The 1,153,433-nt window shown below is 41.7% G+C and overlaps 2 protein-coding genes and 1 pseudogene across 7 annotated transcripts; all 3 read right to left on the reverse strand.

Moving 5' to 3' along the window:
• Window positions 1-4,389: 4,389 nt before the first annotated feature.
• On the reverse strand, window positions 4,390-526,665 carry PCLO (piccolo presynaptic cytomatrix protein). 6 transcript variants are annotated; one of them, XM_074942562.1, is made up of 26 exons: window positions 526,433-526,665; window positions 518,840-520,037; window positions 502,991-504,376; window positions 291,441-292,364; window positions 278,106-283,212; window positions 275,726-277,737; window positions 210,720-212,925; window positions 202,548-202,684; window positions 189,636-189,717; window positions 167,064-167,189; window positions 116,996-117,104; window positions 116,288-116,355; window positions 115,317-115,528; window positions 106,020-106,070; window positions 104,457-104,587; window positions 100,768-100,794; window positions 95,535-95,628; window positions 83,232-83,303; window positions 78,822-79,002; window positions 77,256-77,450; window positions 75,833-75,907; window positions 63,373-63,514; window positions 59,096-59,163; window positions 14,540-14,674; window positions 13,785-13,930; window positions 4,390-9,460 (listed from the first exon to the last, which is right to left on the reverse strand). In XM_074942562.1, exons 1-26 carry the CDS (start codon window positions 526,663-526,665, stop codon window positions 9,320-9,322), a joined length of 15,258 nt encoding a protein of 5,085 aa, XP_074798663.1. In that variant the 3' UTR covers window positions 4,390-9,319. The 6 variants fall into 6 exon arrangements, with proteins under 6 accessions (XP_074798663.1, XP_074798660.1, XP_074798659.1 ...); XM_074942559.1 differs by having other exon boundaries at window positions 75,833-76,012; XM_074942558.1 differs by having other exon boundaries at window positions 75,833-76,015.
• A 160,609-nt stretch (window positions 526,666-687,274) lies between these two features.
• On the reverse strand, window positions 687,275-956,599 carry SEMA3E (semaphorin 3E). Its single transcript, XM_074942565.1, has 18 exons — window positions 956,495-956,599; window positions 902,853-903,657; window positions 782,215-782,375; window positions 777,702-777,761; window positions 769,168-769,287; window positions 735,988-736,081; window positions 721,935-722,054; window positions 719,992-720,134; window positions 718,144-718,258; window positions 717,677-717,746; window positions 716,271-716,415; window positions 707,972-708,194; window positions 705,441-705,532; window positions 703,255-703,296; window positions 700,152-700,318; window positions 691,564-691,631; window positions 689,303-689,442; window positions 687,275-687,782 (listed from the first exon to the last, which is right to left on the reverse strand). Exons 2-18 carry the CDS (start codon window positions 902,965-902,967, stop codon window positions 687,330-687,332), a joined length of 2,328 nt encoding a protein of 775 aa, XP_074798666.1. The 5' UTR covers window positions 902,968-903,657; window positions 956,495-956,599; the 3' UTR covers window positions 687,275-687,329.
• Window positions 826,292-828,259, reverse strand: LOC141996876 (uncharacterized; annotated as a pseudogene).
• Window positions 956,600-1,153,433: the final 196,834 nt, after the last annotated feature.

The following is a 1,153,433-nucleotide window of genomic DNA, read 5'->3' on the forward strand; positions in this document are numbered from 1 at the left end:
CATCTTATTCAAATAATTTTACGCAAGCATCTGATTTAAATTCTGTTTAGTCTTTTGGTATGTTAGCCATAAGTTGTCCATGTGTCTGAGCCATATAGAAGAGTGGATAAAACACGTATAATAAATATGTTTTTTTCACTTTAGTTAACAATTTGTTATTGTTCCAAGCTCTGTCTTGCAAAAGACCAGAGTTCCTGGCTGCTTGGCCAATTCTACAGTCAAGTTAAGCATCAAGATCTATGTTGCTGGTAACAGTAGAGCCAAGGTAGCAAAACTGGTCAACAACATCCAGACAAATGCCATCAAAGGTGGTATCTTGAGCTGGTTCTGAAGAGCTTTGGTGCATGATAACAGTCCTCTTCAAGCTTATTGCTAGCCCAAAGATTTTGTATGAGTCAGATAACTTGCTAATAAGATGTTGTAGAGTGTTAACATTGTAAGCCACAAGGACGGCATCATCTGTAAACAATAGGTCCCATATGATGCTCTCCTTCACCTTCACCTTAACTCTGAACCTTGCAATATCTTTAAACAAACCTCCATCCTGTCTAGTGCTAAGACACATCCTCTCAAACATCGTGGAACACATGTTGAAGCAGGAATGAGAAGTAAAGATTAAACAATGTAGGAGTCAGTATCCAACCCTGCTTTACTCAATTGTTGATGTTAAATGAGTCAGACCCGTTGGTTTTCCTATATTACAGTTGCCTTCATGCCATTTTGTAAGGATTTCACAAGGTTTAGCAATATAGGTGGACAACCAGGCTTCTTCAAAACAACGTAAAGTCCTGTTGACTAACTCTATCAAAGGCTTTTGTTAAATCTATAAAAGCCATGTACAGTGGAATACGCTTCTCGCTGCACTTTTCCTGCAATTGTCTTACAGAGAAGACCCTGTCTATGGTGGACCTTCCTTAGAAGAAGCCACACTGGTAAGGTAAGACATGGGGAACTCACCTCCCCCACGCATCACCAATCACGCCACATGCATCAACCACACAAGCCCAATCCACAGCATGTTCTGGCTGCACTATTGGTCTGCGCTACTGGACACTACCACCTTAACACAGTGCCACCCTACCATGGGGACAGGTGTCTTAATCCTAATGTATATGTGCCCCTGTTAGGAGGGCAGTGTGGCCCAATGACCAGAGTCAATACATTAGCCCCGGTTAGCAGGGAAGTAAGGCCCAGCAGCCAAAGTCACTAGATTTACGTGATTCAGCAGGGCAGTAAGGCCTAACGGCCAAAGTCCATAGATTCGCCTCTGTTAGCGGGGTAGTAAGGCCTACTGGCCAAAGTCAATACATCCACATCTGTTAGCAGGGCACTAAGGCATAGTGGCCTCAGTTGGGGAAGGGGGCCGCCATGCACAAAGTGAGGGTGGTGGCATCCCAGGGAGGCTCCAGCCCCTGATAGTGGCAAGAATGCATGCCACTGAGTCAGCGGGGAGGAGAGGTCTGACCGAAACACACTGACTCAAAGTTCCGGTTCACTAGCTGGGCTACAATCTAATTCCCTTGTGCTGCTTCCTACCATGGTTCCCGCTGCTGCGGTCTGGGCATCTTCTCTGTCTCTGGGTTCCCTGGTCTGCACTGTCCCCAGCAACTCTGGACTCTGCAAGGCCTCTGTGGGTAACCTGGCATCTGCGTGGGTTGCGGCATCTCTGGTTCCCACGGCCTCAGGCTTTGACTGATCCTTGGCTGGAGCCTGTGGCGTCCATCCTTCCTCTCCAGCGGTCAGCCCCCCACTAAGCTAAGCTGCTCCCTTTTATGCTAGTGCATTTGGAGTATTCCCAGTAGCGTTGAGGGGGTGTGGCTGTCTCAGCCCACAATATAGGGTTAACCCTTCCCCATCCAATGCGGGGTAGGTGGGCCCCATCACAGACCTAGAGGTGACAGAGGATCCCCCTTCCAGCCCTGGTGCTTCAACTATAGGAAACCCAACAACTGAGGCTTACGAGCGATACAATTGTGTCCACAAACACACTCAGTTAGTGATAGAGAGAACCTTTGGCATCTTGAAGATGCAGTGGAGGGATTTCCCTCTGTCCAGTGTGGGGCCACTAAAGTGCAGCCCCATGACGGTCATTAGGCTACTCCTAGTATGCTGTATCCTGCATGAAATAACCACTTTACCTGAGGGCTAGACATAGCTGGAAGGGGTGAGGAGGAGAGAAGGCTGAAGAGAAGGAAGCAGAGGAGGAGAGACGGTTGAAGAGACAGGAACTTCCAGGCGTCCATCCACTGTTGCACGGGGAAGGAGAATCCACAAATGACTTTGAGCAGGGTGTTGGACTAGACGACCTACTGAGGTCCCTTCCAACCCTGATATTCTATGATTCTAGGACTTCTTCACAAGGCATTCTAAAGCACAGCAGGTACCTGCTTACGTCAAGGGTAGTTAATGATGAAGGAAAATAGATTCCAAAGTGTGTGCATATTACGATGTGTCGGAGGTGGAAAGAAAAAGAAAAGGTGCTCAAAATCAGAGCTGCCATAACATAATGGTTTGGCAAAAATAGAAAGTCAATGTATCAATTTGGAACTATTCTGCGGGTTTTACGGTATTCCTGGCCCTGCTGCTGCTACACGGAGGAATTAGGTGGCTAACTGCCACTTTTGGTGCCTAAATTCAAATACAGATTCTCAAAGCACCCATTCAGCTGCCACTTATCCCTGTGGGCACCCAAATTTCCTAGGCACCTAAGTGTGTTATGCTAAAGTGACCTATGTGCCTACATGTCTTCTGCTTGGCATGATCTGATTGATTGGGTGTGGACTGGAAAGCAGACCCGAGCTCTGCCTCTGGCTCCGTGTAACACACAATGACACTGGAGGAAGTCACCTGATCTGCTTACTCACTTTGTTCCCACATGCAAGTCTATGAATGAAAAATGCTTGCTAAATATTATGATAAACTTTCTTGTGCTTTGGTAGCTCTTGAAAATTTAACAGGCTGCACTGACAGTAATTCTCTTGAATATTACTAGGATGCAGCCAGTTCTGTTCTTTCCCAGGCCATGCCTCCAAATTATCTGCTTTATTAGCTTCTCCTCAGTCCTTTCCGCCAACAGAATTTGGTTCAATAAAAGATAGTACCGCTCATATCAGATTTCTTACATATCCTGGGGCCAGCATGGTTACTACAACACAGCACCTTATAAACATCTGCCAGATTAAAGCCATAAGGTTTTCAGTTCCCTTATACTTTGCCATTTCTGGATGCATTTATCTCAAAGCAGGTCTGGAAACTGCAGTTTGCAAAAATTTTCTGTAAAAAACATCTGAACAATTCATGTGGCTTGGAAAAGGAATTCTGTATTCCACACACTTCTTGCTGATTTATTCTTTTTATATGTCATAATTCATATAATCTTGATTCTCCTTTGTAGCAAATAATTTGTGTTCAATTTCCATTTTGAGCAGGACTTAAAATCTTTGTGTATTAACAGTGTACTTTGTCACTTTCTGATGCGGAGTGAGAATTGTGGATGTTATTACAGATTTAACTTGTTAGGATTAGCAGCCAATTCTTTTTCACAATCCTCTGTGAATCCAGAAAATCCTCAGTTTAATTAATTTGTTCATGTTCTCGTAATGAATTTGATCATGGGATTCATTAAATCATGCTGCCACTACTTCTTTATTTCCAAACAGACTCAAGAGCTGAAAAATCAGAAATGATTTTAATAATTTATTATAATAGTTTTATAAATTGTAAGAATTAAGTTAATAGAGGCTTGCTATGGGGGTAGCACAATCGTCCAGGAACAGGGTACCAGAAGGGGAGTCCATTCTCCCTTTTTCTATTGGAGTTGGCCAGAATCCCATTGGAAGGTGGGGAGGGAATATTGTCTCTGTGTGTTCCTAGTGCTGTCATGGGTGATAGATTCCTAGTAGTGGATAGTACAGCACTAGGGCATGTCTCCATCTCATCTTTATACCAGAGTTAGCCAGGTGTGGAGGAGGCGATATGCTGCACGTGCTTCCAGGGTGCTGCTAGAATCACACTGATGCTGTCTGGGAGATGCCAGGAGGAATACAGGAAAGGCATCGAGATTCATCTTGGGGAATGTGGGTGCTAATCTGTCTGAGGGACCCTAGGGCAAAGCAAGCCCTATTTAACACTGAAAATGTGGGAAAATGGTGGAATTGCAAACACCTTGGGAGGGGGTGCCCATGTAGGGTTTGGAATGGTAGCTTCACTAGGTAGGTGTTGGGTACAGCATCACAGCTGGGCTAAATTCAACCCTACTGTAAGCCCACTAAAGTCAACGTGGAGGATGAATTAAGGCCGGCAAAATTCCTATGTGTATAGATTTATGCATTCAATGGGGAAAAGAAACCAAAGTGGATATTTTAAATATTTATTAGTCAGACTGGGGTAACAGCCTTTATACAGCACAATTTGCATAAGTTCTCAAGATACATCCTGTATACAACCACAAAACCATAACATGGATTTATACATAAAGTGGAAACCGAGACAGATTTACAAGCATTTTCTGTATACAGTCCTCATACTGCTTTTGTCTCAATTTATACAACTTTTAGAACAAGTTTGTTTTGTTTTGCTGAGAGAATTCGGAAGCAAAATAAATAAAACAAAACAAAACAAAATTAACAAACCACCATCAATGCATGCAACATTCATTGAAGAAACATTACATTTCTCCAAGGACTACTCTTCTTCTTGTTTGGGTTTTTTTAAGGTATTTTTGTAGATTTTTTTTAAACATTGGATACGCTGTACACATAGTCTGCTAGCATGACAGCACACACGCTAGTCAGCTATTGCTGAGCACCTGAGCACGTCACTGAACATCTATACAAGATACAGTCAAATAACGCTCACATTCACATGCTTGGACGCCAGATGGAATTCATAATTCAAACTTGATTTGTTATACAAAAATGTATACTTATTTACAGGGTAACAAATTAAGAAAACTGCTCTCTCTCAAATCACATAGTCTGAGTTATGGATATATATATATATATATACTATATTATAATTTTGAGCTCATCAGTATATTTATTAATCTTCTTTTAAAAAAGAATAAACCAGAACATACGGAAAACATCAAAATGCATCTTATGATTTAAAGAGAGAGTATCCAGATTTTGCTTATTCTTTCTACTTTCTTACCAAAGGCAACTAGCAATTCAAAAAGAAGGCCCAATCCTTCAGCCCGGGTGCAACCAGGAATGCAGGATTGGGCCCCAAATGTGATGTAGGTGGATACTTACACTGAACTACCTCTCTGTTCCATTACTACTTCAAGTTTCAGTTACACAGATGCAATTTTTCTCTTATACATATATGTATGTACATATCTAGATAGATACTTAGTGGAATCTGGGATACAGACACTGTAGCAATGAAAATAAAGTACTTAAAAATATTGTCAGTTATGATTCAAATAATAAGATTAAAAAAATACTATTAACATCTTTATGATATTTCCATGAAACTAAATACTAATTAAATCATTTCTATAGGGTACACTAGCGTCTTCTTCCCCAGCAGTCCTCCTCCTCCTCATTCCTAGAGTCAGAATCAATATCAGCTGGTTACCAGCTACAGTATCCCCCACAATCTAACCATTGGAACACCTATGTATCCAGAAAATTAACTCTATCAATTCCTAGGTCTTGATCCAAAACCACACTGAAATGAATGGAAGGATTACCATTGACTTCGATAGGCGTTGGATCAGGCCCTTATTACTTCCGCTGAGATATGATGTAAAAAACGTGGGTAATAATAAAGCAGCAGCACTCATATTTTCCCTGGATACTATCCCTTTAAAGTGTAATGATAAAGTACTAGCTCAACAGTCATCATAGAAACTCTCATGTTTAGTGTGAACTAGGAAAAAAGAAAATGGTTTGTTGCTCATTGTATGCATAATAGTAATGACCACATTAGAAATCCCTGTTATTTGTAAACACATACACTGTGCTTTTTCTCGTAATTCAGCTTGTTTCCACTGTACAAGACCTTGAACAAAGAAGCAACTTCAATCTCTGTTGACTCAGCAGACGTATGAATAAAGCAAATTAAAATGCTTCTGCCATTGCCTAGCCACAATATGCATCTTCAAAGAAACGTGTGAATTCACTAATAATCAATCGTTTAGAGAGGATAAGATCTACTGCCACATCTAAAGACTTTCAGCCACTAAAAGAAACATAAAATGGGGGGGAGGGGTAAAAGAATATTTTGCAATATATACAAAAAAAGTAAAAAATACTAATAGTCCTTGTTTGGTGGGTTTTTTTTTTTTTTTTAATGTCACAAGAAGGGTTTTTTTTCCTGACTTCATTCACCCAAAAAAGAAAAAATGCATTCAAACACGAAACAGTGTTGCATAGAATGATTCCAGTACAACCTAGAGATCTGATCAAAAAAGGAACTTGGCACACTTTGGAAGCATCTTGCGAACTCTGAACTGATGGTAATCTCACAAAAGGGAAAGTGTATGGACCCAGCTCTGTCACTATCTCTTTGCACAGGAGAACAACTATGAAATTAAAAGAGTCCTGTCACTACTGCTGTTGGTCAAGCCATTGCTAATAGTGACCAGTTTTCCTGACAGCCACTACCCTTTGTATTTCTCTGTGGGATTCCAACAGACAAGTCACACTTGAATTTCAATATATAAAGATGCATGAATTAAACCCATTTCAGAGGGCTAATTCCAAAGTAACTGTGGCTTTCCTGGACAACCCCAGCCACACCAAACAAGCAATCCCATTTCATAAAAATACCAGAAACATTTGTGAATGCATATAAGAGCAAAGTATGCCAGCCCACTTTCGTCAATTAAGAATAATGATTATAGGCTTCCTAGTTAGCCATCCAGTTAGTGCTAGTGCCTGCTGGAAATCTCCATAGCAACCATCAGCATGATTCGCTGTCTTCATAATAAATCTGAGCAAGAACAAAATTACCAGCAGTTTGCACAAAATTGCACATCTCACTGCTTTTACTTCATGCAGTAATTGAAATTGGACATTTCAGAAAAGAAAGGACGTACTGTAGACATCAGGCATTTAAAATAACCCAACAAAGGAGCAATACCTACATGAAAGATTTTTTTTTAAAAAATCCCACTTAGGGATTTTTGGTTTGGTTGGGGATTTTGGTTTTTAAGAATCTTACTCTCCATATAAATCACAATATTTAGTATATTTTATATTATCACCAACAGACTGTGATTACATAAGATCGAAGTTGGGTAAAACACTGACAAAAGCACAACACTAAAAGTCAAAGCACACGCCATGCTGCCACTGACAGTGCTGTTGTGTCTTTATGATAACTTATGGCATTTTGGTAGGAATGCATTGTGTTGCAAGTAAAATGTGGTACACCAAAGCCTTAACTTGGACTTACTTGTCTTTCTTTGGTTTGTTCATCCCTAACATTTTCCCATTGCTCTATATTGCACTCATTTCCCATGGTGTTATTTTTAATTTTGAATAAATAAATGGAAAAAAATATGTAGAAAAGTGTCATCAAGTTAAACAACTGCAGTAGCTCTTTCAGAGTCAATCTGGTTTCTCATCTATCCCTATTTCATTTAAAGCATATAATTCTTATCCCAAGGAATAATTTGAATTGACCATGTAAGTCATTTTTTTACCCTAGTAAAAAAAAAACAACATGGGTACTTAAAATGGTGTATGAAAAGTTCCTGTTGGGCAAACACAGTAAACACTTGCCAGCATTTTACATTTGGTCACTTTCTTTTTAAATACAAAAAAGCAATGATCTTTCAGGGTAATCCCCTGCCAAATCGCTTCAAAATATGAAGGTATAAAATATGAAGCCATTTTTGAACGGTAAGGGAATTAATCCCATGCCAATTTATTTTAAATATTTCTACAATTTTAAGAATGATGAAAGTACTTTCCTTTTTCTTTTAATCTGAGTTAGAAGAAAATTATCACACCCAGTTTAAGATCCCCTATGCAAAGTTTTAGTTGAAAGGAAATTGTTACCGCTGAGTTATAAACACCTGAAAATAGAACTTTTATTTTGGAACCTCCGACACAACCTTAAGCTATAGTGTTGCCAGTGACCTTCATTTAATTACATATTTCATAACTGTCAAGCCACATTTGAATGGACTAGTTTCAGTCATTCACCTGAGTTTCTCAAAGGAAATTCTTGACACGCATTAATGTTTCAATCCCCAGATGGTAAACATTTTGTTATTCCTTCTTGTTAGCTGTCAAGAAGGAGTGTGTGTGTTGCTGAGGTTGTTGTTGATCCAGAGCTCCACAAACAGCAGGGTAGCATTAGCACAATGGGTCTAATGTTTCAGAGTACATACTATATATTTTAAACTTTTACTGCCTTTAAACAGTCTAAGGGTAAGGCTGATGGTTGGAGACAAAAAGGGAATAGTTGAAATTATAGCATTGATCTCAGTGCTTAAACTGTAAAGAGACAAACCCATTTTTGTAAACCGCTGACCCAAAGGGAAGGATGAATTGCAGTTTCATTAGCACAGAAAACATTCTCTCCCACCCCCATCCTTATTTAGTGCAATTTCCATTTGATCCTTTCTCTTTCCAACCACCCTCCAAAAACAAAAAATAGCCAAGGGTGTGCTTTTATTCTTTACATTCCAGGACCGAGACCTACACCCATTGTTAATGCATGGAAACAAAATGAAATAATTTTGATCTGATTCTCTATATAGTGTATTTTCTTTACATAAAGGGAAAAAAAAACATGTAAAATAATGTTCCCACCACTACAAACAGCCTGCAGTTTGTGTCCTGTGGCATAATCTCACAACAACAAATTATCAGAGATTCTAAGGTGCAGAGGAACAAGTTTTACACTTCTGATAAGTGAGATTGGAAAAACCAGTCATCCTAGGTGCTTTTGCATAAAATGATCTCCTTCTGGTTGCACAGAAACGCAGATTGCTCTCTCAGACACATTACTTCCAGCCGCAGCCAACCTCTGCATTAACACCTGCCTTCAAGCCTTCATTATTTCTTTCTGAGTTACTCTCCTGACAGCCACAAAGAGTCCAACGTCAAGGAGCCCTCATATCCATCTTCTTTTCAAACTTCCTTGCTTTTAGTTCTGGGCTCACTTTTTTTCTTTGCTATCTTTTACAGCAAAACAAGTTGACTAGCCCTCATTTAAGTGTGCTATGTAGCCCAGAGCTCACTCTTCCCTACTTGGTATTCTGAAAGCCTAGCTAAACACAATATTAAACTATAGTCTTGGAGTAATGCCATTTACAGCAGACGCTGCAAGGTTTAGTGCCCTAAGCAGACTTGTCTGCTCAATGTGTTTGTGTAGAGCTGACCATCAGTTTGTGCCAGTTTACTATTCTTTTCCTTAGATCCACTTTGTCAAGCCAGATATAAGCTTCACCAATCAGTGTCTTTTTCATAAACTTCCCTCCATTGGAGACAAGCAGAATCTGGGAAGAGAAAAAACATATGGTTAAAATTGTCTTATTTGCTTAATTACACATACCACTTGCTGGTGTACAATAAAGATTCAGAAATGTTGACATCTAGGTTTGCACCTGTAGAACAGTAAGAAAACATCAACGCACAGCCTGCTACACAAGGATATTACCCCATTTGAGAGGAAATGCAGTGAACGCAGAGCTTCTCCCCTATTCCACTTCCTTGTTCTGTGATCTACTGGCTAGAGCAGATGAATGGAATTCAGCAGTCCTGGAGTCTATCCTCAGCTCAAACGCAAAATGTGGCCAAATTTTTGACAATGGCCTATAATTTTGGGAGCCCAGTTTTAGATATCTAGGTGTGTGCATTTGGGACTTAATCTCTATGTACCTTTGTGACGTTGCACCCCCATAATGCTTTATGGAAATATGCTTATGAATGTAAATATAACATAACTGGAATATGTTTTATGCTACATATGCCATATAACATATCTCCGGAAAGGTTATGATCTACTGAATATATTCATCCCATTTGTAGGCATGTATCATTTTTGTACTGGAAATTATGAATATTGGCTGTGTACTTGCTTGATTTTAAGTAGCCTTAGTGAAGCATTTGGTCAGCTTCTTGAGAAAGGAATGTGCAAATTAAGTGCCCAGTCAAGAAACACTTAACGAACCATGGATCTTGGAAGACTCCAATCCACATAAGAAGTCTTCCTGGAAACATTCAAGATAGAACGTGGTCAATGGCTGCTGCCTGTAAAAACTGAGTCATGCATGGACATGTGACTTGCCCATGTGACTCCAAAACTCCATCTTGGAGTTGGACTTTGCATAGGAGAGAGGAGGGAGTCTCCACCCACAAGAGAAAGTCTATTTAAGCCCCTGGGAGACCCCTCCATTTTGTCTTCAGCTGGCTCAAGAGATAGCCTCTCCACCCCTGAAGGTTACCTGAAAGAGACTGGAACAAAGGACAGTAGCCACAAGGATGGGAGTGATTGCTGGACCCAGACTAGAAGGAGGTTAGTCTGTAAAAGAAGCTTACTGGAACATCTCTAAGGGTGAGGTTTCATCTGTAATCACTTTCTTACTGTATTAGGCATAGGCTTGCGTGTTTTATTTTATTTTTCTTGGTAATTCACTTTGTTCTGTCTGGTATTACTTGGAACCACTTAAATCCTACTTCCTGTATTTAATAAAATCAATTTTTACTTATTAATTAACCCAGAGTATTATTAATACCTGGGGTGGGGGGCAAACAGCTGTGCATATCTCTCTATCAGTGTTATAGAGGGAAAATAATTTATGAGTTTACCCTGTATAAGCTTTATAGAGGGTAAAACAGATTTATTTGGGGTTTGGACCCCATTGGGAGTTGGGCATCTGAGTGTTAAAGACAGGAACACTTCTTAGGCTGCTTTCAGTTAAGCCTGCAGTCTGTGGGATGTGCTTCAGACCTGGGTCTGTGTTTGTAACCAGGGAGCGTGTCTGGCACAACCAGGCAGGGTTTCAGAGTCCCAAGCTGGCAGGGAAAGCAGGGGCAGAAGTAGTCTTGGCACATCAGCTGGAAGCCCCAAGGGGGTTTCTGTGATCCAACCCATCACAACCTTATTTTCCTCATGTGTAAAATGGGTACAATAATAATTCATAAAGGTGTTGAAAGGCTGTCTTCATGAGTGTCAGTCATGCATTTTTAAAGTCTCAGATGAAAGGCACTATATAAATATTATACACAGGAAAACTATGTCAAAACAACACGATGAACGTTGCAAAATCAAGCACTCAAAAGTTAAGAAATGCCAGAATTAAGGTTGCTTGTCCCAGTCACCTCCTCACCCCAACTCCCAGGCTCCTTCTCCCCACCTCCTAGCCTCTGGTCCCAGTCTATTCCTTCAAGCTCCTTGCCTCCGTCTACTGCCCCATCCGTGAAGATTCAGCTCTTATCCCCTCTGCAGCTTCAGACAGCTTTTACCTCCACATTACCTGGGTCCAGCAGGAGGGGCATTCAGAGCACAGGAATGACTGTTCTCAGTTCCAGTATGCTCGGTCTCAAACCCAGTCCCAGACCCCAGCATTGCCCACAGAAGCCCTGAGCTGCAATTGCAAGAGAAGTGCTAGTCAGCCTTGAGCTGGAGCATGCCCAGAGTAGACAGAATGTTTGGAGATTTTAGCTGCTCAAAATTGAAAAAAAAACAAACAACCTTTTGAGCATGTGTGAGCTGCAATTTTTCAAAGGCAAGATTTGAGCAGATTTTCATAGGTGTGATAGCATGTCCCTTTAAATGTTTGAACAGTCCCCCCACTCCCTAATGCAAAGCCTCTCTTTCATGTTGGTTTCTGATTTGCAGCTAGGACAAAAAAGCCACCACACAGCAGAGGGCTGCGTTTCTATTAGCTCCCTCTGTGCCTATTTACTTCTCTGCTGGATCCAAACAGAAGAATGGGGATGGCAAAAAATACATCCTGAAACAAAAACAATATTCCCTGCCAAATTTCAAGTCCCTGCTGCAAAGCACAGGGTCACTAGATCTTTTCAAAGGAAAGGTCATCGGAATTTTTTAACATGGGCAAAACAATAAATTTTCTGTAGCCTCTTTCTTGGAAAGAGCTCAGCTGTGCGGGCCGACATTTTTCAAACCTGAAAGCAGACACCCCGTATGGAAAATTGCAGCCCAAAATGGTTAAAGTTTGGCCGTTATAGTAACTATATGTTGGGCAACCATAATAATAGTAGGTGGTACCATCAGTCCTGCCTATAATAAAGAGACATTGTTATGTTTAGATGAAGTGAGCTGTAGGTCACGAAAGCTTATGCTCAAATAAACGTGTTAGTCTCTAAGGTGCCACAAGTACTCCTGTTCTTTTTATTAGGGTTAACAGGTAATGAAAATTAAGAAGAGACGTAGGCTGTCGCCTACCTTTGCACCAACCCAAGCAGCTAGCTGGACACACCCAGGAAAGCAGGGTGCACCAGTGAGAGCTGGGGCAATGTGCACAGCCCACTGACATGCTGAGCAGCAGGAAGAGGGATTTTGCCTCCTGATGCAGCTCCACACAAGCTTTGATGTGTGCCAGATTGTAAATTAAACAAGCTGGCTCCAGTGCGCTATGCTTCACATCTATCTCTTTGAGCTTCAGTAAATTATTTCTAATAAATGATAACAACACCTGGCTGTTAAGTAGCATTTTGCATCTGAAGATCTCAAAGTTCTCTGCAGAGCTGAGTAAATATCATTATCCCCTTTTAGCGATGGGGAAATAGAGACTATGCAACTTGCAGAATCTGTGTTCATGAGTCAGAGGCATAGCTGTAACTATGTACCCAAATCATACCCAAATCTTCTGACTCTTAGGGCATGGCTACACTTGCAGTTGTAGAGCGCTGGGAGTTAAAGCAGCCTTCGAAGACCACAACAGGGAAAACGCTGCCGAGTGTTTACACTCTCAGCTGGAAGCACACTGGTGTGGCCACATTAGCAGCTCTTGCAATGCCACAAACAGCAGTGCATTGTGATAGCTATCCCAGCATGCAACTGGCTGCAACGTGCTTTTCAAATGCAGGGGGGTGGGGTGTGACAGGGAGTGTGTTGTGTGTATGTGGAGGGAGAGTGAGTGGGTTTTGGGGGGCTGAGAGCATGTCAGCGTGCTGTCTCGTAAGTTCAGACAGCAGCAGACCTCCCTCTCCCCCTGCCTGCCTCTCTCTCTCTCACTCAAAGCAAGCAGCATTCCTCAGTATTGGTTCCTTTGTCCCGGAGCAGATAAGCAGCCAGCTGTCAGAAACAGAGCTTTGAAAGGGCATATCCGCATTCCTACAGCGAGTTCAAAACAATGACAAGAGTGGCCACTTGACTTAAGGGGATTATGGGACATTTCCGGAGGTCAATCAGTAATGCAACACCTCATTCACACTGGCGCCGCAGTGCTCCAGCGGGGGCACAGCAAACGTTATTCCACTCGCCGAGGTGGAGTACCAGCAGCGTTATAGCCACGGAGTCAGAGCTCTCTACGTGCCAGTGTGGATGGGTAGTGAGCTAGTGCGTAGGGGGGTCTTTTATTATGCTGTAAGTCGCAAGTGTAGCCAAGCCTTTAGTCTTGTGATTAATTCACCTACAAGACCATCTTCCCCTAAAGACATGACATTAGGTACACTGCATTCAACCTACTAAAAGAAAGCAAGAGAGTGGAGATAACGGTGCTATTTCCTTTGCAATCTTATTTTTTCAGTAACCTGTTAGGCAAGTCACTGGGAATGGGAGTTTGATCTCTAATTCCCAAAGCACAGCATGGAAGACATATAAAATTATGTTGTAATAAGATGCAGAATTACCTGAAGAGAATGCCCAGCAGGACTCAAACTAAATCTAAACGTCTCGTTAAATGAAGGCTCTCGGTCATGCCTGCACACTCTGGTTTTCTTCTTAATTACTCTCTTCTGGGTAGAGATATTGACAACATACAGCTTCACATACAGATCTATGGAAGAAAGATTCAACCCATGATACAGGCGCTCTTAAGGTGTCATTGTCACTAAAGATTTCAATGGATGAGAAGTACGGAGACAAAATACACCTCTGTATACCATGGAGCCATATCCTGCTGTCATTTACACCGGAGTGAAACTAGAGTCACTCCACTGAAGCCAAGGAAGTTACTCTGGATTTGCACTGGTGTCACTGACAGCAAAACCAGTCTTGATGTCTTTATGGCTCTGTCAAAATATTACTGCTGGTAGGAAATTTTCATCTGAAATATTTTTCCAATGAAAAGTACCTTTTTTTGACAAAACAGAAATTTTCACCAGAAATGTCTATTTTTTTGTGAAAACACAAAACTGACAAATGTTCATTTTTAATGCAACAATAAATTGAAACATTTTGAATTCGACATAAATGCAAAAAACATTTCAAGAAAAATTTCAAAAAACACATTTTCATCAAAAATGTTCACAGGAACAAAAAAAACATACGTCATTTTGCTTAGCAAACAAAATGTTTTTTCTATGGCAATAATATCATTAAATGTGTGAGTCAATGTCCTGCTTGTTGCTCATTACTGTATCATAATGCTGTTTCTGACTGGTACCTGGTAAGTGATCTGGAGATTTAAACTTGTAGGTGATATTTCTGCACTGAAGGATTTCAACTATTAGCTGTTCTCCATCAGTCTTCATTTCCTTCTTCAATGCAATCTTGATTTCACCTATCACCTGGGTTTTACCTGGAAAGCAGAAAAACAAAACCCACTATAGTGTAGGGAAATGGAGGGGGGCTCTAAGTACTGTATTTAGGAAGGAGATTGTGTTATACTTTTCTCATTTGTTACGAGAGGTGCTGTATAAAAACAATGACTAGATAAAAGCAAATAGGGTAGACATATGCAGTCAACAGTAGCACATACAGTCATAGACATCAGAACTTATTTAATTCAAGAAGCAAATAAGGGAATATTTTCTAAAGTGAGTTAGGAGCCTAATCCCATTTTCAAAAGCGACAGTCATTTTGGGCCAGATTTTCAAACGTGTTGAAGTAACTAATACTGCAGATAGGCGCCTAATGGGCCTTCCAAAAGCACATAGGTACCTAACTCACATGGGAGTTATGCTTCTAGGAGTTTTAAAGATTCTGTTGGGTGCCTATCTGCATTTTAGGCATCTAAATACTTTTGAAAATCGGGACCGATCTGTCTAAGTATCACTGAAAGTAAATGGGTTTAAGTTCCTAAGCCACTGAGATGCTATTGAAAGTTTTAGGTCAGGACTCTGAAATTACTCCATTCAAAAAGAATAAGGGATATTATTCAATGTACAATAAAGATTTATAAAAATCAAATTCATCCAATAAACATGTACGTTCAATTATTTTGAACGGTCATGAATTCCCTAATAGCTCTCTAGACAGGACTACTCTATGTCAAACCATTACATTTGTATGTGGAGCTATGCAATTATATTCCCTTTAGACGATATACGATATTTTCCCCAGCCATTATGTGCATGTACAGTGCAGGGGAGGGGACAGAAGAAAAGAGCCTTCCTCCACCCTTGTGCAGCCTGCACATGGACTAGACAGAGTGGCAGGCCCACAGCCCAGGCATTGCTCTTGGCTAGATGCCCAGAGTGGAGGGTGATATGCTGCATTGCTTAAATGGGCAGAGATGTATGAGCACTCCCCGGTGCTCCTGGCAGAACATGTCCTGGCTCTGCAATAACCCCAAAGAGGGGCTGTGCCTAGATTACCTCTACCTGCCACTTTGCTGGTGTAACGTAATGTTTCACCTTCTTCTTCACTTGGGGCCTGATCCAAAGCCCAGTGAAGTCTGTGAGCGTCTTTGGTGTCTAACTCTTTGGTGCCAGCAGTCTGGAGTTTAATGCATTACCAGGAAATCCTTGCAGATGGTGCCAAGGAGTTATCATAAAAAGTGATCTTGATGAATGGAAACAATTAAACATATGCCTTTCAAATTGCTACAAAATCTTGCTTTTCTTAAAGCATCAAAACTCCCAAAGTGACTTTTGGATGCTACTTCCATGTCCCATGAATATATTACAGCACTTGAATAGTTCCCATTACACAGCACCAGCTGCTGGAGCACAGATTTCCATAAGAAAATCCTCACACACTATATTGTTTTCCCTATTTAAATAAATTTGTATTGAGGTCATGGAAAGCAGGCAGCTCATTACAGAATGACCACAAACTGGCACCTGGTAGCATCAGACGATGAAATCCTCACTCAGTTGAAGTCTTCCCATTGACTTTAGTGGAGTCAGGATTTCACCCCTAGAGGGACAGAAGGGGCTCTTATGTGGGCAGGTGAAATTACTGTCAAGCCTGGCAATCAGAAAACCTTCCCTTGAGGGTCTGCTCCTGCTCTTAATCCATTCATGAGAGTTTTGCTTTGACTTACATTCCATCAATCAGAGCACCCATTTTTTTTTGCCAGACCCCCTAACACAATGTATAGAGCTTGACTCTCTTCTCATGCAAAATAGGTCTAACCCTCTCAGTGTAATTACACCAATGTAAAGCACATGTGTGTGAAAGGGCAATGACGCCCATGGTGTTAGGATCTGTGACTGTGGCAGAAATGGTTTACCAATAGCCAAGACTGGTGAAGAGGATGGTCAGATACGTTATTACCATTACCCATAAATCCGTTCCATCTGATGTGCCTCAGTGAGATTGTTAAGATGGCAATGGTATTATCCTGCAAAGTGCTGAGCAACCAATAGAAACTGACAGTATTCAGTACATTGCAGGCTTGGACCCCGAGTACTGAAAGACTCAGAAATAGAGATGGGGGTAGAGCTGTGTTTTGCTCTGTAGACAGACTAGCAAAGGTGTTTATGAAGGCAGCACACATTTCAAAGCTACAGTGGCAAATCTACCACTTGCTGTTGCTAGTGCTTTGGTCAGTGTTGTTTTTGCATTGAATCCCATAATAATTAACTACGTGAAGCCAGTATAAACAGTTGTAGCAGAAACGTGTGATTAGTTTCAGGCAATCTTCACTTAACCACCAGCCTTTCCTAGAACAGCTGCCAAGCTTTTTATTTTGTTGTCTCTTCCATCCCCACCCCTTTTACATTCATTTGCAACATTTGTTGAGGCAACATCTTTCCTGGCGGAGTCTGCTTCCTTTTTTATTTTTTCTCCCCTTCACTTACATGTCTTTTCAAAATAACACAAAATCAGCCAGCATAGAGAAATGTTACATGGGGTTCAGTGGACTAGAGAGAGAAAGATATGCTTACAATATCTTACAGTGTGCCTGACAATGTCAGTCCCATTTTATGATGCAGCACTTCAGTGCCTCAATATCTAGCATTTTACTGTAGATCAGTGTGTATCTCCACAGATACTTTTCTGCTATAACAGCTACACAGGGGAAACATATTTCCTTGGGGAGGATACTTGAAACCTGATAGCACTCCTGTATCTCCTAACTCATTTTCACTTCTCCCACTGTGTGAGATTGAAGATGTTTAACCTGACTCTTTGAGCCCTTGCACCAGCCTCATGAAACAGGGGACTGAATCACATTGTTGATTTAAAGAACCAAAACTGTTTTAAAGACTCAGAATTTACCTCACTTCCTTCCAACTCTTTGGCTTCCTCTTTCCATTCTCTCCTTTCACTTACCCTGGCATAATCACTCTGAATGGGATATAAGACGTATCCCATATCCGCATTGGTTTGGGGTTTTGGTTCGCAGAATACAAACACATTTAAAGAAGGGCTATACTGACGGGGTAGTCACTATATAACTGTCTAGAACTGTTCAGGAGGGTTCATGGTTGGTGAAGACTGAGCATTTCTTTAAAAATGGGCTTGGCTTTACCTATTTTGAGATAGTTTAATATTTATTCTCCTGCATCTTTGTGGCTGATCTTGGAGTTCAAGGTGCTCAATACCTTATAGGATTGGACCTTCATTGCACAGTTGATGATACATTGATGGTTTATCCAGAAAAAATCCAAACCTTGTGCACTCATCCTCTCCTGAAATAAGACAGTTTTTGTACATTATTAAAATCTTACCTCGTTGTCAAAAACATATTTACTCAAGTGCAGGGTAACGGGCATGTCTAGCTGAATTAAAACCACCTTAGAACTGTGTTAGCAAGAACTATGTAATTAGAGTCTTTAAAAAATATAGCTATGATTAAGTATTTAATGAGTTTCTGCAAGACAGGATAATTATTGCTTATTATTAGGCCATCAGATTTATTAAGCATCCGTTAGCAATTAAGAACTAATTGATTCAATAATTTGCTGAAAACTATTTTGTTAAATGGTAACCTTAAGAAGTTGAGGGGTGTTATAAACTTAATTTACTCTAGTGCCAGTGATATAAACCCTTATTCATATATAACTGAGCCTCCATATTGCTAGGACATTGGATGACTAGAGAATTTATTTATTTATTCATTTATCTGCAGTTATTGTACCAATTTACTGCATTTATAAATCATGGGGCTTTGTTTCAGCTCTGCAAAGTTGGAAGTATTTGTAATGTCATTTTGCAGTGTTGTTTAAGTTAATTATTAGTACCAGAACCTCCAGCTACCCTCTTTTGAAAGTTATGTCTATTCATAAGGCATGGATTTCACCCTTTATCTTAATTTATTTTTAATCAGATACCCAATATCAGCCAGAGCTTGTCCTAGGAAGGAATGAACAGTGATGTTACCCTTTGGTTGAAGCACCATTTGAGTAGTGAAACCATTGACTATGGGATCAGTGACAAAGTCTTTGGAGCAAAACTGGATGAATAGTTTATTCACTGAAAATGCTGTTTCAGTCGACCTGAAAATATTTGGAGGAGATGGTGGGGTGATGCTGCTGGCCCCACCCTCTGACCTATATTCCAGTACTTCGGGCACTCCTCTGGGATGTGGGAGACCTAGGTTTGAATTCCCAATCTGGAACAGACCTGAAATGGACTTTTTCAATTCACAGAAAATGCTAACATTTTTTAGTTAGTTTTGACCAAAATAATTTTTTTTTTATTTTTTTGTAACTACCACTGAACCAAACAGTCAGTTATTAGCTCAGCTCTGGTCATTCTTCTTCTTCTTCCAGCCCAGTTCAGCAAAACTGTTGAGAATGCACAGAATTTGTAGTCTCGTTAGGGCAGAGCCCATTTTTTTGTTCTGTGTTTGTACAGCACAGAGCACAATGGTCCATGACTGGGGCTCCTAGGTGCTGCTACAATGCAAATAAAATAAATAAATAAAAAAAACAAAACAGACAGAAGACTCCTGCTGGAAAAGAAGCAAAATGACAACCCCTCCCCAGTGTTTCTCAGTGTTCCTATATTAGCTTGTAAGACAGACACTACTTCCAGTGTACACAGGAAATACACAGCTCACAGGGGCTATGTTCCTCAACATGAGAGAGGTAGAACCACAGACTATCTCCCTTCTGCCCACCTCCCAAATGGACCGGCCTCTCGAATTGGTGCTTTCTGCCACATTATACTTTATTCTTTATAGCCCAAATCCTCTCCCTAACATCCAAACCAAGTAACTCATCTGGGTGCTGGAAAATTAGGCAAAATGAATGAGGGGCCCTTGCCAGGCACATGGTGGCAACAGAATTTCTCTCTGACTGTAGTGCTCCCTACTCCACTGTATGTGTTGGTGGGGAGGAGCCATGTAGCAGTGGATTATTTAAACCACACCCCCCGTTTCTCCCACTGAGCATGTACAGGGAGATGGCACCTGCACTGCACAAAGAATATATATACCCCTTGAATCCTGCCAACAAATTGCATTGTTCCAATACAATGAAGCCTTCCAAACTCTCAGAGGAATGGGCAGGATTTATCTCCTTAATGAACATTCCGAATGCTAAACCCAAGACCAGATTATCCTACATGGAAGTGTATATATAAGGGAAGAGACAGCTGGCTAAATAACGAGGAAAACCTTACAGATTTTACTTTAGATGGTGTGCAAGGCTTCTGGTATACATGTTCTGTTTTGGAAGAATATTCTGCATTAAGTTTAAGTTAATTCCTTATCTTCTAATTGGTCCTAAAAACTATTTTTAAGTATGCTCTGAAGACTTGCTATTTTTGACTGTAAATGTTACATCGCTCATCCTAAAATAATAAATGACACTTCATACAATTTCCATAATCTTGCAATGTACAGCATAAGATGAAGAGATGTGTGGTAATCATCAGAGTGTCATTACAGGCATAAGAACTGAAATAAAGACTTCCTTTGTTGGAATCTAATTCCATTTCTTTAGTTCTTTATGTTTTAATACCCAAAGGGATTGAATTAATGAGCTGTGGGAACCGCACAATATTCATTGATGGAATATTGCCATTTCTTTTCTGATATTTCCTTTACTTTTGTCACACGGATACCTAGTCATGTGGACATGGAACAGTTATAATGATTTCTAGCATGGTATAATGAGACAGGATGTATTCTGCAATTAAGCATTGTGCGTGCAGTTAGGCATTTGTATCACTTAACCTAGCATGCTCTTTGGTTCAGCTAAATTAGAAGGAGAAAAATCCAACCGTCTCCCTCCACAGTACTTAGAAAAAAAGCTAGAATTGGTAGCATTATGGTATTACAGCATTAACATTGCAAAAGGGTATTAAAGTCTGGGTGCATGAATGAGTACCTCAAACTCCTGAAGTCTGTCCCCAGATCCCAGCCCCAAATTGACTTTGTGACCTTGGAAAAGCCAGTTTAGCTCTCTACCTCACCTCTAATATAGGGATAATACTTACCTACCTAACCATGAATCCTACCCTTTTGGATTCATTACATAGCACCAGATACACAGCAAAGAAAGGTGCTTCTCTCCCCCTTCTGTATTCCATGTGAGGAACAGCAGAATTACAGCCTTTGTGCCCTCTTGGGAATGCATGATAACCCAAAGAGGGTGGAGAGAGGAGCTAGTGCCATGCCTGTGTCCTCCTCCACCATGCACTGACCAGTGGAGCTAGCTGGCCACACATGGGGCTCTAAGCTTCTCTCCACCGAAGGATGCAGTAGCAGTTGTGTAGCCTCTGCTGAATGCCTTCTGTGTCTCTGGAGCACTGTGGTTTCATCCCACCTTCTTGCCCCAAAAGACAGGGGTATCACAATGGTCCATCATGGTAAATCAGTCTGAAAATAAATAGTGCTGTAAATGCTAACTATTATTTAAATTCCAGCTGACTGATATTACCTCATCCATCATGGTATTAACTAGCATTTTGAAAATCATACGAGTCTATAATTCCAATCATATGAGAAAAACCCTGCAGCCCTTACTCAGGCAAAACTACCAGTCAGTCAATGGGGAGTGTTCCCTGCATACAAACAGCAGAAGTTAGCTCAACAATTTACACGTTTTATTAAAAAAAATCATTCCAGTTATTTGCAATGGTCTCAGTTCATGTCAAAGCATTTCATCCTGTCATGGTGACATGAGCCAGCGGCAGAGCTATTCTGAAGTAATGATGGATGAACATTATAAGGAACGTCTCAAACCCTTCATATGCCAGAGGTTTTCTATTCTATTCTCACTGCTTTGAGATCTTCCCCTTCCCCTCTGTTCTTTGGGTCCTATCTATCTCCCAAATGAGTCACATCTTTCTCCTTTAGCCTAGTAAGTACATTCCCTGAAAACTCCTACAATCAGTTTAGCTGCTGCCTTCAAATCTTGCATGATCCCTAAGGTCAGAGGTAGAATCAGAAAAATGCAGGCTGGAAGGGACCTCGAGAGGTCATCTAGTCCAACCCCCTGCACTGAAGCAGGGCCAAGTAAGTCTATATCATCCCAGACAGCTGTTTAACCTGTTCTTAAAAACCTACAAAAATGGGGACTCCAGAGTCTCCCTCGGAAGCTTATTTCAGTGTTTAACTGTCTTTAGAATGAGATAGTTTTCCCTCATACCTAACCGAAATCTCCCTTGCTACAAATAAACCCCATTACTTCTTGTCATACCTTCAGTGGACATGTAAATAATCGATCACTGTCCTCTTTATACAGTCCTTAACTTCAACATCCAACGACTGGATCACGTTATACCTTTCTCTAATATACTGAAGAGCCCATTATATATTTGTTCCACATGTAGGTACTTATACACCATAACTAAATAACACCTTGCTCTTCTCTCTGTTAAGCTAACTAGATTGAACTCATTGAGTCTGTCACTGTAAGGCATGTTTTCTGGTCCTTTTTCCATGGCTCTTCTCTAAATTTGCTCCAATTTATCAACATTCTTCTTGAATTACGGACACCAGAATTGGATACAGTATTCCAGTAGCAGCACCAGTGCCAAATACAGACATAATGTAACCTTTCTGCTCCTACTTGAGAGCCCCCTGTTGATGCATCTGAGGATTGCATTAGCCCTTTTGGCCACAGCATCACACTGGGAGTTCATGTTCAACTGATTATCCACCATGACAGACAGCTCCTTTTCAAAAAGAAAAGGAGTACTTGTGGCACCTTAGAGACTAACCAATTTATTTGAGCATAAGCTTTCGTGAGCTACAGCTCACTTCATCGAAAGCTTAACCAATTTATTTGAGCATAATCTCTAAGGTGCCACAAGTACTCCTTTTCTTTTTGCGAATACAGACTAACATGGCTGCTACTCTGAAACAGCTCCTTTTCAGAGTCACTGCTTCCCAAGATAGAATCCCCCATCGTGTACATATGGCCTACATTCTTTTTTCCTAGATGTATACATTTACATCCAGCTATATTCAAATGCTTTTTGTTTTTTTGTGCTCAGTTTACCAAGCAATCCTTGCTTTGTCAGTGACATGTCCTCTTATTTACCACTCCCCCAATTTTTGTGCAAACATTATCAGTGATAATTTTATGTTTTCCTCCAGATCGTAGATAAAAATGTTAAATTAGGGCTAAAACAATCCCTACAGGACCCTACTAGAGACATGCCTTCTCAATGAGGATTCCCCATTTACAATTACATTTTGAGATGGTAACAATAGTGATTACAATCTTTCCTTTGCATTGGGATAATTTGCAGGGTTTTAGATCTCTCTAGCTATATGTGCATGCACCTACTCTCAAATATGAGCTAAACTCAGAATGACAACATTTCTGCCAGTACTCTGCAGGCCAACTTCACTGCCCCACAGTCGAATCAAAGCAAATTCATCCAATACTTCATTCCTGACATCTGTACTCAGACGACTCCAGCCCCTTTGGAACTCTACCACCATACTTTGACTTGCAACTTTGCTCAGCTGGACTCAATAGTGTGAAATTTGTTGCCTTTTTTACATTCATCACAATACATCCTTTGCCACTTTTAAGCAATACTTTAAAACATTCTGCTTTAAACTTTTATAGGAGATCAAAACTCCTGCTCTCTCATATGCAGATGCTTTGGCTCCTCCCCCACCCCAGCCATGTAATATCTTGTTTTCATAGTTTATAGTTGAGGGTCTTCATAAAAAAAGCTTCCTGATATTGCATCTTCATTAATAGTTATTATTTATTTGTACTTTGGTAGTGCCTAGGAGCCCTGTCATGGACCAGAATCCCATGGTGCTAGGTGCTGTACAACACAGAACAAAATTACAGTACCAAAAAGTTCACAATATAAGTGTACGAAAAGAGACATCAGGGAGCACAAGGACGTAGTGATATAATACTGGTCAGCACGGTAGGCAGTGGTCTTCGTATTCCTTTATTATATTTATCAGTAGGGCCCTACCAAATTGACGGTCCATTTTGGTAAACTTCATGGTCATAGGATTTTTAAAAATCTTAAGTGTCACGGTTTCAGATATTTCAATCTGAACTTTCACAGTGTTCTAACCATGCGGATCCTGACCCAAAAGGAGGCCCTAGGGGATGGGGGGAGGTCGCAAGGCTATTGCAAGTGTTGGCAATACCATGAACCCCCCCCCCCCACACACACACACTTCTGTGCTACAGTGCCTCCAGAGCTGGGCTCCCAGCCAGCAGCCATGGAGCTTCCTACAGCCGGGGGAGGTTCCCAGAGGTGGGTCTGACCTGCCCCAGGAGTGGTCCATGCAGGGGAAGAGGAAGTCCCATCCCTCCCCAGCCCAATCAGGACTAGCAGCGGCCAGCCCTGCCCCTCCCCAGCTCCAGGCCCAGAGCTTAACAGGGCCTTGGACTGCCTGGGGTATGTGTGTGTGTGACCACGGCATCCCCCTGACCATGGCATACTGGGCAATCATCCACAAGGCCGGCCATTCCTCCTCCCGCCCCCCTCAAGGTGAGTACTCCTCCCCTACCATGCCACCCTCACTTCTGCATTGCTGCTGCTGGCGGCAATACCTTCAGAACTGGTGCCCAGCCAGCAGCCGCCACTCTCCAGTCACCCAGCTCTGAATGCACTGCAACCCCCCTACAATAGCCAGGTTTCACAGGGAGACCAGACTTCACAGTTCTTGACACGTTTTTCATGGCTGTGAATTTGGTAGGGCCCTATTTATCAGGAGTCATGGAGCTGTGTCCAAAGTGCTGGGGAAGGTAGTTTAGAAATATAATTATTAGCTTTAGTATTACCATAAATCATACTCTGTAGAGCTACTGGGAAACAACAATTTATCCATGAAATATACTTTATGTTCTTATTCTGCAGCAATTTAAAAACACCTTCCCCAAAGCAATCAACATAAGTCCATCCTTGTACTAATAGCCATGCCATTAGAAACACCCAAGGGATGCTCTTTCTTCCCCAGAGCTCTGAGCTGAAGAATTTGCAGCAGGATTACCACAGGAATATTAATGCTAGCAGCAGAAAATTCCTGCATGAGATAGTAAACTTTCTGAAAACAAAAAATCATGTAAACAATATGAACTTGCAAAATGTTCCATCTCTGACATTAGACAACTGTCATCTTGTCCAGCATGGAGAATCTCCAGAGCTAAAAGCCAGAGTCTCTCTATAGCTTGAACTAAAGGACCTGTGGTCAGAGTTACAAAGGGCTTGAGGCACCTAGAAATGAAAATTGGTGCCTGCTGGGGTTTACAAAAGATCCTAAGCAGGTTAGGAATCTGAAAGTGAAGAGACAGGTCAGAGCAAGAGCAGGAACACTGAGGTGGATGACTCAGAGACCAGATTTGCTTAGACCACATCTTGTGATAAAATAATTGCTGCTTTTAAAGTGTATTCTGTTTGGAAATGTATTTGTAAATCTTAATATAGTCTTACTTCTATTGAAGAGACAAGTGAAACTTTCATTAACTTAAACCAGGGAGCACCATCAGGTGCTAAGTCTAAAGCAGAATGATTAAAAACCTTAAACAGGTTCACACCATGATTTTTTAAAGTCATTCTCCTTCAACTTCAGATATAAGAAGGCATGTTTATTTGATTTTTGCCATCATAGAATGGTAGAGATTAGCTTTGATGTTGGCTAAATCAGTGTCGCAATTTCTGCATGGAGCGCAAATAGGTTTCTGTGCCAGACATGGTCCCAATGAAAAAGTAAAATATTCTGACCCTGTAGATTGCATGCATGTGTTAAACCAATTAAAATAAAGGGTAGTAAGGGAATAAAGCCAGAAGAACTCATTTGATGCGAAATTGGCAACTGTATAGATTTTGTAGGAATCAGTGCATGCATTTGATAAGTAGGAAAGTTAAAGAGACTATTAAAACAGAAAGGGGCAGCCCCATATTTGTGACAACAGTATAAAACAGTGCAGAGCACACAATGCTGGCTGCATTGGTACCCCAGCATGTAGGGCCCCCAAGTGGCATTTCTGGCCAAGAGCCAGCCAGAGTAGCCCTTAAGTGGTCACCACTGATTGTGGCTGGGATATCTGGGAAATGCAAGTCCTGGATGACCTTTCCCTCTGGCAAGCCCCAGGGTGAGGTTGGGTATGGAAAAATCTATTTGCCAGTTTTGTTTGGCATTGAAAATGCCTCACTAAGATATTTAACAGCTCTACAGAACATAGCTAAGACATGTGGGTTTATGGATTTGTTGTCTACCATATAAGTAGGCTGTAGACTAACAAGCTTCCCTGAGTTCAGGGCAACACATAACTGCACCACCTTAGCAGCTAACCAGTGTAACTCAAAGTGTAACTCAGTCACAATCCTTCCCTAGTTTATCCTTTGCTGTGAAGAGGGAGTAAGGCCCATATTCTCAAATGTATTTAGGCACCTGAAGATGGAGATAAGCACCATGTGGAATTTTCAAAAGCACCAAAATGAGTCAACCTATGGGAGTTTGGTGCCTAATTCACTTTGGTGCTTGAAAATCCCATTTAGGTTTTATCTTCTCTTTAGGCACCTAAATACTTTGAGGATTTGTCCCCTCATGCTCTAATGTAAACTGTTTTGGTAACACCTACTGTACCAAGAAAAGGAGGACTTGTGGCACCTTAGAGACTAACATTTATTTGAGCATAAGCTTTCGTGAGCTACAGCTCTAAGATGCCACAAGTCCTCCTTTTCTTTTTGCGGATACAGACTAACACGGCTTACTCTGAAACCTACTGTACAGTTCATTCAAATTTCAAGCTTAGGTTTAGAGTCTCAATGAATTTCTTAAAATAGCATTATAACTCTCCATATCTTTAATCACAGCAAGATAAATGGCGATGAATATTGCACTGTGATATTCTGATTAAGCTTGGTTCAATCTTCCCATTACTTTCACATCACCTTATATAAAGGGTGATATCAGAGTCTCTAGATACAGCCCCATTGTCTGCATCAGCACAGCTAAAATGAATTCTGATTATGGAAGGCACACGTAGCCCTTGTTTTTGTATGGGCAGTAGCTCAAATAAGGACAAGGAAACAATTTATGTCACATATACACTGCTACCCAAACACTGATTAATATAATACACATTAAGCCTTAGGATGTCCCATTCTATTAGAGTTTTGCTAAAGCTATGAACACACTACAGATTACGTCAGTATAAGTTATGTCACTCGGGGTGTGAATAAGGCTATGGCTACAATTCAGAGCTTACATCTGCTAGTGCAGATGCTCTAAGCTAACGGGAGAGAGCTCTCCTCTCGGCTTAAATACTCCAGCCCCATGAGCGGTGGTAGCTAGGTCAGTGGGAGAAGCTCTCCTGCCAACATAGTGCTGTCTATACTGGCACCCAGGTTGGTGTAACTTAGGTCGCTCAGGGGTGTGGCTTATTCAGCATCGGTGTAGCTCTGCTGCTGTAAGCTCTGTAGTATAGCCGTAGCCTAAGAAAACACGGTTTTGCTAGAGAAAGAGCAAATCTGCAAGCTCCCATTAAAAACCTGCATTTAATATAACCTCACTACAAGAGGACAATCATCTTGGTCTAATATACTATAAGAGTTTTGTGAAAGTAGGACAAGTGAATCTGCAAGCTTTTTTCCATTCTGTTATATAATACACAAAGTGTTTCTTACTTATACAATAGGAAGACGACAGCTATAGAGAAACTGCTTAGGTTCTTGCTCAGTTTATGATAATTTCAAAATCTGTTTTCCTCCCTTCTCCAACCAAGCAAATTTATCATTCCTTTTCATCTTGATTGAAAAGTTTATCCGTAACTGTAACGGCAGTTCTGACTGTCAAACCCCTTCCTGAGTCAGATTTTGCTGTCTTGGCCAAAATAATGCCAGATACTTATATACTCTGATCTCAGTGGACAAGGAAAGGCAAGAACAAAGATTTTAATTTCTTGAGCACTGTCACCGGGTGCAGACTCGCCGGCGGTGCCTCCTACTGGTCGTCTCAGGGAATTAGCTCACCAGCCTCCGGAGCGCCCTCCTCAGGCCGGTGTCTCGCTTTGCTGCTGGCCACCATGTCCCTCCCAGGACCCCGTGCCCCTTTTCTCTGGGTGCTGTCCCCTGGCAGTACCCAACAATTCTGGGTCTCCCCCTCCCAGGGGAACCCCCCCACCCACTATCCCTACCTCACCTCAGTCATAGGCTCCTGCCAGTCACCAGCTAGTCCCTGTGCCCTGGGGCAGACTGCAGTATGAGCCACTCATCACAGGCAAAGTTGGGTTTGGACCTGCTGCCTCTGTCTAACCTTGGGCTGTCCCCTGCAACCCCAGTACCTGCTGGGCCTAATGCTAGGCTGCAGCCTGGGGCTTTCCTGGCTGGAGCTCCCCAGCTCCTCCGGTCCTCCCCCGGCCCTGCTCCAATCTAGGTACTCTGCTTCAGTCCCTCCCTCTCAGAAGCTAGAGAGTCTCTCTGGGCCTCTGGCTCACAGCCTTTATAGAGCCGGCTGGGCCCTGATTGGGGCATGGCCCCCACCTGAGGCTGCTTCCCCAATCAGCCCCACTGCCTTCCTTCTACAACAGCCCTCTCTCAGGGCTGTTCTAAACCCCTCTGGGCCCAAGCGGGTGTCCACCCCGCTACACCCCACCCCCCTCAAAACCCCACACCTGGGGGAAGAGGGGCCTCTCAGCCGGGGCTCCCTGGGACTAGCCCTCCAGGCTTGCACACGTCTTCTCCCCGGCCTCCCAGGGTCGGGTCATCTCCCGGACCTGGGTCTCCGCCTCCAGTGGGCCCGTTCTGCAGCCTCCAGCCACGCCCGTACGTCCGGGTTTTCCAGACCCTCTTCCCCCTGGGTCTGCATTCCCACTGTTACATGGGCTCCCCGAACCTGAGTTCCGGCCTCCCGCTAGGCACACATGGTCTGGGTCTCATCCTCAGCGACTAGCCCTTTGACGGTCTGGGTTCCCACCTCCTGTAGGGTTCCCTCCATTCGGGAGGTCGCCTCCTTCAGGTTTGGTCCTTCTGGGCCCACAGGCACCTCCTCCTGCCTCTCCTCAGTTCCCCTCCTCCTTATGGCCCAGTGCCCAGCAGCCCCAACAAGCCCTCCACCTCCTCCCTGCCCTAGACCTTTCTGTGTCCCTCTGTCCTGGGCATGCCCACCGCAAGTGGCCCTTCTGCCCGCAGGCCCAACAGGTTGGCAGCCACCCAGGTTCCCTCACCCGGTGGACTGTCTGCAGGAATTGTCCCCATCTCTCCTCCAGGCGAGGTGCCCTGCCCTGGTCCCAATAGGGACAATCCCTTTTTAAATGTCCCTGTTCTGCAGGCGTAACATGTCCGCTGTTCGGCCACTCTCCACTGTTTCCTCTGCAACTCCTCCCGGAGGATCTTTGTCAGAGCCCGCTGCTCCTCCACCAGCTGGCCTATGCTCTTATGGAGGGCCCATTGCACCCGGATCCCCTGCAGGTGCGGATCCTCTAGGGCGCTGACCCTGGGGTCCAACCAGGGACTGCATCCAGGGCCTCCCCATAGAAGACCCCCATGTACCCAGGATCTATCATCTCCTGGGTCACTCCTGTTGGGTAATAGTCCTGCTGTCCATGCCCTTACCCCTTGTATCGGGGGCAGACCGCCTATGCCTGCATTTGCCAACACTTGTCACGGGGCACAGACTCACTGGCAGCACCTCTTGCTGGTCATCTCAGGGAATTAGTTCACCAGCCCCCGGAGCACCATCCTCAAACTTGCCCTACTGCTGGCTCCCGTGTCCCTCCCAGGACCTCTGTGCCCCTTTCCTCTGGGTGCTGCCCCCACAGTTCTGGGTCTCCCCCTCCCAGGGGAACCCCCCCACCCACTATCCCTACCTCACCTCAGTCATAGGCTCCTGCCAGTCACCAGCTAGCCCCCACAGCCTGGGGCAGACTGCAGTATGAGCTACTCATCACAGGCAAGGCTGGGTTTGGACCTGCTGCCTCTGTCTAACCTTGGCCTGTCCCCTGCAACCCCAGCACCTATTGGGTCTAATGCTAGGCTGCAGCCTGGGGCTTTCCTGATTGGAGCTCCCCAGCTCCTCCAGCCCTTCCCCAGCCCTGCTCCAATCTAGGTACTCTGCTTAGGTCCCTCCCTCTCAGAAGCTAGAGAGAGTCTCTCTAGGCCTCTGGCTCACAACCTTTATAGATTTCAGAGTAACAGCCGTGTTAGTCTGTATTCGCAAAAAGAAAAGGAGTACTTGTGGCACCTTAGAGACTAACCAATTTATTTGAGCATGAGCTTTCATGAGCTACAGCTCACTTCTCATGCTCAAATAAATTGGTTAGTCTCTAAGGTGCCACAAGTACTCCTTTTCTTTTTGCGAACCTTTATAGAGCCAGCTGGGCCCTGATTGGGGCGTGGCCCCCCAGCTGAGGCTGCTTCCCCAATCAGCCCCACTGCCTTCCTTCTACAACAGCCGTCTCTCAGGGCTGTTCTAAACCCCTCTGGGCCCGAGCGGGTGTCCACCCCGCTACAAGCACGCTATAGCAAATTTGGTTACCCTCTTTGCTCATAGCAACTACTGAACTCCCAGGAATTTACACATTCTGGTTTAACTGCTGGAAAACTGAACAAATGAATTAATATCAATCTGGATTATATTATAGGACAATGAGAGCATAATGGACCTGAACCTAAGATGACCGAAATCAATGCAAAGACTTTTATTAAATTCAGTGAGCTTTGGATCAGGTCCAATATTACCACTTTAGTCTAAGGTAGAAAATAGATAGTAGACATTGGAATAATCTGCCAAGGAAATTGGTAGAAAGCCCATTGCTTCAGACACTTAAAACTAGAGTAAAAAAAGCACTAGATAATAAATTGTAGGAAAGAGATCTGGCAAATCGGGTTTAACCATCCCACAACTCTGTGGATCCAAATAGAATATTAGAATATAATTCATTGGATAGAATTTCTGTAGCTAGAAATATATATATATATATATATATATATATATATATATATATATATATATAAACCACACAGCTGGGAGCCTGGACACCTAAATTCATGTAATGTGGAATGCATTGTTATATGATGAGAGCAACATAAGTACTATAGTGTAAAACATGGGAGGGGAATGAAAGATACCAAGCAAATTGCCTTAACATTAGATTGAAAACTCAATTCCTGTGGTCACTACTGCCATTAGAAATTCCAGTTTAGGAAATTTCACACTTTATCCACTTGGGGGAGCAACATGAGAAAAAGACAAAATGTCTGCCTGTCCACAAAAACAAAAGCAGGTGTAACATACTGACATTCACAAAGAGCTCCCCCCCACCCCCCAACCCCTTTTCTTCAGCATAGAGATGATTTTAAAGTGACATCAGCATTGTGTGCTCAAATTTCATTTGTCTCCAATCATGTGTAGGTATGAACTGAAGAAAATACCTAAACCAAGATCTTAAAAAGTGAATGCTTAAAGTTAGACATCTAAATCCCTATTTAATTTATTAAATAAGTTATTTAGGTAACTAGATAAATGGCCTGATTTTCAAAAGTGGTGACTTCAGTGGGAGCTGCTGGAAGCGCAGCACTTTTGAAAGTCAGGCTTCTTATTTCGCCTCCTAAATATGGACTTAAGTGTCCAACTTTAAGCATCCACTTTTGAAAATCTTTACAAATAAAACTATGTTAGAACAACACTGAGGTTTTCTGGCTTAGCCGTTTGAAGGCAAGGGAAGTCAGTATTTTTGACTCTCTCCCTCTGTCCTAGAATGCCCCATACTGGGCCTGAGCATTTCAGGGATTTGCCTAAAGTGTATGCAAATTTGTATATGTGCGATCTGGGATAGGCTTTCATTTCAGTTAAGCTGAATAATGCCCGACTGTGCATGTACTGCACAGAGAACACAGCACAGCATTGCTTGTATTCTGTATGCAGTGGAACAGGTTGTTTCCTTTCACATGTTATTCACAGCTTGAGTTGCTACAGTCATTTAAAAAACCCCATACAAATGCACCTTACACACATTTACATACAGAGCTGTTTACAGCTTTTTGTTGTGAGAGGGTGAGGGGAAGAGAAAAGCATGTATCTATAGGCATACAGAAGCTAATGCAGTACTTTAGTATTGTTAAATGACGCGCACTAGGCACAGTTTCATTTCTTGTTAACCCCTGGAGACCATAAGTTAGAGGGATGGGCTATTACCAGCAGGAGAGTGAGTTTGTATGTGTGTCTGTGTGGGGGGGGGGAAGGGTGAGAAAACCTGGATTTGTGCTGGAAATGGCCTTCCTTGATGATCACTTTAGATAAGCTGTTAGCAGCAGGACAGTGGGGTGGGAGGAAGTTTTGTTTCATGGTCTCTGTGTGTATATAATGTCTTCTGCAGTTTCCACGATATGCTATGCATCCGATGAAGTGAGCTGTAGCTCACGAAAGCTCATGCTCAAATAAACTGGTTAGTCTCTAAGGTGCCACAAGTACTCCTTTTCTTTTTTCTTTTTAAGAAGGAGACCGTAATTTCCCATCCTACTCTCAACTCCAAAAGGCTCATCATCTAAGGGCATAAAGTGGCCCTCAGATCTCTATAGGAGTTGCCAGCCTATTCAATCAAATGGAGGTGCTCTCTTGAAGTTGTGCCGATGCACCTCCGGACTCCCTTTTGGAATACATACGACAAAGTGTAGGGCACCAGAGCAGTTGCTGCCACATGGATCCTTCAAGTGAAAAGCAGATTATGCTGTTAGAGTAACAGCTGTGTATAGCACTTTATGAGTAGTCCCACTGACTTCAGTGTGACTTTCGGTGTTTGTACAGTACCTAGCACAAGGATCCTAGACTAGGGCTCCTAGGCACTACTGTAATACAAACAAGTAAATAAATATTAGTCTGTGTAAGTAAGATCATGGAATCTGGTCCACAGAATAGCCAGTTTAATGTATTGGTAAGAGCAGTAATAGCTATGCATGAGTCTAGCAAAACTCTTTGTATTAGAATAACATAATAGACTTCAAGAAATCTAAGTCTACCTTCCAGTGTTGTCGGTGTCATATTGGGGCTGGCTGTGGGACTTGCGGCAACATTCTGCCCTAGGGTGACCAGATGAAATGGACAAAATATTGGGACACATGGGGGAAGCAAAAAAAAAAAAAAAAAAAGCGGCCAGAGTTGCCGAAGTAAAAAAAAAACAAAAAAAACCCTCTGGAGCAGCCAAAGCCGCAATATTTGGACAAATGGCATCGGTCGGGACGCGGGACAAAGAACTAAAGATCAGGACAGTCCCGATTTTATCGGGATGTCTGGTCACCCTATTCTGCCCTCAGATGCACACATGCAATTGCTAATAAGGTGCGCTTACATAAGAGCATAATTTGGGGTGTAGTACAGGGAAGGAGGATCATGTTCCATTCATCACAATGAATGTGGAACCAACTCATCCCAAACTGTAATTCTATTACTTCAAATTTTTCTTGGAAGGGATGAGACTGAACAGAGTCAGTGGAGAATAGTCAATTTCTAGCAGAATACAGTAATGTCCACACTTTGTGATGATACACAGGAGAGGTTACTCAAAGTTGTTGTGGTTGTTTCCATCTCTGCCCTGTTAATTCTTCATTTTCTATGTAGCTCTTTGTTAAAACTATTTAAGTTAGTTACCCTTCTGTCTGAAGTCTTCATGTTTTTAAATCTGTGCTTTTGATCAACACATAATTTACATTTTGGCTCTCATTCGGCACTTACCAGCACCGTTATTTTTCATCTATGCACCACTGGTGCCATGAAGCTGCTATAATAGGTGCATTCTATATCTCTGATTTCATTGCACTTTTGAATTCATTTATATGCATAAAGTCTACAGGGATATACTTGAACAAAAACATCTTGCATAACAATTTAGACCATCAGGAAATAATAAGGGGTCGGGGAATAAAGAAAAAAACAAAAAACCCCAACAACAACGCTCGATCTTACCTGTGCTGAAGACCTATGTATGAAAGAAAAATCTGAAGGGAAAAAAACCAGTGGGTCTACATCTGATCTCACTTACACTGGTATAAATCTGGAGGGACTCCACTGAAGCGAAACGAGTTATATCAGTCGACACATGTGTGATATCAGAATCAGGCCTAATATTGCAGGTTGTAACATTTTGGTAGGTAGATAAAAAGAACCATACACCTCATTTCTACATCTCTAAAGTTTCTATAAGCAAGATCACTTGATGCTGCAGAGAAACTGTAGGAGGGGAGCACAGAAGCAGAAACATTCCTCAAGGATGACAGATTTGTAAATCATGGATTTTAGTGGGGCAGAGGACTCCCGATTATTTGGATCCAGATCCAATAGGCTGGGATCTCCCAGAGCCATGGTGGTAAAGACCTTCTGCAAGGACAGCTCTAGCTTCTGCAACTGATCTAAAAGTCCCTCATTGCCCCTTGGCAGCATAGGCCTAGTGGATGCCATGATGAATACATCCGATAAAGTGAGCTGTAGCTCACGAAAGCTTATGCTCAAATAAATTGGTTAGTCTCTAAGGTGCCACAAGTACTCCTTTTCTTTTTGCGAATACAGACTAACACGGCTGTTACTCTGAAACCTGTCATGATATTATTGACTGTGTTGGGAGGAAAGTCATATTTAGGCCTGCAGAAGCTCATGAGTAATTGATCACTACTCTGAGTGTTTTGCCTTAATAAATATTTGTTAGACCCATCTGCTGAGTAAGTGAACCTCAATCCAGCAGACTGGGTCCCCATGCAGCTGCTCAGTAGTAACCACGAAATGACTTAGGCTATGTCTACACTACCGTGGTAAGTCGACCTACGCTACCCAACTCCAGCTACGTGAATAACGTAGCTGGAATCGACATACCTTAGGTCGAGGTACTGCGGGGTCTACACCGGGGGGGGGCAGTCGATGGGAGAAACTCTCCCATCAACTTACCTTACTCTTCTCATCGGGGGTAGAGCACTAGGGTTGACTGGAGAGAGATCTGCTATCGATTTGGTGGATCTTCACTAGACCCGCTAAATTGATCGCCGGTGGATTGATCTCAGACCATTGATCCCGGCTGCAGTGTAGACATAGCCTTAGAAAGGGTTAGGCTGTATCAACCTCAGCAAGTCTATCTGCAGGGAATAGTGCTGGTTGGAGGAGTGAATCCATTGTCACAACATCACAAGACTTCTCCAAGGCCTTGGAATCCAAATTTCAGTGTTGCAAACTTTTGTGATTCATTCATGAGTCTGTGATATTTGCTGTTTTACTTAACTCCCCAGTCCTGGAGGCATGAGAATCTCAGCTTTCATTCAAAAAAGTAAGTTTTTAGTTGTGAAAAGCATTAAAATGTGAACTAAGTGTACCCTAAAACCCTCAGAAATCAGACAAAAATAAAAGTTATATCTCATGATTTTTAAACATTTGGGGCCCGAATATTGCTTTTCTTTCTTTCTTTCTACTGTTTAATGAAAGTTATTAATAAGCTACCGTACTTTACACCACAAAAAATCCCAAAGTATTGATGAAATGTGACAAACTGTTATAGGGATCACTATCATTCCCCAGTATGGTTCAGCCATAGCTGTGGTTGATGTAACCATTGTTTAACAGTGTCCAGCTATTAAGGGCAGGAAGTGAGAGAGAAGACTGTTTACAGAAAAATGCAGAGGAAATTTAGGGAGGCCAAATTAATTGCCTGATTTGGAATTTGGCCAGGATAGAGATTATGCCTTCTGAAATGGGGCATGAAACCTCTAATGACCACAAGTATCAGGACCTCTGTTCTATATCTCCAGCTTCACCAGAACAATCACAAAGACTCCTAAAGGGCCTGTCATTGGGTACTCTGCTTACCACTGGGAAACCTCCTTGCAGTTGCCTCTGGGGAATAGCTCCTTCCAGTCTCATGCCTGCTTCTTCTATTGCTCATGCTGTGTCCCCTTTCACACTTCAGGAGCTGAGTGCTTCCTCTGTATGAATCAGGATGCTCCCTCTTCATGGCTTGGCTCTCTGGCCAGGATACTATAGTTTTCCGGGGGTTCAAAGTCTCACTGGACGATCTGTCTCAGGCAGTCTTCTGTTCTACTGATCAGACTGTGCCACTTCCCCAGTGGCTGGTAGGGGGATGTGGGCCCAGGAACCCTACAATCAGCAGCCAACATCTGCTCCATCCCAAAACTTGCTGCTATTTCCCTTGGCTGCTTCCTTCCCTGTGTCTGTCAGGCTTCCTTATCCATCACTTTTCTGCGTAAACCCTTTTCTCAGAACCAGGATCCCAGGGCTTCTGCTTTCCTCTTTTCCCTCTCTAAGCCCAAAGAGTGACTGCAGACTTCCACACTGCAGCCTCCTTCTGGCCTCACTGCCTGACTTTATGCCCCATTTTCAGAAGGTGCTGAGAGCCTGTTTTCTGTGCCCTTTAATGTTGGTATTCAAAATTATTACAACTTCTAAACGATACTCTCAGGGGCGACACACACACACAAGCCTAAGGCTCTGGGAGGGAGATTGGGTGTGGGAGGGGTGCGGTCTCTGGGAGGGAGTTTGGGTGCAGGAGGGGTGTGGGCTCTGGGATGGAGTTTGGGTGCTGGGTACGGGCTCTGGCCTGGGGCAAGGGGTTGGGGTGTGGGAGGGGGTGAAGGGTGTGGGCTCTGGGAGCGAGTTCGGATGCGGGAGGGGTGCAGGCTCTGGGAGGGAGTTTGGGTGCGGACTGGGGCAGGGGGGGTGGGGTGCAGGAGGAGGTGTGGCGGGCAGGCTCTGGGAGGGAGTTTGGGTGCATGGTGTAAGCTCTGGGCTGAGGCAAGGGGTTGGGGTGTGGGAGAGGGTGGAGGGTGTGGCTCTTACCTCGGGTGGCTCCCAAAAGCGACCCACACATCCCTCTGGCAGCGGCTCCTCGGCGGGGTGGCTGGGGGGGTCTCTGCACGCTGTTGCCCACAAGCACCGCCCCCATAGCTCCCATTGTCTGCAGTTCTCGGCCAATGGGAGCTGTGGAAGCAGTGCTCAGGGCAGGGGCACCATGCAGAGACACCCCGCTGCCTGGGGCTGCAGGGATGTGCCGGCCGCTTCTGGGAGCGGTGCAGAGCGAGGGCGGAAGCTGTCTTAGCCCCACTGTGCTGCCAGTGGTGGTGGTGGCGGCCAGGGGCCCTCGGGTCCTTTTAAATTGTCCGGGGGCAGTAGGCGGGGCTGGGAGATACTCCGGGGGAGGCATGCGGGGGCAGCAGGCAGGGCCAGGGGAGAGACCCGGCCCGAACGTTGGTGGAATAGGGCCCCAAGGCCCTGAATATTCCTGAAGCACAGGCACCATGGGCCATATAACTCACCACCCGTGGATACTCTGTAATATAAGTAATTTACTGTTAGTCAGGGCAAGCTAGACTCTGATTCCAAAGAAACGGAAGATTTGCGCTAGATGCTCCTGCTGAACTTAGAATCACAGAACCATAGAATCATAGAAGATTAGGGTTAGAAGAGACCTCAAAAGATCATCTAGTCCAACCCCCTGCTCAAAGTAGGACCAACACCAACTAAATCATCCCAGCCAGGGCTTTGTCAAGCCGGGGCCTTAAAAACCTCTAAGGATGGAGATTCCACCACCTCCCTAGGGAACCCGTTCCAGTGCTTCACCACCTTCCTAGTGAAACAGTTTTTCCTAATATCCAACCTAGACCTCCCACTTGAGACCACTGCTCCTTGTTCTGTCATCTGCCACCACTGAAAACAGCCTACCTCCATCCTCTTTGGAACCCATCTTCAGGTAGTTGAAGGCTGCTATCAAATCCCCCCTCACTCTTCTCTTCTGCAGACTAAATAAGCCCAGTTCCCTCAGCCTCTCCTCATAAGTCATGTGCCCCAGCCCCCTAATCATTTTTGTTGCCCTCCGCTGGATTCTCTCCAATTTGTCCACATCCTTTCTGTAGTGGGGGCCCAAAACTGGACGCAATATTCCAGGCGTGGCCTCACCAGTGGCGAATAGAGGGGAATAATCACTTCCCTCGATCTGCTGGCAATGCTCCTACTAATGCAGCCCAATATGCCGTTAACCTTCTTGGCAACAAGGGCACATTGTTGACTTACACCCAGCTTCTCGTCCACTATAATCCCCAGGTCCTTTTCTGCAGAACTGCTGCTCAGCCAGTCGGTCCCAAGCCTGTAGCAGTGCATGGGATTCTTCCATCTTAAGTGCAGGACTGTGCACTTGCCCTTGTTGACCCATGGACTTGTGCATGTCCAGCTTTTCTAAATAGTCCTTAACCTGTTGTTTCACCACTGAGGGCTGCTCACCTCCTCCCCATACTATGCTGACCACTGCAGCAGCCTGGGAGCTGACCTTGTCTGTGAAGACCAGGGCAAAAAAAGTATTGAGTACTTCAGCTTTTTCCACATCATCTGTTACTAGGCTGCCTCCTGCATTCAGTGCTAACATACCTGTAGAAACCCTTCTTGTTACCCTTCACATCCCTTGCTAACTGCAACTCCAGTTGTGCTTTGGCCTTCCTGATTACACCCCTACATGCTCGAGCAATATTTTTATACTCCTCCCTAGTCATCTGTCCAAGTTTCCACCTCTTGTAAACTTCCTTTTTGTGTCTAAGCCCACTGAAGATTTCTCTGTTAAGCCAAGCTGGTCGCCTGCCATATTTACTATTCTTTCCACACATCGGGATGGTTTTTTTCCTGCGCCCTCAATAAGGCTTCTTTAAAATACAGCCAGCTCTCCTGGACTCCTTTCTCCCTCATATTAACCTCCCAGGGGATCCTGGCCATCAGTTCCTTACTTCACAGGGCCACCTTTATGGCTAACTATGAAAATAAAACAGATGAAAACTATCTGAAGAACGTCAAACAATGATATCAAATTTAGATCAATCAGTTACAGTTTGACCTAAATTTAGACTTTTCCACCCTATCAGCACACAGGAAGTGCACAAAAAACACTCAGATAAGAATAAATGCCTAAAGAAATAAAAACGTGATATTCAATGAGATGAAATGGTGAGTATTTTATTCCAAATGTATTTCACAATCCCTGTACTTTACAATAGCCTCAACCATTTCAATTCTTTTTGTTACAAGATAGTTACTCTTAAGGTGACTTTCAAAATGTATTTCTAATATAAATTTTCAGTATTGTTTTATGTCTATCATATCACATGCAAAACAAAAACATTCAATTGTCTCTATGCAATTATGACTTCAGCTAAAGCAGATCTCTTTTCTAGCAGTGTTGACTGCCTGTGACAGTATCATGACATGTATGTTAGTCATGTGGAATAACATGTTAAAAATGCATAGACAAAAGGCACTGTCCATCCAACATGACCTGTCCTCAGATCTTTTCTGTAATATTTTGGTTTAAAACATAAGTGAAGGTGGTCTTTCAAATGGCATGAATTCTCCAAAAGATACCGGAGCTAAGTACTCTCATTTGTCCACTTCTAATCTCATCTGAATCTGATCAGTTTGTAATAATACATAATGAGGAGATTCAATTGTGGAGTGAACAGCCAGGAGAAGAGTGTAAATTACAGTCTGACCTCTTTCAGGACATGTTGCAAGACCATCCTCTTTGACAAATAATTTCCCACTGTAACTGGCACAATGAAAATAGAATCATATCCAAGCAGAAACTTTTCATCCAAAAATGGGAGACAAGAGCAGAAAATTCCCCCACCTGGAAGCACTTAGGTCCATTTTTAAAGGTATTTAGATGCCTAAGAATGCATAGATAGGTGCGTATCTGCACCTTTAGGCAACTAAATATCTTTAATAATCTGGTCCTTAGATACTATGGTCATAGGTGCTGTAGAAAGCCGGAAAATAGGTTGTTTAACTTGTGTGCAATCCAAGAGTCCACGTAGAAATGCCACTTCAAACGTGGCTCAGCTTATGAGACTCATTACTGTTAGAAGTAGACATGAACCATCTGGGCAGTAATTTATGTTGCTGTGGCAGCTCAGCAAATGCTGTAAACCTGTGACCTTCATCTCCAGCCTATGGGCCCAATCCTGTGAGCTGGTGTCTGCCTGCTGCAAGATGCTGAACATTTAACTTGCCTGTTTTAGTCACTAGAAGTGATATACATACAGCATCTTGTACAGGAGATGCTTAGCAACATGCCAAAGTAAAGGCACAGTACTTGAACCCCGTGACCTATCAGAGCATTTATCTGCTGAAATCAAAGAGCAGATTGAAATAGGAGTGCCTGAGAGGAGCAAAGTCTTTGAATTAGTCCTCTTAATTTTCATCAGGGCCACACATAGCCAGCAATCACAATTTTCAGTTAATATCGAACGAAAGTGTCAGAGACACTTTTGATCATTATAAAATTGGTTTCTGACCAGCAAACACACACTTGACCTTAGAAAGTAGTGCTGGCATTTATCCGTCATATAAATTACAGTAGAGGCATCAGTATGCATTTCAGCTCCTTCCCCAGCATCCCTGGTTAATTCTTCATTTCATATACTGCCCTTTGTAAAAATTATTCAAAATTTTTAACCTTCTGTCTGAGGGCTTCACTTTTTAATCTGTGCTTTTGATTGAGAATGCATCATTTACACTCTGTCACCCATTTGCCACGTAGCAAGGTCATTATTTTTCATCTGTGGAATACAGTACCCCATTAATGCTCTAATAGCTGCACTGAACATCTAATTCATTTCACAGTGGACGTAAAGAAATTGTTTCTAGCTTAGTCAGAAGTTCACTTGAAAGTCTTTGTAATAGTACTGGGATCCTTGAAAGGTTTACATCCAACCTGCTGGCACCCAGGTTATCTAGGAATGGCTATATCTTGCTTTAAACGTAAGGATGAGCAAAGTGGTTTGGGAAAAGGTGGACACTCCCCCAAGTCCACTCCCATCTTTATTTAGCAAAAAACTCAAACTGAACATTTTTTTATTAACATTCTACAACAAAAGCTGTTTTAAAGCTATTTCCAGTAGTGGGCATGTCTGAAATCTTCCAAGAATCCATTCTTGTGAAACTTCCAGCACAGTTTTGCAGACTCGAAATTATTTGGATAAGCTACCAATAAACTTCTGGGCCTGAATTTTTATGTGCAGCACGACCCCTTTGCCCCACACTGACAAGTATAAAGTTTCACTTTTAGGCTCCTTAAAGAGGAGCATAGTACAAATGAGAATCTGCCCCCCTGATCATTTTGCTTTTTATGCAAACTTGCATGGAGATGGAGAGCTAAGAAGGGTAGATGAATGAAGAGACCAACTGGGTTTTTGTTTTTACATCATTAAATTTTTACTAGCTAAGGGCTCCGACCTGTTTCAAGATGCAGCACATGAGCTGGAATTTCCCCAGTTGGCTGCAACAGATAAACAATGTTATAGCTAGAGCTTGATGGAACTATTTTATGAATTCAGGTTAAACTCGTGAATGGTTTCAGATTGATCAAAATTGCATTTTTTTCCCGCAAATAAACTATTTGTCCCAATATTTTTGCCCATCTCTAACTGTAACATTGTGTATCTTCTCTGTGTGAAGCCAGTAGGATGTGTTCTGTATCTAGATAATCTTTTACACATCTTTCAGCTAAGGAAGAATCAAAATACAGAAGCTGGCAGTCAAGGACATCACTTAGATCTGCGAGACTATGGCCTTGATCTTGAAACTGCTTGCAGAGTTGCAGTGAAATATAGTGCAACTTATTTGCCACTTTAAGTCTTGGGGGAAGTAAGATTAAGCAATGGAGCAATCCTCTGCATTGAGCAGAGATAAGTCTCAAGTGCCCTGTATGCTGATGCCCTAACCTTCAAGAGGACAGGATCAAATAGGAGTGGGATGTGGAATAGGAATTCTGTGTCCAAGGAGCTAATGATCAGCATCACATCCCCTTAGGCTTAACTCCACCTAGTGAGCAGGAGCAACTGGGTAAATCTCCAACAGCTGTCATTACAGGCTGGATCCTGCAAGGTGCTGAGCAGTCTGGGCCTGATCTAGCAAAGGCACTTAACTGTAAGGATGTGAAATCAATGGGATGACGCATGCTTAGAGTTAGTCACATGCTCAGGTGCTTTGCTGGACTGGGGTCAGAGTGTTCAGTGCCTGTAGGATCAAGATTTAATGCAGGATCACGGACACCTGTACTCCCAATACTGCCCAACACACCTGATCTAGGAATCTGGAAATCAACTGAAGGATTTCACTGGTAATCCATAACTTGAGTTCTTCTGCAATATGTAACATTAATTATGCTAAAAACTCCTCTGTCCTAAATTAGGAAATGCCAGCATTAAGATTGCCTGTGCAACCTTAATTTGCCTCCCTTGGGGATATTCATTATAATTAATTACATGATCACATCCTATTTTTTCCACAAAGCTATAAGCAGCTGTAAACGGGGTCTTATAAAAGAAAGTGTCAGGCAACCTCAACGATCGACAAGGCTACCAGCTCGATCTATGGCAACAGAGTCCATTTTTCTTAACTATTTCACAGCACCAGACAGACAGATCACACTATGGGTAGGTCTAATCTGAAATAAAAAACCCTGTGGCTGGCCCATGCCAGCTGACTTGGGCTTGTGGGTTGACTTGGGCTTAATTGCAGTGTAGATGTTCGGGCTTGGGGTGGAGCCTGGGCTGTAGCACCCTGCGCGGTGGGGAGGTCCCAGAGCTTGGGCTGCAACTCGAGCCTGAATGTCTACACTGCAATTAAGGGTATGTCTACACAGTAGTTAGACACTGACCTAGGACTTGCGGGGCGTGGGCTAATGGGCTGTTCAATTGCAGTGTAGATGTTCTGGCTCAGGCTGTAACCTGAGTTCTGGGAACTTCCCACCAGGCAGGGTCCTAGAATCAGGGCTCCAGTCTAGAGCCCGGACATCTACACGGCAATTAAACAGCCTCGCAGCCCAAGCCCTGACAGCCTGAGTCATCTGGTATGGGCCAACTGCAGGTTTTTAATTGGAGTGCAGACATACCGTATGAGGCTTCTCAGCTGTGCGTGAAATACCTTTCATTTCACTAAAGGACAGTTCACATGCTGCAAAATTCTGTGTCTCTTCTTGATAATGCTGCCAGACGCAGTAAGCATGTACATTGAATTGCTGGGCATGTGTGTACTATTAGATGTAAACACCATGTATTGGGATACAAAAGCTGGGCACATTAACAGTAGAGCTTCCACAAGACCTTCCACATCTTCCTTCTTTTCTAGCAAAGAGCAGGATCTAGTAAATTGTCTCTGCTTTTATAGCACATTGACATTTTCTACAATACCTTATTTATAAAGCCTGTGATGAGACTGACCATATCCGTATACGTGCTGTGTGCTGTAGACAGACACAGCAAAAAGAGAAGAAAAAAATACTAGTATATTTGAAACTGCTGTGGGGAATTTTAGGTAGCAGAATGTAATTATCTGAGTGGGAATCTGGCCAAGACACAATAATTATGAAAAGTTCTATGAGATGTTTAATAACCAGCAGTGGGCAGGACCTCGCTTTAAATCTTACCTTCAAAATGGCACCTCCAGCAAAAGAGCAGGCCTTCCCTAACACCATCCTGGGCATCAGTCTGACTATGAGGGATATCTATGGCCTATTAAATCACCTCTTGGGATGTGTTGGTGCTTGTGATGCTCCTAGGTTTGACCTTGTTAACTAGTGATATCTCCCAAGATTATAGCCCAAGATGATGCTGCCTGAAGACACTATATTGAAGTCATTACAGAGGTGTCCATCTGGGAGAAAGCAGAGTGGAGGGGACACAAAATAGGCCTTACTGGTTAGTTCTAAAGTCCTAAACAAACTCTGTTTAGAATGATTGAATAAGCACCACTTAGTCTGAGATGAACTCCGATAAAATGTGATTACTTGGGGGGAAAAGTGCATTGTCTCCAACTGACAGAACCAGCACTTTCAGAATATTTTTCTGTTACTGCTTTAGGCTTTGATTGTACATTTTTAGCTCCAATCTTCTAGAGAGGTTGAAAGGATATTAAATCTCCTTTGCAGTCCTTGCATTATCCCCCAATTGTTTGCAGCCAAACACTGGCACAAAAGGCTCCTTTCAGAGACCATCCATTTTATTGTCAACAATAGAGAAAGGCTGCCTTAGGCAAAGAGCTTTAAATACAACAGTGGTGCAATCAACAAGTTAGCACTACTGCAGGAAAGCAAGCCCTGTTTGTTCACTGGTGAGTTTTGCTGCAGGGGGGCAGAGGAAAGCAGATTAATATATCTTTATAGAGAATGGTTAGTCATGTTTGTGTATTTCTTAGATAACCACTAGCTTTGGTCGTGATTCCCAGAGGGCTTCTAATATTGTGTTAGGGTGAGTAGGATGGGATGAGATGTTAACCCTGATGAGCTTATGCAAAAATGATAATGGCAATACTGTGCCACACAGCTAAGACAAGCACATGTTCTGCTTCACTGTTTTTAGCCTTGTAACAGAAAAGCAAACAAGCTTCTTCTTCTCTTGCCTCTTCTCATGGACCATGGGCCATGGCAACTAGTGACTAGAAATCGGCCTGTGCCATAGATTTTGGGCACAAATTCAGAGGTATTTGTATTCAGCATTCCACTTTGGGGCTATCCTACAGTAAGGCAGCGGTTCCCATGTTGGGGAAGGAGTCCCTGAGTCTATCCGACAGATATGGTTAAGTAGGGAAGTTTAGATTTTCCTCAAAATTAAAGAAGGGATCAACTCTGGTATTCATTCATACTACTGACACTAGCAAATCTACATTCCTTTTCAGAAGGCCATTACACTATGGCAGACTATCAGAGAAGAAAAGATGGTCTTGTGGTCAGGCCACTAGTCTAGGACTTGGGTTCTCCACAGATGTCTTGTGTGACTTTGACTAAGCTCCTTTATGTATCAGTTGCCCATCTGTAAAATGGGGTTAACAGCACTTCCCTATCTCGCAGAGGTGTTGTGAGGATAAATACATTGATGACTGAGATACTACAGTAATGAGGGCCATATAAGTACCACAGACAGATAATGCCTGTTGATGTAATCCTGTAGATACTGTAATAACACAAGGGGCCTTTTCCACAGTAAACGTGCACAGTAATGGAGATTTCACTCCACTGTGCCATGGTAACTATAGCAGAGCATCTCATTTTATCAGCCTTAATGATATATGCTTTTATATGTCTTGAAAAAACAGCTGTTTTCATGAGACGTGAGCACAACATAGTGGGAATCCGAGGAGAACAGTTGATCTTCTAAGATTAATATAAACTTCACCCCACATATCATAATTCTTGTGAGTTCATCTGTTCCCTTAAACTTTCTGCAATTTGAGACCAATATCTCACCCGAACAGTGTATCCAAAAAATATCCTATGAAACATAGGACTTTGCCATGGCAAATCAAACCAATCATCCATTTTGTTCAGTATACTGGCAAGTGGCCAATAATAGAAACAAACCTTGTATAGATGCTGCAGACGAAGGTTCAAGAAGCCCTTTATTGGGCAACTATAGAATAACTTGTTGTTATGGGTGTTTAGTATTTGGTTTATGCCGTTCTCCAAGGGGAGCTGCATTGGTGCTAAGCAGGTCTGAACATGACACCGTAAATAGTTAAGTTAAGCAAGACACAATTAGGGCTAAGTTAGCCCATCTCCTTGAGTTCATAAATCTGTACAAAAGTGTTCAGACCAATCCCAACTGAGATAGGCGACACATGGGGCGCATGCAGGGTCAAATGCCCCACCCGATTTCTGCTTGGCCTGTTGCACTCTCCCCACTCGACCAGAGTTACCTGTGGTGGGGAGAGGGCTCTGTCTTTCTCCTGCTGCGCTTGCCCCCCAGTGCGCTCGGCCCTTGTCCCTGGCAGCTGGGCCCAGGCAGGGAGTGGAAGGGGCCAGACCAGCCACTTCTCATGCTGGCTGCTCCGGTCGCTGTTCTGTGCAGCGCAGTAGCTGCTTGAGAGAGAGCCCGGCTGTCTCCTCTCCCCTGCAGCATGTGTCTGGCTCACGCACCGCCTGTCCCTGGCACTGGCAGCCAGGCCCAGGCGGTGTGAGAAGTGGCTCCCTCCCACTCCCCACCCAGGCCCGCTTGCCACTCCTGCCAAGCAACAGCAGGAAAGTCACTGGTAGCAAACTGGAACAACTGTCCCAAGTCAGACCTATCTTCCCTCAGGGAGGCTCTGGCAGGCACAGTCTCTAGTCAATTCCTGACCCAGCCAGGCTTCTCTCACAGCATAAGAGGTGGAAGTCTGCACTCCCTCCCAGCCAGCTCCCAACTGAGCTGGGCTCTCCTCTCCCCTTTTAACTCCTTTCCCGAAGCCTGACACCTATTGCACATGTGATCATAGGCGCAGACTCGCGGGACACCAGCAGTCCCCCATAAGCTCCCCCATTGCCCCCCAGTGTTTGCCACCCACCGGTGGCCCTGATGATGAGCACCTCCCCCTCCCTCCCCGCGCCTCCTGCCTGCCGCAAACAGCTGTTTCGCGGCATGCAGGAGGCTTTGGGAGGGAGCGGGAGGAGCGAGGGCGCGGCACGCTGGGGGCAGAATGGGGTGGGAAGAAGTGGAACGAGGATGGAGTGGGGGCGGGAAGAGGCGGGGCAGGGCCTTGGAGGAAGGGGTGGAGTGTGACCTGGTGCAGAGCTGGGGGTCGAGCACCCCCCCAGCACATTGGAAAGTCAGCGCCTGTGCATGTGATAGAGCCCAGAGCAGTTCGTTGACTCTCTCCTGGCCGGTGTGGGGTGTCTATGCTCCACCACATCCATATTCAAGCCCGTTCCCCTCAAAAACTTTGGAGGTTTAGATAAACTCCCGCTAGATTTGCCATTATACCTCTGTAACTGTCATTTTAACTTCAGCTATTGGACATTAAAGGCAAGATCTTGAGTTATATCATGTAAGGCAATCAGGCTATACAAGTGTAATGGAAGCAGAATTTGGACTAGTATTGGTACCGTATTCTCAAGCTCCTAGTATGAAACATAAATTGGTTAGTCTCTAAGGTGCCACAAGTACTCCTTTTCTTTTTGCGAATACAGACTAACACGGCTGCTACTCTGAAACCTGTAATATGAAATTGATCCTAACATTGAGTTTTGATCCTTAAACTGTGTTTGTGACCAACTATAATTTTCATCACTGATGAGATAAAACCTGCTCTCTGCTACACAGTTGCATCCATATTGACTTCAATAGAGTTGTACTGTATGTAACGGAGAGTAAAGTGTTGACCCCAAATTCCTCCCAAAGTACATTTTTCACTAAATATTCATTTTGGCCTGTCCAATTCATGCTTTTCCTAACAAAAAATAGATTGACACTATCTTGTGGTTCTTATTAGTACAAAATAATTTCAGAATTTAACACCTCAATTGGCAATTACACTGGCTGTTGAGCACAGCAGTGTTACTGCACACTGAATCAGATTAGCATTTTTTGTCAACTAAAGGAAATGTGCTTAAAAGTTACTTTCTGCCAAATTTATATTAACCTTCTATAATGTCTATCATGTAAACAAAGCTTTTTGAGATAGAAACTGTCTTTATTTCAGTGTCTTGTGCAGCACGGAGTGTATTGTCAGAGCTAACCAAATAACACATACAAATATTAATTAATAATACAGTGAGGTTGAGACAGAGCATGAAACCAGCTGTTGGATTGTTAAATGCTTTTCCATGTGACTCTGTGAATACATAAGGCCTGATTCTGATCTCAGACTGAATACACACCTATCTATGCATCTTTAGGCATCTAAATACACTGAAATTCACATAATTCAACAATGGAACTCATTGCCACAGGATGTTCTTGAGTTCAAGAACTTTGAAGGATTCAAAGGGCTAGTAGAAAATTATACACATTATAAGAATTATAACTGGAAATACTCAAAAAAAGGGTTTTTTGGGGGGGAAATATAAATGCTCATGCTTCAGGATTTATATTGATCTCTAAATATTGTGTCCAGTTCTCGGCACCACACTTCAGGAAAGATGTGGACAAAGTGGAGAAAATCCAGAGGAGAGGAAGAAAAATGATGACAGGTCTAGAAAACATGACCTATGAAGGAAGATTGAAAAAAAATCTGGCATGGATAAGAGAGGACTGACGGGGGACAAGATAACAGTGTCGTAGTAGTAGAAGGCTGTTATAGAGAAGGGTATACATTGTTCTCCTTAACAACTAAGGACAGGAGAAGAAGTAATTGGCTTAAATTGCAGTAAGAGAAATTTAGGTTAGACATTAAGAAAAACTTCCTAACTGTAAGGGTAGTTAAGCACTATAACAAATTACCCAGGGAGGTTGTGGATTCTCTGTCATGGAGGCTTTTAAGAACAGGTTAGACAAACATCTGTCAGGGATGTTCAAGATAATACTTAGTCCTGCCTCAATGCATGGGACTAAACTAGGTGACTTACTGAGGTCCCTTCCCACATTTCAATGATTCTATCATTCTACTGTGGGGTACAAGAAGATCTTCCCAGTGGCAGATTACCCCATAACTGACTACTGCAGTTTTTCTTGCTGCTTCTTCTTCTACGGGCTACCATTGGAGGCAAGATACTGGACTAGATGGACCATGAGTTTGATCTGGTATAGTATTCTCAATGCTTTAAAATTAATGGATTGACACTGGCATAAAACCAGGGTAAGATCCAAATCAGGCCCTTATTATGCAGAGGGATTATTAGAGTGCCTGAGCAAATTAGATTTACAAACTCTGAAAGAATAAATGGCCAAATCCTTCACTTCCTACACAGGCAAAACTCCCAGTGAAATCACTAACCACTACAACCTACCCCCTTACAACTCTTCCCCATCGTACATATACAGATACTCTGGAGCAGCTATTGTGGATTAGCACAAATGAAAAGTCACTATGAGTTTTGATGGAGAACTAAGGGATTTGCTCCCTCCTCCATGCGAGACCAGCAATGACACATAAGTTCCAGGCGTGAGACCAAATTTGGCTGAAGAGCTCTGGAATCCACTGCCCAGCAGTCACAAGACTGAAATTTACTCTGCAGACTACAAAAGCTCATGGAACTAAAATGTGCTCTTGATGAATGGAGAATCCCACACACACACAGCTGGGGCCAGTTCAGTTTAACCATGCTCTTCTCCTTGTTTAAAACAAGTTTTTATTTTTTTAAACTGTTACCCACAACACCAGGGAACTGTTTATAGCACTGGGAATGCCCGATATAAATATATCTCTTGGAGCCAATCTAATTCCAGGAGCCTGAACATTCCGAACATGACATAACTCAGCACAAAGGATTGGCCTGTGAAGTTAGCTAATCAAGGTTGACTTCTTAACTCAAATCTAAGTTTCTGAGGTTACAACTACCTAAATTAAATTTGAATTGTTGCCTTTGCTTCTGCTGCTAACTTGCTGCTCTATACAAATTGTCAGTTCAAATTGTTAATAAATCTTGGCCTTTATTTCGCTCTCACTAGAATTCTGAGAGAACTAGTGATGGCAGAATTGAAATCAGCCCAGGGGCGAGAAATTACACAGTACATGGTATATCTCAGAGAACTCTGTCGGACAAGATGGGTGATCCGAATTCCAATGGGAATGTGCTGCAGAGGATGACAGAACGAGGAGTAATGGTCTCAAGTTGCAGTGGGGGAGGTTTAGGTTGGATATTAGGAAAAAAAATTTCACTAGGAGGGTGGTGAAGCACTGGAATGCATTACCTAGGGAGGTGGTGGAATCTCCTTCCTTAGAAGTTTTTAAGGTCAGGCTTGACAAAGCCCTGGCTGGGATGATTTAGTTGAAGATTGGTCCTGCTTTGAGCAGGGGTTTGGACTAGGTGACCTCTTGAGGTCCCTTCCAATCCTGATATTCTATGATCTATGATTCTATGTTTTCTTGCATTTGTATAAACAACTGTCAAGAGCTAAAGGAAACTTGCTTATTTAAGTGAAGTACACTGAAGCTCTGAAAACCACAAATCAATGAGACCCTGGGGAATGAGAGATCACAGAGAAGGCAAGACAAAAATGCTGTTTCATGAAATAAAACAGTTACCGTAAATGCTACGGAGTCTGATCTCCTGGTTGTTCAATAACCCAGATCTCCCACCTTGCAGCATTATTTGTAGCCACTTAGTTGCTCAATTGGCCAACTCTTTTTAACTTAATTTTCCTGGTTTCTCCAATGTTACTTCATGTGTATAGTTCTGTGTTGGTCACAATATCTGAGAGTGTCTCTTTTGGTGATCACTTCAGGCCTGATTTTCCTCTCATGACAGTTTTAGGCTGATGTAACTCCACTGACTGAGATGGAATTAATTCTGGTTTACACTGGGATGAGGGGAGAAGCTAGCCCACTGTCCATTTCTTTTTTACTGCGCATATTGTGGAAAGGTGGTACTGCCCCAACAAAATGCAAAAAAGCACATGATAATAAATAACATCATTCATAGATTACTGAGAATTCTCAGAACCCTTTGAGTGAAATTTGTGACCTACTGAAACTATGAAAAATCCCCTTGATTTCAGTGAGGTCAGGATTTCACCCTTCATAAACACTAGTTATGTTTAGACAACTGTTTGAAGTAGTAGGTGTAATTTCAGTTACATAAAGGGGTAGACTGACACACTGACATACCACAGCATCTATTGAAATCAAAGTTGGACCTAAAGCTAATTAAGTTTGTTAATAAAAAATGTATATATTTGATATATCAGAAGAAAGAAAGAAAGAAAGAAAGAAAGAAAGAAAGAAAATCTGGTATTTCAAATTAAAGGGAAAAAGGTCTTGCAAAAAGTAGTTTGTTGGTAACTTTAAAAATCTGTTTACTGATATCTTATCTTTAAAAGAGGAAAAAGGAATATTGGTTCTCTTTATACAGATATTCTTTCCATTTTCTGCTAGAGACAGCAGTTTTCCCCCCAAAAACCCTAGATTTGATTTACAGAGCTGTATTTTATTTAATCAATCATTTAGCATAACTCACCAAATGTGAGAAAACTTTAACAAAAGAAAAGATAGCACAAGCTGCTGTAAGATCATCATACCTCCATTGAGTTAAATTTACAGCAGCTGGCCCCAAGTAGACAAAGGATCTGGCCCACTGACGACGCTTTCATATTTTGGGCTTTTTCAGTCCACACATGGAATGCATGTTTTTTGCATGGAAACTCACGCAACCTCAGCATATGATTTTACTCTATATTTAATCTTAACTGAATTTCTTTTGGAATAATGGGCAAACATTAACTGGCAACACTTCATATTAACCTTGCCATTTCTAACTACTTTATTGCTTATTAAACTTTATGATACTCTACAGCACACTTGATAATCTAAATTAATGCCTTGTCATGACACTAAGCAGTTAGCCTACTCTGATCATGGTAATTTCTTATAGGAAAGAAAGTGAGCTATTAGAATATATAGGATTAGTAATGTAACCCTTCTGGTCATGTGCTATTGGCAGTAACAAGGGCTGGGTTCAAACAGCTAGGGTACCAAAACTAACAAACACCCCCAGTTCAAGCCCCCTCCCAGAATTTCTGGGATCACTAAATATCTTCCATGGGCACCCTTAATAGGCACTACTTCCCCACTTGCAGATATTCAGTTTGTGTATGAAATAAGGAAAACTTTATTAGGGGAAAAGGGAACACACGATCACCTTGGAAAAACACAGCAATAATATATTTATCTGAATGATAAATAAAACACTCCCTCACAGTAACTTTGGCAATAGTCTGTTAACTCAGATCCACATCTGTCCAATAGGCAAATTTCCCTATATCATGTCATTTCCTGCTTCCCCATGCTCTAAACTACATTCAGTTTGGTGTCAGTTAGGAGCATAGTCTCAGAGTTAAACTAATCTATCTTTTACTCAAAATGTGTAACTCCTTCAAATAAACTTTGAGCAAAATGGGCTTTAGGGATAGTTGAGCATTTTACTCTCTGGGTCACACTGGGCAACATTTACAAGTGTGGATGAACACTTACTAACACAAGTAGCTCAGTTGATTTACTGTGAGTAAGTACGAACCATTACAAAAAAGGGTTGCACAACTGGGGCCCACAGAAAGTAGCTACAAGGACTTCTTTCTCCAGGTACTTTGGCATGTCCTCTATATCTCTTTCCAACATAGTTCAGATTCCTCTCTCCTTATAGTCTCTGCCCTCAGGTCCAAATTCACCCTTAGTGTAAATTCCCTTTGTTACTATAAATAGCTTCACAATAGAAGGAAATGAAGTATGATGAAGTCTAGACTCTTAGAGAACTCTACATTCAGGAAGTTCCTGATGAGGGAGCAGAGTGTATATGGAGGATGGAATAAAGGTTGAATGTTACACTGTAGTGTCTCTTTCCCTTTTAATGCTTGACTATTAAACATGGAGACAGAAGTGAGGCAGTGGCTGCAGGTACATGAAATCAGAAACTAAGACTATTGCATAAGAAAAAAACCCAACAAACTATACAGGACAAGATTTACAAGTGCTGGCATCTGTCATTCCGTCAGGATGGCCAGACACCAAGGGAGAAGCCCCACCTGCCTCCCAAGAATACTGAAACTATCAAGATGAGCTGAGAGTCCAATATAGCAGCCTACATAAAGGCGGTAGAATCATAATAACTGGATCACTGAGAATAGAAACTCAGGAATACACCAGAGTGATCCTGTAAGCAATAAACACTGAATACTAGCCAAACATGACTAAGGGTATCAGACACCTGATGAGCATGTGGGGCAATGCAGGTCAAGCAGCAAAAAGACAATTAAAATATACAGTGTTCTCAAGAGACCTTGAAGCAAAGTAGGAATGGATTTTTTCATTGCAAACCACACAAACTACCTCATTGTGATAGATTATTATTCAGACTTCTAGGAACTACACAAACTGTCAGACACTACCTCAATAATAATCACAAGGAAAGCAATTAAACATTTCAGCATGAATGGTATCCTCGAATCTTTAGTTTCAGACAATGAACCCCAATTTACTTGCTGTGAATTTTGGAATTTATCTCAGAATTTGAATATTACATCAGCACTGTAACATAGCCAATCAAATTAATCATACCACATCATAATCATACCATAGCCAATCAAATGGCAAAGCCAAATCAGCAGTTAAAATTGCTAAGACTCTATTAACAAAGGCTGCAGAAAACAAAGAAGAAATATATAGCAAGCCATTCGTGAACGGAGAAAGACACCCACAGAATGCATTAGTAGTAGCCCAGTACATCTTTGTTCCCACAATTCACCATGGCCTCCTCTCTTGGAGTCATGCATCATGGATGTCCCAAGCCATGGTGCATCATGGGAGATGTAGTCCAGCTGGGGAGCCAGGCCAATAGAGCAGAATGGGAACATGAGGCAAATGAACTGCAACTCCCATGAGGCACTGTGGCAGCATATCCAAATCAAAGTATTTTGGTTTTTGACTGAATATTTCAGGCATTCTTTTTTTGATTAATTAAAAAAACATTTTTCCATGGAAAGCAGAAATGAACGTTTTTATTTAGTTGAAAACCCAAGTTTTCGCTGACAAACAATTTTTATTGCAAATATGTGGTCAACCTTAGTGGATAAGGAACTGGCTCAAGTCCACATAGCCGTAAAATGACATTCAGCAGTGCCTCTTAGACTTCCTAGATCCTAGTCCTGTACTCTAATAACATTTCCTCTTAATCACCCATTATTTAAAAATATATCTGATTCCTTTAACTTGTGTAATGAAAAGCAGAATTTCAGAAAGCAAAGGAGGAGTACTACATCAGTCAACACAAGGTAGACAAATTGCAGACAAACACTTTCTTTCCCTGCTTATTTTCCATTCCTCTCTGCCACTTTCTCCCAGCACTGAAGCAATTTTTCAGTGCCAGAGATCATCCTTGCTGATATTTTCTCCTTTAAATATTTCTAGCATTGATTAATCTTATGCTGTGGGGAGCCCTAGATGGTAGATGTGAGTTAGGACTTGATGGCACAAAGCACGATAGGGATTTTATATCAAAAGGCAGTTGAGAAAAAAACACGTAAGGCTGAAAAATTCTCAGCATACCAGCAGCTTTTTTTTTAAAGCTTTTAATGCAGAAAACAGGAAGTGCCTCATTTCATATAGCTCTCTTGCTCATTCAGCACCAAATTCTGCCATCTTTACTCACTCTGAGTAGTGTTTTATTCCACAAATAGTCCCATTGACTCAGTGTAAGTATGGACGGCACAATAAGCCCATAAAGCCCGTAGCCTACTACTATTAAAAAGAACACTATCTCTTGACTCATCGGGCTCTTGAAGCAAGATCTTAAAAGGGTTTGGCAATTTTCTCTTGCACGGCACTCCTGGAGATGAATTTAAAAACTAAAAATATCTATTCAATCACAGCTAGATAGTATCGGTAACACTTCAGGTTGGCTCGTTTTCTCTGTAATGTCTTGGATCAATATCCATTATGGTCAAATCAATTGTCATATGGACAGTAACTATAAACTTCTATTGATTAAAGAAAAATACTTGCAAGACCAGACCATGATTTAAAAAAAAAAAAAGGCATTAGCAATGGTTTGACATACCTGCGATTCTTGAGACATTTTGGAAGGCAGCAAATAGTGCAGGTATTATATCACCATCAGATAAGCTCACAATAGCTGCTGCTAATAGCATAGATAGTTGTGAATACTAGTCTAAAATTGCCATGGAGAAGTTAGACAGAACTTCAGTGCTTATGTACAAAACCATTCCAGCCGTAGCTTAAGCTCTCTGCCACTGGACCTTCTTCTGAAAGTGCTTTATATATTGAAACTCTCATTACCATCAAAAGGAGTTCCATACAGGCTGGGCTTTACAGAGTCAATTTATAAGAGGTTTCAGAGTAACAGCCGTGTTAGTCTGTATTCGTAAAAAGAAAAAAGAAAAGGAGTACTTGTGGCACCTTAGAGACTAACCAGTTTATTTGAGCATGAGCTTTCGTGAGCTACAGCTCACTTCATCGGATGCATAGCATATCGTGGAAACTGCAGAAGACATTATATACACACAGAGACCATGAAACAAAACTTCCTCCCACCCCACTGTCCTGCTGCTAACAGCTTATCTAAAGTGATCATCAAGGAAGGCCATTTCCAGCACAAATCCAGGTTTTCTCACCCTTCCCCCCCCACACACAGACACACATACAAACTCACTCTCCTGCTGGTAATAGCCCATCCCTCTTTGAAACCTCTCTTTATAATGCGCATGATAATCAAGGTGGGTCATTTCCAGCACTAATCCAGGTTTTCTCACCCCCCCCCCCACACACACCCCCCTCCAAAAACCACACACACAAACTCACTCTCCTGCTGGCAATAGCTCATCTTACAATGTGCACAGCAATAATCCAAGTTTAACCAGAACGTCTTGGGGGGGGGGGGGTTGTAGGAAAAAAACAAGGGGAGATAGGCTACCTTGCATAATGACTTAGCCACTCCCAGTCTCTATTCAAGCCCAAATTAATAGTATCCAATTTGCAAATGAATTCCAATTCAGCAGTTTCTTGCTGGAGTCTGGATTTGAAGTTTTTTTGCTTTAAGATAGCGACCCTCATGTCTGTGATTGCGTGACCAGAGAGATTGAAGTGTTCTCCGACTGGTTTATGAATGTTATAATTCTTAACATCTGATTTGTGTCCATTTATTCTTTTACGTAGAGACTGTCCAGTTTGACCAATGTACATGGCAGAGGGGCATTGCTGGCACATGATGGCATATATCACATTGGTGGATGTGCAGGTGAACGAGCCTCTGATAGTGTGGCTGATGTTGTTAGGCCCTGTGATGGTGTTCCCTGAATAGATATGTGGGCACAGTTGGCAACGGGCTTTGTTGCAAGGATAGGTTCCTGGGTTAGTGGTTCTGTTGTGTGGTATGTGGTTGTTGGTGAGTATTCGCTTCAGGTTGGGGGGCTGTCTGTAGGCAAGGACTGGCCTTTCTCCCAAGATTTGTGAGAGTGTTGGGTCATCCTTCAGGATAGGTTGTAGATCCTTAATAATGCGTTGGAGAGGTACATTTTAGAAACTGCTGGAATCAGCTGTCACAGCATAATCGGGCAGTGAGCTTTCTGAACTAATACTTCTCTTTTGGTGTTTCACTGGCTGAGTGTGTTGCCAGGCAATGTGCTACTAAAGAGATATGGAGCTGGCATTAGGTTGTAGCGAACAATAGATAAAGTTCTGTTAAACTAAAATAAACACAACCTTAATTCAGGACACATGGGATAATTGGGGATCATTCTTGCTAGTAAGGGGGGTTATGCATTCTCCTTCTCTCATCTCCTTACATATACCGAACAATTCAGTATTTACACAATGAATCTGGCTATTTCCAAACTCCCAGTGGAGATAAAACTTTTCAGAATCACAGGAACCCACTGGCATGGATATGAAACTCTTGTGTTGCCTCTATAGATAAACACCAAGCAAGAGAAAAGCTGAAAGGAGAGTGGAATTTTCCAGCCTCAGACATAATAAATAGGTTTGCTCAAGACAAAAAAATTAGGTGGAGCAAGACAACACGCATGGCTAATGCTGAAGAAAAGTGTAACACCCTGAAGAAAATGTGGGCCAAAAATATGTTTGTAAAATATTACCACTTAAAGGGCTACCAAGATCTTTGCCTGCATGGACTGTTCGTTCCAGACATGCCAGTCACACACAGGCAAAGTGTCTGTAGCTGCCCAGTTGAACCCGACAGTTTAATCATTATCAAATCTTTGATTAATGGTAATAAAACACCTTCAGCTATAATGTAAGCTCACTCCTTTTCACACTATCAGTTGATGTCTGAAGTCTGCTTCCTCAACCCCTCTCTAATGAATTAGTGGTCTCTTTTGCGGAGATTATCTACACATTTGTTTCAATTTACCCTGACAAATAAAAGCAGCTGCTTAGGTCACTATAAATGAGTGGCAAAGGGCCAACAGAGAATGCTCCCAGTGCAGGATCGGCTTAGTGCCAACTTAAACACCTCTACACTACCTCTTCTCACAAGTCCGGCCATAATGGATGTGGTCATAGTACCCTGTGCTACAAGGATTCTGAAATGCCACAGAGCCCATAGACAACTCAGGACAGACTGCCATGAGTTACAGCAGCTCCCAGGCCTGCCCTAACTTTTGCCAGGAAGTGTTTTGTTCTCTATGGCAGCCTAGAAATCAAGTGGTGCAAAGGTGGCTAAAGCTATCTTTGGCTCCTCCTCTTATCTTCGGGTTATGTCACTCAGGAGGTGTAGCACAGAATCCAAACATGAGACCACTTTTCTCAGTTTAAATCCCTATATTCGTTTAAAGATATTTAAATGTGAAATGCCGATTTTGATACAGTTGCCTTTGGAACTGTTGCACCAAACTGCTGAACTACTCTGAGTGCTAGTAGATGGAACTCATCAGATTGGTTCCAGCCCCATCTAAGGGCCTGATACTTCTCTCACACCAGTATAACTCTTTTGGCTTCAGTGGAGTTACTCCATACTGAGGCTTTGTCTACATGAGCAGTTTTGTCAGCAAACTTTTGTTGGTCAAGGATGACATAAGTTTCACAAACAAAAGCACCGGTGTGGACAGAGACTCCCTCCCGCCAACAAAGCTACCGCCACTCGTTTTATTATGCCCGTGGGAGAGCTCTCTTCCATCAGCATAGAGTGGCTACACAGGAAACCTTACAACGGTGCAGCTGCAGCAGTACAGCTGTGCTGCGGTAAGGTCCATAGTGTAGACACAGCCTTAGTCTAGTGTAAGTGAGAGGAGACTCAACTTCTGAGTTTTAATCACCACGTAGAGTGAAACAGTGCACAGGATGACTAAAAACCAACAATGCAGGAATTAAAAAATGGAAAGATTCAATGTCTTAAGGGCAAACATCTTTTGCGTGGGAATCTCTTGACAGAATAGCCTAGCAGGCTGTGCAGCACCAGTTACAATCATAGTAATATAATCACTTCTAAAAATATTGTTTATAGAATAAAAAATATGCATAACACACTGAAACACAACTTTCCAGATTTTGGTGTTTATCCTGGGTGGCACCTGGGATCAGGGTACTAATCTTTCAGGCCCAGATTCAAGTAGGGACTTAATACTCACAAGTGAAAATGAGTTTCACGGACTCACTCTAGTTAGGGCTGGTCAAAAATTTTCCACTGAAACTGTCTTACAATGAAAAATTGGGGCTTTGACTTAAATTTTTTTCACAAAAACTTAATCCACCCATTCTCCTACATAGGCCATGCTCCCCAGGTAGATGTCATGTCCCATGATGCACTATGACTGCCATGATGGGTGCAACTCCTCTTCTCACCCAGAAGGGAGATGTTTATGCATCATGTAGTCAGCCCAGGGTGCCTGGCCTAGAGAGGAGAATGGGAGCACGATACAACCAAACTACAATTCCTGTAAGGCACTGCAGAGGCATTTCAAAACTGCAATATATGTTTTTAGAGGAAATATTTGTGATTTTTATTTTTCACCAGAAACACGATTTTTCCACAGAAAAAAGCCTCATCTTCCAACCAGCTCTAATTCTAATCACCCCCTTTTATGGACCTTGGCTTTATCTTGCTAATTCCCAACAACGCTGTTCTTTGATAGTTCATTCTGTTGGTGTACCCATGACCCATTTTAGATATTACTGTTGGTATCTGCTGAAGAGATGCCCATGCAGGATTAGCGGGGGTGTTATATTTGTGGCCTGAGCAACTTTGGGACAGCTGTGCGGGAAACCTCACAGGCCACAGATAGACACATTGTCCTCACTGTCATGGACACTAACTTTCCTCATAGATTTAAATAAAAAGATCCAAGATCTTCCCCATCAAACGAATATTCTCAAGGAGCTTCATCTGGGTACAAGACCAGCAGTCAGGCTGGAGGTTAAGATAGTCTCTTTATTTTAAAAGCGGCAAAGATCCTGTGGCACCTTATAGACTAACAGACGTATCGGAGCATAAGCTTTCGTGGGTGAATACCCACTTCATCAGATGCATGTAGTGGAAATTTCCAGAGGCAGGTATATACATGCAAGCAAGAATCAGGCTAGGGATAACGAGGTTATTTTAACTTAATGTTGGATAGAGCCTCCTCATATTACATTTCATATAATAAGTGGGTAGCCTGAAAGGTACTAAGAAGAGCCTGATTCAGTGTCCATTGAAGTCTTTCTATTGAATTCAGTGGGGGCATGGAATCAGTTCTGTAGACTATATTAAGCATTTGTTTTCACTCCAGTAGCATGAAAGGCAATGAGAACTGCTGGGTGGGAAGTCTTATTCATTGCAATGTGGCTATTTAATGACCTTAAATTAACAGATACATTCTGATTCTCATTTACACTAAAGCCCCTTGACACTACTAGGGTGTAGCAAGGGCCCTCAGAGTCAGGCCTTAAGACTGTAATACAAAAACAGATTTAGCTAATACTTAATAACATGAAAAGTTAAAAGAATAATTATTCTTTTGTATAGACTGTCAGGCACCACTGTGTAATGTTGTTTGTATTTCATTTTACCTTCTGCATCAGTTAATCCCACTCCTGACTGCTTTACTGATTCTTGTCCATTCTGGCCCATCTTCCCTCTGTTGAAAAAAGCAGTTTTGTAACTGTCAATGAAGTCTTGAACAGAAGATACCAAAGCACAAAAGAAATCCTCAAACAGAAAGAGTATTGGTACAGTCCAAAAAAAGAAGAAACAATCACTTCCTGACATCCTTCAAGTGTGCCAAATATTTTTCATAAATAACAGAAAAGGCAATAACTTTTCAGAGATTCTGATTGGACATGCAGAAATTCTTGTGTCTGTAAACAGCAAGTCTCCCATTGTCAACTGGAAGAGACTTCATAGAAGCTACATTCTTTTTGCAGAAGCTTGTAATCACATAATTGGAAACCTTGTTACTTGATCAAATTCTACTCTCCCCACAGTCTATTATGGTTAAGGGGAAAGGTGAAATAAATAACACGGGTCCAGAAACTAATCTCAGTTACACAAGCATTATCCCATGTATATTCTAGTACACCAGACCCTCGCTAGAATGCGGGATTTGGGATGTGGTACTGCATTAACACGGGGACCGCGTTATAGCGGGGACTGTGTTAAAATGAATTGCAATTAAAGTAATTAAATTTGGAATCCATGGCCGTGACTGCGTTATATGTGAATTCGCGCTATATAGACACGCGTTCTAGCGAGGGTCCAGTGTATATCACAGCTTTTGGCCATATGCAGTGTTGTTGCAGTCATGTTGCTTGCAGGATATTAGGGAGACAAGGTGGGTGAGGTAATATCTTTTATTGGACCAACTTCTGTTGCAGAGAGACAGAAGCTTGCAAGTTTACACAGTGCTCTTCTTCGGGTCTGGGAAATGTACTGAGTGTCACAGCTAAATACAGGGTTCTTTAGCATAATTAGTTTAGCATAATTAGTTAACATGTATTTCAAGGGACCATTCAAGGTGAAGTAGCCCATTAACACCTCTCCGGTCAGAGGAAAGAAAGGAGGGAAAAAATGCCCCAATAACAACTATGTAGGTGAAACCAGTCAATCACTACGCTCTCCAATGAACACACACAGAAAAATATAAAAGACAAAAACACAGTATCAGCCATGAGTGAACACTTTTCACAAAATAATCACTTCACATCTGACCTCTATTTATGGTCTATTACAATAATCTATAACACACAACCCCCCTCTTCCCCAGCTTCCCCCCCGCCCCTTTCCCCCACTATGACTGGCGAGGTGTTAACAGGCCTCTGCACCTTGCATGAGATATATTAACTACTTATGCTAAACAATCTGTTTCACCTTGTATTTAGCTATATGTCCCAGATCTGCAGTAGAGCTCTGTGTAAGCTTGAAAATTGTTTCTCTCACTAACAGAAGTGGGTCCAGTAAAAAATATTACCTCACCCACCTTGTTTCTTTAAGTTTTTGGTCCCATCATTCATGAGTCAGTGCTCTTATACCATAAGAGGTCTCCTCGGCAAGATATTTAAATTAGATTACTATGATTTGTACAGCAAGACAAGTTTTTGCTCAATCACAGTATTTCTTTAATAACTGTTGTGACACTACAGTTCAGGTTCGGAAGGGAAGGTTCTTTCATACTCATTGAGCATGATAAACAACTCATCATTGAGACACTGTAACCCTGATCTTGTCAATTAGGTCTGATCTTGACAGCTAACCAGTGTGATAAAATTCCTTTGATTTAGAAGAAGAGTTATTTCTACTATTCACTTGGTTAATATGGGCAGGTTTTTATCTCTGTTACATAGGTGTAACAGAGATCAGTATCTGGTCCTGTTTTGTTTATTTCAATTTACTCCTTAACTATTCTAGCAAGATGCAACTAGCTTTGAGGCATGATTACAATCCTCCAGAAAATAAACTTTGCAATTTTGAATTGACTCTTCCCATTTACAATGGGTAACCTTACAATATACCATGAGAGAGAGATATGGTGCCAGATCCTCAACTGGTGCAAATCGGCATTGTTCCATTGTAGTCAAATGGAGCAGTGTTGAGCTACACCAGCTGAGGATCAGGCTCTTAAATTTCACATTACAGTAGGAAGTTGTCCTTCTCTGTGATAAAATAAAAAAAACTGAAGGGAAAAAGTAAATACAAAACAGATTTTTGAGTTCAGTTTAATTGTCTAGCAAAGTATTTCTTTTTTCATACTTTATGAAGTATGGCAAATATGCTGTAGAGAATTATTAGTACCCAGGGTCAGATTCCCTGCAAATTGTGTAGTCATTTACCATTCTAGTTTAGTAGCATTTCACACCTGCCACTTTGCACTGGTGTAAAAGTCTACACAATGGACTGGGCAATGAAGAATCTGGCCCCTATTCTCCAGCAGGGTTTAGTATGAGTGACATAGGTAATTTTCAGAAGTTTCATACAAGCTCTGGCATTTTAATAATGAGAGATGCAAAAAATGACCCACCAAATGTGGTGATTTTATAAAATGGTTTCTTCTATTGTTATATAATTATTAATTTCCCTTGACATTTGTAACAATTTCTAACATCTGCAATGACATGCTTCTAATTACCTACCTCATCAAATAATCCCCATAGTATCACTGTTAACATTTTTTTCTTAGTTAGATATTCAAATGGGCAGCACCACTAGGCCCAAAATAAGAGTGGTTTAAAACTCAGGCTTCCCTAACACGTCATGAACTTATATTTTATCTTTAGGAATCATTATAAACTAATTATGCATCTAGGTTGTAAAATACAATTAAAAATAATTTTTGTTCCTCTGAAGTACAATTTGTTTTAATCTACAGCAAGGGTGAGTGAAAGATTCAATAAAAAATTAATCAGATGGAACTTTACAGCCTGAGCTCATTTCTCCCCTCCCCTAAGTTGCTGAAGGGGAAACTTAAAAATAAGATTGATAGCTCTTTTCCTTTTTAGCATCTAATAAGTTACAGTCATTTGCCATTCCACTACATTTCAACAAGGGATAAGCACTTTGGAATGTCACAAACTCGAGAGAACAAATTGGTTTTGTTTCATTTATAAATTCAAGAACCTTTATAAAAGTTGCTTTCATCTCCTGTGCATCAGATTTCAGGACTGCAGAGCAAGAACTGATAATAGTGTGCTCAGAAAAGTCACAGGAAAGGAAAATTTACTTGAAAAGGTTCATTAAACATTAGTGTGGTTCCGGGCCAGTATTGGGCTGATAGCGTTGGCACTGGCAAAGTGTGGGTCTGGTTTAGAAATATGGAGTCAGAGTCACAGCTGGAGGAAATCAGAGTTTCTCTACTGAAGAGAGGTGCTCAGCATCCACACACCTCTCTAGCAATGGCGATCATGTTGCCGTTAGGTCTCAGACAGCCCCATGTTTTATACTCCCCTCTGCAGAGGGCCAAAGAGTGCCAAGCCATAGCCAGTACTCTTCCTAGCAGCATTAACTGACTCTTAGTACCACACAATGGTGGAATTGGGTGCTGCAGGGAATAGGGTAAATATGCATAGCCAGCAAGGGTGTGACCAGCTAGCTCTTCAAAGACCATTGGCAAATGTTTCATGGACCAGACAGAGTCTGAAAACAATTGATCTATTTCCTTCTGAAGAGTGTTAACATCAGAAGGGGAGAGGAATTATCTAGCATGATACAAGGGGTATAATTAGAAGTAATGGATAAGGTTAACAATAATAAAGCTTAGTGTTGTAAAATAAGGATAAACTTCCTGATGGTGAAACTTGTTAGACTGTGGAGAATACCCCTATACTGGCAAGAGAAGGGACATGATGAAGAAGTCTTCCTCAAACTACTACGATAATGCAGACATGGGGCTGCACCAAAAATCTCCATTCAAATTCCTAAATTTTGGGGAGGTTTGGATCCAGATCTGGATCTGAATTTTGCTGTTAGCACCTGTGTCTAGAATGGGGCCAAACTAAAAACCCAAATTGAACATCCCCAAATTTGGCAGAAGTTCTGCTCTCCGTCAGCGCTTTGTGTCTCAAGCCCATCTCTACAAATGTGCACAAAAAGGGATGAGGATGAGGTTGCTCCTGGATTACAGCAATTAGTTTTTTCTGTAAAATCATAGGTGTAGTGGGCTTGAACATTTCTAATTGCGCAACATTGGAAAATGCAGTTACGGACTCTGACGAGAGTCCTATCCAGTTAAATGCTATTAGCTGTTAGATTGTATAACGAGTCTTGGGAAGAAATGACATATGAGGAAGCCTGAGGCCTCAAAGTGATGTACATAGTGCTGTCAGGACAATACAGTGTATTAAAGAAAAAGCCTTACATCCTTGGAATAGGAAACAGATTGTTCTCCCCTGTGGTGCTGCTGCTTCCTTCGCTATCCATGCTATATCCACTGCCAAAACTACTGGCTGACGAGCCCGTGGAGACAGAACTTTCTGTAGGTCGGTGGTTGGTAGACCTTGCTGTACAGAGCAGGAATAATGGGTTACAGAAAAGCTTGTAAGGTATAAATGTAATTAATGTTCAGAATGCGCTATTCATCACAATTAAATGCTGCAAACACCTTTACGCTCTACTTTACTTCATATTCATTTGACAAAGTGAGTAGGATAGTCCTACAATGAGAATCCCAATGTGCCTTCCTGTTATTCTTTATGAAACATTCCTTCATTGAATTTGATGACTTTTAATACAGTACAGGGAATCCAAAGGAAGTACCATCGATACACCATCTAGTCCCACACAAATTGTGTACGGAAACATCCTCCTCTTCAGACATCATATCATTACATTTCTCAACTGCTCATGAATATCTTTGGTATGCCTTGAGTTTTTAAGCACAGCACTTAGCAATTTAGTAAACTGGTGCTAAACCTCTATTTCTTAGGCTAATTTCATGTGGTGACTGTATGTCAACTCTAAAGAAATTATTTTTGCTTTACATGGTTTATTTTGGTTTACTATTTTTGATACTCCAAACTAATTAATTGTCCTGCATTTGGCCCTCGGCAAGTTGAGAAATATACACAGATGACACACTGTGACATTACACTTAATAAAAGAACAATGAACAATATCTGTTCACACACTGAATAACACAATTGCCCAGGAAAATTAATATAGGGTTTTTTTTCTTGAAAAGATAGCTATGGATGGCACTTTTCACTTATTTTAGTAGAATGGATATAATGCTGAGGATAGAAACATTTGTACGAGAAGCTCTCACTTTAGTAAAGTTTTGCTGTCATCTTGGTCAGCCTTAAAACTTGAAGACAAAGAATTCAAAGGGATTATATTTATACATGAAATGTGTCAAAAATCTAAAAGCAAATAATTTCAAATACAGCCCAGAACCCAGATAAGTTAATGATATTTATGTTTGACTTGGTGTGTGTTATTTCCGGTGCAGGCTTCTGCAAACTGCCTTGCAATGTGACCCAAAGTTAAATAAGACACCCTAAATATATTTTGAAAATGGGTTAATAATTAACATTGGAAAATAGGAATAAAAGAAAACAGTGCACCATGAATCATTGGTCTGTCCTAACCATGAGTTCATATTCCCACAATGATTCTTCCCTTGTAAATTCAGTAACTCTTTAAAACGCTATTACCATCAGCTGCTTTCATTCACTCAGTCCATCTATTTGAATACTACTAGGTTCCTTTAAGACCCCACTGGTTTTCAGCTGTATTTCATGACCCTTTGCACTTAAATTATAATCACTCTTAAGAGACGATTAGCAGGTAACTTTCGAAATCAAGCCTGCCTCAGTGAGATACCCACCAAAGCCTCTGTTTTTCCAGAGAAGACAGATACAGCACTATAACATACTCTGCCAAAGAAGACCCCATCGGATAGGTGAAATTACACTAGGAACTCTGTCATTTGTGGTACTTCTGACAACTCATGTGTGTAGGGAGCTGGATTGTGTAGGGATTGTGTAGGGAGTAGAAGGCCTGCCAAAAGCATATATTTCCAGAGATTCGTGGGGCAACTGAAGAAATCTCAGGCCAAGCCCCCCACTGTACACCATGGCCTCCTACTTCTAGCAATCTGGATTCCTCCTTGCTCACGCCTGAACCAGAGCCACCCTTAATCTAATTTCTGAGACTGTTTGCAGGATCAGCACTAATCCCAGTGGTTGTTTCGGCATAGGTGTGCCATAGGATGATGTCACATAAACTGGCTCCGTCCTCACGCCATCATATCTGAGCAGCCGTGCCCCCACAAAACCCATAAAAACCCAAAATGGTGACTGTGCAGAGGGATGGTGTTGATGCTCCTTCATTATGGAGTTACTTGCCAGTTAGGGTCATTAGTGCACATCTCAGCTTGTCCATTGTTAAATCAGAGGGGAATGATATGGCTCCCAGTTTCCTTGTTTAGTCTGTAAAGACTAGTTCCTGGAGTCCCCAAGTCATTAAATTTGTCCTCCAGTGGACCTCCTCTTCCTCTATTCCTTATGGGTAGTAGTAGGAATACAGAATTCAGCACAGCATTCCAAACAAGACCTCACCTAACTTTAGACCTAACCTTAGAATCATAGAAATATATGGCTGGAAGAGACCTTAAGAGGTCATCTAGTCCATACCTTGTGCTGAGGCAGGACCAAGAACATACAGACCATTCTGATAGGTGTTTGTCTAATCTGTTCTTCTTCCAGTGAGGGGGATTCCACAACCTCCCTTGGAAGCCTATTCCAGTGCTTAACTATCCTTATAGTTAGAAAGTTTTTCCCAATGTCTAGCCTAAATCTCCCTTGCTGCAGATTAACCCCATTACTTCTCATCCTACCTTCAGTGGACACGAAGAACAATTGCTCACCATCCTCTTTAAAACAGTCTTAATGTACATGAATACTATCAGTTCCCTCCCTCCTCAGTCTTTTTTTCTCAAGTCTGAATATGCCCAGGTTTTTTAACCTTTCTTCACAGGTCAGGTTTTCTTTTGTGATTTGTGTAGCTTTCTCCTAAACTCTCTCCAACTTGTCCACATCTTTCCTAAAGGCTGGCACCCAAAACTTGGCATAATACTCCAGCTGAGGCCTTACTAGTGCCAAGTAGAGTGGGCCAATTAATTCCTCTGTCTTATATACAACGTTCCTGTTAATACATCCTGGAATGATATTAGGCTTTTTTGCAACTGCATCACATGGTTAGCTCACATTCAATTTATGATCCATTATAAGCCTCCAGAATCTTTTCAGCAGTATTACCACCTAGCCAGTTATTCCCCATTTTGTAGTTGTGCTTTGATTTTTCCTTTATGAAGTACTTAAATGCTGTCATAAGACTATTTGTACTCAATAGCTGAATTTATCTCCTGGATTTTACTTACATTTTGAAAGTGTTAGAGTTCTATTCTCTGGGAACACCAAACTTCTTTCCTGGTGCTCGTTTGAAATAAAATGTCCTTTGAGGGTGTATTTTGCATTCAGTATTTTTAGTTTCTATTCTTTACTCTACCCTACTTTACATTTTTCCACACTGATTTACTTTCCCGTCAACTCTGTTACTGGAATTGAATATTAGATGTGGTGAGCCCAAGTTTAGGTTTATATCTGGATTTTGTCTCTGATCCACAAAGGGAATAAGTCTGCCACTGTTGCCAGCATGGTGACCTAGTGCTGTAGAGTAGATCTGTTTTTTCCCCACAAAAAGTTTTGACTTTTAATTGAAAAACCAAAAACCAGAAAGTTTGCAGCCATAATGTTTTCAGTTTTTGACCAAGAACATTTAGTTATTCAACAAAATCTTGAATCTTTCCACAGAAAGCAGACACTTTTTGTGAACATTTTCATTTAATCAAAAACCCATGGAAAAACAGTTTTGATGGAAAACTTTCAACCTGCTCTACTGGCTGTGCTCATGTGTTAGCTCTAGAGATCTTGGGTTCAACTCCTGATGATAACAATGTCATGATTATATGATGGGGTTGCCTGCAACAGCATGATTTGGACTTCATGACCCAAAATATCCCTTCCATTTCTGTGTCCTATGACATTCTAAACTCCTGTGAGGCAACGTGTGAGAAAATGGTACTTAGGCTGGAGCACTGGGTAGAAACAGTAGTCTAAGAAGTGCAACCAAGACACTGCCAACGGCCGTAAGGGGCACTGGAAAAACTGTCCAACTGCATGGAGTGATCGAAGTAGGGGCTGAGGATTAGAGGATGTAATATTAGTCTCCTCCTTGGTAGTGGTTGGATTTCTGCTATTGGCCATTCATTTTGGGGTCCATTCCGATCAGATGGTTGATAAACTTCTACTGTTAACTTATCATCTTGTTCTCTATCTAATTTTGAGCTGCAGTGGCTAATGGTGTCTCAGTATATATTTAATTGCCAGCAATAAGATGATTCGTTAACACTAGCATCATGGCACCAGTGACTGATATTCGTCATGAAATTAATGGCACCAGAACTGCTACCAGTTTGCTCTTTTTCATTTGAGTTTATATAAAGAAAATGTCCAGATTTTATTTTTAATAGAAAGGCTTCTAATGAATTGTGCATGAATGGGATTGGAATAACTATTGATTGCCTTCTAGGCTGAAATGTTATTCTTTCCTCTGCATCTGCTTCTGTCCATGCTGTACCCAAAAAAACCCTAAGACTAAGAAAGTGGAAAGTAATAGAGTATTTAGGCATGTGAACCTTCACCTCCATCACAGGCTTTTTAAAAAATCTTTCTAGTCCTCCATGAAAAAGGATTAGACATATACAGGTGCCACCAATATGTCTTCTGCATTCAGTGCTATTAATGGATCCCAGTGAAGACTTTCCTGCCAACAGCAAGCTATTCATGCAGCTATCTCTATATACCTACCTTAGAAAACAATGGCAGGACAAAGAAAATTGAATATTTCTCACTTCTCCAAAATAAAAAAAACAACTTAACACAATACTAGTTGTCTCCACATAGGATAGGGTGGGGTGGGTGGGGTTAAACTTGTATTTATGGAGCCAGTTAGAGAATCAGACTCCATAACTGGAGAAACATGAGTTCCAGGCCTCAAACGTACTAAAGGATAATGCCATTTTAAAATCAATGAGAAGGGGAAAAAAGAAGCCAAATACTACTACTAAATCTCCCAGTGAAGGGGGCTTGAGACTACAGAAAAGAAATGTGCATGTGTTTTTTTTTAAGCTAAGTATAAGGGAGATAATTCACACAGCACCTACAGCCATGTGCTGTCAAATCAATCAACAGTGAAATGGAAACTACTAAACACCGCCAGACTTCCCAGCCATTCATCTAGACTGGATGAGCAGTTTGTTTCAAGAGGGGAACTTGAGATTAAATGTGGGGCCAACTGATTCAGAAAAAATAATAGCTATCTCAAAAAGAACCTTCTTCTGAGTTCTAAATTGCAGAAAGTATCTTTTCCTCCATCCCAACTGTTATTCCTTTTTACATGACTGGCAGGACCAGACGCTGAAGTGCCAAAATGCCACCAGAAAGCCTGTACAAGTTGCAACCCAAATAGTAAGCACCAGAAACCTCATGAGAGAATCCATTCTTGCTAGATTTTTCAGCCCAGTTTGGCAGAATAAAGACAGAAGTATGGGCAGCTTGTATAATTATTTAGGATTTTCAGGGTGTGTGGGCGTGGGAGGACGGAACATCAAAGAAGTCATCACAATAGCATTTAACGTCAGAGATGGGAACTACACAAAAATAAGGAAGCTAATTAAACATAAATTAAAAGATATAGTCACAAAAGTGAAATGCCTGCAAGCTGCATGGAAACATTTTAAAAACACCACAACAGAGGCTCCAATTAAATGTATACCCCAAATAAAAAAAAAAAAGTAAGAGGACCAAAAAAGTACCACCATGGCTAAACAAGAAGTAAAAGAAATAATTAGAGGCAAAAAGGGATCCTTTAAAAATTGGAAGCTAAATCCTACTGAGGAAAATAGAAGGAAGCATAAACTCTGGCATCTCAAGTATAAAAGTATAATTAGGCAGGCCAAAAAAGAATTGAAAGAGTAACTAGCCAAAAACTCAAAAACTAACAACATTTTTTTAAGTACATCAGAAGTATGAAGCCTGCCAAACAACCAATGGGGCCACTGGATGATCAAGGTGCTAAAGGAGCACTTAAGGAAGGCCATTGCAGTGAAGCTACATGAATTCTTTGCATCGGTCTTCACTGTAGAAGAAGTGAAGGAAGTTCCCACACCTGAGCCATTCTTTTTAGGTGACCAATCTGAGGAACTGTCCCAGATTGAGGTGTCAGTTAGAGGAGGTTTTTGTACAAATTGATAAATTAAATAGTAATAAGTCACCAGGACCAAATGGTATTCATCCAAGAGTTCTGAAGAAACTCAAATATGAAATTACAGAACTACTCTCTGGGGTATGTAAAACATCATTTAAATCAGATGTTAAATCATTTACTAGATGACTGGAGGATAGCTAATGTGATGCCAATTTTTAAAAAAGGCTACAGAGGCAATAATGGCAAGTACAGGCTGGTAAGCCTAACTTCAGTACCAGGTAAATTGGCTGAAACCATAGTAAAGAACAGAATTATCAGATAAAGAGATTAACATGATTTATTGGAGAAGAGTGAACATGGAATTTGTAATGGGAAATCATGCCTCACCAATCCGCTAGAATACTTTGAGGGGGGTCAACAAACATCTAGACAAGGGAGATCCAGTGGATAGAGTGTACTTGGACTTTCAGAAAGCCTTTGACAATGTCCCTCATGAAAGGCTCTTAAGCTGTCATGGGATAAGAGGGAAGGTCCTCTAATGGACTGGTAACTGGTTAAGAGACAGAAAACAAAGGTAGGAATAAATGGTCAGTTTTCACAATGGAGGGAGGTAAATAGTGGTGTGCAGGGGTCTGTACTGGGACCAGTGCTGTTCAACATATTCATAAATGAGCTGGAAAAAGGGATAAATAGTGAGGTGGGAAAATTTGTAAATGATACAACATTACTCAAGATAATTAAGTCAAGAGCGGACTATGACGAGTTACAAAGGGATCAAACAAAACTGGGTGACTAGACAGCAAAATGGCAGATGAAATTCAGTGTTGATAAATGCAAAGTAATGCACATTGGAATACATAATTCCAACTGTACATATAAAATGATGGGATCTAAATTAGCTGTTAGCAAGAAAGATTTTTGAGTCATTGTGGATAGTTTTCTGAAAACAACCACTCAAAGTGCAGTGGCAGTCAAAAGAGCTAACAGAACATTAGGAATCATTAGGAAAGGGATCGATAATAAGACAGAAAATATGATAGTGCCTCTATATAAATCTGTGGTACACCCACACTTTAAATACTGTTTACTGTTCTGGGTACCCCATATATATATATATATATATATATATATATATATATATATATATGTATATAAATATATATATATATATAATTTTGATGCCCTTCTCTGCACCTTTTTAAATTCTTTTATATATATATTAGAATTTGAAAAGGTACAGAGAAGGGCATCAAAAATTATTAAGGATCTGGAATAGTTTCCATATGAGGAGAGATTAATAAAACTGGGACTATCCAGCTTGGAAAAGAGATGACTAAGGGGGATATAAAATAGGTCCATAAAATCATGAAATGGTGTAGAGAAAGTGAATAAGGAAGTGTTATTCACTCCTTCTAATAACACAAGACCAATGAAATTAATAGGCAGCAGGTTTAAAACAAACAAAAGGAAGTACTTCTTCACACAACACACAGTCAACCTGTGGAACTCATTGCCAGGGGATGTTGTGAAGGCCAAAACTATACTGGGGTTCAAAAAGAACTAGATAAGTTCATAGAGAATAGGTCTATCAGTGGCAATGAGCCAAGATGGTCAGGGATGCAACCCCATAATCTGGATGTCCCTAGCCCCTGACTGCCAGAAGCTGGGAGTGGATGATCATTAATAGATCACTTGATGATTGCCTGTTCAGTTCATTCCCTGTGAAACACCTGACATTAGCCTTGGCCTGAAGACAAGATACTGGGCTAGATGGACCATTGGTCTGGCCTAGTATGGCCATGCTTATGTTCTTCTATTGTTCTTACATGCCCAGGATGACTCTCTAAACCTTTGAGGTTTGCTCATCACTGTTTGAGATAAGATTAAAAACCATTGCTCCCTTAAAGTTGCCCAGTGAAACCAGCGTCTGTGTTATGATCCAGAGAGCACAGTGGTCCTAGTATTTCATTTCTCACTCAAGGGGTAGGCACAGTGGCTCCTGGACTTGTTTAGAACGTCTGGAAAATTGCAATATATAACCCTCAGAAAGACTTCAGGCACATAAATAATTGATTCCATAGTCCTGCTCACCTCCCCTCTCCACCAAGTTTGGATTCAACCAATTGCCTTTGACAAGAGACAATCCAACTGAATGGTAAAGACACATTCCAAAGAATTCCGGTAATAAAACCGAGCCTCTTAAAAAGGAGTACAATGTGTCTAAATCAGGAGTGCATCACAAGATTTGGAGCTTTGGAGGACCTGGTGGTTCTATCAACTTGCTCCTTCAGCAAGCAACCAAAGAAAGAGGGGGTAGGAATTAAGTGGAGCCACATTTCTGCCTCCCATCCTAAATGTGCCAACCAGGTGATCAAGCTGGTGGAATGTGTTACTTCCTCCAATGTATCTAGAGAGCTTTAGGAGAAAGAATGCCAGCTGGTTGTCCTTCTGCAGCAATGCATCACCAAGTATCCTCAACCCAGAGCTGTGGCAAAATTACATCATCTTGGCCAACACCAAAGACAGAACCAGGGCCTGCCAGAGCAAAAAGCATGAATTACTACAAGCTCTGTATCTGTAACTCTCACATTCTTTGTGAACTGAGTATGGGGGGGTGGGGTGGGGCACACAACAAACACTGATCAGTGGGATATACCGCAATTTAGCCCTAAGAGTTCCATTCTGCCATCCTTCCTCACTCTGGATAATACTTTACTCCATGAGTACTCCCACATATCTGCCCTTTTATATTGATTTTTACATTATGTGTTGATTTGACCATATGTTTTATATGTATAATTTTGTGAAATTTTAGTGGGACTTCCCACAATGTGAGTAATGGTGGCAGAATAGTGTCCTACTAAAAGTGCTGCAATGTTGTTTCTTTACTCAACAAAGCAATCTTAACAATCTAGTTCTAGCACAGATGCTCCCTGGGGCTCAGGCCACTGTCTAACAGACTTTTGAAATAGAAGTTATAGAACAAAGACTCTGAGCAATTTCCTGAAATTACCTGTCATTTTAAAATGGTGGAAGAAAAAATAGCAAGACTAGCAACAGCAAAAGGTGCCAGTACTCAGGCTGGAACCAAAGACAGCCTAAGATTATTGCTGTCTGCACAGAACAGGGACAAACTGTTCTTGTTTTGACAATGACAGAAGGATTCTGGAAAACTAGTTGTTTGTCACAATAAGAAAGCTTTATTTAATTTACCCTGATATTAGGAGCCCAGAGAAGCTTGGCATAAAGCAGCTTTATTGGGCAGTAAATTATTTACAGTGTGAAGGAGTCATCCCAAACTATGGCAAGAAATGAAAACCTGGTATTGCCTGTTAGAAACATTCAATGCTTCTGTATATGAAGGACCCTTAAGCTGGTATTTAAATCGCTACACAATCATATCCAGTCCAAGCAATATGAAGTACCCAGAAAATCAGTTGCATTTCCATTCCAAATTAGCCAAAGCCAGTAAAATAAAAGCTACTGAGAGGAACTGCAGAATATTGCATTTCTTCTGGTAAATGGCTCACAATTACACTGTGCTGACTAACTTATATCTAACCAAGTTTACAATGCAGTAGCATATATATCTGCTTAGTACACAACACTTTTACCTTGTTTTATATCCCTAAACTACTTACGTTTTTTTTTTCCACAGCAGTTTCTTATTTGTGTCAGGTAAAAGAAATTGAGCATAAGCAAGAAGGCAAACTCAATTAAAACCAGTCTTATCTCACTTCATGTCCATATTGCCCTTTTGACATTAAACTCCACTAGTATGCCATTCTCTCATAAGAACAAGTACGCTAATGTACCATTCTCCCATGGGATACACAGTAGTGTCTGCTTGGAAGCACATAGACAATACGCAGCTGGCTATTATGAAGTTTATAGCTCGAATCCTCTACTCAGCTTCTGCAACTTTTACTTTCATGCAATGCAGGCACCTTTGAAAGATATAAAAGAGTCTTCCTGAGCCTACAAAACGTCCTCCTCTGCATCTTTAACACCAATCAGTCAGCTAACTGTGCAACATTTTTATGCAATGACAGAATCAAGAAGCCTGTTGCATTTCAGGGCAAAGCCAATCACCTTCTCTGCAGTCGTGCAAGACCATTGGCAGCAGAATTGTTGTGTAAAGAAGTGAGCTACATGCAGAGAGGCCACTTCATTCTGCTTGAGCTCCCTGTACAACAGCATGAGCACTGAGAAGTGACCAACTATCTTGTATCACCTATGAAGTTAGGTAACCACTGTGAGTTTATTTTCTGGGTTCTGTACTTCTAACTTCATAGGAGTCTGCTGTCTGTATGAGCTGCTGCCATTTTTGTGTGGCAGAACTGATACAGCATCTCACATGTAAAGCTCATACTGTGTTCTTCCATCGTGTCATGCAGACTTTGCTATTGTTCTTCCTTACTTTGTTGTTTCCATTTATCTAAAGTAAAAGTCATTGAGACTGAAAGTGCATGGGTTGCTTTTTGGACCAAGAAAAACATATTCTATACTTTGAAAAGGCTATTTATATCAAGTCAACGGACTAATTTATTTTGTGCATATCTCTATAACTTCATTTTATTTTTGCTATATAAGTCATTCACATTCCAGAGCTTGGTAAAAGGTCAATCAAAACAGCTTGAAAATCAAATATTCAAAATTATCTGCCATGAATGAGTTACAGAAGAGTGATTGGCAAATAATTTTGATCAAACAAATTTGAGGACAGGGAATGATCTGGAGAACACGACAATGATGCAAAAATTTGTTGAATAAAATATATAGTTAATGCTAATTCTGAATAAAAAACAGTTAGAACTCATGAGTTCCTGCATCCTAGCTCAGTTCACACATCTCTTAGGAAGTGCTAGACCTATCAAGAGAGAATATATTCTGACGAGATTTCCCAATCAAGGAAGGTTGGCTAAATATTGAAGCTGTTCAGAAAATCTTCAATGGGACCATTTTCCATGAGAAATTGTAGTTCCATCAAAAACCAAAAGACTTAATAAAATTATGTTGATTTTGCCAAAATTGTGTTTTAGAGGGGAAAAAGTTGAGCCGATGCTTAAAGCATCTTGTTTCAACATTTTAGGAACAAAAGGTTTTGATTTTTCATATTAAAATGCCTTTTCATTTCAATTTCTTTCAGTAGAATATATAATATAATATAAAAATTTAAAAAGTCCAAACAACCCCAAACAAAATGTTTTTGGGACTTTTCCTTTGCAGAGAATTTTGAAATTTTCAGGTTTTATTCCAAATTGGAATGAAAATAAATTTCTAAATCCCAAAAGCCTCCACAAAATGGAATCTCCATTCTCTGGATAGTGCTACTAAATATAAAAAGAAAAGGAGTACTTGTGGCACCTTAGAGACTAACCAATTTATTTGAGCATGAGCTTTCGTGAGCCACAGCTCACTTCATCGGATGCATATGCATCCGATGAAGTGAGCTGTGGCTCACGAAAGCTCATGCTCAAATAAATTGGTTAGTCTCTAAGGTGCCACAAGTACTCCTTTTCTTTTTGCGAATACAGACTAACACGGCTGTTACTCTGAAACCTGCTACTAAATATGTTCTTATGCCCCATATAAACATTCCATTTGGTGGAAGAACCTTCATATGTTTTGGGTTTTGCTTGCTATTAGTATTAATAATAATAATTGTTCAATAGTCTCTTTCCATTCTAGGGAGCCATGGAAAATTTGAGATAAAAACAGAAGGGTAATAAATGGGGGACTAGAAACAAAATAAGAGTTTTTGGTTTTGTTATCTTCTGCACTGGGGTAAAATAGTAAAGCTGTCCTACCCATCTACTTTCGCTCAGACACCACATAGTTTAAGACTCAAGCAGTATAATCTGGACCAATTCCACAGCAGATGTAAACCAGAGAAGTGCTCCAAAAGACAATGGATTTAGCTGATTTGCATCAGATGAAGTTCTGGTTAGGAAGCAGTGGTAGATAGGTGGATGATAGCACACCTAACATGTAGGTTTGATAGCACAATTGCCCACAACAGAGAGGAACATATTCTACTTTAGATATTGCTAGGATACTATTCCTTTATTCCTTTCCTTTCCACTGGTATTTGCAAAACTCTGCATTGAAAGTAATGCATTGGCACTTACAACAACATGGGGTCGGGGGAGGAGAATGGCTCTATGTCCTAGCTGGAATTCCAGTAGCAGAAGTGTGCAATTAGTATTTTATCATAACACAAGAATTGTTAAAGCATGCTTAAGCAAACCTGGTTAAAGGCATGCATTTTATTAGGCAGTGTAAACACAGTTAATCCACTTTTCAACAGAAGAGCAGGTCCCCCAGCAGCATGGAAGTGCACAAATCACTGTTCTATCACGTTACTTAGCACATTGTTTTGTTAGGAACTTACACAATTATGGTAAGATCAAGTAAAGGTCTTGATTTGCTTTGACATTTACAGCACTTTACAGAGGGTAAATAAATAATTAAACTCTGCAATGAATCAGTAGACATGGCAAGAAGGATTTTGGCTTCGGTTGGTTTCTTGGCCATGTCTTTCTGCTCACCTCCTTCGGGCTTGACTGGTCCATCAGACATCACTTTTCTGAGGGCTAGTTGGCTTTGGTCTTTGTTGTCATTGGCTGGTGGAGGCAGATTGTCAGACTGAGTTCTTTGAATTGGGAGGACTCCTGCTATGCTGTGTCTGTGCTGCTTCCTGGCATGATTAGACTGACCGCTTTTATGTGCTGCTGTGGCAGTGTGGGTGAAATGGAAACCCAGAGTATGTATCCTCAGATGGAACCAGCTTAAATGTTATTCATGCAGACAGAAGTGTTTTGTTCTGTACTTAAATAAGTAGGGTTTTCAAACACCAAAGAGACACCACATGCACAGCATTAAAGGGTGTTAAAACTGGCTGTTTCTTTATTAATGATGGTGGGACAAGGAAAATAGTTTTTCCCCCCTTTGTGTTTTATACCACAATGAGTTTATGGCACACCAACAAACCCTGAAGACAAACACAGGGAGTCCACAGTTGGAAGGTTTTAATTTGCAGAAACTAAATCCTCAACCAGTAATAACGTAATGAACTGTACTCTGTAGTCCTAGAATTCTGAATGCAAGGTTTGTCATTTGTGAATCTATTTCCAGCTACCAGATAAATCCTGTTCTAGCCCTAAATCAATCTGTGCATAAAGCAGCTAAGAAATTGAATCCACTACTACAGCAATTGGCTTAGAAAAGCCCAAGGAGAGTGGAATGATAAGATTATTAATTCTATTCAGTACCTAAGTTCCTTGTTAATAGTCTGGTGTATTTATTGTCGTCCCACTGTTCACGAATACGAGTTTATCTGAAACGTTGTACGGAGCAGGTTGCCTTTAATAAGCCTTTCAAAAGAGTGGAATGTTAGAGACTTATAAGCAGCCATGCTTCAAATATAGGAAATTGAGTCATGTTGTTAAGTAACAACTGTTTTTTCAACCTGAAATCCTCCCCACCATTGTCCTCCAGTGTAGATGCACTGATTGTTTTCTGATGTTAATCTCATGCTGTTAATGTGCTCTCAATGCATATTGGATGTGATTCTTTGAAAGCTGGCAGCCACCTATCTAAGGTTTTGATTATTTCTGTGGTTGAGATATTTAGCAACACCAAAACAAGAACACACAGTGGAAGATTCCATGAGTCATGCACAGCTCTGGAATGTCATGGGCCACGAATGGAGGGAGTGATGGAGAAACAGCCAGTTTTACTGCAGTCTATATAAATTTAAAAAAAAAGACTTCTAAATAGGAGGAGTATATTGTACTTACATGTGTTCACACACACACACACACACACACACAAAGAAAGACATTGAACAGAGTGAGCAGAGTGTTCCAAGAACGGAAACAAACAAAAAGCAAACCGGGAAGGACAGCAGGGGAAAAAGGCAACAGATGAACATTAAGCTGCCATGCTGAGGAATTTATTTGCGTCTTTTACTTGGTTGAAGGCGAAGCTGTTGAACAGCTGCTTCAGCAGCAGCGATGGCTGCCCCAGCGTCTTCAAGGTGGGTTTGAGTGACGCTGGTTTTGCTTTGGCTGCGAGATGGTCCATGAGAGCGCAGATGTCCTTCTGAAGAAGATTTAGAGCTCCCTGGACTGCTGTGAGATTTCTCAATGGTGGGCATCTGCATGTCTGATGGGGAAAAGGATAAATGGGAGTGTTATTTCTATTAAATAAATAATCTCTCTCTCACAAAATTGTGTTTCCAGGCACAGTTCTGAAGTGCATCACTCCAGCAGTAGCCCTAGCAGGCACTGAGGCACAATTCCCTCCCTGCTTTCCTGTTGCTCTGTGGTCCAAAGTATAGTTTGCTGCTGGCCTATACAAGCAGCAAATTTGGACACCTCCCATGCTGACCCAGCTTTGCTCGCTGGTGAGCTGGTGGGTGGAGCCAAAGCTTATCACATTTCCTGTTCTTCCTTACCCACCTGTGCTACAAGAAGGAAGCAGGCAAGCAGCACCATTTACCCCTGAGTGTCCAGACTCAAGTCCAAGGTAGGCCGAGCAAGTTTAGGATCTCCCTGTAGTGGTGTGCAGTTCAAGTCACAATCTAGCCCTTATATAATTATATCCACAGCCATCTCTGATTTAGACAAGAGAGGATATTGTCCTTGCAAGTACACGGTGCTTTACAGAATTGTCATCAAAGCAAACTTACACCAAAAAGAAATAAGACAGACCGTGTGTTATTACCAGAACACTATCCTCTTAGTTCGCTGCTGTCATCTGGCCTCCATTTGTACTGGTTTATCAGATGGACATTGCTCTGGTACTACATGTGCTGCAGATATACAATGTTTGCCAGCTGAGATATTGGGAAACTGCTATACTTAGTTTGAAAAAAATATTCTGAAGAATTATACACATTGACTGTCGGTTTTGGAGACATTGAGCCTGATTCTTCACTCACTCATAGTAGTGTAACTTCACTGAATTCCACTACCTCTACTGATTTCAATGGAGTTACTCCCGATTTACACCAGTGTAAGCCAGATTCTACTCAGGCCCATAATGAAGGTGAAATAAACTTACACTCATTATGATTCTTTACAAAAATGTCAGTTTGACAATGTCAGACGACAACAGTTTAAATATTAGCACACATGCTCAAAACACAGTGCCATAAAATACTAAATGAAATGAAAAATAAAGCCTAATCCAAAGCGGTATATGTTTTGAATTTTGGCCAAAGGCATAGGCAAATGAAAAGTACCATAAGATCTCTAATACCTATGCAGAACACATAGGATCTCACTTTATAATATACTGTTTGAAAGACGCAATTTCTTAATAAAGTGGTACTGAAAAGGCAAAATTCAGCTTTGGTGTAAGCAGTCTAACTCTACTAAAATCACTGTGAGGCTGAATTTAGCTTTTAATAAAAGTATGTAGAAAATATATGTGAGTCACTCTGTTTTTCCATGGGACCCTGAAAATCACAAAAGGTTCTGTTACATCATAGATTTCTGATGACTTGTTAGGGAAATTTTTCATAGCTTTTACCCTTGGATGGGTCAGGGAAGATTCCATGACTTCTGCTCTTGATGACAGATGGCTTTGGTGATTGCTGGCTGCTCTGCCCAGAATGAGATTTCCCATGGTCAATACTTTCAGTCTGCTCCTTCAGAGGATACCACCTTGGGGTGTTGTCAAGCTGAGAGGTGCTGGATAGCTCAATCAATATCTGCACAATGACATATGATATATCTGATTAAGATATAACATGAGACACAAAGTGGACTGAATCTAATCTCAGTGATGCTGGTGTAAGTCAAAAGTATCTCACAAAAATTAATAGAATCATACCAATGTAAAACCTATAAGGGGAAGATGAGATGTTAATGCATATTTGTTACTAAAGAGATCTTGTATAATGTAAGAATGATGCTGAAAGGTTCTTTAAGTATTTATATGTGCTTAGTGATTATATTCAAATGTTAATATCTATTATTTTTTACCCCACAAAGGAAAGAGATAGCTATAACTTTAAATATTAAGGGAACAATTATTTTCCATTGCTTAAAAATACTGTACTCAATAATGCCTTTTAGGAATCAGAGCTGCATTGGGGAGGGGAAGACAATGCCTTGAGAGCATTGCCATGAGAGGAACAACTGTGCAGACCTTTAAATGATGTAGCCTGTGCTCCTCTGACTTTACTTTGCTGAGACCCACTGCTTTGGGCAACTAGTGCTGCTGGCAGGAGTCTTGGAAGCCTTTGGAAAGATCTATCCAGAAAGGGGAGGTTCTCTTTAGTACTCAGTCAGTGCAAAGAAGGTAGAATAGGCAGTTGATTACAAACATCTTCTGACCTTAGGAAGCAGAGCTCTTTGGGGAGAGATTGAGTTCATAAAGGGGAGCAGGGAGCACAGAATAAGTTGAAGACAACTTCCAGCGACCAAAGCAAGAGTTGCCGAGGGGATGAACAATCCTCTAGACCCTCTCTTTAAGGCATTAAAGAACAGCTGAGTGCTCCACCATAAACAAACAAACAAACAAACAAACAACACCTTATATATTTGGAACAGAAAAGAGGCTGTGGGAGTAAAACTTTGGGCCATATTGTAGTCTAGAAGCAGCAGCCTCAGCCATCTTAAAGGAGCAGCTACTTAAGGATTCAGAGATTCTAAGGCCAGAAGGGACCATTGTGATCATTTAGTCTGACTTTCTGTGCAACACAGGCCATAGAACTCCCCCCAGATAATTTCTAGAGCATTACATTTGAAAAACATTCAAGCTTGATTTCAAAATTGTCAGTGATGGAGAATATTTGTTCCCCATGTACGTACTTATAGAATTTCATGTTTTTTTTTCATGTCACTGATAAAAATATTAAATAGAATAGGGCAAAGAACAGATCCCTGCAGGATCCCACTGGAAACACGCCGGCTCAATTATGATCCCCCATTTACAGTTACATTTTGAGACCTATCAGTTAGCCAGTTTTTCATTTATTTACTATGTGCCATGTTAATTTTCTATCATTCTAGTTTCTTAATCAAAATGTTGTGTGGTATCAAGTCAAAGGCTTTATAGAAGCCTAAGTATATTACCTGAACACTACTACCTTTATCAACCAAACTAGTAATCTTACCAAAAAAAAGAGATACCAAGTTAGTTTGACAGATCTAGTTTCCATAAAACCCATGGTGATTGGCAATAATCACATTACCCTCTTTTAATTCGCTATTAATTGAGTCTCTTATAAGCTGCTCCACTATCTTTCCCAGGATCAATGTCAGGCTGACAAGCTTATAATGACCTGCGGTCATCCTATTTACCCTTTTTAAAAATTGGCACATTCGCTCTCTTCCACTTTTCTAGAACTTCTCCAGTGCTCCAGAGAAGGCCTCTAATTATTGCGGAGACTAAGGGTACGTCTACACTACCCACCAGATTGGTGAGCAGCGATCGATCCAGTGGTGGTTGATCTATCATGTCTAGTCTAGGCGTGATAAATCGATCCCCACGTGCTCTCCCGTCGACTCCTGTACTCCACCGCCGTGAGAGGCGCAGGCAGAGTCGATGAGGGAGAGGCAGCAGTCGACTCACCGCAGCGAAGACACAGTGGTGAGTAGATCTAAGAATGTCGACTTCAGCTACATTATTCACGTAGCTGAAGTTGCGTAACTTAGATCGATCCCCTCCCAGTGTAGACCAGGGCTAAAGGAGAACAGTTCCCAGCCTAAATAGCAGACAGGTATACATCAGGCCCACTGTCTGAAGCTACCAAAGGTTAACTAAGGACTGGAGGAACTCTATCCAAGGGATACTGAATGTGGTGCATGTAGAATACAGCTTGGAGAGCTGTCATTGATCGCTGTCCCATTAGCAGGCTACCACAGACTCACCAAAGAGGCTGGTCAGGGTGAGGCAAAGGCAAAGAGACCACCCATAGATGGAGCAGTAAGTAGAGATGAATAGTTTAGGGTGGTTAAAAAGGAATTTAGCAAAGAGTAGTGTCATGGAAATTAGGCTGAATAATGGCATGAAATATTTCCTGATGCTGAGTTCTTGGCAAGTTGTCCTTTGGAAATGGTGGGAGCACCAAAGCACAAGAATGTTAGAATTAGACTGATCTACATACAGACCAATATTCTGTGTGGAACAGCTCTTGGTATCTGACCCCAGGATGAGGTCACTGTGTGACTCTCCTGTAGACCAAATGCTTGGATACTTAGCAGCAAGCCAGCTGGACAACAGGCAGAAGCTGTAGATAATTAAAACAGAAGCCCTTACAGGTTGTAACCCTTGCAGGCTCCCAATAAACTCATACATGTAATAGTAAGGGAATCTTCTCTAGTGCTGGCAGAAGGAAAGGGTGCAAATACTTTAGGAACCAAGCCTTTGTCATCTGATTAGAGAAAAAAATACAGACGGATTCAGCAGTCCAATGAATTTGTGAAAGACTCCTCAGCTCTATCTGGGAAGTCTCTTCAAGTCTGTCTCTCTCCAGGGGGGCAGAAAAGACATTTGTCTTTAGCTCTCATATGCTAGGGCAAGACCCAAGCTCTGGCTTGGTCTCTTTGGGGGGGCTTTTAGTTGCTTCATCAGTGGTGCCCTTAGAGACAACAGTCATTGACAAGTTATATTTTTGGATGCACCCCACATCCACTGTCACTTGTTAGGTTTCCTTCTGATTTAATCCTTGACAGCCCCTCAATAATGGGCCTGAAATATACTTGTTTGCGTTCTCTCTCACTCTCTCACTTTCCCAACGAGGAACTGCCTTCACATTTAAATAAAAATGAAGTTATAAATTAGATTAAATACTTGCAGATGGTGCTCATATTTCAAGTCAAAAGTTTTAATCATGCCAGAGAAGCAGTCATTAAAACACCAATTTAATCTACAGGTCATAAATAATAATGATGTAGATACTCGCTAAAGTCATGCATTTTGGGGTACGATAAGTATGCTGAAGACAGCAACAATGTGATGTGGTAGGTAGGACTAAGTAATCATGTAATTGCTTTTTAAACTCATCCTTACGTTTGTTCTAGAGATTATATAAGTGGTGACATAACTTGCCTGGTACTATGGTCACAATAAAGCATATCTGGTGCTAAACTGCATAACATTTCATTGCATATGCTGTATAATACACCTAAATGCAGGGTAAGCAATTTTTTTCACATTAGTATCACTTGATCCAAATGGTAATTTTAGTAATTGATTTTTCTGGGTAATTGTTTCTAATTGTTATCCTCTATGGTAATAACAATTTTAATTACTGATTTGACATGGTTATTGCTAGTAATTCATATTACATATGCTTTAAAACAAAAAGGGAAAGCAGGTTGTATCCAAGCTTTTCATCATTGCTGACCTGGAGCAGTGTTATTGAGACATTATGAATAAACTATACAAGATTGTGCTTTCAGTTACACCTGTGTAATGCTACTGACTTCTTTGCAATTGCATGTGCTTAAGTGCCTTGCAAAATCATGGCCTGCAGGCAGAATTTGGTCCTTTCTTCATTGGCACTGCCACTCTTCTCCCCACACTATAGAAAACTCCTCAGTCCTCACCTCCCATGCTGAGATAAAGACAGACTCTATTTGTCAGAGCTGAAATCCCTCATCAAGTTACTTTGGAAACACTGAGCTAAATTAGTGCAACTATTCAGCATAATCACTTAATCCTAAATGCATAAAATTAGCCCTACTATGATATAACAAGAGACAGAAAAGTTTGGTGCCCTTTGTGGGTGAATGAAGGAAATTTCACACATTTATTATGAAGTCGGGCAGTAGTATAGTTATGGCCTAGCAGCTAAGCCTAAAGAAAAATGTTTCCATGAGTCCCACAACCACCAAACAAACAATCTCTTATTATCAATGTGCATTTAATCAAGTGTCTCCCAAGAGGTGGGGAGGGAGTTTGCAGGAAGAGAGGAAATTAGATACTCACTTCACCCAGAAAGTCATTGGAGGAGAATCTATCATAATCCCAGACAGTCACTTCCAGTGTTTTCTTCTTCAGCTACAGTTTAAATCAAAAGATGATTAATCCCAATTGCCATCATAAACCTCATGTCGCATCCATACAATAGCTTCTATTTTTATTAATTGCCTGCATTCTTTTTCAATGTGATAGCCAGACAATTTTTTATCCCCACATCAACCTTGATCTCAGAAAATTAATTTTGGGCAAAGCTGGAGTTTGTTGTCAAGACGGATGGGCTTGTACAAGGCACTGCTGAGACTCTGAGAAGTTGCTTTTGAAAGCCCGACAGTGTGTCCACCACAAGGCCCATACTGTGACTTTTTAAATGTTGATAGTGACTACACATCTGTACAAACAATGGGTGTTACTATACACACTGTAAGGAGAGTGATCAGGTAAGGTGAGCTATTACCAACAGGAGAATGGGGGTGGGGAAAAAACTTTTTGTAGTGATAACCAAGGTGGGCCATTTCCAGCAGTTGACAAGAACGTCTGAGGAACAGCGGGAGGGAGGGGGTGGGAACAAGGGGAAATAGTTTTACTTTGTGTAATGACCCATACACTCCCAGTCTTTATTCAAGCCTAAGTTAATTGTATCCAGTTTGCAAATTAATTCCAATTCAGCAGTCTCTCCTTGGAGTCTGTTTTTGAAGTTTTTTTGTTGAAGAATTGCCACTTTTAGGTCTGTAATCGAGTGACCAAAGAGATTGAAGTGTTCTCCGACTGGTTTTTGAATGTTACAATTCTTGACGTCTGATTTGTGTCCATTTATTCTTTTGCATAGAGACTGTCCAGTTTGGCCAATGTACATGGCAGAGGGGCATTGCTGGCACATAATGGCATATATCACATAGGTAGATGTGCAGGTGAATGAGCCTCTGATAGTGTGGCTGATGTGATTAGGCCCTATGATGGTGTCCCCTGAATAGATATGTGGACACAGTTGGCAACGGGCTTTGTTGCAAGGATAGGTTCCTGGGTTAGTGGTTCTGTTGTGTGGTGTGTGGTTGCTGGTGAGTATTTGCTTCAGGTTGAGGGGCTGTCTGTAAGCAAGGACTGGCCTGTCTCCCAAGATCTGTGAGAGTGATGGGTCGTCCTTCAGGATAGGTTGTAGATCCTTGATGATGCGTTGGAGAGGTTTTAGTTGGGGGCTGAAGGTGATGGCTAGTGGCGTTCTGTTATTTTCTTTGTTGGGCCTGTCCTGTAGTAGGTAACTTCTGGGTACTCCTCTGGCTCTGTCAATCTGTTTCTTCACTTCAGCAGGTGGGTATTGTAGTTGTAAGAATGCTTGATAGAGATCTTGTAGGTGTTAGTCTCTGTCTGAGGGGTTGGAGCAAATGCGGTGGTATCGTAGAGCTTGGCTGTAGACAATGGATCATGTGGTGTGGTCTGGATGAAAGCTGGAGGCATGTAGGTAAGTATAGCGGTCAGTAGGTTTCCGGTATAGGGTGGTGTTTATGTGACCATCGCTTATTAGCACCGTAGTGTCCAGGAAGTGGATCTCTTGTGTGGACTGGTCCAGGCTGAGGTTGATGGTGGGATGGAAATTGTTGAAATCATGGTGGAATTCCTCAAGAGCTTATTTTCCATGGGTCCAGATGATGTAGATGTCATCAATGTAGCACAATGTATACCTTCAAATCAGCGGCACAGCTATGGGTACCCGCATGGCCCCACAGTATGCCAACATTTTTATGGCTGACTTAGAACAAAGCTTCCTCAGCTCTCATCCCCTAATGCCCCTACTCTACTTACTCTATTCAGGGGACACCATCATAGGGCCTAAGCACATCAACCCCCCTCCGCTGTTCGCCAGACTTTCTTGTCAACTCCTGGAAATGGCCCACCTTGATTATCACTACAAAAGGTCCCCCCCGCTCCTTCTGGTAATAGCTCACCTTAAGTGATCACTCTCATTACAGTGTGTATGGTAACACCCATTGTTTCATGTTCTCTGTGTATATAAATCTCCCCACTGTATTTTCCATTGAATGCATCCAATGAAGTGAGCTGCAGCTCACAAAAGCTTATGCTCAAATAAATTTGTTAGTCTCTAAGGTGCCACAAGTCCTCCTTTTCTTTTTGCGGACGCAGACTAACAGGGCTGCTACTCTGAAACCAGTTTAATACAGATATTCTTAATGATGTAGAAGACCTTCACAATAAACAGTGGATTTATAGTAATTGTTGTTACAAACTATCTTCTGGTCTCACTTAGTCTTAGTAAAATGAACAATTATGCAGTGCCACTTTCTTTGAAAATTATGTTAAAATAAGCATATCCTACCCCCCCCAAGGAGATTTTTAAATATTTTTTGGGGGAATACATAATGCACTTGCTAATAGGGCAACAATAAAAATATGGTTTGAAAGCAAAGATTTAAAAAGTGCTCTTAACTAAGTGAAAGTCTGTTCTCTCTCTTTTTTTATATCCTATCCACTCGGGCAACATAGAACACGTTTTTATTGGAAATATCCTGTGAAAAATTAAACGGAAGTTTGAACAAGAGACTATATAAAGTGGCAAGATAGCACGGAAAGCTTAGCATATCATTTGTGAATGCCCTTTACAAATTATAGGCAAAGATATTTAAACATTTAGAGAGATGTTTTAAAGAGTGCCTCTTCTTTACAAGTTATGAATGTGCTGTACTGGCACAGAAGGAAGGACAGATGGATCTAGGAGGGGAAAAAGTATGGATCTGATTGAATTTTTGTGTGGGAACTGATACATATTTTATTGTGTGGGAAGAGTATTTGACACAGACAGCACTGCCGAGTGAGGCACAATGTTTTCGAGGGAGCCCTTTATTAAAATGTTGCCAGCACATTAGTCTCTCTCTTCTTCACTCTCTTATCATTTCTCTTAAGTCTAAATCTGAAAAAAAAAGTTTCATTGTGTATTTAACCTGCATAATTTATGTTTGTGCCACTGAACAAGAATCACACCCCTCTTCAGATGGAGCTATCTTATCCAGCAGACCAGGATTTCAAGCAACTGGCCCTATGCTGGAACTGCATTTTTGTATTAGCAAGATAATAAAACAGAGCTGGAAATTTATAGTACTCCACATTTTTTGTAGTGTCTGTTTTAATCCTCTTAACTTAATAAAGCTTTTATAAAATACCAGGATAATGGACAATCATCAGAGGAACTCTGCTAAGCAGGGTGCATGAGATAAGTTTCAAATATGAGTTGAGGGGAAGTATTTGTCTGAAGACATATGTACCACAATTAAGGAATCAAGAGCATTTTGTGGTTAGAGATTGTACAAGTAGCCCTTGTGTGTGACTCTATCTGAGCAAAGTGAGGTGCTGTTTTACATAATCCAATTTTAGCTGCTGAAGCCAGTGATTTAAGGTCCCCTCAGGAAGTTAACGGGTGATGTGATTGCAAGTAATTTTTCTAAACCTGGGTTGGTGTGTCTGTGTAGGTGGGGAGTGCACTCATCGGGAAAAGAACCAGTGTTCCCAGGCGAAGGACAGCTAGACGGCCATGATCACGCTTTGATCAGGAAGCAACTTTGGCTAGGCGCCAGTCATGGTGAGACAAAGGCATTGCTGAGCCTGAATCAGTTAGTGGGTGTTTCTTGTGTGGGAAGTTGCTAGATAAAAGTGAGCATTGTGACACAACATGTGGCAATTTGGATGAAATCCTGGGCCCACTCAAGCTACTAATGGCAGTTTTACCATTGAGTTCAGTGGGACCAGGATTTCATCCTTACGGTCCTTAGAGTCGACAGTCTCTGCATAAACCAGGTGTTTTCTAGTTCTAGTTCTGTCAGTCCATCCAGTCTGTACCCATCATCATGATTTCTTTTAGTGCCTATTAAGGCAAGTCACCTAACGTTGACTGCTCAGAGAGGAGTGATACTAGGTAGAAAAGAAAGGAACGGTTTGTTGTGTCTGAATCATAAACCAATTTTTTTATGAGGGTACTTTAAACTAAGCAGTCATTTGACTACAGGTTTCATTTTGTCTCATGTCTGTTAGTTTTGCAATATAGAATGTAAAAGCACATCACATGTTAAGGTTACTGCACTGTATCAAATATAATACATTGAAAAGGGGAATAGAGAGGACACATGAAAAATTTATGACAAAAATAGATACAGGATCTTTACTGTATACAGGCCACCACTTAGTGCAGTTTAACTTTAGAGGAATGTTTTTTTTTTATTTCTGATGTATAGCAGAGCACAAGCTTCTTTTGAGCTAGACAAAACACTTTTAATTGACTTGCTCAAAATAAATCTGGATATAAATTATAGGGCAAAAAAGTTTTACCACCACAAACTTAGTTTAGTGAGAATTCCAAGCTATCCACTCCAGACCCCCTAAAAGCACGTCAAGTTTACAAAATCTAAAACCCGGCAAGGTTTGCCCATTCCTAGTATTCATAAAATTGAGTGCTGTGTACGGGACTTTGTGACACTAACGTAAATTTACTGAAATGTATTGAGTAATATGTGTATGTATAACACAGCCTACATGGTGGAATGTTCGACTTGCTCAGATTATGATTATGTTGCCTTTTGTTGGTAGGCTACAGAGGGTATCTGGATGAAATTCACTGTAATACTATTACAACTAATAACAATTCTCCTTTAGCTCAAGTGTTAGGAACATGTATTACTGGAGCAGAAGATGCTGAAATGTAGCCCTGCTGATGACAGGTGACAGTTGCCTAGTGATTGGCACTAGACTCCACATAAAGTATCTATGTCACCAGAGATAGAGTGATAAATGTTGCCATGTTCTTGGATCTGAACTCCTGTGAACCTCAGATTCCAGAGAACAGCCTGGGGGGACATGCGGAGTAACAGCTAATGTCTGCCATTTCCCCATATACTGCCTAGAATGTCAGACCCTTCCCCCCGCTTACGTGATTAATGTCTCCTCTAGTAACTGGCTCAGACACAACTAACAGTTAACTACTATATTAATAGTTCACATGGCAGAGGTCTCCATTTGAAGGTCTGGAGATCACTGCCTGCGTGATATTGCTGATGACTATGATATTTGTGTACGTGTAGCTATGGAACATACCATTGGGAATATTTTCTATATTCTCCCCTGGGAAAATTCACACAACTCACTGAATGGAGCAAGCAGAATATTTTTATGCAGGCCCTGACTCCTACGCCAGATGTAGAGCCTTCTCTTATTCCTTTTCTTCAAAGCCGCTTTGGAAGAGCATAGTACTAATTTATGCCAAGATGCATGGTGCAGAATAATTAATACTGAATAATAATTTTACAATTATTTGTACTTATTTAGTTTTATATTAATATTCTATGAGGTTTTTAAATGCATTGCCTTTTACATTGTTATAAAGGACTCAGTACACAGGGGCAGAAAGGGAATGTGGATATAATTTTCAAAAGAGCCTAAATGATTTAGGAACCTACATTGCATTTTCAAAAGTGACTAAGGCATTTGGGAACCTAAGTGACTTTCAACGAGACTTAGGCTCCAACGTGCCTGAGTCACTTTTGAAAATTATCTCAGGTTCCTAAGTCACTTAAATGCCTTTGAAAACTATATCCTTTCTAAATAAATCTATTATATATTAATTTCATTCAAGGAAGTGTAAATGTTTTACAAACATTAAAGAACTGAGCCTCACAATACTCCTGTAATGTATTGCTACCCACTTTAGACTGATCAGAAAACTGTGGCAGACTTTTTTTTTTAATTTGTCCAATGTCATGTACTGTGTCAATGGCAAAGGTAGGAATAAAACTCAGAACTTTTAATGCCAAATCATCTGCTCGCATCACTCCATCTTACACCTACCCAAAGAAAGGGGACTTGCACTGAGAATACATAGCAATGTTTGTAATATATGTCTAGAACCCCTCCCTAAATTAAAATATCTCCACCATTCTCCCCTTCCAAAAAATTTAATTATGAAATAAATACTCAGTTTTACTTATTTTTTCCATTTAACTGTCTAACTGGAACTTGCTACATTGCAAAATTAATCATTATGGTCTTGAAAAAGTCTGTTTCATTCAAAAGTCTTTCCCATAATTATTTTCAGTTTAATTTCTGCTATGTTATGAAAGAGAAAATGAAAATGAAAAATTGTATAACCAGCCAATGTCTAGACAGTGACGTTAAAAGGACTGTATTAACAAACATTTAATAATACTTATTTGCTGTCAGCAGGCGAGCATGCCTTTGATCATAGAATCAAATGGCCTTGAGAGGTCATCAAGTCCAGTGCCCTGTGCTGAGGAAGGACCAAATAAACCTAGACCATCCATCACAGGTATTTGTACATCCTGCTCTTAAAACCCTCCAGTGATGGGAATTCCACTATCTCCCATGGAAGCCCATTCCAGAATCTAACTACCCTTACAGTTAGAAAGCTTTTCCTAATGTCTAAGTCTCCCTTGCCATAAATTAAGCACATTACTTCTTGTCCTACCTTCAATGGATATGGAGAACAATTGATTATTGTCCTTTTTATAACAGCCCTCAAAATATTTGAATACTGTTATCAGTTCCCCGCATCAGTCTTTTTTTCTCAAGACTAAATCTGCCCAGTTTTTTGTTAATCTTGCCTCAGAGTTCAGGTTTCTAAACTTTTATCATTTTTGTTGCTCTCCTCTGACTCATTCCAATTTTATCTTTCCTAATGTGTCCTGCCCAGAACTGGACACATTACTCCAGCTGAGGCCCCATCAGTGTTGGGTAGATCAGGACAATTACCTCCTGTTAATACACTCCAGAATGATATTAGCCTTATTTGCAATTGTATCACATTATTGACTCAATTCAATTTGTGATCCAGTATGACCCTCTGAAACTTTTCAGCAGTAACCTCGCCAATTATTCCCCATTTTGTAAGTTGTGCATTTGATTTTTTCTTCCTAAGTGCAGGACTTTGTTCTTATCTTTAATTAATTTCATCTTATGGATTTCAGACCAACTCTCCAAACTGATGGAGGAGTGGAAAATGCTTCTCTGAAAGAATAGTCTTATCAAGTTTTTGAGCCGACACTAGCAAGGAAATGATTGCTGACAGTATATGGCTAATTCACAATCCGATGTAGCTTAAGTAGTTTGCTGATCAGAACATCTGTTCTGCAACCAGCATTGTTATTCTCTTAAACTCCTATTTATAGTCATTATCAAACTGTTGTGAAATATCAATCCATGTTGGCTATGCGTCCAGGCACTATGAACAGCTTGACATGGGGACAATTCTCCAAGCTGTAGTATATGTTTATTTATATGTGCATTTGCAGCCATCATATACTCTAGGAACAACTGGAATCACAAAAATCAGGAAAGATCCAATGCTGGGAGGGACTATGGTGCTATTTGCTATCTTGGCAAGGGTATTTAACCTTGCTGCTCTGTGGAACTCTTGCTAATTCATGGAATAGCACTGAATTTTCCTAAGAGAAGAATCATCCACCTACACAACCATCTCATTCTCTCTAGCCAACAGATACATGCCAGGAGAGGTGTGAAAAGGAAAGTCCCTATCAAAAAAAGACACTATGTTGCACACAGTTCTCCCCTGGCGGAGATGACGAAAGAAAAAACAAACAAAATGTGACAGATGTTAGTCACATCTCTTAATATACTTCTCTTAATGTATTCCTGGAAGGCACTCAGATACCAAGGTGATGAGTGCTGTATTAACATAGAGCAAGGTGAATAACTGATTTTTTTGGTTGGGTGGGGTGGTCTTTCTGAAAAATTAAAAACAAAATGCAGTTTGGATCAAACAGAATCTAATTTTTTTTGGAATTTTTGTTGAATCAAGAAAGTCCAGTGCCTGAACCACTGGGCTAAAGGTTGTAAATGGGAAGGATACCAGCAGCAACACCATTTCTTCCTCCAACCATGCTGAAACTATTTGTCAAATTTGCTGAAAGTTCGAATAAAACTGCATTTTTCCTTGAATAAACTATTCATTCTGAAAATTTTGCCCAGAACCTCCATGGAAGAGAACAGAATATGATTGTAGTGACAGTAGAAGCAAAGGTTAAAAAAATTTAAAATTCTTTTTTGTCACATTTTAAATTCTTTGATCTTAGCCCAGTGGGCAGGTGTCACTATTTCAGCCACTCTTAGCACAGGCCCTAGCTGGCATCCTGAACGGCAAACTTTTGACTGTTACTTTGCCAATTAGGGCCTGTGGTAAGAGTGGCTGAGATACAGGCAACTTTCTACTAGGCTCTGGCTGAGAACATCAGCTCATTTAAGATCACCAAATAAATTTTTGATGTTCAGTCACTGCTAACTAGACCTGTGACATGTTCACAGCAGACCCTGAAACCAAACCATTTTAAACTTGAAAATCAGCCTGGATTATTTGGAAAGTTTGCTAAGATTTACAAACCTCTTTAGTGAACCTGGGAGGTTTAGGGGCTGCATTGCAGCCATACCATTTTCATTTCGTATACCTTCACTGTGAAAACAGACAGGGATTTGGTTGAATTTCACTTTGAACTTTTGGATTAGTTTGAAATGCTATGTATGCAAACCCCCAAGGTGTGACACCAAAATACAACATGTACACAAACCCTGAAAGCCATAACTGAGCTGGATTTCAGCCCATGACCTTAGCAGTAAAAGACTCCATAGCCCATTATTAAGGCTACGATTTAGTCATGGGTATTTTTAGTAAAAGTCATAGACAGGTCACTAAATTCATGGCCGTGATCTGTCCATGACTTATCCTAAAAATACCTGTGACTAAAACTTGGGCGGGGGAGTGTGGGGAGGGATGTTTTGTGGGGGACGCTGCTGGGGTGGTCATTGCTGGGGGCAGAGGTGGCTCCTGAGGCTGGAGGCACCCGGGGCCAGCGGCACCTGCTGCCGGGGGCCGTGGACTGGGGCTGCTCCTGCCAGCTGCCTGGGGACCGCTGCCTGGGGCCAGAGACCACAGCTGCTCTGGCCGGCCACCCAGGGAATGCTGCCTGGGCCACAGACTGCGGCTGCTCCGGCCGCCCTGGGACAGCTGCCGGGGGCCACCTGCCGGGGGCCACCTGAGCAGTGGCTGGTGTGGCTGTCCCCAGGGCTTGGCTGTCCTTGGGGCCACCTGAGCAGCTGGCCCCAGAGCCAGCTGTTTGGGCGGCCCTGTGGTCAGCCACACTGACTCCTGCAGAAGTCATGGACACTGCGGAAAGTCACGGAATCTGTGACTTCCGTGACCTCCATGACTGACATGCAGCCCTACCCATTATCAATCCTGTGAACCACATTAGTCCCCTCTCCAGCCTTCTTAGTGTTGCTTCGTGCAAAAATGAATTCACTAATCCACACTGTCATCACTGAAAGAGAAGAATAAATAATCAAGTTTGAAATTGGGAGGCTAATTTTAAGGGCTGTGTGTCAGGATGAAGGACCAGATCAAGGCAGCTGAAAAAATCTGGACATTCTGCAGTAGCAAGCTTGGCATGCTGAAGTCATTTATAAAGTACTGAAAGAATGGATGGCTGTGAAAAATCAAATCTGAAAGTGTCAAGAACTAAATGCTAAGAAATACAGGAACATTCAGGAAATGCAACTGGATCCAGGTGCTGGAAACAAATAATCTGTCTCGGTCCATTACTCCATAATTTTTGTATTTAAACCAGGAGGGAGACCCTCATTTTGTCAGAATTTTTTAAAAAGGACAAAACTTCTCTTTCTCACACTCAGAGCACTGCCATGCTAAAGGCTACTACAGCTGATTTCAGAACTCAAGATTAGATTTAGAAAACTAACAATAGTAAGCAGAAGAAAGCTTTTGAGAACATGAGGGACTCCCCTCCCCAACTGTTACTGAAGCCGGTCTACCCTTGGAAAATAAAAACCCTAAAATGTTCCTCTCAGGGGACTAAGCCCATCCTTAAGCCCCTCACTATTATGTGTGAAAACAGCAACATTCCATATGTATTTTATTTAAATATAGAAAACAACAGAACCCCTAATATAAGTGAATCTGGATGACTGCAAGGAGCAAGACTTCTTGTTTCTACATCTTAGACATGCCCTATGTCTTGACTCACTCTCTCTAGTTAATTCAGCATCACATTCAGAGTTGCCATGCCCGCAGCTGTGGCATTGCTGAAAGTGCTGGGATCCTGGAGGCAGCCTCACAGACCTGGAAAACACTCAAAGCCTGAGTCTCTAGTTACAATCCTGAGACTCAGCAGGTGCATCTTAGACCTGCTGGATGCCAGGAAGGAAGATCTCTGATGGTCATCAGCTAACTAGGCTGTCTCAAAAGAAGACGGTGACGCCACCAGACCAAGTGCCAACTAATGCCAAAGCCCTTAGGCCCTCACTGAACACTGACAAATGCATAACGGTAAACCAGCCAGTATTAGCTCTGGAGTATTATTAAGATAGGTACTGAATTTATATCTATGTGTCTAGTGTTTAGACTTTATGAAATGCCTGTAAATTGCTGCATGCATAATCTCACTTAAAACCATGCTATAAGGTAATACTGTTTGTTCTATAACTGTAAAATGTTTGCTTTGAAACTATGTAGCTCACCAAACAATAAAGAAGACTTCACCTAATGCAAAATGCTGGATTCCTACAGATTCCTGCCCATGAGGAAAGACTATTGAATCCAAATGGGCCATCGTGGAACAAAGACTTTGTTGATTTTGTCTCCCACAGCCCTGAAGAGATTACATGCCCAACCCCTCATTTTATCACTGGGATGCTGGGGGAAGGGAATAAAAATGCCTGTTAAGGAGAATTTATTATTCTTTTGCTGCTTGAACTCTGAGGGTGAGGCTTTCTAAGCATGTTTTGCCTGGGTTAGCCCTAAAGGATGCATAGAGTCTGCTTACTACAGAAGTTTCTATTACTTTTTGAAAGCTGACTGTAACTCATGTGTGTGTGTGTGTGTGTGTGTGTGTGTTTACCTGCTTTACTCTTGTAAAGAACTCATTTCTTTTTCCTAGTTACTAAATCTGTGGCTGGTTTGTTACAGGATTAGCTACAAGCACTGTCTTTGGTTTCAGATCTGAGTACAACTGGCCTGAAGTAAGTGACTGGTCCTTCAGGACTGGGACTAACCTGAATATTGTTGTGATTTTTGGTGTAAACCAACCATCTGTTATAATGTCCATCTTGCCCGGGTGGCAGTGGGACTCTCTGTGACTCCATGGTAAGACTGGTATAGTGCTTTAGGAGATCACACTTGTTACTAGGTTGGTGAAATCTCATTATAGAACATACAACCAGGTTGGAGTTTTTCCCCTGCTTCTTGACAGTCTGCCCCAAGGTTGGCACTCAGGGTCGTGAGCCACTCCAGACAGTGAGACAAAGACAACAACACTTGGCAGAGGCGCTAACTCTGTGGATGCTCCAGAGCTAGAGCAGCCACGGGGAAAATTGGTGGGTGCTCTGCACCCACCAGCAGCCAAGCTCCGCTCCCCTCCCTGCTCTGCCCCCCCGCCCCACCTCACCTCCGCCTCCTCTTCTGAGCGCGCCATTTCCCGCTTCTCCTCCCAGCACTTGCCGCCGCAATACAGCTGTTTCATGGCGTAACAAGCTCTGGGAGGGATGGGGAGGAGTGGGACTGTGGCGTGCTCAGGGGAGGAGGTGGGGAAGAGGCAGGGCCGGGGCCAGGATTTGGGGAAGGGATTGGAATAGGGGCAGGGAGGGGGCAGAGTTGGGGCAGGGACTTTGGGGAAGGGGTTGGAATGGGGGCAGGGCAGGGGCAGAAAGGGGGCAGGATGGGGTGAAGTCAGGGCGAGCCGGGGGCAGAGGGGGATCGAGCACCGACCAGTGCCAGCAGAAGTTGATGCCTATGCCACTTGGTGAACAAATCTATGTTAAATGTGCTTGCTGAACTTACTTATCCCTGGAAAATACACTAAGTATATTGATAGTCCAGCATAGTAATGTTGACCTGGTGTGACTTTAAATGATGTGTATGTGCGTATAGAACTAATAGAGGGATCAAGGGTATTTGCCTCCAAACGCTTTTTTAAATAGCTGATAGTAGGTGCAATACGGTGAATTCCAAAGTAAAAAAACCAAAACTATTGGGAAGTATTTTTACGAGTTGAAGGGGCAACTAAATCTCTGGCAGGGATGCTCAAACTGTATCTTTAGAGAGAGTGAACTCTATCAGAGGCAAGGAAATCATTCAAGCTTCCCTTCAATTTGATAGCAGGATTTCTCAGGGGGATGAACTCCCTCCAATATCACCCCTGATTCCACAATGACAGTCACTGGCCATACAAATAATAGAACAGAAAATCACAGTGGATAGTGCTAATAGTCACGTACCTGCTCCATGGAGATACTTTTATAAATGACTGTCTGATTCCACTCGGGATTCAAGCTTTTCTGCACGTATTTAGTCCTCCGCTTGTACTCAGCACTGAATTTGAACAAAGGAAGGAAACATTACATTAGTCCTCTTTTGTTTCCTTCTGTTCTTGTACAGAATATATTTTATGGAAATAGAAAAAAAAACGCAACAACTCAGGGCTATAAGAATACAATGAGCGCCTACCTTCTTTATCTGCATTGCCCAAGCTGCTGTACCATGGTTTCATGATGCTATCTTTAAAAAGCTGACCTTATGAGCCTTCTGAAAGCTCAGCCTGCCTACAAGAAAACTGTTCAACCTCCAGCATCACGAAACACAAGCCTTTTTTTTTTTTTACTGTAGTTATACATACCTCCTGCCTCCTTAGAGCAGGGCTTTAATTACAACTGTAAATGATAATGTGTTTCTTTCCCAAAGAACATCTTTCTGTTATCACATTTAGGTAGGCTTAATCCATTTTATTTTTATTTTGTATTCTTTAATCACAGGAGTCTCATCTTATAGGAACATTAAATGAAAGCAATGGTACACTGATATACTGTTAATGAAAGAAACAGTAATTTCATACTGATCCTGTTCTCTGGCTTCACCTCTGACTGTAGTGAGACCAAGCATAAAAGTGCATCAAGCTTGTTTTTATCAATAGGCAAGTGTAAGAAGTTTGGCTGAATTAGCTGCATTAAAAAGGAGCTGAAATATACTCAATTATACTCTGCATTTCCTGGGTGAAGAGCAAGTAATGCACTCACCTTTCATACATTATGGATTCCTTGGGCACTATAAGCCCTGACGCTAGATCCACTTGTATACCAATTTTAATTTAATATAAAATGTTAATGGAAAAGATGTCATAGGGTTACCTAAGAAAATACCAAGAACTTCTAGGATTCTGAGCACCCAAATAGATTTAAAGTGCAGAACCATTTTGATAAAATGAAAGTTAACTGCTCTTTTATTTACATTTAAACATGGCCCTAATGTAAAGGAACAATCAAAGACTTGAAGATTGGTTTATTTTATTTTTGATTATTCTTCCTTGTTTTAAGACCACTCTGATAGGGTATAAGTAATATTTTCCATCTTGATTTGTCCCTGTTCTTTTGGCAAATATGATTTCCTCCCTCTGCTATGGTTCTAATGGAGTAAACACCAGTACGGATTGCCTCATTTTGAGTACTTGCATAATTACAGCTTTGGACACAGTGGTCGTAGTCGATACTCTTACTCATGTCAAACAGTACATTATACTATAGAAGTGGCCCCACTGAAATAAATTGTGCAAACAGTTTTGAAAAGTTCTTTCCAAATTTTTTCCACAGAAAATACTTACCATTTTCTGACAGGCTCTACTCTATTGTCTCATATCTGTTTTTCTATCTATATACATATTTTTCAGAAAGGCCCAAAGGCCCACATTCTCCTCTATCTCACACTATATTACATCACAGCCACTGAGGAACATATAGCACATCTGAGGTCTGCTCCGTAATAACGAGGCATTTGTGATCACAGTGACATGAAATCCCTCTCCTGCCTCTTTTCCTCAGACATTCAGTTCTGAGTGACACTCTGTAAAGACAAAAAGAAAAGGAGGACTTGTGGCACCTTAGAGACGAACAAATTTATTTGAGCATAAGCTTTCGTGAGCTACAGCTCAAATAAATGTGTTAGTCTCTAAGGTGCCACAAGTCCTCCTTTTCTTTTTGTGAATACAGACTAACACGGCTGCTACTCTGAAATCTGTAAAGACAGTGACTTGCAGCTCTTCTGCATCCCACACCTAGCCCATTTCACACAGCCCCATTCATTTTCTTTCAAAACCTGATGTACTGCTGTCCTCCAATTTACTAAAAAATGTGTAGGGCACTGTGGTTTGTAAAGCAGAGTATCTTCCCGCTTCCACTTAAGAGAGGAAAGCAGAATATGTCCATAATGCAATTGGGTCTGACAACCTCAGAGTGTAATGATATCTGTTAAAAAAGGAGCTCTTTTTCTTTTTTATCATGCATCAGTAAGAAAGATGGATGGGATTTCAGGGGGAATGAATGCATGTTAAAAAGAAATTCACCCTATAGTCTTATTACTCTGCATTCTTTGCAAAGAAGGCAAAAACAACCACCCCACTACCACCAACACCACCAAACCATAAACCTCTCTGGGAAGCAGAAAGACTATGATGACTAATCCTATTTCATGGTCCACTTAAATATTTATGCCTATTAAGAAAACCAGACAAACTCAGTGGCATGTTCCCCACATTCCCCTGCTCCCAAGCCCCTCCCTAGGCCTTTCTGAAGCTGTCTCTGCACATCTGGAGATGGGGTAAGCTGAGAAGGGCAGGACTGGGGTGAGTATCTCTCTGTCCTCACACTACTTTTCTGATCAGCTAATGCCGACTTGTAAAAATTAACTCACCCAGACTCCCCTTGCACAAGTTGGAATCCATTTCCCTCCTACCCGGGGGCAGGGGAAAGGGGGCAGTGACAGTGGGGAACACAGGAGCTTGAAGACAGTTCAGAGGCACTGGAACTTGGTCTGGATGACTCTGGTACTCACGGGATCTACTGGTTTCAGGGGAGGAGATCTTGGGTTTTGAAAGTGGGTAGGGGATTGGCCCCCCTGCTGGTCTCCTTGATACCACTGTAAATCTTGAGTAATTCCCATGAAGTCTGTGCAGTTACTCCTGGGTCAGCCTTAGGGGTGGGCAACATGGGTGACTGTCCAAGGTGCCATGGTCGGGGTCGTGGGGGGGCACCATCTGAGTGTTGCAAGCTGGTGGGCCTGGGCTGCCGGAGGGGGGGGTTGTGTGGGCAAGTCTGGGGCTGGAGCCACTGGCAAGCCAGGCAGGGGGGAAGGGGGAAGGTGATGGCACCTGGAGCTGCCAGCTGGCGCGGAGACACAGGCAACAGGCTCGCCCCTGCGGAGCCAGTGGGCCAACCCCTGGTATCCCCTTCCCGCGGGCGCAGTGGTCAGGAGGTATATGGCCGGGGAAGGCCCTGGGCTCAGAAACTCCCTCTCTGTGTAGCCCGGCCTGGATGGCCAGTCACTCATGGCAGCGGCTCTGCCTTCAGAGCTGGACACCTGGCCATCCACTGCTGCTCTCCAGCCATCCAGACCAGGCTGCACAGAGAGGGAATTTCTGAGCCACCCAACCAGTGCTTAATTTGTGCCAAGGGTTACTGGGCCTGAGCCCTGGCAGGTCTCTCATTATAAATTAAGCACTGTGGGGAGGAAGTGGGGCTTGGGCGCAATGAGAGTGGGGAGCCTGGAGAGCCTGCGGGGGCCAGGGGCAATAGTGGGGAGACTGTGGGGGCCAGGGGTCATGGGCGGGTGCCTCTGCCAGGGGTGCCAAAATATAAGTTCATCCAGGGCATCATTTTCCCTAAGGCTGATCCTGAGTTACTCCAGTTTTATATCTGTGAGAGCAGAATTGGCCTGAAGTGCTATTGCAAAAGGGACTGAGTCTGTTGCACAGCAAGAAATTAAAAAACAACAACACTGACTAAATCTAGAAAAGCCCACACAAAGCAGAATGCCACTTGAAGGACTGTGCAATTTTAAGAAGAAAGACCTGGCAAATACATTGGATCTGTCCCACTAGATTACCACTTTTCCCTTTGCCTGTGATTAACAGATGGTGATGCTTTGATACAACACCTTCATTAAAACTAGTCTACTCCCAATGGAGTTCATACTTGAAACTCATAAGACATGCCATATGTGGAAAGAACACAAACAGAGGCTCTTCCTTTTCTCTATCATTTCTCTGGGTTTCCCCTTTTATACCCTGTTGCTATATGCAGTAACGCAATACATTACTTATAGAATAAAGAAAGTATTAGACTGCTCTTACATGGAAAAATTAACGTTTGAATACATGAATGATATAATTATATTAATTATGAAATAACCATGATTTCAGGCAGAGCAGAATTTGTTTATTAAAAAAGCCATCTATTAGCCTGCTTAAATTTTCCTCTTTAAATAAATGTGAGATTAGAGCGCTGAATTGTATCTGGTATTACTCTGAGTTGGAGCTGGTCAGAAATTTTTAGTCAAAACAAGTTTTTTTTGACAAATACGCCATTTTCCTCTGAATTGACAGGTTTTGTAAAATGTGTCAATTTCAATAAAATTTTCTTTAGGACCGTCTTCCACCCTTCTCACCCTCATGCCCCCCACTCCTTACCCCTCCCATCCAAATCTCAGACAAAGTGCTTTGACTTTTTTTGAAGGGAACATTTCAATTTTTCATTTACAAATGACTTTTCAGAACAAAATTAATTGTTTTTCCACAAAAACATAGTGGAAAATGTTTTTAAGGTCAAAATTGCAATGAAATGTTTATATTTTATCCAAATGAAATATTTTGATTGACCTGAAATGAATTTTGTTTTGGTATTTGGTTTCATAGGAAAATTTCATTTTTGTTTTGTTTTGTTTTCATTCTGTTTTGGAATAGAAAAAAATTCAAAATCATGGAATTTCCAACAAAACAGAAAATCTGGTTCTGTACTCGCTCTGCTGTGGGTTGACACTGGTGTATTTAAGAGCAGAATTTTGTCATTTAATCTGTTTTATACCTGTACTCCAAAACCCAGCACAGGTAAATCTAACTAATATTTCAGTTCTGCTTACTTCAGACTGCCATTTATATGTGGACTTTTGCTAGAAAGCTATAAATTCATCTAGTACAATAATCTATAATATAATTCTAGGCAAAGGTTTTGTATAAGGTGTACAATAGTTCTCTAAAGAAAGGTAGAATTGGGTCACTTCCAAATAATGTCAACATCTCTGACTGTCTCTCAGCAGTAACCTCTGCTGAAAATTATGTGACAAGTTCACAGTTAATCACAAGCATCAAAGAGTAAGGACCAATTTACGCAGTATTTGATTGAACAAAATTCCCATTCACTTCAGTGGAAGCTTTAAATAATTAAGAACTACAGAGTTTGATCCTAAAATGTTACTGCATCAGGCACCACATCAATTCCCCCCTCCCCCACCAATTTCTTTCCCTCCTGGAAATCAGATTCATTAGACAGTGAACAGCAAAGCCAGTCTTGGTTCCTGGATTTATAGGTCACCAGAACTCAATGAAAATCTACAGGTACATGCATAAGGTAATCACAGCTTGATGCATGCATGCTTCAAAGAATAAAATTGAAAGATAAGTCACTCTACCTTGCATTCTGGACAACCATGACTTGTCTGCATGGACCCAGTGAGGAGACAGTGTAATAAACAGAGATGGGAAAGTGGAGGAAGCAGCATGAGAGAAAATGGGAATAGACAGAAACGAAAGAGAGAACATGTGAATAATAAATGAGCAGTTTCTAGTTTCAGAATCACAGGAAACAGACATTAACAAGAATACATATTTTGATGTGGATTGAACTACATCAAAAAGAAAGATATGTATTAGCAATCAGTGAATGCATTTGTATTCAGATAAAAGTAATGAAATTACTGAGCATCTCTCCACTTTAATTGTCAGTGGTATGTACAAAGAATCCCCAAAGCAATATGGCCCATTGTGAATGATAACATTAATCTTAGTTTGAACTAGAAATGGGCCCAAACCACAACGGAAATTTAAATGCCCCAGAACTTTGTCCCCATTTGGAGCTGGATTTGAATTCAGGTCAGAACTTTGAAGCTTGGACCTATCTCTAATTTAAAGTCTTATTTCTACAAAATCAGGGCAATAACTCCCCTCCCCCTCCCTCCAACTTCTCATATGACAATCGGCACAAGTAATTAAAACTCAGTTTTTACATAAAATGGAACTGTAGATGTCACAATACATAAGGACTTACTATGTATCCATCATAAACGGTCTTTTTTAGCCATTTTGGACCTACTGCTTTCAATGGGAATTTCATGACCAATTTCTCTAGGAGCAAGACTGAGCCCTTTATAGCCTGAATCAACCATGTTTTCAATGGGACAATTCATGTGCTTTTAGCTATACGTGTGGTTAAGTACCTTGCTGAATTGGGACCATAGTTCAGAAATTCATTCTAAGCTGAACATTTGGGTAATAAGTGTCAAATTTTCAAGAGAGCCTCATTAGCTACACTTACCAAAATTGCAGGCAAATCCATTTGTATGTGTAAAACAAATAGTCGGGTGTGCAATTCAGCATATCTACACATATTTACACAGTTTGCTTACATGATGCAACTATGGAGTTTAGTATATTATTTAAATATATATATATATATATATATATAAAAAAATTATAGGAGGCCAAAACCAAAAGGAAACTACTAATTTCAGAGGCATCATGCTACTATGGCATAACTCAAAAATAGGTTCACTTTTAAAGTGCAGGCCAATATTCCATTTTATGGACTAATGATGATGGGTATTGTGCAAAGAAAAAATATATTTTTAAATATATATAAATAAATTTAATGGTTATGTGAGTTACTTGTTCATCCGTATAAATGTTTGCAAGATTGAGTAATTGAAATGAATGGGACTGCTTATGGGAATAACTTACATGTGTGAAGCTGAATCTGTCCATATGTTCTTGCAGAGTTGGGGCCTATTAAAGTCCATATGCATTATTTTAACATAGGTAAGTAAGAGTTTGCAGAATTGGGCCACCAATCCATACCTACGGATTGCTTGAGACAGCAGATTGATAGCCGGAATGACTGTCACAGATCCTCTGGAGCGATTGCCATCAATTATGTCCAAGAGAATTTAAGTTCTTAAAGTAATGTATTATGTGGTGGCCAAATATGTGCAGTAAGTCACATTCTAAGACTCTTAAGGAACTACTGTTTTAAAATACTAGTGCACACACTCAAGAGCTGACTGTTGTGCTGCATTGTTGGAAAAAGTCATTTATATACAATAGTTAATTTTAAAATTTAATTTACAAGCAGCTGAAAGGCATGAACCCACTTGATGGGACAATAGCTGATAAAGGTTTGATTCAAAAAATAAATCTAGCTATACCAGAGGGGCATAATGCCTCTGAAACAAATATTCTCCAACAGCTTTCACCTCTCCTAAGTACAAAGGTCAGACATACATTTTAAACTAATGTGGTCGAGGCCTAAGACTCTGTTAGGGCCAATGGGATTATTCACATGCATGAAAATTTACAGGATTGTATGAAGGATTACAGGCCTCAAACCCGGGCCTGTGGGTTGCGCGACATTGGCAGCTCACCTGAACCAGTTGAGAAAGGGGTTAGTAAAGATATAGCTCACCTAGGACCCCGTCCACAAAACTCCTGATTGGGGGAAATGTTCAGCCTTACTGATTGGCTGGGATGCACTATACAAACCAGAAAGAGGCAGAGGAAGGTGTCTGAGCAGCTAGGTGAATCCTTGGTTGGCTGTTACTATGGACCCTGCCTGCTTGCGTAACTCCTGAGCCCTCCCTTCTCATTTGTTCATGCTCTCCTTAACTCAGACCCCCATCTGTTCCCAGTTCCTGTTTTCCTGCTTCGCTCTAGGTCTGTGATCTTGCGCCCTAACCCCGATGCTGACTACAACTTTGATGCCTGCCTTGACTCCTGACTCTGACCATTGGCTTGGCACCAGACTCGGGCACTGACTTTTGGCTTGGAACCAGACTCTGGCTCTGGGCTTGGCTACACTTACATTTTATAGTGCTCTAACCAGCCGGCTCAGGGGTGTGAAAAATCAGCCCCTGTGCGCAGCAAGTCAGAGCGCTTTAAAGCGCTACTGTAAACAGGGAGCCGTGCTCCCAGCGCTCAGAGCTAATCCCCTCATGGAGATGGATTACCAGGAGTGCTTCAAAGTGCTGCCCTGGGAGCGCTCTTGCGACCGCGCTTTGAAGTTTCCGGAGTAGCCATGCTCTCTGATCTTTGACTCAGATTCTGACTCTGGCTTTGGTTCCAGGCTCCTGACTCTAACCATGAGATTGATTGCCCAAACCCAGATCCCTGCAGATTGTTCCACTGCAAAATAAGGCGCTGGTCCTGCAAGTTCTTATGCATGTGTTTAACTTTATGCAGTTCCACTATTTAAGTCAGTGGGACTGCTTGTTCTGCACATGTGTAACTGCTTGCAAGATCAGGACCTAAAACCAAAGTTATTACAGTTTATCAGACAGCAGTATGCATTAGAAAGGAGCACTGATTATAGATTTGCTATTATACTAATGGTTCAAAAGAGTCATTATGATCTGTGAAAAAAATTATAAAACACTACACAAACACTTCAGTGGGGAACCCCACATAACAACCTATCAAATATTTTAACTCTCATATGCTCCCTGAAAGGGATGTTTTCTGTCTAATAGCTCTCCTTTTTACATTTACACTGTACCTTTAAAACAATCATAGAGAGATTATTGAACATGGAATTAACATGGCAAATCTTGGTCTTAAATTCACAAAAACTAGAAAAAAAAATGAGCCAAAGATGAAATTCCACCCTAGTCTCACCTTGCAGTGTCCTTCATTACAGTCTCCCAAAAACATAAGAACCAGAAAAAACAGGCAGAGCAGAGTAAAAGACAGATTCCTAAGGAGAACTCTGAACTCCATGGATCTGGTGGGTTTCACCAGACCACAATCTTATTTTAACATAATTTGTGCATGTGTGTGACTTTTATTCTGTAAAAATTCAAAATAAAGATGAAATCTACGGGCCTGCTTCAGATCCCACTGAAATCAATGACAAAACTCACATGGATTTCACAGGAAATAGGATTGGGCCCTTTATTTGCACTGTCTTGTTAAAAAAAAGAATAAAGAGATGTTCAATGCTGCTTGATACTAACCAGATTTTCTGAAGTTTTAATCTAAGTTCTGTTTTTCAGGACTGGCATCAAAGACAAATGAAAAGCAACAGAGTTCAATCTGAAATTTCCCCTCTACTTACCCTCTCCCTGGAAGTAGATAGACTTTAACGAAAGGGTCAGAATAGCCATTGTTGTCTCGTGGAGCTAGGTTTCTTGCTTGAAGAATGTGGATGATAAGGTTGCCAAGGTGCTTGTCATAGTTGATTTGAAGCTAGAGTGGGCATTAAAATACTTGAGAATTATTTTTTCCTTTGCTTACTTAAGAATTCAGTTTTCCCCTGAAACCCTTTGCATAAATGTTTATTAAATGCAGCAACACCTATTCACATCTACTTGACAAGTGGCTCATTTCAGCAGATGATTTAATCTTTCAGTGACCTGGGAGCACAGAAACAGATTCTGCTTCCTGCTAAAATGATTGTTCGCGCCTCCACAAAAATGAGAATGACCTGTTCAACAGCCTTAGCTCTTACACTAGAGATCTCAAGTAGAGAGTCTAAAACGAGCATGGTGGTGTGGGCTCCATCAGTCAGTCTTATGCACTCACAACCATAAGCCATCTCAGTCTATCCCGTTGACAGTACAGGATTGTTCCCAGTCAGGGGAGTAGCCAATATTCACTCACACAGGTTCAAAGTGCACCCTCCCCATAATTTGAAATGGGCTTTTTCCCACACACCCTAAATGACCATCCTAACTTGTATCATCTTCTCTTGACTCTCAAGGCTCTCTTGGCTCCATTCTTCATTTCCCCATGTCTCTGGTGGTACTGTCCTTTTCTTCACTCTGCACCTATGGTATAGCTGTCCCGTATCCCACAAACCATCAGTGTCTCTGCTCCTTATACCATATCTGCTAAAAGTTAACAAAAGAGGCTGCCAGAACCAGTTATTCCCTTAGGCTGTCTTGCTTTAAACCATGGACACTTGGCTCTCCGAGCCACTATTGGAAGTGGACTAAGGGGACAGATGTAGACAGAAGAGGAAAGGTGCTACCAGCTGCTTTCCCCAGCTCCCTAGCAGCAGCAGAAAGGGCTTCCAGCCAGGAGGTTGGGAGCTTAGCCACTCTGTGGGGGCCCACCTGCACTTTGAAGTCAGTGGGATTCCCATTTGAGTAAGGTAACCCTGAAATGGGAGCTCACATGGAACTGGGAGGCAATCCCAGCAGCAGCATTTTCTATGCCCACCAAACTTTCATTTCCAGAGGTGAGTGAACTTTTTATTTTTAAACCACCACTGAGGTCAATTCAATTCAGATATATTCAGCTACTCAGCACTGCATGGAAAAAAATTAACTGCTTCTTGGAAAATCCACAACTTTGCTTGCATATATGTTCAGCGAATCACAGCGAGTGTCCAAGGATTGCAGATTGGAATCAAGTTCAATTTATTTTTTAGACCTTTTGAGAGCAGTAGGAATTCCCATGCCACTGTTGAATTGATCTTGTATTCCACACACTGATAATAAAGTCAGAGGTCCAAATCCGGCACTGCTTAAACCCATGTCATCCCAATGGCTTTAGTGACATTTCAAGGGGTCCAAATACCTCAGAATCAGCCCAAATCACACAGCACAGGTTCCCTTCTGAAAACTCATTATAAACCTAAACACTTTCAGCTGCAATAAATTCTGTATGTATTTACCTGAATTTCTCCAGTGATTGGATGGGATGTGGACTTTGTGGCTTCAGTGGGCTACCAGATGAAAAAATATAGCGAGACACATAGATTAAACAACAGTCTTTCAATGGTAACATTTTTACAAAGCTCTGTTTACACTGCTCTACCTACCATTTACCTTAGAAAGCCACTTTTCTGCTGACTCCATCGATTAATAATTAATTATTATTATAGTATTTTCATTGGCACCTAGTGACCTCACCTGAAATCTTTAGGGTAGGTATTGTACAAACACTGAGCAAGAAACAGTCTCAGTCCCAAATTGTTTACAGTCTAAACCAGGGATCGGCAACCTTTGGCACGCAGCCTGTCAGGGAAATCTGCTGGCGGGCCGGGACGGTTTGTTTACCTGCAGCATCTGCAGGTTCGGCTGATCGCAGCTCCCACTGGCCGCGGTTCACCATTCCAGGCCAATGGGGGCTGCGGGAAGCGGCGCCGGCCAAGGGATGTGCTGACCGCCGCTTCCCGCAGCCCCCATTGGCCTGGAATGGTGAACCGCGGCCAGTGGGAGCTGCGATCGGCCGAACCTGCAGATGCTGAAACAAACCGGCCCAGCCTACCAGCGGATTTCCTTGACAAGCCGCGTGCCAAAGGCTGCCGATGCTGGGTCTAAACAGATAAGACAGACAACATTCGGGAGGAAAAGAATGTAGCATCATTCTCATTTTACAGAGAGGGAACTGGAACACAGAGATTAAGGGTAAGTCTACACTACAGCAGCAGAGCTACAGCGCTGCAGCTGTGCCACTGTAGTTTAGACGCTTTTGACATTGACAGAAGAGGCAGAGGTAGAGGTAGTTAATTCCCCTCTCCGAAAGGTGGTAGCTACAGTAGGGGGTGGATTGACCTAACTATGTCACACAGGGTGTGAAATTTTTCATAGCTCTGAGTGAGGTAGCTGTGTCAATCTAATTTTTAGGTGTAGGCCAGACCTAATTGACTTTCCAGAGATGACACAGCTGGATTTCGGTAGAGATGCATGGATTAAACTACTTTAGGTCAAGGCCAATTATTTTCCCATCAACTTCTTGGATGATCACAGAGAAGAGGATGAAAGTGAGTGAATTTTCAAGTGGACGTGACAATTCCAAATCAGTTTCTGTTGATAGTCATTCATTGATTCTTAAGTATCATCTTCCTTGCCCATCAATTTGTTCATGTCACTGCCCTCTTTGAATCTTTCCACTGGCTCCCCATCTACTATCATATCAAATTTAAGCTTCTGGTCCCCTTCTTCAAATCTCTGTATATCCCTGCCTCTTCCTATTTATTCTCCTTTATTGAGGTCCATGAATTGCTGACAAGGACAAAAGCATTCCTAGATAATTATGTTTCTTCAGTTTAAGACAAATTTCACCATTTGTTTGATATCCTGTTTCATTATATGATGGTGTCCTTGAGCCAGCCTGGAGCTGCTTCCATTCTTCCAATGACTGGTCATGCAACCTGGGTCTATCAGGTTCTACAGCAAAGTTTTCAATACTTTTATATTCTCTCCATACCTGATTCCTTGGTTGATGCAGCAGACAATGAAAGTTCCAAACAAAGATAAACTCACTATTCTTACAGCCAGTAAACAAATGCTCAGAAGATTGACCTCCTTCTAACTTGCAGATGTGAATTGCAACCTGCCAGGCATTCTAGGTCCATATGACACCTCTTGCTGTGCTAAGGTCATGCTGTAAAATATGTCTCACAGCTACTGCAGTCCTCAAAAGATCAAAGAGAATGTGTCAATGCATTGAAAAACAATAGTTCAAGATGAGACCTAGAGCAGGGGCTGGAGCTCTGGGTTGTGCATATATTGAACCATGACTAAGGGCAGTGCAGTGTCCTTTCCTGCCTGGGTGCATTAAATGGGAGCAGTTCCCTAGTCTCCTTGTGTGTAGGAATTAGCGCTGGTTTGAAAAATTCAGATGCAATACAGTTTTGTTGGAATTTGCAATTTGTCAAAATCAAAAGGTTGTGCAGAAAGTACGGTTCAATTTCAGTGGAAACTCCACTGGCAACCAGACAGGATTCTGACTAAACCCTGCTGTGTTTCCTGCCAGCTCTCACACCCAGATCCTCAGCAGCACATCTGTCAGGGAGCCAAGATCCTGGAAGGCCCAGCTCCCAAGCTCAAGGCTCCTTGGTAGCCTGGGCTCCTAAGATCCCTGGAATCCAGTCAGCCCACCAGGCAGACTGCCTCCCAGTCAGGGACCCCTGGCTTCTGGAGTCCATAGCTTTAGGGCAGCCAGGCAGGCAGACTGCCCTGGAGCCAGGGCTTTGCTCCCTTTTGCAGAAAATCTTGAATCGGAATGAAACCAAATTTTGAAATATCAAAATCCTCCAAAAAATGGAACTACATTTCCCCACCCAGCTCTAGTAAGGACTGCAATTGCTGCTGGACCTCACTCAGGGTGACTCACATAGGGAGGGGATGAAGGAAAAGCCTCTTTGTCCTCTGCACAAGAGATAGGCACAAACTGGCCCAATGTATTCTATCAAATAAATATCGTAAAATTCTGCAGGAACTGGAAATGAACCTAACCCCTATATTCAAATGTTGTAGTTAAGGGCAATCTCTAATAGGAACATAGGAATTCTTTTTTGACACTGGCTTGTACACAGTGTTTGGAGGAATACCCCACCCTCTCCTGCCACATTAATGTCACATGAATAAGTGCCATGGGGAAACACATGTTCCTGCCCCCAGATGGTTGTGCGTTAGGAGAGTACTGAGAATTGGTGACCCTGGTAATTTTTCTCCTACGGCTAGTGCAGCAGCAGAGACTACTGTCACGCATCTGGTCTGTGTCTGATCCTTTTTAGAATCTTACAAAGCGATTGGACTCATTGCCCTGGAGGACAATTATAAAATTAATGCTACGTTACATAACAAATTCCTGTTATGTTTAAGTTTATTGTCTACACATTTCATCGAGTTTCTCCTTGTTATTTTATTAGGAGACTAGTTAAATAAGACTGTTAAATATGACTCTGGAGACCTGAGTTCTGGCCTCAGCTCTCTCACTGGAATACTGGATGACCTTGGGCAACTTACTTCACCTGCTTGTGCCACAGTTTCCCCATATGTAAAATGCCTCCTTTGTAAAGGGCTCTGAGATCTGGCAAGGTATTTTTATGATAATAAATGGGCTTCTCAACTATTTTTTAATGATATACTTGTATAGTATCTTCTCTTATTCATCTTCTTTACACGCTAAACAGTCCAAGGGCCAAATTTGCTGATGACATAAGTGGGCCTAACTCCACTGATTTCTGTAGGGTTACACCTACTTATACTGCCAGTTAAATGAATCCTAATCTTTTCTGAAGAATCTCCTTGTCTCTAGTTGCTTTCAATGCCCTGATTGGCCTTTTTTATTTCTGCAGTGCTCTTTTTGAAATGAGGTTACCAAAAGTAAATGAAATATTCAGGCTAAGGACAAACCATCAATTTATATAAAGACATAATCATATTTTCTGTATTGTTCTCTGCGTTCTTAATGCAACCTAATCTCTTACTTGATCTTTGGACTGCCAGTGCATATTAAGCTGTCTTCTTTGTTATACTGTCTATCTTGACTCCTAGATCTTTATCTTTAAATGTTGCAGCTGTTTCAGAATCCATGAGCGAGTACAAACTGTTATGAAGTTTTCCCTTCAGTGTGCCTCGGCCTTGAATTTGCTTACATTGAATTTAATCCACGGCCATAGTGCCTCATTATGCAGAACTCTGCTCCCCTGTGCTGCACGGTGACAATGGAAACAAAGGGGCTAGAAGATGGGTAGGAAGCAGACATGACATGAAGAAGTGGGAGAGTAATGCATACGTGTCACAATCCATATGGATGGCAGAGAATGGGGAGCTTATGCTCTTTGAGGCATGGTCCCCACAAAAAAAACCCAACAGTAGATTCCTAGCAGAAATGTGCGTGGGAGTTACTGACGAAGTGGGTATTCACCCACGAAAGCTTATGCTCCAATACGTCTGTTAGTCTATAAGGTGCCACAGGACTCTTTGGTGCTCCTTGTTGCACTAACTTCTCAGAGAAGTGATTAAAGGGCAATGGAAGAGCTAAAGGCATCACAGCTTCTGAGTAAGACCTAATACCTGGTAGAGACTGACCCAAGAAGCAGACTTGGAGGACTAGCTTGCTGTGTGGATACACCCGAGATAGATAGGGATGAATCCATTTTTAAATGGACCTTGTCATTTCTATGGCAATTTGCTCTGTCTCCTCCAGAAGGCCACAAAACCGTCCTCCCCAACCAGGAGAATTGGTAAGTTCCCATTATCCTACCTATCTGTGCTCAACAGAGGTGTGTATAGGCTTTCCTTACCAGACTCCTGGCCCAACTGTCAAAAATCTGCTTTTCTTACCAAACTCCTCCTAACCTTCCCCCACATCTACTACATCTCCTATGATGCACTGCAGTGATGGGACTCCCACAATGCCCCACACAACTCAGTCAGAGGGAGGGAGGAGTGCATCATGGGAAGTGTAGTCCAGCCAAGAAGCCTAGTCCATAGGAGAGAACAGGACATGAAGCACCTGAACTACAATTTCCAGGGGGTACCACAGCCCCATGGCAGATGCAGTTTAACAACTCCTAAAATTAGCCACTTAACCTTTGAAAAAAATATTCAAAGACACTATTGACTAAAATTCACTTCTTAATTCATAGCCTATGCATCATTTAAATCCTATTTAAGCTCTCACAACAGGGCTTAAATGGTTCATACGAATGTAAGAACAGCCATACTGAGCAGACTAATGGTCCATCTAGCCAAGTATCCTATCTCCAACTGTGTCCAGTGCTAGATGCTTCAGAGGGAATGAGCAGAAAGAGCAATCCATCCCCTGTCATTCAATCCCAGCTTCTGTCAGTTCACAGGCCTTGTCCTGGCCCCCAGCAAAGGAATGAATGTTACTTGTTGATAGCTCAGGGCAGGTTTTCATTAGATGGTGCTTAAAAATGCTGAAGTCTGTCTACACTATAGCTGACAAGACTGGTATCACTGGTTAACTGGACTACAGATACAAGCTATTCTAGGGTGGATGCAGCCTTATTTTTCAAAACTTAGAAACTCAAAAATGCGACAGCTGATTCATCACAAATATTGGGTAAAAAAAAAAAAATCTTCTGCCAGGAAACACCATCTGATAAACTTTAGGCTGAAAGCAGGGGTTGTGTGGTTTTCCAAACTGAACTTATAATGCAAAGCTATTCACACCTTTTAACTAAGATGTCACTGGGGCTCCATAATGTGTATCTGCAAAAACACACATACACTATATAGAACATTGTAAATTCCTCTGTTAAGCCTTAACAACTTTACAGCCTTTTAAAATGATCCTTATTCATTCTTTATGCTCCAATTCAGCAAAACACTTAAGCACACACTTCAATTTAAATATTCAAGTAGGGTTTTTTTAAGTCAGTTGATTGAAATGTCACTCTGTGGGACTGACCACATGCTTAAAGTGAGGCACATGATTAAGTACCTTGCTGAATCAGGGCATTATTAAAGATTAATTTGGCAGAAGGAAAAGCAACTCACTGCTGTTTCAGAAAGGACTTAGAAAGGCAGCCTATTCTTCTTTAAGAGGCAAAGAAAATTGTTCCTGATGGACATTTTATAGCCAGACGCCTAGTATCCAGCATGTAATCTGAACTGCAACACGATCGTGCATCAGTTTAGAAAAGAAATAGACTTGTACAAGACATAACCCATTCATGGCTCAAAATGTTAACTCCCTTCTCTGCCTCATCATTCAATTTCTTTTGTTACATTTCTTTTTCCATAAAAGAACTGGTGCTTTGTAATGCTGTGAAACTTCCTAGGGAAGGCTGTCATTATTGTGATGGGGAGCTCTTGTAATGCCAGGCTCTGATGTTATGCTCTATCACTCTCTATGGTAATGGGACAAATTATTAAATATGATGGAATCTGCATTACAGGACATCAAAGAGACTCCTACATCATTTTTGAAGTACATCAATGTACTATACAAAAACCTTTAAGCAGAAGATTTTATCAACTACCAAAAGGAAGACCTAGACACTTTGAAACATTTAGGCCATCATGAAACTTTTGCAAATGTGATGGATCAAGGTTGTAGTCCGACTGCCAATGTCGTAAATCAAAAGTAGAAGGGAGCTCCAAATTGAATAAGTTATAATACTGCGATCTAATAGATCTCAGTAGAGTTATGAACTTGTTGTGTAGATCAAGAAACAGAATCATAGAATCATAGAATATCAGGGTTGAAAGGGACCTCAGGATGTCATCTAGTCCAACTCCCTGCTCAAAGCAGGACCGATCCCCGATTAAATCATCCCAGCCAGGGCTTTGTCAAGCCTGACCTTAAAAACTTCTAAGGAAGGAGATTCCACCACCTCCCTAGGTAACGCATTCCAGTGTTTCACCACCCTCCTAGTGAAAAAGGTTTTCCTAATATCCAACCTAAATCTCCCCCACTGCAACTTGAGACCATTATTCCTTGTTCTGTCATCTGCTACCACTGAGAACAGTCTAGAGCCATCCTCTTTGGAACCCCCTTTCAGTTAGTTGAAAGCAGCTATCAAATCCCCCCTCATTCTTCTCTTCCGTAGACTAAACATCCCCAGTTCCCTCAGCCTCTCCTCATAACTCATGTGTTCCAGTCCCCTAATCATTTTTGTTGCCCTCCGCTGGACTCTTTCCAATTTTTCCACATCCTTCTTGTAGTGAGGGGCCCAAAACTGGACACAGTACTCCAGATGAGGCCTCCCCGGTGTCGAATAGAGGGGAACGACCACGTCCCTCGATCTGCTGGCAATGCCCCTACTTATACATCCCAAAATGCCATTGGCCTTCCTCGCAACAAGGGCACACTGTTGACTCATATCCAGCTTCTCGTCCACTGTAACCCCTAGGTCCTTTTCTGCAGAACTGCTGCCGAGCCATTCGGTCCCTAGTCTGTAGCGGTGCATGGGATTCTTCCATCCTAAGTGCAGAACTCTGCACTTGTCCTTGTTGAACCTCATCAGATTTCTTTGGCCCAATTCTCCAATTTGTCTAGGTCCCTCTGTATCCTATCCCTGCCCTCCAGCGTATCTACCTCTCCTCCCAGTTTAGTGTCATCTGCAAACTTGCTGAGGGTGCAATCCACACCATCCTCCAGATCATTTATGAAGATATTGAACAAAACCGGCCCCAGGACCGACCCTTGGGGCACTCTACTTGATACCGGCTGCCAACTAGACATGGAGCCATTGATCACTACCCGTTGAGCCCGACAATCTAGCCAGCTTTCTATCCACCTTATAGTCCAGAAGCCATGATATGTCAGTGATAGGAATGATTATTATATAGGGAATATATACTTTTGATATGATTTACAGAAAAAAGTTTTTAATTACTTAATCTTCTTAATTTGAATGCCAAGATCCATTTTACTTAATTTTTAAGAAGTACATTTATAAAACAATAATGCATATTGGATTGCTTTTCCCCTGTGAAACATTATGGGTTTAATATGTACCTTTCTGGCATGAAGTAGCTTGTGTTTAACCCATCTATGGGATTTCTGTCCAGTCCCCTCAGTAAAAGTTTGCCCTCCTACTATATTTATTCCTCTTCCCTTAAGAACAATAATTTATTCCCAAACTAAAGTGGCTAACAGAGGAAGGCTCTTATCTAAAAGGCACACAGTTTTCTCAGGATCTGGACCAAGACTGTGGAACTCACGTAAAGGATCATCATTAAAAGCATAACCTATCTCACTGATGCAGCTTTCCCACAGCAACTCTCTAAAAAACTCCTGATTATAAGTCTGAGCTTGTTCCTGCTGGGTCAGCAGAAGGAGAGACAGAGAGATTCTTGTGTTTACCTCTCACAGAAGGTACTTAGATCCACAATTTACTTAAATTGTAAGCTCTTTGGGGAAGGGACCATCTTTTTTCTGTGTTTGTACGGCACCAAGCACAATGGGGTCCTGGCTCATGCCTGGTGTTCGTAGGTGCTACCACAGTACAAATAAATAAATAAAGAATGACAAAAATAATGGGAGACCTTATAAAATCCTATACAGAGCTCTAAATATAGATAATTAAGTAGCTAGGAAGTGCATTACTTTCACATTTGGAACTATTCTTAATGTTCAGCTTTTCACTATCCTAATAGCTTCCTTTAGAAAAGATTTGAGCACTCTTCCTTACAAATTGCACAAGGAGTGCAATCCTTCCAACATTGATTTCTATTGCAGGCAACAAGTCTTTTGATGAAAATGTAGCAAAGTCATGCATAACTTTATAGCCCTTTTCCCCCCAACTTCCCATATGAAAAATATTGCTAATGCCTTTTGAATGTGTGTTTGGTATCTCAGGCATAAAGCAGTTCACCTGAGAAATGGACAATATTTGTCAAAGAAGATCTGAGGGTACAGTTAATAACTCATACTGTTGTTTAGTGAGAAAGGCAGAGCTTGATGTTAACATTGTTGTTAACTCTCTTCCTGGTACTCAAAGCAATTATTATCAGTACTGCAACTATGATTATTTATCCTTTATAACACTTCAGTATTTGGCTCAGCACTGTGCACGTCATAGATAGTCTCCCCCTGTGTTTTTCTGGGTGAAGTCCTGGCCCCAATGAATACGTCTACACTGCAGTTAGATACCTGTTGCTGGCCCCTGCCAGATGACTCAGGCTTGCAGGGCTCAGGCCAAGGGGCAGTTCACCTGCAGTGTAGACATTCAGGCTTGGGCTGCACCTCACCCATCTTGCAGGGTCTTCGAGCCTGGGCCCCAGCCCGAGCCTGAACATCTACACTGAAGTTAAATAGCCTTTAGACCAGCCACGAGTTTTTAATTGCAGTGTAGACGTACCAGATGAGGTCAATGGAGTTCTGGCTTCACTAAAGCTGGTATTTCACCACAGACTAGACAGGATGCACATGAAAGACCAGAGAAAGGATGAGCAGGACAATCTTTTTGCTAAAGCACTCAAATTGGACTAAAGATATCTTGGTTCAATTCCTGGCTGTCACACACTTCCTCTGTGATCTTGGGTAAGTCACATCATCTTTGTACCTCAGTTCCCCACCGATAAAATAGGAACAATAATATTCTTCTCTGTCAGGAGGGTGTGGTGAGGGTAAATTAATTTACATGTATGAGTCACTCTGTTGCTACAGTGGTCATGTAGGTAGATAATTACTCACTTCTTGTGACCACGTTTTACTCACTGGACAACTGAGAAGCATATCAAAAGTGGAAGCATCTTACCTTGCTGCTGTGTCGTTTTTTGCTCACTGAGGGTGAACCAGGCTGGCCGGGACTGGGAACAGCACTGGAGGAGGCAGAGGGAGTGCCAGAATGGACATGAGATCCCTTCTCCACTGCTGAGGAAGCAACCAAAGGGGACTGCTGTAGGGAAACCTTTTGGAGCTCCGCAGCCAGCTGCTTAGGATCGACCCCTGGGGACTTCGCCTTGTCTACTGGATTGAGGTAAAAGAGCTTTACATTGATAATTGCTAAACCATTCAGTCCTCTGGCTATTCCAGCAGTGGGTCAACACACTAAATAAATAAACAACCTTGTCAGATTGCCTGCTTTTATTTCCACTAATTGAAGATCTGACATTTCAGTGCAAAAAGAACTTGAAAACAACAGGTCCCCTTCTCCACTCACTCAACACCAAGTCATCAAACCCCAGCTATCACATAAACCCTTTAGGAGAAATCTTCTTTAGCCAGCAAGGGAAGTTTGCCTTTGTTACAGTAAGATTAGAGATGATTGGCCAGATCCTCGGCTGATAATTAGCCAGAGCCTCAGCTGCTGATTTACACCAGCTGAAGACCTGGCCCCATGTCTATAGCTTCTAGAACTCTTCCAGTTTTGTTAAGAACCCGTACTTTGGTATGACAACAGTTCATCCAAAATCTTTTGTTTAAATAACTGAGTAATAAAGTCAAGTCACTGCTGAGCAAATTCATGCAAAAAGAAAAGGACTAAGAAAGGATATGAGCACGAAAGAGACTCCGAAGTCTGGAATGGAAGACTTCATAAGCTAATCAGAGCAGAGAACATTTATTTTTAAGAAATTTAGGAAATAAAGTCACATACCAGACATTTCATGAGTTTCTGCTATGTGCTTAAAATGCAAACAAAACTTTGTCTATACCATTCACAATTTTCAGCTGTGGTGCTTATGGCCATCCAGTCCATACATTTGAAAGCAATCTGCTTTCACCTACCAGCCTTTACTGGGTCATGCAGTTCCAAATGCTGGGGATTCTCAGAATCTGAGAGCATGTTGAGGTCCCTAAAGAAAGCAATGAGAAGCCTGAGACAAAAGAAACTCTTTCCTTATACCCTCGTTATTTTATTAAGTCGATAAATGAGACGTGATTAATGACAGAAAGCAGCTCCCAAGCATGGCCCCTTCTTAGCTGATACAGATTTGCAATGCTGTTAAAGTCAAATGTGCTGAGAAAAATTATTCTTTTAAGGTGAAATCTTTAATGGATTGAATGTAAGATTATATTGAAATACATACATGTCTCATGGTGTTTAGATGAGTTACAGCTTCCATCCTAATATAACATGTTTCAACAGAAGTCATGGGAAGACTAAATTCTTATCTGCTTACACTGGCCAACCCCACTGAATTCAATGGGATTGTACCTGTGCAATGAGAGGAGAATTTGTCCTAGAGAGGGAGACATCATTCTGGATAAAAACATAATTAGCTAAAATCTCTTTTAACTCATCCCTTTGTTGTATTTTTAATTATTTATTATGGAACAAATAAACCTCCAAAAGTCACACTGAACCCTTTTTCTAGTTATTTATAAATGTACAAATCCTCAAGGCTAGCAAAGGTTCCACCTTAACAATTGTAAATCAAAAAAAGCCATGAAAAGCCAAAAAAAATGGAAACAGAAAGATGGGGAAAAACTCACAGTCTTACACATATTTCTGCTTCCCCACTTTGTTGACTAATGATACTCTGGACTTCTTCATAAGTTCTTGCAGTCAAGGGGATGCCATTCCATTCCAACACCTGCATTCCTAGGACAGCAGAATAGCAAAGAGTGAAATACTGTTGCTATGTGACCCAGCCGTTAACTTAAAGTGCATGATTTGATGTGACATTCAGAAAATCTGTTGTACATGGTCTTTGGTACATTACATTACATTACCAAACAATTTTCACTGCACACTGATAAGATTAATGAATGTTATGATGCCATCAGCTTACCTATATGACTCAGTTGGCAGCCGAACACCCTTCTGGCTGTTCATGCACACTGCATAAAATGTTTTGTCTGGGTTGCATGATAGTGAAAGATTTTTGGAACATCAAAATACAGGCACACTGGCCAATGGATTAAAGAAATCACCATTCTATGCATCAGACATTTCCTAGCAAACTAACATCTGTGAATTAGGCTAAGCTGACATTCCCAGCTTGCTGGCAAACAGCTGCTGAGTGTCTGTGGTAAGAAATGCAACAGCAATGGCCTAACTTTGTGGGAGAGATGTGTAAATGCTGGGCCATTGTTTGTATTCTGACATTAAAAAATAAAATAAGAGAGGACCATATCAATGAAGTTAGGCCAATTTACACCAAGTGAAGACATTTCAAAATGTCTGAAATCAGCCTTGATAAATTGTCTTGGAAATGTACAAGTTCAGGCATGGATTCTGCTTACCCACCTTTCACCAGGAGGAGGGTGATGATGCGTGTGCATTGAGTGAAGATAAGTAACTCACTATCTGGGGTGGAGGAAATCTGAGTCTGGGGTGAACAGAATTGCATAAGGCTGTCCTAAATGTATGCATTATTATATGTGTCTGTTCTAATTGTCCTAAGGCCTGATCCTGCAAAGACTTACTATAGAGCGTAATGCCATGAGCTGGCCCATTCAATTTACAGTAGTAAGCACTATGCAGGATTAAGCCCCCCCCCCAATTAATTATTTGGAGACCATAACCTAGTCAGATGAGAAATCTTATTTGGTTACAATGAGCTCTTTCAGGTCAGAATGTTTACACTGAACATACCATTGAGTTAAACAGGGGAGCTCAGAGCACAGAGCAGTAGCCAGCTCACCAATTAGGGCCAGATTATGAACTCCGCATTTACACTGATGAGCAGTCACTCACATGAGTAACTCCAATTAGGTCAACTTCTCACCAGTGTACGGGTTTCAAAATCCAGCCCTTGAACTATGAAAGGAAAAGGTTCTTAACAGATCAAGTTCCAGAATACTTAATGTCACACATAAAATCAATAAGTTAAAATCTTAAAACCACATCATTTTCACAGCAAGAAAACCACAATTGTTTGGCTTGTTGCCACTTACACAGATAAAATTGAGTCATCACATGGGTCTTATGTTATTTTGAGAATCCTGTGCTGTTGTATACAACAAATGGGAAAAATAATAAAGTAAAACACAGCGACAAACTCATAAACAAAGGAAAAGATTAAGTAAAATATAATGTTAATTGCTTTTGGAGGAGAAGGAATGAATTTATACAGTGCTGAAAGAGTGAGAAAAGATATAGGCTATCATACTACATTGTGCCACATTTCCCCAGGATACTGCTAGAATATGAAATACCTTATTTCCTCATGCATTTGTCAGCAAGAATTTTTAGTGTAATTTAGTGTCACAGAAATGAAAATACAAACAATGTGAGGAATGAATATGAAGTGATGCTCAGAAGGGAGTGAAGCACATTTTGTAATAGATTTACCAAAACAGATTCACCTTTCTTTAAAATTAAACCCCTTTTCATTTACAAATCATTGTTCAAGAGGACGATCTAGCTTTTGAAGAATCGCAAATAATTGTTTTGCTGTTTAGGATGTAGATTTGTAGAGTCTGATTCTAATCTCACTTACCCTGAAGTATATCAGGAGTAATTCGGATTGGAGTGATTGTAGCACCTCCTGATTTACTGCGGTGTAAGTGCACAGTAGCAAACACAGTGGTTTATTGGGGTTTCTGGAGGGGTAGCGGCTAGAGTTATTTCCATTTACATGCCAACCTCTGGCTATATGCCATTTTTTAAAGGAAGAACACAGAGAAAAATTGGGTGCCCTGCTGTGATAGTACATTGATTAATTAAATACAGTACAAAGAGCTAAAACCAGCACCTCCATACAGCAGCAAAGAGATAAAAGGGAAGAGGAAGGTGTTGAATGGTTGGGAAGATGGGTGGCATCCTGTTATGATGCATGACATTTACTAACAAATGACATCTGCCTTGCATGCTGGAGAAAACACCATGTATCTGGTTCAGCACCAAGGGCTACTCACCAGAAAATGAGACAGCAAGTTGCTCCAGCTTAGAGGATCAGCAAGAGGATCACCTGCAGCCTAACACGATCAATTCTACCTTATTATGGCAGATGTATCTTGTGCTGGGCATGTGTCTGTCGGTATATCAGTATCCCAACTGGGCCACCTACTGCCTTTAGGTGTGGCAAACCTGATCTAATTTTAGTCAATGAGAATTTTGCCATTGATTTTAATGAGACCAAGATATGGCACAATGACTTAGAAGAATGTTTTTAGCTAGGAAAATGTTTATCTGACCAGTTTCTACTCTCTTAATTATTTTCTAACTATTGTCCTTTTCCCTTGAGAAACTGGTACTATACAATATCCTTCGAGCTAATGCAGCCTCCTCAATGCAAAAAAAAAAAAGAAAAAAAAGAGAGATTGATGAGGATTAAATGACTCCTCAGCCATAGTCGGTATCCAGCCACAGTTTCTGCCCATGTCAACTTTGTTTCCCAAAACCCCTAAAAAGTGTGAACATCAAACATGGTTCACAGGCTCCGGATACAAGAAAATACATCATGCAGTAGCTTGTATTGCCAGTGTCCTCCACACTATGGCCTCGATCCAAAGCCTGCTGAAATCTTTGAGGGTCTTCAGATCAAGACATATATCTATTTTCTTAATAACCATAGGCTTCTCTCTTCAGGGCTAGGACTCCAATACTAAATTCATGCCAACAAAGACCTGGCTTTGACCACTTATTTTTAATAAAATAACAAAACCTCAGCAGACCACCTCGAAACAGCTTTGATCTAGATCTAAGCTAAACAAACTCCGCTCCTTTTATCTACAAAGGTGTTTGAAACATTAACTGCTGCCAGATATATCTTTTTTTTATTTAGATGAGGTTTTGATATCAAATGTCTAATCTGCTTCAGGTACAATCATTATACAACAAACTTAATTATATTTTAAAATGCACAGAGAGTAGATATGAAAATATCATTTAATTCTGTGCATTTGAAACCCTCAGAAGCAAACTCAGCAAGGACTTTCCTCTCAGCAGTTCATATTTTCAGTACTATGTGAGCACAAAGTGCATCCTTTTCTTCCATTCAAAGGACAGCAGAAGAGTTCAAATCTTTGGGCCCCAGAGTGAACATTATGAAGCCAACCTGCTCTACAGTGTGTCTCAGATGGGCACGGGATATATATAACTAGCTGTTATATAGCACTTTTCATCCATAGATCTCAAAGCACTTTTCAAAGGAAGTCAGCACTATCATCCCCATTACATAGATGGGAAAACTGAGGCACAGAAAGGTGAAGTGACTTGCCCAAGTTCACCCAGCAATCCAGTAACAGAGATTTCATAGATTCATAAATTCTAAGATCAGAAGGGACCATTATGATAATCTAAACTGACCTCCTGTATAACACAAGACTACAGCATCCCCAAAATAATTCCTAGAGCAGGTATTTAGAAAAACATCCAATCTTGATTTTAAAATAGTCAGGGATGGAGAATCCACCACAACCCTTGGTAAATTGTTCCAGTGGTTAATTGCTCTCACTGTTAAAAATGTACATCTTATTTCCAGTCTGAATTTGTCCAGCTCAACTTCAAGACATGTTACATGTTTCTGTGCTAGACTGAAGTGTCCATTATTACATATTTGTTTCCCACATAGGTACTTATAAATGGTCATCAAAGTCACCCCTTAACCTTCTCTTTGTTAAGATAAATAAATTGAGCTCCATGAGTCTATCACAGGAAGGTATATTTTCTAATCCTTTAATCATTCCCGTGGCTCTTCTCTGAACCCTCTCCAATTTATCAATATCCTTCTTGAATTGTGGGCACCAGAACTGGGCACAGTATTCCAGCAGGTTCACATCAGTGAAAAAAATACAGAGGTGAAATAACCTCTCTACTGCTATGCAAGATTCCCCTGTTTATGCACCCCAGGATCACATTAGCTCTTTTGGCCAGAGAGTCACATTGGGAGCTCATGTTTCACTGATTATTCACCACAACCCCCAAGTCTTTTTCAGAGCCACTGCTTCCAAGGATAGAGTCCCTATCCTGTAAGTACAGCCTACATTCTTTGTTCCCAGATATATGCATTTACTTTTAGACATATTAAAATGCCTATTGTTTGCTTGTGCCCAGTTTACCAATCGATCCAGATCACTCTGAATCAGTGACCTTTCCTCTTCATTATTTACCACTCCTCCAATTTTTGTATCCTCTGCAAACCTTTATCAGTGAAGATCTAATGTTTTTCTACATTGATAAAAATGTTATGGGGTCAAAAACAGAACTCTGTGGTACACCAATAAAAATGGACTTGCCCAATGATGATTCCCTATTTACAGTTACACTTTGAGACCTATCAGTTATCCAGTTGTTAATCCATTTAATGTGTGCTATATTAATTTAATTTTGTTCTAGTTTTTTAAACAAAATGTTGTGCAGTACCAAGTCAAATACCTTATAAAAGTCTAAGTATAATGGTCCCAGTGGGTCTATCCATTAGGCTGGGCTACCGCCATACACCTTACCTCCATCACTAAATTGTGACTTTGCCACAAACCCTAAGCAAGGGGCAATGTGTAATGGTGCGGCCCAAGGAGCAGACGAGGAACCAGATCGTAATACTCAATGCCATAATGTGTGTCCTGATTTCCTCATCCTTCGGGGGGAGGTAATCTGTGCCAGCCTGATATCTAGTGAAGATATCCCTGACATGCTGACTCAGCTGTGCTGGCCAGTGCATTGGCCTAACTCACCTCTGCCACCATACACCTCTGGTATGCTGAGGCATAAGGAACCCCTATGGAACTACACTCCACATCACACCGGAGTGCATATCCCCTACACCTCTGCCATCACCCCTTGAGATTTACTATAAAGACTGAGCAGCTTTAAGTCATGGCCAGAGTTTCAGGATAGCTGTACTGATGGAGGTTGAACTAACAAATACCATGGTCATCCAGGCCATACCTCCTTCCCTGCTAGCATCACTCACTTTTTGACTGGCGTTGGTGGATCCTCCACTGGTGAGGAGATTACACTTTCTTTTCCATCACCACAACTTCCCCATCTGGCAAAGGCTCCACTACAGTGCCTGTGCAGACACTAGACTGAATCCTAGCTCCAAATACGGGGCGATGGTGTAACCAATCCTGCCTGGGTTTTCAGCAGAAGTGGAACATGGGATCTTTAGCACTAAGAACATGATCTGCTACTTCTTGAGCAAAATGACTAAGTCCCCTAATCATCAGCTATTGAAAACTCATAAGCCTTGTACGCAGACCAGACATCGGGAGAAAGGACCCATGTTGTAACAGCATGGAGTGCACTGGCACTGCCAGCCTATTCAATCATGTGCCATCTCCTACAAGCCAATATTTTCTCTGCTTTAACACTGCCAAAAAGGTCAAAGCATGACTCACCACTGAAGTTCAGTGTGTATATGTGGACAGACACTAACTGGAAACGGTTCCATTTGTTATACATTCCTTTTGAATTAATCCACAAAAACGTTGTAAAACTATGTGTATTGTAACATATGAAATTTCCTATTCTGGACCGTGTTGATATTTTATAGCTCTGCCATGGCTCTAGCTCTCGAGAGCCTGGAGCAAGGCTACCATAAAAGTGTCTGAATAGTAATGCCATCGTCGTCAAGAGCTTGGAGGTGCAATTCTATGAATCGTTTAAATTGGTCTATTTTGACATGAATATGTACTTGCGACTGATTCATGTGAGCTCATCTGTGTGTATGCCCTCAACTTGCTTTCTAGTGCTTCTAGAAGTAAGAGGAGAAATATTTGCACTGATAAAAAAAATGTAAATCTTCTAGGGGTTGAGTTTTCCAAAGCTATCTAAAATTAGCCAATACTGTTTTTAATGGAACTTGGGTGTCTAAATCCCTTAGCCAGCTTTGAAAATATCTGTCTAGCTTTTTGTCCTCCAGTCACCTTAAAAACATAGCGTTAAACGAACATTTGTTGTGTCCCGAATCATGACACACACACAATGGACTAAAATTTAACAGAAAATTTCTAATTAGCCCAACAGGCTTAAAATGGCTAACTATAAATTCAGACTCATATTCTTCAATAAAGGAATCATCTGTAACTGTGGCTATAGCTAACTGTGAGTAGACATCCCAATGAATAACCCTTAGCATGTCAACAACTAACAAAATGTGTAAAATAAAATTGCAATGCTGGTCTGAATGTCATTATGAAATCCTACATAATGAGCGGCAATACCATAGGCAGACTGGAGTTATGGGAAAGAATGATCGCACATAAAGCCACTGAGCCCAACAACGCTTCCTCAGCTCTTGTCCCCTAATGCCCCTACTCTACTTGCGCTACATTGATGACATCTTCATCATCTGGACCCATGGAAAAGAAGCCCTTGAGGAATTCCACCATGATTTCAACAATTTCCATCCCACCATCAACCTCAGCCTGGACCAGTCCACACAAGAGATCCACTTCCTGGACATTACAGTGCTAATAAGCGATGGTCACATAAACACCACCCTATACCGGAAACTTACTAACCACTATACTTACCTACATGCCTCCAGCTTTCATCCAGACCACACCACATGATCCATTGTCTACAGCCAAGCTCTAAGATACAACCACATTTGCTCCAACCCCTCAGACAGAGACAAACACCTACAAGATCTCTATCAAGCATTCTTACAACTACAGTACCCACCTGCTGAAGTGAAGAAACAGATTGACAGAGCCAGAGGAGTACCCAGAAGTCACCTACTACGGGACGGCCCAACAAAGAAAGTAACAGAACGCCACTAGCCATCACCTTCAGCCCCCAACTAAAACCTCTCCAGCACATCACCAAGGATCTACAACCTATCCTGAAGGATGATCCCTCACTCTCACAGACCTTGGGAGACAGGCCAGTCCTTGCTTACAGACAGCCCCCCAACCTGAAGCAAATACTCACCAGCAACCACACACCACACAACAGAACCACTAACCCATGAACCTATCCTTGCAACAAAGCTCGTTGCCAACTCTGTCCACATATCCATTCAAGGGACACCATCAGAGGACCTAATCACATCAGCCACACCATAAGAGGCTCATTCACCTGCACATCTACCAATGTGATATATGCCATCACGTGCCAACAATGCCCCTCTGCCATGTACATTGGACAAACCGGACAGTCTCTACGCAAAAGAATAAATGGACACAAATCAGACGTCAAGAATTATAACATTCAAAAACTAGTCAGAGAACACTTCAACCTTCCTGGACACTCAATTACAGACCTAAAAGTCACGATTATTCCACAAAAAAACTTCAAAAACAGACTCCAGCGAGAAACAGCAGAACTGGAATTAATCTGCAAACTAGACACCATTAAATTAAGCTTGAATAAAGACTGGGAGTGGATGAGTCACTACACTAACTAAAAACTATTTCTCCATGCTAATTTTCCCCCTACTGTTGCTCACACCTTCTTGTCAACTGTTTGAAATGGGCCATCCTGATTATCACTACAAAAGTTTTTTTTCTCCTGCTGATAATAGCCAACCTTAATCGACTGGTCTCATTAAGAGTTGGTATGGCAACCCCCGTTTTTTCATGTTCTCTGAATATATATATATCTTCCTTCTGTATTTTCCACTGCATGCATCTGATGAAGTGGGCTTTGGCCCTCGAAAGCTTATGCTCAAAGAAATTTGTTAGTCTCTAAGGTGCCACAAGTACTCCTCATTCTTTCTGCTGATACAGACTAACACGGCTACCACTCTGAAACCCATCATTTTTAAACAGTGATTTTAGGGCTTGATCCTGCAGAATGCTGAACGTTTTGGCCTTGATACAGCAAAGCACTTAAACACATGCTTAAATGTTTTTCTGGGCGGCGTCAGAGTGCTTGACAACTTGCACAATCAAAGAATTATCGAGCTGTGGGGTATAGCTGCACCACCTACTCAGTCTGACTTTGGGCTGCCTCAGTTTCTCGGTCAATTGCCTGCCCACATTCACCATCCTCTGAGAGCTGCTGGCCTGTTTGGTCAGGCCAGGGAGGACTCACTGCCACACCTAAGTCTCTTTCAGGGCATTTTTATTCTTCAAAATCAAAACAAAAAGTACTTCCTCTGTCCAGCATCAGCTGCACTTCCTGGAGGCTTTCCGCCTTTGCCTCTCTCAGTGCTGAAAGGAAGACAGACCCTGCCCTTTAGTCCCCCCTGCTTCAGGGCCTACTGCAGGAGTCTATTTTCAGCCTGCAGCTCCGTCTCAACCTAGCCACTTGTCGGCTCTTATAATCACTTGTTCCCTTTCCAGCTGACTGCGAACTGGTCTGGTTAGCCCCACTGGACAGCATGTCACTTAAAGGGGAAAGCCACCCTGATACAGGTGGTCAATAATGAAAGTTAGGGGATGTCACATTTGTAGATGCCTTTGGGGCTAAAATGAGTGATGTCCTTCAAAAGGAAAGCTATCTGAGAGGTATAACTATGACACCTTCTTCACACTGGTCAGTACAGTTGGCTACAAGGTTTGCAGCAACAGACCGCACCATCCCATCGGTGGTAGGGAGGAAATGTTCCTCACTAGGCAGGGCAGCTATGGCACTACCCCCAACATGGGCCAGTGGGTAAATGCTACAAACTGCCCCATAGATCCTGGTTCTCTTTTCACTAACCCAAGTTTTACACTGGTGTAATTCCATGGACTTCAGTGGAGTTACTCTTGATTTATCGCAGCATCAAGAGAAGAGAGTTTGCCCCACAATGCTGGTAAAACTTATTTATTTGATAATGACTGTAGAATGTCTCCAGTGCCTGTTGGAGGAAATGTGCTTTGAGAAACACAGTCATTAGTCTTATTCTTACTGGAATTGCCTGAAAACTTTAAAAAAACAAAAAAACAAAAACCCACACCTTAATATTTATGTCAGAATTGTAATTAATTTCTTTCAGAGGCTTTAACTAAAATCTGTCAGTTTTTAAAAGAGCTCCCGAATAAGATTAAAAACAAAGAGTTTTAGATCTGATTTAATTAGTAAGTAAGATCATTTTCTAGATGTAAAGATATCCCACAAGGTTTGCTACTCTTAGCCTGATTATATTATTCATTTGTGGGTATTTTCCTGCCTACGCATGCAGTTCTATTTACTTAGGGGGGCATGTTCTTTGCCATCATTCTCAGAAAATTTTCAGGGAAGACACCCTGCAATGGATCATCAAACTCATGACCACTTTTTTTCTTTGAAGTGAACTTAGTGCCAGTGAGATTGCTGGACTTCAGCTCGTGAAAACTGATGTAGTCTGTTTATCTACAGAAGCATTACAGCAAAATCTTCACTAGCACATACATCCTTGCGCTGACCCTTTAGTATGCCACACCCTAGACATACAAGAGCCTCCTCCTCTAGGGCTAACACAGTTTGGCAGTGGTGCTGGAACAATCTGTATAGTGGGGGTGCTGAGAGCCATTCAACCAAATTATAAGCCCTGTACATGCTAGAAACCACTTCAAGCTAGGGAGTGCAACAGCAGTCCCAGCACCCCTAGTTCCAGCACCTGTGCAGTTTGATCTCCATGACTGGTCAGTCCTTGGCCAGTCCTGTGCTGAGACAGTAAATACTGGTAGAACCTGGTTATTCTGTTCTCCATGCACAGATGTGGATATCAGTTATTTCGATCCCTTTGCTTCATACAGAAGCGCTTAAAAGAGGGTTACGTTTGCTATTTTTCCCCAGAAGCTTATTATAGGTAGCTGACTATGGAGGATAAGGAGTGAAAGAGTGAGCAAAAGGAAGAGAAGGAGCAAAACAACAAACCATAATGTTGGTGAGGCTCAATGGAGAGAGGGGGAAAGAACACTTTGGAGCAATACCAGACTGTCATCAGGAAGAAGGCTGGCCTTGTTGGTCAGACACTAGACTGGGATTCTACATTCCATACCTGGCTCTACCACAGTAATTTCTGTGCAATCTCTCTTTTGTAGTTCTGTTTTCTTATCTGCAAATGGGGAATAAGGGTTCCCTGCCTCACAAAAGTAAATCCATTCATGTTTGTGAGGCACTCAGATACTACTTCTGGATAGGTACTGTCCTATTCATAAACAGGCAGGTCAAGTTTGATAAGATATGAAAGAACACCTTCTAATCCAGAGTGCATTAGAACAGCTCCTACTGTCTTGGTCAGATGTTGGGCTGACGTTAGACTTGCTGGGGCCCAGGGCAGAAACTAAGGAATGGGCCCCAACCCTGCTGAAGCCCAAACTCTACTGCCTGGGGCCAAAGCCCAAGCCCAAGCCCCACTGCCCAGGGCTGAAGCCTGAGTCCCCACCACCGGGGGCTGCAGCTGAAGACCGAGCCCCACCATCTTTAACTTAGCTTCACGGGGCCCCCTGTGGCATGGGGTGCCGGGCAATTGCCCTGCTTGCTAGCCCCTAATGCCGGCTCTGCTCATATGTAAGTTCCATTTGGGTTCAGAGACAACAGGACCCTAGTTTGAGTCTCTGGCCATCAACTGGAAGATACAACATGTATAATAGTATCACAACATCTTTAATTATTTTTTCTCATTCTGTGCCCCCTTTATATTGCTTTTGAAGACATGAGCTTGCTGCATGATTAGATGTGAAAATTGACCGGGAGCTATAATTTGTGTGTCATGAAAGGATTTTATTTTTTCCTGCATATCAGTCATAAACAAAATTGCATTAACTACAGAAAAAGCAAGCTGAGAAGACAAGTTTGATGGTGGCTGATCGTCCCTTGGATTCAACACCCATATACAACACAGTGGGCACTATTATTAAGTCAACCACTGCCACTCTTCACCCATTACGATACTGTGGAATCTCCTACTCAAAGTGCGAGAATTATCATATGTGTCCGAGTAGGAAAATGTTGAGTTTTTGGTGTCCGTCGTGTCACTGAGAGTTAGAAATATTTTTTTTAAAATCAGAATAATATACAGAGTTATGAATTTCCTTTCTCATAATAATGAGCTGTCACTGTTTTGATTAATTGCTTTCATAAGGAAAGAAGAGAAAAGATGGGTTCGAGGCTAAGAGACAAGATTGGTACTTCTAGTCCTGGTCCTGCTATAGGCTGCTATTGGCCCTGGACCCAAGCTCCATCAACCTTCTGGGCCTGGGCCTTATTTCTCCACTGCCCTACACCTTGTGCCATCATTGACACCTGCATATGTATTAGCATTGTGATCTGGCCTCTTTTGGACAGGTGTCAATCACTACATAAGTCAGTGGATAATCAGACTCTCTGTGACAGAGGTTGCTGATCAATAAAATGGGGACAGTAAATATTTACCTACCTCATGGGGATGCTATAAGGATTAACCTTTGTAAAAGGTACTTTGAGAAGCTCAGAAAGTGCTATATAAGTTAAAGGTAATCTTATATTATGGCATGCACTCTGAATGATGAAAAATGGAATTAGCTGCCAAAGTTTGACATTCACCACTAAATTATTTTATGGTCTATTTTCTCTAGTTATTTTTCTTTAATTCTAAAAGTTCCTGATGGTTAAAAATAGGCTGACGAAAGTCAATGTGTTAATGTGCTTCTCTCTACTGCTGGGCATGAATCACACAAAAACTCATTATTTGTAGTAGACACCTTCACTTCCTCGCCCATTCATCACTCATGCCCAGATTGAAAGTTTTCCATAATTATAATAATTAATATAACAACAGCGTTCATGGTTGCTAAAAATGGACAATCTGTTCTGCATGGTAGAATGACAGTGCTAGATCCAGCCCTGCAACATGACCACTTTGCGCTGCCTCACCAATGTGAAGCAGCCCTAGAGATGGCCTAGTTAGTCAAGGGAGGGTCAACCTAATATAAGCGGAATCCTCTGATGGTTCAGAACTGTAGGAGCTCCTGCAGCACTGACAGTTACCAGCACAGTGGGCACAGCTGAAGAAAGGGGGTATGGCTGGGACTTCCTTCAGCTCTGGTCACTTGGGGCTTTTGGCAGCTGTTGTGACTCAGACCAGACTTAAGACTGTTAGGCTTTTCTAAATTAGGCCAGGGGTGTGGTGTGGCACAAAGCTGGCCCAGGATCTGTGGATTGTAAAGGCCAACCTTACCCCCTCCCTCCTGAGCCATGCTGTGGGTTGACTGGTCACAGTTGAGGGTAGGCTGGGCCTAATCTTCCTTCTATTTTGCAGCATAATAGAAGCAGAATTTAAATTTGGGGGTCATCTTAGTTATCTGGATGTCGATTAAAATTTCTCCTTGTGAAAATGATCGTATCAATATAAGTAGTTTGTATTTCTTTCCTCACCACCCCTCCTCAACAAATAATATATTGGATAAGAAAATACTGCAGAAAGAACGATCATTTATGCCATGTTGACTGTAACAAACTGTAATTTACGCCATTCACTGTCTCAGTGCTCCCATTTTGATGTGTTAAAAACAAAAAAAATGGCATACTGTTCACAAAAAGAGAAATTTGGAGAGTATTTGCTTGGTTTCTTGGAATGCCGTTTGAAAAAAAGGATATATACGTTATAGAAACCTCTGGAGGAATAATCTCCCTGTTGGGATTATTATTATTTAATTATTATCTAATTTAATTGCAAATCCAAACATTAAAAAATTAGGATGTTCTCATAGACAAAATCCCCATTGGAAACTAGTACATCGTCTTTGTGCCAGCAGTAAAAGATTTCTCATTTACTAGTATGTGCGTGGTGGACTGGCAGAATCTTCTGAGCTCAAGGTCACCATCTCCAGAGATGTGAAAAAAAAAATCAAGAGTGGCAATTTGCCTCTGTTATACTATGTCCCCTTAATGAGATACAGATACATAATACTCAACTTATCTCTGGCATAGCACCATTGGCTTCAGGGGCAGATGGTACCGCAAAGAAGAATTTGAGTTGGTTATATAAATTTTTACACTCTGTGGCTATCAATATCAATGCTTTCAGAGTTCAAGTTTTAATTTTGTTTTCCATTTCCATTCTTAAGGCCAAAATCTGGTTTTGTTTACATAGATGCAATTCTCATTGATTTCAACTTCCATTAATTGCAACTGAGAGCAGAATTTGCTCCTATGACATCTGTAAAAGGTTTTTTTAAGCACCAGAAGGGACATGCTAACAGAGGCATACAGCTTTTGTGAAAGTTTATGTATGTTTCTGATAGAATGATCTGGCCCTCAGTTATTTAGCTGGTATCCTACCTGAGAATATAAATTACTAAATAAAATATGCTATACAAGGCCTGTGTAAAACATCATGTTACTGTTAATATAAATAGGACTATAAGCTGATCTCTTTGCATTCAAATTAAAATGCACTGGCTTAAAGAGAAAGCTGTGAACAAAATGTCTCTGTTATGATATTCCTACAACTCATGGATTTACTAGTCTGCTACCACTTCTCTATAAAAACCATTAGAATTACATACAGTTCATTTGCAGGCAGGCCCAGAGGCCTACTGTTCATACTGACTAGTCTGGTGGTTGAGACACTGAAGGCCTCATTCTCTCTTGTGCCAAGATTTACTCACTGCAGGAGACAGAGGAGCCACAGCAGCTCTGCACCCTGTTTAAGGCCCCTAACAGACCACATTCCAGCTGAAAATTTGTATATACTGCGTCTCATAGATTCATAGATTCCAAGGCCAGAAGGTACCATTGTGATCATCGAGTCTGACCTTGTGTATAACACAAGCCACAGCATTTCCCTAAAATTATTCTTAGAGCGTATCTTTTAGAAGAACATGCAACTTTGATTTAAAAATGGCCAGAGAGGAAGAATCCACCATGGTCTCGGTAAATGGTTCCCATGGTTAATTACCCTCACAACTACAAATATACACCCTCTCCATTCTGAATTTGTCGAGCTTCAGCTTCTAGACATTGGATCATGTTATGCCTTTCTGTGCTAGATTGAAGAGCCCAATGTCCAATATTTGTTCTCAATGTAGGTACCCGTAGACTGTAACCAAGTCACCACTTACCCTTCTCTTTATAAAACTAAACAGTGAGCTTGTTTTCTACTCCTGATTCTTCTCTGAATCCCTTCTAATTTATCAACCTCCTTCTTGAATTGTGGGCACCAGAACTGGACACAGCACTCCAGCAGCAGTCACACCAATGCCAAATACAGAGGGGAAATTACCTCACTGCTCCTACTCAAGATTACTTGGTTTATGCATCCACGGATTGCATTAGCTCTTCCGTCCACAGCGTCACCCTGGGAGCTTACCAGCCTTTTACTCAGCAAACTCAGAGGCAACTGTGTTTTCTAGTATTGCTTCTAACAAACGTGCAATGACTAACAATCGGTAAGGATACAATTTAGTCACAGAGGTCACTTTACTGTTTACCATGACTTTACTGGACCTCCATGACTTCTTTGGCTTCAGCAGTCAGTGGCTGTGGCCGGGGCTGGAGCTGGGGCTGTACATCCATGCCCTATGGATGGGGCTGTGCTCCCCACCATGGCTGCAGCCGAGGCTGGAGTTGGGGCTGTGCCTCCTCCCTGACTCCGCGATGGTGCCCCCCTCGTGCGGTGGGGCTCGGACTGTCAGTTCCTCCCCCATGGGGCTCCAGCTGTCATTCCTCCCTCCTCTGAGCCCCCCACCCCGGTTATTTTTAGTAAAAGTCACAGACAGGTCACAGGCTTCCATGAATTTTTGTTTCTTGCCTGCAACCTGTCCATTACTTTTACTAAAAGTAACCATGACAAAATATTTAACCTTAACACTTGGGAATAATGTGACTTGAGGAGAGATGCACACGTTCCCATGGATTTCCAATATTTGAGAACCCAAGAGATGTTGGTAACAGCAGCCTTTTAGAGTTATTTGATTTCAACCAACATTTTCTCACATAGCTCCAATGGGTTCGGCTGCAGAGGTTGAACTTGCTGAGTTTACACAGTGCTGATGCACAAAATGTCCTGGATTAGCATGGAGGAGCGTGGGGTGGCCAGGGCAGATCAATTTGGTTAACAGCCTAGTCCTCCTAATAAAAAATATTGATCTACATCCCAGGTTTGTTGACATTTTGAAGATTTTTTCACCAAAATTTGAAATTTTGACCCCAGAAAAAAGAGGAAGGGAGTGTATGGGGGTGGGTGGTTAGAGAGGGAACTTACGTGAAAAAATTGCTCCCATTTTTCAACCAGCTCTAATGGCTCAAGTTAGAAGAGAGTAAATCCCAAGAGATTTTGCCCCCATGTTAGTGTTTATGAATGGGAAAGCAGAAATTTCCTGTAACAGGTAATGCACTAACAACAGCACCTTGTCTACAATGGAGATAGGGGGGCTAAGAGCACTTCCCTAACTTCAGTGAGGAGAGGTGCATTGGTCAGTGGTTGTAAAGTATCTCATGTGGTGGCTGAGGGTTAGCATTTTAGCCCCAGGGCCCTCTGTGGGTTAGTGCACCTACCTGATCTGTATGTGTACTCCATCACTAAAGGCTATAAGTGAGAGAGGCTCAGGCTCTAAGTGCTCTAAGGCCTGGCCTATACTACAGAGTTAGGTTGCTGCAAGGTGGCTTACATCAACCTAATTATGTCATTGTCTACACTAGAATGCTGCTTCTGCCAAAGTAAATCCCCCACTACACCAACATAATAACTCCACCTCCACTAGAGGCATAGTGCTTATGTCAATGTAGTCAGGGCAATGCAGTGTCCATGTAGACCTTGCCATTACTTACATCATCTGTTGGCTGTCAGTCTCGTGCAGGGCTGACAGATGGAGCTCTACCCCGCATCCCAATATTGATAGCGAAGTGGTCAGCTGGTGCGGGCTCACAGTTGGGGTCCCCCCTCCACCACTGCACTGACAACTTGTGCTGTCAGCACTGGGATTGGAAGGGCACCCAGCTCTGAGCCCAAGCCCAGCTGACTGATTGGGCTGTCAGTGTTGGGCTGTCTGTCAGCGGTGAGGAGGGAAGGGCAAGCTGTGAGCCCCATGTGGGGTTGACAGCTGAGGCTATCAGCCCCAGGGCTCCTGGGCTTCAGCTGTTGGTGTCCCACAATGCCCCACTTCAATGGGTGGAAATGCTCCTGGTGAGGACGTGCACCGCCAATAGAGGGAGCAAGTGTGGACGTGAACCACCACTTTAAGTACTGGCTGTACATTGACTTAACTTAAGAGGACTTAATTTTGTAGTGTAGACAAGCCCTAAACCTACAGAGGTGCCTGGTGCTGGCCAAATGTCTTCTGGAGGGATGTGTGGGTCTAAGTTTCTAAGAGCCTAGTGTGGAACTGAGCAGGATCAGTGAGGAAAACTGTTAAGAATGCCCCATTCCAGAACCAAACCCTTGTGTGGAGCACAGGAAGTACCTCCATAGTAATTGAACTTCATGAACTAATGCCCAAGTGAATCTGGTAGCTTCCTACTAATGATTTATTTAGTTTAATATGAGGGCTAACAGGTGCTGGGGATCATTAGTTGTCATACAAATTGCGGAGTATATTTCAACATGAGTAAAAACAAAAAAAGAGGGGTCTGAGTGATAGTTCAGATAGTGATAGCCATGCATATGGCTAATCGATCTAACCGTCTAACAGATTTTACCATCCGAAATTTTTCATGATATTTGGCCTAAGTTTTCTTTTTCAAAATTTCATTCTTTTACTTGGTGTTCTGCTTGCATGTACCACCTTAAAAATGTAACCTCCCCCACTCTGATATTTACACCTCTCATATACACTTTTGTACACATCACATGCTATTTTAGTCAAAATTTTATCAAACAACATTTATACGAATCTGATGCTGCAATCCTTGCTCAAGCAAGGAGTACATTTTCTTGAAAACAGTTCAATTTAAAACTATGTAGCTATCTGCATGGGTAAGAAATAATCACGTGAGTAAATATTGCAGGATTAGGTCCATGGTTAGTTCATTCTCTGACGAAATATACAATCCTAATTTGGATGTGCAATTACTGCAGCTGTACTTACAAATCAGGCACATACAAGTGACCGTAACTATCCAGGGTGCATGCATCTACCTGATTTCCATGTGTACTCTCAGTAACTGCAATTTAAAAATCATGGTCTATTATTATTTATATTATGATAGCACTTAGGAATAGAATAGCACTTAGTCAAGAATCAGAGCCCCATTAAGCTAGGCACTGTATAAACAACTAGCTAAGAAGACTAGCTTTGCTTCAGAGAGTTTATGATCTTCACGTCAGACACAATGTGACAGGTAGACAAAACAGACAAATGGGATGGGGATGGGTGAAAGGTTCAACTACCAAAATGGTAACTTCAGTGTTTTCACCTCTGACTATCCTATGCTGATCACCCTTTTTTAATCTCTTTGTGTCAAATTTCAATTCAAATGTTTGGGTCCCACTATTCCCAAGAGACCAAAGAGACCACCTTTTTGGCATAAGCATGAACATCCTCAGGGCAGCACCATAATAATCTTTTAACAGCAAATCACTTGCAGCTGCTGGTACTCGGAGGATAATTTACAAGATAAATGTAATGTTGCTTTGCTTTTTTTAAAATAGAATAAGAAACATTAGACAGTACGTTGGAACTGCGGATAAACATGCCAGAATGATCAATCACACTTAATTTATTCTGTTTACTTACTGTCTTTGGCAAGCCACGTTATTTTATTTTTCTTAATGCATAAAGATAAGGGTGAATTCATGTCAGCTTTGGCATGCATATTAATTAGCAGCAACTTCTATTTCTTCTTATCTTCACCAAAACAAATCATCTCTTATCAGCAAGTCCCCATGTTTCTATATGATGCCTTCCAGCAACATATTGTATTGACTGTATGTACACCAGGAAGGAGGCAGACATAAAACAAGTGTCTAGTGGCATCTGCACTCTGTCTATCTGATACTTGTAGCTCGGGAAGAATAATTCATAACAGCCTAAGCTGTAGAGTAGAAGGTTCCCTAGAAAAAGCTTGCAGTTACACTGGAATGGCAAGACCCTACAAGAGTGCCCCAGGTCTTTTGTAAATCATAAAATCATAGAATATTAGAGTTGAAAGAGACCTTAGGAGGTCATCTAGTCCAATGGCCTGCTCAAAGCAAGATCAACACCAACTAAATCATCCCAGCCAGGGCTTTGTCTAGCCGGGCCTTAAAAACCTCTATGGATGGAGATTCCACCACCTCCCTAGGTAACCCATTGCAGTGCGTCACCACCCTCCTAGTGAAATAGTGTTTCCTAATATCCAACCTAGACCTCCCCCACTGCAACTTGAGACTATTGCTCCTTGTTCTGTCATCTGCCACCACTGAGAACAGCCGAGCTCCATCCTCTTTGGAACCCCCCTTCGGGTAGTTGAAGGCTGCTATCAAATCCCCCCTCACTCTTCTCTTCTGCAGACTAAATAAGCCCAGTTCCCTCAGCCTCTCCTCATCAGTCATGTGCCCCAGCCCCCTAATCATTTTTGTTGCCCTCCGCTGGACTCTCTCCAATTTGTCCACATCCCTTCCGTAGTGGGGGGACCAAAACTGGACACAATACTCTAGCTGTGGCCTCACCAGTGCTGAATAGGGGGGAATAATCACTTCCCTCAATCTGCTGGCAATGCTCCTACTAATACAGCCCAATATGCCGTTGGCCTTCTTGGCAACAAGGGCACACTGCTGACTCATATCCAGCTTCTCATCCACTGTAATCCCCAGGTCCTCTTCTGCAGAACAGCTGCTTAGCCAGTCGGTCCCCAGCCTGTCGCAGTGCATTGGATTCTGCCTTCCTAAGTGCAGGACTCTGCACTTGTCCTGGTTGAACCTCATCAGATTTCTTTTGGCCCAATCCTCCATATTGTCTAGGTCACTCTGGACCCTATCACTACCCTCCAGCATATCTACCTCTCTCCCCAGCTTAGTGTCATCTGTGAACTTGCTGAGGGTGTAATTCATCCCATCAACCAGATCATTAATAAAGATGTTGAACAAAACACTAATAAAGATGTTGAACAAAAATGCAGCCCTGGAAAACAAGGAACAAGCCTGCTCCAGTGCCTGCTGAATCCAACTGAAGCCTTGCCATTGACATAATGGACAACAGATCAGGTCCAAACACAACTCCTACGTTTTCAAACATGGGTGCTTATCATTAGACACTAAATCCACAGATAGTCACCTAAACTGTGGCCTGAGTTTCGGGGGATCTGCCGCTCCCATTGATTTCACTGGGTGTTACACCTACTTAGCACCTCTGAAAATCAGTCCATTTGCTTATGTGCCTCAGTATGGATTTTGGTGGTTAATATTTAAGCTCCCAAATTTGAAAGCATTGGACCAATATTTCACCTTTGTAGATTCAAGCTCAAACGTGAATTTTGGATCACAAGGGGAAACCAGACTGATTCTCTCTCAACCGAATCTTCAGGGGCATTTGACCACATGTCAGAGCTTCTGCATGATTTAGCACAGTTCAGAGTCTCTACTCAGGAGAGATGAAATTCAGGGTCTGTAAGAAAGTGAAATAATCAGGCCTAAGTCACTCCTTACATAAAACCACTAACCTATTCCTTTTTCATTCAAAAGCAGCTGAGGTATCAAACTGTATTGAACTAAAATGAAAATTTTACATTTTCTAACCTCTAGAGAAAATTTAAGCAATAAAAACATTAATAACACAGGACTGAACAGAATTTCAATGGTGCTATGAATCATTAATAAAATAAATTAATAAAGGGGGGGGTAGGACATAGAACAGCAGGAAAAAAATGCCAATAGAGACTGTAAACTTCCAAAAACATATTGAAGATAATAAAGGAATAATATTGCAAATAATATTTATCTAAAGAGAAAATGAGTTTTGGTAATTCCTAGAAATTGCTAAATTATCTAACATTTATCATCAAAATAATTATCTCTAAAAATAAAGTGCCAGATTTATTTGGATTTTTACTAACTATAATAATCGATGCGCTGGGTGCCCTTGACAATGTTTTTAAAAAATACACTAATTGAACAGACCAGTCAATTCTCCCAGTTAATTCAAATAACTCAGTGAAAAGAACTGAAATTAACCAACCCCGCCACACACAATCTCCAGAGTTCCAGAACACCACTACCAAGTTCTACCCAAAACTCATCTCCTCATGTGCAAAGGAAGAAAGCTGGGTCTACAGTGCATCTTGAAGAATTATAAACTCAGGTTGTAATGGATTCTGTCTTCATTTACACTCATACAATTTCACAAAAGCCAGTAGTTTGCACGTGTTTCTTTACAGACTAACAGTCATCATCAAGGGCTTGATCTAGCTCACACTGAATTCAGCGCCAGTTTTACAGATAGGGAGTATGTGCTGACCCTATTTTAGGTTGTGGCTTGAGTACCTGTCCTGTTGAGTGCAGTATCTAGTGCTTTGTGTATGGCCAGGTCTATTCTAGGAACTTTTGCCACTATAATAATTAGGGTTAGGGGTGTAATTCTTTACAACATTTTAATACCAGCAAAAAAACCTAGTGTAGATGCAGTTATACTGGCAAAAATGTCATTTTGCTGGTATAGCTAATGTCATTCAGGGAACTGGTACAAGCCATGCTGGCACAAGCACTCTTTCACTGATAAAAGCTGTGTCTCCACTAGGAATCTTTGCCGCTACATCATACCAGGATTGCTTCACCACTAAGCCCTTTCTTGAGTAGACTGGACCTGTCTCACTTTGAAACAGCGTCTGGTTAAGCATAATTTGCAAACACTTCACAGCAGTCGGGCCCGATTATTCTGTTAGTTACGTCTGCTCGGAACTGTTAAATTGAAACCAGCATGTTCATAGACAATTTCATCCTCTCCCAGTTTTGCTAACATGTGACCTCCATTCTTTCTTAATGCTGGAGGGGACTACTTAAGTCAGTAGTAAATCTTCCTAAAATATAACTGATAACTATTACCCTTTACAATATAATTAAACATAACCATTTAGAAATGCTTAATTTAAAATACTTGAAACAAACACAGATAACGTGCCATTGGCTTCCTTAAACAAGTACAGTAAGACCCCGTTTATCCGATCCTCCATTATCCAGCTCTCTGTATTAACCAAGTAACCAGCGCACACAGATTCAGAAGCGGGCGATCTCTTCTGTCACCGTTAGGTGGTGCGGCAGCCTCGTACTTTCCCATTCTCCAGATTATCCGAATTTTCGATTATCCAATTTAGCCCCAGTCCAATTAGATCAGACAAACGGGGTTCTGCTGTATATACATATTGAATTTAATATGCACTTTTGTCTATTATTTATCTCCACTAGGTGGCACCAAATTTTTCTACATGTGCTAAAATACAAATGTTTTTCTGTCTGTTTGTTGTATCCATTGTTTCTTTCCATCCTATCTGTCCATCTACTGTATCTGTTCATTTGTCTGCATTTTTACACAGCACCCATTGCTGTAGTAGCTGAGTGTTTCCATGGTTCTTCCTTTAGAGACTTGTCTCCCCCTAAGATTATTGTGAAGAATTTTCTTTGCTTTCCTATTCTATTCTATTCTATTCTATTCTATTCTATTCTATATAGGCATTTACACCACGTTCATCATCGTAGTATCTGAGCACCTTCTAATAGTGCATTAAGGAACATAATTACACATCTGTAACGTGTTGGTTGCTCTCTCATCCTCTTCCCAGAGAGAAAAGCACGTGGAGTGGAGGGTCTTGTTATAGTAGCGTGGTGATGGGTTATTTTTTGTTTTGTTTGTTGTTGTTGTTAAATATACCTGTTGCTGCATGTTTATATTAGAGAAGTGAAGCTCAAAGAAATGTGCCTTGCACTTGGAGCAGAAAGTAGTGAGGTTTGTTATAGTCCTTGACCACCCCAGAGCAGGTTCTGTCTCCCGAGCTTTACTCTTACTGTTCAGAGTTCAATTATGCCAAAGGACCAAAGTTGTTGACCACAGTCTTCATCCTCGAGCTTTAAGTAGTGTTTGAGGTACCCTGGGCCCAGGCCATGGAGTGCTTTGAAGATAAGGACCAAAATCATAAACTTGATTAGAAATTCAGGGGGAAGCCAGTATAGAGAGCAGAGGACGCCTGTGATGTGCTCATGGCAGTCTGTATTGCTGAGGAGACATGGTGCCCTGTTTTGTACTAGTTGGGAGTTTTCTAGGTGCTGAAGGTTTCATCCCCAGGTATATCTCATTGCGGTAGAGCAGCATGAAGAAAGTATGAATAACTGAGGCTAGTTCTTCATGTACCAGGATGGGATGGAGTCTCCTAGCCAGCTGGAGATAGTAGAAAGCATTATGTACAGCCACTGACAGGAGAACTCAGCATCAGTGAGGAATTCAAGACCACTCCAAGACTACAGACAGAATTGACCAATTGTGCCTTCAGTTAAAGGAGACAGCACTGTGGCTGCAAACTCCTCAACGTTCTTCCCTCTGCCCACCAGCATCACCTCTGTGTTGCTCTGGTGCAGCTTCAGACAGCTGTTCTTTATCCATGAGCTAATCACACCCACGCTCAGGGCCATCTTGGTGGTAGTGGTGTGGTTGTATGTGGTGAAGGACAGGTAGAGCTGTGTCTCATCTGCATATCGTTGACATTTGAGTTTGTGTCGTCTGATCAGTTCATCTAGTGGTTGCAGGTAGATGTGGAAAAGGATCAGAGAGACAATTGAGCCTTGGGGATCCCCACAAGCAAGGGGTCTAATGGTGGAGGAGTGTTCTTAGGTATGATTTTAATATTTGTAATATTACAAAAGAGATGCAGTTTCCCATCACTATGCTTTGGGTGTGTCCCTTCAGAAAGGGCTCAAACCATTTTAGTGCATTTCCCTGGACTCCTGTTACTTCTCTCAGGTGAGAGAGCAGTATCTCATGGTCAACAGTGTCAAACGCTAAGGAGAGGTCCAGGAGGATGAGAATAAATGTCTGTCCTCTACCCACTGACAGGTGGAGATCATCCATCAGTGCCACCAAAGCTGTTTCCGTTCCATGTTGTGGCCTAAATCCAGATTGTGCTGGTTCTAGAATGTTGGCTTCAGCTAGACGAGCTTGTGGTTGACCTTTGGCTAGCTTGTCTATGTGTTTGCTCAGAAATGACAGGTTTGACACCTGGCAAAGTTGACAAGGGCTGAAGTATCCAGGGGGGTTTCTTCAGTGTAGATCAGACTATTGCATGTTTGAAGGAAGAAAGGAAGAGTCTCTCTGAATGAGATGTTGGTTATTTTGGTCAGGCGTGGCACCAGTTGTTCATGATGCTCTTTCACAAGCCAGGAAGGGCACATGTCGATTCACAAGTCTGGGGTCAAAGTGTCCGGAACGTCTTACTAAGTACTAAATTCTGGAAATGCAGGTGGGCTGTTGATTGGTTGGTTGCTGGGTGCAGATGGAGCAGAGTTGATCCATGCTGTTTGAGAAGGTTTCCCAAATGTGCGTGATCTTTTCGGTGAAGTAGGATGATAGTTCTTCACATCATTTGGTGTTCAGCTCAGAGGCAGGTCATAAGCACTCAGGATTAGAGAAGCAATTTAGCTCCCTGGATAGCTCACTGGGGTGGGATTTGGCAGCCCCAATGAAGCTAAGTATTTTCAGCTATTTCTATTATAATTAGAGGGGTCCCCTGCTTTGTAACTGATCACACAGCCTCTACAGTACCAAAGCTAGAGCCATCACTTCAGTAGAGCTAGCAGGCTGCTTGCAAGAATTGGAGATTAAATGAAAGGGGAGAAAAAAGCCTCTTTTCTTCCTTTTATATTGTCTAAGAACAAAACGGATCCACCTGAACAACTGTCCTATTAGCATCAATCATGAAAGTGCCTCCCTGAGAGGTTTTCTGAGTCCATGGAGCCTTTTCATTCTTGCAATCTGCCTTTTCACAGCCATCCCAGTCTAGCTGCTACTGCCAATCAGTCTCTACAGCTCCAGATTCAGACAATATCACCAGTAAGCTTGACATGGACTTTTCCTATAGTTAGACCCAAACCAATCCTTACTTCCACTTAACAATATGATCAGCAAATATATGAAGGATATGAAGCCATTGGACTGACTCATTTCACCCACTCTATGACATGACTAATTTAGCAAACTAGATGCTGATGTACTGATTAATATCGCCTTCAATGACTCATTTCCTTTCACTGTGTATTTTTAAAGGTTAATTTCATGCCTTTCTGTTCAGCATATTATGTAGTAATGAAGAAATAAACAAACTTGCTACACACTTAGATGATTGGTCAATGTTGCTAAATATAACTGTCACTGCACTTGGGATGATAAATACTACAACTCTAATTCTCCAGTGCAAGTAGATTCCAGCACACAGCAGAGACACTCTCTACATGTGGATATTATTGCTTTCCACCACCTTTCCAGGGCCAATTTGCTCCCATCACTAGTCTCCCATCAGCCTCCCAGCTGTTCCAATTTTTGCCTGCTGTGGTCAATTCCACCAGCCCAAGTTCAGGACAGTGGAGTATGTTCCAGTCACACTCCTTCCTGCCCCTGATATGCTCTAGGAATACCAGGGAGGGCAAGAACAGAGTAAGTAAGATAAATCTGGCACACAAAGCAACAAGGTCAAGGATCTCACCCTTTGGTTTTTATTATCAAACTATTATGCAGGTATCTCACCCTACACACTACTCTTGCTGACCTTTTAAAGTTAGATAAGACTTTTTTTGTGAGTGAAATGTATGAAAAGCTGCTTTAAGTTTTGGTAAATTATGTATACAGGATTCTTCCATCCATTCTTTATATTATTTCCTCAATAAAGCATTGTTAGACATGGCCAGCCTTTGGTGAATCTACATTATCTTTAAATAAACTCTCTGCCACTTTCAGTACTCTTGTGTCCTTTTAATGATGAGAGTTCCCAGAATGTTTCCCAAGCAATGGTGATACATTCATACTTACTGACATTTTAGATCAAGATGTTACAAGAATTTGGAAGAGATTCAAGAGATTACAATCCTTGGGCTATCCATGTACAAAGGGACTATTGTTTTCTATGCCTCCTAGAAGACTCACTACTTTATTTCTTGCTGAACATGCCTTTTTCATGTCCCTTTACACTCCTTTGAAAATAAAAATAACAAATATAATGAGAGAGACAAGGTACATAGGGTAATAACTTTTATTGGACCAACTTATTGGTCCCTAGACCTGAAGAACTCTGTGTAGTTTTAAAATGTGTACCTTCCACCAACAGAAGCTGTTTCAATAAAAGATATTACCTCACCTACCTTGTTACACTTCAAACAAAAATAAACATAATGCTCATGAAAGCTCCCAGATTGACCGCTCTAGAGAGGAAAGTCCTTTGTGTACCCACACATTAGAGTAGTAGTAGTTCTGGAAGATCACCCAACCCTCCCCTCCATTGTTCATCCAGCTCTGGCAGAATCACTTTAAGGACTACATAAGCACATAAGAATGGCCATACTGGGTCAGACCAAAGATCCATCTAGCCAGTATCTTGCCTTCTGACAGTGGCCAATGCCAGGTTCCCCAGAGGGAATGAACAGAACATCAAATAATCATCAAATGATCCAACCCCTGTTGCCCATTCCCAACTTCTGGAAAACAGAGGCTAGGGACACAGAGGCAGAAAATATGTGCCATTTCAAGACTCAATACTTAGTCGGATATTGGTATCTCCATTCGTATTGCCAACAAGAATGCTCTCTATTGCAAACTGCAAAGGTGGTTTCCGTAAGATGGCTGCAAGTCCACCAGGGTGGCTTCTGTGAGGTGGATACCAGTCCACCAGGGACTGGACGATAGATAGATAGATAGATAGATAGATAGAATGAGATATATTATTAATTATTAATAAAATAATATGTATTTTAATCAGTGTTTTCTTGGTATTAGATACAAACTATATATTAGATTACTGAATTGCAGATTCACAGCACAATGATATGTGTGTTTGATTAGCAGACTACGTTACCAACAAAAAAGAAGGATTTTTTTTTTGGGGTGTGTAAGGTTAGAAACTTTTTTTTCTCCACACCCACTCATCTCTTATCTAACTGTTATTTAAACTAGAAAAGTCAGAAATCAAACGTTACACTCATTTTGCATTCTTGGTTCTGTGCTGACATCACCCTCATCCACAGCTGATTCCCACTGATTAGAACATATTATAATCAAATGTGAATAGTCAAACTCCTTACATTTCAAATATCTGCCATAGAGCAGCAATTTAAGAATTGACACTAGCGTGAAATACACAAAATGGTAAATATAGATTAATATGCTGTATTAATCAACATAGAAAATGTGCATTTGAAGTTAGGTGGTCCAAATTGAAAAGATCTAAGGACAAATGTTCAAAATTGGTTTCCTAAATTCACCTAATTCCATATTTAGACACTTAAATAAACAGCCATACATTTTGACCAAAATGCACATCTAAAAACTCTTGTACCTGACCTAGCACAACAACTGACTATGTTGGATGATTTTTTTCCAGATTCTAAGATTGCTCAATCTTTAGTGCAGCCTCAGAGATTACAGCAGGTTTGTTCACATTACAACTTCAGTAGCATTTGAATGGCCACACTGCAATTTACCCAGTGCTATATTTGTCACACAACTTTCATTTAAAGAAAACAAACTGAATTAGCATTGCTGCCCCAGTGTGACTAATGTCTTCCAGTTTAACTGGAAACAACTTTTTAAATTACAGCTTCATAATCAGCATTTGTGGCAATAATAGATGAAGATGGTGGATTTACATTAATATAAGCAAGGGCAGAACTTGGCCTTTAGATAAAAAGAAACCAATACACATGGAGGGGCCCAAACATGAAAAGTGCTGAGAACCCTCAATTGCCACTCACTTCTATTTGCATTGAAAATGCTCAGTGTGGCATTACACCCCATATTCTTCATAGAGATAGTGTTATGATATGATTGTGCCGTAACTATGATGTATTTTGTGCAAGATGGGTCATGTGAGATATAGTTGGAAAGGTTATGATTTACTGAATATGTTTATCCTAGTTGTATGCATGTTTCATTTTTGTATCTAAAGTTAGGAATATTGGCTATGCATTTATTACAAATGTGTTTACACATGGGGAACGCCCACTAGGCAGAATGTAATCAGTCTAGATGTCTTGCTGGGAAGAGCCATTAGGGAAAACAACAGGTCTTTGAAGATGCTAATCACCCACTGAGAAGTGTTCCTGGGGACACTACAAACAGCCTCTGAGTTATGGCTGCAGGGTCAGGTGCCCAAGTCACCTGATACTGGACTCCATGATAGTACTAGTATTTTTCCACTGACTGGGGTAGGAATCACATTGGGAGACAAAGGATTCCCACCATATGCAAAAACTATTTAAGGCAGGGGAGTGACATCATTGTAGTTTGTTCTTCACTAACTCCCCACCTAAGAAAGAAGGCTGCTGGAAACACCTGAGAAACAAAGAGACTGAGCTGTAGGAGAAGGGCTGAGCCGAGGCTAGAGGGTGTCTGGCCTTGGCTGGTGAAAGGAATATCTGGAGTTCTAAGCTGCAAGCAAGTCTCTGCAATCTGCCTAAAACATCATGTAGGGTGAGAATTTGCTACTTATAACCAATTTCTTTAGTATACAAATCTTAGATTGTGTTTTGTTTTATTTGCTGGGTAATCTGCTTTGATCTGTTTGCTATCCCTTATAATCACTTAAAATCAATCATTTTTAGTTAATAAACTTGTTTTTGTTTTGTCTAAAACCCAGTGTGTGAAATTCATAACTGGAGGGCAAAAACATGTTGCATAACTCTCTCCACATTGAGGGAAGGGGTGAATTTCATGACTTACCCTGTACAATTTTCTGTGCAGCACAAGATGGTATAATTTTGGGTCTACCCTCTAGCGTGGGGGCATGCACTTGAGTAATGGAAATTCCTTAGCTGAGCCTTCCCATGCAGAGCTGATCCCTACCTGTATGTGTGCTGGTGAAGTGCAGTCTGAAGCCTGAGGGAGGGGTTGGCTGGCTTGCCTCCACAATACCACGTAAAGGGAGTCCAGGCTGGTGGGTCAGGTGAGCTCAGTGGTACCCCAGTCCCAGGTGGCACCACGAAGAAGGGGGCAGAATCCATCACAATCATAGAATCATAGAATATTAGGGTTGAAATAGACCTCAGGAGGTCATCTAGTCCAATCCCCTGCTCAAACCAACACCAACTAAATCATCCCAGCCAGGGCTTTGTCAAGCTGGGCCTTAAAAACCTCTAAGAATGGAGATTCCACCACCTCCCTAGGTATCCCATTCCAGTGCTTCACCACCCTCCCAGTTAAATAGTGTTTCCTCATATCCAACCTAGACCTCTCCCACTGCAACTTGAGACCATTGTTCTTGTTCTGTCATCTGCCACCACTGAGAACAGCCGAGCTCCATTCTCTTTGGAACCCCCCTTCAGGTAGCTGAAGGTTGCTATCAAATCCCCCCCTCACTCTTCTCTTCTGCAGACTAAATAAGCCCAGTTCCCTCAGCCTCTCCTCATCAGTCATGTGCCCCAGCCCCCTGATCATTTTCGTTTCCCGCTGCTGGACTCTCTCGAATTGTCCACATCTCTTCTGTAGCGGGGGGACCAAAACTTGATGCAATACTCCAAGTGCGGCCTCACCAGTGCCGAATAGAGGGGAATAATCATTTCCCTTGATCTGCTGGCAATGCTCCTACTAATACAGCCCAATATGCTGTTGGCCTTCCTGGCAACGAGGGCACACTGCTGACTCATATCCAGCTTTTCATCCGCTGTAATCCCCAGGTCCTTTTCTGCTGCTTAGCCAGTCGGTCCCCAGCCTGGAGCAGTGCATGGGATTCTTGGCACAATGAGCAGGGTCATGTGCACAGCTTGTTGCTCTGAGATACTGGTGGTGATTTTAAGTGGGTTTTAAGTGTGTTGGCTAGAGAACAGTCAAAGTGATTACCAGTTTGTTATTTTCTGTTTGATTATTTTGGGCAAGGGGAGTAGGGACAGAACCCATCACATTCAGCAACTTCAGGTGTTACGCAGCATATTGCAGATCAACCCCAAAGAGGTCATACGTGAAGTGCTTTCTGCGACAACTGTGTTTTAAGAACAGTCTGGGCTTCAGTTATTGCGCAGCAAGAGAGACACTATGCAAAGCATAAAGGGATGCACAGAAGAAGGTGGATGGAAGACTGCAAAGATGATCGAGATTCTGTATCTCTGTGGCAGGATCTAATTCCAAAATAGAGATGGAACTAAGTCATAATGATCATCTCTGGCCTTTCTCAAAGTTCTCTTTAATGTTGGTTTGGCCTATTACAGAGATAGGGACCAGAGGCCGAATTCCAATATGGCTCAGAATTTCCATGAAGTTCAGATGTAGGGTTCCTAGTTCAAGCTGTGATGGGACGTTGGCCACTGACTGGCCTCTAAGGGGTTAACAGAGCCCTTGAGAGGCTGTGCAAGTGGCAACCAATAGGAAAAGGGGTATGAGGGACATCCAGTCAGGACCCGGCAGGCCCATATAAGAAGAGCTGCAGGGCAGAGCCAGGCCAGTTACTCCCTGGAGCTGAAGGAGAGAGGACTGGCTACCTGCCAGGAAGAACAAAGCTAGCACCCTGGACAGAGCATTGATAATAGCAAGGAGAGCTAGAGAGAGCATCCGGCCAGCTGCTGGGATTTTCAGGTTGAGGCCCTGAAGCAAGGAAGAAGAGGGTGCTGGTGCTGTGGAGAAGTGGCTGGACCATTGGCTGCAGTCGCCACTGGGAAAGTGGTGGGTCAGTTGGACTGCAGCACTTGCCCCCGGAAGGGGGGAGGCACAGATCATGACACGGCCAGAGGGCTGTGTCCTGAAAAGAATGAGGTGGTCCTTGGAGTGATGTGGCTCCAGGAGCAGAAGTGACAGCAGAGGCAAGGCACCATCCAGAGAGGGCGTATAGACCTGCGGAGCTAATCCCCAGGACAGCCAGCAGGATGCCCCGTTACAAAGCCTATCTCTATACCCAGAAATATATAGTGGACAGTTTCAGAGTAGCAGCCGTGTTAGTCTGTATTCGCAAAAAGAAAAGGAGGACTTGTGGCACCTTAGCGACTAACCAATTTATTTGAGCGTAAGCTTTCGTGAGCTACAGCTCACTTCATAAAATGCTCTATGTTTTTCAGCTATAGTTGTGCATTTCTTCAACATGTTGCTAACAAACAGGCCTATAGAGACTGTCCTTGTACTGCAGAAGCAGCATTATTTCAGTTTCATGCTCGTACTGCTATCGTTCAGGTTGACAGCTCAGCGAAGGATAAAGATCTTGAGATGACAGCTTTCAGTCTTGCTTTTGTCTGGGCGCATATTAACTGATTGTGTTGCTCTAGAGGCAATTGGTAAGCAGAGCAATGCCATTTAGGCACCAGTCCTTTCCAGGGAAATATATCATGAAAAGCCAGGCATGTGTCTCTGAGCTAACAAACAGGATCATCTACACATTGGCCTCCAAATGCCAGCTCCCTTTTGCCCAGCACTCTTGGCTCTTGTAAACCTCAAGCAGATCTTGTTGTCTGGTCAACAGGAATTTGCTTTCCCAACACTTCTATGTGATCTCACAGTTAGGGGTTTTGGCCCTCGCTTCTCTTGGCAGTTGGAAGTCTTGTCCTAAATTATTCCCACTGTATCTGACAGACCAACAGATCAGGATTACCAAATGATTTGGAAATGTATTAACACAAAATATTTTTTCAACCCAATGACCTATTAGCCTATGGAACCTATTCCCACAAGAAGTCATGGAGGCCAAGAATGTAACAGGATTCAAAAAGGGATTATGCATTGATAACAAGAATAGCAGAGTTATAATAGTCATTATAAATAATTATACAAGAATTTTGGAAGGGATATAAACCCGCAAGTTTGGGGGATTAAGCCAACCTCTAAATGAGGAGTGGGCAAACTACAGCCGGCAGGCCACATCTGGCCCTCCAGCTGATTTAATCTGGCCTTCGAGCTCCTGCTGGGGAGCGAGGTCTGGGGCTTGCCCCGCTCCAGCTGGGGAGCGGGGTCGGGGTCCACTCCGCGCATGCGTGCCGCAGCTCCCAGAAACAGCGGAATGTTCCCCCCTCAGGTTCCTATGTTCAGGGGCAGCCAGGGGGCTCTGCATGCTGCCCCCACTCCAAGCGCCATCCCCGCAACTCCCATTGGCTGGGAACTGCAGCAAATGGGAGCTGCGGGGGCGGCGCCTGCGGACAGGGCAGCATGCAGAGCTGCCTGGCCATGCCTCTGCATAGAAGCTGGAGGGGAGACATGCTGCTGCTTCTGGGAACTGCTTGAGGTAAGCCGCCTGGAGCCTGCACCCCTGAGCCGCAACCCCCTGCCCCAGCCCTGATCCCCATCCCACCCTCCGAATCCCTCGATCCCAGTCCAGAGCACCCTCCTTCACTCCAAACCCCTCATCCCCAGCCCCACCCCAGAGCCTACACCCCCAGCTGGAACCCTCACCCCCCCCGCACCTCAACCCCCTACCCCAGCCTGGAGCCCCCTCCCAAACCCTGAACTACTCATTTCTGGTCTACCCCAGAGCCTGCACCCCCAGCCAGAGCCCTCACCCCCTTCTGCACCCCAACCCCAATTTTGTGAGCATTCATGGCCCGCCATACAATTTCCATACCCAGATGTGGCCCTCAGGCCAAAACTTTGCCCACCCCTGCGCTAAATAAACTCATCCTATGAAGCTGCTGGTACCTATCACTAGGGTGACCAGATAGCAAGTGTGAAAAATTGGGACAAGGTGGAGGGTAATAGGCACCTGTATAAAAAGTCCTGAATATTGGGTCTGTCCCTATAAAATCAGGACATCTGGTCACCCTACCTATCACTGCCAGAGATGGGATACTACACTAGATGGACGTCTGGTCTGACCTAGTCAGGAAATGTTATGTTTCAAAATTCATAATCATAATCATTACATTAACAGGGGAGAGGCAATTTAGGTGTTGGTAAAAAAAATAAAGTATCTGCTCATAGGCAATGGTACTTTGAGAACCCAAGGAATATTTTTCACACTTCTCTTTGATATTTACCGGGACAAGTTCTTCTATCAATTATACCCACACAAATTACACCAGAATTTTCCCCTTGCTTTTATTGTTATTAACATGTTGAAAATAAGAACATAAGAATGGCCATATTGGTCCAGCTTGCCCAGTACAATAGAACCTCAGAATTACGAACACCAGAGTTATGAACTGACCAGTCAACCACACATCTCACTTGGAACTGGAAGTATGCAATCAGGCAGCAGCGGGGACACACACACACACACAGCAAATACAATACAGTACTGTGTTAAATGTAAACCACTAAAAAATTAAAGGGAATTTTTTTTAAATTTGACAAGGTAAAGAAATTGTTTCTGTGCTTGTTCCATTAAGATGGTTAAAAGCAGCATTTTTCTTCTGCACAATAAAATTTCAAAGCTGTATTAAGTCAATGTTCAGTTGTAAACTTTTGAAAGAACAACCATGACGTTTTGTTCAGAATTACGAACATTTCAGAGTTATGAACAAACTCCATTCCTGACGTGTTCATAACTCTGAGGTTCTACTGTATCCTGTTTGCCAACAGTGGCCAGTGCCAAATGTTTCAGAGGGAATGAATGGAACAGGGCAATTATCGAGTGATCCATCCCTTCTCGTCCAGTTCCAGCTTCTGGTACTCAGAGCCTGGTGTTGCGTCCCTGACCATCTTGACTAATAGCCCTTGATGGACCTATCCTCTGTGAACTTATCTAATTCTTTTTTGAACCTGTTATACTTTTGGCCTTCCCAGCATTCCCTGGCAACGAGTTCCAAACCATTCATGATTTTATATACATCTATCTAACTCCCCTTACTCATCTGTTTTCGAAGATGAACAGTCCCAGTCTTTAATTTTGATTTTTGCCTCCTTTGATTTTTGGTAAACAGGTAAAAGCAAATATTTCAACTGCTAGGGCTTCTTTTTCATAAACAATTTTTTTTAAAAAACTGGTTTAATAAAAATGATGGTGTCAACCACAGAAAGAGGTTTTCTACTACACAAATACTGGAGGGGGGTGGTTAGCTATACTTTTTATTAGTCAATGACAAATTATTATTAAAAACAAAATTAGGTTAATAAAACAAATTGTCAGAGTAAATATGAGCCAAGTTCTTTATTTACCTTGAGCAAATTAAATACTCCAGATTTGATGTCCTCTGTATTGCGCTTTAGGAATAAAAATTTCTAAATTTCACACCATAGTATACATTTTGCAAATTGTTTCTCCAGATAAATAAATACTGCATTCCAGGAAGAAAGTTGCCTTTGCCCATCATGGACAAGATTCTGATCTCAGTTAGGCTGCTGTAAATCCAGGGTGACTTCATTTACTTTAGTGGACGGTTTCAGAGTAGCAGCCATGTTAGTCTGTATTCGCAAAAAGAAAAGGAGTACTAGCGGCACCTTAGAGACTAACCAATTTATTTGAGCATAAGCTTTCATGAGCTACAGCTCACTTCATCGGATTTAGAGACTAACCAATTTATTTGAGCATAAGCTTTCGTGAGCTTTCATCAGATGCATCCGATGAAGTGAGCTGTAGCTCACGAAAGCTTATGCTCAAATAAATTGGTTAGTCTCTAAAGTGCCACTAGTACTCCTTTTCTTTTTACTTTAGTGGAGTTATTCTGGATTTACACTCGTATAATTACCATCAACATCTGGCCATTATACAGACAGGTGGAGGTGGAGTACATGTCTTGCAGCAATTTGCTGCATCAATAACTCTCATAGTAGGAGTAAGTGTAAGAAGCCTACATCCTAGTAGCTGGTGGTGTGAAACATGTTGGCAAAAAAGAAAACTATAGGAATGACAAAATATCATCCTCCAAGGGACAGTACAGGGGAAGAGAAGAAGAGGTAAATAAAGAAGAGGCCTACAATAAATATCTCCGTAGAAAACAGATGTGCTATTTTACACTGGAACACCATAACTCCAGACTTCTCTGTGGATCTTTCAAGAACTATTGAATAAAGTGGCTACATGCTGTTTGTTGGGCAGAAAACCATAAAACTGTCTACAGTTATAAATCTGAGGGATACTGTGCCTTTGAGAAGTCTAGAGCAATAACTAAAATGAAATGAACAACTATTCACTCTAGGCCACCCTTTCAATCAGCACTTTAATGTATTATCCCCCTCATTTTAAAGTTTAAATGTCTTCTACCATGTATGATATGCTATCTCAGATGAATTATTAATCTCATCCAGAAACTGCCTGGGGTTCCATACATATTACAATTAGTTTGCGATAAAATATGATAATCCAGCTCTGAGGTGGCATTTGGCTTTCTTATCCTGGCATTTTTTTAAATCCAAAGCAGTTATTTGTTCAGTAAAGGTAAAGATGTTGTGGGCATTCCTTGGAAATATTAGAAGGCCCACACATTGCTGCTGTTGTCTTTAAACCCTAGTTGATCACTTCAATTGTTTTCTATCTTCCCTTGTTACGTGTCATGATAATTGAAAGAAATGTACTTAATTGTTGTGGCTGTCCATATGTTCATGTAAACTTTCTGGGCAAGAATTTGTGTATGAACAACTTTACTAGTTTTTCTGAATCATTTCCTGGGATGATCAAATTTTTAATAAACTTTGAAGCAGTAAAATTGCTTCTAACATTTCAAATTACACTAGCCGCCTTATTAGGCTAGAAATTATTAAAGAAAGCATTTGGGTATTAGCAAATGTTGAAGCTAATATTGTATCAGGATTTAATATAGTTGGATGCTAAATTCTACTCTTGCATACATACATGTGGCTCCCATGGACTATCATGGGATTTACCTAAGAGTCTATGGGGTCAGAATTTGGCATCATAACCATATATCACTCAATGTAGTATAACAGAGAGCTTTTTACTAACACTGGATATTGTCTGATTGCAAGCTGACAGCTCAGACAGTAAAAGATCACCACACATTACTTTGTGTTAATCGGATCAGAGTGAGTACTGGAGTTCTCTTTTTCATATTATTATAAAGTGTTCAGGAAGAGCATCAGTCCAAAGACTTCTCTGCATGGAGAGTTGGTGTGTGGCAGGTTGGGCTGTAAAATCTACAGCGCTCTTGCCTGCTACACACCAACTGTTTTGTGGACCCTGCGACTGCTCACTAAAAGTGCTGTAGTGTGCTTTGATGTACTGCTGTTTCAACAAGCTGTTTCAAGCAGCAGTAGATCAGAGCACACTTTGAAACTTGTAGTGAGCAGCAGTCAGTTAGTGTGAGGCAGGTTAGCATGCTATAGGTTTACATCCCACTTTGCTGCACACTAGCTCTCTATGTAGATAAGCGCTAACACAGCTTGATGTCTCAGTACACCAATTTATTGCTCATTTGAGACCTCTATTTCCCCCCTGCTGGGTATTATTTACTTTATTAAACACTCACTATTCATGGTGCTTCATAAGCAAAAGATGGAGCTCCTGCCTGGAAGAGCCAGATCCTGCAACCAGTATGCATGGATGGATACACCATCCATCCAGAGTCATATTAAAGTCACCTGTGTACATACAAGTGAATGGGCCTCTGTAGAGATATACGCATGGAGTCAATTGCAGGACCGGGGCCTAAAGTAAGATATTCCTAGTGATTATTGCAAACTATAGTTTAATAAGTCCCTGAAATGCAATGAAAATAAGAAATGGGCTCAAAGGGAAATGGAAGTTCTCAGCACCTACCAGGATTTGACCCTTACACTTTTTTATACTCTTCTTGTATTCTCTTCTTTTGATTTAAATATAATTATATTATCCTATACCACTGGTCTATAGAGTTCCTGGCTCTTACCCTCCACCCACACCTCATGTAAACTTTATAAAGGATATAACACATGCAGAGTTAAAGCATGCATCACATCATGTATCCATTAGAAAGTGTGCACCCTGATATCAATTGATAAGGCCAAATTTTTCAAATGAGTTTTTTAATGTATCTTATACTCTAGTCTTTATTTATCTGTCAGGAAGAAATTACATTTTACAATCACACTGTTTTTAGCCTCCCACCAAAAACCAGGCAATGAGTACAATTTCAAAAGAGTATCAATGTTAAGCATTGATAATTTGAAGCAGTTTGACAAGTTACCTACCAAGTTTTCACATATCCTCAAAGTAAGCTAATTTGATTTTAGCTGAGTCATGAAACATGGGACTCTTAATGGAATTCTGACCACAACTGTAGTTACAGAGCTGCCAGACAGCGCTATAATCATTTAGGACTTGATCCAATAGCCCATGGAAATCAGTGGAAAAACTCTCATCAATTGCAAAGGGTTTTGGCTCAAACCCTTTATGACGTGTAACTCAAAACCAGTGTGACCAATATTCTTCCTAGTTTTCAAGCAAACACATTTGGGCACCATATTGCAACAAAATATTTTGCTATTAAAGAACTGCGGCTGATCCAGAGTGGACGTGGAAAGACTGACACCGATTATTTGTCCCCTATGGAAAGGGGAAGCAGGGTGTGAAATGGGACTCAAAGAATCACAGTTTGGGCTCTGCTCTGCACCAGGGGCAGAGAAGCTATGTGCTGCTCCTAATTCAGGGCAGGTTACAAGGTGTTAATTTGGACTGAGGCTACAATCAGCCTGTAGAGGACAAAATGTTCACATGCATGATAATGATTTTTGCTGGTTGGGAATTTTTTGACATACTTTTTTCATCAGAAAATGGTAGTTCATCAAAACCAAATTGTTTTGAGGAGATGAATCCTCCTGAAAGGAATTTCTATTGAAAGCTAGAAAGAGACAGAGACCCCAGAATAGCCAGGTAGGGAAGGCACTGAACTGGGATGGGGTCAACTCTGCTCAGAATCAGGCAGAGCAGGGATTTGAATCTGGGTGTCCCACATCCTAGCTGAGTGCCCTAACCATCAGGCTACAAAATCGGTCTCTCTCTTACAAATATTAAATTATATATTAATTCGCAAAGTGGAACAGCTCAGACTGATTCTATAGCCTGGTGGCTAGGGCTGACTGTATAGCTCGATTTTGAGCAGGGACTTGAACCTGGCTCTCCCCCAGGCCAGATGAGTGTCCTCCCCATCAGACTATTGGGAACTCTGTGGGCTTGCTCACGCTAGAATTTTTTGTGAAAAATTCTAAAGGTCTCATTTTCGGCCTGATGCAGAATGAAAACAATAGTAAAAAACTTGAATTTTGTTCATGAAATAGAATTCTTGTTTTCTGGCCAGGCCTAATAATGACCAATTATAAGTGAGATACAAACATCTCTAACACATTAGTAATTGACAACATATCTTCTTTAATGACAGGTTTCAGAGTAACAGCCCTATTAGTCTGTATTCGCAAAAAGAAAAGGAGTACTTGTGGCACCTTAGAGATTAACCAATTTATTTGAGCATAAGCTTTCGTGAGCTACAGCTCACTTCACTGGATGCATGCGCATCCGATGAAGTGAGCTGTAGCTCACGAAAGCTTATGCTCAAATAAATTGGTTAGTCTCTAAGGTGCCACAAGTATTCCATATCTTCTTTAAGTATAGCCAATACACTACACCAGTAGTCAAAATGAACTAACTATGTGTAAGGGGACTCTTGCCCCCTTACTAACATTCAGTGGGGGTGTTTTAGTTGCTAGCTCCCAGTACTCAAAGGGGGAAGGGTCGATGGGGAATCAGGACCCTGAGACAGACCGTCCCTAGGAGCAATGGGGAGAGGCCAATGCTCCAGGTCACCTGAATGACAGGGCAGGCAGGCTAATCAAATAAACCTAGTGATTTTCATGCCAAAACCAACCTTCCTAGCCAAAATTGCAAGGGTGATAAATGTAGGCCTGATCATAGAACATGCTTGAAGCAATTTAAAGGAAATTCCTAATGCGGTTTTCTAAAAGTATTTATATGACTTTTCCCCTTTAATCTGTCTTTTAAGACATTCATTTTATATATTAATTTACATAATTTTACATAATTTACATAATTTTATAATATACTGTAACAACTGATAATGGAACTGGAAATATGAAAAAGTAATTTTATAATTACAGCAACATAAATTTAAGAAGAGGGGAATTGTCATGCCAGATCAGACCATTGTTTCATCTAGTTCAGCATCTTCTCTTGGACAGTGGCATGTAGCAGATGTTTCAGAAGAAGGTGCAAGAAACCCTGAAATGGGCAATTATGGAATAACTAGCTCATGGAAGAAGTTTCTTCCTAAGTCCTCTCAGTGAGTGATTGCCTTAACTTGAGCCATTTTAGAAATGTCTTTGTTTTTCTCCACTTCCTATCTCTCTGATCTTGAGATACATAGAAAACATAAAAAGAACAGGAGTACTTGTGGCACCTTAGAGAAAAACAAATTTATTACACATATTGAATCTATTTCCTTACGTTAAGTATCCTCACACCTTCTTGTCAACTGTCTAAATGGGCCATCTTGATTATCACTACAAAATTTTTTTCTCCCTGCTGATAATAGCTCATCTTTACTAATTAGCTTCTCACAGTTTGTATGGTAACTTCCAACTTATCTGTATGTATATATATATATCTTACTATATGTTCCATTCTATGCATGCGATGAAGTGAGCTGTAGCTCACGAAAGCTTATGCTCTAATACATTTGTTAGTCGCTAAGGTGCCACAAGTCCTCCTTTTCTTTCCACTGGTGAGTGTGTGTGACCAATCCAGCAGAAAGGCAGGCTTGGAAACTGTGAGCAAGGAAACTTCCGGCTATTATATTTTTCCTAATGTGTTCAGGAAGACAGGGTTTCATGTTCATTTGTGTAACTAAACAGTCTTGCACCAAAGAAATACCTGACATATTAATTTCTCCTCCTGACTGAAACAACATGGCAAGGCTCCGAATATTGGCTAAGCGCTAAGGCCAAGGAACAATAGTGATGTGTTTAATAACAAAGTTTACCACTTGCACAGTGCTTTTCTATCCTTGGATCTCAAAGTGCTTCATAATAGTGAGTAAGAATTATGAAATATATGCCTCATACAGTTTTACTGCAAACTATTTGCAACAACATGAAATTTAGCAACAATAAACCTTGCCCCCACCCCCACCCTGCAAAGTGTTATATGATCCATCTGGTGATCACCTTAAGCCTTGAAGAATGAGAATCAATAACCTTTGTTATTTTGAGCATCAATAACTGCATATTCTATTAATATATTCTATTAATAGTTACACTGGTGATTAATCCATTTCTGAAACTTGCTAACAATATAGCCTGTGCCAATAAGATTTTTTTTTTTTTGGAGGGCATTACTGATTGTAGAGAAAATTTAAATATAAATAGGCAAATAAGAAAAAATCTTGCCCAAATTGTTCACTTGCTAAAAAGAGCCGAAATTTCCCCAAGTACATAAGAATATAAGAGCTGCCATACTGGGTCAGACCATGATCCATTTTGCCCAGTGTCCTGTCTCAGGCAGTGGCCAGTACCAGAGCTTCAGGAAGAGTGTACGGAATGGGGCAATTATGGTATGACCCACTCTTGTCTTGGACCTATCCTCCATGAACTTACCCAATTCTGTTTTGAACCGAGTTATACTTTTGGCCATGGCAATGAGTTCTACAGGTTAGTTGTGCATTGTTAATAATACCACCTCGTGTTTGTATTCCACCTGCTGTCTATTAATTTTATTGGGTGACTCCTCATTTTTGTATTGTGTGAAAGGGTAAATGACACTTCTTTAGGAGGTTTTTCCCACAACATTCATAGTTTGGCTGACATGGCTTTCCCAATGACAACTCTATGGGAAAAGGGAATTTATCTGTACAAGACTCTTTGAGAGTTACTGATCTCAAGGAAGATATGATCTACATTATTTTTATATGATGTCTTAAAAATATGCTCCAGTTCCATCACAGGTTATGGGGTTATATGCAGGAAGGCATGCTGAGTGAAATTCTGTCTTGTGTTATGCAGGAGGTCAGATTACATGGTCTTAATGGTCCGTTCTCACCCTAAAATCTATGAACCTTTATTATACTGCACTCCTCAGTCCATTTGTCTCCCCCTTCCTCATTCTCACAGCTATAAAACACTTTGGGATCAAATTTGGGAAAAATCCTCAAGGGGGCCAGGAAACGCCACAAGCCTCCCCTCAAGGAGTATCATCTGAATTAATTCTTTAGGCTTCACGGGAGAAATAAAAGAAGGTTTAGCTCCTGCCATGAACCAGCAGATCCATGTTATTCCACATTGCCTCCCAGCTCCTGATTATTCTCCCACAGCTATGGCTGTTTCACAGTATTGGGGAACTGCAGTTAGGAGTTAATACTGCCCCAGACAGATCACTAATAAATATATTTTTAAAACATAGTTTTCTAATGAAGTGCTCCTTAAAAAGCCCAGATGGATCAATTTGTCATGTGTCTAAACTACCTCTACATAAACTCTATGCCCTTTTTTGTGAAGCAGGGAAAGAATTGTTAACTATCCTCAACAGAGACCATAAAAAGGATTGTGGGTGCTCATACGGGTATTGCTTCTCAATGATTTCCACATCAAAGGTGTGCAGTTTGTAAATCAAAAGATTTTTTTTCTAACTGCTCTCTCTGTAAACTCAGCATGGGATCTGAAAGTCAAGCTGAGTTTTCCTTCTCATGCACCATCCTGAGTAACAAAGGTTCTGCAGGCCAAATTAGACCCTTACAGACAGCTGTGCTCCCCTCACGCCTTCTGATAGGTTGGACAGGCGTGTTTGGAACTTGTGCAAACAATTCACACACAAGAAAGAACAGACCCCAGCTCACTCTCAGGTAGCTATGTTGATTGTGAACTGGTAACAGGTGTGAAGCAGTAAAAATATATTGTTATCTTCTGAAGTCAGCAGATAAGACTCATACACATGCAGAAAAGATTTGCTGAGTAAGGAAGTGCCCTTTTTGCCAAGTCACTTTTTAGGGCACAACTGCACTTTCAAAAGTTCACTGAAGCAATTAATTAAAAAAACAATTATCTTATTTGTCTACTATCAATAGACACACTTATGAAAAGCAGCATGCCACATTTGCCACTAATAATCATTCTTCCTTTGGAAGAGGAACAAGTCAGAGTAATAGTTTGAGAGGAGAATCCAATATGTAAGACAGTAGCACAACTGCCTCAGTGACAATTTACAGCTGACATACGGGGGCTGCTTTTGGCACTTTTGGATTAAGTTCTTTCCAAAGGGCTTTAGATCAAAGCTTTCAACACAACTATAGAACTATCTGCTAGTTGGCATGAACTTTCTTTAATAAAATCAGTCTCTGCTGGGACCGATAGACCTGTGCCTGAAGCCCAGGGACATTTTGAGAGACAGCTCCCCCTGTTCACACACCCCGAGAATGAGCACAGGCAGCATTATAAATCACTAGGACTAATGCTCAGAGACCAGGGGAAAGTTAATTATTTTCTTCCATATTAAACCACTCAAACAACGAAATGGGATAACTGGTTCAGATCAAATAAGAAGCGACTTAAACTTTTGCCTAGGACCTGAATTCAAACTTCTCTGTGGAAGCATGCTTCTCTTTTGTTGCTGTGATATTCATCTTAGAGCTCACTTATACCTCCGGGTTTCTGCCAATCAAAGTGTTATGAGAGACCTATTTATTCAGGATTCTGACTTGATGGGAACCAGGAAAGCTCTTCTCATTTTATTGTGATGCAGCCAGCTGTGTCCCTCATCTGCAATTTTCTACAACTTTTCAAATATGCTGCAGGACCTTCTCTAAAAGTGCGTTCCACACCAGTGCTCAGGAAACATTGGACCAGATTAATGAGTTGAGCTCATCACATGATTCAGGGATGGGCGGGGGGCGGGGAGGGGGGAGAAAAGAAGAGTGGCTTTCTGCTCTGGGTTGCCTGACTGCCTATATCTATACTCCACTTCACCAGGAACACCCCCAACCATCCCTCTATGACAAAAGCTGCTATTGGTGAGATGGAAAGCCAGAGTACTGGCTGTACACTACCTGGGAATCCCCCTTAAGTGGGTGTGGTCTTTTACACTACTTTATTCCAGTAGAATGAGCACAAAGTGGCTAGAATTGGGTCCATTTTGCCTTCTGGGGCATAACAGCTCCTAACACTGATACCATTGCCTGCTCTTCTTCCTAAGTCACCGCAGACTCATGGGAGGCCCATAATAAAGAGTAGATGAAAACTGATTCTCACCAATGGTATGCTATAAACCTTCAATGCAATTAAGCAGATATGTGCAAGGCAAGGTACAAACATATTTAGTTTGTTGGAGAATAAACCTCTTGTCTTCCTTTCTGGTACTTCCATGGGCTATGTAGGAAGATGTAATTAATTTTACTTCATTGTCCTGAATTTAGTCAGCAATACAGTTGCGTTCCATCATTGTTCTAACAGCACGTACTGTAAATAGCCTGTTTCCTGTTACAGCAGAGAGTGTGCCATTTTCCTTCTCAGAAATGTTTTATGGAGTAGCATTATTTTTTTATACACATCTCATATTCTCTTTGCCAGACTGTCATTTGGCCAAATTCAACTCCAGTGTAAAGGGGGCTAACGATTCTTGTTCTATTGACTATTATTAAATGATAATAAGGTACAACGCTCATGATTTCAATGGAGTTGCACCAAAACTGAACTGGACAGCATGACTGTTTTTTATCTCATAGAATATGGTTAATATATTTAAAGTGCCACAGCTAATTACTAATAAGTTAGTTGGCATCTGTCCATGTTATGCTTACTAATAGGGTGCCATATTTACATGTTCAATGTACAGTGGAAGTTTGGATTTGTTTTTCCTCACATTGTTAATTTTTTTTTTATTATTACATTTTGTTTTCTTATTTTTCCAGTTAGAGGAAACGATGCTTGAAAGGCTGCAGACATTATATGCTCACACATCCAAAATGTGGTTATATATGTATACTACATATTTACTATGTTTGTGTATCTGCATATATTTATATATAATGTATGAATTATGTGTGTGTATATGTATATAAATCTATTTTAGGGTTTTACACTGCTGCCCATCACCACAGTATCTGATCACTTTCCAAGTAAAATAAGTAGCAATAAAAAAGTCCCCAACAGACATCATGGATTATCTGCCACTTCTCCTTTTTCAGGTTCAAAACTCTACTTGGAGTAGGTGATTTTCTGTTTGATTTTTATTTTAGATTTTATTAATTCCCTTTTTTTAGTTTAAAATGTGGCAAGGATTTAGAGGTAGTTGTAGGAGTAGGATTTTATATTTGTATTAGAGGTTATAATGATTGACGGTTATAATAATGTAGTATGTATTAAATGTATTAATGTATGATTTGATTTCATCCTGCCAGCCACCCTTTTTGATTTCAGGACAGGAATAGACCAGAATAGTCCTTATGGCTGAATACGGTCACCTTTTGTTTTAGGATAAGATTTCATTACAGTATTTGCATGCATGGCAAACTAAGTTGTGTAAGGTTCTTTTGTAATCCCTTTAGTAACCATATAATCCTTTCCAAAATGTTATCCTGTCTGAAAGTCTCTGTAAAATTGTTTGGTGTGAGTAAAGGATGTGTGTATGGTTACAGATGAGTGTGAAAACCATCACAAATGTCCAGATGGTCAAGAAAAAGTGAGAGACTTTGAAACATCCGGAGACAATCAAAAACATCCATTGTATCCGATGCTAAACATGTTAGCAGCATGGACGACCTCAGAGTTGAGGCAGGCACCCCCCAAAGGCGAGACAACAAATAGGAGATAACGATGGGAAGCCTGACAATAACCATCAAATGATAACAGCAGAAAACCCCAAGATTAACACCACTCAAGGACTAATGATTACAGGATGACATTGCAAAATGCATGGACTCAAATGGGAATTTACAACTATAAAGATGGGGTGTTTTGCCATGAAACTCTGGGTTCAGTCCTGCAAAGCCTCAGAGCATCAGATTGCGACCAACAGAACCCAGTTCCTCACTTGTGCCCAATCTAACTGGCCATTAGATTGACTTGCGATACGACAGACTGATAACTAACTATAAGACCATCTGCAGGACTTGTGTGTGTGTGTGTGGGGGGGATTGAATGCATATGCTAACTGTTATAATTTCAATAAACGTGTCATTTTGCCTTTTTCCCCTGAAAAGATCCAGTGTGCTTTTTATAAGCATAACATAGTCAGTGATGTGAGAGCAAAGAAGACTCTATATATGTTAGGTGGGGCTGGTGGCACCACCTATAACTAAGGTTACTTGACTATTTATAACATAACACCTTGTTTTCAGTTGATTAACTTTGCTGAACTGTAACCATTTCAGCAGAAAATTTCCATGCTGAGTGTCTGCCTTGTGCTGAATTCTTTTGAAAAATTTCATTCCAAATGGTTCAGCCATTTCCAAGGACTAGACTAGCAAAATGCTATTTTGCCCACGTTAAAAAATTTCACTGACCTTTACTCTGAGCATCTCTAGCACCATCATGATTTGGAGCAAGGATTTGACATTTGGCAAGAGCTGGGGGGATGAGGGCACTGTACCCGGGATATGTCTTTTGCCATCCCTCTGAAAATACACCTGAATCTGAAGACGTTATAAACCGTTGAAAAATTAGTTTGCACGTGCTCAGTAGAGACTTTCCAGAGCTTTGCAGCTAAATTTCCAGAAGATTCAGTCTTCAATGGGCATGTTCCAGTCAGGGAGCTGAGCAGGAGTTTCCCTGCAGTTCCAGCTCTGGGCTGTTGTGGGCCAGGACTGGGCACTGAAACAGAAAACAGAGAAACTGTCTCTCCTGTACTTTCAGTGCTCCTTGCCCCTTGCTGGGCCCAGGCAGCATGGACTCATGGAGGAGGAAGCTGCCTCATTTGAACACCAAAAGGGCAAAAGCTTGACTTTGTGGGTGGATTTTAACAAGTAGCCTGGGACTGGAGGCTGGCAATGGGGGGAGGGAAGGGAAACTGGGTTTTGGAGTGGGGGCAGGAGAGTGGAGTTTGGAGCTGGGGGAAAAGACTGGGATCGGGAGGCAGAAGGGAGACTAGAACTGGGTAGGCAAGAAGACTGGGACTGGGTGGGGGTGCTGGGGAGAACTGGGACTGGTTAGGCAAGGAGACTGAGACTAAAAGCACTGGATGGGAGAAACTGGAAGGGGGAGATTATGACTTGCTGGGCAAGAGACTGGGTCTGTGATGAGAAGCTTGGGGAAGAAAACTGGGACTAGCTAAGTGGGGAGAATGGTCTTGGAAAAGGAGATACTGGTTGGGAAGAGACCAATCTGAGATAGTTTGGAGGCAATGGGGCAGAACGGGACAAGCTTCTGCCCACTCGAGTACAAAGGCTGCTCCAAAGCCAAGAATGGAACTCTCAATTCCTAAGCCTCACCATCCCTCTGTGCTCAGCAACTATCTGTGAAAACCATTGACAAAATGTCCCAGGCCCCTCCAGTGCTGGTCCGCATAGAGGATGACTACCTGCTACAGCGATCAGTTACTTAGTTAGTTCAAGTGGTAGGGATCTGTGCAGTGGATCTAAAGGTTGGAACCTGGCTCATGACCCATGTGGGTGTCAATAGAATACTATATGATGGAATTTCTGGGGGTGGGGTTAGTTTGCTTTTTTAAAACCCTAGGAAAATTAAACACCGCAGTAAAACTGCATGAAAAGAACATTATTAAGAGCTCAATAGTTAGGAAATGCCAGAATTAAAGTTACTTGTGCAACCTTTTGCTTATGCATTATGATATAGTCCTCAATTACATGACCATATATTATTTTTTCCACAGGTCCCCTGCCTCATTGAGTGCACAGAATGGACCTGCTCTGGGGATGAATCAAGGTTGTGACGTGAAAGGGGCTGTTGCCCATAGGACTCCTACCTCATCAGATGCGGAAGGGGTGCAGTGAATGAGGCAGGGCTTGCAGGATGAAAAAGGATGGTCTCATGATTAAGGCAGTTGAATGCTGCCCTGGAGAACTGGATTCTATCCCTGGCTCTTCCTCAGACTGTGATGTCTGATGCTGGGAAATTCACTCAGGTAAGGCTATTCAGAGGTAGTAACTGATTGTGTGTTCCTCGTTTTCTGGGTGCCTGACTTGAGACCATGGCATATGATTTGCAGAAGCGTTGAGCACTCACAGTTGCCACTGAAGTCAATGAGAACTATTCTTTGAAAATATGAAGTGCTATAAAATGCTAAGGACTCTGAAAAATTCCTAAGTGTCTCAAATTGGACACCCAAAATTAGAAAACACTACTGATGTAAATCTATGTGCCTCAGTTCCCCGTCTGTAAAATGGGGACAATACCACCCTATGAAGAACAGGGTATTCTCAATATAAATTAATTAATGTTTGTGAAGCACTCAGACACTAGAGTGATAAGCACCACAGAAAAGACCAGGAGGACATTAATAATTCTATCTCCATAGCAGGGTTTGAACAGTTTACAGTAAACAAAGCCTAAGGTCACACCTTGCACAATAAGGATAAAACAAAATATTGAATTAATTAACTGAGCACTGTCTATTATGTGCATGGAATGAAACTGGGGTCCTGTGGAAAAAATATTATGGGATCATGTAATTAAAGACTGTATCACAATACATATGCATGAGAGATGTTCAGGCAATCTTTGTTGGGCATTTCCTAATTTTTGAATGTTTGACTTTGCAATTTTAATAATTTTTGTGTTTGTAATATAGATATACATACACATAAATTGTAATTCTTTTTGTAAATCTTGTGACTGATCACTTTTCTCTCTCTCTCTTTTTATAATTAAAACATTCAATAAGTATTATATGCATCCCTCAAAACAATAACAGGTGGAAGATTACTGAACTGTCTCTATCAACATGAAAATGAGTTCAGACACGTGTCTATCAAACTGTGACAGTACCCGCACTTGATGGCTCAGTGGAATCAGCTTTCCACTTCCAGTTTCTGTGACACCAATGAATGATGAATCAGAGCTATTTTTGAACTCCTGGAGCAATTCAAGATGAGAGAACCCAGAAAGACTGGCATTTCCTAATCACTACTGCAGATACACCTAATAACATTAACAGATTCAAAAAGAACATACAAGCAAGATGCATTGTAATATACTGACTTGTGCATATATTCATCACTTTCTTCCACTGGAGGGAATTTCAGACCTGTTCCAGTACTTTCAGTTTCCTGCACCACAAGAGCTTATGGAAATATTGCTCTTTTGTAATGAGTGGAGGCCACATTCCTGGAAAGGCTGGTGAGTCATGATTTCTGTTCCTGATGACATTTGTGTATGCTTAATTGATGACTATGGAGTATGTACAATAATAGGCAGCCACGAATCATGACAGCACCAAAGTGAATCATGATTGCTATACAAATAGATTGCTGATCAAAGAGCATTAACATTTGCAAATAACCATATGCGTAAGATATACACCTCCCTTCTCATATGTGATGAGACAGAGAGACTGAAAAACATACAAGGCTAAGTTCTACTCTCAGGCACCAGTACCAGTAACTTTGTTGGACTAATTCTGGATCCACACTGTTCTACCAGAAAGCAGACGGTGACCCACAGACCTTACTACAAATCAAATACATACTAGCAGATTTAGAAGTTCAGAAAACAAAATCAGCATTAGCCACCTGTACACCTGACCAAGAAATGCAATCGTAGCAGAGCCAGATAGTCTCTGCAGATGAACAATAACCTTTTAAAACAACATAAAAAGTCACTTGGCAGTAATTGTAAGACTGAGCAAGATATATTTTTAGCAAGTTACGATGAATGGGAGGTGTATCGGGTGGGTGGGCATACCCTACTAGAATGCTAATTTTGACCCTCATAGGGAATAGATTACGCAGCAGCAGTGAAAATATATTTCAGTGCTGTTCCAAGGGCTGCATTCTGTTCTCAGTAATAGTGACACAACCGCAGTGTAACTCCAGTGATTCTGAGGGAGTTACGTCCGAGTTATGCTGGTATAACTGAGTCCAGAACTGAGCTATTAAGGTCAGTTTAAAATACGGCTGTTCCGACGATGCAGAGGGAAAGGGAAAAGAGGAGATAAATATTTCATTAGCCTGTTCATCTAACCATGGCAATGACACACAGTGGTAATGACAGGAGAATTCAGATGACCAGTCACTTGGTTTGACACTGTCCGCTGGACATAGTAAATTCAAACTTCTCCCTAACACAGCTGAAAACATCAATGAATGGTATGTCAGGAGCTATTTTAGAACTCTATTCCAATAGCTGTTCACAGCAAAAGAGCCCAGAAGGCTAGTTTTCTGCTCAGCACAGTGAGTGGATTTTCAGTCATTAAGTGCCTCTCCTGATTCCCAAAACACTCCATATTGTGGGCAATATTGCATTGTTGCTTCCTAATCATCCTCTGGATTTCCATATAACCCATTTAGTTAAGGAAATAGGCACTTCAGTCATATCTATGAAAGACCATTTTTTATGGGCGGAAGGTGTAAATATTTGTGGGGAAACATGAACAAAGGTAGGGCCAGATACTTTAACATATATTCAGACTCAGGACTTGTCTACACAGCTGTACAGTTTGGACTACAGGGGTCTGAATAGCAGCACACACCAAAGTGTTGCACTGTAACTCCCCATGTGGATGCTGTGGACATGAACTAAGAGGTTCCTAGTTCATATTAATATAATCCTCTTCAACCAGTAGTCCGATCTGTAGACATGTACCTTATTCCATGACTAAGCCATTGAATGCAATGGAACCACATGCAGAATCAGGCACTAATTCAATATATCAATGGCAGAATCAGGCCCTTAGTAAAAACAAAGAGAACATTTTTTGTCACTGAGCAATTCCCTCATTAATCTTTAAATTTACTTTGAAAATAGAACCTTTTCCTTATTTACGGCCTACAAAGTATTATTGACAAAGCAAATAACAAGCATTTTAAAACCAAAAGGTACAACAACAAATTTGGGTTAAATTCTATTCTTGGTTATTCCCAGAGCATATTGAGATGATTCTTTTTGTAAATACATTCTCTGCTCAGTTTATCATGTTTGCAAAATGATTGTGAATCAATCCTGATTCCTGCAAATATATTTGTTGTTCATGTATCAAAAAGTTTATGTGAACAAATTTCAATCTATTGGGAAAGGAGGGTGTCGAGAAGGGCTCACTTTGACTATTCAGTCTTCTTTATTTGTGGTCCTTTTTCTGCTCTGGATGACTGATTTTATTTTAAACAGAACAACAACAAATGATGATGAATTCAGAGAAGGGAACTCTTGTCCAAACATGAACATTGTTTGCAGATGAATTCAGGTACTCATATGAAGAACAGCCATTCCTCAATTGTTTGTAAGAAGAAACGCCCATTTATGGGAATGTTCATAGAGAGTGTAATAAGCAGTAAGAACATTGTCAAACTAAACACAGAATTCAAACAAATATTTGCAAGTACTGTTTTGAACTCCTGAAACTATATCAGTATATTATGTACAGGATGTACTGGGAGTGCCGGGGGTGTGTCACAGCTCCATTCTGTCGTATAAATTCTCCACTGGTGTAAGGGACATTAAAGGATCTTTCACCAGGATCTGATCATTGAACAGTCCAAATGCTGCTTTAAGTCTCATTGGAGAGGGGTTTGGGCTTAGAACTGGGGAGCTGTAATTGACTCCCTGATGCCTTCCACCCTGCCTTTGCACTGAATGCTGCCCTGGAGAAAGAATGAATGTAGCCCACAAATCATGCAATAGAACATTCCTTGGGTGCCAGTTTTTGAAGACACCTTTATCTTACCTTCCATCAGCTTCCCTGTCTGCTCTGCACTGCCCCCAGGGAGGATCTTGGCAATGTAGGCTCCAATTTCTCCATTGTTCCCTGGAATTTCTTTCCCACCTACAACTCGGATTCCCAGTCCATTGCCTGCAATCAAAAGAAAGAAACAACTGGGTATGGGCAGAGACAGAAATATTGGATATTTGTCTGAAGAGAAGTGAGGACAGAAGACACATCACAAGCTACATAAAGGAAAACAAACACCCACAGCAGCTTCTGAACTTGAGCATGGAGATTAATTTTACTATCAAAACCACACTGCCCTTGCCAATAGAGAATTCCTCTAGTGGAAAGGGAACATGGGCCTGCTGAATTCACAAAAGGAGAGGCTCCCAACTCCCAAGGTGTTGGAGATACAGAGAAGGGCATCTCTAGCTCTTCGGAAATGGAAGCCATCTGCATGGATGTCTCCTGTCTCCCTGGTGGATTCCCTCCCCATAACAGTATGGTTCAGTCACTTTGTAACTTAGGAAAAATGTTAGAGCATTATGGAAAAGTTCCCCAAGTTCCCCAGATGTAATTGCTGTATCACTGAAGCCACACACCCAACCTCTCCCATAACACTAAAAATATACTCTAAAACCTACTCTGTGTACTTCTAATAACCACAACGTACTGCAAAATTGTTAATTAGGATGGCAGATATACGTACAACAATCCTTAATTTGAGACAGCAAACGCAGGTGTAATCTGGCTGCACTTAGTTTTATTACATATCTAAAAAAAATACATATAATTTAGATGAACACATGATAGCGGAGCTTGCAGGAGTTTGTAAAGAGCGAGTGTGAGAGAACCGTGAACTGCAAATATACTGTCTTTGGAAGGTACTCTCACTTTTCTTACACGTTTGCTTTTACATCAAAGAATATTATCAGAATATAAGAAATCTACAATCATATGGTGTTGACTTTGGTGGTGATGTTAAGTAGAGTTGGGTGGGAAGTGGTTTTCCTGCCAAGTGACAGTTTTTAAGATTTCAAATATTTTTCTAGTCCTGAATCAGGATGGAAGGTCAAATTCTCAAAAATTTTGGCTAACTGATTGCCTGAAAGAAAAAATAACCAGACTGGGTCAATCAGAACATTCTGATTATTTCAAAATGTTTCATTTCAATTTTGACCTTTTTAAATAAAATTAAATTTGTTTGAATTTTGAAACAAAAAGGCATTTCAACCTGGAACATGAAACTTTTTGTTTCCAAAATATCAAAACCTGATGTTTTGACTATTTCTTCTTCTTCTTCCTTTTTTTTTTTTTTTCCAAATCGGGATGTTCTGACCTTTTCCCACAAACAGTTTCAGTTCTGAAGAATCTACATATTCTAACTAAACAAGCATTTCAACCCTTGGTAATTAATTCAGATAAAAATAGATATTGTAGTAGATTGATGAATCTCTGCATCTAATGTTAAAATAATACTTGCTAACTTCTTAAAAGTTATTAAGTTGAACATAGTGGAATAGAATTTGATTATTTTCAGTAAGCAATAAACAAATCACAAAATCATCATTTTCAGAAAGTTGATAATACTCTGTAAAAACATTTAGGAGTTTGGTGGAATTTAGCACCATTCTGGATTAGGTACTATATTATTATTTTCTTTCTTTATATGAATTTATAGTAAAATAAAATGCATCAATCCTGTGCTCCTCTGTGATTTTTACAGAAATTAAAGATTCAATCCTTAAAACAGATGAGTACTTCACATCAGGCAGGTTATGGGAACCATCTGTAACTTAATCAAGTGAAAATACACCGCCCTTAAAGTCCACAGAAGCAAACAGATGGGCTTTGCAATGTGCCCTGAAGGGTCAACAGAGATGATCCCTTTCAGACTGTAACTGGGAGTAACTTCCAAAGCTGAAGGCCCTTACAGAGAACATCATGCCGGCAGCTCCCGCTCTTAAATCAAAGCTGTGGTAGCATAGCACAGGGAGAGAGGTCCTATCTCAAATAAACGGGCCTCAAGCCATTTAACCCATCTCAAATAAACAGGCCTCAAGCCATGTTATTTATTGCCCAATGAATTCACGAGGGGTCACTCCATTGATGTCTATCAGCACTGGATCAGGACCATAGAGCTTTATGCATCAAAATCAACACCTTACATTTCACCCAGAAACATGCAGCCAGTGAAGATCCTCAAGTGCTGTTGTAAGGTGCTAGGGGTGGGACACCCACACTTAACCAGGGCTGTGAGGAAACTGGAATTTCCTTCCCGTGGAAAATTTTGGAATTCTGAAAATATTTTCATTCTGAACTGGAAAAAAAATTGGAAATGTGAAATTTTCTGCAGGAAGGAAATTTTTGAAAAATTCTTGGCTGGCCATGTAGCCAGCCAGTCTAGGTAGACTGGGAGCTGGGCACCCTGACAGGCAATTCCAAAAACTGATCAACTGGAAATTTTTCTACCAGCTTTACACTTTAAACAGGCTGCCCCATACCATACCAGATGCATTTTCTGAACAGATTTAAGGTGGGATTTTCAAGAACACCCACCACTGGCCTAACATTGTCCCCCCGGGAGTCAGTGATAAAATCGCATTGCTAAGCACTGTTGAAAACCTCACCCTGTAAATCCCAAGTAGAGTTAAGTGCAGTGGTCTAGTCTAAAGGTGACAGAGATTTGGATCATGGTAACAAAGTCCACTACCAAGAGAAACTGTTGTAACCTTAAAAGCTAGATATAGCTAGCAATTGTCATCTTGGTCACAGCTGCTACCCAAGCAGACTCCCAGATTGCACAGTCAAAAAATTTATTATTAACCTGTGTGATAGCCAATGGTTGTATATAATAATTGAGTTCAGTGCGAGTAGTGTGGCGAAATCCCCTAGTCAACTTTGAAAATTAGCACCTATACAGTGTAGAATTTTGCTTTTATATTCTAATTTGCTGGAATCAGAACTATGAGTCATATTACAGAATAAGCAGAAATACACTGACGGCCACCCATATGAATTTACAATTAAATGCCTGTTTCAATCAAAGATATATGTTTCTTGCCCCCTCCCAAAGTAAGCATCTTACTGAATGCACCCCTTTGTTTGAGAAAAGTGCATTTTATTTTTTATAATTATACTGTGAAAATATTTCTAAAAGAAATATCTGAGAAAAGATCAGCATGTGGGTTAAACTAATTGAACTAACTTGGAAAATTCTGATTTGTTGGGTTTAAATCATCATAACAGGAGTTAAATTTTCACTCTTTGGGTTTTGTGAAAACAGACTTTCAAACCTGTTTTGTATACTGTGCCTATTGAAGATACTGACCTCATTACTTTTGTCTGCAATGGCATTGCCCAAGTTATCACTCCAAATGTGGGTAGCTTAAAAAATATCATCCATAATATAGTTTCTCAGATCTCTTTTTTCCCCTTGGTCTTTTATTTCTTCTTTTAAATCTTTAAGTCTTAATTTCCATCTTTCAAACCATTTTGATATTCATCTTCCAATTTTTGGTTTTCTGATTTATGAACTCCAAGTTTCTTTTTTCTAAAACAGAGGTCCAGTTAGCCATCAAAAATTGAATCACTGTGTTTTGAATGAGAGAGGGCACACCTTGTTTACCTTTGGCTATGGATTTTCAACTGTCAACTGTGTTTGAGAAAACATCTCTTCAAAGGGAATGTTATACATTTAGATGCAATCCTTTTAAGATACTTGAAAGCTGGAAGCACTCCTAATTAATTGCAACTGTTTTTTACTGATCTCCCGAGGCTGTGAAACTCTCTTGCTATCTAACCTTAACTCAAGCTTTAAGATTTATCACCCTCAGCAAAACATTCACAGAAGGACAGAAATTGATGCTCAACTCTAAAGAAATGTATCACGTGAAAACGAATTTGTAGCATGGTTCAATACACAGCCAGCTACCAGTTTGGCTTATGAGCAACTACTTATTTCTGAGGAGTACTTGTGGCACCTTAGAGATTTACAAATTTATTTGAGCATAAGCTTTCGTGGGCTAAAGCCTACTTCATCAGATGCATGCAATGGAAAAATGCCTTGCAACAAAGCCCGTTGCCAACTCTGTCCACATATTTATTCAAGGGACACCATCATAGGACCTAATCACATCAGCCACACTATTAGAGGCTTGTTCACCTGCACATCTACCAATGTGATCTATGTCATCTTGTGCCAACTATGCCCCTCTGCCATGTACATTGGCCAAACCAGACAGTCTCTACACAAAAGAATAAATGGACAGAAATCAGAAGTCAAGAATTATAACATTCAAAAACCAGTCGGAGACCACTTCAACCTCCCTGGACACACAGCTACAGACCTAAAAGTGGCAATTCTTCAACAAAAAAACTTCAAAAACAGACTCCAACGAGAAACTGCAGAACTGGAATTAATTTGCAAACTGGACACCATTCAATTAGGCTTGAATAAAGACTGGGAGTGAATGAGTCATTACACAAACTAAAAACTATTTCTCCATGCTAATTTTTCCCCTACTGTTGCTCACACCTTCTTGTCAACTGTTTGAAATGGGCCATCCTGATTATCACTACAAAAGTTTTTTTTTCTCCTGCTGATAATAGGCCACCTTAATCGACTGGTCTCATTAAGAGTTGGTATGGCAACCCCCATTTTTTAATGTTCTCCGTGTATATATATATATCTATATCTATATATATATATATATCTTCCTACTGTATTTTCCACTGCATGCATCTGATGAAGTGGGCTTTAGCCCACAAAAGCTTATGCTCAAATAAATTTGTTAGTCTCTAAGGTGCCACAAGTCCTCATTCTTTTTGCTGATACAGACTAACACGGTTACCACTCTGATACTTATTTCTGAAAACAGATACTCACAAAAGTCTGAGAAAAGATTTCAAAACTCTAATAAATGAACGCACTTTTATTTTAGCATGAATTCAAAGCTATGGAAAAAATACAAAAAATGTTGGATTGAGTCACCAGTAGTTAGGATCAAACTGCACAATTGGTTCTGTAAAGTAACTAGATGCCCACAATTTCGGTATGACACCAAGGAACTCATGTCACTGGTGTCCTGATGAGCACCAGCACCTCAATGTGAAAATAAATTGCCGCTCTCTTTTTTCCTCATTTACACTACTGGTGAAACAGACTATGGACCAGATCTTCAAATGTATTTAGGCTCCTAATCTCCACTGATTTCAAAGATTTCACAGGAGCCTAACTAATTTTTTGAGGATCTGGGCCTATCTGCCAAATGCTGCTCTCAGTTACACTATACTCCTGGAGTAATTCCACTTTCAGTCAATAGATTTACAACAGTGTAAATGAGACCAGAATTTGGCTCACCATTTTAAAGATTGCCTGTAGTTGGCGATATGTAGCAAATTTCAAGCATTCTTGCCTCAAAGGATTTAGTACTTGACTGTCCACTTCTTTGAAGACTCCACAGAATCTCTGATTTAAATTAGAAGAGCCATCCCCTCTCTTGAAACAGGGTTTGATACACTAGACTGCAGCAGCATTGACAGTCCCAAAGCAAGAACATAAAAAGACTGCAAAATGGTAAAATCAATGGCATTTTCACGCTGCTTATCAATGGCATTTTCCTATTTTCCAGTTCTTGGAGTCTTGTATTACTTTCTAAAACATACACTTTAGTTCAACCACAAATTATTGGGCTAGATGCAGGAATCATTGGGTGATTGTATAAACTATGTTATGTAGGTCAGATTAGATGGTCATAATGGCCCCTTCTCCATTAAAATTTATGAATTTATCCTCATCAAGAGCCAGATTCTGCCACACTCAGACACATTGAGAAGACACAATTCAAGGAATTGTTTTCATGTTGGCCCTATGCTCTGAGTTTTTCAAGCTCCTCTCTTAATTTCTCGTTGACTTCATGGTATGATCAGAACCTTTACACCTTGCCACTGGGTGGCTCGACCTTTAAGAGAGGTCCAGGCCCAGCTCTCACCTGTGTCTGGTTTATTCCCAGATCATATGACTGTAGGCTACAGCAAGGCCAGCTGGGGAGGAAGAAGCAGGATATAAAAGGGAGGTCCAGTCACCCAGTGTGAAGAGAGAGAGAAGGAGTCTTTCTACTGGGAGACTTGAAGGGAAAGAGTAGAGGATGTTTGGTCTCTCCAGGCAAGGGCTCAAAGGTAAAGACTACACAGAATGCCTCTACCAAGAGGTGAACCCCTGTAATCTAGGAAAAAGACTTGTGAATGATGATACAAGGGGAGAAGCTTGCCACAGTCCTAGTGAGAGGGCTGTAGAGGCTGAAGGAGATGCTTTATAGAATTTGGAAAAGATGGATGAATCAAGCCTGGGTGGAAGAGGTTTCCTGCATGCTTATAATGTCTGTGTTAATGTGACTTTATCAAACCAGACCCCAAGAGGGGAGATTTTCTTCCAGAGCTTTAATCGTTTTTGTGTGATTACATCAAACCTAGAAGAGAAATTGGAGTGACCATGTCTGGTAACCCGTGTACACACACTTTATTAAATCTGCTATATTCCACAGTAATGATCCAAAGCAGCAGGGCGTGCAGCAACAGTTCAATGTTTGTAGCAATTACTGAAGAATCTTGCAACGGTTTATTCTTGCTCTGTACCACCGATAGTTGCAGTCCAGGCCCAATACTGATCAGCAGAAGCTGAAGCAGTTGTACTGCTGCTAAAATCAACCAAGAGATTACTTTTCTTTTTCCCTTTAAAAAAAATCCTGTGCAATGGAAAATTTATAGATGGTTTTTCTCTCTCTTCCGCAATCTAACATTAGCTTTGTTTGACTCTAGAAGTCTCATTACAAGGAACAGGAAAAGCTTACAATATCATTTTATGGGTCTCCTTGTGCCTATCAGAAATAAAAATAAGATCTTTGCCAGTCAACGTTGCACTGTCTGTAGGGAGGTTCATGAAATCATATAATCTCTTTAGCATTTAGTAGAGAAACACACAGCTCCAGTATATCCATTAGAAAATAAGCAACCCAGAGTTATGGGAAGAATTTCAATGAATAAATGGTGAGGATACTTGTTCTTCCAAATACATATCAATAACCCATTACATAAATTAAAGCTGGATGCATTACAGCAGAGAAATACTTACTACTTTAATCCAGTGTGTGTGTGTGAGAGAGAGAGAGAGGCAGAGACAGAGACAGAGAGACAGAGAGTTTTCCTACATCTAGACATGACTTAGGATAAAGTTTGCAGGGATTTTTCTCTTAGAAGCAACAAACATTACAGGGCTGCAAACATCCTTGTGTGACTGGTGTGAACACTGTCTGATGGGTGGGTGGGGAAAAGGAAAGCCCTATATTTTAGCTATGACTTGTTTACTAACTCATGAATGACAGGTTCTTGATGCAGAAGCTGTGTGCAAATATTGGTCAACTGCTAAACCAAGCAAATCTTTTCTCTGGGCTAAATTTTACAAAAATAAAACCATTTGTCTGTCTAATTAGGTGTGCAAAGGCAGGCAAGAAGCAATTAATACGGACAATTGATTTTCAGTGAACACACAGTGGGTGTAGGCAAAACATTGGAGGAAAGGGGTATATACGTGGAGAGCAGTAATCTACACTGTGTCAGTAGTAGGTAGATATCTATATAGATATCTATGGGATCTGTTTTCCCTGACTTCAGGATGTTTGATCCTTAGGTCAAGATTTTCAAATGCAATTAGTGATCTTGGGCACACAGCTTGAGAAAGGACCTGATTTTCATAAGGTGGGTGGACTGCTCAGCAGGTTAGGCAGGATCCTGGTAACCCTTTACATGCTGAAGGGATTTTACATCATGACACAGGGCACCTTTCTGAATTAAACTAAGTGATCAGCCACAGAAAACATTACAACTTCTCTGCTACGAAGTGTTCAGACTAGTTTTCCTTGCAAAGAATCTTTCTAGCTTTCTGCATTTAATATCACAATAGCGATAAAACAACATGACAGTGACATGATGAGTATTTCTGGATAACAGGTCAGGATAAAGTGAAGACAGATCGCACAAGGAAAAAAAATAAATCAGTACCAGTGCTACAAATGTAATAAAAACAAGCGATGTGCAATTTTTTTTTTAACGTACAGTCTGTGGTATGCTCTAGCTAATGTGACTTTTAAAACCAATGCTGGATTGCCAGGATTGGTACAAATGTTTTCAGGTTTGTGCTCAGGAGAATTAGTTTGAAGCTTTTTATAAACTAAATTAGCTACATGAAGATCTTTCCTCGAAACCAGATTAAATCTATTCAGTTCTCCCATTTTTCTGGCCATAGGCAATTAAACCATAAGATCAGGGTTATATCCTCAGCTGGTGTATATCATAATAAGGTCCATTGACTTCAATGGAGCAACATCAATTTATACGAGCTGCGGCTATTGCCCATGCTCTTTTGATTAGTACTTGCAAGGATCACAGAGTACTTCTACATGGGGCTACACATTAGAAACTATTAAAAAACTGTCACAGTTTAAAATTTAGCAGCCTGCTTATTAAGCTTTTTTTTCTTTTTTGAAGCACATTACACCTGACTTGAAGAATTTCATTGGCTGATAACCAATTTTCAAGTAAAGTTTAATGTTTTGGCTTTGACCTGTGGAATCCCTAAAAGGTTTGGATTCTGTCTATTTAAGAGACATTGCGATAGCCCATGTGACTTTTAAAACCCCTACACATTGGGAGTTATATTATTCCCTTGTTTAACACAGCCATACTGAGGAGAAGGGAGTTAGAAACATGCCCCTCTCCATTTCATACAGGATCCTGAGTCACAACCATGATGTTTGGGGGAGTGCAAGGGCAGTGCCGAAGATGCCTCCCCCTTGGTGGAACTGGACAGAGAATGGGGGGGAGAGGTAGAGGGTAGATGGAGCCATGGCTCAGTCCAAGCACATGCCAGTGCTGGCTGGCTGTATAGAGTAGGGTGTGGCTGCACTGGAGGAAGACATGCCATGAATTACTCTACCATCTCAGTGCAAACAGGGAGCCTTGGAGACACAGTGCCTCCTAGTGTTCCCATTTTGGCAGTGCACCTTTGCTCCACCCCTTACTATTGTCTGCATGATACAACCCAAACTAGCCTTTTGTTAGCACCTAGAGATTGTTAATAGGTTCAGTAAATATCTATAGACAACAAGTATTTTTGTTGTTTTGATGCCTAAAGGTAGGCTCTTATATTCATATCTATGTAAAGCACTCTTAGCCCCTGCTCCAGTCAAGAATATTTGGTCCTCTGTGTTGCCATTAGTGCGACCTGCAGCAATTAATCTTTATCCTTCTCCATTCATTTTCACTTTTCTCTGCTTGTTCTGTTTTCTCCTCTTCCCCTTCCCTTTCTTTGTTAAGGGGAATATCTAACCCTAATATGTTACAGCCCAATATCTAACCACATTTAAAATATACTCTGTCTCCAGCTTCTAAAACAGTTTAGTCACAAGTCACAAAAATATCTTTAGATTTACACTTTTCAGCAGAGTGGAGTTTAGGTTCCATCGAATGAGGTAATAAAATCACATCTCCATTTGTTCAATGCCCTCTATTTTGCAAAACTCCTTTGCAACCTAATATGGGAACCATCTCACCTCACTCCAAGACCAAAATAGTAATCAAGCACCATAGAACTTTCAGGATTCTTAGGTAAGATAAATCTACTATTAAAGACAGACATTAATCTGCTCAACCAAAACATCAGCCACATTCATGGCGTCACTATAAAATTCAATCTTTATGACACATTTAATGCTATAGCAGTTACTTTAAGTCAAGCTTTTCTACAAATGTACTTCCCATAGAGGGGAAAACGTAGAATATTTTTGTATTGGTGTTTTCTGTGAGTTATGCATGAAAATCATGGTTACAAGAAAGATTTATATAACTGACAGCATTTTGGCCTATCAAGGCATATCCAGTGTATTCTATCAATACCTGCATGTTTATATCAGGCATATTTTGTGATGCTCCAGTACAGTGCATCTTATTCTAATGTAAGAGGACTGTTGCCCCCTTACTAACATTCAGTGGGGGTGTTTTAGTTGCTAGCTCCCAGTACTAAAAAGGGGAAGGGTTGATGGGGAATCAGGACCCTAAGACTGACAGCCCCCAGGAACAATGGGGAGAGGCCAATGCTCCAGGCCAGCCTGAATGACTGGGCGGGCAGGCTAATCAGGGAGTCAGGAGGTCAGGGATGTCCCATCCTCCATGTGAGCTGGAATTGCCTGGGTCAGTCAGAGTGGGGCCGAGCTAAGGAGAAAGCAGGGGTCCGAGCTGAGCTGGGGAGCAGAGCTGTGCCAGATCCAGAGGGACCAGAAAAGCAGCCCAGAGAGAGCAGACCCTGTCCTGGGATCAGAGCTGCAGCTCCAAAGCCAGAGGCACAGCCCAGAGAGAGCAGACTTGCCCTGGGAGCAGAGCTGCAGCAACCAGAGGGACCAGAGAAGCAGCCCACGAAGCAGGTCAGTGCTGGGAGCAGAGTCACAGAAGCAGCCTGCAGAGCAGACCTGTCCTGGGAGCAGAGCTGCAGCAACCAGAGCCAGAGGGGCCAGAGAAGCAGCCCAGGGAGCTGGAGGCAGAGCAGCAGCCATGCTGAGGCAGAGTGGGGCTGGAGCTGAGGCAGAGTGGAGCTGGAGCTGGGGCTGGAGCAGTCCGGAGCTGGGTACGGTGAGCAGCTGTGGAGAGCGAGGGGGGCCCTGGGCAGTGGGCCCAACACAGGGAGACACCTCAGCCAGGAGGCTCTGCGGGCCAGACTTGGAGAGGGATTGGTAACCCTGACAGGGCAGGGGCAACGCTGGGAAGAAGGGCCCTGCCACCTAGAGCCTGAGAGCGTGTGGCCACCACCAGAGCAAGTGTCGAACCCACAGCATCCCTGCAGCACAGCCAGGGCCGGAGAGGGAGGCCTGGGACCTACAAGGAACAGACAGTGAACTGCCCCGACATTCCAGAGACACTGTTTGTGATGTTCCCGGCCACAGAGCAGGTTGATGTGTTTTCTTTAACCTTTCCCATTTTGCGTTATTCTTTTAAAAATTAATTGTTGATTAAATAACTTGCATTTGCTTTAACTTGTATGTAATGGCCAGTGGGTCAGAGAAGTGCCCAGGGCAGAGAGAGTACCCCGGAGTGGGGACACCCTAGCCTCTGTCCTAGGTGACCACAGCAGGGTTGGGGGTCGAGCCCCCCAGGAATCCTGGGCCCAGCCTTGTTGGGGTTACGAGGACTCTGGCAGACAGGAGAGTGGAAGGGGAGTCCTCAAGGGCAGGGAGGCCACTGGGTAAAGGAAGTGGGAGCGAGGACTCAGATCCTTTCGCTAGCCCACTTCACCGGGGTAGTGCAGAAGCCAGGAAAGTTCCCCACAATAGCGGGACTATTCCCCCGCTTACACTAAGCTGTGCTGAATACTAAAGAACCACCATGTAATTTACAAAATCTTGCTGCATATTGGACCAAATCCTGAGATCTTCCCTCAGTTTTTATTCAGTTATTTCTCAGGCAAAGCTTTGACTTGTGAATTCAGTGGGATTTTGCCTGAGAAAGTTCTGAGTACAGACTTGAAGTTTTGGCCCATGGCGCAATATAGCTCTTTTAATTAAGGCCATGTCGACTCTAGCACTTATATTGGCAAATCATTTGCCACTCAGGGGTATAAAAATCCCGCCCCCCGAGCAACGTAAGTTTTGCTGGCATAAGCGTTCGTGTGCACAGACTCTCTCCCGCCGACATAGCTACCACCACTCGTTGAGCTGGTTTTATTATGTCGACGGGAGAGCTCTCTCCCATCAGCATAACACAGCTCCACGAGCAATCTTACAGCAGCACAGCTGGATCGATACAGGTGTGCCCCTGTAAGTTTGTTAGTGTAGATATGGCCTAAGACTCTGTGCAACTAGGCTTAGTAGCATATCATATCCTTGTGTCACAGATTCATGTTCTATAGATGAAGGTCATTCATAATTATGATTCAGTTTTTTTCTATTCAGCTAATCAGGTTTGTCTAATAAACCAAACCAAAGCACACCCTTCTGATCAGCATGCAGAGGATGGCTTTTGTGAAAGGACCACCCTGCCACCTTGGATCATGCAGAATGTATGCCACATGCCAGCCACCTCTATGGGACCAGAAGACCCACTCATGGGGGATGTACATCATTCCAAACTAACATTGTGAAGAATGTGCAGGAAAGCTGATCCTGCCTGGGGCTGTACTAACTTTGCTGTGGATCCCCTACACACAGTGCAGTGTAGAGGCATAAAGATTTGGCACGGATCCCCCTGTGCCACTGGTGAATTTCTCAAGATCCAGGAAAAACTTGGGAATCTATAAGGCTTGGAAGTTAAAACCCCTGCTTCTTCCATAGCGGGAAGCATTCCTTTCCATGGAGGAATCTGTAGGAAATTCCATGTGCTTCCTTTCCTTCCCATAGGCTCTTCAGTGGGAATGGTCAATATTCTGGGAACTACATTATGACTCATAGTTCTGTGCAAAGCATTAGAAAATGAACCTGAATTTTAGATAAGAGCTAGGGTGGAGGAACCCCATAATTCCAGTTATTCATCTTTTAATAATGTATTAGTATTGCTTGGGGAAGTTGCTGCACTGACAGCCCCAGAGACAGAAGTGTGTTGTTCACTTGGAGAACAGTGGGCAACAGTACTTCAAACTAACCTCAGGCCATCCTACTGGAAGGATTACATGGTGGTTTGACAGTTCGTTTCCCATACACATTCTATTCTGGGTTGCTGGTTAGGTTTCTGGTGGTGCAGCAATTCTGCAAAATGGAAATCTGTCCACAGAACTGGACTGGAACCTTCCATTCATTTCACATATGCCAGCATCCAGCCACTATTGATCGAAGCTGTTAAACCTTTTCAGGCGTTATTAACCTAAGCTGGTTTTGAACTGGTCACCGTAAGTAGCCAGTTCCCATTCTCCCGAGCTGTCTGTTCCACCCAAAAAGAAAAGGTTTTAAGATCATTAAGAATTTTTCCGTATTGTAAAGAGAGTGTTGACAAAGGCTTTTTTTTAACTGAGTCAGAACAACATCTCATGGGACTGGATATTCATTTGTAATGTATTCACTCGATTTCTCTCTCTCACACAAAATGAACTTGTAATAACTCTTGTAATAACCTGACTCCTGCAGAAGAAAAACACAATATAAGTTACATGCATGCTAATTTGCTATTGGGTTTGCTCTTTGGCAAAATGAGCCCCTAATGTACAATTTTTTCTGACAAGGAAGAAAGTCAATTATTTTCCCCACACAATTTGGTTCATTTAAACATGGTACCCTTTGCTAGCCAAATAACTGTCATAGTATTGTTTTTCTACACAGAGAAAAATTGACAAAAATGCCAGTCCTTTCTGTAAAGATGACCTATATTAAACCTATTTCTAATTGCCTCCCCAGCCATCACCCAGCTGGACTTCTAGTAAGTAGCAAAATAAGAACTTTTAGGAAGAGCAAAAGAGCCCAACATGCCAGTCATTGTTCTGTTTTGCTTATCTTTATCTCCTGGCTTTTTCACTAGACTTCTCAATCCATACCACCTCTAGGAAAATTATTTATGCATCTTCCAAACTTTGTATAATACTAATACCTAGCTATTGTACATGGCTTCTCAACTGTACATTTCAAAGCACCTTACAAAGGTGATCAGTATCATTATCCCAACTTTACAGATAGGGGAACTGAGGCACAGAGTGGGATTAAAATGATTTGCCAAAGGTCACACAACTGGCCATCAGCAGAGCTATGAACAGAGCCCAGTTCCAGTCCAGGGCTCTATCTACTAGACCACATTTTACCCATGCAGCTTTAGAGAAGAGGAAGACAAGTTCTTTGAAACAGGGACAGTCCTTTTGTTCTGTGCTTGTACAGCCCCTAGCACAAAGGGGTCCCGGTCCATGAATGGGGCTGCTAGGTGCTACTACAATACAAATAATCAATAACAGTTCTTTTCAGAAGTGGCCACTGATCTGGGGCATCTCAGTTTTTGCATGTCCAGTCTGAGCCCTCAGGCTTGATTTTCCCCACCTTGAACTTCATTTGCGTGATCCATGTTCCAGGGACAGTTGATGGTAGAAGAACATGAGGCAAAACAAGAAAATCTTGGATGGATGATGTGGTATCCTGGGTGGATGAAGAGGACTATTCCTTCACAATGAGATTAGCAGAGGATCATACAGAATGGGCTACCATGGCTGCAAATCTCCAGTAATGGAGATGCCACATAAAAAGAAGAACTTCCTAAAGTCAGCTTGACCTCCCTTCTTGTGGATCTCTTAATGTTTGCAGTAAAATAAATTGTCTCCAGCAGATCATACAACTGTATTTTTCGAAGGCTAAGGAAATTTCCACAGAAAAACCTTAGCTGAAGTGCCATTAAGGTGACAAGAGTGCATGGGTGAGTTGAGTGCATATTACCTGTCAAGAATATTAGAGTTTAAAAACACAGAAGCTCAGGAAAGGCAGAATTAGCATTGCACATGTCAAATAAGGCACTCAAACTACTACTACTCCTTACCCATCCATAGACAAACACTAAAGGCAACTGTTCTTAAATCATTATAAAGGGCTCAATCCTGGAAGGTTCACCCAGTTGTAATAGGTGTTCAGCACCTCAAAGTAAAGAGCTCTGTGATCTCATGTGACAGCCAGTTCTTTAAATATCATTTGACTGTGCTAGCATGTCTGCATACATAAATTTCAGACCCCCAGCACATGCTCTTAGAGCACTTCCATGAATTATACTTAGTAACTGGAGACATGAATGGATGAGACAAATTATTAAACAAATGCTGCATGCTGTACATTTTTGATAGTCTCTGTATAAGGAAGGGAAGATGGCATGCTGCCGCATCTTGGGGTAGTTATGATAGTTTGAGTGTTTATCTGCGAAGTGCAACCTTACCTCAGCGTTTCTTGGGTTTCTAATTTTCCCTAATGTTCTTGACAAGCTTTATGTACTCATATCACTCATATGTGCCTAAAATTTTAACTTCACTTTCTTCTCTGTGGGAATCTGCATTCTACCCTCCCGCTTTATTTTTCCAATGTCTTCTCCCATCCAGTCTGTAAGATACCAGGCATAAACCTTCCAGGGTAAAGGGTATATTCTCTTCTCAAAAAATCCCCACACACTATGACACACACTCAATAGAGTATCATGTTCTAAAAGAGGAAAGTACGCAGGCTATTAAGCTGCTGAATGTCAGTGGAACTTATTTTTTAAAACACTTTTTAGGGCATTCAGAATAAAGAGCTATTTAGAGGGGCAATCACAGACATGGAATAAAAGCCTATAAAATATTTCTAGGTAAACACATACATGCATAAACATGTTGCTTGTTTACCCAGAAAGGTGACATCGAGATATAGGTATATAGTCCCCCGGCCCCTCCAATTCAGCCCTCAGTTACACCTATGCAATTTAATTTAACTCATTGAGGTTGCATGGGCATAAATGAGGGCTGTCTTTGTCCTAGTGTCCTTAACAATTCAGGACTAGTTTTAGGACTGGGAATCTATTTTTTATTTTACTTGTGCCTAAGGATTTCACAGTAAGTATTGATCTGTGATCTGTTGCACAAGAACCCCACTCACCGGCCATTCCTCAACTGCTATTCACCAGTGCTAAAAATACAGTATCATGCTAATGCAGTGTTAGAAACAGCTACATTTGGGGTTCTCCCAACTAGCCTTTAGTGAATCTTGAAAAAAAACCCTACAGTTATTCCAGATTGGCCTGATTTTCATAAGTGCCGAGCAGTGAGCACAACTCAGACTGACTGCCACAGGAATTGTGGAACCTCAGCTTATTTAATCAAATAAGCTTCATGCTCATTCATTTACAAATAAATTTAGAAGCCCAGTAAACAGCTAGATACATTTCATATGCTCTAGTTCAAACAGGAATCAACTCAAAAAAGATCTATGGCCTGTATTATACAGGGGATCAGACTAGATGGTCACAATAGTCCCTTATGGCTTGGAATCTATGATGCAGGACAGTCATATTTTCTTGATGGACAACACAGTTTGAAGACTTAGCTGCGTGGACTTGTAATCAGATTTGTTTTCTGTTCTATTCTATTCTATATAGTTCTTATGCTGCCCTATCACTATACTATATGAGCACTTTCTAGCAGTGCATTAAGTAATATGACAAACATCTACTTACGTTCATTAAGTGACCTAGCCCCACCTTCCCTCACCACTTGCAATGGTGAATCCCACAGGATGATCCCAGCCACATAAATCTGTATTCCTTTCCATTCCCCTCATGTTTACTTGCTTTTCATTTTGCTCAGAAGGGGAAGAGGTCCATGAGCCGGGATCATCATTGTTTAGGGGTAAACCCTTCCCCTCACCTGTGTGTGTCTTTGTGCATGATCAGGGAGAGCTTGTGTGCTGGTCTCTGGGGAAGGGTAGGATCATCTCCAGTCCCCAGGGTATTGGGCCCATGGAAGCAGGGGCACCCCACATACACTCCAGGATGGAGGCAGCTGTCCCTATGTGAAGGGTGAACTCAAAGCCAGCACTAGGCATCAGCAGACTCAGCAATTGCTTAGGGCTTCGAGCAGCTCAAGTGGGCCCCCATTCACTTTTTTAGTATGGGGGGGAGAAAAATATTCCTGCTTAGGGCCCCCAATAGGCTAGCACCAGCTCTAGGTGAAGCATCGGGAACAAGTTATATCCCATTCCCTTATCTTCATGGCCACCACCCCAGCTAAACCTGGACTGTACCTGTGTTCCATGCACTCGTTATCTGCCTGGTAATAGTTCCTTATGTTCACTACACGTCTGCATTTTAATCTATGGTTTTGTTGTCAGAACGGACTTGAAGCTGAAATAACCCAAAATATATACACTAGGAAAAAAGTCCAGCAATGTAGGCTTGATATATGAAAATTGTGTTAAATCCACCCCCATCTCCCTGAATAAATGCCCAGTAAATTTGCTCTGCTTAGGGTATTAGGTCTGATTTTTATGGCGGGGGAGGGGAAGGAGCGAGAAACTAACCCCTCAAACTATAAGTAGGGTTCAAAGCATCTCTGAAGCCTCATTGCAGCCATGTCCAGCCCAGTCCCTCCTGCATGTGGTTTCTTGAACAGTAGATCTGCAGAAGTCACGATCCAGAGGCCTAGCCTCTGCCCAGAACTAACTAGCATATTCAGTGCAGACTCCTCCCTGTACCGCGGCTCTGCCTGCACACAAAGGGGCATCAGGGAGGGTGTCCTGCAGCACAGACAGCCTTGCAACTAACAGGTGCTTTTTGCTCTGCAGGGACAGAACTGGAAAGATGACAGCTTGACACCGTACATTTGGGAAAGAAGCGTTGCCTCTGGCACTGTAATTCAGTCCCACATGATGATATGCTGCAGCCATGGGCTACCCCATACTTGGATGTAGCCAGACGTGCAGAGCTATTGAGATTTCCTGCCATGCTGAGCCTTCATCCTGCATGAGAAAGGGTCTTGTGACCAGGAGGAGGAAGACAATGTGTGTGTGTCGCTCTTGCAATGTTTGCAGCAGCTGCTGCCAGCGCCCTTATTGTCTCACGCCGCCACCTCTGCCCTCTTTTATTCCAGCTGTAACTGCTCTGCTTTAAACACCAGAAGGGAAAATGCGAGCATGCTAAAATGAACTCTCTTGCTGGCTGTGGCCAAGGACCCATAAGAGACAAGTAGACTTTGAGTGAAAACAAGCAGTGTGTTTCTGGATCATTAAATGCTCCGACATTATCATTCTCTGATCACTGCCATCATTGCTTTGGCATCTGAGCTGCACAACGATGCCAATTCCTTCCAAATGTATTGAAAACTATTAACGAATCTTTGGAGACAAAACCCTTCGGCAATTTATTCAGGCCTAGCAGTAAAAGGCCGGTTGCTGGGCTTTGGCAAATGCGTTGAGGACATTTTGTACTATAAACCTTCCTGCAGTACAGAGAAGAGCTGAGAGCTCTAGGGGATGGTGACTGATGCAGAAAAAGAGGGGCAGTTAGGCAAGATCCATTCAGTTTTCCCACAAAGAAGTCACACTCGGATCTTAGTAGCCTCTCACAGGACTGAAAACTAATTGATCATTAGGGGTCCAGTCCTTCATTCCATCAGCCAATAGCAAACTGGGCCAGTTTTAGTAAGGCATGCAACAACTCCCTTGTATGCCTCAGGCAGTCCAAAATGGCATCGTCTGTGCAGGAGTAGCTTGCACGTATGGCGGGTACAGGATCACGCTCTGTGGAGGATGCCACTGCCACAGGAATTGTGGACGCTTGGCTTAATTCATCAAAAAAGCTTCATGCTCAGTCATTTACAAATAAATGTAGAAGCCCAGTAAACAGCTAGATATATTCCATATGCTCTAGTTCAAACAGGAATCAACTCAGAAAAGATCTATGGCCTGTGTTATACAGCGGACCAGACTAGATGGTCCCAATAGTCCCTTATGGCTTGGAATCTATGATGCAGGATAGTCATATTTTCTTGATGGACAACACAATTTGAAGACTTAGCTGCATGGACTTGTAATAAGATTTGCATTCTATTCCATTCCATATAGTTCTTATGCTGCCCTATCACTGTAGTATCTGAGCACTTTTTTGAAGGCCAGACGGAACCATCCTGGGAGCTGGATCCCAGTCCACAGCCCTTCAGTTGGACAACCGGTCCAGGCACAGAGTCCATGAAGTTCATGCCTTGCATACAGAGATGGCATGCCCCTGCCTTCAGCACCTCACTCTCCTGGCGAAATCTGTGGGAAACTTTTGGGTGTGCACCGAGACAGCCTAAGGCATAGGCTCGACAGGCCCTCAACTCTGGAAGTAATGTGAGTGTTGTATTTTCTGCTTTCATTTTAAATAAGACTCTGTGCTAGGTATGCAGCATCACTTCAGACTGTTTGAAATGGATTTAAACGATCTGAGACTATTAATATTTAACATTTATAGCCTCTATTAGCTTCAACTGAGTCACTGCTCCGTTGTGCTAGGCACTGTACAAATGTACAATAACTGAACATCTCTGCCCCGAATAGCTTACAAATTTAGCTGATCACATCATCTGACTGGCTGAATATTCTGACACCTCTGCTTTTTTTTGTTTTTAAATGTGGAGATGCTATGTTATATAGAGGATCATCCAATTATCTTGCTGCTGCGCCACCTCTGCTGTGGTGGGGCTGGTGGGCTTTCTAAGATATGTATTAATTAACTATTACACTTTTAAATGACCTGGAACTGTATAAAAGATTTCTAAGGTCTCCTCTGCCTCTGGTATTATAAAAACAGCTTCATTCACTGTTTGGATGATAACTAGAACTGGTCACCAGTTTGTTGGTATTGGTTGGTCAAACGATTTATTTTTATAATAGCAAATACAAGCAGGGCAATGTGGCTTCTGGGAGAGACCACCCAAGATCATAAAACCCCAGCATGCAGAAAACTCTGCATGTTTAAATTTGCAGCATTTCTACCAGTTTTCCTCCTCAGAAGAGCAGGGCGAGGCAAGGCTGGCATGCAAAGGAGGCCCAAAATTCCATTTACCTCAAAGATATGTGAGGAATGAAATATGCAAATCCCAAGCCTTCAACTGTTTTCCTGCCTACCTCCTCCCGGACAGCAGCTGCCCTGCCTTTGACTAACCACCATCCCCCTCCATTTGCAACCTACCTGAAGTGCAAGAGAGACAGAAGTCACCAGGAGTGGGAGGGAGGGGAATATCTTCTGCTCCAAGCAGCAATAAGTAAATTTCCACTGTGAAGCCCACCACTTAACAAGTCAGCAGGCTCCCTGGCTCCATGCTGTCCTGTCCTAAACACTGTGGAGTGGCAGTGCCCCAGACATCTCTGGGGGTAGGAGGGAATATAATCAAGAGTCACTCCTCTCCCCTTTTCTCTGTTTGGGAACTTAGCCTTTCTACCACATTATGCTCTGTTTCCCAGTATATGTAACTCAGGGACAGCAATCCTTCATAATGCTGAATTCTCAAGGGGGCTCAGGAGCCAGCTGCTCCCAGCATAACACCGATGGACAGATGTTCAAAGGGCATGAAGCGTTCACCTAACATACTGAACTGTTCTGAAAATCTGGACCCAGTTTTGGTGGCTAGGTCTCTGTGTGACACATCTGCAGACAATAGCTTCTCCCAGAGGGGAAGGGCCCCATGTCAGGAAGTGACTGGGGGGAACTTTAGGGTGTGTTCTTCCAGCCTGAGGGAGAAAGTGAAGCTATCATGTACCAGTAGGCACCGGCAGCATCAGGAGAGGTTCCTCTGAATTCTCTTCCAGGAATACATTCTTACGCCGCTCTGTTGTTTACTGAGCTCATGCCTGTATCACCATTCTGGGGACTCTGTCTGCTTGTGCTAACCCACCAATAAGGAGCCCATGAGACCTTGTGCAATACACACAAATATTTTTAAATACTGATTCCCATAGGCAAGTTGTACCATTCTTAATGGTGATTTCTCTTGTGACTGGCAAGTGCACACTATTTGGCACATTATCACAGTGGCTGAAGGGGAGCCTGAGAAAAATAACCCTATACACTGAGAGTATCAGAAGGTGAAGAGGAATTAAATATACAGGGCTTGATTTTCCATCCCTTCTCATCCTGCATGGTGATTTACATTTGTGCACAGTGGATGTGAAATGCTGCCATTGGTGTGAGCCAGTGGAGGATTCAGGTTAGGCAGCAGTTTACACTCTGTAAATAACAACAACAGTGGTGAGAGAATCAGGCCCTCTTCAAAATAAAACCATGAGGTAACTAGTTTCATGCGGCTATAATTCCACCTGTTCTTCAGAAAGAGAACAGCTTGGATCTCAGCATTATTCCTTTCCCTGCAGGGCAAGAAATCCCGAGGAGGATTACAAGTAACTCCAATTGACTTCAGGAGCCCAGGGCTGTACAAAGGGTATGAACTGTCTTTTTAAACTCTACAGTCTGGGATAGTGGGAGAGCTAGTATTTTAAATTAATTAGTGGGTGCAATATCTGTTTTGTAGAAATTAATGCCAAGGGAGTATATAGAGAGAAAACTGCTTCAACGCCTTGTGAGAGAGCAAAGGGAGGGAAAGAGCTGCTTGCAGGAGACTTGAACTTACTAAATGAGTCAACCAGAAATACCTGGACCAGGGAGGGAACTTCAGCTGGTTCCTTATAAAAGCCCTGAAACAGTTCTCGAAGCGGGAGCTGACTCTGGGACGTCTGTAAGAGAGTCAGCTCTGAGCAAGGCAGAGGCAAGCCAAACCCCAGAATGGGGCACCTCCTAAGAACTGATAAAAGGACCCTGTGAACACCAGGCTCTGAGGTAAAAGCTGTGCCCTGGGATGGACTTTGGGGACTTTGAGTGATTGGATAAGCAAATGTGTAGGAGTCTGTTTAAAAGAGCCTGGAAGAGGGAGGATAAAAATCAGGGCAGTACAGAGGCACCCCAGCCAGAAAGGGGCACATGAGAGTGCCCCTCTTGTTTACATGCCTGAAAGACAGGGGGAGGATGTGAGAAAATAATTGAGATTTTCAGCAAAAAATGCTGGGAAAGCAATACATAGCAATGCAACGAAACATGATGCTACTTCCCATTAAATGCTGGAGGGAAACCAGTGGTTGGCAACAAGTAATTACTTCCAGACAGAAGTGGATTTTGACATATGCTATTTGAATTTTCAATAGTAGTTAAAAGAAAGTCTGATTGTTCTGCAACAAAACCACAAAAGCCTAAATTACACAACTCTGGCAGAATATAAATAGCATGTATCTCCACAGAAAAACACTTACTTCCTAATCAATACACTCTCTTATTAAAAAAATGTACAATTCTGAAAAACAACAAACAGACCTAGCACCTATTAGCTCTTGATATAGAAGGTGTTTTACACTCTGACATAGAAGAATTGTACTGCAGCACTGGTCCTGATTCACCCGCTGTAGCCCGTGTAATAGGATACAAAATAACACATATCCGCTCTCAGCCCATCTCTTTCACTCTCTATACACACACACACATTGTGAAGGGATGACGAGGGAGAAAAGTTTCTGTAGAATATAACAGAAAGCAATAACTTTTCTATAGGTTTTTTAACTATCTGATATAATTTAATAAAGAATTATACTGCTTCTCTGGGGTAGTTCCAGAAACTCTACAGAAAGGGCAGAATTCTTCATAAAATTCTGCAAGTTTTGAATTTTTACACAAGCCTATTCAATTTCTTTAGATCTTTAGTGGCTTCATCCCTATTAAATTCTATATGAGATTGTCATATGAAGAGGACAGACATATAGAGAGTGACAGACATACAGCCTCCTGATATATCTCACTAATACAGCCAACTTGCTTAAGTGTTTTCAGTATCAAATTGTTTACAGTAATTTGTCTATTTTTAACAAAGTCTCATGACCACTTCTGTAGGTCACTGTTTTCTGTTATCACTAAAAACATGTAAGATGAGCAGTACATTTCCTACAGGACTGAGCAACCATCATGAGCATTGCAAACCATGTGCATGCTACTTAATAAGCATTCTAATAAAACCAGGTGTATATTTTGTTTGGGTTTTATTATTTTTACCTGATACAGTGTGATCCTTTGGGTCTCTCAGTAGTTTGAGTCTTGCATGCGGGAAAATGTACTGAAGAGGCTTCCCATTTATCTGAGGAACATAAAACATGCATATCATAAAAAAATGTAAAGCATGTCCATTTTAATAACTTAAAAAAAGTCAGTCATACAAACAACGCTCCTACAAAACATATATCTGGTTGGGGGATATTTGACAATCATATCTCATCCTTGTTCAATCATTCCCCAGAGTTTTAACCCACAAATTGGGACATTTGTTAACAGGCACATGAGTGTTTGGGCATTACTTCCATATTACTAGAGTAATTTTAAGGCCAGCTTTAGTTTTTGTTTAATTTCCTAGGGACTTGAAATTGTCTACTTTGTTCTATCACATCCACTAACGGAAGCCATAAAGCAGCGTGACCGTTGATCCTTTGACCATGGGATTTGTGTAATGCATAAGGAGAGAGTTGGAATGCAAACAGGCATAAGATGAAGGTGTGGATATATGTATAAAGCTCCATGAAGTATTGCTTTGGTCTCACCAAAAATACATATTCTGAATGAATCTCTTTTCATCTTAGGCATTGCTAACATACCCCTCACCATAGTACAATAAACAAAGCACAAGTTATATAGTCAGATAGGGGCTCTTACTCTTTTTCAGTCTCATCTATAAGCACATATTTTATTTCCTCTCTTGCCTGACCCTCAGACTTCTTTTTTAATTCCATTCATTAATCCTTTAAGGTTGGTGTTTTCAAAGAAAGATGCCCAACCCCCATTGACTGTCAAGATTTAAAGTTCCTTTGAAAATGCCAGCCTAAAACTTTTAGGAATATCATTTATATGAAGATGTGTGACAGCCGCCATTTTGGCAGACAGCATGGATCTCTGGAGCTGAAAGCATGAGTCTCTACAACTTGTGCTACAGTGCTATACAGCCCCTCTAGACCAGGCATTGGGAGGGACATGAAACATACACTGACCAGAGGGTTACAGATGCTTTCTGTCTGTCCCTGCAGAAAGGGACTATGTGGAAAGACTGATGCACAACTATGCCTATGACACTTTCACCCCAATTTGTCCCCCACTTTCATCTTTCAGTGTTAGAACAGAATCCACAATCTCCCTGCCTTTTATTTTCTATGATCACCAATTGCACATGTGGAGTTTAAGACACTTCCTTGTGAGCTTAGGTATAAAAGATAGAGTTAGGAAACTATTTTGCAGCTGTCTCTCAAAATGACAAATCTGTTTGCAATGAATTTCCTGCCGGGATCACATATTCTTCTGTTAGACAAGACTTTTAAAAACAGATGATCATATCACAATGGGTCAGCATACAAGCAGTAATGTAGTTTTCAGTAGTTTATTTAATAACAATAAACTACTGGTGCCTTCTCCACGGGACCTCACTGCCTCTGATTTAATTTGCTGGTCGAGTCACAACAATCCTCTTTTGTCTTGCTTCAGTTAGTGACTATGATCAAACTGAAATTATGTGCAATGGGAGTACATCTTGATTTCTTTTGAAGATTTCTGAGGTAAATTGCTATTCTATTTTCATATTTACTCATTTATTATATCCATCTACAGCGGTCAGTGTCTACTGCCTTGAGGATATTATTGGTTCTGTTAGTATACCTCATATTAAGTATAAAGAATCTCTCTCAAATTAGTAGAATCATTTAAACTAGAAGACATTTTAAATGTGAGCCTTGTTCGTACAAATTGGAAAGGGCAAGTTTTATAGCCTACACAAATGAGTACTAGAAAGGTCCTTGATTAAAGTAGCATGTAGAGGCTTCAACAGCCATTGTACTAGATACTTTACCAACGCAGTCCCTGCCCCAAAGAGTTTATAATATAAATACACAATACACACAAGGTGGGAGGCAAAACAGAGAGGTGATGTTACATGCCTAAATTCACACAGGTCAGTAGCAGAGGTAAGAAGGAAAACTAGATCATACCTCCTATCCTAGTTTAGACTGTGCTAGCTCTACAGAATTGAACTACTGTCCCCATTGAAGTCAGTAACTAAATTACCTGTGATTTCAGTGGCTACGGTCTTGCACAAGTTACTTTATCCTGTTTTGCCTCATGAAATCAGCTGTGAAACTGGAGTTTTAAATAAAAGCTAATTAAGGGGTATCCCATGAGTTTAACAATGCACATGAGCACTACAGAACAAGTCAAAACTGACTGCAGGGACTGTATGCAGAATCTACTTACTTACATTGTCTACTGTTGCTCAAAGTAGTATGGGATTTTAATGAACACAAGTGATCCGAATCTTGGTTCTAATTAACATTATTAGCAAAATATAGCAAGTAACATTATTATTAAAATAATCAATTTGAAATCTTACAGAAGTTGGTTAACTGCAATTATATTGTCTGAATGCTACACTGAATCATTTTTATAGGTATATATCTACTGGAGTATTAAAAAAAAATAAGGTAAAATAATAGTCAAAGAAGTTCTATAAGCACATTGGGCCAGATCTTTAGCTGGGATAAATCAACATAGCTCCATTTTTATCAACAGAGTTATGTCAATTTATCACAGGTGAGGTTCAGGCCTATAAACTGCAAATTCCAATGTATTTTTTTTAATCTTCATTTTTTGGATATATAATAATCCCAAAAATATACACCACCATATTTCATGTTTCACTGACTGGCATATCAGAGAAAATAGATCGGCACTCGCATTAGTCTGTTGCTCTCTCATTACTTCCACTTCCAGACTTTTATGATCAGTGTAAAGCTTGGTAATAAATACGCTTATGAATAAAAGTATCAGAGTTTATTGGCATCCACATCTTCATAGTCTACTTTATTGTTGGTGGGAAAGAGTGCTTAAACTGAAGATTATATTAGGCTGTTAGCTGCAGAACAGTGTGTCAGAGCTGAGAGGAAAGAGGCAGAAAAATGAATGGCAAAAGATGCTGCTGAAAATAGGTAATGCTAGTGGGAATGGTTATGTCATCTCTGATCATTGGGGGTGTTTTTACATCAACCAGTCGTTCATGTGCATTTCTATAAAGTATATTCATCTATTACAAACAGACAATGTAGAACACAAACATGGTAAGATTGCCATTTGTTCACACATTCTGTTCCTGGTAATTCATTTAGGGTGAACTACATTCCACCTGCAGAAAGCCTGAATATTGGGGCTTCAGATCTGATTTGCCTCTCAGCTACTCTGGCATAAACAAGGCATGACTCCATATGCCAGTGTAAATCTGGCCAATGTGAGAGGAGATGCTGGATGTTTATACAAACGGAGTGCATGTGTGGAGGAAATCTGCACCCTCCAAACCTAGAACTAGGTCACAGGGCTGAACCTGCAGCCCCCCTGTGCCAGTCAGATGGGGTATTGGTACCAATGGATCAACACATCAGCTACAAAGACCCTTTTCACAGCATTCAAGGAGGCGCAGTCCACTCCACTCAAAATCCTCCCAGTTCACGGCTGACACTGCAGTGGCCTCCACAGTTTAATTTCACCCTTACAGTGTGCACTCCAATGCACAACCCTCGTATTTTAAGCAGACATTGGACTCGGGTCACATTTTTCAGCAGATTACTCAGCAGGCCCCCATGGTTTGTAACCCAGTGAGTTAAATACAAAACTAAGTAAGAGTGATGTGTTCCCTCCAGACCCCGTGGCACTGGTCACACATTTCATGTTATTAGTCAGCTGAAGTCTCTCTGAAGAGTGAATCATCTTTATGTTGTTAAACAGCTGGGAATGCTGGATAAATTTGCTGGGGCTCTTTTGAATTGTGACATGGGAAATCATTTTAGTTATGACGTCTTTTTTTTCCACAGTGACATATTATGCCCAGGCACTTCTCTGTATGAAAATTAGGTTTAGTGGGAGACACAAGAATCCTGAGATTCTATAGTACAGAGGACAGGACAGTTAACAGGAGTTTCTCTCCTTAGTGCTGCATATCCAGTAATTCTGCTCTGGGGGCCTCATCTAAAGTCTTTGAGAGTCTTTCCATTGAAATCAATGGGCTTTAGATCAGTCCTGTAAAGCTTCGGTGAGCTCACTTTTTAATGACATCACACCTCTTCCCTAACCTGAAAGTTTGGGCCAGATCCTGCTGCCATGATTCCCAAAGCCTGACAGTGACACATAAGCCAATGGTCTTCTTTGATGCAGTGCAGAGGTAGGAGCTCACAGTAGGAATGCTGCCATTGCAACACTCTTTGAAAGGGCACAAGTGCCATTCTGTGCAGAGCCATCTCCATTGGATAATGCAGAATGGGACCAGGATCATGGCCCCTATTTTGCTCCATCCACTTCAGGAAGGCCAGCAGCTCTAAGCATGCATAGTCTTTGTGCTCAATGAGTATAATTGTGATTAGTTCTGTTGACCCCCTCCTCTATTAAGAACCATTGCCTTCAACAGAAGTTCTGTCTGAGTCACGTGTACAGGATCAGGCCAATGGCAAACTAAAGGTCACATCAGCTTCATCTCACCGGTCAGATGTGGGAGAAGTAGCTCAGGCAGCATGCCATTTCTAGAACACCTCTTACTCCTAAGTAGAACACTAGAACATTCGGGAATGGAGATTGTTCGTAACTCTGAAGTGTTCGTATCTCTGAACAAAACATTATGGTTGTTCTTTCAAAAGTTTACAACTGAACATTGACTTAATATAACCTTTAAACTTTTCTACGCAGAAGGAGAATGAGGTTTGTAGCCATCTTAATTTAAATGAAACAAGCACAAAAAAAGTTTCCTTACCTTGTCAAATATTTTTTTAAACTTTGTCTTTATTTTTTTAGTAGTTTATGTTTAACACAGTTCTGTATTTTATTTGCTTTTTTTTTTTTGTCTCTGCTGTGCCTGATTGTGTACTTCCGGTTCCAAATGAGGTGTGGGTTTGACCAATCATTCGTAATTCTGGTGTTGTAACCCTGAGGTTTTACTGTACCTTAGGGTTTTGTCTAACCCTGCAAAAGCATCTGTCTGGGACTTTAACAGGTAAGTTAACTCTGGCCCTATCTACATTATTTTACTCTCTTTTCCCCCTCTGTGATGTGAAACCTCTGAGTGGGGATTCAGGGGCTGTATATGGCAGAAGCCACAGTATCAAGAGACTACAGAAGACCAGTCATAGGTTCTCCATGCAAACAGCCATGTGCCTCCTTTGACTTCCATAGATTTCGGAAAAGGCCTTAAACTGCTATTGTCACTTTACGAGGACCTGCCTGATGTGAAAGTTTTACCAAGGCAGAATTGGAAAGAACTCCAAGAATACAAGCTCACAAAGTCTCCTGTCCCATTCATGAGAGCAGCCCAGGTAAGAGTAAAAAATATCACTAAGTAGTCATCAGTGAGGAAATGTCAACATGTTATGTATTCTACGTCTTTCAGCATATACAATAGAGCTGGGTGATGGAAAAGATCAGTAATTGTTTGCCAAATAACGTAAAGGAAATATCTTGACCTGTAATGAAGTGGTTGCTGATGATTCATCTTATGGTGGGTTGATGATGAGATTTTAAAATTTATCGTGGCAAATTTGTCATCAGATTTCCAGGCAATTTTAAAAGAAAGAAATTCAAGGGCAATTTACCTCCAAAAAGGTGACATTTCTTGAGTCTAAATTAAGCAATAGCTATCACTATGGAACAAGCATTGCCTATTTTGTGTGTCTCATGGAGCCTGCTATCACCAATATCATAATCCCTTCACACTTGAGGGCCCATGTCAGAGCCACCATTCTTTCAGGTGAAGAAGGCTGGACATCTCTGAGCCCAGCAATTCTGCTCCAAAAGCATTGATCCAACCGTCATTTAAATCAAGATGTGTATTTCATTGCCTTCTAAAGGAGCTGGATTAGCCCATGGAGCAACATACAACAGATATTCCCCAGGGGGCTGAACTAATGGCCTTTGAAGTGCTGGAATCACATGGGAAGTGGGAGGTCAACATTTGAAATGTCTTTTGCATGGTACTACAGAGCACTGCCTCCCTTCTAATGTGACTTTGAGTGCTTAGATAACTGATTTCTCATTACTTTCTCAGATGCATTTAACATATTTATCATTTTAAGGGGTTTCAGTAAATAGATGTACTAGAAATGGGGGATCAGCTCAGACAAAATAATTTACCTGAAACATCACTCTGACCTTTAACTGAACTCCAACACCTCAGCCATTCTGCATTTTACATACAACTAAGCACAAAATGATGGGGTCTAAATTAGCTGTTACCAATCAAAGAAATCTTGGAGTAATCATGTATGGCTCTCTGGAAACATCTGCTCAATGTTCACCACTATCAGGAACCATTAGAAAAGGGATAGACAAAAAATATCACAATGCCACTGTATAAATCCATGGCATGCCACACTTTGAATACTGCATGCCATTCAGGTGGCCCCATCTCAAAAAACTATATTAGAATCAGAAAAGGTACAGAGAAGGGCAACAAAAATGATTAGGGACATGGAACAGCTTCCACATAAGGAGAGATTAAACACTGGGACCGGCCAGTTTAGAAAAGAGACGACTAAGGGGAGATATGACGGAGGTCTATAAAATCATGAAGGATGTGGAGTAAGTGAATAAGGAAATGTTATTTACCCTTCATGTAACACAAGAACCAGGGTTCACATAATGAAATTAAGAGGCAGCAGCTTAAAAATAAACATAATGAAGCACTTCTTCACACAACGCACAATCAACTTGTGGAACTTGTTGACAGGGGGATGTTGTGAAGGCCCAAACTATAACTGCATTCAAAAAAAAAAAAAGAGAGAGAAGTTCATAGAGGATAGGTCCAACAATGGCTATTAATCAAGACAGTCAGGGATGCAATCCTATGCTCTGCGTGTCCCTAAACCTCTGACTGCCAGAAGGTGGGACTGGATGAGAGGTGATGGATCACTTGACACTTGCTCTGTTCTGTTCCTTCCCTCTGAAACATCTTGTACTGGCCACTGTTGGAAGACAGGATACTGGGCTAAAAGGACCATTGGTCTGATACAGTATGGCCATGCTTATGTTTTTATTCCAGCATGAGTGAAATGCCAAAATGCAGCGAGGAAAACCATCCTCATCTTTCTGACCTGACCAGAAAGTATATGAGGAGAAAAGCCTATCCCCAAGTGATTATCACTGCAATTTTGGAGACTAGAACTTTTTATTACCGTTTGACTATCACTGATATATTAGGAGTGGGGCGGGTGGAATGTGTTTGCACATGTTTATGTTTGCATGTGTGTCCAAAATGAAAATCTGACTGCATCATTCTTTTCCTGTATTAGCCTTCGTAGCTGAGAAAAGACTTGCTGACAGAAACCATGATGGCACAAACTTTCGCTGTTCATTGTTGTTTTGGGCTTCATTTTGGGTTTATAAAGGCCAGTTCTGGAATGGGAAAGTTCTATTCTCAAATTCTCCATCCTTTACCTACTTTTCTTGCCTTAACCCATCCTTTTTCGTCTTCTCCAGTCATTATTCTGTGGCTTTTTACAGGCTGCCTACTCTTTTACTCCCCTCTCTCTCCTCCCTGCCCCCACACTCTTTAGCTGGTCCTCCCTCTCCCAGAGCACAAAGTAACCTCCTCCTTCAAATTGCTTCTTCAAAACTCATTGCATTTGCCTTGCTGTGCACCCATAAGCAACGCTGGTGCTATTAGTGCCAGCTTTGGCAACCTAATAATTAAAACAGAGACAGAGAGAGAACTAACAACAAATACAGGAAACAATAGGACTTTCTCCAGGACAACAGTTCTTTCCATTGCTGTGGCTCTATTCCCTTCCCATATTTTCCTATTGTTTCTACCTCCTCCTTTTCCTATCTTCTCAACCTTCATGATCTGTTCTCTTGCCTATGTGCTTTTCTAAATTATCTGTGTACTAAACTCCATGATGTATCCAAAGCCCATTGAAGTTAATGGGAGGATTTCTTTTGAATTCAACAGGCTTTGGATCAGGAATTAACCTGCTATCATCACTTTTAAGAGCAGCTGCCTGCTAGGGGCCTGTCTTCTTACACCTAGCACACTTTTTGGAGCTATATAAATAATGCATGATAAACAATAGTAAGAGGAGCTTGGACCTTGTGTTTGGCTGAAGTTTCTAGTCCACTGGCAGAGACTCAACAGGCTGCTGCTGCAGAGAGTGGGACTGGAGGGATCAATGAGAGAAATCAAGGTGATGCTGTCGGTCAAATACTCAGTGGATTTAAACAGTACATTTGCCATCGTCAGGTAAGCAGCCCAGATTTCTGTACTGGGAGACACTAGCTGTTATGATCCTAAGCTGCACTGTAATTTCATTATATTTAAGAATGTTAAGTAACACCAGGAATGTTGCTGTGGAAACTGATGTACTGTAATATTACTAGAATAGTATCAGATTAATCCACTGTGCCATATCATAACAAATCCATGGCAACTGATGACTTTTAGGATGACACTAGACTGCACAAAATTCCTGCTCCAAAAGCACCGGGCTGTGCTAAAGGGGAATCTCTGTTAGCTGTTAGTTATGTGATTCCATGCAGTAAAAGTCACACATAGACACAAAGCAGGACACTTACAGCATTTTAGTATGGTAGGTGGGATTGTAAAATATTTGCATTTTTTTTAAGATAGAAAGAAGAGAATGAGGATTTGTACTGGATGAGTGAAGCCAGAAGTGAAAATCAGACTCTTAAAAATGTCAAGTTAGGCAGCTGAAGTCACTAGCCATTTTTTGAAAATCTTGGCCTGAATTTAAATTGATAAAAGAGAGAAATGGCAGCCAAATGTTACCAAAGCAAAGAAATAATCTACCTAGCACTTATTGTAAAAAAGAGAGTTCCACAAACATTCACACCACTTTAAAACTGAATTCTCTTTAGCTGTCGTTGCACTTTTCTTCCTTTTCTCTTCCCATGAATATTTGTCCAATGAGATTCTATTTGTGTGACTGCTTGCAGAAGGCATCTAGGACCGAAGATCTCTGAGAAACACTTCACGTGCTACAGGATGCAGAGTTGTAGAGGCAACAGGTGATCCCCTCCTGCATCAGTATTGAAACAATGTCCCAGCAGGGGATAATGGGTAAAGGAGTTTGAAACAGGAGGAGGAGCTCTCTCCACACACCAGCCTAGATGGAGAGAGGGCCAGGGGTGATGGAACCAGGGGCCAGGTGTGAGGGGGGAAGGACTAGTGTCCATGCAATACATGTATTGTGGGGGCTCTGCCCCCAAGTAAACTTGCACATGCTCAGGGTGGGCAGTGGGGTGGCAGAGGTGAGAGTGGGACCCAGAGGAGCTGGAGTGCACTGTGGGGGTAGGGATGTGGCTGGGGAGCAGGATCCCCAAATGGCTGGAATAGACTGGAGGGGGGGAGATAGGAACCCCTGGCTCCTTTTTCCCAGACTGGAGCCAGCAGCTTCCCCACCAGCCAAGTCTCAGTGCCTCCACTCACTCCCCACATCCTATCCCTCTGCTCCCCACATTTGCAGGGAGCTTTCACTCCCTCTGTAGAGAGCTGTGGGAGTGCTTTCCTCCTGTAAATCAGTGAGAGGCGGGGGTACTCTCCTTGTGCTTTAGCTCCCTATTGCATCATAGAATCATAGAAGTATAGCACTGGAAGGGACCACAATTGGTCACCTAGTCCAGTCCTGTGCATTTAAGGCAGGATCATGTAATAACTAGACCATTTATGACAGGTGTTTGTCTAATCTGTTCTTAAAAATCTCCAATGATGGAGATTCCACAACCTCCCTAGGCAATTTGTTACAGTTCTTAACTAGCCTGACAGGAAGTTTTTCCTAATGTCCAACCTAAACCACCCTTTATTTAAGACCATTGCTTCTTGTCCTATCCTCAGAGATTAAGTAGGACAAAGGTTTCACACTCCCTTTGTAACAGCCTTTTATGTACTTGAAAACTGTTATATCCCCCCTCTGTCTTCTCTTCTTCAGACTAAACAAACCCAATTTTTTCAATCTTCCCTCACAGATCCTGTGTTCTAGACCTTTCATCATTTTTGAGGCTCTCCTCTGGATTGTCTCCACATTTATCCACATCTTTCCTAAAATGTGGCACCCAGAACTGGATCCAGTACTCAAACTGAGGCCTTATCAGTGCAGAGTAGAGTGGAAGAATTACTACTCATTTCTTGCTTACAACACTCCCGCATACAACCGAGAATGATGTTTGCTTTTGTGTGTGTGTTTGGCAACAGTGTCACACTCTTGACTCATATTTAGCTTGTGATCCACTATAACTCCAAGATCCATTTTTGCAGTACTCCTTCCTAGGCAGTCATTTTCATTTTTCTATGCATGAACGTTCCTTCCTAAGTGGGCTACTTTGCATTTGTCCATATTGAATTTTATCCTGTTTACTTCAGACCATTTCTCCAGGTTGCCCAGATCATTTTGAATTTTAATCCTATCCTCCAAAGCACTTGCAACCCCTCCCAGCTTGGTATCACCCGCAAACTTTAAAAGTGTACTTTCTATGCCATTATCTAGATTATTGATGATGTTGAACAGAACCAGATCCAGGACCAATCCCTGCAGAATCTGACTTGATAATTATCCTTCCTTTAATCTCTGGTTAAGGGACAGCATGTTGATGAAGGTGCCTTGTAGAGCTGGTCAGAATTTTGGGGGGAAGAAGAGGTACATAGCTCTACAGAAAATTTTGACAGAAACTAAAATCTCATTTTCATCTAAATTTTTAGCAGAAAATTTCAATTTTCCATTATAAACTGAAAACACAAATATTTTTCAGAGTAGCAGCCATGTTAGTCTGTATTCGTAAAAAGAAGAGGAGTACCTGTGGCACCTTAGAAATTTATTTGAGCATAAGCTTTTGTTAGTCTCTAAGGTGCCACAAGTACTCCTTTTCTTTTTACAAATATTTTTGGCCATTTTTTTTTCTTTTTACTTTTTTTTAAAGGCATTTTCCACCAAAAAATTCCAAAATAAAATTTTGACAATTTTTGGACCAGCTCTAGTATCCTGTATCTTATATGAGATGAAAAACCAAGGATAAGATTATGGAGGGGGTGGTATGATGAGATTGCTTACAATGGGATATGGCCCATCCACAACTCCTATTAGCTAATATCTCCAACAACTGGAGATGGGACACTAGATGGGAGGACTTATTGTTAAACAGATAATTGTTTCCCAAGTGTCTGGCTTTGGCTCTCACCCACCTGCTCAGGGTCTAACTGATCACCATTTTTGGGATTGGGACAGAATTTTCCCCCAGGTCAGATTGGCAGAGACCCTGGGTTTTTTTCATCTTCCTCAGCAGTGTAGGGAGTGGACCACTTGCTGGTTTGAACTAGAGTAAACAGTGGATTCTCTGTAATTAAAGTCTTTTAAATCAAGATTTGAAGACTTCAGTAACTCAGCCAGAGGTTATGGGTCTATTACAGGAGTGGGTGGGTGAGATTCTGTGGCCTGTGATGTGCAGGAGGTCAGACTAGATGATCATGATGGTCCCATCTGGCTTTAGACTTTATGAGACCTGGCCACTGTTGCGATTAACAACCCTATGGGACTTTTGAAAAGTATAAACGCTATAGGATTTTAAACATTGGGCATATCTTCCACCCTTGCCTATGAAGGAGAGTCCAATATAATGTTAACTCTTGTCCTGGACAGAAACAATTCTACAAATGTGTGTGTGTGTGTGACAGAGGGAATCTAAATTGACATTGGGATGCTGCAATCGCCAAACAGAGTCATATATATTCCAAAATAACCCATGTTTCTCAATGGGATTATAGGAGACAGGTATATATTTTGGTCAATGCTATTTACAGATCTGGAGCCTCTAAAATTCCAATTGTCCTGCAGCAGATCTGGCCTGCAGGGTGAATTCTACTGAATAACATTAATGTCCTATAAAAAAGACCCTTTCTTCCAGCAGAACAGGTGAAATTTTAAGGCTTCAGCAAAATGTAGTCTGGACTGGGCAAACTCAAGGCTAGAGAATAGGCAAAAGAGAAAAACATATATAGTGTCCTTTATTTATATGAAGTGATTGAATTAATACCTAAATTTACTCATGAAGAGCCATTCTGCCATCAAACTGCACCTAAAACTCTCACTGACCTAGACAGGAGTTCTGTAGGTGGGAGGATAGCAGAACATGCCCTTTAAACATTATCTAAGGAATTAACAGTGGCATATTAACTCATGTGTTAATTTGTATGTGGTTAGTTTGTTTGTAATTCTGCCTTCATCTGCACCCATGTCACACCACTGGAGCCAGGATAGAATCTGAATAAGTGTGTATGAGAGTCAAAGTAGCAAGTGAAACATATAGGGATCTACTGATGACATGTTTAAACCTCAGTGATGCTAATGGGATATATGAAGGCGAACTAGACCGCAAAGTGAGCAAGTTTAAAACACTTTGATCAATGTGTTTTTCTTATATCTCAGTATAATGAACAGGCCAAATTCTTACTTGTTACCTGTGTGCAATCCCATGGATTTGTTCAGTGATTCATCATTGATCTACAGGGATTACACACATGTAACATAACAGAATTCAGTTCCATTCATAACAACACCTCAAAGTAAATCCAGCCCTGTTCCTAAGAACATTAAAAAGCAGAGTCTTAAATCAGGTTGGATTAAAGTCAATGTCCAAAGTAAAATTGGACTAGACTGAATCATTCTGTGTGGGTGTATCCTCTGCCTATGTAATTCCAGGTGAGCAGGTTAATTCTACCCAAAAACTATTTAAGGACAAAACTAATCCTAAAGAATAGGGATCATAAATAATACTGATGGTCTCCTAAGCTGCTTAAAAATGTAGCTGGATTTTGATAAATCTAGTGGTCCACATGTTACAGGATAGTATGATTTAACAAGCTTTCTACAGAATATCCACAAAACTATAGACACATCTTACTTGATCTTGATGTTGACTTGGTGGTCTGGAGTGGGACAACTTCTCTTGCAGTTTTCTGTCAAAGCCATGTCCATTCTCCAGACGAGACTCCCTGGGCTTGTCAAACCAATCTGTCTCTTCACGGCGGAGGTGATAGGCTTTGAAAACCAAGGACATGTCAAATGTTCTGACTCAGAGCGGAGAGAAGGGCAACAGTTTGGCACACACAGCAAACATGCACAGTGGTTATTAATTGGCCATGCAGCTCAAGCAAATTTACAGGCAAAGCTGAAGACAGACTAACTCAAGTAAAATTAAGTAGTAAGTGGCAGAGGAGACAAGAATGAGATCCCATCTGTGTTATAAGTGACTATGGATATTTAATATCAAGAAAAAAACAAACAAGTATTGAGTGCCATAACCATTTCCTCTGTCTGGGTGCTTAGAAATATACTGCAGATTTCACACATTTCTGAGGGTTTGTCAACACTTAAAATGCTACAAAGACACAACTGTGCTGTTGCAGCTGCCCCACTGTAGTGCTTCAGTGTAGACACTACCTACGCTGAAAGGAGGGGTTCTCCCATTGGAGTAGATAATCCACCTCCCTGAGAGGAGGTAGCTAGGTCGAAAGAAGAATTGTTCTGTCAATTTAGCTCTGTCTACACAGGGATTTTACATAGTTAAACCAATCTAATTTTCTAATGTATATCAGGCCTGAGATGTAGCTGAACTTTTATGAATCAGTAGTTATAGCAGTGACTCCTTAACAGACTCTGCATCAAAGGACATCTGTATGTTCAAGTTTCTTCGGAGAGCCCCTGCAAACTGTTCTATGAAAATGGAGTCTGCTTAACTAAAGCATTGTTCATCCCAAAACACAGACTGAAGAAGAAGAAAAGCTCATTTTATAACATGGTGGAAAAATGCTGCAGGAATTCTCATTTTAAATCCCATTGACTGGGTCTTGCTGTACATCTTCGTTTATACATTATGAACGTTTCTTGTACACAGAATTCCAATCAGGTTTTATAGTGTGCAAGGAAAGCAGGATGGAACCCTACTGGCCTGATTCTCCTCCCATTTAAACCAGTTTTACACTGGTGTAAACCCATTAGGCAAGAATCTCAGCCGGTGTAAATGAGCATTGCCTCACTGAAGTCAAATGAGCTATGATGACTGATTTCGCCAGTTCCTTCTGATTTGCACCAGTGTGAGATCACGAGCTATAAGTTAAATACTATTTTTATTATACAACATACAGATTTTCTTCTGCATGCACACATATCAATACAAAACAAGATAAACTGTAGCTAAGTAGAATCCCATGGAACATCTGAATTTCATGTTATAATAATCATTATAAATTTAGCATTGGAAAAAGACATTATTATTTTAGCAAAATCACCAGGAAATTACAAAACTAAAATAAGGTCAGCTGTCGCTATAGTAACAAGAGTAAATGCAGTTGTTCAATCCCACAAAAAGAAATTAAAAATGCAAAACATTAGTGTGTTTTTTTCTGTTTCTAATTCTTTAGTAAATATGACCTGAATGGCTCACAGAAGTTTGAAAAAAAAAACAAAAAAACATTGCAACATTTTAGTATAACAGAAAGTTATAAAGGTGTGTTATTTCCCAAACACAAAAGGGAAAGGCTAGCTATATAGAAATGGATCTTTTAAGGCACATTATATATGAGGTTAAAAACAATATAAACACATTTTGAAATACTTTTTCCATTAAGGTCTTTAGGACAATGTATTTTGGGACAAATATTACGAGGTCAATTTTTATCCTGTATGTGCACAGATCCCTATTGTTAAACTGTTTGATAACATTATTTATCCAGTAGACCAGCATGGATACAATAAAATGAGATATCAAATGTTGATGTTTGTCCAGATAGTGATTAACTGCTTCTAATAAACCATTGTCATCTATTATGTAAATATTCCATAGTTTGCAGATTTGCTGCAAATGACTGATTGACTGCATTTACCAGGCTGCCCTATAACTCAGCTCATAATGAAACTCCCGATCAAATTTTCTGCTTAAAAACCAAACGCCCTGTTCTGATCCAAGATACTAATTCTGAATACCACCATCTGTTTCATCATCTAATCAGGAGAAACCCTGAAACAGAGTCTCTCTCTGTCTCACACAGTTAAAATAATCTTTGCTGGCCTTCTCCCTTCAGAGAGTTAGCGTGCTTGTGGAATTCCCTATGAAGGCTTATGGATCAAGCTGTGTTTCTGTCAAAGGTGTCATGAATTCTGTGATTTTTTTCAAGTTTAAAGGAAACTATTGTGAACTTTTTGTTTGATTATTTGGGTATTTTGCATGCAGTTGGGTGGGTTGACTGGAGTTGGGAATTTCACTGACAATCTTGAGAGCAGCCATTTTAAACCCTCGGCTGCATAAGAAGTTATGGCCCTGATCCTGTGACAGAGAGCACGCAGGCTGACTACTGCACCTGTACAGAGTCCAACTGAAGTCAATGGGGCCCTATGCTGGTAAAGCAGCCCCTCTCCCACACTGCTAATTGCACGATCAGTCCTTATATAAGAGTGACCTCAGTAAAACCAACGTGGCATCAAAAATATTAGATCACTTAATGGTTAGTAACTACTTTAACTTCTGCAGTTTCTTCCTCTCCCAGGATATTTTCTGTTAGTGGCTTGAAAAAATAAAAAAACTGAGATTCATGATGGGCTTATAAAAAACAGCAGTGGCAGCATGGCGGTGTCTACAGAGACAAGGCGTTTTATGGCCTATGTGTAACAAAGCATGTCAGCTTGCGTCCACCTACACAAACCCAGAACCTTCAGGACCACAAGCCTCCTGTATTTGTAGCCGCTAAGCAGAAGTCCTTTATCCTCAGTGGGGAAAATGAGTAGGAGGAGACAAGATGATATGCTCTAAACCAGCGGGGCATGGTAAAGACTCAGTGTTCATCTCAGACTTCTGGAATTTCCTCATATCTGAGTGGTAGGTTTTCCAAATTTACCATAGGATTAACACTAATAGCCTCATATTTAAATGGGGGGAAATCTCGCTGAGAAGGGAACCATTAGGATTTAAATTCTCAGAGGTAACCAATAGGGACTACTCATGTTAATAAAATTAAACAATGTTTGCAGGATTGGAGCCCTAATATTTTCATACATATTCAATAATCTATGGGATATAATCAATGTCTGGCAGCTTTGGGCCAAAAAATCTAAGGTTTTACAGAGATCAGGACAATGATTTTATGTTTTATGGAGGTCAGGATGTAACATTTCTTGGCTACTCATTGTAAATTAACTTTACCTGATCAAAACATTTGCAATTGTACTACAAATTAGGAAACTTCCATGAGCTCTTTAGCAAGAACACAAATGCTCTATGACACAAGCATATATAGATGGTCTGTTTAGATGTAACATAGTTAGTTCACGGTCTACAAAGCAGCGTAGGAATTATTCGTAATTTAAAAATTTATAAAGAAGGGAGTTTCCAACACATTATGGGGTATGTGAGAGGAAATAATTTGATCACAATAATGCAGTTTTAGCTAACTTAGGGCCAAGATTTGAAAAAAAAAAAGTTTAAAATTAGACTTCTAAATTCATAGCTAGGCACCTAAAGAAGTAACCTGATTTTTGGAAGTTCTAAGCACCCACTGATTTCAATGCCAGCTGTTGGGTGCTTTGCACTTTTGAAAACTATAATACTTATTTAGCTGCCTAAGTATGAAGTCTGGATTTCCACTTTATGTGCCCAATTATTTTTTTTAAATAAAAAAACCTTGTGGTTTATGTGGTTTATGACCTTGTGGTTTATGATTTATTACAATGTGTAAAAATAGCATTACTTTTAAATATATTTGCATATATTACTCATACAAATGTCTGGGCTCAGAAATTGCATTTCTACTCCTATCTGCTACTTGCTATTGTACAGGCATTCCATAAGACTAACAGAACCTCAGACAGACCTCTCTCTTTTTAGGGAGCAAAGATATTTTAAAATCCGTATTCCATATTACTTGTACTGAAAAATTGCCTCTAGCAGAAGAAATGGCAGCTTTCTTTGACTAAAAAAAAAAAGTCATTTTTACAACTCTGATTAGGACTGACTGACGAATTGAAATCACATCCATGCAAAGAGACAGATTTCAAAAAAATACAAAGTGAGTTCTTTTATATTGGAACCGGTTTCCCTCAGAAGATATGTTGTAATACTCCGAAGTAACTGTCCAAAACACCACACTCTGGGCTTGTTTAGATGAAGACTTCGGGTATGCCTACACAACCCTGAGCCAAATAGGTAGGTAGACCTATATTTTAGGTGTAGACAAGGGTTAAGTGAGCAGCAACCTGGGTGTAAATCTACAGTGCATTAACATGCTGCACACTAGCTGGCAGTGTGGACTCTGCTACCGCACACTAAAAGTTCCACACTGAAAGTTCCCTCATACACATTGACCTGCTTTCATTTCAAAGTGGAGTAGATCAAAGCGCACTAGCAAATTGTTAGTGAATAACAGAAGGGTCCACGTGGACAGTTAGTGTGCGGCGTACTCATTGCATTGTTGATTTACAGCAGAGCTTGCTGCACAATAACTCTTCTCTGACAACCCTTCTGACTGCACCACAGAGTGTGCTTGTATGGGGTTTTAGACATTCCTATACAACAGTGTTTCCCAAACTTGGGATGCTGCTTGTTCAGGGAAAGCCCCTGGTGGGCTGGGCTGGTTTGTTTACCTGCCGCATCCGCAGGTTCGGCCCAACGCGGCTCCCACTGGCCGCGGTTCACTGTGCCCGGCCAATAGGGGCTGCGGGAAGTGGTGGCCAGTATGTGCCCTCGGCCCGCGCCGCTTCCTGCAGCCCCCATTGGCCAGGCACAGCGAACTGTGGCCAGTGGGAGCCGCGATCGGCCGAACCTGCGGACGCGGCAGGTAAACAAACTGGCCCGGCCCACCAAGGGCTTTCCCTGAACAAGGGGCGACCCAAGTTTGGGAAACACTGCTATACAACACTGCATCACTGTTCAAAGGAAAGAGTCTCCTTCCACTCTTTACTTTATGTCCAAGTTGTATGGATTTCCCCACGTCCACCAAGTCATTTGGTTCTCGTTGGTACCCCATAAGTCCCATTCATATTTTCACCTAATATCACACGCAGACTTATTCCTATATTTTCCGCATCCAATCAGAGCATCTGCCCGTTTCTTCACTAGCTTCCTCTCAAGTCCCATATAAAGTTCGTGCTTTACCACCACTGTGGCCCTCAGACAACTCTGTCATTACCAGCATCTTTGTCCTCACCTCCTCCTATTACTCTTCGTGGTGCCTAGGCCGTACCCTCCCTGCCCTCCTCAATGCCCTCTGTGTCCTTCTCAAATTCTCTTCTTTATGCGTTCTCTCCTCGGTGTCCCTTAGACTCAGAACTCCCATCTCCTCCTCCAACACCAGCTTCCAACACATTTCTTCCACAGAGAGGACAATCCACCAAAGAGAAGAACTTTGCCACTGACTTTGAGGGGTGTGGGATTGGGTTGATCCATCTGCTTTGGAACTCCTTCAAGCCATGTGGAACACCAAGCACTCAAAAATAAAATCATCATTAACACTCCTGCCTGTGAATGTGTTCCCTTACTGTGCAGGAATAATACATAAGCTGCACAGGAAGTCTGATGGCTACATATGATTCCAGAGGGCAACAGATCCAGAAGTGTCAAGCACCAGTAAGCTAGAAAGTGTCTTCAATAAAAAGAATGGTAGAGAGCCACCTGTTTAACGAGACTTATTTTTTGATTGCCTCCAGAGTGGGGTAACCAGATCTTGAATGTGAAAAGCCAGGGCACCTGTCATGGGGGAGAAAATGGTTGTAAAGGGGATGGGTTTGGTGAGAATTAAATAGAAGCCCACTACCTCCTTTCCTCTGCCAGGACACTGCTCCTGTTCCTTCCTAGCCACCTTATGGTTTTGATTCTCTGGGCCAAGAAGGCTGGGTCAAGGACTTGAGTGACAGGGCTACTGGACAGCTTTAGGAACAGGAGAAGAGGAGCAGCTGGGTGTCATCATGTGGCAGGCTGGTTGGGGGTGGGGTGGTCCTGGTGGTGCACATGCACTTGAGCTAGCTGGCTTTCTATTTAATAATAAGTTCTCCAGCTCCATTGTCTGACAGCTCCTAGTGCTGGCCAATCTGCAAGGCTTTATGAGAATTGGGACAAAGCAAAGTTATTTGTAAAAATGACACAGCCACTGGGATAAGCTCAGAAAAAAGGGGCAGCAATTGTTCCCAGGGACATGTGGTCAACCTAATAATGAACAAGTTGTGAACTGAGTTAGAATAGATCTAAAAATATATATCGGATTCAGAATCAGATGAAATCCAGCCCTTACATCCTAAGTATTTGTCACAAATAAATACTGTAATTGTAGAGCAGTATTATAAACTACTGTGGTTTTATCCATGATCAGTTTATGTATTACATAACAACAGAGGGAAGGCCAACTTTTTATATGGATTTGGGGCCCAATCCCACTCACTTTAGCTCCAGTGCAACTTCAATTAACTTCAATGGAAGATGCTGAGGTCCCATACAGCCTTGTCCTCCATTATGCAGCGCTCATCCTGTGCTGGGCTGAGTGCCTTCAATTCCCATCTTCCTTCATCGGGAATTGATGGCACGGAGAACAGTACAGAGATACTCAGCACCATGCAGAATCAGACCCTTAATCATGAAAAACCTACCTGCCGTGAAATAAAGCTTCAGGGTCAGACCCCAAAATGCACAGAAACTTACAGAACAATGACTTGCAGCTTATCAGTTTACAATAGTGTGAGATCAAATTCAGGGAAAGCAAACGTTATTCATCTTCTAAACCAAGAGTTCCCCTTTGAATTCAAAATGATATAGCTTATGAACCAAGGGAAGCAATGCTTTTTCAAAATAGTAAATGTGGGTTATGTATAAGTACAGGAAGCAACCATCTCTACTTCACAATCATGCAAATTATTCTTTTGCGGTAATTATTGTCACTTACAAACAATATAGTGCATGCAAAATTTTGGGTTTTTTAATTGTGCAATAAATATACACAAGAAAAGCTAACGGAGCACATACAATGAAAAGCAGATGATAACTTAAACATGTGCGTTTCATTCTCTTTCAGAGTGACTATGATTTTTAAACAGTTTTAAAATGTATTAAATTTGACTAGAGTCAAACCAAGTGGATGCATAATTTGCAGTTATTTAGTACTTAACACCAGCTTAACATTCTGCTGTATTTATTTAAATTAAACACTTTTTAATTACACCATTTATAATACATCAGAGAGGTTCCTTCTCATGAACTTAAGTGAGATAAGCTCTTGTGCTTATCTGGCAGAAGTATTGAATGGGGTCCACATAAAACCAGTTAAGCTGGATAATCCATCAATGGAAGTGAAATATTTTAAGCAAGTTTATTGATGAATGAGGTTACCTTGTGCCATCTAAACAATAAATTTTCTTACATCATCACAATTCTGAATGCACAGAAGTCCACATGACAAGATATATTTTAACAGACCAGATTTAGAATGTTCATTTGCTCTCACATTAAACTCTCTACGGTTCTAATACACAATACTGACTTTTAGCACATAATATGATTGCTCATAAGGTGTAATTATAATTCTGTGTGCCTCAGGAAGTTGAATTACTGATTCTTGAAACCCATAATGAAACTTTATGCATCCAGTTTTTCTTACGAGATTCAACTGTTTTTAAAGATTTGGGGGTTTTCAAGAGAAACTGTGTAAAAAAAAAATTCAACGATTGAATTTCAAAGGATGAAGTCCCATGTAAGGACTGAAGAAAAGAGTAAATGGGGCACACTTTATATACATATTATTCTATTTATATAATGCAGTTAGAAAAGTAGACACCAACAAATAAAAAGGAAAATGCACAAGCAAACCAAAAGGAAACCAAAACAACAACAAATGACTTGAGCATACTATTGTATCTAAGCACCATCCAGAATTTGCTTTTTCAGTAAAACAAAAACAAAGTTAGAAAAGAGAGATACACAAAAGATGCACAAAGGAACAAAAAGAAGAACAAGTCCTTGTAGGATGAAAAAATCAGATGCATGCATAGAAATGAGGATTTGTGTTGTGAGAGTAACATAGCAGTCTGAGGCCTAGTTTACCTTCACTGTCTGACATGGCATGCTGGAAGTCATCCATGATGAAGGCTATATCCCGGTCATACCCGCGAGTCCGTGATTCTTCCCTCATATGTTGCTGGACCTCAGGTAGTGAATGGCTTGATCCAAACTGTTCCCGGGTATCTGCAGATATTGGTGGCAAGGGTCCAGCTGCAGCTCTTGCCATTCCCATTGGCTGACCAACAGGACTTAAAGGGCTCTCTTCCTCTGAGTTCTGTGCTACTATCGGGATTCTTCCCCTGCTTTGGCTAATAGGTAGACTTGTAGGTTTAGTTCTTCCAGAGGGAGCTGCATGACTAAAAGAAATATCTAATGGTTCAGACTCCTGGGCTTTCAGTCTTAAAGAAGAGCTAGAGGAATCTCTTTTTAGTGATAAATCAAGTCCATAGACTGAAGAGGGTCTAGATGAAGGCCTTGATCTATTGCCACTACTATAGGACTTGTCAGCTTCATCTTGTAATGTGGATCTCATTGTTGTACCTAGTGTGGTCCCAAGGCTGGCTCCAAGGGATGATGTCAGTGTTGGCCCCATAAATTTCTGTTGGTCCGTGATATTTTTTCTGAGGCCAAAAGTGATATCATCCTGAAGAAGCCTTGCCCTGGAGGAGATGCCCCCAAGCGATGAAGTACTAGAAGTCATATAGTTTGAATAATCAGGCTCGAGGTCTCGACTTTCCTGGATAGGTGAAAACTTTGACAGTTTGGGGTCTATCAAAGCTTTCTTGTGCTTTGACTGCTTTTGGTAGAGGAGGGCTGCTGGGAGCTGCTTGGCTGCTTGTTTCTCAAGTGTGAGCCTGCTTATGCTGTATTTCTCAGATTTGGGGAAATGCCTGTAGCTGGTATCTGCATGGTAATACTGAGAAAGGCCAGCAAGGTGATCGAGGCTTTCTGCACCCCTGCGGAACTCCTGCTTGATCTGATGTTTCAGAAGCTTTAGCTCATAAGGATCTTCCATTGGATCTTCATCTGCTTTCACGTAAGCATGCAATCTAGAAGAAGTTTGCAGTGGTGCTAGGAAGTCCGACACTTCCTGTGCTCTCCGGGCCTCGGTGGTTCGAAGAAGCCGATCGGTTTTTGTCAGATCCTTCTCGTGGAGGCTAAAAGCAGAGCTCAGTGCTGCTGTTCCCTTTGTAAGCTCTCCTATATCATCCAGCAGCACATAATTTCGGGGTGTGTGATGATGGTCTATGTCTGCATAGAATGAATCTGCAGATATGCTTGATATGGGGCTGCTCGCCATGTTGCTTCTCTCGTCCAGCCCTATCCTTAAATCCAAGGTATTGTATTTGCTGCCAAGATGGGAAACAGCATAAGTAGTATCACTGGAAACAGGTGCTATCATGAGAGGCTGATTACGAATCACATCATAGTTTGATGTTATCTTAGGCTCCAAATATAATGTAGTTTGCCTTGGCTTTTGCTGTATCATCATCATTTGTGACGGGAGTTGGTATGATGACTGTTGGGTTGGTGGAGGCTGAGCTTGGGGAGTAAAGGACATGGTTGCCACAGGCTGGAAGGCTGATTGGGTTTGATAGGGTGAAACCTGTTGATGATATAAAGTCTGCTGCTGTTGGTAATGTGACTGTTGTGTATACTGAGTTGGTGCTTGGGTAGGGAGAGCAGGAGAAGAATATTGATATTGTGTATAAGGGCTTGTAGGGGGAGCAAACTGAGTTTCTGGCTGGGTCTGTGGTGGCATGAATTGATTAAATTCTGTCTGTGGTGCAGTTCGTGGTCTTTCCAAGCCATGCTGGGCTTCCATTCTAGTAGGCCTGGTATTATTAACTTCACTGTCTGACATGTAATCACGTTCTTCTGCTACTCCTTGGAGGTAGGCACGCTCTCTCTTTTCTCTTTCCTTTAACAAGGCTTCTTTCCGCCTATTGATGCCCATTTCCAAGTACCGCAGTTTGGCATCTATTTCTTTTTCTTCCTCATCTAGCTCTGCTTGCTTCTTCCTAAGCTTGGCTGACTCTCGTTCTACCAGATCCAATTCCCTGTCTATATCCTGGAGAATTTTAGCTCTGGCCATGGTGTTGGTTCTACAGATCCTTCTGCGTGAAACTGATCCCACAGTAGTTAATGCTGACTGGGTCCCTGTGGTAGCATCTTCTGGAGGTGGGTTGGGTAGAGTCCTCTTTACTTTCTTCTGGGTGCCCGATGTTATACCTGTAGAACCTTTAGCCTACAATAAAAGAAACAAAACTGAGTCACTATTATAGAAACTTAAATTCTAATACACTGCAGGCTGGTAATAACACTTTTTAGCATTGTTTCATATCTTAAACATATGCTATACCTGCTGTAGAGGAGTCTGTGACATCTGAAAATACGCAACAGAAAAAGGCATACAAGGGTGCATTCAGAGCCTGTTTAGATAGGTCATCTAATTCAAAACAGGGCAGGCACCAAAGAATTGCCACTGATACCTTAAACAGTATACCAGCCTAGGACTTTTTCTTTATTAGTCTAAGATTCAGAATTGTTCTGTCAATTCTACTGCAGTCCCACGGAGTTTTTGATTTGCCATTTTATTCTTAAATCTGAATAGTTATATACTCTGACACACAGTTAGTACCTATATACACACATACATATAAACGCACTCCCTCCATACAATATTCTCATGATGACTCTGGGCCAGCTCCTTAGCACATGCTAAGCATCCACAACTCTTACTGAAAGTCAGTGGCTGAAGCAGCTCTTTATGTTGCCAACACACCCCGTTGTCAGGTGGAGAACTGGAGAAGCTGTGACTGATCCTCTGGACAGTGGCTGATACTCGGTCCCCATCACTATTGCCTGCCTTATCCCCACTGCCATGAAGGAGTCCCTGCAGGCCAGAGCTCTGTTCTGCACAAGAGGTGAGCAACCTCTTCTTGGCTCCCCTCAAATGTGGCTGTCTTTGCAGAAGGGAACTATATCAGTTCCAAAACTAGGGAACTCTCCACGGCATTAGTGGCAGGGGCAGGATGTGATACCAAGAGAGGTCACAGAAGGACCTATATAAATAGAAGTTGTGAACTTTAGGTAATTTTTTCAAAAGCTCCCAAGTCACATTCAAGTGAAGCAGGCATTTTGTGCAAATAGGTCTACTAAGTTACATAGATCCACTGGAAATTTTAGTCTGTCTCCCTAGCATCTCTGCGTAAGCTTTGCCTTAGTAAAGACCAGAGCTCGTGGCCTTAAGTATAATGTAGAACAATCACTTCAGTCCCCACAGAAATGGAGTCACCATGATGGTAGAACATGAAAGCTAGTAACAGCCTATGTAAACATTACAAAGCCGATTAAGACAGGAACTGAAGAATTTTATATGCCAACTAGATACCTGCTTCTACCTCTGTATGTGCAACAGAAGTGTAGCACTCTAGCAATTGTTGTCAATTTAAAATGTACTTTTTGCTGAAGTAAATGTTACTTCAACGAGACAAGAAGTCAACAAATTCATTTTAATTGCTATAGGAGGTATTTATTTCCAAGCTACAATGTGTTATCAACTAATAGTTGAAAAGGTTTGAAAAAAAGAAGAAGTACTAACAACCTTCTATGCCGGCCACCTGTTAACCTTAACCTTACCAATTCAAAATAACCAACCCAATGTCATTTGTCATGGGTCTTTAAACAAACTTTCACCAAGTTATGAAGTGCCATTTAAAGCTTTTTTCTTCCTCATCATCTAACTTCCATCAATTTTTCCATGCTTTGCATTTCAAGAAATGTAATTTAGTTTTGGTTTCAACTTCCTGTGGCCATTTCCCAAACCCATATTGTGCCAACAAATCAAAGAAGCTAATTTTCTCTCACTCAGTGTGCAGTTGTAATCAAAGACAAATTAATCATCTACAGTAGGTCTAGTTGGTGTTAATTTATATTTTAAATTCAGCCTCTAGTCATGCTTCCCCCACTCCCTCTCAATCTGAAATAGCAATCACAGAAGGTGACTGATATTGGGGAAGAGCCATTAACCGCAAACTCATTAAAGGCATATGATACTTTGAAGAATGATTATGCTGTGATGATGGCAATGCTAGTGAGTAAACCTGTACATCAGTTTATGCCACATTTTATTAACAAAATGTGTCTTATTTTCAGTTAAAACACCGAAAAGTCAAAACGGATAGATTGCTCATGAAGAAAAAGAACAAATTAAGGGCCTGATCCTGTGAGGTACAGAGTACTTCTAAAGAAACATCTATACTGCACACTTCTTATGCAGGTGTATAGCCCCAAAACCATGAGTCTAAATAACAGTGTAGATGGTAAGGCATAGCTTAAACAAGTAAAGACATGCTTGAAACCTATAGGCATGTACCCATGTATGTATCCACAAGGTTCTCAACTTGCACCAGCAGTGTCTCCCTATCAGGGTAGTATCCTCCTGCCACCCCACTGCTGGAGCCTTTCCCCACTGAAAGAAAAGATTCTGGCAGTGGGCACAGGCTCTGGCAGGGAGAGACAGTGTGGAAACACTTTGGTAGTAGGGAGTCAGCAGGGAAAGGTTCTGCCAGCTCGCCACTATAGAGCTTCTGCTGGCACAGGGAGAGACTCTGGAAGTGGGGAAAGACTATGGTTGGGGGAGGTAGAGGGGAAAGGCTTCAGCAGCTGGGAGATGCCTTTCCCTGTTGCCCCCCACCACCACCAGAGCCTTTCACTGACACATGTAGCTACACACTGCAGTGTGAACACAGCTTCCTTTTCTCTGTGCATGTAGCTACATGCCACTGTCACTAATGTACAGTACAGATGTATCCTTAAAAGAACTGAACACCTCCAATTCCTATTTGATGTTCTCAAATGATTTAGTTGGGGATTGGTCCTGCTTTGATCAGGGGGTTGGACTAGATAACCTCCTGAGGTCCCTTCCAACCCTGATATTCTATGAACACCTCATGGGATGGGACCCCAACTGTCCCAGTATGTGTGAGTTAATATTTTTTTTATTTTTAGCTTTACATATTATTTCCTAGCTGGACAGGGCAGGCACAGTGAGCTTGGTTATTTTCCTGTTCAGTTTACATTTGGATGGGGGGAAAGATATTTTTCTGCAGTGTAGTGCTGCAATATTCAAAACATCTGCTGGTTTTTCTAGTTCTTTATTTTGGATAACATCATCATCAATGATGTTAGCAACATTATACGGAGTTCTCGTAATGGTGCTGGTAGTTTCTAGCTATGATCAAGAGAAATTCAAACACAGTGACTGGTTGTATAACACAAGAGGGTGACAAATACTTTTTTGTATTTTTTTTAATTTGTGCACAACCAAGGAAACAGATATACACCCAGAAGCTGTTCCTCACCAAACTGCAATCTTGGTATCATAGAACCATAGAAATTAGAAATGGAAAGGACCTATCAGAGCATCTATAGTCCACCTCCCTGCCAAGGCAGTTTTGTTCCCTATAGTACCTGATCTAGAAGTATGTCCAGTCTAGTTTTAATATGTGCCGGGGGAAGGGGCTTCCACTACTTCTCTTGGAAAGCTGTTCCACAGCCAGGAATCACTGGCTAAAGGTTATGTTGGAGCCAAACTAGATGATCATAATGGTCCCTTCTGGCCTTAAAAGTATGACATCATTCTTTATATTTCACCTAATTTTCCATGTTCTTAATTTCATCCTCCCACTCCTTTGTTCCACCCTAAATGCCTTTTGACCTAAGGTCCAAACTGCGGTATTTAAACACAAGTCCAAGTAGAGGATAGTTTAGACCTACATAAGACCCCAGGAAGGGACTGTGTCTCCAGGAGTAGTAATAGTTTGCTCTGTTTCTTGTTTCAGCATCATAACATGAAGAATTCACCATTTTTGCTATAGTCCCTTGTGGACTGGAGTCAAGTTCAAGGTCTGCCTTGAAAATGATGATTAATTCAATGGCGTGGGCCCAGGATATCTAAAAGAACCTAAAGCCCGGGAATGAAGAACGAGATGGACAATTGTGGCACAATGGAGCTTTCTACAATAAGGATAAAGCCTGTGTGTGCGGGAGATACTATCCCCACTGCCTTCCATACTAAATGCAGAGTGCATTTCTTTGATTTCCCTTGTCTAATATAAATACAGACCAACATGTACATAACCCCCCAAAACAAACAAACAAAAAGAAACCTACCAGAACAAAACACTGCACTGAACACACAATTCTCCCCCTAGGGAGAGGATGAGAGAACAAACATGTGACAGATGTTAGTCATGTTATTGCTTAATATTCTACTGGAAAGTGCTCAGATAGTACAGTGATGAGAGCAGTATAAGAACCTGAACATAATACAATAGAATAGAATAGATCATGGTGGTTAGCAAATAGAGTAATAGAATTTAAGGCCAGTAGGCCCACCAAATCATCTAGTCTGATGTCCTGTATATCATGGGCCAACAACGTCACCCAGAACCCGCACACTAAAACCCAATAACCAATTGTAGACCAAAGTAAATGAGACCCATGGGAGACGAGACTAATATGTGTAGGATGACCAGACAGCAAATGTGAAAAATCGGGACAGGAGGGTGGGGGCGTAATAGGAGCCTATATAAGAAAAAGACCCAAAAATCGGGACTGTCCCTATAAAATTGGGACATCTGGTCACCCTAAATATGTGTCACAGGCATAGAACAGGAGGGATCAATGTGCCTCTGTTTGGGGCCCCTGCAATAGAAGAGAAATGATGACGTGAGATATACCCAGATAATCCTTGCAAGTCACCACACACACACGCTGCAGAAGAAGGGGAGGAAATAAGATCCCCAAGGCCATTGCCATTCTGACCCAGGAAAATATTCCTTCCCAAGACCACCTATGGCAATCAGTTAAACCCTGAGCATGTGAACAAGAACCAGCCAGCAAACACCCAAAAAAGAGAATGTTCAGCACCAACTCAGAGCCCTGGCCCACCCCGCCCAATGTCCCATCTCCAGCGGTGGCCATCCCTGATGCTTCAGAGGAAGAAGAAGATTAAAGAAAAAAAACCTTGCAGAATACACTGGGGGAAAAATACCTTTCTGACCCCTGCAGGTTGCCAGCTGTTGAGCCCTGCCCTCCGCCATCACAACCAACCCTGTCATATACATAAATTATTTCCATTAGCATTTTTATTATTACTTTTATTAGTGTCATAATTAACAATTGTCCATTTATTCCCTATATATCACTGTAACATTTATTGTCCTCCCTTTTTAGTGTATATACAGCCCTGCATTTTTGCTCTCCTTTCTTATTGTGTTGGTCCCTTCTGTCCTACCCCTGATGTTCACTTCATCTCATTCTTCCACTCTCATCCCTCTGCCCAACCCTTTGCATGGAAAGCTCCCCGCATCTTGAACTGCCAAATCACCAATCTTCTGTTTCAAGTTTCCACCGAAGGCTCATTTTTTTCAGTCCACAATAAGAGAAATGAATCAAGCAATTACACACAAACCGCCCCCCATCCCCCCAAAACGAACCTTCAAGTTACTCTTTCCTTGAACTTCCCAAATAATAAACAAACAAATAATGATAAATAATCCTGGGAAGCAGTGACTCTGAAAAGAGACTTGGGGGTTATGGTGGATAATTGGATGAACATGAGCTTGCAATGCAATGCTGTGGCCAAAAGGGTTAACATGATCTTTGGATTCATAAACAGGGGAATCTCGAGTAGGAACAGGGAAGTCATATTACCTCTGTATTTGGCACTGATGCAACCACTGCTGGAATACTGTGTCCAGTTCTGGTGCCACAAGAATGATTAAGGGATAGGAAAACATGCCTTATAGTGAAAGACTCAAGGAGTTCAATTCATTTATCTTAACAAAGCAAAGATTAGTGGATGACTTGATCACAGTCTATAAGTATCTATATAGGGAACAAATATTTGATAACGGGCTCTTCAGTCAAGCGGAGAATCCATTATCCCTGGGCTGGAAGTTGCAGCTAGACAAGTTCCAAATGGAAATGAGGCATACATTTTTGATAGTGGGGATGATTAACCATTGGAACAATTTACTAACGGCTGTGGTGAATTCTCCATAACTAGCAGTTTTTAAAACCTAGCCTGGACATTTTTCTGAAAGATCTGCTCTAGTTCAAAGAGGAATTGTTTCAGGGAAGTTCTATGGCCTGTGTTATACAGGAGCTGCTGAAGAGATGCTTACAAGTGGTCCCTTCTGATCTTGGCATCTCTGAATCTATACAGCATTTACTCAAACAGCTAATTTATAAACATTAATTATGCCTCATAACAGCCCTGTGAGTTACTATAATATTGGATCCTCTAAGACTGGAACTCTACCTGAAGGATATACTCTAGGTGCAAGAATCATGAATACAATTCTATGGTGTGCACAGGGATATCTTAGGGCCAACTGGCATACAGGTTACAGGGATCCTTGGCTCTGGTATCTACATACTAGTTTGCCAAAGGGTATCATGTAAAGTCTTTACTGAAAGCTTGTGTCACACTGATCATCAATCATTGCAAAATGTATGGATGGATAATATGTAAGGGGTTATGTACAGATAATATGAAAGGAGTTATGTATAGATACTGAAAATTATGTTCTTAAGGTCTGTGAGTTGGGGCTGGTCACTTGAAGATGAAAAACAGGTTTCTTCCAGGCAGGAGACACTTATCGACACCTGTCTGGTTATATGTAGATTGAGAACTGTATGCTTCACAATGAATACCTATTTACAGTCTAAGCACAATACTAATCAAGTGATTGCAAGGCCTTCAGGGGAGATTCAAGAAAGGAAAAAAAACAAGCGGTGGGGGAGTTTCCCTGTTTACAAGTGAAGAAAATGGGACACTGGAATTATATGTGGGATACAGAGGTGTAACGGGGTTGGCACCCACCTCTCGCGAGCACCCCCTGTGGTTGGGTGTGTCTGTGGTCTTTAAACCAGTCCCAGTCCTGCCATCGGGCCGTACTCCCAGGGCTTCCTCCCTGGAGGCAATGGTTTTGCCCTCTTAGTCTGTGTTGGCCCCAGTCTTCAGCTGAGCCTTCTGACAGTTCAGTCCCTTTCGGGGGGGTGGGGGGGGTTCACTGATGTCCAATTGTATACCCTTCCCCAGGGGCCTATGGGAAGGTGGGGGGAGGACCCAGGCCCACCCACTACTTTGGGCCCAGCCTTCACCAATGCCTTACCCTTAGCTCAGGGCTCTTCTAAGCTCAGGCCCAGTAGCTGGCCAGGAGCTCTTCCTTGCTCCCCTTGTGCCTACTAGCACTGGGCTGTCCATTGTTTTGCAGTTCCCTCAACCAGCTGCAACATCCATGCTCCTCCAGCTCTAATGAGGAACTGCCCTGTCTCTGGCTCTGTAGCTCCCTTTTATAGGGCCCTCCTGAGCCCTGATTGGATGCTTCTCCTACAACCACTCTAGTCTGCTTGGAAGATCTCTCCACTGTTCCTTACTTGGGACAAGTGTGGCAGGACCCTGAGGCCTCCATAAGGAGGCTTCTTGGCCTAGTCCACCCCATCACAAGAGGTTCACCCAGTTATCCTTCACTGAGGGAACAAGCTGCCAGCTGGTTTGTTTTATGAATGGAGGATTACAGCCAGTCTGGCAGTTTGAAGCTGGGTTTGGCTGAGCTAACCTTTGTGAGTTTGGCTGAGCTAACCTTTGTGAGGCAGGGGAATGTCTTGAGAGTTTTTATCTTAGGCTCTAGAAAGTGTGTTATGATTTTACTTTATATGTAACCATTTGTTTCCATTAATTCTACTTGCTTCTTCTCTAATCTCAGTTCTTTGTTAAATAATTTTCTTGTTTTAGTTGGTTACAGACAACAGTGGGTCATTACAACAATCTGTAATCCACTAGTCCCTGATTGCAGAGGTGTTAATGGGCCACTCTTCCTTGAATGGAGTACTTGTGGCACCTTAGAGACTAACAAATTTATTTGAGCATAAGCTTTCGTGAGCTACAGCTCACTTCATCGGATGCATGCAGTGGAAAATACAGTGGGGAGATTTTATATACACAGAGAACATGAAACAATGGGTGTTACCATATACACTGTAACAAGAGTGATCAAGTAACGTGAGCTATTCACTTCAATCTCTTTGGTCACTCGATTACAGACCTAAAAGTGGCAATTCTTCAACAAAAAAACTTCAGAAACAGACTCCAAGGAGAGACTGCTGAAATGGAATTAATTTGCAAACTGGATACAATTAACTTAGGCTTGAATAAAGACTGGGAGTGAATGTGTCATTACACAAAGTAAAACTATTTCCCCTTGTTTATTCCCCCCCCCCCCACACACACACACTGTTCCTCACAAGTTCTTGTCAACTGCTGGAAACGGCCCACCTTGATTATCACTACAAAAGGTTCCCCCCTCCCCCGCCACCCGCTGGTAATAGTTCACCTTACCTGATCACTCTCGTTACAGTGTGTATGGTTACACCCCTTGTTTCATGTTCTCTGTGTATATAAAATCTCCCCACTGTATTTTCCATCACATGCATCCGATGAAATGAGCTGTAGCTCACGAAAGCTTATGCTCAAATAAATTTGTTAGTCTTTAAGGTGCCACAAGTCCTCCTGTTCTTTTTACTAATGCTAAACGATCTGTTCCACCTTGCATTTAGCTGCCATGCTCAGAGTACCTTCCCCAGACCTGAAGACGAGCTCTGTGTGTCTGGAAAGCTTCTCTCTCTCACCAACGGAAGTTGGGCCAGTAAAAGATATTACTTCCCCCACCTTGTCTCTCTGATGTCCGGTGATACTATAACTACACTGCTTACAGCTGTGTAGAGGTTGTCAGTCCTACCACATTTTGTGCTGGCTTTAGTATATGGATTTTCCCTTTGAGATCAGCATCTCTCTCTCTCTCGTTTTGAGAGAGAGAAAGAGTCTTTAAAAGTAGAATATTTTCTACTGATTTTTGTCTTCTCCAATTTGATAGCACTGTTGATGAGGGCAGTAGAAATCTGCCCCATTACAGGAACCAGCCATGGACTAGGAAATGCTCCATTGCTTCTCATTTGTGTAAAAGCAACACTTTATTTTGTGGGATTGACTGGTTTAGAGTAATTGCTAATTGCTAATAGGATTTAACCTCTGCGGTTGTTTGTTGGATTCTAGACCACTCTTTCCCCATCTCTTCTTGATGCTCTACCTCCTCTTCCTTCCCCCCACCATTGTGGCTCTTGGCCCCCTCCTCTGCTCCCTATACTTTTCCCCATCATTGGGTGACCTCATTTGTTCACAAGAACTCAGCTATCATCTTTATATTTATGACTCTGAAATGTACATTTCATACTCCGACCTCTTTCTTTTAAATTCAATTTCCAATCCCTCACTGTCTTTGCCATATCCCAACTTTGAGAGCTCACTGTCAACTCAAGATCAACAAAAGCCAGCTCAATCTTTCCACCCAAAGCCCCCCGCTCTTTTCTCCTTTATAGGTGACAAAACTAACATCCTCCCTAGCACCCATGCCAAGAACCTGACTATCATCTTTGCTTTAATCAGGGACAAATCAGCATGTACAAGCATGTACATTGATGACATCTTCATCATAAGGACCCACGGGAAGGAGGCCCTTGAAGAATTCCACAGGGATTTCAACAATTTCCACCCCACCATCAACCACAGCCTGAACTAGTCCACGCAAGAGATCCACTTCCAGGACACTACAGTGCAAATAAGTGATGGCCACATAAACACCACCCTATACTGGAAACCTACTGACCACAATACTTACCTACATGCCTCCAGCTTCCATCCAGAAAACATCACATTATCCATTGTCTACAGCCAAGCCCTAAGATACAACCAAATTTGCTCCAATCCCTCAGACAAACACCTGCAAGATCTTTATCAAGCATCCTTAAAACTACAATACCCACCTGGGGAAGCGAGGAAACAGATTGACAGAGCGAGATGGGTACCCAGAAGTCGCCTACTACAGGACAAGCCCAACAAGGAAAATAACAGAACACCACTGGCCATCATGTACAGCCCCCAGCTAAAACCTCTCCAGCACATCATCAGCGATCTACAACCTAACCTGGAAAATGATCCCTCACTCTCACAGATCTTGGGAGACAGGCCAGTCCTTGCTTACAGACAGCCCCTCAACCTGAAGCAAATACTCACCAGCAACTACACACCACACCATAGAAACAGTAACCCAGGAACCAATCCCTGTAACAAACCCCGTTGCCTACTCTGTTCCCATATCTACTCTAGCAACACCATCAGAGGACTCAACCACATGAGCCACACTATCAGGGGCTCATTCACCTGCACATCTGCTACTGTAATATATGCCATCATGTGCCAGCAATACCCCACTGCCATGTACACTGGCCAAACCAGACAGTCTCTATGTAAAAGAATCATAGAATATCAGGGTTGGAAGAGACTTTAGGGTTGTGTCCAACCCCCTGCTCAAAGCAGGACCAATCCCCAATTTCTGCCCCAGATCCCTAAATGGCCCCCTCAAGGATTGAACTCACAACCCTGGGTTTAGCAGGCCAGTGAGCTATCCCTTCCCCTAAATAAATGGACACAAATCAGACATCAGGAATGGTAACAAACAAAAGCCAATAGGAGAACACATCAATCTCCCTGGACATTCTATAACAGATTTAAAAGTAGCCACATTTCAACAAAAAAAACTTCAAAAACAGACTTCAAAGAGAAATTGCAGAGGTACAATTCATTTCCAAATTTAACACCATTAATTTGGGCTTGAATAGGGACTGAGAGTGGCTGGCTCACTACAAAAGCAATTTTCCCTCTCTTGGTATCACCTCCTCATCAATTATTGGGAGTGGACCACATCCACCCTAATTGAATTGGCCCTGTCAACACTGGCTCTGCACTTTTAAGATAACTTCCTTCTCTTCATGTGTCAGTGTATTTATGCCTGCATCTGCAATTTTCACTCCATGCATCTGAAGAAGTGGGTTTTTTACCCACGAAAGCTTATACCCAAATAAATCTGTTAGTTTTTAAGGTGCCACCGGACTCCTCGTTGTTTTTGTGGATACAGACTAACATGGCTACCCCTCTGATACTTGAAGCCAGGATCTGTGCATGCATATCAAGCACAATTGCAGTTTCACCTGCCTTATTTGTGTATGCAAATGTTGTACTGCATGCTCAATTTCAGGGCTTTGCCTATATAATGGGTGCTGATGCAGGGGAAGGTTGTAAAATAGGGCCAAGCCAGTGCCACCCCTCCTCCCAGCACCCCTGGATCCAAAACAGTGCATGAGAGATCCTGCCCCCCCACGCACTGAGGCAACAGGACCCAGGTGATGCCCCCTCACCCACCCACCATGTGGTCTTGGCAAGGAGCAGCTAAAGTAGGGACTGCTACACTGAGGGCGGGGAGGGAATAAAATGGGGTACAGCCATGGTCACTTGTTCCTCAGCAGACCCTTCCTGGACCCAGAAGTGTGCAGGGGAGACCCCAGCTCTCTGGGAAAATTACATACCAGATGGTGTCTCACCTTCCCTCCACTACGTGCCTTGGGGGAAAACTGCAGAAAGAAACCAGCTGGAAACTCCAGCCAGTAGGAGCAGCTGCAGAAACAGCCAAAGCAGGGAGATTCAGAGGCCTTTCTGCAGTTTGGACTGGACTTTCTCTGCTCTGTGCTGACTGGCTGTTTGTTCCAATCCTCTCCTTCCCCCTTCCTCATAGTCTCTTCATCTGAGCTTTACCCCGCACTTGCCTGTTTACCCTCTTCTCCCGTCTCACCCCCACTTCCCTTGTCTTGCCATTTAGCAGATCCTCTCCTCACTAAACCCACTCCCCCAAAATTGTGGAACATCATGTTTGCTGCCAGCACATTGGTCACTCTGCTTGTCTGTTCTACCCCTCTCCCCCATCCTGTCTATCGATCTTGGTTGGTCCTTGGGCATTACTGTAATAAACGGGGTTAATAATAATTTAACCACCACAGAAGTTTGGGCTCCTTGCTCTGAAGCTAATAGAGGGAGGTGTATAAGATGAAATGTACAAGGGAGGAACAGATATTAAAACTGGGATTTTGAAAAAAAGCCAACCTCACAGTCAGTATGGAGAGCAGAATACTAAACACTGTGCACACATGCTAACTGTGGGCCAAATTCTGCTCCCCTTACTCATGTGCCATTGGCATCAATGAGAATACCTGCATGAGTCAGATGAGCTGAATTTGGCCTTTGATGTTGAAGGAAACTCGCTATTTCACTTGTGGTATCTCAGATCTTTTCTTTAATGCATGTCTTGTCTGTTTCTTCTCTGCGAGTAGTTTGCTCTGGGGTCTGAGCAGTCAGGCAAAAAACTAGTTTCTACATCACTAGACAGCAGCATTGAGATGCCAGTCACTCTGATTCCTCCCATAGTTCTTCATTCTCTGGAAAGCCCTGCAGAGATTAATTTCTCTTTGGTACTCAAATCTGTGTGAAGTTTTTTGTTTGTTTTTATTAAATAGTCCCCTAGAACCTGAAAAATAATAAGCATCTTTCATGCTGTTTTTATTTTATTTTTTGCTTTCATTCATGTCAATCAGATAGTTAGTTGTCTTCAGTTGAACAGTTCTGTACTTTCCATTCCATTAATCTTTTCATTTCCTCTGTGAAATTGCTCAAAATTGCCAGTTTCACTTCAAATGCAAAGGGGACAGTACAGTGCACTTCCTAACCCTTGAAGTGACACAAGGCATTGGCTTCCTTCTGAGTTAAATACCTTAAGGGCCACATACTTCCTTTGATATTTCGGGGAGGAGGGGAGAAGCAAATGCTGTCGACATTCAATATGGGAACTAGAGAAGTATGTGGCCCTTATATGTGGCCTTTTAAAGGAGGCCTCCACCTGCCTTTCTTTTATGCATGCACAACTTTGTGTGTGTAATAATTTACAGGTAGTTTTTGTGCACTATCCCTTGTGCATGAAACCAACAGATTTTTATGTGAAGCAAACCCATTTGAGAGCCAACTGAAAATGGGGTTTACAACACAGTGCATGTGCACAAATAGAGGCCAGGGGCTTGATTTTCCTCTCCCTTACACCTGTGTAAATCAGGAGTAACTCAATTTAAGTTAGTAGTTACACTGGTGTAAAACCAGGATGAGAGAAGAATCAAACCCAATGTTCTGAAAAACTCTGACCCCCAATATTTTGCCTTGGAAAAAGCCCCATGTCCATACATTCACCTGGAGTTAGACATTGGTTTAGGAAATATTTACAATGGAACGTTCTTTACTAAAATATTCCTCATTCCAAAGAACTATCAGGCTCTTTCTTCCCAGAGATGTACATCCATATTTATTCATTTCCTCTGCTCCCTCTGTACATCTAGCATTAGCCTCCTCTCTATCCATTCCCACTATTTGTACACTGTTTTGTGAAAGCTTTCCCTTCTGAAGCTTTAACCTTGAATCCTACTTGGGCAGCTTTCCTTTCTTTCTCTCATCCACTGTCCAACTCTCCCCAGCTCTGATTTGAAAATGTGTATTTTCTCCCTTATTCTGCATTTCTCTCTCCCTCTGCTATTATTTATTATTTAACTTGGCAATTACATTATATAGCACTTTGAAGTGGTCTGAGATACAGTTTGAATGAGAGATGCTCTCTTCCATCATGTTGTATTGTAAATGTACCATGTTTACTGTACAATGGGGAAAGAATCCTCCTGCAGACTGATTCAGACAGCACATTAAACGTCTGCCAAGCCAAAAGAAAGGGTCAGACAGTCAGAGGTGAGGACTGTCACCATCAGAACCTTTGTACCAAAAGGGTAAGGTAATCTTTTTGTTACATTCAATCATTGCAAAAAAGCACAGTCCAGCTGGAAAAATCTCAAGTCCCCAAAATAGAGTAAATCATGATCAGAATCTCTGCTCCTAATAACCGAGTGACAGATTTGAAAACTTGATGTAAAAAGGCTTTGACTTCTGCTATATTGTATGGCATGCCTGGTACGGCAGGGACAGATCCCACATTCTATTCAAATAGCCTCAAAACTTTCCATTCCTTCTACAAAACACAAGCACACACAGAATATTAGATGTGGACAGTGGGGTTCAGCATGCACTTAAATACATTTTATGTTTTAATTTACTGGGAAGAAGGCATTATTGTCTGACGAAAGACAGGAAATACTATGAGGATGTGAGCAAGCAAGCAAGAAACCTACTGAGCATATTATGTAAAATAACAAACGTCTATAACACATAAATAAGGCTGCAAGTCTGGCACATGACTTGCCGGGACCTCCATGACTTCTGCAGCAGCTGGTGTGACTGACCCCAGGGCCGCCTGAGCAGCTAGGACGGCCCGGGGCCAGCCGCATCGGCCACTGCTTGGGTGGTCCTGGGGGCCAGCTCCATTGGCCGCTGCTCGGGAGGCTCTGGGCAGCTGGCCCCAGGGGCTGCCGGAGCAGCAGCAGTCCTGGGCACAGCTCCACAGCAGTGGTCCCAGAGAAACAGCGGCACCTCAGAGCACCTGTGGCACCCTGTAAGGCTCCCCCCAGAGCAGCCGTGGCACCTCGGAGGGCTCCCCCCAGAGTAGCAGCAGCCCCCTAGGGCCCCCCAGGGCAGCAGCAGCGCCCCGGGGCCCCCCAGAGCAGCAGCAGTGCCCTGGGGCCCCCCACACTAGCAGCAGTGCCCCGGGGCCCCCCAGAGCACCTAAGATTTAGTTATGGGTATTTTAGTACAAGTCATGGACAGGTCAAGGGCAATAAACAAAAGTTCACGGCCCGTGACCTGTCCATGACTTGTACTAAAAGTACCCATGACTAAATTGTAGCCTTACACATAAACTTCATAGTAAAGACCTAGAAGAGGTCTGCAGGTAGCAGCAGAGCTGAAGAGGCTGACCATCTTTTATAAGGTGCTCAGCTTCTTACAGAACTGGCCTCCTGACCTTCTTCACTGATTTTTTTGAAGTTAAATATCCTGAAGCATTTTATTTTATTTATCAATAGCTAGATATTTATTAACTACCAAGAAACCTTCATGTAAAGCCACAGAAAGACTACTCTTCCATTGCTGGAGTATTCCCTCCAGATGATGAAGGTGGGAAAACAAGTCACTAAATAAATACATCTGTGTATGGATTTAGCCCCTTTTCCCATTTGCAAATTATTGGTGAATGGGTTGTGAAATTTACAAGGGCTCTTTGTGGCTAGTTGAATTTTTGTGTGGATAATGTCTGACCAATGGATTGCTCACAAACAGTTCAGTGTGAGGATTCACATGAATGGATTCGTGACACCATCGACCTTGCTCGTGAAGGTGAAGAAAGAATATTCTACCAAAGGAGCACAACAGATTCTGAGATACAAGAGGCGATGGAGGACAACACAGGGGGAATGCAGCGTGAACCATCTACGAGCGAATCAGAGACCAGAAATGATCTGGACAATCCAACCTCGAGAGAGAGACTAATGGTACAACTAGCCCTAGCTTGCCTTAGCTACTTGACAATGCAGAGACATAGGCTCCAAAATTACATGGACTTTGTACTAGAAGATATTAATTTAATTAATGTTCTTTAAATACTTTACATTGTTTTACTTTTATTCATTCAAATCCAAAGAGACATTTTAAGTGGGGAAGAATCTATCTTGGAGGTGGTGCCGGGCAGTTTGGAAAAGCAGCTGGGGCAATTGGTGTCTGTGCTGGGTCAGGGTGTCTGTGCCCTGTGAGCTATGGCCATCTTTGTCTCCAGTACAGTATCTCTTCTGTTTAATTAACAATGACTGTGACTCATACTTCTGTAGCAGATTTTATATTAGATAATGCTAATGCAGAGTCTATGCGGTGCTGACACTGGGAGGTTCAAAAGCCAACATTCCAGAAACAGTAGCATTTCCCTCAAATTCCCTCACATTATGCAGCACTTAAAAAATTAACAGTTATGCTGTGGCTAAGAGGGGCCTGTAGCTACTTGCAACATTAGACAAGGGCATCAGCCTTGTTCCGCACCATCATTCCTGGAGAACAGTCCTTCCTTTTGCAAATAACGCAAGAGCTTCAGGATGGATTCTTGTGCTGTCATAATAACTAGCACTTATACAGCACTTCTTATCGGCTAAGCCAAACTTCATCATGTGACATTCCTCTGGATTAGAATAATGAACATTAATTACAATCAAGCTTTCATCAGTGGTACATTTTGCTGAATCTTAAATAGAAATTTTTAACAGGTGAGAGCACACTGAGTGCTCACTCTTTTGCAAACAACTTCCAGTATCCAGACTAGCACCACTGAAGGCAGGTCAGAAAAGCCTCTATTTATGGATAGAATGACCCAGAATTTACACAGTCCTTTTTACTGATGGATATCAAAGCACTTTGCAGACTTCAACTAAATCACAAAATAACCCTATGTGGAAAATAAAGTAAGTTCTTAACTCTATTTTACAGAAGAAAAACCAGGTACAAAATATTCTTATCGTCTTGACTCCTCTTCCCCCCTCTCCTTGGCCACTTGCCACAAAATTGCCTAGCTTTGACTTCTTCCCCTGGCATCATGTGTAGGGTTACCATATGTCCATATTTTCCCGGACATGCCCGGCTTTTTGGTTCTTAAATCGCCATCTGGGAGGAACTTTTAAATATCTAAAAACGTCCGGGATTTTGACATTTTTATTTTTTCCCAAAGAAGAGTTGATCATTCAAGAGTGAATGTTGACCACTCGAGAAAGAAAGTGAATGTTGATCACTCGAGAGAGTGCCCGCTCTCCCCCCCTAGCTCCCAGTGCTTGTGCCGCAAAACAGCTGCTTCGCATGGCTGGGAGGGAGGGGGGAGGAGTGGGAATGTGGCGTGCTCAGGGCAGGAGGTGGGGCCGGGGCGGAGATTTGGGGAAGGGGTCCAATGGGGCAGGGGGGGTGGAGTTGGGGTGGGGGCTTTGGGGAAGAGGTTGGAATGGGGGCGGGGAAGGGGTGGAGTTGGGGCAGGGCCGGCGGGCACGAGCACCCACTGGTGCCAGGGAAAGTTGGCGCCTAGCCCTATGGTTCCAGACAGGTATGATCATTTTTCCATAGTAGCGATAGTGCAACATCAACAAATTCAGTGTCTTTTCTGAGTTCGTACCATGCACGGTAGTGTTTCCTCAAGAGCTCTTTATTTTATATTTTATTTTACTACCTCCAAACACAATGCCAAAACGAAAGTGTAAATTCACTGCAGAACTAAAGACGAAATTCCCGTGTTTTCAAAGTGGAAGAGAAGAATGGGAAGCTGAGTGCTTGGTATGTAGACCTCGTACTTACGTCTCTGTGAAAAATAAAGGTGCTAATGATTTACAAACTCATGTGGACTCAGACAAGCACAAAAAAGCGGTTCGAGGAGTGAGCTCATCAACAAAATTGACAGTTTATTTTGTAAAACCAGGCAGCGAATCAGAGGATGCTGTTACTGCAGCAGAGGCTGCTTTTGCATTTCACACCATTAAGCATCATAATAGCTTTAAGTCAATGGATTGCACATCTGTCTTGTTGAAGAAGACATTCCCTGATTCTGAAGTAACATGGAAATTTTCAAGTGCCAGAACCAAGACAGAAGCAATTGTTATCTCTGTGTTTGCACCACATTCTGCTGATGTTGTTCTGAAAACGTTTGAAGAAAATGACATAGCTTACTGTGGAGTTGCTACAGATGGAAGCAATCACGGTTCAGTGAAAATATTTCCAGTAATTATTCAGTATTTCGACTAGAAGAATGGCGGTTTGCAGTGAAAATTGATTGAGGTTCAGAACACACCTAATGAGACTGCTGACACGATTGCTCATTACGTAAAAGAAACACGTGAAAAAAATTGTTTTTTCGAGAAGTGTATTGCATTTACAGGTGACAACTGCAATACAATGTTTGGAGGACTCTGGCATGATGAAGATGGAAAGAATGTGTTTGCAAACTTAAAGAAGTTGTTGCAGAAGAGAACATGAATTGGTGTGGGTTGCCCAGCACACGTTGAACAACTGTGTTCACCATGCAGCAGAAAGAATGAACGCTGACATTGAGAATATTATTTTTAAAATTTACCAGTACTTTCATATCTACACTGTCTGAACTGAGGGGCTGAAGGCGTACTGTGCGTTTGTTGATGTTGAATACAGAAAGCTGCTTTCTCATAGCAAGACACGATGGCTGTCATTATTTCCAGGCATTACAAGGCTGATACAGATGTTTCCAGCCTTGAAGTCATTCTTTCTGTCACAGGACAAACCACCGTGCTTAAGACATTTTTTGAGTATGAATTAAGTGAGATTTACCTCCGGCACATGCATTCAGTCATGAGTGTATTCCAAACTTACATCCAAGAAATCGAAAGGGAAAGCAATTCTGTCGTGGAAGTGCTGAAAAGTTTGAACTCAGTTCACACTATCCTTCTTGAATGCAAGACTCACAACTTTATGTCCCTGAAAGTTAAGGGACTACTGGCACAAAAGCGCATGGAAGGAATTGATGAAGAGTGTGACAAATTCTGTGCTGAAGTAGATAATATGTACAGCAGATGCTTAGAATATTTGGAGAAGTGGCTTAGACCCCTGGAAGACTTCTCTTGTTTCAGGTGGATTACCCTGAGTGAGATACTGAATTGGAGTGATGTGGAACCTTGTATCAAGTACCTGATCGATAAGGGGGTGCAAATTGATGATGTGAAGTGTTTTGATCAGGTCAGCAACCTGAAGGTGTTTATGGAAAGTTGCAACAGTGATGAAGAGTTCAGTAATTATTTGCTAGCACACCAGAACTGGACCAGATATTTTGAGAAATCCAAAAACATTGAGTGTCATTCAGAACTGTTAAAGACTGCACAGTTCTTCTTTGCTATTCCTTCTCACAATACAAATGTAGAGTGAATTTTTTCACTGATGCAAAGCCAGTGGACAAAGGAAAGGAACAACTTGAATGCTGAGTCGCTGAAAGGAATTCTACTTGTACAGTACAACTTCAGACAAACTTCTTGTAAAGACTTTCATGCCTTCTTAAAGAGAAATCAACCACGGCTGAGAAAAATGCGATCTACAGAGAAGTATGTGTGGGCACATGAGGAGAAAGAAAACTGAAGAACTGCTGAAAGGAAAGGACTCACTACATATAAAGAAGTACAGTAAACTTTAAATAAACTTCACTTTTGAGGCCGTATCACTTTTTCTTATATATACTCAATATAGACAACATGTAGCGCACAGCATATAGAACAGCATAACAACACATTAATACAACCCGAGTTGGTAGATACTGGTGCAAATACCTCCCCATCCCGTGGAGTGTCCTCTTTTTTGAATGTTCAAATATGGTAACCCTAGTCATGTGGTGCTCCAACAACAGCCTTGCTTTGCGTGCTAGTAACTGCAGCCATTTCTATTCCTGGCTCCTCACACAGCAATTCTTCCAGGGCCCTTTCTGAGGTGATGGCAGCAGAGTATGTTTTTCCCCCCTCAATTCCATGCAGGGCCACAAATTCTCCCATCTCTCCATTCCCAGCATGCAGGGAGGGAACATCTCTCTCTTTCCCACAACTAAGGAGAGAATTTCTCTGAGGTCAGCTCAACCTGACAGCTCAGGCTGCTGGATCATGACCAGGAGAGGCAACATCTGCAGTCTGCCTCCCTCATATAAGATTAATGTGTATTTTATTCTTGAAAGAGTATTCTCTTCACTACATGGTATTATGACTCAATATAGAAAAGAGATGTACCTGTAATATTACCCAGTCACAAATACATATTAATGTTTTGACTAGTACAATAAGAATGTGTTTTAAAAAACAAACCTCCTAATTCATTATTTCATATCCAGATGTTTCCTGTACATCTGCAGTTGTGTCAGAATTCATGAGCTATAGTATCTTAGCAACCTCTCGTCTGTTGGTTTCAGGATTTTCTTTTCACTCATGTTTACCACCCAACCTGGAGCAAGACCAAAGAAACTCTTCTAGGGTCCTTGCATGTGCTTAGCATTTGGAAAAGTTCATCTTTACTTATGTCTGGCAAAACATAACCATATTTCCTGGCAAGTTCAAGCCTGGCTTCTGGAATCTTTGATGGATCTGCTAGATATAACATTAAAGCAGGCAGGCAGAGTATGCTGAGCATAGTGTAGACACTTTCCCTAGATCAGGGCTGGAGATCTAAGGGAGAGCGGCCAGCTGATCAGTAAAACACAGACTGGACAAACTCACTGAGCAGGCAAATTCCTGGCTTCACTCCTGGGCTGCATGTAAGCGACACCTCTAACTGCTCCCATTGTTATCTTTGCTTGTCCTAAATTCGTCCACATCACTCCAAACATGTGAAACAGCCTCCTAATTAGCCTGCATAAAAGTTCCCTCCCTTTCCTTCCAAAAGCACCTTAAAATTCTGCCTCATGTGCAATTCATTCTATTGAAAACAATCACCTCCTGCTCCATCTTTGTACCCTATTCTACCATCCTGTTGTGCTCTCCATCTGTATCTAAACCGAGAGCCCTCTGAGGCAGGGCCACAGTGGCTGGAAATCAGACCCGGATGTCTTAAGAGGGCATAATTCATTATCATGATATTATGGGCACCATTTGCCTCTCACTGACCCCACTTGTTTGCCAGAATAATTCCGATGAAGTCATTGAAGTTAGTAGTGTTTTACCTCAGTGTAAGTGAAAACAGGAGCAGGTCCCATGATTCTAAGTTTAACTTACTTAATATGTAGTAAAATAAATGAATATAAATGATAGCTACCTCAGAAAGAACAGTTTGATAAATTGACAGCATGTCTGAAGTCAATGGAGACAGGCCCACAGTGACATATACTGAAAATGTAGTGTGTATATACTTTTCATTAAGCTTGTCTGCATGGATAAGTTCACGTTATATCAATATATAAGTGACAGGTTTCAGAGTAGCAGCCGTGTTAGTCTATATTCGCAAAACGAAAAGGAGTACTTGTGGCATCTTAGAGACTAACCAATTTATTTGAGCATAAACTTTCATGAGCTACAGCTCACTTCATCGGATGCATTCAGTGGGTGCATCCGATGAAGTAAGCTGTAGCTCATGAAAGCTTATGCTCAAATAAATTGGTTAGTCTCTAAGGTGCCACAAGTACTCCTTTCCTAATATATAAGTGGACACTCATTCTGTAGAAGAGTGGAATTTTTCAGTTTAGCTTAAATGCCTTCCCAAGCTACAAACACACACACATATGAAAAGGAGTACTTGTGGCACCTTAGAGACTAACAAATGTGTTAGTCTCTAAGGTGCCATAAGTACTCCTTTTCTTTTTGTGAATACAGACTAACACGGCTGCTACTCCGAAACAACATATATATGAGGTACTCATACTTGAGTAAAAGTGTCTACACAAGGGATTATACCACTCTAATTATAACTGTTCAGATTCAAACCTTTACTTATACCAAAAACGGAAAGCAAAAAACACTCTGATGCAGCCAAGGTCTCAGATGTGCAGCTAGCCTTTTCCAGTTTTGTCTGTGTGTGGATGGGTATGCTGTCACCAGCCGGTATCAGTATGGCACTCCATTTTGCAGATGTTCAGCAAAGAGCAACACAGGTGGTTAATTAGGAGACTTGGAGAGACTGACTTACTAGGAATGGTTAAAAGTGTGAAACATGTATAGCATGGCTAAGAGAGAACCGAGAGGACACATAATAGCAGCCCATATATATTTAATGGTTTATAAACACCAGGAAGGGGAAAGGAATTGGTTAGCATATAAAAGAGGTAACAGCAAGGAGTAATGGGATGAAATTAGGAAGGGGTAAACTTGCTTTGTCAAAGTCACTAGCACATTTTTGGGTATTGTAAAAATAAATAACCATAATAATGGCTTCCTGACAGGGTGATACATTAGGCTGTGGAATAGTCTTCCAAGGGAAGTGGTGGAAACCCCAACATCTGATTAGTTAAAGCTAGACTGGATGAAACACTAGTCAATGTACTCTTGCAGTTGCAGGAAAGCAGACCAGAGGGCATTTTTCATCATCATGATATTATGGGTCCAGTTCTCCTCTCACTCATCCCACTTGTTCATCAGAGTAACTCCAATAGTCCTGATTTACACCAGTGTAAGTGAAATAAGGAGCAGGTCCCATGATTCTAAGTTTAACTTCCTTATTTTGTTTCAAAATAAAAGAATATAATTGCATACCTGCTTGTTTTCACCATTTTTGAATTAGTTCCTGAATTATATGACTGACAAAATCAAAATTAATTTTCATATGAGTAAGCACTACATCTATTCCCATATTCCATCTGACTATGTCCCTACTGTCAACGTAATATTTAGTCAAACTGTGTAGGGTTGGAGAAGGAGAAATCAGTAACCTTTAACAGTAAGATCATCTCCAATTTTAATACCAATATGTTAGAGCCAGGATTTTCTACTTCTGCTTACTGTGAGAAGCATAATATGAAGGTAGAAGTTCAGCAAGCTCATATTTAAACATCAGTGAAACAGAAAAGTATAGAAAAGGCAGTGGAAAAAGAGAGAGCAATGTGGAAGAAGTGCCATTTGCAATCTCCATACCTACTTTTATAAGACTAACTAGTTCTAGCACTTAAAAACAATTGTGGCTCATATGAGAGCAGCATCAAGAGAGTGCTGACCTTGCATCCAGGGTGCCGTTTCACTGGTGAGGGAGAAGGCAGGAACCTTCCATCTCATTGTCATGGCCCTTTTCCTCCCCCTGTTAGCCACCCTCTTTACCCACAATCTCCAAGGTCCAGTCAAATGGCCACACCATCCTTTCACTCAAGGAGGACTGGACAAGACTGTCTTTGGAAATTGAGCCTGGCCATTCCACTTTGTGCACATTGTCACTCTATAGAGAGATCAGGTTAGGCAACAGAAGACAATATCAGGTAAGCTGTCAACTGTGTATTTACAGAGATCTAAGTGAGAAATCTGTGTAATTGGCCAGGTCTACGTAGACAGCCCCATTCAGCATAAAATATGTGGCACAAAATGGAGTTTATTCCATCACCATATGAAATTAACAGCAAAGCATGTCCTGACCTAATCCCCTTCTGTCATATAGTTACACTTCTTTTAACCTGGGGGAAAAAAGAAAAGGAAGCTATTTAGTTTTACAGCTGGCTTTTGTTGGTTGTTAAATGTTTTAGATCAGCTATCCAGTAAGGTTTGTTTGTGGCACATATGTCTGGGTAACTCTCTGCTTTTCTTTGTCTATTTTTTTGTATATTTATGCAGACAAGCCAACTCTTGTGAACTGATCATGAGAATCGTGATTTCTGAATAAAATTAAGCCTCACTCATTTGAGAATTCTCAAATGTCAGGACTTTTTTTCCAGCTGCAGCACAAATTATGTGTTTCCAGTCAAACAGGAGTTACCCTACCCTAAACAAAGGAATTTGGCTTTTCCAACCAGCAGTTAATTCCAAAGAACTTTAAAAGACAATGAAAATTAATTTACATATCAAATAAACAAAACTACCACGATAACAAGAGACAGCAGGCTACACCCCAGCAGGGAAGACAAACTTCATCTGAGGGTATGTCTACACTGGCAGAGTTACAGCGCTGGCAGTTACAGCGCCACTCAGAGAGAGCTGAAGGGAAACCGCTGTTGTGTGTTCACACTGTCAGCTGCCTGCGCAATAGTGTGTTCACACTTGCGGCACTTGCAGCAGTATTAGGAGCGGTGCACTCTGGGCAGCTATCCCACAGAGAATCTCTTCCTCTTCTGCTGCTAAGTGTTGTGGGAAAGCGGAGGGGGTTGCGGGGACATCCTGGGTCCTGTCCCAGTGCCCCATGATGCATTGCTTCGCACCCCAGCAATCCCTGTGCTTCCGTCTGCATTTGGCACCATCTTTCAGTGGTTTATGTACTGCATGCTCTGCCTCTTCAGTCTGCAGGAATGGATCCTGCACTGTTGACCAATATGCTACTCGCTCTGACTAACACATTACGAGTGGCAGTGGAGTTATTCCTTAAACTACAAAGGCAAGAGGAGTGTGACATGGATTTTGCCACGCATAGCAGCTATGACACAAGATTGCTTGTGGCATTCACAGAGGTGCTGACCACAGACGAATGCTGCTTTTGGGCTCAGGAAACAAGCACTGAGTGGTGGGATCACATCATGATGCACATCTGGGATGACGAGCAGAGGCTGCAGAATTTTCGGATGAGGAAAGCCACATTCATGGGATCATGTGATGAGCTCACCCCAGTCCTGTGGCACAAGGACACGAGAATAAGAGCTGCCTTGTCGTTGGAGAAGCACGTAGCGATTGCACTGTGGAAGCTGGCTACTCCAGACTGCTACCCATCAGTCGCTAACCAGTTTGGAATGGGAAATTCGACCGTTGGACTTGTGTTGACGGAAGTGTGCAGGGCCATTAATCGCATTCTGCTTCAAAAGACCGTGACTTTGGGCAACGTGCGTGACATTGTGGATGGCTTTGCACAAATGGGCTTCCCTAACTGCGGAGGGGCGATAGATGGCACGCATATTCCAATTCTGGCACAAGATCACCTAGTCACCGAGTACATTAATCAGAAGGGGTATTTCTCAATGGTTCTCCAGGTGCTTGTGGATCACTGTGGGCATTTCATGGACATTAACACAGGTTGGTCTGGAAAGGTGCATGATGCATGCATCTTTTGGAACACCGGCCTGTTCAGGAAGCTTCAAGCAGGGACTTTCTTCCCAGACCAGAAGAGCACCGTAAGTGAAGCTGAAATGCCCATTGTGATCCTGGGAGACCCACTTACCCCTTAATGTCGTGGCTTATGAAGCCATACACAGGAGGACACCTTGACAGCAGCAAGGAGAAGTTCAACAACAGGATGAGCAAGTGCAGAATGGCTTTTGAGTGTGCTTTTGGCCATTTAAAGGCCCGCTGGCACTGCCTATATGGGAGGGTGGACCTGGCCGGTGACAATATTCCTATGCTTATAGCCACATGCTGTACGCTCCATCATATTTGTGAAGGGAAGGGTGAAAGCTTAACTCAGGGCTGGATTGCTGAGGCTCAGCGCCTCGAGGCTGAATTTGAACAGCCAGAGACCAGGGCTATTAGAGGGGTGCAGTGCGGGGCCTATAATTGACTAGGGTGTCTACACTGGCACCACGGCGCTGTAGCCCCGGCGCAGAAAGCTGTACACCTCTCATCGGGGTGGCTTTTTTACAGCACTGCAACAGCGCAGTTTCTGCGCACTAAGCATCAACTGAAAAAGGGAGCCTGAATTTTACTTAGAAATCCTGTCAGCCGCCCCAGGCGCAGCCGGGGATCCAGCTGTCAGCCCCAGGCAGCTGCTCCCCTGCCAGCCTGGGAAGTGGGAGAAGGGACCCCACTGCATCTCCCCAAGCCTAAGGAGAAGAGGTGAGGCTGGGGGGAGGGCTGCAGGGGGGCTGAAGTAAGGATGGTGACAGCTGATGGGGTGGGGGGCTGTACTGATGGTGGGTTCTGAGCAGATGGGGTGAGTGCTGAGAGGGTGAACTAAGGGTGGTGGGGGGTCAATGGGGCAGGGGGGCTGAACTGATAGGGCGGTGATGATGGGGGCCGGGGGACTGAATTGAGGGGAGTTGGGTGGGGACAGAACTGACGGGGGATTAGAGGACAAGATTAATTGCTGGGCAGCAGATGGGCAGATGTGGGTGTGAATGCTCCTGCAGCAGGGGCCAAAAATCCCCTTATCCAGTGGGAGAGTGGGCAGCACTAATTGTCACACGCACACACCCTGGGGATGGGAGGGGGAGTTCAAAAATCAAGAGACTGACCTAAAACACAATATAATATTTTTTTAAATGTCATGATTTTGGGGCTAATCTCATTATTTTGGGCGGGCCGACTCATGAGGGCAGTACTGCTTATGTTTCACGGCTTAAAGACAAGGGGCAGTCCTTACCCTGACAACAATTCCTGTGGAGCTAATGGGCCAGATCTCTTTTAATTTACAACAGAGTAAATCCAGATTAACTGTTAAAAAAATGAAACAAACCCCCACCCACAACCTCAGAGGGTGTCAAAGCTGCTTGGCTTCATGAGAATATTGTCACAGTAAAGACCATAGGGTTTACGCCAATTTGAAGAGAACTAATGAAAATACTGGAGTTACGGCTTCACATACTGTAGTTATTTGCATTCATACTGGACAGAACTGCAAATGTCCAGAAGCATTCATACAAATCCAAAAGAGCAGTACAGAGCTTTAAATATTTTCTATATTTCTATTATACTTTATAATATTATAAATATTTCTATATACTGGGTATACCACACAGTAGCCCAATGTATGGTATTGTTGTACATTTCCTCGCACATTTCCTTCCTGGCTAAAACTCAACTTTTTAAAGCCGCTAATTAGCATCAGCAAGATCTAAGTGATGATCTGTATATTATTACTTTAACTATTGTAAAATTGTTGTTAACAAAAAGAAGTGTGCTTTGTACTCATGCAAGGTTCTAGAATGATAGTACAAGATTCCCTAACACTGCCTTGCCAAAGTGGTTTGACCCTAACCTGGAGATAAAGCTGTCAGAGGTTCAGTCTCAATAACTGTTCATTACTTTGACTCATCTGAAACTGCCAAACAATTGACATTTAGTATCAGTTATGATTGTGGTTTTAGAGATATGGACACAGAATTGACAAGGATCTTCCCTCTATAATCTCTGCACTGTATCTCATGCTGCTCTTCCCATGCAGGGGAAAATCTCCCTGTCAAACTTCAGAAAGCCTTATCCTCTATTAAATCCCTCCTTAAAACCTACCTCATGATACCTACAAATGGCTCCCAGCTGGCATGGGTTAGGCAAGTAGTGTGTTAAACTGCATTTGCTTTACAACTATCACATCCTCCCAAGTTATCCCCACGCAGTTTGCCTGCAACTTGCGCCTGTTGCACCCTGTCTGACATGTGGATTGTGATCACACTGGGGTAGGGACCATCTTCTTTGTTACATGTCTGTGCAGGGCCTAGCACAATGGGGCCCTGATCCTTGATTGGGGTTCCTAGGTGCTACACTGTAATACAAATTATAAAAAAGATTTCATATGGGGGAGGGGTGTTTCTTGGTAGTAGTCATAATAAATTCAGTAATGTATGGAAAGGGGAAATGCATGTCAGATGCGGAAGAAAAACACGCTTGCACTGAATATATTCAATCTTTGTTCAAATAGGGTTAATCCAAGTGAAAAATATGTCCCTCTACATCAGAGGGACCTTTGCAGTTCTGCTAAACAGTTGTTGGTCATGCAAGTTAAAACTGTTGTGGAGACGCATTAACTTGTGGACCTAATTTTTACAAGATTTAAAAGTATGTTGGAGGAGAATATGTTCAGTGTGACAACAGTGATCGTCTAGTGACAGAATTCACTTTCATGGGTCAGTAAATTGTTCTCTGTATTGTTTGCTGCCTCTAGAACTTGTACAGCTCTTCTGCCTCACGTCAACACTTGGCAAGTGTCCTGACAGAACGGTGCAAAACTGTTCCTTACTTTGACAGTACAGCTTTAAATTACTCGGGTGAAGGGGTTTTACCACCTTCTAGGATCCCAGAGCGAAGGAGGTGAGGCAGCAGTGGGGCAGGAATGAGGCCATACCAGGGTCCCCCTGCCCTCCCATTCTTAGACCTGAAGAGCAGGCCTCTGAAAGCAAGCTATCTTCTATGGCACGAGGCCCTGAGAACCACCCCCTTTCCTCTCCCCGCCCTGGCCGAAGCCATAGGGGTGCAGAGAAGGATGAGCTGAAACAGCTGGATGCAGCCAGCAGCTGGGAGCAAAGAGAGTTCCCTGGCAAAAGCTCAGAGCAACAGCAGTGGTGAGAGGGGGAGAGGGAGAGAGAAATGAGCCGAGCCAGGTCCTGTCTGCTCCTCAAGCCCTAACTCGAACAGGGGGACCCAATGAACCAACCAACCAAAAATGTGGAGCCAACATGGCAAAAATGACATCTTGTCTCATAAGCTCCTCAGGGCAGAGACTGTATTTTGTGTGTGTTAGTAGCACCTGGCACAGCAGGGCCCAATCCTGGTTGGGACCTTTGGGCTTTATAGCAATAATAAATAACAGGGGTGATAATAATACTACTAATTAATGAAAAACAAGACTCAGTGAATCCCCAGTCATGAGTTACAATTTACGTAAATGTAATAATAATAATAGGACAAGACTGTTTCACAATCTAACAGATCTCAATTCAAAAAAAATGCTGACAAACTGAAGGGAGTGGGGAAAAAAATCAGAGAACTGGAGGGATTGACTTAGGAGCATGATTTTATGAGTCCAAAATGTATTGTTTGGCTTAACAACAACTAAGTGCTGGACAGAACAACATCCTACAACTATTTAGGGCTGTGAGCAACAAACAGTGAAACAGCAAGTTTGGGCCTGGATCAAAAGTTGCCTTCAATTTGGGAGAGTTTGGATTCAGGTTTTTGGTTTAGGCCTATCTCCCGAGAAAACACCATGGACACAGAGAGTAGAGCTGTTCAGAAAAAGGGGGTATCATTAGAACAGTACAAATTAAGAAAGACAAAAATAAGGCTCAGTATTGGTAAAATTACCTGTTAGAAAGATCTATTAGGCTGTACAATAGCCTCCTAGGGGAGAGAGGTGCATTTTTAAAACGAGACTAGACAAAACACTAATAAATGTAGAACAAACAATGTTGCATTGATCAGGGGGATCAAACCGTTGACAAGGTCTTGTCCCTCTGTCTACACTGCAGCAGGGAGGTCTGAGCCCTGGGGTGCATTGTCAGACTTGTGCTAGCACTGCTGCAGCTAGTGTGCTAACGATAACAATGTGGACATTGCGGCATGGGCAACAGCGTGGACTAGCCACTCAAGTCCAAGCCTGCGCAAATCCCCGGGTCCGAGCTCTGGTGAATAAACTGTGCCATGTCGCAGTCTCCAAGCTGCTATTTTTAGCATGCTAGCTCAAACAAAGTTAGCAAGAGTCTGTTTACCCAGGTGGGGAATCACACCTCCCACCTGCTGCGTACACATACGCTAAAGTCTATGATTGAGGTTGTTTCCTTGATATTGTATTTTTCATTTTATTTAAATTCCTCCCATTAATTCCTAGCTATATCCCCATGTGCTATCCTATATAAAAATGTCCTCCTTCCTTGACATTTACAAAACTCCAAGACTCTTCAAAGATTCTCATAGCTTTCTCGTTCACCACTTTGGTTGCTGACACTAGGCCAGGCTACAGATTATTATTAAAAAGTCTTTCTTCATTAAATTAATTAATCACTCCGCACCCATAATCATTCAAAACCTGGAGAACAATTATCTGTTTCATACACAGAGCTTCAAGAGGGAGCCAAGTAACACCTTTCACTCAGATCTGAAACACGTGGCATACAGGTAGGCAAAAGAAAGATTTTTACTTTAACTCACTGGGACAAGGGAGTTCAGTTTTTTGTGTTTTGTTTCCCTTCAGCAGATTAATCGAAAATATGTAGTTTCTGGTTTTTCTTCTTCAGTACTTTTTGCAACAGTTCTTCCAGGTTATAGGAAGGTTATGCAGCTCAGACTGTGCCTTTAAGATGACTCCTGCCATGTTTCTAATTTAATTCCCCCACCTCCAAGATAATTACTACTGGTAACTTAATGAACTGGAGCATTCATTGACAAGCAACATGAGATACACTTTCCTGCAACTCCTCATGCTTCAGCCACCAAATTCAGAGCTGGCATCAGCCCAAGCAAAGAGACACAGGGTATGAAAACCATGTTCCCTATAGTGCAGATACATGCAAAGAAGGACACTAAGTGATTGGGCCAGCCCATTAATCTTTTGACCACCAATTGTTCCATATTTAATTAAATGCAGTCGATAGGGAAGTTAAGAGTAAAGTTAGTCATGTGCAAGTACATAAAAATCCTGCTTGAGTAAATTCATTAGGGTTTATTAATAATGACATTTGGCTTCTCAAACCATGTATATATTACATTTTCAAACAAAATGGCATGGACCATGACAGTGGCTTTCAGGTTTTCTTTAAGGAGATGGCCTTATACACACTAAAGTGCATTTTCAAACTACAGATGGAGAACCTATTTAAAGTACATAGAACGGATCACAGCTTAGCTGTCATTGTCATTCTGCCAAGACCTAAATGTAGGGCACAGCATGAGATACAGACACAGAACGAGGGAGAAAAGATAAAATAGTAGGGTTACCTTTAAATGATGTATAATTGATCAACTGAACACATGTAACACTTTCCAGGGCTCTAATCATGAAATAGGACATATTTTACACTAAATTACACTCTGAAGCCACATTTGACTTTATGCTTGTTTGAGACAGAAGCAAGTTCACGGTCAATCTGCATTCTCCCTACCATCTCTCATTCAACATTGAGCTGTTAATGTTTGCCTCCTGTCGGCCCAATTTGCCAGCCTCCACTGCCCACTTGTTCAATTTTCAAACAAACAAGTTTGTGCTTTCTCTCATGCTGCTCCCTGCAAATAAAGAATCATAAAAGTGGCTGGAAGGGACCTCAAGAAGTCATCAAGTCCATCCCTCTGCAGGGAGGCAGGGTCTAGTAAACCTAGATCCTCTCTGACAGGTGTTTGTACAAGCTGTTCTTAAAAACCTCAAATGATGGGGATTCAACAAATTGCTATCTGCAAAGCTACCTTATAATCCACCTTTAGGTACCTCCTCAAGATGCTCTTTTGCTTTGATACCCATAAAAAACTTGACAATAATTAGGCTGCTGATGTGTTGAGACCACAACCCATCATGCTGAACAATACTGTCTCATTGTCTAGGTGTACTCCCCCCTCTTCCTATATCTCTTGACTACATCTGTCTCTTGTCTTGAATCTCTATAGATAGAAATCAATGCTTGAATAAAAAGAGTATAGCAGCGGGAATATACTACAGACCATCTGAGCAGGATGGTGATGGTGACTGTGAAATGCTCAGGGAGATTACAGAGACTATAAAAATAGAAAACTCAATAATAATGGAGGATTTGAACTATCCCCACATTGACTGGGTACATGTCACCTCAGAACGGGATGCAGAGATAAAGTTTCTGGACACCATTAATGACTGCTTCTTGGAGCACCTAGTCCTGGAACCCACAAGGGGAGGACACAATTATTGGTTTAATACTAAGTGGAGCACAGGATCTGGTCCAAGAGGTGAGTATAGAGGAACCGCTCTGTAATAATGACCATAATATCATTACATTTGACATTCTTGGGAGGGGGGATTTCAAAGAAACCCACCCCAGTAGTTTTTAACTTTAGAAAGGGGAACTATACAAAATTAGGAAGCTAGGTAAATGGAAATTAAAAGAAACAGTCACAAGAGTGAAATGCCTGCAAGCTGCATGGGGTCTTTTAAAAAGCACTACAACAGAGACTCAAGTTAAATGTATATTCCAAATTTTAAAACTGTAAGAGGACCAAAAAAATACCATCATGGTTAGCCAGCACAGTAAAAGAGATGGTTAGAAGCAAAAAGGCATCCTTTAAAAATTGAAAATCAAATCCTACTGAGTAAATAGAAAGGAGCATAAGCTCTGACAAGTCAAGTGTAAAAGTATAATTAGGTAGGCCAAAAACATTTGAAGAGCAATTTAGCAAAAGACAGAAAAACTAACAGCAAAACAAGTTCAGCAGCAGCACGAAGCCTGCCAAACAGTCAGTAGGGCCACTGAAAGATTCAGGTGCTAAAGGAGCACTCAAGGAAGACAAGGCCACTGTAGAGAAGCTAAATGAATTATTTGCATTGCTCTTCACTTGCAGAGGATGTAAAGGAGGATCCCACACTTAAGACCTTCTTTTTATGTGACAGATCTGAAGAACTGTCCCAGACTGAGGTGTCGGTGGAGGAGGTTTTGGAACAAACTGATAAATTAAACAGTAATAAGTCACCAGGACCAGATGGTATTCACCCAAGAGTTCGAAAGGAACTCAAAAGTGAAACTGCAGAACTAGTCAATGTTATTTTTGTACAGGGAAATCATGCCTCACCAATCTACTACAATTCTTTGAGGGAATCAACAAACATGTAGGCAAGGGTGTTCCAGTGGATATAGCATACTTGGACTTTCAGATAGCCTTTGACAAGGTCCCTCACCAAAGGCTCTTAAGCAAACTAAACAGTCATGGGATAAGAGAGAAGGTCCTCTCATGGATCAGTAACTGGTTAAAAGACAGGTAGCAAAGGGTAGGAATAAATGGTCAGTTTTCAAAATGGTAAATAGGCTGACCCCTAGGCATCTGTTGGGACCAGGGCTGTTGAACATATTCATAAATGATCTGGTAAAAGGGGTAAACAGTGAGATGGCAAAGTCTGCAGATGATAGAAAGGGTATGTCTATACTAGAAACGTAAGTTGACTTATATTAGGTTGACGTACAGCCACCGCAGTGCATGTCTACCGCAGTGCTACCCTTCTTGCATCGGTGGTGTGCGGCGCCCTCACCAGGAGCGATCCCACCAACCTAAGACTGGCAGTGTGGGGAGCTGAGAATCCAGTCTCTCAGCTCTGCTGGCAGCTTCCTGCTGGGATCCCCCCCTGCTCCCCGTTCCCTGCCCCCGCTCCGCTGCCCATTCCCTGCAGGGAGTGGGGTCCAGCTGTCCCAGCTTCTCACCCCCCCCTCCGCCCCCACAAGCCGTGAAATTGAGAAAACAGCCAATGTTAACAGCTGGGAGCAGGGTGGGAGGGAAGCCACCCAGGCTTCTCACCCTGGTTCCCAGCTGGGAGTAGGGTCCAACTGCCCAGATCTCCAGGGGAGATGGGGGCAGCGGGGCTCTAGCTGCCTGGCTTTCTTTTCAATTTCACGGCTCCTGCCATGAAATTGAGAAGACAGCCAACAGTGGATGTAAATAACACAGTGTCTACACAGACACTGTGTAGCCCTAACTACACTGACATAAGCCCTATGCCTCTTGTGGAGGTGGAGTTATTATGTCCGAGTAGTAGGGCACTTACATCAGCAGCGGCAAGGCTGTAGTGTAGAGACTGACCTAATTAGGTTGGTGTAAGCTGCCTTACTTCAATTTAACTGTGCAGTGTAGACCAGCCCCAAATCACTCAAGATAGTTAAATCCAAAGCAGACTGCAAAGAGTTATAAAGGGATCTCACAAAACTGGGTGACTGGGCAACCCAATGGCAGATGAAATTCAGTGTTGCAAAGTGCAAAGTAACACACTGGAAAACATAATCGCAACTATACATACAAAATGATGGGGTCTAAATTAGCTGTTTCCATGCAAGAAAGAGATCTTAGAGTCACTGTGGATAGTTTTCTGAAAACATCAACTTGAATTGCAACAGCAGTCAAAAAAGCTAACAGAATGTTAGGAACTATTAGGAAAGGGATAGTTAATAAGACAGAAAATGTCGTAATGTCATTATATAAATTCCTGGTGTGTCCACACCTTGAATACTGCACGCACTTCTGGTTGCCCCATTTCAAAAAACATATATTAGAATTGGAAAAGGTACACAGAAGGGTAACAGAAATGATTAAAGCCCATATATGAGAAGAGATTAAACAAACTGGGACTGTTCAGCTTGGAAAAAGAGATGATTAAGGGGAGATATGATAGGTCTATAAAATCATGAATGCTGTGGAGAAAGTGAATAAGAAAGTGTCATTTACTCCTTCACATAACACAAGAATCAGGGGTCACCCAATGAAATTAATAGGTGGCAGGTTTAAAACAAACATAAGGAAGTACTTCACGCAACACACAGTCAACCTGTGAAACTCATTGCCAGGGGATGTTGTGATGGCCAAAACTGTAACAAGGGTTCAAAAAAGATTTAGATAAATTCATGGGGGAGAGGTCCATCAATGGTTATTAGCCAAGATGGTCAGAGATGCAACCCTAGGCTCTGAGTGTCCCTAAGCCTCTGACTGCCAGTTGGTGGGACTAAATGACATGGGATAGATCACTTGACAAGTGACCTGTTCTGATCATTTCCTTTGAAGCACCTGGTACTGATTGCTGTCAGAAGACAGGATACTGGGCTAGATGGACCATTGGTCTGACAGAGTATGGCCATTCTTATGTTCTTATGTCATATGCATAGATTATAAGACCACTGGGGAAGGGAGTCTCTTTTTGTTCTGTGTTTATATAGAACCTAGTATAATGGGGTCCTGGTCCATGACTAGGGATTTTAGATGTTGTGGTAATACAAATAAATCATCATCATCATCAAACATAACAAGGACGTCTCATGTAATGAGGGACAACTAAGAGTAGAGCTGGTTGAAAATTTGCTGAATTTGAATTTTTGATTAAATTTTTCATAAAGATTTTGAATTTTGAGGAAAAAATTGGTATTTTAACCTGTTTTCCAACCAGCTTTAGTTCAGAGGTGTGGAAATAATGCATAAGTATCCATTTCCAGTGGACTCCCCATTAGGAGTGAGTGAACTTGTTCAGATAAAACAAGAACCTGTTCCAAACCTTTGCCTAAAATGCAAACCAAAACCAGATCTTTTCTGAGATTCAAACAAAAAACCAAACGCCTTTTACATTTTTCTTTTTTTTTAAGTCTCAAAAAGAAATTGGACATATATATGAATAACAAAAATATCCAGAGTTTGAACAGTTAGTAATAACAAAATTTTTGGAATGAACATTACACCAAAAGCTTCAGGTCTTAAGCCAGTCTCTGCCTATTAATGAGCAGGATGACACCTAGAGAGAGAGAGAGAGAGAGAGAGAGAGAGAGAGAGAGAGAGAGTGTGTGTGTGAAGTGTGATTATCTCACATTTGCCTAGAGTGTGGTTCTTACACCTTCTTCTTAAGCCACTGTTGGAGATAGAATACTGGTCTAGATAGACCTTTTGTCTGTTCTAGTCTGGCAATTCCTATAATCATGTAGCTGCACTTCACGGCTTTCCTGACCAAATCTGAAAATAAAAATGAATTGCTCTTCAGGCTATTCTTGCTGTATTTTGTAATCAAGGTAAACTAGGAAGAACTGAAAATCTCCCAAGAAAGTCAGTTCTTGCTCACTTCTCCACCTGATTTCCAAAGCAACCACAACCCCTGAACATTTGAATGTCATACACAACTAGTTCCATTATATTCCCTTCAAAATACTGTGTAGTATTTAGCAGTAATTATTTAAGTAGCTTGTCACCCCTGATATTGAACATTTCAGTGGAAACCTCCCAAATGGTGCCTAAAGCTTTTCGGTGGAGAATCAGACATACCCCTGTATTTTAAAGTGTCCAAACACATTTTCCCCCCATTAAATAATTACCAGTTGTCGAGCATAGTGAATTCAGTGCATGCTTTATTTCAACATGCTATACTTTGTGAACAAGAGATCCTTTTTGTTCCATTCTGTGCCTCATAATTTATTGTTCTCTGAGTAACATTACACATCAGTATGGATAAGATCGTTGTTTAAAATAAGTCCCTGGAGACCAATAAAAACAGAATCATGAGGATAGGCCTAAAAGCAGATGGAGCCTCATGCAGTCTGAACTGAAGCTATTCTATTACCATCTCTACACTTTGGTATGAAACATTCAGAAGCATTCCACATACTGGGCCAAATTCCCTTCTGAGGTGTAAATGGGCTAAACACCATTGAAGTTAATGGCACTGACAATGACTGACTGTCAGCTGATCCATTATTTGTGTTACTTCTTTTACTGACATTATTTGTGTGCAAAAATTGTCCTTTTAAATAGACAAATCATATTCTGGCACATGCATTGTACTTTTTTGTGTCAATTCTACTTATTGTTAAATGAATAACAATTAAAAATCTCCATCATGAATATTAACCAGATAGTCATTTGCAACTAAAGCTCTAATTGTTACCAAGGGATTATGATAGCTGAACACTCTCCCTTTCAAAAAAAATATTTCCCTTATTTTAAAAATGATTCAATAATGGAAACAGCTCTTATGGCTGAGTTCAGAACAAACTTTATTACACAAGAAATTCCCTTCCAGATTGGCGGGACGTATAGTCTTTGATAGTGGATCTTGTCTTTTATAGTGGCCAGAACACAATGCTTCAGAGAAAGGGCAAAAAACCTCTGTGGTGGACAATTGTGGAATAACCAGCTCAGAGGGGACAGTTCTTTCTAACTTCCTTCGTTAGTGCCTAATCCAAAACCCATTGAAATCAATGGAAAGACATACATGAGTTTTGGATGAGGTACCTAGAGGTTGGGCTATGGCTTTAAGCATCATTCCCTACAGAGTATTTGCTAGCTAGCTTGAAGTGCATTAAGTTGATGGTTATTCCACCAATACTTTGGAATAAATTAGATACGAAGTTTCACAGATCTATACATTTTAAAATACTTAGCAGCCAGTGTTGGCAACCATCCTAACTCATGCAGCCCATCCACAGGCAGCATGCCGTTTCTCTAGCTCTTGTTATGCAAAATAAGGACACTAAAATGTTCAAGGCTCATTTCCTTTTGCCTCTTTCAATATTAAGTTTTCACCATGTTTAACATGATCTTTCTGGAGCTGCTGAGATTAATTTAATACTCCCCCTGAACTGCTGACATGGCCCCCTCTCTTGTCTACCCCGATTGGAAAGGCTGCAGCTTGGCACAGCTGGTGTAGGAGTCCTGAAGAACACCAGCATGAGTGCTAATGAAATAACAGTGATTTAAAACTAGTGAAAATATTTAAAAGCGATAAGGACAGGAGGAAGAGAAGAGACTGGATGAGCACAGATAAAAGAAAATTGGGAGCGAAAAAGATAATGAGAAAATACATGGAAGAGAGAGGGACAAAAGAGAGAGCACAAAGAAAAGAGGCAAAGGTTGGTGGGGAATGTAAAATAGCGAAAGGACGTGAAGGGCAGAACATCTAATAAGAATCTAATGAAAGTGACTGTGGAAGTAATAAGAGCTGTAATGAAATGGAAACAGAAGAGAAGTGTTAATTTTCTTCTTTCTATTTACCTTGCAACCTATCATTTCTTCTCCTGTATTTGCTCCTTTTTCACCTCCATCATCACTTACCATCTACTTCTAAGTCAACATCAGATCTTCTCAAATGGGACACCTTCCTACTACCATTTCAACAGATGCATCAGTCTCTTAATTTCACTGTTTTACAAGGGGTCAAAGAAAGAAGACAATTTTTGCACTGCTTATTAATTACTCAAACAAGCTTACCCACAGTAATGGATATACGTAAGTGTGGGGTTCATCTGCTCTACTGTGGGATTCAATGATAACTGATCATGAAAACCATCTGAAAATTTACAACAGCATCTGTACCTCTAAAAACCAAGCCAGAATCCCATACATGAAAATATTCAAATCAAAGATATGAATGTACAATCAGCTGATTAAATTAATCAGGACTGGAACACATGCTTGATGTCAATGGAATGTAAGCACATTTAAGTGCTTTGCTGAATTGGGGTTTTAATGCTTTACCTATCTATCCCTTCTAACCTATACCTTTGCTCTCCATGTAAGCTGTAATACTGTGTCACTGCACACGGGGTATTAAGTAAGCTCATCGGCTGCTCTCTCACTCACTCGCTTGTCGGCCGCTCACTTGCTCGCTGCTCGTTGGCCGCTCGCTCATTGGATGGAATTTCTGGTCAAAACCAGAGAGTGAGAGAGACCCACCCCAGAACAGCCCAGTGGGTAGGGTATTCACTTGGGATCTGGGATACCCAAAGTCCTTGCACTGCCTGATTCAGAGCAGGGATTTGAATGAAAACAAAGATCAAAACTGCAAAATATTTTGTAAAACAGAATTCTTGTTCTCCGGCCATTCCTAATTGGGATGAGTTTGGAATAGTAGTTGTCAAAGACATTGCAAACACATGCAGTAACTTTGGGGACCTTATTGTATTTTACACTGAAAACATGAAAACCTCAAAAAGCCATTACATTGAGATGGGTCAGATATAGAATATCGAAAGCCCTTCGTATCCATGCAAGTGATGTGCATTTGTGTATTCCTAATTCTCCAGGGACCGGGGGAAAGAGCGGGGTTTCTGACAATCTGAAATCACTAGGGAATGATTAGTGCAAAATCCCAAGGCTGGTTATGCAGATGTCCAGCCTTTGAAGCTTGCCCTTGCATGGCAGGTTTAAAACACTGATCAGATACAGGTACCTGCCCAGATACGGGTGATGGCTGGAGGCCTGAGACTTGATTGGATACTCCTAGAGCAGACAATGAATAGGGGATATAAAGTGCAGTTACCCTGATACTGTGACAATAGTTCTGAAGTGGTAGATAGTGATTTATGTAGGTTATGCCAGTAAAACATTATTCTTACACCCACCATCTTTGAATTGGAGTCCTTTTTTACTTTTGTTATCAATCCAGGGGAATAACAATGCTATTTATGTCACATTTTAAGGAGAGAGTTTTCAAAAATGTTATTGCAACTGTTTTTTGTATCCCTCTGCCAGTAAAGTCATATATAACTATCCACATACTGGGAAGGACAGACATTTTCTCTCATGCATCAGTTATAATCTCTATAGTGGATTTTAAATAGCTTTTCTGTACATATTCACGTCAAAATTTTAAGGTTCAGTATTTCATGTTCTAAGCAGGCCTATAAAGAAGCACTATGTCCGACTGGAAAGATAGGTTCCCAGCACTCCAGTGGTATAAACAGAGGCTGTCTATTTTGGAGATCTAGAATGGGAAGGAGAAGTTGTCATTAAACACACTGCTCCCCTTTTCCCAAACTAAACCTATATAAACTATTCACTAGAATGGAGAGTTTTATCATTTTATTGGCTTCATTTTATAGGTTACAATCTCACTCCTCATCTCCATCCACCCATGTACAGAGAGCTCTTGATTTTTGGGAATAACCCCGATCATTTCATAGAATCATAGAATATCAGGGTTGGAAGGGACCTCAGGAGGTCATCTAGTCCAACCCCCTGCTCAAAGCAGGACCAATCCCCAATTTTTGCCCCAGATCCCTAAATGGCCCCCTCAAGGATTCAACTCACAACCCTGGGTTTAGCAGGCCAATGCTCAAACCACTGAGCTATCCCTCCCCCAACTGTAGGAAGCAGGGCCACCGAAGCTGTCACGGTTGCTTCAAGGTTTCCCCCAGATGGCTGAATCAGCTCCTCTGTTCAACAGCCAATGAAGCCTTCTGAATACAAGTAGCAGTTCTACAGCATAAAAAGTAGCACGGTCTACAGGACACAGCATAAGACCAAGAACAGACGATGTCCTAATCCAGTTTTGGCACTGTGGGTTTGGTCAAGTTACTCAACATTTCTGTCTGAGTTTCCCCATTTGTAAAAGTGGCCATACTACTACTAATCAATCTCACTGTAGGCTGAGAAGATTAATTAATTAATGTTTGAAAAGCACAATACATGTGCTAAAATTCAACAGATCATGCACAACCACCCCCCCCCAGTGGCAGGTGTGCAATATGATACTGCAGGAGGGACTCCCGTGGGACTCCAGTGTTTATTTTCATATCATATTGGTTTCATCGAAGCAACAGTGTTATAGATTGTGCAGAGAGTGGGGAGAGAATCCCACCAGTCATGGCTCTGAAGGACACCCTGGAGATTATTCATTTGGGTCTTGTTTAGAATAGAAAAAAGATGCAGCTATTGTGGCTAATGGATGAGGATCTGGTAACCAGTTCCACACTTCATACTATAACAATTATTTGTATAATTGTTTGTATAATTATTTGTGTAATTGTATAACTATATACTATTTCTTCAGCAAGGTAGCAGTCTATTTCTTTGCACTAAGAAGATCAGGGAGATGGAAATAACAGTGAGACCTCCACCTGGGCTACATTTCTCTCATCTAAAATATGTTCACAGAGGCTGCAGGAACAGAAGGAATCAATGACACAGCACAGCCTCCACAATCACTGACAAATCAAGTGTTTTCATTGCCTAAACACGTATCTTCAGGCATTACTGACTCTTTCCCACAGCCAAAAACTTCTCTTTGCACAAATATACCACGAAACAAACAACAAACACAGGCATCTCCCTTCCTAGAAATCCATGATGTTTTCACTCTGCTTGCAATAATACAGAGGGATATAACTGATAAACTCAGAAAATACCAGTATCTTGTTTGAAGGGTGTCCCTCCTTATTTCAGACCCAAATTTAACTCTGCCTATTACAAGACAATTTCCACTTCTTACACTGTTACTACTTCATTTAAATGCATCAGAAATGCTGAATTATAAAACCGGTGATAGAAAACGTGGTTAAGGAAGATAGTGAACCAAGTTTTACCTACCTGCATATCTTAATTTTTTTCTAAGACATCTGCAACCATGGTACCTAAATGTCATACAACAACTCAAGATACCACTGAGTGACTTTCATTTACACTTCAGCACCTAAGTGCCTAAATCCCTTTTGAAAATGGGACTTAGGCTTTGAATTGTTTCCTGGGTATCTGGCTGGTGGATCTTGCCCATATGCTCAGGGTTCAGCTGATCGCCATATTTGGGGTCAGGAAGGAATTTTCTTCCAGGGCAGATTAGAAGAGGCCCTGGGGTTTTTTCGCCTTCCTCTGTAGCATGGGGCACAGGTCACTTGCTGGAGGATTCTCTGCTCCTTGAAGTCTTTAAACCATTATTTGAGGACTTCAATAGCTGAGACATAGGTGAGAGGTTTATTGCAGGAGTGGGTGGGTGAGATTCTGTGGCCTGCCGATCTAGGAGGTCGGACTAGATGATCATAATCGTCCCTTCTGACCTTAATATCTATGAATCTATGAAAGTCACTTAAGTATTTCTGAAAATGTTACATGGGGTCTGTTCAAGTTGTCAAGTGACTACCTGTGCCACCAAAATTGGCACTAGTTGAAATGATTTTGACAACCTGTGCAGAGATGACAAAGATTAAATGGGTTTGGACTTAATAGTGCTCTCTCCACGTCAGGCTACATTGACAGGTCAGTCTGGGAAAGTCTGAATTGGTGTTACCTGTGCTTTTCTTGTTCTGTAAATAGAAGGTTTGCCTGCACTGTGCTATCCATCTACCAGCAATCTATTCACTTTATAAAAACACTGTTGAGAGAAACTGGAGCCCCAATGCTTTTTGCACTATTTTTTTCTTGTGTCCTGTCAATAAAATTAGTGAAAAATCAAGGCACTTGTTGAGGCACCAACTTGGAACTTAAAGGCCTCATTTTTGGTACCCAATTTTGTTGTGCTAAGTTTATTAAAGCATAAAAATGTGTCTGCAGTGAATCTGCCACACAAAATCAAACAGACGAAAAGAATGATTGTCCAGTCATTAAGGAATGAGTGATTGGACCATCAAGTTTCTGCTCCATCGCAAACTTCCTGTGTGACCTTGGGCAGGTCAGTTAGGGTATGTCTACACTGAAATTGGAGATATGCCGGAGGCTTTAATCTAGCGAGTGTGCATACCAGCCACCTATGTAAATACCCAGGGGCATGGGTGGGCTTGTACAGCCTGCATTGAAGCCCATAATGCCATGACTTTACTGCTACTGGTATTCTCCCTATCTGGATAAAAAACTAGCTTGGGTATGTCTACACATACTGCAATCACATCTCCAATTGCCAGGTAGACATACCCTTAAGTTTATGTGTGCCTCAGTTCCAAATCTGTAAAATGGGAATGGGAATGATAATAGTGAGGTCAAATTAGATGATCTTAAAGGTCTGGCATGAAAATCTATGAATACTTGTGAACAAAATAGCAATTGTTCTGCTTTAAACAAAACAAACAAACAAAAAGCAAAACACAGCTAGAAGCATGAATGATATTTTTTTCTTCATTGTAAACTTTTGACTTTCTAAGCAGAACCTATTACACATATGCAAAAGTTGCACATATTTACTTTAGCGCGTTCCTATTGGAAGATGGAAGTCCCATTGATGTTTTAAAAAGAAAAAGATCAATGTCAAGTAAAACATAAAAAGATAACTGAGAAAAATATTGGTTTAGCAAGAAAAGATGGACAGTAGGCTTATGCAACACTTTTAAAGAGAAGAACTGCACTACAACAGAAATTTTTGTCAATGTTATGTAACAGTTATACCGGGCTACTCATTTTAAACATATAAACATACACATGTATACTTCAAATCCCAGCTTGGTTCACAAATGAAAATGTGTGTTTGTCTCATCAAATTCAATTTAACACACCAGACCAAATCATAAAAGCCAAGATACAGTTCAGCAAAAGAGAATCCAAGGACTAAATGGAGGAGTGTGGTAGGAGTCCAGATTGTGGTAGGCTATTGGGCATTTCCACGCCTCATAAAAAGTAACTCTGTTATTTCAGAGGACACTGCGAGGTACTGCTTGCCTACAGCATAAACTGAAACAGCTGTGCAAAGAGAGAATCTGGCACAAAGCGCCCTTTGGACAGGAAGAAGAACTTTCAGAGCCCCAGAGGATGACTTACGAAGCTAATAACTGAATAAAGGTTATTAATAACACAGATCCAGCCCAAGGCTTCCAGATTAATTGCCCCCCTCCCTTATTCTCTCTTTTTTGGGGGGTGGGGTGGAGGGTTTCTCTGAATTTGCAGGTACCCTTGTTATGAGAAAAGCTACAGTGGATGAAAAATTCCACTCTCTCATACACTAAGCCTCTACTTAACTGGACAATGTTGCTGAGAAATACAGTAGCAAGCAGGAAGATGGGTGTGTGTCACATGGACACACTACCAAATGCACCTTGGTTATAAGTGTGCACATGTTGACTTCAATATAGTTGCACCCACTTCAGCCTATGGTAAATGTGGCCCAAAATTAAAGGTCTCATCAATAACATACTCCAAGCAATTTACAAAAATGAAGACTGATCTGCTTTAAAGGCACCCTATGGGAATCTATTAGTCTTATTATAGGGAGGGAAGGTTTACACAGAAGATCTTGTCACTGTATTTCTTTCATATTTTAGTCATGTAGGAATATAAACTGTGGAAACACTTAGATCTTTCTTGTGACCTCGATAAGATTAATAAGCTATCAGATTTTTTTTTCCAACCTTAAATTATTTTCAAGTAATAGTTTATTACATTTTGATCATCAAGCAAATGTATGAGAAACTCTGTTAAATGTTTGGGTTTTCAATAGGGTGACCACGGGTCCCGTTTTGGCTAGGAGAGTCCCTTTGTTAAGCCCTGTCCCAGCTGTCCCAACTTTTTTGGCAAAAGTGGGCATTTGTCCTGTTTGCTATTGCCAACTGATCAAGTTGGCAAGAGCAAACGGGACAAATGCCCACCTTTGTCAAACAAGTGGGGTGTGGAGAAACGTGCAGGGGGACAAGCGGTGATGCCAACCATGCACAGGGAGGGGGCAGATAGGGCTTGAGCGAGCAGCAAGGCCAGCTCAAGCCTCATGCCACGGGGGGGAAGAGGCAGGGCTTGGGCAAGCAGCAATGCCAGCCCCCTGTGTGAGGAGGAGGAGGCAGGACTTGGGCCAGCCCCATTCAGGGATGGAGGCTTGGGCAAGCAGTGATATCAGCCCCACATGGGGATTGGGGCTCAGGTGAGCGGCTCAGGCCAGCCCCATGCAGGAAGTGGGGGACGACTGGATCCTAGTCCCTTGCAGTGTCCCTTTTTCCCTTTGGGAAATATGGTCACCCTAGTTTTCAACCAACTGAAAGGAAACACTTAAGATTAAAGATAACACTTTACTATAGTATGAAGTGTGGAACTGGTGTTAGAAATACTTTGTCAAGAATAGAACTGAATGGAACATTTTTGACAAAAATTGTCATCAAAATATGTTATTTTGTGAAGGTCGAAACATGTCACAGAGACTTTCTTTTTGATAAAGTTTTTGATAGGGAAGTCTTTGAGGTACTGAGAGGACTTCCTGACAAGAGAGAGACCTGAATCAAAAACATGATCTTTTAAAGTGGAAAACAGCTATTTGAACACAATTTGTTTTGTACCAATGCAGAACGAACACAGATTTTGAAACCTCGAAAATTTCTGCAAAATAGAATTTTCATTCTCTGGCCATCTCTAGTCAAGAACAGAGTTTGCATAAAGAGTTTGAGGGATAATAACTGATCAAATGGTGGGGAAAATGGTAAATAACATGTTCACTAAACCCACCTTGTTACTCATTTTGATCACAGGAATGAGCTTTTCTTCATATAGCTACTTGGGTGTCAAAGTATTGATGGTGGCAGTGCTTATTGAGTCACTGTATGTGTGTTTGTATACCCAATTTTCCATCAAAAGCTAAAAGAACAGGAGTACTTGTGGCACCTTAGAGACTAACAAATTTATTAGAGCATAAGCTTTCGTCCAGACTAACAGACTAACATGGCTGCTACTCTGAAACCATCAAAAGCTAGTTTCAACTGAAAATTTTTAACCAGCTTAAATATATACTTACAGCCTCTCTCTTTCCCCGTGTCTATATAGATACACACGCAAACCCATAATCATTGGTTGAAAAGCAGCTTAGTGTATGTTGATATAAGGGTGGTTGTGCCAAACTTTAATTGTCTTTGATCTTTTCATGTTCTTTAAAGAAGACCTGAAATGGCCTTGTTGGCTAAAATAGGTGAGAAAGGAATACTGAAGCTGGGAGCATAAAAAGGCCATAAGCGTTTTTGGTGGACTTAGTCTGGAATGTTTTATTTTGCATTTTGTGTTGTGGGTTTGGACACATAAAATTCCATGGAAAGTGCTTCTAGTAGTTGCAATGAGAATTTTAAGCTACAGGTGCCTGTGTACAGGGACTGCAATTAAACAAATGAAACATGGAGCAAAGTGAGTGAAGTCGCAAACTGGGTCATAGAAAAGGAAGATTTGAGACATTACAATGGGTTTTGACTTTTGTCTCTCTCCTTTTTAGACTTCTCCATATTGGGGTGTGGGCACTGCCTCAATCCAACAGGACTGGTGCTTCATCTCCCTTCAGCCCAGCTGTCTCAGTGTGCAATCCATGCCCCGCTGTGTCCTCCAAATATCTGGTATATGATAAAAATATGTCTTGATATACTTTTGAGGGAGCATGTATGGATGGAAATGTATGGATCTACAATGCAATGCATATAGATATCGTGGGTCTAGGGACATGGTTTAATGAATATACTGGACTTGTGAATAAAATGGTTCCAAAATGACTGTGTGGGAGGGAAGTGTAAAGAGATGTCACTGAAACAAATGTATGTATATGCAATGGATACAGAAGTGCTCTGACAAAAATACATAGATGTCTGTAATTTATATATAAATGCAATAGGTATGCAATGCCATGTCAGGTTTGTGTCACTTTCTCTTTGCTATTTTGTCAGTAATAATCCACAGTCTACCAGATCAGTGTTTTCCCCCAGGTCAGTTAAATAGATTTTACCCAGAGATAACAGTAAGGAGGATTTTGCAAGTGACAGCCTTCTGCTGCGCCGTCCCGCTGCAAAACGTGCTAATGCAGTTTTGTTTTCCTGCATTTTTTTTCACAGATGCTCATAAACTAGCTTAGCCAGTAGAGTGCATTGGGCCAAATTCACTATCAGTGTAATCAAAAGAGTCTCTCTGGACTTCAATTGGTCCAGAAACTATGGGTGCCAAGGATTTACATAGTATGTACACAGATACACCAGTTGTAAAGATGGCTTAAGGATCATCATTTTTTCTGACCTCCCTCTCCCATTTCCCTACACAAGAATGTTCTAAAGGCTTCCAGTAAGCAAACATGACACAAGTGTTGAAGTAACAGACATTACTCCTTGCTGGCTGGTGGGTACTCAGTCCTTCCATCCTTCCCTGCACACACATCAAGCTCAGCTTGATCCTTGAAGGTGTCACTATAAGATACTGTGTGGTAGGTGCCACCACAGAATCTTGAAGGGGCTCTTCCACTAAAGAATGCTTGAGTGAGTGGAGTCTGGCTGTGCTGCAGTGCAGGTAGGATGGAGGTGGAATGATACAGGGGGTCAGAGCAGAAACGGATTAGCAGTAAAAAGGAGTGTGCAGGGGGTGAGCTTCTGTCATCCTCTAGGCAATGTGTGTTATGTGTCCTCTTCTGTGCCTGATCTACACAGGATGTGAGTCTGTCTCAACTTGGAGACTGGCTCTTAAGCTAAAGTTTCTAGAGGTCCTGGTTTAAATCCATACTGTCAGCCATAACACTCCTCTTATGCTCCCTGGCTCCTGCTTGGTTCTTGTACACATAGTAATGCTGCATTTCTTTGTTTCTCAGTCCATGGATTAGCCAGTCCCCAAGTTAGCCAGTCCCCAACTTAGCGCTCAAATAACGCTCAGACGGAAGTGTGTGTGTTGTTACGCATGTGTGTTGGATCTGAGCAGGGAAGGACTCCTTATATCTTCTTCCCTGTCTATCCCACATGCAGAGCAGAGTGTGGAATTTTGGCCTGAATGTGAGCTGGCCATTTGCAGAGAGGAAGATGCAGAACATGTGAGCAGGAAAGGGGAGGAAAAAAAACAGGCCTTTTGTTAACCCCATGCCAGGTGACCATGCTTTTTGAAAGACTGTGAAGGACCCACTTTGAAAAGCAAAAGACATCATTAGGCTAATTTCCCCTAATGGTGAAGTGTCTGTTCATTGAACAGGGAATAGGTGTGAAATAAAGAAATGTAAAAGTAACAGGCACTGCACGCTGACCCAGTTAAATACCCTTCAGAAAATCCCATTTATGTGACATGCTTATCAAATGTTGGATACCCCCTTCTCTTTGGAAGATCTGACTGATGGAAATAGGATGCCTCATTTGAGTCACAAAGAGATTATTCCAGGAGGTCGATAATGCAGGGTTTCTAATGCATCAGAGGAAGAAAGGGTTCTAAATGTAAGTGACTCTAAATGTTAACCAGCTTCCCCCTTTTGTTTGAAAAATCTTTACACTCTCTAAAAATATATAATTTATAGATGAGATAGCTCTTTCTGTGTTGTTTTTATAACTTATTTACCTAGGAAAGCTCAGCTCAGAGCCAGTCTCTAGTTTTCAGTGGGTTTTCAAGCCAGTTTCATAGCTGGGTTTGACTGAAACAAAAACAAATCAAGGAATTTGCTCAAGGTCTTCCAAGAAGTCAGTAATTTTTGGATCTTGATCCTTTGCTCTAAGGATAAGGGGAAGGTCCTCTCATGGATCAATAACGGGTTAAAAGACAGGACACAAAGGGTAGCAATAAATGGTCAGTTTTCAGAAAGGAAGGAGATGAATAGTGGTGTTCCCCAAAGATCTGTACTCGGACCAGTACTGTTCAACATATTCATAAATGATCTGGAAAAAAGAGGTGAACAGTGAGGTGGTGAAATTTGCAAACAATACAAAATTACTCAAGATAGTTAAGTCTAAAGCAGGCTGTGAAGGGTTACAAAGGCATCTGACAAAACTGGATGACTGGGCAACAAAATGGCAGATTAAATTCAATACTGATAAATGTGAAGTAATGCACATTGGAAAACATAATCCCAACTACACAAATAAAATGATGGGGTCTGTGACAAAGTTCCTCTTCTACCTTGGTGGGTCTTGCACATATTGGTAGATTTGCTCGCCTTGGAGCTTCACGGCAGCCCTCAGTTTGGCCGTTTTCGTGAACCCACAGTTCAGGTCAACTCCTCCTGTGGATGACCAGGAGTTGGGAGGTTTGGGGGGAACCCGGGCCCGCCCTCTACTCCGGGTTCCAGCCCAGGGCCCTGTGGAATGCAGCTGTCTAGAGTGCCACCTGGAACAGCTGTGCGACAGCTACAACTCCCTGGGCTACTTCCCCATGGCCTCCTCCCAACACCGTCTTTATCCTCACCATAGGACCTTCCTCCTGGTGTCTGATAATGCTTGTACTTCTCAGTCCTCCAACAGTCCACGTTCTCACTCTCCCAGCTCCTAGCACCTCTTGCTCCCAGCTCCTTACATGCGCACCACAAACTGAAGTGAGCTCCTTTTTAAACAAACCCAGGTGCCCTGATTAGCCAGCCTTAATTGATTCTAGCAGCTTCTTGATTAGAACACCTGCAGCCAATCAGCCTGTCTGTCTTAATCGTCTCCAGAAGGTTCCTGATTGTTCTGGAACCTTCCCTCTTACCTTACCCAGGGAAAAGGGACCTACTTAACCTGAGGCTAATATATCTGCCTTCTATTACTCTCCTGTAGCCATCTGGCCTGACCTGTCACAGGTCTAAATTAGCTGTTAGCACTCAAGAAAGAGATCTTGAAGTCATTGTGGATAGTTCTCTGAAAACATCCATTAATGTGCAGTGGCAATCAAAAAAGAATACTGGGAATAATTAGGAAAGGGATAGATAATAAGACAGAAAATATTCTAATGCCTTTATATAAATCCATGGTATGCCCACATCTTGAATACTGCCTGCAGATGTGGTCACCCCATCTCAAAAAAGATATATTGGAATTGAAAAAAGCTACAAAAAAAGGCAACACAATGATTAGGGGTATGGAACAGGTTCCATATGAGGAGAGATTAAAAAGACTGAGACTTTTCAGCTTGGAAAAGAGATGACTAAGGGGGGGGGGAATGATAGAGGTCTATAAAATCATGAATAGTGTGGAAAAATTAAATAAGGAAACATTATTTATTCCTTCACATAACACAAAAACTACAGGTTGCCCAATTAAATTAAGAGGCAACAGATTTAAAACAAACAAAATAAAGTATTTCTTCACAGTCAACCTGTGGAACTCTTTGCCAGGGGATGTTGTGAAGGCCAAAACTATAACAGGGTTCCAATAAGAACTAGATGAGTTCATGGAGGTTAGGGCAATCAATGGCTATTAGCCAGAGTGAGTAGGGATCCAACACCATGTTCTGCATGTCCCTAGCCTCTGTTTGCCAGAGGCTTGGTGTGGGTGAGAGGGGATGAATCACTTGATGATTGTCTGTTCTGTTCATTCCCTCTGAAGCACCTGGTATTAGCCACTGTTGAAAGACAGGATACTGGGCTAGATGGACCATTGGTCTTACCCAGGATGGCCATTCTGATGTTCTTATATAGACCCAGATGTATTTCCCCCTACTGTAACCCAGTAGACCCCACTCCCCTCCCAGAGCTGAGATAGAACCCAGGAGCCCCGATGGGGGTCTCTCTCTCCCCAGACCTAGTAACAAAGTAAGAATATACATTAAAATTTTGAACCTAACCAGTGTCCCTTAAGTGACCTGCCACAAGATGTCAGAACATGTTAGTATTAGAGCTGAGTGGGTCTAATTTATTTAATTTTCTTTCTTTTATATAAGAATTAGAAACAGTGCTCCTGTCAGCTACTTGCTAAGTTATCTGTCAAAAAACTAGAGTTTTCAAGTGCCTAAGTAGCCCCTGGAATCACGGTTAAAGTTGCCCCCCCCTCCAACCTGAAATGGCACACAAGGGTGTAAATCAACAGTACACTCGTGTGTTGTGCACTAACTATCTAAGTGCACCCTGCTATCACACACTAAAATTTCCCTGGAGTGCTTTGATCTACTATGCTTTGAAACAAAAGTAGGTCAATATGCACTAGGGAAACACTTAGTGCATGGTAGTAGGGTACACACAGGCAGTATGCATCACATTGTTGACTCCAGCTTGCCACACATTAAATGTTTGTGTGTAGACAAACCCTTTGTCCCATTTTGAAAAGTGACTTATGCTCTTAGGACCCCAACTCCCATTGAAAGGCAATGAGACTTAGAGTCCTAAGCACCTAAGTCACATTTGAAAATGGTACCTTGGCTCCTAAGGGTTATACACTTTTGAAAATGTTACCCTTAGACTAAATGTTCATGCAAAGAATTGAGGGAGAGTAAAAACTCTCCTTATGCCCCTGTAGGGTTACTTGAATCTCTGCTGGAACTTGCATGCCTGTTTAATCCAACTAGAGCAGGTAGGAAAGGTGCACGTTGCAGGCAGGACCTTTGATCTATCTCCCTACTCTCTGGCCTACAAAGGTGAGCCAACACAAAGGGTATAGACTAGCAGCAAATTACCAGCCTCTATCCCATCTTGAGCAAGAGGAAGAAGAGGGAAAATGGTGTTTTAGGGGATATTTTGAGGTACATCACCAGGGGCTACTTCTGTTGTAGCTTACACACCATCCATTGATCAGGATTGTGCCTAAAACTTGATTCTTGCAATTTACTAATTGCAAAGTACACAGGAGTATCACTTTGTTCACCACTGCAGCTCAGCCATCTGCCTTGGATAAAAGAAATGGCTTAACAGCATACAGCAATGCCACACAGCTGTTCCTTTACACTACAGTCTGAAATCCAATTGAGGTTGTTGTTAAAATTCCCCAGATGCAAAGAGCAAAGCTTGCTGTTTCAATTTAGATTACTTTTATTCTAGATTAAGGAAAATAACAAAGAAAGAACAAATATAGAATCCCACTTTCATCTAAAGTGAAACACAAAATGGCAGCTGCCTCTGCAGCAAGTAGGCCCTTTCATCTATGCTTAATGGTGAATTACACAGAACACATAATACTGTCTTCCTTTCAACTATGTACAATACTGTTGTCTGGACTAGTCCATTTAGAACTGGACAGAGAACCCCAACTGAATTTATAAAGGACACCAAATAGCCTTATGCTTTTGGTTATTACTGACCTGGGATAAATCTGAACCAAAGATTAAGAACTAGGGGGCTGTAGATGGCCCTATACTTGGGTTGGCCAAGTTTTCATACATATTTTATAGATAGATAGATACAGATATAGTAGAATGGTTTCCTGAAAAATACGAGTGCCAGACCCTGTAGTCTCAATCAGTTCCCACTGATTTTAGTGGGCTTTTTGCTTAATGGAGGATTAAAGGCCTGAATTGCTGTGTGCCCTCAACTCATATTGACTTCACTGAGAATTGAGAGTCCTCTGCTCACATTTTGAAGGGCTGGTTCCAAAGAAAGGACTGGAGGATTTGGTCCAATTAAAGTTTTTCCAAGCATTTCCACAAACCTCTGATTCATCAGAAATGTTAGAAATTATCGTGCTAGCTGTTCTTTTCCTATCTAAAGAAATACTTGTTTTTTTTTTTTTTCAAAATATCAGCTCATTCTTATTAGTCAGGTATCTCTGTTTGAAAGCACTCAGCACAACTTAACTCCTGCAAAAGCTCTCACTTTCCTATGAGAGTGCTCACCCTGTGCTAACCCTGCCTGAGAGATCACGTCACCAATACTCAGATTTCAGCGTACAGGGCCCAGTCTTACAGAGTGTTATATGACTCCTGATAAGTGCCAAAAATTTGCACTGACTTCTATAGGAATTGAGGGTGCTTAGCACCTCTCAGGAGGCAGTGCACATGTTTCAAAATCAGGCCCAAAATGTGGTTGTACTTTGATAAGTGATGGTATTAAAACAGCATCTCCTTACTCAACAGATCTGTCCTTTTGTGCATCCTCAAAAATGATATGTGTCTACTTTAGCAACAGAATAAATTGTACTGTTTTTTTACTCCTGGCCATGCTGCAGAGTTAACACAGCAAAGAGAGAATGACCTGGATTCTATTCCTTCTTGTGCATGCCTCAATAGAATTGTTTATTAAAATGCAATCAGTTACACATGTGAAGACAATGTGCTTACACGTGTATAACTGAAGTTGTAATTTAGCCTACAGAACCTTTATTATTAGTGATGTGTGAAAAATAAAGAACCGAGCTTGACTCTCAGATCCGAGGTTGAGTTTGATGGGCTGGTAGTTCGGGGGGGGGGGGGGGGGGAAGAAAAATCACATAACTTCAGTTTATAAGTAAAAAGTATCTTACCGAGAAACCATTGAGAAACAATAAAAGAGTGAATCCCACAGATGCACTTTCACAAAGTCACTTTTCCAAGTAGAACTACTACCCAGTCTCCATTAAGCTTTAATCATGATTGCAGAGTATAAAAAAAAATAAAAATTAAGTATAGAAAAGACCTGGACAACCAGCTAGCCTTTGCTCTACTAGTTTAGGAGTCTTTATTAACATTTCCTACTGCTTAGTCAAGTTCCAACTAAAGAGGCTTCCACCATTTCCTCTGGGAAAATACTCCATAATTAGGTGGGTGTTGCAGTTTCTTTTACAACACTGCAGGAGAATGTGTCGGTCTTTGTTGTACTCTTGCCCTTTCATTAACTGGGAACCTCCTTATCGGAAAACACAGACTTGGAGTGATTTGTTTTACACCAATGATAGTTATGTAAATTATGACATTTAATATGTCAGGCAGTTACAGAAGACAGGAAAATTTGCTATTCAAAGAAAAGATAGTCATACAAACTGTTAATGGATTGAATTCATCAGTGTAATTGATAAACTAAAACTAAAGTACAGTGAGGTACTGTATATCATAAATATGTGGTGAAATGGAAACACACCATGAACTAAATCTATCCCTGGTATAATTCTATTGGAGTCAGCAGGTCAGATTATATTTATGTAAATAGGAGAAACTCCACTGAACTCAATGGATTTGTGCCTGTTACGTGTACAGACATTTGGCCCAGATTCTGTCTACAGAAACCACACATACACAAAAGGCATGCTCATATATAGGGAATGGTCATATATTTAGATACTATTGTCTAATACACTAGGAAAGCTATATTTCTGGGAATGTCATCCCAGCATCCGCTGTTAAGCCTTTATCTATCCCTAAGAGTATAGACATTCATATAGCTGGAAATAACAACTAGAGTTTAGGTCTCAGTTGAAATTGGTAAAAATGTATCTACAAAAATCCACAAAAGGACCCCCATTTCCCAGTAATTTAGCACAGGTTTTGAATATTCAGATTAGAAATATAAATAATATATAGATATAGGCAATGTTGTATAGGTGGTCACTTGATACTGAAAATGCAGATTTTTAAATCATAAAAATCCTATGGATATTTTGGAGTTACTAAGGGAAGATGGTTGCCTCAAGGTTACACTAAATCTAAATTTTGGCTTCTATTTACTTTTTCTGGTAATTCGTTGATTTCCAAAAAAATATTTCCGATTTTATCATTTGCAACCAATTCAGATTTCAGAGTCTTATTTAGACACATATACATAAAATCCGAAAAAACTATGTTGAAAGTACATTAAGCTGGAAAAGTCAAGCACTCAGAAGTTAGAAAATACCCAAGGTAAGGTTGCCTGTGCAGCTTTAGTTTGCCCCATTGTAAGTTTGCATTCTTGTTCTACCTTTAATTACATGATCACCTACTGTATTTTCCACAGCACCTCTACTTCATTCAGTACAGAGGATGAATGGTGGTCAGAGACTGGTGGACACAGCTATTCAATATTTCTTTTTATCCTCATCATTCAATGTGTGGTCCCATGCATTATTTATTCCACACCACCCAACCCTTGTACTGCACACAGAATTATTAATGTCCTCCTGGGCTTTTCTATTGCACTCACCTCAAACTAGCATAATTCTTTATGAACATTAATGAATTTATCTTCACAATACCCCTGAGAGGTGAGATGGTATTATTATTCATTTTACTCATGGGGAATGAAGGCACAGCATTTAAAGACAAAATTGTTAAAAAATGTCAACTAATTTTGGGTGTCCAATCTGAGAAACCAAGGCCCTGATTTCCCAGAGAGTCTAGCATTTGGTAGCACTTTATTTGTTCAATGCTCAGCTCCCATTGGCCTCATTTGCAGTTGTGAGGGCTCAGCACATTGGCAAATCAGACCCCAAATGTCTCAGGTTGGGTACTCAGAAAAAAGATACATGAAATTAGTGGCAACCAGTGAAATCTTTAACTTATGTGACTTGCCCAGCATCACACAGGAACTTTGTGGCAGTGGAAGGGATAAAATCCAATTATCCAGAGCAGCCTTCAGCATCCTTGAGGGTGAGACTATCCTGTTTCTTCCAGTAGTGCCAGCTTCATTCAGCACATACCTTCCAACTTCTGCCACAGATGAAGCAAGGGTCCTGAAGATTCCAGCCTCATTCACGCACAACCCTATTCATCCCCAGAGCACAGTCCATCCTGTGCACTGAGGCAGAAGTCCTATGTAAAAATAGTATGTGATCATTTAACACTATATCATAATGCATATACGCAAGGTGTTGAATTAAGGTAGGGATTTTTACTGTAATTTCCTATTTTTTTTAAGAAAGAAATTTTACATTTGAAAAAACAAAACAAAACAAAAAAACCTCAAATATCTCAACAGGTGGAACCATACTGACCACCTACATGGATTATCAGTAGGATTGGGATCATCCACCAGGCAGGCTCTTCCACTTGAACTAATAAGCAATTGAATGTGGATGTGCCTAGTGGGGGGATGGAGACACAAATGTTGTCAGTGTGTTTCTCAGCTATTTTTTAGAAAACAAAGGACTTTGAAGACCCAGGAATAATTGGTTAAATTCCAGGTTCTCTAATGGTTACAGCATGTAAAGGGGTGGCTTCCCTGTGGACTGGACAGCTGGGGGCTAAGCCAACCCTGGTTACATGAGGAGTCCCACCTGAGGTGATCCCAGAGTAAAAGGTAGCAGGCAGCTGCAGGAAGGTGCAGAATATGCCAGGGGTAAGTGGATGGTTGAGTGTAACTGAGAAGCAGGAGAGAGACTGTCAGACAGAACCTCAAGGAGGAGGGGGCTGTGCACAGATGAAACTGGGTTGAAGACTGTATAAGTCTGTGTTTTACTTTGAAAGACTTTGTGTTGGATTACTGGGAGAGGGACACTGAACTAGGGGTGTACACCTGAGGACTAAATAAATGGAAGGCTTTCTGGGGATTGTCTGAAGTACTTTGAACGGTGACTTCTTAAAAGGGCCCCTGATGAGACAGGACGGCCACAGAAACAAGATGCCATAAAGCGAAACTCTGTCATCAAGGGATGCTCGAAAGGCAATATGCAGCCACACCCCTACTCAGAGTCTTCTGGTCCTGTGTCCTTAACCTGAGGCAGACACCCAAAATGGAAAATATCAAACCAAACGGTTATGTTTAGCAAGTTACAAGAAACTGAAAACGGTATTATAGTGGGAAGTTTCTGGCAACCTTATTTATAGGCGGCACTACCTCTGCTGCCTATAATATATATAAGAATATATTTCACAATATAAGCTCTTGTGAATGTTACCTAGGGTTGACATTTACCCAATCCATGAACAAGAATGCTATTATTGCAAATGGGAAAGAATTATGTTATATAATTATGGTAACAAAGGTCAAGAGGAAATTTCAAAATATGGAACAAGGAAAAAAATCCTATAAACCAATAGGGCAAATTCCCTCCACATGAATTTAGAGTCAGGATGTCAGTTAACTAAAATTTACAACCTTTGCAATATTAGCTGTCAGTAGATATTTGAGATGTAAGCCAACATTTTCAAAGATAGATGCCGAGAGTTAAGCACCTAAAACTTATTTTAGACACTTTTGAAATATCAGGGCACTTATTTAGGTTTCAAAATGTAAATTTAGGAGCCTAACTGGGCACTCGAGTATGAAAATAAATATAAAAAATAATGATTTGGGATTCACCAACTTGCGTTCTTTTTAAGAGCATAGACAGCTTAGAAAAATCATGATTTCCAATCTTATTGCAACTGCAAGCAAACTCCTGTGACTTTTACCTGTTTCGGGACAGAGAAAGGCTCTTATCTGTTTTGCTGCAGTATACAGATTGAAATAAAATTCCCACTATAAATGCAGTGATGTCACATTTTTGTATCAGATGGAAAATTGCAATAAGGCCTCCATTAACTCTCCTAATACATAGACTGACAGAATTTGTTTAGAATGTTGAAGTTTAAATACGCATGTGCTAAAGCTGGCAAGTTGATCCTAGCTGCTTTTCCTAACTGTATTTCAAAACCCACCAATTTACTACGCCTCCAATTCCTGGGTTCAAAAAATGACTAAACTTTTACTTAATCAGAGTAAACGTAACAAACACAACGGTAGCTTTCAGTATCCCTTCTACTTCTTACTCTGCTAGGGAAAGCCTAGTCTTATAAGTGCCCACCAGTGCATTCCTTCCTGATCACACTGTAGTTCTCTGATTCCCTCTGACCCTGCTCCCTCTCCCCTCAGGAGCCAGCTGATGACCCTTCAAATTCAACACCCCCAACCCTCCAAATGACAGGTTTCAGAGTAGCAGCTGTGTTAGTCTGTATCCACAAAAAGAAAAGGAGTACTTGTGGCACCTTCTCGAAGGTGCCACAAGTAACCCTCCAAATGAGCAGTCCAGGTGGAGGTACCATCCAGCAATCCAAGCCTCTGTGTCTCTGTGCACCCTGCAGCATGTGTTCTTTTGGGCTTCAGCCAACATTATACCCTATCATACAATTTCACTAAACACACTTATTCCAGAACAACTCATATCACAGCATTTCAAGTTAACATAGTCACTTCTCCTTAGGGCCAAATGTATTATTTCAAAGGAGTTAAGGGGCCACAATCAATTTTTTGGGGGCAGATACTCTGTTCTATTCTGCATTGCAAAGGGAACAGTTATGGAAATGATGCAGGAATCACTTGCTAATTTCTGTGGCTTCTGTTATGCAAGAGGTCAAATTAATGACAATAATGATCCCTTCTGACCTTAAAATCTATAGTTAGGCAATGTAGACACAAGAACAAATGGATATAAATTGGCCATCAACAAGTTTAGGCTTGAACTTAGATGAAAGTTTCTAATCATCAGAGGAGTGAAGTTCTGGAACAGTCTTCCAAGGGGAGCAGTGGTGTCAAAAAACCTAACTGGTTTCAAGACTGAGCTTGATAAGTTTATCAAGTTATGATGAGATTGCCTACAACGGCATGTAGCCGATATGCAACTGCTAGCAGCAAATATCTCCAACAGCTGGTAATGGGACACCAGATGCGGAGGCCTCTGAGTTATTACTGAGAATTCTTTCCTGGATGTCTGGCTGGTGGGTCTTGCCCACAGGTCAGATTGGCAGAGACCAATGCAATGAGAGAGGTGGCCAGCAAAGGTGCTGCTGAGCCTACACAGCAGGGAAATGACAACAGATGTCCAGCGTGTCTCCATTTTACATCTGGGACTCCTGGGGAAACAAGGAGGCAGTCAGAGATGCTGTGTGATTCAAACACTACAGTTTAAAAATTGCTCAGGAATCACATTTTATTTATAATGAAATACAGATTTCCTTCTTCAGCCTTGAGGGCCCAATTTTAGAGCTTCAAGGGCCACATGTGGCTCTTGGATCACAGGTTCGACAGCACTGCCTTACTTTAACATATTTTTTTCCAGCAGGTGAAAAAAAATATTTGCAAAAACAAGATCATGTTCTATTAGGAAACATGTTCTGATAAAGCTAAATGTGAGGAAGTAAACTGCTGCAAAACCTAAATGGTGGAGAGACTCATTTTTGCTTGCTTCAGATTGGGTGTAAAAGCCTTTTGCATAGGGATAGTCTGTTCCCACTACTGATCACATCTCAGTCTGAAACACACATCATGTGGCCTACAGAGAGACAGCTCTGGCAAAACAGACTTTAAAGACAGCATGCATATAAACCTGGTCAATGACTAGACACAGGGTATGTCTACACTACAAAAAAACCCTGTGGCAGTGACTCTCTGACTCAGGCTCATGCTATGGGCCTAAAAATAGCAGTGTGAATGTTCCTGATCAGGCTGAAGCTGTAGCTCTGAGACCCACCCCCCTCACCAGGTCTCAGAACTCAAGCTCCAGTCTGAGCGGAACGTCTACGCTGCTGTTTTGAGCCATGTAACATAAGCCCGAGTCAGTGGACCCAGCCTCTGAGACTCACTGCCATGGGGTTTTTTTTGCAGTGGACAGACATGCACATATACACATGTAGCTTGCAGAATGCAATGAAAGATCACTTCTAATTTACCATCTCCTGATTTTGCTTTTAGCTCTGCCATTTTCCCTGCTGCACATCAGGACTTGGACCGAGTTTTGTTGTGCATATAAATTCTTTGAACTAAGATGTTTTGAGAGATGACTCTGACTCCCTTCTCCTGTACCCTGTTTTAAATAAGAGCATTCTCTGAGTGCCCCTCACGTAACACTCCTTTGTGTATTTATTATTTATTACTATTATTATTTGCATTATCGCAGCACCTAAGAGCCCTAGTCATGGACAGGGACCCCATTGTGGTAGGTGCTGTACAAACACAGAATAAAAAGATAGCCCGGGTTCCAAAAAAGCTTCTGCTACAAGCAAAATAAGTCAGCGTGCATGTTTAAATTAGAATAAAATTGAAGTGTGGCAGTACTTAAATCCAAGTGCAGAGGGGTCCATGATATGTTGGCATAACATAATACAAACCTGCAGCTAAGGAAGGAATGCCAACACCACTTACCCCTCATTAATTGTGGCAATATGTGTATGCTAACTTGCAGGAGGGCCCTTTGAGTATGAAAGATAACTACAGTTTTTACACCAATGAAAGAAGAATTGGAAAAACAATAATTCCTCCCTGTGCTTCCGAGGTGTTAGAGCCCTAGGGCTAGATCCTTAGCTGGTATCAATCAGCTTAGCTCCTCTGGAGTTTGTATTTGTCTAGACCTTCTTGAACCAAACTCTGCCTAGTGTATCACTTATATCATAAACAGCCAGGGCCACCCCTCCTCCCCAGCACCCCCTGGATCCAAAACTGTGCAAGGAAGATGCCCTCTCTGGGGGTACCAGCACCTAAACCCCTACTTCCCGCCACATGGGCTTGGGGAAACAAACTGCAGGGAGGAGCCAGCCAAAGACTGAAGCTGAAAGAGTAGCTGCAGGAGCTGCTTAAGCAGGGACATTCAGATGCTGATGCTGTCAGGTCACCTTCTGTAGTTTTCACTCCAGACATTCTCTCCCCTCTGATTGATTGGCTGCTGCTCCAACTCTGTTACCCCATCCATCTAGTTAATCTCCACCTAACATAACCCCACCAAAGGAATTTAAATAACAAATAAAATAAAAAAACATTATGGAACCCTCATCACGTTGTTCACTCAGCTGGTGTGTCCTACCCTTCTCTCACCCTGTGTATGCCGGGTCTATTTAGACTGTAAAGCTCTTTGGGGCAGGGACTGTCTACTATTATATGGCTGCCTATATATATTGCCTAGCACAATGGGGCTCCATTCTCAGTTGGCCTCTAGGCACTAGAGTAATAGATATGATAGATACTAATAAAAATAACATCCTCTATATCCTTTAATTCACACTGTATATTTTCAAACTCTAATATTTAAGATCTCTATAGAGACAAACTGCATTATTCAGGTTGCACACAACTTTTTATGAAGTGTATAAGACGCACATTCCTCTTTATACAAATTGGTAAATCAATGCCAATTGTACCTATTTATAGAAATAAGTGTGCCTAGTTCCACATACTCAAAAATAGTTCCCTATATTCCCTATGAGCTTAATCTAATCATTCCCATTGAGGACGCTATCCAAAGCCCGCTGTGATTAGATATGCAACATTCTGCTGTGAAGCCTCTGTTAATAATACAATGTTAGTTCTACAGCTTCCCACTCTGTGGAGGTGCTTGGAGAGCTGCACAACAGCAACATTCATGCCAACTTCAGGAGACGATGTGGGGGTAGGGGGGTTGGATAGGTGGATGAAAGGGGAGGCAGTGCCATGGGCACACTGCTTTTCTTCCCCCTTTTAAGAGTCCTTCAGGGAGTGCACAGGGAACACTTTTTATTGTGCATGGCCTCTGCACACCTGCATGGAAACATGGTTAAGTGACCACCCTGGCTTACCCAGGAGACCTTCAATGACCTGAACTTCAAAAAAACAGCCATACAAAAGGGGAAATTAGGTCAAATTATGAAGGACGAATATATAAAAACAACAACAACAAAAGCACATCGGGACAAAATTAGGAAGGCCAAGGCAAGAAATGAGATTAAACTGGCTAGGGACATAAAGGGGAACACGGAAACATTTTACAAATACAGAAGCAAGAGGAAGACCAAGGACATGGTAGGCCCATTACTCAGTGGGGATGGCAAGACAGTAACAGAAAATGTAGGAACGGCCGAAGTGTTAAATGCCTTCTTTGTTTCAGGTTTCACCAAAAAAGTTAGCCATGATTGGACAACTAACATAGTGAACATCTGTGTAAATGGGGTAGGTTCCGAGGCTAAAATAGGAAAAGAACAAGTTAGGAATTACACACAAGTTCAATTATTCAAGTGGGTAGGATGTGGTGAATATCCTAGAATACTTAAGGAACTGGCAGAAGAGTTCTCTGAGACATTAGTGATTATCTCTGAGAATCCGTGGAGGACAAGAAAGATCCAAGAGGACTGGAAAAGTGATAATACAGTACCTAGCCATAAAAAAGGGGAATGAGGACAACCCAAGGAATTATAGACCAGTCAGCTTAACCTTGGCACCTGGAAACATAACAGAACAAATCATTGGACAATCAATTTGTAAGTATCTAGAAGAAAATAAGGTGGTAAATAAAAGTCAACATGGATGTGATTTAAGTAGATGTGATATATCTCAACTTCAGTAAGGCTTTTGATACTGTCTCACATGACCGTCTCATAAACAAACTAGAGAAATATAGCCTACAGGAGCCTACTATAAGGTGGGTGCACAACTGGTTAGAAAAGCAAACTTAGACAGTTATCAGTGATTCACAGTCAAGATGGAAAGGTACATTGAGCTGGATCCCATAGGATCTATCCTGGCTGCAGTTCTGTTCAATATCTTCATGAATGATTTGGACAATGGCGTAGAGCAGGGGTCTCAAACATGCAGCCTGCAGGGTTATTTCCTGTGGCCTGCCAAGCTCCCCGCACCCCCCCCCAGAGTTATTTCCTGCGAGCCGCCAAGCTCCCCTTCCCCCCATTCCCCCTCCCCTCAGCGTGCTGCATCCCCGCTCCTGTGCCTACCTCCAGGTGCTTCCCGCTGCCAAACAGCTGTTTGGCGGTCCTTAGCGCTTTCCAGGAGGGAGGGCGGAGGAGTGGGGAGCCGTGCGCTCAAGGGAGGAGGTGGAGAAGATGCGGGGCTGGGGTGGGGATTTGGGAAAGGGGGTGAAATGGGGCAGGGAGGGGGTGGAGTTGGGGTGGGGACTTTGGAGAAGGGGTTGGAATGGGGGTGGGAAGGGGTGGGAAGAGGCAGGGCAGTGGCGGGGCCTCAAGGAAGGGGTAGAGTGGGGGTGGGGCCAGGGGCAGCGGGGGTGTGTGTGTCAGTGATGCAGCCCTCGGGCCCTCGTGGTGGTTCGAGTTTGAGATCCCTGGCGTACTGAGTACACTTATAAAGTTTGCGGATGATACCAAGATGGGAGCGGTTGCAAGTGCTTTGGAGGACAGGACTAGAATTCAAAATGATCTGGACAAACTGGAGAAATGGTCTGAAATAAATAGGATGACATTCACTCAGGACAAATGCAAAGTACTACACTTAGAAAGGAATAATCAACCGCACAAATACAAAATGGGAAATGACTGCCTAGAAAGCAGTACTGCAGAAAAGGATCTGGGGATTATAGTGGATCACAAACTAAATATGAGTCAACAATGTAATATTGGGCAAAGGGCAAACTTCTTTCTGGGATGAATTAGTGCAAGTGTGGTAAGCAATACATGATAAGTAATTCTTCCACTCTACTCAGCACTGATAAAGCCTCAACTTGAGTAAGGTGTCCAGTTCTGGGTACCACACTTCGGGAAAGATGTTGACAAATTGGAGGTAGTCCAGAGGAGAGCAACAAAAATGTTTAAAGGTCTAGAAAATATGACCTATGAGGAAAGATTGAAAAATAAATGGATTTGTTTAGTCTGGAGAAGGAGGGGCATGATAACAGTCTTCAAGTATGTGAAAGGGTGATAAATTGTCCTCCTTAATCACAGAGGACAGGACAAGAAGTAATGGGCTTAAATTGCAGCAACGGAGAGTTAGGTTAGACATTAGGCAAAACTTCCTAACTGTAAGGGTAGTTAAGCACTGGAACAAATTACTTAGGGAGGTTTGGATTTGCTGTCATTGGAGGTTTTTAAGAACAGGTTAGACGAACACCTGTCAGGGATGATCTAGATTATACTCAGTCCTGCCTCAGTGCAGGGGACTGGACTAGATGCCCGGTCAAAGTCCCTTCCAGTCCTACATTTCTATGATTCTGTGTTGGTGCAAGAGTTGCATACAATCTGGACCTTTGAGGGTGGGAGTAGATAGCCTGAAATTGGAAAACATGACACACATGCAAACATAGAGGCAAGACAGAAACACTCATTATTCCACCCAATGCCATATCCTGGAACCAAACATAGCTAAACACAGAAGAAAACACAAAAAATTAATAGAGAAACCAGAGTGAGGACTCCCACTGGCCTTTTACAACTAAACAACAGCACATTCAAATGAACAAAGGTCACACACACACAAATGGAACAATTGTAATATACTAAATAATGAATATCTCCTCCTTGATTGTCAGCCAGTGGCAGGTTTCATTTCCCAGGCAATGCTCCACAAATTATACACTGATTTCCTGGGGTGGGAATGTCTCTTGTTATTTCAAATTCATCCCCCTGGCCAATAAGAAGCAGCACTGAACACACAGGTGACTCCCACCTACTTCTCCTTATCCAGAAAGATGGTAGCTGTGATATGAGACTTCCAGGAATGGGGAGTGGTCAAACAAGTACAAATTGAGAGAACAAGGAGAATCCTTACTTAATTGAGAACTGTAGGGAGAAATTCTCCTTCCCTTTTCCAATGGGGACAAAAAGGATAGTTCAATCAGCCAGAAGCAAGTCTGGGATTACTGGTACCTTGAAAGGCACATGCATTCAGCACCTTAGTGTATCTGCATTCCACACTATAGCATGGGAACTTGGTGGGGCAAAAAATCCTTGTCAGAATGAATGTGAATGTAGTTCACTGAAAAAAAGTTGGTAGTAACCTTAGCATCCAAAATTGTAAGTACCCTGCTAGTTTTAGGTGATACCATGGTGTGTCTTTTAATCCCTCATTGAGAAAATAATCTGAGGCTCTCTTCATTTTCCAAAACAAGCAATGAAACAAATAATCACTGCAACAAGCTTCTGACATATCATGGTACTTTTTCAGCATGGTGTATAAACAATTTTTGTGAACAGATCCTGTTAATGAGTGCAATATCCCTCATGCTGCATAAAAAGTCAACCTCACAGTTTTGATGTTAAAGAAAGAAAAAACAAACAATTCTTACCACAAATCCCTCAGCGTACTGAAACGGAGGTCTGGAAGTGTCTTCTGCAGTTGGACTCAAGGGCTTAGGATCCGACATAGACCGCTGCATCGTCTTTGCAGATTTTGGGCTCAGTGGAGGACCCTTGGCAACATCAGCATGCAGCATCTTCTGAGGGCTGATGTCATCAGTGATGGATTTTTCATAGGGTATAAAGGCAGACTCTATAACTTTGCTTGGTGAAACAGGTGAAATGGGTGAATATAGAACTTTGGGAGATTTAGGAGGGGAAGGGACTACCTGTAATGTGGAATCTGCACGGAGATGAGATGAATAGCCTATTTCTAATGGTGTTGGACGCTTTTTATCTTTCTGTGGAGACGTGGCTGTCAAGTACTGGGGACTCTGATCTGAGTCTGTTTCTGTTTGACATCCCAAACTTTCTCCTTTGTATGTCTTCTCTGGAGCTGAAATATGTTTAATGATTTCAACCTTAGCATCCAGCCTGGCCCTTATTGAAGGTGTTCGTATCGTCCCTACAGGTTCTGTCTGTACAGAGATCTCTGCCACTGTCTGAACTGCAATGCTAGACACTTTGGAAAATGGCTTAGCTTTGTCTACCTCAGTGGTACCCTCGTTATATTTCCCAATACGAGACTTTCTTCTTGATCTGTTAGAAAGATCCCATTCATCTTGATCTTCATCATCCGTCTGAACACTTGTGTCAACGCTTTTCTTAGTTCTCCTTCTCCTGTTCGCGTAACTTCTGTCTGCACCATCTTCATCATCAGTTTGTACTCCACTGTCCACTATTTTTTTAAAACAACTGGGCTCTTCTTCCAGAGTCTCATCAAGCTTGTCATACTGACCACGCAATTTTGGCATGGAGCTCCTCTTTTTCAGTTGTTTCTCTTCTCTCACATCAATGTCCTTAAGAGACATTTCTGAAACAGAGCTTAGCATACCAGGCCTAGATATATATTGGGTAATGCCATCTGACTGAACTGTGTACCATGTTTGGCTTTGTGGAATTTCAATGCCCAACACAGAGGAAGCTGTGGTGTTTGGGTCATCGCTAGTCCAAAACGGGCCATTTTCTGTAGCAGCATACTGCCCTTCCAGAAGGGCTTGGTCTGTGCTTGTTTGTGGAGAGACAGTTCCAGAAGGGTCATAATTATACTGATATATCTGGCGAATTTTTTGCTCTTCCAGCTGCTGATGAAGCTGCTGCTGAAGTTGTTGAAATTGTTCAAGCTGTAACTGCTGCTGGGCTAAGGTTTCCTGCCTCATCATGAATTGAGCTTGTCGCTCCTCTTCTTGCTGAAATAAGAGATGGTGCTTCATGGATTGCAACTCCTCAAGTTTTTTTTGGACCATTAACTTTTCTTGTTCTCTAAACCTTTGGATTTCCTGACGTTCCCACTCTAGTTCCTCTGCAAAGCGCTGCTGCTTAAGTTTCTCAAGCTCAAGCAGTTCACGCTGCAAGTCAAGCTGCTGCTGTTTGTCTTCTTCAGGGGCAATGAGAAGTGCAACTTCATCTTCAATTACATCTGCAAAAGCTTCAGAAGCTGTAGTTAAAGCAGGCATCAAGTTAGTTGGCTCAGTGGTAATAGTTTCTATAGTGCCAGGTTGTAACCCTGTGTCAATATCAATGCCAGTAATTGCATTGTCTTTTTCAGCTGCCACTGTTGTCAAGAAACTGTATGATCTTGGAAGTGGCTGATTCTGTTGCAAGGTTGACAATGAGGACACTGAATCAATCGTTTGGACAGCAGATAAATCTCTGACAGTTGTACTGAAAATAGAACCAGGCTGTGTGGTTATGGCAAATGTGGCTGGGATTGGAGTTGCAACTGAGGAATAAACAACACCATTAGAGGATCGTAACACACTTCCAACACCATACTGGGATCCCAGAGACGGTACTATTCTTGCTTGGGAATACTGTGGTGCACTAATCCCGATGCCTGAAATCACTTGTCGAGTCTCTGGATAAGGACCAGTGATCTTGCTTGAGTAATCCATTACCTCACCTGAAATTACAGGGCAGAGTTATAGTCCAGTCCCCCAAAAGAAGGCTGCTTTGTGGATTCTGAAAGCCATCCCATCTTGATGAATTAAACAGGGGTGGGGAACTGCATGCAAATCTTCAGGTTAATGATTTACTTTAGACGTGAAGAAAAAAGCATTGCTGAACATGCAGGCACATGCAGGACCTCTGTGCAAAACACACATGTAAAATGAAGAAATAAAATACATGTATAATCCAGAATAATGTGTCACACTGTCCAACAGAAAACATAATTACAGGAGGAAAAATTAAAAAAAAATTATCCTGATATGAGATGAGGAACACCACAATTATATTTCAAAGAAAGATCTGCTGCTGTTTCATACTGACCTGTAGTGACTCTTCCAGAAGTTAGATCTACTGCTGCATCTGTTGCCCCAACTCGATAATCAAAGCTATTCTTGCTTTTGTATACAAAAAGACCAGCTTCTGATAAATTAGTGTCAGACATGGATGGTTTCATACCTCCAAATCCTCTGTACCCATATGGCCCTGAGCGATCATACTGATAATGGTCATCTCTGTAACCAAACCGATCTTCAGGCAGTGTGGCTGGAGGCTGCTGTGCTGTACAGCTACTGCCAAATGGCAATTTATAAACCACATCACAACAAACAGCTCTTCTCCCTGCAGTCAGATCAACGGGCTTTTCATCTTCTTCTATTACACTGGTGACAACTCCTGAAGTAACTTCATCCACTGTCACCACTGTTCTGTGGGATTTTGTGGTGCTAAGGTCAACTGCTCCACTCTCCATTAGCTCCTGGGATGTGGAGACATCAGTCCACCCATTTGTCATACCAACAGGAGGTACAGTAACAGGTATTGCAGTAGCCCATGATACTGCATGTGTTGAAGTACCAAGGGATAAGTTTATTGGCACTTCATCTCTACCTGCAGAGAATGCCTGGCTGCCTGTTACTCTGTATGCAGGCTTAAAATGTTTTGACGTTGTCAGCTGCAGTGGTGTTGTCATTGCATGCCCCAGATCTACAAGGCTCTCTGTACTTGATGTGTAACTTACAGCAGCTGTGCAGGTCATTATCGTTACCGTTTCTGAGACTAGTGCTAGAGAGGGTTCTGCAGCTGACACAGTGCTAAGATTTATGATAGCTGGTTGGACTGCACTTACTGGCCGCCCACATATATCACTTGACATAGTTTGTCTTCTCACATCCATGGGAGCAGCAGACAGATCCATACAGGTGTCTGTCATTTCAATATCCATTTTAGTTAAAGTACGAAGGTCAATAACATCACCAAAGAGATGGAATCTTCCATTCTCTCTACACCTAGGAGGCTCACCTATATGTGTTGGCTCTGGAGGTACAGTAATGGAGACACTACCTAAACCAACAGTGGGAACTGAGCTTTTAACCACAGACACTGTGGTTTTGGTCACCTCTGTTGTTATCAACTGTGTTACCGAACTGGGGACTGTTTCAAAAGTTGATTGTGCTGTGACAGGAACAGTGGAAAGTGTCTGCAAAGCACCTGAAACATACATGCTGTGATCTGCCATATTTTGAATCTCCATAGCTTTCATAGATGGAGTAAACAGAGGCTGCACATTTTGGGGGAGCTGTTCCTTAGAGGATGATCCAAAAGGCCAACTGGTAATAGCTTGACTAGTTATAGACTCTGTGGGAGTTCCAGGTTCAGATGGCAATGTGATAACAACATAGGTTTCCTGCGAGGGTTTGGTCAGCCTTGGTGAAGATTTGCTAGAGTGTGGAGACAAAGGGGACGTAGGGGATGTGAACTTGCATTCTGCTGAAGAGACCAAATTCAAAGTCATACTTGTCAATGACAAACCTGTTGGTTTTGGCTGTTTCTCTGCTGGCTGATGAGCAGCTGTTGGGAGCTGAGGAACTGCTGGCTTAGGAGCAATGGGAGGCTTAGTTACCTCAAGGGGCCTGTGACTGAACACAAGCCCCGCTGGAATTAAGGATGGCTTGGGTGGCACAGGAGGTGGTGTCGGGGTGTATATTTTTGGGGCAGATGCCACGTTGTTCTTTAACACCTCTGTGGCCTCTCTGGCTATACTAGTAACTGAAGGTACCACTGCAGGAGCTGTTGTCACTGGAACCTTAACCTGTGTCTTCTTTTTGGGATAAATAGCTGGCTTTGGTGGAGGAGGCGGAGGTAATGGTAGGGGAGGCGGAGGTGGTGGAGGAGGAGGGGGTGGAGGTGGTGGAGATGGTTGGGCTGAAGAATCCAAAGACGAGCTTCTAAAAAATGAGAATACTTTGGATGTTACAGTAGGAACTGCAGAAGCAATAGATGGTAATGCAGATACTGTGCTGGTCTTAGTCGTAGCATAGGTAGTAGATACAGAGGATGTGACTGGGGCTTGCTCTGATGTTATACACACAGGAGGTTGGTCAGATGCTGCCTCAGCCAAGTTAATCCTTGTCATGTCAAACACAGCTCCTTTGTGTACATCCTCAGAAAGTACTTTATCAATACCAACATCAGCTGTACCTTTAATTTTTCTGGCTGTGTCTTTTTCTGGTTTGGGTGAATCAAAGGTAGTGGTGTCAGAAGCATATTGCTTGGGTTTTATAGCCGTAGTTGTGATGACAGAAGGTGCATCTTCAGGCAAAGAAATTACACCATGATCCACACTTGCCATATCTGTGGATACAACTGTCTTTTTAGGAGGCACAGTAACAGGTTCATAAGGTGTGCTTATTTCAGAATGTTCTTTTGTGAAACTTATGGGAACTTGAGCTATTGCACTGATACCTTCAGAATGTACTAATTTACCTACAACATCTGCTATGTCTACATAACCTGCAGTTGTGCTATCTATTCCAGTAATAGGTGATGAGCTATCAGTGGTACAAATTGAAGATGTAGATGATGTTAGAGAAGGTGTATCATAAGGTAAAACTGATGTCGCACTTTCTGATGCCTCAGAGTATGTCAACATTGACGTTTCGTGTGAAATGATTTCCTGAACTTCTCTGGCATAATCTGTTAGGTATTCATCTTCTATTTTTTCTGTAGTAAAGTGCTGAGTTATTTTAACATCTGGAATAGAAAGCACTGTGCTGCTGACTGAAGCTGTATCTGAAACTGTCATAGGAGCACTTGACACTAAAGATTCACCATCCACTATATCTCCAACTATAAATACGGTTGTATCTGGCGCAGGAATTAAATCAGATGTCGGCTGAGTTGGACTGGAGCCTGGCGTTAGCTGCATTCTTTGTCGTTTCATAAGCTCCTCATAAGCAGCATCTGCATCTAACAACTGCTTTTCCTCAGTGGTGGAAGTTACTACACTGTCAAGTACAACTATCTCATGACTTTCTGGTATAATGTAAGAACTAGACACAATGTCTTCTTGAGGCACAATTGAATGCAAAGGCTCTACACTGTAATAGTCTCTCTGTCGATCTACAATTTTCTGCATAGTTTCTTCATAAATCTGATCTGGAGATTTTATTTTTTTCTCTCTCCCTCTCTGCTGAATAAATTCACTACTTTCATCTTGTCTCATTACAAGATTAGCATCAATAGTTCCATTATATGTGTCCTCTACTAAAGATTCATAAATATAATCCTCTATTAACATGCCACCATATAAAGAGTCTTTTTCAAACACTTCTTTTTCATTTGTACTTTGAAATAGTTTGGATTTATGGGATTTGTGCATCATTTCCTCATATACCTCTTCAGCACTTTTTAATGTTTTTTGGCTACTTTCTTCTTTTAGGACTCCAACAGGTTGTTCATCTGTTGGAGAATATAAAGAGACAGCTGTAGGCAACTTATAAACCTTTTGCACTTCTATTATTTTTTCTGGGCTGATTTCAAATCCTTCAGGATCTGACTCAATACTTGGTGAATATTCAGAACAGGAAGATCGGTGCAGCTCCTCCATTTCTGCTGCCTGTCGTAACTCTTCTGTTGGAGATGCATCTTCAATAGGAGAAAGATTACTTGGTGGGGTCTTTGGACGTTCCCGTCTTCTCTGTGCTCTTAGTTCATCTTTGTCTTTCTTAGATTTTTTGCTGGAACTCTTTCTTTGCTGCTGTTCTAATTCACGTTGTTTCTCTTGTTCCTTTAGCAGCTCTTCTTCCTCCCTTAGCTCCTCTTCTTCTGAAGAGTCTTCAATGGTGGGAAGAAGTGGACCATGTGACCGGTGCCTGGCTTTGCGCTGCTGTTTGCTTTCTCCTCCCATTTTTTTGTGACTAGGACTGCTGTCACTATCTTCATCAAGAGATGACACAGATGTGGGAGATGTACCTGGAGTAAAACTGGAGGCATGCAAACTAGAAGACCCTTCTCCCCTGGATCTGTCTTCTGGTGAATCTGTAAGACTCTCCATCTCTAGCTCTGGCTCTTCATCAAAATATAAGCTACCCTTCTGTGGTTCAGATTCCTCAGAATATGTATTTGTTATTGTGCTGTTGAGTTCTATTGTTTTGAAACGTCTAAGGCCTCCACCTCCTCCAGTTACAGTGAGTTCTTCACTGTCTTGACTTTTGGTTTCCCTATATTTTGGTTCTGGGCTTTCATCAAAAGTTTCATCATCATCATCATCATCATCATGCCACGAGTGACGTCTTCCAGCATCCTCATCATAGGTTGTGCTACTTTTTCGCATCATCCTTCTATGTTTTCCAGCTGTCCCTTTAGCTTTGACTTTCACTTCTTCCTTCTTTTGGCTTTCAGTTACACTGATTTCTTTAAGCTGGTTCCTAATGAATTCATCATCTTCAGAACCTGAGGCATCTTCATCAGCACTCATTTCTATAATCTGTTTTCGAATGAAGTCTTCATCATCACCTGATCCTAGACTGTCTTCTCGTTTGTACTCATCACTACTTGAAGAGCCAACACTAGTTCGTCTTTTTCTCCTTGGGACAGGTGAGTTTTCACTCTCACTGCTGTCTTCTACAGAATCATAGCGTTGCCTTCTTGTTGATATATCATCTACTGCAGCCGTCTTTTCCTTATAGTCTTTCTGAGTTGGAACACTTTGTTTTCCATCTTCTTCAAGACCTTCTTCATCTTCTTCTTGAATGTCTTCCAGATCCTCCTCATCTGAACTGTAAGGTTCTGGAGTCATTGGCAAAGGCTTTGTTCTTTGTGGATCCTTTGTTTGTTCGCCATATATACCGTAAAGGTCTTTGGTCTTCCCAGACTCTTCCTCAGCAAGTGTATTTGCCTGAGCTTCCAAAATTGATAGAACTGTACTTTCCAACTTGGCAAGATCTGAGGGGCTTGAAGGACTGCCTTCTTGCAAAAAAGTATCTTTTTTAGAAAGTTCCTTGAGTAAATCTTTTTCATCACTGGGGATAAGACTTGGAATTTCACCAAGTGAACTCGATATCCCATCAGAAGAATACCCAGTGTCACTCAGACCTTGTGGACTTCTCTGTTGCTGAGAGATTGATGTGTCTGATTTGTCAACCTCCTGCTCCTAGAAAATAAATATGTATATATATATATCAATTCTTAATGTTGCCAGGCAATTACATACAAGGCTTTTTCTCAAAGAAGAGTTAATGTCCCCATTATGATAAGAAGTATTTTAAACCCGAAGAAGAACAAACCATAAATTAATGAAACACTAATTTCGGTATGCAAAGCTCTTAAAACATTTTAAAAAAATCCTCAAATTATGAGATTTTTTTTTCAATTTAATCTAATTATGCTTTGCATGACAGTTCACACAGGCAACTGATTTAATCATGTTAGGTGCTTAAGGATGATCTTTTATTTTTAAACATAAATAAATACTGTAGTCCTCTATCTTTCAGAACACTTTCTAATTATAGTCTGTTGCATAGTAGTAGATGATCATTGCAAGGTTTTGATGTGGTTTTTTATCACATTTAGTTTAAATGTGGTTTTTTATCACCTAGGATACAAAGCTGACTAAGTAGTTGTAGATATAGTAGAACAGGGATTCCTATATCTCAGCCTGCAGCATTTCTGGCATCTACTGCCTTCTTTCCCGATGTAATCTCCCATTCCCAAGAATAACCTCACCTGCCAGGACGATGGGCCTTTGGTTTCTGCCTCACAGTGCTGAACTCTCTAGCATGAAGCAGAATGCATGAGATATTGAAGTGAGTGAATGGGATCTGGAACACCACAGAATCTACTGCCTGGCAGAGTGCACAAAAATTCAACTGGAAGGAATTTTCCCAGTACAGAAGCCGATGTGCTCTAGGTTCCTTGGTAATGTAGGTAGGTGCTGATGCTAGAAAAATGGAGTCATAAGGAGAAAAACAGGAAGGCCAGCCAGTGATCTGAAGAGAAGAGAAAAAAGCCTACGGGGCAGACACACCTAACTCAAAACCAAAAACAACCCAATCTTCCCAGTTGTAATAGCTTTCCTTATCACTAGTTAAAAGTCCCTGACTACCATCCTAACTTCCAGAACTTTCCATACATGACCAAGTGCTTGTAGCCCCCTTTCAAGGTGACAAAACCACCCATCTATCCCTTGTGGCAATACCTTCACCCCAAGGATCCCCCTGTTTCTGAATGAGACTTATCCCCCAAACTCTCTCCCCAAACATTCCTACACCTCTTAGTGACACCCCCAAGCCACCTCTCCATCCAGCTAATAAAATATGTCATCCTCCCCTAAATGACAGGCACCCACCCTGCCTCCTAGCTGACAACATATCTCACTTTTCACTGACAAGTGTCCCTGCCTCCACTGGCATCTTGAAAGCCACTGTCCAAAAGCCTCCTGCCCCCCATGCCAAGACAAGTTCATTACACAGGTTTATGCCTTCAGTAAATTACTAAGCAATATTCGTCGCCTGTGCTGACAATATTGGCCATCCCTGGACTATAGCAAATGACTGATTTGAAGGTTTGTTTTGTCTACTTATTTTATCAGAAAAAAGTTGTTTTTAACTGAAACTTATTGTGAAGCAAATCTGTTATTGAAATGGGGTGAATGGTTACTTTTACTATTACACTTACATTTACCTTCAGATCTTTTTAATTATACAGAGTTTATTTGCAATTCCATTAAAAAACCGCTTGTAGAAAAATAATTCTTATTGCCAATTATTAGAGTTTTGATGATTAATCAGGGTGAGATTTTTAAAATTATTATGATTTATATTCAAGGCACGTTATCACTGTGCTGGATGTGTTGTGTGTGTATAGATACTCTGTGCTAAAACAACTACACTATTCATCCTGTATATTAATTAATGTTATATTAATACATTGGTATCAGTCTCAGCTACATTGGAATGCTTTATTGTACACTTTGCAAAGTTAGGTATTAACCTTTAAATTAACCTCTTTTTACCAATAGCGTGTGCCAAATATCTGATATCAGGACCGATGCCATTGTATTTTCTAAGGCATGTGCCACAAGAAGTACTCACTTCTTTTGGTTTCAGAGTAGCAGCCATGTTAGTCTGTATCCGCAAAAAGAAAAGGAGGACTTGTGGCACCTCAGAGACTAACAAATTTATTTGAGCATAAGCTTTCGTGAGCTACAGCTCACTTCATCGGATGCATTCCACTTCTTTTGACAATTCTGGTGATAACCCTGACACTAAAATGCTATTGAGAATTTATCTATTGGACTCCAAACATTTTTTGTTCAGTAACAATTGGGAAATCAGTATGACCCAGGACACCATTTATCTCTCCTTACTCAGGGAAAACTACCCTGGAAATCAACAGGCCCTTAATGACAGCATCACATCTAATCTTCGTATAAGGTCCACACTAAAGTATAACTTTTTAAAAAAAAACAGGTTTGCCTGTTTTCTTTCCTTTTTCCAACAAAGCAAGCATTTAAGGGAAATTTTTCAGAGCATGTCTATGTCCTATTTTAGCCACCTGAACTTTTCCATGAGGTTCTCACATCTAAGGTATATCTGCACTTGGAGATCGGGGTGTGAGTCCCACCTCAAGGAGACACACTCGTCAGGGCGCTGATTGAGCATCCATGCTAAAAATAGAGTGTAGCTGCAGCAGTATGAGCTGCAGGATGGGCCAGCCACCCTCAGTACGTGCTTAGGGTCTCCCATGGGCTTGTACTCGGGGCAGCTATGCCTCCTGCCACTCGCACTACTGCAGCTAGATTCTGTTTTTAGCTCTCTAATGCGATGAGAACTAGCATGACTATACCTCCTTGACACCCCCAGCTCAAAGTGTAGACATACCCCTGAAACTTTATACCTCCTCATTCAAAATCTACCTGTAATTATTTATTTTAGCTTTTATAAGATAGAGGCTTACATGGATAAATTTTATGAGATATTAAATTAAAACATTGATCATGATCAAACAGACTCCTAGGGCTTGACTGCCTCACTGGGTCCCATTGGTGAAAGCCAGTGGAACCTGGGCTGTAGGTTCCTGGCTGTGGAAAGTCCTCCCAGAAGGGACAGTCGCTTCTGTTTTGCTGTGATCTGGAGCCAGTAGGCATAGACCAGAAAGGATGAGTGGTCAGGGCAGCCAGGAGATGGATTGATTCAAGCCCATCCCCTTGTAGCTGCTGCTGTCAGGGCTATCTATGGAGTCCAAACTGTAATTTCTCCCTGCTATCCCCTGACAGAACAAGCTAAGAGAGCTAGAGGTATTTCTACTGCCTGTCATTCCAGGGTTGAACACCGCCAGTCCAAGCTCTGCTGTGCCCTTTGGTCCCTTGCCTAGAAACAGCCTCTCTTATAATCACTGTGTAACAAATGAGATGACAGCTTATAAACATTTAGTCTCTAATCCACAATAAGCGTTCTTACTGCATTCTCTGCACAGAGCTCCCCTTGCTACCAGTGGGAGCTCTGCTCATGGAATTGCGCAGTCTGTAATAGGGTCCTGCATTGTGCAGAGGAGTTCCACACTGCACAACCGGGGAGCAGAATTTGCTCTAAAATATTAAGGTGCTTCTATTAGTGATAAGACTATATGTAATGAGATTTTTAAAAATCTACTATGGGAGGAGCACAATTTACAAGAATTTATTTTATGCCTTACGCCCATGTGTATAGTTGCGTGTCTGGTGATACACATCATGCAAATATAATAAGACACATCATAGAGTTTTGAGGCAACATACATCTAATTTACCTGTGATGTACCATTGCATGCCTCATATCACTTCTTACATTCAAGGAAATTATAATTGTCGAACAACTGTTTTAGATGAATGATGATATTTGAAGGAAAATACCGTGCGCGCGAGGGCTATGTAGGTGGGATGGTGAAATTACTGTTACCACTGTCAGAGAACAACATTAGGTGCCTGAAGTTGATGGCAAACATATAACTGCTTCACTGTCACAACTAGGAGGGACTCAGGTTCATACAGTCAAGCTCAGCAGGCCTTCCGGAATGGTGTACAAACCTATAGGGCCTTCCTTCCATAAGCTTGCCAATTTAAACCCTGCTTAAATTGCCAATTTAAACCACAACTCAATGGTAACGTCTTTCTATTGGCATAGGACAAGATTATTTTTCCATGGAGTTGGAGGCTACATTTTCAGTTTTCATTTTCATTCCTATGAATATTAAAGATGTGTAGGAGGTACCTATATTACAGCAACAAAACCCTCTGTTTACCACTCTAAACCACTACAGCCTTAGAGGCAGGTATGGCCGAACAGCTGGAGCAGTTAACTGAGACTCAGGAGACCTGGGTTCTCTCCTTGGTTCTGCCACTCACCTGCTGGACAGTCTTGAGGAAGTCACTTTACCTGTGTGTTAACTAGAGGTGGTGTGTCTGTTACCCAATCTGTTAAAGGGGGATGGTGATACTGCCTTCCTTTGATAAGCACTGTATAAGAGCTAGGTATTATTAACTATTTCCTGCGAGTTTTTCATTTTCAAAATCCCCCTTATTCTTACATATTTATCCATCACTCAGATTCTGACAATGTTGTTCAAGGTATCTCTTTATAATATTCCCTGGTATGGTAGGAATGATATTACTAAGTAGAGAGGGTAATATTTAAATGTTTTGTGACTAAATTGCTTACAGATGTCAAATTATTTAGATTAAATTAGAATATTGTTCAAAAGAAAATGAATGTTTAAAAAGGTATGCTATATACATTTTCTAAGACTGAGTCATTCTTACAAGGATTAAGAACAGACCTGTGGAGAGAATGGAAACTCTATTTTGTTAAAGAGTTGGAGATTTAAAAATCTATTTTCGTTCTGATTAGGAATTAAACCCGAAAAATTTGATATTCTCTGAGAAATAATTTTTTTAGAAGAAGTAGTTTTGGGTTGGTAAAAACCTTTTTTTTAAATAAAATATAATATAGTACAAAATAAAAAATAAATCATAACAAAAAGACATTTTGAAAGGAAAAAATTGCAACATTTCGTTATAACTTCAAAACAGGATGTTTCAATATTGTTGGAACTTTTATTCAATTAAATGAAATTCTGGCAAAATTGATGCAATTTTTTAAATTGTTTAAATGTCAACAGAACTGAATTCTCCAATGGAAAATGTTCTAGTCAAAGTTTTTCTGAATCAGGTCTAATTAAGAAACAATGAATTACTAGCAAGACCAGTGGTTGTGAAAGATTTTAACCAATGAGAAGAACATACACATTTTGGCAACTGTATATTTGCTAAAAGAAAAGGAGTACTTGTGGCACTTGAGAGACTAACTCACGAAAGCTTATGCTCAAATCAATTTGTTAGTCTCTAAGGTGCCACAAGTACTCCAGTTCTTATTACTGACTCAGTGGCTTTGGGCAAGTCCTTCAGAATCTGATCCAAAGCCCAGTGAAGCATTGCCATTGATGTTACTGGGCTGTGGATGAGGACCTTAACCTCTGTATGGGTATGTATATGTTGCAGTCGGAGGTGTGATGACAGCACGTGTAAACACACCCAATATAGCTTTAATCTAGCTAGTGCAAGTACCAACTGCAGTGAAGCTGTGGCTGCACAGATGTCAGCATGGGCCAGCCACCCGTGTAAGTACCCAGGGTTCCAGCTGGGCTTGTACAGACCATGCTGAAGCCTGCTGTTGTGACTTCACTAATGATACTCACGCTAGCTTGATTAAAGCTAACTCGGATCACGTGCTGAAACCACGCACCTCGGCTGCAATGTGTGTTTTAATTTCACTCTCTGTTAAATGGGAATACTAATATTGATCTATCTCATGGGAATACTGTGAGAATTAATTAATGTTTGCATAGAGATAGCAAACTGCATATAGCAACTGTAAGTGCTAAAATTTATTACCTTTTCACTCAAATCCCTACTTTAAAAATACTTCTTACAGAAATCCTTTAAACTATTCCTCTCCAAAATTCATTTTAAAAAATATTCTGCACCGCCTGGAGATTGACCTGCACCAAATCAAGAGGTGTAAATGTGCAATCTACTCAAATTGTTATATTCTGTTTTACTTAGATTACAAGAGCCCTGGGGCAAGATTGTATCTCCTGCCGTTTGTTGTACTTCAGAGAAAACATTAATGGTGTTCAATAAATAACAATAAATTATCATAATTGCTTTTAGGAAACAAAATAACAGATGTACAATTTATTTCCTCATTGGTAGAAACTAAGAAGGATTTCCCCGGTGACCAAAGAAAGAAGGAAAGGAAAAAAAATAATGTAATCCTTGCTTTTAAAAATTGGTATTCTTTATAAAAATGTGTGTTGTTTCAAAGAGTTCTGGTTTTAATAAATAATAAAATAACAATAATAAAAATTATATATATAAGTAGCTCCTTTCATGTGTGCAACTCCAAATGCTTTATAAATATTACCTAAGTAAAGGCCAAAACTTCACTCTGGTAATGTGGAGTACATATTTATCATCATATTCATTTTACAGATCAGTAAAGTGAGGTACAGAAGGCTAAATCCCATTCACCATATTCATTCCAGTAGTCTCCTTGATTGTAATAAGTATTCAGTGGTATTATCACAAGAATAAAGTGAGCAAGTTTACTATACAGAAATCAGGTGAAACACCATGATTACAGTATGAGTGTGAGAACTAGAAACCCTGGAATCTCAGACCTATGCCCTAAACACTAGGGAACATTTTTTAGCGTTTGCATACAAAATACAAAATGAAATTATAGAAATTGAAGAATCAGGCTGGTTGAAAATTATCCATCAAAAATGTTGTTTGACAGAAAATTGGATTTTTTATAAAACAAAATATTTTGTGAAAAAGCATCTCTTGTCCATGGAAAATTCAGATTTTTGTTGAAAAATCAAATGCCCCCAAAATGAAATCTTTCAGCCAAAAATTAAAATTTGTTGTTTTGGATATCCTGCCACTGTGCCTCATGAGAGTTGTAGTCCCATTTCCTTACAGCCCCAACCTTCTCTGTAGACTGATTGGGCTCCCATTTTTAAAATGCATCTTCTCATCTCCCATGATGCATCATGGCTAGGACTCCCATGGTTCAATTACATCTCCTCACCACAAGGGGAGACCATGGTGTATCATGTTAGCTGTAGTCCAGCCAGGGAGTCTGTCTGACAGAAGAAAATGGGAGTATGAGGTACCCAAATTGCAACTCCCACTACAACTACATTTCCAAATCAAGCTCTCTCAGTTTTCAGCCAAAAAATTTTGGTAGGTTTTGTTGTTGAAAAATAGACCAGCTCTATTTGGAAGCTTTATAGCATACTTGGCAGACATGAAAGAATTTCCTTTCACCCACCCCAATACTTTTGTAATGAATCATCATTCACTAGTTCAAGGTTAATTAAAAAGAGCACAATTTTTCATCTCCCACAAAATATGTATAAATCATCTCTTTAGCCACATTTAGTTGATGAATGGCTTAACAATTACTGTACATACAGCAAATGTGTCTGTACAGTGCAGCCAGGTATATCAGTTCGTACATGCTAACACTCATTGATTTATGTGAATGGAAAGTCCATATATAACTTGTACTTGAAGACATGCAATTTTCCACAAGAGAAGGAAATAAGTTATACAATGTGGCTGAGTTATATATTATGTATGTAAATTTACTACAAAACATAGCAATAATCCTGTACTGGGATCTAGTATTGCAGACTCCTGTATCATGCAAATCCCATTTGCCTTTGGTGGGCCAATGCAATCCTGCATGGACATAAAATCTGTATTAGCAGATCCCAAAGTAGGATGAAGGCCCATGAAATCAGCACGTTTGCCCACCATTTCCGGACTAAGAAATATAGCTATTTTATAATTTATACTGGTCACTTCCTCCAAATCAAAATCTCTACAGCAAAAAATAATCAAGAGAGATGAATGAAAACAGTCATTAACGGAGTGAAACATTGTTGCAGCTTGGTTCCTCCAGGGATTGAGATCTATGAAAAGTGTGTATCAGCTTCAATGATTAAAACTGAACAAAAGCCTAAAGGAATCTATAACAGCCATTAAAAAAAGACAAAGGTTTGAATCTGACTTCAAAAAAGCAATTTTGGTTTAGTGTCTGTTCTGAACTGTAGAGATTGAAAATTATGCAAACTCAAATGAAAAACCACACACAAGGGCACTATGCACCTGTTACGCAAATCCTTACTGACAGGAGTCATCACCCTTACCAGTGAGAGTCCTCCCATGTCATTGCAATGGCTTTAAGAATAAGGACCACTCACATAAGTAAGGGTTTGCAGTAGCAGGTCCTTTATTGCCTACTGTAGCAAACGGAAAAGAAAAAAAAATCTTACTGTTTTTTCTTTCACTGTTTCCACACGATCAGGTCTTGGCAAAGGTGCCACTTGAGCTAGGGTTTCTTCTTTCTGAATTTTTTCATGTTTGGATGCCCTTTGTGGAATCCCAGTGGTCAAATCTTCCTTCTTAATCTCCTCTTGTTTTTTAACCTGCAATTCCTCAGGAGGTACTTTGGTTTCTAACTTCAGTTTGGTATCTTGTCCTTTAGTCTCAACTCTGACGTCTTCTTTTTTGTCCTCTGGGAGGGATGGTTTCTCTTCTGGGAGTACACCTTTTTTGTCTTCTTCCAATTTGCTTATAAGTTGCTTTGCATCTGAACTTATCTCCAGAGGAATTTTATCCACTGATGATGTCTTTGCCAGTTTCCCCTGTTGATGTTTTGGATCCTCCTTCTGTATTCCCTGGTGAATTTTATCAGCTGACGGTTTCCTTGCCAGTTTCCCCTGCTGAAGTTTTGGAGCTTCCTTCTGAATTGCTTGCTGGATTTTATCAGCTGATGGTATCTTAACCAGTTTCCCCAGCTGGAATTTTGGATCTTCCTTCTGAATCCCCTGCTGGATTTTATCAGCTGAAAGTGTCTTTGCCAATTTCCCCTGTTGAAGTTTTGGATCTTCCTTCTGAATCCCCTGCTGGATTTTATCAGCTGAAAGCGTCTTTGCCAATTTCCCCAGCGGAAGCTTTGGAACTTTCTTCTGAATTCCTGGTTCTTCTTTTGATTTTTCAACTATTTGGGTAGGCAGTGCTGCAGTTTTCTGAGGGTGATCTGACTTGGTTGGCGTAGGCTGGCTCTGAGGGACAACAGATGGTTTGGATACCAACTGTGAAGGGGCAGCCATGGGAGGTGGCATTTTGCCCATATCCCCAAGTTGTCCTGATATTGCTCTTTGTCTCTGGCAGTTTAAGCACAGCCATTCTTGTACCTATAACATAACAAACAACATTAAATAAAATAAATATTTTTGAAAGTAAAATCATATTGTGCTTTTGGCTGTACAGTACTTGTAATCCAAACCCTATGCACATCATACACAATTATTTCCCTGGTTCCCATAGATAGCCCTTGCTGGAAGACTCACACCATTCATCTAAACCACACAGAATGCAACAGTTTAATGTATCCAAAGTAACAGGAGGGCATAAATACACTTGAAAATTTTATCTTTCATCCAAAATATTGCTGTCCTTTTCTAGAAAGCTTGCCCATATATGCCCAACATCTAAAACCTATCAAAGCCTCTTATACAAATTGAGACAATGCCTTCCTTTATGGTTGTTCATCACTGTAATAGGATGGTCTGTCTGTTTAATGGACTGCTTTAGACTTTTGTTTATCTGTTTTTCCCATAGAGATTAGTTCTTTTTCTCTATTCTGGATTTTCTAGTTTTGGGTGGTAAAAGCATGTGTGTGTGAGACAATGGGATATGAATGAAAGATAGGTCATCCTTCTTTTGTTTTCTTCTTCCTTTGGTAAATCGTTGCTGCATTCTGTCTCTCTTTCTACCTACCTTTCTCAGAAAACTAGAAAAAGGACAAAATGGCAAATGGAGACCCGTGTATAAACTCATGTTGATGGTTTCCTGGTTCCATAAGAGTCAGATTGCTTTCAGCAGCCCTTGGCTATAGTTGCAGCAGGTTTGAAATGGGAACCTGAGACATAGTAAACAGTATAAAAAAACCCAGAAACCTCTGGAGAAGGGGTTAGCCTTGAAGCTTTAATTCAGAGCCAGCTAATGAGCCCCATTAGTGGACCAAGATCCTTACGCTGTAAATTACAGAAACCTTTGTTGTGTGTTTCTTTTTGTTCTTTTCAGCAAGATGGGGGAAGGCCTAATAGATTCGATTTCTTTTACCACATTTTGACTGGAGCTCCTATTTTCTTCATAGTGCCAACCCAGCGGCTTTGTGTCCGTTCAAACACCTATCACTCCGAGGGTGTTTCTTGGAAACATATAATATAATAAACAGAGAAATAATAGTGATAGTAATAATATATTAGAAAACTGTGGCTGAAGAAAACTATCAGTGGCTGAAGAACAGAGACCCCTTAAATTTCTACATCAAAGATATGCTTCAGATAATTTTAGAATGGAAGGATTCTTGTAAAAAAAAAAAGGAGGGTCTTTAAAAGCAAATCATACAGTCACAGAGGTAGAGCTGGAAGGGATTATGTTACTGACCTGTGAAGAAAAAAGAAAAATGTGCATCCAATTCTGCAAGGTGTCCAGGGCCAGATTTACAAAGGTATTGAGGCACCCAAAGATCTAGATTGGTGCCTAATGGCTAGGCGTCTGTCACTGACAGCCAATGAGACATAGGTGTCTATTTCACTCTGGTACTTTTGTAAATACCACTAAGTGCCTATCTGCATGTTTTGGCACCTAAATCCCTTTGTAAATCTGGGTGTCAGCTACCAAGCACCTCAGATGAGGTGCTCAGCCTTGTATTCTTCTTCTCTTCCCACAGTACAGTTTATATTTTGCTCTATCATACTCAAGAATGGTCGCAACTGAACATCAAACAGATTAAAATTAGCAATTGCCATGTCATTTTGTTTCTGTTCTTACAGGCCGTTTATGAAGTCTTACAAGGCCCAGAATAATAACTGGAATTCTGTTAAGCATTCCACCAATATCTTGCTGGCTCTAGGCCAAAACAGAGTTAGAAAATATGTGAAATAATAAGAATTGTCAATTATTTATTAGAATTGCATATGAAAAGAGTGTTACGTGTGAATCACACACTCTTATAAAAGCTAAACTGCAAGCACAATTACAAAGTATGAAGAAGTGATTGTTTAATATTTAAAATAGAAGTAGCCTTCTTTGTCAGCAAATAGATCATTATGTTCCTAGCACTCAAAATGATGGAATAATATATCTGCACTTCAGCATGGTTCACATATTTTGTCTAAATATTGCATTTACCTACCTATTATTTTACTTTTCATTACAATGCCCCATACACATGAGTATTAGTAATTGTCACTGACACAGAAGCACATAAAGCATTTGAAATAATTGGTAATTTTTCCCCAATAAAGACTGCAATATCTAACGCTTTACTGAGTCATCTGTAAAAAGAAAAGGAGGACTTGTGGCACCTTAGAGACTAACCAATTTATTTGAGCATGAGCTTTCGTGAGCTACAGCTCACTTCATCGGATGCATACTGTGGAAATTGCAGAAGACATTATATACACAGACACCATGAAACAATACCTCCTCCCACCCCACTCTCCTGCTGGTAATAGCTTATCTAAAGTGATCATCAAGTTGGGCCATTTCCAGCACAAATCCAGGTTTTCTCACCCTCCGCCCCCCCACAGACAAACTCACTCTCTTGCTGGTAATAGCCCATCCAAAGTGACCACTGTCTTCACAATGTGTATGATAATCAAGGTGGGCCATTTCCTGCAGAAATCCAGGTTCTCTCACCCCCTCACCCCCCTCCAAAAACCACACACATAAACTCACTCTCCTGCTGGTAATAGCCTATCCAAAGTGACCACTCTCCTTACAACCTGCATGAAAATCAAAGTGGGCCATTTCCAGCACAAATCCAGGTTTTCTCACTCCCCCACCCCCATACACACACAAACTCACTCTCCTGCTGGTAATAGCTCATCCGAAGTGACCACTCCCCCTACAATGTGCATGACAATCAAGGTGGGCCACTTCCAGCATAAATCCAAGTTTAACCAGAACATCGGGGGGGGGGGGAGGAAAAAACAAGGGGAAATAGGCTACCTTGCATAATGACTTAGCCACTCCCAGTCTCTATTTAAGCCTAAATTAATAGTATCCAATTTGCAAATGAATTCCAATTCAGCAGTTTCTCGCTGGACTCTGGATTTGAAGTTTTTTTGTTGTAAGATAGCGACCTTCATGTCTCTGATTGTGTGACCAGGGAGATTGAAGTGTTCTCCAACTGGTTTATGAATGTTATAATTCTTGACATCTGATTTGTGGCCATTTATTCTTTTACGTAGAGACTGTCCAGTTTGACCAATGTACATGGCAGAGGGGCATTGCTGGCACATGATGGCATATATCACATTGGTGGATGTGCAGGTGAACGAGCCTCTGATAGTGTGGCTGATGTTATTAGGCCCTGTGATGGTGTCCCCTGAATAGATATGTGGGCACAGTTGGCAACGGGCTTTGTTGCAAGGATAGGTTCCTGGGTTAGTGGTTCTGTTGAGTGGTATGTGGTTGTTAGTGAGTACTCGCTTCAGGTTGGGGGGTTGTCTGTAGGCAAGGAATCATAGAATCATAGAATATCAGGGTTGGAAGGGACCCCAGAAGGTCATCTAGTCCAACCCCCTGCTCGAAGCAGGACCAATTCCCAGTTAAATCATCCCAGCCAGGGCTTTGTCAAGCCTGACCTTAAAAACCTCTAAGGAAGGAGATTCTACCACCTCCCTAGGTAACGCATTCCAGTGTTTCACCACCCTCTTAGTGAAAAAGTTTTTCCTAATATCCAATCTAAACCTCCCCCATTGCAACTTGAGACCATTACTCCTCGTTCTGTCATCTGCTACCATTGAGAACAGTCTAGAGCCATCCTCTTTGGAACCCCCTTTCAGGTAGTTGAAAGCAGCTATCAAATCCCCCCTCATTCTTCTCTTCTGCAGACTAAACAATCCCAGCTCCCTCAGCCTCTCCTCATAAGTCATGTGCTCTAGACCCCTAATCATTTTTGTTGCCCTTCGCTGGACTCTCTCCAATTTATCCACATCCTTCTTGTAGTGTGGGGCCCAAAACTGGACACAGTACTCCAGATGAGGCCTCACCAGTGTCGAATAGAGGGGAACGATCACATCCCTCGATCTGCTGGCTATGCCCCTACTTATACAGTAACTAAATTAGACAGGACTGGCCTGTCTCCCAAGATTTGTGAGAGTGTTGGGTCATCCTTCAGGATAGGTTGTAGATCCTTAATAATGCGTTGGAGGGGTTTTAGTTGGGGGCTGAAGGTGACGGCTAGTGGCGTTCTGTTATTTTCTTTGTTAGGCCTGTCCTGTAGTAGGTGACTTCTGGGAACTCTTCTGGCTCTATCAATCTGTTTCTTCACTTCCGCAGGTGGGTATTGCAGTTGTAAGAATGCTTGATAGAGATCTTGTAGGTGTTTGTGTCTGTCTGAGGGATTTGGATGGGCTATTACCAGCAAGAGAGTGAGTTTGTCTGTGGGGGGGCGGAGGGTGAGAAAACCTGGATTTATGCTGGAAATGGCCCAACTTGATGATCACTTTAGATAAGCTATTACCAGCAGGAGAGTGGGGTGGGAGGAGGTATTGTTTCATGGTGTCTGTGTATATAATGTCTTCTGCAATTTCCACAATATGCATCCGATGAAGTGAGCTGTAGCTCACGAAAGCTCATGCTCAAATAAATTGGTTAGTCTCTAAGGTGCCACAAGTCCTCCTTTTCTTTTTGCGAATACAGACTAACACGGCTGTTAATCTGAAATGAGTCATCTGTAGCTTCTTATATTGATTTCTATAAGGAGCTAAAAAGGACACTCACATAAAAGCCTGATCCAACTCCCACTGAAAGTAAAACAAAGGCTCCCATTGACTTCAGTGGACACAGGATCAGGCTCTTAGCTCAAAATGAGAGAATGTGTGTACATGTGCATGTGAGAGTTTATGGTCAGGTCTCCACTACAGACTTATATCGGTATAGCTACATTGCTCTGGGGTGTGTATCGTCGTCATACCAACCTAACCCCCTTTGTAAACAGCAATATGTCAGCGGGAGAGTTTCTCCCATCAACACAGCTATTGCCTTTCGGAGAGGTGGATTAACTATGCTCTCCCGTTAGCACAGGAGCATCTTCACTAAAGCGCTTCAGCAACATTTTAAGTGCAGACCTGCCCTCACTATAAAAAAAAATTTGGCCCAGTGCCAATGCAGACTCCAACACTTTCTCCTTAAATAAAAAACAACCAGAGAATGCTCTCCACTAACCCCTCAGGCAACAAGCTGTACAAATAGGTTATTTTGCCTGAACGAACTTGGGTCAATGGCCCCCACCACTTCAGCCTCCTCCATTTTAAATGCTAACCCAAGCCCATCAACAGCCATGGTCTTACACAATAAGAAAAACCATCTCCAAAGTAATGCGGGCTACCTAGAGTCATAAAGTTATAGAGTTTAAGGTAAGAAGGGACCACAAGATCATTCAGTCTGACCTCCTGTACATCACAGGCTATCAATGCCACCCAGCACCCACCACAAACCCAACAACTGAAATTAGACTAAAGTACTAGAGCCCTCAGAAAACTAAACTATTGTATATCACAGGCAGAGAATAGGAGGCACTGCGGTGCACCAATGCCCGAGGCCCCCATACAGCAGGGGATTGTTTACATGAGATATACCGAGATGATCCTGGCAAATGATCTAACTATCAGGTTAGCGGAACAAACCTTAGTCTCTGATGCCATCTTTCAAGATTTTAATCCTGAGATTTGCAATAATTCGTGTTTTTCTTAAAGACTCAGATTCTACAGTCATGTGAATATGTGAGACTCTCAGATGTATTTTTATTTTTAAGGTACATTTTTAGCTTGCATGGTTGGGGAGAAAAGCATGATAATGTGACCCCAGTGTAGCATAAGGGGGCTCAAAACCAGAATACAAATAAAAGGAACCAAAATGTATTTTTGTAATTGGTCTCATGATTCAGAAGACAATCTAATGATTTTTAGGGCCTGTAGTGAGGCAGGGTGGCCTCCCTCTGAGCTAGAGGGGGACAACCCACCCTCCCTGCCCACGTGGATAGAGACAGGACTGCCTTACCCCTCCCACCGGAATTACGACACCAGAACAGGAAATATAAAGGGCGGGGCCTCCTGCTCAGCTGAGGCTGAGACACCAGGGGAGACAGACATTCCTGGCTGCTGACCCTGCTGCTGAGCTCATGGGACACCTACCCAGAAGAGGCGGAGGACGCCCCGCTAATCCAGGTATACCCCGAGGGGAGGGGAGGAAGTGGCCCAGGGGCAGCCAACCTTAGTCTGGCTGCAGCTTTGCCTCAGGCACAGCCACTGTGTTGTAGTTGGGATCCCTGCTGACCCAGTGGCAGACCACTCCGACACGGTTAGGGCTCTGGGTCAGGGTCCGGTGGAATAGGGTTGGTCCAGACCTCTCCTGCCACCACCAGGGCCTGGGTTTGTTGGTTGTCCACCGAAGCTAGGAAGTCTGATCCGTGGGCTTGCCCTGTCTCTGAACCACGAGACCAGGCTAATTGACTACTAGGTTTGCTCTGGCTCTCCAACAAGAGCACAGAGCTCATTGACTCCTGGGCTTGCCCTGTCTCTGAATCAAGAGACCAGGGCTAACTGGCTACTGGGTTTTTCCCCAACTCTGCTGCAAGAGTCCAGAGCAAGTCAACTGCTGGTTTCCTCTGGCTCTGCTGCAAGAGCCCAGAGCTGAGTGATTACTGGGTGTGCCCTGCCTCTGCAGCAAGAGACTAGGGCCAGTTGGCTATGGCATTTGCCTGGTCCCTGCTTAAAGAGCTCTAGGGCTACAGCCTATTGACTGTCCAGCCCAGCCTTGGGGTGAGGTGTGCTGGCTCCAGAGAGAACCTGCTCCTGCATAATCAGCCAAAGCTAGCTGCCTATCTGGGAACTCAACCTCATAGCCCATCGGGACACTAATGCCAAACTGCTAGGTCCCCAATACTAGGCCGAGATTCCAATGATGGAGTGAGGCGGGGTGGCCTCCCTCTGACCCAGAGGGGGAGGACTGACCACCACTGACTACACTGCCAGACTCATGAGTTTGGAACATTTGGGGCTGGAGGTCCTAAATGAGCTATATCCTCTGCTTGTGTAAATCAGTGTTGTTCCACTGAAGTCAATAGACCTATGTGATTTATACCAGCTGAGAATTTGGCCTCACATTATGCTTGATGTGTATTAAATTTATTTTATGCTCAGACTCCTTATGAATAAGTTTACTGTATTCCACCTCAAGGTAGCAAGCTGTTGTTGCTAATATCCCATAGTATTAACATATGAGTTGTATTTATGTATGGAGTATAATCCAATATGTTGCTGATGTGGTATACAAGTTCTTAATGATTATTGCTCTGTGGAGATAATTCCATTTGCTGAAATTTGCTTTCATTCCAATTTGGTTTTGAAATCTACCTGGTTTCCTGCCAGCTCATCTGGAGCATGGACCCTGGAAGGCCTAAGGTCCTTGACTCTGGGATACTCTGCCTGGCAGGCTGCCCTAGAGACAGGCAGGATAGCTGGCAGGAAACTAGCAGACCCTTATGTGGTTTCTGGAGGAACTTTGTCAAAATCTAACCATCTCTGCAAAACATTTTGATTTCAGTGAATTGGCAAATTCTAAAGCTCTATTAATAATCCATTGGCACTTTTTGTTGCATATGCCTGAGCTTAGTGCAGTCCTAGTTTTTACAGAATTTATATCTTCAGCATCTCACACCATAATGTTGGGTATGATTCTGAAACACCTATGCTCATTGAGCAGTCATTGACTTCAGGGGTTGTGCCATGTGCGGACGGCGTTGCAGGACTGAGCCTTGAGGAAGACTGTCAAGTTTGTTCATTCTATGTGGAGATGCAGAACTATTCTACTGACTCACACAAGAAACCAGCTCAGTGGGATTACTCTAGGTTAGCAATGGTGTAAGTGAGAGCAGAATCTGGTCCTGAGCATCTCTCTGAGATAGGTTGAACAGTTAAAAACCCTGGGAACAGCCAAGTCATGAGGAAGATGGCTTATGATGAACTGCCTGTAAGTACAGTCCTGCTCAAAGATAATAAAGAGCCTGATCCAAAGTCCATTCAAAATTATGGAAAGACTCTTACAGACTACAGTGGGCATTGAACCATGCTCATCAGCTCTTTTTTAATCAATTCTTTTTCCGGTCCAAGGCCACTGCTGCTCAGCACTCAAAGCACATTAACTACCCTCCTTTCTCCCCGCAATAATTTGTTCTGAAAGAAATTTGATCTTTCAATAAATGGCCAAATTATGTTACAATTTTCTTTTTTACCTTGGATGCATGCTGGCATTTTTAAACTTTAATCAATTATCCTAGATTTACAACTCGGAAAAAGTAGATTCCTAAATTCCAAGATCAGAAGGGACCTTTGTGATCATATAGTCAGACCTCCTGTATAACACAGGCCAGAGAACTTCCCCCCAAAAAATTCCTAGAGCATAGCTTTTAGAAAAACATCGACTCTATAGCTTCAACTTCCAGCCTTTGCATAATGTTATAGCTTTCTCTGCTAGATTGAATAGCCTGGTCCTGGTTCTCTCTTTGGGAGGCATTAGTTACAAAGAATGAAGAACACAAATAAGATACAACCAAGTTTTCCTGAAAATATTTTCACTATTTGTTTCATAAAGTCTCTGTCCAGTCTAGTTATTTCATGTTGCCAAAATTATGTGAGTAACATTAGAAACACTAAAAAACTGTGCACTGATTTTTATAATCCCAGATGAAAGTAGCACAGCCAGAAACAAATTTGGGCATAAAACCAATGCAAAAATAATCATTTGACCATTAATACCATTATGGTTTTACAAGTAACTAAATATAACACATCCTGCTAAAGTATGACTCAGATATAGCAAATGAAGAACAGTCTCCCACAATGTCATTGATGCTTGCTCTTTCTCATGAGTTTTGTAAAGGTTCTCTCTTCCAAAATAACTTGATCAAATGTGATAGATTTTAATTTAAAACTGCTAAATGGCAACACTGGAGAAATACAGGTCAGATTTTGATATTTTTAGTCACAATGAGTTGCATTCATTCCACAAGTAATTCAATTGTTTCACTGGGACTGGTCATGATGTATGGTGCGACTAATGTATGAGTAAGGCTATCAGAATCTAACCTTAACTGTATACTAAGAATACTAAAGAATCTATTTGGCCTATTTTTGCAGGGTGACACAGTAGAAAATACTGGGAGTTGCAAATGTCTATCTGAAAATATGCACAATGGTCACACACTTATATTTTGGATTAAACTGAAGAGACTCAATGTAAAAACAAAACACTTGACCAGTTGCTCTCCATACCCCCCTAATTGCTTCTGATGTTTTCCCTCTTACTAACCAAAGATATCCCTATGTCCTCAACCCTCCACAATTCCAATCCCGTCTATATCTCTGTGTTAATATCTTATCATGTCACTTCCACCCCTTGCTTTGCCAATTATGCCAGTCCCTCTTATCTGCTTCCTCTCCAACCGTCATCATGCTGCCCCTACGTCTTCCCAATTCTGAGTCATCAACCCACTATCCTCTCTCCACTTCAATCCTTTATCAAGACACTTCTTGTGCAGTGCCCACATGAAATGAGTCAGGAATTTCAATAATGTTACTGATATATTCAAAATCAGAATACAAAACAACCCAGTCACTCCCTCCTCTGGGCTTCCCTGTGCATGCTGTCTATTCTGTGTCTGTTTTGCTTACATTATAAACTCTCGAAGGCAGGGACTGTCTGCATTTTTTGCCTCATTTTGTCAAGCCCATAAGAAGAAAAAAAAATAAGCTGATGAGATAAATTGCTGATTTTTTAAACTGTCTGTCTGTAGGATAAAAAGGTAAATTTGTGACACATGTAATTCCACTACAGCAAATTGAACTGCTCATGTGAGTATGGATTAAAGACTCCTCATCTTTCTCCTCGCAGTCTCTGGTTATGTTTGCACCGAGTGATCAGATCTCAGATTTTGGGTTTCTCTAATGAACAAGCGGGGTAACATTCCTTTTCTAAATTGTGCAATTTTTAATAGCCTCTGAAATGCAAACTGCATTTTCAGAACCATGTGTATATCTCACCACAATAAAGTTTATAAATCCTTTTATGTCAGATCTTGATTCCCTGTCAGAACCTGTAAAATCACATTCTGTACCATAAAGTCATATGCCTGAATTTTAGCCTTGTCTTTTCCTCAGTTAACCTCATGCCATGAATACAAGCTTTTCCCCAGGGCTATATTTTCAGTTTGTCTGTCAACCCACATTTATTATGACTTGGGAAATGGACATCATCTTTCTTCAGCAGTCTTCACTGGATAATTCCTCTTGCTTCCTTTCAAATCCTTAAAGACTTTACACCCTTTTATCACTGAGTTGGGTGTAGTAGTTATCAGTATTATAAACAACGCTAGTGTGCCTCAAAGTTCCGACTCCACAGCTCTTTCCTGTTTTATTGGCAATTCAACCCCGTCCTGCTGGACATAGTAAAAGCAGCTGTTATACCTGTTCAGCTTTCTTATATACAAATACCACCATGAAAAGGGCACACATCTAGCCATTCAATACTAATGTATTTTCTCTGTTTTTCAAGTCACGCAAGAGTTTAGGTACTGCAGTTCCTAGACTCATATATTCACATATCACAGTGTCAGAAAAGATAAAGTTGAAAACGTTGATCAGGTCAACTAATCCATCTCCCTGCCAGTGTAGGATTTTTATTAGAGTCTATACAGTGATCCTTAATCCAGTCTAGCTTTAAATGCCTGGGGTACAATTATACTAAAGTTTTTACATGGAGTTAACTGATTGTCAGTTTGTTCTGGTCTACAAATATCTGTAGTTTAACCTAGAGATCATCCTAGAAAGTTTCCTTGGAATGTCTGAAACAAATGTTTATTCTTATTCTAGAAAAAAAAAGTATTACCATGAAGAGGAGCAACATAGAGAAATCATAGCAGCACCACTGAAAAATCACTGCTCCAAATCACTGACTTTAAAACATAAGATACAATGAACGCATTTGCGGAGACAAGCTACTTCTTATATAACCAAGCAACACACATTTATTGCAAGAAGACAAAAAATATCCATAATACATGACAAGTGAGGAAAAAAATTAGCCCTTTATTTTAGTTAAAAAAAAGAAGAATGAGGTCTCAGACGCTCTGTAAAATATTTTCATTGCTATCAAAATATGCTTGCTTTTCTTTTGTGTTTGTAGTATACAGATTCTGAAGATTGTTTTTTTTAGAAAGTACAGGTAACAAGTCAATTGCATTTAAAAATATAACATTAATATTGCGCAGTCATATGACTCAAAAGCAACTTTAACCAGTGTACTTTTTTGGAGGTAGTTTTTCTACTGTTTTAACGTGATTAATAATACTGAAGAAATTCACATCTTTGAATTGTACTGACTACCAAGCCCCCCTGTTTCCGCTTCCAAATAAACACACTTACTGGTTTGACTACACTTGAAAGTTTGTATTAAAATAGGGTTGGAGGAGTTTAAAGTGCAATAGATTTCAAACAAGGTATTCTTATTCCAGAATAAGAGTGTTCACACATGGGGTTAATCGGGAACAATACCATGTCTAAATAAGCCCTTCGTTTTAAAATGAAACTTTTTTTTTCTATTTAAAGTTGCTGTTAAGCTGTGGTTTTACTCTGAAAAATGACTATGAAAAATTCCATCTTCCTTTACAGCTTTGTTCCCTATGAATATTCAGTCATATCTACTGCCTTTAGTAATAAAAATATCTTTTCATACTTTTTACTCCTCTTACCATTGCAAACAGCTAAAATAGAGTGAGGTGGATTCTCTTTGTTCTTGGGTATCGGCAGAATTGTTTGCTATACCCTGATCAGATGCACACTCACTGAGGACAATGGGTTGGCATAGTTGTTAAGCCTCCAGTTCAGCTAAGGGCTTATCAATACACTTAAGTCTCGCTGGCTTCAGTCAATGCAGTAAACATATCTGCTGAAGCCCAAGAAAAAACAGAATCCAGCTCACTCTCTTTTGGCTGTGTTGGCTCTACAGTGGTTTTAAACAGAAGTAAACAGCAATGAAAAGTTTCAGTGTTACCTGAGTAATACAAAACCGTTTGCCTAGTTAAGTCTACTGTCCCTGACAATGATGCCATTTGAACAGAAATGTAATGTTACCACAACATGCAGTCTGCTTGATTTTGCTATTCAGTGTATAAACTGTCTTTCCGCACTGTGCTGTAATGGGATTTACCATCCAATGGGATAGTAAATTGGATTTCTTGCCATCCAATAAGCAGTAATAAAAGTAGAAGCTATTGTACGATATGGCTAGCATCCAGACTCCCGTCTTAGATTATGAGAATGCTATTCAGTCTGTGTTTTGCTGAAGGAAAGGCAGCCTTCCAAACCCCCCCCCCCATTTTTGTTAATGTATTAAGGCTTTGTTTAGCTTGACATTTTTAGAGACGCTTTTTCTTGATTTACTTTATTTGCCTTCAGTTTCTCTAGGTATTTTGGATTACTCTTTCTCTCATTAAAAAAATCATTTTAATTAACAAAGTGCATCTATAATCCTGTAGGTTAAGTGCAGACTAGCTAGAATTACTTTACTATTACTCGATAGGATAAAATTGAACAAATCTATTTAGACGGCTTTGTATTATTTGTAACTGGGTGTTGCTCACAAGACCCAGTCAAGGCTCTAATGGCCAAGGCACTACACAAACAGGTAAGGAAAAATGGTCTCTTTCACCAAAGAATTTACTATTGAATTTGAAAGAAGATTAAACAAGCGTGTAACAAACAACAGGAGGAAAGGGAATGAAAATAATGACCAAATGATTGCAGTTACATAGGGCACACAACTTGATTGTTCCAGATCATTTAAGATAATTATTTTTTAAAAATATAAACATCAGCTAATCTAACTGCAGCTCAATCTAGCCAACATTAGTTGATCAATATGTTATAGGTGTGACAGGAGGAATGCATCTTGAGGAGGAATTTGAAGTGGAAATTAGCAGATTAATTCAGGGATTAATTAGTTCCAAGTATAAAGGTCAGTTTGGAATTTTGTACAGAGATTTTCCCCCACACCCAATCTAACTGCTATGTACAATCCTCCTGATCAGGACCCACCTTTTTTTCTAAATTCTTAATGGTTATTATAAAGTTTTCATCCAAATTTGTACATAGCACACATTTTTCAGCCTTGTAGCTTGCTACTTGGATACCACAGTAGTGGGCATAGTATAAGAACCTGGACAGATGAACAAGTAATACCATTATGTTTCCAAAGAATATGAAATGGCCCAGTAAGACTTTGTTTTACTACTTAGTACTGCCTTAAAAGGACGTTGCTAAAGGGTAATGCCATGGCTCCACGAACAAAAGCCTTTTATCCAGCGAGAACACTCCAAGGACTTACTATTAAGATTTAAACGCTTAAATAGTATGCCATCATTTTATAGAGTGCCAGGGCAGCCAAGAAGTCGGTTATAGTTTCTTGACTCTTTACCCAGCTCTGGCTCCAACAGAGGTTAGAGCAGTCTGGGGGCTGCTCTAGTCGGTGCCAGCTGCTTTTGGTCCCCTTGGAAAGTCTCTGTTCTCCACCCCGAGCCAGGGGCTGTAGGTAAAGAGGTATAGGTGCCTGCAGGTGACTCCCGTACCACAAGACATGCCTAAGAAGGGCAGAGGGAGCAGACTGGAGCAAAAAGAATCTGCCCCTATATGACGGATTGTCTGCTACTTTAACCCATCACAACAGTTTTAAGATTGACAAGGTTAGAATTGCTGACAATCCCACAGGATCATATAATGAGTGGGCTACAGAATAAAGCAACGGGACAGCAAGGCAGGGCTACCCCACTGAGGGACCTCAACTCTGGAATGTAATTTCCCGCCATGTATTCCAAAGGTACATCGGTGACACCTTCAGAGCAAAGCTCAAATCTTGTTTCACGTCTGCAGTAGTTATGTGGTTTGTGGGGTTTATGGTGCTACAATTTAGTTTGCTGGCTCTTGGACATTTTTACAGGCATCATGTCTGCATATACTGTAATTTGTTTTGTAGTTATTTCAATTAAGGATCCCAGAGGCCTTCAGATGTGGAGGTTATATGCTGAAAATATATTATTAATGTTGTTCTCAACCACATCATGAATAAACAACAGGAAGTATTTTTTCACACAATGCACACTCAACCTGTGGAACTCCTTGCCAGAGGATGTTGTGAAGGCCAAGATTATAATAAAAAAGAAGTAGATAAATTCATGGAGGATAGGTCCATCATTGGCTATTAGCCAGGAAGGGCAGGGTTGCTGTCCCTAGCCTCTGTTTTCCCAGAAGCTGGGAATGGGCGACAGGACATGGATCACTTGATGATTACCTGTTCTGTTCATTCCCTCTGGGGCACCTGGCATTGGCCACTGTCGGAAGACAGGATACTGGGCTAGATGGACCTTATGTTCTTATGTTGTTATCAGCTGCATCATGAATAACAGCTGAAACCAAACTCTGCAGAAATAAGTTGTTGATTTTCCCCCCCTCCTGTATGGAACATTATAAGAAACTTGCCGTTATCCCTGCCCTAACTGCAGTGCTCTTTGTTTAAATGGTCCATCCTGAAACACAGGCTTTTCATTTTCAAATTATTTCAACTGGAAATGATAGGTTCAGTACTTTAGCATACATTGTTTTAACAGGTGAACACTGCTGCAGTTTGATATGGGCAGGGCTGGCTTTAGGGGTCCTGCTGTCTTAGATAAAGCAGCAGATTGCTTCCCCCATCAGCTCGCATTCACTTACACAAATGGTTATTGAATGTTTTGCTGCCTCATGTGACTACCTATTTGCTACTGTGGTAGAACACACCATGGGGAAGGGACAGACCCAGCCCAGCTGGGTATAATGTGTTAAGGGCCTGATCCAAAGCCCAGTGAGAAGACTCCTACTGATTTCAGTGGGCTTTGGATCAAACCCTATATGCAGTCCTGGAAATTCTGAATGTAAAAATGTCTATAGGTCATTACCTAAAATGTAACTGAGATATGTCATTGAAATGATCACTTAATCACATGACTCCAGCAAGTGGAATTTTAAGACACACACAAAAAGAAGCACATCTTTGCTATCAGTGTGAGGATTCTTAGACTACAAACTCCCTAAGGCAGGGAACATGTCTTGGTATGTATTTGTGGTGCCAGGTCTTGACTTTGGCCTCTGGTTGCTATTGCAGTATACAATTATTATTATTAATAATACTGAACTCCAAACATCTACATTCAGCTACTACTACGTATTAGACAGTAAATTCTGTGGGCTGTAAGTTCTGAGTGAAATAAAAATAAATCATTTTGTAGCACATTAGAGGGGAGCCTTTCAACGGACAACCTTCTAGTGAGGATATGATTAAAACAATGTATTCACATATTTAAACAAATCTCTCTAATTTCTCAACCACTGCAAAGGTTAATGGAATAAGTACATGTTTTATTTGATAGCCCACTCATTTCATGAAAATCATGGCAACAGGAGAGGATTTTGGGACCCTATTTTAACAAGTACGAAGTGTAAATAAATAGCCTTTACATACAAATGTTACAGCTTCTGTATGACGACATATTATTGACAATGGTTACAGTATTTGTCTAGCTGTTTATTTTAATGATTCCACTGTCCTTTTAATGTTTTTTAGTGTTTCCAGTTATGAGGATTTGAATGAGAGAGTATTTGAGCTTTTGATCAAGTGCATTCCTCTTGGTTGTTGTCAAACTGCTCTTTGCAGCTAAATCCGGTCCCTCAAGCCAACCATCAGTAAGGAATCCTTCTCCAATACCTGAGAATCTGCAGTCACTCCTTCAGCCCCGAAGCTACGGCAGATTCTGTGACCTACTACAGAAAACACAATGGCCTAGGGAACCACAGGGATAATGGATCCATCTCCACTCATCCCAGTGTCTCCCACTCTGCCACTATTAACACAACCAGTACAGCCAACCTCAGACAGTCAAAATTCATGAAATTGACATAAAAATCATGAACTTTTTAAAAATAAACCATTTGTGCCTCTTTTTATTTGCCTGTGGTTTTTGGAGTCTTTCAATCTTTTCTTTGCAACAAGGAGGGCTAGACACTTTTTTTTTTTAACGAAAGCTGAGATAATCACTCAATCACATGACTGGAGGAGCTGGATCATTAAACAAAAAATATCAGGAGACGCGTGATAACATTGAAAAGTTGGCAACACTGTTCTCCCTGAATGTGACGATGCAGAGGGGGCAGAGTTTGCCACATAATACACAAAAAGATTATAAAGTAGAATACTGTATGCCTGAAAATCAGATGTTCAGGTTTTAATGTTCTTGCACTTCATCAGACAGGTATCCTGAATACCAAGCTATGTCTTTCAGCCCATAAGGTTTTTCCCAGTACACTCTGTTAAAATTGTCTTGTTACATCAGTTGCCCGGCTCAGTAAAAAAGGTCCATCATTCAGTATTTGCTTCCAGACTAAGCAGATATTAAACCTGGTAAAAATCATATTTATGCACATATCTGACAGCCACATGGTCACATGACCAGCAGTTGCTATGGTATTACCCTTCCCAGGTTCCTTCAAACAGCTTCCCAATTAGCTGACTGAAACAATTAGCATTTGCATTTCTTCCGTCTGTGACAAATGAACATGCCACACTAGGTTAATTAAATGGCAGTATATGACCTCCAATTGCATTATCTTTCACTTGCTTTGGTAGGATTTTTCTGATTAATTGTATCATAGGTTGTGTTCATTTTCTAGGTCATACTTGTATAGTGAATTATTTCCAACTGGAAAAACTACACTAAGTCCAAGAAAAAGTCAGTTGCCTTCATCTTTTTTCAACTAGTCACTTGCTATTTTGTAGACGTTTCATAGCCACACACCGTCCATGTTTACTCTTCATTACAACAAAAAGATTTAAAAGAATAGTTGTTTTTGTGGCAGCGATAGTGGAAACCCCAGTACCCAGTAACAACTGGCCAGAGCAGTGCTTTGATAGTAACAGTCCTAGGCATCATTACTATTTATTATTTGTTTTGAGCTGACACAGTATCCAGTGACTTTATAATAATGACATAAAAATACCAAAGACAGTTGCCCTGCTCTGAAGAGCTCACAATCTGCATAACATTTTGGTTCAGTGCTTGACCACTTATGGGGAGTCTAAAGGAACATTTCTTATTCACTCGTCTCCTCTAACCTCTCCACCTGCCCCATTGACCCCATCCTATCCCATCTCCTGATCTCCCTTGAGACCATTCTCATCCTTTCCCTCACTCTTCCCCTTAACCTCTCACTGGTTGTTAGCTCTTTCCCCTCAAAATACAATCATGCTTTACTCTCTTCCATCTTAAAAAAAAATCCACCCTACTTGCCTCTTACCTACTGCCACATTTCCTTTCCATCTCTAAGCTCATTGAATGTGCTAGCTACAATTGGTATCTAGTGTTCCTCTCCTCCAATTCCATACTAGACCCTCTGCAATCTGGCTTCCACCCCTTGCACTCTGCTGAAAGTACTCTCGTCAAAGTCCTCTTCCTAGAAAAAGCTTAGAACCAGGTCTCCATCCTTATCCTCCTCTTTGACCTGTCAGCCACCTTCAACACACTGACCATGCTTCTGTTCTTGAAATCTTGTCCTCTATTAGTTTCTGTGATTCTTTCCTCTCCTGGTTCTCTTCCTACCTCTCTAATCAGTCCTTCAGCATCTCTTCTGGACGATCCTCCTCATTACATCCTCCAACTTTCGACAGTTCTTGGTCATTGGTCCACCTTCTCTTCCATCTCTACACCTTATCTCTGATAATCTCATCTGCAAACACAAATTCACCTACCGTCTCTATGCTGATGATTTACAGAGATACCTCTGTACTCCACACCTGCCTCCCTCTGTCCAAATTAAAACCTCAGCCTGTCTCTCTGGCATCTTCTTGACCACAGTTGGGCTACTTTAGTGCTGAGACCACTGCCTATCATGATGACCATTATTTACATATACTCTATCATCACTTATCTGTATCCATCTGCTATCTCTTGTAAGCTCTTTGGGGCAAGGACCACTTTTTGTTCTGTGTTTGTACAGCACCTAGCACAATGAGATCCTGATTCATAAGTAGGGCTTCTTGGCATTATAGTAATACAAATACATTAGTAGCTAATACTAATAATTAATAAAGTTCTCAAACTGGAGTGCAATTGTAGAGCTGTCCCTTTTAATAATCCAGGGACCACAACACTTAATGGATAATTGTCACATCTCAGAATCTGAAATTTAAGGACAGATCACAACCAGCTCTTTTTATCTGAAACTTGGTAGATCAGATTAATGGGAACCTGGATCTGAACCATCATTAGAAAACCCAAACCTGGTTTCCTTGGAAATCCCTACTCAAATTACAGAGATCACTACTACATATCACTACTCCACAAAGTCACTGTTTTTGTACCAATTAAATATTCCAACTGATTGTCCTCAAATTGACATATAGAGTTAATTTCAATCATATGCTTTGCATAAATTAGAACCAATGCTAAAACTGCTTCAGGGCCCATTTCTGTGGCACTTGCTCATGCTGAGTAGTACCTTACTGCATGAGTAATCCTTCTGAATCCACAAGGATTTACTTGGCAGTAAGATACTACTTCATGTAAGTGAGGGTGCCAAACCCAGACCCAAAATGAGTTGTTATAACGGAGGATTGAAATATCTGTTAAATAACTTATTTGTTCTGCATCACAAGTAACTGGTTTAAGGCCCAACTGAATGTTTAAAGCATGACCCTGCATTGGGAATGGTGTGGAGTCCCACCTTACCAGAAGACATTTTACATCTGCCCCCGCCCTCCTCTTTTCCCACCCACTTTGAAACTCTGTACCTGCTCTGGGCAGTTGGGAGGGAGCTCTTTTCACCCAAAAATAGTGCTAGATGAGGACTGTGCATCTTTTCATGGTGTCTATGGGTCGTATGGACTCAAGACCAAAGACAAGATTTTTAAAAATGAGGGTCTGAAGTTAAGTCTTAATCCCATAGTTTGACACCTAAATAAGTGGTCTAATTTTCAAAAGCACGGAGCTCATCCACTGACTTCAGTTTCCCAATTCAAGTTCTTTAATTTGGGACTCATGCTAATCAGGGTCACTGTAGATTATCCTGTTTTGTACTTGGGTTACCAATGAAATGTCAGACACTTAGTATTATTTTGTATTTCATTTTTGTTCTTGTTTTACATAATTGGTATCTGATCTGGTATTTCCCAGGAGATAAGTTTTTATAAGGAAAGGGATGGGATCAGTGATTAGCAGTGTAAAGGGTAGTTTTATTCCCAGCAGACATACCTCATTATCTAGTAACCAGGTGAAAATGGAGGAAAGTCACTTAGGAGCTCTGGAAAATGTTACTTATTAACTAGAATTATAATAAGACTTGTCACAGGTCACCACTTCCTGATGTGCTTGCAGCTGCCATGGCAATAGACAGGTTATAAAATTAATAAAGTAAATAAATACAGTGCTGTTTCTCCAGGCTGGAATGAGCCAGACTTTGTACACAATACACTTTCCCGCCTGCCTCCCCTCCAGTACTTCTGGATGACACCTTCCTTCCTTCAGCTGCTGCAATGAGAAAGAGGTATGTTCACTTCTTTAGGCTACAGCTTTTGGGCCTTGAAGGGGGTGGGGGAGGGAGACAGTGGTTGCAGTTGACAGGGGTAGAATAATGGCTGCTACCCACTTTCTCAGCTCAGGGCTAGTCTCACCCAAACAATGGCTGGTTTTGAGAAATGCAGGCCCAGAGTCAGAGTTAAGCACTAGGCACCTTGCTACACATTTTGCAAGGACTCGGTGGATCAATACATACGTGTTAGTAATAGCTGGACACACATTTCCACCAAATACCTGTGCTTTATACTGGAATGTCTATCTTTTCCTCCAATTAAAACAATGGGAGCTGCTAATATGAATCCAGAAACAGAATCTGGCTATATGGCTGCATTTTTATCTCAGTGTTCCTATGACAGAACAAACTAAGATGTGTGACAGGGTCGGGCCAGATGGCTACAGGAGAGTAATAGAAGGCAGATATATTAGCCCCAGGTTAAGTAGGTCCCTTTTCCCTGGGTAAGGTAAGAGGGAAGGTTCCAGAACAATCAGGAACCTTCTGGAGACAATTAAGACAGACAGGCTGATTGGCTGCAGGTGTTCTAATCAAGAAGCTGCTAGAATCAATTAAGGCAGGCTAATCAGGACACCTGGGTTTAAAAAGGAGCTCACTTCAGTTTGTGATGTGTGTGTAAGGAGCTGGGAGCAAGAGGCGCTAAGAGCTGAGAGTGAGAACGTGGACTGTTGGAGGACTGAGGAGTACACTCATTATCAGACACCAGGAGGAAGGTCCTATGGAGAGGATAAAGAAGGTGTTCGGAGGAGGCCATGGGGAAGTAGCCCAGGGAGTTATAGCTGTCGCACAGCTGTTCCAGGAGGCACTCTAGACAGCTGCATTCCACAGGGCCCTGGGCTGGAATCTGGAGTAGAGGGCGGGCCTGGGTTCCCCCCAAACCTCCCAACTCCTGGTCAGACACAGGAGGAGTTGACCTGGATTGTGGGTTCATGAAAACGGCCAAACTGAGGGCTGCTGTGAAGCTCCAAGGCAAGCAAATCCGCCAATAAGCGCAAGACCCACCAAGGTAGAGGAGGAACTTTGTCACAGATGCTATTACTGGATACTGCTATAATTTAGCAATTTATATGACTGAACCATTTACGTGAATAGATTAAAATGAAACTTTTTCTTGTGAAAACTTCAAGCCAGCAGTCATTGAAATTCCTTTCCAGTTTCTCTTGTTGAAATGTGTTTGTAATCTGTTTAAAGGCAGACCATACTGTAATGCTACAGCTTGGCGAAAAGCAGATGTTTTCTTGATGTCTAATGTGAAAATAAATCTTATAGACTCTGACAATCATCTGCAATAAACTACGAGTTGATTTTCAGCAGGTATCATGAGTATAACCATGCACACACTGAAGTAATTGCCTAGACTCATGGAGTGCACATGAAACAAATATACCTTTGTCATAAATATAAAGGGAAGGGTAAACACCTTTAAATCCCTCCTGGCCAGAGGAAAAACCCTTTCACCTGAAAAGGGTTAAGAAGCTAAGACAACCTCGCTGGCACCTGACCAAAATGACCAATGAGGAGAAAAGATACTTTCAAAGCTGGAGTGGGGGGGGGGGGGAACAAAGGGTTCTCTCTGTCTGTGTGTTGCTTTTGCTGGGACCAGAGCAGGAATGCAGGTCAGAACTCCTGTAAAAAGTCAGTAAGCAGGCTAGTTAGATATGCGTTAGATTCTGTTTTGTTTAAATGGCTGATAAAATGAGTTGTGCTGAATGGAATGTATATTCCTGTTTTTGTGTCTTTTTGTAACTTAAGGTTTAGCCTAGAAGGATTCTCTATGTTTTGAATCCGATTACCCTGTAAGGTATTTACCATCCTGATTTTACAGAGGTGATTCTTTAACTTTTTCTTTAATTAAAATTCTTATTTTAAGAACCTGATTGCTTTTTCCTTGTTCTTAAGATCCAAGGGTTTGGGTCTGTGTTCACCTATGCAAATTGGTGAGGATTTTTGTCAAGCCTTCCCCAGGAAAGGGGGTGTTGGGTTTGGGGAGATTTTGGGGGGAAAGATGTGTCAAGCGGGCTCTTTCCTGTTATATTTGTTAGACACTTGGTGGTGGCAGCAAAAAAGTCCAGGGACAAAAGGTAAAACAGTTTGTACCTTGGGGAAGTTTTAACCTAAGCTGGTAAAAATAAGCTTAGGGGGTTTTTCATGCAGGTCCTCACATCTGTACCCTAGCGTTCAGAGTGGGGAAGGAACCTTGACAAACTTCAACTAGGAATATTAAGGTCAAATCTATAAATGAATGGCCTGATTCAGATCTCACTTATAGTAGTGTAAATTAGGACAAATTCTACTGAAGTCAATGTACTTGAGCCTTCTCTCAGTATAAGTCAGCAGTAGCTCCACAGAAATCAGCAACATTACACCAGTGTGAAACAGTTGTAGTAAAGGAGAATCAGGTTCAAAAATATTAACTGGAACTTAGAACTATAATAAAAGGGTCAAAGATAACCATTTCCTGATGTTCTGGCTGCTGCTATATAAATTAAGTAGATAAGTAAAGTGTTGTTATTTTGCCTCAGGTTTTCATAAGGGTAATGAGGAGCTTGGGGGTACTGATAGGGTGGCAAATGGGAATGAGGATATGGAAGTAGGAATTACCACATCTGAGGTGGAAGTCAAACTCAAGCAGATTAATGGGACTAAATTGAGGGCCCGGATAATCTCCATCCAAGAATATTAAAGAAACTGGCAAATGTAATTGCAGGCCCAGTAGCAAGGATTTTTAATGAATCTGTAAACTTGGGGGGTCATACACTATGGCTGGAGAATTGCTAATTTAGTATCTATTTTTAGGAAAGGAAAAATATGTGATCTGGGAAACTACAGGCCCATTAGTTTGACCTCAGTTGTATGCAGCGTTTTAGAGCACATTTTGAAAGAGATAGTTAAGGATATGGAGGTAAATGGTAATTGGGACAAAATACAACATGGTTTTACAAAAGCAAAAGCGTGCCAGACCAATCTGATCTACTACTCTGAGAAGATAACTGATTTTTTAGACAAAGGAAATACAGTAGTTCTAACACACCTGGATTTCAGTAAGGCATTTGATACAATTCCACATGGGAAGTTGCTAGTACAATTGGAGAAGATGGGGATTAATATGAGAACTGAAAGGTGGTAAGGAACTGGTTAAAGGGGAGACTACAATGGGTTATACTGAAAGATGAACTGTTAGGGCGGGGGAGGTTACTAGTGGAGTTCCTCAGGGATTGTTTTTGGGCCCAATGTTATTTAACATTTTTATTAATGACCTTGCCAAAAAAAGTGGGAGTGTGCTAATAAAATTTATGGGTGACACAAAGTTGGGAGGTATTGCCATTACGGAGGAGGACCAGAATATCATACAAGAAGATCTAAACAACCTTGAAAACGGAAGTAATGCAATTGGGATAAATTTAATAGTGCAAAGTCATGCACTTAGGGACTAACAACCAGAATTTTTGCTATAAGCTGGGGACTTATCAGTTGGAAGCGACACAAGAAGAGAAAGACCCAGGCTTATTGTTTGAATACAGGATGACTATAAGACACCAATGTGATGTGGCTGTGAAAAAAGGCTAATGCAATCCTAGGATGCATTGGGTGAGATATCTCCAGTAGAGATAGGAAAGTGTTAATACCATTGTACCATTGTACACTTGGTGAGACCTCATCTGGAACACTGTGTGCAATTCTGTTCTTCCATGTTTAAGAAATATGAACTTAAACTGGAATAGTTGCAGAGAAGGGTTATGAGGATGATCAAAGGAATGGAAAGACTCAAAAGAGCTTGGCTTGTTTAGCCTAATCAAATGAAGGCTGAGGGGAGATATGATTTCTCTCTATAAATATACCAGGGAGGGAAAGGGCTTATTTAAGTTAAGTGCCAATGTTAACACAAGAACAAACAGATATAAAGTGACCATCAACAAGTGTGGGCTCGTAATTAGGTAAAGGTTTCTAACCATCGGAGGAATGAAGTTCTGAAACAGCCTTCCAAATGGATCAGTGGGGGCAAAAAACCTGACTGCCTTCAAGAATGTGCTTGATAAGTGTATGGAGGGAATGGTACGATGGGACTGCATACAACGGCATGTAGCCGATCCATGAATGCTAGTAGCAAAAAATCCCCAACAGCCGGAGATGCGGCAATAGATGTGGGGGCTCTAAGGTACTACACAGAATTCTTTTCTTGGTGTTTGTCTGGTGGGTCTCGCCCACATGCTCAGGGTCTAACTGATTGCCATATTTGGGGTCAGGAAGGAATTTTCCCCAAGGTCAGATTGGCAGAGACCCTGGGTTTTTTTGGCCTTCCTCTGCAGGATGGGGCATGGGTCTCTTGCAGGTTTAACTAATGTAAATTGTGGATTAACTGTAACTTGAAGTCTTTAAATCATGATTTGAGGATTTCAGTAGTTCAGCCAGAGGTTATGGGTCTATTACAGGAGTGGGTGGGTGAGTTTCTGTGGCCTGCAATGTGCAGGAGGTTAGACTAGATGATCATGATGGTCCCTTCTGGCCTTAAAGTCTGTAAGTCTACTCCATGCAGATATGTGTCAGACTTTGCATAGTCAGGAACAACCCATAAAATCCTACCAAACAGAGAATCCAAGATGCTGATCATGCTTCTTTTGAGTGTAGCACTTTTTAAAAGAGTATTAATTAATACAAGCTGTGATCTAGGCTCAAATATTTATTTCAGAGCATTCTGTATGACCTATGTTTCATCTTTTAACAAAAAGCCCTTTTAAATACTTCCTTCTCAGCCAAATCACTCCCAATTTCTTGGAATTTGTGCATGTCTAATATTCTGGCCAAATCTTACTTTTAGATCATATTAATTTTTTAAAAGTATTTTTAGTTTTTATAAAATTCACCCTCCTACATGACTTAAAGCACCTGTACAGTGTTGACTTTACCAAATATAATCTTCCTATTTTCAAAGGTAGAAAATAATAATCCCCCAGAAATAATTAGTCTCTTCTCATTTTCCTACAACACTTCTGTGACACTCTGTACCTCAAAGTAAGCACCCTGGAATCCCAATATTCACCACTGCTATATTATTATGATATGTTTTGTACAAACTATACCTTGTCAGATATAATTTTAAAAGTCTTGATCTGCTGTACAATAACCTGTACAATAACCTGTTGGATTGTATGTGTTGTCATTAGATGTGAAGTTATGAAGCATTGCTATCTATGTGTGTTACTGAAATATGTTGTGAGGTTGGTAAACACCCACAGCCAACCTTTCAGTTACAATGAGAGATCAGCCTGACATGTGCTGATGGTCCATTAAAGGGAATCCACTCTCCCAGTGGCCATCCCAGAGACTTCTCAGAGAGAGCACATATGCAATGGAGACTGCTTGACCAATAGGGACTGCCTGATCCCCACAACACAGCAAGGAACTTTCTAGCAAAGTTGGAAAAAAGTATAAAGAGAGAGACAGTGACATCACCACTTAGCCTCTCTTTCCCTCTCCTCCATCTCAACATCCCAGCCAGGGCTTTGTCAAGCCTGACCATATTTCTAGTCTGAATTTGTCTACCTTTAGTTGCAATCCATTGGATCTTGTTATGCCTCTCTCTGCTGGGTTAAAGAGCTGCCAACTATCAGAATCTTCCTTCTTTGTAGTTTCTTACAGACTTTTATTAAGTTACCATTTAGCTTTCTTTGTTAAACTATGTAGATTGAACTTCTTTAGTCTCTGACTGTAAGACAAGTTCCAAATCACAAATCATTCTTGTAACTCTTATCTGAACCTTTTCCAATTGCCAACACCTTTTTAATTGTGGGCATCAGACTGTATTTTTGGGGTAGATCCTCAGCTGATATAAATCAACTTAGCTCTAGCAAAGTCAATGGAGCTAAGCTGATTAACATTAGCTGAGGTTCTGGTCCCTTGTCTCTTGCCACATCTGTTGGTCTATGCCTACACACCCAATCAACTTTCCAAAATGAAATCCTCTGTAACTTTATTTTTATGGCCTATCTTCTGGTCTTCAATTTTAAAGGCCAACATCACCATTTTCTCAATTCAAGCTGTGTTAATTTCTTCTTAGGTTATTTACAATAGAACTGGACAGAACACCAGACAATAATAAAATGGTGAACTTTTCCACAAAGATGCAGAATGGACTAGACAACCTAACAGGACTCCTCCACCTCTCATTCCAATGATTTTTGTTAATCATTAAGAATCAAGGGGAAATGATTTAAAAAGATAAACAGAAGAGTTTCTACAAATAAATCAAAATGAGGCTGGCTTTGTAGTTAAAGCACTGAATGAGACAACGGAGAATGGGTTCAATTCCTGGTTCTTCCTTGACTTCCTGTGTGACCTTGGGTATTCTCTGTCTCAGATCCCTATCCATGAAACAGGGATAAGAATACTTCCTTTTTTCTGACTTTTTAAATTTAGAATGGAAAGTCTTCAGGGTAGGTACATTCCTACTGGAATGATACCAGCTGGGGTCTCTAGATACTATCAGAATACAAATAGTAAACATGTTCAAATTCACCTCCTAGGCAATTTAAAATAAAAATAAATTATTTTTGTCTTTATAATTATTTGATTCTGAAATAAGCATCGACTTGGGTAAGAATTCAATAAATATATCAACCAACAGCTGCTAAAAATGATAAATCAATAACCACAGACTGCAGATGACTTGGTAAATGACTTTATTTTTTTAGAGTGGCAGACATAGATACTTCAAAACAGAATACTATGAAGATCATAATTGCAGATATGAGGAAGAGAGGATTAAAAGTTAATTCCAAAACATAACAAGAATCATCATATCCACACCGAAGTTTGTATAACCAATTCCCAAACTTTCAACACTAAGATAATATACATGCATATAAATGAACCATTTATGTGGCTGTCTTGGAAAGCACATCTCTAGGCAATGGAGTGGAAAGTTCACATCTGTGTTCAAGGGCAGAATTGGAAGCAGTTTCCATGGTAGGCAAGTAAATGTTTGTACATTAAAGTAGTTTGCATTATGTTTCAGAAGAATCTGTATTTGAAAGAATCTGGATGCATGGCTACTGTTACGCTAACTTGTACTGAAGGACAGTGCTCTGCTGCAGTCATTCCCTAACAATATCTAAAAGGACAACTGAAGAGGCACAGACTGGATTATTACTGCACTGTTTTCAGATTATTTGCAGGATGAATTTACCATCTCTACTTCAAATGCAATTGAAATACCTCGGAAATAATCACTCAAGGGCTTGAACCTACAATCCTCCACATAGGAAGTAATCAGTGCTTTGTACCTCTCAAAATTGAGGTCTTAGAGCAGTATTTCCAGAACCCAAGGTACCCAAATCGTGCCTACACATAGAAAAAGGTAATTCCATCCATCCCATTGCCCATATGTGGGTGTGGTGCACAGAAATAAGTGGGACTACACACCCTCTTACCTTCTCCCAAGAGCACATGGGCATGGAAGAGTGAGCATTTGGCAGGAAGGAGCACGAATGGCCAGATCACTGGATCTGCCTGCCCTATTCATTGGCCAGCATAGCTGAGCCAGTGCAGGGAGTGTCACAGTTTGGTGCTGTTATGGGCCGACAGCAAATTACTACAATTTTCCTCTCCCTTCAGTATAAAGGGGTGTTTCATATATTGCATGTTGGGTAATATCATGAGAAGACTCCATGCTTGTAAAACTGGCTCTTTATTAAGAAATCTATTTACAGAGGTGCTGCAACTGCACTTAGCATTCATGCCACATGCAGGCAGACTAACCTCCTGGTACTTCCTCTAAACTCTTCCCTCCTTCAACCTGTGCTCCTTCCTCCAAGTACCATGCAGATTGCTACAGGGGGAGCAGAGAGGGAACTGTGATTCAGAGGGCTGCCTCTCTCTCATTCACAATACTGTTTGGGGGTACCCTGGGGTGGTGCAGACTATGCACCATCCATTGCTCAAAGCTATACCTGAAGTCAAAATGTAGCCCAAAATGGTAATTAGATTCACAAACGGCACTGTTACATTCACTAGTCTCTTTAGAAATGTGTAAAAACTTGTTGTTCAGGGGAGGACCTTAAGTAAAAATCAGAAGAATAAAAAAATGTAAACATGAAATAAAAATCATAGTAATTCCCTCTCTCTTGGTATTCCCAGTGCATCCTGTCTACTCTACATCTGTGTTGTTTAGATAGTACACTCTTCAGGGAACAGACTGCTTGCACTGTGAGCTTTGGATATCCCTGACTATAATGCTGTAGCTTAACAATGAATAAAGAGCTATAAAGTCAAATGGAATTTTAGGAGCGTGCACAATTGTACTTTATCAAATTGAAGTGCACCTAAACTACCTGCAACCCATTTTACTACATTTTTTCAGTGCCCATTTCAAGGCATGGAAAACAATAATAAATATGGAGCAAAAGAACCTAATTCATAGCCAGTGTATTTAAATAAGTTAAATTATGTAAAAGAAGAGAGGGGAAAAAAGGAAAGTTTTGTTAAATCTTGTTAGGCAACACACTGAAGAAATACTGACCTAAAGTGAAATAGTGTTATAGGAACAGTGGGTTCATCATCATCAAGACTTTATACTAGATGCATATGTACAGCTAACATGATGTGATCATACACCAAAACCTGTGCATGTTGAGTGTGAGCATGAGAGAGAGAGAGGAACTGACTCCAGCCCTGAGATCTGCAGCCCGGAAAGTTTCAAACTTCATGTGGATTTAGGAACTCAGCATTTTGTCATTACAAATCTTTAAAGTGCATCTGTAAAGGTTCCTTAATGAGATGAACTAGACAACGTAGAAGATATCCACTACTCCAGTATGTATGTCTTATTAGCAATGTTTGAGTCATACTTTAAAAAATGCACATCTACAATACTCTGTGTTACATCTGGACGGCAGATAGCCCATAAATGGATGTATATGTCACATGGGGTATTTTCCTGATCATTCTGCATCATGCATGGCATCTTGTACTGCCAATGTACTTTTGTTTAGGTTTATAAATAACTATTAAGTGTAATTTTAACAAACCATTGCTCAGAAGTTATCTTAACAGTACACTATTGCTATCAGTTTTCATAACCGTTTAAAGATGAGAATTTAATTAAAGAGATTGACAATCAAGATAGCAAATCCAAAGAGACTAAATATTTTGTGACATAAGTAATGTTGGCTAAAGTTCTGAACTTCCCTTTTAGGTAACTAGATTTGCCAGCTGAATCTAGTGAAATGGTCTAACAGACAAAGTATAGCAGGAATTGCTGATTCAGGGTACTAAAATTCTTAGTAGAAAAATCAACATATCAAATTTACCACAACTTGGGGAAAAATGTCTTAGTGTGTAAGACCCAGGGTGAGATAATTAATCTAAGCCCTGCCAGAATGAGGGCAATCCTCCTGTGCTCAAAGCCAGACACTAATGGGCATAACAGGAAATAGAACTGCCTAAAAATTGATCATGGCAAAACCTAACCGACCACTAAAATACTCAACTGACAGATCTCCAGTCTAAAAAAGGCAGCCTTTTAAAATCATTGTACCAGTGGTGAACTTGCTGAGAGAAATGCTGAGGTATTTTTTTAAAATGATGCTGCTGCTCTGCCAGGCCTTTATGCATAATAAGCAATTTATTTTATATAACATGTCAGCAGTAACTATGGCAATAATACAGTTTAAGAAAAACACACATCTGTGGGACTGGCTAATCTGCTTTGAGAGTTTCCCCTTTGAAACCTGATGAAAGCCTTAGAAGTTGCATGTTTGCTTGACAGATTTGATAAGCATGCCATTGTGAATATATTATAAAACCTGAATGTCTGACAAAACAAGGGGCTGAGAATTGATTTTTTAAAATAAATATTTAAGATCTTCATCTGAAAGTGAATCAGTATTAATCACTGTGTTAGAACAGTGAGTCCACTTCACCCAAAGTGTGCATTTAGTCCAGTTTTCTTTCTTCTAATGCATCAGCAAATAAACTCAAATTTATACTCAGAATTACTGGAGTATAAACACTGACATATTGGCCTAGGTATTTTAAAATTGTATCAGAGACTTGATGGATGGTCTTGAAAGTACTCCCAGCACTACTAAATATCAGACATTTATTATAGATAAAGGCTTACTTTGTCATCTTTAAATGCGACACAGAAGTTTGCAGATAGTTCAGTATGTCAGCTACAGTCACCCAGAACCCTGTCCCCAAGCTGATACAGTATATTGCAGGGTGCTTCCATTTTCAGGGGTAGTCAATTATTTTTTGTCAAGGTCCAAATTTCTTGGTCAAGGTATAGTCAAGGTTCAAGACTTCAGAGAAAATAAAAAAAAAATAATAACATGATCATAATAAGTAAATAAAAAGATTTCCAGGTATGTTCAAAAGCATCTGGTGGTCTGGATCTGTTCTGTGGTCTGCCTATCAACTACCCCCAGTATACAGTCTCTATAATTAGTTTGGATGCCTTGTTGTACTACACTGCATTTTTCTACAATGGATTGTATAAAATATTTTTCAAAAATATGCTTTCTTGTGAAAAAAATTATCAAATTACATTATTAAAAAGTGGGCATATGTGTAATGAGGCACTAGGGGATGGTTGAGTGGAGTTGCAGGAATTCACTGTACTGTGTTAAAAGATGCAATCTAGAGAACCGGGAAAACGGCATCTGAGGATAACAGCGAGATTGCATTTTAGAAAGCTCACAGAATTTATGCGGTCTTCTGTTCCCATTACTGTCTTACAATTGTCACTGTAGTGAATAAAATTTGTGCCATTTTCTATTCTCATTACAATCTGTGACAAGAATGCATTATAATTTTGCCATTTTCATTCTTATAACAATCATTGCCATAAGAATGAGTTACTCCTGCATTTCTTGCCTGATTGATTATCATTCGATGCACACCAGAAAGAGAGGGAGAGAGAGATACAATATCTGATTTAGTAGCTGACTTTAATTTTGCATTTGCCTTTTTAATGGGTGACGAGTCAAGCTTTCAAGTGGCATATGTAGAAAATTAGTCCTTTATGGGTAAATGTCATAAGAACATAAAAATGGCCTGTCAAGGTTCCCTCCCCACTCTGAACTCTAGGGTACAGACGTGGGGACCTGCATGAAAAAAACCCTAAGCTTATTTTTACCAGCATAGGTTAAAACTTCCCCAAGGTACAAACTATTTTACCTTTTGCCCCTGGACTTTATTGCTGCCACCACCAAGCGTCTAACAAAATATAACCGGGAAAGAGCCCGCTTGGAAACGTCTTTCCCCCCAAAATCCTCCCAAACCCTACACCCCCTTTCCTGGGGAAGGCTTGATAAAAATCCTCACCAATTTGCATAGGTGAACACAGACCCAAACCCTTGGATCTTAAGAACAAGAAAAAAGCAATCAGGTTCTTAAAAGAAGAATTTTAACTGAAGAAAAAAAGTAAAAGAATCATCTCTGTAAAATCAGGATGGTAAATACCTTACAGGGTAATCAGATTTAAAACATAGAGAATCCCTCTAGGCAAAACCTTAAGTTACAAAAAGACACAAAAACAGGAATATACATTCCATTCAGCACAGCTTATTTTATCAGCCATTTAAACAAAACAGAATCTAACGCATATCTAGCTAGATTGCTTACTAAGTTCTAAGACTCCATTCCTTTTCTGTTCCCGGCAAAAGCATCACAGAGAGAGAGAGAACCTTTGTTTTTCCCTCCCCCCCTCCAGCTTTGAAAGTATCTTGTCTCCTCATTGGTCCTTTTGGTCAGGTGCCAGCGAGGTTATCCTAGCTTCTTAACCCTTTACAGGTGAAAGGGTTTTTCCTCTGGCCAGGAGGGATTTAAAGATGTTTACTCTTCCCTTTATATTTATGACATGGCCATACTGGGTCATACCAAAGATCCATTGAACCCAGTATCCTGTTTTCCAACAGCGGCCAATGCCAGGTGCCCCAGCGGAATGAACAGAACAGGCAATCACTAAGTGATCCATCCCCTGCTGCCCACTCCCAGACCCTGGAAAACAGAGGTTAGGGACACCATCCTTGCCCATCTTGGCTAATAGATCCATGGAGGATAGGTCCATCAATGGCTATCTACTTCTTTTTTGAACCCTGTTATAGTCTTGGCCTTACCAACATCCTCTGGCAAAGAGCTCCACAGGTTGACTATGTGTTGTGTAAAGTGAAGAAATACTTTCTTTTGTTTGTTTTAAACCTGCTGCCATTAATTTCATTTGGTGACCCCTAGTTCTTGTGTTATGAGAAAGAGTCAGTAACACTTCCTTATTTACGTTCTCCACACCAGTCGTAATTTTATAGACCTCTATCGTATCCCCCCTTGGGGTAGAAGAGATGGGGCAGGGGAGGCTCCAGCACTCCTGCTGGAGTGTCTGGTTTTTAAAGATTACGAAGTTGGCAACCCTATCCAGTTGCTTTTGGAAGAATAATTTAAGGCAACATTATGCTTGCAAACAAATCTCTAGATGTAAACAAATCTTGAATCTTGAATGAGGAACTTTTATTTGGGTAAAGGGTGGTGACTTTCTCTGATCAAATACCTACACCATTCATCTCTAGCACAGACAACACAGTGATGGGTGTAGTTGCTGGGTCAACTACTATTAACTTGTTTCTCTTCATATCAGCAATTATGGAATAAGTGGAAAGAGTGCCAGTTTGTAATGATAGGCATCATGAGATTGTCTGTCTCCCATAAAAAGCATCTGACTTGTTATTCAGTGAATCATTGTGATCTGAAATTTGTCTGTTCAAGACCATTCTTAACAGGCCACATGCAATTAAAATTCACTGAGGATTCTATAAAGTAATGAAGCAGATCCCTATGCAGAATTTATGATCTCTTAGATTATTTAAACTGCAGAAAGGTCAATAACTGTCACTTGGTTAGAGGAGTTAACAGTGAAAATCAATTCGATTTGTTGAGTCCCCAAAGGTTGATAATAATAGAACAACACTTGAAATGGTTGCTAGCTTGGTGTGAGCAAGTGATTATTAGCAAGTGATTGCAGGGTTCAACCAAATGAATGGCGACAAGAACAAAATATAATACATGATAAAATACTTTATTTGTGTATTTTGAAAACTGTAGTTAAATTTTATTAGATATACTGTAATTCAGGATGTACTACTTAATGCATGGCATTCCAGTAGTTAAAAATAACAAAGCTTTCGTTCTATGAGACCTCTCTAGACTAAACTACTATTAAATGTCTTGCATAGAGGTAGTGCAGACAGGATATTTTTTCTGCAGATTACAAAACAAATAAAACATAAAAAATGTATATACACATTGTATGTGATGCATTGACTTTCACTCCCTTCCTTTTTATATTGCTTATTGCCACAGACAATAGGCTCATTGGAGCAGTGTTTCTGTCTATTAAAGCTCGGCAGGAAATGGTTTTCTGGTCGTGGGAAATTTTTCTCAAAACAGAACGAAAGTCAAAATCTCAAAAATACTTGAGAAATAAAAGATTTTTGTTTTCATTTTAGGTTTCATATCAATATTTCTAAGGTGTTTCAAATCTTTCTTTTTTTCCTGTCTCATTAACTTAAATTTCACAACAGAAAGTCAATTCAAACCAGAAACTGGACATTTTTTTTTTGAAATGTTTAAATTAAATATTTCAACCATTTCAGAACTTTGTCAACTTTTTTTTTTTTTTGAGTCAGGAAACCTCAAACATGAACTTGTTTCTGGAACAGTTTCAGTTTTAACAGAGTGGAATTTTTCATGAAAAATTGCCTCCCAGCTCCACTGTCTACTTTTTTGAATGTACCATGTAGTATGACAGGGCCATAACCCTGATTGGGGATGTTTGTGAACTGCTGTCATAAAAATATCAAATCATTAAATGTGTATATTAGCAAAATGGAAACTAGCTATATTCTGCTGTTCCTCATTGTCTTTACTACAAACTCAGAGACATACCATGATCATTGGGATACTGCTTTATGAATTCCATATACAAAATATCCACATACACAGAGCCACATTCTGAACACAGTTACACCAGTGTAAATCTAGCGTATATCCATTAACTGTAGCTGAAGTTTCTCCAAATTAGGAAGAGAATATGGCTCACAGATTATAATAAATCTGTAGAATTTTCCCTTTTAGGCCACCATCAAATCAAAAGAGCCATAATCAAATTTTAAAAGTGTATGGATTTTAAAAGGTCTGTATAATTTCATAACCTATAAAACCTGTAAATACAAATGCTAAATTAAAGGTAATTATATTTCATTTATAAATATAAATGGGTATAAAATAACTGAAGGAGTCAATGATCCCAATCTTAACATCTACTATACAGTTGTATCTAATATATAATTTGCTAACAGATTTACAGATTCTGTTATACTCTGGAGAAACCTCCTCACCTGTATGTTAGTTAATATTAGAGCTGGTTAGGAATTTTTTGTTTAAAATTTATTTATTTATTTATTTATACATACAATGCAGGTTTGGCAAAATCAAAATTTCTCACTGTATAATTTTGATTTTGCTGAATTTTTCTTTGATTCTTTGTTGGGAAAATCAAAAAGAAATATTTTGGTTTGGGTGGAGTTGACCAGAGTCAAAATACATCAGTTTTTCTGAACTGAAATGGTTCATTTTGGGTCACTTACACATGAAATCTGTGTCCCCCCAAATCACCAGGGGTTGTAATTCAGGTGCCCCATGCTCCCATTTTCCTCTATAGCTGGACTCCCTGGTTGCACTATGTCTCTCATGATGCACCATAATTTGCCTTCTGATTGAACCATCACCGTGCATCCTGGGTGTCAAATGATCACATTGCATCAAAGAAGATGCAGTCTGGCCAGGAAGCCCTGCCCATAGGATCAGATAACTTGAACTACAACTTCCTTTAGCAACCACAGCAGCTCAGGCAAACCTAGTTTTATGTCAAACTGACCCAATTCATTTTAATAACCAGAACAAAGAGTATTTCTGAATCTAAACTATTCTGTCCTATGGAAAATCTCAGTATTTTGACTTTTTGTCCTGTATGAGGACAAAAGCAAATTTCAAAACATTTACATTTCAATTTACTGCTGCACCATTAAACAATGCTTGGTAGAGAAAAGGTGAGATAAACAGCCGATTCAAGTTCTCAGACTACCCTGGGATGCTCTGCACTACTGCATTTGGAGTTTCTGGTGGCTGGTAAGCTAGAACTGTAGCTTGCTCATTAAACACAGTTTGAAAATTGCACAGAATAGAAATCTAATAATGGAGAAAAATTACAGGATCTATATAAGCATAGAAATAAAGAAGATTTCCTCACCACTCTACCTGGATTTGCTTTGAAAAAGCAGTTCCTAATTAATGACACAAAATCTTTTATCACTTTACTAAGTAAACTAACTAATGAGTCCCTGTGGAAAAGTTTATATATAGATATAAAATGGCATTCTTTGCTGATACTCTCAACAGAGAGCCCAAGTGGACCCAAGGCCAGAGCCCCAGTTGGCATGAACAGATGTGACTCCTCTGAAGTCAAGGGACTTACACTGATTTATACCAGCAGAGAATCTGGCCAAAGAGTGAACTACCCTTTTATCTGTAAATACAGCTCCTCAAGAACAGTGTGGAGAGATATTGGTGAGGAAGAATAGTGAAGACTGCGCTATGGATGCCCATGCTGTACCAATTTTCTGGCTATAAAGAACACTTTATTCCACGGGGGTTCAATTCAGGAACGTTCAGGAGCATTATAGTCCGTTTCACAGAATTTTTCTAAAAAGATACATGGATAGAAAGAAAAAAGAAAAGAAGCAAATGCTCAGGCTCACATCTACATTGGGAAGAATATGTGAACTTTATCTATTGATTGATTGACTGACAGACAAATGTACTGCCTTTACCTTTTTTTGTAATTGTTCCACCAATGCTCCCAGAGTTATGGTACAAAGTAGCATGAGAAATGGTTTTCTGTAAAAGGTATTTTATGCCATTTAAAAGGAGGACAGAAATAGTAATGAATTTCAACAGCTCTAGACAACTTCAGTGAACAAGTTTCAAAGTATCATTGTATGTGTTCTATGGAACTCAGTGTTTATGCAGAAAGTTTTAATTCCTCTGTGGAAGACAATTTCTGCCTATTAGGATACCAAATAACCAACAGTATCCTTTCCCAAGTCTTGCATTTTCACATTACTAATTCATGCCAACCAGTCTTTTACAGGCTCTTATTTCATTATATCCAGGTTCCAGCTGCTATCAATATATTCTGGATTTGTGAAGAACGGTTTACATCAAGACTCTGCAATGCTTTCAAAGAAAAACTTCATCAACAGTCTGCAGTTCCATCAGTGAGCTACCTCACTTAAAATCATAAGTTTACTTTGCATGTGCACCTACTTTCCCTCCCCCCTCCCCAAGTAAAAGTGAATCAGATTTTTAGGATGCTGACTAGGGCCTGATCCAGAGGCACGCTGAGCTCCTTCAAAGGTGCCCTGACTACCATCCACTTCCACTGAAAACATCTGACAAAAAGTCCACCCTCCAGATGTTCTCGGCATCGGACTGAATCAAGGCCTATTGTATACTGAAGCTGTGTTCATGCATTGGTTTTTTTTTTTTCAGTCTCTTGCCAAAAGCCATTGAACAAGCATCAAATAGAAATACACGTAAGAACTTCTGAAAACAGTAATGTGTTGGTGCACCTCTGCTCCCTTTGTGGTCTGTCAGAGTGCACCCCCTCTGGTGTCAGGCCTCATGCCTTTGCCTATTCTTGGATGGAATTCAACAATTCCCCAACTCTTATACTGGGGTCCTTTAGCTACAATACCATGTGTATACCATTCTTACCCTGCGGGTCCAACTGAGTTTGCGGCCCTGTGGTTCTTCCCTTCCAGAGTCTGTGATCAGTGGTGAATGTAATGATCAGACAATCTGTTTAAAATACTGTTTATTTTAGCAATAGGAACAAAGCATTAGTGAAAAAAGGATTTTTAAACAATACTCTACTCATGTCTATCTTACCTAAAGTGCTACTATCCTGTGATGTAACCTAACCATGCCTAGCTTCTCTAGACATTGCAACAGGATTGTGTCTCACCCTGGTTCCTCTGAATAATTACTGCCTCTCTCTTGAGAAAGGGTCCCTTTTAATCCTGTCAGAGTGCTTTAGTTCTTCTGTGTTTTCAGAACTTTTCCAGTTTGGGTTCAAACGAGATTTGTAGGTAGTCTGGTGATGGAGATAAAATAAGTACCACTATAGTTTTGGGATTGTCTTTTACCAAGTCTAAAGGCTTGCTGAGAGGTGGTTATATTAAGCAATTCTTTTCCTTCCTGACAGTGTGCTCTGGCAAAGTACTATTGAACTAAAATGAATATAGTAAATATTCATACAGTAAATATCCCAAATATCCAAAATTTCATACAGTAAATATCCCAATAACCAGGCCAACACAGAGTATTCATAAGTTATTACAGAGCAGCTCCATATCCATCATACCTGTATTACGTGTAATGATATGCAAGAAGGAAGGAAACCAGGCTGATCTGACAGTTAGAAAAAACAACCTTTTACATGTGAACTGATGGACATTGATACAAATGTCCGTTTGATAAGGAAGTTATTGAGAAACAAACAGCGAACTCCCAAAGCCTTTTTTACAGTCACTTTTCACAGTGCTGTAGATCTGTCCTTTTTATTTTGTACCTTAGCAACAGATGTTAACAGAATAAGCACTCAGGTAATCAATACATAAACCAATTTGGCTAAAAGAAAAATCTCTTGCCCCTCCTTGAACTTTCCCCAAACTTTAAAGTAATCCCAAACATTTCAGAATACCTTAATTCTCGCCATAATTCTAAACAGTTTTTTAAATACGATTACTATCGAATGGGAATTCTGCATGCACAGGCCAGGGCAGAAGTTGGCATTATTCCAGTGTTTTCAAATGTTTGTATAGAATTTAGAAACAGGAATTAGCATACCAAAATCCAATATCTTGTCTCCAACAGTAGCCAGAACCATAGGCTTCAGAGGAAGATGCAATAAACCTCCTAATCCCTACTAGCTAGAGATCGGTTTAACCCCTAAGCATGAGGTTTAATATCTCTTCCATTATTTTTATCATTAACTAAAACACCTCTAAACAAATTGGACATTTATATGGATAAATAGAATATTAATTCTTGCTACAAGTTTGGCCTCATCAACATCCTGTGGCTCCGAGTTCCATAGTCTGATCATATGTTGTGTGAAAAAACATTTCCTTTTATTGATTTTGAATTTTCCACCTTTTAATATATTATAGTTTTTTCAAAACTCTCTATATCGTTGCTGCACCTGGAATGTTGATGTGAGAATCTTGATTAAGAGGTCCAATACTTTGAAAAATGAATTGCACTGAACTAGATCAGAATTTCGTAATTGGGCCTTATCTTTGTAACAGGCTGAAGCAAATCCTTGGATATAAGTACAACTCAACTTTTGAGTGTTTCACATCTGGATTTTGATTTTGTGGCTTTAATCCATCCTTAAAATTCACACTTCCTACTAAAAAGTAGACCCATTATATATAACAAAATGTATATACCATATTCTGAGCTAGCTGTCTGAATGAAAAATGCAATACATAAGGAATGCCATCAGTGATGTGTACACAAACTGGAAATCCCAGATCAATTATCCCTACTAAAACAATTAATAAACCAAGTGCTTAAATGCTTTACAGTGACAAACACAGTCTATCAGATTTGAAAAAGTCCTAAACTGAAAAAGAATTAAGACCTGAACCAGTAGATACAAGAGAAAAACATCTGGATATTGTGCAATATCTTAAATCATGGATTCCTACTGAACAGATATTATGATCTCAAATTACTTTATAAAGATTAAGGGTAAACAGATTTTAAGTGCCTAAGTTCCATTTTCAAAAGAGACCTAGGCACTTAGCCCACAGCCCACATTACCACCTTGGCGCTAAAATCACAGGCGCTCCATCACGGGGGGTTAGGGCTAGGAAACGCCTCTGTTGGTGATGACAGCAAAGTATCTGTTCCCTGGACCGCATGCCCAGTAACTTCTCTAATTTGCCTCTGTTGATAAGAGGGGTAAGGTCTCTGCATTGGACTCCTAATGGGGCCCACCACCATCCACCTACTGTGGATGGCTGTGTCTTTCCACTGAACCCCAGTCCCAGTGCAAGTGTGATGGTTCTGCTAAGCAAGGACTATGTTTCCCATCAGCCCTCCCCATTGGCCAGGTAAGGTGAAGAGTTCTGAACCAGGAAGTACTCAGGCTCCTTTAGTGAATCAGTGGCTGGCCACAGCTAGCCAGGAGCTGCAGAGAAGCTGTATGCAAAGAGGAAAAATCCCAGGAACTGTTTGCAAAACCGTGTGTGGAATAGGCTGGACGTTTCAGCTGAATGCAGGTCTGTATGGTAGAGTTGCAGCTGGGCAGGGAGCCAGTGAAGAGGAGCCCCAAGGAGACACACTAACTGAGCATGGCCTGGAAACCTGCTCCTATTTGCTTGAATAGAGACTGAACTGAAGAGAGCTACCCAGGTACTAGGCCCGAGGACCCTGACTCTCAATTTGACTGCCCCAGGGGCTCAAACAGGAAATGCTATTGCTCACTTTGAACTGTAACTGTTTAAGCCTCTGCCCCTAGGGTATTTGCAACCTTTTCCTTTCCTGCTAGCCCTAGTAAAATTCCCTTTTCACTTAGCCCTGTGTCTGAGTGGCTAATGGGACCCACTAGGGCTAGCACCTACAAGGCCAAGCTGCTGAAGCACTTCAGTACTTGCCTCTGATTCATGGTACATCTGGCACGCTGCTGGCACCTTAGGTATACTCTAGCACTGAGCAACCCCAATAATCACACTGGCAACGGTGGCTTAAATTTAAAGAAAGAACAGATTTCACACAAGTGAGGGCATAATTGTGGACCTTTTTCATATGAAACTGTGAATTACTAATACCAGCTGGAAGTTATATAGCACCTTTCACCCAAAGATCTGATTGGCTTTAGGAAAATGTGGGTATTATCATTTAACAAGTGGGGAAAATTGAGACCCAGGTTTTAAGACTGGGATTTTCAAAGGAGCCTAAGTGCCCAAATCCTGTGAGTTTCAATGCTTGGGTGCCTAATGCCTCTAGACAGATTTGAAGATCCTAGCCTAAATGTTTTGCTCAAGACCACACAGCAAATCAGTGGCACAGTCAGAGTCAGAATGATAAGTTTTTGCTCCCAGTTTTATGCTCAGTCAATTAGATCAAGAAGGTTTGTCAAATGAATGTAGGCTCACATAAGTGTGATTATGTTCAGAAGAACAACTTGATGAAAAACTTCCACTATCAAAATTACCTCTGATTTAGGGTGAGAATCAAATCAGGATTTGTCGAACAGTTGGCACTGCAGGTATAATCAAATATCAATATTAAATTGCATTCTATCTGCTTACTACACAATCCACAACCACAACCAAATGTAAACCTCCAGAACTTAGCTCAGAAATATGTTAACAAACTATGCCAAATAGAATCCACTTTTCTATAGTAGCCCGCTCCCTTCTATTTATATAAAAATTTCAAATGTGGCAAATTTTTATTTTTTCTATATAAAATAATGCACACAAAATCAATCGGACACATACTTTTTTTTCACCATCTCTTGTGCATGTGCAAACAACAATGTGCCTGTGCAAACCCCATTTACAACCAGGCCTAAATTAGTCATGCACGCGTATATTTATATAACACAAAAACTGTACACACAGGTAACCTATATAAGCAAGGCTGCAGAGGCACCAATTGAGACTGGACTGAGGCCCCTTTGAAAATATGGTCACTGGGGTCCAAACTGCATAGCATGTCTCTGATGGAGTGTATTGGAATGCTCTATGCCAGTGGTTTTCATACTTTTTAAACTGCGTACCCCATTTCAAATAATTTGAGATAGGGTTATAATATACCTTTGAAAACGGGAAAAAAAAGGTCTGTAAGGGATAACACGATGCATTTGTCTGCCATTACAGGATTTTTCACATGTACCCCAATGAGAGCTCATGTACCCTTAGGGATATGCATACCCCAGTTTGAAAACCACGGCTTTCTGCAAAAAAAAGGTTGCAAAACACAATTTACAAGTAATTAATGAGAACAGAACACTTTGCTTCAATAAGCAATGCTCCAAAGAATCAAATGAGTTCACAGGAGATATTAATGTTTATCACCTCCCTTGTAATCTTTCAGACAAGTGCAAAGTCCTTGCCTTTTCTTAGCCTTATGGGATGTAACTGACAAACTGTTTCAGTGTCTATTTCAGCCACATGCATGTTTTTAATCATGGGCGTAGTTTGTGTGTGGGTGGGTGGGAGGGGGGGTTGACCCACCTAAACTGCAAGCCTCGGGCAGATGCAGAATTCCCCCTCTCCCCCCATGCAGCCCCATTGGCCTGACGGGAGCTGCCACCTCAAGTCAAGCTACGCCTATGTTTTTAATGAAGACTGAAAGAGTAATTCACACATTTTTCTTCCTACTGAGCTAAGGTCAGAGAAGACAACTTTGGATTTAATGGAGAACATTTTCACTACTCAATCTTCCATGACCTTCACTGGACATGGCTAACTTTTCTTTATGATAGGTAAGAATTGGAACCACTGCCATTTCTAAAGGGATGCTCACTGAGGGCTTGTCTACACAGGGACACTGAGGAATGTTAAGACAAATCAAATACAGTTGTGAAGTCAAAATCCATTAATTAAGAAAGTTTAATCCCCCTGAGGAAACATTCATTCAGGACTAACATGGCCTTAGTTTCTCTGTAGTTTAATCCTCCTTGGATTAGTTTACGTTGGAGGAGGCTTAAGCTACAGTGCACCAAGGACACTTATTCCTTAATGAGAAAATCCACATGGGAGTTTGATTTTCTTCAATTTCTGCACATTAACTTCACGCTTTTAGTTGATTCATCTTCACTTTCCAGACTGTTCTCATGTAGACGAGCCCTGAGTCATTTTACTGGTGCACTATCACTTGAGATGCTTAAAAACTACATCATAAACCAACTGAGAATATACACGGTAACAGGGCTTCTTCTCTGCCTCAGAGGGTCCCGCGCTTCCTTCTAGCGGTGGGTCAGGATAGCGTCTCATCTCTCCTCTCAGAATTTCCCCCCCTGTTTATATTGGGTGGGGAAATTGTGTCTGCAAGCAGCCTTTCCATTTCTGGGCCTGCTAGGCCCTCACTGCTTCACTGGGGCTTCTGGCCTCCTTGGTGGACATCCAGTGAGAGGAAAACGGGGTGGGGGTGGCTTGTCCCACCCTCTACTCCAGTCCCCAACCATGTATGTAGGGGCATTGTATGTATGTAGGGGCATTGCCAGCAGATTGAGGGACATGATTGTTCCCCTCTATTCGACACTGGTGAGGCCTCATCTGGAGTACTGTGTCCAGTTTTGGGCCCCACACTACAAGAAGGATGTGGAAAAATTGGAAAGAGTCCAGCGGAGGGCACCAAAAATTATTAGGGGACTGGAACACTTGACTTATGAGGAGAGGCTGAGGGAACTGGGATTGTTTAGTCTGCGGAAGAAAAGAATGAGGGGGGATTTGATAGCTGCTTTCAACTACCTGAAAGGGGGTTCCAAAGAGGATGGATCTAGACTGTTCTCAGTGGTAGCAGATGACAGAACGAGGAGTAATGGTCTCAGGTTGCAGTGGGGGAGTTTTTGGTTGGATATTAGGAAAAACTTTTTCACTAGGAGGGTGGTGAAACACTGGAATGCGTTTGCTAGGGAGGTGGTGGAATCTCCTTCCTTAGAAGTTTTTAAGGTCAGGCTTGACAAAGCCCTGGCTGGGATGATTTAGTTAGGGATTGTTCCTGCTTTGAGCAGGGGTTTGGACTAGGTGACCTCCTGAGGTCCCTTCCAATCATATTCTATGATTCTATGACCCTACAAGTAGCAGCTTCACACTGCCAGTTCCCAGGAAAGCTGCTAGCTTCCCTGGGTTACTTCCCCACAGCCCTTGGCTTATTGTCCCCACTTTGCTTGGGCAGGGTTCCTCCTGACCCTCCTGAACAGGGAGGGAGCATCCCTAGTCTCTGGTAGCCCTTCCAGGCATGGCAGCACCACACCAAATGCATGGCTCAGTCTCTCCCCTCTGGCAGGGTCCTTTTCTTCAGATCTTTAGACCTGGAAGGGTCCTTAGCTCCTGTTTAGGGTAGGGTTTCTCCCCAGTCTCTATACCTGTGGGGTTCTCCCCGGTCCTTGTCAGCTTCCACACCGCTCAGCTCTCCAACAGCTCGCCTCTACTTTCACAGCACCAACCACCCACCCTGACTGGCTGGGGAGAAGTTTTTGAACCCCTTCTGGCAAGTTCTTAATTGGCTCCAGGTGTCTTAATTAACCTGGAGTAACCCCTGCTCATGTTACCAGGGGAAGAGGGCCCTGGTTATCCTGAGGCCAGTATACCTTCCTTCCTGCACTCTCGTGTAGCTGTCTGGCCTGACCCTGTCACAACACGGAATGCGAACTGGGAAAAGGAGAGGGGCTGCATGGAATTAGCATATATTTATCCAGGCTTCATTTTTAGGATTCAAAGGAGAGATACTCAAATGGGTAATACAGTTTCCACCCACAAGTTCTAAATAGCAGTGCTCACTGCAACCTGGAGAGGGAAACTATGCATTGAAATCATGTCAGCGGGTTATGAAGATGTATTATGATTATTATTTCTCTGTATTGTAGTAGCACTTTGGGGCCTCAGTCATAAACCAGAACCCTATTGTGCTAGGTTCTGTACAAACACAGAGAAAAAACGATTGTCCCGCCCCCAAAGAGTTCACAATCCAGCTTCCAAGACAGTACTTTGGTGAACAACCCTATCTGAAAAGTTAGGATCCCCCCATGTCCAAAGGCGATTGAGAAGAAGAGAAGATCTCACCAGCTGTGGCTTTCACATATCGCGCTGTTGGGAGGTATCAGACTTTCTCTAAAATTTTTAGTCACCTCTTTAGTCAGAAATGATTTGTTCCTATGGAATAGTTATTATAATTATTACCAAGACAATCTTATTTTCCTGTTCAGCCATTAACTCACTTCCACTAAGCAAACTTATCTGATGTTTATTTAAGCAGCTAATTTAATTCAGTAACATTTCCATTCAAGATAAAGTCCTGAGACATTCCCTCACTCACACACACACAGAAAGCGAGTGAGCGAGAGTGAGAGAGAGAGAGAGAGAGAGACAGACGTGAGAGCAAGACATAAGTACACTAAGAATTTCCAGTTCTAGATGATGGTTATGAAAGGACACACATTAATCTCACGTGTCTACAGTGACAGTCAATGTGCAAAGGCATGACTGCATAACACTGATTGAAACTGTCACCCAACTGGATAGGCAGGGTAACCCATTTGTGGCATTTAGAAAGCTAAGCAGGCAAAATGCTGCAGCGTGGATGGAAAATTTGTCTGATCATGTATAATAATTCAGTTCCATCTATGTGTATCATTCTGTCTGAGTAAAAATTCCTCTGTAGTAAATAATAATATTAATAAATTTTTGAGTGTCAAGACTGGGCATAACACCATGAGACTAATATTTTAAATGATACTTTGCATTTCTAGCTTATTTCATCCAGCAACACCATGTTTTTAATGTTTTAATGTTTTTAAAAACATTAAGTGAACCACACAATACTCCAAATATTAGATAGGTATTAATCTACTCGTTTTACAAAAGGGTAAACAGAAACATGGCGACTAAAAGGGGTTTACAAATGATGAAACAAAAAATAAGTGCCAGATCTAAAAACACGGCAGGTCACATCCCAATCACATCCCACTTTCTGCTCTAAGCATTAGATGCAATTCCTCTTTCATTTCTACCAGCTTAAGATGAGAAAGATGAACAGTAGAAAAAAATCTGTTAGAAATATCACAAATGATAGGAGGAAACAAACACTCCCACATACATATATATTCTAAAATAAGTGAATCTTTTTCAAATGAAAAATTTTAAAGAAAGAAGACTGATTTAGGTTTTTTAAATAAAACACTAAGTGCACCAACAGATAAAATTATGTTGACAGCATTATTTTGTGATAAATTTATAAGCAAATGGTGGCACATCTGTCAAGATTTGTAATCAACAAAAGATTCCTTCATAGATTTAACTATAAAGCCCCAAAGGTATCTGTAGCTCAACTGTAATGGAGTCAAAGTGATTGAGAAGCAACAGATATTTTTGCGTCAATGGAGCTTGAATTACAGATATTGGTAACGTCTATTAGAACCAGTGTAGTGCCTGAAATCCTGTCACCATACAGGAGAAGGTTCCCTAATGATGAATGACATCATTCCTGCAACACATTCCCTGTTGTAGGAGCGCATACGTGTATATTGCATAGATACATACAAACATGCATGTACATGGAAGTTGCATTGTAGCAATCGCTGCATGAACATTGCTTGAGACTAGTTGTTTTCCAAAATAAGTGTTTTTTAAAGCACAGAGTATATTCAGATACACATATTTACACGGTATTTTGCCAAGAACTACATGCAGTGTGCTAAATTACTGTGGTACATCAAGCTCTAATAGTTGTAGCCAAGTGCTGATAGTGATAAGGAGTGAGATTACCTATCTTTTGTGCTTTAATCTTCACTTATACCATGTAGATACTGGAATGATATAGGAATTTTAAAAAATTGATTTTTTAAAAATTTTAATAGGGTTTTTAATTTTGTTATTTAAATTATAAGAAGTTTCTCTTTTTAATAAATAAACCTGTTTAAAATGAAATCTGAATTTAATACAAAATATGTAAAGGCCTAAACTTCTTATAATCTCTTAAAACATTGGAACAAAAAAATTAATATGCTGAATTCATTACTGAGCCTCAATCAAACACTTTGAGTAAAAGGCTGCTTTTCTGTACAAGAAAGAATCTTGAGGGAAACATTTAACTTTTTAGATCAAGCTTTAGAAATATGGCATAACAGGTTGTGTACTATATTAAGGGCTTGATCTACTGGGTACTAGAGACTGGCAAAGTCAACACAGGTTGGAACTAGAGTTGCCAGTTCTGGCTGGATGTATTTTTGGAGGTTTCATCACATGACATAATATTTAATTGAATATAGATCTTTAGGATAATCCTGAAGAGTTGGCATCCCTAGTTGGAACTAGGCTCTGACTCCAGGAGACACCATAATGGAGCTCATCAGGATCATCCACTGAGCCCACCTGAGTGGTCTCATATTGTTATTTTATAACTTTTCCCTACCTGAGCTCTGATTAGCTCAGTTCTCAAATTATGAATATTTATGATTCCACCTACTGTGGAAACTTACTCTCCAGCTCATGGAAAACCACTAATCTGCTCAGTAACTACAAGCCCTTGCTTCTAGATGGTTCTGGACATGTCAATTAAATGGTCTTGCTCTGTCTCCTTGCATGTGTACATAGAGAGTTAAGCAGAAATCCATTAATTTCTCAACTGTCTCCTCTCTCTCTAAAGAAATAAAATACTGCAGTGCAACAGGCAGGTTGCAACTGGTTACATGGGCAGAAGTCTTGCATTGTTGTTAGCTCTTTTGTTTTCCTGTGGGAAGGGGTGGGGCGGGGAGTTACATCCTGAGGGAGAAGGAGCAGACTGTATAAGCATAAAGGAGCAACTCTGGGATGAAAGCAGGACACCGTGGGAAGACGGGACGACATTCTTCAGAGTACAGCCTCTAATGGTGATTTCAACACCTAGGAATGGGAGAAAATAAAAACTACCATGTCTGTAGATCATAAAAAAGACTCTATTTGAGAATATTTTCAAGAACTTTCTCTAGCTCTGGGTAAAAAAGGAACACATGCCAAACGTAAAACAGTGCAACAAAGAGCGGAGACAACCAGAGGTAAAAAAGGAACACATGCCAAACGTAAAACAGTGCAACAAAGAGCGGAGACAACCAGAGGTACAAGGCTGGTTGTCCGAACGAAGCAACATTATGAAAAATGCTCCTTAGAAGGCAATGGCTTTCAAGTTGATGTGGACGTATCTGAACAATCGGGATCAACTGGTTTGTAAACTTATTTTTGCACCATTCTTTTGAACTACCGAGTATGGCTTATTATGCTAGTAAATAACTTTTATTGTGATTATAAATTTGTATTTTGGATGGGTTACTTAAATTATGAATTTCAAAATGTTTGAGATCACAATATAATTGGTATGTTAGTTTGTTGTGGGAATGTTTTATCAATTACTGTTCTAGCGGGACATCCAAAATGATGTTTTTTGCTCAGTATAACCACACATCTTAGGAGAAAATTTCCTGTCCACTCAAGTTTTATTAGACATTTATGAATTTTAACATCTAAAACTATTTTTCATGTTATTTGGTATGTTGCTACACATAAAAGTTATAATAGATTTAGATAATCTGTACAATTTATTTATTATTTCCCCTATAAAAGTGCATTTAGAGTAAATTGTATAATTTAAGCAGTGGTACAAACAGTTGCAGAAGGAGGAATCTTTCATTAACAATCTCAATTTTAAAAGTAGTGCACTGAGTAATACCCAGTGAATGAAAATGACTTTTTTTGTCATTTTGTTTCATGGTCCAGCTTAGACATGATGGGTTATGAACATCCATCATCTGCAATGGCTACCAGCAGCAGTGCTGCAACTAAACATATGTCAGACAGTAAATTACCTTATAGTATATATGTGTATATATGACTTTTCTTCATCATCCAGTAAAATCAGGGATGAGTTTGTAGTCAGGAACAGCTGATTCCTGCAAGATTCCATAGATGGAAAGATTGCTTGGTTCATTTAGGCAACAAATTCTCCCTTCCGTCTCATTCACAACAAATATTTCATTCACGTGGTTCAATCGTTATGATTAGGCTACATTCCACCTGGCAGAGCAGAAGTTGCTGTAAGGTTGCTGGATACAGTTTATGAGAAAGAAACTGAATGGTGTGCAATAAACATTGATGGGAAATTCATTAATCTGAGTCTTGATGGGTGAAGCAATATACACACAGTGATCCACAGTAATATGTGCTTGTGTGACAACTGAAGATGGGGCTGGTTGTCACAGAACCACAGAACCATACCGTAGATACTTTAAAAAAGTAGCGGGGAAAGCTATAACAAACTGAACAAAAATTCAAGTTTCAATGCACAGCTTGGTCACAGACAATGCTGCAAATGTAGCAAAGATTAAAAGAAATCTAGAAGCAGATAAGGAAACTGTAATTTATAATATATATGTGCAGTGCTCATTTGATGCTTCTTTTCACCAAGGCTTAAGTACAACCCCAGGAATAAAGGAAAATGTTGCTGAAATTGCAAAATACTTCCAAAACAACCACTTTGTTTCAGCTTCACCAAAGACAGCAGTAGGATCCAAACTAATTCTTCCCCAACGTCTACAATGGAATTCAATCACTGACTCTTTTGAGCTATTTATTAAGAACTGGCCTATTCTGATGACAATTTGTGAAGAAAATCATGACAAAACATATGGAAGTATCACAGCCAAAGTAGTCAACATGGGACTAAAGAGAAATGTAAAAGATATGCTGACTATATTAAAACCTATTTCCCTAGCTTTGGACAAACTTCAGAAAGATTGCTGCTGTATTGCTAATATTTTTGAAATTTGGAAAGAACTTCCAAAGAACTTGGAAGAGAGGCTGAAGAAAGAAATACCTAACAACGAAGTTAAACTGCAGGCAATAAAGAAACAGATGGATCAAACACTTACTCTATCTCATTTTCTTGCCAATATTCTCAATCCAAAGTACCTGGGTAGATGCCTAACTGCTGAAGAAGATGCTGTAATGACATGGGCTGCAGGCGAACCATTCAGGCAGGATGTTTTAAAGAAAGTCGCACGATTGAACTGGTGGAAATCACTAGCTAAGTACCTGAAACCAGTGTTTGTTGAAGTGCTAAACCAGCTTTTGACAGCAGTAGCCTCTTCTGCAGGCACAGAAAGAATATTTTCTTCACTTGACTAATTCACTCAAAGCTCAGAAATCAATTGGGAGTTGAAAAAGCACAGAAATTTTTGTCTTTCTTGTTGTCTGTGAATAAAAACAAGAAGGGTGGGGATGAGATCTACTAGTTTTAAAAGTTTGAAAGAGAGCCTAACTAACTAAAGAGAATGCTGTCTAATTTTCAAGAGACTTAGACAAGTAGGAATTTAAGTTCCAGACACTTTCACTTAGGCATATTTGAAAATTTTCCAAGGCTGACCTGAAATAATCAGTTAAATTCTCTGACGATAGTTAATCCCTCTGCTCCTTTAATAAATCATTTAGCTGAAAATGTGAACCATGTTTTGCTAAAGAGAAGTTTATGTAGCCAAAACATTACGGTTGTTTTCTTTAATAAAAATAAATTTTATATGCTGTTTTGTGTGTTTAATTAAATTCCAGTTTCCATCCTTATGCAGCTGGACACAAATCATGAGCAAAAAATAGTTATCTAGTAAATAAGGAATCTATCATTCACCATTGTCTAACATACTAAAATGTATACTTAATAAGAATGTGAAAATATTAAGCTATATAATTGCTTAAATAAATGTACATAGGTATAGTTTACTCTCCTATATAGTAAAAAACATGTACCAAATCTAATGTAAAGGCTGTATTTAGTTGTAAATAAACGTTTTAATGGTTATATCAATCCATGAGAATGGACAATAACTGAAGTACAAATGGAGAAGTTGATTAAAATCGATTTAAATTCTTGCCTTTCCATTTGGTGATTTACATCAATCCACTCAGGAATGATTCCATTCAGCTGTTACCCAATAATCTATGAAACTGCCTCATATTGTGTTCTTCACTTATCAAGAAGAGCAAAATTCACCAAAAGTAAGGACACAGCTTTTGAACTGAGCTGTGAGTGATTGGTTTGGCACTGATGATGTTCCCTGGTGCCGTTCTCTGCAATAAAACTGGTTTAAAAACAGTAACAAAAATAATGTGAAAATAATATGTTCCTATGCAATTTCAGCGTAGAGATAAGACAGCGCTGCTTGTCTTGTCAGCATGCATGAGCAGTAGCTGACTCCATTTTTAACATGCACAGGTATTTTGTTGGCACATTTGCATTAACAGATGTCATCAAGTAAGAAACATGTGGCGCCAATGTGGCCCTGCTGTTTCAGAGCAGAGACTTCCTGCAGAAGAGATTGCATTTGGCTTTTGGAGCTGTCCATCTAAACCCACATTCACTTGGCACCAATGTGTGAGATGGTCTGACCAACTTGTAAGTGGGAACAACGCCATTGGACCAGATGGGTAAAAGCGTAGACAACAAAGGGAGCATGTACTAGCATCCAGTGTATTTGCTATGAATTGAGAAACCTCGCCAGGGACGATCCAGGTGGCTGCCTACTCTGAATGTACAAGCTCATGGCCAAAACAATATGCCAATGTTAATTCAGCTGTTGCCTCAATTAGCATTTTAAAGTACATATTAAAATATAGCTTCTGCTGCTGCTAGGTAAGGAATGTATGGGTTGGAATCGTGTTGTGTAAGAAGTGGAGGAAATCAATATGGAGTCTCTACTCACTTTAAATTCTCAGCTTACGAGTGCACAGGCACTGCCAACTTTCTGCTGACTGGGCCAGCAGGATCTGGAACTATTTCTATGGCTATATGCATATGAAACTGCAACAGGCTTGTGGGTCTTTGTTTTAAATACTCCTTCAGGGAAATTGTGTTGTTCAATCAGGACTCAGTTATCAGCACAATTGCAGACTGCAACCATAGGGCTACAGAGTAGGAAGACAGGTTACTATTTTCAGCATGCAGCTTTGTGTAAAGATTCTGCACCCTACCAGGATGTAGCCTGTGACAGCTCTGATGAACCATGGCTGGCTGGGGCATCAATGTGCTAAAGGATTTTGAATTGGGCTTTCCATAACCTTCTGATATTAAAATGACATAAAAGGGCTCCCTGGTTCATGCATCCGAGGTGTCAACCTTAAATCAGACAGGACAACGTTCATTCAATTAATTTAAGAGGATTTTTTTCAAACAGGTTTTCCTCTTCTTCATGTGTGGTCCAGTCTAGGCCAGAGGGAGAGCACATTCCTCGTATAGTCTGCTTTGGGATTCAGAAATTCACTGCAACTGCACCCAACCATATTTTCCCTATGGCTGGGCTCCTCAGCAATGCCCGCACTGAGCGCAAGCAGGTGTGATGTTTGCTCTGCACAGGGACTGTGTGCGAGCCTTCTCCCCACCAAATGCAGAAAGCGGGTTTATATATGGCACCTATAAGGGAGCCAGGAATCTGGAACACCAGACTTTCAGCCAGGGTGCATCCATTTAAATCAGCCATTTAAACATGATTTAAATCACCAGGTGGAAAGCTGCAGTTTAAATCACCAATTTTAAACAACTTTTCCATTTGCACTTCCATTACTTTCTGCAAACCTGAATTTTTGTTCACAGTTTGTTACAGCTTTTACAGCTACTTCTTTTTAGTGTTCTGCTGTGTGGGCATTTCCTGATATATCACTTGTTGCTGTAAGATAGACAACCCCTTCTTCTGTTGTCACGCAAGCACACATTAAGGGATCATTGAGTACATTGTTCCACCCATACTGAGTCAGAGTAACAAATTTTCTGTTAATGTTTTTTGCCCACTGTTCAATTTCCTTCTCATACACTGTATCCAGCAACCTTTCCACAACTTCTGCTCTGCTGGCTGGAGTGTAGCCTGGTCCTATGGTTAAACATGTCAATTAAATGTTTGTTCTGAACAAGAGAAAGGAAGAATTTGTTGCATAAATGAAATGAGCAATCTTTTCATCTATGGAGTCATGCTGGAATTGGCTTGTCCTAATTACAAACTCATCCCTGGTTTGATTCAATGATGAAGGAAGTGTTTTTTGTTTTATACAGGTAAGTTACTGTCTCTCATATGTGTGGTTGCAGCATTACTGGTGGTACCAGCAGATGACTCTGAAGTTATAGACATTGCAGAGGATGGATGTTCATACCCCTTATATGTTTAAGCTGGAATATGAAACAAAATGATGAAAAAGTCATGCTCACTCACTGCGTATTACTCAATGCACTGCTTTAAAAAATTGATATTGTTAATGAAAGATTCCTCCTACTGCAGCTGTTTGTACCACTGGTTAAATGATATAATTTAGTCTAAATCCAGTTTTATAGGGGAAATAATAAATAAATCATAAGAATTATCTAAATCTCTTTAAGTGTTTGGGTCTAGCAACATACCAAATAACATGAAAAATGTTTAAATGTTAAAATTCATAAATGCATAATAAAACTTGACTTGTAGACAGGAAATTTTCACCTAAGATGTTTGGTTATATTGAGCAAAAAAGCCATCATTTTGGATGTCCAGCAGGAACGGTAAAAATATAATTGATAAATGCTCCCAAAACAAACATACCAATTACATTTTGATCTCAAACATTTTGAAATTCGTAAGTAACACACCCAAAGCACAAATTTATGACAATAATATAAATTATCACTTACTAGCATAACAAAACATTGCAGGTGGTGCACAAGAATGGTGCAAAAAATCAGTTTTTGAACCCGTTGATCCAGATGGTTCACACATGTCCACATCACCATTTTCAAACTCACTGCCTTCCGAAGAGAATTTTTCATAATGTTTCATTCTGACTGTTTTATTCTTGCATCTCTGTTGCAATGTTTACATAGGCATGTGTTCCTTTTTTACTCAAAGGTATAGGAATTTCTTGAAAATATTCCCAAATAGTCTTTTTTATGATCTGCAGTTCTTTTTTCTCCCATTGCTAACGATTGAAATCAACATTAGAGGCTGTACTCTGAAGAATGTTGTCCCGCCTACCCACAGTGTCCTGCTGTGATACCAGGGTTGTTCCTTTCTGGTTGACACTCTGATCCTTCTCTCCTGTTATGTAACTCCCCAGCCCACCCCTACCCCCAGAAAAAACAACAAAGCTAACAACAAACCAAGACTTCTGCCCATAAAATACTTCAGTGCAACAGGCATGTGTATTTGTTTAGAGACAGAGAGGGAGGAAGTTGAGAAATTAATGGATATATAGGAAAGTAGCCTTTAACTCAAAGGTTTTGATAAAGGCTCAGTCATGAATAAAGTATATTGATTTTTTATTTCAATGTTTTTAAGAGATTATAATAAATTTAGGCCTTAACTTATTTTGTACTAAATTTAGATTTAATTATAAACAGGTTTATTTTTAAGAAAAAAATATTATTTAAATAACAAAATTAAAAAAAATCCAATTTCAATTAAAAAAGATTTTAAATTTTTTTTTTTTAAATATTGATTTTTATCAGCCATGCTCTCAGCTGTCTGACTAGAGGCAGGGATGAACTCTGCTCTGGAAGAGTGGGCTTGCAGCAGGTAAGCTCTGTACGTGTGAAGCTAAAGGTACAAAGCAGTAGGAAATAAGGTGGCAGCCTACCAGAATGAGCGCACTGGAACACAGTGTTGCAATGAATACAACATCAGAAGTGCTGTTAATGTGTCCCACAGGGTAGTGTTCCCAAGAAGCACACAGTGCAGTTTACTAAACAAGCTGCCACTCTGGAGACCCTCTAATCTGGAGCATAACAAACCCACTGTTTCTTGTTACAAGAAAGATATGACCGAATGCCAAATATTTTATGTGTGTCACATCTTAAAAATGCCCTGCTTGGAATTAGAAAAAAGCTCCTCAGCTCTAGTAGCACACAGAAAGCTCTTTATAAAACCACCACTAGGGACCAGTACCTAGACTGTTACAAAGAAATGCTTTACCTTTACTGAGCTGGTATGCACATTTTTATCCCTTTTGGCCCAAGCGGCTAGCCAGAAATTTGGGGTCTTGTAGGTTTTTCTAGTTAAAAGGAGAAACTGATGTTGAAGTCAGGCCGCTTGATGCAATCTTTTCTATTTACAAAGAATGTGTAAAGTCCTGCTTCCCTGAGCACAGCAGGAACCAAACCACAGGAGATAGTTTCCTTGCTCATAGCCCCAAATCTCTTTTATCCAGCACCAGAAGCTCTCTCCTTCAGCTTTTCCAGGACCACACACTCAGTGCTTGTTCAGGCAGTCGCTGGTGCTTTCTTATTGCCTTTTTCTCTCAGTTTCTCTGGTATTTTTCTATGTCCCCCTCTGCTCTTCCCTTCCCCCCTCACAACACTCTGGCCCAAAACAATATCCAGCTATGCCACTTCGCCCCACCTTTCTAATTCCTGAGCGGCCTGGGAATTGGATGTGCCTTTCTTTTGGGTGGTGACATGTACTTTTGGTTTGGAAACTGCTATTCTTTCATATACAAGCTCAACCGTTTCTACTCTTAAATGAAGGGTGACAGTGATACCCACCAGCATCAACTGATAATACTCTAATAAATATAATATTTGCATAGCTTTTATCAGTTGTACAGGCTGAGGAGAAAACTGTGCATAAATAACATCATGCTCATCCCTTGGGTGATGTACAAACTAATTGGCTGATTTTGGTGCAGTATTAATGAGGTGGAGTCAATGGTGATTATTTCCCATTTCAAACGATTTGCTGCATTATTCTTGGTAGAAAGGTTCAATAAGATTCTAATGTTTTATTGAACAGTATTTAGACTGTAAAGGTTAGAATAGGCTTGGCTGCCTTCTTATGAATGAGTATTGTGCACAAAAGCAAACAACCTAGCCAGGGCGTACAGAAAAGTCAGCAGAGGAAAAAGCACTAGCCCTTAAATTTGATGGGAAAAGTCTGGCTGTTCGGAACTTCTGAATCAGTGATAAAGGTTTACATTTAAGTGAGGAAGGTTATATTGGCTACCTTTTCATGTTTATCTCCACTCATTTGCAAACAAATTGGGAGTTAAAAGAATAATGTAAACCAGACCTTTCTTCTTGGTATTTAATGCTGACGCTTTCATCAACGTATCCCAGATTATTGTGTGAGACCAGAAGGCTTATTTTGTGAGACCAGTTTTTCAGTTTTAACCTGCTAATCACTTCATGAACTGGGATGACTGAGCACCTTAAATGGAACTTATTTTGCTGCTAGAAACCATCTGCTATCAAATATGAGGTTGTTATTGGCTGCAACACGTTTCAAACTGTGGACTATGAACACTTACATTCTTCACTCCATGTTTCCTTGTAGCTTTCTGTCTCCCATCACTGAGAATATGACAAATCCTCAGCGGTCCCTCTCACTGTGTAAAGTTTTCTACTTGGCAAGCAACTGAGTGAATGTGTTGCCCTGATTTCAGCCATCCTTAATGATGCCTCTCTGTCCAGCTACTGTTAACTGGCTTTGGCACTTTGATCTAAATATAACAGCCAGACTACACATGAACACATACTATTAACATCTGAAGCTCAGTACTTTTCTATACAGTAATTGGGCAGATGTTAAATGTTCACTGTCTGCAGTGTGGTCCAGGAAATGGACAGACACCCAAAATACAATTTATGTAGTAGTTCTAAGGGGGAGAAAGAGTATTTAGTTTGGAAAGGAGAATAGTAGGAGGAAATAGGATAGAGGTAAATAAAACACATACTATGACGATGAGCATGGTGTAAGAACTTGACTAGACTAGAATGACCATCAGAATACAGACCAGTTGGGTCCCTCTTTGTTACTGTCAAGAGGATACTAAATGAAATTTTAAAAAGATATAATTACAATAAAATTCACTGGTAGAGAGTCAGTTGAATAGCTAACAGATTCAAGACAAGATTAGATAATTATATTAATAAATAACAGTATCTGCGGTTACACTAGCTATGATACCTCTCACTAGGGCTACTAATCCTCCTCAGGCATCAAGACAAAAAATTACAATGTTAATCGATCAGGAAGAAATGTCCTCCAGTTATAGAACACTGCAGGTTGTTTTTGGTACTGTCCTGCAAAGCAGATAGATTGGGCCACTGGTATGCCAGATGGATACGACTGTTCAGTTGCTGTGGCATTGATTTGTTTTAAAATAGCAGTTTCTGTGTATATCAGAAGGGCATGCAGCGCTCTCCACAAGGCCAAAGTAGTCTCAAATATATACAGCCCCGAATCTTCCCTGTCCTCACTTGCTTTTCTAGTAGGCAAAATGATTACAACACATTCCCCAATAGGCAGATGCATGCAAAACACTCTTGCTGGGGCAGCATAACATTTTCTTCTCTAGAGCTATTGCTTCAATTTAACTGGCTATAAAGGTTGCAGGCATTATAGCACATGTATTAAGATTGAGCTAAATGCTGTGCCCTCTCCATGAATCTGTAAACACAGAAGAAATATGTCACTTCAGCATCATATGGGGGAGAAGGAAATTTCCTTGTGCCCTCCCCAGACACCTAAGTAAGAGCCAGGCAATATGTCTACCTCTGGGCCCAGTTCTGTTCTCACACCAATTTTACACCAGCGTAACTCCATTTACTTTAATTAACTTTTACTCCTATTTAACGCAGTGCAAGGGAGAGCAGAATCAGGCTGTCTCTGATGACTCCTCTCAAGGTTCCTTCCCCACTCTGAACTCTAGGGTACAGATGTGGGGACCTGCATGAAAAACCCCCTAAGCTTATTTTTACCAGCTTAGGTTAAAACTTCCCCAAGGTACAAACTATTTTACCTTTTGTCCCTGGACTTTATTGGTGCCACAACCAAGCGTCTAACAAAATATAACTGGGAAAGAGCCCTCTTGCAAACGTATTCCAGACCAAAATTAATAACTATCCTTATAGGATAGTCTATCTAAATTATAGCCACATCCTCTCAGAATCTGCAGATCTATCACCAAGTTAATCATTATAGATATTTACTTAGCAAGAAAAACCAGCTCTACTGCAACAACAAATAAATAAATATACATTTTTGTTGGGTCAAGCCAGCTATATTACTCACTATTTTACATAGAAACAAGATGCTTTCAAGCACAGCTTGTGATTCCATTAAAATACAGGTACTCAAAACACCCAATTCTCAGTCTCAAGCAGATCCACACACCAGTTCAGCTTTTTTAAACAACTGCATAAATCCATTCCAGTTTTCTTTTTATTTCTGTAGTAACATAAGGCATCAAGGGAGCTATGAGCACACAAATCAGATGGGTTTATATCGCAGTTTAAATCAAAATAATTACTTACTTTGCAAGATAATTTCTCACACACTTTTGAACTGTGAGAGTTGGGGGCATTATTTTTCTATCAAATAATCTGCGGTCAAATATATCAATGGGGATTAAACATGTGACTTCTGTGCACCTATCCTACACATTCATAGCTCTATCAGCTAAAAAGTGTTTGAACATCTGCTCTGTTGTTTGCAGCATTTTTTGGTTGTGAAAGTGATGGCCTTCTATAGAAAGAGATGTTTTGCTTAGAATTTACAAATAGACTGCTATCCACACAGACGGAATGATAAAATGTACTACTGGAGTGAGGTTAGAGCTTAAATATGGAAGTGCACCAATTACTGCATCAAGTTATTGTACAGCGGGCACTACTGAAAAGCCAACATTCGACATTTTGCAGTGAGTGCATTACCCCAATATTACTTATTTAAGTGCAAGAACAGGAAGATACTGAGGTTAGCACAGGTGCCTGCAACAGTGAATGTTATCCTGCTTTGAGCACGGGGTTGGACAAGATGACATCCTGAGGTTCCTTCCAATCCTGATATTCTATGATTCTATATTCTATGATTGTAATGGTACTCACTATATGGAATGAATAGGATCGATCCATTAGAAAATCCAAGATAGATTTACCTTTGTTTAATTCTTGGAATGGGTCACTATTTTCCTTTCCTTTCCTGTGAACACTGTTAGCAAAATGACTTCTCCTTAACCTGATACGACAATTTGTTTTCATATTGGAGCAGCTTGAGAATGAATAATTTACATTATTTTGTTTTATATTTTGTTTAAAATAAAACAACTGCTAAATATGGTGACCAATTGCTACTATTAAGAAAATGATAGCAATCTGAGACTCTGGGAAATATGCCAACCAACGTGCAATTACGTATTTTGCACTTTTTTTGTTATATCACTAAATAAGTAGAACACTAAAGGCCAAAATCAGAGGCAAGTCTAACTAAATCTAAGGGAGTTTAAATGGGGGTAGTACACTTCCTTCCACTCTCCTCAGCATGTATGTTACATTGACTTGGCAAGCTAGCTTACTCCCTCTCTACTCACCTTGAGACATGTGCTTCAGGGATTATAGGCTACGTCTACACTTGCACAGGGAATTTTCCCTGTGGCAAGGAAAGGCTCCAGCAGCAGGGAGGCAGTGGGACACTACACTGCTAAAAATAGCAGTGTAGATGAGGGAAGCATTGCTTGGGCATGCAGGGAGCTATGTAGGGTATATATATCCTGGAAGTTCAGGCATGTAGGGCACTCTACTCTACTTGCCTAAGCCATGCCTCGTCATCTACACTGTTATTTATACCTGTGCTAGCTGGGTGTGCAGTGGATGTACTTACATGCCGCTATACGTGGAGGAGTACCCGAAGTGTGGAGAATGGCGGGGGGGGAAGGTTATATCATAAGCCTACAGCATGGACACATGTATAATCACTAGTGTAGACATATTTTAGACTAACTTAAAATCCCTTGCAACCTCAACTACTTACAGATATGCAATTTATATAGGTTATGCATCACTATGAAGTGTACCCTACTGAGCCTAATGATGTATATGGGTGTAATTCACACACTTAGAAATTGGAAGAAAAGAGTGTAGCAAGAAAAGGAACTAATAGGAGTATACGAAATTTGAAAATCAAGTAAGCCACTCCCCACATTAATTGACATCTTCATTCTCCTACTTCCTATTCCTCAGTGTGAGTTATACTAACGTACTAGTACTCAGAGTCTGCCAGATACCCTTACAATTATTTGCCAGTGTGTAATATACACCACTTTATGTATCAGCTCTGAATTTGGTCCTAAGTTTAAGAATTAGCAATGTCTACTGCAATGCTCTGGCTGAAATCTGGAGAAATAAAATACCACATTTAACAGTAAACACAGCCCAACACCATGACAACTAAAGACTTTTTACAAAGCCTTTTATATAGGTGGTGTTGGAGATCTGCTGTTCTGGAAGCACACCTATCAGGTGTATCACTGCCCAATGATTAGTAGGAATCAACAATGCCACTACTACACTGAAAATGGCAGGAGGGAGATATAAAGACAGAATTATTTGAACTCCTGTTTTAAATTTTAATCTATGGCACTATGAGAAGTTGCAGATTAATCTAAAACACTGTCATTCTGCTAGCAATGCTAAAGTCATATTTCACTAATATGCACTAGAATGTCTTATGTTTTAAATGTTTATGGGATTTCTTACATCTTGTACCACAACTTTGATTCTTTTTTTTTTTCTTTTGGCTGAAGCTCAGAGTCTTCAAAGCTTCTCAAAGGAGACTTTTTCCCTCTTGAATTGTGAATGACTGATTAAATGACTTCATACAAACAAGCTACACAAACATTCTTATCTTCTTTGAGATGGTTATTTCACTTATTTATATCTGTATTCAGTTATTAACCTTGTTTTACCTGAAGAATTTTGCCGTTTATATGATCAATTTGTGACAAACTACTGCACATCAATGTAAGACATTTAATATTGTTGCACTCTAAGCATTCAGTAAATTATACTATACCTCAATAGCCTTTCAAATAATGCAACTCAGAAACTTATGAGAATAAAAAACAAATGCCAAGTTAGTTAACATTTATGGCAATGGTTTTCAAAGTTGTATGCACTGCTATATACCTATAGATCTTGCTTTGTCTATAGAATTCCCTTTATCTCTTCAGAACCATATTTGAGGGGAGGAGAGGTGTGGGCAGGAAGAGAGAGATGAAAACAGGATTGTTGTTAATTCAGCCCTTTATTTTTTAGCACAGGTATAAGAGTAAACTTTGCAACTATCATTCCTATACAGCCTTTAAAAAGTCAAGCATAGTGACAAGTAGAGCTGGTTGTGAATTTTCCATCAAATTGATTTTGATGAGATTTCCTGAAATTTGAAATTTTATAGAGGAAATTTTTGATTTTGCCAATTTCTGTTTATTTTTCACTGGGAAAATCCAAATTAAGTATTTTGCTTCAGGTTTGATCGACCCAAATCAAAATGTCTTGTTTTCAAGTCACTTTGGTATTAATCTGTGACCATATGAGTTATCCATGATTTCTCATGGAAGCTGTAATTACAATTTTCAGCCAGCTCTGATGGCAAGCTGTGTGTGAAAGGAGACCAGAGAACAATTTCAGCCCCATTTTTGGAACATTTAAAATAAGACTGGTGAAGCACTAAGCATTTAGGGATATGGACTAGATGACTCAACAGATTTTTTCCATCTCCTATTTCTTCAATTCTATTTTAGGTGTGTGAGTTTCTCTTTGTTTCTATTCTATAATACACTTATTCTTTGCTCTAAATAACACTGGTATCAGTTTCGCCCCTACTTAGGTGCACTTTATTATGGAAAACCCAAGGTCCCCTGAGAATTCCAGTTAGCAGGTAGCATAAATACCCCAGCACATAAAATAGCTTTTTAGCATATGTTCTCAGAGTCATTCTTGTACCATATATTTGAATTATTTCACCTAATATAAACACTTTGTTATGTTCAGTAATTCATGACTTTTATTACATTGCCCATCTGTTTCAGTATAATGCACAATATGAAGGAGATTGGAGCTTACTAAATGATACATGTATATGCAGGCTGATTAATGTCCAGTTTTACAACTGCCTGTTATTTTTCTATTAAGTATTTAAAGTCCAAACAAACATTCAGTGAAAAAAATTCTCATGGTTCCTCAGTAGCTTCTCAAGCTCCTACTGCAATAAAAAAGAAGCTTCCAAAAATGATAAACAAAAAGGCTTGGTTGTGTCTGTTCTTTTTCACCTATCAGTCAATTTTTATGTAGCAAGCACCTTGGATACCAAGATGGAACAGTCATAACTGGGTTTAAAAATGACATTTTAATGCTGTGTGACATTGTTTAGTAATTATCAGACATCACTAACTATTTGTGACAGGAGCAACCTAGTCAACATTTGCATCTTTCTACTGCCATCCTGTTATTCAGTTAAAAAAAAAAGTGTTGAATACTTCATTGTATAGACTCTATAGCAGTCATTCCCAACCATTCGCACGGGGCAGCAACCTGAGGCTACCCATAATTTATTTCAGGCTCAGTCATGCCTTTACGCACAGCACCACATTAGGTTTGGTGCAGAGCTGCATCAGGCCAAGGGGAGTTTTCCCATTGTGTAGCGAGCTACTGTACGGGCAAGTGCCTTGAGCGGTCAGGCTATGGCTCTACCTCCTCTTGTCACCCACTTTGAGGTCGAGAAGGTGCATGAAGGTGCTTCAGGGAAAGCAGGGACTACAATGTGTCTCCTTGTGTCCCCTCCCACTCTTACACACTTCTGGAGCAGCCCAGCAAAAACAAGGCCTTAACAACAAGTCCCTATAAGACAATGACAACTCACATTCCATTATGTTGTGCACTCTCTAATCTACAGTGGAGTGAAGGCTACTCCCAAACCCTAGTTGTGCAACTGAGAGAGTAGGGTTTCAAGCACTAGATTAGTGCACAGATTTCATAGGAGGCAGTGGACACTGGTTGGTACAGTTGAGAAAACAAACTGGTAAAAAGACACTGATGGCCAAAAAGTTTGGGAATCATTATCATGCAGCAACTAGACAAATTCACTTCGGTCACTTTTTGGATACCCCATATTTCTTGAAACTATGAAAGCCACTGGAATACCGGGCTGTTTAAATGCCAACACAATTTAATCATCTGCAACTTCAGGAACTGTTAACATTCTGCCATAACAAGGTGCAATTTTAAGCAATGCTAAGCAGTGCCGTCTGCTTTCAAGACAACAGAAGAGCTTAATGGTATTCTAACTAAGCTAAGACAGAAAATCAGCTGTTGAAAGAATGAGTTCCTCCCCCTTTTAATCACAGGATAATTTTGAGAATGTTTTTACATGTATCAAATTTAAATCTCTGTCCTCAAACAAATGAGCTATGGAGGAGAGGCTTTACAGATGTCCAATATAAATATGGAACATTATTCTTCCTCCAGTGCTAGTAAACGAAGAAGGAGGCAGAAAAAGAAGGAAGCTTTGTAATTGTGGCATCAGACAGGAAACTGAATCACAGATTGAAGAAGTAGAAATATTGTGAAGTATGACATGAATAGACAACTGGATAACGTACAGCACTTACAAGCTGGAAAGTACTGCAATCCAGTTGATCTCCTGCCTCTCTACATACTACAAAGCCTACTGTTTTGCACCTCTCAGAATTTGACTTGTTTGACTTGTTCGCAGTAACAAGTTCTATGAACAGCAGGCTGCTCTCTGTAAATGTTAGGTGAGAAAATATGACAATGCAATGTATAAATACAAGGAAAATGAGTATCATAACATAAACATTTCATTAACTATGATAAATAAACATCCTAACAAAAGATACATAGGTTATTTTGCAATTCCCTGGCAAGACACCCTTGAGAATATTGGTTACTTTATTAAAAAAAAAAATCTCTCCCTCTCATTCGAAATGATACAGTAAAAGTGAAGATATTGATATCACAAGGCTAAGAGATGTGATCTGTGATGATACATTAAAGAAATAAATACTTATTAGCTAGAAAAAAATCAGATGATGAATTGCTCAAATGTCAATATTAAAATACCAAATGTTATAAACAAAGTCCAGCTGAGTTACTACACTGTATCTGGCTCATGAGACAAACATGAAGGCCAAGGATAAAACTTTCAAGAGCACCTAAGTGACTTAGGAGCCTAGTCCCATTTTCAGTCATTTAGGCAGTTCGGCCCAGATCCTCAAAAGTGTTTAGGCTCCTAATTCATAAATTCATAGATACTAAGGTCAGAAGGGAGCATTATGATCATCTAGTCTGACCTCCTGCACAACACAGGCCACAGAATTTCACCCATCCACTCCTGCGAAAAACCTCTCACCTATGTCTGAGCTACTGAAGTCCTCAAATCGTGGTTTAAAGACTTCAAGGAGCAGAGAATCCTCCAGCAAGTGACCCGTGCCCCATGCTACAGAGGAAGGCAAAAAACCTCCAGGGCCTCTTCCAATCTGCCCTGGAGGAAAATTCTTTCCCGACCCCAAAGGATCAGCTAAGGGTGATCAGCTAAACCCTGAGCATATGGGCAATATTCACCAGCCAGATACTACAGAAAATTCTTTCCTGGGTAACTCAGATTCCACCCCATCTAACATCCCATCACAGGCCATTAGGCCTATTTACCATGAATATTTAATTACCAAAACCATGTTATCCCATCATACCATCTCCTCCATAAACTTATCGAGTTTAATCTTAAAGCCAGATAGATCTTTTGCCCCCACTGCTTCCCTTGGAAGGCTATTCCAAAACTTCACTCCTCTGATCGTTAGAAACCTTCGTCTAATTTCAAGTCTAAATTTCCCGGTGGCCAGTTTATATCCATTTGTTCTTGTGTCCACATTGGTACTGAGCTTAAATAATTCCTCTCCCTCTCCGGTATTTATCCCTCTGATATATTTATAGAGAGCAATCATATCTCCCCTTAGCCTTCTTTTAGTTAGGCTAAACAAGCCAAGCTCCTTGAGTCTCCTTTCATAAGACAAGTTTTCCATTCCTCGGATCATCCTAGTAGCCCTTCTCTGTACCTGTTCCAGTTTGAATTCACCCTTCTTAAACATGGGAGACCAGAACTGCACACAGTATTCCAGGTGAGGTCTCACCAGTGCCTTGTAAAATGGTACTAAAACCTCCTTATCCCTACTGGAAATACCTGTCCTGATGCATCCCAAGACCGCATTAGCTTTTTTCACAGCCACATCACATTGGCGGCTCATAGTAATCCTATGATCAACCAATACTCCAAGGTCCTTCTCCTCCTCCGTTACTTCTAATGGATGCATCCCCAGCTTATAACTAAAATTATTGTTATTAATCCCTAAATGCATTACCTTACACTTCTCACTATTAAATTTCATCCTATTGCTATTACTCCAGTTTACAAGGTCATCCAGATCCTCCTGTATGATATCCCTGTCCTTCTCTAAATTGACAATACCTCCCAGCTTTGTATCATCCGCAAACTTTATTAGCACACTCCCACTTTTTGTGCCGACGTCAGTAATAAAAAGATTAAATAAGATTGGTCCCAAAAACGATCCTTGAGGAACTCCACGGATAACCTCCCTCCAGCCTGACAGTTCACCTTTCAGTAGGACCCGCTGTAGTCTCCCCGTTAACCAATTCCTTAACCAACTTTCAATTTTCATATTGATGCCCATCTTTTCCAATTTAGCTAATAATTCCCCATGTGGCACGGTATCAAACGCCTTACTGAAATCTAGGTAAATTAGATCCACTGAGTTTCCTTTGTCTAAAAAATCTGTTACTTTCTCAAAGAAGGAGATCAGGTTGGTTTGGCACGATCTACCTTTTGTAACCATGCTCCTTAACTACCTTCTCCTTCAAAAATTTTCCAAGACCTTGCATACTACAGATGTCAACCTAACAGGCCTATAGTTACCCGGATCACTTTTTTTCCCTTTCTTAAAAATAGGAACTATGTTAGCAATTCTCCAGTCATACGGTACAATCCCTGAGTTTACAGATTCCTTAAAAATTCTTGCTAATGGGCTTGCAATTTCACATGCCAGTTCCTTTAATATTCTTGGATGAAGATTATCTGGGTCCTCCGATTTAGTCCCATTAAGCTGTTTGAGTTTCGCTTCTACCTCAGATATGGTAATATCTACCTCCATATCCTCATTCTCATTTGTCATGTTACCATTATCCCTAAGAGCCTCATTGGCCTCATTAAAGACTGAGGCAAAGTATTTGTTTAGATATTGGCCCGTGCCTAGATTATCCTTAACCTCCACTCTATCCTCAGTGTTTAGCAGTCCTACTTCTTCTTTGTTTGTTTTCTTCTTACTTATATGACAAAAGAACCTTTTACTATTGGTTTTAATTCCCTTTGCAAGGTCCAACTCTACTTGACTTTTAGCCTGTCTCACTTTATCCCTACATCGTCTGACCTCAATAAGGTAGCTTTCCTTGCTGATCCCTCCCATCTTCCACTCTCTGTATGCTTTCTGCTTTTTCTTAATCACCTCTCTGAGATGCTTGCTCATTCAGCTTGGTCTACAACTCCTGCCTATGAATTTTTCCCCTTTCTTGGGATGCAGGCTTCCTATAGCTTCTGCAGCTTTGATTTAAAATAATCCCAGGCCTCCTCTACCTTTAGATCCATAAGTTCTTGAGTCCAATCCACTTCCCTAACTAATTTCCTTAATTTTTGAAAGTCAGCCCTTTTGAAATCAAAAACCCTAGTCGCAGATTTTTGTTTATCCTTCCATTTAGTTTGAACTGAATTAGCTCATGATCACTTGAACCAAGATTATCCCCTACAACCATTTCTTCGATGAGATCCTTACTACTCACCAAAACCAAATCTAAAATGGCATCCCCTCTAGTCGGTTGAGCAACTACTTGATGAAGGAATCCATCAGCTATCGCATCTAGGAAAATCTGAACCCTATTATTATTACTCAATGGGAATTAGGCACCTCAATACCTTTGAGATCTAGGCCTTAAGAACCTATGCCTCAATGAAACTTAGGCTCTGAAGGACCTGAGTAACTTTTGAAAATGGGTCTTAGGTGTCTTTGAAAATTACACCCCAAATCTTGAGCTCATTGAGATCAATGGGAATTAGCTAAGACCTCAAGAGGTATCTAGATTTGGTCCTAAACACAGTCAAAACTGGGAACAGAAAAGAGATATTTCATGGAAGAAGCACTAGAAAAATGTGACAACAACAATGTGGAGCAATCTATCCAGCCATTTTTTTAAAGTATGCACACTACTTGAGAACAATAACGTCACATGTCTTCACAAAGAAAATGATTGAGGAAAGCAAATCGGAATGGAAAAAATGCTTAATTAATCTATTTACACTTTGTGTTTGCCTTTTTTATGAGAACAGCAACAATTGGCAGACAGAACATCACAATCAAACAAAATACAGTGTAATCCTCTTTTGTAAACTGCGGTCAGAGCAACCAGCATTTGTACAGACACAAAGTTACTGCCACCCTCCTATCTTTAGGATTTACCCTAAGAAAAGACTTCCTAGTTGCTGACATTTGATGGAGCTCTTGGAGTGAGACTCAAAAGTCAAGACCCCTATTCCCATGACTGAGCCAGCTGAGGAATTTGGCTTTTTAGAGACGGGGCATGAATTCCCCAAAGCACAAAAATTAGTAGATTTCTAGTAGATAGTACAAGAGTAGATTTCTTATATATATTTAAACACTCCCTAATGAAAAATAAGGAACACACTGCTGATAGCTGAGAAGACAGATAGCTGCATGCGCCGGGTGGCAGAAAAGGTGGCAAACTCCAGCCCTAGGAGAAAAGAGTACTAATTGCTTGAACAAGGTAAGAGGCAAAACAGTAAATAATATGGGGTCTTCTATGAAGAAGATAATATATAATTTCCCTAATATTTATTGAAGAAAAGTGGTTATAAACGCATTAACAAACACTAATGCAAAAACACAAGAAAAATCACTCTTACACGACTGAAAGAATATGAAAGATCAAATTCATAAAGTCAACAAAAGTTTAAAATAGCATTCGATAAACAGGATGTTGTAAGACACAGTTGTCCCTGTGCTTTATTAGCTACTATTCTGTGAGTTACTGAAATAGATACTTCAAGATAAACGTAAAAATTACGAGACAGAAGAGGGGGAAAAAAAGACAATTCCACCTGTTTGATGTTTTGTTTTTATGTTGTGTGTTAACTGAAGTCACCAATGGGATTTAGTTTTTCTCTGAATCTGAGTAGTTGTTCACTCTCCGCCAGCCTGTTCTGATTCCTGATGCACAGAGATAGCAAAGGCAGGTCCCGGCCTCCTGCCAGCCCTCTTTAGAACACGCTCACTCTCAAGGATGAAGTCACCCTGCATCAGGGGTGAAAGTAACTTAAAGGACTTACCGGTATGCCGGAGTCCTGAGTGGGGGTGTGGCCTCAACCAGAAGAGGTAGGGCCTCAACCAGAAGAGGTGGGACCTTTAAATCAAGATTTAAAGGCCCCGGGGCTGCAGCTGGGAACCCCAGGGCCTTTAAATCACCCCCGGAGCTCCCAGCTGCAGAGGTGGCTCCAGGGGTCAGGAGCAATTTAAAGGGCCTGGGGCTCCAGCCGCTCCTACCACAGCAGAGCTCCGGGCCCTTTAAATCACTGGTGGAGCCCTGCCGCCGCTACCCCGGGGCTCTGGCAACCCAGCTCAGGCAGCAATTTAAAGGGCCCAGGTCTCCCTCTGCTGCGGGGTGCCCCGGGCCCTTTAAATTGCCAGCCGGGGGAAGCCGGTCCAGTCCAGCACGGCGTACCGGCTTTTGCCGGTACGCCATACCAGACCAGACCGGCTTACTTTCACCTCTGCCCTGCATTCTCCAGACCACAGAGGAGCTGTGATTCTGCTTTACCCCTCTGTGAGCCACAGGAGAGGTAGGGGGAAGGTATTTCCACCATGTTACCCCACTGCACAAACTGTACACCAATATAAGGCCCAGGTGGAATCCTGAGAGTAGACCTTAGGATTTGGCCTGTACAGTCTGCTTGTTCATTTTCCATTCCCTAATAATTTTGCTTGCTGCCTTTTTGTAAAACGGACATTGTTGATATCACAAATGACCTGTGTTATGAATCACAGATGTGTATATCAGCACTCTATCTTTCCCCTCTGTGCCTGTCTTTTCCATTTCGTGAGTAGAAAGCGTAATGAAATTTACAAGAATCCCATTCCTCTGTAGAATAAAGAGCATAATAGGGGAAAGTGATGTGTGCATGGGCTCATCCTAGGAGGTTTATTATTACTGGGTTGCAGCCAGTTTATCAAACACTTGGCTTTACATCCCCCTTTTGATATATGTATATATATATCTATATAAACTAACAAATAAACTAACAAAACCCTAATCTTATCAGCAAGACACATGGAACAACTAATACAGTTTTTAAGGTGTCACTTGTTTGACCTATTGACTTTATCATTGTTTCTTGAAAACCTTTGTATGTAGGGGGTGTACGTGTATACACGTGGAGACAGAGAAGTGTATTGCTTCAGTTTTCCATGCAAAACTCTCAAATATTTAATACATTATTGTGAAGGACCTGGAAGATGCCACTAATATTTTATTAATATTCTATGTTCGGTCTCTCTGCCCGATTGTTATTTGTTGTTTTCTACAGAATTTACAAGGGGTTAATTCCAATGGGAAAGAAGACAAACATTTCCCGTAGCACTCCAATTAAAAGGATAATTCTCATGTCAATTCCTTTGAAGTTTACTCTTGACCCTGCAGAGGTTAATCTGTCCAGTTTGCCCTACTGGGGAAAGGTCCAGATTTCCATGAGATTGTGATGGGGTGTGCTCCCCACGCTAGCCCTGCAAGAGCTGAATTAGGTCAGATGGGCCCAATCAGCTAATTAGTCTGCAAACAGGGGATCTTTAAGCAGCTAGAGAGACACTCACCTGTGAGGGACAGGCAGGGCTTCTACAAAAGACAGGAAATTGGAAGCAGGAATGGCTGCAGGGAAGGAACCAGCAGGGAGGTGTGTCTAAGGGGCTGCAGAGATGATTTGCATTACTGAAAAGTCTGGCAAACCCAGAGGAGGGGGGAAGGCCAGCAGGTATGGAAGCTGTTCAGGGAAAGGCAGCAAGGTGCAGGGAATGGACCTTGGCTGTTGTGTAGAGGGTCCCTGAGCTGGAACCCAGAGTAGAGGGAGGGCCCAAGTTCCCCTGCCAGCCAACCACTGTGGGAGTGGCACTGTGAGGCACTGAAGTGGAAGACTGCTTGATACACCTCTTCCCCCGCCCCCTCAGAAGGGGAAACCACAATAGTGACCAGGCTGGAGGCCTGAGTCACAAAGAGGATATTGTGGTTCCTGGAGCCAGAGAAGGGCTGCAGAGGAGAAATTGATGGGGTATAACCACTAGAAGTGGTGTCAGCCTGACCAAGCTAATCCCCAGAGTTGCCAGGAGGTGGTGCCATCCAGAGGTGAGTTGAACAACCCGTCACAGGGATCTTCAAGCGAGGAAACTTAAAGAGCTTAGAAACAGTTTAAAAACCTGAGCCCCTGAGCTTGGGAAGGTACATGGAAACAGACTGAATCCCAGTTCTAGAAGTGAGGGTGGTTTGGATAAGCTAAGCCTACCTAAATTGTGGATAGACTGTTTGTCATGTTAAAAGGCCCTTTCTTGTTATTCTGCATTCCTTCTGATGAGGTTAAACAACTTTGTTCTATAAAGGTTGTTTTATGTTACTATGTCACAGCTCCCCAAGGGGAGTCTTGCAGGCCAACTGAATTTAGTTGGGCCTCCTGAGCAATCACAGCTGGTAAGATGACTCCTTCATGGCCAAGGACCCAATCTAAAGAGGAAGGGACTCACAGGATTCCATCCTAGAGAAGTAAAGGCTCAGGGCCTGTCACCTGGAGGCGCTGCCCTCAGAGGGGGCAAAGGAGCAGAGAGCCCTACACTGTGATGATTACATCCCCAGTCTAAGGGCTAGTTTACACTAGAATCACTACAGTGGCACACCTGTACCAATGTAGCTAGGCCAGTTTAGCGCTGCTAGTGCAGATGCTGTATGCTGACAGGAGAGAGCTCTCCTGTTGGCATAATTATTCCACCTCTCCGAGCAGTGGTAGCTATGTTGGCAGGAGAGCTTCTCCCAAGGACATAGCGCTGTCCACACCAGCGCTTAGGTTGCTTTTTCACACCCCTGAGCGACTTAAGTGATGCTGATGTAAGCACTAGTGTGTACAAAGCCATAAGGCTTCCATTCTTGTGCAGTGATAAGCACTAACTCATACTTACACAGTTAAAGATCTCACCAGTCATCTCTGGGATAGATTTATGTCCCCTGGATTTTTTCCTACCAGTCTCCCTTCTCTCCTACAGCATTAGTGGTTACTATTTGAAAGCCACATTTTACAATGTACTCCTAATTTATTATCCCAGAAAGGGTAACTAATCTGAACCAGGCAATCTCCCCACAATGCCCTCACGCACTGGAAAAGATTTTCGCTTCATCCTGGCCTAGGGTCTGAGGATGTACTTTGGTATGTAGAGTAGTTTGAAAATAGTAGCTACTGTACCATGCTTGCAGATACTAGAGTGGTAATTGATTTTACAAGACATGTAAAATGAATGCCAAGATAGCTGAGGCCAGGATGGATTCCACTATTTGTTCATTTTAAGTCCCAAGGAAAGTGATTTACTTCCAGGGTTTGGAATTTGTCACATTTTACAGAAAGACAGGTAAATATTCAAAAGTGGCCATTCATTTTCAGTGCCCAACTTTAATCACTCAGCTTGATGAGTAGGAGCCTAAATGCCAATTTAGGAGCAAACCTTATGGACCCAGTTTGAAAAATGTTGGCCACTGTCTCTTACCCTTCATTAATATTATTATTTGCAGTGTGGCTGGAGAGAATAATAAAAAAAAATCAGAAAAAACGCTTGCTTGTCATCATAAATACTAAGACCTTATAAAGCACTTTTAATCCATAGATCTCTAAGCCACGTCATTATCCCCACTGTACAGATGGGCAAGCTGAGGCACAGAAAGGTAAAGTGACTTACCCAAGGCCATGCAGCAGGTCAGTGCTAGACCTGGGAACAGAACTCTTGTAGCACAACTCACCAGCCAGTTCCCTATCCAACAGACCATTCTGCTTCCTTGAACAAACCCCACTGACACTAAAACCCATTCAACCTGAAGGTGATGAATGTGTAATTAACTTTTACAAAATTATTGAGCAAGAAGAATGGGCACTAGCTGAAAATGGACGATGCCATTTCTCACCATTGCTGCTAAATGTATGTCTAGGAGCAGGATCCTTGAAACTGAGAACCATCCTTGATTTTTCAGCTGGAAGATGCCCTCAGCAGAGGGAGAAGGTCATTATTCCATCCAGCTTCACAACAGATTTCCTTCTCCTGCCAACATCAACTCTGTCCCACTAAGGAATCCAAAATATGTTCAAAGCTATTAGGAAAGCTACAGGAGCCAGTGGAATTCACAATATTTTTACTTGAACCCAAGTGACATTTCCATCTGTCCATAAAAATAGCATGTTAACAGTGCTAAAATTAGAAAGTCATCTATAATTGTAACAAAAAGTCCTCTAAAGTGGGAATAAAACAGTAAGATTTTGCACAATACATGTATAACAATTATACTCAGAAGCACTTAAACAGCACTTCTCATCCTCAAAGTGCTTTACAAATAGTAACTAATTAATCAACGACAGAGAACATAATTTTACTTGGCTGTCAGGAAATGAGATGAAAATAAGACAAAAGGAAATTAAACATTCTCGGCAGTCATAACATATAAACAGTGAGTAGGTCATTTTAACCGCCAGTGCTGCCCCGTGGTTCTAAATCAGAGTGTTCCACTGAGCAGGCATCTTTCTCAAGAGAAAAATGGAGTAATTTCAATTATTTGGGATGGGGCAGAGGGCCGCCTTTGCAGATCCAGCACACCCTTTCCCTCTTAAATTTTCATTTGTTCCTTTCCCCACTTCTTTAGCAACAATTAGTCACAGTTCGGAATTATCATTTAATCAGGTTGTTGCTGATTTTCAGCTTCTGGGAGGCAGCAACTCTTTTGCAGATGGCTGTAGGGGCATTTCAAATGATATAAAATCAAAGGTATTTAGAGATAGCACAGATCAAAACTGGGAGCTTCCAAAAATGGTGAGGTGAAAACATATTTTAAGGAAGATTATACTCCAGTGTATCCTGGCCTTAAGACATGCACATGTGTCCAACAAATGGAGAGCTATGGTTTATGGGTATATATCTTATATCTCTCCTCTCTGCCAAGGGGTAGCTAATGGAAACTGTTGTTCACAGATACAGTCCTGAATGATAGGTTGTGGCATGGCAGAGACTAACACATATATTTGAAACGATTTTTAAATGAAATATTGTAGTAATCTTTTTAAAAGGTTCTTGTACCAATTTATTTTTCCTACCATGTCTCTGTCAAAACCTTGTGTGATCAACTTACTTTTCCTAGGTCAAACCTTTTTACCAAGCTCCAGATCCCACATTAGCCACCTTCAATCACCATACTTCCTTGATTATCTGAAAGGATAGTTACTGACAGACAACAAAGAGTTTTCACAGTCTCTGTCAGCTCTGAGGGAAACCAGGACTGGTTATTGAAACCAAGTCCTCCATCTAGCATTGACAAAGAATGTGAGGATATTGAACTGGTGCTATCTAAATAATTTTGAAGTTGGTACTGCTGGCTTGAGTTTGGAAACCCCATCCTTCAAGGCATCTATAAAGGGTGTATTTCTACATCACCTTCTGCTCCACTTCATACAAGACACTTCTGAATTCCCTGCAGGCCTGCTGACTTCTGCCTGAGCATATTGTTCTCTCATTTTAAACACCAACTTTAGACCACAAACCAAAATTACTTATAAGAGTGGTGGAACCCATGACCCAGATTTGGGTCAGAGCTTCATGACTTAGCCCTATCTCCAGCTGTACTGAGCTGAGTCTAAATCCAAAAACGTTCATTTCCATTTCCCACAAGAAGAGCTGGGCAAAAAAAATTTTGGACAAAGAGTTTATTAGGTGAAAAATGCAATTTCTGGTGACTCAAAACTATTTGTAAATTTGACACAAATTCACCAAATAGTTTTATCCAAAATTATTTTTTCAGGCTAGAGTCACAAAGGAACTTTGGTGCCATTCACAAAATGGCTGGAAGAGGAGTTCCCCTGTATAACCTTTAGCCCACCGGTTAAAGCATTCACCGATGACACAGGAAATCTCGGTTCAATTCCCCTCTCTGCCCGATGTGAAGCAGTCATTTGAACATTCAGTCTCCTATCTCTCAAGAGAGTGCCTAACCGTTGGCTTTTGGGGTATTCTGTGGCAGATCTTTCTCAGTCTATCCTATTGAAGCTGTTCCACTTTGTGTAAAATACTTGGACAGTCACAGGCCAGAAAGAGAGAGATCCAAGTGCAAGTCCTGGATCCTGAATTTGTATTTATACAATGTGGAAGAGCTTCAATAGCCGAGACTGAGAGAGCCATAGCCCAGTGACTAGAACACTCCTTGTGAGAAGCAGGAGATCCAAATTTTGATCCCTGCTCCACATGAAACAGAGGAAGAAACAGAACATGGGTCTCCCACATCCTGGGCAAGTGTCCTAACCTCTGGGCTAAAAGTTATTGGGGGGCTTACCCCCTCCCTGTTTTATAAATCTAACCCTTTAAAATCCCGAGAAACCAAATATTTTTGATTGAAGAAACAGTTTTGTTAGATACAAAACAGACTTTTTTGATTTGCTGAACATTCCAATAAATTTCAGATTCTTTTCATGTTGAACCAATTTTTTTAAAAAAAAATTCAGAGCTGCTAGTGAACCAAAAAATCAGTTATGCACCACCTCTACTCCTGGTTTGTCACTCTGGCTATGTCTCCCACCATCTTTACGTTCTTCCATTGGTTCCCCCTTTTCACCACAAACACAAATTTCTTGTCCTCACTTTCAAACTTCGTGTCCTCAGTAAGTAAAATAAAATCTTAAGTTCTAAAATGACACAAAAACTATCATGATTTTTCAATCAGTTTGGTAAAGGAAAAAAAAATTGTACACTGCAATTGATTTCCCTTCAGAGAGCAGCCTGCAAGCTAGAACCCTCTGGAGGGGATGTAGGATAACAGAGATTATGAAATTTACGGTACTTCACTTCAGTACATTACTGTAGGGTCAAAAGAGGAAAGCAGCACACGGAGTTGATATATTATCAATTACTTTAGCACAGGTATAGCACAGCTACAACACACCTTGGTATAGTTTATGGTAGCTGTGCAGCATCTGAATTAGAAATTATAGCAGATATATGTTAACACCTTGACTGATCCTACTCCCATCAAAATCCATGGTAAACCTTGCAGTGACTTTAAGTGGTGTAGGATCACGCTCTACTGCATAGTTCCACATGGCCCAATCCCAGACAGTTCTGCCCATTCTCAACTCCTAATGATTTATTTGTTACTCCTGTGAAATCAGACCCCAGGGTTGTACTAGATGCATGATTGTAGCATATTTGTAGTATCAGACACAATAATGAAAAACCTGGAAGTGTATTTTGTTCTTGTGAAGTCACATTAGAAGCTAAGTTTCAGAGTAGCAGCCGTGTTAGTCTGTATCCGCAAAATGAAAAGGAGGACCTGTGGCACCTTAGAGACTAACAAATTTATTTGAGCATAAGCTTTCGTGAGCTACAGCTCACTTCATCCGATGAAGTGAGCTGTAGCTCATGAAAGCTTATGCTCAAATAAATTTGTTAGTCTCTAAGGTGCCACAAGTCTTCCTTTTATTAGAAGCTAAACAACTGATACGATCAAGAAAACAATGGAATATATTACAGGTGATTATTTGTTTCACTACATAAGTTATAGGGAAAAAAGCAATGCCAATGCTGAGTCAGTCTCAAAACACAGAATATATTAGTTTGATATTACTTGCCCCATATAATTCCCATTACATAACTGCTTGTCATCAGCTGGCAGGATTGCCCCTTAAAATACAAACTGCAAAACTAAAAGTAGCTGCCCCAGAAACCTCAAACTTACAGTCTTCTAGTTTTCAAAAGGAAACCACAAAAATACTGGATTGAAGCCACAAAAGCCAGACTCAGCCCAGGATTCAGCTCAATATCTATTTAAAGCTGCATTTCTGCACAGCTCATGTAACAAGAGTCTGCACCAGCAAATGGAAACAGAACACACGTGCATTTCACCAGTACTTTTATTTACAAAAGGGGGCCAGTGCCTTCATTTTATAATTTCCCTGCATTTATAACAGCTCTAAAATAATCAGTATGAAAGGCATATTATACAGCGAGCAGGACAATGCAGTGAAATTATTGCAGCATTAGCATTATTAGAAGGAAAGAGGAGAGACCACCGTGTGAAAAAAAATCCAGCCAATTTTCATGCAGTTAGAGCACTCAGACAGCAACACCTACCACCCCTAAAGCTGGCAACAGGCAGCTTCACTTCCTGAAAGAATGCTTTGTTATCTTGTTAAAATATGGTTTTAGCTATTCTAGACATACATAAAATACAGTATTCTATACCTATTTCTGCTCCTCATCCGTACCTAATGTTATAGCCATACATAATTCATTATATTACTGTCGTGCATACATGATTCTGAGCAAGAAAGAGATGCCAAATCTTGCTGATTTGGGCTTTTTTTTCTGGATGATCTTACATTTATTATATTAAATTTTAGTTAAAATAATAAAAATACATATAATGATCCTTTAATATGGGGGGGGAATCTGAAAATTTATTTTTGTTCACTAAGGGGCACATAGACTGAAAATACAATTATTTGGATATTTCAAAAAAACGTTATTTGTATATTACAAATATAAACATGTGCTGCCATTCAGCAGGTCTGCTAATTGTAAAGAACATTCAAGAATATTCTGCTAAAAGGAAATACAGGAAAATCCAGCAATTACTGGAAAACACTGGAAAGGCTATACAGTCCCTGTGGTTTTGGTGATACCATCGGGGATGCAATCCGGGACTCATTTTAATCAGTGAGAGCTTTGACTTCAATGGGGCCAGGATTTCAACCTGTGGTTTCTGATGATGCCATCAAACTCCTGAGCTTATCTCTCATTGCTATCTTTGCCATTTCCTCTCTAAGTACTGTTGGGGAGGTAGGGTGGTCATGTGCTTTACGAAAGGTTCTGGGAATCTGAATCCCTCACAGTGTTACCTTGAGCAAGTCACATAAACTTCCAGTGTCTTAAGTTTCCCCATCTGTAAAACTGAGATAATAATACTGACATTTACTACCCACAGATGCTGGAACTGGGGGTGGCTCTGGCCTGAAGTGGTTTCCACCATACACAGGCTTTACAGTTTGCTCTCAGCATCCCCACTATAGAAATTGTTCCAGCATCCCTGCTACTATCTCAGCACAGGCCTAACTAATGTTTGTAAGCAATTTCAGGTCCTCAAACATAAAGAACTCTAGATATCCAAAGTATCATCATATATTAATTTTCCAGTTCAGAATGAGAGACAGGTAACAGGTGCTATGGGAATATAGCAGTACTTTCATTAACACTGATTCTGTATTATACAATTTGGTGTTCTTAGGAGACAACATGCCTCTGTAGCATTTGAGGAAATCTTATTTTAGATAATCACTTCACTGTGAATTCTGTTTTGTGATTGTTCTAATCATCAGCACAGCAAATATATGCCCTAAGCGCCCCTTGTTTCACTTTCTAAACTTCTCTGCTTCATGATCATTGATAACATGTTATATCAAACGGCAGTTATGTAGATGATTTGATGCCATGGTAGAAATAACAGTCACCATATGTCTAGTGAAAGACACACCTGGTCACTGTACGGAAATAGTAAGACTTTGTTCATACTGTATCTAACCGGTATCATCCAGTCAGTAATAATCTGTGCTTTCTTGTAGGAAGTGAGGAGTTAGTGATGTTTCCAAAGTAAGATACTTTCCTTTATTGTACAAGTGTAATATTCTACCTATATAGCTTTGCCTAATACTATGTTGTACTATAGAGGCCCTCCATGTTGATTAACCATTAAAATGGCAAATAATGTTGTTTTAGCCTTTAAAAATAAGAAAGCTCAATGAGAGCACATAACTGAGGCAGGGGTTATAACACTGGAGGAAACTTGAAAGTAGAAAAGATTTACACCTAAATTTACTTTACCACTAACTTTTGTTTTGTCCCAAGCTCTTAGTTTAAATAAAAGCATTCTCTCTTCACTACCAGGCGTCTCCATTTGCTTGATTCTACATGTGACGGGTTGGATCACAGAAACCCCCTTTGGGACTGCCACCTGATGTGCTTTGACTATCTCTGAGTCTGTTTTCCCTGCCAGCTTAGGACTTGAGTGCCCTGCCTGGTTTGAGCCAGACACGCTCGCCTGCTACAAATGCAGACTCAGGTCTGAAACATGTCCCCAGCAGCTGCAGGCTTAACTGAAAACAGTTTAAGAAGTGTTCCTGTCTCCAATAGATACCCAGTTCCCAATGGGATCCAAACCCCAAATAAATCAGTTTTACCCTGTATATAGCATATACAGGGTAAACACATAAATTGTTCACCCTCTATAACACTGATAGAGAAGTATGCACAGCTGTTTGCCCCCCAGAGCATTAATGTACTAATGTATTAATACATACTCTGGGTTAATTAATAAGTAAAAAGTGATTTTATTAAATACAAAAAGTAGGATTTAAGTGGTTCCAAGTAATAACGGACAGAAAGTGAATTACCAAGCAAAATAAAATAAAACACGCAAGTCTAAGTCTAGTACAGTAAGAAAACTGAATACAGATAAAACCTTACCCTCAGATGTTTCAATAAGCTTCTATCACACACTGGATGCCTTCCTAGTCTGGGCACAATCCTTTCCCCTGGTACAGCCCTTGTTCCAGCTCAGGTGGTAGCTGGGGATTTCTCATGATTGCAGCCCCCTTTGTTCTGTTCCACCCCTTTATATATCTTTTGCAGAAGGCGGGAATCCTTTGTCCCTCTCTGGGTTCCCACCCCTCCTTCTAAATGGAAAAGCACCAGGTTTAAGATGGATTCCAGTACCAGGTGACATGATAACATGTCCTGTGAGACTCCAAGCCCTCATTCCTCCCAGCCTGACTCACAGGAAGGCCTTCAAGCAAAGAGATCTATCCACAGTCAATTGTCCTGGTTGATGGGAACCATCAAGATTCCAAACCACCATTAATGGTTTGTATAATTACAATAGGCCCTCAAAGTTATATTTCTTATTTCTAGTTTCAGATACAAGAATGATACATACATACAAATAGGATGACCACACTCAGTAGATTATAAGCTTTGTAATGATACCTTACAAGAGACCTTTTCATGAAGCATATTCCAGTTACGTTATATTCACCCTCATTAGCATATTTTCATAAAAATCACATAGAGTGCAACATCACACTACAGTAGAGTCAAATTAAATTGCAGTGAAAGTGTTGCAGCCATTTAGCGTATAGGTACAATTACTAACTCAGAGCTGTCTGGATATTTGTAGAACTGATCCAACTATTCCTTATGAATGGTAAATAGTTATTAAAAATGTAGACGTTTTTTGTTACTGGAACCTGGTCCATGACTAGGGTTCCTAGGCACTACAGTAACACAAATAAATAATAATAATTAAGTGTATGATTATGTCACGGAGGTCACGGAATCCATGACGTCCATTGACCTCTGTGACATTTTCTACCCTGGGGCTGGAGCTTCCAGCCAGCCCTGCCCCTGCAGCTTCCAGCCCCCGCCCTGGTGGGGGGACCTCGTAGCTGCCTAGATGCAGCAGGTGGCTGGCAGACCCTGCAGCTGTCCAGCTGCTGTGGGCGGAAGTGGGTGGGGGAGACTCCCTGCAGCTACCCAGCCACGGCAGATGGTGGGGGACTACATTCTCATGATGCACCACAGACTCTGCTCCTGGTTAGGGGAGATGGTGCATAAGGGAGGTGAACTCCATTTTTTGATTGAAATAAATCAAAATTTTCCATGGAAAGCAAACTTTTCACAAGAAAAAATTTATTCAGTTGATTATTTCTTGGGGGGCAAGGAGTTGGGGAGATCAGGCAAAACTGGAACTCCTAATCAAAAACTTCCTGCCGCTGACAATTTTGTTTGCGTGTGTTTGTGCGTATGCATTTGAAGCCCCAATCCCAACTGGATTCTGTTGTTCTGGCTCCAGTTTTGTTTCCTAAACTTGTTTTCTGGTTTGGACATGGCTGAATTCCCTAGAGACAAGAGCTATTCTTCAATGGCCGTGGCTCATGACAGTGAAATTTCCTGAGAACTGTCACCCTGTGAAACTCCCACCGGCCAAAATGGTGACAATCCCACCAGATAAGCCACCTGAACCTGTGAGAACCACGTATGAGACTACAGGCTGATAGATTCAAACTTCCATCTGTCACAGAACCTAAACCTTAGCCCTAAACTATTCCAGATCCCAACACTGCCTCCTTGGACCATATCTCATTTAAACCTCTTGCTGTTTCCCTCTACTCACCCCCTTAAACCTTCAAAAACAATCATTTATTTTCAGCTGAAATGTACAGCTCCAAGGCACTGCCAACTGGTTTAGAGAGGAAAAAGCACTGTGTTTTTAGCATTTCAGCTGGAATGAACCTCTGAGCAATGTTTCACATGCACCCTGGCTCACCTCCCTCTTCTCTCTTTTCAGCAGAATTGTTAAATCATAGGCTGTTTTAAATACAACTTTATGAAAAAGTTATGGCCTCGGGAGCTTTAAAATAATGTAATGTGGGGGAATCAAATTACTAGCAAATAAATAACACCGCCCAGTTGGCAGTTCCTGGTAAGGCAGTAAAAGCAATCCTAGGTTAATAAACACTGTGGCCTTCAGCTTCAGATTTTATATAGCCAGTATATGGTTATTACGTCGTAAACAAGAAGCACCGTCAAGTTATCTCCTATATAATCCAACATTTATGACTTCACAGACTGCTGTCAACAAAGGGATTGAACATCCCAATTTCAGGATTAATGACTCCACCAGAGAAGAGCTGATAGGCAGCAGGACAGAAAACTCTTGTTTATCCAACAAATGGCTTTAATATTGCAGCAAAAGTGATGTTAGAATATTAAAAACAAAGGAAGTCCTCTCTTACTTAAGCAGCAGCCTATGTGAGACTGGTGTCCAGGCTACAAAATAAGGATTCATTCTGGCAAACTTTTACACACTTGGGTCATTTTTCAAATGTGAGTAGCTGCACTGAGTTCAAAGAGAGAACTCATAATTGTAAACTCCTTCATTAGTGTTTGCTGACTCCCGGCCTGCACCTAGCACAGGGATCGGCAAATCTGGCCCACAGCCCACCAGGGTAAGCCCACTGCTGGGCTAGACCAGTTTGTTTACCTGCTGCGTCTGCAGGTTCAGCCGATCGCAGCTCTCACTGGCCGCAGTTCACCGTTCCAGGCCAATGGGGCCTGCAGGAAGCGGTGGCCAGCACATCTCTCGGCCCGCGCCGCTTCCCGCAGCCCACATTGGCCTGGAGCAACAAACCACGGCCAGTGGGACCTGCGATCGGCCGAACCTGTGGTCGCAGCAGGTAAACAAACCAGTCCAGCCTGCCAGAGGGCTTACCCTGGCGGCCCGCGTGCCAAAGGTTGCCAATCCCTGACCTAGCACTTGTAAGGATGCATGGTATAGCAAAAGTTTATTGACTACGTCAGTAAGCCTTAAAACCAAGAATTTCTCTTAATATGACATTAAGGTTCCAAAAGTTGAACAAACTCAATGAATAACTATTACTACACATGATATTCTCCTGTAGTTTTCAACAGTATTAGTCGGGACTAACTCCACTAAAGGCAATAAGTTACACCACTGTAAAATCAGCTTACCTCTGAGTGCTTTTCTGCAATGAGCAAACTGACTACCTGTTTCCCAGTCTGATAAACAGAAGTGCCAACCTCTCCCCAGAACCACCAACTGCTGGCTGATCCTGCTAACTCCTATCAACAGGAACTCTGGAAGAATGGTCACTCTGCTTATCTGTAACTCCCCTTTCTGCTCTTTGTCCATCTTTATCAGTGTAGAGGGTATGAGCTGCATGTACCTAAATGTTAATGTACATCAAAAGCATAGCACATTTTTGGTATTCAAATGTAATATATAATAATTCAGCTTCTAGTGCAGGTGTTCATACCTGAGTGGGTGGGGATGGAATGGAACATACTATATACAGAAGTGAGGCATTTTGAAGATGAAAGCTGATGCTAAATGTGTTAGGCCAGTGAGCACAGAGAAGTCTAATATATAAGGGTTAGTGGTGGCTGAGGGACAGTAGAAAGCTTGGAGCTATGTTGGATTAGAATTGGATATAGTATAAGACAGCAGTGCTTGCTGTCCCTATGGTATTTTTTTCTATGTGGCTATCATTTGAGATCTCCAAACATCTGGATTCTCTATCAGCTCTAGGTAGTAAGAGAGATCTGAATTATACAGAGTGTATAATTTCTTGTGAATCAGACTGTGGTACATTAGCAAGAGAATATCAAATTGGGTACCCATAACTGAGAGAATGCATGTACCAACAGGTAAATTGTCTCTTGTTCTCTCTTACAGTAAACAAACCCAAACCTTCAGGAAGAACCTGTCACAAATTTGTGCCAATTCAGTTTCTGTTTTAGATTATGTCATTGACCCAAAGGCATACTATCAATTAGCTTTAGCAAATACCGCAATTTGGAACAACAAGCCCTATAGTTTGATTTTCAAGAGTCTTGCTGACATCAGTGGATGCAGAATTGTACACTAAAGTGTACAAGTCACATGTAAAACATCTTACTTGTTCCTAGCACTCGACATGCAGGTAAGACACAGGAGCATGATGAACAGCCATCTACTGCAAAAACATAAAATATCTTGAGGGAACTGACTGGTTCCATGCCAAGAATCTGTAATTTAATAAAATAACTTCCACTTCCCTGTAATTAATGCTCAAAGGGGAATACAGTACTGTAATCTAAACACATTTTTCAGATAACCAACATATCTCTCTCTCTCTGCCAAGCACGTTTTTCTCTTCAGCTCAACATTTTCTTTTTCTTGAGAACATCAAGAGGAGAGCACAAAGCATTTGCAGGCGTCTATCTAAATCACAACAGTAGTGAGTAAAGAAAAATCACTTTTGATTGAAGCAAATGGCCTAGTTTACAACAGTAACACTGACTTGTAAAGTTTGTGACACGCTCCAATTGAGATTCCAAATTGACATCAGTGGGAACCGCATGTACGCTATGAACATCCATAAATTCAAGAGACAGTTCTTTCCTTTTTTTACTGCTGCAAAGCTAAACAACCCTCTTCACTCCAAATCCTTCAGCAAGATTGACTACAAAAAAAATTTATGATTTGGATAATAAACTCTTTGGGGGCAGAGACTGTCTTTTTGTTCAATGTTTGTACAGCTCCTAGCACAGTGGGGTCCTGGGTCATGACTGTGCTCCTAGGCATGACTGCAAATCAAATACATAGTAATCAAATACAAATGTAATGTTATTAATGGAACAGTGAATTCATATGTACAGATTTTTTTTAAATCAAACAAGAAATGTGATCTTGTGATTAAGACACTGGACCTGAAACCAAGAGATCTGGATTCTACAGTTTTGGCACAGATTTCCTGTGTAACCTCAAGTAAGTGACCAAGGTCTCACCGGGCCTATTAGGATGAAATCCTGGCCCCACTGAAGTCAATGAGAGCTTGAGTCATTGACTTCAATAGGGCCAATGGTCTCACCCCCTTCCCCCCACTCAGCCACATTTAAGGGCACTGGAGGACAGGATTAATGCAGCAGGGGCCAAAATCTCTAGAACATGCAGAAGAGTGGGCAACGCTAATTGCCAAATGCCCACCCCCTGGGAATGGGCAGGGGGAATTCAAAAATCAAGAGACTGACCTAAAAAACACAATATAACGTTTTTTAAAATGTCATGATTTTGGGGAGTCCAACTCAAGATTTTTGATATCTTGAGGTTGGAAATACTGTACCGCTCTGCAAAGGAAGCTCTATGGCCAGTCCATATCTGATAAAGAACCCTGATATGCTTATAGCAGCCCTGCCACCTACTGTGTAGAAAGAGGGAGTCTGAAGCATGGGCCTGGTGCAAGACCTGAGGCCTGAACCAAAGTCAGCAAAAGTTATGCTATGAGGAAAATTCAGGCCATGACAAAAGGCTCTCTTTCTACTACACCTACTATGTATAAGGAGTACAAGACATGGTGTCAGAAGCAAAGGCATAAACTAGTGCCAGAGGAGAACAAAAACAAATGGAAAACAGCAACAAAGGTTACAGACAGAAAAAAAAGTAACAAAGGTGGCACAATCTCATCAACATGACACTCTTCAATGCACTGCAGAATTTCAGTTTTGATAGACCTTCGGTATGGACAGACTGGAAGCAGTATTTTGAAAGATTTCATATTGCTTCAAAACTCCAGAATGAAGATATTCAGGTATCATCTCTAATTTATATGATAGGAAACCAGGCAGAAGATTTATATCTTTCAGTCCTTTGACTTTACTAAAGACAGTCAGAAATATGACTATGAAAGGGTTCTGGCTATGACTGATGCATACCTTTATACCTTAGAGAAATGTGGTTTATGAAAGAGCATACTTTCACATGAAAGTATCAGAGAAATGCTGGTTATTGGGTTAACAGACAAAAGCTTCTCTTAGCAACTACAATTCAAAACAGATTTAAATCTACGCACAGCTATGCAGACAGCAAAGAAATATGAACTAGTCAAAGAACAAAACAAAAGGCAGGAGCAACTAGAAAAACCCTAAACTAGCTTAGAAGCTGAAAATAATGTTAAAAGTCATTACCATGAAAGACCTGAGGCTACGAGGGAGTCCCAGGTTAACTACAAAACCTTTTGGACCAAATGTATAAGATCTGGAAAATGTCACAGCTCAAGAGACGTGTGTCCAGCTAAAGGTGAAATATGTAATAAATGCATAAAATATGGACATTTTGCTTTTTGCAGTACTAAGCAGTCAGGGTGCTGACTCTGATTACAGACTATCAAGAGTCATTGTCTCTGGGATCTGCACATATGATGACAGAGCCTACCTGGAAAGTGAAACTGAATATTTATGGAATGACTAGTGACTTTAAAATTGACTCAGGAGCTGAAATCACCTAACACAGCCTTGACTATCCCTGGAGGCATTCTGAACTGCATGGGCCAGTAGGCCATAGAAACAACTAACAAAGACAAACACTATGCATTCAGAGTGCATGCAATCAAAGGATTAAAGACTAAAAACCTTCTCTATTGCAGTGTGGTGCCATGATGGGCCTAGTGGGAAAGGTGCAAGAACTCAATTTAGGATTTGACGATATTGGAATTTTGAAAGGAGATCCAGTACAAATCAACTGAAGTGACAATGATGACCAACACAGTGTGCAAACACCTCTACCAGAAGAGGTGGAAGAGACTAGTTTAAGATTTATGTGAATTTCAGAGGACATCATTACCTGATCGTAGTGGACTATGTTTTCATATATATAAAAATGTACTTAAAAAACATAACATGTTGCAGTGTTATCAAGAAACTGAAGTGTACTTTTGCTCATTTTGGTTTTCCTGAACAACTAGTGACAGATAATGGACCACAATTCACTGCAGTGGAATATAAGTCTGTCATAAATATAAAGGGAAGGGCAATCACCTTTCTGTCCACAGTGCTTTAAAATCCCTCCTGGCCAGAGGCAAAACCCTTTCACCTGTAAAGGGTTAAGAAGCTAAGATAACCTCGCTGGCACCTGACCAAAATGACCAATGAGGAGACAAGATACTTTCAAAGCTGGAGGGGGGGGCAGAACAAAGGGTCTGTCTGTTTGTGTGATGCTTTTACCGGGAACAGATCAGGAATGCAGCTCAGAACTCCTGTAAAAAGTTAGTAAGTAATCTAGCTAGAAATGCGTTAGATTTTCTTTTGTTCAATGGCTGGTAAAATAGGCTGTGCTGAATGGAATGTATATTCCTGTTTTTGTGTCTTTTTGTAACTTAAGGTTTTGCCAAGAGGGATTCTCTATGGTTGAATCTGATTACCCTGTAAGGTATTTACCATCCTGATTTTACAGAGGTGATTCTTTTACTTTTTCTTTAATTAAAATTCTTCTTTTAAGAACCTGATTGATTTTTCATTGTCTTAAGATCCAAGGGTTTGGGTCTGTGTTCACCTATGCAAATTGGTGAGGATTTTTATCAAGCCTTCCCCAGGAAAGGGGGTGTAGGGCTTGGGGGGATATTTTGGGGGGAAGACGTCTTTCCCTGTTCTTTGTTTAACACGCTTGGTGGCGGCAGCATAGGGTTCAAGAACAAGGCAAAGTTTGTACCTTGGGGAAGTTTTTAACCTGGTAAGAATAAGCTTAAGGGGTCTTTCATGCAGGTCCCCACATCTGTACCCTAGAGTTCAGAGTGGGGAAGGAACCTTGACAAAGTCACTCCAAGCTAAATATGATTTTGATCATATTGTTAGCCACCCATATTACCCACCAGTGAATGGAGAGGCCATGAGAGCTATACAGACAGCCAAGAAAATCCTACAACAGGAACTTCCTATCTGGCTCTTCTGAGTTACAGATTGACACCAATATCAGCTACTGGATATAGTCCAGCATACTCCTGATAGGAGGACAACTCAGAACTACTGTTCCAACTATGGAAAAGAACCTATCTCCAAAGAAGCCAGACTTGAAAAGTGTAACCTAATTGGATAAAAAGTCAAAGAGAGCTTACAAACACAAAGAGAACTGCTGGGTGACCATGTTTATGTCAAACTGGTGAGAGAAAAAAGACAGACAACTCCAGCTGTTGCAGAGAAAAAGAATTCATCACCATCATATGTGCTCAAGACCGACAGTGAAGATGTTCAACAGAAACCAATGACATCTACAGTTTATTCCTCAGAAAGAACAATCAACAGAATAGATTCTACATATGGAAGATGCAAAACAAAAAGAAGACAACTTAAAGATTCCAAACCAACCACAGCCAGTCATTGCAACTAATGGACAGCCAGATGGCCAAGTTATTACAAGTTTGGGTCATGTAATTAGAAAACCAGTATGATTCAGAGACATTTAACAGACTGATCCATACTTAACTTTAAAGATAGCATGATCATGTAAATTTTGTAAATAGTAGAAATGTAAAAATTAAAGGGGGCGAGGTAATGGATACTAAACTGTATTATACTTTTCAGCCACTAGGTGGCGCCATGTGTAACATATCTAACTAAAAGAAAAGGAGTACTTGTGGCACCTTGGAGACTAACCAATTTATTTGAGCATGAGCTTTCGTGAGCTACAGCTCACTTCATCGGATGCATACTGTGAAAGCTGCAGAAGACATTATATACACAGAGACCATGAAACAATACCTCCTCCCACCCCACTCTCCTGCTGGTAATAGCTTATCGAAAGTGATCATCAAGTTGGGCCATTTCCAGCACAAATCCAGGTTTTCTCACCCTCCGCCCCCCCCCACACAAACTCACTCTCCTGCTGGTAATAGCCCATCCAAAGTGACCACTCTCACTACAATGTGCATGATAATCAAGGTGGGCCATTTCCAGCACAAATCCAGGTTTTCTCACCCCCCCACCCCCATACACACACAAACTCACTCTTCTGCTGGTAATAGCTCATCCAAAGTATCCACTCTCCCTATAATGTGCATGAAAATCAAGGTGGGACATTTCCAGCACAAGTACAGGTTCTCTCACCCCCCCCCCCTTTTTTTCCCCAAAAGCCACACACACACAAACTCACTCTCCTGCTGGTAATAGCTTATCCAAAGTGACCGCTCTCCCTACAATGTGCATGATAATCAAGGTGGGCCATTTCCAGCACAAATCCAGGTTCTCTCACCCCCACCCCCACCCCCATACACACACAAACTCACTCTCCTGCTGGTAATAGCTTATCCAAAGTATCCACTCTCCCTATAATGTGCATGAAAATCAAGGTGGGCCATTTCCAGCACAAATACAGGTTTTCTCATCCCCCCCCCCTTTTTTTTTCCAAAAAAACACACACACACAAACTCACTCTCCTGCTGGTAATAGCTCATCCAAAGTATCCACTCTCCCTATTTGAGAGCATAACAGCAAACTGCCAAAGGCACACACTGTTCCAGAGCAAGGCAGAAAACAGAGAAACATGTCAAAGACACTTATTTTTGAATTCCTTGTAAACAAGCCAAACTGGAATGTAGGATGCTTCCAGTAATCACAATGCATGCTGTCCATAAATCTTCTCTTCCTTCAATAAGCTAAACTCATTAGTATGGCATTGGAGTGCATCAGATTAGTAAACTACAAAGCCATAGCACTGGTGTTAAAATATCAAAGTAGCTAACACACTATGGCCCTGAGTCAGTTTTAAATCAGGAATAAATCCAGTGAGGTCAGTGCAGTTACTCCTGTGGGTATTGATAGTGTGGACTGATAAAGAATCAGGCCCAAAGGGGAGAACTAAGTCTTGTGATGGTGTTGAGCCCAGTTCAGGGAATGAGAGAGGAAGCAATACACCTCTCTGTGGCTACTGGGGGTGAAAGTGGCCCCAGGCAGAGGTTAGAGCAGCCTCATGCACTGTCTTGTGTCCTGGCCACAAAGGCTCCTAGGGGCATTCTGGCAGCTGGGATGTAATAATGAGTTGACCAGACTCGGGAGGGCAGAAGCTCCCTCCAAATGGGGGAGTAGAGAGATAAGAGGGGAATGATGGGAGGTACTGAGACTTGGTGGGGGACCAGGAAAAGGGGTGGGAAGTTGGCTCCAGGCTATGAACAAGGGGGTTTCTACCTGCTCCTGGGCCCATTCCAGTCCCTCTAGGTCTCACTCCCTGCTCCCTGGCCTTGTTATGCTTAAACAGTGCACACAAGATCTTTTTTTAGGGGAAAAGGCAACACGTCACATTTATTGAGAATAGAGCAATTAGCGTATGCTTTTTAGTCACACACACAGACACACACACACACACACATCCCATGCACACAGTCGATGTTTATAGTTACCAATCCAGAGTCTGGATCAACCTAGTGGCCAGCCAGATTGGTCACAAAGGGGAGCCGGGCTCTGTCGGTCACGATCCGATGCTTCTGGAGTAGTGGCAAGACAAACCCAAACTCCCATGGCAAACCACCCTGTTCTTACAGTCTTTTTTTGTTGTTGAAGTCTGTGGATTTTCCTGTGTCAGTTTGTGACCGGTTACTTCTTAATTGGTGTTATTTTTTGATGGCCCAAAACATTCTGTCTGGTTTTGATTTAATTAATTATTTTGTGTTTTAAGGGTGCCAGCCTTCACCTCAGGGTTGTTAGTCTGCCCCTCCTCAACCATGAATGCACGTTGATAGTTCTTTGGTGTTTCTGAGTCTCTTCAGTCTTTTTATTTATTTTTTTTTACTTTTCCTCCCTTGGCCATCTGGCTTCAAAAATGGCCTTCACACCTTATTTTTCCCTGATGCATACATTCCTCATTTACACAAACAGTTCTTTGCAAAGACCTTCAAAAGGTAACAAATAGCAGTGTTTTATGTTGAACAAGAAAGGCATCATAAATTAGACCGTACTAAATTTTGTAACTGTTCTTTCCCACATTGGGGTCTGGGCCTCTGAAATTTCTGTAATGTAATTAACATAGACACAGACAAAATCCTGTCTGTTACTTACAAGGCATAAAATAAAAGGGCTAATACTAGTATCCACTATTTATTTATTTTAATACCTTAATTTTTACTATAAAACATACACTGTATATAGCCAAAACATAACCAATTATATAGCACACTACCCATGATACAACAGCTGGGCACTGTGGTGGCTGCTCCAGGCCCCAATCTGTGCTCCCTGACCATATACACATTTATAAAGGGGTGGAGCCCCCTCCCCACAATATTTCTACTGTGTGTATGGCTAGTCTCCTCCATCATCCCCAAGTGGTTTTGCTTCCCCTGGACCAGACCATACTCCTCTTTTACCTGGTCCATCCAGGGCAAGTGTCCCAAACCAACGGTGCCATTGAACCAGATAGGCCTGCATTCTGTGTGCCAAGAAGGCCCTCTACATTGAGAGTAATCCCCAGAGAAATCTTACAGCTGCTTTGTAGCCTCATGGCTCCAGGGTAGCTGCTACAAAGCGACCATCATACAGAGGTGAATTCCTGTGTTCAACTATTCTTAGAACAAGAAGGATTTAAATGGCAATTTTAATGGTTTTTAGAGTGGTTTTTGTTTGTTTTTAGAAACATAATTCCTACACATAAACATAATTCACTCCCTTATAGTTAACTGGACCCATAATAAAGATGAAAATCCAAACACAGGAATTTCCCATAACTTGAGAGATCCTCATTTTTTAAATCTTATTTATTTACCTTCTGGCCTAAAAGCTGCTTGGAGCTGTGACACTATTGCTCTATGCTAATGATGGAGGTCAGTCCTGGGCCAGGCTGCAGCAGGCTTATCTCACCTGATGTTATTCTATTTTATTCTACATAGATGCTTATACTGCTCTCATCACCCTAGTATCCGAGAACTTCCCAATAGTGCATTAAGCATAGCTGTATATCTGACATGTCTGTTCTCTCATCCTCTCCCTGTTAGGAAAAGCATGTGCAGAGAAGTGCTTTATTTTGGAATTCACACACAGACACTATGTTTATGTTAGACAAGGCAAAGTCAGAGAAATGCATCTTGCACTTGGAGCAGGAAGTGGTGAGGTTTGTGATGGTCCTTAGTTCCTCTGGAAGTCTGCTCCCCAGTCTTGGGCTGCCCCTCAAGAAAAGTGTCTCTCTCCTGCACACATGGGCTTTACCCTTTCTGTAGAAAGTCCTGTTGTGCCAGAATAGCAAAGTTGTCAACCTAAGGGTCTTTAAACAATTTCCAGATTCAAATGTAAAATAAGCTCTTTTTAAAAAACAAACACAAAATCTCTACTCATTATAGGACTGGTGACCCATCATGTTCTATGAAACCCTTGGGAGTCTGATTTCACAGGGTTTCTAAGGATTTTCCAGCATGACGTTAGTAGTGTTTCTGACAAGGGCAACAAAGCACGCAGAGGTTCGATGTGTCCCAACTTCAAGATAATGTACCCTGACTTGTACCAGCACTGATTCAGGGAAATCATTTCCACTTCACTGGCATTTTACATTTGGTTGTAAGTCAACTCTGACATACATGGTGTGTGTCGCTTTTTCCATATGTTAAATCGATGTTATTACTAGTCAAAATATATTGTTTAAAGTAGTTCCTCTGCATTTTGGCTTATAATTGATTGGAGACAACTTAAAAGGAAACTACTGCTCCACATGCTGCATTTCTAACCATTTGCATCTTATTATTATTTATATTAGCAGTGCCTAGTGGCCTGAGTCATAGCGAGGACCCCCCGTGCAAGGTACTGTACAAACACAGAACAAAAAGACTGTCCATGTCCCAAGGAGCTTATCAATCTATGTTTTTGTTTGCAAGCTATTGACTTTTGACTTGTAACTATTTTAAAGTCACCAGTAACTTATAACTATTAGAGTTGGGAAGTGAAATATCGACAGTTTTCTAGGCACTCTAATTTAAAGTTACTGATGTCATTAGAGGCCAAATATTGCTCTCAGTTACTCTGCTGCAAACCCAGAGTCTCAACACATGGTGGGTCAAGTTCTGTTTTCGGACATATGGTTGTAAATATGGAGGAACTGCACTGACATCAAATTGACAGTGGTGTGATGGAGAACAGAACTGGTTCTCTAGGAGATGAAACTGGGGGTGGGCAGCAGCATAACAGAATAGAATTTGGCTCTCTGTACTTAAATGTTCAGAAAAATTAGTGAACTATGTTATTAAAAAACAAAACAAAACACCGTACACCAATCCCCCTCACTCCCCTCTTTGTCACACAGAAATGCACTCAAAAATACTTCCCCCATTTGGCTGCCACCATCAGTAAAAGGAAACACAAGCCCATCTAATTTTTCCCTTTTTCTTCATCTTGGGAAAAATCCAAATAATTTCTGTCTATAAGCCACATGTTCCAGAATGCAGTTCTCTCCACAATAATGAAAACCCAGGAAGTATTTGGAAAATTATCTTAATTTTAAAATGTCACACTAAATCTTAGTGATTAAAGCTATTAACTTCTAGGAGTTAAGATAGGTGCTGGAGGATTTTCAGCTGTTTGCAAAATTGAGGGCAAATGGGGGAGATGACAAATTCTCCTCACTGACAGTTAGCCAGATGGCTGAGTACTGCCATACTTCATCAACTGGCATTAACATACATCAAAGAGGCTAAGAAATCTCTCCTTGCTCAGCAGAGACATTTGGGAAAGGACTTTCCAAAGGTTACAAGAAGAGAACCCCATGATCTCAGAGATCTCCAATAAATGGTTCATACTTTGTTAATATTCTAGCATATCAGTTAACTTCAGTGTTCAACAAAGTCAAAGCAACTAGCCCAGGTTCTCTCTTCTTTTTAACAGATGGATATGAGAAAATAATACACATATTGGATTTTATAATGATTTTACAATAGATTCATCCATAGAATCTTAGCATTTAACACAATAGGCATTGTTGGCTTTGTTAGCAGGCTAAAAGGGTAGACAAATACTGATATTCTATTCTAATACTAATTAGAATGTTCCAAGATAGGGACTCAATCCCACTGTGTTTACTCAAATGAGTAAAGGGTTACAAGAATCAAGCACTAGAGCTGTACAACCTTTTCTCAACAAAATGGAAAACCCTAATAAACTGAGTCCTTTCACATTTTGTTGTGATTTCAAACACTGATACAGTTTTGTTTTTTTTTAAAAAATCATGAACATTTAATTCAATTTTCACTCCAAAAAGGACTTTTTTGAGCAGAAAAATTGCAAAACTTTACTAAAAATGGACAAAACTTCTATTATGCTGATCTCCATATGTTTTCACTGCAAAACAAATCTGCAAAACTTGTGCATGCTTAACTTTATGTACTATACATAATTTCATTGATTTCAAAGTTAAGCACACGCATAAATCATTGCAGGAGCCAAGCCTAAGGTTACAATCCTGCTAACACTTACTACCAGGGAGTGTGTTTAATACCTGGACTAGTCTGTGAGAAGCAAGCAATAGCGCATCTGACACATTTTGTATTAGTATGAAGATCTTCATGGGAAAATATTAGGGAGTTTTGACATTCATCTTTGCTGTTTGCTGCTTTAAATTTAACAATGACCTCTATCTTTCTGTTTTGCTTTTCTGTGGTCACTGCTTGGGTATCCTTGAGAGGCACTGTCCACACATGCTGCAAGGCTGACCTTGGAGGAAAAAAACCCCACTAAGAGGGGACGTATTCTCTGAACTGCTTCGGAACTCCAAGTCTGGTTCCCGCGACTCTGGTGATTGGACAGAACGCATGCTTGAGGAGACACAGAAGGACCTAGATGGGCATAAGGAAGTGCACCAAGACATGCTGCAGCTCCTCAGACAACAAACTCAGATGCTACAAAGGCTATACTCCAAAGATCTACACTCCAGCAGCTCTTGTACTGCATTGGCAATTCCTTCTTACCTACCTCCCTCACACACACATTCTCCCCAAAGTGCCAACATATCCTGCCACTATATCCTTTCCACTCCACCCCAATAAGAAGAACTGCTACGATTACATCTACACCCATCTGGTTGGCACCTTGCACTTTGCATTTAGTAGTTTTAAAATTGTTTTTAGAAGACTATTTGTTGTTTATTGCACAATAACTAACAACAGCTTTGTGAAAACCATTATTTGTTTACTTTGTGTTCCAACCAGATGTGAAACCCCCAGATCAATAGTCCCTTACCAGAGTAATAAAAATTGTCAGCAACTCATGGTAAAATTCACATGCAGGTCAAGCACTGTTTATTTGTGATCCAGTACACAATTACACAAAGCAGCACACACTTGGGCCTGCACAATGTCAAAGTGTGCTTTTAAGGCCTCCATCAGCCAAACAGCACATTGATGTACCCTGGTAACTGCCCTGGTCTCAGGCTGTTCAAAATCACCGGTCTTCCCACTGCCTCCTTGGCTTCACAAGTACCATGTGAAACACAATATGCAACAATAACAACAGGAATATTTTTTGTCTCACTGAGTCTTCTGACAACAACAACGTGTCTTTAATCTGCCAAATGCACACATCATAGTCATCCTGCATAAACTCAGGCAACAGGTAAATGCAGTGATGAGCTGCCAAAATCTTAACAACCGGTTCCCTCCTCACCCCACGAGGGAGTCGTGGCCCGCCCCGCCCCCCGGGACTCCTGCCCCATCCAACCCCCTGTGTTCCTTGACACCCCTCCCCTGTCCCCTGACTGCCCCCAGAACTGGGCAGGAGGGTCTCGTGGGCCACTGTAGAGGGTGCCCACCCCACCACGCCCCCTAAGAACCAGAGGGACCTGCCAGGGGGTGAGGTGGGGAGTCCCGGCGGTGCTTACCTGGGGCGGCTCCCAGGAAGCATCCAGCAGGTCCCTCTGGCTCCTAGGGGCGGGGTAGCTAGCGGGGGAGCAGGGGGAGCGGCCGCTTCCCCCCCGATCACATCAAAACTGGTGCCTTAGGCACCGACTCCATGGGAGCTCCGGGGCTGGAGCCCCCATGGGGAGAATTTGGTGGGTGCAGACTCTGCAGAGCACCCACCGGCAGCTCCCCACCCCGGGCCCGACCCCAGCTCACCTCCGCTCCACCTCCTCCCCTGAATGCACCGCCCCGCTCTGCTTCTCCGCCCCGGCTTCCCGCAAATCAGCTATTCACGCAGGAAGCCTGGGAGGGCAAAGAAGCAAGCAGCAGCTTCGCGCTCAGGCACAAGGAGGCGGAGGCGGAGGGGAGCTGGGGCAGGGGCATGCGAGAAGGGACGCCCGTGCCACAGCAGGTAACCGGGGAGGGCGCAGGGGAACCACTCCCCGCCCCAGCTTGCCTCCGCCTCCCTGGGCCTGAGCACGAAGCCGCTGCCTGCTTCTCAGCCCTCCCAGGCTTCCCATGCGAACAGCTGATTCACGGGAAGCCGGGGGGTGGGGGGCAGAGAAGCAGAGCAGGGAGCTGCCGGTTTGGGGCTCTGCAACCACCATATTTTCCCCGTGGGTGCTCCAGGGCTGGAGCACCCACAGAGTCGGCGCCTAAGGCGCCACTTTTGGCCAGTTGTTAAATTTAGAAGCCCTTTTAGAACCGGTTGTCCCGCAAGGGCTTCTAAATTTAACAACCGGTTCCAGCGAACCGGTGCGAACCGGCTCCAGCTCACCACTGGGTAAATGTTTCCCTGTTGCTGTCCACGTGCTCTAGTTTATGGCAAAGGGAAGGCTAGGTCCCCAGGAACACTCAGGACCCAATGTCCAGGGATGTTTCCTTCCCAGACAGCCTAACTTTCCTGATGCTTTTCCACAGCTTCATCTCAGGAAAGGATCCCAAGGCTTACTTTCTTCCTGGGCCTCCTTTTCTCTAGCCAGAAGCCCTACTTTTACAGTAGCCACCCAGTTCCTGTCCAGCTGGGTTTCATCCCAAATTGGGCATGGTCCCTCCACCAAGTGCAACTGGATTCACTTATTGAGCTCTCCAGTTCCTCTTAACTCCTTAAGTGCTGGTGTGGGGTTTACATCCCATCACAGTACCCTTTTCTGTTTACGTACTGAGAAGGAAGGGGCGTGAAGAGGGGCTGGAATCAGGCTATGCATCTCTATTATCACCACACCACAGTTTAGGAAACCTATTGTCCTGAATCCGTCTATTATTTCCTGCACATTCACCAAAGCCACAATCCTGTGCAGCAGGACACAATGGCCCTGCGCACATGGATGATGACAGCCCCCACCATAGACTTTCCAACACCAAACTGATGTCTGCCAAACAATAGCAATATGGGGCTGCAAGTTTCCACAGCTTAATTGCCATATGTTTTTTCACTGTCCAACAGCTCTCATTTTGCTGTCTTTGAGCAGAAGGGCTGGGGTGGTTCTGAGACAAAACTCCAGGAATCTGACATTCCATGTCTGAAAGTTGTGCAGCCACTACTGATTGTCCCAGATTTCCATCATGATCCAATCCCTCCATTCCGCGCTTGTTTCATGGGCCCAGTGACTGTTTGCAGCCCCTGCTAACTTTCATTTACTGTCTGCATCACTCGCTCCTCCCCAGTTTTCTCATTTTCGCTGCTACATGAGTGTCCGCCATCGTAATCATTGAAAATTTGACAAACACAGAAAAATCAGTCACCCTTTTCTCTAAACCAGGCACAAACTCCATTGACCTGTTCAGCATCCATGATTCTGTCAGCAAGAGGGAAGAGAGATTGAAAGCCAGAGTGAGGAAAGATTATGGGCTGTAGGGGAAGAACTATGGGAATTTAGAGAAACAGCAAAAAAGAAAATTATGGGATGGAGCACAGAGCATTGTGTGGGAACTTGACCCCAAGCTCCTACAATTCCCTGAGAGGAGTGCTGGTATCCCACAATGTATGGGAAACTTTTCCCACCCGGTAGTACATCGAACGTTGGCACAAAGACACAGGGATACCTACCCACACTGCAGCACGTCTTTTGCCAATAACAATCCCCCTCTGCGAGAATGTGCTGCACCAGCAAAAACTTGCAACGTGGGCAGACGTACGTTGGCACAAATACCACCTGGAAAACTGTCTAGTGTAGACGTGGCCAAACAAGTGAATCTTTAGGAGTGAACAGAATGGAGGAAGGATAATAACCTGGTCAGAGGGTAGATGGAGGGTGCCCTATGAATAAGGGAAGGCAATGAAAAAGATATGCAGGCAGGAGTGGGAAAATGAGCTGATCAGGCACAGTATCTCGTACACTTCATCTTACTGTACTGTACTGTATCAGCACGTCAAAAAATGGCTAGAACACAGGAAAGAGGCCCTAACAATGATATTCATGGATAGTTAGTATTTAGTATAGTTTTCACAGAGCTGTTTTGTTTGTTTTCTCTAATATTTTACTGCCTGCAGTGGGGATGTGAATGGTCCAAATGGTACCTACAATATGGATCTTCATAATTTCTTATGTGCTATGTGAATATATAACTGGTGCTGAAGAAGTCTGTGTTAAGCACAACAACAGGGTCTCTACTGATATAAACTGGCACAGCTCCATTAACACCAGCAGAGAAATTGGCTTTCAATCTCCACAGCACAATAAACACGTCCTTATGCTGTAGTGTAAGGATTGAACTTGATGTTATTGTTAATTGAAGTTTTATTTCCATTGCTCTAAGGGGGAACAGATTTTCTTTTCAGCCCTGAAGTCAAAATAATAAACCCTTTTCAACGTAACATGGAAAATTACACAACTAAAGTCAAGCCATGAAACCAATTTTGGACACCCCCCCCCCTCCCCGATATTAGATTTAAAAAAAATAAATAACGGTTGCAAACTCCACTGACAAGCACTTCATTTAATGTAACACATCATATACTGAAAATATCATTATCTTTTAAAATAAATACTATTGCCTTTCTTTGGACTCCCTTAAAGAGGTCCATGCTAGGAAGTCTTTAGAAATTTTTTCCTGCTAATTATAATATTTGTAAGACCTGATAAATACACAAGTTAAATTCACTAAAAACCACCAAAAATTGACAGAGCATGCCATCAGATTACAGTAAACATATCTTGTAACGTGTTGTGACTTTTTCTCCTCCCTTTGTCTTTTTGTCCCAATCTTGCAAATATGCACGTGTACCTTAATCCAGTGGTTCTCAAACTTATCTGATTGTGCCTCCCTTCTTTGTGTCTGTAGTAGTTTACATCTTCTTGGCACACAAGTACATACACCAATAAAAATAATCAACATGCAACTCTCACTAAATATTAAAAACAGCAAGGCATTGTTTCAAACAGAGCCAATGATCCATTGTGACCAGAGCAAAAGCAAAACTGTGATTGTGGTTGATGATTACATTTAAATGGCACACTGCGTGTTAGCAAACAGATTAACATACAGATGGCAACGACTTTGTAGAATGCTATGCAAGCTTAACAGAAATCCCTCGAAATCCAGAGCACCATCTAGAATCAAATCCACACCATCTGAGGACCTGATATGTCTGGAGGAATCAGCTTTGCTAGTTGTTCATTGCTGAAGGTAAAACGTGTGCAGTAAGTTATTTTTCTGCTAAAGCTTCTCACATTCCGAGAATACATTTCACATCCCTACAGGGAAGGCGCCCCCCCAGTTTGAGAACCTCCGCCTTTACCCATGTTAAGTAGTCCTATTGACTTCAATGACACTAGTTATGTGAGTAAAGTTAATACACTGTATATACACGTTTGCAGGATCAGATCTTATACTTTAAATTTTTTTGGTGAGGCAGATGCCTCATCATGGTTTATGTCTGTAAAGTGCTTAAAACACATTCTGGGGTGTTCTGGGCCCAGACCTATACACATTTAAGGTCCTTATCCAAAGCACACTGAAGACTCTCACTGATTTTAACAGGCTATGGATCTGGCCTTAAATCAATGGTAAAACTCTCACTGACTTCAATGAGTGCATGACTGAGGCCTATATAAGTAATGAGTGAGAGTGTGCCTGATTTGGTGAGGCACTGAAGCTTTCTTCAACTCTTCTTTGAAGAGCTTTCAGCTCCTTTTGAAAGATGTCATTACGTTTGCTACAAACTGCCTGTGAAACCCTACATCTGACCTGAGAAATGCGAGCAAACACAACAAATGATATATGAGAATTGTCTGGATTTGACAGGTTTGCCTAGAAATTTCTTCCCAGGCATCAGAAGTTGTGGCAGAGAATTATAAAACATCTCAAAAAGGAAAACTAGAATTTACCCACAAAATGATGTGTCAACTTGGCACATTCATTTTCTCAATGATTCAGCAGTGTAATCACTCGGAGGAGGCAAGACATCTAACAGGGCTCAGTATGAACTTGCTGACCTGACCTGAAAAAACAACCTAAATTCAAATATGAAACTTTACAAAATGGCTTAGTGTCAGGGAATGTGTATTATGTATTGTGTGTATTTAGGCCATTTTCAGGTGGCTTTTTCCCCTCTCTCACCACTCCAGTTTGCTAATAGAAATATTAGGCTTTCATGGTGTCATTCTGAGTGGTGCTGAGAACCTACAACTCCCATGGCTACCAAAGAGCTGTAGCTGCCCATTGCCACAAAGTGCATGGAGAGGACTAAAAACAGAGCCATCCATTGGTCGTCCCTTGTCATTCCCTGTGATCTCCATCTGCTACATTTCTCCCTCTTACTGTGATTTCGCTCATTTTTCTCATTCTCTTTATCTATGGTAAGTCTGTTCCTGCACCCTTCCCCATTCTTATCAACCTTTGGCACCTTTTTAAAATGAGTGTGCATTTTCTCTTTGGCCTGCATAACATTTTGTTTCTCTATTTTAGTTCCATGGAGTCATTTCCTGTCTGTTTCCCTCCCTGCGCAGCTATTTCTGTTGAACATAAGATACTGAAGCCTGGTTCTCTTCCTCTTTACACCTTTTATACAGGTTTAACTCCTCTAACTTCAGTGGAGATACTCTTCATTCACACCAGCATTAGTGAGAGCAGAATCAGGCCCCAGATTGAGATGAAAATCTTTGAGGTGAAATGAAAATAATTTCTTAGTATAACTCTTTACACACAGAGCAGTAAATATTTCCCTATTTCCACTCTACACTAAAGACGAAAACAATATATAAAAACTCACCCTGACAAACTTGTATAACTATATCCAGTACTACACAGGAAAGCACACTGGAAAGATTAGAAATAGAGCAGTTCCTTTCTCAGCTATCAGTCAGCAAATTGTCTCAGGCGATCAGTTAAATGTATTTTATAACCGTTCTGCCATCTGAAACAAACTCAGAAAGAGCCATCCAAAATGATCATGGGGCTTTTCCAGGCCCAATCTTGCTCTCCTTCATCACATGAGGAGTCCCACTGAAGTCAATGCTAGTCTGTAGGTAAGATGACCAGGATTTGATTCTCCAAGGTAGGTGCTAATTTTGTGTTTGTATCAAAACTTGGTCGCAAAAGTAACAATAAATAAATTAAAACAAAATAAAAAGGCACATTGCTGGATAAAGCCCTAAATACTTAAGAAAAGTGGGACAATATATCCTCTCTTCCTCCCTCTAAAAAAAAATCACTAATCGCAGATAGGCAAATTCATCTAATTTTGATTAATTTTGAAAACAGCCAAACTTGTTGAGTTTGGAAGTGCATCTTGAATGCTAATACTATTGCTTTTATATTGCACTTAGGAAAAATGGGGGGGGGGGGAGGAATCGAGCACAGGGAAAAAAAGAGGAGGAAATGGAACAGCTCAAAAACAACTAGAAAAAAAGGAGCAGAGAGGGAAGTGAGGAAAAAATGCAATGATAATACAGTACTGTACATCTACTGTACACAGGCCACCAATATGCACAACCTACTCCATCTTACAGAAGGAGTCCACATGAGGAGAACTTTAGGTCTTAATCTTGTCCCACTGAAGTATCTGAGTCTCCACCAGGAATCTGAATCCCTTTGCAGGATGAGGACTGTAGGGTAGTGGTTGGGTTAGAGATTGTTAAATTACTATTCCATAACACATATTTCCTTTAGCATGAATGTTTATTTTGTCTCAATTGACTAACCATTGGTGGAAAGGAATTGCAAGAAAAAATTCCAAAACTCAAACTGGATGTTTAACAGCATGAACAGTTTGAGAGTTTTGCAAAACTTATGAGCTTCAACCCAATGCCCCATACTAAGTAAATGTTAACGTAATGCATGCACTGAGGGTGAAAAGAGCTTTCCACGTATCCATTATTCTCTGTACAACTATAACTCATCAGGTGACCTGGATCAAATTTTTATTTTCACATGCATTAAAACCTGATTTATATGAATAATATCAAGACAAACTGAAATGACAGGACATCGGGTATGTTACAGTATATTGCTCTCAAGTCCTTTTAAGATGCTGTGGATAAGGTGCTAACCACAGGCCGTTCATTATTACTGGCACAAAGCAGCAACTCTTATCCCGTGCTGCATTAAACAGCAGCAGCTTCCCCATTCTGACATTAGGCTATTATTGCTTCAATACTGATTTCTTTTTTAGTAAGTGTTCTTTCTGGATTATAGCCATTTCATACGCTACAGGCAGGTGTCTGTTGCAATGAGCTTTTCAGAATGGCCAAGAGCCAAAGTGAAACAGCTATGTCACAGATTTTGCTTCTTAGCAGTTTCAGTTCTTACTAAAATTGTGTGTGATCTTGTATCTTATGTATAAGCATGTTTCCCGTAACTCAAAGCACTGGATGAGTACCTAACTCATGAACCATCAGATAACATGGTGGGGGAAGCTATTCTCCCCTTCTATACAAGTGATAAGGCAGTCCAATAAGATAAACAAGAGTTATACACACCAAGTGTGTGTGTGTGGGGGGATTAGCTCCATTGTTTTATTCTTGTTTGTTTTTGTCAGTGGTTAATTTGCAATCAAAGAAGTGCTGGGGCTCAAACATATTTTTTTACTTTCATAACTCATGCAGGAAGTCCAGAGGTCCCGGGGCTATGAACTACCAAGCTCTGGAACAAATTAAGCACTGTTTTTTTGTTAAAATGGGTCTGAATGGGTCAATGACTGAAAGGAGTAAGTGACCTGGTTTCCCTTTTCTCACTAAGACCAACGGAGGAAAAAAACCCAAATTATTCGGCAGGACAGATGGTTACAGAAGGACACAAACCACTAGGAATATATTGATTAACTATGAATACTAAAGACTGTGGAGTGCAAACTGAGGTTGTTTGTGCAAACATCTACTCCGAGGCACAGTGCTTATTACAGTGATTCAGTGGGACTACTCCTGGTGCAAGCACTATGTAACTGGAGAAAGAAAACACCCTAATGACTAGGGCTCTACCAAATTCTCGGCCATGAAAAACGCATCACGAACCATGACATTTGCTCTCCTCCCGTGAAATCTGTTCTTTTGTGTGCTTTTACCGATACTACACAGATTTCACGGTGGGAGACCAGCATTTCTCAAATTGGGGATCCTGACCCAAAAGGGAGTTGCATGGGGGGTGACACAAGGTTATTTTACTTGGACGGGGGTATTCCCAGCCTTCTGTGCTGCCTTCAGAGTTGGGCGGCCGAGAGTGGCGGCTGTTGGCCAGGCACCCAGCTCTGAAGGCAGCACCCCATCAGCTGCAGTGGAGAAGTAAGGGTGGCAATACCACACTATGTCATCCTTACTTCTGCGCTGCTGGTGGTGGTGGCTCTGCCTTCAGACCTGGGATCCCAGTCAGCAACCGCCGTTCTCCAGCTGCCCAGCTCTGAAAGCAGCACCATCACCAGCAGCAGTGCAGAAGTAAGGATAGCAGTACCGCAACCCCCTCTACAATAACCTTGAGACACACGCCCCCACCCCTGCACAACTCCTTTTTGTGTCAGGACCCCTACAATTACACCACCATGAAATTTCAGATTTAAAGAGCTGAAATCATGAAATTCATTACTTTTAAAATCTTATGATTGTGAAATTGACCAAAATGGACCATGAATTTGGTAGGGCCCTACTAATGATCAACACAATACAGTAATCCTAGGGAGGCCTTGGCTTCATAATGGATTGGGAAAAAATGTGAAAAATAAAGATGATGATGACAAAAAATGAACCTACAAGACTTGCATGTAACAACATGAAAGAAATGTTGATACAACTGAGCCAAATAGTAATACAATTAGCCACAATACAGTCTGGTACAGTTAGATACTTTGTTTCACAGTAAAAGCTAGTATAGATTCTGGGGAGTTTTTCATGAACCTTCCACATTTAAGACACTAGCTATCGGTAACACATCCAAGCAAGAAGTCCTGTTAGCAAGATAATGCCAGTTGCTCAGAGAATCCTGCAGTCCCTGCCATTCTCTAAAGACACTCACCATCTGCACATACACCACCACTGGATTCCGATCCTTATAATAAATGTTCACAGGCAAACTCCTCAGAGTAAGTACTGTTGAAACAACTGAGCTACAAAAAGATTTAGCAACCTGATTCTTATTAGCATTAGGCCCAGTAGACCTTTCAGATGCTTAATGTGGAATAGCAAAAGTAGTATGTCACTTTGGAAGAGGAAAATAATCAATACTACTGCAATTTCCTTTTAAAATACAATTTTCTGTGAAAAGCCAGCACAGCCTCATGGTACAGTATAACACCCCCACCTATATAGTTGAGTATCTGCCAGATTTTCCATTATAAATACATCTTATCAGGGATTCACACATTCATTTCAGGGATTAAAATTTGCAGAAGAAAAGTGTTCCAATGGGACAAGAAACACACCTACAGATCTTCCCATGTGGATCTCTTCGCAAGATGGAGGTCACATGGTGGCATGTGTATAGAAATGTAGAGTATTGCATCTAGTTTATCCTTACATTTTTCCTCAATTTCCCAATCCCCATAATAAAATATCTTAAAATATGCTTGTCTGTTTCTCAACTATGAGAGAATAATAAAATACTATTTTTAGATGTTGTTTTACCCTCCAGCAAACTCAAAACACCTCAGTTAAAACAGTCAGAGCCTACTTTCCCTCTTATATCGAGTCATTATTTTGGCAGGTAAAACAAAATGACCATGCACTTGATCCTAAGAGGTGACTAGTCCTATAACTCTCACTATATACAACTAGAGATGAATGTGGTCACCATCTCTTGGGATCAGACCCAATGATATTTAACTTCAAGAATAAATTATTGTATACCACTTGCGTGCTTTATGATATTTTTTCTATGGAGTCTCAGCACAATAACTTCAAATATGATGATTCCTCACTTACCAGATGTATCATTCCAGGTTTGTTGTGACCACTGGGATCTGCAGAGCCAATGATGCACACAATTTTAAAGTGTAAGTAGAATACACTATTAAATAAATTAGATATTGTTAGAAAAGGCCTTTACAGTGGGAGTAGTAGGGGCACTACCTTGTCTCTTCCCCCAAGTTTTGAGGCTCTCCATACTCTACAGGTAGCGTTGCCACGTGTCTGGTTTTCAACACAACACCTGGTCGAAAAGGGATCCTGGCAGCTCCGGTCAGCACCGCTGACCGAGCCATGAAAACTCAAGTTGGCATGGGGTTGGCAGGCTCCCTGCCCTGCTCTGTGTGGCTCCCAGAAGAGGGCAGTATCTCCCTCCAGCTCCTAGGTGCAGGGGCAGCCAGGGGGTCTCAGAGCACTGCCCCCACCCTGAGCACCAGCTCCACAGCTCCCATTGGCCGGGAACCACGGTGCCTACAGGTTAAGGCAGCACGCAGAGACGTCTAGCTGTGCCTCTGCTTGGGAGGCAAGAAACATGTTGCCTGAGGTCAGCGTCACCCGTAGCCCACACCCCCAGCCCTGAGCCCCCTCCCACACCCAAACTTCCTCCCAGAGCCCACACCCCTCACGCACCCCAACCCCCAGCCACCTCCTGCACCCAAACTCCCTCCTGGAGCCAACACACCATACCCCCTCTCACACCCCAACCCTCTGCCCCATCCCTGAGCCCCGTTCCCAACCCAGACTCCCTCCTGGAGCCCACACCCCGAACCCCCTGCCCCATCTCGGAACCCCCTCCCACACTCTGAACCCCTCAGCCCTATCCCAGAGCCGCCTCTTACACCCCAAATCCCTCATCCCCGGCCCCACCGCAGAGCTTGCACCCTCAGCCGGAGTCCTCACCCACACACACACGCCAAATGCCTCAGCCCCAGCCCAGAGCCCTCTCACAAATGCAGAACCACTCATTTTTGTCCCCACTCCAGAGCCTGTGCCCCCAGCCCACAGCCCGTACCCCCTCCCATGCCCCAACAGCCTGCCTCAGCCTGGAGCCCTCTCCCACATTCCAAACCTCTCGGCCCCAACCCACAACCCAGATCCCCCTCCTGCACCCCAAATCCTTCATCCCCAGCCCCACCCCAGAGTCTGCACACCCCTGCTGGAGCCCTCACCCCATTCCACACCCCAACCCCCTGCCCCAGCCCGGTAAAAATGAGTGAGCGAGGGTGGGGAAAAGTGAGCGACAGAGGGAGGAGGGATGGAGTGAGCAGGGGGTGGGGCTTCGGAGAAGGGGAGGGGCAAGTGGTGGGAAAAGAGTGTTCAGTTTCGTGCGATTAGAAAGTTGGCAACCCTATCTACAGGGCACATGGAAGAACTTGAACTCCGCCCTCTATTGAGTGACACGGAGGAATATATACATGCTAGTGCTTGTGGTCCGAAGTCAGATCAAAACCGATTTTTTAAGACACATATAAAATCAGTTTAATCTACGATCACAAGTACTACCATGCATGGCATCACTACAGGGAAGAGTTACATTGTTTGGGTGCCTTAATGGAGAATTTCCTGGCTTCGGGGGATATTACAATGTACCTGTAATGTATTGTATTTAAATTACCTATATGTACTCTCACCCTTAATTCCATTTTAACTTAGTTTTTTGTGTCTGGAAATTTAAAGAGCTCTAAATGTACATAGCACTTTACAAGCAGTAAAACAAACAGCTAAAAACAAAGTCCCTGCCCTGGAGAGCTTACAGTATAAAGCTGTAATGCTTTAGCTAGTAGCTGTAAAAGTTATATTGTTTTTCTTTACGCCCTCTTCCTGAAGCATTTTTATTATTTTATATTTATTCTTTGAAATCAACCTGAAGACTTTGTGAGGAGAAAAAAAGCAAGAACTATTTCACTTTGTGCAGTGTTCTGGTCCCTATAGTCCTTCCTAGCTGGGTTTATTTTGGGTAGCTCAACAAAGCCTCCCACAGAGAAATCAAAGATTTGCCAATAGAACAAAAGTCTCTGCTTTGGGCTTTAGCTCTAGAAGTCGCAGGACAAGTCAGTGTATTTAATTTTTTATTCTTACAGCTCATCAAATAAAGTAAATGACCTAAATCCCTCTGCCAGGCATTCATTTTCTTTTATCAATATTGAAAATATAGGAAGTGGCTACTTTCTTTTTCTTTTTAAGACTCTGCTGCGTCACATGATCCATTACAGAGAAATCATTCAATGTAAAATTCACTCAGGTTGTGCTTATCTTGATAAATGCCATTCCACTAGCGGATGGAACAGCAATGCAGGAGAAGCCAACATTTTCTTTTATGTGCTCTGAACAGCAGACTCATAATTACCACTGGAAGGACACTATTATGAGGAAACAGAAGGAATTTTAATTCAATCATTTTATCATTTGGGTTTTACTGATGCTGAAATATATTATCCTTTACTGCAGACAAATGTTAGTTATCGACACTAATTGATAACAGCTGTGATTTTAAAAAGTCCATCAAAGCAATAGTAATTCAAGATATAAGAAAGAAAACCCATTAGAGCATTTGATATTTAAAGAAAATCCTTTACAAATGGCTAAGCTGAAATTAGTTGCATAATAAACATCTATTTATCTCATAGGCCTTTTTAATATTTCCGTATCATTGGGCATAATTCTGCACTCCATGGACCAAACATTATATTAACTTCATTCATAAAGTTCTATAACTTTGCCACCTGTACTTATATGCTAATATTTTCCAAAGCGGCCATTGATTTTGGGTGTCTCCATTTTAAGTGCCAAACTTGTGTTCCTAAAGGATCTTAAGAATTGCCACAGCAGATCAGATCAATGGTAACTCTGCCCTGGTATCCTGTCTATGGCAGTGAACAGTATCAAATACTTTAGAGCCGTGGTCTCTAAACTTTTTGGCTCACGCACCCTCAGGGTGAAGACCGGAAGACTTGCCACAGATGCGCCGCTGACGGAAGAAGACCGGAAGACCAGCTGCAGGCACGCCGCCAACAGAAGAAGATTGGAAGACCTGCTGCAGACATGCTTCCGATGGAAGAACAACAGAAGACTTACCGCAGGCAGGCCCCCGGAGGGGAACACCAGCCGTGGACGTGCAGAGCTGCCACTGAAGAAAAAAACGGCAGAGTGCTGTCTGGCAGCGCTCCTGGTGCCGCGCACCTGCTGGGATCATCTTGCGCACCCCAGTTTGGAGACCACTGCTTTAGAGGAAGGTGCAAGAAAAGCAGTAGTGGGGATTATGGAACAACCACCCATATGAGAAGTTTCTTCCTAATGCTATCACTACTGTAGTACTTACACTGAACCATGTAGGTTTATAACCCTTTTTATGTGTGTATGTATAAGCAAATTGTAGATGTTTTCATTATCAATAACAGTAAATAAATGTTCAATCACACTAAGATTTTGCCCTCAGTGACATATTGTTGCAATGAGATTCACAGGCTAATATGTTCTGTAAAACATATTTCCTAGTATCAATTTTAATTTTTGTCTTTCAGTTTCATTTAATTTTCCCCTATTCTTGTATGATGGGAAAGAATAAATATAGGTGCATTCAAGTTTCTCTCTTCTCTAGGTTAAGCCATCCCAACTTTTCAATCTCTCTTCTAATGGAAGTCTTTTTATGCCTCTAATTATTTTCATCACCATCTCTGAAGAGCTTTCTATTTTCTTAATAACTCTGTTGAGATAGGGCAACTGGAACCCACCACAGCCCTCCAGGTGATGGCATGTCATTGATTTATATAATGGCATTACAATAGTCATAGTATTCTTTTCAGTTCCATTCCTTATACATCCCTCCTTTTGTTTGCACAGTGAGCAGATGTTTTCATTGAGCTTTCCACAATGACAGCTAGGTCTTTTGCTTGAGTTACAGTTCATTTAGAATCCAGCAATATATATGAGTATTTCTTATTACTCCCACCAATGTGCATTACCCTCTCATTTGTCAACATCAAATTTTATCTGCTATGTGTTTTTTCACAAACCTATCTCAGTCACTTAGCCCATGAAAATATCCAAATCAATTTCAATTGATGTTGAGAATAAGAGTTGCTGAGACACTATCCAACTACTTTACAAAAATCCAATTAGCTGGTGTCTACTGTGCTTCTTTCATCTACTATTTTAGATAGTCTATCCAAACTTTCTTTCCATTAATGGATTCCACAGAAAAACTATATGAAATCCCAAAACTCATATGCAGTTTATTTAAGAAATAACGTGGACAAGAGTAAATCAAAGGATCCAAGAAATTAGAGATGGAAAGAACCTAGCTGGTTACCTAATATATACCTCATCTCTCTTCTTATATTGCTATCTTGGTGCATGGTAAGCTACACATATAAATAAATCTCTTTCCACAGAGATGAGGCTATCCCACTAAATTGCAAATCTGCGTTAATGAAATTTTACAGTTTGTGAACATCTACTCAGAACTGATGACTCAGGCAAAAAAGTAGGATTTGGTCCTGTCCCAAACTGTCTGAACATGTAATATTGATGAGCTCTTGGATGAATGCAAATCAGCTTCAACAAGCTGGTTTAATGCAGAAACACCACGTGCATGTAGTTTCATCCTGCATCTGTTTTATAAAAGTCAGCATTCATTATGCAGCAAATTATACACAATTGGTCTATGCCATTGCGCAGCCCCAGATTACTGAGAAAAACCAGCATCTTCAAAAGCAAATTCTTCATCCTTCATGTTATATAAAAAACCTCTGTGGATAAAAGTGAGTTATGAGTTTATTTCACATATTATAGAGCGCTCAAATGAGTCATTTATCCTGGAAGCACCTGGGAGCTATTGTAGGACTCTTGTATAAGTAAGAGAAATGCTCCATAATTCTTTCCAGGGCATGTAATATTCCACAACTTGGCAACAAGGATCTGCAGCTAAAACATTTTCTTGATTTACAAATCTAAGCAACAGGCAAAGATTCCTGTACAGCAGTGGAAAAGTAGCACAGTAGAGGCTTTTGTAAGGGAAGAAAAGGAGTACTTGTGGCACCTTAGAGACTAACCAATTTATTTGAGCATAAGCTTTCGTGAGCTACAGCTCACTTCATCGGATGCATACTGTGGAAAGTGTAGAAGATCATGCTTTGTGGATCTTCTACACTTTCCACAGTATGCATCCGATGAAGTGAGCTGTAGCTCACGAAAGCTTATGCTCAGATAAATTGGTTAGTCTCTAAGGTGCCACAAGTACTCCTTTTCTTTTTGCGAATACAGACTAACACGGCTGTTACTCTGAAACCTGTAAGGGAAGAGTGTCACATATAACACAAATCTCAAAAATGCAGTGGCAACCCCACAATGCAATTTACAATCCTGCCATTTGAATATATGCAGTTACTCTCTCTACTGTATCTTGGAGGGGTCCTACAGTTGAATAGCACAGGAAATTGAGAGTGTGGATTAAAGGATTCTATTCCTAGCTCTGCAACTGATTCACTGTCTGACATATTTGCAACTGAAGTTGAAAAAGTCATGTAATCTTGCTTTGCCTCAATTTATCCATCTGTAAACTGAGTAAAGTCTGCAAAATTATAAGTGTACTATTGTGGGGGTTTTCCATACACAATTCATATATGAGGAACAACACACCAAAAGAGAACAAAAGCCAAGTCACCAAGAAGGAGCACAGTATTTCTGCTTGCTACCCGTCTGCACCACTCTGCTTCATCAAACAGCACCTCTCTTCTGCAGACTCCTAGAAACCTAATGGCACACTACACAGAATTGAATCAGAATGGTTACGGAGCTACATATAATACATGCCATCAAAAGATTTGCAGCCCACTATAAAATAAACAAAAGGGGATAGGGTGGGTGAGTGCTTGTTTTGAACTTCCAATACCATTAACCAAAAAATTAAACACCAAAATTATGTTACTACAATGTTTATGGTCAATGGGTCAAATTCTTTCTAGTGTAAATCCACTCATGTCAGTTGAGTTACACTACAGCTGAATCTGAGCCAGTGCCAAATGCTGAATGCATGATTAAATCTGAGTTGAATCCCACTCCATACTTCCATTCATTCCTGCTGTGACATTTACTGCCCTTCTGAGAGACCCAGGCATTTACCTAGGTACCTAGGTGTTGAGTTTTACCTTTGAATTGTCTGTTTTTTTCAATTTAAGTCAGACCTTTATATCATTCTAGTGCAAGTTTTTCACTTCATACTCTATTAGGCTTAGATCCTGGAAGAACTTCCTGAAGAAAAGGGTCTTCAGACAACCAAGCTCCTCACACTGATAGTTTTCATACAGTTTCTCCTTGAGCACACTGGCAGCTACCATGTATTCACTTTTTCTCTAGCTGGGGGAACCAAGACCCGGAGTTCTTTGAACCAGCAATCAGTGCAGCTCCATTACTCATCTGGGAGAGGGTGTAAGGAACTATGTGATGGACACAAACATCAGTGTCTCGCTCCAAATTATATCTACTTTTCTCTTGTTTCCTTAGACACTTACCACAGGAATTTCAAAATGTTCATTCACTTACTTTTCCCATACAGTAGCATGCATTTTGTTAGTAGTAATGTCATTGTTACTTTTTGGGATAAGTTAATCACATCTGCAAATTAGACTGTATTTGCCTTGAATTATGTACCTGTACAGCAAATATGTAATTGCCTAGATTGGCAGACTGGGAGGAATGAATTGCAAATTATTTATATTGTACCTTAATTTAGCATCTAACATACTTAAAAGCAAAGTTTGCTTTCCAAGCAATCTAAATTCTGGGAATGAGCAAGTGTATCAAGTTTTCATCATACAGGACTGGATATCTAAAAACTGTTCGTTCATAGAAAGTAATTGTGGGATATCAAAGCCTGCAATCCAAACAGTGCCTGGGGTATTCCAACTTGGACTACCAGGAGCATTTACATTTTCCAAATTCCCTCTCGATTCGCCTACCTATTCCATTATTAAGGGAAGACCTAAAATACAAAGAACAATCACTCCCATTCATCCACACATGGACACCTATCAGTAGTGTATCAGTTTGAGTATTCAGCTGCTCTACTGATAGCAACAGGAGTGTGGTGCATGTAGCCACATAAAACAAGAGATGCTGAAATGAAACAAATGGTTTTAAACTTTTAAAATTACTTATTTAAAGTCTTTGCTGAAAACGCTAAAGACACTGTGGTAATATTAAAAAACAAACAGCCAGCTTTTTCTGTTCCATCTTTCCCCTGCACATTTCTCAAATCCATAACAACACCTTCATAAAGCATACCAGAGCAAATTGTTCATCTTGCTGAGCTAACATATAGAGTCACACAGGTGAAAGACCCTTTACCAGCAAACATACTGTTAGTGTTCTCTCAGAAGGCCAACCTCCCAAGGTGTGATGGGACTGAATCTGTTGGGGGCCAAGAAAGAGAAGTTATCTAATAAACTCAATAACTACATATGCAGAAGTACATAACTGAATATCTACACATGTTGACAACCTTTATATTAATGTTCTCATTAACGCAGTGAGAAAAAAAATCCAGCTGCAGTTGAGTTGCAAAGTTAAACCAAAGTACTCAACTCAATGGTTATGCACAAGACAGAACAGAAGCTTAACGAGAGGCTTTAAATTTTCTCCTAGAGTGAGACTTCTCCAGCAAAGTCTATTTCCATGTTCACTTGCAATTGCACCCCCTTGTGTTATAACAACAAAGACATTGTATCGTTCTCTATCAAAGCTCCCTCTCCTGTCCAGCTTTGCAGGTTTTCCCTGCACTTCCTTAATTTAAAGTAGCAACTTCATGGCATCTTAATGGCGCCTACTCTAAGTCCATTTTATTCCAGAGGAGTTCAGCCTGCTCACCCTTGTGTGTGTTTGCTAAAATGTGCAGGCAAGCTAGAAGTTCAGGTCTCTGTCTCAAAAAGTGAAACATTTCTTTCTTTGAAAGAGACCAAGTTTGAGGCATCTCTAGCCTAAGGGGCAAGGAAAGGAAAGGAACACTTCTGCAGCTTCTAGTATTGCTAGGGTTGCCAACCCTGTGGGATTGGCCTGGAGTCTCCCGGAGTTGGCATTGATCTCCCGGTGACTACTGAAAGCAATCTGGGAGAGTTTAACAGGATATTTTAAGAAAATGACATTACATCATGCTGGGGAAAAAAATCTCCCGAAATAGCTTCAGTCAGAGCTGGCAACCGTAAGTATTGCTTACCATTTTGTTAGTATGTTCTTTTTCAGCATTAGATGTAAGGCAAGAATAACCAGCAGAGATACTCAAAGTTTTCCTTATGCAAGCCAAGCCCACGGGAAACTTGCCTTGTTTTGGGTTTCACTGAAAACTTTACACTCAGTTCCAGTTTCCACAAATGGTTTGTGAAAATTGCTGAGCTACCTTGGGCCCATTTTCGAGCAATCGCAGGTTGATTTATGGTTTCGAGTCAAAATCATGCAACACTGGAGGATTCAATGCAAAATATTGTGAAGTCCAGCGGTTTGGCATTTAGAGTTCATTCAAACTCAAAGGGTAACTCAGGTGGGATGGATTCTGCAAGGTCTTTGCATGCAGAACTCCCATAAAATCAGTAGGAATTCTGCCCATAGAGAATGATTTGTGGGATCAGGCTCCTGAACCTTCATGTTCAAACCTTACGGGAAAAGGTCTGTGTGAACCCTCTGAAGCAAAGTAACAGGATTTCTCACAGCTCTACTAGTGGAGGAAAAAACCCTTTCTTCAGAGACTAAGGAAAATCAGTCTTTTTCAGGAGTCAAACAACCCCACTCTTAGATCCTATTCAATGCAAAAAAAATGACTGTACAGATGCTGTGAGCCATTATTTGGTGGATTAGCATCTTCCTTCTATCAGCAATTGCATTTCTGTGGAATAAATTTCACTAGGCTAATCTGATTGCTGTGATCTTGAAAGTGCTTGCATCAACACCAATACCCAACATGGAATGTGTCTCGTGAGCAGTGGTCCAAGTAGAGCGATACGGTCCAGTACGCTGTACCAGGAAGCTATTTATAGCCAGTACGGTGTACCAGAAAGACACAGGAGGAGCAGAATGTGGAGCCGCCGGGTGACCCCATGCTGGCAGCTCCTCCCAGCCCTTCCACGCAGCTGCCTGCCTGCGTCTCCTGTCTGGGGTCTGTACAACTGCCCCGCCGGAGGACAGGGCTGGGGACAGTACAGCTGCACCGGAAGAGCTGCCGATGTGGGGTGGCCCGGCAGTCCCACGTTCTGCTCCTTTCACCGCTGCAGTTCAGGGCTCTCTCAGGAACCCGCAGCAGTGAAAGGAGCAGAACTCCATGCCGGCAGCTCCACTTGCACGGCTGTACCACTCCAGCCTCGCCCCCTCAGCCCCATCCGCCGGCAGGGCTGCTGTACAGACCCCGGACAGGACTCAGGAGACGCAGCTGGGTGGAAGGGCTGGCGGCGGGGCTTGGGGCAGTACAGCCGCGCCAGAGGAGCTGCCGGCGTGGGGCTCGGTTGCCAGCACACCTGAAAAAAATATTCTCTGTTGTCAGAGGGTTGAAGCTCTTCTGCTGGCAATTCCCAAAGCAGGTGCGACTCTGTGAGCCGGCTATTGTTCCAGAGAGCAAGCCCTCCTCTTCTCTTAGCAGCCCACACAACAGCTGTGTCGTATCCACCCACTGGGAGTGCTCCCCTCCAGGTAATGTGGGACGGATCATAGGGAGGGGAAGGGGAGAGCGCCCCGGGCTGGGACGGGGTCATGTGAGGGGTCACGTGGGGAAGTCACATGCCTCCCCCACCCCTTTAGCTGGTACAGCATACCAGTAAGAAATGAATTCTACTTGCACCACTGCTTGTGAGCTGTAATTGAGGAACTCCTGCCACTGCTGTAAATTGTGTTAACCCTGTAATTCTTCATATTGCAAGGATAAGGATACAGAGATCAGTGGTTCAGCCTGAGCAACAGGCTCACTAGTTCAAATGGACAGCAAGTCTCTCTGATGAAAGGAAAAGGGATTTGCAAAGTTTCAATATCATCTTGGGTACTTGAAGCTTGTTTCCCCATTTCTTCTAGGAATCTAGTTCTCATGCTGAATTGGTGACCTTGAGCTCTTGTCACAACTTAGAGGTAAAATCTTCTCTAACTTACACCCCCACCAGTAACCCTGTAACACAAGATGTAAATTCAGGCAGAATTTGATCCATAATTGTAAAACAAAGCATTACGAGCATGAGAGGTTATTGTGAAGGCACATTTTACCCTATACTGCAATTTTAGCATCTTGAAAATGCCATCTAAGGAGAGAGGGGAAAAAAGATGCATAACTAAATAAATTTTCCAACATCATGTTGAAAATTCTCCCAATGCTGTCAGAAGAAAACAGAAAAGAGGGGCAGAAATCAGAGAAAAAATGTTATGGTATATACACAATGTTGTCCCTTTGGTCTGAGGGTTAGCCAGTATTCAGGGCCTTGCCAGGTAATTTCCATTAGGAGGAGAAACTGATGATACAAGTCAGGGATTTCTTTGGTGTAGTCCTGATTATTCAGATTATTGCATTCTTTGGTGCAAGTCCTGTTTCCCTGAATACAGAAGCTGCAAATAATTAGTAGGCCATTTCCTTGCTCAGAAATCCAAGTCTGCCTTTCAACAAGTACTGTGACCAAAATAATCTGTTTCTCAGTTTCCTCTGAGGGCCACATTCATTGCTTCTTCTCTTACTTCCTGATGCCTTTTTATTGCTTTCTGCCTCTCACACATATGGATAAACACTGCTGCAACCAATCAACATCAGAGACCTTGTCCCAAGGAAACCCCTTCACCCACATAGTTTAGTTTCTGGTTGGCCTTGCCATATGTCCCACTGCCTTGGGCAGTGGCTTTTATTGCTCCCAACTATCATAACATAAAAAGGCATTTAACTGCTTCTTCCACTTACTTCAAAAAGAGTGCTTAGCACACCCTTCAGCTTTAATCAGGTCTGTGTTTGTCTGTAGGCCAAAGACACACTTGATGACCATCATCAACAGCTTGCAGCAATATACTCTTCTTCACTGTGGACTCTATTGTGCTGTTAAGGCACAGTCCCACACTAAGCGTTCTTCAGAGGCATACCACATCAATAGGAGCTCATTGAGGCTTTTACCTGAGGCAAGCACGTCACCTGGAGCTCCAGGGAGTGCTGTCACTGTGCAACTCTTAAAGAGACTGCAACATTTGCCAGTGGTACTGAAAGAGGCACTCCCCTATAGTCTGAGCATTCAGAGGAAAGTACACATTACATAAAGCCTGGCACTTGTGCTAGGCACAGGAAGGGAAAGGCCCTTTGACCACCAAGAAGGGTGGGACATAATCTTGTCCTTAATATCTGTTAAACAAACTTGCTCACTGATCAGACTAAAACAGGAGGAGGGCAGCCTAGCAACCTAATGCACCAATATTGACAGAGACTTGATTTTCAAATAGGTATGACAGACAATTAGCTGCTCTGTACTGGGCCTGGTGCCCACTTAGCTGTTACTGCTCAAGAAGTTAGTATTTTAAAGTCAAAGAGAGTGCCCAGATAATTTACTACTCTGGGAGACCTAACTGATGATTCTGAGCCAGAGGCCTTGTATTAAAGGGCCTGTAATCTAGATCTGAGCAAAATGTTAATTAAAAACAAACAGTTTCACTCTTATGGTTTTGTACCAAAGCAGCCAAAACCTCACCAATAGGCTTCAACTACTCTGTTATCTAGTGGTGTCTTCTAGTGGGAAAGGGTCTTCAGACCCCCACTTCTGGCCTGCAAAGGGTAGCCCGCAGGCCATCTCCCAGATCTGCAGAAGGCAACCTATTCGCCTGCTCTCCTCATTCCTAGTCTTGAACTGGAGGACATCCACTTCCCCAAACCATTAGTTTCTTCTTAGATGACATATGTAGCATTAGCCTTTTCTGACAGGAAGGTACTGAAGAAGCACAACATGCATCTGTAAATTAAACAGCAATTTATTCTCTCTGTACATTTTTAGATTGGCTAAGACTGTAAATCAGGAGGAATTCTATTAATTCTGGTGATGGAGGAGAATCGGGTGCTAAGTGCCTTAAAAGAATATTACCCCAAATAATACCCCCAATAAATCCTCCAATCCACATTAAAATAGAATTCTCCCTCTCAATCCATTCCACAAATCAGTCTAACCAATCAACCCAGGGAATGTCTGGAGCAGCAGAGAGGCTTTGCAACATGCCCAAAGAGCCAACATACTGAAAAGCATTGGAACAGAAGTGGGATGTGAACTAGCATTGGACTGAATTATTTTTTTTTAACAAAAATGAAAAATACAGATTTGTCATAGAATCATAGAATATCAGAGTTGGAAGAGACCTCAGGAGGTCATCTAGTCCAACCCCCTGCTCAAAGCAGGACCAATCCCCAATTTTTGCCCCAGATCCCTAAATGGCCCCCTCAAAGATTGAACTCACAGCCCTGGGTTTAGCAGGCCAATGCTCAAATCACTGAGATATCCCTCCCCCCGACTGAACACTGAAACCATTCCATAAATTCACGTTGATTCTGCTGAACTAGTTGGCAGCCGGTAACAAGTGGAGTGCCCCAGGGGTCGGTCCTGGAGCCGGTTTTGTTCAACATCTTCATTGATGATCTGGATGATGGGATGGATTGCACCCTCAGCAAGTTCACAGATGACACTAAGCTGGGAGGAAAGGTAGATATACTGGATAGTAGGGATAGGGCCCAGAGTGACCTAGACAAATTGGAGGATTGGGTCAAAAGAAATCTGATGAGGTTCAACAAGGACAAGTGCAGAGTCCTGCAGTTAGGACTAAAATATCCCACGTACCCACTACAGGCTGGGGACCAACTGGCTAAGCAGCAGCTCTGCATATTAGAACCTCAGGATTACAGTTGACGAGAAGCTGGATATGAATCGGCAGTGTGCCCTTGTTGCCAAGAAGGCTAACGGCATATTGAGCTGCATTAGTAGAAGCATTGCCAGCAGATCGAGGGAAGTGATTATTTCCCTCTATTCCGCACTGGTGAGGCCACATCTGGAGTACTGTGTCCAGTTTTGGGCCCCCCACTACAGAAATAATGTGGACAAATTGGAGAGAGTCCAGCAGAGGGCAACGAAAATTATCAGGGGGCTGGGGCACATGACTTATGAGGAGAGGCTGAGGGAACTGGCCTTATTTAGTCTGCAGAAGAGAAGTGTGATTGGGGATTTGATAGCAGCCTTCAACTACCTGAAAGGGGGTTCCAAAGAGGATGGAACTTGGCTGTTCTCAGTGGTGGCAGATGACAGAACAAGAAGCAATGGTCTCAAGTTGCTGTGTGCATGCGGCAGGGGTGTAGGTTGGATATTAGGAAAAACTATTTCACTAGGAGGGTGATGAAGCACTAGAATGGGTTCCCTAGGGAAGTGGTGGAATCTCCATCCTTAGAGGTTTTTAAGGCCCGGCTAGACAAAGCCCTGGCTGGGATGATTTAGTTGGCGCTGGTCCTGCTTTGAGCAGGGGGTTGGACTAGATGACCTCCTGAGGTCTCTTCCAACCCTAATCTTCTATGATTCTATGAACTGTTTTGGTCAAAAAAACCGTTTAAAGAATTCTAAAAAATATTGAATCACTTCAATTTTTTGATTCAATACAACTTTTCTTTTAGAAATGTCCTTTAATTTTAGTTTTTAAAATTATAAAAAAAAGCTCAAAATCTAAATGAAATGTTTATTTAGGGTTGAATGAAAAACATTTTTTAAACTTTTTGATTCACTGAAAATGTTGGCAAATTGCATTCTCAGTTTGACCCCAATTTTTTTCCCAATTTTTCAGAATTGCTCGTGAACAGAAAACATCTGTTATTTGCCCAGCTCTCTTGTGAAATTTATCATTTACTTAAATCATATAATTGCAACTTCTGGGGTCTCAAGTGAGGTGGGAGGAGACTAAGGTAAACAGGACTTAACCCATTGAGAGCTTAAAAAGGTCAAAGCCAATGCTTTACAGAGCACCTGGGAATAAGCTGGAAGCCCACACAAACCACAGAGCACTGGCTGAAAGACACAGTACCTAACTGACAGGCTGCATACCAGATGCAGATGCCCTAGTAGAGCACACTGAAGTAATCAGCTCTGAAGTTATTAAGGCATGAATCACAGTGGTGAAGTCTACATTGCAAACATGGGTACAAACCAGTGAGCAAACTCCCTAAATTATGGGATATCATAGAATCATAGAAGATTAGGGTTGGAAGAGACCTCCAGAAGTCATCTAGTCCAAAAGGAGAGAGGAAAAGAGCAGGAGACAAGTAATTATTTCTTCATTAATGAACATGGTGCCCTTCCTATCCCCCACTGGACCTTGTGAGTCAAGAAGAACCTGGGTCCCTTTGACAGTCTGCAGCCTGATGCTTGATACACCATTCTCAGTGAATATATATTCTCTCCATCCAGACTCTGAGTTTGGCCATCAAGCAAGCAAGATGGATAGTGCCAAGCAATCTAATAGAAAAAGTAACAAACTATCCTCATGCTGTGAAATACTCAGTTCTTTTGCCAAGTGGACAAGATCATATTAACCGGGCTATTCTCTCAGAAGAGCTCTGCTGATCCAAACTACCTGAATGGGTTTGATGAAGTGTATGACAGATATTGCAACCACATGCAATATCTTTGGGAACTATAATTGTGTGAAATGTATGAATGGTTTCTGTAACACTGTGGGCCAGGGAGTGTATATAACGCCAGATACAATGATTGCCACAGCTCTTCTAGGATCTAAAAACAGTGGTGGTGGCGAGGGTGGGGGTGATTAAGGTGAATCACTTAGGCTGTAAACAACTCCAGAATAGCACCATCCACATATACTAGTTGAAGCTGGTTTCTCCAGAAACCATCAGACAAAGAAAGGGCTTTTGATATGAAAAGGTTGGGTTTAAAATGACTCAAGGCCTTCTTTCTGATCTAACAAATGGACAGGATCTTCTGTCCAATGGGGGAGGGGGGGCAACCCTTGAAGAATGGTTGGAAAGACTTTGGCCTACTAGTGCTCTATAAGACTGACGGGTATGTATGTTTAATGTGTGTGTTAAATCTGTTTATTGTTTGTATATGTTTGCTCCATAATGCTTTTACCTTAAGAATAAATGTGCTTACTTAGAAAGGGCGGGGTGGTATCTTGTAACTGCTGGCAATACACTGTTCATAGAAAGCAAAGCATAGGTGCTGGCCTTTAGGCAGACTGGCTTGCTGGGGATATTACAGTATAAGGCAGGGAGTTGTGCCTCCTTAATCCTTCCGGTCAGAAGGGAGTGAGACAAGGATCCCTGACCAGACAGGTGACAGCTGGAGATCTGAGACCTGACTGGGAATTCCTGGAGTGGACCCTAGAGGGGAATACAGGTACAGTGCAATAATGGAGACCTCCCTTCTGCATTCTATGTATTCATAATGTAAGACACCAAAAATTCCTTGTGACATAATTGGACAGACTCAGCACAGTGCTCTAGCTGTCTTTCATTGAATTAGCAATGACAGGTCATCTTTTTACCAGTGTTATGTGAGGATGAGAGAGCACATGGCCAGAACCTCATCTGATGTAAACCGGCAGATCTCCACTGATGTCCACGGAAATACATCCTGCCTATGGTACTGATAGTAGAGGGTAAAAAATCATTGTTTTCTCCTACCAAGTCATGTACAGAACTGTGCATCAAGCAGCCTGATTATTCAGCACAACTGAAACCTGGTCCTATGGATTGAACATACCTTCCTTTTATACTTCTGATTGATATACTTCTGCACTGCTTCAATAACTATACGGTAATTGCCTACTAATAGCTGTAACAATAGAAAAGATTTATTTTTAAAGCTGAGTGAACTGTGCTTTATATAGTACAACCTACCGTTCCTCATTGAAACTCATTTTAAAGGGCACCACTGAACTATTTATGTCCATATTAAAATGTCATTTAATTGAGGATGTTTTACGGCTGAAGGAAACAGAATGATCGTTCTGAACTTAACGCTCGTCGCCAAATTTATGAAGGCAGTTCAGCTGATGTTTCTGTTCTTTTTAAGCACACCCACCCCCCATGAAAAACCAACACCATTTCTACTGCTTACACATATATATTACAAGTGCCTTGCAGCTGTTGAATATAGCTTAAAACAGTGATGAAAAAGTAACGCTGTGTTCTTCATCAGTATGAAGTGACCTGCGCTATCATGAGGGCAAAATGAATTCTCTGTGAAAATGTATATTGAAGTAAATAAAATTGAATGGAAGCTGAGTGAGTGCTCATCAAATACAGATTTGAAGATTTGGGGGTCAAATTCACCCTGGGATAACTCTACTGTCTTCAGGGATGCATTTGAGTCTTTTAAGCCTGCATATGGTCTAATCAACATGCATAGCAACTACTCCTTATAATGTGTTCCCATATCTAGTGTCTCTATTGAATTTAGAGGTTTGAGATCAGAAATTAATACATCAATCAGTTGGGTAAACATTTCAGGAGTATTGAACTATGAGCATTTAACATGAGTTTTTTTTCTAGTAACAAAGTGAGTATTTTCCTCAAAGGAAATCTTTATTATTATGGAAATCTTTGTAACATGGGATATATGCTACTATAGCCATTCCTGCCATGGGCACTGTAGAGATATACCCTTTACCTTGGTTAGGTTAAGTCAAAGTTTCTTTTCAGGGCTTATTCAGGCAATGATGCCATAGGGGGTCCAAAAATCATCTGAATTCCATCCAGCCAGGAAAAAGTTAAAATGGTGCTATGCTATTTACTGCTTATGCCCGAGTACTAGAGAGCTCTCAATCAGCATGGGGGGGGGGGGACTGCGAATGACAACTTGAGCCCCATGGAGGAATCAGATGTCACCCCCTTTATCATAGTTCTGTCAGGGACATAGCAAAGGTTCCCCTATTTACCTCCCCTTTCTTATTTCAGAAAAAACCTTCATCTATTACTCTCTGAATTTCCTCCAAACACACACATACTAGTTCAGATAAGACCTATTCTTCCTGAATAGCTGAACCCACTGCAGTTTGCAAGGCATAGGGGAAGGTGGTAGGGAGCAAGTTAAACACTGAAGCTTGGGTCTTCCAGTCTAGGTCCCAAACTGAATGAATGCACAAGAGAGACCCAGATTGGCTTGAACCAGACTTGGTTCTCTTTATTCATCTAAGGGCGCAGGGAGAGGGAATCGGGGAGAGAGATTAAACAGCCACTATGAATTATAAAATAACACAACCAGATTCATACAGCAGTTATAGTGAAAAATGTTATTGTGCTATTTGATATTTTGGGCTTGATACAGGAATTACCGGGTGAAGTTCCATGGCCAGTATTATGCAGGAAATCAGATAAGATTTCATAATATTTCCTTCTATTTTATGATGTGACATTGCAATATTTTTCCTGTTAGAAACAATGATGAGGCTGAAGGCATAGCAAACCTATTATATAACACATCTGCTTTTTAAGATGCATCACCAGACTTCTCCAGCTTTATGGGCATAAGACACGATTTATACCTTCAAGCAGACTGTAGCCACCTCATATAAACCTCTCTAATAATATTGTGGCAAAGTGCTGGGTAACGTGAATGGAGTAGGTTTTGATATTCAGAATTAACTATGAACACTACTCCTTTGACACTTGTATTCATTTTAAAGGACACATTTTGTTGTACTCTTTTGCACTTTAATATTATAAATATAGGCACACACCAACCACTAAAAATGTCTATAATTAATAGTTAGTTATTAAAAGCAGTTCTGCCTGAAGCAAAAACAAAAATGTTAATATATGGATTCAGTGGTTCTGTTAATTCTACTGTTAACGAAAATATTTTATTACAAATAAGTTGTTTTTAAAACTTCAAATAAAATTAGTTTGTGCTAATGCGTCTTGTCATTTTTACATCAGGACTTGCAAAAACAAGAGTGCAGTGAAATACTAACAGCATTGTACAGTATGCAATACGTTACAGCCACAGTTCTAACAGGCTAATAAAATGATGATTCCCTGTTGTTGAAAGCAGAGTATCCTCTGTGGGAGTTTTCCATGGAACACACAAAACAGCTGAAAGAGACGACATTGCTAAGATTTCTTATATTCTTGCCAGGGCCGGCTTTACAGGTTTTGCTGCCCCAAGCAGTGAAGAAAACTGCCGCCGCGGCTGGCAAAAGGAAGAAGCTGCCGCCGAATTGCCACCGCAGCCGGAGGAACTGCCGCCTCTTTCTAACTGCCGCCCCAAGCACCTGCTTGGAACGCTGGGGCCTGGAGCCGGCCCCGATTCTTGCTCTGATTTTAAAAAAAAAAAACAAAAAACAGAGATGCTTTTCAGAAACTATTTACAACATGTGAAGAAAGACAAAATTCTTAAATTGAAGTCACCAGAGAAAATCTGCAAAATTCCGGTCTCCCTCATTTTGAAGTTTGTCAGCTGTTGTCACTCTTCTGCGCTCGAATTTAGTAAGAATTGTTATCACAGGGCCTCCTGATTGCTATAAAGTGGGCTGTTATTTAAATCACTATAGAGTTTGAATAAAATAGTCAAAATCTGGAGACAGCATATAAACAGGAACCCCATATGGTTCCACAGATGTTTCCAAATCAAAAAAACAAGCAACACTGAGCATGCAGCTACTGACACTGATTTATGAACACATCTGTGTGTTGCACATGAGTGGTTCATCCAAGAAGACATGCTGAAATCTGGATTGACAGCCTGTGTGCCCCCATTTCTGTAAAAGTGCTCATAAGTTTTCAGGATAAGAGATACCTTTATATTTATCACACAAAAGAATACAGACAGCACTGCCCTGACCCCCTCTGTTCCTTCGCGTTGAACATCAAAAGTACAGATTCCAATGCAGAAGGGTTGTGGAATACTCACCTGCATCACATCTCAAGAACAACAATTACAGTACAGGTTTCAGAGTAGCAGCCGTGTTAATGTGGTCGTTCGCTCCGGGAGTGCAACTAAAGATGGCTTGTATCCAGTACATCTTGGATTACCTGTTATACCTTCAGTCTTCTGGTCTTGTGCTTAGCTGGTTGCACCTGGTACAATTTCAGCATTTCATCCCCCCATCTATGGGAAGTCAATGTTTTTGAACTCCATGGTAGTGTGGTTTTTGAAAGCAGTCACTTGTCTCTCCCGCTCCAGTTAAAGACCCGGTTCCTTGTGGGACCTTAATACTGTCTTACTGGCTCTTATAGGACCTCTGTTTGAACCTCTGGCAACATCTTTTTCCCTTCTGTGTCTGAAAACTGCTTTCTTTGTGGCAAAGAGAGTGTGTGATTTGCAACCTTAGGCAGCAGAGCCTTATTACATGCAATTTTCCAAAGACAAAGTTACCTTGGTCCTCACCCTATGTTTTTTATAATTTAAATTGGTTTCTCAGTTTCCCAAGTTACGGATCTACCAGTGGTTTTCTCCAGATGAGCAGCATCTTCACACGTTGGATGTCAGGTGATATTTAGTTTTTTTACCTGGATAGGACTAAACCCTTCTGTTCTTCATCTAGTCTGTTTCAAATGCAGACCAAATGAAGGGGCAACCAGTCTTTTCACAGACAATCTCCAGGTGGGTGTCTCCTGTATCATGACAGCATAGGAACTACCTCAGTGTGCATCTTCTCAAAGGGTGCGAGATCATTGCACGAGGGCCCAGACAGTGTTAATGGCATTTCTAAGTGACATTTGTGTAGTGGACGTTTGTGTAGATACGTCCTCTGTATGTATGTTTATAAACCACTGTCTCATTACTACTGCATCCAGATCAGATGTAAACTTTGGGAAAGCAATCCTGCACTCCTTGTTTGAATGGACTCAAGAGCCCCACTTCCTGCACTTACTACTTGAGGAATACATAGTCACATCTACTCAAAGAAGAAAAAAACGGTTGCTTACCTATACTGTAATTGACAGATTGACAGAGCCAGAAGAGTACCCAGAAGTCACCTACTACAGGACAGGCCCAACAAAGAAAATAACAGAACGCCACTAGCCATCACCTTCAGCCCCCAACTAAAACCGCTCCAACGCATCATCAAGGATCTACAACCTATCCTGAAGGACGACCCATCACTCTCACAGATCTTGGGAGACAGGACAGGCCTTGCTTACAGACAGCCTCCCAACCTGAAGCAAATACTCACCAGCAACCACACACCACACAACAACCACTAACCCAGGAACCTAGCCTTGCAACAAAGCCTGTTGCCAACTGTGTCCACATATCTATTCAGGGGACACCATCATAGGGCCTAATAACATCAGCCACACTATCAGAGGCTAGTTCACCTGCACATCCATCAATGTGATACATGCCATCATGTGCCAGCAATGTGCCTCTGCAATGTACATTGGCCAAACTGGACAGTCTCTATGTAAAAGAATAGACAGACACAAATCAGACGTCAAGAATTATAACATTCATAAACCAGTCGGAGAACACTTCAATCTCTCTGGTCACTCGATTACAGACCTAAAAGTGACAATTCTTCAACAAAAAAACTTCAAAAACAGACTCTAACAAGAGACTGCTGAATTGGAATTAATTTGCAAACTAGATACAATTAACTTAGGCTTGAATAGAGACTGGGAGTGGATGGGTCATTACACAAAGTAAAACTATTTCCCCATGTTTATTTCCCCTCCCCCCACTGTTCCTCAGATGTTCTTGTCAACTGCTGGAAATGGCCCACCCTGATTATCACTACAAAAGGTTTCCTCCTCCTCCCCCCCGCTCTCCTGCTGGTATTAGCTCATCTTAAGTGATCACTCTCCTTACAGTGTGTATGGTAACACCCATTGTTTCATGTTCTCTGTGTATATAAATCTCCCCACTTATTTTCCACTGAATGCATCCGATGAAGTGAGCTGTAGCTCACCAAAGCTTATGCTCAAATAAATTTGTTAGTCTCTAAGGTGCCACAAGTCCTCCTTTTCTTTTTGCGGATACAGACTAACACGGCTGCTACTCTGAAACCAGTTCACTGGGAAGGTTTCTGGGGTTCCAGGTGGACTCTGTGGTGAATTCCCCAGAGAAAGAAAAAGAGAAATTGAAAACTTGACCTTTTTGAGTGGAAAATTGACATTTTGATGCTATTCTGTTTCATGAAAATATTCAAAATATTTTGTTTTCATTCCAATGAGGAACTAAAACATTTTTAAACCTCAAAAGTGATCACAAAATGGAATTGTGAATCTCTGGCCAGCTCTACTAGTGACACCGGCCTATGTCGCAAGCGAGCTAAAACATGGCTTCTGGATGCAAACAACTGCCCTTTGGGGGGGTCTATACTTCGTTTCATAATTAAGAAGCAGCAGCCCTGCCTATTGTTTTCTCTTCCCCCACCCAATATAAAATTTTGTTTCCCAAGACACAAACTAGATCTTCCTCTTCTTCTCTTCATATTAATAGCAGGATTTTTACTGCAATTAGAGAAATCTCGTACAATATAGTTGCAATACAGAACAAAGGAGAATGCAGCTGGCTAGCCGACATTATTACAAGCCCGAGTGAGTATCATTTCCAGCTTTTTGAACAGTGTTAGCGTGCACAATCTATAATTTCTGGCTCTGAACAGTCACCTTTTATAAAATTAACAGCTTACTAGTAAATCACATGGTGTGGGCAGGTGGAGGTCATTCACCTATCCAAATTTCCTTCGCCCTAGCAGCTCTTTAATTTAATTTCCTAAAATTAGGAGGATTAAAGAATAGCTTCGTTCTATGTCAGCAATCAAAATGCTACTCCTGTCCTCTAAAATCAGCCCTGAAAAACTGCCTGTAAGAAAACTGCAAAGTGGATTTCACATACTCTTAATCATTTACCTGGACCATTTACAGATTGGACTGAGTCAAATACCTGATTGCTTCCTCCATCCCCTGTGATGAATCTGAAAACATGTGTTTGGGTTATACTTTTATGAAATGCACTTCCACTGAGTCAATTTTGCACAATTTGTAAAATGATAAACCTTTCTGTAGAAATACTTCAAGCACATGGAACGGCCATGGTTGACTGTTCTTCCAAATGAAAATGATGTGATTATTTGTATTTCTGTCAAGAAAATTTAGCTGGCTGCTGCCTAGTGCCCACTTTCTAATTTCTTATGGAATAGTCAAGCCCATGTTCAAAGAAACAAAGAAAATGAGGAACTGACAAGATGCTTTATAACTATCTGCATTATGCTGGAACAAAGAAGGAAAGCAATGAGTGATGAAGGCATTAGTTTGTGAAGGGTAAATCCATTGATCACTTGGAACATGATTTAATAAGTTTTCAGAGTCTGATGATAATATAATGCAAAAGTGTCGCACTGAGTTACCGGTGTAGAGCAAGATGAAGTTCACCGACGTGTTGTTCAGACTACTATTTTTGGTTGAAAACATTTAGTTTTTCAAGTGCATTGCCAGTCTCCTTTAAAAGAAAATAACTATTCCAAAGAAAAAAAAATCTTCTGTGGAACCTCAAACACTGAGATTTTTTTTCTCAAATTGCATGGAAATACCAGCAGGTAATTTGTAAAGGATGTGCATGAAGAGCATGCACTTAGGTACAACAGCAAAACCAAACAAATGGAAATATTTTCATAACTGTAGTGTGAACAACGACTGAAAATGGGGATGGGAAAAGCCTGCATGTCTAAATGAACTGACAAGTGCACACTGAGCTTTTCAAACTCAATTGGCACATGCAAACTATTAGCTCAGCCATGAAAAATTCTGTGACATGCAAATAAATATATTGGGGGAGGTCTGTAAGGGGTTCCATTGAGCAATATGATCATGGCAGTAATAGGAAGTAAATCTTTGTGACTAGGTTGGGAAATTTTCAGGACAATTTTTCCAGTTTGTACTAGATTTTAAAAAATACATGGGGAAAAAACTTGTATATATTATGCACTCATTTGCTATATTTCATATATGCATAAATTCCAAGGCCAGAAGGGACCATTATGGTTATCTAGTCTGACCTCCTGTATAACACAGGCCAGAGAATTTCCCCAAAATAATTCCTAGACCACATTTTATAGGAAAAAATCCCATTTCGAATTTAAAATAGTCAGCTATGAAGAATCTACCACAATCCTTGATAAACTGTTCCAATGGTTAATTATTCTTACTGTTAAAAAATGTCCAGGAGTCTTATTTATCTAGCTTCAACTTCCAGCAATGGTATTGTGTTATACCTTTCTTGGTTAGAATGAAGAGCTCATTATTAAATATTTGTTCGCTATGTAGACATTTACAGATTGTAATTAAGCCACTCCTTAACCCTCTCTTTGTTAAGATAAATAACTTGATCTCTAAAAGGCACGTTTCCTGATTCTTTAATAATTTTTGTGGCTCTTTTCTGAGCAGACAGCTGCAGCGGCACAGGAGCCAGCAAACAGAGATGTAAGCAGGGAAGTTTACAAGGGGAGCTCGTTTGGGGTTTGTTTTTGCTGTGGGTGGTGGTGTTTTGGTGTTGTTTGTTTCCCGGACTGACAGGATTTAGGTGGGAAGGCAATGACAGATACAGAGGCAGCGGTGGTAATTACCCAAGTAGTGGAAGACACAATGAAGATGACTGGATGTGGAAGCTACGGTATGTACATGATCCTGGAGGGGGTACCTGGAAAGAGTTCCGTGTGCATGAAGTGCCTCCTGATAGAGCTGATGGAATAAAAGATCCGAGGAGTGGAGATGGAGGTGGAAAGTCAGGTTGAGTTTAGAAGGGGGTTCAAGCAGATTATGGAGCAAAGACACGAGGCGGCTGAAGAGAAAAGCTCAGACTTGCAGATGGAAGCAGGACCGACAAACTCTGAGGGGAGACTGCTGGGTGAAGAAAATGGACAGTGGAAGCATGTGACTAAGAGAACCAGGCAGAGGAAAAGACGGGCTAGTGAAGGAGAAAGAGAGCTCAAGAACAGGTTTGCAGAGTTGGAACATGAAGAAGGGGCACAGAAGATGGTCACTCAAGGTGGAAGGGCAAGGAAGAAGAGAAGAGCAGCTAGTCCTATAAGAAGAGTCAATGGAGACAACACCAAATATGAGCCCCAGGAGGATAGAGGAGGGGTTGAAGAGGATTACAAGGGAGAATAGGAATGGAAAGGACTTGCAGCCAGAGGGAACAGGGGATAGACCAGAGAATCATACCATCACCAGGAAACGACAGGTCTACATGACCAGGGACTCCTTGCTAGGAAGAATGGACAGGCCTGTAACCAGAGCTGATCCAGAGAATAGAAGGGTGTGCTGTCTACCTGGTGCTAAGATATGGGATGTGGACCTGAGGCTGAAGAGGATCCTAAAGGGAGTGGGAAAGAATCCACGGATTGTCCTACATGTGGGAACAAATGATACCGATAGATTCTCGCTGGAACGTATCAAGGGCGACTATGCCAGGCTGGGGAAGACGCTTAAGGAAATCGAGGCTCAGGTGATCTTCAGTGGGATTCTGCCTGTTCCTAGAGAAAGGCAACAAAGTGTGACAAGATTATGACGATCAACAGATGGCTCAGGCAGTGGTGCTATAAGGAGGGCTTTGGGATGTATGGCCACTGGGAGGCATTCATGGACAGAAGACTATTCTCTCAGGATGGACTTCATCTGAGTGGGGAAGGAAATAGACTTCTAGGATGGAGGCTGGCACAACTGATCAAAAGACCTTTAAACTAGGAAACTGGGGGAAATGGTTGGGAGACGTCCAGGTAATCTCCACACCGGATTTTAACATTGAGAGGGAAGAAAACAAAGCAAGAAAGGATACAGACGTGGGTAGGAGAATGGACATAAGGAGGAAGGGCAGTGTGGATACCAATCTAATAGGTCATACTGGTGGTAGAATGTCTGTGTCTAATCTGGTAAAGAATCTAAGAGAAGCCAAACAGCAAAAATTAAGATGTTTGTACACTAATGCAAGGAGCCTAGGTAACAAAATGGAGGAACTAGAGCTACTGGTGCAGGAAGTGAAACCAGATATTATAGGGATAACAGAAACATGGTGGAATAAGAGTCATGACTGGACTACAGGTATTGAAGGGTATGTGCTGTTTAGGAAAGACAGAAAAAAAGGTAAAGGTGGTGGAGTAGCTTTGTATATAAATGATGAGGTAGAATGTAAAGAAATAAGAAGTGATGGAATGGATAAGACAGAGTCCGTCTGGGCAAAAATCACATTGAGGAAGAAAACTACTAGAGCCTCCCCTGTGATAGTACTTGGGATGTGCTATAGATCACTGGGATCCAGTTTGGATATGGATAGAGCCCTCTTTAATGTTTTTAATGAAGTAAATACTAATGGAAACTGAGTGATCATGGGAGACTTTAAGTTCCCAGATATAGACTGGAGGACGAGTGCTAGTAATAATAATAGGGCTCTGATTTTCCTCCATGCGATAGCTGATGGATTCCTTCATCAAGTAGTTGCTGAACCAACAAGAGGGGATGCCATTTTAGATTTGGCTTTGGTGAATAGTGAAGACCTCATAGAAGAAATGGTTGTAGGGGACAACCTTGGTTCGAGTGATCATGAGCTAATTCAGTTCAAACTAAATGGAAGGATAAACAAAAATCTGCGACTAGGGTTTTTGATTTCAAAAGGGCTGACTTTCAAAAATTAAGGAAATTAGTTAGGGAAGTGGATTGGACTGAAGAACTTATGGATCTAAAGGCAGAGGAGGCCTGGGATTACTTCAAGTCAAAGGTGCAGAAGCTATCGGAAGCCTGCATCCCGAGAAAGGGGAAAAAATTCATAGACAGGAGTTGTAGACCAAGCTAGATGAGCAAGCATCTCAGAGAGGTGATTAAGAAAAAGCAGAAAGCATACAGGGAATGGAAGATGGGAGGGATCAGCAAGGAAAGGTACCTTATTGAGGTCAGAACATGTAGGGATAAAGTGAGAAAGGCTAAAAGTCAAGTAGAGTTGGACCTTGCAAAGGGAATTAAAACCAATGGTAAAAGGTTCTTTTGTCATATAAATAAGAAGAAAACAAACAAAGAAGAAGTAGGACTGCTAAACACTGAGGATGGAGTGGAGGTTAAGGATAATCTAGGCACGGCCCAATATCTAAACAAATACTTTGCCTCAGTCTTTAATGAGGCCAATGAGGCTCTTAGGGATAATGGTAGCATGACAAATGAGAATGGGGATATGGAGGTAGATATTACCATATCTGAGGTAGAAGCGAAACTCAAACAGCTTAATGGGACTAAATCGGAGGACCCAGATAATCTTCATCCAAGAATATTAAAGGAACTGGCATGTGAAATTGCAAGCCCATTAGCAAGAATTTTTAAGGAATCTGTAAACTCAGGGATTGTACCGTATGACTGGAGAATTGCTAACATAGTTCCTATTTTTAAGAAAGGGAAAAAAAGTGATCCGGGTAACTGTAGGCCTGTTAGTTTGACATCTGTAGTATGCAAGGTCTTGGAAAAAATTTTGAAGGAGAAAGTAGTTAAGGACATTGAGGTCAATGGTAAATGGGACAAAATGCAGCATGGTTTTACAAAAGGTAGATCGTGCCAAACCAACCTGATCTCCTTCTTTGAGAAAGTAACAGATTTTTTAGACAAAGGAAACGCAGTGGATCTAATTTACCTAGATTTCAGTAAGGCGTTTGATACCGTGCCACATGGGGAATTATTAGCTAAATTGGAAAAGATGGGCATCAATATGGAAATTGAAAGGTGGATAAGGAATTGGTTAAAGGGGAGACTACAGCGGGTCATACTGAAAGGTGAACTGTCAGGCTGGAGGGAAGTTACCAGTGGAGTTCCTCAGGGATCGGTTTTGGGACCAATTTTATTTAATCTTTTTATTACTGACCTTGGCACAAAAAGTGGGAGTGTGCTAATAAAGTTTGCAGATGACATGAAGCTGGGAGGTATTGCCAATTCAGAGAAGGACCGGGATATCATACAGGAAGATCTGGATGACCTTGTAAACTGGAGTAATAGCAATAGGATGAAATTTAATAGTGAGAAGTGTAAGGTCATGCATTTAGGGATTAATAACAATAATTTTAGTTATAAGCTGGGAACGCATCAATTGGAAGTAACGGAGGAGGAGAAGAACCTTGGAGTATTGGTTGACCACAGGATGACTATGCACCACCAATGTGATATGACCATGAAAGAAGCTAATGCGGTCTTGGGATGCATCAGGCGAGGTATTTCCAGTACGGATAAGGAGGTGTTAGTACCTTTATACAAGGCACTGGTGAGACCTCACCTGGAATACTGTGTGCAGTTCTGGTCTCCCATGTTTAAGAAGGATGAATTCAAACTGGAACAGATACAGAGAAGGGCTACTAGGATGATCCGAGGAATGGAAAACCTGTCTTATGAAAGGAGACTCAAGGAGCTTGGCTTGTTTAGCCTAACCAAAAGAAGGCTGAGGGGAGAGATGATTGCTCTCTATAAATATATCAGAGGGCTAAATACCAGGGAGGGAGAGGAATTATTTAAGCTCAGTACCAATGTGGACACAAGAACAAATGGATATAAACTGGCCATCAGGAAGTTTAGATGTGAAATTAGACGAAGGTTTCTAACCATCAGAGGAGTGAAGTTCTGGAACAGCTTTCCAAGGGAAGCAGTGGGGACAAGAGACCTATCTGGCTTCAAGATTAAGCTTGATAAGTTTATGGAGGAGATGGTATGATGGGATAACATGATTTTGGCAATTAATTGATCTTTAACTATTCATGGTAAATAGGCCCAATGGCCTGTGATGGGATGTTAGATGGCCTGAGTTACTACAAAGAATTCTTTCCTGGGTATTTGGCTGGTGAATCTTGAGCACATGCTCATGCTTCATCTGATCACCATATTTGGGGTCGGAAAGGAATCTTCCTTCAGGGCAGATTGTAAGAGGCCCTGGGGGTTTTTTGCCTTCCGCTGCAGCATGGGGCACGGGTCACTTGCTGGAGGATTATCTGCACCTTGAAGTCTTTAAACCATGATTTGAGGACATCAATAGCTCAGACATAGGTGAGAGGTTTATTGCAGGAGTGGGTGGGTGAGATTCTGTGGCCTGCAGTGTGCAGGAGGTCAGACTAGATGATCATAATGGCCCCTTCTGACCTTAATGTCTATGAGTCTATGAACTCTCTCCAATTTATCAACATCCTTCTTGAACGGTGGCCATCAGAACTGGACAGAGTATTCCTACAGCAATTCCACCAGTGCCAAATACAGAGGTAGAATAACCTCTCTACTCATACTCGAGATTCTCCTGTTTATGCATCCCAGGATTGCATTAGCTCTTTTGGTCACCATGTCACACTGGGAGCTCATGTTCATCTGATTATCCACCATGACCCCCAGATCTTTTTTAGAACCACTTCTTCCCAAACTAGACTCCCCCATCCTGTATGTAGGGCCTACATTCTGTCACCCTAGATATACACATTTATATTTAGCCACATTAAAACATATATTGTTTGCTTGTGCCTAGTTTACCAACCGATCCAAATCTCTTTGGTTTACAAAGACAAGTTTCTAGGCTTAACCTGTTGATTTAAAAGATAAAGAAACAACTGTGGGGGAAAAAACAAAAACAAAACAGCCTAGAATCAGGTCTCTGACCCTTATGCAAAGCAAGTCAAAAATGTCAAATATATTGTGTAGAATTTGCAGAAGCATGCAGGCATAGTTTAAACAAGTATTTAGGTATGTGCAAAAATACTGCAAAAATTACCCCATTTACCATATGGTGGCTTTTCAAAGTCAGAACTTTCTTCTTTAAAACCAGATACAATTAAATAATTAAACACAAGTTTACTCTATTGTTTTGCTTCAACCACATTTAACAGATTATGTTTACAACAGTATGGCCACAATCTAATTAGCTGTAGATCTAGGATGCTACAAGTTACCTACGGTGCCAGCTGTTCTTAAATTGCTTAATCTCTCGGGAAAAAAAAGTGGTAAAATTACATGATCTGCAGCCAGATTCAGTTATAGTTAACTGATCTGTGTAAAGGCAGATGCATTTTATGCAGGAAGTTGGCTGGATGCATCTTTTGCCCAATACTGTGATGACTGCTTATATAACCCACACACCTTCTGGGTGTGGTGTTCTGTCCCATCTAGTGGCACCAAGACCACTTGAAGAGAGAGAGATAAAATGAGTCTGCTCTACAGCCTTAGCTAACAGGCAGCTGGCTTTTAGCTCGTGTGGTAGAAGCTCACGCATTAAGCTCCAGAGGTCCCAAGTTTGATCTCGCCTGCCGACGACCAGAGTCTGTCAGCGTTACACTTACACAGGCAGTAGGGTAAAAGACAAGGATAGAGTGGGAGACGGGGTGCTGGAGCAATTTGTATAGTGAGGATGCAGAAAAACATTGAACCAAACTGTAAACCCTGTATATGATGGAAAGCACTTCAAACCAAGGGGTGCAGCACCACCCCTAGTTTCAGCACCTATGGGTGAGAGGGTCTAAAAAGAGAAGCCAATTTACAAGACAGGCTAGATTTATGGATCACCGATTTTCCGCTCCTTCAAAAAGTCCCTGTCCTTCATCAACCTATTCTTTTCTACTGTCTGGCTTTTTGGACTGATGCATTCAAATTTCCATGGTCAAACATGCTTCTCCCCATCTCCTTAACATTGTGTTGTTCTTACCAGGGATGCCAGAGCACACTGTCTCCGTTGATTCAGCTGGTCCCTCACAACCACCCCCAAACAAAGATAGGAAGAAAGATGAACTAACAAATCAGGGATCTGATCTAGCAGGATATTTAAGCATATGCTTAACTTTAAGCATGTGATTAGTCCTTCTGAAGCCAATGGGATTATTCGTGTGCTTAAAGGCAAGCACGTGTTTAAGGGCTTTGCTGCATCAGGGCATAAGTAATTTTCTTCTTTGGGTTTATCTACATTTGAAATGCTAGAGTGGCACAGCTATAGCGCTTCAGCGGAGACACTCACTACACCAATGGGAGGCGTACTCCCATCGGCATAGATTATCGACCTCCCTGAGAAGCGGTAGCTAGACTTCTGGAAGAATTCTTCCGTCAATCTAGCGCTGTCTATACCGGGAGTTAGGTTGGCTTAACTACATCGCTCAAGGGAGTGGATTATTCACACCCAATGTGGCTGGGCCAACTTAATAACGGAGTGTAGACCTGGCCTCTATCCCTCTAAGAAAAAGTAATGGGCTGGATTCTCCAATGCCTTTCACACTGCATAATCATTTATCTGTGCAAGTCAGAGGAGTGATGTTTATATCCATCCACTTTGCACATGCGAATGACTTCAAAAAGCACAATTCAGTAGAGAATTGGGCCCGACGTTTTGTCACATATTCTACTTTAATGACTTACTCATATTTTTCTCTCCCAGCTTGATTATAATATTCAATGCTTTTTTATATTTTCTTACAATGTCCAGAGGAAATTTATAATGATAACATCTAGTTAGTGTTTATGAGCTGAGCAGTATTAGTGGCTTAAATCAATCCCAATCTACCTGAGGCCCAAAGTGGTAATGTCAATAACCCTGTGAAGGCCAGTGTAGCCCATCCACATTATTTAGAGACTAACGGTAAGGACAGGGGATATCCAAGGAATTTGTTTGCTGGTCCATCAAATGGTATGAAGAGTTATCAGCCATGTGGCTCAAATTCTCAATGTCAGCCTAAGGCTGTCATCATCTGAGGAAGCTTTCACTCTCTGTGCCCTAGACTTTGTATGATTCATTTTAAAAAGGGACAGCAAACCAAAAGGCCCTATGTTGCTCGAAGAGTTTAAAACATTTATCTTCAATGCAATGCTTTGCTGCCAGACATCCAAAGCACCAGGATATGGCTATGCTAAAAAAACCGTGAGATACAAGAAGCTGTTTGGTGGCAGAATGAGATTCAGGAGTCCCTGTAATGGGCCAGCACTTTTCCCTCAAGTCACTAATCAACTGGGCTAACCCCAGGTAATGAAAAATCTTACAGATAAACAGAGCTTATCAAATGCATGACCCTGATGTTTTCTTAAAAAAACAGCCTTTGATTGCCTATTGCCATTCAAGTTTTATGAAGCAGGCTGTTTTTTCTAGGTAGTCACATTGATACCATCCTCCACAACCACGTAACTGAACTATAATGATTTTTGGCTTAATCACAGAAAAGAAATAAGCAGCTGTCTGCCTCCACACAACAGACTAAACAAAGCTCTGCACATTTTTCAGCCGGACAACCTGTATATTTTCAATGGTGATCAGAGATTGCACTTTCCTTCCACTCAACAGGGGGCAACTCCTCTTCTGCAAATCGGAATCTTAAATCCTTCCATATTACCCTGAAACTGAAAGCCAGCTTTTGGAGCTGGAATACATAAAAGTGATGTTGTACAAGAGAAAAGGAAAACTAACCCATAGCTTCTATCTTAGGTACTTGTATGGCTCCTATTATCATAATGTCTGAGTGTGTCACAATCATTAATATATTTATTCTCACAATACACTTATGAAGTAGGAAAGTACTATTATCCCCATTTCATTGATTGGGGAATTGGGGCACGGAGATAAGAGACTTGACCAAGATCACACAGGAAGTCTGTGGCAGCGCAGGGACTTGAACCCAGATCACCCCAGTCTTGGGTGAAGGCTATAACCAATGAACCAGCCTTCCTCACTACTCAAATGTGAAACAAGTGTTACTGGGATGGGTGAAGGGAAAAAGAGATGATGGATTTCAGTAATTTTATATGAACGAGTTTGGGGGGGTTTCACTCTTTTCTATACCATGGCCCATTTTCAATATTGGGAGCACCCCAAGACTCCCCTCCCATCAAGCCGTGACCCTTCTCCCATTTAACGCCCTGATACTTGTTCATGACCCCAAGATGAAAACCCTGATCTCTAGAAATCCTTTTTTAAAAACAATTTCCCCCTATCATTAACTTACTATATCTGCAAATGAAAGACTTAAAGAGCCTGGTTCTGCTCTCGTGCTGGCTTTATACTGATATAATTCACTTCACTTCAGTGGCGTTACCCCTGGCTGATGTACAGTATTGGGAGAGAAGAGCAAAAACAGATGTGAGACCTAAGATACCGTAAGATAGATCCCACCACTTACACTAACCTAGGATCTTTCACTCTGCTAGTGCACAGGGAGCACTAGAGTTTGGACCTCAAACTCTAAGGGTTAAAATGATGACATAAGAAGGGGGAATTAATTTAGCTCAACTGTGATGTTCTGGGGATCACCCCAGACCAGTAAGGGGTTCTGCCTTGTAACTGTGGATGCCTTAATGCTCTGCTGCCATGCCTCAGAGCCCTGACACCAGTAGCCAGCCCACAAGCATAAAGGTCTCGCCCTGGCTTCCACCAGCCTAGTTACTGCTTTCATGGTGAACCCAACTACACTTCCAATCCAGAGTCTCCCCAAATCAGTCTACCCAAGTTCTTAATTATCAGACACTCCAGTGTCTGTCCAGTGCCAGCATCTGGCAGTCAGAGGCTTCGGGAAATCCAGAGCATGGGGTTGCATCCCTGACCATCTTGTCTAATAGCCACTGATGGACCTATCCTCCAGGAATTTATCTAATTCTTTTTATACTTTCAGCCTTCACAATAGCTCTTGGCAATGAGTTTCACAGATTGACTGTGCAATGTGTGAAGAAATACTTCCTTCAGTTCATTTTAAACTGCTGCCTACTAATTTAATTGGGTAACACCTGGTTCTCATGTTACGTGAAGGGATAAATAACACTTCCTTATTTACTTTCTCCACAACATTCATGATTTTATAGACCTTCCTTAGACATTTCTTTTTTAAGATGAACAGTCACAGTCTATTTAATCTCTCCTCATATGGAAGCTGTTTCATACCCCGAATCATTTTTGTTGTCCTCTGTACTTTTTTTCTAATTCTAATGTATCTTTTTTTGAAATGGGTGAACCAGAATTGCACACAATATTTAAGGTGTGGCATACCATGGCTTTTTACAGTGGTATAATGATATTATCTAACTTATTATCTATCCCTTTTCCAATGGTTCCTAATACTCTGTTACCTTTTTTTGACTGCTGCTGCACACTGAGCGGGTGTTTTCAGAAAACTATCCCCAATGACTCCAAGATCCCTTTCCTGAGTGGTAACAGCTAATTTAGACCCCATCATTTTGTATGTATAGTTAGGATTTTTTTTTCCAATGCGCATTACTTTGCATTTAACAACACTGAATTTCATCTGCCATTTTGTTGCTCAGTCACCATAGTTTTGTGAGATTCCTTTGTAGCTCTGCTTTGGACTTAACTACCCTGAGTAATTTTGTATCATCTGCACACTTTGCCACCTCACTGTTTTCTCCTTTTCCAGATCATTTATAAATACGTTGAACAGCCCTGGTTCCAGTATAGATGCTTGGGGAATCCTGATATTTACCTCTCTCCACTGTGAAAACTGACCGTTTATTCCTACCTTTTGTTTCCTGACTTTTAACCAGTTACTGATCCACGAAAGGACCTGCCCTCTTATCCCAAGACTGCTTAGTTTGCTTAAGAGCCTTTGGTCAGGAACCTTGACAAAGGCTTTCTGAAAGTCCAAGTACATTATATCCATTGGTTCACCCTTCTCCACATTTCTCGACCCCCTCAAAGAATTCTAATGGACTGTTGAGGCATGATTTCCCTTTACAAAAGCCAAGTAGACTCTTCCCCCAACAAATCACGTTCATATATATACACATTAGCTATCCTCTAGTCATCTGGTACAGAGGCTAATTTAAGTGATAAGTTACATATCACAGTTAGTAGTTCTGTAATTTCATATTTGAGTTCCTTCAGAACTCTTGGGTGAATACCATCTGGTCTGGGTGACTTATTACTGTTTACTTTATCAATTTGTTCCAAAATCTACTCTGATGACACCTCAATCTGGGACAGTTCCTCAGATTTGTCATTTAAAAAGAATGGCTCAGGTTTGAGAATCTCCTTCACATCCTCGGCCATGAACACCAATGCAAATAATTCATTTAGTTTCTCCGCAATGGCCTTATCATGCTTGAGTGCTCCTTTAGCACCTCGATTGTCCCGTGGCCTCACTGATTGGAAGCAGGACACCTGACAAACAATGTACTTACAAAAATTAACAGCAAAATTTTTGTTGTCTTTTGCTAGTTGCTTTTCACATTCTTTTTTGGCCTGTCTAATTATACTTTTACACTTGAGTTGCCAGGGTTTATGCTCCTTTCTGTTTTCCTCAGTAGGATTTCACTTCTATTTTTAAAGGATGCTTTTTTTGCCTCTAATCCCCTCTTTTACTCTTACTATTTTATTATTTGGGGTATACATTCTATTACGGTGTTTTTAGAAAGTTTCCATGCAAATGGCAGGCACTTCACTCTTGTTACTGGTCCTTTTAATTTCAGTTTAACTAGCTTCCTTATTTTTGTGTAGTTCCCCTTTTTGAAGTTAAATGCTACCATGGTGGGCTTCTTTGGTATTCCCCCTCCCCCAGGATGTTAAATTTAATTATATTATGGTCACTATTGCTGAATGGTTCAACTATATTCACCTCTTGGACCAGATCCTGTGCTCCACTTAGGACTGAATCTAGAATTACCTCTCCCCTTGTGGGTTCCAGGATTAGCTGCTCCAAAAAAGCAGTCATTAATGGTGTCTAGAAATTTTATCTCTGCATCCTGTCCTGAGGTGACACATACCACCCAGTCAATATGGGGATGGTTCAAATCCCCCATTATTACTGAGTTTTCTATCTTTATAGCCTCTCTAATCTCATTGAGTATTTCACAATCACCATCACCTTCCTGGTCAGGTGGTCAGTAGTATATGCTTACTGCTATACTCTTATTATTCAAGCATGGAATATCTATTCAAAGAAATTCTATGGTACTTTAATTCATTTAAGATTTTTACTATATTTCACTCTATGTTTTCTTTCACATATAGTGCCAGTCCCCCACCAGCACAACCTACTCTGTCATTCCTACATATTTTATACCATGTCCTATTGATTATCATCATTCTAATAAGTTTCTGTGATGCATATTATATCAATATCCTAATTTAATACCAGACACTCAAGTTCACCCATCTTAGTATTTAGACTTTTCATTTGTGTACAAGCATTTATAAAATTTGTGAATATTTAATTGTCTGCCTTCATGTGATGTAACTGAATGGGACTCTTCCATTTGACTGTTTCTCTTCAGCTCCTACCTGTACTGTATCAAATTTTATCTTCTCCTCTTTACTACGCCTCTTTATAGAGACTCCCCATTAATAGATCCTCCTCTAAAAGATGGGTGCACCAAATCGTGTGCTTCTCCGCACCTGTCAACTTTCCTCCAGCCCATAGTTTAAAAACTCCTCTTTAATTTTACATGGCAGCAATCTGGTTCCATTTTGGTTTAGGAGAAGCCCATCCTTTCTGTATAGGCTTCTCCTTTTCCAAAAGATTCCCCACTTCCTAATAAACCTAAATCTCTCCGCCCTACTGTACAAGCCCAGGCAGAGACAGGTGCATCCTGGAGGTGGAATGCCTGACTTGATGGGATAATAAACATGACTAGAATATTGGTATAGAAGGGTACAGCTTGCTCAGGAAGGACAGATATGGAAAAAAAGAATGAGGTGTTGCCTTACATATTAAAGATGTATTCACTTGGACTGATGTTGAGATGGAAATAGGAGTCAGACTTTCTGAAAGTCTCTGGGTAAGTATAAAAAGCATAAAAAACAAGGGTGATATCATGGTGGGAGTCTACTACAGATCACCTAAAATCCAGGGTTGTGAGTTCAATCCTTGAGGGGGCCATTTAGGGATCTGGGGCAAAAACTGGGGATTGGTCCAGCTTTGAGCAGTTTCCTTCCAACCCTGATACTCTATTCTATGTTTCTATGAAGAACAGGTGTCTGAGGCATTTTTAAACAACTAACAAAAGCATCCAAAGCACAGGACTTGGTTGTGATAGGGGACTTCAACTACCCAGACATCTATTGGAAAAATAAAAGAGCATGGAAACGATTATCCAACAAATTGGAGACAATTTATTTCAAAAGGTGGAGAAAGCTACTAGGGGAGATTTGATTTTGACAAATAGGGAGGAACTGGGTGAGAATTTGAAAGTGGAAGGCAGTTTGGGTGAAAGTGATCATGAAATGCTAATTACATGATTCTAAGAAATGGTTGGAGGAGAAATGACACAATAAAGACAATGGATTTAAAGAAGGCAGACGTTCGCAAACTCAGGGAGTTGGTAGATAAGATCCCATGGGAAGTAAGTCTCAAGGGAACTGACAATTTTTCTGGGAGACGTTAAGGGCACAAGAGAAAATTATTCCACTGCATAGGAAAGATGGGCAAGAGCCCACCCTGGCTTAACCGGGAAAGCTTCAGTGACCTGAAACTCAGAAAACAGTCCTACAAAAAGTGGAAACTAGGTCAAATTACAAAGGATGAATTTAAACAAACAACACAAGCATGTAGGAATATAATTAGAAAGGCCAAGGCACAAAACGAGATTAAACTAGCTAGAGACATAAAGGATAACAAGAAAACATTCTACAAATACAACAGAAGTAACAGGAAAACCAAGGAAAGGGGAGGCTCATTACTCAGAGTGGTGGGGGGGAGCGAGGGGAAATAACAGAAAATGTGAAAATGGCAAAGTGCTAAACCAGTGGTTCTCAATGTTTCCAGACTACTGCTCCCCTTTCAGGAGGCTGATTGGTCTTGTGTACCCCAAGTTTCACCTCACTTAAAAACTACTTGCTTACAAAATCAGACATAAAAATATATGTGTCACAGCACACTATTACTGAAAAATTGCTTACTTTTTCATTTATACCATATAATTATAAAATAAATCACAACCCTCAAGTTGAGAAACACTGATGCAGTATATAGAGCAGTATAAACAAGTCATTGTCTTTATGAAATTTTAGTTTGTACTGACTTCACTGGTGCTTTTATGTATCCTGTTCTAAAAGTGGGTAATAATCTAGATGAGTTGAAGCACCCCCTGGAAGCCCTCTGCGTACTCCCATTGGTACATGTACTCCTCGTTGAGAACCACACTGTACTAACCAACTTTTTTTGTTTCCGTTTTTACCAAAAAGTTTAACAGAGACTGGAAATCTAACATAGTGAACACCAGTGAAAATGAGGTAGGATCTGAGACTAAAATAGAGAAAGAACAAGTTAAAAATTACTTAGACAAATTAGATGTCTTCAAGTCACCAGAGGCTGATGAAATACATCCTAGAATATTCAAGGAGCTGACTCAGGAGATATTTCAGCCATTAGCAATTATCTTTGAAAAGTCCTGGAAGATGGGAGGGATTCCAGAGGATTGGAAAAGGGCAAATATAGTGTCAATCTATAAAAAGGGGAATAAAGGCAACCGGGGAACTACATTTTAACTTCAGTACCCAGAAAGATAATGGAGCAAATAATCAAGCAATCAATTTGCAAACACTAGAAGATAATAAGGGGATAAGTAACAGTCAGTATGGATTTGCAAGAACAAATCATGTCAAACCAACTTGATAGCTTTTGTTGACAGAGCAACAAGCCTTGTGGATGTGGGGGAAGTGATAGACTTGGTATATGACTTGACTTTAATAAAGCTTTTGACACTGTCTCACATGACCTTCTCATAAACAAAGTAGGGAAATGCAACCAAGATGGAGCTACTGTAAGGTGGGTGCAAAACTGGTTGGAAAACCTGTCCCAGAGAGTAGTTATCAGTGGTTCACAGTCATGCTGGAAGGACATAATGAGAGGGGTCCCACAGGGATCAGTTCTGGGTCTGGTTCTGTTCAATATCTTCATCAGTGATTTAGATAATGGCATACAGAGTACATTATAAAGTTTGCGGACAATACCAAGCTGGGAGGGTTTGCAAGTGCTTTGGAGGATAGGATTAAAATTCAAAATGAGCTGGACAAACTGGAGAAATTGTCTGAAGTAAACAGGATGAAATTCAATAAAGACAAATGCAAAGTACTCCACTCAGGAAGGAACAAACAGTTGCACACATACAAAATGGGAAATGACTGCCTAGGAAGGAGTACTGCAGAAAGGGATCTGGGGGTCATAGTGGATCACAAGCTAAATATGAGTAAGCAGTGTACCACTTTTGCAAAAAAAGCAGACATCATTCTGGGATGTATTATCAGGAGTGTTGTAAGCAAGACATGAGAAGTAATTCTTCTGCTCTACTCTACACTAATTAGGCCTGAACTGGAGTATTGTGTCCAGTTCTGGGCACCACATTTCAGGAAAGATGTGGACAAATTGGAGGAAGTCCAGAGGAGAGCAACAAAAATAATTCACGGTCTAGAAAACATGACCTATGAGAAAAGATTGAAAAGAATGGGTTTGTTTAGTCTGGAGAAGAAAAGACTGAGAGAGGACTTGATAACAATTTTCAAGTACTCAAAAGATTGTTACAAGGAGGAGGGAGAAAAATTGTTCTCATTAACATCTGAGGATAGGACAAGAAGCAATGGGTTTAAATTGCAGCAAGGGAGATTTAGGTTGGACATTAAGAAAAACTTCCTAACTATCAGGGTAGATTAAGCACCAGAATAAATTGCCTAGAGAGGCTGTGGAATCTCTGTCATTGGAGATTTTTAAGAGCAGGTTGGACAAACACCTGCCAGGGGTGGCCTAGATAATACTGAGTCCTGCCATGAGTGCAGGGGACTGGACTAGATGACCTCTTGAGGTCCCTTGCAGTCCTATGATTCTATGATTCACTGCAGTTCTAATATGTCTGCTTTGGAAAAGCTCTAAGAGGTTGTTTTTGTCTCTTCTAGAAAAATGCTGTGTTCATTCCTGCTGAGTAGGCCAGCGAGCTATTTACTGAAATTAATTTTACTATAAAAACAAATTTTGATTTTGTCACCTCTACCTTAAACATGACAATCTCTTTCCATTATGCTTGCCAAAGAACCATTACCTGACTAGTGTGTGTGTTAAAAACAGTACTTGCCACCTGGGTGAAAGATACAGCAGTGTTAAAAAAACAAAATGAACCCTTTGTTCACTAAAAGGAAGACTTTATGGAAACTCAAAAGCATGTTATACTATGAAAAAATCCTTTGTGAAAACAGCATCGTGGGGTTCCATGTTATGGTCTTTCAGTGACTCCAGGTGAACACTGTTCAGTTTTCAAGCAAATGGGGTTTTCCCCCCAGTGGACAGTTCTGGAAATCACCAAGGATCTGAGGATCTGATTCTCCTCTTACACTTAACTATTTTACACTAATGTAACCCCATGGACAACAGTGGAATTACTCCAGGTTTACACCAACGTAATCAGAATCAGGCTCTGAGAGTCAAGATTTCCAGCTTGTGCAGTAAAGTAAAAGGTAGTGCAATCTTTCAGCCTTTCTGCTGCCTGTTTAAAGAGGAAATGCATATCACATTGGAACTCTGAAGACATTAGACCTTTTCTGGGGTAGGAAGAAATAGGTGTATGCTGTATTCAATTTGTATCCGATCCAGGATGGCAAGTGATGAGGATGGAATCCCCTTAACTTCTCTATCTTGCCCATGAGCACTCTGGTGTCTCAGTCATCCTCAGATACTCTCTACTTCAAGAAGGCCCTTTTCTCCATCTCTGCTGAGCTATCTTTGGAGCAGAACTTCCTGGGCATAGGATCCATAGTGCATTTGCTGGGATTCTCACCACATAATACGCTCAACCTCAACTGAGCTCCAAGGAAGTGCAAAGGATGACCACTTACAGAAATCAGGACCTAAGTCATTCCATTCTTTGCAGCCAATAAATATAATCCATTTCTTGCCTTCAGCTAGATTTTGGACATTTAGAAGGAGCAAACAAAGACACAAAAAATAACTCCCTCTCTTCACTACTGTAAGGATCTGTTCTGAAAATATCTTGGAGGATGGATCACTAATCCCCGCCTCAGTGGTTGCTGTAATATGGGTACTAATTTTTTTTAGTGTAGATACACCTTCAATGATTTTACAGAACAGCTGCTAATACAATACAATTATCTCCATAAAATATCAATACTGGCCAATGGTTACCACACAGACACATCTAGCTTAGCACAGCTATTTCCTAGAGTAGAGGGAGAAGTTTTCGTATCTCAGGTAATTCTGTGCAGTATTTGTTGTCAAAAGTTGACTTTTTAATAGATACCATTGCACCCTGGCATAAAGTATTGAGTTAGAGAACTTAATTTTGATTGGTTACGTCTTTGTGTGTGTACTTGCTTTGGGGATTATCTTTTAAAATGATCAGGTGCATTTTAATATCATGAAAGGAAAGGAAATGGAAGGTGAGCTAAGCACTCCCTATGCAGGATTCTTCAGGCAGGTCTGCCAACGAGTCTCTATCCACGCCACTTTAGCTATAAATTTTAGTACCTGGGGTTCTCTGAGCACATTACAAGTCATGCCAGTATGAGTGATCGTTTTGTGAGGTGTGTCCATTACCAGTTCCTTTGAGACTAATACACTAAATGTCGCCTCTTGACCTAATCCATATTTGAAAGTGCTGTATCATGACTCCCTGCTGCAGCAGGAAAGAGTGAATTCCATATACTTCTCTCCTTGTGAAGAGGAGTTTACTGTTTTATATTTTATTTGAAATATTTTATTTTATATTATATTTGTTTTATATTTTATTTGAAATATAAAATGCAAAAATAGAAAAAAAGCTCTCAAAAACCCTGGCCTTAAAATGTTCAAGAGTGACTAGTAATAGTGAGTATTCAATATGCAATGCAAAAAAAGCAGAGACTAATTCTAAAGCCCTAAAATGGGGACACCCCTAGCATGGGAGTGCTCTCAGCAGGCTTACAGCCAACACAGAGAGCTCCTATGCCTCCCACCTTGTAGCTTCCAACACAGAGGACATGTTGATGGGTTTGGAGTGGGGAGGAGGAGTGATTAAATCATGATCAACCCTGACAATCTCCAGCTGGCATGTGATCCCTTAGGGACCATAGCTAGCAGTCACAAGTTAGAGCAACCCCTCGATGCTCTAACCTGTGCCGGAGACTCGGGGAGCCATAAACAGCTCCCTGAAAGCCACCACTCCCTCTCACTGCACAGACTGTGGCCCTGAGTGCCTGCCTCCCTTTTCCCAAATAGCAGTAATGACCTCTCCCCTTGACAGCTGTGGTCCCCCACAGTGTCATGCCCTTCTCTCCTCATCAGGAGTGTCCCCTCTATTTCCCACACCCCATTGCCTCAGCAATAGTGCCTTCCGTATTTCCCTCCGATTCCCTTGGCAACAGTGACTCCCACATCTCAGCTCGTGTGCCTCTGGGGTTAGTACCTAGGGTTTCCAATTTTGGTTGGACATATCCCTGGGGGGTTTCATCACAAGATATAATCCTTAATTAAAGATTAATGTTCAATTCCGGGAGACTCCTGGACAATCCTGGAGGGTTGGCAACCCTACTAGTACCATATCTAAGTAAAATGTTTAATTTCTATAAACCAGTTCCTTTTTACTTTCCTTTAGGAAGCAGAAGAGGTTGCCTTACCATTGATAGAGCATGTATTCAAGATATTTCATCCCCTCCTGCAGGAGTTCCACATATCATGCCCTTGTCCAATTATACTTGCAAAGTATTTTTGGTCTTATTGGTGAGAAGTACTTGGAGGAAAATAACTGAGCAGAGCAAAGAACAATATGAACTCTAGGGACATGTGCAGTGCCTAATTTCACAAAATACGATGTGCTGATCTGTGAGCCAGCCTGCACAGCCACACAAAGGAGTAAGGAGGTGTACGGTGCTCCCCTGCATGAGCTACCCACATCACAGTTCACAATGCAAGGGTCAGACCATTCCCCAAGGCTGCTCCTCCTCCTGCCACTCCACACAAGGCGTGAGGCTCTGCCCCCTCAATGCGGGTAGCGGAGCTGAGTTAGCATGGAGAAGGAACTAATCTGTTCCACGAAAAGGCTGGTGCATTTTACTTCCCCCATTAAGCAAGGGGGAAGCAGCAACCAAACTGTGATTCCCGGCTCTGGTCCTGAGGCAGCACAGCCATGTACTACCCCTTACCTGGGGTAGATTGCAAAGAGGCCAATCTATCCCTATGTAAGCATGTGTATGAGATCAGAATTCGCCATGCCAGAAAAAGCTGGGAATGCCTCTGTCCTGAAAGGGTTCCTGACTTCTCTCTGGTTTTATTGGCTGCCTGTTATTATTTATGTATTGTATTTATTTTAAGGATCTCTTTTGTCCCCTTGTTTGACATGCTTCACTGTAAGTAAGAAGCATCCTCTTGTCATCTGTAGCACTGCTCTGGGGTTATTCTGTTCAAGCAATCCATCACAGTTCATTGTATTAGAGTCACAAGACACCTCCAGGGCAAAGAAAGGTCACACATCCTAATGAAAGATTCATAAGAAACATACCTGGCATGCAATTCTAATAGGCATTCTAAAAATTGGATTTGGCTTTCTCTCACAGGCTTCCAGTGTAGTTACTGTACTTTCCCCCATACAAGGTGCTTATTTAAGTATTCGTTTGCTGTTGTAACTGCTTTAAATGAAATCTATCATCACACAGGATGCCCCTCAACACCTAATCATAATCATAGACTATCAGGGTTGGAAGGGACCTCAGGAGGTCATCTAGTCCAACCCCTGCTCAAAGCAGGGCCAATCCCCAATTTTTTGCCCCAAATGGCCCCCTCAAGGATTGAACTCACAACCCTGGGTTTAGCAGGCCAATGCTCAAACCTAGGATTGAATAACTATCCATTTAGTGAGCTCCATTCATACTGTGCACTAAATATAGCAGGGGAAAACAGAACACAATATGTAATTAAAAACTATTACAATGTATACACACAAGGGGGCCAAATTTGGCAACCTTAATTCTGACATTTCCTAACTTTTTCAGTGCTCAACTTTGCAACCTTAACATTCTTTTAATGTAGTTTTGTTTGTTTTCTTTTTTAATGTAATAAAAAAAGGCTGCTGAAGAGACAGGGATTCTAGATATAAATTATTTTAAAAAACAGTAATTTTGAATGGACAAGTTTCTTTTAAATGGAAAAATACCCATCAAATAGACAAAGTAAGATTCTTGGTAGGCTTTGAATGTGGAAAGGATAGAGGGCTTAGCATATTGGGATTGAAAAGATGATCCATGCAAAAGGAACAGCCTGGATATAGGAACGGGAGAGGATAAAGGACACAAATGCGGCATCAAGACAGGCATCATTGGCAGGTAGCCAATCTGAGACTACAGTGAAAATGTTTACTGGGGGTGCAGGACTTCAAAGATGAGGATGAGAACTTTAAACTCAGTACCATGGAAAAGCAGGATCCAGTGGAACGATTCTTTGTAAGGGGGGAGGAATGCAATCAGACTAAAAATATAAAGGAGATCATTGCAGTGGCAGCATTTTATATAGACGACTGGATGATGGAATGATCTTAATTTTTGCCTCTGAAACTGTAATCCCTCCAATCTAAGGTTTCCCTTGCATGTTTTTCTATCTCAATTATTGTAGCTCTGTGAAATTTATCTACATGATAAATATGCAGTATACAGACACACACTCACATAAACACATATTATATGAGTAGAAAGCAAGCTAAGTGTTTTCAGGTTGAGTTACCGAATACAGATCTTTCTGAAAACCATGAAAGTATTTTTCATAGCACTGCACCTACCTTCTAAGAGTCCATTTAACATAACTCATTGGATCTTTTTCTTTAATTTTAAATAAATTTGATTCTTTTAAAAAGTTAGAAAAAAACAGCTTAAAACATATGTGGGTGGGGTTACATTTTTGTGTCAACTGGTGCCCGCTGTTGGTGGAATCAGACACTCCCAACAGCAGTAAAGTGAGTGTTGTTAAAGTTTGCTGGTTGACTGGTAGGTGGCAGTGGTTTTATGTGGTTTTAGCTGTTTGTATTAATTAGCAGGTGCGGGGTTACTATTCTGAATGACTGTTTATTCCATTGTTCCACTACTCAATGATAAGTTGTTTAAAGGGTGTTTTTCCCCTGTTCCTGTCCATTTCTTCCCGAAAATAAATTATACCAGTTTGTAGGCACACTGCATAGCATTGTGGAGTTTTTTGTTTTGTTTGTTTAATTTGTTTTTAATCCAGATTTTTTTTAAAGGGCCTGTTCAGTGACGTTTTAGAACATCTTTAACAGTATTTTCTGTGCTGTCTTGATTAACTTTTGGGTTGGACTCCTCTGGTTTGAATTGTTTTCATGGGTTAGTGGTTGGGTCTAGGGTACCATGAGGGCTAGAGTGGGTTCCCATTGCTTTCTCTTCAGTTGTGTGCTGCAGCTGCTCCCCTGCTTATCCAGGTGAAAAGGTTCTGCTATTCTACTACCTTCTTGCACAAAAATCATTTGTATGTATTGAGAATTTGTTATTGTTGATTACTTACTTCTTGGCTTCTCTTTGTACATTATTGGACTTTATAGTGTTCACTTATATAGTAAGGGACAATAATTCCATCCACTGCAGGAATTACTGGGTGAGGTTTTTGGCCTGTGTTATACTGGAGGCCTGACAAAGGATACATTTACACTGCAGCATGCTTCCCGGCATGAGTAGACAGACACTATGCTAATTCTGCTCAAGCAGCCTAAAATAGCCATGTAGTCAGCTGTAGCCTGGGTGGAGGCACAGAGCAGCAGCTCAAGTATGGACCCAAAGGATCTGGGAGGGTTTGCACTCAGATGGTGAGCCTGAGCTGCCACTCATGCTCCCCAGGCTACATTTAGTTTTAGCTCGCTAGCTGAAGCAGAAGCTAATGAGTGTCTATTTACACACACTGGAAAGCAGGCTCCCAGCTGTAGATGCACCCTTTCTGATCATAGTGGTTCATTCTGGCCTGAAAATAAATCTATAATCTATAATATAGTAATTTAAAGATGAATGAGGGTGGAGGGAGCTCTGACTGAGTCAAGAGCTAATGCACAGAATGCTTGATGAGGGGATGAAAAGGTTCTCTCAGGAAAGAATATTTTTTCAGCCACTCTTATTTCTAATACATCTACCTAGTGCACAATATTTCTATAACAATCCACTGATACCAAAGAAATTCCCCAGACTCCATTTTGCATTCCTGACCCCCATTTTGAATAAGCAAGAGTCACTCCACCATTAGAAGCTGCAGGTCACATATTACTGAGCCTCTGCAGTATAAAAGTAGGCTAAAGGTCACAGTGGTACACAGGTCATAACACTGTGAGGTAAACAAGGATTGGAAGCTGCAGGTCACATGATACTTCAAAAGTAGGAGAAAGGTTACGGAGATGGTAAACAACAATGATTGACAGATAACTGTCAACGATTATGACTGCAGACTAAAAATAGAACTGACAGGTAGCCAATGGAATGTTTGGTAGTGAGCATTTGCAGTAGACACAAGTGTCTAGAAGGTTCTGACAGGACACTATAAAAGCCAGACAGTCAGTGGGCAGCTGAGAGGTTAGGAGCAGAGCAGCTGAAGAAGTAGGAGCTGAGGAGAGTGGAGCGGAGAAAAGTGTACGAGAGTGAAGCAAGGAGACCTAAAGAAACAGACAAGAAGACAGCAGCAGTACCAAAAAGAGTCCTGTGTCAGCAGACAGAGTAAGTTTGTCAGTTAGTGTTATCATACAGCATAGCATAGCATAGTATAGTATACTGTTAGTGTGTATACATGGACTAATAAGGATGTATGTATGTGTGTTGATGATTAAAGAAATGTATACAATTTAAAGTGTTTAAGAACTGCTGTCAGCAGCCTCTGACAGACTGACCATCTGTGACAGGTTGCAACTGCTTAAAATCATCTCAGTTGTATGATATTGCAGTTGGGGTGCAACTTGAAGGGATGTGTTTTAGATTATGGTGTTAGGAATTATTATTTGCACCAATAAAGAGATGTCTTGTTTTGGAAAGAACTCTCTCTTTGTGTCAATCATTTATTGGAAGGCTGTATCCGTGTCCTCCAGGTATTTCCTTAGCCACCCTGGAGACCCATACCTTAGAAAAACAGATAGGTTAGTAGGTAAACTATTCTGGGGGTACCCTAAATCTGTTTTTAGGCTAGCACCACTACTCAGAACAGTTCTGCTGGATAAGATTTTGCAGATGTGATTGAGGAAGAAAGGACTTATTTCTCTCCATAATGGCCACAGCACAAGATTTCAAACACTCTGCATGCTGCAGTTGATGAACCTAGTGACACAGGACACTTGCACCTAGAAATTATCTTCCAGGAAGACATATGAACAGAGAACTTTTAGGAGATATCAATACTCCTGGACAGCAGACAATTATGACTCATTAGCCTATCAACAGGGTGACTCATCTTCTATGGAAAGTTAAACATAGGGGTATCTGAGACCAAATTAGGTCCATCAGTCTCTACAAAAACAACAACAACAACACGGAAGAGGTAATGGCCAGATCATGGCCTAATTAAAAAAAAAAATACAAAGTTTCTCCAAATGTGCTGAATTTGAAACCACCCTCTCAAGACTGGTCCAGTCTTATCCTGCAGGTTGTAAACTCAAACCAATGAGGAAAAACACTTAATCCACATGGACAATGAAATCAAATACAAGTACTATTATATCTCATCATTTACACAAGCACTAAGTATCATCATCATGTGTTAAGATGTTTTCCCTAGAGTATCTAATAAATAGATTCCATTTAAAGTACATCTCTGGGTCAGTAGAAGACCATTTCAGAAAAAAGGCTGGTTCTTTTCTGAAAGGATGCAGGTTTGTATATCTGTCTAATAAATTAAATTCCTTAGATTGGTAATTAGCTATCTCTAAGAGAAGTAGTATTTACATTTACAGTGTAATTTGCGTTGAGGAAGAACCAAAAATATGTATGCTGTACAAAGTATTTCAGCAGAGTTGTGTTTGAGAGAGAGTCAGGATTATTTTTTTTTAAATATCTATTCAATTATAGTAGCCTGAATGAGGGAATGTGAAAAGAACCAGTACTTAAAAGCCATCCAGCAATTTGATCAGTGGAGAAGAGGAGGAAGAAAGGACTCATGTGGTAAACTCAGGACAAACAGCTACAAAAAAGGGAGGGGTAGTAATTAGTCCCAGGAGATTAAAAGGCCTCTCCCTGTCCACTGAGGATATAACCAGGGGGAAATAAGGTTCAGCTGGAAAAGGGGTTGCTAGGGAGCTAATTAGGTTCAGCTGGCTCCAACTGGTGGAGACCTTTTTAAACCCTCCCCCGGTATGGAAGGAGAGGGAAGAGAGAATGAGAGAAGCTGCTAGTAGCTAAGGACAGCAAGACACTGAACCCCTCAAGGAAGGGAAGCTACACTCCCCTGCCCCAGAATGGAAGGAAAACAAACACAAGGGATTGATCAGGGAAAGGAATAACCAGACCCTGTGCTACCTGTAAGGATTTGCCTTGCCCAAGCTGGCGTCTCCAATGCTAAAAGGGACTGAGTCTGCTGAGGAGAACAAGGTACTTTGCCACACAGCCTAAAGTACATTTGTTTTAAAAGTCAGTACCTACAATAAAAAAGATTATCCACCTTTTCAAAGGTGAGAGAGATTTATTCTAAAACATTGGTAATTGGCATTAAAAAAGTTATCAAACCTCGTACTTCAGGGCAGAATATGACATTTACATTTATGTACATTAAGGCAGTGGTTCTCAACCAAGGGTCTGGGGTCCCCTGGGTGGGCCTGCAAGCAGGTTTTGGGGGGCCACCAAGCAGGGCTGGCATTAGACTTGCTGCGGCCCAGGGCAGAAAACTGAAGCCCCGCATCATAAGGCTGAAGTCTGGGGCCCTGAGACCTGCCACCCAGGACTGAAGCCGAAGCCTGAGCAACTTAGCTTTGTGGGGGCCCCTGTGGCATGGGGCTCCAGGTAATTGCTCTGCTTGCTACCTCATAACGCTAGTTCTGGCTTTTATTTGCAGAAAAACAGTTGTTGTAGCAGAGGTGGGCCTTAGAGTCTTTATAGCATGTTGGGGGGAGAGGGGAGGGTCAGAAAGAAAAAGGGTGAGAATTCCTGCATAAGGTGTGGGGGTTCCCTCTTCTTCTGATTGGCATTGACCGGTGTTGGAAATAGGTTATCAGACTAGAAGAACAACTGGCTTGTTCCTGCTTGGAAATTCTAGTGTTCTTATGAAACTAGTATCCATGATTAGAATGGGTTTTTAGATATAAGCTATTGAGGGTAAATTCTGATGTGAAACAGCAACTGATATCAGTGGAATCAAACAGCTAAATTCCCATATGCGGTTTGAAAATCTGCCCAGTTTACTACTTGAACTCCTCTCCTGTTAATACAGCACTGAGTGTCAGCTCTTCTTTTTGATTTAAAATTCTTTCCTATGTGACTTTACATCTCAGTCTATTCTAATCATTTCCAGCTGTCTCCATTCATACAGATACAGCGCAGACATTTGGGGCAGATAGGAGATGAATACCAGTTTTCCTTAGGAGCTGCCCTTAATGGGAAGTAGATTACTCAAACCACCCTGGTGCTCAAACTGTGTTAATGTCTCCAAAATTGCAAACAGATACCTACAGGGAAAAAAATGACAAACACAAATTCTCATTACAATGGATGTAACCTGTCCTTTCATTGATAACTGGGATCAGCTAGTCTACTGGTCTTCAGGAGATCCAGTGATTTACGCTTCCTATGATGTCTTTGCACAGTAAATCCTGACTTTCTAAATTGCTGACTGCCATAGGAGACAAGCTGAGTCCTCCCGTCGAATGACGTCATGGGAGTTGAGGGCACTTAGCACTTTGCAGAATGAGGCTCAATATTTATTCCAACATTCTTGAATGAGAATGGCATCCAAAGAAAATCCAGCTCCCAAAGAAATCCATCAAAAATTCCTGTACACTTCTTTGGGAGCAAGGTCAGTTCCAAATATGTTTCACCATTAAAAGCTGCACTTTAAAATTAAGGTTGCAAATTTGGTTGCAAGCCTGAAAAAGACACATTAATTTCATCTCTGTTGAAAACACACTCCAAAATCAATATTGTTTCCTGAACAGAAAAGGATACTTTAAGGGGAAAACATTTTACGCTTCGTTTAAAAAATTTAGCACTGTGTAAAGTGACAGTGCAGGAGACTGAGTTTAAGAGTCACAGACATAGGTATTGAAAAAGACCAGATAAGTCATCTAGAGAGCATGGTCCTTTTTTCCCCTACAATGTTTTGTCAAGTCCAGTCTTAAATGTGTCTATCAATGTGACTTCCTTTGGGAGACTCATCCAAAATCATATAGCTCTCATTCCTGATATTCACCATGAATTTTCCATGCCTTCACTCCATCCTCTTACTCCTGTTTATATCATCCTTAAATATTTTTTTCTCCGCTTCTGAGGCTCACAGCCCTACAATATATGTAAATATAACATTGGTCCTTCTAGCTGCCTCAGTTTTTGTTAATTTGCAGAGTTTAGAGAAGAGTATCTACATTTTGGGGGCAATGAGATTTCTGTAATTTTTCTCAGTACTCCAGTGGTTGTCCCACCAGGACTGTATACAAAGGGACTCACCTTCCTGCACCATTGTGTGTCTCTGTACATGTATTTCCCTTTTCCTGCTGCCATATAACAAGGAGGAGTCCGGTGGCACCTTAAAGATTAATATATTTGGACATTAGCTTTTGTGAATAACAAACCCACTGCAGCTGAAGAAGTGGGTTTTCTACCCACAAAAGCTAATGCCCAAATAAATCTGTTAGTCTTTAAGGTGCCACTGGACTCCTCATTGTTTTTGTGGATACAGACTAACACAGCTACCCCTCTGATACATATAACAAGGCAAACGCATTTGTAGTTTGCCATTCATCATCCCAGGTTTTGTTTGACTTTATGATAACTGTTTCTTCCCCATCTCTTTTTTTCCCCCAGATCCATTCACTTCCATTTTTCCAGTCTCATTATGTTAATTTCCCAGGTCCACTTTTATAAGTTCTTTCCTCGGTGGCTATACAATAGCTTCCAATTTGGTATCATCTGTGAATGTTTAGTGTACCATTTTCTCTCTCTCTCTCTCTCTGGCTTACTAATGATTATATGAAGACCAATCCTAATAACAAACCCATACAATACTGCTCCATTAGACACAACCCAAAACTTGACATAATGGATTCCATTAACAAAAAAATCAACATTTGTCAACAGTTGCCACACAATGACATGAGAGAGAGCATAGTTTTATCATGAAAAGTAATTAAGGTTTCGGTTGATAAATGTTGACTTTAAGTGACATATGCCAAAAGCAATTTAATGTTCCTTTCTTTGTGGTCTCAACCCGTGTGACAGTGCTATACTCAAACCTATTTGAATGCTTTTGGTAACATTTTGTGAAATCATGATTTTAGCAGACAAGACACAATATGCATTATATATGTATGCACTAATTTTGCATTTTTGATTAAATATTTAATCCAAAATATAAATCAATGAAAAATCCCCCCAGAAAGATTGAACACATTGTTTTTAGTTTTTCACCAGTTGCAAAGGTGGTCAGGATTTTTCAATTAAAGTAATAAAACAGTAAAAAATGGAAAATTGTTCTGTTAAAATTTTCAGTAGTGGGTGTTTTTTTGGTTTGGTTGGTTTTTAAAACCAGCTCCACTAATTTTGTGTTTCTACTTAGTCCCCATCCACCCTCTTACTCCCACCCACCCACAGAAGTCTGGCAAGATCAGTTCTTTATAAACACACAACCAAACCTATAGATTTTTACATTTTGTTTTTCACTCTTAATTTTGGTTTCATTAGGATCTAAATTTATAAGGCCGCTGTTGTCAGGATAACTCTGTTTTGACTAAATCACTACCACATTTGCTCTTTCCAGTTATCTGGAATCTCAGTTTTTTGTGACTTTTCAAAAACACTTGGGTGTTTCAGGAAATGAGTTTGCTAACTCTCTACATGACTGTATATTATATATTCTTTATATAAAATATTTTCAGTAGTCAATTGAAAAAGGTCATGATTATTTCCAAGTGGTACACATTGTTTCTTTATATCTTTTCTTCATTCTCTATAGGCCATGTATTTTTATATAAAATCAGATTAATAATTCCAAGCCAACAACCATGTCATAATGTTCATTTCTGCTAGAATGTTGTTTTTAGGAATCCCCAATACAGGCAACTTATTGTTCTCACCAAGGCACTTCAGTTAACATTATCGCTCACACAGGATGGAATTCAGCCCTGTTCTGGGAGTTCACAAATGGTTCTCTGTACCACTTCAGCCACTTTATGCTTACAGGAGCATCAATGGTACATAGGGCCTTATATGAATTTCATCTCTAGGAAATGAAGTTGTTGAATCTGTTAGCTTGCTTGCTAAAAAAGCTAGATTTAAATTTTATTAGAAAATCAGGCAGAATATGGCCATTTGGAAAGACAGACATAATTAAAAGTAAGAATTTCTATTTTCTTTGTATTCCTAGGGCACAATCCTGATTCTACTTTCTTTGAAATAAATAGGAAAGTCACCATTTATTTCAGTGGTTTCAGGATCAGATTCATAGTCCATTTATTTCCAGTAAACAAGCAAATGTCAAGTAATGCTCCCTCATTTGTTGTGCCACTCTGTGATGGGGTACACTTACCCCATACTGGTTCAGCAGTGGTTAATCACACCAGGAGGCCGCACTCCCTCATCTCTGCTGGGCAGGCTCAAGCTAGAATCAGGACATAAAAGGGAGCAGCTCAGCTCAGTCTAGGCTGCCTGCTGAAGGGAGCAGAGGTGTGTTGCAGGCTCCTGGGGAGAGACTGCTGGAGCTCCAGGACACAGAGGCCAGCTGGGCTGTGGCTCCAACTGACCCCCAGCCACAAGAGACCATGGATCCCCTAAGACTACCAGCTGCGGAAGAATGGGTAGGAAGTAGCCCAGGGGGATGAAGCATTGATCTTGTTGAGGTCCTGGGCTTTGACTCAGCGTGTTTCAGAAGGATCCCCACTGAGTTGGTGGTGGATACCCACACCACAGACAGGTCCCTGGGCTGGGACCTGGTGAAGTAGGGAGGGCCTGGGGACCCCCTACCCTGCCTGCTGCCCACCCCTGGGTGGCAGCTCACTCTACTCCAGCCACTAGGCAATGCTGCCCTCCCACAAAGGTGGGGTTCCATCGACTCCAGCCATTAGGCCGCACTGCCCTGCCAGAGTAGTCCTACTGGCCCCAGGCATTAGGCTGCACTGCCCTACCTAAAAGGGTAACCCTAGTGACTTGGGTCATCGAGGCATGGACCCTCACCAACGGGCTACTGCACTGACCCCAACCATTAGGCCATGCTGCCCTGACAGCCAGGGCTTCTGGGGAGATTAGGCCACTTTGGCTGCCCCAGTTCTACTTCAATTCCACCACAACCTGACATCTCTCTGACGGGGCGGACCTACCTCGTGACTCACCCTATTTATAATCTTGTATATATTTGGCAATTGGTCTGTCAGCACCATCATCCACAAGGGTAAAGGGTGAGCTAAAGTTTGAACACTGATATTTTTGCATTGTAGGATGTGTACTGCACTCCAGCCCTGATAGTTAACAAGGGTCTGAGAGGCCAGTTAGGTCACCTGGTATCACCTAACAGAATGTGGGGTAGGATTAATTCACAGTAAATCCCAACTAGGGAAGGACTAGGACAATCTACACTAAGAAACTGAGAGCAGAAAGGGGAAGGAGTCTGCAGGCATGCCCTGAGAGGAGGGAGACTATCAGGGACATGGAGGAAGTCCAGGGGCAGAGTAATGGGATCCTGCCCTGGAATAAGGATTTTGGCAAGAGGCTAGGAGCGGTGAAGTAGCCAGGGGGAATAGATTAAGGTCTAGTGGTAAACCCAGAAATGGACAAGAAGATAGAGAGGCTGGGTAGGAAGGAGAAACAACAACAAGGACTGGGACTAAGCAGACCTACACTGCTGGTTGTAGGTCCCTGGCTGGAACCTGGTGTAGAGGATGGGTCTGGGTTCCCCGCCAGCCACTGTCAGAGAGCCCAGGATGGGGTTGAACAGTCTGGAGACAACATTTGGAGAGTAGAACGGATGGACTAAATGATGACCTGGCCAGAGGGCCAAGTTACCAGAAAAGAAACTATCACAGAGCAAGTAGCCCAGCAGCAGGGAGCACCTGATGCAGTAAGACCTAGATGGAAGGAGGTGCACTTGCAGCAAATGGCAACCCTGTAATACAAACAGCATGAGAAAGGTCTCATTAATCCCTTCCATTGTGCTTACAACCCTTCAGCCAATTTTCATTCCACAGTGAGACATATCTTCCTACTTCATAACTCACTTCAGTCAGTGGGTAATATATCATATATAATTGATCCAGTGTGCCAAATTTATATTTGCCACTCAGTTCAATCTGATTGGCTTCATATATTTTCACCAATAGTCAATACTCCTTGCTATATTCTCTTGCCAACAGAAGCTGGTCCAATAAAAGATATTACCTCACCCACCTTGTCTCTCTAATATTGGCTACAGCAACACTGCATATAACGATTCAGAGATATTCAGGGCAGACTATGCCATACTGAGACCTTTCTTCAGAAGATGGAAAAGGATAAAGTATCATCTTGCAAAATCTCTTCAGCTTTAGGCAAATGGAAATGTCTTGCATGAAAAGCAGAGAAAACGTCTCTAGAAAAAAATATTGTTCTATGTAGATATAAAGCCTATTCACCTGATTCTCCCATCTATCTTAGTTACTTATCTGATGCCTATTATCACAATATCTGTGTGTGTCACAACCCCCTTTGTTAAATAAAAAGGGAAGCACAGTTTAACCCCAACTGTAAGATGGGGAACAGCGGCACAGGGAGGCTAAGTGACTCGCTCAGGGTCACATAGGAAGGAGGTGGTGGAAAGGAGATGTGAACTAACGTCTCCTTGTGTCATAGGCTAGTGCCCTAACCACTAGACATCCTTTTTCTTGCATACAACAGTTTTAACACCAGTGTAACTCCTTTGATGTCAGTGGCAGTTACCACTATTTTACACTTGTGCAAGTGAGAGGAAAATCAAGATCTATGCCTTGAATTTTTGAAAGGAGAAATTCAGACACAGCATTAAGTAGTTATTCTATATCATAGCATCATAAACATCACCTACAGGATATTAAACTTGTAATAATCTCATGATAACCTTGTTTAATTCACCTTTGATTATAACAACAGCAAATACAATTGCACAGGATTCATGAAACAATACATTGTGCTTGTTCTTCTAATTCTACAGCAACATTTCAGGAATAAATATTAATCCTCAAACTGCGATGACATTATTGATGAGGCTTGCAAACCAGCACATCCATTTTAGCTTAAGAGGTGCTCTGGAAACAGGTCCTCTATATTGCAGAAAAGGAACCAATGATAATAAAAAATAGATAGGGACTGCTACACGACCTGAGCTACTGATTGAACACCTTATACTTTGGCCCAGCCCACCTCTCTCAGGCCCCAACACAAAGGGACAGAGTGGGTGGCATATGCCTCAATACCCTGGTTTCACACCATTCCTCTACGATGCGGAATCTTCAGCTGTTTCTTTAAGGAAGCTTTCCAGCCACTTCCTGCTACCTATGCACTAAAGGGTCAACGAATGAGTCATATATTTTCCTGAAATGTCTTGTCTATTATCTATTTGGCAAGCGACCTTTTCTGATGGCCAGTTAGCTAGGATCTAAATACCACTTAGTCATATTAGTAATATCCAATCCAATTTCTAACTCTGTCTCCTAGCAAACACCCAAAACGATTGTATCACTTTTTATCTAACTGCCTACCAGCTCACTAGAGAGACAAGGTGGGTGAGGTAATATCTTTTATTGGATCAACTTCTGAGCTTACACCGAGATCTTCTTCAGGTCTGGGAAAAACTTACTCAGGGTATATCTACAGTACAACCAAAAACCTGCAGCTGGCCCATGCCAGCTGACTCAGACCTGTGGGGCTTGGGCCAAGGGACTGTCCAACTGCAGTGCAGATATTCACAGTAAGTATCCCAGACCAGAAGAAGAGTTCTGTTGTAAGCTCATCCACCTTGTCTCTTTAGTATCCTAAGACTAACACAGCTACACCACTGCAAAGCAGTTCACTAGATATTTTGTCAACAAACAAACCTTAACCTTTGTAAACTGCGTGCCTACGACAACTTCAAGCTGACAATCTGCACTCTTGCTTTGTATACTTTCATTGCTATTATTGAACCTAGGGGGATATGCAAAAAAAAAAAAAAAGTATCGGCATACATATAATCATAAAACAAGCTAAACTTTAATGAGAGGAAAATGCCTTTTACAGTAACCTACTAAAGAGAGGTTTCAGAGTAGCAGCCATGTTAGTATGTATCCGCAAAAAGAAAAGAAGTGCTTGTGGCACCTTAGAGACTAACACATTTATTATTTGTTTATTTATTTAAAGAGAGTATCCAAATACCTACATGAAAGTCTAGGACCAGATTTACTCTAGCCCAGAATTGTCAAGTAGTATAAAACAGTTACTTCTTTTTCCTTTGAAATGGACACCTAGTCTTCTAAATTAGCCTTCTAATAATCAGGATGCATTGTAGGTCAATAAAACATTGCCTATCTTTGTCCTGAAATTCTAAGACACACTAGCAAATGAAGAGAAAACAGATGGTGTCATTGTGTCTATCACAAATTTAAAATCCAGGTGGTGAAAAGTAGTTATTGAAACACAAAGAAGAAATGCTTGTTCTGGAGAAGAAGCAAAAAGAAGTCTGAGGCATTCTCTTGCTGTACCTCAGCCAATTTCACCATTTAAGCATATTGTTCAAGGGACTGTGCAGGGTAATCTAAAGCCTACATGGAATAGCTCTGAACTCAGATAGGAAAGGGGCTAACACAAAATGTAGAAAAAATACTTTTGATGTGACCAGCATCTGAAAAGTGTTCCTCTCAATTCTATTAAATGCACAAAACTCCTCAAAGCAGCCTTGCTAATAATCACTAGAGATTTTGAACAGTAATGTTTTGTTTCTTGTACCTGAATTTGGATACTGTAGATTTGAAATCAGTCTTGATCCCTCTCACACCTGATTTTTTTTTGTTTGTTTTTGGTCACTGCACTTGTACATAAAAGCTCATTATACCGTATAATGCCTGGTCTTGCATTTACATAGGGGGACAAGAGGTGCTGAAGGTGGCTCTGCAACTCTCAGCAACTTGTATCGTCCAATCCTTATTGAAGTGTTACATTGCAGTATGTGACAGTAGAGACTTGAGTATTTGAACAATACACTTGCTCACACCAGTGTTTTATTTTGACTTCAATAAGCAAAATTAAACTTGATTCTTTATTCAAACAAACTCACTGCAAGTAATAGCTCTTCCATCTCATACTTCTCCTTACATCTATTTACATATCATGACCCTGGTAAATGAGTGCCTACCCTAAGCTCCATTGATAGCACTCACAATTGTGTACTATATTTGTACTCCTATTTCACTGCATTAGCATTATTATACAGTAGTTCCACTTAAAGTGTTTCTAACCAGTTTTAAAGTTTTTACTAGCTTAAAAGATATTTCACACAAGGAGAATACTAATATCTTGTGGCTAGTTGGGTAAATATGTAATGCTTAGTAAGAAAGTACTTTCCACAATAGAATCATAGAATCATAGAATATCAGGGTTGGAAGGGACCCCAGAAGGTCATCTAGTCCAACCCCCTGCTCGAAGCAGGACCAATTCCCAGTTAAATCATCCCAGCCAGGGCTTTGTCAAGCCTGACCTTAAAAACCTCTAAGGAAGGAGATTCTACCACCTCCCTAGGTAACGCATTCCAGTGTTTCACCACCCTCTTAGTGAAAAAGTTTTTCCTAATATCCAATCTAAACCTCCCCATTGCAACTTGAGACCATTACTCCTCGTTCTGTCATCTGCTACCATTGAGAACAGTCTAGAGCCATCCTCTTTGGAACCCCCTTTCAGGTAGTTGAAAGCAGCTATCAAATCCCCCCTCATTCTTCTCTTCTGCAGACTAAACAATCCCAGCTCCCTCAGCCTCTCTTCATAAGTCATGTGCTCTAGACCCCTAATCATTTTTGTTGCCCTTCGCTGGACTCTCTCCAATTTATCCACATCCTTCTTGTAGTGTGGGGCCCAAAACTGGACACAGTACTCCAGATGAGGCCTCACCAGTGTCGAATAGAGGGGAACGATCACATCCCTCGATCTGCTCGCTATGCCCCTACTTATACATCCCAAAATGCCATTGGCCTTCTTGGCAACAAGGGCACACTGTTGACTCATATCCAGCTTCTCGTCCACTGTCACCCCTAGGTCCTTTTCCGCAGAACTGCTGCCTAGCCATTCGGTCCCTAGTCTGTAGCGGTGCATTGGATTCTTCCATCCTAAGTGCAGGACCCTGCACTTATCCTTATTGAACCTCATCAGATTTCTTTTGGCCCAATCCTCCAATTTGTCTAGGTCCTTCTGTATCCTATCCCTCCCCTCCAGCGTATCTACCACTCCTCCCAGTTTAGTATCATCTGCAAATTTGCTGAGAGTGCAATCCACACCATCCTCCAGATCATTTATGAAGATATTGAACAAAACCGGCCCCAGGACCAACCCCTGGGGCACTCCACTTGACACCGGCTGCCAACTAGACATGGAGCCATTGATCACTACCCGTTGAGCCCGACAATCTAGCCAGCTTTCTACCCACTTTATAGTGCATTCATCTAGCCCATACTTCCTTAACTTGCTGACAAGAATACTGTGGGAGACCGTGTCAAAAGCTTTGCTAAAGTCAAGAAACAATACATCCACTGCTTTCCCTTCATCCACAGAACCAGTAATCTCATCATAAAAGGCGATTAGATTAGTCAGGCATGACCTTCCCTTGGTGAATCCATGCTGACTGTTCCTGATCACTTTCCTCTCATGTAAGTGCTTCAGGATTGATTCTTTGAGGACCTGCTCCATGATTTTTCCAGGGACTGAGGTGAGGCTGACTGGCCTGTAGTTCCCAGGATCCTCCTTCTTCCCTTTTTTAAAGATTGGCACTACATTAGCCTTTTTCCAGTCATCCGGGACTTCCCCCGTTCGCCACGAGTTTTCAAAGATAATGGCCAAGGGCTCTGCAATCACAGCCGCCAATTCCTTCAGCACTCTCGGATGTAACTCGTCCGGCCCCATGGACTTGTGCACGTCCAGCTTTTCTAAATAGTCCCTAACCACCTCTATCTCCACAGAGGGCTGGCCATCTCTTCCCCATTCTGTGATGCCCAGCGCAGCAGTCTGGGAGCTGACCTTGTTAGTGAAAACAGAGGCAAAAAAAGCATTGAGTACATTAGCTTTTTCCACATCCTCTGTCACTAGGTTGCCTCCCTCATTCAGTAAGGGGCCCACACTTTCCTTGGCTTTCTTCTTGTTGCCAACATACCTGAAGAAACCCTTCTTGTTACTCTTGACATCTCTTGCTAGCTGCAGCTCCAGGTGCGATTTGGCCCTCCTGATATCTTTCCTACATGCCCGAGCAATATTTTTATACTCTTCCCTGGTCATATGTCCAACCTTCCACTTCTTGTAAGCTTCTTTTTTATGTTTAAGATCCGCTAAGATTTCACCATTAAGCCAAGCTGGTCGCCTGCCATATTTACTATTCTTTCGACTCATCGGGATGGTTTGTCCCTGTAACCTCAACAGGGATTCCTTGAAATACAGCCAGCTCTCCTGGACTCCCTTCCCCTTCATGTTAGTCCCCCAGGGGATCCTGGCCATCTGTTCCCTGAGGGAGTCGAAGTCTGCTTTCCTGAAGTCCAGGGTCCGTATCCTGCTGCTTACCTACTACCTAGTCCAGTGGTCCGCAAACTTTTCCATCACACCCCCCCCTTACCCGTAAAGGAAACTGTCCGTGTCCCCCACCTCCCAGGGCTGCAGTTGGGAGCTGGGGCCAGCAGTGGGGCTGCAGTCAGGATCCAGGCCCATGATCGGGAGCCAAAGCTGGGGCTGCAGCAGGGGCAGTGCCAAAACGGAACTGGGAGCAGAGAGGCCTGAGTAGCACTCCTTCCCCACCCCTCCATGGGTGCTGGCCGGGCCCTGTCATGTGCCTCGAATGTTCCTCCGTGCCCCTCCCCGCAGTTTGCGAACCACTATTATAGCCAATGGTACAATGCCTTACATAGGAGAACAAGCCTTTCCTGAACTCAATCAAATTAAGCCCTGAAGCATGGAATTTGATTATCTTTACAGTATACTGCATAACTATAAATTATTGATCATACAATTATCCAATCTTTTCATAAATCTATCTATATCCATCCATTGGATGCCAATGCCACTGTAGTAGAGCATCTAATGCTTTATTGGCAGTGATTTGTTTTCCAAATAAGCAATGTTGCCTTAAAGTGAGAGACTAAAGGAGCCAAATCTGTTTAGTATATCAAAAAGAAGATTGAAAGAGGGCTGATTATGGTGTATAAGCTCCTTTCACACGGAAACTAAAGATATCTTCACGGGTCCTAACAGGCTCTTTGATCTATCAGAGAAAGGCATAACAAGGACCAATGGTTGGAAGTTTAAGACAAACAAATTCAATTTAGAAATAAATCCCAATTTTTTAATAGTGAGGGTCATTAATGACTGAAACAAACTACCAAGGGAAGTGGTATATTCTCCATCTCTTGAAGTCTTCAGAACAAAACTGGAAACTTTTCTGGAAGATATGCTTTAGTCAAACACAAGTAATTGCTCTCAATATGGGGTAACCAGCTGAAACTGTGAGGAGGTCAGATTTGAATGATCTAATGGATCCTTCTGTCTTAAAATCACAAATCAGCTGAACAGATTTCAGTCCATTCTATGAACTCACATGAATACAAATGCTTTGGGGGAAACGAGTCTAGACTAGTAAACTGTCTGCAGTGACACGATATGAGCAAAATAATACCCATGACTCCCATGAAGAAAGCCAAGCACCCACCATGACAGCTTCATAGTACCAGACAAATGCCAGTTCAATTCAGGTTGTACAATTTGCAAGTATTCCTGTGCTGCTTCTTGGGTAAATCAGCAGCCAACTGAACCGTTTAAAAACTGCATAAGCTAGAGAAGTACATGAACTTGGATGGAAGAAACTGACTGGAACCTCATTTTTAAATTTGCAGAGGAACGCTCTTTCTTAATTAAAACCCTAAAATGTTCTGAATTTTATCAGCCTCGCTCTTAGATATGCAATTGTAACTTCATTAGTACTGTGGACGTTGAAAGGGAGGGAAAAGATCCTGATCAGCGTCCTTGCTAGATATTTTCTCCTCCCTCAAGACACATATTCCTAAGAGCCAGAACCACTGTCACTCCAAAGCTGCTGCCTTTACAGGAGACTAGGCAGCACAACCCATTCAATTCCTTGCAGCATTGAAACCACTGTCATTTGAGGTAAGAGAGGCAAGGGAGACTGAGAAAGACAGGGATTATACAACTGGAGGTACCACTGAAAAGTCCAGTAGTCTTTGATGTGATGCCAAAGTCCAACTAATTCTCTAGTAGGCACAATTAAAAGCAGTAATATTCTCTGCTACAACCTTCCCTACCGGACCGTGTTAACTCTCCTTAATCAAGATGTGTGTTTCATTGGTTTCCCAATGTAATCTTACCCAACCATGGTCACTGCACACCACTAATGACAAACTGATATTTGCCGATATGACTTCTGATCTGTTTTTTTCAGTCAACACAAAGTCTGTCAAGCTACTGAGGCAGGGGGCACTGTAATAAGTCAATTACCACTGAATAAAATCTACTGATGGCCAAAACAATCTATGTAATTTGTTACATAGATTGCTGTAGCCAATCTCGGGACAGAAACTGTTCCTCTCATCACACTGCTACCAAGGCCAACACCAAGCAGGCATCAAGTTAGGCCCTGGGTCCCACAATCCCCTGGGTCTCACAATCCTTTCCAACTTGTGCTCCACTGTATTGCTTCAGACTTTTAATTTTCTAATTGCCTTCTCCATTTTCTGCTGAGATTTTTGCCCTTCCACTTCATGAGCCAGGAATGAAGCCAAATTACCAGAGCCTGAGAAGCCTCATAAACACAGACAGGTGGATATGTGTGGGGGTTTGCTGGCAGATTTGGGCCTTGATCAAATGATTTGTGGCTTGCCTGTTTCCTAGAGACTTGTCTGTTTCCTCTTGAAAGTCTGGACTGGAAATTAGGGACCTGGTTCTATTCCTGCCTCTGCCCCTAACCTGCTCTGTGGTGTTGGGCAAGTCACTTCACCTCTGTCTCTTGCTGCTTCTGCCATCCTTTGTCTGTATTTAGATGAACATTCAGCAAAGCATTTAGGCACAAGGATAAATCCAATTGGAATCTATGGGAAATAAGTAAGTACTAAAAGATATGGGGCTTTGCTGCACTGTAATTTTAGATTGTAAGATCTTCAAGGCAGAAAATAGCTATTATATGTTTGTACAGTGTCTAGTACAGTGGTTCTGAACCTATTTACCACTGTGGGCTGCATATGCAGATCTCTGTGTGTCATGTGGGCTGCATCACATAATATACATAGTACCTGTATGACCCTGAGAATGTCACATCGGCCGCAGCTCTGCGCTGATAGGGCTGCAAGTGGCCCGCAGGTTGAGAACTACTGGTGTAGTGCAACAGAGACGCAACCTTGTTTGAAGATGCGAGGCGCTAGTGTAATATAAACTAATAAAAACAACTAAGTACCAGAGTAACAGCCGTGTTAGTCTGTATTCGCAAAAAAAAAAAGGAGTACTTGTGGCACCTTAGAGACTAACCAATTTGAGCATAAGCTTTCGTGAGCTACAGCTCTCTTCATCCGATGAAGTGAGCTGTAGCTCACGAAAGCTTATGCTCAAATAAATTGGTTAGTCTCTAAGGTGCCACAAGTACTCCTTTTCTTTTAACTAAGTACCAGTATTTGTCTGAATGGACCACATGCTGGCCTGCCCTGCAGAGCTGCTGACAGCACAGTTTTAAGATTCGTGCTAAGCTGCTATCACCTGATGGGTGTCACAGCAAATTTTTCAAATTTCATTTAAGTAGCAAGTATTGTCACAAATCAAAACACCAGAGTAAGACATGGGGGTAGCGGAGCAAGGAGCAATTAACAGTTGCATCCTAATTTTGAGTGTTGTGTTAACCTGGTCAGTAATCCTCCAATGCTTTCTATTAGCTCTTCAGTCTACATCCAACTATTTGTCCCCATTAATCTTTACTAACACTACTGCTATTTCGTTTTTGTACAAAAACCTGTGACTAATTTTTTTCCAGTGTGTGTATGTATGTATGTATATTTGGTCGGGAATGTAAATTTATTTTCACTGTTAAAATACTGCAGTGGCCATTAAAAAGTCATCAGACCCATCATTACCATGCAGCATAAGAAATAAGTTTAGAAAATTAACAGCAGTATCCCAGACAGCACTGTGTGGTAACTGTCACTAGAGCTTAATGGCAAGCAGTATAAGCCATTAAAATTCTTAAATTACAAATTCATACATGTATAACAGATTTCAGTTGGTCCTCTGTGGAACTGGAACTTGGATGGAGCTGCATTCCATGCATTTGAAATCAGTTCACATCGACATGTTAAATGATCTCTACCACATTTCACACGTAAATATAACAGAATTGAATAACAGTTACACTGGGTAGGTTGAACAACAATAGTATCAATATACAGTGATAGGCAATAGAATCCTGGTCTCCTCTTTCAACACCATATGGGAAAATGCCAGATCTTTAAAGTTTTGAGAGGTTATATTGTTCTTAAATGGAATACCACTTGTTCTTTACTCCTTATCTAATACCACATATCTCAATAGACAGTGATGAAAATAACTCTATTCAGTATCAAATGTAAAGCCTGTATCTCTAAAGTAAAATATTATAAAAAGATCAAAGATTAGTAAGAAGTTCCAAGAGGAAATTTACACATTTAAAAAAACAGTCATGGCATAATAAAGTACTGGAAAGTCAAAAAGTTTTTTAAAAGAGCCCCACTGGCATATTATATCCAAGTCTATGGTTACTATATAGTCATGATTTCTGTGCTTTGCTGAACTATTACATTCCTTAAGTGTATAAAACTTCAGGCACTGCCACCTAAATCTTGGCTCAGTGTATGTCATTTCCCTTCCATAATATATTACTTTCGCACAACTACTGATATATCTGAAGAATCCTTCAAATGAGTGGTAGTAAAATATGTTTCCATTTAGGTAGCTCATGGGAAAACCTCTACGTTCCATTGTATGGTTCACAGATTCCTAGAAATCAGGGAAGGGGAAAAAATGCCATTATGACATCTTAGCTATCTTCCTGCCAATAAAAAATGTTCCCTACAGTATATTCACAAGTACTCTGTCCTTCTTTTAATTGATAGATGTTACACTGCTCAATAATCAATCATCCACAGTGGATAGTTTAATATATCACTCAATTTCAAAATGCCAAACTTCTGTTACTAAATGTCAAGTCATAAATGTTAAAACACAAGTAGCAGATAGACCCAAAATTTATCAGTTTAAAACTGCTATAATCTGCTGTGGAATGTGTTTTCTGGATTGTAATTATTTTTTTAAAAAATTCACTGCTCAATTGCCAAGAAGTTTAATAGAAAACACCTGCAAGTTTTCAAAGACTAATATTTTGTGATGTTGTGTTTGCCCACTAATGCCTTCATTTTATTCAAGATAATCTACAGAGAATAGAGGTTCATAGGAGTTCAGGTGCTTCTGTATACGACACTAATGTACCCCTAACTTCTTCTTTTGAAGTGAAGTCAATAAAAGACCACAAGGAACCTCAGAGGGACCTATCAAAAGTAAGTGACTGGAGAACACAAATAGATGAAAATCATAGCCAACAAGATAATACAGTAGAGAACGAATACATACTGCTGGCTTCTAAATTAATTTTAGGCACTCGGGAAAGGGACCTCAGTGCCACTACAGACCAATGAACCCCCTCTTATCCAGGTGCAGAGTGAATCAATTAAAACAAAAGTTAGCATGTAGAAAAAATGGTCTAAAAATGGTATAATGCCTGCAAATACAATGCTATTATATAAATCAACAATATCTCATCACCAGAATACTGTGCGCAGTTCTCCTCATTCAAAAATATAACAAACAAAAGTGGCCCAGAAGTAAGTGATAAAAATGTATCCTCCCATACAGAAAGCCTTGGAAGAGGCTGGGACGTTTAGAGAGGAGGTGCTCATGCACAAGAGAAATGTGCACAATAAGGGATGGTACATCAGGCATTCTAATTTGCACTCTCTCAAAATGCAACCAGCAATAAAGGGAAGTTCCATGAAAATGAAAGGAAACAAATCTGAAGGTGATACAAGGATATATTTTTAAACAGAAATGTAATTACTGCGTAACTCATTGCTACAAGAAACCACTGCAATTTTCAAAAAGGCTCAGAAGCTGCATGGATATGAATACATTCAAAGTTGCACTGAATGGAATGGAAGAAAGTAAAATAAAATATGGGGGTATAAACCCTTATGCATCAGGCACACACCCTCTACTAATTAGCAGGGATTAGGAAGAATCATCTCCCTCGTGCAGGTGATTCCATACTTGCCTGCTGCAGAATTTCTCAACCTTCCTCTGAAGCATCTGGGATTGGCCACTGTCAGAGAAGGAATATGGGACTCGATCCACCACTAGGCTGAGGCAGCATTTTAATTTCCATATTCGTCTGTTTTTCTCCAAACTCTCTCCTATTATGCTACTGTGACCGCGGTCCTAGGGGAGCCAGCGGAGGTTACTCAATTAGGGCGAACTGCAAAGGGTGGGGCAGGCAATCCCCAAAACTGGTGGATATTCCAATACTTAGATTTACCAAACCAGCACAAAACAGCTTCTGTTAGATCTCACTGGTTACTCCGAAGTCAACAACACAGATCCCTAAAAGTAATCCAGCCGCAGGCACCCATGTAGGCACCCAAGTGAGGTATGATGAGGATGTCTGAAAATCTTATTTCATCATATCAAAAAGGTTCTACCAATCCCAAAGGATTGGACACACTACCTCCCAGGTTAATGAATATTCCAGATCTTACCCAAATACATGCTTACAGCCAATTCTTATTAACTAAACTAAAATTTGTTAAAAAATAAAAGAGAGCGAGTATGGTTAAAAAATTAATATACATACAGACATGAGTTCAATTCTTGAGGCTCAGATTCATAGCAGAAACGGTGAGCTTTGTAGTTGCAAAGAGTTATTTTAGAATTTAGTCCATAGGTTACAGTCCAATGTCTGATATCAAATTCAGGGTGTTCCAGCTTAACTGGGATCTCAATCTTGTGATTCAAACTTCCCCTGATGAAGCTTACGCGGATCTACGATGACAGGATCAGGACCCTGGGGTCTTGCATACAGTGTTCTAGCAGCCACTTGACCACACAGTCCTGTGTTAACAATAGGCTTTTGATGTAACCTTCTCCTTTCTAAGCACCACCAGTAATTAGTTACACAAATTAACATCGGGCAATTTATCCATTAGGCAGTCTATCACAAACTTCAAAGAGACATATAGACAATGACATTATTTCACCCATGATTCATTTAAGTGTTAATATTCCTTTTTGATCTCTGAATTACTAGCTATAGTGACAGACAGGAACTGTCTGTTTACATGGCTAACACTTATGAATACACATATACAATTAGTATCACTGCTAACTTCTAACAACATAGGTTTGCATTTCGAAGTTTTAGCCTATCTAGCATTGAATGGCCCTCATTACCATTTGCATACTTTCTACCATGACTTTAAAGGTTGACTTTGGGTCAGAGTCTGCAAGCTGTTTAACCCTTTTCTGTCCATTTATATAAGATTTGTTGCAATTATATAACAGTGGTAGCAATAACGATTTGCATGGTTATATTTTAATTAGACAACATCACACCTACCATCTTTTCTTTCCTGCCCTATTATCTTTCATCCTTTCTTCTTTCTCCCTATCTACTGCTTCCCTTCCCTTTCCATTGATTCTAGTCATCTCATTTGCATTGTCATTCCCCTCTCTCAGTCCCTTCATCCACATCTTTGCCTTCTTGATACTACCTTATCTGTTACAAGAGACACAGCTGGATATCATGCCAACAAGGGGAAAGGAAATACTGCATCTTCACTTACTAGAGTGCTTCCTTCTTCAATGCAAGAAGTGTTAACTATTGACAGAAGGAAAGTGTGTTACGGTCAGAAGATAGGTTTGCAAAGGAGACAGCCCACATGTTGTCACTGACCCACAGTTCACTCAACCCTGAGTGTAACAGAAATCTGTTTAGCAAGAAGTTAGCAAGAAATGCTATTTCTAGAGCTGGGTTGATATCAGCTACAGTGCTTTAGACACCATTGAAGAATAAAACCAGGCAAATAAGTTTCAACTCTGTCTGGAGCTCAGAAATAAATTTGCATTTGCAACCTGGACTGTACCAGGGCATATAAGATAAGGAAGAGGTGAAAACAACATAAAAAACTGTGAAGGCACTTTCATATACGCTGCAAAAACTAAATGTTAATCAATGAGGAGACACTACTAATGAGTAAATCAGTTACCAAAGCAATAACACACTCTTCTACAATATCCAGTACTCCATGCTCTCTAGACCTAACCTTCGTGATTTATAACAGTATAGTCTGTAAATTGCTATGAGAAAGAACTGGACAATAGCTAGACACTGCCTCCCCACATACGAGCAAAAGTGCATCCAGAATGAGAACTGACTGCCTTGCTTAGTAACTCAGGAGAAGCCTCCAGAGTAGGATAGAAATCCATTGCAGCAGTCAGAGAACAACAGAGGCATCTATCCATCTGTAAGAGGATGAAAGGGAGAAGGCAGGGATTCTAGCCAAAGCAACCAAGACAAGTGTATGGTAAATTTAAACTGTAAATGTATGTGCATATAGCCACTTTTGGTATAGGCCTGTACACCTCAGTTTATTAACAATTAAAACTGGGCAAACACTGAAGGAAAAAAGCACAAACGTGCTTGCAGATCCATAGACTCTTAAGGCAAAAATATGTGCTCAAATAATACTTCTGACATTCCTTTGAGAAAGTGCACTGAAGGAAACCATTCTAATTAGAGCCCTCTAAACCAAGCAGAACAAGAGAGTCAAGGGACAGTCAAAGAAACAAGAAAACTAGAGTACAACCATCAAACATCATTGTTTTGAATTAATGGTTGACTCTCCAGTGCTGTCTCCCAGGGAGTAAGATAACATGCTACAGCAGACAGCTTTGAGCTGCTGGCATCTTAATTTCATTGCAATTACGTTACAAAGATACATTTTTTGGTTGTGGTGCAAAAAGTAGAGGCAGCTAGATATTAAGTGCTATTAGAGCTAGGCCCCATCAATAATGACCATAGTACTGTTATGAGCTGCGTGAAACCTTGTTATGTGATTGAGACTGACAGGTGTAACTCACTCTTCAATTAACATAACTAAGCATAAGTCCCACCTAAGTCAAATGGAGTGTGTGAACAACCCAGGAGTTTTTGCTAGTATTGTATTGAGTGTATGCGTGTGTTTGGAGGAGAATGGGGAGCAGAGGCAGAACTAAGAAACTGAGAAGAGACAAGAAAGACAGGGTTGGGGGTGAGGAAGAGAGAGAGAGAGAGAGACAGAGAGAGAAGGAGCAACTTAAAACATGGTTGCTGACCATGGAAGAAACTTGCAGAGTGTTTTTTGGTGTCAGGAGTATAGCGTGAAGAGTACTTACTCTTGGTGCAGTGAGGTAATGCGCCCCCTAAACTCCAACTGCAGGTAAGATATTCAGTAATTTACAGGAGATTCTCGTCACATTACAGGAGCAAGCCTTAATAGTCCTTTAACCCCACTTTTGAGATACTGGACACTATGAATTCCCATTGACTTTGATAAAAATTGAAGTCACTTTGCCAGATCTGTCCCAATACTTTTAGATAACTAATTTACACTATATTGGAGGTGTGCTCTTGTAACCCACACACATTCTGGGTGTGGTGTTCTGTCCCATCTAGTGGCATCGAGACCACTTAGATAGAGAGAGAAAATGAGTTTGCTCTACAGCCTTAGCTAACAGCCTGTTGGCTTTTAGCTCATGCACTGAGCTCCAGAGGCCCCAGGTTCGATCCCGCCCGCCGCCAAGCAGGGTCTGTCGACGTTACACTCTGATACCACAAAAATGAATAAATAAAACCCCAAACAATATTGTCTGTGTTACTGAAACATGCTAGCTGCAGAGCTTTATATTTTTTGCTTGTTTAGCTCCCTATATTCTCCCTGTTGGTCTCATTTGTATTAAATCAACAGTCTTTTCTTCGCATTTTATCAGCCATAGCATTGTCCATCTCAAACGCTCCATAGATGCAGCAGAATACCATGCCTCCAGACTTTCCTTCCACAGCCTTTTTAGCCCATTCTAAAATATATATCTTTTAGCAATTTTAAATGGAGAACTTCATCTTTCCCATGTGACAATTTCTGTATCAACCTCAGAAATCAATCTGGATGGCATTAGACATTTGCTGAAGTTTACACAGGCAGAGGATGACTTCCTGAGAAATGCATATCTATGATCGCTGGGAAGGTACTGTGACTCAGACAATACCTGAATTTTGAACAGTTGCTTTAATACAGATCTCTGTTTAATCAGGGACTACCGAATCTAATAGGAAGGTTTTTCCTGCAATGTACTGCATGAGGAAAAATAAGGCACATTATTTTCTATTATGAAGGGATAAACCTGATGAAGTACCTAGAGCCTGACTTTAGAGACACACAAAAATAGAATAAAAGAAAGCTGCAGTTAACTTGACACACCCTCTTGAGTTAATTGAAAAAAATAGTTTCACAAGACTAAAATACATTCCCATTACACTGTACAGATGGAAGGGGATGTTTCTTCTTGCATTTCAGATGCTAGGTCAATTACTAACCTTGGAAAAGTCACTCAGGATCTATGTACCACAATTTATGCATCTGTAAAATTATTAACATAATACTAAATGCGTGGTGTTTTACAGACAAGTAAGAGACATGTCCCTGGCATGAGAATATAATCATGAAGTATGTATATAAAATTGATATAATGCTACTTCCCTACCTCACAATGTATTGTGAACTATAATTCATTAATGCATGTAAGGAACAAATCCTCATCCTAAAGTCCAATGTTAAAGTCAGCCTTTGCCAAGAGTTACAGCACAATGGTATCTGAGACAAATTATTTTCTAGTGTCATGTCATGGAATAGATTGGTGAATATGACATTTTAATAGGGACCACTTAAGCACATTTTATTAATCTGATTTGCAAAGCTGGAACACCCACAATTCCAACTAAGTCAATGGAAGCTGCAAGTGGCCTAAACATCTGAAAATGAGGCCTCATACACTTCAAAGAGTGCAATATATAAAACTTCAGCTATGTGGACATCTTCTTTGGGACGATATGTTTAGCTTATATATTGCCTTCCAACTATGTATCTCCAAGCACCATATAGGTATCAATCTCACAACAGTGATATTATTATCCCAAATTTACTGATGGGAGAACTGAGACATAAAGCATGTAGAAAGTTTGCCCAAGGTCACTCTGAAGTCTGTGGTAGAACCCAGATCTCTGAGTTTCGATTCCCATGTCATAACCACCTACACTGGAATTTCCTCTAAGCAAACTTGGTTGCATATACTGCAGAAGTTGAAGGCAGGATACACCATATTAAATGGATCCAACAAAACTACAACCGTTTTGTTCACCTTCTCAAAAGATGTCACAAAACACATTCTGCACTGCTACTGCAAGGTCTGTACTCGTTGCTGGCAGTCAGAGACAGAAGCACTCTTCAAATAGTATGACAGAGCAGTGATCCAGACACAGAAAAAAAAAACCACTGGAGTCACTGAATAATTCCCACCTAAGAGATGGAACTAGACAGTGGACAGTCCTGAGCTCACTCATTCCAGTCATGAAGCCTGGCACTCCATAAGGTTGGAGCTGCTGACCTAGTAAAACACCACTAACCAAAAGTGATGGCCAGTGCTGTTGTCTCACACCTTCTCCATAATTTGAAGAAGAAAACTGAGAAGCTGACTAGATAGAAGGTTCAGAAAGAGCTCTTTTTAAATGTCCCACAGATCCCTGCCACCTCAATGCTATCATTCCCATATATTAAAGAAGAAATAAACAAGGCCCTCATGGCCATTAGAAGTGGAAAAGCTGCTGGGAAGGGCCACATTTTGGGACCAAATGGACAAGCATGATTCACAGATCTATTCCCTGCCTTACATTCAAGGGAAAGAGCCCAAAAAACTGCTTTAAGGCTGTAGTCATTACCCTCCTCAAACATGGGAAACCAACAGATGATGCCACCAGCCATCACCCAATAGCACTCCTGTCCACAATTTGCAAGTTAAGGGAGAGGGTCTTACTGGTCCATCTCATCCCATCTGTGAGGCCATCCTGCCAAAAGAACAGCCTGGTTTCAGATCAGGACGGAGTTGCTACAACCAGGATCTTGCCATTACTAGTCACACAGAGGCTGGCTTCCAGTGGAATCTAAAAACTGGAACAGTGGTGATAGATTTATCCGCCACCTACGGCATGCTATGGTGATATGGGCATCAGGAGTCATCAAATGCCGTAGCACTATGCAACTCCTGGCAACAATGTTGAGCAACTGTAGAGACCATTTCCTTTTGAATGGGCAGATCAGCAAAGCATGCATCCTCAAGGACTTGTGCTGACTCCTTCACTATTTAACACTTACATTAGTGACTTACCTGATACATAAGTTCACGTAAGTTCATTTGCGCTGACATCACTCGAGGTACCAGGCAAAGACCTCACCACTATCAATGACAACTTCTCCACCAACCACAAGATAATGGCAGAATACTTTCAGTACTAGAAACTCTGCTCTAATGCCTCAAAAGCCTTGGTAATAGCCTTTCAAGTAAACAACAAAGCCACCAAGAAACCATCCAATGTCACCTTCTGCAGGCAACAGGTCCAAAATGAGCCCTATCTGAAGTACTTGGGTGCAACAGAAAAGCTTCAAAAAACAGACTCCAGCAAGAAACTGCTGAGCTTGAATTAATATGCAAACTAGATACCATTAACTTGGGTTTGAATAGAGACTGGGAGAGGCTGGGTCATTACACATATTGAATCTATTTCCCCATGTTAAGTATCCTCACACCTTCTTGTCAACTGTCTAAATGGGCCATCTTGATTATCACTACAAAAGTTTTTTTCACCTGCTGATAATAGCTCATTCTAATTAATTAGCCTCTTAGTCCACTTTTTCATGTTCTCTGTATGTGTGTGTATATATATATATATATATATATATATATATCTTCTTACTATATGTTCCATTCTATGCATCCGATGAAGTGGGCTGTAGCCCATAAAAGCTTATGCTCAAATAAATTTGTTAGTCTCTAAGGTGCCATAAGTACTCCTGTTCTTTTTGCGGATACAGACTAACACGGCTCCGACTCTGGAACTTGGACAAAAGCTTGACTTTTAAGGCTCATCTGGAAAAGATGTGAAAAGATACAAGTAAAAACTAGGCCCATCCGAAAACTTGCAGGCACACGTTTCAAACACCAAGGCTAGTACTGGTATACTCAATGCTGAATATTGTGCACCAGTCTGGGTGGGAAGCTCACTTACCAAATCTCTGGATGTTCAACTTAATGTTGTCATGAGAATCACAACTGGAACATTAAAATTAAGACCCCTTCAATGGTTGCACATTCTGGCACACATACCCGGACCCAAAATTGAGAGAGATAGAGAGAGTGAGAGACACACCCACATACTGCTAGTGAGCACAATCAAACCATGGCCAACCTGAATTTACCAATTTACGAGGATATCCAGAACCTTCCAAAGACACTCCTGAAATCTCACAAGCCTTTTTGAGATCAGGCTAAAGCTCTTAAACATCCTCATTCAATCTTGAGGCATTCAGGAAAGAATTCTGTCATAATACTAATGTTCCAAACACACACTTGCCTACTGACCCCACAAAAGAATATCCAGGCTTTAACGTACCCTGAAACAATGGTCTATATTGAACCATTTCAGAATATCACATGGCAGATGCTGTCATCTCTTATACCTTTGGAAGATGAGAGACAATGCACAATATGACTGGACACCAGTTGCCAACTATGGACCACTTATTAAATCAGTGCCTGCTTTGATCCTTTGCAGTGGCATCTCAGACTTGCACCAATCCACTTCCAAAGCTACTCACTGGCTCATAAATCTGGACTTGATAATTTAAACACTTCTAATCACCTCTCTTGCCATTCAAAAGAAGACAACCACACAATCATCCTTCCTTTCACAATAATATACTGCAACAGGAAAACAAAGTGTTGATGAGGAACATAAGAGCATTTTGGCTTTGCTTGATTGTTTCCTTGGTCCAAACTTTCTAATGAGACCTGAGGTGGCACAACAGAGGATTTGGCAGGGAAGCCACAAGGCCTTTGCAGTTGGTCATGACCAGGAGAGGGGTATATTGACTCATAGCTTAATTGAGTGAGAAAGGCTGGTGATTGCCTACCATGGTATTACATATCCAATATCTGAGTTATTCAAGGGAGAGGTGGTACACATCTCTGACTGGGGATTAGATATGATTCTGGTTGCTATTAGCAAAGGACTCAATCTGGGAATAAACGGGAATGGCGGGAGGCAGCCAAGAAAATTATGAGTGCCTCCTAGTGGCAGGTGCCAAGTACAGGTAATCGTTTACTAGGGGGTCTGGTTCCCTGACATATGAGACAGATCAGAAGAAAGCAACCCCTAAAGAAGTTAAGAAATGAGGCTGGGGTTCCCAATGCCTGATACAGCAAGGAGAAAACCCTCTTTTCCTATTCTCTTAACCCTCACATGAGGGAGAGTAATGGGGTCTCAGCAGCAGAGCTGGGACCAGGTTAACAGGGTGGGAGGCTGATTGCAGCCATCTGCCACGTGGAACAGATTATTCTAGGAAGGATGGCCTTTACTGGCCAAAGCCATTGCTAGATAGTTCCCAGATGTGTTACTTAATAAAGTTGCAGGCTAGCATAGTTAATCCACAATCGTGATGTCTTGTCTTACTTCCTGCGATGACTGGGACAAACATTTTGGTTTTGCTTGACTATTTCTTTGGTCCAAACCTTAATGGATTCTGAATGTGTCTGTGACTGTTCCCCTGTTGATAATTTATAACTGTCATTGAAACAGCTGGATGCTACAATGAACAGGTGGAGAATTAGTCCATCTGCTACTTATTAATAACCATAAATAGGATGGTGCAAGAGCAATTATGTTTCCTAAGTCTTTGCTGCTTTTCAGTTCTAAGTACATGAAGTGCTCTATGAAATAATGAAGTCCCCAAAAAGAAAAACCCAACTTGGCACGGGTTCACAGGGATACAGAGATTGACAGCATGACAAATTCAGTGAGAAAAGGAATTGACGTATTATCAAATTTTGAGGTGTGAAAGATGTGAGTGTGTTCAACAGGAGACTAAAATAGCTGCAAAGAAATTAGGAAAAAATATGGGAAGCTCTATTTATAAGGTGTTAGTGTTAACAACTACACATGGTTTGAGAAAATGGCAAAAAAATTGAAGCTTGCCAAATTAAAAGCTTAAGCAGAATAATTCATTCAAGTTTTTATTATCAGTTAGCAATACAGGGGTCAAATTCCTTCAGATATTTAAATGATTAGGGACCATCTTACATACCAAAAAATAACTGAAGCCTCTAACATCTGTGAAATTCCTCTGAACCCTTCCGTTTTCCTGAATGCAACTGTGGTTATACTAACAGTACACTGGAAATTATGGTAAAAGAGGATAATACATATTGAAAATGGGGAATTGACAGCCTTTGAATGTGACTTCACACAGTGTAAGATCTATAATGGATTTATCCTGGTGTAACACCGGGTTAAGCAAGGTGAGACTCAGACTTTTAGTCTGTGACATGGAGTTCAGGAGAGTTTACACGTAGGATTTTTCCCTGATCAATGTTGCATTGGAGCTACAGGTCTAGAAAGTTGGTCGATTTTGAAAGTTCAACATCTGCAAGGTTAAAGCCAGGTTTTAAACCTCGGGATGAAATTTTAATTATTTTTTTAATCACAAAAGGTAAAAATCCTCAATGCCCCACCCAAGCACAAGCAATGTGCACTGCAAAGAGACAAGATGGATATTAGGAGGAAGGTCTCTCTGGTCTTTATCAACAAGTTCACAGTAATGTGCATGCCTCAGAATATTCTTTATGGGTTGTGGGCTGGTATAGAGCGAAGGCAATGGATAAAAAGCCTTTCCTCATTGCTGGTTCAAATGCAGCCCACACTGGTAGAACTGAAATATCAACCAGTGGCTCTTCGGGAGTTGTGTGAAATGTGTGTAGTGTTCCCAGTCTCACTGCATAGTCACCTCACCCCTGAAAATATCAAAAGTGACAGTAGTTTAGAGACTGCTGAAAAGCCAAGGAATAAATAGGAATGTATATTGAAGTATGTGCTCAGTCCTTGTGGTGTCCTTTACAAGGTAGGAGCCGAGGCATACTAGTAGGGCAGTATGTGGAGTGGAAGTTACCATTGTACCTGTTCAATTTACAATGTGCTTAATCTAGCATTCTTCATAAGTACTGAAAGTCCGTGCAACTGTTGTTTTTATAGAAGAATAGTCCTTGTAAAATACCATTTGAGAAAGCTATGAAGGGAAGAATAAACTGATTGTTAATGGGAGAAAAAAATCTCTATGCCACATCTTCAGAACAATGCTCAAGTTATATTTACAGTAAATAGGATGTATTTGCAACATTTGCAACATTCTACAAAGAGATTTGACACAAAGAACAAACCACTGATAGCAATGTTGCACTACTTTCCTTGGTTATACTAAAAGATATTATATAGATTTTACAAATACACAATATATTGTTTAGAAGAAGAGGTTATCATCAAAGCCTTCTTCTGACAGTGAAAAGTCTCTTCTTTGACTTCTGGTCCCAAAGCATAATCTCACGATTCAGAAAGGGAAATTGGCAACCAAAAGCAATTAGTAGACCTGAGAGCGAGAAGGTTTAAAGTGGATATGTAATTATCAAAAACCTCAATTCACCTCTAAACATTAATATAAATTAAACTAGACAAGTGGAAAAGAGAAGGTGCCTACTTGTAGCTGATTATTACTGGCTAATGGAAATAAAAGCACAATAAAGGTAAATTTCTGGCATAGGCATATTTTCATTCAGTTATACTCCGTTTATTGAACTAAAAGAAAAAGTGCTAAACCTAAATACAACCTCTTTCCATAGGATACACAATATGTAAGAATTTATAGACCATCTCTGAAAACAGAAGGCTCTGTAACAAGAGAATCATAGAAAAGAACACGTTTTTCAGCCTAATATCCTAAATACCCCCCACTAAAGAACAGAAATGATGCTAAGCCACAAAGTTTAGATCCAGATCTATAGCTGAACTTTTCCAAGATTCAGAGGTGCTCAGGTCCAGTGACCCATTTCTAGTAGTGACTCATCTGATCCGATCTTAAATATTGGCAGTTCTGAGTACCACCCTTGTTACCCAGTCATGTGATATTGTGAGCAAGAGATGCCCTCGAATCCCAGTGAAGTCTACAAAAGGTGAACGTGGAAAATAACAAGTTTAAAAAAAAATTCTCTCCCTTGCCTGGTTGCAAAATACTCCAGTTCTGTTTCCTATATAGTTTTACTGCTTTTTAGTTTGTTCAGTGTTCAAATGAGTGGTAGACATGCTGTTAAACATGTTATTTGACTAACTGCAGAAATTCTACTTTTTGTTTTGCAGAGTTAATATTGTTTTATCTGCTTCTCAGCTCACCTTCAAGTGATTGAGAAGCCACCCCAACCCTGGGTAAGTTGTTCCAATTGTTAATTATCCCCACCGTTAAAAATGTGCACTTTATTTCTTGTCTACGTCTAGATTCATCTTCCAACCACTGGAATCATTATGGGCTTTTCTACTAGATTTAAGAGCTGTCTATTATCAGAAATCTCTTCCCCATGAAGGTACTTGTAAACCTTGATCAAGGAAACTCTTAATCTTCTCTCAATAAAACTAAATGCATTGAACTTTCTATGTCTCTCAATAAAAGGCATGTTTTCCAGACCTTGAATTATTATGGTTTTTCTGAACCCTTGCCAATATTTCAATATCTTTTTTGAACTGTGGACACCAGAACAAGTGTATTATAAAATAATAATTTGCACTTGAGTAGCATCTTCCATCCGAGAACACAGAGTGTTTTACAAGCTTTAATTAAGTCCACAAAACCTCCCTGAGCTAGTTAGCATAATTATCTTCATTTTAAAGAATGGGAAGTCGAGGCACAGAAAAGTTGCCCAATGTCACACAGAAAGCCTGTGGCTGAGCCAGGAATAGAATCTAGGTCTCATCTTTATCAAGTGCCCACCAAGCAGCATCTCTCTCCATAGAATGTATTAATGAAACACCCTACAGTCAAACATACAGCTTTGTAGGTTCAATTTGGATAAGCACACAGCAGTTGAAGCACTTATCTGAACCCTATTCAAACTCTACAGATCTCTTTTGCCTTCAAAACTGGGCATAATCTCACAAGAACAGGCTTCTTTACAAGAGTTCTGGGGTTTTGTATTTTTAGTTGGGCCAGAGAGCAGAATCTCTTGAGGCATTAAAACCCCTCTGTATTTCCATATGCAAGACAATGCCAAAAGGGAAAGAAATGTTATGGTCAACTAAAGGGAGAGGGACAAAAAAGCACTCCCCATTACGTAAGCCTTTCCTCATTGCTGGTTCAAATGCAGCCCACATTGGTAGAACTGAAAAGACATTATCAACTAGTGGCTCTTCGGGAGTTGTGTGAAATGTGTGTAGATATACCCAATGTGTAACAATATATCCATTACTTGAAAATAAACATTCATCATGCTGATAGATTTTTTTTAAAAAAGAGAAAAATAATTCCCATCTTAAAGTCTGTTGTCATTTATATTTCAGTGACACTGAGTCTATGTCTACACAGCCAACCACAATGAGCTTCAGAGCCCAAGGATCCAGCCCAAGCTACAGCTTCAAAGCAATGTATACACAGCTATTTTTAGAGCACTAATGCAAGCCCTACTAGTCCATCTGGACTAGGGATGGGAGGCTTGCCGCTGTGGGCTGTGTAGATGTACCCCTTGAGGCCCCAACTGAGATTGTGCTGGTGGCAGACCTCAAGGGACTTGAACCTAGGTCTGTGGAACACCTGGGAGTCATCATGCTCCATCACTCCATTGTGTGTAAAGGACCATCACAATTTACACTAACTGGCAGTCTCAGCAGGCAGGTAAAATGATTGAGTGAACATGGATTCTGAGCTACCCTGTCATTCTTAATGGTGACCTCTCCAGAAGAGAAGTGGTCTCTCTAAATCCCTACAGTTGCTCTCTTTTAAGCACTAAGCAAAATATAGGTCTTTATAGGGAAGCTGCAATATCACTAGATGCACCTGAAATCTCATGAGAATACCTGATCTGTTTTAGACTTCCACCTTCTGGAGTCAGCATTTAGAGTAGTATACAAGATGTAATGCCTCTGATCCTTATCTCCAATGCATATCTCAAATCTGATTTCTAACTCCTGATTCAAGTCTTGAAACTGAACTGGAGCCCAAACTTGATCCAGATGGGAATAGCACCTCCTCACCATAGCTGTAATTATATGTAACTAGGTACATTAAATTATCCTTATTCTGTTAGTGGTGATTAAATCCCCACTGATTTCCTAAGTATTGGTTTTAGGTAAGAAATAGTTAATTCACACATTTGTCATAGTTGACCAATAAAATCTATTCACAGTTCAAAATCATCATGCCTGTCTTAATTATTGGCCTGTCTTAATTATTGGGATCATTTTGCATTTAGAGCACTAGAAGAGAATACATCTCAGTCTCTTTGCCAGTCTAGTTAAACCTGAGATTTTCCCCATTATACTGTGTCAGCTTTGGTTAAAGATAATGAAAGAACAGATACAAATAAATAGTCACTTTAGACTATAACGTGTAGTAATGCATTTCTCAGGCAACCGCAGAACATTTGACAGAAATTTCAATTAGATATTATTAACACTATAATACATATTGCCAGGAGTAATGATAAACACATTGACTAGAGTTTTATAGCTCGAAGGACAAACACCTTGCATGGTAAATCAACATGGTCTCAAATAAACAATGATGCTACTTGATGTGAAGATATGCTAAATTTGACAATTTCTACATATCAATAAAGCTGGGGAGGCGTGTATTTTTATCGAATATGACAGATATAATAGTGTCAAGTAGTTCCATGAAGAAAAACAAGTCATCATCATAACGCTTACAGGGACAACTGCATTAATGTTCAAGGAAGTTTGACTCAGAGTGGTAATAGCTTGCTGATCTCAGGGGAACTGAAATGGATTTTTACGGCTATCTAAAATAAAAAGCACCATCATCTCTGCAACCTATATTTACACTAGAAGATTATCAAAAAAGGTTGATATTAAATGTTTCAGCTGCGAAAATCAAATGATAGGAAAAATCATATTTGTATATCTTTACACACTTATTAATGTACGTCCAAGAGGTTCCTGTTATCTAATAGCAATCTAATTGGACAAGACAGACAAAGGATGTGAGAAAAAAGTGTTATTACCCCCACTGTAAAGATGAGAAACTGAGGAAGAGAAATGAAGTGATTTGGGCTCAAAGTCACACACAAAGTCTGGCAGAGCCACAAATTGAAACCAGATCCCCTGGTTCAGCCCATTACACTGAGCACAATACCTCCCTGCCCTTTTAATAATGGGCCCAGAAAGACTCACTGCAAGAAATGCCTGGAATTTGTGGAACTTTGTATTATTATTTAGTGCATGGTTTTTAACATTTGTTTACATTAACAATATCACGTATTTCATATTGTACTGTTATGAACCACTTCAGGATGTAATACAAGTTAAAAAAAACCTTATTACTTTTAATACATCTGTTAGGGAAGGAAGCTAAATGAAATGTACTGAAATAGTCCCTGCTATGTTCTTCAATTAACACAATCAGTTTCTCTACTCCTTCACCATCCTGCGTTGTTTTTGTCTATGTTTTTATTGCTTCATTTATGCTAGACAGTGGAATAGAATGTACTACAAATGTTCAAAGTACTTTTATAGATGAAATAAACGGAGGTTTGTCAATCGCCAATTCAATCGACAACTGTGATTGCAAAGTATCAGGTCATTTCACTTTTCTTCCTCTGGGACAGAGCAAGCAGCAAAGAAACATCTTCATACACTTATCAATACAAGGACCTGTCTGAGCAAAATCACTTTGATTCACATACAGAACACTGGCTTTTTTGCTATACATAGTTTGACACTGTAGATGGGACTCATTTGACAATCTATATTTTCTGCAACCAGCAAATGAAAATCCATATTTCCACCAGAGTCATTTTCATGATAGGCTAGACAGGCAAAAAGAGATCGACCTCTTATTTTAGAGCCACTGAATGAGAACAGCGTAATCTTAAAAGTAAAGGTTGCTGTGATTACAAAAGCTAAAAATATAGTCAGTTGTAGACTTTTATGTATTAACAGGAGTGTCATATTTAAGACGGGGGGAGGAGGGGTAATTGTTCTTCTCTGCCCACCCCTAGTGAGGCCTCTGTTGTGTCCAGTTTTGGGCACCATATATTAAGACGGATGTGAACAAACTGAAGGGAGTCCAGTGGAGAGCAACTGAAAAAATTATAAGACACAATCTATGAGGAAAGGTTGAAAGAACTAGAAATGTTTAGTCTAGAGAAGAGAAGGCTGAGGGGAGACATAATGGTCTTTGAATATGTAAAAGGTTGTTCTCCACATCCACTGAAGGTAGGACAAGTAGTAATTGGCTTAGTTTGTATCAAGGGAGATTTAGGTTAGATATTAAAAAAAACTTTCTAACTATAAGGACAGTTAAGCACTGGAACAGGTTACGTAAGAAGGTGATAGAATCCCTGTTTCTGGGGGTTTTTAAGAACAGGTTAGACAGTGACCTGTCAGGGATGGTCTATGTACACTTTGCACAGTGAGGTGGACTAGATAACAGCTTGAGATCATTTTGACCTACAGTTCTATGATTCCATGTATTTCAATAAACACATTCAGAAAAGAACTGTTCTAGAATTTTCTGAATTTATTTTCATTTCTTCTCTAAATGAATTTTGTGCCATCTAATAAATGTCCAGTTGACTGTGCTTTTAAAGAAAAATCAGAGTTTAAGAGAATTTTGAGTTGATATAATCTTCAAAACTCTTCACTCTGCTTCAGCTGCATATCTACTTGCCTTATTATGTCCTTAACAAGAACTGTTTATTGGAGGGGTGCTGGAACAATCTGTACAGTGGGGGTGGTGAGAGCAGTTGAACCAAACCGTAAAACCTGTCTATGATGGAAACCACTTCAAGCCAGAGGTCAGAACCCCTAGTTCCAGCACCTGTGGTCTACTGTAAAGGTCTCATTTAAACTTGCCAGATTAAAATGGATATTTGCCTCTTGACTGGGAAGATGAACTGAATGCCAGAGTCATCTAACAGCACCTTCATAAAACCTGATTTGCTTTAAGTTAGGAGAAAGGTATCAGAAAAGTGTTAGATTTCCAAGAAGGATGGCTAAGAAACTGCAATACTTCACTAAGCCCTGCTACTGTAAACTGCAGAAATTATCTGATCTTGAAAGATGATGCTTCTTACTTAGGAACCTCATTAATTGTGAAATCTTTGAATAAGATCTCAACCAGTTCTGTATGTGGGTTATTCACAGTTTATTGTTCTGTGTGGCCCTCACCTCAAGCAGCATAGAGGTGAACTTGGATTTTGTTTTACTTTCATGATCTTGCATCACCAAACATAACACCTTCCTCTCGGCTTCCCACCCAGCCTCTATCTGTAAGTGTTCAAGTTGGCTTGGACTAAGTTACAGCCAAAAAACTAAAGGCTGTATAGTTGTATTTGACAGGATAAAATGTATAAATGATATAAACCTTCCTGCCATAAACCAACCAGAATGAGAAAGAAACTTCCTCTATGGATACACTATTTCATAATTGTCTGTGATGAGTTATGAAGCACTTTCCTTGGAAACATATGGAACCAACCACTGCTGGAGATGGGATACCAGACCACCTGGACAACTGGTCAGAGGAGACAATTACTGTGTTTCTCCTTGTCATAAATATAAAGGGAAGGGTAAACCCCTTTAAAATCCCTCCTGGCCAGAGGAAAAATCCTCTCACCTGTAAAGGGTTAAGAAGCTAAAGGTAACCTCGCTGGCACCTGACCAAAATGACCAATGAGGAGACAAGATACTTTCAAAAGCTGGGAGGAAGGAGAGAAACAAAGGGTCAGTGTCTGTTGGTATGCTGCTTTTGCCGGGGATAGAACAGGAATGGAGTCTTAGAACTTTTAGTAAGTAATCTAGCTAGGTATGCGTTAGATTATGATTTCTTTAAATGGCTGAGAAAAGAATTGTGCTGAATAGAATGATTATTTCTGTCTGTGTGTCTTTTTTGTAACTTAAGGTTTTGCCTAGAGGGATTCTCTGTGTTTTGAATCTAATTACCCTGTAAGGTATCTACCATCCTGATTTTACAGAGGTGATTCCTTTACTTCTATTTCTATTAAAAGTCTTCTTGTAAGAAAACTGAATGCTTTTTCATTGTTCTCAGATCCAAGGGTTTGGGTCTGTGGTCACCTATGCAAATTGGTGAGGATTTTTACCAAACCTTTCCCAGGAAGTGGGGTGCAAGGGTTGGGAGGATTTTGGGGGGAAAGACGTGTCCAAACTGCGTTTCCCAGTAAATCCAGTGAGAGTTTGGTGGTGGCAGTGGATATTCCAAGGACAAAGGATAAAATTAATTTGTACCTTGGGGAAGTTTTAACCTAAGCTGGTAAAAGTAAGCTTAGGAGGTTTTCATGCAGGTCCCCACATCTGTACCCTAGAGTTCAGAGTGGAGGAGGAACCTTGACACTCCTCAGATATCTATTTTTGCTCCTGTGACAGAATTGGAGTTCCTATGTAATAATTTATGAACATTGTATGTTTATCTGATTTATTGGAATCTTTACTGTATGACCATATTTTTATGGTAGTAAAGGACCTTAAGGTAAAGCAATCAAAAAGCAAAAGAATGGCTCAAGATAAGCTACCCGTCAGGAAACACTTGAGAATTGTTGTGGGACAATGCCTGAACTATTACCTTTGAAGATTTTTACTTTGCCCCCAGCCAACCTGCAAAACTAGTTCTGTCCAGAAGGGCCAAAACCTGGGAACAGAGAAGAAAAAAGTAACTCTGGCAATTTAAAAAGGGCTTTTCTCTGAAGAGAGGGAGGTAATTGTTCAGAGGAGTTGTTTGGGGGAATACAGACTGAGACATGCACTTACTGGGGGTGTCTTAAGAAGTTAGGCCTGTCTAGGTCAACATTAAGGATGATAAGTTTTTAGGTCAGAGACACATGCTTGTAAACTATTTGTTGTTTTAAACCCCTTCTCTCTCTCTCTCTTATGCTTCATTCCTGCTGCAAAACAAACAATATTTTGGTCTTACGAAGGCTGTTTCAACACTGAGTGCCACTGGTCACAGACTCCAAAGAGAAGAACTGCTGGTGCCGAACCCCATTTGGACCAGCCAAGAAATCATAGTTGATACACTGGATACTTGAGCCCTGGCTCAGTCTATGAGTATGTCTATATTTGGAGCTGGGGTATGTGTGATTCCTAGCACCAGGAAACATACTTGCACAATCTCTAATTGAGCTAGCTTGCTAAAAATAGAGTGTAGAGAAAGCAGCACAAGCCACCCAACTATGTGTCTATAGTCTTGGATGTAGCCTGTCCCGCCATAGTTACACTCTATCTTTAACATGCTACCTTGCTTAGAGCTAGTGTAAGTATGTCTCCTCGAACTGGGAATTACACCCCAGCTCCACGTGTAGACATACCCTAAGAATTGGAGAATTGTGGAATTCTACTGAAGGAAAGGTAAAAGCATGAGGTCTGGCACCTTAGGGGGTGCACTCAGACAGACCAGGAACAGAGGTGCTGCTAGCTCTGTAACCATGACAGCTTCTTTTCAACAAAGGGGAAAAAAATATTACATCTTATTTACCCAGCCTTGCAACACTTGTCTGTCATGCTATCAAAGTTTTTTGCAATACTTTTTTTCCTTTTGGTCCTTATGCATCTGCATATAGATTCTTACTTCACATTGTAGACCCTGACCCAAAGGCATTACAGAAGTATTCACTAGTTGTGGTTCTAGGACAGTGGTGGCCAACCTGCAGCCCGCAGGCCGCACGCAGCTCGTCAGGGTAATCTGCTGGCGGGCCGCAAGACAGTTTGTTTACATTGGCACGGCAGCCCACAGCTCCCAGTGACTGCGGTTCTCCATTCCCAGCCAATGGGAGCTGCGGGAAGTGGTGCGGGCCACAGGGACGTGCTGGCCGCCGCTTCCCACAGTTCCCATTGGCTAGGAATGGTGAACTGCGGCAACTGGGAGCTGCGCCCATGCCAATGTAAACACACTGTTTTGCAGCCTGCCAGTAGATTATCCCAACAGGCCGCATGTAGCCTGTGGGCCACAGGTTGCCACCACAGTTCTAAGAGACAATTTCTCCATTCAATTTTTTGGGAACAAACTCCTTTCCCATTTACCCTGTTAACTCTTCCCATTCCTCACAGAGAACTATCCTAAGCATGCTCATAACCTCCAATCAGGATCAACTACTACTAATCCTATTAACCATATTCTATGGTTCTTTGCACCTTCAACTACCACTGAAGCCAATGGGAGGTAACAGTTCTCAACAGGAACATTTAAAAAAGAAAAGAACAAAGAGCCATCGCCTTTCCAACAAAATGCTTTGCAATCTGGGTGACGACCTGAACTTCAGCAGTTCTGGGGCTGCCTCCAATTTTGTGTCCTCAGCACAGTATTCATTAGCACTGCACATTCCTGCTGCCAACCCTCCAAATTGTTTCTCAAAAGTCTAAATTCTTCTCCTTGCCATAATATTGGCAGATACATTAAAAATTTAACATTTTCTAATAATAAATGCATTTGCTTATATGAAACATGCTGTGACATCTTTCCAACAAGAGCCAAAAATACATTAAACTGCAGTTCAGGTTTGAGAGATGATCAAAACAATATGAAGCAGTCATCCAAAAGATCCTTTGGCATTGTATATTTTTCCTAATTATGCCTGTGTGAATACAATCTCTATATTTTAATTGGATATATTTTCAAGAGTTTGCTCTGTATGCACCAAGTAGTTGTATGTAGAAATACAGCAATGCATTAAAAAGCATTATTTAGAGTAATTGTCTAGCATTACTCACCATCCTACAAACCCTTACTCATGCTGGTATTCTTTACTCACATAAAAAGAAAAGGAGGACTTGTGGCACCTTTAGAGACTAACAAATTAAATAAATTTGTTAGTCTCTAAGGTGCCACAAGTCCTCCTTTTCATTTTCCGGATACAGACTAACACGGCTGCTACTCTGAAACCTTTACTCACATAGGACCACATTTTGTCACACTTATAATGAATATCACTTTACTTAGTGACTGGCCCCATTCCCACCCATTGGGCCACTTGCAGAAAAAGGTGCTACTCAGTGTGGCAGAATTTAGGATAGTGGGATCTAGCCCCCAAGCAGCCCCAATGACTGCTCACAGGAGTGAAGACTGCTCTTATGAATATTTGCAAGATGAAGCCCTGAGTTGTTAGCCCTCCAAATGAAATCTATTTTGAAAATTCTCATATATTAGAAGTTTACCCTTAAGGATTCTAGCAATATATCTTTGTACACAGTTATAGAGCTGGAAATTTCAAGTGGGCAACTAATGTTAGTCAAGTTACTCACATATATAATCCTTTTGGAAGATCAGAAACTAAATCTCCCAAACTTCTCTGTAAAAGTGTATCCTAGTAGGCATATGGCAAATACTTTGATGTGGGTTTCAAAGTTTTGACCACTTTTACTCACATTCAGATTCCACTAAATTCAGTAGGAATCTTTTCATTGACCTGAATAGAAACTGTAAAGGAGAATGCAAGACCATCTTTATTTCTTGTTTACAAAGATCCTTACACCCTTGCTACATACCCCTATTGGCCACTGTGAATAATGGCTCTAAACATCCACAATTAACACCACAAAGCTAAGCTAGGCTCCTTGAGAAGTAGTTTACTACACAAATAGTCTCACTGAAATCAATGGTCTTTCCAACAATTCTTGGCAAGTTAACGAGTAAATGGATTTATGCATCACTTGCTGAATTTTGTCTGAAAATCCTTCCTTCTGAAGTACATAGTGGAGATTCTAAAAATATCATTTAAACTTCCTCCAGAATGGAATCTGCTTAGAGAGAGAAGTTTTTGAAGTGTTCTGAGGAGTTTAAGGTAGCTGACTGCTATTTAGGGCCTGATCCTTCAAACACATATGCACATGAATAACTTTACTGAGTGGCCCAGTTCACCTGACTTAAACGTTTTTGAGAACCTCTTTTTCTTAAAAACACATGCAATATTATTTATAGTTTTAATCACAAAAAGGATTTTAACTCGTTAAAGTCAGCACCAGAAGCTTATTACAAATCAGAACTAAATGTAAGAATTAAATGGTAGCTGAAGCAATAGAAATGTGTTCCTATTTTTTTCTTTTGAAGCCATATTTACTTTCAGTAGCACTTTACTATTCAATTTCAGTGAGATACTGAAGATACTTGTTTACTAAGATACTACTCAACAAGTAAGCATGGGCGGAACTCTGCAATCAAGAAAATTCTTCATATTTTCCATTTTTAGTACCAAAATATCCAGTCCACATTATTTTTGCCATTAAGAATTTTAACCCAATTTGTTTCAGAGTAACAGCCGTGTTAGTCTGTATTCGCAAAAAGAAAAGGAGGACTTGTGGCACCTTAGAGACTAACCAATTTATTTGAGCATGAGCTTTCATGAGCTACAGCTCACTTCATCGGATGCATACTGTGGAAATTGCAGAAGACATTATATACACAGACACCATGAAACAATACCTCCTCCCACCCCACTATCCTGCTGGTAATAGCTTATCTAAAGTGATCATCAAGTTGGGCCATTTCCAGCACAAATCCAGGTTTTCTCACCCTCCGCCCCCCCACAGACAAACTCACTCCCTTGCTGGTAATAGCCCATCAAAAGTAACCACTGTCTTCACAAAGTGTATGATAATCAAGGTGGGCCATTTCCTGCAGAAATCCAGGTTCTCTCACCCCCTCACCCCCCTCCAAAAACCACACACACAAACTCACTCTCCTGCTGGTAATAGCCTGTCCAAAGTGACCACTCTCCTTACAACCTGCATGAAAATCAAGGTGGGCCATTTCCAGCACAAATCCAGGTTTTCTCACTCCCCCACCCCCATACACACACAAACTCACTCTCCTGCTGGTAATAGCTCATCCAAAGTGACCACTCCCCCTACAATGTGCATGATAATCAAGGTGGGCCATTTCCAGCACAAATCTAGGTTCTCACACACACACCCCCCACACACACACAAACTCACTCTCCTGCTGGCAATAGCTCATCCAAACTGACCACTCTCCCCACACTGTGCATGACAATCAAGGTGGGCCACTTCCAGCATAAATCCAAGTTTAACCAGAACGTCTGGGGGGGGGGGGGAGGAAAAAACAAGGGGAAATAGGCTACCTTGCATAATGACTTAGCCACTCCCAGTCTCTATTTAAGCCTAAATTAATAGTATCCAATTTGCAAATGAATTCCAATTCAGCAGTTTCTCGCTGGACTCTGGATTTGAAGTTTTTTTGTTGTAAGATAGCGACCTTCATGTCTCTGATTGCGTGACCAGAGAGATTGAAGTGTTCTCCGACTGGTTTATGAATGTTATAATTCTTGACATCTGATTTGTGTCCATTTATTCTTTTACGTAGAGACTGTCCAGTTGACCCAATTTGTCATATTTTTAAAAACCATCTCCCAATTGATATGTCGTCCTTACTCATAGTTCATACATTATATTCTGTAGAATATATACACTAATTGTTTTAAACAAACAAAATTACCCTCCCCCCACTTAAAAATTATATTAAATTACACTGTATCTCCAGCTATAGGGCCTGATCCAAAGACCAATGAAGTCAATGGAGCTATATCCATGGACTTTACTGGGCTATGGATCTATTTTTCCAGGTAGATATATGGCCCTCAAGACTGCAGTATCTGAGTGCCTAAGAGATCCGGCCCATGGAGCTTTTGATAGAACAAATCAGGGAAAGATAGCCAAAGGAGAGAAAAACTAAACAAAAAATAAGAAGAATCAGCAATAAACAATCCAACAACTCATGGTCTGTAATGAAAATAAAATATTAGGATTGCAAAATGTACATAAAATCCCGAGAAGTAGCAGCAGCAGGCCTGATTCTGCAAATCACTCATACCAAGTACAGATGCCTAAAATCTCATGCTACCCCATCTGAACGCCGATGAACTTTGGGAAAGTTCATATCTGTACAATGTAACTTGGCATCATGTCTAGCCATTCAGGATGCTGATATAGGATGTAGACCTGCAAACTTGAAACCCAAGCAGTCTTTAATCTAATCCTTTAGGTCAGAGTTTCTCAAACTGTGGTCCGCAGACCACCAGTGGTCCACGAGCTCCATTCAGGTGATCCGCGGATAGTTCCCTCTAAGTTGCACACCTGGGTGGCCACACACAAGAGAATGAAGGGCCACCCACCTTATTAGTGGAGCCACGCAGGCATGGCTCCACTAATTAGGTGCCTGGACCCTGGAGAAGAGGCACATGTAAGGTGAGGTGGTGGCCTTAGGAGGAATAGGGGGCAGGTGGGAGGGGGCAGTGGGGTGAGAAGAGGGAGTGGGGGGAATTTGGGATGTGCAGAGCTGTGGCGGCCAGAGAAAGAGGCGACTTTCCCCAGCTCCAGGGCTGCGGCTGGTGGGGAGAGACGGCCCTCCTTCCCAGCCTCAGCTCTGTGGCTGCTGTGGTGGGGGAGAGACCTCCCTCCTTCCCAGCCCCAGCTCGGGGGCTGCTGTGGTGGGGGAGAGAGGGCACATCCATTGCATTAGAAAGGTAAGACTACTGATATTAAAATATGAGTTGTGTGCTTTTATTTGTAGAACAAAAAAATGTTATTATTGATTTTGTTATATAGCGCTTTTATCCAAAGCGCTCTACAACAGTTAGCTAACGGTACACACATTTGGAAAGATCATTAAAGTGGTCCACTGAGACTCTCAGCAATTTTCAAGTCGTCCACAAAAGAAAAAGTTTGAGAACCACTGCTGTAGGGACTTTAATACTACAACGATGGAAGCCACATAAATAGATGACTACATAGATAACGGAATCCTCAAACTCCAATGATGGTCTAGAAATTACTCCATGTACTGGGCTGGGCTGAAAGGCTGGCTTCAAGTTTGGTATATCCTCTTTTAGTTCAATATGTGAACAGAATATAATTGAATAGAAACACACTTATGTTAACAATTGGTCTTATTACTTTTTTATTTCAGCAACCTGAAAACAAATCAGCCTCACATCAGCACCTTCTCTTTTCCACATATCTAATTTAATTTCTAGTAATGTTTAAAAAACGGGTCTTAGTTTTCAGTAATTAAATAAAGTGAAAAGAAAAGGAGTACTTGTGGCACCTTAGAGACTAATCAATTTATTTGAGCATAAGCTTTCGTGAGCTACAGCTCACTTCATCGGATGCATAAAGTGGAAAATACAGTGAGGAGATTTATATACACACAGACCATGAAAAAATAGGTGTTTATCATACACATTGTAATTATCCTTATAATGTGTATGATAAACACCCATTTTTTCATGGTCTGTGTGTATATAAATCTCCTCACTGTATTTTCCACTTTATGCATCCGATGAAGTGAGCTGTAGCTCACGAAAGCTGATGCTCAAATAAATTGATTAGTCTCTAAGGTGCCACAAGTACTCCTTTTCTTTTTGTGAATACAGACTAACACGGCTGCTACTCTGAAACCTAAATAAAGTGAGATGTTCACACACTTAACTTTTTTATGAGGTGGAAAATAGGCAATAAGAATAACTGCTATGGTATGGCTGAAAATAAGAGAAGAGAAAATGATGCACAGTAGCAGGAAAGAGGTTTTTATGTCAGTTTTGCTTTTATACAAAATGCAGAGATACCTCTCATTCCAGAGTGTCTTAGTGTGACAGACGTCATAAAAAGGTCAAACAGAGAGAAACAAGCAACAAAGGCAACAGCAGAATAGATATGTCAACAACAGGTAAGAGTTTTTATCTGAAGGTAAACAGTACATGAAAAATACATTTAAAGATGTGACAAAACAGGAAAAATGCACTAGTGGAAAGATTGTTTTTAGCTATCAGTATCCCTCTATGCTTAACCACAAGGAACATGATATATTTAAAATCCGTATTTCTGAAATTAGAGCTAAATCCTCCTGTTCCACTTCCTCTGTATACAGGGAATTTCCTAAATACCACAATTCTGCTGCATGGAGAGAGGGGGCTAGATAGAGGAACTCTGCATGCCACATAAGTAGAAGCATTTTACAGATTGTATTCTCAGGTTCTGAATGGAAATCACTCTGAACGCTGCTTCTTGAGGCCACAGGTGGATACCAGAAGCAATTATTAAACTACAGATATGTAAGTATAAATGGAGGATAAGCAGCACAGAATTAAGGAGTAGGTAAAGAACTTAGAAATTTAGGATACCACATTGGATAGTCCACTCTGTAAATAGTCACCATCCATGAGAGTATGCTCTTGTAATAACTCATCTCCCCACAGATGAAAAAAATGTGCCAGGAAGAACCCATATGAGTCTGCATATCATAGAGAAATAAACATTGTTCATTTAAAACACAACATAGCTGCAAGATTTCACAAAGATAGCAGTAGAGAACCAGATCTAAATTAATAAATGACCATCTGAATATCCATGTATGTGCAAAGATATTATATTTTCATCATATGGATTACTGACAGGGTAGATTACATAATGAGGCTACAGCAGAAGTCTAATGAAAATCTCTAGTAAATAAATCTCAACAATATTCCAGTCTCATTGCAAATGGCACTGTAGAGGTTGCTAGGTGTCTGGTTTTCGACTGGAATGCCCAGAATGACCAGAAGATCCACGAGGGTCATTTAGGAATTGAGAAGTGCAAACAACAAGCACAAGAGGTGCTGTTTTGGTCAATCACGACATTACTAACCACTTTTCAAGTTTGAAATACAAGCCATGCAACAGGCAGAGCTACTGAGACCTCATCGAGTTCCACAAAAGCCTTATAAGAAGGTAGGCACTGACTTATTAACCTGGCAATCAAAGGACTATTTAATAGTCACAAATTATTATTCTCTGTATCCAGAAATTTGCAAACTGCACAGTATTAATAGTAAGTCAGTGATAGCTGACATGAAGGGAATCCTTCTCCAGACATGGAATTCCAGATGAAGTCTTTAGCAATAACGGACTGCAATTCTTCAGTACAGATTTTAGGCAATTTGCAACATATTGGGATTTTCATCTCCACCTCAGCTGTTAATGGGAAGAAGGATCAGATCTAATTTACCAATTACTCGATTCTCATAACAGTGAAACCATACGGAAGATGAAACAAAATCAGAAGTGGATGTAGAATTATTATTTTGACAAGAGGTCCCGTGATCTCAAAGGTGATAGAGTTTGCCTGAGGAATCACACCTCTAATACTTGGGCTAAAAGGGTACCATTAAAGAACAGCTGCATCTAAAGTTTTATGTAGTCCAGACAGACTGGGGGACACATTTTGATGTAATCGAAGAGATCTATAAGTAATCCCAGAAAGCTCCAACACATTGACATTAGATGTGGACACTGGCATTTCCCATCTGACTTATCCTTTATCGTCAACACATTAAGGAGAAACTGTCAAGGAACAAGACAGTCTCTAATTAAAGGCTGATACAGAGAAGATCAGAGCAGGAGATTAAACATCCTGAAAGACTCATCGAGATTTGCTAATCTGTCTGGAGAAGGTGTATTTGAGGAAAGTGAGTGGTAAAGACTCACTTGAGACTGATGTGCTGGTAACCTCTCCTCCCTAGGTAGTTTATATATTGGATTTACAGAAATGTACTATATAAGTTGAGAATTTATTCAATGTTTTATTACATAGTTATTAGTTGCACACACACACACACACACACACACCTTTGTTTTTCTTTAAGAGGGAAGATGTAGAGATATGTTTTGTAGAAGATTATAATTTAAAGATGCTCCCTCATAAGGGAAAGTATTATGAACACAGGAATTTGGAGAGGTGCCCTGGAGATGTGAGGTAGGAACACCACATGGCTGCGTGCAGCAGTTCACAGAGATGTTCTCCAGTTTGTTTTATTATTTATTATTTATTTATTTATTCATTTCTCATTCACTGATTGATTTAATGAACCCCAAGATCATTACAGGCACAGCAAGCCAGAAACTTCCAACCAAAATTGTTTTTAGACTGTATTGATCTCTGTATACATTTTGAGCACCAGTCGCCATAGATAAAAACCTAAACCCAAACAAATAATTCCACAATGACTCCTTCTAGATGATAGAGCCACTCTGCCCACTGAAAAGCTAAATGAGGCACTACACGCAATACCAAACTAACCATACACACAGAAATAATCTAAGTATTACAATTACACACAGAGACAGAAATATTTTGCAGTCAATTGAGTTTCTTCAATAGGTTAGAAAGAAAAAACAAAGTTTTCCCAGATCTGCTATAAAAATATCTATCTTGCATACTGATGAAAGTCCCCAACAATTCATCCTGATTCCTCTTATTATAAGGATAATAATTAATAATTACTTTCTGCTGAGTATGAAGTAAAGTGCTGTATCAGCTCTAGTAGGATTTCACTTGAGTAAGAATGCGTCAACTCTCCCTACATATGTCTGGATAAGTAAAAGCAAGGGATCTCTTTTCTGTGAATAACACATTTCATACCTCCGAACAGTCCTGGCTTTTGCAGGACTGTCCCATTTTGAGCCCCCAAATCTCTTATTTAGTTGAAGCAGGAAATTTTCTGCAATCTGGGCTGCCCAGAAGTTTGGCCTATCCACCCTTCCATCTCCATTTAGGGAAGGACAGCAGGGCAAAACCTGAGTGTCACTGCTTCTGCTTTAGCCAGTTGAAACACTGGGAGGTATGAAATTTAGATCCAAAATTCAGAATATGTGCACAGGAAAAATGACTTAATTATTCACAACAAAGTTATCCAAGCAAAACATGTTATTTAAAAGCATGAAATGCCCTGTAAATCCTATTAACTGGGGATTTAACTGGAGAGTTTCGGGAATGGATCACTGTGGAGTAGTTTTACGTTTCAGTATACTTATAGTGTCCTACGAATAGCTGGAAAGTCCTCAAAACCTCACATTCTACAGTATGTATGTATTGTGCACGGTGCTAAAGCAAATGTTTTGTGAGACGTTCTATAATGGGAAGACAATTAACCACTATAGCAAAATATCTGGATTTGGGGCTTGATATAAACCTGACCTCCTTTCTTCCCCACTGCCCTTGTGGAAGAAAAAAAAATCTGATTAAAATTTTAAATTACTCAAAACAAAGCAATGTGAGGAAGCAAATCCATATAGAGAAACAGAGGCTTAAGCTGCAAAGTTCAAGTTTCCCAAAGTTTAGATGTTTAGAGCTAAAGATTTGGATCTGACAAGTTCAGACAAAGGGACCAGATGCAAAATTCAAATCCAGTCCACAGCTTCCTCAAAGCTCATGGGTACTGTAATTCAATCAGGGCAGGAATCAAAAACTTTGAAGAAAAATCTGTGGCTTTGCTGGTTAAACCTACTAATGGACCTTGGAGAAATCAGTATAAGAGGCTGCTCTTTATGGGGTCTGCCAGATCTTACAGTTTGTAGCAAAAAGCTTGCAATATATTTGCAATAGGAATCTGCACTCTGTAACCAAGTCAAAGTTGAGCCCCACTCAACTTTACTGATTACCTATGGCAGGCCCTTTACAACACATAGCGTCAGGATACCCACAAGGGCAGTCCGGGCCAAGGGTCAGAACAGGTGCCAACGTGAGGCTGGGAGTAGCCAAGGAGTTCGTAGTTAGATTCCAGGCCAGGTTTGGTACCAAGAATCAGAGTCCAAGTCAGGTATCAGGGTGCACATCCAAATCAAGCCAAGGTCAAGCCAGGAATTCAGGAGCAGGAACAGTCATGTGCTGCAAAGGCCTGGCATTTGGTGGACTCCAGAGGACTGGTATCTTTCATACAAGTTTGAGAAAACAGTATTAATTATAGTTTCACTCTAGAGCAAAACATTAAAAAGAATTCCCACACATATGAGAAATTACATTTTGATTAGGAGACACCCCCCTAGTGGTTCTCAAATTTTTGAACTGGTGATCCCATTTCACAAAGCAAATCTCTGAGTGCGAGCCCCTTATAAATTAAAAACACTTTTTAATATATTTAACACCATTATAAATGCTGGAAGCAAAGCAGGGTTTTGGGTGGAGGCTGACAGCTCATGACCCCCCATGTAATAATCTTGTGTCCCCTCAGGAGTCCTGACCTCCAGTTTGAGAATCCCTGTGCTAGATGATATAGAAGATAAATGCCAGGGCTCCACCTCTTTAGATAGCTGGGTTAAATCTCAATCGAGTCACAAGTATGCTGGCCTCATAGGAATCTAAAAATCCACTACACAGAATACAATAAATATGCTCTGCTCAAATGTGGTTCAGGACCGGAACAACAATATGCTGTAGGTCAGAACCAAAGTGCATTAGCAGAAGTTTGTAAAGTAACTGCCAGGACTCAATAGTGCTGTTCAGCCCTTTCTGTGATGCACAAAAGTCCAAAATTTTCAAAATTAGTAGTGATTTTGGATGCCCAGACTTGACAGTCGTAAACAGGCTTATTAGAAAGACAAGGTGGGTGAGATAATATCTTTTATTGGACCAATTTCGGTTGGTGGGAGAGACAAGCTTTCGAGCTTACACAGAGCTCTTCTTCAGGTCTGGGGAAAAGACCAACAGAAGTTGGTCCAATGAAAGATATTACTTCACCCCCTTGTTGGGACCAACACCGTTACAACAATGCCTTAAAACAGGGTGACCAGTCAGCAAGTATGAAAAATCGGGACGGGAGGGGGGGGTAATAGGAGCCTATATAAGAAAAAGACCCAAAAATCGGGACTGTCCCTATAAAATCAGGACATCTGGTCACCCTAAAAAGGATGGTTTTTCAGGGGTAGGATTTAAAGTATGTCAAGTTGTACAGCTAAAAACTGATGCATCAAAAAATCACCAGTCACTTTTTCTATGGACATTTAGGCCAAAATCTTTAACTCCCTTCAGTTACGTTCAAAACAAAACAAAAACCCCTGAAAAATCTTTTTTTTTTTTTTGCAGAAGTGCCAGAGAATAATAGCTTAACTTAATCTACATAGTGTTCTTGCTTAGAGGACTGGTACCCAAATTAGACATCCTGAAATTAATATACTGACAGATAAGTATAATGACAAGATCTTGTAATAAGTAGTAATAACTTTGTATATCAAATCTGCAATAAGTATGATGAGAGCATTACAAATACTAACTTTTTGTATGTGTGTGTTCCGAAAGACCCTGTTAATTTTTTACCCTCTATTTATACTTGCTAGATATATGGTATGTCCTTTAGACTATTTCTCTTTAACATTTCTCCTTCCACCCTTAACCTGTTTCTTCCATAATATAAGGAAAAAACACTTGGACTCACTGTAATCTCTGAAGTCCTGAACTAAAGCTCACTGAAGTCAATGTAAGCAACAGAAGATGACCAATAACAAGGAGAAGGGCAGATCAAAATGTCCCCATCTAAACTAATTCTCAAAGCTCAATGACATTTTTGTCTACAAAAAATTCTTAAAAAGTGACTCATTTCTGCAGAAATCTTCTATTTATTATCAAAAAACTGAATAGCTAAAAACTGGGGGGGGGGAAATGGTAGTTGTCTGAATCCCAAAATATTTTGATTATGAAATGCCTCTGTAGTGCTTCAAATGAATTGTGGCTGAGCATGATGCATCCAAGCCACAATTCATTTGAAGCACTACAGAGGCATTTCATAATCAAAATATTTTGGAATTCAGACAACTACCATTTCCCCCCCCCCCAGTTTTTTGATAATAAATAGAAGATTTCTGCAGAAATGAGTCACTTTTTAAGAATTTTTTGTAGACAAAAATGTCATTGAACTTTGAGAATTAGTTTAGATGGAGACATTTTGATCTGCCCTTCTCCTTGTTATTGGTCATCTTCTGTTGCTTACATTGACTTCAGTGAGCTTTGGTTCAGGACTTCAGAGATTACAGTGAGTCCGAGTGTTTTTTCCTTATATTGAACAGCCTCCACAACCTCCATTGAACAGCCTCCACAACCAGATTTCATTTTCCATGAAGCATGGCCTCTCACCACAAACTGAGGAGAATGTGAGGCATCAGGCAAAATGTTATTTTCACCATTTTTGGCTGAAATATTTCAGATTTTGATTTTTCACCAAGACCCCAAATTTTCCATGGAAAATTTTGACAAAATTTCTTTAGTTTTTGTTGAAATTTTCCATGGGTACGGGGCGGGGAGAACATTTTCTAATAACTCTACCTGGGAGTCTCTGTTGATTCCAATGAGCTTAATTTGTGCTCTAAATATGCGAAGTGATAACTCCCATTAAATAGACTGAAAATGCCAGTCACTGCAGAATATTTATCAGCATTTTAGAGAAGAATACATGCCACAACATTGTAACGCATTTCATATAAACAAAAATATTCCACTGCATTAAAAAGATTAACCTCAAGGCTACCTACAAAAAGTAACATTTTTTCTTAACTTTACAGAGTTTTACAGAGACTCAGACAGTTTAAGTTAAATTAGAAAGTTGATTATATGGCTTTGTCATTAACTTCAATGAAATTGTATTGGTGGAAATATATACTTATTTCTACAATCAAAGATCAATTTGTTTAAACTCAATCATCTATAGATAGGAGTGGAGTTCCAAAGCAGAAAATCAGCCTGAAAATGTAGTCAATTATTTTTTTAAAAAACTAAGAACTGAAAAAAAATATTTACAGTTTTCTGACTAGCTGGAATTGTTTAGTAACTGTGTCCATCTGCTAGGACACAAATCTCCCAAAATCACTGTATTGGTTGAAGATATAAATTAGAAGACTAGTTTCTTATGTTCAGTTTAATATTTCCTTACATGAAAACTAGACTATTTCCAATTGTAAGTCCATCTGATAAAAACCCAACAAGATATTAATCTAGGAGAGCTCTAAAAACAGAAGACCACCATATGGTCTACTGGGCCCTGCTCTCAGAAGCCCAGGCTATCTCACTGTCTCAGCATCTGGCTTTACCCCCAACATGCAATTAGTGACTAGTATCTCTTTGTTGTTCCACCCAAACACATGCCTTGGACCCTCAAAAATGGATGCACATTACCTTATTTCCTTTTGTTGATGATTGTAACAAAATATGACACTCTCTTTCTACTCCAACCATCCTTTGTGTAAAGACATTCTGCCTGAATGCCTAAATGTTGCTAATCCTTTCTTCAGCATCAGTCCATGACCTCTTGTTTTCAAATACCTCTTGTTTTCAAAGACAGCATCTCAAACAGCTTTCTGGCATGAATCTAATCCTCTCTTTTCCACTCCACTTTAATGACATAAGAATTCCCTGTCCCCAAATATATTGGCCAAATCAATTTTATTCATAAGTAACATTCTCCCAAAGTCCTGAATCATTTTGGTTTTTGTCCACAGAACCGTCTCAATTTCCACAAAATCCTTCCAGAAATAGTGGTCACAGTTACACAGGCAATTTCAAATAAGGTTCTTATTCTTTATGTAATGTTGTGTCAGAATACCTCCTCTGTATTCATGTGTGGGCCTCTCTCTTTACACCCTAAGATCCCCTCATATTTTTACTGTTGTTATTCATCATCCAGATGGTTATAATGTATTGAAATACTGCTGTTGATTACATGCGTACAACCTTACTGGGTGTAAAAGGGTGCAGTACTGGTTCCCAAGTGCATTTCTGGATTTATACTGTATCACAGCACTAAAATTTCTTTATTAATTTATCATAGTATTTTGATGAGCACTATCCACTTGGTTGGCACAGTATAATATGAAATTTTAACTGCATGTGCTAACTGGGACTTATTAACTACCTTGACAACACGTACAGATCGTCTTGTGGGAAATAAGATATATCCCCAGTGAATGCACATACATGTTACAGTAGAACTTCTTGCCAGAGTGTTACTAGATATACATAGCCATCTTATTGGTCCCAGTAATTTGACTATAAAGCATGGATACCAGTCCTTTATGAGTTAGATAGAAAAAGAGCATGTATGCTTACAATGCATAAAGAGGTGACTATGTGAGTCCATGAGAGCTGGCAATTGTCAGAAGTCTCGCTGTAGGTTTCAGACACATTGAAGTCTCACCACAGATATAATGCTCCAGTCATGTCCTTTGTACTTCTTCCCAGGAAGACACCAGGCTGTTCATTTTGCTTATGGGTAGGTTACAACATCAATAAGACACTCCATGATGTGTCTATGGCAAGACCAGCAGTAACCAAATCTTCTCTCAGTACCAAAAAAGATTTTGTGCTATTTATTTTTCTGGTCATGTAAGAAAGATAACCTGGGACTGTGCATGTGTATATTAACACCACAATTGTATGTTTAAAGGTGCTCAGAACCTTTGAAAAATAAAGCCTCTTAAAAGTATCTCAATTCAGACACCCAAAAATTGGGGCACCCAAAATCACAAATCATTTTTGAAAAAATGTGTCACGGTGTCTTACTGAGTCTCCTCTGTTTTGATCATCAAGGTGCATGAAGCCTAGACCAGTTCTTAAAATGCCTAAAATCAGCATTTTTGTTTCTTTCTCAAGACAACATGAACTAAAATTATGCATTTACTTGAGGTGAAAGACAAGAAAGATCCTGTGACAAAAGAAACACTGTAGAGAAAAAACACCTTAAAATGTTAATATAAATATAAAAAGTTCCTTGGGTGATGTCAAGCTTAGATACAACCAAGCTAAGCTAAGACTTTAGAAAATTTCTTTGATAATGGCAGCATGATGCAAATTCCTGATGAAATAAAATAGGAGAAAATCTCCTGTCTTAAGGCCAAGTCAGTAATTCTTCAGATTATCTACTTTAGGTTTCAGACTTTATCTTGACCCTCACTAATGCTCTAGTCCAGTGGTTCCCAAACTTTTTCTGCCGCTTGTGCAGGGAAAGCCCCTGGCGGGCCTGGCTGTTTACCTGTTGCGTCCGCAGGTTCAGCCGATCACGGCTCCCAGTGGCCATGGTTCGCTGCTCCAAGCCAATGGAAGCTGCTGGAAGCAGCGTGGGCCGAGGGACGTACTGGCCGCCACTTCCAGCAGCCCCCATTGGCCTGGAGTAGCGAATCATGGCCACTGGGAGCCGCGATCAGCTAAACCTGCGGACGCAGCAGGTAAACAAACCGGCCCAGCCCGCCAGGGGCTTTCCCTGCACAAGCAACGGAACAAGTTTGGGAACCACTGCTCTAGTCTATAGGCTGTCTGATGTCCTAATAGCAGAGGAAAAACTAGACTGCAAGATCAGCATTTAAAGCCTTATGCCAATCATGATGATCAAGCATTTTTCATCCTGAAAGGTGCTAAGAAATAGACAAGATCTACAGGTGAAGAATTCAGAGTATTCCTTCTAGATATGGAGAATTGGCAGTGAGACAGGAGCAGGTCATGTATGAAATGTATTGCAACAGCAGTCAGCTCTTTGGAGCTCATACTAACACCCACCATTAGAATACTAATAAAAGCCAGCTGGCCTTGTGTAGCTTTACATCTCCACCCCACTGTCTGTATCTACAATGTTTAGTCACCCCTGCCGTTCTGGGTTCGGGAGGGCAAAATGGAAACTTTTATAAGCAGAGGAAACAGAAGCAAAAGAATTAAGAGACTAACACTAGCAAAAGATCAAATACCTACTTCGAGAGGCACTGTCAGTCTTTCTCAGACTCTAGAGTTAGTCCCTGATTTCCTCCTTATGCGGAAAATCTAAACGAGGTGCGAGGGAGAAGGATATTTTTTTTTTTTGCAAGAGGAGAGCAGATGCCCTTGTGGTGAAGGCACTGAACTAGAACTCAGAATATCTGCGTTCAATTCCAAACTGTGTCACAAGCTGCAAGCCACAATCTGTGCCTGCTTCAGTTTACCTTCTGTTAAATGAGGGTAATGTTTCCCTACTTCAAAGAGGTTTCTGAGGGGCGTCAAAGGTGGGTGACTGCATGGTGCTCAGATACTACAGGAGGCCATAAAAGTACTGAGATAGCAATCATTCTTAATTTTTTTTCCATTGAGGCTTGCTGTATGCCCTCCCAGCACAGGGTTCCCCAGACCTACACTGATCTTAATGGATTTTGGTGCCCTAGTGCCTCCACATTGTCTCTTCCAGTGGCCCATGGGGCACTGCTTACAAGAGCCCATAGGCTGTAGCCCTTAGAATCACCATTAAAGGAGAGGATTCTGATCAGAAGTTTATCCACACTTACGCTGCATTAATTTATGAGTGGATTCCCAGTAGTGGTACAATCATGATACAGGCAGAATCGCCCTAATGGAGGTTGGGGATGGTCCAGACACGTTTTTCCACCACTTTTTTTCATTCCCGGTAGGAGGATTAGCCCAGTGTGTCAGCGACAGGAGGGCCTTGCTTTCGGCCTTTAGACCAGCCATATCCCCCAAAGATTCTGCCGGTGCCCGGAAGCATCTCTCTTACCTAAGCCCCAGCAGGATTCTTAAACAAGGCATTGCTACATCTATCTTGCCTGCCTAATTCCACACAAAACTGAGGGAGGCCTCCATTATAACACTGAGTTCACTCACCCAGGATATGAGAATACCTCATTCAATTCCACCCCTCTACCTGATGAGGAGAAAGCAGTTGAACATGGGTCTCCCACCACTCATGTGAATGCCCTAACCACTGAGCTATGGGGAATTCAGGTGTGGGTTTCTCAGTCCCTCCTGTTGAAGCTGTTCCATGGTGTATACATAATTAAGTATGCACTAGGCCAGAGAAAGATCAAATTACTTTAGAGTCCAGTGGTTTGGGCACTCCCGTGAGAGGAAGAGGGAGGAATTGAATGAGGTTCTCCCACATCCTGGGGGAATACCTGTCATCTAAGCTGAAAGTTATAAGGGAGGCCTCATGATCCCCTTCCCTCATACCCTGTCATTTTGTGTGGAGTTAGGCGTGAGCCTCCATCTTTCTACCCAGAAACAGCGTAGGTAGCCAAGTGTGAATCCCAAGCAGAGATAGATGCTTCCTTGCAGCCCAGAATTAGGCACCTAACTCTCTTTGAGGGCTGGGGTTAAGACGCACCCCGCTCATCAGCATCTCCTATTGACTAGCTTAAGCAGCTTGCTGCCTAGCGTGCTGGCTTTTGCAAATACCATTCTTAGGTGCCTGACTCTCACCATGCATTGTATTGGGAGCCTGCGCACCTAACTCAGTGTTGTGAATTGCACGCACAGCACTGCAAGTCCTAAGTCACCTTTGTGACTCTAGCCCTATGTGTCTATGTCACTTTTGAAACACGGATGTTAGGTGCGTTTGAAAATTTTACCCATGGTCAGTTTTTATTATGTCATCTGAAGGCGCATCCCACATTAGGGATCAATGTCCTAACAGATAAAGCACAAGATGGGGGCGTTAGACAACCAAATCACACTAGGGAACAAGATGAATGGCTCCTTATGCACCTTATCTACAATGTACAGGGGGAAAAAAACTGTGATCATGGGGGACTTCAATTTGAGAGACATACGCTGGAGGTCTCATGCTGCCAGTACTAAAACATCCTTGGAATTTTCGAATATTATAGATGACAATTCCCTAACTCAAAAGGTGTTGCATCCAACAAAGGGGAATTCTATGTTAGACCACATCTTGACAGATAGAGGAACTGATCAGAGAACTAAAAACTAATTGGCAAGTCAGGTAAAAGTGATCATGACATGATCACATTTATAATGGACAAACAGTAGGTGTTTTAAAAAGCCCAGTTTCAGAAAGCTAAACATGATTATGAGCCAAATCAGCTGGGAAGAAGAACGTAATCAGAAAAATGTGAATGATAAGTGGGAATTGTTTAAGAACACTCTATTAGATGCCCAAAAAGCTACAATTGAGGAAGAAAGCCATAGTCATTAAAAATCCAACCTGGTTTAGAGGAGAAGTGAAGGCCTGATGTGAGACTTCTATATATATAAAACAAATGGAAGTAAATGGAAATTGACAGTAATAAATATAAATTGATAGTAATGCATATAAAGCTATGATAGTAATGCATATAAAGCTATGAATTGTAGAAAATGGATAAGGGAAGCAAAGGGACACAATAAGAGATCTATGGCTAGCAGAGTTAAGGACATAAGTATATTAGGAACAAAAAAAACCTCTATCAATGGTATTGATCCATTACTAGATGAAAATGATAGAATTATCCATCACAATGCAGAAAAGACAGAAGTGTTCAATAAATATTTCTGTTCTGTATTTGGGAAAAAATAGATCATGTAGTCATATCATATGATAACACTCTTTCCATTCCACTAGAATCTCAGGAGGATGTTAAACAGCAGCTACTAAAGTTAGACATTTTTAAATCAGCAGGTCTGGATTACTTGCATTATTTGCAGATGTCACAAATTGGGGGAGAGGTAAATAATGAACAGAACAGGCTGCTGATACAGAGTCATCTTGATCACTATGTAAAATGGGCTCAAGCAAACAGTATGCATTTTAATATGGCTAAATGTAAATGTATACATCTAGGAACAAAGAATGTAGGTCATACATACAGGATGGGGGACTCTATCCTGGAAAGCAGTGTCTCTGAAAAAAGATTTGGGGTCATGGTGGAAAACCAACTGACCATAAGCTCCCAGTGCAACACTGTGGCCAAAAGAGATAATGTGATCCTGAGATGCATAAACAGGGAAATCTCAAATAGGAGTAGAGATTATATTTTACCTCTGTATTTGACAATGATATGACTGTTGCTGGAATACTCTGTCCAGTTCTGGTGTCCACAACTCAAGAAGGATGTGAGAAATTGGAAACAGTTCAGAGAAGAGCTACAAGAATGATTATAGGATTAGAAAGCATGCCGTATAGTGAAACACTTCAGGAGCTCAATCTATTCATCTTGACAAAGAGAAGGTTAAGGTGTGACTTGATTACAGTCCATAAGTACCTGCTTCAATCTAGTACAGAAAGGTATGAAATGATGCAGTAGCTGGAATCTGAAGCTCGACAAATTCAGACTGGAAATAAGATACACATTTTTAACAATGAAAGTAATTAACTATTGGAACAACTTAACATGGGACATGGTGGATTCTCCTTTACTGACAATTTTTAGATCAAGATTGGATGTTTTGCCTAATAAATATGTTCCAGGAATTTATTTTAAGGAAGTTCTATGGCCTGTGTTATAAAGGAAGTCAGACAAGATGTTCATAATGTCCTTTCTGGCCTTGGAATCTATGAATTATTTCTTTCCGTTGTATATATGTTTTATAAAAATATGGGCAAACATCAATTGCTCAGTTATGAGGGTATTTTTAACACAAACTACACAATCAAAGTTCATTATGAAATGTGGAATGCTTGATTTGGTGTAAAATTAATTTCATTTTGTGCTGATAAGGAAGAAACTTTTTCTTCATTAATTCTGCATATTGTATGATTGGTTATTTTGTGTCTGGCTCAAATGCAAGATACAGTCTTCTGTAAAAGGAATTTACAAATCCCTTGGTTATAAGTGGTTGTTATCAATTAATGGATACAACTTCTATGAACCATGGTGAATTCCTATACATTGCATTTTCCTGTCCATTTTTGCATAATAAAGGCACTGTTATGGAGCAAAGCATTCCTAGCATGCACCTGCTTATAATCATAATTTAGAGAAAGGCTTTAAATGTCATAAGTAAAAAATATTGCTGCTGAAAATGGACAACTGTGAGGGACGATAAGGAATCCTCGTAGTCCAACCAGCAGATTTTTCTCGATTGTGTTCTAGATTATCTAGATACCCTCTATTCTATAAACAAATCCCCAACACAATACAACAAAAAAGTTCTATAAAACTCTAGTAGCAGTTCAACTAGCAGAATGTCCAGGTTTTCTCTAAAGGGCAGACAATGTAGTACACAGTTGTTGCTAAATGAGAAGTAATGGATATCATCGCAGATGATACAGTACAGCTTTCTGGACCTTTTCATGACAATCTTGGATGGACATTTTCATTACACATTCTTGGATGGCTCATTACTTTAAAGTGTTCCAGAGACTTGCTTTAAAGAACCCCTGCCACATTTGGATATTTAATTACAGGGACTCATTTCAATTGGGCTGGATTTCCATTACTTTTAAAGGCTAGTGTTTGGGCCTGAATAAACTCCTGAACCATTTAAACAAAATGGGTCACCTGCTGATGTCGATGCTCCATTTTCCCCTCAGACTTCAATGGGAATTTGGAAAATAGGAATTACCATACTGGGTTAGATCGGGAGCCATCTACACCAGTGCCAACTGCTTCAGAGAAAAGTGTAAGAGACCCTGAAGTAGGCGGTTATGGGATCATGGAAAATGTCCTGCTAGCTCCAAAAGTTAGAAGTTTGTTTATGTCTTGAAGCATGAAGGTTTATATTCATTGCAAAACTTTATTTTGTTCATATTTTGTATTATAACTCTGCCCAAATAAATGGCTGATCTTTGAATGCTGCTAAACTCTTCGCTTTTATGATACCACCAAGTTTGCCTGGGGAAGGACTTCACACTGTAGCCGCTTTCCCCACTCCCTTCACCATTGTTTTATTTTGGGGAAGATCATCATTTATGTATTAATGTTAATAAAATCTAGTAAATACAAGTGGGAGCCCAAAATAGCAAAAACTTTAACATTCCATTTCGAAGTCAAATTGTAGAATTTTGCACAGAAGACAACCCCATCAAATAAGCCTAATAATAAATATTCCTTTCCCCTATTTAAGATTGTCATGTGCAAGCTATGTCTTCACACACACATCCCTTTCTTAGAATTATAGTTCCTTCACAGGTCATAGAAATTACATCCATTTTCCCCCCAAATTCTCCCAACTTATTTTCCATTCCAAAAATACTCCTCTTACCATGTCCATAATAAATTCTTTCACAGATAGAACCATTTTTTCCTTCCAATACCTATGGATAATTTTACAGCTATCAATAGACTACAGAACTCTAGGTCTGTTGTTCCCTTGGCATTTCTATAAGATTAGACATACTGCATATTCTACCATTATATACGCACCTCATATATCATTTTGCTTCCTTTTTTGTTCATAGGCTATGTGATTATATTAAGATGTTATACTTATAGAGCATCCATCCTGATTCTATGATTTTAATTTCCTAGCTTTTCCCTCTGGATGTTTCTAACTCATCTTTCTTTTTTGAAAATCCTCCTTGTAGTTTATTGCCACACTATTTCATGGCACGATGCCTCCCTCCTGCCATCCCTCCGACCCGCAGCATGTCCAACAATTATATTAGCCACCCAGTTCTGATCCTGTTCAGTATTCACTCAAAAGCTGCACTGAGCTTTAAATGCACAAAATGGTCGTTGCCACAGTCTTCATTTCTGAGCTTTGACAGTTGCAATTTTCTTGTATTCTGTTACTAAAAATAGAACTGCTTCCAACTACCCGAGCTGGAAACCCAGAGAAAAGATAATTAAACAGTTGGTAAACAATGCTCCTCCCCATTGTGTAAATGGTAGGATAAGAACAGTGGCTCAGCTCTGTGCTAATGCACCAGGTTTATGTGCCCCTGTAAGTCTTTGAAATCTATCAAGTGTCATTTATTTAATTATTCTTCGCTGTTTACTTCACAGGAAAATTACCATTTAGGTAAATAAATATTTGACTGCTAGATCAACAAAGGAGAAAAAAAAGAGCAATTGCTTCTTTTTTAAAAAAGGCAATATGGGCCATACTCTCAATTTGTGAAAATCAGTGCAGCTACATCGATATCCATGGGACTTTGCTGATTTACACCACTGAGAGACTGGCCCTGTAGGTTTAACTGGAGCTCATCAGCACAGGGATTGTTTTCAATGGATTCAGAGAAGGAAATACGCTTCAAAAGGTGAGGTGCTGTCACATAACGACAGGAACAAATATCTTTTATTATAAACAGGCATCTTGTTCCCTCTTAAGTATCAGCCACCCTTGTCCACAGCATGATACCAGGCTGCATGCTGGATATTCCATGTTAAAAGTACTCAAAGATTGAAATGCACTGGGGGGGTTAGATTTTCCTGAGTATTTGTCAACTCAACATGTGTTTTCTTGTTCTTTGAGCCTCACTGTGCACCCCTTAAATGGGGCAGGATCAGAATCATTCAAACACATTTGCTTAGATGCTGCCTCCATTCCTGTGTCACCCTCCAGGCCCTTATCTATTACCTATACCCCATGCTTTCCCTCTGGTTTCCCAAGTAATGAAAGGACACATCTCATGTTTTGGCAGGTACCAGGTAACAGTTCATAGACTGATGCACAACCACCAGTAAGAACTGCCCTTGTGCATTAGCAACTGCAAAATAAAGCTCAGTTTAGGACTGATGTTGCATTGTTTTCTGACCCAAAACCCATCCTGACTTCAGTATAAAGAGACAGAAGGATTTTTTTTTTAAAAAGGAAAGATATAGCCTTTAAAACAGCAGAATTTGGTCTTTCCAGATTAGAACTCAGAGAGTAAGGATAAAAAGAGAGAGTGTATGTTAAACAGAGGGAGTGAAATTTCCCTCCTGATCTCATTCTAACAGCTATGAGCATTCCTTCCTCTGATCCCCATATAAATCAGCCCACCCCACCTTCAAAAACAGTTGTTGGAGAGTGTGAAGTTTGGTAATAAACACAGTCTGACTAGCTGCTTGTCCTTTGACAGAACACATCACACTCCAGCTGTATTGAGCACTACAGTTACAGAGTGAATACAATGCTAACTCCCATTATATTACTTGCAATTTTCATGATTTCAGGTGGTTTTTATGTCTGGATTACTTGGTCTTCCTCATGATTTTTTGCCCTTTGGAAAAAGGTTACCACCTCCCATTCTTCTCAAGGGGACTGAAGCTTGCATCCTCTTCACAATGTGTGGCCAGGGAAGAGACAAAGACATTTAGCTAGAGTGGCTTGCTAAATGAGGGAAGTAGAGGAAAGAAGCAAATAAGATGGAAACCATGGGGTATGGGTAACAGAAAAGGGCTTGGAGGGGTAACATAGAAATGGGACAGCAGCTAAGGAAATTTATATTTCAGGAAGGAAAATAGACCAAGGAATGTGGGAAAGAGGAAGACAACTAGGTGGGAAGGAGAGACATGGGGGCAGACAGACTACAGGGGAAGGAAATTAGAATGTGAGGTACTGGATATTGTGAGGGGGAAGGAGAGATTATAACGGGCAGGAAACTGAGCAGAAATGGAAAGAGACTTTGAAGGGAAGAGAATGTGGTGGTAAATATTAAGGGGAGCAGAAAGGGAGATGCGGTGAGAGGAATACTAGGAGACTGAGGGAAGGAGTCCAGGCAGGAAGGTTGGACAGTGATGAGGGAGGAAAAAAGGAAATAGCATGCCAGTTTCCAACTTTAGGTGTTAGGAGAAGGAACATGGAACCAGCAGGGAAGTCAGGGGGAAGCCTCACATTTTTGTGAATGCATTTATTTAACAGCCAAGTGTGGGGCTTTCAAAAGTGATGATGGGATTTAGGAGTGTAAGCCTCATTAAAAGTCATGGGACTTTTGCAACTGAATCCCTTTGTCACTTTTGAAAAATCTCTACCTGAATTTTAAACCCAAATGATCTCACATTCTAGAGGTGCAGGATTTCTGCCCTAAAGACTGAAAAATTCAGAGGACAGACACAAAAACGTGAGAATGTGTTGTTTGGTTTAGTTTGGTGTTTTTTGAAGGGCAAGGGGCTCTGACTCCAGTTTTTCACACTCTTAAGGGTTGGCAATACCATGGTTAGGAAGAGAATCCAAGAGATAAAGTCCACACACATTGAATGTTCTTTTCTTGTCACTATTCTTCCTATGCTTCTACTCTGCTATGGCAGTGATGTCACAATGATCTAACCCAGATAGACATTTCTAGTTTATTTACTTGGATACCAAACACCCTTAACTAATAGTTTCTTTTCTCAGGTACTAAGTAGATTGAGTTACACACTTGAATTACCTGCAAGTATTTGGCTGGTGGTCTATTTTTACCAACTAAGGTCTTGCTAACTCAATAAGGAAAGTATGGTATTTTTCAGCCCTGCTCAAAAACTGACATAAAGTGCCTCACCCCTTCCCTCTTTTTCAAAAATCTTGCAAGAAAGAATAATAAATAAATAAATGTTGCCTTTTTGGAAAGAATGGTGGTTACAAAAGTTAAACAGAGTCTGTTCCAATAATTGTCTTTTGTGGAAACATTTTGCTACATACCTACACGGGAAAGACATACTGTCGTATTTTATCAATAAACAGACCCACTCAAACTCTAGCCCTTTTATCAGTTAAATGGCTTTCTGATCATTGCCTGTTTAAATCCTGGCCCACTTTGCACACATGTATCCCTCAAACCTCAGGGGTTTGGGCACATCAGAATGAGTCTGCCTCCCACATACAGTAAAGAGTCAGAATGCGATTAATGGAACCTGAAAATACAGGTACAACTCTGTCTAACAGATTTAGGGAGAAGTTAAAAGACTGTGCTGGGGAAAAGTGACTAACAATTAATAAATCCTTTCATTCAATAATGCTCACTGATCAAGAGGAGGAGGAGAGGGAAATAAACCATGTTAATGTTGCTATACTGACAGACATGAAAGAGAACTTTTACCCCAGGGTGAGCTCTAAAGAATGAATACAATAATCTACCATGCTATAATACCACTAATTTCAAAGGGTTCAGTAATCATCATTATTATTAGTCTGCCTTTGCCTCAAAATCTAGGAGATCTACTACAGTATCTGCCTTTAAAATACAGGAAATTCATCTAAAGTAGCTTTTGATTACCCTCCAAGTTTCAGAAATATTTAATTAAAAAAAATACAAGCTCTCAAATGAAGCATTAGAATTGTTCAGCACCACTTGCTAATTAAAAACATGCTTTGACATTCACAATCTAGAAAACCAGTTGCTAACGTATATAGAGTAAACATAAATGCCACTGCCTACCTCAACTATGTGCGGCATCGGGTTAAATCCACAGAGATTGCACACGATATTCTTGCATTCTGTACATGTATTAAAGTTGGGAGGATCCTTAGAACCAATGTTTAGTCCAGTTTTACAAAGAGTACAAGTTGATTTAGGTAGGGTAATTTTTTCCAGTCCTGGTGGCCCAGCAGATTTTTTAGATTCAGCAATTTGAGGCTTGCTGTCTTGTGCAGCAATAGGTTTCTTTTCTAATTCAGATCCTTTAACGGTTACAATGTTATCCGTCTTGGGTGGCTGTGACTTTTCTGCCACAGGAGGCTTGGCTTCTTTTTTCACAGGTGCTGCTTTTAGAGATGGTTGAGCCTGACTGGCCTCTTTGGGTGGTACCTGAGATGGTGGAGGGGGTTGCTTTGTAGCAGGCCCCAGTAGAGGGCCTGAGGATTGAGCTCCTTGTTGGCCTGATGTGGAGATTAAATTTGAAGCCTGGCTAAAGATTGACGCGCCAAATCCAAAGAGTTTCCCAGTAACTGTTTCTTGTGGAGTTGTAGGCTGTGGTTTAGGGGTGTCAGTAATACCTCCCAGATTTAGACTGAAACGCCTTGGTTGCTCTTGGGCTCTCTGAGGCTGTTGAGGCTGAGGTGCTGGCTGCACGGGGGTAGGCTTGGGGCCTACAGCTGCTTGTTGTCCTTTTGGAACCTGCCTGGCATCAGGTTTTGGGGTTACTTTTATTTGTGTCTTCTTAGGGTCTTCTTTCATTTGTGTTGGCTCAACAGCTTTTTGACCTTTAGTGTCTGGTCCAGGCTGAGAAACAAATTTAGGATCCGACTTTTGCCGTGACACTTGTGGTAAGGTTTTGGAATCTGGCAGGACCGCTTTATCCCCAGCCAGATGGGTGTCCAGCAACAGCTTGGCATGTTCTGATCTCTGAGATTCCATTGCTTTCTGTTGAGTTGACGGAGCTTTGGGACCTTGTGAATCCTGTTTCAGACCAGACGCTGAAGAGGCAGGCACACTGTCAGTTGTAGGCTTCTTTTGCTTATCTTCGACCAATGTTGGCTTGACCTGGCCAAATTTTGGAGTGGGTTCAATTTGCTGAGAGATGTGTGGGGTAACAGGCTCAGTGGGTGGCTGCTTTGATTTCACAGGGGGAGAGCCAGGCATGGATGGTTGCTTTGTCAGTGGCGGGGGCTTTTTAGGTTCTGGGGGCTGGGAAGGAGCAGGTGTTTGAGAAATATCTTTCTTTTGAGCAGGCTGCTGGGGCTGGGAGGGCACTTTGGTTGTTAGAGGTGGAAAGGTTGCCTTCTGTTTGGGTGGAAGAGGCTGTGGCACAGGACCATGAACAGAAGCTAAATCACCACCTAGTGCTCTTTGCATCTGGCAGTTTAAACAGAGCCATTCTTTAACCTGCAGGAAAAGATTTAAAATTAGGGTCATGCAATGTTAACATTAGTAAATCAACTTTTGACAGATAAAAGTTCACCAAAAGAGGGGGAAATATTACCACTGAATATTGCTTTTTGGTTAAAAAAATACAACTGAATTTTTCATTTCACTTCTGATTCCTGCAGTCCGGGCCATCAGAACAAGTCCACACTTCAAGCACTGTGGAAATTCATGGGGGCAGCACTGATTTGCCAGCACTGATTCATCAGCAATACTGATTTGCCAAAAAAAATTAAAAAAAAAGAAAATGGTAATAATGAAATAATAATAATATTCAAAAATAGTTTGGCAAATTAATGCTGCCAATGAAAGCCATAATTATAATAATCAGAACAAAAATGAATGCATAATTACCTTTAACTGTGCAATTATCAAGTTCCTGGTCTAGTTCATAGTTTTGGTTATGTTTTATATAATAGGAGCAAAAAAGTCATAGTGGTGCTCTATATGCACATATTGAACTAACAATAGAGGTGTGCTAATGAATTCCATATATTTATGTAGACCCATTTCATATCATCAACTTCTGAGCACAAGTCTTCATCTGAAATGAATGAGGAGCTCTGCTTAAAAAATTATGGCCCTATATGAACCATAATTATGTGTTCCTGCAATCATATCATTATTAGGCTTAGTAGATCCAAAAGTAATTACCATAAGCCCCATTGTACTCTTCATTATTCAACACAAAGGGAAAGAATAAGGCAAATAATTCATCTATTTTCTGTACCTCTAGGCCTCTATTACTATAGTATCCAAGAACCTCACAATTTGTAATGACAGGTTTCAGAGTAGCAGCCGTGTTAGTCTGTATCCGCAAAAAGAAAAGGAGTACTTGTGGCACCTTAGAGACGAACAAATTTATTTGTTCGTCTCTAAGGTGCCACAAGTACTCCTTTACAATTTGTAATGCATTTCTCCTCACAACAGCCCTGTGAGGGAAAGAAATGCTATTTTACAGGTGGGGAACTGACTGCATGACTTGCTCAAAGCCTCACAGGAAGTATGGCAGAGAAAAGAATTGAACTGAGCTCTTCTGAGTCCCAGGCTACGACCCTAATCTCAGGACCATTCTTGCTCTCTTCTTATGCCCCCATAACTGTTTTAAGAGAGGAGAGCAGAACAAATACACCATTGTTTTCTCCTGAAGGCTATCTGCACAGTTGCAGTTGGGGCTCCAGAGGATTTCAGAAAGGACATGTCAGGCCAGAGGAAGAGGAAGATGAAGCCAGGAAAACATCTGTTCCACATGGCATTCCCCATGCTTTTCATTACTACTCAGTTTGGCATGGTATCCTGCACGGCAACAGTTTCCAGCAGGAGAGTTAGTTCTGCTCATTACAGCATTATCTCCTACTCCTCCCTCCACACACTCTATTCCAGGGGTGGCCAACCTGAGGCTCCGGAGCCATATGTGGCTCTTCAGAAGTTAGTATGCGGCTCCTTGTACAGGCACCGACTCCAGGGCTGGAGCTACAGGTGCCAACTTTCCAATGTGCTAGGGGGGTGCTCACTGCTCAACCTCTGGCTCTGCCACAGGCCCTGCCCCCACTCCACCCGTTCCCACCTCCTCCAGTGGGCGGAAGACACTGGGAGCGGGGTGCGGGGGAGCTGATGGTGGGCTGCAGACATATTACTGTGGCTCTTTGGCAATGTACACTGGTAAATTCTGACTCCTTCTCAAGCTCAGGTTGGCCACCCCTGCTCTATTCCCTTTGGAGGGGAAGGCAGGGCACACATGCAGCCACAAAGCCAGTGATATCACATATCCTGAGTGAGCCACATTGCCAAGGGACAAAGGGAGCTGCACAGAGGAGCAGACCACAGGGGTAGTACAAAATTCCCTATAGGCTCTTGGCTGCCCCAGGCGAGGAGAGATTCATGCATCCTGCTCCCTCCACAGACTTGCAAAACCTCATCCCTATCACCAACCAAGATGAAAACGAGGACATTTTATGTGGTGAACATTTTGGTATTCAAGGGGATGAGTCAAGCTTACAGGACAAAATAATTAAGAAACAACTTCAGCTCCCATTTCAAGTGTGTGCAACTCCCATTGAATTCACTGCAAGTTGCACCCATGGAAATGAAAACTGAATTGGCCCAGACTGCTTTTTAATTATTACGTTTCCCTCTGTACTTACCCAGCAATACATTTTTAACAATGACCATAAAAGAGATTTTATGATCGCACCCATCTTCATAGATCCAGTAACCACCCCAAACACACCAAGAAATCTGTTATCTGCAGCAGTGGTTCTCAAAGCCGGTCCGCCACTTGTTCAGGGAAAGCCCCTGGCGGGCCGGGCCGGTTTGTTTACCTTCCGCGTCTGCAGGTTCTGCCGATCGCGGCTCCCACTGGCCGCGGTTCACCGCTCCAGGCCAGGGGGGACTGCAGAAAGTGGCACGGGCCAAGGGACATGCTGGCTGCCCTTCCCACAGCCAGGGGCTTTCCCTGAACAAGCGGCAGACCGGCTTTGAGAACCACTGATCTACAGGCACTCAGATACCACAGAATATGCTCTGAGGAGAAAGTCCAGGATATACACCTTAAGATGCTCAAAAACACCTTCACTAAACAAGGACACTTCACCAGAGAAGTAGATTACATCATGGAACAGGTCACCCAAATATCCCGAGAGAACCTGTTTCAATACAGAAATAAAACCCCCTTCGACTGCACACCCTTAGTTGTCACCTACCACCCCACACGGAACTCATATAGGGTAGCATCAAACAACTACAACCCATAGTTGATGGGGACCCCATCCTGAAAGAAAGTTTCCTGAACCCCCTCTTCTGGCCTTCAGACAACCCCTCAATCCCTCCAAGCTCATCTTCAGAAGCTAGCTCCTAACAGACCAGGACACACCAACTCAAAGCAGCACCATATCCTGACAGAACAACAGATACAAAACCTGCAGACTGCTACAATGATCAACACCCCACACAACATACCTTTAGGGACACATTCCAGTCACAACATGTGGTGTACCTCATCCAGTGCACTAAATGCCTCAATAGCAACTATGTGGGTGAAACTAGACAATCACTACACTCTCAAATGAACTCACACAGGAAAACGATAAAAGACAAAAACACCCTAGCACCTGTGGGTGAACACTTTCACAAAGTCATCACTCAATATCTGACCTATCAGTCCTCATCATAAAAGGAAACCTGCACAACACTTTCAAAAGACAAGCCTGGGAGTTTAAATTCATAACTTTACGAGACACTAAAAATCAGGTTCTGAACAGATGGATTTATGACTTATTACAACAGTCTGTAACCCACTAATAATCCCATCCAGCTGTTTCTCCCACCCCCCACCCCCTTCATTTCCTTCCTATGACTGGAGGGGTGTTAATGGGTCACTTCACCTTATATGGTCCCTTGAAATATGCATTAATTACTTTTGGTAAACAATCTGTTCCACCTTGTATTTAGCAGTGACACTGAGTTAGCTTCTGAGACCGGAAGAAGAGCACTGTGTAAGTCTGATAGCCTGTCTCTCTCACCAACAGAAGTTGATCCAATAAAAAATATTACCTCAAACACCTTGTCTCTCTTACCACCAATAAAGACATTTAAAAAAATAATGATGGCCTTTTAATTTTATCAAATGCTTTCTTCACCATGTGATATAATTAATGGTAAACACAGCACCTGGTTAAGTCCAGCCTGATTATAGTGTCCAATTAGAATCTAAATAAATAAATATGAGTCCACTCTGTACTGCAGTTTGCAATATATTAACTTGAGCACCAACAATGTTAAGTGCCTTTAAATCCTGGGTTTTCATTTTTTACTTTCTGAATCAAAATAAAGCTTTTAAAATAAAAGTTAATGGGTAACTCCTACAACTGAAATGAAGAAGGAAAAACATAGGGATTTTACCTTTTTTTTTTTTTTTTTAAAATCCCTCTGTTTTAGCCATAATTCCTTCCACTGAAATGCCTGGGAGGAATTTAAGTGCCAAAACTCCAAAGCCATTATTACCAATATATTTCATTTTAAACTCAGAGAACTGTAGTTTGCATGTGTTTTAACTGAAGGAGTTGTAAATAAATTATGTTAAGAGCTGCATTTTATCAACTAAAACATATTGAAGAATGGGCCTGATCATGTGTCTGCTGCCATCAAAGAGTTTGCTACTGACTTCACCGGGAGTAGGCTTGGGCTGTATCCAGGGCTGCTCTTCCATATTTTTACAGACAATGTAAAATTTGTGGGAGGGTGAGCACCTCCTCCCCTCTACTCAATGACCATCATCATAAAAGGAGAAAGAGTGAGCAGTCAGAGCAATGTGTCATGGGCAGCAATGCCCTGGCCCAAATCCCAAATTCTTTCTTCGTTATATTTATTTCTTCCCAGAGCCAAAAACGGCCAAATCCTCTAGTGCAGTGTGGCCTCCCCACTGGTCTGATGTAAACAGGCACTAAAGCTAGTGTAATTGGTCAAGGAACAATCACCCCAGTGGATTCTTTGGTGGAGTAGAGGTTCCTATGTTACACCTCTTCCTCTTTATGGAGGAGATGGTATGATGGGATAACATGATTTTGGCAATTAATTGATCTTTAAATATTCATGGTAAATAGGTCCAATGGCCTGTGGTGGGATGTTAGATGGGGTGGGATCTGAGTTACTACAGAGAATTCTTTCCTGGGTATCTGGCTGGTGAATCTTGCCCATATGCTCAGGGTTCAGCTGATCGCCATATTTGGGGTCGGGAAGGAATTTTCCTCCAGGGCAGATTGGAAGAGGCCCTGGGGGGTTTTCGCTTTCCTCTGTAGCATGGGGCTTGGGTCACTTGCTGGATGATTCTCTGCATCTTGAAGTCTTTAAACCATGATTTGAGGACTTCAATAGCTCAGACATAGGTGAGAGGTTTATCGTAGGAGTGGGTCGGTGAGATTCTGTGGCCTGCATTGTGCAGGAGGTCAGTCTAGATGATCATAATGGTTCCTTCTGACCTTAATACCTATGAATCTATGAATCCTCATCGCCTAGCTCTCTGATGTGATATTATGTAATTTCAAAATAATAAGCAAACACTAAAATATATTTCACAGCCGTGCCATATGTTCAGAGAAATAATAACAGCTTTCTAATGACTGTACTAGTTAAAAACGGGAGCTCCAAAGTAAGTTTATTCTCTATTTTCTAGCAATACCATCTATGAAGAGTGACCATGAAAGACAAACCTGTACCATCTTATTCAACAGCTCTTTTTCTCTGTCCATTCAGAGTCAGAACTGCTGACTCCAGTGACAAAAATACATATTTATTGCTTTCATGTTTAACTTTCCTTAGCCATACAGAGACAACACAGCTCAGGACGACCTGGATTCTACTCCTTCTTGTGCGTTATCAATAGAATTGTTACACCTGTGCAAACCCATTGAAGGCAACGGACTTGCACGGGTGTCACAGAATGCTTTAGCTGACTTGCAGGGTTTTTATTACTGTGGAAGACCCTGCATGATTTTAACTAAAACATACTGTTTTCCAGTATGGCTGCAAGGGAAAAAAAAAACACATCTTCTTTACATTTCAAATTGAGCACATTTGAAACGACATTCACTGAGACACAATTATAATGTAGCTATTCTAACAGCCAATTCTCAGAGCAAAGCTACGTTTTAAGATAATGAAACAAATTATCATTTACACTAAGTCTCCTGGCAGTGTAAAGGAGCCTTAAAATGTGTGTACAACATAAGCATATGTTCCCAGCTCAGTGTAAAATGTATGAACGCTTTACAATGCAGGGGATTGTAAAGTAGCCTCAGTGTAAATGAGAATCAGGTCCAATGTATTTAAAAGGCCCAACTCTGCACCAAAGCGTGACCTAGAAGTCAATTCCCAGCATGGGAACAAACACGTGTTTATGGCTCCCAAAGCCTCCAACAGGAGCCAGAGACAGGAATCTGAATTTGATTTAAAGAATACATTTCTACCTAGATAACATTAGGCCCTTAAAAATGCAAGTCAGTTATAATTCTATGCAGTATCATGTACGCTGGTAAAGCATCATAACAGAAAAGACTCTAAGACTCAGAATCCTGGTGTGGGCAAAGAAGGAATAGGTTCAGCTCCAGCCCAAATACAACAGGGATGACATGGCCATTCTAAAATCAGGTATGTAATGTATCAGTTAAATAAGCCATTGCATCAGATGACTGGAGGGTAGCTAAATGTAATGCCAATTTAAAAAAAAAAATGTTCCAGAGGTGACCTTGGCAATTACAGGCCAGTAAGCCTAACTTCAGTTTGGGCAAGTTGGCTTAAATCATAGTAAAAAACAGAATTATCAGAAAGATAGTTAAACACAATACATTGGGGAAGAGTCAGCACAGCTTTTGTAAAGGGAAATCATGCCTTTACAAACCTATTAGAATTCTTTGAGGGGGTCATTCAACAACCATGTGGACGAGAGTGATCTAGTTGATGTTGTGTACTTGGACTTTCAGAAAAACCTTGACAAGATCCCTCACCATAGGCTCTTAAACTAAGAAGTCATGAGAAAAGAGGGAACATCCTCACATGGATAAGTAACTGATTAAAAGATAGGAAACAAAAGGTAGGAGTAAACGGTCAGTTTTCACAATGGAGAGAGGTAAATAGCATGGTCCTCTAAGGCTATGTACTGGGACAACATATTCGTTAATTATCTGGAGGTGGCAAAATTTGCAGACGACACAAAATTACTCAAGACAGTTAGGTCCAAAGCAGACCATAAAAGGTTACAAAGGGATCTCACTAAACTGGGTGACTGAGCAAACAAAAAAGCAGATGAAATGTAATGTTGACAAATGCAAAATAATGCCAACTATACACACAAAATGACAGGCTCCAAATTAGCTGTCACCACTAACAGTATAGAACACAAATGGTTAACAAGTAAAAGTTCATCTGTTCTGCATAAAAAGCATCCAACCAAGTGAATATTACTGGGATTTGACAACAGATTATCCCTTCTGTTCAAAGAAGGAATCATCCACACTTCCTGCCCAGTGATTACCCAGAAAACAGCATCCCATATCACATGACCTGATGCAGTAGTAAATTACAGTTGCTGGGCAACAGTAATACCAGTGCAGATGGCTCACTGCAGTTGATACCTTTAACTTTGCAGATTAATTCATAATTTACTTGTGTTAAAAACTGGACGGAAGAGTTTCCTGGGCTAGTGGTAACTTGTTTAAAAGCCTTTTAGCGTATTTTCTATTTAAAATGATCAGCCTACATGTTGGAAGGTCAGACATTTCTTGCCAAGGATCGTTCAGCTTCTCTTAGCTCTCTTTTTTTTTTTTTTTTTTTTTTTTTGCATTAAAGAAACTAGAAGCTACAGGACAACAATGTTTTTAAATACAAATCTGCCCTGAATTAAAGAGTACTAATGTAGACATGTAAACTTCCTCTGATAAAGAATAATGGAAAGTGTATTGCATTCTTAAACAGGAATACTTCACAACAGAATAATACTATTGTGTACGTACTTAGCACTTTTCATTTGAGGAGCTCATCAATTCTTCCAACAAATTCCACTTAGTGTAAACATATACACTATATTCTACTTTAAGTTTATCTTTTTTATAGCAAAGTAGAATTAAAGGAATTACACTAGAGATTAATTTAATCCAAAGTACCAAATTATTTCAGTACACAGCAATGTGTAAACTGCAATTTAGTAATAGTGAAACTCCAATCATTCTGTGGAGGATTTAACTGCAGATATTTCATTTTAACACAAGGAGATAAGAAACGTTTTAGATAAGTGACTGAATATTTTTTGGGTCAGACCCTGATCTCTACTCCCGTGGTGTAACTCCAGATTAACTCCACCCACTTTAATGGAGTAGCTCTGGCTTCACACCAGTGTATTTAAGAGTTGAATCTGATATGATATATTTAGATACTAATAAAATAAATACATAATCTTGATCTGATTTTTTTTAAACTTTCATTTTGTCTGCACCTCATACTTATAATAGTTTATGAAAGGATTCAAACACTTACTACTTTTCTATTTTGCACTGCCTTCTTCATGTTGCCATCAGTAATAAATACTTTTCAGGACTAAGAGTATTTTATAGAGGGCTTGCCATGGCAAAGCTATTTCTACTACTATAATAAAGCCTAGACTTGGAGTCTAGGATTGAAGCCTTATTTTTGTTTACAGTAAGTTTCTAGTCCAGGTCACTTTCTGGTTCTCATGCACTAGCACAATGCTGCAGTTTTTGAACTGTAAGCATTGCAGAGAATACTTAGATCTAATAAAAGGCTGTCTTCATTAGCATTTGTCAAAAAAGAAAATAATGAAAACACTTCTAGCAATACTGTATTAGGTTTATTCAAAATGATGTGCTTTTAATGCAAGATTATGCTTGTGAATTCAAATTCACAAAAGTCATAATGAAAGTTCCCCCAGGAATGGAATGTACTTATCTGGGTGGGGCTCGATAAATTCATGAATGGGACTATATAATGAGGTTCCCTAGGACAGCAGGGGACTAGATTAGATGACCCAAGAGCCTACTTACAGTCCTATTTTCCTCTGAATAACAAGATACTCCCTTGTGTAAGAACAGTATTTTGAACTATTGTATGTACTTTTAAATGAGTTTCTTAATATAGATGTGCAAAGCAGTTGAGTTATAATTGCAGTGGATATCATCAGTGAGTTTCCTCAATTTCTCTGTTTAAATTCTTAATAATATGTATTTAACATGCACCTTACCAAACCATTCCCTCACCAAACACATGGCACAATAAAATATATAAACAATGACAAGTATTGGTAAATAACTATTATTTATCATGAAGAACATTCCAATTCTGTAACAAAATGGAAGTAGAAGGTAACAGGAAAGTAGAAGGGAAGAGCAGCCATATTACACCACTGAAAACATGTGGAATGGGTTATTGAAGGTCAGAAGAGATGGACTGAGATAGATTAAAGGTGGAATGAATTGTTTGAAAGTAGCGGGATCTCTAAAGGCATGTGGTATCAAAGAGAAGCCCATGGAGGAGATCTGAAATATATAACTAGGGTCTACAACATTAAGAGCTCTAGAACTTGATTCCATCTGCCCCTTTATGGACATCCAGTGTAATGAACATACAGGTGCATTATCTCAGCACAATCCCCGGCTGAGTACGTGTTATGCATCTTCTTTAGTGGCTCGTTCACAGAGGATGACAGTCTGCTACAACTACCAGCCAAAGGAAACAAAGTATAGAAGTTCATGCATTTTGGCAAAGCAAGTATTTAAAGATATGAGTAGTGCTTAAAGGATCTGGAGGTGCTGGGATCAGTCCTCACTGATGACCTGTGTTGTTGGTTTTTACAATAGGGAATGTAAGAAGGAAAATAAAATGAAGGGGAAAAAATTCCAAATGATTACACAATAAAACACATAGTTAGGAGGCTGGTTATTTGAGGGACAGTCTCATTATCTTTTATGTGAGATTCAAAAGTGTGTATATGAGAAATAGAATGGAGGACCAAACATCAACTGTGTTTAGATGATTTTTTTTTACCTTATGTAATTGTTTCTAGGCACTCATATAACACAGTGATGAACTGAATATAAATACCTAGACAGATTAGAGAGACATACGTTGCCAGACACTATTTATGGTGTGTTTTCTGTCTAGAATATGCTGCACAAAACTGAAGACAGACAATACCTTGTCCAAAGACATTTGCAATGCAAGTTAGTTTAGTCACCTGGTGCAAATGATGATCTGATCTCCTAGCAGTACAGTATCACTTTTGGGTCTTGATTACAAAGTTCTCTATCGTGAATTGAGGTGGATAGGCTTCATATAGAATGTGAATTTTAAGTAGGGATTTAAATGAAGAGAGGGTGAACCTCTGGTGTTATTTTGTACTTTGTGCTGTGCTGTGCTGTGCTGTGCTGTCCTGATGCATTGAATGCACTTCTGGAGCTAGTCTGCCTGGAGCTTCTGGAGCTAGTCCTTATTCAACCCTCCTCTTCAAGAGCCACTTCTGTTGTGATGCCTGCAAGAAATCTGCCAACTAGTAATATAGAAATGTAGGAATTGACATACTGGACCAGACTAGTGGTTCAATCGCCCATCACTGACAGTGCCCAGAACCTGACGCTCCAGAGGAAGATGCAAGAACCCCTGCAGAAGGCAGTTATAATAGTTTACAAAGGAATAGTCGGGGAACTAAACAATGAAAATCCTCTGTTACATGCTGTAGCTCTTCCCTCTACCTTTTGTTCATCTGTTTATTTTTCATTTAGAATTGTCATTTTTTGGGAGAGAGACTGTGCCTGAATAAGAGAGAGTGCCAAATGAAAGAGGTATGAATGGAAAACACGAAGGGGAGCACGAGAAGCTTAAATGTTACGCAGCAGGTGAGAAGAAGTCAAAGAAGGGATTTCATTAGGTAAATGGTAAGATCTGAGTGGTGAGAGGGAAGATTATTTTAGCAGATGGATTGGAGAGTAATAAGGACAAACCAGGAACAAAGTTTTCACAGTAGCCACAGTGACAAACAACCAAGGAACAAAGTATTGTTTTCAAGCAGTATGGTGAAAAGAATGTATGAGATGTGGTATAGGAAGAAGCAGCAAGATTTGGCAACAGCCTGGACATTGGATGAAAAGAGGGATAAGATTTTGAGCTTAATAAAGGAGGGGAGAAGGGCTCAGAGGGGAAAGATCAGGAGTTCAGGTTTTGTTATATTCCATTTCAGATGGTCACAGAACATCCAGAATGAGATTTCAGCAAGATTGGAGATGAGAGGCTGAGCAGAAGGAGTGGTAGATATGGGAGTCATCAGCATAGAGCTAGTAGCTGACTAGATTAGAAGCACTTCTCCTTCATTTATTGAAATGATTGCACTGTGAAATAAATGCCTTACCCATGTTTATTTCAAAGTATGATATGAAATTCAAATGTCCTTTTACATATGTATGCAATCAGATGGTCTTAAAGGCAGCTGTATTTATTGTCTCAACATATTGAATTTCATACCCAGGCATAATGCCTACTTAAAAAGTTAGTGGAAAATCGAAGATTTTTCAAATACTTACAGCTCTCTCTAAACCAGTTTGGTTCAAATACATTGAAGGCTCTTGACTGTCTTCATGGAAATCTGACATTTTAAACATAAACCAACTTTTGAACTATCAGAATCCCACTAAGGAAAACGAAAGAAAGAGAGAGAGAAAGACAGAAGGAAAGCCTTTGACCCATGCTCCAATAACTGAATATAAAATGGGTCAAAGAAATTTTATCAATTGGGCATGCCAAACAAGCAGGAGAAATTTCAACTAAAGTAGTTTTTCTCTTTCCCCCTGTACCGGAAAGCTGCAAAGGCTTGAAAATAAAGGTTTATAAGAATTTGATCTTTGAATATAGCTAACATCACTACTACAGAGACAAGGTGGGTGAGGTAATATCTTATATTAGACCAACTTCTGTTAGTGAGAGAGATGAACTTTTGACCTTACACAGAGCTCTTCTTCAGGTCTGGGAAACTTGCTCAGAGTGTCACAGCCAAATACAAGATGGAACAGTTTGTTTAGCATAAGTAGTTAACACATACTTCAAGGGACCATTAAAGGTGAAGTGGCCGATTAAAAGGTGAAGTTGGTCCAATAAAGATATTACCTCACCCACTTTATCTAATACCCTGGGACCAACAAGGCTAAAACAACACCGCAAATAACATCACTACTGTCATACTATAATATTTCCTGTGGCTGCTTAATGATTTTTGTTTCTAAACAATCTTTCTAGATTATTCTCGAGATCAATTATTCCAAACCTAGACAATCATCCAATTATTTTCCTGTAATTTGATGCAGCACCACGGTCCCACCCAGCTAGCTAGACTCAGGTGTGGGAGTGTGGCAGCAGAGGTTCAGGGTACCAGTGTTTCTCCTTTGACCCCCACTAAAGAACACTCCTGTCTAAAATGTCCCATATAACATTCTCCAGCAGCAGTATTCTCTGGTCACTCCTCTTGAACACGTCCTGCAAATGGCCCCAGAACCCACAGGCAGTAAAGCACAATTCACACTTCTGCTAATCTAAGGGCATGGCTACACTTGCAGATGTAGAGCACTTTGAGTTAAACCAGCCTTCGCAGAGCGCAGTAAGGAAAGCGCTGCAGTCTGTCCACACTGACAGCTTCAAGCAAGCTGGCATGGCCACATTTGCGGCACTTGCAGCGGCATTGGGCATGGTGCATTATGGGCAGCTATCCCAGCATGCAAGTGACTGCAATGTGCTTTTCAAATGGGGGTGGGATGGGGTGGAGTGTGACAGGGAATGTGTTGTGTGTATGTGGGGGAAGAGAGAGTGGGTTTTGGGGGGGCTGAGAGCCTGTCAGCATGCTGTCTTGTAAGTTCAGACAGCAGCAGACCCCCCCCCACCTGCCTCTCTCACGCACACAGAATTCCACACTAATGGTTGCTTTGTCTCGGAGGAGATAAGCAGCTGGCTATCAGAAATGTAGCTTTCAAAGGCCATATCTGCATTCCTACAGTGATTCAAAAACAATGACAAGAGTGGCCACTTGACTTAAGGGGATTATGGGATGTTTCTGGAGGCTGATCAGAGAACAGTAATGCAACACCTCATCCACACTGGCACCGCAGCGCTCCAGCGGGAGCGCAGCAAATGTTATTCCACTCGCCAAGGTGGAGTACCAGCAGCGCTGTAGCCGCGGAGTCAGAGCACTCTACGTGCCTTGCCAGTGTGGACGGGTAGTGAGCTAGTGCGCCCGGGGCTCCTTGATTGTGCTGTAACTTGCAAGTGTAGCCAAGCCCTGAGAATTTCCAAACATCAACTCCAGTGCATCCTTTGATATCCCAGGGGTGGACTCAAACGGGCTCTGAACTCAAGTTTGTATCCTCTGCATAGAGGTGCAGAGAGTTACCACTGTATAACTTTTTTATTTTATTTCTTTATTAAAAAGACTGCAAACCAATAAATAACCAAGGTTGACAAATGCGAACTACATGCCATTTGTCACCAGGTACCATCCAAAAATGCCACTAGTACAAGATGACAGGTTTCAGAGTAGCAGCCGTGTTAGTCTGTATTCGCAAAAAGAAAAGGAGGACTTGTGGCACCTTAGAGACTAACCAATTTATTTGAGCATGAGCTTTCATGAGCTACAGCTCTCTTCATCGGATGCTGTAGCTCACAAAACTTCAAATTCATGTTGAAGTTCTAGTTGTTGCCCAGTTCAGGCTTCTTTCCATTAGCTTTCCTTCCCATCTAAAACAAACAAACAAACAAACAAAAAAAACCAACAACAAACCAACAGTCCTTTCTAACATCCTCTCTGGTTGCTTCATGACTGGTTTGTTGGGTTTTTCTTTGATACCAGTTCTACTGTGCTCAAATTTCTAGGTGATGCCAAAAACGCAGGCACTGAAAACATACACACCCAAACTGCAAAGCAACTTTGTGGGAAATTAGAGTAATGGGGGTTTAAAAGCAACAAGAGGGGTCCAGATATTAATGTGAATTCCCCTGGAGAGGATGCACACAACACAAATGTAGTATAGGGGTTGTTAATGAAGCCACCACACACATCAAATTAAAACAAGTTCATTTTAAAAATACTGTCCTAATATTACTTTTATTACAGGAGTGGAGATCAGGGTTGGGAGTGGAGATAGTCCACAGAAGGATTACTCAGTCTTAAGTAATGGTCCACCTTATTGAAAACAAATTGAAAACCATCAAATTACAAATCATCAGCCAGATTCTTAACTGGTCTACACACCTGTGGAGCTCCAAAACTGCCAATCTAGACCACCTGAGGATCTGACCCTGTATCCATTTCAAGCACAAATTTCCACATGTGTGACTAATTGCTCCAGATATTAAAACAGAAAGATTTTTTTTTTAATTCTAATTTATTTTTTCAACATCTGGACTGCTTGTTTACTTTTGCACCTTGCTCAGCAGAGATACTGAATACAAGCTGGTCAGTGTCACTTTTATTGCTTAGTCATTTCCTATATCAGTTTATCTTTCTGGTTCACAGACATCAGCAGGAGACTATGGTATCTGAACTACAAACACAGCAGGGGAGTGTTTAAATCAAAACAAAAGCAATTGTTTTAAAGAAAGGTTCATATTAGGTTTTCTCTTATTATTTCTATGTCAGTCATGCTTAGGAACCCCAGTCACAGACCAGGACCCCATTGTGTTAGACACTGTACAAACACAGAACTGTCATTCCCCTCCAAATGAAATGTGAATTGTTTGCCTAAACAACCTGACCTTCTCCTCTTAACTTGCTATAACCGGCCTATGTGATGTATTACAAACCATAATAGCTTCTGGACTTTGCCATAGTGAATTTTTACCCAATTTTGGGGCCTAGAATGAAAATCAATGTTAGACGCTACTCACCTCTGTTATATGTGGATTGGGATTAAAGCCACACAGGCTGCAGACCACAGTTTGACACTGTGTGCATGTATTGTAATTGGCCTGTTCTGGAGTGTGCAGCAGCAGTTCAGTGCTAGTGCAAAGAGGACAGAAAGTTTTCTTTGGGGCTGATTCAGCAGGTGTGGCTGCAGTTACTTGTTGTTGCTGTGAAGCTTTACCAGGCGCAGGTTGCTGGCCTGATACTTTTGTAGGTCCTGGTTGTTGTGATGGTAGCTTTGCAGGTCCTGCTGGCTGAGGGGATGGCTTCCCAGGCCCTGGCTGCTGAGATGGTTGTTTAGCAGGTCCTGCGGGCTGAGGGGATGGCTTCCCAGGCCCAAGCTGCTGAGATGGTTGTTTGGCAGGCCCTGCTTGTTGAGGCGATGGCTTTGCAGGACCTGCTTGCTGTCCTGGTTGCTGAGATGGTTGTTTTGTAGGACCTGGCTGCTGTGCTGATGGCTTTCCGGGAGCTGGTGCGTGGGATGGTGCTCTAGCAGCATCTGGCAGCTGTGGTAATGTTTTGGTCTGGCCTGGTTGCAGTGTTGAAGGTTTTGCAGGACTCTGTTGTTGAGGTACCTGCTTTGTGGATTCTGATTGCTGGGGCTGAGTTCTCTGTGGCCCTCGTTGTTGAGATGGTTGTTTTGCTTGTTCTGATGGAGGGCCTGTTGGCTGACTAGGCCCTGGTTTTGGAGCTTGCTTAGCTGCCCCTGGTTGCTGCTGTTGGTGTGGCAGTTTGGAAGGCCCTGGTTGCTGGGGTGCAGATTTGACAGGCTCTTTTTGCTGAACTGTTGGCTTTGGAGATTGTTGCTGAGTTGGATGCTTTGCATGTCCCTTTTGCTCCTCAGGCTTTCCCTGGTCCTTCTGAACTGTTTTTTGTTTCCTGTTGGCTTCTTCCTGGGCTGCATCGGAGTCCGATATCAAATCGAAAGGATTGAACTTGTTTACGACTGAAGTGACTGCACTTAATGGATTGGCCTCAGAGAGGAAGCTAGGCATCATACTTGGCTTCTGATCTTCTTTAAAATCAGTCCTGGATTTAGATTCTCTCAGACTAGTGGAAGAAGGGCTCCTTCCAGGTGACCGTTGTTCTGTCTTCAACACATCTACCGTTCTGCTTTTGCTTAAACTGGATGGAGACTTACCTGGCTGTCTTGCATAGTGGTTTATATCAAGCTCAGGATGTCTGTGGGGAGATAAATACAGTAAAATAAAAATAGTGAAAAACTAACTAACTATAAATTAGTTGTAATTATTGAACTCTTTGGAAGAAAATATTTTTTTTTAAAATGTAAAGAAAAATAAGGTAGGAAAAGTTAAAGATTATGGCCACTGAATCTTCAACTGCTTAACTTCAAGCATGTGAGTAGTCCTCAATGGGACTATTCATATGAGTAAAATTACTCATGGGCTTTAGTGTTTGCGGGATCGGATCAGGGCTTATTACTAGAAGGATTATCATTTTTTTTGTTCCAGAAACATTTATCTGAATATTTAGTTGATGTCTGATTTAGTATTTAGAAACTAATCTAACAGAAGTACCATCCTTATCCAGAGAATTTTCTTTCAGAAGTCTGAAGCACTACAAAATTAAGCTGTTATTTTCCATTTCATCTAAACCCAGATGACTAACTCTTCACAGTATCTCTTGGGGTGTACAATTCAAACATGGAGACAAAAAGAACAGTAAAAGAGAGAAGTGTTCCATGATCATCAGATCAAAGCATGGCCATCCAGGAAAAATACTCACATGTTACAAAATATTTATATATAATTGTGCTCTAGCTATTTGTACCTACTTTTAATGGTGTATTTACAACTGAATATGCAGCAGTGATTCAGGCACCTAAAATCCCAATAGATCCAAATGTAGAGATATCTTTTATTATAGTATTTACACTGACATTCATTAATAATAAAGAAAAAGTATCTTCATTCAGATGAAGCACAAGCTAGCTAAGAGAATCACTTCTTTTTAGCTTTTTCATTAATAGCACTGAAACTATCCCTCTGTCCCCCACCTAAAAAAACCAACAACATAATTCATCTGACAACAAAAAGATCTATCTTATTCTGCAGGGTTTTTTCCTTCTACAGGTCTCATTTTCCTTTGTTTTATAATAGAATATAGAAGGTTAAGCTAGGGAAAGAAGGGAGCCAAATCCAGAAAATACCTAAAGGTGTAGTATGGTGTTTTAATTGTTACTCTGTTGGTTTATACCTGGAGGGGATGATATTCTATTCAGTGCTATTGTATTTTAGCTAAAGGGTGACACGTGATGTTCTGTTTTGTGCTATCATTTAGTCTTTCCTGGAGGATATGATATTCTCTCCTGTGCCATCATTGTGATCAGTTTTCAGACATCTCAAGTTAAATATAGTCCCACATTTCCAAACATGTTATTTCTTAATGTACATCATGAAAATCAGGCAGTCATTCATTACAGTTAGCCTATTAAAGAATCTGAGGTCCATGACTACAATAAAAACAAACTAGCAGTACGATAATTTTTAATTAAGGGTTACATCAGAACACTGCCATAGTTATAAATAGTAGTAACATGCTACACTGGATTTCAAACAGCTAATGTTACTAGAAACACACTACTTTAATTTGTGACTATTTCGAGCTTTAATGAATCCCTGATGACAATGAACTACCCTAAGAAAATCTATATGGTAGGCATTTTGGTTCTCAAGATTCTAGCAATTTGCAATTTCACATCAATCCTGACTTGCTTTTTAAAAAGTTATCCAAAACAAGGGTGTAGGGAACAGGATTCCCATGGATGGCTAATTGCTTTTATTGTCATCACATTAACTAGAGTTGCCAGTTTTGGTTGGATATATTCCTGGAGATTTCATCACAACATAATATTTAATTAAAGATTAATCTAACTCCTGGAGACTCAGGCCTATCTTGGAAGGTTGGTAACCCTAACATTAACTCTGACTAGAAAGCTGCTTTCAGTGCTACACTTTTTGTTTTTTTTCCCCCAGAATAGCCATATGGATTATTGGGAGTTTTATTACATTAATGCATGACCCATTGAAGTCAATGAGAGTTGTTTCATTGACTTCAATCAGTACTTGATTGGGCCCCTACTTACCAGGAAGAAAGGTATATCCAGCATGGCCCAACTATAAACTGAATCTATACAATGTTTGCAAATTTACTATAAAGCTTTTGCTAGCTGCCAGTCAGGCCTATCTGGTTTTAGTTCCATGCCACTTTGTGGTACATATTGCATTCATCCAAAGATGTAGTGCTTGCTTAATGAAAATGTATAGGCTTTTATACTAGTAAAGGCTGAGTATGGTTCTGGTATTAATCCTTGCAACTGTTCAAGAAGTTTGAAAGCTTAGGTTCAAAACAGCAAGACCCTAAGAGAAAAAATGGAGGTATGACCATTAACAACTTATGGACATAAATACTGCCTAATGGCTGAGAACATTGAATACCAATGCTTTGAGAAACAGAATTTGAAGTTTAGGTCAGGAAATATGAGGTAATTACAATTCCTCATGCAAGAAATTAATATTTAAAAAAAATCAACTAATGATGATGTTTCCAGGCTAACTAATTGTGACCTTTTTAAAGTGGTGTACTCATGAGAGAAGCAGTCAGCCTCTGCCACTCTTATCTGTGGAACACGGATCTCTTAGAACAAGGAACACTGTAACAAAATTGGCTAATAAGACTAAAAAAGCATGAACTGAAAAATTACTGCCTGATGATGACAGATCACATGTTTACTGTGCAGACCAGATTTGTTTTGCAATTCTCCATAAATGAATGCTTCTATATGAAGGAAACAGACTGTACCTAAACTGTGGAAGAAAATGACTTCAGCGGACAAATTTATTGAAGACTTTTACCTTTGTAATAATAAACCTGGATTTAGGCCTTTTAGTTTTGGGCACATGAGTGTGGGAGCACAGTTTTTCTAATATTTTCTACACCCATGTAAGAACTGAGTTTTAAGAACAATCAGTTATTGTAGTCACATATTGCCTTTATAGTTGTTGATACTTCTGTAAATCTCAGAACTTAATTTTCATTTTTATCTGGTAGGGAATTTCCTGTTGCCAAACATTTTTAAATGGGGAGAGGAACTCCATAATTTTTAAAGGGAGGCCGTTTTTGAATTCTCAGGCCCAAATCAAAACTTTCTTCACTCCCCAGTGCCCTGATTCTTTTGTTTCTCTTCCTCATTTAGGCCGTGATTCAACAAAGCACTCAGTTTCAGTTATGTAATTATTAGGGCCTGATCCAAAGCCCATGGAAATCAATTGGAGTTTTACTATCGATATCAGCAGGCTTTGGATAAGGTCTTTAATAGCCTGAAAACCTTCATGATAAAATTAGTTAAACCAAACTATTTATACCATCAATTAAAATTAATTCTTTTGAAGCCAAAAATAAATTATTAACAATGAACACTAATTAAATAATCCTTCATATTTACAGATATATGTATACAAAAACATATTTCCTGCTGGGCGGTGTTGACTTTCTTAGAGTCAGTATAGTCATGCTACTGACAAAAGACTGTATTTATTCTGGAAGAATAAATGCAATACTTAGGAAGCATGGTTCTCAGGCTGGGCTACTTTCACAGCATATACGCTCAAAATACAACAGCAATTTTTTTTGCCAGTGACAGGCGGTTGCTAAACTATTTAATCACATACATAAAAATTAAGTTTACCTAAAAATGAAGTGGCTGTGCTAGAAAGAGATTTGATCATCTAATCCTTTCTGATGATATGGAACAGATCCTCTGCTAGTGTAAACTGGCATAGTGCCACTAACATTCTATGGAGCTAAACTGATTTCCACTAGCTGAGAATATAGCTCATTGTGATTCAGTCACAGTTTGCAGACTACGAACTAAAAGTTGTCTGATTTTCTTCAAAAGTGCTGAGCACCCGAATCTCCCACTGAAGCTAACCGGTGCTACAGTTGTTCAACACTCTGAAAAATCAGGTCAATTTTATTTAGGTGGCTCATTTTAAGTACTCAGGTTTGGAAAAAATGGTTTTAGTGCTTATAATAAAATGGTTAAAGTGTCACAATATGATTTACTTGCTCTTATACCAGCTGCTGCATTTCCAGTGACTTGAAAGCATGAAGCCTCAAAAAATACATATAACTACAGGTGTATTTTGTGCAGGTGAAGGGGAAACTCTGTATACTACTACTTATATTGCGTGCTATTACAAAGTCAGTAGTTGCCAAGATGTGTAACACAATGGTATACGGAAGATCAGTTCCCTGTTATAGAGGAAATAATGGTGGTAGCTCAGAATCTCAGATACACTATATAACAGTTGGTATATGTTGTCCTTAGTATGGCAACCACTGTACACTAAAAACAAAACTCCATTTGTATAAAACAAAAATCTAAAAACCAGTGCAGTAATGGCACCATAGCAATGTGATACTGTGCAGATACTGAGCCTAAATTTCAGTATCACCACCTGAATCATTTCAAAATGAAACTGGAATAAGCCGGTTATGAATGTATTGTTGGGAACAATCCTGCATTGGAAAATAGATGGACTAGATGACTTAAAAGCTCTTTCCCATCTCTAATTTCTTTGCTCACATAGGATTACTCTTCAAAGCAACAGCCTCCAGAAGAGCAAAAAAGTTTGAAGCTAAGGAATCTCAGCATCACTAAACTAGTCAGTTGCTTAAGTCAAAGTCATTGTGTGCCTGATCCAAAGACCATAGTAGTCAACTGAAGGACTCCCATTGAAATTCATGGATTTTGGATTAGGCTCTCAAAAGTCAGGCTTCCCCCCCTTTGTCAGAGAATCCCAGCAGCAGCAAAGAGCAAGTAAAGCCACTGAGCGAAGAATGGATACTTGGTAATACAGATAGGCATGCAGATACTTGGTGATGAGCACCAGTACAAAACTCTGAGATATGTTATCATCTACCCTAACAAATCATCTTTTTACTCAGCATAGCAAAGCACACCTGATTATTAAAATGTCCAATTTACCAAATACAGACAGGTTTTATTTTAATGAAAAGTGAAATTAAGTTATACAGCTATAACAATCATCTAAGGGTTTCCAGTTATCCCAGAACATACTTTAAGGGTAACAACTGTCGGCAGATATAAAGATGTGGCCAAGTAAAATCATTTTAGCCACCCCTAACAATGTAATGGGAATGTTTATCTTCCTTTGTACTGGCAGGTTAACTTGAAAACAATAAACTTTTAAAACCTGTGTGTCTTTGTGGTATCCCAAACTGCTACACAAAAGGGAATTTTGAGCTTGATTATGCACCCCTGGAGGAGTCCTCATTGGATTCAGTGGGGGCCAGGGCAGGCCCTAAATTAGCTATAGAATTATATTCAACACAAACTTTCATTATTTGTCCATTCTTAACAAACATGCAAGAGATATAGGATGAAACCTCAGTTTCAAGCAAATCGGAGACAAATTCATCCCCGGTGTAATTCCACTGACCTCTGTGGAGTTCCTCTAAGGGTGGATTTGGTCCAATCCTCCTTTTTTGTGTTCTCTTAGTATTCACTTATACAAGCCTGATATTATATAAACTGAACTGGCATTTATCTGGCATGAGGTCAGTACACCACAAGAACCTGTGGAACAGGCAGTCAAAGGAGGTTCCTTTTTGTAGCCTGCTTCAAGACAAACAACACACCCAGCCCTCGAAATTGTAGGCTCCAAACTAGCTATACCTGGATTGTGGTCCTGAGAAAAGGGCAACTTCAGCACCATGGACAAGGGAAAGGGAAACCTCTATCTTCCCTGACCATAATGTGAGTTAACACTACTACTGAATTACAAGCACACAAAGATAAGTAGTATTCCCTTTTGGGGCAAGCAATGGATTTGGGGTAGGAGGGAGAATAAGGAAGTAAATTGTTTTAGCTTTTAGATATACATGAAGAGGTGAAGTCAAGCCCACACAAGACACAGAATCCCTATTTGACAATACAGTCCATGCTCCCTATTTGTCTTTCCCCGCCCCCACACAAAAAATGAGAAAAGACATAAGGGAGGACTATATAGCTGTAAACAGAGAGCCTTTGGTCTTTGACTATTTATATAAATCAATTGTTACTAGCAGAGGCAGATTAAGACTTTCCAATAAAATAATGCCCTAGAGTTTAGGAAGATTCAGTGAGACTCCATCGGTCCAGTAGCAGCCGCTACAGAACTGCTCGGTGTGGGCAAAGCTCTCCTGGCTCCTAAGCTAGCTCGGGGGAGCGCATCCCAAGCCTTTATACCCCAAACCCCCCAATTGTTCTTATCTGCAAACCTCCGTCTCCCTTGCCACCGAAACTAACCAGCCCCTGGGTCTGCTCCAGGAAGGGTGGTGGGGGAGGCGGATTATTCCTGATGATTAGAAACCCTCGGAGTGGGGGGAGCAGAGGCTCCACCCCAGGGTCCGTACCCACGCTACCTCCCCATCGACTCCCCGCCTGCACCATGCACCGCCCGCTCCTGATGCAATGCACCGGGCTCGCAGGGCTGCGGCCGCGGCAGCAGCCCCCCACCCCGCCGGGGAGAGGGAGCGGGGTCTCGGCGTGCCTTTGCATGGGAGGCGGCTCCGCGCTGGCCGTGCCGGGGAGGCTCCCTTTGGGCAGCCCCTGCGCCCTTGACATGACAGCGGCGATCTGCCTCCTCTCCTCCTCGCTGAGCTGGCTCAGGTCCGCCTCCACGCCGGCTGCCAGCCCTTGCCCGCCGCCGTCCCCGGCCGCCGCCAGCCCGGCGGGGAGCCCGGCCAGCGCGTCTCCCCCCTCCAGGCTCGCCTCGTTGCCCATGGCTGGCGGGCTCGGCTCCCGACAGGCGAGCTCTCGCCGCTCCTCGGCGCAGGCTGGGCGGCTCCGGCCCCGGCTGGGCTCGCCTCTGCCCCGGTGGGGAGCGGGGCAGTCAGTCCTGGGCGGCGGGCGCCGCTGCCTGCATGGCTCCGGGGCGCTGGCTGCGGCCGCGGTGGCGGCTGCCGGGGCGAGAGAGAGCGAGCGGGCGCCCGGGCGATGCCAGCCTAGCTCTGCCGCCGCCGCCTCCCCGCCGAGCGCATGCTCCGTGCCGAGCGCAGGTGGCTCCCCCCCCTCCCCGCGCACACAGCGGCGGCCCCCGCCTTACCCGGGCAGTTAAAGGAGACGCGGAGTCCCAGTGCGCCGCCCCCCCCCCCCGCCACACACACACGGGACCACCGCCCCCAACTCATCACCAGGGGTAAGTGCCGCAAAAAAGCTGCATCTGGCACCGGGATCCAGACAGTGTGGGGCTCCCCCCCCCACACACACACACGCACACAAACAACCCACATTCATAGGCAGCCAAGTGTAGATGCTCCAAATACATCCCCAGACCCGGAGATATACCCGTGCCGGAACTAGGGGTGCGGCCACACCCCCTGGCTTGAAGAGGTTTCCATCCTATTCAGAGTTTACCGTTTGGTTCAATGGCTCTTAGCAGCCCACTGTAATAATTGCTCCAGCGCCCTTGAGTGCAGAAGCAGCAGCTCAAAAATCCCAGATCCACCCTTCTGGGTTCTGCGAAATTTTTGGCCCCATCTTACAAATTCCACAGCTGAGAAAGGGATCACAGCTCCTACTGCAGTGCAGGGGGAGGGACAGCTCAGTGGTTTGAGCATTGGCCTGCTAAACCCAGGGTTGTGAATTTAATCCTTGAGGGGGCCATTTAGGGAATCTGGGGCAAAAAATTGGGCATTGGTCCTGTTTTGAGCAGGGGGTTGGACCAGATGACCTCTTGAGGTCCCTTCCAACCCTGATATTCTATGATTCTACCTTCAACACCTGGACCCTATATCACCCCAGTTTTTTGTTGTTTGTTGTTGTTGGTGTTTTGGAAGCTGTTGCAGTGGGTTATGTCAGGGCTACTCTCTTTATGTTGAAGAATTTAGAGGGGAGGGGCTAAAAATTGGCTGAATCCACCTGCTGGCTCCATATTGTCACGGCACTTTTGCATGATGAATTAGAGTCTGGGTTTATTTTACTTTATTTTGATGCACTGGGGCATTTAGACTTGCTCACCCTTATGGCATTTTAGGGTGTTAGGAGTTGAGTTACTGTGTGTCATAAAGCAGCATCACGAGTGGCTAAAAAGTCCAATGCTCAAACAATAGTTCTTGCCACAGATGATGCAGGAGTCAAGTGCAGGGCCAGAGGATGAAGCCAGAACACTACTCGTGCCTGACACCTGCTGTACTTTCCTCTTCATACTCTTCACTTTCTTCTTTCTCAACCACCTCTCTTCAGGGTCTTTGACTCCTTTGTGCCACACAGCCCTCCATTGCAACCTATTGTTCGCCATATCTTCCCAGCTTGCGGTGTTGATGTTGAAAGTTTTTATGTCCTTTTTTGCAAATGTCCTTAAACCTGAGCTGAGGTCGTCCCAGTGGCCTTAGAGCATCCACAAGTTCTCTGTATGGGAGAGCCTTTGGAATGTATCCATCTTCCATCTGGTACAGATGACTAACCCAGTGGAGACATTTGTGTCTGAGAATAGAGATTAGGCTGGGTAATTTCACTTTTTCAAGTACTTTGGTGTCAGGGCCTTTGTCTTCCACCTGATATTTAGAATATGGCAGAGACAATGTGTGTGGAAGGTATTTAGCCTTCTTTCATGCCTGTTGTAGATAGTCCAGGTCTTGCCACTGTACATCAACATGCTCAAAACACATGTCTGGTAGACCCATATCTTGGTGTTCAATATCAGTTTTCTGTTATCTCACACACACTTGGTCAATTGGCCAAATATGGTGATTGCCTTTCCAATGCAAGAATTAAGTTCATCATAAGAGAGGTTATCTGATGCATCTGATCCTAGATAACAGAACTTGTGCACAACTTTTAATGTGGTACTAGCTATTAAACTTCGGGTGCAGCCAACACACCTTGTACCATAATCATTGTCTTCTTCAAAAGTTCTTCTTCTTAGAATCACAGAATATCAGGGTTGGAAGGGACCTCAGGAGGTCATCTAGTCCAACCCCCTGCTCAAAGCAGGACCAATCCCCAACTAAATCATCCCAGCCAGGGCTTTGTCAAGCCTGACCTTAAAAAACTCTAAGGAAGAAGATTCCACCACCTCCCTAGGTAACACATACCAGTGCTTCACCACCCTCCTAGTGAACATTTTTTTCCTAATATCCAACCAAAACCTCCGCCACTGCAACTTGAGACCTTCACTCCTTGGTCTGTTATGTGGTTAATGTTAATGTGTTGGCAACAACTTTGTTTGGTACAATGGAATTTCCATAGTGAAAGTCTTATTTGGCAGCATACAAGCACATGGTCTGTGTCACAGTCTACACTGTGAAAACTGCAAGTATGGAGAACATCCTGTAGGTGTTTTCCACAGGTTACAATTAAATCTGGTGCCAGATCTTGAGTGTCTCCACAAAACCATGTGGCAGTGACTGCCTTGGAAGTAGGTGTTGGTAATGCACAGCCCTTGGTGGGTGCAGAACTTCAGTAAACTTTGCCCATTGTCATTAATTTTTCCTTCTCCATGGTGGCCAATGCATAGTGGCCAGGTCTTGTAATCTGAGCCAACTTTAGCTTGCAGTCTTCCAGTAGCAGTGGTAGCTTACTACTGACACTGCCGAGTTGCTGAAAAAGTCCTTCTCTTCAGAGATAGAACGATGTGTTGGGGTGTATATAGTGATGTTAGCAAAGTCTCCTGTGGTAGATAGTCTTAGTAATATAATATGTTCTGATGTTGCAATGGGACATTTAACCATGTGTGCTCATGAGTTTTTGATTGGGAAACCCATCTGATGTTCACGGTGGTCTTGTTTTCTTTTTCCAGTTCCAGAGAAAGGTGTAATGCACCTCACGGAAAAAGCCCACGCCAGTTGGACTGGTTTCAGAGACAGTGGCTACATCAATGTCAGCTCCCTTCTCAACAATGATGGTGGACTTTCTAGGGTGGTTGATCTTCTCTAGATCATTTGACCCACCAGTGCACATTGTCCATCCTTTCCAACAAGCAAGTTTGAAGAGGGCAACCATTGTACCTGAATGTTCAGTGTGTACACCTAGACAGAAAAAAGATAAAGAGGCTTGCCTCAGGACCAAAGCCCACCCTCTTGGCAGTACTGACTAAGCCCAAAGGCTTGGAGACCAACATGTTCAGAAGCCAAAACAGCCGCAGGAGATACGGGAGGGCAAAGCTGAGTTGCTATGCCAACCACATAACATTTTCTCCATCGCAAGTTTAATTCAGTGTTTTCTCCCCTAGCCTTTGTCTACCCAAGAATTAGCTGCAAGGCAGCAGTGCCAGATGGAGTTATTCCTTTATGGATATTATTTTTTTCAATCCTATGGGTATCTGGCATATATCCCACTCATTCTACGTGGTGGGGTTCCTGGTTTAGCTGCCTAGCACTCGACCTGTGGCAGGTTGTACTGCGTTACATGGTGGTACCAGTAGCAGGTCTTATGTGCCTTCCCTGACTTTCCTTTCCTTATGAACCATAAATAAACAGAAATCTGTCCTAGAAGTCCCATGGTATGTCTTTCTCCTACACTTTGCCCCATAATTTCCACACATCTTTTTTGCTCTAACAGCTTCTTATGCTATCTGAAAGTGACACTAACTCACTGGTTTTGCTCTTATTGACAATATCACAAGATAATGAGGGACAGTACTCTGTTGTTGCAAATACATAACAGCTATTAAATGAATCAGCTTTTTTATCAAAAGTTATCATTTCCATCATTGTTATTCAGTGACTGGTGTGAAACAAGTGGGTGGTCCTCGGCTAAATACCATTCTTGTCAAAGGAGCCTTGTCACTGACATGAATGAGTGTTTGATTGAGCCCCTGCTGGACACATAGCCACATCCTGAAAAACTCCATTATGGTTGAATGCTAATTGGCACCTTTACCCGTCAACAGAAAAACTAGGATTTAAATAGACTTTATTACTATTATTTATTTGTTGATATGGTTCTATAAGTGAGCATGGGAATTTAAAGGCAGAAATATAAAAACAAGTTGCCAGTTCCAAGGTGCTATCTAAAGAGTAGTTATGAATAAAGATTGTACCCTGAGTGCCAACACTGACACTCAAAATTAATTCACTTATTAGTAACATCGGGACATTCCAGAGGCCTAGTTAATATAAAAGTACCCTACCAATTTTAAGTAAAAACAATAGCATAAATGCTTGGTGGAGTGGGAAGGGGTAACATTAAGATTATCACAAAAAAGGGAGGAAGGAGCAAAGGGAGATCACAGCAGAACCAGGGCATGTGGTGGAGAGAAAAACACTCCTGAGGCTTGGTAATATGCCTGGCTATATGCAAAAATAAAAAGCAAAGGAGAAGAAAAGCCAGTATATTAATCAGTTGGACTCCTGGAGGCTGTGCTGGGCAACAGAAGTGAAGGCTAAGTTAAAGGAAGAAGAAGCAGAAAAAACGTACCCATAATACTTCATACATAGCACTCATATTATTTGTATCTTCAAAATGCTGTACAAATACCAATTAAAATTCACAAAAGCTTTATCTGTATTTCTATGCCCATTTTGCAGATACAGAAACTGTGACAAAAAAATTAAGTGACTGTCCCAATGCCACTGTTGGTGACACTGGGCACTACTCTAGGTAACTCAGGAGGGTGGAAGACCATGAGTGTCGAAGAAGCCCTCTTGCTCTAGGCCCAGACAAACTGAAGCCCCTCTGCTCCTTGAACTTTCTGTGACCCTGCACAACTATGAGGAAGCTAGCACACAAACAGACAGGTTTGCACACGGCTCGCCAGCCAAGGCCAGTTTCAGCCTGGGAAACATATAGATAAGGCAGAAATGTTTAGCAAAAACCAGTAACAAATAGACCCAAATAAGGCAAGGCTTGGGCAATGCTACTGAGGAAAAACACAACTGACTGCTTTAGCTGATTGGCTACAGTATTGTAGGGGGCAACAGGTAATTGGTTGCATAAGCTTGTGTAGTGAAGTAGGAGAAGGTATAAAATGTATACTGGAATCTGCATGCGCTGCTGCAGGATTTGAGACAGCTCAGTCTCCCTGCGCCCTATTTGAAGCTTCAAATAAATCTCTCTGCCACCCCGTTTTGGTCATTGGCGTGACGCACACCAGGCAACGAACCCAGCTGTTGCTTGCCTCGGGCACTCTGTGCCGGCAAACACCACTCAGTAAGTCTGAGTGTCTAGATGAAAACTCAGGAACTTCTGGCTTCTGTTCCATGTCCTAAGCCATGTTGCCTACATATATTTTGTTTCTCAGAACTGTTATCTTCTGTTTTGTTGCTGTTGCATGCTATTCTCAAAGTGACAAAGGAAGAATCAGAATTGTGGAAGGAAGATGTAATGTGCAAACTGGTTGCAATTAATGACTGGATGAAATACCAACACTGAATTTTCTATTTAGACCAGGAACCTGATCAAAACCAATGGAATCAAGGCACCTTACTCCCAGCAGAAGCCTTTGACTTACTTCAGAAACCTATGTTAGCATAAAATCAGAGGGTACACAAGAGATAACTATTAGGATAACTATAAGCTATGATTCAAAGAAGTCATTGACACATTTAATAGAAATCAGCAATACGTGCTACCATATACAAGATTTTTAGGGGAAGACTTGCAGTCACAAAAGAATGCCAGGGAGTTGAAGAGCCAGAGAACCACTAAGATGCCATGGGAAAGACAGTGCAGAACCATGAACTTGCGAGAACAAAACTTTTGAGGAATGAATCTAGGTAAGTAGAAGTTGAAGACTTGGGAGCAATGAAGCCAGACAGGAAACTTTGGAAGCAGGTTAAGGTGGTGAGAATGCCAGACTGGAAGGCTGAAGAAGAAGAAAGAAAGCTGAGTTAATCATATTTGTCTTATATATTTTTTTAAAATAGCATATAAGCCCACTCTTCTACATAGCTGGGAAAATAAATTAAGGGATGTCACAAAAATGAGGAGCATTGAATAAATGAGGGATAAAAAATGAAAATATGTAATGTTTGGTAAATGCTTTACTGAATACAGAACTGGTGATGGGATTGTGGCTTGTGTTATAAGCTTGTGAAGTATATTTAGATAGAAAAGGAAAAGGGAATGTTTTAGGACCTGATACTACAGTTTGTATTCAGGCAAAATTCCCATTCGTCTCTACAGGAGTGACAGGCTTGTAATGGCTTCAGGACTGAGCTCTTGATTTGTGCATGCTGTAAGCTCTTACTAAAGAGAACTTTTTTGAGTTATCTGTGTAGAGATGTGGAAAGATGGCATGGAAAAGTTTAGAAAGACTACAGACTTCAACATTTTGACTGCTTCTAAAGAAACAATGGCTTGCATGCTTACCTATGTTAGCCTGGAACTTCTGAACCTGGAGGAACAAGACCAAAGGAAGGCTTTAAAGTATCATTTACACTAAAATTACTATATGCTGTGTTATTTAACATAGGATACAATTAAGCAGTTGTCACTCAGGCCAATCTGCAAGACTGAATCCATGTGTAGTGAAATAAAAACACTTACCTGTCATTGCTGTACGGAGTATGCTTCATTTCCCTGGGATAATCCAAATGCTCACATTGATCCAAACAGACATTAGTTCCACATCTCAGTAAGTCAGTAAGCGATTCACATGATGGTGCTTTTTTCAGCTGGCAGTTGCATCCAGGACAAGCTAAAAAGTTGATGGTCACCACCCATGCAGAGAATCTGGACTCTGAAAGGTGAAGCTAAGAAATCTGTGTCCATCTGAGTTGTTTCTTATAGCACGTTGCAAAATAGCTCTTGGGACTAACATGCTGGAGTATTTTCCAGCCACGGATCAAAGTGCTTTTCAAAAGTGGGTTTGTTTTATTGTCCCAGTTTTTCCAAATTGGAAAAATAAGAAACAGGGAGGTTAAGTCAATTGCCCAAGTATTCCAAGTGTCTCAATGGCACATCAGGAAATAGGACTGCCTCCCTGTTTTATGAACAATTCACTGAACCACACAAAATAAAATGGAGAATGCTGTATCAAACATATTAGTTTTAATATAACTGGGAAAACGTCAAAACCTATTTAACCAAAGGATACTGAACAGAGTCCATCCAATATTATGAACTGATGTAATTTTTAATGGATGAAATAAAATAACGCTGATTCCATCATCTGGAAAAATGATATGTGACACCTTAGAAGGAGACATTTGCAAACCTGCCACATAAACTGTGGCTATAAAATATGTTGAAGCACCTCATGTACTTATAAACCAGAGGCTTGTATGTGCATACACAGATAGGTCACTTATGTATCCAAGTCCTTGGCAAAGTACTTGGCAAATGCCCAAACCACAGGGACACAGTTGCTTGGCACTACAAATGAATATACGCACATATTTTGAGCTAAATTATTGCTTGCTCTAAAACAGGCTCATAGGGGAGTTTGTGGGAGTTAGAATTCCTCCCATGGATACCAGTTCTGTGTTAAGGATACTCAGATCTCAGCTCCAGGTGTCAAGGGGAACATAGGGGCTAAACAAAGTGTGTCCTCCATAAGCAGAGTGAGCTATGGTTACCTCCTACACACTGGCTAGCCATGTGATGGGAGTAAGTTGCAACCTGTAGAGGGCCGAAGTAAATTACAGATCCCCAGTATAAAATAACTGGGGCAAAACAGCTATGCATCATCCTTTACTCAGGGCTGTGTATAATATACATGTTCTATCTCTTTGTGAGTACAGGTTGAGAAGCTAAAGGGATGCTAAGCCATTGTTCCTCTGTCTGGAGGTTCCTGCAAAGTTCTATTCTACCTCAATTTAGGCAAAATGGCTTGAAAAGTTAGCACAGTAAGAGTAAGACCTTGAGATATCTATGCCAGTTTTAATATAAATTCAAAAAGTGAGCAGAGACTGTTTTCTGTGGCCAGATCCAGTGACATGAGGACCGGACAGAAATACTCGGGAGCAGAGAACCTACCACAACCCTATTCACATCACTGCACCCTATGTTTTTTTTTTAGCTAACTCATTATTTTGCACAGCCACAGCAGCTACGTAAATCCAATTTCCAACAATCCAATCACAATGGCCTGTCAGCGGCCGACAACATAGCAACAACATTGTACCTGCTCACAGTATGGACACCCTTATTGGATGAGTCATATGCTTATTTGTGGTCAATGGATTTAATACTGATTAATATTATTAATATTAATATTAATTTAATAATGATCTTTTCCTATTCTTCCACTCAGGATGAAAAATCCCGCATCTTCCAACATCCATTCTGAGACTCTGTCAATGAAAATACTGTATGTAGTATCTCCCTGCTTTGCTCCTATTGCTTGAGCTTATCCAATTGTCTCCACTGGGTACTATCCAGAGCCTGCTGCTGACATCATCACCGAGTGCTCTCTGCTGATTTGCTTCTCTGCTAAGCACTCACAGTTGAAATCACTGCAAAACAGCAACAACTGCAATCACTTAGGAAGAAGCTGGGGGAAGGCTGTACTGTCTGTTAATATTTCAGAGTGCCAGATCTGACAGATCACAACAAAACAAACAGGCCAAACCTTGATGCCCTTTGTTTCACCTAAATCAATAGGAGTTTGCCTCAGTAGAAAAAAATCGAGGACCTAAGGATGTGTCTCTAAGGATGGTTATTATTCCTTACATGGTAGGATTTTCAACCCTCCTATTTCCCCATTGGGTGCTTTTGAAATCCACCTCAGTGTCCAGAATGTATTAGGAGCTTTACAGATAAATGAAAACATGAAATATCCTCGATGAGAAGTGTATAATGTAAATAGAGGAAACAGGAAGATGGGTCTTGTGGTTACAGCACAGAATTGGCATTCAGGAGATCTGTGTGGTATAGCTGGATTTTCAAAAGAGCTCAGTCCCCTCTATCAGGGCCAGACGTTCAAGAGTGCCCAGGTCCCTTCGAATAAATGGCAAGAGTTTGGGAAGTGTTCAGTATGTGGGGTGATGGGGAGCACTTTTAAAAAACTGACCATAAGCAAGAAAATGGGGGCTGCTGAGCACTCTTGAAAATCTGGTCACATATTTAGGTCACTAAATGTGAGTGGTGATCTTAAAAATCTTACCTCCATTGTGGATGCTAAGCTCTTATAGGAAATTTGATCCTAGATGTCTCTGTGTTCCATTTTCCCATTTGAACAATGGGGATAATTTTTCTTCCTCCCACCCTTTGTCTGTCTTTTCTACTTAGGTTTGGCAGAGATCAATGCACAATGGGGTCCCAGTCTTGGTTGGGATTTTAAGTGCTATTTTAGTAACAATTTTTATTTACATTACATGTTATATTAATTATTACAGAACAATAGGGTAAGACAAAGTGACAGTATTTCTGCTGAAAAGCTTCCTTCAAGCTTATTTGGAGATCCTGGTAGGGAACATAACAGGACTGTACAAAACTGAGAGGTTTCTCTGCATTGGGGGTTGGTGTAATCCATAATTACAGTTGGGGTTATATAGGTTCACATGCCTCTGATCTTTTACTTTAAGTTTTAGAGTTTGAACACAAAAACTCATCCAAGAGTTGCCTGTTTTTAGTGGAAGCCATGTGAAACCAACAGTTTTCACATGCGGTCCCATCAAAACAATGTGCTGAGCCAAATTCACTTGAAACATGGCCAGTCCACCTGAAAAGAGCACCAACATCAGTTGGCCTTTAGGGACATCTACAGTGCATGCTCCTTTCAGTTGCGTGTAGCGTACATACTTGCATAGTCCCTCAGCGTGGGTATAAATAGTAGGCTTAGATGAGTAGAATAAAGACACACCAGAAGGGTATGGGTACGTACTCATGTACGGATTCTACACAGCTCTCTGCTCACCCAGGCCATGTAGGGTGCTATTTTTATCTGTGTAACATCCCACTGCCTCATCACTGCTGGCGCCTTTCTCCACCACAGTGGAGGACTCCGGCAGCAGGGAATGGCTCCAGCTGCCTCCCTGCCCCGGTTCCAGAGCTTTCCTCATTGGAGTGAAAGGCTTCAGCAACAGGGAGCTGATGAAACCTTTCCCTGCTGCCACCCCTCTGCCAGAGCCTCTCGCTTCTTCTTCGCATATGCACAACGTACATCAGGTGGCGCGTGACCAGGATTCATCATCAAATTTGGGCTGCTGTTTGGATCATTAGTTTCCCCATTTTGGGCTGGCTACTGACAGGGAGTGCAACGTGAATGCTGATCCATGCTGCCCAGCCTTTCACTGACACTCACAGCTACTCACTGTCGTGTGGATGCAACCTGCTTTTCATTGTGGCATGTAGCTACATGTACCCTATATGCCGCCATCAACTGTGTGTAGTATAGATGTAGCCTTAGTTTAAACTTGGTCCAAATCATTCAGAAAGTTTTTAACAGAACATTTTTTTGCAAAGCTCTTAGCTAGTGACAGATCTGAACGTCGAATTCTGGATGAAAACTTATGGGTTGTTTGGATACAAGATTTTGGCTCAGGCCCCCATTTCTACACTAAACACAACATTATATTCCCTCCTCCTCAATTGGCCAAACCACTGTTATGTGCAGTCCATTCCACTTAAGTTCGCTGCTCCAGGCCAATGGGAGCTGCTGGAAGCGGCATGGGCCGAGGGACGTACTGGCCACCTCTTCCAGCAGCTCCCATTGTCCTGGAGCAGCGAACCGTGGCCACTGGGAGCCGCGATTGGCTGAACCTGGGGACGCGGCAGGTAAACAAACCAGCCCGGCCCGCCAGGGGCTTTCCCTGCACAAGCAGCGGAACAAGTTTGGGAACCACTGGTCTAGGTCATTTCATAATTTTATAGATTTCAAGGTCAGATGGGACCTTTGTGACCATCTAGTCTGACTTCTTGTATAACAAAAATCATAGAACTTTCACCAAATAATTCCTAGAGCATATCATTTAGAAAAACATCCAGTCTTGATTTAAATATTGTCAGTGATGGAGAATCCACCACAAAGCTTGGTAAATTGCTAATTACTTTCACTGTTAAAAATCTACACCTTATTTCCACTCTGTATTTTCTAGCTCAGCTTCCAGCCAATGGATCCTCGGGATTGAAGATCTTGCTATTAAACATTTGTTCTCCATGTAGATACTTATAGACTGAAAACAAGTCACCACTTAACCTTCTCTTTGTTAAGATAAATAGATTGAACTCCTTGAGTCTATCACTATAAGGCATGTTGTCAAATTCTTTAATGATTCTTGTGGTTCTTCTCTGAATCCTCTCCAATTTATCAATATCGTTTTTGAATAGTGGGCTCCAGAACTGGACACAGTATTTCAGCAGTGTTCACACCTCTGCCAAACACAGAAGTAAAATAACCTCTCTACTCCTTCTTGAGATTCCCCTGTTTATGCATCCAGAAATCACATTAGCTCTTCGGCCACAGTGTCACACTGGCAGTGCATGTTCAGCTGACTATCCACCATGACCCCCAAATCTTTTTCAGAGTCACTGCTTCCCTGCACAGAGTCCCCCCTCATGTAAGCATGGCCTACATTCATTGTTTCTGGATGTATACTGTTACATTTAGCAATATTAAAATGCATATTGATTTCTGGTGCCCAGTTTACCAAGCAATCTAGATTGCCCTGAATCAGTGACCTGTCCTCTTCATTATTTACCTCCCCCCAGTTTTTGCATCATCTGCAAACTTGATGAGCAATGATTTTGTTTTTTCTTCCAGGTCATTAATAAAAATGTTAAATAGCAAACGGCCAAGAACAAAATACCTCATTGGAAAAACATGCGCTCGATGACAATTCCCCATTTAAAAATACATTTGAGACCCATCAGTTAGCCAGTTTTTAATCCATTTAATGTGTGCCGTGTTAATTTTACATTGTTTTAGTTATTTTAATCAATGTATCATGCAGTATCAAGTCAAACGCCTTACAAAAGTCAAAGTATATTAGCACAATTATAATTATCAACCAACTTTGTAAAATCATAAAAAAAAATATAAAGCTTGTTTGACCAGATCTATTTTCTATAAAACTACAGTAACTCCTCACTTAACATTGTAGTTATGTTCCTGAAAAATGCGACTTTAAGTGAAATGATGTTAAGCGAATCCAATTTCCCCATACGAATTAATGTAAATAGGGGAGTTAGGTTTCAGGGAAATTTTTTTTTTGCCAGAAATTTCCCTGGAACCTAACCTCCCCTACACACACACACACACACACAGTATAAGTTTTAAACAAACAATTTAATACTGTACACAGCGATGATGATTGTGAAGCTTGGTTGAGATGGTGAAGTCAGAGGGTGGGATATTTCCCAGGGAATGCCTTACTGCTAAATGATGAACTAGCAGTTGGCTGAGCCCTCAAGGGTTAACTCATTGTTGTTAATGTAGCCTCACACTCTACAAGGCAGCATGAATGGAGGGAGGGGAGATAGCATGGCAGACAGAGACAGAGACACACACCCTGTGTGTGAGAGAGAGTGATGCACATTTCCCCTTTAAGTACACAGACACCACTCTTAAGTACACTACTTCGTTAAGTTAATCAGCAAGCTGAGACTGCAGCTGCTGCCTGGAAGCTCCCTCCATCCCGAGCCCTGTCGTGTGTTTCCCCCCCTCCCCTGCTCTATGGAGATGGGGTAAGCGGGGTGCAGGAGCAGGGGGGAGGGGGAAACCCTGACATTAGCTCCCCTCTCCTCCCCCCCAGAAAGCAGGAGGCTCTGGAGAACAGCTCCAAGGCAGAGGGCAGGAGCAGCACATGGCAGTGGGGGAAAGAAACGGCTGAACTGCCGCCAGTTGATAGCCTGCTGGGTGGCTGCTGCACAGGGAACTTGGGGGAGATGGGAGCTGATGGGGGGGCTGCCAGTCCACCCTGGTTCTAAGCCCCCACCAGCTGGCTGCAACGGGCTGCTCTTCCTGCAAGCAGTGGACAAAGCAGGTGGCTGCCTAATGACATTACAAGGGAGCATTGCACAACTTTAAACGAGCATGTTCCCTAATTGATCAGCAACGTAACAATGAAACAACGTTAACTGGGACGACTTTAAGTGAGGAGTTACTGTATGTTGATTCATTAATTATATTTACCCTGTTTTAGTTCTTTATGAATCAAGTCCCCTACCAGCCACTTCATTATCTTGCCAGGAATCAATGTCAGATTGACAGGCCTACAGTTATCCAGATCATTTTGTTTACCCTTTTGGAAAAAGTGGCACAACATTAGCTTTCTTCCACTTTTCTGGAACTTTGCTAGCACTCCAAGATGTATTGAAAATCAACATTAAAAGTCCATTGAGCTCCTCAGCCAATTTTTTAAAACTCTTGGATGCTAGTTATCCAGACATGCTGATTTAAAAATTTCTGACTTTAATAGCTACCCCAGAGATACTAGTGGGATGGAAAGTGAATGGGAGTTGGGTGCGTACATCCCATTTGTGCCTTAGAAAATCTTCCCCTGAGAAAATAATTGAATGAAATATTGTAAGTAGTTTAAGATTTGAAGCGTGGAGGTAGGTTATGAACTCTGACCAATTTTTAGTTTGTAGAAGAACCTCATTACTTAATTGACACACCCGCGGCTAAATGAAGTGCTTATTTACTAGACATTTTTGAAGTCTCCAGCAATGGTTTTACATCAGTTTAATAAATAACTTCTAGCAATGGCACATGCTCTATTTCCCACACCTCACAGTGCTGTACCCAACAGCTCACTTGGTTATTTTTTAAGAGCATCTTTTAAAAAAAGATTTTATGATCTTTCCCGGCTGCGCCATATTGGCACTGTAAAATTGTGCTGCTTGCTGATCTGCCTACTGAGATGTTGTGCTTCACTGAGCCACTTGCGTAGTGCATCACACAACACTTCCAGGCTCAGCAGCACATTTGTATTACCACCTCTCCTGATAATGGTGATGAGATTTTGAAAAGTAATTAGTAGTTTTCGGGTGCTTTGGGTGCTTACAGGGGCCAGATTTTCAGAAAGTGGGAGCTCAGCACTGTCTCAAAAACAGGCCCATTTCAGGGGTCTCAGGTTGGGCACCCAAAAATCACACTTGCACTCTGGTTTCCCTTAACCAGAATGCATTGTTTCTACACATAGCAAAGATACCCTGAACTAATCTCTTCATAGTGCAAAACTGTATGTCATTACTATGTACTTGTGGGTACCCATGTAGGTCTGCTGCTCTCCAACTCACCACTTAAATTTGAAACGATCCCAGAAACTCATCATGCAGTTAAATTCCTTGTATTCTAGCTACTCATTTGCTTGTCTTTGGGTACTAGGCAGATGAGGTTATCCATGTATTTATTCACTCGTGTTTTGGATAGGCACTAATTAAAAATGCTGCATAAGTGAAATGTTTAATTATGAATTACTATTACCTATTATTAATTATTTATTGTTATTATTATTAACTTAGTTTATAAGCCACCATCTATAAAGAGAGAATGTATAGTACATCCACTTATGCTTACTTTAGTGAATTACATATTGTTACGGAAAAGAAAAGGATCCAAAATACTTATAATCTCTATTGCCACATATTAGTTGTCTGATACTCTTCCTATCATAGTTTATGTTTTCCAGGAATAAGCTCTTTCTAATGGTACATTATTTTTAGTGTGTTATTTGGTAAAAACATTTTTAATAGTTCTTCTTACTATGGCTGGGAAATCTTACAGGATCAAAAATACTGCTATTGCAGAACTCAGTTAAAAATTACTAGAATTAAGAATTCATTATTTACTAACAAACGGGCTAGTGAGATTTAATATTTCTAATACATTTTGTCTGCATTCATAATTTCAAATGGGAAAGGTCCAATTTAACATATAAAGTTGTGACTAATAAAACAGAAATGCATACCTTAGACTTCAGCTATCCTTGCAATTGTTATGTTTTTGTCAGGATAGCTAGCTGCTCCCAGTAGCAGTAGGAAGAATAAGAAGTGCCTGTCTTGCTGTGAATGTCCAGCGCAGAGAGGTTAGTCTGAGATATATTGGGCTCTCTAATCTCTTCATATCCTCCTTGGAACAGCTGAGTGCTTTGTGTAACTCTTAATACTGAACAGGGATTGCGACATCAGTGATCCCAATTCAATGTAGCAAGAAAAAAATATTGAATCCACACAGTTCTTTATAATGTAACCCTCTTATGTAAGGTTCATGCAATTCAAGCTGTATTTTACAAAAGCAAGCAACTATTTTAGTGCAAGTGTGCACTGTAGATTTATTCACTCTGATGGTTTTCTTGGTCGCTTTATTATCTAAAGCTCCCCAAAATCCATTTTAGTTTAATCTGGAAAAGCATCAGTAACACACTTATATGCACATATATGCACACAGGCAAACACAGAGATTAAGACCGTATTTGACCCAGATCCAGAAAACTTTGGCACATGACCTACCCTCACACACACAAGCACAGCTCTGGATGGCTGCCAGCACCAACCATCCTTACCGCCTGAGTTGGAGTCACACACTTTCCTCTCCCCACTTACTGTCACATCACTCAAGTGAACTAAGGGATATGGGGCCTGCAAGCTTTATTTAAGCTAATTTTTTTCTAACAATTGGTTAAAAAAATTATTCACACACAATTTTTGTCCCCTATCTTGCCAGCTCCATATGTAGACAGTATCTCTTTATCAAGTGAGTTTGCAAATCTTATTTGGCAATGAGCAAACTAATTTGTTGACAATATTTTCCCATGTTATGGTTGCTGATTTCTGCACGTTTTGAAATTCACTTAGGAGGGAGACATTTTATTAGGGCATTAATTGTCCTGGGGTTTTTTTGCACACCATGGAAAGCAAACAAAGGAATGAAATCTAAGGGCAGATCCTCAACTGATGTAAATTGACATCATTCCATTAACTTCACCAGAGCCAGGCTTATTTATTTCCACTGAGGATGTACCCTATGTATGTGTCTAGGCCTCATTGCAGTATCTAAAGCATCTTACTAATTTTGAAAGAATCAGTAAGGATCTCAGATTCTCTCTCTCTCCTCCTCCCCCCCCCTTCTTTTTCTCCTTCCCATTATCTGTAACACATTTAGAGGTTTCAGAGTAGCAGCCGTGTTAGTCTGTATTCGCAAAAAGAAAAGGAGTACTTGTGGCACCTTAGCGACTAACAAATTTATTTGAGGCTTACTAATAATTTGTTTCTATGTTTATTTTGCTCTGTCCATTTTTCAAGTACTGAAGTTATCCTGTGTTTTCAGCAGAGCAGAATTAAATGTGTTTGTTTGTATTTTAATGACTCATATTGAACCTCCTCCTGCAAAGCCATAATGGGCATCATGATTTTTGAACGGAGTCCAAAGCAAAACCTTGGTGTTGGTTATCACCTCCTGCTACAAATCTTTGAAGTCCCTCTTCTGTGTGCCAAAACCATATCCAAAATAAGATAAACCAAGAGGCAGATAAACAAAAAAAAAATTGCCATCATTGTGACACTGTAATCAAGTACCATCTCTGGCCAAGGCCATAGGTGTTAGCTAAGAACTGACAAACTCATAGCTGAGAACCAAATCAGTTCACGTGTATGTTAGTTTTGTTCAAAATAGGTATTATTCTTATAAGACTGTACTGAGTGTCCAGACTCTATGAAATGCTTGTAAGTTGCTACCCACATTAATCTTGCATGTAATGTGTGTATTCAATGTTACAAGGTAAAATATAAGTTTGTTTTGTCATTGTAAAAATGCCTGCTCTTAACTTGTGAACTCAGAACATAAGAACAGCCATACTGGGTCAGACCAAAGGCCCATCAAGCCCAGTATCCTGTCCTCTGACAGTGGCCAATGGCAGGTGCCTCAAAGGGAATGGACAGGTTATCATCAAGTGATCAATGCCCTGTCACCGAATCCCAGCTTCTGGCAAACAGAGGTTAGGGACATGATTCCTGCCCATCCTGGCTAATAGCCATTGATGGATTTATCTTCCCTGAATCTATCTAGCTCCCTTTTGAACCCAGTTATAGTACTGGCCTTCACAACACCCTCTGGCAAGGAGTTCCAGAGGTTGACAGTGCGTTGTGTGAAAAAATACTTTCTTGTGTTTGTTTTAAACCTGTTACCTATTAATTTCATTTGGTGGCCCCTTGTTCTAGTATTATGAGAAGGGGTAAATAACACTTCCTTATTTACTTTCTCTATACCACTCATGATTTTATAGATCTCTACCATATCCTCCCTATTCGCCTCTTTTCCAAGCTGAAAAATCCAAGTCTTATTAATGTCTCCTCATACAGAAGCCGTTCTATACCCCTAATCATTTTTGTTGTCCTTTTCTGAACCTTGTCCAATTCCAATATATCTTTTTTGAGATGGGGCGACCACATCTGCATGCAGTATTCAAGGTGTGAGTGTACCCTGGATTTATATAGAGGCAATATGATATTTTCTTTCTTAATGATTCTCAACACTTCTGTTCGCTTTTTTGACTGCTGCTGCACATTGAGTGGATGTTTTCAGAGAACTATCCACAGTGACTCCAAGATCTCTTTCCTGAGTGATAACAGCTAATTTAGACCCCATCATTGTATATGTATAGCCAGGATTACGTTTTCCAATGTGCATTACTTTGCATCTATCAACATTGAATTTCATCTGCTATTTTGTTGCCCAGTCATCCAGTTTTGTGAGATCCTTTTGTAGCTCTTCGCAGGCTGCTTGGGACTTAACTATCTTGAGTAGTTTTGTATCATCTGCAAATTTTGCCACCTCACTGTTTGCCCCTTTTTCCGGATCATTTATGAATATGTTAAATAGGACTGGGCCCAGTACAGACCCCTGGGGGACAACACTATTTACCTCTCTCCATTCTGAAAACTGACCATTTATTCCTACCCTTTGTTTCCTATCTTTTAACCAGTTACCAATCCATGAGAGAACCTTCCTTTTTATCCCATGACTGCTTATTTTGCTTAAGAGCGTTTGGTGAGGGACCTTGTCAAATGCTTTCTGAAAATCTAAATACACCATATCCACTGGATCTCCTTTGTCCGCATGTTTGTTGACCCCCTCAAAGAATTCTAGTAGATTGGTGAGATGAGAAGAGCAGCACCTCTCCCCCTTAACCCCCTCCCACAGCCTGTCCAGGAGTACTATCAAAAAGAGGTCCATTGTGGGACAACTGCTTTGTTGATTGCCCCATCCACCCATGGAGAAATATGTGCAGAAGGCCTCATCCCATCGGTCTGAATGCTGGAAAAGGAAAATAAAAATAGCTAGCTTGCAGATTTTTCAGCTCTTTGTACTCTCACAGGACTAGAGATTCTGAGCTAAAGAAGAGATCCCCAGGGTTACCCTGGGTCCACTCTGAAAGACATTTTGAATTGACAGAATGCTACAGTTCTGAGCCTTTTAGGATACACACAAATGAGTTATAATCTGTATGTGTTTACTCTCTTTAACCTGTAAATAATTCTTATTTTTCCTAGTTAATAAACATTTACTTAGTTTATTACAGGATTAGCTACAGGTGTTGTCTTTGGTGTGAGATGTAAGGTACAAATTGATCTGGGGTAAGTGACTGCTCTCCTCAGACTGGGAGCAACCTGAATATTTTGCGAGATTTTTGGTGTAATTTTTTATCACTAAATCCAGTTTGTCTGGGTGGCAAGATAGACTGGAAAGCCTAAGGGGACTTGTGACTCCATGATAAGATTGTTATAGTGATCCAGGACTTCACATTTGTTGCTGGGTTGGTGAAATCTAATTGTAGAGCATACCCACCAGTTTAGGGTGTCTGCCCTTGTTTTCTGATAGTCTGCCCTGAGGTAGGCACTCATGGTTTTGAGCCACTCCAGACAGCGTGACGATCACCATATCCAGAGAAGGGTGGTGTAGTTAAGGCCCTGGACTAGGAGTCAGATGAGGCAGTTTCTAATCTTGGCTCTGCCCCAGACTTCCTATATGACCTTAGGCCAGTCACTTAGCACCAGATTTTTAAACATATTTAGGCATCTATTTGGATTTTCAGAAGTGCCAAGGCACCTGACTGAACCTCCAGGTAACTAAATGCTATTAAAAATCTAGCCCTTAGTCTTTCTATGCCTCAGTTCTTTATCTGTAAAAATGGAAATAATAAGAATTTATACAGGTGTTGCAAAGATAATATTCACGAATGTAAATGAGTCACTTAGATACAATGATGATGAAGCCTATAAATAAATTTAGTAGGTTATCTTCTTTTCTATGCTCACATGCATGTCTAGTCAATATGCTAGGTCCTTGGAGGCTATTTGGTCCATTGTACCATGAAAACAGCATTTTATAATTTTAAATTTTGACAATGATCTTTCAGCACTTGCTATGGTCAGAGGGAGGGCTGGGAATATTAATACAGCTGTACACACATCTGAAACACTAGGAGTAATGGCATTGTTCTCTAGAAGCTGCAGTCCGGCAAAGTCCTTCCCTCTAGGTTTCTTAGCAATACCATGTCTCAACGCACTTCAGAAACGGAGCAATTGTTTGGGAAATGTTGTGGAAAGATCATTATACTGGATAGGTGACTAATTAGCTGCGAGTATAGGTCAGCATCAGTTGGTGTAATCAGCATCGTTTGAGTTAGAAAGCAGAATCTTTGTACCACACTTTTCAGTCCCACCAATCAGTTTGTTACATCCAGGTTTATGTTGGAAATGGTAACTTGGAATTGTTTTTCCAGGAACTGTTCTGCAATTTTTACAGTGTGTTGAAGAGTCTTTGTCTATGTATTTTCCTGGCTTCAGGTTTTGGATCAATACTGTAGCTCAAGTGAAATGGCAGTCATCTTGGCATGTTCAAATTGGTTTTGGTAAGCTATTGTGTCTACTGTCACAATTTGCAGAGTATAGGCAGTTTCCCTTAGGTCTATATCTTCTGACTGCAACAGCAGTGACAGTACATTTAGATGACTAAGGCTCTTTGACTGCAAGAACACCAAAAAACCCCAACCACCACCACCACAGGGAAGCATTTTCCATTTTCAGACCAAGAAGCTTCTTTATTAACTTCAGTATTTTTAGTTTCAAGAATGATCTGGGTTTGTGCTTTCAGCATGTGCACATAATAGAAGCAGCTGGCCATCATACTGAGATAATAGGCATAGTGGACACCATTTTTTCAAGCTCAGGTAGAATAGATAATAAATGTAGATGAAAGTCCCCACTCTGTGACTGTATCCAAAAAAGCGTAGAGTTGTTTTTTTAAATAGTCTTGCATACTTAACTGTACCATTTCATGCTAGGTATATGTAGACCAGTATATAAATACAGAAAGATTGGCACCTGTTCTATCAGCCTAATTTAGACACCTGAGTAAACAAACACCATCATATGCCTGGCCTCAACATTTTAACTCTTTCAAACTCTTTTAGTAAAATTAGCTTCAAAATTTCAGCCTCTCTCCCAGCAGCATTTTGGTCCTTAATTTCATAGAAAGCTAAAATCCTTTCATTTATTCTCACTTTTGTAGGTCGTGCACTGGACCTCTCTGACATTACCCAGGGTACAATCTGGATTGATGGACAGTTATATGCCCTCAATTCACCAGCTTGGGGTGCCTCTTACACTACTTCGCTGTGACAGCAACCATGCTTGGTCTGCACACATAGCCTCAAGCATGTAAATCATTTCCATTTATATTGTATGAGTACTATAGTCACCCACTCAAGAATTACATTGCAGGGTAACACCAGTAAACTCCCAGTCCCAGGCTTTCCCCAGAAATGTGCGTCTTGTACTGTCCAGCACCCTCCTGGACAATACAAGCTCATATAAAGTCCATCATTTCATTAATAGAAAATGATATGCACAAACTTTATCTCAAATGGAGTTTCTGACACTTCAATCCAAACACACACTGGTTTAGATAAAACAATAAAGCAAGTTTATTAACAGAAAGATAGATTTTAAGTGTTTACAGGTAATCACGCATAAAGTCAGAATTGGTTACAAAGTAAATAAAAGGTAAAATGCATCCTATATCTAACTTAGGTTGTTAAGAGAATTCAAAGCAAAGGTTTCTCTCACCACATGGTCTAGCAGTCTGTTCAGTGTTAATTTCTTGTTCTTCAGGTGTTGTTGATGCCGTGAGTAGAGATGAAGGGAGAGATGATTTGGGGCATCTGTTCCCCATTTTTATATCTTTTCCTCACTCACACCATTTTTCCTGCCAAAGAATGGCTGCTTAACCAGCTGATATTCCATTTGTTTTTGTTGACACCTGGTTGAGGTGTCAGTTTACCTTTTGTCTTTGAGGAACCAGTTTTTACCCACTTTTCTAAACTTGGAATATATCTCAGTAATGTTATACAGTAGAATCCAGTAACTTTACATAAAGTGTTGCCACACATATTTTACCAGGACAGTAATGATCAGCACATTAGGAGTTTTCAAATGATACCTCACAAGGCATACTTTGTAGTTTTGTAAAAAAGGGTGAATATACAGATACTGACTGTCACAACCTCAATGCACTCAAACTGCTACTTCCACATATGCATAGTGAATTTATATCAGTAGAAGGAAAATCTTTTCACACAACTCACAATTGACCTGCAGAACTCACTACGTGTGGACATTTTTATGGATAGTCTACCTATTGTTATACTATCAATGATAGAAACAATAAGCAAGCATTTTGGAAAGGGTACATATTCTACCACTGTCTGGGCATAAGCCACGCACTAATTGATGGAGAGTGTATGTTATCCCATAACTGCCAATCAAAGGGTTTCTTGTACCCTTCTTATGAAGCAGCTTTTACTGGCTACTGTCAGAGACAGAGTACTAGATTAGATGCACCACTGGCCTGATCCAGTATGGTAATTCCTATATTCCTGCCTCTGAATTCTTCCAGCTTTCAGAACTCCCCACTCAAAATAACTGTTGCTTCAGTGCTTCATGCACCACTGGCTACCTAGCCTCTCCATTTTAGCTAGCTCCCACAGTTCCTTTTCCCTAGCCCCACCTCAGACTTCCTCAAACTTCCCTTTCCTATTCTTTTGTATTACTAATACTATCTCCATCCCAGCTGAAGCCTTGAAGGCTCTGTGAGGAGTAGTTTTCACAGGAAAAGTGTGGGGGGTGGGGGGGGCTTCTGAGCAGGAATTTAGTCATTGGTTTATGCTTCATCATTGCTTCTGGAAATTCTTTCTGTGAAAGATCAAGAAGAGGGAATACAAGTCCCGTTTTGCAGGTCTCATGATTATTTTGTTCTAGCTGCTCATTCTTGATGGAATGAGAGGTTTTCTATCACCCAATATATTTCTTGTCCAAGAGGTTCTCTCCATCAGATCATAAATATTTTATGACAAGTCAAAATTGATCGACAATCTCTCTTCAAAATGCCAGCCTTGCCAATAGTTTGGCCCTTTCATTTAAAGTGTTTTCTCTCCCTGCCAAATTGTGTGTTTACAGAGTGGGCTGAAATTTTTCAAATTTTGATTTTGTAAACAAGTTACTCAACATTTCAAATTTCAAAAAAGTTAGATGGAAATTTGTCAATTTAAAAAAAAGTAAGTAATTTTTTTCCATTATTTAAAATCTTTGTTCAACAAGATCTAATTATTAACATTAGTATGAATCAGCAAGAGAGCATATGCACCACTCTATTCTACCAGATAGAGTCAGAAATGCTCATCTGTGTGTCACACATACTATACTACTTCATAACTCATCAGTTATATGGTATTTAAAAGCTCACTGGGATAGGGACTCTACATTCATATTTGTTTTGTACAGTGTCTCTTGAACTTATGACATTATATAGATTAGATAATGGGTGAGATCCTGGTCTTATTGACATTAAGTGTAATTTTGCTATTTACTTCCATGGGACCAGAATTAAATCCAATAACTCTGTGCACTTAAGTGAAGCAAGAGGAAGGGCTGCATTATGTCTTGAGAACATGTGAAGCATACATATGTGGCATGCAAAAGTGAGACTGTCTTTCACAGCAACATGCTGTGTACCCTTCACACCACAAGCGTAGACAAGGTCTCAATGATTGATCTCTAATGGTAAACAAAGTGCTGTAGTCTCCACTATATGAATCTGCTCTTCCTGCATCACGATTATCCATCTCAGTGTATATTTACTGGCAAATATTTTTTCCTGCTTTAAGGGGGAGTGATGTGGGGGAGATGGCAGAGTGGAGTGAGCGGCAGGTGGAGCCTCAGGGGAAGATGTGGAGCAGGAAGAGGTCGAGCAAGAGCAGGCAGAAGCGGGAAGAGGCAGAAGGGGGAGGAAGAGGTGGTGCAAGGGCGGGGCCTCAGAGCAGAGCGGGGGTGGAGTCTGGGCTGGGCCTTGGGGGAGGGGAGAACTGGGGACGAGGCCACGGTGCCCCCCCACTTCTAGGGTGCTTCCGGTGCTCCTGAATAGGTGGAGTGTTTGTATGTATACACACACACACACACACACACACACACACACACACCACTCCCTACCTTTAAGAAGGTTCCCAATTAACTATGAAAAAGGAATACTTAGCAAGGTGATCTGCAGTAACATAACAAGTTTTACTAAACATACTCACACCCTCAGTATAAGTGGTGAGCTTCTTACCTGCTAACTGAATTGACAGAGTTTTAAAAAGATACATTGGTAGGGAGCACCTGACAGCCTATTCATCTTAGGCCTGACTCAATGCTCATTGAAATCAATGGCAAGACTCCCAGGCCATACATTATCAAATTAATATCATAATGTTTAGTCAGCTATCGCATACAGCTACCTTGGTTTCCATGGAGTTCCCAATGCAGCAATACAATAAGTCATAGTAATAGTAATAAATTATAGTGTCACCATCAAATCATTCCAGGTAAGAAAAAAAAAATCAAAACTCTATCCCCTCAAACAGACAAAGGCCCAGAGCCTGCTAGTTGCTCCATACCCTCAGCTCCCATTGGAATTCAGCAACTCGCAGGAGATGCTCAGCACCTTGCAGTATCGAGCTGTGGATCAACTTCTGTCTTCACTTACGGCCATGCAACCCCACTGAAGCCAATGGAGTTGCATAGGTGGAAATGAGTACCAGTCCCATTACTATTTGCTACCCTCAAGCTTGGTCTTTACTTTTTACATCTACTGATTGATAAATCATGGAGCTTCTGCACTGCCTCGTCGCATACCACATATAAACTAGAGGTTTCCAGAAACATGAGCAGAGTCAGACTGAGAAGAGTGCTCGTGCAGTTAGTACAAATGTTGTTCCTTCTCTCCAACCATGTGCTTACTGAGCTTCACAAAAGGATTTCTTCCTTTCCCCTGCTTCCCAATTCCCTGGACATAAATACAACTTACTATGACACAGACATGAATAAAGACTTTCTCCGATGTTTAAAACTGTCCTGTCATAGCAAATAATGTATTTCCTCTCCCTGCTTTGGGCAGACCCTTTTGTCACTGGCTGCCACATTCAATAATCTTTCCTGAACGTTTTAAGCAGATCAGTGGGAAATTATCACTCTGATATACAAATCAGGGTAAGATCTGTTAATTGCATGGTTTTCCCCATTTTATGGTAAAATCAGGCTGCAAGGAGTCAAAGGGTTTGTTCACCCAAAACAGAGAAAGATTAACTTAGGAAAAAAAAGAATGAATGCCAGCACTGGATGGCAAATGCTCCAGAAAATATATTACTCCCTCTGCATACAGAGACATGGCTATTTCCAAACTCAAAGCAATTAATTGGCTTATGGTTCCAAATGACAGGAAAAGCAATTCCATTTCTAGGGCAGTAGGGTCACTCTCTAGAACAGTGTGTTCAGTTCCTTAGTACAAATGAGAGGAACTTTCATTTAGAGAAAACCTAGAGAAACAGACATAACTATACTCTGAAGAAAACAGTGGTGTGGATCTGAGGCACTGTCTGGAGGTTTGTCTGTATTGCTAGAATTTTTATTTTTGTTCCCATTTCTCTGTGTGCACTTTGTAGTATTTTGTTACCCTCCATCAAATTAAACTGTAATCACTGGATGCAATATACTGGCAGCGAGATTGCTGAGAGTTATGCAGTGCTGTAGAAAGCCACCTAATGTGCTCTTACTTCTGCAAGAATCAAGGCACAATACCATGAAAAATGTTATAGTGTTCTAGACAGAGAAAATGAAGTCCACAGGAAGCACTGAAAAATGAAGGTTATTCTGAAAGGAGACAATCTTTCTATTCCAAGCACCATTTAAAGGTCATATCCATTTAGCTAAATTAATCTCTATGGTCCTAAAGGCACAAGTATGAAATGAACATAGAGAAGAAGTAGGAATTTAATAAATATGAACTACAGAAGTAACAGGAGTTTTTCATCTTTACAAAGGAGCAGGGCCAAACAGAGGAGGGGTCAGGAGGGCCATTTGGCCTTGGCCTCAAGCTCAAAGGGGGGCTCAAATTTAGACACTTGTTAATTTTTTGGCATTTGATAAGTTTCACAGCTGGTTTTTATGCGCATCCCTATCAGACCAAAATGCAACACACACTCTCAGCTTAGAGATGCAAATTTAAGCAAATAAGAGATGTGATTTGGTAAAAGATAATTTTTTGGTTAACTGATATAGATTTTGTCATATTCAAGAGTTTAAAATGTTCATAAATATTCATAAAAATATATTGGTTCTGATGGCACAAGATTAGACAGTGATGAATGTATCTGCTCAGATCAGCTGATTATATAAACAAACCACTACTAGTGGCCGGTGCTGGATCAACTGCGTGCTGAAAGGTAGAGAATTGTTACATTTTAATGTCTTTATAGTTTTACGTCTAGTTGACTAAGGAATTATTTATGTGTGAGAATTCCTCATTATTATTATCTTCATATGGTAGCTAAAAGAGGTGACTGGTTGGTTGGCCATCATCATAGGCTTTCGTAGTCTATAGGTCCAGATTCAAGGTGAAAATTTGTGAAGACAATCTTGTACAGTGAGTTTCATGAGAGGACACATTTGAAATGTTTGGACATTAACTCTTTGTTTGTATCCACGTCTGTGTTTATATATAAATATATATAGACGTATTATATGTGTATATGTCATCACTTTGTCTTCAGCTCAGCCAGTTATATTATACCTTGCATGCTTGAGTTTTGATTCAGTGATAAGGATAATAACTTGTCTGACTGTTTCATTTTGTGTTCTTAATTAGTATTCCTTCATTTTAAGTCTTTTCAGCATTTGTGTACATGTTTACAGTAGAAGATTTCAAGTGTAGATAACCTACTTATTTACAGCAGAATATTTCAAGTGTGGATAGGCTACATATTGACCAGATAGATCACTGTGAAGAGAAGATTTGAAAGTAGTGCAAGCAAGAGACTGCAAAAACACTGAGCAAAGCAGCAGCTAAGAGCTTAAAGCCAATAACATAATTTCTCGAACCACTGGAAAACACACATTACCCAACAAACAATGCTACAGCTAATGAAAACCCCGCAACTGCAACAGGTGATATTTCAATGCCAATACCTGAACATGGGGACAGTAGTCAAAAAGGAGATGTGCCAACAGTAACAGGTGCAGCAGAAGATCCTGTGTATGATCAAGAAACTCAGTAGCAACAGGAAGATGTAGATTTTACGCAGCAAGAGCAATTCATGAGTACTACAGGTTTGACTGTGAATGACATTGAAATTATTGACAAGAGCAATGCTGCCCAAATGCAATCTTTTCTTCAAATTAGTTTTGAAATTCCAAGTAACATTCCATGAGATGGGGATAATCATGCTTTCTCTACTCGTCTGCTGACAAAAACTCTTCCAAATGGTGAGACCTGCTCAAGAGACTGGTTATGGTGGAGTACAGAAATACAATATCTGTACAGTGCACTCTGCTTCATTTTGAACAAAAGTGCTGCAAATGCATCAGTTCTCTCTGATCAATCAGGATGGAGCATCAATAGAGGTTGAAGGAAGTTGAAAGACCGAATACCATCACAGGAGAGTTCAACGTCACACAAAGAAAACTATGTTGCATGGAAATCAGTTAGTGGAGCAGCACCAGCTGAAAGTTCAGTTGAGCATTTACTCTTGACTGAACTCTCTACAGAAACTAATAACTGGAAAAAACTTCTTGAGTGCATCCTGAATGTCATCCTTTTTCTTTCTGAGCAGTGATTGGCTTTCTTTGGTTCCAGTCACCTTATCGGTGATTGTGCAAATGGAAACTTTCTGGGCATAGTTGAGCTCCTCAGGAAATATGACCCACTTTTATCAGAGCATGTTAAACATGTTCAAGAATTGCAAGAGAGTCAAAAGCGCATGCAAGTCCATTATCTCTCCACACGCATACAAAACAAGTTTATTGAGCTATGTGGGTCATTCATACAAACAATTCTTGATGAGATTCGAAATGCCAAGTATTTTTCAATCTTTGTTGATGCCACTCCAGATTGTTCTCACAAGGAACAGACTACTATGGTTATTCAATATGTTAAGATTGTAGACAGTTCAAAATTTTCAATTGAAGAAAGGTTTATTTTGTTTGATAATTTCATGAGAAAAACTGGAAAAGAAATTGCTGCTTGAGTACTAGCAATTCTAGAAGGTTTTAAGTTAGATTTTCAAGGCTGCATTGGTCAAGCCTATGACAATGGATCTAATATGACTGAGATGTACAAAGGTGTACAAGCAGTTCTGCTTGAACATAATTCAAACTGTATTTTCTCCAGCTGCGGAAACCACACACGAAACCTTGTAGATGTTGGCTATGCTGAACCATGCAAGGAGGCAATTACTTGCTTATTATGGCTGGGGCCTCAAAAGCTGGAAGTGGCCTGGGTCTCTCTGGATCTCTGAGAGGGCCTGTAAAGGAGATGTTTTGAAGCTACATTCCAGCCACAGCAAACTATGTATCTGTATTATTTCTCTCAGGCTGATTCCTCACAGCATCTTATCCTTGTAAAATGAAATATTTGCATGCTGCACTTCCCAACCTGGTAGACTACTGACTCAACAAGGTCCAAATTTTGTTCTGATTGGGAAAAAAAAATACATAAATGTTTGAATTATTTAATTTAACTATCACACGATCCACTATTTCAAGGTACGTCAATGTGATGTCCTGTTCCTTTAAATGTTTAGGGGGCTCTGTATTCTTCCCCATCCCTAGTGCAAAGTCTCACTTTCCTGTTAGTTTCAGTTTCGGAGCCAGAACAATAAAATGAGCAAATCAGACAGCTGTGGGTCCATCAGCTCCCACTGTGTATTTCTGTCTGTCTCCTTCTCTGCTAGCTCCAGAAATATAACATTTGATGATGAGGAATTTCCATCCCACAGATGTCCAGGGCTCTCACTGCCTGACCAAGAAGAAAAAAAGTAAGCAAATAATACTATTAAAAAGGGATTAAGCTTGCCTTGAGGCACTGGGTGACAGACTGCTGTTTTTGCTCTTGGGACAGCATGAACCAGCCAGCTGGAGAGGAGCAAGTTGTCACAACCTCAGGGGTTCCCCTGGGGAAGGCAGATCAGCACTGCATGTTGCTAACGCTGTTGCAAGCATCGCAAAGCATTTTGGGGAGGGTCAAAGGTGTGAGTGAAGAGTGAAAGATTCTTTTGCAGGCTGCAAGGGGCCAAAGGGGGAAGGAGAAAGAGAGCAGAGAACGGATTAACTCAACACTGCAGCTAGCAAGCTCAGTCCAACGATAAGACGCTGGCCCCAGTCCAACATTATGGCACTAGATGAGAAGTTTCTCTCTCTCCGAGCCACAGCCAGACATGAAAAAACCAGGGCTGCAGAGATGAAAAACACGGGCAAGATTACGAGTGGGGGGAGCAGAGCTTTGCGTTCCTGCAACTGTTGTGTTTTGGAAAAGCGAAGACGACCACAGAAAGCCGGTTTGGACTGAAAAAAGAGCACCAGAAACAGAGGTCACAGAATGGAACACCCAGAAAGGAACCCAGGACTTAAAGCCCTCCTGAAAGTTGGAGTAATTCGGAGATTGGCAGCGGACGCTGAACGACCCATGCACGGGAGAAAGACTCCCGTCCACTCCTCCCCCTCTTCTTCTTATGTTACACTGGACAGCCTCAGGTAGCGTGTGTGTGAGTATGAAAGTGAGTTAGGGCTTGAGGCACTAACGCTTCCTTCCTTCCTCTGAGTGACGTGGGGAGCACCCATCACTCTCCGCTGTTATTTTATTATTTTATCAATAAAGCTTTAAAACTTAGACACTCGGTGTGTTTCGTCATCTCTCCCCACAAACTATCCTGGGGCCTCAGCCCTCATCACCTGACACTTCAGGCAGATTACTTTTTGACAGATTTCAGTTACCAGACAAATAAAGATAGAGCAAAGGAATAGGCTGCAGCTCAGAGCTTGTCCAAACAAAGAAGCAGTGAGTGTAAGTAGGCAGCTATTCTGACTGACCACATACAAACAGATGGAAACAGCCTTAGCCTGCAGTGAAGGTCTGCAGCTAGCAGAAGTGAGCCCAAGTACAGACAAAGGTGTATGTAAGCTGTCAAGGTTCCTTCCCCACTCTGAACTCTACGGTACAGATGTGGGGACTTGCATGAAAGACCCCCTAAGCTTATTCTTACCAGCTTAGGTTAAAAACTTCCTCAAGGTACAAACTTTGCCTTGGCCTTGAACCCTATGCTGCCACCACCAAGCGTGTTAAACAAAGAACAGGGAAAGAGCCCACTTGGAGACATCTTCCCCCAAAATATCCCCCCAAGCCCTACACCCCCTTTCCTGGAGAAGGCTTGATAATAATCCTCACCAATTGGTACAGGTGAACACAGACCCAAACCCTTGGATCTTAAGAACAATGAAAAAGCAATCAGGTTTTTAAAAGAAGAATTTTAATTAAAGAAAAGGTAAAAGAATCACCTCTGTAAAATCAGGATGGTAAATATCTTACAGGGTAATCAGATTCAACCCATAGAGAATCCCTCTAGGCAAAACCTTAAGTTACAAAAAGACACAAAAACAAGAATATACGTTCCCTCCAGCACAGCTTATTTTAGCAGCCATTAAACAAAAGAAATCTAATGCATTTCTAGCTAGATTACTTACTAACTTTTTACAGAAGTTCTGAGCTGCATTCCTGTCTGTTCCCAACAAAAGCATCCCACAGACAGACAGAACCTTTGTTCCCCCCCACTCCAGCTTTGAAAGTATCTTGTCTCCTCATTGGTCATTTTGGTCAGGTGCCAGCGAGGTTATCTTAGCTTCGTAACCCTTTACAGATGAAAGGATTTTGCCTCTGGCCAGGAGGGATTTCATAGTTCTGTATACAGAAAGGTGGTTACCCTTCCCTTGATATTTATGACATAAGCACACAGCCAGCAGAGGGTGATAGAGTGCAGATAGCACATAGTTTAAAAAAAAAATTCCAGGTGGAACAGGTGTCCAGAAGGCATGAAGTCCAAAAGGAAAAGAGAAACGACACCTTTTGTGGGTTACATTGGTGTGTTTGACGAAAACCGTGAATCATGGGTAGTGTACCTCAAAAGTTTTTAGTAATTTGTAACCATTCCACATGGACAAAGATTTTCAACCTTGCTGACAGTGATGGCTCCAAAGGCATGTGGACTGTTGTGTGACCTACTGTCTCCAAATGTGCCTGGATCTGTGATGTAAGCCACAAATACTGCAGGAGTGCAGGAACATTTTTCTCCTATCCCAGCGATCATAGCAAAATGATATCTGTTCCATCAATGACATCAGGGAGGTGGAGAATCAGTAGCACAATTTGCTGCTGTTTTAAGGAAGCTGTCAGAGCACTGTCAGTTTGGATAACCATTAAGTGATGCCTGTGTGGCCAATTAGTCTCTGGATTACACAATGTCCAGATCTGGAAGAAGTTATTAATTATACCAGGACTTACATTCAAAAAGACTGTTGAAGCAGGTTTTGCAATGGAGACCACAGAGAAAGATTCTCTGGAATTTAGCATGAGCTGAGTTTACCTCCTACATCAGTGAGACAGAGGACCACAGGAAGGTAAGGGATTTCCACATGGTGGTTGTGTGCAAACTATGCACTCTCAGTAGGACTGCTGGGCAAGTTAGATTATTTGCAGAAAATGCCAGGAAAAAAAAAAGGACACATTGCCATGAACTGTCACACAGTTCAATGATCAGCAACACAGAGTAACCATACATCCAAGAAGGCACCTATCCAGACTGAACTAAGAAAAGACAGAAGACAGGAATTCATAATATGGAAAAAGACAAGCGCTCTAGTGACATTGACCAAGATCTAGCACTACACATGTTATCAGAGACAGCATCTGGGATACACCCTTTATTAAAATAGTTCCTACAAGAATGGAGCTTGATGCTGGAGCTGCAGTTTCACTGATTTCTGTATCTACCTATCACCAGACCCCCTGGAAGAAACCTCCATAGTTTTAAAGACTTAGATACATCAGTGAAAATGTATCTATCTTCCTACTGTATTTTCCACTGCATGCATCTGATGAAGTGGGTTTTAGCCCACAAAAGCTTATGCTCAAATAAATTTGTTAGTCTCTAAGGTGCCACAAGTACTCCTCGTTCTTTTTGCTGATACAGACTAACACGGCTACCACTCTGAAACCCGTCCCAAAAGTGACACTCTAGGTGAAAGTTCAACTAGATGGGCAATCAATTTTTACCATTGTATGTGACTGAAGGGAAGTATCTACGATTATCTGGCAGATCTTGGCTTGAGAAACTCAAGGTGAATTGGACTGACATGAAGGCAATCACAAAAGCACCTTGAAATCTTCAACAAATACTGGACTGGCACTCCAAAGTTTCTGAACAAGAGGTTAGACAGATGAGCAACATATCAGTGAAGCTCACTGTTAAGCCTGACAGTCAGCTGAAATTTTGCAAGCTCAGAGTTGTGCCTTATGCACAGAAGCCTCTGGTAGAAGTTGATTTGGATCATTTAGTGAACATTGGAATCTTGTCATCAGTTTCACACAGTGAGAGCATTATATCCATAATATCAGTGATCAAGAAGGATGACTCAGTCTGAATTTGTGGAGATTTCAAAGTGACACTGAATCCAGTTTTATGTGAGTATCAGTATCCACTACTGCGTATCGAAAATTTGTTTGCTACTCTTAGTGATGCATAGTGTTTCAGTATATTGGATTTGCTCAATGCATACCTACAAATGGAGATTGATCCGTCATCTTGCAAATATCTCAAACACCACAAAAGGCTCATTTTGTTACAACAGGTTGCCTTTTGATATCACACTGGCACCTGCTCTGTTCAAAAAAGCCACGGATGAGATTCTGAAGGGACTGATTGGAGTTCAAAGCTATTTGGATGGCATCGGTATTACAGAAAAGGATCAAGAGGGCCATCTTTGAAATTTGGACCATCTCCAAAATTTGAGATTACGTGGAGACAAATGTGAACTTTTCAAACTTTCAGCTGAATACCTTGGACATGTACCACAGGCTTAAGGAAATCACCAGAGAAAGAGAAGGTGGCTCTGCAAGAGCCACTCTCTGAGAAAGTGTCACAGTTATATTCATTCCTAGGACATCTTAACCCCTAAAGTAAATTTCTGCCTAATCTGGTGATAGTCTTGGCACCTTTACATGAACTATTACTAGCAAAGACAAAATGGAAATGGCCTAAGGAGTGTGAGTGTACATTTAGGAAGCAAAGAACCTGTTGACATCAGCTCAAGTTCTTACACATTTTGATGCTTCACTACCATTGAAATGGCTTGTGATGCTTCACCATGTGTGCAGTTCTTTCCCAAGTTTTTCCTAATGGCATGGAGAAAACAACTGTCTTTGCATCACTACTCCTGAGAAAAACTAAGCACAAATAGAGCGAGAAAATCTCAAAATTATCTTTGGAATGAGGAAGTTCCATACCTATTTGGATGGTACACATTTTTACCGTGCTGATGGATCATTGCCCATTAATTTCAGGTTTTGGACAAAAACATGGAATTCCATCATTAGCTGCTGCTTCTCTGCAACAATAAGCAGGGCCGGTGCAACCACTAGGCGAACTAGGCGGGTCACCTAGGGCGCCAAGTGGTTGGGGGTGGTGGTGGAGCGGAGGTAAGCTGGGGAAGGGCGGCACGGGGAGGGCCGCTTGCAGCAAGTAACGGGGGGGGCACACAGGGGAACCGCTCCCCCCCCAGCTCACCACTGCTCTGCCTCCTCCCCTGAGCACCACCCCACTCTGCTTCTCTCCCTCCCAGGCTTGCGCACCAAACAGCTGATTGGCGCCGCAAGCCTGGGAGGTGGGAGAAGCGGCGGCATACTCAGGGAGGAGGCGGAGCAGAGGTGAGCTGGGGTGGGGAGCTGCTGCACATGGCTCCCCGGGCCAAGGGTGAGGGGGTGGCAGGGAGCTGCCGCAGGGGGGGCTCCCTGGGCCGAGGGGAGAGAGAGGGCGGCGGGGAGCTGCCACGGGGGGGGAGCCTCAGAGTGGAGGGGGCGGCGGGGAGCTGCCTCAGGGTGGTGGTAGGGAGGGTGGCACAAGGTGGAAGTTTTGCCTAGGGCATGAAACCTCCATGCACCGACCCTGACAATAAGCATTGCTACTTTCAGCTCATTCCTATACTATTCAGTTCTGTAAAGGGACTCAGCATGGCAATGATGATGGGCCAACACACCTGCCATGCCCAAGTTCTTGTCAACCCAAAGAAATTTCAGATGAAGAGTTCTCTCTCAATTTAATGGATAGATTACCCACCACTAGCACAGACATCATCCAAAAAAACTGCTAAGGACGACGTGTTCTCTCTTGTGAAGGGGATGGTACTATAAGGTACAGTGTCAGATCAAAAGAATATCCAGTTTATACAATTTGTGTCACATCAATATGGATGATCTGAGAATCACGGTTGCATCTTATGGGGAATGTGAGCTATTCTGAAATCACTCCAATCTCAGGTTTTGGAAGCTCTTCATGAAGGTCATTTTGGCATTGCACAGATGAAGGCTATAGGCCAAAGTCATGTTTGATAGTCTGATTGACAAAGACACTGAGAGGAAGGCAAAGTGCTGTACTATGCATCAGAAAATGTGACATAATCCTGGCCCAATTCATCTACGCCCTTGGACACACATTCATGTGGATTTTGCTGGACCTTTAGAAGGTTATATGTTTTTGGTCGTAGTCAACGCCCATTCAAAATGGCCAAAAGTTTTCAGAATGAGTTCTACTGCAGCTACTAAGACCACTGGACATCTTCATACTTTGTTTAGTCAGTTTGGTTTACCGTTATAGTTGGTGAGTGAAAATGGACCTCTGTTCTGTTCTGAAGAATTTCAGAAACTCCTTGCTTCAGATAGAATTCAGCACATATGCTCAGCTCCTTACCATTCTGCAACAAACATTAGAACATAAGAATGGCCACACTGGATCAGACCAAAAGTCCAGCCCAGCATCCTGTCTTCTGACAGTGGTCAATACCAGGTGCCCCAGAGGGAATGAACAGAACAGGTAATCCTCAAGTGTTCCATTCCCTGTCACCGAGTCCCAGCTTCTGGCAAACAGAGGTTAGGGATAGCATCTCTGCCCATCCTGGCTAACAGCCATTGATGGACCTAGCCTCCATGAATTTATCTAGTTCTTTTTTGAACCTTGTTATAGTCTTGGCCTTCACACCATCCTCTGGCAAAGCATTCCACAGGTTGACTGTATGTTGTGTGAGGACATACTTCCTTTTCTTTGTTTTAAACCTGGTGCCGTCTAATTTCATTTGGTGACCCCCCTAGTTCTTGTGTTATGAGAAAGAGTAAATAACATTTCCTTATTTACCTTCTCCATACCAGTCAGTCAACAGTGAGGTGATTTTATATACCTCAATCATATCCCCCTTAGTTGTCTCTTTTCCAAGCTGAAAAGTCCCAGTCTTATTAACCTCTCCTCATACTGAAGCCATTCCATACCCCAATCATTTTGTTGCCCTTTTCTGAACCTTTTCCAGGTCCAATATATCTTTTTTGAGATAGGGTGACTACATCTGGACACAGTATTCAAGATATGGGCATACCATGGATATAGAGAGAGGCAATATGGTATTTTCTATCTCATTATCTATCCCTTTCTTAATGGATTCCCAACATTTGTTTGCTTTTTTGACTATCGCTGAATATTGAGTGGCTGTTTTCAGAAAGCTATCCACAATGACTCCAAGATTTCTTTCTTGAGTGGTAACAGCTAATTTAGACCCCATCATTTTATATGTATAGTTGGGATTATGTTTTCCAATATGCATTACTTTGCATTTAGCGACACTGAATTTCATCTGCTATTTTGTTGCCCAGTCACCCAGTTTTGAGAGATCCTTTTGTAGCTCTTCACAGTCTGCCTGAGATTTAATTATCTTGAGTAGTTTTATATCATCTGCAAATTTTTCCACCTCACTGTTTACCCCTTCTTCCAGATCATTTATCAAAGAATAGAATCATACAATATCAGGGTTGGAAGGGACCTCAGGAGGTCATCTCGTCCAACCCCCTGCTCAAAGCAGGACCAATCCTCAATTTTTTTGCCCCAGATCCCTAAAAGGACCTCTCAAGGATTGAACTCACAACCCTGGGTTTAGCAGGCCAATGCTCAAACCACTGAGCTATCCCTCCCCCCAAGAGACCCAAATATGAATATGTTGAATAGGACTAGTCCCAGTACAGACTCCTGGGGGACACCACTATTTACTTCTCTCCATTCTGAAAACTACCATTTATTCCTATCTTTTGTTTCCTATCTTTTAACCAGTTACCAATCCATAAGAGGACCTTCTCTGTTATCCCATGACAGGCTTACTTTGCTTAAGAGCCCTTGGTAAGGGACCTCGTCAAAGGCTTTCTGAAAATCTAAGTACATTACATCCACTGGATTCCCCTGGTCCACATGCTTGTTGACCCCCCCAGAGAATTCTAGTAGATTGGTGAGGCATGATTTCACTTTATAAAAACCATGTTGACTCTTCCCCAACAAGTTATGTTCACCTATGTATTTGACAATTTTGTACTTTACTATAATTTCAACCAGTTTGCCCAGTACTGAAGTCAAGTTTACTGGTCTGTAATTGCCGGGATCACCTCTGGAGTCCTTTTAAAAAATTGGCATCACATTAGCTATCCTCCAGTCATTTTGGAGGAACACATAAGGGAACACTTTGTACAAACAAGCACTTAAGCACCCCTTAAAAGATAACAAGTCTATTTGAAGTCATCAGCAGAAATTGGACAATTTCTTGCTTATCTACAGGAATACACCACATGTCACTACCCAGAAGTCACCTGCAACTAATTTCTTGAAGTGATCTTTGCATTTCTGTTTGGGCCTGCTACATCCTGATATTGCCTCACATGCAGCTAAATTGCAAGCCTATGCAAACTGATCAACGACATGAGACTCATCATCATACTTCTCAAGTCAGAGACTTAGTCTTTGGACTTGCAACTACAGTTCTGGAGTGAAATTGGTAGCTTCAGAACATATAAAATGCATGGGACTTGTTTTGTTTGCGGTAAAATGATCCCGTGGTATTTTATGGAAACAACAATTGGACCAGTTGAAGCCTCGACTAGTACTCAAGTTAGGGATATTCAAGTAGGACTTTCTGTTCCTCCAGTGTAACCTCCTTTTGATGATTTGGTGGCAGAATCTTTAGTACCGGATCCAACTGATTCCTTACCACTAATTGTTCCTGTTGTTCAGGACATTGTTGAACTACCATTACCACATTATCCCAAGAGAGTGCAAAAACCAGTTGTGCACCTGAACTTATAAATTGTCCAGTTAGAGAGTTGCTATTCCAGGGCAGAATAATCCATTGCAACTGAAAAGTCTGCGGTAGAACACCCACAACTTTTAGTTATATAGTTTTTCATGTTAACCATGTAAATGATAATGTATGTGTGTTTGGAAAGTTTTTTAAAGTAAGGTGGTGGAATGTGAAGTCCTCTCCATTTAAATGTTCAGCAGGCTCTGTACTCTCTTCCCTTCCCATTGCAAAGCATCAGTTTTGTGTTAGTTTCAGTTTTGAAGCCAGAACAATAAAATGAGCATGCAGACAGCTGTGTATCCATTAGCTCTCTCTGCATCTGTCTGTCTGTCTCCTCTGCGGGCTCCAGAATAGTATAGTCAAGATTTTCATTGTAAGGGGGTAAGAACTTCTCTATAAAATCCCCCATAATATACATTTTCATTTATGAAGTATCCATAAAACTAACCTGAAACTTTTTCACAAGACAGATATTCATGCAACATCCAGTGGCTACTGAGGAGAATACCATATTAGTCACAATACAACTTTTCCCAGTACAAAATATACCACATGAGAAAAGCATTCTATCTCCTGGTGTTCTGAAACTGTGCTCATCACAGCAGTTTCTGAATGCCTTAGAGAGGTATCAATCATCAAACAGTCTGATTTGTCTTCACTTCTCCCTTTCAAACAGTTAGCTAAAATAAAGATTTAATAAATGTGTCTCAACTTTCTACTGGCAAAATTAACATTTTGCTCATCATATATTTTGTAGGATAAATGAAGTATAGTACCCAACAGGGCTCTGTGAGGGCTTTAATTTAGAAATTACTGCTACTGTTCGCTCGAATTGTGTTACATGTGTATATCTCCCATAGGTCCTATTTCTATCACAGGAGGCACCTTAGCCATATAGGTACAACAAGAAAATGGTCTCACTTTCTGCAGTAGCAAATATGAGGTTTTGACAGGAGCCAGAGAGGTAAAAGCTAAATATCCAGCAAGTCCCTGTCCCTGTCCCCATCCCCAAAAGCAGCTGGCAATGAGAAACATCTGGAGTTGCACCCAACAGTGGGTTTGGTGAAAGAAGAGGATTTATTTTTACTAACACTATTCACACTGCCTAAACCTACTCCACTCCAGCTTTCCCACCTTTGTCCACTCCTTTGTTAGTCTCTTGAACAACTCGCCTTTGCGCCTTGTTCCATGAGGCCCACTCTTCATGGACTGACCTTACTTAGTCGATCCACAAGCTCATCCTTCTCCATTTCTAAGACTTGCCTTAAAAACCCACTTTTGCTGTGCTGCCCATAGTGAATCTCATTGATTTGTCCATAAAATTCTCTTTTGTGGGTCCCCTATCCTGAATGCTATCTGCCCATCCTCTGAGCTCCTCAGGGCAGGGACTGTCCATTCTTGTATGCCTGTGAAGTGCTTAGCCCTTCCATCTTTAGTGTGAATCTTAGCACGGTGAAGCATCAATCTGAACTGGTAATTTTCATTGTAAAGCTGAGTTGCAGACATGAGGAAACTGGAGGGTAGGAAAAACACATACCTAATGCTGTTCTTAGGTACATAAGCACATAGTATCAACCAAGTGCAGTCTTCATTATTAAAATGTCAGCATTTGCCAACATTTAGCACTTCTGAAAGGTGTTATATGGATAGCAGTGGAGAACAAAATTCTCTCTTTGGGATAGAAATGATCCAGTCTGGCCAGAGCCACTTCAGTTGTCTCTACACTGTCCCACCAACATGCCTCAAATCTGACCTGAAGAGATCTCAAACAACAGGGAAGTTGTTTCCACATTGGATGCAATTCTCTATTGCTCAGATAAAACTACACTTGTCTACACTGGCACTTTACAGCGCTGCAACTTTCTCTGTGAAAAAACAACCCCATGAGTGCTGCAAGTTTCAGCGCTGTAACATGTCAGTACAGACAGTGCACTAGCGCTGGGATCCGCACTCCCAGAGCTGGAAGCTACACCCCTCATGGAGGTGGGTTTTTTAGAGTGCTGCGAGAGCTCTCTCCTAGTGCTGTCCCATGACTACACAAGCCAGTGAAGACGTGCCCTAACAATGCAGACACCAGTTACAGCAGTGGAAGAAATATCTGTAACTGGTTACCTGCCAGCTAGGAAACTGACTGAGAACTGCAGACGCAACTACCATAGTGATAGATTTGGTAAATGAGACCCTGAATGGAACAGAAAGCCATTTCACATAGACGGCAAAAAGATGGCAGATGACAATTACTTTTGGTCACTGCCTTCCTGGGCCAGATTTGAATGAGCAACCCAACAGCGAAAATATTCATATCCTTCTTCTTTGAGCAAACTAGGCCCTCTGCAATGTATGTATTTAAAACAGTGCCTAATGCTTGAAGAAGCCAATATCAATAGAGGAACTGATCTTGAGTGAAATCCTTGTCCCAATGAAGTCAATGGGAGCTTTTCCATTGACTTTAGTGGGACCAGGATGTCACCCTGTGATTTAGGTGACAAAACTCATACAAATAATAATGAATAGCAGATAACTAACGTAACTGAACTATTTACCAACGCAATTTAGTTTAATCTACAGATTAAACTAAGTTATCTACTAACAATTGCTAGTAATCTATTTGCAGAAATTGTGATTCCAGATCAGTTTGCAAACAGGGATTCGTTCACAAACGATTCATGAACCAGGAAAAAAGCTAAATTCACAGTGAATGTTCTTTGCACATTTTGACCAGCTCTACTTAGGGATAAGATCTGTTTTGCACACTGCTTTTGGCTCACAGAATTTTAGCTCTGGGCACACAGCTTTGGAAAGTACTTTAGAGGCAATTCTTGTATCAGTACTTCATAACAATCTGTCTGGGTGAAGTTGCTCAGCATTCTTCAGAACTATACAATCTGACATTTTGCTTCAGAAGCTTTACACACTTTTGTGTTGAGGAAATAATTACACAGCTGAAATAGCTAACCTTTTATGTGCAACAGACATAAGTATTCACTAGGGGATGTCAGTTATTCATATAAGTAAATCCTTGATTTATTGGACTTGGTAAGAAACCTGAAAAGAGGATGGAATAATAGAATCTTCAGCTTGATTTTGTATTTGTAATGGACTGGCTAGGTACTATGTCACTGACAAAGACATTGGATTTTTGTGTGTAAAGCAATCCTCTTTTTTTGCACCTAAGGTTTAATCCTAGATAGTTTCTTGCTGAGAGTTTTCCATTAGGAAATATCAAACAACAGTGAAACATCAATTATCCCAATGGGCAGAACTTGAACACAGATGTCAGAATCTGCTGAGCCAGATCCCCCAATTACTGACAAATTAGAGGGGTAGGGAAGTTTACATTGTTATTTAAAAAACAGGTTTGGCTTCCATATGGAAACTGAAAACTGTGAGTAGCCAGACAGCTGGAGTTCAGAACAGAAAGACTTCTACACAGCAGTCTATGTACATTGAGTCTTTTTCTAAAGGAGAATGTTTCATTGTTCAAGCAATGGGGGGAGGGCACGAGGGGGGAGTTAGGATTTCAGTTTTAACCAAAGTTAGTAGAAAGGCTCAATTAATCAGAACACCATAAGGGTATCACAGGGAACCAGGAGGATGAGTGGGGTGAGGACCTAACATAACTTTCACAAACTTTTATTTTTTTTACAAACCTGGGGTGAAATCCTGGCCCAGCTGAAGTCAATGGCAAAAATTCCCACTCCCTTAATAGGGCCAGGATTTTACCACTATGCTTTTTACTATGGCTGTGGCACTAGAGGAAGCTATGAGACAAAAACCAAATACAGCTTTTGTATAAGGCCTGTTCAGTGCAACAAAAATAAGTCTACTTAGAGGATTGCAGGCTAGGAACTTGCTGCTTTATTTAACTGTGTCACAACAGGGGAGGAAAAACTCCCACTCACTAAACAAGAAGTAAGGGAAGGATGGAGTGCATGGCTCCAACCCATAATACTCTGAATATCCCAGTTAACCCCTTGATAATCACTTAAGTGGAGGAAAGGAATAGCAAGAAAACATGTTATGGAACAAAGTTTAAGATAAAGTTTGGAAAAGACACACCCAATGCAGCAAGATATTCAGTCAGACAAGATGAACCATGACTACCTTGTAGATTGAAGAGTGCAACAAAAATTGCAGGCAATGTATGAAGCAGCCAATACAGACAGTTCACCCAACAACCTGTGAATTTTTCCAGGTGTATAGTCACCCTGCAGAATAGGAAATGAGGCCTGTTATTAAAAACAGGTCTCCTAACTTCCAGTGTTCTGCATTACGTAAAAGCTAAAAGGAATTATTTGCAAACTAGCCATTAAAATAAGACTGCAGTATTTTCCTTGCATGAAAATAAAGTGTTATTGTTAATTGATTTTTAAATATATTTATGCAGTGCATTCTGGTTTACCATATGAGCGGGGAAACTAATGAGTTCTGAACCACTGAAACTAAACTCTGACTGGTATTGGAATAATTTCACCATGTATTTTTCTTCATTATAATTTTAAAGAAGGAATGGAAACAAAAAGCTTTTAAATTATTACTGCCTCAGGACTGAAAGGGATTCCAATTTCCATAGCTCCTGAGAAACTGATGCCAAAGTACTATGAATTAAAGGACAATGTGGCAAGAATTTCAGACAGTATTAAAAAAATTAATGGGATGCAGACTTGTGGAGGTGCAAGAGTGGGAACTGTGGTGAAGCTCTGAATGAAACTTGTGGTTAAAATGACACTCAATTTTGATCGATCCATTGGATGTACTTTTTAGCAGAGCATCTTCCAAAGAATGGAACAGAGGTGCTTCCTATAAACATGATAAAAAAAGGAAAAAATTAAACACTTCTTCACATGCCATTCCGTCCGCTCCAGCAATTCCCTGACACAAGTGTCAGAGAGTCAAATACTATACTGGGATTTTAAGAGGGCTGGATCATTAAATGCAACACTTTGTGCCTGGAAATGTAGACCTGGAAGAGACCTCTAGAGGTCATCAAACCCCTGCACTGAGGTAGGACCCAGTAAACCTAGGCCACCCAACAGGTGTTCGTCCAACCTATTCCGAAAAAACCACCACTGATGGGGATTCCACAACTTTCCTTGGAAGCCTATTCCAGAGTTTAATTATCCTTATAGTTAGAAAGCTTTTCCTAGTATCTAGTTTAGATAAACCTGGTGGCAGATTACGTCTATTACTTCTTGTCCTAGCTTCAGTGCACCTTCACTGTCCTCTTTGTAACAGTTCTTAACACACTTTAAGACTATTAGCCCATCCCACAGTCTTCTTTTCTCAAGACTGTGTTTAGGTCAGGTTTTCTAAACCTCTTATTTTTGTTTATCTCCTGTAAAGTGTGGCACCCAGAATTGGATGCAGACCTCCAGCTGAGCCATCAGCAGCTCCGAGTAGAGTGAGACAATTACCTCCCTTGTGTTACATATGATAGTCCTGTTAATATATCCCAGAATATTAGCCGTTTTTTGCAACTGCATAGCAAAGTTTATAAGCATACTCTCTACTCCCTTATCCAAGCCATTAATGAAGATATTGAATAGTACTGGACCCTAGCCAGACCCCTGTGGTACTCCACTAGATATGTCTGGGGTGCCACCGGATGTACTGGGGTTCCACTGTGACTACCTGTTCCACCAGCCTGGGCTCCCTCACCCTGTCCTGCTGCGCACGCACACGCACACACACACACCTGTAGAAAGATACACTGAGTTGCAGAAAAAGACACACTGACTCTGAGGTCAGCTCTGTGTGGGAAGACTCAGCTCGGGGATTGCCCAGCACTTAAATGCACACACCATCTGGCGTGTAAACACAGAATTATATTGTCTTGAGCTGTATAGAGATCTATACAGCGTAAACTCATGACATTCGCTCCCTCCCTCAACGTGGAGAAAGATATGCACAGCTTTTTGCCCCCTCCCCCTGTTATGAATTACACAAACTGCTTTTAGAATAAACAAAAAACAAGTTCATTAACTACAAAGGATAGATTTTAACTGATTATAAGGGACATCAAATGGATTAAAACAGATTACTGAGCAAATAAAACAAAACATGCAAACTAAGCTTAGTACTCTAAATTAACTGGTTAATAGTTGCAAATTCTCACCCTAAATGTTGTTTTATGCAGGTTTCAGAATTTCTTGAAGGTAAAGTGCACTGCTTGCAGCTTAAATCTCCATGTATTCCTTTCACAGGCTAGACCTTTCTCGCCTGGGCTCTTTGAGTATGGACTTTTAAACAGTTGTGCACCTACCTTACAGTCATTTCATCCTGACCACATTTCCCTAGTTTACTAGTTTATATGAGAAGGTTCAAAATGATTAACCTTTTCTGATAGTAGTAGGAGATCAGCATGTCTGAAAATTGGGCCACTATTAGACAGGTGCCTAACTATGCATTTAGGAGGCTCACTTCAGTTTGAAAATAATGGCCCTACCGTGTTATTGCAGGATTTGCCTTCTTTTGAAGCATAGGGTAAATGTGAATACCAAACAATGGGAAACTACTTAATAGACCAATGGTCTAATCTGGTGTCAAAACCCCTATGTAACTCCTAATGAATTTGGGGAGGCAGCGGGGAAGAAAGGGCATTTTTGGTAGATGAACATGCAATGACAGATTACTGTAATGTACAGATGAAGAATGGTCGAGGCCTCAAATGATATTAGAGGCCTATGGTGCTAGGCACTGTTCAAACAGATAGAAAGACCTGGTCTTTGTCTCAAAGATATTACAAATATAACTACCCTAAGTAAGACAGATAGAAGTGTCAAGGTTCCTCCCCCACTCTGAACTCTAGGGTACAGATGTGGGGACCTGCATGAAAACCTCCTAAGCTTACTTTTACCAGCTTAGGTTAAAACTTCCCCAAGGTACAAATTAATTTTATCCTTTGTCCTTGGAATATCCACTGCCACCACCAGACTCTCACTGGGTTTACTGGGAAACGTAGTTTGGACATGTCTTTCCCCCCCAAATCCTCCCAACCCTTGCACCCCACTTCCTGGGAAAGGTTTGGTAAAAATCTTCACCAATTTGCATAGGTGACCACAGACCCAAACCCTTGGATCTGAGAACAATGAAAAAGCATTCAGTTTTCTTACAAGAAGACTTTTAATAGAAATAGAAGTAAATAGAGGTAAAGGAATCACCTCTGTAAAATCAGGATGGTAGATACCTTACAGGGTAATTAGATTCAAAACATAGAGAATCCCTCTAGGCAAAACCTTAAGTTACAAAAAAGACACACAGACAGGAATAGTCATTCTATTCAGCACAATTCTTTTCTCAGCCATTTAAAGAAATCATAATCTAACGCATACCTAGCTAGATTACTTACTAAAAGTTCTAAGACTCCATTCCTGTTCTATCCCCGGCAAAAGCAGCATACCGACAGACACAGACCCTTTGTTTCTCTCCCTCCTCCCAGCTTTTGAAAGTATCTTGTCTCCTCATTGGTCATTTTGGTCAGGTGCCAGCGAGGTTACCTTTAGCTTCTTAACCCTTTACAGGTGAGAGGATTTTTCCTCTGGCCAGGAGGGATTTTAAAGGGGTTTACCCTTCCCTTTATATTTATGACAGAAGGGAAACACAAAGGTGAAGTGACTTGCCACAGGAGCTCAGTGGCAGAGCCAGAAGCAGAACCAACGTCTTATAGTTCCCACCACAACACCCTATCTATTGGGCCACCACTGCTTCAGATAATTCAAGATGGAGTAGAACTTCTCTCAGTGGTCTTATGGGCTCAGTTACTAACTAAGACTGGGGTTACTATACGTTTGTTACTTGATTGTAGGAATTCAGAAAACACTGACAAACGCAAAGGCATACAGTATGGACAATAATAACCAGAACAGCAAATGGCTATTGTTTGCTTGTGGGTTTTTAGTGTTCCTCTTATGCGATGGCTTTTGGTTTTTAAGCAAATCAATATTTGTAAAAGGATAATAAATACAATAATTTTAGCTGATATTCCTCTGTAATGTCTTACAAATATGGGTAATTGATCTTGATAGCAATCGTAATAATAAGGGAAGGCTATATTTCAAATGCATGGAAAGTTATAATATAGTAATTTTGAATTATTAGAACTGGTGATAAGATACTCGGCTTGCTACTAGAGGAAGTCTTGAGTCTCCAGTTTGTCTGCCTGATCTTTATTCTGAATAAGCAAAAAAGTCACTCCACCCTGAGAGCATACTCAATTGAAAGCCCAGAATTTCTAAAGTGGTGCCCTGGGAAATAGCAAGGTGTGTGTGTGTGGGGGGGGGGAATCAGCAGAATCACAGCTCTAAGGTAAATGACAACAGTGATCATGGGCTATAAAGGGTGACACAGAGGTCAGTTAACTGAGCAGCCAGCTGGTCAGAGACCACTCATATCAGTAACAACTTGTTTCAATGGTCACAGCTGTCAATCATAACTCTGAAGTAATGGTTGATACTGGGCATGTGTGAATGAGGTAATTGCTTCTAAGAACAGAAAGGTATACTAGGAAAGAGCCACAATGCAGCTTAAAAAGCCATCCTGCTGTGGGCAGTTTCAGAGTTGAAGTCTGAGTCACAAAAAGAGAGCGCACAAGAGAGAGAGAGAGAGAGAGATTGATTCAGTCAGGAAGAGACTGTGGAATTGAAAGCCAGTGAGGAAAGCCAAAGAAAAACTACTGGAAAGATATCAGAAAAGCTGCTGGTGAGAGACAGAGAGAGAGAAGAAAACTGGAGTGGAGCAAAGCTGACTGACCAGGAGCAAAACAGCAATAGTGATTAAAGATTTACAAAGCAGCAAGCGTGATTTTAAAGAGATACCAATGAATGTATAAAGCTTGCCAGTTTTTAAAATAATTTTAGTCTAGTATAATTTAGTATACGTATTTAATGTGTATGCTTGAAGTGTGTGTATGCATTTTAATTTTATCTTACTTATGTAAAACTTAAAAGCAAACTTAAGATCTGCTGTCAGCGATTTGTTGCAAACTGGCCATTTTTAACACAATCGCTTCGCTCAGAATCATTTGAACTATATGCCATTGTAGTGTGAATGCTCTTTAGCTTGCAATAAGGGATTTATGTCAGGAAGTGTGTTTAGTTTAGGATTTTAGGATCCTGTGTTAGGAATTATTACTTACAATAATAAAACGGTGTTTTGGAAAGAATGCTGCCTGTGTCAATTACTTTATTATAAGGTGTCATAAATATAAAGGGAAGGGTAACCACCTTTCTGTATACAGTGCTATAAAATCCCTCCTGGCCAGAGGCAAGACCCTTTCACCTGCTAAAGTAAGAAGCTAAGGTAACCTCGCTGGCACCTGACCCAAAATGACCAATGAGGGGACAAGATACTTTCAAAGCTGGAGGGGGGGAACAAGGGGTTGTCTATCTCTGGGATGCTTTTGCCGGGAACAGATCAGAAATGCAAGCCTTCCAACTCCTGTTAAGTTAGTAAGTAATCTAACTAGAAAATGCGTTAGATTTTCTTTTGTTTAATGGCTGCTAAAATAAGCTGTGCTGGAGGGAACGTATATTCTTGTTTTTGTGTCTTTTTGTAACTTAAGGTTTTGCCTAGAGGGATTCTCTATGGGTTGAATCTGATTACCCTGTAAGATATTTACCATCCTGATTTTACAGAGGTGATTCTTTTACCTTTTCTTTAATTAAAATTCTTCTTTTAAAAACCTGATTGCTTTTTCATTGTTCTTAAGATCCAAGGGTTTGGGTCTGTGTTCACCTGTACCAATTGGTGAGGATTATTATCAAGCCTTCTCCAGGAAAGGGGGTGTAGGGCTTGAGGGGATATTTTGGGGGAAGATGTCTCCAAGTGGGCTCTTTCCCTGTTCTTTGTTTATAACGCTTGGTGGTGGCAGCATACTGTTCAAGGCAAAGTTTGTACCTTTCGGAAGTTTTTAACCTAAGCTGGTAAAAACAAGTTTAGGGGAGTCTTTCATGCAAGTCCCCACATCTGTATCCTAGAGTTCAGAGTGGGGAAGGAACCTTGACAGAAGGTTATATCCGTGTCCTTTAGTGTTTCCTTAACTACCTTAGAAACTTATACCTCAGGAGGAATAGATGTGGGGGGAGGGAGGGGAGGAATAGGCAGACTATTATAGCAGCATCCCAAAATCCATTTTTCGGAGTAACAAGCTGACCGAGTAAGAACGAATCAAAATCTTCACTCAGAAATCCAGACATTTAAGTAAAATTCTACTTATTTAATAAATTTTAAAACCCTGAACCTCAATTTTTTGGTAAATTAAATTGTTTTTGTTATTTACTTTATTGAGTTATTTTCTTTTTCACATCTCTGAAATTTCTGCTTACAGATGGGACTGGATACAATAGTCATGATATTCAGATTTACAGCTCGATTTCCAGAGCAAGGAATGTCTGCATATTTGGGATGAGGTTCAGATAAGCATCTTGGACTTACCTCACAGTCCCTAGATAACTCTTTGAAGTCAATGGGAGTTCTTATTTAAGGGTTTCAGGGTTGATTTGCTTCTTACTGGATTCTTCAGAGTAATATGGTGCACCTGCACAGTTTTATATTATATTTATAATTTATATCAAATTAATGGCCAAATTCTGCATTCAGTTGCCTACATGCATCCAGACTCTGCTGGCTCACGAGAGCTGGCTAGCTGGTTGACTAGGAAGAGCATTTTGTGTTGCACCTACTTAAGGCCTGGGGCAGTGGCTGACATCCCCAGGTGCTCTGGGATATGTGTCTGAAGCACAATGTTTCTCAGAGACAAATGCTGCTTCACACCACACTACGATAGGCCTGTGCCTAATACCTATAATCTGCCCCACCTTAAGCAGCTTTAAATGGCAGAGGAGAACAATGGATGCAACTCTGAGAAAAGTACCCTTATTTTTTGAAAGTAAATTCTACAGAGATGTTGACTACAATTCAGGAACCATCATTATGATGTTTGGGTATATTTTCAATATAGCTCCAAGATTAATGTGATATTCATGGGAGAAGAATTCCTGAGGCTCTGACTAATGGCATGGCTGAGTTAGCAGATATAGAGAGAGGAAGTGTTTGCGCAGAGTAAGAGGAGGAATAGAGCTAACAGAAATTAGCAGTATAGCTATCGTGATGAAGCCCTTTACCAATAAGTGTAATTTATTGCTACATTCACCATTTGAGCATTTATCAGAACATGTCTTGCATTCACTTCACAATCAAATGTCAGCTTTCAGGGAAAGCCAGTTTTTTAGGGCAGCTGCTCAAATATCAAGGATTATCCACTATTTTTAATCACTCTTTTTTACAGAAACTATTATAGTACTGTGAAATGGTTTGAAATTGAAAGAAACCATTAAAAGAATCAGATTATGTTACAGCAAATGAATGGTTTGTAGGACAGAAACAACAGTCAAATACTGTTTAATGATCAGTTAATACCTTATTATTTTCCAAAATGGCATACCTACATTGGTGTCTATGTAGAAGTGAAGCTGCACCATTATTCAGTTGCTTTGATGCTCTCCCTTTTTTCTTATCGTTGGTGTTAGCTCCTTCTAACAAACTGAAACGGGCCTGGAGAGTTTGTATAATAAGTTAGGCCCCAGGCCTGCAACAGGATCCATACAAGAAGACCCCTAGCTTTAGTGGACTAGGAACTGTTGCTTTGGACGTATTTATACAGGATCGAACTTAATGTCGAACATTGGCTCATATGACAAATCTCTCCCACTTAACTATTTTGGTAGCAAGCTTTAGATATTCAAGATGTGCTTCTAGGTCCCAGGGTCACAAAGACACCCTTCCAAAATTGAACTAAGTGTAAATGGATGCAGTGATGTTGTCCTGAGTCTGCGGGGAGCTTAGAGACATGTTAATACCCCTCCATAATTACTCTTATTGGAGTATAACTCAAAAGCCTAACACTTTTATGCAAGTTATAGTTCATCACTGATTATTTCAGCAGATAGAATAGGGAAAGGGATGGGAGTGTAGCCCACCAATGGCTGGAAATTATTAGTTGTTGCATGGGATGAAATGCAGGGGGAAGAACAGAAGAGACACAGACAAGGAAGTTGCAGAGAAACAGAGAAATACAGATGTGCAAGAGAGATACACAGGTGGTCCAAAAGGCACTGAGTGATGCTGAGTGTGATAAGGCACTGAACAAGTAATCAATAATGATAACTAACAGTTTAGTTACAAACAAGTAGGTAAAGGTCCTACCCTTGGTCTTTGTGCAAACATCCCTTTACTATTATCAGGAAACGAATGATGGCTTGAAGGAAGATGGAGTCCTAAAATATATAAACACAGTCCACTGATCATAATTAGAAACTGAGTGACTGACACCCCTGGCCTGGTTCAATGAGGTCTGGATACTGATTCAGGCTTTGGGAGCTTCCAAATACAAATATATAATAATAAAGTGAAAGCTCGGAACTTTACACTTATGATACTCCACATTCCCACTTACGAAAGAGGCAAAAGATGACCGTTCAGAAGGAACTGTACCCTTTTTCAGAAACTGTGCCCCATCAATTCAGTGGTACAAATCCCCAGGTTAAAAGGCAAAGTACCACTGCCAACAATAGCAGGTAAGTAGCACACAATCTTATGTACATTTTGGAAGTTTCGTTTACGTTTCATATCAGCCTTCCAATCCTTACTTTGGGCCAAATTTAATGGGAATTTTGTCTGCGTAAAGACAAAAGGAAAGGAAGATCAACCTCAAGATTTGGCCTAGTATTTAATATATGAATCTGACCTCAACGGTAAGTGGGACTTGCAGGCTGTATCATTGGCCTTTTTTCCTATTTAACCTACAGCATTGCACCCCAGTTCTTACTACACTACAATAAACATCTTGCATTCACTTCAAGGGGTGGAGGTCATAAAGAAACAGAGCAGAGTATATTTGCCATCTCAGTCTGGTCCAGACATTCCTTCTACAATGAATCTGCTGAGCTGTTCTTTGTCAAGGCACTGACAAAGAGACTTGAACCTTAAAGGGGTGGCAGTAGTTTGGCTAACGTATACTAAGCATATTGATCTATGCTTCTGTCTGAAATCCTTGGGACCTTTTGAACCTGCCTTTGAAAGCTTGGCTGTACAGAATGCATTAGATGCCAAAGATCAATCAAATGTTGCACTTGCTCGGGGATCTAAATGAATTACAAAATTTAAAAGATTGGATTGTTTTGTTCCTTTAACACCAAACTATAAATAGGCTGCATTTTCCAGATAGATGACTGAAGCCAGGAGTTTACTGTGAGAAATAACTTCCATATATATGTATTTACAGACATTTATATGCTAAAGCACATGCACAGGTGTGTACTAAGAGCTACCCTAGAAGCTGGGTTTCTAAACATCACTTGCCATATATACACATGGAAAATTTTCAAAGGCACAAGAGCGACTTAGGCATCCAGCTCCCATAAAAGTCAATGTAAATCTCCCATATATGTACTGTATGAGATAAATAAGACTGTTGAGAAAATGAAATTATGATGAATGTATTATATATACTATTTTATGCTCCTTTCTATGTGCAGTTTCACCAGTTTTGCATAGGTTTGTTTATCCCATATTTTTGTGTGCTTAGTTCTCTCTCTCTCTCATGTTCTTTATGTGCTTGTCTTCTGTATTGTCTTTATTCTCTCCTCTCATATCATTGTGGACCATGGCTGGTGTGGATCACAGCTAAGAATGCCAAATTCAGGACAGACTGATGAAAACCAAGGCAGTTACCCCACCCAAACTGGTGGTTATTCTAACATTAGAGTTCCCCTAGTCAGTAACAAAAGTGACTCCTGTATCATCACACTGGTTAACAAGAAGCCAAAACACAGTCTCCTTAGGCAATCCAGCCCCTAACACCACCCGACATCTGGTCTTTATGATGAGAAGTTACTGAAACCAGATTCATCATATGCAAAGTTCTTCCAATCCCAAAGGATCAGCCACCTTCCCAGGTCAATATATAATTCAGATTTTAACCCCAAAATCACACTTGTAGCCAATCCTTTACTAACTAAAGACTAAAGGTTTATTAATCTAAAAGGAAAATATGAGAATTATTAATTGGTTAAAGGAATAATATACATTACAATTGATTTCAGAGTTTGCAGATCAGAATAATAGCAGTGATGTTAAATCTGCTAGGTTGTAAAAAGTCTCTCTGGTTTGCTCATTAGATTCGGGGTCATCAGTCCATTGTTCAAAGCTCATGTCCAGAGATGTAGAGCAGGAATGAAGACAAATATATGATGTAACAGTGTCCTTTTATACTTACAGCCCAAGTATTTGGAAAGTTACTGGCAACAGATGGAGTCTTAGATCACATGTCCTTACATGCCTTGCTAAATCCTGGGGCAGCCATTGTCTCAGTATTCTTTGAAATGTCTCCAGGAGGGGCTCACTGTGTGATTTGAATTTCTTCAGTGGCCCATCAATGCAGGGATGGTGATGTAGATGTAAATTTGTCTTGAGGGTGTCACCCAAGAACAAAACATGTTTGAGATACAAACAAAGACTATATTCATAACTTCAGATACAATGACAATACATGGATTTAAACAGCAAAATGATACACAACATATTATAGCTTTTCCATTGATACCTTACATCAGTGGTATTCAAACTTTTTTCTGGGAACCCAGTTGAAGAAAATTGTTGATGCCTGCAACCCAAAGAGCTGTGGATGAGGGGTTTGGGATGAGAGAAGGGCTCAGGGCTGGGGCAGAGGGTTGAGGTGCGGGGGTGAGAGCTGTGAGGTGGGGCTGGGGCAGGAGATGAAGGGTTTGGGATGCAGGAAGGATCTGGGTTTTGGGGGAGTGCTCAGGGCTGGGGCAGGGGGTGAGGATGAGGGTTTGGGGTGCAGGCTCTGGTGTGGGGCTGGGGATGAGGGGTTTGGGGTGCAGGAGGGGGTTCCAGGTTTGGGGGGGGCTCAGGGCTGGGGGTGCAGGCTCTGGTGTGGGGCCAGGGATGAGGCGTTTGGTGTGCAGGAGGGCATTCCAGATTTGGAGGGCTCAGGGTTGGGGATTAGGGCACAGACTTACCTCCGTTGGCTCCCAGTCAGCAGTGCAGCTGGGGTGCAGAGGCAGGCTTCCTGCCTGTCCTGGCCCCATGGACTGCGCTGCACCTGAAGTGGCCAGCAGCAGGTCTGGCTCCTGGGTGGAAGCATGCAAGTGGCTCTGCATGGATCTCACCCACAAGCACCTCCCGCCAGAGTGTGGAGCTGGTGCGCGGACAGCATGTGGAGCCCCGTAGCCCCCCTGCCTAGAAGCTGGACCCACTGCTGGCCATTTCTGGGGTCCATTGTGGGTCAGAACAGGTAGGCACTAGCCTGCCTTAGCTGGCTAGCACCGCTGACAGGACTTTTAACGTCCCAGTCAGAGGTGCAAACCAGAGCAACCCAGTCCCTTACATGCCATGACCCAATACTGGGTTGCGATCCAAACTTTGAAAAACACTGCCTTACATGACATTTTGTACAAGATTTATTGCAATTTTGTAACAGTGGTGACTATTGGTGTAACTAGCTATCTTCCTTTTTGTACAGTATCACAATTATTTCAGATGATTAATATCAGATGTGTATGTCTTACACATACATATACACAGATGATTCTGCTAACTAAACATTGTTTAGGCAGTGAAGTAGCTTCTACTGAAAATGTCAGTATTTATTCAGCTATTACCATGGAGTTCTCTCTCAGACATGAGACCAATATGGTATTTTAAATGTCACTGTGTAATAAGTGTAGGCAAATATTGATTTTTAATTATGACCACTACAGACATTATATTTTGTACTGATACACTGGTGTTCTGTATATAGATTTTTCATTTATTTATACATGTGGCATAGTTTTAATACATTTTAAAACTTTTTATTCTAAGAACACTTTAGACTACAAATTGGGTTTTCTGAATTTTTTTTTTTTTTTACAAAAATAAAATGAAACAGTATGATCTGGAATAAGAGCCTGGAAATATCTGTTTTGGCTTTCCCACTGACTTACTTTATGGCCTTAGACAAGCTATTCACCCTCTCCATATATCAATATGACCAACTGTATAATAAGCATAACACTCACCTACCTCAGGGGCATGGGAATAGGAGTGCATTCAGGTAAAACTGTTGAAGGGCCTGATCCAAAGCCACACTAAGGTCATGGGAGTATTTCCATTGATTTAAATTATCATTCAAATTAAGCTCGACGTGCTGAGCATTACGTTTTCATTACATAATAAATAAATAAAAGGGAAAGATTTATTTGATTTTTACTATTCCCCGATAATGTCTGTACCCTAAACATTACAATACTGTGCTGTGTGGCAACCAGAAGGTGAAACAGCCGAGAAACAAAAATGACTAATTTTCAGTGAAGGAAGGAAGTATGAAGCACAAAGAGAAAGCAAGCAAGCGAACAAACAAATTGCAAAAAGCACACTGAAATTTTTAAATCATTTTGTGTAATCAATGCTATTATTAATGGAGGTAAGTAATTTTATTTTCTAAAGAGAAGAGTTCCAACCTGATAGTGTCTCTAAGTTCAATAATATTCAATAATATTTAACTTTAAAAAAGAAAAACAAAATGTTCTGACCATTCACAGATGCTTATAACTACTGGCTTAAAGACTGGTGGTAAATGTGGACAAATAAGTAAACGAAATCCAGATATACTGAACAAATTGCAATCTGAGCTTATGATGCTTGATTACACTCCATCCTCAATTATCCAAGAGTCTGGAGGGACGCTGAATAAGTTTAGATAATCAATGTTTTCAATAACAAAAGGGAATTTTCAATATGATTAATAAGATGTCTGGAGACATGACTTTGGTTACAAGAGAATTTCACATAACTGAGGTTCAGACAATCAAGGTTGAGAAATGCATGCCAGTTAATACTAAAAATACACATTTCTTCCATATTTCTTTATTAAACTGAATTACCTTTGTGGAAATGAGTAAGATCCTTCTGGGAAAAGGATTTAAAAACCAAAAAGAAAGTTGATGGGCTCTAGGTTGGTAAAATAGACTAAAAAAATGCCAGCAACAGTGAAGCACTGAGCAGATCTACAAAACAAAATAGACTGGACTGGAGGACCCAATTGTCTTTTTGTCCTGATTATGTATTGTCCAATTTCTGTACCTATTCAAGGGGCAATTACTTTGCCTGTAGTCAAGCTTTTAGAAAAAATAGAGCTCCCAAACTTCTCCTGGTCCCAAAATAGTCTTTTCAGCTAAATTAGTCTTTTCAGTTAATAAAACATTAAGTCTTTTGCTCCAGAACATTTTTCTTAAAGGCATCCTATTTAAAGTTCCCAAAGAAATCCGACTTTTCAAAGTTACGATATTGATGCAGACAGTAAAGGCAAACTGCCTGCTCAGCTATTGTTGATTCCGCGTACTGAGGAACTGTGATCAGTGATGACTCTTAACTGAAAAATGCCTTTGTGTAACGATGTTTCCAGCAAGAAGAAATAATATCTTGTTAAGCTCTCAAACATTTCACCAGCTTTGGGAATGACTCACTGACGCATCTGGCACGAATTTAAGCACCTTTGAACCTTTTATGCACTGAGAATGTTGACACAGGCTTCATTGTTTCTGGAGATGAAGACTTGAATACCATTCATTAGGGATCATGATGAGGAAGAGGAGATGCAGCTACCAGAAAATGTAAACACGTGAAATTCATCAGGCATAATGCAAGCAAATGCAGTATTTTGAAACATAACATCTGAACAAATTTGCCGACATGACACGTTTTGTCAAAAAGGATGATGTTTGGAGGGACTGGATAGTTCAAGGAATTATATATATGGTAGATATCATCATCTTTATGTCATCAATTCAAAACTATACCAAGTTGTGAGTAACTAAATTTATTGCCATCTCATGGCTGTTTATTAGCCTATGTTAAGTGCAGCTCCCACTGCAGTGGTTTTCAAAGTACAGGTCATGACCCGGTACTGGATCCTGGAATATTAGGCACATATGTGAAACAACGAGGAGCTGATGGCACCCTACAGACTAAACAGATTTATTTGGGTATAGGCTTTTGTGGATAAAACCCACTTCTTATACGCGACAGGTAAAAATAGCAAAGTTATGAAAAAAATATCTGAGGCAGCTGGAAATGATGCTTTTGGAATCACTATTTCATTTGCCGTGAAGCTTTGGCATCCAAGGGTATTTCCCCTGATCTTATGGAAATACTGAAGGAAGTAATGAAAATTGTTAATTTCATTAAAAGAAGTTCATTGAGCAGCAGGATTTTGAATGGAGAATACTCATTTCACAATGAAGTATGGTGGCTGTCATGGGGCAGGGTGCTTACAAAGGTGTACAAACTCCAGAATGAGTTTCATGTTTTTCTGGTAGAGCAAAAGTCTAATTAGGCAAATTTGTTTGAAGATGACAGTTGGTTAATAAAGTTGTCGTATCTACCTGACGTTTTCTCAATTTTAAACAAAATGAATTTGAAGTTACAAGGAAGAGACATTGATTTGTTTCGACACCGTGAGCAGATACAAGCATTCCAAAAGTCATTAGCACTGTGGCGAGCACAACTGAAAAGTAATTGATACAGCCCAAAATGCCGTTAGCCTTCTTGGCAACGAGGGCACACTGTTGACTCATATCCCTATAAGGCATGCTTTCTAATCCTTTAATCATTCTTATGGTTCTCCTCTGAACTCTCTCCAATTAATCAAAATCCTTCTGAATTGTCAACACCAGAACTGGACACCATATTCCAACAGCAGCTGCACCAGTGCCAAATGCAGAAGTAAAATAACTTCTCTACTCCTATTCAAGATTCCCCTGTTTATGCATCCTAGTATCACATTAGCACCAGAGCTAATGTTCAGTTTATTATCCACCATGACCCCTGAATCTTTTTCAGAGTTACTGTTTCCCAGGATACAGCGTCCCTATATGGCCTACATTATTTGTTCCCAGATGTATACATTTACATTTAGTGTATTAAAAACACAAATTGTTTGCTTGCTCGCAGTTTGCCAAGCAATCCAAATTGCTCTAAATACTTTACTTGTCCTCATCATATTTAACACTCGCCCAATTTGTGTGTCATCTGCCAACTTCATCAGTTATTATTTTTGTGTTTTCTTCCAGGTCGTTGATGAAATTATTAAATAGCGTATGGTCAGGAACCAATGACTGCAGGACTCCACTGGATGACAATTCCCTGTTTACAGTTATATTTTGACACCTTATCAATTCACCAGTTTTTAATTCATTTAATGTGTGCCATGTTAATTTTAAATCATTCTAGTATTTTAATCAAAATATCATGCGACACCAAGTCAAGTGCCTTAGAAAACTCTGTATATAACATCAACATTATTACCTTTATCAACCAAACTTATACCATAAAAAGACATCAAGTTAGCTTGTGAAGATTCATTTTCCATAAACACATGTTGATTTTAATTAATTACACTGTCCTCCTTTAGTTCTTTATTAATTGACTCCCATATCAGTCACTTCATTATCTTATCCAGGATGACAGCCCTATAATTACCTGGATCATCCCATTTACTCTTTTAAAAAACTGGCACCACATTAGCTTTCTTCCAGTCTTCTAGAACTGTCTTAGCACCCCAAAACTTATTGAAAATCAACTGTGACAGAGTCAGGCCAGATGGCTACAGGAGAATGATAGAAAGTAGATATATTAGCCCCAGATTAAGCAGATCCCTTTTTCCTGAGTAAGATAATGAGCTGTTCCAGAACAATCAGGAAGTTGCTGGAACCAATTAAGGTGGGCTAATTAGGACATCTGGAGCCAATTAAGAAGCTACCAGAATCAATTAGGACAAGCAGGCTAATCAGGACACCTGGTTTTAAAAAGGACCTCACTTCAGTTAGTGAGGTGCGTGCGAGGAGCTGGGTGTAAGAGGCGCACAAGAAGCTGAGAGTGAGTAGGCGTACTGCTGGAGGACTGAGAAGTACAAGCATTATCAGACATCAGGACGAAGGTCCGGTGGTGAGGACAAAGAAGGTGTTGGGAGGAGGCCAGGGGGAAGTAGCCCATGGAGTTGTAGCTGTCATGCAGCTGTTACAGGAGACACTATAGACAGCTGAAATCCACAGGGACCTGGGCTGGAACCCGGAGTAGAGGAGTTCCTCCCCCAACTCCCTATTTGATATAGGAGGAGTTGATCTGGATTGTGGGTCCCACCACAGGTCCCTGGCCTGTCCCCTGACCCATTAGGTGGGCCAACAGAGACTGCGGGGATTGTTCTCCTCCTTTTCCCCATGCTGGCCAGTGATGAGGTTAGCTGAGTGAATGGCAGGTTTGTGCCACTAACAAAAGGAGCCAAACTGAGAACCGCCGTAAACCTCTGAGACGAGCAAATCCGCCAGAAAGCATAGAACTCACCAAGGCAGAGGAGGAACTTTTCCACACAACATTAACAGTCTACTGAGCTCCCCACCCAGCCTTTTAAAAAAATTCTTGGATGTAAGTTATCTGGACCTGCTGACTTAAAAATATCTAACTTTAGTAGCTTCAACATCCATCAGAAATACTAGTGGAATGGAAAGAGCATCACCACCATATGATGAGACTAATTCATCTGTTTTTCCACAAATACAAATGCCTTTTCTGCATCATTATTGATAATTCTGCCATTTTTGTCCAGTAATGGACCGATAGCATTGTCAGGATTCTTTTTGTTCCTAAGTTTTTTTTTTTAAACTCCTTATTGTGCTTAATTCTGCTGGCCATAGACTTCTCCTTGTGTCCTTTGGCTTCCCTTATGAATTTTCTACAATTCTTAACTCCTGATTTATATTCATTGCTATCAACTTCTGCTTTCTTCCATTTTTTTTATTGTTATTTTTTACAGCTACCCTTGCTCCCCCTCTAACCAGGATCAGTATTTTAACTGGCATAGCCTTCTTTTTTCTATCATGACTTTTGGGGTATAAGATGTTCTTAAATTATTCCCAATTAGCATTCACCTTTTTTGATTGAATTCTTCCTTCCAATTGATTTGGCCCATACTTGTTTTCAGCTCTGTGAAGCTGGCTCCATTAAAGCAGAAGCATATATATTACAGTTTGGACTTTATCCTGCTTGCATATTATACAATGTGATCAAATCATGATCACTTGTACCTAAGCTACCATTAATGTTTAGTTCTTTGATCAGTTCCTCTTTATATGTTAGAAAAATGTCCACCACAGAATTCCCCTATGTTGATTATAACAAATGATTGTCTATTACAGGGAGCAGCAACCTTTGGCATGCGGCCTGTCAGGGTTCCTTCCCCACTCTGAACTCTGGGGTACAGATGTGAGGACCCACATGAAAGACCCCCTAAGCTTATATTCCACCAGTTTAGATTAAAAACTTCCAAGGCACAAATTCCTTTCCTTGGACGGTATTGCTGCCACCACCACGTGATTTAAAAACAAACAAACAAACAATCAGGGTTGGGTCACTTGGAGCCCTATCCCCCCAAAATATCCCCTCAAGCCCCTTCACCCCCTTTCCCGGGGAGGCTTGAGAATAATATACCAACTGATAGGTTAACAAAGTGAGCACAGACCAAATTCCTGGTTTTTAGGACACTGAAAATCAATCTGGTTCTTAAAAGAAGAATTTTATTTAAAAAAGTAGAAGAATCACACCTGCAAAATCAGGATGGAAGATAACTTTACAGGGTAAATAAAAAGATTTAAAACCCAGAGGATTCCCTTCTGATTCTGCTTCCCAGTTACAAAACAGGAATAAAATCACCTCTTAGCATGGGGAAAATTCACAAGCTAAAACAAAAGATAATCTAATGCATTTACTTGCTATTACTTAAAATTTCTGTAATTTTAGATGCATCATTTCAGGATCTTGTTAGATGTTTTTTCCTGCCCTGGTCCCCCTCTCTGTCCAAGAGGTCACACACAAAGAGAGCACAAACAAAACCTCCTCCCCCCCCACCCCCCCGCCACAGATTTGAAAGTATCTTCTTTCCCCATTTGTTCTTCTAGTCAGGTTAATTGACCTGATTAACCCCTTACAGGTAAGTGATTCTGTACCCCTGGCCAAGAAGGATTTTATATTACTGCATACATAAAAGTTGTTACCCTCCCCTTTATATTTATGACACGGCCCATCAGGGCAATCTGCTGGTGGGGCGGGATAGTTTGTTTACCTGCAGCGTCCGCAGGTTCAGCCGATCGCAGTTCCCACTGGTTGCAGTTCACCATTCCAGGCCAATGGGGGTTCGGGGAAGTGGCAGCCAGCACATCGCTCAGCCCATGCTGCTTCCCGCAGCCCCCATTCACCTGGAACTGCAAACCATGGCCAGTGGGAGCAGATGCTGCAGGTAAACAAACCGTCCAGCGGATTTCTGTGATGGGCCATATGCCAAAGGTTGCCAATCCCTGGTCTATTATGTTAAGAAATTCCAAAGTCAATGGACCTGATTCTGGTCTCATTTACATCAGGAATAACTTTGTCATAAATATAGATCAAATCTGCAGAGACGCACCCCTGGAACCCCGACCTGGGATATTCTATCTACTACCCAAGATCCATAAACCTGGAAATTCTGGGCGCCCCATCATCTCAGGTATTGGCACCCTGACAGCAGGATTGTCTGGATATGTAGACTCCCTCCTCAGGCCCTACGCTACCAGCACTCCCAGCTACCTTCGAGACACCACTGACTTCCTGAGGAAACTACAATCCATTGGTGATCTTCCTGATAACACCATCCTGGCCACTACGGATGTAGAAGCCCTCTACACCAACATTCCACACAAAGATGGACTACAAGCCGTCAAGAACACTATCCCCGATAATGTCATGGCTAACCTGGTGGCTGAACTTTGACTTTGTCCTTAACCATAACTATTTTACATTTGGGGACAATGTATACCTTCAGATCAGCGGCACTGCTATGGGTACCCGCATGGCCCCACAGTATGCCAACATTTTTATGGCTGACTTAGAACAACGCTTCCTTAGCTCTCGTCCCCTAACACCGCTACTCTACTTGTGCTATATTGATGATATCTTCATCATCTGGACCCATGGAAAAGAAGCCCTTGAGGAATTCCACCATGATTTCAACAATTTCCATCCCACCATCAACCTCAGCCTGGTCCAGTCCACACAAGAGATTCACTTCCTGGACACTATGGTGCTAATAAGCGATGGTCACATAAACACCACCCTATACCGGAAACCTACTGACCACTATTCCTACCTACATGCCTCCAGCTTTCACCCTGACCACACCACACGATCCATTGTCTACAGCCAAGCTCTGCGATACAACCGCATTTGCTCCAACCCCTCAGACAGAGCAAACCCCTACAAGATCTCTATCAAGCATTCTTACAACTACAATACCCACCTGCGGAAGTGAAGAAACAGATTGATAGAGCCAGAAGAGTTCCCAGAAGTCACCTGCTACAGGACAGGCCTAACAAAGAAAACAACAGAACGTCACTAGCCGTCACCTTCAGCCCCCAATTAAAACCCCTCAAACACATTATTAAGGATCTACAACCTATCCTGAAGGATGACCCAACACTCTCACAAATCTTGGGAGACAGGCCAGTCCTTGCCTACAGACAGCCCCCCAACCTGAAGCAAATATTCACCAGCAACCACATACCACACAACAGAACCACTAACCCAGGAACCTATCCTTGCAACAAAGCCCGTTGCCAACTGTGCTCACATATCTATTCAGGGGACACCATCACAGGGCCTAATAACATCAGCCACACTATCAGAGGCTCGTTCACCTGCACATCTACCAATGTGATATATGCCATCATATGCCAGCAATGCCCCTCTGCCATGTACATTGGTCAAACTGGACAGTCTCTACGTAAAAGAATAAATGGACACAAATCAGATGTCAAGAATTATAACATTCATAAACCAGTCGGAGAACGCTTCAATCTCTCTGGTCACTCAATTTCTGATTTCAAAGTCACTATCCTTCAACAAAAAAACTTCGAAAACAGACTCCAACGAGAGACTGCTGAATTGGAATTAATTTGCAAATTGGATACAATTAACTTAGGCTTGAATAGAGACTGGGAATGGTTGATTCATTATAAAAAGTAACCTATTTCCCCTTGTTTATTCCTTCCCCCCCCCCTCCCCCCCACTGTTCCTCAGACGTTCTTGTTAAACCCTGGATTTGTGCTGGAAATGGCCCACCTTGATTATCATACACATTGTAGGGAGAGTGATCACTTTAGATAAGCTATTACCAGCAGGAGAGTGGGATGGGGGGAGAGAAAACCTTTTGTAGTGAGAAACACCCATTTTTTTCATGGTCTGTGTGTATAAAAACATCTTCTGTATTTTCCACAGTATGCATCCGATGAAGTGAGCTGTAGCTCAAATAAATTGGTTAATCTCTAAGGTGCCACAAGTACTCCTTTTCTTTTTGTAAAATCACAAAGCTTTCCTTATTCATGGTATTGAAGCCGACAAAGAAAGCAGCAGCCAAAGAGAGGAAAATGCCAGTAACTGACATGGAACATTAGCACTCTTCTGTTAGATACAGTCCCAAAGCAATGGTCTTCCAAAGAATGGCAATGCTCTCACTACAGGAAAAATAATGCCAATCTCCCAAAGTACTTGGTACACTCTCTACTATTTTTGAGATCACTCTTGCTGAGGAGAATAGTAGATAACTGAGTTGAAATGAAGAGAGTGCGCTAAGCATCAAAGTTAGGGAAAAGAAAGATCAGAAGCCAGGTAGTACATATGTAGAGTTGAGTGAAGCAGAAAGAAAGAGCCAGATGCAGCAGACTTCAAAGTTAGAATCACTGGGAACAATCAAGGGCCTGATTCTCACTGACAAGGCCACTTTACACACCTCTGATGGCATAAAGGGGCATCAATGTAAATGAAAGTCAGAAGCTAAATTCTTAAGCAGAGGTAGCAGGAGATAAAGAGCTTGTGGATCATGGTAAATTTCTTAGAGAGGGAATAGGGATTTTAGTGAAAGGAGGGCAGGAGCAAAACAGGAATATAGAGAACAGACCCAGTTTAGGAATTGTTGGGCAGGCCACAAAACAATTATTTTACTTCACCGCTACCTAAACATAATCTAGGATCCACAACCCATTAACTCACACAACCCATTAACATAATTTTAAAAGTGTTAAACTGTGCCTACAAGAGGCACTAAGTGGTGTTTTAAACCAGGTTCCCAAACTCAGTTTAAAAAAAGCATTATTCTTCCTAGTCTAGACAGACCCAGAAAGTAGGGTGACCACCTGACCCAAATTGGGTGCGACAGTCCCGAAATGCAAAGTTCAAGCCCCAGTCCTGGAATGAATGACTCCAGGACAGCATTTGTCCCGGATTCCCTGTGGTACCTCTCCGTGCTTGATCAAGGCTCAGGAAAGGTGCCAGCCTCTTCCTGGTGGGGGGAGGGAAGATGGGCCTTAGCTCTCCCTTCCCATGAGGCCCTGCCCCTGCTTCTCCTCTTCCCTCCCAAGAGCCTCCCCCCACAGCCAGGCAGGAAGCTGGAGCCGGGCAGCGGGAAGAGTGCCCACGGAACTCGGGCCACTGTACGGAGACCTGGAGTCCTGGACCCTCCATCTGCCTTGGGTGGTGCTCTCTCGGAGGCGGGGACACAGGCCACGGGCTGCTCTCTGGCACCTCAGCCCGTTGCACAAGGCAGATGGGGGATCCGGGATTCCCCACAGTGGTCCAGGCTCCTGGCTGGCTCTTACCATGGCCTGGCTCTGACTTCCAGCCTGGGCAGGGGATGGGGCCTCAGGGGAAGAGAAGGGGAAGGGCTCCTGCATGTGTCCTGCTTCTGCCTTTTGAAAAGGTGGCCATCCTACCAGAGAGGGTAATCCATTTGCTCAGGATAGAGAAAAAAAGTCTCGGAAGCAAGATTAGAACTCAAAGGCTCCTGGTCCTGTAATTAGTAGTGTCTACACCATGCTCTTTCCTAATTATTTGAATTTGATCTTTGAATATTTGGAATCACTGATTTTTGCTTTAATCAGACTCTAGTTACAAAACCAACAACCACAACCAGCTGCCAAATAAAATCTGAAAGTCATTTAGAATAAACAGAACAGTCTCCATGTAAACAGCCTTTTCATTCACCTAGGTAGAAATATAGCCTGATACACTAAACATGGAGGTTTCAAAACAATGGACTATCATATAAACTAAATCCATCCCATTAATAGGACCCGTTGAGCTTGTAGATCTCATTCTTCTTGAACAGCAATAGCATAGTTTCTTCCAGGAAAGAAGATCAGTTTCAGTGCAATGAGCTGACATGCCTTTAGTCATATTGGACCAAATCCTACCATCATCATTCAGGAGCTAAGCATGCCTGACCAGTAGTGCTGGATTTGCCAACTTAGACCGAAACACTTTGACACTCCTGCTATCAATCAAGTTGTAGTTAGGGAGGAAAGATGGTTCAGTGGTTAGGGTACCAGCTAGATATTCTTAAGATCCAAGTTCAATTTCCTGTTCTGCTGTGATCTTGGACAAGTCACTTCACCATGTTGTTGTTCCCCATCTGTAAAATAGGGATAATAGCACTGCCCTACCTCACAGGGGTATTGTGAAAATTGGTACATTAAAGATTATGAGCACAGGCGCTGGCTTCCTCTTCTAGAGGAGCCCCTCTCTTACTCTCCTTGTGTATAAAAATAGCCATAATGGATTTTATTTCAGCTTACACAGAGTAGGATACAGCAGGAGAAGATACTACTTTGTGTGTCTTAGAAAAATTCATATGAAATTCTATCGTATTGTTTGAGAAACAGTAAGTGGACATGTAACTAGACTGCATTGCACTGCACAAGGACTGAGTGATGAGTGAACATTAACTTTCTCATCTCTTTATTTAATTCTAATAGGTGGCTTCTGTTTTTCTGTTTAATAGAATTAAATAACTGTCCTGTTGAGTCTGTTTTCCAGAGTCTGCTCTAAACCAAGCTTAAGTGTCTGGCTTGTGTGCTGTTATCCAATCCCTCTGTCACAAACCCTCAGAAGTTTGGAGAGAGTCTGGCAATACGCAAAAGCAGTATAAATTCATCCAAGATGTATTTTGTTCTTCAACTCAGATGGCAATACGAACCCTGGGCAAACAGATGGCTGAGGATTTCTCAGAGATTAAATGCTTCAATCTGAATGTTTCTAAAGCTGTAATTTAACATGCTACTTAGAGCCAGTTTTTGTAAACACTGAAGTGTAAGGGGACAGAAGCCATATCATTGTGCTGTTGTATTAAAGCTCAATTCATTAATATTTTAAATGCAAACTATTTACCCTGAAAATGGTTTTAAATTTAGTTAGGTATTATACCGGCCAGTTACAAAGTTTCATGAGAAGTGTACTGACTGCTTCTTGACAGCTATCAAAAGGAAATGGCTCAATTTGGTAGTGTAGTTTCTTTTTAAAATTAGGTATGTACCAAACATACAAATGCAAATATAAAATGTTTATTCTCCATAGCAGGTGAGTAGCAAGGTACCTAACTCCCATGAACAGTAACATGGACATTTTCCATACATTATCAGACAATAGACCTAAACTGAGATGGCTACATGAAACTGAATATATTTGCCTCTCTCTGAATCTTGTTATCTCTCAGGGTTTCAGTTATTCAGTCAGGTGGCCTGTGGGACAAAAATAGGATTTACTGCCTTAGATATTTATGACCTCCATTACTGAGTGTCTCATAATCACAGGCGCTGACTCCGTGGGTGGCTGGAGCACCAATGGAAAAAACTTAGTGGGTGCTTAGCGACCATGGGCAGCCAGCTCCCTCCCATCCCCCGCAATGCCTCCCATCCACCCGCTCAACTCCTCCCTGTCCCCCCAGCACCTCTTTCATGCCGCAAAACAGCTGATCACAGCATGCAGGAGATGCTGAGGGAGAGGGAGAGGAGCAGGGAAGGGGTGAAAAGAGGCAGGGGCTTGGGAGAAGGGGTGGGGTGGAGGCAGGGCCTGGGATGGAACGGGGCGGTTATAATCCTCTCATTCAAAAACTGCTAATCAAATTTGCCAGACGAGTTCATCTTCAATTGTGGAAAAATTTTAGCCTTATAGGAAACATTTCAGAAAGTTATTATAGACTTTAACAGGTTTACCATGGGCACACTGAGGCAACTGCCACAAAAATATCACTACCACCCCAGCTATAATACATGCAATAAATAGGCTCAAATAGCATGGAAACATAATGAACAAATGGGCCTTATTAAAATTAATGGGAGAATGAATGGTGTCATAAATATAAAGGGAAGGGTAAACACCTTTAAAATCCCTCCTGGCCAGAGGAAAAATCCTTCCACCTGTAAAGGGTTAAGAAGCTAGGGTAACCTCGCTGGCACCTGACCAAAATGACCAATGAGGAGACAAGATACTTTCAAAAGCTGGGAGGAGGGAGAAAAACAAAGGGTCTGTGTCTGTCTGTGTGATGCTTTTGGCAGGGACAGAACAGGAATGGAGTCTTAGAACTTAGTAAGTAATCTGGCTAGATATGCGTTAGGTTATGATTTCTTTAAATGGATGAGAAATTAAGTTGTGCTGAATAGAATGAATATTCCTGTCTGTGTGTCTTTCTTGTAACTTAAGGTTTTGCCTAGAGGGATTCTCTATGTTTTGAATCTAATTACCCTGTAAGGTACCTACCATCCTGATTTTACAGAGGTGATTCTTTTTACTGTTTCTTCTATTAAAATGTTTCTTTTCAAGAACTGAATGCTTTTTTCATTGTTCTAAGATCCAAGGGTTTGGGTCTGTGTTCACCTATGCAAATTGGTGCGGATTTTTACCATACCTTCCCCAGGAAGTGGGGTGCAAGGGTTGGGAGGATTTTGGGGGGAAAGACGTTTCCAAACAACGTTTTCCCAATAAACCCAGATAAACGTTTGGCGGTGGCAGTGGAAGTCCAAGGGCAAAGGGTAAAATAGTTTGTACCTTGGGGAAGTTTTAACCTAAGCTGGCAAAAGTAAGCTTGGGGGGCTTTTCATGCAGGTCCCCACATCTGTACCCTAGAGTTCAGAGTGGGGAAGGAACCTTGACAAATGGTGTTACCAACTTTTTAAAATACCTATATTATGTCAGCACCTACAGGCCTGGGGAAGACTGAACAAGGGTATTTAGGCACCTAAAGCTGCAGATAGGCACCTATTGGATTTACAAAAATTGCTTAGGTGCCCAAATATCTTTGTAAATCTGACTCTTATACCAGATCAGGATCCCACTGAACAGTGCCTAACACAAGTATATGGTAAATGGCAGTCTTTGCCCCAAGGAGCTTACAATTTCACAGGTGGATGAAACAAACAAGAAGGCAGAAGTAGGAGGAGGAAATAGCAACAACAGGATGTTTATGTATAAACCAGCTCCATGTGAAATTAGTGGACATAGTAAGTCAAGAGGTAGCAGCAATAATGGGTCTCTACCTTTCTATCGGCTCTTATCACTTTTCTGTAATTATCACTGTAGAAGTAGGTTTTAAAGAGGGTTTTGAAGGTGGGTAATGTGATGGGTTTGCGCATTTTGACAAGTAGGTTTTCCTACTGGCATAGGGTAAGATGGTAGAAGACATGACAATATGCCTGGGAGAAACAGACGACTGAGCATGGTTTCACTGACACAGTGAGATCGGGAAGCTGACCTTACAAGATAATATGATGGCTAGGCAGAATGAGCTAAATTGTGAAGGCCTTTGAAAGTGATTACAGTAAATTTCTGATTGTTGAGGTAGACAAGAGGGAGCCAAAAGTAGCAAAAAAGATGGGGGTGGTGGGCTAAAAAGATTGTAATTGATGCTTTAAACCTGTTTGCACAGTCCAAGTAATTCACTAATCTGCAAATTGATTTTGTTGTTTGGTTTTCAAAATATTTCAGTCCTGGTTTACTTAAGGAACATAAATCATTGCTGCCAGCATCCCAGGTTTCATTAACAACCCTACAACAAAGCAGCACTGGTGCAGAGTGCTTACACAATAACCTATTGGCTTTTGTTATGTGTACTACCAGTTTAAAATCAGAACTCTCAGTAGCTGAGTTGGTGTGGATCCTCCAGAAGGTCCCGAAGTAGCCTAGGATTATGCTGCTGAAAGCTATGAGTTTCATTCCTTAGGGTATGTCTAGACTACCCGCTGGATTGGCGGGCAGCAATCGATCCAGTGGGAGTCAATTTATTGCGTCTAGTCTAGATGCGATAAATCGACCCCCGAGCCCTCTCCCATCAACTCCTGTACTCTAGCGCTGTGAGAGGCGCAGGCAGAGTCGACGGGGGAGTGGCAGCCGTCAACACACCATAGTGAAGACACCACGGTGAGTAGGTCTAAGTACTTCGACTTCAGCTACGTTATTCATGTAGCTGAAGTTGCGTAACTTAGATGGATCCCCACCCCAGTGTAGACCAGGACTTAGGGGTAGTTCATATTTCTGTATATATACAGCCACATACTATTAAGTGTCTTTTTTTTTAAATATAGTAAGTGCATTCTCAGTAGTTCATTTTCACAGATTAGAGTACTGTTTACAACTGAGGGGCGTAATGGAATTAGAAAAGAAAGGCTCAGGTGTTGCACCCCTCTGAGATTTTCAATACAATCTGGGTGGGATTTTCAAAAGCATTGTCCTTACTCTCCCCCCATACAAGTCAACAGGAGTTTTTCCATCTACTTTAATAAAATAAGAGATGGGTTAAGGCTGAAAGCTTCTGAAAACGTCACCATTTATAAAGACCCTTCCTCATAATATTTTATGTTTTATTTTAAATCTATCCTATTGATTTTTAAATAAATGTATAGGTTTCCATGAGCACAGGCCACATTGTATATACTCATTATGTCATCTTGGTTTTCTAATATTGCATGCATTTGGCCTGAACCTTTGGAAGAGTCAGATTTTATGGTCAGGAAGAACCATTGTAATGTAGTCCAATGGCTTTCAAGCTTTTTTTCTGGCGACCCCGTTAAAGAAAATTGTTGATTACCCGTGACCCATCAGAACTGGGGATGAGGGATTTGGGTTGTGGGAGGGGCTCAGGGCTGGGGCAGAGGGTTGGGGTGCAGGGGTGACACCAGGAATGAGGGGTTCAGAGTGTGGGAGGGGGCTCTGGGCTGGAGTGTGGGAGGGGGTCAGGGCTCTGGGCTGGGGATGAGGGGTTTGGGTGCAGGAGGGGGCTCCAGGTTTTTGGGGGGATCAGGGCTGGGGTTGCACGCTTTAGGGTGGGGCCAGGAATGAGGGATTTGGGGTGCAGGAAGGGGCTCCGGGTTTGAGGAGGCTCAGGGCTGGGGCAGGAGGTTGGGGTGTGGGGTTGGGGCGTGGTCTTACCTCTGGCAGCTCCCGGTCAGCGGTGCAGCTGGGGTGCAGAGGCAGGCTTCCCATCTGTCCTGGCATTGTGGACCGCACTGTGCCCCGGAAGCAGCCAGCAGCAGGTCCGGCTCCTAGGCAGAGGCATGCATGCGGCTCCATGCGGCTCTCACCCTTAGGCACCCCGCCCCACCCTGGCTCCCATTGGCCGAGTGCAGAGCTGGTGCTCGGGGTGGGGGCAGAGTGCGGCACCCCATGGCCCCCCCGCCTAGGAGCCAGACCTGCTACTGGCCACTTCCGGGGCGCAGCACGGTGTCGGAACAGGTAGGGACTAGCCTGACTTAGCTGGGCAGCACTGCCAATGGGACTTTTAAGGGCCCGGTCGGCGGTGCTGCCCAGCGCTGCCACAACCCAGTGCCTTACATTCCACAACCCAGTACTGGGTCGCAACCTACAGTTTGAAACCCACTGATCTAGTTTGAACTCCTGAACAACACAGGCCACAGAATTTCACTCAGTGATTCCTGTATCTAGCTCAATATCTGGCTGTACCAGAGCATATCTTTAAAAATATATTTGCATTAGCTTTTTTCACAGCCGTATCATATTGGCAGCTCATAGTCATCCTTTGATCAACCAATACTCTGAGGTCCTTCTCCTCCTCTGTTAATTCCAAGTGATGCGTCCCCAGTTTATAACAAAAAAATCTTGTTATTAATCCCTAAATGCGTGACCTTGCACTTTTCACTATTAAATTTCATCCTATTACTATTACTCCAGTTTACAAGGTCATCCAGATCTTCCTGTCTGATATCCCGGTCCCTCTCTGTATTGGCAATACCTCCCAGCTTTGTGTCATCTGCAAACTTTATTAGCACATTCCCACTTTTTGTGCCAAGGTCAGTAATAAAAAGATTAAATAAGATTGGTCTGAAAACCGATCCCTGAGGAACTCCACTAGTAACTTCCTTCCAGCCTGACAGTTCACCTTTCAGTATGACCCACTGTAGTCTCCCCTTTAACCAATTCCTTATCCACCTTTCAATTTTCATATTGATCCCCATCTTTTCCAATTTAGCTAATAACTCCCCATGTGGAACCATATCAAATGCCTTACTGAAATTGAGGTAAATTAGATCCGCTGCGTTTCCTTTGTCTAAAAAATCTGTTACCTTCTCTGTCATAAATATAAAGGGAAGGGTAAACACCTTTAAATCCCTCCTGGCCAGAGGAAAAACCCTTTCACCTATAAAGGGTTAAGAAGCTAAGACAACCTTGCTGGCATCTGACCAAAATGACCAATGAGGAGACAAGATACTTTCAAAGCTGGGGGGGGGGGAACAAAGGGTTCTCTCTGTCTGTGTTGTTTTTGCCAGGACCAGAGCAGGAATGCAGGTCAGAACTCCTGTAAAGGGTTAATAAGCAATTTAGTTTGATATGTGTTAGATTCTGTTTTGTTTAAATGGCTGATAAAATAAGTTGTGCTGAATGAAATGTATATTCCTGTTTTTGTGTCTTTTTGTAACTTAAGGTTTTGCCTAGAGGGATTCTCTATGTTTTGAATCCGATTACCCTGTAAGGTATTTACCACCCTGATTTTACAGAGGTGATTCTTTTACTTTTTCGTCAATTAAAATTCTTCTTTTAAAGAACCTGATTGCTTTTTCATTGTTCTTAAGATCCAAGGGTTTGGGTCTGTGTTCACCTATGCAAATTGGTGAGGATTTTTATCAAGCCTTCCCCAGGAAAGGGGGTGTAGGGCTTGGGGGGATTTCTGGGGGGAAAAGATGTTTCCAAGTGGGCTCTTTCCCTGTTATATTTGTTAGACGCTTGGTGGTGGCAGCAATAAAGTCCAGGGACAAAGGGTAAAATATTTTGTACCTTGGGGAAGTTTTAACCTAAGCTGGTAAAAATAAGCTTGGGGGGTTTTCATGCAGGTCCCCACATCTGTACCCTAGAGTTCAGAGTGGGGAAGGAACCTTGACATTCTCAAAGAAGGAGATCAGGTTGGTTTGGCACAATCTATCTTTTGTAAAATCATGTTGTATTTTGTCCCAATTACCTTTGACCTTAATGTCCTTAACTATTTTCTCCTTCAAAATTTTTTCCAAGACCTTGCATACTACAGATGTCAAACTAACAGGCCTGTAGTTACCCAGATCACTTTTTTTTCCTTTCTTAAAAATAGGAACTATGTTAGCAATTCTCCAGTCATATGGTACAACCCCTGAGTTTACAGATTCATTAAAAATTCTTGCTAATGGGCTTGTAATTTCATGTGCCAATTCCTTTAATATTACCTGGGATGAAGATTACCTGGGGCCCCTGGTTTAGTCCCATTAAACTATTTGAGTTTGGCTTCTACCTCAGATGTGGTAATATCAACCTCCATATCCTCATTCCCATTTGTCATCCTACCATTATCCCTAAGCTCCCCATTAGCCTCATTAAACACTGAGGCAAAGTATTTGTTTAGATATTGGGCCATGCCTAGATTATCCTTAACCTCCACTCCATTCTCAGTGTTTAGCGGTCTCACTTCTTCCTTCTTTGTTTTCTTATTTATATGACAAAAGAAACTTTTACTATTGGTTTCAATTCCCTTTGCAAGGTCCAACTCTACATGGCTTTTGGCCTCTCTCACTTTATCCCTACATGTTCTGACCTCAATAAGGAAGCTTTCCTTGCTGATCCCTCCCATCTTCCAATCCTTATAGGCTTTCTGCTTTTTCTTAATCACCTCTCTGAGATGCTTGCTCATCCAGCTTGGTCTACAACTCCTGCCTATGAGTTTTTTTCCCTTTCTTGGGATGCAGGCTTCTGATAGTTTCTGCAACCTTGACTTGAAGTAACTCCAGGCCTCCTCTGCCTTTAGATCCATAAATTCTTCAGTCCAATCCACGTCCCTAACTAATTTCCATAATTTTTTAAAGTTAGCCCTTTGGGAATCAAAAACCCTAGTCACAGATCTATTTTTGTTTATCCTTCCATTTAGTTTGAACTGAATTAGCTCATGATCACTCGAACCAAGGTTGTCCCCTACAACCATTTCTTCTATGAGGTCCTCACTACTTACTAAAACCAGATCTAAAATGGCATCCCCTCTTGTTGGTTCAGCAACTACTTGGTTAAGGAATCCATCAGCTATTGTATCCAGGAAAATCTGAGCCCTCTTATTATTACTAGCAATTGTCCTCCAGGCTATATCTGGGAAGTTAAAGTCTCCCATGATCACACAATTCCCATTAGTATTTACTTCATTTAAAATATTAAAGAGGTCTCCATCCATATTCAAATTGGATCCCGGCGGTCTATAGCACACCCCAAGGTCTATAGCACTATCCCAGGGCAAGCTCTAGTAGCTTTCTTCCCCAATGTGATTTTTGCCCAGACAGACTGTCTTATCCATTCCATCACTTCTTATTTCTTTACAGTCTACCTCATCATTGATATACAATGCTACTCCATCACCTTTGCCTTTATTTTTGTCCTTCCTAAACAGCACATACCCTTCAATACCTGTAGTCCAGTCATGCCTATTATTCCACCATGTTTCTGTTATCCCTATAATATCTGGTTTCTCTTCCTGCACGAATAGCTCTTGTTCTTCCATTTTGTTACCTAGGCTCCTTGCATTAGTGTATAAACATCTTAATTTTTGCTGTTTGGCTTCTCTCACATTCTTTACTCGATTAGGCACAGACATTCTACCACCAGTATTACCTATTAGACTTGTATCCACACTGCCCTTCCTCCTTATGTCCATTCTCCTACCCATGTCTGTATCCTTTCTTAATTCTTTTTCTTGTTAAATGAATGTTAAAAATCCGGTGTGGAGATTACCTGGACATCTCCCAACCATCTCCCCCAGATTCCTAGTTTAAAGCTCTCTTGATCAGTTGTGCCAGCCTCCATCTTAGAAGTCTATTTCCCTCCCTACTCAGGTGAAGTCCATCCCAAGAGAACAGTCCTCTGTCCATGAATGCTTCCCAGTGGCCATACATCCCAAAGCCCTCCTTATAGCACCACTGCCTGAGCCATCTGTTGATCATCATCATCTTGTCATACCTTTGTTGCCCTTCTCTCGGAAGAGGCAGAATCCCACTGAAGATCACCTGAGCCTTGATTTCCTTAAGCGTCGTCCCCAGCCTGGCATAGTCGCCCTTGATACGTTCCAGTGGGAATCTAGCAGTATCATTTGTTCCCACATGTAGGACAATCCGTGGATTCTTTCCCACTCCCTTTAGGATCCTCTTCAGCCTCAGGTCCACATCACGTATCTTAGCACCTGGTAGACAGCACAGCCTTCTGTCCTTTGGATCAGCTCTGGTTACTGGGCTGTCTATTCTTCTCAATAAGGAGTCCCCAATCATGTAGACCTGCCTTTTCCTGGTGATGGTGCAATTCTCATGTCTATCCCCTGTTCCCTCTGGCTGCAAGTCCTCTCGATTCCTATTGTCCCTTTCAATCCTCTGCAACCCATCCCGTATCCTCCTGGGGCTCATATTTGGTGTTATCTCCATTGACTCTTCCCCTCTTCCGAAAGGACTAGCTGCTCTTCTCTTCTTCCTTGCCCTCTCACCTTCAGTGACCACCTGATGTGCCCCTTCTTCATTTTCCAACTCTGCAAACCTGTTCCTGAGCTCTATTTGTCCTTCACTAGCCCCTCTGTTCCTCTGCCTGGCTCTCAATCTTCTCCCCAAACTCCCCTTGCAAACTCCCACTCAAACTCCCCTGTTTACAGCTCTGTTTGCTGGCTCCTGTGCCGCTGCAGCTGTCTTTGCCGCTCAATTGCTGTACAAGGGTTTAAGTGAAATGAATGGGTTTTTTTAACCTATTACCTCACAGAGGGCTACATCATAAAAAAGCTGTCATGACTGGTACCCTTCTTGTTAGCCTCAGAAGAGAAGCCCAGAACTAAATGAGTGATAGAGAATGAACCACCTTCAAAATGGTATCTCCAGTTCAGGGAAGATGTACATTGGCTGGGTGTGATAGGGAAGGTTGCATTCCTATTGCCCAGGCAACACCTGCTCTCCCCATAGATTAGGTTGAACTTTGTTTCCTTTTGAGCTGAATTTAACCTACTTTCCTATTCTTTAATGGACTCATTTGTGTCAAAACACAATTTCTATAATTAGATCTAAAAGGAAATCTCCAAAGGTTTATTAATTATAATTAGTATATTTCACTGATTTAATGCCCTTAAGAGCTTGTATAGAATTATATATCAATGTAGGAAAAAAAAGCCTTGGTATAATAATAGTTCAGGAGCAAAAGAAGTCAAGTAATAAAACATTCTCGTTTCCATGAAAAAACCCCAGTTATTCTGAACTATTCTGAGAGGGGACAGCGTAAATCAGAGCCAAACAAATTAAAGTCTAAGGCTAGAGCAATTGGCATGAGTGTGCATTACTGCAAAGCAGGCAAATAGACAAGGGGTCAGAAGTGTCGTACACATCAATAGAGGTATCTAAACATATAATATAAATATAATGAAGACAAAATGGAAATATTTTCCAAATTAAAAAATATACACAAGTATAAAACTCACATCATTGTGGGTCAAATCCTGAACAGCTATCTGCTTTAATCCTTACTTTGGAATTAATCTAAATTTACACAAATTATAAGAGAACAGAAGTTCACCTTTTTATGTAAATTACATCAATAGCACATTTGGCTGGGAAACTAAAATAGTAAAAAGAACATTAGTCCTTAGACACAAGCATTGTCAGTTATGCTTTATAATACCGTGTGTCATTAAATTGTAGTTACATTCCCATTACAATGTAACTGCACTGTGGTTATCCTTTTTAAACTAGTGATGGCATACTCATAGCTGGAAGGTTTGGAGAGGAAGCTTTGTTCACAAAGGCATTTGTCTGGGAATCTGGAGATGTGAGTTCTGTTCTCAGCTTCCCATTTCTTGACAGAATTTCCCCTCCCTGCCACCTAGGGTGACCAGACAGCAAGTGTGAAAAATTACCCCCGTCCCAATAGGCACCTATATAAGGCAAAGCCCCAAATACTGGAACATCTAGTCACCCTACTGCTGCCTTTGCCTTGTTGATTTACATTGTAAATAGGGGCAGGGACTCACTGTATGTTTTGTCTAGTATAATGGGGCTCCAATTTCTGTTGAGAGCTAAAAATCCTACTGTAATACAAATTGTAAATACTAACGCTAAGTTAAATGGCATCAGAGAACAACTTTTTGCTCTCCTTTAAGCTTCATACCCAACACAGATATTTTTACAATTCAGCTATTAGGCTAATTAGGAAAAGGCTAAGACAGAACATGTATTTCACCTAGCAAGGGACATAAAAGGTAGTAAGAAGAGGTTCTTTAAACACATTGGGAGGAAGAGAAAGACAAAGGAAACTTTAGGTCCTCTACTTAGCAGGGAAGGAGTGCTAATAACTGATGACATCAAGACGACTGAGGTGTTTAATACGTATTTTCTTCAGCCACCACTAAAAAGTTAATGGTGACCAGGTACTCAAAACAATTAATATTAACAAGGTGGAGGGAATGCAAGCCAAAATAGGGAAAGAACCATTTAAAGAATATTTAGGTATGTTGATGAAATACATCCTAGGTTCCTTAAGGAACTAGCTGAAGCAATCTCAGAACTGTTAGCAATTATCTTCCAGAACTCATGGAGTCAAGGGTGGTTGGGGAGGTCCCAGAGGAGCGGAGAAGGACAAAACACGTAGCTATCTTTAAAAAGGGAACAAAGAGGACCCCGGGAATTATAGACCGGTCAGCCTAGTTTCGATACCTGGAAAGATAAAAATGATTAAACAATCATTTTGTAAGTATCTACAGGATAACAGGGTTATAAGGAATACACAATACGGATTTGTCAAAAAATGAATCATGCCATCCATACCAAAATCTAATTTTCTTCTTTGACAGGGTTACTGGCCTAATAGATGCGGGGAAGCAGGAGACATGATATATATTGATTTTTAGTAAGGCTTTTGATACAGTCCCACATGATACTCTCATAAGCAAGGTAGGGAAATGTGGTCTGGATGAAATTACTGTAGGGTTGGTGCTAAACTGTTCGAAGGACCACACTCAAAAAGAGCAGATATCAATGGTTAACTGGCAAACTGGTAGGGAACGTATCTAGTGGGGCCCCACAGGGGTCAGTTCTAGGTCTGGTACTATTCAATAGAGTCAACATGTTTTTTGTAAAGGAAAATTATGTCTCACCGATCTATTAGAATTATTTGAGGGGGGTCAACAAGCATGTGGACAAGGGTGAAATCCAATGGATATAGTCTACTTAGATTTTCAGAAAGCCTTTGACAAGGTCCCTCACCAAAGGCTCTTAAGCAAAGTAAGCTGCATTGGGATAAGATGGATGCTCCTCTCATGGATTGGTAACTGGGTAAAAGATAGGAAACAAAGGGTAGGAATAAATGGTCAGTTTTCAGAATGGAGAGAGGTAAATAGTGGTATCCCCCAGTACTGTACTGGGTCCAGTCCTATTCAACATATTCATAAATGATCTCGAAAAAGGGGTAAACAGTGAGGTGGCAAAATTTGCAGATGATACAAAACTACTTGAGATAGTTAAGTCCCAGGCATACTGCAAAGAGCTACAAAAGAATCTCTCAAAACTGGGTGACTGGGCAACAAAATGGCAGATGAAATTCAATGTTGATAAATGTAAAGTAATGCACATTGGAAAACATAATCCTAACTATACATATAAAATGATGGGGTGTAAATTAGCTGTTACCACTCAAGAAAGATCTTGGAGTCACTGTGGATAGTTCTCTGAAAACATCCACTCAATGTGCAGCAGCAGTCAAAAAAGCTAACAGAATGTTGGGAATCATTAAGAAAGGGATATATAGTAAGATAGAAAATATCATATTGCCTCTATATAAATCCAGGGTACACTCATCTTGAATACTGCATGCAGATGTGGTTGCCCCATCTCAAAAAAGATATATTGGAATTGGAAAAGGTTCCGAAAAGGGCAATCAGCATGATGTTAGCTCCAAGATTATCCTTTAGTCAAGCTGGTTTGTATGGAAGGCTACTGTTGCTCAGTGTGTGCTATTAACAAGAATGGGGAAAGAAGTCAAAGCAAAATCAAGGTGATGATTAGGGAGGAACATGCCCTTTAGCAATGACATGAGTCTCCCCATTCTGGGTTGACATAGCCAAATGTGTCTAAGTAAGTTACATGGCCCCATTATCACAGTATCTGAACACCTCACAGTCTCACATTTCTCCTCACAACACTCATCAGGAGGGAAGTACTATTTATCCCCATTTTATAGATGGGGAACTGAGGCAGAAAGACTAAGGGACTTGCTCAAGGCCCTCCAGGAACTCTGTGGCAGAATAGGGAATTGAAATTGGGTGTTCAAGTCCAAAATTAGCACCCAAACCACTCAACTATCCTTGCTTATCTGCACATTACTGAAAACAAGACTCAATCTGGGAGCTTTTGGGTCTGCATACAACAGGAACACCAGTACTTAAGGCAGTGGTTCTCAACCTATTTACCACTGTAGGCTGCATATGGAACTCTGTGTTATGTGGCCAACATCCACACAATATATACACTACCTGTATGGTCCTGAGGATATCACATGGGCTGCAGCTATGTGCTGATTAGGCCACAAGCTGCCTGCGAGCCGCAGATTGAGAACCATTGACTTTAGGTGAAAAAGAGCCATCCCCCAGACAGACAGGAGGAACTGTGTGCCCAGAACTGAAAGTCACTTTGTTAACCCTCTGCCTCCAGCATGCGGGAGACTTCCTTGTCTTAACTGAGTGTCAGCTCCCTGACACCACCAGCCTGTTAGTGACCCAAGCACTCTCCCTTGGGTTATGCCAGCCCTCACTTTGCCTTGCAATTTAACAATTGGTGCACTCCAGTCCCCAAAACCATTTGAAGAGTTCCCCTGTAGAACAGACCCTTATCCACTGAACACTCAGAGAAAACCTGGTCTGCTGTCCCCACAGGAACTGAATACACACCAACCTGTATGATTCAGCTCAGGCTCAGCACTTAGTTTAATATCACAGCACTTAGCTATATTTATAGTGAAAACATGGATAAGTTTATTACCAAATATTCAAGTGATAGTGAGTAAGCATATTGGAAACAAATGGTTACATATTAAACATATTCATAACATGTCTAGAGACTAAAGTTAACTGACAGGTTAACCTCCTGTCTAAAGAAGTTTATCTTGCTCCCAAAGTCCTCTGCAGCTTTTCCAACCAAGGTCGGCTGAGACCCCGTTTTCATGAATTTAAACACTTCCCATTTACATCTTGGGGAACACGGGGGAGGTGCGTCCTTTGCCTTCTACTTATGTCCTCAAAGTTCATTGTCTGCACTCAGACACAATACCCTCACGTGAATTGTTTTTCCTATGTGCTGCTGCCCTGTTGACGTCGCATTTCTTCACTGACTTTGTAGGCAAATGGGTATCCATTGTGTTAGCTTACAGTGCTGAATTGACTTGCCAACAGAGAGACAGGTGAATCAACATCTTTTGTGTGACAGAAAACCTGTTTCTTCACCTCTATTGGTGACTCATACTTTATATTTCAGTATACACACACACACACACACACACACACACACACACAATTCCTTACAACAGTGATTTTCAACCTGTAGACCGCAGACCTTGTCTAAGAGGTCTGCAAAAGGTTGTTGTTACCATAGAATAGTGGTTTTCAACCTGTGGTCCATGGAGCCCTAGGAATACACAGACTATCTCTAAGATTTCCAAAAGGATCCGCACCTCCATTCAAAAGTTTGTATCGGTCCGCAAATGAAAGAAGGTTGAAAACCACGGCCTTACACATATCTGCACATATGTTTTACAATGATATTTATGACCAGTGTGGCCCCGGCTTTCATTTAAAAGCTCAGAGGACATTCTTTGGTGAATCAGAATGCACATATCAGAATCAGGATGTTCTTGTAAGCCAGTTGGCATAAGGGGTTTTTGGGTTGCACCACACTCAGATTAAGTCATCTTACATAGCTAGCTAAATCCTCCCAATTCACACCTGATTTTTATTATGTGTAAGGCTACGTTTGTGTCACGGAGGAAGCTCTGAGTTTCAGAGACCTCCATGACATTCTCTACTTCAGCCCCAGGGGCTGCAGGACTCTGGAGCTGACAGCCAGTGGGGCCCGGGCAGGGTTCCAGCGACAGACAAGAGAAGAGACAAGTGACAGGGGGCCCCCTGCAAAGTTCCACCCACAGGTGACAGACTCCTGAGGGGGCCCTCCTCAGGGTTCCAGTGACAGGCAACAGCCTTAAGCTGCGGGAGGGGGACACGCTGGACAAGCGGCTGGAGTGTCCCATTTTCTCTTTGGGAATTATGGTCACCCTGCAGCTCCCACCATGGAGCCGCAGCAGCAAAAGTCACAGACAGGTCACAGCTTCCGTGCATTAGTGTATATTGCCTGTGACCTGTCCGTGACTTTTACTAAAAATAACCATGACAAAATCTTAATTATGTGTAGCACACTGTGCTTGAAGTTGATAGATTGTATATAATCTACAGATATTGAATGCTGATTTTATGGCACTGCACTCTGGTTTCATTGTAATATCAACACAAGAAAGCAATTTAAATTTTGGATTGCACAAAATGGAGAATTGATGGTAACCTGTTTCATCAATGGTTGCTGTGCCATTATGATGTTCATTCCCTACTTTGGTTAACTAGGGATTTAAGCACTAAACAAAGTAGAGGATTCTGTAATGCCTTTGAATGGTAGTCATGCTTGGCTACTTGGCTGACTGCAAAAATACCAGACTTTGATAAGACATTTCTAAGAAGAGAATGCTGCTAATTTTTCATTCTGAAGTGGGTTTTTTTCCAATTGAAGTGATCCAGACAGTGGGCTTCAGGACAAGGAATTACAAGGACACCCCCCTACAAGGATTACACTGCATGCCTATTACATTCCTCATGCCTAACCCCCCTGCAGTTTCAACAGGATACAGAAGTAACTTTACATTCTAAACTGCTGCATGATATTAATAGATGCTGTTTTCTATTCCATGGAGTAAATGCATTTTAGCGGTAGATGAATTGATGAGTGTGTATGTGCAAAAGATAGAGAGAATATTATGATCTGCTTTGTGAACCTCCAAGTTGCTTTGTCATGAAAATCACTATGCAATTACTTAGATTGTAAGCTCTTAAAGACAGTGGCTGTCTTTTTATGGTGTGTCTACAGGATCTAGCAAAATGGGGCCTGAGTGCCTGCTTGGATCATCTAGTGGCTACCACAATTCAAATGCTAATAACTAAATAAATAATTATGCAAGCTATAATTATTACTAGGGTGCAAGATCTCAAAGACTTATGGCGATGCTAAAAGGGCTACATTTTTCATTAAATTACATGGTTGTAACTGAGGGCAGAATGTGACTTTAAGGTACAGGCCAAGATCTCAGGAACAGTTATGAGTTAATGAGCGACACCAAAGCTCTTTAGCATCACGTAACTAGGCTTTGCATTGGGCTGACCTGCCCTGAGGCTTCTAAAGCCTGGTATAGAAAGTGAGAAGGATTCTGAGCAGCTGCAGTGGGAACAGGTGCCCTATGTACATGAACTGCAATGCAATTCAATTTTGGGTTCCATTAATGGAGGCTCAGCATGAGGGTCATAGTGATAGGGTGATAGTACTGCTCTACTCAGTTAATTACTCAATAAGAGTACTATGTCAAATTTTGGTCACCAATGTATAGAAAGAATGTAGAGAAACTGGAAAGGGTCCATAGGCGACCGACAAAGATGACAAATGGGATGGAATGCAAGCCATATTAGCAAAAGCTGAAGGAACTGGATACATTTAGTTTGAAAAAAAGAGGAGATAAAGGCGGGGACATGATAGCAGTGTTCAAATACTTGAAAGGCTGCCAGAAAAAAGATGGGAAAAAGTTGTTCTCTCTTGTCACAAAAGGCAGGATAAGAGGCAATGTGCTCAAATTACAGCAGAGCAGATTTAGATTAAATCTCAGGAAAAACGTCCTAACTGTACGAACAGAAGGACAATGGAACAGACTGCCTAGGGAGGTTATGGAAACGCGTTTACTGGAGGTTTTCAAAAAGAGGCTGGGGATGGCTGTCTGTCTTGGATGGTTTAGATACAACAGATCCTGCATCTTGGCAAGGGGTTAGACTACATGACACCTGTGGTCCCTTCTAATCCTATAGTTCTATGATGCTATGAAATCTCTGTTCCACAAGAAGCCCTCCACAGATTCTGGCTCCCCTCTTTCCACATGCTTAGGACACAGAGGTAAACACAGCTTAGGGGCTGCAGTAACTGGGTTGGAGGAGGAAAAAGTGAACAAGGACTAGAATCCTGAACACTTACCTTTCAAAGAGATATTTGAAGAGTAGAAAGAGTGGTTCTGCCTGCTTGTCCCCTTGCTTCATTTATCATGGGGGCAAGAAATCGCCATTTCAGAGCTGTGAGCTCGGGACACCTGCACGTACAGTTTATCCATATGATTTTACTCAGTTGAATATTGGAGTGTGACTACCTCATCCATCCATCATCCTCCACAGTACCCATCATCATCTCTACCACCCCATCATACTCCATTCCTGAGGTTGAGGCAAGCTTTGCTACCTGCATAGTATAATACAAGGCCAGCCCTCAGAGTCTGCAGCTTGTTGAGCCATGTAGTTCTGGCCCGCTATCACACACCTAGAAGGGTCAGGACTGGGATGTTATTATAGATACGTTACACCCCTGTCATAAATATAAAGGGAAGGGTAAACCCCTTTGAAATCCCTCCTGGCCAGAGGAAATCTCCTCTCACCTGTAAAGGGTTAAGAAGCTAAAGGTAACCTCGCTGGCACCTGACCAAAATGACCAATGAGGAGACAAGATACTTTCAAAAGCTGGGAGGAGGGAGAGAAACAAAGGGTCTCAGTCTGTCTTTGCTGGGGATAGACCAGGAATGGAGTCTTAGAACTTTTAGTAAGTAATCTAGCTAGGTACGTGTTAGATTATGATTTCTTTAAATGGCTGAGAAAAGAATTGTGCTGAATAGAATAACTATTTCTGTCTGTGTATCTTTTTTGTAACTTAAGGTTTTGCCTAGAGGGGTTCTCTATGTTTTGAATCTAATTACCCTGTGAGGTATCTACCATCCTGATTTTACAGGGGGGATTTCTTTATTTCTATTTACTTCTATTTTTATTAAAAGTCTTCTTGTAAGAAAACTGAATGCTTTTTCATTGTTCTCAGATCCAAGGGTTTGGGTCTGTGGTCACCTATGCAAATTGGTGAGGCTTTTTATCCAACATTTCCCAGGAAAGGGGGGGTGCAAGTGTTGGGAGGATTGTTCATTGTTCTCAGATCCAAGGGTCTGGGTCTATAGTCACCTAGGCAAATTGGTGAGGCTTTTTACCAAACCTTGTCCAGGAAGTGGGGTGCAAGGTTTTGGGAAGTATTTTGGGGGGAAAGACGTGTCCAAACAGCTCTTCCCCAGTAACCAGTATTTGTTTGGTGGTGGTAGCGGCCAATCCAAGGACAAAGGGTGGAATATTTTGCACCTTGGGGAAGTTTTGACCTAAGCTGGTAAAGATAAGCTTAGGAGGTTTTTCATGCAGGTCCCCACATCTGTACCCTAGAGTTCAGAGTGGGGGAGGAACCTTGACAACCCCATAATCCTAAAGCCTTACCCCGTGCCCTGCATAAGGCAATCTCACACTGATGGTGAATTCGAAAAAGCTTCCCATCACAAGAATGAAACTCACAACACTGACACCCCCTTTTATCACTAAGCCCCTACCAACCAAAAAAACAAACAAACACACACACACACTATCCCAAGCAGTGTTTTGACCCTGAAAAGGCTGATGTCCTAAGGACTTCACTATTGCTATTTCATTTGTCTGCAAGGCACTCTGCCACTATGGTGATGGACAGCAGTATAAAACACTAAGGCAGATACAACAGAATAATTTCATTTGTAATGTATACAAATCCTACCTAGGTTTGGGTTTACATTCTAAGCAGAAAGCATATTGCTGAGTCTTTATTTAAACATTATTCCCCTTCCCTTTTACATTAGTTTCACAGTAGTTTTAAATAAGACAGTATTGCAGGTTTTATGTTTCCACAGGGATTTTCCACCTCAGTATATACTTAATTAAATTATCACCTTATTTAGGCAGTTTTATCGTTTACCATTATGGATCCTGAGAAATAGCTTTCTAGGGTGTTTTTCTGTGCTATTTATAATTCTTTATTTTCATTTTGCTCCAAAACATGGTTTAGTTAATCTTTAATTAAAATACTTTGGTGTGGGGGGGGGGGAGAAGGGAGAGAGAGAAGAGCTAGTATGTTGCCAGAAGGTATAAACCTAGAGAACTAAAACATAATAGGAGAATACAGAGCACTACATAAGGCAAATAGTTATTATAATAATAATAATAATAAAGGGAATAATCCTCAGCAGTGTATATGTGCAAAGTTCCATCAAAATCAATGGAGCTACACCAATTTACACCAGTTGAGGAAGCAGCCAGGTTTTTATAGTACCTTTCAGATTTATAGGTCTGCCCTTTACTCAGTGTTCAGTTTATCTGTCCAATGTGAAGGAGACAGCAGTAATGGAAACCACTCCAATCTGTATTGGAAGAAACAGTGTTACCTTTGGTCCAGACAGCATAAATATAAAGTGTATTATTACAGAATAGATGGCTATGGCTACATTTTAGTGGTGAATAAAGAGATATTTGTATGTGTGTCTGTGTATATCTAGAGAGACAATTCTGGGCTCACTGGTGCACACTGAAAATTCACCAGTGGAAGATGCTGCATAGTGATTACACACCAAGCAATCAGCATGCCTCCAAATCTGCCAGTTGAATGAACATTATGTATATATGTATGCGGGAGGATACAGAGTAAGAGAGAAGCTTGGGTTTGGTGGGTAGCTTACTAACAGATGGGCAAAATGACTGCTACCAAACCCAGAGCAGTGCTGTGGTTTGCTATCCCCAAAGTCAGATGGGACCATGGGCAGAAAATCAAGGTGCATGTGAGGTCAAACCTAAATTATCCATCTCCCAACAAGTACAGCTTTCAGTTATCTGAAGGACAGATATATCTGAATTCAAATCTGAATTCAAATTTAAACTCAATGGGAATAGAACTAGAGATGAAGAGAGTTGTGAACTGCTCATGATATTGCAGAAATGGAATTTTTAAGCTATGCAGGACAGAGGCTGCGCAGAGCTGGTCAACTTTGCACCCCACCGCTACCACGACCTATGGATCTGGCCAGCTGACTCTGAAGTCCGTCACTAGACAAAGGGGATCTAGTGAGTGGGGACACCATGATGAAGTCTTGATATTTAATCATGTCCAAAGAAGGGAGCCTAACACCTTGAAATCAGTAGAGTTGGACCTTGAGTCGCAAAGCTCACAGACTCAAAGCTGTATTTTACCAAAGTTTACAGGAATTCAGACACAGGGTTTTAGTTCATGCCAATTTCCAGAAACCAGAGGCTGTTCTAGCAGAAAGCAAACAAATCAGATCACTACTGGAAACTGGCTGCCGTGAAGAGTCTCATACAAATTATAGTACCATCAGGCAAAATGAGATCTGGATTCACGTTAATGGCTATTTTTTCCTCTTTCCTTCCTTGTGTTCTTAGTCTCTTCTGCCTTTATTTTTTCTCTTTTCTGTTTTCCTATCTTCTAACCCATTTTTATTTTATTAAAGTAGGCTAATATTCTAACCAGCAACATATATAAAGAAAACCATGTTATTAATAAGACAGGTGAGAGGGAAAACAACACTAGAGACTGTGATCCATTTCACCTTGTGCTGCGAAGCTGTCAAATCACACAAACCAGGCTGTGTGGGTATCTGGATAGCAGATCTCCATGGGAAACTCAGAGTGCTTCAGGAAGGAATGTTGATGATTCCGTAAGTAGCACTTTGCCTTCCCGAGTCAGTGCTGGAGCTACCATCTTTCAGATGACTTGTCAAACCAAGATACTGACCACCTGTGGTCACTACAGACCTCACAGTAATTCTTGTAAGAATAGTTATATTAACCCCAGTACTCAATTAATTCTAGCTCTGATGCTTGCATTCTGTCTACCCAAACAGCTTCTGCAGCTTCAGTTGGGTATGCTATTCAGTTCTATTCCTACACTTTTGCATGTCACTATGTGCTGATAAAAGGTTGTTGTGTTTCGCAGGCGGCTAAGGAGATCTCTGTCATCCCTTCTTTGCCTAACAGAAGTGTTGGAAAACTGTTTTAGCTCTTTGTAAAGTGGTTTGAAAGACTTGCATTTAAGGATCCGTACAAGTGCAGAGCATTATTATTATTATTATTATTATTATTACACAATATGTTATTCTGTGAGGTTGTTTTATATGGTTATTTATATGGAGAAATCTGTGTGTCTTTGAGGACCTATCCAATAACATGTATCAAAAAGGGAATCACTGTTTGCATAGACTGATGCATATACATTGTATACTGTACACACTGCAAAGTATCAGTGCCAGCTTTAGGGGATCCACAGAGAGGTCAGTTTTAAGGGAATTATTACATACACTTAGGACTCCATTGTGCTAGGCACTGTTCAAACATGCAGTAAGAGAGTTCATGCCCCAAAGTTCTTACAGTTTAGGTTGACAAGACAGACAGGAGATGGGAGGGGAACCGGGCAGTAGGAGAGAGTGACTTGCCCAGGCTAGCAAAGTCAAGAATAGAGCCCAAATCTGAGAGTTCCAATCCACTGCCTTATCCACCAGGCCACACCACCTCTCAGTGCTTTCCTTCTCCTTGCTAATCAATACACTCGAGCAGCACCAGGCTGTTCAGTACATCTTTCTGTATGAATTGTCCCTGACTCCATCAGGGATTTTCCTGCAGCCTGTGGTTTTGCAGGTTCCATGACTCAGTGATCCAAATGGATTGGCTGCAAGCAGGGGGCAGAAATCCTGTCCTGACAGGAGAATCCATTTCTTCAGACATGCAGAGATGATACTGGCAGCATCAGGCTCTTTGAAGGTGGGACATTGGTTTCCTTTTGCAAAAGGAAGGAAGATATGCTGATGAGACTAAGGAGATCATTTATCCAAAGATTAGTTAGGAAATATAACATAGAAATGATGGAAGTGAACAGGAATTATGGAGTGAGAAGAGACTAAAACAGCATGAGACAGAATATAAAAATAAGACTGCAAAGGAAGAGACAGAATGAAATGGGTAGACACGCCCAATTACTGGGGTCAAAAGCTTTTTAATTAATCAAAACTGATCAGAGAGGCACAGGTTGACTATTTGTCCTGGAAGGGGCATAGAATTGATTAAATAGGACTGCTTAACCCATCCTTTCAACATCCCCTGCTGGGAAGCTGAAACGGTACCTCTTGTGTTCTGCTGGAGATGCTTCTTTAAGAAAGACTGCCGTTAAAGACCTGTACACAGCACCATCTAGTGAGTATGGAAGGAACTGTCATCAGAGTCCCCAGACATGGCATATGCACATTCCGATATGCTGTACGGAACCCATGCTCCCCCCCCCAGGATGGAGAAGGTAAGTGAAAGAGGAGTGAGCTAAAAATAACATTTGCTATCTTCAACCCACAAGCACATTTTGGAGATAGCCCAAGTCCCACTGAAGTATGAATTTAAGAGCATTTAAAAGATTATGACTCTACTATGAGTAGTTATCTTTTTCCAAGTCGCTTCTCTGAGGATGTGGGTCTTCCCTCCTGTCAGCCATATGTTCTTGTTTGGGATAACGAGCAAGACAACACGTGTTCTGACAGCAATATGGCCCTCAAGGTGTTTACAGGCTATATCTAAGTAGTCTATCTTGATCTAACATGGGCAAACTGCTACTGTGATTCCCTTTCATTATTGTTATGGCTTAATTACAGCTATAGGTATTGATGAGGCGATATAAATCCAGAAAATGGATGATAAGATTTTGCTGTTTAATGTAGTTGTATTTAGGAAAAGCCACATTACTTACCCGTTTGTGTGTGTGTCCTGGTACCATGTGTGTCATCTTTGTATTAATATAGTGCTAACATTTTATTATAAAACTTGTAATAGTAAAATAATAAATACATATTTAGAAGAAATGTTTCATTAATCTAAGGTAATGCCTAAAGAGCAACCAAGAATTGCCCATTGTGCTAGGTGCTGTCCAAACACAGTAGTAGGCAGTCCTTGCTCCAAAGAAAACACTGAAATTCTTACTCTTTAATACCTAAAATTGGTTCTCAACCCAGATGAGGACTGGCTTACAAGACTTTTAAAACTGGACTGCTATTCCATGAATGACATAAATGATTCTATTTTTCAGCCAGATAGCTACTGCCAGCAGCAGACTCAGAAAAACCAGTTTACTAGTAAATAAATAATACTCTACGTTTATATTTCGCTTTTGATCCCAAAATGGCAGATCCCCACTTTACTGAGTAGTGAATGGATTTGCCTCCAAAGCTACACAACAAATCAATAGCACACCAGGGAACAGAACCTAAGACATGTTTCCTAGCACATTAATCAGAAACTCAAATATATATTTCATTCTCTGTACATCTTGAGAAGCCTCTCTCAAGAAAGCCTTGCACAAATTACTTTGCAAATAGGACTGTGCAAAATGACTGTTTCATCCCTATGGGTCTCTCAAGGCTGGGCCAAACACCTTGATGAATGCTAGAGTGCCCTGCAAATCTGTACATCTGGCATTCTATCAAGCACAGCACCACAGCCACCTTCAGAAACATCCTACTGTTCACCTGCTGTTCACTTGATTTGTATAGACATGGGTTTAAATAAAAAAAATTTAAAAGCTGAAAGGGTTCAATTTAAAGCCTAGATTAAAATAATTATACCCATCTATATGACTGATTACATACCAAAGGAGGCAGGATTTATGTACTAGTCAAACAAAAACAGATCACACTTTACAATAAGTTTCAAGTTATTATTTATGAAGGGTTAATAAATGTGTGATGTTGTACTCCATATGTTTTATAAAAATATGTTTATAAGTGTGAATATAATGTAACTGGAATACGGTTTATGCAAAGGGTCTCTTGTAAGGTATCATTACAAAGCTTATGTTCTCCTGAGTGTGTTCATCCTATTTGTATGTATGTATCATTCTAGTATCAAACTAGAAATATGAAGTATTACTCTGAAGTCCTATTGTAATTATGCAAAGTGTGGGCCATTATTAGTGGCTTGGGCTTGGAATCTTGATGGCTACCATTAACTAGGACAATTGGTTGTGAATGGCTTTGTTTACTTGAAAAACTTCTTGGGTATAAAGAAAAGTACTTGAGTGCTGGCCAGCCTTGGAAGAATGGGGACTAGGGGTCTCACAGGACATGTGACCATGTCACATGATACTGGCATCCATCTTAAGCCTGGTGCTTTTCCATTTAGAAAGAGGGGTGGGAACCCAGAGAGAGACAAAGGATTCCTGCCTTGTGCCAAAGCTATAAAAGGGGGTAGAACAGAACAAAGGGGTCGCAGTTATGTGGAATCCCCTGCTTTTCACCCAAGATGCCTGCTGGAACTAACAAGGATTGTACCAGGGGAAAGTATTGGGCCTAGACTAGGAAGAAGTTTAGTCTGCAAAAGAAGCTTATTGGAACATCTCCAAGGGTGAGATGTACTTGTATTCAGTTTCTTAATGTATTAGGCTTAGACTTGCGTGTTTTGTTTTATTTTTCTTGGTAACTTATTTTGTTCTGTCTGTTATTACTTGGAACCACTTAAGTCCTACTTTTTATATTTAATAAAATCACTTTTGTTTTATTATTAACCCAGAGTAAGTGATTAATACCCGGGAGAGCAAACAGCTGTGCATATCTCTCTATCAGTGTTATAGAGGGCAGACAATTTATGAGTTTACCCTGTATATGCTATATACAGAGTAAAACGGATTTACTTGGGGTTAGGATCCCATTGGGAACTGGGTGTCTGGAGATAGGTGACCTACTGAGCAGTTTTTGGTTAAAGTCTGCAGCTTTGGGGGCGTGGACCAAACCTGGGTCTGTGTTTGCAGCTGGCTAGCATGTCTGGCTCAACAATGCAGGGTTCTGGAGTCCCAAGCTGGCAGGGAAAATGGGCTCAGAGGCAAATTCAGCACATCAGGTGATAGTCCCAAGGGGGTCTCTGTGACCAAAACCATCACAAAATGATCAATATTTTAATAAATGGTTAATCAGTTGTTGATGTCCAGCACAATTCAGTAGGCTGTTTGCATCCATGATTTATAACTATATTACTGATGGCTGTAAATGCTTATCACATGTATTAATCCGTTACTAACTTATTAACTATAAGTGTTCTTTAATGCAAAGTGTGACCCAAAAGTAGAAAAACACTAGGGATAAACACAGTAATATATAGAAAAGGCAAGGGTTATTTTTCAAGTGGGTGAAACATAAAAAATTAAAAGAAAAAAATTGAACAAAAGTATACAAATAAAAACCCTGACCGCTTTGTGTGTGTGTGATATTTCATTCCACCTATTGATACATTGTATAATCAACTGACCACACTGGTTCATTATGAAATATACCCCAGAGACCAAATAACCGATATTAGTCAGGTTCATTGCTAAAACTAAATAGTAGTATAGTACAGGAAAAAGTTTCAATACAATACCAGTTTTTGGGAAGCCGTCTCATGCAGTGTTGTTAAATTCACCTTACAAAGAAGGTGTGCTTCCAAAGTTTTAAGCTAGGAATATTTACAGGATGATTTTAAAGTTACAAAACTTTGCATGTCACTAAATCAACCCATCAGTTGGTACCATTTCTTAACTTCTTGTTCTGAACCTTCTTTATCTTTGTTTTTCATACAAGCATTCCAAGTACTAGTCCATGAAGGTACCTCCCCAGCTTACATTGTGGAAGAACATTAACATATTTTACTTTTGACAAGTTTCCTATTTTTTAATGCCAAAGCTGATGTCAGCTTTGCAAAGTGTCATGGGATACTTAAAAGTGAACAGGATTATAGAAAGACACAGGCAATTTAGATCCTGAAACTGACAGAAATACACACACACACACACACACACCATATAATGTTCTGTTGGTATTGTGTGCTTAATTAATATTAATATATGTGATGTGATCTAATACATTATATATACATATATTAGCCCAGCATGTATTGGTCAACATCCTCACTCTGTTTTGTCTTTTTAGATAAGCTCTTTGGGGTCAAGGTCTCTCTCCCTCTCCCCCTCCCCCTCCCCCCACTGGGCCCTCAGCTGATTTTTATTTTGAGTGATACAGCAATACAAATGATAATTAACTTTTCATTAACAAAGTAAAAAAAGTTTCTTAAATTCAACCATTATTGCATTTCGTTATTTCAATGACTTAATGGAAATTGGGGAAGAAAATTCAGATAAACTGATCTGTCATTTTAACACAGTAGCAGACATATAAACTGGCCACGTCTCTGTATTAGTCTGCACTGCAGTTCTTAATCACTACAACTTTCTTCACATAGCTTGTTTATGCATTCCCAGTCATGACTATCACCATACCTTGGGAGTGGGAGCACCAACTCCTCTTACTCCATGCACTTTGGATGATCTCCCTCACACCATCAAACTGCCATGTACCCACTCTCTCCTTCATGCCCTCCTTTAATATGCATGTCTTCCTTCAAACCCAGATCTTCCCACCATTCCTCTGACTTCCCTCCCAACACATGCTTCAAAAAAATTTGGGAACTAACCAGACACTGCACCTTACTTTGATGTTCAGGTATGTGGTTTTCAATTGCTTTCTTTCAATCTCCCTGCATTGGTATGTTGCCTACCTACTGTAAACTCTTTGGGCTTGGGGGCAGGGACCGGGTCTTATTACCCTTCTAAAGAGCCTGGCATGTTGTTGATGCTGTACTGACAACTTTCATGTGCCTTAGCATCTGTGAGGGGAGGAAGGCTCAGAGTTCCCTTTCTGCTGTACTATAGGAGGTTTAGTCCTTTCATAACCATGTGTTTCAAAGGAACCTAATCTGTGGGAAATTCTGATTAGGCCTTTGGCGGGTTTCTAAATACAACTAGAAGGGGCCAGTTTACTTCTCCCCCCACACCTTTTAAATTAAAACCATAGAGCTTTATCTGCAGGCTGTGTTTACTTAGCACTCCTAGATTGGCGGAGTGTGGGGGGTGTGGAAGCAGAGAGAGGAGTGAGCCCGTGGTTGGGAGCCTGTGCGGAAGGGCTGGAGAGGCACGACGTGAGCGGTGGGGAACCTGTGAAAAGGGGGTGGAGTGGAGACAAGAAGAGGGAGGGGGAAGTGGAACCAGGAGCCTGGGGGCAGCCGGCCAGCCCGGGGGGAGCTCAAGTCACCTCTTACTGAGCTGCTTGTTTTGGGGCGGCTTGGGATTGTTTTTGAAAGGCAAGGTCGCATATTTATCTAGTGAGACTTGGCAACTCTTAGTGAAGACAAGCCCTGTGTGTGTGTGTGACTAGCTTACTATATTTCTGAAAGATGCCATGTTCAATAGGAGGCAACAGGGCTGAGGAAGCTGGAATTTTCTGTGAATAATTTGTGCAGTCAAAAGAAAAAAAAAATAATCAGCAAATCACCGCCTCCCCCCCAGTTTCTAATTCCACACATATTCATGCCAAGGTGATTATCCATAGATTCCTCAGCCCCCTTCAGAGTAGACTGTCAAGAACCAACAACAAGACTTCTTTAAGATGATTTATGTCAGGCCTCCTCAGCCATTCAAGAGGAATTTCTAGATAGGATTGTCAGTTTAAGAAGAAAACAAATCAGCCTGGATATTTTTCACATATTAGTGCGATTTAGTGGGAGCCAGGCTTTCATGAAAGAGAGCGTAAGCTGTGTCTAAGGCAAGTACAGTAGAGGTTATGTTTAATCTCCAGTTCTACTGTGTAATATTTATCCTATTTAAATAGTAACTTCATACATTTGCTGTAAAGAGAGAGTTTTCAATAGAGAGAAAAGGATAGGCAAATTAGTGACGTATTAAAACAATAGATCTAGGGCTGACTTAAAATTAGGTATTTGTACTAAAATAAAAGTAGTGGAGTATAGTTGTGTGCACAGGGAAGGAAGCGTTTCACTTTAATTGAATGAATTTGTTAGTTAAGAAATCAAGAGATTTATAACATTAGCTAAGCCATCATGCAAAGAGTGCTGCATCAGTACTCTTACATAGTTCCGCTTACCAGTGGCCCATTAATCATGACTAGAGGTGGGTGAATGGGGGCGGGGGGAAGGGAGGAAGGAAGCATCTGCACTTGTCTTTGGGACTTCTGACTCAGATTTATATTTGCCCATTTTCACAACTTTGTGTGCTATCTTTTCATGAACATTCAGACAAGCAATGCTGGTTCATAGCAATGTCAACTGAAAGGAAATTGAGAATACAGCAGCCATCCATTTAACCAAAAAAAAAAAAAGAAATTCATTTTGTGATGAAACATTAATTTCAGGATAATGACAGTCATTCTATTTAGGTTTAGTTCTGTGCTCATAACCACGGTATCCGACTGTTTTTAGCTTATGTCTTCTAATCAGAGAAGTAGAAGAACAATGTGACTGATGACCAATCACAGCTCAAATAGCAAACATTTGCAGCAATGCTAACTACGAACAGCTCATGAACAATTCCTAGGCTGAAGTTTACCCACATAAATTATTCCAATAATTGTGAATTAAGATCAAGACCAGGGCTCCAATGCACTATCGTAATAGAAAAAATAAATTATGTAACTGTTATCTGTTCACAGAACTCACTAACTGTGTCTAATAATTTTTTCCTCAGCAAATAATTCCATCAGTTCTAAAGACGACTAAGGCCGGGTCTACACTACACTTTGGTATAATTACATCACTCAGGTGTGTGAAAAATGCATATCCTGGGCAATGTAGTTATACCAACCTTAATCACCCCACGCAGACAGTGCTGTTTCAGCGGGAGAGCTTCTGCCACTGACACAGCTACCGCCTCTCATGGAGGTGGAGTTATTAAGCCAATGGGAGAGCTCTCTCCTGTCAACTTAGAGCACCTTCACCAGAAGCACTACAGCAGCACACCTACACCAGTGCAGCTGCGCCAGTGCAAGTTTGTAGTGTTGACCTACTCAAACATTAGGACTGAGCTTCTATTCAGTAGTAGGTCAGCAGGCTCTGAGCACTCATTCATAACAAATAGTGGGGTGGATTCCAGTAAAGATCAGGTGTAAAACCCTGGCCTGGTTGAAGTTGAAAGGAGTTTTAATGGGGCCAGGGTTTTACTCTGGTTGTCAGACCACAAAATGCAGAAATTAAACTTGCCTCTGTAAAGATGAAAGGTTAGTGCACAACATCATACCGACCCTCCTGCCCCATTTTCACTTGCAAACGGTGCTAAATTCACAGACGGTGGTTTAGAGGAGGAAGACCAATGCACTTCATAGTACTATCCAGTCCTCCATGTATTTTCACAACCCTAAACAGGAAACAAGTGGGTGTTCTTTATGTTACAATAACTGTTCTTTTTAGAAGCGGCATTATTTCATAAGAAGGATTACCATATTTCAGGTTTCCAAAAGGACGCTGCTGGGGTGGGGGGGACCTGGGACGAGAGGGGGTACAGTTGGGAGTGCTGGAGCGGGTACCTGCAGCAGGGGCACTTACTGGAGGTGAGGGAGCCTGTCACAGTGGCAGGACGTTGGCACAAGCCCAGGATGCATTGACAGCCATCAATCAGCACTTCCCAGAAGGACCCTGCTCCCCAGGGCCGAGAGCTGGGGCCTGGGTGGGTGGGAGCCGACAGCTGTGGCATGCAGGGGAAGGATCAGTCAAGAAGGGGACCAGTCAGGACTCTAAGCTGCAGCTTGTCTGCTCTGCAAAAACCCGGACATTTCCTGTTATTTGAAAAATCCACTCAGACAGAAAAAGGAAGCTCAAAAAAGACGCAATGGACATGGAAAACGGACAATGGAAAACCCAGATGAATGGTAACCCTATACATAAAAATTCCTTATCTTGCAATTTCTTGTGCTAAGGCACTTGATAAGTGCTAAGGCACTTGAGAACTTGACCCCAGAAGGTGCTGAGCACTCAGGCCTTGATACAGCAAAACACATAAGCACATGCGTAACTTTAAGCATATGAGAGACACAAGGTGGGTAAGGTAATAACTTTCGTTGGATCAACTTCTGCTGGTGAAAGAGAAAAGCTTTGGCATTTCAAAGAGCCCTTCTTCAGGTCTGGATAAGGTAATCAGTGTCACAGCTAAATACAAGCGGGAACAGATTGTTAAACATAAGGAGTTCAAACACATTGCAAGAAACTGTTCAAAATGAAGTGGGCAATTAACACTTCCGCAGTCATGGGACAACGTTAGGGCTTGTCTACACTGGCATTTTACAGCGCTGCAACTTTCTCACTGAGGGGTGTGAAAAAACACCCGCCGTGAGCGCAGCAAGTTTCAGCGTTGTAAAGCGCCAGTGTAGACAATGCACCAGCGCTGGGAGCTATCCCCCCATGGAGGTGTGCTGCTTTTTTTTTTTTTTTTTTAATATTAAAAGAGTGCTGGGAGAGCTCTCTCCCAGCGCTCTGCCGTGACCACACAAGCCACATTAAAGAGCTTAACATTGCCAGTGTAGACTAGCCCTTAGTGGATTACAGATTGTTATAGTGAGACATAAAACCCATGTCTTCTATGGAGTCCATGATTTATGGTATTTAGCAGAGTTATGAATTTAAGCTCCCAGACTCACCTTTTGAAGGTGTTATGCAGATTTCCTTTGAGGACAAGGACTGAGAGGTCAGATATGGAGTGATCGTTTTGCAAAAAGGGTTCACCCATGGGTGTGATAGGGCATTCTGGTTTATCATTTTTCTGTGTGAGTTCATTCAAGAGTGTGGGGATTGTCTAGTTTCACCCACTTAGTTGTTGTTGGAGCATTTGATGAGTGGGATGTGCACGCTGTGCTAGGCACGTGTAGGACCCATGGATTCTGAAAGCTGTGTTGTGGGAAGTACCCATCATCATAGCAGTGGAGATATGGCTGCAGGTTTTCCATCTGTTGTCCTGGCAAGGTGTTGTTTTGCTTTGAGTTTGTGTCCTGGAGCTTGCTTCTGATGAGCTTGACGAGGTCAGGGGGTTGTTTGACAGCCAGAAGAAGGGACGCAGGAAAGATTTCTTTCAGGATGAGGTCCCCATCAACTATGACTGTTTGAGGATACCCCATAAGTGTTCCAGTGTGGGATGGTAGGTAACAACTAGAGGTGTGCAGTCAGTGAGTCTTTTCTCCGCCCTGAAAAAGAGCTTGAAATCTTGTCTTTTTCCACCAACAGAAGTTGGTCCAATAAAATATATTAACTCACCCACTTTGTTTCTAATATCCTGGGCCCAGCACTGCTACAACACCACAAAGTACATGAGCAGTCATTCTTTTAGGGCCAAAGCGCTCAGCCACCATAACAACTAGGAGCTGCAAAGGTAAAGCCTGATTCTCTAAGAATGAAGTTAATGGAGATATTGCTTATTTTGTAGGATGTGCAGGAGAATATCTAGCATCAGCGAACAGGGTAGAGAAGTCAAATTGCTATATTGCAATAAAAGCATTAGACTCTATAGCCATCTGTCTTTATTTTGCTAACCCACTCAGACATCCCACCTTATTTCTCATTTTAGGTTTGACTAAAGGGCAAACTCTCCAGATTCACTTCCTCACTCCTCTTTGTATTGAATTCAATCAGGACTATTTCACATATAAATGTAGGCACTGTCTATATATGTTAGGGACAAGAAAATTGACTGACTAATAGGCCAATCGAACAGATATATGATAGCTATAAACATCTTCATGTAGAAATATATCACAGCTGAAGTTCACATATATACAAATAAAGCTATACTTTACTGCCATATCTCAGGTCCAGGTTCAGGATCTTCAAGTTACATTTTGTATGTTCTCTCATGGTTTGAACGGCATGGATATGAACAGCACAAACAATATAGGGAAATGTAACCAAGCAGCCTCTGCAATTGCAGTAAAGGGAGTTTATTTTCAGAACACTGTCCTAGTTTTCACATAACCAATAGTTACAGATGGGAAGATGGTCCAGAAAAATATCTCCATTTCGAGAAGTACTCAACCACATGGGAAAAGTCGAGAACTGTTGACCTAAATAAAGTCTTTGTTGCCAACTACAGTGAGCTGAAATATTCCAAAATTTATCAAAATGTAAGTCAATTTTTAAATTTCAATAAACAAGCAAAATTGTGCAATTCCCTCCCCCCTGCTACCATGACCCTTTTTTTTCCCCAGTGACCAGCTCTAATAATGCAAACTTTGTCTCAATAAATTTGGTCCTTAAAGGCAAATTTCTTCAATCACATACCCCTACCCCACCCAGCCCCTTGGAACCACTACCATCCCTGGCACTGTCTCAGTTCACCTACAAGGGTGAATTTTGAAAACTGTTCCAAACATGTCATGTAAAGATCTTTAAAAAGCAACAGCTCCTGTGCCAAAGCCACCAACTGTGTACTTAGAAATGGCATTTGAAAAGAGGCAACAGGGTCAAGTGAAATGCTGTTGAACTTGCCTAAATAACCTACAATTTTTAAACTAAAATATTTCCTAAGCTTTCCTTACGACACACATTTAGATGCTTTTAACTTTTTCTTCATTTCCACTGGGAGTATAAAAGCACTTAGGTTGTTGGAGGAGTGGTACAGATAACGGTAAGAAGGCTATTTTAGTTTCTTTCAAAAATATAATCAAGTAATCCCATGCATAAAACCACTTTTGCACGGTTTACTTCTAACTGGATGAAATATCTGCTGGTGCTAGTATTATATTGTATATTACTGCCTACAAGCCATGTAGGAAGCAAAAAGTATGGAGTAAAAATGTAGGATCTTCATATACCAGCAGTAATGTGGGGGAAGGAAGCCACCTTTATTAAAACCATGAGACATGAGCAACAGAGATGCACCCAAACCAAAACCTCAGATCTAGATTTCGGGAGTGTTCTGATGTGAACTTGCAGTGGATTCCCCTCTGCAAACTGCACTCATCCAAAACCCTGGATGGAACCACCACCCAAATTTGGTAGAAGGTGAAGATGCAGCTCAAGATGCAAACTTTGAGCCTGATACTGCAAAAGCACATTGAGTAAAGTGCCCTGGGGAAAAAATAATATGTGATCATGGAATTAAAAACTGAATCATAATGCGTATTCAAAATAGGAAGAAAACAAATCAAGCATTTCCTAAATGCTGTGTGCTTTGCAACCTAATTAACATCTAATATTGGGTTTTATTTAACAAATATACGTTTTTTCTGTTATATGCCATCCAGAAGTGCACACATGAATAATGATAACAGATGGCAGTCATTTGCCTGGCGCATTATGACGTGCAAGTTTGCATGCAATTAGGGCCTGAGCCAGAGTCCTGTGAAGTCAAAGAAAAGACCAATATCAACTTCATTGGGCTTTGGACTCATTGGGTGTTGGACTCATTGGGTGTTGCAGCTGTTCATAGTACCTAGCAATATTTCCTCATAGAAGACCATTTCCACCGGCATTTAGGAACAGAAGAACGGCTATACTGGGGTCAGACCAAAGATCCATTAATTTCATTTGGTGACCCCTAGTTCTTGTGTTATGAGAAGGAGTAAATAACACTTCTTTATTTACTTTCCCACACCAGTCATGATTTTATAGACCTCAGTCATATCCCCCCCTTAGTTGTCTCTTTTCCAAAGGCTGAAAAGTCCCAGTCTTATTAATCTCTCCTCATAGAAAACCAGGGTTGGAAGGGACCTCAGGAGGTCATCTAGTATAACCCCCTTCTCAAAGCAGGGCCAATCCCCAATTTTTGCCCCAGATCCCAAATGGCCCCCTCAAGGATTGAACTCACAACCCTGGGTTTAGCAGGCCAATGCTCAAACCACTGAGCTATCCCTCCCCCTCATACGGAAGCCATTCCATATCCCTATTCATTTTTGTTGAAAAGAACCAGAAAAAAGAACAGTGGGAAAGAAAATGTGACAGTGAATTATTTAATCACATACAACAAGCTCAAATTGGGACATTTTCCCAAATTACATTCTCATAAGCAAAATGGGGAAATATGGTCTACATGAAATTACTATAAGGTGAGTGAAAAACTGGTTGAAAAACCATATTCAAAGAGTAATTATCAATGGTTCACTGTCAAACTGGGAGGACATATCTAGGGTCCAGTATGATGCAATAATTTTCATTAATGAGTTGGATGATGGAGTAGAGAGTCTGCTTCTAAAATATGCAGACAAAATAAAACTAGGGGTGGTTGCAAGAACTGTGGTGGATAGGATTAGAATTCAGAATGATCTTGATAAACTGGAAAACTAGTCTGAAATCAACGATATTAAATTGAATAAATACAAGTGCAAAGTACTACATTTAGAAAGGGAAGTCAAATGCACAACTACAAAATGGGGGAAAACTGGCTAGGTAGTAGTACTGCTGAAAAAGATCCTGGGGTTACAGTGGATGGCAAATTGAATGAGTCAACAGTGTGACTTTGCAGCGCAAAAGGCAAATTACAGACTAGATGACCATGATGGTCCCTTCTGGCCTTAAACTCTAGGAGTCATTCTGGGATGTATTAACAGAAGTGTTGTATGTAAGAGACTGGAGGCAACTGTTCCACTTTACTTGATACTTGTAAGGCCTCACCTGCAGTATTATGTCCAGGTTTAGGCACTAGACTTCAAAAATCAGAATAAATTGGCAAGAGTCCAGAAGAGATCAACAATGTTTAAAGGTTTAGAAAACATGACCTATGAGGAAAGGCTGAAAGAATTGGGCATGTTTAGTCTAGAGAAGAGAAGGCTGAGGGGGGACATAAAATAACAATCTTCAAAAATGTAAATAGTTATAAAGAGGTTGGTGATCAATTGTTCTCCATGTCAACTGAGAGGAGGATAAGAAGTAATCAGCCTAGATTGAAGCAAGGGAGATTCAGGTTACCTATTAGGAAAAGTCTTCTGTCAGGATAGTTGAGCACTGGAACAGGTTACCTAGGGAGGCTGTGAAATCCCAGACACTGGCAGTTTTTAAGAACAGGTTGGACAAACATACTTGGTCCTGCCACAGCGCAGGGGGATGGACTGGATGACTGCTTGAGGTCTCTTCCAGCCCTACATTTCCATGATTCTATGTTGGTATTGGACAAGTCCGCACAAGTCTGAGTCTTCTTGACCTCAGGTCCTCTTGTTGAAATGCCTCTCAGTGACGTTCATGCAGACCCTCCCCGCTACCATATCATCCAATAACATCCCTGTGGCAATTACAGCAATTCTTTATGCTGAAAAACATTACCAAGGTATTTAATGTGTTGTTAACTTCCTTAATGCAATTTAGCAGCTAGAAACCAGGAGGGGGAGCCAGTCAGCAATGACCAACCAGCTCTGTGCAGAAAAACAGAAGGGCTGCACAGACCACAGCATGGGAACTTGTTTCCTAAGCAAATTCATTTGCTGAATTTTATGACATTGAGGTCTGTTGTATGACTCACATCCTAGTTCTTGCACCGTAAGGATACAATATTCATATTTGATTAGAAATTTCATTGGGAGTACAAAAAGAAAAGGAGTACTTGTGGCACCTTAGAGACTAACCAATTTATTTGAGCATAAGCTTTCGTGAGCTACAGCTCACTTCATCGGATGCATACTGTGGAAAGTGTAGAAGATCTTTTTATATACACACAAAGCATGAAAAAATACCTCCTCCCACCCCACTCTCCTGCTGGTAATAGCTTATCTAAAGAGATCACTCTCCTTACAATGTGTATGATAATCAAGTTGGGCCATTTCCAGCACAAATCCAGGGTTTAACAAGAACGTCTGAGGGGGGGGGTTTAGGAAAAAACAAAGGGAAATAGGCTTGAATAGAGACTGGGAGTGGCTAAGTCATTATGCAAGGTAACCTAAGTTAATTGTATCAAATTAGCAAATGAATTCCAATTCAACTGTTTCTCGCTGGAGTCTGGATTATAAGTTTTTTTGTTGTAATATAGCAACTTTCATGTCTGTAATCGCGTGACCAGAGAGATTGAAGTGTTCTCCAAGTGGTTTATGAATGTTATAATTCTTGACATCTGATTTGTGTCCATTTATTCTTTTACATAGAGACTGTCCAGTTTGACCAATGTACATGGCAGAGGGGCATTGCTGGCACATGATGGCATATATCACATTGGTGGATGTGCAGGTGAACGAGCCTCTGATAGTGTGGCTGATGTTATTAGGCCCTGTGATGGTGTCCCCTGAACAGATATGTGGACAGAGTTGGCAATGGGCTTTGTTGCAAGGATAGGTTCCTGGGTTAGTGGTTCTGTTGTGTGGTATGTGGTTGCTGGTGAGTATTTGATTCAGGTTGGGGGGCTGTCTGTAGGCAAGGACTGGCCTGTCTCCCAAGATTTGTGAGAATGTTGGGTCATCCTTCAGGATAGGTTGTAGATCCTTAATAATGCGTTGGAGGGGTTTTAGTTGGGGGCTGAAAGTGACGGCTAGTGGCGTTCTGTTATTTTCTTTGTTAGGCCTGTCCTGTAGTAGGTGACTTCTGGGAATTCTTCTGGCTCTATCAATCTGTTTCTTCACTTCCGCAAGTGGGTATTGTAGTTGTAAGAATGCTTGATAGAGATCTTGTAGGTGTTTGTCTCTGTCTGAGGGGTTGGAGCAAATGCGGTTGTATCGCAGAGCTTGGCTGTAGATGATGGATCGTGTGGTGTGGTCAGGGTGAAAGCTGGAGGCATGTAGGTAGGAATAGCGGTCAGTAGGTTTCCGGTATAGGGTGGTGTTTATGTGACCATCGTTTATTAGCACTGTAGTGTCCAGGAAGTGGATCTCTTGTGTGGACTGGACCAGGCTGAGGTTGATGGTGGGATGGAAATCGTTGAAATCATGGTGGAATTCCTCAAGGGCTATTTCCCCTTGTTTTTTCCTCCCCCCCCCCAGACGTTCTTGTTAAACCCTGGATTTGTGCTGGAAATGGTCCACCTTGATTATCATACACATTGTAAGGAGAGTGGTCACTTTAGATAAGCTATTACCAGCAGGAGAGTGGGGTGGGAGGAGGTATTTTTTCATGCTTTGTGTGTATATAAAAAGATCTTCTACACTTTCCACAGTATGCATCTGATGAAGTGAGCTGTAGCTCACGAAAGCTTATGCTCAAATAAATTGGTTAGTCTCTAAGGTGCCACAAGTACTCCTTTTCTTTTTGCGAATACAGACTAACACGGCTGTTACTCTGAAACCTGTCATTGGGAGTACAATCTCCCTACTTAAAAAAATTGGTCTGTGTTCTTGGCATTGACCTCTTGATGGCCAGATTAGACTTGTTTCTTTGCCAGCTGCCAAGAAATAACATAGCTGCCATATTTTCCCCAGTTCCACAATCAAGGGATATTGTGTGCACTAAACTGCATCTGCAAAGCAGTGGGTACAGATATTCTGTGCCAGTATAGTATACTTAAATCCTAAATGCAAACGTAAATCATCTTCATACAAGTGCACTTAATTGCTTTAAAATCCCCAGTGACATCTGAGCAGGATTCCTTAAAAAAAAAACCTGTTTAATTTCTGCAAAATGAAAATGCTAATACAGATTTTATCTAGTAGTTGTAAGCTGGTCACAAAGCAAAGACAGGAAACTTGATGTACCCTCTAGTGCAGAGGTTCTCAAACTGGTCCGCAGGCTCCATTCAGGCGGTCTGCGGATAGTTCCCTCAAATTTGCACACGCAGGCGTGGCTCCACTAATTAGGTGCCTGGACCATGGAGAAGACGCACATGTAAGGTGAGGTGGTGATCTTGGGGAGGAATATGGGGCAGTGGGGTGAGAAGGGAGGGCGGAATTTGGGACATGAAGGGCTGCGGTGGCCAGAGAAAGAGGCGACTTTTCCCAGCTCCAGGGCTGCAGCTGCCAGGGAGAAACCTGCCCCCCCTTCTTCCCAGCTCAGGAGCTGACGCAGAGAGGGAGAGGGCGAGAGATCCCCCTCCTTCCCAGCCCCAGCTCGTGGGCTGCTGCGGCAGGGGAGAGAGGGAACATCCATCACATTAGAAAGGTAAGACTACTGATATTAAAATATGAGTTGTGTTCTTTTATTTGTAGAACAAAAAAGGGTTTTTTTTAGTATAGTGCTTTTATCCAAAGAGCTTTACAATAGTTAGCTAATGGTACAAACAACATTTAGAAATATTAAGTGATCCGCCGAAACCCTCAGCAATTTTCAAGTGGTCCACACAAAAAAAAAAGTTTGAGAACCACTGCTCTAGCGGATAAAATTCATATGAGCCCTGTTCCTTTGGAGAGAACTAATTTATCACAATGCAGTAGTGCCCAGTGGCAACTCAAGTCTTCTAACAATTGATTCACTTTCTATTATAAAATGTCAAATGCTGAGTTATATGTTTTTAATTGTGCTTATTTTTTTTAAGATGCTGCCTACCCTGGCAGATAGCCAGATGTGTCAATATTTATTGATTCCCCATTCAGTGTATTCATACTACTATAATTAATATTAGATATTTGGAGAACTGGGAACAAATAGGCTGTGTATGTAATTACAAAAGGCATCCTTCCTACACATTTAGGAAGGATGTTATTAAAATTAAAACACATTTTAAGAACAAATTTTTTTGTTTTAAACCTTTCACAAACTCATCTTATTTTCTAGAACAAACCAATTGGATTTTTGTTCAGCTAAATTGATCCAACCAGAGTTTCTACATAGCTATAGCTCAAGGAATATTGCAAACAAGTTTTGTATTTTCTATTGACCTCAACAGGAAGATGAAATATTACGATGAAACAATATTTCACCTTTTATGTCCAAGCTTCTAATAAAATTTTCAAATTCTTTCCGCAGGGCTTTATGACTGTGAGTTTAAGGAACATTACTATAAACCTCACATTATAAAGACAAGGGATGAAGGTCCAATGAGGCCATGTCTGTCATGTCCTTCCTGACACAAGGAAGAAAGGAAAGCAGCAGAATAAGGACCCTGGACTTCAGAAAAGCAGACTTTGACCCCTCCGGGAACTGATGGGCAGGATCCCCTGGGAGAATAACATGAGGGGTAAAGGAATCCAGGAGAGCTGGCTGTATTTTAAAGAATCCTTATTGAGGTTACAGGGACAAACCATCCCAATGTGTAGAAAGAATAGTAAATATGGCAGGCGACCAGCTTGGCTTAACAGTGAAATCCTTGCTTATCTTAAATACAAAAAAGAAGCTTACAAGAAGTGCAAGATTGGACAAATGACCAGGGCTGAGTATAAAAATATTGCTTGGGCATGCAGGAGTGAAATTAGGAAGGCCAAATCACACCTGGAGTTGCAGCTAGCAAGAGATGTTAAGAGTAACAAGAAGGGTTTCTTCAGGTATGTTAGTAACAAGAAGAAAGTCATGGAAAGTGTGGGCCCCTCACTGAATGAGGATGTGACAGGATCCTAGTGACAGAGGATGTACTCAATGCTTTTTTTGCCTCTGTCTTCATGAGAAAGGTCAGCTCCCAGACTGCTGCACTGGGCAGCACAGCATGGGGAGGAGGTGACCAGCCATCTGTGGAGAAAGAAGTGGTTCGGGACTATTTAGAAAAGCTGGACGTGCACAAGTCCATGGGGCCGGATGCGTTGCATCCAAGAATGCTAAAGGAGTTGGCGGATGTGATTGCGGGGCCATTGGCCATTATCTTTGAAAACTCATGGTGATCCCGGGGAAGTCCCGGACGACTGGAAAAAGGCTAATGTAGTGCCCATCTTTAAAAAAGGGAAGAAGGAGGATCCTGGGAACTACAGGCCAGTCAGCCTCACCTCAGTCCCTGGAAAAATCATGGAGCAGGTCCTCAAGGAATCAATTCTGAAGCACTTACAGGAGAGGAAAGTGATCAGGAACAGTCAGCATGGATTCACCAAGGGCAAGTCATGCCTGACTAATCTAATTGCCTTCTATCATGAGATAACTGGCTCTGTGGATGAAGGAAAAGCAGTGGACATGTTGTTCTTTGACTTTAGCAAAGCTTTTGATACTGTCTTCCACAGTATTCTTGCCAGCAAGTTAAAGTAGTATGGGCTGGATGAATGGACTATAAGGTGGATAGAAAGCTGGCTAGATTGTCGGGCTCAACGGTAGTGATCAATGGCTCCATGTCTAGTTGGCTGCCGGTATCAAGTGGAGTGCCCCAAGGGTCAGTCCTGGGGCCGGTTTTGTTCAATATCTTCATAAATGATCTGGAGGATGGTGTGGATTGCACCCTCAGCAAGTCTGCAGATGACACTAAACTGAGAGGAGAGGTAGATATGCTGGAGGGTAGGGATAGGATACAGAGGGACCTAGACAAATTGGAGGATTGGGCCAAAAGAAATCTGATGAGGTTCAACAAGGACAAGTGCAGAGTCCTGCACTTAGGACGGAAGAATCCAATGCACCGCTTCAGACTAGGCTAGGCAGCAGTTCTGCAGAAAAGGACCTAGGGGTTACAGTGGACGAGAAGCTGGATATGAGTCAACAGTGTGCCCTTGTTGCCAAGAAGGCCAATGGCATTTTGGGATGTATAAGTAGGGGCATTGCCAGCAGATCGAGGGACGTGATCGTTCCCCTCTATTTGACACTGGTGAGGCCTCATCTGGAGTACTGTGTCCAGTTTTGGTCCCCACACTACAAGAAGGATGTGGAAAAATTGGAAAGAGTCCAGCGGAGGGCAACAAAAATGATTAGGGGACTGGAACACATGAATTATGAGGAGAGGCTGAGGGAACTGGGGATGTTTAGTCTACGGAAGAGAAGAATGAGGGGGGATTTGATAGCTGCTTTCAACTATCTGAAGGGGGGTTCCAAAGAGGATGGCTCTAGACTGTTCTCAGTGGTAGCTGATGACAGAACAAGGAGTAATGGTCTCAAGTTGCAGTGGGGGAGGTTTAGGTTGGATATTAGGAAAAACTTTTTCACTAGGAGGGTGGTGAAACACTGGAATGCGTTACCTAGGGAGGTGGTGGAATCTCCTTCCTTAGAAGTTTTTAAGGTCAGGCTTGACAAAGCCCTGCCTGGGATGATTTAATTGGGGATTGGTCCTCCTTTGAGCAGGGGATTGGACTAGATGACCTCCTGAGGTCCCTTCCAACCCTGATATTCTATGATTCTATGAGTTGTCTTTCTGGATAATCGCTCATTTGCCTGAAAAGTCATGGTGATGGTGGAGCTCACGGACTGGCCCTCTCAGAAGTCCAGAGAGGTCCAGGCCACTTCCCGCTTTTGAGGCCATAAGAAAAATAAAAAAAAAATGATGATACATGAAAACAAAATAAGGCACCAAAAAAGAGTGAGAGATCATTTGAATATTTTTTATTTACAAATTCTTTTCTAGCCTTTTTCTGTGCAATGCACTAATTGAGGGGGAAAATCTAGCTTTCGTGCAATGTCACAGTTGATATTAAGCATGGCGAGCCCATTAAAATGCTCTTGTCCCATAGTTGAATGGTGATAGTTCTTTACCTGCTTCAATACATTGAAGGTGCATTCACCTGAAGCCACTGGTGCAGGCAAACTGACAAAAATACGCAATGCAACTGCGATAATAGGAAACACCCCAGAGCGTCCAAGTTCGAGTATTTCTTGAAGCAATCCCTTTGGCTTGCAATCCAATTTAAAGTTTGTGGAATATATTCATTTATTTGCTTAAATTTGCAGCTCTAAGCTGAGAGAGAGTCACATTTTGGTCCGATAGGGATGCACATAAAAACAAGTTGCAAAACTTAAATGATAAAAAAGTGTCTAACTTTGAGGCCCCTTTGAGCTTGAGGCCCAGGCCAAATGGCTATCCTGGTCCGCCCCCGATTGACCCTGCTCATGGAAGGAGGAAGACAGTAAATCCCAACTTTTTGAAAAACTGAAACATCTTCGTGAGTCAAATGCAGCTTGTTGTCAGCTCTGTGCTCATTAGTAATAATTCAGTAGTCCAGGAGAGCTACCCTAACAGAGTTTTAATAGAAACTATCTTACATCACTAACATTTTATACCCACATATATTATTCTAAGGCCCTGAAAACATCCTGTACATGCTTAACTTCAGGCATTCTACTGAAGTCATGCTCTTAAAGTTAAGCACACACATTAGTGTTTGTAGGACAACAGCCAAAACATGTCATTCATTTGACGATATGGGCAAAAAAGTCATAATTATTTTTTAATAAACAAAATTAGCATCTTATTCTGCTTGTGGATTGTCTAATGATCATGGTTTTCTCAACATTTATTCATCACTCAATTATTTGCCAAATACTTCTAAGAATAATTGTTTGCCTGTAGATGAAATACGCATAACTAACCACTTGGGAATAATCTGTTTCAATTCTCAAGCTGTGTTGATTGGACACAGGCCACAAGGTACATCTTCCTCTGATTGGCTTATGACTAAGGCTATGATTATGTCACGGAGGTCATGGAATCAGGGATGTCCACTGAGCTCTGAGACATTTTTGCCCTGCTGCTCCTAGCCCTGGCGGGGGGACCCCGTATCTGCCCAGCCGTGGCGGGCAGTGGGGGGACCCTGTGAAACTGTCCAGCCATGGTGGGGGGCGAGGGGGTGCAACTGTCCAGCCACGGCAAGCCGTGGGGGAACTCCGCAGCTACCAGCTGCTGGGGGAGACGGGATGCATAGCAGCGGTGGGAGCCCCAGCAGCAGTGGCTGCTTAACCCGCCTACCCCTTTTGTCAGGGATATTTTTAGTGGAAGTCATGGACAGACCAGGGGCTTCTGTGAATTTTTGTTTATTGCCCCTGACATGTCCATGACTTTTACTAAAAATATCTGTGACAAAAATCTTAGCCTTACTTATGACTATAGTGTGATTACTTGCAACTGTGGAATTTAAAATTCACTTTTCACAAATATTCTACAATAAAAATTGGATGGTGACACAAACATGCCAGCTAGTGAAATCAGAATATAAATACACAAAGGGTCATGAAATTAGCTGAAGCAAATAATTTCAAAGTAGCAGAGTGAATATTTGTAAAAATGAGTGTTTTGCCTACCTACTTCTAGCAGCACATGAACGAACTCTCTTCTGTTCAGGATTGTATCCTAAGTCCATGAGTGTGGTATCAGAGCACCTAACAGAACGTGCTAGGCAATTATTTGAAAAGAAGGACTAAGTAATTCATTATCTGATTATGCTCTAACAAACAGACACTTCTGGGTACATAATTTAATTGTACATGTTTTTGTTAAAGAAAAAGAAATACTTCCAAAGTGAAGAAAACAAACAGTTTAGACTAAAAGCATAACACAAAATTCAAGTGACAGAAAATTGACACAAATATATCTTCAAATGTATTTTCATGCTCCCCTGTGAGGCAGAATGACTAACTTTTATAACAATCCACTTAGAATCAGTAAGGAAGTCCAAAAATTGTATCAGAAGCAAGAGAAAATGGACTTAAAGTGTGCAGCAGCTGGTGATTCAGAGGCAACATGAATCATGTTTTGAGATAGCCAAAAACTGGAGATGAACCCAAACTGCAAAATTTAGTTCTAGATTTTGAAAAACCTCAGGGTCCATGGATGCTCTACAGCTTTACTTTGGTCCCTTCTCTATCAGAAACCAAACAGTCAGATATTTGGTTATAAACTTAGGTCAGGAGGCTTTCCTGTAACACTGGAAAACCCATGGCAAATACAGAGAACAGCTGCTACTCCACTGTTTCCTGCCAATCCAGTCTAACCCAGACACAGCACAGAAGTTATCTTTAATGCAGGGATGAAGCCAGTGAGAGAAACAACACAGAAAACTAAGTCCAATACACCAGGGAGAGAATACCATTAAATTCCTTTTCCTGTTATCTTAATTTCTCTTCTTTCCCTGATGTCGTTTCCTAATCTCCACATATAAATCCTCAGCACCTTCCTATGAGGCAAAACATTCCTAAATTGAACACAGCCTTTCCCTTTGCACATTAGAAGAAACTCCAGAAGTGAGTTAAAGGGGGAAATCTATTCATTCTTCGGTGTCTACCTGCCCTTTGGAATGCTACACACTTAGTGAAATATACACTTAATGGTGTATATTTCATTCTTTTTGTATGACAGAAAGTAAACTGTGTTACAAATGATTATCCTGCTTCAGTTCACTCCTTAAGGTGAAGGACAAATTCATAGGTAAATTGGTGCAACTTATACTTACTTCCAAACCTGTACGTTAGACTCCTTCTAGACTTACCCCCACTTAATACGGTGTAACGTAAACTTCACTTTATACATGACTTCTGAATTTTATGCCACGAGCCCAATTCTCTTTTCACGGAGTCCAGCATAAATCCTTTGATTTAACTGGAATTACCACGATTTGCATCAGTGTAACAGAGCAGGATCAAGTGCAACAAATCTGCACAGGAGTCCAAATTGGTATAACTGACATATCAAGAAGTCAAATTCAGAGATGAGTCTGGTTATAGCTACTCTAGAGTTTTGTACTGAGTTAATCAATTAACTCCAGGCATTTAACTAAATGCTAGTGTGGAACCTCGTAGATGTTTGATCCAGGCTACAAACATTTGTTCTTTTACCCTAGGGTAAAAAAGTCTCGTGAAGGCAAGCCTTAAAAGAGTCTAGAAGGAGTCTAAATTAGGGTAACACCCCTCAGCATGTCCATTACACCTATCTTGACACCCTCATTAGCCTCCTTTAGACTTTCACAAAATAGGCCACTCTTACACTTCACTTTCTGAATTTTTCCCACTAAGCCTAAGGAAGTCTAAAACTCCCTACAATGACGCCCACTTCTTCCACCTTGCCAACAAGAAAGGAGTTCACAATTTAGAACAACTGCAAAACAAAATCATTTTAAGTCACCCCTCCATCTGGTTGTGGATGTGTCTGTTTTGCCGATCACAAGCTCTTTGGGGCAAAGACTCGTTCTTTGGTATATTGAGCAGCACCAAGCATACTGTTCATGTTAAAAAAAAAAAACTATAAATGTATGATGGGTCTAAGCTAGTGTAACTCATACGCTGAGTGGCCATAACAGACAAGTCTGACAAAAATGCAATTAACTTGAGACCCTAGGGACTGGTCTACACAAGGAACTTACATCAGTATGGCTACATCTCTCAAGGGTGTGAAAAATCCATAGCTGTATCAACCTAACTCCCAGTGTAGACACCGCTAGGTCAACAGAAGACTTCTTCTGCCAACCTAGCTACTACCTCGCAGGGAGATGGATTACTTACACTGACAGGAGAACTCTTCCAGTTGTCATAAACAGTGTCTACACTGAAGCACTACATTGGCGCAGCTGCAGCTTTTTAAGTGTAGGTATATCCTAAAATTGTGTAAATAGATGCCCTTCTTTAACTGACATTATTCTAAGTCCACAAGAGCCATGGAAGTTGGTATTCAGTTGGAAATGCTGTCCTTAAGTCACCAGGCATTGCTTCTCAGTGATTTAAGAACAGATGGCAAGTGTCAACTCTGAATTTTTTCTTTGTGTTTGTGGGTTTGCATCAGACTCTGTAATATGCAAGTAATTTTTTATGACTAGTTTTAAACATTTTTCAATCCAAGAGTGAGCTTTGATCTGCTTTCAGGACATTTTCATGTTTTGAATGGTAGCACTTATACAAAATGTAAATTGATGTTACGTAAGGTCAGATATGGTAACAGTGATTACTGTAGACAGTTATGAAATGTGAACAAAGGAAAGTGGAAGTGTGGATTAGAAACTAGGGCTGGATGAGACACCTCAGGCTCTAACACTAGAGAATGGCAAATTTGTGTTTGGCTTGTACAAGCATCCAAAACTGCAGGCTCTTACCCAAGGCATGTGAAAATGGAGAAGAGGAAAAGAAAGGTGGCCTAAAGTAAAGCCCTTACTGATTTTAGACGCCTCAATTTTTAGATGACCAATCTGATATAACTTAAAAGGGCCCGAGTTTTCAGAAAGTGGGTGCTCAGGGCTTTCTGAAAATCAGGTCCTTTGAGGTGTCTCAAGTTAGGCACCCAACAACGGAAGCATGCAGACTCACTAGTCATTTTGGAACTGTAGGCCAACATATCCAAACACCTTAAGGCAGAGTCTGTGGTGATTACCACCCTAGAAATAAGAGCTAGAGAGAGATTTCAGAACCTTTAACAAAAATGTTTGCACCTGGATCTCAGGGTGGTAGGGTTGCCAACACCCTTGCCCTGCTCCCTGCCTCAACCTCCCTGAGGCCCCGCCTATGCTTTGCAGCTCTGCCCCCTCCCTCCATCACTTGGAGTGTGGGAAGGGGCTCCATGCTGAGACAGGTGGTTGGTGTGTGTGTGGGGGGAGAGGCTCTGGGCTGGGGCCAGGGACGAAGGAAGGGGCTCTGGGTTGGGGCTGAGGGGTTTAGAGTACGGGATGGGGCTCCGAGCTGGGGAAGGAGGTTGGGGTGCGGGCTCCGGGATGTAATTTGGGTGCCCTAGGGGGCTCAGGGCTGAGGAAGGGGGTTGGTGTGTGGGAGGGGGTGAGGGCCAATGGGAGCTGCAGAGCCAGTGCTCAGGGTGGGGGCAGTGCATGGAGCCCCTGTGGCTGCCCCTCTGCCTAGGAGCCGGACATGCTGGCTGCATCCCAGGAGCTGCATGAAGCCAGGCAGGGAGTCTGCCAGTGCTGCTGCACCGCCAACCAGACTTTTAATGGCCTGGTCCGCAGTGCTGACCGGTGCTGCCAGTGTCCCTTTTGACTGGGTATTCCGGTCAAAAATGGGATGCCTAAACAACCCTACAGGGTGGTCAAATGTTCAGGGAAGACTCCCCCATATCTCCAAACACCTTTAATAGTTAGATTTTAAGGTCAGAGGCACATGAGTGGTGCTGGGGCGGGAAGGGAAGATGCAGGGGCTACAGTAACCCCAAAATTTCCTTTGGCTTCTCCTCCCCGTAGCCACCCCTCCCAGAGCTTGGTGTCCGGTCAGGCGCCACCAATCTCTGGCCGCCCAGCTCCCACCACCATGGAAGTCTCCCAGTCTTTGGGAAGCCAATCCAGGCCTGGCGGGGTGCTGTGGGAGCTTGCCCGATACTAGAGGTAGCTGTGCCCAAGCGAGACTCCACTGAGATGGTTTGTGGGGGGGGGGGGCATGGAGTATGTCTGTGCTGGTACCTCTCCTCAGAAGTCAGAGCTGCGGCGGCTGCTGCTACACTGAACAAGCATTGAGGCGGAGTGCTCGGTTTAAAGAGACAACGCACTGACACACTGAGGAACAGTCTCTCACACATGCTTCCCCCCCGCCCCTCGACACACACGTATTATTGTTTTTATCTTGCTACTTCCTGTCGAAATGCACAGGCACATATATTCTCTATAATTATGATTCTTTCAAAGTTCGATAAGGATTACAGTACTATTATACTGGTTTTTTGACTGGTTTTTTTGTTCATACTTCTATTTCTCTCTTATGCTTAAAATTTAATTCTTTGAGTAGTGAGTTCTAAAATGCCTAGGCTGTCCTGGCCTGAGTAATTATCATTACTTTTATTACCATATTGTGCTTTGTCATTCATTATTTAAAGTGGTACAATCAAATAATAGTATCCTTCTAGAATGTAAATTCAGCTTGTACTCATTTTAGCAGTGCCAGTTTAAAAAAAAAACCACTAGCTAAACACACAACTTTAGATACTGCATAGATGAAGATTGCTTATTTTCAAATTGTGTTTTAATTATATATGTAAAATAACTTAAAATTAATACAAAAATAAATGTGCTTCCAAGTCTGATACTAACAGTAATGATGTAGTCAAATGTTAATGAGTCACGTACATGATTGTGATCAGTAAACATAAATGCCAAAAGAAGAAAAATAAATCCCCATTCTTAATAAAAAAACCTTAATTATGTATGTTAAAATTACGTAAATACAGTTTTAGTATTTGTGGAGTATGCACTTTAGTGGAGTGAAAAACAATTGACTAAAATAGAGTAGATAATGAAAGTAACAGAGTTTATCTGTAGATTTTATTTATCTCTACTAAAGATAGTGTACAAAGTATCAAACTTGTGTTTCTGATATCTGTGTTAAGGTTCCAAAACTGATACCTCAAGGATTGGGATTGGAAATATTTTGCTGTATTATCTCCTGATTGTTCTAAATTTAAAATATTACTTTAATTGGTGTTGGCATTTTTTTCTCCTTTCCTTATACAGACTGTCCTTGACTTTACGACATTCGACTTACGATGAACGGCACTTACTACATTTCTGAATTTACCCTGATTCGACTTATGACAACTGGTTTCAACCTTATGACGCTCGGTCCTGCAATGGAATGTATTGAAATTCCAAATTACGATGTTTCGACTTGCGACACATTTTTCAGGAACCAATTGTGTCATAAGTCTGAGGACTGCCTGTATAGGAATTAAATACAGTGCTCCTGTCAGCTAATTTATAAGTTACCTAAAAAAAAATAAAAAAACCACACACACAAAACCCCTAGAGTTTTCTGGTGCCTAAGTAGCCCCTGGAATCAGGGTTAAAGTTGCCCCCCTTACCAAAATCTGAAATGGCGCCCCTGCTTCCTCCGTGCCTGCTTGTCATCCCCCAGCATGCGGCTCCCTGCCATGTGCCTGCTGCAGCTGTACATGTTCTGGCTCTGGCTTAGGTTTGCAAACTGGCTAGATCCAAGATCTATTGACACTGCCGCTTTGGCATCTCAGATAACTATGGTGTGGAAGATAGCTAGGATGACCAGATGTCCCGATTTTATAGGGACAGTCCTGATTTTTGGGTCTTTTTCTTATATAGGCTCCTATTACCTCTCCACCCCCATCCCGATTGTTCACATTTGCTGTCTGGTCACCCTAAAGATAGCAACCACCATGAAGTTCCTAAGATGGCCTGCATTTGTTATAATATCATGCCCATATACTATGTTACCTTTAACATTTGGGTAATTTTGGATAACTCATGGATTTTGGATAACTTATTTTCCAGAAGGACACACAAAAATCTCCATATCCAACCTTACCAGAATTATGATTATTATGATGAAGAAAATAAAGGCGTATGCTAAAACTCACTGAAAAAAGTAAAAAATAGATCTCAGATAAGAAAAAACATTACAAAGATAAATTAAAGAACATCATACATCTTTATGAGATTTTTACAGCCCCTTAGATAGATGAACTAGTTAAAGGTGAAGACCTCAGAATTTCTTTTGCTTTTGTCATCTTCAATTAAGTTTTTACCCCTATGTTTTTCATGTGTTTGTCAAGGTTCCTTCCCTATTCTGAACTCTAGGGTACAGATGTGGGGACCTGCATGAAAGACCCCCTAAGCTTATTTTTACCAGCTTAGGTTAAAAACTTCCCTAAGATACAAACTTTGCCTTGTCCTTGAACAGTATGCTGCCACCACCAAGGGTTTTAAACAAAGAATAGGGAAAGAGACCACTTGGAGACGTCTTCCCCCAAAATATCCCCCCCCAAACCCTACACACCCTTTCCTGGGGAAGGCTTTATAATAATCCTCACCAATTGGTACAGGTGAACACAGACCCAAACCCTTGGATCTTAAGAACAATGAAAAAGCAATCAGGTTCTTAAAAGAAGAATTTTAATTAAAGAAAAGGTAGAAGAATCACCTCTGTAAAATCAGGATGATAAATACCTTACAGGGTAATCAGATTCAACCCATAGAGAATCCCTCTAGGCAAAACCTTAAGTTACAAAAAGACACTAAAACAGGAATATACATTCCCTCCAGTACATCTTATTTTACCAGCCATTAAACAAAAGAAAATCTAATGCATTTTCTAGCTAGATTACTTACTAACTTAACAGGAGTTGGAAGGCTTGCATTTCTGATCTGTTCCCGGAAAAAGCATCACACAGACAGCCAGACCCCTTTGTTCTTCCCCCCCTCCCCTCCAGCTTTGAAAGTATCTTGTCCCCTCATTGGTCATTTTGGGTCAGGTGCCAGCGAGGTTACCTTAGCTTCTTAACCCTTTACAGGTGAAAGGGTTTTGCCTCTGGTCAGGAGGGATTTTATAGCACTGTATACAGAAAGGTGGTTACCCTTCCCTTTATATTTATGACAGTGTTGCATAGGGATTTTGCTGTGCAACTATCAATAAAGCCCAAATGATCATCTCATTCACGTGACTTCAACAGAGCTCCTTCGGCCATGAGTCAGGAAAGCACTTGAGAACATACAGTGACTCCTCACTTAAAGTCGTCCCCGTTAATGTTGTTTCATTGTTACATTGCTGATCAATTAGGGAACATGCTCATTTAAAGTTGTGCAATGCTCCCTTATAACGTCTTTTGGCAGCTGCCTGTTTTGTCCACTGCTTGCAGGAAGAGCAGCCTGTTGCAGCTAGTTGGTGGGGGCTTGGAACCAGGGTGGACCGGCAGCCCTCCCTGCCCCCCCCCACAACAGATACCCGCTCCCCTAAGTTTCCCTGTGAGGCAGCTGCCCAGCAGGCTATCAATTGCGGGCAGTTCAGCTGTCTCTCCCCCCACTGCCATGTGCTGCTCCTGCTCTCAGCCTTAGAGCTGCTCCCTGAGCCTCCTGCTTGCTGTGCGGGGGGGGGGGGGAAACAGACGAGGGAGGGGCATAAGGTAAGTCTCTGTCAACCCAACACAGTGTAGACACTGCAGAAAGTCGACCTAAGCTACGTCGACTCCAGCTATGTTATTCACGTAACTTAGGTTGACTTACCCGCCGTAGTGCAGACAGGGTCTATGAGTCATAAGCCTGTGCTTAAATGCTTTTTTCTGAATACAGGTGCTTTCCTGAAGCAGGACCTTCATGAGTAAGGTAAGTACAATTTGACCCTCTACCTTTAAGGACAGCTGGTTGAGAAGGGCAAAAATCTCCCTGCGCTGCCTTAAAAAATGAGTCTGTTAGGGATGGACTCAATCAAAAGCGTGTGACACACAGCAATTGATCATCTGCCAGGAGTGCATTAGTAGGATTTTGAGTTATGTCGTGATGTCTGTGTAAGCGGGGGAATAGTCCTGCTATTGTGGGGAACTTTTCTGGCTTCTGCACTACCCCAGTGAAGTGGGCTAGCGAAAGGATCTGAGCCCTCGCTCCCACTTCCTTTACCCAGTGGCCTCCCTGCCCTTGAGGACTCCCCTTCCACTCTCCTGTCTGCCAGAGTCCTCGTAACCCCAACAAGGCTGGGCCCAGGATTCCTGGGGGCTCGACCCCCAACCCTGCCGTGGTCACCTAGGACAGGGGCTAGGGTGTCCCCACTCCGGGGTACTCTCTCTGCCCTGGGCACTTCTCTGACCCACTGACCATTACATACAAGTTAAAGCAAATGCAAGTTGATTAATCAACAATTAATTTTTAAAAGAATAAGGAAAAATGGGAAAGGTTAAAGGAAACACATCAACCCGCTCTGTGGCCGGGAACATCACAAACATTGTCTCTGGAATGTCAGGGCAGTTCACAGTCTGTTCCTTGTAAGTCCCAGGCCTCCTTCTCAGGCCCTGGCTGTGCTGTAGGGATACTGCGGGTTGGACACTTGCTCTGGTGGTGGCCACATGCTCTCAGGCTCTAAGTGGTAGGACCCTTCTTCCCAGTGTCGCCCCCACCCTGTCGGGGTTACGATCCAAGCCTGGCCTGCAGAGCCTCCTGGCTGAGGTGTCTCCCTGTGCTGGGCCCGCTGCCCAGGGTCCCCCTCGCTCTCCACAGATGCTCACCACACCCAGCTCCAGACTGCTCCAGCCCCAGCTCCAGCTCCACTCTGTCTCAGCACTGCTGCTGCTCTGCCTCCAGCTCCCTGGGCTGCTTCTTTGGCCCCTCTGCCTCTGGTTGCTACAGCTCTGCTCCCAGGACAGGTCTGCTCTCTCTGGGCTGCTTTTCTGGTCCCTCTGGATCTGGCACAGCTCTGCCCCCCAGCTCAGCTCAGGCCCCTGCTTTCTCCTTAGCTCAGCCCCACTCTGACTGACCCAGGACGGGACTCCCTCGCCTCCTGACTCCCTGATTAGCCTGCCAGCCCTGTCATTCAGGCTGACCTGCAGCACTGGCCTCTCCCCATTGTTCCTGGGGGCTATCAGTCTCAGTGTCCTGATTCCCCATCGACCCTTCCCCCTTTTTAGTACTGGGAGCTAGCAACTAAAACACCTCCACTGAATGTTTGTAAGGGGGCAACAGTCCCCTTACATCTGCAGTACTGCTGAGGTTTTATAATCTAGTCATTCCTAATTCAATATAGTTTTTAGTAACGAACATGAAGGACAGTTCTTCCCCTGAAGAGCTAATAGACTAAAATGACAAGAGAGAAAGAATGGAGGGGGGGAATTGTCTTGACCAAAATCACAGTACTCCTTTTCTTTTTAGTAAAAGTCAGTGGGCAGAACCTGGATTAGAACCCTGGCTCTTGACTTTCAAGGTCACTGTTTTATGCATTAAACCTCATGAATAAACCCTCCCATTAACTGTGACACATAACCAGTAATAAATTGTTTTGACTCCTTAGCACAGGCAGCTTGGGTGCTTTCACTGCTGGGAATAGATGTCACCTGAAATAATCCAGCTGTCCATGTCAGGTCACCGGTACCGCCCTCACACTCCTCCTGCTGCAGCCCCCATCTTACAGCCAGTGGGTAAATTCAAATGCAACAGTGAACAATTTATACAGAAACCCTCCTCTGTCAGTTGGAGTTCCAATTCCCTTAGCTCTGGTGACACGAACGCCACATCAGTTTTCTTTGTCGTTATCCCACACAGACGCCCATCTTCTGGAGATTTTTAAAAAAGTCTCCATGCTGCTCCTGAGTCACTGTTAGTGTAACTCTTGCCTACGTACTTCACGAGTCACAGGAACACAGCACGAAAGCAAGAGAGCAGAGTACTCTGGGGATAGTGGAGGTGTGTGTGAGAACATGCAAGGGAAAAGGGAAGTAATGACTCTCCAAGCAGATTCTTGATGTGAAAGTATTCCTGCACAGGTACCTACTTCAGGATAGCCTATCTGCGCCGAGAAAAACCTCCGTGCATTCATCTGGTGAGGGAGGGGAATTTCAGAAATGCATTAGGATTAAATGTGTTCCAGACTGATCAAAATCACCTGGCACAACTACTCTCTGGAATGTACAACAGGAAAATAAACAGGTATGATGAAGTGATGCTACTGAATTAGACAGCATAGGAGAGTATACCACATAAAACAATCAGTCATTGATGGGGATAGAACAAATAACCTAACTGTTCAACTGTGCATCATGCGCCTTACATTGCAAAACAGCTAAATGAGGCTCTCCATGAGCATATTTCTTAGGCTTTTTGAGCAGGAGGACCTGAACTCTATCCTTCCTGCCACCACACACACCCCGAGTTTCTAATGTGCCGGGGGGCCCTCTGTCCTTGCCCCCACTCCACCCCTTCCCCCAAGGCCCTACCCCCACATTGTCTCTTCCTGCCACCCGCTCCATCCCCACCCTGCCTCTTCCCGACCCATTCTGTCCCCTCCCCTGAGCGCACCCAGCCCTCACTCCTCCCCTCTCCCCCTCAGTGCCTCCTGCATGTCATGGAACAGCTGATCCACAGCAGGTGGGAGGCACTAGGAGGGGAAGGGGAGTTGCTGACTGGCGGGGCCACTGGCGGGTGGGAGGCACTGGGGGGAGGGGAAGGAGCTGATGGGGAGGCTGCCGGTGGATGCTAAGCACCCACCATTTTTTTCCATGGGTGCTCCAGCCCTGGAGCATCAATAGAGTCAGCACCTATGGCTGCCACAATGATGTCCCAGGTAGTCATGGATTTACAATACATTTGGCTTGTATTGGTAAAATGTGGCAGCTTTTCTTGCAGCCTCAAAAGCTACATGATTAACTTTGCAATGCAAATGAGATGGGAGAAATTGACCTCACTGGCCAGGTTCTCAGTGGAAAAAGTATTCACATTTTACTCATTACGGATTTCTTCCCACCTCTGCCAACTTCACTGCAAGTTGTGCATAAATATACAGACAGGACAATGGAATATCTTAAAGTCATAGACTCATAGATATTAAGGTCAGAAGGGACCATTATGATCATCTAGTCTAACCTCCTGCACAATGCAGGCCACCGAATCTCACCCACCCACTCCTGCAATAAACCTCTCACCTATGTCTGAGCTATTGAAGTCCTCAAATTGTGGTTTAAAGACTTCAAGATGTAGAGAATCCTCCAGCAAGTGACCTGTGCCCCATGCTACAGAGGAAGGCGAAAACCCCCCAGGGCCTCTTCCAATCTGCCCTGGAGGAAAATTCCTTCCTGACCCCAAATATGGCGATCAGCTGAACCCTGAGCATGGGGGCAAGATTCGCCAGCCAGATACCCTGGAAAGAATTATCTGTAGTAACTCAGATCCCACCCCATCTAACATTCCATCACAGGCCATTGGGCCTATTTACCATGAATATTTTAAGATCAATTAATTGCCAAAATCACGTTATCCCATCATACCATCTCCTCCATAAACTTAGAGAGTTTAATCTTGAAGCCAGATAGGTCTTTTGCCCCCACTGCTTCCCTTGGAAGGCTAGAAGTCACTTAATCAGTGCTGCCAACTCTTGCAGTTTTATCACAAGAGTCATAATATTTCTTAAGAGTCTCACATAATCACTTGACTCTAGTTGCTGGGTCTTTAACTGTCCTTTTAAAAAAATATTTCTAGTACTCATGTAATAAAGAAAAGCTTGCAAATTTGAAACTAATGGCTAAAAAACGACAAGGCCAATTAAAAAATCCCAATGGTTATTTTTTGTTTTTAAATCTCATGATTTTTGTGGGGGGGAGATAGATTAAAGGTTTTTGAAAACTTTGCATTGGCAATACTGTAAAAGATTAACTTTGCAAACCTTGGCTTCATCTCACCAGACTTTATTTCTGAGCATCCAGAACTGTCTACAATATTTCACTGCAGCACATAGGGCTAAATTATACAGACAAGAAAAAAGCACCATCAGTCTTCCCTCAAGGGACTGTCTCAAAGTATCAAAAGCAGCAAAATCATCAACTAGTTAGGGAACATCTCACAATTATAGTGTGAAAACTACTTCATAATAATACAAACACAAAGTTAAAATCAGAAAAAAATCCTACTTCAGTTTTAGCTTTAAAATACTTAGACTTTTTTTGTACCTACTGGATCTTTTCAAAGAGGATTGTGTAAACTGTGTGTGTCTGGGTGACATTAATCTGTAAAGTGGATTTTCTGTGACAGCATGCAGTAAAATTCAAAAGGTATCATTTTTATTGAATCAAGCTGATCATTTTTATTATAAGTATAAATTGTGAAAACTAATATACTCTGTCCATATATTCCCACCACCCACTAATAAATTTTCACTGGTGGAATGACAAACAAAAGAGACATAAATATTTCCGAATATAAACTTCCTGGGCTGATTATTTACAGTTTTGCTTTGATCATCAGAATAATGCAGCCCAGATTCTGCAATTGGCATCGTTCAGACTACCTGGGATTTAAGAAGTAGGCAGGCAGAATTTAAAGGGACCAAACGAGTTGAGGCAATTTTTGTGCCGTAGAATAAAATGAATGCTAAAGAGACGTATTTCCCACTTATAGGCTGCTTTTTCCTCAGTGTGTCTATAATAACCGGTAGGATATAACGGCTTTATTAGGATGTAGAGATTATAATTATAATTTTATAATTATACAAGAATTGTGAGAGAACTGCTTCGAGAGATGCCTATTCCTTCAATCACTTCCCCCAAAAGCACAGCCAACTCTATCCATTCTCACTTCTTTTAGCCTCATCGTTTTTATATTTAATAAAAGAAAAATATGTGCTTCAGTGCTACTGCTCCCAGTCTCAGGATTGTGCATTATGAGAAGGCACTGTGTGCAAAGGCAAGACTTGGGTGTCCCAGAACCAGGTCTTTCTCGGGACGAGGTTTAACTTGGAAGGCCTAATTGCATTCACCTGTAAGACAAAAGATGCTGAGAAGGCTAGTCTCAGAGTAGGTCACAGGAAGCGTTTGACAGGGCAACCAGCACAAAGGCTGTAACAACATCAAAAGCATTTCATGCACTTATGAATTTGCATTAGCGATGGTTCCTGCTGTGAGTGTCACTCATGAATATCCCTTATCTACCTGAATAGAGTCTAAACTAAGCATTTGTTGTACAGCCTAAAAACCCCAAAAGGGTAGTTTGGCTTAACTGCGGTTCTATACCCATTAACTTTAGTTTGATGTGTGCTAATCACAAAGCTATATATATACACACACACACAAGGTTTTTTTTTTAACTGTTTTTGGCTCTCCTAATTGGCAGCCCTCTCAAACAAACACTTTACATGATTTACTCAGAGACTAAACTTCTCAGCAGCTTATGCCTTCTAAATTCTGCAGTCTTAATTGCATATTCCACCAAGACTTTCAAGGTCATCTCTGTCCCACAGAGTTGGCCCTGGAGTGACGCAAGTCTTGCATTCACACTTTCCCTTGCCTTCTCACAATCCAAAGCCTGAGTCTGAGAGTAGTAGCAACACAATACAGAATTTTTTAAAAAAACAAACAAACAGAACACTGGTGTTGAGAATGTCTATTGATAAAGGGTAAAATCTCCAGTGGCATGCGTATTTACAATATGTAATTTATTATTTTGTTTTGTGTTTACTGTGGACTTCCCTAGAAGCCTGCTGTCTGCAAAGCCAGCTGCCTTTTTGCCAGGTAGAGTTGCTGAAGCATTTTATTAAGGAGACACACACACACTTTGCTTTCTCCTAGAGATCTTTTTTTTTTTGGTATTCCTTCTCGCTTTGTTGTTTTTCTTATTCTAGAATGAAGGTCACTGCTTTTCTGTATGGAAAAGAGTAACTCTGATTATTGGATTTGCCAGGAACACACAGACTTTAGAGAGGAAACTGAGGACCTTTACGAAGATGACATTTTACAACATTATTTGCTAGAGGACTGCAGAAGGATTAATAGCAGAAAAGGCTTCTATCCTTTAAAATAAAACCGGCTTCCTGTCAAAATGTATAGGAGCTGCTGGAGAGAGAGAGAAGCTGTGTAACCGCTGAAGAGTATTTACTGAAAATCCTACTGTATACTGATTCTAAGAAGATTCTGCCTCCGTTCATTTGGAATGAGATTTGGAACTATTTCTGGAAGTTCAACACACCCAAGGAAAATGCCTTTCTTTTTCCTTGACATTTATTTATGAGTATTGAGGACATTTTTAAATAAAATGGTTTCTGCTTAACTGGTTTTCATGAACAAATATATGCAGACACAGCTACCAACACAAAAACAACAAACAAAAAACAGACAAGTAGTAGTAAAGTAGGGTGAATGCCTATATTTTAAAGAAATAAAGATTAATGTGAAATTGCGGAACTATTAACTATGATTTGTAACCTGTCCTTTAAATCAGCTTCTGTACCCAGTGACTGGAAGATAGCTAATGTAACATCAATATTTAAAAAGGGCTCTAGAGGTGATCCCGGCAATTACAGACCGGTATGTCTAACATCAGGTAAATTATTTGAAACAATCATAAAGAATAAAATTGTCAGACAGGTAGAAGAACAAATTGTTGCACAAAAATCAACATGGTTTCTGTAAAGGGACATCATGTCTTACTAATCTATTAGAGTTCTTTGAGGGGGGAGTCAACAAACACGTGGACAAGGGGATCCAACGGACATAGTGTACTTAGATTTCCAGAAAGCCTTCGACAAGGTCCCTCACCAAAGGCTTTTACATAAATTAAGTTGTCATGGGATAAGAGGGAAGATCCTTTCATGGATTGAGAACTGGTTAAAAGACAAGGAACAAAGGGTAGGAATAAATGGTAAATTTTCAGAATGGAGAAGGTAACTAGTGGTGTTCCCCAAGGGTCAGTCCTAGGACCAATCATATTCAACTTATTCATAAATGATCTGGAGAAAGGGGTAAACAGTGAGGATTGCAGATGATACTAAACTGCTCAAGATAGTTAAGACCAAAGCAGACTGTGAAGAACTTCAAAAAGATCTCACAAAACTAAGTGATTGGTCAACAAAATGGCAAATGAAATGTAATGTGGATCAATGTAAAGTAATGCACATTGGAAAAAATAACCCCAATAACGTACAATATGATGGGGGCTAATTTAGCTACAGCTAATCAGGAGAAAGATCTTGGAGTCATCGTGGATAGTTCCACGCAATGCGCAGCGGCAGTCAAAAAAGCAAACGGGATGTTAGGAATAATTAAAAAAGGGATTGAGAATAAGACAGAGAATATCTTATTGCACCTATTTCAATCCATGGTATGCCCACATCTTGAATACTGCATACAGATGTGGTCCTCTCATCTAAAAAAAGATATATTGGCATTAGAAAAGGTTCAGAGAAGGGCAACTAAAATGATTAGGAGTTTGGAACGGGTCCCATATGAGGAGAGATTAAAGGGGCTAGGACTTTTCAGACTTGGAAAAGAGGAGACTAAAGGGGGGGATATGATAGAGGTATATAAAATCATGAGTGGTGTGGAGAAAGTGAATAAGGAAAAGTTATTTACTTGTTCCCATAATATGCGAACTAGGCGCCACCAAATGAAATTAATGAGTAGCAGGTTTAAAACAAATAAAAGGAAGTTTTTCTTCACTCAGCGCACAGTCAACCTGTGGAACTCGTTGCCTGAGGAGGTTGTGAAGGCTAGGACTATAACTGGGTTTAAAAGAGAACTAGATAAATTCATGGAGGTTAAGTCCATTAATGGCTATTAGCCAGGATGGGTAAGGAATAGTGTCTCTAGCCTCTGTTTGTCAGAGGGTGGAGATGGATGGCAGGAGAGAGATCACTTGATCATTACCTGTTAAATTCACTCACTCTGGGGCACCTGGCATTGGCCACTGTCGGCAGAGAGGATACTGGGCAGGATGGACCTTTGGTCTGACCCAGTAGGGCCATTCTTATGTTCTTATTAGTGGATTGTCAGCACAAAGCTTACTTTTAAAGGGACACTACCCTATCATATCTTATTGTGGTGAAATGTTATACATTTGGTTTACAGTGTATAATCCTTTGTACAGCTAATACTGTAATGTTTGAAAACATTTTCTGATCAAGTGGTTCTGAATAATTCTGCATTGGAAACATATCACAGGACATTTAGGCACCACATAAGGGACAGTCATAGTGAGTCAGAAAAATAACCCAAGAAACCACAGATCAGCCAGAAACCTTGGCTGAACTAAAATAGAGAGAGTACTTTGTTCTCCGGTGTGCACTTGGGTTGCTTTTATTGAATGGGCTGCCAGCTTGATGCACGGTTGTCTGAAGGAGTTCCAGCCATTAGTGCAGCTCTATGTGCATTAGGTAAACAGCACACAGTAATGCCAACACCAACACCTCCTCCTGAAGGTCAAAACAGCAGACTGGACTTCTACATAGAGTGCTTTCACCAACGTGCACGGGCTGAAATTGTGGAAAAGCAGCATCACTTGCCCCATAACCTCAGCAGTGCAGAACACAACTCCATCCACAGCCTCAGAAGCAATTCTGACATCATAATCAAAAAGGCTGACAAAGGAGGTGCTGCCGTCATCATGAATAGGTCGGAATATGAACAAGAGGCTGCTAGGCAGCTCTCCAACACCACTTTCTACAAGCCATTACCCTCTCATCCCACTGAGGGTTACCAAAAGAAACTACACCATTTGCTCAAGAAACTCCCTGAAAAAGCACAAGACCAAATCCGCAAAGACACACCCCTGGAACCCCGACCTGGGGTATTCTATCTGCTACCCAAGATCCATAAACCTGGAAATCCTGGACGCCCCATCATCTCAGGCATTGGCACCCTGACAGCAGGATTGTCTGGCTATGTAGACTCCCTCCTCAGGCCCAACGCTACCAGCACTCCCAGCTATCTTCGAGACCCCCTTTGAGCAGGGGGTTGGACTAGATGACCTCCTGAGGTCCCTTCCAACCCTGATATTCTATGACACCACTGACTTTCTGAGGAAATTACAATCCATTGGTGATCTTCCTGAAAACACCATCCTGGCCACTATGGATGTAGAAGCCCTCTACGCCGACATTCCACACAAAGATGGACTACAAGCCATCAGGAACAGTATCCCTGATAATGTCACGGCAAACCTGGTGGCTGAACTTTGTGACTTTGTCCTCACCCATAACTATTTCACATTTGGGGACAATGGATACCTTCAAATCAGTGGCACTACTATGGGTACCTGCATGGCCCCAGAGTATGCCAACATTTTTATGGCTGACTTAGAACAACGCTTCCTTAGCTCTTGTCCCCTAATGCCCCTACTCTACTTGCGCTACATTGATGACATCTTCATCATCTGGACCCATGGAAAAGAAGCCCTTGAGCAATTCCACCATGATTTCAACAATTTCCATCCCACCATCAACCTCAGCCTGGTCCAGTCCACACAAGAGATTCACTTCCTGGACACTATGGTGCTAATAAGCGATGGTCACATAAACACCACCCTATACCGGAAACCTACTGACCACTATTCCTACCTACATGCCTCCAGCTTTCACCCTGACCACACCACACGATCCATTGTCTACAGCCAAGCTCTGCGATACAACCGCATTTGCTCCAACCCTTCCGACAGAGACAAACACCAACAAGATCTCTATCAAGCATTCTTACAAGTACAATACCCACCTGCGGAAGTGAAGAAACAGATTGACAGAGCCAGAAGAGTACCCAGAAGTCACCTACTACAGGACAGGCCCAACAAAGAAAATAACAGAACGCCACTAGCCATCACCTTCAGCCCCCAACTAAAACCTCTCCAACACATCATCAAGGATCTACAACCTATCCTGAAGGATGACCCATCACTCTCACAGATCTTGGGAGACAGGCCAGTCCTTGCCTACAGACAGCCCCCCAACCTGAAGCAAATACTCACCAGCAACCACACACCACACAACAAAAACACTAACCCAGGAACCTATCCTTGCAACAAAGCCCGTTGCCAACTGTGCTCACATATCTATTCAGGGGACACCATCATAGGGCCTAATCACATCAGCCACACTATCAGAAGCTCGTTCACCTGCACATCTACCAATGTAATATATGCCACCATGTGCCAGCAATGCCCCTCTGCCATGTACATTGGCCAAACTGGACAGTCTCTACGTTAAAGAATAAATGGACACAAATCAGACGTCAAGAATTATAACGTTCAAAAACCAGTCGGAGAAAACTTCAATCTCTTTGGTCACTTGATTACAGACCTAAAAGTGGCAATTCTTCAACAAAAAAAACTTCAAAACCAGACTCCAATGAGAGACTGCTGAATTGGAATTAATTTGCAAACTGGATACAATTAACTTAGGCTTGAATAGAGACTGGGAGTGGATGGGTCATTACACAAAGTAAAACTATTTCTCCATGTTTATTCCACTCTCCACCATTCCTCAGACGTTCTTGTCGACTGCTGGAAATGGCCCACCCTGATTATCACTACAAAAGGTTCCCTCCTCCCCACTCTCCTTCTGGTAATAGCTCACCTTAAGTGGTCACTCTCTTGTTACAGTGTGTATGGTAACACCCATTGTTTCATGTTCTCTATGTATATAAATCTCCCCACTGTATTTTCCACTGAATGCATCCGATGAAGTGAGCTGTAGCTCATGAAAGCTTATGCTCAAATAAATTGGTTAGTCTCTAAGGTGCCACAAGTACTCCTTTTCTTTTTGCGAATACAGACTAATACGGCTGCTACTCTGGAACCACCCACATTAGGAAGGCTCAACCAGCAGTACAGGGTTAGGCGCATTATAGCAAATTCATCTTGGGGACACATTGGTCAGATTCAAAGCCCACTGAAATCAGTAGAAAGATTTCTACTGACTCCAGTGAGGTGTGGATCAGACTTACGATTCGAACATTGGACTGGATTTGGTAATTGAGGGGATACAGCATCAGAACCGTACAATATAATTTGAGTAGGCAAGGCTAAACAATGTATATTTACTTAGTTATAGCTTTCACTTTAAAAAGGAGAATTCACAGTTTGTACCAAAATACCCAGTGAAAGGTACATTAAGAACACTTAGAGATATTAAAACACAAACACCTAAGTTGGATAAAAGGATATTTAAGTAGAATAGACAGCACTAACTTTAGCTAACTCCACTCATCTCAGGACAGAGGACTCCATTTGAAGACTGAAATATATTGTTCTAATTCATCACCCAAGTTAAGTGCACCAGTCCCCATCAGACTGGTGCTTGACTGCCTCTAGAAACAGAGGACAGAATCTGTGCATCATCCAAGTGTTATCCTAATTCAAGATTAGATGTGCATCTGGTCTTCATTTTGCAGGGTTTGCAGGTCTAGCCTGGTCATTCCTGATGGTCAGCTGCACTAATTGTTGCCCATCAACAGCTGTGCTAATGTTCTGTCACTCATACCAATAATTAACTTCTTAGCTCAAATCCATGTTGATAACTTTAGCATCATCCATGATGATGATTTGAGAGAAATGCCAGGGAAAGAAACACTGACCTCAGAAAGTTGTTTGTATTCAGTAATCATTAACTGATACACATCTTCTTACTATATGTTCCATTCTATGCATCCGATGAAGTGGGCTGTAGCCCATGAAAGCTTATGCTCTAATAAATTTGTTTGTCTCTAAGGTGCCACAAGTATTCCTGTTATTTTTGCGGACATACTAACATGGCTGCTACTCTGAAACCTGTCATTAGCTGAGTGTTCAGGGTGGTTGGTTGTCCTCCCCTCCCCCCCCCCCCCCCCCCCGCAACCTTACCTATTCTATTCAACTTTTTGGAAAACCTTTTATTACTTATATAAAATGTGGTTCCATTTCAACCTTCACTGCTTTCCCTCAACACAGAGGAAGGCTTGTCATTTTAAAATACAGCACTTCAGTCCAGCAGCTGTCTGATAAGAACTGATAAGAGCTGTTTGTTTATTGCTTGTCCAGAGTGGCTCTAATCCAGTTGCTGCTTCTGCAACCCTAGGAAAGACCCTGAATGTTTATTTGTAAGGATTTTGTCCTACCACTATCTGCATGGAGAACAAATTCCTGCTGATGCATAGAATCAATGTGGGAAGATAACACAAATGAGGTGCAAACACAGCCTAAGCAAATTCGGTTTTCAGTTGATCTGAATATTCATGCAGTATTCTGGAGGTTTTTGATCAGCTCTAGTGATTAATATTTGAAATGAATCTTTGTCACATTAACACAGTACATTTAAATTCTGCTCTTGTATAAATGTGTGTGTACTTATATGAGGGGAGAATTTGCCTAATTTCTGCTGTCCAGTAAGTCAGTGTAAATGAACTAACTCCACTGACGCTGATGAAATACCTCTGCATTTACAGCAGTCAGAGCAAAATTTGCCCTTAGTTTTTTGTTGTAAGGCACCACATAGCATTTGGATCAGTAACAGAGACCAGCATAATCTGCAAGCCTGAGCCTGAGCACAGGAACCAGAAATTCCTGAATTCCAATCTTGGTTTTGACTCCAAATGGACAAATCATTTAGGTCCCAACTTTTAAAAACAGCCACTAATTAAAAAGTGCTGAACATTCACATCACCAGTTAAAGTCAATTGAGAACTGTGAAGATTAATTATTTACTAATTAATCTGCAAAGGGCTTTGGACATGAAAAGTATTCAATAAATGCAGAGGTTATTTGATATGTATGCGATTCACTAACAGATTTGGATAAAATATAAACCAGCCTGAATATTCAGCTAAATGTTGCACTGAGCTTGATTTTCAAAAATGTAAAGTTTATTTAATTTTAAAAGAAAAAGTTTTATTTTGGTATCTCTACAATTCCAACCAGGATAATGGGTGATTGACGCAGGCTGACCAGGTCATGCTAGAGTGTATTTATGTGAGTCCAGAAACACAGGTCAGTTTACTTGCTATTAGGTTAGATCAAAGTAGTTGTCAAATGTAGAAGAGTATTAGGTGTTTAAATTTCATGAAAACTAATGGATGTTACTTGTATTGTTCTCAATTACCTGTATAATGCAATAGCAAACATTTACATTGTGTATTCTCCTGTAACCAAATTACCCATCAAAGAAATCTTGTGAAATGCTAATGAAGGACTTAAGGACTTTAACAGAAAATGCTAATTTCAAAGCAAGTGACCATTATGTATATGGTCAGAGGTCAAAAGTCTAAGTGCGTTCCTTACCCATAATCATCAAAGGAAAAACCCACATGGATAAAGAGATTCTCAGCTTGTTTTCTGTGAGAAGATATAAATATGAATTCAAAGAAAGGTCCTTCGTTTCTGGACTGTTTGAGTTCTAACAGGGCATAAAAACTGACAGAGTAGATGGAGATCCCCAGAGTTATTCTGGATAGCCCTCAAAGACTTCTGTGAAACTGACAGTTTACTATATCACTGCCAAAATTTGGAGTTACAAACTGATTTATTTATTAATATATTTTATCTTCGTTAATCTCTCAGTAACTAATTTCTTTTTCTTAGCTCATAAACCTATAGTTAGTTTACTACAGAATTGGCTTCCAGCATTGTCTTTGGTGCACGATCTGGAGTACCAGTTGATCTGGGAGTAAGTGGCTAGTCCTTTTGGACCGGGAGCAGCCTGATGTGGTGTGATTTTTGGTTTATGTGACCATTATCACTAAATCCAGTTTGTCTGTGGCAAGATAGGCTGGAGAGCCTAAGGGTACATGATAAGACTGGTACAGTGATCCAGGAGTTCACATTCATTACTGGCTTGGTGAAATCTAATTATAGTTACACCAGTTTGGAGTGTCTGCCCTTGTTTTCTGACAGTCTATCCTGAGGTAGGCACTCACAGTCGTGAGCCAATCCCAATAGCGTGACAGGTGGAAATACTGAAAAACTGAAAGAGTCTGTTTTTTCATTATTTTCAATCAAATAAAAATCAAGTAGTACTAGAAATAATGGAGTGTCTGCCTTAATGAGACTGCCTATCTGAATTCAAGACCAAACCAGTGTGGATAAATCTGGAGATGCTGTGAAGTTTGGATGATTATCCATAATGACATGATTTATCACCATTAAAAAATAATGAAGTTGTGAAGAGACTATCAGGTTGTGGATCTCCCCCGCACCCAAATAACTTTTTGATATGTACATTACTTTGTGTACATTACTGAAAACTCCTCAACATATTAAAACAAAGGATTGGGGTTTGTTTGTTTGTTTTGAGGGAGTGGGGATAGGAGCAAGAGCTGATTCTGCAAGTGGATCCATGTTATGGCACCAAAATTCAATGAAATCAATGGGACTTTCGGGGCACAAGGGTCTGTCCATATAGATGGAGCCCTGCATGAATACAAAATCTGTATCTGCATCCATCTGCGATCTGCAAAAATGGTCTGTGGACGCGGATATCTGTGGATATAAAGTGGATGTCCACAGATTTGCAGGGCTGTACATATAAAACCAATTGTAGGATTCGGGCTTTACTTTTCTATTTATGCTCTTTACTTTTTGCATTTTTCTCAGTTGAGAATAGTCTAGTAAGTTTCTAGTTAATTTCACTTTCCACTTCCCCTGCACTATTCAAATTGATGCAATTTGTGGGTTGCAAAAACTGCAATGAAGTATTACATTTTAAGATATATTGTAGAATATTCATAGAAAGCACATTTTGAATAAATAATTAGCAATATTCAAACCAGAAACTAGATCCTCAAAGTTACTCTCATCCAATCAGGGAACAGAAATATATTATCTAGGGCGTGGCCAACCCCAAACATTGAAAAATCATTAGTTAAGTCCACCTCCCCCCGAAAATCATGAAATTGTCTTAAAATCATGAGGTGTTTCAAAAACCACAGGGTACATAAAATAACTATTTTTATTCTTAAGGTTCACACTTCAAGTTTCTCCAAAACCATAAAGGAGAGAAACTTTTTTAAAACAACAAAAGCTAAGACGCTTACATAATCACACATCACCTCAGGAGCTGGGATTTTAAGAAAAACACCAAATATTGTGAGAGTTAGCATCACTGCATTCTATCTATGTATATAATATGACCGTGAAATACTCTCAATGAACTTCTCACAAATAAATTCTACACACAGGAATTAGTCACCAAATAATTCAGAAAAATGACTAAATTCAAAATAGTGATCTGTTCATGAACAGAAAATAGGTAAACTTCAAAGACTTTCTTGCTACAAATTATTCATAGAGCTGTGAATAGATTCATAGTGCAACCTTACCGAGAGTTTTCAGGTCTGTGCCTGTGTTTTAAAATGCTGCTGAGCTACTGGTAAAGAAATATATCTAATTCCCTCGTGACTTGAGAATTATAGCAGACTCTCTCTCACTAGTGGGATCAGTATATCTCAATCTCAGCCATAAGCTATCATCTATATAAGTATATATTACATAATAGTTTATTCTAAATATGACACTTATTCCACACAGTGAACTACAGCCTCCTAGCTCAGCCAGAACAAACACTGGAGCAAGTCAGATGATTACAAAATACCCCCAACTCAGTATTCCAGATGAAATCTCATATTATCTGTGCCTCAATGCAACATTTTCTCTCTAGTTACTTTTCAGCCAATGTTGTCTGTATTTTGTGCTGGAAAAAGAAGAAAGCACGAATGACTGCCCTGGAAAGAGAGATCAAGAAAGGGCAGGGGCACAGAAACAAATAAGAAGAATGAGGGTCACAGAGTTAAATGCACTGGGCACCCACCTTACCCATCCTCCCTTTACCTGATGCAGTAAGAACAAGAATGGGAAGCCTAGAGCCCCCATCTTCCCCGCTTATGTCCTGTTGGTGACAACTATTATATTATTAAACCAAATATGTTCTCCAAATCTCGGCACCACCTCCTCCCAAATGCCTGAGAAAAAGAAGGGGACTTATAATAAACCCAAAATGCCAAGTTTCAGGGGTAACAACCCTTCAGAGTGACCAAATCAAAACAAGAGGTTTCCATCTTAAGCATCCTCCTCTGATTGCAACTACATCAGTGTTGTCCAGGGATGACCCCTTATACAAATCAGTCCCAAACCATTTAGGATTTTATAAATTAAAACCATCACCTCCAACTCCACCCCTAGACCTACTGATAGCCAATACAAATCACAGGCCAATTGTGTCATATGCTCTCTAAACAGGCAGCTGGTCACATGCAGTAGCTTCCAGGCAGACTCAACGTGTAGGTCAATAGCAAAGGATTCCTCTGAGAAAAAAGGTCTCACTCTTCTGACCAGCACAGGGGAAGAAAGCACTCTTGGCCACAGCTACTGCCTAAACTTCCAGGAATTACTCAGGATCTAATAAAACTTCTGTATGGCAAACTCGTGGCTATGTCACCTCAATTGTTCCTCAATCTAGTCCTTCCAATTTAGAGAGGCTCTGAAATGCACCAAATACCTTTGGCTTGCAAATACCCTAGCGCACAAGAGATCTGAAGATGGCAGCTGGCCCAAGAGACACTACTTCAGCACCTGGGATTGTGCTTTGGCTTATGAGAGATAAAACTATGGAGACTTTTGGAGGCAAAAGAAACCTAGAATGCGTTGTGCCAGGACCCAGTACTTATCAATGCCTTTTAAGCAGTCTGTGTTTGTACAATGGATCACTCCTGCACTCAGGGAAAGAAGGATCAAGCAGAGCCACTGAAATAAAGGGTTAGCCCAAAGAAGCCCAAGATTTATAATGCCAATTCTCTGCACTCTAATATGCTTAAAGACATAATGTTGCACTCTGTATTAAATAAGTAGTGAAAATTCAAATCTCTCTCTTACCTATAAAAGTAGCTCCTCTATTAGGGGATTGCTGCCAATATGAAGGATCTTTAGTCTCACCAGAGAACAAGCCAAGGTTCAGTTAGAGCTAAGAGAAGCCATCTTAAATCCTGTGAGCGCTCTGGGCGCATTCCTGATTTATAGCCTCACCTGGCCCCACACAGTGGTAGAAATGCAGTTCTGCAGTCTCATGTATGCAACTGCCTCAGCTGGGACAATCTTCCAACTACAGCTGTGTCACTGTAGTGCTTCTGGTGAAGATATTCTAAGACAACAGCAGAGAGCTCTCACATCAGTTCAATTACTCCATCTCCTGGAGAGGTAGTAGCTGTGTCAGCAGGAGAAGCTCTCCCATTGACATAGGGCTGTCTATACCAGCACTTAGGTTAGTATAACTTATGTTGTTCAGGGGTGTGGATTATTCACACCCCTGAGCGACATAGATTATACCGGGGTGGGCAAACGTTTTAGCCTGAGGGCCACATCGGGGTATGGAAATTGCATGGCAGGCCATGAATGCTCATGAAATTGGGGATGGGGTATGGGAGGGGGTGAGGCCTCCAGCTGGGGGTGTGGGCTCTGGGATGGGGCCAGAAATGAGGAGTTCAGGGTGCGTGAGGGGGCTCTGGATTGGGGTGCAGGGGGTGAGGGCTCAGAGGGGCTGGGAATGAGGGGTTTGGGGTGCAGGAGGGGGCTCCAGGTTGGGACTGAGCGGTTTGGAAGGTGGGAGGGGGATCAGGGCTGGGACAGGGGGTTGGGATACGGGGGAGGGATGTGAGGGCTCCGGCTGGGAGTATGGGCTCTGGGGTGGGGCTGGGGCTGAAAGGTTTGGGGTACAGGAGGGTGCTCTGGGCTGGGATCAATGGGTTCGGAGGGTGGGAGGGGGATCAGGGATGGGGCAGGCTGTTGGGGCATGGGGGGGTGAGGGCTCTGGCTGGGGGTGCAGGCTCTGGAGTGGGGCTGGGGATGAGGGGCTTGGGGTACAAGAAGGGGCTCTGAGCTGGGATCCAGGGCTTCGGAGGGTGGGAGGGGGATCAGGGCTGTGGCAGGGGGTTGGGGTGCGGGGGGTGCACAGGGGTGCAGGCTCAGGGTGGCACTTACTGCAAGCAGCTCCTGGAAGCAGGTCCCCTTTCTGGCTCTGAGGCATGGCCAGGCGGTTCTGTGTGCTGCCCCATCCGCAGGCACTACCCCTGAAACTCCCATTGGCCAGGAACCACGGCCAATGGGAGCTGTGGGGACGGTGCCTGCGGACCAGGCAGCGTGCAGAGCCGCCTGGCCAAACCTCCATGTACTATGTAGGAGCCAGAGAGGGGTTATGCCATCTGCTTCCTGGGAGCCTCGCTGAGTGGGGCAAGCCCCCAACCCCGCTCTCTGGCAGGAGCTGAGGGCCACATTAAATGGTCTGACAGGCCGGATGTGGCTCGCGGACCGTAGTTTGCCCATCCCTGGATTATACCAAAGTAAGTTCTAGTGTAGACAAGGTCTCTAATTATTTTGCCTTCCTCCTCACAGCAATCTCTCCACATTCTTCCATTCCTGATTCATTGCTCCAGGACTTGTTTTGCTTTTGTCTTGTCTCTCTCAGATTATGGCCTCTTTAAACAAGGGAACTATGTCTGTTTAGGTTTGTAAAATGTGGTTTAAAGGATTTTGAATAATTATATCCTCAGAGTTCAGAGGCAAGAACTAGAGCAGCCAGCTCTTATTCAGGCTGCTCAACCATTGTCAAAGTTCCAGGGCTCCTTATTGACTTACCATGGCTTACCCCTAGCTGGCCCTCATACAGTTCTAACATGCATCAGAGAACACAAATAAAATGTACATTTTTAACGCATAGACACTATCTTCCCTTGGTTTATTGGTGCATTGGCTTCATTTGCAATCTCTCTTCTCTGGACTGGCACACAGAAGACATACGGATAGATCCATAAAGGGTTTCAGGCTCTAATCTAACTGCCACGTTAGATTCCCAAACCCAAAATGTAGACCCTTAAAAATGTACTCAGCTGCCGCCTAATCCTGTAGGCACCAAAATTTCTGCTAGTGGGAAAATGAAAAGCTGCCTAAATCCTGATACCACCAAGCTGCTCAGCATCTAGTCCCCAAACTGGGCATTCCGCATGTCTACCGTGCCTGCAAGGTTCAATCCAGTAGGCGTGTTTTTAGATAGCCTCAGAGCACACTTACAGGATTCCACCCCCCCCCCAAAAAAAACCCAGTGGTGCTACCCCTACTATTCTCTTATACCCCACAAGGTGGGAAACCCAGGTTCCAATCCCCACACTTCCTGGTTCAGAGCAGGGACTTGAATCCAAGTCTCCCACCTCTGAGGTGACCGCCCTAACTTCTAAGCTAGTTGGCAATAGCCAGTCCCTTTCAATCTCTCTTGTTGATGCTGTTCCACTTTGAATCAACAAATAATATTAATTGGGTCAGAGACAGTTAATGAGGGGTGTGTGACAGTCAGGCTCCAGTTGCTGCTCTGATGAATATTTATTTATTTATCTACAAACACTGGAACAACTTCAAAAGGAGAGATTCTCACCCTAGAATACCCTACAACCCAGTGATTAGGGCATTGACCTGGGGGAGAAGCCATGGAATATGAACCTAGGTCTTCCACAGCCTAAGTGGGTCATCTAACTACTGGTCTACTTGGGGTGGGGAAACCTCTTCCTTCTCCTTTTTTGCAGGGATCCCAAGTAGAGGGAGGTGCCTAACGCCCTACAGTTTGGGCCACACCATCTCATTGTTTCATATTGGCTAGTTTAGGCAGCTCCTTGCTCAGCTTGCTGGTTTCTGTGAATTCCATTCTTAGGTGCCTTACTCTCCTCATGCATTGTATAAGGAGCCTGGGTGGCAGGACCCTAACTCAGAGCTGTGGATTTCACGGGGCAGCCCGACACCCAAAATTAGGCATTGCAACATGAGACTAAGGGCTTGTGTACAAGAACAGTTGGACCATGGCAAAGACCGTGTTGTCAGGAACCAAGACCTGCAGCTCAGCCTGGGACTAGATAACTCAAACTCCAGGCAGACTAATGAACACAGGGGAGCTACAGCAGAACCGACTGCTGGCCAATCCACCTGACGGGCTGAGGGGAACCAGCTGGCATGCTTTTAAGCCAAGCAACAGGTTCAATGCTTATGCCTGAAGCTGCAATTGCTCCTGTGACTGCCTCATTCCCAGTCTGCTCTAGCCCTGCTCCCTAGCCTGGTTCTTGACTGTGGCTCTAATCTCACTAGGCTCCAACTCCTGGTTCCTGACTGCCACAGCTTGGACCACTAGGCATTGTTAGGGGGCTTATTCCTTCACCCACTTACTTCCCTGGTCCTTCTCGCATGAATAGAGAGCAACAATACCCGAAGTCCAAAAGTGCAGATAGTTCAATTTTTATTGGGGTGAACTTCCAGCAAGCATGATTCCAGTTTCCTTCCTTAGTGTCCCCCTTCCCAGCTCTGACACCATAGAGCCTTACCTGTGTCCCTGTTCCCATTCCCCCAATTAGCAAAACATGGTTCCAATTTCCCACCCCCATTCCCTGTTCCCATTCCCCCCCCTTAGCAAAACATGATTCCAATTTCCCCACCCCCATTCCCTGTTCCCATTTCCTCCCTTAGCAAAACATGATTCGAATTCCCCACTCCCATTCCCTGTTCCCATTTCCCCCCTTACTTCCTGATTGACTGCAGACTATATAGTAAAACTTGAGTTCTGCTTAGCTATACCTTAACCTATCATTTTACTGAAATTTAACTAACCAATCCTAACATATTGTAACATGATTATTTAACCAATTATATCCCACCACCTTATTAGTTTACACCCAGCAAAATTAATTATACCGCCGACAGAAACAATCACAGAACCAGACAGAGACCATGCAAATAAACAATAGCAAAGTGGGAACTATAATGACAAAACAATACAGAAGTGAGGATTTCACAACTACATCTATTGATAAGTGAGTTCTTGCCAGACAGGAAGAAACTCAAACTAAGTTTCCTTTTACATCTTCTAGGCACTTCCCTTTCTCTGGAGGCGATAGGCATTATCAGGACAGGATTGTATTCCTAACAGCCCAATAGCACGTTATTTCAATGTGACTAGTTTGGAATGTGAGGATGTGACCATTCGCTTCCCAGCTTATGGCTGCCTCTGCTGCTTAGCCAAAGGCCTTAGCCTAAGAACAGGGCCTCAGACTGTCACAGTAAGAGAAGGCTCTTACACGGGCAGACAGTGATTTTGATTCTTTCTTTTATACCTCTATAACTACCTAAGTGATAAGAATACACCTCAATTCTTAGAGTATAGGCCTTTACAGACAGGCCTGAATATCTATATCCTAACAGGCATGACCACCCACACCCCAGTTTGTGACAGATGTAAAGCTAACCCGCAATAACCTACCATGGTCTAACTCTCTTTGTGCACCCTGCTGATGCATGTTAACAGCTTGTTAATGGGCTTTGAAGGAGTCGTGTTTCAAAGATGGCTCTAGAGCAGGGGCGGGCAAACTTTTTGGCCTGAGGGCCTCATCAGGTTTCGGAAATTGTATGGAGGGCCGGTTAGGGGAGACTGTGCCTCCCCTAACAGCCAGGTGTGGCCTGGCCCTCGCCCCCTATTCCCCGCTTATCACCCCTGACAGCCCCTCGGGACCCCTGCCCCATCCACCTCCCCACCCCCCCGCTCACTGACTGCCCCTGGAACCCCTGCCCCTGACTGCCCCCTGCTGCCCCATCCAACCCTTCCTCTCATTCCTGACTGCCCCCCCAGAACCCCTGCCCCATCCAACCACCTCTTCTCCATGTCTGCTGACCACCCCCGGAACCCCTGCCCCTGTTCAACCCCCCTGTTCCCTGCCCTCTGACCGCCCCGACCCCATCCACACCCCCATCTCCTGATCACCACCCCAAACTCCCCTGCCCTCTATTAACCTCCCCCTCCCTCCCCCCACTCCCTGCTCCCTTACGGCGCTGCCTGGAGCACCAGTGGCTGGCGGCACAGCTGCACCAGAGCTGGCAGCCGCCCAGCTGCAGCCAGCCACACACCACGCAGGGCAGAGCACCGAGTCAGGCCGGGCTCTGCAGCTGTGCTGCCCCACGAGTCACAGCCCCACCACCCCAAGCATTGCGCCAGCAGTGCAGTGAGCTAAGGCTGCAGGGGAGCGGGAACAGCAGGGGAGGGGCCGGGGGCGAGCCTCCTGGGCCAGGAGCTCAGGGGCCGGGCAGGAGGGTCCTGGGGGCCGGATGTAGCCTGGGGGGCATAGTTTGCCCACCGCTGCTCTAGAGCAAAGTGCTCTACCACACTGTTAAGGCACAACATCAGCGTGTACGTGGACAGTTAGACCATGGAAGGTTAGTGCAGGGAAGAGTCACTGCCCAGCTTGCTGTTGTCTAATTGCGTGTGTAGACAACCCCCAAGTCCCCTTTGCAGATCCAGCCATACTCTATAATGTGAAAGTGCACATACTTTTTCATACTCAGGCAAAGGCATGCACAATACATTTTATAGCGTGCATATATGCAAGCAAAGCCAGACAGGACTCCCATCTCCTTCTTCCAAGCTGTCTGGCAGTGGAAAGAGAGGCTACCCTCCAGGATATTGTTGCTGTACGTACAGTTAGAGGCATTAAATGCTGAAAGCAATTACTACCCATATAACCAATAGGTTTTACAGTATTCTCTTAAGAAATCTCTTCTGTTATCAAATCTCCCTCTAATGACCAAACAATGCATAACCCTAATTACTTCTCTTTTGCTGCTGTTTTTATTTATAATTTAGAAAGGAATAGGTAAAACTAAAATATATAGTCATGCAGCTGGAATGCAGTTTTCCTGTTACCATGGGCAACAAGACTTCATCTATCTAATGGGTTGTTTTGTTGCAAAAAAATAAAAATCTCTTGCTGATCTATACAGTTTCTGCCCTCCCCCATCACTTATCTTCTGACTATGAGAGAAGAAGACTGTGAGAATGGGGAATCTCCGGGCTGTTACAGAAAGGATTATTCAATATGTATTCCCTCCAATTCTTGGCATCATCCCTTTTCCCAAAAATGGATGCCTGTATTCTTCTTCTTGTATTTTAGCACCTTTCCCCACTACAGTGAATTGTCACAGACTGTTTAAATGGCTGGTATATTTTCCCATTATATTGTTTCTCCAAGAGAGACCATAATGGGAGCAGAGGATGGCATAATATTAATCCCTTTGCATTACAAGCATGTGAACAAGAACAGAAAAGCATATAACACCTTCCAATTGTCTCGATAATGTGAAGGGTAGAATGAGCTACATATAGCATGAAATATCTCATGACAGTTTGAGGAGTAGAATGAAAATGGAAAATTATACATTATACTTCATGCCCCTCTCCAAGGCCAGCACACTATTTTTTGTGAGGAGGAGATATAGACATGAAGGATCAGTTGAAAACTCATTTGTACTTACTTTCTGTTCCTCTGATTGTGCACTAGTGTGGGCTACCAGTAAAATCCCCATGTGATGTTACACTCCATATTCTTTATGGAAATATGCTTATGATATGGATATGACATAACTGAGATGTACTTTATGCAAGAGGGTTCATGTAAGGTATCATGGGAAAGGCTATGATTTACTGAATGTGTTTATCCAATTTGTATGCATGTATCATTTTTGTACCTGAAGCTGGGAAAATTGACCAAGTCTCTGTATTTCAAATGTGCTACGTTGGATGAAGCCAAACAATGTTAGTGACTTATTGAAGAAATGCACAGAAGTGTAAGGATTACCCCAGGAACTGTGTGCAATAGAAACCTCTCAGAGGTAGCTCTACACAATGGGAACTGTTTGACCCAGATCAGATAGTCCTATACAATGGGAAGTGTTTGACCCAGGCCACAGTGTTACCCCAAGGGGAGTAAGGTAATGCTTCAGAGAGAAAATACTCGAGAAATGGTAGGGGGAAAGATAGAAAAGGAAAGCCCCTTTTCTCAGAAGAGCAGACTCGGCTACCTTCCGTGTCTGTCACCAGTGGATTTAGCTTACAATAAGGGTGTCCCTCCCTCCCTGTGTGATGTAATAAAAATGAAGGAAAGACTAGGTAATATGGTGCAAACAAAGGTAAGTATATTAAGGGTAAAGGTACAGAGAACTGGAAAAACATAGGGAAGAAACTCAAACTTAACCATGCAGTGATTCAGTGACTGGCTTTAGAAGCTTGAAGCTCAGACCCACAAAACCTCCCTTGGTATTCAGAAAAACAATAAATAAAACCCCAATACAGAAACCTTTTCCTACGATTTAGGCGAAGTGGACACAGCATACAGGGGCGAAGCCCAGGACCTTCTACTCTCCGGCTGATGTGGAGTCCACTAGGAGGACGACTGGGGCGTCCCGACGACTGTTGGATTTCGTTGCAGGCAGGGATACCCTCCAGGATGATGGACACCAGGAAAGCAGGAACCTCCAGAATGGTAAAATGGATTCAGTTCGCTGTGGTGGGGATAGTGAGGACAGGCCTCTCCTTCCTCAGCCTCGCTGTGGGATAGATGGTACTCTTCTCTCTAGCTCTGGAGCGTTAGGAAGACCCGACCGTGCACATGCTGATGCTGGAGTGGACAGCCCTGCACAGGTGCTGAGCAAGTTCTTATATAGCCTTTTTGGTGGGAAAAACTGGTTCAGTCCAGTTTGAGTCAGGGAAATCCAGGGTCTTTACAGTAAACAAGTCTGCTTACAAAGATGGAGTCCAAGAGTCACAGATGATATACTTCATATTGGATTTCATTAAAGCCAGTGATTTACATAACCTTTACCTTATACATACTATTAAAACAGCTAATTAAACACATTTAAACAATACCAACACAACATTTCTTACTAACAACAGCAAAAAAGCTTTCCAGCAAGCGATGGGAAGATATAAAAGAGGGACAATGACATAAGGGGACCTCACTCTCCCTACAACAACACACCTGAAATCACCTGAGGAACAAAGCCTGAACTGTGGGAAGTGATAGTCCCAGGCTGGAAGGATTTTTACCCTGTGTAAGAAAATCTGAGAAATTCAAGGCAACTTGTGCCTTAAGAATCTGTCAACCGGTTTATAACTCAGGGTGAGAATTTGCTAATTTGTATGCTACCTATCTAGTGTGTTAAGCTCAGTTTGCAGCATTTGTTTATTTACTAAGGTAATCTGCTTTATTCTGTTTGCTATCCCTTTAACCACTTAAAATCTACTTTTTGTAGTTAATAAACTTATTTTGTTTATTATTAAACCCAGTTTATGTAATTTCTAATGTGGGGGGAGGAAGAAGTCATGCACATCTCTCTTCACATTGAGGAAGAGGGCGAATTTTTATGAGCTTGCCCTGTACAGATTTTTCTATACAGTGCAAGACAGTATTATTTTGGGTTTCTCTCTCAAAAGGGGTGTGCACATGAGTGCTGGGGGAGTCCTCTCACACAGAGCTGACTTCAGTCTGTGTCTGCAGTGGGTGTGGCCCTACCTGTGTGTGTGTGTGTGTGTGTGTGTGTGTGCGCGTTGCAAGAGGCTGGAGACCCTAATTCAGCAAAGTGGGGAGGGGAAATCCAGACTGGTCAAGCAGGAGAGGGTCACTGAAATCCCAGTAGAATTCCAGGTAGAATTCCAGAAGGCCCACCCGTCAGACCCACTAATATTTATTGCATTGCTTTTCTCTTTACTTCTATAATAAAAACCACGTCAACAGCCATGCAAGTCTGAATGCCATCACTTTCTCCACCAGCAATGATGAAGGTGGGGCTCTTACAAAGTCTTAGGGTATGCCCACGCTGGAGCCGGAGGGATAGTTTCCAGCTTAGGGAGACATACCTGCACTAGCTCTAATTAGGCGAACACACCAAACATAGAAGTGTAGCTGTGGCAGCGTGAGTGGTGGGGAGGAGCTAGTTGCCCCAGATGTGATCCCGTCCAAGTCCCTAGGTACATACTTGCACAGGAATGTCTACTCAAGACAGCTCCAGCTTTAGAGTAGACACACCCAAAGAGAAAGTTTGTAGTGAACATCATACACACCAACACTTTTAGGCCCTGATTCAGGAAAGCACTAAGCAGTGCTTGAGTCCCATTGACTTCAAAGTTAAGCATATGCTTAAGTGGTTTCCTGAAATAGGACTCTCATAATCTCACAAGATACCTAGAAAAATGGAACATCAATAATTTTCTCAGCCCTACACTTTTTGATAATATTATTTTGCAATTCTGTAATACCTACTGCTTTATGTCCTTAAAGTGCTTTACAAATATTAATTAATCCTGTGAAGAAGGTAGGTACTACTAATTATTTGTATTGAAAAACATGGAGGAGCCCCAATCATGAATCTGGGCCCTTGTGCTAAGCACTGTATAAACACATAAGAAAAAAAGAACCAGATTGCAATCTAAATAAGGAAGATATACCTATTTTCAAATGCAAAACTGAAGCATAAAAATTAGGTAATTTGCTCAATTTCAGAAGATGAATCAGAAAGAGATACCAATAGAACCCAAGATATTCTTAGGATAAACAGTTTTAAGTCAGAAGGACAATACAAATTGTACCCAAGAGTCCTAAAAGAGTTGGCGGAGGAAATCTCTGGCCGTTGATGTTCATTTTTAATAAATCTTGCCATACCAGGAAAATTCCAGAAGATTAATGCTAATGTTGTGTGCCAATATTCAAACGGCAATTAGTATGACCTGGGTAACTATATGCCAGTTAGCCTATAATCCTCGGCAAAATAATGGAAAAGCTGATATGGGATGCAACTGATAAAGAATTAAAGGATAGAAATATAATTAATGGCAGTCAACACGGTTTTGTGGAAAATAGATCTTTTCAAACAAACCTGATTTCATTCTTTGATGAGATTACAAATGTGGTTGATAAAGGTAATTCCATAGATGTAGTACACTGAGGCTATGTCTGCACTACACTTTTGTCATTAAACCTTTCGTCAGTTAGGAGTGTGAGGAAAAACACACCCCTGACTGACAAAAGTTTTAATGACAAAAAGCACCAGTGTGGATAGTAATTTGCCAGTGGGAGACACTCTCCCACCACCAAAGCTACCACCCCTCACTGTGCTGCTGGAAGATATGCAGTGTAGACACAGCCTTAGGATTTTGTAAGGCATTCAACTTAGTTAAACATGACATTCTGATTCAAAAATTAGCACTATACAATCTCAATAAAGCACAAGTTAGATGGATTAAGAACTGGCTAACTGACATCTGAAAAAGTAGTTGTCAATGAGGAACCATCATCAAATGGGTGAGTTTCTAGTGGGGTTCCACAAGGATCCGGATTAGACCTGATGCTATTCAACATTTCCATCAGTGATTTGGAAGTAAATATTTTTATGAGCTGAGTGAAATCATGTTGTGGGTTGGGTTAAAACCCTATTGAGGTAGACAGATGTGAACGCTCCCTTCAGTTAACATCACGGTGAACAGAAGCCCCATCTAAGACATGTGTGAAACCACCCAGGAGCTTTTGGGCTGAGTACTGTTTTGGATAGGTGTGTGTGGGAGATCCCTTTCTGACAATAAAAATTACTACACGACCCCAGGAGGGGGAATGAAGCTTGAGCCCTGCCGCTGCAGGTGGGGGAGACAAAGCAGAAGCCCAAGGGCTTCAGTCTCAGGCAGGGGGCCTGTAATCTGAATCCCGCTGCCCAGGGCTAAAGCCCTTGGGTTTTGGCTTCAGGCAGCGGGGCTCGGGCTTCAGCTATGGCCCTGGGCTGTGGGGCTCAGGCTTCAGCCCCAGGAAGTCTAAGCCAGCCCTGGCAACCCCACTTTGGGTCCCAACCCACAGTTTGAGAACAGCTGGGCTAGATAATCTAATGGTCCCTTCTGACCTTAAACATTATGAATTTATGAAAGAACACTGCTTCTCTTTTCTCTGCTCCAACCAATAGACAACAGGGTCATGCAGACAGATGTGTGATGTGGTGTACCAGCCTGCACTGGGCCGCCAGGGCAGCCCAATCATTGTGGGCCCTAGGAGGCCACACCCCCTCTTCCCTGCTGCACATGCTCCAAGTGGAGAACTCAGATAAAAGGAGGCAGCCCAGGCCAGTTGTGTGGGAGGAAGGGAGCATAGTGCTGGTTCCTGCAGAGGTACCTGTAGTGCCCCTTGTGGTAAATCCCGGGGGTCTGGACTACCTGCCAGATGACCTGCCGGCTGTGGAGACTGCCATGGAAGCTGAGCCCCTGCCTATTGAGGAAGCTGCCTAAACTATGCCCCAGCCCCAAGGGATGTGAGATCTACAGACTGATTGTTTGCTTACCTTGCCCTGCTCAGAGGCTGCAGCTTGCTTGCTGCTTTGCCCTGGCTGGGGGCTAATCCTACAGACTGTTTGATTGTTTTGCTGCTCAGAATCCATGAACCACCCATTTAGGTGACCCTGTCTGGGGGCTGGGCCACACTTGGCAGAGATCACCTGCTTAATGGAGAGGCCCATGAGCAGTGGAGTGGACCATCCCCATACTGGATGGAGGGGGCACCCCAGCTTGACCAGCAAGGTCCTGCCTGTCACAAGGTGCTTTTATTATTTTGATGAATATATTGTATCTGACAACCATTTAAAGAGGGCACAGTAAGGGAGAAGATATATTGATATTTGTTTTGGTTCTTCACTGGATTTTATTATTTGCATTCTTCTTTTGTATATATATAATTTATTCTAGTGCTGATGTATTTCTGATATAGTTCACTTTTCTGAAAGGATGCCCATTTCCATTTCTTCTACCAACACTGCTCATTTGACATGACTCCCTGATGTCTGTACGTGTTCTCATACCTTATTGAAGGCATCCAGACATTCCATTTACTCTATCTTGCAGTCCTGTGAATGAGTTCCAGGTTATGCTCGGTGTCTTCATAAACTGTTGATGCTTCTCTAGGTAGAGTCAGTGATTGACTGGCTGCTACAGGAAATAGAGTGAAGGAAAGAATAGTAAATCAAAGAACTCTTAAGATAAACTAAAGAGACAAACAAAAACCCATAAAGGAATGCAAAGAAATTTTAAATTAAAATTCCACCCTCAAGTTAAATGAGAGTAAAACTCCTTTCATCTTAAGTTGAAATTCCCTTATTCACTCAGGCATCATGAAGATGACTGCAATATAATAACAGAGAATGAAGGCAATAGACTGAAGCTTCTAAGATTTCTGTTTGTTTAACATTTGCAGCATAAAAAAGCTTTTTTGCCTGCTGAAACCAAAAGATGCTATGGCTACAAAGCATGGTGTACCGAGGGTTACACTGACACCATTACATGACAGCAGCTAAACAGCTCAAAAACAACCAGCTTAGCTGATCCCATCAAAAACAAAAGAAAGATTTAAATACTCTTGGCCCTCGAATTCTGGAGCAGTCTGTGGACCAGCCTGATTTCCAGCATAAGTTACAGCAGCTCAAACTCTGGCACCCCTAGGCCCTTGAGGAGCTACTCCAGAAACTGGGAAGATCTGAAGTGCAGACACACCATAGCCCACACCTCTGTTTTTTCCTACCCACAAATCCTAAATCAGTTTCATTTCTAGACCCTATTAGCTTGCTACCCATGCTCCTCCCTGTGCAATGGGAATTCACAGGCAACAGTTAAAGCTGGCTTTCCAGTTGTTTTTTAGAGAGCAGGGACTGGAACAGGATTAATGATTAATTAAAAGATAGCACCATACTCATTTGCTAAATCTAAAAATGCAACAATTCACACACACAAATTAGCACCTGCCACTTATAAATATAAAAATATGTTGTGGTATTATAATTAGAACTATTTTAATATAATTAGCAAGGCTGAATGATCCGCAGTTTGTATGTGTGAAGTTACTTTTTTTTGGTCAACTTTTCAGTGCAGATGAAAGCAGCCAGGAAAGGACAAAAGTCTCCAGCAAAATCAACTAAACCATTCCCACAAGTATATCACAAACTGTGACAAAATACTACTTATGGCTTTCAAGTCACTTTCTCAGCACCTCAGTATGTATTTATTTATTTTTATAAAGCAGGGACAGGCACAGAGACCACAATTCTTTAGGCTTCAAGTGAATATGTGCAGGGCACTACTGTTTAAAATACAGGGCTGCAAACATGGGAGTTCCATTAACAATGATACTGAAAGCTGTTTGCTGCCATTTTACAGGGTTCACAAATTGTTTCCCAGTGGATTTCTCCCTTTAGAAGTTACACAAAGCAACGCTCATTTATCTGCGCTGACAATATTAGCCTATGCTCATGTATAAAATTTAAAGCCATCACCAACTACTTACATGTCACACTTTCTTCCAAGGACTAGAGATCCAGCCCTAGCTATCCATCTCCTATCAGTGCCAGCAAGATACCAATATCTATTGGGAACGGATTTCCCCTTAGAATTGTGCACATGGGGGAGACAGTGAGCAGAAATCAAACCAATATTTGGCTTCCTTAAAACTTCCTCAAATTCTCCTGGATCAATTTTGGCATTCCTGAAACACAATGTTTCAACTTTTCATTTTGGAAGATGTTTTGTTTTATAATTTCTCTCAATTTCATTTTAAAAAAATGTAAAATCTTGAATTCAAAATGAACTTTATTTTTTACTATTTTTCTTTTTCATTTCACCAAAGAATTAAAAAAAAAATCTCATTCTGGATCAACCCAAAATGATTTTTTTAAAAAACCATCATTTCGGTGGTCAAAGCAAAAAAATTAGTTATTTCCACAGCTTACGTTTATAAGTTAGCAACTTTCAAGAGTATGGAAGAGGTGAAAGTCTCATTCATTGTGAAGAGGTGGTATAGACATCCCAGCTTGCAAAGACCCATAATAGGGGTCACAGAGGCCCCAATTTTTCCCTGTCTCTGTAGCACTGAGACAGAGGCAAAGCACAATCCATTCCCCTTATCCTGGGGCTACTAGGCTCTGGTTCAACTCCTGACACAGGTTAGGAGAGTTCTGAAGAATGCACCAGCTTGTGCCTAGAAGCCAGAGAATAGCTGGGGTACAGGACCAGCACATCCACACTCCCTTCCCTAGCCTTGTCCCTCCATGCCCCTAAATCAGCCTGGCACAAACTCTTATGGAGTCTGGAAAGATGCAGAGCCATTGACTATTCCCAAGGGAGCCCCTGGGCCCTGACTACCTAAGGCGTAGACGTTCTGAACACTCCCAGATCCCATTGACTTCAATAGGAGCTGCAGGCACTCAGCACTATGGGCCAGTGTAGCTGCACCAACAACAGATTAGGCCAATTCCAAGAAGATGTTTGGTAAATTTTTCAGAAGTTCCTAAATTACTTAGGAGCCTAGGTCCTGTTGACTTTCAGTGATTCTTAGGCTCCTAAGTGCCCAAGTCACATTTGAAAATGGAACTTTGACCGCTTTCAATTTTTTTTGAAAATTTTATCAATGGTAGCATCAGCTCTTGAGTTAATTATTTTGTTATGCATTCTAGGCTCTAGATATTCCCCATGTATTTTTGGCTTAATTTTTTTTAAAGAACTTTCTCTGCTTTAAGGAGAAAAAAATTAAGAGCTTTTACAGTATGCATAAACAGAAGCTATTCATGAACATTTTAGTAATGCCAACCTATGCTTGGTTCTTGCAGCCATTTCAGTGGAATACCTATTCAAATAATTGATCTTATGCCTTTGAAGTAAAGCATATAGATAGAACTGCAAATTACATTATATATATGCCTAAATTTTCAAAAGTGACTAGAAATTTTGGTGCCCAGACTAAGAAGCCTAGGGTCTGCTTAGTCTGCGCTCACTGCTGCCTACTTTATGGTCTCGGAGCACAGCAACCGGTGATGGCAATTTCCTGTGAGTCAAGCATGACTCATGGAGCTTAAATGACCACTCTGCTCTTGTAGAAGCAGTGATAAGAGCGATAGATCACTCACAGCTTATTTGGCTCTGCCTGACTCAGACTTGAGCTAAGAGCATTCAGAGAAGCTGGAAATTTCAGATGCATGTAACTGAAAGCACCCCTGTATTCACACCCTACACATTATTGTAATAATCTTTGTACAAAACATGCCTCGTGAGGTATCATTTGAAAACTAATTACTCGCTGGTTGATAATATCATGATAAAATGTAGGTAGCAATTGTACCAACTCTGCACTGGGCCAATAGGGATGGACCAGTCACCAGGGTCGCAGTTAAAAGGAGGGGGGGCTACAGGCAGGAGCATTGCGCAGAGCCCCCTGCCTTCCCAGGCTGCTTCTGGGAGTGGCACAGTGTCAGAGCAGGCAGGCAGGCAGGGAGCCTGCCTTAGCCCCGCTGTGCCACTGACCGGGAGCCACCCATGGTAAGCGCCGCCCAGCCGGAGCCTGCACCCCTCACCCCTTCCGGCACCCCATCTCCCTGCCCCAGCCCTGAGCTCCCTCCTGCACCCAAACTCCCTCACAGAGCTCACACCCTTCATCCCCTCCTGCACCCCAACCCCCCACCCCAGGCTCAGCCCGGAGCCCGCTCCAGCACTCTGAACCCCTCAGCCCCAGCCCAGAGCCTGTACCCACTCCCACACCTGAACCCCCTGCCCCAGCCTAGTTAAAGTGAGTGAGGCTGGGGGAGAGCAAGTGACAGAGAGAGAGGGGGCGAAATGGGGTGGCAAAGGGGCAGGGCAGGGGCAGGGCCTTGGGGAAGGGGAAGAGCAGGGGGCGGGGCAAGGATGTTTGGGTTTGTGTGATTAGACGGTTGGCAACCCTACCGGACAGGAAGCCACAGCAGCAGCCTGGGCCAAAACTGAGCACGAAGCGAGCTAAACTCCAATCCCTACTATGGGCCAGGCTGGGCCATCCAGCCAGTGCCATAGGTGACATACCCCCTCTCGCTTGCTGGCCCCCCAATTCCCCAATGAGCTGCTGAATTAGCCGAATGCCATGTTTTTTCAAGATGTACTTTGGCCTCCCTGCTGTTGGAAAGATCACTGTAGTGGGCTAATTTCATGATTTTTGTGAAATTGTGATTTACACAGGGCCTCAACCATGAGACCATCCTTTCTTTTCCTTCAAACTTCTGCCTCATGCAGTTCACACCTTCCAACTTCTGCAACAAATGAGGCCGAGGCCTACAAACAACAGTCTATTTCACTATACAACCCTGATTCCTCCTCAGAGCTAGTTTATCCTTTGCACTGAATAAAGCAGAGGTCCTATGGGAAAAATAGGTTGTGATCATGTAATTTAAGACTATCGTAATCCATATGCATAAAATAGCAAAATTAAGGCTGCACAGGCCACCTGAATTATGGTATTTCCTGACTTCTGGAGTGCAACTGACTTTGCAGTCTTAATAGTGGTCTGTTAATGTAGTTTTCTGTGTTTAATAATATATTGCTTGTTTTATACTGTTACGGTATGGCAGTGGCTTTTCATAGGATTAGTTTTGTAGTGTTGATTGATGGTGGCTTTAATAAGCTTTGGTTTTTGTTTCTGAAATGTGAGTTTTTCTTTGTTTTTTTTATAGACATTGGTGGCAAATCCATTGTTTTAATAGGTGTCTAGGCTGGTGGGCAGATTTCACCAGCCAGGGAAGGGAAGCAAAACTTTAACAATTAGCCCTTTTAATTAAGGCCTTTTCCTCAGGGCTTGTTTTTTCATCCACAAAACAAAAGCAAATCACCCATAAAAACCCTAAGCAGTAATCTCAAGAGATTCTACCTATTTCAGCCAGCCAGGAACTGAGAGGACACACAGACACACCTTTCTCCTCAGCTCCCCAGATTCCTTTTATACTCTGCTCCAAGCTACCATATGACCAACTTGGACCTGTTAACTCTTTACTGGCTGCAGCACCATTACCTTATTACAAGTTGATACATAAGGAGCAAAGGAAGCTGCTCCATCACCGTCTACTCTAAAGGGGAGGAGGGACAGTGTAAGGAGCACTAACACAGGCAGGGCTACCAGTTATCCCAACAGTTTAGTTTGAATGTTGTGACAGACTTTGCATTATGATTAGAGCTGGTCAAATTACTTTCATCCAACTTTTTTCAATAAAGAATGGCTTTTTCCACTGAATTTTCACAGATTATTTTTTATTCAATCCTGGAGCTGTGACCTGGTGCATAGGGTCACAGTGATGCTCAGGTTTGGCCTATCCATCTGTCAAGGTTCCTTCCCCACTCTGAACTCTAGGGTACAGATGAGGGGACCTGCATGAAAGACCCCCTAAGCTTATTTTTACCAGCTTAGGTTAAAAACTTCCTCAAGGTACAAACTTTGCCTTGGCCTTGAACCCTATGCTGCCACCACCAAGCATGTTAAACACAGATCAGGGAAAGAGTCCACTTGTAGACGTCTTCCTCCCAAGCCCTATACCCCCTTTCCTGGGGAAGGCTTGATAAAAATCCTCACCAATTTGCATAGGTGAACACAGACCCAAACCCTTGGATCTTAAGAACAATGAAAAATCAATCAGGTTCTTAAAAGAAGACTTTTAATTAAAGTAAAAGTAAAAGAATCACCTCTGTAAAATGAGGATGGTAAATACCTTACCAGGTAATCAGATTCAAAGCATAGAGAATCCGTCTAGGCAAAACCTTAAGTTACAAAAAGACACAAAAACAGGAATATACATTCCATTCAGCACAGCTATTTTACCAGCCATTAAACTAAAGGAAATCTAATGCATTTCTAGCTAGATTACTTACTAACTTAAAGAGTTATGAAGAGCATTCCTGATCTGTTCCTGGCAAAAGCATCCCACAGACAGACAGACCCTTTGTCCCCCCCTCCCCCCGACCCCTTCCAGCTTTGAAAGTATCTTGTCTCCTCATTGGTCATTTTGGTCAGGTGCCAGCGAGGTTATCTTAGCTTCTTAACCCTTTACAGGTGAAAGGGTTTTGCCTCTGGCCAGGAGGGATTTTATAGTTCTGTATACAGAAAGGTGGTTACCCTTCCCTTTATAGTTATGACACCACCCATCTGTAGATTGAGAAGGGCCAAATTTGTTCTGTGTTGTGACCAAACGCGCCCCCTTTCAACACTCCCACTATAAAAATTGTTCCAGTGCACCTGGCCTGAAGTGCTCCTTACATTTTAACACGAGTCCAGTATATAAATGTGTAAATAAGGCTTAAATTGGGTTTTCGTAAAATGGCTTTCTGAATCTTCAGCATAACAGACCAGCTTCTTGACCCACCTATTCCCAGATGCAAAACCTTTTAGCATTTCCCTAATGAGACCTGGTCATGTACCAGTTAGACCTCCCAGCCCAGCCCAACAACTGCTAGATATTTCCACTCCACTGCATAAACTATAAATATTAATAGAGTGTGCCTGAGGTGTCATAGGGCATACTTTGTACAGTGCCTCACAGAACCCAATGCTGGTCCCGCATATCGGGACCAAACGGGTATGGATTCCCCACTGTTTTGCACCCCATGAAATCATGTAGATCTCTGCAAAGTGGATGTAATACACTGCCATTCTGTATTGGTAGCATAGTACACCTATGCACAGAAACACATGATTGCAAAGCAGCGGAGAATCATGCCCAGATCATCTGGTATCACAAAGTAGCTAGTACATATGATGAGTGCAAAATGTTGATGGTTAAAAAACTATTTATAGAGTTTTGGAAAAGAAAATGAAATAATGCAGAAAAGGAAAATCCATGCAATAGATGCATTTTCAAATATAATAAAGGGGGGGAATTTAGTTCAAGGCTAACGCAGCACTTTGGAACTCATGCTCTGAGGCTCCCACAAGAGCTGGGTGCATGCCTTGCTGCAGTAGGTGATCAGAAGCCTGGGCTCATTGTCTGCAATGTGTACCCAATACCACACATACAAAATTAGACATGTATTAGTTATTATGAGCAGGTAGGACATATGGTGCTCATCCACTGAGCACCATTAATGCTTTTGTAGTACAAGATCATAAATATCCCAAAGAATTAAACTGCATTTCAGAAATGAAACTCAAAAGAAGTTAGGCAGTAAATGTATTCTTCCCCATATGGGGATTTTTGAATTTTTTCAAGAGATGCCTAAAAGACACCCATTCTATGCCCAGAAATCCAGTTAAATACAAAATGGTGTATTAATGTATTCTGTTATCATGTGGTATATTTTAAAAAGGGACAAGGCTTAGATCTATGATTTAGCCTTGATAATCCCCAACATCAGCTTTTCCGGAACTGGTTCACAGTTTGAGTTTGTGTAAAAGTACATTTTCAGCCACCTTGCTGCTTATATTTAATCAAATGCAGATATGTCTCTAAGAATATTAAGCTCTGTAGTGTATTAAAGGATTGTTTCAGGTTGCTAGTGCTTTACCCCTGATCTGAAGAAGAGTTAGTAGGCTGTGCTAAGAAGCAAAGGCCCCAGTCTGTTTCAAGGTAGCGTGTGTGTGTGTGTGTTTTCCCCTTAATGTTATTTTTAAATACAATCCCTTCAAATAACTGACTTTATTCTAGAAATGAAGGGAATCTAGGAATTCTGCAACTGCTAGAAAAAAACCCTCATTAGACTAGTAAGACATTTTGGGGTGCTAAAATTCTAAAGGTGGGACATGCAAAAAACAAAACAAAAAAACTCAAACCCCAAAATATAAAAACACCTAGGGTGAATTCCTGGCCCATTTCAAGCCAATGGGAGCTTTGTCATTGACTTTCATGGGGCCAGGATTTCATTCTTAGGGTCCAAAATAGAGATTTGTTTTGATGGTACAATTAAGAGCTACAAATTGTTAATATAGATAGAAATTGTAGAAGACTATGAACCTAAAGGTACTATAGTAATGCAAATCCCAGAAGGCAGCCACTGGGGGGCATAGAGCCTAGTATAAGTACTGCATGATGCTGTGCTCTGGGAGTCCATGTAATTGGCACATAACTGGTTCATTCAAAAGTATATCCATAGAGACCTCCATTATGGGTTGTCACCAGAGATTGAACCCAGGACCTCCAGTACTAAAAGCATGAGTCAGCACCATCTGAGTTTATAGCTGTAGCAGATTTATGAGCTCTGTGGATGAGACACTAGAAAAGTAGCATGTAATATACACTGGACAGTGGGTTACATATATATAATGGCCAATCAGCCTCGAGTAATGGGAGGAAATTGAGGATAACACCATGGGCATAGAAAACTCAGACAGTTGTTAATTTACATGCCATAAAATGCGTTGGCTGAACAGACTAACCATCTCAATGTTGGCACAAGAACCAAACACATAAACAGAGCAGGGCTAAGTTTAGATCTCAGTTGTCTATTTAAGAAGAACTTTTAGTACCGGAGTGTGTGTTCCATTCCATGGGAGATGGTGAGTCTGCAGGATATCACAGAGGGCTCAGCTAGCCTAGATCAAAGGGCCACCTGTTCTGAATTACAGTAATTCTTTTTAAGGCTGCGATTCTGTCACAGAGGTTGCAGAAGTCACTGATTCCGTGACTTTCTGCAACCTCTGTAACTTTTGCAGTAGCAATGGCTGATGGAGGTGATCCCGGGGCCAGCTGCTCAGGTGTCCCGTGGCCAAATGCACCGGGCGCTGCTAGAGTGGGCACTGGCCACTGCTCAGGTGGTCCCGGGGCGGCTGGCCCTGGGGAGCACCTGAGCAGTGGTCCCAGAGGCAGCATGAAGGAGTGCCCGAGCCGCGGTCCTGGGGGTTGCCCTGGGGCCAGCTGCACCAGCTACTGCTTGGGCGGTTGGCCCTGGGGAAGCACCCGAGCAGCGGTCCTGTGACAGCTGGCCCTGGGGAGCACCCGAGCAGCAGTCCTAGGGGCGGCCCTGGGGAGCACCTGAGCAGCGGTTCCCGAGGCCTCAGAGCAGGAGTGGCTGGGGACAGTCAGCTCCCGCAGCCAGTGCAGGGGCTAGCCGTCAGCCCCTGGGCCCCCATAGCAGCGGTGTCCTGGGGCCCCCAGAACAGCAGCGCCCAGGGCCCCAGGAGCTGCTAAGTTTTAGTCAGGGGTATTATATATTAAAAGTCATGGACAGGTCATGAGCCGTGAATTTTTGTTTATTGCCTGTGACCTATCCATGACTTTTACTAAAAATCCCCATGACTAAATCTTAGCCTTAATTATCAAAACTAATATCATTGTATTAGCAGTTTAAATTATACCCAATGCTTAGTGAATTTAAAATGAAATACACTGCACGTTAAACAGGTATTCCAGACCAAGAATAACTGTCCCTGTAATTATTTGATCCTTACATGTGAGTGTTATTCTTGGGTAAAGCCACCAAGCATTAGATGGCCCAGAGGCTCTGATAACTGGAGTGTCATCAGTGCTTGCCCCAGAGGTTGATAGCATGATAATCAGGGCTACCAGATTTCCGAGTCTCAGGCCTCAGATGGGGTTAGTTACAGTAACTTTTGGCATTATAGGAATCCCTGGTGAAGCTAACAACCCAGCAGCAGTTCTCCAATTAGTCCCCATGAAAGGGCAAACAAGGCCGAATAGTTCAAGGCTCAGCCTTCACTGACTTATTGTGGGGGACTCCTCAGGGGCATTATTGTTTTCATTAGCCTTTGTGAAATAATTTGTTTCTAGTTCCATTTATAAAAGCTTACCCCTCCATAATTCAAAGTCATCAAGCAAAATTTTATACCCTGTTTGTTCCCCTTACCACTTTAAATGACAAAAATGCCCAATTCCAATAGTCAGTCACTGTGGAAATAAGTGATCAAACAATGTCACACAATGGGGTCAGTTCTTCTGCCAATTTATCTTAACTTGGATGTCATGGAGCAGAGACAACCACAGAATCAGAAAAATGTAGCACCAAAGGAACCGCAACTGATCATCTAATCCATCCCCCTATGCTCAGGCAGGATTAAGCGTACTTAACCTGTCCTTTTAACATACTACTAATTATGGATGGAACAAAGGTATCAAGGTTTGTGGTTAAACTATGTCTTTGGGGAACAGATGACTGAAGGACTCGACAATGGGTAGGCTACACACCTTTCTCTCTAGGTCATCAGTTCAAACCCAGCCCAGGTTAGAGGAGACCAATAAGTGGACATGCCAGTTGCCATCTACTTAGTAACTGGTGTGTAATAAATTTGGTATTTTCAGTAGACAGATGTCCACAAGATAAAAATCTGTAGCACATATTTGCACCCTTGTTTTCAGTCAGCGAGAGATGCTGTGTGTGGCATGAACAAACACAAGGAGAGGAGGCTGTATCCATACTCTGTGTACTGCTTCACAAAGTATACAGGAAACAATAACTTCCCTTGTAATATTAAGGTGTTCGGGATGGGTCAAATCCTGCCCCCCGCCATGACAGCCACACAAGGTTCCCTCGTATTGGCGTGGTTCTTAGGCAGAAAGGCCTTTGAGTCAAAATGTGGAGGGGCCCCTCTGTATGGTGTAGAATCCGATTCTGTGAGAGCTCCATCCACCATGCATGCTCAGAGGTAGGGGCTGGAAAATCCTCTGTTGCATGGATCCTCCCCACTACGGAAGGTTGTCGACCGGTTTTACAACCTTCTTCCTGGACATCACCAGTTACCTGGGCTGGAAATGGAGCTGCCCCTTCCTGCCCCTCTCTAAATGCTGACTGTTATAGGTAGTAAAACCGTCACCTCCTATTATAAGAACATGAGCATAAAGAGGATTTGTTTCAATTTTTACAGCACTCAGGCGATATACCAGAAAACAGCACAATGGCTCAGAGATCAGCCTCCCATTCTTCACAATGCTACGATCCACACCAGTGTCTGTTATTGTGTGTTTTCAGCACATTCATGTAGGCAGACAGCCAACTCTCAGCTTGAAAGCATCAGGAGTTTGTGTCAACAGGAGTGAAAACAGAGACATCGGGCCGCTGCTTTTGCAGTCCATGGTGAAACGCTATTGATTTTAAATTGAGCAGGCCCTGGCTCACTTGCCACACTTCTCCTGATGAGGTGAAAGTCCCTCATGCACCAAAAGAAAACCCCCTGCACGCCAAACTTCACTGCCAGACACAAAGTCTGTCACTAATCAGACCTGAAGCCAGTTTACTGTCTGTGTAACCTGAGCAGACTTCACTGCCCGGATTATAAGAGAGTTCAGTTCTAGTTTGCACATAAAATAACTGTCGTCTATGGGTACAGCACAGGGAAGGGTACATTCACGCACTTTTTTTTATGCTGGATAAACGAGGAAGCTCTTTGGGGGGGCAGCATGTGGGGAGGGGGTCTGAGTGGGGGGGACTGGTATAGAGGCTCTGTGATCCCAAAACAAGTTAAGCTTCCCTGAAATTGAAAGATCCCCTGATGTATAAGACATCTGCTGGCCAAGTGGTGCAATCGGCTCCACTTTTATTTCTCTCTCTCTCTCTCTCTCAGCAGCATGCTCTCTAGCATGCAAATCTCCATTGAACTCAGTGAGGCTCTGTAGTAAGGAGTTCACATGTCCTCGCAACAAATCAGCCAGAGACCTCTTCTGAGTGCAATCACCAATGCCTTTTAGTTACAGTGTCAGCTCCCACCACCTTCTATTTACAGACCGCTGCCAAGTAGCAACCTGGACAACAGCTAGCTTCTCTGGCCAGCAGGGCTGCACAACCCTTAGCTCCTCTCTTGCTGTTGTTATTTGTTGTTGCTGCTACCCCTCCATTTACTTCCTTCCTGTCAGCCCTATATAGCCCCCTGGCTAATGAGGCCTGCAGGTGCTTCTCTTCTATCCAATTAGGTGTGGCATACTCAGCCAGCTCCAATCAATGCTTCTTAATTGGAGCTGGGCTAACAGAGGGCTGGCTCGGGACCTCCTGGCAAGCACCCTGTTACAGGATCCCTGTAGGTAAAAGGGAGCCCTGCTTGCAATACTAGTGCCTACTGGGGCCTTAAACCACTGGCCTTTAAGGTCCCAATCCTGCAGCTGGGTTCATGTTGGCTGACCTCTGCACCCATGAACAGCCCCATTGACTTTAGAGACCTCTGAGCACAAGGCAATAGCGGGTTAATGTTCTGTACATTCTTGTATAACAGTGTGTTTTGCAATCTAAGCTATAGTATTATACTCTGCGTTGGTCTGGAGGGGCAATAATGTCTTCGCAGGCCAAACTGCAACAGTGGTCTGTCTGGACACCAGGGTTTGTGGGTGTGGGTTTAGTTGGAGGACTGGGGCCTGAGACACTATGAAACACTGATTAACTCCTTGTTTTAAATAATGATAGCTGGTAGTATTCGTACTTGATGCATCATGAGCCTGTCAGACGTTCCAGTTTTGCAAGATTACAGTATTATTCAGGCAAAGTATTTCATCAAAGGAAAAAAAATCACTTAAAAAACAAGACTTGCCAATCACAGCTTGATTTGCACCAACTACTGGTGGTAAATGAACAGGAATCCTCCCTCTGGCTCTTTAAAATCTCGAAAGAAAACAGCATTTTGGTGAACAGAAATGGACTCACAGGGCTGATGGGAATAACAAACATCCTGCTAGGTCACAAATGTAAAAAAGCTCACTTACAGTGCCTCTTATCTGGACAGGGCAGCTTTGAAGAGTATGTGTAACTTCTGGACCTAGAGACATGAGGCGGCATAAATAACGCCAACTTCACTGCTCCTGGCTTGAATGAGGATATTCATAGATTTGTTTTTCCCCAAAGGAAATAGGTTCACTACTTTTTCAAGGACAGAAAATTGATTTTTTTCTCCAAAATAATACTAATAAAAATACAGCTCCCCCAGTATATTAATTACGCTGGAAGATAATCTGTGTGGCATTTCAAAATGACTCATCTGTTCAGCCAAATGAAGGTCCACACATTTGTATGTATGTGTGTGTGTTGTTTCTTTCACAAATTTGGGCTACATAAAAGAGACATTTCTTTACTACAGAAAAGTTAGGGAGTCTTAAGGCCTATGTTGAGGTATACAAGACAGAGGTCCCATATATGCCCACGAGGGCTGGGGGGGGAGATACCAGCGAAAGGAGGACACTCAGGCCTAAGAATAGTAAACTACGCTTTATTGAAGGAAGGAAGGAAGAACTTGTGCTCCAATCTGTGCGGGGAGCCCCTAGGATGCGCGGAGAGGCTGCAGGGGACTCTGGCCGTTCGGGACAGCTGACCAGGCAGGACTCCGCCGGGGGGGAGTCCTCTGCGGCACTATAATCTCCGCGCTTATCTTGGGGTTACATGGGGTCAACAGCTGGTTACATTCTTATATGTATGATTTATGTTTATTACATAAACTAACTTGTTTACAGGCAAAAATATGCTGAGCTATGCTACAATGTCTTTTGGCAGGGTCTGTCGGACAAAGTTCATTGAAACAGCCTGCATCCTCCGCTTACATCCAGCCACATACGCAGTCCACCACTAAGCTCCTCGCCAATCTTCCGCACCCTTGCCCCTACACCATAACAAAAAGTTTTAGAGCAATAATAATAATTATTATTTGTATTGGAGTGGTGCCTCGAAGCCCTAAGATCAGGGCCACATCATACTAGGAGCTGTACATACACATAGCGGGAGACAGCTCCTGTCCCAAAGAGATTACTCTCTAAGTGCCTCTTGCAACAAACTGCCGGACCAGGGGCTTAAGATGACAAGAGAGAAAACCAGCAGGAGGGGAAACAGAGACACAGAGCTGTGAAGTGACCTGTCAAGGTAACACAGTAGGTCAGTGTCAGAGCCCAGGCCTACTGAGTCCTCAGGGCTTGAACATACTAGCGCTTACTTTGGTATAACTTAATTTGCTCAGGGGGGTGGAAAAGCCACCCCTCCCCCCCGAGCAATGTAAATTACACCAACCTAAGCGCCGGTGTGGACAGTGCTATGTCGGCGGGAGACACTCGCTTGCCAACACAGCTACCGCCGCTCGGGGAGGTGGAGTAATTAGGCCAACGGGAGAGCTGTCTTCAGTCAGCATAGAGCATCTGCACTAGCAGCACTACAGCGGCGCAGCGATAGCAATTCTAGTGTAGACGAGCCCTCTAGTTCCTTGTCCACTAACTCATGTTACCTCTCAGTGAACGGCTACAGATTATAATCCTCCCGTCTTTTGTTTACGAAATTCTGCCCTCAGAAATGTGTGATCCACACTAGAAATTGATGGGAGATAATATATCCACGGGGTGATCAGTGAAAATAAATACTGCTCCACATACTCCGAAATAAATAACAGGAAGCCATACAGATTATATCACCCAAATATTGTACTGTACTTCATGATATAATTAGGCCACTTCATGCACATACAAAATACATCAAATCCATAATGAAAAGATACACACAATGCCACCCCATATATACACAAAGAAGCATTTTAAATAACATTGCCTACTATAAAAGCACCTCTGTGCAGAAAAATGCATATCTGACTCAAATGCACTATTGTCACACTTGCTCTTCTTCTGCAGTCGTCATAATAATTTTAAAGGTGATCTTGTGTTTAACCAAGTTTTAGGAGTTGTTACAGTCACTACTAATGATGAAGGTTGAAAGATCCTCAAACTGGCCCTGAACAAGCTAAGAATTTAAGATGATTCTCAACATTTAACTAACATTGGGAAAGGAAACTATCAAAAATATATTGTGTTGAAACACAAATTCTGGTTTGTGGATCACCTGATTTCCATCTGTAATCTCAGAGAATTACATATACACATAATTGAGTTAGTTTCCTCAGAGTGACAGAGAATCTGTTATTTCTGTCACTATGAGGTACTGCATCTGGCATAAGCCTTTAGCACTGAGATGGTTGACAACAAATTAATGAAAATGCCAACATCACCCTTAAAGGGCTGTAGATTCTATGGATACCCCAGTAGTGGAGCAAACATGTTCTATGATGATTCAGTTTAGACCAAGACTTGGGGAGATGTGGCGTCACTGGACAGGCTGTGTTTAGTTCTTCTGAGAGCTAGAGAGTTTGGGATAACTCCAAAGGCTGTTCAAGTCCAGTGGCCTGAATAAAGAACCCCCATTATATTCCTATAACACAAATGTATCTCTGCCGTGACAGACACCATGCATCTTCCCCAACCCCCAATCTATGAATTGCTTGAGATTATTTTTCACTTGGAAGACCTGAATGCCTTTATGTCCAGTAATACCTGGGGTGGGGGGGAGGGAATTTATATTTCCTTCTAGCCTAGGGGATCTCTCCTATTAGTATTTTTCATTTCTTTACTCACTACTCTTAAATGTTGAGCAACCTACTACCTGCCTGCCGCTGGAGAACTTCAGTGGGGTTGTAATAATTTACCACGAGGAGGAGTCAGATGGTATGTGTATGCCAGTCAGATTTTGCTGAGCTAATTAAGAGGAGGTAAGTAATAGGTAGGGATGCCTATGGGTATATATGTTCTCCTCCCCTACTTTGTAGACTTCAGTGCTAAACCTGTAACAATATATATGATCCTAACTGGAGTAAAGCCTCTTCAGCCCCAAACGGGCATTGCTGAAGGAATTCATCTGGTGCTTCCTGCACTGGGTGTTCACACCATACACAGCATCAGCAAAAGGGTGTGGCTACAAGATGTTCCCTCTCCCAAAGCAGCTGTACATGCTCTTTCCATAACGTCCTCTGCTTCTCCTGGTCAAGGGAGCAGAAAGCTCTGATCTCCTCATTGCCTTTGCCACTGGATCACTGAGCCAGCCCCTCTAGCTATGTGCCATGCAAACTCTTAGATAAACTACAGCCTACTTAAAATAACTAGAAGCTAGAGAGGTTTATCTATCTGTGTGATTGATACAATATGAAATCCTGCTTCTCCTTTTGCTTCTGTTGACTGGCAAGTTGCAAACAGCATCCCTCTGAGTACCAAGACACTCTCTGCTCCGAGCAAATGATGCTTTTGAAGAGATAAGATCCAAGTTGAGCTCACTCCAATGCTAGCTTTAGACTCTGATCCCAGCAACTGCCTTCTCTCAGACACACTGTTTTGTTTGTTCCACATACAGTGTGTCTTAGAGACACTGGAGTGCACAGCAATGACCTCCACTCCAGTGTTAGGTTCATAACAGGATTGCTAGGTTAATAACAAATCTGTGTGCCCCAGAACGTTAATCCCAGACACCATTTCTTGATTAAAAGTTGAAGGTGGAATGAGAGTTGTATATGAACCTGTTAACTGGAACATCCCTGAAATATATGTTTGGTTACCGCAAAATTGTGAGACAGCCCAATTTTATAGACTTGGGGCTATTCATTATGGTTGGGGTCATGTACTGACTGAAGCAGTTGATTTATCTAGTGGCACCACACAATTGGGATGTAATCATTCACACACTAGAACCCATCTCAGCCGACGGGAAAGGATCCTGCAGAACTCACACTCAGCTAGAGTTTTCCAACTGTGCTATTTGTGATTCATATTTTTATATCACAACGGTAGCGCTTTTTATTTCCAATTTTTTTTAGTTCTAATTCACATGTTCACATCTGAGTTCTCCTGTGACTCTTCGTGCTAAAATGTGCTACACTTTTAAGAAAAATATGAAAATCAAAAATAAAATGAAAGCTTTGTATTTTTTTTCAGTGATACTCTGAAAATTCTAGGTGGTAAGTGATTTCTTATTCTTTTGATCCCACATCCCTAGAATTCACAAGTTCAGCAAAATAGCTGTGCTAAGAAGAGATTCCGTATCAGGTAAATCAGACCATGCGACTATACAAATAAAGTTGTTTTCACGATCTGCCTCTTTCACCAGTATTTGCTGCACCAAAAGCATATTACATTGAATACCTTAATATGTTGCTTATTTCTTTAAGCTCTATTCCCCAGTACAAGTAATTTCTAACCCTGTGTTTGAAATAGTTGAGATTTCAGCACATGCAGTAGAAAGGCTGTGACACTAACAGCTAGGCTGCAAATCAGGAGACTGTAGATAACACTCAAGTATATAAATTTCTGGAGAAAATGTAACACCAATGTAAGGAAATGTTCTCTTTTGCCACAAGAGGGCATTCTTATAAATCTTATATCTACTGAGCCAACGGTCCATTACTATAACCATGATTTACACTCTCACTAACCTATTACTCCAAGTCTTACAGCAAGTTACACTGAAGAACTTCATTCTGTTTTTGTTCTCCGCATGCATTTGACTTACATCAAGTTACAAGGCAGTACTATTTAGTTGTGATAGTAGTACACTGTGCTTCATAAATTACTGGTAAAGACAAGCAATGATGGGAAGTAAATAAGATTCCTCTTCAACATCTTTAGAAATAAGAGTACACCACACTAACAAAACTTGTGGCTCTTACGAATACAAGCAAACAGGCCACAAGTGAAAGCTAAGATCTTGCAATGTGCTGCTTTTAGAAGCAATAGGACATTTGTGAAACCAACGGAAATTATACATCACATTTTTCTTCTGCTTGTCAATGCTTAACTATATGAGTTTACTTTAATATTTCCTTAATATGCAAGAATATACAGCAGAAGCATGCTCCACATGGGAAATTGACTAATGCACAATGATTGTCATGTTCTCCTTAAATGGAAAACTCTGAATGCAATGACCTATTTAGAAACAGCTAATTAAGCAGATTTTTTTTAAATTACCTCTAGACAGTCATCATGAGTATAAGCTATAACTTAACAGAACACTTTTCTGTTTTCAGTCCCATTATTTTATATATATATATATATATATATATATATATATATATATATATATATATAAAACCTGTGTCAGTTACCAAACCCAAGACTGATTTCTCCCTATTCCTTAGGTCCAAATAAAAATTCTCCCAAAAATAATGGATCCATTTTGTCCATCAAGAGCCAACTACATTCCTGGGGTGGCGGTAATGCTCCGGCCTAATGCGTGCCTTCTTCTCTTGTGGGTTGGCGTACTTCCACTTGGACGGGGACATTTTCAGCTTTTTCCTCCTCTTATCCGTGCACCACACCTTTTCGCAATACTCCTCGACCCTCTGGAAGTTGCTGTACCCTATTAGCTGCAGAAATTCCTTGTACCACGGCTTCGATCCCTGAGGAATGCTACTCTGCACTGGGCATGGCATTTTGTGAGGTATGTCCTCCTCATAGTCTTTGTTGAACATTTCATCTACACGCTCTTCCTCCACTACCTCCAGCGTGATTTTTCTGACTGTATGAACAATGCTGTGTTCCACAGTCTGACAAAAATAGGTCCCGGCATCCAGCCTGTGCAGCCTTAAGAATAAGAGGCCAAGGTCCATTTTGACAATTCTGTCATCTGTCTTCACCTGAGAAATGAGCCAATGACACTGTATTATCAATGCAGTCACAGTAAGTACAAGATTAGTACTGCATTAGAAACAGCAGTGCAATCATTTTTAAATGTACTGTAGGGACTTGGCTACAAATTCAGCAGTGAGTATTTACAGGACACAAATCTAAGATGCTGTAACATGCCTTTTCCAAGGACATACAGGGTTACACTTATTGAAGGAGGGAGGAGGTTATGTGGTGACAGTACTGGCATAGGACATTAGGAACCTGGGTTCAATTTACTGGCCCGCTATAGGCCTTTTGTGTGAGAACTGGCAAGTCACTTCGTCTCTCTGTGCCTCGTTTCACTCTGGGAAAAATGGCACTTCCCTACACTACAGAGGTCTTGTGAGGATCAATACATTGAAAATTTTAACAGGGACCGTATAAGTAACTAAGATCGATAGCACTGATCACAACCTGTAAGGCCGATATCTGATGGTGGAATAAAGTTTTAAACTAGTATACAAAAGAATAACAAGAACTAATAGTTGGAAGTTGAAGCTAGACAATTCAAACTGGAAATAAGGTGCAAATTGATAACAGTGATAGACATTCGTCATTGGAATCATTTGCAAAGGGATGTGGTAGATTCTCCATTACTCTGAAATTTTAAAAGAAGATTGAAACGGACTCATGGGTGGTGCGTATAAGAAGCTGAGGGAGGCTAAGCCTCTCCTAAAAAGGCTGGCCATGCAGGAGGGCAAATGCTGTGGATGTGGCGTGGGTCACCTCCCTTTGGAGGCACGCTGGCCCACCACCTTCGGAGTGCTGGAGGCGAAGGTCCCCAGAAGCGTGCGGGGGGAGTCACTGTTACCCCAACTATTCTCTGCCCCAGGGCCCCGCTCCCACTCGGCTTCTTCCCTGAAGCCTACCCCACCCCCTGCTCGCTCCTCTCTGGCATGGAGAGGAGCGAGTGGCCAGTGGGCGGGAGAGGACCTTGGGGGGAGAGGAGCAAGCTGTGGGTGGGTGGGGGACCTTGAGGGAAGAAGCGGAGACGAGTGAGCGAGCGGGCAGGTGGGTGGGCCTCAGCAGAAGAGGCAAAGAGGAGACGTGGGTGGGGGGGCCTTAGGGGAGGAGGTAAAGAGGAGTGGGGGGCGGGCTCAAGGGAGGAGATGGGGTCTCGGGGGGGTGGGGCGACTGTCTGGGGACTGGTGGTCCCTCCACTTCTAGGGAGCTTCTGGCATGTGCATGTAAGCCTCCCCAAATGAAAGACTTGCGAGCCACTGGTGGATGCACTTCTAAAACCTATTCTCTCATTCGACAAACTGTGATTGATGCAGGAATCACTGAGTAAAATGCCATGGCCTGTTTATGCAGGAAGTCAGACTAGATAATCATAGTGTTCCCAATTGCCCTTAAAAATCTATGAATCTTTGTAAATTCCACCAACTGGTACCAGCTGTTTCACTGACGGCTCATTTACCCGTAAGATCCCTAATATGACCGACCCTTTTTATAAACATGGTATAACTAGAATTATATGGGAAATTACCTCCTCCTTCCTGGCTTCGTGGGCTCGCTGCACAAACCAGATCACTTTTGCTTGTAAAGTTCTAGGGGTACATTCCAGAAGAGTGCTGTTGTACTCTATTCCATATACTATCTGTTCTTCAGTCTTCTCCAGGGCTTCTCCTGTGAAAGAAAGTAAGATTCTTATTTATTTGCCAGTTGTGTAACTAAAATAAATGCTACCCTTTTCGTTAAGCACGTTTCCTTTGGGCTTTTTAAGAACTCCTTTGAGGTTCACCTTTAGAATGGAATCTGACCCATAGCCCTCCAGGTAGTGATTGAAATTTTGTACCTACTAATGGCCTTATCCTGTGAACTGTGGAGCACCCTCTGCTCCCACTCTCTCCAGGAGGAATGGAAGGCCTGGCTCACCTCAGGATCTCACAGGATCCAGCCCTAAGGTAAAGTAGCCTACCAAGGTACTGCATGTCAGGTGGTTGTGATTGTGCATGTGTCTGTAGGGCTTGGCCCTGCAAAGTGCTAAGCACTCTGGCATCCCTCCAGCAAAGTACATATACACGGGTTTAATTTTAAGTCAATGACACCAATAAGACTACTTACATGCTTGACAGTAAGCATGGGATAAATTATTTTGCAGGATTGGGATCAGATTTCTTAGTATGCTACATGATCAAACACTCAAAACCTATGAACATCTAAACTGTTTTGTATGGCGTGCCCAGAATTTGTACAGCTTAGAGCTGGTTGGGAATTTTTTGATGATAGGCTTTTTTTTCTTTTTAACTAAAAATGTTGATTCATCGAAACCAAACTGTCCACGAAACCAGGTCAGGTTTGATTAATTTTCTGTCAAGGAAAAAGATCCCAATTGTCAAAATGTTTCATTTCAACATTTTCAAAACAAAAATTTCTGGTTCAAAGCAACGTTGTGTTTCAAAATATGGCTAATTAGACTAAGAAAGTTTGGGGGTGGGGGGCGAGAGATCAAAATCAAAACAAAACATTCCAAAATTATCAAAACAAACTGTTTCAATTGATCCAAAATACAAAAGAAAAACACAATTTTTCAGACTGCAAGTATTTTTGAGATGTCAATTTTTTTCTTTACTCCAAGATAGGAAAAAATTTTGAACTCGCAAAAATATTCATGGGATGGAAAAACCATTCCCAGGCCAGCTCTACAGCAGATCTGTACAACACATGCACAGACAGTACAAGTGTATAGCTTTGCCATCCAAACGTTACTAAAAATTTCATTTGAATGTGACTAACCAAGAGTCAGTTGCAGGCTCCTATGTATAACGAAATACATGGCGGAACAGACAAAGGACGTGCTATAGTGGAACAGGGCAGCAGTCTTTCTAGTTCATTTTCTCATAGCACTATGAGAGGAGTGGAGTGTAGGGCGATTATTTTCCTGATACCAACTCCATCAGCCTGGGAATTAATAACCATTATGATTTCTCTCTCTCTTTATTTACATTTGCTGTGCTCTATTGTGAGGTTCCTAGTGTAGTTCTCAATCAAATCTATGATCTTCATTGCATGCAGTTTTGCAATTAAGTGTCACAGTGGGCCATAGATGTCCTTTATTTTTTTCCAGCAGAAATACATTAAGCTATCCTGCTGAAAATGCATGGTATGAAATGTCCAAGGGCAAACTTAACAAATATTTCATCTTGAAATATTTCCCTTTCAAATTCTAATCCATCCTGCGGAAAAATACATTTCAGCAAAAAATTCTCTGGAGAAACATCTGTCACAGAGAAACCCCTGATCTTTGATTCTTTTTCTTTAGATTTATTGGGCCTAATCTGGCGAGAATCTCAGCACACCCTGGCAGCTGCTACCTATCTACGTTTTTACACTGCCCACGGTAGCAGTAGTTGAAATTAATGGGATGTGAGAGCACTGAGCATGTTGCATGATTGGAGCTGCGGTTCAGGAGAGCATTTAAGCATGCATGCAAGTCCATCCCTATTTAGGACAGCACTTTAGCATGCTCCTAAGTCTCATTGAATCCAATGGGACTTAAGCACAGTACACGGTTTAGCACCATCTTGAATAGGAAAGCTTTCCTGCTTTGGGATCTTGGTCCTTACAGTGTGCTTCTAATGTCAAGGGTGTAAATCAGGAGTAATTCCACTGAAATCATGAGAGTTACATCAGTATAAAAACTGTGTAACTGAGGTCAGACTCAGCCCTTGATGTTTCTCCTGTGTAAAAGCCATGCTGTTTGCTCTAGGTATTCACTAGCATTCTGCTGCACTGTGTGTGGATTACCAATGAACTGCTGGCCAAAGCACTGCTGAGCTGCATTTCCATGTCGAACGTCTTGTCTGCGGAAACGTCTGGGGGAAAAAAATGGAATTGTTTTAAGAAATATGCTTCACTTGTGGACTGTTGACCTTTTACACAAAAGTTGGAATCATTAGAAATTCAGGGAACTAGATCTTCCTGCTGAAATATTGGCCAGCACTATCACTGTGTGGAGTTAAGTTCATACACCAGTATTGTTTTCTTCCACTTAAACTGAAGGTGCTCAGATGCCAGCAGAAGGAGACTTTCTGTAGAAATCTGATGTGTCTAAAAGAAAGTCTCAGACATGTACATTTGACTCAATCCATAGATACTGAAACCAGATACTTTGGACTAATACGGCGCTAGTTTAGGGGAAAGGAGACCAGAGGCAGCTGTAAGCTTTCTTTGTGTTCACCATTCTGGTCCCTGGCAAAATCTGGAGCCGCATGAAAGCTGCTGTATCTTGTAAACATTCTCTTCCTTTAACTATGCCCTGTATGCCAGAGCCCTAGAGGCCCTGTGATAGAAGCTGTTATAGCAGCTCAACAGTAACTGGGTATTCCCATAGGCAGGGGAATTCCTAAGTGGTTGAATTTACTGGCTGCAAGGTTGCTTTGAACTTTTACGCACGCGCGTGCGCGCACACACACACACACGACACTATTTAGCAGAAAAGTTGTTTTGAGTCTTTCACAGTTTACAATCTGTGTGGAGGGGTTTTTTTATTAGCTCTCTTATAACTCCTTTCATCTGAGGAACTTAAAATACTCTACAAACATCACTTTAGCCTCCCAATGCTCCTACATAATTGGTATTATAATTCCCATTTTACCAAAGGGGAAACTGAGGCACAGGAGGTGACTTGCCCTAGGCTATCTGTTGAGTCACTGGCAGAGCTGAGACAAGAACCCAGGAATCCTGGCTCCAACCACTAGACAATACTCTCTCAGTTTTTGAAAACAAGGTATTTACAAAACTATGGAAAATAAATGCAAATGCCTAACTCTCCGATGGATACCAACAAGAAGGATGTTATTATTTTAAACATTTTGTTCTCTGACCATAACGATAAATAAGATTAAAGCTAGCTGCTAAGAAAGAAAGTATCAGGAAGCTGAGTTTACCACCTTGTCAGATGCAGAATTTTGAGTCCTAAAATTTACAGTTGGAACTCAGGATCATTTTCCTATGTTTGCATAAAGAACAATTATACAGAACTATCAGTCTTGCATATGCAAGGCTGAACAGCTGATTAAAAGGAACAGACAACATGGCGAACCTCCTAGAGCACAATTATTTTTGTATTCATGTGTGTACCTTCTCTATACAATGTACAGCAGAAATAAGCCAAACCTAATGACTTTTTTCTTATTTAAATAATATCAGTAATTAATACAGTTCTTCCTGCCACCAGGACACAGGGGACCAAATCCTCAGTGGGTGTAAATCAGCACAGCTGCACTGACTTCATTAGAGTTCGACTGCTATACACCAGCTGAGGATCTGGCCAATGGAATACCATACGTGTTGAATTTTTAAGCTGGGGATGGGGAGGTGTTAGGGAAGTTGCTTTATGATGATGGAATCTAGGTAGGAGTTCTGATCCTATCATCACACATGGAGGAACCTGCTCTTGGTAGGTCTCAGAATTATATGGGGCAGATCAACTATTGTTCCAGGCTCTCTGCGGACTCCTGGAAGACATCTCACCGCTAATTATGCTGGGTTTATATTTTCAAGTTTTTCTTCACAGTCATGAGGACTAGAACCTTACGTTGTTTTTATTAAATGAAATCTGGAATTTTGTCATAATCATGTGACTTTTTTTATCTTGCCATGGTGGTTCTTACTTGGACATTAAGATGGCAGCTGCGCCTCTCGATACCCACAGTTAAGAGTCTGAGAAGGGTGAATAAAGCATCCTCTAGCAAGGCATATTTAGGACCCGGGGCAGCGGGGGGCATTTTTAAGGACTTGGATTCTCTAGTCCTAGGTGTGAATATACAAAGTGTTTCAGACATTGGCCTTGACTGTAAACTCTGTTATGAGCTCCATCAGTCTTTTCTGAGGCCTCTTTTTGGGTGAATAGGATATCAGAAGACATGAATTGTGCTCTGGCTCATGATAATCAGTGCATGGGCTAATGGCTAATGAAAGTCATGACCCTGCAGCACTTTCCTCTATTCATTGCCCCATTCAAGAGGCAAATCCATCTGTTTGGTGACATTTTGCTATTGTGAGTGACAGCTGTGGTAAGAGAAGCCTGACTGAAAGGCTAGGACAATGGTTCAGAAAAAATCTGAACATGTTAAAACAAGAATAATTTGAAATTGATGAAATAAAACACTTGTTTTAGTTCATTTAGTTTTAGTGGTTCCAAACATTTGCATCACCTGCAAACTTCTGATGAAATAAAAAACTTGTTTTAGTTCATCAGACCAATTGTTACAACATAAGAACATAAGAATGGCCACACTGGGTCAGACCAATCATCCATCTACCCCAATATCTTGTCTTCTGATGGTGACAAATGTGAGATGCTTCAAAGGAAATGAACAGAACAGGGCAATCATCAAGTGATCCATCCTGTCATCCAGTCAGAGCATTTGACAGTCAGAGGCTTAGGGACACTCGAAGCATGGGGTTGCATCCCTGACCATCTTGGCTAATAGCCACTGATGGATCTATCCTCCATGAACTTATCTAATTCTTTTTTGAATCCAGTTACAGTTTTGGCCTTCACAATATCCCTGTCAATGAGTTCCACAGGTTGACTATGCGTTGTGTGAAGAAGTACTTCCTTTTGTTTGTTTTAACCTGAGGCTTATTCATTTCATTGGGTGACCCTGGTTCTTGTGTTATGTGGAGGAGTAAATAACATTTCACTATTCACTTTCTCCACACCATTCATGATTTTGTAGACTTCTGGCATATCCCTCCTTAGATGCCTCCTTTCCAAGCTGAATAGTCCCTGTATTTCCTCATGTGGAAGCTGTTCCACAGCCTTAATAATTTTAATTACCCTTCTCTGTACCTTTTCCAATTCTAATATATCTTTTTTGAGGTGGGGCAACCAGAACTGCACACAGGATTGAAGGTGTAGGTGTACCATGGATTTATACAGTGGCATTTTGATATTTTCTGTTTTATTATCTATCCATTTCCTCGTGGTTCCAAACATTCTGTTAGCTTTTTTGACTGCCATTGCACATTGAGCAGATGTTTTCAGAAAACTATCCATGATGACTCCAAAGTCTCTTTCTTGAGTGGTAACAGCTACTTTAGAACCCATCATTTTGTATGTATAACTGGGATTATGTTTCCAATGTGCATTAATCTGAATTTATCAACAATGAATTTTGTGGCCTAGTCCCCTAGTTTTGTGGTATCCCTATGTAACTCTTTGCAGTCTACTTTGGACTTAACTATCTTGAGTAATTTTGCATCACCTGCAAACTTCGCAACCTCACTGCTTACCTCTTTTTCCAGATCATTTATGAATATGTTGAACAACAGTGGTCCCAGTATAAATCCTTCGGGACATCACTATTTAGCTTTCCATTGTGAAAACTGAGCATTTATTCCTACTCCTTGTTTGCTGTCTTTTTACCAATTATTGATCCATGAGAAGATCTCCCCTTTTATCCCATGACTGCTTAGTTTGCTTAAGAGCCTTTGGTGATGGACCTTGCAAAAGCTGTCTGAAAGTCCAAGTACACTATCCATGGGATAACCCTTGTCCACATGCTTGTTGACCTCTTCAAAGAATTCTAATAGATTGGTGAGGCATGATTTCCCTTTAAAAAAGCTGTGTTGACCCTTTCCCAACAAATCATGTTCTTCTATGTGTTTGATAATTATGTTCTTTACTATAGTTTCAACCAATTTGCCTGGTATTGAAATTAGGCTTACTGGTCTGTAATTGCCAGGATCACCTCTGGAGCCTTTTTTAAATATTGGCATTTGGTAGCTATTCTCCAGCCATCTGGTACAGAAGCTGTTTTAAGTAATAGGTGACTGAGACAGGGCACTCTACTCTCGGCAGTGCCTTCTGTCAGCTGGGTGTGGTGCTGCATCCTTTTCTCGTCCTGGAACTCCTGTAGGTTATTGGCCTCATTAGGTGGGTCTTCAGTAGCTCAGCCCTCTGGCCAAGTCACATTGTTGTAAAATGGATAAACTGCTTCTTGGGTATTTAAGTCCAAAATGAATATGAAGTAAAGTCATTCAATTCCCTGTCTCAAGATGGACTCAGCCTCTCCTTCCTGAGGATGCCTTCTCTCTTCTGCCCCTCTTGGGCTCCTTTAAGTTCAGACCTCTGCTCTCGCTTCTATAGGAAACTTATCCCCTTCTTCGGGATTAGTAAAGAGTCCCACCAGAACTGTAAGTCTATCCTCACCAGGGTCTTCAGTCATGTCTCTGGGTACCTTTAAATCCCTTTTATTGGACTTTTATACTAGTCATATCCCCTTTTTGGGGCTTAAGCCACTCCAGCATTGGCTGGTGGGGGGACCTGGACCTGCCCACTACTCTGGGTCCCAGCCCAGGGACCTCATATACAGCAGCCCCATACTGCTTCCTTCACTTTCATGCTGTTATTCCCTGGGCCTTTTCCCACATAGCCCCTTTCTCTTCACCCTGACCTCATGACTGAAGTTCTCAAATCTTCTTCCTTCTCACTTCATGCAAGTCCCACCAGAGCCCTTCTTCTGGTTCTCTTCTTGATTGCCTGTGACCAGTAACAAATACTGTTCCTTGCCCTTCTGGTCCCAGCCAGGACCTGACTTGCTCAGGCCTTGAAACTCCTTTTATATAAGCCTGCTGCATGCCGATTGGCTGCTTACCTTAAGCCTTTCTAGTCTAGCCTGGAAGACCCAGGCGGTGTGGTAGGACCATGAGGCCTCCAGCAGGGTGCCTCAAAAGGGTGGTACACACTGTCATAATTACATACCACGGTTAGTAGTTCTTCAATTTCATATTTGAATTCCTTCAGAACTCTTGGGTGAATACCATCTAGTCCTCATGACTTATTACTGTTTAATTTTTCAATTTGTTCCAAAACCTCCTCTACAGACATCTCAATCTGGGACAGTTCCTTAGATTTGTCACCTAAAAAGAATGGTTCAGGTGTGGGAATCTCCCTCACATCCTTTGGGCTTGCCTAATTATACTCTTATACTTGACATCCCAGAGTTTATGCTCCTTTCTATTTTCCTCAGTTGGATTTTACTTCCAATTTGTAAAGTATACATATGGGTATACATTTAATTTGAGCCCCTATTATCGTGTTTTTTAAAAGTGTCCATGCAGCTTGCAGGCACTTCACTCTTGTGACTGTTCCTTTTAATTTCCATTTAACTAGCTTCCTCATTTTTTGTTGTTTCCCCTTTCTGAAGTTAAATACTACTGTGGTGGGCTTCTTTGGTGTCCTTTTCACCCACCACCACAAGGATGTTAAATTTAAGTATATTATGGTCACTATGACTGAGCAGGTCAGCTATAATCACCTCTTGGACCAGATTCTTTGTTCTATTTAGGACTAAATCAAGAATCGCCTTTCCCCTCGTGGGTTCCAGGACTAGCTGCTCTAAGAAGCAGACATTAATGGTGTCTAGAAATTTTATTTGTACATCCTGTCCTGAAGTGACATTACCCAGTCAATATGGGGATAGTTGAAATCCCCCATTATTACTGAGATTTTTTATTTTTATAGCCTGTCTAATCTCCCTGAGCATTTCACAATCACCATCACCATCCTGGTCATGGAATTTATATCCACAGAGATTACATTGTACAGTTTGATTCATGTAAGATTGTTACAAATTTGACTCCATGTTTTCTTTCACATATAGTGCCACTCCCCCATCAGCATGATCTATTCTGTCATTACTATATATTTTGTACCCCTGAGTGTCATCATTCCACCAAGTTTCTGTCATTCCTATTATAGCAATATCCTTCTTTACCAGCCACTCATGTTCACTCATCTTAGTTTTTAATACCATGTTGACTTTGGGGTTAGCATTTAGGTCCTTATTCTACAAATCACTTAAACATCAATTTAACTTTAAACATATGCTTAATCCCATTTTAGGACTTAAACACATGCTTACAGTTAATCGCATGCTTAAGTGTTTTCTATAGGCATAGACTTACACATGTGCTTAAAAACAACAATGCACTCTAGTACAATGTTGAATTGGGGTTACCATGTAGTTATCATGGTTGTGGGATTAGAAGCCAGAACCTTTAGCTCTATAAACCTGGCTGAGTGCCTTTGTCACCAAACAATGCCTATGGTCATTCTTTCTTTATAACACTGAGGTCTGCTGAATTAGCAGGCTGCACTCTCTTCTAGTGCTGATAGCACCGGAGCTCCAAGAACAGAAGTACTGAGCAGCCAGAACAACCTGGCAGCAGTAACAACATTCTTTAGCAACATACTTAACAACATGTAGTAGCCTGCAGGTTTTCTATTTCATGTTTGTCTAAACACACTTCATGCCTTACACTCATTAAGTTTTAAAGGAGGGGTGGAATTAACTACCCAGACGTGGTTCTGCTTGAGTTTGCACTATTAATTATGACTGATTTTAAGATTCCAAACCCAACCCAAATATATGGTGTTCACTTCCATTCAATTAGGGCCAAATTCAAGCTGCTAGGCTAGCATTAGGACCAAATCAAGGCAGGGGAGTGCTGCATGAAAATGGCAGAGAGTGGCATGATGTCATTGGGGCTGCCAGAAACAAACACAATCATTCCACATGTGTTAGGGCATGATTGTTTACTGATGGTTTTTGCTGTGCCTTTGGTTACTCCCTAAGGCAGCCCTCCACCCACAAGGCAGGGGGAAGTTGGAGAACAGAGACATGGCTAACCCTAACTCAAACACACATCTTCTGGGGTGTTGAGTGCTGAGCTGGTCAACATCTCTACATGATTCCAGAATGCAGGCAGCCACCACAGACCTGCATCTTACCCAGAAGCATTGAAAGGTGGTGGTGGTGCAGGGTGAAGGGCTCCATACTCTCTACGGAGACCTACTTTTTCCAGCAGCCCAGTCTCTCCACCCTGAACCAGCTGGATAGTGAAGCAAAGTTGTTACTATCTGTTCAGTGACCTCCCACATGTGAAGTAAGTTTGTGGTCTCAAGTCCAGTTAATAGTGGACATCACAAAGCCTCCATTACCATAGCTAGCACTTAACAGCAGTGAATGGAGAGATTGAACTACTCTCTCCTCTCCAGAGACAGACTCTCCAGAATCTTGTTGAGGTGCATTAGCAAGACAGCATGAGGCTATCTGCACCACACAGTTCCTAGTTAAATAGATTAATCAGGAATCTCCAGGGCATTTATGTGATTAGATGAGTATCTAATTTGCAATATAATTATGATCATCCAATTCCTGCTTATACTGTAGGGAACAATGCTCACTGGCCCAGAATATAATGGATGATGTATGTGTTCCATCAATACTTTCCAGGACTGTATCAATCTGAGCCAGATTCTTCTCGTTTTAGGCAAGTGCGTGGTCTCCATTTACTCCATTGGGACTGCTTCCATGAGTTATGCAAGGAGGATCTGATACAATGTGTAGACATGTCATGGAATTCCTACTTAGCTTAACTTGGATCTTGCAAAGACAGAATGCTCTGATACGTTTTTTCTTTAGCTGGATCTTTTATGTCTATGAGGTATTCTATCCAAAAGACTGCGCTATCCAATTCTCTTCCCATATCTTTTCAAAAATCACAGAAGCATTCATTTTGCCTAGCGACAATTAGCAATGGGTTTGAGACTACCAAGCTTCCAGAGTCATGGGAGGACAAGCATGAGGTATCGTGGATGAAGAAAAACCATAGGCCTGTGTTTTGTTTTGTTTTTAAGAGAGCACTGGTGGATTTGGAGAGATCATGGACTGCGGTCATCATCACTGTTTTTTCAGCAGCCTCTCAGTACAAAAGGAACACATCTTTGCATTAATTCAAAGTAACCCTGTTGAAAATGGCCAAAGTTGTAGTTCTAATAAATATGAGCATGTTTTTGCAGAAGTAGCAATTAAAAGTAAATCAAGGAAAGGACTGTATCATAAATAATATGCCCTTTTGCTGACTTATGAAATAATCATTACAATATATTGATAGAGAGCTAGGCACTGTTTGAATATGTCTTAGAATGATATTTGGCTGTTAATATATTTGCTTTCTTTCTTTCTTTTTATAGGCTGTTGCATTATATAGTTCACCATCAAATACAATCCAAATAAATTATTGCACATTGTAGAGAATGAAGTCGTGTCTTCAAGCTGTAGCATTGGGAACATCAGACATTTGTTTAACACTCAGTGTGTCTAGCTCCTAAGAAGTGTGTGCACTTAACATCTGTGCATGTCAGCATGTTCATTTATCCTTCTGTATTCCCTATGGCTGGGTTAATAAATCATTAGCTAAAGTATATCATTGTTCAGTTATTTATACGAGGGGGAGAAAGAAAACCATTTCTGTTGCAATAGGAACTCTTTAAATAATGATTATGCAAAGAGGATTTCGCAGCAAAATACAGTTCTCACCTCTTTGCCTGCATTCCTGTGGGATAGTATCTAGAACAGGATATCCCATCCCAAGCACAGTAAGGATCTCTTGCTAGGCAGCAGTCAGTGCAGGCTGTGCCATACATGTCACACTGATGGAACTTCACTTGTGCTACGGCAGACTCAGATCCAACATACAGTTGTTGCTGTAGAAAATGTAGCACACACTGTTATGGACAGAGCATCTACTAGGAAAAGACAAGGTCATTTGCCACTTGAACTTTAGAAAATGCCAGCTTTACAGTTGCCCATGCATGCTTAATTCCCTTCTGCCCTCTTGGAGAGCTACCCTGTGCACTGTATGAGGCAGGTCATATAATTGTATGTGGTCATATAATTAAAGGACGCACATAATGCATATGCAGAAAAGGGCAGAATTAAGATTGCACAGGCAAGCTCAATTCTGGCATTTCCTAACTTTTGAGTGCTTGACTTTGAAAGTGCTTGACCTTAACATTCTTTTAATGTAGTTTTTCTGGATGTAATTTTCTAAGTGTTTAAAAAAGCAAACTGAAAAAACAGAAATTCCATCATGTGGAACCATAATAATCCCCTTTGTGGGTTATCAGCAGGATGTGGACCTATAGAGTCCCAGCACGGAGCTCTGGCACTCGAGCCAATTGAAAAACTGGCAGCAGATTTACGCTGTTATTATCTCTGTGGGCCAGCACAAGATGGGGATGAGACAAACTTTGCCAGAGGGTTTCACAGCTGTTTGAGAGACAACAAAGGAACGCTGAGACTCCGGACTCCTGGGTTCAATTCTAGGCTCCGTAGGGGAGTGTGTTCTAGTGGTTATAAACCCTTCTCTCTCTCTCCTCACTATACCTGTCTAACTCTGTTTCTACCCACTTCCTCCCTCTTCAGTTCCTGCTCCTATCCCCCCACTCCACTCCATTCCCCCCACCTCTGTTCCTATATTTTCTCTTCCCCCTAGCCCAGGGTCCTCCCCCACTTCCTCTTGCCTCTCTCCCCCATCTGGTCGAAGCTCCTGCGTCAGTCCCACTCCTCTGCTCCTATCCCCTGCCCAGCTCTTAACCTTTTTGCCTCATGCGCCTATCCCCTCCTCCCCTCTGCTCCTGCACCTGCCCCCATGTATGCTGCTATCCGCTCACCCTCCTCTGTTCTTGTCCATTCCTTTCCCCAGATCTCTGCTCCTGATGAGATCACAGCTACCTTCATCTGCTCCCCTCCCCGCAACCCTTACTCCTGCTCTCCTCCTTGCACCTCACCTCTCTGCACTCAAGTCAGGCTGCTTCCTCCTTCTTCTCCTTGCTGAGGGGTGCCAGAAAGATGTGTGTCGGGAGTGTCATTGAGAGCACACACACACTCACAAACAATCTTCCTGCTTTAAGTTCCGGTGCCAGGCATGACTGTGGACCATAGTCACTGGGAGGAGCAATAGCAGGGAAAGACCTGCTCAGCTCCTGCAGCTCTGGTGGAGCAAGTTCTCTTGCTCTGAGGGGTGGGGCATTGTATGGGGCTGAAGCATGCTCAGTGCAGTGGAATTTTCTGAGAATTACCAGCCAAACTCTAATAAGTCACTACTGAGCATGTGTGAACTGAGATTTTTTTCAAAGGCTCATAACTTGGCCATTCTGGGGTGTTTTTCATGGGATCTGCAAAAGGCACATCCCTGATGCCAGGGTGACCTCTGTGCCCAATTTTATGTCCCTGCTCCAAAACATGGAGATGCTAGAGCTTCTAAAAAAGAATTTCAAACCAATTTGTTACCATGGGTGAAACAATGTATTTTCCTCTTATTTCACACTCAGAAATAGCTGAAACTGCAAAGTTCATTTTTGCTGAAACTCTAAAGTCAGCCCGAGGCAAACACCCTGGCATGAAAAATTTCAGCCAAAGCAGGTAAAGTTTGGCAAAACTATAAGCAACTGAAAACAGGATATTACACTGGGAATTACTGGGCAACCGTAGGTGTTGCTACCTGCACCACCTATAACATATACACACGTGAGCGTATACAATGTGACAAAAATGTGAAATGCATATAAGAGCGAGATCATCTAATAGTGTGTGATATTTAAATGTGAACTCATTCACATTAGTTAATCACGCTCTGTTTCATTATGAAACATTCAGGTTTTCACTGCGATCTGTGGGGTTCATATTATCAATGCAAGTGGAAGATCAATCTGACTCATGAATTGCTGGCACAATAATCACAGCAGGGAATAACTTGAGGGAAAGAGGGACTAAGGAAAAATCTGTTGCTGATCAATGTAAAGTGATTGGCCACCGGAGCATGCAGATTTCCGGGCCAGGAGAGCCTCCTTTGTGCTGCCCACGTCCACGTTCAGTGGCCCCATGAGAGGGAGGGTTGGTCCTGATCTTGTTCAAACCAACCAGATTTCTGTTTATCAGGGAGAGAGGGGTCTCCCCCAACAGCCCTTTGTGGTGCTCAGCCCTTTCTGCCCCAGAAAGCCATGGACTCAGTTTAGAATTCCTCCCCCTAACCAGACGGACACCAATCATTTGAACTGATATTCAGCCATCCTCTATTAAAATGAAGATCTGGGGCCAGCTTGGACTGATATGGAGATTCCCAGCTGGGTCTTTTGTGCCCGATGAGAGAAAGAGCTAGGAGCATAATGAAGACTGCTTGAATCGTACCCTCTCTGGCAGACACTCAGAAACTGTGATTTAAATCATGCCCAACACTCTCTGGGGCCACTGAATATGAAGGTGCGGAGTACAAAGGAGGCTTCCTTACACTGAAATCTCCATGCTCCCTTTCTCAATCACTTCAAATTTATCAGCAACAAAGTCCCTGTCTCTCAAGCGATTCCTTGTGCGATTACTATGCCAGCAACTCTCGAATTAGATTGCTTTTCACTTGCTTTAAAATGGATGCTAATGTGAATGCCGCAGATTTATTCAGCAATGAAAAACCTAAATGTTTCATAAAAAGCAGAGCATGATTAACTATGAGTTTATATTAAAATATTAGCATATATTACTTGACCTGATCTTTTTATATACAGTACCCAGCTATATACAGTTTAGATCTTTGCCACATTTCAGTTACAGAGTCATGTTATTTTAAACACAGAAAAATACTTGCCCTCTTTGAAGATATTTCCATAGAAATAATAGGAACTGGCACCTGAAAAAAAAAAGAGATTAGTCCTTTGCTTTACATGGAAATCAAAAGAAATGCCTTGTTTATGATGACATTTAACAGAAAGAGTATTAGTATTTACTCAAGATATGAGGCTCTCCTCTCTATACCATGTGAAGTACCCTCATTTTCTCTAGGACTCTTTGTCAGAGTGAAGTAAATGAAGGAAATTGAGAACTATTATTTTTATAAAAAGTGATTTTTAAAAACTATACATTTTTAATTCAGAGAACAATATCAAACCTAATGGGAGCACGGCAGTCATGTCAAGTCCTGGTTTCACCGATCCCCTTTGTCTCACTTCAATATGACAAGCAGAGTGTTCTTAATACATGGCAGGCTGACTATAGATAAGATTAAATTATCAGGCATTCCAAATCGTGGCATTGCCCCTTTGTCTTTTTCTCAGACTTCCTGTGACACTGGCAGAACAGAGTCCTCATCGACGATACTGAGAACTTACACTGGGTCCCACTTATTGGTCCAAGCCCTGTAGTCCTAGCACTGTAGTGCCTCTGTGGGTAGGATTTCATTATATCTAGTTTGCTACACACCAAAAACTGTGATTTTTAATCAGGCAAAATTCTTATTGAATGCAAGAGGAAATTTTTCTAAGGAGGGACTCAAGATTTGGCCCAGAGCATAGACTGAATTTCTCTTTCTGGGCCCTGGTTTTTAGCTGGACCTTCACTAAATCTCCAGTAACCTGGGTGCAATTTTATGCTTGCAATTTAACCCATTTAGATGCTTAATTGACTATTTTTTAGGGAGGGATAAAATCAAGTAGTTAGTCTTCTTCCTATAAATTAGCCTAAAATCTTACAGGCTCTGTCTGAACATAAGACATTCTCATAAGCAAGTTAGGGGAATGTGGTCTAGATTAAACTGCACAACTGGTTGGAAAACCATGCTCAAATAGTTTGCTGTCAAACTGGGAGGACTTATTGCTTGGGGTCCCGCAGAGATCTGTCCTGGGTCCAGAACTATTCAACATTTTCATGAATGGTTTGAATAATGGCATTGGGCGTATGCTCATAAAATTTGTGGATGGCACCAAACTGGGAGGGGTTGCAAGTACTTTGGCGGGCTGGATTAGAATTCTAAATGACCTTTACAATTTGGAGTTGATGAAATTTAATAAAGACAAGTTAAAAGTACTACACTTAGGAAGGAAAAATCAAAAGTACAAATATAAAATGAGTAATAACTGGCTAGGCAGTAGTACTGCAGAAAAAGATCTGGGGGTTATAGCGGATCACAAATTGAATATGAGCCAACAATGTGATGCAGCTGTGAAAAAGGCTAATATAATTCTGCAGTGTATTAACAGAAGTATCATTATGTAAGACATAGGAGGTAATTGCCCTTCTAGTTTGCTTTGGTGATGCCTCAGCTGGAGTACTGAGTCCAGTTTCGGGCATCACACTTTAAGAAAGATGTGGACAAATAGGAGAGTCCATAGGAGAGCAACAAAGATGTTTAGAAAACCTGATATATGAGGAAAGAGTTAAAAAAAATTAGTATGTTTAGTCTTGAGAAAAGAAGACTGAAGTGGGATCCGATAACAATCTTCAAATATGTTAAGGGCTGTTATAAAGAGCCCTTTATCAATTGTTCTCCATGTCCACTGAAGATAGGACAAGAAGCAATTGACTTAATCTGCACCAAGGGAGATTTAGGTTAGATATTAGGAAAAACTCTCTAACTATAAGGGCAGTTAGATGCTGGATTAGGTACCAAGGGAGGCAGTGGAATCCAATCAATCAATAGAGGTTTTAAGAACAGGTTGGACGAACACCTCTCAGGGATGGTCTAGTTTTACTTGGGCCTGCCTTCGCAAGAGAGGATGGACTACATGACTTCTCGAGAACATTGCAGCTCTGCATTTCTGTGATTTAAACCATAGAGTGAAATTCCTGACTTGTTTCAGCTCTTTCAGTATTCAGTGTGCAACTCCAGTTCAATTAAACCTCTGTTTATAATGAAGATTTCCTGTGAAAAAACTAGAGTCTCATCAGAGGGTTTCACTGCACACAGATATTGTATTTTCACTCATATTGATACACTGTAGGCATTTTAATTTAGATTTGTGACAGTTGGATATATGTTTCTTACACAGGGCATTGTACCTTGAATACTTGCATTTCTTCAAGAATCACTTCTTCCATTGATTCTGTGTCCTGGTTGTAAATTGTAATGACTTTCAACACCATCCCATTATCTGGAAGCAAATAGAAAACACCCTATAATTCATAACTGGTAGTAATATTAATTTGTCAGTTGACGAAGATCAAAATAACTTCTTTAAACTGATATTGAATAAAAACCTACCAAACTTGGAAATATATTTCATATTATTAGTTCTTTTATTATCCACTTTGGTTTTGAATCTTGAACATAAAAATACATGTGACATCCAATTAGGAAATGGAGGCCTAAATCTTCAAAGGTATTCAGGTTCCTAACTCCCACTGAGTTCAATGGGAGCTAGGTGCCTAAATGTCTTTAAGGATCTGAGATCTTTAAGGGCCTGAGATCTTTAAGGGTTAAGTCATTTGATCAAGACCACCCAGCAAGTAAGTAGCAGAGTCAGGAACACAGTTGAGGTTGCCCTGTCTCTCGGTTCCGTGGTCAATCCACTATACGATACTGCCTCCCACTGCAGTTGTGTTACAATAAATTAACACATTGGAATAACTGTTGGTCTCCCTCTGCTTCATTTTGTCTTGCTGCCTGTTATTAAAGATCCCTTATTTTTCCGAGGCTGCGAGTTTGTCATCAGCAGCGGCAATTGCTGCTTCCTGTCTCCTGTTATTCTCACTCATCTCTGATTTACAGGAGAAAGAAATTAACCAGAGAGGCACCAGGGGAAAAGAAAAAGTTCAGGGAGAGATAAAGGAGATGCACATAAAAAGGAGCCATTCAAGTAGGCTCCAACACCTCTCCTCAAAGAAAAAATGGATCAAAGAGGTCCATTTTTTGAGGGAACAGTTAAAAGGAATTACTGCCCGGAGCTCAGATTTTCATAACTAAGTTCCTCTGTGAATCCAGCTGACAAGCATGTTGTGGAACGTTAACCCTGAAGTTTAGACTTCCTCTTTGATAAGCCATTCAAACAACTCAATTCATAGTTAGACCACATGAACACTTCAGGTGTTGGATCCAGATAGAGGAAGATTGACCCTTTCCTGAAAAATAATACCAAGGGCACCCCTGAATTTTTTGCCAGAGTAAACACTGCATGATTGGGCTCAAAGTTGCCGAACTCAAGATTGCTATGCTGAAAATTCTTTTCGCCAAAGAACAAATTATAAAGAGAAGAATAAGCTGCAGTTAGGCGCCAGTCCAGCAGAGCACTTAAGCACCTACTTAACTATGGTGAGTGGCTCTGCTGGCTACAGCTTTTCTTTTGCTTGATCAGAGACCTATTTGCTTTTCTGAACATGCAAGTTTTACTATATATACACAAGTGTAAAGCATAAAATATACAGTCAATGTTATGAAATCCAGCACAGACACATACATGACAAGGAACATGGCATGTGATTAATTTCACCACATACTGGAACCAAAATGTAAAAGTTTAGAAAACAGTATTAATGTAAAGCACACACTGCTATTCTACAAGCACACTTCTTTTGTATCCTTTGAACAGTGAAATATGCTTTCCATCTAAATTTAATTAGTTAAAAGATAGCTTGCACTAAATGCTTTTTGGCAAACTGGCCATTAGTGCCTGTGGCAAGTAATCCCTGTTGCTATGATAAAATTTAGAAGTATGAATCTTTCAATCATTTCCAGACAAGTTCGATATTGCAAAGATTCAAGTCTATTTCCAGGCCTTATTTACGTTTTCTTAAGTTCCGAAAAACAGTTAGGCATTAAACGATGTTAACATTCTGTGTGCCTGCCCAGACTTCGAAATATGAAAGCTTGTGACATATTTGACCTTTTCCAAAGTTGTTTTGCTAAAAAAAAAGGTATTTTGAGAAATCAAAATGTATTAGGGATGTCTGAAAACTTGGCAGAATTCTCAGACTTTTTGCAGCTTATTTTTGAATTGCAGGATGGGGCAATCCCTTCTTCCAATGACAAGCTCCTGGTACTGCATCACAGTGTAGGTCTAAAAACTGACTGCTTCTATTAACACCAGCCTCTAGACGTGTGGTCCCCAGAGTAAGTAATAAAGCCAGCAGCTTGCACTGACTTTTTTAAAAATCAGACAACTTATTTTAATATCTTCTGAATCTGGGTCTCAGGTGTGGCACTGAACTGTGATCACTGGGAATTGCACTTTTGAAAAATCAGCTCCCTTTGCAGGAACTGTATTTTAGGCTCCCATTCTTAAAAACCTAGGCTCCAGTTTTTAATTCTTTTTTTCCAGCCCTTGTTATTTTTATTTCTGCCACAGGTCTGCTCAATGACCTTAGATAAATTGCTGCCTCAGATTCTCCAGTGGTGAAACGGGGACTTGTAATCTCTCCTTGCATTTGGTGCTCTACAGATAAAACGTGCTATGGAAATGTTGAGTATGATTATTTATTAGGATTGTGGTTTCACCTTGATGCCTGTCAAACAGAAACAGCTTAATCTTGGAGAGGTGTCATAGGTTTGTTGAAAGTGGGAGGAAAAAAGATAAGATACCATCTTTTTTATTTACCTGTGCCAATAAACAAGACATCGTATTGCCCATCTTCAGCTTCCACTCTATCCACCGATATTTGTTTTAGGTTGTACTTGCCATCGGTTTTCACAAGTATTGGCCTTTTATGAACAGGTTTGATGGGCTGATACATCAGTGGGTGGCTCCTTGCAAAACGGACAGCTTCGTCAGGATAGTCTTTGGTGGTACCATACAGACCGCCATTGACTTTGCTGGCACACTGTAAAAACATGTGATAGGCTGGTTATACACATGGATTTTTTTTAATGCTGGCATAGATGATATATGGTATAGGCCTCATTCTCAAGGATGCTGACTCTCCACAGCTCCCAGGAGAAGAAAAGGCATGGGCCTTTGAGGGATTAGGGAATAAAGGGGGCATGAAAGAAGATGGAACTGCTGGAGGGCAAAGTCCGAGCAGTAGACAGTGGGTGACTAGCAATGAGAAGGAAGCAGGGGCAAAGATCTGCTAATGAGCTGAGTCTTTGCTCAAACAGAACTCTGGCTGAAGTCAACAGGAGTTTATTTAGTTCTTATTAAGGAAAAGACATTCTAGTTTGGTCCCAAATGTATACCGAGGGCGAGATTCTGCTTTTAATTACGAGAGCTTGAATTTGACCACAGTATGTATCTATCTACATATGTGGGTGTACACCCATATAGCACACACGTACATATACACACATGCACGTGTGTGTGTATATAAATATGTGTGCATGCATGCACACATATACTTACACAAAGGCAGTTTTCCAACCAGCGTTAAGGCCTCTCATAACGTATTACAGAAATAAATTAGCTCCATGTCTCTAATACATTAGCAGTAGAGCTGATCAGGATTTTTTCAGACATGGGATATGTCTATGCAGCAAAAGCTGAGCACAGGCTAGCCTCCTTGGGCTAGCTTGAATCCAGCTAAAATGGGTAACAACAGCAGAAACAATGCAGCACAGGCTTCAGACTCTGCAGGCTAGTGAGCCGAAGATATACCCAGGATTCATGCAGGGCTTCTACTGACTGTGCTGAGCTGTCTTTAATGCAGTTGTTACTGAGTTAGCTGGATTCAAACTAGCTCGGGTAGGCTAGCCCATTTTCAGGCATACCCAGAGAGGTTTATTTTATTGGAAAAATGGCTTTTTTTGTAAAAAGATTTTTTTGATGAAAAATTTACATGATCAACATTTTTAGTTTTTCACAAAAAGTGTAGTGCCTCTTTTCCCCTCAAATTTTGATTGAAAATGTTATCAGAATGGTTCTCGGCTTTTTTTCATTAATCGTAAGACAGTAGGAAGAAAGAAGTTTTCTACTCAGTACAGCCAGCCATGTAAAATGAGCAAAACAGCAACATTTGGTATCAATCTATAGTTTAATTTTGATTGCAAAACGTACCATAATAGGAAATTAAGCACATTTAAAAATGAATCCCACAGCACCAGCAGTAATTCTTCATCTCAAGATGCTTAGTGGTATTGCATTTAATTCTCATTTCTACTTCATAATGACAGTATTATATATCACAGGTTAGCCTGAAATACCAATGTTTGCTTTGATCAGTCTACCATTTGGCAAAGCACACTATAAGTCAGTGATTGAAGTGAATTTACTGATTAGGTTAAATTTATTTGTAGGGCTAAACTGTGGCATTATCCATAAAAGTTAATTTTTAAATATTATGTAAAAAAACAGGATAATGTCCCCTGACTTGACATAGATTCTTCATTTCAAATTTGCCTCATGATCTCTAATTGAAACCGTTCATGAGCAAGCTGGAAATATTTCAGTAACATTCACTTCCTCCCAATCTCCACATGACAGTGTGGTTTTCAGAAGCATTTCAAGAAAAGCCACAGTAGCAGGCTCTCCCTATTTAAATTGTATTTTCAATCAATAAAATGAAATAAAACCCTCTTAATGTTTACTGGAAATGGTCATTTTAAACTTGCAGCCAACTATAATTGACAATAACAAGCTCCTGCACTTGTCAAAGCGGGAGCTGTTTGTTTCCACTTATGGGGGTTGGCTCCATGAATGCTCAGTGTTGACTTTGAAGTAATTGTCTAATCAGCCTAGGGATGGCGTTTCACCAGCTGTTTGTAATAAAGGGAAAGGTTTGGGGTTTTTCAGACAAGCTGAACCTCCGTTTTCCCTAGATTGAACAGCACATCGAGTAGCATTGCCAAGTTCCGTTGCAAAGTTCCAACTCGAGAGATTTGATCAAAACGATCCTTTGCAGGCTTTTATTTTTGAATTAAAAACAATAAAAAAACTCTAGAAAGGAATTGGTAGATGCAGCTGCCTCTAAAGTTTCCCTTCAACATCATTTCTGAGGAAGCTGGTCTTGTTTTCAGAAGCACCACAGTAAAAATACACTAGATGTGACAAAGGAGTAGTAGCCTGATTACTCACATGACCAAAGCAATACTTCCAGCAGACATTACAGACTCTAGAGTCTGCCAGAACCAGTCTAGCTCTACCAAATATGTGAGCTCTGGGTTTGTGTGATTTAAAACTGCTCTTCTCCCCCAATTTATAGACTCCACCTAGTCTCATCCAACAGCCAACATCGATAGACGTTGATTCATAGAGGTGAGCAAGATCTGTCACTTTCTTTTAAAAAGAAAAGGAGTACTTGTGGCACCTTAGAGACTAACAAATTTATTAGAGCATAAGCCTTCGTGAGCTATGAAAGCTTATGCTCAAATAAATTTGTTAGTCTCTAAGGTGCCACAAGTACTCCTTTTCTTTTTACGGAAACAGACAAACATGGCCGCTACTCTGTAACCTGTCACTTTCTTCTGTCACTATTGCTCTCAGAATTAACTAAACATGGAGAAGGCACTGGGCTCATTGCAACCAACATCTTTCCAAGAAGTGGCACCACCAACACGGCACTCCTGAAAGTCGGGTCCCCACACCCAAACTCAGAGGGCCGGTGCCTGGTCCATGCAAAAGTCCCTTTGTTCTACTGAAGCAACACCAGATGACTCTAAAGCTGCCCTAAATCTCAGTCAAGAATGGCTGAATCTTCAGCTAGCATAAAGCTAGCATAGCCAGCTGATCCAGGACCCATAACACCCTCAAGCATAGGAAGGCAACATGATTCAGTGAACTGGGACTCAGGGTTCAGGCTCTGTCACTCACATGCTTCACCTTGACCTCTCTATCCCTCTCTTTCTGCTCCCACCCTTTGTTTATCTTCTCTATTTAAACTGTTAGCTCTTAAGGTCCAGGGACTGAGCTTTACTCTCTGTTTGCATAGTTTCTAGCACAATGGAGCGATTCAGAGTCCCGAGGAAGACAGTGTCGTTGACAGAAGAACTTTAATGGAATTGAACTCTGTGCCTGAGTCAAATGACAGATACATGGCATTGTTTCCTGTCTCTATGGGAGTTCAGCAAGGCTGCATTATGTCACCATTGTTCAGCATCCATATTGACTGATTGCTGGATAAGCTTGAGGAAGCAGCCACTAGTGGCATTCACCTGAAGATCATTCTATTTTGAGATCTCAAATACACCAATGCCATTGTCTTGTTCGCTCAGTTTGGTGAATTGCTGCAGCTGGTGTCCAATCTGGTAGAGCAAAAAGTAGATGGAAGCAGTCAAATACATGGGCAGAGTCACAGACAGGGCTGGAGGATGCTCAAAAGCATGCACAGAACAGCAGTTGCTGCCTTGTTTCAGGGCCTTCAGCTTACTTTGCTTGCTGTGAAGCTGAGGATTTATGGAACCACAATTATACCAACTTTATCGTATGGCAATGAAACATGGGCACTGGGGAAGGCTGAAGAACCCCAGACTGATATTTTTGATTCCCATCATCTTCGTCAGCTGCTCCATATCAAGTGGCAAGAGAAGATTAGAAATATTCAGGATATTCAAAGTCAAACCCCTCCATCAGCACTGATTTGGTTTGGACGACTTTCTTAATATAGACATATTATTGGAATGGAAGACCAACAAATTCTGAAGCATGCATACCAAGGAATGCTGCTACGTGTCCAACAATCACATGGTTGCCAAAAGCTTGGGTGGTGCGATAAGACTGCCAGTGATGGACATAAACTGAATATACCATTAGACTACTGTAAGCACCTTGCCAGAGACTGATCCAGGTGCCACTGAATTTGCAAGTTGGCAATGTCCCTTTCGTGATGATGATAGCACAATCATCTTGGGGTCTTGGTTGGGGCCTCTAGATGCTATGAAGAATAGGGGCATGATATGGGTGTCAAGTTGGAATAGCACACAGCTCCTTTACCGGTCTCCCCATCAACTGGGATGAATTTGGTTCCTGTGTAGCAGAGGATTTAGCACACTGTTTTGTCCTTCTTACCAGAAAGTTCCATTTAATGGCTCAGTGCTAGTGACTTGCTCAGAAAAAAAGAAAACTCAGACATTCAGATTTGTTTAAAAAGATTTCCTAACAGAAATGTAGAGACTAATGTGGAAATCCTCATTCAGTTTTACTCAGTCCTTGCTCTGGGATAGGGGGGATTTGCTTCCTGAAAAAGGAATGAATACAGACTTGCAGAATAGTTGAAAAGAATCTAATCTTTGTAAAGTAATCAACCATTCTGCAATCTGTTTCTGGTGCATCCTCACTTCCTCTTATTTTGTCAGATCCAATAACTGGCATAGCAGTCTCATAGAAAGTATTACATTGGGAGATGATTACTTCAGTTTCCTTCCACCTCCTAGCTGAAAATTAGGCATTTTACTTGCCAGTCTTTTTATCCTGATTCAGCACCAATAGCTGAAGTTTGTCTCCAGCTTGTCCCCACATCCACAAAGGAACAAAAAGCCCTGTGACATCAAGATGGTGTAAATCTCATTTACACTGTTCAAATCCCAGACAATCTCTTTAGGGAAATATATTCTATTGTATTTTGGTTTGTGACTCCTACTCCAAAAGAAGCTGCAGAAGCCAACAGTCATTTTAAATGAGACCGGATGGTGAATTTGAGATTACACTGTAGGGAATGAAGCTGCATTGGTATGGACTAGATAAGCTAATTGGCCTTTCTACCTCTCATTTCTGTGATTCTGTGATAAATGGATTGCACACAAAGTTTGTTTTTGAATATGATTGTTTTTAGTATAAAGCTTAATACTGACTCAGATAGCAAAGCAAAAGCAATACCATGAGTAATGAACCAGCAAACTGTTTACTCCACTGGTAAACTCAGGAGACCAAACCCTTAGCCAATTAAAAGATAAAGGGGTGACATTTCAAAGCAGCATGTGTGTAGCATGCTGTAGCTCACGAAAGCTTATGCTCAAATAAATTTGTTAGTCTCTAAGGTGCCACAAGTCCTCCTTTTCTTTTAGCTAAACATGTTACATATGTAAATGGGCCTCACACAGCCAAATATCTGCATGAGGCTGACATTTTACAGGAAAGGCTTGTTGAGCCTAACAAAATTGCAGCTGGTAATAATACCTTGTACAGCTAATTAGTTACACAGAAGATGACTGTGGGGAAGGAGCTGTATGGGGAGAGGAAAAAATCTGGGGTCTGACTCTCCTCTCATTCACAACAGCTTTACGTGGTTCAATTCCTTTGACTTCAACACAGTTACTCCTGATTTACATCAGAGGAAGTGAGAGGAGAATCAGGCATTCTTGACCCTGGGCCTGATCCTGTGAGGTACTAACAAACTCTTGAGAGGTACTGTGCACCCTTGGCTACCATTGGTATCCATGGAATGTGAATGTGCTGAGAACCTTTTTAAAAGCATCGAAGCCCATGTGGCAAGTAAGAATAGTGGTGTTTAGATCCCATGGTGATGGGAGCCTTAGAGACATCGAAAATGAGAGACAGACATTCAGAGGGAGCCTGAGAGAGGGATGCTGGTTCATGCCTGTGAAGAAGCACCATCATAGAAATTCTTCCCCTCTTTCTATGCAAGGAATGTGTAAGTGATCCCTGTCAGAAATCTGGCAATACACCAAATAAAAACTCATATGCCAGGCACAAACAACTGTGCAGATGCCAGCTCCTGTATACTGGCAAAATATGCCATGGGAAAAAGGCCAGCTCTATTATGTTTGCAGAGTATGCCCCAGGGTTTCCTTTTCACTTAGTGTGCATTGGTACTAAGATCCAGTTCTGGGAAAAGTCATAACAAAGTCGAGAAAGAAGCACATTCATGTTCTTGTTGCAACTCTGTTCTTCACAAATTTGTAAAAAAAAAAAATATTTATTTATTTTCTCCATGTTGGCAAAATTGGCAAATCGTTGGAATCGTCTGGCAAATGGAATGGAAAGCAGGATGCTCAGAAGAAGGTATAGAAAGTGGGAACTGGTTCAGATCAAATCTATCCATCCATCTGCAGGGTCCTGGCAGACATACATATTAAGGCCAGAAGGGACCATTGTGATAGTCTGGTAATATGTATGTCTGCCAGGATCCGTAGGGTCCTGGCAGACATACTTATTAAGGTCAGAAGGGACCATTGTGATAGTCTGGTTGGACCTTCTGCATAACAGAGGCTATGGGATTTCACCCCAATAATTTCTGCATCAAAAATAAATTCTGGTTGAGCTACAACATATCTTTTGGAAAGACACCCAATCCTGATTTAAAGACTTAAATTGATGGAGAATCCACCACATCCCTAGGTAAATGGTTCCAATGATTAATTACCCTCACTGTTAAAAATCTGCACCTTATTCCTAGTTAGAGCATTTACCTATATTATTGGAATTAAGAACCATTTGATCCTTTGAGCAAAACCTGCATCAAATTGAATGAGAACTTTGAAGTAAGATTCAAAACAGTGGATTAACTTTTTTGGTTTAACATTTTATATAGCCTAGATGATTCTGCTATAAGGTGGGTGCACAACTGGTTGGAAAACTATACTCAGAGAGTAGTTATCAGTGGTTCACAGTCAAGATGGAAGGGCATATCAAGTGGGGTCACTCAGGGATCTGACCTGCCTCTGGTTCTATTCAATATCTTCATAAATGATTTGGACAATGGCATAGAAAGTACACTTATAAAGTTTGCGGATGGTACCAAGGAGGGATTTCAAGTGGTTTGGAAAACAAGATTAGAATTCAAAATGATCTTGACAAAGTGGAGAAATGGTCTGAATTAAATAGGATGAAATTCAATAAGGACAAATGCAAAGTACACTTAGGAAGGAATAATCAATTGTACAAATACAAAATCGGAAATGACTGCCTTGGAAGGAGTATTGCAGAAAAGGATTTGAGGATTATAGTGGATCACAAACTATATATGAGTCAACAATGTAAAACTGTTGCAAAAAAAGCAGACATAATTCTGGCATGTAGTAGCAGGTGAGTTTTAAGCAAGAAACAAGAAATAATTCTTCCATTCTACTCAGAATTGATAAGGCCTCAGCTGGAGTACTGTGTCCAGTTCTGAACATTACACTTCAGGAAAGATGTGGACAAATTGGAGAGAGTCCAGAGGAGAGCAACAAAAATGATTAAAGGTCTAGAAAACATGTGAGGAAAGATTGAAACGACTGGGTTTGTTTAATCTGGAGAAGTAAAGACTGAACGGGACGTGATATTAATGGGCTAAAACTGCAGCAAGAAAGATTTAGGTTTGAAATAAGGGAAAACTTCTTAATTTTTAGGGTAGTTAAGCACTGGAACAAATTACTTGGGAGGCTGAGGAATATCCATCATTGGAGATTTTTAAGAGCAGGTTAGACAAACAGCTCTCAGGGATTGTCTAGATAATACTTAGTCCTGCCTCAGTGCAGGAGACTGGACTAGATGACCTATGAAGGTCCCTTTCAGTCCTATGTTTCTATAATTTTTTTGCTCTGAACATTTTCCTGTTCCATTGCATATCCTGGTCCTGGCAGGGGCCAGAAAAGAGATAGTGAAATACCTTGAGAAAGCATGGTTTCATGCTATTCCCAGATGACTAAAACCAGAAATCACTGGAGATATTGCAAAAAAGTCAGTTACCACTTCAATTTATTTTTTGCCCCCCAAAACCACCAAAACATGCAATCTTTGTAGACAGAGTCATGAGGTGATAACTGGGGTCTAATCCAAAGCCCCCTGAGCCCCTAGGGATCTAACTCTCATTGTTTTACTTTGGGTAAAATATATTGTTGATAGCCTTGATAATTTACTGCTAGAATCATTCCATCCGTTTTCAATAGCATCATATTGATATCAAATACTCATTATCACAATTCTGGACATTATGATATTTGTCCACCATGACCTGTTTATTTTATTTTCTTTCCAACTTGAATTCGACTGACATCACAACAGAAAATAGGGTTTCTCGTGTACCTACCGAGCCAGGCCTGGGGTAAGGTACTTTTCCTTCATACAGAGACCAATGGTATTCAGGTCCTTCTTTATGAGCGTACGGTCCATTGAAGGCTGCTCGGATGCTAGGTATATGATAGACACATATAGCATATCCTCTAAAAATATTGCTATAAAATAAAAATCAAAGATGTTAAAGCAAAGATTGTAGCTGTAGTGTACAGTTTGGTGGTTGAATTAATCATACTAATAGAACTTATTACATAAATGTCATACCCTGTGAATGTATTAATAATGAGTACTCATGAAATCTAGATTCAGCAAGATATTTTAAAAATATGTCTATGTTTAAACATGTGATTGGTCCCATTGAGTTTAATGGGACTGATTACGTTATCTCAGGTACTAACATGGCCTCCATCGTTATCATAGTATCTGAATGCTTCACAATTTTTAATGTATTTAGTCTCCCAACACCTCTGAGGTAGAGAAGTGCTATCGTCTCTATTTTACAGATGCAAAATTAAGTCACAGAGATAAGTGACTTGCTCAAAGTCACACAAGAAGTCCATGGAAGAACAGGGAACTGAACCTCAGTCTCCCACCTTCTAGACGAGGGTCCCTAAGCTCTAGACCATCCTTCTACTCATAGCCTTTCTCTATTCATTTGTATAATTTCTTGCTAGTCAGGACCTATGGGAATGATACAACACCACCTAAAGTCAATTTGAGTCCTTCTATTGACTTCAGTGGACAATAGATTAGGCCACGGGTTGGCAACCTTCGGCATGCAGCCCATCAGGGTAATCTGCTGGCGGGCCGCGAGACATCTTGTTTAAATTGACCGTCTGCAGGAACGGCCCGCCGCAGCTCCCATTGGCCGGGAACGGTGAACTGCGGCCACTGGGAGCTGCAGGGAGGAGGGGCATGCCTGCAGATGGTCAATGTAAACAAAATGTCTTGTGGCCCGCCAGTGGACTACCCTGATGGGCCGCATGCTGAAGGTTGCTGACCCCTCGATTAGGCTCTAAGTGAAGCTATGTATTTTCACTTTATATACTAAATTCACTACCCTAAGAAGCAGGGCTGGCCTACAACATTTTGCCACCTGAGGCAGGGAGCTCAAATGATGACCTCATGCCCCCTCGCTTGGGCCAAAACTTTGAAACTCTGGGTCCTAGTGGTGCCCCCCCCCCCAACACAGTCTGGCACCTGAGGCGGCCGCCTCAGTTCACCTCATGGTAAGGCCAGCCCTGCTCAGCAGCTGCATTATTGAGGGTGAGGGGAAAGGGCATGTATAGCATCAGAATTAAATTGATCAGTTATACAATGTGTATCAGCTATATGATATTTATTACACAACTGACATCTTCCTTAATTATAGACTAGTCAAATATGCCTCTATTACTGTCATCTTTCCTAGCTAGTTACCTTGTCGTGTTAAAGAGTCCAAATATCACTGGATTTTTGTTATCCCGAGTTTGTAGCAAAAACACATCCTCTGTAAAAATGAAAACACAATGTTATTTATAGCTCACCTACTTTTCCGAGTCCCAAAGGAGATACAGTTGACTGCTTGTTAACAGTGTAAAGTTATTTCTCGATACACACTACTTAATTTAACACAGCTTTTAAAAACATGATATAAATAAATACAAGTGTAATGGAAGTTAGTCTAGTCTGTAAATATACTTTATATATTATAATATATTTTGAAATATAAAAAACGTGTATTGGAAATATATGGAATATATATACATATATTTGTTGTAATCCAAATATTAGTAGTCACTTTCTGTTAATGATACATGTCCTATATTGAGGGTAAAAAGGGATTAGCAGAGAAGTTCAGATTCTGTACAGTGTGGTGTAACTTTATTTCTGTCCAAGATATTTACCTAATTCATCAAAATATGTATCGATTCCATTCATTCCTGGCACAGAGCAGATCAGTCTGGTTTTGAGGAAAGTGCTCCATTTATTCACCAACATTCGCTGTCCTCCCATATCATTCTGTGTGGAGAGAGAAACAAATAATAAATGTAATTTAGAGGAATGCATCTAGATGAACAATACTCAATGTTGAATTGCGCTCTCATCGTGCCTTTCAATGTCTGAAGCATACAATTTCAAACCGCATTTCTATTATTCCACTTGTGTTATTATTTTGGAGTCAGTCTCTAGTAAAACTGTAGAGATTTATCCAATTTCTCATTAAAAGCTGTGGGTTTGTAAGAATTTTTAATTAAATACTAGGGCTGCAACTAGTTTTACCTGTCCAGCTGTTGTAAACCCTTCTCATTTATTTCTACAGTCGATTAACTCAATAGTCCAAACATTTTAGCTGACTGTATATTTCTATATGAACTGAGTGCAGCGCTGGATCAATAGACTTGGAGACAGAAGCCCCAAATCTGTTTCTGGAACAGGTTCAGACAGGGCTAATTCACGGCAACCTTCCACACAGTGTCCTGCAAATATGTCCCAAGACTGATATCAGGGGTGCCTCCAGAAATTTCTCATCAATCCCAGTCGAACTATCTTCACTGAGGCTGCTGACCCATGCATTGGTGATGTTGAGAATCTGTTTTTCAGTTTGATAACATCCCTATTTAGGATGTTTCATATACGTGACTCTCTTTTAACTAGGTGCTGCATAAGAAATTTTAACAAGCCGTTTGCTGGAGGCTAAGTGTAACATCCTGTGTCTCCTGCTAATAAAGTAGTTTTGCATGTTGTTCCATTTGTATACTGCTCTCTGTACATCCATCAGTCTTCCTTTAGTTATGAAGAATGAATGTGGCTGCCTTCAAAGGCAGATTAGACACTGGGAAATCTGCAGTCTATTCCTGGCTCTGCTACTCATTTGGTGTGTGATCTTGGCAAATCATTTCACCTCTTTTCCTCATTTTCCTCATCTGTGAAATGGGGATTATGCTGTTTACGAGCTCACAGCGGTATTGCAAGGATTAATTAGTTCATATTTAAAAGGCGCTCTCCACATGAAAGACTGGATCTATTGTGATCTGGCTCGTTTTTGCTATTCATGCAAAGAGGCTAGAAACCGGCTGCAAATGAGCAGCAGAATATTCCAATCCAAGGAGAGCTCCCTGCTGGTAATCCTGGGAATACTGTTCCTCCAATCCCTGATGTAGGGGGCACGTTAGGGGCAGGAAGATATGTGCCGACAGCATGTGGCTGAGCTCCCATATCCTCCCATGTATGTAGGGACCATAAAGCATGGTGTTACTTAGAATGGCCTGGCAGCAGCTGTAAGTGGCTTTGGGGCTGGAGCCAACCCCTTATACAGGCAGTTATTCATCCTTCACCTCTTGTTCCGAGGAGAGCTCTGATGCAGGAGAGAATCTGGCTGGGGAAATGCTGTGTGAACATTGAGTGCTAAGTATCATCATTATTATTACCAAACTGTGTCACTTAACTGCAAAAGAACTAGAGATGGGCTTAAACCACAGAACGTGGATCCATGTCTGGATTTTGAACCTCCTCACTCAAGAGTTCAATAGTGTTTGGATGTGGAGGTTCAGCTTCCAGCCCAAAAGTGGGTTAGGATTTTGAACTTCCCAAAACTAGAGGATGGTTAGATGTGGGATTTTTGTTCAGACCCATCTGACGCCCTTCCTCCTCCCCAAATACTAACTGATGGTACATCTGAAGGTAGGAGAATTATGAAAAAGTGAACACACAGTAAGTTGTTCTACTAGAGGATCAGGACAAAAGAATCTCACCGCACACACTCGTCCAACTCTGGCATAAATGGCATGAGCGCCTGTCTCTGCCTCTAACGCTTTTTCAGTAAAGAAGAAATAGACTTTGTTATCATCCCGGTCTTCATTGTCAGGAATCATGTATGAGCCAACAAACTTTGGTTCTTTAAAAAGGAAGAAAAAGAAAAAGAGTTGGCTCAAGTTTATTAAAACATCATAAATATTTTAAAAATCAATTAACCATTTTAATAGAGAACAGGAAAATATAATAAAGGAAGCAGAGATTTTCCAGGGAAAGATCTACCATTTTGGGAGAGGAAATAGAGTAGAAACCTATTTTATTTGGGTGGGTATCTACAGAACATGTGGAAAACATTAGCTTCAAAAATATTTTTATAGCTCCAATTCGCATATCAATACTCTTTTGTATATGTTCAAGGAAAAGATCTCTTTCCCGCCCTGTTCTCTGGGGCTTTTACATTTTAGTTTAAATTAGGCTGAAACTTGGCACTGAGTTTATGTAGCAATCTCTGGCTACATACAAAACAAGCCCAGGAATACCAATTTTGGCTTCAGACAAAGTGCCTTTTACCCAGTGAGATAAAGGTCCAGCTCTGTTCAGCAAACAGAGGTGTGCCTGTAGTTAGAAGGCGCTGAGTGCACCTTTGTTAGGAAACGGTAACCACGTGAAACTTTTCTGGTTTGGGTTTTCATTACTAAGCTGAAATTTGGGTTTGCCCATGTTGTGAACCTTTAACACAAACCTGGGCAGAGTTCTTGTGGGCAGAGTGATTCCTTGTCATCCTAAGTCATTCTGAGAAAGCATTTACAGTTTTCTTCAAAAGCAAGAACAGCATTCATTCCCTTGACATGACCTCTTAAGAAGCTTAGGACCTGACATGATATCATTATAAGATGCTTCTGTAAATATTTCATAAACTTCTGCTCTGATATTGGAGCCATAATGCTGTTTTATGATGTTGCTGTCATTGAGGACTAAGTTGGGGATTTTATTCTAGTTGATTAAAATATAAATATATTAAATATATATTTTAAAATATTTCCCCTTTTCATAATCACAGTGTAAAAACAGAGGAAATTAAAAAACAAAACTATAACCATACCACCATGAAACCTAATTTTAAACAAACAGAGAACATCTCTTAGAGATAAGATCAATTTTGCCTATGTATTGAGTACATCTATTTACCTTTTTAATTATCTCCGACATCATTTATATAGTACTTGCCATTGTAGTACCCAAGTCCGCGATTCAGCAAACTACTCAAGCATGTGTTTAGTCTCATTGGAGTCAAGAGGTTGAAACACATGCTCAAAGTTAAGTACCGGTGCATATTTAAGTGGTTTGGTCAAATGAGGCCTTGTATCTAGGTGGAAAGCCCAACTCAGTAAGTCAATGGCAAAACTCCCATTGATTTCAGTGGGACCAGGATTCACCCCTAGCATCTGAACAAATCACCGCTCTTTTGAGATGCCTCCAATCTACAACCACATTTTAGAGCCAATGAGCCAAATTCACTTGCACTGGCGCAAACAGATCCAAATTGCACTTCCTTGCCTCAGCCTGCCTCTTTGTTCCCCAGCTCTGAGGCCCTCTGGAAAAGGCAGGCAACAGGGCTGTCATCTCCGTCTTCTCTTGGGCTTAAGGTGGAGGCTCCTTAGCTGATGCACTGAATCAGCACATCTAGCCTTCCTAAGCATGCACTCTCCATAGATGACCTGCTGGTTGTGGAATCACATTGTCCACTGTTGGCTGCAAGCATGTGCTGGTGCACTCTTTCAACCTCTTGGGAAGACCTTGTTCTGAAAGGAGCCCTCTCTAAAATTCTGTGCTGGATCCAGTGCGAATCTGGCTCATGACACTGTAGTTCTCATTTCTGATAAACAACAGAGCTCCAAAGATTTCCCTAACTTTATGAACTGTATTCTTTCACTTCCTGTACCTTTCAATAAACGCTCATCGTCAGGTTCAGTTCGAATATGTGGTATACGACCCATAGTACGCAAGACAGCAGCATCTCTCCCCCAGTAGTCATTGTAGAGCCCAGCAAATAGCTCACCCCCTGCAGACCAGACATATTAGTAAACAAGTTAGGGCAATACTGTACTTACTAGATACTCTGGAAGTGGTGATGAAAAAAAAAACCATGATAGACACAACTTGTTAATATTCTCTACAACTTTAGCCAAGAGATTGAGTCAGCCACTGAGTATGTGAGGTTGTGTACGAACTGAGAACATTAGGAAAAAAGCCAACCCATGGGAATGTTTAACGGATGCTGGCCCGTGGCACAATTTTACCCCACAGCCCATAATTGCAAGACATAGGAAAGTTGTAGTTAATACTTTGGACAAGACGATGGTGTTAGAAGCCTGCTGGAAGCCAGCCCAGCTTTTGGAAGGTAGCGAGGAATTCTGCTTTCTCCAACATAGTGCAGGCTTCTCTTTTGTGAGAAAAACATTTTGTTAAAAACTGAAACAACCTCAGGATTAAAAATACCTGATGGGTTTAAATTACAGGAGAAAAAGTTCCCATGCTGTATATGTCTATACTGAGAGTCCAATATATTCATTAGTAAGATTAGCAAAACCAAAGGTTCCACCAGATTCACCATTCCTCATTATATAGAACTCTTAGCTACAGTAAATAAGGAAGAGAAACTGGGTAAGCGATTTGGGGTAGGGACCACTGTTTTGCTTCTGTGTTTGTACAGCACCTAGCACCATGGGGTCCTGGTCTGTGACTGGAGCTCTGAGGTAGTATTGTAATACAAATGATAAATAATAAGAGAGAATAGCATGCTATAGATGCAACTTTTTTTATAAGGTGAAGTTTTTACTGTCTAAAAACAAATTGTGCTCCTCAAAAGGTGCCTACACTTAATTGATCTATGGCCTGATTCATGTCTTATTGAAGTTGATGAAAAGAGTCTTATTGACTTCAGGCCCTTAGAAAAGAAGGACGTTGTTGCGAATATGACACTGGACTAAGATCAGGAGATCTGGGTTTAATTCCTGGTTCTACTACAGTCTTCCTGTGTGACCTTTGGCATTCACTTAATCTGCCTCTGCCTCAGCGCCCCATCCGTACAATGGAGGCAGTCATGTTTCTTTCTCCCACCCACTGTCTGTCTTGTCAATTTAGACCAGAGACGGGAGTCCCTGTGGCCCGCTGCTTCCCGCAGCTCTCATTGGCTGGGAAAGGCGAACTGCGGCCACTGGGAGCAGCGGGGGGGCCGAGCCTGCAGACGGTCAACGTCAGCAAAATGTCTCACAACCTGTAATCAGATTACTCTGATGGGCCTCATGCGGCCCATGGGCCATAGGTTGCCCACCACTGATTTAGACTGAAAGATCTTCACAGCAAGGTCTTACTCTGTGCTGTATAGTGCTTAGAAAAATGGGACAGATTTCAGATGGTGCCTCTAGGTATTACGTAATACACAGATAATATATAAATAAAATAAATAATAATAATAATAATAATTAATAATAAATCTGATTCTGTGACATACTGTGACTTCACTGGGAGCTGAGGCTTCAGTATCAGAGACTAATAAAATGCTTTACCTTATTGTAATCCTATTTCTTGTTCATGGTTGTTTATACCAACTATATTTCTAAGGAAAATGGCGTTAATCTTTTCATTTGCATTCAGAATGTTATTTTAGAACATTATAACCCAATGGAAAGATTGAGATGGGGGAGTCTGGTGGTAGGATATATGCTGAAAGACAGCTGTGAACAGAAATGGGGCCAGATTTTTCAGAAAGAGCTCAGTTCAGGTACCTAAATGAAGTGACCAGATTTTCAGAAGTGCCCAGCGTGTTGAGTGCTGATCACTTTTGAAAATCTGTCCATAAGAGACTTAATGAGAACAGCTAGGTTCTGCTCACTTTGAAGAATCCAACCATTCTCTAGGTGCCTACATGGAAGCTAAGCTGTTTTGAAAACTTTGCCCCTTATGTTTTTAGCTCATAGATTTCTACTTAATAACTATATTAAAATGTAGCACATTTGTCTTTTTCTAAAAGAAAACATATCCAAACATAATTTTTATTTCAAAGTTTTATAAGAGGACGATATCCACCTCTTAATAAATAAATAATAGTCATAGTAGACATAAAAGAGTCAAATTGTTTCAGTGTGTTTTCTTGGGCAAATGTAAATCAGTGAGGGATCTGCAGATGCATCCACATGTTGGGCAGATATGGCCACGTGCTTTTGCCACAGCCTGCTTCTCTTTGGCTTTTTCTGTTGATGTTCTCAATGGCTTTAACTTCAGACCAACAGGTCTGCCGCAATCCTAATCTACCACCAGCAGCAGCTTTCCATGTGTTTGGGTTGGCATGGCCAGCTTTTAGGTGGGCTTTGAGAGTGTTCTTGTATTGTTTTCATTGGCCTCCTAGCATATGTACTCCCATTTTCAACTGTCCATAAAATATGGCTTTGGGGAGTCACACAGCATCCATATGTACGAAGTGACCAGTCCAGTGAAGTTGCAAGGATTAGGGATTCAACATTAGCCATGCAGCACTGGACTGGACTTCAGTGTTTGATATCCGGTCCGACCACTTGCTGTTCCAAGTGAGATGCAGACAGCGCATATGAAAATGCTCAAGTCACATCAAGTGCCTGTTTTAGGGTGTTTCAATAATATACCACTTATGAATCTGAGATTACATTAGCATTTGGTTAGGTTTCATTAAAAAAGTAGCTTGTTATGACCAGTAGATGGCAGCCTTACATTATAAAATAAAACAGCTGCCACAAACTGAACAAACAGAAGGAAGTAAATTATTTCCAGTTCCAAGCTAATCTGTGTGGAGATTTCAGTAACACCATTTCTCGCTCCCTAATCAAAATAAACGTACTGATCAATAACATTTGCTAGTGATTATGGACTTTAATGAAAGCACAAATTTTGCGTGCACATCCCCCTATAGGTGGGGATTATGTTTCTGTTAAGAGTTATATGAGAACTTAATGGTACCATAAGTCGAAATAATGATTCTGAAAAGTTTACAGCAGTCTGGCAGCTGGGGCTGGTTCAGAGACCTCAGCTGATTCAGAACTGAGGGAAGTTTTCCCCTCGGCTTCTCTTCTTGAAGAATGGATATTACCTTATAACAAAAACTGAGTCACCACCATGTAACATATCAGTAAGTGAAATTAAAAAAAACAAAAAACAAAATCCCAGTGGTGCTAAGACAAGAGAGCTTGCCAGTGTCTGAATAATATTCAAAACATTCTTTGCAATATTGATTAATGAACTACACAACCCATATATCGCCTTTCAAACATTCCATCTGACAAATCACAGGCTGCTTCATAGCAGTAAAACTGTGGAAATTTATAATTCAAAACATGATGCTTCTCTGCTTTGAACAAGTTGATTAGCAGGACAGTCAAAACATGGAAAATACCATCAGCTGGAAGAGGGACGTAAATAACCATTTACTGTACTTCTTTTTACCATTTTATTATTTGTATTGCAATAGCACCCACAAGTCCCATGGACCAAACCCCCATTATACTAGGCGCTAGACACACACAGAAATGATATACAGTCCCTGGCCTAAAAAGCTAACAATCTAAGTATAAGACAGTAGCTAACAGGGGAAGTACAAGGAAACAATGAGATTATGCTACGGTCAGCATGACAGGAAGTGGTCTCAGCACAAGAACTTTAACTTGATTCTGCAAACTTTTACCTTTTTGGTATTCATGGATTTTCTGTTTTCTCTCTTGTCCCACTGACATCAATAGGCTTTGTATCAAGCCTTTAAAATCATATTATGGCATCAAAATAAATGGCCAGGTTTTCATATGTACAAAGCACCCTCAAAAATAGATTTAGGTACTGACCTGATGCCTCCAAGTTTGAAATTCTGGCTCAGATTTCTACTTTTTTATCCCCCTGTTGTGAAGATTCCGCTATCACAGTGCATATTAATGTAGTGCTCTCCTATCTCTATCTCAGGGTTTTATACTGCCGCCCAACCACATAGTATGTCAGCACCTTCCATGTAAAATCAATAGCAAAGTCTCTACTGGACTTAGAATCATAGATTCCAAGGCCAGAAGGGATCATAATCTAGTCTGACCTCTTGGATAACACAGGCCATAGAACTTCCCAAAATAATTCCCAGATCATATCTTTTAGAAAAACATCCAATCTTGATTTAAAAACTGTCAATTATGAAAAATCCACCATTACCTTTGGTAAATTATTCCAATAGTTAATTGCCCTCAGTGTTAAAAATTTACTCCCTATTTCCCATCTGAATTTGTCTAGCTTCAACTTCCAGACACTGAATCACGTTATACCTCTCTCTGCTAGTCTGAAGAGCCCACTATGATGTATTTGTTCCTCATGCAGCTACTTATAGACTGTGATCAAGTCACCCCTTAACCTTCGCTTTGTTACGCCAAATAGATTGAGCTCCTAGATTCTATCCCTGTAACACATGGGGCTCTTCTCTGAACCCTCTCCAATTTATCAACATCCTTCTTGAATTGTGGACACCAGAACTGGACACAGCAGTGATCGCACCAGTGCCAAATATGGAAGTAAAATAATCTCTCTAGTCCTACTCAAGATTCCCCTGTTTTGTATCCTAAGATCCACATTAGCCCCTTTGGCCACAGCGTTGCACTGGGAGCTCATGTGCAGCTGATTATCCACCATGACCCCCACATCTTTTTCAGAGTCACTGCATCCCAGGATAGAGTCCCCCATCCTGTAAGTATGGCCTACATTCTTTGTTCCTACATGTATCCATTTACATTTAGCTATTTAAAACACTTCTTGTTTTCTTGCACCCAGCTTACCAAGTGATCCAGATCTCTCAATACCAGTGACTTGTCCTCTTCATTACTTACCATTCCCTCAATTTTTATGTCATCTGCAAACTTTATCAGGGATGAGTTTATTTTTTCTTCTAGGTCACAGATATAAATGTAAAATAGCATAGGGTCAAGAACTAATTCTTGCAGTATCCCACTAGAAACACATCTGCTTGATGATGATTCTCCATTAACAATTACATTTTGAGGCCTGTCAGTTAGTCAGCTTGTAATCGATTTAATTGTGCCATGTTAATTTTATATAGTTCTAGTTTTTAATCAAAACGTTGTGCAGTACCAAGTCAAACTTTGTGCAGTGTCTGTCACTTTTCCCTTTTCAGGGTAAAATCTATGCTTGGGGCAGGATTTGTGTTTTGAGAGAGAGAGAGAGAGAGAGAGAGAGAGAGAGAGAGAGATATTTTATTAATTAAAGAACTGTTAACACTGCCTGCCTTCTCCAGACAAAAATATGGATCCAAGCCTGAAGCCTTTACTTTGCTGAAGTCAATTTGGCAGATTTTGCTTAATAGGTTACAGCATTCCTTCTACATCCCATTAAGTTCAAAGAAAGGTGATCATCAAAGTTTAAGTGGGAGCACAAAAGACAATTCCATGTTTCTCTTTTCTAGGAAAAAAGAATTCAAGAAAATGAAATGCAAACTGAGCCTCCAAAAACAAACAAAAAACAAAAAAAAAATCCACAAAAAACAAAACTTACCTGAATGCAACTTTAAGGTTATACAGAATGAATCACAAATGTCTCAAAATGCTGATAAATTTCCATAATTAATCATCCCGGCTGTCATTTTACACTTATAATAAGTAGTAGTTTCCATTCTTATTTTTTAGTTAAGAATGTAGATTAATATATTCCCTGTTTATGTTACAGGATTTATATAATTAAAAAAATACAGGACATGCAGGATGGTTGTTCCTTCTGTAACCTTAATTTATAAGTTTCTTATGTTTTTTCTAATTTTGCTCTCCACTTTCCTTAATAACAACATTCAGCTCTTTTAGGATCTGATGCAAAGGCCACTGAAGTCAATGGCAGATTTTTGCATTGTCTTTGAATAAGGCTTATACAGAGTTCTTCTTTTGTAGATCTCAAAGCATTTTACAAAGGAAGGTAAATATCATCAGGCATCTCATTTCAAACTGGAGGACAAAGAGTTACTTGCTTGTATTTGCCACTAAATCAGGGCAGAACCCAAAATAGAACTTCTGACTCCCAGTTTAGTGCCCCATCTACTGTCTTTCCGTAAATTTGCACAAACATAGTGTTTCTGTAAGCACAGTAATTATATAAAGTAGGGAACAGATTAACCAAATAAATATCTTCTCTCTTTTTTCTTGACTATTTGCTTGTCTAATAGCTCAAACTATTGATTCCATATCAAGAAGATTCATCAGGGAAATCAGGGGAAAGCAATAGGAGCTTGGATTAGTGGGCCGTGATAGCTGACTTCACAGGGAAAACATTTCAGAACATGTTAACAATGATGCAACTCGCAGATTCATAGATTATAATGCCAGAAGAACCATTGTGGAATCTAGTCTGATCTCCCATAAAAAAGCAGAACCCCCTGATTTATTTACTGTTTGAACTAGAGTGGGGGTCGGCAACCTTCAGCACGCAGCCCATCAGGGTAATCTGCTGGCAGGCCACAAGACATTTTGTTTACGTTGACCGTCCACAGGCCTGGTCCCTGCAGCTCCCATTGGTTGGGAATGGCGAACCTCGGCCACTGGGAGCTGCGGGGGGCTGTGCCTGTGGATGGTCAACGTAAACCAAATGTCTCGTGGCCCGCCAGCAGATTACCCTGATGTGCCACGTGCCGAAGGTTACCGATCCCTGAACTAGAGCATATCTTTTAGAAAAAAAATCCAATGTGGATTTAAAAATTGTCTGTGGTGGAGAATCTACAAACCTTGGTAAGTTGCTCCAATGGTTAGGTTAAAAATAATTTTTGATGAAGAGTTTCATACATGGAAAGGAAATTCTGCTATTTGAAAAAAGAGGGCTGAATTCTGCATTCCTAGTACATTCAAAATTCCCTAAGAATTTTAGGTGCAGATGGAATCCAGGGTAAAGCCAACATTGCCCGCTTCTCTAATGTACATTTTCTGAATGAGGAATAAACAGATGCAGCATTAGGAATCTATAAAGTTCAATAATGAGATTCTCATTGCTTTAAAATCACATATACATTACAGTCCGTTACTGTAAACTTTTTAGGATGTGCCAAAACAATTTATTCACAAGATTAACATAACTACCTGTAACATGTTATAGTGTGTATAGGGAAATGATGCATTTTCTTGCTTGACTTTCTAAAATATTCACACTAATCTGCTTCTAACCAGCAAACAAGGCTTTGACAGCATATAGACTTTAGGTAGACTGTGTAACAAATGTTTGAATCTGATTTTGGTGTGGTCCCAGTTGAGTGGGTGTAGTTTATCTCTCTAGAGAAGATACATGCATTGTACACTATCTAATGTGCCTAATGGTATCTTCTTTTTTTATCTCATTAATATCAAGTTAGGCTTTGCTCTGGAGTGCTTTTAATTAGAAATAACAAATTTAGGGACAATTTCTGCAGTCCTAGAAAGCAACTGGAATTTTGTCTGACAACTCAGGACAACAGGATTGTGTGCTTCTAAGCAAAAAAGTGTAAAAGTTTCAAAAATGTGCAAAAAAGAAGATAATGCAGAACTGATTTTGTTTCAAGTGACAATGGTAAAGAAGCACAAAATCCTTTTCTTCTAACACTGAACAAGAAACTTTTTTAGATATCAGGAGTGCTGTCTCCAAAGCTACTCTCTCTCTCTGATTCCTTACAGAGATGTTACCTGGAAACTTCACCAATCTCCCTCTTGCCTGGCTTTTTGCTACATTTTAAAAGAAACAACGCAGGTATCCTCACAGTTATCAATAATGCAATATCCCAGCAAATTGATAGAGGGCAGTGTCGTGATGAAGATCTCATCTTTGATGTGACACAAAACACATGACCATATCCCACGACAATTTTCCTAAGAGTACAGGTATAACCCAAGGTTAAAAGGGTGCCAAATTCCAGCACAAGGTTGCAACATTCCTTTCAGTTGAACCCTTCGTGTAATATCAAACGAATATTATTTTCCAATTCTCTTAAAATTACTGCAAGTTTAGAATAGATAGGCTATTTCTACCTCAGAAATGGCTGTGCTTCCGTTGTTGGTGATGTTTTTGGTATGAGTAATTTGAAGTGAAAGTAGTAAAACAATGGAAATATTAAGAGTTACCATTAGTAGTACTCCTTTTTATGGAGCTGCTAAGCTATAACTTTTGCATTTGAAGTGATCTGACTCTCTTTTGAATAAAAAGGCAAAGCACCCCAATGGCAAGTATTCTAAAGTTTAGAAATGGTTAAATCTGGAAGATCATTTGCAATATGTATGACTAAAATCAGATTTAAATAGGTTTACTTAGGTCAAAAGAAAAGTTTGTGTATTTCAGCCCTTCAATTAAAAATCCTGGTTCAACAAAATGATAGTTCCTGACTTGGCTTTAAAACTGAATATCCCACATTTTATTGAGTTTTATGACAGGTCATCTAACCAGATGGTAAAGTAGCTTGTGATGAAAATTCTATTCTGAATGATTAAACTTGTCACATATTGTCCGCATAAGGAAACAGAATAGATGTTCAGCTGCAGAGATGTGGCATAAAATGTAAATGGTTAGAAAAATTCCATACAAAACTCTTGGACTGATTTTCTAAAAAACAAAACAAAACAAAAATCCCCCTATCATCCCATATGCTTTCAATAGTCAAAGCAGCTCTGTAATAAATCACTCAGGCTGATTGACTAAGACCACAGTGGCTGAAAAAACAGTTTAGGCCTATAATTTTTGATATATCTAATACTTTATGAGCAAGCTGTGATAAATTTACACTAGATTTTAATGTCTATTTTCTATCTAGGAAAATCCATTCAGATAATGATCCCTCTGGTTTTTTATGCCTGTTCTTGGAATGGGAAAGAGAACAACTGAGTGAAAGAGAGAGCAATAGAAGGATAGAATAAAGAAGTGACATTCTAAACAATTTAGCTCAACCTCAGACGATGGGAGAGAAAAGAAAATGCAGGTCTTTATTCAGAACAATAATATGGACTTAAATTTGTAAAGCATTCAGATGCCACTATGATGGGCACAAAATAAATGGTCAGATACCATGGTGATGGGTTTGAGTAGGACAGAATTGAAAATGCACACTTAGAGAGGTAGGTACATAAAACTTTAAAGTCATTTTGTTCAGCCCATTGGGAAGGATGCTGGATTCCTGCTTAAAAACAAATTATAATAAACCAAAATGGGAGTAATATGAAATTTAGACGGAGGTCTCAAAAGAATGGAGGAATATGGAATATGGAAAATATGGAAACAGATTTCAAAGCCTTCAAAAGAGATTTAAAATAAAAAAGGGAATTGGGTTAAGCTTATGGTTTGTTAAAAGCCTTTGGGTAAATGTTCAAAAGCACCTAAGTCCCATTTTTAAAAGTGACTTATGTCCATCTTCTCCATGGTATTAGGTGCCTAACTCCTATTAAAATCAGTAGGAGTTAGAGTCCTAAATATCTTTGAAGATCTAGGCCCTAGTTAATTAGGAGCCTAACTCCCATTGACTTTTAATGAGACTTAGGCACCTAAGTCATTTAGGTGCTTTTGAAAATTTTACTTATTTCTCTATTTACAACTTCCTTTTCCCTTGTTACAAAGCCATATGACAATATATTCGTTCTTCATCTGGGATGAATAAAAAAAAACCCTGGGTTTACACTCTTGCCAGCCAGTGCTGGTGTTGAGGACCAGCCTTTCTGCTGGGCAGATGGTTCTTCAAGCACACACTAGCTTGTCTAGTGAGGTGCCAAATCCAATACTAGATAAAGGGGGCAAGAAAGAAGGAATGGACAAGAAAAGCCCCTACTCTCACGTGAAATGAGCCAGAATCCCTTGGTCATGGTGCTCAGATGCACAAGCCTCTTTGGCGTATGTTTGGTCAAAGCTGGGTGCCAGCACACAAATATGGTACTCAAGGGCCTGTGGCTAGGCCCTCATTCATCCTCTTATTTTCTTTATCTCGTATCTCCTTTTATGGCTGAATGCTCCATGTACAGCTAAATGGCTAAAGTCTTCTTAGGCTGAGTAAGTCTTAGCCTGTTTTCTCATACAATACTAATCTTCCTGTTGCCTTATCTGATCCAAAGATTACCCTTTATTTGTTCTGCTTGGACATAGCAATAGTCCAGCCTTTCACTCTTGCTGCTTTGGTGCCATCCACCAAATTATCTATTAATGGCTACAATGCTTGTTTCTACACTTCTCATTGTCCTCCAGACAAATCCCCCCCAAACTGTCAACCGTGTGCCACAAACCCAAACAGCTACAATACATGATCTCATGAGATGCCCTAAGAATTCATTCTGTTCATTTGCCAAGTGTTATGTCTTCTGTGGTTGCTCCACTGTAGGCCTCAAAGAGGTAAAAAAAAATCACATTAAAACATAGTCTTCTAGTGTTTCCCGTTTCCCTTCACTATGAATATGAGAGCCCCTTAAATAACAGAAAATATATAAATATGTATACCTTTAAGAACTTTATACCCTCAGAAAAGTACTTTTTTTAAAATAACATCAAGGATAGGTTCCTTGAGCTGCTGTATGACCCTTTAACAATACAGCATTTCCTCACAAAGATTTGTAAGAATGTAGACAATCTGGCTATATTTGCATTGAAAGGAAGACTTTCTCCTAGAAAAGTTAATCTGATTCTTAACATAAAACAAATTCCTGGTGAACCTAAAGTTTTTAGGAAACTTTCATACTGCTTAGTAGAAAATGGTGAGATCATTTGTCCACTGATACAAAAACATTACAGGCTCTTAGGAGTCAGATCCTACAAACCATGCATTTGTGGAACATCAATTGACTTCAAGGAAAATTCGGCACATGAAGAGCTTCTAGAATGGGACCTATAAGAATACGGCCCACTGCATTTCAGAATCCACAGCAGCCAGTCTCAGAGCCCAGGTCTACAGACTCAGGCTTACGGGACTTGTGCTACAGTGCTAAAAACAGCAGTGTAAAGGTGGTCACTTGGGCTGGAGCTCAGGTTCTGAAACCCACCCCCTCTTCAGGTTTCAGAGCCTAAGCTCAAGCCTGTCTACACAGCTGCTGTCGTGGGAGCCCTTGTCTGCGGACCCAGGCTCTGAGACTCCTGGGTTTTAAAATGCTGTGTAGATGTACCCCAAACTGCTTTTTTCCAAGATCCAGGCATGAAGGCTAAGTACCTTATGCCCTGGCATGAAGTGCTCAATCAGGACACAATCTGACTTCCATTTCAAACAATAATAAAACTCACATTGATCTCGCAGTTTGAGCAGAATCAAATCTAATTTATTTTCTTAGTTTTGCCTGAGTAAAGACTGAGAACTGCAGAACCGGACTGCAAAGCTCCAATCCTACAGTTACGCTCTGTGCAGGTGGACCCCTATACCTATGCAGAGCTCACTGTGTGATCATTAAATGGTTATTAAATGGTTGAAACACAGACAGAAGAAGAGTGTGTGAAAAACCCATACTCAACCGTACTTCATGGGGCATGGGGAAGTCAGCCAAAATATTTTTTTCTGCATCTTCCATGTCTATATAACCACTAAATATGAAGTTATTTGAGCTGTGATGAATGATACTGAATGCATTACAATATGTTAGATTTTGCTGAACAAAAGTAACTTCAAGGATTTTACATGAATTGGAGGGAAATCTCACCAAAATAATGTGTTGAAGTGAAGCGATACGTGTACATAGTATCTGAATATAATCCACTCATGGTAAGTACCTTTGCAATACTAGGAATCAGCTTTCTGATTTTAGTTCAAGATGGTACAGTCTATTAACACCCCTCCTCCTCTGGACAAACTGAGATTTGGTGTTTGAGGTAAACAACAAAAAAATATTAAAATCCACAAATTTTATGCCACTGAAATGTAAACTGAAAACATCAAGAAAAACAGGACAACACAAAACTATCTCCAGAATGACAGGTTTCAGAGTAGCAGCCATGTTAGTCTGTATCCATAAAAAGAAAAGGAGGACTTGTGGCACCTTAGAGACTAACAAATTTATTAGAGCATAAGCTTTCGTGAGCTACAGCTCACTTCATCGGATGCATACAGTGGAAAATATATTGGGGAGATTTTATATACACAGAGAACATGAAACAATGGGTGCATCTGATGAAGTGAGCTGTAGCTCACGAAAGCTTATGCTCAAATAAATTGGTTAGTCTCTAAGGTGCCACAAGTACTCCTTTTCTTTTTGTGAATACAGACTAACACGGCTGTTACTCTGAAACCATACAGACTGTAACAAGAGTGATCAGGAAAGGTGAGCTATTACCAGGAGGAAAGCAGGGGTGGGGGGGAACCTTTTGTAGTGATAAACAAGGTGGGCCATTTCCAGCAATTTACAAGTACAGTAGGAGGGGAAATAAACAAGGGGAAATAGTTTTACTTTGTGTAATGACACATCCACTCCCAGTCTTTATTCAAGCCTAAGTTAATTGTATCCAGCTTGCAAATTAATTCCAATTCAGCAGTCTCTCATTGGAGTCTGTTTTTGAAGTTTTTTTGTTGAAGAATTGCCACTTTTAGGTCTGTAAACGAGTGACCAAAGATATTGAAGTGTTCTCCGACTGGTTTTTGAATGTTATAATTCTTGACGTCTGATTTGTGTTCATTCTTTTACGTAGAGACTGTCCAGTTTGGCCAATGTACATGGCAGAGGGGCATTGCTGGCACATGATGGCATATATCACATTGGTAGATGTGCAGGTGAACGAGCTTCTGATAGTGTGGCTGATGTGATTAGGCCCTATGATGGTGTCCCCTGAATAGATATATGGTCACAGTTGGCAACGGGCTTTGTTGCAAGGATAGGTTCCTGGGTTAGTGTTTTTGTTGTGTGGTGTGTGGTTGCTGGTGAGTATTTGCTTCAGTTGGGGGGCTGTCTGTAAGCAAGGCCAGTCCTGTCTCCCAAGTTCTGTGAGAGTGATGGGTCGTCCTTCAGGATAGGTTGCAGATCCTTGATGATGTGTTGGAGAGGTTTTAGTTGGGGGCTGAAGGTGATGGCTAGTGGCGTTCTGTTATTTTCTTTGTTGGGCCTGTCCTGTAGTAGGTGACTTCTGTGTACTCTTCTGGCTCTGTCAATCTGTTTCTTCACTTCAGCAGGTGGGTATTGTAGTTGTAAGAATGCTTGATAGAGATCTTGTAGGTGTTTGTCTCTGTCTGAGGGGTTGGAGCAAATGCGGTTGTATCGTAGAGCTTGGCTGTAGACAATGGATCGTGTGGTGTGGTCTGGATGAAAGCTGGAGGCATGTAGGTAGGAATAGCGGTCAGTAGGTTTCCGGTATAGGGTGGTGTTTATGTGACCATCGCTTATTAGCACCATAGTGTCCAGGAAGTGGATCTCTTGTGTGGACTGGTCCAGGCTGAGGTTGATGAGGTCGAGGCTGAGCAGACCCCAACGAGAGACTGCTGAATTGGAATTAATTTGCAAACTGGATACAATTAACTTAGGCTTGAATAAAGACTGGGAGTAGATGTGTCATTACACAAAGTAAAACTATTTCGCCTTGTTTATTTCCCCTCCTACTGTTCTTGTAAAATGCTGGAAATGGCCCACCTTGATTATTACTACAAAAGGTACCCACCCCCCCCCCCGCTCTCCTGCTGGTAATAGCTCACCTTTCCTGATCACTCTTGTTACAGTCTGTATGGTAACACCCATTGTTTCATGTTCTCTGTGTATATAAAATCTTTGTACTAGAAAGTTTTAGGAATGAATCTTTGACAATAAGTGACAATCAATTATGTTTGTAGAACAGCACATGAAATATAACATCTGCTCACTCGTCTGAGATACACTTGCTCAAATTAACACTGTCTGGAATGTAATATTAATGTGGGCACCACTGATAGAAGTAAGTCTGACATGCCAAAGGCTGTAGAGAAATACTTATAACACCTAGGAGAGCTGACGAAAGACGAAATGACGAAATCAGCACCTTGCAGATTGAGACATAAAGTTCATTACCAATTAAAGTTGAGATGAAGGAGGAGCTGGGATCAAAAGGGCACCTGCCTCGTCCTCTCTCAAATTTGTGCCAGTCCAGTTGAAATAGGTGATCCTTTAAAGAAAGTCACAGAAAACAGCATAAATACTACATTAAAATAAAAGAATAAAAGATTAGCTTTAATGTGTTTGATATCTCTGAACTGAATTGACTTTTTCTGTGTGGAGAAAATAAGGTTACCATTGTTCACTAATAAATTTGTTATAAAGATTCTTTGATTTCCACAAAACACCTTTGCATGCATACTACGCTGCAACATTTACTGAAATATGCATGTATTAGAATCAGTGATTCATTTGTATGGGCATAGTGAGGGGAAATTTCCCTCTCTCCTCTAAAATTATCTAAATATTCAATAACTATTTAGCAAAGAAATGCATTTGTCCTCTCTAGATAAGATGGCATAATAAATGGAGCATAAATTTGAGGCTACTGTGTGTCTTCTTTGTACTAGAAAGTTTTAGGAATGAATCTTTGATTAAAACGTTCAGGACATGTGATGTGATTTATGTTGCAGACGTACTCCAAAATTAGTCTTGGAAAAGAAGAAAATATTTTAAAAACTATTTATTTATTTATGAAGTGTTAACAAATCTTTGCCATGTAAATATCAGAGCCAAAACAATGTTCATTACAACAGTGAGCTTTTGCTTAGAGAAACATTAAACAGTAATATAATCCTCAGCTCATTTAATAGGGTGTTACCTTTATTACAGAGTGAGCACCTTTACGTTACCCAAGACATGCTGGTTTTGGTGATTTTATAAATTGAGTGAAATCTCTGTTTACACATATTTAACAAACTAGGCGTGTCTATCAAATGTTAATATTGAAAATAATTGGACAGGCGTGCTGGTTTTTGGCGGATGAGTGTATTTTGTCTGAGTGTTGAACAAATGGTAGATAAATATCGAAGTATCTAGTTGTCCTCTGTCTCTTTTGCGGGGTATGTGATTAGTGCGTTAATTGGAAACCTTTTTTAAAATTTATGTATTATTAAAATTTTCCCCATCAAAAATAAGCGGGGAGAGGAGGAGAAAGTACAGTTATGACAATTAGATTGCCAAAATATACATAGTACAATCATCAAGAATTCGTATTATAAATATATATGATACCATATATTCCAGCGATGCCAGTTCTGTGTTACAGATTCACTCATCAAACAAGTATATGAAACCATATTATTTATTTCAGCATACTGTATAAATTCAGGTTTCAGAGTAGCAGCCGTGTTAGTCTGTATCCGCAAAAAGAAAAGGAGGACTTGCGGCACCTTAGAAACTAACAAATTTATTTGAGCATAAGCTTTCGTGAGCTACAGCTCACAATGCATCCGATGAAGTGAGCTGTAGCTCACGAAAGCTTATGCTCAAATAAATTTGTTAGTTTCTAAGGTGCCACAAGTACTCCTTTTCTTTTTGTATAAATTCAATCCTTCTGCTTGGTGAACTGATCTCAGTTTTAGGTTGGTGGTACACATGTATGTCAGCTGTTTGGGTAGATGTAAAACCACCCAAAAAAGGGAGCTAAAGAAGTAAAGGTTTTTAAAAGGGACAGCAAGATAAAAGAACGGGAGGGCAGAAAACAGAGCGGTCGGGGGAGGAGAGGGAAGAGAGAGGATAATGAGAGTGACATTTCGGTTCTCATCCTCTAGAGATTAATCAAGGCCTGTACAAAGTTAGACTGAATCTTTTCAAATTTGTCTAAGGCCCATCTTCTCGAAATGTTACTCACTCTGTAGCTGCCAGCCAGCCAGCTCTCTCTGCCAAGCTTCTATCCCTGGAAGCAATCTGCTCTTCCATCAAAGCAATATAAGCCATTTGTCTACAAGCAGTGCACTATAGAAACAAGCTTTCCAAGAGCTAGAGAGTTTCCAAGATGTTGGGATATATTCCAAAACACAGTTCTGGAAAGTAATTTCTAAGACTGTACCCATCATCATATTAATCCTCCTATCTACTTCTAACCTGAAAGACTGGATCCTGGGACCATCGCAAAACACATGAGCCAGCAGGGCTCCAGGAGACCCACATCTCCAGAAGCAGTCTGTGTTGGGAAAACCCAAGCACTGTAACTTATGTGGAGACCAGTGTGAATGAAATATAATTTTCTGCTGGATCAGCCTTAATCATATATCAACAAAAGAATTTTTAATGCAAGGCATTTCCCCATGGGCTAGGGCTCAGGTTTATATACATTTTTTTGTTCCAGGCCCAGCACAGATAATCTAAATTAGGGAGAGTCACTTGGGCCAGGAACTCTTAAGAGGCTACAACTGGTCTGGAAAACCTAGGGAGCTCTCTTCAGAACAACAGAAACTCTGGATTTCTGGCAGTTCCACTGCCTGTGGATTGAATATGTCCTTCAAAAGACGTTTAAGCTTCAGGAAATACCATTTGCACCAGGTAGATTATACAGTTGTTGAAGTGTTTGCAATGGAAGGAATAGATCCTCTGAGGTCAATTGAGACCCCTAACATTTTCCCTTATCCAGCTGTTTTCTCCGCATTAGTCATTTATTGTCCATTTTCAATTAATTGCCCCAGAAGAAAGTATTTTTTTACATTGAACATTGCCCATCCAACTAGGTTTATTTTAGGGCTGTTGCTTAATCGCACTTAACTCATGTGATTAACTCAAAAAAATTAATCACGATTACAAAAATTAATCATGATTAATCGCAGTTTTAATCACACTGTTAAACAATAGACTACCAATTGAAATTTATTAAATATATTTGGATGTTTTTCTACATTTTCAGATATAATGATTTGAATTACAACACAGAATATAAAGTGTACAGTCCTCACTTTATATTATTATTTTTATTACAAATATTTTCACTGTAAAAAAGAAACAAAAGAAATAGCATTTTTCAATTCACCTCATACAAGTACTGTAGTGCAATCTCTTTATCATGAAAGTGCAACTTCTAAATGCAGAATTTTTTTGTTACATAACTGCACTCAAAAACAAAACAATGTAAAACTTTAGAGCCCACTAGTCCACTCAGTCCTAGTTCTTGTTCAGCCAATCGCTAAGACACAAACAAGTTTGTTTACATTTACGGGAGATAATGCTACCAGCTCCTTATTTACAATGTCACCTGAAAGTGAGAACAGGCATTTGCATGGCATTTTTGAAGCTGGAATTGCAAGGTATTTACATGCCAGATATGCTAAACATGTATATGCCCCTTCATGCTTCAGCCACCATTCCAGAGGAAGTGCTTCCGTGCTAATGAAGCTTGTTAAAAACATAATGTGTTAATTAAATTTGTGACTGAACTCCTTGAGGGAGAATTGTATGTCTCCTGCTCTGTGTTTTTCCTTCATTCTGCCATATATTTCATGTTATAGCAGTTTCGGATGATGACCCAGCACGTTATTCATTTTATGAACACTTTCACTGCAGATCTGACAAAATGCAAAGAAGGTACCTGTGACAGTGCCCCCCATAAGACTTTATGGAAATATGCTTATGAATGTATATATGACATAATTAGAATATGTTTTATGCTACATATGCCATGTAACATATCTCTGTAAAGGTTATGATCTACTGAATCTATTAATCCTATTTGTATGCATGTAACATTTTTGTATTTGAAGTTATGAATATTGGCTGTGTACTGGCTTGATTTTTAAGTAGTCTTTGTAAAGCATTTGGTCAGCTTCTTGAGAAAGGTTTCAGAGTAGCAGCCGTGTTAGTCTGTATCCGCAAAAAGAACAGGAGTACTTGTGGCACCTTAGAGACTAACAAATTTATTTGAGCATCAGCTTCCGTGGGCTACAACCCACTTCATCAGATGCATAGAATGGAACATATAATAAGAAGATATATATACGGACAGAGAACATGAAAAGGTGGAAGTTGCCATACCGACTCTAAGAGATGAGCTATTATCAGCAGGAGAAAAAAAAACTTTTGTAGTGATAATCAAGATGGCCCATTTCAGACAGTTGACAAGAAGGTGTGAGGATACTGAACATGGGGAAATAGATTCAATTTGTGTAATGATCCAGCCACTCCCAATCTCTATTCAAGCCCAGGTTAATGGTATCTAGTTTGCAAATTAATTTCAGTTCATCAGTTTCTCATTGGAGTCTGTTTTTGAAGCTTTTCTGTTCCAAAATTGCCACCTTTAACTCTGTTACTGAGTGACCAGAGAGGTTGAAGTGTTCTCCTACTGGTTTTTGAATGTTATGATTCCTGATGGCAGATTTGTGTCCATTTATTCTTTTGTGTAGAGACTGTCTGGCTTGGCCAATGTACATGGCAGAGGGGCATTGCTGGCACATGATGGCATATATCACATTGGTAGATGTGTAGGTGAACGACCCCTGATGGCGTGGCTGATGTGATTAGGTCCTATGATTGTGTCCCTTGAATAGATATGTGGACAGAGTTGGCATCGGGCTTTGTTGCAAGGATAGGTTACTGGGTTAGTGTTTTTGTTGTGTGGTTGCTGGTGAGTATTTGCTTCAGGTTGGGGGGCTGTCTGTAAGCGAGGACTGGTCTGTCTCCCAAGATCTGTGAGAGTGAGGGATCGTCTTTCAGGATAGGTTGTAGATCTTTGATGATGCGCTGGAGAGGTTTTAGTTGGGGGCTGAAGGTGACGGCTAGTGGCGTTCTGTTATTTTCTTTGTTGGGCCTGTCCTGTAGTAGGTGACTTCTGGGTACTCTTCTGGCTCTGTCAATCTGTTTTTTTCACTTCAGCAGGTGGGTATTGTAGTTTTAAGAATGCTTGATAGAGATCTTGTCGGTGTTTGTCTCTGTCTGAGGGGTTGGAGCAAATGCGGTTGTATCGTAGAGCTTGGCTGTAGACAATGGATTGTGTGGTGTGGTCTGGATGGAAGCTGGAGGCATGTAGGTAAGTATAGCAGTCAGTAGGTTTCTGGTATAGGGTGGTATTTATGTCACCATCGCTTATTAGCACAGTAGTTTTTCTTGTCAACTGTCTGAAATGGGCCATCTTGATTATCACTACAAAAGTTTTTTTCTCCTGCTGATAATAGCGCATCTTAATTAATTAGCCTCTTAGAGTTGGTATGGCAACTTCCACCTTTTCATGTATCTTCATACTATATGTTCCATTCTATGCATCTGATGAAGTGGGCTGTAGCCCACGGAACCTTATGCACAAATAAATTTGTTAGTCTCTAAGGTGCCACTAGTACTCCTGTTCTTCTTGAGAAAGTAATGTGCAAATTAAGTGCCCGATCAAGAAGCACTTAAGAGACAATGGATCTTGGAATGCTCCAATCCACATAAGAAGTCTATTTGAGGATGTTCAAGGTAGCATGTGACCCATGGCTGCTACCTGTAAGTTCTGAGTCATGCATGGACATGGGACTGGGCCGTGTGACTCCAAAACTCCATATTGTAGCTGGGATTCTACACAGGGGGAGTGAGGGATGTCCACCCACCAGAGAAAGTCTATTTAAACCCCGGGGAGACCCCTCCATTTTGTCTTCAGCTGGCTAAGGAGATAGCCTCTCCACCCCCAAGGATACCTGAAAGAAACTGGAACAAAGGACAGTAACTACAGGGACTGTGAGTGATTGCTGGACCCAGACTAGAAGGTGACTAGTCTGTAAAAGGAAGCTTACTGGAATTCCTCTAAGGGTGAGGTTTTTATCTGTATTCAGTTTTCTTAGACATAGACTTGCGTGTTCTATTTTATTTTGCTTGGTAATTCACTTTGTTCTGTCTGTTACTACTTGGAACCACTTAAATCCTACTTTCTGTATTTCATAAAATCACATTTTACTTATTAATTAACCCAGAGTATGTATTAATACCTGGGGGCGGGGGGAAGGGGGTGGAAACAGCTGAGCATATCTCTATATCAGTGTTATAGAAGGCGAACGATGTATGAGTTTACCCTGTATAAACTTTATACAGGGTAAAACGGATTTATTTGGGGTTTGGACCCCATTGGGAGTTGGGCATCTGAGTGTTAAAGACAGGAACATTTCTTAAGCTGCTTTCAGTTAAGTCTGCAGCTTTCGGGCCCGTGGTTCAGACCCTGGGTCTGTGTTGGAGTAGACTGGTGTGTCTGGCTCAACAAGACAGGGTGCTGGAGTCCCAAGCTGGCAAGGAAAGCAGAGGAAGAAGTAGTCTTGGGACATCAGTTGGCAGTCTCAAGGGGGTTTCTGTGATCCAACCCGTCACAGTACCAATGTGAGATTTCTAAAAATAGCTACAACACTCAACCCAAGGTTTAAGAATCTGAAGTGTCTTCCAAAATCTGAAAGGGATGAGGTGCGGAGCATGTTTTCAAGAGTCTTAAAAGAGCAACACTCCGATATGGAAACTACAGAACCCGAACCACCAAAAAAGAAAATCAACCTTCTGCTGATGGCATTTGACTCCGATGATGAAAATGAACATGTGTCGGTCCGCTCTGCTTTGTATCATTATCGAGCAGAACCCTTCATCATCATGGACACTTGTCCTCTGGAATGGTGGTTGAAGCATGAAGGGACATATGCATCTTTAGCACATCTGGCATGTAAATATCTTGCAACGCCAGCTACAACAGTGCCATGCGAACACCTGTTCTCACTTTCAGGTGACATTGTAAACAAGAAGCGGCAGCATTATCTCCTGCAAATGTAACCAAACTTGTTTGTCTGATCGATTGGCTGAAATAGGACTGAGTGGACTTGTAGGCTCTAAAGTTTTACATTGTTTTATTTTTGAATGCAGTTATTTTTTGTACATAATTCTACATGTGTAAGTTCAACTTTCATGACAAAGAGATTGCACTACAGTACTTGTATTAGGTGAACTGAAAAATACTATTTCTTCTGTTTTTTATAGTGCAAATATTTGTAATAAAAATTAATAGAAAGTGAGCATGGTACACTTCGTATTCTGTGTTGTAACTGAAATCAATATATTTGAAAATGTAGAAAACATCCAAAAATATGTAAATAAATGGTATCCTATTATTGTTTAACAGCACGATTAATCACGATTAACTTTTTTAATCGCTTGACAGTCCTAGTTCATTTAGATGATGGGAAAAATAATTACAAACCTGCCCATCTAAGGATACTTTAAAGTTGAGATTCACCCAGTGACTAGTACACCAGTGTGACCTCCGCTGAGGACCCCTAGAATTGTGAGTCACTGTTACCTACTCTGCCTCAACAAGTGAGAGTGCTGCTGCTGAGCTGTGTGTCAGCTCCCTGACACACCATCTTGTCTGCTTTGTCAGCAAACTCTTCAGTCCAAAACCTTACTGTGCAGGTAACAATCTGCGAACCCTAATTCCCAAGCTCCCCAGAGACATCTCTATGCAGTGTCCAGCCCTCTAATTGAACTCAGAGAAATTAAGTTTGCTGCTCCTTTAAAGAGACAATACACAAAAGCTTATTAACTTAACTGGGGTTGACAAACCCTCCACTTCAACCAAAGTGCTGAGATGGTTTGTGTTAAAAGCAAAACAAATTTATTAACAAAGAACCTAGGTTTAAGTGATAACAGGTATAAGGAATAAAGATAGAAATGGCTATACATAAGAAAAAGTAAAAATATGCTTCTAAGCCTAAAACTTAACAAACCAGAGTCTTTTGTTCAGAGAAGTTTACTTATCATAGACTTTTTTTCAGCATGGCTGACTGGACATTTAGCCAGGACCCAACACACAGAGTTCAAAGCGTGGGGCTTCTTTGACTCCTCAGGGGAAGTTAGAGATTTTTCCCCCTTTCTTTTTAGTCCAGTAAATCTTTGAAATGTATTCTTTGAAAAATAAGCCCAAAGTTTCTCCCTTCTTCTAGGATGCAGACACCATGCTGTCTTCTCTCCCACTTGCTAGCTTGATAACTTTGTTTCTCTTACATGTACATGTTCCTTTATTGTCTCTGCCTGACGACCAGCCTGGTCAGACAAGCAAATATACATTTCTTTGTCTAGGCAGATTGGGTTTGTGCATTGCTCGCCAAACACATTTAAAGAACATAATTCTAGCACATATTTATAATTCTTTGAACACACCCGGTACTTCCACTACTCAATGATTTTCGGGACTAGCGTGTTGTCAGTTTGTATATAGTACCTTACATGACACCTTTTAGATACAGATTATGACAACGGTGTGTTAGGTGTGGTGAGTATGTCAGGCGTGACAAAACTTGTTGACACAGAGTGGTGAACCATCAATGGGCCTCTGTATCACACCTCTCCCCCTGCCATTTATGCAGTAGGATTAGCCTCTGGCTACTCTCCAGGCATCACTTCTCAGTCCCCCTGAATCCATAGACTAAGGGGCACCTTTCCCCCTCTTTAACATCCATACTTCACCAGGTGGTTGCGTCACACCCATATGGATCACCCTAGTCAGTAACGGGATCTGTTGCCCCCGAAGGTGTGAAACCAGATCTCTTTTCCAGAGTTTCCTCTGCTCCCAGTAGTTTGTCCTGATCTCAGTGGAGTACTGGCCCACGGCTATTTACCTAGCTGTATCAATGACTCACTACACCCAGCAGGTTTTGGGCCCCAGAACCATCCAGCTGTGCTTCAATTTCCCTGATCTCAGTGGAAGTGGTGGCCCCTAACTTTCCTAGCTGTGCCAGAGTCTAACGACTCCCAGCAGATCCTGGATTTGTTTTACCCATGCCACAGGCACACTCAGCACTGACTCAGTTTCTCCAGTGAGGGTTTACCCCCTCGACTACTGAGTCTGGCCATGGCAGGTCTCCCATCCGCCTATGTTTATTTAGGTGTAGGTAAAAAAAATGACAAACCTGCTCATTTACGGATACTTTAAAATTGAGATTCATCTAATGACTGGTAAACCAGTAAAGCTGGCGTCCTTGAAACGAACAACTTTGTTTCAATATAACTATTGATGAGTGCTTGCTTTCTTTACTGGTGTGTTTCAGTTAGATAAGAGACTGAACAAAAACCTATACACTATTTAATTATCCCACCAGACAGGCACACACCACTGACATTTGGAGGGAAGATAAAGACTAGACTTTCTGCTTTGAAACATGAGCTCTTATTGGCTCCTTCCTGGTGCTGTTTTGAAACGTCCCCTTGCTGCTGGATGTGGTTTGAAGTTAACGGTAACTTGGCACCTCTTTAGTCCCCATCTCCTGCTGCCTGCTCTGTGACCAGTTTTGAAGAGTGTTGTTTTTCCAAATCTTCAGTGACACTGGCTCTTTGAAGCTCTAATTATGTTTTGCTGCTCTGTGCATTTTTCTTGTGCATCTTCCATACTTGTATATGCTAAAGCTATTTGGGTTGACATGTGCATGTGGAAGGTGGGGAGTGAGAACTCTGTTAGCCTACAGTAATGCTGCCAATCAATTTATAATACTGATAGTCCAATGTTAACATAGAAAAAGAGAGGGAAAGAGAGGAAGGAGGAGATGTGAGGAAAAGACAGAGGGAGACTTTACCACCTCATCCTGTGGCTTGGGTTATTCCATCCTGCTGCTGGTCAATTTTCAAGCCACAAGGGGATAGGATTCTTGTGGAAACTTGAATTTCATTCCAAATTTCTTAAACATCACACACCAGTTTGGGTTAAAGAAAATTCAGGATGTTTTGGGTTGACAGTGGACAAGAACAATAAAGAGAACAAAACAAAGGGAAAAAATACTCCTGAAAACCATGAAAAATGCACTAGAGAGTCATTACTGTCCAAAAATGTGATGCAAAGGAAATTCTTCTTTAGACAATGTGCCTACCTGCTGTTATCTCTGTCTTAACCAGCTACTAAAAATAACGGTACTCATTAAAAATATCGCCCCTCTCCCCACCTGCGTTGCCTCACTGGAGCATTTGTCAGTCAATTAGTTAAATAAAAACCAAAGAATGTGAACAATTTTCAAAGGCGAAGGTGAAAAGAAATTAGAGAAATAACTTGTGAGTTCAAAGATTTAACATGATATCCTAATACTTGTGCTGTCCATTTACCCACTCATGATAAAAGAACAATGAGATATTCAGTGAAATCAACGACTGCAAATTTAAAACTGATAAAAGAAACATTCTTCAGTAAATAAGGTGAACAGAAAACGGGTGGACAGAGAGTTGAAGCAAATTAACATAAACATTTCACACCAACAGTTGCAGAAATGGTGTTTACGCTATTTACACAGCACTACTGTTTTCTGCAATTGATATGGTAGGGTCCATATCTCCTGTTGTGTGTTATTTTGCACACAGATCTGCAACTTAAACAAACTGGGTGGGGGGGGGGAGGGGGTGTCCATGACAAGACATGGCCCTATTTAAGAACCATAAACTGTCATTCTTGCTCAAATTTTACTTAGGAAAAGTCCATTAAAAGCAATAGCTTTTGATCAACTTGGGACAGTGAAACCTGGCAGAGAAAAATCTTATGTCATGCAAGGACAGAATGTAGGCCACTGCTCTATAGTTAGGGATATGTGAAATTTCATAAGTAAACCCAAAGCAGGTTAGTCTTATGGGACCATCTTATAGACCGGGGTCACTCTTAACGATTGGTGAATTAGGCAGCTCACTAAGGTAGTGGATTTTGGGGCAGCTGCCTAAAGTAGCAGCTTGACAGAAGGGTGACAGGGCCAAATTTGAGTGATGTTGTAAGCCAGCAAGCCAGACCACAATGCCTCTCACTCAAATTTGGCCTGGCTGCCCCTCTATCAGGCCAAATCAATGGCAACCAGGCCAAATCTGCCAGCCTGGACCTATAGGAGGGGGAAGTGTATTGAAGTTTTGTCTAAGGTGGCAGATTGTCTTAAGCACCCTCTGCCTACAGAATTTGATAAAGACAAACCCAATGGAGTCCCATAAAAATTTAAAAGGGTTCTATAGAAATTATTCTTAAAATCTATAGATATTAATAGAAAATTATCTCCTTTTATATAATTTTTCAAGCAGCCAATAGAAATGAAGAAAGAATTATATATCTGCTTTATAATTCCATTGGATGGTATAAATATTCTATTCAAACATTCACAGTTTCCATCAGGGAAAATTCACCTGCTATTGCAAACCTTAAATTTGAGCCACATTCTTCAAAAAGTTGCCTTGGGTTTACAACCCTTCTAGCAATTGTGGAGGGATTCTGAGTGAACCTGAGACAAATTATTGTTTTATGGTAAAATGAGACAAAACTCAGTGGTTTCTTCTACATTTCATTGTGCTGGTTCACTGGACTCGTTTAAACCCAAACCTCAGTGTGAAACTCATGTGACGCAAACCAACAAAACAGGTTCATGCAAAACACTGTAAACTGAAACCATCCATTTCTCCTCAGCACTTTCTACAGTCATTTAGGCCTGGATCCTGCAATGAGACCTATGCAGACAGACCCCCGTGCCTGCACAGATCTCATTGCAGAAATAAGGCCATAATATGCATGGTGCACATTAGGCCGTTTAACTTAAAATCAATGAGTGGTTTTAAGAGAGTGCAGTGAAACCTGCATATGGTGAAGCTCTTTTTGCACACAGGACAACTTAGCTCACTGGGTTCTTATTATTATCACAGCCAACCAATAAAAAAAACCCAACACAAAGATAAACTGACCCACTGAGCCATGATGACACAATCTGTAAACCAAAAAACATCTATTTTATGGTTCATGGAATGTGCAGTGTGCAGGTTTAACTGTAGTGAGAATGGTAGGCAGTATTTATACTGTCCTGTCATTATCTATGTTTTAACAGCTGGAATTTTTGACTAGGCAATATGGTTTAAATTTACAAGCCATCGCTATCAATCAAGGTAGGCAAAAATTTGGATTTCAGTGTAACATGGAGACTTTTTCAGTGGGCCTTACTAGTTTTGATAGAAAGCAGGACTCGTACCACATTAAATGCTAGCAGATGCATGAGCTCATCACAAAAAAGGTCTGCAAAATGTAGACGATAACTTTTTCCAAGGGAGATTTTCCACCTTAGCCTTCCGGGACAGCACAACAGATACAGCATTTCTAACTGTGGAGGTTAGTCACTGGAGATGACTATGTGTCTGCTTCCATATGATGCCAATTTAAATAAAATAAGTGTGACACATTAATAACGTCAAGGGCTGATATTAACATTCTAGCCCTCCTTGCTGTGTGTGTGACACTGGAATCCTTTGAGACTGTCAGATGAAAACTCACACTCTACAGGATAGTACATAGCAATTCAACATTGTCATTTATTTTACAGGCATTTTCCAATGGTTAGGCTAAAAGTCATGCACCAACACAGATGGGTGGGTGGAGTTACTAATTTCTAAGCATAGACCAAAAACCAGAGTTTCATGTATGGTTCCTCTGACTAAAGAAACCCAATGCACACTTGGCTATTAATAAAATAATCATCTTTTACAAAAATATACTTAGTTTCCAAGAGCTACAGCCATTTTATATTTAACTAACTCAATGGGAATTAATAATGTTAGAGAATAAAATCTGTGGCAGGGTCAGGCCAGATGGCTACAGGAGAGTGACAGAAGGCAGATATATTAGCCCCAGGTTAAGTAGGTCCCTTTTCCCTGGGTAAGGTAACAGGGAAGGTTCCAGAACAATCAGGAACTTTCTGGAAACAATTAAGGCAGACAGGCTGATTAGAACACCTGCAGCCAATCAAGAAGCTGCTAGAATCAATTAAGGCAGGCTAATCAGGGCACCTGGGTTTTAAAAAGGAGCTCACTTCAGTTTGTGGTGGGTGTGGGAGGAGCTGGGAGCAAGTGGTGCAAGAAGCTGAGAGTGAGAAGACGTACTACTGGAAGACTGAGAAGTACAAGCATTATCAGACATCAAGAGGAAGGTCCTGTGGTGAGAATAAAGAAGGTGTTGGGAGGAGGACATGGGGAAGTAGCCCAGGGAGTTGTAGCTGTCACGTAGCTGTTACAGGAGCCACTGTAGACAGCTGCAATCCACAGGGTCCTGGGCTGGAACCCGGAGTAGAGGGCAGGCCCGGGTTCCCCCCATCCCTCCATTCCCCCAAGTCCCTACTTGATACTGGAGAAGTTGACCTGGACTGTGGGTTCCACCAGAGGGGAAGGTCTCTGGCCTGTTTCCCGATCCACTAGGTGGATCAGCAGAGACTGCGGGGATTCTTCTTCTTCCTTTTCCCCTTGCTGGCCAGTGATGAGGCTAACTGAGTGAACGGCAGATTTGAGCCACGAAAGTGGCCAAACTGAGAGCTGTCGTGAACCTCTGAGGCGAGCAAATCCAATAAGCGCAGGACTTACCGAGGCAGAGGAGGTACTTTGTCACAAAATATAATGTAAATTATAAATAATAATGTAAGAAAAAGAAAATCAGAACTATTAAAGTTGAAGGGCTACATTAAATTGTAGAGTAGAGATTTGCTTTTTCACTTGCCTTTGGTTCTGATTCAACAAAGAATCTGAGTTTGTGCTTAATGTAAAGCATGTGCTTAAATCCAGTCCCATTCAGCAAAGCACTTATGCACATGGTCAGCTTTAAACTCTGGCTTAATAAAGGGGCTATGTATAGATGTCCCTATGAAAGTATATGTATGAGGCAAAATAATTTGATTTTCCTTGTTTGTTTGTTTTTCAGTTTTAAGACTCCGCAAGTGTTTTCCATATAAGGAAAAAAAATAGCAATGCCCCCCACCCCCGAGATATTGATATGTGTGTTCCTTTCAGATACAGTAAAATGACTCAAACTATATCTCACAGAAGTCAATGGAGAGACTCTTACTGATTCCACTGGGAATGGGAATGGGCCTAAAATGAGTAACTTGATCTATTAATGGTAATTATCAGCAAACTTTGGGGTAGGGTATTCTCCCATATAATACAGGACCTACAAAATGTTCATGAAAAAGAATCAGAAAGGGGTTGCCATTCCTCTGAAAAGAAGTTTCAGCTATTAGACAGATTGGGAAAGATACAGATTTTAGCACTTCTAGTTAAAAATATATGTATAAGTATGGATCAAACAGTACAGCTGAAGTCACTTAACAAGTTAGTAATTTGCAGGGGAATTATGCCTCTGTTTGAAAAAGAACTCAAGGTAATTTGTATTGAGACCAGTAATTCCTCCCTGGGGAAAGTTACACTTTTAGGCCACCATGACTGTAGGTAGAAATCTGTAACTATGGTTCTTGGCACTTGCTGAATCATTTCATGCACCAAGGAACTTCTGTTGACATATATTATTTATACTTCATCAAACATGGCAATTGGAAAGACCTTTTCCTTGTTGCAAATAGATATTTTTATGTGATAGGAAAAGTTAAAAGCAGGAGGGTCCAAAGAAAACTGGTGACTACAACAGACAACTGGGGTGTGTTTTTGATGGAACCCATCTCCTCTGTGTTTTCTTTTTGTTTTATCTCCAGGACTACAACAAAGTTATTAGTGTTACTTGCCTGCACCCACATGCCATGCTGATACCTAAACCCTCCTTCTTGCAAATATGCATCCTTTATATTGGCAAAATGTTCTTCCCTGCTTTTTTTAAATCCTACATCCTAATATATACAGATGTTAAGTACACTATGCAGAGGCTTCTTTCAGGATGGGGGTATTAAACACACTTTGACTCCCACATTTTCTAAAAAAAAAATAAATGAAAAATCACAGAGCACGTCTGTATATCAGCATAACACCTAGTCAGTGTTTTAATTCAAATACAAAGCTCTGAAATGAACCCGCAACTCTATGACCTTTCATAAGCTGAACAGTCCACCTCATCAAGAAAGTACGTGGGGAAAGAGAGATACTGTACTGGATGTAGGGAGAAAGAGGTTTATATTTTAGGTAGCATAACTGAAAGCTGACAATAGGATCAGGCCTGAAAAGACATTTCAAATCATTTAGCCTTCAGTAATGTGCAGAACAATTTAGATTAAACAGTTTCCATATATACAACTATTATATTATACCCTAGAGTATTAGATAAGTATCCCTGTTGTATAAACAAATGACTATATCTGTACAATGGGTTAGAATATTAAAATAAGTTTTCAGACACTGTCAATGCCTTTAATTAGGAAACCAAAGAACCAAATCATTTAAGATGCTGAAACCAATAGAGAATGAACTGATGCTAAAAGAAAACCAGGCACACAGGAAGCTCATACAGAGGGCACTTAGGTCCTCATCCTGCAGGCACTTAAGCATGTGCACAATTTCACTCACTCCCATTGAAGCCTACAGAATTACTACTCACTTGAGCAAAATGATAACCTAAAATGTAGCAATCAATGCAAGTGCTCAGACAGCATGGTGTTGAGCAACCTTATGTACACCTAGATACATGGAAAGCCTCAATAGTTTTAGTAGCAGAAATGTTCTAGTTTCAAAATATATCATCCTCTTATTGAGGGGGGGAAATACCCTGCTGACCGCCTTTGCCAGGTGTCAATGGAATGGCAAGTTCTGAAATTCAGAATTATTTTTACTGCCACCCAAGCAGATAACAATGTGAATTCACCATCTAACTTATGGCAAGAAACTTCCATAGAATCATAGGACTGGAAGGGACCTCAAGAGATCATCTAGTCCAGTCCCCTGCACTCATGGTAGGACTATGTATTATCGAGACCTTTCCTGACAGGTGTTTTTCTTAAAAATCTCCAATGATGGCGATTTCACAACCTCCCTAGGCAATTTAGTCCAGTGCTTAACCACCCTGACAGGAAGTTTTTCCTAATGTTCAACATAAACCTCCCTTGCTGCAATTTAAGCACATAGCTTCTTGTCCTATCCTCAGAGGTTAAGAAGAACAATTTTCCCCTCCTCCTTGTAAAAACCTTTTATGTACTTGCAAACTGTTATCATATCCCCTCTCAGTCTTCTCTTTCCCAGACTAAAGAAACTCATTTTTCCCATCTTCCCTCATAGGTCATGTTTTCTAGACCTTTTATGGTTTTTGTTGTTCTTCTCTGGACTTTCTCCAGTTTGTCCACATCTTTCCTGAAATGTGGTGCCAAGAACTGGACGCAATACTCTGGTTGAGGCCTAATCAGCATGGAATAGAGCGAAAGAATTACTTCTCGTGTCTTGCTTACAACACTCCTGCTAATACATCCCAGAAGGATGTTTGCTATTTTTCCAACATTGTTACACTGTTGACTCATATTTAGCTTATGGTCCACTATGACCCCCAGATCCCTTTCCGCAGTACTCCTTCCTAGGCTGTCATTTCCATTTTGTATGTGTGCAACTGATTGTTCCTTCCTAAATAGAGTACTTTGCATTTGCCCTTATTGAATTTCATCCTATTTACTTTAGACCATTTCTCCAATTTGTCCAGATCATTTTGAATTTTAATCCTATCCTCCAAAGCACTTGCAACCCCTCCCAGCTTGGTGTTTTCTGCAAACTTTATAAGTGTACTCTCTATACCATTATCTAAATCATTGATGAAGATATTGAATAGAACCGGGCCCAGAACTGTTCCCTGCGGAGCCCACTAATTATGCCCTTCCAGCATGACTATGAACCACTTATAACTACTCTCTGCGAACGGATTTCAACCAGTTTTGCACCCACCTTACAGTAACTCCATCTAGGCTGCACTTCCCTAGTTTGTTTGTGAAGGTCATGCGAGACAGTATCAAAAGCTTGACTAAAGTCAAAATATACCACGTCTAGTGCTTCCCCCCATCCACAAGGCTTGTTACCCTGTCAAAGAAATCTATCAGGTTGGTTTGACACAATTTGTTCTTGACAAATCCATGCTGACTGTTACGTATCACCTTATTATCTTCTAGATGTTTGCATACTGATTGCTTAATTATTTTCTCCATTATCTGTCCAGGTACAGAAGTTAAGCTAACTCTTCTGTAATTCCCTGGGTTGTCCTTATTTCCCTTTTTTATAGATTGGCACTATATTTGCCCTTTTCCAATCTTCTGGAATCTCTCCCGTCTTCCATGACTTTTCAAAGATAATCGCTAATGGCTCAGATATCTGCTCAGTCAGCTCCTTGAATATTCATCAGGCTCTGGTGACGAAGACATCTAACTTGTCTAAGTAATTTTTAACTTGTTCTGCTGTAATGCTCTCTGCAGAGCTCCAGTCAGCAAGAAAGAACCTCTGGAGATGATGAGGTCAGAGGCCACACAACTCCCCAAGCCCTGACTTATTTGTTCGACAGTAAATTTACTTCCCATCTACAATAAAAGGAAATCATTCTGTTAAGGCAGGTGTGGGTCCAAGAACTCTTCTTCTGCTACTAGCCTCATTGTGTTGCCAAGCTCTCTCTCTTGTTCTTGTTTAAGGTCTTGGGCCCCATTTTTCTGCTTTCCAGCATCCACTTTAATGCTTCCGATTTAAAGAAGACTTGGGGTAATAGGAAAACACTTCTGGTGAAATTAATCCCTATGAAGAGGCCTGTGCACCACCTAAGTGCTAATTACGACTTGTACTGACTCTCTGAACTGCTGTTAATTACTTCTCGGTAACTTAATAAGAGCATTCCTTATAAATCATGGCTTCCTATAGAAAATGCCCAAAGAATATTAGCTCTAAACATATTATGTTTCAAAACAGCTAAACGCTGGCCAAACTCTACTCCCACTGAGAGCAGTGGGAGATTTACCATGAACTTCACTGGCTGCAAAGTTGGCCCAATGCTGAGCACTTTGGAAAATCCTACCTTCCATGTTCATCTAACTTTATTTTCTCAGAGCAGAGATAGATTTAGAATAAGACGTAAAGTCCACATAAAGCTAGCTGAAATTTTCTATTCCTCCTCTATCCAGCATGATGAAGATTATTTTGGGGCTAGTATTTGTTTCTGAGATCTGTTTTCAATCATCTTTGCTATTCAGTGACAGTGAAAAGATCAATGAGAGTGCATTAAATATTATAGACATTAAATCCTCCCTGAAAACTCAGGTGTAATTTTCAGGTCCATGCATTTTATTCTATATTTAAATTGTGAAGACATATTGGGCTCCAATGTAAAAACATGTTTAAAATCTGGAACTGAGTCAGGCTGCTGGCTGGCTTTGCTAAAGGATTAGAAATGCATGACTTCTGCCGAAATGTGTGCCCTAAAGTAGCTGGAAAAAACGCTCTATGATTTAATAAATGTGGAAAACTATGGCAATAGTAACAATTACACACAGAGAGAGCACAGACATCATTTGAGGATTTCAAAGCCGTTCATTACATAGTGGTGGCTCCAGGCTAGACTTTAGGAGGGACACGGGTGTGGCCAATAGCTGTACATATCCTCTGTAGTGAGCAAGGGTGTGGAGGGGCCCTGGTAATGGAAACTGTGCACTTAAAGAGCACAAATGGGATGGCTGCTATTTTGGCCAATACAGGAGACCTCCAGAGCTAAAAGGTCTTTACAGCTTGAGCTACAGAGCCAGGTTCTCTAGCTGTAACAGACTCATATCTTCTGTGGACCAGGCCTTGATGAGGAAAACTAAATACACAGTAATCAGTGGTTACACAAGGAGGGGAAGAATTTGAAGGGGAAGTGCAAATCTGCTCCATGGAGCAGGACCCAGACATCTGAGGGCTCCCTTTGGAGTTGCAGCAACACACAGGGGGCACTCAGAAGTGGGTAAGTCTGGAGAAAGGATGTGGAGTGGATCTAATGTCACATGGATCCTCCAATAATTTCCCCTTTGTGAGGTGAGATGTGAGGGCTGCAGAAACTACTTCACTCATTAAGCTTGAGTAGCCTCCTTGGAGGGCTCTGCTATCACACAGAAAATAACCAACAGCAAAAGAAATATAGGAAAACACAACTTGAGTCCATAGAAAGAACAATGGCATCAGGTGAACCGGGAGAGGGCTATCAAACGAGATCAATAACTGGAACATAATTACCACAGTATTATTGGAAATAAGTTCTAAGGTTGAAATTTGCCAGGGGCGGAGGTCCAGCACAAGGCCCTATTGCATCACTTTTAGAGCCTGCTTTTAGAGCTTAAGTGGGACTTCAGGTATAGGCCTTGTGTGGGTCCTCTACATAAGAGAGAATGTCAATCTAAGTGACCAAAGTATCCATTCCTGTTTCCACTGAAGTCAATGACAAAGCTCCCAAGATGAGACCCTCCGATAACATGAACCATTTCCACCAAACAAAATCACATTTTAAGTGCGATGGTTGCAGAGGATGAGAATCTCAGAGCCCCATCACTCTTGTTCTTGTTACTGAGGGCTGCATCTGAAGCAGGTGCTATATCTGGAGAAAGGTAACAAACCATGGACATAGGGTTGGGCGGGGGAGGGGGAAGGTCCGTTTGTGTGAAATGAAAAGTAATTTTCCAGGAGCACTCAGGATTAAAATGGTCTAGTCGATCTTTTGAACCAGTGGCTGCTGAATGAATATGAGCAGAATGAGGAGCTTATACACTTGAAGATTGATAACTTCTGTGGGGAAAAAGAGGTACTTTATAAAATTGCAAAAAGATCACCTAAAATCAATGATGCTTCCATACTTGCTGTTTTTAATTATTACAGCTGAGATTCTGCCACTCTTATGTCTGTTGTGTACCAACTTTACTCCACAACCTATCCCATTGATTTTAATGCGAGTCCTCTCAGGGAAAGGCACTATTCATCTTAAGTGATGGTGGCAGAATCCAGCCATACATATAATAAATTCTGTACATTGTAGAGTGTTTTACTTATGTCTGTCAAATTACAACACAGGTGGAATCTTCCTTACTCTTTTTGAAAGCAACATTGTTTCTCTGTATTGGTTTGTCCCCTTCTGACCACCCGTCTTTAATCATGCAAAGGGTAAACCTAATGTGATAGAAAATTGAGTACATACGGCCGATCAATTCATACTCCTCACCTAAACGGATTGATTAACTTTAAACTTAGAACGTGGCCGAATTTAAACAATGCACAATGATGATGCTTACCTGGTATCACTTTACATACATGAACTCATGACATCAGATTAAAACATCCATAAATTTAATGACTAGGTTTACATGTACTGTGGATGGGAATGACTGGAGATAATAAACAATTCATAGTATTTAGTGGTTTCAGAGTAGCAGCCATGTTAGTCTGTATTCGCAAAAAGAAAAGGAGTACTTGTGTCACCTTAGAGACTAACAAATTTATTTGAGCATATGCTTTCGTGAGCTACAGCTGCAAATTTGAGTCCATAACTGAATTTGCTTGATAAACACTCAGAGCCTTAATTGATGGCTTTCTGACTGGCTGGCTCCTTATCCAGGCAACGAGAGAGAGACGCTGTGTCTCTGAGCAAATATTTTCAGGGTAAGAATTTGTCACACATTCTATCTAGTGAAGGGCTGACCACCACCCACTTCTGTTTGATCAGTGAAACCAGATGTTCCAGCTCCTTAATCCCCTGCATGTTGAGAGTGGAGATGAGGTATGAGGAAAAAGGTATACAGAAGAAATAACTGAGCAGAGCTATGTTTGTTTACATTGCAAAATGATATGTCAGAAATGCTATCTGAATAATAAAAATGAATATTGATACAATTTTATTTTTTTTAAATGAATAGATCAAGTTGAAAGGATGATGACAACAATGTGAAATACTGATCAGGAAGGCAAAGACAATCCATTTAACATTAAAACTGACACATGTTTTAAACATGCTTTCACGACTCACACATCAGATCAATTCAGTTCGTTCCAAAGGGAAGAGGTGAACTCGTTTTGCCTAATTCTGAAACCATGCTAACAATGTTGGCTCAAAAGCACAGTGCATGGTTGAATGTTATTGTGTTCATGCTCCACTTAGGAGAAAATGTGAACAAAGGAAAAAGAGAGAACAGAGAAAGAAATCCAGTGAAAACATTAGGTGAAATATGGAGCAAAAGTGGGCAAATACACATTCAGAGAGACTCCCACCTAGCTTCACCAACCCCATTCCTCTCCTGAGCCCACCCACATTTCTTGCTTATGTAATGCTCGTTCCTTTCCAACAGGCTCCAAAGATTCATAATTTGGAATGGTTCTTCCTCCCCTAGAAATCTGACATGTAGAGTCCCTCAAGGCTAATTGTAGAGGCAATGGCTTAGTAACCTATGCATCAGATTTGAAGTACCTACTGTAGACTCCCTAGAACCACAGTTCATACCCTGGAAGGAAGTACTTAGCCTTTCAGTCCTCTGAGGCTGATACATGCAGTTCTGTGTAGTTTACTGTGTTGGGGCTCTTTTACGGGAGGCATTTAAAAGTGAGGTTCTGTCTGCTCAGTGGAGACATAAAAGATTTTTCTTACAGAAAATGCCACAAAGGGTTTAACCCATTGTCCCTTACCATAATTTCCATTCTCCCTACATGCTTTGACACCCAGCTGTTTGTCTGGCTGATGCTCTCTGCTCCAGATGTTGGCTGCCTCTCACTGTGGCTATAAGTATATAATGTAAAGGGTCTGAGAGTAAGATTATGGCCCAGATTGTTTTCCCTTCTGTATTTCCCCTCACGCTGGTGATCATATGTTGCCTTAGTAATTTACTACACCCCTATATGGCAATGGACAGATTTAAAATAAAAATGAATACATATATTCCGACCAAGGACAACAGGTAGGGAGGCCAATCTGGGCACATCTATGCTACTTATTCAATAAGCCAGTAGAGGTGTCGTGGAACAATGCAAAACCTCTTCCGCCCTCCCCACATTTGCTGGTCCTGTGAAAAGACCACTTATGAGGATCAAAAATCACTGTTTCACTTTCCCTTAACCAAATTATTAGGTTATCCCCTAATCAAATTATGAGCTCATACCAATGAACCTAAAATATTCTGCATATATATATGGAGTGGTTGTTCATCTGTGGGTGGTATGGTGTTTTTGTCTTTTATCATTTTTCTGTGCGAGTTCATTCGGGAGTGTAGTGATTGTCTACTTTCACCCACAGAGTTGTTATTGGGGCATTTAGTGCACAGGATGAGACATGACATATGTTGTGATAGGCATGAATAGGACCTATGGATTGTGAAAGGTGTACTGTGGAGGGTGCTGATCATCCTAGCTGTGAAGATATGTCTGCAGGTTTTGCATCTGTTGTTATGGCAGGTTCTGGTGCCACTTTGAGTTGGTGGGTCCTGGTCTGTGGGGAGCTGGTTTCGGATGATGAGCTTGGAGGCATCCGAAAGCAGAAGGCTTGAATGCAGAAAAGGGTGTGTGGGAAAGATTTATTCAGAATGTGGTCCCCATCGAGTATGGATTGTAATTGTTTAATGATACCCTGTATGGGTTCCAGTGTGGGGTGGTAGATGACAACTAAGGGTGTGTGGTTGGAGGTTTTTTAGTTCTATATTGAAGCAGGTTCTTTCAGGGTACTTGGGTGCACTGTTCCATGACGCAATCTACTTCTCTGGTGGAATACCCTTGTTTGATACAGGTGGTTTAAAGTCTGTTAAGGTATGTATCCTGGACTTTCTCCTCAGAGCATATTCTGTGGTATCTGGGTTCCTGGCTGTAGATAACAGATTTCTTGGTTACTGGATCTGTGAAGGTAAGTGTGGTGATCCGTGGGTTTCTTGTAGGTAGCTGTCTGTAGAGTTCCATTGCTGAAGTTGATCATGGTGTCCAGGAAGTCGATACTGCTATGGGAGTGTTCTACAGAGAATTTGATGGATGGGCAGTGGTTGTTGAAGTTGTGGTGGAAATCTATGAAGCAGTTTAGGTCATCTGTCCACAAAGATGAAAATATCATTAATGTATCTCAGGTATATCATTGGCTTTGTAGTGTATTTGTCCAGAAATTCTTCCTCAAGGTGGCCCATGAAGAGGTTGGAATATTGGAGAGACATCCTAGAACCCAGGGTTTGGACAAAACGTTTGTTGTTGAATATAAAATTGTTATAGGTGAGGATGAAACGGATGAGTTTGGCAATGTGTTTGGGTTGGATATCTGAGTGTTGTCCATTGTCTTGTAGATAATTGAGGCAGGCACCTATGACATAATTATATGGGATGCTGGTGTATAGGGAGATGACATCCAAGGAAATTTTCTTCTCCTTCCCTCACCTTTTGAACTTGGTATTGAGGGCTTCTCCCAGGCTAATTATTGGAGAGTGGTGTCTGGTAGGTATGCCTGTTCAACTTTTCACAGAACCCTAGAGGAGCAGGGGATTTCTCTGATTGCTCTTTCCTTGGAAGGAAAGAATTGATTTTAGGCACAATGGATTCCTGTTCTTTTCTCTCCAGCAGCCAAGTACAAATCTTCTTTGACTTGTTAGTCCCTTTTGAAGTGTTTAGCAAAGTCTGAAATAATTAGCTTTCTTATTATGTAACATATTTGTTGGAAGAGAGTGAGTCGGATCTTCCTTTGCAGACATCATCTCATCCATTGTATCTCTTGAAAGGGACAGCTAAATCAGTATTCTAACTTTTCTTTTCCTAATCCAGTAATTTGTTTTTAAAAAAGCAGTTAATTTTAAGGCAATTTGTCTAAACATTTATATTTGGGAAACCAACATGCATCAGAGCCAAAGTAATAAAGATATTCTAAAAAGGAAATAAAGCTGTATGTTCCTATTAATGAATGTAATTCTATGTTTTTGAAAAGGTAATTGCTGGTACCAGCTTTGCTAAGCAGCCTGGAATTATAAAGCACTGGCAATTAAACCAATATTATAATTAGATCACTACATTCATCTGTTATGTATTTCATCTTTGAACTGGGAATATGGCTTGTCCTTGAATTTATAATTAATTTGATTTAGAAATAAACACAATTGGTTTGACTTTGACGGTATAACCCAAGCTAGAGACAGAGTCTAATAAATGTTGCCTATTACCTAATATGTTTCAGTGTGTTTAAAGATAATTATTTTATATTAAAACCAACATAGCAGTATCATGATATACTATTTTTATAAAATTCACAAAACTTTGATGAAAGAAACACTAGAACATATGTATAACGTCACTGTAGATTTCCTCCTGAAGGATTCCAAAGCATCTTGCAATTATTATCTTTCCTGGGTTAGAGAATTCTTTCCTGGGTGTCTGGCTGGTGAGTCTTGCCCACATTCTCAGGTTCTAGCCGATCGCCATATTTGGGGTCAGGAAGGAATCTTCCTCAAGGGCAGATTGGCAAAGGCCCTGGGTTTTTTTTGCCTTCCTCTGCAGCGTGGGGCATTGGTCACTTGCTGGAGGATTCTCTGCACCCTGAAGTCTTTAAACCACGATTTGAGGACTTCAGTAGCTCAGACATAGGTTAGGGATTTGTGACAGGAGTTGGTGGGTGAGATTCTGTGGCCTGCGTTGTGCAGGAGGTCAGACTAGACGATCACACTGGTCCCTTCTGACCTTAAAGTCTATGATTCTATGATTACATATTTCAGAGTAGCAGCCGTGTTAGTCTGTATCCGCAAAAAGAAAAGGAGGACTTGTGGCACCTTAGAGACTAACAAATTTAAGCATAAGCTTTCGTGAGCTACAGCTCACTTCATTGGATGCATTCAGTGGAAACTTCCATGGATCTTTGAAAAACGACTGGGCTGGCTAACATTCTCTGTAATTGCTGAGTGCAAAGGTTGCAGCTAAATGTTACATTCCAAGGCGTATCCAACTGCCTTGCTGTTATTGGACGCTTCAGTTGCACGTAATCAGGGTGTTAAATTCTCTTATAGCTCAGAAATTCCTGTTGAGTGTTTGTGTACTTTTTGCCCTCAGAGAATATGCAAATATTCACAAATAAAAGGACAGTTCAAATCCCGTAGCTTAAGGATTATGCAAAGTTAAGTTGAGAAGTTCAGTTTGGGGAGTGCAGTTGACTCAATGGCTGAGTCTATCGTGGTGATGCGATGGGTGATTTATGGGGTGTGTGTGTGTGTGTAAGACACAACAGTAGGAAATAAGCAGAAGGAATAGATGAATTTTTTAAGAAACACAGACCCTGATTTCATACAAATGTTCCTAGTAATAATAAGGAGATAATAAAAATACAGAGAACATAGTCTGGTCATTGGGCTTACTCGTGAGCCTGGGTCTGAGCCAGCTGAAAGGTAAAAGAAGTCACCATGCTCTCCTGCTATTTTCTTTGCCAGACCCTATGCAATGGGGAGAGCAGTTGCCAGTGGGCTGGTACTCTTTCTCCCACACAGGTAAGCAGAGACAGGGGATTGGAGGAGGGAAGAAAGCTATTCCAGGTACCAGGCTGGTGCATTCCCAAAGAGGAAAGCAATATGCTGGGTTCAACTTGCGACTTTTAGAGCGATAATTTGGTCCCCACCCTGCTTCTTGGGCAGTGCAGTTACTCCTTACTCAGGCTGAACAGTAAGATAACAACCTAGCCTCTTCAATAATGTATTATTTCTACCATAGCATAGGTATGGCACTCAACACCTTTTGAGACTGAGGGCCAGATCCTCAGCTGGAGGACACTGGGGTAACTGCACTGAGCTACGCAGATTTACACTAGCTGGATCAGAATGTGGCCATGCATCCTTGGGACTTTATTTCGCCTCTCTTGAGTTCATTGGCAAAATTCCCATGGCTTCAACCGGTGTAACTTTAGGACCAAAATTTGGCATATCACAGCAAGGGACAATAAACAAGGGGAAAGAAGGAGGGATGGACGAATAAGGTGACAGCGGTGCAACAGTGAAGGATTATGAGCTGTGCTTATTGTCATGAACACCTCTTTTCTTATTTTTTGTTTATTTTGTTTTCTGTTTTTATCAGCTGATTGTTTATTTTTTCCTAAACAGGTCTGCTGAGGAGATGGTCACTGATTTTTTGCATCTGTAGCAGGAAGTGCTGAGCAGGAGGGGCTGGGAAAGGTTTGCAAGAGAAGCAATGAGGTAATGAGAGGTATACAGAATGGTTTTAGAAACAACACCATTTTCCTCTTTCTAATGAAGTTCCCTGCTCAGTGTTAGAAGACAGTGATTCTCTGTGATTCACATGACCTTAACTTAGGGCCTTAACTTCTTAGGAGCTCAGAACCCTCACTATCATTGTCTTCAGGGTAGGAATGGGTCCTTGAAAATAGTTCCTTACTGTGTGGTTCTAGTCAGAACATTGATGACATCAAAGTAATGCCTCCTTTCTCAACACAGGCCTGATTCCACAAAATCTCATGCAGGTGAGTAACTTCTGGGAGTAAACTTTGTAGAACTTGGCTCTAGGTCTGCTGTTTATGTTTATGTGAGCCGATTGCTTAATTTAAAGATTAAACAAAAATATCCATCAATTTTGCTACTGTTCCTATCATGGAGTCAATGTGTGAGGCCTCAGTCATCGTGAGCACAGCCTCAGTCATCATGAGCAAAACTGTCAGCTAAATTTTGACTGAAAAATCTTAATCATTGGTGCTGATGTAAGACGCAGAAAAAAACCAGCTGAATGTTGCAGCTCCTAAATTGAGACTGTAAGGTAAGGAGTTAGAAAAAAATCATCTTTTTCTGCCTGGTAAACTGAGAAAATGTGACATTGAGTAATTGAGAGAGAATAAATATGGATGTTATTTTTGTAGTCACATTCCTAACTAAAACCAAACTTTCAAAACAAGAATAATATATGCAATGTGAACAATGTTTCTTACACTAATGTAAATATCCCCCCCCATTGTGTTTCAAATAATTAGAAAAGCTAATTTCAATTTTGTAGCATAACCAATGTGCCTACTAGAGAGATATCTCTTTAAGAGATCTACAGTAGAACCTAAGAGTTACAAACTGACGAGTCTACAACACATATCATTTGGAACCAGAAGTACAAAATCAGAAAGCAACAGAAACAAAAAACCAAAACCAAACAAAAGCAAATACAATACAGTACTGTGTTAAATGTAAACTACTGAAAAAAAGGGGGAAAGCAGCAATTTTCTTCTGCATAGTAAAGTTTGAAAACTGTGGTAAGTCAATGTTAAGTTTTAAACTTTTGAAGGAACAACCACAACGTTTTGGTCAGAGTTACGAACAACCTTCATTCCTGAGGTGTTTGTAACTCTGAGGTTCTACTGTATGGAGAAGCAGAGGGGGAGGAAGGAAACAGGAGTGAGTTGTGTCTGACTCCTTGTTGCTAGACGCACAGACACACAATTAGCACTCCACACCCAGAAATTTCTCAAATTGGGTGTGGTAGTTTTGGGCATGCTCAATAGGTTCCCTGTCGCTGAACTTCATGAGGGCAGCTAGTGAGGGCAGTTGCTTTACAAAAGGCCATGTGGTTGAGTGGGCTGCGAGAAGCTGAGCCATAGAAGCAGAAAGCAGGCTGTTTTCCCCTAACTCTGAAGCATTTTGCAGCAGGACTTTTAAAATCTATATACTTAACTGAGTGGTGGTTAGTTAATTAGTTAGCTGACTAGCTAACTGTGTGAACTCAACAGAGGAGGAGGAAGAGTCTGCATGGATTTCAGCTGAAGATTTCTACAAGCAAGTGGAGGGAAGATGGGGTTGCAATGCTTTTGACTCAGCAGATTGGTCACCAACATCTAAACAAAGGCTGTAAATGAGACTTAGCTTTTGAAACTCATGAGCTCCTTCTCACTAAGTTTCTGTGGAGACTGACCTGTTTAGATTTGTTTTCTTTCTTTCTTTCTTTGTTTATAACTGTGAAGATAATGTATGCAGATTATAAAGTAACTGTGTTATGTTAAAGACATTTGTTATTTATCATAAGATTTTATAAAACTGAAATTTAAGAATTACGTTATTTCCTTTTGTTCTTTTCGGACTTAATTGTGGGGAGGTTGACCCTGTGCAATCCTTGCTGAAAATCATACGCAGCATACGGGCTGCATGGGGCACCTGAAAATTTGGTGCACCACCGGGCTGCAGGGCCCGGGCTGTTCAGCTTGTGCTGTGCTCTGACTCCGCTGTCCCTACCCATAGGCAGGCTGGCCGTGGTTGTGTGCAGTTTGCACCCGGCATCTTCCTCGCTGCACATGTGCAGAGTGAATCAGGACAACCAATCTGCAGCATGGGTGGGAAATTTTTAAAGAAAGGTGGGAAGTGGAAGAAGCCCCCTGGCCCCTCACCCTCATCCACTGCTCACTCCCTTCAGCCCACCCACTGGCCGGAGGGCTTCTCTCCGCCCCCTGAACAAGGTAGGAGCTGGCGTGGGGCTGTGGGTGCTGGGAGGGAGCCGTGCGCACTGGAGAGCAGAATCTCAGCTCAAAGCTGGGTGCGTGGCAGGGGCCCCTGGCCAGAGCTTCCATCACCCCCACCCCATGTGTGCGGGCAGGCGGCGAAGGGAAGCCTCGAGCTGCGTCAGAAGTCGTGCCGGGCAAGTGGGCGGTGGAGGGAAGCCCCAAGTCCCGGCAGAAGCCACGCCGGGCGGGTGGCAGAGGGAAGGGCAGCGCCAGGCAGGGGGTGGTGGCTGGGCTCCCTCCACACACTGATATCAGCAGCACCGGCTGGGAACCGCCTTCCCCTTCCCCTTCCCTCAATATCTCCCCTCAGGAGCCCCCACCTTCCCTGCCCCCATCCCTTAATATTCCCCCTTAGATAACTTGCGTAGGACAGCCCTGATTCTGGGTCTCCTTGTGCTTTTATACAGGAGCTGTTCTTCGGCACTAGGAGAAGGGTGATGTTGTAAACTCTAGCCCACCCAACAGTTACACTAGGAAACAGCAGTGCTTTTTCAGTTTCTTTGACTCCAACCACAGAAAACATTCAATAATTCTTTTTATTTTTTGCTTGGAATTACGGTTACAATCTGAAATATAAACACTGATTGTTTATAGCAGAGCTTGAGTCATTTTGGCAAACAGTCTGAAGTGTTTGGACAGCATATGGAAATGAAAAGAAAAGCACTTGTAACTTCATTTCTAAGCTTTTTCTCCCCTATGGGTGAAAGGATATTAATAGCTAAGCTTGCTCTCTGTGGTTCAATTTATATGTAATAAAGATGCTAAATTAATCTGCCCCTTTCAAGTGTGGTGCGGGCTTCTCTTATTGGGACTCAGTTCCAAACTCCCCCTGCTTGCCTTCGGATTGAGACCCCTATAACAGCCTTTGGGAAGGCAGGAATTCACCCAGAAATCCCGCCAACACTGTCATCCATAACAAACACTCAACTTGATCAGCAGTAGTCACCTTGATCAGCAACAAACAGTCCCGGCGTCCCCCGGCATCAGTCCCTCAGTTGCCGATAAGGGCCCTGCTTGCCTTTGGGCTCTGGCTAGTTCTCATATGCAGGTGTAACACCGACAGACCCCAGTCGTCAGCAGGCAGGATTGAACCTGGGACTTCTGGAGCTTAGCGCATGAGCCTCTACTGCATGAGCTAAAACCCACTGGCTCTTAGCTAAGGCTGTGGAGCAGATTCATTTGACCTCTCTCTCGAAGTGGTCTCGGTGCCACTACATGGGACAGAACACCACACCCAGGAGGTGTGTGGTTACACAGGGCCAGCTCAAAGGGGCCATGTGTTCAGGTTGTTCCTGCCCCGAGCCTGGAGCTCAGACTCCCGGCCATCTGTGGTCCTAGCAGCAGTCACATGTAGCTCTCCAGCAGCCCATGCAATTCTTTCTCCAATCCCAGCAGAGCTGGCAGCCGGAAGTCGGGGTGGATTGCCTACCAGCTCTCTAGCCAATCAGAGCTCTTTGGGTATGCACACTGCCAGGCGCCTCTACATATGCAGCCCTAGGGAGGGTTCGGGGGCCCAGGAGCAAGAGACAGAGAGTGGAATAGTTGCCCTGCAGGGAGGGTGAGCGGCAGAACTCCCGCTTCAGCACGGTTGGGGAAGGGATGACCCCCAACATCCTGACAGCTGGGAGTTGCCTCCCGCCTGTCAGCTTTGCTCCCTGCTCCGGGCAAGCTCTGCACAGCAGCAAGGAGGAGCTGGAGCCACCGCTGTGGGAGGCTGCAGGGAGGTTTTGGGGCTGGTTCCCACTCACCGCCCTGACAGTGCACACTGCCCAGCTGCCCCTGCACACACAGCCCGGGCGGGGGCAGAGGGGGCCTGGGTTCAAGGGCCAGAGAGCGGAGTGGGGACCAAGCAGGGAGAGGAAGCAGCAGAGCTCCTGGCTCAGCATGGCCAGGGGAGGGATGACCCTCTACATCCTGCCCGTTCCCCATCCCTGCAGGGCAGCTGCTTGGTCCCTGCTCTGCTCTCTGCCCCGCCCCACCACCCTCCTTGGGGCGGTGTGTGCAGGGGCACCCGGGCGGCATTCACTGTCAGGGTGAGCCAGCCCAGTGGGAGCCAGTCCTAAAACGTCCCTGCAACAAGGAGGAGCCAGAGCCGCTGCCACAGGAGGCTGTGGGAAAGTTTTGGGGCTGGCAGCCTGGGTGCCCCTGCACATGCAGCCCCACGGAGGGCAGGGGCAGTGCAGGAGCAAGGGCAAGAGAGCGAAGCGTGACCAAGCGGCTGCCTTGCAGGGAGGAGGAGCAGCAGGGCTCCCGGCTCAGCACGGCCAGGGGAGGGATGACCCCCAACATCTCAGTGGCTGGGAGCCGACTCCTGCTTGTCAGCTTTGCTCCCTGCTCCGGGCAAGCTCCATGGAGCAGCAAGGAGGAGCTGGAGCTGCCACTGCAGCGAGAGGAGCAGGAACAGGGAGCATGCTCGGCCAGGCAGTAATGGCGCTTCTGGCCTCGGCACTGGTTGCCTGCAACGCTGCTCCTCTGTTGCCAGGAACTCTGGGATACATCTGGAGGACTGCTGGAACCCGAGTCAAGCTGAGGCCATGTGCACACAGGAAAATAATAGGGCTTGGACCCTTGGTCCCAGCTTAAGATGGGCTCAGAGCTTCCAGCCGTGCAGGGTCTTGGGACCCTAGGTCTGAGCCCTAGGTTAGCACAATTGGTGTGTGGGCACAAGGGGCGGGGGGTGGGGGGTTAGCCCAGGGATCGGCAACCTTTGGCACGTGGGCATCAGGGAGATTTTTCTGGCAGGCCGGGATGGTTTGTTTACCTGCAGCATCTGCAGGTTTGACCGATCGCAGCTCCCACTGGCCGCGGTTCACCGCTCCAGGCCAATGGGAGCTGCAGGAAGCAGCGGCCAGCACATCCCTCAGCCCACGCTGCTTCCCACAGCCCCCATTGGCCTGGAATGGCGAACCACGGCCAGTGGTAGCTGCGATTGGCCGAACCTGCGGACGCTGCAGGTAAACAAACTGTCCCGCCCCGCCAGCGGCTTTCCCTGACAGGCTGTGTGCCAAAGGTTGCTGATCCCTGGGTTAGCCTAAGCTTATGTTGCTGGGTAGACATACCCTGAGAGTCTGGCTTTGCCTGGTTGCTTATTCCCAGCCCTCCCACTAACCAGGACTCTAGGAGCAGGGCCTCCTTTCACAGCACTGCTGCTGATCTGTGGAGTGGTGGCTCCATGTGAGCTTGTTAATGTGGGCCCTTCCCTTTCAGTTCTTCTCAACAGGTTTGGAATGATTAGATCTGTGCAGAACTTTCATAAAGAGGGTTAAAATAAAACTCAGCTGGTTTTGTTTCTCATCACATACTCAAAACTCCTCCCAGCTTTGCTGGAAAGTTTGAGATACGGTTCCTTCTCAGTGATTTATGGATTTACACAAAAAGAAACATGGTTCAAGTTTTCACATGAAAACCTAGAGGAACTTGGTGATTTTGACTGAGCTTGCTGGCCAAGAGCCTAATTCTGCAATATGCTGAACACCCTGAGCATCCAGTTGAAGGCATCCAGGTCCTCAAAGAGCGGTTCAGGTTTAGGGGATTTCAAAAACTATGCTTGAGGTCAGTGGTTAATTTAGGTGGGCAGTGAATGCAGGATCAGTCCTCATGTGGGTAAATCAAACCACCCAACTCAGTGGGGCCACATGTAGCTGCAGATAAGTTGCACACAGATACTTAGAACCAGATCCAAAACCCATTGAGGTCAACATGTTCTGAATTCAGCTGTAAAATACTACATAAAAGGGATAGTTAGCAGTCCTCATCCATTCCTTAGGCTGATTTTAACTCTGAGCTAAAAAACTTGAAATTGCAGGGTTCTAGATTCCTGCAGACTGCAGGAAATCCTTATTCTTGCATGAGAATTATGTTGACATTATAGACTTAGGATCAAACTCTGCATCGACTGACACCCTCTGCAATCCCATTAGCCCTGACTATATCCTCACTCATACCAGTGTAAACCATGGGTAGCTCCAATGAACTCCTTGAAGATATGCTGGTGTAAGAGAGATCAGAATCAGTGCTACTGCCTTTAAGGTGGTAGCAAAGGCTGGAAGTCAGCAGAGAGTACAGCCACAGCATTCTGTGGAAAGATGAAATCTTACAAAAGGCATGAAGATGTTTAAGTGCACCAGCTGTGTTTGATCAAAACTAAAACACTGAAAAAGAAACAAAAAAAATATCAATCCTGGGATGAGAGCTTGCATCTCCTGGCACATCAAAAAGCATATATTATTCAGTTTATAAATGCCCAGGGCGGGAAAGACTTAGGATGCAAACTCTGATACACCTTTATCTCAAAAAGTGCTATATAATTCAGCTAAAACAAATTCCAAGATGACAGTAATGTGTGAGCTTATATGTAATTTTCCAAAATGTGTTTTCAGTTAGATTAGCTATTTACACAACTACCTAAGGCTGGAAATCACTCACCAATTCATCACTCATTCATGACATCAGGATGACACTTTGTCAGTGAGGCATTTGGCTGCAATTACTTAATTAAATGGTCATTTTGTAACTGCTTAATAACGGTGATGTCTGGTGACCAAATCTTGCTCACTTTACTCACATGAGCAGTCCCACAGAAATCAATGTGTGCTCCCCTCTGTGGCCTGCTAGGTCTCATAGTTCCCCAACCAACTTTTATGTAAGGGTCTTATAGAATTTAACAGGGTTCTATAGAAATCAATATGATTCTATAATAATTGCTCTCAAGCCCTATCAAATACAACAGAGAACTTTCTACAGGTTTTTGAACTACCCTATAGAAAGATCATTCTCTAATTCAAGAGGATGGTTTAAAAAAGAAACCTATAGCAAGGTTATTACTCTTATTAAATTCTATAGGACTTCTTAGAATTCTGTAGGACTTCTTCCTTTAGGGGTGGCTACCTATGGAGACATTATTAGGGACCAGTCCTTGCACTTAAAAGAGTGCAAGGACTGCAATTGTGAGTGGTCTTTGCATGTGGAGTGGTATATAGGAAACGTCACTTCTCTTGCACAGACTGCAGTGTGACCTGGGATCCCTCCATTTCAACAACCTCAGTGTTCCACTGTGCTTTAATTTGTGTGCTTATATATAACCATAGGAGGGGTTTGCTACAGCTCAGAATAGTGTCCTGGCTCTAGAATATATTTCTTACCTCTGATGGATGTCCGACTCTGATAAAAGTGCAGAGGGGATCAAAAGCCCCTGTACCACAGGCCAGGAGGTGTGTTCTGTTGTACCGGTGAAGGACACGGATGTAGTTTGCACATTCGTCCTATTTTTAAAAGAAGAGGAGAAACTTAGTATTCAGGATAATTTAAAAACAACCCCACTTCCTCTGAGCCATGGGAATCTCTCTACTTCCCTTGTCTAAGTACTTATGTGGATGGTCTAGGTATACTTAATCCTTCCTGTGCTCAGGGAGGATGGATTACAAGAGCTTTTGAAGTTCCTTCCAGCCCTACATTTGTATGGTTCTATAGCTCTTATCACTGCAATACCTGAGCACAAATCACAAGCATTAATGAATACCTGTGAGATAGGGTATCCCCTTCTTACAGACAGAGAAACAAGGAGATTAAGTGATTTGCCCAATGTTACACGATGAATCTGCAGCCCCCATGGAATAGAATCCCGCTCTGCTCATTCCCAGGGTCCTAACGACGAACCCATCCTTCCTTCCTCTAATATATATGGTCCAAAATGTATACTTATTTACATCTGTGTAATTCCAATCATTTTATTGACTTTTGTGGAGTTACTCTGTATTTATATTGGTGTAGCAGAGACCAGAATCTGGCTCAGGATATATGGTAGATGGGCCAGAGGGAAATGTCAGATCCAGCAAATTAGAAAAATAAACTTTGCTATATGTACTTCTATGTAAACCTATTAAACCATATTTGTTATGTTCTTGTGAAAGGGTGTTTAGAGATATCACACGCACAAACACATTATATAGTCTGTCTTCAGAGAAGGTTATCTTTAACATGCCCACTAGATCTATTAACAGATCTGTAGATGTTTTACTCATTTTACTCTACTGTATTAAGGAGCTGGAGTCACTGTTACAGAATATATTTCTTACCTCTGACTGATGTCCGACTGATAAAAATGCAGAAGAGAACTAAACACCCTCTATCACAGGCCAGCCAAGTCCACAGCTGCCAACTTTCATGCAGTAAATAAGCACCCGACTTTCACAGTAAGCCAAAAATCAAGCTATTCCCTTTTCAAAGCAAGGCTAAAACAAGCCAATCCCTAAGAACCCCAACACTCTATGTGACTAGATCCCCCCATGGCGTGCAGTCTGGGACTGTGGTGGGCCCGCTGTGCACCCCTGACTCTCTCCCCCCCATGCCCCTGGTTGCCCCCCCTTGCCCCTGCTTGCCAGGAGCCGATCAAAAAAAGAAGCAACAGGCTACGAGCCAAACAAGCAATAAGCCAAAAACTAGCCAACAAGCAACTCACAAGCCAATTAAGCCAAAAACAAGCCCAATTTCTGCATTTGGCATGTCTGCAGCGGACACAGGATTTAAAGCAATAGAGCTTTATTTTGGCTTAAGCCAAATCAGTAAAGCCTAGCCCAAGTTTAAGGTTGTGCACATGTTGTCGAGAACAAGGTTTCCCAATTCTGTTGTCCTATTTAGTTTCTTACAAGCTTTCTGCAATAGTGTTTATGACTACAATACTTAAAGTTTTACTGCTACAAGATGAACTTATAACCTCTTAAGAGCTTGTAAAAGGGGCCTGTAGTGTTACAGAGTAAGAGGTGGTGAAGAAAAGTGTGGAATACCTAAATACTGAGATGGCTATTAAAACTTTTTACACATCTTATCATGTCTAATATGTTTTGTTCAGAGCAAAGTGGGAAAGGCGGCAGCAAAGACAAAAAACAGAGGCAGTGAAAGGTAAGGGGCCTAAGAATGTGTCACATCCACCCTGACTGAATTGGCCTTGTCAACACTGGTTCTCCACTTGTAAGGTAGGTAACTCCCTTCTCTTCATGTGTCGGTATATTTATGCCTGCATCTGTAATTTTCACTTCATGCATCTGAAGAAGTGGGTTTTTTTACCCATGAAAGCTTATGCCCAAATAAATCTGTTAGTCTTTAAGGTGCCACCAGACTCCTCGTTGTTTTTGTAAATTTCTAGCCCTCATTGTTGCAAAGAAGAGCTGGAAAACAGAAACACTAAAGACTCAAACACCACAGTCAAAGAAAAAGACCCATAACTTACTTAAAAAAAAATCTTATGGAGTTTGAAGTCAATCCCATAATTTTGGAGGGGCGTGACTCATGGTTTTTGACTGTTTGGGGTTGGCAATACTGATGATTGAGCATTTCATAATCAATCATGGATTCCCGTGAGAAAAAACACTGCAGTGTTCCACGGTAATGGCCTCAGGGATTGTAATAATATTATTGTAAACTTCAAGGGGTTTGAACTATTATAGCAGAAGAACATTGTATATTTCTATAAGAGAATGAGTATTTAACTTCCCTAGAAACTTGTAAGACTGCGGCTGGGGACAAAATATCATAAACTGTAAAAGCACTGTGAGCAAAGGGAAATGAGGCTTTGATTGTAATACCATCCTGAGGGGGAATAATAGATAAACCTCAAGTACTTCAATAATGAGACTCAGTTAGATAAATTCCACAAGTTTGGGTAATATTGAAATAATATTGAATATTATTAATAATAAATATTGGGTAATATTGAAAAATATTGAATAATCTTGATTCTGTCCAGTCAGAAGACACTTAACATTAAATCTGTCCAAATCTGAAGACACTTAACAGTAAAAAGGTTGCAGAGCAGTTTTTAAACTAAGATATGGGGGAAAGCCGATTGCTGCAGAGGCGCACGTGGATCGGACAAAGACTTCTCTTAGAGGAGAATCTATTGATAGACATTCTCTAGGTTTTAGTCAGGAGGAGAGGATGGAAGAGGATAAAGTATGGGCCAGATCAGACGAGAAACATTCACAGAGAGAATTTGACACATCAGAAAAATGCAGACAAATAAACAGTGACAAGTTTTTAAAGTTCTTGTACACAAATACTAGAAGTCTAAATAATAAGATGGGTGAACTAGAGTGCCTCGTGTTAAAGGAGCATATTGATATAATAGGCATCATAGAAACCTGGTGGAGTGAGGACAATCAATGGGACACAATCATTCCGGGGTACAAAATATATCAGAAGGACAGAACAGGTCGTGCGGGGGGGGGGGGCGGCACTATATGTGAAAGAAAATGTAGAATCAAATGAAATAAAAATCTTAAATGAATCCACATGTTCCATAGAATCTCTATGGATAGTAATTCCATGCTCTAATAAGAATATAAGAGTTGGGATCTATTATCTCAGTGGTAGCTTACGACAGAACAAGGAGTAATGGTCTCAAGTTGCAGTGGGGGAGGTTTAGGTTGGATATTAGAAAAAACTTTTTCACTAGGAGGGTGGTGAAACACTGGAATGAGTTACCTAGGGAGGTGGTGGAATCTCCTTCCTTAGATATTTTTAAGGTCAGGCTTGACAAAGCCCTTGCTGGGATGATTTAGTTGGTGATTGGTCCTGCTTTGAGCAGGGGGTTGGACTAGATGACCTCCTGAGGTCCCTTCCAACCCTGATATTCTATGATTCTATGATTCTATCCACCACCTGACCAGGACAGTGATAGTGACGATGAAATGCTAAGGGAGATTAGAGAGGTTATCAAAATAAAAAACTCAATAATAGTGGGGGATTTCAATTATCCCCATATTGGCTGCGTACATGTCACCTCAGGACGAAATGCAGAGACAAAATTTCTCGATACTTTAAATGACTGCTTCTTGGAGCAGCTGGAACAGGAACCCACAAGGGGAGAGGCAACTCTTGATCTAGTCCTGAGTGGAGTGCAGGATCTGGTCCAAGAGGTAACTATAACAGGACCGCTTGGAAATAGTGACCATAATACAATAACATTTAACATTCCTGTGGTGGGAAGAACACCTCAACAGCCCAACACTATGGCATTTAATTTCAGAAAGGGGAACTATGCAAAAATGAGGAGATTAGTTAAACATAAATTAAAAGGTACAGTGACTAGAGTGAAATCCCTGCAAGCTGCACGGATACTTTTCAAAGACACCATAACAGAGGCTCAACTTAAATGTATGCCCCAAATTAAAAAAACACAGTAAAAGAACTAAAAAAGAGCCACTGTGGCTTAACAACCATGTAAAAGAAGCAGTGAGAGATAAAAAAGCATCTTTTAAAAAGCAGAAGTCAAATCCTAGTGAGGTAAATAGAAAGGAGCATAAACACTGCCAAATTAAATCTAAAAATGTAATAAGAAAAGCCAAAAAGGAGTTTGAAGAACAGCTAGCCAAAAACTCAAAAAGGTAATAACAAAATGTTTTTAAGTACATCGGAAGCAGGAAGCCTGCTAAACAACAGGTGGGACCCCTGGACGATCGAGATACAAAAGTACCATTTAAAAACAATAAAGTCATCTCAGAGAAACTAAATGAATTCTTTGCTTCAGTCTTCATGGCTGAGGATGTTAAGGAGATTCCCAAATCTGAGCCATCTTTTGTAGGTGACAAATCTGAGGAATTGTCACAGATTCAAATATCACTAGAGGAGGTTTTGGAATTAATTGAGAAACTTAACAGTAACAAGTCACCGGACCAGATGGCATTCACTCAAGAGCAAAGAAACAATAGTAAAGAATAGAATTGTCAGACACATAGAAGAGCATAAATTGTTGCATAAAAGTCAACATGGTTTCTGTAAAGGGAGATCGTGTCTTACTAATCTATTAGAGAAAAAAGAAAAGGAGTACTTGTGGCACCTTAGAGACTAACCAATTTATTTGAGCATAAGCTTTCGTGAGCTTATGTTAGTCTCTAAGGTGCCACAAGTACTCCTTTTCTTTTTGCGAATACAGACTAACACGGCTGTTACTCTATAATCTATTAGAGTTCTTTGAGGGGGTCAACAAGCATGTGGACAAGGGGGATCCAGTGGACATAGTGTACTTAGATTTCCAGAAAGCCTTTGACAAGGTCCCTCACCAAAGGCTCTTACGTAAATTAAGTTGTCATGGGATAAGAGGGAAGATCCTTTCATGGATTGAGAACTGGTTAAAAGACAAGGAACAAAGGGTAGGAATAAATGGTAAATTTTCAGAATAGAGAGGGGTAACTAGTGGTGTTCCCCAAGGGTCAGTCCTAGGACCAATCATATTCAACTTATTCATAAATGATCTGGAGAAAGGGGTAAACAGTGAGGTGGCAAAGTTTGCAGACAATTCGAAACTGCTCAAGATAGTTAAGACCAAAGCAGACTGTGAAGAACTTCAAAAAGACCTCACGAAACTAAGTGATTGAGCAACAAAATGGCAAATGAAATTTAATGTGGATCAATGTAAAGTAATGCACATTGGAAAAAATAACCCCAATTATACATACAATATGATGGGGGCTAATTTAGCCACAGCTAATCAGGAGAAAGATCTTGGAGTTATCGTGGATAGTTCTCTGAAGACTTCCACGCAGTGTGCAGCGGCAGTCAAAAAAGCAAACGGGATGTTAGGAATCATTAAAAAAGGGATAGAGAATAAGATGGAGAATATCTTATTGCCCTTATATAAATCCATGGGACGCCCACATCTTGAATACTGTGTACAGATGTGGTCCCCTCATCTCAAAAAAGATCTACTGGCATTAGAAAAGGTTCAGAAAAGGGCAACTAAAATTATTAGGGGATTGGAATGGGTCCCATTTGAGGAGAGATTAAAGAGGCTAGGACTTTTCAGCTTGGAAAAGAGGAGACTAAGGGGGGATATGATCGAGGTATATAAAATCATGAGTGGTGTGTAGAAAGTGAATAAGGAAAAGTTATTTACTTGTTCCCATAATATAAGAACTAGGGGCCACCAAATGAAATTAATGGGTAGCAGGTTTAAAACAAATAAAAGGAAGTTCTTCTTTACTCAGCGCACAGTCAAACTGTGGAAATCCTTGCCTGAGGAGGTTGTGAAGGCTAGGACTATAACCGGTTTAAAAGAGAACTGGATAAATTCATGGAGGTTAAGTCCATTAATGGTTATTAGCCAGGATGGGTAAGGAATGGTGTCCTTAGCCTCTGTTTGTCAGAGGGTGGAGATCAATGGCAGGAGAGAGATCACTAGATCATTACCTGTTAAGTTCACTCCCTGTGGGGCACCTGGTATTGGCCACTGTTGGCAGATAGGATCCTGGGCTGTATGGACCTTTGGTCTGACCCAGTATGGCCATTCTTATGTTCTTATGACAATAGGCCTTATCCTATGATTTCATGGTACATCCTGCTTCTTATTGGGAAGAAAGCACCACAAGAAAGGTCCTTCTCATGTTTTTCCCCTTCCCCTTCTGCTTCCAGATTGATTTCAAAATCACAAAAACATGAAAATAAGAATGGCCACACTGGGTCAGACTAAAGGTCCATCCAGGCCAGTATCCCATCCTTCGACAGTGGCCAATGCCAGGTGCTCCCGACAGAATGAACAGAACAGGTAATCATCAAGTGATCCATCCCCTGTCGCCCATTCCCAGCTTCCGGCAAACAGAGGCTAGGGACACCATCCCTACCCATTCTAGCTAATAGCTATTGATGGACCTATCCTCCATGAACTTATCTAGTTCTTTTTTGAACCATGTTATAGTCTTGGCCTTCACAACATCCTCTGGCAAGGATTTCCACAGGCTGACTGTGCGTTGTGTGAAAAAATACTTCCTTCTGTTTGTTTTAAACCTGCTGCCTATTAATTTCATTTGGTGACCCCTAGTTCTTGTGTTATGAGAAGGAGTAAATATCACTTCCTTATTTATTTTCTCCACACCAGTCATGACTTTATAGACCTCTATCATATCGCCCCTTAGTCGTCTTTTTTTCCAAGTTGAAAAGTCCCAGACTTATTAATCTCTCCTAATCTATCTATCTATCTATCTATCTATCTATCTAACTATCTCCTCATAATCAAATGAACATAGGATATAGAACTGGAGGAGAGATCCTGGGTCATCAAGTCCAGTCTCCTGCTATTGCAGGTAACCTCAGTGAAATGAGGGCTGAAAAGGGTTTACTGAACATTTAAGCAACTTCAGCAAGGTTCACTTCAGCTTCAGGTGTGTAAGGAGTGAGGTAGCTTGGTTGTTCATTTCTCAAAACTGGTGCTCCCATGCCCCCCAGGTGGATGAGTAGTATGTTTTTCATGCTAGTGTTGACCATTGATGTTTACAGCTTCCTAGGTGTCACCGACAATATTTGTTGTGGCTGTGTTTGCGCTTGACTGTCTGCTGTATTTTCACACCTCAAAAGTATCTCTGGCCTTTTGAAATCCTCTCGTCCAGTGTTAGCAACCTCAGTGGTGAGTGCATTCATTAGGTTCTGACAATGAACTTGATGCTGTACAAAAATATACATCATTCATGCCCCTAAGAATTTTCAGTCTATGGTGCCAAATGGGAGCTGTGCATAGGTGTGAGCCCCGGCATCCTTGCACTGCTCCCTAGTAAAGTCCCACAGGCTTTGTGTGGGGATAGCAGACCACAGGGGTGGATGTAACTTATGGTGTATTTTATATATTACTATTAATTTAACTTGCTTCTTGTGGGTATGTTGTAATAAGTAGTCTTTAGGAGAGATTAGAATCAAGAGAGGCTGCAGCGTGGTGAATCAGGATACAATGATATTCCATGCACATGGCAATATGGACAAAGGCAGGGAGATAGGCATGGAAGAAGAAAAATCAATCGGGTGTCTAGACTGGCATTACTGGCAATCAACAGTGGATGAAGAGGGAAGATGTGATAGGAGACAAGGCCATTATTCAAGCCAGTGCAGAACTTGAAGGGAAGGCTAGAGGTGATATGTTCAGAATGACAGATGAGATGAGGGAGATAATTTTAGCAGTCACATTGTGGAGGGGGTGGCAATGGCTAAGTTAGTATCAGAGAGGCCTAAAATTAAGAGGTTGTAGTATTTAAAATAGACGTTAATATGGAATCAGATGAGAATTTCAGCATGTGGGTCAGAAAGTAAGGAATGGATTGTTGTGGTGGGAAAATAGCGAGATTTGGTTGAAATGGATTTGTGGGGATAAGAAAGTTCTGATTTCCTCAATCGTCCTTATTAACTGAGATCTTTCATGAGAAAAAGAAGAAACGGAACTATCAATGTCCATTAGAAAATGGCTTTCACTCTGATGCCAATCTTATTACATCTCATGAACTAAGCAGTGCCAGGCCTGTCCATTACCAGGTGTGAAACCTCCAGAGAAAACCCATGTGTGGTGGTAGCAGCCAGTGTGTTCACTGCTCAGTTACTGCTTAGTCTTGAAAGCAATTAAACCAGTGACTTAATGTGCTAACAATAGTCATGCTAGGTTTCAGAGTAGCAGCCGTGTTAGTCTGTATCCGCAAAAAGAAAAGGAGTACGTGTGGCACTTTAGAGACTAACAAATTTATTTGAGCATAAGCTTTCATGAGCTACAGCTCACTTCAATGGATCTGAGCTGTAGATCTACATGGCAACATTCAGAATTGGATCAGGATTTTGAACACTCGAAAATTAAAGGATGCTTCGATCCAAGTTACTGGTTCAACCCCATCTGTAATTAAAAGGTAATTAATTTGCAATTAATTATACTTACAGCATCTCTTCCTTTAATTGTGCATTCTTCTGCCTGCTGGGGTGTACTGGGCCAATGTATCTGAAATAACACAAGATCATTCAAGTGGGGATATAAAAGTGTATAATTCACAGCCAATCCAGCTTTTCCTCTTTGGATTGGGTTAAAAGAGTCACCACTTTCAATGTACAGTTTTTGTTGCTACACTCTATACAGTAATATTTCATAATGTTTTGTAATAGTCCAATTTTCAGAAGTTATTAAGCTAAATATTCCAATTTTTGCCAAAAGATTTCTGACTATACAAGTTAACTATACAGGTCTATAAGGAGGCATTTAATTTCTCCTGCATTACAGCTGGCGGTCTTCTCCATCAGATAGTAGAGGAAACTCAATATACGTTCTCTGATTTGAAGGGAAATCCATGCACCAAAGCATTTTGTACTAATTCAGTACAACTGTGCCCACTTAATATCCAAAGACTTTAAACACTTTTCCATTGAACACCAATTTGAAAATCACTTGTTTCCTGCTCTAAACATCACTTAGGATAGAATTCAGCTCCCACTGAGGTAAATGAGAATTTAGCTATTAACCTCACTGAAGGCAGGTTCAGCCGCATAGTGTCAATTATTGCAAGGAAGGCCAAATGTCACAAGTGGCTTTTCAGTTAATCTATGCTATAGAATTTTGTTTCATTCCACTTTGTATGGATGAAAAATATGTGAAACAATAACCTGGGTGGACTAGCCTGATGATTTCACTTCCTAGCACTTTAAGAACTGGAAACAAAAATGTCTCCACTTCGGGTGATACCATTTTCAGCTCAACGAAAATAAGATTTCTGCTTGGAAATTCACAGGTAACATTTTAAAAAAAACAGTGGGAAGTGACTGTTGACATTAAGGTTTGTCAGTATTCCACTCACAGATTATTATTTTATCTGCTAATAGTGAGATGAAAAGATAGGAAAAGGCTACTTTAAAAATATACTTTTCAAAGGAATAAGCACTTGGAATGGTAAGATTGCACTGACACCTGGGCTATACTCACACTTGGTTTAACTCCACATAAAGCAACCACTCTGAGCAAATTCAGGCAGAGGAAATGTTTTAATCAGAGCTGGAACCATGCCTAGTATCTCAGAACAACTCCCTCACTTCTTCCAAAGTCTAGGTCAGTTTGGGGAAGTCTTATGATCTACAGATTCATTTAGTTTAAGGTCAGAAGATCATATAGTCTGATCTCCTGTATATCACAAGCCAATTAAGTTTCACCCAGTTACCTCTGTATTGAACCCAATAACTGGTGTTTGTCTAAAACATACCTTCCAGAAAGGCAACCAGTCGTTAAACCTTGATTTGAAGACTTCAAGAGACGGAAACTCCACCACAGTAATACAAATAATACATTACAGCACACAGGCCTCCTCTCCTAAGATTTGTTAGAAAATGATAGGCCTTGTGGGCTTTGTCTCAGACCCCAAATGTGTGCAGAGCTGGATGCAAAAAGTGGTATCAAGGGGAATAAGAAATCCCGGGACAGTGAGGGTCATACGAGGGAGGCCTCACAAGGTATACAGAAGCATCTGAACACTTGTACCATTTTGTGAACTAGTCCTGTGAACCTATTGACATGCACCTTCCACTTCTCAGATCACCGCTTCTCTACCCCCTGTTCCCCCCATCACTCCCCAACCTCTGCAGAATACCATGGCATTCTCCAGACAAGGTCCAGAACACTAGAGTATCACCACTGGAAGCTGTAGTGTTCAGAATTATTTCTGTAGAATACACTAACAATTTTAACATTTTTTATAAATGACAAAAAACAGCTGTGTGTGACCTGTAGGTAGAACTCACTCCTGAAACCAGGGCCTCATTATGCTAAGTGTTGTACATAGCCATAAAAAGAGAAACACCTGGTCTAGTGAGTTTACAATCCAAATAGGTAAGACAGTCACAGGTAAGAGAAAGGAAGTATCATTATCCCCATTTCATAGATGGAGAACTGAGGCACAGAGAGATTAAATGACTTGCCTAAGGTCACATGGGAAGTCTACAGCCTGCTGGGGTTGAACCAAGGTCTCCTAAAGAGACCTCCTGAGAGCTTGTTGTTGGTTTTAATTGTATTGATTCTTAAAATGATGTAAAAGGTGCCCAAGACAATAAATGAAGATGTTTTTAATGTGGTTAGAAACAGAAATACATTCATACGTGGTCACTTACAGGTACAAATGTACTCTACACTGCAGGCTTTTATTTGAAATTTGGTGGCGTTAGGGAATCAAACTCTGGGGAACAGAATAGATGTCTTTAAAATGTAGGCTCCACAGAGTGCACACCCCAAATTCTCCACCAATTAAATTATTTTAGATTTGCTGGATTATTTTGGCAGTCAATAAACAAAAAAATTATTTTACATCCACCCAGTACTTTTTGCTTTTCTCAGAGGAGCTCCTTATGGACTCATCATAGCTGAATATTCTAAGGAATTCTTGGCTTGTTTTCTGACAGAGGGGATACACCTGTGATGAAAGGGGTTTTGTTTTGTTTTTCTAGATAATCCACAAGTCTCATGGATCTATAGATTTAAGGCCAGAGGTAATAAAAACTCTCTTCATATTCCATGGTATAACACTACATGGGGAACACAACAACAAAATTCTTTCACAGTTTTTAAGGATACCAAAGACAAAAGGAGATTTATGAAATGTGGTCCAGAGTCACTAGCTTTAAAACATTTCCCTGCTGCTTCTGGAAACTTGTCCCTGTTACAAGAGATAGGACTGAAATAGATAAATTTGCCTTTCCTCTTTTTTTTCCTCTTCATAGTATCAGTTTGGAATGCTAATTATACTCTCTTTGGTTTATAACTATGTCTTAGATAACTTCAATGAGTGTTTGCAACATGAAAGAACAGTTCAATGGCTAATTAATATGTCATTAATTACAGCTTGATGAGGTCCTTAGGTAGGAATGCATGGACCGGATCACTCAAACTTCACTCTAAATTTCTAATGTGAAAAAGTCTGATGAAGTTCCTTTCACCTACATCTTTGCTGATAAAATTGTTGGACCTAGCAGCAGTCAAAGTCTCTCTACTCTGCCCTCTCGACTTTGGAGTGGATATCTGCAATGCACTCTAGGATAACCGACAGGAAAAGCCAAAGAGCTCATGAAAGTTGAATTCTGAGGAGCCGAGCCCAGTGAGGTCATGTTTCCAAATATGTTCAGTCAGGCTGAACATTTATTCCAGGTTCTGATTTTTCGCATATCATTAAAAAAAAATTGCCACTAATCTGATATACCCTGTGCACAGGCCTCCAGACAAAGGGTGGAGTTTCAGAGTAAATGGCTAAACTTTCTTTTAATGTCACTGGAATGAGAGCCCAAAGAGTGTGTCCAGATAGGACAAGATGGTTAAGACGGTTGGACAGAAGCACAAAATGTTCTATGCTGTCATCGTTTCTTATGCTGATTTACTCTTAATTGAAAGATTGGTTATTTTATAGAAACAGACACTTCTTAAATGTTTTTGTATCCCTGGACGCTACTCTGATTACAGGATATGAGCAATTTCTACCAAATGCAAGGGCAGTTAACGCCCATCTTACAGTGGAAGAGTAAGGCCCTGTGTGTATCACTGTGCTTTGTGGAGTCCTAGCATTTAATTTCCTACATAGCCGAGTTAATACACGTCTCCTGAGTATTTGCATCAGCTGCTCATTGTCTAAGGGTTGGTACACAATGGAAATCAGTTAAAGATATTTTTCTAATGGTGTTGTATTTATTTATTTTGAAGTGAATTTGATGCTGTTGAAAGGGGCCAGATTTTAAAATCCTTTATCCACAGAGCAGCCAAGTGCAGTGTGGACTGTGGACCTGTCCTTACACTGCTCTGTCAATGTGCTTCCAATCTGAGCCTCAGGGGTCAGAAAGGAGTTCAGTCTCCATCCCCATTCATTGGAGGCCTCTCCACTTAGACTGCCACTTAGACTATAAGCAATGTTTTTGTAACGTGCAAACCTTTCCAGTAGAAACCACCAAGTCTTCTCCCATAAACCACTGAACAGGCTACAAATGATACTAACTTTCAGTCACTGCTCACCTGGATTAGCTTTGAGCCAGTGACTTAAAGGCACACAGTCAACTTGAAATCTAGGCCCCTTCCAATTTGTGTATTTCTGTGGTTTTTGAAATGCTTTCCCTTCCCCCCATTGCTGTGGGAAAGACTACATGAGGGAAACAGTTAACTCAACTGTAAACAAAATGCTGTCGAATGCACAAAATAAACAAGCTGAAATAGTGTCAGAAATATTTATTTCCACCAATCTCTTGCAGGTCAAGTGATTGTGGGTATTAATTTAGTTTAAAAACAAATAAGAGAAATTTCAATTTTAACTTGGTGTCCCTTTAAACGTGAAAACATCCACTATCCCATTTCCAGTCACCTGAGCCATCCAAGTACCCCAGCCCTGGGAAGTTATTCTCATGCAGAATCACATGCCATGCACTATTTTATGTTTCCGCACCTCTCTGTAGTTCTCGCTGACTCGGTCCAAGCTGAGAGAATACACAAGATCCCTTCCTCCCACAAACAGTCGCTCTTGATATTCATCCAGCAGCATTGTGTGAAGACCAAGGTATCCAGATGGGCTATGAAAGACTGATGTCCTGTTTAAATCCCAGAGCTCTGAAATACAACCAGTGTGCATGATCAATACCCAACAACTTAGTTTCAAGACTTTGTTTTTATGTTTTTCCAGGGAACGAGGTAAAAGGTTTTGGGGACATTAAGATATTCTGAATCTTAAAAACGCCTAGTAAGAAAGAGACACAGAACACTTGGGAACTATTTTCAAAACTGTCCAAATGTCCTGGAGATCTGGAAGTGGATTTGTACATTGTAATCTTTGTGCTCAATCTACCATGTGACAGAAAAACAAAATGTTTCCTCTTTAGCATTTTAGAAAAGGGAATCAACTCTTTAAAACATTAACTGCAAATGAGAAAAGGGGGATGAATCAATGGAAAGTCATTTGCCAGAAATTCAGACTCTGGTGGATAAATTATCCCAGCCTTCACTTCCCCCCACCAAGCTGCATGTCTGTTAAGCCCCTAATGATAAGTAAGTATATTCTTAGTCACTTCACAGTAACACTGCCTCCTTTCATCCCTTTCATGTTTTTTTTCTGCTGAAGGCCCAACTCAGCTCCCATTGAATTCAATGGAAATTTTGCCACTGAAATCAATGAGAGTAGCAGACATCCTGTACCCTATATGTCCACATTTTCAAAGGCAACTATGGATTTTGGGTAGCTGCCACATGGTGAGTTGACCTTTCAGGAGGGCTGGGGCTAACCTACTCCCTCTCCCAGGCTCATGCTCCCTCTCTCCTGCTGAAGGGAATAAGTCCTGGGGTCAGATGATAGAAGATTGGTGATTCACGGTACGTATAAATTGCACAAAATAAAAATATCAAAAAACCCACCCATGGCCATGAGTCCCAGAGCCCAGGTCAACTGACTCGAGGCTCAAGGCTCACAGGCTACGAGGTTAAAAATAGCAGGGTAGACATTCCCACTTGGGCTACAGCCAGGGCTCTGAAACCCAGTGAAGGGAGAGGGTTTCAGATCCCAGGTTCCAGCCCAAGCAGGAACATCTGCACGGCTATTTTTAGCCCCATAGCATGAACCTGAGTCAGTTGACTCAGGCTCTGAGACTTTCTGCTGCAGGGCTTTTTGTTTGCCTGTTTTTTCAGTATAGACGTACCCTCAATACCAGGTCTACTGGGTTAAAGAGCAGCCTGAATTCAGGGAGAGAAGGGAGCAGAGAGGCCCTCCTTAGATCCCAGGCAGATGGCCTGGGGAGTGTAATCCTGCAAGGAGCACACCAGGAAGGCTGAAAGCCAGGCTGCTTGAGGAAAGGCTCAGCAAAAGGGAGCAGAGAGACTTGTTTTAATGCCTAGAAAGAGGGCCTTGGAATTGACACCTTTAGAGAGCAGATCAGGCTCTTGCTGGGGAAAGGGACCTGTTTATAGGTGAAAATTGTGCTGAATTGGTTTATTCTGAAGAAGTAAAACTCAAGCCTGAAAAAAGGACTAAAATACTGATGTTGGACAGTCTCATGTGGAGAATTAAGCTACAGTAAACTAAAGCCACATTACTTCTGAATGAGAGCATCCACATGGGGGTGAACATACTTTAACTTAGGTGCATTAGCTTAACATCTTTAGTTAATTTGTTGTAACTTTCCTGAATGTCCCTGTGTAGAAGAGCCTTTTCATCATGGCTAGTGTTATATTACGATTAGAAGTGGGTTATTTTGGTGGTGAAATGTCGGAAACCCTGTGCTGCATTGTACCTGATCTGCATGGACAGAAAATTTCTCTCTCCAAATGAAATCCTTCAGAAACATTCAATCTATATATGTCTGTATTTATATAAGAAGCAGGATCAAACCAGAACTGCAAATACAATTTTTGTCTCAAACAACCACTTCCTGCTTTTCCTTTTCAGTGATAAAAACCCTATATATTCTTTTTTTGACTCAGCCTTGGGGTGAGAGAAATGGAATTTTAACGTTCTGGTTATACACTGGTCAGAAGAAGATCCAGAGATATCTTTGTAACACTCTCCTGATTTACCTGCACCTTGTCCTGGGAGCAAAATTCTCATAACAGAGACATTATTTCACTTGACAGATATGCCTCTTGGTTAGGTCTGCACAAGAAGTCAGAGTGGACTGGTTTTCAAATGTGAGTGCCAAAATAGGATGAGCTATCTACATTTGGGCATTTAAATCGACAGACTGGTACATAAAACTCAGTCATGCCAGGTGCATCCTCATCTCTCATTGAGATGTTGAGAGAGTTTAGCATCTTTCAAGATCAGGCTGGGGAAGAGGGAAATATATGCACCTCCTATTCTACTAATCTGGACGTCTAATTATGAGAGGTTTGTCCTATATGTCCTATAGGCATCCATATTTAAAAATTGGTAGCCCTGGGCCAAATTCATCCCTGGTGTAACTTTACTGACTTGAATAGCTCTAGGAAAATTTGTCCCCTGTGTCTAAATGTGTTTATAGCGGACATCCAGAAGACACGTATGCTCCTCCAGGTCCCATTCTCACTGATTAAAACAGCCATAAAACAATAATGGACTCCAAAAAGCAAAAGGTGAGAGTGCAAAAACTTTATGAAACAAGCTAGAGGAAACTGGTGTGAAGTCAATAGGGACTGCATGCGTGTAAATGATGGCAAAAATTTCATCCATAACCTTGTAATGTAGATGGACCATAGACTGGTGGCTCAACACTAGGTAACACTTAGTCAATTAGCAGAGCTTCCCATTTGGTGGCTGGACCTGCTCTATATGAAAATTCAATCAGGCTCCTTGTGTTGTATATGGAGAAGCTACTACGTACCATGTGAGCTAAAGAGGAGCTTCCCCCCTTGATAAGCCAGTATAGATGCCAGAGCTAAAAGGCTTTTTTCTATGAACCTACACCTCACATGGATCTATAGACATTTAAAAGATACTCCATTTGGAGAGGAAGGACTATTTCAGGAGGCTGTATCATTTAGTGTTTAGCACAGAGGACTGGAAGTAAAGCCAGTTAGCTTCCATTCCCATCCTTAGGCAAGTCACAACCTCAATGTGTCTCAGTTTAACTATCTGTAAGATTAGTAGAATGCTACTTAGTTATTTCAGGCAGTGTAATTAGCTCATTGAAATCTTTAGATAAAAAGTATCATATAAATGCAAAGCATCATTACTGCAGGAACAATATTTTTCTGCTTCCTCTGGGCACACAAAGAAATGGTTGTTTCAATATTTACACATTCCTAAATTGACTCTGTCAGTTCACTTACCAATAAAAGGCTTAGAGCAACTATGGGCTCGTAGACTATATTTCATAAAAGAACTACAGTATCTGAAATTGAACAAAACTTGCCAGTTCCGTGCTCACTGTTTTCCATGCCCATCCAATTCTGCAGGTCTGTCCTCTGCCTTCCAGACACAAATTGGCAGATATTCAAGGCAATCTCACTTGCCAAGTTCTTTCTTATAACAAACACACTTTTTATGAACTGATTCCGATTATTCTCCCTTGTATGTGAGGATAATGATAAATGATGAGATGTGCTGGGCCTCCAGCAGCTCTCTTCTTTCTTGGACAGGACACTGTTGGCTACTTGCAGAGCCATACCAGGCTATATTCACTATGGCTAATTTCTGCTCTGTTTTAATGCTCATTTCCCAAATAGTGTCTATCCTTCCAAACTTCCAAGGATTGTGCTAGAGCAAATATTTCTCCTACTAGAAGAATGAACTTGGGAACTATTTGATTTTGACATCTCCAGTTTTTAAATTAAAACACTTTTTTTTTCTTTCAGCAAAATATGCTTGGTGTTCTAAATACAGAAAGCTTCTTAAAGGTGGTGATTTTTGAGTGCATAGCCAAAGCATGCTGCCACCTAGACTAATCATTTACCCTGATACCCAACCCTCAAAAGCCAATCCCCCGGTGCAGACCCTCTATATAGGCTTCTGTTGTTAACCATAAATACTGATTGTTCCTTGTTCCAGTTTGTACTTTGTTAAGGAGGGTGACAAAGCTACAGAAGCACATGGCTTTGTGTAGCATTACATCACAACCACACAAGTCTATCGCTCACCTCTTTTGCCTTCTCAAAAAAATCTTCGGTTCCCTCTTTACATTTTTTGCAGAAATACAATCTTACCTCCCACATTACTTAATTCTGCCGCACATTCTTCCAGTGAAGATGCTTTCCAGATGTGGGACATTGACAAATGATTCTGACATGCTGAACAAGCTGAGTATGCAAGGTGAACCTCTCAGGCCTGCTTCATAACAAGTGGCAACACTTAAGGTTGCCATGTGTCTCAAACAATAATGTAATAGATTCTCTAATGTAATCTATGATGTCCATGTAATGTGAGCAGACAATCTGAATGACATTTTATTTCTTTAACTATCAGTTTAGCTGTGGACTACAAATATTACAGCTAGCCAGCTTTGGCAAGAACCTGGCAAAACACAAAGGAGTATGAATTAATTCAGATTTTTGCTACAGGTAAATTCCAAAATTTGCTCACTCCTCTTGCCAAAACGAGATGTATGAAAAGGAGAGAAACCAAGACAGAGGGATAGAGAAAGATCCTGAGAGACTTGTAACACAAATGATTACCGGATGAATCAAAAAGTCCTTCTGGATAAGACTCATTAGACAACCTTCAAATTTGAGGACAACCACCTACTAGTGGTTTTAAGAAAAAAGTTCAGCCAGTCCTCAAGCCTATAAAAGTCAGTTAGTTTCTCTGGACGTGTCATTCTTCCTGATTGGATGGTAACAGTAAAATCAGCCTTCATCCTCAACCCATCAGTACTTTAGAGCAGATGATTATACACAGGAACCACAACTAGTAATCCATCACCAAAATAAAAATATCATCTTACAAGTGCTTGGATCAGTCTGACAAGGTTGGGACCCTTAACTGGCAATATTCCATATAAAATTGATAACAGGAGGCACAGTTCTTTCTCCCTGGGAAACAAGGAATCTTGGCCACTGAACATGAGCTAGTACATTAGTAATGTCATTCTGCCTCCCTGACCTACCCATAATCTTCAAAGCAATCCTGCTTTTAAACACTGCAGATGAACACTTGAAGCTGCATCTCAATGATATTTATTGGGCTAGGAATAGCTGTACTGTTGCCTAAATAGCATATCAAAGGGGGAAAAGATCCTTCTTTTCTTACCCACCAACCTCTACGCTTTCACCTCAACCAGAGTTGAATCAGAATGAATCACACCAAAAAAAGAGATAACTTATGAAGTCGCAGATAGTGGTATTGCTGAAAGTTACCACTCTGTTTTTCCATACACAAAAAGAATCCGTATACTTTTTAGTCTGCAATACTTAAATTTTCAGTTAATGTGCAAAATAGAAGTAAAAGCCATTGTGAGAGAGTGCAGTGTGGAACTCTGCTAAAGTATGCAGCCACTTTAACCCACAATATGGCAGCCAGGCAGACTCCTCAGAAACTGGATAGAGCAATAAACAGAAAGCAATATCCTAATAGCTGCAAGAAACATCCTCTTCAGTTATACTCCATAACTGGGATAATATAAGCTCACTTTCATAGCATCAAGGATTTAACTCTTCCTATTTATGAATGCTAAACAGGAATTAATAGTCAGCTAATATGCAAAATGGGGAAGATATTTCACCTTTCAGCTACCTTTTATAAACACGGGGGTGTGTGGGTGTGCATGTGTGTGAAAGCCTGGCCCCGCTGAAGTCAGTGTGTGTTTTGCCTATGATTTCCATGGAGCTAGGATTTCCCCTAGATCTGTTATGACCAATACAGCTAAGGACAGTAACAAACTAAGGGACTTGAGTCAATTGTGGACATTCACAATTTGTCACTCTTCCCGGTTATCACAGCGCTACAACATTCAAATGTCCTAGCAGAAAAAGGTATTACATTGGTTGCCACATCAGATACTTGTAAACCTACAGTCCTAATGTAGACTAAAAGGAGGCCCATGACTCAATCTCTTTTTAACAGCAGATGATCCTGGCTAAGAAGCTCCATTTGGAGAATGCACTTGTCCCAGTCAAAAGGGATAGATCATTGATGTCCATGGATGATTCTTCCCAGGGAGGAATCAACTTTCTTCTAGACACTTCTTTGGAATTTGTGGATTTGAACATGAAGCCTGCAGTCAGAGTACAGCAAACATCAGAGGGAAAAATAAATCCCACAAACACAACTGCAAATACAGACCTTCCCTTATCTGTACAAACCACATTTCATAAAAATCTCTGAAATTAAATAAGGTGATTATTGTACTTTTAGATGGTCTAAGTGCTTTACGGAGAACAGAACTTTCTCCTTATCTTTTTACAATATTGGACAAGATTATTACTGGTGTGATCCTATTCATGTAACAGATTGCTGGGTACAGTTTGGGTTTTTCCCCCTCCTAATTTGGTTTGGTTGCAAATATTCAATAGAAATAGAAATCAAACCTTTAAAAACATGAGATGCATTTACATAGTTAAGCTTGTTAGATTGTGCTCTGATCTCATTAAGTAGCTGTTCGTGCTTAAAATTAATCTTTCACTTTTTTCTCTGTCTTCTATTTAGTTTATCTTTCTTAGTGATTGTAGTTCATATTCAGGAGATGGCACTGTAACTGATCTATTTTTATGTCTTATGCAATGGAAATATAAAATATTATAAACCTGCCAAGATATATAGTACGGATACTACATCCACTCCTATAGAAACCAAAGTGTACGCTCATGTAGAATTCTGGAGTAAAGTTCCCCTTCATAGCTTTCCATAGTGAAGCTATAGCTCCCATTAAAAATAACAATATAAAACCATTAAACGGGCTGTAAACATAGAGATTTTAAAATTTAATCAAATGAATATATGCCAGTCCAATAAAATATTCTCTAGTCGTCAATTTTATTTCATTCTTTTTGAAGAGAAATTCAGTGTTGATATTTTGCTACTTAACATCAACTCACTGTAACGATGGAAACTTAATTTTAAAAAGGGGTGGGGGGTTCTTTTCAACTAGTGGAAAGCATTTTCAGTATCTGATTTTTCAATGGATTATAATGACACTGAAGTAATGCATGTTTTAAACAAGTGACAGTATAACACATTTGGGATAAATTTTTGACATGCACCCATGCTCCTCCTCACTTTATTAATGATTAAAGTTAGATTGTCTTGTGTGACCATACTGATATTTTAGAATGATAGAACAGTATGCTGGAAAAAAGATCAAATATGCTCTCTTTTAATGCACTTAATGGAAGGCATTGGTCTGATTCTGATCGCCTTGGTTCTGGTGCAAATCAGGAGTAATTACACTGAAGTAAACTGAGTTACACTGGTGCAGAACTGGTGTAAATGAGGCTAGAGCCACACCGTGATCTTAACAAAAAATAAGGAAAACAAGGCACGAAGGTATGTTTTGTCAGACTATTCGTACAACATGCAAATCACATTGTTCCAATTTGATACTGTCAGTGAAAGGTTTGTGAAAGAGCAAAAACTTGGAAATTGGGTAACTGAGTAGGTGGATAGATACAGCTGGTGAAAAGATGTAATATGAAACAAAAATATAGTCATCATGGGGGAAATTGTGGCCCACAGAATTAAGAGTTTTGCCGTTGGTTTCAGTGGGGCTAGAATTTTCCCTCCGCTTACCCCCCGATCTTGGTAATTTAAGAGAAATGACAACGGTGTATATTGTAACAAGATAAACCACCATTATATATGCAACTGGTTGGGCATAGGGCCAAATCCTTAGCTAGTGCAAATGTACAAGTCCATTGAGCTCACCAGCTCTTAAGCTTTCCCTATAGCTTTATATTTCATTGTACAGAGCAGTGGTTCTCAAGTAGGATTGCCAACTTTCTACTCACATAAAACTGAACACTGTTGACCCACCCGTCCTCTGAGGCCCCACCAATGCCCTGCCCCTTCTCTGAGGCCCTGCCCTTGCTCACTCCATTCCCCCCTTCCTTTGCTGGTTGCTCTCCCCACCCTCACTCACTGGCTCATTTTCACCAGGCTGGCTCAGGGAGCTGGGGTACATGAAGGAGTGAGGGTGAGGGCTCCAGCTGGGGATGCGGGCTCTGGGGTGGGGCCAGAAATGAGGAGTTCAGAGTGTGGGAGGGGGCTCCAGGCTGAGGCAGTGGGTTGGGATGTGAGAGGGGGTGAGGGCTCTGGCTGTGGGTGCGGGCTCTGGGGTGGGACCAGGGATGAGGGATTTGGGGTGCAGGGCAGGGCTCCAGGCTGGGACTGAGAGGCTTGGAGGGTGGGAGGGGGATCAGGGCTGGAGCAGTGGCTTGGGGGGCTGGAGCAGGGCGTTTGGGCACTGGAGGAGGGTCTCATGGGTGCAGGCTCTGGGCGGCGCTTACCTCAAGCAGCTCCTGGAAGCAGCAACATGTTCCCTGTGCAGCTCCTATGCGGAGGTGCGGCCAGGAGGCTCTGTGTGCTGCCCCGTCTGCAGACACCGCCCCGCAGCTCCCCTTGGCCGCGGTTCCTGGCCAATGGAAGCTGCGGGGGCAGTGCTTAGGGTGGGGGCAGCGTGCGGAGCCCTCTTCTGCCCCTACGTGTAGGAGCCAGAGGGGGGACATGCCAGCTGCTTCCTGGGAGCCTGCGCACCGCTGCCAACCACACAGTCAATGGCCTGGTCAGTGGTGCTGACCGGAGCCTCCAGGATCCCTTTTTAACCAGGTGTTCTGGTCGAAAACTGGATACCTGGTCACCCTATTCTCAACCAGGGGTCGGGGGCCCCCTGGGGGGCCACAAGCAGGTTTCTGGAGGTCCGCCAAGCAGGGCTGGCATTAGATTTGCTGGGACCCAGAGCGGAAAGTTGAAGCCCCCCCACATGGGGCTGAAACCCAGAGCCCTGAGACCCACCACCCAGGGCTGAAGCCAAAACCTAAGCAACTTACCTTTGCGGGGCCCTGGGAAATTGCCCTGCTTGCTACCCCCTAATGCTGGCCCTGGCTTTTATATGCAGAAAAGCAGTTATTGTGGCACAGGTGGGCCGTGGAGTTTTAATAGTATGTTGGGGGGGGGCTCAGAAAGAAAAAGACCCCCTGGTCCAGAGTTCATTGCTTGTTTGTGGTTGGGCTAAAATCCTCTGCTCAGCAACCAGCCTGAGGATCTAGGCTGGATACTTGTGAACTACCCAGGAATCCTCATCCCCAGGCTGCAAAGAGGGAGATATGTCTCGCTGCAGCTGCTATTGCACCTCTCATCGCACGCGCTCAGCTGCCCCACACGCTCCCTGCACACCAGTGTGCAGAGTCCCCGCACTGCTGGCCTCTATGCCACAAAGCTGTGTGCACCCGTTGTGCAATCGCCTCAAATGCTGCTGCACGGTGACTCAGGCATTCCTTGTCTGTAGACTGTGATCTCTTTGGGGCATCCGCCTGTCTTCCTACATGCCAGAGAAGTGCCTAGCAGGCTTTTGGATGCTGTTTCTGACCTTGCTTTTATTGGTATTAAACCACTGTAACTTGCAATTAACTTCTCCCTTAGGGCTTGATCCAAAGCCCTAGGGGAGTCTTTCCATTGACTTCAGTGGGTTTTGGAATTGACCCATGAATCAATGCAGAGGGGAGAGGAATCAGACCAACTATAAATAAGAATAATAATAGCATCTTATTTTTTTCCTGTGACTCCTGTGTTTTTAAAGTGCAATTTTTTCCCCAGAACATGCTTGTAATGAATTGGCATTCACAGCCAGCATCGGGTTGCCCAGCCAGCTTTACTTGTTTGTTGTTGGAGTTTTCAAATCAAGCTTCCTGCAGCGATTCCACGCTTATTTCCAATTAGCTGGCTGTTTCCTGTGCAGTAACAGATTGTTAGCCCACAACATCTTGCTCCGTTTTTGGACTCATTTCAGTGCTGGACAGTAAATGCTGGCAAGCGATCAAACCAAGGCTCCATAACCACAACATCTGCACTGATCATCCAAGACTCCAAAGATTTTGTTGGGCTGCAAAATGTGCCTCTTCCCACAAAACATGCCCCAACATCCCTCAGTGTTTGTCGTCAATAACCGTGGAATGAAATATATGAGTATTGCAGGAGAATGTGGACCAGATTCTTAACTGGTGTAAATCTGCATACAGACATTTACCCTACACCAGCAGAGATCCTGGTCCATGGTATTTGGATCTTGGTCCCGGCTCCAGCAGTTCTTATGTGAGCAATCCTTAACTTCAATGGGACTGCTGGCCTGGGCATGGTATACTCACATGAGATTGAGAATTTTAAAGTTGGTCTCCTATTAAGCAGGGCTGCAGGGTTTTTTGGGGGCTTGGGGAAAAATCTGAAACTGAGATCACTCCCACCCTTCCAAAAGGAATCCCGCCAAGGGGAGGCTGGGCAGATGAGTTTGGTGAGTGAGCCTGTACTTCACCCACCACACAGAAGTAGTTCATCTGCTATCCCATGGCACTGGGCCCTGCTCCGAGCAATGCTACCTGGAGTGTGGGGTCGCAGTGCCACTCAGGTTTGGCCTGGTCACCCCTCTGTCATGGAGGAGGGGCCACCAGACCAAACCTGAGTGGCACTGTGACCCCGCGTGCCAGGTTAAAGCTTGATTTGAGTGCCCTCTCAAACAGTGGCCAAGGGCAAACAGTCCCTCCCTCACCTCAGCTCTTCTTTCTCCTTACTCAGGACAATTCCACACTGACTTCAGTATTTAATGATACTTACTTCTTTTGTAAAGCACTTTCAGATGTATGGATGATATATAATATATAAGATGTAGGTATTTATTTATTTATTATTAGTAGTAATAGTAGGATTTTTCCAGAGCAAAAAGTGCAAAATAGGGAGTTTCATACCATTAGTTCCTCCATGGTTATTCCTAAAAAGAGTTTCAATACAAACATAAAAGTGAAAATATTCGTATTTTATTGTTACACCCTGGTGGAGTACAACTTGAAATAGTCCTGGAGAACATTATCTAACTGTCCTATCAAAGCAAAGCCAATGTTTTTATTTATAAATATTATATGGCACTGTTTCTACTGAGCGAATCTACTAAAAATAAGTTAAAATGTCTTAAATTATATTTAATTTCTTAACAGTTTAACAGTTGAAAGAGAAGATTTATAAATCTCTGTGTTTTAGAAGGTACACATGGTTCAAATAAGTAGAGCACTTTTCTGATCAAACACAGACAGATCGACCTCTTGAAGTCTTGATTTATTAAGGTGTACCACTCACTACATGCTTATTACCAACCAACCAAGCACTGGTAGAATTCTTCCTATGGAGATATCCAGTGTTTTGACAGGAAGAGAATCCGGTGCTTTCATTTAAAATAAAGATGCCAAATAAGTTAGCGTTTTAGGCTATTCAAAATGACTGTTAAATTGAATTTCCTTTGAAAGGATGGATAAAAATAATCTATCCCAAGTGATTTTCATGGGGCATACACTCTTGAACAGGATGGCATGTGATTGACAGCATAAGCAAGGATATCTGGAACCATCAACATGATAAAAAACAGAAGAAAAGAGAAAAGAGGCATTGTAGGGAAAGCAAAAAAAGAGGGAAAACTGAGAAGTAAAGAAATAAAAGATGAAAGGAAATTTTCAGCTTAGCTTCTCTGCCAAATCAATTACTCACAGCAGATGCAGAGTCTGATATAATATTCCATAGGTGAGTTAAAAAAATCCTTCTACACCACAGACCCCAGAGTAAGCCTAAGCGCTCATAAGGCTGAGCACAATATCTGTAAATATAAGGTAAATAAATGGCACCATGTGCAACCAATATTTTGTTGCCCCTGGAATCTGCTCTTCCTAATACAACAAAATAACTGTGTTCGAATGCTCCGGTTTAGAGTAACATGAAATAGGCCAGAACCTCAGCTGCTGCAAATAATTGACTTCAATGGAGATACAATGATTTTTACCAACTGCGGTTTGGCCCCACGTTTTCATCTCTTTGGCTACCCTTTCTGGCTTGATCCTGCTTTCCTGACACACCCAGAACTCCTATGCCTTTTAATAGGAAATCTAGGTGCCTAAGAAATACATAAATCAAGGCTTGTTTGTTAAGTCCAATTTAATTAGATAGTTTTCCATGTTAAATAAAGCCAGACGAAGGTGCTTACATCATGCACTATTTTTAAGGAAGAATCTATATTAAGGTACATTTAAATACAGGCTAAAGATATATCCCTATATAGGACAGGTGTTTGTAATCATGAAGCTCTTTTTTAAGCCATCATAAGAAATGTATTATATAGCAAAAACCTTCTTTAAGAAACCATTTCTTGTCTGATTTGTTTTCCCAGATTTTCCCCATATATACATAATTATCTGCAAAGTATTAGGAAAGTTAAATATTTTCAGAGAGAGAAAAAAAACCCTTTTTGTGAGTAACTAGGGACAACTTTGAAGCCTTTCAAAATGTCGATAATGGTACGCAAATATTAGCAGTCAAGTGAATGGAGACATTTAAAATACTTCTGCCATTTGACTTGGACTCTGCAGATCTTGACAATGTTAATGTTAGCTAAAGTAACTGGAGAAGGTATGTCAACATTAGGCAGCTATTACTGGTCATATAACAATTGTGAATTATATAAAGCACTACACAGGTACCCTAAGCCTTCACAGATGATTACACACATTTTTATTCACACATTTTCTATTCCTCTGTTTCTGGTATGCACGGAAAAATAGGGAACAAAGGCTACAATATGTTCAAAGTATGCCTCGCCATGCTTTAGTTGCTGAAGAGTCAAATACAATTAAAAACAGTTTGGGCTCCCTTACAATTTTTAAGAGTTCATCCCGAAGCTGGGCTTCCACTCCTAGCTTGCAGTGTAATCATCATAATAAATTTGGGGTCAGATTTTTCTAAAACATCTAAGAGATTTAAGAATACAAGTCCCATTGCATTTCAATGGAATTTGTGTTCCTAAATCCCTTAAATGCTTTTGAACTCACCCCTGCCCAAAACCAATACAATGAAAGGCCCTCTAGTCTGCACAGAAACATGTAATCTAAATTACAAGTACATGTTTGTATGCCCTCATCCCACCTGATAGTAACCATAAAGAAAGAAAGAGAAACACAGTTTCAGAATTACCCTGTCCTGTTTAATTTCACAGTCTGTGTATAAACACTGTGCACTTTCAGTGTTCCTTCAATACATCCCTCTTTATTGTATCTGTATACAAAGGCATCTTTGTTTTAAAATATTTGTGTTTTATTTTAACAGCAGAGATGCAATGATTTTCTTGGGTCACTATGCCTTCTGTTGTTACAGATGACTTTATGCTAGGTAGAGCATGAAATATTTACCTGGGTGGCCTTTAAAATAATCATTTCTCATAAGGACTCTTGTTTTACATCCCACGGTATCTACAGAAACAGAGCAGCAGCATTGCAGCTTCGTTATTATCATTTATATTGCAGTAGTGCCTAGAGGCCCTCAACTAAGGTCTGGTCAGATTCCACTGTGCCAGGTGCTGCACAAATATAGTAAGGGACAGTCCCTGCCTTGGAGAGTTTACAATCTGAATAGAGGAGATGGAAAGAAAGTGGGGGAAAGGAAGTGTCATCTCCATTGTATAGATGGGGCAGTGAGGCACAGAGAGAAAAAGGTTTCTGATCTCACTAAATCTCACTAAAGTAAATGGAATCTTTCCATTATCTTCAATGGGTGATGGATCAGGTCAAAAGTAACTTGCTCAAGATCACTCTGGAAATCTGTGGAAGGGCAGGGAATTGGAACCCACCCCAAGTTTCTGTTCAGTGTCTTAACAACAAGGCCAACTACTTGCTATCAGAACTTGCTTTTCAGCAAACACTCACAGCTTGATATGCAGTCAGTACATTCAAAACATTCTTTAAAGTTCTAGAGATCTTACTGGTTGTAGTGCTATTCTCCCATGTTAAAACCAGGGAATATGTCTGAAAGCATAACTGTCTTTAAAATCAGAATCAACTTTTGAAGCGTGCCCACTGTATGACGACATTTAGCTAATATATATGTGTTTGATAAAAGTAGTATGCTAAGATGGGGGGGAAATGAGACACACTATGAAAGAACAACTTGTACAAAAGAGTGTTTTTTCTCATTATTGTAAATTGGTTGGACTACATGATGCCTTCCAAGCGTACTCACTGAAACTGACAAAGTGCCTGAGTCTGTCCCCACTAGCTTCATGGTTAATAGGAAACAGTTCCACAGTGAAATTAGTGTTAATTGTATTAGGCTTATATTTGCCAAAAGCTGTTATACACCGATCTTCTAGCAACATTTGACACAGGAGGTAAACTGAAACTCATATTTTGCACAGATTTATAACCACTGGATTATTTGAGGGTCTATTAAGTTTATAATTCATGATGCATATTGCTCCAATATTTATACTGTGAGATGCAATTATTCATCCATTATGTTATGAAACAGATGCAAACTATACATCATGTATTGTATGAAATAACTTGACATTGAATAATATATTTATCCAAACTGTCACAAGTAAGAATCCTTAACTCGGGGATGAACAGTTCATATGCATGCATTATTTAACTGAAAGCTATTTAATTGTTTATGTTGTACTCCATTAATATTTTAGAGGAAAATGTTAAATTCAAGTAGTTCTGCCATTTGATAGGGGAGATTTTCCCCTTATTTCAGGAGTTAGGAATTGGGAACATTATTCTGTTTTTGGGTGTGAGGTTGCTGGTAACATTTTGCACACTGAAGTATGGTGTGAAGGGGGCTAGAAATAATTTCACTACAGAGGCAAATTTAAAAAAGCAATAAAAGCAGAGGCTAAATGTCCATTTGTGTGAATTTAAATAATTTCCTCCAATGCAGTAGGTCCTATTTGTGAAACCCTTATTAACACTGGTGAGTATGTACTCATGGAAACAGTTGCTGACTTCAATGAGATCATTTGCCTGAGTATGTTCTTCTGCAGGAGGCAGGCAGAATTTGGTTTTAACTGCTAAGAACTATAAGGGGCGGAATAGTTAGTGCTGTCATCTGTGCTTCATCTCCCCTTGACAGGGTGAGACCATGGCCTCCCACTTGATATGTTAGTGAGTGCTGGCAAGGTAGTGCCAGAGTGGGGGAAGTACATCATACCTTTCTAAAGCAAAAGAGTTACCTTCTGTTCTGGTAAAATCAAGGTTTCGCAACCTAGGTGCAGTCATCAGCTATATGACCACTATCACTTGTCATATAAGGACTATAGGATGAGGGTCTATATCATTTTAGCTAATGGGAGAGGTTGAAACACTATATCTACAAAGTCAAAGTTCCCCTGAGCCAATGGCTTTTCGGGCTGACACGCTTCAGTTTCAGAACCAACAGTACACAAGGGAGTGATGTGGCCAGCATCACATCTAACTGCCTTTGATGGCCCTAGCCTGTTGGATCAGGTACCCATTTTTCAGTTAGGTCAACTGGAGGGGACTTTTCAGTGTGAGATTGAGCAAAATGCAAACCCACAACCTTCCCCGCACCACAGCCATCTCTACAACCTCACCGTTTCTGTCTCTTAAGACACCTGCGGCCTATTAGTGCTTCGTGCATTTCTCGCTCTTTCTACTCCACTCGAGTCCTTTACCATGGCAGCAAGCCCCTCTATCTATTAGATGGCCCGCTCTTGAGCAATCTGAAAGACAGATTCTGGAGCTGGACATTCAATATAAATATAGTAGTTCATCCTTAATGTATAGCGTGAGCCTGGAGATCATTTTTGAAAAAGGGGTACCCACTTAGGGAAGAAGGTTTGGCCTGTTCTGATTTATAGCACTGTAAGAGTCTCTTCGCATTGCTTTGGTATAGCCAGCCTTTTTCACAAGTTCCTATGCTCAGCTTTCCTGCTCCACTTTAATTTAAATAACATCACTGTGGGTGGACTGCCCAAGCATTGCAACCATTGATATAAGCTGATTATTCTGGGCTTCCCAGTACAGTTTCCTGGGTGGACAGATGCCTATTTCCCCAGAGAGAGGCACTGTGCATTCTGAAGTCTGTCAATGGACTTATCCTTCTGGACAGTCCCCACCAACTCTGTCAATGGACTTATCCTTCTGGACAGTCCCCACCGACTCATGTTGCTGCTTAAAACCCGCATGCTGCTGCTGCTGCTCAGAAGATGGCATTCCTGCTCAGAGTCAGGAGGGTGCTGTCCCCATGAGGGAACATTTACAGTTGTAAAATAAATGTACTGTTCCACTGTGGCACACAGTGGCCACAGTTCTGACTTGGCATGTTCTGCCCCTGTTTTGCACTGGTGAAGTCAATGGAGAATCAGGCCCGATGTAACATTAAGAGTGGCCATGATAGCCCTCTACAACTATCTGCAGAAGGCAAATGATGCATCAAGGAATTAGAGGAACTGTTTAGGGTGGTCTAAGGCAGGATAATTAGACATAAAGACAAGGAATAATTGTCCTGGCAGTCAGACCTATTAGTTGTGATGCCTTGTTAGGAGAGAGAATTAAAACTGGATGAGCTGAAGCACAAGAAAACATGATGTAGGCGACAGCCATGCACTGGCAAGGAAAGGATCAGATGACCTAGCTGGCCATTTCCAGCTATAATTTCTGTGATATAATTTACTCTTTACACACTAATGTGGATATCTGAAAGTGGTGTTCAGGGTATTAATCTTGCATTATTGGCTGGATTTATCACCTCTATGACAAACAGCGATGAGGCCAGAGTGCAACCTACACACCGCACACAGTCCATTTCCCAAGGCAGTTCAAACGGAGATCTGAGGAAAACACCCTGGAGCCCACAGAATGTGTAGGTTTATATTATAATTTGTGTATGTATATTATAATAACTGATGTCAGCTATTTTAAAATAAGGCTCTGTTTTTCAAAAAGGGCTACTTGCCATCTCAAACAACACTCTCAAAAACCAAAAACAAATTAACAATGAGAATGTAAATATAGTCCCTGTAGTAAGGGTCTAGTTCTTCAAAGGATCATGGGCCAAATTTCCATCTGGGGTAAGCGAGTGCTGCTCGATTGACTCTAACCACACCAGAGTGGAGTTTTGTTCTAGATGCATCCCCAGTGTCCCTATATTGCAGAAAAGAAAAATCTTTTTAAAAAGTTGTCACATTTTCTGTGTGACTCCAGCCCCAGTGCAGGTGTTACCACAAATATGGCCACAATCAATTGTGCTATATAGTTACCACCTCTTCTGTTCCTGACAGAGTCACATATTCACTCCACCCATGGCAACTACCAACTATCTAGGTTCTTACATGGACTTCATTACTATCTGAACATCTCTCAAGAATTAAAAATTGTCAGTTATATCCATCTCTCTCTCTCTTCTGTAGCAGCAGGTAGGGCTATGTTAAGTGATTTAATTACAGATATTAGTATCTTCTACATCAATAATGCACCTTACAATATCTAACAGTTTGAAATGTACATCTCAATTAGTCTGAAATAACCAGAATCTGTCATTGTCCTGGACAAGCTGCAAAATTGCTTCTATCCTGCACTTTTGGGGAGAGTGAAAAGGTTGGGGGAGTGCGGGGAGAGATGTCCTTTGGGAGAATAGCGTATTTCTTTTCTGGTGGGTTCATATTATTTTGAAGGTGGGTTTCCAGCAGGAGAGCAATGTTATGGATTGGTTTGTTGTTGTATTGTCTTGGATTATAGCACCTAGAGTGTTGGATAGTGCTTTGAAATAATCAGTGCAGCTAAAGTTTCAAGTAATTCTACCTGCCTCTGTGCCATTTCCCACCCCTCCTCCTCTCCTGTATCACATTCCAATTATAAGCATTTATACATCCACATACTGCAATATAAGCAACAGCCCTTTAAAGCAAATTGTGCTTCTTGAAATACCAGTCCTCTATGTCAAGCGAGTTCCAGCAAAGACATGCAAGGAACCTCTTTTTGTTAAATATTTACTTTATCTCCCTTTTTACATTCTTATGTCACAGGTTTTTTTTTAAGTAGCATTCAAAAAATAAGAGGATCATATATCCAGATTATCGCTGTAAAGAAGTCAAAAGCTTTACCACACAAGGGTTCCTGTGAATATTTCCTTTAAGGGTGATTCTTGTGGACTCATCCTCATCCATCTCCCATCACCACCCAATTTTGGCTTTGAGTTCGAATCCCAGAACTCCAAGTGAAACACAGTTGAAATCACTGAATTTCACCATCATGCCACACATTTTGCAAGATTTCATTTCTGTTGCAAAACAGTCTATTAATCCAGGTATACTTTAATCTTTATCTGCGTACTCTTGAACCTCAATGGGTCTTTACGGGAAGAAAAAAACGCATGATCAAGTTTTAGTGTCTATACCAAATCCAGAAAACAGGTGACCTTGGCAGTGTGGTGTCTATGGTTCATTGTGAACTTTTCATACAGTTCTACTCCCACCTCTGTAGGGAAGAGATTACAGTTGCTGTGGATGGCGGCAGGGAAACTGTATAGCAGCAATAAATAGCATAAATTGCATCTCACTGTAATCTGCTGAATTAAAAAAAAAGGCCAGATCTTCAGCTGGTATAAACTGGCACAGCTCTATTGGCATAAATGCAGTTACACTGACTTCCACCAGCTGAGAATCTGACCCCCATGCGCTATCTATTTCTGTTCTGTTTTTATGATCTTCTGAGCATAAATTACATAAAGTGTTCTCCAGCTTCAGGAACCAGAGGATGCAATGCCAACAGCCATTCCAGCCTCTTGTGCAGCCATTACAGCTAATCAAACAATTTTGTAATGAATTAAAATATTGTAATCCAGCCTTACCCACTTTGGCATGAGCAAAATGGGAATTACAAGTGTGCTAAAGCCTTTTTTTTTTTTTGTATAATTACAGAGCACGGTGAAGGGGATCATATGTTAAACCAAAGATCCCAGGTTCAAACCTAATGCATTACATACGTATTAAGGCCCCAAACCTACAAAAAAACATCAGTACAGGCAGACCTGGACTTGTGTTAAATGCCACCGAAGTCAATGTGCTCCAGGCAAGCGCAGGAGTTTGCCCGCATGGATGCTGGAGCACAGTAAGAACTTTAAAGCAATAACACTACCCAAATCACAGAACGATTAAAGAAAGGGAAAATATTTGAGGAAATCAAGGTTGTTTTTTTCATGTCACATTAAAAAAAAGTCAAATATGCACCTGGCACATGGGCATTTGAAAAGAATAAAGTCTTCTAAGAAAGAATTTTTAACAGCATTATTTCTGCAGGAATATTTCTGCTGGGACTACAGAAATCATCAAATGTGCCTCAGTTTTAAATCTTGCACAGATGTAAACTGTGCTGGCTTCTAATGTCCATAATTTAATTTAACTCTTGGAATGTTGCAGTTGTGTAGAGTAACTGATATACCCTTTGACTGAGAAATAACCAGGCCAAGTAGCTTATAAAATTTTCTTTCCTTCATAGTCTTCTTATTGTAAAAAAGAATCAGTCTCTTGCATGAGGCTTTATTACTGTATCTTTATAAGAAATGGTATGCAGAAAGAAAAGGTCTGCCTTTTGTCTTTCCTTGTTAAGTGGAAGTTCCCTTCCAGTAGACTTACAGGCTTTATTTATTATAAATTATGAACAATACCTTGCAAACGTACATTCAGTTTCAATGTGGGCTGAAAGAAAACCTTATGGCACTGTGGCCATTTTTTCCTTCAATTTTTATCACAATATTTAATTCTATTACTATTATTCTGAGTAGGAGATTGATGTGAAATTTGAATAAATTGCACTTGAGGTACTGTTTTGCTATCAATAATATTTATGCAGGAAATAAAGTAGTGCTTTGTTTAACAATAGCACGTACCATGCTATGCAATGGCAGCAAAGTTTTGCAGAATGTCTCATCCTTGTTCACATTAAGTAGTATTTTCTTCTTGAGTAGTTCCATTGGCTCTAATTGGACTACTTGAGGAATAAGGCTGTATTTGGTACAAGTAAGAGTGACACAAGCTAGCTTATTATCGTCTGGTTGAAAAAATTTTGACTGAACAATTTCCCATCTGAAATTGTAGCTTTGTCAAAATCTACATGTATTGTGGGAATGCATCAATTCTGATGACTGTTTCAACAGAAAAAAAGTCAAAATGAATTGTTTTGACTTGCCTATGTCATTTTGATAATGTTGAAATATTTCATTTCAATAATGTCTAAAAGGTTTAGCTTCAATAAGCTAAAACATTTCATTTTGACTTTATTGTTTTGATTCATTTAACCTTGTATATAATATTAATTTTAATATTATATACATGTCAAAATGAAATGGTTCCTTAATTACATTATTTTTAATATTATATATAATAAGGGCAAAAACCGAACATTTGACATTGTCAAAAATGAAACATTTTGATGGTTCTGAATCAAAATTTTTCAGAATCTTTGTTCCATAGGAAATGTCAGCTTCTCCTTCTGATTCAAAATAATTTTTTCCCCTGAGATGTTGGAATTTCCTGGGGAATAAAAATTTCTCATTTCCAACCAGTTCTAGCCATTACCATTAGCATTTTTCTGTGCATTTTCTGTGCAGTTCCTGGAGTTATGTGATTGTTAGACTCTGTACTTTCATTAAAAAAGTAACTTTCTATCCCTCATAACTGCAGACCAAAGCCTGAAAAATTTTAGCCAAGTGAATCCTAAAGGCTTAAATGCCAGAAAACAAATAAAAAGAACTCCAATTATTTTTTTTTAAATCTCATGATTTTTAGAGCCTGATCCATGATTTCTTTTAATATGTGGAGTTGGCAAATTTTGAGGATATAAACTGTGCATTTGCCTTGTGCTGGTCCTCTTCCAATCAGAAGCGCTGTATTCATCAAAATATGACTGTGAGGGTATTTTTAGAGTCTGTTTAAAACTGTAGCTGGAAGGCAGGTTGGGAGGGGCTGGAAAAGGCTGCAGGCAGAAGCTCTAGGGTGAAGTAACTCCAGGAGTAATATTGCTTTCCCCATTCTGCTAAAGTTCCTTGTTCAGTCTTAGAAGAAAATATCTCTTTCTATGGTTCTTTCTACTGCTGTCATATGACAGTTGCTAGTCAACATTGGGGCTTGTTTTTATGTATTTTAATTAATAAACTACATTCCTGTTTGTTAAATTCTGGGCCGTAGAGAACCACAGTATTCCCAGAGCTCAGTTTTGCCGCCAAACCGGCAAATATGAAATTCAGAGCTAAGTCCAACATATTTATAAATATCTGTTTAATGCTATTTGGTACAATATCAACAATTAATTCCAGAAATTATTAGTTATTTATTGACTTAAAATTTTAATCAATAGGAATGGAATGCTATTTATTCATTAACATTTGAATATACAGTAACTCCTCACTTAACGTCGCCCCAGTTAATGGTGTTTTGTTGTTATGTCGCTCATCTATTAGGCAACATACTCCTTGAAAGTTGTGCAATGTTCGCTTATAACGTTGTTTTGCAGGTGGGGGCTTGGAACAACGGTGGGCCAGCAGCCCCGCAAATAGTTCCCCTCCACACACACCCCAGCGCCTCCCACCCGCAGGCTCCGCTGATCAGCGCCTCCCATCTCCTGAACATGGCAAAGGAGCTCAGGAAGCTGAGAGAGGGAGGGGGGAGGTGCTGATCCACGGGGCCCACAACCAGGCAAGAGGTGCTGGGTAGTGTGTGGAGGGGAGCTGATAGGGGGGCTGCTGGCCCACCCTCGTTCCCAGCCCCCACCCGCTAGCTCCAATGGGCTGCTCTTCCAGAGAATCCCACAAATAGTGGACAAAGTACTGTTCTAGCAGGCAGCGAAAAAAAATTCCCTGGAACCTAACCCTCCCTATTTACATTAATTCTTATGGGGAAATTGGATTCACTTAATATCGTTTTGCTTAAAGTCGCATTTTTCAAGAACATAACTACAACGTTAAGCGAGGAGCTACTGTAATCTGCCTCCTCCCTGTGAATAATTCAAGACTGATATATGTTCAAACACTTGTTCCTTGTGATACATTTTAAATATGTATGTTTGCCTTCCTGGGAGAAGATTGCTCTCCTCAGGAGCATGGGGTGACTTGACCTTAGGCCTCATGACTTCCCATATACTTATGATGTGTAGTTATCTCAAAACAGCCACACACTCTGTACTACTTATAGGTTATGTGTGTGTGAATGGTTGTGTAGGGCTGAGTGTGAAGGGAAGCCTGGTTTCACTAAGGAAATACAATATGATATTAAAAGAATGTACCACTGTAACTTCTGTAATGTTGCTTAAAGTGTACTCCAAGCTGCCCTGAGTATGATTGCATCCTATACCTTAGGTGTGTACTCAGGGCAGCTAGCCCATCCTGCTGCTTGCACAGCAGTGGCTACACTTCTATTTTCAGTAGACTAGTTCAATCAGAGCTAGAGCAGGTATGCGTACTCATGCTGGAAATTCTACCTTCTATCTCCATTGCAGACATACCCTGAACTAGCTCTACTGAATTACCTGTTAAATGCATAGACAATGATTTAATTACTACCGTTGTTGGTAGTGGCCCTTGAACAACATCCTCTGATTAATTACGTAAAGTTCAACCTCTTAGTGTGCCAGGCAATGAAGTTACAGTGTTCACATCTGGGCACTTCAAACCATAATTTGTACCTAATAAAATGCCTCATTTTCAGAGGTGCTGAGAACCCACAATTCCCACTGGTTTCATTGAGGGGAGAGCAGAGATAGCAAGAAAAGTAACTGAATGCTGTTTATTCTTAAAATAGTATTTAGATGAAATTGGCTAAAAAGTTGCCTGCAGCAGCATTGCAGAGAAGTTCATTGAATTATATGGCAATGGAGGATAGCTACGGTGAATCCACAGGACAATTTGTATATATCTGCTTAAGTTTCCACCACTTACGTACATAGGGCCCATATCCGGGGTGTTGAAAAGCATAGCAATTTGCTGAAAATCTGCTGTGAAATCAAAAGCACAAACCAAGAGCGATTTTTGGTAGATTGGCAAATTATTTTTCTCTCACCTAGAAGATCTGCAAAAGATAAGAATTTGATAATTTATATGCTCCAGTGGGGGTGTGGCCTATGGAAATACAGAGGAATAAGAGAAGAAGAACTGGACTAAAATGTATGAGACGTGTCTTACTATAGCCGAAACAGAAATTATTACTGCTCTGAGCATCAATTACTTACTATTGGCAGACATCCACACTTCTGTAGAGGATGACATATGCTTTAAGGGATTCCTAAGCAATACAGGGGCCCATCTGCAAATGAGCTTCATCTCAGGCTGCAAGGGGCTTGAATGAACTCATTCCATATTTACAGACACCCTGTCATCCCCTAATACCATATATGCAGCAGTGTGGTGCTTGACATTTTCCTCTGGCAACATGTTCAAACATTTTAGTTCTTTTCAGTTTCTGCTCACAGCCATGCCCTTTGCTATACATTTGGTTTCAGATCCCCTCCTCCTCTCAGGACTAGAGAATGAGCTATGTATTAATCTGTGGAGCTCAGTTCTGTAGTAAACTTCTAGACATCTTAGCTCTGACTACTCATAGTTCAACAAAGGAGAGCATGTGGCTCTCTGCTAGGGCAGCCTGCTGTGCCATGCAGATCTTGATTGCTTACTACTGGCCACCCACGGCTGCCCCTTCACATTATGTCAAAGCCAGGAGAGTTACTGCAGTCAAGGAAAACAGTAACTGCACTATAAATTATGCTGCCCCTAGAGAGGGCTACATACGTGTAATGCTCCCTCCCCTAAAAATCATAGTTCTGAAGAGTCCTACAGATAGGTAAAGGCTTTACTGATGACCATTGACACTCCTGTGTGATTGTATTGGACAGTCTAGTCCCCTCTGTAAGAATTGTTCTTCCTGTGTATGTTAGCCACAAATCATTATGAAGGAATAAATTAACAGCCTTTTGGAGGACACCTTGATGGATTCTCCATAATTATGTACGGCCTGATAGTGCTCCCCCTTCACCAATGTAACTTGTTTGATTTTTTTCCTGACTTACTCCAGAAATATAATCAAGGCCACATATTCTGGTACTGAGCACAGAATGCATTTGCAAGCAAAACTGCAGGCTTCCAGCTACTGCCTCGGCTTGTTTCTTTCTACAGAAGTTCCAGTGGTACATGTGTGTCAACTCAAAGGCAATGAAGTTTTATTTTTGAGGTGTAAAATGTGTTATTAATGCCTTTTTATATTTGAATAATGTGCTAAACACTGCACCTCTTGAAGCTGTGGAATGTGAAATCATTTCCCCGACACAGAAAGAGAGAGATAAAGACTGATTGAATGTGTGGTGAGGTAATCACGTGTTATGGCTGGGATGCCAAATCCCTGTGGTGGGTAAGTGACAAAAAGATGACTAAGTTGAAGTATGATTAACTCCCTTTTGTACATAAGTGAAATAAAAAGAATGCTCATAAAAGAAGCAGCTCACTACAAATGTCAAGTATGAGATATTAAGAATGTGCAAAGATTAATAAAGCTAAGTTGCATCCCATTCATCACATATCTCAGACTGGCATAAAAATTTGGCTTTAGTTTACACCTTCATCTACACTATTGATGGACTCTGTACATTTTTGTGTGGTAGCCAATATGTCAGCTTGATAAATGGGCTCACTTGGTCAAAAAGCTCAACTAGTGTTATTTTTTCTATATGCTGACAAATGTAGGAAACAAAAGTTTAATCCATTACAAAGGCAGGAATCAAATATGACTTTGATCATCTTGGCAAAAGATTCTATGGTGTTTAATAAGTATTCATAGACAAGAAAGTTACTTTGAATGATATCCTTTATCTCCAGGGTTCAGTGTTCTATTGTATTATGAAACTTTAAAGGAACAAACTAAGGACTTGTCTACACACAAATTTGCACCAAAATAACAAAAATGTATGATTTCAATCACTTTAAGTTACTCTGGGGCAAGTTTGTGTGTGGACAATTATTTTGGAATAAAAGATGCAAAACTGATGTAAATTAAAAATTGATAAACCAATTTTAGCTAAATCAATTTAAGGCACTTTTATTCCAAAATAAGATTATTCGCACAGAGATTTGCAGCCAAATAACTGAATCTGTTTTAATTCACACCTTTTGTTATTTGGGTGCAACTCTGCATGTAGACCAGCCCTAAGACTCAGTATCAGGGTAACATTGGTATTTACCTTTTGAATTACAGCAGCACCTAGTGGCCCCAACCAAAATTAGGGCCCCACTGTGTTTGGCATTGGGCATATCTATAATTAGAGACAGTCCCTTCTCTGAGGAGCTTAAAGTCCAAGTAGAAAAGACAGACAAAGAGTGGGAGAAAGTAAGTAAAGGATTATTTTCCACATTTTTCGTGTGAGGTACGGATGCATAGTTGCTTTCCTAAGGCCACACAAGAAGACTATGGCATAGCTGAGAACTGAACAAAGAACTCTTAAGTCTCAGTCTAGTGCCTTAACCACAAAATCACCCATTCCTCGAGGATATTTACCCTCATAGGAGGTCTTAGCCTGTTAATTAAAACCCAAATGGATGTAGTTTTTTTTAATGTGTCCAATGGGGAACTGATCTACGCAGTACTAAGACCTAGTTCCATAAGCACCGAAATGCTACGGAAACATGGGACGGATTCTTCAGAAGCTTTTTCTACTTTGACTGATCCAAAATCCTAGTCCAATCACAGGTTCAACTCCCAAGAGGTACTTTGCAATCCTCAGGACTTCATCCACAGTAACGTCCCTTCCAGGACATTACACAGAGAGCCTTGGACTACTTTAAATATATCAGGTTAAGTTCTTCTTTCAGTTGCTTCTGTACAACCCCATTGATCAATGGCCTAACAGTGATGAATTTCGTCTATGTCTCCTCTATAAAGGGATCAATGTGTTCTCCTCGGCACAAACACGTTTGTCCCACCTGTGGGAGCTAAATATGCACAAAGAGTCAAATTTCGCACAGACTCACACTCTATGGATCTCTACTAATTTAAGTGGAGTTTCAAGAGAAGTACCGTATATTAATTGAGTGCAGAATTTGGTCATTGTGACATGCCCAGGATCACAGAGAAAGCCTGAGAATAGCCAGGAATGAAATCTAAGTGTGCTATCTCACAGTTCTGTGCCTTAAATACTTCACTGTGTTCCTTTACACAATGCTACACAGCAATTGAATCCATAAGGGGTTATGGGTTTTTTAATACACAGGTTCAGTGTGGAATTAGTACCAATACTGATTGTCCAGCTGTTTTAAAAGGAAAACTTTTGCTGTTTGATAATTCAACAAATACACCCCAAATGACTGATAAGATCACAACAGACCTTATATTTTCCTCATTTTTTTGTTTTTTCCCTCACCTTTTCAATGGAAAAAAAGAAGAAAAATGAAAACTGTGAGTAAAGTGTATGTGTGGGGGGGAAATTCTCTCTCCTATTCCCTCCTCCTTTTTTTTTCTAGTGGGATAAAAGTTTCAAGTTTTCCTTTTGTTTGAATTTTTTTTTTTCAAAGAAAGGAGGAGAAAAAATCACGAAAAGTTTCAAATGAAAAGAAACTCTTTTTTTCACAAATAATTTTTGGGAAACCTCCGCTCCAAAACATTTTGACTCACCTTAGTTTTCAATTAAATTGATATATCAGCTTTTTCTATAAGATGCAAGTGACATATCAGTGGGAGTATCACTGCTCTGATCTGTTATTGACTTGTCACATGAGAAGTTATTACTCACATCCATGAACCGTCATTCTGAAGTCAATGGGACTATTTACTCTGATGGCTGAATCAGGATCTGGTCCTGGGACCCTAAGAGCATCTTGCATAATCATATTACACATGAGAGATCCTATTTAAATGTATGTTATGTAGAAATTATAACAGTATATATATATATATATATATATATATATATATATATATATATATATATAACATCATATAACATAATCTCTACCAAGCTGTTATTCAAATGTAATATAAAGAAATTCAGTTGCCATGTGTTCCTGCTAAACTTTATCTACTTAATGCTAGATTATTGCCAAGTATCATTAATACAACTACCTGTTAAGTCGGCATCTTGTGTGCAGGTTATTCAAAATCAAAGAGCCATTTTAGTTTTCAAAATGAATAAACTTGACTGCACTACAGTATCAGCCATGGCATGCCAGCACAACCTCACCCCATCAAAATGTAGGTTTTACTCTGAAAATTTAGGCCACACTTCAAGCTGCATAATCCAAAATTAAATAAGCTAAACCACAAAAACATGTCAAAATAATGCTAAGGGGCTAATTAGCTACTTACAAGAAAATCAGAGGTAAGGTTTACACTGCCTCAACTTTGCTCAGTTCATTGGTCCCAAGAGTTATGGCACAGACTAAACAGGAACATAAGATTATCCTTAACTACTCCGATCATTGGTTCTTCTTGTTTAGTATCTTTCCTCTGATGTTCGTCCATCCTTGATGCTTCAGAGGAAGTTGAAAAATCCCCAAAAAACTGCAATGTTACACATGTGGTGAAAAACTATGTTGTGAACCTTGTGGTCATCACTACACACCCTGAAGCATGAGAATGGACTATTCTGATCTTACATAAATAAGTACAATGGTCCATAAAATTAATTATTCTGAGTCAATTCCATTAGTCAGTAAAATACTCCTTCCCGTGTGTCATAAAATCAACCAACCCCTTTTAATGTGCAGCCACATTATTTACCGTAGGGCCAACCTGGTGTGTGGACACCACCATAATTTTAAGCACTTGTGAGTTAAGGGACTGAAGTTCAACTTCACCCTGATTGAATTTTCTTGCTGTTGTAAATTTGTTGGACAGCAAATTATTACATTAACATGGTAGTACATCTTACTGATATATATGATGTATCTCTCTCTCTCTATATCTATACATAAACCACTCTATAATATTTCAGCTCATAGAACACAAACTCCCAATGGTCAGTGTTAAAATACTGCTCTGTGCAGAATGAATCTTCTCTCTTTTTTCCCATTTATATATTGGAAAAGTTTCCTCATTTCCTGCATATATATTTGTCCAGGGTAACCCCATTAAAAAATGCATCTGCAATGTCTAAGGTTAAAAGCTATACAGAAAAAGTGGACCTAATGATATTTTAGATAGATGGATAGATAGATCTCATAAATCCATCTAAGTTAACAAAGTATTATATCTGTGTTATCTGACTAACAGACCTTTTGGGAAACCCCAGGACCTGGGGCCAGGTTTTCAATGGAAATTAGGCACCTAATGATGCAGATAGGCACCTAGTGGCATTTTCAAAAGTGCGTAACTCCCATTGATTTCAACAAGACTTAGATGTCTAACCTGCTTAGGTACTTCTGGAAATCTCATTGGGAACCTATTAGCATCTTTAGGCACCTCCTTTTAAAATCTAGCCCTTGGTGATATAAGCAGCAATCCTGACTGAGCTCACTACACACAGACCCCTATGCCCTCATGAAGCCTACACCCAAGTGCAGGGTGGACAAAGATGATTTAAATAAAATAAATACATAAATAAATAGGATTACTAAAATGTAAAATTAAATATGAAATTATGACAACCTATGCTAAGGCCTAAATGTGTATCTTTTATTTAAATTAAATAAAAATAATAATATTTAGCACTACCTATTTGCTGCCCAGTTTTAAAGACAATCAAATCACTGAACTGGTGGAAGTCACTGGTTAAGCACCTGGCACATTTCTGACAACAGTAGCCACTTCTGCAGAAGCAAAGAGGATATTTTCTTCATTTTAGTTTATTCGAGTAGTTCAGTTCAATGACTAGTTCCTTCAGACTTAGGAAACCACTTGGAGATAACAAAACAAGAAATCTTGCTTTCTTTTTTCCAACCTATGTATGCAATCCAGCTGTGAGAGGAAGGACATCTAGTTCTAAAACCCTGAAAGATCAGAAACAATTCGCTCAGTTCTCTAACTACAGATAATGCTGCTTGTTTAATAAATCAATTAATTTTGCAAAATGTTTTGATAAACTTTTATTCTTGAGTATCTAGTATGTCCAAGGAAATTTTATTTAACAAATGAAATGTTGTGGGTTTTTTAAAATTCTATTTGAAATCATGATTAACATTGAGGATTTAAATCAAAGAGATCCACTCTGTCCAAGTGCATGCACCCAAGAGCATTGTTTGGCCACAATAAATGGAGAGGTCTCCTTTTCTGCTATCCTTTGCAGTAGCATTGCACAGGATCCCCAGCCTTTGCATAGTCAAAATGCAGAATTTCTTGTGACTTTTAAAGATTTTAATGCTATTTATTGATGGGATTTTCAATAAATATTTTCAGAATTGCTCCTTTTTTGCTTTGTCCTCTCAGGCTGTGCCTACAGTACCCACCCCTTTTGGTGGTGTGTAGTGTATGTGTAGCTACAAGCTGCCATTGGAGTTGTATCAAGCTGGATCCACACTGCGGTATATAGCTACATATGTCAACGAACGCCTCTGGCAGTGGGAGGCAGCTCCTACTGGAGCCCTTCCTTGCTGCCTCCCACTTCCAGAGCCTTTCCCCGCTGTCGGAGTCTTTTCCTGTGGTCAGGAATGGGTCCAGCAGCTGGGAGGTAGAGGGACACAATATGGCTAAAAATAGCAGTGTAGGCAGGAAGGCACGGGTTGGGTGAGTAGAGAGACATGTAGGGAATGTATTCAGGTACGTACCCACACCTTTCAGACATGTCTGTACTCTAGTCACCTAAGCTGTGCTTCACTGTCTACACTGCTACCTAAACCCATGCTTTTGGGGCTACTCGAGTACATACTTTACATGCTGCTGAAAGAAGTGTGTAGTGTAGACATAACCTATGTTGCTCTGGGTATTTGCTTTAGTACAGTATAACATTAAATACATTTCTTGGTGGCTAATAATTTAAAATGTCTGCACGTTTCAATAGCTCTATCTTGGCAATGAAGTTACTTTGCTTAGTAAAACTTAGCTTTACATCTTAGTGAAATGTACAGATATTCTGGAAACTTTGAACTGATATTATTCTCATTTACTTTCATGTCTTTGAACACTATTTTCTCAGGAAATATTATAAGTGAAATTCAATACAGTAATAGTACATTGCAAATGAAAATCACATGGCTCTGTTGCAGTCTACTGTCCACCATTTGTCTTCTTCTGAGACTTTTCTTTGTATTAATTTCCAAGCCTGTTCCAAGTGCTACAGAATGAGGCAAAATGAAATACATCATGTCTAACAGTGTAACACATATTCTTCTATAGCATATTATTTCTTCCCCTAGAGACCATATATGATTCCATGAGTCAGAAGGGAAAAAAATGTAGTCATTTCAAAAAAGCACTTCCTATGGAACCTGTTACATTTAACATCAGTCAGACACTAGGAAAATATCTCTAGGGGTTAAGGATACTAAATATGAAGATACAAAGAAAAATAAACATAGGATCTAACGCCTCTGCTCAATAGCGTGTATTAAAACACAACTTACAGCCTAGATAAACATATAAATGGGCTCCCTACTGTTTATGACTAACCATTATTTACATGAAAATGTGACATACCAGCATGAACACTGCTCTAGTTCATTTCGGTCACACCATAGTGGTATGCTCACTCTGTTACAGTTTCAAGACCTGCTGATCCTGCATGCGTGACTGTGAAAAATGGCCTATTTAAAGCAATCTCTGCTGCTATAGCACATAGGTCCTGTTTTATTTTTCTTCCATTTTTATGACTGAAAACATTCGTATGAAAATAGGCTTTTTGTTTCCTAACAGTTCATCCACTCCGGCTGCTTATTCCACAGCTGAAGTCATATTTCTTTGGTTATGACTAAGGTTAAGATTTTATCAGGGTTATTTTTAGTAAAAGTCAGGGCGCGGGCAATAAACAAAAAATCATGGAAGCCTGTGACCTGTCTGTGATTTTTACTAAAAATAATGGGGTGGGGAGGGGAGACTGTCAGGAGAGAGGCTGACGGGGGGATTGACTCACAGTTCCGGGGGCCCCAGTACGCACGCAACGGCTCAAAGCTTCGAGGCCCCTAGTACGCAGCGGCTCATAGCTTCGAGGCCCCCGGTATGCAGTGGCTCAGAGTTCCGGGGCTCCCACTACCTGTGGTGGCTCAGAGCTCTGGGGCCCGCGCCTCAGCGCTCCAGGGCACCCCTAGCCCACAGCGGCAGACAGCTGTGGAGCCTACACTGCCTGTGGCGGCTGACAGCTCCGACCCCACCACCCTGGAGCATGGGGCTGAAGCTGAAGCTGAATCCGTGACCTCTCTGAACTCCATGACAAAATCTTATCTTATGACTTCGCAGTTGGTTACTGCTGAGGTGATCATGTTGGCTTCCATACAACAGAGCTCAGGCTGTCATATCTCCACAATGTGGGCTGTGGCAGGGAGGGGACAACTTGTCTGGGAGGGAAGAGGAAGTACTGGGAGAACATTCTGTCCCACACTGGAACAAGAATCTATGGAGCCTTCGTTATTGCTAACCTAAGTTGCATTTCAGACCACATGGCCCCTTTTATTTTTTTTCTCCTGGCTGACACAGACATCAATAGAATAGCAGAATAGAACCTGCTCCCTGTATTAGGATGCTGTTGGATAGGTGAGCATCCTTCCTATTCACAAAAATGCCAGAAATATGGGGGTCTGTGGATCCATCTTAAAGAAGGGAGAGGCTTTGGCAGCTTTTCATTGCTGGTTTATCTATAAAAGACTAGATAAAGAGTCCACAGAGGTCAATGAAAATACAATCATCGATTTCAACGTGCTGTGGATCGGGCCTTTACAAACCACTTTGGGGAGGGAGGGATGAGGAGGAACAATGGAAGAGCAGCAGCTGTGGAGTTTAATTTGGGATACTTTATGCCAAAAAATTAATCTATCCTTAACCACGGAAATTCCCTTTACACAATATACTCCTTAATATAGAGCACAAATTCTACAAGTACTCACTCTGCCATTGGATACTTAAGGGCCTTCATAAAACTAACTAAAACTATTTGTCAAGTATCAGGGGGTAGCCGTGTTAGTCTGTATCCACAAAAACAACAAGGAATCCTGTGGCACCTTTAAGACTAACAGCTTTATTTGGGCATAACCTTTGGTGGGTAAAAACCCCACTTCTTCAGATGCATTGAAAACTTATGTCCAAACAAATCTGTTAATCCTAAAGGGGCCACTGGACTCCTTGTTGTTAACACTATTTGGTTATCACACTTGTCTACAGGATACCAAATAATTTGGGAAATGTTTCCTTAAAAAGATACATTTGGCATGATCCAATGCCCACTAAAGTTGATGGAAAGACTCCCATTGACTTTAATGAAAATTGGGATCATGCCCTTAGAGAACGAAGTCTTGACGCAGCCATTAGAACTATGGTCCCCTGGCATATCTGGGGGAAATCTCCTAATGCCTGATCGCACAGTCCTCTCACATGGAAACCTCCCATTGGGATCAGTGGAAGTTCCTCATTCAGAGTACTACAAGGATTGCAAAACTGACCACTTTCTCATTTTGTAGGCCTGTGCGAGCGCACTTCCGCATGCCTACTTCTGGTATTTTTGTTCCATAAGCCAATGACATGTGCCAGTCCGAAGGATGCTACTTTGAAAAGAAAAGAAAAATCCGCTTCTATAAGGATAAACATAACTATATCCTTGAGTCAATGTTATTTTTTGTGCGTGCTTTTCGATGTCATATTGGAGAGCAGTGACATAAATCCCATGATATGAGAAGAAATGAATTCCAGATGGGTTGCCGCGGGTAGTTATTTCAGTGGCGTGCGGAATATGTTATTTTTATTAAAAATTGTGGTTTAGAAACAAGGCTTCAAATGAAAAATACTCACCTTTATAAAAGGGAAAGCTCTAAACTTTAATTTTCAAAGGTTTTAATAATGACAGACATTCTGATATTCTACCACACACGTGACTTGGCAGCCTTAGTTGTGGCCTTCACCAGATTTTTATTTTAATTAAAAATTAAGGTCAAGTATCACACAGTACATTCTAACAAAAAACCTATACTCACCCCCAATTTTCCCTTATTCTGATAAGGCACCTTAACTAACCTTTAATTAGAAGAGTAAGAGATGAGGAGGAACACGAATGACTGCCCTTAAGGGCCTGCTTTCTTCAAGGACCTACACTCAACACTATCCTCTACCATCTTCCCCCCTGGCTTCAGTGTAACCTACTGTCTATACTCACCTGTCTTCCTCCCTGTCTAGTGAAGCTTCTATTTTCATTGATTAGCTGGGTCCTTTTGTAATCAGAAAGAAGGGAAGGAAGGCAGGTAGAAGATGGGTCAGGAGTGGGATATTCCTAGGGATTAAAGCTGTGGATTATTCCACATCTGGCCCCATAAACCAGAGGGCTGGCTGAGCACTAAGGATGCAACCATTGTATTTCACCACAAAGTCAATGGAACAACTCAAGCACTTAAAGTTAAGCATGGGTTTATGTAGTTTACCGGATTTGGGCTAGTTTTTTGAATTGCAAGATCTCATAACAATTTCAAATTCTTGAAAGGCAAGGAGGAGGGGGGTGGGAATTGCTAGTCCCTTTTTCTGACCAATTCTCTTCAGTAATTTGTACGATCAAGCCCTACTTCAACAGTAAGCACCTTGATTATTTTTGTTGTTTTCCTTTGAAATCCCATCAATAATTTTCTGCTAATGTGGTACCCAAAATGTAATGCAATAACCTACATGTAGTTATGATCTTACATGATATATTTCCATATGCAGCCCGAAAACTGCACTGGCCTTTTTGTTCTTTTTTTGAAACCATTTCTCAATATTTGTGTGAAACAGGCTGGTGCCAAAGTCTTGGAGACAGAAAACTTCTACTTAACTAGAAAACAGGCACAAATATGGATAGCAGCTATGAACATTTCCCCTGCCATCCCCACCAGTTTGCCACAGACCTGGCCTGGAGAAACCCCACATAGAGCTGCAAGAATAGTCGAGTCCCTGTGCCATCCAAATGTCTCTGCAAATGCTGAAATCACCAAGAAGGATCCAAACATCTGATCTGCTGATTGTTTATCTCCACTAATCTCCAAATGCTAGTTACAAGCTAACCAAATATTTGGATGCTCCAGTGGTTGTGTTAATAGAGCTATGCAACCGTATTTAATTCGGTTAAAAAAATTAAAGCTCTTGTACTTAACTTTCTAATTTATATGGCAATCAATATATTTAAGACTGTTTGATTATGGGCCTAAGGAGGTTACAAGCACCCACATTATTTCTACTAATTGCAGGAAAAGTTCTTTTCAAAACTTCACTGAGTGCCAAAGAAATCACAAGCAGAATTTGCTCTGTTAGACTGATACTTCGTTTACTTTTGAGCTTCTAGCAGGCACAGAAAGTCTCCGCCATCACTTGCGTTAGAGTTTGGTGAAAAAGTGGCAATATTTATCGCATACATACATTGCAAAGTATTTCATCATTTTGTTTCCCATCAATTTGCAGCCCTGAAATTCCAATTATTCTCAACAAAGGAAAACTGATAAACCACTCTTGCAGAAAAATATGCTCCTGCAAATGGGGTTGGTGGCGCAGTGGCCGTTCAGTAGTGTTAGCAAAGCAATAGGAACCTACGTGGCCTGAATTCTACTCCCATTTCTGCAACAGACCAGCCTCATAATACGTTTGCATGCATGTTGCACTTTACAACCATTATTTAACTGGACCTCATAACCCCGCTAATGGGTATGTAAAGGTCTTTGTCCTCACTTTAGAATTAGGGCAAATAAAGCTTAAGACAATAAGGGCCAGCCCCACCCCAGAGCCCTCACTCACAGCCAGAGCCCTCACCCCCCACCACTGTGCAATATAGGGAAACTGTTAAATGTGTACTGTTTCCAGTCCATTTTTACATTATTTTACAAATATATATATCAGCTTACAAGGCAGGTACGTGTTTGTGTGGGGGGCAGAACTTGGACCCATTCTGGGCACCACCAAAAATTATACAAACCTGCCACCTCTGCTGACAATCTGCCCCTAAGGATTGAAATGTCAGATACGGCTGCTGCAAGGACATTCTTCCCGTACCAAAACCTATTTGCCCTATTTTCAACTAGGAATCTGCGTGGTCTGAATATTAATTTTACAGATAGTGAATATTCATTAATTGGATTCTCACATCTGTCACTTCATACAGTCAAGGGTTACTGGCCATGCTGTTTGCAAACTGACTTCATGTTGGATCACTGGAAGACAGGTAACCATTTGGAAATGCACCATTAGCAAATAAAACTTGACTTGGTCTCTGGTGGGGACGGTATTCATTAACACTGCAAATGTGCACACTTTAACTGTCTTAATTCTCTTCTCTTTCAACACTTCACTTTCTTAACTAAGTGCCCTGGAGATTAATAATTTTATTTTCTAAAACATCCTGGCATTGCTTTCAAATACTTCTAGCTCCTATTTCAACTGCAAAACATCCTCCGATGAGATTTTTGTTTTCCAGAGGGCAGCCTGGAAGGATATATTTAATGCTTGTCAGAACTTTCGCTAGCCTGAAGTTAGGTAGCTTTCCATCAACACCAGGGGATTTGCGGGGAAGCCTTGTTATTCAGGTGCAGCCAAAAGAAGCAAGTGAGAGCAGGAGAGTTTTTGCATATTTTCCTGTGACCTCGCATTGTAATCTTAAATCTAAAATCTTTGCTGGCTCTTCAGCTCCACTTCAGCTTCTCAGATACAACCATAGTAAGTAAGAAAAAATTCTGTTTGTTTAACATGTACTAGGAGAAATTTTGCCACAGAAAAGTTATGGCCATGCAGTTCCATCAGTCTGAAAGCTGAAATTCTGTCGATATCAATGGGAGTTCCATAGCTAAATGAAGAGCAGTACATAGTTTGAATGTTGACCCTCGACTAACAGGACTGGGGTCCCCTGGGTGTGGATTGCTTTATGACTGAGCACCTAACAGGCTATAAAGGTATGTAAGTTATTACCATACACGTCATTCTGAAAAACATCCCATTTCAGCCAGCACACACTGCTGGCTTCACAAGCACAAGCGTCAAGTAGTATAACTAAACCCTCTATAAAACCTAGAAGGAAATGTGTCCAGATTATTATCTTATGTTCCATACAGTTGGACTGTATGCACCTGTGTACATTTTAAAATAGTGATGTATCAGATGAAGAAAATTAATGCATGTAGAATCTTAAAAAAATTAATTGCAATTAACAATGCCATGACCTCTGTAATATCAGCTTCTTGAAAACCCACCTGAACTGTACATGGAACATTAAAACATCAGCTTGCAGCAATTCCTACTATCAAACAGGATCTCTTAGCAGTGTCCCAATAAAACAGATTTTATTTTGTATTAACTACCATGAAACCTGTATTCATAGCAACCTGATAACCCTACTGCAGCTTGCATTAGCGGCCAGAAAAAATCTCATTCTGCAAACAGATTCCCTCTGTGCACCAGCACTGGCTCCTAATGCTCCCCACCTCACATTCACCCAAACACAATACCACTAGAGCTGTGCTACTAGGGACTCCAGCTGTCTGCACCTGCCCTGGAACTATCAGGGCAAATGGGGCATATTTGTGGTGAAAGAGTGGAATAAATTTTGACGGATTGGGGAAACAATGTATATCCCCTTTGCCTGCCAGCTACTCTTGTGGTTGGTCCAGTCTCCCAGCCTCTCCCACCCTAAGTTCTGGAACCATGGAGTGCTCTCCAGAGGGTCTGTGGGAAGAATGGATCTGGAGTCCGCTGAACAGCAATCTTCGATGCATAAGCGTGGAGAAGATGTGGAAATGGAGAGTCCTCCTAGTGCAGATCTTGAAGAGCTGGTATAGACTCCAGTAGATACATTCTGCCTCCCTAAATTTCCCCCTCCCAATTTCAATTGTACACATTAGTGTTCTTCCCATTTAAAAATGTTTGCATAGAATGCTATTGAAGCAAGGGCTGCATCCCACTCTTGAGAGGACTTCCTTAGGGCTGGTCTACACACAGATTTTATTTCAACCATAGCTACATCCATTTAGACACCAATTTTATTAAAGTGGTATAATCCCCTAGTGTGGATGCAGTTATATGAGCATAAAGGTGCTTACATCGGTCAACCAATAGAATTAGCATGGTACAAATACTGTATGTAGAGAAGATGTTACATGCTATGTCTTCACTGCAAAAATTAGGTGTGTTCTTACACTGAGATAGCTAACACAATGTAAAATCCTATTGGGCACAAGGCACACGTGATTTTTAGCTCAACTTAGAGCATTTAGGTCAAAGCCAGGTGGGGATATAGTGCTGATCTCAACTAGCTAAATTGAGATAAAACCCATGTGTGCCTGGTCTCCACTTGGATTTTACATTAAGATAGCTATCTTGAGTCAGTTATCTCAGTATAAAAATACACCTGTTTTTGCAGTGAAGCCACAGTGGTTGTGTTGAAGTTATCCCTATGTATCCCTTACCTAGCTCACATTAGCTAGTGGGAGACTTAATCAGTTAATGATTGCCAAGTGCTTTTGAGATCCTTGGATGAGAGGGAGGAAGACATGATAAGCAGTAGTGTACATTTAAATTATTTTTCCTTACTTTTATTTAAGGAAAGTGTCAAAAACATGGCATTTTACTGAAGTGTATCATTTCTGAGCAACACCGAATAAACTACATAATTCCCAGTTAAAATGATATCTAAATATTATTACGTGAAGTGACTACAGTCTAGATGAGCAAGTTCTCTCCGTTTTTCTTGGAAGACTTTACAGTTGTGAATGCTTTTAACAGAAGCATCTAGCACTATCCCTCCCGGGAGTAGCTGAACCGGTGGGAGAGATGTATTTCACTGAAATATTATAATACTTTCTTCTTTGCCCCGAGGCAATTTCTTCCCTTCCTGTCATATATCTCAGATTTAAAATGCCTGCTTTGTGCTAAAACTGCCATGACATTAAATCAATCTTTTTCTTGACTGTTCAAGTTATTAAAAGATATAATCAACATCTTTGATGGATTAAGTAACAGCTCAATAAAAATGTGTACTCAACCAGAAGACATATCAGTGGAATCATCGTTCCTAACTTGAAGAGTTACTTTTTGGTGAAATAAATAAATAAATAAATAAATAGTCTCTCCCATTGGTTCCAATTATTCTGTATCTGTTCCAAAGTGCAGAGTGAAATAATTTCTCTTTATTAATAGATGATGCCTATTCAGCTTTGAAAACCCCTACACTTGTAGGCAAATGTAGGTATCATAATAAAAAACAGATGGCTATTGGGGGAAAAATCATATTCCCAAATTTAATTAAATATAGACATAACAAAGGAGAGTTTATAAAAATATTTGCTTTCTTTTGACAGAAGCAGTTAAGTTGGATATACAGTAATTCTTTACTACTCTAAATTGAATTTGTGAGGAAAATTGTGAGTTATGCAACAAGTGCCATATTTAAAATCTCAGCACACCTACAGGAGTGTGTGGGCTAACTGAGCTATGATGATATAAAAGAATTCTCTGAAATAAATTTAAGAATTTTCCATCTCTTCTAATATAATTTAGCAAAATGTTATCTTTTTTAAGTGTACTTATCCACACATAAGCCACCACAATTAAGAAAAATAGGTTATTTAGTATGCAGTAGTGCAAAGTCTAATTGTGACAGAACCTTATTGGAAATGTTCATGGAATAAAAAGAAAATTGTACTAAAGATGATTTAAATTCCATGTGAACATAGTCCTTGTTAGTTTCTACTAGCCACTGTTAAATTCTCTTTATATGCTTGTATCTGAAAATAATGAAGGTCCTAGTAAAATAACCATGGAAGAGCTTAATTTGGGAGTAGGCAGAGAATAGCCATACATATTATACCTGATCTAATCACATACCAGCACAGAAGTTTGGGTGCAAATTCAGCTGGAACAACAGTATTTTGCTTGTTTATTGGTGAAAAACAAGCCTGACTTGGGAGTTTCTAATGTTTACTACCCAAGCCGCTCCATCTTCCAGAGCCCAAAAGATTCCCAGCACATTCTCATTCTCATCACACATTAACTTTACCTGAAGTCCACAAGGAATAGTGACTTGCAACCTCATCTCTCACCTCCTACTTCTTTGGGGGTAGACAGCTGTCCCCTCGTTCCTTAGGGAGTGATCAACTGATCTTCTCCTAGTCCAAGAGTTTCAGTGTAGGGGATACATGGGCCCATGAACTTCTTTCAACATCCCATCCCAGGAGAGCTTATGCTGAATCAGTCAAAGGGTATGTCCACCCTGTGCAAAAGCTAACCTACCCGAGCTAGCTTGCATCCAGCTGGTGTAGGTAACAATTAGAGTGACCAGACAGCAAGTGTGGAAAATCGGGACTGGGGGTGGGGGGCAATAAGGGCCTATATAAGAAAAAGACCCAAAAATTGGGACTGTCCCTATAAAATCGGGACATCTGGTCACCCTAGTAATAGGAGTGAAGAAGACACCACAGTGTGGTAGTATACACTCATCATGGACCTTGGGTACATACTCTGTCTGCTACCTCAGGTAAAATGGCTAAATGCTTTGCTCTTGTAAAAAAACAGCCCAAAGTCTGGTGGGAACATTTTCTATCAGCTACTCATTCAAACACAACCATCTCCTTAGGTAAGAGAGCCCTTTTATTGGCTTGCAACCTTCTAGGTGCCATAGGCAGGACATTTCTCTAGTGAGATGAAAATGTATAATTAAAGAGAAGAGAATTAAAAGAAATCTCTTTGCTCACAGCCTTGATAGCAGCTTTAGGTGTATTCAGCCTGTTTAGTACCTTCAGACTCCTATTAGGCTTCATACTGATCTACACCTTTTTTTGGCCCTCTGTAAGTCTTAGACACATCTCTAGGACCCACTCCTCATCTCTGCATTATGGATTTCCAACTAGGGTTCATCTAGTTGTCTGAAAAAACACCTAACCAGGATTAATCATATGCATGCTGGACCAATAGCCATGCTTCCCCAGATTCTGCCTCTCTCTCTCCTAAAAGGTCTATACACTCATCATTATACTGTAATATCATCTCTTAGTCAGCTCTTCACTGAGATGTTTTTCTTAGGGGTGTTTCATAGCTGTCACTGACACGCTCTACTTTTCAAAGTCAAATCCTTTCCTATTATGCTATTACAAAATTCTTACGATTTGCTTGAAATATGATTAATAAAACACATCCTGTGTTTTGTGGGTGGAAAATTATGGTATTCAACATCCAGGCAAAGATCCATTTTTCCAGTAAAGTTTCACTCTTTTTTCCTTATTTCTGAAGTATTTTAAATGTGTAGGGCCAAGTTCTCGGACTACTGTGTTGTTGTATAAGGATGTAAATAAAAAAAAAGAATTTGGTCTATCATATTTAACGACTACTGTGGTTTAGGATGACAAATACTATAACTTTTGCTATCCACCACAAGAGCAGATTCTAACTGCTCTCTGCTTTGACTGAGACTATTATCTAACAAACTGGACATTAATTACTGTTGAAAATCAATTCACTGGAATAATGGTTTAAATGTTTTGCTGAATGGTTTGTCGCAAAAGATATGTAGCAAGTAATGATAAAATGCTTTAATTTTAGCTGCAGTTCAGCAGTTATGTCTGGGCTGCCAATCACACCTAATAATCAGGACCCTCTTGCAGTGATAGGAAATCCTGTCAACATTTTCACAAGTGGAAAGTAATTGAATTAACTGCAAAATGCTAACATTATCCCTTTTCATGTGCCTTGAAAAGAAACAGAATTACACATCTTAGAAGTACTGAAATCTTTTAAGACAGGAGCAATTAGGGGTCATAACAGCAGACCTTTTGTGTCTAAATCGCATAAGACTCAATACTTCTTTATCGGAAGCAGCTGAAAATGTAGACAATACTTGTATGCAAAATAAAGTAACAGGGACAAAACCTTGGTCCCCCTGAAATCAATAGGAAGCTTGCCATTGACCTTAAGACGATCAAGATCTGGTCCTCAATGTGTATCAATGTAGCCTGCACTGCAGCTATTATTGATAACAATGAGCATTGCAACCCCATATGACTCTCATTGGAGTCAATAAAGAGACTCAAATCGATTTCTTTTGGAGTAGGGTTGGGTTCTTGATGAGACGTCAAAAGCACAGATAGGAAAAAGTTAAGCTTCCATGTGGATTAATGTTACAAATGGGATATTTAGATTTCTGCTGTCTCTGTGACCTGAGTCATAGGGTATGTCTATGCGGCAAAGAAAAAGAGGGCAGGTCTATACTACAAAATTAAATCAACCTAAGTTACGTCAACGTACAGCCACCGAAGTAATTAATCACTTTTGCATGTCCACACTATGCTCTTTGTGTCAGGAGTGCATGTCCTCACCAGGAGCGCTTGCACCTATTTAACTGTCATTGTGGGGCTTCTGAAAGGCAGCAACAGGTGATGTAAGTAACACAACGTCTACACTGACACTGCATCGACCTAACTACATCAACCTAAGTGCTATGCCTCTCACGGAAGTGGAGTTATTAAGTCGGTGTCATGGGTGAGTTACATCGGTGGGAGCTAAATTTTACACTATGTCCACACTATGAAATGAAGTTGAATTTATAGAAGTCAATTTTTTAGAAATCGATTTTATACAGTCGATTGTGTGTGTCCCCACTTAAGACCATTAAGTCGGCGGAATGCGTCCACAGTACCGAGGCTAGCGTCAACTTCCAGAGCATTGCACTGGAATTCTGGGTTGAGATCCCAATGCCTGATGGGGCATAAAACATTGTCCCTAGTGGTTCTGGGTACATGTCGTCAGGCCCCCCATCCCTCCTTCCCTCCCTCCGTGAAAGCAACGGCACACAATCGTTTGGTGCCTTTTTTCCTGGGTTACCCGTGCAGACCCCATACCAGGGCAAGCATGGAACCCACTCAGCTCACCGTCACCATACGTCTCCTGGGTGCTGGCAGACGCAGGACTGCATTGCTACACAGCAGCAGCTCATTGCCTTGTGGCAGCAGATGGTGCATTAAGACTGATAGCCATCCTCGTCATCTCCTGGGTGCTCTTGGGCGGACTCGGTGAGGTCGGTCGGGGCGCCTGGGCAGAGATGAGTGCTCCTGGCAGACCTCAGTGAGATCTGTCAGGGGCACATGGACATAAATGGGAGAGACTCAGATCATTCTCTTCTTTAGGTTTTGTCTAATGGAGATTCAGTCCTGCCTGGAATATTGGCAGAGGCATAGCTCAGTGTTTTGAGCATTGGCCTGCTAAACCCAGGGTTGTGAGTTCAATCCTTGAGGGGGCCATTCTGCCTCAGGCTGCTCTCCCAGCCAGGAGCACCACGAGCACCCAGGAGATGATGACGGCTAGCAGTCGGACTTCACTGTCTGCTGCCAGCCTACCCCTTGCTCCTCCCTCCATGAAAGCAACAGCCGACAATCGTTTTGAGCCTTTTTCCGTGCAGGCACCATATTGCTGTCAGCATCGTCATCCACCCGCCACTTCCGCTGCCACTCTGCTCTCCTGCAGACGCCAAACCACGGCAAGTACGGAGCCCGCACAGATCACCGCGGCGATTATGAGCATTGTAAACACCTTACGCATTATCATGCAGTATATACAGAACCAGAACCTGCAAAAGCAGGAGAGGAGGCGACAGCAGCACAGTGACGAGAGCGATGAGGACATGGACACAGACTTCTCTCAAAGTACGGGCCCCGGCAATGTGGACATCACAGTGGTAATGGAGCAAGTTCATGCCATGGAACGCCGATTCTGGGCCCGGAAAACAAGCACAGACTGGTGGGACCGCATAGTGTTACAGGTCTGGGACTATTCCCAATGGTTGTGAAACTTTTGCATACATAAGGGCACTTTCATGGAACTTTGTGACTTGCTTTCCCCTGCCCTGAAGCGCCAGAATACCAAGATGAGAGCAGCCCTCACAGTTCAGAAGCGAGTGGCGATAGCCGTCTGGAAGCTTGCAACGCCAAACAGCTACCAGTCAGTCGGGAATCAATTTGGAGTGTGCAAATCTTCTGTGGGGGTTGCTGTGATGCAAGTAGTCAAAGCAATCACTGAGCTGCTGATATCAAGGGTAGTGACTCTGGGAAATGTGCAGGTCATAGTGGATGGCTTTGCTGCAATGGGATTCCCTAACTGTGGTGGGGCCATAGACGGAACCCATTTCCCTATCTTGGCACTGGAGCACCAAGGCAGCGAGTACATAAATCAAAAGGGGTACTTTTCAATGGTGCTGCAAGCACTGGTGGATCACAAGGGACATTTCACCAACATCAACGTGGGATGGCCAGGAAAGGTACATGATGCTCGCATCTTCAGGAACTCTGGCCTGTTTCAACAGCTGCAGCAAGGGACTTTCTTCCCAGACCAGAAAATAACCATTGGGGATGTTGAAATGCCTATAGTTATCCTTGGGGAGCCAGCCTACCCCTTAATGCCGTGGCTCATGAAGCCATAAACAGACACCCTGGACAGTAGTCAGGAGGTGTTCAGCTATAGGCTGAGGAAGTGCAGAATGGTGGTGGAATGTGCATTGGGACATTTAAAAGCGCGCTGGCACAGTTTACTGACTCGGTTAGACCTCAGCTAAACCAATATTCCCATTGTTATTACTGCTTGTTGTGCACTCCAGAATATCTGAGAGAGTAAGGGGGAGATGTTTATGGCGGGGTGGGAGGTTGAGGCAAATCGCCTGGTCGCTGATTACACGCGGCCAGACACCAGGGCAGTTAGAAGAGTACAGCAAGGCACGCTGCGCATCAGAGAAGCTTTGAAAACCAGTTTCATGACTGGCCAGGCTATGGTGTGAAAGTTCTCTTTGTTTCTCTTTGATGAAAACCGCCGCCCCTTGGTTCACTCTGCTTCCCTGTAAGCTAACCACCCTCCCCTCCGCCCTTTGATCACCGCATGCAGAGGCAATAAAGTCATTGTTGCTTCAAATTCATGCATTCTTTATTAATTCATCACACAAATAGGGGCATAACTGCCAAGGTAGCCTGGGAGGGGTGGGGGGAGGAGGGAAGGACAAGGCCACACTGCACTTTAAAACATATTGAATGCCAGCTTTCTGTTGCTTGAGCAGTCCTCTGGGATGGAGTGGTTGGGTGCCCAGAGGCCCCCACACCGCATTCTTGGGCGTCTGGGTGTGGAGGCTATGGAACTTGGGGAGGAGGGCGGTTGGTTACACAGGGGCTGTAGCGGCGGTCTGTGCTCATGCTGCCTTTCCTGCACCTCAACTATACGCCGGTGCATATCAGTTTGATCCTCCAGTAGCCTCAGCATTGACTCCTGCCATCTGTCAGCAAGCTGACACCACCTATCATCTTCTACCCGCCACTTATTATCTTCAACCCACCACCTGTCTTCGCATTCATATTGTGCTTTCCTGAACTCTAACATTGTCTGCCTCCACGCATTCTGCTGGGCTCTTTCAGTGTGAGAGGACTGCATGAGCTCAGAGAACATTTCATTGTGAGTGCATTTTTTCGGCTTCTAATCTTCGCTACCCTCTGGGACGGTGATGATAGGGGGAGTGTTGAAACATTTGCAGCTGTGGGAGGGAAAAAAAGGGAGAGTAGTAGTTAAAAAGAAACATTTTAGAGAACAATGGGTAGACTCTTTCAGGGTGAACCTTGCTGTTAACATTACATAGCACATGTGCATTCGGTACAAGGTCGCATTTTGCCTCTTATATTGAGGGTCTGCTGGTTTGGTGGCGGGCAAAAGAATTCGGCTTGCAGGCAGCCATGGTAAGCCACAGTCTTTTGGTTTCTTTAACCTCCATAACATGTGGAAATGGTTTCAAACAACAGCGCCCTCATTTCGCATACCAAACAGCTGTTGGGTTGGCCATTTAAAATGGGTTGGCAATTTAAAAGGAGGGGCTGTGGTTTTCGGGTTAACGTGCAGCACAAACCCAATTAACCCCCCCCCACACACACACACCCAATTCTCTGGGATGATCACTTCACTCCTCCCCCCACCGCATGGCTAACAGCGGGGAAGATTTCTGTTCAGCCACAGGCAAACAGCACAGCAGGAACGGCCACCTCTAAATGTCCCCTTAATAAAATTACCCTATTTCAACCAGGTGACCATGAATGATATCACTCTCCTGAGGATAACACAGAAAGATAAAGAACGGATGTTGCTTGAATACCAGCAAACACCAGGACCATACGCTGCCATGCTTTGTTCTGCAATGATTCCCGACTACATGCTACTGGCCTGGCATGGTAAAGTGTCCTACCATGGAGGACGGAATAAGGCTGCCCTCCCCAGAAACCTTTTGCAAAGGCTTTGGGAGTACATCCAGGAGAGCTTTATGGAGCTGTCCCTGGAGGATTTCTGCGCCATCCCCAGACACGTCAGCAGACTTTTCCAGTAGCTGTACTGGCCGCAAATTAATCGTTAAACATGCTTGCTTTTAAATCATGTATTATATTTACAAAGGTACACTCACCAGAGGTCCCTTCTCTGCCTGGCGGATCCGGGAGCCCGCCTTGGGTGGGTTCTGGCTCCAGGTCCAAGGTGAGAAACAGTTCCTGGCTCTCGAGGAAAACGGTTTCTCCGCTTGCTTGCTATGCGCTATCTTCAACCTCCTCCTCATCATCATCTTCCTCGTCCTCAAAATGTGCATCCCTGTTGTGTGATAATCCATTGACGGAGTCAAAGCACAAGGGGTGGGGTAGTGGTGGCTGCTTCCCCTAGAATGGCATGCAGCTCATCATAGAAGCAGCTTGTCTGGGGCTCCTACCCCGAGCAGCCGTTTGCCTCTCTGGTTTTTTGGTAGGCTTGCCTGAGCTCCTTAAGTTTCACGCGGCACTGCTGTGGGTCCCTGTTATAGCCTCTGTCCTTCATGCCCTTGAAGATTTTTTCAAATGTTTGGGCATTTTGTCTTTTAGAGCGGAGTTCTGATAGCACAGATTCGTCTCCCCATACAGCGATCAGATCCCATACCTCCTGTTTGGTCCATGCTGGAGCTCTTTTACGATTCTGGGACTCCATCATGGTCACCTCTGCTGATGAGATCTGCACTCACCTGCAGCTTGCCACGCTGGCCAAACAGGAAATGAGATTCAAAAGTTCACAGGCCTTTTCCTGTCTACCTGGCCAGTGCATCTGAGTTGAGAGTGCTGTCCAGAGCGGTCACAATGGAGCACTCTGGGATAGCTCCTGGAGGCCAATACCATCGAATTGCAACCACACTACCCAAAAATTCAACCCAGCAAGGTCGATTTCAGCGCTAATCCCCTCATCAGGGGAGGAGTACAGAAATTGATTTTAAGAGCCCTTTAAATTGAAGTAAATGGCTTCATTGTATGGACGGGTGCAGGGTTAAATCGATCTAATGCTGCTAAATTCGACCTAAACTTGTAGCGTAGACCAGGGCTTTGAGTAGATGCTTACCTTACATCGACCTAACTCTGTAGTGTAGACCAGGCCAGAAACACCACAGCAGCAAGTCTCAGAACCTGGGGCTACAGACGCGGACTCACAAGACTTGCTCTATGGCACTCAAAATAGCTATGTAGAAGTTCAGGCTCGAGCTGGAGGTTGGACTTTGTAACTCACCTCCTTCCCTCGGCTTCAGAGCCTGCATCTGAACATCTACATGGCTATTTTTAGGGCCAGAGTGATTACTAGTCTGTAGACTTGCGCTCCGAGACTTACTAACACAAGGTTTCTTGTTCCCGTGTACTCATACCCATTGAAGCTAGAGATGGAAAAGATTTTTTAGGTCATCCAGGACTTCTCCCCAGAGTCCAATGCAGGATTATTTCTGAGGATAGTTATAATGTCTATTGTGTCAAAGACCTGCTGTTACACAACTATCACATTCAGCATCAGTGAAATTAACAACTCAGCTTCAGATTACCCTTAAATATATCGTAATTATGGAAGTTGTTTCTGTATAGTCTTTAATCTTTCTAGCCAAATCTTAGTCACGATGGCTTACATTTTCAAAAATGTCTAGTAATTTTGAATGCCCAACTTGAGAAGACTTGAAATTGTGAACACTGGCCCTCTAAAAATCAGACTGCCCTCAGCATGTCTCATGTTGGGCACCCAAAAACTGAGGCATCCAAAATTCAATAATTACCACTGAAAATTTAATTCAATAGTGCTTTAGGTAACTAGAAATAGAATACTTACTGGAAAACATGACAGCACAGCACTTTTATTATCTAGTTCACACAGAGGCTTAGAAGTTTAATACAGGCATTGGCATAGTAACTTCCATACTAATATTACGTCATCTCAGTTGCATGACTGCTCTTATACTAGGAATTTAACGCCTGCTTTACAGGACTAGAAGATGAAAGTACAAGAAAGATGCTTGCAGATATTCCAGCTCAGTTGGGTTCTGGCTGAAGTATATTTTTTCCTTTAAACTGGGGAACACATTTTCAAATAGAAATTCAGCTGTAGAACTGTTGCTAAAGGTAATAGAGCATCAGAAGGCACACTCTGAATATTACACGTAATGCTGGACTTTTCTGAGGTGTTTCATAGTTGTTGCTGACATGCTCCACTTTTTATACTGAAAGGTTCTCATACTATTGCCAAATTCTTATCATTCACTTTTAAAATAGTTAATCAAATATATCCTGTACTTTTATGGATGGAAATTACTTTTTTTTCAACATCCAGGTAATGATCCACTTTCCAATTATTCTTCACACACAAGCCTACATGTACAGTAAAAACAGCAATGTACAAAACTAGTAGAATCAAAACAGCTTCCCCCCAGGGGCAGTTTTATTTCAGTGGTGAATGAAATGATCCACTTTGATTATCAGTTTGTAAAGCTCTTTGCAACCCCTTGGGATGAAGGGATTGAAAAGGAAGGTAAGTAATTATTGCTACAGTACAAAAACAGAGTGTAAACTCTACACCAATATATTCAGATCTTGTAGTTCATTTTGTAACAAATACTTACAAGAGACCTAAAATAAATGTACTAAAAGTGTTTTCCATTGTTTTCCTCTAACATGATTAGAAAATTTGTTCATAGATTTATAGAATGGAATTCTGTCCCGATTTAAATCAATAGGAGTTTTGCAACTGACTGAAAGTGGTCATGAATTAAGCCATAGATATTAAGGCCAAAAAGGACCATTATGATCCTCTTGTCTGACCTGTTGCATATTACAGGCTGTAGAATTTTACCCAGTAATTCCTGTGTCAAGGTCACTCCTGTTGAGCTAGAGTATATATTAATTAGAAAGCTATCCAACCTCGATTTAAAGACTTATTGGAGATTTTTCCATTTCCCTTGGTTAGCTGTTCCAAAGATTAATTACCCTCTTTGGTAAAATCTGCACCCATTTCCAGTCTCAATTTGTCTACCTTTCCCTTCCCTCCATTCAATCTTACTATGCTTTAGTCTGCTGGATTATTGGTGGCTAAAAGATGAATTAAGAAATGCTAATATTTTGGAAGGATAATATGAGGAATTCAAAAGAGGCAGCCTTGTTAGATTCTTTTTTAAATTTCTTTGCATGTTCACTCAAGCAAAATGATGGGCATAATGCCATTAGATATTTTACTGATTAACACAATTTATTCTCAGTGACGCACAGGTGTTCTATGAAGTGGAGATACTAGAAGTCTGGAGCAAATTAATTCTTTGCTTTCATGTAGAGTATTCTCAGAGTGCTACGTTTCAACGAAGAGGACCCTCAAATACATTTATTTGCCCATGCTACATCTACCAAGCAGAGTTTGGCTGAGTCTGTTCTTGGATGTCTTAAATACATCATGGGTAGATATAAAAGTTGAGTTTGGAAATGTGTGTTCTTAAAAACAGGATTAATAAATTAATAATCGGAAACTTTAAACACTGAGTCAAAATATCATTTTAGGGATTATCTTCAAAGGTGTCAGAATTCATCTCTAAATAGAGTGGAAATTCTTCACTGATTTACATCCCCAAATGATGTTGCACCCAGTGTAAATCAATGAAGCGAGAACCCACATGTGGTATCGTCAGCTCAAGTCAGCTCTGTGAAAAGAGGAGAAAAATCATAAGAAAAGTTGAAGAGGGAACTTATCCTACTCCCAGTGCATTCAATTGGAGTAATGCCATTGACTTCCATGATAGCAGAACTGGGAAATAGTCTATACCTATACTCAGTATAGGATAAAGATGTCAAACATTTCTAATGAGTGTTACTATTAACATCTCACTAATATCTTGTTAAATTATAAAGTAGACTTTTAGAACTATGCTCACATATATTTCATGGCAATTTGTCCTTGACATCTATTCTAATTTTGCTCAAAATAACTCTTTATAAAGCTGTTTTAGAAAGAAGCAATGAGAGCTCCATTTGCAGGTTTATAATCAGCAGCATATGAACTTTACAATGGGGATGAAGTTTCACATCGTAACCTCTTGCCTCATTCACTAAGATCTGAAGTTTATGCCCATGATTAAAAACTTTCAACATGAATGGCCCCGGCTGTCAGAATTAAAATTCCTAGCAACAAAGGTTTTTGAAATCTTTAATAGCTTGCAGCACTGGAATAGGAAATCTAGCACGTGCTGTTAGGCTGCAGTGCTGTTTAACAATGCAAATTTTCTCATAATAAGATGAGGATCAGATGAAGAGATTGTGCAGCAGTTTACTAAGGCCTTGTCTACCCTACAAATTGTGGTTGACACAAGTTACGTCAGCATACAGCCACTGAAGTTTGCACGTTGCTCAGATGAGTGCACACGTGGCTGCTTGTATCAGTACTGTGTGTATTTACTAGGAGTGCTTGTGTTGATGTAAAGTGTGATGTACCATAGGTAGGTATATCAGTGTGCCACATGCCACCATCTGGTGAAATGCCTTTTCCCTAAATTTTCACAATGTGTTGTGGGATAGAAACGATTCACCCAGGGACTTCTAAGAGCTAGGGATCAAGTTCCCCGTATGCAACTTTCTCCATCGCATAATGCCACCCGTATCCAATAATTTTTGCATCTTTTTTATTTGAACCCACAAACTTGCACAGTACTTTCAGGGTCTGCCAGCTCTGACAGAAGCCTGGAATCCGCAGAGATCTGCACTGTTATTATGAAGTTTAAAAATACATTACACACGATTCTCCTGTATTTGTAGACCTTCACGAAGTACCATAACAGCAGGGGACATGACAATTTCTTCGATGACAGTTTGCTGAGCAACATAATGAAAATAAGTTGTTGGTGGCATTCACCGAGCAGCTTCAGACGGTGGAATCTGCTTCTGGGCCTGAGAAACAAGCACCAACTGGCGGGATCGCATTGTAATGCAAGTTTGGGATGATGGGCTGTGTCTGCAGAGCTGTCAGATGTGAAAGACTACATTCCTGGATCTGTATGCCGGACTCGCCTCAGCTCTCCAGATCATGGACAACAGAATTGGAGCTGCATTGACAGTGGAGAAGCAAGTGGCAACCACACTCTCGATGCTTGCAATGCTGGATTGCTACAGGTCGATGGGAAATCATTCTGGAGTTGGAAAATCCTCAGTGGAAGCCATTGTCATTCAAGTGCACAGGGCCATTAATCATCTCTTGCTACTCAGGACTGTGACTCTTGGTAACATGCAGGAAATAGCAGGTAGATTTGCACAAATGGGGTTGCACCAGCCCACATTGTCACAGAGTAAATCAACAGAAAGGGCTACTTTTCTATGGTTGGTATGCTGGGGATATCAGTGTGGGCTGGTCAGGGAAGGTGCATGATGCTTGCATCTTTAAGAACACAGGATTGTTCAGAGAGCTGCAAGCAAGGGCATTCTTCCTTGCCCAGCAATATTGAAATGTCAGTAGTAATTCAGGGGGATTCAGCCTACCCCATTGTCCTGTGGCTCATGAACCCATACACTGGCCACATGGACAACACCAAGGAATGATTCACCTACTAGCTCAGCATGTGCAGAATGACTGCTGAATGTGCTTTTGGTAGGTTGAAGGGATGCTGGCAGTGCTTACTCACTAGACTAGATCTTAGTGAGAAAAATATCCAAATGGTTATACCTGTCTGTTGTGTTCTGAATAATATCTGTGAGACAAAGGGAGAAAAGCTGCTTCCAGGGTGGAGGAGGGAGATGGAGCTCCACTGACTTTGAGCATCCAGACACAAGGGCTGTTACAAGAGCCCAACACTGCAACTGCTGTTGTGAAATAAAAGATAATTTGCTTCTCCAAAACCAGAACTTTATTGAGTGGGGAAAAAACAGTACAGAAAATCAATGTGCAAAAATACCCTCAGCCTATGTTATACAAACCCACAGGCAATGTTATACAAATCTTTAACATAATGGGGTGATAATTTTAAATTAGGAAGTAAACATTTATGTCCATTTGAGTGCACAAAAATAGTCTGTTGTGGCTACACATACAGAAACCCTGCTTCTCACAGATCTGTGTATCTGAAGCTGTCTCCCAGCATGGAATGGTCGGGGTCCTGATGAGCCCCACAATGCTATGTGGTATGTTGGGGGGTGTAGGAAGCAGCAACCATGGAGTTCTCCAAGGACTGCTAAGGGTGGAAAATCCAGGATTTTGAGACCTGTAAGTCAAGCAGAGCCTGCAGCACTTGGGTTTCTGGCCTAAGGAGAACCATTATGTCCTGGTATATCTCCCTATCCTTGTCCTGCTGGGATTCCTGGGCCTGCTTCCTGCTCTCTGCTTTTCTGCATGCTGTCATTCATATTGCACCCCAAGCACTTTGTCCACCATCTCATGCAGCACTGGGTTTCAGGATCTCACAGAACATATCCTCCCTAGTCTTCTTCTTTCTCATCCTTATCAGGGCCAGGCATGCTGTGGGTGTGGAGGGGGCATCCTTCAGGGCCACCACACCAGAAGCTGCTGATAACAGATGTACCACTGGATTTACAGACATTTAATACAACATGCTTATTGACACGTCAGCTTTGGAGTGCTTCTACATTGTACGGCTCTCCAGCCCCAGCCAGAGTGAGTATGGCCCACCAGGGATGGGAGGAGGAGGGATATTCTTGGTAGGAAGCTATAAAATTTCTCTCCCTATTCCGTCAGTACGAGTATAAGGCAATGGCACTGAATCGTGGCACTATTTCCCACAGGTGATGGTGGTTTTAGCTGATATCTCACTCCTCAGGGTCTCAAAGGCTCAGAGAACACAGCTACTACTGGCATCCAGGCCTGTAAGCTGCTAGGCTGTTTACTGCAATGGTGCCAGCAGAACTCATCACAGAGTGGCAAAGGAAAGCATCCTACTGCGGCGGAAGAAATAGAGCTGTCATTCTGTGATGGGATTCACTCACCACTGCGGCACCTCCTGCTGGCTGTCCTGAGGATTAGCCAGTGCGCCCTCTTCTGGTGGTGTCTCCCCGCCATCACTTCTGCTTCTGGATCTGTGTTCTTACAAGGACCATGGTGTCCTCTTCAGGACACAGCCCTCCAGCCATGTCCCACTCTGTTCTCCCCTGTTCTGGGGAATGTACCACAGTCTGATGGTCCAGTTACTTCCTCAGTAGTGCGTGCAGGTGTGGGGAAGGGAGGGGACGACCCGGGCCCACCCACTACTCGGGGTCCCAGCCCAGGGATTCTGTAGATGACAGCCACATAGTGCGTCCCCTCCAACATCCCAGTACCTGTCTCTGGGCCACTTCCCCGTGACCCTTATTTCAGGGCCTCAGCATGCCAGCAGTCAGCCAGGAGCTCACTTTCACTCCCCTGATCCTGCCCAGCACTGCTTTGTCCAAGATGCTAGCTTCCTTCCTCCTGCAAGGCAGCCAATTCTCCCTCCTTGAGCTCCAGGGAGCAACTGCCCCTGCTCTGCCCTGCAGCTTTTCTTATATGGACCTGCCCAGCCCTGATTGGCTGCTCGTCACAGCCCCTTTCCTATTGGCTGCTTTTCGCACAGCCTCACTAGGGCTCCATTAATCCTTTATAGGCTGGTGTGGGGTGGATAAAGGATCACACATCCCTGGAAGCCTGTGGGAGAGGACTGCAGAGTATTTCCATGAAAGTTTCATCAAGGTCTCTCAGAAAGATAAACAGCATATCACTATGCACATAAACAAGGTGCTCCACATGGCCCCTTGTCTATCCCAACAGGAGAATGAAAAGCAGATGACAACTCTACCTCTGTTTGTTGTACCTCTACCTCTTCTCATACAAGTAAAACAGTAAAAAGTTGATAACTTTTTCTTGTTAGCTTGGGGATGGGGCCACATGCTATATTTAAATGTAAGCATTGTAAGAAAAAATGCATGCACACACATTTACCCGAATACCCTTCCTCCTCATCCATATGTGCCTGGCAGGACTGGATAGAGCATGAGGAGTCTCAAACAGGTTCTGGCTCGTGGCATGGCTGGAGTCCCCCCCCCCCCCCCGCTCTCTTTCACTGTTCATGGTAGGGGTCTGTCTCAGGCTCCTTGGAGGTATCCATAGTAGTCCGCAGGGTGCTGTTGGGGTCTGCACCATGAATGGCATGCATCAACTTGTAGAAGTGGCAGGTCTGTGGTGCAACACTGGATCTATTGCTGTGCTCCCTGGCCTTGTGATATCCCTGCCTGCATCCCCCATGCAATTTGCTCATACATATCCACATTTCTATGGCTGGTTCATACATGTACTTGTATAGCCTCTTCTCCCCACAGGCCCAGGAGATCCAATACTTCCAGTCTACTCTGGCAGAAGCGTGTCTACTGTGTGGACATGATCAGTCAGGCAGCTGCACACAAAGAAGATGCTAAGTGTACTCACCAAGGTGGCCAATCAGGAAAAGGCATTTTAAAAAACTCCAAGGGTCTAATGGAAGGTGTGGGTCTAATGGAAGGTGTGGCTTCTGCTGTCTCTGACCCCTGGGCAACAGAGTTTAAAATAGTGACCACAATGGTCACTGTCGCAGGGAATGGACATTGTGGAACAGCTGCTGGAGGACTGTTTGGGCTGACACAGGTCACACAGTGTCTACACTCACACCTTGTTAATCTCAGTAGCTCCATCATGGCTCTTTGGGCTGAGGGATGTGCTGGCCGCTGCTTCCTCCAGCCCCAATTGGCCTGGAACAGTGAACTGTGGCCAGTGGGAGCTGCAATTGGCCGAACCTGCGGACGCTGAAGGGAAAAAAAAACCTTCCCGGCCCACCAGCGGATTTCCCTGATGGGCCGCGTGCCAAAGGTTGCCGATCCCTGCTTCATGCCATTCAGGGAGGTGGTTTTACTGTGTTGCTGTAACGGGATGCTTAGGTCAGCCAGAGACAAATTTAAGTGTAGAAATGTGAACACATAGGTCGATGCAAGGCAACTTACATCAACCTAACTTTTTAGCGTAGACCACGCCTGAGAGACAAAACCTGCTGTCCTTACTCTTATGGCCCATACTCCTAATTTACGGTAAGGCCGACTTATACCAAGCAGTGCAAAGAGCAGTAAAGTGGGATGTAAATATAATTCCACTTTAAGACCCTTTACACTAACTAGGAAGGGATACAGTCGCCGAAGTATAACTGAGAATTGGGCCCAGGAAATTTTGCCTAGTAAACAAGAAATTATGAGACCACAGGAAATAATCCTAAAAGGTGGAGGCAATGCTTGAAACAATTTCAGGTAAGATGAAAAGCCCTGTTTGTCTGGAACTATTTTGTATACTTAAACCACAGATTCAAAGGGACTTCTTGTGTTTTGGGCAAGTTGCATTTTGAAATTGACTGATAGCGCATGCACAAAACTCTGAAAAAAGGGAAGGAAATGATAATCTGTATTTCAAGCTGCAATATCACACACACAGTATCTATCTATCTGTATAAAACTGTGTGTATGTGTGTGTGCGAGAGAGGTTAAGGTACTGAGCTGGGATCCAGGAAATCTCGTGTTCCAGTCCCAGCTCTACCCCCAATTTAAAGTTTGAGGAATTCACCTCATTTTTGTGCCTCCATATGTAAGATAGAGATGATACTTCTTCTGTAAATTTAAACTATTTAATGAGCCTAGACATTTGGAAATAGTAAACGAAATTAGTTTATATATGGTTCTGTGTTGTTGTTTTTTACTGTTAGTAATATAGCTGATCAGGAACTGGAAAATATCTTTCGTGACTATATTTTTCCTGGGTTTTGTCAAAATGTGGTTTCAACAGAAATTCTCCAACCAGCTCTAGTTAGCAACACACACATTTGACAATAGACTGACTTGTTCAAGCATTCTTATAGTTATGAGAGTATTCAGAGAGGGGATATGTAGGAGGTAATGAAAGTTACATACATTAGAGCTTTCCTTCCTGATTAGAGTGGGGCAAAATTTTTCAGACAAGTAGTTTATTTGAGGAAAAAATGAAGTTTGGCTGACCCAAACCTATTTGCGAATTTGACATGAATAGTTTCGGCCCTTCACAAAAAGGCCAGAAGAGAAGGTGCGGGAGTGGTGGGATTGCTGGCTCCTCTTCTTCTCCCCCAGATCTTTCGCTCGGCAATTAAAGTGTGGAAAACCCAGGTTTGAATCCCCTCTCTCAAACACTTTCAAGTCACCAAAATTTTTTTAAAAATTCAGATTTGGTTCAACCTGAACTGAATTTTTAATTTATTTTGAAGACCTGCCATTAAACTAAAAAAGAAAATCAATTATTTACCCAGCTCCATGTTTGATTCAGGACTCCTGAATCATTTTCTCCAGTTGAAAACTTTGTGGCAATAATTACTTATCTGTTTTGGTACAGACATGCCACCAATTAAACTACCTTTATTATTAACAAAAAGCATCCGCCTCCAAAAAGCCACAACAAGAGAAGAGAGACCACTGAAAGTGTAACACTTGTTAGGTACTGTCCCATTGGTAGAAAAGTCCCTGAGGCTGTGTGAATAAGAGTATGATGATGTCCTACATGCAGTATACAGCATGCATTCTGCACATAAGCAACTACGGCAAGTGATGCGATGGAAGAATGAGATTTAAAAGTTATTAGAGCTGAATATACTAAATCTAGGGCTTTGGGGGATGTGTTTCTGGGTTTGTTTTATTTTATTTACACACACACACTTTTATCTGCACGCTAAGTAATAAAACACACCTTGGGCCAACGGCTAGTCCATTACTAGCAAAGCTCCATTTGACGGGCACAAGATTGTCACCTAATGCTGGACTGTAGAAATTAGTTGATATTGTAAGATTACCTCCTTAACATAGTCTCATTGTTTAGTGGAAAGACAAAAGCTAACTGAAAGCTGAGGAAACTTTGCAAAGTTTATCCAATTTAATGCTCAATGGCTACAGCCCTTACTCTGCCTGCTCAGATCGTGACTAGCCCTGGGGAAGAGAGCCAGGGCTATTTTCCCCACCATGCCTTTTCCCCATTATGTTGGCCAGAGTAGGTGACCAGGCATGCAGGGGCAGGGTGGAGCAACTTACTCCCCTCCCAGAGTAAGGATGAAACAGGGGAGGAATTTTGATGTAACATCACAATTTGTTCTCTGCTGTGCTCCTGGGGTGGGGCTGCTCCACACCATACTAAGGGCAGACTGTAAAGTTAGAATATCTTCCTTAAAACATAGGCTTTGATTCATATGCCTCTCTACATAGAACAGTATTTGGGCACATGCTTAAGTGCTCTCCTGAGCAGTGATGGACTTTATGATGTGTTTAATTTTTTTTCCAATTCGGGGTCCATATAATTACAGTGCCTATCCGAGTGTACTTGCAGAGCGAAATATTATCCAAATGTATTTGGTTAGATGAGAAAGGAAAAGAATACAATACATCTTGGCATATTTGATACACTGGTCTTCTTAAAAGGTTGATCTAATAAGGTACAATGAAACACTACAGAAAAGTATTCTCTTCATACCCCACTCCTCTTCCCCAAAATACCATGTTACACTTTGTAGTAAATTTATGTTCCCAGTTTGCTTCAGCTCATTTTATACTGGTATATTGGAATATCAATTAGATTGTAAACTTCTCAGGGAGAGGACCATGTCTCTTTATTTGTGCTGTGAGGAAGTATTTTTTCACACAACGCACAGTCAACCTGTGGAACTCCTTGCCAGAGGATGTTGTGAAGGCCAAGACTATAACAGGATTCAAAAAAGAACTAGATAAGTTCATGGAGGATAGGTCCATCAATGGTTGTTAGCCAGGATGGACAGAGATGGTGTCCCTAGCCTCTGTTTGCCAGAAGCTGGGAATGGGCAACAGGGGATGGATCACTTGATGATTACCTGTTCTGTTCAGTCTCTCTGGGGCACCTGGCACTGGCCACTGTCGGAAGACAGGATACGGGGTAGATGAACCTTTAGTCTGACCCAGTATGGCCATTCTTATGTTCTTATGCCCAGTACTTTTTTGTACTGTGAGACACGCAGCATTTTTAATTCTCACATCATAATAAATGCCATGGAAGAAGTGGACCAAATTCTGGGTCTCAGCTACACGGGTGACTTCCACAGAGCTACTCTTGATTTATACCAGTGGACTGCAGTTGAGAAAGAGAAAAAACCTGAGGACAAACTCCATTCTCAAGTCGCTCTCTGCAAACATACAATTTTCAACAAAAAAAAGTTTTCATTATTTATTTTTGGTCAGAACAGATTGTGCTTTTGGATGCACCTTTCAGCAAGAGCTGATGTGTAAATTGCACCACCCCAGGAACAGCCCACAGAAACACCGTGACTGAGCTGTAGCTCGCAAAACCTTATGCTCAAATAAATTTGCTAGTCTCTAAGGTGCCACAAGTCCTCCTGTTCTTAGAGCCATCTGAGTCACCATTCCTCCCTCCTTGCTCCCAGGGGGGAAATAATTTACCAAACAGCTTACACCAGAAACAGATTACTTACCCACCTCCATGCCAGCTCAGCTACTCCAGCCAGCAAGCGGGGAAGTGGCACCAAGACTCTCATTCTGCTCATTTCTTGCCCCTTCCTGGCCACGTGCTTTGGGCAGGCAAGCGACCCTGCAATGCTTACTCCTATGTGTGGACCCAAGGTCTGAGTAACCCCAGGAAGGGAAGGTAGAAGGGTGGTGTTAGGGTTCTTACTCCCTTGTGTGGACATGTAGCCCAAGCCAGAACCTAGTTTTTTTAGCTGAAACCCTGTCTTAAGAACTAGGGCTAACTTTTAAGTTTTCAATGAACATCGGTTTCAATGATTCAAGAAGAAAAATATTACTGCATTATATAAATAAATGAGAATAATTAGCTACTTGCAGTAGGTCTTCCAGGGTCTGTTATAAGCCAATGGAAATATGGATGAAAGAAAAACAAAAATAAAAACTCCAGACCTTTTGTTATGCTGCTATCCGCACAGTGTTGAATTTTCCCTCTTGCCAGCAAAAGCAAACATTTCAGAAAGGCCTCTGAGAGTTGACGTGTTTTCAAAGCAATTAAAACTGACCTTATGAAGTGTGAATCTCTGATTTGAATCAATTAGCAGGCAATTCATTACTTCCCCTGGATTTGTTATTTCCTCTTTTCCTTATTAATATAGATTTATTTATTTATTGAGGCCTATGGGAGTGACCTGCACAATTTGTAAATGTTCTTGTTTGTGTGACAGATTCCTAATATATATTTAAGCAATGAGGCTCTTGATCAGAATTTAAACAAAGGCTTATACAGAAAGCAAAGAATGAACACAGCTGTCTTAAAGTAAGTTAAATTAAATGCTCCACCTTAGGCTATGTCTACACTGAAGAGTTTTGTTGCCAAAAGTTCTGCCACTTTAATTAAAGCGTTTTAATTAACCCGCTGTTGCATGTCCTATGCTCCTAGTTTCGGCAGAGTGCATCCACACTAGCAGCTCTTGCATCGACACAGAGAACAATGCACTGTGGGTAGCTATCCCACTGTGTAAGTGGCTGCAGGGCGCTTTGGGAAGGGTTTGCAATGCCTCATGGGGCAGGTACAGCTTCACACGATGCAGGTTTCTCAATCCCATCGTTCCATGGGCATCCTACTAGATTGTCAGTCACTTTTCAACTGGTGTTTGTGGCGGGAAGGGGGGAGAGCGGGTGACAGGGAATGTCTGTGTGTTGGGGGGAGAAACAAAGTCAGAGAGTGTGTTGGGGGACAATATATGTTGGGGGAGAATGAGTGTGTCGGCATGCTCTCTCTAAGTTCAGACAGCCACCGACAGCAACCAGTCCTCAGGCAGGGACACCCCCGATATCAGCCCCGTCTCCTTCGCTGACTCTGCATAGCACAGCAGTGTTTGTAGTACAGGAGACAACAGCATCCCACGTTAATGATTTGTTCTTTGTTCCCAGAGACTTCACGAAGCTTTGAAAGAGGAGGGATGCATGTCTGCAGAGCAGCCAAGTTCAAAACGGTGAGCAGAGCAGTCATGGCGGGCATTGTGGGATACTGGGGGAGGCCAGTTCTGTTGATATAATGAATGGCAGCGTCTACACTGATGCGTTGTCATTTTAACTTTGCCACAAAAAGTTCTGTGTCTCTCGTTGAGGTGGTTTTATTTTGTTGCCAAAACTCAAGTGTTTTGTCGCTAAAAGTGGCATTGCAGTGCTCACACCTCCAACGTTTTGCCACCAAAAGCTGCCTTTTGCCAACAAAACTCTGCAGTGTAGACAAGGCCTTAGATTACTCTGTGCAGCTTTTGCTAGCTGCGCAATAACATTCAATAAAGGCGATGCTACTCAAAACGCTTCTTTACATTTGAACTGATTCTTGTTGAAATTTTTCAAGAACGACTAGTGATTTTGAGGGCATCAGTTTCTGGGAGACCACTGTTGGACATTTTAAAAGGGGGCTGATTTTCAGGAGGTGAGTGCTCAACATTTGCTTAAAATCAGGCTGCTTTAAGATGTCCCAGCGATGAACACCTAACATTTGAGGCACAAAAAATCACTAGTCATCTCTGAAAACTCTGGCCCTACAGTTATGTGTTTGAAGTTAAGGACCTTGGGCCAGACCTTTAAAGGTATTTAGGCACCTAAAGATGCAGAGAGTTGCCTACTGGGATTGTTGAAAGTGCCTAGGTGTCTATCTGCCATTGATTTCACATATCCACATTGACTGATTGATCTGAATGGGGGTTAGACATCTAGATGCTTTTGAAAATCCCACTACGTGGCTATGTGCATCTTTACGCACCTAAATACCTTTAAGAATCTGCCCACTAGTTACTGGAGGCAAGATAAAAGCCAGTATTGCTAATCTGTCTAGTCAACAGGCAAATGAAAGATTTACAAAAGTTAAAATTAATCTGCTACTCATTATAGTGTGCATGTGTATTGCTTGCCCTCGTTAAGGTTAACTACCAGTGTAATCTCTTTGGACCAGTTGCTCAATAGCTTTGTCAGACTAATTCCTTTGAATTACATTTTCTACATTTGATCTCACCCCAACTGTGAATTGTTTTTGAAAGTTTGCGCAAAATTGATGGGGTGGGAAGTGGGGGGTAGGGGAATACATTCTCCCCATCTGTTCCAGCCAGCAATTTCACACTAAAAAACATCTGATGTGATAAACTTCAAAAGAGATTTTTATTTGTTTTTATAAGTTACATTGAGATTTAAGAAGCAAAATAAATCAGAGGAACATCAGTTGAGTAGTTTTAAATTATGAGTGTTGGCACAGGGCACCGGCACATTAGACTGTTTCTATTCAATATTTTTAATGTGTTTGTTAAGGATGCATTCGTTGGCAGAATTTGTGAGTTCTGCAAACTAACAAGAAACTTATGAGCGTAGCTAAGGATGTTCCAGAGTCCCTGGAGTTTAGCTAGCTCCATAGGGGAGACAACTTGTAGCACAGGAGCTTTTGGGTGCAAGGCTAGGTGGGTTGGTGCTGGGACTGCATCTGCAGCGTGGAGGGAATACAGAAGCCAAGATGCTAGACCCATGGTGTCTGCCATTTGTGGTGGCTTCATCTTGGCTTCTGGACCCACCATGCTGCAATGGTCCTCAGCCCACATGGTCCACCAGTGTCCTGCTACCTTCCAGATCTTCTCCCCTCAAAGATATGTGTTGTCTCACACCCAAGCCCGGCTCCTCTCCAGTCCCATTCTGCCCTCCCTAGGCTACGTCCCAGGACATCTCCTGATGCCACCCAACTCAGGGCCCTGCCCCGTCAAAGAGCTGATCGCTGAAAATTAGAGGGTTATCTTTGGGGGGGGAGGTCAAATAGAGCACCTCAAGCCTAGCCTCTGACTCGAGAGGAGGGTGGGAGTTGGGTCACCTAGTTTTAACCTTTGCATGTGTCCTACATAGTTCTTAGGTATTTTACATAGCATCTGCTTGTTTTTTATATATGACGAATAAAGTTTTTTATAAATGACGAATAATTTTTGTACGTTTAAAAAAAAAAAAAAAAGCATAGGTCCAGCACTGGGTTTCTGCTAAAGTGCGTTAGCTAGTAAGGACTGGGAGGCAAGACTCCTGGGTTTCAGTCACAGGTCTACCCCGATTTAGGCAAATCTTAATACTTGTTTTTCAAAAGTACCTTCTAATTTGGGGGTGCCAAACTTGAAACACATAGGGCCTGATTTTTCAGAGATGCTTTGCAGCGGTACCATCCATTCACTCCAGATGGAGCAATGGGCAGGAAGCGCCTCTGAAAAAAGTCAGGCCTTATGTTCCTGACTTGGGCACCCAAAAACTAAGGCTTTCAAAAGCAGATGACAATTTTGGGCTTTTACCTTATTGTGCCTCATTCTACTTTATCTTTAAAATGGTGTGATATCTCAGGAATAGTAGTAGTCATGCAAAGTGCTCTGAGATCCTCAGAAGAAAAGTAAATGTCTAAGTGCAAAGAATTATCATTCAGAAGTTAAAGCCTAATAGCAGACAATCTTCACTAGAAGATCAAATAATAAATTCTCCAGCATGGTATTAGCAAAATGTTAGACTTCAGCTAATCTAGTAGGAGAAACAGAAGTTTATGAATCTGCTACATATTTTCTACCTGGAATCCTGTTCTTTAGTGCATACAGAGGTTCCATGTTCAATCCCAATTGCTGCCACTCCACCCATGAGCATCATGTTACTCTAAGATAAACAAGTTGATGTATCCTACTTATATATCTGTAACACATTCTGAAATCCAGTGTAACTATAAACCTAAAGCCATAAGCATCTTTGTCATCCTTGCGAACTTTAAACCGGCTTCCAAAAATTTTCCTCCTCCTCAAGACTTATTCATTATTTATAATCTTACACTTCCCTTTTATATCTCCACTTGTCATACCAACTGCATTTCCATTATGAACAGCACCTGTTACCTCAGCAAACATTACTGCTTGCTACATCACTTCAACCTTTAAATCTTTTACTCCATGTGACAAAGTTCCTGCTCTACCCTGGTGGGCTTACACTTATTGGCAGATTTGCTCGCCTTGGAGCTTCATGGCAGCCCTCAGCTTGGCCATTTTTCTGAATTCACAGTCCAGGTCGACGACTCCTGTGTCTGACCAGGAGTTGGGAGGATTTGGGGGAAACCCGGGCCCGCCCTCTACTCCGGGTTCCGGCCCAGGGCCCTGTGGAATGCAGCTGTCTAGAGTGCCTCCTGGAACAGCTGTGCGACAGCTACAACTCCCTGGGCTACTTCCCCATGGGCTCCTCCCAACACCTTCTTTATCCTCACCATAGGACCTTCCTCCTGGTGTCTGATAATGCTTGTACACCTCAGTCATCCAACAGTCCCCATTCTCACTCTCAGCTCCTAGTGCCTCTTACTCCCAGCTCCTCACACGCACGCCACAAACTGAAGTGAGCTCCTTTTTAAAACCCAGGTGCCCTGATTAGCCTGCCTTAATTGATTCCAACAGCTTCTTGATTGGCTGCAGGTGTTCTAATCAGCCTGTTTTAATTGTCTCCAGAAGGTTCCTTATTGTTCTGGAACCTTCTCTGTTACCTTACCCAGGGAAAAGGGACCTACTTAGCCTGGGGCTTATATATCGGCCTTCTATTACTCTCCTATAGCCATCTGGCCCGACCGTGTCACATCCCATTTTGCTTTTTAATAAGCTCTTTTCCTTCCAGAGATGGGCTAAAAGGCTTGAAAACCTTCTCAGCTGGAAGCTGATTTTTTACCTCCTTCAGCATTGTTTTATATTCTTAACTAAGTTCCAGCCTAACCTCCTATGAAATAAATAAAAAGGATTGAAAAACGGAGCCTGTTTTAAGCTTTAAAAGTCATAATGCTAGAGACTGTGTGTTTGATGGCTATATTAGTTAACATGGGTGGCATCTTTGACTCAGATCTCTTGTCTGTCTCTCTCTGTTGTCGCTGTCTGTAAACTCTTTGGGGTATACATCATCTTCTTGTTCTTTATTTGTGCAGCGCCTAGCACAATGAAGTTTTGGTTCATGACTGGGGATCCCAGGTACTGTGATAATCCAATAATTAATACTATTGATCATAGGCGATGACTCCATGGGTGCTCCGGGGCCCAAGCACCCACAGGAAAAAACAGTGGGTGCTCAGCAACGACCAGCCACAGCTGTTCTGCCATGCCATCGATCAGCTATTGGGAGGCCAGCTGTTTGGTGTCTGGGGAAGGGATTTGGGGGAGGCTGAAAAGTAACGAGGAGCGGGCGGGCAGGGGCCTCCGGGGTGGGGCTGGAGCAGGGGCAGGAAGAGCCAGAGCGATGGCAGGGCCTCAGGAGAGGGGGCGGAGTGGGGCAGGAAGAGGCAGAGTGAGGGCAGGGCCTTGGGGAGGGGCAGAGTGGGGGTGGGAATAGGTGGAGCGAGGGTAGGGCCTTGACGGATGGGGCAGAGTGGTGGGCAGAGTGGTGGCGGGGCCTCGGGGTGAAGCGGGGGTGAAGCACCCTCAGGGAAAACTACAAGTCAGTGCCTATGCTACTAATCCTTGTATTAGGTGAGCTATCATATTTATTTTACTGGCGGCTCCGGTCAGACTGTTAAATGTCTGGTCAGTGGTGCAGTGGGGTAAGGCAGCTAAAGCCGTGGCTCCCTGCAGCTCCTGGAAGCAGTAGCATGTTCCCCCTGCAGCTCCTACGTATAGGGGCAACCAGGGGCTCTGTGTGCTGCCTCACCCCAAGAGCCAGCTCTGCAGCTCCCATTGGCCACATTTCCCAGCCAATGGGAGCTGCAGGGGCGGCGCCTGCAGATGGAGCAGCGTGCAGATCTGCCTGGCCGTGCCTGTGCCTTGCAACCGGAGTGGAAACATGCCACTGCTTCCGGGAGCTACCACAGGAAAGCACCACCCAGAGCCTGCACCCCTCACCCACTCCCATGCCCCAACCCCCTACCCCAGTCCTGATCCCTCTTCTGCCCTCCGAACCCCTCGGCCACAATCCAGAGCCCCCTCCTGCACACCAAACTCCTCATCCCTGGCCACACACAATAGCCCACATCCCCAGACGGAGTCCTCACCTCCCCTTCCACACTCTGAACCCCTCAGCCCCAGTCTGGAGCCCCCTCCAACACCCAAATTCCTCATTCCCAGCCCCACACCAGAACCGGCACCCCCACCCAGAGTCTTCAACCTCCCTGCACCCCCAACCCTTGGACCCATCCGAGAGTCCCCTCCTCCACCCCAAACCCCTCATTTCGGGCCCCACTTCAGAATCCGCACCCCCAGCCAGAGCCCTCATCCCCCGCCACACACCAAACCCCTGCCCCACCATGGAGCCCCCCCCCACTCCAAACCCTCTGGCCCCACCCCCCAGCCCAGAGCCCCCTGCTGAACCCCAAACCCCTCATCTCCAGCCCAACCCAGAGCCTGCACCCCTAGACAGAGCCCTCACCCCCTCCCACACCCCAAACCTCTGCCCCAGCCCAGTGAAAATGAGTGAGTGAGGGTGGGGGAGAACAACTGAGGGACGGGGGATGGAGTGAGTGAGGGTGGTGCCTTGGAGAAGAGGCGAGACAGGGGCGAGGCCTAGGGGTGGGGCACGGGGTGGGGCAAGAGTGTTCTGTTTTCTGCAGTCAGAAAGTTGGCAACCCTATGGCAAAGCTAAGCAGAGCTGTAGCTCACGAAAGCTTATGCTCAAATAAATTGGTTAGTCTCTAAGGTGCCACAAGTACTCCTTTTCTTTTTGCGAATACAGACTAACACGGCTGTTACTCTGAAACCTGTCATAAACTCTGACGTTCATTCACTGCCAGAAAACACCCAGCTCAGAGTTTTAACAATCATGAATAGAGTATACAGATCACCTAAGAAAAAAACCAGAAATTACACGTTTCTGTATGGGAAGGTTACAGAAGGAGCTGCAGTTTGCCATGCATATGGTATGCTGGTTATAAATTAATACTGGTCTTTCCTTAGCAAATACCACACAGTAATCAATACTTAAGAACTTCATTCTCAGCTAATCATTTAGGCTAAGATTTCCAAAAATTGGTACCCAAATCCATATTGAGGCAGATAAATAATTGGCCTGATTTTCACATGGTTGAGCACCCAGCTGACCCCAGGGGGAGTCACTGCAAGCAGCTGGGTGAACAAGGAGTTCTGGGTATGTATGGAAGACAGTGCTGACAAAAAGGGGAACCTAAAAGTCTGAGGTCTTGAGTAGCTCTACACTTGGCATGTGTCTTAAGGCTGGCCCTCAAGGTAAATTAATTTGAGATGTCGGTGTTAAGTGTTGTTGCTGAAAAAAAAGCAGCCAACGCAGGCCAATAGAAAGTGTAAAAAAAATAGAAATGTTCACATGAATTCCTTCATTTGTATGAACAACGCACCAAGTCTATTAACATCATGTTAAGGGCCCTAGGTTGTTATCACAAAACCTCAGGGGAAGTTTAGGATTGAGCCAACATGCAGACCAAATTCTCTCTTTCCCCAACAGAGTTGAGTGGATGTTTCTGTTTACATAAATGTCTAAGAAACTGAGTAAGAAAAAAAGCAGATGAAACAAACAAACATAAATGGACAGTATGCAGATGGATTCTTTCTTCCCCTCTGCAGAATAAGTTCAATCTGTTTTATTTTTCCTCCCCTTTGAACAGACATGCATATCCATTCCTTTGCTGGGGTGGCTTTTGCATGGGTTTATGGATTCAGATGTACCCACAGAAATCATGAAACGGAGAGTCCAAAACCAGGCATATATATACCTGGCCCAGTGCAGAGGGGAGACTGGTTGGAGAGTGAGCCTGCCCCGCTCTCAGCCTGGAGCAGCGGCTCCTGTCTCCTGGGGCTGGGCCTGGATCCCCACTTGGGTTTGGCCTTTCTGCCCCTCATGACAGAGGGATGGTCGGGCCAAACCTGAGTGATACTGCGACCGCATGGGCCAGGTCGCAAGGTCCGAAGCAAGAAGCCAGGCCCAGCCCCACATTGTGGGATAAGTGCAGCTCTCTGACCCCTGGGTGGGATTAGGGTTGTGGTGCTAGCGTGGAGGGTGCTGCTTCTGTTGGTTGGTGCCCCCTGGCGGTTTAATATAGTACACCCATTGAATTGGGAGGCTACATCTGCCCGTGCTTTCCTTCATTAAGTGGCTACTTAAATACTACCTCAATGGGTGCTGTATAAGGACAAAGTTTTAACAGATAAATACACAGAAAAATAGTCTTCTGTGTGAGAAAGGGGAAGGGACCTTGCATTCTCATCTGCTTCTAATGCACCATGAACATCTAATACTGGTAAAAACAAAATAAGTAATAAAAACAAGCGCTTCCTATTAACGCAAATGGGAGTCCGTTGTGAATATCATGAGAACAGACAGCTTTTATTAAAGTTATCAGAGGTACAGTGCCACGCAGATTGCAACACAGTGCATCACTTGTTAGCGTTGCTTCCATACCACTCCAGTTCAACAGAAATATAGCCAATTAAATACCAATCCATTAGGATCTTAGCCGCCTAACCCTAACCATGTTTAGGCATATCTAATACTAGATTATGTTCCTTGGTAGCCAAAGAAGTTTAAAGGGAAATTTGCCCTTGGTTGAGTATGGTGCTCTTAGTCAATTTCTAATCAAATAAAAAAGTAATTTTAATAAGAGCCTCAAAGAATTTTGGCCCCGAGACTGAAAATAACATGATTTATCCTTTTTAAAAATAAATGGTTTGCCTGCCTAATGACAGGTTCAGAGTAGCAGCCGTGTTAGTCTGTATTCGCAAAAAGAAAAGGAGTACTTGTGGCACCTTAAAGACTAACCAATTTGATGATGATGTCAACTGTTTGTCTGCTTCCAGTAACTCCAGCGTGCCAATTATTGTACCTGATATTCTGTAATATTAAAATAATGGACCAGATTTTGATCTCTGTTACACCTGTGTAAATCCAAAGTAACACTATTGATGCCACTGTATATCCAGAGTAACTCCACTGACTTCAGTGGAGTGTCTGAATTTACACTGGTATAAATGAGATCAGAAAATTGGTTTAAGGACACGTGTCAGAACATTCTTATATAATTATTTATTATATGTTTGTTCAGCACCTAGGACAATGGGGCCACAATCTTGATTTGGGGCCTTTAGGTGCTAACATAATACACATACATAATTATAATGATTTTTATTATCATTACAACACAAGGAGTTAAGCACATATGGGTTAATACAAATCCTATGAACCGTCTGTGAGCTTGCCATGCTGCAATATTTGAATGAAACATCTGATAACGACTCTTAACGATCCTAACTGTGAAAAGTAGTTTCAATACCGGATAATTTGCTGTCATTATGAAAAGCTGCATGTGGCTACGATAACCACGTGGTGACAGGGGACTCAGAGTGCCAGGAGGCCCAGTCGTTAGCACACCCAACTTCCAGCCCCTTGCCCCTCTGTCAGGGAGGTAGAGATATCTGTTCCTAACCTTAAGCCAGGAATCCACCCACATCTGGGCCTTGGCCCTTAAGAGGGTGTGGGAGGTGGACCTGGGCCATCCCGCACCACTGGGTTCCTGCCTGCCCAGGTCCTATGGGAAGCAACACCAGCAGGGTGCTCCCTGCAGTAAGTCCAACATCACTTCCCTGGGCTACTTCCTACCAGTAGGTCCCTTCAGTCCAAACAGTGAGTCTCTCTCTTTCTAAGAAAAAAATGAAGAAAAGTCCACAGGAGCAGGGTGCTGCAGGAACTGCTGGCTCTCAAATGGGGGAAAGGGTGGTGGTTAGCGAAGCCTCTACCTGTGGGCCTTACCAGCTCTGTGGTCCCCTCTCAAGCTCAACCTTCCCTCTGGCTCCCTGGAGACTGGATTCCGCTTTCCTGCAGCCTGTCCACCACCCTTTGCCTGCACTCCCTTTTAACCCGCTCCTCCAGTCAGAGCATGCACAGCAGATTCAGCGGGGTAGGCCAACCCAAGCCCAGCAAAAACCGGGAGAAAAATAGGTGGATATACACTGGTGTATAATATACTGGAGCGAGAGTGACTGAAGTTTTCCCCCGTATGTGAGGACAGACTCAGTAAAACCTTCTTGCAAGTAACCTAATCTGAATAAGCAGCAAAGAGTCCTGTGGCACCTTAAAGACTAACAGACGTATTGGAGCATAAGCTGCATCCGACAAAGTGGGCATTTACCCACGAAAGCTTATGCTCCAATACGTCTGTTAGTCTATAAGGTGCCACAGGACTCTTTGCCGCTTTTACAGATCCAGACTAACACGGCTAACCCTCTGATACTAATCTGAATAGACACCATAATGTAAATTCTGTGCTTGGATATTCACATCTGGATGAATGGGGCCTTTGTAATAGACTCGTCTAATCATTTGTGCTTTGCCAACTTGTGATTATTTAAATATATTTTCTTTGTCCTCTTTCTTCATGGAGTATTTTTGCCTTGATCTTTCAAAGAGAGCTCTTAGTGTACTTGCTAAATGCCTTTTTTTTTTTTTGCATGTGTGGATAATTTTGATTTTGCAGAACTGCATTTTCCATCAAAATATAATGTTGACATATAATTCCCAACCGGCTCTAATTAGTATACATTCAATTATTACAAAGCAATGTTTAAATAGGCACAAGTGTCCTAATGCATTAACCATTTAGTTCTAGGCAGTGCAAAGATATGTATTGACATGTCTGTGGGATTCCAGACACGTCACACCATCATTTTGGCTATATTTTAAACACTCCAGCTGCACTTATGTTTCCATATATGTTGAGTGTAACTTAAGAGTATATTTTCAAAGGATGATAAAAAATGTTTAGTTGTTATATGCTATATCAAGCCATACTGGTGTTTTTATGAAAGTTGAATGCATGCAGAATCTTCGCAGGCATCCAAAATATTAAACTGACAACTGTCCCTTTAAGTTGCAGAGTAATCACCCATTGCTGAAAATATGCAGTCATTGGGCATCTGTATTTATTTCATTTCTTACAAAGAATTTATCCTTTTAAATTATCTTTTTTAAAACTGAAGATGTTGAAACTATTTGCAACTTTGATCACTGCTTCTCTTTTCCTAAGGGTTAAAGGTAGCATTTAATGAAAGCAACGTGATGTAATTTTTGTTGCTAGTGTTTAAAATTTTCCATTACCAGCCTTTAATATTTTAGAAAAGTCCATTAAAATGAGAGAAAACTTTAGGTTACACATAACACGGTATCCCTTTCAACCAAAATTATGTTTTCCCTAAAGGATGGGAAAATATGCTGTGGTTAAGCAGTATAAAACTTCCTATGAGATTTTTTTTTCTGATTCAGGGAGGCAGTAGTGACCAAAAACACACTAAAGTCACACATTTCATGGGTTTGCTCAAATTCAAGCAAACCAAACTTTGATATGTGTGTTGAACTTTAATCATAAAAGGATTTCAGAATATCCTTTATAACTTAGGTGTCCTTTGACACTGAAATTGGCACAATTCCATAGATTACTTAGTCAAGATTTGAAGATGGTGTACACTGCTACAGGTTCACAGGCTTCAGTCAAACTTGAGGATTTACACCAGCTTTCAATAACTTTCACAATTACCTACAGCCAAACTATCAGCATGAAAATTAAAAGCTCAATATCCTATTGACAGACCCTTGAATCATGCAGTTATCCCAATAAATATTAATATTTAATATATTGCTTAGCTGTCTGCATATAGGTACAACAAGGAGTCCGTTGCAGACGTCAGATTTATTTGGGCATAAGGTTTTGTGGGTAAAAAACCCACTTCTTCAGATGCATGGAGTGAAAATTACGGATACAGGGAATATCCAGGGAGATTGAAGTGCTCTCCTACTGGCTTTTGTATGTTGCCATTCCTGATGTCTAATTTGTGTCCATTTATTCTTTTACGTAGAGACTATCTGGTTTGGCCAATGTACATGGCAGAGGGCATTGCTGGCACATGATGGCATATATCACATTGGTAGATGTGCAGGTTAATGAGCCCCTGATGGTATGGCTGATGTGGTTGGGTCCTGTGATGGTGTCGCTAGAGTAGATATGGGGACAGAGTAGGCAACGGGGTTTGTAACAGGGATTGGTTCCTGGGTTAGTGTTTCTGTGGTGTGGTGTGTAGTTGCTGGTGAGTATTTGCTTCAGGTTGGTGGGGCTGTCTGTAAGCGAGGACTGGCCTGTCTCCCAAGGTCTGAGAGAATGAGGGATCATTTTCCAGAATAGGTTGTAGATCATTGATGATGTGCTGGAGAGGTTTTAGCTGGGGGCTGTACGTGATGCCCAGTGGTGTTCTGTTATTTTCCTTGTTGGGCCTGTCCTGTAGCAGGTGACTTCTGGGAACCCGTCTCGCTCTGTCAATCTGTTTGCTCACTTCCCCAGGTGGGAACTGTAGTTTTAAGAATGCTTGATAAAGATCTTGTAGTTGCTTGTCTCTGTCTGAGGGAATGGAGCAAATGTGGTTGTATCTTAGGGCTTGGCTGTAGACAATGGATCATGTAATGTGGTTTGGATGAAAGCTGGAGGCATGTAGGTAAGTATAGCAGTCAGTAGGTATCCAGTATAGGGTGGTGTTTATGTGAGCATCACTAGCTATTTTCCCTCTCTTAGTATTGACACTGCCTCATCAGTTATTGGGAGTTGACCACATACACCTTGACTGAATTGGCCTTTAACACTGGTTCTCCACTTGTTAGGTAACTCCCTTCTCTTCATGTGCCAATATATTTATGCCTGTATCTGTAATTTCCACTCCATGCATCTGAAGAAGTGGGTTTTTTACCCATGAAAGCTTATGCCCAAATAAATCTGTTAGTCTTTAAGGTGCCACCGGACTCCTCGTTGCTTTTGTGGATACAGACTAACATGGCTACCCCTCTGATACGCTGCATATAGGCAGACTCTCAAAGTCAGTCATACCAATAGGTATGTTTTATAAGCAGAGGCCTACTAGGCTGTTGCATTACTGTGGTAGAGAAGGCAATTTCTATGCCATATATCACATTATTATCCAGTCCCATAAGATGGACCTCGGCCATCATTCTGTTCTATCTATCTTGGGATTCCCATAGGGTACCTATTTCAGTGGCATGCAATGACCTCCTTCATGTTAAAGTTGTCTACATACATGAACATCTAAACATCCATGTTTCTAGAGATACCTTTAGCATAGAATTTCCATTCAGCCCATCTCTGACACAAATAAGGATCCTTTTGCATCTGTGACAGTATTGCCCTATGGTATGCAACATTACATTATCATAAAATCCCTTCTGTTTAAAACCTCTGGGCTAAGTTACCACCCTACGTAAAATAAGTTGGTAATATTAGTCCCACCTGCGGGCTTGTCTACACTTGAAATGCTACAGCAGAACAACTGCAGCTGCACTGCTGTAAAGCTTCAGCGTAGACACTACCTAGGCTGACAGATGAATTCTTCCCACAGCATAGGTAATCCACCTCCTCCAGAGGGGTAGCTAGGTCGATGGAAGTGCTGTCTACATGGGGACTTAGGTCCACGTAACTACGTCACTCAGGGGTATGGATTTTTCACACTCCTGGGTGACGTAGCTGGGTTGATCCAATTGTGTAGATCAGCCCTTAGACTGAAGGATCAGCGTCTGCATCCCAAATGACACTATTCTGAACTGTGAGCTCTTTGGGAGAAGAACTCTTTTCACTACAGGTGTATACATCACCTTACACAATGGAGCCCTGATCGCTGCCCCAAACTGCTATAGCAATACAATTATAATGGCAATTATAGTTAGTACCTTTTCAACCTAATCAGACAGGGAAAAGATGGAATGGGGATGGAGATATCATTAACCTCTACAGCAAGGTTTATGATGGACAGTGGCAGAATTGTGTGGGGAAACTTGATTTCCTACAGACCAGCTTTCTTATTCCCGCTCAGAGGTTAAACAGACTCTTCAAGGATGTCAATCAGGCATTTTTCTTGAGTTCTACATTTTCTTGGGAAGAGAAAAATACCTACCATGCTAATTCAAAAATGGATACGGATTGAAGACTCTTTTTTTTAAATTAAACAATTTGGGACTTGTCTAGATCAGGGAAGTATGGAACAATCTAATTCATATTTTTGTAGCCATTCTTATGCAAATCACTAGAGTCCACAATTAATACCAGTTCAAAATGGGCCTAGCCTGGTAGCTTAGCTACACTGATGCAAAGAAACTCTGCATAGAAAAGACTATGGAAGCAGCAGTTCTAAAGATCCCAAGCTTCAGCTGGTGTAAATCAGGGTATCTCTGCACTCGAACTGAAATTTCCAGTTTGGGTAGAAATACCCATACTAGGTTTGCTTAAGCTAGTGTGCTAAAAATAGCCGCAGCTCCATTGGTGGCGGGAAGGGCTAGCTGCTCTCAGTACATACCCTAAGGTTCCAGATGGTACTGTACTGGGGGAAGCTAGTCCCTCCCATCACCTGTGAAGCTGGGGCTACACTGCTATTTTTAGCCTGCTGGCTTTATCACAGCTAGCATGGGTAACTGGAAATTACACCTCTACCTCCTGTGAAGACATACCCTCAGTGATGTCACTGGAGCTACACCAACTCACACTGAGTGAAGATCTGTCCCTGACTCTGACCTTCAGTCTGTTTTACATCAGTTCTGAGATCTGGGAAACCTGGCATTCACAGGGGAGGTAGCAGTTGTTTTCTGTGCTGTGCCCATGTAGCCGGAGTAGAAAGGGTTTAATCCAATAGATCACTTTGCATTGCAAATAGAGAGAGATTCCTTTAAAAAATGTAGGTAAAATCTGCTACGCTTTACACGTTTGCTTTGCCAACAGGTAAGCTGGCACTCCGCGTATAAAGCTGGGGGAATTTTGATGACTGAAAAACCAAATGTAAGTTGGACACTTATTTAAAATGTGCATGAAAGAATAAAAGAAGACAACATGCTCCTAAACAAAAGCCTGCACTGCTTCCTATTTCCACAGGTTTCTGCTAGAATGCTATAATCTCTACATTCTCCTACTTCACAGAAGCCCTCTGAGTTGTACATGAATGTTGTCTACTCATATGCACCAGTTCTTAAAACAAGTAGTTAAGCCAACTCACATAAATTGCCTCAGATTCCTCAGGTTTCTCTTGTGTAGGCAGGTTATAAAAGCAGCCAGGTGCAAGCAAAATTTGCTAAAGGCTTTATAAGGTTCACCTGCCCACCCCTCTCCTGATAGACAATCACTTCAAGATCCACAGGTTCAGAGCAGACATATTACTAGTGAAACAGTTCCCATAACACGCTAAATTATGTAGCGTCCTGAGCAGACAGCTGAGAGGTGTTATTCAACTCCTCCCTAGACAGCAGCTAAATGAACTTTCACCCCAGATCCACAAAGGGACTTAGGCATTGCAATGCTGAGATAACTTTTAGGCACCTAGAAAATCACTGTGATCCACAAAGCCTGGGTTAGGCGCCTAGGCTACCTGTGCAATGACTGGGGAGAGATAGACGCTTTGAGTGTAACCCACAAAAGCCCGCATGTTAGGTGAGGGCCACCTAAACTGGTCAATGGCAGATGCTGAGGAGAGGGGTGTGTGCTAAAACCCCACTCCTCTCACAGAGATAGGTGCCTAAGTCCAGGTTGCAGGGAGGCACCTATTTCTGCTTAGTGATCCATGAATGGGGACGAGCCGCCAGGAGTCAGGCAGCATAGGCACCTTAGGCATGTGTTGCAGGCATGAGGTAGGCACCTTTCTTGACCCACACAAAACATCTGTAAAGGTGGCGGCAGTGCTGCCTACCTTATAACTTTTAGCCCATCGGTTAAGCACTCACCTGGGATGTGGGAGACCAGGTTCAATTCCCCCTAAACCACCAGAAGGAGAGAAAGGATTTAAACAGAGATCTCCCATCTCTCAGGAGAGTGCTCTAATCATTCAGTTTTGGGGTATCCTGATGTGGTGTCTCTCCCGTTAAAGCTCTTTCACTGTCGATAAATAATGAACATGATTGGAGCAGGGAGACTGGACCTTGGGTTTCCTACCTCCCACGTGGGTGCCCTAACCACTGGGCTCTCTCTCACTCTCTCTCCTCCCCCGCCCCCCTAAATACTTAGTCATTTAGAGAATATAACAAGTAGGAAAGAGGGAGAGCAGGTCTCCTCTTCTTAACTTATTTTCTACATGAGCATGTTTTCCCATTCAAACTGCCTATCACTGCAAATGAATTGGTCACAGACACACTTTGTTACATACAGGTTGATCTATTATTACACTTGTCCCAGAGATGTAGACAAATGATCTCTTGACATATGGAAGAAATGAGAATTCTCTAACTAGCCTATAATGAAATAAAGAGCACAATCCTTGACTTAATTAATAGGCCAGGAAACTGGTATGTACTGCACAGTACTATTCCCTTGTAAGCTGAAACACTGGGAATCCCGGCTTCTCAATTACCCCACAGCGAACAGCAATTGTTACACAATGTGCAAGCCTTCAGTGTCCTGCAGGCAACTCAGAGATGAAGTCTTGATGAGAAAATTGAAAACATGAAACCTGCTGGTTGGGCTGCAGTGTAGGTTACACCATCTTTTGAAAGTTTAGATTTACTGAGGGGGGAGTACAAAGTGGTTAATGACTCTTCCTGTCATGGTAAACTACAAAGGCTATTCAAATGAAGATTTGTTAGCCTAAATATTATCGCAGTTCATCCATTTTCTGGGCAGTCCCCTAGGATTAAAGCAACAGGTTTTGAGAACTTCAAGTGCTATTAAAACAATTAAGAAGCCGTCTTTAAATAACAAGGTCTGCTGTTGAAATATTGAATTTGGAGGGGTTTGGCCAAAGTAAGGATTACAGCACAAAGGAGGCAATATAACAACACTGAAGGAAAAAATATGAGGGATACGTATCAGTTAACACACTTGTGAATTCAACAAGCTGTATCTACATTTGATGCAACTATTCTTTTGGTGGGGTTAGGAAAACTATTCGTGCCCTTTCTGATTTTATACAAAACACTTGTAACATACGCTCTATTCTCTTTGCTCCCCTTCTTCCTGCATGTTGTAGGTTAAACAATAATTAAATATTTAGAAATAATAAAATTATAAAATTAAATTAAATTAAACCAAAAATAATACATGACATTAATAAAATAATAAATAACTGAATTATAATAGCTAATAATTGCATAATTCTAGTTGGGACTTACATGATGGGTAAACTTTGGCTCTAGTCCTGCAGAAGTTCAAACACGTAACTTGAAATATGCCAGTAGTCCCACTGAAAACATCATATTGTGCCTATATGCCCCATTATTACATTTTACGAAGACGTATGGGTTTTCTATATGAAAAAACGGTTACCTACCTTTCATAACTGTTGTTCTTCGAGACGTGTTGCTCATGTCCATTCCATTCTAAGTGTGCGCGTGCCCAAGTGTGTGGTTGTCAGAGATTTTTGCTTTAGCGGTATCCGTAGGGCCGGCTGTGATGCCCCTAGAGTGCTACGCTCATGCCGTGTATATCAGGTACCGCTGGCCCTGCGCAAGTTTCTTCTTGCCAACAACTCCAACAGAGGGGTAGGAGGGCGGGTATTGGAATGGACAGAGCAACACGTCTAGAAGAACAACAGCTACGAAAGGTAGGTAACTGTGTTTTCCTCTTCGAGTGCTTGCTCATGTCAATTCCATTCTAGGTGACTCACAAGCAGAATCCACAGAGGTGGGCTCAGAGTTCACAGACTTGCAGGTTGGAGCACTGCTCTGCCAAAACCAGGGTCATCTCAAGCTTGCTGGGTCAGCACACAGTGTGAAGCGAATGTGTGGACGGAGGACCAGGTCATGGCCTGACAGATTTCTTGGATCGGCACCTGAGCAAGGAAGGCTGCCGAGGACGCCTGTGTCCTAGTCGAGTGAACCATCATTATTGGCAGCAGCGGCACCTTCACTAGCTCATAAGAGTAGTGGATGCAGGCCATGATCCATGATGATATTCTTTGGGCAGACACTGGACATCCTGTCTGCGACCGCAATGAACAACTTTGTTGACTTATGGAATGGCCTTGTTCTATCTATGTATAAAGCCAGAGCCCGTCTGATGTCCAGGGTATGCAACCTGCGTTCCTCATCCGTCACGTGGGGCTTAGGACAAAAGACTGGCAAGTATTTGTCTTGACCAGTATGGAACTGGGAGGTGACTTTGGGCAGCTGGACCTTGTCCTTATAGAAGACTGTGTAAGGCAGTTCGGATGTTAGTGCTCTGATTTCGGACACTCAACAGGCCGAAGTTATAGCTACTAGGAAGGAGACCAGGAGAGACACAGGAGAGAGCAGGAGGCGAGGGGCTTGAAGGGGGGAACCATGAGCCTTGAGAGCACAAGATTCAGTTCACAAGGGGGTACCGGGTCTTGAACATACGGGAAAAGGCACTGCTGGCCCTTTCAGAAACCGCGCTGTTATAGGGTGGGCGAAGAGTGACCTGCTTTGAAACGGAGGATGGAACACCGAAATGGCCGCCAGGTTCATCTTACCCGAAGACAGTGATAGGCCTGGAGCTTAAGGTGCAGCAAATAGTCCAAGCCATCCTGCAGCGGGGCCTCTTCCATACGGATGTGACGATCTGAGGCCCAACATGTAAATCGCTTCCACTGAGCCACATAGGTAGCTCTGGTGGAGGGCTTCCTGCTGCCCAGCAGGACTTGCTGGACACTGGCGGAACACTGTTGTTCATCTCCACTCAGCCACGCAGCAGCCAGGCTGTCAAGTGGAGTGCCACCAGGTTCGGGTGCAGCAGATCGCCGTGGTTCTGGGACAGCAGATCCAGCCGAAGAGGCAGCTGCAGGGGGGTGGCTGCCAACACACTGGGCAGCATGCCGACCCAGTCTTGACAGGGCCAGGCTGAGGCCACAAGGATGACCATGGCTTTGCCTTGCCTCACCTTTAGCAGCGACCTGTGGACCAAGGGCACCGGCGGGAAGGCGTACCTCAGTTCTCCCAGCCACAAAATCAGGAAGGCGTCCGACAGGGAGCCCTTGTCCTTGCCCTGCAGAAAGCAGAACACATGGCACTTCCCGTTCTGCCAGGACGTGAACAGGTCTACCTGGGGATCCCCCCGCCTGTGGAAGATTAGGCTGACCACCTCCGGATGAAGCGACCATTCGTGGCAAGATGAGAAGGTCCTGCTGAGGCGATTTGCTAGGATGTTCTTGGTTCCCGGCAGGTGGGTGGCCACCAGGTGAAAGTTGTGTCACACACAAAAGTTCCAGGGGCTGAGTGTTTTCCGACAACAGGCTGAAGACCTGGCGCCACTCTGCATGTTGATGTAATACATTGCAGAGGTATTATCAGTCAGGACTTGCACCACCTTGCCCTTCAGGTTGGGCAAGAAAGCCTGACATGCCAGGCGAACCACCCTGAACTCCCTGAAATTGATGTGAAGGGCCAGGTTGGGTGGTAGCCAACGGCCTTGGGTGTTGAGCTTGCCCAGGTGGGCTCCCCAGCCCAGATCCAAAGCGTCCAAGACAAGGGTGAGTGATGAGGTCGAGGACACAAAAGGAACTCCTTGGAACTCCACTACCAGTCAAATGACCGTAGGATATGGCTCGGAACCGTGACTGCTCAGTCTGGGGATGCCTGCTGGGAATGTAAACCAAGGCCATCTACATTTGCAAAGGCCACAGATGAAGTCGGGCATGCCTGACCACGTACGTGCACGTGGCCATGTGGCCCAACAGCTGCAGACACGTGTGGGCCATGGTGAGCGAGTGGGCATTTATGTGGGAGATTACGTCTGCCATGGCCTGGAAACTCGCTTCAGGAAGGAAGGCGCGGGGAGTCGAGAACCGCCCCAATAAACTTTATGCATTGGACTGGTATTAGCGTGGACTTTGCTGTGTTTATTAACAGGCCCAGGTTGCTGCAGGTGGAACACACCAAATTGAGGCTCCTTTGCACCTGCTCCGCAGACCTGCCCTTGATAAGCCAGTCATCAAGGTATGGAAATATCCGACATTTGAAGTAAGTCGCCACGGGCACCATTCATTTGGTGAACACCCTGGGGGCTGAGGACAGGCCAAAGGGTAGCACCATGAACTGTAAGTGGCGCCCGGCCACTATGAAGTGCAGGAACCGTCTGTGTTCCGGGAATATGGTGACATGGAAGTAACCATCCTTTAAGTCGAGAGTGGCGTACCAGTCCCCCCAGATCCAGGGAAGGGATGATGGAGGCCAGGGAGACCATGCGGAACTTCTACTTCTTGAGAGACTTGTTAAGGCCACACAGGTCCAGAATGGGTCTGAGGCCCCCTTTTGCCTTCGGGATTAGGAAGTAGTGGGAATAGAATCCTCTTCCTTCCATATCCCGAGGAACCTCCTCCACAGCCCCCAAGCTGAGGAGCTTCTCTACCTCCTGGACAAGGAGTTGCTCGTGAGAAGGATCCTGTAACCGTGCCTCAGTGGGTCACAAATGAGGATGCAAAATTCAGGACAGACTGCAGAAAAACAAGGCAATCACAACCCAAAACTGGTGGTTATTCTTCTATAAGATATATCAAACCAACAACAAAAGTAAACTTTTGTTTCACCACACTGGCTAACAAGAAGTCATAAAATTAGTTTCCTTAGGCATTCCAGTTCTTATGTCACCACCAAAAACACTGGATTTAGAGATGAGTGGTTCTTTACAACCAGTCTCATCAAATAAAAGGTTCCTCTGATCCCAAAGGACCAGCCACACACCCAGGTCAATATATAAGTCAGATCTTACCCAAAAATCACACTGATGCCAATCCTTTAGTATCTAAAATCTAAAGGTTTATATTTAAAAAGGAAGAAAGAAAGGTGAGAGTTAAAATTGGTTAAAGGAATCAAATACATACAGTAATTGCAAAGTTCTTGGTTTAGGCTTATAGCAGTGAGGGAATAAACTGCTGGCTTAAGTCAAGTCTCTGGTTGCTTCCAAATCATTGGAAGATCCTCAGTCCATTGGTTAGAATGCTCCCATTAGTATAAATTCTTATTCCAGAGGCCTGAGCAGGGTAGAGGCTGGAGCAGGACAGAGGCTGGAGCAGGCAAAACGGAGGTGTTTCCAGGGCCTTTTATATCAACTGCCATGTGGAGAGAATCCCATTGTTCTTGCTGAGGATAAGTACAGTAACAAGATGGTGGTTGGAGCCACATGGACAAGTCACATGCCCATGCATTTCGCCTAGTCACAGCAGAAAATTCCATTAAGTGTAGATAGACATCTCCCATGGCTTATTGTCAGTTAAATGTTCTTTTGATGGGCCACTTAATTTGAATAGTTCCTCCAAGATGTGCTACCTAACTACCTTGTGGGCATTACGCCAGGAGCAAACATTTGAAATCCAGGTATGGAGCCAATATTCACAACTTTAAATAGAAAAATGATACATGCATACATATAGCATAATCATAACCAGCAAATCATAACCTTTTCATAGACATCTTACATGCCACATTTTGTACAAGATTTGTTGCAAATATATAACGGTGGTTGCAACAATGATCTATACGGTTGTATTTTAATCAGATAACATCACAAGTCCCTGAAGAGGGATAGGGAAAAGGGAGGGAAGGGCAAAAATTGCAGGGTTTAGCCCCGAGTGACTATGTCCAGGACCCAGTGGTCTGACATAACCCTGGACCTGGCCAAATGGTAAGGGAAAAGGCAGTTGTGGAAAAGGCAGGAAGGATCCGGGCAGATGGCTGGTGTGTCGCTCCCAGGCACACCCTCAAAATGAGCGTTTCTGGCCCCCCTGGTGCTTCACCGGGCCAGGCTGCACAGGAGAGCGGGACGATGATGTGCGGCGGCGGCTAAACCCGGTGCCCCGTTTCTTTGCAGCCCCTTGATGAGGCTGCCACTGTTGAGATGGCGGAGGAGGCCAGAACGGCTGCCTTGACACCTGAGGAATGTGCATCCCCAGAGAGCAGAGAGTTGCCTCTGTGTCCTTAAGCCTATGCAGCCATGCGTCTGTCTGGTCGGAGAAAAGGCTGACACCATCAGATGGGAGGTCCTGAATAGAGGCCTGCATCTCCTGGGACAGGCATGCGGTCTGTAGCCAGGAACTGCACCTCATAACCACCGTGGAGGCAACCACCCGGACTCCGAATAGGCCGGATCCCAGGCCATTTGGAGGGAGCACCGAGCCGCCATAGTACCCTCCTCCACCAGGGTTGCAGACTCCTGGGCCACTTCCTGGGACATGGAGTCTTTGAACCTGAGGAGGGAGTACCACAAATTAAAATTATAGCAGTCCAAGAGGGTCTGGTGGTTTGACACCCGAAACTGGAGACTGGCCGTAGAATAAATTTTGCGACCAAAAAAGTCCAGCCTCTTGGCCTCTTTATTTTTAGGGGTGAAACTGGTGGGGCCCTCTTATCCCTCTCATTGGCCACAGACACGACCAATTATCCCAGTGGCGGATGGTACTCAAACCCTTTCGCGGGAACAAAGTACTTTTTATTTGCTCTGTTGGACTTGGGTGGAATAGAGGACAGTGTTTGCCAGATGGACTTGGCAATGTTCAGGACCCCCTCGTGCATGGGGAGTGTGACATGGGCTGGGGTGGATGCCGAGGGCACATTAAACAATGTGTCTGCTCCTACATCTCCTCTGCCTTGAGGCCCAAATTCAAAGCCACCCTACGGAGCAGCGTCTGATGCTCCTTGAAATCATCCAGTGGGTTAGCTCTGGAGGGGCCCACCCCCGCCTCATCTGGAGAGGAGGAGGATGATTGGACCACCGTGGGAGGTCCGACGGTGTCCTCACTGGTTGGGGAGGATGGCCTTGGGGTGGGTACCAGCTCCTCACCCGCGACGGCCATTGGAGCATCCTGCACCAAACCTGGTGCCGACGGTGCAGCTGGTGTCAAATTCGGCCTGTCTGATGCGGTGACTGAGGGCTGGTGGGAGTGGGGTAATGGTATGACAGGAACCCCTCAGGCTGGCCACTGGCCCTGCTGCTAGGCTGTCACCGACGCCGCAGATGCGCTCTCTGGAGCCCAGACCCATTGCTGCCTTTGCAAGGGGCTGAACTCTGCCTCTGATCCGGAGAGGTCGTCACCCTCCGGTGACCATGGTGGGATCGTCGAGGCCTGGGTCTGGCGGCAAACCATCGCCACCGGTGACTGGTGTTGGGAGTGTTCCAACCAGTGCCAGGAGTAGGGAGAGCAGTGCCGTGTCGGGGAGTGGCCTCAAGGGCTCGGCATCGGCAACCGACGTGACAGGGAGATCGTCTACGCCTGGGAGAGCTTCGGCCCAAAGACTGGGACCGGGAGCACCGTACCCATGCCTGGTAACAACGGGCCGGAGACCTGGGCTGATGCAGAGACCAAGAGCGTGGAGAGCCAGGCTTTGTCTTGGCTCCAGAAACCGGTAGCGCTCGCTCGTCTTGTGTGAGGCCCTACCGGTGGGCTTGCCCTTGCAGGGAGCCTTAACAAGTTCCATTGCCGAATGCAGTGCCGGCTGTCGTGGGAGCTCTCTTGGTTCTGCAGGTGCTGAAAGCTGAAAGGGTATCGGCTGCACCATTGGCTTGGACCCTGTACTGCTACCCGGAGTCAGTGTAGGGTCTTTTCAGGGGGAGGAACTCCCCAGGGCGGAGCCCTTGTGCGGGTCTGGAGTGGGCAAAAGGCCCGAACAGAGTCCTTTGCCCAGAGTGCCTTTATCGGGCTTGCTCGGTGCCGTCTTCTTTGCCTTCTTCTTCAGCACCAGTGACGGGGATCAGTGCCAGAGGAGCCCAGTGCCAGGGATGCGCTATGCACCAAAGTCGAATCGCTGAGTGCCGTTTTGTGCCAAGCCGGCTCTGAAGTTGGGCGCAGGGCAGCCTGCATCAGGAGGGCCCTGAGTCATATGTCACTTTCTCTCTACGTCCGAGGATGAAAGTTCTGACAGATGCAACAACGCTCCTTCAAGTGGGAGCACTGCAGACAACTATCGTATGGGTCGCTAACGGGCATAGGCCTGTTACACGTGGAGTAGGGCTTAAAACCCAGAAACTGAGGTATGCCCTGCCTGGGACAAAGTCCCTGCTGGGACCCTAACTAACTGAACACTTAATGGCTACTTAACTACTAACTAACAAACGAAAGAACTATTTACAACTACAAGCACAAGGCTGAGAAAAGGAACCTCTGGCCCCTTGGGAAGCAAGGGGTAGAGACGCTCCGACTGACCACCACGAGCAGTCAGAAGGAACTGAGAAGGCATAGGGCCGGCAGCGCCTGATACACCGTGGCATGAGCGGGGCACTCTAGGGGGCGCCACAGCAGGTCCTATGGATACCGCTGAGGCAAAAATCTCTGACGACCGTGCACGTGAGCGCGTGCACACCTAGAATGGAATTGATGTGAGCAAGCATTTGAAGAACACTTAGTTCCTGGAAAGCTGTGGTGTAAATCTACCCCGCACTGGCCTGCCATGCACTCAGTGTCTGCGTGGACCCTGATGCCGAGAATAAAAATTCTGTACTACACTTCAATCTATTCTGCTTTAAACAGGAGTAACATTTGGTGTGCTGCAGCAGGGTCCAGACGGGCACTTAGGGCATGCTGGCTAGTGTGGGGTAGGTTTATACCCTAGCTTGCCACAAACTAAGTGTTTGTGGAGACAAGCCGATATACATATTTTTAAATTTAAGCACATAAACTGAGTAAAATGGGACTCTTCACATGCTTAAAGTTGAGCACATACGTGACTGTTTGCAGGATTGTTGGTAGAAAAGGGATGAAGTTGAAATGCTTGTGGTTGCTAGGCCAAGTTGCCCATTAATTTCATGTTATATATACAAAATCCGCTTCACTTACATTATGCCATTTCTGTATTTCCAACAAAATGAGACCAGACTAGAAGGTTTCTATGGATATTCTTTCCACTTGAGATAGTATATTCTTCCATTACTAGAAGAATACTTTCAGGAAAAAAGAAATCCACAACAGCTTCTTTTCCAAATATAATATGTAGTAAAACGAAGTCATTTTGAAATATCATTTTAGTCATCTATTAGAAATTATAACTTGTCATTTGTAGTATTTGGGAATGGCTGCTTATGAGGTGTAGCTCCTTTAAGAAACCAGGAAGTGAAGCCAGGAGGAGGAGGAGGCCCCCACAGAAAAGGATCATAGTATCATAGAACTGGAAGGGACCTCAAGAGGTCATCTAGTCCAGTCCCCTGCACTCAAGGCAGGCATAAGTATTATCTAGACCATCCCTGACAGGTGTTTGTCCAACCTGCTCTTAAAAATCCCCAATGATGGAGATCCCCCTAGGAAATTTGTTCCAGTGCTTAACCACTCTGATAGTTAGGAAGTTTTTCCTAATGCCCAACCTAAACCTCCCTTGCTGCAATTTAAGCCCATTGTAGTAATACTACAGGCCAGGAGGACAGAGGTGCTGTCCACTGTCCAAGAAGGGCATCTTGGGGTGGTATGTATGAAGCAGAGGTGTCACACAGTGGTATGGTGGCCAGGAATTGATAGTCATATTGAAGAGTTGATCAGAAATTGTGAACCACGTTTTCTTAGTGGTAAATCCTATAAGCCAACCAGCTTACGCATGATCCCTACCCTGCTGTGGTCTGCGCTGTGGCAGTCCATACAGCTAGACATATGTGAAGATATAACCTCTGCCCCACAGCATCAGCAGTTTTTGTTAATAGCCTATGACCTTTTTTTCCAAATGGCCAGAGGTTGCAGCTAGCATCTTAATAACAGTACAAGTCATCTATGATCAGCTGAAGGAGTGGTTCTCTAGGTGGGGTTATCCCCACAAAATAATTACTGATAATGGACTCCAGTTAGTTCCTACTTGTTTTACCCAATTCCTAGCAGATAAAGGGATCTGGCCTGTCTGTACTCTGAGATAACACCCTCAGGCTAAGGGGAGTATAGAGAGATTTAATCTCACATTGAAGAACAGGCTTCAGGCTCACCTGTCCCATGGGTTTATCTGTTCTGTAAGCTCTTCACTCAGTACTACATCATTACCGGGCTGTTCCCCCAGAGAGATACAGGTCATTCACAAGCTTTGCTGCTGCTGGGACAAGAATTGTGCTTATCATTACACTTATGGCACCCCTTTCTTAAAGATCCCAGGAATATAGATCTGCAAGAGGTTCACACCCATGTACAAAAGTATCAGGCTTACTCCAAAGCTTACACCAATGACAAACAGAGGGCTAGGTGAAGACTCCGGTGTTGGAGCAGTGGGTACATATATGCATATCATGGAGGGGGTCCAAGTTTGGGTCACAGCTTTCATTTCCAGCATCTAGGAGCGATAACATATGAATTGCACGATGGGTCCCATTGGCATATCAGTAATTTAGTCCAGGTACGGTCTGGAAATTTCCACTGCACCATCAGCAGCTGGAGCGGTAATGCCTGCCCCGACAGAGGTTTCTCTGTGTGTGTGTGTGTGTGTGTGTATATATATCTTTTAATAGGGTTATTAAAACCCTTTATGTTCCAGGAGACACATTTAATTATTGCAGACATCATTGTTAAAATATACTGTATAAAATATAAAGTTGCTTTGTGAATAAATGAGAAATTGCAATTTTTCCTGAGCAGCATACGGTTCTTGCATATTTAAGCAGCAAAAGTTATATAATCCAGAGGTAGGCTGTTGCTTCCCGGTACATATTCTACATGAGTGGGAAGGAAACTCCTGGTGTTGGATGCTATTGAAAGGGAGGCAGAAAGAGGAATTAAATACTTGAAAAAACAAAACAGGAAAGATAGCAGAGAGAGAAATACGCATTGATACCATACAAACAATAAGAAGAATCTGTTTAAATAGTCTCAAAATACACACTTGACACCCGGGAACACCAGGTGAAACTTAGAGACTCTCACAGTCGCTGGGGCCCCAAACATTACAACTATAGAAATCACCTATTACCAGTAAAGCCTTAAAATTCTCAGGGGTTTTCCTGGTCCTGCTTGCAGCCATGGAACTCTGTAGGGAAGCTCATGATCTGGGCTTAGGAGCCGTCAGTTTGCACTAAGACAGCCTACAGTTAGGTGGTGTGAGTTGTCTCTCTGTTTTAGGGAGCAGCCTGCTTTGCTTCTCTTTGTTATCATTCTGACTTCTAAAAAATAAAGTACTGTTATTTTTCTACCTTTCAGCAAGAGTATTTTATGTTTGTATCTAACTTCTCAGTGTGTATGCTATGAACATAACAGTCACAGTGGTGGATGAGGTGATCCCTGTATATAGCTTGTATATGAGTTTCTCAAGAGTTCAGTTGTCATCTGGATGAAAGGCATTATATAACATAAAAACATTATCTCATTTGGTTTTACAAATCCCATACAGGATGAAATACAGCTCGGGTGCATATGTGACCTACTGGCTTTAATACATGGGAGACAGTTTTTTTTTTTCTTCCCCCATCACTGAGTCTAATTCAAAAACTCTCTCTTGAAGAATGGGAGGGGGGAAGAATGCATTCAACTTTCCATATATACATATCTGGAATCTTTAGGCTCATATCACCTTATAAACATATCTGTCCTTTATTCATATGTGTATTCTGAACACCCTTACAAAGGGCAGACAGCTGTCACAGAAACAATTTTTTTCTTTGAGTGCTAATACTTTCTGGAACGAGACCATTCTTTGCCCTTTGCTGCTTATATTCATACTGTAAGGTCAAGCCTGGTTGAGGCAAACATTTCACTTGTTTCATTTTAACATTTTGCAGCCACATTCTGATTAAAGCTTTAGTTTAACTAGAACTGACATAAGCCTTACTTAGGGCTGTTGCTCAAAGATGCATATTTTGCCTTTTAAATAAAATGTTTCCAGAAATGAACTGAGTCACAGATAAGGTAAACTAATAAAAAAATTAGATTTCCTCAGAATCTTCTGAGTCATTTAGGTAATATTTAGATGGCAATACTAGAAGCCAACACAGAGTATTCATTAGTTGTTGTTTTTTAATTAACTTTAATTGACTTTTGAAACTCAGACAGCTTTGATGCCAGGTTTATATTGTGCATAAATTGTGTCTCAGTCAGATTTTTATATGGAATTTATCAACAAGAAAAAAATTAAGAAATCTTGATGAATGAATGGAAAGCAGTTCAGTGCCAGACTGTCATTCGTATAAATAGGAACTGTTTTATTGAAGTCTGTTAAGTGACTGTGAGGATCTGGCCCTTGGTGTTTTGAGTTAGGTTTGGATGAGCACTCAAAAGTTCAAATGCTTCTAGAGAAGATAGGAGTTGATAACAACCGTATCTGAACGGTCTTGGATCCAGACATTGTTGGGGTTGGTATCCTTACCAAGATTATAATTTTGCAGTTGTTTCTTACCTCTATAATATGCCAAACCTTGCACTTGAAAATCTCAAAACTTTGGGCTTTTAAAAATCCAAATCCAGATCTGAATGTAGATCAGAATTTTGCAGCTTAGTCTCATCTCTACTTTTGAGTCAGCAAAATTGTAAAGGGAAATCTACTCAAAACAGCATTTCTAATGAATTCTTTGGTTCTTCATACACTTCAGCTGAAGGAGTTCTGTTTCTTTTCAGAACCCACAAGGGCAGAACATCCCAGAAAAAGACAGCAATGGGAAAAAAAAAGGTTAGCCAAACATTTCATTAGAACTGAACTAATGATTTATTTTAATGGTTCACTGGCCGAACCAAAAAGTTGCCCCCCACAATTTTTGTTAGTTTTGAAACGAAACTGAATTTTTCTGGTGTTTCATGATGAAACAAAAAAATGGAAAAAAAATTAATATGGGTCAAACACAACATTTCAAATGCCAACTCCAATTGACTTTTTCTAAACAAAATGCCAATTTGAATCTATTTTTTAAACAAAATTTTGATTCAAATTGACATTTCTGAATTTTTTTTTCAGTTTAACAAGGAGAAGGCTAAGGGCCCAGGAAGGCAAACTGGGATTAGGCAATTTGCACATAAACTCAGGGGTCAAAATTTTCCAATTAAGTTACTAAGCATACGTCTACTTTGAGCTGGGAGGTCTGATTGCCAGCTCACATAGATGTACCCACACTAGCTCTGTTCAAGCTAACACCTAAAAATAGCAGTGTGTCTGTAGCACCACAGGTAACCACTCAGGCTAGCCCAGTGGTTCTCAAACTTTTATACTGGTGACCCCTTTCAAACAGCAAGCCTATGAGTGCGAACCCCTCCCCTTATAAATTAAAAACACTTTATATTTAATACTATAAATGCTGGAGGTGAAATGGGATTTGGGGTGTAGGCTGACAGCTTGCGACCCCCCAAGTAATAACCTTGTGACCCTCTAAGGGGTCACGACCCCCAGTTAGCTGTCCCAAGAACAGTTCTTCCTGATCCCGGGCTACTTACTTGGGCGGTTAGACCAAGCTGCTGCCCATGCCGCTGCAGGCACACTGCTATTTTTAAGCACTAGGTTGAGCAGAGCTAGCGTGGGTACCTCACAGATTTGGGCTGCAGGGCTATAAAATTGCAGTATGGATGTTTGTATTTGGACTGGAGCCTGCACTATGGGACCGTCCTCCCTCATGGGGTCCAAGAGCCTGGGCTCCAGCCCCAGCCTGAATATCTACTCTGCAGTTTTATAGATTCTCAGTAATATTCAAGACATCCCTAAGATAAATATAAAACCAATGGCCAATGATTTGGGGAAATGGAGTTAGTTAAATCTCAGATTGTGGGTAAAATTAATATACTGAAAATAAATGTTCTTCCAAGAATTTGTTCTGTCCTGAGGGAGTTTCTCTAGTTCTATTCCACAGACTTATTTTAAGAAATTCAATAATATTTTCAGAATGTTCCTTTGGCCGTGCAAGTAAGAAAATTAGTCTGGCTCTGAACAAATTACAGCTCCCTTTGTCTCTGAAGGGATTGTGTTTTCCCAACTTGAAAAATTATCATATTTCCTTTTTGTTAAGCCAGGCATCTTCGTGGCTGTTAGATATGACTGCATTGATCCCACCTTGAGTTCAGACAGAACAACAATTAATATACCCTCTTCTCTTTTCACGCATTGTAGGATCAAATTGTTATAGATTTGATGGCTCCAGAGAGTCCACAATAACGGCTGGGAGGGCAAGCTTGGTCAAATTTGGCTAGAAAATTCTACTTCCATCCATTCTTCCATGTGGAGGCAGTCCTATGGAGCAACCTATCCTTAAAATTGGTGGCAAAACTTTGATGTGGAGAGATCAGATGGAGAAAGCAATTATGACTGTGTCACAACTAATTGACAATGATACATTTAAATCATTTGTCAATCTTCAGCAACAATTTGCTCTGATCCAGAGCACGGAAATATCTCCAGTTAAAGCATTTTGCTTATCAATGTGCTAGATGCATTGGAAGCTCCAGACCCTCCAGAACTTTTATTATTTTGAGGAAACTTTCTGGATTTATTTGGCCAGGGGTATCCTCTTATGATTTTCTGGCCCAAAAAACTCTGCCAAAGATTGATAATTCGAGAGGTACTTGAAACAGTGAATTGGATACTCAACTATCTTCTACCCAAATGAATAAAACTGTATCAAATGTTTAAAAAGCAACTATAAACCTGAGACTAAGGCTTATGCAACAAAAGATACTTTTTTGAATATAGTGGTCCCCACATATGTAAATAGTAATGGGCCTCAAATGTTGATCACTGTTGGAAATGTAACTCTTGGTCCTGCATTAGCTCATATGTTTTCAGAGTGCCCATGTATCAAGAATTTTTGAATTTGTCTAGCTTCAACTTCCAGCCACTGGATTTTGTTATATCTTTCTCCGCTAGATTGGAGATCCATTATTAAGTATTTGTTCCCCATGTGCATACTTATAGACTGTAATCAAGTCAGACCTTAACCTTCTCTTTGTTAAGTTAACTAGATCGAGCTCCTTGTGCCCATCGTTATAAGGCCTGTTTTCCAATCCTTTAATCATTCTCCTGGCTCTCCTATGTACCCCCTCCAATTTATGTACATCCTTCTCCCAATTAGCTGTGGCACAGTCATAATTCCTCTCCCAATTGAATCTCTCCATATCAAGGCAGCTACAAAGCAAGAGAGGAATAAAGAAAATAATTTGGAAGCAAAAATAACAAGAAGATCAGAGATAGAAAAGGAGAGGAGAGAGAAAATGGATAAAATCCTGGCCCAGTGTGCCAGGCATGACAATGAGAGGACCTGGGGTGAAGACATAAAATCAGCCTTTTCGCGTTCTGCAACATTTGGAATTTCCTTTCAAGGTCTCCCTTCCATGTACTAACCTGGGCCAACCCTATTTAGCTTGTTTATTTTGACAAAAATCAAAGCAAAGGATAAATACATTAATAAAACACTTAACTATTATAATGTATTTGCTAGTAAGGAAATGGCTGTATTTTCAGTGTAATCTGTTCTTCTAAAGTTATCTGGCCACAGTCTGCAGGATTAACAATGAGTTAATCTTCTTGACGCAAATCCTGAAAATATAGAGAGCATTATGCATTATTCAGCAGATATTTACCAAATTAATTATGCACGTTATTTAAGAACTCAGAACATATTCCACATAATCATATGCCATCTATGATTTTTATTAACTCTTGAACCCACAGTAATGTGGCTAACATGGAGGATATTATTTTAAGTAATGCTTTGCTCTGGAAAAAGAGAAACATAGCACAGACATCACTTATCACTTTGTGGCCATGATTTCATTATTGTTCTATCTGTTATGATGTCATTCTAAGTTTTCATAGGGAAAAAAAGTTTTATCTGCTGCAATATGCAGAATGGTATAGACAATAAATCAGAGACCACTGACCTTTTATGGTGTCAGATTCACCCACATAAGTTCATCTACGGACCTTTTGCAGGTTGAAAGTCCCTAATTGTTTTAGGTCATAAGTTTAGTAGGGTTAACCTAGGCTCCAGTAGACATTTACTGACATCACAGAATTACCACCCAACTTGCTGCAGCTGGAAATTCTTTAACTTTAACTAAATTTTCTGGAATGTAAAGGACTTGAGAGAAAATAAAGCTGACGCTCAGTAAGACTGAAACCAGCTATAGGACCAGATTGAAAGATCAACTTTTCCTCTATTTCAGAACATGGTTTCTTATTGGATTTGATGGTTCAAAAGACAGGTAGTGGACCAGAGTGCCTTTTCCCATTTAGGTCATTTCTATTTTGAAGCTGGACCAGTTAAGTATTGATTAGAAGTTGCTACCATCTGATGGCTGTTTGTTGGCTTCTGTCTAGCTGCCTAAGGACAAACTTTTACAATTAACACTACTTCAGTAGACTTGTTGGCACTTCCTGCAGGTAGACAAATAATTTAATGGGTGTAGAGAATGATAAATCTAGGGGTCCTTCTAAGTCAGGGTTAAGGTATAGTGATGTAATACTTTCCACTACTCCATTACCCCGGTCCTGTAGATGAATAAAGAACTTCAGTCTGCAGCGTGGTCAATATCCAACATCTTCCATGGACACTAAGGTCAACATTTTTCCAAACTAGCTGCCTAAAACTAGACTTCTAATGTACTGAGCATCTAAAACATTGTCATAGAAAGCAATGATTATATTGACATTAAACCAATATAACAAGGTAAGGTGGAGAAGCAAGCCTAAAGCTGGGTCTACACTAAAAAGTTAGGTTGATCCAACTCCATCGCTCAGAGGTGTGAAAAATCCGCACTTGAGTGACTTAGCTGAACTGACTTAATCCCCAGTGTAGAAAGCACTAGGGTGATGGAAGAATTCCTCTGTTGACCTAGCTACTGCCTCTTGGAGAGGTGGATTCACTGCAGTGATGGGACCCCTCCCATTACTGTAGTGAGTGTCTATACTGAAGTAGTAGAGTGTGTAATCTGAATGTGGATAGTCTCTTGTCCAAATTCAGGTACAATGGAGGAGAGATCCAATTAAGACCATTAGAAATAAGAGGCCTTTCCTAGGTGGTTCTCTTTCCGAAACGGGAGAGAGAGAGAGAGAGAGAGATGTACGCTTATCTTCAACCAGACCAAAAAATAAAGGGATGAGATAGGTACAACAAATTGGTGGGTTAAAAATCAACGCATCATGACCCCCACAGATAACAATATATGCTTAATAAATAGAATTCCCTGTACTTAAAATCAAAGATATTTTAAACCATTCAGGGATTTATTTATATTTTCAGCTGTGGAGGTTATCACAAACTCACAGCTGCTAAGTTTTTCTTGTTCACTTGAATGGTCTCCAGTAATGTTTAAACAATTGTCTTGTAGTATGTAGTGATATAACTGTCACAATTCAGGACAACTACACTTGTATTTCCCTGTTGTGGTCCAACAAAGGAACCCACTCTCAGGCTTCTGACTCCCCAGCAACCACCTCTCTTGGGCGGAGACCTGCATCTCTCTTTCTTCTGACTGGGACTTTCCCAGGCTGCAAACTTCCCAGACTACACTGAGAATTCCCCAGCAAGACAGATAGCCTGATAAGGCTTGCTTTGCCTTCTCCTTGGAGGCTATAAACAAAGTAACTACTGTCAGTGAAGTTGCCATGCAGCTCTTTCTAAGCAAGCACCTTTATTCCTAAGGTAAAAGCATTACACAGAAAATATATTAAAACAATAAAAGAACCTACACATATGTTAATAAGCTTAGTAGAGATCACCCCTTGATTCCAACCAGGGCTCTGGCAAGGGATCAGTCCTTCAAACCCCACAAACGAGGTTTTCTGTGGTCACAAGTTCATAACACTTGTTAGCTCAGAACAAACATGTCCATGAATCTGTGAGTCCCTCTTTTGTCCAGTTGTGTGTCTGATCTGCAGAGACTGTGAACAAGTAATTAGCCAGGCAATGGGTTTCTCCTCAAGGTGTAGCTTCAGAAGTTCAAACTTGTCTGGCCCATTGTTTTAAAAGAGTCCTTTGAAGCTCATTACGCTCCTCTGGGTTTACGTTAGCCTTCTCTTCCCCTTAAAGAAGTTACATACAATTCCACAATAATACATAAACATTTGCATTTTTAAATACAATGAACTCCTAAGCTACTTAAACTTAGTTCAATAAGGTTTATCCAGGATATAGCAAGAAGTAGTCACTGTGTCATAACAACATTTTGTAATGACATGTCACATGCATTCAAAATTCTCTGGATACAAATTCCAAACCATATATAAGTAGGCTTTGTACCACTGCTACTGGAAAAGGATACTGAGTGCATAATGGTGAGAGATCAAAGAGGCACCAAATCTAAAAAACTGTAATAGGTAACTTTAACAACCCATATTTAAACTGATCGTATGTCATAACGCGGGCCAGTGTTGACGGAAGCAATTTCTTGACACCTCAAATGATTCCTTCTGGAACACATAAGAGGGAATACTACGCTTGACCTAGTCATAAGTTACACACTGGAGTTGATTCAAGAAGTAGCTATACTTGAGCCACTAACTAATAGTGGCCACAATATAATTAAGTTTAACACTGTTGGGGGAGGAATCATACCAAAAATACAGTACTGTGATGTGAAACTTTAGAAAGAGGGCTTTAAAAACAAAAACAAAATCAACGAAAAAGCTAGTAAAAAAAAAGACCCTACAGCCAAAAGTGAGGAAATTAAAATCCTTAGACTCAGCATGGAGGCTGCTTAAGAATAGCTGAACAGAGTCAGATGAGGCCCAAACAAAAAGGAATATGGAAAGTAAGTAAAACTAAACAATATGGTTAAATAGCAAGCTTCAAGATACTACTTGAGCTAAACAGGTATCCTTCCAAAAATTGAAATCCAGCCCAATTAAACTCAACAGAAAGAAACAAAATATGACACAAATTGAAACTGGTGATTAGGAAAGCTAGGAAGGAATCTGAAGTGCAAATAGAAATAAAAGCAAATAGATTATTTACGGAGCCTATAAAAGGATTGGTGGATACACCGGGCTCAAAGGGAGTAAATAATTTCTTTGCATTCTTCTTCCTCATAGACAAAATTGGGCAAACATCTATCCCAGACCTATATTTTTCAAGTAATACAGATGAGGCCCAGTCAGAAAATAGGATGACAAAAGTAGGAGTACTGGACCTAATTAATAAATTAAGTAAGAACTCACTAGAACTTTTTGGCACTCATCTAAGTGTTGCTGACCCCACACATTTGGAAGTCATGGCTCAGGCTTTCATGTTTAAAGCATCTGATGCTGTTTTAAAAGTCATGAGATGCAGGGTCCTTATTTCTGTTTTCAAGTTTTTCTCTGCAACTGTGAGGGCTACAAACTTTTTTCTTTTTAAACTAAAACTGAGATTCTCAAGATGAGATTCTCTTTCGCTCTGATAGTTAAGGCTTTAAGAAAATACTCCAAATATCACTAGGTTCTAAATAAAATACAAGTCCGTGGCAACTGAAAAGTTCTGAAGATACTTTAGAATTAAATGTCTAAGCTGCTGACAAAAATAAGCAATCTCTCATGAAAATCAGGATCGGAAGGTAGCACAATATTGTACCATCTAAAAAGAGATGGTAAAGGTCATCCTGGGAATTACAGAAAAATAAGCCTTATTTCAATATCTAGCTAGTGTTTCAGCTAATCTATCGAAGACAGAATTATAAAATACCTAGATGAACATGACATAATAATAGAGATGTTGTGTTTCTCCAATCTATTAGAATTTTTTGAAAATATTAATGCATTCCAACATCTATAGTCATCAGAGAAAAATCAACAGAAGGAAACAACTGACACGCATGGATCATACTGTGAATTACTGGCAAGTCCTAATTTTACATTCTCCAGTGAGTCAGTTTCAGAAGAGAGTGAAAATCGTCACATATGAAAGCAATAATATAGTGGATATTAAAACTGATCCATTTGTCACCAATACTGTACTCTAGGCTCCAGCAACTGAGACCCTGCTATCTTCCTAGATTACGAAAGGACCTCAATTGTGTCAAAATAAAAATTGAGATTTTTCAGCATTTAAAAAAGTTACAAGAAATCAGAAGTGGTGCTTATCAAAAACGCTGTTCACATACTTTCTGAAAAATGGAGAATCTGTGCCTCCTGAGTGGCTTCCTTATCAATCATTGACAGGGAGAGTTTTTGTTCTGTATGCTGATTATTTGGAGATTCTTGCATACCCGCACTTAGTGCTTCTGGATTTAATGACTGGAAACATGCTGCAGTTCCCATTTTAGAGCATGAGAGCAGAGTTTATCATCAAAACACAATGCCTCCTTGGATTTCCCAGACACAATTCAAAGGCCAGGTACACAATGAGCTGAAAAAACAGCTTGAAAATAAGTGAAAGTATTGGAGAGATGTGCTTAGACATGGTTGTTGCAGATGTAAAGTTTCTTGTTGAGAGTGGTGTTCACATTAGAGGAGATAATGAAATTGTGGGCTTCCCTAATAACAGTAAATATTTGGGAATCTTGGCATTGTTGAGTCAGTTCATTTCTTTCCTTTATGAACATATACAAATATGGAGATGCTGGTAAAGGAAAGCCTTCATACCTATCATTGTCAAGGTCTCTAACATGGGCTGCCTGACCTAGTGGTTGGAACCAGGAGTAGTGTCAGGGTCATGGTCATGTCAAGGATCAAAGCCAGGGTTAGAGGCAGAGGTCACACCAAGGATCAAAGTCAATGTCAGCAACTGGGGTCAGGGTAAGGAAGCAGGAACAAGCTGTGGTAGCACAAACAGGGATGATACCTGTTAGGTAGCAGTAACAGGGACAATGCAAGGAAGCAGGATCCAGGCAAGGACGCAGGGACTTGTTCTCATCAGTCTGTGCATCAACAGGCCTACAACAACAGTCGGCTGTTAGTCAACTAACCCTGCTGAGTCAGTGGGTGTAGCTTCTGGTGGTGGGGTCTGAGAAGCAGTTCCCTCATCAGGCCTTGCAGCTCAGTGGTGCAGCAGATAAGGCTCAGACTCCCAGGCCTGGGTTTGAGATCTGTAGCACCTGAGAATCATCGACCATTTGCAAAGAATTTATGTATTTAAAGGGGAAAAAGTACTTTTGAAATAATCAGTCAGTTGCAGATAGCAAAAGTACATTTCAATTATTAGATTCCACTCCAGACATATTCTATGTTGATCAGCTTACATCACTGTGCGCTATGTATCACAAGGCAGGCAGATTCAAGAGCGTTTTCTGAAATTTCTACCTATCATGAGTCGTCTTGGAGAACTGCCTTTCCATTGTGTTCGTACAGTTTTCCAGGAGATGAACATTGGCATATCTAATTGCAGAGGTCAGTGTTATGATAATGCCAGGAACATGTCCGGAACATATAAAGGTTTCCAAATATGAATTCAGGAGATTAATCCACTAGTAGTGGGTTCTGAGCTCAGCTCATTTGAGGTTACTAGCATAGTTACTAGCATAAACTGCCGCTTGGAGGTAAACATTTTTGTTTGTTTGTTTCTTCAGTCTCTTTTTAATTTCTGCTCCATGGGAACAATTTACCAAAAGTCATGGCTGATTCTCCATCACTGACAAATTTTAAAATCAAGATTGGATTAGGTTTTTTTTAAAGATATGCCCTAAGAATTATTTTGGTGAAGTTCCAAGGCATCTGTTATACAGGAAGTCAGACTGGATGATCACTGGGGTCACTTCTGGCCTTGGAATCTATGAATCAACCCATTGCTGGCATGTTGTTTCAGCAGCATTAGATCCAAGCGACAATAAAAGAACTAAAACTCTGAAGGATTGGCTGGTATTAGATGGTCTGCCCACGGCCAGGCTACAAAAGCACTTTGTCTTAATTATGGCAATAACCAGGATTCTCTGAAAAGTCTAGCTGATGATTTAAAACAGAAACCAAGCACGCACAGTGATGCTCAATCTCTGCAAAGCAAAATGGACAAGCTGGGAGCTGCTTTTTTTTTACAGCTCTTGAAAAAGACGGTCACTCACCTTTGTAACTGTTGTTCTTCAAGATGTGTTGCTCATATCCATTCCAATTAGGTGTGTGCGTGCTGCATGCATGATCGTCGGAAGATTTTTACCCCAGCAACACTCGATGGGTTGGCTGAGGCGCCCCCTGGAGTGACGCCTTCATGGCACCGGATATATGCCCCAGCCGACCCAGCGCCCCCTCAGTCCTTCTTGCCGGCTATTCCGACAGACGGGAAGGAGGGTGGGTTTGGAATGGATGTGAGCAATACATCTCGAAAAGAACAACAGTTACAAAGGTGAGTAACCGTCTTTTCTTCTTCGAGCGCTTGCTCATATCGATTCCAATTAGGTGACTGCCAAGCCTTACCTAGGTGGTGGGGTCGTAGTGAGATGTCGCGGAGTGAAGGACCGCTGAACAAAATGCAGTTTCACCCCTGGACTGCTGAAATATCGCATAGTGGGCGGCGAAGGTATGCACCTACGACCAAGTCGCTGCTCTACATATGTCCTGTATGGGTACGTGTGCCAGGAAAGCAGAAGATGAAGCCTGAGCCCGTGTGGAGTGGGCGGTAAGGTGCGTAGTTGGGACACCAGCCAAGTCATAGCATGCACGGATGCATGATGTGATCCAGGACAAGATGCGCTGGAAGGAGACTGGAAGGCCCTTCATCCGGTCTGCCACAGCAACAAACAGCTGCGACGTTTTCCTGAAAGGTGTCGTTCGCTCTATATATAGAATCATAGAATATCAGGGTTGGAAGGGACCTCAGGAGGTCATCTAGTCCAACCCTCTGCTCAAAGCAGAACCAATCCCCAACTAAATCATCCCAGCCAGGGCTTTGTCAAGCCTGACCTTAAAAATATCAAAGGAACGAGATTCCACCATCTCCCTAGGTAATGTAATGTAGAAGGTGAGGGCCCTGCGAACATCCAGGGAGTGCAGCTGTTATTCCCATCGAGAGGCGTGCAGCTTCCGGTAGAAGACGGGGAAGAAGATGTCCTGGTTGAGATGGAAGCAGACACCACCTTAGGGAGGAAGGCCGGGTAGGGTTGCAGCTGTACCTTGTCCTTATGGAACACCTTAGACAGCAGTTCCGATGTGAGTGCCCTGAGGTCAGACACACGCCTCGCCCAAGTGATAGCTATGAGGAAGGCTGTCTTCCAGGAAAGGTACAGGAGCAAGCAGGTGGCCGTCGGCTCTAACGGGGCAGTCATGAGTTTGGGGAGGACCAGGTTAAGATCTCACGTAGAGACCGGTTGTCGAATTCATGGGAACAGGCGCTCCAACCCCTTGAGCAATCTGCTGACCATGGGATTGGAGAGGACCGAAAGCCCATTTTCGCCCAGGTGGAAAGCCGAAATAGCTGCCAGGTGCACTCTGATTGATGATATTGCCAAGCCCTGCTGTTTTAAGGACAGGAGGTAGTCCAAGATGATAGGTACTGACGCCTGTAGCGGGGCCGTAGGACTCTCAGAGCACCAGCAGGAAAAACGCTTCCACTTGGCTAAGTATGTGGACCTGGTAGAGGGCTTCCTGCTACCCAAAAGGACCTGCTGTACCAAGTGAGAGCAGCACAGCTCAGATTGAGTTAGCCATGCAGCGTCCACGTTGTGAGGTAGAGAGATTGCAGGTCAGGATGACAGAGTCGCCCGTGATCCTGAGTGATCAGGTCTGGCCACAGCGCGAGTGGAATTGGAGTGTCCACCGACAGCTCTAGGAGAGTGGTATACCAGTGCTATCTGGGCCTCGCCAGGGCGACCAAAATCAGACAGGCTCTGTCCCTGTGCAGCTTGAGCAGGACCCTCTGGACTAGCGGGAATGGAGGGAAGGCGTAGCACAGGTGATCCTTCCACTGTACGAGGAAGGTGTCTGACAGGGAACCCGGAGAGCGTCCTTGTAGAGAACAGAACACTTGGCATTTCTGATTCTCGTGAGAGGTGAATAAGTCTATCGGGGAAAGCCTCACTTCAGGAAGACAGAGTGGATGACGTCCAGGAAACCGATCACTCGTGAGTCTGAAATGATCTGCTGAGGTGGTCTGCTAAGGTGTTCTGGACTCCTGGGAAAAATGACACCACCAGATGGATCGAGAGGGCTATACAGAATTCCCACAGACGAGTGGCCTCCTGACAGAGGGGGGATGACCAGGTTCCCCCTTGCTTGTTGATGTAAAACATGGCCATTGTGTTGTCTGTGAGGACTGCAACACAATGGCCTTGAATGCGCTCTCAGAAAGCCTGACACGCCAGGCGCACAGCTCTGAGTTCCCGTACGTTGATGTGCAGGGATAACTCTCCTGCCGACCATACCCCCTGTGTACGGAGGACTCCAAGATGGGCTCCCCATCCCAGGGATGATGCATCTGTGACTAGGGACACGGAGGGCTGCAGGGTGTGAAATGACACCCCTTCGCACACTGATTTGGGGTCCAGCCACGAGTCTAGAGAGGCTAATATCCCTGGCGGGATGATAACCACTGTGCTCAAGCTGTCCCAACCTGGGCGGTATACTGTTGATAGCCAGGCTTGGAGTGGACGTAGCCGCAGCCTGGCATGCGTGGTCACATACGTGCAAGAGACCATATGTCCCAGGAGGCATAGGCATGTTTTCACGGTCGAGGTTGGGAAGTTTTGCAGGCTGTGGATGATGTTCACCAGGGATTGGAAGCGTGCTTCCGGCAGAAGTGCTTGGGCTAGGCCTGAGTCTAAGACTGCTCCTATGAATTCTATCCTCTGGGTTGGTACCAGAGTATATTTCGCAACATTGAGCAGGAGGCCCAGTTGATTGAACATGTTCATGGTGAGCTGGACATGAGACTGCATCTGATTCCTGGAGCGGCCCCGAATAAGCCAGTCTTCGAGGTATGGGAACACTTGGATCGATTGTCGATGAAGGCAGGCAGCCACAACAGCCATGCACTTGGCAAATGTCCTGGGGGCTACAGATAGGCCAAAAGGAAGGACGGTGAATTGGAAGTGCTGTTGATTGACCACAAAGCAAAGGAAGCGTCTGTGCGCTGGGTAGATCGCAATGTGGAAGTACGCGTCCTTCATGTCGAGGGCGGCGTACCAGTCTCCAGGATCTAAGGAAGGAATAATGGTCCCTAGAGAGACCATGCGGAACTTCAACTTTACCATGAATTTGTTGAGTCCTCATAGGTCCAGGATGAGCCGAAGTCCACCCTCGGCCTTGGGGATTAGGAAGTAGCAGGAGTAAAAACCCCTGCCCCTTGACTCTCTTGGAACCTCCTCTATCACCCCCCACAGCTAGGAGTGATTGGACCTCCTGTAGAAGGAGGTGCTCGTGAGAAGGGTCCCTGAGGAGGGACGGGGTAGGAGAGTGGCGGCGGGGGGAAGCAAATTGAAGGGAGTAACCCCTTTCCACCGTGTGAAGGACCCAACGGTCTGATGTTATGTGAGACCACGCACGGAGGAAATGGGAAAGACAATCCTGGAAAGGTGGGGAAGGATCCTGAATGGAGACTGGTGCTCCATCCTCAGGCACACCTTCAAAAGTTCTGCTTAGGCCCAGCCGATGACTTGGGAGGGCCCTGGCTGTGGCTGGCTTGGTGGCCAGTTTGTCTTCTTCTACCACCTCGGCTTCGTCTTCTAAAGAAGTCCTGTCTTGGCTGAGGGGGAGGGTAGGACCTCTGAGGCTGCGGTCTGAAGGCCTTCTCTGCGTTACTGGGGTATGCATTCCCAAAGAGCGCATAATAGTTCTCGAGTCCTTCAGACTCTGCAGCCTTGAGTCTGTTTTGTCTGAGAATAGGCCCTGGACGTCAAAGGATAGGTCCTGGAGGGTCTGCTGCAACTCTGGCAGTAAGCCAGAGACCTGCAGCCATGAGATACAGTGCATGGCTATGCCTGAGGCCAGGGTCCTAGCTGCCAAGTCCTCTGCGTTCAGAGAGGCTTGCAGGGAGGTTCTGGCCACCTTCTTGCCCTCCTCCACTAAAGCCCCAAATTCCTCTCTGGACTCCTGTGGAACCAGCTCGTTGAATTTCTCCATAGAGTGCCACAAATTATAACCGTATCTGCTCAGGAGTGCCTGCTGGTTGGCCACCCTGAGCTGCAAGCTTCCGGCCGACTACATCTTGCGCCCAAACAAGTCTAGGCGTCTAGCGTCCTTTGATTTGGGTGCCAGGGCCTGCTGACCGTGCCGTTCCTTCTCATTGACCAAAGCCACAACAAGGGAACATGGTTGGGGGTGTGTGTAGAGGTACTCGTACTCCTTTGAGGGGACAAAGTACTTCCTTTCCACCCCCTTGGCCATAGGTGGAATAGAGTCTGGCGACTGCCAGGTTGTCTTGGCATTGGCCTGTATAGTCCGTATGATTGGGAGGGCCACCCTGGATTGTGCCTCCGCAGACAGAATGTTGACCCCAAGGTCCTCTACTTCCACCACCTCCTCTTCCTGGAGGTTCATATTGCATGCCGCCCTGCGGAGCAGCTCCTGGTGGGCGCAGAGGTCCATAGGAGGAGGGCCCGAAACCGTAATTCCTGCCACTGCCTCATCAGGCGAGGATGAAGAAGATACCCCCGGGACAAAGGGATCCTGCATGGGGTCCTCATGTGGAGGAACTTGTTGCCCAAGGTCCACCACACTAGGGGCGTGGGCCTATGTTGGTGCTGGAGCAGTCCCCTCAGAACCCCCTGGTGGGGGCAAGACACAGTGGCCTCTGGTACTCGGGGCTCCAAAGGGGTGGAACGGGAAGCACCCTAAGGAACCCATTGGGTCTGATGGTGTGCCCAGGGGGTCCAAAAAGACCACTGTGGAGGTCCTTGGCCCAGGTCCTGGCCTTCGTCCAGCCACTGTCCCGCACCGTCCTCGCCCTAGTCCTGGGCGTGGTGGCCACCTCATGAGCGTGACGACGTGGAGGCGGAGCAAGATGACCAAGGCGGTGCCGAACATATCGGTGCAGAGTCCCCTGGTGCTGTACGGTGCCGTGGTGCTGGGACCGGTGGCGAGATGTAGAACGGTACCGAGATGTCAATCGGTGCCTGCGGTCGTATCGGTACCGGGAGCCTGATCTGGATCTCGACGGTGACCTTCGACGAGACCGGCACCGGGATCGGCTCCAGGTCGAGCACTGCTCTGACCAGTACCAGGAGTAGTGTCAAGAGTCTGATCGGTACCAGCCGTACCACAATTCAGATCTTCGCGAGCCGGAGCGGCGTCACGAGTACGATCGGCGCCGAGAACGGGATCGGTGCTGGGACTGCAAGCGACGCTGTGAAAGGTGCCGGGACCAAGATTGGGACCGGGACCGGTGCTGCCCTGCTTCACTCGGCGAAAGCGGTCGTATCAGGGATGGTTTTCCCTTCGACAGCACCACCCACACTGGAGGTGCCGCTGGCTGCAGGGGAGCTGGGTCTGTGAGCGCAATCAAGTCCTGCGCTGCAGAGAAGGTCTCCGGCGTTGAGGGCAGCCTTAGCTCGACCGCGGTGTGCACCGGGGAGCTAACATGCACTGGACTCGACAGCCCTTGTGGCGCCGGAGTTGACAGTGCAGGAGCCGTTACTTGTCCTGTGCGCTCCAGCAACGGACGCGACTCCGGCTGTGGTGTGGGAAGTGTCGGTGGCTGTCGAACCGACAAAGAAGAAGCAGTCGGCACCTGCTTGGGCTGCTTCTTCTTCTGGCCCAGAGACAGGGACCAGCGCTGCTGTGGTGGAGGTGCCGGTGGGGCCTGACACCGCAAGTCTTTAGCAGAGTCTGAACGCGGTGCCGGACCAGTCAGTGCTGCAGGGGCACTCCGCACCGAAGACAACGCCAAGTCCCGGTGCACGGAGGAAGGGACCGCGCTAAGTGCCGCCCCCTAAGGAGCTGCTTGAGTCTAAAGTCCCGCTCCTTTTTGGTCCTCGGCTTGAAGGCTTTGCAAATGCGGCACTTGTCCGCTTGGTGGGATTCCCCCAGACACCTTAGGCAAGAGTCGTGGGGGTCTCCCGTTGGCATCGGCTTCAGGCAAGCCAAGCAGGGTTTGAAGCCTGGAGACCCCGGCATGGGCCCTGCGGTACCGGGACCCCACTCCACCCTACTAAGTACACTAATCTAACTACACTATCTATTAACAACTACTAACAACTATTAGCAGGTACTAAGAGAGAAAGCTAGGGAGAGTGGAGATCAGCTACGCTGCGCTCCACAGTTCCAACGACCGACCATCATGGGCGGTAAGAAGGAACTGAGGGGGCGCTGGGTCAGCTGGGGCATATATCCGGTGCCATGAAGGCGCCACTCCGGGGGGCACCTCAGCCGACCCACCGAGTGTTGCTGGGGTAAAAATCTTCTGACGATCGTGCACCTAATTGGAATCGATATGAGCAAGCACTCGAAGAAGAACGCAGTTCTACAGAGGTTTCAGTCAACAGGTAACGCTCTTTAGGCTGCTGAGCTAGAACTCATTACTGTTGTAAAATTGGTGGGCTTGCTGACGGAATTTGTGGCAGACCTACAGGAACAATTTGACAGCTGTGAAACAGCAGCTAAAAGAATACAAATGTGAGTTTCTCAATAATGTAAAAGTAAAAAGGGCTAAAGCATAAAAAAACTCAGTGAAGCTGAGGAGCTGAACTACATGTTGGCAGGGCAAGATAAATTTTGAATGGAGGTTTTCAACATTATGATTGAAAAACTTGTCACAAAGCTGCAACATAGGGCTGATCTACACTACCACTTAGGTCGTCGTAATTTATGTCACTCATGGGTGTGAATAAGATACCTTCTGTGCAATGTAAGTTACCACAACTTAAACATTGTCCACACCACGCTGTCAGTGGGTGATGCTCTCCTGCCGACATAGCTTCGGCCTCTCATGGAGGTAGAATTATTATATCGATGGAAGAGCGCTCGCCTGTCGACCTAGCATGTCTTCACCAGACACACTACAGCAGCGCAGCTGCATTGGTGTAACTGCGCCAATGCGGCACAGTAGCGTAGACTTGCCCACAGTTATGAAACATATAATGAAGTGTGTGCCCACTTTGGATTTTTTTTTACTAATTTTAGTGGGCTGTCTGCATGCAAGATACGTGCTTCTGCTGCTAAGAGAACTGCAGGTGAATTGGTCCAAGTTAGACTGTATGTAAGAGATAAGAACAACAAATCTCCAAATAACTTGCTTCAACTTTTATGACAAAAGATTGTACAGTCTGCATTTCCCCAAGTAGATATTGCATTATGAATTTTTTAGACACTGCCAGTAACTAGTGCTGGAGGCGAATGCTCATTTACAAAATTGGCCCTAATCAAACATTGATTCAGGTCAAGTATGGATCAGCTAAGATTGAATAATTTGACATCAATGTCGATTGAGTGTGATTTGTTTCACCAGCTGGATTTCAGTGACCTCACTGAAGACTTTTCAGCCACAAAGAGTAGGAAGAAAATTATTTAACAGCTATTCTAAGGTAATAATTAGGGCTGTTGATTAATCGCAGTTAACTCACACGATTAACTCAAAAAATTAATCGCAATTAATCACAGTTTTAATCGCAATGTTAAATAGTATCTCTCTGTGATTGAAATGGAAAGTGCCAAAATGCTGTAGGAAAGGCTGGAGAGGTAATTCCACACCATCTAAAAACAGCAAGCGTATGGTGGGGAAAATCTGTTTGCAGGGGAAAATCCCTCTCTGCAGGGTTTTATTCATTTGCTATACTGTCCATGACCATTGCATTATTGTAAAGGTACAACAAGAAATCCACAGATACTCATTTTTAGTTTTCACAAAATAGGCCTGATGCTTAAAACTAATATATAAGAAAATATCTAATGCATATTAGTCAGTGATAAACTGGATTCACTAAGTATGTCTGCTGCACTATGCCCTACCTGTGAAACAGATTATATAGTTTGTGATTTACATGGGAACTTGGGCAGAGGTGAAAGATCTGTTAGAGCACTGATAACAGATCATCTATCTGGCTCCTACCAAGGCAGTTAAACCTTGGATGAAATGTATTCACCAGAGCAAGTTTCACAGCAGTGCACAGGGGAGAAGTGAGGACAGGAATAGAGAGGATGAATAACTGCCAAAAGTAAAGGTGGCTTGGTTCTTTTGTGAGCCAAAGCAAGCTCTGCTCTCATTTATTTAATTTTTAATGACTGTCTCCTATTGGTGCCTTGGTAATCTCTCTTGAAGCCTATTTGTTCCATTTGCTGTGCCTCAATGAATCAGGGTGACTTTTAGCAGCACCTTCTGTTTAAATTTGTAAATTGCTTTGACATCCTTGGCTGAAAGAAGTGGTGAAAGAGTGTTACAGGGTTTTCCCATGCCTTTCTGCAGCTGCTATCATCCCAGATAAGAGGGTAGATGTGTAAATAACAACACTTTACACTTAATATGGCTTCTTTCAGCCAAGGATGTCAAAGCAATTGACAAGTTTAAGCCATATGCGATATTACACCTATTTTACAAATGAATAAACAAAACCACTCATGCTATGTTTCTACACTTACACTGGGGCCCATGGTGCGGGTTGAGGGGGAGAGCGTTCATCCATCACTAATTCATGTCCCCAAGAGGCAGTAGCTAATTCTTCCACTGACCTAGTGCAGTCTACATTGGGGATTAGATCAGTTTAACTATGTTGCTCGGGGGCATGGGTTAACCTAACTTTTTAGTATAGACTCGGCCTAAGGCAATAATTTTGAGTCAGTCTTAACAGCTAGTTTGTAGAGCTGAGAATGGAACACCAAGGAAGTTTCTGACAATCTATCTAAGGTATTTCAATACCCTCTATTATCATAGTATCTGAACACCACACAATTTTTAAACGTATTTAACCTCAGAATGCCCCCTGTGAAGTAGGGAAGTTCTGAGAGCTAGTCTACACTTGAAACACTACAGCTGCAGCACTACAGCTACGGCACTTCAGTGTAGACATTCACTACAGTGATGGGAGAGGTTCTTCCATCGGTGTAGTTAATCCACCCCCTGAGAGGCAGTAGCTAGGTCCACAGAAGAATTCTTCCATCAACCTACTGCTGTATACACCAGCAGTTTGGTTGGCTTAGCTGTCTTGCTCAGGGTGTGTGGATGTTTCACATGGCTGAGCAACATAGCTGGGTTGACTTAATTTTTCAGTGTAAGTCTGGCCTGAGTAACTTTCCCACTGTCACACACAGGAAGCCTGAGGCACAGCAAGGAAATGAACCCAGGTCTCGCAAGTTCCAGGGTAGCACCCTAACCACTGGACATCCCAACTCCCAGGTCCCTGCTCCAATCTCTAGACTACACTGCTTCATCTGTACAAGCAGGATGGGGTCAATGGTGCACAATAGTGTAGAGGTATTGAGTATATTTGGTCAAATTCCAGTAGTGGCTCAGCTGGCTGTACATCCGGATGTACGCTACTGAATGGGGCTTGCTGTTGCTTAGTATTCTACTTAAAGCCATAGGACTGATTAGCACCCAAATGGACATTCCTGTGGTAGAGCTGGGAAGAGTGTGAGAAGTTGGATAAGCATGAAGTCATATTGATCTAAAAAGAGCCCACTCTCGCTCCCACTGAGCTCAATGAAAGTTTTTGTCTCTGAAAGCAGTGGTGGTAGGCCTAAAATTCAAAGGGTCCTCGTAAAATTTTCATGGCTTTCAGTGGCTGTAAAATGAAGACCAGAGATACTACAGGTCCCGCAGTCAGTGATTCCTTCAGTAAGCATGGTAAGCAGGAGGAAGATACAGCCATCCTGGAGCTGCAAATGTTTGATAATTCCTTATACTGCTCTATATTCATAAATGTTACCAATAAATACATTGATATTTGACTTGCCACTTAACTACATAGTTTTGATAGCAATTAATTAAGCAAGCTGCCCCTCTGAAAATCCCAACCCAAAATCATACTGGAAATTTATTGTAAAACCAGGAATCAAACTTAGATTTCCCAAATTCTAGTCTAGTCTCTATATACGGGAAAACTTTGTGGGTGAAATCCTGGCCCTACTGAAATCAGTGGCAAAAGTCCCACTGATTTCAATAAGGCCAGGATTTCACCCCTTGCAAGTAATATCTTGATGTAAGTAATTTGCTTATAATTGCACTCAGCAGTGTTACAGCAATATCCCAACTTCAGGGACTGTCAGTTCAGTTCTCTGGTGTTCATCCCCACCCCTAAAATAGATATACATCACTACAAGGTGTTGGTCTTCAAAAGCAAAACAGAGAGGTGTTCAAATTAGGACTTAAACAGTCTTGTACAAGTGGTGTTCAATCAACAATGCTGAAGCAAAGGTCAGCACCTGCCATGCCATCTTCCCAACTCCTACTTTCCCCTTACTGCACTCTGTAGTTTTCTCTATTCATACAGAGAAATCCGTATCAAATGAGTAGAACAAAGAGTTACAAGCCTGACTATATCTCCAGTGAAAGCAACTGCAAAACTCTGAGATGCCAACAGAAACAGGTTGTTATCCCATGTTGTTGTAATGCAGTTACAACCAATGTTCACTCTAATTTTTGACAGGCTGGGTGCGCAAAAAAAATTTTCTGTGCAAATTTTTGGCAAGCCGCGCGTGCAAAAATTTTCTTCTGTGCAACTTGTGTTTCTCTGCAAATTTTTGTGTGTGCAGTGTTTCACCATGTGCACAGGGTTTAGGATCTGTGTGTACTTGCACACGTGCACAGCTTAGAGGGAACAGTGGTTACAATGACAAGTATGGAACCTCCTCTGAATATGGTAACAACTAATCTCTGTCATCCAAATCACAATGCCTCGTGACACCAGACCTTACAGACTTAAGAGCCATATCCTAATAAAAACAAAACAAAAAAGGTAGCTTACATCGACCTAACTCTGTAAGTGTCTACATTAAAATGCAGCTCCGACCGATGTAACTCACCCACTACACTGATTTAATAACTGTGAGAGGCGTAGCACTTAAGTCGATGTAGTTTGGTCAATGCAGTGTCAGTGTACATCCACTGTTGCTGTCTTTCAGAAGCCATCCCAAAATGCCCCACTCTGACAATTAATTTGGTGCAAACGCTCCTGGTGAGAACACGCACCACCGACACAAAGAGTGTAGTGTGGACTTCCAAAAGCAATTTAATCACTGCTGTGGCTGTAAGTTGACATAACTTAGGTAGACTTAATTTTGTAGTGTAGATTTGCCCAAAGTCTGCAGAAACTTGCCATCATTTTGCAAACTAAATAGTCACACACCTCAGCAAAATACCTTGACCAAGCCATAGGACTACAGTCATCAATATAATGTGTGACTAACTTGGAAAACAAACTCCAAACAAACTTTCACCACAGACTTCATATCTGCTTTCTCCAAGTTACTTTATAGTTGTGTTTATGCCAGCCGAAACACAAGAAGAATGAGGAGTACTTGTGGCACCTTAGACACAAGATATGCTGAGACATGATGTCTTCAAACAAACCCTTCGGCATTCCCTTTGGATCCTGCAACATACCCAGTCATCATTGTGGGGCACCAATGTATGCCAATTGGCTCACTATCCCATAACAGTTCTAATTTACACAATATTTCCATATCATTACAAAATTCTTGGCACACTCTATGAGCAGGTTTGCAAGCATGTATACACACTATCAGTTATTACTTTCAAATCCTCATTAGGCCTCAGACATGCTTTCAGGTAAATATCTGTCATTAACCAGGTATATGCTACACTTCTAAGAGCACAGAGGCTTGATCTGACAGCTTATATGTTATCCCACAGTATGTACCCTCCAGCAGTGAGCAAAAAGTCCAGTGTTTCTTTTGTAAAGTTATTTGCTGCATTTTTAACATTGAAAAGAGCCATTCCAATGTAGTTGAAAGGAGCTCTTCCAGTGTTAGAAAAGTAAAGGGCACATGTTTAAACAGCACAATGATAAAATAATTCAAAATAATAAATCACAGGTATAACTCCTTGCACCCATAGACCTCGGAACACTCTATAAAGTAATCTAAGAAGCATGTTCAGTGAGGTCTGCCTTTCATATGATATAGAGGCATGGGGGGCACGGAGAAATGTTGCTCTTATGGCCTTTCTGTAGTTGAGTTTTAGCCAAAAAGCACAACAAAAAAGTACCTTTATAGTACCATATGGAATCCTTCACAAGAACCCATGGTGCTTTGTGAGGACCATTAATTGGGCTTTGCCAAAATAAAAATTCTGTTCAACAACTTTACTTGTGTTACTATTTGGATTTTTAAAATATTGAAAAATGGATGGGTCATTCTGAGACAATCACCCTTGTGCCTTAGGCTCAGATCCTGCAAACACATGCTTTACTTTAAGTCAATAGAACAGCTCACATGACTAAAATTAAGCATGTGACTTAGTCGTTGTAGGATCAGGGTCTCAGCCTGATCTGTAAGGCCACCAACAGATCAGGAACCCACTACATCAGTGACAGCATTTCCATTTACAACCCACCAAGACAGTTGTGCTTCCCTGGTACTATGCACTTTGTAAATCCCAGGACTAGTTAGTGCCTGGCATGATCAGACTCTAAATCAGTAAGCTAGGTTTATATTCAGGGAAGGATAGATGCAAGGGAACCTGTTGGCTGCTCCTCCTTTCATGGAAACTCACAGGAATGTTGCCATTGCCATTAATGACGGCAGAATGAGACCTCAGCACTATTTCTAGATTAAATGTTTGACATATCACATGGCTAGATTGTAAAAAGGTAAGCTCTGTACTCAAAGCCACTTTTAGAGAAACAATCACCCTTTTCTGCAATTGTTTATTTGTTATTCTCAACAACATAAACCATTTTAACCCACAAGAATGCAAGTATTTAAGAAATGCAATACAAAGTTGTCAGGGTGTAGCATTGTTCCAGTACAACTGCAAACGTTCATTTACTGGGAACCACTTTTTAAAAAATTGTACTTTGGAATGAGAAAAACACTCTCCGCATTGCAATGTGTCACTGTGCAAAATAACAGACTAATCAACAGGTTGATGCAACCTATCACCCTGTGATGGGGTGTTCACCCCACACCACCACAGCAGGGGTTATGTAGGACAAGAGTGATAGGAAGAGGTGGAGGTCTGCAGACACTCTCTGGGCATAGTGAGGAGAGAAGGAAAAAACCCGGTGGAGGGCTGGCAGAAGCCCTGGGATCCTAAGCCCGAAGGAAGGGGTTCACACAGGTAGGTGGTGGAGAAGAAAGCCTGAAGAGGGCAAAGTAGGAAGAAGCTCATGGAAATGGTAGACTTTGGCTGCTGATTTTAGGATCTCTGGGCTGGAACCTGGAGTAGCAGGTGGGTCTCAGGTCCCCTACCGGCCACTGGGGAAGTGCTATTGACTTGAATCAGAAGACTGCCAGAGACCGCAGATAGACAGTTTGTCCAGTGGAACTTTGATGCCCAAGAAGGGAAGGACTATAGTAACCTGGCCAAGGGGGCCAAGCCAGGAAGAAGGAGAACCCAGAGTCCAGGGATACCATGGGGTGAGCAACCGAAGGAGGGAGTGCCAGCTCATCCCTCCAACCATGAGCGAGCCTGTTACACACCCTCTTTACGTATGTAGTGTTTCCTGAAAGTGGGTGCTCTCCCAGACTTCTGTGTAACCTGAAAATATGAAGAAGGACTTTGTAAGGCCTGAGATGAGGAAGCAGAGAAAGAGAAGACAGTGACAGACTGAACGACACACAAACACACACACACACACACACACAACATCTCTGCAACAAGGACTTTTAATAGGAATGAGAGCCCTAAAAGGCAAGCAAATTGCTTACCAGCTTACATCTTTCTGTGCTCAGAGAGAACAGATAGTTCCAAGCTTTGCATCATAACATTCTCAATCAGCTGAGCTGAATCATTTAATACACAAATGAGCAAGCTTATTTTCTTTTACTCTTGCTTATGCCACACACACACCCACAGTAAAATACTTGGCTTAGTCACAAATAGGAGTTGCAGGAGTTCTTGGCAACACTCACTAGCCTTTAGCTTTCCAGCTGCAAAATGACGATTTATCTTCAAGATAAGTACAGCATGGCCAGAAAGAGTACTGATATTAAATTTTGGTAACACTGTGTTGAGGACTAATAGCTGGGAAAAAACCTCAATTTATTGATACTGAAGTTTTGAGGATAACACTATTCTGCATTCATTTTAAATCATTCTCTTCAGCGAAGGTCAGCAAGATCAGAGCAAGAAATGGTGAGATTTTCTGTGGCATTTATTGCATGTCAACAAGTAAAATATGTTTACAGCTGCTCTCACTTTTTTATCAAGCCTATTAAACAAATCATTTGTATGTTACAAGCTACAGGCTATATCTCCCCCCCCCACCATAAAACAAATTTAGCACCTGTAAGAAGCTCATTGTTCAACTTCCTAGGGAAGCTTAAATTCCTACACCGTTTGAAGTCAACAGCCCTTTAAATAAAAATAAACACAAAGGAGGTAAGTATAGAGTAGGTACATACAGAATCCTGAGTCTTCCGACACTTATATGACTTTCTTCCAAACATTAATTCTTTGGCTTAGAGAATTGTTTTATTAGCAGCTTGCCAAAAAAATCATTAGCATACCAGAGAGTTCCAATTAAGCCCCTCCTAAATCTGTTAGCAAATATTCTATTTGAGGATAAAGAAACAGAGACAAAGGATGAGACTCAGATGCTTCACTGAAGGAGTATACTGCCTGAAAACTGAAACATTTCAGTGCTGATGAAATTGAAATGTCAGCAACTTAATTTCATAAGCATCATATACTGTATACTATTTTTCTTAACAGCAGCAGCCAGATCAGACTCCAAAGTGAACCATATATTGCCCTGCTCAGGATACTGGCATATAATCAACATATTATTACAGTTGAGTGAATAAGTCCCATCAAATAGTTCATTTCATTACACTTTCCCTGTTGTCTGCTGACAAATCAGGATTTTCTTGAATATATCAGTTTTCTGATCTTGTATTTACTCCATAGTTTGCTGTTAAATACTCAATCCAATAATTCAAACTATGCTGAGTTACAACTGGTCACATAAATCATATGATATTGTTTCAAGTGCCCTGATTGAAAGTGTGTAACTCATAATTAGGTTTCTGGTATGAATGTTAACATAAAATAAACTTACAATGTGTGAGTTCAAACCTGTACTACCATAAGGTGCCTATGAAAAATAGGGTTTTTTGCACTTAGAAAACTCCAGAGTTTCCATTGAGTTGAATGGTTAATAGGCTGATTCAGGCTTTATCTCATATGTCTTCTTACCAGTTGTCTTCCAGAAGCATTTGAAAGTAGTTTCCCAACTAACACGTGCAGCCTGTGATAACTATCTTGAATATTCTTCTTTATATTGGAGATCCAAGTGTCACCATGAAATCTATCCATACCCAATGGTGGTCCCATGTGTTAATCATGCAGTTCTTTAGAGATAAATAATAAAGCCACTTTAGTAACTCAAAAGAGGGTTTTTTAATCATATAGCATGATGTAAGGTTTTGTTTCATACTGACAGTCTTCCCGGATAGGTTTAAAACATATGGAAAACAAGCAGGCGACATTCCAACATACTGACTGACATTTCAGTTTGAAAAACAGCTCCTCTGCGCTCAAGGCCTAATCCAAAATCCATTAATGTCAACACAAAGACTCCCATTGACTTTAAATGGTCTTTAGATCAGAGTCCTAACTGACTTAATAGGTAGCAAAGCATGTTGCATGTTGTATCTGTTCAGACAGGCAGCAAGGTGGATGAAGTATCTATTTTCACCTGAGCCTAATAAAGAGTAATTTAAGGATGAGTTAAAGTTTTCAGTCTATTTAGATTTCTCTTTTAGCTGTATGAGCCATGCAAACTTTACAGCTACTGGCTCCTATTCACAGTGAGTGCATCATACCAGCACTGGGAGAGGTTTGGCAGGAATTCGATGTTGTCATGTCTGAGGTTACAGACCACCTGCATATACTTGTACAGAAACTGTAAACAGATCTTTCAAATCTAATCATATTTGTGAGGACCTACAAATAGCCCATTCGTAAAAAAAAAAAAAAAAAAACAAATCTCTGGTAGATTGTAAAAGAAACAACAGGATGGGTGAAACATGTTGAGGTGATTTGCTCACTCGGTGTAGTGAGGTTAAACATAGTGCCAGATGCCCCATTGATATGGTGTACTTTAAATGACTTCTGAAAAGATCTAGTGGCAAAGGATCTTAGGGCAGAAGGATTCCTGAAGTGCACAAAGAGAGAACTTCCTTCATGGCAAGTATTTTTGTTCAGATTTTTGATGATGATAACAAAGATCATCAAAGATTTTCCTGAAAAGTTTCAGAGTAGCAGCCGTGTTAGTCTGTATTCGCAAAAAGAAAAGGAGTACTTGTGGCACCTTAGAGACTAACCAATTTATTTGAGCATAAGCGATGAAGTGAGCTGTAGCTCACGAAAGCTTATGCTCAAATAAATTGGTTAGTCTCTAAGGTGCCACAAGTACTCCTTTTCTTTTTCCTGAAAAGCACTCATCTGGTGGAAGGTATATTTCTGTGCTACTTTTTTCTGTAAGGGCAAATTCACTGTGAGTACAACAGAGCTGCTGGACAGAGAGATCCATCATGGTGAAATCTAATCACGTTATAGCTTCATTTTAACTACAGAAGATCCTTAGGGGAAAAAAATTCAATTATGTAAGCCCACAGCTGACTTGGTTAACAAGGTGAACTGCTCATAACTTTCCTCCTCCACAATGAGAATTTGTAACACCGAGGCAGATTGAAACAAGTGAGAGAGAGAGAGGAGAAAGGCATTTTCCAGAGTTAAATGCCAAAGCCATGGACACGATAGGCTGCTAACATTTCTGTTATTGAAATTCTGCATTAAATGTATTATTAATTTTCAGAAAAGAGAATAATATTTTAATAAGTCAGTGTATATAGAAGATCTGCTCAGTTCCCAAAACTCAATATTTATGCTGGTAACTTAAATTTCCATTTCTTTAAAACAAACACAGATCCATTTACTTCATTTTACAGAAGCTTTGAACTGAAACCAAGCTCATAATGTAGTTAGTGTTTTTTTTTGCGGCATAATATATTCACCAGCTTTCTTCCTTAACTTTTTCTTTCATGTTGCCATCTTGAATCCTCAACTGGCTATTTAAGTGCAGAACACATTATCTAATAAACACAAAATTAAGAATAATGTATTCAAGTTGAATGGGTTTCAGCTGTAAAATAAAGATTTGCGCCTTTTTCCTTAGAGGGTCTGTGTTTTTTAAAAAATGAATATTTTCTAATTAATGATGGCTGCACTTTGTGGTTTCATGATCTTTGACTGACTACATGAAGAAAACCAGGACACCAGATTTAATAATATTTAGTATTCCCATTGCACAGTTTTACAATATTTATTGACCCAAAAGTTTCTCAAAAGGTTTGAAACAGATGCGTGGCCCTGCACAGCATACTGTAAATCACATAAATAATATTAATCCTGCATGTATTAAACTAAAATACAGCTTTCATTTCCAGAGGAATAATAACTCATGCAATGTGTTTAAAAAAGTTTACAACAACAGATGGTGGTGGCTCTTTGAAAGCAGCGAGATAACTGATTAGAAACTTCAGATGACACTCAGTTCTCTAAAACAAAATCAACAAGCCAACTGAAGTTACACTGCAAGCTGTCTGCTTCAAGACAAACACCAATACAGTGTATCCCTTCAGAATTTTGCTGCAACAAAACCCTCAAAAGCCTTTGTTAATAGGATGTAGTTATGAGAGGAACTGGTGGATTCTTTGCCAGAAATTCCAGCTCTGGTGAACAGGCCCCTTTAGGCTCAGTTGGAAAAGCCTAAAAATCGCCATAGTTTCAGTGTAAGGAATCAGTTGTCTGATCAGTGGGAGACAGCAAAAAAAGAAGAGAAAAAAAGAAAAGAAAAAAGAAGTGAGCGTAAGACAAAAGAGCTCCTATCTGTATTTTTTCCCCCCAAGTCATTCCTGTATTGACACTGAGTTCTATCTCGCCCCAAGAATTTGGGTAAAGAGAAAGATAGAGAAAGACACAGATTGTTTCCACTAAACACTCATAATTCTGGTTATTAGTCTTTATTTGCAGCCACATTCCATCAAACTCAACCATAATATAGTTCTTAATTTCCCAAACACTCAGAAGTGCAGTGCCCTACATACACCATGTGTGGCGAAGAATCCATGCTCAAAAAAGTCATGTATACCAATTCACTTTGTATCTGTGTCTCTGGACTGTATCTATACGTACCCCGAAAGAACCAGATCCCCATCCAGTTGTAGCTCAGATCTGACCCAGAGCCTGAATAGGTAACTCTCTCATTGAGCCCTCTGAGTAATTTCCATTTACTATGATATTGGAGAATAGGCCTCAATAGCAGATTGTAAGCAAACTGAGTTGGTTAGGATTAAGGCTACGACTTTTTTATGGAGGTCATGGAAGTCACGAAATCCATGACATCCAGCAACCGCCGTGAATTCAGCCCTGTTGGCCGGGAGCTGTAGGGTCCCCGCAGCCAAGGATGGCAGGGGACCTGGGAACTCCGGTCGGCCACAGGCCGCGGGGATATCCCAAAGCTCCCAGCTGCCACGGGTGGTGGGGGCACCACAGAGCTCTGAGCTGCTGAGGGCAGCAGGGCCCCAGAGTTCCGAGGTGCGAAGGGCTCCCGGAGTCTTTCAAAGCTCCCGGCCACCATGGATGGCGGGATACCCCGGAGCTCTGAGCCAGGAGACCCTGGAGCTCCAAGTCGCCGTGGGCAGTGGGGGCTCCCAGATCTCTCAGCAGCCCAACCTCTGCAGGCAGCATGGGGACCTTGCAGCTGGGCTCCCCATTTTGTCAGGGATATTTTTAGTAAAAGTCAGGGCCTGGTCATAGGCTTCCATGAATTTTTCTTTGTTGCCCGTGAGCTGCCCATGACTTTTACTAGAAATGTCTGTGACAAAATCTTAGCCTTAATTAGGATTCATGTGGCTCTACAATCATTTATTTGGAGTATTGAGATGACCACTGTGCATTCATAAAGCAATTGGCACACTTACCATCGTGAATGTTCATTTATTTAAAAATTCTCTCCCAGAATTTTGCTCTTTATTATGCTGTATTCATTATTCTGCAGCTAAAAAGTTGCATCCATCCAGTCAGGAATCAGAAACAATACCATGTGATTCAGGTGTTCAGTCGCACACATACAACACGAGTGGTCAACAGTGAACAGCAAAGAGCCAACATGAGCAGTTTATGAGCAACCTATTCATCAAAACCATTGGGTGAATGCTTGCGAATCCATTCTCAGAAATCAGGATTGTTTTTTTTCAAGTGACAGGTTTCAGAGTAGCAGCCGTGTTAGTCTGTATTCGCAAAAAGAAAAGGAGTACTCTTGTGGCACCTTAGAGACTAACCAATTTATTTGAGCAAAAGCTTTCGTGAGCTATAGCTCACTTCATCAGATCCGATGAAGTGAGCTGTAGCTCACGAAAGCTTATGCTCAAATAAATTAGTTAGTCTCTAAGGTGCCACAAGTCCTCCTTTTCGTTTTTTCAAGTGAATCTCTGATAAAAGAAGGCAATACATTCTTTCAGGCAGCAGCAGCAGTCATTTTGTCCCTTGTTTGTACAGAACCTAGCAAAACGGTGTCTGGGTCCATGACTGGGGCTCCTAGACAAGTCCTAGATAATTCAAATAAGAGCCACAACAACAACTAACAAGATTTGAAATGAACAGCTTGAATTGTCCTAGCTTAGTGCAGTGCTCAAGTGAACAGTTTGATCTCACTTCGTAAAAAAAAAAACATTCAAAGCTGAGGTCACCTAGGAAGTTATAACTGAAAATTGTTGCAGTGGCGATGCTGCCTCAGTCTTAACTACAATGACAATGAACCAAATTTGTTAACAAATTACAACAGCCCTCAATGGTGATTACACAGATCGAAACCCCAAAAATTAATCACAGATATTAAAATTCACATGCACATATGGGTGACATTCTTGTTTTCTGCCTCTCTGAGGAGGAGGATGCCTTCCGATGCACATATCCCTCCACAGATATGATTTATCCCTCCACAGATATGATTTATCAGAAGGGTAAAACCCACATATTGGATGAGTTCAGAGAAAAGCAAGAAAGAGATCTGGGGATTGAGAGCATGATTATGAGGAAAGATTGAAGGGGTAAATTTGTACAGCTTGGCTAAGGAGTGGCAAAGGAGCAACATAAATACAAATATCTGAGAGGAGTTAGGTCATAGGAGTAGGTGTAATAAGATGAAACTGAGAAGGAAATTTGGATGAACAACTGGCTGAATATCAGCAAAGTTTCCCAACAGAGATGCAATAGATTGTCAAACAGTTTCCCAAGGGAAGAGATGAAAGGTTCACCTCTTGGCACGTTTAATACCCAACCTGACAATCTGTAAATAATGTAAGGAGGAAACCTACATTTGCAGGGAAATGAACTAATGAGATAATATCTTTTTTCTCTACTCAGCTCTAATTTCTGTGATTTCTTGAATTAGCTAATGAAAATAAGTGATGGGATGGATTCATGCACTGAACATAGTCAGATACAAAAACAATCCTTTTATTAATTATTATTATTATTATACCAAAGCCTCCCTTTAGCCTCCTTTGTTTACTTTGACTAATTTTTATTGGGTGGACTTCTGTACTTTCTTCCTCTTTCCCAGACACAAAAATGCACTACCACAAAGCATAGTTTAAAATGCATTGTAAATTGAATTTGTACACAGGTATCAAACATTTTCATGAAAGCTTTTGATCCAGATCCTGTCAACATGGCTGTGCTAACTTTTAAATATAGACCAACTGTCCTCTGCAAAACCAGTCCTACTTCAACCTGTAATGTAAATAGTTTCTGTTTAACATACAGCTTCTATTGATTCCACCTGAATTATGTGTTTCCCAGAGAATGCTAACTGTGGGATATTGGGAAAGAATTTTAGCATCAGCCTATAAAGACTATTAGTTGAAACTTGGCTTCCATTAGCACCTCATTAGGCAGAGTCTATTGTATATAAAATGAGCTAATGATTTTTATATCATTTTAAATGTAGCTGTCAACCTGTAACATACTAATGTAGAAACATTATGTCTCTGTAATAGTGAACACAGCAGTAATATATTTGTAACTCTACAAATCAGCATGAGTCAATAGTTTGATGTAATAATGCACCCTAAGATGTTTATTGTTCATCATCAGACACTGACCTTTAGGCAAAACTGTAGCACTAAATAAACATGAAACCAAGAACATTTTTCGAAATCCTGGTATAAATCTCCTGATAACTGAAAAGTGAATGGATGGCTCAGGGAAATCATAATGGAAGAGGGAACACACTGTCACTGGTTCAAATTGGTTCAGACAATTAGTAACCAAAAGCTGCAACCATCCGATGGCTGTTGAGTTAACTATAACTCTGACTCTGTTCCCGCTTAAGTCAGTAGTGAAACTCTCATTGACTTTAGTGGGAGCAAGAGCAGGTTCTGGGTAAGCTGAACTGGTAGCCCCAGTTTCTTGCAGACAGGTGTGTCCACCTTACTAAAAATCACCAATACAGTTTATGTTAGGCTTGTCAAATTTATTGAGGGTTCAAGAATGTACTGCTACTGATGAACTGCCATGGAAGCTAATTAAGTGAGTAGGTGCTGATACACATGAGTAAGGATTGCACAATCTGTCCCTTAATTAGCATGGCGACTGTGTTATTCTCATCCACAAAGGTTACCCTACCGCATCCGGAACCTGATATTGTTGCTCAGGGATGTGAAAAGTTTGCACTGCCATTGGCCAGTCCTTGCCTGCTCTGTAGATAAAGGATCTCCTGCCTCACAGCTATTTCAAATGAGCCATTTTTGAAATTAAACTAGATAATAATAAGTTAATTTCCTTCCTTAATTTCTAGCTCATGGAAAATGTTTAGATGTTTGAAGTAAAAATCTTTTTAAACAGATAAATTAAAAATGTTTGTTTGACTCTTGGGCATATACCTCACTGTACTCCCTATCATACAATCTTCCAAACAATCTATCATATAATCTTCCAAGTCCTGATTAGCCACTAACATACACAGTCACAAACAGCAGGAGTGTGAATAGCAAACTCAGTTCCACTAATCAATGTCTGTTATAAATTTGTCTCTGCTCAGATGTTATGGCTATTCCATACTATAACTACCCCTATGAACTTTGTCGCCTATCTCAAAATGGCAACTTACTTCAAAGCATAGGTTGGCTTTGTAAAGAGGACAAGTTATAATTTAATTATAATTACCCTATTGCCTGTTTGGTACACAGAGCAACAGCCCTCTGGAACTACAAAATTGGGATGGGAGTCCCTCCTGCTATTCATACTTGGTTAGTGAATAGAGCAAGGACATTTAGTCATTGTCTTGCTGTTGAATGCTACATTCTTTTGGCTGGGAGAATTACAATAGCTGTTCCCAGGATGCAAACAGGTATGCCACTTCTAACCTTTGACTTTGAATATGCACTCAGGAACCCAGCACAGTGTAACTGGTAAAGTCAGTTGCAGTACATATAGGAGCCAAGTATAAGGTGGTGATAAGTGTGCTCATATCAGGGAGCAGAGTCAATATATTAGGGCCAAATCTTTGTCACAGTAAAGTCATTGGAATCAGTGACAGCTGGCTTCAGTGGGGTCAAAATTTGGCCCTGAGTGAGAAACTGGCATTTTATAATCTATTTAAAAACATCACAGAATTATGATGTGTTATGACCAAATTATTAGCTCTCTGAAAACGAAAGCAGTAGGCAGGGAAATAAATGCACATTGATTCTAACCAGTGGAAAAACAATTTACCACACTAAGTGAGAGTAGAAACATTTAATACCTACAGAACCATCATGGGAAGCTTGCCAAACTGGCAGCTAATCCAGTGCCCTGCATTAGCACAACAGTAGGACTATTTTTCTCATTCACTGTGTCTTTTTCCTCGCCTCCACCCCATCACCACCAAGTAATATCTATAATACTTATAGTATTTCTAATTACACCTAACAAGAAACTGACACTCAAATATGTTCCTTCCAGAACGGAGGGATTCCATAAAGCAGGATAAAGTCAACACTTATCAATAGTTGCTACTGTATTTTGAAAACCATATGTCAAAAAAATAAGGTTTCCTGTATAAAACTAGGATCAATTCATTTCATTCATTGATGCTAATCACTGGTTCAATTACGAAACAGCTCTTTAAGACAAATCTTTCTTCCACTAAAAAGTGTTCCAAATGGTCTATAAAAGCAAAACCCACTTCTATTAGCCCTCTAACAAGACATTCAGACCAATTATCCTATTCAGCTTTTCCTTTCTTTCTCCCATAACTGGTAATTCAGCTTGCTATATAAAAGACAATTAAATCCTCTTTAGTCTCATGCTAGTTTAGACTCTGTACAATGTGTACTCGTAGTCTGATGCGAATACATTTTTTAAAAATTGCTATTATAACATATTTCATACTGATGAAGCTTGTCTGTTTTAATAACTACAGTAATATTTCTCTAGTGTGTTTCTCTCTTCCTTCCCTCCTGCCTTCTCATCCTTGTTAGATCAGCAAAGGAGAGAGTCACTTTCTTTTAATCTTTGTACAATAGGTAATATAAAAACATTTCTTAGTGACAGATTATGGGCATATGATGCACACTCTGTCCTTTTAATTTCTTCTGCAACAACAATCTGCTGCATATTTTCTAGTTACGTCATCTGTTAATGTGTGTGCTGCTTCAGAGAACTACAATTGCATGGAACTGCACAAGCATTTATGTAAAAAAGGCTCAAGCTGAAATAAAGAAACCTGGGAATGAATTTAAACCTATGCAACCCTATTACCCAGGTGCAAATAAGGGCATACTTTGGCTCATAGGATTTTATTTGGAATTAAGGAGGAGGGATTCAAACTTCAGGTAAACTGCAACTAAAATAAAGAGTCAAGAGTTTTATATCCACCCACCTATTTCATAGCAAAATGACATTTATCTTTGGGCAATTCAGTCAAACTGAAAGCAGACTTATATTGGCAGTTAGTCATTTTAATTATAGTGTGATGACATTTGCTAGTTTAGAAGATGATTCATCAAGCTGCACAGGAATTCACCCACTATATACATAAGTTGGAGCCACAGCAAAATGTATAAAACAGGCATCTAACTGCTTAGGACTTACCTGGTGGAAGACAGCAGATCATAAACTATTCAGTGATCACATGATGTTATCTATTGCATTTCATCCTTGTTAAAGAAGAATCTTCACAAAACATGGAGAATAATGCCAGAGTGACTAGCTAGTTTAATGCACTCTCAGGTGTAAAAGGCTATTGTAGTAGCCGCTATGAATCAGTAGAAGTGCTTTAAAGTAAATATTGCTGCCTACAGCAAACTAAATTGCACCATTTATTAAGCACAGGAAAAATCATTCATAAATTTCTGAATAGGAATATTTCATTCTGTCAAGGGTCCAAATTCATCCGTGGTGTAGTAATTCCACTGAAGCGGTGGAGTTACAGCAAGGTTGAATTTGTCACAAAAAACTAGCTGACATACTGACTTACCTTTATGTGACAGACGTAACCTTGGCAGCCTTGTATCTGTTGTATGACATCCGGTCGGTAACTCTAGTAACAAGCCATATAGTGCCAGGATTAAAAGGTCCTTAGTAGATGCCATGCTGCCCAAGATCAAATTCTTGTGCTTCTTCACTTAGTTGTTCTGTTTTTAAAAGCTTCAAGTTCCACTCTTGACTTTTCCAATGCAGCTAAATCTTTTCCTGTTCAGTTTGTGGGGATCTCTATGGGAAATTCAGTTCTCATCAGAACAGCACACAGCCCCACATTGTCAGGCTGTGCAAACGTCATGTAAAAATATTCTCTCCCTGCAACAACTGTTTATAAACTGAGAGGACATTCCAAGGAGTTACTCTGCACTGTTGTGTCTTGAGCTCTCTTCAGTAACTCTGCCAGTGGATTCAGGAAGAAGCTGTATTTTCAGTCCCTCCTGCCTGGCAATTCAGTCAGGAGGGGAAAAAAAAAAAAAACACCTCCTCCTTGGTGCTCTTCAGAACACAGTCCCTTGCTCTGACTTGCCAAACAGCTAGTTTTAATTCACCTTTCACCTTTGCTAATTAAAAACAAGAAGTGCCATTCCCTCCTGGAGCTGCAGGATCCACCCAGCAGGGATGCCAGGCTGTCAGCATGCTGTATTTACTGGGAAAGTTCAGCAAAGGTTGAGGCAATATACAATACTTGCTGCTTCTATGAATGTTTCTGATCCATGTGCTGTGCACTGATCCTTCCAGTTGCTTAACGATCTCACATTCTCAGGCACCAGGATGAGGTCCAGGATTCCCTCTTCCTCTCCCTTTGGAAAAATATGTTTTAGAAAGTCATTTTAGTTGTTGTTCCCAGAACAATTAAAGAGCAGGATTCACCCTATCATTAACTGTTCAAATTTATCATAATTTAGACTCATTAAACAGCATGTTAATGCACAGATCAGAATACAAATAAATATCAGTTTTGCATACTACCTTTTTATTTATTGTATTACCTCGCTTTTAAAGATACCTTGGTGAGTTCAGTTTCCCTTCAGATTATAATCTCTGTACCGTATAATCCCTCCTTTATACTTAATTTACATATGATCTGTGGATCTGATCCCAAAGACATTTATATACATGAATAAAGCTGCTTATGCAAATAAGTGTTGACAGAGTCAGACACATATATTACATGTATAAACAAAGGGAATGTATTGTTTGGATGGTATGATAAAGCAATATCAGGTCTTCAAATGCCCATCAGCCACTTCTTAAACTGTAACTGAGAAAGCATAGAAAACTTTCACAATCTATAATTAGAAAATATACCTGTGTCAAAAACAAAGCTTTGATAACTAACAGGTGTCAGTTTACATCTGGAATACATTTATGATGGAGTGTGCCTAGAGTGTGCCTTAGAGCAGAACAGTGACCGCAGTGTGCATGAGTTTACCATTTGCAAGATGGGTATTAGAATACCTACCTCACAGAAGAATTAGGAGGCTCAATCAATGGGCTGTGTACTTTAACTAACAAGGTGTTGTATATGGCCTGATCCAATGACCATTGAGGTTAACAGAGAGACTCCAGTTAATTTCAATGGGCTTTGGCTGAGGTTCTGTACGTTTGTATTAACTGTACTTGCATATTTCATAATTAAAATAATATCCTTAACTGAGTTTAAAATACTAGATGACTCATTTTTCTTTCAAGTATAAAGTTAAGCCTAAAATTGCTGAAATATTGCAAATTTGGGATGATCAAAACAGCATTTTTACTCCGAGGCTTTTGAGGATCCCTATATGGACAATGGAGCAGTCTTTAACTTAACGTATTATGATACATGCCCACCCAAAGTTCTGGGTGCAAGTGTTCAATACAAAAACAAATCCATATACTATGAGCTTCAAAACCTCAAAATTCTCTTGCCATACTCTGTTCTGTTCTTCAGATACTTATACCACACCCACTACAGTAGATGCTCAGCACCTCTGAAAAACTCAGGCCTTGGGAGTCCCAGGTAGTACAGCCAAAAGTTAATGCACCAAATTAGGTACACTGTTGAAAATTTTATGGCTACGCTTCTTTTTGCTTCCATTGCTTTAAACCTAAGTTGCTAGAAACTGTGGGCCAGATTCTGCATTAGCCCCAAATGGAGGGAGATGCACATTTGTGCAAAGATAAGATGTGTACCTCAGCAAGTGGCAATTCTCCTGCCACCCAAAACTGTTTGTACTGTACATCTATATCTATAGTGTACAAGAGTAGCATTTGTTTTTAAACATAAATTAGCAGTTATCAGTTTTGGCTCCAACAGAATCAGCGAGACCTGCCCAGCCGAATTTTTACCTTTTGGCCAGAGGATGAGGCTTTTTGATCTGAAGTGTGACTCTCTAGCCTCTCATTGCTCGAGGCCCTGCCCCTGTTCCCTTCCTGTTACTGCCCTCAGAGCCTTTCATGAGAAACTCTGAGGGAGCTGTGGAAGGTGTCAGGCAAGGGGAGCTGTGAGAAGATTGAGCCCCTAGCCAGGGAAGGAGTCACAGCATAGGCTCCTCAGCACCAAAAGCGATGGCTGCTGTTGAGGAGAAAAGCTCAGCCTCAAGGTGGGGAACTGAGGCAGGAAAGGGGATAACTGAGGGCAGGGTGGATTTGATTTCAATCAAATTGATTTAAATCACTAGTCAGAAAGACTCGATTTACACATGCTTTTCTACATAAAAGTGAATTCTTGTTGGTGTTATTACCTTGCTGCTATTCTTCACAACTCAGAGACAGATGTAGGTTTCATTTTTAGAAGGTACAGACAATACATTTTTAAACAGTGATTTATTTTGAAAACACTTCAGATTAGTTTTACAGCTATATCAGAAAATGAATGATTGTTTGGTTATATCATTTACCAAAGGTAATTGAAGCAGATATTTATGAAGTCATTGGGAGGTGAACTATCTCCAATTCAACAGATTAATCATTAATATTTGGAAGATTTTCTTGCCATGCTGTATTAGGAGGAGAACATCACCAGACAGACATTTAAATTGTTTTATTTAACTAAAACAAAAACATTAAGTATTCTGGATTTTTTTCTTCAACAGCAAACATATAATATTTTAACAAAACAAGCATATGTCCCTTGCTTTTCACATTTATCTCTAGACTTCTTCTCCTTGTCCAGATCTATTCCACCCCCAACAGTCTTCTATTCATTGAACTTTTTGAAACTTTGCACTTTTAGAGAGAGGTGAGGGATTGACTCTGTACACAAATTTACAGAGGGACAATAGAGTTGATGTCTCTTATTTCTCACCTCTCTATATTTATTTATTTAAAAACATTTTAGCTGTTACAAACATGTTACCTCTGGAGACACAAATCTACAGTCTGAGAACTGCAAAACTAAGCATCTCTGATGGTATCTTCGAGACTGAGCGCTGAGTCCCGTTGGGTAGATAGAAAGATTAACCTAAATAATCTATACAGAAGCCCCTGAAACCCCATAAAATTGGGTCCCTAATCCATGAACTATTGGAACTCATTTACAAAACTTTTCTTAAACATAACATAAATATATTGTCTCATACTATAGAATTAGAATTTAAAATCACTATTCCATGATGAGGTATCTTTGAGCTATAATAAGTTTTTTTCCTCAAAAGCATTTTATCAAAAAAATCTGGTTTAAATAAAAAAAATCTGTCTTTTTATTTTTTAAAAAATATCATTGATTTTTATCCACTCTGACTGAGGGACTGGTGTGGGGGATGAATGGATCGGAAGGGGGACTAATGGACCACGAGAAAAGGGAAAATTGCATATTTGTATGCGGCAATTGATTAATTTATAGGGAGTTGGCGGGGACTGAGGTGGCGGGGTTGTGGAGAGGAATTCCTATTCTGGACCTTTTCTCTGGCTTTTTTCTACAACAGTGTAGGAAGGTCGTCTTTGTTACACTGGATCTGTTTTTCTCTTTCATGCCATTGCCCAAACTTGAAGCGCAGAATGTGCAATGCGAGTCATGGAGGAACAGCTACAGGTCTGGAGGTCTGGCCACCTGAGGCAAGACAGATAACCTTTCTGTGCCCCTGTGTCCCCTCAGTTAAATGGGCATACTAACATACCTACCGCACAGGGGTGTTGTAAGTAATGTCTGTAAAGGGTTTTGAACTCTTTGGATAGAAGAAAAAACTATGTAAACATTCAAATATTAGGATTTAATCTCAGATGAGTATGAGTACCTGACTGGGATCCTGAGAGACTGCTACATATAACCAAGGCAAGTTTAACTCTTATATTTGAGTTAATAAACTAAATGCAATGGTTCATCTCAATCAACTTTGAATCAGTCTCAGAAACATAATTCCAATATGCTGGCAGGGGAATAAATGATTTCATGTTTGGAAAGTGCAGAGGCTTTAAGAATATAGGGACAAACACTGCATTCAGTGACACTGGTACAAATCCAGAATAACCACCATTGTCTTGCTGTGGATTTACACTGGTGTAATATATAAGGTATATACTCCAGATGGCAGAACAGTTCTGTGATTACATCCTCCTAAAGAACAAGACTACACATGTTCTTTAGTAAGTCTGTAAGAAAAGGAAAGCACAACAAATTGTTACATAAAGTACGAGTTATATTTCTGTAGGAATAATTTAAAACTGCATATATTGGACTATGAATTATATTGTGCATTGCATACTTAAATACTGTAGCCAGGCTCTGTTCTCAATGCATGATTGTAAATCCAGAGCAACTCCAATGAAATCACCAAGCCTGTAAATCTAAACATTCCTAACAAAACACTTCTAACATATTATGCAAACTGATTTAAGTGCAGTGTGTACAGTGAAATGTAAACATGGAATGATATAAATAAGTAGACTCTCAGCTACTAGCAACAGTAACAAATTCTAAATGTTATAACAATAAAACAAAATGAAGTGTTTAGAGCTTTTAAACGGGGGTGGTCCAAGTATAGCCTTAACATATTTTAAAAACGAGCCTGGAGTTCTGGCTTATAGTCCTATTTTGAACATGATACACTTTAATGTTTCGGGAATCTTCTCTCTCTTTCTTAAATGATACGGTGAGAATAAAAAGCACACAACTTTTATATTTACTGGATCAGATTCTCAGCTGGTGTACATCAGCAGGCTCATATCCGTCAGGTGCTGTTGTTATTTCTGCCATTTCAGCTTTTAGATACTACTATAAAGAAATATCTACAATAGGCAGATAAAATCAAGAGGAAATCTACCTAATCTATGATCATTCTCTCTCTTATCTCAGTCAGTTAGCATTCATATACATGCCTCAATCCCATATCCTGTTAAGCACTGGTAAATGGCTCCACTTCATTGGTAGGGTCAGAAAAGGTAGCAATATAAATCTGTATTTCATTAATATACTGGAGGCACCACAACCCAAAATTCCTCACTGATCCTATAACAGCCCCCACATGCACATTAAACCAGAGGGTTGACAAGATAGAACATGCAGATGACAGAGCGCTAGTAGCTGGTAAGCAATTGCCCAATACTACCCTCTGGGATGTTTCAGAAAGAAAGGCACAGATCCACTTGGATGACCCCATTGACCCTGCTATGATGTGTTAACTGATGGTGAAACAGTATTCCCAGAAATTGTCAATACAGAGGAACAACAGAGTAATAATACCTAGCTCTTATATAACTCTTTTCATCCGGATATCAGGTAAAGGATGGTGCAGGAGGTCTTTGCTTTTGTCTGCTGAAGTCAGACCCTAATGTCATGTGAATGTATTTAATGTTCTTAAGATTGTGGAGCATTACTTCTATATTGTGATAGAGATGGTGCATTCTTGCTTTGATTCAGGATCTACTTTGGACAACAGGCAATAAACATAAGCGTTTGATTATCAGGAAACTCTACTTTAAACTGACCACAACATTTTATTTAAAGTCAATGCTATGGAGAAAAAAGAATTCTCAGTTAAATTACGCTCCTTTTAATTCCAAAAAGATTAGGTTCTGAGAAGTAAATATTGGACTTTATTGTCCTTTGAGCATTGCTGTTTGCAGTAATATCAGTTCTAAACTGAATTACAGGTGAATATCAATAAGATGCCTAATATTCTTGAAGTAGATCACTTACTCTAGTTAACAGGGGGCGGGGGAGGGGAGGAGAGGGCAAGGTAAAATAAATGAGCGCCCTTCAAATATTGTTGTTTCCACAGATATTTTAACAGTTTACAATAAAAGAAAGGCAAATCAAAATATCTTATTCCTGAAATCAGCTGTATATGCCCGGTTCATGATTAGCACATGGGTCACAGAATTGTGTGGCTAGTCTTGGATGAAAATCAAATTACTGATTTTTCTACTGGAATGTGGGGTTTGATGATTTTTGTTGTTGTTGTTAACAAATTCTGTGGTCTCTAAATAGGAAAAAAAATGGTTACTTATTTGTTGAAGATCAAGGAAAATTGAAATGTCATATTTTTCTTCTGATCACAGGGCAGCAAATAATAGCAGGATGGTTACAAGTTCAGCTCTAAGTGTTTATGTGTACCAGCTATTTCCTATTAACTCAGCAGGAAGAATATATATTAAAAAAAACCCAGTCAAAGCTAATGATGCCTTTTTTTCGGCCTGAACGAGCAATCAAATTGATATGTGGCGGTCCCTTTAAACTCTCTAATGATCTTACTGCCAGTTGATTGTTCCTTGGTTCTTCAATAGCACTGTATTTAGGAAATAATTGGTTATATGTAGATAATATTATTTACCTCAAAAGGTAATGTGTAGTCATTTGATTCCAGTTATTAGCCTCTCTCTGCACATGAATGCAATGGTTTGGGTGCCAACAGAGACACTTGTCAACAAAGTTAGCATTGGTTGTTTAGACACAAAACAACCGTAACATACAACTTTTCTGTCTGAAACTTTAGGCCATGTTTTATTTTGATAATCATATTAATGGTGAAATTAAAAAGCAGTTATAAATAATAAACTGATTTAACCACAAATCAGCTGGAGGCTTTAAAATTGCATATGCATTCTAATACAAAATATTTGAAAATCAATTCCAGTTTTATTGCCAAGTAATGGACTCCACATTCCCATTGCAACAAACTGATGGCATCGCATCCCTGGCTACACTCTGGGTTTGTCCCATTTATAGTTGTTGGTGGCCCGCTTCCAGTGCAACTGCACCAGCACAAATCCCCAGTGCAGACACAGTAAGCTGCTATATGCTGCAGTTTGCACCAGTGCAACCAACCCTGACTTCAAGCATAGGTGAGGTTTGCCAGTTAGTACTAGAGCTTTTGCATTAGTGCAGCGAGACTGGTGGCTGGCCAGTGTTGGCTGCAATCTCAGCAAATCCTCTGTGTAGCCAAGTTTCAGGCAGTACATGGAGATATAGAACTTTAGGGGAATTAGTCACCAAAATCCCATAAGCTCTTCTGAAATCCCAGCCTTAACCATGTCGTCACTCTTTCAGGAAAAACCCAGAAGATCCAATCCACATTTTTCTCTGTATTGGAACAGGATTAAAAAACTACTATGTCAGCCACATCACAGGCAAAATAACAATTGTTTTAAAAAAATAGAACATCTCATCACCGCTCTTTATCATGTGCAACTTGAAACAAAGCAAGTTCCAGATTTACACTCTGAATCTGGGTTTTTCTTACGCCATGAATAGTAAATTATTGGGTTTTTTACCATCTGCCCTGTAATCACAATGAAGGCACTTATTACCATTCGATTACATGTTGGACATCAGTCTAGACACACATTTATTTGGGCCATCAGCAATCAGACTGGACTACTTGAAATTCTGTGTTTCTAGTGCACTCTCATTATTGAAGATCCAGCAACTTCATATTTTAACAAGATGGGTGACCAGGCATCAAAAAGTATTAAGGTAATCATTTAAATTATGACCCTGTGGAGATGCAATTGGAGTGTCAGTCCTGATTTAGTGCTAGATATTTGATCACTTTTATCCCAAATAAATCTGTTGCCTCCCTGCTGAGATCACACACATCATTAGTAAGGATGGATGGGTATTGTGTTACCCCATACCTACACCTACTCAGGTACCCAAATCTCTCCAGTCATTTCACTGCATTTCAGTAATAAAATCAGTGATTGTGGTAATTAAACTTAAGGAATCCAATTTTACAGCTCTCCAATGCCAAAGTTCAGTAGTATTTTCAGGTATAATTGATTTGCAGATATTTAATCCTACTGTTTGGGCTGGTGCAGATGTACTGACTTGCTGTGGTACTTATCCCCAAAGTATTGACTCATTTTGGGTGCCTTAATTTTTCAGTGGGCAGCTTGAGACAATTGTACTTAGAAGCCTGGTTTTCAGTGGTACTGAGCACCTATAGCTCAATAAAAGTCAATAAGAACATGAGGTTCTCAGCACCTCTGAAAAGTATGGGTTTAGCGGTCTTAAATTAGACACCCAAGAACTGAAGCATCTTAAATCAGTGGCAGCTTTTGAAAATTTTGCCCCAAACCTACACGTACCACTGTTTCCCCATATCTACAACGGGTATAAAAAAGTTGTATTCCTTTGTAAAGTCTGTTGGAATCTTTGGATAAAAAGAACCTTGTAAGCGGTAGGTATAAAATTGTTTTAATTAATTATAACAATACAATGATACATTTCTGTCCTGTTAAGAATCAGAGGACTTTTTGTCACTGGTAACATCACATACTTTTAGTAGGACTGCATTTAGTAGGAGAGAAAATGTCTGTTTGTGTGCGAAATAAGCCCAAATATCAGTAAGACTGTTACCCTTCTATACTGATAGGTTTCTATTTTATGAGAAATACATTCAAAAAACCCTGGATATAGTATTTGGAATCCAGCCTTGAATCCAAATCTGATTTTTGCAGCTGGTCTTCCCAATTATGAAAAAAAAATCAAGTGCCTGATCGAAAACACCTTTGACTTGTGAAATCGGGATCCAAAATTATGTGCTAATAATACTATGGGCCAAATCCTGAAAGTTACTCCATGCCATTTGCACTCCTATGCCCATACAGAGTAACTTGTGGAATCTGGGGCTAAGAGTGGATACCTCAACCATCTACACAAATCCAAAACCCACAAGGGAGTGGGCTTATTTCAGTGTAATACACAGAGATAAAATTTGAAGAAACAGGATAAAACTAAGAAAGGGAATATTTAGGCTGAATGTTGGGAAATAACCTCTTGGCAGTGAGATGCATTGGGATGTGGAATAGTCTTCCAAGAGATGTGTGGAAACCCCATCATTTATAAATAGACAACCATGCCCTGGAAGACACATGTACTGGATGACATACTAGGTCTTTTCCTAACTTCTATGATCTTATAAAATTTTTGGTTCAGACTCGTGTCTATTTTGAACTGAACAAAACCACTGTGTATGCAATGGGGAAGCCAGCAATTAAAAGTTTGATCAATTAGACAAACCCAACACTCTTTATATAGGAGCTTTGTGTACTTTGTGAGGAGCCAGTGAAAACCACACTTCTCTGCAGGGATTCTCTTAATCAAGATTTGTTTTTGTATAAGTGACCATCTTCCTCCAACACCAAAGGAGGGCATGACCCCCCCAAAAAGCAGCCTAGTCTACAGTTTAGTCTGCTACAATTTCCCCACTCTAACAAAAAGCACATGTGTATTCACTAAAATAGAAACATTAAAGTACGCAAAACCAGAGGGACGCACAAATTATGGCTGCCTAAGGAAACCCTGATTTACACTACAATAAATAGTGTGGTTTTGCTTCAAACTACACTTTAATACTAGTGTAATTACCAGAACAGTTGTTATGATAAAAGTTTAAAAGAGTAATAATTAAAGTGTTCACTAGATGTTAAGTCATTTTGTGATATCTATTGAGGCAGGTTGGAAAATATCCATACCCTCATGTTTTGGTTGCTGTATAGCACATTAGCAGTCTGTGCAACTCTCACTCCTTAAGTTTTGTTTTTCTAATGTGTTAGACCCAAAACACTTAATTACTAAATAGTACAGAGGCAAAAGGCAAAGGGCCAGATACTCTGCTGATGTAGGCTGCCACAACTCCATTAAAGTTAGCAGAACTGTGCCAATTTATACAGTAAAAGCGTCAAAGAGTACTGTGGCACCTTATAGACTAACAGACGTATTGGAGCATAAGGTTTCGTGGGTGAATAGCCACTTCTTCAGATGCATGTCACCCACAAAAGCTTATGCTCCAATACGTCTGTTAGTCTATAAGTTGCCACAGGACTCTTAGTCTGGATCTGTAAAAGTGGCAAACACGGCCACCCCTCTGATAATTTATACCAGGAATGCAGTGTTGTTGTAGCTATGTTGGTCCCAGGATATTAGAGAGAGAAGGTGGGTGAAGTAATATCTTTTACTGGACCAACTTCTGTTGGTGGGAGAGACAAGCTTTCAAGCTTACACAGAGCTCTTCTTCAGACCTGGGAAACGTACTCAGTGACACTGGTCTCTCTCACCAACAAAAGTTGGTCCAATGAAGATATTACCTGACCAACCTTGTCTCTCCAGTTTATACCTGCAGATCATTTGGCCCATAGAGCTCACTTCAGTGACACTGAATTTTACCCTCTATTAAAATATTGACAATAAATCTGAATAGATTAAATCTATATATTCAATACAAGTTATTTTCTAGGTGAGGTACAATCCCTAAATTAGACATATATTGAGTTGTATGTGGTTTTACAAACATTAAAAAACAATCTACCACATAAACAGCAATTGCATTACACTTCCTTTGTTAGTACCAACAGTCTGACCCAGAAAGCAATTAAGCATATGCTTATCTTTAAGCATCCAAGTAATCCCATTGATGTCAAGTGTTTAACTTTAAGCATATGCTGAAGTGTTTTGCTGGATTGGAGCTAAAGTCTGAATTCTAATCACTAAAAACTAAGAAACAGTCTTTACTTCCTGACCACGCAATTCACGATGAACAGCTTATTATCCTAATCTATCACATTTTTCCTTCTCACAAATTGTCCATAAATGGACTGAAATTTCTACTACTCTATTTACAATTAAAAAATGTTTAATTATTATAAACTGTTATAAACTGTTCAGGAAGGACAGGCAGGGCAGAAAAGGTGGGGGAGTAGCACTGTATGTAAGGGAGCAGTATGACTGCTCAGAGCTCCGGTACGAAACTGTGGAAAAACCTGAGTGTCTCTGGATTAAGTTTAGAAGTGTGTGCAACAAGAGTGATGTAGTGGTGGGAGTCTGCTATAGACCACCGGACCAGGGGGATGAGGTGGATGAGGCTTTCTTCCGGCAACTCACGGAAGCTACTAGATCGCATGCCCTGATTCTCATGGGTGACTTTAATTTTCCTGATATCTGCTGGGAGAGCAATACAGCGGTGCATAGACAATCCAGGAAGTTTTTGGAAAGCGTAGGGGACAATTTCCTGGCGCAAGTGCTAGGGGAGCCAACTAGGGGGGGCGCTTTTCTTGACCTGCTGCTCATAAACCGGGTAGAATTAGTGGGGGAAGCAAAAGTGGATGGGAATCTGGGAGGCAGTGACCATGAGTTGGTTGAGTTCAGGATCCTGACGCAGGGAAGAAAGGTAAGCAGCAGGATACGGACCCTGGACTTCAGGAAAGCAGACTTCAACTCCCTCAGGGAACAGATGGCCAGGATCCCCTGGGGGACTAACATGAAGGGGAAGGGAGTCCAGGAGAGCTAGCTGTATTTCAAGGAATCCCTGTTGAGGTTACAGGGACAAACCATCCCGATGAGTCGAAAGAATAGTAAACATGGCAGGCGACCAGCTTGGCTTAATGGTGAAATCCTAGCGGATCTTAAACATAAAAAAGAAGCTTACAAGAAGTGAAGGTTGGACATATGACCAGGGAAGAGTATAAAAATATTGCTCGGGCATGTAGGAAAGATATCAGGAGGGCCAAATCGCACCTGGAGCTGCAGCTAGCAAGAGATGTCAAGAGTAACAAGAAGAGTTTCTTCAGGTATGTTGGCAACAAGAAGAAAGCCAAAGAAAGTGTGGGCCCCTTACTGAATGAGGGAGGCAACCTAGTGACAGAGGATGTGGAAAAAGCTAATGTACTCAATGCTTTTTTTGCCTCTGTTTTCACTAACAAGGTCAGCTCCCAGACTGCTGCGCTGGGCATCACAAAATGGGGAAGAGATGGCCAGCCCTCTGTGGAGATAGAGGTGGTTAGGGACTATTTAGAAAAGCTGGACGTGCACAAGTCCATGGGGCCGGACGAGTCGCATCCGAGAGTGCTGAAGGAATTGGCGGCTGTGATTGCAGAGCCCTTGGCCATTATCTTTGAAAACTCGTGGCGAACGGGGGAAGTCCCGGATGACTGGAAAAAGGCTAATGTAGTGCCAATCTTTAAAAAAGGGAAGAAGGAGGATCCTGGGAACTACAGGCCAGTCAGCCTCACCTCAGTCCCTGGAAAAATCATGGAGCAGGTCCTCAAAGAATCAATCCTGAAGCACTTACATGAGAGGAAAGTGATCAGGAACAGTCAGCATGGATTCACCAAGGGAAGGTCATGCCTGACTAATCTAATCGCCTTTTATGATGAGATTACTGGTTCTGTGGATGAAGGGAAAGCAGTGGATGTATTGTTTCTTGACTTTAGCAAAGCTTTTGACATGGTCTCCCACAGTATTCTTGTCAGCAAGTTAAGGAAGTATGGGCTGGATGAATGCACTATAAGGTGGGTAGAAAGCTGGCTAGATTGTCGGGCTCAACGGGTAGTGATCAATGGCTCCATGTCTAGTTGGCAGCCGGTGTCAAGTGGAGTGCCCCAGGGGTCAGTCCTGGGGCCGGTTTTGTTCAATATCTTCATAAATGATCTGGAGGATGGTGTGGATTGCACTCTCAGCAAATTTGCGGATGATACTAAACTGGGAGGAGTGGTAGATACGCTGGAGGGGAGGGATAGGATACAGAAGGACCTAGACAAATTGGAGGATTGGGCCAAAAGAAATCTGATGAGGTTCAATAAGGATAAGTTCAGGGTCCTACACTTAGGATGGAAGAATCCAATGCACCGCTACAGACTAGGGACCGAATGGCTAGGCAGCAGTTCTGCGGAAAAGGACCTAGGGGTGACAGTGGACGAGAAGCTGGATATGAGTCAGCAGTGTGCCCTTGTTGCCAAGAAGGCCAATGGCATTTTGGGATGTATAAGTAGGGGCATAGCGAGCAGATCGAGGGACGTGATCGTTCCCCTCTATTCAACACTGGTGAGGCCTCATCTGGAGTACTGTGTCCAGTTTTGGGCCCCACACTACAAGAAGGATGTGGATAAATTGGAGAGAGTCCAGCGAAGGGCAACAAAAATGATTAGGGGTCTAGAGCACATGACTTATGAGGAGAGGCTGAGGGAGCTGGGATTGTTTAGTCTGCAGAAGAGAAGAATGAGGGGGGATTTGATAGCTGCTTTCAACTACCTGAAAGGGGGTTCCAAAGAGGATGGCTCTAGACTGTTCTCAATGGTAGCAGATGACAGAACGAGGAGTAATGGTCTCAAGTTGCAATGGGGGAGGTTTAGATTGGATATTAGGAAAAACTTTTTCACTAAGAGGGTGGTGAAACACTGGAATGCGTTACCTAGGGAGGTGGTAGAATCTCCTTCCTTAGAGGTTTTTAAGGTCAGGCTTGACAAAGCCCTGGCTGGGATGATTTAACTGGGAATTGGTCCTGCTTCGAGCAGGGGGTTGGACTAGATGACCTTCTGGGGTCCCTTCCAACCCTGATATTCTATGGTTCTATGATTCTATGATTTGGTGAGAACAAATTCTGGTTGATCGCTTATCCGCAAACCGTTTGCCGTGCTACTAATGTATCAAGTATTCAATATACAAGAGGTTTGATGAGTCATTCATGTCACATCTTGGTACCGTTTCTGTTCCCTGACTGGACTTAATGGACCACTGGTCTGTTGCTATATGACAATTTCTAAGTTTCAATGTTCATTAGAACTCAGGAGTTCCTGGCTCAATCCTGCACTCAGACCATTTGACGGAAGTGCTCAGCAGAGCGGATGGCCATTTGTGAAAGATGAATATTTCTTGTCATACTCACTGAAATTTGGAATGTCCTTGCAAGACAAGGGATATTGTTCATGGTGAACCTAATGCTCCCATAAGCATTTTTATATATATGTACACACAAAACTTGATCACCAGTAGTTGATAACGTCTATCATTATGAGCTGAGCAGCCAGTAGCCAACCAACAGCCGTTACTGCATTAACAGCCTTTAGTGCTTAAATAGCTATGGGCTGGGAGGAATTATATCTTACTGAAGATTATTTTTTTCCAGATCAAGAAACAGTGATTTGCCACAGTTAATATCTTGGTTGGTTTAAAACATTTCTTTAAAAGGTTCTCCTACAAATAAAATTAAATAATCACACCTGGAGTGGCAAGTATTAATTTTTAAAATCCTTGCAGGCCCCCACTTTTGCACTCGGAGTGACAGAGTGGGAATTCAGCCTTGAAATGGTGGCAGAGGTGGAATCCCCAATCTGTGACTCCAAGTGCAGAAGTGGGGGCCCACAAGGATTTAAAAATTAATACTTGCCACTCCAGGCTTGTATTACACATGTCCTTTCTTCACATTTAATTTTCGGAAAAACTGCTGATTATGTTAACTTCACTGAACTTATTCCTTCCACAGATACTCTTAGAGGTTAGTCTTCTGATGACGATCTCTCTGTTCTATATATTCAGGCTTGGAAGGACAGAGTTTTTATTAGTAAACATCAGCAAACATCAATTTCACCATACACACATAAACAGGTGAAAAAACTGTTTTCATCTGTAATAATCTTCGAAATTTACAGATATGAAAAGTAAAAGAAAATGCTGCTTGAGGACTTCTTAGAGTTTGATTTAAGGATATTTCCTGTGTTATTTTGACATGTGATGCCGACAATTTGTATTTTAACTGTTTATAAAGCTTTAACTTTTTGAATCTCAATGTCTTCTGTCTTTAAACAGCTATTGTCTGACCCCTCCATAATTTCCTGCAACTTTGAAAATTCAAATTGATAATTAAAAATGCTTAAAAACAAACATCTGTCAACATTATAAAAAATAAAAATGGAATTCTGCCAAGCCTATATATATATATATATATATATATATATATATATATATATATATATATATATATAATAAGGTTTTTAATGCTGTCAGGATCTTATGATGATAAATATCAGGTCAACACAGCAGACGATCTACCACTTTGCAGGTGAATTCCTCTCACATGGGAGGTGAAGGAGCCAGAGAGGATGTTTTCATTCGCTAGTTTCAGAGCCTAAGTAGGAAATTAATTTTTTTTCTTATTTGTGTGTGAATTTAATGCTCATGAAAGGTGCTAGAACTCAGAACTCACGAGACAACAGATTGCTTGAGACAACAAACGGTAAAACAGGAATAGGAGTGAGAGTCAACAATGCAATAGGAGGGAACACTGAGCAGAAAACAATGGATAGCTCCCACTGCTCTGTGAAGAAGTCCAAGGAGTCAGTAGACACTGCCCAGGGTAATTGCTTCCATAGGTGAGATAATTAGGGAATGGAAATAGGACCCACAGTGGCAGAGAAATGCTCTATCAGGCCTCCTTCTCCTAGACTGATAGATGGCCATTTTGGCTAGTGCTAGGAGGAGGCTGACTTTGTGGGTCCAAGGTACAGTTGCCAACTTTCTAATCACAGAAAACAGAACACCCTTGTCCTGCTCCTGCCACACCCTTTTCCCTAGGCCCACTCCTTCCCCACCCCTTCTCCAAGGCTCCACCCCCACTCTCTCCATCCTCCCTCCCTCCATTGCTCGCTTTCCCCCACCCTCACTCATTTTCACTGGGCTGGGACAAGGGGTTGAGGTGTGGGCTCTGGCTGGAGGTGCGGGCTCTGGGGTGGGGCCAGAGATTAGGGGTTTGGGGTGCAGGAGGAGGCTCCAGGTTAGGGCAGGGGCTTCGGATGTGGGAGGGTGTTTGGGGTGCAGGCTCTGGCTGGGTGGCCTTTCCCTCCAGAACTCCTGGAAGCGGCCGGCATATCCAGCTCCTAGGCGGAGGGGTCAGGGGGCTCTGCCCGCACTCACAGGCACCACCTCCGCAGTTCCCATTGGCCACGGTTCCCGGCCATTTATTCATAAAACAGCTATAGCACAAGCATGAACACTACAGCCTTCCACCTTCAAGTATGCCTTAACCCTGTTCTAGAGATAACACCTCTAGTGGTGAGACAACAAGTTCACTCTACATTGCCTATTCTGTCCTTGGCCACTCTGCTGAGGCTACCAAGAAGTGTCAGTTGTGGTTATTAAATGACCTGTGCTTAGTGGCAAATGGACTGAGATCACATAGTTTTCACAGGCCATTGAAAGGTCATCAAATGGTAACAACATTCAGTCACTAATGACCGGGACTGGATTTGAATTGGAACCAATCCATGAGCCATCTGGTAACCCAGAAGTTGTAAATTTTATTCAAAGCTTTATTCTGTACACTATTAATTTTAGAACTGCATTCTCCATAAAATATGAATATGTATTGCTCAGGATATACAAAATATAAAGAAATTTTAAAAATCTGAAATCAGAAAGAGATTTGAGTCCTAGTTTTAAATTTGGATCTGCACACTATCACATACTGCCCTCAATCATTTCCAAAGTTCACACAGCCATGTCACACTGAATTGTGTAAGAAGACCCCTTGATGGCAGAGATCTCATCTGAGTCTCCTGGTCTTGATCCTATTGTACAGAAATGTTCAGAGTAATAAATGATTAATCACGAGACACCATTCATCTTACTTTAAATGAAGTGTCTCTAGGATGCTAACCCTGCTATCACATTTTAGGACTGAAACTCCATTGATCTCTCTCACTTTATAAAGAATGTGTAATGCCTGGTTCAAAACATCTTCAATTACTAATAATACTTCTTTTACCACTGGACACTGAAACATGATCCTGTCTCTCCAGCACTTTGCTGGATATTCCAGATTAAATTTCCTTATTTTTTAAAAAAAGAAGAAAAGCTAAAATGTGCAATATAAGCTTAATTAATTATTCCTTTACTTTTACAGCAAATCAACATTTCCTAAGTATCCATCCCTCTCTTGTCCAGCCCTCCTCTCTTCATTCTCCTAATTCCTGACCCTTTCTCAGTGTATAATTCCCCACCCTGCTCCACATCACTAAATTCCAGTAGGGTTTACGAACCTTTTGTTTAATTTGTCAAGTTAGTTTTTGTTTTGAAATGCGGCACCTCAGACCTGCAGTGGCTATTAATGTTCTGGCATAAAGATGCTGAAATACTGGGATGGGATGATTTCTAAATGTGTTATTCCAGATTGTTTACCCTACGACTTCTACAATCTGTCATTGGACAATTTTGAGCAGAAAAAGAGGCAAAATTTTGCAAATGATTATTATTTGTATTACAGTCATCAAGTTTGAGGCCCTTGTGTGCTCAGCTCTGAGCAAATACATAGTAATCTTACTCATCTCTACAAAAGAATATGAACTTCCTTCCCTAAAATATGGATAACAAATATGGATAAAATATGGATAATTCTTTCTTTAAGAATTATCTTCTTGTGCCTCCTAAATACAAATCTATTTGGCAGACACTGTGGCATATTATTCTACATCTGATGGAGGAGGAAATATATGGCAGAAGTTTTAAGGGCATCTCTGAACATGCCTGAGATACCATCCTAAATCAAGCAACTCCCTTCTCTGGTCTCCACCACCTGTCTGGTCTCCACCAATGCAGCTGCACGTCTGATGAAGACACACTATGCCACTGGCATAATTACTCCATCTCAAGATGTGGAAGCCATGTTGTCAGGAATGCGTCTCCCATCAACATAGCATGGTGTGGACAGTGCTTAAGTGATGTAAGTTACAATGACTTAGCAGTAGTGTAGACCTGCCCTGAGTCATCACCAGCAGGTGTAATTTGCTTTTATAGTAGCTATTCCACCTGATTCTTTTCATAACAAGATCTCCTTGAGATGAATATGCAGTCTTTTTCATGACCATATAAACCTCAAGAATGCTCCACGAAGAGCCACTAAAATGACAGCAAAGATGTGAAACGAAATATGCGAATCAAAGATGCAGACATCTGGGGAAGGAAGGGTGGTCTTAGAGGTGAAACACTAGACTAAGATTCAGAAGATCTGGATTCAATTCCAGTTTCTGCCACAGACTTCTGTGGTCCTGGATAAGTTGCTTCACTATGTGCCTCAGAGTCTCCATCTATAAAATGAAAATAATACTCTTCTATGTCAGAAAGGCATACCAAGGATATGTTTCTGAGGTGCTCAAATATTGAGGTGTTGGGAGTGGCACATAAGTACCTATTAGATAGAAAATCATCCTGCAAACACTTACAAGCATACTTAACTTCAATCACTTGACTAATCCCATTCACAGTTTGAGGATCCCTTCTATTTTAATCAAACTAATTCTTCCTTTCCAAGTACTAATTGGTTAATGACATCGATGATGTCAGGATATGCTTCAGACAGACAACAGCACTGTAGATCCAACAGTCGCAAGGCAGTCTTAATCCCCAGATATTTGAACTCATTCATGGTGCTGCAAAAACCAAGGTATTCTTTAGCATTACCTTAACAGTCCCATATAAAAACTATGGAAATGGTCTACTTTTATGTAGAAGACATCTCTTGCCATTTAAGGGAGTCAGATGTTATGGATTAGGAAAATACATAGTATGTTTATACCACATGAAAGCACAAAAAGAAGTTGAATAGTAGCATTTTTAAGTGACCCATAAAATTATAGTGTGTTATTTTTGTAAGAGGTGGTAAAACTACAGTGATATTCTAGAATGAGGAATGTTTCCATCTAATTTAAAACAGATGTTACAGGAAGAAATCTGCATATATTTCTACATCTATCAATATTGTTAATTTTCAAGAGTTTTCTTTTGCATTGTTTTGTATTGCACTTTGCAGTGGTACAAAGAGTGTGCAATCTATCCTAGAGCTAACTGGATAAATCGTAATGAATCATTAACAGAGTGGTGCACTGAGAGAGCACTGGACTGTAGCTCAGGAAACCTGGGTTCTGTTCCTTCTGCTTGGCCTGCTGTGTAACCCTAGGCAAGTGACTTTATTTCTCTGTCATAGAATCATAGAATATCAGGGTTGGAAGGGACCTCAGGAGGTCATCTAGTCCAACCCCCTGCTCAAAGCAGGACCAATCCCCAATTAAATCATCCCAGCCAGGGCTTTGTCAAGCCTGACCTTAAAAACTTCTAAGGAAGGAGATTCTACCACCTCCCTAGGTAACACATTCCAGTGTTTCACCACCCTCTTGGTGAAAAAGTTTTTCCTAATATTCAACCTAAACCTCCCCCACTGCAACTTGAGACCATTACTCCTTGTCCTGTCCTCTTCTACCACTGAGAATAGTCTAGAACCATCCTCTCTGGAACCACCTCTCAGGTAGTTGAAAGTAGCTATCAAATCCCCCCTCATTCTTCTCTTCTGCAGACTAAACAATCCCAGTTCCCTCAGCCTCTCCTCATAAGTCATGTGTTCCAGACCCCTAATCATTTTTGTTGCCCTTCGTTGGACTCTCTCCAATTTATCCACATCCTTCTTGTAGTGTGGGGCCCAAAACTGGACACAGTACTCCAGATGAGGCCTCACCAATGTCGAATAGAGGGGAACGATCACGTCCCTCGATCTGCTCGCTATGCCCCTACTTATACATCCCAAAATGCCATTGGCCTTCTTGGCAACAAGGGCACATTGCTGACTCATATCCAACTTCTCATCCACTGTAACCCCTAGGTCCTTTTCCGCAGAACTGCTGCCTAGCCATTCGGTCCCTAGTCTGTAGCTGTGCATTGGGTTCTTCCGTCCTAAGTGCAGGACCCTACACTTATCCTTATTGAACCTCATCAGGTTTCTTTTGGCCCAATCCTCCAATTTGTCTAGGTCCCTCTGTATCCTATCTCTGCCCTCCAGCGTATCTACCACTCCTCCCAGTTTAGTATCATCCGCAAATTTGCTGAGAGTGCAATCCACACCATCCTCCAGATCATTTATGAAGATATTGAACAAAACCGGCCCCAGGACCGACCCCTGGGGCACTCCACTTCATACCGGCTGCCAACTAGACATGGAGCCATTGATCACTACCCGTTGAGCCCGACAATCTAGCCAACTTTCTACCCACCTTATAGTGCATTCATCCAGCCCATACTTCTTTAACTTGCTGACAAGAGTACTGTGGGAGACCGTGTCAAAAGCTTTGCTAAAGTCAAGAAACAATACATCCACTGCTTTCCCTTCATCCACAGAACCAGTAATCTCATCATAGAAGGCGATTAGATTAGTCAGGCATGACCTTCCCTTGGTGAATCCATGCTGACTGTTCCTGATCACTTTCCTCTCATGTAAGTGCTTCAGGATTGATTCTTTGAGGACCTGCTGCATGATTTTTCCGGGGACTGTCCATCTGTCTTGTCTATTTATAGTGTAAGCTTGTCGGGGCCGGACTCATCTTACTATGTATTTGCACAGAGCTGAGCACACAATGGCCTCAAACTTGACTACCATAATAAAATAATAATAATTTCACAAATGTTGCCTCTTTTTCTGCTCAAAATTGTCCATGGACAGATTGTAGAAGTCGTAGAGTAAACAAAATGGAATAACACATTTATTTGAGCACTTCAGGCACCTGTGATGGCAGTAAGTTTGTGGCTCTGTAGTCAAAGGAATTGCACCCCTTTGTATGAGTGGTGATTTAGAGCTGTCACTTAGCATAAAGGAAATTCACACCTGTGCAGAGGAGCAGCACAGCGCCTGCACACCATTTAAATCCTCAAATTACACAGGTGTGAAATTCACCTGTAAAGAGTAATAGTTATAGTATTACATTGTTATATAATTATTTATATTTCCAAACTTCCGTACAGAAAGGTATGGGCCTTTGCAAGTACAAAAGTATGGTGTGGAAAGAGCAAAATATTAAAGAGTCAAGCTGGTGTTAACTTTTTGGCTACTGGACTTGCTTCTGAAGTGTCACCGAATGCACACCCCAGAACTGAAGACCCTGGTACTACAGCCAAAAGCTATTATTTTTATTTCAAGTAAATTATATCACGATATGTTTTAATTATTCTTAATGCTTCTCCCATCATTGTATTCTACCAGAGCATTCAGTTTCTAAGTTGATCTTCATGATTTGATATTTTAGACTCCCCAAACTTGCAGTCCCAGTGAGCTGTAGCTCACGAAAGCTTATGCTCAAATAAATTGGTTAGTCTCTAAGGTGCCACAAGTACTCCTTTTCTTTTTGCAAATACAGACTAACACGGCTGTTACTCTGAAACCTTACTAACATGAGTAATTCACATGGATAGACTCACTTCATTAGGGTTACTCACCTGTATTAGCATTACTTATATAAGTGAAGGTATGCAGGTCTTCGTGTTGCATCCTTTGCTAAATGCTAATTCTGGTTAGTATTTTCAATTATTTTATAGGGGGGTAAGACGCTAAGAATGAATGTAAATGAGCTATTTGTTGCCTTCAAAAAGGAAGTATGAAAATTTAATCTTATGAAAATTCCAACAACTCAATTACTTAACTCAAATTATACCACTGATAGTAAGTACAAGCAGCTTAAACCAGAGATGGCCAAAAGCAGCACCTTTTATCTAAGTAATCCAACAATCTTTGGTGGGTTCAGATGAAAGGCTTCATGTCTCAGTCAACCCTGGTTTGGTTTTACAAACCTAATACATGGTCTTTCCAATCTTCCTCTATTCCTGTACAGGCTTAAGGTCCACCCCTTACTGGTTACTCATAACAGCCCATCTGCTCAGATAAACAAATACAAGTGGCTAAACTAGAAACAATTCCTAAATGTATCTTTAATGTTAGCTGAGATCCTTAACAAAACTGACTCCAGAAATGCCCTACTCCATATCCTTAAAAGTCTCTATTTATAAAAATAAGTGGTAAGCTGCGAAGAAAGATAAATCTTTCGCTTGAACTGAACCATCTGTTCTCGTATGGTCAGTTTCCTCAACTAATAAAACATCTTGGGGATCCCACTGTCTAGAAAGATCAGCCTGGACTGGTCCATGACTCTCAATAATACCCCTAATCCAGTGGTTCTCAAACTGTGGGTCAGGTCCCCAAAGTGGGTCGTGACCCTGTTTTAATGGGATCACCAGGGCTGGCATTAGACTTTCTGGGCCCTGGGGCAAAGCCTGAGCCGCACTGCCCAGGGCCAAAGTCGAAGCCCGAGGGCGTCAGCTCTGGGTGGCAGGGCTCAGGTTACAGGCCCCCTGCCTGAGGCTGAAGCCCTTGGGCTTTGGCCCCCCCTGCCCAGGGCAGCAGGGCTCGGGTGGGCTCAGGCTTCAGTCCCCCCTCCTGGTGTCATATTGTAATTTTTGTTGTCAGAAGGGGGGCACGGTGCAATGAAATTTGAGAACCCCTGCCCTGTTAAAGCTGTTAATGGGGACATTGTTTAATTAGATCAGTGCCAATCCAGTATGTGTTTCAAAATACAAACACTTCATTTTATTTTAAAGATACACTGTTCTCAAGGGAAGATTACCATTACCAGGTACCTTTATCTATGGGAGGCTACCTTACCATAGGAGCAGGTATGTGGGGCCACCCACCCATACCACCTCCTATTCAATAAGTGCAGCGAGTTTGCCCTCTGCACTCAGCACACTGACCAGTGCTGGATACTGAATCTCACCAGGAGGGGGTGGCAGTAGGACTCCCCTGCAGAGGCTTTCCTCACAGAGGGGTTCCTACCAGTTATCTGACAGGTTATAATGAGAAGGCGGAGGAAGGTGCGGGTGTTAGGGAACTGTGCAGACTCGACTAGGCTTTTGCCTCGGCTCCATGCACCAATTACCCAGTACCTGCCCTCTTGTGGGGCATCTATATGGAGGCTGCAACTCACACAGTCATCCAGACCTGGCAACTGAATACGGTCCAGAGGCGCATATGTGACCTTTTATGGCATCGCCCTGTGTGGTGGCATGAAGGCAAAATGCCTGCTAGTGCTCCAAGGAGCAGGACTTTTGTGCTACTCTTTGAAAAGGTGCTATCAGATTTCCTGCATGTGGGGACAGCTCTACAGACTGGTAAAAAGGGGAGGTAGGACCATGGCCCCTCTCCTCCTACTTTGGAAAGGCAAATGGCATATTGGGCTGAATTAGTAGGAGCATTGCCAGCAGATCAAGGGAAGTGATTATTCCCCTCTATTCGGCACTTGTGAGGCCACATCTGTATTACTGCATCCAGTTTTGGGCCTCCCACTACAGAAAGGATGTGAACAAATTGGAGAGAGTCCAGCAGAGGGCAATGAAAATGATTAGGGGGCTGGGGCACATGACTTATGAGGAGAGGCTGAAAGAACTGGGCTTATTTAGTCTGCAGAAGAGAAGAGTGAGGTGGGATTTGATAGCAGCCTTCAACTACCTGAAGGGGGGTTCCAAAGAAGATGGAGTTCGGCTGTTCTCAGTGATGGCAGATGACAGAACAAGCAGCAATGATCTCAAGTTGCAGTGGGGGAGGTCTAGGTTGGATATTAGGAAGAACTATTTCACTAGGAGAGTGGTGAAGAACTGGAATGGGTTACCTAGGGAGGTGGTGGAATCTCCATCCTTAGAGGTTTTTAAGGCCCGGCTTGACAAAGCCCTGGCTGGGATGATTTAATTGGTGTTGGTCCTGCCTTGAGCAGGGGGCTGGACTAGATGATCTCCTGAGGTCTCTTCCAAATCTTCTATGATTCTATGATAATACTACCCCAGGCCTTACTAGCCTTGCAGAGTCCTCCTGCTAAAAGAGCAGAACCAGCAATCCCTACTCAAGGGAGTGGAGATTATTCTACTCTTTGTTCTCTTCCCCTAAACAGAGCTGGACATAGTCCAGCCTTCACTATCAGTCTATTTGCTTTGGTGAGTTTTAGACAGATGTTATGGTTTAAATTAACAGCTTCTTCAGAAACAAGGAATTAAAAGAAATTTAATTTTAAAATTTAAAAAAAAATTCTAGGGCTGTGATAATGTTTGGATTTTACTAATGTCATATTAAGTGCTATTTACTTGTATATTTCCCCACATTTAAAACTCTGTGTGAAGCAGGATGAGAATAAATTATCGTGAATATATATCAGGTGAAGTGTTGGAATTTTAACCTGGGGGTTAGACAACTCTGTGCTAATTAGTCCCAGAGAAATCAATGGCAAACCCACACAAGTGTATGATCACCACCATTAATAATCTATTGTTTATAACCAAAACAAGGATTTCTTTCGAATATAAAAAATTATTACCTTTTGCCATTACATCTTGAATAGTAGCCTAGTCTTTGAAATCAGAACCTTCAATAGAAAAGAAACACCCAGAGAAGGAGATACATTAATATCTGCAGTAGAAATGTGAAGTCATATAGAAAAATCTAAGAACGAACACCCCACTATGAAAGATGTTCCAAAACACATTATTCTTATTTATGAACTATTGGTAATTATGGTAGCAAACCAGTGAGTCGGTAGTAATTCTGAATAATTTCCACACTGAAGAAGTTGAAAAAACAGTTTCCAGGCATCCAGTACATTTCCACATAGTCAATCAAATTTCTCATTCTTTTCCAGGCCCAAGAACATGATACAGTTCTGTGGTGACCTAGATTCCTACTTTCGACGTCTCAGACTCAAAGAATATTTCCAACACGCCTTTGAACAACATACTGACCCACAGAATCCTTCCTACCAGCACTACAAAAAGAAGGATTCTAGGTGGACTCCTCCTGAAGGTCGAAACAACAGACTGGACTTCTACATATATTGCTTCTGTCGACGTGCACGGACTGAAATTGTGGAAAAGCAGTATCACTTGCCCTATAACCTCAGTCATGCTGAACACAACGCCATCAACAGACTCAGGAACAACTCGGACACCATAATCAAAAAGGCTGACAAAGGAGGTGCTGTCATCATCATGAATAAGTTGGAATATGAACAAGAGGCTGCTAGGCAGCTCTCTAACTTCACATTCTACAGGTCATTATTCTCTGATCCCACTGATGATTACCAAAAGAAACTACACCATCTGCTCAGGAAACTCCCTGAAAAAGCACAAGAACAATTCCGCACAGACACACCCCTAGAACCCCGACCAGGGGTATTCTATTTGCTACCCAAGATCCATAAACCTGGAAATCCTGGACGCCCCAACATCTCAGGCATTGGCACCCTAACAGGATTGTCTGGCTATGTGGACTCTCTCCTCAGGCCCTACACTACCAGCACTCCCAGCTATCTTTTAGACACCACTGACTTCCTGAGGAAACTACAATACATTGGTGATCTTCCTGAAAACACCATCCTGGCTATGGATGTAGAAGCCCTCTACACCAACATTCCACACAAAGATGGACTACAGGCTATCAGGAACAGTATCCCGATAATGTCACAGCAAATCTGCTGGCTGAAGTTTGTGACTTTGTCCTCACCCATAATGATTTCACATTTGGGGACAATGTATACCTTCAAGTCAGCGGCACTGCTATGGCTACCCGCATGGCCCCGCAGTATGCCAACATTTTTATGGCTGACTTAGAACAACGCTTCCTCAGCTCTCGTCCCCTAATGCCCCTACTCTACTTGCGCTATATTGATGACATCTTCATCATCTGGACCCATGGAAAAGAAGCCCTTGGGGAATTCCACCATGATTTCAACAATTTCCATCCCACCATCAACCTCAGCTTGGACCAATCCACACAAACGGTCCATTTCCTGGACACTACCGTGCTAATAAGCGATGGTCATATAAACACCACCCTATACCGGAAACCTACTGACCGCTATACTTACCTACATGCCTCCACCTTCCATCCAAGACACACCACGTGATCCATTGTCTACAGCCAAGCTCTAAGATACAACCGGATTTGCTCCAATCCCTCAGACAGAAACAAACACCTACAAGATCTCTATCAAGCGTTCTTAAAACTACAATACCCACCTGCTGAAGTGAAAAAAACAGACTGACAGAGCCAGAAGAGTACCCAGAAGTCACCTACTACAGGACAGGCCCAACAAAGAAAATAACAGAACGCCATTAGCCATCACCTTCAGCCACCAACTAAAACCTCTCCAGCATATCATCACAGATCTATAACCTATCCTGAAAGATGATCCCTCACTCTCACAGATCTTGGGAGATAGGCCAGCCCTCACTTACAGACAGCCCCCCAACCTGAAGCAAATACTCACCAGCAACCACACACACCACACAACAGAACCACTAACCCAGGTACCTATCCTTGCAACAAAGCCCGATGCCAACTCTGTCTACATATCTATTCAAGTGACAGCATCACAGGACCTAATCGCATCAGCCATGCCATCAGGGGCTCGTTCACCTGCACATCTACCAATATGATATATGCCATCATGGGCCAGCAAGGCCCGTCTGCCATGTACATTGGCCAAACCGGACAGTCTCTACGCAAAAGAATAAATGGACACAAATCTGACATCAGGAATCATAACATTCAAAAACCAGTAGGAGAACACATCAACCTCTCCGGTCACTCAGTAACAGACGTAAAGGTGGCAATTTTGCAACAGAAAAGCTTCAAAAACAGTCTCCAACAAGAAACTGCTGAACTGGAATTAATTTGCAAACTAGATACCATTAACTTGGGCTTGATTAGAGACTGGGTGTGGCTGGGTCATTACACAAATTGAATCTATTTCTCCATGTTAAGTATCCTCACGTCTTCTTGTCAACTGTCTGAAATGGGCCATCTTGATTATCACTCGGAACGTTTTTTTTCTCCTGCTGATAATAGCTCATCTCAATTAATTAGCCTCTTAGAGTTGGTATGGCAACTTCCACCCTTTCATGTTCTCTGTATGTGTGTGTGTATATATATATATATATATATATATATATATTCTTACTATATTTTCCATTCTATGCATCTTATGAAGTGGGCTGTAGCCCATGCAAGCTTATGTTCAAATAAATTTGTTAGTCTAAGGTGCCACAAGTACTCCTGTTCTTTTTGCGGATACAGACTAACACAGCTGCTACTCTGAAACTATAAAACCAGAATCTCCAGCTTCATTTCTAGTCTTGCTGCACTGTCTCTTTAGAGTCCAGGTTTCTGTTCTTCATATCTTTAAATTAATGTGAATCTGTAGCCCTACATTTTAGTATGTGATTGGAATATATTGTCAAATAATTATTTACAGCTCTATGGAATATGTAATCATTCTTGCTATACATAACCGGCAATGGGTTACTTATTCAAAGATTGTAAACTCTCAGCTAAAGGTCCTGCTTGTTTAGTAGAATTTAATTTTACTGTGATTCATCTCTCATTTTGTATATGGAATACAAAGTCCAACCAGTAATGCCCATTCCCCTACCCTCTCTCATCTTGGGGTGGAGATTTAATCAGACAGGAAAAGGGATCGCCACCTCCTGGGATCTATTATGTCAGAGGGAAGGGGGCTTCCTTCTGAGGTCTGGTTGCCCCACAACTTCTCCCCCACCTTGTCTGGAATCCACATGGAGAAGCAGAAGAGGTCAGGGGTAGGTTCCACTTCCTGTGGTTACCTATTGGCCAATTCATGGGAGGCAGGGGAGCTGACTGTCTCCCGTGGGCCTTCCTTACCATCCTTCCTTCCTTAAGGCCCCCTGAGCCTGGAACATCATCTTAAATCTTTGGTTCATATTCTAATCTAGGATGCATGGTTTCTCAAAAATAGGGTAACTCTGCTTTGCACAAAGGAAGGCCTCAGTTTTACACAGTGATCTTCTAATGTCTCATTAGCAGACCATGATGTAGGATCAGATCAGTTAAGGTCATGAACAAGTACCAATATCCCAAAATCTACTGAGGAATAATAAATTTTTACACTCATGCACAAACAAGTGTGGAGCTTCCCTAGAACTAATTCATAGCCCAATCCAAATGAGTGGTATTCATTGCTCTTGCTTTTACCTGACTGAAGGCTGGCCACTTCTACGACTCTTAAATTCTCTCCCATGTTTGAACAACGTTGGCCTTTCCCTTGCAGAGAATACATTTGCATGAGCATCTTCAGCTTTTAGGGGCTTCCCAACTGAAGCAGGAGTTAAAAGGACATAGTTTCACCATGTTATTATGCAAGGACTGTTAGTAACTGTATGAAGAGGAACTCACACATGTTCTTCTTGAAGCATGGGCATCTTGGACCTGATTCTCCACTCACATAATTCAGTTTAACACTCGTGAAACTGCACTGACTTCAGACGATTTATTTCCAATTTATACTGGAGTAAGTACGAGGAGAATCCATCTGAGACACCTTAAGTTCAACCTCTTATTCCTAAACCGTATGCATTTAAAATAAACATGTCAGGAGCTGCAGGGTTTCAGGTAAAGTGTGGGTGTGTCTACACTAAAGGAGAGTGAGTTTTGACCTCTGTAGCAAACGCTTACATGCTTATCTGGTAATACTCAGTGAGCCACCTGACTGCAGACCAGCCCTGCCTGGGAAACTCCAAGTATGTCCAACGCACAATACTACTGTCTAAACAGTAAACTGTATTTGTATCCCTGGTGAGGTGCTTTAATGGTCATGTTATATCAGGCTAGAGCACAGAAGCTTTAGAAAGAGGTGAAAATGGACATTATGGAGTAAATTGGTAAGTAACACCATCAAATGACATTTGTTTGACTTTTTGATTGAGGATTGAAAAATTGGTGTTCGATATGTTCAGATTTATGATGAGCCAAAATATGGTGAAAGCTCTATTTAAACCAGGCTATTGCTGAACAGCCTGTGCATATAAGACAACACAATCTTTTGCTTCAGAGAGAGAAGTGGAGAAACTCTTAAAGAAGAAATGGTCAGACACACCTGTGCCCCTTGCACACACAGCCTCAGTGTTGTGATGTTGGTGCTTCAGGATGACAGAGGGTTCCTCATAACCCTTTGATAGAGGGAATCATTATCTCACCATTTTATCTGGGAATGAATAGAACTTGCAAAGGGAGAGTGCCGCCCTAGTATAAGCCACTGTCTGGGGAAAAATTAAGCGCCATCCTTCCACAAAGACTACCATGTTTCCAAACATAATAAAATACATATGGTAGAGGAATGGCCAGACTCAATTAAACCATCCAGTCTAGTTGCTATTCTCTAATAGTCATAATACCAAATGCATCAAAGGAAAGTGCAAGAAAACTCTTAGAGGACAATTATGGAATATTCTTCCCACAGGAAAAATATCTTCCTAACTCCTATCAGTTAGCACCAAATTCTGATCACAGTTACTTTAGAAAGGATAAAAACTTACAAGGGATATAAACCCTTTTGCAGGTTTCAGAGTAGCAGTCGTGTTAGTCTGTATCCGCAAAAAGAAAAGGAGGACTTGTGGCACCTTAGAGACTAACAAATTTACAAAAGTCAACTCCACTAATTGATGGTCCTTTATAAAGATAAAAGATGGTAAAATAGGGATGACATAATGTTAGGGGTCTACAAAAGACCACCAAATCAGGAAGAGGAGGTGGATGAAGCATTTCTAAAAACAAATAACAAAAATATCCAAAACACAAGACCTGGTAAGTAATGGGGGACTTTAACTACCCAGACTTCTGTAGTAAAATATGGTAAAACACTACATTTCCAATAAGCTCTTTAATATACTTGGGACAACTTTTTGCTTCTGAAAGCGCAGGAAGTTACCCCAGAGACAGCTGTTTTAGAATTGATTCTGACTAACAGGGAGGCATTGGTTCTGAATCTGAAGGTAGAAGGCAATTTGAGTGAAAGTGATCATTAAATGACAGATTTCATTATTCTAAGGAAAAGAAGAAGTGAGAGCATTAGAATAAAGACAGCGAGACTTTGACAAACTCAGAGAATTTATAAGTAAGGAAGAAAATCTAAGAGATAAAGGAGTCCAGAAGAGCTGGAAGTTTCTCGAGGAGACAATATTAAAGGTACAATTGAAAACTATCCCAATGTGAAGAGAAGATAGGAAGAACAGAAAGAGGCTATCAGGAGCTCTTTAATGACCTGAAAATCAAAAAAGGAATCCTACAAAAAGATGAATCATGGATGAATTTCTAAAGAGGAATTCAAAAGAATAGCACAAGCACATAAGGACAAAATCAGAAAGGCTAAGGCACAAAATGAGTTACACTGACCAAGGAACATAAAAGGCAATACGAAGATACTCTTTAAATATATTAGGAACAAGAGAAAGATGAAGGAAAAAGTATAGGTCCTCTACTTAGTGGGGAAGGAGATCTAACAATTGATGACATAAAAAAGACTGAGCTGTTTAATACCAATTTTGCTTCAGTCACCACTAAAAAAGTTAATGGTGACTGGACAACCCAGACAATTAATATTAACAACAAAGGAAAAGGAATGCAAGCCAAAATAGGGAACACACAGGTAAAGGAATATTTAGATACATTACATGGATTCAAATCAGCAAGGCCTGTTGAAATTCATCCTAGGATACTTAAGGAATTAGCTGAAGCAAACGTGGACCTACATCAGAACCCCATTTATCCGATCTAACTGGGACCAGGACCAGATCGGACAATGAAAAATTTGGATAAGCTGGAGAATGGGAACATGCTAGTCTACAGGGCCATCTAACAGCCACAGGAAAGATTGCCGCTTCTGGACCTGTGTGCGCTGGTTGTTTGGCTAATATGGAGAACCGAATAATGGAGGGTCAGGTAAACAGGGTTCTCCCATATTAGTAATTATGTTTGAGAACTCATGGGGGATGGTAAAGGGCAAACATAGTACCTATTTTTAAAAAGAGGAACAAAGGGGACCCAGGGAATTATAGACCAGTCAACTTAGCTTCGATACCTGGAAAGATACTAGAACAAATTATTAAATAATCAATTTGTAAGCCCCTAGAGGATAATAGGGTTATAAGGAATAGCAAGCATGGATTTGTCAAGAACAAATCATGCCAAACCAACCTAATTTCCCTCTTTGACATGATTACTGGTCTAGTGTATGGGGGGAAGCTGTAGATATTATATATCTTGATTTTAGAAAGGTTTTGACACAGTTCCACATGACATTCTCATAAACAAACTAGGGAAATATGGTCTAGATGACATTACTATAAGGTGAGTTCACTACTGGTTGAAAGAATATTCAAAGCAAAGTTAACAATGGTTCACTGTCAAACTGGGGTATGTAGTAGGGTCTCACAGCTGTCAGTCCTGGCTCTGGTGCTATTCAATACTTTCTTTAATGACCTGGATGATGGAGTGAAGTCATGGACAGGTCACGGGCCCGTGAATTTTTGTTTGCTGCCTGTGACCTGTCCATGACTTTTACTAAAAATACCCGTGACTAAAAAGTAGCCTTAGTTACAGTGGATCTCAAATTGAATATGAGTCAACAATGTGATGCTGTAAAAAAAGGCTAATGTTATTCTGGAACGTATGAACAGGACTGTTGTATGTAAGATATGGGAGGTAATTTTCCCTACTCTACTAGGCACCGTTAAAGCCTCAACTGTAATACTATGTCCAGTTCTGGGTGCCACACTATAGGGAAAATGTGAACAAACTGGAGAGACTCCAGAGGAAAGCAGCAAAAAATGATAAACAGTTTAGAAAACCTGACCTATGAGGAAAGATTAAAAAAAAACCCTGGTCATGTTTGGTCTTGAAAAAGAGGACCAACGGGAGACCTGATAACAGTTTTCAAATATGTTAATGTCTGCTATAAAGGGGACGGTGATCAGTTGTTCTCCATGTCCACTGAAGGTTGGACAAGTAGTAACAGGCTTAATCTGCAACTAGGGATATTTAGGTTAGATACTAGGAAAAACTCTCACTATAAGGGTAGTTAAGCTCTGGAATAGGCTGTCAAGGGAGGTTGTAGAATTGATATTTTTTAAGAACAGATTGGACAAATGTGTCAGAATTGGTCTAGATTTACTGGGTCCTGCCTCAATGCAGGTGACTGGACTAGATGACCTCTCAAGATCACTTTCAGCCCTACACATCTATGATTCCATAACTGAGATCAGAATCCAAGGCTACTTCCTTAAGGTTTGGTATTGCATTATAGTGCTATTCAACTGTTAGCTCAAACATACCACATCTCCTTATTCTGTTATCAGTTGGCAAGAGATGTTAGAGGAAGTGGGAAGGAGGGAAAAGCCAAATTAATCACTTCCACAAAATTATTTTCTTGTATATATGAGTGATTCCACCACACCATGAGACCAGATTGCTTCTCAGAAATGTTGATCAGACTGTGCAGTTTTTAGAAAGCAGATAGAAATAAAAGCTTTTAAACCTTCCAAACAGTTCCAAGTATGCTATCTGCTACAACTGACAAAGTAAGGCTAAGAGTCTGTCACCCACACTCACATAAAACTGTACCTCACTCAACAAGCAGTCACACTGATTTCACTCTATTCATGGAGCAAGGTGCTATCCAGTGAGAGTAAGTGTATCAGAATGTGGCCCTAGGAAAATAAAAAATGGCAAACACATCCACAAAACAAGAGCTTCAGAGAGGCATACAATGAGCAGCTACACCTTATTCCAGAGCAGATATATCTTATTAAGAAGATTCCTATTAGATGAAGACTCTTTTCAATTTAAATTATCAGCACCTGCTAGAACACCTGATTTAAAGCCCATTGAAGTTAGTGGAAATACTTTGACTGGCTTCCATGATCTTTCCCAAATTATCGTGTCAATCAAGCAGCACATCAAACGAGATAGGAAGTTTTATTGCCTCTTCTCTAACAGGGAATCTTGGTTGTTTCCAATGAAATGCCCAACAGTGCTAGTAACCATTTGTGACAAGCGGAGAAAATACCAAGTACTAAAGGGCTCCGGGCTCTTTAGTCTACCAGCAAAAGGCATAACAAGAACGAGTAGCTGTAAGCTGAAGCCAGACAAATTCAAATTAGAAACAAAGCTCAGATTTTTAACAGTGACAGTGATTAGCCATCAGAATAAACTACCAAGGGCTATTCAAATCCTTGAAATCTTCAAATGAAGACTGGATGCCGTTCTAGAAGATGTGCTTTAGTCAAACACAAGTTATTGGGCTCAATACAAGAGTACCTGGATGGAATTCTGTATTCTGTGTAACACAGGAAGTCAGAGTAGATGATCTAATGATCCTTTCTGGTCTGAAAATCTATGAATAACAGGCACATAAAAACGGTATTTGGATAGCAAAGTACAACTAATTTTGTTCCTTCTTTCAGCTATATCTCCATATTACCCAAATTGGAAATAAAATATTACCCACATAAGTTGATCACACGCCCTCTATCCCTGGTCATTTCCAGGATGCAAAATGTGTGTACTGAGAATAATAGGTGGAGAAGCAACCAGTTCATACATACTTGCTCCTATTTTTTCATAATTGTCACCAGATGAGGTCAAAATGTATACAGCTTTTCCACAGATGCTGCACAGTATCCACAGCCTCTAAAGTTCCTGGTGTTTGTATGGATCGATATTAACTTAGTAGATGCCTGCCTTCATTGCTGTAGCTAATTCTCAAAAAATGCGGGTGCACTTGGCAAGCATCCTACATTGAATTATGTGACCCACCCACAGACAGTTGCCAAGGCACTAAAGAACATGCTGACACTTTCTTGTAGATGGTGAGCAGGAATAAAATGAGAATCTCTGGTAACAGTCATTTGTTGTCAACATCAGACCTCAAACAAAACTGGAATTATAACAGTTCCCTTCAATATTCCCATCACGTACTAACAAAATCTGATTTTCATAACTGTCTCCCTTCTTAAAAGCTTAGCTTCCAAAGGGATTGTGGGACTCCACAAAGCCATTCTTTGGCTTCAAGGTTGCTAACAGCAACATGAAATACATTAAGTCATAAAGAAAAATCAATGATCTGAGTACACACCTAGGCACATGTCTGCTCTGGACCTATATGCTAAGGCAAATCGTTTCAGAACAAGGATCCTCAGTCAGCACTAAATCTGCTGGCACTAAATCTGCTGACAATGTCCGTAATAATCCCCGTACTGTTAAAATAAAAAAAAATGAGACCACCCTTCCGGGCCTAAAAAATGAGCATGGATAAACATTGGCACAGTGAATGTTTCAAGACTGATTTATTTTTAGGACTATGCAAATTGAATGTTAAACAAGTTCCAAAGTTACCAGTTCTGCTGCTGCTGCTGAGAACCAGTAGTTCACTCCCTATTAAATGCAGTGACGTGACATTTCAGATTTTTCACGGCCCCTGCCGCTCCCCCACATTTTAAAAACTCTTTAGCTGCTTGCTCCTTTAGTCAAAACAACAATCATGGGGGAAAATATGTAGGAATTTAAGATTCCTTGTGACACTCAGCTTGCCACAATTCTCATCAACCTGGTGCATAACCAGATCTCTATTAAAAGGTCCCTGACGTCTCTGTTCAGCATCGTTAGGTTACATTAGAGATGAGCAGAGGTTCTAGCAGAACAGTGGTATGGCAGAGAAACAGTTCTATTTATTTTTTATTTAGGTGTCTTGTTTCCCTCCTGAAATAATTTATATTACATGTATAGATAAACTGTCTTTTCTTCAAAGCTGTTGCTAAAATGCTGATCTGTGGCTCACAGACCAAGGCCAAACTACTGATTAAATGGCTGTAGATATTTCAGCATGATATTCATACCCAAAGCTACCTGTGCTAGCAGACAGCCAAGGACATTCAGCTCATCTGCAAGGACTGTGAGTCTTCAGGCCCTCAGATTCAGCTTAGTGCTTAAAATGTATATTACTGATTGGGTCAGGTCCACTAGTTATCCTTGTCCAAGAGAACTCAGATTTCACTAGTAGTGAGCCAAAGATTTTGGCGTGTGAAGATATTTATTTGGTCAAGAAAGAGAAAATCCTCTCAATGAATAAAGTCTGAAATGAGAGTAGATAGCCAAGACCTATAAAAAGTCCTGTTCATTTATGTTCTCTAAAACTATTACAAAAATTAATCCTTGGATCTGGGGAGGAAATGCTGCATTACATCAGAAAGGAAAACATGCCCCTTTGTTTCTACATAATCTTGACTCCCTTCATGTTTTTAGGCAATGATTCTTGCTTGTCAGTGTTAATCCGTAATTGTTCCTACCTTAAAAGCCATTTGATTAAACTTCTTCCTCGGCCGCCATCAAACAAATGGATTGATTCAATGTATTCATTCAAAGAAGATGAGAAGAAACATGCTTAGAGGAGGAATAACAGATGTTCTTTCTTATAAGCATTTCAGAGCAATGCAGCAAGTCATTTCAGAGATTAAATTTAAAGGGCTCTGTTCTGTCATCTTTGGCATGCCATGCAACACCAATTTTCACACACTTTAATGAGAGGGTGTGCAAAGTGTCTCCTGTCTAAATGCAGAGTAATGGCTTCCATGCTCATATTTGTTACAGACCCAGCTATAGAGCCTGTATTTTCATAGCTCAAGCTTTAGCTACAGAGAGCCCTGCTTCAATTCCCAGTGTGTCAGCCAAGATGGTAACTGTCATATAAGCACTGTCATTCTGTCTGGCCTCATGCTGGGGAACAAGCAGGAAAGACCTTGTGCCTTTTCCAGCTGGTGGAGTTGAACCCTTAGTTTTTCAAAAACAAGAAGGGAAGTTCTAACTAACATTCCAGAAGTGGGCCTCACAATTTTATTATAAATTCATGCCTCAGATTTTCAACTAATACTAGCAAAGTTTCTGTACGTGAAAATAAATTTTCACTGTTAATTAAGTAAAATCATGGTGATTTGAGTGGAGAAAAGTACAACTTTTGTGCAGAAACTCAACATAACTGAAGGCAATTTCTTCTGCAGGCCAGTGACACCCCTCATATATGTAGATGATTCTGACTAAAGATAAGATCATTCAAAAGTGAACTTGAATTCTTTAGCTGACTATCTTGCTGTTAATTCAGAGTCAGTTTTCCTCCGCAAAATTTTTTTCAGACTTTTAATGATTTACAACAACATTATCTAATGTACATATAATTTAATAGAGGCAAAATTCTTTAGAAATTCTCCAACCTCAGAAAAGAAATAAGATTCTGAAGAAATTATTGTACACATGTATAAAAGTTTAGAGAATGGTTCAAAGAGACCCTAGAAAGGAAATCAAGCCATAAAGTTCTATGGGCTATGGATGAGGTCCCTAATTCTATATTATATACATTCTATACTCTATTATTATAAATTATTATTATTATTGGGCCTAGAAGCCCCCAACCCAGATGTGGGGCTCATTGTGTCTTGTGCTCTGCAAATACTTACGGAGAGACCGTCCCTGCTGTGAAGAATTAACAATCTAAGGCTGGGATTTTCTAAGGAACATCCAACCATTTGGAGTTAGGCCTCCAAATACCAATGAAATTCACATTCAATTCCCTTAGGCTCCTTTGAAAATCCCACCCTACCAAGGCAAGGAAAGACAAAGTTTGGGAACTGAGGACAGAAGCACAGAGACTTTGCGCACAGTAACACAGCTGGGACTAGATCCCAGGTCTCCAGAGTCCCAGTCCACTGCTCTAACCATTGGTTTCAGAGTAACAGCCGTGTTAGTCTGTATTCGCAAAAAGAAAAGGAGTACTTGTGGCACCTTAGAGACTAACCAATTTATTTGAGCATAAGCTTTCGTGAGCTACAGCTCACTTCGTCGGATGCATACTGTGGAAAGTATAGAAGATCTTATTGTATACACACAAAAAGCATGAAAAAATACCTCCTCCCACCCCACTCTCCTGCTGGTAATAGCTTATGTAAAGTGATTACTCTCCTTACAATGTGTATGATAATCAAGTTGGGCCATTTCCAGCTTGATTATCATACACGTTGTAAGGAGAGTGATCACTTTAGATAAGCTATTACCAGCAGGAGAGTGGGGTGGGAGGAGGTATTTTTTCATGCTTTTTGTGTGTATATAATAAGATCTTCTATACTTTCCACAGTATGCATCCGATGAAGTGAGCTGTAGCTCACGAAAGCTTATGCTCAAATAAATTGGTTAGTCTCTAAGGTGCCACAAGTACTCCTTTTCTTTTTGCTCTAACCATTGGATCCCATTGCTGAAGTTCAAAAAGGATAGCTAAACACTTATAAGATTATTATACTATTCCATTAAGTTTTGAAGGACTTTTCCTGAAGAATTAATATTGTTAGACCTGGAAAATTATATTTGTATTATCTAGCAGTTTAAATACCAGTAAACCAAAAATTTTATAGCATACTGTATGATCATTCTAAATCTGATATTGTTATGGACAGCCATGTGTGAGCCACATTTTGAAAGATATTTCTAAGGACTAACTTTTAAAGGGGCCCAATTCAACCTTCAGTTTGGGGAATAAAGCAATACCATTTATATATATGATTTGCAGGAACAACGAGATAGTTATGCCATCTAAATACTATGGTTGTGCCCCCAGTTAAGTGCAACTGAAAAATTAGAGGCTGTTTAAAAAAAACACAAAATACAAAAAGCTTAACACCTTAATGTCTTAACGTGTTAAAGAAGACATGTAGGCATGCTTCTTAAATATTAAACTGAGTTGGACCATACTCCATGAGTAATCCTACAGCCCATAACAGGACTACATGCAGATTAGGAGACAGTAAGGTCCTATTCAACATGGTAAAGCCTCCAGAATATGGACATTAACATACAAAAAAATACAGATGTAAGCAGTGTCAGGATGAGGTCCACCCTGACATCTGGTGGTGAGGTGTGGCAAGTTGTGGAAAAGAACTTCAGGGGCCGAGCTCATTTGCACAGGCACACCCACCCCGCCTAGAATGAGGCCATAGCTGCCCAAATGGTCACTTCGGCTGCTGTGGGATCCCCAGTGTCTCTGTTATTGGGGCAGGAAGAATAAATTATTATTACCCTGATTATGGGAACTGTGCTTGGAACTGTACTTGGCCTTTTGTTATGATGGAGGGACTCACCATCAACTAAGTAGCACTCGCTAGGCAAGGGTCATGGGTTCCAAAACTCTGTGAATTGAGAGAGGTTGGGGACAAGTATTAATACTTGGTGGCACGGGCCCTTTGGTGAGGGCCTTACATGCTAATTTCACTTCCTCCTCTCTCCACTGTGGAATATCAGAGCTAATTTTGATTTCATTAGGAGTCTAGTTACAGGCTGCTGAGCTCACTTTGGGCTAATGGTGCACCAGCACTGAGGCTCCTCTGCTACAAGCTGAATTCACCAAAGAGCTGAACTGACTAAGAGCTGAAATCACTGAGCATTGTGTTAAGTAGTGGGGGAGCCTGAAGATATATTGTGGAGAAGTTTGCGGGACGGCTGCAGTGCCTTGTGGACAGGCTGGTGGAGCAGTTCATAGGACGGCGGGAGCTGCTGGTGGGACGCGGAGCAGTTCGTGGGACGGCGGGAGCTGCTTGTGGGCCGCGGAGCGGAGCTGAGCAAAGCAGTTCGTGGGGCAGCTGGTGGAGCGGAGGTGAGCGGAGCGGAGCGAAGGCCTATGGAGCTGTCGGGCGGTCAGCTTCAGATCATGTAAGGTGCCTCTTACCCCCGCCCCCATCTCCACCCAGGTTGGGAGGTAAAGCTCTGCAGATAAACTTTCGAACTCTGGGGCTGCCCTGACCAGGGACAGAGACTTTTGGGTCATTGGACTTTTGGGACTTTGGGTGATTTGGGGTTGCTGGACTCAAGAACCAAAGGGAAAGGGCATGCCCCAATTTGCTTGGGGTGGGTTTTTTGCTCATGGGTTGTGTTATGAATCCTGTTGGTGGTGTTTCCCCAACGTAATGCCACATTGTTTCTCTCTGTTATTAAAAGGCTTTTTGCTACACTCAGACTAGGTGCTTGCGAGAGGGGAAGTATTGCCTCTTGGAGGCGCCCAGCGGGGGTGGTATATATTTGTCCCAGGTCACTGGGTGGGGGCTCGAGCCGGTTTGCATTGTGTTATTGGAATGGATCCCCTAGATATTGAACCTGGCCCTTGTTGCTGCCAACTCTGACGGGCAGAAGGGTTACACATACACAACAACAACATTGTGATTTCAGCTTCATGCTTTTAAATACTAAACTTTCTAAGTCATATACTTTATGGCATCAGAGAAACCCACAGTGAAATTAGAGCCTTGTAATAATATACACGGTACACTTTTGTCTCTATGTCCTAAATCAAAAACACTATTTCTACATCTTAGGGACCAAAGCAGTTCCCATGAAACAATAAGTGTTAAAACAAAAGCTACATTAACAGCTTAAACTGTATCGCTGATTAAATTAATTTCTTTCATGATAAAAACTATCAGGAAACTAAGACAGTACACTTTGTCACAACCCCACAGCTACAAATATTGTACTCTTAACACTGCTACAAAGCTAAGCATTTGTTGCCCTGAAAAGCTTGATTTGATGAACAGCCAGTAAAAGTTCAAAGAACTTTCTTTTTGCAGCTGAACAGGGCTGGCTATACTGAGCTATGTGTTTCTTCCAGACTCCCTTCACTTTTGCCAATTAGCACCTGCCAGCCATACAAAGACAGATGGTGATTGCCAATAAAGGCTTTGTGTCAAGAATTTTCCCTAAGCACTCAAGGGAAAAAAAAAGTTGTATAAATCCCACTTTGTGTTTTATAGAAAACAACTCAACAAGAAACTTTATGATGTTATGTTATAACAGCTATTTCAGAATTAAGAATTAAGAATCCTGTTTAAACAGAGTAAGAGTCTCATTCGTCTCCTTTTTAAATACTGTATATTATAGGAGCCTAAATGGAATCACCCCGAATGATTGGAAAATGAAGAGATCTACCTCAATGCTTCTGAACACGTTACCAAACCAAAAATGAAAAACAAACAAAAATGAGAAAGTTGTCAACCTTGCAAAAAAACAAAACAAAAAAACACTTCCCAAATCCATACAGGTGGGGTAAAATCCTGGTCAAGTCACCAGAGAATAATGGGCAGGAATTCACCCCCAGTGTTTCCTTCAAGGAAAGGCGCTATATGAATCAGAAGCATTTTATAATAAAAAAGTTAAATATAATGTATTATTATAGGAGCCAGCATACTCATAGGGGTGCTATCCTTCAGATGAGATATACAGCTGTGGTCCTGACCTAATGGCATTTCTTACAAGAGCCTTATTCCCTGTATCCTGACTAAAGGCTTATTCCTTTCTGCTCTCCCTGCATTTCTCACGTAGTATCCATTCATTCAAATATTTCTCACTTTCTATCCTGAGCTCTTGCATAATCTTGATTTACACTCTAAATCTGCCATCCTCCTTCCCCAGAGGTGACTAAATTTCAGTGATCTCTTTAAAGCGCTCAGTAGGCTGCTGTGCGGCCGAGAAGCTTGGAGGGAATTTAGCTCTCTACCTTTGTCTTACCTGTGACACACAGTTAGTTTGCCAGGTAATATTTAGTGAGAATTAAAATCTGCTGAGTGTTGTGGGATCATCATAGATAAGAGGTGCTGTGCCTGTCATCATTATAACACATCTCCCACAGCACTTACCATTTTTACTCCTGAACAGCAAGTCTCTCTCCAGTGTTCCCTCTAATTTTTACCACACCTGTGCGGAATGAGTTTTGTTATGTTCACCAATATGGAGGTGATGTGTGACACATCACTCCCATACTGGTGCACATAAAAAATTCATGTGGTGGGGATGGGACTGAGGGGTTTGGAGTGGGTGTGGAGGGGGCTCAGGACTGGGGCAGAGGGTTGGGGTGTGGGAGGTGAGTGCTCCAGCTGTGGGTGCGGGCTCTGGAGTGGGGCTGGGGATGAAGGGCTCTGGGCTGGAGCTGGGAGAGGTGTGAGGGCTCCATTTGGGGTGGAGGCTCTGGGGTGGGGCTGGGGATGAGGGGTTTTGGGTGCAGGCTGCCCTGGGGCTACGTCGGGGAGAGAGGACTTGGACTCCCGCAAGCTCTCTCTCCCCGCAGCAGCACCTGGGCTATGGGGACAGGGTGCCTCTCCCCCAGCTGCGGCAGGTCTGGGCTGGGGCTGGGTTGGGGCCGTGGGAGGGGTGCGTCTCCCCCAGATGCAGCAGTTCCAGGAGGGGCTGGGTTGGGGCGCCTCTCTCCTGGCTGCGGTAGGTCCGGGCTGGGCTGGGGACAGAGGAGGGGCACCTCTCTCCCGGCTGCGGCAGGTCCAGGACTGGGGGAGAGGCATCTCTCCCCGCCACAGCCCTGAGTGCTTGTGCAGCACTTAATAGGCTGCTATGCGGCCGCGCAGCTTAGAGGGAACTTAGCTCTCTACCTTTGTCTTACCTGTGACATGCAGTTAGTTTGCCAGGTAATATTTAGTGAGAATTAAAAGCTTGCTATAGTGAGGGTGCGCAATCCACCACTTAGGTAAGGTGGCAGAGATGTATAGGACTGGAAACACAGGTCAGTGGCCGTATGTCTGGGGGATGTATCAGGTTGAATGGTGTGTATGTTTTTAGTCTCTCTTCTTTTGCTAGTTAGAAAACTCCTTTGCTTTGAAGTGACCAGAATCACCTGGGGGTTAAGCTGATGAGGAAGTATATTAGGGAAAAGAGGGATGATTGCAAAGGGCTACACTGTTATGGTCATTGAAGTATTTTAGAGTTAGATGGCTCATGCCATACTCTGGTATTTCAGCTTTTATGCTCACTTGAAATGCAACTGACAGAAAACTCCTTATAGTGGTTTGTGATTTTGTTTGTTTTTTTTTCCTTTTGTTGTCTTTCCTCTTTGTATTTTACTCATCCTACCCACTTATTTTTTTTTGAAAGTTGCCATGGTTCTCCACTGAAAGATTCCAACCTTGAAAATTTGATCTCTTATGTGTGTATCTAAGAGGGGAAGTGGATTCATATACTTCAAGCCCAAATGGGTCCATTAGAGCACCAAATATGACCTCCTGTAAAACACAGGCCAAACAATTCCATCCCTGTATTGACCCCAATAACTTATGTGTAAAACATTCAGTAAGACAATTCACTAAGTTATATTTTAAGAATATTTTAAAACTTCATAGAACGCATTTTACTTTTTCACCAGTAGTTTTGGTTTGTTAAAGGAAAACTAATAATTATAACAGAGAATATCTAAGTGACTATTTCTAAGACTAGGAATATTTCTAGAATACTGACTGCATACAACCATAAGACTGAGTTTAATTTATAAGACTTCCCAATATTGAAGCGTCTGTTATTTTAAATTTCAGTGGTTAGAAACATGAGACTTAAAGTCGTCTAGTTCATGAGTTGTAGAGTCATTAAACTAAATCATTTCATCTCGCTTACAGGCATCTACTTGTACCCACATGAATTATTAAGTCTAAATTTAAGGCTGATTTGTTAGTTGTGAACACTACATACTTTCTGCCAGACTCCATGCTCGAAGTCCCACACATTTATGGAAAATGAAAGGGTAATATTGTATTGCCAAATCACACATATTTATATCACATACAGTAACCTTCATCTCAGCTTGACTCAATTCTGGCTTCTCAGACAGCGGGTTTACAGGCTGACGGAATGCAGAAACTGAGACACATACTCAGGAAACATAAGCACAACAAAGATCAGGAAAAAGAACTGTGTTCATCTTGTAAAATACAAAACAATACACACAAATTGGTACATTGCATTACAGCGCAAACTGGCCTCCTGGAGAAGAGCAAGGTAAAATATTCTCACTGAGTCCCTCAGCCTGACTCACTACCTCTCTAAACAAATCCCACCCAGGGATATGAAAGAAGTGTGGGCCTACCCACCCATGACCTCTATGAGGCAGATAAACTTTTCTGTTCCCAGACTTGCAGACTGATAGCTGCAATCATTGAGGGCATAGACTGAACTTTCAGAGCATAAGGGAAAGGGGACATATAGCCCTATACCACTAGTTTCCTATTGACAGGTTTCAGAGTAGCAGCCATGTTAGTCTGTATCCGCAAAAAGAAAAGGAGGACTTGTGGCACCTTAGGGACTAAGAAATTTATTTGAGCATAATCTTTCATGAGCTACAGCTCACTTCATTGGATCCTAATGGTACTCTACCCTACATTTAGAAATGATCTCACCAAGTGACTTTGTATGTATGCTGAACAACACAGGAGACAGAAGAGATGCCAGAGGGATGGAATATCAACCCTGTCAGTGGTGACACACAATTAACCATCACCACTAACAGACTGCTGTCTTCTGAGTATGACTGGAACCAGGGCAGGTCAGTTCCAGCCACACTTACAGCATCCCTTAGTCAGCAAAGAACAACTCACTATCATCTCAGAAGCTGCTGAGAGGCTCACTGTATTCATTAGAAGATAATAAGGTGATAAGTAACAGTCAGCCTGGATTTGTCAAAAACAAATCCTGTCAAACGAACCTGATAGCTTTCTTTGACAGGGTAACAAGCCTTGTGGATAAGAGGGAAGCACTGGAGGTGGTATATCTTGACTTTAGTAAAGCCTTTGATACTGTCTTCTCATAAACAAACTAGCAAAATGCAACCTAGATGGAGTTACTATAAGGTGGGTGCAACACTGGTTGGAAAACCGTTCCCAGAGAGTCGTAATCAGTGGTTTACAGTCAAGCTGGAACGGCATAATGAGTGGGATCCCACAGGGATCAGTTCTGGGTCCAGTTCTTTCAATATCTTCATCAATGATATAGATAATGGCATACAGAGTACTCTTACAAAGTTTGCAGACTATACCAAGCTGAGAGGGGTTACAAGTGCTTTGAAGGATAGGATTAAAATTCAAAAAATGAAGGAACAATCAGTTGCAAACATACAAAATGGGAAATGACTGCCCAGGAAGGAGTACTGCGGAAAGGGATCTGGGGGTCGTAGTGGACCACAAACTAAATATGAGTCAAAAGTGTAACACTGTTGCAAAAAAAAGTGAACATCCTTCTGGGATGTTGTAGCAGGGTGGTCACCCGCTCCTGCCCTGAAGGGCTTAAAACAGCCCTGGGAGAGGGCTGGGACAGGGGAAAAGCTGGGCTGATTGGGAAGGCAACCACAGCTGGGGCCACGCCCCAATCAGGCCATAGCTGGAGCTATAAAGATGCTGGGAGCCAGGAGCTCAGGCAGTCTTCCTCTGGCAATAGAGAGATGGGCCTGGCTGCTTGGGAGCAGAGCAAAGTACCTAGGGTGGAGGAGGGCTGGGGGAAGGCTAGAGGAGATGGGGGGAGCTCCAGCCTGGAAACCCCCCAGGCTGCAGGCCTTTGATGAAAGGCCATGAAGGGTACCAGGATTGCAGAGGTGCGGCCCAGGGTATGCCAAGGCAGCAGGTCCAACCCCCACTTTGTCTATGATGAATGGCTTGTACACTGCAGTCTGCCCCAGTGAACAGGGGCTAGATCGTACGAGACTGGTAGTAGCCATAGACTGAGGCAAGGTGGGGATAGAGGTTTGGAGGTTCCCCGGGGTGGGGAGACCCGGAGAGCGGGTGTACGGCCAGGGGGCAGCACCCAAGGTAAAGGGCACCGGGGTCCGGGAGGGACACGGAGGCCTGAGTCATGTGGGACACTGGCCTGCAGAGGGCGCTCCAAGGCTGAAAAAAGAGCTAATTCCCAGGACGACAGCAGGAGACGCTGCAGGGGTGAGTCTCGCGGTGCTACAGATGTATTAGCAGGAGTGTTCTAAGCAAGACACAAGAAGTAATTCTTCCACTCTACTCTGCACTCATTAGGCCTCAGTTCTGGGCGCCACATTTCAGGAAGGATGTGGACAAATTGGAGAGAGTCCAGAGAAGAGCGACAAAAATGATTTAAGGTCTAGAAAATATGACTTATGAGGGAAGATTGAAAAAATTGGGTTTCTTTAGTGTGGAAAAGAGAAAACTGAGAGGGGACACGATAACAGTTTTCAAGTATGTAAAAGGTTGTAAGGAGGAGGAAGAAAAATTTTTTTTCTTAACCTTTGAGGATAGGACAAGAAGCAATGGGCTTAAATTGCAGCAAGGTTGGACATTAGGAAAAACTTCCTAACTATCAGGGTGGTTAAGCACTGGAATAAATTGTCTAGGGAGGTTGTGGAATCTCCATCACTGGAGATTTTTAAGAACAGGTTAGACAAACACCTTTCAGGAATGGTCTATATAATACTTAGTCCTGCCAAAAGTGCAGGGGACTGGACTAGATGACCTCTCCAGGTCCCTTCCAGTTCTGTGATTTCTATGATTATTTGACAGAGACTGAGAAAATGACCAAAGCACCAGGTGACTCCAAACTGAAATCTACATGGTATATTCATGTGACCCTTAAAAGCATGATCTAAATTTAGAGGAAGGCTGGAATCTTTCATGATGTTACTGGTGTCCAAACATAAGTGTAACTGAATAGCCACCATTTTCCTAACTATAATCTCCAAGAAGAAGTATTTTCAGCCTTGCAAGATCACCAACATTAAGAGAAGATTTTCTGAGGATGGTAGGGATCTCTGCATGTTTAAAAGTGATCATTATCTTACCTTTGTTAAGTGAGCAACTAGTAATGCCTGATTATGTCATCACAGCATCACTGTTAACTTACAGCATGCATGATGGGCAAGGACCAGAACAGCAGGTAGCCGAGCACAACGAATTCTGAAGGCCACAGAAATCCTTACCAGAAGCCAAGTTGAATCCAATCAATGAGCAAGACCCATCTGAAATCACACAGTCGAAAGGTCCAGGGAGACCAGCTAAGAGATGGTCTGCCTTCTCCACGAGCAATATAAACCTCTGACATTGATCAAAGTAACCTCTAATGGGGGGAAAGGAATCTGGATTAACCAGACTATGCCCTACCCAAAGGAGTACAACTAAACAGATCCTCATGGTATCAACGTCCATTGACAAGCTGCATTTCTTGTCCTCAGTCATAGCTCTTCTGTATGCCAGCAGAGAAACATTGTACAAACACCAAGACTACCTGGCATCAAGATTTCTCCTATCCAGCATTGGATGTAGCCTCGTAACTCAATGGGTGCATTATACTAAACTCTAGTAATTACAGTAAATCAGATAACATCTTTGTGACAGACATTGCAATCCCACACAATATCTTTGGGGGCCATACTGTATTGCAGTTATGAATGTTTTCTGTATGACTGCATTCTACTCTACAGGGGGAAGTTATCACAGCTCCTACAGGAACTAAAATACAGTGGGGAGTGATTAAGGTGAAGTACTTAGATTGTAAACGCTTCCAGAGAAGTACCACCACCTGGGGAATCTAGCTGCTCATACAAGTTCAACACCTGTTTCTTCCATGGTTCCTAAATCCTACTCCTGTCTCTCTTTTTGCTATTCTTCCCCCCAAAAGAATGATACACTTTTCTCTGTGCTTTTTCCTTCTACAATACTTGATTTTCCTGTTGTTAGTAATTTATTGGTAATTCCTAAGTGTCATAGATCCCATCCACACAGCCACCATATTGTCATCATTTCAGGGTAACTGCACCTGTTCCCCTCTCTCTGGGCTCTCGAGGGCACCCACTTCAGTTTTCCAGCTCCCAGCTGTCAGCTCTCTTGAGTGGAGACCCACATCTCTCTCCCTCTTGACCGAGGCTTTAAGGCTGCACAGCTCCCTGTCTTACACTGATATCCAGCGTAAGACAGGGACACTAACGGCCAGCACCTGAGCTTATCTTTTCCCTCCAAGGGCTATGAACAGTGTATTACCAGCAGTTACAAGTTACTACACAGCTCTTTTAAAGCAAATATATGGAGTATATGCAAGCAAATACATAACCAGTATATGCGAGCCTTCCAGGGAGTGGTATCCAAATGAAAGCTGGGGAGGAGGATATACCATATATTGACAGGTTTCAGAGTAAATGCGGTTGTATCGCAGAGCTCGGCTGTAGACAATGGATTGTGTGGTGTGGTCGTGTGGACTGGACCAGGCTGAGGTTGATGGTGGGATGGTCCAGTCCACACAAGAGATCCACTTCCTGGACACTACAGTGCTAATAAGCGATGGTCACATAAACACCACCCTATACCGGAAACCTACTGACCACTATTCCTACCTACATGCCTCCAGCTTTCACCCTGACCACACCACACGATCCATTGTCTACAGCCAAGCTCTGCGATACAACCGCATTTGCTCCAACCCCTCAGACAGAGGCAAACACCTACAAGATCTCTATCAAGCATTCTTACAACTACAATACCCATCTGCGGAAGTGAAGAAACAGATTGATAGAGCCAGAAGAGTTCCCAGAAGTCACCTACTACAGGCCTAACAAAGAAAATAACAGAACGCCACCAGCCGTCACCTTCAGCACCCAACTAAAACCCTCCAACGCATTATCAAGTATCTACAACCTATCCTGAAGGATGACCCAACACTCTCACAAATCTTGGGAGACAGGCCAGTCCTTGCCTACAGACAGCCCCCCAACCTGAAGCGAATACTCACCAGCAACCACATACCACACAACAGAAACACTAACCCAGGAACCTATCCTTGCAACAAACCCGTTGCCAACTGTGGCTACATATCTATTCAGGGGACATCATCACAGGGCCTAATAACATCAGCCACACTATCAGAGGCTCGTTCACCTGCACATCTACCAATGTGATATATGCCATCATGTACCAGCAATGCCCCTCTGCCATGTACATTGGTCAAACTGGACAGCCTCTACGTTAAAGAATAAATGGACACAAATCAGATGTCAAGAATTAGAACATTCATAAACCAGTCAGAGAACACTTCAATCTCTCTGGTCATGCGATTACAGACATGAAAGTTGCGATATTACAACAGAAAAACTTCAAAACCAGACTCCAGCGAGAGACTGCTGAATTAATTCGCAAATTGGAAACAATTAACTTAGGTTACCTTGCATAATAACTTAGCCACTCCCAGTCTCTATTTAAGCCTATTTCCCCTTGTTTTTTCCTACCCTCCCCCCCTCAGACGTTCTTGTTAAACCCTGGATTTGTGCTGGAAATGGCCCACCTTGATTATCATACACATTGTAAGGAGAGTGACCACTTTAGATAAGCTATTACCAACAGGAGAGTGGGTTTGTTGGGGAGGGTGGGGAGAAAACCTGGATTTGTGCGGAAATGGCCCACCTTGATTATCATACACATTTTAAGGAGAGTGATCACTTTACATAAGCTATTACCAGCAGGAGAGTGGGGTGGGGGGAGAGAAAACCTTTTGTAGTGATAAACACCCATTATTTCATGGTTTGTGTGTATAAAAACATCTTCTGTATTTTCCACAGTATGCATCCGATGAAGTGAGCTGTAGCTCATGAAAGCTTATGCTCAAATAAATTGGTTAGTCTCTAAGGTGCCAGAAGTACTCCTTTTCTTTTTGCGTATACCATATATTAACTCAAAGTACAATACGGAAATAGGAAGCAAACAAATATAGGGATGTATATAGTAAGGAACAGAGCACCAATTAGAATAGATTGTTAAGAATACTGTGCAAAGGTCTAATGGACCACTGTTGTAGTCTTACAGTGCAATAATACTAATTCACACGACATATTACTAAATTGCTGAAAATACAACAAAGAACTAGAATAGATACAAAGGGGGCGTGAATGACAGAATGACGGAAAAAGCAACTTTATGTTTTCCACGATTATAAACCCCTTCTTAGCTTGTAAAGTCTCTGGGGGCGGGAACTACCTTTGTCTATGTAGATTCAGAATGTAGCACAACCCCTCTGGGTGTTACCGTAAAGGAGGTTACATAAAACTCTGAGGGGCATAGGAGACATGAAGAGAAATTAACAAGGTCAAAAAAGAAAATTCCAGGCTCTATGGCAATCAGGAGAATGGGAGGGGATAATTAACATGTAGAATGGATCAACGGAGATGGCACCGGAAACCACAGCTGTGATCATTCAAAAGTGTGAGAGGAGCACTCTGAAGCAGACAAAAAAAAATTTCAGGGTATAAGTACTACAGGGAAAGATTGCATCAAGCCACACAGCCTCTTTCTGTCCTGAAACATTACTGTAAGTCTGCTAGTATAATGTGGGGAGGGGAGAACAAAGTTGGTGATGTTAGCACCACGGACTCTTAATCCTAGAGAAAATACACTAAATGGAAGAACAGTTAAACTCATGGGGACATACAATTCATATTTTTTTATTAGTTAACTAAGTGGCAGAATGGCCTGGGGAACTGAGCACAGGTCTGGAAGCCAGGAAATCCTCAGTGCTAATCCTGGCTTTGCCATGGATTTATTTTCTGTGTGGCCTTGGGAAAAATCACAACTTCTCTGACTCAGTTTTCTTCTTCTGTAAAATGCAGGAAATAATATTACCCACCTTGAAGGGTTGCTATGGGGATAAGTTAGGTAATGCTTTGTGTTTAAAAAATGGGAGGTGCTCCATAAGTACTAGATATTATTATTGGATCTAATGCATAGGCAAAACTTCCACAGAATTCTGTACTGGAGTCTTGCACTGAATTGACTTAATTGAGCGTGATCAAGGTTTATCATTATCATTTGCTCAGTTACTCCTACTGAGTCTCATATTGCTATAGGATTATAACTTTTAGTATTAGTTACCATATTGGTATTATGGTAGCACCAAGAGGCAATTTTACTGGTACTGTAGTATGGTAGTGCCAAGAGACACTATACTGGGATTGGGACTTCTTTGTGCTTCCCTAGCCTCTGTTTGCCAGGAGCTGGGAATGGGTGACAAGGGATGAAACATTTGATGATTACCTGTTCTGTTCATTCCCTCTGGGGCACCACTGTCGGAAGACAGGATACTGGGCTAGATGGACCTTTGGTCTGACCTGGTATGGCCGTTCTTATGTGCTAGTCACTTTACAAACATATAGTAAAAGGCAGTCTCTGACCCTAAGATTTTTACCATCTAGAGAAACAAACCAAGTATGTAATACTAATATCTCTTCTTTACAGATGGGGATCTGAGACAAAGAAAGATTTAGTGGCTTGCTCATGATCAAACAGTAAAGTTTGTTGTAGAACTGAATGCAGGTCTTTTGATTCTCAGTCCAATTCTTAACCATAAGATCGATCTTTTCATCTACTAGGAAAATGAATAGGAAATGGAATAAGAAACTAGTATGAACATTATACTTGTATTAATAAAGAGGAATGAAAAGTCAGTAGGGAAATAATCCTGAAATAAATGCAATACGCATGTGTACGGGTGATAATAAATGAACTGGAGACCAACAAGTTCTTTTTATCATTTACTATTTGTATTACCATAAGCCCAAAACCTCAATGTATTCAGGCTCCTAGTGTCCACTGAAATCAAAGGGAGTTTGGTGCGTAAATACCTTTGAGGATCAGAGCTGTAGTTCCTAAGAACCCTAGTCATGGATCATAACCCCATTGTGCCAGACACTGTACCAACAGTGAACAAGAAGACAGTCCCCAGCCCCAAAACCTTACAGTCTAAGAGATAACAGATGAATATAAGCAGATGGGGAAGTACAAGGAACCAATGAGACAATATCGGTCTGCACGATAGGCAATAGTTTGAAAATTACATAGCTAAAATCAAAACATTAAAAGATTGAGCTAGTATGCTATCAAAAAAGAGAAGGTAAAACTAGCAGGAGACGATTCTCCTGGTACTGCAGGAAAACAGGGCCTGATCCAACTCCCATTTAAACAGTGGAGAGACACACCATTGATTTTAATGGAAGCTGGACTGGGTTCATATTAAACAAATGGAGCACAAGTACACACCTAGTTTACAGCTACATTAGAAATGCCTTTAATAACATTGTAGCCTGGGACTCATACTCACAATATTTATTTGTACAATTATATACAGAAATATGCACTGCAAATATTAAATGTATAGGGTTCCCTTTACAGAATACATCTTTGGGCTCTGCTTGGGGAAAAATGATGAATGGAATGTCATTTTAATCAATAAACAAGTAAGTTTAAGATTTGTTGCAAAGAGATTTATTTCAAAGAGATTTATTCCCCCTTATTTGAATTTTTTGGCATTTATGAGTTTCAGTGTTCCACATTAGTCTGTTCTGTATTTGTACAGTTTCTAGCACAATTGGATGCTGGTCATTACTGGTTCCACGGGGCACTGCTGTGATATAAATAATAATTTATAGTAGGCTATATACCTTATTCACCTGGAAGATATTGTTTTGAGAGGCAGTAGGGCCTAGTGGATAGAACACTGAACTCAGGGGATCTGGGTTCTATTCCCAACTCTACTACTGGCCTGATGGGTGACCTTGGGCAGGTCACTTCACTTCTCTATGCCTCAGTTTCTCCATCTGTAAAATGGAGATAATACTGAACTCCTTTGTACAGCATTTTGACATCCATGGATGAAAAATCCTATATTAGAGCTAGGTGTTATTTATTATTATTATTACATCCAAATCTATAGATATTTAGAGAGCTGATCTAATTATTGACTTCCAATCATTTTAACTGCACAAGTATTGATTTGACCATTAACGTCAAAAGCCAGCTAGGTTTTAGAAGTGTTTAAATTCTGGTACTTTTGCTACATAAACACTCTACAACCCATCAATAACAGACTTTGTGTGCAGAACAGCAATTGTGTGTCTAAAGTATTTTCCTCAATAACACACTTAAAGAAGATAGCCTGAAAGGAGAACAAACACAGTTTTTATATTATCAGTGTCTACATAAAGAAAGTGGACTAATATATTTTCAGGGGGAATATTCAGTGCAAAAATCACCCCAATGATGCATTTAAAAGAAAAATTGAGAAACTGTTCATTTGAAATTATATACTATATGAGAAAAAAATTGCAGATGTGCAAGCCTGTATGTAATGAGGATTCAGTAGGTGGCACTCTTCCTTCTAGTATTATTATTATATTTTCCATATAGTGCCAATAGTGTGCTTCAACCCTGTGATTAGAGTGTCCACACATTCCTGAAAAGGGAGATGAGCTTTGGCAGACATGGTGTGGAAAGGAATTATACTGTCATGGTAGGAGCAAGAAGAAGTTCTACAAGTGGTAGGTTTGGCAGGGATTTTCTCACCCCAACCCATAATAGTAGGCTTGAATCCACCCCACTGCCTCTCCCCCATTTTGTGTATCCGTTTAAGAGCCAAATTCTATGAAATCATTGGGAGTCTACATTTGTAAAGCACTTTGATCCACGAAATGGAGGATGCTACTTAAAAATGTAAGATGTTATTATACCTTTCATATGTTTTAAGATTTTGACCTGCTTAATAGTTTTTCCTTTGTAACTGTTCCAACAAATTTATTTTTTATAGCAGGGCATTGTAGAAAAATTGCAATACAATAAGACTCAATTGATGGAACTGTAAGGATTTTGCTGAATAAGGACAGCTAATAGGTGCCTGAGAGTCTGGAAGTCACTCATAAAGAGGATTTGGGGAACTCAGTTCCATTTGACACTCTCATGCAAAGTAAATGTAACCTGCTATACAATTACCAGTGACTTATTCCAAGTAATTCCTTTTAAAACAAATGAATTAGTAACAAGGCATTGGATAATGATATCTTGTCAACAGCACATTCTATTTTTACATATTGCTAAGTACAGTTCAATCTTTGGCTTTGTAATTAAAAAGAAAGGGGTGACATTTTAGAATTAGTTTGCCTGGAGTTTAGCTTTTGTGGAATCAGAAGGTTATGTGCAGTCTCTTTAACAAGGAAAAGTTCTTTAACCTATAACTGCAGTGGGGGAGGATTAGGTTGGATATTAGGAAAAACTTTTTCAGTAGGAGGGTGGTGAAGCACTGGAATGCGTTACCTAGGGAGGTGGTGGAATCTCCTTCCTTTGAGGTTTTTAAGGTCAGGCTTGACAAAGTCCTGGCTGGGATGATTTAGTTGGAGATTGGTCCTGCTTTGAGCAGGGGGTTGGACTAGATGATCTCCTGAGGTCCCTTCCAACCCTGATAGTCTATGATTCTATGATAACCTCAATCCTGGCGTTTGCTCTGTGCGGGCCAGACCTCTTCACTCACATGAAGTAAATAAGGCTACATACAGAGTCGTGGCAAGACTGAGGCCTGTACTTGTTAGTGTTGTTGCATACAAGTAACTCAAAGGACATGTGGCTGAATGTTATACCAGATGACTGGTTTCTCCTCTTCTGGAGCACCTGGCATAGGCAGGAGTATATTCCAAGGCCTACATAATGCACCACTCTTCCCACAATTAGGGATGGAAACTCCATCCTGTTGTAGCTGCTACTGCAATAATGGGTGCAAATGCTGGACAGCAGCTACCTAATGGAGATATAGCTAGTTCATTCCCAGCCTCTGGGAGGGCTACAAATGTTAACAAGCAGATATGGGGATTTTTTTTCTCCTGCCACATCCTTTCGTCTCAACTCAGTTTTTGTCCACTATGCTCACGCTCCTACATGTAGGCCAGCATATGGATTTGAGGGAAAAGCACTAAGATTATTCTATGAGATACACCCCAAGTATAACTGATTATTTTTACATAAAATATGAGTATGTCTCCTTATATCTCTCTGCCACATTTTCTGCTTCAGAAAGAGAACCCAGCTGAATATTGCTTTTAACTCTAATGGTAGCTTACATTCATTTGTATCAATTTACATTTTCAAGGCATCTCTGCAAGGAAACAAACTAAAAGACATACCTGCTACGTTCAGTTTCTTTTAACTGAAAGGTGCGATTCTCCCTTGCGAGCCCTAAAAGCCAGCCCCGCTATCCAGAGGCTCAGAAAGCATCCTTCCAACTCAACAGCGGTGCAGTGTGATCAGTGATGAGTCACTCAGCACAGATCAGGTATCTAATGAGCTCCACTGTACAAGCATACGGGGGTTGGAGTCACTCTTTCACAGGCTGAGGGATCGAGAAGAAAAATAGGTAAGCCCTAGGAAAAGCTAACCCGAGGGAGAAAGCACAGGCTGAGTTACACAGACTGAGACTGTTATCTGGGTTACTCCTAAAGGCAAAATAGAGGAGGGGAACACATTTGGATTTTACAAACCTGGTTCTTCACTGCCTTGCATCTTGTCCATTAATTTCTATCAGTGCAGAGTAGGAGTAAAATGCTACCAACTCTGATAGAATAGTAACATTTTACAGCCAGTTTGCATTAGTACAAGTTACTATGCATGGTGCAAGCAGTAAAGAATTAGACTTTAAGTATGGCTCAGTCCTACTCGCAATGAAGTCAACTGCAAAACTCCCATTAACTTTAACGGAGCAGGATCAGACCCACAGTGCATGTATGCTCAGCTCAGAGCAGGGTAGAACTCCACCTGCTTATGTATACTCTACCATGCAAATCCATATATTCTACCCTGTAAATCCAATGGATTCGCTCTAGATTTACACCACTGTAAGTGAGAGCAGAAGTTGGTCCCTTGTATTTATAGTTTGACTGTCATAATATTACTGGGTGCATAGCTCAGCACCTTAAGAACCTTTAGCTTTTGTTTGGCTTTTGCATAATTCTGAGCTGAAAGCTTAATTATCACAAGTGAAAATTGGGACTATTCCTAAAATAGAGAATGAGTCACTGGGTCATGCAGATGTAATTGAAGGCATTTCAGCCTCTTCCTTTACACAGTGAAATACACTATATTTTTTGCTGACAGCAAAACATACAAACTGCAATCAAGACCCATATACTCTGGAGTCAGTGGGAAGAGCACATATGTGTACTGAAAACAAATGTGAACTGATTTTAGAGGGGTTTGCTACTGAATATAAAGTTTGCCCACTTGTGTAATTCTCATAGAATATAATCCATGTCTCATAAATACTGTATTTTCAGGATCTTATGTGCTTATGTATGGGTGCAAGGTGAAAAACACAATGGACCTGATTCTCCTTTCTCTTACACCAGCTCCACTCAAATGGAGTTATACCAGATTTTCACCAGTGTTACGCAGCCCCTGCTTTGGTGTTGGCCGTGGAAGCAATTACCACCAGTGTCCCTGCCCCAAAGTGCTTACAATCTAAGTATAAGACAAGACACAACTCATAAACTGACACACAGATGGAAGGAGCACAAGGAAACAATGAGACTATATTAGTCAGCATGATCAGCAGTAGCATTAGCACACCAGCAGCCTAACCTTTATCAAGTATTTTGTAAGCACCCTGGCAAAGGAGTATTTTTAAGGAGAGTTTTGAAAGAGGATAATGAGATAGTTTTGAGGGTGTTTATGGGGAATGCATCCCAAGCGTGAGAGGCTGGATGGGAAAAGGAATTAAGGTGATGTTTGGAAATTTAACAAGTGGGAGCTGAAGGCTGGTGTCATGGGCTGATCAGAGGCAGGAGTCGACATTTTGACAGTGTATGAGACTTGATAGCTAAGGTAAGAATAGGCTGTGAAGAGCCTTGAAAATGAAGAGTGATATTCTTATTCAGACTGGTCCAAATTCTGCTTTTGGACACACTGATATAAGCCAGTCAGAAGGGGACATGACTCTATCATAAGACAGAAGACAGGGTGTGCAGGTAGCAAGATGCACCTTTTGAAACCACCAGTATGTATGCTTCTGAGTGGGCTTTTTCTACACACTTGAGGCATTGTGCTGCTATAGCTTCATACATCCCTAGTGCCACATCCAGTGGAAAATGGCCCAGAGATTTTAGCAGTATGAAATGTAATGCTTTTTATTTTATTTTATTGTTACACAAGCAGGACCTGACTGCAGTGTTTTTAGTGAGTGGCACTGAGCCATTTGTCGGGTAAGAATGATAGCCGCTGATGTTATAAACCTGCTTTCATCAAAATTAGGCTTGTTATAGTTTGATAATAAAAAAACCTTCTGAAACTCACAAATACGCTTCTTACAGAAAATAACGACTATCAACAGTCACTGACCTGCCCTTTTAGAATCCCCACAACTGGATTATAAGTTTTAAAGAGGAGGAGATTTATAAATGATTATGCTGGTGTCATGACCCGACTCTAGTGATGGACTTTGAAACATCCCAGTTTCTGCTCCTTCTCTGCCTCGCTCCATTCTGATGGGTGATTTAGAAAGCCTAGCTCCCCACAAATCAAAAAACACAAGACAGGTGGGAGTAGCAATTTAAAAACCACAGCAACCATATTAAAGGAGAGCAGCTGCTTTAATGAAAGATGCTGATGCATTGCTGACATTTTTTCCCCTGTCCACAAGTTAGTTTATTAGGTGTAATTATACTCTCTTCAAAAAGCATTGCCCCAAATGTTGTCTGCAATAGCACCATGTTAACAATAATGAATAGTGATGGCTAATTGGCAGACCTCCAAAGGCTTGCACTTTACATTCAGAGTGAATAAATATCCCAAAACCTGGACGCTTATCTGAACTAGCCAAATACCTTGAGTCTGCAAAATTTGTCAGGAAATCAGGATCTTCCACAAGACTTTGGTTCCTGTTTGTTCCAACCACAATGAAAATACTTTGGCTGCACCCTTCAGTGTGTTATTCTCGTTTTTTTGGGTTCCAGGTCCAGTTGGCAATCAGATGTACAGATGTAACATTGATGTATTGTGGTTAAAGAACTAGACTAGGACTCAGGACTCCATTTTTTGACTCTGCTGAGTTCTTCCTGTAAGACCTCAAGCATGTCACTTAATCTATGTGTAAAATGGGGACTGTAATACTTCTTTCCTGCCATCCTTAGACTTGTCTACTTACATTGTAAATTCTTCAGGTCTGGGATGGTGTTCACTATGTGTTTTCACAACAACTGCGTTTCTCAAACTTGGGGTCCCGACCCAGAAGAGGGGTCACAAGACAATTGTGGGGGGTCGGGGGGTCGTGAAAGCAGTGGCTGGTCGCCCAGTCCTGAAGGTAGTGTTGCCACCACCAGTAGTGCAGAAGTAAGGGTGGTATGGTATGGAAGGGGGTTGTCACAGCCTGACATATTTTCGAAGAGGGTCCCAGCAAAAAAAGATTGAGAACCCCATGCCTAGCACAATGGAGCCCTGATTTTGTTTGGGAGCATCACTGTAACACAAATAAAAGAAAAATAATAATAAAAAGTCTTCCTCTCTTGGGTCACTCACATGGATAAAAGCCTTGTATTGCTGCCAGCTAAAGGAATATCCGTACTCAAATATTATGAAGTATTCACATGGAGTATCCAGCCAATAGATGTGGTAGAGGCCTGTGATTTTGATACTGATAGTCCTACGTTCTATTCCTGCAGACAGCTTGCCATATTAAAAAGTGGTGATCCCTCTGTGGCTCTAATGTATGTCATGAAATCATCAGCACTTGAAGCACAGGCCTCTACCACTGAGCTAAAGAAAAATATCCAGAGCATTTGAAAAGTTTTAAATTTTCACTTACAGCCCCAAAATTTCTCTAGGTTGATCCTTCTTACAACGTGGTAACTTGTTAATACTAATACCTAGCTCTTACATAGTATTTTTCATTTGTAGAATTCTAAGTGCTTTACAAAGCTTCATAATAACCAGTGTACAGCTGGGGAAACGGAGGCACGGGGCTGTGACAAGAATTTGCAAGGTCACCCAACAACCCATCAGCAGAGCTGGGCACAGAACCTGTCTCTTGCACCATTCCAGTGCTCTATCCATTATGACACACTCTCTCACTACACGTGGAGACACATGAAAATGAACTCCTACAGTAACTTCTGCGGGGAGGAATCTGTTCTCCCGTAAAGTGGCTCATGGAGATGTCGTGTAAAAAGCGTAAGACTGCTCGTTATGTAAATGAAGCATGCATTACAATATGCACAGTTTCACAATCAGTGTATTTACTTACACAGTGTATCACAAACCATTGGCAGGATTGACGGACGGTATGTTTTCCTAGAGCAAAAAATAGCCTCTTTATAGTATTTTTGTAAGCCCAGATTTCTAATACAGCATCCAAAAAGGATTAAGTTTCTCAGATTCAAAAGCAAGTAAAGGAAAATGGCACCAGGAGTGAGGACAACTAATGAGCAAAGCCCTCCTACGGCAGCCTCTCAAACCATTCCAAGATGACCAAAGCAGTGAGACCAGAGAGGAAGCCCGACGCATACCAAGATGCTGTTGCTTGTGGAAAAATACATTCCAGAATGTGGCATCAAATTCTTGCAGCTACAAATCTCAACTCTTTTGTGTGGTCATAAGGTACTGGCAGTGACATCAGTCTGCTTTGGGAAGGCACGTGAAAGAGAAGCATACACAGTAGAACTCTATCAAGAATAAGAAGGGCCAATGTCAGAACTGGACTGAGCTGACATGAGCTGGATGGCATAAAGTTAATTAGTGAAACCGCAATTCAAGCGGAGCATACCACCAAATTATGTGTGCAGCACATGTATGTTCCATATAGATGGGGGCTGGTAGCACTGCCTATTATTAAGGGTGCCCAACGCTTCCCATTTTAAGACCCTGTCCTCAGTTGCTTATAACTTTGACAAACTTTACCTATTTGTGCTGGAGGTTTCCATGCCAGGTGTGTGCCTCAGGCTGATTTTTTTTTTGGACAACTTCAGCCATTTCCAAGAATGACGCTAGAGGAAAAATATGGGGTTTTTTTGCCCAGGTTAAAATAGTTCTGGTGCCCTTTTTTATTTATTTTATTTATTTATTTATGTTAAAAAAAGGCTCTAGACGCATGCTGTGGAGAAGGAATTTGAAATTTGGCAGGGGAGTGGTGTTTATGTCAGGGATGTGCCTTTCACTGCCTCTGTAAAAATCCATCCAAATTTGGTCAAGTTATCAGCCTCAGAAAAATCGCAGTTTGCACATGCTCAGTAAAGTGCTGAATGAGACAGGAGTCCTATGGAAAAAAACAGTATGTGATCAGATAATTAAAAACTGTGTCATAATGCATATGTATCGGGGCCCAAATTAAGCTTGTTCTGGCAATCTTCGTTTTGGTACTTCCTAACTTTTGCAACCTTTATAAAGTTCTTTTAACATAGGGATTTTGTGTGTTTCACACACACACACACACACACACACACACACACACACACACTAATCATATGAGTTTTTTCATGTTTTTAATTTGTAAAATAACCAGACATGGCTTCTTTGTGCATTGAAAGCAGACCCTCCAGCTGAAGGTGGTACTGAGTCACACTGTACCTGTGAACACTCCAGGAGGCCTCAGGCAGGCAAAATGCCTCTCAGAGCTTCCCAGGAGCAGCATGGCAACTGTGCCATCCTTCTAGAAGGTGCAAAAGCCCTGGTAAACTTTGTGCCCTACTCAAGCTAAGAGCTGTTCTTACAATCAGAAAAGTGTAAAGCCCACAACTGTGTGAACCCTGTGTGGGATGAGCTTCCTTGCTTCTTCCCCAGCACCCCACATAAAGCATGGGATACAAAAATTAGAAGTGCCTAAATGGCTTAGGAGCCTTAAGAGCTTACCTCTCTTTTGAAGATAGGACTTAGGGGCTTTTGAAAATGTTATCCTTGGGCACAATCTAGCCAAAAGAAACAATTCTGATACCAAGCATTCAACCAAAACTTTTCTGAGTAGTACTCCTCCTCATAGCCACATATTTTCTGCACATGCAGTTTGACCTCTACTATAGTAATTATGTCCTTTGTAAAAAGGGATAAATGAGAATGTGTCGGCCACTAGGAAAGGCCTGTTCTTTGATCATCACATTCTTCAAACATGTATGTCCTGTAGGATTCTTATTTTGGAAACCATCCATAATTACTAGGGATGGGAGAAACTGCTCAGCAAGATTAAGATTCCTTCCTCCTCAAACCTTTGCCCTTTCCTATAACTGCATATGAAAGGAAACCTTTCGAATATTCCCTCTGCAATATGGATCCAGTCTCCACTCCCCAACAAACCTTGCAGAAGTCTGCATCTAGATCCAAACTTCATGACTCCAGTTCATAGCTAGTTTTGAACTCTTTGGGTAACTTTATTTTTAATATATTTAAATATATATTTTAATATCTTTAATATATTTAATAAGTGGAAATCCATCAACTTTATTTTTAATATATTCTCTCAGTGGTTTTTTTTGGGGGGGGGATTTGCACACTTCTGTACAATACCATGGCTAAGCCTGTGTGAACATGTTTCCTTCTAAGTAATAAGGGCGACCCGTTCTTTCAGCAAAAAATAACCAAGAATATAATAATGAACATATTTTTCCGAAATAAAGAGACTCTACAGAGGGGCCCAAACTTTAAAGTTCACATTCACATTCAAACATTTCCAGAGTCTGACGCATATGGATCAGTCTCATGTGGAGATAAGGGGGCTATTGCTAAATTTAGACCTGTATCCTGATTCGAACTTTCCTAGATTTCATGAGTGTTCAAATTTCAGCTGCAGATCTTGGTTAAAGACCTTTCACATTTGTTGGTATCTTTTGAGATACATGAAAACCATACACAGTATCAAACTTTGTTTAGCTGAACAGCTCCCAGGGGATTTTTGTTTCTTCACAATATACTTTGGTCTTTGATGTCTATTCCAGGGATTCTCCGATTCCCAAGACCAATTACTATCTTTTCTAGGTCTGCTTGCTCCCCCAAATTATTTGAGCTTCTAGACCTTTACCATTTAGTGTTGCTGCCTCACCCATTCTCCATCATGTATTTCTCTACTCCAGTAAACACGTTTTTGTCCACGACATTCTAAGCATATCTGTCTCCTCTCCTCCCTTTGAGGCCTCTCTAGTTGTCTTCTTTGTCCATCCTTTGTGTTCTCCAAAATTTAGTTCTCTGTGCACCAAGCCCATATTTCACAAGATGCCTTTCTTTATCTTATTCAAGCCCTACAGTTTATAGTTCCAAACTGTCCCAAATCCTTTCTCTAACTATGTTATCTGCCTCTCTTCTCCAAGACAAAGGCCTTTTGCCTCCCTCTCAGCGTCTTCATGTACCACAAACCCATTTTTTTTCCCTTTGCATCAGGCTCCATATTTCTGTGTCCATCTCTAAAATAATTTCTCTTCCTTCGCCATGTCTGTCTGAATGTGGTGGCCAGCACTATGAACCTACATTTTTCAACAATGGTTTCATAATTCGGGCCAAATCTTGCAATTGGCAGTACTTTCATAAGTAATGTGAGAAAGATTTGCATCACAGGTACCTGCTACATAGATGGATCCCTCGCCATCAGTATCATTGAGATATTTGTGATATGGATTTCATGTTATTGTTATTGGTCAAAGGCCATCTGTGTTGTCAATGCAGTACATAACAGACTAGAAGTGGACCAGATGTCTACCCTAAAAAGCTTAGCAACTTAGGGATTGTGCAACCCTTACTCACTTCTGGTGAGTATTTATTCATGCAGCTTGTCTGATTGGCCTCAGCAGCATCGCTCACATTAATCCTACACAACATAAAGTCTGCAGAATTGTGATCTAAATTAGACAGAGAGTATAGTTCCAGCAATAACATAACAATTAACAGTAAATGATGGTCAAGTCAGAGGTCCTGCCATTTTCTTTTCTTTCTATATTATTTCAGCAGTGAAAGACTTCCTGGAAAGAGTGTTTCATAAGGAAAAATTTCGATAAGAAGAAAATGGTTATTTGGCACACAAGAGATGGGATTGTAAAACTACAAATTCTGGAATGAACCCTGGATTTAATATCAAAATTCTATATCATCTATGAAGACACTTATCTTCTGTCACATAAAATAAGGCTGTCTCAAGGAGGCCTGAGGACTCAGTACTTTTTCTAGGAAAATATCAAATAGTACATACTTCAAAATACTTCATCACTTCAACAGTCTAATTACATCCATCTCTGTCTTTGCTCAAGATCAGATTGTAGGCCTCAAAGTCAAATTACATCAGTCAATGACATTTTTAATAGAGATCAGTGTCCTAACGTATTTCCTTTGTTAGCGGCTTATGAATTTAAATCTAACTTAACCTTCAACCACTTTCTGCTGTTGTTCGTTTGTGAGAAGGTGCAGCGTATTGTTTCTAGCACTGAGATTAATCCAGAGATGCTACTACCCCTGCTCACTTGCGTAACCCACACACCCTCTGGGTGTGGTGTTCTGTCCCATCGAGTGGCACCGAGACCACTTAAAGAGAGAGATAAAATAAGTCTGCTCTACAGCCTTAGCTAAGAGGAACTTGGCTTTTAACTCATGCTGTAGAGGCTCATGCACTAAGCTCCAGAGGTCCCTGATTTGATCACGCCCACCAACAACCGGGCTCTGTCAGCGTTACATTGCACACTCATTCTCACTAATTCCTTAGTCTTTGAACACACATTGGATCACATTCTCTCCTAAACCAAGATAAACTCTGGGCAGGAGAGGGGCATTCAGGGAGCCAGTTTTTGATTCCCCAATTCTCAGTCTGCAACAGCCCCACTTATCACAGTCTGAGGGATTTATACCAATACAGAATTTTGTTAATGAAGTTCTTATATTCTCCCAAAAAGCATCTGGGTTGTGTAACAATTTCTGGTTCCCAAAGTTATGAGGTGCTCTTAGGGATATAATTTGTGTTCTGGCACACAAAGTACTGAAATCATATACATTTTAAATGAAACACATGCATTATATAATGTAATACATAGACTGTACATTGTATAGTGAAAATAGTCAATGCCCAAATCATGAATTATTTACAGTATATTTAAATTATTACAGTATTTTGTGATGTGCTATTTACTTCTATCTATACACTACTGAATACTAAAATTGCTAATATTCCACATTAGCCTCTGACATACATTAGAAACTATTCTCCACATAAATATGTAGTGGGCACAGAAATACATAAGACTATGTTGAAAAGTAAGTGGATACTGTCAAATCAATTTAGAACCACATTTCAGGTGTGGTGAAATGAGTTTTATAAGATATAAGCTCAAAAATGCGTATATGACTTTTTAAAGACTTTTTCAACTTAAGTTCCATAGAAAGTAGCAAAGGAGGAAGGAGATTAGTAGAGCTGGCCAGAAAACAGTAATTCTGTTTCATGAAAAATTTGGGTGGAAAAATTTTCATGAAAACTAGAAAGAGATAGCCATCACTTTGGGACAGCCAATAGCCTACTGGTTAGGGCACTAGGGTGGGGTATGAGAACTCTGGCTTCAAGTCCCTGCTTTTCAGCCTAAACCTCCTGCATTATTAGCCATTCTGGGTTCTCTCTTTCTCATATACTCTATCCTGAAACTGACAAATCTTCCCAATGGAATTTTCATTAAAACTAACATATTTTTGCAAAAACAAAATAGCTTTAGTCAAAATGGCATTTCCCTACAGAAAAAGGTTTTGCTTAAAATGTTTTGCTGAGCTCTAAAGATTAACTTTGATCCTCCCACTCCCACAAAGGAAACTCTTCTGAACAGTCAGCATGCTTGCACTAAAACACTCTGCAAAGCCAACCTGTAACTATCGTAGGGAACTGAGAGGAAAATTTGTGTGTGGGAGGATAGCCCAAAGATGTCTACCATAGGTTTTCTTTTGTTGAAGCACTTGGTAATGGTCCCTGATGAAGACAGGATACTGGTGTCAACAGAACATTGTTCTGATCCAATATGGCAGTTACTGTGGTCCCAAATTCCATTTTATCTTGAATGAGATAGCAAGTTTATAAGTAGAATAAGTCACATTGTACTCAAATGGGTTACCGGAGATGGGCCCAAATCAGAAATTCTGCTCTGAACCCACAGATACAAAGCCACTCTGGATCTACACTTTGTGACTAAAGTCCATCTGTGTTCATTATTCAAGGTAGATAGGGTGGAAATTAGGGTTGAACAAACCCAGGGATGATCAGATTCTGATTCTAATCATAAAGATTGGTACACAATTAAAATGAGAGACTCCTCTACTCTCTAGGGAAAGACGCCCAGAGGACAAGACATTTTTGATCAGATATCACAATATGATATTTGCATCACAATGGACATGATACAAATGTCAACTGGACATAAACAAATGTCAACTGGACATAAAGCCCTCAGCCCGTAGGAAATTTCAGATAGAATTCAATGCCACAGTGCATCTCCTCAGCAACATGAGTTACCATGAGCACATCAAGCCTGTCCTCTACTTTCTACACTGGCTTCCCAGAGAACATTGAATCAAGTTTAAGGTCTTAGTCCCTATCTTCAAGATGCTCAATGACCTGAGACAAGCACCAAATGGTAGAGGATAAAGACTGATCAATCACTCCACTCATCAGACAGAATGGAACTTTTTACCACAAGGGCAAAGCTCATGTTCTTCAGGGGAAAGAGGTTTCTCTGGGGCTGGTCTGAGACCTTCGGACAAGCCAGGAACTAAGGGCCATCACAAAGCCTCTTCTCCAAGCGCAAGGCACACTTTTCAACCTGCGTTCTCTAAAATGAACGCTGAGGATCTTGTACATAAAAAGTAACATAAAATAAAAATCCCTGTCAAATCAAAAAACATTTCTTCCCCAGGAAGAGGAGGGAAGAAAGAACAAACCACACATGACATCTTAATCATGTTGTTTAATGCACTACTGGAAGGTGCTCAGATACTACAGTCACTACTGCAGCATATAAACCTATATAAAACTGAACAGAATTGATCAGTGTCGGTCAATTATATATATGTGCCAAAGTTTCACTGTATAGGCAAAGTTACGGTTTAATACATCCAAACCATCTCAACCCCAAGTGAAATGTCTGTAACAAACAATTAGGATTAAATTCTGTGAATAAACACCCTCTTGGTTTTGGAATTTCTATTAATTGTGATGCCAGGAACAGAAGACGAAGCTATATTTAAATCACAATAAAATATTTTCCAATAATGTTAGCATAAAGCAATGCATGTTTGGTGGCACTATATTTATGGTAAGTTCACATAAAGAATTATATATATTAGAGACTAAAAGAGCCCATTAAGTCACAAACCCCCTGCTCCCCTGACAGAGAAGGATTGATCCCAACAGAACAATTTAATTTTAAATGCCCCTCTCCCACAAACACAGGGGGACTCCTGTCTCTTCCTTTGGGAGACTGTTCCATAGCCTAACATGGCAGATCTTCCTGTCAGGATGGGTGAGTTTGATTTTCCCGCATTGTACTAAAAGGGATAATAGGAGAGAAGTCTGGTCTGTTGTGGTGGTGGTAGTTTGAAGTGGATATTCCTACTGAGGCAAAGTCAAGGTTGTGGTGTATGGTCTATAGGATATGGTGGGTGTACTAGTGATGAGGGGTGCCTTGCTGAATGGAAGAGAGATGGTATGTACTTGTAGAAACCTTAATTTTTCCTTTCTTTGCTTTTGTGGTTTAGGGTAGGTGTATAATCTACAAACAAAACTTGTAACACTTACACACAATATAGTGTGTTTTATATTAATGTCATAGAAAGTATTTTTCAGCTTCTATTGATAAATGTGACTGCCCTGATATCATAAAAATGTTCAATTTTTGTCTGTTTGTTTGTTTTAAATTTCCTAAGACTTAAACCTAAAATGCCAAGTTTCAAATCAGGGTGATCACATATTTGCCAAATGAATAGAGAGGTTCAATAGAGAGGTTAGCAAAACCTCTCCTTCAATAGAGAGGTTAGCAAAACCCTTAACTATAGTCACTAGATAGCTCCACTATTGCTTAGAATCATAGAATCATAGAATATCAGGGTTGGAAGGGATCCCAGAAGGTCATCTAGTCCAACCCCCTGCTCGAAGCAGGACCAATTCCCAGTTAAATCATCCCAGCCAGGGCTTTGTCAAGCCTGACCTTAAAAACCTCTAAGGAAGGAGATTCTACCACCTCCCTAGGTAACGCATTCCAGTGTTTCACCACCCTCTTAGTGAAAAAGTTTTTCCTAATATCCAATCTAAACCTCCCCCATTGCAACTTGAGACCATTACTCCTCGTTCTGTCATCTGCTACCATTGAGAACAGTCTAGAGCCATCCTCTTTGGAACCCCCTTTCAGGTAGTTGAAAGCAGCTATCAAATCCCCCCTCATTCTTCTCTTCTGCTTGCAAAATTGTGACTAATGTTTTGAAAGAGGAGTAGATCAGCACACTAGGGAACTTATAGTGAGCACTAGTAGAGTCCACACGAACAATTAGTGTGCAGCACACTAGTGCGCTGTAGATTTACACCCCAGCTTGCCACAAACTGTTTGTCTAGATAAGCCCTTATCCTGGCTTGTAGGAGCTTCCGAAACATCTGGGAATTTCCAAAACATAACAGTGGTCATCCCCTATCCTACCAAGGAGGGTGATAACATAGAGTTGAGTCAAACAATTTTACTACACTCAGAGATTTCTCCATGCCAAGGGATCCAAAGCTGCCAGGTAGGGTAGTTAAACAGCCACTTTGTGTTGCCAGATCCAGAAAAAGAGGTCATATTAAAGGCTAGGTTCTACTTCTATGTGCATGATAATCAATTAAAGATCAGCCTAACAGAACATTATCACCAGTGTCAAGAAGGTGCCAATTAGTCTTAACCCACATGTTTCTGGGAACTAGATATTTTTTAAAATAAAAAGATGAAATAATCATAGAATTGGAAGGGACCTCGAGAGGTCATCTAGTCCAGTCCCCTGCACTCAAGGCAGGACTAAGTATTATCTAGACCATCCCTGACAGGTGTTTGTCTAACCTGCTCTTAAAAATCTCCAATGATGGAGATTCCACCACCTCCCTAGGCAATTTATTCCAGTGCTTAACCACTCTGACAGTTAGGAAGTTTTTCCTAATGTCCAACCTAAACCACCCATGCTTTAAGCCCATTGCTTTTTGTCCTATCCTTAGAGGTTAAGAAGAACATTTTTTCTCCCTCCTCCTTGTAACAACTTTTATGTACTTCAAAACTGTTATTGTGCCCCCTTCTCAGTCTTCTCTTCTCTAGACTAAACAAACCCAATTTTTTCAATCTTCCCTCATAGGTCATGTTTTCTAGACCTTTAATCATTTTTATCGCTCTTCTCTGGACTTTCTCCAATTTGTCCACATCTTTCCTGAAATGTGGAGCCCAGAACTGGACACAATACTCCAGTTGAGGCCTAATCAGCGCGGAGTAGAGCAGACGAATTACTTCTTGTGTCTTGCTTACAACACTCCTGCTAATACATCCCAGAATGACGATTGCTTTTTTTGCAACAGCATTACACTGTTGACTCATATTTAGCTTGTGATCCACTATGAGCCCCAGATGCCTTTCCGCAGTACTCCTTCCTAGGTGGTCATTTCCCATTTTGTATGTGTACAACTGATTGTTCCTTCCTAAGTGGAGTACTTTGTATTTGTCCTTATTGAATTTCATCCTATTTACTTCAGACCATTTCTCCAGTTTTGTCCAGATCATTTTGAATTTTAATCCTATCCTCTAAAGCACTTGCAATCCCTCCAAGCTTGGAACAGTCCGCAAACTTTATAAGTGTACTCTGTATGCTATTATCTGAATCATTGATGAAGATATTGAAGAGAACTGGACCCAGAACCGATCCCTGCAGGACCCCACTCATTATGCCCTTCCAGCATGGCTGTGAACTACTGTTACTCTCTGGGAACAATTTTCCAACCAGTTATGTACCTACCTTATAGTAGCTCCATCTAGATTGTATTTCCCTAGTTTGTTTATGAGAAGGTCACGCGAGACAGTATCAAAAGCCTTACTAAAGTCAAGATATACCAGATCTACCGCTTCCCCCCATCCACAAAGCTTGTTACCCTGTCAAAGAAAGACTACTGTGCTATAATTTCACTATGAATAATACTCTAGAGCTGAAATATTACTGCTGAGGAATCCATTAGGGCTTGCACACTACGATAGGAAAGACACATATCATGGAATTAATGTAGGCCAAACTGCAGATTAAAAGGTAGACAGCATGATGCTGTCTTATTTTTATTATGGAGGCACTTTTTGTGACTCCATAGTTAAAATTAAGATGAGTTTTGCACTTAAAGCAGGGATTAAACAGTTTCCTATGTACTAATAACAGTGTATCCTCTCCAATTTAAAACACTTAATGTGAATTTACAAATAATGTAAGAAAAAAAAACATTTTTTCAACACACCACCTCTTAGTTGAAAACATCAAGTCTTACCGAGTTCTAGACAAAGACTTGTGAATGCAACTTTTTAAAGCAAAAAGTTTCTATTCATCAACAGAAACAACCAGACTGCAATAAATACAGAATCCAAGTGATATTTCTTACTGAATTATTTTTCACCTTTTGCAAATAACACAATGTAAAGAAAGAGAAAAGAGACAATTTCTGCTGAGCCAAATCCAAATGCACAGATCTGAACACCTTTGAAAGTTTGGAAGGGGTTGGGGAGTCTGAAGGCAGAGTTATAGCTGAACTTTGCAGGCCATGTCCGTTTCTAATCATGTATTGAGGCTTATATAATACGGTGTCTCAAATTGCATGTAATCATGTCTCCCCACTAGCAGTTTGTCCCCATAACTTACTCACATTACAGCTAGTAAAATTCTTTCTTTGGCTCAAATGGTAGGGCCTTCTGCTTTTTTGGCCCCGAAGGTCCCAGGTTCAATCCCTGCTGACAACCATGGTTTCTCTATGCAGCCACAGTTCATTAAACTTTGTGAGAGAACTATGAAATCCATTAGGGATTTTGCTAGTGTTACTGAGTTTATGTGGAAGGCACTTAGGTACTACACTAATGAGTGGAAACACGAAACCCTAAGATAGACAATGGTAGGTAGATATTGTATAATATTGTAATGCTAGTATCAATTTATTTTCTAGTCAGGTATGTAATAATTATTAACAACAATTAGAAAAAGTCAGTGAAATATGATTAAATCCAGGTCCTCTTCTTAGCCCTTCTACATTTCAAAGCGAGAGTAGCCATTTCGCTGTTTGAGTGAGTTATGTTAGCTGCCAAAAAAAAGATAAGTTCAACAAGCGATGGAATAGCATCAAAAGGAAAATCGTTCCCAGGGCAAAAAATAAACTACTTGAAAACACATTACAGTAATGTTGGGTTGGCAAAAAATCATGTATAGTCTGTATGTAAAGAGATTTCTTTATTTTTATAATAACAACTCAAATATGATTGAAAGCAGAAACTTATTGAGAAGCGGATATACACTGAAATAAGTACAGAACCTCCCACAAAAAGGTGTAGCAACATTTATCCAGATCAGTTGGATTGTTCCAGGTCTATATCATAAACTATTTAAAATATTGCTCGCATTAAAATATCAAGAAGCTTAAAGAAAAGATATAATTCATTCAACTAAACTGTTTTGGTGGGGAGGTTTAATAAAGCAACAGCTCAGATTGTGGAACTGCAAAACAGGAAAAAAATTCAGAGAAGTGATTAAATAGAAAATTATTTGCTTTCAGAAACAGAAAACACTGGGGCTGAGACAGGTTATTCTATGCAGTGTAGTTATCACCTTGTCTGTCCCAGGATATTAGAGAGACAAGGTGGGTAGGGTATATCTTTTATTGGACCAACTTCTGTTGGTGAGAGAGACAAGTTTTCAAGCCACACAGAGCGCTTCTTCAGGTCCCAGAAAGCTTCTTTCTCTCACCAACAGAAGCTGGTCCAATGAAAGTCATTACCTCATCCACCTTCTCTGTCTAATAGGTTATTCAAGTAATTATGGGGATTTAGCCTAAGGAAAAGTGTGAGAATGGACCCATAATGTATCATGTTCCTAGAATATTTAGCCCAGATCCTTGGCTGCAGCTAAGAAGCATACAGCTCAAATGGTGAGGAGCAAAGGGGATGTAAAGATTGAGGGGCCAGTGAAGCATAGGGGTTCATGTCAGTCTCACTCCTTTGTCCAGCAGCTACTGGTGCAATAGGAGCCGAAACACCACCACAGGATCCCCTTGAATTGGGTTGATTCTCCCAGAGCTGGTTCTGCTGGCTTTGTGACCAGAATCTGCAGGTGATGCAGCCACAAGACTCTGAAGGATCTGGCCATTTATCTTTCCAGCTTTCTGTCTGTGTAAACTATACTATCCTCTTTGTTTTACCCTTTTTTGATGTCTGTCATCATCTCAAGAGAGAACATTGCATTTTCAGGGTGAGAGAGTTTCCACTGTTACAATTCTAATCCAATATCCTTGCTATATAGACATTTACTGTTTTGAGGGATAAATTCTTATATCAAATATTCTGGTGTAAATGTCCTAAAATTTGTGGCCACATCCTGCTTCAGAATTTTATATAATATGAGCAAATTTCAGCCCCATCATTTTGGTACAATCTTGGAGTTATTCCAATGTTTAATTAGGACTGTGGTAAAGAGGAAAAATTAAAATAAAATGGAAGATGGCTACTGATCCATCCATAGAGGTTTTTAAGGCCCGTCTTGACAAAGACCTGGCTGGGATAATTTAGTTGGCATTGGTCCTGCTTTGAGCAGGGGACTGGACTAGATGACCTCCTGAGGTCTCTTCCAACCCTAATATTCTATGATTCTATGATCCATGTTGGCTAAACACATCGAGTGAAATCCTGACCCTAATGAAGGCAATGACAAATCTCCCATTAATGTCAATGGAGCCAGGATTTCAGCTACTGGCAGTTGGAAGAAGTGTATTATGATAAAATATATTGGCCTCCGCACCCACCAGGAATAAAGATTGTGTGTCCCCCTTAATGCTTTTGAGTAAGAGAATCTTCTATCAAGCACAACTCAAAGTTAATGAACTAATCTTCTCTCTCTTTAATATCATTTGTTACCATCAAGTGCAATTATTTGATACTTGATTTTACTTTCCTTCTCCACTCAGAAAAATGAACATAAATGTTTGCATGCGGCATGTGATATGTACCTAGTTGGTATGATAATACAAATAAATACAGAATACCTTTCAATGTATAACCAGGAGCAAAAGTACAGCCGTTGCACATAACATGACAGCATCTGTCAAGAACATTACTGGGAAGACCATTCCAATATTAATTTTGAAATATAATTGTGTTAAAAAAACCTATTGAATTAACAGTTGCTCAACACCGGGTATGTGTAATACAGCCTAACCATTTTATTTCAGATTACTGCAATATGGGAGATTACTCTCTTCATTTACCAGAAAACATTCCACAAAACAACTGATTTGTACCAGATTTCAGTTTTTATATATAATAAAACAAAGGCAACTGGGAAATTCCACTGCTAAATGGAACATGACTGAAATGAAGAGTCAAGCTGATTTTTATTTTTCTGGAAGACAGAAAAAAAAATCTGACATGTATGCAGCTGCAATAGCTAAGGGTTTGTACATCACCTACCTCAATAATGATAACACTTTGTACTTAAATAGCAGCTTTTCACCTCAGGGTCAAAAAGGGATTAAAAAAACAAAACAAAAAACCATGCACACACAGGCCCATACTTGAGAAGTACAGAAAACATCCAAAACATACGGAGATCCCTAAATTCTCACTGAAGCCAATATCCTCCATGAAGTACCTATCACACATTTCACAGTGCTATGAAATAACTAGGGTGAAATCCTGGCCTCATTGAAGCCAATGGGAGTTTTGCCACTGACTTCAGAGGATCCAGGATTTCCATCATAAGAAGCACTACAACAACCCTTTACATGGTCAGGTAAGCTGAAGCATAGAAAAGTTAAATAACTTGACTAACATCGCACAGTGAGACAGTTCTAGAATGAGGAATAATAGCCAGATGGTCTGATTCACCAGTCCATTGCAGTATCAGGCACTAGGAGTCAACTCTCTGGCTCACCAGACCACACACTATAGACTACAAACCAAGGAAATTTAGTAAATCACAACAGAAGCTTATCTCTGAAGGAATTAAGAGAACTCCAGGTGCAACTATTATCTGTAAAACTATGAAAATAAAACAAAAGGGGGTGCCATACTCTGTCAGAAGTTTGATATACCTAACAACCCTGTATTCACACTCTACACACCACTGTAATAATCTTTGTACAAAATATGCCTTATAAGGTATCATTTGAAAACTAATAACTTGCTGGTTAATAACATAATGGTGAAATGCACGTAGCAATATTCTATTAAAGTTATGAACATAAGCTGAAATCATAACTGAAGTGTGCTTACCAGACACGTCTGGGGAGCGGGTAAACCTGTTTCTCAAAAACAAAAGACAAGTTGACGCCGCACCCAGATGTCATCACAGGTGATAGTCAATCAAGTGGCCATTCCTTGGCAAGGAAGCGGGACAGGACAGGAACAAACAGATCTGTGTCTTAGCAGAGGTGAGAAGATATAGGATGGAATTTCTTTCACCTCCAGACACCATGTTGGCTTCTTTACTGTTTGAATAAACTTTAACTAGGAGTAACCCTCAGGCAAATGCATTTCATAGGGGGAATGAACTATAATAGTGGGGGCAAAAATACCACAAGTTCTATTTTTCCTTGTCCAAGTGTTTTTTTTAAATCCCTCTTTGCACCTCAGAAGACAAAAGAAACAGCTGTTGGACATTGGAGAAGGGGTCCTTTCCTGGAGATTTTGGTCAGTAATGCCATTGGAAGGATGTGGTAAGAATTTTACCTTGAATCAAACACAGTTTATTAAGTTAGGCACTAGGAAGCATTTTATCTTTATTTTTCTTGTAACTATTTCTGATTTTTATGCCTCATTGCTTGTACTCACTTAAAATCCTATCTTCTTTTGTTAATAAAACTTGTTTTCTTGTTTAATTCAATCAGTATGTTTAAGTTAAAACATCCAGGTAACGCCATTTAAGGTGGCAAGTTATTATGCATTGTTCCTTTAGAGGGACAATAGATCAAATATTTCTGGACTGTTCACGAGAGGACTGGACAGTACAGAACATACATATTTGGGGGGGGGGGGAATCTGGGACTGGGAGCATATTGGGGTCACCCTTCAAATAGTAACCAAGGCTAGTGAAAGCCAGAGTGTGGCTGGTGTTTTCTGACAGGCTGCTGGGATCAGAATCGTTGGACCAGAACTGTGGTTTTACATAGACACTCAGGATGTGACCTGCACGCTGGCTGCCTGTTTGTGAGTGGCCCAGGTGAGAGCTACAGCAGCAAGTCACTGTGAGGTTCCAAGGTTGCAGGGCAAGCAGTGACCCCTCACTGGTCTGGATAACATCCCAGAATGTCATAGGCATCATACTATGTCAGAAGTCTGATATAGCTGACGCCAATTTCTCCTTTTAGCATATAAAGTGATAAATAGTACAGGATCTGTTTCACTGAGGGACTGACTAACTGTCATCTCTTTTGGGCATCACAGATCATGTGACTTTTTAGTGAACTAACTATTTATGTGTTAATCAATAAAATAATTATTATTCCCAATAGGCAGCATCTTTGCTGTTGTAGATCTTTGCATCTGGCAATCTCTTCTCCTGGATGTCTGCCACAGTGCAGCTTTGGCACCTTCCATGCACGACTGAAGACTTTTTGGTTTTGATCTTATTTTGGAGTTGTTTCATACACTGACAAATGTTTTCATGTTTTTTTTGGGGGGGGAACATAGTTGAAGAGTAGCTGTTTGGGCAATTTTATCGCTATTTTCTGTTTCAGATTTATCAGTATTTTATGTGGGCACGTTGCCCTATTTAAACACTCTTTTTTTGAGTTTTTGATGCTGCAGTGGACTTTGAATATATAACACCAAGATATATAGAGAGAGGAGGATGCAGGTGACAAACTGCAGGATTTTGTTGGGTCTAGGCCACCAGTTTTGCATTGTCTTTTTGAAAGGAGAAAATCCCCACAACTGCTTTATCATAGTTTCAACATGCCCAGTAACTACAACTGCACAAACAGGCATGCTGAAACTTGAACGAAGCATTTTTGCTGCCTGAAAAGCAGGACCAGGAACATTCCTCAGACAGAGAGAATATTAGGTGACAGTCACAAGGCAAGGAATGCAACAGGGCCGTTGTAACATTATGGCAATGTGAGATAGTAGTTCCCCATACTTTTAAGATACTAAGTTGGGATCGGCAAACTATTTACAGCCAATAATTTATTAGAATTAATTAACTGGTGAACAAGAAATGAGCTATATGTGCACAGCATTCAATTTTTATGAAATTGTTCATTAATCACAGTGATTACACCGATGGTTTATCCAAGTATATTTTAGCCTCACGGTTGCTTGTGATCAATTTCTTGTGGATATACTGCGTCAACTTAGGCCACCATTTTCCATGGAGAACTACTAGGGCAGACCCCTGCATATGCATGAAACCCCAGCTTCAATGGGGCTCTGTACATGTTCAGGGGTTAGGCTTGCCAATTTTCTGATTGCAGAAAACCGAACATCCTTGCCCTGCCCCTTCCCTGAGGCCCCGCCCCCATTCACTCCATTCCCCCTCTCTCCATCACTCGCTCTCCCCCAGCCTCGCTCATTTTCACCGGGTTGGGGCAGGTGGTTGGGGTGCAGGGGGGTAAGGGTGGGTGCGGGCTCTGAGGTGGGACTAGAAATGAAGGGTTCCGGGTGCAAGAAGGGGCTCCAGGCTAGGGCAAGGGGCTGGTGTGCAGAAGAAGGTGTGGTGTTTGGGCTCTGGGAGGGAATTTGGGTGCGGGAGGGACTCAGGGCTGGGGCAGGGGTTGGGCTATGGGAGGGGGTGTGGGATCTGGGGGGGAGTTTGAGTGTGGAAGAGAGCTCAGAGCTGGGGCAGGGGATTGGGGTTCAGCTCTGGGAGGGAGTTAGGGTGCGGGAGGGGTCTCTGACTTGGGGCAAGGGGTTGGGGCATGGGAGGGGGTGTGGGGTGCGGGAGGTGGTTCCAAAATGGGACAAGAGAGCGGGAGGAAATGAGGGACGAGGTCTCCGGCCAGGCAGCGCTTACCTCAGCTGGCACATGGAAGTGGTCAGCACGTCTGGCCCCTAGGCAGAGGGGCCATGGGGCTCCGGGTGCTGCCCTCACCCGCAGCCTCTGCCCCCGCAGTTCCCACTGGCTGCAGTTCGGCACCTCCCTGGCTGCCCCTGAGCCTAGGGGCTTCAGGGAGATGCCAGCCCCTTCTGGGAGCCACGTTGAGCCAGGGCACGCCCCTCCTGCCTTAGCTCCGCCAACTACCGGACTTTTAATGACCCGGCCACCAGAATCCCTTTTCAAAAGGGCATTCCAGTCAAAAACCAGACGCCTGGCAACCCTAGGGTTGGGCACTGCAGCTCTCAGTGCAGGGCCAATCTTCCCTTAGTGAAATCTCACTAATTTTACTGTGTGCTTCTAGTCAATTTCACTTCCTGGTTTCATGCAGCAGCACGCAGCTGTCCTGGTTCTGTTCACAATTCGGAAAGAAAATGTTGAATTTGTTTGGTTTTTTTTGAAAACTAAGGCCAGGTCTACATTATAAACTTACATCAGTATAACTATGTTGCTCCTGTGTGTGAAAAATCCATACCACTGAGCGACACAGTTATACCGAATTAGCGCCCGATGTAGACAGCGCTATGTCAGCAGGAGAGCTTCTCCCGCTGACATAGCTACCACCTCTTGCAGAGGTGGACTGACTACACCGACGGGAGAAGCTCTCTCATCGGCATAGGAGCGTCTTCACGGGAGTGTGACAGCAGCGCATCATTACTGGTGCAGCTACAGCTTTGTAAACAAGGGCCGCTAACAGGGAGTTTCGAGAGGGAGTTCTCCAGGTGAAGGAGGAGCAAATACGGGACCCTTGGGGTAAGTGGCTGTCTGTAGTGTGTGTTTGTGTTTGGGGGTTACGTGCTGTGTGCTCAGCTTGTGTTTGTCTGTCTGTCTGTCTGTTTGAAGGACCCTGTGCTGTGGCCGGCAGTTGGAAGCTGTGAGCTTCTAAACAAGGTTTGAAATCTAGAAGCCTCTGTTCATTGGCTGAGCCTTAGGGAGGGAGGGGGGCTATCAAGGAGGCCAGGGCTTTATAAAGCAGTAAGCAAGCAACCAGGGAGCTTTGCGAACAGGGGCCGCTAACAGGGAGTTTTGAGAGGGAGCTGGGAAGGGGAGTGGGAAGGGGACAAGGTACACTTGCCATTCTTTAAAACCTTTACACTAAACTATAATCAAAACTTCTTGATTTAAACAAAAACCCTATCATTAACCTAGGTAACGGTAGGAGAAAATGCAGGCAGAAGCCGAGGAGCAGAGTGGGGGCTATCCTGTTTATTGCACTCAGTGTAGCATGTATGATTACCTGCCCTGTGGGCGGGTGGCATAGGTGTGCATTCTGTGCAAGGAGCTCCTGGCCCTCAGAAACTGGGCTTTGGAGGCCAGGATGACGGAACTGGAGGAGCTAAGGGACGCAGAGAGGTATGTTGATGAGGCTTTCCAGGACACTGTAGATTTGTCCCACCTCCGGTCAGACAGCCCCTGCGCTGTTATGGAGGATGAAAGGCCCAGAGAAGGAGAGCAGTAGATGGGAACAGAGGGAAACCTTCCCATAGTTGGGACCCTCCTTCCAGATGATGTTGGGGTATCCTCTTGCACTGAGGTTACCTCTCCGGGGGAGGGAACTCCAGTCATTAGGAAAAGGCAGGTGTTAGTTATGGGAGACTCGATCATTAGAAACATAGACAGCTGGGTTTGTGATGACTGGGAGAACCTTATTGTGACTTGCCTGCCTGGTGCGAAGGTTGCGGCTCTCTCGAGGCATCTAGATAGACTTATGTGTAGTGCTGGGGAGGAGCCGGTGGTCGTGGTACATGGAGGTACCAATGACATAGGGAAGGGTAGGAGAGACGTCCTGGAGGCCAAATTTAGGCTGCAAGGAAAGAGACTGAAATCCAGGACCTCTATTGTGGCATTCTCAGAAATGCTTCCAGTTCCACGCGCAGGGCCAGGTAGGCAGGCAGAGCTTCAGAGTCTCAATGCGTGGATGAGATGATGGTGTAAAGAGGAGGGGTTTAGATTCATTAGGAACTGGGGAATCTTTGGGGATAGGGGGAGCCTATACAGGAAGGATGGGCTCCACCTTAACCAAAGTGGATCCAGACTGCTGGCACTTAACATTAAAAAGGTTGCAGAGCAGTTTTTAAACTAAGAGATGGGGGAAAGCCAATTGCTGTAGAGGTGCACGTGGATCAGACAAAGACTTCTCTTAGAGGAGAGTCAACTGATAGAGATTCTCTAGGTTTTAGTCAGGAGGAGAGGATGAAAGAGGATAAAGTATGGGCCAGATCAGACTAGAAACATTCACATAAAGAATCTGACACATCAGAAAAGGGCAGACAAATAAACAGTGACAAGTTTTTGAAGTGCTTGTACGCAAATGCTAGAAGTCTAAATAATAAGATGGGAGAACTAGAGTGCCTCGTGTTAAAGGAGGATATTGATATAATAGGCATCATAGAAACCTGGTGGAGTGAGGACAATCAATGGGACACAATCATTCCGGAGTACAGAACAGGTCATGCGTGGGTGGGGGGGAGTGGCACTATATGTGAAAGAAAATGTAGAATCAAATGAAATAAAAATCTTAAATGAATTCACATGTTCCATAGAATCTCTATGGATAGTAATTCCATGCTCTAATATGACTATATCAGTAGGGATTTATTATTGACCACCTGACCAGGACAGTGATAGTGACGATGAAATGCTACGGGAGATTAGAGAGGCTATCAAAATAAACTTAATAATAGTGGGGGATTTCAATTATCCCCATATTGACTTGGTACATGTCACCTCAGGACAAAATGCAGAGACAAAATTTCTCCATACTTTAAATGACTGCTTCTTGGAGCAGCTGGAACAGGAACCCACAAGGGGAGAAGCAACTCTCGATCTAGTCCAAGAGGTAACTATAACAGGACCGCTTGGAAATAGTGACCATAATATAACAACATTTAACATTCCTGTGGTGGGAAGAACACCTCAACAGCCCAACACTGTGGCATTCAATTTCAGAAAGGGGAACTATCCAAAAATGAGGAGGTTAGTTAAACAGAAATTAAAAGATGTAGTGACTAGAGTGAAATCCCTGCAAGCTGCATGGACACTTTTCAAAGACACCATAATAGAGGCTCAACTTAAATGTATACCGCAAATTAAAAAAACACAGTAAAAGAACTAAAAAAGACCCACTGTGGTTTAACAACCATGTAAAAGAAGCAGTGAGAAATAAAAAGGCATCTTTTAAAAAGTGGAAGTCAAATCCTAGTGAGGTAAATAGAAAGGAGCATAAACACTGCCAAATTAAATGTAAAAATGTTATAAGAAAAACAAAACAGGAGTTTGAAGAACAGCTAGCCAAAACCTCAAAAGGTAATAACAAAATTTTTTTAAAGCACATCAGATGCAGGAAGCCTGCTATACAACAGGTGCCCTGGACGATCAAGATACAAAAGGAGCACTTAAAGACGATAAAGTCATTGCGGAGAAACTAAATTAATTCTTTGCTTCAGTCTTCACGGCTGAGGATGTTAGGGAGATTCCCAAATCTGAGCCGTCTTTTGTAGGTGACCAATCTGAGGAATTGTCAGAGATTGAAGTGACACTAGAGAAGGTTTTGGAATTAATTGAGAAACAGTAACAAGTCACCAGGACCAGATGGCATTCACCCAAGAGTTCTGAAAGAACTCAAATGTGAAATTGCAGAACTATTAACTCTGGTTTGTAACCTGCCCTTTAAATCAGCTACTGTACCCAATGACTGGAAGATAGCTAATGTAACGCCAATATTTAAGAAAGGCTCTAGAGGTGATCCTGGCAATTACAGACTGGCAAGTCTAATGTCAGTACCGGGCAAATTAGTTGAAACAATAGTAAAGAATAAAATTGTCAGACACATAGATGAACATAAATTGTTGAGCAAAAGTCAACATGGTTTCTATAATGTCAATTTAATGTGTGATGTTATTGACATTAGCTGGGACCGTATAGATCATTGTTGCAACCAAAGTCCTGTAGTGGGGGACCAAATATTGCATAAAGGGAGTCAAATAAGGTGTCTAAGACAAGGGTATGGTTTGCTGGTTATGATTATGCTGTCTATATGTGTGTATCATTTTTGTAGTTGCAGTTATGAATATTGACTCTATACTGTCTGTATTTCAAACTTATGCTGTGCTTCTGGGTGACACCCCAGACAAGTTGGTGTCAACTCTGCCTAGCCTGCTTGATGGCCCATTAAGGACCATCAGCTATACAACTGACCCATTGAGAGAAGGCAGACACGCCTTGTAACTCAGCAAGGTATGCAGGGACATGCCTTTGGATAGAATTCTGAGGTTTTTCCATGCCATGTGATGGACAGCTTGTCCTTGGAACAAAGAAAGAATGACCACATGGCATGAGAATATAAAAAACTGCTGCAGCTCCTCCATCTTGTCTTCATACCTCTGGAGGAACTTTGCTACACTGAAGCTTTGAACCAAGGTCTGAAAGACCCATCCCAGCTGTGGATGTACTCCAGAGACTTGATGTGAACCTGCAGTTTATTCTATCGCTGCTGCAAGCCTGAACCAAGAACTTTGCCATTACTGTGTGTAATTGATTCCATTTAACCAATTCTAGCTCTCATCTATATTTCTTTCCTTTTATGAATAAACCTTTAGATTTTAGATTCTAAAGGATTGGCAATAGCGTGATTTGTGGGTAAGATCTGATTTGTATATTGACCTGGGTCTGGGGCTTGGTCTTTTGGGATCGAGAGAACCTTTTTTCTTTTACTGGGGTATTGGTTTTCATAACCATCTGTCCCCATAACGAGTGGCACTGGTGGTGATACTGGGAAACTGGAGTGTCTAAGGGAATTGCTTGTGTGACTTGTGCTGAGCTAGTGGGGTAAAAACAAAGTCTTCTCTGTCTGGCTGGTTTGGTTTGCCTTGGTGTGCACAGAAACCCCAGCCTTGGGCTATAACTGCCCTGCTTGAAGCAATTTGTCCTGAATTGGCACTCTCAGTTGGGTCCCACCAGAACCAGCATTGTGACAGGGGGTCAACAAATATGTGGACAAGGGGGATCCAGTGGACATAGTGTACTTAGATTTCCAGAAAGCCTTTGACAAGGTCCCTCACCAAAGGCTCTTACGTAAATTAAGTTGTCATGGGATAAGAGGGAAGATCCTTTCATGGACTGAGAACTGGTTAAAAGACAGGGAACAAAGGGTAAGAATAAATGGTAAATTTTCAGAATGGAGAGGGGTAACTAGTGGTGTTCCCCAAGGGTCAGCCCTAGGACCAATCCTATTCAACCTATTCATAAATGATCTTGAGAAAGGGGTATACAGCGAGGTGGCAAAGTTTGCAGGTGATACTAAACTGCTCAAGATAGTTAAGACCAAAGCAGACTGTGAAGAACTTCAAAAAGATCTCACAAAACTAAGTGATTGGGCAACAAAATGGCAAATGAAATTTAATGTGGATCAATGTAAAGTAATGCACATTGGAAAAAATAACCCCAATTATACATACAATATGATGGGGGCTAATTTAGCCACAGCTAATCTGGAAAAAGATCTTGGAGTCATCGAGGATAGTTCTCTGAAGACGTCCACACAGTGTGCAGCGGCAGTCAAAAAAGCAAACGGGATGTTTGGAATCATTAAAAAAGGGATAGAGAATAAGATGGAGAATATCTTATTGCCGTTTTATAAATCCATGGTACGCCCACATCTCGAATACTTGGTTTCAGAGTAACAGCCGTGTTAGTCTGTATTCGCAAAAAAAAAAGGAGTATTTGTGGCACCTTAGAGACTAACCAATTTATTTGAGCATAAGCTTTCGTGAGCTACAGCTCACTTCATCGGATGCATACTGTGGAAAGTCAACAGTATGCATCCGATGAAGTGAGCTGTAGCTCACGAAAGCTTATGCTCAAATAAATTGGTTAGTCTCTAAGATGCCACAAGTACTCCTTTTCTTATCTTGAATACTGCGTACAGATGTGGTCCCCTCATCTCAAAAAAGATCTACTCGCATTAGAAAAGGTTTAGAAAAGGGCATCTAAAATTATTAGGGGGTTGGAATGGGTCCCATATGAGGAGAGATTAAAGAGGCTAGGACTTTTCAGCTTGGAAAAGAGGAGACTCAGGGGGATATGATAGAGGTATATAAAATCATGAGTGGTGTGGAGAAAGTGAATGAGGAAAAGTTATTTACTTGTTCCCATAATATAAGAACTAGGGGCCATCAAACAAAATTAATGGGTAGCAGGTTTAAAACAAATAAAAGGAAGTTCTTCTTCACTCAGCACACAGTCAAACTGTGGAACTCCTCGCCTCAGGAGGTTTGAAGGCTAGTACTATAACCGGGTTTAAAAGAGAACTGGATAAATTCATGGAGGTTAAGTCCATTAATGGCTATTAGCCAGGATGGGTAAGGAATGGTGTCCCTAGCCTCTATTTGTCAGAGGGTGGAGATGGATGGCAGGAGAGAAATCACTATGTCATTACCTGGTAAGTTCACTCCCTCTGGGGCACCTGGCATTGGCCACTGTTGGTAGATAGGATACTGGGCTGTATGGACCTTTGGTCTGACCTAGTATGGCCATTCTTATGTTCTTATATATGCCAATCCAGCATCTTAAGTGTAGACTTGCCTTAAACATTCTTGGATTTTCAGGTGTTGTGTGGATGTTTTGGTTATACTGGAGCATCAGAAGAGAGACCATGCAAAAAATGCCAAACAATTTTATAGAGAGAAAAATGATGAAAAGTTTATTCTTTTTGTCTGTTGAAGCTTGTTTATCCACTAACACAAGAGATATACAGTAATAGTACTCCCTGCATGTAGTTAAAAGAAACACCAAATCAGCTTTAAAACATTACTTGCTTTTTATTGTTCCTTATGACTAAGGATAAGATTTTGTCACGGTAATTTTTAGTAAAAGTCACAGACAGGTCACGGGCAATAAACAAATATGCATGGAAGCCCTTGACCTGTCTGTGACTTTTTTACTAAAACTAACCCTGACAAAATGGGGAATGGGGGAGGAGGGGTCCAGCACCCACCTCTGGTGCCACTCACAGTGGCTGGGAGCTGCAGGTCTCCGCTGCCCGTGGAGGCTCAGAGCTCCAGGCCCACGGTGGCCGGGAGCTGTGGAGTGCCCCCACCGCAGTGGCTGGGAGCTCTGGGGGCCACCCGCTGTGGCTGGGAGCTCTGTGGGCACTACAGGGCCCCTGCTGTGGCTCAGAGCTCCAGGGCTTGCAGCTGGGACATAATCATAATCTTACTTATGACAATGAACTCATGAAGAGTGGTGAATATTCTTCAGAGGAATTGGCTTGATTCACACAAAAAGGGCTTCAGGACTGGGCCTACAAAACCATAGGTTTATCTTAAACATCACTTTTGTTATTGCAGCTCATCTGCTTTGTTACCTGCTAGGAAGCAGTTTATTTCCTAATCCTGTCCAGTACCATATCATTGTTTCTACTTGTTATAAAGTAAAATATAAAAGCTTGCCTCACCCTGTTGGATCCATTTCCAGGGGTCGCTGTTTCCTGTGCGGGCAGAGTTTGCTTCAAGTGAAAAGGTAGCAAATTTGCATTCCTGATTTCTGTTGGCATTTCTGCCAGATGAGTACTGCTTTAAATTGCACTATGCACTGATAGACACTGCCAGGAACATCTTCCTGTGGTGTGAGCATGCCCTTTTTGCAAAGGCTATGCTGACCAGCTGTTCACCCTGTGCAAGAGAAGAAGTTGTGGATGTCTCATGAGGCCTCATCCCTCTACCAGACAGCTATTTTGTAGCCTGCCTATAGTACATATTCACCATTCTACCTCCACTTGGCAATATGGCTCCAGTTCAACAACACACTGAAGCATGGGCTGATCTTCAAGCATACAGTATATAAAGTTCCATTGACTTGTGCTTAAGTCTCACGCTTGTGCTAAGTTTAAACATGTGATTAAGTGGTTTGCTGGATCAGTCTAAACAAAGAATAAGCATAAACGATAAAGTGCAAAAGCTAAAACAATTCTTGTTAATTTAAAATATTCAGGGAGATAAGAATGTCTCAAGATTTTATGATACCAGGTTATACTGTAGAAAGTCAAAAGGTGAACTTTTCACATCATGTATCATCCTCACTTGGATTTTCATTAGCTCCTTAATACTGAATTAGCCATTACCTACTGTGTCAACAGATGTTAAGAATCACCATTAAATGACTTTTTATTTATTTTACTACAGCTTTGAGGAGTCATGCTTTACTGAAGGTTTTCTTATTAAGAATGTTAGAGAGCATTTTAAAAATGTTACACCTGCTACAGGGCAAAATATCTGGTCTGTGCCTGGTATACAAACCAAAATATTTTCCTCTAGTGAATGTATGCAAAATTCCAATTATTTAGCTAATACAGATACTTAGCCATGTTCTATTTTATCTCAGTTTCTACCCTGTACTCCACAATCCTAAGTGGAGTATTCTAAAATTGCTCATTTTTTTCTGAATTACTTTAAACAAGATAGGACCAAATCTGAAAGAATTTAAAACAATAAAACAATATATACGTATAATGAGACACACCTACTAGACTCTCTTTCAGCTGGAAACAGTATCATTTTGTGTACACATTCCTTGAACTGAATTCTAGTTCTAGCGTGCCACAAACTTTCAGGGTCACCCTGGGAAAATCACTTGAAGCATAATTTTACTCTGACATCTATTGATTAAAATACATCTTCTTTGGCTATGTCTACACTTACATGTAAAGTACAGGCACTACACGTGTAGCTGTACACACAGCAGTGACAGGCTCCAGCAACAGTGAGGAAAGGCTCTGGCGGGGGGGAGGCAGTGAGGAAAGGCTCTGGCATGCCGCTGGAGCCCTTCCTTGCTGCCTCCTTGCATCAGAACCTTTCCCCACTGCTGGAGCTTTTCACTGTGGTGGGGAAAGGCTCTGGCAGCAGGAAGGCAGAAGGACACTACACTGCTATTTTTAGCAGTGTAGATGTGAGAGACACTGCTTTGGCATGCAGACAGATCATGTAGGGCAGTGGTTCTCAAACTATGGCCGCCGCTTGTTCAGGGAAAGCCCCTCGTGAGCCGGGCCAGTTTGTTTACCTGCTGCGTCCTCAGGTTCGGCCAATTGCGGCTCCCACTGGCTGCGGTTCACCGCTCCAGGCCAACGGAGGCTGTGGGAAGCGGCGTGGGCCGAGGGATGTGCTGGCTGCCCTTCCTGCAGCCCCCATTGGCCTGGAGTGGCGAGCCACGATCAGCCGAACCTGTGGACGCGGCAGATAAACAAACTGGCCCGGCCCACCAGGGGCTTTCCCTGAACAAGCAGCGGCCCTAGTTTGAGAACCACTGATGTAGGGTATATCCCATGGGAGGTTCAGTACTCTATTCTACTTGCCTCAGCCATGTCTCCCCATCTACACTGCTATTTATAGCCAAGCTAGCTGAGCCTGCAGCGTCTGTACTCTGCACACTGCCATAAGTTTAGATGTAGCCTTATTCAACAGATCTGCTCATTGGGCTGGATCATGAGAACCGTTAAATAAACAAGCTGGATTTGAAGGCACTGTGCTTTTTTAATTACTAATAATGGTACATGCCTGAGAAATAACTTGTCCTGATTTTGATCTCAGGCTAAGTGTGCAGGGCTGGCAACAAGGTGGATGACAAGGATATGATCCTTTTTACTCTTAAATAACTTTTTTAATATGGAAGTCCTTAAGAGGTTATAGATGTAGAACACATATTTTTAGAGTCACTTTTTAGGTAGAAGCACTCACCTCTCTGATCCCTCTTTTACCTAGCTATAAAATAGGATTATTATTTCTTTCTTATTGCCAAGGATGTTGCATGAATTAATTCATTAATGGTATACAGTACTGCAAGGTACTGGTGTGAAAGATGCTCTTTTACAAATGTTTAATCCCCCCCCGCCCCCTGTTCCTCACATGTTCCTGTCAACTGCTGAAATGGCCCACCTCGATTATCACCACAAAAAGTCCTCCCCCTCCCCCCTGCTCTCCTGCTGGTAATAGCTCACCTTACCTGATCATTCCTGTTACAGTGTATATGGTAACACCCATTGTTTCATGTTCTCTGTGTATATAAAATCTCCCCCCTGTATTTTCCACTCCATGCATCCGATGAAGTGAGCTGTAGCTCACAAAAGCTTATGCTCAAATAAATTGGTTAGTCTCTAAGGTGCCACAAGTACTCCTTTTCTTTTTGCGGATACAGACTAACACTGCTGCTACTCTGAAACCTGTCATTTTGCAAATGAATAATTTGAAAACAGATTGCACTGCAGTGCACTGAAATAAACCAGTACAGCAATTAATGCTACTTTACTAAAATATACACTTTACTCAGAGCTTAGTCTGAGCACTCTTGCCCCAGTCCTGCAAAGCTCTTAAGCATGTGAAAAGTCCTTTGAAGTCAACAAGATGGCTCATTTGTTAATAGTTAAGCAGGTACTTAAGCACTTGCTATTCTGGGGCCAAACTGCTCAATACCTCTGAGGATCAAGCCATAACTCCTGAAGCAAGGTCAGCAAAGCTGTGTCGTTCAGGTGGGCACCAGACCCTGCAGTCAGCCTGAATAATTTCACCTTGCAGGAATTATCTCCACCCAACAGAATCCAACCTATAGCATGTTCAAATAAGGATTTCAAGAGGAGGGCCAACTGCACTGGGATTTGAAGCCACTGAGCACACTATTGGATAAACTTGGCACCTCTCAAGATCAGGCTGCAATTGGCACAAATCTATCAGTGCTTACACAATACATGTATTATTTTAAAGCTGGCTGTCCGCAGCCTTCCATAACCAGGGGTCAAGCACTTCATTGCTTCTGTAGGCCACGCTGTACACCCAATGAGAGAACAGCACATTAAGCTGCCGCTTGAGATGTGTGGAGGCAGCGGCAGGGGTTCCAGAAAGATGACTCTGCCTGCAGCAATTTGGGGGGCGGGGGGAAAGGAGAAGAAGGGGACGTGTAGGAACTGGGGGAGCACTGCAGGGGAAAGGTGTGGAGGATTACAGACCTCACACAAGCTGCCCGCAGAGCTGCTTTGTCTTTTACCTTCCAGTTACTCATCACAACCACTTCCCCACTCCTCCTCCAGATCCCTGCTTTCCCACCCCACACGGCTCCCCCACTCCTCTCTGGGTCCCTGCTTCCCCTTGACCTTTCTCCCCAGTCCCCTTCCCCACCACACACATTCCTGTGGGTCCCTGATGCTTCTTCTCTCCCCCCGCACCCCTGCCCCCAGCCATGCTTCTCTGTGCTCCAGATTGCTGCTTCCCCCATCACGACCCTGCTCTCCAGGTCCCTGTTCCTCACACTAGCAGTGCCCCATCCCTCCCATCCCTGCTGCTTCCCTCCCATCCCCATTCTTCCCCCTCCAGGTCCCCTCAATAACCCTCCCTATACGACTCTCTTAGTTTTCTTAGACTCCAGGCTACAGACAGCCTTCCCGCACAGCAAGTTAAGCTGCTGTTGCTGATGGCTGTAGGCAGCAGCAAGGGGTGCCAGAGAGATTCCACAGCCTGCAACATTAGGCAGCCCATGGGCGTATTTTCCTCTAAATGAAGCTTTTCAATCAATAGGGTTCTGCCCACTAATGCCTAGAAACACCCCTGACATTTTGGAATGGATGAGATGCAATGTTCAAAAGTTATCATGTTACAGACAAGGAGGGTGAGGTAATATCATTTAGTGGACCAACTTCTGTTGTTATGTCACAGACAGAGAGATAAATGCCATGAAGTTGATTGTACTCAGTCAATAATTAGCATTGCAGTCAGGCTCTACTTACAGCATAGGTCTTGATTCAGAAAGATGCTTTAGCATGTGCCAAACTTCAATCACATGAGTAGTTCCACTGATGTCACGAGAAGTCCTATGGCAGTCACCGGGACTACACATGCGCTTAAAGTTAGGTATTTAAGCATGTGCCTTTCTGAATCACAGCCAAACTCTGGCCGAAAGCTTCACTAGTAGAAAGGCTTTCTGAACTATCATGAAGTGTTACAGCTAAAACATGCATCTGCTCAGGCTTCAGCTAGCTGTTCCCTCTACATTTTTTTACCACCTGACTAAACTTTGGCATAACTCAAAAAAAAAAAAAAAAAGGAAAGAAAGAAAAGTCTGCTTGTACTTGACAATACTCAAGGGAAACTTAATCTCTCTATCAACACTGGCATGTGCATTTGGACTGAATGTTATCATGCCTGTTCTAAAGTAGCACTCTCTTCCACCAGGACAGCTTCTTTACGAGCGTCTGAGTATTGAATGGAGCACATATAAAACCTGACTGGCAGATGTTTTAGATGTTTTAGTAAATCATTGAGATGTCAGCATTAAAAATTAGCCACCTGAGTATTTGTCTGTTCCTTTCTGAGTACCAATAAATTATTTAGAGCAGTGAAATGTCTGTTTTAATTTATCAGTTATTTTGTTTGAAGCCATCTCTCCTTGACTTTCCCAGGAATCAAAAAATATGTGCATCCTCCTAACCTGATTGCTAATTAATTAAATCTACATTAAATCTAATTAAATCTACATTGCCAAAAGGCATTTTAAACCCAAAAAAGATGTTCAGGATCTCATAAGATTATACAGCTGATCAGTGTCTTCATTCAAAATAACAGATGCCATTTGTCAAACATAAAGTCCAAAGTACTAATCCTAATACATTTTTTTGTGGGGGGGGGGTGGAAGAGAGGTAGAGGATAACATTACCTATGACGCCTCATAAATTTATTTATGCTTAAAAATAGACAGTATATTGATAATATTGGTCCCATTCCTCATTTGTGCCAAACTTCAGTGGGAGGTTTACATGATCTAATACTGAAGAATTTCATCTATCGTTAGTATAGCTGAAATTCATTAGAGACCACATTCTACAATCCCTTCTTTGTAGTTCCAATTCTTGTGTTACCAGCAGAGTTCAGCTGCATTAGAGTGCATCTCTTATGTAACATAACTGAAAATGGTTTTCTGCTGTCAAAGAAATAGGGCATATATTGGACAGCTATCCAGTTAGATAAAGGAAAACATGCATGCACACATGCACCTCCAAGAGGCTGGGAAGTAGATGGAAGTGGCAAAATAAGCAACTTTTGAATATCTGGCTCCTCTGAAAAGCAAACAAACTGCCACAATTCCAGCATTATGGTCAAAGCTCACATTTCGTAATTACAACATGGCTGGCCCTTTAAGAGATGTTGGGCCTGCCCCACCTGTGATTAATCAGCTGCCTCCCAGCTGAGGTTAAGGCCAAGGATCAGGTGATAGCTTGAAATTCACCTGGTCCTCATAAAAACCATCAAGAGCCGAGCTGAGGGAGAAATGAAGGGAGTAGATAGGCTCTGGCAGAAACCCTAGGGTCTGGGGGAAAGGATGTGACTGATATGTTAAAGTTAAACAGTTTTATTATGAAGAATGAAAAATGAGTTCCTGAAGCAAAGGGACTGGACTCTTGTGGCTGGAGAGTGTTCTTTGGTACATGGGCCAATGAGTTAGCCCACTGACTTACAAAAAGGTTTAATTCATCTTGTTGGATCTTGATTCCCTCATGCACTGGTTCCCATCTAAGTCACAATCTCCATGATAAATGCATGCACCTGGTTCTTTATACTGTCAATAAGATTTTTAAAAATATATAGGTTTCCAATAGATCTGCCAAATTGACAGTAGCAGAGAGAATTGCCCTCTAGGGACACAATAGGATGCTGGAGGGGAGAAATCAAATACATCTTTAAAAATTAGTTTAATCTAATCTGGACCCACAAATATTAAAATGTCTTAAATATGATTGTATAGTTATCAAATTGTGTCACAAAGGCTGGTTGTGTGTCCTCACTGAGCATTTCCAGACCTTAACATGTTTGAATTCTTTTCAGATTTAATGTGAACTCTGAATTTCCTGGGTTTATAATGCTTTGTTTCGGGGATAGCTGCAACATTTTTAAATGTAATTTATTCTAAATTGCTGATAATTTTTTATCCCAGCCTTAACTCCATGTTAACAGTTTTTGTCTGAGAATATTTCTACAACGGTAAGACTAACTGGAGAAGACTGGGCAACAGTAAATAGACCCTAGGATGAGTCTAGGGTCAAATGTGAAATAAGACAGTTAATCTATATTGTGTGAACTCCAACTAGTTACTCTCTAGTGCCCTGGTCAGACCAGCACTAACAGTGTTTAAAGCAGAAAATCAATGAATACCAGATGTTATATCAGGGTTTTACTACCTTGATCATATTTGGAATCTACTAAAAATGACAGGTTTCAGAGTAGCAGCCGTGTTAGTCTGTACTTGCAAAAAGAAAAGGAGTACTTGTGGCACTTGATGCATCCGATGAAGTGAGCTGTAGCTTATGCTCAAATAAACTGGTTAGTCTCTAAGGTGCCACAAGCACTCCTTTTCTTTTTACTAAAAATGAGTCGCGTAGCATGGCATTGCATCCTATACAGAGCAGAAAACATGATGTGCGTAGTATAATTTTTAATGAGTCTAAAATGAGACAGCAACACCACTGAGTTTTCATAATTCAGCTGTTTAGCTGTTTCACATGCAATGCTTAAATCCAGTTGCCAATAGCAGATCGGTTACTAAACTCAGAGCTATATGACCAGTAAATAGGACCATTTATTGAAGAATGCGAAGTGTTATTGCCCAGAAAATCTGAGAGCTCATCTTTTCTCCATGCTGTATGCAAGAAAAAAGCCCTAAAAGAAATGTACAGCTGAGTCCCCAGTCTTTAAAAAGGCACACTCAACGAAGTAAACAAATGATCGCAGTGTTACTTCCCCTTCTGATACTTCGTGTATGCTCCTGCTCCATTAATATCAATGCAGCATTGCATTTCTATGCTGCCTCCCACACTACAGCCCCCAAAGAATCCCAGGAGCTGCTGTTAGCTGAGGAATCCTTGACATCACGGCTACAAGGAAGCAACTGTTCGAGAGCTGGTGGCCCCCTCACTTTTATGGAGCTTCTGCCGCTCCTGAGTCAGGTGATGGAACTTAGGGGTGCTCCAGCTGTCCCAGAGTTGGCAAAGAGGCACATACTCACCACAATGTTAGAGCTAATTTTGTCTATTGAGATTTGTTAAAGGCTCAGTGCAGCAATGGTAGTTTTAGAGCCTTATCTGGGCTAGAATGTGCCTCAAGGCAGAGAGTCCTCAGGTATGGTGCAGAAGATATAACACTGCAGGTGTAGCACCAGAAAGCACTGTTGGCTGAGATGCCTCTATCTGCTCCCTGCTCCTCTCCCTTGTGGGGAGATGGAAGGTGGTGATTTGCTATAGAGCATATACTGGCAACAAATCAGAAGGCCTCTGCTATGTGGCTCAGCCAAGACTGCCTGCTCCCCTGCTCTCCTTTTCCATCTGCTCTGAGGTACATCCACTTACTCCTGGGCACCTGGACCCAAGGTCCATGTTGCTGCTCTCCATTTTACATACATCTTGTAAGCATGGGGGACCCTTAAACCTGACTGAAAGCTGGGAGGTTCAAGGTTGAAGCTAGAGGTCATCCACTATTACCTCAATTGTGGTAGCACCCAGAAGCCTCAGTCAAAGACCAGGACGGTGCTTGGCGCTGTACAAACATGACAAAAAGACAGTCCCTGCCCCCAAAGAACTTTAGTTTCTCAGTATGAGACATTTAGAAACAAAGAGAGGAGTACAAGGAAACAATCAGACAACACAGGTCAGCATGGAAGGCAGCAGGCTCAGCACATTGTATCAAGTTTGTTACCCATATTACAGTAACACTTGAAAGCCCCAATCAGGGTCTGTGTCCTTATTATGCTAGACCTAAACACACATAACAAAAACATGGTCTCTGTCCCAAAGAGTTCACAATCTATGAGACAGCATGAAGGTAGAAGATTAGTCTTTTCCTCTTAGTTGGGAACTGAGTTCTGTTTAATTGCAATGAAATGTCTGTTAGATGAAGAACAATTATACTCAATAACAATATTGCCAATCCCAAATGTGAATTAGACCTACAAATTATGAGATTAGATTAAAAAATTAGATTTTTGAAAATCACAAATTGTGGGGTACTTTTTAATGCGCCTTTTGTTTTTTGAGACTTTAGGATTCACTCAGGTCAAGGTTTCAAGGTTTTTAATGAGGGTTAGAAACTTTTTAAAAGAATGAAAGCTCATGTAATTACTGACGCCAGGAGCTGATGTTTTAAGGAAAATAGCTATCGAAAGACTCATGATAAAGTCATGATAGTTGGTGAGGTGGCACTCTAATATCCTGGGGCCCACATGGCTATAACGCTGCTTATGATAGTGGGCAAGATCACTGCAGCATCTAGCAAAATGTAGACGGTTTCTGAGAATTTTTTTTCAGTTCCAAATAAGTGTGCGGGCCTGCCTTTCATGCAAAGTTATGGCCTTCCTGAAAGGTAGCTGTAGCTTAGTCAGTTGCACTGTTTCAAGTAACCTATCAAATACTGGCCTCCTTCAAACCTTTGTTCATTCAAAAAAAAAAAAACTAACCAAAAAAAAAACCCCACAACCCAAAACAAACAAAAACAAATAGCTGCCATTGCACACACATTCCAATCAGTGTATTTCTCTTTCTGGCTCTTACCCTAAGAGCCTAATGGCAATAACCATAACATGGTAAATCTCTCCTTTAATTACCGCCAGGGCCGGCTCAACCGTTTTTGCCGCCCCAAGTAGTGAAAGAAACTGCTGCCGCCAAATTGCCATCGCGGGTGGCAGAAGAGAGAAGCTACCGCCGAATGACCGCCGCGGATGGCAAAAGGGAGAAGCTGCTGCTGAATTGCCGCGGCCACAGAAACACTGTCACCCGAAGCATCGGCTTGGAACACTGGTGCCTGGAGCCGGCCCTGATTACCACACAACCGGGGAACTCTGGAGACATTCCTGAAAACACATACTGGGACCATCAGGCATCCACATCTATCTGTCGAGCTAATTAGTCTTAATGTAAAACATTTAACTGGGAGCTCTGTACTTTGGGAGAGTTTAGATTAGATCCAACATTTTCCAGTGTTTTTAAAATTAAGTCTTTGTTATGCATGCACTGTTTACAAGAAGAAAAGGAGTACTTGTGGCACCTTTCAAATACTGGCCTCCTTCAAACCTTTGTTCGTTCAAAAAAAACAAAAAAACAAAACAAAAAAAACCCACAACCCAAAACAAACAAAAACAAATAGCTGCCATTGCACACACATTCCAATCACTGTTGCGAATACAGACTAACACGGCTGTTACTCTGAAAACTGTTTACAAGATTCACTCTTCTCCATAAAGTGCATATGAATGGGCTTTGCATAGGGGAGGTCTGCAGGGATCATGAGGAAAATGAAATCCTCTCAGACTCTAAGTGGGCTATTAAATGGCAGCCCGAACCCTCTGCTCCCACAACTGCCCATGAGTACACGGGCAAGTGGGCTGACTTAATATATGTAATCACAAATCAACTAGCTATATTCTACACCCCTCCCAGTTCACCCCCAGAATGTCAACTTTTCCATTTATGCATGTGTTCGACACCTCGTGCATTAGTCCACTGCAACCTAAATTTGAATAGGGTATTATCTGCTGGTCATAATCAGGGTGGATTTGATTTAAATCAAATTGACTTAAATCATGATTTAAAATGCTACTCAGGAAGACTCGATTTAATCATGGATTTCTACATAAAAGTGCATTCTTGTTGGCTGTTATAACCTTAATACATATTCTTCATAGGTAGAGGAACTTCATAAAAATATCCCCAAACTGGGTCTCTTTTACGGCCTGCTGACATTATAGGTTTTCCCTTCTAGTGAGAGAATGGTATGGTAAATCTCAAATCAATGAAGACTACACTCAGAAAGTCCTCAAGACTTCTGGAATATGCTGCTCAAACAGTTTCATTTTTGTTTCCACTGACTGTCCCTCCCTTCTCACATTTATCTCCAGACTTCTTCTCCTTGTCCAGATCTATTCCACCCCCAACAATCTTCCATTCATTGAACTTTCTGAAACTTTGCACTTTTAGAGAGAGGTAAAGGATTGACTCTGTGTACACAAATCGGCAGAGGGACAATAGGGTTGAGGTCTGTTATTTCTCACTTCTATATATTATTTATTTATTTAAAAACATTTTTGCTGTTAACAAGCATGTTATCTCTCTAAGCATCTCTGATGGTATCTTCTAGACTGAGCACTAAGTCCCATTGGGTAGATAGAAAGATTAATGTAAATAATCTATACAGAAGCCCCTGGAACCCCATAATATTGGGTCCCTAATCCATGAACTATTGGGACACATTTACAAAACTTTTCTTAAACATTACATGAATATATTGTCTCATACTATAGAATTAGAATTTATAATCCCTATTCCATGATGAGGTATCTTTGAGCTATAATGTATCTTAATTAAAACTATCTTTAGATTTAAATTAAAAAAAATCCGATTCAAATGAAACAATCTGATTTAAATAAAAAAAATCAGATTTTGGGTTTTGTTTTTTTAAATCATTGATTTTTATCCACCCTGGTCATAATCTAGTTTGGATAACGACATTCTATCCACTGAGACTTCAACTTGAGCATGCACAAGTGAGGGCGGAACTTGGCCCTGAAATAGTTTGCTATTTTACCACTGTGTGTTACAGCATCTTAGCCACAAAAATAAATGCTGGATTTCTTTCAAACCCAGTAGCAGCTGAATTTCATTACACTTTCGTCAACTGTTTATTTAGTTTGATCCTATGGCTGCTTCCATTAAAAATAAACAACCTATAATTTTAAAGTATATTTTCCATTCTTATCATATTTTCCCCAGTATGGAAACACGCATAACATTATCAAAGAAATTCATGGTTGTAAGCAGAATAGAGTGGATTTCATACTTCCAGGAAGAGTTCATTCAATCAATTCCTGCAACTACCTTCCATACATTACACATTTTAATGTGGTCTCTTTATTCAGGGGAAAAAAATTGTTTGTAGAATGATTAAGTGAATTGAAAAATTGGTTGTTTCTTTGTGATTAATTAACTGCTTCCTAGCCAAGAAAAAAGAACTTTGTTTTGTTAAAATCCAATTTTTTTCTTTAAAAAAAACAACTAGCATAAGTAGTTTTATTCTAGAGAAGGTTCTTTCAGCATCTTAGGCACTAGCAAGATAATGGCGAACGTCTCCCTACAATGCGTAGCTGTCACGCATATCAGGATAGAGAGATTTCGTTGTGTGATGGAATATAACTTTTTTAAAAGTGTCTGAAGCTATTTAAATATGATTCATGAATGACTTCTGAGTGGATTACCCCCAACCTTTAACTTCTGTGACATTATTCACATCTAGTCTTGACATCTATAACTGAATATTGTCCTATTCAGATGGCTTTAAAATGTCCAATTGTCCTGTTCAGTTGTCCATTTTGACTTCTTATTGACATCTGATGAGAACTGATTTATCGAAACAGGATTCACAATTATAGATTGATGCTACAGAAGGCTCCAAGGAAACTAATAGATGGAACTAATTATTACAAAGGAGAAAAAAACACAACAGAAGATATCTCCCAAAAGGTGACAAATAATAAAAGACAAATGTGATAGAAATGCTTATTTTCCCTTGAAACCTATGAAAGTATTTCATCCCAAATCTCTAAAGGAAACCATTCACTACTAAAAAAAATCTAAAAATGAAGTTGTAATATCAAAGACTCAGGGATTAAAGTAGTCTCAGACTGAACGTGAGAGTCAGGACTAAGATGATGCAGGGGTATTTTATTTCTCAGGGATGAACTATGAGAATTTGGTAAAATGCCCTTGCTATAGGACTATCTGTGCAGTTTCTGTAAACAAAATAATGAGAATGATGGTTTTAGACATCTTAGACAAGGATATAATTAGCAAATGAAGGGTAGTATCCTTCAGTCTACTCAAGGCCCAAATGCGTAAGTTGGCTATTGACTTCAAAGGGATCAAGATTGAGCTCAAAATTCCCATTTAAGTTTATGGGCCAAATTCTCTTCCCACTGAACTCTGTATTTCACTGAAAAGAGATCAGAAACCGTAGCCTGAGGATTTTATTTTATTGACTACTGAGCAAGGAATAAAAGATTTGACCCAAAATTACCATATATTCTATACTTAGGGATATATATTTCTCCTACCCTCCTTCACAGAAAAGAATATGTTATTAAATCTATTATTAAGTCTGAATGCATCCGATGAAGTGAGCTGTAGCTCACGAAAGCTTATGCTCAGATAAATTGGTTAGTCTCTAAGGTGCCACAAGTCCTCCTGTTCTTATTATTAAATCTAGTGGCTTGCCTGTAGCACAGGTTTCATTCAGACTAAAACGTTGCAGCATTACACTATGAGTTCTTGGTCTATCCTAAGCAAGGTCACAACCACCACCAAACACCTTTTTATTTCAGTATTTTAAAAAACTCTGCTAATGGATTATAGGAAAATACTACAAAGAGAACACACTGGCCAAATACGCAGTTTATCTGCAGAGGAGGGGGTAATGTAAGCCCACTGTCACTGGGTTCTAAAGCCCAACAGGCGTCCTGAAAGCAAAGCACTGCCAGCCCATTCAACTTCTGAGGACCGAAACCCAGACCAGTTTTGTGGTTAGGGCATGGGATTCATTGAACTGGATAGAACTTGAGGCTTTGCTTCTGACTTTCTGCGTTAATTTCAGCATGTTAGACCAAAATTTTTGAGAGCATTCATTGATTTTGAATGCCTGCATTTTTTTGTTGTTCAACCTGACATTCTGTCAGGCTGGAAGTCAATGGCCATCTGCAGGTATTCAGCACTCTGAAAAAGCAGGCTCTAGATGTCTCTAATTGGGCACACAAAACACAGCCTAAATTAGAGGCCATCTTTGAAAAAATAGGTTTTAACCTCTTTGACCCCTCCCCTATATCCTCATCTATAGTGTGGGGATAATACCACATCCCCTATTTGTCTGGAGTTTGGTAGGCCCAACTAATTCAAATTTTTCAAGTGGGTTGAGTTTGTTGGATGAAAAACATTACTGAAGAGCGAATAATTATCATTCTCTTCTGGTGTGTAGAGAAAGAATTAAAACAGTAAGAGTATTCCTATTCCACCACGTCATCAACTCTTTTATTTCGTGGTACCCACACCACAGAAACAGACAGGGTGCTAAAACCCAGATAGAAAGAATCTCAAATGAATATATATGGGGGCCTGATTCTGATATCACTTAAACCTGACTTACACTGGTGTAACTTCATTAGCCTCAGTGGAGTTACTTTGAGATTATACCAGAGGAGATCAGACTCATGGTATATGTTCTCTCTTGCCTGCTATTCAGTTCTCTTTCTCCATCTGTGTAGGAACGTCTCCCAATGTGCTATAAAACAAAGTAAAAAACTCTCCCCCTACACAAATAAACAGTAACATACAGTCCAACTCATGCCTTTCTTCAGGTTTGACTGTTCCTAGGGTTCCTCAGTACTGCTCAGCCCACACTCTAGAGCCTCTCTCTCGCTCTCCAGAAAACCATTTCCATCTCCGTTATATCCGGGTAGGGTAATGCACCACCTACCTCATTGAGTCATCAAAACTCACTTGCCAGCAAGGTTAGGATCAATACTTGCTAGCAAGGTCCTCAGCTAGTTGTAAATCAGCAAAGTTCTACTGAATTCAATGAAGGTATATCAATTTATACCAACTGAGGATCTGGCCCAGGATGGCGTGTATCAGGTAAATGCTGCCAGACTACTACATTCCACTAACAATTATTTAACTGTAAGCCCTGTGGCCTTAAGCCTACAAGAAAAGATAGGAATCTGAGAGCAAAGATAGGCTCTCTGCTGGCATCTGCTGGAGAGCAAGGGGAGTTGATTGAGCAAGGCCGTGCCTCATTTATATATGAACTGTGGATAGTTTGGGAGCAATGGGGTATACATTGGCTTAGTTTTGTACTTGGGATTACCCTGCTGGGACCATCTGAACAAAGCCTGGACAATGACTCAGTATGGGGTCACCCTAACAAAACTGATATTTTATAAGGTTGGGTAAGAAGCCTTGGACAGAACCAACATTCAAGAGGAAGATGGCTACACATTCATGACTTATTCCTGGGAATACCTCTCTGAGTGGTAGGGACTGTGGTGGATCCCTCAGACCACTAATCCCCTGATCCCTGAAAGAGCTGAGTTGAGAACCATGGTGGCCTTGCGTGAAAAGAGCTCTCGGAAATGATTAAAAGTCATCTGGCCAGTAGCAAACAAAGAACAGAGCCCAGCAGCAGGCAGAGCAAAGCGGCAGCTGGGCCCACCCCAGCACCCAGCAGGAGAGCAGCAGACTGAAAGCAGTTGTGTGTGCTACGGTAAGAGCAGAGGAGTATGCAGCATCCATCTACATCAGCTTAAAGACTTTGGTAAGTCCTCCCTGTCCTAGCTGCTAAAATCATTATAGCAGCACAGGAGGTAGAGTCACAGAGCTGCCTCAGAAACAAGAGACCCTGATTTTACCTGGGGCACCTGCACCTACTAACTGTGAGTGGGGGGCAGGGAGGTGACAAAACTGCATCAACCACTCAGGCCCATTTGTTTGGATTGTGACTCATGCACCCTGAGGCAATTGGCTCTAGAAAGTGTTATCTAGAAAGTGTTAAATTGCAAAGTTTGTTCAAGTTCACCCTGTCCTTTCCCTTTCCTTCCCCCAATAAAATTATTTAACCCCCCTGTTGAGTGTGCTTGCAAGTGGGTACAGATTTGCCTGCATAAAGATATTTAGAATGGATACAGATTCCCAGATTACTGGGTGGGGACCTCAGCCAAAATTAAGCAAATTGTAGAGACTTCCCTAAAAATATATGGATCTGACCCTTGTTGCTGTTGATGCTGTTTGCAAAAAGTTACATGACTAATATGTATGGAAACTCTAAAGCATTTTATACAGATTTTATATATAAAGGACCTGATTCTCTGCTGCCTTACACTTGTGTAACAACTGTCACTAGGGTGACCAGATGTCCCGCTATTAACAGGACCATCCCGATATTAGGGGCTTTGTCTAAAATACACAACTATGTTCTCTGCCCGAGAAAAAAGTGTCGTGTTTTTCACACTTGCTATATGGTCAACCTAAATGCCACCTGTGCAGAATTGTTGCAAACACTATCATGCTGCTTTGGTATTGGGGCACTCTTGTCCATAACTATTCTAAGATGTAAAATTAACAATCAAGAGGAAAAATCCACAGGATATGAAAGATTTTTCAAGACTGAACTTGTTGAATAAAAGAGGAGACCCTGTGGTTATAATCAGAATCAACTACTGTCCATCAATATCACTGTAAGGAAGTAAGTGACCCTGTAGTATTGAAAATTTATTCCAGAAGCATACAATGGTGGTGGATTTCATTGCTAATGAAATGTGAAAACAATGGACAAATAAAATATGTTCCTATCTGTATTATATTAGAAAGTCATATTTCTTCAACACAATATTTTAAAATACTGAATACATATGGTATTTCACCAGTGCCATATCAACATTTTTAATATACACCAAGATGAAACTAATATTCACTCTGCATATAAACCACTGTACTTCATCTAGCAGGGTATGAAAACTGACTTCAGCAATACGTTACAGTGTTTAGTTAATAGGACACAGAAACCACCAATATGTTAAGAAATGAATGTCTGCATGAAATTGGGCCAATAAATACAGAACATGCCAAATCTGTTCACTGTTATGTGCTAGGGTCTACATTCTAACTAGATTCTAGATCTTTCATTGTTTATAAAAAGGTAAGTAAAAACCACAAAAAAAGAAGAGCATGGATGAGGGAATAAAAATTGAGATAAGGTTTAAGGACTCTCAGTATAGATGAACAGACAGATAGTTTTACGACAGTTTTCAAAGCTACCTAAGACACATTTTCGAAAGCATTTGGCGCTTCAGATCAAAGTCAATGGTTCTCAGGCTCTTTAAATGCACATCTACATGGCAAAAAAAAGACCCACAGCAGTGAGTCTCAGAGCCCAGGTCAGAAGACTTTGGGCTCATGCTATGAGGCTAAAAATAGCACTGTACTCCTTTGGGCTGGAGCCCAGGTTCTGCAACTGGACACAGTGGTTGAGTCTTCGAGCCAGGCTCCAGCCTAAGCGAGAACATCTACCCTGATATTTTTAGCCCCATAGCGTGAGCTGAGTCATTTGACTTGGACTCTGAGACTCATTATTGCAAAGCTGTTTCTCCCCTTCTCTCCCACCCCCCGTGTAGATGTACCCTCAGTCATTTTAAGGATAACATTTTCAAAAGCACCCTGATTGGTTTAGGAGCTTATTTCCCATTGACGTAGACTCTTAAGTAACTTAGAGTCCTTGGAAAAAGAGGTCTTAGGAGTATTTAGGCATTTTTTGAAAATGTTACCTTTAGGGCCAGATTCAGAGAAGTCAATGAGGAGTATGCCTGAATAAGGCATGACTGAAAACTGAGGGCTAATGGGAGACTCTCCTCAATCATTCTGTCAGGAGAGAAAGTGGAAAGAAAAAAGTGTGACCTGCCCAGGGATTCGCCTTAGGACGTCTCCATATGCATGAAAGCTGTCTGCTTCTACAACACCTATGTGCCCCCATTTTCCACTCTGCTCAGCAACACTGCTCCAATGAAGCCACTTAACTGGAGATTCCCCACTGGTTGTGGGTGCCCTGGGGATTGCCTTTAAAAAAGTGTTTCCTGCCATGGAAAGGTCTCTGCAGAACAAGGAACACTGCCCCAAACAATTCTTTCCTGGGAAATCTCCAGACAAGGATGATGCATCATCCTGGCCCCATCCAATGCAGGGCCACCCACTCCCTGCCCCAGATCCGTCTGCAGCTGGATCCTGACTGGGGTTCTAAGAAGGGTGATACTTCTGTAAAGGTGGTTGAGTTCCCATTCCCCACTCTACACACAATTACATTTGCATGGAAAGGTTAAGTACAAAAAAGATCCCTGCTACATGCAGATATTTGGGGGTATGATCTAACCCGCAGTAAAGACCTTAGTATTTGGGTACTACTAATTTACATGTTTTAATCTGTGTTTATTTACTGAAAGAGAATGTAATTTCACCTGTGTGGGAGTTAGGTAGCTAGAGCTCTACCCCAAAACCTCTCTGACCCTGTCCTCTGCAAATTCCACTTCCATTCACAACTTTTTTTATCCTTATCCCAAAAATACCTCCACTGTGGAGCCAATTGCATTTGTGTGATCTGAGATGGGCAGGTTGGGGAGGAGGTATTCTTATCTTACCTGTTTTCTTATTGGGGGTTAGGGGAGTCTGCTGTCGCTGCTTTTATTACAGTATTCTTGTTTATTTGAATTATGGTAGTTCCTAAGGGATACAAGTTGCTTTTATTTGTTTTAATTGATGGATTTTCATTATCCATCAAGGTTTTAGATGTCATTGCATCTAGAACCTTTGGTTAGGCCTCTTCTCTTTTGTGTTCAGATCAAATATAAATATGAATATGAGTAAAGAGAAATGCAAAGTTCTTCACTTAGGGAGGAAAAATCAAATGCACAACTACAGAATGGGGAATAACTGGCTAGGTGGTAGTACCGCTGACAAGGATTGGGGGTTATAGTAGATCATAAATTGAATACGTGTCAACAGTGTGATGCAGTAGCAAAAACGGCTAATACCATTCTGGAATGTTTTTAAAGGAGTGTTGTATATAAGACATGGCCCACTCTACTCAGCACTGGTGAGGCCTTAGCTGGAGTACTGTGTCTAGTTCTGCTGCCACAATTAAGGAAAAATGTGGACAAACTGGAGCATCCAGAGGAGAGCAACAAAAATTATAAAAAGGTTTAGAAAACATGAACTATGAGGAAAGGTTGAAAATACTGGGTATGTTTAGTCTTGAGAAAAGAAGACCAAGTGGGGTCTTGAAAAATAGTCTTCAAATATACTAAGGGCTGTTATAAAGAGGACAGTATCAACTGTTCCCCATGTCGACTGAAAGTGGGACAAGAAGTAATGGGCTTAATTTGCAGCAAGGGAGATTTAGGTTAGATATTAGGAAATACTTTCTAACTATAAGGATAGTTAAACTTTGGAATAGGCTTCCAAGAGAGGTTGTGGAATCCCCATCAATGTCCAATCTGTTTTTAAAAACCTCCAAAACACCTGTCAGGGGTGGTCTAGGTTTACCTGGTCCTGCCTCAGCTCAGGTGGCTAGACTTGATGGCTTTTCAAGGTCCCGTCCAGCCCTACATTTCTAGGATTCTCTGAGTCTATGAAATAGCACTTGCCTTCTAAAATATGTCAACAAAGAATGTCTCAGTCACTGCAACAGAAAAAAGAAAATATCTTAAAGTTCATTGCCATTTCCTGATGGAGGAGCTGTCTACTGCATCGTAAAGCAGCGTTTATGTACACTGTGCTGCTGAATACAATTGTCACTGATTTCTTGTGTTACCGTTGCAGGATTCAAACCCCCAAAACCACAACATGATCAATATGACAGGCTGATACACGCTGAAACTCTTGAATCTCATTAGCCTCTTACCTACAATGACGGTACTTGTCTTCAGGATCATTACACAGCTGCTTTCCCCTGCTTAGCCACTAACATGATTATTAAGATAGAGACTGCAGCACAGGTGCTCAACTGAGCTTCTTTTATTGACTGTACCTGCTAGTCCCCATCTTCTCAAAACCATTGTCTGACAATTGAAGACACAGTAGAGCTACCATGCTTAATCCTCAGTTGTACTAAAGCTGTGATTATCTAAGATGGGTAGAGAGAGATGGAAAACAAATGTGGGTATATGACAACTTCTCACACCCCAATTCTGGGGAGTGCAAGGGGCTGCTTCAGACAAATATCCCATATCCAATAAAAGCGTAGCCACCCAGGACAAGAGCCTACTTCTGCAACAAAGAAAGACAGGTAGCATGGTCCTGTGGACAGGGCACTGATTTGGGCCTCAGGAGAGCTGTGGGTCTATTCCCTGCTCTGCCAGTAGCTTCCTGTGTGACCTTTGGCAAGTCACCTCAGCTATCTATCCCTCAGTACTGTATTCCCCTTGTGTGAAATGAAGATAATGATACTTATGTCTTTGCTCTGAGATTTACAGATGAAAATTCCTATATAAAACTAAGTATTATTACTGAACTCCAGTAGAAGCAGCCCATGCTCTTGGATCAGATGGTTCCAGATTCAGTCCTCACTGACAACACACTACACACAGAGATGACCCGGAACTGCTGATAGTGGTGGGGCAGATGTTACTGGGCATGTTCAGTCTGTGTGACCATGCTCACTACAAGCCAAGCAGCAAATTGGGGGGAGGGAAGGGGCCATGCATGACCCTCTGCCATGCGTCACCTCTGACTACACGATATCATTTCTGTTTCCCAACAAGAGAAAAATCATAGTATCATGCTTAAGTTACAAACAGAGAAAAAGAAGGACTTCCTGATGACATAGGTTGGTCCAAAAGTTCCCTGTTACCTAAATTGTGTTTAGGCTCCCTGGCTGTGAGGTGTTGTACCACAGATATAAACTAAATCAGAAAGCAACTTCTGTTTGTTTGGAAAGAAAAAACAATGATGGAATGAAGTCGGCAAAAAGAAAAAATCATTGATTTAATGACAAAAGAATGATTTAATGACAAAAATTAGAAATGAAGTTTTCTACATCGATGAATGCTAATATTATAATTAAAATATTGGAAAGAGCTAGACAAAACTCTTTGGAACTTAAATTGTTTTATGCACTCAAAATATGGTGTCCTATTTTATAGTTTTCATATGTATTTATTTCATTGAAATATTACAGATTAAATTATTTCATAAAAACAAAAAGGCAAAACTTTTTTTCCTGCACAGGAACCTATAAAGTTACTTATTCAAAAAGATGCTTTGATCTACTTAAGGATCTCTTGACCAGCTGTTCTAATCCCCTGTCAAGTCCTAGTATCACATTTTTGGTCATTTCATAAACCCGTTCAAACCAACAAAATAAAATGGGCCTCTCAGCTCAGGCCCAAAGAAATATCGGCTCAGATCTTGACAATGAATTGTGGACAAATTGAAATGAGGATGAGAGAAAGCCAAAGTTGTCACTGCAGTGGTAATTCATTGATGTGACCTCTGCACTTGTTTGTTTAACTCAAAACTTCAAAGCAAGGCATAACATGGGAGGATACAGCACAAAAGACGTGAAACACCAAATACCACTATCCTACTATGAAAGACTGGACATATCTTGCTGCAAAAACAATCTCTCCATTATACTTCAGTTTTTAATCCCTGCATTTCCCAGATTTTGTCACATTCTCAAGAGAGTTTGTAGCTTTTACAAGTTTAATTAAGTGGGGCAAGGAGTCAGCTTCATATCAGCATCTCGGAGGGTTTTTTCCCCTCCATGTAAACAAGACTTTTTGGCATATTTTTCATTTGCTGTCTGAATCAGGCTTTTTTACTTGATAGCTTTTAGGAAAGAGTAATCACTAAAATACTGGAATAAATATTACTGGAAAGGGTTACATGTAAAAGTCTGATTGGAATATTTCCCAGTCATCAACACTTATTTTCAGTAATCAAATTTAATATTTTTCTAGGGCTTTCTATATTCTCCTTTTTAAAAGTTGACAGAACCTATTGCCTAGGCAGCTCTATTGCAAATTGGGCTTGTTATTCACAAATTAATATAATTTATAGCATTGCTAATACCTTTTGTTCTAACCCTATATTAGAATCTGTCCTTGCAATGACTTATGCACAGTGTTAGCACCAGGACGTAATGCTGAGAACGTGCTTAGTCTTTGAAAATTCTGTTTCAGAATCAATAAATACAAGAGCTGTGCTAATAACTGATTTTTCAGTTTGATGGCTGTTCTCCCAGTGGAGTGCCCTAACTACTAGGCTATCATGACTCATTCACTCTCTCTCTCTGGTCCAGTGATTATTCAAGTATTTTATATAAAGGGGAATAGCGTCAACAGGAAAGAATGAAACAGCTACACAACTATCCCATGGTTAGGGACCCCTCCAGGAGAGGGAAGACCAGCATTCAAGTGCCAGCACCAGGGTGGAGCTTTGAACCTGGTTTTCACACATTTCAGGTGAGTGAACTCCTAACCACTACGGTTTTGGGTGTAAAGGAGGGGATAGTGGCCCCACCTTCTAGTCAGTTTTGTGAATGGCATCTAAATTCCCTTGTGAATCTAGCCCCCACAAAATCAAAGCATTGCATTTTGATAAAGTTGAGATTATTTGTTTAGACACTTCCAAAAATTTACTGTTTCCTGTCAGCTGAAACAATTTGCCAAAATCAACATGAATTTGTGAAATATTTCATCAACCTGAATCTACATTTTTTTGGCAAACAAAAAGTTTTGCCTGCCAAATTTCAGCCAGCTCTAATGATGACTAAGACTGGACTTGCCTTTCATCCTTATAAAGACAAAACTCCCATTGCACTGATAAGGGCTTTGCCTGAGTACAGATGACAGGATTTGGCCCCTAAACACTTGAAGTTTCCTAAATTCCTTAAGAAACTATGAAAAGTGGATGTTCCATCTTGTGATGTAACCAAAACTGGATTTTTTTGATAGAAAAATCTAGAGCCTAAATCCTGCCCTTTCCTGCTGGAGTCTCAGAGGAGAAGAGTAGGGAGAAGGGAAGTGTAGCCGTGCATCCAATAACAGAAAAAGCCTCAAGTCGAAGCTATGCTGACTCCCATTAGGGTAGGTGGGGAAGGATAAGTGATAAGATGCACATGGTGTTACTCCTGTTTTCTGGTGTATAATACACATTAGATCCGAGGTTCTCAAACTGTGGTCCGTGGACCACCAGTGGTCTGTGAACTCCATTCACGTGGTCCATGGATAGTTCCCTCTAAGGTGCGCGTCTGGGCAGCTGCACACGAGAGAATGAAGGGCCACCCACCTAATTAGTGGAGCTGCTAATTAGGTGCCTGGACCCTGGAGAAGACGCACATGTAAGGTGAGGTGGTGGCCTTGGGGGGAATAAGGGGTAGGTGGGAGGGAGCAATGGGGTGAGAAGAGGAGGTGAGGGGAATTTGGGATGTGCAGGGCTGCGGCGCTCAGAGAGAGAGGTGACTTTCCCCAGCTCCAGGGCTGTGGCTGCTGGGGAGAGACCCCCCTCCTTCCCAGGCTCACCTCGAGGGCTGCCGCAGTGGGGGAGAGAGGGGACATCCATCGCATTAGAAAGGTAAGACTACTGATATTAAAATAAGTTGTGCGCTTTTATTTCTAGAATAAAAAAATTCATTATTATGATGGAGTTTTTTATAGAGTGCTTTTATCAAAGTGCTTTACAATAGTTAGCTAATGGTACAAACAACATTTGGAAAGATCACCAAGACCCTCAGCAATTTTCAAGTGGTCCGCAAAAAAAAAGTTTGAGCACCATTGCATTAGAGCAGTGGTTCTTAACCTGGGGTGCACGCACCCCCTGGGGGTGCAAGATGCCCTCTCTGGGGGTGTAAGACATGCCAGATTTTTTTAAAATGTAAATCATTGAAAACACAAATTAAGCACAGGCACCTAAGTACAACTACTTTGTTTCATCAAACCTACGTATTTATTAACATTATACATTTTTTAACGATTACTGTAATATACAAACAAAAATATATCTAGGTTTAAAGAACTGACCTACTTCAACGATTTTTGATAAGGGGTGCGAGAATATATTTTGATTTTTGATAAGGTGTGTGAGAACATATTTTGAGAACCAAAGGGGTGCAGGCTGCAATAAAGGTTAAGAACCACTGCATTAGAGCGTAAGTGTCATCCAGCTGGAGGCCTGTCCACACAATGCTCCCTTCAAGAGGGGGAGCAATGATACCTGCAGTAGCTGGGTTGCCCTCAACCACCCAGTACAAGTACTGCATGAGTGCACTAATGAGGTGAGGAACAGAAGCTCCATATACCCTTCCTGAAGTCCCCACCATTCAGAGTCAGATATGGTCCAGAATGACACCGGGAAAACAAAGCAAAACCACACATTAATCTTCTGCAAATTAAGAAACAACCTTCCCAGCTGTTCCCCTCCCACATTTTTCTGGTCAAGGAATTTTTTTTTAAAAAGGCACATGAAAAGTAGGCTATGTTTTCATCTCTTTCCCTCTGGCTGTAATTAAATTCATTGTCACTTCAGTTTTTACACTTTGACATTTCATGTGTATTATATTTCTACTTTTTAAAGAGTTCATCTTATTTCTACTAAAGACTGGCAACTTTAAAACAGCTCTAAAGGCAGGACAAGATGATTTATGGTCACAGTCACAAACCTATAATTTGGACTTAAATCCATTCATCTTTAAATGGTCAAGTTGGTATATGGCTGGCTTTAGTTTTATCCCTAATAAGTGAGGCTTAGAGGGCAAAAATAAAGACTAGCTTACAAAAATGTACATAACAAAGCTACTGTTTTATGGAATAATTTATTAGCTAGGGAGATAAGATTTCTTCATATTTAAATGCTTAAAAGGGATTATTCTATGTGCAGTTAGTGACATTATGGGTTTAAATAACTTACCCAGCATTATTTTCAGTGGTAATGTAATTCCCCCCATGTCTTTTAGTTAATTACATTTTTAATAATCCCTTTGCTCTATTTTCTGCTTTCCTAGGCTTTCCCCAATTCAGCATGTGCTGTCATTAACAGCTCACCGTTATATCTGCAACAGAATTATTGCATTTGATGTTCCTGGACTAAAGTCATTTGTTATGTAAAAATCCAGGAGTACAGGGTTACTCACTTTGCATGTAACCTCTGGACAAGGTAGTGGGATACTTTATGGCCAGGGCCTCAGATATAGACTGGAAGGACAGAAGTGAAAAGGACAAAAGTGAACAGTTTTGCTGAGCACCAGTCACAGGGGAAAAGACTGCATCCTAGAAGTAGCAATAGGAACAGCATCTGAAAGAATCCATGAGACACTTCTTAAGTGAGAACGCAGTTCAACATATGGAGTAGTCTGCAGAAACCAAGGAGATACAGATCCAAGACAGAACCCAGATCTACACGTCCCCTAAGTTTGGGTAAATTCAGATAAGAGCCAAACTGCAGCTCATACCCCTCTCTACTATTAAGTTGCCAGGAACCTGATGCAAAGCCACTGAAGTCAATGACCTCAGTGAGTTTTGCATCAGGCCAAATGACAGAGGATCACATCTACCAGCCTAATCCATCTGTGTTGTAACACAAGAAAAGAATGTGTACAGAAGTATCATTGCAGTTATCCAGTGTTATTCGCTTACACAGGAAATATTTTTTGCATGTTAGAGCATAAATTTAAAAGTCTAAGAATTCCAGCTATGCCATCCCCCTCAAATATTATCTTTATAAAAAATTACCTGTTCAAGTACGTCAAACCACAACTGAATCAGAATCCTATTTCTAATATGCCTTGACATTGTCTCCCATGTCAATCTAATCATGCCATTCCCTCCACTGGCCTTCTGTCTCTTTCCACATCAAGATACAAATTCTCATCCTTACCTTCAAGGCCACTGAGAGACTATTACATCAACAAGTGCCAACCCAAATCAGTAAAGGGCATTCAATTTTATAAATTAATACAATTAATAGGCCTTTACTCAGGCAACATTCACAAGGAATTCTTTGGGACTTTTGCCTGAGTAAGGACTGCAGTGAAATCATGCCCAGTGAAATTCATAAGAGATGTCATGAATCATACATATACAGTTGCCTGCCATCTGACAATTCCTGGTCCCTTTACCTCAGATTCATCCCCTCTCAATTAAGTTTCTTCTTCATATTAGAAGATTGCTTGAAGGAATCATAAAAACAGGATGGATGGTGGGAAATGGAGAGGCTACACAGAGGCTTTTCTGCTAAACACAAAATCATTGATATGGAAAAAATCCCCAAACAACAACAAGTTTCTCAGTCCATTGCTTAGGAAGGAAGGAGGGACAGATACAGTTTAAAAAAATCAGGCAAGACTGTCCATGTGAACATTTCTGAAATACTTAAAAAATGCCATATGTTGCATGTAACATATTCCAAATTTCTGAAGTAAAAGAGGTCAACTTAAATGCTATCCTGAATAAGGACATTTTCCTAAACTGGGACCATATAGACCTCAACTGCACACCTTACATATTTCTCCAACCTTCCCTACACTGATTTCTCTCCATAGCTTCCCATCTTGGACCTTTATGGAAGAAAGGTCATATAGAATTTAATTTTACTGAAGCCAATATGCTTCTTTACTAATTTAAAAAAATACAGAATTTAATAGACAAGGAGATCAATTCATAGGTATTTTGTAACCATCCTGTAGAATTTTGTATCAGGGACAGAATTCTCTATAAAAGTCTATAGGATAGTTCAAAATTCTATAGAAAAATTAACAATTATTAGTTGTTATTAGAACATTTTCTATTACATGCTATGGGACTTTCCATAAGGAATATATACTGAACCTTAACACTTCCCACAGTGAAGAAACAATTGCTACCAATTCTGTTGTTTAAGAGTACGGGGAAATGAATATGCAGATACTTAGTGCTCACCATATGCCTGTACCCCTATATTTGACAGCGTACATCCAATGCCATGTCTACAAGATTTTTAGCGGCCTCCAATAGGCAGCGTGTACTACTGCTAACTCTAGACATTTCTTTGCCCAGCAGCATGGTGCTGTCATCTCTACTCCCTTTTCCCTGATCATAGAAAAGACTCTGCTGTCCAATCCTACCCTATGAATGCAAAGGGTATCCGTATTACATCGTGTGCCTGCTATTGCTTCAGCTTGTTGCCTCAGGTTGTTAAGGTAGTGAACCAAAATTTACAGGGGATTGATTCTAGAGAGAATATTAAGATGTTAAAGGGAATGTTTTCTCAAATGGCTTCTGCTGGCTCAGAGACCAGATGTTTATTTGTTGTACCAACTGTAAAAATGCTTCCTTGTAGGATTAAGTCCATGAATATTTGCAGAGCTAACTAATAATTATGTGGTCATATGGTGCTTGTTCCATTCTATGTAAAAACAGATAGAGGAAGTTCTTTCAGTACGGTTTTGCAACCCACATCATTTGGTTTATACACGGAACAGTTAATACAGTTAAAAGAAAAAAAAGGCACTTCAGTGAGTCTTGTCTTCATTTAGGTGGTAAATTTAGCTGCAGGAACTACCTGTCTCTCAACTTATTAGCTGCTAAGAGATTTAAAAATCAAATTGTACTGTAAAACTCAATTTTTTATGGTTTGCATGCTATTTCTATTTTCCCAAAAATGTGATTCTAAAATAAATGGTCACTTAATTGCAACACTGAATTTGAATTTGATTTTGATCAAACATCTTAGAATCGCAAACACAAGTTTTCCTTTACAATCAATCATTCAAATCAAAGATTTTTAGTATGGTTCTAAACTCTCATACTTCAGGCCATATGCCAATCCATTAACTGACGGGGTAGTTTCCTAAAGGGTAGTTTATTCCATAACTATCTACTGAAGAGTTTCTTGCCACTGGGCACTGTCACAAACAGCATACTGGACTAGAGGGACCATTGGTATCAGTGGTATCACAACTTCTATGTTTCCTGTTTAATTGGTCAGGAAACTGAGTTCTCAGGTAATAACATGCCACTTCATGGCATGTTGCATCGTATTTCCAATATGTAAAAATGTGTTGTTTCGGATACCTTCTGATATACCAGAAGGGTAACCCTGACGTGACTCACATCACCATTATACTCAATGACATTTTAACATTTTTCATTAAATGTTGTTATCACTTTTCTAACAGATAGAGCCCTGAATGAAAAAATTTGATTAAAACAAAGTTGATGAAAATATAAAACATTATTATGTGTGTGTGTGTGGGGGGGGATTGGAAAATACCTCACTGAAGCTGATGGGTGTAACAGCTGCCTTTCAAGCGGACTAAATGAGGGAACAGTTAAATGCTCCTTTGTTTAGATATAGCAAAAATGATAGGCGCCACCACACAAAACACAGGCTACACAGATGAAAGACTGCTTAGCAATCTGAACTATGCAGGCTGAACATAAACCACCAGCTTCAACATTCAGCACTAGAGCGGTTATCATTTTTCTAACAAAATATCATGACAAATGTTTGAGAAGTCATAGACTTCTCATGGTGACCTGAGTCACTTTGAAGTTACTCTTTTGATATATCAGAAAGTACCCCACACAACACATTTTTACATATTGGAAATACCATGCAACGTGCCATGATAGAGTGTGTGTGTGTGTATTTTTATAATATAAAAATAGAATGAGAATTATTACATCTCCCCACCCCCAACTTCCAACTAGCTGTACTAACCACAGGCCACAAGCAGCACATATTCAGAGTCAACTGTTCACAATCATCTTGCAAGATGAAAATTGTTCATCCAAACTGTTATACTATTGAAACACTCTCAGAACTCAGGATCACTTTGTGAACAATGTAAATGCAGACAGACAAATAGCTAAATTCACTCTAAATATTATATGTAATGAATAATGAGACTGGTTCTAATCAGAAATTACTCCCCAGTTCTTAGAGATCTGATCTGACATACTTGCAGCTAGGACATCTAAACACACATGGTTAAGTAAACTGGTATCCTGCCTGGCTCAGGTCAGAACAGTAGGATACATTTCTCTGTTGCTTTCTCCCTGTGGAAGTTAACCTCTGGAGAACCGCCACTACTAATGTTATTTATCATATCAGTGACCCAGGAATTGACACCTGGTAAGCTGTACACACCAACTTCTTCAACATGTCATTTATGTAAAGTAATGCAAAGACTAAAACCATTAGTAATAAATATTAGCAGCCACAGGTTATCTGTAATTACTAATTCTCTTGATCAAGGCTTATTGCATTAATTACCATTCATAGCTATTTCTTCTGACAGTTGCCAGCACTGAGGCACAAATCTCATGCCCAGTGACCAGCTGAATTAACTGAGCTAAGTAATGGAGATCACTGCAGGTAGAAGAATTCTCGAATTCTCTCCCTGGGCATGGAGTAGAAGCAGACATGCTACGGAGTCTCTCCCCGTATATTTTCTGGAGTAGTCTCAGTGTCCTTTGCACTCACCAACTCTGCAGGAAGAGAGTGGAGAAATGGCCACAGATGTAAACAGTGTAGGATTCTCCAAGCCCCGTCCGTCCACGTGCCATCCCTCCGGAACCTCAACACACATTCACAAAGGGTGCTGCACTGCCAAAATTTACAGTTCATTACATCCGGCCAAGTGACTATCATGATGTTGCACAGGTATACCTCGGAGCACAATTTCAATCTTTGTGTTTTATTTATTATACTGATTAGTCAATGTCTTTAAAATCATGTTTCACAACAACTACATTTTAACTATGCAGTCCTACAAGTACTTTTGTGGAGAAGTGTACACTTTATTAACAGTGGGCCGATTCTCCACTCCATTACACCAGGTAACCATTCAAGCTGAGCCAGAGTAAATCCATGTTCTCCAACAGAATGGAGAATCAGGCTTAACAACTTCAAATGCAAGTATCAACAACCATTTCAAGAAACAGAAACATATGAGTAGTTGACGGCACATTTAAACTGATTGTTTCATTTTGATACCGTACTGTTTTAGAGGCATATGGCTAAATGACTATGTCTACAAAAGTGTCATATTCACTTAAAAATGCATAATGCACAGAGTTAATTCCTCAGATGGTGTAAATCACTCTGCCTCTCCTGATATCAATGGACAGTCATTGATCTACACCTGTTCTGGATCTGGTACAGTGTCTTATTGCTTACAACCAAAAACAGAGAAAACAAGCAGATCTGTGCATCTACTGAGAAGAGAATACGGTAAGCTGATTAATTCCTGCTAAGGTAATGTATAGGGCATGGGGTTAGGGATAAGGGAATGTTGGTTCTGGATCTGGGTTGCCACTGACTTTCTGTGTTCCCTTGGGAAAGCCATTTCATTTCTCTGTTCCTCTGTTTCTCCTCTTGCCTTTTGTCTGTCTATTTAGAAAGAAGGCTCTTTAGAGCAGAGACTCTCTTACTATGTGTCTGCACAGCGCCCAACACAATGGGTGCCCAAATTTCAGCTGGAGGTTCTAAGTGATATTGGAACACAAAATAATAATAAATAAAGTGCAAGTTTGAATTTTTTTTTTTATCCAGCAGCCTTTTCATATTTTATCACTGGGAAAAGATTTAGATAAAGTCTATATGAAAAAAGGCATTTCCTTGAGACAATGTCCATAGTACATGATTAAAGGGTTGCCACAGAAATGATTTTATATTAATGTTTACTCTGATTCAGTAAATACTCATGTGTAAACACTAAATAGCAAATTCCAAATATGAATTGGTCCATGCAGGTTTGGATTATTCATTAATGATTCAGAGCAAATGTATATTGATAAAGGTGCCAATTTTGCTCAGGCTGAAGAGGTTATTATAATTAATGTTTAAAAGAGTTTTAATTACTCAGATGTTGCACATTGCACACTTGTACTAAACAAACTCCATCGAAAGCCCTTGTGAAGTGTGGAATGCTTTTGTGAATATAGCCTGAACGTATGTTAAGTACTCTTATCTAGTTTTGTCTTCTATGCTATGGTTTGCTTTCCTAATTTCATTATGTAATGCTCCAATCTTGCAAATATTTATGTGTATGCTTAGATTTATTCATATGATATGAGTAGTCCCATGAGTAAAATTTAGCAAGTGCCTAAGTGTATGAAGGAAAGGGACCTGAATAGCTTACTGAAAAACTTTTATTCTTCCGGTACCCCAAAACTTCTCTCACATTTTGTATTTCATCATTAGAAATTTATTAAAGTAATATTTCACCTAAATGCTACTTACCTAGAGTACAACAATTGCCATTGCTGTAATTCATTATTACTTTGTATTGTTAGTGGAAATGTACTTGCACCAAGTAAAAGCTATGATATTCAGGTCCAAAGGTTCTCCAAATCTGGAGGTGTTCAGGTTTGGGCTAACAGTAAACAAATTAAAAGGGTTTTGGCCTACGTCGGACTAAATGTTGACATCACAGGAAACTTGATACATGACTAAACAATATCTATTCATTGGCCACCGCAGGAGACAGGGTAAAAGTCTTCTGGATGATGGCATTTGCTAGCTAGGACATTGTTATATTATAATGCACAAAAGAAAGTATATAGTATGTAATGGTATGGTATAATCCATTTGCAGACACTAGGCAAGAAATGTATGTGTATCAAAAATTATGTTTATCAAATAGACATTTCCGAAAGAGCACAAATCAATAGAGGCCTCAACATTTTGTGCTGTAAAATATACTCCATGCAGAAGCTATTACTTCTCCCATATTTCATTAAGCTCTTAGTCTTCAGAGTTATTCAGCCAACTTGTCCTTAAATTACTACAGCCTAAGCCACAGAAAGCTAAAAGTCTATTCTATATTTCCTGTCTCTTCAATGTAATTAACAACTGTTTGCCAAATTGTGGGAAATTGTTCCCATTTGTTCTTCTAACGGCAAATACAATTCTTTCTAATGGTTCGCAGGTTATTAGATCACATTACCAATTCCGTCAGAAAGCACTTTTTAATCTATTCCAACTCTCCACTCTTTGCTATTGCTTGGCCAACATTCAAGACTTTTGTTTTAATAACAGTCCTGTTATCTCTCTAACCTCTAAATTGTTCCACAAGCTAATTAATGGGCCCTAGGGAATAGTATATATTCCACAATCATAACTATTGCTTGGGACGAACATCTGAGACTATATGAGTAAGAGCATTTCCCAACCAGATGGTAAACACATTATTCTTTTGTTTTACATTTTGACAGTCTATCTCAGTTTATCACTATGATTAATCAAATCTCACCACAGCCAGGCTACTTGTATTATTCTTTACATTTTGAACAGAACAGATGTTTTACACTAATAACAATATCTGGATATTAAACTTCTCTTTTGTTTGCTTTAAGGACAAAAAGTTTCCATCTTTATAGAAGTCTGCAATGTAATATATCCCCATTCTCTGTAGCAAATTCTTCATCTTTCAGCCAGCCTGGTGGGTTTGGATGCGTCTATAGAGACGATGCTGGTGGGAGAGACATTATTTCACACACGCATTCTACTGTAAAGTCCTTGAACATTAAAACACTGTAGTTAGTATGACTTTGGAGTCTGTTTGGATACATACATACATACATTTAGTATGGTAAGTTACTTATTGCTATGAGAAGGTAATTCAGGAAGAAAAAGGAGACAGAGAGGGACTAATAACACTCCAGACCAAATGGGCCAAATCCAGCCTTTTAAGCAAGGAGTGAAGTGGGACCCAGGACTCTCTTGGGAGGAGGGAAGGCGCAAAGAAGACTGGAGAGAAAAACAGCTGGCAGGCAGGCTTCTCTGCACAACCGGGAGCAATAATGTCACACTTACAGATAAATCCCCTTTCACGAGCTTTGTAGTATGGATTGCTTCTGTTCACCTTAATATTTATTGGTAGCAAATATGTTTTTCAGATAGAAGATAACAGATAGCATCCGCATTTTCCTCGCCCCACCCGCACTCAAAACCCTCCAAACATGGGAATCAGATGTAATAAGGGCTGCTGGGTGGTTAGCACTTTTGAAAAATCAGGTCTCTTCTTTTAGAACCTAAATAAGAGCTCAGAAGCCCAACTCTAGGCTCCCAATTTTTTCAGATCTTGGCCAGAAGTCAATATGAGCTAATGGTTGCTCAGTGGCCTGTGTCAAAGGAGTTTGGTGGTCTCCATATGGAAAAGAATCCATTTCATGAAGCCACCATCAGTCACCACTGGCACTAACTGTATGTTTCAGCAGATGAGCCAAGGTCTGACCAGGCATAGACACTGAACTCTCTTTCATCCCAGTTGCTACAGGTCAGGCTTACTGTACAGCACTGTGGAGTAGCTAGCACTGCTGATGTTATACTGAGCCAGTTCTGTAAATGAATGGGGGGCGTCAGCCTCCAGAGCTGCCTACCAACTTCCTTCATAGTTGCTAAACTCCGTAAAAAAATTAATTGAAAAGGAGCGTTTGCTCTTTCCTGTCAATGAGAGTTAACTAGAGTGACTTACAAGCTCATGTCTACACAAAGGAGACAGAGCCCATGACACCGCACTTTCATTTCTTTCGTTTTTTTCCCAGGAAAGTCAGAGGAGAGTGAAAATGGAGAGTGCGCTCCTAGTTTGGTGGTGCAGTAACATAGCTTAGTCAGCCCTGTCTGTAATAACTAAAAGCCTGTGCTCCATCTACATTGAGAGTATAGTATTTGTCATTAACATAAACCATTTTGAGCCACCTTGCACAGTCACTGGACACTGGTTTTCACATCCAAACACAGGGTGAATTCATTTTTCTCATAATGCCTCACAAGCACCTAGAAGTAGTCATGGAAGAGTTCTGTACAGTAACTACAGTCTTTAATTCCATCAATGTTGTTTCACTATTCAAATGTCCCTATTGACGCCCACCCCTGAGAAGGAAGGAATATGGGATTCAATCCTGTAGCCAAAAAACAGGCCCAATGTAAAATCTGTGTTCTAATCTGGGATCAGATTCTGATCCCTTCTCCCAAAGATTGGGGATGTTTGGATCTTAGGTTTAAACCTGTTCATATGCAAAACCCCAAACACCACAATTTTTTGCCTAACATTCAACTATTCTCAAAAATAGAGTCTCAAAGGCAGTTTGAAGTTCAAAAACCTTCATTTTTATTTTTCTATCCTCACAAGAAACCTGTGCTGAGTATCAGGAGAGCAACAGCTTTCTCCCACTGCCAAAAGGCATCCCGATCTGCATAAGTCAGTTGTGCACCAATACAGTACATGCAGTATTTACTGCATATATTTTTCTTTATATTGTTTTTCTTTCCCCTCCTGCTTTGCTCCTCTCTCTCTCTCTGTTTGATTCTGTAACAGCTCTCTTCTTTTGTCCCAGTCTCGCCTTGAATATGAATCAAACTTTCCAGCCCACAATGTAGGTTTACTCCTCCTTCATACCAAACAATCACCAATGCGGGGTGATCTGGCCATGATACATACATTTTTTCCACAGCTCCACCCTGGTCCATTTCCCACCCACAAAATCAAAACAAAACAAAAACCACTGTTTACAGGGGCAGCACGTTTTCATATATGGTCCCTCTGTTTTGCATTCTCCCCCTTCCTCCCCAGGCTAATTTCCTACCTTTTCCTGGACCATCACATACACACTATCCCCACCAGGCACTGTTTAAATCTCCCTTAAGTATGTTGATTGATTACACTTTTAATATGACTTACAGTGGCTATTGAGGCCATTTATTTCTCCAAATTTTGCCCAAGTCAGCTTTCCAGTACGTGAGGAAAGCACCTTTAGCTGTGATACATTTGTCATTTGGAAGCTTTTTTAAATTAGATATGTATTGTGTTCTGTGAGATATGAAGGCAAATGCCTGCTTTTATTTCAACACTTGTTAGCCACCTAGTGGACCCAAAAGAGAACTCTCACAACATGAGTGAACAAAGCTATTGTAAGTAATTTCCATTACGATTCTGGAATATTGAGAAGTTGTTAGTGTAACCCTTCTGCCCGTCAGAGTTGGCAGCAACAAGGGCCGGGTTCAATATCTAGGGGATCCATTCCAATAACACAATGCAAACCGGCTCGAGCCCCCACCCAGTGACCTGGGACAAATATATACCACCCCCGCTGGGCGCCTCCAAGAGGCAATACTTCCCCTCTCGCAAGCACATAGTCTGAGTGTAGCAAAAAGCCTTTTAATAACAGAGAGAAACAATGCGGCATTATGTTGGGGAAACACCACCAACAGGATTCATAACACAACCCATGAACAAAAAAAAACCCACCCCAAGCAAATTGGGGCATGCCCTTTCCCTTTGGTTCTTGAGTCCAGCAACCCCAAATCACCCAAAGTCCCAAAAGTCCAATGACCCAAAAGTCTCTGTCCCTGGTCAGGGCAGCCCCAGAGTTCGAAAGTTTATCTGCGGAGCATTACCTCCCACCCTGGGTGGAGATGGGACGGGGGTAAGAGGCACCTTACATGATCTGAAGCTGACCGTCCCACAGCTCCATAGGCCTTCACTCCACCCCGCTCCGCCAGCCGCCCCACAAACTCCTTCGCTCAGCTCCGCTCCGCGGCCCACAAGCAGCTCCCGCCGTCCCACGAACTGCTCCACCAACCAGTCCACAAACTGCTCCGCGTCCCACCAACAGCTCCTGCCGTCCTACGAACTGCTCTGCCAGCCTGTCCACAAGGCACTCCAGCCGTCCCACAAACTGCTCCACGATATATCTTCAGGCTCTCCCACTACTTAACACAACGCTCAGTGATTTCAGCTCTTAGGTGAACTCAGCTTGTAGTAGGGGAGCCTCACTGCTGGTGCACTATTAGCCCAAAGTGAGCTCAGCAGCCTGTAAATAGACTTCTAATGAAATCAAAATTAGCTCTGATATTCCACAGTAGAGAGAGAGGAGGAAGTGCAATTAGCATGTAAGGCCCTCACCAAGGGGCCCATGCCACCAAGTATTAATACTTGTCCCCAGCCTCTCTCCATTCACACAGTTTTGGAACCCATGACCCTTGCCTAGCGAGTGCTACTTAGTTGATGGTGAGTCCCTCCAACATAACAAAAGGCCAAGTACAGTTCCAAGCACAATTCCCATAATCAGGGTAATAACAATTTATTCTTCCTGCCCCAATAACAGAGACACTGGGGATCCCACAGCAGCCGAAGTGACCATTTGGGCAGCTATGGCCTCAGTCTAGGCGGGGTGGGTGTGCCTATGCAAATGAGATCGGCCCCTGAAGTTTTTTTCCACAACTTGCCACACCTCACCACCAGATGTCAGGGTGGAGCTCATCCTGACACTGCTTACATTAGATACTATGTGGAGAGCTTTTGAAGATCTGGCTATATGTGACAAATTTAAAGAACTGTTACATTTAAGTTCACCAGCCCTATTTTAAGTCCAGGAAGATACAGTTCCCCAGAGAAGCTTGTTTAAGCATAGGGAGGTAAAGGAAAACCAGGATCCACCATATAGTTCAGGGGTGGGCAAACTACGGCCCGCAGGCTATTTAAAGTCGGCCCGCGAGCTCCCGCTGGGGGGTAGGGTCTGATGCTTGCCCTATTCTGGTGCTCCAGCCGGGGTGCAGGCTCAGGGGGCCGTATCACACAGCTCCCGGAAGCCACGGCATGGGCCCACTCCGGCTCCTACGCATTCCAATGAACCAATGGGAGCTGCAGGGGCGGTGCCTATGGATGGGCCAGCATGCAGAACCGCCTGGCCGCACCTCCATATAGGAGACAGAGAAGGGACATGCCTCTGCTTCCAGGAACCGCTTGAGGTAAATGCCGCTCACAGCCTGCACCCCTGAGCTTCTCCCCATGCCCCAACCCCCTGCACCAGCCCTGATCCTCCTCCCGCCCTCCAAACCCCTCAGTCCCAGCCCAGAGCACCCTCCTGCACCCCAAACTCCTTATCCCCAGCCCCACCCCAGAGCCCGCACTCCCCAGCCGGAACCCTCACCCCCCCCACACACACACATTCCACTCCCCCACCTCAGCCCTGATCCCCCTCCCACCCTCCAAACCCCTCGGTCCCAGCCCAGAGCACCCTCCTACACCCCAAACTCCTCATCCCCAGCCCCACCCCAGAGCCCGCACTCCCAGCCAGAGCTCTCACCCCCTACCACACCCCAACCCAAATTTTGTAAGCATTCATGGCCCGCTATACTATTTCTATTCCCAGATGTGGCCCTCGGGCCAAAACGTTTGCCCACCCCTGATATAGTTGTTAGAAACAGCGGGTGGTATTTCCTGTGCATATTCACATCATGCTATTTCTTATCAACAGCTGTCAGCAAATAAACCTTATTACTGATGGAAGCACAGTACAGAAAAAACAATCACAGAAGGACTGCAGTCAGGGCAAAGCTGAAAAACAAAAAGAATTGGTTTACACATTCCCAAACGATTGAGCTTTTCCACGAAGAACAAACATCTGTTCCTATAATTTGATTTAATCATTTTGCCACTGCTTCACTTTTACAACAAAATCTGACATAGCACAGTATTATACTCAGCAAGCATGATCGAGGAAGCCCTCCAGAGCAGAAAGCAACAAGCCAAACACAACACCACACACACTCACACACCTACTTTCTGATGGAAGGCACTGGAGAAATGCAAAGTGCTTTACAATCATTAATAAATTAGCCCTCGCAGCATCCCAAAATAAATATTTTCCCTGTTTTATAAATACAGCTCTGTGACACCCCAAGGTCACAAAGGAAATCTGTGAAAGAGCCAGTAAAAGAACCCAGATCCCTTATGTCCCAGACCAGTGTTTTAAGAACATTATTCTCCATTTTTTGCCCAAAGTTTTGATATCATGTGTGATCAACCAGCAGCGTCAATCACAGGGCCTTACTCTGGCTGTGAAGAAGTGGCAGAAGGTCAGAACCATGTTGCCCATCCCCCGTTGCTAAATGAGAGGTGGTGATTCCCAGTATAAAGTTGAGACCCACTGATTGATATGAAAATAAAAGGTTGTGTTTGTTTGTTTGTTTGTTTGTTTTAAATAATGAGAACTAAAAGCCAGAAACTCAGAAATGGCCACCAAAACCCAACTGGCTTCATGCAGAAATCCAAAAGTCTCTGGCAAGGAAATGAACCTGGCACTACCAGACGTCCATATTTAAAACAATGCATGACAATCTTCAGTTATAAACCTCTAAGATTCACTGAGAAGCGGAGCTAATGTCTCAAAAATTGAGGGTATTTTAATCTAGGGGTTTGGTTCAGCACTTTAGGGTGTATCACAGTGTATAAAAAGATCTGCAGCAGCGAATCTGGGAGCCCAAGTCTACAAACTTGGGCTCCTGGGGATGACATTATGGTGCTAAAAATAGCTGTCGGGGTGGAACTTGGATTGAAGTTCAGGCTGTGAAACCGGCAAGAGGGGGTGAGTCTCAGTGAGCGGGAACATCTACACAGCTATTTGTAGTGCTGTAGTGCAAGCCCCCACAACGCCTGCATGTAGACTTGGGCTCTGAGACTCGCTGCCAACAGGGCTTTTTTTGTTTGTTTTTCCAGTGTAGATGTACCCTTACAGACGTAAAGGCAGGTAATAAAGTTAATTTGGATCCGAATTCCCTCGAAGTTCAAAGGTGTTCAGATCTGGTTGGCTTCATTTCTAACTGAAAGTATATGAATTTAGCTACTTAGTAACCTTGGGCAAGTCACTTGCCCCTCTCTGTACTTCAGTTTCCCAATCTGTAAAATGGGGAGGATTGAGATCTATGTATAAAAAGCATTATGTTGGCGTGAAATATTATTATTAATCAACTGTAGTTCTTCTTTCTAATCATGGTAATACAGTACCATTGTATTCTCAGTCTTCCTATCCAGGAAATATTATGATCAGAAACTGTGTTATAATCATTGCAAATTCCCCTATTTATATAAAAAAATTATATGTTCTGTACTCTGTATGCATACACGAGATCCTGCTCTATTTATAAGTATTATAGAATCCACCTCTTGCAGAATAATTGTGGTACAAAATCTAAGCCTTCATTTTTAAATTTACATTTTGTAACACCTTTCAAAAACGAACAAAGCGTAAATAATGAAATGATGTAAGTATCTGAAACAATAGCTCTGAGAGACTTTTGAACACCTCCCCTGCCATTGGTTGTTAAGCCTGATCATGATTGGCGCTAATATTATCTATTTTGCTAATACGATAATGCCAGCTAATGTGTTTGCCCCTCCACCCCTCAATCACCTCCAAAGTCTTCCCAGGTGCCAAATTAAAAGCACCAATTATATCCCTATCCAGCTACCAAAAACGTCCCACTCCTCCCTGACAGACCCAATGCATATTTCATTCAATTGTGTGTGGATATACCAATTTTAGCACCTTGAAAATAAAAAATTTAAAGGACAAAATATAACATTGACTTTAATATAAAAATGAAGACCACAAGGTCTGTTGTACTGACTAGATTTTTATTCAATTAAATAGGATCATAAACAATACAAAGCTGTCACGGAATATCCAATATGGTCAACCAGAGTGCCTGAGAACCCTAGGGCCCTTGCTACAGAACCTACATAAAGCTTGCTGCAGAGTTCATGTAACCTTGATTTAAGGTCCCAGATGCCAAATGGTAAAAAATTCTACCAGTGATGCAAAGTTTTTATTCTTCTTTGGCGCACACCATTGACTGCTTGGAAGTTATTGCCTCTGGGTCTTCTATGGGACTTTTGACTAGTTATAACATCTACTCTGGATGCTGTTTTCTTATATTAACCTTTGGTTCCCAAAAGATCATGTTGTTATTCATTTTCTGACTCAACCCCCCATTTCATTCTCTTAGGAAATCCCAGACAGCCCTTAGTATTAAACAAAGGAAATTGTTCACATGTCTTCTGCATGAGCTTTCCTTTCCGAATATATGAGCTGACCTCATAGCACGATCTGGCCTGAACACAGTTTTCATGGAGAAGTACATCTGAAAGGCAAGAGGTCCTCTTCAGTGGTAAATCAAAAAATTAAGAGCCTCATGAGCTCTCTTAGTCAGCAGGGCTGCATTTTCAGTTAATTTATAACAGATATGGCTTTCAGTTATAGGATCATGCATCTGGAATTTGCATGTTAGTGAAAATGACCATGCAGTAAACATCAAATGATTTCTATTTTATTTTATTTTTTATTCCCCAGAGAGGAATTCTTTCCAATCTGTCCAGAAGGTCTCAAACTAGAAATCCTCTTGCTATCCAGTCCAGAGTAAATTAATAGGAAGACAACAAGTATGGGTCACTAAGAGAGACTAGAGACTCTTTGCTCTTATACAGACGCCAGTCATTTCTCAGGAGGTTTGGATTTGAACATGTCATGGAGAAATGCTCCCTCCTCTCTCTTTTCTTAGAGGAAAGAGCCTTTTGAAGGGGATTAGCTGCCCTGATTTACTCAGAATTCCAAGTTAAATCAGTTTTAAACAAACAGAAACCTCAATAAGTTTTACTATTAAACCAACAGGAAAGCAAAAAGGACCGGCTCATCATTCAACAAAAACAGTCTTCTGATGTGAAAATCTACCTTCTGGTTTAACCTGCTCACTTCTATTCTATCTTTTGCTATGGGGATTGAACTGTTGTAATAAAGCTCTGGTGCTGATCCTGATAGGTTTTCTGCACACAAATCTGCAGAAGTCGAAGAGGCAGCGTGGCCTAGGGTTGCCAACTTTCTAATTGCACAAAACCAAACACTCTAGCCCCGGCCCTTCCTCAAGGCCCCGTCCTTGCCCCACTCCTGCTCCGAGGCCCCACTTGCTGCTCACTACATGCCCCCTGCCTCGGTGGCTCGCTCTCCCCCACTTTTGCTCACTTTCACTGGGCTGGGGCAGGGGGTTGGGGTGCGGGAGGGAGTGAGGGCTGTAACTGGGGGTGCGGGCTCCAGGATGGGGCCAGAAATGAGGAGTTCAGGGTGCGGGAGGGGGCTCCAGGCTGGGGCAGGGAGTTGGGGTGTGGGAGGGGATGAGGGCTCTGACCGGGGATGCGGGCTCTGGGGTGGGGCTGGGGATGCGGGATTTGGGCTGCAGGAGGGGGCTCCAGACTGGGGATGGGGTTGAGGGATTCGGAGTACAGGAGGGGGCTGCGCGTTGAGGCAGGGGGTTGAGGTGTAGAAGGGGGTATGGGATCTGGGGTGGGGGTGCGGGCTCTTGTGTGGGGCCAGGGATGAGGGGTTCAGAGTGTGGGAGGGGGCTCTGGGCTGGGGCATGGGGTTGAGGTGAGGGGGGGTGAGGGCTCTGACTGGGGGTGAAGGCTCTGGGGTGGGCCCAGGGATGAGGGATTTGGGGTGCAGGAGGGGACTCTGGGTTGGGGGGGGTGCTCAGGACTGGGGTAGGGGGTTGGGGCTCTGGGTTTGGACACGGGCTTATCTCAGGTGGCTCCCAGTCATCGGTGCTAAGGCAGGCTCCCTGTCTGTCCTGGCTCTGCGCTGCGCCCCGGAAGTGGCCAGCAGGTCTGGCTCCTAGGCCGGGGCGGGGAGGGGGAGAAGACTCCAAGCACTGCTCTTGCACGCAGGCACCGCCCCCCACCCCCCGGCTCCCATTGGCTGCAGCTCCTGGCCAATGGCAGTGCGGAGCCAGTGCTCAGGGACGGGACAGCGTGCAGAGCCCCATGGCTCCCCCGCCTAGCAGCCGGACCTGCTGGCCACTTCCGGGGTGCAGCGCAGTGCCAGGACAGGTAGGGACTAGCCTGCCTTAGCTCTACAGCACTGCCACCCGGACTTTTAATGGCCTGGTCGGCGGTGCTGACCAGAGCCTCCAGGGTCTCTTGTCGACCGAGTGTTCCAGTCGAAAATCAGACACCTGGCAACCCTAGTGTGGCCCAGTGGATAAAATTCTGGCCTGGGATTCAGAAGGCCTAGGATCTATTTCCAGTTCTGGCCCTGGCCTCCTGTGTGACCTTGGACAGTTCATCTCAATTCTCTTTGCCTCAGTTTCCCCATCTGTAAAATGGAGATTATGATATTGACATACTTTGGACAGCACTTTGAGATCTACTGATGTTGAAAAGCATATAAGAGCATATAAGTGATCTTGATGATCACTTTAGATAAGCTATTACCAGCAGGAGAGTGGGGTGGGAGGAGGTATTGGTTCATGGTGTCTGTGTATATAATAATGTCTTCTGCAATTTCCACAGTATGCATCCGATGAAGTGAGCTGTAGCTCACGAAAGCTCATGCTCAAATAAATTGGTTAGTCTCTAAGGTGCCACAAGTATTCCTTTTCTTTTTTACAGTGTAAAGTGATACAGTCATGGCACAGGGCTACACAATTTCTGTATACTCTACGTTAAGTCTAAGGACATTCTCTTTGCCCCTTTCTGTGTTATGTGTCCAATTAGTGAGACCCATCCCAACCCACTACACTGTTTTTCTATTTGGGAATTTCCTGCTGATGTGTACTGTGCCGATATCTCCCCACATATCCCCTGCTACACAGAATAACTATGTAAGTGAAATACTCATGACAGAGGACCCAATCCTGCAATGCAGTAAGTGCTTTCTACAAGACATGAAAGAATTCCATTGAAGTCAATGACTTTCCTGGGACTTTGCCTGAGCTAGAACTAAGTAAAATATGAATAGAGGCTTCAGGATTTGACCCTTATATATGTTAATATTTCTCCTTACCTGCATTACTAACAACCTAGCCCCTGATCCTGCAAACATACATGCATGGAATACTCTAATTGAAGTTAATAGGACTACTCATGTATGTAAAGTTAAGCACATGTATAAATGTTTGCAAGCTTAGACATTAATAAATGTGAAAATTTTTAAAAATGAAATTTAAGTTTTCACCATTTATGTTGGGCATTCATTAAAGAAACTTTGAGTAAAAATTATTTACTATACAATCAAATCTATTGGACATTGAGACTCTGGTGGAAAGAGAAACACAGAGAAATGAATGCCTTTTTTAACCAGAGGCTCAAAAGAACACATTGTGCTGGCATATACTGGTGGATTCCCCTCTCTATTAACTACCTGCATTAAAACAATTTCTTAAAAAAAAAAAAAAAACTTTTAAGGTGAGTGTGACTCTTCCAGATGCGCTAGTAGAGGAAGGAAGTAGGATGAAATGAAGACAAGGACATACACTGCACCACTTGCACTGGCAAACATCAGCTCACAACTATTAACTTCTGTGAATGGGAACAGCTTTGCAGATAACACCAAGTGAAGGATTGAAACAGAACAGGGTGTCAGTTATCACTGAAATGTATTGCACTGAATTTCTTCCCTGCAGTTCAGGGGAAGAGATTACTTGAAATCTGGGGGGAAAGGGGAGCTTGCACTTCCATTTCCCCATCGTCCCCTACACACGTCCCCTACACACGCTCACATACTGCAGCCAAAGGGCTGACATCAGCTTCTCTTCACCTCAAATCCTAGCCTTACCTTAGGCCCCAGATGAGTTTCCTACAGAGAAGCACATCAGTGGAGTCCTCAGTCGGTCTGCTAAGACCATAGCAGTGACTCCTTTCCTGCCATGCCTTTCCTCCAAACAGTAGCAGTGCAGCCTCTCCCTGGTGGTTCCCTTTTGTGCTACAATGAATGGGGCAATAGTGAGAAGGAGGATGGGAGGCAACTGCTCAAACCAACACAAGAATGACATCTAGTGGCTGGAGGGCAAAACAGCAACAACAAATTCCCCCTCCCACCCCTCGACCCCCGCTTCCTCCAGGTCTCAAAGAGTGGCGAAGCATAGCCGGGGTTAATTTCTCTGTCCCCCTCTTTTCATACGTCCCCAGTGCAGGGGACAAGGAATTCAACAGGAGGGAGTGTTCCAAACACTAAGATCCCAGGAGAAAAGGGATGGCAAAGTGTGGCTTTAGCACTCAAACAAGTGCAAGTCCACAGACTGTGTTCGAGGGGTCTGCGAAACGTTGTTGTTACCACAGAACAGTGGTCAGTAGAACTCTGGGGGCCCACAGACTATGTCTGAGGTTTCCAAAGGGGTCTGCACCTCCATTCAAAATCTTTTAGGAGCCTGCAAATGAAAAAAAGGTTGCAAACCACTAGCTTAGATAGATAACAGTATAAACACAGACAAAACAGACTACTTCTGCGGCTTAGATAGACAAGTACATGTTATATTGCACTGCAGGAGTTTGTTTTAAGGTTGATGTAGATTCCTAAATTGTTAAAGTATATTAAAATATAACAAGCTTAAAGAAGTTAAACTCCAGAATGCACTATATAAATATCTGAAAGTACTAAAGGGGCATTTGGAGTCTGGGCAAGAGGAATATCTTTGGACATGTCATCAATAAGTTGCCTCAGTGAAAATGAATTTCTAATGACAGCTATATCACACAACTCCTGTGAGCAAAATATTCTCCAAATTTCATTCTTCTTTCCTGATCATTTAAAGACACAATATTTATCCCCTTAGCCTCCATCATAGACATATAGACACATTAAATATATGGTGCACATCTGCTATTGCTTCACATTCCTCAAACAAATAGCAAAACATTGGCAATCCCTACCCCATGCCACAAGCAAAACACGTTGCTCTTCTGTCAAAATTGGTAGAGCTTCCATCGATAGTGAGGGGATTTTGCACAGAGATTGAGGGCAGTATGTGTTACATGTGTTGAGAGGTTGCCTTTTGGGGGGCCTATAACTCAGCCCCTTTTAATTCTCTACGCACTGACATGGGGCAGACACAAGTGCTCTTCTTAAGAATGATCATTTAAAAATGTTTTTCAAACTTTCCTTCAAAATATTCATCATCCTTTAAAATTGAAATACACAGTTCTTGAGCTGCTAAGTCCAAAACCTTGGAGTCCAGTAAATTCAGAATACTGATGTAAGTTTTGATTACTTTGCCAGGTAGTCTTTTAAGTTTATTGCCACTATATACCACACAACTCACCTAAGTTGGTGCATTTTAGATATGTTATTTGAATCAAATCATCTTATTCTTTTAACAAGAGCAATTATTCTTCTGTTTGTGAAAGAGCATAATTTGCACTTCTCTTGTTTACCTCTTCATTAAATATTCATTTTGTGAACTTCATTCTAGCTAAAATGAACTTCTTTCTCTCTTTTCCTCTTTGAACGGTGCCAATTAAAACCAACACTTGGCTCAGTGCATTATGTTGCTTTGTATCTATGCCTGCGCATATAATATCAGCTAAAAAAAAAACCCCAACCCCCCCCAGAATGTAGCCTAAAGCATCAGATTCTGATTTGTGGTATAATGGGTACTGATTGGTATAGTATTATAGTAACTCAAACCAACCATATTGTTGGGATGTGGTTGCTACAGTGGGTAGTAAAGCAGTTGGGCCATACATTTAATTTATAAAACAGCAAGTGCATTACTTGAGAACACATTCAGTATATGTTTTAAATAAATCATGCACATGAATATAATTTGATGTATGTGTGAAAAGTTACAGTTACCATGTTAAGCCTCTTGTATATTGTCAATCCGATGTGCTAGGATGTGTGCACACGATTTACATTAGCCTCTCAAGAAGTAATCAGGTCCAGCCCACCGCGCTCAGGCAGGACCAGGAAAAGCTTGACCATCCCTGACAGGTCTTTGTCCCACCTGTTCTTAAAAACCTCCAGTGATAGCGATTCCACAACCCCCCTTGGAAGCCTTTTCCAGAGATTAACTATTTTTATAGTTAGAAAGATTTTCCTTACATCTAACCTAAATCTCCATTACTGCAGATTAAGCCAATTGCTTCTTGTCCTACCTTCTGTGGACATGGAGCACAATTGATCACCATCCTCTTTACATCTTTACAGCCCTTAACATATTTGAAGACTTTTATCAGGTCCTCCTTCAGTTTTCTTTTCTCAGGACTAACTCACCCAGCTTTTTTAACCTTTTAGGTTTTCTAAATCTGCTATCATTTTTGTTGTTGGATTCTCCATCTTTCGCAAAGTGTAGCACCCAGAGCTGAACACAGTATTCCCACTGAGGCTTCCCCAGTATTGAGTAGAGCAAGACAGTTACCTCACATGTTTGACATTCAACACTCCTGTTAATACACCCCAGAATGATATTAGCATTTTTTGCAACTGCATCACACTGTTGACTCATATTCAATTTGTGATCCACTATAACCCCTAGATCCTCCTCAACAGTACTACCACCTTGCCAGTTATTCCCCTTTTTATAGTTGTGCCCAGAGCGGCCGCCCCGATTTGCTTTACCCAAGGGACGGCTATGGCTGGGGCTACAGAAAACTCAGCATAGGATAGAGCAGCCTTATGGCTGTGCTAACCTATGATGGAAGCTGAACTTGTCCCAGAATCAGGGGAATGCTAACATGGTGTAAAACCACATTTCTCCCTCCCGTTGTTTTGGGTCCTGTGCTGTGCATAGCTTGGCAAGACACAAGAATTGGGGAAATTTTCGGTGAGGTTGTTAGGTGAGGGGAAATAATACAACCAACTAGCCATGTTTTCCCCTCAAGGGTGTGTGTAGAGCAACAAAATAGCCATAAAAAGAAAAGGAGGACTTGTGGCATGTTAGAGACTAACAAATTTATTTGAGCATAAGCTTTCGTGAGCTACAGCTCACTTCATCAGATGCATTCAGTGGAAAATACAGTGGGGAGATTTATATACACAGAGAACATGAAAAAATGCGTGTTACCATACACACTGTAACAAGAGTGATCAGGTACGGTGAGCTATTACCAGCAGGAGAGCGGGCGGGGAGGACCTTTTGTAGTGATAATCAAGGTGGGCCATTTCCAGCAGTTGAAAAGAACGTCTGAGGAACAGTGGAGGGGAAGAGGAATAAACATGAGGAAATAGTTTTACTTTGTGTAATGACCCATCCACTCCCACTCTTTATTCAAGCCTAAGTTAATTGTATCCAGTTTGCAAATTAATTCCAATTCAGCAGTCTCTCCTTGGAGTCTGTTTTTGAAGTTTTTTTGTTGAAGAATTGCCACTTTTAGGTCTGTAATCGAGTGACCAAAGAGATTGAAGTGTTCTCCGACTGGTTTTTGAATGTTATAATTCTTGACGACTGATTTGTATCCATTTATTCTTTTACATAGAGATTGTCCAGTTTGGCCAATGTACATGGCAGAGGGGCATTGCTGGCACATGATGGCATATATCACATTGGTAGATGTGCAGGTGAACGAGCCTCTGATAGTGTGGCTGATGTGATTAGGCCCATGATGATGTCCCCTGAATAGATATGTGGACACAGTTGGCAACGGACTTTGTTGCAAGGATAGGTTCCTGGGTTAGTGGTTCTGTTGTGTGGTGTGTGGTTGCTGGTGAGTATTTGCTTCAGGTTGGGGGGCTGTCTGTAAGCAAGGACTGGCCTGTCTCCCAAGATCTGTGAGAGTGATGGGTCATCCTTCAGGATAGGTTGTAGATCCTTGATGAGGCATTGGAGAGGTTTTAGTTGGGGGCTGAAGGTGATGGCTAGTGGCGTTCTGTTATTTTCTTTATTGGGCCTGTCCTGTAGTAGGTAACTTCTGGGTACTCTTCTGGCTCTGTCAATCTGTTTCTTCACTTCCGCAGGTGGGTACTGTAGTTGTAAGAATGCTTGATAGAGATCTTGGAGCAAATGCGGTTGTATCGTAGAGCTTGGCTGTAGACAGTGGATCGTGTGGTGTGGTCTGGATGAAAGCTGGAGGCATGTAGGTAGGAATAGCGGTCAGTAGGTTTCCGGTATAGGGTGGTGTTTATGTGACCATCGCTTATTAGCACCATAGTGTCCAGGAAGTGGATCTCTTATGTGGACTGGTCTAGGCTGAGGTTGATGGTGGGATGGAAATTGTTGAAATCATGGTGGAATTCCTCAAGGGCTTCTTTTCCATGGGTCCAGATGATGAAGATGTCATCAATGTAGCGCAAGTAGAGTAGGGGCATTAGGGGACGAGAGCTGAGGAAGCGTTGTTCTAAGTCAGCCATAAAAATATTGGCATACTGTGGGGCCATGCGGGTACCCATAGCAGTGCCGCTGATTTGAAGGTATCCATTGTCCCCAAATGTGAAATAGTTATGGGTGAGGACAAAGTCACAAAGTTCAGCCACCAGGTTTGCCGTGACATTATCGGGGATACTGTTCCTGACAGCTTGTAGTTCATCTTTGTGTGGAATGTTGGTGTAGAGGGCTTCTACATCCATAGCGTTATGTGTTATATTTTCAAACAAGCAATTTGATCATGACAAATGCTTAAGGAACAGAATATCAAGACATCTACTCTTATCATTCTCATAGTGTTCTTTTTGACCACGCCTCCTTTATTCATAGATTCCAAGGCCAGAAGGGACCATGGTGATCATTTAGTCCGACCTCCAGTATAACACAGACAATAGAACTTCCCCAAAATAATTCCAAGAGCATATCCTTTAGAAAAACATCCAATCTTGATTTAAAAATTGACAGTGACAGAGAATCCACCATGGGCCTTGATAAATTGTTCCAATGGTTAATTATTCTGACTGTTAAAAAATTACCCTTATTTCGAGTCTGAATTTATCTAGCTTGAACTTCCAGCCATTGGATCATCTTATATTTCTCATCCAGACTGAAGAGTCCATTATTAGGTATTTGTCCACATGTACATACTGATATACTGCAATCAGTCACCCCTTAGCCTTCTACATGAAATTCCTATAAGGTGGGAGCACAGCTTTTTGAAAGATCATATTCAAAGAGTACTTATCAATGGTTCTCTGTCAAAGCGGTAGGGTGCATCTAGTGAGGATCTGTAGGGATCAGTCCTGAGTCTGGTAGTATTCAATATTTTTATTAATGACTTGGATACTGGAATGGAGAATATGCTTGTAACATTTGCAGATTACACCAAGATAAGAGGGCTTGCAAGAATGTTGGATGACAGAAATTAGAATTCAAAGCAACCTTAACAAAAGGGAGAATTGGACTGGACTGATTCAACAAGATGAAATTCAATACAGATAAGTGCAAAATAAGACACTATACATAATGCAAAGAAAAAAATCAAATGTGCAGCATAGCAAGTGCCTGAGAGAGAGCCCGGCTGGGGAGATGGTGGCAGCGGCCTGTTCCCCACCCAGGCCCAGCTGCCAGGGACAGGGGCCAAGCGAGCCAGAAACATTCCAGTGGGGGGAGGGGACTCCGGATCACTCAGCCCCTGTCCCAGCTGTGCCTGGGCCCAGACAGGAGGGTGGCCCACTGCCACCACCTCCCCAGCTGGGCTCTCTCTCAGGCAGCTGTTATGCAGCACAGAACAGTGACCCCCAGTGGCTGGCATTAGAAGTGGCTGGTCCTGTCCCTTCTGCTCCCCACGACCGGGAAGTCATGCGGGAGAAGGACAGAGCCCCGCTCTCTCCCCACGACTGGCAAGTCAAGCCGAAATATGAGGGGGCACTTGACCCCGTACGTCCCCCCTACACATTGCCTATGCACACTGCCTAGTATGGGTCACAACTGTGCCAAATTCAGGACAAACTGCTAGGAACAGGGCAGACACACCCCCAAACTGGTGGTATATTCTATAACTAGATTTCCCCAAGCCAGAAATAAAAGTGAGCTCTTGTATCACCACACTCGTTAACAAGAAGCCAAAACACAGTCCCCTTAGGCAATCCAGCCCCTGGCTTACCACCCAGACAACTGGACTATTGCGATAACTTATTATTAAAGCCAGAAATCACATATAATAGGTTCCTGCAACTCCAAGAAGCTGGCCACTCACCCCAGGTTAAAATATGCCTTAGATCTTACCCCCCAACCATGCTGCAGTCAATTCCTTTAGTAACTAAACTAAAGGTTTATTAATTAAAAAAAAGAAAAGAAAAGAAGAGAGTTATGAAATAGATAAAGGAATCAGATACATTACAATCGATTTTCAGAGTCAGTAGGTCAGGATAATAGCAGTGGTGGTAAGTCTGCTAGCTTGCAATAACTCTCTCTGGGTCACCCAAAATATTGGGGGTCATCAGTTCTCTGTTCAAAGCATCCCTGTTGTTGGAAATCACAGTCCAGAGAAGTAGAGCAGGACTGAAGACAAAGAATGATATCACAGTGTGCAATTTATATCTTTAAGTCCAGGTGCATGGAAAGTCACGGGCACCAAAATGGAGTCCTGGGTCACATGTGCACTGCTGAGTCCTGAGGCATTCACTGCCTACCTGGTGCCTGAAGAGACCTTGGGAGAGGTCCCTGGAAGAGCTGATTGTCCTTAAGGGACCATCAAGCAGGCTGGCTAGCCTTGATGCAAATCTCTTTTTGGGGCATCAGCCAAGAAAACAACATATTTAAGATACAAACACATAGCAAATATTCATAACTTCATATACAAAGATGATACATGGATTTAAACAAGATAATAATACTGAGAAGTCTATAGCTTTTCCATTGATATCTTACAAGGCATAATTTATACAAGATTTACCACAGTTGTACAACAGTGGTGATACATGAGTGATGATACATTAGTGTAAACACAGTCACCTTTCTTTTATACAACATCACACCAGGGACTGTGGATCAGTGTACTATAGGGCCACAATGCTATCTCTAGACCACATAGTAATTCCCACTATGTAAGGGGAATTGCCAGCTGGCCAAATGAGCTAGCTTTACAGACCTTTTGCCTAGCAGAAGATTGCAAGGAAGCTATATTGGAATAGATAATAGGGCCCACATAATTTTATAGTTAAAAGATCAGGAAGCAATCAACCTTATAGTATTCTTTCATGGTATAGCCTAGATGGTGTCCAGCCAGTATCTCAGATTAAGAAATTAGTAGCATGCAACTATGAAATGTATTTATCCAACAGTTTTTTCATACCACTTTCTACGGAGCTTAGCAGTCAACACTCAGATAAAAGCATTAGCGCATCCACAGATCAGCCATTATTGGGTCAGATATTAGAGGCCTATTTTCAACAGTGTGTAAATGTGTTAAGTCCTGACATAGAACAACCTTTGCGACTGTAGTTTTGGTTCTCCTGGACCAGGACAGAGAAAGAGCACTTAGTTCTTTTAGGGTCTGATTCAAAGCCCATTACTCCCATTGACTTCAATGGGTTTAGTACTAGACCCTTCATACTTTATGCCCTGCTTCCTGCCCCCCTATTGTCATTCAAAGCCAGATTACATCAAATATAGAAATGAAAAAAACACATACAAATATAGTGTAATTAAATCTCATTAGTGTTTTGTCTATGAAAAATGTCCCCAAATCTATCTTGGGAAGACCATTTAGACTGCAAACCTCCTGGATATGCAAAAAAATCTTACATAATTTTGGACTTTGTTGTGAATAATGTAAAAAACTACATTAAGCAGAATGCAAAGCTGCAATGAAATCTTTCAAAACTTCATTAGGAAAGACTCAGCTAAATCAAGGCATAACCACATTGAAGCCAGGAAAGATCATTCTTAATGTGGGATGCCAAAAAAAGGCTTCCCATCATCACAATCGCAGCCTATGTGTTGCTTTTGATCTTGAAGTAATCTTCACTTTGCAGGGGAGAGGATAGAGGAAGAAAAGCCTAAAGCAACAAACTATGCCCTCAGCTAAAGCAACTTCTTCCACTTCTGGCACAGTAGCATTCTAAATGTCTAGAACTATTTTTTTAAAGTGCTAGTAAATGAGATTTCTCTCTTTCCCCCAGACAACTTTTGTAACTCATTCCTTTCCATGGATATACACAGCTCCTAGTGCTCTGAGGGGAGGGATGGGAAGAGCATGACAGAATGTTTTTTTAAATGGATTTGTCATGACTGAGTGCTAGATGAAATAGCACTGAACAGTATGAAACAAGTAAAACCTGGAACCAAACTCAAATCCTTTTTAAAGGGGTTCAGATTAGGAGCTGGAAATTGCATTGGCTGAGCTGAATTTGGATGCTTATGTGAACTGAACTGATGAAATATTTGAGGTCCCCATCTGCAGCTGAGATCAGTTCATAAAATTATCTTTACCACAAACACATACACAACCCTGACCAAATGACTAATCCCAACAGGACACACACAGTACATTAGCTATTATTCCTCCTGGCATTTAAACAGGTTTGGCATGGATGGTTATTATCTTAAGGCTTTATGAATCAGATCCTCACATAGTGTAAACTGAGGTGGCTCCTTTGAACTGAGTGGAGCTACACCAGTTTATGCCAGCTGAGGCTCTGGCCCCCTGAGTTAGAAGGTGGATGTGGCTGGCTTATGCCTCCAGGGGCATGGATATTTGTATATCTGTGTATAGTACAGTAAATCGCTAACCATCAAACAGATTTTACATTGATGATAATCAAAGACCAAGCGTAAGGATGTTGTAATAGGCCTGCAGATTATTTCATTTTCCTTGAATTGGCTCTGATGGGCTACAAAGCAGCAGAAAACTGAAGCCCCAGAAGTATTTAAATATAACTATATGAAAAAATGCTTCTCTTTGTAGAGTGATAATTTTTTCATGGTATCCTGGTATAACTCCATTTCTGCTCAGTGCAGATTGTGATCTCTACCAGTATGACCATGAAAGAAATATTACAGCCTAAGGCAACCTTAAAAAGTTAAATAGAGAGCTTGAGGTTCCAAACTCTTTGAATGCTATGACAGAACAGGAATATTTTCTCTTCTGCTGTAGTCTATATTTGGTGCCTTAATTATGTAATGAGCAACCTGCCATGTATATTCTCGTAGTGCTGTAACAGGAAGATACTAACATGCACAGTGAGCCTGGTGTATAACTGAATGTCAATCTTTCCATTGATTTCAGTGGGCTTTGGATCAGGCCCAGCATACACACATACAAGTACAGGAAGAAGAATCCTTGTGTAGACTATAAACCAGTTGGACTCTCGGGAGAGAAAGTGAGCAGGGATACAGCAGTCTGCAGAAAAGATTTACACAAGGCCTATGAAATATGAGTGGCTAAATTCCCATTTGTCAGAAGGGAAAAGCCCTTTGATCAGACAGTGAATGCTCTGCTTCTCTCAGGATCAGGCCCTTTGTGAGCATTGCTGGTCTGAATCATTTTTTTTCTTTTCCTAACTTATCAGAAGGCATTAAAGTTAAGATTTATCACTCCAAAGAATTTTTTTCTTCCCTTTCTCCATAGATATAAACATCAGCTCAACAAAATAGATTGATGTTTGCCAGGCTACAGGGCAAACTGCACTTTAGAACCTTTCAGTCCCTCTCTAAAGCAATTTTCAGGTGAAAATGTACAGGTGGCCTGTGAAAAACACAATTGCTAAGGTTTTAGAATGTCTAATGTGAAGTTTTCAATACAGCACTAGTTGTTAGATTTCCTCTCTCCTGTCTACATGTGACACAGTCTTACTTTCCCACTTCTATGTTTCATTAGACACAAAGTGGGAGAGATCCCTTTATACTTTCTATCTTCCTAGCAGTGCGTATATCTCAATGGGCTCATTTTCTTTCCATCGCTCTGAAACAGACATTTGGAAGGAGCTCCGATTCAGTATTTCTGATTAAAGGTGATTCCTTGTATGCACCACTGTCCATGCAGGATGTAGTATATGATTGAAACCAAACGGGTGCTTGTGATAATGAGGTAGAAGTGCAAAAAGATTATTTCAACCATTAGCACAGTAGCCAGAAGCTTTTGATACAAATACTGTCCTGTAATTAGAGCCAACACGGCACATTTTTGTGTCAGGAGTTTTGTCTCAAGGTTTTCACTGGAGCATAATTAATCGACATTCCAATGTAACATCTTGGCAACCATCATGTAAAGTAACAGAAGAATTGGAGCCACTAGGTAGCCTGGTGCTCAGGAGGGCCTGATTAAACTCAGTGTGAGTAATTACAGGAGGCAGTTAATACAGGAAAACAAAAGTGTGCACCGGTTGGGACTGAAAACAAATGTCTGCTGCCCATTAAACATAACTGCTGTTCAGTCCATTTTATTGACCAAGAGATCATTGCTCTGGGTTAGGAGAACAGAGAAAGGAGTTTTCAGAGGACACACTGCAGAAGGAAATCTGCCTTGAAAGAACTCCCTGTGAATTAACAGAACTGCAGGGGGACAGAGCAGCAAGGGAGGGGTATGTTTCCTTCCCTCAGAAACTATTCTGAAGCCCTGCCATGAATTTATGTACAGAACAAATTAGTTTGGTTTTAATATGTTAGCCAAAAAGTGTGTTTTGAGACTGACATTGCCCGAAATAGTTAAAAATAATGTAGTTTCCAGGATCTTGAAGGGTTTCCCCAAAAAATGTGCAGCATTTTCAACAAAGTGTTGAGACTAGTTTTCTAAATGAAATGTGAGCTGAGTTTGCTTTTAGCTAACTTCCAGGACCCCCATAGCTTCTGAGCCATTATAACGCTGTAAGAACAGAATAAACTTTCAGCCTAATGAATGGTCACATTGTGGGGACCAAATGTTCCTACGTTTCACATGTGCGGGGAAAAAAACCTTCAACTGAAACTTGGCATCTAAATTTTAAACCACAACGAAGTGAGTCAGGACTGTGAGTGGCAGTCAGAATAGAGCCAATTTAGAGGTGACTGGTCACTTCATAGGCTTTAGCCACAATGAAACAACATAAGCAGCACCAGGCAATATTTTTCTCTCTCTGAAGATGATATTGAGTCACATACTGGATTTAGGCTTTGTGGAAAGCTTTTTTTCCTCAACATCAAGGAATGACAATATTTTGTTATAGCTAAATGAGTGCATGGAATTTATAACTAAGGCTTATTTTAGAGATGGGCATGAACAAGAGAACTCTGGTCCAACTCCCATTCCAAATGTCAGTGTCTCATCTGTTAGAAAGGAGCATCATTTCAGCCTTGACAGTGTTCTGCATAGAGCATTTACAATAGCTAATCACTTCAAGGCAAAGAAACTGGTATTATTGCTTATGAAACAAAATATCGGTCTTTGTGCTACATTAAATGTTTTAGTCCAGGTAGAGCAGAAGCTGGAGCCAATCTTTTAAGGTTAATGAAAGCTGATTTATTTTCTGAGGACAGAGGAACAGTGTTCCCTGGAACAGCAAACACTAGCAATTATAAGGATGATAAAGATTTTGTGGAAAATGTTACCGAGACAAGGCCCATTTTGGCAGCAGATATTCTGAGACATTTACTTACAGCTTTTGTAAACAAGACTAGGCTCACACTGCTTTCTCATGGGATGGGGATATAATTTTTATTCATTATTTGTACTGTAGTAGCACCTAGAGGCTTCAGCAGTGGCGTGCTGGCACATGCCCAAGCACCTGTGCATTGTCCAACTGGCGTCCTGTGGGCCAGATCTGCCCCATGGGCCCAGTCCGTCCAGCCCCCGTGGAGGTCACAGTATGACCCCTGTGTGCACTATATGTGTGAGGTCACACCATGGAGGATGCCATTTTTGGACTGCCTAAGGCATACAAATGAGTTGTTGTATGCCTTATTAAAACTGTCACCGTACACCACTGCACTTCAGAGAAGGATTAGGGTGCTGTTTCACTGACCACACATAATAAATTCACAGCCTCAGCTCCAGCGAGTTTACAATCTGAACATCAGAAAGGACCGAGTTTTCTTTCAGCTTGGGGAAGCATCCAAAAGCTCAGATTCTTAGCAGAATGGTCTTGAAATCTTTTGATAATAGGCGCTTAGGAGAGTTCTGGAATTCCTTGTGTTTGGACTGGTTTCAAGTATCAGAAGAACAATTTTTCTCATTGTGTTTCTGCTTCTTCTCAGACCCAGGGGAGGCAAAAGCAAAGAGATGTCGAGAAATAATATTTTGTTGTTCCTCTGCCAAGTGGTAGTGTACTCCAGATACCTCTTTTAGAGGTCTATAGTGAAGCAGGGAGAGGAATGAGTTGTGTCTGGACCACTTTTGCTAGGCAAATGCACAATTAGCACGCCATGCCCAGAAGTTTCTAGAATTGGGTGTGGTAGTTTTGGGCATGCTCAATAGGTTCCCTGTAGCTGGACTCAGATTTCATTGAGGGCAACTAGTCAGGGCAGATGCTTTACAAAACGACGTGTGACCTGGGCGGGTTGGGAGAAACTGAGCCACAGGAGCAGAAAGCAGTATGCTGTTTTGCCCTGTAGGGAGCCAGGATGGCTCCCCTCCGAACCAGAGGGTAAGGAGCCACCCTCTGGGCCTGAGTGGGCAGGGCCAGGCCAAGCTTCCGCCAATCCCCGGAAGGGGAAGGCTGGGACAGGAAGTACAAAGGGTGGGGCCCTCTGCCCAGTGAGGAGAGCACCAGGGAGGGAGATAGACACAGGCTGCCGGCTGCTCCCTTGCAATCCTGCTGCTGACCCAGGCGAACCCCTGGGCAAGGAGGAGCCTGACCGGGGAGAAGGCCTGTGGCAACCAGGGCTGCCGGCCGCTGAATACCTGGAGGAACCGGGGCTGCCCGCAGTAGATTATCCGGAGGAACCGGGGCTGCCCGCAGCGGATTATCCGGAGGAACCGGAGCTGCCCGCAGCAGATTACCCGGAGGAGATGGAGGGACCGGAGCGACCCGCCTGAGAGAGACCGGGTAGGAAGTAGCCCAGGGGCCCAACTACACCGTGGGGTGGGTGTGTTTGGTCAGCGGGTGCGGATTGCCCGCTGACCCAGCGGCGGGACCTTCGCCTCCCGCCACTGTCAGGGCCCTGGGCTGGAACGCAGTGGAGTTGGGTGGGCCTGCGTTCCCCTACCCCAGCACTCCCCTGCCTGAGGGGCGCGCTATTGACTCCTGCCGGCGCTCCCCTGCCTGAGGGGTGTGCGCTATTGACTCTTGCCGGCGCTCCCCTGCCTGCGGGGCGCGCTATTGACTTCTGCTGGCGCTCCCCTGCCTGCGGGGCGCGCTATTGACTCCTGCCGGCGCTCCCCTGCCTGCGGGGCGCGCTACTGACTCTTGCCGGCGCTCCCCTGCCTGAGGGGCATGCTATTGACTCTTGCCGGCGCCCCCCTGCCTGAGGGGCATGCTACTGACTCTTGCCGGCGCCCCCCTGCCTGAGGGGCGTGCGCTATTGACTCTTGCCGGCGCTCCCCTGCCTGAGGGGCGTGCGCTATTGACTTTTGCCGGCGCTCCCCTGCCTGAGGGGCGCGCTATTGACTCTTGCCGGCGCTCCCCTGCCCGAGGGGCGCGCTATTGACTCTTGCCGGCGCTCCCCTGCCTGAGGGGTGCGCTATTGACTCTTGCCGGCGCTCCCCTGCCTGAGGGGCGCGCTACTGACTTTTGCCGGCGCTCCCCTGCCTGCGGGGCGTGCTACTGACTTTTGCCGGCGCTCCCCTGCCTGCGGGGCGCGCTATTGACTCTTGCTGGCGCTCCCCTGCCCGAGGGGCGCGCTACTGACTCTTGCCGGCGCTCCCCTGCCCGAGGGGCGCGCTACTGACTCTTGCCGGCGCTCCCCTGCCCGAGGGGCGCGCTACTGACTCTTGCCGGCGCTCCCCTGCCTGAGGGGCACGCTACTGACTCTTGCCGGCGCTCCCCTGCCTGAGGGGCGCGCTATTGACTCTTGCCGGCGCTCCCCTGCCCGAGGGGCGCGCTACTGACTCTTGCCGGCGCTCCCCTGCCCGAGGGGCGCGCTACTGACTCTTGCCGGCGCTCCCCTGCCTGAGGGGCACGCTACTGACTCTTGCCGGCGCTCCCCTGCCTGAGGGGCGCGCTATTGACTCTTGCCAGCGCTCCCCTGCCTGAGGGGCGCGCTACTGACTTTTGCTGGCGCTCCCCTGCCTGAGGGGCGCGCTACTGACTTTTGCCGGCGCTCCCCTGCCTGAGGGGCGCGCTACTGACTCCGGCCAGCGCACCTCCTCGCTAATTCCCCAACGCCCGGGAGGTGGGGCCGAGGCCTGCTACAAAGACCATTGCTCTCCATCGCCCCTAGGGGCTCGGAGGACCGACCGACACCCGTCACAAGTGGTGGAGAATGCGGGCAGGCGATCCCAACCCCTGCCGAAAGGGGTGAGTGCGAGGGCACCTCTGAAGCTCCCCTACTGGAAAGATGGAGATAGAAAGGCTTATCAAGTTCCTGGCTGAGAGTCAGCAACAGCAGCAGCACCAACTCGTGCAACAGCTGGGAGCCCACCAGCAGCAGTTGCTCCAAACCCTGGGGGCTCAGCACCAGGAACAACAAACCCAGTGCTTCCAGCAGCTTGCAACCCTGTGGTTGGGCCATGGTGGCGCTCAACCGGAGCGGGCAACCACCCCGACCCCTCCCGCCCCACCGATCCGTCTGGCCAAGATGGGGCCTGAGGATGACCCGGAAGCCTACCTAGTGACTTTTGAGCGGGTGGCCTCAGTGGCTGGTTGAGCGCCTGACCAATGGGCAACACTCCTCGCCCCGTATCTGACGGGGCTAGCCCAGAAGGCTTATCGTGGGCTCCCAGATGATGAGGCCCGCGTTTATGCTCGAGTGAAAGCGGCTATCTTGGATGCCTTCGACATTACCCCGGAAACCTTTCGGCGACGGTTTCGGGAAAAGGTCTACCCGCCGGGCGCGAGACCCCGGGCGGTGGCCCAGGAACTGAAGGACGCGGGTACCCGATGGCTCCAACCCGAGCGCTAAACCGCAGCTGAGGTGACCGAACAGGTCATCCTCGAGCAATTCGTGCACATCCTCCCACCCCAGGGGAGGGCTTGGGTGTTAAGGCACCGGCCCCAAAGTCTGAGCTCGGCCGTCACACTTATGGAGGACTTTCTCGAGGCTGAGGCCCCGATAGGACCAGCCGCCCGCCCCTCAAACCCTGGACCCAATGCACAGAAACTTGAACGGAGGGGGCCCACCTCCCAAACCAACGCACCCCACCGTACCCGACGACCAGAAGGCGGCAGGACCGAGTTTTCTCGACGGCCCGAGTCAGCACCACACTCCGGCCCTGGACGCTTAACCCGACCACCAGGCCCCAGCCCTCTCTGCAGCCCCACTGGTGCTCCCAAGCGGCCGGCGCGCCCAGAGGTAGGACCTTGTTTTCGATGTGGCGAGTATGGGCATCTGCAACGGAGCTGTCCTGCAATGGACTGCAACTTTGGCCTGGTGTGCGCCGGCGAGCGACGGGCCCATCTGCCCTCAGTGGCCAAACTGACAGCCCCCATGGAAGTCGCCGCGGTCCCCGTGGTGGGTCTAGTCGATTCGGGCTGTGGGCAGACCCTTGTCCGCCAGGCGCTCTTCTCAGACCCCCAGCAGACCGTCGGGGAAGTGCGGATTCAGTGCATCCACGGAGACGTAATATCATACCCCACGGTGCGGGTCCCCATGACGGTGCGTGGAGTAACGCAGTTAATGAATGTGGCGGTGGCATCATCCCTCGCCTATCCAGTGATCCTGGGCCGGGACTGGCCAGACTTCGTCGAGGTGCTCCAATCCCTACCCACCAAAGAGGCGTTCGAGGGAGGCCCGCCTGAGAAGAGGACAGGACCTGACTCGAGCTCCGACCCTGGAGCGGAACCAGGCCCCACCCCTCGGCAGGAGGGCCTGGAAATGGCGGGTCCCCCTCCTGACCTGGTGGACTTTAGCCGAGATCAAAGGGAGGATCCTACACTCCGGTTTGCCTACGAGCAGTTGACCCAGGTGGATGGTGAGGTCGTGGAGGCGCAGCGCACCGCCCAGTGGCCCAGGTTTGAACTCAACCACGAGCGGCTCTACCACCTTGACCGCGACCCCCAGACCCAAGAGGTCCGGACCCAACTCGTGGTCCCCCGCATCCATCGTCGGGCTGTCCTGAAGCTTGCACATGACATCCCGGCTGCCGGCCATTTAGGGCAGGAAAAAACTGTGGGCAGGGTCCTGGCCAGGTTCTTCTGGCCTGGCGTCCACTATGAGGTAAAGGAGTATTGTGCGTCGTGCACGGACTGCCAACATGCAGCCCCGGCCGGGGTACGGAAGGCCCCTCTGGTCCCGTTACCAGTCGTAGGTGTGCCATTTGAGCGGGTAGCAATGGACCTGGTCGGGCCCTTCCCAAAAAGCAAGGCGGGCCATCAATACATCCTCGTCCTGATGGACTACGCCACCCGCTTCCCGGAGGCCATCCCCTTAAGAAGTATCACCGCCCGCACTATCGCTGCGGAGCTCGTGAAGATCTTCGCAAGGGTGGGCCTCCCACGGGAGATCCTCACTGATCAAGGGACCAACTTCACATCTAAGCTGTTCCGCCAGGTATGTGCCCTATTGGGGATTAAGAAATTGCAGACCTCGGTCTACCATCCCCAGACTGACGGATTGGTTGAGCGGTTCAACCGGACCCTGAAGGGGATGTTGCGGCGTTTCCCCACCCAGGATCTCCGCCAGTGGGACCAGCTGCTCCCTCCTTTACTGCTGGCGATTCGAGAAGTCCCACAGGCGTCCACGAAGTTCTCCCCGTTCGAGCTCCTCTATGGGCGGCGACCCCGCGGGGTGTTGGACCTCTTGAGGGAGACTTGGGAACACAACCCGTCCACAACACAGGGTCTCAGTGGGGTGGGTGTGTTTGGTCAGCGGGTGCGGATTGCCCGCTGACCCAGCGGCGGGACCTTCGCCTCCCGCCACTGTCAGGGCCCTGGGCTGGAATGCAGTGGAGTTGGGTGGGCCTGCGTTCCCCTACCCCAGCTCTCCCCTGCCTGAGGGGCGTGCTATTGACTCCTGCCGGCGCTCCCCTGCCTGAGGGGCGCGCTATTGACTCCTGCCGGCGCTCCCCTGCCTGAGGGGCGCGCTATTGACTCCTGCCGGCGCTCCCCTGCCTGAGGGGCACGCTATTGACTCTTGCCGGCGCCCCCCCTGCCTGAGGAGCACGCTACTGACTCCGGCCGGCGCACCTCCCCGCTAATTCCCCAACGCCCGGGAGGTGGGGCCGAGGCCTGCTACAAAGACCATTGCTCTCCATCGCCCCTAGGGGCTCAGAGGACCGACCGACACCCGTCACATGCCCCTAATGGTAAAGCATTTTGCAGCAGGTTAGCACTATTGTTAACCTTCCAAGGGTTTGCAGTGTTAATGATAGAAATGGTAAATTGGAAGGAAAAACTATTTTTTCATTTTAATTATATAGTCTGAATGTTATTTGATTTTAGCCAAACTGTTTTATTTGAATTGTCCCAACCAGTCTGGTTCAACAGCTCTTTTCATATTTACATGTGATGATGGGGAAAGAGTCAGATATTTTGCTAGTCTCCGTTTTGTATTTTTATTGCATCAGGATTTTTTATTGGTTATCTGATTAGCTGAGTGGTTTCAGTAGAGGATCCCAAAGAGAACCTTTATAACAGGAGGAACAATACAAATTTTCTTCAAAGAGTGAACAGTGCTCCCACACTAAAAAATAATCATCATAAAAAAATTGTAAGATAACTGAAATTTTAATTAACTTTCTGCTTATTTTTGACTATTAAACACAGAATACTCATTCAATGACAGTCACAAACTCTAATAGCAATTAGCTATCTTTACCTATTTTGCAGTCTCATTACATGAAGATGAAGCTCCTGTCTATAGAACTCAAACACTGTCATGAAACTTGAAGGCTGATGGGAGAACTTTCAATTTTCCCCTCTATTCTTGCCATAATCTGGTCAAGTTGCAGGCAGAAGTGTTTGTGGGGTTACGTGAAGAAGTGACGCCCCCCACTTCCTTCATGTAAGTAGATGGGAGCAAAAAAGGGTGTAACAGGGGAGGGAGTCATGGAAGGAGACAGTGGGAACTCTGTAGCATGCTGTTCTATTCTTTGGAGGCTACAGAAGACCTTCTAGAGCAAATACATACAGTTGGGTCTCTGTAGAACATAAAGGGTATGTTGGGATGGAAGCAAGTGCGTAAAAATGCTATTCTCTGCATCCTGCTTTCCTCCTAACCTGGGCACTGATCCTGTTCTCCCTAAAGTCAAGTGGAGTTTATATATTGTGTCCAATGGGAGCAGGATCAAGCCCTTGGAGAATTCTTACTGGAAGACCCATGTGGAGTTAATGCTCCTAGAACAAGCACTTACTCCCTTCTATGGTTTCTACCATAGTGAACGTGAGCAGTCTGGGTTGTAGGTGTGAAGGGTTCTTCTAATGATAGTGTAGCTAGTACAGCTGTTGGAGGACGTCCCTGCACGCTCTATGCAAATATTACAACTGTTCCAGCCTGCACCAGTATAGTTCCCTTGCAGCCAAGTGTTAACTAGAAATATAAGGTTCAATTAGTCTTCACTGTTTCTGCAGCAATGCTGACAGGTCACAGAGACAATACTTTAAACCCAATGATACCCCGACCTCATTGAATCAGGAGCCAAATGAGCATCAGCATTACCCAAAAGAGCCACTGTAGTGTGAATTCATTGTTTCATTTACTATAGTGCTATATATTCATATTTAAACAGTATGACAGGGGAAATGTTTTGTATATATAATTATATATATATAATTATTAACTAATCTAAGTTAATAACCAATCAGGATGTTTTTAGTATGTTATTAACCAGTTGTAGTTGATGAAATAGCACTTGGTCAGTCATTTTGCTGTAAGAATAACATATAATAATGTTACGATAATGTCACCGGAAACCTAGTGGCTGAACTTTGTGACTTTGTCCTCACCCATAACTATTTCACATTTGGGGACAATGGATACCTTCAAATCAGTGGCACTACTATGGGTACCTGCATGGCCCCACAGTATGCCAACATTTTTATGACTGACTTAGAACAATGCTTCCTCAGATCTCATCCCCTAATGCCCCTACTCTACTTGCGCTACATTGATGACATCTTCATCATCTGGACCCATGGAAAAGAAGCCCTTGAGGAATTCCACCATGATTTCAACAATTTCCATCCCACCATCAACCTCAGCCTAGACCAGTCCACACGAGATCCACTTCCTGGACACGACGGTGCTAATAAGCGATGGTCACATAAACACCACCCTATACCGGAAACCTACTGACCGCTCTTCCTACCTACATGCCTCCAGCTTTCATCCAGACCACACCACACGATCCACTGTCTACAGCCAAGCTCTACGATACAACCGCATTTGCTCCAACCCCTCAGACAGAGACAAACACCTACAAGATCTCTATCAAGCATTCTTACAACTACAATACCCACCTGCGGAAGTGAAGAAACAGATGGACAGAGCCAGAAGAGTACCCAGAAGTCACCTACTACAGGACAGACCCAACAAAGAAAATAACAGAACGCCACTAGCCATCACCTTCAGCCACCAACTAAAACCTCTCCAATGCCTCATCAAGGATCTACAACCTATCCTGAAGGACGACCCATCACTTTCACAGATCTTGGGAGTCCTTGCTTACAGACAGCTCCCCAAGCTGAAGCAAATACTCACCAGCAACCACACACCACACAACAGAACCACTAACCCAGGAACCTATCCTTGCAACAAAGTCCGTTGCCAACTGTGTCCACATATCTATTCAGGGGACATCATCATAGGGCCTAATCACATCAGCCACACTATCAGAGGCTCATTCACCTGCACATCTACCAATGTGATATATGCCATCATGTGCCAGCAATGCCCCTCTGCCATGTACCTTGGTCAAACTGGACAGTCTCTATGTAAAAGAATAAATGGATACAAATCAGTCGTCAAGAATTATAACATTCAAAAACCAGTCGGAGAACACTTCAATCTCTTAGGTCACTCGATTACAGACCTAAAAGTGGCAATTATTCAACAAAAAAACCTTCAAAAACAGACTCCAAGGAGAGACTGCTGAATTGGAATTATTTGCAAACTGCATACGATTAACTTAGGCTTGAATAAAGACTGGGAGTGGATGGGTCATTACACAAAGTCAAACTATTTCCCCATGTTTATTCTCCCCTGCCCCACCCCCCACTCTTCCTCAGACATTCTTGTCAACTGCTGGAAATGGCCCACCTTGATTATCACTACAAAAGGTTCCCTCCCACCCCCCCGCTCTCCTGCTGGTAATAGCTCACCGTACCTGATCACTCTCGTTACAGTGTGTATGGTAACACCCATTGTTTCATGTTCTCTATGTATATAAATCTCCCCACTGTATATTCCACTGAATGCATCCGATGAAGTGAGCTGTAGCTCACGAAAGCTTATGCTCAAATAAATTTGTTAGTCTCTGAGGTCCACTAGTACTCCTTTTCTTTTTGCGAATACAGACTAACACGGCTGCTACTCTGAAATATATATATATATATGTTATTCTCACAGCAAAATGTTATTCTCACAGCAAAATGACTGACCAAGTGCTATTTCATCAACTACAACTGGTTAATAACATACTAAAAACATCCTGATTGGTTATTAACTTAGATTAGTTAATAATTAAACCACACAGTCTTTTAATTTCATGTGCTGCAAAGAGCCGCAGGACACACATTAAAGAGTCACTTGCGGCTCGGAAGCCTCAATCTGAGTATCACTGCTTTAACCTATCTGCCTCCCTCCCGCCACCGCCCCTCATTCATTGCTGTTCCAGCAGCATTGTGTGTGATGTTCAGCTGCTCTTGACTCTCACAAGCATCTCTCCACCCCACCTTATTAAAGATAGAGTGCATCCTAATACTATTAGGTTTTTTCTGTGTTGCAGGATTGCTTAGAGGCACTAATAGAGGATTGGAGTGCCATGGTGCGTGGCATTGTACAGTCTTGTGAAAAAGGCAGTTCTTGGCCCATAATAGCTTCTTATCTTGATTGATGACAAGATGCAATAGCCAGGTGAAACAAATGGTTTTGGGGGAGGAGAATATCATCTGTATTATGTACTTATGATGCTCATTAATACAATATCTGAGCACTTCACTGTCTTTCATGTATTTATTTTCGACACCACTGGAAGGTAGGTAAATGCTATCTCTCTATAATACTTATATAGTCCTCATCACCATAGTATCTGATGTGGTTAGATGTTCGGCTGCATGTGTGTTTTTCCTGTGTGCTACCCCAGCTCTGCACAGACAGATAGCACAGCAGACCTCGAGCAAACGGCCCAATGACCACAAGATCCGTTTAGGTACGAAGGCACCCGGCCAGTTTTATTGTCAACAAAGGACGGTAATAGCACCTGGCAGACTCTACGAGGATACTAAGATGTGTATGCCTGTGACAATGGATGCAGCTCAGTCAGGCCTGTCTCTAGCTATTTTGGTGCCCTATGCAGCCCTCCTGTGGGGGGGCTATGTGGGGCCCCAGGCCTCCATGGGGGGCAGGGGGGCTGGCCCCAGGCCTCTGCAGGGGGGGCTGATCACTTCCTGCGGGAAGTGGAGTGACCCGGCCCCAGCCTGCTCTGCTCCCCTGGCTCCCAGCCGTGCCACTGGTGAGTGCTGCGGGGCGGTTTCCCACTCCCCACAAGCCTAGGAGCCAGGGGAGCAGAGCAGGCTGGGGCCAGGTCACTCTACTTCCCGCAGGAAGTGGCCAGCCCCTGTCCCCCGCAGAGGCCTTGGGCCCCACACAGCCCCTCCCCCCCCCCCCGGGGAGGCCTGGGGCCCCAGGCTGCTCTGCTCCCCTGGCTCCCAGGCTTGGGGGGGAGGGGGGAACCGCCCCCCCAGCACTCGCCGGCGGCATGGCTGGGAGCCAGCGGAGCAGAGTAGGCTGCGGTCACTCTACTTACCGGTGAGTACAGGGTTGGGCCCGGCTGCAATCTTCAGGGGTATGGGGGCGGGGCGGGGGTGGAGCAGGGGTGGGAAGAGGCGGGGCTGGGGCAGGACTGGGGCAGGGTGGAGCAGGCCTGGGGAAGAGTCAGAGCAAGGGCTGGAGCAGCATGCAGCTGCGCAGGGCACCAGGAAGTTTGGTGCCCCAAATTTCCTGGTGCCCAATGCAGCTGCGTGCTTTGAGTACGGGTAAGGATGGCCCTGAGCTCAATGAATTGCGGGACTTTCCATTTCCCCCCTCAGTTGGACCAGTACACTCTCTCAGAGACACTTCTTTATACCCTGATACAAACAAGTTATGTACTGCCCCTCTGACAGAGTTAGCTACTGCCCCCTGACATGGCTATTTATTACCCATCTTCTTGTACATGTTGGTTCGATTAAAACATCTCTATTCATCACACTGTCATTCTGATTTTATCTTTTAGGAGGGGTCAGTGTGTTCCTGTTATCCTTGGGGAATGTTTTTGTACCATCCTTGATATTGGGATGTTCTGGTACCACTTGATATTGGGAGGTGTTTGCATGAGTGCTCTGTGCCTAGCGCTTCTGAGGAATGTGCGTGTCTGCAATATCTGCCCTGTTCTCGCCAGATTCTGTGAGCTTGCACGCAGGCAGAGCCTGCCGTTTGCTCACAGCCTGATGTGTGCTAACTTTTCTTTATATCAGCAAAGCTTGGCCACTACTTTAGCTCAGGCCTCACACCAGGCCTCTAATGCAAGGGCTTATCTCTCAAGCTCTCTTTCTACTACATCTGAGTCTTTAATGTACCTATCATCACAGCATTCTTTTAGGATAGGGAAGTGTATTCTCACCATTCTACAGGTGGGGAGCAGAGGCACCGAGAGTCACTAATGGACTTGCCCACCATCAAACAGGAAGTCTCTGGCAGAGTAGGAAATTCCGCCTGGCTCTCCCAAGTCCTAGGCTAGTGCCCCTAAACATTGGACCATCCTTCCTCTTTAAGAAAACAGTAAAAAGAACATGCTTTGGCACAGAGTAGCTGTTTCGAAACTATTAAAACCATTATTCAAGTAAAACTGTATTAAGGATAATTTAGGTTTTTATATATAATCTTATTGTTTTCTTTTGAAATGTAATTCAATGACATTTATAATGTCGTTCTACAATAAGCCATAAAAAGTGTCATCTCCTGAAAAATGCAAGTACAGTACAGAAAGCAAAGAACAGTGCCTGGAATTGGCATGTGTGGGTATTTATATTAGCGAGCATTGGTTAATGTGGATGGAACCGAACCATTTCAAGAACAGAAAGGTTCAATGACTACTCTGTTAAGCTGTAGTGTAGGCCAGCCAACAACTACATGCCCCCATCCCGTGTTCTTGGCAATCTAATTGATGTGTTCCTGCATGTAAAATAATAAACATAGAATGCATTCACTAAAAATTAGTTGAAGTTTCTTGAAAATTCAAAAAGGCTTGGATTTGGGTCTAGTCTAAAGGAAAGGTTCAAGTCATATTTCCTGCTTTATCCAAACCATTCTCCTGCCCTCCCACCCCACTTAAAAGAAAGTTATTGATGCTAGTGATACTGACTCATGGGAAGTGCCCCATTGTGCAAGGCACAGTCCGAACACATGTAAGAGAGAGTCTCTGCTCTGGTAAGCTTAACATCTAAATAGGCAAGTGTAACGAGGAGGTGTGGCCTCCCACAGAGACCACAACATGCCCCCTGGTGGGCCAAACTAGGACAGCCATGTCCACCCCACCAGAAGCAGAAGGGTGGGATAGGAAGGGGAAGTACAAAAGGTGGGCCCTGCAGCTCAGCTGAAGTGGAGACACCAAAGGAGACGGATGCATCCCGCCTGCTGCTGGAGCCTGCAGAGGAGCTGCCAGGGCTGCCTCCTGAGGATTGGCGAGAACTCCCAAGACCGCTGGCTGACCAAGATGCTGAGGAGTTGCCGGGGCTGCCGCCTGAGGACTGGTCCGAGCTCCCCGGGTTGCTGGCCTAGCAAGACGCCAAGGAGCTGCTGCAGCTGCCGCCTGTGGACTGGCCAGAATCCCCCCACTCCTGAGATGACAGATGCAGGTACACCCGAGGGGAAGAGTAGGAAGCAGCCCAGGGAAACAGGCAACAGCCTGGCTGAGAGCTGGCCTGATCCAAGGTCAGCGTGTTGCAGGTGGATCCCCACTGACCCAGTGGTGGACCACTCTGCCACTGTTAGGGCACGGTGGAGTTGAGCGGCCCTCCCTGCAACCCCACCTCTGGGACGGCAGTACTCTTCTTCCTTAGACCAGGAGGCCTGCACTGCTCGGGCACCCCTACCTGAGCCCCACAGACTGTGTTTGGTGCTCACCCCTGCCTGAGCCCCATAGACTGTGTTTGGTGCTCACCTTTCCTGAGCCTCTAGACTTTATTGGTGCTCACCCTTACCTGGGGCTCATAGACTGCTCAGCTGCTCTGCCCTGATTGCAGGCCAAAGCCTACTAACTGTTTGCTGCCCTGCTCTGATAGAGGGCCCAGGGCTCACAGACTGCATTACTGTTCTGCCCGGCTGGAAGACCAGAGCACTAGGTGTAGCTGATTCCCCCCTTTGAGCTCACTGTTCCAGGTACGCGACAGCGAGGAGATGTGGCCTCCCTCAGAGGCTGACAGGGAGGGACAGCCACGCAGCTTACAGCAAGACATACAACAAGTGAGAAAACAAAAGGAATGAAATGACTAGCCCAAAGTCATGCAGCAGGTCAGTGCCAGAGCTAGGAATAGCATATCCAGATCTCCTGACTCCCAGACCAGTGTCTTATTTACTTTACTTTTCCAACTTTGTAGGAAGTAAGAAAAATATTAGGTTGGAATAGATTTGCAAGGCAAGGCTCTGATTTTCTATATAATGGCAGTAACTCTGGAACCAACAGAAAAAAACTCAGTACCTCCCTCCTTGTTTAGCATAACTGTTGGTTAATTGGCTATTTGCAAGTCAACCATCACCACATGGATCAGGCAGGGCTTGTGAGCTAATTCCAATCCATCACTTCTCTGTAGCTTTATTGGAAGAGTAAAATTATATTAGACCTGCATGATGACAAACTCTTTGACAGAGGTATTGAAATCTGAGACAGATAAAAATCAATGAAGTGTTAGATTTTAAAAAAGGGAATAAATGGGACAGACATCAGGGCTATCGTTCTGGAGACTTTGTTCTGTCAAACTCCACATTGATTATGGTAAATTATACAACATCTGATATGCGCACAAATTACATTTTATGGGGAGATTAAATCCATATGTAGTTATTTCTCTACCACACAAGCAATGGAGAGAGCTGCTTAAATTGGTCCATACCAATGAGAAGGCTTCCCTTCCCTCTGACTGCATTAAAGCTAATTATACCCACTCGTAAGGGGTTGCCCCCACTAAAAAGTAACTGATCTCTTGGGAGGTCAACTATGAACTACTCTCTGCCCTGCTCCTGCAAGAGCTACCACTGGATATTGTTTCATTTCTGGCCTCTGTGCTATTCTGATCTGACATGCAATTCCTTGTAAATTTATTTCTATTTTAAAAATAAGGATTTATATTTTCCAAAGTGCCTAGCCATTTTGGGTCCCAATTTTTAGCTGCCCAACTTGAGGCACTTTAATGGGGGTCTGATGTTGAAAGGGTAGATACTCAGGCCTTTCTGAAAATCAGGCCCATTCAAGGACTCTCAACTTGGACACCTTAAAATGGAGGCAATAAAAAAACATTAGTCACTCTGGGAAATTTAGGCCCAATCACAGGAGCAATAGAAGCCTAATCCCTGTTGCAGAAATTAGCCAGGAAGGCAAGAAAGCTGATTTCTTGCAGGATTTTGATTTTCACACTTACTTGAAACCCTTGAATGTGCTCATAGGCTCTCCGGCCCAGATCTTCAAAGGTATCTCGGTCTCACTGTTTACAAACTATTCATCATTATGAAATATACAAACGAACAAGAATGCGACCTGACTGCTTTCAATTTGTTTATAGCTGGAGTTCAGGACTTCAGTTTTCCAGAAAGAAATTTTTCTTTACATATTTTTATCACTGTTGAGGGAAGGCCGGCCCCAAGTGTTTTTCCATCCAAGGCAGAAAATGTTTTCAGTGCCCCCCACCCCCATCAAGCAAAACCCCCTAGGGATTTGGCACTCCCAAATGGAAAGATTTGGTGCCCCCAAATGTTGGCACCCAAGGTGGCTGCTCTGATTGTCTACCCTATGGCTGGCCCTGATTGTGAATAAATCCATCTTTTAGCTACTTCCCACAGGTCTTTCTAAACACCTGCAAGGCCCCAACCTACCCCACTTTAGGTCCCTCTTTAAACCCACTCTTGATATGCTGCTTCTCATCAATCTTGTGTTATTAGTATAGAAAATTTGTGTAGTTACTCAGTATAAATTCTCAACAACCAATATCACATCCAAGTCTGTTTAGGCCCCTGTCTCAGGGCACAGTTTATTGTTCAAGCTCAAAATAAGACATTTCCCCTGATTGCAGCCCCAAGAGACTTTTCTCTTTCTTCCCTCAGCCCCCAGAAAGAGGACTCACCCTTCCCTTTAAACCCCTTTCTGACTTACATGATAGGCAAGTATCCCTTAAGCCGTTCCTTGCTGTCACACTCAGTTATCCTGACTGATGCATGGTGGAAGGCAGACGGATCGAATGGTCTGCCCATCCATGCCCTGGTGGTCCATTCATTGCTCACCTACACAAGAAGGAAACCCATGGAGGCTGATTTGCCTCAGCACAACTACCTGTGCTATGAGTAGTAGTCTGATAGCCAAATGCAAGTTTTTGGTAGTACCTTGTTTTAGTGTCCATACAATGTGTGTTTTTTGTGGAGTCTGAATTTCAAGACTCTAAGTTCAAAGAAAATGCTTGATGACAACTTGCCACTGCTGAACATTTTGAATGATAAGCAAGCACATTCTCAAGCAGTTGACATCAAGAATATTTTGTCACATCAGCTGGCTCCTGTACCACTGTCAATGTTCACTGACTCTGGTGACATGTGGATTGCCAAGGCTATGTCTAACCTAAAGAAGCAGCTGCAGACAGAGGTGCCAACTAGATATATACTTCACAAGAAGTCATCTGTGCAGTTCCTAATGGTTCCACAGTTCTTTGTGTAGTACACTGGCCAGGAAGTGATAGCACCAAAGACTCTGTGACCAGCTTCAGAGTCTACACTGAACACAGGCTAGCAGGAGGTGATGCATACCTTGTCTTTGACAGGTACAAAGACTTCAAAACAAAGAATAGCGTGAGATCTAGCAGAGCTACTGAAGCAGAGTATATCAGTTGAGTGCAAGTACACAGCTACCTCTATAGAAAGTTTTCTTGATGTTTACTGAAAATAAGAAACCATTGTCTGACATCATTTGTACAGAATTCATTCAAGACAAGAAGTTTCATAAATGACACATGCTAAAGCACAAGCCATTCCTCACAGGCAGAGACAACAGCCCAGATGAAATAAATCAGGGAGGTGTGGTGATCAACAGAGAAGACATGGCCACCTCACATGAGTAAGCTGACAAATCCTTGTACAACAAATGGAGATGGTTGTATAAGAGGAAACCGGTGGGAAAATCAGCATTATCAGATGACGCCAATGTATTTATTTTACTCTTGCACCATTATCTTAGACAGATCCTAACATCTTCAGTAATTATGGAACCCACAGTTCAAGAGAGATCTGTACTAGACCTGCATGCTCTACAGAACAACACTGGACCATTGCACCAGGGCTGCTAGCTGCCTGTGCACTCTCAGGCTGGGTTATAGTAGCTTCCTATTGTAGCCTTGGCAAAGATTCTGTGAGCTGGATTCTCCCGCTCTCTGCTGGGTGACGTCAGTGCAGCAATGACTGATGTCATTGACCAGGCAACCAAATTCATGGCTGCAATTCTACTCTTGCACCATTACCTTGAATAGGACCTATACATTCTATGGACAATCAAACTGTGCCAGCAGGTCGGAAGCACAGCAGAAATCATGGACAGCAAAAATTGGCAAAGGCATCACACCAACACCAAAACCCATCTCCTTACCACCACCAACTGAAGCATCTTTAGAAAACATAACATGAGCACATCTTCCAGTATGTGTGTAGAAAAGTGCTTTGGATCCAGGTACACCACCACTTGATCCACTGCAGTATTTGATTAAAATTATTATTTATTAGTATTCTGTTGAATATGTATATAATTTATTTACTTATAATTTGTTGAATATTTTTCACATTAAAAAGAGTAGTCACTGTATCAAATGAAATTGAGGTCCCCCAATATATTTCTATTATTCAGATATGTATTGTTGGATTGATATGGGATATATTAAATGCATGGATTTATTGAAATCAATATCTTGATTATGTATGACCCAAATCATGTAAACTCTTACTGATTATGGAGTGTGCAGGGTGAGGGTGGGATGAAATGTTGATACTTCAGAATGCTCAAAAGTGATAGTGTCATCCGACAGCTTCTTAAAATATATGGTCTTCAGATATAGAATCCAAAAAAAGAGAACACCTGTGACACTTTCTCAGGGTGCCCAGGACTGTAAGTCACCTTGTTATCCTCCTACCTCCACCGAGAGGAATTGCTTGTGTTTAAGTGGGTGTTAGCTCTCTGACACCTCCATTCTATTAGCCACCTAGACAATATCCTCAGGGCAATACCAACCCTCTCTGTCCTTTGAAGGTTAACAATTGGTGCACCTGAGTCCTAGAGTCCCTTTGAAACATTCACCTGTGGTATCCAGCCCCTGTCATTGGCTACTCACAGAAATACCAGGTTTGCTATCCTGAAGGGGACAGTAGCTTGTCTGAGTCAAATGGGGATCAGCTCCTCTATAAGATCACAGCACTATGATATATTTATAGTGAAAACAATAATAAGTTTGTTATGAAAGGCCAAGATTTAAGAGATACTGAGCAAGGACGATAATAGAAACAGAAAGGTTACATATAAAACAAAATCAATACCCTGCCTTCTACAGACTAAACTTAACATTAAGAGGCTAACCATCTGTCTAAATGCAGTCTTAGCTCACCAAAATGTCCTTCACAGTGATTCCAACCAGGGTAGGTTAGGATCCTGTTTTCACTAATGTAATTGCACTGCCTGATTACTTCCTGAGGTGCTTTTACCTTCTCCTTTATATCACCCAGTGTTCACTGCTGGTCTCCAGAGTCAGTATGACACCTGGGGGTTTCGTTTTCTGGTGTGTTTACTTCATGTTGTTTTCACATCCTCATGTTGACTTTGTATGCAAACAAAGCTTTGATTGTGTTGGCTTACAAAGCTTAAATTACAAGTGAACTGACAACCTGATTGTCAACCCTGGCTTGATTCAGATGTTGTTAGGATCATATTTTCAGTATAACTTCTTACACTGTACTTATTCATACATTTCACTACAGTATTAATGGACAGTATGACCCTGGCTTTTATTGAAGACCTCACATGACATTCTTTATGGATAAATACTATGAAAGCAGTATGCTAAATGTAGTGAGTTTGTCAAGCGAGTCAGGAATTACTGTGACAGAACAATGTACAATCTGTCAACTGGCATTGAGAGGTTCTTAGGAGCACAGCCCCTAATCCAGTGTGGCTGCCGGATTATATTGAGTATAGGTAATTAAGGGGGAGTGCTTAGAGCCCCTGGCTTTGCTTGGGTGCACAGCAAGGGTCATAATGTGACTCCACGTGAGTAAGGCTCCCACTGGAAGAAGGAGGGAGTTAATAACAGACCAGAAGCTAAAGGTTCCGAAGCAGTACCCATCATACGGTGTTGTCCGTGAGCCCGTCCTCATGCTGCGAATTCCTCATAAAGTTGTCTTATATTAATAATAATACAAACCCCTTATCCTTTTTTAATATAGCAGAGCAATATGAATCTTCCAAAGCAAATAGAAAAAAAACCCTTCTTCAAATGTGAATGAAAAATGTTTTCTAATAAAAATAAGGCCTCCAGGTAGTGAACAGTACTTCCCAGATACCTCTACAGAAATCTGAGCATTTGCATTGTTTCACCTATGTTATGGAAAAAAATCCAACTCATATAGTGAAACCATACCATGCAAGTAATTTCATTTTGTTAGCAGAGAGAATTTGGAAGTCAGGTGAAGGAAGGAGCTGAGTAATGAATTGTGTCATCTGGTTCAAAGTTCCACTAAAGGGCTATCAACCCTCATTCCTTCCTGAGCATCAACAAATCTCTAATTGATGGGAATTAGAAAGAAGCTTGCACCTTCATCTGAAGTAACTGGTTGTGGTCACTGTCAGAGACAGGACACTGGATTAGGTGGACCATTGGTCTAACCCAGCATTACTATTATTGTTTATTAGTTGTATTGTGGTACCCCGAGGAGCCCTAGTTATGGACCAGGACCCTCACTGTGCTAGGTACAAACACAAACACAGAGCAATGATGACAGATAATATGTAAATGTCTATGCTCCTTATTCCTGAACCAGAAAACCCAATTCAGAACTCATGTTGCATGTGGACAGCTCTGCTTTTCAGTGCTGCCATTGTGACACCCAACAACATAATATAATTCTGAACACAAACGATAAAACAAAAGGTTTTGCCTTCATAATAATACAAAGGGAAAAGTACAGAAATAACAGAACATACTGATGAGCAAAAAAAAAAGAGCAGTATGCCATAATATTTTGCAGAAGATATGCTGGGGATTATACAGAACTAATTACTTTACCATTAAGGCTGAGAACAATGCTAAATTATTTTTAGTCTTTAATGGAAGCATTGCTTTGTGATTTCCAGAGATGATATTATCAGTTCATGGCCACCTGGGTAATGATATGACATCATTCCTAGAAGTTACATCTCGTGAGAATCTCATCAAAACATAATATCTTATTTTTTAAAAAGCACCCTGCAGGATCACAAAGCACTTTACCAATTATTTTATATATATTGAATGCATCATCTCTTCTCTGCCATCAATATTACACAACTATGTTTAGGAGATGAAACTAAAGGTACATCTAAGCAGCGAGCAGCAGTCTGTAGCAGTGAGTTTCAGAGCCTCGGTCAACAGACTTGGGCTTGTGGAGCTCAGCTGCCACACTAATGTGACAGCTTGTACCCCTACATTCACCCCTTTTACAAGACTATGATACACTGAATACAAAATATGCCTTGGGAAGTATCATTTGAAAACACATACTTTACTGATCATTATTGTCCATTTAAAATATGTGCAGCAACATGTGTGTCAAGTTATAAGATTCTACCGTATGACATTACTAAAAGCAGCCACAAACTGAGACAAAAGGCTAGCCAATACCTCAGCCAGGTGTCAGTAAAATCAAATGGACTATCACCTGATTATTCTTTGGCAGGAAAAAGGATATGGGTGAAGATTTACATTTTGACAAAAAAACAGCTGAGTGTTCCCACCCATACAGTCTTTCTGTCTCCTGAAACTCAGCTGGTGATGGTTCTCAAAGAAGAGAGAAAGGGAAGGGAGGGCAAATACCCCAACAGATCTCTCCCTTCATCTCTACTCATGACATCAAAACATTTGAAGGGCAAAGGAAGCATGATTGGACTGGGAAGAGATCCTGACTAAAAGAGTTTCAGCCAGTAAGACTTTTGGAACTTGTGGTGAAAGAAACTTTTGCTTTGAACTCACTTAGCTTGTTAAGTTAGGTATTAGTTGCATTTACTTTTACTTTCTTGTAACCAATTCTGACTTTTATGCCTCATTACTTCTAGCCGCTTAACATCTATCTTTCTGTAGTTAATAGACTTGTTTTATTGTTTTATCTAGACCAGTGTTTTGGATTGAAGTGTTTGGGAAACTCAATTTGAGATAACAGGATTTGTGCATATCATTTTCTATTAATAAAATGACAGACTTTATATGAGCTTGTGTTGTCCAGGAGAGAGCTGGGCTGTACAAGGGGAGGAAAGTCTGGGACTGGGAATCTGATGGCATTGCGCCGCAGTGTAATTCAAGGTTGCCAGGCTGTAGCACTCTTGCAGTGTAACTGGGAGTAATTTACATGCTGGAGGCTGTGTGAGAGCAGACCAGGAGCAGTAGCTCTCACAGCAAAGTAGTGTAAAAGGCACCGCAGGTTGGAAAACTGAGGGGACACAGCTGTTCCTCAGTGCAGGCTGTGCCCTGGGTATTGTCACAACTGAAAATAGCTGTATAGATGTTGCAGCTCAGTTTGGAGCTTAGGCTCTGAAGTCTAGAGAGGGGTGTAGACCCCATGAGTTTGAGTCTGTCTGTCCTGGCTCTGAAACTCACTGCCACTCTCTGTGTTGACATACCCCAAGATTAGTTTAAGCAGATGCAATTACAGGATAATTTTTGTAGGCAGAATATAATTACCCAAAGGAAATTTATCCAGAGATTCTTCCAAAAATTGCCATGGGATCTTTTATGATGGCATGTAGTCAAAATCTTGACTTACATGTATTCTGAGAGCTGACATCTCAGAAGCAGTGCCTCCTTCCATCGTGTTGTGGCATTGGCTCAGTGCTGACTCAAAAGGAAAAGTGTTACCTACCTACCTTGCACACCTGGGTTTTACATAGAAATCTCTTATCAAAGTTTTGACCAGGCCATAACCCATGCTTATTTTAACGTATCTGCCCTCATGACAACTCAAAGTGGCATGGCTGCAAAGTGTGCCTGTGCTTTGCAGTACAGAGTCTCTAGCCACATATTCAAGCTGCTCTGTGCTGTTCAGAGGCACAATGGTTCCAATACCCCCTCACTGCCTAACTGCTGGCACATGTCCAGGGAAAGAGAGGTGGCTAAAGTATTCATGTGCCCAGACAATCACTGTGTCTCAAAATGGCTCCTTTTGGGCTTTGGGTAACTGACATAAGCTAGAGGAGCCTTCAGGTTACTCTAATTTGCAATGAGACTCTGGCCCACAGGTCTCAGTCACCTTTGCACCTTCATCCCTGAACTGCCTTGGATGCATCACACATGGACCAGAGGATCTGGCTCTCTGTGTGTAGCCTCCTGCAGCAGTCAGTCAACGTGGGCATTTCCATCTCAAGTAGGAACGCATTTAGACAATTAAGACACCATCATATAGCTTTAATTAGCTCTCCTACATCACATTACGATATAGCATGGTTTCTAGCTCTCACATTAACCCTGCCTGATGTAATTAAGGTAGAAGATGAAATTTTAATCAAATCAGAACTAGATTTTATACACTTTATAAACAGGAGCCTGACCTCTGAAGAACAGGCAGTGACAGGGAGCTATAATTATAGCTTAGCGTTGAGTTTGGAGATGACTAGCTCATTAGTTACAGTGATGGTAATCATTTTTATTTTAAATTATTCATACAAAATTAAGTCTTTTCAGCTCTTAAATCTTTTGAAAATCTTGGCCAATGTTTTGATATACAACATGCTGAGTACATAGACTCATAGAAATATAGGGCTGGAAAGCACCTTCAGAAGTCATTAAGACAAGACCAAGTATAGATAGACCATCCCAAACAGGTGTTTGTCTAACTTATTCTCAAAAACTTCCAATGAAGAGGATTCCCTATAAACTCCTTTGGAATCCTTTTCCAGTGCTTAACTACTCTGATTGTTACAAAGTGTTTCCTAATTCTAATCTAAATCTCCCTTGCTGCAGCCAATTACTTCTTGTCCTACCTTCAGTGGACCTGGAGAACAATTAAAGAGACAAGGTGGGTGAGGTAATAGCTTTTATTGGACCAACTTCTGTTGGTGAGAGAGACAAGGGACAAATATCCTGGGACCAACATGGCAACAACAACACTGCATACATGGAGAACAAGTTATCATTGTACTCATTATAACAACCATTAACATATCTGAGGACTGTTATCAGAAACCTCTCTAACCTCTTTTCTCAAGATTAAACATGCCCAGTATTTTTAACCTTTCCTCATAGGTCAGGTTTTCTAAACCTTTTGTCATTTTTGTTGCTCTTCTCTTGATTTGCTCCAATTTGTCCAGATCTTTCTTCAAGTATGAGGCTCAGAACTGGACACAGTACTCCAGATGTGGCTTAACCAGTTCCGAATAGAGTGGGACAGTTACCACCTGTGCTCGATATACAACCATCCTGTGAATGCATCCCTGAATGTTAGCCTTTTTTGCAACTACATCACATTGTTGGTTCATATTCAGTGTGTACTCCACTATAACCCCCAGATTCTTTTCAGCAATATTCATTATCGCCTGGCCAGTTTTTCTCCATTTTGTAGTTGTGCATTTAAGTTTTCTTTCTTAAGTGTATTATTTTGCATTTGCCTTTTTTGAATGTCATCTTGTTGAATTCAGACCAGTTCTTCAATTTGTCACAGTTGTTTTAAAATCCTGCCCTCCAAAGTGCTTGCAACCCCTCCCAGTTTGGTGTCATTTGCAAATTTTATGAGTACAGTTTCCACTCCATTATCCAAGTATATAATTAAAATATTGAATACTACCGGATCCAGGACTCAACCCTGTGGAATCCCACTAGATTTTTCCTCCTTGTTTGACTGGAAACCCATGATAATTACTCTTAGAATATGGTCTTTCAACAAGTTTCCCACCCATCTTATAGCAATTTAATCTAGATCATATTTCCCTAGGTTGCTTATGAGAATGTTATGTGGATCTGTGTTAAAAGCCATATACAATCAAGATATAGCGCATATATATGACATGACAATGATATGGTACAATTCCCATGATTTAGACACATAGTCTTTAAAGTGAAAAAGGATCAATCATTATGATCATCCAGTCCAGAGGTCCCCAATCTGTGGGGCATGTCCCCCTTGGCGCGTGGGGAGGAACATTGGGGGGGGGGGCAGGGGCCAGCTCCCATGGAGGTGGGGAGGGAGTGCCACCCACATTTGCTCCTGGCCCCAGACCTCGCTCTCAGCCCCCATGCCCAGGGTTCCAGCTGCTGCTGGCCCCATTCCCGGTGCTCCGCTCCTGGCTGTGGCTTTTGGCCTTGCACCCGGGGATCTGACTGACGGCCCTGTTCCCCAAGGCTCCACTTCCGGCCATGGCTGCTGGCCCCGCACCTGGGACACTAGCTACCAGGGGCCAGGGGCCGAGGCTCCACTCCCACGCCTGTCCCCAGCTATGGCCCTAACCTCAGCCCACTTACATCTGTCCACGTCCCCCACTCCCAGAGCGATGGCCCTGGCTCCAGGGGTTGGGGGGACATGGACAGCGATAAGGGGGGTGTGCGAGGTAAAAAGTTTGGGGACCACTGATCTAGTCTGATCTCCTGCACACTGCAGGCCACAGAACCTCACCCACCCACTCCTGTAATAGACCCATAACCTCTGGCTGAGTTACTGAAGTTCTCATATAATTTAAAGACTTCAAGTTACAGAGAATCCATCATCTACACTAGTTAAAATCTGTAAGTAACCCATGCCCCATGCTGCAGACTTAACTGGAAATGCCAGCTACGTTCTGAATGCAGGTCTGAAGTCTATGCACTGGAATCCCTGATTGGCTAATGCCACTTTGTGCTGCATAATCTATTTTAGGTATTTGTATGGCCCCAATTACCATAGTATCTAAGCACTTTGCAATATTTTTCTCCTCCCAACACCCCTGTGAGGTAGAGAAGTGCTACTGTCCCCATTTTACAGATGGGGAATAGAGTTACTGAAAAGATCAAGGGCACACCAGAAGCCTGTGACAGATCAAGTGATTGAACACTGTTCTCTCAAGTCCTAGGCTAGTGTCCTCACCATGGGCCCATCCCCGCTCATTATGTGCTACAAAGCAGCTTTAAACCAGCTGGAGATAGACAGTGGAGAATTCCTCCTGCACAGGGGAACCCTCCACCAGCAGGAAGTTGGTGAATGTGCCTCTGTTCCTTCCTGTGCCAGCTGGCCTAAGGTGAAGGAGTGGGAGTGTCGCAAGTAGGTTGTCTGTGCAGTTTTAATTTTGCCAGGGCCAGGTTGCCCTGAATTGGACCCCCAATTTGTCTGAGTGGCACTAGCACAGAGTGGCGAATCAGGGCCTATATGTCTCGAAATATGAATGACCGAAAACCCTCACTAACTTTCACTGAGTTGCTTTCACAAGGTTTTATTTTTTAAATGTTTCATGCTGCCCGCTGAGCTGGCTATAAATCCTTGGGATAAAAATGTTTATCTTTCTAAGCGGCATGGAGAAGTAATGATATATAGAATGCTATGGACATACAGCCTTTTGTGCTCACTAAGGTGAATGGAATGTAGCAGCTGAAAACCCCAGGTCAAACTGTACGTGAGCTGCTCAGGTATGCATGGGTCAGTGACAGGAACAAAACTTCACATTGCATCAGTCTCCCTCCAATGTTTAAAGGAGAACCAAGACTCCCTGTGTGCCTAGAAGTGTTTATATTAATTTCTGTTTCATCAGCTTTCATATCATGTAGATAAGTGTTTCAGCTTGCCTTATAAACTTTAACAAGCCGCATTCTCCATTCTCAGTGGAAAATGACTGGCTTTCCATCACAGAATCTGAGACATTCAAGAGAGGAAGGCCCTAGGAAATTATCCAGTCCATTTCCCAGGATTGCTCCCTAGAGTGTATTTTCTAATGCTTATTTTAAAAGTGGTGGCATTTCCACCACTTCCCTTGGGAGACTATACTTCATGTTAATTCATCGTGCTGCCAGGAGGTTTTTCCTGATATTCAGCCTACATTTTCCTTTTCTTAATTTAATCCCATTACTCATTTGACTCAACCTTGAGTTTTATTGGGGAGATAACAGTGTAAAAGGGAGCAGAAAGGAGGCGGAGTAAAAATGTTCAGTGGAAAAAAATAGATACAGTATAAAGACACATGCAGCTAGAGATGGACGGGAAACAGTTTTCCTGACCTGAGAAACACTGAAATTTCAAAAAATGTCCTGTTCTGCCTTGGGATGAAAGTGAGACCTTTCAGAGATTTTCATGAAAAAGCAAACCCAACTGTCTTTGGAATAGCCAACAGAGTGGTGGGTAGGACACTTGCCTGGGATATAGGGACCCAACTTCAAGTCCCTCCTTTGGAGGAGGAACTTGAACCTGGATCTTCTGCATCCTAGTTGAGGGCCCTAACCACCAGGCTTATACAGTCAGTCTTGCTGTGGTCCAGTAAATGTTTATTTGTACAAATTGGAACAGCTCCAATGGGAGAGATTGAGAGCCCCTCTGAATAACCTCTTGCCCACCGATTTGGGGACTTACCTGGGACATGGGAGATCTAGGTTCACATCCATGCTCTGAATCAGCCAGTGCTTGTGCATGCTTTCATTTTGACCAGAAGTTTCATACTACGCGGAAATCTGTTTTAACAAAAGTTTCATTTAAACTAGTACATTTTCATAAAAAGATTTGAATTTGATTATTTTTCTGATGAAAAAAATGTTTGTCAAAAAATTCCTGACCACCTCTATTTGCAGGATAATCTCTAAATCTATTCAGGTACTTCTATGGCCCTCATCTGCATCGTAGCTACAAGCATATTCCTGTTCAGGAGTAGCTTTGTTTAGGAGATGGGGAGATTTCCAACCCTACATTCCTACCTCAAGATGTTTGGCTAGCTCGGATACCTCTCCAAACTTTTGGATTCATACCTAAATCAAATCCAAACTCCAGAACCTTTTGAGATTCATCCTTTCCTGGTGCAACTCCAGGATTGATGGGAACATCTCATGCTCTTTTTTCAGTGAAAGCACGGACAGATTTTTCCAGTCTATAAAGCTCAATTATCATTTGAATGTAGGATGTTGCAAGCAGATACATCATAGCCTGTGAAAGAAAGCATCATATAATGCAAAGTGAGAGGTATAATGCAAAGGGTTATGTATGAAGAAAGGTCTCTGTGAAGCAGGAAGGCTGTTTATACACCATGAAGATTACATCCTCTATCATCAACAAAACAACTGGACAATACATTGGAATCGATAGATGTCTTAGAAATACAATCTAAAAACGCTTTGGAAGTCAGTGACATGCAATGCACATTTCTTGCAGAATGACTTAATCTGACGTATATCAAATGGTTGTCACCAGAGATGTACATCAGTGTCAGGCGATATGCAATAATGATTAGGAAAAGGGCCATTAAGCAGGACAACAAGCATTTCTAAATCCTCATGATCACTGTCCTAGACTTTCACATCTCCCCAGACCATTGAGGTCTCATTGGGTGAAGTTTCCCCAACAAAACTGAAAAATGCCAAAGCATTCTGTGACCATATACCCCTAAAAATAGTCCAGTACAACCCCAAATTCCAGTCAATAAGGGCTTGTCTACACTTACCAGGGATCAACGTGTGGCGATTGATGCATCAGTGGTCGATGACCCACTAAATCAACCGCAGATCGCTCTCCTGTCGATTCCTGTATTCCACCAGAATGAGAAGAGTAAGGGGAGTTGACAGGAGAGCATCTCCCTTTGACATAGCATAGTGTGGACCCCGCGGTAAGTAGACCTAAGCTATGTCGACTTGAATTGTGCTACTAATGTAACTCAAATTGTGTAGCTTAGATCAATTTACTCCTGTACTGTAGACAAGCCTTAAGTCAATTTTACTATACTTTAGTGAAAATTCCAAATCTATATATTAGCATGGTTGGGAGAGCAAGCTGAATATTTCAAAGGTGTTACCCAAACTGGGCTCCCCCTAACCTCTGTTATAGCTTTGTGCCTCTCCATCTGTAAAATGGAAAGAGGAAAGCAGGGTAAGAAGTGAACGATGCTCACTGCATTCCAACTGTGACAATACTTTTAAGTGCCCCTACTTAGGTGGCTCCGTTTCTTGAGTTTTTGGAGGCATCTTATCCTGCTGGCTCTCTCTTTTGACCTTGCTTACTCCTTCCTTAATATTCTTTCTTTCTTTCCAAAAGGATAAGAAAACTAGAATTCTCTCTCCAAACAAAACACAGAAATAGAATTTAAAGTCCTGCCCCTGCTTCTTAACCAAGGGCCTAAACTAAACAAATATTAATATAACAGAGTTGGTTTCCCTTCCGCTGTGGCATTAAGAGAAAGCTGGATTTTATTACAAGTTTTGGCTCAGAGAGGCAAATTCGTTTCTCCAGCTAGTTTAATACCCAGTGGCTGTGAGGAAACCTTGAGAGAAGGATTTGGCTTCTCCAGCTAGTTTAAACCTAAAGGAAAGAATTTCCACAGGATGGAGGAGGAGGGAAGAGGGCAGATGGGAGAGGGTTGGAATAAAGATATCCAATAATTAGAGTAAATTATTATTACCATAATTAATACAGCCCTGTGATTTGCTCTTAGCATGGACTTTGCAGCATACCATGTAAAATGGGACAATAGCAGCAGAATCTTGGAGTCAGCAGAAGTCTCTTTAGACCCTCTCTGTACTAGGAAAATGATCCCTGCCAGACATAATTGTCAGCAGTGGGCCATTTTCCAAGTGGAGACAGGGGGCTGGATTCTCTGGTCCACAAAGTTTACTTTATACTGTGTGATCCAGGTGGAAATTTCCCATGAAGAATTACAGCCATGTAGAAGGATTTCCCCAGCCAATGTAAAGCTATGGAGGCAGCTCTGCCATCTACTTCTGCTGCAAGGGGACGGACTGTAGAAAACACTGCCAGAAGGGATCAGAAAGAGCCTGAGACTGTCTGTTTTGGGATGCCTGTGCCAACCCCACCATTTCACAGAAACCCAGTTGTAGTAAAGTGATCATCAAGGAGCTAATTGGGATAGTCAGAGTATTACAGATCAGAGCCATGCTTAGGATGACCATACTTCCTGTTTTGGCCAGGACATCCCTTTTTTAAGCCCTGTCCTGGCCGTCCCGCCTTTTTTGGCAAAACTGGTCATTTGTCCCGTTTGCTCTTGCCAACAGATCATCAGCTGGCAAGAGCAAACTGGACAAATGCAGAGTTTTGCCAAAAAAGTGGGGTGCGACCCCTAGCGGGGCACAGAGGAATGTGTAGGGAGGAAAGCTTCAAAGTCAGCCCTGTGTGGGAGGGAGGGCTTGGGAGAGTGGCTCAGGCTGGACCAGCTGGCCTCATGTCCCTGGAAAAATCATGGAGCAGGTCCTCAAAGAATCAATCCTGAAGCACTTACATGAGAGGAAAGTGATCAGGAACAGTCAGCATGGATTCACCAAGGGAAGGTCATGCCTGACTAATCTAATCGCCTTTTATGATGAGATTACTGGTTCTGTGGATGAAGGGAAAGCAGTGGATGTATTGTTTCTTGACTTTAGCAAAGCTTTTGACACTGTCTCCCACAGTATTCTTGTCAGCAAGTTAAGGAAGTATGGGCTAGATGAATGCACTATAAGGTGGGTAGAAAGCTGGCTAGATTGTCGGGCTCAACGGGTAGTGATAAATGGCTCCATGTCTAGTTGGCAGCCGGTGTCAAGTGGAGTGCCCCAGGGGTCGGTCCTGGGGCCGGTTTTGTTCAATATCTTCATAAATGATCTGGAGGATGGTGTGGATTGCACTCTCAGCAAATTTGCAGATGATACTAAACTGGGAGGAGTGGTAGATACGCTGGAGGGGAGGGATAGGATACAGAAGGACCTAGACTAATTGGAGGATTGGGCCAAAAGAAATCTGATGAGGTTCAATAAGGATAAGTGCAGGGTCCTGCACTTAGGATGGAAGAATCCAATGCACCGCTACAGACTAGGGACCGAATGGCTAGGCAGCAGTTCTGCGGAAAAGGACCTAGGGGTTACAGTGGACAAGAAGCTGGATATGAGTCAACAGTGTGCCCTTGTTGCCAAGAAGGCCAATGGCATTTTGGGATGTATAAGTAGGGGCATAGCGAGCAGATCGAGGGACGTGACCGTTCCCCTCTATTCGACACTGGTGAGGCCTCATCTGGAGTACTGTGTCCAGTTTTGGGCCCCACACTACAAGAAGGATGTGGATAAATTGGAGAGAGTCCAGCGAAGGGCAACAAAAATGATTAGGGGTCTAGAGCACATGACTTATGAGGAGAGGCTGAGGGAGCTGGGATTGTTTAGTCTGCAGAAGAGAAGAATGAGGGGGGATTTGATAGCTGCTTTCAACTACCTGAAAGGGGGTTCCAAAGAGGATGGCTCTAGACTGTTCTCAATGGTAGCAGATGACAGAACGAGGAGTAATGGTCTCAAGTTGCAATGGGGGAGGTTTAGATTGGATATTAGGAAAAACTTTTTCACTAAGAGGGTGGTGAAACACTGGAATGCATTACCTAGGGAGGTGGTAGAATCTCCTTCCTTAGAGGTTTTTAAGGTCAGGCTTGACAAAGCCCTGGCTGGGATGATTTAACTGGGAATTGGTCCTGCTTCGAGCAGGGGGTTGGACTAGATGACCTTCTGGGGTCCCTTCCAACCCTGATATTCTATGATTCTATGATTCTATGTGCAGTGGGTAGAGGGGGACCTCAGGCTGGCTCTGTGTGGGTGGGTGGCAAGGGGGCTCAGGCTGGCCCCGCAGACGGTGGGGAGATGGAGGCTTTGAGCCAGCCCTGCGGGTGGGCAGTAGGGGGGTTCAGGCTGGCCTTGCACATGGGCAGGGGCCTCAGGCCAACCTCGTGCGGTGTCCCGTTTTCCCTTTGGAAAAATATGCTCACCTTATGCTCCACCCCTTCCTTACTCCTGTTTATATAGTGGGCATTTCCACCCACTCTGGAAGTGATTCTGTAATAAAGCAGCATGTTCCCAGCCTGTGGCCCTGTAAGTGGAGTGTGTTTCTTGTGCATTAAGTGGTCCCTTTATAAAACTGGCAATGAGGAAAATATAGGAATGGCCATTTGTGGGAAAACTGAGGAGTTTAATGCAGAAAATGAGCATTGGTAACAATACATTGAAAGATTGGGCCACTGTTTTCTGGTACTTGAGACTATAGATATGAACAAACAGAAATCAATCATCTTGGGTGTCCCTGGCAGTAAAAATTACTCCTATAAAGGATTTTGTTACATCCACAAAACCCAGGAGATAGAACTATCTGCAGTAGACTGGGAGAGGACAGAAGGAAGGCACAATAGGAAGGTAAAACACAATCTAGTTCAGTGGTCTGCATATAATGATATTTGTGCTAATTTCATTCCACATGTAGATGCCATAGTGACTGGTGCTTTATAGTTGTCTCTGAGCTTTATGTAGGTTCTTACATGGTCCCCATCATCTGAGTAACTGAGATCCTCAGAAACAATAATAAATGTATTCTCACAATACGCCTGCAGGGTACAACCAAGCCCATTTTACAGATAGGTAATTGAAGCCCAGAAAGATTATGGGGGAGATTTTCAAAGGTACAGAGAGCAGATACGCACTGAGACCCACTGAAAGTCAGTGGTCATTGGGCATCCAATTCTCATTTGTGTCTTTGAAAATATTCCCCCTAAGTGACTTGCACGAGGTCACACAGAAAGTCTGTGGCAAAGCTAGATCTTTTGAGTCCCACTTCACAAGACCATTCCTGCCTAAAACAGATTAATAGATTCTAAGGCCAGAAGGGACTATTATGAGCATTTAGTCTGACCTCTTGTATAACACGGGTTATAGAACTTCCCCCAAATAATTATTGGAGCAGATCTTTTAGAAAAAACATCCAATCTTGATTTAAAATTTGTCAGTGATGGAGAATTTGGGTAAATGGTTCCAATGGCTAATTACTCTCACAGTTAAAAAAATTACACCTTTATTTCCTATTTGAATTTGTCTAGCTTCAACTTCCAGCCATTGGATTGTGTTATATCGTTCCCTGCTCATACATAGGTAGATTCAATAGAAAGATAGGGAAGCACAAATCTAGGATTATACCTTTGTTCATAAAAAAGGTATTTTCTAGATACAATATACCGAATATAACTGCCTTAGGGACTTCTGCATAATCAGTGAGGTAGAACATGAAAACTGATCTTTCCTAGCTACTTGTTTTTATTGAGCATTTGGTTATAAATTGCCCTTCTTTCCACATGTGGTTTCTATTAGTCTCTGATTATTATTGTTTGGCGCAAGTAGACCTCAGAGCCTCCTGCAAGCAGGTAGATTCAAGTTTGCTAATGTTTCTCTTTTTCAGTAATAGATAAATACAACCTGCGAACAGCTATTTAGAGCCAAATTTCGAGATATAAGGTTTCTGAGGGGAAATGGCCCATCATTCTTTTGACTTGTGCCTTCTCAGTTTATGTTCCATTTCATTTAAAGCACTAATTGAACTGTAAAAGAATACGTCTCATAAAAAGCTTTCAGTGGATTAAGAAATAATGCCCCCATGATGCCATATGCCCTGTGTTAGTAGTCTTACACTAGGAGTCAGTCAGTCCGCTATTTAGAAAGGAGGCCAGCCCAGCTGAAGAAAAAGAAAAGCACCTTTAATAGACAAGAAAACAGAAATGTAAGCTGTGAAAACTTCAGATAGCTAAACTTCTTTGTTGTATTGAATGGAACAATCCAACAGATCAAAGTCTTTTTTTAATATCATGAAAATGATGTGAAGGTGCAAGTCATTAAATGTCATGCTTTATTGTCTTTTGCCAAGTGGCTGAGTGATGCTTATAATGTAACATATAACGCAGGATAACGGACTAGCGACGTAAGTGGGGGCAGGTGATTTTCTGAATGCCCCAGCATAGTTGAGCCAGGGCAGCCCACGATCTGGCTTTAAGTCTGTACCTGCAAACAACTGGAACTCCCCTGTCTGTCTGCATCCCACTCTCATCTCTTATACTTAGACTGAAAACTCTTTGAGGGCAGGGACTGACTTTTTGTTCTGTGTGTGTACAGCACCTAGCACCCCAGGGTCCTAGGCCATGACTAGAGCTCCCAGGCATGATGACAATGTGAAAACCAATAACAGTTGTAGTAAATGATGGCTGTCACTAGCCTTGTGAAGTGAAAAGCTGTCTCCATTTTCCTAGCTGACTTTTACAAATGTAACTCTGAGATGACACAAAAAACATCTGCAAATTCAACAGCTGTAATACTGCTCTCAAAAGCTTTTGATATTAAAAAGAGCAAGGGATGTTCTGTCGGAACAATTGCAGCAGTGAATCTGAAAGGCTAACTTATCAATAAGGTGCACAGACACATTTAATAACTGCTAAATACAGCTGCTGATGGTCTGTTGAAGGGAACTCCATTTGTGCTATTTGTTTTTCTCACTCTTCTCAGTGACACTGGGATTTCATTTCTCAACTTTATAAGCTGTTAAGTCATAAAGATGTTATTGCCTTCCTGGTGAAATGAAAGATATCCAAACCACTATAATGTCACTAAGTGCTCCACATAGATTCTATTTACTTACTCCTGTTGGAAAAATCAATCACTTATTTTTTTCCTTCCATAAAAATGAGTGTCGGCAACCCCAATGTCTGACTATGAATCAGTGGGAAAATCTCTGATCCATGGAACGCTGTTAACCCCCCTCCCCACATTGATTAGTGTCAGAATCTTAACAATGGAATACAGGGGTGCTGGAACAATTTGTATAGTGGGGGTGCTGAGAGCCATTGAACCAAACTGTAAACCCTGCACATAATGGAAACCACTTCAAGTCAGGAGGTGTTGCAGCACCCCCAGCACCCCTACTTCCAGCACCTATGATGGAATATGCATTTTGGAAGTGCATTATTGGAAGGCTCTGTGAAATTAAATTTAAAAACAATATCATCTTTCAAGATTTTTGAACACAGAGGACTGAATCGTCACAGCCTGCAATTTTTGCAATCATTTGCACCTATGCAAAATGCTCCCAAATCAGCATGCTGGCATATGATGGCATATATCACATTGGTAGATGTGCAGGTGAATGAGCTTCTGATAGTGTGGCTGATGTGATTAGGCCCTATGATGTGTCTATTCAGGGGACACCATCATAGGGCCTAATCACATCAGCCACACTATCAGAAGCTCGTTCACCTGCACATCTACCAATGTGATATATGCCATCATGTGCCAGCAATGCCCCTCTGCCATGTACATTGGTCAAACTGGACAGGCTCTAGGTAAAAAAATAAATGGACACAAATCAGACGTCAAGAATTATAACATTCATAAACCAGTCAGAGAACACTTCAATCTCTCTGGTCACTCGATTACAGACGTAAAAGTGGCAATACTTCAACAAAAAGACTTCAGAAACAGACTCCAACGAGAGACTGCTGAATTGGAATTAATTTGCAAATTGGATACAATTAACTTAGGCTTGAATAGAGACTGGGAGTGGTTGAGTCATTACACAAAGTAAAACTATTTCCCTTGTTTATTCCCTCCCCCCCGCAATGTTCCTCAGACATTCTTGTTAACTGCTGGAAATGGCCCACCTTGATTATCACGACAAAGGATTTTCTCCCCCCCCCCACTCTCCTGCTGGTAATAGCTCATCTTAAGTAATCACTCTCCTTACAGTGTGCATGATAAACACCTATTTTTTCATGTTCTATGTGTATATAAATCTCCTCACTGTATTTTCCACTGAATGCATCCGATGAAATGAGCTGTAGCTCACGAAAGCTTATGCTCAAATAAATTGGTTAGTCTCTAAGGTGCCACAAGTCCTCCTTTTCTTTTTGACCATGGAACTGTACATTTTATGGAGCCAGCGCCTTAGCTGGTGCAGCGCCATTGACTTCAATGGACTTGTGCTGATTTGCATAAGTTGACACTCTGACCTGTCATTCTAATTCAATATCATTTTACACTCACTTTGCATAAGTATAAATGACTGCATCAGGTCCAGCATGGGAAAATTGGCCCCACTATTAATTATTATCAATAATCCATGCAAATGCATTGTTTTAATTCAAGGGCACAAATTGAGCCCTGGTGTAAATGAATATGCTTTCCAATGACTTCAGTGGGAGTTGCTTGTTCCAGGACTTCATTTTGTCAGTTTTTTTAAACACAGACCCTTCCCCCCCTATATTTTTAACCTTCTATTTTCTGTTTTCCACAAAATGTTCTTGAAATGTTATCCAAATAGCCATGGGAATTATTTGTTTACCAAAAAATCCAATTTTCAGTAAGCAAATTCTGTAAGCAAAAACATTTGGATAACATTATTAAAAAAATCTAAAAGTTAATGAAAAACAAAATATTTTGGCAATTTGACGATTGTTCACAATTTTGTTTTAAATGGTCATTTTCCAATTAATAGGCTTTTCAGCTGAAAAATGCTGACCAGTTCTAGAAATGCTTTCCAAGTTATCATAAGAAATACTCTAATTCAGGTATTAAAGCTTTCACATTCTTATATGAACTGATATAAGAATGTGCACTCTAAGCCAGTCACAATGTTGGCACCTTCTAAATCTCATCTTCCAAAGAATTGCTGGCTTTCTTGACTTTCAGTTGATAGAAGGGAAATAAGTAAAATAAACTTCCCCAAGTAGTGGTAGGTATTTATTTAAATTAAGATGCCAAAGAAGCCACAATAAATTTCCCAATGCAACTATTCAAGGAGGGATCTAAATATATTTCTTGGGATAGATTTATAATTTTTATAGTAGAGATTCATCTTTGGGTTCTGAAGCATTCTCAGAAGCAGCATTTGGGGAGTTGATACAAAATTAATTTGACTACCTACTCATATTCAACATTAATTTTAAACTGCCTATGAACTTTCACTGATGAAAGCATGTGCATCTTCCTTCTCCACATATTTCGCAAGAGAGTTTGTTTTTTAAACTGACTGGGCCTCCATCAAGGGATGATCATTATCAGCTACTCTAGTCTACTTATATTGTAAGCTCTTTGAGGCAGGGACTCTCTTTCTGTGTTAGAACAATGGTGTCTTGATCCCTGACTGGAGCCTCCACAGGCTACAGAAACACAAATATTAAACAACAACAACCTGGGTTCTGTAAACTGCTTTGCTCTTGGCATACAAAATGAATGTAAAATACAACCATTCCAATGCTCACTTTGAACTCACATAAATGACTATACAAGGTGCAGGACAATAATGAATAAGGTCCAATGTGTCACTGCTATCTCTATCGTGTTGAATTAAAATAGCTGATCTACCTCCTTGAAAATCTAGTGACGCTGACTCCCTGCTCCTGCCAGTTTTACACCAATATAACTCAGTTGATGTCAGTTATTTCAGTGTTTTACACCAATATAACTCAGTTGATGTCAGTTTTATGGGAGTGTGAGGGCTTGTCTCAATAGAGACTTAATGCTCAGCAAGATAGGATCTAAATCTCTAGTACACTAATTTGCCGCACACTACCTAGCTGTGTGGATCGTGCTACCTTGCACTAAAAGGAAGTTGCTTGCCCTATTTATTAATAGAAGCTGCCTCTAGCTTTCAGGATCACTATGAAATATACAGCATGTTTACTGCAGATTGATGTTTAAACCAGGATTCTGCACAGCCATATTTAAAATTAATATTCCATCCAATCATTATCACATGCATTCAGTATCTGGTTGTACTTTACATAAATTAAAGACAAAAACGTTTCCAAAGTACAGTAATAAAATATCCCACAAATCTCTGTAGCACCAAAACTTTAAAGCAGGTTCTACTTTGAAAAGTATGTCTGTAAAAATGGCATAATGGGATTCCATATATAATGTCTCCCAATGTTTTCCGCATTGAATGCAGACAGTTTACATTTTAAACAGTTCTTTCCAAATGCTCACCCTGTTTTCTCAATCTGGGATTTGAAAGTCAAGATGGTTCTTTCTTTCTCAGATGTGATCACCAATTATAAAGGGTCTCTGGGGGCAGATTCTACCCTTAGGTACACCTCTGCCATCTCATTGTCTTTACATTCTATCCTTAGTTCCAATCATGCACTTTGAAGCGAGCAGAAAGAAGTAAACTGAAACCACTGACTGTTGATTTTAAGAATCAGATGTTAAACAGCAATGGTCAGAATACACATCCATTAGGTGGCAGAGAAGATACAGTTTTGTAATTATAAAAAAAAGAGAAACATAATGAAGCTATTTTTATCAGAACTCATTTATTTTGCTCATCAAGCTTAATAAGGTTATTTTTTGCAACATTAATAAAGCTTAATAAGGTTATTTTTTGCAACATTAATAGTAACATCAGTCTTTGTGCAATTATAAGGAAGAGCTTCTGCTTATTAAATTATTAGAAATCCTGGTTTTTAATTTAGTTGTCATTAGGAAATGTTTTTTCTCCTCTGATAAATTGTTTCAAAGACATAGGTGAATTATCATTAGGTCAGCTGATCAATTTGGAGTATATCATAACAACAAAAATGTATTTATAATTGATAGCTCTATCAAGTATAAGCCAAAAATCAACTGTGTATTTCTAACATTCTTCTAGTACGCATCCCTAACTTTAAAATGGCCCTTTTATTTCACCTGCATCTACTGCTCAAATCCAATATGTCATATGTCCTAAAACAATAGTGCTGCAACACAGCTACATACTTTCAAATATAATTTATTAGGCTAATCCATCCATGCATTTGGAATTGATCAGTATTCCATCTTCTCCCATCCCTGTGAGCCCCCAGCACCTCCTTTCCAGGTTTGGTATAGGGAATGAATTTGCATAGTCTAGAGTTCACTAGCCACAATAACTTGTCTCTTCTTTTTATCACCCTTCAGACCCAAACTTGTGGCCCAAATAATTGGTTTAACTAGGCAGAGGTGCAAGATGCAGAGTCTGTGCAGGGGGTTCATACCTCCTGAAAAATATATAGCTGCACACTCCAGTGACTCAGTGCAAACGGCCATGTAGAGTATATTTCCACAACTCACAGTAAGCAAATTAACCCCTGCATAGTTTTGTGCGTCCTGCATCCTCATTCAGCAGAACTGCACCCACATACTATGTGAGCCATAAGCACCCACAGGTCTGCAAGATTGTGTTGATTACAATATGACTCAAATTAGGAACAGTTTAGAACCATTGGGCAGACCTCTGGAAAGAGTTATGCATCTAAAGGAAAAAATTCTCCCCCAATTCTCTAGTGTACAGGAGAAACGCATGTGCTGCATCTCATCTCAAATGGTGCATTCTTTCCTTTCTCAGTGGCCAGCCAATTTCCTGGGCTGCTACTCAGGACATGAACCACTCTCTCCCCATTTCCTCTCGTAGGGGGTGCATGGAACGTTTTGTCCCTTCATTCCCATGAGTGCAGGGTCTGCCAGCAGTTCTCCTGGGCTGTTTTCACCCTTCCCTTTGTGCACCCACACTAACAGGAGGGACAATTTGGCCCTAAAGGAACAATATCATATCCCTGGTTTCGCTCTAATGTATTTCTGGGGAGTCTAGCCTATGCAAGGTGATAAATCTGCAAATGCCACTTCAGCCTACAAAACAGTATTCATGGCTGCAGAAATAGCTTTCCTACAGCTACTGCTATCTGAAGGCAGTATTTTGGTGGATGATATGATCATGTGGTAGGTGAGCAGATATCCAGCTACTGAAGATGGTTATGGGAGAGTGTGCTCCCAAAACTAGAGCTGAAACAAAATGATAATACTGATAATCACATACAGTGCTTTGCATTTTCACAGCTAATCAACTCACTAATCAAACCTCAGCTTTACTGTGTCGTATTATGATTATCCCTATTTTACAGATTGAGAGGGACTTTTTACACAAGGAGACTAAGGCCCAGATCCTCATATGTAGCTCCCAGTGCCTTGAAATCAATGGGAGTTAGGTGCCTAAATACCTTTGAGGATCTGGACCTAAGTGGCTTGCCCAAGGCCATACAGCCAGTGAATGATAGATCAAAGATGAGAACTTAAGAGCTCCTGGGTTCCACTCATGTGCTCAGTCCATTAGATCACTCTGCCTCTCATATTGTAACATAGTCTGCTCTCTGTTGCCAGTGACTGTGCATATCCTTGAGTGGTGGCTATGTCTGTGTGAAGCCTCTATAATCTCCCTATCTGACGGTGTTGCTGGGATCCTTTGTGTTTTTGAACAGAAGCTTTACATATTTGGTCCCAACTGAAAAAGGATGTACTCGTGTTTCCCTTTACAATCCAATCCCCACACCACCTGAGTTTACTTTACGAGCTGTGCTGGCCCTTTGTGTTGGCAGCAATGTTAAATACCGGTTACTTGTTTCCCCTCTGAGTGGGAATTTCCCCACTTCAGTTGGCTGTTTTCCATTCTACATTGATAACATCCATATGTTGATTTTTTCCACTTTATTTAATATTTTCTTTACTCTGGGATCTCTTCCAAACTTAGCTGTATGTAATACAGCCCTTCTTATTCAATTATATGGCCCACACACAATCTAAAATCTCAGCTAAGAAACATTTTCCATAGCAATATTTGAAAAGGTATAGTTTGGACCAGTGAATGAAGAAAAGAGATCTTAGGTTCTCATAGGAAATCCACCATGAAAAGCCAACATCAAAGTGAACACATACAAAGACACACAAGACAAATCACTAGAATAGAAAAATCATACAGTTCAGCAACAGCAGATATAGAATAATCACACTCACTAGTTAATTTCTTTTGGGACTCTAGTTATGTTACATTAACCTTTATTCACCCAGTATTCCAGGAGTATCCACTGGCCCCACTTGAGACTGGGTCCATGCTAAGCACTGTACAAACCAAGTAAGAGACAGTCCCTGTCCTGAAGAGCTTATAATTTAAAAAGATAAGACAAGCAAATGGTGGTTGTAAAATATTATCCCCATTTTACAAAATGGAAAACTGAGGCATGAGGGGATCGAGAGATCCATCCAAGTTCGCACAGGGAGTCTGTTTATAGCTGGGAACTGATCCAGATCATCTGAGTCTCAATGCAAATGGTTTAACCACAAGACAATCCTTCTTGTCTATGTCAGATGTCTTATACTTTTTTCTGCTACTCCTAAACATGTCTGCTTTAGTGATACATAGTATGCTCTATGCTACAGGCCTCGGTAAACAGGGGAAGGAAAAAAGAATTCTGATGGATTTTTGTTAAAGACGTCATTGGCTTTATATATTAATAGCTGAACAAGAAGAAACTCTGTTGACTAAAGGAGGCAGGATTCCTGTTAAAAGTTACATGCACCCATGTTGAGTAACCAAGTAGAAGTCACTTTAGGTTGTGAGTGAACAATGACAGTTCTCTCCAGGTGCTTACCTGATTTCTTTAACAGAAGTTACAGAGCAATGGATTATAGACTCAATGCAATGCCTAACAACACTATATGAGATAGTATAACCTCATAATCTCCTACACAATGCAGACTTCACATCATTAATGAGGGAATCTCTTCCAGGGGAAATCAGAGGAATGACCCTTAACATAGCAGTCCAGGGAGCTTGATCACCTCCTGCCTGTTCCATGGACGAAAGCCTAGTGAACTCACCAGGATCTTCTTTACATTCACTTCAATGGACTTTGGAATCAGGGCCTATGCTTGGCTCCAGCCATGCTATTTATCATTCACTTTTATGAACAATAATTTCATTCTTCAATACTGGGTACCCTTTCTACAATAACTGCTTGTTGTGACACCCTCTTTCCTTGCAGGGAACTAGAAAACAGGCACTATATCAACTGCAGAGACCCTAACCCATTTAATAACACTGTGTCCATGTGATTGTTCTCGGGGAACCCAGGACTGTCAGTCACCTTATTACCCTCCAGTGTGAGGGAGACTTGCTTCTGCTTAACTGAGTGTCAACTCCCTGACACCACCAGCTTGTTAGCCACCCAAGCTCTATCACCCCTTACTTTGTTTTGCAGGTGAACAACATGTGCACCCCAGTCCCCAGCCTCTTTGAAGACTTCCCTGTAGTGTCCAGCCCCTAATCCACTGAACACTCCCAGAAATATCAGCTCTGCTGACTCCAAGGAAAGAGTGCACACACCAGCTTCTGTGATTCAACTCAGGATCAGCACTTTGCTTAATATCATAGTACTGAGATATATTTATAGTAAAAATAAGGATAAGTTTGTTACCAAAGATTTAAGAGATAGTGAGTAAGGGTAATAGAAATATAAGGTTACATATACAAAAAATCAAAACATGTTTCCTAGAGATTAAACTTAACAGACTAACCTCCTGTCTAAAGAAATTTACTTTGCCCCCAAAGTACTCTGCAGAGTTTCAACCAAAGTTGGTTGTGATCCCATTTTCATGAATATAAACACACTGCCAGTTTACTTCCTAGGTTCAGGATAAATAGGTATCTTCTTTGCCTTCTACTTATATCCCCAAAGTTCACTACCTGTACTCAGACACAGGATAACCACCTGGCTTATGTTCCTGTGTGCTTGCTTCCCTGTTGATTTCACATTTCTCTGACTGCCTGTGTAAATGAGAATCCATTGTATTAGCTTACAATGCTTAATTTACATTCTGTAAGAGAGACTGCGGAACAAGCATTTCCTTACTGACAGAAAACCTGTTTCTTCCGCTCTGCTGTGGTATAGAATCTAAAAACATATTTTCAGTATACATATTCAACTCCTTACATAGTATCTGTGCATACATTTCACAATGCTATCAATGACCAGTTTGACCCTTGGCTTTCATTTAAGACCCCCCATGACATTCTTTGGTGAACGAGAATGAACATGCCAGAATCTGGATATTCTTGTAACCCTCTTTCTAGTTGGCTTTAAGGGGTTATTGGATCACAGTCCACTACTGGTAGCCAAACTAGTTAACCATAAGGCCTGAGATGTTCTCCATTAAGTCTCTCCTTTCTAACTGTTATACCTACATCCTCACTGTCCCTGACAGCCCAGGCATAGAAAATAAAAATCTTATGCCTTGTCTAAGGCCCAAAATAATCCATTCCCCTCAAGTTAAAGTCCACCTGGCTCAGTGCAGGTCTGTAGGGAGATGTACTCCAGCCAGGGAGACTGGCTGATGGAGGAGACTGGGGCATGAAGCATCTGAACTTCAATTCACATGGGCACCATGACAGCTCACACCAAGAAAGATTAATTTTGAACTGATCCAAAATTACATATTTTGATTTATGCTGATGAACTGAAAGTTTCCTTTCAGGTCAGTGCTATCTGAAACAAAATATGGGGGAAAGGGCAGGAATCAAATATTTCCCATGGAAAATTTTTATTTTGCAGAAACAGTGTTTTCTGCCCAAAAACATTTTACGGGAAATTTCCTGACCAGCTTCAAGAGATTCACCACCTCTAATAATAATTAGGGCCAAATTTTAGTGTCTTTTACATAGGTGTAAATTGGTCTACGGAGTTATCCTTCATTTATACCAGTGTCCCAATAGCAAAATGTTTATATTAGTAGAAAAACCAATCTGTAAATAATAGCAAACTATAGATATTGTATCAGGTACTGTTAATTTTTCTAAAATGTTGTACTTTACTGCTAGAATTTTTAGTAGCAAAATAATAAGAAGGAAAACATGTCCAATGAAAGTGGATGTAATATAAAATAAACCAACATGCTCTTCTAATATTATTCTCTGTTAGACTATAGCATTGGGAGTTGTAGCCTGGTCTATAGATTATGAATAAAAATTCCCAGTTATCACTTTGAGGGTTGACAGGTTCTTGTCCCAAGATCAGGACCAGTACTATTAAAATTATTATAAAGTTGGGAACCCCAATGCGCACAGGTGCAACACTCTCACTATAGGAACTCTTTTATATTTACAAATAAATAATTTATTAATACATTTAGCAAAGTCACACACTCTAACTCAGTAAGGTAAATAGAGATAATATAGAAAGTACATCTGAACATCCATACTCACACCATCCCTTGCAGAACAATCTGAAATCTTAGTCATTATCTTCCTCATCACTGTAACCTTCCACATCCTCACCAGTGGCCATCATTCTGGCCCCTCCCAATGGCTACATCTCTCTCTCCTACTGCCCCAGGTTAGTATGCCACTTTTATAATATGTTACGTGGACATTATCATGTCTAATGCATAATCAATAGTGGGTTCTCCCCTCTCCCTTATTTGTATTTCCTCCCCTTATCAATGTTAAGGTGTCCTTCTATAGGTTAGTGTATTTATGATTTCACCCTATTACCATATACATCAATTCGTTGCCATGGCATTCTTGTGGGCGGATGTTCCGTTCAGAAGCTGGTGCCCATTCATGTTCTGTGGTTGGCTGATGTCATTATGGACAAAATTCCCTCCCTACACTCTACTTCCAGTTCCTCAAAATATATAGTTACCTAAGTTTATCGATGCCAAAGTTCATAGATCTCAAGCCCCATGCTAGCTGCTGAAGCCAGTGTCTTACAGGATACAAGCCTGCAGGTTCCTTGCATTACTGCTGAATACAAAAAGCAGAATACAATGCAAAGCAGTGAATATAATAGAGGTAAGCTGGCCCACTGCTTATTGCTTCCTGTATTTGATATAACATCTGCTGTTGAATTTGTGCTGTTTTTTATGAAAGTTAAAATAATTAGTTTCACCATGAAACAGCATAAGCTAATTGAAGCAGCCACAAAAATTGTCAGTGCAAATCGAACCATCTGGATGAACAGATGAAAGCTTGGGAGAAATTCAAAAGACAGGTGGCATTCCAATGCTTTGCCATTATCACCTTACAATATGGATATAAAACGGGAATGGGGCACAGAAACAAAAATAAAACTCTCATGGACTCCAAGATAAAATCTAATGTCAAAAGGATATTTCTGAAAGCACGGCTATGATTAGACGTCAGTACTGAGAACAGTTTTATTTATTAGTACACCAAATTTAATTATTAATTAAAATTAGTACACCAATACCTAAATCAATGGAACAGTAACCATGTACCATATCAAGAGGTGGTCCACAACAAAGCCAACCAGTGGGGTAAAACCATTATCATTTCAGAGGAACAATGGCCTTTTCATTAAGGGACCAGACTGGAACTCAGAAAATAAGGCTTTGATTTCCAGCCCTGCCACATACTTTCTATGTGAACTTGGGCAAGTCTGATTGCTGCACACCCACTGCTCACATAGATATCACTGAGATTTGCGGGTGCTCAAAACTTCTAAAAAATCAGGCCTCATCCCCCTCTGAACCTCAGTTTCCCACCTGTAAAGTGGGAACAGTATTTATTTCCCCCCCACACTTTGTCTGTCTTGTCTAGTTAGACTGTAAGCTTTTCAAAGCAGGTACATTCACTTACTATGTCTTTGAACAATGTATAGCACAATGGGGTCCTGGTCTCAGTTGAGGGCACCAGATGACACTCTGCTGGAAATAATTAAGGACATTCAAATTCTTAAAACACATTTTTTTTCCCATCTAAAAAGGGTCTTTTTTTTTCAAAAATGAAAAATGTTGCCCCCACACTGACTTTTTCAAAATGTTTTATTTTTTTTTAAATTAAATTTGCAACTTGCTTTGAATCTAGAATGGTTTTGAAATGTTTCATTTACCAGAATGTCAGTGAATGAACGAAGAGTTCGATCATTTTTATAACATTTCCAATACAAATATTTTACAGATTTTTATTAAAATCCTCTTCAGTGCCTTTGAAATGGGGAAAAAATGTAATTTTGAAGGCTTTTTAAATAATTTTTTTAAAGAAAAGTTTCAACCATGTCTAGAAATAATACATGACAGCTATAGGAATGCATAACAGCAAAACATAGGCTGGGAAAATCTCTAAAAACAAACGACCAAATCTGCCATGCTGGTGGATGATATTTGAGTCTACCTGTAAGAAGCCCCTGTGAGGTAAAGGTTGGTGTTTTTACAGCTGCTCTTTTCATCCCGAGATAAATAGTTCTTTTATTGTCATTTAAGTGTATTTGAATGACTTTTCATGTCAAACACACACCTGAATTATTTCATATATGCTACCCCAAAGTGGGTTTTCCCATGCACTGGTTCTTAATGGAACTTCCTCCCAGTTTGCCATGGAATTGATACAGTAACGAGGGCTGTGTAAGTACAGCAGAACCCCTTAATCTGATCTAACTGGAACTGGGGCCAGATCAGATCATCAAAAATTCGGATAATTTGGAAAATGGGAAAGTGCGAGGCTACATCGCCATCTAGTGGCCACAGGAGCGATCATCCACTTCTGGACCTATGTGCGCTGGTTGTTCGGTTAATACAGAGAGCCCGATAATAGACAATTGGATAAACGGAGTATTACTAAACCTAGACAGATGTAGCAATTGGATTGGCAGGGAGGTGGTGTTTATCTGCTGTAGAAATGGTAGGGAAGTCAATTCCTAAATCCACAAAAATCCTATAGGGAAGGAGCATCTGCACAGGTTCCATGGCTCCCTCTCCCTCAGGCGGTATGTCTCTTACAGGAACCCAGGGGTGGCACATGAGCCACATGGCCCCGCCTCTTCTGCGTAAGGCCCTGCCCCTAGCCCCGATCTGCTGGAGTCCTGAGCACTCTCTCTCCGACCTGCAGCCAGAGGAGCTGCAGCCGAAGCGCCCTGGGCCCCAAGCTGGCACCACCACTGGGCTGCCCCCAGCACTGGCCTCTGGCAGAGCTGAGCTCCTGCCATCTTGGGCACTGGCTTGGGGGAGAGGGCAGAGCATGGGCGGGGCCCGGGCTTGGCTTAGTCTCTCCTGGCCTATTATACCCACTGCCCATGCAGGATCCATATTGCCTCACTGCTCTCTGCTGGGGCCGTAGCAGCCCCTGGACCTCACAAAGAAATGGCAGCCAGGTAAAGGGATTTTTATTGCAGATCTGCACAGCACTAATCTGCCTCTTTTAAAAGCCACCCACACCTAAAGCATGATTGCATGGTTACAGGGCTAGCTGCCCTGTCCCCTTCCTAATTTACATGTCTACACTGCATCTGGGCACGAGCCTCCCAACCCAACCGTACTGGCTTGTGTGAGCACGCTAAAAATAACTGCATAGATATTGCTTTGAGCCTGAGGCTTGGGTTGGAGCTTGAGTTCTCAAACCTGAGGGTGGGCGAACTCAAGACCCCCACGCTGCAACCTCAAAGTAACATCTACACAGCTATTTTTTAGCATGCTACCATGAGCTCATAAGCTGGACAGCTTGCTCCCAGATAGAGTGTGGACGTACCCTCTGCATGCACCTCCTCAAGCATCAGGCCTCATGCCATTACTTCTCCTGGGGTGGAATCACACAATTCTCCCACTCTTAGACTGGGCCCATGGCTACAGCATCCTCTGTATCAACCGTGCTCACTGAGCAGATTCGAGTGGATTTGGCATCTGTGGTTCTTCCCTTTGCAAGTCGGTGAACAGTGGTGAATATAGTGATCAGACAGTTGTCTGAGTGTTGTTTAATCTTAACAGTAGGAAGAAATGATAATACAAGAGAAAAAGGATTTCAAAACAACAGTCTACACACGTCTGTCTTATCTAATGGCTTCCCATTGCCCTAGGAAGGACTAACTTCTTCAGACTATCTATGTATTCTAGAATAGAAGTTATGGGATAATAGGCAAAGCTCAGGTACAGAAGGTTCCTACGAGCATAGAAGTGTCTGACAATTCTGCTCACTGGACAGATTTACAAACCTCAGCTTCCTTCCCCAGACCAGAAGAAAAGCTCTGAGTAGCTCAAAAGCTTATACATTCTACCAACAGAACTTGGTCCAATAAAAGATATTATCTTACCCACCTTGTCTCTTTCATGTTCTGGGATGAACATGCTTCAGCTAGACCGAAAACTTTTGGAAGTGAGATACCTAGAAGCCAATAAACACAGAACATTCAAGTAATCAATTAATTCAGAGGCTATTTGATGGTATTTAGATGTATACATTTAGGGCTAATAGGGCGAATAGTGTAACTTCATTTTCTGCAATGGTGTTACCCTGATTTACTCCAGCTGAAGAACTTGGCCCCTTGTTTTGTTTTTCTTTCTCTTTTGCTTTATTTTTCTATATAGCATGGGTATTAATGGGGTTATTTGGAGAAACCAGTATAGACTTCCTGATATTTAAAAAAATGATACATTTAATTTTACACCTCTACCCCGATATAACTCTGTCCTCGGGAGCTAAAAAATCTTACCACGTTATAGGTGAAACTGCATTATACTGAACTTGCTTTGATCCACGGGAGCGCACAGTCCCGCCTCCCTGGAGCACTGCTTTACCACATTATATCCGAATTCATGTTATATCGGGTCATGTTATATCGGGGAAGAGGTGTATTTCCTAATTTTAGGGTACTATATCCCTCAAAACACAATTATATGTAAGTAACATAACCAGTGTAAAAGCTGCATGACAATATTGCTGAGCTCTAGAACTGCAAGTGGAACAGCACTGATTTCCTATTGGACAACCAAAATACATACTCCATGTCTGTACTGCAGCCCAGGAGCAAGAGTTTCTAATGGTGCATTGCTCAAACGAGGCTTTAATACACCGCACCTGAGAAGTTATACAAAGAACACAATTTCCTTAGAAATTTTGTCAGAGATCTTTTCATTTGGGGCCAGATTGTGATCCTTTTACTCAATCTATTGAATTTAATAAAAAAAAAATCCTCAAGATTTAAAATGTCTCTCTTTCCTGAACTGCTAAAAGGTTGGATAAAAAAGGAATAACAACTAGGAATGGAAAAACTGATTTGGATAAAAGAATAATAGCTTGGAAGCTGCACCTATCAATTCAAAATAGACCTGAATCTTTTCGAGGTTGGGTAAATGTAAGAAAAATCAGAGTCACACTTTTCTGTGGTTTCGAGCTGGCTCTAGTCTTCTTTAGGGACCAAAACACTGCAAAAGAACCTGTTCTCACGTGATTTGCAGCCTTATTTTGAATCCAAATGATTTGACCAGTTCAGATAAAGGTAACTCAGAAGTTAAGATGTTTATTGGAATGTCATAACATTTGGATTTTCATTCTCACCTCTAGTGATAGACTGTAGTAGCTGAAAACTTTTGAACCAGGAAAACTTAAGGAAAAGGAAAGAAAAATGTTTCTAACAGTAGGAACAATGGAATGATTTTTAGGAAAGTCTTTGATTCATGGATCATAAGGTAAGAAGGGACCATTATCTAGTCTGACCTCCTGTCTAACACAGGCTGTAGGATCTCCCTGAATTAATTCCTGTTTAAATGAGAGCATGTCTTTTAATAAAAACATCCAATCTCCATTTAAAAATGCCAGTGATTGAGAATCTACCACAATTCTTGGTAAGCTGTTCCGATAGTTCATTTCTAGCACTCTTAAAACTCTGCATATTATTTCTAGTCTGAAGAGACATCCATTATAAAATTTCTGTTCCCCATTAAGTACTTGTAGATTGTGATCATATCACCCTTTAAATTTCTCTTTGTTACGCTAAACAGATTGATGCACCATCATTGGAGCTATTTGAAATTAATAGTAATTCGATTTACATTATCATTTATAAAGCACTGCAAAGGCACTATATCGCATATCAGGTCACACAACATGCCCGTAAACTAGGCAAGTATTATTATCCTTGTTTTAAACAGAGAAATGGAAGCACAAGAAGGTTACCTGATTTGTCCCAGGAACAGATTCCTATTCTCATGTCTCACCCACAAGACAACGCCTTTAGGTAGTTGTGACACAGAAGCTTCTTAGCAAAGAAAGGTCCCCTATTCTTTGCAGACAACTCTCCTCTGAGACCTGACAAACTCACTGCACCAAACTTATGTCTTACAGGATATTTATTCATAAAGAGTAACATGTGAGGTATCCACTGAAAGCTTATAACTTGTCAAGATTCATAATCGTCACACATTGTGAAGTATACGTACAGATAATATTTAAGGAATAATATATTTATATTGAAAGTCTGCTTTATAGACCTGGAGTAGAATTTAGTCACCAGGGGATAACCTGTCTTGGTGATGGCCAATTCGGGCCAGGGGGAGTTGTCACCCTCCCTTGTTTAGCCACGGATGCAATGCAAGGCTCAGTTGTTTAGCCTTGCACAATACTAAGACTTTCAACTGAAAATCATCACAGGCAACTGCAAACAATCAAAATAATTTAAAGGTAAAAAAGTAATATTACAACAGGATGGGGTCAAAACAAAAGACTGTTTCAATATAACACAGAGGTGGGAGAGCTCCTGAGGATCCATTCACTGAGGGAACCCCTTGTGAAACTGGGGTATTTTCATGAACATTTGGATCCTAGTTCTTATGAAACCAGCCAGCTTTGCAACAGACTGAACTTTGGGGGTAGGGGAACCTACTTCATTAGATGGAAAAGGTAACTAATAATAAGTGCAGGCCCTAGTTTGCATTTTCTGATTTTTGTTTTGTGTTCTAACCAGTTGTTTCCATCACTTTCTCTCATTTCTAGTTCAATCTTTACCCTTTCTTAAATAAACCTACTTGTGTTTTATTGTAAGTGCTCACAAGTGCTGTGTGGTTTACAAGAGCAGTGGTTTAAGGTCAAACTGGCAAACTGGGGTACGTGGCACCTTTGGGTGCAGAGGATCTGGAATTTCTGTGAGTAGCCAGGGTCAGGATCACAGGGGAATGATTCAAAGGGACTTGGGGACTGGGATGCACCTATTGTTAAGCTGCAAAGACAGGTCTGGCACAGTGCAGAGGAGAGCGCAGGGGTGTAACAAGGTGACTCACAGTCCTGGGTGCCCTGAGACCCATCACAGCAGTCAGAAACATTGATGGCTGTAGGGTGGCTCTGCAAGGGACATTTCCTATTAACACTACTTATGGATCAGTTTGTCCCAGGGGATTAATGGCATGCAATACACACAATTTTCATGTGCTGTATAACTTCAAATGCCCTTCTTATTAATTCAGGACCTGATCTGAAACCCAGTAAAGACAATGGGAAGACTTCCATTGACTTCAATGACCATTGGATCAGGTGCATAGATGTCTACTCCTTTTTTCAATAAGGTATGCTCCTTAACATAGCACTGTAGTTTCACTGTTAATCATTCATTCTGTTTTACTTTAAAGATAAGTTTGCGCTTAATTACATGCATTGAGAATGAAATGATTAGCAGGAAATAACAGCTGCATTAGTTCACACAAAAGCTGGAGCACTGAACAAAGTTTAAGTTTTATGCATTTTTCTGCAATAACGAAACAACTGTTAAAAATTGCTGATAGTGATAATTTTGCTGAACTTTTTTCTCCCAGATCTGTGTGCAGAACACAATATGAAAGGTAAGAAAAGCACCAACCCCCCCCCCCCCCGAATCAACAATCAAAATGAAGAGAAATGCAAGTTTCCTATTGAACATTTTCTCTGCCATAGCGTCCAAAGAAATGTTTTGTGTCCCATCCACATTTGAGTCTCACCACTAGGGGGCAGTCTTGCACCACACAAGTTGTAGGTTCTGTCATTTGTTAAACTACTCTTGCTATAAACCGGTGCAGTGAAATGTCTCCTTTGAATGTGCTCTAATAAAGAAGGTGCCTTTGCCTGCTTATCTGGACTGAGGAGGATTCTTCATAGGCAGGTGCAGTTAATCTTTTCAAGATGTAATAAAGCCCAATAAAGCTGCACTCTATTGTGTAAAATGTAATAAGTCCATAGGTCTTTCATGTTTATTTACCTTTTTTGTGTCATGAAAAGAGAGGTAGGGTAAAAAATGTTAAGCTTGTATGTTTAAGCAATAATGAGATTGCTCCATTGTCTAGTGTAAACCCTGCTAGTGTGCAATTTCCCTTTTCCTGTTCTCCAAATTAGTTAGCGGGAGCAAGTTCCCACGGGTGAGAATAAGGTCTCCAGACTTCTTGGAGGGGTCTGACCAGTGGTGAGCTGGAGCCGGTTCCCACCGGTTTGCTAGAACTGGCTGTTAAATTTAGAAGTCCTTTTGGAACTGGTTGTTCTGCGAGGGACAACCGGTTCTAAAAGGGCTTCTAAATTTAACCGGCCAAAAGTGGCACCTTGGGTGCTCCAGCCCTGGAGCTTCCGCCCTGGAGCACCCAAGGGGAAAATTTGGTGGGTGCAGAGCACTCACTGGCAGGTCCCTTCCCCGGCCCCGGCCCCAGCCCCAGCTCACCTCCGCTCCGCCTCCGCCTCCTCCCCTGAAAGTGCCGCCCCGTTCTGCTTCTCCACCCCCCACCCCAGGCTGTTCACGCAGGAAGATGGGGCAGGCTGAGAAGCAGGCCGTGGCTTCCCGCTCAAGCCCAGGGAGGCGAAGGTGAGCGGGGGGGGGCGCAAGGAGGGCCGCCCGCGCCACAGCAGGTAACCGGGGGGGGGGGGGGGGACATGCAGGGGAACCTCTCCCCACCCAAGCTCACCTCCGCCACCCTCGGCCTGAGCGGGAAGCTGCTGCTTGCTTCTCAGCCCTCCCCAGCTTCCCGTCGAACAGCTGATTCGCGGGAAGCCGGGGGGCGGAGAAGCTGAGCAGGGCAGTGCGTTCAGGGGAGGAGGCGGAGCGGAGGTGAGATGAGCTGAGGCCGGGTGCGGGGCAGGGAGCTGCTAGTGGGTGCTCTGCACCCACCAAATTCTCCCCGTGGGTGCTCCAGCCCCGGAGCACCCAGGGAGTCGGCACCTAAGGCGCCACTTTTGATGTGATCAGTGCGGGAGCGGCTGCCCCCCTTGTTCCCCCCAGCTATGCTCCCATGCCCCTAGGAGCCAAAGGGACCTTCCGGATGCTTCCTGGGAGCTGCCCCAGGTAAGCACCTCCAGGACTCCCCACCTCGCCCCCCGGCAGGTGCCTCTGGCTCTTAGGGGTAGGGTGGGCACCCACTACGGTGGCCCACGAGACCCTCCTGCCCGGTTCTGGGGGCAGTCAGGGGACAGTGGATGGGGCTGGGGGTAGGCGGGGGGTTGGATGGGGCAGGAGTCCCGGGGGGTGGGGGTGAACAACGACCCCCTTGTGGGGTGAGGAGGGAAACCGTTGTTAAGATTTTGGCAGCTCATCACTGGGTCTGACCAAAAGGAAAACTTCCTTACACAATCTGACTTCCCTCTTAAATCAGTTGGGAAGGCTTGCTAAAGTAGCCCATATTCTATTTAGAGCCTGATCCACAGCCCATTGAAGTCAGTGGAAGTCCTTACAAAGACTTCAGTGGGCTTTGAATCAGATACTTTGCCCTCAGACCCACCTAGCAGACCATGTTCATAGTTTTCTTTCTCATAGGCTTTCTTGATTCAGATTTTAAAAGTAATAGAAATGTGTTGATGTACACAGCAGCACTCAGAATGCTTTACCAACATTAATTAGTTAAGCTGGTCAGCAGTTCCATAAGAGAAGTATCTAAATGTTGTAAAGTGGGGCAGGAGGGTTAAGTCAAAGATGATTTTCTCAAGATCATATACAGCAAGGCAATGCATTGTCAGAAACAGAACTCCACATCCATCCCATTCTCTGATTTATCCTCTCGGAGGCTAATACCTTCTTCACCAAAAATGCTAGGTGTTCTCCTGGACAGGACTAGTCATGTATGGCTCCTAGTCATGTATGGCATGGTAGAGATTGGGGTCATTAACGTGCATGTTGAGTCATCAACCTTAATGTGTGAGACACATGTAGCTCTTTTGTGAGGTCTCCAGTGTGCTGTGGTACCAAACCTTGACCTGACACAGTCCCTTGTCAATGTGCTAGTTTTAACACAGCTGAGACAAGTACTGTAGGCATTTCAGCTGCTAATACCTGTAACCTCTGGTTGATTCCAGTACCATTTCCCAACTGCCTTCAAATGCTTTGTTCCTCCCAGGGCCCCAAACATCCTGCCTCTGTGACCTTCTCTTCCCAACTGCCCTGGAATCTTCCCTTCCTGGCCCTACAGCCCCTTGAGCAGCTGCAGCATCACCATTAACAGATGAGGTGAGCTATTACCAGCAGGAGAGTGGGGGGAAAAAGCCTTTTGTAGTGATAATCAAGGTGGGCCATTTCCAGCAGTTGACAAGAACGGCTGAGGAACAGCGGGGGGGGGGATAAACATGGGGAAATAGTTTTACTTTGTGTAATGACCCATCCACTCCCAGTCTTTATTCAAGCCTAAGTTAATTGTATGCAGTTTGCAAATTAATTCCAATTCAGCAGTCTCTCATTGGTGTCTGTTTTTGAAGTTTTTTTGTTGAAGAATTGCCACTTCTAGGTCTGTAATCGAGTGACCAAAGAGATTGAAGTGTTCTCCGATTGGTTTTTGAATGTTATAATTCTTGACGTCTGATTTGTGTCCATTTATTCTTTTACATAGAGACTGACAAAGAAAATAACAGAACGCCACTAGCCATCACCTTCAGCCACCAACTAAAATCTCTCCAACGCATCATCAAGGATCTACAACCTATCCTGAAGGACGACCCATCACTCTCACAGATCTTGGGAGACAGGACAGGCCTTGCTTACAGACAGCCCCCCAACCTGAAGCAAATACTCCCCAGCAACCACACACCACACAACAGAACCACTAACCCAGGAACCTATCCTTGCAACAAAGCCCGTTGCCAACTGTGTCCACATATCTATTCAGGGGACACCATCATAGGGCCTAATCACATCAGCCACACTATCAGAGGCTTGTTCACCTGCATATCTACCAATGTGGTATATGCCATCATGTGCCAGCAATGCCCCTCTGTCATGTACATTGGCCAAACTGGACAGTCTCTACGTAAAAGAATAAATGGACACAAATCAGACGTCAAGAATTATAACATTTAAAAACCAGTCGGAGAACACTTCAATCTCTTTGCTCACTTGATTACAGACCTAAAAGTGGCTCCGTCTGCAAACAGGCGTACATTGTGAGGCATACAATACACAGATGACCAGACAGAGAGATAATTGTCTGTTACCTACTGCCTGAAAGGAACATTACAGAGGTATGTCACCCCAGGTGACGTGCCACAACTCCAAGGCCTTAAGAGTATATTTTTTGTACCACACAAATCCTTAAATAATACCTGTACCCATATTTAACAATGGTTATGATGACCAGTGTGCTACTGGCTCTCAGTAGTGATCTCACATGCCATCCTTGGATGAACTACTATGCATGTATCTGACCCAAGGGATACTTGTAAAACCCTATGCACCCCCTGTGCTATTGGCCAATTGGGGTCAGTAATGCTGACCTGCAGAATTTCCAGAATTTAAACTACTTTGTCAATCCTAATTGCAATCCACCCTATAAACCAACTCAGCACTATATGAGGTACTGGTAATATACTTCTTTAAAAAGGTAGAGCACATCTGAGACATCTCCAGACAGCAGCAACCCTACACCAAGCCCTAGGCAAAATACATACCTGCTCACTTCACAGAATTTGGCACATTCACAGAGCAAGATGTTCTAGATGAAGCAAAGGAAATGTAAGTCACCACCTGTGTTTCAAGCCCCTGCCTATCATGGCCAGTGAAAGATGCCCAGGTTCTTTAATGACAGAGATGGTCAATGTTGTATTTGAAGAGGAAAACCTACCATCCAGTGTCACCGACTGACAATAGAGCAGTAGGTGGTTAGTTTAGTGGGGAGGGGAGGAATAACTTTATGCAGATTTGGGAATCTCTGAGATCTCATCACTATCAGTGACCTTGAAGACATTCCTATGTGAAAATCCAGTTGAACACCTGCCTGTCCCACGCTGTGGCTTTCAGTTTTTTACCTACTATAATTAGCTTTGTGTATTATGTTCTCCATAGAAACACACGACTCCCGTATGTCAAAACCAAGCCATATGGATAAACCATATCTCCCCTATATTTGATCAAAGATATTTCATATGTACATAGAATACATGCAGTATATACAAACTTGGCCTTCAGCACACAACACAAGTAATCCCTGCTATGGAACTAGATATATTTGAGAGTAAATATATTCATGATTTTAGAGCTATTTTACTTATATATTTAAAATTAATTTGGTTTCATGTCAGATGGCCTGTGAGATGAAACTAGGTTAGGTATCACATATTTCATATATAGTTTATATGCAATATGTGTGGAGAAATATATGGGGGAAGATATAGCAATGTAGGAAGGATGGTCTGGTGGATATGGCAGTGGATGAGGCTTTGGGAAACCTGGGTTCAACTCATGGGTCAGACAGAGATAGCCTGTGTGGCATTGGCCAAATTCACTTAATTTACCCTTAGAAGTGCTGTGCATTCACAACTGAGGTCAATGGGAACTCAGCTCTGGGCATATAATGAGCTATACATTACTAAGTACTCTGAAAAATTGGGCTTAGGTATCTTGAATTGGACATGCAAAGTTAGTGGAAATGTCTGATCTTAATCTCTCTGTTCTTCTGTAATCCACTGATGAGCATGTGTTGCAGGTGCCCTGTGCCAATCTACAGAGTACACAAGTTGTTACACGCCCCATCTACTTACCCTCTCTTCTTAGTTCAAAGGGTAGGAGTTCATGCTTCTGGTTCTGAAGATCCCTGGTGTGCTGGCCAAGTTGGCAGCTGCCACACTTCAGTTCCCCAGCTGTAAAATAGAATTAATACTACTCTGGGTCACATGAGAGAAGAGAGGAAGAAATCCATTAATAATAGCAAGGTACTCAGATTCCATGATATATAAATTACCAGACAGAGTCACATTTTGGTCATATGGTAACCTGAAAGCTTGCAATGAATGTTTATTTGCTTTCATTCATAATACTTCAAACTGCGATGTCTTCCGACCCCATGCAAACCATGGTCAAGCTAGGTTATGTTCACATGAGAGATTTCTAAGGAAAACCAAAGTGGTGTTTCTGTGCATGCACCTTTTCCCTATGAGTCATTACAGCCCTTCATGATGGTAAGGAGCACTACACTGCTCTGCACTTTGAGGTGTGGTTTGGGATGTTCAAAAGAATCCTGCTGAATGAGAGTCCAATTGTAGCCATGAAAAATACGATAGAGCTGCTTGGGGGGAAAAAAAAGAGGAATACATTTCTTTTTACAGAATTCAAAATTTGAACATTTTTAAAGTGAGAGTAATTAGCCATTGGAACACTTTACTGGGGGTCATGGTGCATTCTCCATCACTGACAATTTTCAGATCGAGATTGGATGTTTTTCCTAAAAAATATGCCCTAGCGATTAGTTTGGGGAAGTTCTATGGCCTGTGTTATACAGGCCAGACTAGATGATCACACTTGTCCCCTCTGGCCTTGAAACCTATGAATCTTACACTGTATTCGGTTTTAGGAAGAATGACAGGTGAGAAAAGATAAAGCTAGCATTTTGGAATGAATAAAAACCCTTGTAATTCCAAACTTACCCTGATCTCTAATTATTAGGGGTTAGGATGGGACCCTTCATGGGGGCAGATTATCCTATATCTGCCTCATGTGGGGTTCTTGCACCTTTCTCTGGGCATCTAGTGCTGGTCATTGCTGGAGACATGATACAGGAGTAGACAGACCTTGGGTCTGATGTATTATTTATCATAGCACCTAGAAGCCTCAGTTATGGGCCAGCACCCCATTTTCAAGAGGCACTTGACAGAGGTGTTGTACAAACACAGAACAAAAAGTCACTGCCCCAAGGAGCTTACACTCTAAGACAAGAAGCAACAGATGGACATAGACAGACCAACAGGGAAGTACAAGCAAACAATGAGAGAACACTAGTCAGCTGTGGTTTCAGCACATCAGTAGCTAACCATTCTCAAGTTTATTGTATGCTTCTTGGCAAAGGAGAGTTTTAAGGAGGGTTTTGGCAATTGCTATTTTCCTATGAAGTATTTCTTTGTACCATTATCTTCCAAATGGATTCATGTCTTAAGTCTTTATCATAATCTTTTGCCACAAGTCATGTTATTTTCATTGTGTTGAATACTTTGACACCACTTATTAAGGACTGTAGGTTGTTGCTGAGGGCTCTTGAAGGCTAGCGCACTAGACAAGGACAATTTGACAAATGCGCAATCCATGCTGGCGCCATACACCATCACCCTTTAAATCTCTTCCTAAAAATCTATTTGTGCCACAATACTTGCAAAGCACTTGACAATGGTTTGGGAGCAGCGTGCTGGGATTGCTGCTTATTACACTAATCACTAGTGTCTCACTAGTGCACTAACTTGTCCTGAAAACTTAAAACAGAAACCAACCTGTAACTAGTGGGGGGTAAGAAGGAACTTCCCCTGTGAACGGGTTCTCCTATCATTGCCTAATGCAAGATTACTTGCACCTTCCTATGAGGCAACTGGTACTGTCTATTAGCAGAGGCAGGATCCCAGACTAAACCTGGTCAGATCTACGTTCATCTGTTCCTATAAAATAAAATTTGAGGAAAGAATTTAAAAAAAGAAAGGGTTGGCTTAAAATTGAGACTGAGCCCTTTTTATGGTGTGAAAATATCCTTCTCAGTAATTCTAGAAGCTCATACTCCTGGAGGTGTTAAAATGAAAAACGGATAGTTCCAGTTAGGTTTCCACTGCAAGCCTATTTCAAACTGCAAGTTCTGCAGTAGAATTCCAGAATGATATACCCTTTTGAGTGACAACGGATTGTCACACAATTCCAGGGATAGGGAAGAAACAGGAATATGCATGCATTTCAGCTGGTAAATCTGCATCAGAATTTATTATTGGAGTGCTAAAAAGGCAACTGCTAAATCTGGGCCAAAATATTCAATGAGTGTAATTAGCCTCATGATATTATTATGATTTCCCTTTTGTGAGTCCCCTACTCTTGACCCCCACACAAATACTGATATTGAGCCAGGCTGTGCCTGGCTGCTCAGACCCCTCCTGCCCCACATCTCTATGCAATAATCAGGCCCAGCTGCAGTCCCTCACTTTCAGCATGGCCTTGCACCATTAAACTTGATAGTAGTTTTTTCATGGACTTTAACGGGAGCAGGATTAAGCCCTTTTCGAGCACAGTTCCCTGGCGTACCCAGTCCCCTAAAACTGTAGTATCCAAACGAACTGAGTATGCTGCATGTATGTGTAATATGTTTGCAGAAGGCCATATGCTAATACTGGATATAATATTTCTTTCTACTTTCTGTATCTCAGCTTACTTTTCTGCTGGGGACCAGACCAGAGTTTAGTCTTTTCAGGACTTTATATATCTAGCTAAATAATAGAGAGTTATGCTTCTGATAGAAAGAGACAAAATCTCTAAAGGAAAATGTATACTAAATCTATCTGTATGACTACAAGACAGTTTACTTATAACCTTGAAACAATTGTGAATATTGTCAATAGCAGCTATTTTAAAGACAACACTTTCGGGGAAGGGTGTGTGTGTCACCCAGTTTTAGTACTTGTTACCAGAGTCACCCTTGGGTAGGCCGTATCGGGGAGACCGTCCCAGGGCCCGCGCTTTGGGAGGCCCCACGCTTCGATAAAATTGGGTCTGTCCCGATATTTAGCTCTTTGCCCCGTGCCCTGACCAATGCACGATTTGGATGCCATTTTTCCCAATAGTCAGGTGAAGAGGCAGGTGGGGAGGTGAGGTGGGAGGCAAGTCGGGTGAGGAAGCGAACAGGGAGTTGAGCGGCAGGCGGGCAGGCGGGATGGAGGTCAGGAGGCGGGCAGGTGGATGGCGAGGATGAGGGCTGATGGGAGGGGACCACGCTGGATGGACAGTGAGGAGGAGGGGGGGGCATGCCAGATGGATGGCAAGGAGACTAGCGGGGAGGCGAGCAGCGGGCAGGCGGTGATGAGGCGAGTGGCAGATGGGCAAGCAGATGGTGAGGAGGAGAGCGGCGAGTGCACGGGGGGCCGAGGGGGGGGGGGGGGCTGAGGAGGCGAGTGGCGGTCAGGCAGGTGGGAATGTCTTGTGGATGGCGAGGAGACTAGAGGGGAGGCTGATTCGTCCAGGGCCCCACACCCTCGTAAGGACGGCCTTGGTTGTTACTATCAAAAATTCAAATGAAAAACATAATTATGCACATACATACACACCCACCCCCTAGGGCTCTTCTCTGGGAGGATTTACCTTTCTCAGACTCTATGAAATGGTGTCCAAGCCCTGTGCAGGCACACCAGCTTCCTAAAGTCTGGGAAACAAGTGATAGGCCCACAGTCTCATTCCAACTTCCTCTGAGTCTCTGCAAAAGACAGTGTACAATTTGCACAGCCTGCAGCAGTTCTAGTCCTTCTCCTCTTCTCCACAGGGGGGTGGGAGCCTGCAGTCTAAATCCAACAAAAGACTACAGTCCTTGAAACACAATCCTTACAGATGACCCTTCTGATCCTTATGTTGCTGCACCGCTAAGTCTCACAGTCTGGCTCCCACTTCTAAAATCCTTACCCTCCCCTAGCGTTCTATTGGTTCCACTGTCAGAAAGAGTGACTCTGGGTGTATACTGTCAAGCTGCTTGCCCACAATGGAAATCACCCAAGTACCTTCAGACAGCTAGCGAGCACTTTATGCTTACCACACGCAATATCTGGATGATTCTAGCCCAGTGGTTCTCAACCCACAGCCTGCGGGCCACTTGCAGCCCAGTTAGCACATAGCTGCAGCCTAGCTGTGTGCTAAAAAAAAATTCAAAGATTACTGCACCGATTGCTGCCTCACTCCCAGGTCCCAGCAGGGGCGGAGCCTGCTAAGATCACAAAAATGATTAGGGGACTGGAACACATGACCTATGAGGAGAGGCTGAGGGATCTGGGATTGTTTAGTCTGCGGAAGAGAAGAATGAGGGGGGATTTGATAGCTGCTTTCAACTACCTGAAAGGGGGTTCTAAAGAGGATGGCTCTAGACTGTTCTCAGTGGTAGCTGATGACAGAACAAGGAGTAATGGTCTCAAGTTGCAGTGGGGGAGGTTTAGGTTGGATATTAGGAAAAACTTTTTCACGAGGAGGGTGGTGAAGCACTGGAATGCGTTACCTAGGGAGGTGGTGGAATCTCCTTCCTTAGAAGTTTTTAAGGTCAGGCTTGACAAAGCCCTGGCTGGGATGATTTAGTTGGGGATTGGCCCTGCTTTGAGCAGCGGGTTGGACTAGATGACCTCCTGAGGTCCCTTCCAACCCTGATATTCTATGATTCTCTGGCACCACAGAGCCCTGCTGGAGCCAACAGGAAAGGCAAAGCAGCCCCCTTTGGTGGAGGAGGAGCTCAGCTGGCCATCAGCCGGCAGCCTACTGCTTCCTCCCTCCCCATGCTGCAGGGATGCCCTGAGAGTGCTGCTGCCAAGAGGAGCACAGCCTCCTTGCTTCTGGGCATCCATACCTGGAGAAATGGGGAGGCACATGCTCCCCCACTAGCCACAGCTATGTGTCGTCTCTTGGGGAAATGAGCGTGCTCTGGGCTGCAGCTTGCCCTGGGCTGCCCTCAGCAGACAGCGCCCACCTGCCTCTCCCCTGCTGGCCATGTTCGGTGCTCACAGCCAGAGCATGAGGCTGCCCTGTAAGTCGCCTCCTCTGTGGGGAGAGCTGGTATGTGGTAGAAAATTTGTCCCGTGGGTGGCTTCCCAGCAAGGGTCCTCCCATGGCTTGGTTGGTGGGATATCTCCTGCTCCTGACTGTCTGGGAGAAGACATGGAGGGACATGTGCCCGAATGGGCTGCCGCAGCAGGTGGGGGTGGGGGAAGAAGTGCCCTCTCTCCCCCTCCTGTGTAATCACTGCTACAGGGCTCTAATGCACTCTGCAGCAGTGACCCTCTCTGGCCTGGACAACGCCCCAGTGCTGAGCCCCACAGGGGTTGAGTGCATGCTCCTGGTGTCCAGTGCACGGACCTGCACTTGGAGCAACCCCCTCTGTCACAGCTGCACCCCCTCCATAGTGACTACCGCAAGCCAGAGGTCAGTGCCCCCTCACCCACATATAGAGATAGTAGGTGGCAGCATCCAGCAGGGCTCTGTCCCCACCTCAGACAAGCTCCCGGTAGGGCTGCCAACTTTCTACTTGCACAAAACTGAACACCCTTGCCCTGCCCCCTGCCCCGCCCCTCCTCCAAGATCCTGCTCCTTGTTCACTCCATCCCCCTTCCCTCTGTCGCTTGCTTTCCCCACCCTCACTCACTCACTCACTCATTTTCACTGGGATGGGACAGAGGGTTGAGGTGTGGAGGGTGAGGGCTCCGGTTGGAGGTGTGGGCTCTGCTGAGGGATTGGGGATGAAGAATTTGGGGTGCAGGAGGGGGCTCCAGGCTGGGGATGAGGGGTTTGAACTGCAGGAAGAGGCTCTGGACTGGGGTTGGAGTACAGGGGTGTGTGAGAACTCTGGCTGGGGGTGCAGACTCTGGGGTGGGGCTGGGGATGAGGGGTTTAGGGTGTACAAGGGTGCTCCAGGCTCAGTCCGAGGGGTTCGGAGGGCGGGAGGGGGATCAGGGCTGGGGCAGGGGGTTGGAGTGCAGGGGGGGCAGGGGGCAGAGGGGTGCAGGATCCGGGCAGCACTTACCTCAAGCTCCCGGAAGCAATGGCATGACCCCACTCTGGCTCCTATGTGGATGTGTGGACAGGCGGCTCTGCATGCTGCCCCATCCACAGGTGCCACCCATGCAGCTCCCATTGGCTGCAGTTTCCAGTCAATGGGAGCTGCAGAAGCGGCGCTTGGGGCAGGGGCAACATGCAGAGCCCCCTGGCTGCCCCATGCCTAGGAGCCGAAGGAAGAACATGCCACTGCTTCCAGGAGCCACGTGGAACCAGGGCAGACAGGGAGCCTGCCTTAGCCCTGCTGCGCCACCAACTGAACTTTTAACAGCCCGGTCAGCAGTGCTGACTGGAGCCACCAGGGTCCCTTTTTGACCAGGCGTTCTGGTTGAAAACCAGACATCTGGCAACCCTAGCCAGGTAAGAGGTGCCCAGGGCACAGAGCTACAGTGCTGACAATGCAGCTGTTTTGTGGGCCCAGGTCAGGCAAGGCTTAAAGTGGCCAGAGTCACAAGGGGTCACAGTCCTGGCAAATAAAAACTTAAAAATGGAGTTGGGTCACTGAGGGGTTCACTTTAAGACCTGCCCTACCAAGAGTCATAGAATCATAGATATTAAGGTCAGAAGGGACCATCAGGATCATCTAGTCTGACCTCCTGCACAACGCAGGCCACAGAAACTCACCCACCCGCTCCTGCGATAAACCTCTCACCTATGTTTGAGCTATTGAAGTCCTCAAATCAAATTTTAAAGACTTCAAGGTGCAGAGAATCCTCCAGCAAGTGACCCGTGCCCCATGCTACAGAGGAAGGCGAAAAAACCCCATGGCCTCTGCCAATCTGCCCTGGAGGAAAATTCCTTCCCAACCCCAAATATGGCGATCAGCTAAACCCTGAGCATGTGGGCAAGATTCACCAGCCAGATACCCAGGAAAGAATTCTCTGTAGTAACTCAGATCCCACCCCATCTAACATCCCATCACAGGCCATTGGGCATATCTACCGCTAATAGTCGAAGATCAATTAATTGTTAAAATTGGGCTATTCCATCATATCATCTCCTCCATAAACTTATCAAGCTTAGTCTTGAAGCCAGATATGTCTTTTGTCCTCACTGCTTCCCTTGGAAGGCTGTTCCAGAACTTCACCCCTCTGATGGTTAGAAACCTTCATCTAATTTCAAGTGTAAAGTTCCTGAGGGCCAGTTTATATCCAAGTGCATGAATATTTGTTTCAGATGGGATTATCATCAACGATTTCCCCCTCCCCCTCCCCCACATGCTTTTTCCAGTCCACTTTAAGCACTGAGCTCAGGGATTCACAATTATCCTGCAGTGATCAACAACCCAGAACAATCCTGACTATTGTACAGAACCCGGTTGATTCACCTCCCCGCCAGTATTATATATTATGGTCACTGGTATTATGTATTGTGTGGGTGTGGCCCACATAACACATAGAGAGCTGCATACCTGGCCCACAGTGGTAAATAGATTGAGCACCACTGTAACCATGAGTCACCCCACCGGGCTCCAGCAGGTCTGCAGGCACACAGACTCCCTGTCACCAGCTTGCCTGAACTAGTAGGCATCTCCTAAAGTGAGCACACTTACTTTTCTGGAGTCCAATTAATGTCTAATTCGGGATGGGCCACTTGGACCCCAAAATAAATCAAACGTTTCTCATTGATGTAAATACAAAGTGCAGTCAGAAATAGGGTCTAGCCAAGCCTGGCTTCTTGGGTTAAGGCAGAGGAAAGATTTTTTAATTCCCTCTCTTAGCTTCACCCAGAACTACCATTTGATAGAAGCCGTGAGCACTTTTTATCTGGCCAGCTGAGCCCTGATTGGCCTCTGCCTGCTCCCAGCCTTTCTAACTGCTGGAGGTCCAAGCCTTGCTGGTTCCACCGCAGCTGACCTGAGGAGGCCTTTCTAGGCAATGCCTAAAGGTCCAAACTCACTGCAATCTTCTTCTTAAAGGACCACTCTAATATGGGGAGAATTATTAGGGCCGAGTCAATGACAAAGGAATTGGCTGCTTCTGTGTGATGTATTATCATCGCTATAATGTAAACCCAGTGGCCCCAAACAGTCTGGTAACTGGAATAGTTAAAGGTCAGAGAATAGAATTTATGGCCCTGATTCACTTCTCAAAGGTGTTGAGTAGCTGCAGTTGTCATTGACGTCAGTAGCACCGGGGAGTGCTCTGGAAGTCTGAAAATCAGCTCACTTTCATTTAGGTGCTTACTCACAGATTTAGGAGCCTAACTTTAGGAACCCAGGTTTTTAAAAAAAATGTTGTAAGTCTGTGTGCCTTAAATGAAGAATAAGAAACTAGCATAGATTTAACGATGTTGACTCTTTTGAATGGTCTGACTGCCATGCCGAGATCTTATTTCATATGCTCTTTAAAATGATTTTATGCTTGTTTTCTCAATAAAAACCAGCCAAATGCCATGTCCCCGTGCTCCTCATATTTGTCCTTTCCCCTCCCCTAACCTTCTAGTGGTCTGCATTGCATATTAGTATATCAGTAGGAAGGTTTAAAATGATTTACACAGAGATTATGTGCAAACTGCAATTCAAAAACACCAGACCTGTGAATATCCCTAGAGTCTTACTTCAAGTTCCAGCTTCTTACAAATACAGTTGATACAAAACGGCTGCAGGGTTAATTGTAGTTCTAAATATTTTCAAAAAGTGCTTTTCTATAGGAAGCAATGCTTGCCATTGCCAATAAGTTGTAGTAAAACAATGAATGCTGAGCAGGAGAACTTCTAAGAGAGACAAAGAGCCTTTATTTGTGGAGCATTTATGTATTTCACTCAATGTTCCAACAAGCTGCTTAGAGACTGCTAGTATCTGCTATTTTGACATGTGACAGTGAACTTAACAATTAATAGTTTAATTCTTTTACATCCCGCCATTTTGCTGCTTCTAGCCAATAAAAAATACAGGCCTGTACAGGACAATATGAAAATATTTATTATAGTACCAAGCCATGTAATAGAAGGTTGCTTTTCACTGGCATTGAATTGTTGATCTTTCATAAATATTGTTTTGCGTTTTAGTGAACCACACGGGGTCGGCATCACGATATTTTTCAATAACCCTGAATTTTTGAATTAGTAGGTTACAGTCAACAAAAGTGGCAGTGGACCACACAGCAAGATTTATTTGGCCAAGGATATTGTTAACTTTCCTTTTTTTTAAAACCAACCTGTTATTTTCAGCAAGGAACTGACATGTTCATAAGAGCTGGCTGCACACATTGGTGAATTAATAAAGAGGTGTGAGAACAAATTATGCAATGGGGTCCAGCTGAATTAGGTCAAGTCGCATCCTTGACATTTCAATTAACTTTGACAAAAAAGTCAATTTTGCTTAAACTACGCAACATGAAAAACAACATTTACAACTCTGATTATTTTTCTTCCTTTTCTCAGCTTGTCCTGTTCGAAAAACCAGAAAATTTTTAACTTAGGGCTGGGATTCACAAAAGGACTTAGGTGCCTAACTGCCACTTTGGGCACCTAAATCCCAGAATCAGGCCCCTCTAGGATTCACAAAGCCCCCTCTCAGCTGTTCCTGTGTACTGTAGGTGCCTAAAATCACTCAGCATCTAAATTTTTGCAATAACAGTTGCTTAGGCACCTATATTTCCACCTCTGAGCATGTGCACTGCAGCCCCATGCCAGGCGTCTGGTCACCTAAACCTCAGAGCAATGCGTGAACTGAAGGAAGATAAGCAATTCTCTTCCTAACTCATCTGCAGGGCCTGATCAGGTAAATGTGCTCAGAGAGCTTGCCCACTGGATTGGGCCCCTATAGCAAAACTTACACAAAACAGTGGGGGAGGGGTGGGCAAAGGCCCTTCCTCATAACATTTAGCTTAGTCGTTCATAGATTCATAGACATTAAGGTCAGAAGGGACCATTATGATCATCTAGTCCGACTTCCTGCGCAATGCAGGCCACAGAATCTCACCCACCCACTCCTGCGATAAACCTCTCATCTATGTCTGAGCTATTGAAGTCCTCAAATCATGGTTTAAAGACTTCAAGGAGCAGAGAATTCTCCAGCAAGTGACCAATGCCCCATGCTACAGAGGAAGGCGAAAAACCTCCAGGGCCTCTTCCAATCTGCCCTGGAGGAAAATTCCTTCCCAACCCCAAATATGGCGATCAGCTGAACCCTGAGCATATGGGCAAGATTCACCAGCCAGATACCCAGGAAAGAATTCTCTGTAGAAACTCAGATCCCACCCCATCTAACATCCCATCATAGGCCATTGGGCCTATTTACCATGAATATTTAAAGATCAATTAATTGCCAAAATCATGTTATCCCATCATACCATCTCCTCCATAAACTTATCTAAACATAATCTTAAAGCCAGATAGGTCTTTTGCCCCCACTACTTCCCTTGGAAGGCTATTCCAAAACTTCACTCTTCTGATGGTCAAGGTGGTCATCTGGGAATCACTCCCAGTTCAAGCCTCCTGAGGGGGAAATAGGGATTTGAACTGAGCTCTGCTACCTTTTAGCAGGCAGCCCTAACCACTGGGCTAAGGGCTATTCTGACAGTGGGCTTTCTCAAGCTCTCCTGTTAAAGCTGTTCCACTGTGGCTAAATAATGAAAAAGGGTATTGGAGCAGGGGGACTGGTACCTCCCAGATGACAGCTCCCACCACCAGGCTACAGAGTCATTCCCAGGCTTGTACCACACCTACGTTTCTTTGTGAATTTAGCCCTTAGTGACCGATCCTATGTTCACAGGGTTATACACTCTAATTGTATACACATTAATGTTAAGCATGTGCCTTTCTCATTGAACGCAATGGGCATGGGCGGTGGGTCACATAGTCTGGGGGAGGCTGTGCCTCTCCAAACAGCCAGGCATGGCCCTGCCCCCTGCTTACCACTGCTCCCTGGCCTGCGTGCGGCTCCAGTCCCCAGTGCGGCCCGCCTTCCCGGCACTCTGGGACTGGGGGGCTGCGTCCGCCCGCCCTCCTGATGCTCAGAGTTGGGGTGGGGGGGTGGGGGCTGTGGCTGCATGCTGCCCACCTTCCGGGAGCTCCGGGCCTGGGGAGACTGGGGCCGCATGCCATCCACCCTCCTGGTGCTCCTTTGGGGCTGGGAGGCTAGCCTGGTGCGGGACTGGGCTGGTGTCCATGGTGGTGGGCGCTCTTGGCTCTGGCGGCCAGGTGGAAGTGGTGGGGCTGGGGCCTAGCCTCCCTCAGCCGGCAGTTCACACGCTGCCTGTGGCAATGGGATTTAATCACCTACTTTTCTGAATTGGAGCCTATGGCCTGCATGGAAATCATTTTAATAGATGCTCTAAATCCCACTGAAGGCTCATTATCTTCAATGATAAGGTCCTAACTGGTTTATAGTACAGCAGCAAAACAGAATAATCTGAACAGAAAAGATGAGGGTTTTTTTCTTTTTTTAATTGTTGGACTATTTGATTTTGGATTAAAGGCTCAAACATTTAAAGTTTAAACCTGTAATGAACTACTGTACTCAAAACTATAAATCCCTAAAAATGAGGCTTTATAATAGAAGTGCTGACAAAACCTTAACTAAAAGAGCACCAGTGGCCCTACTAGGATAATAAAATAACAAACAGAGGAGGGAAGTTAAGCCTGTTTCAGAGGAACTTGCACAGTCTGGCTGTTTGTTCTGGTTTATTGAACTATTCACTGTGGTGTTTTTCAGTGAATGTACAGTTTATAGGAATGCATTATTCTGTGTAGGTTTTTAAACCAAGAAAACGTGACATGTGAGACTGGAGGGCATAAGGGACTGGTTTGTTGTAAAGAGTAGCTGAAGTGTCTGTATTTTGTTTCTTTATTCCCATTTCTATTGCTGCTATGGAAAGAGAATAGAAGTTAAAATCCGTACATGTTTGATAATTACATACTGTACTGTAATACCTACAGGAATCACTTAAGCAACCATATCCTGTCTCCATGCAGGTTTGTGTCTGCCGAAGTAATCAACCTAACACAGTATTCATAGTAACTCACGCCATCAGAGAAAAGGAGGAGAATTAATGCATGGTGAAATTTACCAGAGATGGATGGCATGGGAAGCTCTGGGATGCCAACATGCTGGCTCAGAATGCTGGTGTCAAGGGGAGGTTTGCGTATGACTAGGGGCAGGACCAAAGATCCAGGCTTACTTAGATCCAGAAGGTGGAAAGTGCTTCAGGAGAGGCATGGAGTGTCTGCACTTGGAGAAGGGCATCTCCCCACAACCCTGCTTAGTTCCCCCACACAAAGCCTAGGTTTCATTTGTGTGTGTGTGCATGTGGGAGTGTGGGTGTTGGGGACAGATTTAGACAGGGAGTGAAGTTTATCCATAATGCCAGTTACATTTGGATTTCTTTCATGGGTGCAGCTCTGCTCAAAGCTTCAGGAAGCATGTACACTTTGAGCCTCTGTTCCTTTTTTATACTCAGCGTTCTTCTTTGCCTGGATGTACCCACTTCATGCTGATTTGGGCTTTACAAGGCCACCTAAACCTGCCCCCACCTTCTCTCACCATTTGTGCCTGTTCACTTTAGGTTATGGTAGGATGTTGCGGGTTTTGCTAAGGCAGAGTTCAGGTTCTTCCCTGCCTATGTTAGGCAGATAATCCAGGATATATGACAACAAATCAATGTGACATTCTGCAAAGAAACACTGAGTTTCAACCCCCAAACCATGAATCCCGTCTTTACAACTCCCTGCCACAGAAACATTGATCTCAATTGATCTCAATTTGACAAAGAGGTTATGGTGAGACCCTCCTGCTTCCCTGAAAACTGCCTAGGTTTCCCACATACATGCTGCCATTGCCTTAGTGGTGGCCTAGTATCTCCTCATCCCTCACAGAGGTATCTGTCTGTACACTCCTCCATTCCTTGGCTCTTCAGAGCATGTCTCCACTATTTCAGGGCATGAGCCTCCCAGCCCCGCTCCACAGACCTGTGGTAGCAGGGCTCATGCTTGAACCCTAAAAATAGCTCTGTAGACATTGTGGCTCTGGCTCTTAAGCTCCATCCCCGCTCCTCCTGCTTCAGAGCTCAAGCTTCAGCCTCCATAGCAATTTTTAGAGCAGTAGCATGAGCCCCACTAACACAAGTCTGTAGTCCCAGGTTGGAAGGCTTGTTCCTTAGCAAGACAGCTGAGTGACCAACTGTGGCTGAAGCAGGGGCAGGGGCAGGGGCAGGCAGGCTGGAGTGGGGGAAGTCTGTCAGAACTATCAGGCAGCTGTGGATATCCCCAACAAGGTAGCGACCAGGGCTGGATTTACACTTTATGCGCCCCTAGCCACAGCATCTCCAGTGCCCTCCCCCTCCTCATGTGGCCCTGCCTCGAGCCCTGCACCAGCATCTTCATGTGGCCCTGCCTGCAACCCGCTCCCCATGTGGCCCTGCCTGGAGCCCCCTTCCCGTGTCACCATGTGGCTCTGCCTGTAGTCCCCTACTGCCTCCCCATGTGGCCCTGCCTGGAGCCCCCTCCCACATCCCCATGTGGCCCTGCCTGGAGCCCCTTCCCACATCCCCATGTGGCCCTGCCTGGAGCCCCCTCCACATGTGGCCCTGTGACCCCCCAGCAGCCCTGTATGGCCCGCTCTGCCTCCTAACCTGGATCGAAGAAGGCTGCAGTGAATTTTCACTTGAGGAAAAAATGCACCGGCCACCCACCTGCCAGCTGTTTGCCCCCGCCCGCCAGACCAGCCAGCTCAGGCTGTTCTTGCGCCACAGTGGCCTCTGGTGGAAGAAACGTGAAACTGCAGCACATTTTCTGCAGGGGGCTAGAAAGTCTCATAACTTGGCAATATCCCTAGAACACCGGTGCCCCTAGGCATGTGCCCACTGTGCCTAATTGGAAATCCGGGCTTGGAAGGGACCTTGAGCATACTGGAGTTTCTGCTTTAATTAGGAGCCTACATACCTGCCTTGGAGTCCCCTGGTTAGACCCTTGCTTGTGGCTTGGCTGGACCCTTAGGACCCTGACAGGCAATGACAGGTCAGGCTCAGAACAAGGATGACTCATCGGGCTCAGAACACTTATCATACTCCCAAACGCAGAGTAGACATGCTCTCAGAGGGCAGTCAGGGTGGCCTGTAAAGCGGGTCTATTCACCTTCCACCTTGCTGAAGCATCTTCACGAACTTGCTGGCTCCCAGAGTGTGAGGTGGACCGAGAGTGAGATGGACTGGGATTTTAGCACAAGGAAGAACTTCAGGGTGGCTTGCTGTCACAGCACAGTTGGCTGTCCAGGAGCAAGCACTGCCCCAATCACGGAGAACCTTCATTGCTTTGCCCCTCTGAATGAAGTCTTTCTGACAGCAGTCAAAGGAGGAAAGTAATCATGCACTTTCAAATATGGTGAAACCCCTACAATTCAAATATAAAAGATACATCTGAAGCGTACACACACACACACATAATCATTCACGTTACACATGCTGAAAAGTTATGAAAAAATGTTGCCTAACACATAGAATATTGTTTTGGCGTAATCTAGAATTTGCATTCAGTTTTGTGCTATCCTCTTCTGCCATAGGTTTTCATATAGAATGAACTTATATTAGATCAATAGCCTCCTGTCGGGTTAGCTATTGATAGATAGCACTGAAATCTAATTCTTCAATGTAATTCTTCTTTAGATATTTGGAGGTGGCTAGGTACCATGTAGTCACTAGGTGGTGCTCCATAATTTGAATAGAGAGAAAATTATTACCTACAGCACCTGTTAGTTAAAAAATGAGCTCTTCTTTTTTCAGAAGTACATGGTTTTATTTCATTTTATATTTTACATTTATCATGTGGAAATTCAGGCTGATAGATAATATTTCAAAGATTATATATTGAGTGCATAAAAATACACCAAATAACTTGGGAGGTTTTGGTCACCAGAAGAACAGAAGCTTAAAATATGTTTGAATGTGTTCAACGAATGCTACTGGATAATTTAGAAAGGCTGCCTGTTATGTATAGATATTCCAGCAGCAGCCCTTTGTATGTGTGCAAGCCTAGATAAGAGTGTGGACATTACTGACACAGAAGGCAGCTAGTGACATTTTCTAACTTCTACTTTAAGTGCTAGGGATGTCATCAGCTGTAGTCTCCTACTTTGCTTTAAAATGTATTTTTGTCATTTTAATACTACTTGTTTTATTTGTTGATTTAATACTACATATAGCATTTAGTACTGAATGGGTTTGATTCAGTCCTGCCTTGCATCTTCCAGACAGCCAGGCCATGCCCCTTCATCAGCCTGTGGTGTTTTGGGGCAGGGCTGGCTAGCTCCCTTGCAATGCTGGGACTCCACCAACTGGAATTTACAGCACTGGGGAGTCCCAGGAGATGATCAAGCCTGATATCTTTAATAGGGATTCACAAATGTCAATGAATTTCATCTTTCCTTTGAGATAGGGAGGTGTTGTAATTCCTGCTGAGGTCGGAAAACTGAGGCACAGAATTTCTGAAAGCCACCAAGTGCGTCAATGCCAGAGGTGGGGTTAGAACTCCAGCATGCCTAACGCTCAGCCCAATACTCAGTTCACTAGACTTCCAGCCTGCCTCCCTATGTGCACTGTATTATGTCAGGAAAACGTGCAACCCATGCCCAAGGCTTTATGAAGCTCATGAGTCCCCTGTTAGGGCCAAGTGGGATGTGAGTGTCACAAAGGGCCTTGTTCAGGCACAACTCTTAACTGGGCTAAATTTTCAGGGCTGTCACTCATTGCAAGCCCAATACGTAAATGCCACACAGCTTTTGTGCCCCTTCACTACTATGGCTGGAATTTATTTACATCAGAAATGCAGAATCTTAGAGTTGAGGTGATCCAAAGAGTTATTTAAACTAAAATAAAGGATCCCATTGCAATTTAAATCTCTTGCATGAGTAACATTTCTGTATCCCTGACTTTGGGTCACCACTGGCACACGACATGTCCCACATTTGGGCCTCAGCAGGTGTGAGGTTCCACCCTTAATTCTTTGAGATCTTAAACAACTGTTTGGTTTGATTTTAAAAGTACTTCAATTCAGTTTTAAGTCTGATCACACCACGCTACATAGGAAGTCACTAACACCCCTATTCAACAAAGGACTTTAGGCCCTTTGTGGCACCTAAAACTGATTAAATAGATAAATTCTTACTGAAAAAGAAGGATGATCCAGTAGCTAAAGCACTAGAGTGGGACTCATTGAACTTTAGTTCAATTCCTTGCTTTCTCCCCTGCCCCACATTTCTCGTGTGAGATTGGGCAAGCCTTGCTGTGCTTCAGTTCCCCATCCGTAAAACGGGGATAATAGCTCTGTCTCACAGAGTATTCTGAGGTTAAGAAAAAACAGTTGTTTAAGATCCATTAAAAATTGTGAGTTGCGCAGACACTATAGTGATGGGGGCCATACAAGTACCTGGGATGGACAGACGTATTTAGAAAGGACATTCCTGGCTACATTAAGCAGGATCTCTGATGTCTAGTTTCCTTTATTATCTTCTTTATAACTGCAGTTTAGAGCATCACTTAGAAAAAGAATGGGAAGGGGAGTCAATATGAAGTCAGTTAGCAACAGAACTGTACGTAAACGCTGAAACACAACTACTGCTTTGTATGCTACATCCCTTTGTTTCAGGCACGGGAACGGTACTGAAAGTTGTGAGTATTACAAAGGAGGAGTGGACTATGGAGGAGATAGTACTGGAAGAGCTGCAGATTTTCAAGGTAAGCTTTACCAGCCACTGAGTGTTTAAACAGCATCAGAGAATAGTTTAGGGGAGTTTTAAGCCTTGAGGAGTTTAACCTCTGAAGCAATTCATTTCTCGGAACTAGTGCAAGTTCCCAGACTTATTTTATTTTTAGCATTGAGATCCTTTGCTTTTCCAAAGATGATTGAATCAAAAAGAACATGAATTTTCAAGCTCCTAGGAAACTCCTGTCAACTCTTGCAGTTTTATCACCCATCTCACCAACACTGCTTGATTTTTAGTGTTTTTCCTAAAGCCTCAGCTTCTGGAGTCCTGCGACCCCCATTATCATTTAAAAAAAGTTTTCAAGCCTCATGGTAGTGGAGAAAACCTTGAAAACACAAACAATCAAGTTTAAAAACAAAACTTCTTCAAGTAAAGAAACAAAAACCACAAGGCAAATAAAATTAACCAAATATCTATTATTTTTAAAGTCTAATGATTTTTAAATCAACCTCTTGATTTGTTTTGTTTTGGGGTGGGGTTTTTGGGAGCCTGATTCAAGGTTTTGTGTGCTTGGGGTTGGCAAAGCCAGTAGAATGTCAGAGAGAGAAGAAATTCACTAAGTCAGGCCAACACCAGTGAGTTGCCCATAAATGGTATCTATACTGGGCCAAATTCTGCTCTCTATTACACTGACATAAATCCTGATTAACTCTGTTGATGGCAGTGGAGTTGATTTGGATTTACACCAGAGTAATGGAAAATAGAAAGTGCCTGCTGATTTATTTTTTCATTCAAGTGTTTCTCTCCTCCTTTTTGGCAGCCGCTCGCTGTTCCCTTTTCATTGTATCCAGCTCAACTTCATTTTTCACCTTACTGTTTCGTTAGTGTTTTCCTTTCTCCCCATCTTCTGCCCTTTTTTCATAGACTCTCTCCTAAATGCAATGCAAGCCCAAGAACAGTGGGGTTGTAGTCAAACTTTCTAACCCAAAATGATCAAGTCAGTTTGAATTTAGACACAATGAGTTCACCCAGCACTAGTTCGGACTCTGTAAAACTGATATTACTCAGTTAATCTCTCTATGTGCCTTAATGAGAATCCTAAAGGCTCTCAATGTCCTCTTTCCACTGCCGTGAACACCAATTATAAATATTACTTTGAAAATACCAAGTTTGCTCGACAGTCTGCCAAGTAATCAGGAGTTTCAGTATGAACACCAATTTGCTGCATTCTTATAACATAACGTCAAGGGAAAACATGCCATATCATATTTAACACTAAAAGGGTTGGGGTTTGCTCAGCAGACATTCCTCCACTTTATAAATTTTACCTCTACATATTTTTAATACAGAAAATTGAAGAGGAGAGAGCAGCTGCAAACCATTCCTTATTCTTAAAGCCATATCAACATTAAACAATAGGCTTAGATGTTGCATTATGTGATAGAGCATAAATAATATACCAGGACCATCCTGTTAATACTACAGACATTGGCCCAACATCCATTGACTTCCCTGGAGGTAAAATTCAGCCTTGGTGCAGAGGAGCAACCTATGCATACCTTCCATCCTATTTAAGTCTTCAGAATAGTGCTTAAGTGGAGTTTTTAGACTTGGTGGTGGCCCTCTGTGCAGGGTGAATTACCATCTTCCTGGATAGAAATCATCTACTGGCAAGTAGCAGAGAATATTTGGCATGTGTTTCTGGAAGCAGGTATTTGGTAATTTCTGATCTTTTTTTCACGTCTGCATAAACCAATTAAATTGATCTGTACTTTTATTTATTTTGCTGTTAGGCAGGTAAGATATGTCATCTTTTCTACTAAAGACAGAAGCAAATGTCAAGGAATAGTTACACTGACATTCACTCATTAATTTTTCAGCATCCATCATTTATCTCAACTATGGAGATGTCCCTGAAGCAGGTAATTCACACACTTGTTTAATTCACATGAATAGTTTGGTATTTTGAGCATTTAGCTCGTTGCTTTGCTGGTGACATCTGTTGCTTATTGGCCAAACTTTCAAAGGCTGCCACTTAAGCTGCATCTGGAAAGCATAGTGTGAACTAGTTTGCCTGGAAAATTGACATTTGCTCACAAATAGTAGTTTGAATGCATAAACTGGTAATTACTCATAGATACAAATCCTTAGTCATGTGGATGTGGGATTTGTTAATGAAGTTAGTACACACCATACATATTTTCCAGACACAACAAAAATTGGACTCTGTGTAATCTATCAATTCAACAAGACATTATTATTATTATTATTTTATTATTGGGTATAGTAGCAGTATTACAAGCAGCACCGTTAGGGATCCCAAATAGGGATCAGGGCCCCCCGGTGCCAGGCATTGTATGTACGCATAGTACGAGGCGGTCCCCAATCTGTCAGTTTACAGTCTAACCACACAAGTCACAAAAGGTGGGAGAAAGGAAGTTTTATTATTCCCCTTTTTAAATAAGGAACTGAGGCACAGAGTGGTAAAGTTATTTGCCCAGGTCATCCAGATATCACGAATTCCAGGTCAGTGTCTTAGCTTAAAGCCAGAAGGGACCATCAAACCATCTAGTCTGACCTCCTGTATGTTACAGGCCACCAACACCACCCGGTACCCGCACACTAAACCCAACAACTGAAATTAGAACAAAGTATTACGGCCCACAGGAAACTGAACTGTTATGTGCTACAGGCAGAGAACAGGTGAGAGACTGAGGTGCACAGTACCTGAGGTCCCTGCAATGGCAGGGAAATAATTAGGTGAGATATACCCAGGTAATCCTAGCAAGTGACCTTCACCCACATGCTGCAGAAAAAGACAAAAATCCCCAAGGTCACTGCAAATCTGACCTGGGGGAAAATGCTTTTGCAACCTTGCATGTGACAATCAGTTAGACCCTTTGAGCAAGAATCAGCCAGCCAAGCCCCGGAGAGAGAGAATGCTCAACGTCACCTCAGAACCCTGGCTCACCTTATCCCATCTCCCATCTCCAGCCAGGGCCATCCCTGATGCTTCAGAGGAAGGTGATAAAAATACATTGGAGGGGAAAAAAATCCCTTCCTGACCTGTGCAGGTGACCATCTGAAACCCTGAAGCATGAGCTTTTAGGAACATAAGACATAAACCAGAAATGAGCCCCATGGCTGTTGAGCTTAACATCAAGATCTATCTTCCTCTATCAAATTATTAGCAAAATTACTTTTGCTGTGGGGGATTGCTGCTGATTTTTGATACTGTAAATTCATGCCAACATCCTACCCGTGTTTTAGATCCTTGTCCTTCCAGTTCCATAGCCCCTTTCCACCATCATGTCATCTGCAATGGATGGGGACTAGCCAGCACACACAGTGCCCTGAGAAACATTTTACAATGAATGTGAAATTCTCTCCCGTTCAATACAATCTGGGCCAAGGTTGAATGATTGCGAGGGTGGTATTGAGAAAGAGAACATTTAAAATAATTGCTTGAAGAATGCTTCTAATTCATTCGCCTTGCCTGATTTGCAGCAACAATTGTGCATTGGTTCCAGAGATGGATTGGTTCAGCTCTCTCTGCACAGATGTCACACGTATGGGAAGGCTTGTGCAGACTGCTGCCTTGCCAGAGACCCATACTGCGCTTGGGATGGAAACTCATGTTCCAGATATGCACCAACTTCTAAAAGGTAAGAATACGTATAGAGTTCCTATGGAAAATCCACCCACTCATATTCTCTACATTAAGGGCTTCAGAGGTTCCCACTGAGTTTCTAGGCCTGCGAAAACAAGTTGCACTTTTTCAGCATGTTGTTTAGGTAAATTGTAGACATAACTTTGTCCATGTTTTGGTGGGAGTGCTATGAAAACAGTGCAGCACTTTAATATAAATAGTGATAACTGCGCTAGGGCATCTAACATAACAAGATCACCATACTTATTGTTATGCTACGGACTTTAAGATACCAAGTTATGTGGCTAAGGGCTAGATTGTGTCTGGCTCTGCATGAGTATGCAAAAGAGGAAAGTGATTCAAGGAGCCTCCCTGTACTTGTGCCCCTGCATGGGAGCCAGGCACAATCACAATGGGGAGCGTGACTCTCATGATACCCCTGGGTGGGTCATCGGCAGCAGGAACTGAAAGGATGAGCTGAGCTAAAAGACAAGTATCTCATGGCTCAATTTTTTTAGAGTTTACAAACCTTTATCCATGGACTAGCGAAGAACAAAGAGCCACAGTGTACTGGTATAGGTTACACAAGTGCTGTGCTGGGCTTATACTAGCTGCAGCAACAGCCTCCCAAAAGAGAAAGGACCATGGGAGCCATATCTGAACTCTCCCTGAGCCAGATGGAGGGAGTATATGCTGTACTCTAAAAGGCTAATAGAGTTACTGAGTTGGCATTAGCTCCCCCTACTACCATTCTGACTGGGTCAGCCAGAATTTCTCAGGTCACGCCACTATTACAAGGCTTTTCCTCAGCCTCCTCTTCCCCCCCTTTGATGAAACCGTCCTGTGGGCAGTCCTCACAATTCTTGCTCACAGGGTTTAACTGATTGTCACCTGTGAGGTTGCAAAGGCATTTTTCCCCAGGTCAGATTGCTGGCAGTTCCAAAAAATTGAAACAAAATTTGGTTTGAATCAGAAAATTACAAAATATTCTCCCCCATCCTCCCCCCCCCCGCCCACACACACAAAGATTTTTTGGCTGAAACTGAATTTTTTGGCATATAAACAATTCATCTGAAAAATGTTGCCCAACTCTGCTTACAATAAGGGCCCATGGTTGCTGATCTGTGATGAGAAACAATGAAATGAACTATTGTAGTTAATGAGTTGCGGGTTATTGTGTCATTCATTGTGCAACCATGTACATTTTCCCCTAAGCCAAAGCGAACTAGAATAAATTCAGAGAAATGTAAATGAGAAGAGAAATATAAAAGCTAAGATTCAATGAACAAGTTATGCACCCATGGGGGTTGCTGAAGGCTGCAGTGCTTTCTTTCCACTGCATGTGGAGATGGAGAACGAGGGCTCATTTATTTATAGAGCTCCCTGGCTTGGTGGATAGGTCAAAGCTTTGTGGGTGTGAGGCTCCAGAAGAAGGGGTTGATGTTTTGCTTTGTGCATCTTCCATAGGTCAGTTACTTGGGTATTTTCCTTTAGCTCGGTCTAGCTATCTAGCACACTATGCTCCCAGCATATTTAAGTCTCTTCCCCAAATGGACACATCAGCACCAGAAACCAGCTCTTCCACTTAGACATTGCTGTGCTTTGCACTTGTAAGGTCCTATTGCCATCTCTGACACTGGCTTGCAGTGTGTCCTTGAGGAAGTCACTTTGCCTCTCCTAGCCTCAGTTTCCCCATCTGAAGAATGAAAATAATTAGATTTATCCTTTTGAGATCTATGGATGAAAGTTCTTAAGAGCTAAGTATTATCAATACTATTTTAATGAAACCTAAAAACAGTCACAGACAGGTTAAGTAATCCGCTCAAAGATCACTAAACAAGTTAAATAGCGGAACTGGGAAAAAAATCCAGGAATCTTGACTCCCAGGCCCCCGCTCTGTTCATCTCTACATAAAGTTCCCCAAACCGTATTCTGTAGCTGCTGTTCTCAAAACTGTTCCACCTGAAGCAGCACCTACGCTTTTCCAGCATTGCTTGTTTTAGAAAATTCAGTCGTTGACATTACACTGTGTTGGCCTTGAATTGGGTGAGGAATGTGGTCTGTTGAACCTCGTAGGTTTACATGACGTAGGGTGTTGAGGGTTCTGTTGGTTTCCAAGATGATCTGACCCACCAGATCACGGCATCTGTTCTGCCTTTGGATCTGGCAGAGCTCCGAAAGCTGATTTGGCAGCTGTCTCTGCCACTAGGTTGCACTCACCCTCTTCTAGGCAGATTTCTCTCCCCACAGTGATTTTCTTAAATCATCGGCCTGTCTCTTTGTGACATTTGTACAAATCTCTCTGTGTCACATACCGCTTGAGAGCGAGGCTGGATTTACTTAGGGCTGTAATAGCCAACGATAGGGCAGGAGTGCTGCGGTCCCACATCGGCGGAGCTCCTCTGCATTTTGTTACTGAATTCCAGCAATTATGCCTCAAGTGTTATGAATTGTATTGCTCTTGTTATAGGCGAGCCAGGAGACAAGATGTCAAATACGGAGACCCAGTCGCTCAGTGCTGGGATGTGGAAGAAAGTAAGTATTTGCACCTCTTCCTCTAACAAGAAGTGTACGATCAGTGTGTCTGTCTGTTTATTACGCTCTTTGGAACTCGGCCTCTGGAGATATCCGGGTAGCTGATGCCCAGGCAGCTAGAATCCCCAAATACTCTCCATTCAGCCCTCAGTCAGCTGTTAGACTCACTGCGTGGTGGGAACTTAAAAGAAGTAAATGGTGAAAACAACTCCCCCCCCGACTCCCAAGGGGGAGAGACACCAGCAGAAACCTGCATGCAGGAAGAAATAAGGCAATTGACGTGAATACCCCATACCCGACCATGAGTGAGATGCCAGGACCTCCACTCCCTTGCAGAGTATCCGGAGAGAGATCCAAGTACAAAACCTCTGAGGAAGCAGGAAATGCTCCTTTTTCCTCCCCTAATACATACACACACTTGACAAAAGTCCCAACCCCTGTTCCAGCTGCCAAACCCTCCAGTTCCCCCCCCTGCAGCTACTTAAACACCCCCCTTATTACAAGAGCCTTCCCCTTCCCTCAACAAGAAATCCCCCTCTCCCAGCTGCCAAACAGTCTGGCTCACTCCCTTGGCAACTGCTGCAGTTCACTTACAGTGTGTACTGTCAATGCTAAATCCTGCGGTTATGCTACAATTTCTGTGGCAACGTAAAATAAATGAAAAACTTTCAAAAATGAAGTTTGAGTTAGTCTGGGGGTTTTACATTCAATTATTAAAATGAACAGCCCAGTTGAAACTAGATGTGGAAAAGGTTAACCGGTTAACCAGTTAGCATTAGGCTTACTGTTAACAGACCTTAACCGTTAACCCCAGCGGCCCTGAACCAGTGGGAGGGACCTCAGCCCTGGCTACACGGGACCGGCAGGAGCAAACCTGGCTGAGTCGGGCCGGCCGGCCAGAGGGACCACAGCCTCGGCCATGCTGCGCTGGCCAGGCCAGCAGACCCCAGCTCTGGCCAAGCTGGCTGGACCCCATCTGGGTCGGAGCAGCCCCAGCCCCCGCCAGGCCAGGCCAGCCGGAGTGACCTCGGTTAACAGTTAACCAGTTAACAATATAATTGTAATTGTTTAACTGGTTAACTTTATTAACCGATATTTACATCCCTAGTCACAACAGTACTGATAGTATTGCTGAGTTTAATTTTTGAGCTAGGAGAAGCTGCTCCCTTTATCGATCTCTGATTATTTTCATGTCACTGTGGTGCTGGAAGCCTGCTGTAGAACTCAGCGAATGTCATGGCAAAAATTAGGGCTGTCTGCCATGAGATCAAAGACCAGTCTGGTGCACGGTATACTGGGCTCTCACTGTGCATATATACCACAGGGATCATTAAAAAGTCAGGGTAAAATCCTGGTTCCATTGAAATTAATGGCCAGACTCCCATTGGTTTCAATGGGGCTGGGATTGCACTCTCACGATTCACCCACAATGACTACATAGTGGTATCTGAGATATGCCACAGAGCTTAGGGTTACTGTAGGGTTGCCAGCCCGACTGCTGCTGTCAGGTATCTCTTTGAAGAGAAATGGTTATTGAAGTTATTGTCTTTGCTGCAGAAATACAAAATTAGTAAAATGTTGCACTAATATGGACTCAATACTAAGCCCCAATATGGAGGCAAAAATGGAATGTATGGCTAGTTTAAGCCCCTAGAATAAATTCAGAGAAATGTAAATTTACCCTGGTGCTTAAAACAGATTCAGATGGCCTTGTGCCACCCCACTTCCAGCCCCTGGCAGATTAAAATAATAACTACTAATAATAGATAATAATTATATGATGACAGCATCTTCCAGCTCCAATGGCGACTGGGGCCCTGTTGTGCTAGACACTGCACCAACAGAGTGCAAGAGGCAATCCCTGCTCTGAAGATCTTGCAATCTAAATACACAAGATAGACAAAGGCTTGGAGGAGAATCAAAGGCACAGAGAGGTGGAGTGACTTTTCCAAGGTCATTGGCAGAGCCAAGAGAAGAAGCCAAGTCTCCTTTCTTCTAGTTCAGTGCCCTATCTGGAACACACTGAGCTCCAGCAGTAACTGCCTAGTAGATGGCCACTAAAAGGGAGTGATTTAAAGTAGCCTTGAGGCTGCTCTAAAGTATGCAGGGTGCTAAAGCGGTCCCCAGTGGCTCTCAGAATTGGTGGAACTACATCCAGCACTTATGGCTACCCCACCTCTACTCTGCTCAGTCTTCACTGGGTGCACAGAGGATGGAGCAGAGGAAAAATGTAGGTAAAATATTGAATTCACCAGCAGTGGATGTATCACTTTAAATTTAAGTAAGTCAGTGGTACAGATTTTACTAACTGCTCTAAAAAACGGTTGCACTGGAGGAAAGCTAGCAGCCGCCTCTAAATCCTAGCTGTTAGATTTTAAGCTAAAAGTTAACTTTCCTTTAGCTTTTTTTTTTTTTTTTTTTTTTTTTATAATTCACTTGCTCCTATAGCATCTGTTCTGAATCAGTCTATTCTCCCATTGCTTTAAAAATCAGGTCAGGGTTAATCTTCTGTACCATGTTTGCTTTCCAGGCATTAGTCATGAAACTGCTGATGAAAAGGTGATTTTTGGCATTGAGTTTAATCCAACTTTTTCTGGAATGCATTCCTAAGTCCCAGCAAGCCTCGATTAGGTGGTATATTCAACGCTCTGGAGAAGAACATCTAGAAGAGGTAAGTTATAGGGATCAAGGCAAGCTTCCTCAGTGGAGAATTCAGCTGAGTATTCAAAGGCAGGAGTTACTGGGTTTAGTAGATGTTTTCCTTTTCCTTGCTTCACTTTAGGGATCACACAGCATTCTAGTATCACCATTTGGGGCATAGAGAGGGTGGGAGAGAGGCCATTTGCACTGTACTACAGGCAGATTTATTTTATTTATTCTGATTTATAAACTAATTAAAAAAAGAGAGAGAGAGAGAACCTAACCTTTGCTCTAAGCACTCCTGGGTGCATTTTGAAAAGACAGACTACTCCAGTAACATCCTTTCCCCCCAGTAATTAACACATGGAATAACTCAGCAGCCGAAACCACATTCAGAATCTTCTGCTCTCTGTAAGTTTCCATACCACCCTCATCATGCTAGTATCTCAGAACCTTTCAATTAAGTGTGGTGACGAACATCTCATGTGAAGTTGATTCTTTCTCTCCTCCTATCCCTAAGAGGAGAATTGTATGTACAGTGGAGTGTTCTTTATTTTGATTGTGTTGGGTTTGTTTGTTTTTTAAACATTTGTGCTCCTCTGTGTTTAAGCTGGAGAAGGCAGGTGGAAAAAGTGCCGTTGCACTTGAAGTGGAAGGTAAGGCGGTTTCCAATGATTCTTAGTTCCTGGGAGAGTTAGTTCCACAGTCTAGGACAAGCACCCAAGATGTCTCCTGCCTTACAATCTTTATAATTTCCTGTGGAGTCTTCACACAGCTAGTGAAAAACCAATGGGCATTACAGCATGTCCTGAAGGTCAACAAACTGGGACTGGTTTGGACTGACTTTCAAACCTAAGGACCCCTCACAGAGAATGCCTTTTGCCCTCATACAAGTATTTTCCATCTCAGGCCACTCCCTATCACCTGTGCAGTCATCACAACTGTTGTGGTAGTGAAAAGGGGGAGATAAGTTGGTCGATGGCTTTAGATGTGCTTTATTGTTCAATGTTCATCCCAGTCTTTAGTTAGTTATGCCTTTGGATCTGAACCAGATTGAATTGGGTTTTTTTCAAGCTCAAGCAGAGTTTCAATATCAGAGTCCTACAGGAACTATTAAATATGCACCATCGTTTATGGCTCAGCCTTCCATTGATTGTGGGCACTAGCAACTCTCCCATTGACTGTGATGGCAAGATTTCTCTCTTTCTTCCTAAGGGCCAAGAAAGTCTAGCCATGGCTGATTCTTGTGAGGTTATAGTCCTGTATTGGGTTACGGTGTCTATTGCAGAGGACCCTGAGCACCATCTGGGATCTCTGGGGAAAGTCGCCATGTGGGAGACCACATGAGGGCTCTGACACCAGCAGTGGGCCAAGGAGAGTAGTGACAGGTGCTAACCTTGGGAATCAGATAATCTATTTTATGTGCAAGTAGCTCAGGCTGCAGCTGCTTTTCCACCACATGAGCTGGAGGAACAGGACTGTCTGCAGGCTCTGGCTTTGGGGTACTTTTGTTGTACCAATCCCTACATACTCAAGCTTGGCAAAGTGAACTTCACCACTGAGCATGAGCACGTAACAAATGTATTTATATATGTAGCACATCTCATGCCCCAGGCTTAATGCCTTCGGTAAAGGTTGTGACGAGTTCCCCGGGGTGCATCGTGGAACTGGGGTATTGCTGAGCCAGTCTTACCAACCTGGGCTCCCTCTCACACTGTGATGTTGTGACAAGCTGCAAACCCCTCTCACACTGTGATGCTGTGACAAGCTGCAAGCTCCTGCATTCACACAGCCATACACAGGCAGGGACACACTCAGCTGAGTTACATGAATGCTTTCGCCATCCACTCATGAACCAACAATACAGAGACTCCAGCCAATGCCTCTTGACTCCCCAGCCTAGAACCTCAGAGCTGTACTGTCTTGCCCTGGTCAGAAGCCTGACCAGTGTAAGTTTATTACCCAGTCTGCCCCTCCCTCAATGTGGAGAAGACATGAACCGGCCCTTGTTCCTGAGCAGATTTTCCTTGCACTTCAAGAAACACACTGTTTTAGATAAAAAATATAAAACAGATTTATTAACTACAGAAAGATTTTAAGTGAATATAAGTACATATCAAAGTTGGTTACCTTAGAAATAACAAGTAAAAAAGCAATCTGAGTTCCATAAACCAGACAGGATTTAAATCAAACAGTGTTTCACCCTGATGGTATAGTTCCTTTATATAGTAGCTGGGATTCTCCTTTCCAGCCTGGGACCACCTCCCCAGTTCAGTCTTTGTTTTCTAGACATGTTTCCAGGTGTTGAGTTGTGGGGGGAGTGAAGCCAAATGATGATGTTACTTCCTCCTTTTATAGCTTCTTCCAGCTTGCTGGAAAGATCCTTTGCTATGATGTGAGTCAAGCAGCCTCCATTGTGTACATGCTATCTCTGGGAGGTTTCCCTTACATACAGTTCCTGGGGTAAACCTTGTGTATTCCCCTTAATGGGCCATCATCAGTTTCTGGCTGCCCCATTGTTGTACCTCAAAGGCCGGTTGTGGGTGTTTCCAACTTCACAACATATTTCAGTAACACACACATAGCAAAACTTCATAACTTCAATGACCGCATATGCAATCCAACAGGATATTAATGTTCAACAGATTAAGGCTTTTAGAATGATACCTCACAAGGCATACTTTGCACAAAACATAACATAATCATATGGGAGTGCCAGAGTGTTGCTTTGAGGTGCAGAGTGTCACAAAGGGATAGTGATTTAAAACTCTGTCTTTGACATCCATCAGTTCTTGAAAAAGTATATTGTATTCTGATCTGCAGGCCTGCTGGTATGTCTTGAGAAATGCCAAAGAACACCAACAGACACAGGTGGCTAAACTGAGAACTGTGCTATGCACGGCTTGGAAGACCTAAATTTATCAGTCCAGAAATATTGTAATTCTTGCCCTAATTGTTTTATCTTTGACTATCTTGTGCAAGAAGTTGTATTCCATACCTTACTAGTGGCCCTCTTCAGAAAAGCACTTAAGTATATGATTACATCCAACCCAATTTATTAAAACAATTGAGCAATTATTTAAGTCCCATTCTTTTCAAAGGGATTTATGCACATGCTTAACTGTGTTCCAGAACAGGGAACAGGAATTGGGGCTTAGATGAGCTACAGTCATTACAAAAACAACCTTTCACCTCAGTAATACCTAACCAAGGTTCTTGAAAGGATTTACAAATGTTAATTTACCAAATGTTACATCTGAAGAGGTTATATTTAATAATGATAATGTGTAACACCTCTTAGATCTGAAAATGCTTTGCAAAGTTGGTTAAGCATTATCATCTTCATTTTCCATGCTGGGAAACTGAGATACAAAGGGGTTGCTGGGTTCCTAATGTCCATGCCTGTAGCCAAATCAGGAACTGAAACTCCTGGCTCTCTGTCTGATGCTTTAACTAGACTAGTTTTCCTCCCTGGATTTTGTTCAATCCAGTTTGGAAAAACTCAGATTTTGTTAGAAATTGAAGACTCAATTGGTGCAACTGATGGTGGGCAAAACAAAGATGGCTTTAAAGGACCTTTCCATCTCACTTGTTCTTGGAGCTGGCTTTAGGCCAAACTGGCCTTTGGGAGCAGGCTAAGGGCTGGGCAAACTTTCACCAACTTGTAATAGCCCCAAATTGCCAATATGCCAGCATGATCCGGCCCTACTCCCTAAGCCAGGTGACAAGAACAGGTAGTGTAGAGTGAGCCATATAGGTTTTATGCCACCAGGGACTCCCCTACACCACAGGATTCCACAGCTGGTTCAAAAAGTAGAGCAAGGATCTGGCATGAAAGGCATAAGGGTGTGTGTGCATATGTTTTATGGCACTTGCATCTCTAATATGCACCCAGCACACATTTGCAGCCTTTCAAGGCAATGTTTACTAGGCTCGCACTATGTAAACAATCTGACATGTTTATATCACAAAAGTCAAGTTTTGATAAAATGCAACATTAACCATTGGGCACATTTAAGAAGAAAATTCTCCAGATTGTTTTTCTGTGTTATGAATGTTAACGGCAAGCAAATAATTTCTTATCACATGCTGCCACTATATCCATGGGAGTGTACACATGATGTTTTATCTTTGAGAAAACAGATGCTGGAGCTCATGTTCTGGATTTTTTTTTCTTATACTTTTTTCCCCCACCAAAGTCCCCAGCCAGAATCCTTTTTACTTACAAGATCATAGCAATTAGAGATGGGATAGACCTATTAGCTCATATCCATCCTTGCCGGTGAATGTTTGTACCTATGTTCCATCTGCTAGTATTTGGACCCAGTCTAGTTTTTCTTGTCGTAAGCAATGGGGCACCCATTTCCCCCCTTTTCAGATTCATCCTGATGGTGCATTTCAATACAAAAACAAAACAAAACCAAAAAAATGTTCTTTCTTTTAGAGAAACAAGGTGGATGAGAAAATAGCTTTTATTGAACCAACTTCTGTTGGCAAGAGCTCTATATAAGTTTGAAAGCTTGTCTCGAACCAACCGAAGTTGGTCCAATAAAAGATATTACCATATCCACCTTGTCTCTCTAATATCATGGGACCAATACAACTACAAAGCTGTTCTTTCTTTTGTTATTTTTAAAGATAAAGAAAAAATTAAAAAAGCAGCATTTTCAAATTGGGTGACTAAAGTTAAGTCTGTAAATATGCAGCCACCTAAATAAATCAGCCTGATTTTAAGAGATGCTGAGCACTCACTGCTCCTGTTGGTGTTTGGCATTTCTGAACCATAGGCTCTTTTTATTGAGATGGTCTAGCTTTGGGCACCCATGTTTGAAAATTTGCCCTCAGTGTTGGATACCACACAGATGGCCTCTATAGAAAATCCAAAGATAGAGAGATATTAACTTGAGGTTTTTTTAATGCACTTTACTTACCAAAACACCATATGTAACAGAAATAAGGTAGTTGTATTTAACATGTAGCCTGATCTTTGCTCAGTCAATACCGTACCATAACTTTTCCCATTACAATTCTATATTCTGCTCTCTCTTCCTGCATTATATTTCTCGAATAACACTGTATGTTATTTTAGTGCATGTCTTAAAGGTATAACTTATTGTGATGACGATACCATGCTTTGCGAATGACTCAGTGCACCTGGAACTTAAGTTACAGACTTTTAGTTAGAGTGGTGTAGCTGGAATGTTTCAGCAGATCTTTAAACCTCACTTTACAAATAGATGGTTACGCTTTGTCCATGACATGCAATACAACTTCCTGAGGGGAGAGAAAGGGCAAAATCCAGACTAGATTGGGAGCCTTTGGCCCAGCAGGATGTCTCCTGCATTTCACCTTTGAGGTCATGGTTCAGAATCCTACTTTCAGTCAGAATGGCCTATGGGAGGGGACAGGATCTCCTGTGGTACAGGAGCTGTCACCAGGTCATTCTGCTGCCAGGGGGAGTGCGTTTCCCTGCAGTTTGGTGGGTCATGAGTCAATTATCTGGTGCTTTTGTATTTAGTATTGCTCACGCAATTGATCATGTTTATTCCCATATTTGGAAGGTTAGTCACTGACTTGTGGGAGAACAGTTTTGTGACTTAGATTAATAAAAAATCCTGTATATCATTTGTTCGTAAAGCTTTAATGTGCTGAATTTCCTGCAGCTTAAGCTCGGCTGTTTGTTTATTCCTTTTTAAATTCCTATGTGTTGTGTTATGTACATAATAGGTGTCAGGGCCAGAAAAAGCAAACCCAGGGTTCCCTGCAAAGCTATTAACATTGGCCTCCTATGGTTTTTAAAAATATTCATCTGGCTCTGACCCAGAGTCTCCTGTGGCCGCAGGTTTGCCAGGCTGTCATGTACCCTTCCATGGGACACAGCAAGCCATATGGTTTGAAACAACGGCCTATGCATTGATTTAACTCCTTGCATGGTGTGGGGGATGGAAGATAACCCACTGGGGAGCCTCAGCATATTTCAGCTTCTTCACCAGCAGCTCACTCTTTCGCACTGTCCCACCCCATGTTCGCTGGCTGATGTTGGCCATGGTTTGGGCTATCCAGCCTGGTTGGTAATTCTCTTTGAAAGGTATGTGTTTGGTAGGACACTGAACTCTATTGCTGTGGTCACCATATTGGAGACAGGGAGGCATTTTTTTCCCATGGTGCATTTTACCCTGGATTAAGGGATTAGGTTTTAGTCGCATCTGGCAGTTATCTCTGTTTTGTGGTGTTGATATTTTTGGTGGTGAATTGGTGAGTGAGGCATTGGTCTCTGTTGGTTTAGTCAGTGGCTGATGATTTTTTTGTGATTACAGTCTATTTTCCTTGGCCAAAACCTCATGGGCGTGAGTTTCTGGTGGTGATTGTAGATAGATTCTCAAAAAGAAAAGGAGGACTTGTGGCACCTTAGAGACTAACAAATTTATTTGAGGTAAGCTTTCGTGAGCTACAGCTCACTTCATCAGATGCATTCAGATAGATTCTGTGACTATTCAACCCCAAACCCAAGAGTCAGATGAAAGCAGAGTGGAGAAGAAGGCTACGTTTGGCAGAGAATAGCAGTTATGGGCATAGACCTTATTATCAAGTAAAGATTTAAGAATACACCATCCTGTATCAGGCCCAATTCTTTGAGAAGAGAATTTTGTCTTGGGGGCCCGGTGAATGGTGATTAGAGGGAATCCTGGGCCAGATTGAATTACACATTGCACGGCAGGACTGGAATGAAATATTATGTAATTTGTCATAATATTAGTCATATTGACTAATTTGCTGTTGAATTTAACTATAGGTGCAGCCACTTTGCTTTTTACTGTAAGTTGGTGATGTGATGTGCTTTCTTGGGGAAATCTCCTGGTGTCAGCAGCAGTGTCAACTTACACTTTAAAGGTTTAAACTGTTTCATGTTGTTGACAATGATTCTTTCACGCTTCTAATTTACTTTAAACAATTGGGTGGTGGTGGTGGATTGTTGTTGTTCTTTGTTTGTTTTTTAAGTCTTTGAAGTCCTTAAATCAGACCATTACTTTTTCCACAATTTCCAAGAAAAAAATTATATCCTGAACTGAGATATGCCACGTAGAATTTCAGGGAGATTGATTTGATTTGGGTAAATGTAGGGTGGGAGTTTAAAAACTATCCTTCTAATGGGAAGTTAGCTTCAACCTTATCTATAGTGGAACTAATGTCTCCCCATACATAATGACATTATGTCCCGAAAACCAAAGAAGAGCTCTGTGTAAACTCAAAAGCTTGTCTCTCTCACTTACCGAAGTTGGTCCAATAAAAGATATTATCTCACCCACCTTGTCTCTCTATTATGTCCCCAACACATTCTTCATTTTTCCTTTAGATTTTTAAGTACAAATAGATGTTGTAAAAAAGAGTTCTCTCTACAGCAGTGTTTGAATTCAATTATTATTTTTCTCAATATAACTGTAACAACATGGCACATAATAAAAAGATCCACCTTCTCAATGGAATGATGATATAGGCTACTGATAATGAAGACCAAGGAGAATTCTCAGTAAATGCTCCTTATTTTTGTTTCTTCCACCCTTTCTTTGTTCAGCGGTTACATTTAACCCATGGTTAGCTCAGCTTTACCTCTAGTGCTTTGTCACATGTTGATTAATGAGGGAAGGCAGGGTTTGAAGCCACTATCTTCTCACAGACAGGTGCAATGTTTTAACTGTGAAAGAATTGACGTGAATTATTTGTAATGAGGGAGCCATTTAAACACACCATTAATAAAGGACAAAAGACGTTGACCTAACCTGATGCCATGCCACTTTTAAATCCTTAGTTGTTTTCCATCTGACTGTTTCAAGATTTGCCATCCTTATGGCAATGCGTGTTTTCCCCCATTGCTAAATTCATGCTGTAAAAATCAAGCAATAAAATAAATGAACCTCTTATTTCTTTGTCAGGCATCTTCTGTATCTGTGCTCTCCACATTTTATTTAATATTTTATATCAAGGATCAAAAATTATTTAAAAGTTGCCGAAAGAATATACAGAATGCTGTTAAACTCTGCTTCCTTGTCATTGAGAAGATATAGCATGCACACTGCAACCTATTTGCAAGCTGAATCAAAGCAACTACATGACACCAGAAAAGTTACATGGACAAATGTTGATAATCAACTGCTTAATTTCTGTGGCTCACAATTTTGGCCCTGTTTCAACAAAACACTTAATCATATGTTCAGCTTAAAATACCTGCTTAAAGTTAATCACATTATTGAATTGGGATCTCTGGTCTTCTGAATTGCTCAAAAAACTAGTTATAGCTCCAGCAGAATTATTAGTTATGATATGCTGAAAAATAATGAAACCACATATGACATAAATAAAATGATATCTCCTTCGTAACCAGGCTTTTCACTATACTCAAAATTTAATAAAACATGTTTTACGTCTGCAGGTCAGAAACTAAAGAACAAATTAAGTATTCAAGTGAAAGGTTAAAGATCTACTACCAAGTAATGAAATGCCAGGTGTTTATGAAACTCCAGAGTCCTGTGGGGGAAAAGTAGAGAGGAAAGACAGGAAGAGTTCTGAACCTATGGGTAAAACAACATAAACAGGATACCAAAAAAGAGAAGTGGGAGGGAAAACAATAATGAAGTGTGGCTCAATATGTGTGAAATCAGAGCCATAATTTTATCCTGTCACAGAATAAGAAAGGAATGAACAATGAATCCACAGAAAAGGAGGGGGTGACAGTCATCATAAATCAATAATCAACATATAAATGGGATGTTGAATAAGAACTTTATTCATTAAAAGTAGAAGTGGAGATGGATGTGGATTAAGAGGCACAACCATTTTAGCGTTGGTTAGCCTGTGGTGTGGGCTCCCAAGGAGAGTGGTGGGAACCTCAGTGTTTAGCACATTTATAACTATACTGTGTCAAACTGCACATGAAGGCTACTGTATTACACATAATGCATGGTAATAATTAGTGCGGAGACCGACTAAGTGACCCAACAGCTCTTTTCCAATTCTACGTTCTTCAAGAGCCTCCATAGCTCTGTCCTTCCTTTTACCTGACAACAGGCTGAGCCCCACTGTGGTGTCTTTAAACCAGTGTACAGCCAGCTTAGCCAGCCAGCTGGAGATTCCCTTACTGTAGGAGGTCTGACGTGTAGCCGATATAGAGTGACCATATAGCAAGTGTGAAAAATCAAGACAGGGAGGTATAGTTTTTTGCAGGGAGGTATAGTTGCATATATAAGACAAAGCCCCTAATATTGGGATGGTCCCAATAATATCAGGATGTCTGGTCACCGTAGACCAATATAGCCGGCCCTCTGCCTCCAGAATCAGAGATGTGGCCAGAGTAAGCTGTGCTCTGGTGATCCCCAGCTGACAAACAGCTCTGTGGAGGACATTGCAGCTGGGACATAGTGTAGAACAGCCCTTAATTTGCTCTAAACTATGCTGCCAGGGAGCCACAGGGTGCCTCTTTGAAACTCCCTTACCTGGGCTCAGCAGTGGTTTGAGCCTCTTGTCTCTTGCATCATCTCTTCTTCTCCTTCAGTGACACCAGCTTTTTTGCCCTGCTCATCAGCTTTACCCACAGCCCTCTTTGCACTTTCTTGCACACTAGTCTCTGCTCCTGGCATGAGCTGCTTGAGCTGCTATGAAATGTCACCACCCTCAACTCATTCAAGGCCCTTTTTAAGATACACCTTTTTCATTATGCCTACATGAAATTAACCAGGGTAAGACATGTTTTTCCAGAATAATTTATAAAAATCTTTCCTCAGACTGCCATGCCCATGCTGATTAAATGCTTAATCTTGGCTTCTAAGCACCTTGGAGAAGGCATTCTGTTTTCTTTCTGTTTTGGAAGACACTCAATAATACATCTTTGGGTGGCCTTAGAAATAATCAAAGGGAAAAGTGAGGGAAACTTTACCCTTAAAATAGGCCTTTTCAAAAACTTAAAATATCTCCTTTGTATTCTACTTTTGCAGGATACCAAATGTTGTGGTATCACTTGACACAATACAATGCCATGTCTAGGTGAAATTTTCAAGAAAGCTCACTCGGTCTAACTCTGCTCCTGTTGAAATCCATACGGGTTCTAATGGCAACAGAGTAAAGGCCAATGCTGAGCAGTTTTGAAAATCCCACCCTATATTTCTCTGTCTTCCTCAGACATCCAGAAGTTGTCCATGTCAATGTTTCTTAATTGGTGGGTCGCAATCCTTACGGGGGAAGAAAGGGTGGATCATGAAAGGCAACTGGGGAGATGGGGGATGTTTGTGAGGCAAGGCAATTTTTATTATAATCTAAATCAAAGAAAATCTCTCTCCACCACTGCCTACCCAGCCTTACTCTTCAGGGTCAAGTATTGTCTCTCAACAGCGCAACACACACACACAAATAAATTATATAGGCGTATCGTTGTTATCATTGATACATTGTTATTGTTACTTTACAATAAATGCCAGGGGGTTGCAAAATTTTTTTACTTCAAATAAGGGGATGCCATCCTGAAAAGTTTGGGAAACACTGCCCTATGTGATAGAATCTGGCGAAGGAAAAGACTTATCACATTACCTAGTCCATCTCCCCGCTATTGCAGGACTGTTAACTGCTGTAAATGTGCTTGTATTTTGACCATGACCAATTTAGTCTAATTCAGACAAACTTTGGGGTTGTATCGTGCCTGGTATCAAAAGATCACAAAGCGCTTGCCAGACGCTTATTAAATAAGCCCGACTTCCCCCTTGTGACGCAGTAAGTATTATTGTCGCCAATTTCTGAATGAGGAAACTGAAGCCCAGAGCTGCCTTGCCTCAGGCCATATTGTGTGGCCATGACAGAACCAAACAGAACCCACCAGTAAGCCCCAGCTGAGCCGAGCTCTGTTCAGTAGACCACCCCGCCTTTCTAGTAGCTGACGTGTGCTCTCTGAGCGGGTCGTCAAGTGGCACACGGGCAGCTGCACATCTCTGGCTGAAGAGTGGCTCAGCTAGTATGGTAGCAAGCCAGGCTAGCAGAAGCAGGGCTTATATATTATTTAGGGATGAAGAATTGCATACAGATTGTTCACATAAAAACAGTGTGTAGTCTACCCACTGTGAATACAGTTAATTTACTCATCTTTATGCTTCCCTGATCTTCTTCCTCTGAAATCTGCTGGAAGGGCAGATGTATAGGCTGGGACATTTTCCAGATTTCTTCCTTTTTTTCTTTTTTCCAGTGAGGCACTCAGCACAATAGTGAATGAAACAGGGTCCTTGTGTATTATAACAATACCACTCGTGGTGCTGAAGATGCGTTCAATGTGCACGCTGCATTGCGGGCTAATCAAGCTGAACTACAATCCCTTCGCTGTTGTGCTCCCCTGCAGCCTCTGTGCGGCAGCAGAACACTGCACACTCTGTGAAGTACCAGCTGCCTTTCCCAACATCCGGGCTTCAGAGGGAATGTACCCTGGGGTCTGGAATTAGAACGAGGGACTGGGAGTCAGGCTCTACTCACAATTCTGCCACTGAGTCTTTGTGTGGCCTTGGGCAAATCACTTAGCATCCATGTTTCTCCATCTGCAAGGGTCCTAACATATCAGTGCCTCAGAGAGGGGTTGTGAGGCTTAATTAATTTTGTAAATCACTTGTAGGTTACCAGATTTGCAAAGTAGCTGGCAGCATGGATGGCTATGTTTGCCTCAGGTACCAATTGCATTGAGCCAGCACCCCAGTGGCTAACATGTCATATTGTGCTAGATATAGCAAGTATTTCCACAGCCTTCACAATCTCAAGTACAATTCCACAAATGTTGCAGTGAATAGGGTACATAATGCACAGAAATCCAGCCTTAGCTTTAAATCTCTGTTTTTTCCAGGTTTTCTCATTCACGGATTGTAAACCCTACATGATAAAAGAATTGCACTGGGTTTTAGCTCCCTGAGATTTAGCATTGATGTTTTTCTCATCTCACTGACAATGGTGTAAATGAAGAGTAACTACACTGAAGTTAAGAGAGTTTACACTGTTGTAAACCCAGTATCAGATCAGAAGCAGATTCATTGTCTTAATAGTTATTACTATTGGTTTATTATATGTATTGCGGTCATGGCTAGGCACCCCAGTCATGGACCAGGACCCCATTGTGCTATGTGTTGTACAAACAGAATAAAATGATAAGCCCTGCCCCAAACAGCTTGCAATCTAATGGGATTTGTCCAGCTAACTATCCAACTCTTGCTTCGAGAAAGTCAACTATCTTGCCGTTGTTTTGGTCTGTTTAATTGTATTATTTCTTGGTGACTCTATCCTCTCAGACTGTATGTACATTTAACTAATGCATGCTGATGAGATTACAGTTATCAATTGAAGAGTAGAACTCTGAAATTCAAATGGTTCCATGCGTATCTGTTTATCTAAGGTAGTTATGTGCCAGTGACCTAGAGGTAAAAGGCTGCATTTCTCATTGTCAGTCCCTGAGCCAATCATAGAATCATAGAATCATAGAATATCAGGGTTGGAAGGGACCCCAGAAGGTCATCTAGTCCAACCCCCTGCTCGAAGCAGGACCAATTCCCAGTTAAATCATCCCAGCCAGGGCTTTGTCAAGCCTGACCTTAAAAACCTCTAAGGAAGGAGATTCTACCACCTCCCTAGGTAACGCATTCCAGTGTTTCACCACCCTCTTAGTGAAAAAGTTTTTCCTAATATCCAATCTAAACCTCCCCCATTGCAACGTGAGACCATTACTCCTCGTTCTGTCATCTGCTACCATTGAGAACAGTCTAGAGCCATCCTCTTTGGAACCCCCTTTCAGGTAGTTGAAAGCAGCTATCAAATCCCCCCTCATTCTTCTCTTCTGCAGACTAAACAATCCCAGCTCCCTCAGCCTCTCCTCATAAGTCATGTGCTCTAGACCCCTAATCATTTTTGTTGCCCTTCGCTGGACTCTCTCCAATTTATCCACATCCTTCTTGTAGTGTGGGGCCCAAAACTGGACACAGTACTCCAGATGAGGCCTCACCAGTGTCGAATAGAGGGGAACGATCACGTCCCTCGATCTGCTCGCTATGCCCCTACTTATACATCCCAAAATGCCATTGGCCTTCTTGGCAACAAGGGCACACTGCTGACTCATATCCAGCTTCTCGTCCACTGTCACCCCTAGGTCTTTTTCCGCAGAACTGCTGCCTAGCCATTCGGTCCCTAGTCTGTAGCGGTGCATTGGATTCTTCTGTCCTAAGTGTAGGACCCTGCACTTATCCTTATTGAACCTCATCAGATTTCTTTTGGCCCAATCCTCCAATTTGTCTAGGTCCTTCTGTATCCTATCCCTCCCCTCCAGCGTATCTACCACTCCTCCCAGTTTAGTATCATCCGCAAATTTGCTGAGAGTGCAATCCACACCATCCTCCAGATCATTTATGAAGATATTGAACAAAACCGGCTCCAGGACCAACCCCTGGGGCACTCCACTTGACACCGGCTGCCAACTAGACATGGAGCCATTGATCACTACCCGTTGAGCCCGACAATCTAGCCAGCTTTCTACCCACCTTATAGTGCATTCATCCAGCCCATACTTCCTTAACTTGCTGACAAGAATACTGTGGGAGACCGTGTCAAAAGCTTTGCTAAAGTCAAGAAACAATACATCCACTGCTTTCCCTTCATCCACAGAACCAGTAATCTCATCATAAAAGGCGATTAGATTAGTCAGGCATGACCTTCCCTTGGTGAATCCATGCTGACTGTTCCTGATCACTTTCCTCTCATGTAAGTGCTTCAGGATTGATTCTTTGAGGACCTGCTCCATGATTTTTCCAGGGACTGAGGTGAGGCTGACTGGCCTGTAGTTCCCAGGATCCTCCTTCTTCCCTTTTTTAAAGATTGGCACTACATTAGCCTTTTTCCAGTCATCCGGGACTTCCCCCGTTCGCCACGAGTTTTCAAAGATAATGGCCAAGGGCTCTGCAATCACAGCCGCCAATTCCTTCAGCACTCTCAGATGCAACTCGTCCGGCCCCATGGACTTGTGCACGTCCAGCTTTTCTAAATAGTCCCTAACCACCTCTATCTCCACAGAGGGCTGGCCATCTCTTCCCCATTTTGTGATGCCCAGCGCAGCCTCTGTCTCCTCTACTCCCCACCTAACACGTACTCACATTTTATTTTTCCTGTGCTTTTAATGCATTGTTTTCTGCTTTGTCCAACCTCACAGCTGAAGCCTGATGAGAGGATCATCAAAACGGAATACGGACTGCTGATCCGCAGCCTGCAGAGAAAGGACACAGGGGCGTATTACTGCAAAGCACAGGAGCACACGTTCGTTCACACCATCGTGAAGTTAAATTTGAACGTCATAGAGAATGGGCACATGGAAAGCACTCAGAAAACGGAGGAGGAAGAGGGACGAGGGAGAGATTTGCTTACTGAGTCGCGGCTGAGGTACAAGGATTACATTCAACTTGTCAGCAGCCCCAGCTTCAGCCTGGAGGAGTGGTGTGAACAGATGTGGCACCGGGAGAAGCGGTGGCAGCGGAACAAAGGTGGTGCAAAATGGAAGCACATGCAGGAGATGAAGAAAAAGCGAAATCGAAGGCACCACGAACCTGTCAGCAGCCCAGATGCCAGGCCAACATCTACGTAGCTTTTATATTCTATTTAAAGAAAGGACATTTAACATGCAAAAATACTGTGTTCTGTTTTGTGCATCCTTCCTATTAATTAATGTTGCTTCTCACTGAGATTAGATAATGCACAGTCATTATTGAGCTGTACAGGACTGCACTGTAATACTGGAATATGATAGCAAATGACAAATTCCTTATTTGAGCACCGCACTCAAGGCAATAATTCCAAATCTGGGATTTTTCCCCCAAAAATTCAGATTTTGTAGCTAACACTTAGTGAGAAGCTGATTCGTGACATATGTCATGGGGATGTTCCATGGCTTCCCTGGCATAATTTTTATATGAGATTTAAAGTCTATGTTACAGTATATTATTAATGGACTGCTACATTCCACCCGAGAGTTGGCTGCAGTTCAGGGGTAGGTGGATGTATTTGTAAAAGTGCTTTGGGATCTTCTAAGGATGGGAGATGCCATATAGATACAGGCCATTTAGTGACAGATCTTCAAAACTATGCTTAATTACCCATTGGGCATATTTTTAGGTACATGGGTGGCATTTGCTGGCACATAGAAGCAAAGCAAAAAGTCGAATTAAATATCAGTTTAGCAGTAACGTTCATTTTCCCCATAAAAAATGTAATCACATTTTAAGAGAAGGAAATATAGAGCTTTATTCATTAGGGCGTAAGCAGCCTCTAGTTTGCAGTCCATCTGCTGAAATGAACTGTTGACTCAAATTGAACTTGCCAGCAAGATACTCGGGAGTAAATGTCCTAAGCAGCACATGGGAGGTATGTGCACAAACCCTATTAACAAATAATGGGACTTCTGCATTCACCTCTATTGTCTCTTCTGAAGATTTTACCCCGATTGTCTCCACTCACTTCTACAAGTCTAACCCCCAGCTGGCTTCATTTTCTGGAGTATGGTTAGTTTGTTGTGGAAAAAAAGAGGAGAGGAGAACACACACACACAAAAACCCTCCAGAACTTGATGACAAAAGACAATGAGGGAAACATATTTGGTGACAGACAGAAACTGACAGTGCTCTTACACCAGGTATAACAATGGGGAAAGAGCAGACATTCCTCAGACTTGTGTATTTGTTTTATAAAAGCTCTTGTGTATTTCAAACAAGACTTGTGTTGTTGGAATTAATACTATTTTATTAGAATTAAATAAAAACAAAAAAAAGCCCACATATAAATAAACAGAAGTAGAAGTTAGAGAGGAGCAGCTTTGAGATTTACAGTAACATCATTTGTAAAAAGAAAAGGAGTACTTGTGGCACCTTAGAGACTAACAAATTTATTTGAGCATAAACTTTCGAAAGCTTATGCTCAAATAAATATGTTAATCTCTAAGGTGCCACAAGTACTCCTTTTCTTTTTGCGAATACAGACTAACACAGCTGCTACTCTGAAACCTATCATTTTAAAGTGTTCCTAGTTTTACTTGCTCTCTTTAATAAAATAAATCTTCTTGTATGAGCAAGAGACACTGTGCCGCCTTCAGATGTGATTTACACCAGTGTAACGCCATTGGCTTCATTGGACTTTCTCCCAATTTACGCTAGTGTAAGCAAGATCAAAATCAGGCCTATTGCCTCTTCTCATGATTCGCAGCCCCTCTCCCCCACTCTACCAAACCTCCCCCTTTTTGCCTTTCACGCCTCTTTGAGTGTGAAATGACAAATTAGCCACTTCCTCACATGGAAGAAAGCTTTGATGGATACTAAACCGACAGACTTTACTTGTTTCTCATGCATTCTACATGTCTTGAGAGCAAAGTCTGTGGGAACGCCATGTAATTGGTGTGCAATTCATTAAGGAACCGAGAACTTTGGCTCTGAATGCTGGAGATTATCCCTATCTGCTATCCAATGTGTGTGTGCTTTCAGTTCTGATCAATAATTGTGTCCATACAATCTGTGTCATTGTACATTTCCTTTCTGATAAATGATACAAATATGGTGATGTGTTTTTCAAATTGTAGAAAGGAACTGCAAGTTCAAATTTATTGTAAAAAAAACTAAAACAGAATGTGCATGCATTGTATAAAGCCAGGGATACTGTGTCATTAATTTTAGATTTTTTTTTGTTAAGAGACACATTAGTTAATTAGAAGGTATTACGTAGTTTGTGTACTGTACTTCAATAGTGTACTCTGCATGTGTTAAATATTATAAAAGATGAGAGGGGAGTTCATTGTATAGGACCTTTAATCAAAGACACTGATGTCCTAGGCTCTTATTAGTAAGCTTAGTCCTTACTACTCTGAGTAGCCTATTAATGTCTATAGAACTTTTCACAGTAGTAAGCATTATGCTCAGAAATCAGCTTGTACAGCAATAGGACCTTAGGCCAAGATTTTCAAAAGTGACTAGTGATTTTGGCTTCCCTAATGTTTGGTGCCCAATTTGAGACTCTGTAAAGAATGTTATCCTGTAAATATGAGCCCCTTTAAGAAATCTCAAGTTGGGCACCCCAAAAAAATATAGAATCGCTTTTGAAAATTTTTGCCTAAGGATGTCTGCAGTCACCATATAGAACCCACCGATGTATTCCTTGTTGTATTTTATCAGTCCAGAGAGTACCATCTCTCACACTTGGTCCTTCTGGGAATGAGTGGTGCCACACCATGACTAACCTAAGGTGCTACCATCAAATAATCCATCTTGGGCCCATGCTTACATGTACTGACAAGGGGTCTGCTCCTGCTTCCACTGAAGTCATTGGGAGCAAGACTGGACTCAGTACTGTAATTATTGATTACAGCACAAACCCTACTTACCTTATTCATGCAAGTAGAACCACTGGACTTTTTTAGGATTGCCAACACTCCCTGATTGTCCTGGGGGTCTCTGGGAATTAAAGATTAATCTTTAATTAAAGATTATGTCATGTGATGAAATCTCCAGGAATTTGTCCAACCAAAGCTGGCAACCCTAGACTTCAGTGGCCCTACTCAATGAGATAAGGTGCACAGGATTTGGTCCTAAATAAGCTGTTTGTTGTTTTCTCCATCTTCCTTGAGAGCTGAACAGAACTGGTTTCCTTTAGGTTTAAATAGCTTTGCAGAGCCTAGTGATACAATCTTGGCACAAAATTTCCAGTCAACTTCAACAGGAGTCTTGTGGGGCTAAGGGCTGCGCCACTGGGACCGTGAGCATTAAAAGATTGAATTAAAATGTTACTACTCTTAAATTCAAGAGTTTTTGTTTTATTTTAAGTGTTCTTGCAATAGGATTCCTCTCAGAGGACTGACCTCATCACTCCTGGGTGGAGCAGCAGAGTAAAGCCCCAAGCGAGGAATATGGCCACTTCTATTCTGGGGAAATAAATTCAATATCCTCTAAGTCATTATGTACATTGGATTCATACCACCCCGGGGAGGGGTATTTTATAATATTGTGCAGATAAAAATCTGTGGTTCAATATATTTTATAAGTGATGTACGCTGAGCTAGCACACTGCTTCTCATACACAGTAGTAGATGATACACTGGTCATGATTCCAAGGGGCACTGGAGACCAGTAAATTACCTAGATAGTCCAGGGAACACTGAGGAAGGGTAAGAAGGGATTTCTTTAGACAGTTTGTTATTCAGTCAATAACCAAGGTCAGGAGTAAGAGTAGTGGATCCTTCTGTAATGTACAATCCCAAAGACAGGCTCAAAGGAGAACAGAATGAGCTAACCCAGGGAATTGTAGCAACAAGAGCAAGACAAGAAAGGATTCCCTTCCATATCTATCTATCTATATCTATATAACTTAAAGGCACATGCCTGGGTCTACTTAAATTTCAAAATGAGGACTTGAGGATCCATTGTGCTGCTGAGCTGTACAATGAGCCACAACAGGCTTGTAGTTAAAATGAAACTGAACCCACCCTCCTTAAAGTGCTTAATAAAAGTAATGTCAGGTTTCAGAGTAGCAGCCGTGTTAGTCTGTATTCGCAGAAAGAAAAGGAGTACTTGTGGCACCTTAAAGACTAACCAATTTATTTGAGCATAAGCTTTCGTGAGCTACAGCTCACTTCATTGGATGCATTCAGTGGAAAATACAGTAGGGAGATTTATATACACAGAGAACATGAAATGATGGGTGTTACCATACACACTGTAAAGGGAGTGATCACTTAAGATGAGCTAATACCAGCAGGAGAGCACGTGGGGGGGAGGGGGAAGAAAACCTTTTGTAGTGATAATCAAGGTGGGCCATTTCCAGCAGTTGACAAGACGTCTGAGGAACAATGGGGGGGGGGATAAACATGGGGAAATAGTTTTACTTTCTGTAATGACACATCCACTCCCAGTCTTTATTCAAGCCTAAGTTAATTGTATCCAGTTTGCAAATTAATTCCAATTCAGCAGTCTCTCCTTGGAGTCTGTTTTTGAAGTTTTTTTGTTGAAGAATTGCCACTTCTAGGTCAGAAATCGAGTGACCAGAGAGATTGAAGTGTTCTCCGACTGGTTTATGAATGTTATAATTCTTGACATCTGATTTGTGTCCATTTATTCTTCTACGTAGAGACTGTCCAGTTTGACCAATGTACACGGCAGAGAGGCATTGCTGGCACATGATGGCATATATCACATTGGTAGATGTGCAGGTGAACGAGCCTCTGATAGTGTGGCTGATGTGATTAGGCCCTATGATGGTGTCCCCTGAATAGATATGTGGACACAGTTGGCAACGGGCTTTGTTACAAGGATAGGTTCCTGGGTTAATGGTTCTGTTGTGTGGTATGTGATTGCTGGTGAGTATTTGCTTCAGGTTGGGGGGCTGTCTGTAAGCAAGGACTGGGCTGTCTCCCAAGATCTGTGAGAGTGATGGGTCATCCTTCAGGATAGGTTGTAGATCCTTGATGATGCGTTGGAGAGGTTTTAGTTGGGGGCTGAAGGTGATGGCTAGTGGCGTTCTGTTATTTCCTTTGTTGGGCCTGTCCTGTAGTAGGTAACTTCTGGCTACTGTTCTGGCTCTGTCAATCTGTTTCTTCACTTCCGCAGATGGGTATTGTAGTTGTAAGAATGCTTGATAGAGATCTTGTAGGTGTTTGTCTCTGTCTGAGGGGTTGGAGCAAATGCGGTTGTATCGTAGAGCTTGGCTGAAGACAATGGATCGTGTGGTGTGATCTGGGTGAAAGCTGTAGGCATGTAGATAGGAATAGCAGTCAGTAGGTTTCCGGTATAGGGTGGTATTTATGTGACCATTGCTTATTAGCACCGTAGTGTCCAGGAAGTGGATCTCTTGTGTGGACTGGTCCAGGCTGAGGTTGATGGTGGGATTGAAATTGTTGAAATCATGGTGGAATTCCTCAAGGGCTTCTTTTCCATGGGTCCAGATGATGAAGATGTCATCAATATAGCGCAAGTAGAGTAGGGGCATTAGGGGACGAGAGCTGAGGAAGCGTTGTTCTAAGTCAGCCATAAAAATGTTGGCATGCTTGGGGCCATGCGGGTACCTATAGCAGTGCCGCTGATTTGAAGGTATACATTGTCCCCAAATGTGAAATAGTTATGGGTGAGGACAAAGTCACAAAGTTCAGCCACCAGCTTTGCCGTGACATTATCGGGGATACTGTTCCTGACGGCTTGTAGTCCATCTTTGTGTGGAATGTTGGTGTAGAGGGCTTCTACATCCATAGTGGCCAGGATGGTGTTTTCAGGAAGATCACTGATGGACTGTAGTTTCCTCAGGAAGTCAGTGGTGTATCGAAGATAGCTGGGAGTGCTGGTAGCGTAGGGCCTGAGGAGGGAGTCTACATAGCCAGACAATCCTGCTGTCAGGGTGCCAATGCCTGAGATGATGGGGCGCCCAGGATTTCCAGGTTTATGGATCTTGGGTAGCAGATAGAATACCCCAGGTCTGGGTTCCAGGGGTGTGTCTGTGCGGATTTGTTCTTGTGCTTTTTCAGGGAGTTTCTTGAGCAAATGGAGTAGTTTCTTTTGGTAACCCTCAGTGGGATCAGAGGGTAATGCTAACCAAAGTTTGGATTAAGCCTGGAAAAAGTTACCTCCACATTAATAACTAAAGGTTTTAAACAGATCTCCTAGTGCAGACTTTAAAAAAATACTTTGTTCTGATCAGTAATAAATGCTCGTCTCCCACCCCAACCCCCCCCATAAAAGTCACCCCCCCAAAAACAAACAAACAAACAAACAAACAAACAAAATCCCAAACTTCCCTCTCCCCCCACTTCAGAAGATAACTGGTGTTTGCCTGAGTTTCATGAGTTTGAAACAGGCTGTCAGAACAGTCAGTGCAGCTTGCAGAGTAATTAGAATGCTGAAAACTGATACAAGCTTTAATATCCAACAAGTTCCTATATACAGTAGTAGTCCAGAAGTCAGTTAAAATAAATCTGACAGTAGGATTAGCAGACAAAGGAATAAAGCATTTAACACTTATTCTGATAAACTGGTTCCTTTGCTGGAAAACATTTTAGGGCAATGTGTGAATATGTATTCATGCCGTAGGCAAACGGTTTTCTGTGCAAGCAGTTAAATTTACACACATACTGAGGAGCCAAGATCCTTGATTTTGCCAGTCCTCAACTAGACATTGGACCCTGATTCCTATCTCAATCATACTGATGTACACAATTAAACTTAATGGAATTACTCTTGGTTTACATTCATGTGAGATCAGAATTGGGCCCATAGTCTAAAACACTCTGAAATTTTAATCAAATCTATGTAAGTCTTGATATGCACCTACCGTTTACAAATCCCTTATCGAAAATTAATACATGATTATTGGAACATGATTTTCCTACTAAACTGCTGTCATGTGTATGACTGTTTTGTAGGGACCTACATAAGTAATTGGATGCATTTTATTTTATGTGTAACACAAGGTTATTGCAACTGATTAGTATGAGTTAAAAATACTTACAGAGCCAGCTCAGCCATTGATGTCAGTGACCAAAATCCCATTGGCTTCAGTAGAATATAGATCTGAACCTAACCAAAGTAATTATAGCAAGTTATTCCAAGACGCAGCCTAGAGTGTAGATAACTATGTAGAGATTCATTATACAGAGGAGAATCCGGAGTTAACTGCATGGAAGGCAGTGGAATTACACCTGCGTGACAGCAAAATCAAGTCCACATGTCTCTCCAATATATTCTGTTACAATTTATGAAAATTTAAGTGGTCCCTTATTATATTTTACCCTAGTGTCACAAATATTACTCAGAATTAGGCTTCTGTGATTAGCTAATCTGTGAAATCCTTTGTAATTGTAATCCAACTTTTGTGGTTTATAAAACAAGTTCTTTACAGAAAGAAAAAAGGAAGAATAAAAGAACAGCTAGTGAGAGAATTTTAAGGCTGTGAAAAATTATCTTGTTATTTACTTTCATATAGTATTTCAAATTATGATAATCCTAAAAGTGTCCTAGCCAGGCATACATTTTCACAGTGCTGAATATTTAAATAAATTATAACACTGGGACAACAGATCATCACCAATGTTCACCTGAACCTGCTCACATTGAAATTTATGGGAGTTTTGCCACAGACTTCAACAGACGCAGGACTGGGCTCTTAATTGTTCAGGTTTGTTTTTATAAGCTACAATCCAAGTCTGTTGTCTCCAGTTATTGGGCCAAATCCCTCCTTGGTTTTCACTCAGTCCTCACTCAGGCAAACTCTTGCTGACATTAAGAAAAAGACTAGGAAAATCAGTGAAGATTTCAGGATTTGGCTCATTGCTTGGTCTATAAAGTTAAACACAATAGAAGGTCCCTTAACATATTCTCATCTCAGACAATGTTTTCTCTTAAGCACTTGTGTTTGTATAGATTAGTGTCTATCACAAACTTTCCTAATGTTTTGACACAAAACTATTCAGTGACTGACAGATGTAAACCAGATCTGGAAAGACAAATCACAGATCGGAAGGTGAAATTTGCCTGAGTAATGAGATTTTGAAACTCCTGTTTAAAGTTGGTCTTTTCCCTCTTTATTGTATTGTCATTGTGTACAATTCCCCAGTTTAAAATCAATGTCTGTTGTGCTTTAAAACAAAAACCTTTCTGGGTGATGTAAGAATCAGAAAAACGTTTCCAGGTGACTTTTATTACTGCTATGGACCGCTAGTTAATGGTTTCAAATAGTCCATGCCAAGAAAGTCATCTGTCCACTCATAGGCAGTCATGATATTTTAATGGACCCAGACATGTCTCGATTTTGGTGGTGTTTCATATTCTGCCCTGTTACTCTTATTATATGTAAGTGCCTTTCGCTGCTTTTTGTGTTCTATCATTTTGTTCTTGCTACTCCTGCTGTTAAATGGAACCATGTCCAAACCAGCCATTTTCTGAAGATTCAACATACATGGTAATAGTGACTGGAACAGAAGGATTTGGCAGATAACTTGTCTGCTAAGGTGTGTCATGGATGCCCTGGGCAGAGCCTTGTGGGCTTCACAACTTTAATGAGTTTTGAAAGCACTTAGCATTTCATAGGACAGTACCCTATATCTGCCTATAGGCTGAAAGCCAGGATCAGTTTACAAAACTAGCATTTACTATACTTCAAAGCACCATCTAAAGTTATATAATTTGTTATCGAAAGTTCCCAAAATAGCTAGAAATGGTCAAATTTTAAAAGGAAAAAAAATACTTTATCAAAATGTGGCCATTTTCCAAAAACAAAATATTTTTGGAAAAAGTTTTCATATTTTTGAAGTTTTCCATTTTGTAAAAAAAAAAAATCAATAGAAATGTGTAAAGAAAAGATTTGCCTGCTTGTTGCTTTTCAAAATGTATATTTTGGGGAGGGGGAGGCCTTGCATAGCCAATTTTGATTGGTCATCTTAGGACTTGTTTTCATGGGGAAAAAGCCCAGAGTAGGTAGTGCACACTAGATACTTCACATTAACTCTCTGTGTGGACATACTTACTCTGCACTACGAGCGCCTTTGTGTGCTTTAAAGCATAACAGTATCCACACGGGTAGCTAGTGCATTTTAAATTCACACCCTAGCTTATTACTCCATACAAACTTCCACACGCAGACAAGCCCTTAGTCACAAGGGAGTTTTTAGACAACGTTTTTGAAAATATCAGTTTGAAAATGAATGTTGTGCAAGAAAATTCAGGAAAAATGGAAATATCACAAATGATGACAGACTACAAATTGCTCTCAAATTTTCCAAAACTCATCTAACTTAAAAAAAAATTCGACCAGCTCTAAAGGATTCATTAAGTACTGTTTTTTATGATGTCTTTGTGACCTAAATGGAAGAGATTTCTTTGTAAATTAAATGTAAAAAAGTCATTTTAAGGTTGCTTGTCAACATGTTGACGTAAAAACTAGAATACATTACTATTGGATAAGAAACAGAGAAATCTATTAAACATAAAATCAAGAGAGATTGATCTATAATCTTTTCAATCACTTGTATGAAGATGCATGTTTTTTCCCCCCCAATTAAAGAGAGAACATTTTAAATATCTTAGGATAACTTTGGCTGGGAAGAAAGGAAACTGCTCTAAAGCTCTCCAAATGCTCTCAAGAGAAAAGTCACAGCCAAACAGACTGACCAAAAGGAATTTGGTTAATGCCCCACATTCTGTCAGTAAGGCTAATATTCTCACTTCGGGCAAAATTCACACTATTTTAGAAGTCCAGCACAAGAACTATGCACCATTTAAGGCCATGTTACAGGGCTTAAGTGGTGCATAGTCTGACTCTCTGTGCAGGAATCAATCTAACCTTTATAGTATCATTATTTATAGAGTAATATGGGGAAAAAATTGGTGGAAAGGGCCATTTGTAAATTATCATAGCTAATTATAGAGACATGGTGGGTAAAGTAGTATCTTCTTTTGGTGAAAGAGACAAGCTTTTGAGCTTACACAGAACTCTTCAGTCTGGGTAAACCTGACAGCTTGTCTCTTTCCCTCCCAGAAGCTGGTTCAGTAAAAGATATTAGCTCACTCACCTTCTCTCTTTAATATCCTGAGACTGACACGGCTACAAGAATACCACAACCAATAGAGCTAATTATGTAACATCATAACTAAAGTGTTGTACATGGTCAGTAACTAACTTTGAATTTGTCAGTCCTGCTGTTTTAACAGGAATTCCAATCTCATAATCCAAAGGTATTTGAAACTGCTAAATGTGTGCTTGGGTTTTATTATAATAAATAGCAAATTCTGACAGAGCTTTCGTTGTCTATGTTTCCCCCTAATCAGACCAAATAGTAAAATATGGGTTTCCAAAGAAAAAAAATTGCAACATGAGACAGAATTGGCAAGACATAGGCCATGTTTGCTGTAGGAGTGCTTTACTGGTGTAGGAATACATTTATACTATACCAACGAAGCAATCCTAGTGTAGACGCTGCTACTCCAGCAAGTCTGTACTTTTGTATTGGTGTAGTGAAACTGCCTGTTGCACAAAACAAGCTACTGCAGCTTTGCCAGCTGCATCTACACTAGGGATTTCTGCCAGCACAGCTATGTCAGTCAGGGATCACGTCTCTTTTCGCTGCTGACCAAGACTTCTGTAGTATGGACCTGGCCTAAGGAACTAATACAAGGTCAACAGGGCAAATCTTACTCAAATGCATATCTTGTTGACTTCAACTGAACTTTCACTTGAATAAGGACTATCGGTGAGACTCATCCCTGTGCAGACAGCCTGCTCAAGGCCTATGCACTTAGTCTCTGGATAGGGCTTAAGTGGTTCCTAAGGGATACATAGACCTTGTGCGTGTTTCATATACCACATGCTGGGTAATAACATGAGAGGACTCCATGTTTCAAAAAACTAAATTGGCTCTTATGATAGCATCTATTCACAGAGAAGGTACAACTGCTAACATTCTAGCCATGTACACACAGACTGGTTCCTTGATGTCTTCCCTCCTGCAACCTGTGCTCCTCCCTTCAAGGTCCATGTAGATTGTTACAGCGCACACCCTCTGCAGTGAGGTAAATTTCACTCCCTCATGAAGAAGGGCCTTCATGAACCAATAAGGACTTAAGTCCTACAGAGGGCTTGACAGCGCTCTAGTTGGATGTAAGTCTTGTATGCACCAAGCAAGATTTGGCCCAATAGGTGCTGAACTGTCACCCTAAAAACCATGCACAAAATTGGCTCTGTATGTGGAACATGATTCAATTGCATGCACTGTAACTTATCCCTGTGGCTCATTGAAATACAAATTGTAATTGCTTTTGGAATGGACCAGTCTGCACTAAATGGCAATGGGTCCTTAACACCAGAGTTTGGGGAATTTTGTTGCTAGGTTGTGTTGCCTCCCTCTTTGATGATGGTTATGAGGGTGATATATTTTCATTTGAATGGGAAACAAATTGCTTCCCCAGTCCTTTTCTATCTGCCAGCACAGGCACTCATGGCTCACAGGGTTTATGAAAGACTAAGGAGGAATATTTTGTAAACATACTGCCAACACATCATTACCAGATCCATAGACCAAGTCAGTGGCACTGTCAGGAGGGTCTGGTTCCCAGCCCCACCCTGTATCAAATAGACCACACTGCTTCTGACCTCTGGACACAAGAGCTCCCATGGTATTTTATGCTTGAGACTCAAAGCCTAATTCCAACTGTGGTAATAACATTCTGCCTACCTAAATTGCACCTGTAGTTGCAATTTGATATGGTGTTCTTCATTCCGAGCCTAAACCATTGCTCTGTATTACTGTGCACTGTTAAACAGCTGCTGTGCCCCCCTTCTCCCCACCCCACAGGTGGCCGTACTTCAGTAGTGGATGATGTGATCCCTGTGTGGGATCAATCTTGGTTCCACTGAAGTCACTTGCCATTTGATTTCAGTATGACCAGGCTTTGGCCCTGTGTGCAGCTGGTAAAGCAATCTGAACTCCGGCAGGATGAGCTGTTTTGTTATTTATCCACTGCAATGTACAGGCTGCTCAACAGAGCAGAGAGAAAGAGGAAAAAAATTAAATCCTCAGCTTGCTTTCTGCAGCCACGTATTTAGTTGGTAGGGTCTAAAGCACAGCACTATTTCATGGGTACCCGTAGACAGGAAAGGTAATTCAGTTGAAATATTTCATTTTATCTGAAAAGGTTTAACGGGTCAAACTTGAAGACAATTAGTGAACTACCCGGTTTGCCATGTCCTTTTAATTATGAGCCCCTTGCACAACCAAGGAGCTCTTTGAAGCTCACACGACAGCATTTATGAAATTGATTAGCTTTCTAAACTTTCTGCATGCCTTTGCTCACAGCGAGTAGTACATTACTCCACGTCTAATCTTTGTGAAATCAGTGGGGCTGCTGACTAAATACAGCACTACTCAGAGAGAGAAAAGGAGGGAGAGGGTGAACTCTGGGGCCTATTCACACACACACAATGAGATTTATAATGTTAATGACAAGAGATTCAAAGTTTACTTGACGCTGGTAGTAGTTTAGGTTTCTATGAAGTAATATATTGGATCCAATTTTAGAGTGAGGGAAAGAACAGCTCGTTGCCCACAGGGGCTGCCCGTTGCCACATTTTCTCCATATTGTTATTGCTGTCAGCTAATGCACTGTCTGGAAATGGCGGCAGAAAATGGAGTTCCTAACCCAGTACAAACAACGAGGAGTCCAAAACCTGTAACCCAGTACAGTTGTTGCCCACTGGTGAGTGTATGCGTTTCAGGACTTTCTCTGTGCTGATCCACAGAGGGTAAGATGTTACATCACCTTGGTTACCACATAAAGGATTGAATGGGGGACCATCAGAGCTAAAAGTATGGGCTGCTGCAGCTTGAGCTAAAACACCAAGTGTCTACAACTACAAGCTGTAACTATTCCTATCCTCTGTGGATGGGCATAGAGGGGAGACCCGAAAACACATTCACCAGAGCGTGATACAGTGACACCGTAGCAATGCCTTTCAAAACCGGCTGAGGGTATTCAACAAGTTCAATTATATTTAGCATTATTCTAGTTTAAGCTCCCTCCCTTGCTCTCTTACACTGACGTATCAAATCCACATTTCTGACTCCGAGTTCATTCTTAAAATTGTGAAAAAAAAATAATGACAACTAAGCATGTTTTGGAACAGGTTGACATGCATCTTTAAAAGAAAAGGAGTACTTGTGGCACCTTAGAGACTAACCAATTTATTTGAGCATAAGCTTTCGTGAGCTACAGCTCACTTCATCGGATGCTTATGCTCAGATAAATTGGTTAGTCTCTAAGGTGCCACAAGTACTCCTTTTCTTTTTGCGAATACAGACTAACACTGTACTGTTACTCTGAAACCTATCTTTAAAAGAGTGTTACAGTCGAATGGAGTTAAACACTTTAAAGTCAGGCAGTGCCAACATTAAGATTCCCTCTACAACCTTAACGCTCCTTACAATAAAAAAACTTTAATTACATGGTTACATACTGTTATATCTGCAGAGCCGTGCCTAATTCAGCACGCAGGAGGGACAGTGCAAAGTCAATGAACCAGCTGTTCCCTATTTGTTTTTCCCCCTTACTATTCAGTCTGTGGTCCCCTCCATTATTCTCTGCACACCAGCCAGCCTCTGCATTGTGGGGCCCAATTTTACCACCATCTCCCTGGGTTTTGTGAGAAAAACAACCACAAACACCTCATCTGTCAGGGAATATAGTTGCCAGTGCAGCTTCGAGGGTTTTCCTTCCCCACCCCCCTCTTACTGTAACCCCTTTCTTCCTCGCTCACGCATTCCCAGATTAATTGTGTGCTGAGATTTTACTAGTGGTAACAATCGGTGGCCCCAATCTTGCAAACATCTATGTGTTCAACTTTACTGCCATGAATAGGCCATTTACTTCAGTTAAGCGTGAATAGGGATAAGATTTTGTCACAGTGGACACCATAGTCATGGAACCTGTGAATTTTGGCATTTCTTGCCACTCAACCATGAAACCAGTGACCCGTCTTGTGGAAGCAGGAAGTAAACTCAACTTTTTGGCAGTGTCAGCAGCAGTAAAATGCTAAAGAGGCAACAACAAAAAAATGAGTAAAGTGGCTAAAATAAGTGCAAAGCAACGAGCACAGCAATACCCTACAAACATTTCATGATAGTGGAGGAAAGTCATTGTTTACTAGGTGGAACATGCATGCTAATTTTACCGGACAGGCTAGCTGTGACAAGCATCTGGAAAGTCCAACACATACGCCCAAATGAGAGGCAGTACAAATGGAGAAAACCAGAAATGTGAAACTTCAGAAAATGGTTACACAGATGTTTAATACTAATACAGAGAGCAGCTTCACAGAAGATGTGAAATTTTCGAATGAGCAGAGGCGTTCTAGGCCTTGACAATCTAAAACTCAGAGGGTTTTTAGAATGCAATCTGGAACATTGTTTTTGCATGGGACATCAACAACTGGGAAATGGAGAAGGATCTTGAAGAATCAGTCAGTCTCATGGGAATCATCATGAATAACATTTAGTACAAGAGAATAGACAGGACTATGGTCTGGAACCAAATAAGCACCGCCTTGACGGGAGTCAATGCACAAAGAGGAGCATCATCAACAACAAAAACTTACCTTTAATAGAAAACCCATGAACTCAGCATCAGAGTGAAAACCTTGCTGTATGCCTCAAAGCACAACATGAGAACAGAGCTTTGGATGGTTGGGGTTTGAAAGTGGGTGATCGGAGCTGAGGGGGACACTTAGGGAACACACTGATTTTAAGGGAGGAAAAATAGCCATGTGTTTAGGGCCTTATTTCTTTAAAGTACTTAAATAGCTCCCATTATCAAAGTATTGGAGCAAATCAGAATTTGTAATATGTTTATCCTCACAACACTGCTGTGAAGGAATAAACTATGTGAGTCCCATTTTACTGATGGTACAAAGAGAGACTAAGGCTATGTCTATACTGCAGAGCTTTGTCACCAAAAGTTATGATGCTTTAATTTCAAGTGTTTTAATTAACCCGCTGTTGCATGCCCACACTATGCTCCTTGTGTTGTCAGAGCGCATCCACACTACTGCTCTTGCATCAACACAGAGAGCAGTGCACTGTGGGTAGCTATCCCACTGTGCAACTGGCCGCAGGGTGCTTTGGGAAGGGTTTGCATTGCCTCATGGGCAGGTACAGCGTCACACGATGCAGGTTTCTCAATCCCATCGTTCCATGGGCAGCCTACTAGATTATCAGTCGCTTTTCAACTGAAGTGGGAGGGGAGGGGGCAGAGTGTATGAGAGGGAGTGTGTGTGTGTGTAGAAACAGTGTGTGAGAGAGAGGGGGGTGTATGTAAGAGACACAGAGTGTGGGTTGAGGGAGAGTGAGTGTGTTTGCATGCTGTCTCCACATTCAGACAGCCACTGGCAGCAACTAGTCCTGAGGCAGGGGAAGGGGGGACACCCCCGATATCAGCCCAGCCTCCCTCCCTGGTTCTGCACAGCACAGCACAGCACAGCAGTCTGTCTGTCTGTCTGTCTTTCTGTCTGTCTCTCTCTCTCACACACACACACACACACACACACAGAGGCCCCTACCTGTCTGCCTCTGTGTTCATAGTGAAGGAGACAGCAGCATCCCACCTTAATGATTTGTTCTTTGTTCCCAGAGCAGAGCAGCAGGCTCAGCTGTGAGAACTTCAGGAAGCTTTGAAAGGGGACAGGTGCATGCCTGCAGGGCAGCCAAGTTCAAAATGGTGAGCAGAGTGGTCATGGCGGGCATTGTGGGATACTGGAGGAGGCCAGTTCTGGCGATATAATGAACGGCAGCGTCTACACTGATGCTTTGTCATTTTAACTTTGCTGCAAAAAAGCTCCATGTCTCTCGTCGAGGTGATTTTATTTTGTTGCCAAAACTGAAAAGTTTGGTTGCCAAAAGTGGCATTGTAGTGTGTACGCTTCCACTGTTTTGCTGCCAAAAGCTGCCTTTTACTGACAAAACTCTGCCATGTAGATGAGGCCTAAGCAACTTCCCCTTGTTCACAGAGGAAGTTTGTAGCCGAGGAAGGAAATGAAGCCAGGTCACTGTGTCTAAGGCTAACATCCCAGTCACAAGACCATCCTTTCTCTCCCTTCAGCTTTCCTCCTTTATGAGGACAAATTCATCAATAACTGTCTGATGCCTTCAATTCCATGGGGACATTGAGGTAAATAGAAGGGACCTGACTCTCACTCAGATCAGGATATTAGCAGTTTATATCCACTTTACACTAACTTTGCATGGGATTAAATGACTCCACAAGCTTCAGGGAAATGGAGAATCAGACCCATAGACGTCAAACATGGAAGATGTTAGGCTTACTGTCAAGTTTCACAATATTCAAATTTTATGTCTCAGGGAACTCATGGAGCAGGGCCACAATATAATGCCATAGGTTTATTACAATAATATGAGAGTCTGTTCATTCTGCATAAAGGCAGTTTCTTCAGAACCATAGGACCTGAATCGCCACTGACAGGCATCTTGGCTAGTCATTTTCACTCTCTTTGCAGACCTGTAAATGACTGGACAAGATGCAAGATGGTGGAGAAAGTAGGTGTAAAACACTACCAGGTCAAAATGTTATTCCTGCTTTGCACTCTAATGTAGTGTGATTTAAGGACAGTGCACACAACCCCAAACCAACACACCTTTCCCTCCAAAACACCTTCCTTTGTGACTACCTGGTCTCTATTGTAGAATCACCGCCTTCTAGGAACTTTTTCCCAGCATACCTGTCTGGAAACTGGCCCTTTAAATGTGGCAGAAACGAACAGCTGCAGGTCTAAAGTAGCCCTTCTGCAACTGCTGTTTGTTGTGCCTTCCTTCCTTCCAGCAGTAAATACTTTTATTTCCTGTTAGATTGTCCCTTTCTTATTTCTGTGGGGGATGGCACGTTCTCACAGGTAGCATGTTGCAGCTTATATTCCTTGGCTATGGAAATATAAACCATATTATTTCACTTACTACAACACAGGTCTCCCTTTTTAAGATACCTTTGTTAGGGTAAAGTTTAATGGTAGACATAAATTCCCCAATATAATTTAAATTTACCCCCCTCCTCATTGCCCTTTTGCGGGTCACAAACTGTGGCAATGTATCTTAGTCCTCTGCAATAAATGAGAAATAGAAAAGCCACATCATTATCTGCATTGATGCAACTACCATTCTGTTCCTGTTAAGATACCTTTTGTTCTTAAATGCCTCTGTCTCCACACACGAACCCTTTTAAAGAGATGCCAAATCTTCTGGGTCTTGTCTTAAAGCTTTACTATATGCAGCTTTTATGCTCTTACTGTGTTAATTTAAACTGCACAGAGAGCTTTTTTGTTCATCTCAGGTTTTAGGATTAAGTTTAGTAGATAACAGTTATTGGGGGGGAGAAATACTACAAAGGCCTGACAGGGTTTCAGACAAGCGATGGGAAACTTGTTTTTTCAAAATGTAGAACCCACTTGGCTTGTATCATCATCATCATGTTCCCATTACTCCTCTGGTGTTTAGGGCAGTGACGAAGCTCCTCCACTCCTGTCTTTTTCTGGCAAGTCTTTCAATGGTTCTCCATCTGTGCCCCAGGTTTTTCAGCTCGGCTTCCACAGCTCTTCGCCATGTTGTTTTCAGGCAACCTCATTTTCGCTTACCTTCAGATGTCTATCTTATTGATATTCTGGTGATGGGACCAGTTTCATCTTGTAGGTTTAGAAAAATACTCCAAATAAGGGGAGGTTTGAGTTCTGTCTGTAGCAAAATGTGCCTTCAGGATCATTGTGTGGTTTATATTTACTTTCTAGTAGTCCTAGGCTCAGGGAAATAACTGTTTTTTAAGAAAAATCTTTATTGTTGTCATATTATAGGCTTCTGTTTAATTAGAAATACACATTTTGATTTTAATTGAGCTTATCCTGTCAGGGGATTGTTTAAATTAGAGTCAAGCAGGCATTGTCTTTCTACTCTGTGTTTGTACAGTGCGTAGCCCAATGATCCTGATTGGGAAATACAGATAATAATGTGGATTATAGTAAGAGTAAAGATTATATTATAATTTAATTAAAGGAGGGAAATGCTTTAACAAACCTGAACAGATTTCAGGAAACCTGAAACTTAAAAAATAAGACTCCAGTCCTTCAGCTCATTCTACACGATCCCTGGGGCTTGTTATGTTGGTGCTCTACAAAAGGGATGTGGGTATCTATGTAGACAGATAGTTAACAAATAATGTACCATTATATAGGGGAATATGCAGTATTGTTCATAGGTTTTCTAGGACCAGTAAAAACTGTTGTGCAAATGGCTTCTTTTATGCAACCTTTATATTAACTCTTAACAGGGCTCAGCACAGAAGTCAATGAGCACCAGTCTGGAATCAGCTGTGAGATCAGGGCCAATAGTACTACTACATCTTTAGCATTTTTCTTCATTAGATCTCAGTCTTTAACACATTTATCCTTACAACACCCTTATGAGGTGGGGAAGAGCTAGTATCTCCATTTTGCAGATGAGGAACAGAGAGGCTAAGTGGCTTGACCACAGTCACACAGGAAGCTTGTGGCAGAGCAGGTCTCCTAAGTTCCAGGCTGAAGCCCTAACCACTAACCCATCCTTCTTATACCACAAAGCTTTCCCAGTACACCACGGGGGTTTCCCATTCCTGTTTCAGACCTGGTAAAATGGATATCATGGTGGACAGAAAACAATATGAGGGCTGCCCCATTCTGAGATCACGAGCCATATGGAAGTGTTCATATTTTTTCCAGTTTGTATTATTCTGGGAAAGATCCACCTGTGGACATAGGACAGGACATAGGTCCTGAAGAAGAGGTATGGGTAAGCTCGAAAGCTTATCTCTCACCAACAGAAGTTGGTCCAATAAAAGATACTACTTCACCCACCTTGTCTCTCATAACTCAATGGCGGTTAATCAAATTTAGCTGAATTTAATTGATAGTAATTAAAGATTCCATGGCACTTTAATTCCATGATGAAATTCCAACTCTGGTAATTACATTCCGACTACCTAAATATTCCTGCAGCTTCAGATGCGTGCAGTTGTGGTATTCTTCTTTATTTACCTTCCTAAGTGGCCATTTGGCATTTTGTTAAGTTTTCAGTTGCGTAGTGTGGAGTTTAAAGAGTTGTGGTGACTATCCTTTTAAAGTCTGGAGCACATTGGGTGTTGAAGTCAAACCACTCGTCAACCACAGGAGCAGTTGGCTGGAGACTAAACCTCAGGATGAATCCTCTTACTGTGCTAGCTTGAACCTAGTTTCCCCTCCCTTGCCTGTGCTGAGTAGGACTTTGCTGCCCCAGTAGTACTGTTGAACTCAATGGGACTATTGGCAATATACAACTATGCAGTGTAATAATGTAAGAATCCAGCCACAAGGGATGATGAAACAGGCCATATGTTATCAGCCTGACTCTCTGGTTGGTTGACTCTATATTCAGGCACCATATTAGGGTCATTTAAGTTTGGGTTGAAAGTCTGAGCAGGAACTATATAATTGTAAAATATCATCTTCTACCTACCAGAATGGGGCACCAGTCCTGATTAAAAAGATATTAACTAAAAATATTGTTAGCTGCATAGTTCTCATAGATT

The sequence above is a fragment of the Natator depressus genome, chromosome 1 (assembly GCF_965152275.1).
Source record: "Natator depressus isolate rNatDep1 chromosome 1, rNatDep2.hap1, whole genome shotgun sequence".
Classification (NCBI taxonomy): domain Eukaryota; kingdom Metazoa; phylum Chordata; order Testudines; family Cheloniidae; genus Natator; species Natator depressus.

What these genes read in the sequence shown, in the direction of transcription:
- PCLO (XM_074942558.1), bottom strand. Translation starts at nt 526,665, where the DNA reads ATGGGCAACGAGGCGAGCCTGGAGGGGGGAGACGCGCTGGCCGGGCTC. An exon ending in CAAGTCAACATCAAGATCAA is followed by an intron (nt 189,718 to 202,547) that starts GTAAGATGTGTC and finishes TATGTTCCTCAG; the next exon opens with ATAAATGGGAAGCCTCTTCA. An exon ending in TATCTACTTCCAGGGAGAGG is followed by an intron (nt 100,795 to 104,456) that starts GTAAGTAGAGGG and finishes GGGTCCATGCAG; the next exon opens with ACAAGTCATGGTTGTCCAGA.
- SEMA3E (XM_074942565.1), bottom strand. Translation starts at nt 902,967, where the DNA reads ATGGCATCTACTAAGGACCTTTTAATCCTGGCACTATATGGCTTGTTA. An exon ending in GTTACGTCTGTCACATAAAG is followed by an intron (nt 782,376 to 902,852) that starts GTAAGTCAGTAT and finishes GTTGTATTTCAG; the next exon opens with AGCTCTGGGATTTAAACAGG. An exon ending in ACGAAGCCAGGAAGGAGGAG is followed by an intron (nt 687,783 to 689,302) that starts GTAATTTCCCAT and finishes CTCATTTCTCAG; the next exon opens with GTGAAGACAGATGACAGAAT.